This window comes from Penicillium atrosanguineum (assembly GCF_028827265.1).
Source record: "Penicillium atrosanguineum strain IBT 20685 chromosome Unknown utg000003l_segment0_segment0, whole genome shotgun sequence".
In the NCBI taxonomy this organism is placed as follows: Eukaryota; Fungi; Ascomycota; class Eurotiomycetes; order Eurotiales; family Aspergillaceae; genus Penicillium; species Penicillium atrosanguineum.
The window spans coordinates 2,594,841-3,526,827 of record NW_026623135.1 but is presented as its reverse complement, the minus strand read 5'-3'; the positions used below and the strand labels follow the sequence as shown (position 1 = coordinate 3,526,827).

At 50.6% G+C, this 931,987-nt stretch overlaps 355 protein-coding genes across 355 annotated transcripts; 171 read left to right on the top strand and 184 right to left on the bottom strand.

The window, feature by feature from the left end:
• Positions 1-2,714: 2,714 nt before the first annotated feature.
• N7443_004761 (putative PHD finger domain protein (Ing1)) lies at positions 2,715-4,734 on the top strand (the record flags this gene model as incomplete). The annotated part of the gene is made up of 4 exons (XM_056884817.1): positions 2,715-3,110; positions 3,179-4,085; positions 4,140-4,625; positions 4,676-4,734. The coding sequence occupies 4 exons, from the start codon at positions 2,715-2,717 to the stop codon at positions 4,732-4,734; spliced, it is 1,848 nt and encodes a 615-aa protein (XP_056743095.1).
• Positions 4,735-4,882: 148 nt separating this feature from the next.
• dscB lies at positions 4,883-5,859 on the bottom strand (the record flags this gene model as incomplete). Its single annotated transcript, XM_056884816.1, has 3 exons — positions 4,883-5,389; positions 5,472-5,531; positions 5,593-5,859. 3 exons carry the CDS (start codon positions 5,857-5,859, stop codon positions 4,883-4,885), a joined length of 834 nt encoding a protein of 277 aa, XP_056743094.1.
• A 335-nt stretch (positions 5,860-6,194) lies between these two features.
• Positions 6,195-8,164, bottom strand: N7443_004759 (TFIIH subunit TFB1 family protein; the record flags this gene model as incomplete). Its single annotated transcript, XM_056884815.1, has 2 exons — positions 6,195-7,963; positions 8,026-8,164. 2 exons carry the CDS (start codon positions 8,162-8,164, stop codon positions 6,195-6,197), a joined length of 1,908 nt encoding a protein of 635 aa, XP_056743093.1.
• Positions 8,165-8,838: 674 nt separating this feature from the next.
• Positions 8,839-10,851, bottom strand: N7443_004758 (Leucine Rich Repeat domain protein; the record flags this gene model as incomplete). The annotated part of the gene is made up of 3 exons (XM_056884814.1): positions 8,839-10,235; positions 10,288-10,629; positions 10,686-10,851. The coding sequence occupies 3 exons, from the start codon at positions 10,849-10,851 to the stop codon at positions 8,839-8,841; spliced, it is 1,905 nt and encodes a 634-aa protein (XP_056743092.1).
• Positions 10,852-13,195: 2,344 nt separating this feature from the next.
• On the top strand, positions 13,196-13,795 carry N7443_004757 (uncharacterized protein; the record flags this gene model as incomplete). Its single annotated transcript, XM_056884813.1, has 2 exons — positions 13,196-13,708; positions 13,772-13,795. 2 exons carry the CDS (start codon positions 13,196-13,198, stop codon positions 13,793-13,795), a joined length of 537 nt encoding a protein of 178 aa, XP_056743091.1.
• A 1,665-nt stretch (positions 13,796-15,460) lies between these two features.
• On the bottom strand, positions 15,461-16,930 carry N7443_004756 (phosphatidyl synthase; the record flags this gene model as incomplete). Its single annotated transcript, XM_056884812.1, has 1 exon — positions 15,461-16,930. One exon carries the CDS (start codon positions 16,928-16,930, stop codon positions 15,461-15,463), a length of 1,470 nt encoding a protein of 489 aa, XP_056743090.1.
• Positions 16,931-17,508: 578 nt separating this feature from the next.
• N7443_004755 (uncharacterized protein) lies at positions 17,509-17,691 on the bottom strand (the record flags this gene model as incomplete). Its single annotated transcript, XM_056884811.1, has 1 exon — positions 17,509-17,691. One exon carries the CDS (start codon positions 17,689-17,691, stop codon positions 17,509-17,511), a length of 183 nt encoding a protein of 60 aa, XP_056743089.1.
• Positions 17,692-18,027: 336 nt separating this feature from the next.
• On the top strand, positions 18,028-19,064 carry gldB (putative glycerol dehydrogenase (GldB); the record flags this gene model as incomplete). Its single annotated transcript, XM_056884810.1, has 2 exons — positions 18,028-18,435; positions 18,495-19,064. 2 exons carry the CDS (start codon positions 18,028-18,030, stop codon positions 19,062-19,064), a joined length of 978 nt encoding a protein of 325 aa, XP_056743088.1.
• A 1,724-nt stretch (positions 19,065-20,788) lies between these two features.
• Positions 20,789-23,068, bottom strand: N7443_004753 (uncharacterized protein; the record flags this gene model as incomplete). The annotated part of the gene is made up of 3 exons (XM_056884809.1): positions 20,789-22,380; positions 22,432-22,820; positions 23,031-23,068. 3 exons carry the CDS (start codon positions 23,066-23,068, stop codon positions 20,789-20,791), a joined length of 2,019 nt encoding a protein of 672 aa, XP_056743087.1.
• A 787-nt stretch (positions 23,069-23,855) lies between these two features.
• N7443_004752 (SGNH/GDSL hydrolase family protein) lies at positions 23,856-24,632 on the bottom strand (the record flags this gene model as incomplete). The annotated part of the gene is made up of 1 exon (XM_056884808.1): positions 23,856-24,632. One exon carries the CDS (start codon positions 24,630-24,632, stop codon positions 23,856-23,858), a length of 777 nt encoding a protein of 258 aa, XP_056743086.1.
• Positions 24,633-26,770: 2,138 nt separating this feature from the next.
• On the top strand, positions 26,771-27,234 carry N7443_004751 (uncharacterized protein; the record flags this gene model as incomplete). The annotated part of the gene is made up of 3 exons (XM_056884807.1): positions 26,771-26,873; positions 26,947-27,058; positions 27,111-27,234. The coding sequence occupies 3 exons, from the start codon at positions 26,771-26,773 to the stop codon at positions 27,232-27,234; spliced, it is 339 nt and encodes a 112-aa protein (XP_056743085.1).
• A 788-nt stretch (positions 27,235-28,022) lies between these two features.
• N7443_004750 (oleate hydratase) lies at positions 28,023-29,718 on the bottom strand (the record flags this gene model as incomplete). Its single annotated transcript, XM_056884806.1, has 2 exons — positions 28,023-29,115; positions 29,171-29,718. 2 exons carry the CDS (start codon positions 29,716-29,718, stop codon positions 28,023-28,025), a joined length of 1,641 nt encoding a protein of 546 aa, XP_056743084.1.
• Positions 29,719-30,378: 660 nt separating this feature from the next.
• Positions 30,379-31,526, bottom strand: N7443_004749 (SDR family NAD(P)-dependent oxidoreductase; the record flags this gene model as incomplete). Its single annotated transcript, XM_056884805.1, has 6 exons — positions 30,379-30,510; positions 30,565-30,627; positions 30,721-31,041; positions 31,093-31,179; positions 31,262-31,406; positions 31,477-31,526. 6 exons carry the CDS (start codon positions 31,524-31,526, stop codon positions 30,379-30,381), a joined length of 798 nt encoding a protein of 265 aa, XP_056743083.1.
• Positions 31,527-32,583: 1,057 nt separating this feature from the next.
• Positions 32,584-34,205, bottom strand: N7443_004748 (Mitochondrial import inner membrane translocase subunit Tim54; the record flags this gene model as incomplete). The annotated part of the gene is made up of 2 exons (XM_056884804.1): positions 32,584-34,054; positions 34,117-34,205. 2 exons carry the CDS (start codon positions 34,203-34,205, stop codon positions 32,584-32,586), a joined length of 1,560 nt encoding a protein of 519 aa, XP_056743082.1.
• Positions 34,206-34,668: 463 nt separating this feature from the next.
• On the top strand, positions 34,669-36,125 carry N7443_004747 (aspartate aminotransferase family protein; the record flags this gene model as incomplete). The annotated part of the gene is made up of 2 exons (XM_056884803.1): positions 34,669-34,898; positions 34,958-36,125. 2 exons carry the CDS (start codon positions 34,669-34,671, stop codon positions 36,123-36,125), a joined length of 1,398 nt encoding a protein of 465 aa, XP_056743081.1.
• Positions 36,126-36,861: 736 nt separating this feature from the next.
• On the top strand, positions 36,862-37,638 carry N7443_004746 (SDR family NAD(P)-dependent oxidoreductase; the record flags this gene model as incomplete). Its single annotated transcript, XM_056884802.1, has 3 exons — positions 36,862-37,166; positions 37,208-37,349; positions 37,486-37,638. The coding sequence occupies 3 exons, from the start codon at positions 36,862-36,864 to the stop codon at positions 37,636-37,638; spliced, it is 600 nt and encodes a 199-aa protein (XP_056743080.1).
• Positions 37,639-37,964: 326 nt separating this feature from the next.
• N7443_004745 (uncharacterized protein) lies at positions 37,965-38,549 on the bottom strand (the record flags this gene model as incomplete). The annotated part of the gene is made up of 3 exons (XM_056884801.1): positions 37,965-38,017; positions 38,076-38,393; positions 38,540-38,549. 3 exons carry the CDS (start codon positions 38,547-38,549, stop codon positions 37,965-37,967), a joined length of 381 nt encoding a protein of 126 aa, XP_056743079.1.
• Positions 38,550-38,786: 237 nt separating this feature from the next.
• On the top strand, positions 38,787-39,788 carry N7443_004744 (uncharacterized protein; the record flags this gene model as incomplete). The annotated part of the gene is made up of 3 exons (XM_056884800.1): positions 38,787-38,846; positions 38,933-39,045; positions 39,137-39,788. 3 exons carry the CDS (start codon positions 38,787-38,789, stop codon positions 39,786-39,788), a joined length of 825 nt encoding a protein of 274 aa, XP_056743078.1.
• Positions 39,789-39,893: 105 nt separating this feature from the next.
• Positions 39,894-42,133, bottom strand: N7443_004743 (glutathione S-transferase family protein; the record flags this gene model as incomplete). The annotated part of the gene is made up of 7 exons (XM_056884799.1): positions 39,894-39,955; positions 40,029-40,374; positions 40,425-40,505; positions 40,561-40,738; positions 40,819-40,943; positions 41,118-41,670; positions 41,724-42,133. The coding sequence occupies 7 exons, from the start codon at positions 42,131-42,133 to the stop codon at positions 39,894-39,896; spliced, it is 1,755 nt and encodes a 584-aa protein (XP_056743077.1).
• Positions 42,134-42,479: 346 nt separating this feature from the next.
• Positions 42,480-43,210, bottom strand: N7443_004742 (uncharacterized protein; the record flags this gene model as incomplete). The annotated part of the gene is made up of 3 exons (XM_056884798.1): positions 42,480-42,892; positions 42,973-43,090; positions 43,205-43,210. 3 exons carry the CDS (start codon positions 43,208-43,210, stop codon positions 42,480-42,482), a joined length of 537 nt encoding a protein of 178 aa, XP_056743076.1.
• Positions 43,211-43,574: 364 nt separating this feature from the next.
• On the bottom strand, positions 43,575-44,844 carry N7443_004741 (putative ATP binding protein; the record flags this gene model as incomplete). The annotated part of the gene is made up of 2 exons (XM_056884797.1): positions 43,575-44,737; positions 44,805-44,844. 2 exons carry the CDS (start codon positions 44,842-44,844, stop codon positions 43,575-43,577), a joined length of 1,203 nt encoding a protein of 400 aa, XP_056743075.1.
• A 235-nt stretch (positions 44,845-45,079) lies between these two features.
• Positions 45,080-47,235, top strand: N7443_004740 (putative cell cycle control protein (Cwf19); the record flags this gene model as incomplete). Its single annotated transcript, XM_056884796.1, has 2 exons — positions 45,080-46,363; positions 46,414-47,235. Coding segments are annotated over 2 exons (2,106 nt in total), but the record flags the coding sequence as incomplete, so codon positions are not given.
• Positions 47,236-48,193: 958 nt separating this feature from the next.
• N7443_004739 (D-mandelate dehydrogenase-like dehydrogenase) lies at positions 48,194-49,435 on the top strand (the record flags this gene model as incomplete). The annotated part of the gene is made up of 5 exons (XM_056884795.1): positions 48,194-48,246; positions 48,300-48,514; positions 48,572-48,975; positions 49,037-49,276; positions 49,337-49,435. 5 exons carry the CDS (start codon positions 48,194-48,196, stop codon positions 49,433-49,435), a joined length of 1,011 nt encoding a protein of 336 aa, XP_056743073.1.
• A 323-nt stretch (positions 49,436-49,758) lies between these two features.
• N7443_004738 (putative formin binding protein) lies at positions 49,759-50,679 on the top strand (the record flags this gene model as incomplete). Its single annotated transcript, XM_056884794.1, has 2 exons — positions 49,759-49,782; positions 49,843-50,679. The coding sequence occupies 2 exons, from the start codon at positions 49,759-49,761 to the stop codon at positions 50,677-50,679; spliced, it is 861 nt and encodes a 286-aa protein (XP_056743072.1).
• A 1,603-nt stretch (positions 50,680-52,282) lies between these two features.
• Positions 52,283-54,784, top strand: N7443_004737 (putative C6 finger domain protein; the record flags this gene model as incomplete). The annotated part of the gene is made up of 3 exons (XM_056884793.1): positions 52,283-53,299; positions 53,448-53,841; positions 53,919-54,784. 3 exons carry the CDS (start codon positions 52,283-52,285, stop codon positions 54,782-54,784), a joined length of 2,277 nt encoding a protein of 758 aa, XP_056743071.1.
• Positions 54,785-55,261: 477 nt separating this feature from the next.
• N7443_004736 (uncharacterized protein) lies at positions 55,262-57,250 on the bottom strand (the record flags this gene model as incomplete). The annotated part of the gene is made up of 4 exons (XM_056884792.1): positions 55,262-56,362; positions 56,417-56,507; positions 56,589-57,027; positions 57,082-57,250. 4 exons carry the CDS (start codon positions 57,248-57,250, stop codon positions 55,262-55,264), a joined length of 1,800 nt encoding a protein of 599 aa, XP_056743070.1.
• A 142-nt stretch (positions 57,251-57,392) lies between these two features.
• Positions 57,393-58,166, top strand: N7443_004735 (spliceosome assembly protein PRP11; the record flags this gene model as incomplete). Its single annotated transcript, XM_056884791.1, has 2 exons — positions 57,393-57,404; positions 57,471-58,166. 2 exons carry the CDS (start codon positions 57,393-57,395, stop codon positions 58,164-58,166), a joined length of 708 nt encoding a protein of 235 aa, XP_056743069.1.
• Positions 58,167-58,724: 558 nt separating this feature from the next.
• On the bottom strand, positions 58,725-60,845 carry N7443_004734 (serine/threonine protein kinase CBK1; the record flags this gene model as incomplete). Its single annotated transcript, XM_056884790.1, has 3 exons — positions 58,725-59,037; positions 59,097-60,077; positions 60,136-60,845. The coding sequence occupies 3 exons, from the start codon at positions 60,843-60,845 to the stop codon at positions 58,725-58,727; spliced, it is 2,004 nt and encodes a 667-aa protein (XP_056743068.1).
• Positions 60,846-61,570: 725 nt separating this feature from the next.
• Positions 61,571-63,084, top strand: N7443_004733 (Tim22-complex subunit TIM54; the record flags this gene model as incomplete). Its single annotated transcript, XM_056884789.1, has 2 exons — positions 61,571-61,658; positions 61,730-63,084. 2 exons carry the CDS (start codon positions 61,571-61,573, stop codon positions 63,082-63,084), a joined length of 1,443 nt encoding a protein of 480 aa, XP_056743067.1.
• Positions 63,085-63,632: 548 nt separating this feature from the next.
• Positions 63,633-66,267, bottom strand: N7443_004732 (peptide alpha-N-acetyltransferase complex A subunit NAT1; the record flags this gene model as incomplete). The annotated part of the gene is made up of 3 exons (XM_056884788.1): positions 63,633-64,087; positions 64,145-66,118; positions 66,186-66,267. 3 exons carry the CDS (start codon positions 66,265-66,267, stop codon positions 63,633-63,635), a joined length of 2,511 nt encoding a protein of 836 aa, XP_056743066.1.
• A 505-nt stretch (positions 66,268-66,772) lies between these two features.
• On the bottom strand, positions 66,773-67,422 carry N7443_004731 (MIX23 family protein; the record flags this gene model as incomplete). The annotated part of the gene is made up of 2 exons (XM_056884787.1): positions 66,773-67,284; positions 67,350-67,422. The coding sequence occupies 2 exons, from the start codon at positions 67,420-67,422 to the stop codon at positions 66,773-66,775; spliced, it is 585 nt and encodes a 194-aa protein (XP_056743065.1).
• Positions 67,423-68,187: 765 nt separating this feature from the next.
• Positions 68,188-69,332, top strand: N7443_004730 (putative formamidopyrimidine-DNA glycosylase; the record flags this gene model as incomplete). Its single annotated transcript, XM_056884786.1, has 2 exons — positions 68,188-68,780; positions 68,834-69,332. 2 exons carry the CDS (start codon positions 68,188-68,190, stop codon positions 69,330-69,332), a joined length of 1,092 nt encoding a protein of 363 aa, XP_056743064.1.
• Positions 69,333-69,748: 416 nt separating this feature from the next.
• Positions 69,749-70,219, bottom strand: N7443_004729 (uncharacterized protein; the record flags this gene model as incomplete). Its single annotated transcript, XM_056884785.1, has 2 exons — positions 69,749-69,897; positions 69,958-70,219. 2 exons carry the CDS (start codon positions 70,217-70,219, stop codon positions 69,749-69,751), a joined length of 411 nt encoding a protein of 136 aa, XP_056743063.1.
• A 478-nt stretch (positions 70,220-70,697) lies between these two features.
• On the top strand, positions 70,698-72,576 carry nar1 (iron-sulfur cluster assembly protein NAR1; the record flags this gene model as incomplete). Its single annotated transcript, XM_056884784.1, has 2 exons — positions 70,698-70,805; positions 70,864-72,576. 2 exons carry the CDS (start codon positions 70,698-70,700, stop codon positions 72,574-72,576), a joined length of 1,821 nt encoding a protein of 606 aa, XP_056743062.1.
• Positions 72,577-73,043: 467 nt separating this feature from the next.
• N7443_004727 (Rpo12/RPC10 RNA polymerase subunit family protein) lies at positions 73,044-73,345 on the top strand (the record flags this gene model as incomplete). Its single annotated transcript, XM_056884783.1, has 2 exons — positions 73,044-73,252; positions 73,321-73,345. The coding sequence occupies 2 exons, from the start codon at positions 73,044-73,046 to the stop codon at positions 73,343-73,345; spliced, it is 234 nt and encodes a 77-aa protein (XP_056743061.1).
• A 487-nt stretch (positions 73,346-73,832) lies between these two features.
• On the bottom strand, positions 73,833-75,184 carry N7443_004726 (anthranilate phosphoribosyltransferase; the record flags this gene model as incomplete). Its single annotated transcript, XM_056884782.1, has 2 exons — positions 73,833-74,795; positions 74,855-75,184. The coding sequence occupies 2 exons, from the start codon at positions 75,182-75,184 to the stop codon at positions 73,833-73,835; spliced, it is 1,293 nt and encodes a 430-aa protein (XP_056743060.1).
• A 269-nt stretch (positions 75,185-75,453) lies between these two features.
• Positions 75,454-76,502, top strand: N7443_004725 (mitochondrial 54S ribosomal protein uL10m; the record flags this gene model as incomplete). The annotated part of the gene is made up of 2 exons (XM_056884781.1): positions 75,454-75,959; positions 76,004-76,502. The coding sequence occupies 2 exons, from the start codon at positions 75,454-75,456 to the stop codon at positions 76,500-76,502; spliced, it is 1,005 nt and encodes a 334-aa protein (XP_056743059.1).
• Positions 76,503-76,719: 217 nt separating this feature from the next.
• On the bottom strand, positions 76,720-77,387 carry N7443_004724 (ubiquitin-conjugating enzyme/RWD-like protein; the record flags this gene model as incomplete). Its single annotated transcript, XM_056884780.1, has 4 exons — positions 76,720-76,853; positions 76,919-76,973; positions 77,019-77,263; positions 77,381-77,387. 4 exons carry the CDS (start codon positions 77,385-77,387, stop codon positions 76,720-76,722), a joined length of 441 nt encoding a protein of 146 aa, XP_056743058.1.
• A 734-nt stretch (positions 77,388-78,121) lies between these two features.
• Positions 78,122-79,528, bottom strand: N7443_004723 (phosphatidylinositol-specific phospholipase C; the record flags this gene model as incomplete). Its single annotated transcript, XM_056884779.1, has 1 exon — positions 78,122-79,528. The coding sequence occupies one exon, from the start codon at positions 79,526-79,528 to the stop codon at positions 78,122-78,124; it is 1,407 nt and encodes a 468-aa protein (XP_056743057.1).
• Positions 79,529-83,040: 3,512 nt separating this feature from the next.
• N7443_004722 (glycoside hydrolase family 47 protein) lies at positions 83,041-85,022 on the top strand (the record flags this gene model as incomplete). Its single annotated transcript, XM_056884778.1, has 4 exons — positions 83,041-83,320; positions 83,428-84,048; positions 84,102-84,787; positions 84,852-85,022. The coding sequence occupies 4 exons, from the start codon at positions 83,041-83,043 to the stop codon at positions 85,020-85,022; spliced, it is 1,758 nt and encodes a 585-aa protein (XP_056743056.1).
• Positions 85,023-86,143: 1,121 nt separating this feature from the next.
• Positions 86,144-87,848, bottom strand: N7443_004721 (cytochrome P450; the record flags this gene model as incomplete). Its single annotated transcript, XM_056884777.1, has 3 exons — positions 86,144-86,344; positions 86,419-86,639; positions 86,702-87,848. 3 exons carry the CDS (start codon positions 87,846-87,848, stop codon positions 86,144-86,146), a joined length of 1,569 nt encoding a protein of 522 aa, XP_056743055.1.
• Positions 87,849-88,685: 837 nt separating this feature from the next.
• On the bottom strand, positions 88,686-90,753 carry N7443_004720 (MDR family MFS transporter; the record flags this gene model as incomplete). The annotated part of the gene is made up of 6 exons (XM_056884776.1): positions 88,686-89,114; positions 89,209-89,369; positions 89,432-90,007; positions 90,067-90,317; positions 90,373-90,449; positions 90,505-90,753. The coding sequence occupies 6 exons, from the start codon at positions 90,751-90,753 to the stop codon at positions 88,686-88,688; spliced, it is 1,743 nt and encodes a 580-aa protein (XP_056743054.1).
• A 783-nt stretch (positions 90,754-91,536) lies between these two features.
• N7443_004719 (tRNA (guanine(10)-N2)-methyltransferase) lies at positions 91,537-92,499 on the bottom strand (the record flags this gene model as incomplete). Its single annotated transcript, XM_056884775.1, has 3 exons — positions 91,537-91,676; positions 91,729-92,271; positions 92,334-92,499. 3 exons carry the CDS (start codon positions 92,497-92,499, stop codon positions 91,537-91,539), a joined length of 849 nt encoding a protein of 282 aa, XP_056743053.1.
• A 1,435-nt stretch (positions 92,500-93,934) lies between these two features.
• N7443_004718 (Hit family protein 1) lies at positions 93,935-106,410 on the top strand (the record flags this gene model as incomplete). Its single annotated transcript, XM_056884774.1, has 11 exons — positions 93,935-94,568; positions 94,641-95,279; positions 95,371-96,015; positions 96,076-98,394; positions 98,449-99,091; positions 99,160-100,692; positions 100,752-100,801; positions 100,879-101,448; positions 101,509-102,652; positions 102,710-103,413; positions 103,466-106,410. 11 exons carry the CDS (start codon positions 93,935-93,937, stop codon positions 106,408-106,410), a joined length of 11,826 nt encoding a protein of 3,941 aa, XP_056743052.1.
• Positions 106,411-107,374: 964 nt separating this feature from the next.
• On the top strand, positions 107,375-109,316 carry N7443_004717 (uncharacterized protein; the record flags this gene model as incomplete). The annotated part of the gene is made up of 6 exons (XM_056884773.1): positions 107,375-107,526; positions 107,587-108,061; positions 108,122-108,386; positions 108,436-108,615; positions 108,665-109,052; positions 109,109-109,316. The coding sequence occupies 6 exons, from the start codon at positions 107,375-107,377 to the stop codon at positions 109,314-109,316; spliced, it is 1,668 nt and encodes a 555-aa protein (XP_056743051.1).
• Positions 109,317-110,115: 799 nt separating this feature from the next.
• On the top strand, positions 110,116-111,285 carry N7443_004716 (uncharacterized protein; the record flags this gene model as incomplete). Its single annotated transcript, XM_056884772.1, has 2 exons — positions 110,116-110,777; positions 111,261-111,285. The coding sequence occupies 2 exons, from the start codon at positions 110,116-110,118 to the stop codon at positions 111,283-111,285; spliced, it is 687 nt and encodes a 228-aa protein (XP_056743050.1).
• A 316-nt stretch (positions 111,286-111,601) lies between these two features.
• N7443_004715 (uncharacterized protein) lies at positions 111,602-113,223 on the top strand (the record flags this gene model as incomplete). The annotated part of the gene is made up of 4 exons (XM_056884771.1): positions 111,602-111,770; positions 111,839-111,942; positions 111,998-112,069; positions 112,129-113,223. The coding sequence occupies 4 exons, from the start codon at positions 111,602-111,604 to the stop codon at positions 113,221-113,223; spliced, it is 1,440 nt and encodes a 479-aa protein (XP_056743049.1).
• A 484-nt stretch (positions 113,224-113,707) lies between these two features.
• N7443_004714 (gluconokinase) lies at positions 113,708-114,482 on the bottom strand (the record flags this gene model as incomplete). Its single annotated transcript, XM_056884770.1, has 2 exons — positions 113,708-114,160; positions 114,234-114,482. The coding sequence occupies 2 exons, from the start codon at positions 114,480-114,482 to the stop codon at positions 113,708-113,710; spliced, it is 702 nt and encodes a 233-aa protein (XP_056743048.1).
• A 1,404-nt stretch (positions 114,483-115,886) lies between these two features.
• Positions 115,887-117,355, top strand: N7443_004713 (vacuolar protein sorting-associated protein 26; the record flags this gene model as incomplete). Its single annotated transcript, XM_056884769.1, has 4 exons — positions 115,887-116,106; positions 116,165-116,637; positions 116,719-116,860; positions 117,147-117,355. The coding sequence occupies 4 exons, from the start codon at positions 115,887-115,889 to the stop codon at positions 117,353-117,355; spliced, it is 1,044 nt and encodes a 347-aa protein (XP_056743047.1).
• A 320-nt stretch (positions 117,356-117,675) lies between these two features.
• Positions 117,676-123,005, bottom strand: N7443_004712 (uncharacterized protein; the record flags this gene model as incomplete). The annotated part of the gene is made up of 4 exons (XM_056884768.1): positions 117,676-122,522; positions 122,575-122,748; positions 122,801-122,867; positions 122,928-123,005. 4 exons carry the CDS (start codon positions 123,003-123,005, stop codon positions 117,676-117,678), a joined length of 5,166 nt encoding a protein of 1,721 aa, XP_056743046.1.
• Positions 123,006-123,396: 391 nt separating this feature from the next.
• On the top strand, positions 123,397-124,058 carry N7443_004711 (E2 ubiquitin-conjugating protein MMS2; the record flags this gene model as incomplete). Its single annotated transcript, XM_056884767.1, has 5 exons — positions 123,397-123,469; positions 123,537-123,616; positions 123,680-123,805; positions 123,862-123,941; positions 123,995-124,058. 5 exons carry the CDS (start codon positions 123,397-123,399, stop codon positions 124,056-124,058), a joined length of 423 nt encoding a protein of 140 aa, XP_056743045.1.
• Positions 124,059-124,427: 369 nt separating this feature from the next.
• N7443_004710 (LYR motif-containing protein) lies at positions 124,428-125,460 on the top strand (the record flags this gene model as incomplete). The annotated part of the gene is made up of 3 exons (XM_056884766.1): positions 124,428-124,545; positions 124,615-124,775; positions 124,840-125,460. 3 exons carry the CDS (start codon positions 124,428-124,430, stop codon positions 125,458-125,460), a joined length of 900 nt encoding a protein of 299 aa, XP_056743044.1.
• Positions 125,461-125,669: 209 nt separating this feature from the next.
• Positions 125,670-126,441, bottom strand: N7443_004709 (RWD domain-containing protein; the record flags this gene model as incomplete). The annotated part of the gene is made up of 2 exons (XM_056884765.1): positions 125,670-126,295; positions 126,375-126,441. The coding sequence occupies 2 exons, from the start codon at positions 126,439-126,441 to the stop codon at positions 125,670-125,672; spliced, it is 693 nt and encodes a 230-aa protein (XP_056743043.1).
• A 331-nt stretch (positions 126,442-126,772) lies between these two features.
• N7443_004708 (ACL4 family protein) lies at positions 126,773-128,024 on the top strand (the record flags this gene model as incomplete). The annotated part of the gene is made up of 2 exons (XM_056884764.1): positions 126,773-127,329; positions 127,391-128,024. The coding sequence occupies 2 exons, from the start codon at positions 126,773-126,775 to the stop codon at positions 128,022-128,024; spliced, it is 1,191 nt and encodes a 396-aa protein (XP_056743042.1).
• Positions 128,025-128,243: 219 nt separating this feature from the next.
• N7443_004707 (putative histone deacetylase SIR2) lies at positions 128,244-129,957 on the top strand (the record flags this gene model as incomplete). The annotated part of the gene is made up of 5 exons (XM_056884763.1): positions 128,244-128,469; positions 128,569-128,879; positions 128,938-129,489; positions 129,547-129,726; positions 129,775-129,957. The coding sequence occupies 5 exons, from the start codon at positions 128,244-128,246 to the stop codon at positions 129,955-129,957; spliced, it is 1,452 nt and encodes a 483-aa protein (XP_056743041.1).
• A 548-nt stretch (positions 129,958-130,505) lies between these two features.
• Positions 130,506-132,112, top strand: N7443_004706 (tRNA (guanine-N2-)-methyltransferase; the record flags this gene model as incomplete). Its single annotated transcript, XM_056884762.1, has 4 exons — positions 130,506-130,619; positions 130,769-131,640; positions 131,700-131,905; positions 131,970-132,112. The coding sequence occupies 4 exons, from the start codon at positions 130,506-130,508 to the stop codon at positions 132,110-132,112; spliced, it is 1,335 nt and encodes a 444-aa protein (XP_056743040.1).
• A 211-nt stretch (positions 132,113-132,323) lies between these two features.
• On the bottom strand, positions 132,324-133,132 carry N7443_004705 (HIT family protein; the record flags this gene model as incomplete). Its single annotated transcript, XM_056884761.1, has 3 exons — positions 132,324-132,571; positions 132,679-132,772; positions 132,887-133,132. 3 exons carry the CDS (start codon positions 133,130-133,132, stop codon positions 132,324-132,326), a joined length of 588 nt encoding a protein of 195 aa, XP_056743039.1.
• Positions 133,133-134,185: 1,053 nt separating this feature from the next.
• Positions 134,186-135,687, bottom strand: N7443_004704 (B-type cyclin nimE; the record flags this gene model as incomplete). Its single annotated transcript, XM_056884760.1, has 2 exons — positions 134,186-134,361; positions 134,415-135,687. Coding segments are annotated over 2 exons (1,371 nt in total), but the record flags the coding sequence as incomplete, so codon positions are not given.
• A 1,157-nt stretch (positions 135,688-136,844) lies between these two features.
• On the top strand, positions 136,845-138,121 carry N7443_004703 (mitochondrial 54S ribosomal protein uL2m; the record flags this gene model as incomplete). Its single annotated transcript, XM_056884759.1, has 2 exons — positions 136,845-137,954; positions 138,020-138,121. 2 exons carry the CDS (start codon positions 136,845-136,847, stop codon positions 138,119-138,121), a joined length of 1,212 nt encoding a protein of 403 aa, XP_056743037.1.
• An 830-nt stretch (positions 138,122-138,951) lies between these two features.
• Positions 138,952-141,877, top strand: N7443_004702 (putative C6 transcription factor Prf; the record flags this gene model as incomplete). Its single annotated transcript, XM_056884758.1, has 6 exons — positions 138,952-139,267; positions 139,351-139,660; positions 139,713-140,232; positions 140,295-140,786; positions 140,836-141,084; positions 141,134-141,877. 6 exons carry the CDS (start codon positions 138,952-138,954, stop codon positions 141,875-141,877), a joined length of 2,631 nt encoding a protein of 876 aa, XP_056743036.1.
• Positions 141,878-142,441: 564 nt separating this feature from the next.
• On the bottom strand, positions 142,442-143,661 carry N7443_004701 (uncharacterized protein; the record flags this gene model as incomplete). Its single annotated transcript, XM_056884757.1, has 3 exons — positions 142,442-143,119; positions 143,174-143,486; positions 143,546-143,661. The coding sequence occupies 3 exons, from the start codon at positions 143,659-143,661 to the stop codon at positions 142,442-142,444; spliced, it is 1,107 nt and encodes a 368-aa protein (XP_056743035.1).
• Positions 143,662-144,661: 1,000 nt separating this feature from the next.
• N7443_004700 (ribonuclease P protein subunit p40) lies at positions 144,662-146,263 on the top strand (the record flags this gene model as incomplete). Its single annotated transcript, XM_056884756.1, has 7 exons — positions 144,662-144,805; positions 144,880-145,024; positions 145,143-145,205; positions 145,279-145,380; positions 145,450-145,581; positions 145,640-145,970; positions 146,044-146,263. 7 exons carry the CDS (start codon positions 144,662-144,664, stop codon positions 146,261-146,263), a joined length of 1,137 nt encoding a protein of 378 aa, XP_056743034.1.
• Positions 146,264-146,486: 223 nt separating this feature from the next.
• Positions 146,487-147,476, top strand: N7443_004699 (tRNA (guanine-N(7)-)-methyltransferase; the record flags this gene model as incomplete). Its single annotated transcript, XM_056884755.1, has 1 exon — positions 146,487-147,476. The coding sequence occupies one exon, from the start codon at positions 146,487-146,489 to the stop codon at positions 147,474-147,476; it is 990 nt and encodes a 329-aa protein (XP_056743033.1).
• Positions 147,477-147,844: 368 nt separating this feature from the next.
• Positions 147,845-150,368, bottom strand: N7443_004698 (uncharacterized protein; the record flags this gene model as incomplete). The annotated part of the gene is made up of 10 exons (XM_056884754.1): positions 147,845-148,000; positions 148,066-148,282; positions 148,333-148,421; positions 148,484-149,102; positions 149,154-149,214; positions 149,267-149,302; positions 149,362-149,452; positions 149,527-149,683; positions 149,762-150,000; positions 150,048-150,368. 10 exons carry the CDS (start codon positions 150,366-150,368, stop codon positions 147,845-147,847), a joined length of 1,986 nt encoding a protein of 661 aa, XP_056743032.1.
• Positions 150,369-151,877: 1,509 nt separating this feature from the next.
• N7443_004697 (uncharacterized protein) lies at positions 151,878-153,108 on the top strand (the record flags this gene model as incomplete). The annotated part of the gene is made up of 2 exons (XM_056884753.1): positions 151,878-152,777; positions 152,836-153,108. The coding sequence occupies 2 exons, from the start codon at positions 151,878-151,880 to the stop codon at positions 153,106-153,108; spliced, it is 1,173 nt and encodes a 390-aa protein (XP_056743031.1).
• A 37-nt stretch (positions 153,109-153,145) lies between these two features.
• On the bottom strand, positions 153,146-156,068 carry N7443_004696 (uncharacterized protein; the record flags this gene model as incomplete). Its single annotated transcript, XM_056884752.1, has 3 exons — positions 153,146-153,598; positions 153,654-154,040; positions 154,101-156,068. 3 exons carry the CDS (start codon positions 156,066-156,068, stop codon positions 153,146-153,148), a joined length of 2,808 nt encoding a protein of 935 aa, XP_056743030.1.
• A 538-nt stretch (positions 156,069-156,606) lies between these two features.
• N7443_004695 (glycoside hydrolase family 28 protein) lies at positions 156,607-157,900 on the bottom strand (the record flags this gene model as incomplete). Its single annotated transcript, XM_056884751.1, has 4 exons — positions 156,607-156,935; positions 156,996-157,125; positions 157,181-157,603; positions 157,658-157,900. 4 exons carry the CDS (start codon positions 157,898-157,900, stop codon positions 156,607-156,609), a joined length of 1,125 nt encoding a protein of 374 aa, XP_056743029.1.
• A 1,086-nt stretch (positions 157,901-158,986) lies between these two features.
• On the bottom strand, positions 158,987-160,827 carry N7443_004694 (putative amino acid permease; the record flags this gene model as incomplete). The annotated part of the gene is made up of 5 exons (XM_056884750.1): positions 158,987-159,445; positions 159,505-159,854; positions 159,926-160,503; positions 160,557-160,627; positions 160,678-160,827. The coding sequence occupies 5 exons, from the start codon at positions 160,825-160,827 to the stop codon at positions 158,987-158,989; spliced, it is 1,608 nt and encodes a 535-aa protein (XP_056743028.1).
• An 855-nt stretch (positions 160,828-161,682) lies between these two features.
• Positions 161,683-163,121, top strand: N7443_004693 (uncharacterized protein; the record flags this gene model as incomplete). The annotated part of the gene is made up of 7 exons (XM_056884749.1): positions 161,683-161,862; positions 161,933-162,037; positions 162,096-162,323; positions 162,383-162,525; positions 162,579-162,646; positions 162,712-162,742; positions 162,800-163,121. The coding sequence occupies 7 exons, from the start codon at positions 161,683-161,685 to the stop codon at positions 163,119-163,121; spliced, it is 1,077 nt and encodes a 358-aa protein (XP_056743027.1).
• Positions 163,122-163,762: 641 nt separating this feature from the next.
• Positions 163,763-168,904, bottom strand: N7443_004692 (bifunctional ATP-dependent DNA helicase/ssDNA endodeoxyribonuclease DNA2; the record flags this gene model as incomplete). Its single annotated transcript, XM_056884748.1, has 5 exons — positions 163,763-166,266; positions 166,318-166,579; positions 166,630-167,124; positions 167,177-167,272; positions 167,330-168,904. The coding sequence occupies 5 exons, from the start codon at positions 168,902-168,904 to the stop codon at positions 163,763-163,765; spliced, it is 4,932 nt and encodes a 1,643-aa protein (XP_056743026.1).
• A 574-nt stretch (positions 168,905-169,478) lies between these two features.
• Positions 169,479-169,936, top strand: N7443_004691 (uncharacterized protein; the record flags this gene model as incomplete). Its single annotated transcript, XM_056884747.1, has 2 exons — positions 169,479-169,738; positions 169,852-169,936. The coding sequence occupies 2 exons, from the start codon at positions 169,479-169,481 to the stop codon at positions 169,934-169,936; spliced, it is 345 nt and encodes a 114-aa protein (XP_056743025.1).
• Positions 169,937-170,258: 322 nt separating this feature from the next.
• On the bottom strand, positions 170,259-171,329 carry N7443_004690 (carbon-nitrogen hydrolase family protein; the record flags this gene model as incomplete). The annotated part of the gene is made up of 5 exons (XM_056884746.1): positions 170,259-170,615; positions 170,674-170,752; positions 170,809-171,092; positions 171,166-171,258; positions 171,318-171,329. 5 exons carry the CDS (start codon positions 171,327-171,329, stop codon positions 170,259-170,261), a joined length of 825 nt encoding a protein of 274 aa, XP_056743024.1.
• A 230-nt stretch (positions 171,330-171,559) lies between these two features.
• On the top strand, positions 171,560-174,712 carry N7443_004689 (exosome catalytic subunit DIS3; the record flags this gene model as incomplete). Its single annotated transcript, XM_056884745.1, has 2 exons — positions 171,560-171,755; positions 171,804-174,712. 2 exons carry the CDS (start codon positions 171,560-171,562, stop codon positions 174,710-174,712), a joined length of 3,105 nt encoding a protein of 1,034 aa, XP_056743023.1.
• A 382-nt stretch (positions 174,713-175,094) lies between these two features.
• On the bottom strand, positions 175,095-176,668 carry N7443_004688 (MCT family MFS transporter; the record flags this gene model as incomplete). Its single annotated transcript, XM_056884744.1, has 2 exons — positions 175,095-176,387; positions 176,438-176,668. The coding sequence occupies 2 exons, from the start codon at positions 176,666-176,668 to the stop codon at positions 175,095-175,097; spliced, it is 1,524 nt and encodes a 507-aa protein (XP_056743022.1).
• A 780-nt stretch (positions 176,669-177,448) lies between these two features.
• On the top strand, positions 177,449-179,927 carry N7443_004687 (LIM domain protein; the record flags this gene model as incomplete). Its single annotated transcript, XM_056884743.1, has 3 exons — positions 177,449-177,527; positions 177,635-179,544; positions 179,601-179,927. 3 exons carry the CDS (start codon positions 177,449-177,451, stop codon positions 179,925-179,927), a joined length of 2,316 nt encoding a protein of 771 aa, XP_056743021.1.
• Positions 179,928-180,219: 292 nt separating this feature from the next.
• On the bottom strand, positions 180,220-181,393 carry trm8 (tRNA (guanine46-N7)-methyltransferase; the record flags this gene model as incomplete). The annotated part of the gene is made up of 2 exons (XM_056884742.1): positions 180,220-181,126; positions 181,227-181,393. 2 exons carry the CDS (start codon positions 181,391-181,393, stop codon positions 180,220-180,222), a joined length of 1,074 nt encoding a protein of 357 aa, XP_056743020.1.
• A 256-nt stretch (positions 181,394-181,649) lies between these two features.
• N7443_004685 (ESCRT-II subunit protein VPS25) lies at positions 181,650-182,281 on the top strand (the record flags this gene model as incomplete). The annotated part of the gene is made up of 2 exons (XM_056884741.1): positions 181,650-182,112; positions 182,169-182,281. 2 exons carry the CDS (start codon positions 181,650-181,652, stop codon positions 182,279-182,281), a joined length of 576 nt encoding a protein of 191 aa, XP_056743019.1.
• A 111-nt stretch (positions 182,282-182,392) lies between these two features.
• On the bottom strand, positions 182,393-185,160 carry N7443_004684 (uncharacterized protein; the record flags this gene model as incomplete). The annotated part of the gene is made up of 4 exons (XM_056884740.1): positions 182,393-183,052; positions 183,102-184,518; positions 184,567-185,003; positions 185,071-185,160. The coding sequence occupies 4 exons, from the start codon at positions 185,158-185,160 to the stop codon at positions 182,393-182,395; spliced, it is 2,604 nt and encodes an 867-aa protein (XP_056743018.1).
• Positions 185,161-185,705: 545 nt separating this feature from the next.
• N7443_004683 (putative toxin biosynthesis protein) lies at positions 185,706-187,213 on the top strand (the record flags this gene model as incomplete). Its single annotated transcript, XM_056884739.1, has 4 exons — positions 185,706-185,897; positions 185,983-186,121; positions 186,175-186,283; positions 186,334-187,213. The coding sequence occupies 4 exons, from the start codon at positions 185,706-185,708 to the stop codon at positions 187,211-187,213; spliced, it is 1,320 nt and encodes a 439-aa protein (XP_056743017.1).
• A 568-nt stretch (positions 187,214-187,781) lies between these two features.
• N7443_004682 (ceramidase) lies at positions 187,782-188,934 on the bottom strand (the record flags this gene model as incomplete). The annotated part of the gene is made up of 4 exons (XM_056884738.1): positions 187,782-187,965; positions 188,030-188,546; positions 188,612-188,798; positions 188,848-188,934. 4 exons carry the CDS (start codon positions 188,932-188,934, stop codon positions 187,782-187,784), a joined length of 975 nt encoding a protein of 324 aa, XP_056743016.1.
• Positions 188,935-189,545: 611 nt separating this feature from the next.
• Positions 189,546-190,581, top strand: N7443_004681 (putative mitochondrial carrier protein; the record flags this gene model as incomplete). Its single annotated transcript, XM_056884737.1, has 2 exons — positions 189,546-189,597; positions 189,650-190,581. 2 exons carry the CDS (start codon positions 189,546-189,548, stop codon positions 190,579-190,581), a joined length of 984 nt encoding a protein of 327 aa, XP_056743015.1.
• A 456-nt stretch (positions 190,582-191,037) lies between these two features.
• N7443_004680 (uncharacterized protein) lies at positions 191,038-192,668 on the bottom strand (the record flags this gene model as incomplete). The annotated part of the gene is made up of 3 exons (XM_056884736.1): positions 191,038-191,247; positions 191,315-191,380; positions 191,433-192,668. The coding sequence occupies 3 exons, from the start codon at positions 192,666-192,668 to the stop codon at positions 191,038-191,040; spliced, it is 1,512 nt and encodes a 503-aa protein (XP_056743014.1).
• Positions 192,669-195,465: 2,797 nt separating this feature from the next.
• On the bottom strand, positions 195,466-195,690 carry N7443_004679 (uncharacterized protein; the record flags this gene model as incomplete). The annotated part of the gene is made up of 1 exon (XM_056884735.1): positions 195,466-195,690. One exon carries the CDS (start codon positions 195,688-195,690, stop codon positions 195,466-195,468), a length of 225 nt encoding a protein of 74 aa, XP_056743013.1.
• A 769-nt stretch (positions 195,691-196,459) lies between these two features.
• N7443_004678 (putative prefoldin subunit 1) lies at positions 196,460-196,979 on the bottom strand (the record flags this gene model as incomplete). Its single annotated transcript, XM_056884734.1, has 3 exons — positions 196,460-196,628; positions 196,699-196,865; positions 196,950-196,979. The coding sequence occupies 3 exons, from the start codon at positions 196,977-196,979 to the stop codon at positions 196,460-196,462; spliced, it is 366 nt and encodes a 121-aa protein (XP_056743012.1).
• Positions 196,980-198,197: 1,218 nt separating this feature from the next.
• On the bottom strand, positions 198,198-199,766 carry N7443_004677 (HMG-box domain-containing protein; the record flags this gene model as incomplete). Its single annotated transcript, XM_056884733.1, has 3 exons — positions 198,198-199,427; positions 199,481-199,549; positions 199,602-199,766. The coding sequence occupies 3 exons, from the start codon at positions 199,764-199,766 to the stop codon at positions 198,198-198,200; spliced, it is 1,464 nt and encodes a 487-aa protein (XP_056743011.1).
• An 8,545-nt stretch (positions 199,767-208,311) lies between these two features.
• Positions 208,312-211,131, bottom strand: N7443_004676 (putative PHD finger domain protein; the record flags this gene model as incomplete). Its single annotated transcript, XM_056884732.1, has 5 exons — positions 208,312-209,517; positions 209,571-210,395; positions 210,452-210,671; positions 210,731-210,828; positions 210,958-211,131. The coding sequence occupies 5 exons, from the start codon at positions 211,129-211,131 to the stop codon at positions 208,312-208,314; spliced, it is 2,523 nt and encodes an 840-aa protein (XP_056743010.1).
• Positions 211,132-212,035: 904 nt separating this feature from the next.
• Positions 212,036-213,443, bottom strand: N7443_004675 (Rcd1-like cell differentiation family protein; the record flags this gene model as incomplete). Its single annotated transcript, XM_056884731.1, has 4 exons — positions 212,036-212,210; positions 212,266-212,641; positions 212,712-212,867; positions 212,936-213,443. The coding sequence occupies 4 exons, from the start codon at positions 213,441-213,443 to the stop codon at positions 212,036-212,038; spliced, it is 1,215 nt and encodes a 404-aa protein (XP_056743009.1).
• An 822-nt stretch (positions 213,444-214,265) lies between these two features.
• On the bottom strand, positions 214,266-215,477 carry N7443_004674 (uncharacterized protein; the record flags this gene model as incomplete). Its single annotated transcript, XM_056884730.1, has 2 exons — positions 214,266-214,360; positions 214,421-215,477. The coding sequence occupies 2 exons, from the start codon at positions 215,475-215,477 to the stop codon at positions 214,266-214,268; spliced, it is 1,152 nt and encodes a 383-aa protein (XP_056743008.1).
• An 825-nt stretch (positions 215,478-216,302) lies between these two features.
• N7443_004673 (uncharacterized protein) lies at positions 216,303-217,073 on the bottom strand (the record flags this gene model as incomplete). Its single annotated transcript, XM_056884729.1, has 1 exon — positions 216,303-217,073. One exon carries the CDS (start codon positions 217,071-217,073, stop codon positions 216,303-216,305), a length of 771 nt encoding a protein of 256 aa, XP_056743007.1.
• A 618-nt stretch (positions 217,074-217,691) lies between these two features.
• Positions 217,692-218,846, top strand: N7443_004672 (isopenicillin N synthase family dioxygenase; the record flags this gene model as incomplete). The annotated part of the gene is made up of 3 exons (XM_056884728.1): positions 217,692-218,042; positions 218,132-218,567; positions 218,617-218,846. 3 exons carry the CDS (start codon positions 217,692-217,694, stop codon positions 218,844-218,846), a joined length of 1,017 nt encoding a protein of 338 aa, XP_056743006.1.
• Positions 218,847-219,527: 681 nt separating this feature from the next.
• On the top strand, positions 219,528-220,356 carry N7443_004671 (DNA replication protein PSF1; the record flags this gene model as incomplete). Its single annotated transcript, XM_056884727.1, has 3 exons — positions 219,528-219,614; positions 219,694-220,211; positions 220,263-220,356. The coding sequence occupies 3 exons, from the start codon at positions 219,528-219,530 to the stop codon at positions 220,354-220,356; spliced, it is 699 nt and encodes a 232-aa protein (XP_056743005.1).
• An 892-nt stretch (positions 220,357-221,248) lies between these two features.
• On the top strand, positions 221,249-224,037 carry N7443_004670 (sulfate transporter family protein; the record flags this gene model as incomplete). Its single annotated transcript, XM_056884726.1, has 3 exons — positions 221,249-221,474; positions 221,540-222,874; positions 222,923-224,037. The coding sequence occupies 3 exons, from the start codon at positions 221,249-221,251 to the stop codon at positions 224,035-224,037; spliced, it is 2,676 nt and encodes an 891-aa protein (XP_056743004.1).
• Positions 224,038-224,114: 77 nt separating this feature from the next.
• Positions 224,115-224,588, top strand: N7443_004669 (cyclic nucleotide-binding domain-containing protein; the record flags this gene model as incomplete). Its single annotated transcript, XM_056884725.1, has 1 exon — positions 224,115-224,588. The coding sequence occupies one exon, from the start codon at positions 224,115-224,117 to the stop codon at positions 224,586-224,588; it is 474 nt and encodes a 157-aa protein (XP_056743003.1).
• A 1,226-nt stretch (positions 224,589-225,814) lies between these two features.
• N7443_004668 (guanine nucleotide exchange factor VPS9) lies at positions 225,815-228,286 on the bottom strand (the record flags this gene model as incomplete). Its single annotated transcript, XM_056884724.1, has 5 exons — positions 225,815-225,860; positions 225,919-226,165; positions 226,266-226,578; positions 226,634-226,887; positions 226,939-228,286. 5 exons carry the CDS (start codon positions 228,284-228,286, stop codon positions 225,815-225,817), a joined length of 2,208 nt encoding a protein of 735 aa, XP_056743002.1.
• A 372-nt stretch (positions 228,287-228,658) lies between these two features.
• On the top strand, positions 228,659-230,472 carry N7443_004667 (asparagine synthetase domain-containing protein; the record flags this gene model as incomplete). The annotated part of the gene is made up of 2 exons (XM_056884723.1): positions 228,659-229,336; positions 229,387-230,472. 2 exons carry the CDS (start codon positions 228,659-228,661, stop codon positions 230,470-230,472), a joined length of 1,764 nt encoding a protein of 587 aa, XP_056743001.1.
• An 836-nt stretch (positions 230,473-231,308) lies between these two features.
• Positions 231,309-231,891, bottom strand: N7443_004666 (uncharacterized protein; the record flags this gene model as incomplete). Its single annotated transcript, XM_056884722.1, has 3 exons — positions 231,309-231,539; positions 231,612-231,728; positions 231,784-231,891. The coding sequence occupies 3 exons, from the start codon at positions 231,889-231,891 to the stop codon at positions 231,309-231,311; spliced, it is 456 nt and encodes a 151-aa protein (XP_056743000.1).
• A 702-nt stretch (positions 231,892-232,593) lies between these two features.
• cpcA (amino acid starvation-responsive transcription factor GCN4) lies at positions 232,594-234,891 on the bottom strand (the record flags this gene model as incomplete). Its single annotated transcript, XM_056884721.1, has 2 exons — positions 232,594-233,922; positions 234,877-234,891. 2 exons carry the CDS (start codon positions 234,889-234,891, stop codon positions 232,594-232,596), a joined length of 1,344 nt encoding a protein of 447 aa, XP_056742999.1.
• A 1,324-nt stretch (positions 234,892-236,215) lies between these two features.
• Positions 236,216-238,058, bottom strand: N7443_004664 (uncharacterized protein; the record flags this gene model as incomplete). The annotated part of the gene is made up of 4 exons (XM_056884720.1): positions 236,216-236,919; positions 236,976-237,495; positions 237,548-237,746; positions 237,808-238,058. The coding sequence occupies 4 exons, from the start codon at positions 238,056-238,058 to the stop codon at positions 236,216-236,218; spliced, it is 1,674 nt and encodes a 557-aa protein (XP_056742998.1).
• Positions 238,059-242,144: 4,086 nt separating this feature from the next.
• N7443_004663 (GcvT family protein) lies at positions 242,145-244,673 on the top strand (the record flags this gene model as incomplete). Its single annotated transcript, XM_056884719.1, has 1 exon — positions 242,145-244,673. The coding sequence occupies one exon, from the start codon at positions 242,145-242,147 to the stop codon at positions 244,671-244,673; it is 2,529 nt and encodes an 842-aa protein (XP_056742997.1).
• Positions 244,674-245,088: 415 nt separating this feature from the next.
• On the top strand, positions 245,089-245,334 carry N7443_004662 (uncharacterized protein; the record flags this gene model as incomplete). The annotated part of the gene is made up of 1 exon (XM_056884718.1): positions 245,089-245,334. The coding sequence occupies one exon, from the start codon at positions 245,089-245,091 to the stop codon at positions 245,332-245,334; it is 246 nt and encodes an 81-aa protein (XP_056742996.1).
• A 384-nt stretch (positions 245,335-245,718) lies between these two features.
• Positions 245,719-246,418, top strand: N7443_004661 (GNAT family N-acetyltransferase; the record flags this gene model as incomplete). Its single annotated transcript, XM_056884717.1, has 2 exons — positions 245,719-245,897; positions 245,959-246,418. 2 exons carry the CDS (start codon positions 245,719-245,721, stop codon positions 246,416-246,418), a joined length of 639 nt encoding a protein of 212 aa, XP_056742995.1.
• A 115-nt stretch (positions 246,419-246,533) lies between these two features.
• N7443_004660 (Fig1 domain-containing protein) lies at positions 246,534-247,106 on the bottom strand (the record flags this gene model as incomplete). Its single annotated transcript, XM_056884716.1, has 2 exons — positions 246,534-246,852; positions 246,991-247,106. 2 exons carry the CDS (start codon positions 247,104-247,106, stop codon positions 246,534-246,536), a joined length of 435 nt encoding a protein of 144 aa, XP_056742994.1.
• A 927-nt stretch (positions 247,107-248,033) lies between these two features.
• N7443_004659 (uncharacterized protein) lies at positions 248,034-250,889 on the bottom strand (the record flags this gene model as incomplete). The annotated part of the gene is made up of 2 exons (XM_056884715.1): positions 248,034-249,712; positions 249,770-250,889. 2 exons carry the CDS (start codon positions 250,887-250,889, stop codon positions 248,034-248,036), a joined length of 2,799 nt encoding a protein of 932 aa, XP_056742993.1.
• Positions 250,890-251,534: 645 nt separating this feature from the next.
• On the top strand, positions 251,535-254,427 carry N7443_004658 (H(+)-transporting V0 sector ATPase subunit a; the record flags this gene model as incomplete). Its single annotated transcript, XM_056884714.1, has 6 exons — positions 251,535-251,660; positions 251,739-251,817; positions 251,895-252,130; positions 252,185-253,417; positions 253,481-254,255; positions 254,309-254,427. The coding sequence occupies 6 exons, from the start codon at positions 251,535-251,537 to the stop codon at positions 254,425-254,427; spliced, it is 2,568 nt and encodes an 855-aa protein (XP_056742992.1).
• A 522-nt stretch (positions 254,428-254,949) lies between these two features.
• On the bottom strand, positions 254,950-256,005 carry fbp1 (fructose 1,6-bisphosphate 1-phosphatase; the record flags this gene model as incomplete). The annotated part of the gene is made up of 1 exon (XM_056884713.1): positions 254,950-256,005. The coding sequence occupies one exon, from the start codon at positions 256,003-256,005 to the stop codon at positions 254,950-254,952; it is 1,056 nt and encodes a 351-aa protein (XP_056742991.1).
• A 1,237-nt stretch (positions 256,006-257,242) lies between these two features.
• Positions 257,243-257,891, top strand: N7443_004656 (GNAT family N-acetyltransferase; the record flags this gene model as incomplete). The annotated part of the gene is made up of 2 exons (XM_056884712.1): positions 257,243-257,636; positions 257,686-257,891. The coding sequence occupies 2 exons, from the start codon at positions 257,243-257,245 to the stop codon at positions 257,889-257,891; spliced, it is 600 nt and encodes a 199-aa protein (XP_056742990.1).
• Positions 257,892-259,263: 1,372 nt separating this feature from the next.
• On the top strand, positions 259,264-260,154 carry N7443_004655 (fungal specific transcription factor domain-containing protein; the record flags this gene model as incomplete). The annotated part of the gene is made up of 1 exon (XM_056884711.1): positions 259,264-260,154. The coding sequence occupies one exon, from the start codon at positions 259,264-259,266 to the stop codon at positions 260,152-260,154; it is 891 nt and encodes a 296-aa protein (XP_056742989.1).
• Positions 260,155-260,587: 433 nt separating this feature from the next.
• N7443_004654 (alpha/beta hydrolase) lies at positions 260,588-261,865 on the top strand (the record flags this gene model as incomplete). The annotated part of the gene is made up of 5 exons (XM_056884710.1): positions 260,588-260,924; positions 260,991-261,098; positions 261,154-261,203; positions 261,262-261,391; positions 261,450-261,865. The coding sequence occupies 5 exons, from the start codon at positions 260,588-260,590 to the stop codon at positions 261,863-261,865; spliced, it is 1,041 nt and encodes a 346-aa protein (XP_056742988.1).
• Positions 261,866-262,166: 301 nt separating this feature from the next.
• On the bottom strand, positions 262,167-263,006 carry N7443_004653 (uncharacterized protein; the record flags this gene model as incomplete). The annotated part of the gene is made up of 2 exons (XM_056884709.1): positions 262,167-262,890; positions 262,948-263,006. The coding sequence occupies 2 exons, from the start codon at positions 263,004-263,006 to the stop codon at positions 262,167-262,169; spliced, it is 783 nt and encodes a 260-aa protein (XP_056742987.1).
• Positions 263,007-267,155: 4,149 nt separating this feature from the next.
• Positions 267,156-271,179, top strand: N7443_004652 (uncharacterized protein; the record flags this gene model as incomplete). Its single annotated transcript, XM_056884708.1, has 3 exons — positions 267,156-267,163; positions 267,242-267,639; positions 267,698-271,179. 3 exons carry the CDS (start codon positions 267,156-267,158, stop codon positions 271,177-271,179), a joined length of 3,888 nt encoding a protein of 1,295 aa, XP_056742986.1.
• Positions 271,180-271,741: 562 nt separating this feature from the next.
• On the bottom strand, positions 271,742-272,910 carry N7443_004651 (DUF3129 domain-containing protein; the record flags this gene model as incomplete). Its single annotated transcript, XM_056884707.1, has 6 exons — positions 271,742-272,020; positions 272,080-272,252; positions 272,306-272,353; positions 272,405-272,467; positions 272,525-272,734; positions 272,796-272,910. 6 exons carry the CDS (start codon positions 272,908-272,910, stop codon positions 271,742-271,744), a joined length of 888 nt encoding a protein of 295 aa, XP_056742985.1.
• A 3,147-nt stretch (positions 272,911-276,057) lies between these two features.
• Positions 276,058-277,337, top strand: N7443_004650 (AHA1 family protein; the record flags this gene model as incomplete). The annotated part of the gene is made up of 4 exons (XM_056884706.1): positions 276,058-276,280; positions 276,335-276,417; positions 276,497-277,155; positions 277,217-277,337. 4 exons carry the CDS (start codon positions 276,058-276,060, stop codon positions 277,335-277,337), a joined length of 1,086 nt encoding a protein of 361 aa, XP_056742984.1.
• Positions 277,338-277,976: 639 nt separating this feature from the next.
• Positions 277,977-278,615, top strand: N7443_004649 (uncharacterized protein; the record flags this gene model as incomplete). Its single annotated transcript, XM_056884705.1, has 1 exon — positions 277,977-278,615. The coding sequence occupies one exon, from the start codon at positions 277,977-277,979 to the stop codon at positions 278,613-278,615; it is 639 nt and encodes a 212-aa protein (XP_056742983.1).
• Positions 278,616-279,116: 501 nt separating this feature from the next.
• Positions 279,117-280,715, bottom strand: lys9 (saccharopine dehydrogenase (NADP+, L-glutamate-forming); the record flags this gene model as incomplete). The annotated part of the gene is made up of 3 exons (XM_056884704.1): positions 279,117-280,081; positions 280,140-280,421; positions 280,589-280,715. The coding sequence occupies 3 exons, from the start codon at positions 280,713-280,715 to the stop codon at positions 279,117-279,119; spliced, it is 1,374 nt and encodes a 457-aa protein (XP_056742982.1).
• A 410-nt stretch (positions 280,716-281,125) lies between these two features.
• On the bottom strand, positions 281,126-282,441 carry N7443_004647 (undecaprenyl diphosphate synthase family protein; the record flags this gene model as incomplete). The annotated part of the gene is made up of 2 exons (XM_056884703.1): positions 281,126-282,124; positions 282,217-282,441. The coding sequence occupies 2 exons, from the start codon at positions 282,439-282,441 to the stop codon at positions 281,126-281,128; spliced, it is 1,224 nt and encodes a 407-aa protein (XP_056742981.1).
• Positions 282,442-283,071: 630 nt separating this feature from the next.
• Positions 283,072-285,382, bottom strand: N7443_004646 (putative glycerol-3-phosphate acyltransferase Sct1; the record flags this gene model as incomplete). Its single annotated transcript, XM_056884702.1, has 3 exons — positions 283,072-284,247; positions 284,298-285,149; positions 285,209-285,382. The coding sequence occupies 3 exons, from the start codon at positions 285,380-285,382 to the stop codon at positions 283,072-283,074; spliced, it is 2,202 nt and encodes a 733-aa protein (XP_056742980.1).
• A 957-nt stretch (positions 285,383-286,339) lies between these two features.
• Positions 286,340-287,098, top strand: N7443_004645 (GRAM domain-containing protein; the record flags this gene model as incomplete). The annotated part of the gene is made up of 2 exons (XM_056884701.1): positions 286,340-286,522; positions 286,586-287,098. 2 exons carry the CDS (start codon positions 286,340-286,342, stop codon positions 287,096-287,098), a joined length of 696 nt encoding a protein of 231 aa, XP_056742979.1.
• Positions 287,099-287,540: 442 nt separating this feature from the next.
• N7443_004644 (cytochrome b-c1 complex subunit 6 family protein) lies at positions 287,541-288,340 on the top strand (the record flags this gene model as incomplete). Its single annotated transcript, XM_056884700.1, has 3 exons — positions 287,541-287,832; positions 288,053-288,175; positions 288,276-288,340. The coding sequence occupies 3 exons, from the start codon at positions 287,541-287,543 to the stop codon at positions 288,338-288,340; spliced, it is 480 nt and encodes a 159-aa protein (XP_056742978.1).
• Positions 288,341-289,171: 831 nt separating this feature from the next.
• On the bottom strand, positions 289,172-290,804 carry N7443_004643 (putative cell surface receptor/MFS transporter (FLVCR); the record flags this gene model as incomplete). The annotated part of the gene is made up of 4 exons (XM_056884699.1): positions 289,172-290,020; positions 290,083-290,431; positions 290,503-290,615; positions 290,679-290,804. 4 exons carry the CDS (start codon positions 290,802-290,804, stop codon positions 289,172-289,174), a joined length of 1,437 nt encoding a protein of 478 aa, XP_056742977.1.
• A 689-nt stretch (positions 290,805-291,493) lies between these two features.
• Positions 291,494-294,278, top strand: N7443_004642 (involucrin repeat protein; the record flags this gene model as incomplete). Its single annotated transcript, XM_056884698.1, has 3 exons — positions 291,494-291,673; positions 291,742-292,002; positions 292,080-294,278. The coding sequence occupies 3 exons, from the start codon at positions 291,494-291,496 to the stop codon at positions 294,276-294,278; spliced, it is 2,640 nt and encodes an 879-aa protein (XP_056742976.1).
• Positions 294,279-294,482: 204 nt separating this feature from the next.
• N7443_004641 (uncharacterized protein) lies at positions 294,483-295,976 on the top strand (the record flags this gene model as incomplete). Its single annotated transcript, XM_056884697.1, has 1 exon — positions 294,483-295,976. The coding sequence occupies one exon, from the start codon at positions 294,483-294,485 to the stop codon at positions 295,974-295,976; it is 1,494 nt and encodes a 497-aa protein (XP_056742975.1).
• Positions 295,977-296,593: 617 nt separating this feature from the next.
• On the bottom strand, positions 296,594-299,245 carry N7443_004640 (F-box and WD domain protein; the record flags this gene model as incomplete). Its single annotated transcript, XM_056884696.1, has 2 exons — positions 296,594-298,935; positions 299,026-299,245. 2 exons carry the CDS (start codon positions 299,243-299,245, stop codon positions 296,594-296,596), a joined length of 2,562 nt encoding a protein of 853 aa, XP_056742974.1.
• A 1,664-nt stretch (positions 299,246-300,909) lies between these two features.
• Positions 300,910-303,805, top strand: N7443_004639 (Rho family guanine nucleotide exchange factor CDC24; the record flags this gene model as incomplete). Its single annotated transcript, XM_056884695.1, has 3 exons — positions 300,910-301,884; positions 301,945-302,193; positions 302,249-303,805. 3 exons carry the CDS (start codon positions 300,910-300,912, stop codon positions 303,803-303,805), a joined length of 2,781 nt encoding a protein of 926 aa, XP_056742973.1.
• A 1,036-nt stretch (positions 303,806-304,841) lies between these two features.
• Positions 304,842-306,464, top strand: N7443_004638 (pyridoxal phosphate-dependent aminotransferase; the record flags this gene model as incomplete). The annotated part of the gene is made up of 4 exons (XM_056884694.1): positions 304,842-304,923; positions 304,987-305,462; positions 305,524-305,809; positions 305,863-306,464. The coding sequence occupies 4 exons, from the start codon at positions 304,842-304,844 to the stop codon at positions 306,462-306,464; spliced, it is 1,446 nt and encodes a 481-aa protein (XP_056742972.1).
• Positions 306,465-312,794: 6,330 nt separating this feature from the next.
• N7443_004637 (putative C2H2 finger domain protein) lies at positions 312,795-313,914 on the bottom strand (the record flags this gene model as incomplete). Its single annotated transcript, XM_056884693.1, has 4 exons — positions 312,795-313,413; positions 313,471-313,550; positions 313,608-313,799; positions 313,861-313,914. The coding sequence occupies 4 exons, from the start codon at positions 313,912-313,914 to the stop codon at positions 312,795-312,797; spliced, it is 945 nt and encodes a 314-aa protein (XP_056742971.1).
• A 4,809-nt stretch (positions 313,915-318,723) lies between these two features.
• Positions 318,724-319,880, bottom strand: N7443_004636 (sucrase/ferredoxin-like domain-containing protein; the record flags this gene model as incomplete). The annotated part of the gene is made up of 2 exons (XM_056884692.1): positions 318,724-319,422; positions 319,488-319,880. The coding sequence occupies 2 exons, from the start codon at positions 319,878-319,880 to the stop codon at positions 318,724-318,726; spliced, it is 1,092 nt and encodes a 363-aa protein (XP_056742970.1).
• Positions 319,881-320,165: 285 nt separating this feature from the next.
• N7443_004635 (uncharacterized protein) lies at positions 320,166-321,377 on the bottom strand (the record flags this gene model as incomplete). The annotated part of the gene is made up of 1 exon (XM_056884691.1): positions 320,166-321,377. The coding sequence occupies one exon, from the start codon at positions 321,375-321,377 to the stop codon at positions 320,166-320,168; it is 1,212 nt and encodes a 403-aa protein (XP_056742969.1).
• A 336-nt stretch (positions 321,378-321,713) lies between these two features.
• Positions 321,714-323,074, top strand: N7443_004634 (3-keto-steroid reductase; the record flags this gene model as incomplete). The annotated part of the gene is made up of 2 exons (XM_056884690.1): positions 321,714-321,766; positions 321,838-323,074. 2 exons carry the CDS (start codon positions 321,714-321,716, stop codon positions 323,072-323,074), a joined length of 1,290 nt encoding a protein of 429 aa, XP_056742968.1.
• Positions 323,075-323,728: 654 nt separating this feature from the next.
• N7443_004633 (mannose-1-phosphate guanyltransferase) lies at positions 323,729-325,020 on the bottom strand (the record flags this gene model as incomplete). Its single annotated transcript, XM_056884689.1, has 4 exons — positions 323,729-323,748; positions 323,799-324,822; positions 324,915-324,958; positions 325,014-325,020. The coding sequence occupies 4 exons, from the start codon at positions 325,018-325,020 to the stop codon at positions 323,729-323,731; spliced, it is 1,095 nt and encodes a 364-aa protein (XP_056742967.1).
• A 672-nt stretch (positions 325,021-325,692) lies between these two features.
• N7443_004632 (uncharacterized protein) lies at positions 325,693-326,712 on the bottom strand (the record flags this gene model as incomplete). Its single annotated transcript, XM_056884688.1, has 1 exon — positions 325,693-326,712. The coding sequence occupies one exon, from the start codon at positions 326,710-326,712 to the stop codon at positions 325,693-325,695; it is 1,020 nt and encodes a 339-aa protein (XP_056742966.1).
• A 797-nt stretch (positions 326,713-327,509) lies between these two features.
• Positions 327,510-330,073, top strand: N7443_004631 (i-AAA protease YME1; the record flags this gene model as incomplete). Its single annotated transcript, XM_056884687.1, has 3 exons — positions 327,510-327,690; positions 327,912-329,626; positions 329,678-330,073. 3 exons carry the CDS (start codon positions 327,510-327,512, stop codon positions 330,071-330,073), a joined length of 2,292 nt encoding a protein of 763 aa, XP_056742965.1.
• Positions 330,074-331,408: 1,335 nt separating this feature from the next.
• Positions 331,409-333,373, bottom strand: N7443_004630 (glycerol kinase; the record flags this gene model as incomplete). The annotated part of the gene is made up of 4 exons (XM_056884686.1): positions 331,409-331,672; positions 331,738-331,904; positions 331,956-332,950; positions 333,075-333,373. 4 exons carry the CDS (start codon positions 333,371-333,373, stop codon positions 331,409-331,411), a joined length of 1,725 nt encoding a protein of 574 aa, XP_056742964.1.
• A 1,931-nt stretch (positions 333,374-335,304) lies between these two features.
• Positions 335,305-336,419, bottom strand: N7443_004629 (DUF3429 domain-containing protein; the record flags this gene model as incomplete). The annotated part of the gene is made up of 4 exons (XM_056884685.1): positions 335,305-335,730; positions 335,788-336,012; positions 336,092-336,136; positions 336,207-336,419. The coding sequence occupies 4 exons, from the start codon at positions 336,417-336,419 to the stop codon at positions 335,305-335,307; spliced, it is 909 nt and encodes a 302-aa protein (XP_056742963.1).
• A 1,099-nt stretch (positions 336,420-337,518) lies between these two features.
• On the top strand, positions 337,519-347,061 carry N7443_004628 (membrane morphogenesis protein VPS13; the record flags this gene model as incomplete). Its single annotated transcript, XM_056884684.1, has 2 exons — positions 337,519-346,963; positions 347,021-347,061. 2 exons carry the CDS (start codon positions 337,519-337,521, stop codon positions 347,059-347,061), a joined length of 9,486 nt encoding a protein of 3,161 aa, XP_056742962.1.
• A 374-nt stretch (positions 347,062-347,435) lies between these two features.
• Positions 347,436-348,790, bottom strand: N7443_004627 (uncharacterized protein; the record flags this gene model as incomplete). Its single annotated transcript, XM_056884683.1, has 5 exons — positions 347,436-347,802; positions 347,866-347,896; positions 347,950-348,017; positions 348,071-348,188; positions 348,238-348,790. The coding sequence occupies 5 exons, from the start codon at positions 348,788-348,790 to the stop codon at positions 347,436-347,438; spliced, it is 1,137 nt and encodes a 378-aa protein (XP_056742961.1).
• Positions 348,791-350,420: 1,630 nt separating this feature from the next.
• N7443_004626 (uncharacterized protein) lies at positions 350,421-351,956 on the top strand (the record flags this gene model as incomplete). The annotated part of the gene is made up of 6 exons (XM_056884682.1): positions 350,421-350,513; positions 350,564-350,695; positions 350,753-350,879; positions 350,931-351,054; positions 351,122-351,579; positions 351,643-351,956. 6 exons carry the CDS (start codon positions 350,421-350,423, stop codon positions 351,954-351,956), a joined length of 1,248 nt encoding a protein of 415 aa, XP_056742960.1.
• Positions 351,957-352,262: 306 nt separating this feature from the next.
• On the bottom strand, positions 352,263-352,769 carry N7443_004625 (uncharacterized protein; the record flags this gene model as incomplete). The annotated part of the gene is made up of 1 exon (XM_056884681.1): positions 352,263-352,769. The coding sequence occupies one exon, from the start codon at positions 352,767-352,769 to the stop codon at positions 352,263-352,265; it is 507 nt and encodes a 168-aa protein (XP_056742959.1).
• A 914-nt stretch (positions 352,770-353,683) lies between these two features.
• Positions 353,684-359,692, bottom strand: N7443_004624 (proteasome activator BLM10; the record flags this gene model as incomplete). Its single annotated transcript, XM_056884680.1, has 3 exons — positions 353,684-353,746; positions 353,800-359,200; positions 359,262-359,692. The coding sequence occupies 3 exons, from the start codon at positions 359,690-359,692 to the stop codon at positions 353,684-353,686; spliced, it is 5,895 nt and encodes a 1,964-aa protein (XP_056742958.1).
• Positions 359,693-360,442: 750 nt separating this feature from the next.
• N7443_004623 (uncharacterized protein) lies at positions 360,443-361,921 on the bottom strand (the record flags this gene model as incomplete). The annotated part of the gene is made up of 3 exons (XM_056884679.1): positions 360,443-360,860; positions 360,922-361,540; positions 361,597-361,921. 3 exons carry the CDS (start codon positions 361,919-361,921, stop codon positions 360,443-360,445), a joined length of 1,362 nt encoding a protein of 453 aa, XP_056742957.1.
• Positions 361,922-363,346: 1,425 nt separating this feature from the next.
• Positions 363,347-365,137, top strand: N7443_004622 (uncharacterized protein; the record flags this gene model as incomplete). The annotated part of the gene is made up of 1 exon (XM_056884678.1): positions 363,347-365,137. One exon carries the CDS (start codon positions 363,347-363,349, stop codon positions 365,135-365,137), a length of 1,791 nt encoding a protein of 596 aa, XP_056742956.1.
• A 2,613-nt stretch (positions 365,138-367,750) lies between these two features.
• Positions 367,751-368,978, bottom strand: N7443_004621 (aldo/keto reductase; the record flags this gene model as incomplete). Its single annotated transcript, XM_056884677.1, has 4 exons — positions 367,751-368,260; positions 368,311-368,667; positions 368,733-368,883; positions 368,953-368,978. 4 exons carry the CDS (start codon positions 368,976-368,978, stop codon positions 367,751-367,753), a joined length of 1,044 nt encoding a protein of 347 aa, XP_056742955.1.
• Positions 368,979-370,598: 1,620 nt separating this feature from the next.
• On the top strand, positions 370,599-371,487 carry N7443_004620 (non-canonical purine NTP pyrophosphatase; the record flags this gene model as incomplete). The annotated part of the gene is made up of 6 exons (XM_056884676.1): positions 370,599-370,763; positions 370,827-370,900; positions 370,971-371,115; positions 371,184-371,220; positions 371,289-371,350; positions 371,404-371,487. The coding sequence occupies 6 exons, from the start codon at positions 370,599-370,601 to the stop codon at positions 371,485-371,487; spliced, it is 567 nt and encodes a 188-aa protein (XP_056742954.1).
• Positions 371,488-372,060: 573 nt separating this feature from the next.
• N7443_004619 (cytochrome P450) lies at positions 372,061-373,735 on the top strand (the record flags this gene model as incomplete). Its single annotated transcript, XM_056884675.1, has 2 exons — positions 372,061-372,187; positions 372,249-373,735. Coding segments are annotated over 2 exons (1,614 nt in total), but the record flags the coding sequence as incomplete, so codon positions are not given.
• A 1,220-nt stretch (positions 373,736-374,955) lies between these two features.
• N7443_004618 (NADPH cytochrome P450 oxidoreductase family protein) lies at positions 374,956-377,094 on the top strand (the record flags this gene model as incomplete). Its single annotated transcript, XM_056884674.1, has 1 exon — positions 374,956-377,094. The coding sequence occupies one exon, from the start codon at positions 374,956-374,958 to the stop codon at positions 377,092-377,094; it is 2,139 nt and encodes a 712-aa protein (XP_056742952.1).
• A 741-nt stretch (positions 377,095-377,835) lies between these two features.
• N7443_004617 (alkene reductase) lies at positions 377,836-379,378 on the bottom strand (the record flags this gene model as incomplete). The annotated part of the gene is made up of 3 exons (XM_056884673.1): positions 377,836-378,168; positions 378,241-378,876; positions 379,121-379,378. 3 exons carry the CDS (start codon positions 379,376-379,378, stop codon positions 377,836-377,838), a joined length of 1,227 nt encoding a protein of 408 aa, XP_056742951.1.
• Positions 379,379-379,997: 619 nt separating this feature from the next.
• On the top strand, positions 379,998-381,237 carry N7443_004616 (uncharacterized protein; the record flags this gene model as incomplete). The annotated part of the gene is made up of 4 exons (XM_056884672.1): positions 379,998-380,139; positions 380,204-380,260; positions 380,313-380,862; positions 380,919-381,237. The coding sequence occupies 4 exons, from the start codon at positions 379,998-380,000 to the stop codon at positions 381,235-381,237; spliced, it is 1,068 nt and encodes a 355-aa protein (XP_056742950.1).
• A 115-nt stretch (positions 381,238-381,352) lies between these two features.
• On the bottom strand, positions 381,353-383,515 carry N7443_004615 (transcription factor domain-containing protein; the record flags this gene model as incomplete). Its single annotated transcript, XM_056884671.1, has 5 exons — positions 381,353-381,745; positions 381,799-382,144; positions 382,210-382,786; positions 382,849-383,429; positions 383,484-383,515. The coding sequence occupies 5 exons, from the start codon at positions 383,513-383,515 to the stop codon at positions 381,353-381,355; spliced, it is 1,929 nt and encodes a 642-aa protein (XP_056742949.1).
• Positions 383,516-383,876: 361 nt separating this feature from the next.
• On the bottom strand, positions 383,877-384,974 carry N7443_004614 (threonine aldolase family protein; the record flags this gene model as incomplete). The annotated part of the gene is made up of 1 exon (XM_056884670.1): positions 383,877-384,974. One exon carries the CDS (start codon positions 384,972-384,974, stop codon positions 383,877-383,879), a length of 1,098 nt encoding a protein of 365 aa, XP_056742948.1.
• Positions 384,975-385,742: 768 nt separating this feature from the next.
• Positions 385,743-387,735, bottom strand: N7443_004613 (uncharacterized protein; the record flags this gene model as incomplete). Its single annotated transcript, XM_056884669.1, has 4 exons — positions 385,743-386,931; positions 386,973-387,370; positions 387,434-387,598; positions 387,649-387,735. 4 exons carry the CDS (start codon positions 387,733-387,735, stop codon positions 385,743-385,745), a joined length of 1,839 nt encoding a protein of 612 aa, XP_056742947.1.
• Positions 387,736-389,346: 1,611 nt separating this feature from the next.
• Positions 389,347-390,457, top strand: N7443_004612 (FAD-dependent oxidoreductase; the record flags this gene model as incomplete). The annotated part of the gene is made up of 3 exons (XM_056884668.1): positions 389,347-389,480; positions 389,534-389,645; positions 389,711-390,457. The coding sequence occupies 3 exons, from the start codon at positions 389,347-389,349 to the stop codon at positions 390,455-390,457; spliced, it is 993 nt and encodes a 330-aa protein (XP_056742946.1).
• A 14-nt stretch (positions 390,458-390,471) lies between these two features.
• N7443_004611 (Zn(II)2Cys6 transcription factor) lies at positions 390,472-392,786 on the bottom strand (the record flags this gene model as incomplete). Its single annotated transcript, XM_056884667.1, has 3 exons — positions 390,472-391,506; positions 391,556-392,477; positions 392,509-392,786. 3 exons carry the CDS (start codon positions 392,784-392,786, stop codon positions 390,472-390,474), a joined length of 2,235 nt encoding a protein of 744 aa, XP_056742945.1.
• Positions 392,787-393,357: 571 nt separating this feature from the next.
• Positions 393,358-395,345, bottom strand: N7443_004610 (ATP-binding protein; the record flags this gene model as incomplete). Its single annotated transcript, XM_056884666.1, has 3 exons — positions 393,358-393,684; positions 393,741-395,215; positions 395,270-395,345. The coding sequence occupies 3 exons, from the start codon at positions 395,343-395,345 to the stop codon at positions 393,358-393,360; spliced, it is 1,878 nt and encodes a 625-aa protein (XP_056742944.1).
• A 731-nt stretch (positions 395,346-396,076) lies between these two features.
• On the bottom strand, positions 396,077-396,943 carry N7443_004609 (carbonic anhydrase; the record flags this gene model as incomplete). The annotated part of the gene is made up of 1 exon (XM_056884665.1): positions 396,077-396,943. The coding sequence occupies one exon, from the start codon at positions 396,941-396,943 to the stop codon at positions 396,077-396,079; it is 867 nt and encodes a 288-aa protein (XP_056742943.1).
• Positions 396,944-397,501: 558 nt separating this feature from the next.
• On the bottom strand, positions 397,502-401,870 carry aarA (L-aminoadipate-semialdehyde dehydrogenase; the record flags this gene model as incomplete). The annotated part of the gene is made up of 3 exons (XM_056884664.1): positions 397,502-397,799; positions 397,851-401,440; positions 401,499-401,870. 3 exons carry the CDS (start codon positions 401,868-401,870, stop codon positions 397,502-397,504), a joined length of 4,260 nt encoding a protein of 1,419 aa, XP_056742942.1.
• Positions 401,871-402,538: 668 nt separating this feature from the next.
• On the top strand, positions 402,539-404,423 carry N7443_004607 (uncharacterized protein; the record flags this gene model as incomplete). Its single annotated transcript, XM_056884663.1, has 2 exons — positions 402,539-404,283; positions 404,354-404,423. The coding sequence occupies 2 exons, from the start codon at positions 402,539-402,541 to the stop codon at positions 404,421-404,423; spliced, it is 1,815 nt and encodes a 604-aa protein (XP_056742941.1).
• A 394-nt stretch (positions 404,424-404,817) lies between these two features.
• N7443_004606 (putative xanthine dehydrogenase HxA) lies at positions 404,818-409,080 on the top strand (the record flags this gene model as incomplete). The annotated part of the gene is made up of 4 exons (XM_056884662.1): positions 404,818-405,063; positions 405,124-405,327; positions 405,380-407,337; positions 407,394-409,080. The coding sequence occupies 4 exons, from the start codon at positions 404,818-404,820 to the stop codon at positions 409,078-409,080; spliced, it is 4,095 nt and encodes a 1,364-aa protein (XP_056742940.1).
• A 306-nt stretch (positions 409,081-409,386) lies between these two features.
• On the bottom strand, positions 409,387-411,588 carry prm1 (pheromone-regulated protein PRM1; the record flags this gene model as incomplete). The annotated part of the gene is made up of 1 exon (XM_056884661.1): positions 409,387-411,588. One exon carries the CDS (start codon positions 411,586-411,588, stop codon positions 409,387-409,389), a length of 2,202 nt encoding a protein of 733 aa, XP_056742939.1.
• Positions 411,589-413,886: 2,298 nt separating this feature from the next.
• N7443_004604 (kynurenine--oxoglutarate transaminase) lies at positions 413,887-415,523 on the bottom strand (the record flags this gene model as incomplete). The annotated part of the gene is made up of 7 exons (XM_056884660.1): positions 413,887-414,177; positions 414,234-414,825; positions 414,876-414,948; positions 415,010-415,115; positions 415,171-415,255; positions 415,321-415,389; positions 415,450-415,523. The coding sequence occupies 7 exons, from the start codon at positions 415,521-415,523 to the stop codon at positions 413,887-413,889; spliced, it is 1,290 nt and encodes a 429-aa protein (XP_056742938.1).
• A 527-nt stretch (positions 415,524-416,050) lies between these two features.
• On the top strand, positions 416,051-417,670 carry N7443_004603 (ssDNA-dependent ATPase MGS1; the record flags this gene model as incomplete). Its single annotated transcript, XM_056884659.1, has 1 exon — positions 416,051-417,670. One exon carries the CDS (start codon positions 416,051-416,053, stop codon positions 417,668-417,670), a length of 1,620 nt encoding a protein of 539 aa, XP_056742937.1.
• A 1,158-nt stretch (positions 417,671-418,828) lies between these two features.
• N7443_004602 (uncharacterized protein) lies at positions 418,829-420,346 on the top strand (the record flags this gene model as incomplete). Its single annotated transcript, XM_056884658.1, has 1 exon — positions 418,829-420,346. The coding sequence occupies one exon, from the start codon at positions 418,829-418,831 to the stop codon at positions 420,344-420,346; it is 1,518 nt and encodes a 505-aa protein (XP_056742936.1).
• A 435-nt stretch (positions 420,347-420,781) lies between these two features.
• Positions 420,782-421,634, top strand: cdc31 (putative cell division control protein Cdc31; the record flags this gene model as incomplete). The annotated part of the gene is made up of 2 exons (XM_056884657.1): positions 420,782-421,045; positions 421,164-421,634. The coding sequence occupies 2 exons, from the start codon at positions 420,782-420,784 to the stop codon at positions 421,632-421,634; spliced, it is 735 nt and encodes a 244-aa protein (XP_056742935.1).
• A 476-nt stretch (positions 421,635-422,110) lies between these two features.
• On the bottom strand, positions 422,111-424,524 carry admB (uncharacterized protein; the record flags this gene model as incomplete). Its single annotated transcript, XM_056884656.1, has 2 exons — positions 422,111-424,404; positions 424,458-424,524. The coding sequence occupies 2 exons, from the start codon at positions 424,522-424,524 to the stop codon at positions 422,111-422,113; spliced, it is 2,361 nt and encodes a 786-aa protein (XP_056742934.1).
• A 544-nt stretch (positions 424,525-425,068) lies between these two features.
• N7443_004599 (putative DNA polymerase iota) lies at positions 425,069-426,845 on the bottom strand (the record flags this gene model as incomplete). The annotated part of the gene is made up of 2 exons (XM_056884655.1): positions 425,069-426,751; positions 426,798-426,845. The coding sequence occupies 2 exons, from the start codon at positions 426,843-426,845 to the stop codon at positions 425,069-425,071; spliced, it is 1,731 nt and encodes a 576-aa protein (XP_056742933.1).
• Positions 426,846-429,297: 2,452 nt separating this feature from the next.
• N7443_004598 (NmrA/HSCARG family protein) lies at positions 429,298-430,323 on the top strand (the record flags this gene model as incomplete). The annotated part of the gene is made up of 3 exons (XM_056884654.1): positions 429,298-429,471; positions 429,531-429,942; positions 429,995-430,323. The coding sequence occupies 3 exons, from the start codon at positions 429,298-429,300 to the stop codon at positions 430,321-430,323; spliced, it is 915 nt and encodes a 304-aa protein (XP_056742932.1).
• Positions 430,324-430,720: 397 nt separating this feature from the next.
• N7443_004597 (uncharacterized protein) lies at positions 430,721-431,632 on the top strand (the record flags this gene model as incomplete). The annotated part of the gene is made up of 1 exon (XM_056884653.1): positions 430,721-431,632. One exon carries the CDS (start codon positions 430,721-430,723, stop codon positions 431,630-431,632), a length of 912 nt encoding a protein of 303 aa, XP_056742931.1.
• Positions 431,633-431,841: 209 nt separating this feature from the next.
• Positions 431,842-433,428, bottom strand: N7443_004596 (Acetyl-coenzyme A synthetase; the record flags this gene model as incomplete). The annotated part of the gene is made up of 3 exons (XM_056884652.1): positions 431,842-432,221; positions 432,295-432,385; positions 432,457-433,428. 3 exons carry the CDS (start codon positions 433,426-433,428, stop codon positions 431,842-431,844), a joined length of 1,443 nt encoding a protein of 480 aa, XP_056742930.1.
• An 865-nt stretch (positions 433,429-434,293) lies between these two features.
• N7443_004595 (uncharacterized protein) lies at positions 434,294-435,519 on the top strand (the record flags this gene model as incomplete). The annotated part of the gene is made up of 3 exons (XM_056884651.1): positions 434,294-434,680; positions 434,732-435,161; positions 435,212-435,519. 3 exons carry the CDS (start codon positions 434,294-434,296, stop codon positions 435,517-435,519), a joined length of 1,125 nt encoding a protein of 374 aa, XP_056742929.1.
• A 387-nt stretch (positions 435,520-435,906) lies between these two features.
• N7443_004594 (uncharacterized protein) lies at positions 435,907-437,146 on the bottom strand (the record flags this gene model as incomplete). The annotated part of the gene is made up of 3 exons (XM_056884650.1): positions 435,907-436,509; positions 436,572-437,090; positions 437,126-437,146. The coding sequence occupies 3 exons, from the start codon at positions 437,144-437,146 to the stop codon at positions 435,907-435,909; spliced, it is 1,143 nt and encodes a 380-aa protein (XP_056742928.1).
• Positions 437,147-437,158: 12 nt separating this feature from the next.
• N7443_004593 (uncharacterized protein) lies at positions 437,159-437,770 on the bottom strand (the record flags this gene model as incomplete). Its single annotated transcript, XM_056884649.1, has 3 exons — positions 437,159-437,363; positions 437,422-437,507; positions 437,579-437,770. The coding sequence occupies 3 exons, from the start codon at positions 437,768-437,770 to the stop codon at positions 437,159-437,161; spliced, it is 483 nt and encodes a 160-aa protein (XP_056742927.1).
• A 1,156-nt stretch (positions 437,771-438,926) lies between these two features.
• Positions 438,927-441,168, top strand: N7443_004592 (uncharacterized protein; the record flags this gene model as incomplete). The annotated part of the gene is made up of 4 exons (XM_056884648.1): positions 438,927-439,932; positions 439,978-440,395; positions 440,457-440,739; positions 440,800-441,168. 4 exons carry the CDS (start codon positions 438,927-438,929, stop codon positions 441,166-441,168), a joined length of 2,076 nt encoding a protein of 691 aa, XP_056742926.1.
• Positions 441,169-441,539: 371 nt separating this feature from the next.
• On the top strand, positions 441,540-442,457 carry N7443_004591 (uncharacterized protein; the record flags this gene model as incomplete). The annotated part of the gene is made up of 4 exons (XM_056884647.1): positions 441,540-441,695; positions 441,956-442,032; positions 442,083-442,189; positions 442,249-442,457. The coding sequence occupies 4 exons, from the start codon at positions 441,540-441,542 to the stop codon at positions 442,455-442,457; spliced, it is 549 nt and encodes a 182-aa protein (XP_056742925.1).
• Positions 442,458-443,567: 1,110 nt separating this feature from the next.
• Positions 443,568-444,521, top strand: N7443_004590 (uncharacterized protein; the record flags this gene model as incomplete). Its single annotated transcript, XM_056884646.1, has 1 exon — positions 443,568-444,521. One exon carries the CDS (start codon positions 443,568-443,570, stop codon positions 444,519-444,521), a length of 954 nt encoding a protein of 317 aa, XP_056742924.1.
• A 364-nt stretch (positions 444,522-444,885) lies between these two features.
• On the bottom strand, positions 444,886-448,800 carry N7443_004589 (C2 domain protein; the record flags this gene model as incomplete). The annotated part of the gene is made up of 5 exons (XM_056884645.1): positions 444,886-446,319; positions 446,375-447,862; positions 447,916-448,290; positions 448,345-448,380; positions 448,432-448,800. 5 exons carry the CDS (start codon positions 448,798-448,800, stop codon positions 444,886-444,888), a joined length of 3,702 nt encoding a protein of 1,233 aa, XP_056742923.1.
• A 1,420-nt stretch (positions 448,801-450,220) lies between these two features.
• N7443_004588 (uncharacterized protein) lies at positions 450,221-451,232 on the top strand (the record flags this gene model as incomplete). The annotated part of the gene is made up of 2 exons (XM_056884644.1): positions 450,221-450,356; positions 450,436-451,232. 2 exons carry the CDS (start codon positions 450,221-450,223, stop codon positions 451,230-451,232), a joined length of 933 nt encoding a protein of 310 aa, XP_056742922.1.
• A 97-nt stretch (positions 451,233-451,329) lies between these two features.
• N7443_004587 (homeobox domain-containing protein) lies at positions 451,330-453,164 on the bottom strand (the record flags this gene model as incomplete). The annotated part of the gene is made up of 2 exons (XM_056884643.1): positions 451,330-452,484; positions 452,577-453,164. The coding sequence occupies 2 exons, from the start codon at positions 453,162-453,164 to the stop codon at positions 451,330-451,332; spliced, it is 1,743 nt and encodes a 580-aa protein (XP_056742921.1).
• A 426-nt stretch (positions 453,165-453,590) lies between these two features.
• N7443_004586 (YdcF family protein) lies at positions 453,591-454,403 on the bottom strand (the record flags this gene model as incomplete). The annotated part of the gene is made up of 1 exon (XM_056884642.1): positions 453,591-454,403. One exon carries the CDS (start codon positions 454,401-454,403, stop codon positions 453,591-453,593), a length of 813 nt encoding a protein of 270 aa, XP_056742920.1.
• A 771-nt stretch (positions 454,404-455,174) lies between these two features.
• On the bottom strand, positions 455,175-456,249 carry N7443_004585 (uncharacterized protein; the record flags this gene model as incomplete). The annotated part of the gene is made up of 2 exons (XM_056884641.1): positions 455,175-456,130; positions 456,186-456,249. 2 exons carry the CDS (start codon positions 456,247-456,249, stop codon positions 455,175-455,177), a joined length of 1,020 nt encoding a protein of 339 aa, XP_056742919.1.
• Positions 456,250-457,209: 960 nt separating this feature from the next.
• On the bottom strand, positions 457,210-463,257 carry N7443_004584 (uncharacterized protein; the record flags this gene model as incomplete). The annotated part of the gene is made up of 3 exons (XM_056884640.1): positions 457,210-459,039; positions 459,092-459,325; positions 459,505-463,257. The coding sequence occupies 3 exons, from the start codon at positions 463,255-463,257 to the stop codon at positions 457,210-457,212; spliced, it is 5,817 nt and encodes a 1,938-aa protein (XP_056742918.1).
• A 1,783-nt stretch (positions 463,258-465,040) lies between these two features.
• N7443_004583 (acetate--CoA ligase) lies at positions 465,041-467,324 on the bottom strand (the record flags this gene model as incomplete). Its single annotated transcript, XM_056884639.1, has 6 exons — positions 465,041-465,103; positions 465,163-465,437; positions 465,489-465,618; positions 465,678-465,938; positions 465,994-467,238; positions 467,301-467,324. 6 exons carry the CDS (start codon positions 467,322-467,324, stop codon positions 465,041-465,043), a joined length of 1,998 nt encoding a protein of 665 aa, XP_056742917.1.
• Positions 467,325-470,594: 3,270 nt separating this feature from the next.
• N7443_004582 (putative oxalate/formate antiporter) lies at positions 470,595-472,012 on the top strand (the record flags this gene model as incomplete). The annotated part of the gene is made up of 3 exons (XM_056884638.1): positions 470,595-470,901; positions 470,954-471,046; positions 471,105-472,012. The coding sequence occupies 3 exons, from the start codon at positions 470,595-470,597 to the stop codon at positions 472,010-472,012; spliced, it is 1,308 nt and encodes a 435-aa protein (XP_056742916.1).
• Positions 472,013-474,416: 2,404 nt separating this feature from the next.
• N7443_004581 (bZIP transcription factor) lies at positions 474,417-475,120 on the bottom strand (the record flags this gene model as incomplete). The annotated part of the gene is made up of 2 exons (XM_056884637.1): positions 474,417-474,985; positions 475,033-475,120. The coding sequence occupies 2 exons, from the start codon at positions 475,118-475,120 to the stop codon at positions 474,417-474,419; spliced, it is 657 nt and encodes a 218-aa protein (XP_056742915.1).
• A 638-nt stretch (positions 475,121-475,758) lies between these two features.
• N7443_004580 (uncharacterized protein) lies at positions 475,759-476,742 on the top strand (the record flags this gene model as incomplete). The annotated part of the gene is made up of 1 exon (XM_056884636.1): positions 475,759-476,742. The coding sequence occupies one exon, from the start codon at positions 475,759-475,761 to the stop codon at positions 476,740-476,742; it is 984 nt and encodes a 327-aa protein (XP_056742914.1).
• A 2,745-nt stretch (positions 476,743-479,487) lies between these two features.
• N7443_004579 (M20 family metallo-hydrolase) lies at positions 479,488-481,033 on the top strand (the record flags this gene model as incomplete). Its single annotated transcript, XM_056884635.1, has 4 exons — positions 479,488-479,651; positions 479,704-480,021; positions 480,080-480,907; positions 480,955-481,033. 4 exons carry the CDS (start codon positions 479,488-479,490, stop codon positions 481,031-481,033), a joined length of 1,389 nt encoding a protein of 462 aa, XP_056742913.1.
• A 453-nt stretch (positions 481,034-481,486) lies between these two features.
• Positions 481,487-483,751, top strand: N7443_004578 (putative diaminopropionate ammonia-lyase; the record flags this gene model as incomplete). Its single annotated transcript, XM_056884634.1, has 1 exon — positions 481,487-483,751. One exon carries the CDS (start codon positions 481,487-481,489, stop codon positions 483,749-483,751), a length of 2,265 nt encoding a protein of 754 aa, XP_056742912.1.
• Positions 483,752-484,442: 691 nt separating this feature from the next.
• On the bottom strand, positions 484,443-486,064 carry N7443_004577 (NADH-quinone oxidoreductase subunit NuoF; the record flags this gene model as incomplete). Its single annotated transcript, XM_056884633.1, has 3 exons — positions 484,443-485,600; positions 485,669-485,740; positions 485,804-486,064. 3 exons carry the CDS (start codon positions 486,062-486,064, stop codon positions 484,443-484,445), a joined length of 1,491 nt encoding a protein of 496 aa, XP_056742911.1.
• A 345-nt stretch (positions 486,065-486,409) lies between these two features.
• N7443_004576 (SET domain protein) lies at positions 486,410-488,529 on the bottom strand (the record flags this gene model as incomplete). Its single annotated transcript, XM_056884632.1, has 3 exons — positions 486,410-487,608; positions 487,661-487,920; positions 487,988-488,529. The coding sequence occupies 3 exons, from the start codon at positions 488,527-488,529 to the stop codon at positions 486,410-486,412; spliced, it is 2,001 nt and encodes a 666-aa protein (XP_056742910.1).
• Positions 488,530-489,282: 753 nt separating this feature from the next.
• N7443_004575 (SAPS family protein) lies at positions 489,283-493,052 on the bottom strand (the record flags this gene model as incomplete). Its single annotated transcript, XM_056884631.1, has 3 exons — positions 489,283-489,954; positions 490,393-491,064; positions 491,121-493,052. 3 exons carry the CDS (start codon positions 493,050-493,052, stop codon positions 489,283-489,285), a joined length of 3,276 nt encoding a protein of 1,091 aa, XP_056742909.1.
• A 1,520-nt stretch (positions 493,053-494,572) lies between these two features.
• On the top strand, positions 494,573-495,276 carry N7443_004574 (putative SNF7 family protein (Cta1); the record flags this gene model as incomplete). Its single annotated transcript, XM_056884630.1, has 2 exons — positions 494,573-494,638; positions 494,692-495,276. 2 exons carry the CDS (start codon positions 494,573-494,575, stop codon positions 495,274-495,276), a joined length of 651 nt encoding a protein of 216 aa, XP_056742908.1.
• A 298-nt stretch (positions 495,277-495,574) lies between these two features.
• Positions 495,575-497,366, bottom strand: N7443_004573 (uncharacterized protein; the record flags this gene model as incomplete). Its single annotated transcript, XM_056884629.1, has 2 exons — positions 495,575-496,388; positions 496,444-497,366. 2 exons carry the CDS (start codon positions 497,364-497,366, stop codon positions 495,575-495,577), a joined length of 1,737 nt encoding a protein of 578 aa, XP_056742907.1.
• Positions 497,367-498,664: 1,298 nt separating this feature from the next.
• N7443_004572 (uncharacterized protein) lies at positions 498,665-501,317 on the top strand (the record flags this gene model as incomplete). The annotated part of the gene is made up of 2 exons (XM_056884628.1): positions 498,665-500,292; positions 500,345-501,317. The coding sequence occupies 2 exons, from the start codon at positions 498,665-498,667 to the stop codon at positions 501,315-501,317; spliced, it is 2,601 nt and encodes an 866-aa protein (XP_056742906.1).
• Positions 501,318-501,893: 576 nt separating this feature from the next.
• N7443_004571 (uncharacterized protein) lies at positions 501,894-502,604 on the bottom strand (the record flags this gene model as incomplete). Its single annotated transcript, XM_056884627.1, has 4 exons — positions 501,894-501,989; positions 502,051-502,112; positions 502,168-502,450; positions 502,512-502,604. 4 exons carry the CDS (start codon positions 502,602-502,604, stop codon positions 501,894-501,896), a joined length of 534 nt encoding a protein of 177 aa, XP_056742905.1.
• Positions 502,605-503,224: 620 nt separating this feature from the next.
• Positions 503,225-505,288, bottom strand: N7443_004570 (uncharacterized protein; the record flags this gene model as incomplete). The annotated part of the gene is made up of 1 exon (XM_056884626.1): positions 503,225-505,288. One exon carries the CDS (start codon positions 505,286-505,288, stop codon positions 503,225-503,227), a length of 2,064 nt encoding a protein of 687 aa, XP_056742904.1.
• An 894-nt stretch (positions 505,289-506,182) lies between these two features.
• Positions 506,183-507,522, top strand: N7443_004569 (3-ketoacyl-coA thiolase peroxisomal A precursor; the record flags this gene model as incomplete). Its single annotated transcript, XM_056884625.1, has 2 exons — positions 506,183-506,192; positions 506,273-507,522. 2 exons carry the CDS (start codon positions 506,183-506,185, stop codon positions 507,520-507,522), a joined length of 1,260 nt encoding a protein of 419 aa, XP_056742903.1.
• A 256-nt stretch (positions 507,523-507,778) lies between these two features.
• Positions 507,779-508,844, bottom strand: N7443_004568 (RraA family protein; the record flags this gene model as incomplete). Its single annotated transcript, XM_056884624.1, has 5 exons — positions 507,779-507,946; positions 508,000-508,098; positions 508,151-508,500; positions 508,615-508,690; positions 508,788-508,844. The coding sequence occupies 5 exons, from the start codon at positions 508,842-508,844 to the stop codon at positions 507,779-507,781; spliced, it is 750 nt and encodes a 249-aa protein (XP_056742902.1).
• A 664-nt stretch (positions 508,845-509,508) lies between these two features.
• N7443_004567 (uncharacterized protein) lies at positions 509,509-511,063 on the bottom strand (the record flags this gene model as incomplete). Its single annotated transcript, XM_056884623.1, has 3 exons — positions 509,509-510,737; positions 510,801-510,906; positions 510,959-511,063. 3 exons carry the CDS (start codon positions 511,061-511,063, stop codon positions 509,509-509,511), a joined length of 1,440 nt encoding a protein of 479 aa, XP_056742901.1.
• A 2,492-nt stretch (positions 511,064-513,555) lies between these two features.
• On the top strand, positions 513,556-515,506 carry dbp9 (ATP-dependent DNA/RNA helicase; the record flags this gene model as incomplete). Its single annotated transcript, XM_056884622.1, has 3 exons — positions 513,556-513,748; positions 513,799-513,875; positions 513,935-515,506. The coding sequence occupies 3 exons, from the start codon at positions 513,556-513,558 to the stop codon at positions 515,504-515,506; spliced, it is 1,842 nt and encodes a 613-aa protein (XP_056742900.1).
• Positions 515,507-515,661: 155 nt separating this feature from the next.
• On the bottom strand, positions 515,662-517,257 carry N7443_004565 (uncharacterized protein; the record flags this gene model as incomplete). Its single annotated transcript, XM_056884621.1, has 1 exon — positions 515,662-517,257. One exon carries the CDS (start codon positions 517,255-517,257, stop codon positions 515,662-515,664), a length of 1,596 nt encoding a protein of 531 aa, XP_056742899.1.
• Positions 517,258-517,461: 204 nt separating this feature from the next.
• N7443_004564 (tafazzin) lies at positions 517,462-518,795 on the bottom strand (the record flags this gene model as incomplete). The annotated part of the gene is made up of 4 exons (XM_056884620.1): positions 517,462-518,275; positions 518,340-518,432; positions 518,512-518,530; positions 518,597-518,795. The coding sequence occupies 4 exons, from the start codon at positions 518,793-518,795 to the stop codon at positions 517,462-517,464; spliced, it is 1,125 nt and encodes a 374-aa protein (XP_056742898.1).
• A 427-nt stretch (positions 518,796-519,222) lies between these two features.
• Positions 519,223-519,693, top strand: N7443_004563 (mitochondrial 54S ribosomal protein mL60; the record flags this gene model as incomplete). Its single annotated transcript, XM_056884619.1, has 3 exons — positions 519,223-519,263; positions 519,330-519,559; positions 519,641-519,693. The coding sequence occupies 3 exons, from the start codon at positions 519,223-519,225 to the stop codon at positions 519,691-519,693; spliced, it is 324 nt and encodes a 107-aa protein (XP_056742897.1).
• Positions 519,694-520,123: 430 nt separating this feature from the next.
• Positions 520,124-522,316, bottom strand: N7443_004562 (uncharacterized protein; the record flags this gene model as incomplete). The annotated part of the gene is made up of 1 exon (XM_056884618.1): positions 520,124-522,316. One exon carries the CDS (start codon positions 522,314-522,316, stop codon positions 520,124-520,126), a length of 2,193 nt encoding a protein of 730 aa, XP_056742896.1.
• A 797-nt stretch (positions 522,317-523,113) lies between these two features.
• On the top strand, positions 523,114-524,370 carry N7443_004561 (FAD-dependent oxidoreductase; the record flags this gene model as incomplete). Its single annotated transcript, XM_056884617.1, has 3 exons — positions 523,114-523,397; positions 523,446-523,741; positions 523,811-524,370. The coding sequence occupies 3 exons, from the start codon at positions 523,114-523,116 to the stop codon at positions 524,368-524,370; spliced, it is 1,140 nt and encodes a 379-aa protein (XP_056742895.1).
• A 2,718-nt stretch (positions 524,371-527,088) lies between these two features.
• On the top strand, positions 527,089-527,697 carry N7443_004560 (uncharacterized protein; the record flags this gene model as incomplete). Its single annotated transcript, XM_056884616.1, has 2 exons — positions 527,089-527,485; positions 527,609-527,697. The coding sequence occupies 2 exons, from the start codon at positions 527,089-527,091 to the stop codon at positions 527,695-527,697; spliced, it is 486 nt and encodes a 161-aa protein (XP_056742894.1).
• Positions 527,698-528,152: 455 nt separating this feature from the next.
• N7443_004559 (uncharacterized protein) lies at positions 528,153-529,461 on the bottom strand (the record flags this gene model as incomplete). The annotated part of the gene is made up of 3 exons (XM_056884615.1): positions 528,153-528,317; positions 528,406-529,313; positions 529,371-529,461. The coding sequence occupies 3 exons, from the start codon at positions 529,459-529,461 to the stop codon at positions 528,153-528,155; spliced, it is 1,164 nt and encodes a 387-aa protein (XP_056742893.1).
• Positions 529,462-530,294: 833 nt separating this feature from the next.
• Positions 530,295-530,813, bottom strand: N7443_004558 (uncharacterized protein; the record flags this gene model as incomplete). Its single annotated transcript, XM_056884614.1, has 1 exon — positions 530,295-530,813. The coding sequence occupies one exon, from the start codon at positions 530,811-530,813 to the stop codon at positions 530,295-530,297; it is 519 nt and encodes a 172-aa protein (XP_056742892.1).
• A 4,144-nt stretch (positions 530,814-534,957) lies between these two features.
• N7443_004557 (U2 snRNP component prp10) lies at positions 534,958-535,905 on the bottom strand (the record flags this gene model as incomplete). The annotated part of the gene is made up of 3 exons (XM_056884613.1): positions 534,958-534,999; positions 535,058-535,410; positions 535,464-535,905. 3 exons carry the CDS (start codon positions 535,903-535,905, stop codon positions 534,958-534,960), a joined length of 837 nt encoding a protein of 278 aa, XP_056742891.1.
• A 783-nt stretch (positions 535,906-536,688) lies between these two features.
• On the top strand, positions 536,689-537,426 carry N7443_004556 (EXPERA domain-containing protein; the record flags this gene model as incomplete). The annotated part of the gene is made up of 1 exon (XM_056884612.1): positions 536,689-537,426. One exon carries the CDS (start codon positions 536,689-536,691, stop codon positions 537,424-537,426), a length of 738 nt encoding a protein of 245 aa, XP_056742890.1.
• Positions 537,427-537,674: 248 nt separating this feature from the next.
• N7443_004555 (putative mitochondrial carrier protein) lies at positions 537,675-539,195 on the bottom strand (the record flags this gene model as incomplete). Its single annotated transcript, XM_056884611.1, has 2 exons — positions 537,675-539,102; positions 539,160-539,195. The coding sequence occupies 2 exons, from the start codon at positions 539,193-539,195 to the stop codon at positions 537,675-537,677; spliced, it is 1,464 nt and encodes a 487-aa protein (XP_056742889.1).
• A 648-nt stretch (positions 539,196-539,843) lies between these two features.
• Positions 539,844-540,426, bottom strand: N7443_004554 (histone H4; the record flags this gene model as incomplete). Its single annotated transcript, XM_056884610.1, has 2 exons — positions 539,844-540,145; positions 540,417-540,426. The coding sequence occupies 2 exons, from the start codon at positions 540,424-540,426 to the stop codon at positions 539,844-539,846; spliced, it is 312 nt and encodes a 103-aa protein (XP_056742888.1).
• A 1,181-nt stretch (positions 540,427-541,607) lies between these two features.
• N7443_004553 (protein phosphatase regulator GAC1) lies at positions 541,608-544,026 on the bottom strand (the record flags this gene model as incomplete). The annotated part of the gene is made up of 3 exons (XM_056884609.1): positions 541,608-541,704; positions 541,800-542,131; positions 542,185-544,026. 3 exons carry the CDS (start codon positions 544,024-544,026, stop codon positions 541,608-541,610), a joined length of 2,271 nt encoding a protein of 756 aa, XP_056742887.1.
• An 8,627-nt stretch (positions 544,027-552,653) lies between these two features.
• Positions 552,654-555,468, top strand: N7443_004552 (SH3 domain protein; the record flags this gene model as incomplete). Its single annotated transcript, XM_056884608.1, has 2 exons — positions 552,654-552,710; positions 552,808-555,468. 2 exons carry the CDS (start codon positions 552,654-552,656, stop codon positions 555,466-555,468), a joined length of 2,718 nt encoding a protein of 905 aa, XP_056742886.1.
• Positions 555,469-555,806: 338 nt separating this feature from the next.
• Positions 555,807-557,289, bottom strand: N7443_004551 (annexin; the record flags this gene model as incomplete). Its single annotated transcript, XM_056884607.1, has 3 exons — positions 555,807-556,861; positions 556,991-557,212; positions 557,262-557,289. The coding sequence occupies 3 exons, from the start codon at positions 557,287-557,289 to the stop codon at positions 555,807-555,809; spliced, it is 1,305 nt and encodes a 434-aa protein (XP_056742885.1).
• A 1,356-nt stretch (positions 557,290-558,645) lies between these two features.
• N7443_004550 (DNA-directed RNA polymerase I and III subunit RPAC1) lies at positions 558,646-559,171 on the bottom strand (the record flags this gene model as incomplete). The annotated part of the gene is made up of 2 exons (XM_056884606.1): positions 558,646-558,887; positions 558,949-559,171. 2 exons carry the CDS (start codon positions 559,169-559,171, stop codon positions 558,646-558,648), a joined length of 465 nt encoding a protein of 154 aa, XP_056742884.1.
• Positions 559,172-560,993: 1,822 nt separating this feature from the next.
• On the bottom strand, positions 560,994-565,610 carry N7443_004549 (uncharacterized protein; the record flags this gene model as incomplete). Its single annotated transcript, XM_056884605.1, has 1 exon — positions 560,994-565,610. One exon carries the CDS (start codon positions 565,608-565,610, stop codon positions 560,994-560,996), a length of 4,617 nt encoding a protein of 1,538 aa, XP_056742883.1.
• Positions 565,611-568,025: 2,415 nt separating this feature from the next.
• N7443_004548 (SAP domain-containing protein) lies at positions 568,026-568,889 on the bottom strand (the record flags this gene model as incomplete). Its single annotated transcript, XM_056884604.1, has 1 exon — positions 568,026-568,889. One exon carries the CDS (start codon positions 568,887-568,889, stop codon positions 568,026-568,028), a length of 864 nt encoding a protein of 287 aa, XP_056742882.1.
• Positions 568,890-570,030: 1,141 nt separating this feature from the next.
• Positions 570,031-571,281, bottom strand: N7443_004547 (FAD-dependent oxidoreductase; the record flags this gene model as incomplete). The annotated part of the gene is made up of 1 exon (XM_056884603.1): positions 570,031-571,281. The coding sequence occupies one exon, from the start codon at positions 571,279-571,281 to the stop codon at positions 570,031-570,033; it is 1,251 nt and encodes a 416-aa protein (XP_056742881.1).
• Positions 571,282-571,642: 361 nt separating this feature from the next.
• On the top strand, positions 571,643-573,926 carry N7443_004546 (uncharacterized protein; the record flags this gene model as incomplete). The annotated part of the gene is made up of 3 exons (XM_056884602.1): positions 571,643-572,067; positions 572,118-572,148; positions 572,202-573,926. The coding sequence occupies 3 exons, from the start codon at positions 571,643-571,645 to the stop codon at positions 573,924-573,926; spliced, it is 2,181 nt and encodes a 726-aa protein (XP_056742880.1).
• Positions 573,927-574,268: 342 nt separating this feature from the next.
• Positions 574,269-575,082, bottom strand: N7443_004545 (Frag1/DRAM/Sfk1; the record flags this gene model as incomplete). Its single annotated transcript, XM_056884601.1, has 2 exons — positions 574,269-574,376; positions 574,435-575,082. 2 exons carry the CDS (start codon positions 575,080-575,082, stop codon positions 574,269-574,271), a joined length of 756 nt encoding a protein of 251 aa, XP_056742879.1.
• A 1,369-nt stretch (positions 575,083-576,451) lies between these two features.
• On the top strand, positions 576,452-580,177 carry N7443_004544 (U2 snRNP complex subunit HSH155; the record flags this gene model as incomplete). The annotated part of the gene is made up of 2 exons (XM_056884600.1): positions 576,452-576,461; positions 576,513-580,177. 2 exons carry the CDS (start codon positions 576,452-576,454, stop codon positions 580,175-580,177), a joined length of 3,675 nt encoding a protein of 1,224 aa, XP_056742878.1.
• An 8,357-nt stretch (positions 580,178-588,534) lies between these two features.
• On the top strand, positions 588,535-589,694 carry N7443_004543 (C2H2-type zinc finger protein; the record flags this gene model as incomplete). Its single annotated transcript, XM_056884599.1, has 3 exons — positions 588,535-588,986; positions 589,047-589,522; positions 589,576-589,694. 3 exons carry the CDS (start codon positions 588,535-588,537, stop codon positions 589,692-589,694), a joined length of 1,047 nt encoding a protein of 348 aa, XP_056742877.1.
• Positions 589,695-590,661: 967 nt separating this feature from the next.
• N7443_004542 (uncharacterized protein) lies at positions 590,662-591,509 on the bottom strand (the record flags this gene model as incomplete). The annotated part of the gene is made up of 3 exons (XM_056884598.1): positions 590,662-590,675; positions 590,730-591,123; positions 591,252-591,509. 3 exons carry the CDS (start codon positions 591,507-591,509, stop codon positions 590,662-590,664), a joined length of 666 nt encoding a protein of 221 aa, XP_056742876.1.
• Positions 591,510-591,965: 456 nt separating this feature from the next.
• N7443_004541 (putative plasma membrane SNARE protein (Sec9)) lies at positions 591,966-593,295 on the bottom strand (the record flags this gene model as incomplete). The annotated part of the gene is made up of 2 exons (XM_056884597.1): positions 591,966-592,025; positions 592,078-593,295. 2 exons carry the CDS (start codon positions 593,293-593,295, stop codon positions 591,966-591,968), a joined length of 1,278 nt encoding a protein of 425 aa, XP_056742875.1.
• A 361-nt stretch (positions 593,296-593,656) lies between these two features.
• Positions 593,657-595,942, top strand: N7443_004540 (Sec1 family protein; the record flags this gene model as incomplete). Its single annotated transcript, XM_056884596.1, has 4 exons — positions 593,657-593,731; positions 593,780-593,975; positions 594,192-594,403; positions 594,452-595,942. The coding sequence occupies 4 exons, from the start codon at positions 593,657-593,659 to the stop codon at positions 595,940-595,942; spliced, it is 1,974 nt and encodes a 657-aa protein (XP_056742874.1).
• A 121-nt stretch (positions 595,943-596,063) lies between these two features.
• On the bottom strand, positions 596,064-599,360 carry N7443_004539 (telomere length regulation TEL2 family protein; the record flags this gene model as incomplete). Its single annotated transcript, XM_056884595.1, has 6 exons — positions 596,064-596,538; positions 596,592-597,317; positions 597,370-597,916; positions 597,967-598,053; positions 598,115-598,465; positions 598,517-599,360. The coding sequence occupies 6 exons, from the start codon at positions 599,358-599,360 to the stop codon at positions 596,064-596,066; spliced, it is 3,030 nt and encodes a 1,009-aa protein (XP_056742873.1).
• A 323-nt stretch (positions 599,361-599,683) lies between these two features.
• Positions 599,684-601,232, top strand: N7443_004538 (NEDD8-activating protein UBA3; the record flags this gene model as incomplete). Its single annotated transcript, XM_056884594.1, has 6 exons — positions 599,684-599,721; positions 599,776-599,877; positions 599,928-599,933; positions 599,992-600,071; positions 600,125-600,421; positions 600,478-601,232. The coding sequence occupies 6 exons, from the start codon at positions 599,684-599,686 to the stop codon at positions 601,230-601,232; spliced, it is 1,278 nt and encodes a 425-aa protein (XP_056742872.1).
• A 245-nt stretch (positions 601,233-601,477) lies between these two features.
• On the bottom strand, positions 601,478-602,718 carry N7443_004537 (DNA-directed RNA polymerase core subunit RPC40; the record flags this gene model as incomplete). The annotated part of the gene is made up of 3 exons (XM_056884593.1): positions 601,478-602,455; positions 602,520-602,624; positions 602,674-602,718. The coding sequence occupies 3 exons, from the start codon at positions 602,716-602,718 to the stop codon at positions 601,478-601,480; spliced, it is 1,128 nt and encodes a 375-aa protein (XP_056742871.1).
• Positions 602,719-603,138: 420 nt separating this feature from the next.
• N7443_004536 (NADH-quinone oxidoreductase subunit D) lies at positions 603,139-604,700 on the top strand (the record flags this gene model as incomplete). Its single annotated transcript, XM_056884592.1, has 4 exons — positions 603,139-603,807; positions 603,887-604,324; positions 604,371-604,608; positions 604,663-604,700. 4 exons carry the CDS (start codon positions 603,139-603,141, stop codon positions 604,698-604,700), a joined length of 1,383 nt encoding a protein of 460 aa, XP_056742870.1.
• Positions 604,701-605,840: 1,140 nt separating this feature from the next.
• N7443_004535 (ubiquitin-conjugating enzyme E2) lies at positions 605,841-606,584 on the bottom strand (the record flags this gene model as incomplete). The annotated part of the gene is made up of 4 exons (XM_056884591.1): positions 605,841-606,124; positions 606,176-606,326; positions 606,459-606,470; positions 606,558-606,584. The coding sequence occupies 4 exons, from the start codon at positions 606,582-606,584 to the stop codon at positions 605,841-605,843; spliced, it is 474 nt and encodes a 157-aa protein (XP_056742869.1).
• Positions 606,585-607,428: 844 nt separating this feature from the next.
• N7443_004534 (TPR domain protein) lies at positions 607,429-609,796 on the bottom strand (the record flags this gene model as incomplete). The annotated part of the gene is made up of 3 exons (XM_056884590.1): positions 607,429-608,302; positions 608,354-609,058; positions 609,114-609,796. The coding sequence occupies 3 exons, from the start codon at positions 609,794-609,796 to the stop codon at positions 607,429-607,431; spliced, it is 2,262 nt and encodes a 753-aa protein (XP_056742868.1).
• A 1,894-nt stretch (positions 609,797-611,690) lies between these two features.
• On the top strand, positions 611,691-612,720 carry N7443_004533 (putative MFS monocarboxylate transporter; the record flags this gene model as incomplete). Its single annotated transcript, XM_056884589.1, has 2 exons — positions 611,691-611,756; positions 611,809-612,720. 2 exons carry the CDS (start codon positions 611,691-611,693, stop codon positions 612,718-612,720), a joined length of 978 nt encoding a protein of 325 aa, XP_056742867.1.
• A 426-nt stretch (positions 612,721-613,146) lies between these two features.
• On the top strand, positions 613,147-614,699 carry N7443_004532 (Frag1/DRAM/Sfk1 family protein; the record flags this gene model as incomplete). The annotated part of the gene is made up of 7 exons (XM_056884588.1): positions 613,147-613,208; positions 613,276-613,332; positions 613,390-613,659; positions 613,711-613,919; positions 613,969-614,096; positions 614,381-614,536; positions 614,583-614,699. The coding sequence occupies 7 exons, from the start codon at positions 613,147-613,149 to the stop codon at positions 614,697-614,699; spliced, it is 999 nt and encodes a 332-aa protein (XP_056742866.1).
• Positions 614,700-616,347: 1,648 nt separating this feature from the next.
• Positions 616,348-617,296, top strand: N7443_004531 (uncharacterized protein; the record flags this gene model as incomplete). Its single annotated transcript, XM_056884587.1, has 3 exons — positions 616,348-616,470; positions 616,575-616,855; positions 616,960-617,296. 3 exons carry the CDS (start codon positions 616,348-616,350, stop codon positions 617,294-617,296), a joined length of 741 nt encoding a protein of 246 aa, XP_056742865.1.
• Positions 617,297-618,082: 786 nt separating this feature from the next.
• N7443_004530 (uncharacterized protein) lies at positions 618,083-618,601 on the top strand (the record flags this gene model as incomplete). Its single annotated transcript, XM_056884586.1, has 3 exons — positions 618,083-618,235; positions 618,300-618,523; positions 618,583-618,601. 3 exons carry the CDS (start codon positions 618,083-618,085, stop codon positions 618,599-618,601), a joined length of 396 nt encoding a protein of 131 aa, XP_056742864.1.
• A 139-nt stretch (positions 618,602-618,740) lies between these two features.
• gpi16 (GPI-anchored transamidase subunit GPI16) lies at positions 618,741-620,590 on the bottom strand (the record flags this gene model as incomplete). The annotated part of the gene is made up of 2 exons (XM_056884585.1): positions 618,741-620,160; positions 620,223-620,590. 2 exons carry the CDS (start codon positions 620,588-620,590, stop codon positions 618,741-618,743), a joined length of 1,788 nt encoding a protein of 595 aa, XP_056742863.1.
• A 345-nt stretch (positions 620,591-620,935) lies between these two features.
• N7443_004528 (LUC7 domain-containing protein) lies at positions 620,936-621,948 on the top strand (the record flags this gene model as incomplete). Its single annotated transcript, XM_056884584.1, has 3 exons — positions 620,936-620,978; positions 621,065-621,396; positions 621,457-621,948. The coding sequence occupies 3 exons, from the start codon at positions 620,936-620,938 to the stop codon at positions 621,946-621,948; spliced, it is 867 nt and encodes a 288-aa protein (XP_056742862.1).
• Positions 621,949-622,491: 543 nt separating this feature from the next.
• Positions 622,492-624,978, bottom strand: N7443_004527 (uncharacterized protein; the record flags this gene model as incomplete). The annotated part of the gene is made up of 2 exons (XM_056884583.1): positions 622,492-624,264; positions 624,322-624,978. The coding sequence occupies 2 exons, from the start codon at positions 624,976-624,978 to the stop codon at positions 622,492-622,494; spliced, it is 2,430 nt and encodes an 809-aa protein (XP_056742861.1).
• A 783-nt stretch (positions 624,979-625,761) lies between these two features.
• On the top strand, positions 625,762-626,505 carry N7443_004526 (uncharacterized protein; the record flags this gene model as incomplete). The annotated part of the gene is made up of 1 exon (XM_056884582.1): positions 625,762-626,505. The coding sequence occupies one exon, from the start codon at positions 625,762-625,764 to the stop codon at positions 626,503-626,505; it is 744 nt and encodes a 247-aa protein (XP_056742860.1).
• A 185-nt stretch (positions 626,506-626,690) lies between these two features.
• On the bottom strand, positions 626,691-628,472 carry N7443_004525 (uncharacterized protein; the record flags this gene model as incomplete). Its single annotated transcript, XM_056884581.1, has 2 exons — positions 626,691-628,348; positions 628,403-628,472. The coding sequence occupies 2 exons, from the start codon at positions 628,470-628,472 to the stop codon at positions 626,691-626,693; spliced, it is 1,728 nt and encodes a 575-aa protein (XP_056742859.1).
• A 238-nt stretch (positions 628,473-628,710) lies between these two features.
• pre9 (proteasome core particle subunit alpha 3) lies at positions 628,711-629,699 on the top strand (the record flags this gene model as incomplete). The annotated part of the gene is made up of 3 exons (XM_056884580.1): positions 628,711-628,734; positions 628,798-629,476; positions 629,560-629,699. The coding sequence occupies 3 exons, from the start codon at positions 628,711-628,713 to the stop codon at positions 629,697-629,699; spliced, it is 843 nt and encodes a 280-aa protein (XP_056742858.1).
• A 1,297-nt stretch (positions 629,700-630,996) lies between these two features.
• N7443_004523 (uncharacterized protein) lies at positions 630,997-631,335 on the bottom strand (the record flags this gene model as incomplete). Its single annotated transcript, XM_056884579.1, has 1 exon — positions 630,997-631,335. One exon carries the CDS (start codon positions 631,333-631,335, stop codon positions 630,997-630,999), a length of 339 nt encoding a protein of 112 aa, XP_056742857.1.
• A 3,702-nt stretch (positions 631,336-635,037) lies between these two features.
• Positions 635,038-635,523, top strand: N7443_004522 (uncharacterized protein; the record flags this gene model as incomplete). Its single annotated transcript, XM_056884578.1, has 1 exon — positions 635,038-635,523. One exon carries the CDS (start codon positions 635,038-635,040, stop codon positions 635,521-635,523), a length of 486 nt encoding a protein of 161 aa, XP_056742856.1.
• Positions 635,524-635,792: 269 nt separating this feature from the next.
• Positions 635,793-636,834, bottom strand: N7443_004521 (DUF3425 domain-containing protein; the record flags this gene model as incomplete). The annotated part of the gene is made up of 2 exons (XM_056884577.1): positions 635,793-636,661; positions 636,726-636,834. The coding sequence occupies 2 exons, from the start codon at positions 636,832-636,834 to the stop codon at positions 635,793-635,795; spliced, it is 978 nt and encodes a 325-aa protein (XP_056742855.1).
• Positions 636,835-637,170: 336 nt separating this feature from the next.
• N7443_004520 (UbiE/COQ5 methyltransferase) lies at positions 637,171-638,175 on the top strand (the record flags this gene model as incomplete). Its single annotated transcript, XM_056884576.1, has 1 exon — positions 637,171-638,175. The coding sequence occupies one exon, from the start codon at positions 637,171-637,173 to the stop codon at positions 638,173-638,175; it is 1,005 nt and encodes a 334-aa protein (XP_056742854.1).
• Positions 638,176-638,357: 182 nt separating this feature from the next.
• N7443_004519 (uncharacterized protein) lies at positions 638,358-639,158 on the bottom strand (the record flags this gene model as incomplete). Its single annotated transcript, XM_056884575.1, has 2 exons — positions 638,358-639,023; positions 639,120-639,158. The coding sequence occupies 2 exons, from the start codon at positions 639,156-639,158 to the stop codon at positions 638,358-638,360; spliced, it is 705 nt and encodes a 234-aa protein (XP_056742853.1).
• Positions 639,159-639,216: 58 nt separating this feature from the next.
• N7443_004518 (uncharacterized protein) lies at positions 639,217-639,735 on the top strand (the record flags this gene model as incomplete). Its single annotated transcript, XM_056884574.1, has 2 exons — positions 639,217-639,228; positions 639,430-639,735. 2 exons carry the CDS (start codon positions 639,217-639,219, stop codon positions 639,733-639,735), a joined length of 318 nt encoding a protein of 105 aa, XP_056742852.1.
• A 1,893-nt stretch (positions 639,736-641,628) lies between these two features.
• N7443_004517 (zinc-binding alcohol dehydrogenase family protein) lies at positions 641,629-642,743 on the top strand (the record flags this gene model as incomplete). Its single annotated transcript, XM_056884573.1, has 2 exons — positions 641,629-641,950; positions 642,040-642,743. 2 exons carry the CDS (start codon positions 641,629-641,631, stop codon positions 642,741-642,743), a joined length of 1,026 nt encoding a protein of 341 aa, XP_056742851.1.
• A 428-nt stretch (positions 642,744-643,171) lies between these two features.
• On the bottom strand, positions 643,172-644,674 carry N7443_004516 (acyl-CoA dehydrogenase family protein; the record flags this gene model as incomplete). The annotated part of the gene is made up of 4 exons (XM_056884572.1): positions 643,172-643,305; positions 643,384-643,976; positions 644,024-644,274; positions 644,342-644,674. 4 exons carry the CDS (start codon positions 644,672-644,674, stop codon positions 643,172-643,174), a joined length of 1,311 nt encoding a protein of 436 aa, XP_056742850.1.
• A 467-nt stretch (positions 644,675-645,141) lies between these two features.
• Positions 645,142-648,288, top strand: N7443_004515 (sulfite reductase subunit alpha; the record flags this gene model as incomplete). Its single annotated transcript, XM_056884571.1, has 1 exon — positions 645,142-648,288. The coding sequence occupies one exon, from the start codon at positions 645,142-645,144 to the stop codon at positions 648,286-648,288; it is 3,147 nt and encodes a 1,048-aa protein (XP_056742849.1).
• A 327-nt stretch (positions 648,289-648,615) lies between these two features.
• On the bottom strand, positions 648,616-649,896 carry N7443_004514 (tRNA methyltransferase TRM7; the record flags this gene model as incomplete). Its single annotated transcript, XM_056884570.1, has 1 exon — positions 648,616-649,896. One exon carries the CDS (start codon positions 649,894-649,896, stop codon positions 648,616-648,618), a length of 1,281 nt encoding a protein of 426 aa, XP_056742848.1.
• Positions 649,897-650,083: 187 nt separating this feature from the next.
• Positions 650,084-652,522, top strand: mak5 (ATP-dependent RNA helicase MAK5; the record flags this gene model as incomplete). Its single annotated transcript, XM_056884569.1, has 3 exons — positions 650,084-650,323; positions 650,379-651,602; positions 651,656-652,522. The coding sequence occupies 3 exons, from the start codon at positions 650,084-650,086 to the stop codon at positions 652,520-652,522; spliced, it is 2,331 nt and encodes a 776-aa protein (XP_056742847.1).
• A 647-nt stretch (positions 652,523-653,169) lies between these two features.
• On the top strand, positions 653,170-654,060 carry N7443_004512 (PaaI family thioesterase; the record flags this gene model as incomplete). The annotated part of the gene is made up of 2 exons (XM_056884568.1): positions 653,170-653,982; positions 654,034-654,060. The coding sequence occupies 2 exons, from the start codon at positions 653,170-653,172 to the stop codon at positions 654,058-654,060; spliced, it is 840 nt and encodes a 279-aa protein (XP_056742846.1).
• A 572-nt stretch (positions 654,061-654,632) lies between these two features.
• N7443_004511 (HECT-type E3 ubiquitin transferase UFD4) lies at positions 654,633-660,675 on the bottom strand (the record flags this gene model as incomplete). Its single annotated transcript, XM_056884567.1, has 6 exons — positions 654,633-654,829; positions 654,885-659,073; positions 659,141-659,734; positions 659,835-659,889; positions 659,973-660,254; positions 660,584-660,675. 6 exons carry the CDS (start codon positions 660,673-660,675, stop codon positions 654,633-654,635), a joined length of 5,409 nt encoding a protein of 1,802 aa, XP_056742845.1.
• Positions 660,676-661,602: 927 nt separating this feature from the next.
• On the top strand, positions 661,603-662,540 carry N7443_004510 (nicotinamide/nicotinic acid mononucleotide adenylyltransferase; the record flags this gene model as incomplete). The annotated part of the gene is made up of 3 exons (XM_056884566.1): positions 661,603-661,913; positions 661,978-662,251; positions 662,304-662,540. 3 exons carry the CDS (start codon positions 661,603-661,605, stop codon positions 662,538-662,540), a joined length of 822 nt encoding a protein of 273 aa, XP_056742844.1.
• An 827-nt stretch (positions 662,541-663,367) lies between these two features.
• On the top strand, positions 663,368-664,796 carry N7443_004509 (uncharacterized protein; the record flags this gene model as incomplete). Its single annotated transcript, XM_056884565.1, has 2 exons — positions 663,368-663,739; positions 663,852-664,796. 2 exons carry the CDS (start codon positions 663,368-663,370, stop codon positions 664,794-664,796), a joined length of 1,317 nt encoding a protein of 438 aa, XP_056742843.1.
• Positions 664,797-665,080: 284 nt separating this feature from the next.
• Positions 665,081-666,092, bottom strand: N7443_004508 (Peptidase S10 serine carboxypeptidase; the record flags this gene model as incomplete). Its single annotated transcript, XM_056884564.1, has 2 exons — positions 665,081-665,831; positions 665,917-666,092. The coding sequence occupies 2 exons, from the start codon at positions 666,090-666,092 to the stop codon at positions 665,081-665,083; spliced, it is 927 nt and encodes a 308-aa protein (XP_056742842.1).
• A 362-nt stretch (positions 666,093-666,454) lies between these two features.
• N7443_004507 (uncharacterized protein) lies at positions 666,455-667,304 on the top strand (the record flags this gene model as incomplete). Its single annotated transcript, XM_056884563.1, has 3 exons — positions 666,455-666,542; positions 666,605-667,045; positions 667,102-667,304. 3 exons carry the CDS (start codon positions 666,455-666,457, stop codon positions 667,302-667,304), a joined length of 732 nt encoding a protein of 243 aa, XP_056742841.1.
• A 147-nt stretch (positions 667,305-667,451) lies between these two features.
• On the bottom strand, positions 667,452-669,726 carry N7443_004506 (putative C6 transcription factor; the record flags this gene model as incomplete). The annotated part of the gene is made up of 6 exons (XM_056884562.1): positions 667,452-667,815; positions 667,869-667,960; positions 668,015-668,626; positions 668,679-669,096; positions 669,152-669,584; positions 669,684-669,726. The coding sequence occupies 6 exons, from the start codon at positions 669,724-669,726 to the stop codon at positions 667,452-667,454; spliced, it is 1,962 nt and encodes a 653-aa protein (XP_056742840.1).
• Positions 669,727-670,303: 577 nt separating this feature from the next.
• On the bottom strand, positions 670,304-672,262 carry N7443_004505 (uncharacterized protein; the record flags this gene model as incomplete). The annotated part of the gene is made up of 7 exons (XM_056884561.1): positions 670,304-670,449; positions 670,503-670,563; positions 670,615-670,771; positions 670,828-671,177; positions 671,235-671,644; positions 671,705-671,794; positions 671,869-672,262. 7 exons carry the CDS (start codon positions 672,260-672,262, stop codon positions 670,304-670,306), a joined length of 1,608 nt encoding a protein of 535 aa, XP_056742839.1.
• Positions 672,263-672,882: 620 nt separating this feature from the next.
• N7443_004504 (fungal specific transcription factor domain-containing protein) lies at positions 672,883-674,757 on the bottom strand (the record flags this gene model as incomplete). The annotated part of the gene is made up of 3 exons (XM_056884560.1): positions 672,883-674,267; positions 674,320-674,648; positions 674,732-674,757. The coding sequence occupies 3 exons, from the start codon at positions 674,755-674,757 to the stop codon at positions 672,883-672,885; spliced, it is 1,740 nt and encodes a 579-aa protein (XP_056742838.1).
• Positions 674,758-676,369: 1,612 nt separating this feature from the next.
• Positions 676,370-677,609, top strand: N7443_004503 (uncharacterized protein; the record flags this gene model as incomplete). Its single annotated transcript, XM_056884559.1, has 3 exons — positions 676,370-676,559; positions 676,709-677,105; positions 677,156-677,609. 3 exons carry the CDS (start codon positions 676,370-676,372, stop codon positions 677,607-677,609), a joined length of 1,041 nt encoding a protein of 346 aa, XP_056742837.1.
• Positions 677,610-678,208: 599 nt separating this feature from the next.
• N7443_004502 (uncharacterized protein) lies at positions 678,209-678,628 on the top strand (the record flags this gene model as incomplete). Its single annotated transcript, XM_056884558.1, has 1 exon — positions 678,209-678,628. One exon carries the CDS (start codon positions 678,209-678,211, stop codon positions 678,626-678,628), a length of 420 nt encoding a protein of 139 aa, XP_056742836.1.
• A 963-nt stretch (positions 678,629-679,591) lies between these two features.
• N7443_004501 (Tetratricopeptide-like helical) lies at positions 679,592-680,779 on the top strand (the record flags this gene model as incomplete). Its single annotated transcript, XM_056884557.1, has 3 exons — positions 679,592-679,774; positions 679,832-679,981; positions 680,048-680,779. 3 exons carry the CDS (start codon positions 679,592-679,594, stop codon positions 680,777-680,779), a joined length of 1,065 nt encoding a protein of 354 aa, XP_056742835.1.
• An 853-nt stretch (positions 680,780-681,632) lies between these two features.
• On the top strand, positions 681,633-683,041 carry N7443_004500 (OSTA/TMEM184 family protein; the record flags this gene model as incomplete). The annotated part of the gene is made up of 5 exons (XM_056884556.1): positions 681,633-681,850; positions 681,900-682,155; positions 682,253-682,354; positions 682,416-682,565; positions 682,625-683,041. 5 exons carry the CDS (start codon positions 681,633-681,635, stop codon positions 683,039-683,041), a joined length of 1,143 nt encoding a protein of 380 aa, XP_056742834.1.
• Positions 683,042-684,916: 1,875 nt separating this feature from the next.
• On the top strand, positions 684,917-685,887 carry N7443_004499 (uncharacterized protein; the record flags this gene model as incomplete). The annotated part of the gene is made up of 3 exons (XM_056884555.1): positions 684,917-685,294; positions 685,343-685,540; positions 685,594-685,887. The coding sequence occupies 3 exons, from the start codon at positions 684,917-684,919 to the stop codon at positions 685,885-685,887; spliced, it is 870 nt and encodes a 289-aa protein (XP_056742833.1).
• A 649-nt stretch (positions 685,888-686,536) lies between these two features.
• Positions 686,537-687,565, bottom strand: N7443_004498 (uncharacterized protein; the record flags this gene model as incomplete). Its single annotated transcript, XM_056884554.1, has 1 exon — positions 686,537-687,565. One exon carries the CDS (start codon positions 687,563-687,565, stop codon positions 686,537-686,539), a length of 1,029 nt encoding a protein of 342 aa, XP_056742832.1.
• Positions 687,566-688,026: 461 nt separating this feature from the next.
• On the bottom strand, positions 688,027-689,937 carry N7443_004497 (TCP11 family protein; the record flags this gene model as incomplete). Its single annotated transcript, XM_056884553.1, has 2 exons — positions 688,027-689,010; positions 689,074-689,937. The coding sequence occupies 2 exons, from the start codon at positions 689,935-689,937 to the stop codon at positions 688,027-688,029; spliced, it is 1,848 nt and encodes a 615-aa protein (XP_056742831.1).
• A 1,293-nt stretch (positions 689,938-691,230) lies between these two features.
• cp9 (putative serine carboxypeptidase) lies at positions 691,231-692,846 on the top strand (the record flags this gene model as incomplete). The annotated part of the gene is made up of 2 exons (XM_056884552.1): positions 691,231-691,480; positions 691,528-692,846. Coding segments are annotated over 2 exons (1,569 nt in total), but the record flags the coding sequence as incomplete, so codon positions are not given.
• A 2,107-nt stretch (positions 692,847-694,953) lies between these two features.
• On the bottom strand, positions 694,954-698,144 carry N7443_004495 (uncharacterized protein; the record flags this gene model as incomplete). Its single annotated transcript, XM_056884551.1, has 5 exons — positions 694,954-696,817; positions 696,844-697,077; positions 697,142-697,491; positions 697,549-697,660; positions 697,726-698,144. The coding sequence occupies 5 exons, from the start codon at positions 698,142-698,144 to the stop codon at positions 694,954-694,956; spliced, it is 2,979 nt and encodes a 992-aa protein (XP_056742829.1).
• Positions 698,145-699,139: 995 nt separating this feature from the next.
• rsm25 (mitochondrial 37S ribosomal protein mS23) lies at positions 699,140-700,016 on the bottom strand (the record flags this gene model as incomplete). The annotated part of the gene is made up of 2 exons (XM_056884550.1): positions 699,140-699,503; positions 699,586-700,016. 2 exons carry the CDS (start codon positions 700,014-700,016, stop codon positions 699,140-699,142), a joined length of 795 nt encoding a protein of 264 aa, XP_056742828.1.
• A 367-nt stretch (positions 700,017-700,383) lies between these two features.
• N7443_004493 (pentatricopeptide repeat protein) lies at positions 700,384-703,059 on the top strand (the record flags this gene model as incomplete). Its single annotated transcript, XM_056884549.1, has 1 exon — positions 700,384-703,059. The coding sequence occupies one exon, from the start codon at positions 700,384-700,386 to the stop codon at positions 703,057-703,059; it is 2,676 nt and encodes an 891-aa protein (XP_056742827.1).
• Positions 703,060-703,144: 85 nt separating this feature from the next.
• N7443_004492 (Ornithine carbamoyltransferase) lies at positions 703,145-703,928 on the bottom strand (the record flags this gene model as incomplete). The annotated part of the gene is made up of 2 exons (XM_056884548.1): positions 703,145-703,326; positions 703,535-703,928. 2 exons carry the CDS (start codon positions 703,926-703,928, stop codon positions 703,145-703,147), a joined length of 576 nt encoding a protein of 191 aa, XP_056742826.1.
• A 2,378-nt stretch (positions 703,929-706,306) lies between these two features.
• On the top strand, positions 706,307-706,645 carry N7443_004491 (uncharacterized protein; the record flags this gene model as incomplete). The annotated part of the gene is made up of 2 exons (XM_056884547.1): positions 706,307-706,468; positions 706,538-706,645. The coding sequence occupies 2 exons, from the start codon at positions 706,307-706,309 to the stop codon at positions 706,643-706,645; spliced, it is 270 nt and encodes an 89-aa protein (XP_056742825.1).
• Positions 706,646-707,522: 877 nt separating this feature from the next.
• N7443_004490 (uncharacterized protein) lies at positions 707,523-707,840 on the bottom strand (the record flags this gene model as incomplete). Its single annotated transcript, XM_056884546.1, has 1 exon — positions 707,523-707,840. One exon carries the CDS (start codon positions 707,838-707,840, stop codon positions 707,523-707,525), a length of 318 nt encoding a protein of 105 aa, XP_056742824.1.
• Positions 707,841-708,935: 1,095 nt separating this feature from the next.
• N7443_004489 (uncharacterized protein) lies at positions 708,936-712,532 on the top strand (the record flags this gene model as incomplete). The annotated part of the gene is made up of 5 exons (XM_056884545.1): positions 708,936-709,405; positions 709,458-709,599; positions 709,663-709,913; positions 709,963-712,157; positions 712,237-712,532. The coding sequence occupies 5 exons, from the start codon at positions 708,936-708,938 to the stop codon at positions 712,530-712,532; spliced, it is 3,354 nt and encodes a 1,117-aa protein (XP_056742823.1).
• A 721-nt stretch (positions 712,533-713,253) lies between these two features.
• N7443_004488 (rRNA-processing arch domain-containing protein) lies at positions 713,254-714,396 on the top strand (the record flags this gene model as incomplete). Its single annotated transcript, XM_056884544.1, has 3 exons — positions 713,254-713,565; positions 713,618-713,905; positions 713,956-714,396. Coding segments are annotated over 3 exons (1,041 nt in total), but the record flags the coding sequence as incomplete, so codon positions are not given.
• A 4,436-nt stretch (positions 714,397-718,832) lies between these two features.
• Positions 718,833-720,668, top strand: N7443_004487 (MDR family MFS transporter; the record flags this gene model as incomplete). Its single annotated transcript, XM_056884543.1, has 4 exons — positions 718,833-719,018; positions 719,080-719,974; positions 720,031-720,488; positions 720,552-720,668. 4 exons carry the CDS (start codon positions 718,833-718,835, stop codon positions 720,666-720,668), a joined length of 1,656 nt encoding a protein of 551 aa, XP_056742821.1.
• A 2,509-nt stretch (positions 720,669-723,177) lies between these two features.
• Positions 723,178-724,538, top strand: N7443_004486 (uncharacterized protein; the record flags this gene model as incomplete). The annotated part of the gene is made up of 3 exons (XM_056884542.1): positions 723,178-723,228; positions 723,383-724,429; positions 724,491-724,538. The coding sequence occupies 3 exons, from the start codon at positions 723,178-723,180 to the stop codon at positions 724,536-724,538; spliced, it is 1,146 nt and encodes a 381-aa protein (XP_056742820.1).
• Positions 724,539-725,734: 1,196 nt separating this feature from the next.
• On the top strand, positions 725,735-727,440 carry N7443_004485 (putative RecQ family helicase RecQ; the record flags this gene model as incomplete). Its single annotated transcript, XM_056884541.1, has 4 exons — positions 725,735-725,817; positions 725,867-725,985; positions 726,056-726,090; positions 726,142-727,440. Coding segments are annotated over 4 exons (1,536 nt in total), but the record flags the coding sequence as incomplete, so codon positions are not given.
• A 787-nt stretch (positions 727,441-728,227) lies between these two features.
• N7443_004484 (KH domain-containing protein) lies at positions 728,228-730,309 on the bottom strand (the record flags this gene model as incomplete). Its single annotated transcript, XM_056884540.1, has 9 exons — positions 728,228-728,263; positions 728,315-728,855; positions 728,906-729,114; positions 729,164-729,328; positions 729,377-729,429; positions 729,491-729,512; positions 729,714-729,875; positions 729,943-730,022; positions 730,099-730,309. The coding sequence occupies 9 exons, from the start codon at positions 730,307-730,309 to the stop codon at positions 728,228-728,230; spliced, it is 1,479 nt and encodes a 492-aa protein (XP_056742818.1).
• A 398-nt stretch (positions 730,310-730,707) lies between these two features.
• Positions 730,708-731,722, top strand: N7443_004483 (acetolactate synthase regulatory subunit; the record flags this gene model as incomplete). The annotated part of the gene is made up of 2 exons (XM_056884539.1): positions 730,708-731,486; positions 731,545-731,722. 2 exons carry the CDS (start codon positions 730,708-730,710, stop codon positions 731,720-731,722), a joined length of 957 nt encoding a protein of 318 aa, XP_056742817.1.
• Positions 731,723-732,315: 593 nt separating this feature from the next.
• N7443_004482 (putative polyketide synthase) lies at positions 732,316-732,866 on the bottom strand (the record flags this gene model as incomplete). The annotated part of the gene is made up of 2 exons (XM_056884538.1): positions 732,316-732,745; positions 732,787-732,866. The coding sequence occupies 2 exons, from the start codon at positions 732,864-732,866 to the stop codon at positions 732,316-732,318; spliced, it is 510 nt and encodes a 169-aa protein (XP_056742816.1).
• Positions 732,867-733,629: 763 nt separating this feature from the next.
• N7443_004481 (fungal specific transcription factor domain-containing protein) lies at positions 733,630-734,625 on the bottom strand (the record flags this gene model as incomplete). The annotated part of the gene is made up of 1 exon (XM_056884537.1): positions 733,630-734,625. The coding sequence occupies one exon, from the start codon at positions 734,623-734,625 to the stop codon at positions 733,630-733,632; it is 996 nt and encodes a 331-aa protein (XP_056742815.1).
• A 155-nt stretch (positions 734,626-734,780) lies between these two features.
• On the bottom strand, positions 734,781-738,731 carry N7443_004480 (uncharacterized protein; the record flags this gene model as incomplete). The annotated part of the gene is made up of 4 exons (XM_056884536.1): positions 734,781-735,416; positions 736,382-736,875; positions 736,950-737,894; positions 737,945-738,731. The coding sequence occupies 4 exons, from the start codon at positions 738,729-738,731 to the stop codon at positions 734,781-734,783; spliced, it is 2,862 nt and encodes a 953-aa protein (XP_056742814.1).
• Positions 738,732-739,056: 325 nt separating this feature from the next.
• On the top strand, positions 739,057-740,184 carry argB (ornithine carbamoyltransferase; the record flags this gene model as incomplete). The annotated part of the gene is made up of 1 exon (XM_056884535.1): positions 739,057-740,184. The coding sequence occupies one exon, from the start codon at positions 739,057-739,059 to the stop codon at positions 740,182-740,184; it is 1,128 nt and encodes a 375-aa protein (XP_056742813.1).
• Positions 740,185-741,026: 842 nt separating this feature from the next.
• On the top strand, positions 741,027-742,349 carry N7443_004478 (uncharacterized protein; the record flags this gene model as incomplete). Its single annotated transcript, XM_056884534.1, has 2 exons — positions 741,027-741,987; positions 742,039-742,349. The coding sequence occupies 2 exons, from the start codon at positions 741,027-741,029 to the stop codon at positions 742,347-742,349; spliced, it is 1,272 nt and encodes a 423-aa protein (XP_056742812.1).
• A 601-nt stretch (positions 742,350-742,950) lies between these two features.
• Positions 742,951-744,257, top strand: N7443_004477 (DUF3984 domain-containing protein; the record flags this gene model as incomplete). Its single annotated transcript, XM_056884533.1, has 2 exons — positions 742,951-742,956; positions 743,016-744,257. 2 exons carry the CDS (start codon positions 742,951-742,953, stop codon positions 744,255-744,257), a joined length of 1,248 nt encoding a protein of 415 aa, XP_056742811.1.
• Positions 744,258-745,180: 923 nt separating this feature from the next.
• Positions 745,181-746,216, bottom strand: N7443_004476 (cut8/STS1 family protein; the record flags this gene model as incomplete). The annotated part of the gene is made up of 2 exons (XM_056884532.1): positions 746,126-746,216; positions 745,181-746,043 (listed from the first exon to the last, which is right to left on the bottom strand). The coding sequence occupies exons 1-2, from the start codon at positions 746,199-746,201 to the stop codon at positions 745,181-745,183; spliced, it is 939 nt and encodes a 312-aa protein (XP_056742810.1). The 5' UTR covers positions 746,202-746,216.
• A 625-nt stretch (positions 746,217-746,841) lies between these two features.
• On the bottom strand, positions 746,842-750,170 carry N7443_004475 (ATP-dependent RNA helicase MTR4; the record flags this gene model as incomplete). The annotated part of the gene is made up of 3 exons (XM_056884531.1): positions 746,842-747,022; positions 747,076-747,641; positions 747,693-750,170. 3 exons carry the CDS (start codon positions 750,168-750,170, stop codon positions 746,842-746,844), a joined length of 3,225 nt encoding a protein of 1,074 aa, XP_056742809.1.
• Positions 750,171-750,365: 195 nt separating this feature from the next.
• On the top strand, positions 750,366-750,836 carry N7443_004474 (cytochrome c oxidase VIIc family protein; the record flags this gene model as incomplete). The annotated part of the gene is made up of 4 exons (XM_056884530.1): positions 750,366-750,425; positions 750,489-750,660; positions 750,720-750,752; positions 750,811-750,836. 4 exons carry the CDS (start codon positions 750,366-750,368, stop codon positions 750,834-750,836), a joined length of 291 nt encoding a protein of 96 aa, XP_056742808.1.
• Positions 750,837-751,278: 442 nt separating this feature from the next.
• N7443_004473 (Elongator subunit IKI3) lies at positions 751,279-755,414 on the top strand (the record flags this gene model as incomplete). Its single annotated transcript, XM_056884529.1, has 4 exons — positions 751,279-753,835; positions 753,895-754,028; positions 754,078-754,357; positions 754,414-755,414. 4 exons carry the CDS (start codon positions 751,279-751,281, stop codon positions 755,412-755,414), a joined length of 3,972 nt encoding a protein of 1,323 aa, XP_056742807.1.
• An 898-nt stretch (positions 755,415-756,312) lies between these two features.
• Positions 756,313-758,604, top strand: N7443_004472 (S53 family peptidase; the record flags this gene model as incomplete). Its single annotated transcript, XM_056884528.1, has 6 exons — positions 756,313-756,524; positions 756,582-756,845; positions 756,902-757,372; positions 757,430-758,270; positions 758,327-758,469; positions 758,532-758,604. The coding sequence occupies 6 exons, from the start codon at positions 756,313-756,315 to the stop codon at positions 758,602-758,604; spliced, it is 2,004 nt and encodes a 667-aa protein (XP_056742806.1).
• Positions 758,605-759,433: 829 nt separating this feature from the next.
• Positions 759,434-760,434, bottom strand: N7443_004471 (cytochrome b5 reductase family protein; the record flags this gene model as incomplete). The annotated part of the gene is made up of 3 exons (XM_056884527.1): positions 759,434-759,981; positions 760,036-760,113; positions 760,164-760,434. The coding sequence occupies 3 exons, from the start codon at positions 760,432-760,434 to the stop codon at positions 759,434-759,436; spliced, it is 897 nt and encodes a 298-aa protein (XP_056742805.1).
• A 385-nt stretch (positions 760,435-760,819) lies between these two features.
• N7443_004470 (anthrone oxygenase family protein) lies at positions 760,820-761,461 on the top strand (the record flags this gene model as incomplete). The annotated part of the gene is made up of 2 exons (XM_056884526.1): positions 760,820-760,889; positions 761,010-761,461. 2 exons carry the CDS (start codon positions 760,820-760,822, stop codon positions 761,459-761,461), a joined length of 522 nt encoding a protein of 173 aa, XP_056742804.1.
• A 2,970-nt stretch (positions 761,462-764,431) lies between these two features.
• On the top strand, positions 764,432-766,726 carry N7443_004469 (uncharacterized protein; the record flags this gene model as incomplete). The annotated part of the gene is made up of 2 exons (XM_056884525.1): positions 764,432-764,691; positions 764,761-766,726. The coding sequence occupies 2 exons, from the start codon at positions 764,432-764,434 to the stop codon at positions 766,724-766,726; spliced, it is 2,226 nt and encodes a 741-aa protein (XP_056742803.1).
• Positions 766,727-767,978: 1,252 nt separating this feature from the next.
• On the bottom strand, positions 767,979-769,263 carry mvd1 (diphosphomevalonate decarboxylase MVD1; the record flags this gene model as incomplete). The annotated part of the gene is made up of 2 exons (XM_056884524.1): positions 767,979-769,122; positions 769,193-769,263. The coding sequence occupies 2 exons, from the start codon at positions 769,261-769,263 to the stop codon at positions 767,979-767,981; spliced, it is 1,215 nt and encodes a 404-aa protein (XP_056742802.1).
• A 182-nt stretch (positions 769,264-769,445) lies between these two features.
• Positions 769,446-770,303, top strand: N7443_004467 (cytochrome c1 heme lyase CYT2; the record flags this gene model as incomplete). The annotated part of the gene is made up of 1 exon (XM_056884523.1): positions 769,446-770,303. One exon carries the CDS (start codon positions 769,446-769,448, stop codon positions 770,301-770,303), a length of 858 nt encoding a protein of 285 aa, XP_056742801.1.
• A 261-nt stretch (positions 770,304-770,564) lies between these two features.
• N7443_004466 (SNAP receptor PEP12) lies at positions 770,565-771,433 on the bottom strand (the record flags this gene model as incomplete). The annotated part of the gene is made up of 2 exons (XM_056884522.1): positions 770,565-771,083; positions 771,140-771,433. 2 exons carry the CDS (start codon positions 771,431-771,433, stop codon positions 770,565-770,567), a joined length of 813 nt encoding a protein of 270 aa, XP_056742800.1.
• A 392-nt stretch (positions 771,434-771,825) lies between these two features.
• On the top strand, positions 771,826-773,917 carry N7443_004465 (nucleoporin NDC1; the record flags this gene model as incomplete). Its single annotated transcript, XM_056884521.1, has 4 exons — positions 771,826-771,958; positions 772,034-772,301; positions 772,355-772,627; positions 772,651-773,917. The coding sequence occupies 4 exons, from the start codon at positions 771,826-771,828 to the stop codon at positions 773,915-773,917; spliced, it is 1,941 nt and encodes a 646-aa protein (XP_056742799.1).
• A 417-nt stretch (positions 773,918-774,334) lies between these two features.
• On the top strand, positions 774,335-775,118 carry N7443_004464 (AAA-ATPase Vps4-associated 1 family protein; the record flags this gene model as incomplete). Its single annotated transcript, XM_056884520.1, has 4 exons — positions 774,335-774,448; positions 774,553-774,825; positions 774,886-774,953; positions 775,004-775,118. The coding sequence occupies 4 exons, from the start codon at positions 774,335-774,337 to the stop codon at positions 775,116-775,118; spliced, it is 570 nt and encodes a 189-aa protein (XP_056742798.1).
• Positions 775,119-778,267: 3,149 nt separating this feature from the next.
• On the bottom strand, positions 778,268-779,784 carry dspC (dual specificity phosphatase YVH1; the record flags this gene model as incomplete). The annotated part of the gene is made up of 4 exons (XM_056884519.1): positions 778,268-778,694; positions 778,748-779,098; positions 779,372-779,593; positions 779,711-779,784. The coding sequence occupies 4 exons, from the start codon at positions 779,782-779,784 to the stop codon at positions 778,268-778,270; spliced, it is 1,074 nt and encodes a 357-aa protein (XP_056742797.1).
• Positions 779,785-783,580: 3,796 nt separating this feature from the next.
• Positions 783,581-785,745, top strand: znfA (putative C2H2 finger domain protein; the record flags this gene model as incomplete). Its single annotated transcript, XM_056884518.1, has 2 exons — positions 783,581-785,166; positions 785,220-785,745. 2 exons carry the CDS (start codon positions 783,581-783,583, stop codon positions 785,743-785,745), a joined length of 2,112 nt encoding a protein of 703 aa, XP_056742796.1.
• A 1,492-nt stretch (positions 785,746-787,237) lies between these two features.
• N7443_004461 (Rad52/22 double-strand break repair protein) lies at positions 787,238-787,963 on the top strand (the record flags this gene model as incomplete). Its single annotated transcript, XM_056884517.1, has 2 exons — positions 787,238-787,251; positions 787,306-787,963. 2 exons carry the CDS (start codon positions 787,238-787,240, stop codon positions 787,961-787,963), a joined length of 672 nt encoding a protein of 223 aa, XP_056742795.1.
• A 646-nt stretch (positions 787,964-788,609) lies between these two features.
• Positions 788,610-790,160, bottom strand: N7443_004460 (putative acyl-CoA thioester hydrolase; the record flags this gene model as incomplete). Its single annotated transcript, XM_056884516.1, has 4 exons — positions 788,610-789,157; positions 789,210-789,391; positions 789,441-789,802; positions 789,855-790,160. The coding sequence occupies 4 exons, from the start codon at positions 790,158-790,160 to the stop codon at positions 788,610-788,612; spliced, it is 1,398 nt and encodes a 465-aa protein (XP_056742794.1).
• A 592-nt stretch (positions 790,161-790,752) lies between these two features.
• Positions 790,753-792,128, top strand: N7443_004459 (uncharacterized protein; the record flags this gene model as incomplete). The annotated part of the gene is made up of 3 exons (XM_056884515.1): positions 790,753-790,867; positions 790,924-792,024; positions 792,082-792,128. 3 exons carry the CDS (start codon positions 790,753-790,755, stop codon positions 792,126-792,128), a joined length of 1,263 nt encoding a protein of 420 aa, XP_056742793.1.
• Positions 792,129-792,529: 401 nt separating this feature from the next.
• Positions 792,530-793,924, bottom strand: N7443_004458 (pepsin-like aspartic protease; the record flags this gene model as incomplete). The annotated part of the gene is made up of 1 exon (XM_056884514.1): positions 792,530-793,924. One exon carries the CDS (start codon positions 793,922-793,924, stop codon positions 792,530-792,532), a length of 1,395 nt encoding a protein of 464 aa, XP_056742792.1.
• Positions 793,925-796,702: 2,778 nt separating this feature from the next.
• N7443_004457 (SAP domain-containing protein) lies at positions 796,703-797,591 on the bottom strand (the record flags this gene model as incomplete). Its single annotated transcript, XM_056884513.1, has 3 exons — positions 796,703-797,141; positions 797,228-797,316; positions 797,373-797,591. 3 exons carry the CDS (start codon positions 797,589-797,591, stop codon positions 796,703-796,705), a joined length of 747 nt encoding a protein of 248 aa, XP_056742791.1.
• Positions 797,592-798,902: 1,311 nt separating this feature from the next.
• On the bottom strand, positions 798,903-800,551 carry N7443_004456 (FMN-dependent alpha-hydroxy acid dehydrogenase; the record flags this gene model as incomplete). Its single annotated transcript, XM_056884512.1, has 4 exons — positions 798,903-799,069; positions 799,128-799,797; positions 799,853-800,358; positions 800,419-800,551. 4 exons carry the CDS (start codon positions 800,549-800,551, stop codon positions 798,903-798,905), a joined length of 1,476 nt encoding a protein of 491 aa, XP_056742790.1.
• Positions 800,552-801,792: 1,241 nt separating this feature from the next.
• N7443_004455 (class I SAM-dependent methyltransferase) lies at positions 801,793-802,748 on the bottom strand (the record flags this gene model as incomplete). The annotated part of the gene is made up of 4 exons (XM_056884511.1): positions 801,793-801,962; positions 802,031-802,462; positions 802,515-802,622; positions 802,682-802,748. The coding sequence occupies 4 exons, from the start codon at positions 802,746-802,748 to the stop codon at positions 801,793-801,795; spliced, it is 777 nt and encodes a 258-aa protein (XP_056742789.1).
• A 1,590-nt stretch (positions 802,749-804,338) lies between these two features.
• N7443_004454 (3'-5'-exodeoxyribonuclease) lies at positions 804,339-805,525 on the top strand (the record flags this gene model as incomplete). The annotated part of the gene is made up of 5 exons (XM_056884510.1): positions 804,339-804,386; positions 804,442-804,619; positions 804,675-805,165; positions 805,224-805,414; positions 805,480-805,525. 5 exons carry the CDS (start codon positions 804,339-804,341, stop codon positions 805,523-805,525), a joined length of 954 nt encoding a protein of 317 aa, XP_056742788.1.
• A 915-nt stretch (positions 805,526-806,440) lies between these two features.
• N7443_004453 (Asparagine synthase glutamine-hydrolyzing) lies at positions 806,441-808,025 on the bottom strand (the record flags this gene model as incomplete). The annotated part of the gene is made up of 3 exons (XM_056884509.1): positions 806,441-807,016; positions 807,069-807,698; positions 807,750-808,025. 3 exons carry the CDS (start codon positions 808,023-808,025, stop codon positions 806,441-806,443), a joined length of 1,482 nt encoding a protein of 493 aa, XP_056742787.1.
• Positions 808,026-808,673: 648 nt separating this feature from the next.
• N7443_004452 (putative amino acid transporter) lies at positions 808,674-810,655 on the top strand (the record flags this gene model as incomplete). Its single annotated transcript, XM_056884508.1, has 6 exons — positions 808,674-809,597; positions 809,648-809,807; positions 809,860-809,871; positions 809,928-810,132; positions 810,186-810,544; positions 810,621-810,655. The coding sequence occupies 6 exons, from the start codon at positions 808,674-808,676 to the stop codon at positions 810,653-810,655; spliced, it is 1,695 nt and encodes a 564-aa protein (XP_056742786.1).
• A 1,095-nt stretch (positions 810,656-811,750) lies between these two features.
• N7443_004451 (uncharacterized protein) lies at positions 811,751-814,865 on the top strand (the record flags this gene model as incomplete). Its single annotated transcript, XM_056884507.1, has 4 exons — positions 811,751-811,801; positions 811,936-812,088; positions 812,151-812,319; positions 812,374-814,865. 4 exons carry the CDS (start codon positions 811,751-811,753, stop codon positions 814,863-814,865), a joined length of 2,865 nt encoding a protein of 954 aa, XP_056742785.1.
• Positions 814,866-816,754: 1,889 nt separating this feature from the next.
• N7443_004450 (uncharacterized protein) lies at positions 816,755-817,051 on the bottom strand (the record flags this gene model as incomplete). The annotated part of the gene is made up of 1 exon (XM_056884506.1): positions 816,755-817,051. One exon carries the CDS (start codon positions 817,049-817,051, stop codon positions 816,755-816,757), a length of 297 nt encoding a protein of 98 aa, XP_056742784.1.
• Positions 817,052-819,739: 2,688 nt separating this feature from the next.
• Positions 819,740-819,922, top strand: N7443_004449 (uncharacterized protein; the record flags this gene model as incomplete). Its single annotated transcript, XM_056884505.1, has 1 exon — positions 819,740-819,922. The coding sequence occupies one exon, from the start codon at positions 819,740-819,742 to the stop codon at positions 819,920-819,922; it is 183 nt and encodes a 60-aa protein (XP_056742783.1).
• A 1,248-nt stretch (positions 819,923-821,170) lies between these two features.
• N7443_004448 (RAD52 DNA repair protein RADC) lies at positions 821,171-822,990 on the bottom strand (the record flags this gene model as incomplete). Its single annotated transcript, XM_056884504.1, has 4 exons — positions 821,171-822,138; positions 822,187-822,541; positions 822,590-822,676; positions 822,733-822,990. 4 exons carry the CDS (start codon positions 822,988-822,990, stop codon positions 821,171-821,173), a joined length of 1,668 nt encoding a protein of 555 aa, XP_056742782.1.
• Positions 822,991-823,919: 929 nt separating this feature from the next.
• N7443_004447 (uncharacterized protein) lies at positions 823,920-824,958 on the bottom strand (the record flags this gene model as incomplete). Its single annotated transcript, XM_056884503.1, has 3 exons — positions 823,920-824,423; positions 824,477-824,820; positions 824,877-824,958. 3 exons carry the CDS (start codon positions 824,956-824,958, stop codon positions 823,920-823,922), a joined length of 930 nt encoding a protein of 309 aa, XP_056742781.1.
• Positions 824,959-826,421: 1,463 nt separating this feature from the next.
• On the top strand, positions 826,422-827,664 carry N7443_004446 (uncharacterized protein; the record flags this gene model as incomplete). The annotated part of the gene is made up of 7 exons (XM_056884502.1): positions 826,422-826,461; positions 826,543-826,613; positions 826,687-826,709; positions 826,775-826,833; positions 826,892-827,007; positions 827,065-827,175; positions 827,227-827,664. The coding sequence occupies 7 exons, from the start codon at positions 826,422-826,424 to the stop codon at positions 827,662-827,664; spliced, it is 858 nt and encodes a 285-aa protein (XP_056742780.1).
• Positions 827,665-828,231: 567 nt separating this feature from the next.
• N7443_004445 (sphingolipid delta(4)-desaturase family protein) lies at positions 828,232-829,768 on the bottom strand (the record flags this gene model as incomplete). Its single annotated transcript, XM_056884501.1, has 3 exons — positions 828,232-829,044; positions 829,141-829,419; positions 829,577-829,768. The coding sequence occupies 3 exons, from the start codon at positions 829,766-829,768 to the stop codon at positions 828,232-828,234; spliced, it is 1,284 nt and encodes a 427-aa protein (XP_056742779.1).
• A 264-nt stretch (positions 829,769-830,032) lies between these two features.
• Positions 830,033-831,723, bottom strand: N7443_004444 (methionine aminopeptidase 2; the record flags this gene model as incomplete). Its single annotated transcript, XM_056884500.1, has 7 exons — positions 830,033-830,089; positions 830,143-830,229; positions 830,280-830,441; positions 830,491-830,754; positions 830,810-831,405; positions 831,508-831,633; positions 831,684-831,723. The coding sequence occupies 7 exons, from the start codon at positions 831,721-831,723 to the stop codon at positions 830,033-830,035; spliced, it is 1,332 nt and encodes a 443-aa protein (XP_056742778.1).
• Positions 831,724-832,488: 765 nt separating this feature from the next.
• On the bottom strand, positions 832,489-834,489 carry N7443_004443 (cytochrome b-c1 complex subunit 7; the record flags this gene model as incomplete). The annotated part of the gene is made up of 1 exon (XM_056884499.1): positions 832,489-834,489. One exon carries the CDS (start codon positions 834,487-834,489, stop codon positions 832,489-832,491), a length of 2,001 nt encoding a protein of 666 aa, XP_056742777.1.
• A 1,270-nt stretch (positions 834,490-835,759) lies between these two features.
• N7443_004442 (uncharacterized protein) lies at positions 835,760-836,923 on the top strand (the record flags this gene model as incomplete). The annotated part of the gene is made up of 2 exons (XM_056884498.1): positions 835,760-836,034; positions 836,122-836,923. 2 exons carry the CDS (start codon positions 835,760-835,762, stop codon positions 836,921-836,923), a joined length of 1,077 nt encoding a protein of 358 aa, XP_056742776.1.
• A 289-nt stretch (positions 836,924-837,212) lies between these two features.
• N7443_004441 (porin) lies at positions 837,213-838,473 on the bottom strand (the record flags this gene model as incomplete). The annotated part of the gene is made up of 6 exons (XM_056884497.1): positions 837,213-837,362; positions 837,415-837,917; positions 838,005-838,113; positions 838,184-838,272; positions 838,330-838,363; positions 838,426-838,473. The coding sequence occupies 6 exons, from the start codon at positions 838,471-838,473 to the stop codon at positions 837,213-837,215; spliced, it is 933 nt and encodes a 310-aa protein (XP_056742775.1).
• Positions 838,474-838,816: 343 nt separating this feature from the next.
• On the bottom strand, positions 838,817-841,069 carry N7443_004440 (asparagine synthetase B; the record flags this gene model as incomplete). Its single annotated transcript, XM_056884496.1, has 9 exons — positions 838,817-838,859; positions 838,920-839,024; positions 839,081-840,330; positions 840,391-840,539; positions 840,605-840,640; positions 840,696-840,722; positions 840,791-840,816; positions 840,897-840,947; positions 841,044-841,069. The coding sequence occupies 9 exons, from the start codon at positions 841,067-841,069 to the stop codon at positions 838,817-838,819; spliced, it is 1,713 nt and encodes a 570-aa protein (XP_056742774.1).
• Positions 841,070-841,515: 446 nt separating this feature from the next.
• N7443_004439 (E2 SUMO-conjugating protein UBC9) lies at positions 841,516-842,248 on the bottom strand (the record flags this gene model as incomplete). The annotated part of the gene is made up of 3 exons (XM_056884495.1): positions 841,516-841,769; positions 841,974-842,134; positions 842,214-842,248. 3 exons carry the CDS (start codon positions 842,246-842,248, stop codon positions 841,516-841,518), a joined length of 450 nt encoding a protein of 149 aa, XP_056742773.1.
• A 641-nt stretch (positions 842,249-842,889) lies between these two features.
• Positions 842,890-843,537, top strand: N7443_004438 (uncharacterized protein; the record flags this gene model as incomplete). Its single annotated transcript, XM_056884494.1, has 1 exon — positions 842,890-843,537. The coding sequence occupies one exon, from the start codon at positions 842,890-842,892 to the stop codon at positions 843,535-843,537; it is 648 nt and encodes a 215-aa protein (XP_056742772.1).
• Positions 843,538-843,705: 168 nt separating this feature from the next.
• N7443_004437 (uncharacterized protein) lies at positions 843,706-845,441 on the bottom strand (the record flags this gene model as incomplete). The annotated part of the gene is made up of 5 exons (XM_056884493.1): positions 843,706-843,804; positions 843,852-843,944; positions 843,994-844,727; positions 844,777-845,199; positions 845,261-845,441. The coding sequence occupies 5 exons, from the start codon at positions 845,439-845,441 to the stop codon at positions 843,706-843,708; spliced, it is 1,530 nt and encodes a 509-aa protein (XP_056742771.1).
• An 810-nt stretch (positions 845,442-846,251) lies between these two features.
• N7443_004436 (uncharacterized protein) lies at positions 846,252-846,846 on the bottom strand (the record flags this gene model as incomplete). Its single annotated transcript, XM_056884492.1, has 4 exons — positions 846,252-846,287; positions 846,355-846,518; positions 846,635-846,690; positions 846,761-846,846. The coding sequence occupies 4 exons, from the start codon at positions 846,844-846,846 to the stop codon at positions 846,252-846,254; spliced, it is 342 nt and encodes a 113-aa protein (XP_056742770.1).
• A 976-nt stretch (positions 846,847-847,822) lies between these two features.
• On the bottom strand, positions 847,823-849,236 carry N7443_004435 (ANP1/MMN9/VAN1 family protein; the record flags this gene model as incomplete). Its single annotated transcript, XM_056884491.1, has 4 exons — positions 847,823-848,205; positions 848,259-848,306; positions 848,367-848,998; positions 849,064-849,236. 4 exons carry the CDS (start codon positions 849,234-849,236, stop codon positions 847,823-847,825), a joined length of 1,236 nt encoding a protein of 411 aa, XP_056742769.1.
• Positions 849,237-850,906: 1,670 nt separating this feature from the next.
• N7443_004434 (putative HLH DNA binding domain protein) lies at positions 850,907-852,139 on the bottom strand (the record flags this gene model as incomplete). Its single annotated transcript, XM_056884490.1, has 2 exons — positions 850,907-852,026; positions 852,084-852,139. 2 exons carry the CDS (start codon positions 852,137-852,139, stop codon positions 850,907-850,909), a joined length of 1,176 nt encoding a protein of 391 aa, XP_056742768.1.
• Positions 852,140-859,270: 7,131 nt separating this feature from the next.
• ecm33 (GPI-anchored protein Ecm33) lies at positions 859,271-860,576 on the bottom strand (the record flags this gene model as incomplete). Its single annotated transcript, XM_056884489.1, has 3 exons — positions 859,271-859,562; positions 859,631-860,459; positions 860,513-860,576. 3 exons carry the CDS (start codon positions 860,574-860,576, stop codon positions 859,271-859,273), a joined length of 1,185 nt encoding a protein of 394 aa, XP_056742767.1.
• Positions 860,577-865,095: 4,519 nt separating this feature from the next.
• Positions 865,096-867,495, top strand: N7443_004432 (glycoside hydrolase family 55 protein; the record flags this gene model as incomplete). Its single annotated transcript, XM_056884488.1, has 2 exons — positions 865,096-865,178; positions 865,233-867,495. 2 exons carry the CDS (start codon positions 865,096-865,098, stop codon positions 867,493-867,495), a joined length of 2,346 nt encoding a protein of 781 aa, XP_056742766.1.
• A 933-nt stretch (positions 867,496-868,428) lies between these two features.
• Positions 868,429-869,657, top strand: alkA (DNA-3-methyladenine glycosylase II; the record flags this gene model as incomplete). The annotated part of the gene is made up of 3 exons (XM_056884487.1): positions 868,429-869,360; positions 869,415-869,537; positions 869,594-869,657. 3 exons carry the CDS (start codon positions 868,429-868,431, stop codon positions 869,655-869,657), a joined length of 1,119 nt encoding a protein of 372 aa, XP_056742765.1.
• Positions 869,658-870,127: 470 nt separating this feature from the next.
• Positions 870,128-870,917, bottom strand: N7443_004430 (ubiquinol--cytochrome-c reductase subunit 7; the record flags this gene model as incomplete). The annotated part of the gene is made up of 4 exons (XM_056884486.1): positions 870,128-870,217; positions 870,375-870,428; positions 870,491-870,599; positions 870,802-870,917. 4 exons carry the CDS (start codon positions 870,915-870,917, stop codon positions 870,128-870,130), a joined length of 369 nt encoding a protein of 122 aa, XP_056742764.1.
• Positions 870,918-871,551: 634 nt separating this feature from the next.
• N7443_004429 (uncharacterized protein) lies at positions 871,552-872,859 on the top strand (the record flags this gene model as incomplete). The annotated part of the gene is made up of 2 exons (XM_056884485.1): positions 871,552-872,029; positions 872,084-872,859. 2 exons carry the CDS (start codon positions 871,552-871,554, stop codon positions 872,857-872,859), a joined length of 1,254 nt encoding a protein of 417 aa, XP_056742763.1.
• Positions 872,860-873,326: 467 nt separating this feature from the next.
• On the bottom strand, positions 873,327-875,163 carry N7443_004428 (Zn(II)2Cys6 transcription factor domain-containing protein; the record flags this gene model as incomplete). Its single annotated transcript, XM_056884484.1, has 2 exons — positions 873,327-875,028; positions 875,087-875,163. 2 exons carry the CDS (start codon positions 875,161-875,163, stop codon positions 873,327-873,329), a joined length of 1,779 nt encoding a protein of 592 aa, XP_056742762.1.
• Positions 875,164-875,929: 766 nt separating this feature from the next.
• N7443_004427 (uncharacterized protein) lies at positions 875,930-876,118 on the bottom strand (the record flags this gene model as incomplete). Its single annotated transcript, XM_056884483.1, has 1 exon — positions 875,930-876,118. The coding sequence occupies one exon, from the start codon at positions 876,116-876,118 to the stop codon at positions 875,930-875,932; it is 189 nt and encodes a 62-aa protein (XP_056742761.1).
• A 1,501-nt stretch (positions 876,119-877,619) lies between these two features.
• On the top strand, positions 877,620-878,270 carry N7443_004426 (Cupin 2 conserved barrel; the record flags this gene model as incomplete). Its single annotated transcript, XM_056884482.1, has 2 exons — positions 877,620-878,064; positions 878,116-878,270. The coding sequence occupies 2 exons, from the start codon at positions 877,620-877,622 to the stop codon at positions 878,268-878,270; spliced, it is 600 nt and encodes a 199-aa protein (XP_056742760.1).
• A 660-nt stretch (positions 878,271-878,930) lies between these two features.
• N7443_004425 (ABC1 kinase family protein) lies at positions 878,931-880,903 on the bottom strand (the record flags this gene model as incomplete). Its single annotated transcript, XM_056884481.1, has 3 exons — positions 878,931-879,181; positions 879,232-880,406; positions 880,488-880,903. 3 exons carry the CDS (start codon positions 880,901-880,903, stop codon positions 878,931-878,933), a joined length of 1,842 nt encoding a protein of 613 aa, XP_056742759.1.
• Positions 880,904-882,006: 1,103 nt separating this feature from the next.
• N7443_004424 (serine/threonine-protein kinase) lies at positions 882,007-886,261 on the bottom strand (the record flags this gene model as incomplete). The annotated part of the gene is made up of 6 exons (XM_056884480.1): positions 882,007-883,283; positions 883,335-885,631; positions 885,684-885,748; positions 885,798-885,827; positions 885,883-886,017; positions 886,076-886,261. The coding sequence occupies 6 exons, from the start codon at positions 886,259-886,261 to the stop codon at positions 882,007-882,009; spliced, it is 3,990 nt and encodes a 1,329-aa protein (XP_056742758.1).
• Positions 886,262-886,881: 620 nt separating this feature from the next.
• Positions 886,882-888,129, bottom strand: N7443_004423 (dihydrofolate synthase; the record flags this gene model as incomplete). The annotated part of the gene is made up of 1 exon (XM_056884479.1): positions 886,882-888,129. The coding sequence occupies one exon, from the start codon at positions 888,127-888,129 to the stop codon at positions 886,882-886,884; it is 1,248 nt and encodes a 415-aa protein (XP_056742757.1).
• A 398-nt stretch (positions 888,130-888,527) lies between these two features.
• Positions 888,528-889,745, top strand: N7443_004422 (uncharacterized protein; the record flags this gene model as incomplete). The annotated part of the gene is made up of 1 exon (XM_056884478.1): positions 888,528-889,745. The coding sequence occupies one exon, from the start codon at positions 888,528-888,530 to the stop codon at positions 889,743-889,745; it is 1,218 nt and encodes a 405-aa protein (XP_056742756.1).
• Positions 889,746-890,631: 886 nt separating this feature from the next.
• On the top strand, positions 890,632-891,470 carry N7443_004421 (kinase-related protein; the record flags this gene model as incomplete). The annotated part of the gene is made up of 2 exons (XM_056884477.1): positions 890,632-890,671; positions 890,797-891,470. The coding sequence occupies 2 exons, from the start codon at positions 890,632-890,634 to the stop codon at positions 891,468-891,470; spliced, it is 714 nt and encodes a 237-aa protein (XP_056742755.1).
• Positions 891,471-892,633: 1,163 nt separating this feature from the next.
• N7443_004420 (putative GPI anchored cell wall protein) lies at positions 892,634-893,295 on the top strand (the record flags this gene model as incomplete). Its single annotated transcript, XM_056884476.1, has 3 exons — positions 892,634-892,731; positions 892,800-892,948; positions 893,015-893,295. 3 exons carry the CDS (start codon positions 892,634-892,636, stop codon positions 893,293-893,295), a joined length of 528 nt encoding a protein of 175 aa, XP_056742754.1.
• Positions 893,296-894,032: 737 nt separating this feature from the next.
• Positions 894,033-896,806, top strand: N7443_004419 (ribonucleotide-diphosphate reductase subunit RNR1; the record flags this gene model as incomplete). Its single annotated transcript, XM_056884475.1, has 3 exons — positions 894,033-894,051; positions 894,183-894,340; positions 894,401-896,806. The coding sequence occupies 3 exons, from the start codon at positions 894,033-894,035 to the stop codon at positions 896,804-896,806; spliced, it is 2,583 nt and encodes an 860-aa protein (XP_056742753.1).
• A 983-nt stretch (positions 896,807-897,789) lies between these two features.
• On the top strand, positions 897,790-901,932 carry N7443_004418 (uncharacterized protein; the record flags this gene model as incomplete). The annotated part of the gene is made up of 5 exons (XM_056884474.1): positions 897,790-898,045; positions 898,110-898,465; positions 898,516-898,747; positions 898,802-900,107; positions 900,210-901,932. The coding sequence occupies 5 exons, from the start codon at positions 897,790-897,792 to the stop codon at positions 901,930-901,932; spliced, it is 3,873 nt and encodes a 1,290-aa protein (XP_056742752.1).
• Positions 901,933-902,753: 821 nt separating this feature from the next.
• N7443_004417 (uncharacterized protein) lies at positions 902,754-903,698 on the top strand (the record flags this gene model as incomplete). Its single annotated transcript, XM_056884473.1, has 1 exon — positions 902,754-903,698. The coding sequence occupies one exon, from the start codon at positions 902,754-902,756 to the stop codon at positions 903,696-903,698; it is 945 nt and encodes a 314-aa protein (XP_056742751.1).
• A 2,358-nt stretch (positions 903,699-906,056) lies between these two features.
• N7443_004416 (RlpA-like double-psi beta-barrel domain-containing protein) lies at positions 906,057-906,869 on the top strand (the record flags this gene model as incomplete). The annotated part of the gene is made up of 1 exon (XM_056884472.1): positions 906,057-906,869. The coding sequence occupies one exon, from the start codon at positions 906,057-906,059 to the stop codon at positions 906,867-906,869; it is 813 nt and encodes a 270-aa protein (XP_056742750.1).
• A 1,086-nt stretch (positions 906,870-907,955) lies between these two features.
• On the bottom strand, positions 907,956-909,084 carry N7443_004415 (fumarylacetoacetate hydrolase family protein; the record flags this gene model as incomplete). The annotated part of the gene is made up of 4 exons (XM_056884471.1): positions 907,956-908,062; positions 908,125-908,494; positions 908,547-908,683; positions 908,808-909,084. 4 exons carry the CDS (start codon positions 909,082-909,084, stop codon positions 907,956-907,958), a joined length of 891 nt encoding a protein of 296 aa, XP_056742749.1.
• A 409-nt stretch (positions 909,085-909,493) lies between these two features.
• On the bottom strand, positions 909,494-911,198 carry N7443_004414 (uncharacterized protein; the record flags this gene model as incomplete). The annotated part of the gene is made up of 7 exons (XM_056884470.1): positions 909,494-909,843; positions 909,907-910,046; positions 910,094-910,249; positions 910,301-910,451; positions 910,497-910,851; positions 910,907-911,095; positions 911,145-911,198. The coding sequence occupies 7 exons, from the start codon at positions 911,196-911,198 to the stop codon at positions 909,494-909,496; spliced, it is 1,395 nt and encodes a 464-aa protein (XP_056742748.1).
• A 285-nt stretch (positions 911,199-911,483) lies between these two features.
• Positions 911,484-912,568, top strand: N7443_004413 (cupin domain-containing protein; the record flags this gene model as incomplete). Its single annotated transcript, XM_056884469.1, has 3 exons — positions 911,484-911,730; positions 911,778-912,212; positions 912,270-912,568. The coding sequence occupies 3 exons, from the start codon at positions 911,484-911,486 to the stop codon at positions 912,566-912,568; spliced, it is 981 nt and encodes a 326-aa protein (XP_056742747.1).
• A 1,155-nt stretch (positions 912,569-913,723) lies between these two features.
• Positions 913,724-915,080, top strand: N7443_004412 (LysM peptidoglycan-binding domain-containing protein; the record flags this gene model as incomplete). The annotated part of the gene is made up of 2 exons (XM_056884468.1): positions 913,724-913,741; positions 913,824-915,080. The coding sequence occupies 2 exons, from the start codon at positions 913,724-913,726 to the stop codon at positions 915,078-915,080; spliced, it is 1,275 nt and encodes a 424-aa protein (XP_056742746.1).
• Positions 915,081-916,784: 1,704 nt separating this feature from the next.
• On the top strand, positions 916,785-919,202 carry N7443_004411 (putative C6 transcription factor; the record flags this gene model as incomplete). The annotated part of the gene is made up of 7 exons (XM_056884467.1): positions 916,785-917,208; positions 917,258-917,731; positions 917,786-917,978; positions 918,029-918,178; positions 918,229-918,719; positions 918,774-918,983; positions 919,033-919,202. The coding sequence occupies 7 exons, from the start codon at positions 916,785-916,787 to the stop codon at positions 919,200-919,202; spliced, it is 2,112 nt and encodes a 703-aa protein (XP_056742745.1).
• A 96-nt stretch (positions 919,203-919,298) lies between these two features.
• On the bottom strand, positions 919,299-921,238 carry N7443_004410 (sphingomyelin phosphodiesterase; the record flags this gene model as incomplete). The annotated part of the gene is made up of 3 exons (XM_056884466.1): positions 919,299-920,912; positions 920,962-921,048; positions 921,104-921,238. 3 exons carry the CDS (start codon positions 921,236-921,238, stop codon positions 919,299-919,301), a joined length of 1,836 nt encoding a protein of 611 aa, XP_056742744.1.
• Positions 921,239-922,992: 1,754 nt separating this feature from the next.
• Positions 922,993-925,890, top strand: N7443_004409 (putative MFS monosaccharide transporter; the record flags this gene model as incomplete). The annotated part of the gene is made up of 3 exons (XM_056884465.1): positions 922,993-923,136; positions 923,270-923,401; positions 923,449-925,890. The coding sequence occupies 3 exons, from the start codon at positions 922,993-922,995 to the stop codon at positions 925,888-925,890; spliced, it is 2,718 nt and encodes a 905-aa protein (XP_056742743.1).
• A 707-nt stretch (positions 925,891-926,597) lies between these two features.
• Positions 926,598-928,991, top strand: N7443_004408 (ankyrin repeat domain-containing protein; the record flags this gene model as incomplete). Its single annotated transcript, XM_056884464.1, has 1 exon — positions 926,598-928,991. The coding sequence occupies one exon, from the start codon at positions 926,598-926,600 to the stop codon at positions 928,989-928,991; it is 2,394 nt and encodes a 797-aa protein (XP_056742742.1).
• Positions 928,992-929,173: 182 nt separating this feature from the next.
• N7443_004407 (uncharacterized protein) lies at positions 929,174-930,682 on the top strand (the record flags this gene model as incomplete). The annotated part of the gene is made up of 1 exon (XM_056884463.1): positions 929,174-930,682. The coding sequence occupies one exon, from the start codon at positions 929,174-929,176 to the stop codon at positions 930,680-930,682; it is 1,509 nt and encodes a 502-aa protein (XP_056742741.1).
• Between the last annotated feature and the right edge of the window lie 1,305 nt (positions 930,683-931,987).

The window sequence follows — 931,987 nt, the reverse complement described above, 5'->3', positions numbered from 1 at the left end:
GCAAGTTCCAAACTGGAGCTGGCATATAAATAGTGAAGTTAACTTCCGTCAATCTACAGGGTCCTCCGGCTATTTAAAATTGGCAGCGTAACATTTGAAAGTCGTCTAGACAGCTGGGTAGCTTTCGGAGCCTTACCTATAGTCTTTTGGAATGTCTGAGACATACCAAGGAGTCAGAGAGGCCAGTTTGTTGGGCTTAAGGACAGAATATTTAGCCCTCGTGTGGTGTCTCTGCCCAGGACAATGCTAGTTTGGCAGGCTATGATACATGGTCTCATGCCCAGTGTCACATCAGTAACTCAACGATAATCAAAAGAGTCGTTTCCAAAGAAACCCGCTCATGTCTAACATACTAAATGTATTCCTGTGCTAGGCCCGTTAACCTTCTTCCGTACTGGTCTTATTTAAACCTGCCGGGAGATTTATCGGACGCCTAGCGATGGAGGTGCATGTCCATCTGGATCGTGATGACACAATTTACACAAATCAGGATACAAACTTTGAAGAAACTGTGTTCATCACAGGCTTGTCGATGAAATGGCGACAATACATAGATCAAACAATGGCGAAGTGAGACTCATCTGCTACGGCGACTTCCGCCTTCACCCGGAGAGGCTAGGGCTACGACAGTAATCAAATATTCTTTCAAGATGGCTGTTAATGGGATGGAGATTCCCCTGACCGCAAAGTCAAGGCGAACTCACGGCATACTGTATCTTCCATTATCTCTTTTAAGCACCTCACAGAATCCATTGAGGAAACAAGAATACATCAACATTGTCTCAGAAAATGCTCGTCGGCTTTAGAACTGATAAATGCCCGCTTCAAAGGATGCTTGGGGCATCTGTTTCCTGTATTCATTGCAGCAACCGGGTTACCAAGATTTGACCCATCGGGTATCACCCCGAGGGGAAGCGAGGACTCGACCAGATATCGACGAAAGCTGACGTGAACCTCCTGGTAGGCCCAAAATAATTTGCAATTCGGCTAGGTTATACTTTGGTAGGCTTATGGACTCGATGCTGGTTTGAGGGGTTTGCAGAATGGACCAATTCGTTTGTATCTGGACCATGTCATGCAGCCGGTTCCCAGTATAGAAATTTCGGAGATTGCTACTTATCATGTATCTACCCCTTGATAACCTGCATGAACTTCAAAGCCCCTATCCGGAGAAAAAAAGGGTGGAATTACTTGAGGCCCAGAGATCTAGTATATACCGGTATTACCCTGCACTATGCTTTTATAATCGTCTGGCATTCCTAGAAGAACTTGAATATATTTAAGCCAGTATTAAATCTCACTAGAACCGATGAAAAAATGACTGGGAATCTGTATCTACACTTAGTATAACGGTGCAATGGCGTTTATCCCAAGCCTTGCTGCTGAGCTTGGCACTGATTGATGATTTACAGGTTCACGGTCTTTACATCAGGAGTCGAATTGAGAACAATGTGCCATGCACGTCTATTTTCAATTTTGCCATACTATTCACGGACTGGATGGGGAACACATGACATTGAGCATGCAAGAATAGGAGAGGTCGCCGATCGCCCAGGACTATAAGTTTGGGCCCTATTCGCCCTCCATCTACGGCTTTTCCACAACAAGATAACAACCCTACCTTTGATTATATAACTTCTAGTTTTACACACTTTGTAAAAATGAATTTTGCCGCCGTCTCTGTCCTCGCCTTCATTGGCATGGCCCTAGCTGCCAACGCTCCGGCTCAGGTCAGTACCCCCTCTCATGGAAAAATATTTGCGAATCTCTAATCAAACCTAATGTTAGCTCGCCGTGGGAGCCACCTGCAACAAGGATGGAAGTATGGGAAACTGTGCTTCGGGGTTCTGTCTGGTATGTGTACTCTTTGATTATCTCTAAGATTTATAAGATTTCTAATAATTCGCTATTAGCAAGAGGCCACCGCTGCGACTGGAAAATGCCAGTAAGCACAAGTTGCCGGCTACGGAACAGTATGACAGACATGATCAAAATGGAGAATATAGGTTGCATTCCATGTACCCAGGAGCTCTTTAATAAATCTTTTGAGACCATTGGATCTATCTTGTTAGGGCCAATTATTTTACTACCTTGATGCGGACTATGAGGACACCCGTGCCCCTCATTTTGATTATTTCCAGGTCCGGCTGTGTAGCCAAACCTATAAATCTGAGATGCTACTATCCAGCCTGCGATCAGGTATCAATTCGACATCTGCGCAGACACTATCGATTCAAGAATATCCACCAGGCTAATGAATAACGGAACGTGCTCAGGATCAAATTTAAGAGCTTTACCTCTCCATGTCCACACCCCCAGCTCACCCAGATTTATGGGCACCACATGATTAAGCATATTACTAGTACTTAGCACCCCACCTTGTCTACATACTCTGTCTGCTTTCCTCTTCATCATCTGTACCTGACACATGTGACGTCATTTATATACACGTGACTAAGTATATTCATGCCTCACTACGCAGGCACCAACTCACCTGATCCGAGTGCTCTTCTCCGCACGCAAACTTCCCGACTGTTGCTCCTCCCTCACTGTCTTTGGTTGCTGCATAAGCTCTTTCAGGACGTGCGTGCCTCGGACTGTCCATACTGACGCCATTCTTTCTCTCGTATTCCTCGCATTCCTTCCGATCAGGTCAGGTGCACCCAGCGCTCTTCTAACGGTGCATCGCCCAGCCTGACCTTGCTCTTCACGCCATGTCCGCCGTCTCGTCATCAGTCATGAATCTCCAGGGCCAGGGGATACGTCAATCTGCTCGACAGACTCGAACAAACCCCTCTCGAACCTCCAAAACAACCGGCCGGTCATCATTGGGCTTTGGTCGAGGCTCGACAGTCGAGATTCCCTCAACTCCCCCTGTTCCTGCTGGCTTCTACCCTGCCCTCACCCATTTTACCGACGCGATCACTGCCCTCCCACGCGAGTTTCGCCGACACAACTCATTGCTGAAGGAAGTTGACGCTAAAGCATGGGCGCTTGAGGAGAATTTACTTGAGTTGCTGCAGGTTTCTTCTGAGTCGCAACCCGTACCTCATCCTACCCACCCGGCGCCTATTGTCGGGGGTGTGGTTCGGGAGGATGTCTTGCCACAGGTCAGTAACCGGTGTTGTCAATAATGTGTATTTGGACGAATTCGTATTGACTATCCATCTGTCATCAGGAGCTTTCTCAGGTATCCGAGTCGCCCGAGAGCCAAAACCGCCGACTCCTCTTCGATCGCGTCCGACAAAACCTCTCTGATCTCATGATGACCGCGGACGAAAAGAACCATGTGATCTCAAACGCAAACGAAGAGTTGGACCGCCAAATCGTCCGCCTGGACACCGTCTTCCCGTTCATTGCCGGCGAGATAAGCGACGAGGCCCGCCTGGGTAGCTTGACGCACTGGGCCTACTCAAATAAGACTGCTGCAAAGGCTGCGACCAATGACCGACCGCGCCGGGAAGCTGTGAACCAACGACAAGACTTGGCGGCTGTGCTTCACGAGGCTGAAGCCGCTAGTCGCAGCGAGGTAAGGCGCGAAGCTGTCCAGGCGCGCAAAATGCGTCGCAACAACGTTGATGCGGACTATGAGGACACCCGTGCCCCTCGCAAGACGAATGCCGCCAAATCCCGAGGAGAACACACAACGGCAGATCAGAGCGCCGCCGCCAAGCGCCGTAAGGTGGAACGGCCTGCGGCCATGGACATGGGTACACCGATGGAGCGCTCCGCCAGCGGCGCAGGAAGCCAGCGGGTTTTATCCAAGGATGGCGCAGAGAAAAAACGATCTCGCGCGCCCAACCCCAATGCCGCCGCAGCGCGAAAGAAGTATGTATACTCCTCCACCCCGATGACGCGAACTAACCTCCCCTCAAGGACCAATACGACATCCAACGCTGGGTCACCTGTACTGGCACCTTCTCCTCTTATCGGGACTTTCAATGCCCCGCGGGGTGCCGCCAGCCCTGGACCCAACCCAGCTCGACCGCAAACCTCGAGAACTCAACAGAATGCAGGACAAACTAGCAACTCTCGACAGCGGCCCTCATCTTCGGCATCAAATCGCCTTGGCCAGCCAAATACCTGTACGTTGACTCGACTCCAATTCCCCTCGATGGTTGTCTAACACTTCTTTCTAGCCAAACCCTCCGACGCCAGATCCACACCCCGAGACGGCCCCCTCAAGAACGAAGTCGCCATTCCTGACGCACGAGACTATGAAGAAAGCAGCCGAGTCTCTGTCCCAACGGGGAACAAACGCGAAGATATGGACGTACGACCCACAGACCCCCAGGAGTCCGAGACGAGCAAGGGACGAAACTCCAAGACCTCCACACCCATCCTCTCCACATTCGCCGAAACGCAGTCTCGCGCACGACCAACGCGAAGTAATGACACGGCACCTAAGCGTAACGCAAAGAAACCCGCCATCCCCGCGCCAGCCATTCCCTCAGACGAAGAGTCCCTTCACGAAGGCGACGACGAAGACGAGGAGGGCGAGCCCCGGTACTGCTACTGCGACCAGGTCAGTTTCGGCGAGATGGTCGCATGCGATAATGACGCCTGCCCGCGCGAATGGTTCCATCTGTCTTGCGTAGGGTTAACCAAACCACCCGGGAAGAATGGTAAGTTTGCCTTTTCCTTCAACGCAACAATCCATACTAACCCGAGACAGTAAAATGGTACTGTAACGAATGCAAAGAAAACATGCGACGGAGTCGCAACGGGCGGTAATTTCTATCTGGAATAGAAAAAGCCATGTCATGTTTACACTAGCGGATAGACCGAATATACAACCATTACGAATCCAAACCTTTTCTTGAAGACATAATGCATTGTTCACCCTAGACTGGACAGGGCATCTTAGCCATGAAATCCTTCTTTAGAAAGCACCTCTCAACCTCTCCATAAGCCCACTACTTTCCTCTCCAGTCCCGCTCCGCCTCTGTCCACCATCAACACCTGTGGAGGCAGCAACCTCCCCCTCCAATCTTCTCCTCAAATCCTCATACCGTTCCCTCTCCGCACTACTCCCCCCATTCGCAGCGCCCCTCCTCTCCCTCTCACCGACCAACCAAGCCGGGACTCGGAACCCCGTGCTCGAAGGCGATAGACCTGGAAGTAACTCCGCGCGCCACGCGACGCCGATAGTCCAGCCCACAGCTGAAGGGAGCAACATCGCAGGGAATTGCGAAAGGGCAAGCTGAGCTGCCACGAGGTATGTTGTTGATTTGTCGGAGAGGAGGAGGGTTAGACTGCTTGGTTCGGGTTTGGGTGCATTTGTGTTCTCGGCTGTGGCTGTGGATGTGGATGATGAAGATGATGAAGATGCAGATGCAGATGTTGTGCCGATGCGGTAGCGGAACGTGTGGGGGATTGTGGCGTAGTACTGGGCTAGTAGAGCGAAGACAGTCGCTGTTGGGCCGGAGGGGAGGTAGTTGAGGGAATTTAGGGGAGAGGGGTCTAGCGACGAGGGAGAGGAGAAGGGGCGGGAGGATAGTGGCGTATGGAAGCGTAGTCAAGAGGAATGTCTGGACCATGTCAGTATCTGCGTTGGTGGTATTTTTCTTGTTCCATTCGTGGGAGGCTTACAGCCATCTTCCGCTTTCCCCAAGCGCGTTCCACGACTCTCAGGTGATACACCAACATGGCGGCGAAGAGGGCCTCCGTGGAATTGGAGAAGCCGGCGACTTGCCAGATCAGGCCGCGCCAGAATTGGGCGTAGGGCCAGAAGTGTGGCGAGACATGGATGGAGGCTAGGTGTTTGATATCGAAGAGGGAGAGCGCGATTGATGAGGTGATGGTGTAGACCAGGAGGGACTTCGTGAGCGGGGTATTGGTGAGGCCGGATGTGAGCATCTTTGCCAATTTGGGTCGTGCTGAGCCGGTGCTGTTAAATAGGGATTGTTGGAGGGCTCATTGGGTTCGTTCGCGGTGGTTGTTGAAGGTGAGTTCGGCGAGTGGAGATGTGAAGGAGGCCAGATGGCACGTCGGGGGATCCGGGGTACCTCGGCATGCCGAGATGATCTATAACAGGTGCTCCATGAGTGTAGAAGTACATGAGTGTACATGCATGGATTAAGCACTAGTTTGCAGATCACATAGTATAGTATCGGTGCAAAGCAAATGGTATTTGTGATATTATACAGTTCATGCCCATAAACGCCCGTCTTTCCGTTTTTGGTCTCGTTCATCTACATAGTCATCGCGGTTGACTCTTTCGCCATCTCCTCCTTTAAGGCTTTGTTATACTTATCCAGGGCCAGTTGCAAAGCATGGATCATAGGTCCAAGAAGTTGATTCACGACTTGGGCGCCGCCCTCCACCTCCAGGTTGACCCTGATTTTTCTTCCGGTCGTTTGATAGACCTCCCGCGCGTGGCTTTTGATTTTTTCGACCTCCAACTGTCGCTCCGCTTCTGCGTTTTTGGCCACGACTTGAATGCGGTCTAATGCACGCTCAAGAGACTCGGATAGTGATGCGACTTCCCCCGCTCGGTCCGGGTTTCCAGATAGGAAGGCTTGCCAGAATTGGTGCAGGAATTCAGTTGACGTCGCTTGGGTTAGTGTCAATCGATCATAGATTGCTATCGAGAGACCGAAAGTGTCGGAGGAGGAGGCTTCGCTCATTTGAGTTCGTCGCTCACGCACAGCCCCGAGAATCTGAGAGAATGCGTCATGGAGCGCTGCAGATGATCCAACTGGACGTTGACTGGCTGGGGCATCATCCATTTCCTCGTCTTCCTCATCCTCGGGATCGACAAGCTTCTGTAGCGGTGCACTGCCACCGAGCGGGAGATTATGTGCAATCTCTCCGCGGAGCTTCTGTAGAATGAGACTGGGGTCCTGCTGCGCAAATTCCTTCTTCTGATCATCCTCCTGAGCCTGGGAGAAGAACCGGTTCTGGTCGCGGATGTTTAATGTGATGCGAGACTGTTCCTCGTCTCCGCGAAGGTCTCGTAACTGAAGCTTCTTATACGCCTCTTCATCCATGCCAATCGGGGCGCTCATATCCCCATCGGCTGGCGCGACGTTCGCCATGATTTTCTCACTCAGGCTATTCAGCGTGCGAATGATCGGGACCTTGTCCACACCAGAGGGCCGCATGTCCAGATCCGGCCGGTTTCCACGGCGCTGACTATTGTGGCTTTCGTTGGCCGCCATATCAAGAAAATGCGGGATATTGGCGTCGCGGCTCCCATCCGAAGTTTCATCTCGAAGATACTTGTCCAGAACAGCGTCAGTGGCATCCGCTTCGCCAATTCGCTCTCCACGCAGCTTCTTGAACAGCCGACTCTGGAAGAACCGTGACCAAAACTGCTGCTCGCTGAGCTTAGGCACATTCTCATCATACACGCGCTTTACGAGCGGGTGCTGCGTAAAAATAAGCTGAATTTGCTCTTTGCTAATATTCAACCTGGTCACGTTGTCTTCCACGCGTGGTTTCAGGGAAGATAGGACGTTGTAAGAGCCGCGAGTCTGGGTTCGTTCGATCGCGTGCGCTCGCAAGAGGTGAAGCCGAGTAGACCAGAACTGTGACATGAACTGGCCGGAGGTCAACTTCTCGGGTTTCGTTTTCATCGATTCCATAAACATTTTTTGTAGCACGGGGTCTGCCTTCAACAGTGACTGTTGGAGCTCCACGTCGCCTTTTAGGCGATTATCGTCGTCCCACGGGTTCTTCGTTGAGGCGCCCGAGGAGACAGCATTTGCAATAGCCATCGCCGCTGAGAGACCTCCTCCGCTACCTCCAGGTGTAGGGGTTCCGGACGGCGTCCCCGCCTTTGCCGCGTTGACTCGGGCGCTGAGTGCATCTTTAATAGCATCAGCCTGCGGGCGGGCGTCTGCCCCGGCTGTGAACTGGAAGGTATAGGTGTCTAAAGTACCGTTCGGTGGGGCATCTGCAGCCAGTGCAAAAATCTTTAGCATGACCTTGGCGGCCGTGGCGGGCGTCTGCTGTAAATCTACGCATCACCGGGTGGTTAGCAAAGTGGCAGTTGGCGCAGGGTTCAAACAGCTGCCATACTTGTGATTTTAGACACATGAATCGTCAAGGCCGCAACGTCAGCGGCCGCAGGATTCCAGGTGAGTGACTCCTCATCCCGGCTCAACGTCAAGATGCCGTCCTTCTTCTTGTATGATGCTGCTCCGCTTGGAGGTGCCATCGTCGCGTGTCGAGACAGCTTCCACTGTCCTTTTCGGCGACAATGATACCACCCATCGGGATGAGCAGAGATCCCCCGGGCAAGTGAAGCGAAAAAGGACCGGTGCCTTTGAGGTGGTGAGCAGTGGGTGAATATGAAGGACGCTGCCATGAGCCGCAGCTCTTCTGTAATGTGTCACGTGATCTCTATCATGGGTGAAGTACCCCAGCATCTTCCGCTTATGGGTTGGATATTATACGTAAAAGAGGAATCCGAAGATACTACTCTAATCTACATGTATGGAAAGGAAAAATTGGATAAAAATTGTATGAGTAGAGTGATGCGGAAACGCCGTTAATCATATCGACGCCAGATGCGGGAATTTTGAAACGCAAAAACGCTGAAGAGATCCTGAATGCTATACAACAAAAGAAGACGCAAAGGAGAGCACGAACCCGAAGCCAGGAGCCAGAATGCCGAAATTCGTAAGCCATATTGCGCGCCGCCATGCATAGACCGGATATCATCATATCATAATCATCAAAAACAAAGTCCACCTAAAGACGTAAGTGCAGCTAAATGGGTAGTAATCAAGGGTATTTGCACCAAAAATAACATGAGAAATGAGAAGCAAGAGAAATGCTTTTGCAAACAAGGTCGAGAGGATCGAGAAAGAAACCATTGCAGAGAAGGAATCATTTCTTGAACATGTAGTGGCCGTAGATACCACCGACGTCGCCGACAGCCATGGGGATCTTGCGCATGCCCCACCATCTGGCGCCCATCTTCCAGGAGCGAGAGCCATCATCGATAGCCTCGTTGGGAACAGACCACCGGTCACGAACGTACCAGCCACGGCGACCGAGCTCTCGCACGGTCCAGCCCACGGAGACTCGCTGGGTCTTCGCTCGCTCGCGAAGCGGGTTGATGATCCTGTCGACGAATTCGACGACCTGCAACGGATAGCTTTGGTCTGACAACAGGGAACAGGTGTTTGAGTTGAAGATGGAAGCGATGGTCATGGAGGAAACCTTGGTAAGGTCGAGGTAGCAGAGAGTGCTGGGAGGCAGACTCTCCTCAGCACCGGACTCAGTCTGGCGTGTGCGAGCAAAGAAAGAGTTCACATCCGTCACTGAGATATCAGCAGAGGCCAGGCTCAGTTCCTCCAAGTGCTTGGTCAGAGGGACCAGCAAAGGAGCATGGTCGGATGTGACTCTCGCGCCTCCCAAGTTCAGGGAGCGCAGAGTCTGAGGAAGCTTGGGCAGCAGGGCTGTCACGTCATCTTCTTCCAGCAGGCGGAAGCGGGTTGGGTCCGTCATGAGGTTGAGGAATACCAGAGAGTCACGAACCGCGGGGTGGGTGGTGAGGAACTCCACCAGCGCAGACGGACGAAGGCGAGTGCATCGGGACACACTCAGATGTGTGATACGAGCCGTTTCAGGGATAGCAAACAGAGCAGAGTCATTGACCTGGGTGTGAGTCAGGTCTAAGTGCGTCAAGTTGGTCAGACGTGACAGAAGGTTGTCGAAGAGGGGTGCCGGGATGGTGCTACACTCGTGGAACGAAAGGCGTTGCAGGTTGGGCATGCTCATAGGCAAAGGCGGACCACCGGTAAGAGCCTCAGTAATCTTCTGGGAGAAAGCCTGGGTGGCGCATCCACAGAAATCCAAAGCACGAAGGTTCGGCAGGTCCATGAATAGTTTCCGAAGGATATCCACGCTGAAATCCCCCTCGAGGTGCTCCTGCAAAAGACATTCCTTCAGGTTAGGCAAGAGATCCAGGCACTGCATCAGAGTGCGCGAAGTTAGGTTTTGAATCTCGGCGTTCATCTGCCTCGAGCGACTAAAACCAACGTTGGTGAAGTGCGAAAAATCCAGGCGGCGCACCAGGGTGCCAAGTGCAGGATACTGCGACACATGGTTGAGAGCCTTCGCGAAGACGCCCGAATGCGGGAAGGTCATGTTCCTGTACAACACACTCAAGGTCGCGGCGTGCAACGTGCGCGAGGCGAGCAGGCACGAGATCAGGTCGACATTGCGCGGAGTATAGCCATTGGGTGGTACATCCAGGGCCAAGAGAGAGATGATTTGATCTAGAAGGTTGGTCAGTACACAAGCCTACATCTGCGCGCGAACATGTCTTACCGAGGACCTCTGGCGGAACTTTTTCAAGAGCCGATGTGCCGGGAGGAGGCGACGGTGGAAGTTCTTGTTCCACGACGACGGGAACCTGAGGGGGCTTCAGTTCTTTTCCGGAATCGGTAGTTTCCCACGCCCAACCCTTGGCCTGGAGATTTCCCAACCCACGTAGATCCCCAAAACTCCGACTCAGACCTCTTCCCCCTAGCCGAATCTGCTTCCAGCCGAGAAAACCACCACAGGGACAGCAAAAGTCCGGAGTCGGCTGCATCTCCGGGAGTTCCAGTTTGCGCGGCTCTTTTTGGGAGGGCGTGTGCTGCTGGGTGTCCACGAAAGACTGCGCAATGCCTGAACGACAGAACGATATCAGTAGGCGTAACCATAAAGAGACTGGCCGTACGTACCGTCGACGTCTTCCTTAATAGAACCAAAGGATGGGCGCCTAGAGCTGGAGCCGTCGGGAGTGCCGCACGAGGACGGCGATGAGTCGCGCGAGTGCTGATCGCCACAGCAGTTGGTGTTGAAGCGAGGCACCATAGGCTTCTTCTCAGAAGGAGAGACGGCGGCCATTGTGTATACAAGATAGAGCGGGCCCTCTATAAGGGCTCGCGGTTCCTTTTCAGTTTTTTTTTTTCTTGAGAAATTGGGAGGTAGTTTTGGAGTAGGGTGGAAACACAGAAAGATTTTTCAGAAAGTCTGGCGAGTAATAGGCAGCTTCCCCGGATTCCACAAAGCAAAAAGAGTTTCCGGTCAATAATTAGAATCGGGTTGAAAAGGGCGACGGCGGAATTAGGGCTGTTAAAAATGGGCGCTGAGGGGCGGGGAAGAAAAAAAATGGTGAAGCTGTTAGTCACGGAAAAGGCCGACCCGGTGTTGCGCTGTCTTAGCGGGGAATGATGTGGTCCACCGATCGCTTTTCGGTTGGAGAAATAGTCAGAGTTCTAAAAAAGAAGGTGAAGGATATAAAGACCTCTGAGGGGCCGATGGCAAAACCGGTGGCGGCTACTTCATTGTAGAAGTTAGTTAATGTACCTAAAAAGTACCGGGGGCGAGTCACCGGCCAGACTCGGCTTAGATCGTCGTTAGTTGAAGAAGCTACCCCTGCAGCCCCCGATTTGCTTTTCTTTTCTTTTCTTTCTTTTCTTTCTTTTTTCCTCTTTTAATTCGACCTTCTCTGTCTATTACATGGCGTCACCGGGAACTGCCATCTCCGACCGATCGATTATCTACCCGTTCCTGTCTTATCTAACATGCGATGAAACCCTAGCAGAATCGCATTATTATCTCCAACCGTTTTCCTCGGGAATATCTATGACATAACTTAAACCGCCGTTCTGGGCAAGCGTGTCCGGTGGGTTGGTCCATCCCGGAGCCCGGACCAAAGCACAGGTCAGCTGCTTTACGCCTCAAGGTTACCTTTTCCTATAGTTGCCAGCTGTCCAAGTTTCCATTATGTACCCCAGGATGCGTGAGATCACAGAGTTCTTGTTACCTAACTCTTACTACTTTTCCTGCAGATGCTATTCGCCCAGCCAGCCGATCCATGCGGGGACACGCGCGCTATTACCTAACGGAATGTCATGTGACCTTCTATACTCCTTCCCCCCCCCCTTACACTAGTGAACGAATGGGTCGGCTCACCGACATTATTTCCATGACTGGATTGATTGATCAGACAAGTCTGATCGACTGGCCAAGAGAGCTTGACTTACTGCCGACCGGACTTGCTCGGCGGTGTCATGTCCAGCCCCGTTGCATTCTTGGGTTGCGCACTCCGATATTGGGATATTGACTGTCACTACATCCTTGGTCTCCGGTGAACGGCAGGGTTGGCAAAGGCTTGGTTTAGAGTCAATCAGCATACCATGTGACACCCTCCCCTGTACTTCGTTGTCGAGATCGGGATGCCGGATGACGTTTTCTCCGCGGAGAGCCTTCCTCCGGCTATCGGAGGATGATGCGATCCCCAAGAGACGTGAGATCGACTGCCAACGGAGGGTGGGGCTCTGTGATCGTCTTGGTCCACTTTGATCTCACGTAGATTTACGGCCGAACGACATTAATGCAAATGGGCCTTAACGCTAGTCTCTTGGTCTTCCTAGGTATCTCTCCCTTTTTTGAGACATACTATGGAAAGCCTCTTTATGTATGCCCTCAACAGTAATTCTTAGCTGCTGTATCATTCAGCCCATCTAGAACATTTCTTGGCGAGTTATGTGTGTGTTGGCAGATCTACCGCAACTTCGTAGTCGGTCTATAGGATGAGTTGTAGACTAATACAGCAAACATGTAGGCAGTTGCTTGGCAGGACTCATTTGCTTACAAATTCACCTTGACCATAGGCTTGATAGGATGTTGTCAAATCATTTTGGAGATTCATGTTCGTGGACATGACTTGACTTGGCCCCGCGGGTGGTTGTCACTCGTACAATACACAGAACTGCCACTTTTTGAATCTCATCGGTTGATACTCGCACTGTGTAAAATTTCACACTTCGTTCAAACTATCCGAGTCATTCTCATACCCGATGCCTCGGTGATCTAAATATAGTGATGAAATGGATCTCAAAGATCTGATATGCGGAAATGTATCAATACAGATGTCCAAGCATATAGTAAAACCAACCTCAGATCGTCTCACCTGGTGCTCTCACTCGTTCTTGGGATTGCCTATCTCAATCGATATTATTGAAAGGATCAAAATTACTTTTCTCTTCATCTTCACATTCTCTTAGGCGAGGATTCTGGCAAAGAAATATAGCTCCTAACCTTTATCGAAAGATTCTTGAACTCATTCCTCTTTATCCACTTCACCACCCGTCGACAGTTTCGGAGACAAGCCTGATCTTCTCTTCAGAACGCTATCCAGGCTACTCTCTTTCTCAATTCAGTATCTATCGACGAGATCGGCGAGATGACCAATCTCATTTCGGTGCCAAATGCGCCACAAACGGCCGTTCGCAAAACCTGGCGCCAGCAAAAACCTCGAACCAAAAGACTCCAAAATTACTTCAATCAACTCCTGGCTCAATCTCACGAGCTTGAATTGGAGTTTGAAAAGGAGAAAGAAGCCCATGCAGCAGCCAAAGAAGACGACATCCAACGTCTGGCTTCGGAAAATAACAAGCTGTTAGAGCAAATTACCACGGAGAGACGGGCGCATGAATCCACAAAATTGGAGCTGTCCAGCAACAAAGCCTACAAATGTGATAGAGACGACGCCATCAAGAAGAACAACGACCTTATTGAATCATACAACCTTCTCGTTACAGAATATCTTGAGTTGCGGATCAAACTTAATTTAATTAAAGTCGAGATCTCAAATCTGCAGACCGAGAAAGATGCGCGTCTGAGACAACTCAACGACTACGAATCCGAGTTGGATGAGGCATGGGCCAAAATGAGCTATGCTTTCTTGCGTGTGAAGGTAAGCGATCATTCAAGAGAGGATATAACTGCACTCTACTAACGGGCTTCCCTTCCGTCCTAGAACGTCAAGGAAGCTGCGCCGTAGTTTTTTAATTAAAATGCTCATCAACAGTCAAATGCCGACGCTGGTCTTCACTAAGAATTAATGAAATTTCAGTGGAGGGGAGGGATGGCAGCCCTGAAGGGGGGGGTGTATCACAATATATTCCACTATGAGGAGGCGTGAGGTATTCGAAGGTACCGCAAGTTGTTGGTGATTTCGTGGTCTATCGTTGCTGCTTAGCTAGGCGAGGCTAATTAACTGACCATCAATTGGAATATTTTATTCTCAAAATTTAGAAAAATGAATTAGAAATGGTCTCGGTACCCAGAGATAGACTTATCGATGTGCTCGCATGTGCTCGTGATTATCTTCTGGGTCGAGGACTTCGAAAGCTCACAAGAAAGTGTCTCGTTCTCGCAAAGCAAAAAAGGAGAATAATTATTCCCAAATGACATGCGGAATAGCACATAAATTTCTTTGACCTATCGCAATTCTTAATTTCTATCCGAATTTTGTATGTAATTTTAGATTGGTGGCATAAAGTTTGAACAATTCCCAGCCATCCATCTTCACTTGTGCACGACTAGTCATCTATCGTTACAGAACCCCCTCATCCCCAACTTCCATTTTGGCGGTTACTCTCTACTCTCACCAACAAATCGCACGCAATAAAAAGCAGAAATTCCATCTCTCCTTAATTACGCAGATGAGCAACATGCTATTTGTGGATGTCGCCATTTCATGTACCACTGACCAGCGAGGAAGCCAGCTGGGAGGGAGCTTCGAATCCAACTATGAAGACTGAGCCCAGAAATTGAAGCCGCACGATGACATGAAGGGCTTGATGAATTCAAGGGGCTTAAAATGGGATTGGGGAAGTATCTATCTTGCAATATAGTCCATCGTGGAGGATAATCGCGGGGTTCAACGCGCTGAACAGGGTCATTAAGTGGTCAAGATCGCTGCAAATTAGCTAGTCAGGGTCGGTGATCCGATTAACGACCAGTTTGAAATTCGTTAATCCGTAGAATCAAAAATGACCCGCATACTTCTTCAGGGTTCAATGCTCGCCAGTCACCAGGCCAAGACAGAAGGGGATCCCGGTACAACAAACCATGCAGGAACCAGTACCACGTGGCCGGGTGCAAGCATCGATGACTAAATATCCGACAGGTCACATGTACAAAGTCCTTCGAAAAAAAAATCACACGATCTAGAGTCTAGCCGCTGCTACCCGCGGCCACGGATAGGGCGGATAGGTTTGCCACTCGCGTGGAAAAGACTTGCATATTCAGGGTTTAATGCGGGTGTGCCTGGGCAGGTGATTAAATTTAGAAGGGCTTCATTTGTGCATAAGAAAAAGTCTGTATTGGTTTAAATATGATCAACATCCAAGAAGAAAAAAAGGATGCGAACGAGTGTTCACAACTTGGGCACATATGGCCAGAATAGAAAAACACAGTCTAGCTGTAGAAAAAGTAAAGCCGATATCATTCAAATCTGCTTGAAATAGAATAGGAACTGAGGCGAAGGGGATATCAAAAAGTCTTGAAGTCTTGAAGCCCGGAAGCCCCCATTATTTAACCAGGAAAACCATGGGGGAACATGCAAAATAGAGCAAGACAAAAGGTCTAGCACTGGGACGGAAACGCAAAAACTCCCGAAGCGTCACGGAACGGAGGCTCATAATTCGTGATTTTGGTTCATTTACTCAACAGCCGAGCTACCTTCGGCACCGAGAACAGGGTTGACCTTGGGGTTCCACTTGAACTTGAAGTCCTGGCCAAGTTCTTTGCGGATGACTGCCTTGACGGCGTCCAGGACGTGGTCGTACACGCCGAAGTTGGCAGGGTTGTTGGTATCGTTCTCGCCTTCCTTGCCCTGGAAGACACCAGTGCGAACCAGGCAGGTGTTCCAGCCGTACATGTTGCCGCCGACGATGTCGGACTGGGGGTTGTCACCGATCATGTAGACATTCTTGGGCAGACGGCTCTCGTTGTGGATCTCTTCCATCCAGTTCTTGAGAACTTCGTCGGCGTATGTGTATGTGGCGCGCTCAGGCTTGCCGTAGACAATACGCTCAAGCTCGACGCCAGTAGCGGCCTTATATTGGGCCTCGATGGCGATACGGAAGGCACCTTGGGTGAGACGTGAGGGGCCTCTGTGGGCGGTCGCGAAGACAAAGTCACCCTGGGAGAAGTAGATCGGGATGCGGCTGTTCTCTGGGTCCTCGGCCCGGGTCAGGAGCTTGCCGTTGTCTGAAAGAAGCAAGTCAATGATAATTTGGAAATCGGTGGCATAGTCGCGGGAGTCGGCAAAGACCAGGATAGCATCAAACTTCATCTTGGAGAAGTCGCGGGGCTTAGCACCGGCACGGTCCTCCTCAGTGAAAGTGCCCCACGGGGAAATAGTGGGGTCCCAGGCCTGGATATCCTTGGGATGCACGACGTGCTTGAAGCCATAGGTCTCAGCAACTTCGCGAACCTTGTATCCTTCGCCACCGCAGACGAGAACAGTCTCATAGTATTCTGCCAATGCTTGCATGGGAGTGTGAGATTGGATGAATTGTTGGGTGGAGATGGGGACCTCCAGCTGCTCTGCAAGCTGCTTGCAGCGAGCTTCCTCAGTCTTACCACCACCGTTGGTAAGTAGAACATAGGGAATCTTGATTCCCAGCTCATTGTCTCCGTTGAGCATCTTCAAAGCCTGTTTGGCTTCCTCAATAGGCTCTAGACCATGTGCCAGCACACCGTCAATGTCAAAGGCGAAAGCCATGTTCTTCGCAGCCTCGACCTTCTCCTTGGACATATCCTGCACCTGAGAAGCCAGAATATCCTGGGACAAAGCGGGTCGCTTGGATCTCAGGTGCGAATTGCGCGGTGAGCGCGGAATTGGAAGAGAAGTACCAAAGGAGTTGCGTGAGCTACGGCGCTCCTTCATAGAGGGCGACAGACTCAGGTTGTGCATGAGGGCAGCGGCATCACTGATAGAGCTACCGGTCACGGGAACTTCCACAATCTTTCCAGCATCGCCCGGGATGAGCAAACCACTAGCGGTACGGGTCATGCCCGGGCGAGTAGGCTGCTGAGGGGCATGGCTGGCGGTGCGCGAGACAACCGGACGAGGGGTTTCCGAGCGAGAGACATCCTCAGGAGTCAGTTCTGACATGCGAGTCATTTTGTAAGAGATAGAGAGAGGGTATGTGGGTGAGCGAGTAAGGTATTGCACAAGTAGTAAGTATCTGTGTGATAAGAGGAGATCGCCGGCGATGTATGTCCGCGTCCAGTGGGGAGAAAAACAGTGGGGGAGGATAAGAGACTGTGGGGATCTGGAGACATAAAAGAGGGGATGCATCAATAAATAAATAGGAGAAGGACAGTAGCCTTGAGGACGGTGGAGTATGCGTACATGCCTCCGCGCAAAACCGGTCTCAATTGGACAAAACAAGTAAGTAACATCTTGTCACCTGTTTGCATTGGGGGGAGGGGAAGGGCCCCACTCAACGGTAGGCATCAGAGCGCCGTTCCTAGGAATTTTCGTCATGGAATTGGCGTAACACCTCTGGCACTGCGGCTGGGAGGAGAGGGAGTGCTCTGCCACATGGGTGTAGGGACGGGTACCCGGTACCTGCATGGTGGCAGGACATACGGCGTCATTCCGAGTACCTGCTACATGGAGTGGTCTTCTCCGGCGGCCGACTCAATCAGGGGTGCATGATTGGTTCGATAGGGGCCATTATGGGCCTCTTTGGACCATCATGGGCCGGACTGAAGCAGTAGGAGACGCCGAGTGGGCCGGAACAGGGCCCCTTCACCCGAAGCGGACTCATCATTGGCGATGCGCCCAGTTCGCCCGTGGAACGGCATAAGATCGATGGAGCCGATGACGATCGGGCGGGTCAAACGCTCGGAGCTGTTTCGAGGTGCCCGTGATGTCATCGCGGCATTTTGAAAATTACACTGAAATTTTGGACGCTGGGCTCAGGTACATTTGCAGGAGATCCCGAAGGAGGGGAGCCAATGATCCAGGCAGTAGTGGACGAGATCGGCACCGGGATATTCACGGTAGCAAGGTACGAGGGGGGAGAAGGACAAGGTGTAGATAGTAGTCGGGAGTCCGAGTGTGTAGTCTGGGAATAGGAAGCTGCACCTTACCCCTCCACCCCACCCATCAAGAGCGTCATCGCTTGACGAGCTGCTTAACCCCCCACTTCTTCTTTTTCTCAGCCTTCTTCCTTTCTTCTCCTCTACATACTTTCAATCCTCTCTACAATCATGTCTAACGGAAAGACTCTCACTTTGAACAATGGCGTCAAGATCCCCGCTGTCGGCTTCGGCACCTTCGCCAGCGAGGGCTCCAAGGGCGAGACCTACAATGCTGTCATGTGCGCCCTGCGGACCGGCTACCGCCACCTCGACTGTGCCTGGTACTACCTGAACGAGGACGAGGTCGGTGATGGTATCCGTGACTTCCTGAAGGAGAACCCTTCCGTGAAGCGTGAGGACATCTTCGTCTGCACCAAGGTGTGGAACCACCTGCACCGCTACGACGACGTCCTCTGGTCCATCAACGACTCCCTCAAGCGCCTGAAGCTTGACTACGTCGACCTTTTCCTGGTCCACTGGCCCATTGCCGCCGAGAAGGACGGCCAGGAGAAGCCCAAGATTGGCCCTGATGGCAAGGTACATAATTGCACGATCTATATGGCCTATCTCCGAATAGAAGCTAACCAATTCTGCAGTACATCATCCTGAAGGACCTGACCGAGAACCACGAGACTACATGGCGCGCGATGGAGAAGCTGTATGAGGATGGCAAGGCCAGGGCCATCGGTGTCTCCAACTGGACCATCCCCCAGCTTGAGGAGATGGCCAAGTTCGCCAAGGTGCAGCCTATGCTTAACCAGATCGAGATCCACCCTTTCCTGCCCAACACCGAGTTGGTCAACTACTGCTTCTCCAAGAACATCATGCCCGAGGCCTACTCGCCTTTGGGCTCCCAGAACCAGGTCCCCACTACCGGTGAGCGTGTGGCCGAGAACAAGACCTTGATCGACATTGCCGAAAAGGGTGGCAACACCCTCGCCCAGGTCCTGATTGCCTGGGGATTGCGCCGCGGCTACGTCGTTCTGCCCAAGTCCTCCAACCCCAAGCGCATCGAGTCCAACTTCCAGAGCATCGAGCTGTCCGATGCCGACTTCGAGGCTGTGAACAAGGTGGCCGAGGGCCGTCACTTCCGCTTCGTCAACATGAAGGATACCTTCGGCTACGATGTCTGGCCCGAGGAGACCGCCAACAACATGTCTGCTTAAATCTATCAAAAGCGAAGATACCTAGTACCCGTTCGGGATTATGAAGAATGAATTATATCCGTGACTGCGAGAGCGGTCCACACCTCCTCACAGACACACAATTGCCTCGTAGACTGTTTTCACCCAAGATCCGACACCCGACTCCGAATAACCAAGAGGAATGTGTCAAACCGCCCATCTTACACGCCGGCCACGTCCCCGCCGGGCTCCACGCGCCATTCCACCTTATTTTCCAGCCTCCCATAAATGAGACACTTTCGAGGTTCATGAACTGTACCCAAAAATTGCAACCTAGTATCAAGCACGTATAGCCTACGTATTTGCAAATTCCCAAATTCCAATCCCTACGCCTTGAAAAGGTCAAAGCAACCCAAGAAATAAACACCACCAATAGCGGGGTCAGCCTCCCGCCTCCAAAACCAATTCGGCATCTTCACCCTCCCAAAACACTCATTCCACAGCGTTACACCGTGTCCAGCCGTGCCTGGCCCTTCTTGCGAGGGAGAAAAGGAAAAAAAAAAAAGCGCGAAAAAAAGGTTACACCACCAAAGACACATCGTCCATTGTCCAATACGGAAGCATAAAGAACAGAAAGGAGCAGAGTGCTCCGGCATTCTGCCTCCTGTCATCTCATTTACAATTGGTGGCCGGGTGAAGCCGGAGCTGGGATTATATTATAGAACACCGAGTGACCGGATGGGGTTTGGTGCGTGCGGGCCGAGAGGTGGATGCGCTTTGACGTTCTCTCTGGTGTCTTGCGTTTTGCCTTGTGGCTGTACTTGGTACTCTCGCGTGAGTGAGATTGAGGATGTTGGAGGGGTACTGCGGACGAAACTGAGACTAGGGCTCTACAGTATGCTAGTGCTCGCGTGAGATATCCACTTGGTCTGAACCCAGATGTGCCATTTGATTGTAATTGGTGCCTGTCGGAGATTACTTTGCCTTTGGAGTAGGATTCCGGTTGGGGTCTGTGTTGGACTTGGACTTGGACCTCGCTTTGCCCTCGAGTGTTCTTGGTTCTTGGTTCTCGGTTCTAACGTTGACTTCCGGAGTGCCAAGTCCAAGTATACCGAGCTCTTCATCTCGGGAATACACCGGTGACCAGGCCGAGATGGATGTGCAGGGGCCTAGTCATGGATGATATCTTGGTAAAGATAGTTTGTACCGACGTGATTCCCGTCCGAGGGCGCAGTTGGCACCGAGTTCACCCTCCCATCACAACTTCAAGGCTAGTGACCCTAGCCCTTTCAGACCTGTGCGCTGTGCTAGCCCGCATACTCATGCAAGCGAGTTGCTCCACTTCCCCCATAGATCTCGGACACTCGCCCGCGCAACTCTGGGGAATCCTCGCTAATACCCCGCGGAAAAGGGTCTAGCACTAGTAGACCAACCTCACAACACTCCAAGCCACCCAATTGATCAGATAGGGAATGAGAAAGACCGGGGTGCAGTAGCAGCGGCACAGACGTCACCCCGCATGAACAAGTGCATGGCGTGGTCTAGACTGCGGCTACGGCGTTGATCGTCACGCCATGAGAATAATTTCAAATGCATTTGAAGGTAACAGTAACAGTAACAAAGCTAAAGCAAAACAAAACGACAATGGTATCTTGAAAAAACACAAAACTAAACTCCATTGTGCATGGAATGAGGCACCAAATGCTCATGTATACAAATGCCACAATCAACACCGATCAGAAGGGCGTTTCTATATGATTAGTTCCTCACTCGGACCCGGCGGGGGTGCATCCTGCACTAGACTGGAGCATGCTCTTCCGCTTGGGTTCCTCGTTGGAAGTATTTGTGCGGCGTGTAGGAATACTACTGGCGCTTCCCTTTGCGACGGGAGCCGGAAGCAGCGAAGAGCTGGGAGACTTCGGAACAAGCTTGCGACGAGCCTTAGGGGGGGTTGATGGCGCATCCGTGGGTGCCGTGGCGCTCGAAGGCTTGCTGATGCGACCACTGCCGGCCTTCACAGGTGTGCCCGACACACCAGTTGAGTCGCCCATGCGCCGCACCCGTCGAGAACGTGGGGCTGCAGCTGGCGCTGCAGCAGGGGTGGTCGAGGAGCTCTCGGACTCCAAGCTGGCAGCCTCATGGCTTAACTTCTGCACATGGGCACGGCTGCTACGGCCACTGGTCGATGCTTTCTTCTCTGCGGGATTGGCTTCAGATCGGATGGAAGCATCGTCGACGTCACTCTTGCAGCTGCCGCTATCCTCTTCCTCCAGCTCCGGCGTCGGGTTGTAATCTTCGAACTCCACGAGGCGGTCGTCATTCCACGTGACATTCTTCGAGGCAAGTCGACGGCCAGAAACCTTACGATCTGATCGGTCTTGCACCGGAGCTGCTGAGTCTTCATATTCCTGCTCGGCCATGGCCTGGAGGACATACTTGGGCATCACAGAGTCACCCCTGTTGTTGCGAGTGTTTTTCTTCGTAGCCAGGGCCAATTCTTGAGCCTCGGTCCGCTGCAGAAAAACAAATTCGGTACCCTTTGCCCGCCGGAGTGCGATAGTGTTGCGCACAGCTGATGGGTTAGCTGCGGGAGCTTTGACGCGAGTGCTTCGTCGGCATGCAGGGCTTGCAGGGGCCGGCTCATCATCTTGAATTTCCTTGCTGATTGCATCTTCCCGGGCATCCTCAAAGGCGATCGTATCGCTCTTGATCGGTGAGGCCTGAGTCTTGACGGGCGAAGGAGAGTTCGCGTCCAAATCCTCCAGAACTCGTCGGGAGCGTGGCGTGAGCGCTTCCTCTGGTGACTCTTCGGGGCTGGATGACACCTGAGTAGCGCCCTCGTGGGCATCCACGAGTGCCGCCTTTGCTGCACGCTTGGCCTTGGCCTTCGAGAGGAAATCGTTCAATAGCTCGGCATCCTCTCCATCCAATGAGCTCCGAAGCGCTGATCGGACCAGTGTTCCCTCCTGCTTCTGGGTCAGATCTCGCACGACCTTCGTAGGTGTGGGCGCTATGTTCTGATTGCCTTCCTCCACTACATTGTTGATAATTTCGTGGTATTCTTGGTCTCTGGATTGAGTGTCCTGACTTTCGAAGGTCTTGGCTTCGGAGATTGATGAGTTGAAGTTAAATGGCTGCATAGAATCCTGGAAGATTGTCGCCTTGGAAGGGCTTCGTAGGTGGCTGCGCGGTGTGGGCGAAGCGGTCATCGCTAGCTCGCTCTCAACGTCGCAAAGGCCATTATTTTCATCGTATTGGCCGTCGGCATTGCCGGTCCCCACGGACTGGCTCAAAACCAAAGTCGGCTTGTGCTGCGAGCTTTCGTCGAAAATATTGAATGGCGCATCGGGCAGTTTGCCTGTAAACCGTTGTTAGCGACAACCACAAACCCGTGTTGAACCAAACTCACGTCGCTTCCGCATTTCCCCTTCCCATTTAGTCTCGAGGAAAGAGCGTCCGCTCTGCTGGAAACCAATGTCTTTCCGGTCATCGGCGCCATCAGAGCCGACACGAAGGCGCTTGACGCCGCGCGCAAATGTTGTATCCTTGGATGGGTTGATGGATGTGTTGGTGAATGAGTTGATAGCGGTCTGAAATGCGTTTTGCTCCAGCGCACTCGATTGCTGAAGCGACTGCATGTTGGAAAAAGACGCGTGGAAACGTTTCCACAATTTCTTCGACTTGATTCCACCCTGGAATGGGGTCGCTGGCTTGCGTTCCCAGAGACGGGGCAAAGCCTTTATAGCCTTGATGGGAGTAAAGCTGAATGTATTCTCTTGTTCGGGGTCGTTGAGGCCACTACAGCAAGAGACGCGCTCAAGCGCTTACCGTTAGCGAGGTGAAATAGACGGATTCAGGATTTTCGTGATTGCGTCGAATTGTGGGTACAGCCGGCCACGAGGGGGTAATCAAGGAGAGAGCAGCCCCTGAGCCAGGGAGGAAGTGCAATTGTGTCTTCCGGACGTAATATAAAAGGTTCAAGAGAGCAAGGAAAAGGAGATCACCCACCATGGCTGGGCCTGCGACTGGGTATGATCGCTGTCCATTGTTGACGCGTCTGGAATGTGTCAAAATACCGGTGGAATCCGGCGGTCGATATAGGGTAAAATGTCTAGTTGAGACGGTGTCGAACTATTGAGTTGATAACCTTGGAGCCTGGAAAGCGGCGATAGGACCCAAGATGCAAAACGCAAAAGCGCACGATGCGACCGGTGACGATGTTTTGACGAGGGTAAATATAAATGTCACGACGGTTTTGTGTTGGCGCACGAGACCCGCCCGTTGCCCCGTCAACCGCCTCATGGCCGCGGACCACCGCTCTTAGGGCTCTGGACCGAAATGAAGAGATAGAGTCTACTAATCGCACTGAGGATAGCACCAAAACATGCTTCAATAGTCTCTAATCCGACACCGTGGAATATTTGTCCTTTACCCTAGCCTTCGGGCTGAAGGTGTGGACTTTTTAATTTATGCCAAATGCAAGAAATATATAAAATAATCTGCAGTTGAGAAGATAGAAGGTGGCAGAGAGGGAGAATGGGTGTGGCAACACACCAAAATAAAAAAAAAAGGCTGGAAGAGAGACTGCTAAATTAAAGTAAACTGGCCGAGACGAATCGATGTTTCCAAGAGGGACAGCGAGTAGAGTTGAATTTATCCAAGCATGAAAAACCTCTAATGGAAAAGAGAAGTGTACAGCCAGATCATGAGTAAATATACAGATAGCCTTTAATACGCAGCCGTGAGTTATGGTCCAAGATGTGATCAGAAGTTTTATCAAAAAAATCAATTGGAAAGGAACAGATAGAGGTCTCACCCATCCCCAGAATGAGGTCACCTGGGCACCTTTTTGATCGTTTCAAATAGAAGGTCTGCTACTGCCTTCATTCCTACGAGTTTCGGATGGAGATTCGGACCGTCCGATCCATCAAACCCTCCAACCCAAGGTTCCTCGCTACCGAGCGCATGTCCCAGGCTAAAATCGTTGACTGGTACCCTCTGACACCACTCGCCTCTACTTTCTGCTGCATCACGATAAGCCCTTGACATTGCAGATGCGACTGCGAGATGATGTTCCACTCTCTCTTGATTGAAGGGAATATCCTGACCAGGTCGCGTGCCAGGTCCAAGGACGGCAAGGTATTCGACAAGAAAAACGTGAGCTCCCGGGGCTCGCTTGTGTATATTATCGAGAACCCCGCCTAGTCTTCCAGCTAGTTCACTTGGAGGTACAATGTCGGTGCTTGGCGTTGGTATTTCAAGGCCAAGTGCAGCACATGCATCGGCACCCAGGGCTCCGATGTAGTTGATGTCGTTGCCACCGGCAGTGATGGTGATGATATCCGCATCTTCGGGCAGATTGGAGATCTGGGGTGGGAAAATCCCACCGGTCAACGGATCGGTTCTCTGGTTGACCGTTATGTCGAGAAGAGTTGAGCCAGAAACAGTCAGGTCGGTGAGCTCGGCATCTAGCTGCTGCGCCAGGAGATGGGAGTAATTCCGCCCTGATCGCCCAGCACCGAGTGGTTGAACTTGTGGGGGAATGCCCGGGCCAGCGGCAAAGGAACTTCCCAGACTTGCAATCTTGAGCTTCTTGTTTTTCAACTCCATAATCAATGCGGAAACCATAGGAAGGAAGAAGTAGTAGTCAGTATTTTGGAGAGCGCGGGTCGTGGCTCCAGTTGTGACTCCGAGAATGGCCGGGTTCTATCTCTGGTGGCCGAGATTCTTGGCACGTGTGAAACCTGATGCCAATTGCCCAAGAGCCTTTATGCACCAACTTCAAAGTATATGTACTAACTTGTTTAAACCGAAGATGAAATAGCCTTATACGTATATATGCCCAGGTGGATTGTTATTGACAAGAAATAGATTTACTTGCCACCAAAATATCGATTCTTCAACTCTTCAACTCTGCTTATTCACATACACATAAAGAAGAATGCTGCGAGCCGGAAAAGATCTTGATCCAAATGAACCTACTTTGCATTCAAACTGAAGCTGATCCATAGCACAGGGTGATTCCCTAGCGAGCCCTCCATCCTAGGGCGATTTAGGCAACGAAGTACAGCAGGGCATACATAATGCTTTACAAACATAACGTGTTATCGCCCCAAGCAAAAAAAAAAAGTCACGGTAAAGGATCAGCACAAACAGCGCCCTGGTACATAAGCAGAGCCCAACAATTAACCCCCTTGTGGTGATCGAACCGATGCCAATAGAGTTCGAAGAACTTTTCGCCAGATTCAGAACATAATCACGGCCACTTCTGGATAGTTAGGTTCATACCACATAGTACCCATCCCCATGGAGGATGTGCATGTCATGGAAGAAACCTGACGTGCCGGGTAATGGTCAATAGATATTGTCAGTAAGCCAGAAATGGAGTCGACTAGATCCGATGCCGTAGTAGTGAGATATCGCAGTATTGAGTAGTAGGGCGGCTGGACCCCCCGTTTCGTGAGAAAATTCCTCTTTTCTTCCGGCCCCATTCATATCCCACTGCGCATGATCATGATCATGGCCACGGCCGAGGCGGGGGTAAATGACTGGACTGAAGGTGTGGGGAAAAGGGTTGCGATCGGAAGCGGCTGCAGATCTCCGATCGGCCTTTCTTTTGGGTTTGTTTTGTTCTGTCTGTTTGTTCTGTCTGTTGTTCTGTCTGTTTGTTCTGTCTGTTTGCTCTGTCTGTTTGCTCTGTCTGTCTGTTCTGGTTGCTGGAGTTTGGATGGTTTGTTTCGGTAGTGCGGGAAGCCCCCCTGGGATTGGAACTTCAACACTCTAACTCCTCAACTCCGTACACAGTTGTAAGGGGAATGGGCGTCACAATGGCAGTAGGGAAAGTCATTTTCTACCGCTTCGGGCTTGGTCCAGAGCACCCCGCATAGCAACATGTATTTAAAGTGAGCTTTACCGGGTTAAAGGATTCTACTACTAGTACAACTACTACTAATAATCGTACTTTGATGCCGACAGTTCTAGACCGGCACGTGACTGTGGTTCATCTGTTAGCCTTAATCCGAATTTACCAGGAAAGCGTTCCTTGTATTTCACAACATAGAAATTTATGCCTTTAGCTATATACCCTTGAACTCGAGTGCTCATATGCAGAGTGACCTCATAGTTCCAAAACGTCGTGTGGCGATTCTGTTTGTCTTTCCACGGCGGTATGATTACTCTAACATATAATCACGCCCGATGACAATAATAGATGCGCCTTCGTGAACGAAAAAGTATACCTCATTTCTCGAAACCCCTTATCTATAAATGAGCCGCCCGAAGCTTGAGTCCTCTTCTTTTTTTCTTTATCTATCAGACCCGGTTTCATTGACAATTGTCGCTTCCTTTATATCATCACCCAAATCACGCTTTAAGAAAAAAAAAAAAAAAGCAAGAAGATGACTGACAGACCACTACTGGAGATTATGGCGCGTAACCGGTAATTATCCCAGGGTATAGCAAATTCTTGATGGATACTCACTGACACCCTGCAGCAAGTTCTCCCAGGAATACAAAGCCCCGCCTCTTTTGATGCAAATGGACCCTGCAGTGAGAGCTTCTGGAGATGCCATTGTCGTGTTATCCTGTTGTGATCCTCGTCTCAATCCTTACCAAATACTGGGTATCGATTCAACCATCCGTCAGTTTCCCATTTGAACTGCTTTTCCCGTCTCGTTGTCTCTAAGAGATCTATCGTGTTACGACCACCATAATACTAACGAAAAGATTAAAATAAAACAGAGGCGATCATGATTCGAAACGCTGGTGGTCGAGCTTTCGACGCCATTCGAAGCCTGTCTATTATGCAGACTGCTGCCGCTCCAGGCACCATTGTTGTCATGCACCACACGGGTACGTTACGCTCAAGAATCTCAAGCTGGTTCCTGATCTTTGATGTTGGATGACAATAATTGACAAACTTTAGACTGCGGCATGACTCATTTTCATGACGCCTATATCAAAAAGGCGCTACTAGAAATTGCGCCGCAGGAGGAGGAGTTAATCGAGGCTTCTAAGTTTGGAGAAATTACTAATAGGTTCGTATCAAATCAAACTCTGCTGTGTCCTGGAGTTAATTTTATTTCCCAGCATCGAGGATAGTATCCGAGAAGATATTGCCATTCTCAAGGCCTCTCCGTTGATCAAGAAAAGCACCCGCTTCATCGGTCTGAAATTTGATATCAGTACTGGGCTTCTGACAGAAATTCTGTGAGCGTGGTTCAGCAGATACTATATCAGGGTGATCTATTCATCATTTCATCCTTCCGGGACTGCTTTGGATTTGAAATTCAAATCGTGAATGAGGACGATGCTCTTAATCGTGAAGAAGGAAGACATGGAATTGACGTGGTACATTCTGGTGAATTTTAAAGTTTCCTTTTTTTAGGACGCTCTTTTTTCTACACTGATAGATCTGAACTTCAGATTTTAATGTTTTCGGGGCGTCCTTTGATGGGTGGTACCTCGACGTGAATGTAGAACTTCCAAAAGGTGCATTGCTTCTCCTTAGACCACCTATGCCGCAAAAAGGTATGAGACTGTAATATCAAATCCCACATAAATTACCGTACTATTCTTGGTAGTGTAGTTCTTAATAACTCACAAGTCAGGCCAAAAGTTGACCGCAGGTCCGGTGATGATGATCTAGCTCAGTGAAACTGGCTCGGCAGGACAAGTGGGTTCGATGGTTATCTCCGTGATCGGACTGTGTCCGTCTGACCCATAGCCCATAGCTCAGGAGAGAAAATTTTCAAGGAAAAGAAGAAGAGCTACCAGTCTACCATGACAAAGGCGGAAATGATCAGATGAAAGCCGTGCATCTCAAAATTATTGGACTTAAGAAATACGATCCCTGGAAGTTCAAAAACTGGATTCAGAGAGGTATACATGTACACCTTCCAAGGTTAAGTATTCAAAAAGTCGAATGGTACGAATATGTAGAATATTATAGGTAGTTATGTATATCCCATATGTATCTTTCAAAAATGGCACGTACAAGAATCACCTCAAAATTAAAGTTCCCAAAAGCCTGGAGAACGACGGATGAGAATATTCAGAATATTCAAGGGTCCACGGTTCAAGGCCCATAAGATGCGATACTGCTATTCGCGCGGCATCAACGCCGTAACCTGTGTCGACACAAGTTCGCCCCGGGATTTCCACAAAGGATCCAACAAGACCAAGATTAGAAACGGACTTCGGAATGATACGTGGGCGATCATCAGAGGATCTGGTTAGCAAGGTTGAGCTCATTCGCGGCATCGCTCGTGGAATGGTGATAGACTGCAGTAGAACTTCTGCGGCCATCTCGCTAGGAAGCTCCAAATGATGAACAATCTCGGCCATAATTTGTGCCCCACAGCAATACACCATCGAGTTATTGACACAGTCCCCTTTCTCTTCGGGAAATCGTCCAAAGCCCCAAAGAACGCGGACATTAGGCGGCTGGTGAGTGAATACCGGCTGAGCAGGGGTGCAGAGACACAGTCCCCAGCTACTGTCTTTGATTAGAAAGATTGCCCCCGCCTCTGATTTGCATCTTGAAAGAGAGTTGAGATAGTCGAAGAATTCCATATGCTCTGTTGTGATCGTAAATGACTCCATCATGGACTCCGACTTCCGCGTGCAGAATGTATACGGATCACCCATATCTGGATACTTGTTTCCAGCCTCCAACCATAATGACCAATTCTCATCAAGATGGTCGCTTGGCTGTACAGAGCGCCACGCTGGTGGTAGATTGTTCGTTCCTATTGCTGACCCCGAAACGGTCGACCCTAGAGTCGCAATGACAATGTCATCGGGGCCCAAGTTGATTTTCAAGTCCAACTCATCCTGCCTGACGGACAGGCCAACGATGGTTTGGATGCGGTCTTTGCTCGCACTCGTCTCTACGTTTGCCACTTTGGTGTTAAACTGGAAGTCGACGCCCAGGCCCTGGAGATAAAAGTAGATTGGAAGGAGGATCGAGTCGTATTGGTAGTATCCGGTGATATCCAGGCAGGTCAGTATACTGAAATTGCTGAACTTTGAAAGATATTGCCTGACAGATCGTCTGAACTCAGTGGCACTGTGCCAGGGCTGAAAGCCAAACCTGTAGTGCTTCAAGTTAATCATACAATCATTGAATGGACCCCGTGGATATTCACTGTATGGACCATATCTCCCAGAAGGTACTCTCGAAGAACTTGGCTCTGAAGAATTCCTGAATTTGTCGTTTGTGTAGGTGACTTTCATGCTTGAGCAAAAGCCGGATCAAGCTAAATCGGTCTTTGATGCCCAAGTTTAGCCTTTTGGTAGGCAAATGCTTGAAAGACCCGTCTCGGCCACTGACGAAGCAGGTGCCGTGTTGGCTGTTCAGAGCGAGTCGTTTTTCAGTCTCTTCATGGATATCATCCAGAAAAGATCGCTCTTCTAACCCTGCCGATGGAATCATGTCAAGAAGCTCCTGTAAGCTCCGACCGACAGGGATAGGGAGGCATCCTGCGAATTGATCGTATCCAGTCGAGGAGCTTCCTTCGCGATGTAAAAGATGCTCCAAGGATATGTGCTCGTCAAGAATGTGTACGCTTGACGGGGGTAACATAGCATGCCTGATCAAATACACCGCCGCTGCTAGGGACGCAGTTCCGCTTCCGAGAATCCATGCCTCGGCCGTTACAGAAGGACGCCGATCATATCGTAGGAACTTCTTCATGTCGACCACGAGAACGTCTCGAGGGCGTGGAAAACGCTCGAACGTGGGGAACGAGGGCTCAAATTCATCCGAAGGAATGATTTTACTTGGAAGTGGTCGACATCAACTGCCTGGCGATTGAATGACGTTCGGTGCCAAAACCGAAGTCTAAATACCGGCACCCAACTTCATCTCCTTCTTGATTGAGCATCATATTTCAGGGATACAGAATTGAGTCGCGAAAGTCCTCGTGTTCTAGAGCTGATGACGTAGAAGGCCCTGGGCTAACCATGGGTGAGAGAAGTCTGTCGGAGCTATAACTTCATTTCGCGTGGCCGGTTGGCAACCCTTTCCCTGCTGTAGAATATTTGTTTGAAGAGTGATGTAATTTCAAGATCTAGAAGCTGATAACAAGCGTACGAATGCTATCGGGATTTGAATCATGATCTCCACGCTCCGGGAAGATAGAAAGACGTCAACTAATCAGCCGTCTAGACTCACACCCATCGAGGCGCATCCCTCTATTACTTCGTCACATATCCAGAATCTAAAACGGTCAGAGACTTTGAATTCATCACCAAGGGGTGTTTGGAATCTCTCACCCAAAGTAATTTCTTGACCCGTCATCGACGTATTCTTGGCGATTGCCACGTACATGTCGGCGCAATCGTCGAGGTAAACCTAGATAGTCGTATTAATCAAGGGGAATTCCAAGACGAGCCTTAAAAGTCTTGAGCTGACCTCGTGCTTAAGGGCTGATTTTTCCGTCCATGACTGGATCTGCTCGGCAGAGTATTGCAGGCCCTTGAGAATCTGTTACTATCCTTCGAATGATTGATAATTCAGGAGTCGTATCCTTGAACTTACCCACTCGGTCAACAGTAATCCGGGCAGTACTGAGTTGATGCGGACCTTAGGTCCTTGTGATGCCTTGAGACATTTCAAAAGATGCAAGCCTATGTCTCATGTTAGTAGACACTCGGCAACAGGATCATGATCTAACTCGCCGGCAGATTTGGTGACTGAGTACGCCATGCTGCTACCACTAGGAGTGATGCCCTGGAAGTATCGGTCAGAAAATTTGTCATTCTCCTCAAAGGGGTATATTTCGAGTCGTACAGCAATAGATGAAGTTGTGATGAAAACACCACCTTCTTCATTCGCGTTGAACGTCGGTAGAGCCTCTCTGAATAAGAACAGATTGCTTTTGACATTTGTTGCCCAGCACTTTGGGTAAGTTATATTAGACCCCAGATCCGACGTAGAGTTTATTCGTCTTACCTTATCCCATTCATTTTCATCTAGAGCATACAGATCTTCAAAATTGGAAAATCGTGTCCACCCCTTGAGCAGTCAGGGTTAGTTATTTCAAAACGACAGGTTGAGTAGTCTTACGGCATTAGAAATAATGATGTCCAGCCCTTTGAACTTTTCAATTGCCGTTCGGATCAACCTAACACAATCCGCCTGGATACCTGCATCCTAAATCACGTCAGGATTAGCCATCTATACCAACCACCACAGCATATACATAATAGAATCGTTGGAAAGCGAGAAAACATACTCCTTGGATTGTGGTTGTTTTGATGTCGTAATCCTTCTCCAGTCGCAAAGCAAGGTCATCGGCTTGCTGGTGACTCGAGAGATAGTTGATTGCAACATTACAGCCCTCTGCGGCAAATTTCTCGGCAATAGAAACTCCAAGACCCCTGCCTAGGCATTAGTCCGGAGTCAAGATAAGCCAGCGCGATAAAAATTAAGATAGCACAGGACACGCACCTCGCACCGCCAACAATGAGAACGTTTCGGCCGTGAAGCTTGTAAGGCATCTCTCTAGATTGAATGCTGGAGATACTTAATCAAAGAGGAATTCTAACACTCGTGTATTGAAAGGAACCGTCTAAGGCTCAGTCAAAGCGAGGACACCCAATACTTTTTGTAAAGAGGAGGCCGAGTTTGACCTCGGGCAGCAATGCGGGGGGATTCGGCTGCGCCGATGATCCACCACAACACGAACGATCGGCACTGCCGATGATAGGCGTTCCTGGTAATCATAGTTCGCTTTGATCGCAAAAGCAGACAAGCGATAATGTTTGGATTTTTGACAATGCGTCGCTTGTTTATGAGCGTTCATTGAGTGCGATATCTCTTGATGGTTTAACTCCACGATATCGTGTGGATATATGGATCATACGTCTAGTTTGCACTGAGTATCTAGAGATATATAACTGCAGCCTCGGGGTAGGCAAAATTGACCAGTAATCTGGTTCTTGAACTCTTGGGAATTGGAATCGGAGTTTGTTCACGTCGCTTAGGTTAAGCTATTACCGAAGAAATGGAGGATGGATTAGATCATTCTGGATTATACTATGGGAAGTTAAAGTATTCCCAATTTGCCAATGATAATATCTGATCCTCCAACTGATTGTCAACATCTGACAAGAAGTCATTGAATTGAAACTCTTGGCCACTTTGATCATTTAGCAGGCCGGGCCATTCAATTTCACTCTGGGGTTGGGCTGATATTGGCGTTGGTTCTCTCCTGGCTCTGCGAAGGTTGACGCGATTGGCATTTCTAGAACTGCGTTCAAAGGTTATTAGCTTCAATCAAAATTTTGTGCAGAATGGACACACTTCCGCGGAGAGCCGATAGTGGACGGGCATAAAGGTGTTTCTTTTGATGATAGTGCATTCGGCTTGTCGACTTCATTATCCGTCGTCACGTCGCGAGACTCCCGAATATAATTCATTATACCATCGGCAATAGTTTTGAACCCGTCTAGCGAAAGAGGTTCCTCGACAGTTCGCGATTTTATTATTAGAGCTCGGTATAATCCAATCTGATTTATCTTTAAATTGTTAGCAAAGAATAAATTCGTAAGTAAATCAGCGTACCCAGTATTTTGGCAGGTCCCAGAACCGAGATAGAGATTCCATGGCTTTGATGTCGTCTTGCAATAGAGCTTCTGCTTTTCGTGGAATCGCGGTATCTCTAAAGCCCTTTTCATCAATCAGCGTGAAAAATAGGTGAGTAATCGCGGTCTTCATCAAGCACAAGCCGATGAAAGGATAGACGCCTGGAAAGACAACAAGCTTATCCGTCAATAAACGAAACAACTCGGTGATTGAATCCGAGCTTCGAGAAATTCCTTCGATACATCCTTCCCACCAGTGTGGCGGAGCATTTCCCCACTCTTCAGACACCGATTCCACCCTTTCAGGGCCATCAAAAGGGTTATATCCTTTTGATGGAAGAAAGGGGATATACTCGGAAAGCAGGTAGATTTTGGCAAGAAAAAAGAATAAGTAAGCGAGGCCCCATACTTTCAACTGATTCGAATTCAGCATTGAGATTGCAGCAAAGGTGTCCTTTGAATATTGAAGATGACTGGAAACCTGCCGCTGCCAATCCTTCAACTTCTTGTTAAGAACAGTGAATGGCATGTCATCTTTCCAAGGAGCTCTGGGGTCAGTATATCGTCCACCTCGCCCGTGCCAGATGATTATCTCCCCCAAGATCGACAATATGCTGGTGAGGGAAACATAGAGATTGCTTGATGTTCCGTGACTCAAATCGACAGTACTCAGAGTGGAAGGTTGGTGAAGGCGTCGGAAAATGAGATCCTCTTCAGAGACGGGGAGATGACAGCAAATATCTTTCTCGTCAATGATACTTGGCCGATCTCTGCCGTTGGATAGGAGTTTGTCGAGAAAAAAGCAACTCCAAAATGTCCTTCGCTTCAACTCGACTGTGATTGCATCTTCGCTCGGGTTTCGAACAGGCCGACCCCAATCAAAATTGGAGCTGGGTTTGTCCATAACGGACAAACGGAGGATTTGTGCCATCCTAATAGCATTTCCCAGATGGATCCAAGCGCTAGATTCAAAGCCACAGCCAACTTCGTACACGCAATGGATTAGGTATGCTTGTACCACATGGAGTGAGACTTCGTTACTGTCTTTCCGAAGAAACTCCCGGGCTCTTGTCTGATATGTCCGAGATTCCTCAATCGAGCTCCAGGGACTAAACCGAGCGGTCAGCGCGAGAATTGCAAAAGTGAGACTCGGTGATAGTTCTCCAGAGCAGAACTGGGTTGAAAAAGTGAGTGGGTCGATGAAGAAAAGCAGTGTTGAGCCAAAATTGTCGCGAAAAAAATCAGCAGCCTGTGCCAGCTCGGTGGCTGGTATTTGTGACAAGTCTCGGGCTTCATTGCCCGATGGGCTTGTGGTTTTAGCTTGGGGTGCTATATCCATGGCCGGATGGCCCTGAGATACCCCTGCATATCGGCAGTCGATAGATCTGTTGATGCAAGCTTTGCAGGATGGCCAGCCACTGGTACATCGAACCTTGCGCTGTCTTCAAATGAAGTTTTAGCGATGTGTGATTCTTATCGCCGCTGAGATGAACGAGGTACCCACCGACAGGGAATGCATGCAATCGCAGCTCGTTGGCCCGGGAGATGAACTGGACGGCGCGGCTTCCTTGGCCCAGTAGACTCCCGACTCATCTTATGTTACATCAGCAGCCCAGATTCATTGATACTTCACGGTCGATGGTAGTTGATCAGATTTGAAAATCGGTCACAGGCGCGTTCTAGCCGTGTGGGGAGGGGAAACTAGGAAACTGACTAAAAAAGTACCGAGTTCTTGGACTTTCCTCCTACGTCCGCCAAAGCACCAGATGATGTGATTCATTTACGAACATTACAATTATCTTGGCAATAGCAATAAAAAGGATTTTATACATAGTGCCCGCGGAATTTGAGTTGAAGTGAGGAAGCCGTCAAGCGAGGTCGCCTTGACTCTATGGCGGGGAACATAGTGGATCGCTCTTATCGCCGGCACTGCCGAGAGCAAAGGTGGAGGTGCACGGCACTGCCGTTTCAACACGCTTCCCATAACACTATTTAGACTCGGTTTAGAAGCAAGAAAATGAACTGGTTGGAAACAACCTCAATGTCACAAATCAATATGGCCAACACGCAGCAGTCTGAGCATTCCCCTGCTGAAAAGATCATGACTCTGTTGCACGATGCCGAGAATGACTACAAACAAAGCAATCCAAATTCACAAAAATGGCATGAACGAGCTATTAGAGTCTTACCGGGTGGCAACACTCGTTCGATCCTTCATACGGACCCATTCCCCATCTACATGGACCGAGGCGAAGGTAATCGATTGATAGACGTTGACGGTCACGAGTCAGCATTCCAACCCCTCCACATCTTAGTTACCCAACACTAATCAGGTTGTCCCTCAGATACCTTGACCTAGTTGGTGAGATGACGGCTGGTGTATGCGGTCACTCCAACCCCATAATTCGCGACGCTATCATCTCTACAGTCACCAAAACAGGTCTGAACCTTGGTGCTACCACCGCTGCCGAGCTTGGCTTCGCAGAGCAAGTCCGAAGCAGGTTTCCCTCGATGGAGCAAATAAGATTCTGCAATTCCGGTACAGAGGCGAATATCTACGCTCTCAGCATCGCACGTCAGGCGACCGGTCTGAGTAAAGTCATCGTCTTCAACGGCGCCTACCACGGCGGGGTCTTAACCTTTGTTCACGGCGCTTCCGTGAATACTATTGACAGGAACGACTGGGTTATTGGATCTTATAATGATCACGAAGGAGTACAGCGACTCATATCCGAGAACAGGGGAAAAGCCGCTGCGGTGCTTGTTGAGGGGATGCAAGGTGCGGGCGGATGTATACCGGGATCGGCCAAGTTCATGCACGCTATTCAGAAAGCGACGAAGGAAAACGGTATACTTTTCATCCTGGATGAAGTCATTACCTCCCGACTAGCTCCAGGTGGCCTTCAATCTACAATCCTGGACCCCCACGATGGTGCTCCTTTGAAACCAGACATCACGACTTTAGGCAAATGGATTGCCGGAGGAATGACAATTGGCGCCTTTGGGGGCCGCCAGGAGTTGCTCTCGATATATGACCCTCGCCCAGCCTCCGAGTCGGCAATGCAGGGAAAGCCGGCACAAATGAGCCATTCGGGTACGTTCAACAACAACACCCTCGCCATGCATGTTGGCTTAGTTGTCCTTTCATCCGTGTACACGCCTGCAGTCTGTACAGAACTCAATGCTCTTGGGGACTGGTTTCGTCAAGAACTGCTTGATAGGTGCCAAGGAACGAGAATGACGGTGACTGGGGTTGGAGCGGTGTGCAACATCCACTTTGGTGCCCACGAGGATCAACGTGAAATTCTCCGGATCGAGCACTTGGATGAGCGACACTCGAAGGCCGATTCGAGCTTGAGAGACTTTTTTTGGTTTCAGGCTGTTCAAAAGGGGTTCTGGATAGCTCGCCGTGGCATGGTGACTTTGACCATGGGAACTACTAGATTGGAGCTTCGGGAGTTCATTGAATTTGTGGAGGACTTTGCTCGATCGACTCGGTCTCTCCTGTGCTAATCGAATGAAAAGGGTCATGTACCTGCTAACTCTAATCAAAGATATGAAACTCTGCAGTTATCAGCTCCTACATCCTAACTCTGAAGATCCCTACTCTAAACGGGCCTAGACATTTGATTCTTCAGATCCTTGTCATTCCTAAAGCTCTATTTAGGCCTCTTTTGGTTCCTCTTTCAGGCCGTATCTTGGAATTATTTCGAACAAGTCTGGAGGATAAGCCACCACCGCCTTTATATAACAATTTGTGTCATATACCTGGTCCGGCTATATCTCCATCATGGATTTCGAGTTTCCAGCCTCACGCACTCATTCGACTGTGCATGCGGGGTGATGCGTAAGTTTCGTATCTCATATCATACATTTAGAGCCAATAATATAGGACCTGGACGCTTTGTCCTGTTCGTTTAGCTCACATTGAAGGCCAATTTATGCATATTATTTCCCTATTAAGTAGCCGGTAAGAGGTACGCACTCCGCGGTGTGCTTTATCATGTCTTGACAGTCCAATCTTTGAGGCTGAGATTAGACACACAGGAAATCTAGTCTGTCTATCTCTCTGTCTCCCCGAATAAAGCCATTTAAGATATATCTATAAAAAGTTATGTTTCAACTGGGAGGTACCGCCTTCATCACCGGAGCTAGTTTAGATAAGTCGTCAAGATAGAAACGAAGAAAACACCTAACGTGAGATCTAGGAATCGGAAAAGGTGTAGCTCTTGCCTTTGCCCGTTGCGGGATGAAGCGGCTCGCGCTTCTTGGCCTAGAAGCAAAGGGACTCGAGTCTACCAGGAGTCAATTAGAACTGGACTATCCCAACGTGGAGACAATACTCGAGCCAGCCGACGTTTCCGATGAATCCTCTATCCAGAACGCAATCAATCGAGTGGCAACAGACTTTGAAAGAATTGATTATGGTGTGAACTGTGCTGGGATCGAAGGAGCCCGTTTCTTGACCCATAAAATGCCTCTGGAAAACTGGCAGAAGGCCATTGATATCAACCAGATGGGAGTCTTATTCTGCAGATGCTCAAGCAAGAATATGTCTATGAGCGTTCCTTGTAACCCAAATCCTACGATTCAAGGCTGGTTCAAACCTCTGGCATTGCGAGTAGTGTTCGGGGTCCACGTGAAGGACGCCGTGTCATTGTCAATGTATCGTCAATGTTCGGAAAGGTATCACCTGCCATAGGACATCGCCTCGCATTTTATATCTCCTCAAAGCACGTATGCTCTATTCAGTATCTAGACTATCGAAAACGACTACTAATTTGGATACAAAGCCATTATGGGATTGACAAGAATGGTATGAGCATTTCATCCTGCCAGCCCAAAAGTCGACTGGAACTGAATAACACTATAGGATGCCATGGGGTACGGTCCCAAGGGTATTAGAATCAATGCTATCTGTCCAAGGTCTGTGACCAACCACCTTCTCGCCGCATATGAAATTGTGCTAAGTTTAACCCACTGGTGGATTGATTCGTGGACACTCCTATTCTTGAAGATGCCCTGAAAACAGGCTCTCTGTAGAAGGCATTCGACCAGACGGCTGCCGGAAGGCCTACCACGGTCGAAGAAATAGCCGATGCTATTGTCTTCCTTGCATCACCGATGGGCAGCTTCATGTACGGTACAGGACTGACTGTGGATGGTGGGTATTCAGCCTAGTTTCATAGCTCGGTAGACATAGCATGAAGCGGGAATCTATTTTTCATTTTGCTCGGACGAGGCTTGGATCATTCCCGTCATACAACGTATTGTGTATTTTTCAAGTCGTGTCTCATTAAGTCATATCTGCCAGAGACATGTAGCATCTTCAAAGCAATCCCTCGTGCTGTATTACAACAACTTCTCTTCCAAGTCGCGCTCATCGAAGGGGTCTCCGAACTCGTCTTTGAAGAAAGCAGTTAGTCGATGCTAAAGCTTCGAGTCAATTCAGACACCACATACGCAAGTTAAAGTCCTTGTCCACGACATGTTCCATCGCTTTCTGGTAGTCGTCCTGAGCACGCTTGGTCTGCCATGCCGCAATGGGATGTTCTAAGCTCGCTCGAGACTTCTGTGCCCCGGCCCCATTGTCCTTCATGACGGCAGTCGAGATATTGGGTAATTGTTGGGGCTGGGAACCGGGAGGAGAGAGTTCAGATGCGGTGGCGGCAGATGCGTGAGCGAAATGGGTTGGAGTGCGGGCGCCCGGTGCATCTGAGTCAGTGTGGACTGAGTCGGCGGATGAGGCCATCTCAGAGTCGCCGTCTGGATCCCGAGAATCTGTGGACGGTAAGTGGAGGGCCGGCATTTCAACAGAAACAGGTCGCACTGCGGGGATGGGGATAGCCTCCGATACGAGACTCACAGAGCCCCTGGTGACTAAATCACCCTTCGTTTGGAGTAGATGGAAAAAGAAAGGGACGTACCAATAGCCATGTTTCGGTTAAGTATAGACCTGAAGTGAGCTGAAGTGAGCTGAAGTGAGCGTAGTAGTATCGGATGGGGAGCGGAGATCAACGCGTGGGCGGTGGCCGATTGGGCCTTTACCTCGATTTTTCTTTTCTTCCTAACATCCTTGTATACACTCTGAGCATATTGCTAGGCTTTATATTTCGTGTTCGCATTTACTGTCTTATCTTTGAATTCTCCCTGCCTTTTTACTCATCCTGTGCCATGAGCGCAAACGCTGAAACCCCCAGCGCTTGGGAGGACGACTGGGAATCCCAGGCAGATGTAAGCCGCCCGCCATGTCCTTCTGCTTTATTAAAGGGACATTTCCTTGAGGGCTCGGCGACAGAAATGCTGATAATGGGATGCAGACCCTAGCAACCGACCCATCCATAGAGCCGGAGAAGAAAGTCTCGTCCAAGATCACAAAAGCACAGCGCCGCGCGCAGCAGGCAGAGTTCAACCGACAATTATGGGCAGAGGCGTACGTCTTCTTCTTCTCTCCAAAGAAAGAAAAGAAAAGAAAAGAAAAGAAGTTAGAAGCACCTTGAGACTAATTCGAATTTTTATGGTAGTGACACCCCGCAAACGTTCCACTATGTTGAAGCGCGCTCCGAGGTTGTACCCCTCAAGCAGGACATCAAGCCAGCCGTCACCCTCCTCAGCCGAAAACCGCAGATCGCAACTAGGAGATCCACCGCGAGGGGAGTAAACGGCGCTACAGCTGGACTTGGACAACTCTGTCTAGATGGCGAGGAAGACGATTCAGACGACGAATCAAAGTCTCGGCAGCCCACGTTTGAGGAACGTCAAGCTATTGCACTCAAAGCCCGGGAAGAAAAGCAGCGCAAATACGAGGAAGTTCGAGAAAGGCTCTTCGGCAGTCCATCTGCTACGACATCCGGCACTTCATCTCCCGGAAGTACAACCCCGCCCCGCCAGAACTCGTCAGGAGATGGCAGAGGAAAGGGCAAGGGCCGTGGTGGTCGGGACTACCAGAAGCGAGACTCGTCTGCTGCGTCAAACAAGTCAAGTCGACATCTCTACGATCCCTCGACTTCTACTAAATCAAGCGGCCCGCAATTGCAAAGGCGAGAGCGCCAAGGTGGTCAGAGCGGCTCTGAGAAGCCGCCTGCACCGCAGCAGCCGACTCGGAGCCCTCGTGGTCCGGATGGAAGTGGAAGGGGTGGTTTTGGATTTGCCAACAGAGGCGCGCGAACAGGCTAAGGGTACATTACGTCGGATTCTCATCACTTCGCCCGTGCTTACTCCCGCGACCAGCGGCGAGAGCGAGGGCATCTCTTCCTGGTCCATGGAGAGCGCTCTGACCATTCAAGGAAGCCCGTGTCCCGAATTGATTGCATTTGCAACTTGAGACGTGTTCGGGCGGTTCTCTGTCATACAACATGTCAGCGCTGAACGGCCTGATGCGGACGGCCTGATGCTGAGTCGATCAAAGGCACTCACCGGCGTAACGCTCATAGCTGTCAAGATAGAGCTCATCTGTACTGGTTGTTGCTCGAACATGTTCATTGGTCTCGAGGGCGTTCACCCATGTCCCCCATCTTGTTCCTTCCTCGGCATCTGGCCAACCTCGATAGGGTTTCAAGACCCGACTGAGCCGAAGGACCCATGGAGCGGCCTGGACATCCACGAAGGAAATATGTGGCCCCATGAAGAATGGCCCACGGGCGTGCGCAGCGGCCATCAACTGGTTGAACGCGTTTCGAAGCTCCTGTGCTTTAGCAATCTGTTTCTGCTGGTCTTGTTCCTGCAGGACTCGGTAGAAGGTTGGCACAATATTCCGGTTGATCTAGGCACTATCAGCAACGTTCGGTAACAGGAGTTGGAGGATTTACTCACATGGTCTGCCCAAAGCCGGCAGTGAGCACGCAACTTTGGATCGGCTGGCATGAGTGCCGTGCCGAGATTCAAGTCCTCGAGCTATTTTGCGTTAGCAGTGCATGAGAGGTGATGCTCTAAATGGCAAGCTCCTCACATATTCCATAAGCACAATGCTTTCATAGCATCCCCAATCGTCGTGTCTCAACGCTGGCACAAGACCTCGCGGGTTCACCTCCAGCAGGGACTGAGGCTTTTTATATGGATCTACTTCAATGTACTGATAAGGAATGCCTTTCAGCTCAAGTGCGATCCAGACACGCTGCACAAAAGGGCTAGAGAAAAACACCGAGTCAGTCAGATTTTCATGCTATGAGAAGGCCGTCTGCACAAATGCAGAGGAAGCCTGACTCACCAAAAGCAGCTGCCAAACAGCTTGAGATTTGACTCGACTGAATGGCTAATCGCGGTAGCGGCGGCCAAGCCAGTCGCTTTGGTGTGGTATGACTTCTGCATCTGAGTGTCGTCCATGGCTCGATACTGTGGAAACTAGATTAGAAATGATTCACGATTCAATAATAAATTGACCTCAAAACCGCATGATATTTCAAAACAGTAAAAGTCAGAAGTGGATGTTCATATGGGATGACGTAGATCTTGCGGGGACCGCCAAGCCCCTCCGAGGTATCGAAGTAGAAAACAAGTTGAACATACCGTGGACTTCTTCCTTTCCTTGTCATGTTTCATGAAGTGTCTATGGACACTATTCTTCTTAACTCGATCACTATCCTCGAGCGTATGTTGATGGCCACCTCCCACGCCTTCACTCTTTCCATTGGCACCATTCCCATTCACGCGTTGTATGGTGAAATATCGCGCTCCGTTCACCCCAGGATGATCTAAAGGTAAATTGGAACCTGGCGCAAGCACGCCAAAGGGCTGATTCCCCTGGACGGGAAACAAGGTGTGAACTCCAGGCAAAAGTTCAGCGGGAAGCGATTCAAATCCACCAGTTGTATCTATAGCTCCGCCGCCGGGGAAGTACTCCGTAATCTTGATCTTGACGTCGCAGAGATCTCGCTCTCTGGCCGTACGCTTGCGCTTTTTCTTAGTCGGGTCGTCGGACTTGGGTGTCCCTGGAGGCCGGCCTTTCAGACGACAGTCCCAGTAGTGGGATACGAATGGTCTGCGCTTGTAGCGCTGAGTGGAGCGATGAGAGTAGACATTATCAACGTGTGGGAAGTAGGTCTGGAATCTGCAACGGAGTCTGTCAGTAATCAATGAAGCTCGAAGAGTTGATTGCGACATGAAATAGCATACTGTTCCTCGCTCAGGGTTATGGTTTCATCCACGTGGAACAATCGATCTCTCCAATACTCTAGATCAGGTGGATCCGGGATTAGCTTGCCCTGTAATTGTCCGGCAAAACTTGTAGAGGCCGCTGTGTCGGGCGCCAGCCCTCCATGGTTCGGTTGCCGAAAGGACGAATCCGACTGAAGTAAAGATATTCCATCTTCTGTAGTGCCTTGCGCGTTGCTTTCCAAAGCTATCGCGTTCTGTGCAGTCGCATTCTGTAGAGGCTGATGCGGGTCGACACTGTCAGTGGAACGGAAGGACGCGAAGGCCTGCGATTCGGGGTGGAAGTGGCTAAGCTGTGATAAACCCTGTGCTTCATCAATGATGTCGATCGTCGAGGCTAGCGGGCGCGAAGAACGCAGGCCGGAATCCATGAGTGGAGTGCGTCGTGCTGCTTTTGGCGGGTGCGGAGAAGAAAGGGCGGCGGTTCAAGCGGCGTTGCGAGTTCCGCATGTTGGGGTTGGAGCAGCATATATTACTACACTCGTTCAATATACACCTAGGCTCAAAGAACTTCAATCTATATGAGTACACTCCTCGTAGATGGCCTAAGATGCTCGAAATCTAATTTAAGCAAATATGAGACGATTGAACATATCAGGAAGGTTTATTTATGCTGCACATCTGAGCCACATCTTTCTTCCGCAACTCCCAAGCCTCCATGCCAGCAAACCCGGGCAACATGATATATCTTCGTCAAATTCTCAACCTTGTCGATCCTCAAAGACCCTTCTTCCCGGTATGCTTCTTAGCCGCCTCTGAATTGGCAAATGGGAATCCAGCGGTCCTCTTATCAGCACCAGTCCGACGACTGATCTTACCATCACTGCTCGCAAAGAGCACACACCACAGGCCAGCAAAGGCAAGAATCGAATGCACGAAGACCGCCACAAGGAACGACCCTTGGCCTTTGGAGACGTACCAGGTGTAAGCATAGAAGCCGGTGGTGGCGTGGAACGCCGAGGTCACCATCAAAGTCGGCAAAGCGTATGGAGCTTTGGAATCCGAGTCCTCGGTTGTCACGGGCCCTGAGATTGTGTTTGTAAGAGGGATTGAGCCCGTGAGCATTGCGGTTAAGACGGCAAGTGTCAGAAGACTGAAGCCTAGGCAGCGGGCTAGATAGACCTCGATAGCTTTGACAGGGCAACGGCATTAGTATGGACTTTTGAGTGCTCGGCGGTCTCCCAAGAGAGGGCTGGGGGGTATCACGAACAGGAAGCAGGCCGAGACTCATCCAGTAGCATGGAGACTAGCATGCTCGGGCCAGTGATCAAGAACAAGCTCTGCAGGGAAAGCCATCCTGCTGTAGAGTATGTGTATGCATTAAAGACCTTTTATTTCGAGGTTAGTAGCTGCAGCCTGGATCGACGATGCCCTCGCATCTCAAGCAGACTTCGTGTCTATAACTCAATGTGTAGGGAATGTCGGCAGTACTAGTAACTTACATCCATGCTGGGCCCGTCAATTTAAATTAGATCTTGTAGTGAAAGTAGAAATCAATTCGTGTCGTGAGAATAGAAGTGGGAAGTGGTTGCACGCCAGGAGGCGTCAAAGTAATGTTAGCTTGCCTCGACTCTATGCCATTAATGACGTCATTTGATTTGTTTCGTTTGCATCGCAAAAGGGCTTTGTATCGAGTTGAGACAGTCCTTAAAGGTTCGTCAGATTAGTGCAAAAAAATTAAATGCTTCACACTTATTCAGGACTCTTATTTGGGTTTGTATCTTAATGCAAAACGAAAGGAAAATTCAACACCATTAGCCACCAACTCCTGAATCATGATCACAACGCCGCAATGAGAAATCCCAATGCTCATCATTGGTTCATGCTGGAGGAGCGCAAGTAACGAGTGAAACTGTTATCCTGGTCAGAGGGCTGGTCTTGCCCAAGGGCCTGCTGGTAGCGCTGAGAGAGGCCTTCATCATTGCCAGCACTGGGGCCTTCATAGTCATCCTCACTATCATCCTCTCCATCGGCCAGTCCTCGCTTAATAATCTCATCCTCGCTATCATCCTCGGCCTCGCTAACAGTCTCAGGCCCAACCTCAGGACCTTTGGCTTCTCTGCGACCCGATCCGGAGACATTCATATCCTTCATCAACTTGCCCAATTCAATCTCACGCTGGTCGGCCTTGCTCTCCTCGCGCTCCTGCTTTTTGCGCTCGAGTTCAGGCTTGTAATCACGCTCGAACTCTTGGCGCTTTTCCTCCACGGCTTCGAAGAATTCGTCAACGCCGTCTCCGGTCATGGAGCTCACGCCCACGACGCTCAAGTGACGGTAGAATTCCTCGAGCATCAAGCTCATGCTGTTTAAAAGTGATCCCATATAGCCACTACCAGCTCCGAACCCGCCGGATGAGCCCTCGGCACCGAAGGCACCGGATTCTTCTTCTTCACGCAAAGCTTGCTGGAACTTATCGAAGTCGGTCATCCATTCCTTGGCAAACTCGGCGTCCTTGACATCAGTCTTGTTGAAAACCAAAATCATAGGAAGCTTAGTCTTGTAAAGAATACTGCAAGCATACAGCATGTTGCTCATAAAAGTGCTGGTTGAGCTGGCGCGCGGGGTATCGATAATGTATGCGATGACGGTCGGGAAAGACGAAGCGAGGGTTTCGAGAAGAATACTTCCAGATGCACTCCACACGAATACCTCAATTTGACCCGGCGTATCAACCAAGATGTGTTCGATCGGTTTGGCGGCTGGCTTGCTGGGATCCGGAGTAGTGCGCTTCTCCAGGAGCGCAATGATCTGGTCGACCTTGGTGGCGAACAGGTTCAGGGATGTCAAGATACCACCGTTGGGCCCCAGGTTGTATTGGCGCATCACTTCCTTGTAGTTGATCGAGTCTCGGATATCGATGTTGCAGTCAAAGGGCACCGAGTGAACCGCGGGGTCGAGGTTCATCACATAGGGCACGCTCTTTTTTGAGTGTAGGTGAGAGTTGATTCGCTGCATGAAGGTGGTCTTTCCCGAGCCTAGATGACAAGATTGTCAATGTTTCGGTGTTCCAGGTTCGAGCTCGTGAGGGGCCGATCGCCTTACCTGCCATGCCCACGCAGACAACGGACACCGGATTCGCCATGATGAAATGAAGAAGCTCTGTTGTAATGACTAAGATCAAATGAGTTGCGTGTCCCGAGCTTAATGTGTCGTGGTGTCTGGTGCAAGATGTTGTGGCGATGAAGTGAGGAGCTCAACTTTTTTTCTCGGAAATTCTAGTCGCGGGGAACCCGACGATCTGCGCCTGGACCGCCCGGCGCGCCAAACGTCATTCCGCCTGAGCTTTTCCTCCCTTGAACCACCATCACCTCACAGGAAGCAAAATGACCCTGGAAGATTTCGAGAAGTCACTAGCGGAGGATCAGGGTCAGAGGGAGAAGGATAAGGACCGACACCGCCGTGACCGCAGCAGCGAGCGTTCACGGCATTCTCGCCATCACCATTCTAGTCATCATCGACGCCATTCGTCTAGATCCCGAGAGCGCAGAAGCGATCGGGATCGTGAGTCCCGCCATCGCGATGATGATGGGCATCGGTCGAAGCGTTCACGTCACTCGACCAACCATGGTGACGACGATCGTGACCATGAGCGCAAGCGTCGACACCGCCATGAAAGCAAGGACGACGCGGAGTCTGCGCCCAAGGCGGCCGCGGAGGAGCATCCGGTTCAATTGAAGCGTGACTCTTGGATGGAAGCTCCATCGGCTCTTGATATTGACTACGTCCACCGGCCAGATCCCAAGCGCGTGGAAGAGGTCTCGAAGCCGAAGATGCTTTCAGCTGACTATGAGCTTAAGATTCATGACAAAGAGCTCAATGAGCACCTGCGCGATCTCAAGGATGGAAAAGCACTCGAGGATATCCAAGAAGAGCCGGCGCAGCATGAGGTGGATTACACATTTGGGGATTCCGGATCGCAGTGGAGAATGACCAAGCTCAAGGGTGTCTACAGGGAGGCCGAAGAGAGCGGCGTACCTGTGGAGGAGGTTGCCACTGCTCGTTTTGGAGACCTACGATCATTCGATGATGCCCGTGAAGAAGAAACAGAGCTGGATCGTCGCAAGATGTACGGCGAGTCCTACGTGGGCAAGGAGAAACCAAGCGGAGAAATGTTCCAAGAAAGGAAGCTTCAGAACGATGTCCGCAGGGATCAACACCAGCATATTCGCGATCCAGCGGAGGAGCTCAAAACGGAAGGCCAGGGCAAGCAGATGGAAACCGAGCCTCCTTCAAGGACTACACAGCCTCTGGATCAGACGGCATTGAATCGTCTCAAGGCTCAAATGATGAAAGCGAAGCTGAAGAATGCTTCCAATGCGGCTGAGCTTGAAGAAGAATACAATGCTGCCGTCGCTGCCATGGCTAACCACAAACAATCCGACGTCGTGGTGCTCGGTGTCAAGGACAATCGCATGCTTGCTGGATCAAGAAACGAGGTCAAGGCGGTGGATACCAAGAGAGGCCGTGAAAGAGGACTTGTCATAGAGAATGACGACATGACGATCGACGACATGGTTCGCGAAGAACGCAAGACTCGAGGTCAACTGGGAGGTGAAGGAAAGCGATTGGCAGAACGTATCACCCGTGATGGAAAGTTCGAGGTAAGTAACGGCCGCTCTTTACTGTTCGGCTTTTTCTAACATGGATATAGAACGATTTGGAGTACATGGATGACAATGCCTCCAAGCTGGCCAAGCGAGTGCACCGATCCGAAATCGACATCAAGAGTGCAACAGTCAATGAGTTCCGCAAGATGAACCAAATCTTAGACAACTGCCCACTCTGCCACCATGAAGACACCAATACACCACCAGTTGCTCCCATCGTATCCCTCGCGACTCGGGTATTCATGACCCTCCCCACCGAGCCCGAAGTCAGTGATGGAGCTGCCACAATTGTGCCCATTCAGCATCGAAACAATCTCATAGAATGTGACGATGATGAATGGGAAGAGATCCGCAACTTCATGAAAAGTTTGACCCGTATGTACCACGACCAGGGCCGGGATGTGATCTTCTACGAGAACGCAGCCCACCCCCAACGCAAGCGGCACGCATCCATGGAGGCAGTTCCCCTACCCTACAGTCTCGGAGAGACCTCTCCTGCATTTTTCAAGGAGGCTATTCTGAGCGCGGAGTCTGAATGGTCACAACACCGCAAGCTCATCGACACCCTGGCCAAAGCGAAGCAGGGACTTGGAAAATCTGCATTCCGCCGCACACTTGTTAAGGAGATGCCTTACTTCCATGTTTGGTTTGAGCTTGATGGTGGCCTGGGACATATTGTGGAGGATGAGAATCGCTGGCCCAAGGGAGATCTGTTCGCAAGAGAGGTCATTGGAGGCATGCTCGATGCAGCTCCGGACGTTATCAAGCGGCAAGGCCGTTGGAATCGCGGTGGTGATCGCCGGGTGGAACCATTCAGGAAACGCTGGAGGAAATTTGATTGGACTCGCATTCTTCTTGAGGGATAGGAGTCATTCGCGCTTTATGTACATCTAGGTGCTACGGCCACTAGAGCTTGACCAGAAGGATGTTCCCAATGGGCCCTAATACTTTCTTCTCTTACACTTTTGAAAAAGCTCTTCACGACTGGATAGATAATTATGTACGATATCTCCTGAGCCGGGTCGTAGACCCAGTGCATCGTTCCAGTACAATTGATGCACATTTGATAAAGAACGCCAAGGGCTTGATTTGCAATCACCTGGGACAGAAGATAAGCCCCATAAACCAAGACGGAGGGTCTCCGAGAATTCTTACTTCACACGGGTTGGCATCTCCCGAACTTGCCCAAGGGGATGGTTTTGCCCAGGTATCTAGATCGAGTGTGAACCTTGATGTCGATGCCGGGTTTATGATTGGCGATCGCCACTGTCAATGCAGTAATACATGCAGTGTTGTAGGGCTGAGGTTCCAATCTCGCGTAACGAATCCACGCCATCCGACTAAAGTTCGAACCAAACATGGTGGCATTCCGCGCGGGGAACTGTCCGCGATAAAGGGCTCTTGTGGGGGCCCTGTCATCTTCTCGGCCGATGCCTACCTTTACTGACTCTGGCCATGAGACCTTCTTTTCTCCTTTGCACGCCTTCTCTTGCTAGATTCTGCTCTTCCAGGCTGTCAATTTCTTCGAGCTCGTTACGACTCACGGAATCCTTTGTCTCATCTATCGGAAATTGCCGCACAGATCCCCACGTTTCTTATCGGTAAGTTGTGCGCCTTCTCAGGACATATCTGCGTCTCTTTTTGTCTGCTCTTAAGCAACACTCCGGGTCTTCACATTGCGTTACTGGTGTAGATACTGCCATTGAGTGTTTTGCGGGATTTCTAGCTGCAGTAGACCGGTGCGCTCGGAGATCGTAGCCGGATGGATCAGCAGTTCGAACTGACAGCTTGCACGACAGAATTTCTCATAAACGCTTCATAAGGATGGGATTCGTGGAGGCCAGACCCAAAATTTTGCTTCTGGGAGATATAAACCAGTAAGCTATCCGACTAGATCGCGCATTGTAGTCAATACTAATAGGCTGAACAGTGCAAAGAAATCCTGGAACGCGCTGGGTGAACTCGGCGAGCTGATCGAGCCAACCGCCACCAACCGTGCTGACTTCATTCAAGAGTGCCGGGATGGGAAGTTCGAGGGAGTTGTCGCTGCCTACCGTACCTTTCACTCCATCCAGATCACAGGCCGGATCGATGAGGAGCTGGTGAAGGAGCTGCCACGTTCTTTGATATATCTTGCTAGCTGCGGTATGGCTTGATATCAGTAATAGACCTGCCAATGTACTAATTTTCCATGACCAACAGGAGCCGGTTATGATCAGATTGATGTCCACGATTGCAGTGCACGCAACCCTCCGATTCGCGTCTCCAATGTCCCCACTGCCGTGGACGATGCGACCGCTGACGTGAACATGTTCCTTATCCTCGGTGCTCTGCGTAACTTCAATGCTGGTATGTACGCTCTGCGTCAAGGGAAGTGGGTTAGTGGAGTGAACCTTGGGCACGACCCCGAGGGGAAGACCCTAGGAATCTTGGGCATGGGTGGCATTGGCCGAAACCTGAAGAAGAAAGCCGAGGCTTTCGGTATGACGGTTGTTTATCACAACCGTCGTCAATTGAGCGAGGAGCTCTCTGGTGGAGCTCAATATGTCACTTTTGATGAGCTCTTGTCCACCAGTGATGTGCTCAGCTTGAATCTGCCTTTGAATGTAGGTGCAGTCCGTAAACGTGCTTGTTCACATAGAACTTCAGACTGCTGATCTTTTCCAGAAAAACACACGTCACATCATTGGTAAGAATGAGTTTGTTAAGATGAAAGATGGTGTGGTTGTCGTCAATACGGCTCGCGGTGCTGTCATGGATGAGGCTGCGCTCGTTGAGGCTCTGGACAGTGGCAAGGTCTTTTCGGCTGGTCTTGATGTCTTCGAACAGGAGCCCACAGTTCATCCCGGCTTGCTCAGCAATCCGAATGTGATTCTGGTACCTCACATGGGTACTTGGACGATTGAGGTGAGTTCTACAACTTTGGGTCTGTGCACGAATCTTGAAAACTGACTAGGTATGTCGTAGACGCTCACTACAATGGAAGAATGGGCTATTGAAAATGTCCGTCTGGCGTTGACTACTGGCAAGCTCAAGAGCCCAGTCCCGGAGCAGGCTGACTTGTAATGTTGACAAGTTCGAGTTTGGCTGTGAATATAGTTAGAGTGGCTTTGTATAGACTTGCCACAATAACCTTGGAAATAGATGAAGTTCGAGATAAAACTTGCTTGATATTCACCCAATATTGGACTTCGCCCCAGTGGCTTATATATAACTTCAACCCGCGAATTCTCAAACCATAAATGACATCTACTGAGAAGAGCAAAGCAAATCCCGAACAGAAGTGGGAGACAAGAGGTGTTACTGCTTTGGGACTAGTCTGATTGCGGAGCTTGATCTTATCGCCTCAAGAGTCAACCTCAACTTCGACTTGCACTACTCCTGCCAACATGGCCGAATACTGGAAATCAGCAGTGAGTTACTCTTCCAAATATTAAAATACTACCTCTCTAACCAGACAATCACTATCACAGCCGCGCCATTGGTGCAAACAGTGCAAGGTCTTCATCCGCGATACACCCTTCGAAAAGACCCAGCACGAGGCGAGCGGGAAACACCAGTCCAGCCTGAGGCGCTTCCTCCGCGACATCCACAAGAACAATGAAAACCAACAAAAAGAAACACAGCGAGCGAAAAGTGAGGTTGAGCGATTGCGCAAGGCCGTCGGAGGCGGGTCCTCTGCATCCTCCGCGTCCAGCGACCCAGCGCCTAAACGCGCCGCGGCACCAGCGCCCAAGCCTGTCAGTGTAGATGAAAGGAAGAAACAGATTGCACAACTGGCTGAAATGGGTGTTGCAGTCCCGGAGGAGTATCGTGGCGATATGGCCTTAGCCGGTGACTGGCAGACGCTCTCAGAAACCAAGGTCGATACAGAGGGACTGGAGGGCGCTGCTAAGTCCATTGGTGTTCGCAAGCGCAAACATGATGGGGACGAGGAGGATGAACATATTCCGGAGCCAGTCGCGAGGCTAGGGTGGGGGTCGAGAATGAAGACATACCCTGGTGCGCAGGACGAGGACGAGGATTTGGACGCTCTTCTTGCGTCTACAAAAGATATCAAAAAGACAAAACAATCTGCACCTTCAATCGCAAAACAGGAGCCAGAAGAGCAGAAACAGGAGCCTGCCTCTGTCGTGAAGACAGAGGATGAAGCGCCCGACTCGAAGAGCGCGGGAGCAGATGAGTCGCTTCAAATTAAAACAGAAGTGCCCATAGAGGGCTCTGCGCTTTTAGCGGACGAAGAACCGCCAGCCGAAGACGAGACAGGCCCTATTTTCAAGAAGCGCAAGCCCAAGGTCATGAGGAAATAACATTTGACCGACACTATTTCATGAAACAAATCAAAATTTTTGCCGAGCGTTCAGCTCCTGCATATTGAACAGCGGGACACTTGAAAATCCTGAAATCAGGGCTCGCGAATGGGCTACGATGCGCTACTTCCACGCTCATATTTTGTCCAGACCCTTTTCGGCCCAGCCAAAGCTCTTGCGCTTAAAGAACGGTCAAACGAGATGAATTGGACCACCAAGGTATGAAAAATGAAGCTTTGGAGACCTACTTGATCTTTCGCTTCTATGTCTCTACTTTTCGAGAGGCATAGATGGACAGATGGCTCCTTCATTCGAGATCCCTTCGGCGGGAAATACCCCCACCATGCACATGCAAACCAATTCAAGTCTCGAAAGGATATCAATTATGAAGACATAAATGTATAAGATGAAACGAGGAATGCTCTTCATACACTGTAACCATGGTCTCATAGATCACACCGCTGGCAGTATACAACGGCCACGGTCCACTTCCCCACATGTCAAAGGACAATTGTAAAAATTGATCTCATCAAAATATTTTGAGTCTCAATTTGAGAATCCATTAATCAATGCGTGGTTATGAGCGTGGTCAGGCTCGGTGTTGTAGTATAGACTTGCCACCCCATTTTTTTTTTCGGCGTCGAAGCGGAGACTTGGATCGCCGGAAAAGAAAGCTCCTTTGGTTCGCTCCAACTTCGCGCATCTCTTCCAGTCTGCCACCAACGCCCCATATACGCAGGCTTCTCGTCAACTCCTGCGGTATATCCTTTTTACCACCCTACTACGTCTTTACCCGGTGAGTAGGTTCGTTTTAAACCAATCGCGCGTTCTCCAGCCCAGCAAATCAGCCATCTTCACCCGAGTCGCATTTCCCTCCCATTTATGCAGTCGCCGCGGATCCTGCTCTCTAGCCTCTTCAAAATCCAGTTGTTCCTGAACGAGATCCTTGGCTCCCTTGAGATTCCCCACGCGATACTTTTTTCGGCTTTGTGTGAGCCTGCGAGCGGGGGAGCGTTGTCTTCGGGGTCTTACCACGAAGAATGCGACAAGCGGACTCCGATCAGCTGGCATGACCTATGCGAAAACTTGGCGATCCAGATATCAGGCCTCTTGGCCGCGGAACTTTTGCAATTTTGCCCCGGTCGGAGCTTGAGATTGTGTCGTATTGCGTGGTTCTGCCCGCCGATTGGATCTGCTCCCACCTGATAACCTTCCACATGGCTCTGGACAACAAGAATTGTCCCATCTGGAGCTTCAGTTACGCTGCATACTACCCCGGCTCACACTAGCGTAAATGCGCATTATGAGACGCGTTTTTCTGCGGGACTTTGGCAATGGCTGGATTTCTTCAAGCACGCGGGAAAACTCTGGCTAACACTTCGCGATTCTAACAGACCGAAGAAAATAAATGATTTACAACTACCAGCCCGTCCGATCTGGTGTGGTGCCTCTGCTTAACAACAAGCCGCACGATCTTTGACCTCCAAACTCGGCCTGTTCCCGCCTAGGGACTAGTCCTCGAACGCGACGGCGGGCCCAGTTCTTTACGGCCCTACGCCTCGATTGCACGTACTTCTGTGCCTAGGAGGCTACACATTCGAATATGTCAGAACCAACGGATCCCAACTCTGGCGATCCGGCCGGTCTGCCCACCGAGTCGAATGCGCCAGCTACAGAGACTAGTCAGCCCCCCGCACAGAGTGGACAGCCGACAGAAGAAACACATGTGCCCTCGGATTCGAATCAGGGGCCAGCTGCGATGAGCGAGCCTCCGTCAGAACCCCCACAACCAGCGCAAGATACCAATCAACAAGTGAGCACTGGCAATCCGCAGGAAGGAACGGAGCCATCTGCACACGCGCCAAATGTCACCTCGTCGATCGACCATGCACTGCCTGCGATGGACTCCCACATTCCATCCTTAGACTTTGACACGGAATTACCATCGATTGGATCGTCCGCAGACGTGGACCTTTCCCTTCCAGCGATCGATACAACACTGCCTTCACTCGATTCCGCATTGCCGGCGATTGGAACGGACATTCCCACCATGGAAGACCATGAACGCCACTCGTTCGAGAATGATTTCGACCACCATGACCATCACCACAACGGATCCGTTGATTCTGGAAACAACTTTGATCAGCACTCTGAGTCGATGAATGGTTCGAGCCATTACCAAACGCCCGCCAATGGCAATTACCACTATTCGCCAACGCCGCAACAGCAGGATGGGCAACAAACGCCCCAAGGGCAGTCTCAACATCAGTTCCAGTCGCAACCGCCTCCGAATTACCAACAGCACAGTCCTGACATGTATCACAACTCGGGTGGCTTCTCCTCAGTGAACTCGAATTCCGGGAATAATGGCCAGGGACAGCCTGGTCAGGTCCCGCAGGCTCCCATCGGATCGCCGATGCCCGCACATATGCCTCCGATGGCATCAATGGGCCAGTACATGACGGGCTATCCGTCCAATGTTTCGCAGAATCCGAACTCGCAGATGCGTTACCCGCTCCCCGGTGATCCTAACAAGATTCTATCGGGCGGGAGACATAAAAAGGAGGTGAAGCGACGCACAAAAACCGGATGTTTGACATGTCGCAAGCGAAGAATCAAGGTACGTAGGTTGAGTTGAGTTTCGCTTTTCGCGGGGCGCTGGCCTCGCTTGTGCCCGCAGACCCCGCCATCGTTTATTTTATCTCCCGCTCAACGCACGACATCACTTTTTCTCGCGCCTCTTGACAAGATACTAATTTTGAGAAAAGTGTGACGAAGGACATCCGGTCTGCAGAAATTGCGTCAAGAGCAAGCGTGAGTGCTTAGGCTACGACCCGGTGTTTAGGCCTCAAGCATCTACCCCCTCGGCCATAGCTCCAAACCCCCCTCCGTCGCTGGTTGTCAACCCCCAAGGCCCTCCTCCTGTTCAGTCGACTACTCCTTCTTACCCTTCCGCGCCTCCTGGGTACATGCCCGCTTCCTCGCAACCGTTTGCGCCGTCCCTTCACTCCGAATCTCCCAGCACCTCGACCGACCAGCCTGAACAACATCACGTAGCTTCCGTTGACCATACCTTGGGAGCCCACAACAACACACACCACCCCACAAATATGCAGAACTCCGGTGATTTCCGGCCTCAGAGCCTGGAACCCACGTACAAAGGTATGCGCTCCTTAACATTCGCTCTTGATTTCTTCGGGGCGTTTGCGATGCCCAATCGTAGCTAACAGTTCTCCCAGCAGTGAAAACTCTCCACGTCAATGACTTGATTGCATTACGGGGAATCGACCCTCCGCCCCCTCACCCCGTTGGAAATCTTCCCCCCGGTCGTCTCGAAGAAATACAGGCTGTATTCCTGGCCACTTATGCGCCTGCGATTGACAAGCTATTGGAAGTCCGCTGGTACTCAGAAAAGGCTCTGTCAGTCCTCATGGCAGATTCGCAGCTGATGGCAGATTACTCAGCATTGATCAACGCGTTCAATGAATGGAATCTTGCCGACAGGGACACTCTAGCTCGCCTGGAAAGCTTCGAAGCCTCAATTATCTGGAGGAGTATGGTTCTCTGCCGCCAGGTACCAAGCGCAGAGAATGGACAATACGGACAAGACTGGAATTTGCTGGCGACGAATGCCCGTCTCAATGCCATCGAGGCCCTGTTGAGCTGGAACCACATGGACCAGAATGCCTTATCGCGGCCGCTGGGCATGGATGCCGCTACTCCACCCAATGCCCCCGATCAGTTTTTGCAGCGTCAGCTGGATTTCTGGAGCGAACTTGGTGACTTCTTGACTCTCCACGACAACGAGGCCAGCTCGGCCAAGCAGATCGACGACACTCTAAGCCGGCTTCGCTCAATGCTGGATACATATGAAAACCGCGATATCATCTACTCTATTGCTATTGCGCGCCACCTCGGCCAGCGCTGGGCCGACTTCCCTCATAACCCGCCGAAAATGGGCTACTCGAACGAGAAAGAATCCGGCACCAAGCTTTTCGTCGCACAGAAGTTCATCGAAGAAGAAGCTGAGGGCAAGGGCACCACTCAGATCTACAAGCGCATTTGCTGTATGGCAGTGCGCTCGTGGTGGGTTGCTCGCGAGTGAACAGCTCCAGCTCCAGCTCCAGCATCAAGCTAAGATGCACTCTCTTCCAATTTTCATTTCACTGGCCTACTGTACAGGCTGGCCGGTATTTACGGATCTATGCGTATCTACGGATTGGATTCACAAAAAAAAGCATCATGGTTCTGGCGTTGCTTTCTCGGAAAGATTTGACTGATTTGCGTTTCTCCATTGTTATTGGAGTTTGGGGGACTGGGCAGCGAGTGAGCAAAGTATTATGGCGTTTCCGGCCTCTTCTTCCCCCCTGAACGAGTTTCTTGATCCTGTGCATATCTCGCTTCTTGTTTATTCGCGGGAGTTCCATACCCAGTGGCACCCAACATCGCCTGTTGGGTTGCTCACGTACTAGTACTTAGTTAAAGAACAATTTCTAGATTACTCTTGCTGAACTGTAGATCATTCATCAAATGTGTGGTATTGCATTATGTCCTGTTGAAAACGTAAATACGTAACAATCCGTTATACAGGATATACATCCACCCTAATCTTCATCTCGCCCGTCTCTCCCTGGAACATGAACCCGATATCCCTAGTCGATTCCACCAACTCGACCTCCCGCCGCACAAATCGACTCTTATTCTCCGAGATAGGGTCGACATTGGCCACTGCCGCCTCATCATCGCTATCTCCATCCCAACCAGCATCTTCTTCACCGACATCTTTTTCAACAGGATCCCACTCATCAGTCTCCCAAACCAACTTGAAGCCAAATGGAGGAAGCCCAAACAGCTTGTCCACGAGAGCCTTGACCTGGTATGAATTGAAACAACCCGGAATCTCTTTAACCTGAACCGGTCCATCTGACCCAGAAAGACGGAACGCCATCTTTACCAACCGCGCCGCCACAGATCGAGGGTGAATAACCCGTTTCCCAGAACCGTCAGATACCACAGCTCTAGTGATGGTCGGTTCGCCATACAGCTCGCACAGCTCGGCGTAGCGCGGGTGCTCGGCGAGAATACTGGGCTCTTCTTCTTCAGAGGTAGCAGAGAGGGTCTTGCCGATGAGGGAGAGGTAATACATCTCCGCATTAGAGCGGTCCTGCCAAGAGATCTTGCTGAAATTAAGCGTGCGGAGCGTTGTTGGGAAGCGCGAGAGCGTGAGCATGAAGGCTTCGTCAACTGTCATGGGTCTAGAGGCGCTCATTGAGGATGTAGCGGCTGCGATGGCTGTTGGTAAGGGTGCTTGTTCGTATAAGGGGTTTCTTGAGAGGCGGAGGGTTGTTAAGCCTGGGAAGAGGGCTGAGAGGTGGTTTAGGAATGTCCATGATGAGACCTGGTTGAGGGAGAGATCGACTGAATGGACGGTTTGTGGAAATTGGAAGTCTAGGGTGCTGTTGGGGTCGTCGGTGATAGTCGTGATATTGTTCCCGCGAAGAGAGAGGTGTTCTAGATTTGGGAGAGATGATAGATGGCGGATTGATGATAGCGATGTGATCTCGTTCCACTCTAGGGTCAATGTGGTGATACTGTTCGGAAGTGGACGTGTCGTTGCTTTAAGCTCGTTGGTCGTTAATGTTAAAGAAGTGAGCATGGGAAAGCGAGAGGCCACTTCGGTAATCTATGCGATGAGTTAGTGTCAGACATCTTGAGATGATGGGTTCAGATCCCATACTTCGTCCCAGCTCAAGAAGGTTTCCTCCAGGTGCAACTCGGTGATTCCCTTGAAGACCAGACCTTCTTCCAGAGATTGGAAGCGATTTCCACTATACATTCAGTCAGCTCACAGATGCATACCGTGACAGGACTAAGAATATCTTTGGCGCAAGGCAGGATGCACAACTTACTTCACCTTCAAGCGCCGTAGATGCTTCAATTGATTGCAGATTTCCCATACATCGCGCCAGTGGCTCAAGAGATTTCGACTGAGATCCAAGTCGGTAATCTTCGGACAAGTAGCTGCGACCTCTCTAGCAGACTCTTGAACTTTATCGTGAGGCTGTTCATAGGACGACAACACTCCAGCAAGACGCAGTCCATCCAGGATAACAATGCGCAGCTCTTGCAGTTCGGCCATCTCTCTGCGGATCTTGTCAAAGCCGACCTCCTCAACGACTTTGCTGCTAATTTTGATTGAATGTTTAGGTGTCGCACTGTCGGCTTCTGCATTTTCCTGTGCAGGCTCAGAGGCATACTTCTCGCGCAGAGCCTCCAAGAAGCTGCGCGGGGGCTCTGATGGCCTGGAAGGGCGGACAAATGACCCCGCCGTAGGCTGCTTGCTTCTACCTGTGAACGGGTTAGTAGATCTTCAGGAATTAGAAGAACGAATGCAAGACCAACATGTAAAATAGCGCAATCCCTTGTGTTCGCCCGAGTGCTTGCCTCTACTTGCGTCGTCCCATTCGACACCGAGCCAGTCGCCCACCGTGCCCTGGACGCTGCCAACATAGCGGACGGTGCATAGCTGACCGTCAAACGATCGACGTTGACCAATTAGATCAGAAGTCATTCCTAAAGAGAACCGAATATCCAGATGTAGCGTGATATTCGTTCAATTGTGTACACGAACGGCCTGCAGAGTGCTTACATAACCACTTTTATCTCTCTTTGCAGATTTGCCATCTCCAACTTCTCCAGTCAACAGCAACGCCATGGATTACCAGGTACGCATCTCCTCTCCCTTGAATCCGGTCTATTTGAATCCATGTTCTCATGCTAACATACCCTAGAACCGAGCAGGCTCCAAGTTCGGCGGCGGCGGTGTCGCCGACAGGTCCGCAACCAATGCTGACCGACGCGAGCGCCTGCGCAAGCTTGCCCTGGAAACAATCGACCTCGATAAAGATCCCTACTTCTTTAAAAACCACGTCGGCAGCTTCGAGTGCCGTCTCTGTCTGACTGTCCACCAGAACGATGGCTCCTATCTTGCCCACACGCAGGGGCGCAAGCATCAAACCAACCTCGCCCGTCGCGCTGCGCGCGAAGCTCGCGAAGGCAAGAACCAGGATCCGAATAGCATGCCCGGCGTCGCCGGTGTGCAGGTTAGGAAGCAGATGATCAAGATCGGACGCCCGGGATACAAGATTACCAAGGTTCGGGATCCGTTGACGCGGCAGATGGGATTGCTTTTCCAATTGCAGTATCAAGAAATCACGCCGGGGATTCTTCCGCGTGTGCGGTTTATGTCGGCTTTCGAGCAGAAGATTGAGGAGCCGGATAATGAGTACCAGTATCTGGTTGTTGCGGCGGAGCCGTATCAGACTTGTGGGTTTAAGTTGCAGGCTAGGGAGATTGATCGGAGAGATGGGAGGTATTGGACTTGGTTTGACGAGGATAGCAAGGAATTTTGGATCCAGATTATGTTCAAGACTGAGCGTGAGGAGCGGTTCAGTGGTGTGCCTGGTTTGGCGCCTATGCGGTCGTAATTCCGCACCGATTGTTACTCGTTCTTCAATACCCGGTTTGGGCTTGCTACAAAAGATGATGGCTGTCTACGGTGGGCATTGGAGCTCTGGCGTTCAAGGACTTTGTTTCGTGTCATTAATATTCATGCAAAGCGTTGGCATCTTTTATGAATCGAGATATTGGTGGCTTACACCTCAACATTACGTGAACTCTTGTAGATCTGGATTGTATTCAAATAAATGAATAAACGTTCTTTTTGGTATTTCACATCTAATGATATGCAAATCAAATCAAGACCTGAAATGCAGAACTTGGTGTTTCTCGGGCTCCCCGATACAGATCACCATGATAGACAGCGTTAGACTCGACAACTAAGAATAAAAGACGGCGCTCGTGTCATGATTCAGAAAACATCGCGCTGATATGCTGAAGACGAATTCGTGATAAAAATGTTTCCGAGCCTCCACCGAGCCAAGAGTAGTAGAAGGTAACATGAAATCAAGCCCTGCCTGGTTCCTTGTGACCAACGTAGGCAGCTAGCCGGCTGAGAGTTCTCGAAAGGAAGAATGCAGCCGAATCTAGCTGCTTTGGAAGGCGTTGAAAGCCTTGTAGGTGTATCCAATGAAGGGCAGGCTCATCTCGGCCTCCTGGGAGTCTGGCATGGCGCGGGCCTGAGCACGATGGATAGCGCTGGTATCCTCTTGCGGGATCTCGTCAATCGGGAAGTAAGACACGTCGATGTTGGAGCTAAGACGGGGCTCGAATGGCGCACGAATGCCACGGAGCTGCTCCCAAACCACGCCGCGGAAGAAAGGATGGTTCTTGATTTGGGTTGCGCCACCATGCTGGCCACCCTCGCCACCAATACGGTGCTCGGGATCACACAAGAAGCTGTAAATGTTTAGTAAGAATGCTAATTTGTGTTTGTTTTCAATGTGTGAGCTTCTTACCTTCGGATCAACGATTCAGAGTCACGAGAGAGAACCAGCTCATCAGGGAAGTAGAGGCATTCGCGCCAGTTGACGATCTTACGGTAAGTGTCATGGGTATCCTCAGCACAGAACGGAGGCCAGCCGACGAGACACTCGAACATGATGGCACCGACAGACCACCAATCGCACAGGTAGGTGTAACCTTGACCGTTGAAGATTTCGGGAGCAATGTAGTCGGGAGTTCCGACTGTCGAGTAAGCCATGGCGCGGCGGGACTTTCTCCAGGTGTTGATTTGGCCACGGTTTGAGACAGTCAAGTTGATAGCATCGTTGAAGTAACCAGAGTTGCGGTTGCGGTCCTTTGATGTTGAGTTCTTGAGAAGGTTCTGGTAGTAGGCATTGTCGTGAGTCTTCTTGCCTCCAGTCGACAACCCGAAGTCAGTCAGCTTGACGTGACCACCTCGATCAAGGAGAATGTTATCAGGCTTGATATCACGGTGCAAGAAGCCAAGCTTGTGAACAGCCTCAATGGCCATGACAACCTCGGCCATGTAGAATCGGGTAATATCCTCCGAAAAGATCTCATACTTGATAAGCATCGTCATCAGATCACCTCCAGGCAAAAACTCCATCAGAAGGTACAGATAAGCCGAGTCCTGGAAAGATGCGTGCAGCTTCACGAGCCACGGGTTGTCCTTTGAGTCCGCCAGAATATCACGCTCCGCACGAACGTGTGCCAGCTGATCTTTCTTGAACATCTCTGTCTTGATTAAAGATTTGAGGGCATAAATCTTGCCGTCGGTCTTGCGCTGCACCAGTTTCACCTCACCGAAAGCACCCTTGCCGATGATCTTGATGGTCTGGAAGTTTTGTGGGGTCTCCTTGGTTCGCAGGAAACGAAGGAAGTCTGATTCCCGCTTCGAAATTGACTCGGCATCCTGGCGCTTCTGATCGGAGGGGATATTGGCATCACGAAGGGTCTTGTCGAGGTCCACGGAGCTAGAAAACAGATAGAGTCAGCTTCTATCATCAGCGGAGAAGACGTCCAGATACTTACCGCATGTTGCGATCACGGGCCCGTTCGATGTTTTCATGGAAGAAGACGGTCACCAGCTCCTTTGCGGCCTTGCCTCGCTTGTGCACATTTTCTGAGTAGCGATCCGGGAACCGCTGCAACTCCTCGTTCTCCGCCGGGGGTCTAGGGCTACGAGGCACCGGAGGGGCCAAGTGTGCGGCCTGAGTTGGGCCCGCAGCGGCGGAGCCGCCAGCGGTGCGAGGTCGCTGAGCAGGAGAGCCTGCACGATTGAAGAAGTTTCCACGGTTGGCGTTCAGGTCCTGGTTGGAAAATTGCTGGATAAGACCATTGGCGCCGTCGTTGGCGTATCCCATGCGAGTCTGGTAGGCGGGCTGAGGCGACTGCAGGGCCTGCTGTTGCTGTTGCTGTGCGTACTGCTGCTGCTGGGCATACTGCTGCTGCTGCTGTTGCTGCTGCTGTTGCTGCTGCTGTTGCTGCTGCTGTTGCTGCTGCTGTTGCTGCTGAGCCTGAGGGGCATATCCGTTGTTCATGAAATATCCCGGGGCATAAGCGGGATTGGAAGGATCGACGTAGTCTTGGGCCCCCTGAGTTTGGTAGATCGGCTGGGGAAACGCGGAGGGGGTAGTGGGATAGGCGCGGTTGTTGGCCGCGTTGTAGTGCTGCTGGTCATACCCGTAATTCATATTGAGGCGATTGGGGTTGTTCGGGTTATTAGGATTGTTAGGATCCATGGTGACTTTGCTCCTGACAAAGAGTTTCAACAAAGAGAGTGGATGGAGAAAGGAGAAGGCGGGGAGGGGAGGTGAAGGAGCGGTGGCTCAGGAGATAATCCACCCTTCTTGATGGGGCTCTGGTTGGTCTGTTTCGTGCGTGTGTTGTGTTGTGTTGTGTTGTTTCGTACTTTCTCGAATAACTGGCTGAGGATTGAAACCCGTCTCTCCTTTTATTCTACATTCTATTTTCGAGACAGAGGGGCTCTGATATTCAACCACTCACTGTTCACAGTGGCTTTAGATCTAGGACCGACTCTTGTTAAATCCGAACTATTGAAAATATCCCCTCTCCCCCTCTCTATAGATGTTCAAGGGGGAGGGGTACAAGCTACAGGGTACGGGGCTCATGATGCTCGGCACATTCCACTCTGATTGTCGACAAGAATCTGAACAGGTCTTGCCGGGGGCGTTTAACGACGATCCATCACCGGGGGGTTTCCGCAAAGGAACACTGCCATTAGATAGCACTTAGCAAATACCAAGTCCAAAAATTATGAGAGATATCAAATTATCTCCCGAATGAAAAATCTGCGATTTCCCAGGGTGATGTTGGACAAACACGTCAAATACGAAGACGAAGGCGCCTATAGACTCGCGCACGTGACGCGGATCAACTCCTGCGCCGGAAGTCGGCGCGACTTTTTTTATGCTCGTCACCGTCGACTCCAAGTCCTGCGATCAAAATGGCCGATTCGTCCAATTCTGCGGCCTCTGGCGCCGAAAAGCCCAAGGCGGCTCCCAAGCCTGTCAACCCTGCCTTCAGGGCACTCGGTATAGTCCCAGATTCGCACCCCAGAAGCCTCGGAACGCACAGGAAAGACTAATGCAATGCGATACAATAGGCATGCCCAATTTCCGGTTCAAACTGCCCTCTAGAAACTGGATGATCTTCTTGACCGTCACTGGCTCCTTCGCTGGTGCTATCATCTACGACCGCCGCGAGAAACGCCGTGCACAACAGAAATGGTGCGACCTCGTGGCTCATCTTGCATCGGAGCCGCTGGCGGTGGAGCAGATGCGCCGAAAGTTGACTGTTTACCTTGCTGCACCCCCGGGTGATGGTATGCGTGTTGCTCGCGACCACTTCAAGGAATATGTCAAGCCTATCTTGACCGCGGCGGCATTGGATTATACCGTGATTGAGGGTCGGAGGGAGGGAGATGTACGAGCTGGTACTGCGGAAAGTATTCGCAAGCTGCGACGAAATGCCGGTGAGCCGAGCTCGGTTGTTACTGACCCTACAGTTGAATCCGCTGTGCTTGATGCGCGAGAGCGCCTGGGAATCCAAGACGAGCCCGGTCCCAAGGGCGACTTGGTGATCGGTCGCCACACCTGGAAGGAATATGTCCGCGGCTTGCATGAGGGTTGGCTTGGACCTTTGGACCCTCCGTCTCCCCCGGTCGACACTTCGGTTCCTGAAGGAACTGGGGAGGCCATGAAGGACATTGCTACTGGTGATGCGCCAGCTGATAAGCAGGAGAATGTCGAGACCCTCGAGAAGACCCTCGAAAGTGCGGAGAAGCCCGAGGAAAAGCCCGAGGAAAAGAAAGAAGAGAAGCCTAAGCCCACTGGTCCTGCCGATGCTTATATCTATCCTGCCGAATACTCGTCCGCCTCTCTCCCTCCTTCCCTCCCCCAGTCCTTCGACAACTCAGTCCCCGTTGAATTCCCCCACATCCTCGGCTTCCTGAACACACCCATTCGACTCTGGCGTTACATCAATGAGCGCCATATGGCCGAGAACATCGGCCGTCAGGTTGCCTCTGCCGTTCTCGCCGCAAGCTCAAGACCCTTCCGCGATGAATCCTTCAGCGCAGACTCCGACTTGAGCGGAGCCGACGTTGACTCCACGACCTCGCGTGGTGGCTACGAGCAGCAAAACATCTTGGATGTGGAAGAGAAGGAATGGCACAAGTCTGTGCACAAGCGCGAGGAGGCCGACAAGGAGCGCGAGTGGCTGGACGACATCGTGCTCGACCCCCGTATTGCCTCCCGCATGCAGACTGTCATGATATCGCCCGAGGACGAAGCCCGCTCCCAGCGTATCTTCAGCCAGGAAGAGTACATCCTCGGCCAGGAGCGCCCGGCTCCTGTTCCGTTCTGGAAAGGTTTGTGGATCAAGTATGGCTACGGTGAGGACGCGGAGACTATCAGGAGAAAGCCGATCCTACCTAATGTTGATGAGGAGGATGCGTAAATACTGCATCGTGATTACTGAACCTTGTGCTATACCATAGAAGGTCGTGGGTGTTTTGTCTTGTTTCTCTTTGCATGGGTCATGTTTTCCCAATTTGCATACACTCTCCTCCGCTGGGTTAAATGTTGTATATTAGAGGCGCTTTTTGTCCGATTTCTGTGAGATGTACATAGCAAGGTGCAATGTACCTAGGAAAATCATCTCTGCAATCCGGGCTGGAACTATAATGGCCTACTTAGAGCGAGGCGTTGACTGTGTCTTACTCTTCGAGCGATAAAAAATATGGATAATAGATACTGATACATTTTTGATGTTATTTGGCTGTATATTGATTTTTGAGATTGATTGATTTCAGGTATATCATCCCCTTTCGTGTGGTCTAATCTCCCTTCTGTAAGCTCCCATCGCAAAAGCCAGCATATGGTAGTTGTATAATAGTCGTACCACAAATATATTGGTCTTCAGAAGAAAACAGATCTCACTCAACCGTCAAAGATCATACAGTAGACGGAAGAGCATAACATGGTTGATGTCCCCTTGGAGTAAATCTAGTTCAACTCAAAGACAGAAGACTCGGGCCACTTCTTGCTTGCCTTCTGGGCAAATGCAGACTTGTCGCTGGCCCAGTTGTCCAGCAGATCGAGAGCCGAGACGGCCTCTTCAATGGTGATATCGGACGAATCGAGGGTAGCCAGGAGGTCCTTCTCGGACTGCGCCTTTGAGTCAGGCTTCAGGAGCTGACGGGCGGAGAGAGCGGCTTGAACGTGAGCAACGCTGTTCTTGTTCTTGGACAAGAACGACTCGTTGAACTCCTCAAGATTCTGGGACTTCGAGAGGAGCTTCTCAAATTCAGCGTTGACAACCTCGGCAGTTTGGGCCGGGAGGGGCTCGGACAGGCTGTCAAGAGCCTTGCGGAATCGAATGAGCGCAAGGTGGAGGGTGGCGTTGGAGGGGTCGATCGCGTGAGCGGCTGTGAGGCATTTCAAAGCGAGCAAGTGCTTCTCTGTAATAATTACTCGTTAGCCTTTATTCAACTGAGGTATTTGAACAGTACTCTTACCTCTCCGGAGGTAAACCTCGAAGCCAAGGCACTGAGCCTCGATGTTTTTCGGGCTTTGCTCAAGCAGATGTGTCAAGAACTTCATGACATCCTTGAGCGGCTCCTTGGTCTGGACCAGGGCGTTACCAAGAGGATCAGGGTCCTCCTTCTTGACTTCTCCGTCGGCGCTCTTGGCGTTGGCGGCAGCGGCCTTCCGTGCCTCCCGCTTCTCAGCCTCAAGCTTCTCCAAGCGATGCTGCTCCTTCTTGGCCTTCTTGAGAGCCTTCTTCCTCTCAGCATCGTCTGTAGAATCGAGACCGTTGGCGACGCTGGATATGGGACCGTGTGCAAGGTCTGGCTGATCGTTGAGAAGCAGATAGGCCTTGATGGTCGCGATAGCAATTCTTGTGTAGAATGGGTGCTCGCGCAGGCGGTCTTCCCAGCGCACCATGTCCACGTAAGCTCTGACCATACCCTTGCGCAGGGAGAAGCTGTGGAAGTCAAACTGGTCCTCCTGCCAAACGTCAAAGATGTTGTGGACTGCAGTAAGGCGCTTGAGAGCAAGGCCCAGCTTCTTCTGTCGCAGGTAGGCCTCGCCATCCTCGGTCAGATACCAAACGCACTGCATTTCATGGAGATCACCCATAGCTCCACCAACAGTCTCATTACGGGTGAACTTGCTCATAAGGTCCAAGGCCTTGTCATTCTCGTTGTTGCGGAGCTGGTACTTGGCGGCCTTGGTGTTGATGTGGCGATCCTTCTCGTCCAACAAATGAGCCTTCTCCATCTCCTCTGCGGCCTTCACAGTGTTGCCGTAGTGCTTCCAAATACGAGCACGAGTCATCTGGTATTCAACAGCCTTGGGGGAGACTTCAATGGCCTTGTCAACATTCTCCATAGCCTTGGGGAGGTTGCGGCTGAGGTGGAAATTGTAATGTTGAGCCAAGAAGTAGTAGGATGATGCCAGAAATTCATTGTTGCTGCCATTGGTCTCCGCAGAACCATTGGCCTCAGAGGCAGACTGGCCAGAAACATAACCCTCTACCAGGGCCTGCACAGCATCCCTCTTGGCCGGGTTGGCGTAGAGCATTTTAATGTTGGCGAAAAGCGAGGGAACACCCTTCTTGAGCATACGCTGCAGGTAAACATCCGCGGCCTGCTTGAAATCATTACCCTCGAGGAAGTCAAGAGGAATACGACGAGCCGCATCGCCGCGGGGGTACTTCTCCACCCATTCGTCATACAAAGCCTTCAGAGCTTTGTGGTCGCTGTCGGAGATCTCCTTGGCCTGGATCAAGCCATTGTAGTAAATTGAGTTCTCGGAGTTGCGCTCCAGCAGGGCAGTGTAAGCCTCAGCCGCCTCAGCCTTGCGACCAAGTCGAAGAAGATAGTCGGCCTTCATCTCCATGACCGCGAGAACATCGGTACATCGGTAACCGATTTTCTCAAGGTGCTCCAGAGCTCTCTCCAGATTTCCTGTCTCCGCAATGATCGAATTCTTGTACAAGAGGGCCTCGGAGTGTTCCATATCCTGAACCGAAGGCGAAGCCTTCAGCGTATCCTCAAACGTGGTCAATACCTTCTCAGCCTCCTCGAGATCTCCAGCCAAGTGGTGAGCAATCGCAAGCGCGGTCCAGTTCTGGCGGAAGCCAGGGCGGGCCTGCAGCATGGAAGTACGGCTCTGAATATATCCTTGGAAATCGCGCATCTGCATCTGGAGGAGGGCCAAGTCACGCTGGATAGGCTGGGATTCGGGCTCGAGGCGCAGGGCAAATCGGTAGGCCTTGATAGCTTCCTCGTAATTCTTTTCCTGTCGGTATAGTAAACCGTACACGTGCCAACAGATGTGCGACTTCATGTCATTGCGCAGGGCCTCCTTGGCCAGGACGAACGCCTCCTCCAGCTGATTCATGTGGCTCATGATCAGAGCTTTCATCGCCTGTGTATCGCCATGCTTGGGGTTCTTTTTTAGGACCTGATCTGCCGTCTTGATGCCTTTCGCGATGAAAATGCAGGTTAGCTCACATCACCCGGGCGAAGGCGATTGGGCGGGGTATCGGACCTTTTTTGTACTGCTTGAGCTCAAAGTTGCGAACCACTTGACGAAACAAGGACTGGTCCTTGGAGTTCAATGGTTGCGGCATGGTGGGCGATGCTGGGTCGATTGACTTGTGCGAGGGAGGAATCGATGTGTGCGGGGAGCGGCTCCTCCGAGTCCGAACTTGGCAGTGCGAATGGGCCGATAAGATAGGCCCAACTGCGTCAATCAACTCAACTTTTGTACAAATTCTACTTTCGACTGATTCATTTCTTGCGTCTGGACGTAGTGGGCCAGGAAGTCAATGCTACCATTTCCAGAGCCTTTCGTGTTACCTTTAAGCGTCTTCAAATTTTTATTTTTTTTTCTTTTGCATAATTGCTCCTACGTGCATACTCCTAGCGCTCTAATATCGATGGCTTCCTACTCAATTGTAGGAGCTCAAGTTGAATAGAAAGCTTATGTATGTGGGATTGTGTTCAAAGATAACGCCGATATATATGCGGTAATGTACACTTGGACATAAAGATCTGAAGGCAGAGAGTTGCGAGAGTCTGATTATCAACCAGTCCATACGCAGTTGTGCTATGGTCTGTTCTCGCATAGACACCTTATCTCCCATGGCTCTGCCGCCAGGTATTCAAAGCATCTTCCCAAGAAGCCGAGGAGCTACTGCATCTTTCGGTCACCATGCCCCACGTCCGAGCCCGGATGATCTCTTCAACAGTGCGCTGGTTGCGGACCAAGTTAGCCAGAGACTCAGTTCGAGCTTCTCGAGGGAAAAAGCGAGCTGAATAGGGATCCAATCGCTCATTAACCACACGTTCTCGGTCTCGGGCGGATTCGGTTTCTCGTAGAATCAGGTCCGGATCCTCGGGATCCGGACTTGTTGCAACACCGGCACAGTAGCTTAACACATCCGAGCGAGTCTGCCATGATGGGAACAGAACATTATCCTTGAAGCCCTGGCACGCGTTCGCGTCGATTGCTTTCCGAGCTCTGGAGTCGGTTTGCCGAATGGCTGTGGACGACGGATCGAAGCCCCTCTGAGCCGGCGTCACCAGCGCATTGAGGTTTTGTGCAATCGAGTCATCAATAGTAGATCGGGAAAGGCGGAGAAAATCTAGAGTAGACATCATGGTCAGTTTGAAAACAGTCCCAAGAATACGATCGTGCGATCCGACAAACCCTGAAGAAGCCTTTCATCGAAGCAAAACTGAGGAGTCAGCGCCGGAGCCTCCGTGGATGAGGCCTGTGTCATTTTCTTCTTGGCTGGCTCCTCCGAACTTCGATTTCCCGATGATGCCCAGAACCAAGCCAGCTTGAGTGGAGACGCGGATGGACAGGCTATCGGCGGTAGGGTTTAGTAGCCCGGACGGGGTGCTCAAAGAAAGCACAGGGTCGATACTGAAACGCGAAATTTAGTATAGAAGCTTATGGAGACGCAATCAGGATGATTTTAGCAGACGAAAAGAGCTTATGAGGTTGTATTCGAACTCGCCGCTGCAGTGAGCGCATATGTCCCCATCGGGACTAGTGGGGCTTGGATGAGTAATCACTGAATTTTGGCGCCTGAGGCTGCAAATTTCACGTTGCTTGAGTAATGTGATTACAAACTCATTCCATTGTATTAAGCTAGTGAGCTGGCGATGGATGATTGAATGAGTAGAGAATGAATATGACAGAAGTCATAACAGTGTATACATACGACAGGAGCAAGGAGATGTCGCAAGTGGGTATGGATAGTCGGCCTGGAACATCTACTTTGGTGTATTTGGAGTAGACCTCTCATACAAAGTTTGTAAGAGAAACAAACAGATGTCTCCAAGACCTTGGGAAAGACGCTTAGAGGAATGCTACCAAAGTCGAGACTATTGGCAATATCCAAGTAGATCCGATTAAGGTCATGTGACAGCGCGTCACGCGGGGAGATCGTCGCGTCTGGAGAGCTGACCCTTGATGATCATACATACATTCACTCGGCTGAGTTCCCTGTTGATTGCATTTTTTGCGTAATCCTGTCAATATGCCCGAGCTTGCAGAAGTGTCACGCATTGTGCATTTCATTCGCCAACACCTGGTAGGGAAAACCCTATCCAAAGTCCAAGCGCAGCACGATGACATCGTGTACGGCAAAGTTGGGACCAGTGCAGCCGAGTTTCAGAAGGTCATGACAGACAAGAAGATTGTTGGCGCAGGACAACAAGGGAAATACTTCTGGATCACAATGTCTTCACCTCCACACGCTGTGATGCATTTTGGCATGGCCGGATGGCTGAAGATCAAGGACGCCGATACATACTACTATCGCTCGGACAAGCCTGCGGATAAGGAGTGGCCTCCCAAGTATGCGAAGTTCTTGCTTGAGACCAGCGATGAGTCTAAGACTGAGGCTGCGTTTGTGGATGCTCGCCGACTGAGCCGCATTCGCTTGGTGGATTGTCCCGCCGATGAGATTCGCAAACACACTCCTCTCAAGGAGAATGGACCGGACCCGGTCGCAGATAAAGATACCGTGACAGTATCATGGTTGATGCAGAAGCTGAGGAGCAAGAAGGTTCCCATCAAGGCACTTCTTCTCGACCAGGCGAATATCAGTGGCATTGGGAACTGGATGGGGTAAGTGGTTTACGCAGTGACTTTGTCTTATCATACACTGACATCTTCTTCAGAGACGAGATCTTGTATCATGCCAAAATCCACCCAGAGCAATACAGCAACACATTGTCCGATGACCAAATCAGGGAACTCCACACTTCAATGCACTATGTCTGCTCCACTTCCATCGATGTTCTGGCAGACTCGGAGAAGTTCCCTGAGCATTGGCTTTTCAAGCACCGCTGGGGCAAGGGCAAAAAGAACCAACCATCCGTGCTTCCTAATGGAGACAAGATCACATTCATTACAGTTGGTGGTCGCACGAGTGCTGTCGTTCCGGCGATCCAGAAGAAGACTGGTGCTGTTGCGAAAGATATTGAGGATGACACCAATGGCGCATCTTCAAAACGAAAACGTGATGTAAAGCAGGAGCATGAGTCCGAGGCCGAAGAGGAAACCGAATCCAAGAGCCGCGGGTCGAAACGCAAGAGTACCACAGCGGTAAAGAAAGAAGAGGATGATGAGAAGAAGGTTAATGTGGGTAGGCGTCGGTCTACACGTTCAAAGAATTAGATTGAATTTCGATTGTGAATACATAGTTATTGCATGTACTCTTTACCGTTAAGATTATCTAAATCCTCGAGAAACAAGTTCAATAATGAATTTCCAAATTGACTGACATAGAAAAGTGAACGGGCCGTGCAGGGTTCGAAGCGGCCGTAGATCAATGCTCCGGTCTCGGGGATTTGACAGTAAGGTCGTGCAGCGTGTTCCAGAATATGGTATAATTCTCACCAGTGTCTAGGACTGCAAACACAATATACTCAAACCATCCCCGGAACTCCTTCTCCTGCAGCACAACCTTCCAACAGTCTGTAACTTCTTGAGCAGGATGCGCAAATACTCCGCAACCAAGAGCGCCGAGAACAAGTTTCCTGTGGTGATTGTCGGCTGCACAGCGAAGAACCACGCGCATCTTGTCCTTCATGTCAATTCTGTCGGACATTCTTATATTTGGGAGGGGTCAAGAGTTTATCGATAGGTGGCCTCGTGGTTGCAGCCATGCTACAAACTGCAATCTGGGGCAGACGATGAGCCCTCTTGCACCACATATAAGCATACCCCCTGGTCTCGTTATCTCGGAAATTTTAGATATGGGGCAAGTATATGCAGTCAATTTTTCTCATGGGGTAGAAACGCGGCAGCAGTGTTTCTATCAGCGTGGTACGGTAGCATATCTGTTCTTCCTGGGCTCGGGATCCATTCATCCAGCCTCCTCCAAGTACAGTGGCGTTGGCAAAACTCAAGACAAAGACGGGCCCGGTGTCGGTGTTTCTAAGGAGTTCGTGTGCATTTTGTATGAGAATAGCTGCGTCCAAAGTATCACAATCGAGGACCTTCACTTGAGTGTTTTGAAATCTCGGATAGTACGTCATATCTCGGTTAATCAAAGGCGGCATTTTCACAACAGGATCCGAGGGAAGACAGGCGGAGCTTCAGTCTCAGGTGCCGTCAGATGTATAGAGAAGATACAAATGTATGCAGAGGGTTCAAAGCTCGAGGAACAGGGCGAGGCTTTATGTCCAGATACTTAATGTGAACCCAAAGAGACGAAAGATCAAAAGGACGAAATGCTTTGAAAGAGAAGAAAACATAACTATAAAGATCTGGATAGATCACAGGCAGCCAACCACAGTGCGCGATCTCCGACCTGGGCGGTGAGTTCTTATCAGGGCCGATGTCGCCACGCGATGACAAAGCCGCGACGCTCGTTGGTTCTTTCAGGTCTCTCCCAGGCTTTTTAATTCTTGATAATCCCTGCTCAAGTATCCTTTACTACACAAAGCCCATAATCGCGTGGCATACTTGATTTTATTCGAGTTCTATCCTGGCGCGGGGCTCTCACTTGAAAAAGACCCGAAGCGGTGTCCCGCCACTATGAGCGCGATCTTGTCGGCAGACGATTTGAATGATTTCATTTCGCCCGGGGTCGCGTGTATTAAGCCAGTGGAAAATCTTCCCCAAAAGAGCCCAAAGGATGCCGAAGTCAGTGCTTCTGTGGCTTACAACTTGTCAAAGAACCTTAGACTAATTCTAATCTTAGAATCCGTACGAAGTTACAACAGAGGACAAAGTCGAGCCTGAGAACCTTCCCCCGGCGCAGATTTCCTTGACAGACTGCCTTGCATGCTCAGGTTGCGTGACATCCGCGGAGGCTGTCTTGATCTCCTTGCAATCCCATACGGAGGTCCTCAACACCCTCGATGCTCACCCAGAGATTCCTGTGGCACACAAGCACCATGGGAAAACGGCAGGGAATGCCGGAAATACCGAAGAGGGCATGATATTTGTTGCCAGTGTCAGCCCACAGGTCAGAGCCAGTCTAGCGGCAACTTATGGTATCTCGGAGAAAGAAGCGGGGTACATGATCGATCAGTTCCTAACCGGCCCGCAGGGGCTGCGAAGTGGCGGAAAATATGGCAGTGGCTTCACGTGGGTGGTTGACACAAATGTCATGCGCGAGGCCGTTCTTGTTCTCACCGCCGATGAAGTTTCCGAGTCGCTCGGCTCGGGTTCTGCTGGAAACGGTCCATCTGGTGCCGAGTATCCCCTTCCAAAGCGGCCGATCCTATCATCTGCGTGCCCTGGATGGATTTGCTATGCTGAAAAGACACATCCCTTTGTGCTGCCACATCTATCTCGCCTCAAGTCCCCGCAAGCCCTGTCCGGAACATTCCTTAAAACTATCCTAAGCAAATCTCTTGGAATTCCTGCATCTCGCATCTGGCACTTGGCTCTCATGCCATGTTTCGACAAGAAGCTTGAAGCTAGTCGAGAGGAGCTTACTGATGTTTCATGGCAACAGGGTGATCTCCAGAAGGGCTCTGAGTCACACCAACCCGTTCGTGATGTGGATTGTGTCATCACAACACGCGAACTGCTTTCCCTAGCCGCTGCTCGGGGATTCTCGTTACAGAGCCTTCCTCTGCAGCCTCTGCCGTCCGCATTTACTCCGTCTTTCCCAGAAAAGACTCTCGATTCCTTTATCTCCTTCAAGCCGCCCCCTACTCAGCAATCTTTGGAAACTGGTACTTCTGGAGGCTACTTGCACCAAGTGCTCATGGCCTTCCAAGCTCGCAATCCGGGTAGCCAGCTTGTGACAAATCGCGGGCGCAATGCTGATGTCGTCGAGTACGTCCTCATATCTCCAGAGGGACAGCCTATCATGAAGGCAGCGCGATACTACGGCTTCCGAAACATCCAGAACCTTGTTCGGAAGCTGAAGCCCGCCCGCGCATCCAGAATGCCCGGCGCAAAACCCATCGCTGCTAGTCGACGTCAGCCCGTGTCTCGAAACGCAGTCTCCGGAACCTCAGGCTCAGATTACGCCTACGTCGAGGTCATGGCTTGTCCAGGCGGCTGCACAAATGGCGGCGGACAAATTCGAGTTGAGGATGCCAGGGAGGCCGTCAGTCCCTCCGTGGATATTCAGATGGTGGATGTTCCAGAAACTTCCACCAAGCCCTCACCTCACGAACAGCGTGCCTGGCTGGCACGCGTGGATGAGGCATACTTCTCAATGGAATCTGATTCGGAGAACGAGGCAGACCATTCTCAGCTACAGTCAATTCCAGATAAAGAGACTCAGATTCACCAAGGTTTGGCCCGCTGGTCAGAGTTCATGGGAATCTCACTCGACAAGTTAGTATATACAACATACCGAAAGGTTGAAAGCGATGTTGGCAAAGAGCAAGTCTCGACAAATGAGACGGCTAATGTGGTTGAGCTCGCTGGGAAGATTGGAGGCGGGTGGTAGAAATCATTCGCGGTACACGGTAGTACATGAGCATTTTGTCCCTTTTCATTGCGTGGCGTCGGGATGTATTTTGTTTGACATGCATATTAAGTGTGGGAGATACCAGACAATTCATGGGCTATAACATTTGAAGGTTATTGGGGGCTGGCGGCGTTGTGGGTTTGCAATTGTTCGTATCGAAGTCCCATGTGAATTTTCATGAAAGCTGCAATGCAAGCCAACTCCAAATCGATAGCCTCTAGCTACACAATTAAACAAGCTATACTTCCTGGATAGGCAGTCGGCCGCATGCTGACTCATCGGTGCTGGAGTAGATTATTAAGCATGTTAAATCGATCCGCCGCAAAAGAAAAAGAATCTCGCCGACACCGAGAAGTCACCAGTCAACCTCATCGCCGAACCTTTGTTCTCTCGACGAACGCACCTCTCAACTCGCACAGACCCGCAAACCCGCCCACACACCAAATATGTCTCGTGAAGCTTACCAAGTCCCCTCCATGGGCACCCAGAACGCCTTCAGCAATGAGGGCAGCGGGTTCAACTCCATGGCCGTCGACACCCCCTCGGTCGTCTACCTCTGCGGCGAGTGCTCCGCGCGCGTGCCCCTGAAGCGTGGTGACCAGATCCGCTGCAAGGACTGCGGTCACCGTGTCCTGTACAAGGAGCGCACCAAGCGGTGAGTTTCTTATTCCTCGCGTGTACTTCCTTGACGCATTGCTGACGATTCTATCTTCCTTTATGCAGCATGGTCCAGTTCGAAGCTCGGTGAAAAGATGCGAAATTGAATGGAAATACCTGTCTAGACACTCCCTGGACGTGGAGGAGTTGATGGAACTGAGCTTTCGCTATCTTTGATTATACTTATGTTCTAACGAACGATGCATTCAGCGGCGCCTTTGGAGTACAAATGCGAATTAGACTTACGGAATACATACATTACCTGAGATTTGACACCGAGAACGAGGTGATTCGCCTGGTGCAACTCAATAATTCTAGGAGAGTAGCGCGCATGCCTAAGTAATCTTTTCTCTTTCAAATGGCTTTTTGATTTCACTCCAAATCCCAACAGACAAGTTTAAATATTCTAACTCATGTCCGCCAAGGGAGCGACCGGAAAAGTATTAGAATTGTACATCGATATATCGACGTCACCCCGAAAATAATGACAGATAGAAGAACGAAATGCCAGGTCAATTTACTTTAACCTTTCCTAGAATAGATCAACTATTCCAGCATGCGCATGTAATCCAATGCGATCACGCAAGCTTGTTTGATACCTCGATGAACTGCTCGAAGACCTTCAGAGCCGAGCCGCTCTCAATTGCCCAGCGTGCCCGACGCAGACCCTCCTTCCAGCGGCCACCGCCAGGGCCACGTTCGGTGATAACCTGCCCATCATCACCCGGGCCCATGTTACTTGTCTCCGCCTCACAGACACCGGAGGTAACAAGCAGAGCAGCAACGTTCATAAGAACGAATTCTAGAATAGGATCTTCACGGGGAAGCTCATTGCGGAGAATGCTCATCAACTTGTTAGCGTTATCCTTGGGCATCTTGCGTCCGTAAACCTCGGTGAGTGGGTGGGATTTAACGCCGAAGTCGGAGGGTTGAAGCTGGAAGATATCAAGCTTGACTAGCGTGCGAGGGTTCTCCTCGTCTTCAGAATCATCGTCGTCGGTACTTGTCTCCTGGTATGCCGGGTTGGGGTACTCAGACAATCTCCAGCAGTTGGTCTTTCCAGCGCAGCTGATCTCGTCCATATCCTCCTCACCGCAGACAACAAGCGCCTTCTTGGCACCGGCCTGTCGAAGAGCCTCAACGAAGACAGGTCCAAGGCTCTGATAAGCCACGCCCACAAGGCGCGCTTCAATGGCCCACTCAACGGGGTTGGCCAGAGGACCCATCAAGTTGAAGATTGTTCGGAGTCCAAGAGCACGGCGGACCGGATTGGCATACATCATGCCGGGGTGGAAGTTCGGGGCGAAGAGGAAGGCATAGTTTGTTTCCTCGTACACCTTGGCCACATTGGATGCATTCACAGCGGAGATGTTGGGGGGGATGGGCTGGACGGCATTGAGAACGTCTGCGGATCCAGAGAAGGAAGTTTGAGCGCGATTGCCATGCTTCGCGGTCATCAACAGCGGTGAAGCAATGATTGACGAGGTAGTCGAGACGTTGAAGGTCGAATGTGAGTCACCGCCGGTTCCGACGATGTCGCACTAGGAGGCGATACTGATTAGTGTAGTTACAGACATGGGATGAATGGAGCCTTCCTCACCAGTCCACCTTTATAATTTCCCTCGCTCTTTCCTCGGGCCTTCACAGCTTTCTTCAGGGAAGCTTTGTCGATCTGAGTAGCAGCCTCGCGCATCCGGTGGGAGCATTTCGCAATGATTGCAGCATCTTTGTCTTTCCCAGTGGAGTGAAGGAGGGTCAACAATGCTGCGGTCTGGATGTCTGACAGACGGTCTTCGAATATCAAGGCAAAGGCAGAAGCAATGTCATCTGCGCTGACTTGGATGTCTGCAGTAGCGGGGTAGGCCAAACGTTTGAGCAGAGGGGAGATGGAGACAGACTCCGGCCTCTCGTGCTTAGGTGAATTAGCCATGTTGTACGTGGAGGCAATTGAGTGTCCCTGTGAGGTCTAAGGCAGATCACCGGGGTGCATAAAAAAGAAGAAAAGAAAATAGTAGCTGTCTGAGTCAACAGGCCCCTCATTACAGGTTCATTGCCGGCAGAACCGGGCTTACCGCCCAAGCTGGCACTTTTCCTCTTTGGGCGCCAAAAAATATCTCCAGGACTGCCCTTCCAAATCTCCGAGGCCTTTCTGGATCCGCTCCATCATTGTTCCTTGTCCATTCCCCCTTTCCCTTCACAATGCCTCCGCGGGTACCCATATCATCGTTCCGGCGACAAGCCCTACGATGCCCATATGAACTTCGAATCGCCAGGGCTGCCAGCACCGCTGCGGCTCCGGCCGTCACACCAGCTGCGCCAATTGAGCAAATGACACGCTCGCCAGCTCCAATTGCGCGTACTCCTCCCACTCAGCCGCCGTCGCATCGCAGTCCTGAATACCGCCGGTCCCAACTCCTGCGTCAATACACCTCCCTGCTCCGCACCTCCCCTCTCATGGTGCTTTTCCAACACAACAATCTGAAGTCCACGGAATGGGCTGCTATTCGACGAGAGTTGACCAAGGCCTTGCAAAAAGTCGATGAAAAGATCGCTGCCGAGGGTCGGACATCCCCGGAGTTGTCTCCATATATCAAGTTGCAGACTGTCCAAACCAGCATCTTCGAGGTGGCCGTTCGTATTGTCGAATACTTCCGGCCTAGCGAGGATGCGCTTGCTTCTGGAAACCCCCCAGCGCCGTCGACCCCGTCACTCAGACCTCTGCCGAACTCCCTGCTTTCTCCGGTTCCAGGGACGACCCTGCCCTGACGCACGATTTGTCTCGCTCTGCTCACATTGCCGTGAAGAAGATGAAGGGCAAGCACGAGCTCGCCGAAGTCCTCACTGGCCCTATCGCCATTCTTTCTATTCCTACCGTCTCCCCCGAACACATGAAGGCCGCGCTGTCGATCCTTACTCCCAAGGAAGCCGGATTCCCTGCACCCACCCGCAAGGGCAACCCGGATTACCACGATCCCACCGTCCAGCTCGGTCTGCAGAAGCTTAACCTGCTTGGTGCCCGCGTTGATGGCAAAGTGTTCGACATCGCCGAGACCAAGTGGGTCGGCAGCATCGAGGGCGGTATGGATGGCCTTCGCTCACAGCTCGTTATGGCTTTGCAGAGCATGGGCTCCAGTGTCACCAGCACCTTGGAGGGAGCTGGCAAGAGCCTGTACTTCACTATGGAGAGTCGGAGAAGCGTTTTGGAGGAGGAGCAGAAAGGCGAGGGTGAGAAGAGCGAATCGTCCTAGCATGGATTTGGCCACGCCTGCATTCTTGTATAATAAGTCATGTTTTTTTTGCATCCCAAGGGACCCAAGCTTTGTTTTTGTATAGGCTGTACACCATGCAATAGATTCTTTGCAATACTCTCAATTTGAAATGGGAATGGATATCTCAATCTATACATCTATGCATGCAGTCGTAAGATAGGAAGCAGATCTATTCTCCAGGCGGCTTGGCATCTCTTTAGTGAGCCTGAACTCTATATCGAACACCAAAATCTAGCATATTTGTATCGTCTTCGTCGTCGGAGAAACTAGTTCTCGCAGTATATGATCCATGTCTGAGACGTCCACCGGGAGCTTCTTCCCATCCTTGGTCTGGACGAAGGAAAGGGGATCAGCATCAGACAAATATACGTACCAATTAGGCGTCCGGCACTTACGAGGTGTATTAATCACATTGGGTGTATCCGAAGGACCAAACGATCCCTTTCCTTCCTGTAAGCCTCTTTCTAGACACAATCTGGGACCAGTGAAACATACCAGCATCTTCGTACCTCGTGAGTGCCTTATACCTTCTCTAAACACTTCTTGTGTCCGATATAACTCAGAAATTTGGTCTCCTTCCACAGTGAACTTCAAGCTCGTCTTGTATTCTTCACCTTCTCTGAGGTTGAAGCCTTCGGTCTTCGCCTTTTTGACGCCCTCGGGCGTGGAAAGATCGAATATGATAGGGTCTCGGCCGTCGTGGAAGGTGACTTCATAGGAAATCAGTTTGACGGTTGCGTCTACTCGACGATTTGATTAGTGCGTACCAGCCTAGGTTGATAATAAATGATCCAAAGATGGAGATTTCGAAACCTGTGTAGAAAATAGGTAATCTGGTAAAGGGGTTGGGGACTCACTAGGCATGGCTGTCGAGATTTTCTATATTTCTAGAGAAAAACACAGAAAGGAAAAGGAAACAAAAGAACACAAAAAAAAGACGAAGAAAAACCGAGAAAGCTAGCCCTGGAGGCAGGAGTGAGATAATAGAGAGGATGAGTCAATCAGGCGCGAGATTTGGAAAATTGTCCGGCGAAGAGAAAAGCCGTGCGGTGGCCACTTATATTAACGGGGCCTTCAAGGAAACTCGGAATATTAATCAGGCACAATGATATCAGTACGACTACCCAAACTGAATTAGCTTCGCTGCCTTGTGAGACCGTCTAAGTAGCGTGAACACTGACCAGCGTGCTAATTGGATGCAAGTTATCTCCTTCAAGGGCAGATTGCCTAAATGGTCCACACGCATTGCATCGTCGATAAAGTACAAAATATGCGTACGAAACCCTCCTGGGCTTAGGGGATAGCCCCACTATATTCAAGGCTGTTGTAGTTATTCCATTACACGACAAGAGGGTAACATTGTCAGACTGTACCCCGCTCGTAGTAAGATCGACCATGTAGGTGACGATAGCTTTCTTACGGCATGCGTACCCGTGCCATTTAATTTCAATTATGCTGCGATGCAGACAAGCAGGTCATTTGAAAGGGGGGTTGGACTCCAGAGTATAGAATGGTGTCACTTGAAGGATGTATAGAGTTGCTAAGACCTGATAGGATTATATACAGGACCTTCAGGGCTCCTAGCAAATCGTCTAAATCTAGTTCTGTCGCATGCGCAACTTGGCGTTCATGCCGACGATGCAGCGCACAAGATCCCAGTCACCATCAAGACCCACCCAGTCTGTGACCAAGATACCAGTGGATGAATCACCATCCTCATTCTCGTGACGCCGACAGATGTAATCTACAACCGCAGGGTTGACCTTAGCCGCGATCTTCTCGGGCCAGGTATTAGTCTTCCAAAAGTTGCTCGCACTCAGGAAGTTAATGTAGAAGGGGTGTGGGCCTGGGTGTTCACCGAAGGGATAACGAGACTTGCTAGCGCGGTCGATGTGGTCCTTGACGTATTGTATCTTCTTCTCGATGTTGGTCGACTCCTGTACCTCGTAGAAGTCCTGAATGCACAACTGCCCACTGGGGCAGTTGGCGTTGGCGGTGTTATCAGCCCATGCAGCGCCGTCGATACCCCAGCCATGCCCATCGTGCTTCTGCTTCAGATCATCGGGGATGTTAAAGCGGCGCAGGAGGATCACCTTGCCGCGGGCTTCGCCTAGAGTAGGGATCTTTGGTCGAGTCCACCAACGTTGGTTGTCGTCCTTGGCGTAGTGCTTGTTGAGAATGTGCGCGAGCTGTTCATCCTTTGAATCTCCAGTACCCTCACGCTTGAGAGAGATGATCAATGTCTCGGATGGGTTCTTGTCTAGGAAGTCATTGATCTCCTTCATCAAGTCGCGGAAGTATTTATTCCCAGTCAGCGAAACGGGGAACACGCTGTGAACAAGGATCAGCTCCTCCTTTAATTCCTGCGGGTACTGCGGCTGGACACGAATGTCGAAGAAGCGAACGCCGTTCTGGAGCTGCTCACGTGGGCTGACGGCTTGGCAGCGCACAGAGGGCGGCGCGAGGTAACAGGTTGGCGAGTTGTGAGTGCCGGGAATAGAGAGCGAGGATAGGAGAGTATCGTCGCGCAGCTCGTGCATCCATGCATTCAGGTTGGCGGACGAGTAAATTGCTAGGAACGACTCAGATTTCACCCACACGCCGGTCAAGCGGTGCTTGGGATTGTCGACGGTTTGCATGGTTGCCGTCTCGGTCGTAGGAACGGGCACCTGGATCATGTGTTCTTCGCCCTCGGTCCCGAAGACCAGGCGCAGGCGCTCCTTCTCGGAGTCCTTGAAAAAATCCAAATCGGTATCTTTGGTGGTGAATGGCTCAACGCGGATGCCTAGCTCTTTCCGCTCATCGAACGGCTTGTCCGCCAGGCTGAGGGTCGCGACAGGCGCCTGGCTGCGAGTCTGGTTTGTCAAGATTCGAGTGAAGTTCTTCGCCAGCGAGGTGATCTCGTCGGTTCCATAACTTTGTCCTGGGGGGCTGAAGCGCTGGAGACGCTTCAGATTGATCAGGGTGTCCGTGTTGTTACGGATGGTCAACTTTTTGGCTACCATGGCGGACAACGGAAGCTTGCTGAAGCTTTGAGGCTTTGGGAAGTTGAGAGGAAAGGAGAACCCGGGGTGAAGATCAATGCGATGAAGGAATATGGAGATGCAGATACTGCCCCTCATCGCGGGACGATCGCCAAGAGCTAAGCTCTATCGAACCCCATTGAATCCATTCCGATTCGATGTTCAGACAACCAGTGACGCTATGATCAAGGCTCCACGAGTCCAAGTCCCTGAAACACAGCGTATTTTTGATGACATGGATGCTATCTTCTCCAAATCTTTTTGATTGGCCCTCTTGAGCACGTTCAAGAAGCAAGACTGCATCCTCTAGCCTGCCCCAATCCCAACGTCGAAGAGTGTGGACATGTCGAATGAGTATTCCCAGGTTGGCTCGAGTACGGCGTCGTCGACGTTACTGGCTGTTAATGTGGGCTCGCTGCATGGATTGGAGAGCCAACTTGGGTTGCACAAGCAGGCTGATGAAAGTAAGGAAGTTTGTTTGGCGGGGAGTGATTATGAAGGGCGCGAGGGGACGAATGAAGAAGGGTGAGCAAGAAAAGCGAAGGCTGTGGAGGAGTTTATGGATTTGGAGGGCATCCAATCTTATTAGGGGTACGCATGGAGAGAAAGGCGATCGAGGACAAGGGGGCGAGTCCAAGGAGTCGGGAGTGTTGAGATCAAATTTTGAAGTATACAGGCATTTCCGATACACATACTGTATAGACCTCGGCATATAAATGGCCGTTCTCTTTACTTCAGAAGTCGTGATTGAATTCACAGATACTTAATTGACAAAAGAAATTAAGGTATCTATTACAAGATCAACGGTAGAGTTCAAGTCCGAAACGGAATCTCCAATATTGTTTGGTGTGGAAGTTGGACAGGAATTTCAACATACAATGCGAGCAGGTCTAGTCCAAGGTAATTTACCCATCACCAGTTAAATACTCTTGCCTGCTATCTTCATTTTCGTAGAAACCAAAAGAATAAGGCTATGTATCATAGAACAATGGGAGGTATACGTGTCAATGAAGATGGAGACTAGGGAATGTGGTAGTTTCTTCCTTCGACCATCTCAGTCTAATCGTGATTGTCACATTGATAAAAGTAGTGAGTAGTAACCAGACAGCCGTCATCGCTGTGATAAGAGCCACACGTTTTACAGCCACTGATACTGCAATCGTCACCTTAGATAAAGAATGCCGCAGCCCCGATTCTGATCGCCCCAACAGTTCAGATATACTATACTATCTATGATTCTCCTCTGGCTGAACTGAATGTAAGAGTCGGTGTAGTCCTATTTAGCAAGGATGATCAAAAGCTTGTGGAATCTCCTCTCTGTGGGACAGGACGAAGTGTGAGTAGAGATTGGCTGCCATCCAATTCGTATAATATCAAAATCATGACCTCTGATCCCAATTTCAGCTGAAATATTGAGTTCTGCCAAGGTAGGCGGAATTTGAGATAACGCAGAAGCAATCTGGTCCAGGTCGACGATAGGTTTATTGAATTCATTGTCTAACTATAGCCATAATACAACTTCCAGCTCGGTTTCTCAAAGCTTTTGGTGACTGAGAGTATTTGTGCCTCCCGGATAAACGATAATTGAAGCGATTTGAGCCTTGACGGGTGAGGTAGACACGCTAACTAGCGATAGGCCATTTGAATGTGGTTGGGCTCCTTATCGACACTGACATATGCTCGAAATTTCAGAGATCAAAAAAAAGGCAGGAGACCTGGGGTGTTCTGGAATTTTCTGCTTCGCGTGCCCGATCCCAACCGGCTCGGGATAGGGCCGACACATCCCTGAGATGAGAAAAGTTGGGAAATCGACATACTCCAGGCTCACAGACGGCTGAGCTGAGTACCATACCAATGAATGTACTTCGTTGTACAAAGATAGGTCCAAGGTCCAGTTGCCTCAGATTTGGAAGTTGTGCCAGGAGAAGAGCAGCAACAGACAGCGTCTGTCATGCCTTTGCGCAATTACTGTATCCAAAATTAGCTATAGGAGACCACACCCTGCGACCAAAGAATTCCTGTTATTCAAGGTGGCTGTAAAAGATGGTATAGGAACGATGCTTTGAAGCAATAACAGAATAGATGTCTATAACGGCTTGATAGCATACCGTATCCATAACCTTGGCGTAGCTGCTATCTATGGCAGACTTCAGGCTCGCCTGCGTATCCGGAGATAGGAACAGCAAAATCCCATTTTTATCTAGATCCCGAATAGCAGTAGCTTCGATCACAGACCCTGTGAGCACGGGTATAGGTACCTGCAGGGCAGACAGATACATTTTTTTGAGTCATTTTTGCGGGCAGAAGATATTTGGACGCCGGTACACACCTCATTTATAGTATACTGGCTAAGATCGCCCACGATGAAGGTACTATCAGCTCTATTCACATAGTCTATCTAAGTAAGAACAGACAAGAGGAGGACGAAAAAGAACCAAACTAGTGATGGGGTCACTATCGCGTACAAAGCAAAGGAGTGTGGCGTCTACGATTCCTAGGTAGGCTAAACCGAGTGCATACATTATATAGTATACTCGTTCCGCGGGCGAGATTCCAGCTCAACACTTCCTAATACCTCACCAAGACACACTGGCCCAGATCTTTGTGATTCGCAGCGATGATGAGTTACACAACTCACGAGAGTTTCCGATCAGTGGCCGGGTTATTGCCTCAGGTCGTTTCTTTTGTCGACTTTTTTATCATTACTTTGTCCTTAACTTCATGGGTTTCCTTAACTTCCCACGCCTCTTTTTCTTCTCTGATCCTTAGTTTCTTTTGCCTCTTGCAGTTTTGCTCAGACGATGGAGCTCATTGTATTGTGGGTGAAATCTCAGGCAAGGAAGTTGCAATGGTAATACTCGGTGCTAAATGACTTCCCAAAACATAGTTGCGGATGACGTACTTAACCCAGACGCAACGAAAATACTCTGTGCCGGAAAAGATATGACTAGACCTTTTTAGGTCTGAGATATCAGTAAGGATTAGAGTCAGGAGTACCTAGGGCGCCTGTAGCTGGGAAGGTGTAGTTGGTAGCCCGATCACCCATTACACCAAAAGGTGCCCGCACCCAGATAATATCACAGTGGTGACTGTGCAAGCCGCCCAGCGGAGGGAGTTCTATCCTGGATGCACTTCTTTTTTGCCATTTCTTTTTTTTTTCCTTTGTTGGTTTGACTGTTCCAGGGTTTATTTTTCTTTCGTGATCTGGGTCGGCTTGCCTAGTCGTTCACATTTGGTATGAGTGCCTGGATGCCTAGATTGCGAAATGGTTCCTATGACACAATATCTACGTGGGTCCTTTTTTCATAACTCTGAATGAAGCATAGGAGATAGAAGATAGAGAGCATAACGTTAAGGCTTTGGGAATGATCGATTAGCTGTGCTGGGCTCCACTTTTAGCGCGTTTGCCCCCACACGCCCCCTTTATTTGAACGGCATTCGATAATTATCCGTTGTGGACACGTTAAGATGTCGCCTTCATCTTCCCAGCCATAATGCCTCCAGGGCCTGAAGAGCCTGGGCACCAGGTAAAAGTTGTTTCAAAAAGCCATGGTAAATCACGACAGATATGGCTTGGCCTCAAGGGGATCTTTTTGCCGGTGTTGATCGGCGTCTTGGCCTTGGTGGCGGGGCTCTTTCTGGACAGCCCCAATATTGAAGCTGCACTCGGCTACTTCCGTGCCGAGAATCAAGACAGCTATTGGAAGAAACATCGAGAAGAAGTCAAGGATGTGTTTGTCACAAGCTGGGATGCGTACTCTAAATATGCCTGGGGTAAGTTGGGAGAGCTTTGGTCCTGTCGCATGTCCTGACGCTTCAGCATTGATGACAGCAGGTATTTCATTTCTTCGATCCAGAGCTGACATTTGACCTCAATTTAGGAAAAGATATTTTCCACCCCATCTCCAAAAGAGGAGAGCAAATGAGTCCAAATGGACTGGGTTGGATCATTGTTGACAGTCTAGACACGTTGATGGTCATGAACCTAACTTCGCAACTCTCCGATGCTCGGAAATGGCTCAAGCGGGACCTGACCTACGACCAGGATCAAGATGTCAACACCTTTGAGACAACTATCCGCATGCTCGGCGGACTCCTGTCCGCGCACTTCTTGTCGACTCAACTCCCCGATATTTCATCACGTCGTGACCACGTTTACCTCGAAAAAGCCATTGATTTAGCAGACCGTCTTCTGGTTGCCTATGATTCCCCAGCTGGAATTCCTTACTCCAGTGTGAACATTGGTACTCGACAGGGTCTCAGATCTCATACTGACAACGGAGCGTCGTCGACTGCTGAAGCCACGACTCTTCAGCTGGAGATGAAGTACCTCGCCAACCTCACGGGAAATGAAGTGTACTGGCAAAAGGCCGAAAATGTTATGAAGGTGGTAGATGATCATCGCATGCCAGATGGCTTGTTGCCCATCTTCGTGAGTCCTGATACAGGCAACTTCCGCTCCAGGATAATCCGTTTGGGAAGCCGCGGCGATTCTTACTACGGTACTGTCCTCCGCTTGGGTGACTTGAAATGCAATATAACTAATGAACCGCAGAATACTTGGCGAAACAATATTTACAAACTCATGAGCCAATCTATGGCGAGATGTGGGAAGAGGCTCTAGCAGGTATCCAAAAACACCTAGTCACCACCACCAAGCATTCCAACCTTCAGATTGTGGCCGAGCTTGAAAAGGGTATCGGTGGGAGATTATCTCCCAAAATGGACCATCTCGTTTGCTTCTTGCCTGGCTCGATTGCAATCGCCGCAACTGATGGAAGAACCGAAGCCGCAGCACGTAAGCTCCCAACTTGGAATACCCAAAAGGAAAAGCAGATGGAGCTCGCCAGAGAGCTCACAAAGACTTGCTGGGCAATGTACGCTGTCACAGAAACAGGCCTGTCACCCGAGATCGCCTGGTTCAATGTCGAAGATGACAATCTCGAGCCGAACCCTGGCTCGAGGTTTCAAAATAGGAGCAGCGACGATTTAAAATCTTGGCAAGACGATTTCAAGATCAAGTCTGCTGATGCGCATAACCTGCAGCGTCCGGAAACCGTGGAAAGTCTTTTCTTATTATTCCGGGTCACAGAAGACCCTATCTATAGAAAATGGGGATGGGAAATTTTCAAATCGTTCAAAGAGCATATGCTTGTAACCAGCGGAGAGGGCTATACGTCTTTGGACGATGTCACTACAATTCCTTCACCAACGCGCGATAATATGGAGAGTTTCTGGCTGGTAATCCCCCCCCCCCCCCCCTCTCTTGGTCCGGCAAGTGGTTCGCGAGCTAACACTCTTGCAGGCCGAGACATTGAAGTATCTTTACCTCCTTTTCTCTCCGAGCGAATACCTCCCGCTCACAGAGGTCGTTTTCAACACCGAAGCACACGTGTTCCCTCGATTCGAGCCGAACAAATTCAAAACCGGCTGGAAACGAAGAGAGCGCAACGAATCCAGGAATAAATATCCATAAGCATTCCTTATACCCTGAACCATTCTACGAAAGAGCCGCTGTCTGTCATGTGTAATATTATTGTAGCAAATGAGATCGTCGCAACCTTCACGCCCATGCCAAATTCTCTATTCTACTTCAGGAATAGCTCCGATGCTCACAGCCAACAAACGATTGAAGTCTTCCTCGTCTGAATGAGCTTTACCACTATCCCCATCGCCCGTCTCTGGGTCATCTAGAACTCTAAACGTTCCGTCATTTCCAGCAATCGGAGCCATAGACGTTTGCGTCCGTTTCGGCCCGAGATATTGAAAGTGAGCTTCATCCTGCGACTGACACGCTTGGCAGAACGACAAGGCCGGACCCTTGATTCCCACATGCTTCTGCGTATGGAACAAAAATCTGCGCCCTCTTCGCACTTTCTCACCAAAGAGCGAATTCCTCGTAGGCGCGGAAGCAAACATTCAAAGAACCCACAGTCTCGTTATGGTCACTCCCGTGCCGGTTGAGTATTGTTGCGAATATCAGCATTAATGCCGCGGAGCCAGTTATTGCGGCTGCTTGAACGTTTATGCGGCGGAATGTGTATTGGGCTTCGTAGAGGTGGAGGATTTTGGCCGTTTCGGTTGAGGATTCGACGCATATTCGACGCGCGTGGTTGTAACCTGATCCTTTTGGGGTTTGGGACTGGACTGAGTATTGGACATCCATGACCTATGGGCGTTGATTATGGCTTGGTGGCAGTGCATGCTGAGTTGGGGGTTATGAATGTCTATCGTAGGACTTTAGGTAGCTTTAGACTTACTGGAGTAAGAGTGAATGAGGCAAGTAGGGTGATGTGATGGGGTCGTCCAAGCGGACCTTTAAGGTGGCGGGAGCTTTCTTTTCCAGTCTAGAAATTTGACATGTTTTTATCATGTTGTTGTTTGCCTCTGTCTACGGAATTGTTCTTCTTTTTCTGGTAGGTGGGCTGTATCTTGGAAAATCCTCCTCACTTTTCGTGGTCCTAAATTGGATATCGGCTGTATATTCAGCTATATGTATGCACAGCGACCTTATACGAAGATATATAGGCAGATGTTTGGAGGGAGAAGGGCTTTGGATCAAACAGCAAATTGAAATTCCTCCCACTAAGTAACCACTCATCCCTGTCTCTTGAGACCGACCTTCACGCCATTGGCGCCGCTCACAGTCAGAGTGAGGTCCTCAATCCACGGTCGTGGATCCCTGGATTCAATTTCCTCGAATTCCTGCGCAAAACGCACCAATACATATAGTGCTTCAGTGAGAGCATATTGCTGACCAAGGCACACACGTGGGCCACCATTAAAGGGTAGATATTGCTATTGGACCGTGTTAGCAATGAGTCAATTTGGATGCTGCGAACAGCAAATGCAACGAGATGAGAGAAATATACCCAAGTGAACTCGTTCTTCACCCAGCGTTCCGGACGGAACTCATCGGCATCTTCGCCAAACAGATCTTTTCGACGGTGCATAGCGTATACTGTATAAATAATCCAGTTCCCCTTCTCGATGAGAATGGGAGCATCACCATCCGGTCCTCCACCCCGCGGTAGAACAGTATCCCGAATGGCCATTTTCGCATTGTTGGGGACGGGAGGATATAATCTCAATGCTAATATATCGAGTAAGAGCGGTCAGCAGAAGTTCTTTCTATTTTGCAGGACTGGCACGAACTTTCATTAACGCAGTATTTTGCGTACTTCAAATTTCTTAGCTGCTCGTACTGTGGCTTTTGACCATTTAGTTCTGTGGCGACCTCTTCTCGAAGCTTGCTCCAAATTTCTGGTCTCTTCGCAAGGCAGAAGAAGAGGCTACTAATAAGGCTTGCAGTTGTGTCACGCCCAGCGAGGAGTAAGCTCAAGAGCTCATCTCGCAGTTTGTCTTTGTCATCAGTGGCAGTAGCGAGCTCCTGCAAAAAGGTTCTTTTTTTACCATCCTTTTTTTCCGCCATATCGCCCTGATGTGCTTTGCGATACTCCAATGCCTGGTCAACATATTTGTCGATGTACTGTCGACAAAACCGGTGTGCCTCAACCGCTTTGGGATCCGTCCGACGGAATTTCTCCCACGGGCCTAGGCGCAAGCCAAGAGAGATGTCGTTCAAGGCGTACACAAAGGCGTCACTGAAAATCTGATCACCGCCCTCGGTAAGAGTATGAGTCGATGTTCCAAAGAGAAATTCTGTGGAGGAATCCATGGTAAACCGGAAAAATGAAGGTTGTAGGTCAAAGGTTGTGGCATGCTTGGCCCCGTCCTCCGAGGACGGGATCAGTCGAAGCAGAACCTGCAGATGTGACTCCATGATGGTCAAGTCCGCGACCTGAGATTTGTTGAAACTTGGACGCAAGAGTGCTCGCGAATGTGCCCATTCTTCACCGTCGGTGACGAAAACTCCCCGTCCCAATAACGGCCCCATAATAGCAGGGCGATTACCAAGTGAATAATCCTTGAATTTCAACGATAGCATAGTCTTTATGTTGACGGGATCGATGGTGAAAACACCTCGACCACCCATCGCAACTACCTCATGGGTATAGCCAATTGAGAAGTAGCGACTGGTGAACTTGTTGAGGTAGGCCTTTTCTTTGAATGCATTGGCATTCTCAAAGATGAAGGAAAGCCCGAAGAAGCGATCCTTGTATCTTGCGAGAAGTGGTTTACAGCCATTTTGACTGCTGAACTGACGTCGTTTGAAGAACAAATTAAGACGGGAAGAAATGAAATAGATAAATAAAACCAAGAGAGAATTGACGAGAAGCAGCGTTGATACTGAGCTCTGCCTAGCATAGAGGGCACTCATCAAAGTCTGGGAAAAAGCCATTGCTTGTTGGCGGACTTCTGCAACGAAGGCTGCCAGAAGATGAATGGCAATTGAGGCCAGGACAAGGGGAGGGGTATGCCAAATGGTTGTCCTGGCTTGGAGCAGGTTGCTTGCCCAATGTTACTTCCACAAAGAACATCGGCCATAAGCAATAAGAAAAACTCTGCTGATCACCAATCGTGGGGCCCTTTCGATCTGGTATACCATTTCCCTAAAACGGTTGTGTAAAGACATGTAAAGAAATTCGGATACAGGCTCGTTTTTGCTATTTGTAATTGAGCGAACTAAAATCTGACGTGTTACACTGAAAGCTATCCAGTGGAGCGATGTGAAGACATGAACTTCGCTGTAGATGGTATGTTGGTACGTCAGCTCCAAGCCTCCTCTAGTGAACCTTGTAGGCTTTTGACGTGTTCAGGAGAACTCTGCGGAACTTTGGTCCCGCATGTAAGATTGGGGGCTGCTCTAGTCCCCACAGAGTTGAAATACGAGATGCTAGAATAAAAAAGCCCCTAGTAATAAATTTTAACTTGACTATCCCTGCTAGGTTATTATGAATTTTCAAGCAACGTACCGATTAGGCAGCCCAGTAGATACTCCAGTGGATACTCTGAGCCTAAAAATGCTACCCTATCCCTCTTAAATACGAGCCAAGCCCCGTTTGGGTACAAGAGGTTATTCCTGAATATAGGAAGATGACAAGCCTGTGACGTCCCACCATAGGTGAACGGAGCGAAACTTTCTAGGGCTGTGAAATATGGAAGTATTGAAAAGGCGGTTTTTTTGTTTTGTTTTTTTTTTTTTTTTTCATTTTTACACGAGAAAACATCCAAGACCCTAATTTTTGGCAAGTCTGACAAGTTCATGAGATTCCTGCTCTTGGGGCCTGGGCGCCTGAGGCGGTTCGGGCTTCTCAGTCCTCCGAATGTTCTTCCAGCCCATTCCCCATGCCGAGAAAAACGTGGCGACGCCACACCCAGCTCCCAGATAGTATACGCGATCGACACTCTTTGCGTATGCAATCAACACATTATGAAGGGTAGATGGTGGAACTGCATTCCGCAGACTGGTTGCCCCTGCGGCCACAACAATGTCAGGATTCACGGAAGGAGCATATTGTGGAACCAGATTTCGGAGACTGTTAGAGAAAATAGTGTTTCCGAAGCTAACAAGTAAAGCGCCCGAAAGCTGTGGACAGAACATCAACACCCCCACGGCGACAGGGAGTTGATGAAGCTGGACGGAGTTTTGTATGGCGACCAGTGGCTGTTGATTGCGAATATTGAAGTTAGCTTCAAGTGAAAGTGAAATAGATAGAACCAAATATATGAAATAGAAATGGAAGAGGAGAAGGACTGACCATTTGAAGTGAAAGACCGTAGCCAGTACCTAGTATTATCTGGAATCCGATTCTCCTGGCTAGAGGTGTCATGGGCGAGTACGTTGAAATGAGACCTGCGCCAACTGAAATAAATACCGCTCCTATCAAGCTGAACGGTATATAGTATCCTATCCTGGTGACTGTCGAACTGGAGTTAGCAACCTCATATATTTCATTTCTTCCAGTGACAGGTCGGGATCACCTAGAATTCCACTTAGCACGGCCGCCAATAGCTGAGGTATAATATTCGGGAGTAATTGAACACCGCTTAATAGAGGAGTAGCACCTAGAACACCCTGGAAGTAAACAGGCAAGAAGTATGAAGTCGTGAAGAGTGACCCCATAGTCAAGCCGTATGTTAGGCAGCTAGACCACACGGGTCGTTGTTTCATCAATTTCAAAGGAATCAGAGACTTATCGCTCTTTTTCATGCTCCAGGCAATCCAAAGAAGGAAAGTGATGCCAGAGCCACAAAATAGCCCGATTATAGTCGGACTATTCCAGGGGAAGCGAATGCCTCCAAATTGAATCGCCAGTAGTAGCATAATGACAGATCCAGCGAAACCAGCTACCCCAATGAAATCCAACTTCTTGTGTAGAGTGCGGAGTACGGTAAGCGAAGGCTCTTTGAAAAGGGGATCTGGAATGCGGATGAAGACTACCAACAAGGCCACAATGGCGCCTATCGGCAGATTTATCCAAAAACACCATCGCCAAGTCGTGTATTCTGTCAATGCTCCTCCCACCAATGGCCCAGAGGCAAGACCTAGTTGAGATACTGTCGTCGCGCTTAGCTAATGGCGGTCATTGAATTATGTCTGCACGGCTCTGACTTACTTCCCATCATGATACCAAGTAAGGCTGGGCGTTTATGTAGAGGGACCATCCCAGCAATAATAGTGACACATCCATTTGGTATACCAGAGTTACCCATCCCGGCGATTGTCCGACCAACAATTAACATATTGGATGATGTCGCCAGAGCACAGATTAAAGACCCTACTTCAAAGACGAAGAAATAGATCAAGAGCGTCCACTTGGGTGTAAAATGGGTGTAGATTTTTCCGGACAAAGGCTGAAGCGCGGCACTGCAGAAAGATAAGTATTAGACACCAAATGGCTGCGATGGTAGACCAAACTTACTTTGATAACTGATATGCCGCTCCATACCATCCAAGGTCTGGAAGTGAATTAAACTCATTCGTGATCGCAGGAAGTGCCTGTAGTCATCTTTAGTATGCGAGATCACGATAGTTCTTGCCAAAGCCAACCTACGGTAGACACAACTGAAACATCGAGCAGCATCAAGTAGGACACGATAGTAAGGGCTACCATGATAATTATCAGCGTGGATCCTTGTAGCCATTGTGGCTTGCCACCCTCTGTCTGGTCCATATGTTGCAAAACCGTGTTGTCTTCTTGAGGTGTATGATTTGTTGGAAGACGCGAATCGTCAAAGCCCGATTGCAAGTTCTTCTCCATGGAGGTATTCTTATTCGAGTGAACGGTTGCCTCTCGCGACATTGTGAATGTACGCTGTAGGGCAAACGATACGCTGGAAATATTTGTGGGCTGCGAAGGGAATGGGACAAGACAGCTCCAAAAACTAATGATGAACATCCTACGGACCTTTTTTCATCAGCCAGACAAAGAGTTGTGGGGACAAACGCTCCTTTGGCCCCAGATCCTCATTAGCGCCTGTTCGGCCAAGTGCAGATCGCCCGCCGTTAGTGTCATGCAGTCAGAAATTAGTCCGGACGCAAATTTGGGGAGAAATGACAAGGGTCACTGCAGATCAACCGCCGTTGGTGTCATACAGTCAGAATTTGGTCTGGAGGCTATCTGGGGGGTATTTTAGATGTGCGTCCCTTTCCGAATTTTCCCGACAAAAGACCTGGCAGGGGTTACTGCTACAGGTCGCTGTGCACAGCCCTGGCGGAGTAGCCCTATTTCTTCAGGCCCACTTTAGCTGAAAATGCTGTGGGCTCAGCTCCTTAGTACCTTGGTGCTTTGGGTCAGAGACCTAGTTAAGGTGCCAGTCTGAGCTGGAAACACGACCTAAGCGGGGTGATTTATCAGAACGCCAAGATGATTTCGCAATGCATGTAGGGAGGCCTGAAGAGAAGGCAATGATATGACAAATATATGTTTTTCACTAATCAAGAACAACAGCGCGCCGTGAAGTTTGGACACCATGGTTTTATTGACTACCAAGCTAGACCTTAATGTTGCGTGTTGAAAGGTGGAAACTAAACTATCGATATGCGAAGGCTGCGGTGAGATGTTAAAGAGAATTCCAACCATATCTTAGTTAGAGCTCTTAGGACGTTGACCCCAAACGATTCGCAGGGGGAAGTAACCACCCTCATTACGAAGCTCCTCACCAAGATCGGAAATAAAGGTTTCAGATTCGGCCTCAGTCATGCATTTCAGACCGCCAGGGAAACCTGTTCATCCAATTAGTTCTTTTGATTAATATTCAATGCGGGCTCAACTAACCTTTGCAAGCCATCAAGAGCTGAGTGGCGGTGAAGCAGTATGCTTCCACGGTTTGCTCGCGAAGTGCGGGATCAGGGCAGTTTGCGCCTAACATAATCGGTGCAAGCATGGAGCCAACACGAATAAAACCCTCTTCTCGGATCCATGATTCCATAGCACCGCCTCTAAAGCTCAAGTCAGAGCCCATTCCAATAGAGAGCTCTTTGATCAAACCGCCGAGACGCTTAACCATGGGCCCATTTGGCTCATGCGAACTGTTCTCGGTCTCGACCAGCTGAATCCAACCACCTGGCTTGACGATATCCATGAGCGACAGAACACATTCCTTTGACTTGGTGCCGAGGCCAAAAAGTGTAAGACGCTGATGCACAAGGTCAAAAGATTGCAGCCAATCCTCAGGCCAAGGTCCCATGGAGCTTTGGGCTACGAGCTTGATGCCAGGCGGTGGGTGTTGCGGAAATCGCTCGCCGGTAATATCAGTTCCCAAGAGCTCACATGTTTCAGGATGAGCCAAGGATGGCCTGAAATCATCAAGCCAGTAACCTGAGGTTGAAAATCGTCATTAGCAGGTTCTATCCCAAGAATTCGTAATTGAGTAGCTTTACCATCAGAAGTACCCGCATCGAGAATTCTAAGCTTCTTCTCAAACACCTGCAAAGGTGCTAAGACCAATTTGCCCATTCCCAGTTTGATAGCTTGGTGCTGACCCGCAAGGCGTCGGTTCTCAACTGACTCATCAAAGACATACTCGTATTTCTCGTTGGAAGGCATGGTGGTGTATACTCGATATGTTTGCAAAGGGAATCGAAGATAATGACTGACGGGAGATAGACGGAAGGGCTTTATTTTGGATTGAGTGAAGCACAATGAGACCCTCATCATTTGTTGATTTTAGTTACAATGTTTCACCACCTGTAGCCAAACTCGGCCTTATTTACGCATTTACACCCCTACAACCCCTGTAGGCCTTCGGGCACGACCCGCTCACCATCGTCAGCACTAATTTAGGCTTCTCGTATTTGCTTCGGGAGCTCGTCACTGATCGTCGTCAGCCACATATACTTTAAGCCCCCACAATACTCTCGGAAGCTCCCCGTGTATGCGGCTGGTTAGCCCCATATTCTCAATTGAGTAAACGGCTCCACCTGAGTTCTGACAATTTGATCCACATCCTTTTTGGTCCCTGATCGCCACTGGCTAGTAAAGCTAATCGACGCAATAGCTGGCTAAGAATTCTAAGCTAGAAAACCCAACATACGAAGTCTGGACCGCTGTACTCCACAATGTATTGCGGCCCGATGCCACCGCAGCTTGCTGAGGGGATGGCCGTGCCGCTAGTGCCAGTTTTGTACGTTCTAATACAGCCTCCAAGCCTTTCGGCTTATATCGGGAATAACTTTAACGTTGATGGGGTTTCATCGCATCTTCTGTGCATTTTCACCGCAATCACTTTACTCAAAATTAGGTAACTCATTGAATAAACAAGCCACTCCCATCTTGAAAGACAAATTTCATATCCATAATATGGTTTCCTCGGGCTTTATCAGATGTTTACGATTGTATTGACGGTTATGGTGGTGTGAGACTAAAGTCCTCAGTAAACTATACGTACCTATGCCTACCTATTCTAGAAAAAAAGATCTAAATATATCACAGCCTCTCTATTTGCCATGTAATCTGACTTCAAAATGGAAGACCCAGTGGAGCTGCGTGATAACGCCCCTATGTTTCGCCCCACTGCTCTCTTTCACCTTCGCATCATCGACAATGCTCGCATGTCACTACCATTTTGGGAGAGAGTATTATCCACCCAGAAGTCTTACTCAGGCCTATAAATACTGTCGATGGGGAAAAGAAATATTTATTCTTACTACTTAGAACCTGATAAATCCTAAATAGGAATTACCGGTGAAAGCCTCGTTCGCGCAATCATAAATCACAAAACTAGCTCTAACTTGAAAGGGTTTAGGACTTCGTATCCAAGTTTGTGATGTTTATTCAGTAACAATACACAGTAATGACACTTGAACAACCCCGTTGTATGCAAAGAACAAGACTTGTAAATTGAGAAACAGTGTTTACAGAAATTTTTCAAAGTCCACCTAGGGCCTACTATATTAACCCCGGGACTGCACCAAACCATGACTTTGTAGCCCATTATACTCAAGTTTATTCATTTTCAGATTCCCTGAGCTCAACTCTCAGCATGTCCTTTGCCAAGGAGCCGATAGCGGTCATCGGGAGCTCCTGCCGATTTCCCGGCGGTTCTGATACCCCTTCCAAGCTCTGGGAACTTCTAAAAACCCCCACGGATTTGCTTCGCAAGGTCCCAGAGAGCAGGTTCAACATCAACGCTTTTTATCACCCCGACCCGATCCATCATGGAACAACCAACGTTCAAAGTTCCTATTTTCTGGATGAGAATCCAGGGAAGTTTGACACAAATTTCTTCGGTATTCCTCCTAAAGAGGCAGAAAGCATTGACCCCCAACAACGACTTCTGATGGAAACCGTGTACGATGCTCTATGTGCGGCCGGTTTGCCCATGGAGAGCTTACGTGGCTCTTCCACTGCAGTATATGTTGGCCTTATGTGTGATGACTGGTCCTCGATGGTGCAGTCTGAAATTGACGAGATGCCTACGTATACTGGAACAGGTGTGGCTCGTAGTATCATGTCAAACCGCCTATCATACTTCTTTGACTGGCACGGACCTTCCATGACAATTGATACTGCCTGCTCATCAAGTCTCGTTGCTGTTCACGAGGCTGTTCGTGTCCTACGCAGTGGGGAATCAAAAGTGGCGGTTGCGGCGGGTGCAAATCTTATCCTGAGTCCTGGTATGTTTTTCTTTTCTCGAATAGAGTAGTTATAAATACTCTGCGACTGAAGCTAATGGGCTCCTGTAAAAGGACAATATATCGCCGAGAGTAAGCTGCGTATGCTATCCCCCACTGGAAGATGCCATATGTGGGATTCTTCTGCGGATGGATATGCTCGTGGAGAGGGCATTGCATCAGTAGTTCTTAAACCACTGAGCCAGGCATTGCAAGATAAAGATCACATCGAATGTATCATCAGGGAAACGGGTGTGAATCAAGATGGTCGTACCTCTGGCATAACAGTGCCTAGCAGTGTTGCCCAGACCAGTTTGATTCGAGACACCTATGCACGAGCGGGACTTGACCTGAGTAAAGCCAGCGATCGTCCCCAGTTTTTCCACGCTCATGGAACGGGAACAAAGGCCGGCGATCCCAAAGAGGCAGAGGCTATTTACCAGGCCTTCTTCTCCGGAAGCCCAAACGCCGAGAAGCTGTACGTTGGCTCCATCAAAACAGTGATTGGTCACACTGAGGGCACAGCTGGACTGGCGAGCCTGATAGGAACCTCCCTCGCCTTGCAGAATGCGATCGTTCCGCCAAATATGCACTTCAACAACCTCAACCCTGACATCTCTCCGTTTTATGACTCTCTTGAGGTCCCTGTTTCCGCAACAGAGTGGCCAGCTGTCCGGCCAGGACAAGTTCGAAGAGCGAGCGTTAACAGTTTCGGTGCGTCACGGGACAAATCCTTCTTGAAGTGATCGGAATCAAAGTAGGAACTCCGAGTATAGTGGTTGCTGACATTATTCATGTTACACAGGTTTCGGTGGAACGAACGCCCATGCGATTCTCGAGGAATATATTCCAGAAACGGATAGCACTCTCAACAACCTAGTGTCAACACTGTGTACACCACTTGTATTCTCCGCAAACTCGACAGCTTCCCTCAAAGATCTCCTTACACATCACTTACATTACCTTCAAGCACACCCCAACACTAACCTTCGGGATCTGGCATTTACACTTCAACATCGCAGGTCTACACTGCCATTCAGAAAGGCTATTGTAGGCTCCACGGCGGATTCTCTTTGCCAAAGCCTCGAGAATTTGCTGGCCAGTACCGACCCTCAGCTCGATACTCGCTATTCCAATTTTCCGAAACCTCGTATCTTGGCGGTTTTTACCGGACAAGGAGCCCAGTGGCCGCGAATGGGCGCTATCTTGCTCGAATCATCCGAGTTTGTCCGAAACCGTTTTGCCAACCTGGACAGATCGCTGCAATGCCTTCCTGAATCCGAGAGACCTAAATGGACCATTCAAGACCAGCTTCTGGCTTCATCTTCATCATCTCGGGTCACTGAAGCGGCTATCTCGCAACCCCTCTGCACTGCTGTGCAGATTATTTTGGTGGATCTACTCCGAGCTGCCGACATCCGCCTTCATGTCGTTATTGGCCACTCATCCGGTATGTGACATGTTTTGATCATTCTCGGAGACCTGAATTCCAGGCACTCACTACTTTTAGGCGAAATCGCAGCAGCTTACGCTGCTGGGCTTGTATCCGCCCATGATGCCATTCGTATCGCATATTACCGTGGTTTCTATGCCAGACTGGCATCCTCTCGTAATGGATCTAAGGGCGCCATGGCTGCCGTGGGCGCATCTTTTGGAGAAGCTGAAGATTTCTGTCAACGAGAAGAAGTGAAGGGTTGTATTCAGGTTGCGGCTTATAATTCGTCATCTAGCCTTACATTGTCTGGTGACGAAGAGGCCATCGACAAGGCAGTTGAGCTCTTCAAGAGCGAGCAAAAGTTCGCTCGCCGTTTGAAAGTGGATACTGCATATCACTCGGTACACATGGAGCCCTGCGCCCAACATTATCTCCAGGCTCTTCAAAGTTGCAAGATAGAAAAAATGGAGCCCAATGAAGACCGGCCGACCTGGATATCGAGTGTGTTGAGCGGCAATTCCATGAATGCTGCTAATCTTCGAGAGGAATACTGGGTAAGAAATATGGTTCAACCGGTTTTGTTTTCCTCGGCTGTGGAGACTGCTCTTGAATACGGAGACCACTTTGATGCCGCTATAGAGATTGGCCCCCATGCCGCGCTTAAAGGGCCAGCTTTGGACACCTTGGCCGAGGCTGGCGTGCATGTTCCCTACACAGGTATTCTCTCACGCGGAAAGAATGATTTGGAGGAGTTTTCGGCTGCTCTAGGGTTTTTGTGGTCCCTTCTTGGTTCCAATATTGTGCAATTCGACAAATTTGATCAAGTCTTCAACGTGGACAATGGTCATAAATCACTCTTGAAGGACCTTCCTAGTTATCCTTTCATTCACCAAAATACCTATTGGGCAGAGTCTCGGGTTGTACGAGCCCAGAGACAACTCGCAATACAACCTCATCCGATTTTGGGTATGCCCTGCATTGGAACTACAACATCTACCGAGGCCCAGTGGAAAAATATCCTGAGGCCATCGGAGATCTCCTGGCTACAAGGGCACAAGCTTCAGGGTCAAATTGTGTTCCCAGCTACTGGGTATGTCGTGATGGCGATCGAGGCGATCAGGAAGCTTGCAGGGGACAAGCAGATTTCTCACCTCAGGATTACGGACCTGATCCTGGAGCGCGCTATCGTTTTCAGTGATGACAACACGAATATTGAAACCCTCTTCAGCCTCAAGATTCATCAGTCAGAAGACACTCTCATCTCCGCATACTTCACTTGTTTCTCGACGCCGCAGGGTGATCAATCTATGGTGGCCAATGTCAAAGGAAACGTCGAAGTCAAGTTCGGTGAATGCTCAGCTGATATACTCCCTGCCCGCTTTCACTCTAGCGATCACAATCTGGTAGATGTCGACATTGACCGTTTTTACTCTGCACTGCGAAAGATCGGATATGAGTACTCTGAGCCCTTCTGCGGCATGGCGAACATCGAGCGTAGAATGGGATTTGCTCGTGGAAAGTTGATTGATCAAGCTGATTCAGGCTGGGAGGACCAGCTTATGCTTCATCCTGGCATGCTGGACACAGCTTTGCAGACTCTATTTGCTGCTTTCAGTTATCCCGGAGATGGAAGTTTGCGGTCCCTTCACGTCCCTATTCGGATTGACTCTCTTGATTTCAATCCTTTCTACTGCCTCAACGAACCAGAAAAGCAATTGATCGTTCCTTGGGAAACTACAGTCAGGGATGATGACTCTACCTCCATCAAAGCCGACCTCCAATTATTCAGTGAGAAGGGTGAACATCCCTTCTTGCAAGTTGAAGGTATCAGTCTAAAGCCCTTTACCCCTCCAAGACCTGAGGATGACACTACGCTATTCTCAAATTTTGAATACCTGCTGGCTGGTCCTGATGGTGAGCTTGCGTCTCGCGGCGAGCGACTGGATGCAAAGAGCCTCCTATTTGCAAAAGACATGGAGCGACTATCCTTCTATTACATTCGTCGTGTATCTGAAATGAGCCAAGAAGACCGCGGTAAAGCCCTTCCTCACTATCAACATTTGATGAGCTGGGCAGATTACATTGTTGACAAGGTGGCTCGTGGAGAGCACCCTTGCGTTGAAAAGCACTGTATTTCGGACACCCACGACCAGATCCAGGACCTCACGGATAGGTATCGCGATAAAGTCGATGCACTACTTATTGAGGCTACTGGAAAGAATCTTCCCAAGGTCATTCAAGATGGCGATAGTATTCTTCAACACATGACAAAGGATGATCTCCTTGGACGCTTCTACAAAGAGGGAGTCGGCCTTGAAGCTGCAAATTGGTGGCTCGCGAACATGGCGAAGCAGATCAGTCATCGATACCCCCGGATGAAGGTTTTGGAGATAGGCAAGTTTGATCTCTGAATCGAAAATTTTTGGATGAATCTAACAAGTATGACAGGTGCTGGTACCGGTGGTTCTACCCAGGCGATTTTGCCAAGGCTAGGATCTGCCTTCTCAACCTATACATACACCGATATTTCCAGTGGATTCTTTGAAGAGGCCGAAGAAAAGTTCAAGGAGTACGCAAACCGCATGATATTCAAGACTTTCGATATGCAGCGAGCTCCAGCGGAACAAGGCTTTGAAGAAGGGACTTATGATATGGTGCTGGCGTCGAACGTACTTCACGTCGCTGACCCTCTGGAGACTATGATGACAAACGTTCGTCGGCTACTGAAACCTGGAGGATATCTTGTTAATCTTGAGACCGTCACAAACGAGATTCTTCGCAACGGAGTTATCATGGGCGGCCTTCCTGGATGGTGGATTGCAGCTAATAGTGGTCGACCTCACGGCCCAATGCTTAGTCTAGACCACTGGGATTCGCTTCTGAAGAAGTGTCAATTTGGCGGAATTGAGACATCCACTCCTATCTATGATCAACTTCACGCAGTTGCAGTCTGGGCTGCGCAGGCAGTGGACGACCGTCTGGAAACTCTCCGAAGTCCAACGACTGCTCTGACAGACTGTCACACTGCCAACTTCCCCCTTTGGTCATCATTGGAGGAGACTCAATTGCCTCTTTTGAGCTCGTGGAAGAGGTTTCAGCATCCCTTTCTTCGAAGTTCCCGTCCGTGATCTGTGTGCCTTCAGTTGACTCATTGGAAAGAACCTCAATTCCCAACGGCGCTACTGTTCTCAGTTTGTCCGAGCTGGATGTGCCTTTGATGAAAGATCCCACTGAAGGAAAGATGGATGGATTGAAGTTCATGTGGAAATATGCGAAGAATATCTTATGGGTATCTTTAGGTGCGCGGACCGCACAGCCGTACTCATACATGATGTTCGGTATTGGCCGAGTGGTTAAATTCGAGCAGCCTCATATGAACCTGCAGTTCCTGGATATCGATGTCTTGGGAGCAGATTCCGTCTCTCTTATCTCAAAAACACTCCTGAGACACCAGCTTATTGACGAATATTCACGTGGAGGCAATGTTGACGATATTCTCTGGTCTTCTGAGCCCGAAATTTTCATCGAAAGCGGACAGATGCTCATTCCTCGTTTGTACCTCAACTCAAAGCAGAATCTTCGGGCCAATTCTTCGCGACGTGCTATTTTTGAGAATGTCGATCCTGCATTGACAAATGTGAAGGTAGTCGACAACGGCTCTTCATTCCAGCTTGAAGAGTTTTCTCCATTGAGAATATCCAGACGGAACTCCAAGAAACCCCCTGCTGTGATGATACGTATTAATCAGTCTCTATTGCAATTCATCAGAATTCAATCCATCGGTTCATTCATGCTATGCATTGGAACGAAGGAAGATGACTCCGGTTCTACTGTCATCGCTCTTGCTCAAGCCTCAGAGTCGCCGATCCTAGTTGAGCCCCATTTGTTAATTGACATTCCACCTTCCTTCAAATTTGGCCAAATGGCCCTGCTTTCTGTTGCAGCCAAGCTTGTTGCTCGGGCAGTTGTTTCCATGGCCCCTGAAGCAACCACAGTTCTTGTTCACGAAGCAGACAACTTAATGAAAGCGGCAATTTCTCAGGAAACTGTCATTGCTAAAGTCCACAGCAAATTTACAACGTGCTGCCGACAAAACTGCGGAGATGGTCAAAACCTGCTTCATTGTGCTCTCCCGGCTCGACTCCTCAAGAGACAGATTCCCCGCGACACATCCGTGTTTGTTAACTTCTCATCGCCTAATGGGGCCGATGCTGAGCTGACAAAATCTATGGAATCTTGTCTTCCCTCTCATTGTGTGAAGACGGGAACAGATTCTTTCTTCACAAGTGAGCTATATAGTGTTCCTGGGTCCGATTCATCTCAGCTCGGAAAGCTGCTTCAGAATGTTTGGAAGTCTATTAAGACAAACAGCCTACCTGTCGGCTCTCCAAAGTCCATTGCTTTGAACGAGATACAGAATTACTGTCCAGCGAGGGAACCACTTCGGGCCATTGACTGGAATGTTCGAAGCGTTCAACTTCGTCTCCGGCCCGTCGATAACGAAAAGATATTCCGTTCCGATAAAACATATCTATTGATTGGTCTTGCCGGAGAGGTTGGACAATCGCTCTGCCAATGGATGGCAAGGTGTGGCGCTGGGTGCGTTGTGCTTACGAGCAGAAATCCCACCGTTGACGAAAACTTCGTCCGCTCCGTTGGACAGAGTGGCGCCAGCGTTAGGGTCATATCATTGTATGTCGTCTTCATAATCCTTACCCCTTCCCTCGGCCAGCTTCTAAAATTATAAACAGGGATATTACAAGTCGGGACTCCCTTCAAAGATGCCTTGATGAAATCAAACGTAGCATGCCCCCCTTGGAGGCATTGCACACGGAGCGCTGATTTTGGACGATGTGCCTTTCGATGAAATGTCATTAGACAGCATGAATCGGGTATTAAGGCCTAAGGTTGAAGGCTGCAAGATTCTCGATGAAGTTTTCCACGATGAACCCTTGGAATTCTTTGTTATGTTCTCCTCACTGACTGCGTGTCTTGGAAATGGTGCCCAGAGCAACTATGCGGCCGCTAATATGTTCATGACGGCCCTCGCATACCAACGACGGAAACGCGGTGCCGCTGCATCAGTGATAGATCTCAGCGCGCTCATGGGAATTGGATATGTTGGTCGGTCTGAGACCTTCGATTCTGATTATTTTGCAGCCCTCGGTGCCGCCAGCTTGTCGGAGTCGGATCTTCATCAGATTTTCGCCGAAGCCGTCAAGGTCGGTAGAGCTGACTCTGTTGAATCTCCAGAGGTCGTCACCGGTATAAGTCCTTCTTTTGCAGGCGAGCTGATCAAGGACCAATATCGCTCCGAGTTGAAGTTCTCTCACCTCATGTTCGAGCGAATTAATACCCAGGAAGGAACCCGCATGGCTTCAACTGTTTCTGTCCGAGCCCAGCTCAAGGAAGTCAAATCCTTTGACCAGGTTCCGAGCATCCTGAAAAGTCAGTATTTATTCAGCTCTCACCATATGTCTTGGCTAATCCTGAATGTATTATTGTCAGATGCCTTCATTGCGCGTGTGAAGAAACTACTCCAGATTCCGTTGGATGAGGTCGTCGATGAAACCAATGTCCTCGTCGAATTGGGTGTTGATTCTTTGATCGCAATTGATATCAGAACATGGTTCTTGAAGGAACTTGAAGTTGACCTGCCCGTTCTCAAAATTCTAGGGGGTAGTACTATCAGTGGTTTGATCAATGACAGCATCGAGAAGATCCCAAGCACAATCATTGACCTTCAGCATCTGTCTTCCAAGGCTCAGCTTGACTCAGGGCCAATTCCTGTCGTTATAGCGACCCCGCTAGAGACCCTAGAAAGGACCCAAGAAGCTAGAGGCAAAGATGCTTTGCAAGACTTCACTCCGCTATCGTCTGATGCATCGGCACCTCAAATGATTGGTACCCCGTCCAATGTCAGCACATTTGGTGATACGACAGATTTATCTTCAGTTGACAACAGCTGGCGCGAGAATCTCATTGAGTCTTCCACTGAAGCGACTGAGCATATGTCATTTGGTCAAACAAGATTCTGGTACTTGCACCACGCACTGGAGGATAAAACGACCTTCAACGTCGCTCTTTCTATCCGCCTGACTGGTCTTATCCACGCTGAGAACCTCGGAAAGGCACTTGAGCGAGTCGGCGAACGGCACGAGGCCATGCGCACCCGCTACTTCTGGTCAGGCGAGCATGAAGACATACCCACGCAGGGAATACTTTCCACCCCCCTAGTGCGACTAGAGAAGAAGCGGATCTTTCAGAGATCCGAGGCACAAAAGGTCCTAGACGAGATACGCGATTATCGCTGGGATCTTGGCGACTGGGAAGCCATGCAATTCGTTCTCGTAACGTTGTCTGACACTGAGCACTGGCTGATTGTCGGTTGTCATCATATCACCCTTGATGGCGTGAGCATCCAAATCATTTTTGCCGACCTTGAAAAGGCTTATCTTGGAGTCAATTTGTCGCCTCTCCCTGAAAAGTCGCAATACCGATACCTCGCAGTACAACAGCGCCAGGACTATGAAATGGGGCTTTTCCAGAAAAGCATCGATTTCTACAAAAAATGCATTCCCAGGGATGTTCAGCCAATCGATCTGTTTCCGTTTGCAAAGATTCAAGTGAGGAAGCTACAGAAGTCCTATCGGTAAGACAGCACTTGACTACTTCAAAGAACACCGTTCACTAACAAGTCATGCGAAAGTTCCTCTCGCGCTGATATCCGACTTCAACCCGAAGAAACCGCTCTGATCAAACAGGTTGCTCGGCAAAATCACTCAACCAATTTCCACTTGTACACGGCTGTTCTCCAAGTCTTACTGTTCCGTCTCCTCCCGGATATGGACGAGCTGTTCATTGGTATCGCCGATGCCAATCGTACTAGCCAGGAGGTCCTGGAGACCGTGGGTTTCTTTCTGAACCTGTTGCCTATTCGACTTGACAGGGCTTCTACGAATTCGAAATTTGGTAACGTAGTGAAGAATGTCAGAAATAAGGTCTATGGCTCTCTTGAGCATTCTGGTCTCCCATTTGACTTGCTTCTCAATGAGCTGGGAATTGATCGGTCGGCAAATGCGCCGCCAGTCTTCCAAGTGTTCGTTGATTACCGCCAGGGCACACAGGAACGAGCCAAGTTCGCCGATTGTAAGGCTGAGGGTGAGCAGTGGTATCACCCCCGCACTGGCTATGATGTCTCTTTCGATATCCTCGAGAACACCGCCGGTGACACTCTGCTCACATTACAATTGCAAGAATCTCTGTACAGCCAAGAGCACACGGATCTCCTGCTTAGGGCTTATGTTAATCTCCTCAAGTCGTTCACAAAAACTCCCGGGGTGGATGTGTCGGTGAAATCTCCACCAGTCTGGACAAATGAAGATGTCTCTAAGGCACTACAAGCTGGAACAGGTCAATGATTCAACCTAAACACTCTCTTGAGCTTTGCTAACTTGCACTCTAGGACCTGCAAACGCTCTTCAGTGGCCCCAGACCGTTGTTCATCGAATCGATGACATGATTCGCCTCCGTGGATCAAGTCCTGCTGTGAAAGATGGCAGCGGCAAGACTCTTACATTCGAGGAGTTTGGACGTCGCATCGATGGTATTTCGCAAAGTCTAGCAAAGGCGGGAATATCCAAAGGATCAGTCGTGGGTGTACTTCAAGAGCCCAGCACAGATTGGATCTGCTCAATGCTTGCTGTATTCCGAGTTGATGCTACTTACCTTCCTCTTGACCTTCGCAACTCAATCCATCGAATTCAAAGCGCAGTGAAGGCCGCGAAACCCAACGTGTTCATCATTGACGAGATGACGAAAGCAACTATTGAGGCTGTCAACGCTACCGATGCCACTGTTATTGACATTTCCCAAGTTGCGACCAGACCCGAAGGAGCCGATCGGACACCAAACTTGGCTTCAGCTGACTCGGTCGCTGTCATTTTGTTTACCAGCGGAACCACCTCAGAGCCTAAGGGCATCTTGATCAAGCACTCTAATCTGGTGGCCCAAAATGAAGGCTTCACACAGCAGCTCGATATTGAAAATGGCGCTGTATCGATGGTTCTGCAGCAAAGTGCTTTTAGCTTCGACTTCTCACTGGAACAAACATTCGTGGCACTTTGCAACGGAGGGTGTCTTTTGGTGGTCCCTTCCTCTGTTCGAGGTGACCCTGAAGAACTAACAAAGCTGATGAAAGAGCAAAGGGTCTCTTACGTATCTGGCACGCCATCCGAGTACGAAATGTGGTTCCGCTTTGCAGAGGAAAATCTGCAGAGCTGCTCTAACTGGAAATATGCCTTTTTCGGTGGTGAGCGTTTCTCCGACCGTTTCGTCCAGTACTTCCGAAAGCTTGCGCTACCTTCGCTGCGGATATTCAACAACTACGGCCCTGGTGAAACGACAATCGCGTGTACCTCGCGTGGAGAGATCGCCTACCGTGAAATTAATCTGACATACCCGCTGCCCGTTGGATTTGCTGCACCAAACTACGCGCTCTATATCGTTGATGAGCAGCTCAAGCCATTGCCCATCGGCGTGCCAGGAGAAGTTGTTGTCGGTGGTGCTGGTGTCTCAGCTGGATACCTTGGCCTGGATTCTGTTACGCGGCAAAAGTTCATTCCATCGTCTTTTGCTGAGGTCAGTGGAAACTTCCTTGCCAACAAATGGCAGACTGTTTACCGCACGGGAGATCGTGGTTTCCTGCGAGATGACGGAGCCTTATTCCTCACGGGTCGTATGGATGGCGATACTCAAGTCAAGCTCCGAGGTTTCAGAATTGAACTTGCGGAAATTGAAGCAGCTCTGATCAAGGCTTCCGAAGGAACCTTGACACATGCTGTAGTGACGCTGAGAGAGGAGAGTGAAGAAAATTTCATTGCTGCACACGTGGTTTTCTCGTACAACCACCAGCAAATTGACAAACAGGAGTTCCTCAATCAGCTTCAGGCAACACTTCCTGTTCCTGATTATATGCGCCCTGCGGTGCTCATTCCCTTGGAGGAGATTCCGTTAACCGCACACTCCAAGGTTAACCGCTCCGCAATCCAAGCTTTGCCATTGGACTCAACATGCATCGTGGCCCACAAATCCCTTGATCGAGAGTTGACTGAGCGGGAACTGAAAATCGAAGGCCTTTGGAGGAATGTTCTGCCTGTAGCTGATACGCGAGCAATTACTCCTACTACCAACTTTTTCCACGTCGGAGGAAGCTCATTGCTACTGGTTAAGCTACAAAGGTTGATCAAGAATCAATTCAAAGCCGCACCAAAGTTGAATGAGCTTATGAATGCTGGCCGGCTGGTTGATATGGCGTCTTTGATTGAAGCAAACTTGTCGTCTTGTATTGACTGGGATGCAGAGATATCTGTTCCAGAAGCATGGGCAACCGAGTTCTCGAGAATTGAAGAACCCAAGCCCCAATCCGTCCAGGAAGGAATCCGTGTTCTTTTGACTGGTGCAACAGGGTATCTTGGAAGACATCTGCTGCCATCGCTCATAAAGGCAAACAAAGTGTCGAGGATCTTCTGTCTTGTGCGTCTCGGGACTGATATGGACGCAGTAGCAGCATCATCTGAGAAGATCTCCATTTTCGCCGGAGACCTCGCAGAAAAAGACTTGGGACTGAGTAGATCAGAATTCGACTACCTCGCTTCCGAAACAGATGTTATTTTGCACTTTGCTGCAAATAGGTCATTCTGGGATGACTATGAAGTCTTGCGAAGTGTCAATTTTCTTTCTGTGAAAGAAATGGCAAGACTGGCTCTCCGTCGTCGCATTCCCATCCACTTCCTTTCGTCCGGTGCGATTCTGATCTATGAAGATCAAGCCGTGCGGAGTCTATATGAGAAAGATGCTAGCAATAGCGAGCCTCTGCCTCTGATGCCTCCTGATGATGGCAGCGACGGCTATGTTGCATCGAAATGGGCAGCCGACCGCTTCTTGAGAAAGGTCGCAGAGCAGTTCCAGCTTCCTGTCACTCTGCACCGACCAGTACCCGTGCCTGGATTTAGACCTGACCCAAGCCTTGCCGTACCCGAACCCGATGAAATGGTCAACCAGCTCGTGGAGGTGGTCAAGACTTTGAATATTCGACCGGCAATGAATGAACTTGATGGCTGGGCGGACATCATTCCAATGCATTTCGCCGTTGAGCACATTTGCGATACCGTTTTTGCTCAGCATGATAGGAGTTCTGCACTAAACATAGTGGACCATCCTGCTGAGAGACGAATCAATTGGCAGCGATTCATCGAGGCACTCACGACCGACCAGCAGCTAAATGAGCTTCCTTCTATGCCAACGTTGTTATGGATTGGGGAGGCCAAGCGATCAGGCTTCAGTTATTTCATGCCGTCTCATCGTCTTATCGTGGTGAGCGACAAAGGTGACATGGTGTCTCGGCGTTGAGGACTATGCTCGATTATGCTCACTTTTTTTGTAAATACATTTTGATTCTCTCTTTCCTACGCCTAGGTTTCCAGCTTATAATCTTTTGTATCAAAGAAGCGATTTCAAGTGTGATGGGCCAAACCGCCATAAAAATAAAAATAAAATAAAGGTACAGCTTCATCTCCATATTGTCAACACCCACCCTCTCCGCACAGTCATTCACAGGCCTAATTCAAAGAAATCAACATGAAGGGAATAGTTTTATTTGGTTTGCCTCACGTGATATATACACCGACATTGCCGAGCAGCTGCAACCCGCATTCGTGGGATGGATAGAAAAGCTAGCGGTTCCCGAGACATTGGCAGCGTCGGTAGTGAACTCGGATGGTATCATGCTTAGCCGGAACCTGAGTCCTTATCCATTTGGTGCTGGATATATAACGACCATGGCAATCCAGCTTGAGCAATGAGTGCCCCCCCTCACGAGACTACCCTGAGGGATGAGTTACGACTTCGTGCCCAGCACTCTATACGGGTTATCCAGATGGCAAAGATCGCTCAAGTAGCGATGTCGAAACTTCAATCTCTATACTGTCTGACTACCGGAGCGTGTGGATTTTCTCAGGTAATTGATACTCCCTCAGGTTGCTCCAAATCCGGGGTCAAGCCCCTTTCCCCGCAAATGGAAGGCTGGGCCACCCGGGGTTGGTGAGAGGACACGGTCCCTGAACACGGTTCTAAGCCGGATAGGAAAAGGATAGGAAAAGTTACTTTACCTGAATTGGCTGTCACTGGCTGCTTCTTTTGGTTACCCCCACGCCCATCGAGCGATAGGAGCGTTGCAGCGGTCCGCACGCTACTGTGAAGTTATCTTATCGTGGCCGGCCTGCTATCGTGACGATCGGAGTATATGAGGGGTAGAGAGGTTCAAAGCAACTAAGAAGGTCTTTCGCTGTCAAGGGAAATTCTTCATCTATTCATCATGGCACGGGCGGCGACAGAAACCGCCGATGGCATTGAAAACACATTACAAACTGCCTCCGAAGTTGACCACTATGATCCTGAAAAAGGAAAGAATCTCAAGGATTCCGATGGAGCGGGGGCTCCTGAACTCGCAGAGGTGCAGGAGTTGCGGTAAGGCTCAGTTCGTTTGATTGTTTGAGATTGATTGTCGCTAACGTGCTATGAATTCAGACAGGGTCTTCAGCAACGTCACATCCAAATGATCGCACTGGCAGGCACAATCGGAACAGGTCTATTTCTGGGCTCAGGTCGAGCTCTGGCCGATGCCGGCCCAGCGGGCATTTTCATGGGATATACGATCATGGGTGTACTGATCACGGGCGTCACACTATCCATCGGAGAGCTGAGTGCACTTGTTCCTCTCAGTGGAGGTGTCATTCGACCCGCTGCCTATTTCGTGGACCCGGCATTCTCCTTTGCGCAAGGATGGAATGTCACTTATCAGTACCTCATCTCCATTCCTGCAGAGATATCTGCAGCCTCGGTGATCATACAATTTTGGGTGACGTTGAATAACGCGATCTGGGTCACCGTCTTCAGCGCGATTCTTTTCGCAACAAACCTCTTTTTGGTTCGCGTATATGGAGAAATCGAGTTCACTCTTGCCATCTTGAAAGTTTGTCTCATTGTCGGCATGAATATCATGGTAATGACCTCACCCACCCTGGACTTTTAGCTTTTTCTGCGGTTTGCTCATGCTTGATAGGGGCTTGTTATCACCTGCGGTGGTGGCCCTAATCATGAATCGATTGGTTTCCGATACTGGAACGATCCTGGGCCGTTCGTACAATACCTTGATGTTCCCGGCTCATTGGGCCAATTCATGGGATTTTGGACCGTGTTTATCAATGCGGCGTATGCTTACTCTTCGGTGGAGACCATTTCAATGGCAGCAGCGGAGACATATGCCCCGAGGCGGAATATCCCAAAGGCTGCAAAGCGGGTGTTCGTCCGAGTTCTGCTCTTCTACGGTGTGTCTCATTCCGGTCCTATTGATGGCAAGATCTGATCATGTATAAGTAATTTCCGTCTTCATGATCACCCTGTTGGTTCCATCAGATGACCCTATGCTATTGAGAAGCACTGGCACCGCTGCCCAGTCTCCATTCCTCATCGCCGCCCAGCGCGCGGGTGTCAAGGTAGTGCCTCATATTATCAATGCAATTGTGCTCAGCAGTGCCTGGAGCTCAGGCAATTCAAGTTCGTTCCCACTCACACATCTTTGACACTCAAATTAATAGATGACTAGCACTCCTCAGCGGATCCAGAATCCTCTACGGTCTAGCCCGCGAAGGCCAAGCCCCGAAGTTCCTCGCACGGACTAACCGTTGGGGGGTCCCGTACATGGGCGTTCTTGCAATTGGCGTATGGATGGCACTTGGCTACATGTCACTTAGCTCGACCGCGGAGGCCGTTTTCACCTGGTTGCAAGACCTCGTTGCCTGTGCACAGATTATGAGCTGGCTTGTGATTTGCACCACCTACCTGCGCTTCTACTATGCTCTGAAGAAGCAGGGTATCTCACGGAGTAGATTACCGTGGGCTGCACCGCTTCAGCCGTACGCTGCTTGGATGACTCTGATTTCGCTCACTATTATTTTGCTGACTGGTGGCTATACCACCTTTATTCATGGCCAGTAAGTTCTTTCGCGATTTTTGCCAGACGTTGATCTTGCTCACTCTCATGTCATAGCTGGTCTACCGAAACGTTCATTTCATCCTACCTCGACATAGTCATTTTTGCTGGCCTCTACTTCGGATACAAGCTATGGTTCCGAACTAAGATAGTGTCTTTAGAGGAGTCGCCTGTCGCCCGGTTCGTGCAGATTGCGGAGAATGACCCCGACCCACCGGAGGAGCCCAAGTCCAAATGGGCCAAACTCAATATTCTGTGGGCTTGAAGATATGATGAATTGATATGATTTCTCTCTCTCGATTGTAAACTGCGACTGCCTCTTTTTGTATTCGCACTATGCCAGTTGTGTTGTATTCCTTATGACGGGACTTGTCCGAGGTATTGAACGAAGCGGCATTCCATGGCATAGTGACGCTTGGCAGTATAGAGAAACATCTAGAATTCAACCAGACTAAACACTCACACGCATAGGCTAAAGTACCTATGAAATTACCCCTGCTTATGCTGAAATGCCTCGCACCGCGCGTCCCAATGTCGGCATTTCCGTGCGGGGCTTGCCTAGCTGGCTGAGCTTGACCCCACCCGACCTTGGCCATCTTGAGACCACTCGGCATTACCCCGGCACTGTGAAACCAGCCATAAATGACTTGCCGATATGATGTGGCCAGACAGCATTCTACCAAGCACTACATACGTCATCATGCAAGAATCGGATCGTCAAGACGATCCAGTCCCCGTCTCGCGACGATGAGTGGATGAAGCTGTCAACGCTAAGCTTTAGCGGTGGCTAGCTGCAGCATCAGCTACACCATTTTTTCAGGTTAAATGTTCCAACTTGGCACCAGATAAGCACGTGTGCTATCGCAGCAATCTCTTTTGCGAATGGCTAGACAAGCAATACCTACTGTTGCTGCTAAGGCTAGACCCGTCCAATATGACGACAGGGCAAGATCCAACGCATAAAAGCCGACTTGGAAGCTCCCGCCCTTTTCATTCCTCAATCGCACTCGCTACTGCATTTCAAGAATACCCAAGACTTCATCCTTATCTTCACCATCGCCAACATGACCATCTCCCATTATGGCGTCTGGGCCTGCACCCCCACCCGCTACACTGCCCAGACCGAGAAGCAAGACTCCAAGTCCCCTCACATCTACCTCTACTTCACCGATGGCTCATCCTCCAGCAAGAATCTTGAGGCCGCCATCAATGTCAAGTCGACTGATAAGGACACCCGTCTGGTCTTCTGGTTGAACCGCAACTTCACCCACCCCATCACCCAGACCCTATCCGGCCTCGACCAAGGCTTCCACCTTGCCCAGCAGAGTGGCTCAACCGACAACAAGAGCACTCACCACAGCCACCGTCACTCCCGCCGCGAAACCTCTACCCTTCAAGGCCTTGACTTCATTCGCACCCAGGACCTGGTGGATATCAAGTCCGGCAAGGTGCTTCCCCACGATATCCCCGGTCCCAACAATGATATCCTGGACGATCTGGATCCCATCATCACCGATGCGATCAACAAGAAGGCGACTGCTTATATCTGGGGATCGTCGTATGGATCGGGAATCCACGATGTTCACATGAACCAGGGTAGTCTCCCCAGCTACTCCAATGGCATCTACGAGGATGGTGCGCTGTTGTTTGAATTTGATGATGGACACTGGGAGGCTGTATTCTTGGCATTTGCCTCGCAGAAGATTCCCACCGATGATCAGGGGGAGTACGAGTCTAACAGTCAGTCTCTTGCTGATATCCTGGGTCAATAAATACCTAGTGTAGTGGTGGAACGCGTGACATGATAGAATGTAGTTGTGGCCTGAGGTTTGTTATGAACACCTTGGGCGTATGCAATATTTTCTACCTGAAGAAAGAGAAAGAACAGGCGTCTACCAATTTCATTCCAGTTCTCACCACATTCCTTGATTCATGTTACAGCATTAAGGGTAGTACGCAGCGCCTCGTTCAGAGGAACCTTCGCCCACCTCTTGCAGAGCCTGGGAGTGGCTGTGTGTGTTCTTGTAGTTGGTGTTGCCGAGTCTGCAGAGCCAGATTGCCATCGAGCCATTACCATTGCACTAGATAGTACGGGTGAATTGTTGAAATTGACGTGGATTGGGTAAATTTAGTTCAGCATAAAGACTACAATTGAAAATTAAAATTTCCAACTCATTGGGTTTTATTCCTTTTTTCTACAGCTCTCCAGAACTGAGGGGACATTGTCGAAATGACAATACACTTGGCTATATCAACACATTGGTTACTCTCTGTGTCACAACCTTGCAAGATCTTTAGCAAGCATGCATTGTAAACTCAGATTCAAACAAGGCACACTATATAATATTCAGCAATCGGAACATCAAAGAAGTAAAACATACTAGTTGATCTCCGCTATGATCGCGCGGGGTGCGGGGAGATCACGTGGCTATCGTCGGTTACCGTCGGGGCAACAATTCCCTTGATAAACGCCATGCTGCGTTCTATTTCCTTGGAATATCTCCCGAATTCATTTCTGAGATCTTCAACTATCTCCCTAGGTGATCCAATATGAATCTTCTTCGCAGTGGGGGCAGCATTCCCCGCATTCTACGACCCTCTCGTCCCCAGAGTCTTCTCCGCATTCGATGCCCCATACCGCCCATCGCGAGCCGGGGATTCCATGCCGGTTCGGCATTGTTGGGGGTTCGGTCTCAGATTCTCAAGGATGTTGGTGAAGGTGAATTTAATAATCCGGATAGCCTTTCGCTTTCGGGGCTTCTCAAGATCAATTGTTAATAAAGCCAGGTATCACCGAGGTCCAGATCATTCAGTGGTATGTGGAGGAGGGGGCGCATATTGAGGAATGGAAGCCTCTGTTCCAGTATCAGTCTGACAAAGCTGTTGACGATGTCAGTATCCGGCCTGTTCTATTTCATGTTTGGGCGAAGACGCTGACACTTCCAGATCACATCACGATACGAAGGCGTGATCAAGAAGCTTCACTTTGAAGCAGATGACACGGTACCTACAGGAAGCGTATGCAAAAGTGCCCCCTGGTTTTACGTCTCAGTCTTCTAACTGACAGTCACCGATAGGCTCTCGTTGAGATTGAAGTCGATGATGCGAAATACCCAGACGAGAATCCACAACCTGTGCCCGCCGCGAACCCAGAGCCACTCGAGAATGCCTCTGCCCCGGAAGTAGCGGCAGTAGCTGAAGCGATTGAATCATCTCAGGTCGAGACACCCGCCGTGCAGAAATCCGAAGTGCCCGAAGAAGCACCCAAGTCAAAGCATGCGTCCCTTGCAACCCCAGCTGTGCGAGGGCTCCTCAAAACCCACGGCGTCGACATTCTCCACATTAATGGAACCGGCAAAGAAGGCCGAGTCATGAAAGAAGACGTTCTCAAATTCGTCGTCACTCGAGACTCCCCTAGTAGTACACCCTCCATACCATCCGTGCCAACCGCCACAGAAACACGCCAAACCGAAACAACCACAAACTTGACCCCAATCCAATCATCCATGTTCAAAACCATGACCAAATCCCTAACCATCCCCCACTTCCTCTATGCCGACGAACTCAAGATCAATGACATAACCAGCATCCGCAAGAAACTCCTCGCGGACCGCGACGCAAAGAAGATCACATTCCTCCCCTTCGTCGTCAAAGCGGTCTCTCTCGCCCTAGCCGACTTCCCTCTTCTAAACGCCCGAGTCGACACCACCGATCCTTCTAAACCAAAACTAATTATGCGCTCCAAACACAACATCGGCATCGCAATGGACACACCCAACGGCCTGCTCGTCCCAAACATTAAAGACGTAGCATCCCGCTCAATCCTCGACATCGCCTCTGAAATCTCCCGTCTCAGCAGCCTCGGCAAAGAAGGAAAGCTTTCATCCGCCGATATGAGCGGTGGAACGGTTACGGTTTCGAATATCGGGAATATTGGCGGGACTTATGTTGCGCCGGTTCTTGTGCCTACTGAGGTCGCTATTCTTGGGATTGGGAGGACGAGGGATGTACCGGTGTTTGATGAGGCGGGTCAGGTTGTGCGTGGGGAGATGGTGAACTTTAGTTGGAGTGCAGACCATCGGGTTGTGGATGGAGCTACAATGGCGAGGATGGGCAACCGCGTTAGGGAATTGATTGAGGCGCCGGAGCTTATGTTGCTTAATTTGCGATAGAGATACATGGGATCCAATTAGCATAGAATAAGCATTTTTGATGAATTTCTCTGATCTGGTAGATTGCCTCGGGGTATAAAGTCAAGATGTGGACCGTAGATCAGAGGCATTGATGACTTGCAATACTATGCTGAGACATGTCGTTCTACATGGTGTACATGGTGTACGGTAAAACAAGGGAAGGGTAGATGTTGAATTGATCCAAATGCATCAATGGATTCGGTCTATCGGTATTGTAGACCACTGCCATGCTTCCCCGATTGATTGGGGGGTATCAAAGGACGGACCTCGGCGGACCGTACAGTCACGCCATGGACAAATGCTGGAAACAAAAAAGACGCCAATAAGATATATACAGGCCCGGACTCAAAGGATCACCACAGGCAAATTCCGCAAATGTGCATAAAACTCCAAAGGCACCAATTCAGAGGTAAATCCTCTCATGCAATAACAAGCTTGAAGTAATCAAGAGCCAAAAGCCCCGTCATTGATTCTCTTCGAGCTTCTTGTGAACAGCATCGAAAACCCGCTGCTGCACCTGATCCTGCGATCCCTCAACATTGATCGTAATAGCGTCCCACTCTCCCTTGGGTTCCTCGAGTGCCTGCAACTGAGACCGAACCATATCACTCTTCATATAGTGAGCCTGGCGCTGGCTGACACGCTGCATGAGGACTTCCTCGGTGAGCTTGAGGTAAATAAAGTGGATCTGGACGGAAGGCGAGCCGTAGGCTGCCACGCGCATGACGTCGCGGTATTTCTGCTTCAGTGCGGAGCACGCGACCACGACGCCGGCGGGACGGTGGAAGTTGTTTGATTCGGACGGGGAGAGAGCGTCGATGGCGGCTTTGCGGAGGGAGATGAGCCAGTCCCAGCGGTCTTCGTCGGTGAGAGGGATACCGTTGCCCATTTTATCTTTGTTGGATTTGTTGTGGTACTGTTTAAAATCCGAGGTTAGTCTACTTTATTGAGTTCGGGGTGTATTGTTGTGTGGGAGAAAAGAAACGTACATCATCACCTTCTAGGAATGAAACTCCTAGTTCGTTAGAGAGGCCATTGCCTACTGTGCTCTTTCCGCATCCCGCAGGGCCGGTGACGATCCAGATGTGCTGGACGGTGCTCTGGTCTGTGGGTTTGGAAAGCATTGCGGAAGGTGAGGATTTGGAGTTGGGCTCGAGATCGGGCATGATGTGCGGCAGCTTGGAGGAGGCTACGGCAGGCGTGACCGAAGGCTGATGCCGTTCTCCAGCGGAGAGCATGATGAGATGGGAAGAATTGGGGAGTTTGGGTTTATCAAGGAGTCTCCGTTTCGGACCTGCGGCGTGGTTCCAGGGAAATGGGCCGGGGTTGAGTGGATGACGCGACGATACACGGGATGGCAGGTGAATTCTTTTGGGGTCTATATGGCTTGAAGGTCGCGTAGGGAATCGTTCAAATAATAGTTAAGGTAAGAGCGAAGAAGAAAAAAAAGAGTCGCGCGACAGTGGAAGCGAACAGGCTACTTTTTAAGTATGACGGTGGGTCAAACGGGGGAAATTGAAGAAACCAGAAGCCGAGTGGGGGGTCAGTGGCCACGCACGGTAGTCATTGGTGTAGGGACTCGTTTTCATTACCCGAGTGGAGGTGGGAGTGGGATGAGTCTCCAGGCTCTCGGTAGATCGATCGACGCCTCCCCGGGTTCACGCTGCCGTGTCACCGCGTTTTCGCTTTTGGCGATGTATCAGGGGTGAAGCAAATGTTCGGCCATATCCAGATCATCCGGAAAGAGAAACGTGAAACCCCTCATGGTATCAATAGCCCGAATATGACGTTCATGATGTCATTCAGGGCGGTAAACAACCCCCACGCTAGTGGGACACCGCAGTTTTGGGTCGATTCCTTACACTGCCACTGTCATATGGCGTATAGCATCTGTAGATGTTGACACCTGGGTGGAAAGGTCATCGCAACACATTCACCGTGCTGACATTCCTGTCTGCAGTAGGACAAACCGGATGCGTGGCCTCGCATGAAGGAATGTGATACACAGGGTGTGGTGGGACGGGCCCAGTAATGAGATCACCTGAACGTAGGCACTGGGGGTCCAGGGATCGCCGTACTTGAAATCACACCGATTCGGCTTCGGGCCCGGCAAGTCCTGCGCTTGAGAGATTTCCCGCCTCGTGCCGTCTCTCCAAGGTGACATCGTCTGGAATCCGGGGAAGCCGTCCCGGAAAGATCAATCCTTGCATAAGGTATTATGTCAGTTCATAGGTTGAAGATGTGGTCTCGGGAAGTAGAATCCGGCTCCCGGTCTCATCTTGCTCCTTGTTCCGTGGAACAGCAGTATATTCGTGTAAGAGGGACGCCTAACGGAGGCTGCTAACGGGGTGGTTGTTCCGTCAGGCTCGCCGTATTGCCCACTTGCCGATTCAACGTGGGCAGAGGTCATAAAGTACCGCCGACCACAAAGCCGTATAGATGATTCGATGGAATCGGGCAATTCATTGTTCGTCAATTGAGCAAATAGTCATTGGAAAGCTCAACGGAAGGAATGGAAATACGTAGTAAACAACAATGAAGCACGAGGCACAAAGAGCTGTCTGCGGGGAGAATGACTAAGCAATGAAGCCACCTTCTGGATCAAGCTCAGCCATCCCCGAAGCACCTCAGCGCTGCACACGATGGCGTCCCTCTTCTTCTCCACCCCTGTCGATATCGACATCGTCCTCGATGATCTCGATGACCGCCAGACTGTCGATGTCAAGCTCGACAAGAACCGCCGCGAGCGGGTACCCCTGTTCATGGACGGTGAGTCCGTCAAGGGCGCCGTGACGATCAGACCGAAAGACGGCAAGCGATTGGAGCACACGGGAATCAAAGTGCAGTTCATTGGATCCATTGGTACGTGTATCGTCTCCCCGGTAGCTCGGTTCAAAACTAACGCAGCTCGGCTGTCCAGAGATGTTCTACGACCGAGGCAACCACTACGAATTCCTATCACTGGTCCAAGAACTGGCAGCCCCCGGCGAATTGCTACACCCGCAGACTTTCCCCTTCAACTTCAAGAATGTCGAGAAACAATACGAATCCTACAATGGTATCAATGTCAAGCTGCGGTACTTCGTCCAAGTGACCGTCTCACGGCGCATGGCCGACGTCATCCGTGAGAAGGACCTCTGGGTATATTCCTACCGCATGCCCCCGGAGACCAACAGCCCCATCAAGATGGATGTCGGAATCGAAGACTGCCTGCATATCGAATTTGAATATTCCAAATCCAAATACCATCTCAAAGACGTGATTGTCGGTCGGATCTACTTCCTGCTGGTGCGGCTGAAGATCAAGCATATGGAGTTATCCATCATTCGACGAGAGACAACCGGGTCTCCACCCAATCAATATAATGAGAGTGAGACGTTGGTGCGCTTCGAGGTATGTGTCGAGCCCTCCAGCTCCGCGATAAGCGATTCACGGTGCAATTCTTCGTGTGGGCAACCATTAATCATATTCTAGATCATGGATGGATCACCTTCTCGAGGTGAAACCATTCCTATCCGTTTGTTCCTTGGTGGATTCGATCTGACGCCCACGTTCCGAGACGTCAACAAGAAGTATTCGACACGATACTACCTCAGCCTGGTGCTGATCGATGAAGGTACGTTTGCTTGGACATTCCATACTGCACTCTGTCACCCCTGGGGAATAAGCTGCATGCACAGTGAGGGGGAAAGGCGATGGGTATATGATACCAATAACCGACGGCAAATGACACCAATCTCGGCTCGGCGGGGGAATCCCACCCCGTTTCTCGGTTTCCGAACATACCGTCTTGGACCCCCCACACTAAACCCCTCTTGGCACCTTGCATCCTCCACTTTTCGCTGCATACAACACTTGTACTTGTTTACACGATCCACTAACCATTTTTTTTCTTTCATCAGATGCTCGCCGCTACTTCAAGCAATCTGAAATCGCCCTCTATCGACAAGCCCCCGAGATTGCCGCGACGCCACAGATCGCCCAGCAGCAGCAAATTCAACAGCAGGTCCTGATGCAGCAACAGCAGCAGGCCCTACCGCCAGGATCTGCCACCGCTGGTCCAGGACGTGAACAGCCGAGATTGCAGCCAGTCTCGGCGCCCGTGGCATAGTTTCCCAGCACTGATCATATCGCAACTGTACCTTGGGCAGATAGATCTGTTCTTCTATCCTTCTTCTATACCCACCCCGTTGTCACCCCCCTCCTTCCCCTATCTACCCGTGTGTCCAGCAAATACATTCCTCGTCACCTCCATGTCACGATATCACTCTGTAAAGGTAGTCTACTTCTCGCTTACAATATGAGGATCAACTTGGTCAAGCACTGTGTTTGGAAATTCTGTCTCGTGACACCTGCCCAGAGAAAATGGAAGGGATAAGATGAGATACATAGAAAATACATTGATTTAGCATCCAGTAGCTACAGAATCCACTACTCGAATCGGCCAGTCTGTTGCAACACCTTGCTCAATGCCTGGAGTACCTGTCCATCGTCACGCTCTTTACCCGCAACCTGAACGGCTTGGACAATGAGCGGATACAACCACTCGAGATGCTTTCGGTGGTGACGCGGGGACTCGTCATCATCGGTCGTTGCCGCAACAGTCTTGATAGAGGGGGCGTCTGGGATGGCAGAAGGATCGCTTTGAAGCTGGACCATCTGAAGCAGAAGATGTAACAAGGCTTTCCGTGATAGACTCGGCTGGGGCATGAGACCCCGGAGAGGCTGGTCGGCGATGTAGCCCTTGAGCGAGACAGCGCAGCGGAGCAGGAGGTATGGAGAGATAGACCTGGCGAGCAGAGTCTGCGGAGATGGGGTGGACTTGGACTCAAAGTCGGGATTACCTGCAAGCTCGAAGAGGGTGTCCATGAGTGCGTAGGCCATTTTGGGGCGCAGTGTCGGGGGCGGGTCGAAGGTGCGACCTGCGCGAACGCGGTAGAAATGTTCGAGAGGGGAATCCTCGATCGGAGCGGAGGGAAGATCGAAGCGCTGGGGAGCGTAGATGAATGAGGAGTGGAAGAGGGCGCAGGCGAAGTCACGGCGAATTGGGTCGGGGATATTGGAGGCACCGAGGGATGGGAGAATAATCATCTTTAGCCGGGTGAACGCTGTGAGGTCGAATGCTTCATCGGATAGGATTCGGACATTTGGTAGGTGTTGCGTCTGGAATCCACGGGCTGAAACGATGCCGTCGGTGATGTCCACGACACCTTGCCAGAAGCGTGCAATTATTGCTTCCTTGGCTCTGGGGTACTGCTTCTCCACGTAGGGTACTGCGACTTGGAGAACGTTCAGAGACGCAGTTGTGGCTTTTTGCCAGAGATAAGGTTCGCGATCCTTGCCTTCCCACATGTACTTGTGCTTGATTGATGCGTGGAGATGCTCGAGTGCAGTGGCGAGTGCTTGATTCGAAAAAATATCTTGCTTGATACCGAAGTCCGCGATGTACCAGCTTACGAGATCTATGGCGCCCTTGGAGAATGCAACGAAGGTTGGTTTCCTCGAGTCGTTGCTGGGACTCCACTTTGACAGGGCGGAATCTGACAGTTCTGCGAGACACAAGAGAATAGCAGCCTGTGATGCCTCCTTCTCTAGGCAAATAGTCCTGATGCAATCAATGACCAGCCCCTGGACAGCGGAAGAGCGGTCGATATCCGGGGAATAAGGTGGGTATACCGAGTTCCACACAAGCAAACGCAGGTGCTGGAGTACCTTTTCGACATGATCCGTGGTCAAATCATCTTTGTAGAGACGATATATCTGCTGGAAAGACTGCATGTATGCCAACGCGGCGTCTTGGTTGGGCCGATCGAGATCGAGCACGGCTTCGTCTCCAGCGGGGTGGCCATTTGCCCACAGATCCCATGCACATTGGAGCGCTTTCTTGCTGAGCCCGTTTGGGGATTCCACTCTAACAAGAATGGCACAGAGGCTAACGAAAATTGCCTCGCTGAACCTTAGAAGTTGCATGTCTGCCAATGCCTGCAAGTAATTTAACAGCCGAGTCCAGGACTCATCGAACTTTTCATCGCTCACGATGGTATCGAAGAAGTTTGTGATGAGATTTGAGATCCCGTTGATCATCACGACAGTCGTTTCCACCCGTGATTTGAGGCTATCTTCCGATCCACTTAGCTTGTTCTTCGACTTGAGGAGATTGTTTTGAACAGCTTCCACCATTTGGAACAAGACTCTGTTCAGACACAACCTCCATGCTTTTGGTGACAGGTGTTGCCCATAAGCGTCGAAAATCCTGAGAAGAGTATGGATCGCGCTGTTTCGAATCTCTGGCCTTGAGTCTGTCGCAATGTCGACGATACGGAGCAGCAACAGCAGCCAAAGCGAATTCTTTGAGACAGAGGGATCATTGTCGCGAGCAAGGTTCGCCAATTCTTCGTCGCTGACAGCGGCATCAACATGACTCTCAATTGAGAATTCCTCGATTTGTCCGTGAAGAAAGTCGGAGACGTTCCAGAAAAATGATGTTGTGGTCAATGAGATATTGAAGTCCTGGGTTTGCGAGGCAAAGCTGGAGAATGCATTGACCAGGCTCAAAAGACAGGGAGCGGGCAACAAGGTGAGGAAGTCTGAAGCCACAAGATGAAGAGACTTGTATGCTGCGCGAACTAAACGAGGACCGGCTGGAAGGGCTGATGACCTCCGCTCAGCCGGGGTGGTTGGAAGAAGATCCCCACTTTCAGCCTGTGGGATCCCTTGGAAGACTCCCGAAATCAAGTCAAAAGTAAGACTCCATCCGTCTGCGAAAGTTTCAGCGTATTGCTCGAGGATATTCTGAAGAATCTCCAGGCTCTGCTCGTGGATTTCAACAACAGTGATTGGAAGCGACTTGGCAGAGGACGAATCAGACGGGTAAAGTGATGCTACTTGGCTCTTGAGTGTTTCAAGATTCCTCGTATGGACCTGGTTCAGGACCGTCTCATCGACATTTTGTGGGTTCATTGTCAAGAAGACCAATGAGTTGAGGATTCCGCTAGATTGCAGGCGAAGGTTTGGACTGATTCCAGTGTTGGCGGAAGCAGAGATAAGGCTTTTTGTGAGGATTTGCCATGATTTGTTGTCCTCCTCGTCAAGTGACGATAGCCTCTGAAGGTTCGCACGGGCTAGTTCGTTTCCTTTCTCCAAAACAAATTTGAGCTCCTCATCCTGCATCCTAGATATTCCCACCGTGTGAGACACTCGCCGAGTATTTGGATGCATCCGTCCAGACTTTCGTGAAGATTGTGGGGTACTTGGCATCTCAGAAAATTCTTGTTCTGGCTCGTTCCTTGGTTCTGGTGCCGTCGATGTAGACAGATTCAACAGTGCACGGAGGATCTCTTGGAAAGCCTCGCTAGGATAATCACTGGTGCTCTCAAACATCTTGGATGAGGCTGCTTGAACTGCAATAACTTCAACTCCTAAATTCGCAGTTGGGATATCATTCCCAGAAATTACCGTGGTTTCGCCGGAAGCATTGGCCGATTTAACCATAGTGCTGGAAGATATACCGATTACGAGTCCAGTGTACTGCAATGTCTCGAACAAAATTGCCCAGGCCGGCTGGTCCAAAGTGGGCCCTAATGCAATGCCGAGATTGAGTAAAGCCCGAAGACAAAGCAGATTTCTTGTGCTCAAAGACGGCGCTGAACTTTCCATCCCAGAAGATTCCGCGGGCAATGAGGTTGTTCTTAGCATATCTGAGCTCTTTCGCGGTTTCTGATAACTCTCATTGGACTGAAAGCCCGTTGCGGTCGGAGTGGCAGGGGCTTGCCCTTTGGAACCGCTTGTGCTCACGGGAGTAGCAGCCTTTCCAAGTGTGGTAAGGAATGCATCACGAGGGACGGAGAGTCTCAGAAGGCCAGCTACATGTGCTAGCTTTTGGAACGCTCGTACGAGGTTGTGGTAATACTCATCGTCTAGGGAAGCGTGCAAAAAGGTGGAGCAGGCTGCAAGAACAGCAGGCCAACAATTCTCCACTATCCCGGCACAGGTCTTAATTGCGGAGTATTGTATATGTGACGTCAAATCCAGAGGATTAACAGGTACTGACGACCGCTTCCCTGGTGAGGCTGTTTGAGCCCTCCACGCGTCAGATTGGAGATCTTGAGAGGATCGAGCAGAGTCGGGTCCCTGATCCGGGTTCGCGTAGCGGCTCTTCTTCTTCTGCCTCAAGTCCGGAACTGTGAGAGGAAGGATAAATTTTCCAAGGCCTTCGGCGAAGCTGCTGATACAGTTGAGAACAAGGCTGTATATATAGGTGTCTGGCGGTAGTGATGGCTCCGTTTTATCGAGTAGCTCGATATAAGGGGTCCGTACAACACTCCACTGGCTGCTGATTCCAGGTACTCTGGTCTCTGCTGGTGGGCCTGTTGACCCTATAACACCTGCGACGCCACCGGTTTCAAGGGCGATCTGATCCTCCGTTGCGGAGCGTGAATGTTCAGCGCGTGATGGCACCGTGGATTGGTTGCTGACCCCGATCAGATTGGGTTTCTCCGACGCGAGCCGAACAAGTGCTGCCATATGATCTCGGAGAACGTTCTTTCTGCTTTTTTCTCCATCGTATAAGGTGTAGATTTGGCGAACAACGCCCGGTTCGGCATAGATACCGCGGAAGACCTCCATACACAAGACGCGTTTCCAGGGCGCATTACCATCAGGTTCAAGCAAATGAGTTAGCAGGCCAAATGCCATCTCACATTCGGCGGGCAGAAGAGACATGTGACGTTTCAGGAGCACAAGAAGAATGCGCGCAATCCGAACAGTCTGGGAAAACGAATGCCTCTCCGAGAGGTATCTCACTGTCAAGGGCATCAAACGAACTCGCAGCACTTGCGAAAGTTCGGGATGACTGACAAAGAGGCGGCCGCTGTTGAGGATGATGCTTTCGATGAGCTCAAGAACAAACGTCAGAGATAGAGTTCTCGTGCGCAGGAATTGCAATTGTTCGCCTTCGATGAGACGGCACAGATCTTCCAGAACTTGCAACGCATCGAACGCGAATTGTCCAACCTCAACCGACTGACCGTCGACCTTGACTGTGGTGGTGGATTTCTCGTCGTGAGGAATTCTGTCTTCATTCGACACCCTTTCAAATGTCGACACCACTAACTGTTGGAGCGTAGCAGCAGCAGTGCTACTGACGGCCATCGTCTTGCTTGCTTGCAAAGTAGCGCATATTTCTAATGTGTTTGCAAGAAGTTCTCCACTAAGCTCGTTGGAATAATACTGCAACAGCGAAGGTAACGATTGGAGGATTTTTAATTGAATATCAAGGCCTGTACAGTGTTAGCAGCCGTGTATCTAATTGGTTTTGTTTTTTCGGCATACTCAGACTCGTCGTCTCTCTCAGGCCAGCAAGGACGTCCTTGAGGCGTTGAGAGGGCAGAGATCGAGAAGCAATCAATCGCTGCAAGCAAATCACTCCGATTCCTGCGAGTTTTGCATGTCGAGTATGACAAGCGATGATGAACGGCTCAACAAAAGTTGGTTTGCGAACAAGATCTATTGCAATTGTTAGTAATCTGAATATTAGTCTCATATATAAGAAACTGACCTGCTGCTATTTGAGCTTCTGAGGTTGAAGGCAGCGCCTTCAACTCGTTAAGTGATTGCTCGGCAGCCTGAATGTCCTTTGGTTAGCATCGCGGTACAAGGGGATACTTGGTAGGGGATCGACTGACATTGCGCAAGTCCGCGTTCTTCCGCCTAGACTCTTGAATGAGGTTTGCAAGCTCAGTCTGCAAAAATTGGGAGGACATTTCCAGCACAATAAGCTAGCATCAACGCATGGCCAATGCCGTTGTCCCAATGGTCGAAGGTCTCCGTGTCAACAAGACTGGGAGCTCTGGAACACGGACGGATCCGCGCGCGGCTTCGTAAGAGGGCGGGATCAAGATCTGTTCAGCTCCGGTATCACTCAGATACAGAGAATCTTCGTCGAGTTCAACTTAGTTGAACAAGGCTCAAAGATGCAGCAGTCAACAATCCCCGGCGTGGCATCTCCAAGTGCCAAGGCTCCGATAAGACCCGTATCGCACGTGATGGAGAGGCTCTCCGAGCGGCAACTGCCCCTCCTCTCTTCCACGAACTTCTCTCACTTCAACGCTGTTCCTTTGTTCTTTCTCTTCGCTTGAATATCTTCCATACACAATGGCCGCTAAGGTGCCGCGGAACTTCCGGCTCCTTGAGGAGTTGGAGAAGGGTGAAAAGGGATTGGGCGCAGGTACATTCAACTCGTCACAACACACGAGACCATACGTATACTGATGTATTGTTCTCAATAATTGCAGAGGCCTGCTCTTATGGCCTCGCCGACGGTGAGGACCTGATGATGAGCAACTGGAACGGAACCATTCTCGGTCCTCCTCACGTTTGTCTCCCCCGCTTCATACCCGTGTCGTCATGCATATCTGACTTAAAGAATTACGATTAGAGCGTCCATGAGAATCGCATATACAGTGTCAACATTCACTGCGGACCCGACTACCCTGATAACCCTCCCACCATTCAGTTCATTTCTGCTGTCAACATTCCCTGTGTCGACCAGCGCTCCGGAAAGGTGGGATCGACCGTGCACCAAGATACAGGACCATGACTGAACGAATTCCTTTTTAGGTCGACCCAACTAAGCTTCCCTGTCTAACCCAATGGAAGCGTGACTACACCATGGAGACCGTCTTGATTGAATTGCGGAGGTCAGATATCTTTTACTTCGGGTCATGAGTATCGATGCTAACATTGTTTCTAGATACATGGCGTTGCCACAGCACAAGAAGCTCCCCCAGCCTCCGGAAGGCTCGACTTTCTTCTAGAGTCTGCATTTCGTCTATAGGGTCCATAAGCAATCCGGAGTATCATGGTCTTTTTCTTTGGCATTTCTCTGCTTTCTTCAATTATGTGATGATTATCCTAAAGCGTGTACAGTCTTTGCATAACAGCATCGGCGCAGTTTACTTGCGACCCAAGCCCTCACACTATATCCCAGTTGATATCATGCGCGCTGACTTAGTGGGTCTCGTATTGGTCAACCGGTCGGCAATGTAGTCACGCCTCTCTTACAGATCAAATTGCCTCTAAAATGTTCATTGCTCGTTAAACAAGTGCGGTGCAGTCTTAACAAAGACTGCAAGCCATATTACTAGTGTCTGCAGCCTTGATGCATGTTTGTATGATATCACGTGATGAGACTGGACGTCGATCTAATCAACCGCGGTCCCCGGATCTTCTGCGATTCCTTCAAGATCGTCTCTTTCACGGCATGGCTAGGTTGGTGGTACCAAGTCACTCAGGAGTTCATCGGTTTGCTTGTAAGATGTCCTACGTTTCATTCGTCTCACTTCAACCCCCTTTTAATTGACATTCTTCTAGGTTTGGCACTCTACCGAGCTCTTCTCCGACAATGTTCTCCTTCGGTCGGTAACCCGCCATGGCTAGCCGAGACACAGTCCCTCATCAAGCAAAGATTCCGAAGATACAGGCAATTACAGAGTCCATCCCAGGCGGCGAATTCTCTGAAGGCCGGATACAAGGTGCGCTTTCCGTGAAGTGGTCTCTGGCCTTGCATATACTGACGTGCGAAATTCTTTGGATTAGACTCTAGATCTACTTGACTCGGCATCAAAAGGAAATAAAGAAGATGCAGGCCATGTCAGCAAAATTCTTTCGCAGGCCAAATCTGTCAAGAAGCAGTTCGCAGCGCAGCAAAGGAAGAAAACAATGGTGGAAAAGCCGTTATCGCCAAATGAAATGAAGAAGATGAAGGCTGTTCGCTCCGAGCTAGAAACTTGGGAACGGAAACCAGACACCCCCTCGATCTTAAATCGCCCACAGCCTGTGAGCGGGAGACGAAAAGTACCGGTCCTGGTGAATGCTCGTGGGATTCCATTCTTGCGCATTAAGAAGCCACAGCCGGCGAATCTAAGTGGAGTTATACGGAACAAGTTGAATAAACGCTGGGAGTGTATAGAAGTGCGAGATAAGCTGCAAACGGAGGTCCTTTTTGCCAAGGATGAAGATGTTTGGGATCGCTTGACCCATGGCGGGGACGAAGGCTCCTGGGCTGAACAGCCCAAGCTTGCTCTGGATAATATCTATCAAAAAATTCATGAAACGGATAGGAAGACTCGTGAAATGGCCGAGAATATGTGGCAGGTTGTTCTTCGGGAACGAGAAGCGCTTGCGGAAGAGGAAAAGCAGAGACAGAGACAAGCTTAGTGTGGTCTCTTGTGGTGTTGTTTTGCCAGCAAACTGTTGATATTCATCGCGAAATGATACCCATTTTCTCTCTTGAGTTGTACTACTATAGCGCATCAATTGCTTAGGGTTTCTATACCCTGGCAATCTCCCAACCGGGGCAGCTAACGGGAGTTTGTATAGTTCACTAGCATGATTTCATTAGGCATTGCCAACCCTTATAAACATGTCTATGCAGAAACCTTGAGCTTATCAACAGCCGGCATGGCATCTTCATCCCCCTCGTCATAATCGGCCCTGCCAGCCAGACCTTGCTCCCACAACTGTCGCCCAGTCAGCTTCTTCTCCTGGGCGCCGGACTTTTTTTTCTTGTCTTCTGCCTCCTTCTCCTCACGTTCGCGTTGCTCCTCGTCACGAATCTCCTTCTGGAACCGCGCATTCCACTCCAAGAACGTCTCTCTATTGACTGGTGTTCCCTGGAATTTGCGGTTCTCTTCTTCCTCGGCCTCTGCCCTGACCTGCTCCCTCTCGGCTTCCACAGCATTCGCACGCTCTGACATAAGAGACTCTGCGCTTTCTTTAAGGGCACTGACGAGAGTGAATACCATTGCCATTCCCATATTCTCTTCAATTATGGGCTGGAGGGCCTCGAGTAGCTGTTCCCGGTCCTCTTGAATGTCTAGCCGAGAATGTTTGGGTGCATTGGGCGGCGAGCTGATGCTGAGCTGCGGAGCGACATCGGGGTATTCTTCAGGGTATGTGATGTCCAGGCATATGATGGGCTGCTCAGATTCTTCTTCATCCAACTCGGGGGGGTCAAGAGTTATCGATACTCGATATGAAGTCTCGGAGATGTCTGGATGTTGAAGTCAAACGTGAGCAGAAATTCACCGACACAGACCAAAGTTTCTTCCCCTTCTATGCACGTTACTCACCTGTGATTTCCTCAGGGAAAATGGAGTCAAGCACCTCGCGCTCCTCAACTTGATCTTCGCGACCCATTGTGTCTGGTCCGCCCGCGGATTGGAGGGGTATCGGGTGGGATATTTGGGCGAGAGTAGAAGAGTTTCACACCGAGCGGTATTAGAAAGCTCGATGAAATCGGTGAGGAGCAAGATAGCGCATTAATTTTTATAGAGAAGATTGCATCGCCTCCGCGCTTGCAACGGTGGGCGATATCAGTCCCGCATGCAAACCCGTCAAACAGCACCAAAATTTTGGGAGCGGAGCTTCTTTTTGCTCCATTCCCGCATTACATCGGTGAACAATTATTCTTCTTCACTCATACAACCAACTTTTCGTCGTTTTCTACGTTTTTTACTTTCCTCCTGCCATGGGAAAACCCAGACCGCAGAAGAAAAAGTCGTCCAAGTCCAGCAAAAAATCCGTCCTCGGCCCTGGTGGCTCGATCTCGAAAGCCAAAATGTCTCAAGACCCCTCCGCATTGCTCGACCAAGCTACTATCCTCTTAGAAACACTTCGCGTCGATGAGGCTCTGGCAACTGCACAGGATGCGCTGGACCTCGCAGCTGGAAATGCGTCTGTGCAGCTTCAAGCGGTGAATCTTCTTGGAGAGATCAACGTCGAGCTGGGCGAGATTGATACTGCCCGTGGATACTTCCTCACTGCTGTTCAGCAAGATCTCAATGGCTCAATACCGGAGGCTGAGGGCGGTGGTGCTGAAAAGTTCCTATGGCTTGCTCAATTGAGTGAGCAAGGTGGGGCAGACAGTGTGCAGTGGTTTGAGAAGGGCGTGTCGTCCCTGAGACAGACTCTGCAGCACTTGGAAGGCAAAACGAAGGCCGAGGATGTTGCCAATGCTGAAATGAAGAAGACCAAGATGGCAAATGCGCTCTGCGCTGTTGCTGAGATCTATATGACCGATCTTTCGTGAGTACTTTTGTTTCTATACACACAGTAGCTTTGGCGCTAACAATCTTACTTTCAACAGTTGGGAAGAAGATGCTGAGGCCCGTTGCGAGGCGCTCATCTCAGAGGCCCTAGTTGTTACACCCAATGCGCCCGAGGTCTTGCAGACTCTTGCGTCCGTTCGGATATCACAGCTGAAGACCGAGGAAGCCCAGGAAGCATTGAAGAAGAGCATGGCCCAGTGGAAGGAAAAGGCTCCCGAAGACCCTACTATTCCTGATTTCCCCGTGCGTGTCAGTCTTGCGCGACTTTTGATGGAAGTGAACCTTGAGCTTGAGGCCCTGGAAGTCGTCGAGCGACTGATTTTAGAGGATGACCAGAGTGTGGAGGCCTGGTACCTCGGTGGCTGGTGTCTCTATCTGCTGGCAGAGAAGCAGGAAGCCCCCAATGATATCAAGGACGACGAAGAATCTCCCAGACACGCTTCGCTGATTGCCAGTCGGGAGTGGCTCAAACAGAGCTTGAAGCTTTACAATGTTCTCCAATACGAGGATGATCGTCTCCGTGATCATGCTATGGAGCTTGTGCAAGAAATAAACCAGGAAATCGGCGAAGACATGGACGATAGTGAAGCCGAGGGAGAGGGAGAAGGTGAGGACTGGGATGAGGAGATTGAAGTTGTTTCTGATGATGATCACGAAATGGCCGATTCATAGATCTCCAAAAAGTTACGATGCATGTACATGACTGTCTTTTTTTCCTTTTCTTTGTTGATACCAAGTAAATGAACCAACTTTTCCCTACAAATCTCTTTTCCTTGTTCGCCACTGAACGGTGCCGGGACCGGATAAAGTTGTCTCCGGTTGATGCAGATGCCGAATTTTGTCAACGAACCCTGCGCGACGCGACGTTGAGGCTGCCAAACTCCCTGCAGGATGGATTTGGTACCAGCGCCGAGCGGGGAGACCCCGGTGAAGTCTCCTGTGGTCGAACTGGAAGCTGTCGACCTCATGGAACAGGTCAACGCGGAGCTGACCGCGCTGGAGGAGGCATCATCCGACTATGAAACGGACAGCGATGATTCAGAGGGCTGGGATCTTCTATCCGATGGCGACAACGCTATTCAAATCATACGTGACGAGCAACTGCGTGATGGGCTCGGTAAGTCTCTGAAATTTCTCACTTTTGTCTTACCCCGGACATCCCCGCTATCGGAATCCACATGGAGTTTGGGCTAACCTTATGCTCTTTCACGTATAGTCCCTGATGCCTGCGCCCTGGAAGAGGCGGTCGCATATCGGCAGCGCTTACATGATATTGGTAAGGCGGCATTCGTGGAAGAGACCATCGCGCGCGAGACCGTGACGGCGAAGAAGCTTTGCACGGCATTTGGAATCGTGCCCCCGGCCTTCCTTGAAGGTGCACCTGACGAGGCATATCACCCGCTGCTGGCGATTGCCATCTCGAGAGAATTCTCCAAGCGACCCAAACTTCCTCAGTATAACTCGATCGACGATGCGGTCAAGCTGCTACAAGAGGCTAAGAACATCATCGTATTGACCGGTGCCGGTGTATGTACCCCCGAATTCTTCTTCCAGAACACAGCTCTAATTCTTTATGGACGCTCAGATTTCGACAAGCCTTGGTATCCCTGACTTCCGTTCAAAAGATACTGGTCTTTATTCGAAGTTGGCGCATCTGGGTTTGAGTGATCCCCAGGAGGTTTTCGATATCCATGTTTTCCAGGAAGACCCTAGCATCTTCTTCTCAATCGCCAAGGATATCCTTCCAACAGAGAAAAAGTTTTCACCTACTCATGGATTCATCAAGCTGCTCCAAGATAAGGGGAAGTTGTTGACCAACTACACCCAGAACATCGACAATATCGAAGGAAATGCGGGTGTTCTCCCAGAGAATATTGTTCAGTGTCACGGATCCTTTGCGACCGCAACATGCGTCAAGTGCCACCACAAGGTCTCCGGTGATGCGATCTTCAACGAGATCAAAGAAGGGGTGATTCCCGAATGCGCTCTTTGTCGAAAGAGAATCGCAGAAGAAGGGCTCAAGCTGCAAGGGGTGAAACGCAAGCGTAGCACGAACTATCAGCAAAAAGATCGCAAAAAGTTTGAGGATAGCTCAGATGAAGATGATTATGAGATTCCCACTCCTGGCGTCATGAAGGTATGTCACCTTCACCTTGGCTATCATCTGCCTTTACAATACTAACAATATCGACAGCCCGATATCACATTCTTCGGTGAAGATCTGCCCGATGAGTTTGGCCAGCGTCTGGTCCACCACGATCGAGAACTAGCCGATCTGGTCATCGTCATTGGAACATCCCTAAAGGTAGCACCCGTTGCAGAAGTGCCGGGAATCCTGCCACGCAACGTTCCGCAGATCTACATCTCGCGAACAGTAAGTCAACTCACCGAAGCTGTATAACTCACGCTAACTTGTTTCTAGCCCGTGTCACACACTGGGTTCGATATCGATATGCTGGGCGATTGCGACGTGGTAGTCTCGGAGCTCTGCCGTCGGGCTGGCTGGGATCTGCAGCACCACATGATACCCGCTGATGAGAAAGTAGAGATCACTCCCGTTGAGGGATACGAATCACGACATGTGTTTAAGGTGGTTGGCGCATAGCTGCGGAGTTTCGGATACTTAGGTCCACGGGTATGGCTGAGGCATGGCGTCTCCGTGGGTTCACGTTTATGACTGCAAGGGTGGTTTCTCGGCTTGTGCTTTCTCGAATGCATTCTTTTTTTTTTTTGATAGATTCGATTTGACTGCGTCTCGGTTATATGCCCAGGTGGTTTGTGTTTGCCTTGATTTTGTGTTTGTAGATAGTTGTCTTTCGGAACAAGGTACAGTATATATTCTGGGCATTGTGATCAATTAATGGAACATCACATGGAAATTTGGACTTCAAAAATAGACTGTAGATCAATACTACGTTCACGGCCCATGATTGATACTCAATCCAACCAAGAGCTCTGGGATTGCACTATCCTTATGTACCTCTTTTTCTGGAGCCGCGTTCCATCGCAGACATTGGAGGCAAAGATCGGGGACCCGAAAAAATCGATCCCGCAGCGACACCCCACCACGAATCTGTGCAGGATCTTCGTGACCCCACGAACAACTATTCACGACAGCAATTATATCTCCATCCACGGAGAGTCATTGCAAGTATGGAGTACATGGTCCGGTTGGCTCAATGCCATGAAACTTTTCGGGTGCCGGAACTTCAGGCCGTGGCCACGCTCGTCGGTGTCGATCTCGAAATTGTCTCTTACGACGAATATGTATGTGCCTACCTAATTCAAGTATCGTGGCCTGAAGCAAGAATAGACAAAGTCAAGGTCCATACCTGGAACCAACATGTCTACCTAGCGCTCGCGTCACTGTCCTCACATTCCTCGGAGTCAGAGCTCGCTAACACCAGAGTAATCAGTCGCCATACTGCATTGTGAAACTTGAAAATGATGAAGCAGCACGCAAGCTGATCTCACGCACCATCCTTGCTAAAGACATCTCGGAGCTTTGGGGCCAAGGCACCAACTATGATGAACTTCATGCCGATGTGAAAAAGCGGACTTCGCACCGCTGGGCTGACTACAACGACATACCGTTTGCATTTGCACTGTATGGGTTCTCCGGGAAACGCACCCAAGAAAAAAGAGTAGAGATTATTAAATCATTCTCCTACACGGGGTTGACTGGCCCTGTCCAACTGAAGAACCCTCCCTTACAGTTCATCGTGATGGAGGAGTACATTGGAGACCCCGAGGCAAGCGCCCTAGGCGTATCACGGATCACGGAACCGCGAAAGGTCTTCCTTGGTCGCTTCATTGCCAACAGCGCCCGCGATGCCATTGATAAGTATGATCTCAAGAAGCGCCAGTATATCAGCACTACCTCCATGGATGCGGAACTCAGTCTGGTCACCGCGAACATGGCACTCGCGGCACCTGGAAAGGTTCTCTATGATCCGTTTGTCGGAACAGGCAGCTTCATGGTCGCTGCATCGCACTTTGGAGCGCTGACTCTTGGCTCGGATATCGATCCTCGGAGTTTCCGTGGAAAGGATGAGGAGAAGGGAATGGGGAAGAACGTCCAAGCAAACTTCCAGCAATATGGTATCGAGAGCAAGTTCTTGGACACTTTCACTTCGGATCTGACCAACACGCCTTTACGAAATGCTCAATTGCTCGACGGTATTATCTGCGACCCACCCTATGGTGTGCGAGAAGGTCTCCGGGTCCTGGGCACGCGCGATGGGAAGGTCATTGAGCCAGTCGTGATTGATGGGGTTCTTAACTACTAGTTCGTTGCTCTTCCTATCCTTTGATATTGACCAACCGTAACTAATATTGCCTTAATAGTCGACCTGGGTATATCCCTCCCAAGCGGCCTTACGGATTCGAAGCCATACAAAGAGACGTCCTTGATTTCGCAGTTCGCTCGCTTGTCCCTAATGGACGTCTGACTATGTGGATGCCCACTACAAACGACGAGGCCAAGGAGTTCCCAGTGCCCATGCACCCAAACCTTGAGGTGATCGCTGTCTCGGTTCAGTATTTCAGTAATTGTACGTGGCTCCATATTTGTAGCTAGCCGAGGATACAGAAGACCTAACATGATCATATCAATAGGGGCCCGACGACTCATGACTTACCGCCGCCTTCCTGAAGGCGAAGTCTCCGACATCTCCAAGGGGAGAAGCAATGCTGATCAGCGTGGCATCACTGCAGATGAGCTCAACGGGTTCCGCCGGAAGGTATGTGCCTACCTATGACCCGTGATGTGCACGTCTCTAACCATAGACTACAGTATCTCGCGAGAAACGATACACCAGATGAAGGCAAAAGCCTGGAGCAATGAGAAATGCATACCAACATGATACATTGCGACGCGACCTTTCTATAGAGCATTTCATCGACCTATGCATTCACGGGAGAATATTTACATGGCTACAGACAGGAACTAAAAATCCCAACAGAGAAGCTCTACAGCTTCCCTCGCTGCTTATCCGACGAATCCTGGCTAAGATCCACCCCCTCGTTCTCCTTAATGCGTTGAACCTCCAGCGCCAGCTCGGCTCTCATAGCCCGCACCAACTCCGCACCCTCCTCATCATCAAGCTCTTCTCGCTGTCCTTTGCCAAACATGGCAAAACCGGGCTTCGCAGCATATGTAGATGGGCGGGGAATAATATGAAAGTGGACGTGAGGGACCACCTGTGCAGCACGGACACCTATTTTTTTCATTTACATTTTATTAGAGCCAAGTGGACCAGAGCTGGGCAACGCTTTCATGTAGATCCAAATCCAAAAAAATGTGAGGGGAGAGGAAGATACATACCATTATTCTGTACAACATTCCAATGTCTGTCCGGGTCATCGCCAAACACGGTCTTAGTCACGACTCGTGAAATGATAGGAAGCCATTTGCCGATCTAGGAAAAGAAGTTAGGAAAGAGCACTGAAGTAGTCAAGGACAAAGATAGCAAGCGAAGCTTCCGATTTGACGCTGGGAAATTGGTCACGCTAGGGGAAAGGAATTTACATACCTCCTGTCCCGCCTCAACACCCATGTCGCCTAGCATCTCATAGTGCCGTCTAGGCGCCACAAGGACATGGCCACGTGTGAGAGGCATAATATCCAAGAATGCAAGGACATGGTCGGTAGATAGAATCATATGCGCCGTTGTCTCAGTGCCTGCGTCTGGAGAGACATGTCTAGACTCCAGCTCGGTGAAGGGGGCGGACGGGTTGGTTGTCCCGATATTGCAAAAGGGGCATCTTTCAGAGGACATGATAGGATGTATGTGGAGGACTCTCGGGGTTGGACCTAGGATGAAACTCCTTTAGATTCTGAGAGCAGTTGGTTCGGGAAATGAGATATGGCAAGGGTCCTGAGCTTAGACCTGTGGTCCTCAGATTGGCCTTCACCGCCCGTAACTCTCTAGGATAATCAATTGATCGGCAGTGGATTGGGGTGTATGATACAGGTCAATTAGAATGCGAAATCTGGAATGTGATGAAAGACTTTGTGTGCTGTTTGAAAGTGTCAACAGATCGGTACACTGAGGTCCGGGTTGAGTCGATCGCGGTCATCGGCGGGGCGAGCCTCGGCTACGGAACATAACTATCCAGTTGCTAGTGAACGTTGATTCTCCGCGCATCTGATCCAGAAGGGGGCCTATATACAAATTAAAAGCAAAAGAATAGAATATAAGATCAGAATTGCATCCAGAAACCACGCCAAGCATCCAGCGCAGGAAGCACTATCTAGAAAGGACAAAACACAAGCCTGAAACCACCTAATTACCTCCTCCAGTCCAGCCATCCAATATGCTTGCCAACGGAGACAACTTCAACCGGAGTACTCAACGCCGACAGATAGAGACAACTCCATCAAAGAACACCCAACAATCCTCCAGGCCTTGCAACATCACATTTTGTTCCATCTGCAAGTTCCACACTGACATGAGACCAAGAGACTTGAACAAGTCATACCGTATTTCCAGGGCTCACAGTGAGACGTATAACCCGAACGAAGATAAATCAACGGTTGCAATAAGGTGAAATTCCGATCTGAAAAAATGAGGAGAAGAAAAGAACAATAGAATCCGACGCCGGTAACAGGACCGCGAATGAGAATGGAAAGGTATCAACCCCATGCACAAGAAAACACAATCCGAAAGAAAAAACCACAGGGCTGAGCGCCAGACACCCCCCGTCACAGAACACAAAATGCGGAAGCGCACAAATTCAATCAAGTCATCGTAAGAATATGCAAAAGGTATTCAATACCAGCACAATGAAATGCCAACATATGGAGGGATTCGATTCTCCCTGGTCGAATGGCCGCGAGAGCCTTGGGGTCGTCATGAAGGAAAGCGAAAAATTCGACACAGGGCTAGCATAACATCATAATGGCATCATTACTGTTCATCCTTGATGTAAGTGTACGGCTCCGACAGGGAGCTGTCGATGTACATGCTGTGGTACTTCTTGGCCCACTGGCGAGTCAAGATAGAGGCTGGGAGGGAAGGGTTAGTAGAGCAAATGGAAAAAGAGAAACAGGAAACTCACCCTTCAAGAACTTCTTGCTAGCATATTTCTTGAAGAAGGCCTCGTGAGACACAGGACGGTGAAGATAATCAATCATTAGGCGGAAAACGGGGTCGATTTCCTTTTCGGTATACCCGGCATAGTGGGAGAGAGTGGCATCCCAGGGCCCACGTTCGAGAATGAGACGAGCCAAGTACATGGCGGCAGCGGCAATGTGGCTCTGAGGGTAGCTCATGAAGCGGTGGTCAAGCAGGCTGATCTCCATCAAGTACTTGCCCAGAGTGCGGGTCTGGATATCATAGTTGTCGGCCTTGGAGATACGGCGCAAGAAGTTCATGGGGTTGGGGAAGCTCATGTTGTACTCGAGGGTCTGAAGAACGTGGCGCTCGGCGTCCAGGATTTCCTTGTCGGAGAAAGTCTCGTCGGCAACGTGACTGAAGTTGGCAACGTGAGGAGAAAGAACCTCCTCATATTTGGAAGCGATGAACATGGCAGTAACACCAACGAGCTGCAGACGATCCAAAGCGACGATCTCGGCGGACAGGAACCGGTCAATGATGTTGACGGCCAGGAAGAGAGTCTCGGGGAGCAGACGGAATCGGGTGTGGACCTCAATCAACCAGTCAACAAGGATGCCACGCATCTTCCACTCCAAATCATGCTGATGGTCGATGTACTGGGGGTTAGGCATTGTGACCATCTCGAGGTCCTTCAAGTAGTCAAAGATCTCCACCACATATTCAGCAGCCATCAAAGGGTCGTCCAAGTCCTCGGTGTCCAGGTCGTGAACGGCCTCCTCCACGGCATCCGTGATGCTCGTTTTAACAGCCGGCTCATCTTCCACCTCGGGGGCCTTCTGCTGCGTGTTGGCCTTCTTGAGAGGAGGCTCCTCTGAAGTCGAGTTCGGATCCTTGTTGGGAATCTGGCGCTTCGCAGCGGGTTTCTTGACGTTGGGATCGCGAGGGCCAAGGTTCGTCCGTGTTGAGTTTGCGCGGCTGGGCTTCTGAATACCTCCAGTCTTCACACCGGCCTTTGAGGTCAGGCCAACCTTACCAGCCACAGCCTTCTTTCCGTCCTTGGCTCCACCCGCGTCGACCTTGTTGACATTGCTGACATCTCCGAGAGCAGCGCGGCGAGTTCCACTAACGGCAGAAGGAGCTCGCTTGACGATGGGCTTCTTGATCGCGTCGGAAGGACCGTCAGTCTGAGCGGCGGCCTTGGCCCGCGTCAAACGCGTCGAGGGTCCGTTCTCATCGTTCTCATTCATCGTGCCTCGGGTGCGAAGGCTACGGACCTAGATGATAGTCAGCTTCGCCATTCAGATCGCGACGCGTCAAGTTGTTGATGGAGACTCGATATCAACTGTCAACGCGAAGTGTCACGGTCGGGATAGCTTACCTGCGGCATCGTGGGAGGAAATCAAGAAGGAAACAGGAAGAGGGAAACGGCTGAGGAAAAGGAAGGGAGAGGATTGCAACTCTCCTGCTCCTGTCGGCTCAAGTCAGCATTCCGTTGGGCATTACCTTGGTGGGGACCTCATACCAGAGGCACAGGATCAAGTGCACGTACCACGCGTGAAAATGCAGTCCCAAGGAACTACACTCGCTTCGAGACCGATGTAGCGTTGGATCGGACGAGGTTGGAGGTGATGAGTCGCGAGTCACGTCACATACACAATTCGATGATGTTGTTGGAGACCCGTGAAGACTTGTGGTTTGCCACGGGATAAACGCGCGGGAATAGGGGATTGAAGGGTTCAGAGGTATTCGAATTCACACGTGGAGCCCGAGGAAATATCACCCAGGATAGAATGGGGGTTATGGAGAGGGGATGAAGGGTATCTTGAAATGGAATGATGAAGGGAAAAGGAAGAACTCGAGAGGGCCAAGCGATGTTTGGCCCTACTCTGCTAGCGCGGAAAACCGGTCAGACCTGACTTGACGCCCCACTCTTGAGGTCGCGCGGAGAACGATACCCGAAAGAAATGAGACCAAAATAGGGATGCTGCGGTGATCAATATTGTAATTGAAGTACAAAATAGGAACCCGGAATCTTCAATCGAAGATAGGAAAGGAAGAAGTAGAGGTAGATCCGACAATGAAGGGGAAGGGGACAGGACGGTGGACGGTTACCTCGTAGTAACAGTGAAATGGTAACAAAGTGGGTACGCGAGGGCGCGGCCGAAACGTGAGGCGCGAGGGCTAAACAATCGGTTGCCGGGCAACCAGCGACTCTTCGCGCGGCTGCGTCACGATGGGTCACGTGATACCGTATTAATGCCTGAGGCCTGAAGTACTGCTGTATGTCACGTGCCAATACACCCAGAACTTTTTGTCCTGATCCCGACTGGTCGAGCTTGTCCAGGCTGAATTGAAGACCCCGGTGGCCCTGGTTCTCCCTCGTCTCCATCTCAATTCGCTCTCCTGCATTCGCTGGATCCCCTATCCAACGATGCTTCAGCCCCGACTTGTCCTCCGGGGCATTTCGCTTCCATTCAGGTGTTTACCTGCCCTCCCATCAATTCCCGCTCGCCGCTTCGCAACCGTCATCAATGAGCTCGAAATCCCATCTGAGAAAGCCTCCAGCGCTGGCATCGATTCTTCCGTCTCTTTCGATCCTCCCCCGGCTCGCGGCGACATTGGCGTGAATGTCCGCAAATACACTCCGCGCACCCCCGGTGTCCGACACTTGCGACGACCCGTTAACGATCACCTCTGGAAAGGTCGCCCAGTCCACAAATTGACATTCCCCAAGCGTGGGCATGGTAAGGGTGGCCGTAACAACACCGGTCGAGTCACCGTTCGTCACATGGGAGGTGGTCACAAGACTCGTATCCGCACCGTGGATTTCTTGCGGATGGACCCCGGCCCTCATTTTGTTGAGCGCATCGAGTACGATCCCGGCCGAAGTGCACACATTGCTTTGCTTCGCAGCAATGAGACGAAGAAGTTGAGTTATGTCCTTGCAGCAGACGGCATGCGTGCTGGAGAGACAGTGCAGAGTTATATGCCTGGCATCCCCGACGATTTGTGGAAGAGTATGGGCGGTACAGTTGATCCCGGAGTGTTGGCAGCCAGGACTGCATGGAGAGGAAACTGCCTGCCTCTGCACATGATCCCCGTCGGTACTCTTATTTTCAACGTGGGTTTGCGGCCCGGAAAAGGCGGCCAACTCTGCCGCAGTGCGGGAACCTTTGCCACTGTCGTTGCCAAGGGTAGTGACTCGCGCCAGCAAGATATCGAATCTGACCAACCGGAAGAGGAGAAGAAGCCTTTGACCCAGCGTGAAAAGCAAAAGCAGGAGCGTCTGGCTCAGCATATCACCATCCGCCTGGCCAGTGGAGAGTCTCGCCTCATCCACAAGGATTGCTGTGCCACCATCGGCATTGCTAGCAACCCCAATTACCACTACACGCAGCTTGGTAAGGCCGGTCGAGCACGCTGGCTCAACATTCGCCCGACCGTCCGTGGTCTGGCCATGAACGCCATGGACCACCCTCACGGTGGTGGTCGTGGTAAGTCTAAGGGTAACGTTGACCCGAAGAGTCCGTGGGGTATCCCGGTATGTAGTCATCCTTTGTACATGCTACTTCATGACCAGTATGCTAACCCGTAGTGTCCTTACAGACCAAATCCGGCTACAAGACTCGCCCGAAGTGGAAGATCAACAAGGCGGTCGTCCATGCCAGACCTCGCAACCAGGGCCAGCGTCGTCGCAAGAACAACTAGAGCGCCTTTTCTTGTTCAGGTGGTAGATCCGGGAACAGCCACTTTCCCATACATGTTCGTGTCTTGGAGGCACACGCTCTTCTCACTTTATACCTCATCCCATATCTAGACGGGATGACTGTACGATATCGCTTTTTTGTTCTGTTTTATTGCATCCCCAGCGGCTTCTTCTTTGTGCTGTTCGCTGTCTTGGGAGACCTGTTTTCTATCATTCGTGGAGCTCGGGCAACGAGGCACTGTATAGTATGTCGGCCCAAGGCCATAACGCACAAAATGTTAAAATGGAAACATGCTTAGAAATAGTTCTATTTCAAGCCCGAAGTATCGAGCTATATAGCACTTGAGGTAGATTATAGAGATTCAAGGAAAGAGCCCGGGAGTAGAAGTGACCCGCAGAGCCCCGTCGATCTGCCAAGCCCACCAGGCAGCGCCGTCGTGCGTATGCCACCATGCGCCGATCGGGGGTGTCAGCGACTTTTGACAGGTCCCAGGGTCATAGAACTTGAAGGGTTTCCCCATAGTCCTGATTCGAAGGCCATAGAAACAAGAAAAAATTAGGGGGGTCTTTCAAAGTTAATCAGTAATTGTTGGGGTTAAGCTCATCCTTCTCCTGATACGAAAGTTGCCGACCTAAGAACTTTCATCCTTGCTTATCCCCGCCGTCCACCTAAGGTATCAGACAATGCACTCTTCGCGCCTGAGCTGTGTCTGATTTATGTCTGTCTTCTTCCCGTCACCCTGTAGCAGTCGCTCGCGTTGATCAGCGGTTGGTTGTCACTACATTATCAGTCCGAATTACGCATCTCCTACTACCGCCCGGCGATTAAGCCATGGACAACCTCCCGCCATCCACATATTCGCAGAGAGCTGCACAGTACTCCGCAGCACTTGAATCTTCTTTCACAGACCCTTCGTTCGCCGAGAACGGTATCTCCTCCGAAGGCGCCCCAACTGGAGATGGAAATTACGTACCTCGCCCGAAGCGCATCGCATGTGTTGTCTGCCGACGAAGGAAGCTAAGATGTGATGGAAGGCGGCCGAGCTGCGGGACATGCTCGCGACTGGGCCATGAATGCGCCTACGATGAAGTGCGCAAGAAGAGTGGCCCCAAGCGGGGGTACGTGAAGCAGCTCGAGGCTCGACTAGGTACGGACACTCCCCTTGATCACTACTGCCGGACGTGCCGCAGGGCCCCAGAAGTATGTCGCTGACGGCTATGGATGTACTAGCTCAGGTCGAAACGCTCTTGAAAGGTCAAGATGCTGAACCTGCGCCGCGAACCTCTCCGCCTCAGCCTATGGACAATCCGTTCAGTGCGCCCCTCCAGGATGACTCTATACTTTCCTTGCCAGACCTCTCAGGCCTTGAAAATGAACTTGGGAATGCGATGCCCGCGACTGGGGATGAAATGGGGGCCTCTCAACCGAGTCAGATGATGTATCCAAGTGCAGGATCTTCCTTTCCCGCTGATACGCAGTGGGATTTGGTCAGTCTAGGCTTGGAGGAGCCTCTTCCACCCCCGGATGTTGTTGAAGAACTGTGAGTAGCTATGCTCGATGCGCCGGGTCGCCTTCTAATACATAGTGTCCAGGGACGCTCTATTCTTCGAAAAGGTCTACCCCATGATGCCCATTGTTCATCGCTTTCGGTACTACAACAGTCTGCTTCTCTCTCCCCAAATGCGACCACCTGTATGCCTGCGGTACATGATGTGGTGCCACGCAGCATCCATCAGTGACAAATACTTCTTCTTGCACAATCACTTCTATCAACGCGCGCGAAAATATGCCGAGTTGGATGAGATGAAAGGGTTTGGAGAGACTATCATCAGCCTAGCCCACTGTCAGACTTGGATTCTCATCGGCACCTATGAGTTCCGAATGATCTATTTCCCTCGTGCTTGGCTTAGTGTTGGAAAGGCTGCCAGATTAGCACTGATGATGGGTCTGAACCGATTGGATGGTGCTGGCCTCGATGTCAAGCAGTCCATGCTTCCACCCAAGGATTGGACAGAGCGTGAAGAACGCAGGAGAGTGTTTTGGTTTGCTTTCTGCACTGATCGATATGCGAGTATTGGAACTGGATGGCCCCTGGCGATTGATGAAGGCGATGTAAGTCAACGCTTTGATGGAATTGGAATGGGCTTTCAATAGTGATGGCTAACCACAAGCAGGTCATGACAAACCTCCCAGCCTCCGAAGAGTCATTCTTGAAGAGCAAACCGCAGCGTACCCTTCGCCTGTCTGATATCATTGCCGGCGAGGGCGTGTCTACTTTGGCTCCATTCGCGTGTGTAGTAGTTTTGGCCAGTCTTTTTGGTCGGAATTTGATACATATCCACCGGCCTCAGCCCCAAGATAACGACCATGATCTTAACGGTGAGTTCTGGAAAAGGCACCGAAGTCATGACAATGTTCTTTTGCACATTGCGCTTTCCTTGCCTGACCATCTTCGACTCCCGAGCGGAATGGATGATGTGAATGTCATCTTCGCCAATATGAGCATCCACACCTCCACAATTTGTCTTCATCAAGCCGCAATCTTCAAGGCAGAGAAGAACAAAATGCCCAACCAAATCATCACCGAGAGTAAACGGAGGTGCCTCGTGGCGGCCAATCAGATCTCAAGTATCATGAAAATGGTCAGCCACATGGATCTCACACTGGTAGGTCTGGCCTTGTTGTCGCGCTGGAAAATCTGTTAATGAGTGATAGCTCAATCCTTTCATGACTTTCTGCCTTTACATCGCAGCGCGAGTTTTTGTGCAGTATTTAAAATCTCGACCGGATGACTCGACAGTCTATTCGTCGCTGCAATTTGTCATCTCAGCTCTCAACGCGATGAAAGGCAAGAATCCCCTGACAGAGTCATTTTTGGTTCAGCTGGATGTCGATCTTGAAGGAACAGGGATTCGAGCCATAGAAAACCTGAAAAGTGGCACGTCCTACGCTGCCCAAGCGATGGTCAGTTTATTTTGCCCTCTTCATGCCTTCAAGGCTAACCTTCATGCAGCAAGCTTATTGTACTGACAAGGTTGATTGCAATTCCATCTATACTGTCCGTGACGCACAATCTTCTGAGGTGCCAAGAGGACCTCAAGACCTGGCAAATCCCCCTGGGTCTACTCGTCCCTCCATGACGGGTGGAACAACATCTCTCCCCAGTCGAAGAAGGGATCTATCAGATGCCGATCCCGAGCGTGCAGATTCCGGTAATAATTCACAGGCCTTCTTTCCCCATATGTCCCGTCTCCCGGACGGGACTGTCCAGAGCGGCATTGTGGATGTGGATATGGACTTCTCACCAGACTTTGGCCTCGGCGAAAGGAATCCACCATCTGACCATCCAACTCCATCGACATTAAATTCCTCTTCAAACACCTCATACTCGATATCTGGGGCCGACAATCCCTCACCCGGCAAAAAGCATCAGAAGACGACCACAAGCTCTGCCACGTCTTTCGACCAGGTCAACTCGATCCACACCTCTTCATCCACTACAGAATCTCCCCAGATTCCCAATATGAGCGCAACTTCGGGACAGGCGTACCCAAACAATACGGGCTCCATGGGAAGTACGGCTGCAGCAAATGCTTTTGCCATGACTTCTCAATGGGACATGTCCACTCCAAATACCGCTTTGAACAATGTGGAATTTGGCAATGTGAATGTGGACTCATTAAGTGACGCCCAGTGGGCACATATCTTGAACAATAGCGGGAATGGCCCTGACTGGGCGGACTGGCGCCCGTCATGATCACAAAAGGCTATCTGCTTTTCAAAAGTGATATCCACTTGGGATGGATCCATGAAATCTCTTTGGTATCCTTTTAGACTTTCTCCCGCGGACCGAATTTCTGCTTTGCAGTGGCTTCAATCGGGATGGGCGTACAATACTGTTATTGGACGTGAGCTCCCTGGGGCTGATGAGGCCAGACTGTGGCAGCTACCGGAGATCGAAAAATCACGCCAGACTCGGATGAAAACCCAGCCACTCGACATCCTCTACCTTATCTCCGGGCTCTGTTCATTCCATACGGCATTGGAGGTTATGACACCGGACGAATCTCGGCGCACGCGGACTTTTACACGACTTCATGACGAAATGTAATTAATCTCAACTCTGATTCGACCCTTGGCCTCATTACTTTGAAGGATCCAAGCATATTGATACGATAGTGACTACAATAATAAACGCCAAAGTAATCAAAGACGAAGCTCTTGTAATATGGGAATCATAACCTAGGCCAATCTCAGATCCGACCCAACATCAACATAAAGTAATCTATCACACTCAATTCAGGTAGCACCAAATGAAAAATCACAGACTTCCACCCGCAGCACCAACAATCTTTAAACCACCAGCTCCTCCGCTCCCAGGACCATCATTAGTCGTCGAATAAGCCAACCAATACCTAGAAGGATGCCACGCCACAGCAGGCACACAAGCATTAATCCCGTTCATCGGTACAGAGTAGACACTCTCACCGGACTCAGCATGGAAGATCTCGAGTCCGGTCCCACTACATCCAAGCTCATCCCAAGCACCGCAGATGAACCGTCCGTCAAAGCTCCAGCTGACACCTCGGATACCGCCGCCGTTCTCGCTTGATAACGTGCGGTGGCAGATCCAGTCTGTCGTGTCCCAGAGGGAGATGAGCGCGTCGCTTCCGCCTATAGCGAGATAGCGACCTGTAGGAGCGAGTGAGACGGCCATGCAGGATGAGGTGTGGGCGTTCAGAGTGTGTTCGATGTTGAAGGAAGGGTAGTTTATGATTTTAACGGTGCCGTCGCCTGTCGTTGCGAAAAAATGGAGGTCTGGGGAGTTGTCGGCAGCGATGTTGTTAGAGAAGGTCGTAGCATTTGTTTGGACGGGCTGGGGGTGTGATGGTAATGCTTTGAAGATTGATGCGCCGGGCTTGGAGGTATTGCTCGAGCCGTTGGTCATGATATTGGGACTTGAAGGTGATTGTACAGAGATCGGAATTAAGGTATCATCCTAATGATGTCGAGTCAGTGGTTGCGCATGATAAGAACGTTGTTAGGCGTTTACCTTTTTTCCTACTATCATGGTATTACCATCCGCGGACCAAGACAGTGTGAACGCCTCTCCGCCAACGTCCAGACGGCTCACGCATGTCTTCGAGCGCACATCCCAAAAGCGCACCGTTCCATCTGCAGAACAACTCGCTAGCTCTGCGTCTCGAACGGGGTTGAAATGTACTTTCTCAATGGCGGCAGTGTGTCCGCGCAGCTCGGTAGAGTATCGAACAGCAGGACGCTCGGGGTTCCAGATGCGCAGCGTTCGGTCAGCGGAGCCAGTCGCAATTAGCTGGCCGGCCGGGTTCCATGCGAGTGTACGAATGCTGTTGCAGAAGAGTGTTGTCAATAGTTGCCCGCAATATATCGTTTTTGAAGAGCTCACGTATGCGACCCGGGTCCTTTGGCAGCTGGATCGTTGTAATACTGGGTTTTGGCGCTGCCGAAGACTTTCGGGAAGTTCTCCCTGGAGAGGAGTTCTCGGCGCGGAAGGGGCGCCATAGCTGGTAGTTTTGGTTTCTGTTGCTGCAGCTCTAGCAATTGGGGCCCCGATTCAAGCTCGGATGCATCGGTGGCTGTAGAAATATAGGATTGAAGCGACTCGGGCGACACTGGAAGCTTGTCTTGGATCGGCGGGCCCTGCGCCGCCAAATTGCGCGGGCGGAGTAGCAGTTGTCGCCTCAGGCATCGATGATCTCGGTGATTGAAAAGATATTGGAACCATGCGTAAAGAAAGATCAATAGATACTTCAAGATGCCGAAGAGACCTAGGTTTATTAACAAGAAATTTTGTTCATTATGAGGCACCGATTTCCTGTGTGCGCTCAACGCGCGTGGGTGGAAAGGTTGGTATTAACTTGCATGTCACAACATTCACTTTCGACGGACCAATATTGCCTTTTGTTCAATATTCAGAATACTCAGACGGGAACTTTGGAAGTTATATGCTGCCTCATGTAGCCTCAGTCCAAACCCATTCGTTCTGATGTCATCTCTGAGCCCGAAGTTGCCAAGTATATAAAGACACTATATGACGGTTCAGAAGGAGTGTTTTTGGATCCCCCAAAGTATAGAATGTCAAAGCGTTGATTCGGAAGAAGGTATATCAATAATACAGACGAACTCACAGAGATTTTACTATTCACGCGTTCAAATAAAAAACGCTTGCAGTACGCGATGTCCATGTAAAGCAACCAGCCTGGAAGATGCCAACCTCAACCTCAGCCACAACCACAACCATCAGATACGTGTCATTCCGAAAATAAGAGCTTATAACATGCATAGTCACTTAGAATAGCCCTGAAAACACGTCACTCGTACACAAACTCGGAGTCGTAGTGTGAGCCTGAGATCATCGGCTATCATCGATAAGGGAAGCTTAATCGAACTTCAAAATTTCTGGCTTCCATGCTCCACAAATTCCTTCACCGCGATCCAGACGTGCCAACTTCTCAACACAACTTCCAGGAAGCTGAACCATACCCATTGGCATTCTACCGTCATGTTCGACTTTGAAGACGACGCGTCAACACGCGAGAAATGCTTCACATCGGTCACCGAGCTCCCCGCATTTGTCGACCCGAAGCAGATCCCGTCCAAAAAAGTGCCTTTCTCTACGATTTCGAATTATGCATTCTTGCATACAGTAAGATCATCTAGTTGACCCTCCGACATGGATAAATGGACTTTTCAGAGGATAATGCTGATAAACCCGGTCAGATTGAAGCCATCCTCCCAGAGGAGACCTACAAAAGCCTTCAGGCATCGCTGGACGCCAAGTTAGAGAAGCTTCAGTATGCTCGAGTATTCATGTCTCCTGCTGATCTGCTGGAGCATGAGTTTTTCAATACATACATCAAGGCCGGTATGTCTCATCCCTTGAAAGCCCTTGACGTTGTCGTGCCCATCAATCCAAGTCTCCTGGACCACGGCCCCTTTCTTTCACACCCTACTCCGATACAAGTATCTAAAAATATTAATAGGTGATATTCTCATGATATCCGAGGGACTTTCTGGCTCAGACAATGTGTTTACACTCCGTGATGGTTAGCATCTTCCCCAACAAAATTTTACGGGATGACCCGATGTGAATCGCACGACTAAAATGTCAAACAACAGGAATTCTCAAAATTGAACTCGGCAAGGAGATTTTCGAGCGTACTGGACTCACTGGAACTCCCATCCGTAGCGGAGGTAGGAAACATGGAAAAGAACGATTCGGTATGCACAAAAAAAGTCCTCAGATGAGCTCACTGAACGGTTGAAAGCTGACCATATTGATCCTGATAGTGATTGAACTTAATTTACGGCTTCCTTCAATGCTACATGGCAAAAAGGGCTTTGAGCGAATTGAACGAGCCTTCAAACATGTCCTGAACCAGTCTTTAGCATGGCTCTTCTGCGACTTACACCAGGGTGACGGTAGGTTTGAGCCTCCAAGATTTACATGCAACGAATTCTAACAGACAATGTATGGCAGGTGCGGCCATCAAAAGACATCATCCGCAGGTGATCGAAGCTGTGCCCCAGCAGACCAGACTTGACCGAATTCTGGCACCGCCATTATCCGGGGTGGTGTCAACCGAGATGTCAGAAGTGGATATGCAAGAAGCATGCGGGTCCCTTTCTGAATGGATTGCCATGGTTCAGCTGAGATCCCCGCGCGTCTCTGCGGACGATGACATTGATTCATTCCTTAGCCGTTACACGGTACCCGAAGCTGATCAGGGGCGTACCACCGATTTGATCAGCTTGAAATGGCATGGCCTCATTTCTGCCAAGTGGATCATGCATCTATTCGTTGCTTTACTGTGAGTTCCAAGTATCCCTTCCGGACTTCAAGTGTGGTCGAAACTGATACTTGCCCTAAATGGGCTACGGCAGGGGCCATACGTCGAAATCTAAGGCTTCGTCATCATGGTTTGTTCTATCTGCCTCGGCGCTGGGGAAGCAAGCTGTAGAGGGAAGAGACGGCTTCACCATCGCTGCTGCCCCAAATATGTTCTCTAGGTCTGCTGGCGCCAAGGAGGATGAAGCATCAGAGTCGAGAAATCTCCATGCTATTTGCTGGGAGTACATGGGGGCAACTGCTACCAACAAATGAAGCAAGCGCATCCAAGGTTGAAACATGATACCTCCTCGGCTGGAACTATGATACCATGCCATCCGTTCTTGTGTCGGACCTACTCATCCCGCAGACCTCTTCTCTTTCTCATCTTCATATACTCTTACACTCTCTCGGACGCGCTCTTTACACATCATCATCTTTGCTACTCGCTTTACTCGCTTGACTCGCTTCTCCCTTCCTTGGTCTTATCTTTCAAAAAATGCCGCACTCCTTTTACCACGCCCAAGACATGGACGACTCTCTTTCTCCTTTGGACCTTCCCAGCGCTTTTGGCTTTTTTGAAGCCGATTTCGATAACGAAATAGCAGCACATATGTTCAACGAATATATCAACGAGGAATGCCTCGATGAGGATTATGGGATGAACTTTTCGGATTGGCCAGGGCAATGCTTGCCTAACTCGTTTTCTAGATGGGACCCGTCGCCAGCTGCATCGACACCTTCCATTCAACCAACTTTCATGACCAACGATACTTTCATGCTCATCCATTCTCCCATGATCATCAATCGTCCTATGGCTATCGATGCTCCCGTGGCCAACGATACTTCCTCCACCGAAAGCTCCAACGCTACCCCTTCATTATCAAGTTACGAACCAAAGTCCTCTCCCATGACACCGCCGACTCGGTCTCCACGGACTCCAAAAGACAAACCTGGCCCTGGCTCTACCCCCCCAGCGATCGTCACAGACCCTTCTACAGCATTTCCAGAATTGGCTGCAGAGCTAGTCCCGATCACATACAACATGCCAATGTACCACCACATGTACGGAAGGCCTTTATATCAGCATATGTCACCACAATTCATACCAGCAGGACCTGCCAACGCCCCCAACTGCATGCCTATGCCTCAAAACTACCCGGCACACGTGATGACTGTTTCATTCGGTCCCATGGGTCCTATTTTTCGGAGATACCCTACATATCAAGCGGGTGCCACGCCTTTGCCCCAGTATGCACTTCCTCCCGGTTTTCAACCTGCAGTTCAGCCTGAATTCCAGCCTGAAGATCACAATACACCCCAACCTGAGCCACTTTCGAACGAACGGGCCTTTGAGTTCGTGGAACCCACGGTTCCCGGCAATGCCTTCGCCGCCAACCCTGACAACCATGGCCGCTTTGAATACGACCACGCTGGCAACCGCAAGTACTTGAATGCTCCGAAAGCCAAGCGCCCGTGCGTAAACTAACGAGTTGGAACTGGATCGCTTATTGGAGGATTGGAGGATTGGAGGATTACCTTTTGTTCCTGTTGTTGTCTTTGATGTCTATTTGTTACATTTTTATTAGTTAGATATTCCACGGGCAGGTTTTGTGCAGTCATTCAAGACATGGACGATAATGGAGATTGCCCATTCCTACTTGCTACTGGATGCTCTTTCTAGAGGGCGGACCTGTGAATTGCCTGTTCTGGCTAGTTAGTTTTGGCTTTCCGATTTGGCGCCCCTGTAGACTGAAAGCTACGAGCTCATGAAACACCCCTTGAGTACTATTTTTATACATTTGGCAGTCTAAAATACAAGGATTCTGAAGTGTCTGATTCCCAATTCCGTGCACGTCATGCGGTTGAGGTAGGCTGCGTTGCACTGAACCGAATTTCATGCAAGTACTGTATTGTTTCAGACACATTCTCATATGACGAAAGATCCTCCCAAGACCAGCTAGCCCCTCGGGCCAGTTTCAAGAACACCCAAAGCCCCAAAAACACGGCAATCTAGGGGAAAGAAACAATTAGTACCTCTGGTATGCTCATCTGATACGCATATATGGGGTTCTCACCGTTAAATATGCAGAAAGGAATGGCAGAAGGTGCCATCCCTTCCACAAAGCAGCACCATTTGCGATGATCAAAACAAAAATACAACCAGCCAAGGCGAGATAAGCGAGCACTGGTTGACCATGACTACGATATGGATAATCATGCCAGTCATTTGTGCTCCAGCGCCGGACCTGAGCAACCTCGTCATCCTCAAGTTCATTTCTAAAACGGGAGATGCTTTTTTTTGTCAGCATATGATCCTCATCACAAGTTTAATCTTTGCGCACCAGTTGTAGTATCGGATGAATGCTAGACATTCGCAGGCCCAGACTATCAAAACTGCGAGAGAAGCCATCTCGCTTAGGACGTCGACGTACTGTTGAGTTGAGTTAGCGGCCAGCTTCGGACAAACCATATGTAGTCGAAGAAATTCATTACCGTATTCACTGAAGAATGTCCACCTCCAATAAGCTGGAGGAATGGAACCCACCCAAACGCCACTGCTGAGAGGATCATAGCGCGCAAAGGGACGTTGCGAGAATTTGTCTTTCCAAACCACGCTAGGATGCGAAGGAAGGATCCCCTTTTCCCTTTGCTTCCTCCCTCTAAGCGACTAGCGAGGCCAAATAACGTTCTCGAGGCGATGTAAAGATTTGTACCTGCACATGACAGACACGTGAAGACAAGAAACACGTTGAAAATATCTGCCAAATGTGGAATCTTCGATTCTGCTGCGATGAGAACAAAGGAAGAGTTAGTCGTAGTATTCTGGGTACTCTGTTTGGTTTCAAGCCAGCCCAGCCGAGGCAACTTGGAGTCGTCTCGTGCTATGTCTAAGGTTCCGAGGACGCCGCCCAGAGTATATGCAGCTGTAGCCAGAACTGAAATGAATATGGCGGAGAACTTGACGGTCTTCCCAATGAGATTGCCATTGGGGCGTTCCGTGTCTGATTTAACATGCCCATCTGTACTTTCTCGTGGCCATCGCGCTTCCAGTGCACATGTCGCGATGACTTCGATACCGACGTATGCGAATGTAGCAACGGAAATACTCATCCTGATACCAGGTTAGCAAATGAAGAGAGGGAATTTTGCGAATAAAACCCACAGCAACGCGATGGGCCAATTTTCTGCAGCCTCTTTGTCGTAGGCAGTTGGCATAGCCCAATCTGCTTTCAATGCTTAGCTTCTTTCATATGCAACCGCCGTCATTCAGCTTACTGCTAGATCCCTGTGCACTTCTGCTCACTGGGCCAGCTACCAGATGTTAATAATTGTTGCGAAACTCCGGACGAAAGGAGTGGGTTGCTATTCACCTCCAACACTGATCGCGATCAGAGTGACAACAATTATCGCAAGGAAAATGATCTTCAAGCTGCCCGTCAGGACTTCCAAGAACCCGTATATCTGTAGGTCTGTTGGTAAACTTGTCTTATCGTGTTGAACCCTCACGGCCGGACTTTTCAGATACATTGACGAACCTCAATGCTGAATGCATTTATGCAGACCAAAACAAAAGGAATGGCAAGATATATCACCAACCCGTGAAAACTTTGGTTGTCTTTAACCGAATCCCAGTAGGCAAATTCACCCGCGGAGGTAGCAATAATCGTAGACCATGACATTGAGTACGTAAACCTGTGACCATATTAGAGACTTGTTTGTTTAAAACCGCGGCGCCATAGTTGATGAAGATAAATCTTCTATGAAACATACCAGTATGCAATCCCCACTGCGATCCCTAGCTCCTCGTCCACAAATTTACTGACGTACACCGAGAGTGCGCCCGGAACAGGCCAAATACAAAGCATCTCCGTAATGCATTGCATCACGGCCCACGACAGAATCCCGACGAGGAGGAAGGATAAAAGGACGGCCAAGGGACCGCCGAGCTCAAGGATTTGACCTCCGCGCCAGTAGAGTCCAGTTCCGAGCGTGGCGTTGATGGTTATCATCTGAACTAGTTAGCTCTGCATAGAAAATAAAAAGTCGTCAGACGTACAAAAAGATGAATGCCTTTCAGACTTCGCCTGACTGTTCGATCCGCGGGCACTGTGAATGGGGAGAGGGTTACGGTTTTCCCGATTTTGAATCCTGTTGAGTCCCCTGAAGTATCGGAAATAACTTGGCTTGAATCAGATGGGGGTGGAGGACCAAGAGGCAGCAGCTCTATGAAGTTCTGGGGCCCTGGAGTCAGACTGGGCATGGTATTAGGGCCATCATATCGTTCATTCAAGACGGCTGGGGGCATGGAGAGCTCGGAGGACGCAGCAGATCGATCAATATAGAACGTCCCTTCTCGGAGCTCCACATCGTCGGGCATTTCGACAAATGTCGCGTGGCAAGATGCACCTAGACTTCAAGGACGATCCTTCCAAAGGTTCGAGAACATAGTCAATGGCTCCCGACAGCTCTCAGGAACGAAGGATTCTGATCCAGGGGACTGAGACTGAGACTGAGACTACATAGGGTTCTGAAACGCCGAGCCCCATTACGAGGCTGTACATCACAAGACTGCATAACACGAGGCAAAAAAAAAAACAAATACCTACAGTAGTCTTCGAGCTCACTGGTTGCCTTTATCAGGTCTCCAGGACAGCCAATCAAGATGCGGATGGACATAGCCCGGGTGCATGATCTCTTTTATGTGTATCAGACTCTCGAGGAGTGATAAGTCTCGAGGTCCATCTCGTATTCACGTCCAATAAGCTGATGCCGGAGATAGGGGTTGCTCGCAGATGTCTGAATAGCCACGCGCATCCCCCGTATTGAAAAATTACCCGGGTGCCGGGCGAACGTAACCTCTGTGACGTGTCAATGCACTACTACCTAGGCGTCAGCCGCATCGCCCGCGAGCTCATTAGCTGTCGATTCTGCCCTGGTGGCGGTGCTGATCCTGATCCCTAAAGCAAAATTCCGAAAACGTTCGGAAGTTTTAAGCAAAATGTCCGAGTCAACTCAAGATCGGCCTCGGCAGCATACATCGGACAGATATATGACAATGGAAAATCTTCTGGTGTTGCTTGAGCGACTGTTTCCCGAGAAAACGAGAACAGATTTTGACGTTCGAGTAAGTCTTAATAACTAACTATCCACAGTTGCTTTGAATCCTTCGTCGGGACGCAAGGCTGATCAAAGATGCAGCTGAAAAATGATATTTGGTCATGGAGTGCCCCAAGAGAGGTGACCATGGTAGGTTCCATACCAAACACCCGTATGAAAGCCTCGGCTGATCATGTTTTGCCTTTTGAGGCCGAGCTCAAGTACGATAATTTGGAAAGCGGATTGGGCCTGAGCGAGATAGTGTGCTGACATTGGGCTAGGTCGGCTTTGGACGACGATTAGACTGCAAGGTTACCGATCCTTTGAACGGCAATACTTCGTGGAGCAACACGAGGTGCGGGGGCCCAAGGCACACATGGTGGCGCAGTTGGAGGATAAGGGCGTGAAATTCTACACAGATTTTGAAACTATAATAGCCGCCACTTGGCAAATTTGATGAAATGTTGAACTAGCGATAAAGTGACATGACATTCATTTTCAACATGGGTTCCTTTGACCATTACTTTGTTGACCAAGTAACGAAACCTGTCAAAATACTCGAAGTCGGACAGAATGCGCCAGCCTCTCATTCAACACGCTCTTACCAGCAATCCGACGTATCCACTGTGGATGATCTGAACACGTATTTCAACACTCACAATGGTTACACATGTCGCGTAATGTCTGTGCTCAAGCACCCGAGCTCTTTCTACTGTTGCTCGTGTTCCTAATTCTATCCAGATCAATATGTCAGCAAACAAGTTGGTCGCCATTGCAAATCACAAAGCCTATGCTTGATATGATTGCTAGCAAGTACAAGCTTAGTTCTTTATTCTGGGAGCTAGCCTCTTGCTTCTACGATCGCGACTTAAATATCGAAGAGATCTTTTGTCTTCCCTTCTCAGAGGTCCGAAATGGTTCATCTATAGGTAGGTCATCTTCCCCCGCGACCCATAATACGAAAATTGGACTCAAACAATACTCAGAGATATCATACACACTTAAATATCGGGAGTATAAGCCAAAGAAAAACAAGTGGACAATTCGACAGACAGGTATCTACCATCGATACGACACTGTAACATGCCAGAGTCTATTTGTATTGCTCAGTTCAACGCCTTCGTCTAAAGCACATTGCGAAGTAGAAGAAATGCTTCACAGCCAGGGATTGGAAACAAATTTCGAAGCTTTTCAGTTGCACCGAGTCCCGTTCACGGCCTACTTCGCAGCATGGAGGGAATACATCGCGCAAGAGGAGGGCCAGTTCATACCCCTTTCACACTGCTTATTCGGGGACTTCATTCATGAGCCGTTAAGTGTGGGCTACGACAGTCTCAGCGCACTCACCTCTCTTGAGACTCGGCTTTTACAGATTCCGACCATGCTTGCGTCAGCAACAGATACCTTAGACGAGCTCTGCGTGTTGTTCGAAACTGTATTACAGACGACAGAGAGCCGGAAAGGGATCGCGGACATGAGGAATCAGCGTCGACGGTGTGTCGCGTACTCAAAAACAGCCTCTCACCTGCAACAACAAGTGCACATGGTTTCTGGTCTCCTAACCAACACGTTGTTATTCCGCGACCAATTTGTGGCGAAAGAGCAAAACAAAAGCCTCTTTCAGTTGAACAAGTCGGCAGTGTTCCTGACCACATTGGGTTTGCTATATCTTCCTTCATCGTTCATGGCGGTAAGTCTGCTGAGCCTCCACCATAATATGACAGCTGGCTGATAGTAGTCGGCAATAGACATTCTTTGGGATGAACTTTTTCATCATGGACGAAACCAAGCGTACTATTGTTGGTACGTCTATGATATGGATATACCTCGTATCTTCGGCCGCCTTGACAGTAGTGACGTTCCTCCTTTACAACTGGTTGCTGCGTCGGGACAATTCAACGTTGAACAAACTTGCCCCAAAAGAAAAGCCTACTTTGGAATGGAATAATATAAAGAAAATTCAGAAGCGGTTGACATTTAGGAACAGAAAGAACGATGGACTACAGGAGTCAAAAGCCTAAGTACATAGAATGAGATTGAAGAAGTGAATCCTCCTCTTCAAGATGAAGTTGTAACTTCCGGGTCTGTAAGAGCCACTTGGTATATGACGTGCTGATGTGCTCTCCCCGGGGCAAGAATGAGAACATACTTGAACTCTCGTTGATGTGAAAGCACTTCCATAAACTTGGCATTATATGACAAGCCAGGGAGCCGCTCAAGCTCTTTTATAGAAATATGCTTTCCTCGTCCCTGAGGTACTGTGATCTCGAGCAAAACCATTCCATGCTCTGCCTCTGGTGTCCCTATAGCAAAAATCTTCGTGTCATCCCAACCTACCAGAAGTCTGAGTACTCTGTATCCCTTGATCTCTGTCTGAATGCTTGACTTCTCCTCGGCGAGACTTCGAATGTGTAGCTGTTTTTCTCGAGTGATAATGGCGAAGGTATCCGGTTTGTTTCGAAAAGGGGCAAAAGTGGTAAAAAGACCAATGTTGCTGCTACTATCAAATCCCTTTGTTTGATAATGATTAGACTCAAAGAATTGGGTAATTGAAAGGCGGTCTTACTTTTTGGTCAATGATAAGAGTATCGAGCCTCTTAGTGCTCACATTTATATGGACGATGTGGACTTTGTACTCCAAGCTGCGGGCGCTAACATGAGGCCGAACAACAAGGTACAAATCTTCATCGGTTGTGAAAAACAGTCTCGTGACATCTTTGGCTGGCCAGCTCAACTTATCAAGCCAGTAAGACTGATTAGGTGAAGCAACAGGGGCAAGAAATAATGAGCAGGGGGTTTGATCCCCATTTAAATCTCCAACAACGCATGCCATGGTTTGACTTTCCGGTGAAATGGCCAGTTGAAAGACTTCAGACAGAGGCAAAGTAAATTTTTTATGGCGGTCGAGATTCGCATCAGCGGCAGGACCATTGAGTAAGGCAAATCGATAGCACTAGTAGCAAGTCATCGTGAGCAAAACGATCCTTGACAAAGCCGATCTTGAGGGTGTTACCTGATGCTTGACTCCTGAGTTAAGACCTATCAAATATCTTTCTGTCAAGCTGATGCTCGTCCAATCAACCCGATTTGTTTCATCATTTGTGTTATCCAGCTGAAATGTCGACACTAAAGTGGTCACCCGTGGGTCATTGCCACGCGGGTCATTACCACGCAGGCTGTGCGACGTGTATAACGAAAGTGTTTTCTTAGTCCACAAAGCCATAAGAGTCCCATCATGGGAAAATGCGCAGCCCTTGAGTTCTTCGTAGTCGAGCGACCACGTCTTAACCCTTTTGTGAGGTTCATGGTCAATTAAATTGTGGGAAGGCCGCCACCACCTTAATGCTTTCCTTGAGTCGCGCCTTGCCCTCGCAGGATCTTCACTGTCAGGGGGTTGATCAGAGTCCTCTCTGGCATCAGCATACTTTTGGTAGGTCTGGAAAAGTTTTTCTCTTAGTTGTTGAGCGGTGCATCGCTTGGATTGTTCCCTGAATACGCCATTCTCAAGATATCTCAGAATGAACTCCATTGCGTCGCCTTCCTTGCGATTTCGGTGTCTGGCTTGGTGAATCAGACGGTCGTGCCATCCCTTGACCTCCGGATGCGCTTTGAATGTGAATCCCCACCCCCAAATACGGAGGAAGAATCGGTCAAAGCCGTGTGCGCTATGAGGATCGGCCCTTTTTTCCGCGTATCGGTCCACGCCGAGTGAACCCTCCTCCAAGTATGCGAAAAGCACACTTATGACGCAGCCAAGTGACCAGACATCGGCTTCAGCCTTGATAATTGGAGTGGCTGCGATTGTCTCTGGCGCCAAGTATGTTCCTTCGCCTCGTCGATTTCTGGTTCCCAAGGAAGACGGCTCTTGAGGCTTATGACGTGAGAGGATCCAGCTGTTGAAGTTTTTCTCACTTTCGACGCCTGCATTTTCCGCTCTCACTTTAACGCGAGACATGCCAAAGTCACTGATCTTCCAAATGTAAGACGTTTCCGAAGAATTTGTCTCATGGTAGATAAGAATATTGCTCGGCTTTAAATCCATGTGGTAGCAAACCAGCCTATCCATACCTGACATCATGCGTGTGTGGAGAAAGTCAAGTCCTCCGGCAAGCCCGTGGGCCGAGAAAATGACCTCTGCTTTTTTGGAGATTCCGGAGGGTCTGTCTGGATATGTTTCCATCATGAAGTCCTTGAGGTCACATATGGCGAGGGGCATAAACAAACTGTATGTAATCAAGCCGATTGCAACGCTGCCGAAAAAGTCCACGATATTATCACACTTCCGTCCAGCTGCCACAATCTGTTTCAAGATTTGATCATCACTTCCAGGCCCGTCGGCTCTAAGATAATCCTTTCGAGCAATAATGGCAGGGTGCATGTTTGTTGTTCCAGACAGAGGATCAAGAAAGTGGCCCTCAGCAATCTTGACTTCGTAGACCTTACCGAAGCTTCCCTCTGCCTTCAGTTTCTCTTCCAAATAAGGGAGCCGCTCTCGATCTGAGGCCTCGATCTTGACCTCGTGCCCTTTCACGATCGTGATTGGACAAAAGCAGGCCTGGTGAGCAAGGAACTTGTCCACTGTTACTATGTCCTCTCGGAACAGTTCCTTGAGCTGCTCTCGGCCGACGGGTAGTTTGAACTTGCTAGGCGACCATGATTTATTGATCAGAAGCTCGACCGTGAAGGTCCGGGCAGCCTTGATGGTACAGCTCATGAAAAGGATGATTGCGAGAAAGTCAGAGAGGCTGCGATCGTCGAGCCTTGCGATCAAGTCAGTCTCGCTGGTATGACTGTGACTTTCCGCAGTGAGCTCAGGCAAGTCCAAACTGCGAAAGAAACGCTTCAGTGTATTGTCGTCGAGAACCTGCCTAGCAGTTCCTTTCACGGCAAATCGTCGTGTCTTCTCCTCGGGTCTCTTCAACAGCCCGAGGATCCGTACATATACCTCGTCGCGTAGGTGGTCATATGTGTTCGATGTCATAATCGGGTCTTTTTTACGAAATTTGTTTAGGTCACTACGAGATGCAGTTTATCGGTCCTGCGAAGTCATATGAAGGACGTGCATATGAGGCTGAGAGAGGGGGCTCTGCTAATCATCTGACTCGCCATGAACTAATTGTTGTATCGCACACCGCTATACCCTTTTTGTCTAGATCCGATCAGGTCGACTATTTTCAAATCTCGCTAAAGGAATCTTATACATGAGTATCACCATGATGAGCGACATGAGTCTGGTTCGATCGTTCTGTTCGTCTGGTAGCGGGAGCTAGGACATGCGGCTCGACAAAACGAAACCTGATCACGAATCGCCTTTTTTTCCGCGTGAAAAAGCGAAAAAATGTCAAGTGATCAAGAATAATAAGATAGAAGCTTTTGCAAAAGGACTTTGCAGTATAAAAAGGGCTATTACAATTTCCAAGGTCGGTCAACCCCCCGAGATACTATATACGGATAAATACATCGAAGAGACTAGTAGTACACAAAGTCCATCAGCCTCTAGGGCGCGAAATTGAGTTCCTCTAGCAGCTGGCGCTGCTGGGCACATTCTTGCATTTGCTGCTGGTCTTGCCGCCCTTGACACTGACGCCGCTCCAGGTCCAGTCGGAGCAAGCCCCGGAGGCGCAGAGAACATAGATATCGGTCGCGCTGCTGTCAACAGTTCCGTGAACGTTGCTCACGGTAAGACCAGTGATGGGAACACCGCTAGTGGGAGTACCAGTAGGGCTGCCGTTCTTGTAGTCCTGCTCAACGACAATGCCGTAGTCCGAGATTCCGGAAAGGGCAATGTTCTTGTAGGTGACGTTCTTGACAGAGCCAGTGGCACCGTAAACCGTCTTGACGCGGACACCTGTATTGATGAGTTGTTAGCTGAGATGTCACAGATTTGTGTAGCGCTGTGTGTACGTACCGTTCGCCGAGTCTGTAATGCTGCAGTTTTCGATGGTGACGTTCTCAACGGTGTTGTCGGAGCGTCCACCAACGGAGCCGATGGAGATTCCGTGGCCTCCAGTGCAAGTAGCTCCAGTGAAGGAGATATCCTAGGAATCATTAGCAAAGTTTTTGCCTCTCAACAGACCGCTAGATAAAGCTTACGGAGCCTGAGTTGATAGCCAAGCAATCATCCTGGTTGTGGACATTGGGGCTGGTGATGTAGACGCCGGTGCTCGAGCCAATGTCGAAAGCATCGGTGTTGTGGCCACCATTGGCATCACCATCGGCGTTGTTGACAGTGATACCACTCAGAGTGAGATCATTAGCACCGTTGATGCTGAAGACCTGGACGGGAGAGTTCTTGATATAGATGTCCTCAATCTTGGAGTTGATCAGTTTGTGGGCGTAGAAGAACTTGGGCTTGGTCTTGCCGCCGTTAGTTCCCTTTCCGTCCCACCAGCGAGCACCGTCACCATTGAGGTAGGCTCCGGAAGCTCCCTGGACGGTGATGTCTGTTCCGGAAACCGAGACAAGAGGACCGGACCATTCCTTGTAGCCAAAGGTGGTCTCACCTTCAAAGATGACCTGGATGGTAGGTTAGTAAGTAATTCAAATGTTGCAGCCGGTCGAGCTTCTCACAGTAGTTCCCTTGTTCAGACCAGTCAGATCAAGGGTGGTTCCTGCCGGAACAGCGACGGAGGACAGGACAATAGTCGAGCAAGAAGTCTTAGACTTGATGGCGGAGGCGGCGCCCTTGGCGCCACTGAAAGTACAAGTGGAAGAGCGCTGCTCAATTTCAGATGCACGAGTGGCAGCCGGGGCGGCGTGCACAGCAGCAGCGCCCAGCAAGCCGATCAAACCGAGTTTGAGACCGACGACCATGATGTAAAGAATGAATGACAATTGGTGAATTAAAGAAAGTAAAAGAGTGTGGTTGATGATCCTTCAGAGACACGGCGAGTCTGCCTCTTTATACTCCCGAGTACCGGTTATTGTCTTCACGAACTAGAATAGGGCCATTGAACCTGCACGGCAGATGGCCCGGCTCCGGTGGATGCAGGCAAAAACTATTTCCTCCAATGCTATGGTCGGCTTACGGTATGCACTCGAGTTTAATCGACCCTGTTTCATGTTCAAAGCCGGCGCCAGCTCGGTGGAGCACAATAAACCCATGAGAGATCCTCCCCCTGGGAAGGGGGTGGTGGCAGGATAAAACCCGCTCATTGGTGGAAGAGTTCACTCAGATCATATACGGTTTCTAAAAAGCACACTAACCCACATCCTCAAAGTGCCAAGATCCGTGGAAAGCCGCGAGAGGTGTTCTGCTGTTAGTTGAACTGGATGGCGGTTTCGAAGAAAGACATCTAGGGTCCTAAGTGGGGTCCCAATATAGCGAAACAGTAGTTCGCACAAAACAATGCATAGGAGCCGAGAGTTCCGTCAGCTTAGGATAGATGGTGGACCAGCTGCTTCTTGGACTGATGAACATCCAACCGTGGAAGTATTGAGTGAGTACTGTAACCTTGGGATGTAGCGAACGAACAATCGCCGAGCCCTCAGTCCGTATTCACTGGGCTTCATGGGCCTGTCGCCCCCTGGATAGCTTAATTTGAGCCTGGACTGCAATTTTCCCGGTGAACTTGGCCCGGCACCTGGGAACGCCCTCATCATGTCGGCGACTAGCCCCAGATAGGAAAGCCCCGAAGTAGTCCCGGAGACCCGCCATAAAGAGCTGCCTCTTTAAGGTAGTCTTGGCAAATACCTTAGGAAAATGCTTGTCAAAGTCTTGTAAGAATCTGGACGGTACCAAGACGGGAGGAAACCTCGCAAGCTCATTTCGAGCGATGTTTAATGAACGGTTCCAATACATTATATTTTCGACAAATCTTTTGATGATTTTCAATAATTTCCATGAGATCCTCTATTATGTACTCAGCGACCCACGATTCAGGCATATAATACCTTTGATCAAGCAGAGCTGCCCCTATTCTTAGATTGAAGAAGATCCTTCATTGGCCCAGCATAGCTCTTCCTGGCTCGGAAAACCCAGTCAAGGACAAGAAGTAGACACACGCCAATGAAAACCGGGCCGGACCAATTCATGTTAGCAGCAGTGACGGGGATCTCGGTCGGGAACGGCACAAAAATGCAAACAAAGGTACCGAAGGCTAGAGCATAGATATTGAGTGCCATTCCGTAGCGTCCCAAGTTCCAGGGGCCAAATGTGATAGGCCCACGACTGGTGTCTAACCGACGAATAATCATCATGACAATCGGAATCAGATATGAGACAAAGAGAGAGCTAGTGGATAGTGCGAGAATAGCGTTCAATGCTGTCTCCGAGGCGATATTGATGACCGAGAGAATGACGACACCGCCGGAGACTAGGAGAATAGCCCGCTTAGGTACGCGGTGCTTGCGGTCGACCTGATTGGGGATTAGCAATCTAGCTGCCTGAGACACTAGGGGGAAAAAGGGAGACAAACATGAGCAAAGTACGAAGAGAATGGCAGGCCCCCATCGCGAGCAAAAGCCCAAGTCAGTCGTGACACGGATGCAACCACACCGACGTTCGAGATCATGCCGATGGAAGTGATGGCTGTTTGCATGGCAGTCGTGGCTCCGACTGATCTGGTAGCCTGCTTGAAGATGCCGATGATGGGGAAGAGGTACGCAGGTTCCAAGGCCTCCTGGATGTTGCCAATGCAGAAGAGCACAACGATGACGAAAACCAATGCCATCAAACCGTCAATGGCAATGGTTTGGATCAGGATACGTGGAATCACGACCGCTGGGTTCCGGACTTCCTCACTCATATGAATAGCGCCATCGAAACCTGAAAAATGATGATGGTCAGACGTCAGACGGACAGACAGCTTCTCCAAGGAGACTACGAAGATCACTCACCAAGGAAGCAGTAAGTAACGGTCAACATTCCCAGACACCAGGCAATACCACCGGACTGCCAGCCCTCCTCGGATGTCAACAACTCGGTAAAAACAAATTGTGGGGTGCTGCGACGAGCAAGAAGAACGACTGGGATGATGATCGCAATGAAGAAGGTGATGTGCATGATGCCTCCAATCATCTGCAAAGCCGGTACGATCTTGATGCCATAGATATTGACGAGGCTAGACATAGCCACAATCATCCACATTATAAGGGTTCCGTGCCATTTCTCAAACACATAGCTGGGATTGTTCAGCATCACCATTCCCTGGATCTGCATTGATACCAAGTAGCAGATACTCGTCGTCGCAGCCTGCCATCCAAATACAGTGATCCATCCCTGCATCCACGTACTGAATTCTCGAATTCGCGGAGGCGACAGCACGGCTGTCCAGTGATATTGCGCGCCTGCGAGAGGGCAGATCGACGCCAACTCGGCCATCGAGAGTGCGAGGGCCATCGTGCCTGTTAACGATAGCACCATACCCCAGACGAGGCCCACGGGTCCGCCATTTACCAAGCCTGACTCGAATGAGCTGGGAAGAAGATTAGTCCATGCGCCGGTGGAACGTAGGGGTGGCACATTTACTTCGCGACAGATTCCCAAGAAGACAGCACAGTCAGCGACAAGGAAAGGACTGAGAGCGATCCAAAGCTTCTCTAAGCTGATGTTAGCTGAGGACCATCATTTGCCATGCCGATCTCCTTACATCCAAGTGCTTCCCGCTCGATCTGGATGTCGATATCCCTCCATTGAAAACCCCAGACCCTGTCCGGCTATGCGAGTGGTTTTCACGGACAGTGGACTGGACTGTCGTCTTCACGCCCAAGTGGCCCAGTTCAATCGAGTCGGTCGACATGGCGGTGATGTTTGTTCAGTTCTCGCCATGTTGAACAAAAGAGATACGAGATGCCACCCGCCCGAGATAGGAGGCGACATTCACGAGCCCTCAAACCTTCCTGAATCCTACGGCACAATCAGCTCACGGTCAGCTCACGCGAACTCTTGACTATTCCGGTAGCGCGAAACGCCACGTTTGATTGGGAGCCAAGGACAAAAGGTGATTCGGTGGATTGGAAGGGGAAATGTCCGTCTCCACTTTCCTGGGGGTGGACGTGCTTCTCTCGGCATCAACCCGGTCTTTACGACGTTTCATCATATATTAGCTTAGTGAGATGCTATACCATTCTCATCTACCGGGTTTGTTCCCTGCATAGAGATCCTTGTCTTCCTCATAGAATAATGTGGCTCTGCAGGCTCGGTCTACCCCTGGAAAACGTGGGAACCTCGCCGCCACCGCCAGTATGTGGCAAGGCCAAGCGAAAGTTTAACTTAGTAGGTTGTGCTTATTCCCACCAGAGCCACGGGATTCGAGGCCTATGCGACTGTCACCGCGGCACACAGACCGCCCGCGCAGGGCCCCCGACCGGAGTCCGGCGAGCATAATAGAGATAACGGTAGTAACAGAATCGGTGACCTATGACCAACAGCAATGTCCGTGGACCCTCGAACTCCTGCAAAGGGGGACCTTTAGATCCATTCCTGGAGTTCCTAAGAATCCTAACTATACTCGTCGCTCATGGCCTCTCGATCCCATTTTTGGGACTTCTAGATCGCCGTCAAATCTGCCATATATCCGCGATCGGCAATCCACGATCTACGATCTGTTAATTTCCTAGCCGGCCTGCGATCGGTGGGTTTCAGTCTTGTCGCTATGGCAGGCACGCTGCCTCCTCTATTCGACATTACCGACAGCGATGAGGGAGGTTATGCAGCAGTTGCGGTCTATACCTTGCTGGCGTTGACACTTGTTATTGTTGTCGCTCGTCTGTCTACTCGTTGGTACATTGGAGGTGTCCTTCACTCCGATGACATCTTGTTAGCGGTCTCAACGGTATGTGATGACCTGGCTTGTCATATCCCTGTAAGATTTGACTCTAACCCCGTGGCTTCTGGTGCTCTAGCTATTCGGAATACTGCAGAGTATCTTGGTGCAACTTGCCATCTCCAATGGACTTGGGCGAAAGCTAGCCACCATAGGAAGCCACGAGCTGGTGCTCTATCTGAAGGTTCGTCAATTCCAGAGCCTACAACACTTTTTTTTTCAGAAACTGATTCGGTAAACAGTACGAATATGCAGCACAGATCCTCCTCATCGTGACGGTTGCCTTTAGCAAGATCTCCCTGGGTCTGCTTTTCAAAAATTTGATGACGTCGCGCCGCTATTTACGGACAAACCAGGTCTTAATGGGGGTTATAATTGCATGGGCGGTGGGTTCCATCTTTGCATTGGCCCTGCGATGCTCGATGCCAACGCCCTGGATGTGGAATTCGCCAGATAAATGCATCAATCAGGTGAGACTAGCCGTTTGGTCCTTGTTTGCTTCGAACGAAATGCTGATAGGTTCCGACAGGCTGCGCTTTTCGAAGCCATCGCCGCACTCAACATTGTCACGGATATTGCAATCGTGTTGCTTCCCTGCATGTTGCTTCGGACTGTACAATTGTCCCACTGGAAACGGTTCAGGATCATGGCGCTACTCGCGACTCGAATTTTGTAAGACGAGCCCCATTCACAATTTTGTGGGAGCTGGTATTGACGGTTCATAGGGTGTGCATATCAACAGGTATTGGAATCCACTTCACTGTCGAAATGCTCCAGTCCTCCGACATCCCATGTGAGTATATCTCGTGTCACCCTTACTTGGGGTTCGTATGGTCATATTCTAACAAAGGAATTCAGGGGCAAATACCGACTCCACCATTTGGGACCAGTGAGTATCTGTCTAGTAATGAATTGTACGCATTGAAATTGACGATATGATAAATAGAGTGATGATGAATCTGAGTATCATGACCACCGCCGTGCCAGCACTCGGACGACTGGTCATCGAACTTCAACCCAGCCTCTACGCATTCGCGATCAATGAAGAGCCCGTCGACGCAGCCTCGGCTGCCGACACGTACAAGTTTTCATCAATAGGGAGGTCTTTCAATCAAACCTTCTCTGCGGAGCGGGGAAAGAGCCATAGATCCTCTGCTCAGACCACGAATGGATGGAGAGAGTCACTCAAGGACGATGCTGAAAGTACGAAGGGGCTCGTGAACACCCCGATTATGATCCAGCAGACGATCCATTTCGAGGTGCACTAAGTTCAAATATGTACTTGGATACTGGGCGTCGATGGCAACCCAGGGTCCCTATGTAAGCAATAAAGATACCTTTAATCAAAAATATAAATCAGTAGCTTCCGTTGGATTAAAACAGTGCTTTTCCCGTAACGAGATTTCGCTTCTTGCAGTCTGTCTAGTTGCCTAGCAAACACGAGTCTTACGTTCAGGCGGGGCGGGTCCAAGAGCCCTAACAGTTAAACAAATGGATGACTACACTTCGATCCCAATCCTAGACATCTTCGTTAGTAAAGTCCAGCAAAGGCCGGACTCTACGGATTCACTGAATGCGATGATATCGATCCTTCATAATTACTATTTCCACTTCTTCCCTGTGTCCAGTAACTTCACAATTTCCTGCAAAGAGTGCGTGCGGCCTGCTCATTTTTGTCTTTCAAAGACTACGATGCGTTGGCCGAGGCAAAGAAGTGCTGTGATCTCAACAATAGGCAGTCTCAATACATGTCTCACAAGTGACAAACATGCAGACAATGAACATTAAACCGGTTATCTTCAGTCCATTATGAGTAATGAATACCTTCCCATGTCCAATCGCTGTATATGCTATGTGTAAGAACCATTCCAGGCCAAAACATGCAGTAAACAAGTCATGCAGCTCCACATCAACCAGAGATATCATTCACAATGTCCTGGATGACGGGTCTATTGCCGACAACCGAGGTGCCGTTGAACAATTTCGTGCCTCTCTTGGCCGGTTGTCGAAGACCAGAAGATGGCTGTCGAGAGCCTAGGGGGCTGAGTGGTTTGCGACTTGTAGAATCTTTTTTCACAGTAGGGCCTCCCTTAGTCTTCACAGGAGAATGATATGGCAGTTGCGTCGACTCATGCGCAGAATCAAAAACGTGGCTCTCGGCCGCGTGATCCGGTAAATTGTATACCCACCCTTTTCCTTCTACGAGGCGCACATACTTGCACAGGAGATCGTTGCCGTCCCGAAGGGTTGATCTGCTTCCGAAGACCAGGAGCTTGGTGCGGGCACGGGTGAAGGCAACGTTCACACGGCGCCAATCGCGCAGAAGATCTCCGACGTGATTCTCAGAGTTGCTGCGCACACAGCTGAGGATGACGACCTCTTTGTCACGGCCCTGGAACTTGTCCGTGGTGTGCATCTCAAGGTCGGGTGTGTATTGGCGAAGCTTCTGGCGAAGTAGGGCTAGCTGACTGCGGTAGAAAGTGATAACGCCAATGTTACGGGCCGGAATGCCGCTGGCGATGAAAGCTTCCACGACTTGAGAGCAAAGTATGGTCTCCATGTGGTTGACAACGCGCTGCCCCTGCGCATTCTCTAGGGCTGCAGCTCCAAGAGGGTCTGTGTTGACCAGAAGAGTCTTGGCAGAGGGTTCGATCAGATCTTTCAGCCAGCAACGACCTTGGCTTGGCCCAGAACAGACGTCATATGGGTGCCGAGAAGAGTGAGATCCATCAACATGGAATTGCTTCAAGGCATTGATGTTCGGAACATCTAGGGAGCGGGCCGCAACTTCAGGCGTACCGCATTTTAGACGACCAGAGTAGATGAGAGTGTTCGAGAGTAGCATGATCTCCTCGCACATGCGGTACTGGTGTTCTAGGTTGACCACCGAGTCGGGCTGCGAGTCAGAGAGGAGCTTAAAGAGACTGACATCGAGCCCTCCTTCCTGGGCTGCTTTATTCTGTACCAGCGGAGGAAGCTGGTAGTGGTCGCCAACCAAGATGAAAGTTCTTGCCATGCGAATTGGCCCCAAGCAAACAGGGAGTGTGATTTGCGATGCCTCATCAACAATGCAATAATCAAAGATTCGCTGGTTAAAAATGCTGTGGTTGACACCAAGGCAGGTGGTAGCCACAATTTGTGGTTTCTCCCAGGAGTCTTTAAGCTCTTCGATGGTCTTTTTGGGAATTGCCGCCAAGTCTGCAAACTCTTGGACCTCTGGATGGATCTTGGTGGTGGCACCGATACGCAGAACACGAATGTTGTCATCGCGAATCTTCAGCAGAATATTGTCAACAGCCGTATGCGTGTAAGAGGTCAGCAATACACTCTTCCCCTGTGCAACTAGGGCCCTGATGATTTGGGCAATCGTGGTGGTCTTTCCAGTACCGGGCATCCCCAAGACCAGGGCATAGTCCTTTGCACTCATAACCTTGTCAATGGCTTGTTTCTGATCAACGTTGAGGCTTCCAGGATCCGGAAGCGTATTCGCTGAAGAACGAGGCTTGAAGATAGGTGGTTGACCTTCGACGATAAGACGTCTAAGATTTCTTGCCTGGAACAGGTCCTTGTCCATCATGCATATAAGGTTATTTCGGACGATGGCCATGCCATTGCTGAATTCGTCCTTGTCGATTCGGTAGACCATCTGCTCGTCAGGGTTCTCGAGAACAGGCGGATCATCGTTCCCGATTTCCATAATACCTCGGAAAGATTGATTTGTAACCGCATCAAACCCAGCAGTACGTGCTCTTGCATTGTGCAGCTTTCGATCAACCGCGACTGTGATGTGCGATGCACTCAGTTGAACAACATAGCCATTTGCCAACGCGAAGTGGCCTTTTTGGTCAGAGACAACGATCGGCTCACCAACAGATATTTGCGACTCTGCAAAAGAAAAGTTTGGACGCGGCTGTCGCTTGAAGAAGGTATAGCGATAGCGGTTGATTTTTGTCCCATTAGGCTCTTCGCAAGCAGAACGAGGATCAATCACTATATCACCAAAGCATCGGCCTAGGGGCTCTCGCTCACTGCTCAGCAAGGTCCACAGCTCTCTTCGGAACTTAACCAGATTGCCCTCCTCTTTTGTGAGAAGCTCATCCCACTTTCGGAAAAAGTCTCGATCACCATGATTCAAGTGACTGGTAGCCAATTCAAAGTCCTCGCCAAGTGTGCTCGTTTCGCCATCCCCATCCTCGGCCAGTTTGTGATAGATGAGACAAGGGGTTTTTGCATAGCATCTGTTGCACATGCGCGCTTTCTTGAGCATCGGTGGCAGGGACAACCTCTCCCGAATGTATCCCGCCAACCGATTTCGCACTTGAATCATCTGAAGAAGTTCATGCCGAATACCTCGTATGCTGAGGGTCCTGGAATTTTCCAGGTAATACAGCAAACCGAAATTTACATCAACATCTGCATGCACAGTTAATAAGTTAACGCGGAAACGGAAGAGACGAAACTCACCATACCGGTCCGACAGCAGAAGAGTGTAGAGAGCCGTTTGAGCTCGATGAGCCTGGTTCGTGTCCCGCTTTCCAGTCTTCAATTCTAGAGGAACCACGAGATTTTGATCTCCGTCTTGTCCACGAGAGGCAACCTGAACTGTGGCATCGATGTTGCCTTTGAGCCCATACATCGGTGACCAGATGTGCTCTTCTACTTCAAGCAACTTGTTGATGCTGAGATTAAGCTTGGAGCTATTGCGGTCCTCCACCAAGGAGTTGGCCTATATGAACGTTAGCAAATCGCAAAGTGAGCCCTCAACGGACGACGAACCTGAGGTGTGGCTCGGAGAAAGACGTCTGCCCAAGCTTGAACGGTCGGGATCTTGCCCATGATTTCCTCCACGGCTTCGGCGACGCTCATGTTGATTGAGTACAACTCTTCAATGTGCTTCCGCATGACAGACTCAACCAGCAACCTCAACGAACCCAAATCCCATTTATTAGCCTGCAATGCCTCTTGGAAGACTTCATGGAAGAAGACACCAAATGCTTGCGGCTTTTCCAATTGGCCAAATGCCTTTACACGATCCTGGAGAACAGCCCGACGTTGACAATCAATTGAGTCTGCCACGACAGTAGCAGAGATGAGATGGTCGGGATGGAGAATAAGCATGTGGTTGGTATTATCAACAACGCATTGGCCCGATAAGTCGAAGTCTCCAACTAGATGGATGTATGAGTCTTTGCTGCAAGGCGTATCAAACCACGACTCGCGCAGAACGATGATCTTATGGGCTCTGGTCTTTTCATCCTCGACGGATAGCACCTGTCCCTTTGTCAGTGACTGGGGCGAGCTTCTGGGGCTATTGGTGACTGACCTGCTCAGACTGGGTGCGTCCTTTTGGCGTGACATACAGATTTTCGGCAATATCAATGATCTGGTATCGTTTTATGGCTTTTCGATCTTTGAGGTTCTATTGATTGATTCTCTTAGCAAATATCTAGGTATAAACCAATTAAGAGCGACCAACGTGAGCTTCATCCTGGCTAATTTGCTTCATAGTTTGTTCGATGGCATCCACGTCAAAATCATCATCAAACTCGTCCCCTGACAAGTCATCCTCTGGGACTGTGGGGAGAATAGAAATGTCTGATCTTCTCACGGCCTGTTGTTCCGCGGGGCTAGATTTGATTGGGGCGGCGTTGTCTTGTTTCCCATCACACTCCGCAAGTATATCCTGGAAGTCGTCGGCAAAATCACCATATTCGTCTTCAAAGTCGTCTAATTCATCAGGTTTGGGGTCATTATTCATAAGCTTAGGCACTATGGGCGGTTTATTATCAACGTCATGTGGCTGTTTTGGGTGACTTGATGGTTGCTTTTCCGCAGCAAGATTTGACCAGGCAGATGAGCCCAGTGATTCAAAACCATTGCGACTGGACGCTGGCTCGACGAAGGGGTCTTCTGAGACACCGGCCAGGTCCATGAGGTCTTGGTCAAGATCATCGTCGCTGAATTCAGAAGAGAAGTCTTGGATAGCAGCGCCTACACCATTCCCAGCATTGCTACCGGATGGACCGAGAAGGGCTTCTTTGGCGGCTCCGGAGTCACCAAGACCCTTCCTGTCCATTGTAGGTGATGAAGAGCGGCATCTATGTGCATCCACCCGTTGTCGCAACGGGGAGGAGCAAGGGGGGCCCATTTCGCTGGGCTGCACAGGTTGCAAGCTCTTCTCGATTTTCTCAAGGAGAAAATTGATTCTTGAGGATTTTGTTTTACCTGAGTCCAAGACATTGCTAGTCGTACGAGAGAATATCCCGCGGCCAGAGCCTGGGTCTTGTCGGTGGACCCGTCTTCTGTTCCCTCGGGATGTCGGCCACTCAGCGGCGCAACTGATTGACCTTCTCAAGCCAGATGAGTCCCGGCTTGTTCTTGAAGCAGGCGTTTGGGGCGAAGAAGAAAGCAGGTTTGCTAGGCGAGGTGGCGGTAGATCCTCGGATCCTTCGACCATGTTCTTGTCCATGTAATTGTTCCATAACTCGGCGGCCAAGTCATGCTGAGGGGTCTTGAATAGTGCTTGAATTGACTGGAGATCGAGAGGTTCTTTCTGTTTCTTGGAGGTACCGTGGGAGGGAGTGCCTGGCGAAGATGAGCCGTGGCGTCGCTTCTTTCGACGATTGGCTGGCGTTTGAGACGACGCATCGGGGTTTGAGCTGGCAGGAATATGCTCCCATATAACATGTTCAACTGGTGTTATCTCGGATCCCGGAGCGGGGTCAAAGGAGTCTTCGGCGTTGCTGATCAGGTCCGCCAGAGGTATTCGATTCGCAGGAGTCTGTGGGCATTCCTTGACCGGCTTAAGTTCCTTTGGAGGAGCAGCTGAAACCCCCTGAGGCTGAGGGTTTCTCTTGTCGGATAGATTCTGCATCGGTTCTACCACACCATTTAACCATGAACTTTGGTTCTCTTTATTCCCGTGAACAGATTTGGACCCATCCTTCGAAGTCACATTGCTGGGGATCTCTTCCTCGTCCTCGAAGCGGAAGGCATTCAATTTCGTGCGCGAGTTTGAGGAAATGGGGTAATTGTTGTTATTTGCTGCCATGTCGTCGATCTGATCCCATATAGAGCTTCTTCTCAAAACGGATAATTATACATTCCCGAGGCTTCAGAGCAATGTCAGTTGTGAGACGAGATGTATGGACACTGGGACAATAATTGAACTTACTGATCGAGGACAATGTGTGCTTCGTAGTTCTAGCGCCGGGTGAATATGAGAAAGCAGTGCGAGGCCAGCGCGCTGTGTTGACAAGTCGGGTAATTGACCAGGATGCGAGCTGCGAGATGCGACAAGTACGCGTCGCGCGTCGAGCACTGCTGCCAGGTCTATCAGGCATTAGTTTCTGCCTCACAAGCCGGGCATCAAAAGGCGGCAAGGGAAAATCGCCCAATCGGGACTAGGGTGATGACCCAGCCAGCTCCCCGTCGGCCTTTTGCGGATTCAACATCCAACCGCCGAAACAACCCCTCCCCTCGTTGTTGCTTCAAGCAGTGCCATACCAATTGCGATCGTTGCTGCCACGTCGGCAAGGCGACTCCCTGTTGGCCTTGTTACCTCATCTCGAAATCTCATCGCGGCGCTCCTTCCGAACCTTCCCATTCAACCCCCCGTCTCCAGCATGATTTCTCGGCCATTGTCGCACGCCCTCCGCTCGCGCTGCCTGCTGCGCAAGCCCCAGAGCATCCAGGGCTTCTCTACTAGCAGCAAACTGCATGGTGGAGATCACGGCAGCCACTACGACCCCCCGACCGGCTGGCTGTTCGGCATCAAGCCTGGCCACAAGTACGCGAAGGAAGGCTGGGAGGGCATCTGGTACTACGGATTCATTGGCAGTCTTTTGGCTGCTGGTGTCGCATATGTTTTCAAGCCTGATACCTCGTATGTATCACCCTTTGTCTTCCGGGCATTCGCTGCCTCGCCTACGTGCTTAGGCCTGGTCTTTCGGATACATGGATCTTCATTCCTGATCAGTAAGCTAACTCGTTTCACAGTATACAAACCTGGGCCTTGGAGGAGGCTCGTCGGCGACTGGAGGCCGAGGGCATCTTGGAGGACCCCCAGACTGTCAAGAAATAAATGGCTCGATCCCAGGCCTGTTCTGTACACTGTACATAGAGAGATCGGAAAGGGACTATTTCGGTTGATGCCTGTACCACCTGCCATGGCAGATATGATGTTCCGATCCTTTGGTTAGATGGGGTTTTCGCATGTGTTTCCATTTCTCTTTTCGCCTGCCTGCTGTACTACTTTATATTTCGAGGTTCCTTCCGCCGCATCAAGAAAGGTGGATTAAAATCGAACATCATTCAATTTCCTTTGTTGTTTAAGATATTCTAGATTGGCACGATGGACTGCTTAGAGGTGACCGGCGCTGGTATGGTGCTCCCCTTCTGCCGGCCTAGACTAACGGGTAGAGGTCCGTTCTTCTGAGGAGGGGCATTTCTCGTCGTATCTTCGCCACAAGATCAAGGTCAATATCAGCTGTAGCGATCTGTGGCTCATGGTACTCATCGCCCAATTGCGCAATCACTTCTCCCCACGGGGTGACAATCATAGAGTGCCCATAGCTTCGTCTTTTCTCGTTATGGGGACCTGCCTGCGCGGCTGCTATGACATAGCTCTGGGTCTCGATGGCTCTTGCTCGAAGCAATGCCTCCCAGTGCGCCTTTCCTGTAGGGACCGTGAATGCTGAAGGGTATGTAATGATTTCGGCATTCTGGCGTCTCAGGGCCAGACTCATTTCAGGGAAGCGTAACTAAGATTGTCAGAAATAATAAGCTCATTGATGTTTTGTTTTCTGGTCTAGCGCTCACATCAAAGCAAATTGACAAGCCAACGCGCCCTACAGGTGTTTCAAATGGAGGGAGGATCTTCTGACCTGGCTCGACGTTCCTGCAGCCATGTATATTAGCCAGTCATGTAGGCTCGGTGAGGAGCATAAAGCTTACGTGCTCTCCTTAAGAACAGGACCACCCTTAATGTCGACATCAAATAGGTGTATCTTTTGATAGCTCTGGGTAATCTCTCCCTTATCATCGATCCAAATCAAGCAGTTCTTGAGTCTATGCTCAGAAGCCATTTCATGGACTCCGACATTGATGTGCAGATTTGCCTGTTTGGCTGACTGTTTCAGAGCCAGTACAAAATCTCTGCAGTCGCTGGATCGAGCTAGGGAAAAGGACTCTTCGGCAGATGAAGCTATATAGTCCGATGCCTCAGGTAGAAACAGTACCTGAGAAGACGTTAGATTGCGGTTAAAAAGTCGAGAAAAGTAAAGCCACTTAAGACAGCATTGTGCATTGTACCTTAGCACCGGCAGCTGCTGCCTTGCGAACTAATATCTGGCATTGAGAGAGATTGGAAGTTATGCTCGCTGTCGCGCAGAGCTGCCCCACAGCCTATGTTGGGAAGAGATTAGTAGCAATAAATGTCTAGGTTCTGCTGACGAAATACTTACTGCAAGAACCATATTTGCTCGAGATGAAGACTGTCAATTTAGTATATTCTTTTCTAAGAGGTGATATGCAACAAGGTGAGTCCCCAATCGCTCAGTTGCTCACGGCGAGGAGGACGATAGTGATTACTCAGCTATCGCGATAACCTCAAACCGCAAAGATCATTTCTGATCCAGTCCTCTTACACTGTCTGTGGCTCACGACTGCTCAAAATCTGCCATCCAGGCAGATATCTAACGTCGCAATGAAGAGCTTGAGGAGGGATATCTCTTCAAACCCACAAGCTGCTAATGTTACCAGCAAAGTCTTCGTGAGGTCCACGAAAAGTGGGAAGGTGCAAAAGATTGTTCGAGAGCTCTATTTGAGACAAGACATTCCTTGTTCCTCAAAGCTCTGCTCACTATGCCCTTCGATCGCCCCGGCCGACGCCAATGGAAATAGTATGTGTCGCTTTTTTGCTGCCAATGCCCATCGCTAACCCAAAACAGTTGCGCCATTCGTCCTCTCCGACCGTCCCGCCGGCACGAAAGCCTTCCCCCGTGGCCACTATCTTGTCCCCGATACAAATGCGCTGCTGAATGGAATGGATCTCTTTGAACATACTGGCGCGTTCTACGATGTCGTAATCCTGCAGACCGTCCTTGAGGAGCTCCGAAACCAATCACTACCCCTCTACAATCGCCTTCTTTCCCTCATCAAGACCGACGAGAAGCGCTTTTATCTCTTCTTCAACGAGTTCCGCATGGAGACGCATGTGCGTCGAGGTCATGAGGAGTCGATCAATGATCGGAACGATCGAGCAGTGCGCACCGTGGCAAGCTGGTATGGCGAGCATCTCCGAGAGTCCGCAGCAAAGAAGGGCAAGAAGGAGAAGACCGTCCCTGCGATCGTTGTCATTACGGACGATAAGGGGAACCTCCGCAAAGCGAAGGAGGAGAATGTCACAGCCTTGTCATTGTCAGACTATGTGGCCGGCTTGGAAGATTCGGAGAAGCTGTTGGACATGATCAGTGAAGCCAGAGAGGCACGGGACTCAAAAGGTGTCCGCGGAGAACTCTTCTACCCTGAATACTACTCGATGTCAAAAATGATGACTGGGTTGCGGGCTGGAAATTTGCACCAGGGAGTGTTCAATGTTTCACCGTACAACTACCTTGAAGGCTCAGTCAAAGTTCCGTCCTTTGATAAGCCACTTCTCATTCTCGGTCGTGACAACAGCAACCGTGCGATTGCGGGCGATGTTGTTGTGATTGAAGTCCTGCCCCAAGATCAGTGGAAATCCCCCTCGACAAAGATCATGGATGAGGAGGCAGTGACCCGCAATGACAACCCTGAGTCGGAGGAGGCGGAAGCCGTCGTTACGGATAGAGAGCGCAAAGCTCTTCAAGACGAAGTCAAGAAAGCCCACAGCAATCGCGCCGAGGGCAAGCCGCAGCCAACCGCTCATGTTGTTGGAGTCATCAAGCGTGGCTGGCGTCAGTACGTCGGCCATGTGGATTCTGGCTCGACTGGTTCACAGGCTTCTTCCGGTCGGAGACAACAAACCGTCTTTCTCTTGCCCATGGACAAGCGAGTGCCGAAAATCAGGGTTCGCACCAGACAGGCCAACGAATTACTTGGCCAGCGCATTCTTGTCACGATTGACGCTTGGGATCGGGATTCTCGTTATCCTACTGGTCATTTCATTCGCTCTCTGGGTGAGTTGGAAACGAAAGGAGCAGAAACCGAGGCTCTTCTGTTGGAGTATGACGTACAGTACAAGCCCTTCCCCAAGTCTGTTCTGGATTGTCTGCCGGCGGAGGGACACGATTGGAAGGTTCCTGTCTCAAAGGAGGACAAGGGCTGGAAGGGCAGACGAGATCTGCGCGATTTGATCGTCTGCAGTATTGATCCTCCGGGGTGTCAGGATATTGACGACGCTCTCCATGCACGCCTTCTTCCGAACGGAAACTTCGAGGTTGGCGTCCATATTGCAGACGTCTCACACTTTGTCAAGCCCAACAACTCCATGGACCTTGAAGCCAGTGTTCGCGGTACCACGGTGTATCTCGTTGACAAGCGTATCGACATGCTTCCCCACCTTCTTGGCACAGATTTGTGTTCTTTGAAGCCATACGTGGAGCGCTATGCCTTCTCTGTTATCTGGGAATTGACACCTAATGGAGAGATTTTGTCTTCAGACTTCACTAAGTCTGTCATTCGCTCGCGTGAGGCATTCAGCTACGAACAGGCCCAGCTTCGCATTGATGACCCCTCGCAAAAAGACGAATTGACCGAGAGTATGCGACACCTATTGCACTTCTCGAAGATCTTCAAGCAGAAGCGTTACGATGCCGGTGCCTTGAACCTTGCCTCCCCCGAAGTCCGCATTGAGGCCGGCGACGAAGCTGGCGATCCTCTGACGGACGTCAAGACCAAGGCCATGCTCGCCACCAACAGCCTGGTCGAAGAATTCATGCTTCTCGCCAATATCTCTGTTGCTACTAAAATTTTTGAGTCTTTCTCGCAAACCGCCCTGCTACGACGACACGCCACTCCACCGCCCCAGAACTTCGAAGACCTCATCAACCAGCTGTCGAAGAAGCGCAACATGGAACTTGATGTCTCCAGTTCTGGAGCCCTCGCCAACTCCCTGGACCGCTGCGTCGACCCCAAAAATCCCTTCTTTAACACTCTGGTCCGTATTTTGGCAACCCGATGCATGACCTCTGCGGAGTACTTCTGCGCTGGAGCCCATGCCGAGCCTGAATTCCGCCACTACGGTCTTGCCTCCCCTATTTACACTCACTTCACCTCGCCTATCCGTCGTTATGCCGATCTTCTAGTCCACCGACAGCTGTCTTCTGCTATTGGCTACGAAGGTGAGGATGGCCATGCCGTCGCCGATGGTGTCAGCACTCGCGGCAAGCTGGAGGATATCTGCCGCAACATCAACTTCCGACACCGCAACGCACAGTTCGCCGGCCGCGCCAGTATTGAATACTACGTTGGCCAGGCGCTCAAGGCCCGTGGCGAGAAGATGGCCGCAGGCGGTGACAACACCGGTGTTGACGAAGAGGGCTACGTCATGCGAGTCTTCGAGAACGGTGTTGTTGTCTTCGTGCCGCGCTTCGGAATTGAGGGTGTCGTTCGACTGGAGGACTTTGTGCTCCCTGGTGAGTCGAGTGTTTACTCGGTCGCCGAGCGACGAGAGCTCGCCCTCCACCGCACCACCGAATTCGACAACGAGGAATATACCCTGCGCGTGGAAGAGAAGGGTCACCCGGAGAAGGAGCGCGGTGTGACTGTGGAGCTCTTCCAGAGGGTGCAGGTCAATGTCAGCTCTGTCAAAGAGCAGGGTCGTGGTGCCGGCAAGAGGAGAGTTCGTATTCTTATTACGGGTTCGACCGACAAATAGCCATGTTATGTAGTTCTAGACAAAAGCGGCGTTTGATGTCACGAATGATTACCAGTTTGAAATTACGTCCCAAAATTCGAATCTTGCTTCCGTCGTAATTATATAATTTGACGCGTAATTTGATCACATGAGACTTCGTGAATGCAGGCCGACCCAGAAGATAATCCAAAGGGGCCTACATGCTTGATTCTTCACTAATTCTTCAACATTTTTCTGATCATCTCTTGAACCCTCTTTTTTGATCTTTGGTTAGATCTCTTCCTGTTCCTTTTCCAAGGCACGCTTCTACATGACTTCGAATACGTCCTTCGGGAGTAAGTCAAGGCCGCTTATCTAGAACTATTTACACATCTTCTTGGTCGGGCTTTATATATGTACAGTCTCACACACGCTTGAGAGCTACCATTCTACGTACCAGGCTGAATGGTCTCCACAGCTGCGGGTCATAAGTCGCTCCAGATGTCGAAGCTGATGCAATGGTTGCAGGGCGATCCATTCTTTCATTTTCATTCGTGAGAGGAGATGAACGAGCCACAGAATCACGACGTTCTTGAGCTCGTTCCACTTCACCAATCTTCCAACCACGCACAAGCCACAGACATAACGAAGCCCCGATGTACATGAAGCCAGTGAAGAGCTGCACATGGAGATAGGAGAGGGTGCCGCTTGCGTCATTGGTTCGAAGCTCCAAGGCAATTGCCTCAGAGACGGTGCAGGGTGCGACCAGACTGAGCCAAGTTATGCTCAGTCCAGAGGGAAGATCTCTGATGCCAATGATCTCTGCCAGGACGGGCGAGACAGTAGCCCAATATGTTCCCGCCACCGTCCCGACGAGGACGGCGAAGAAACAAACCACGCCCATGCTATCTGCGAATACCCAGATGACAAGGCAGAATAGACCGCAGAGGAATGATAAGAAAGTAGCGACGTTGATACGGCCCAGCCGATCACTGAACATGCCAACAAAGGGACGACCAAGACCCTGACCGAGGTTCAACAGCGCCGAGACAATGCTTCCCTGATGCGATGTAAGGCCCACCGAGAGAGCAAAATTGGCAATGCTGAACAATACAGCCACGTATCCCAACATGCTAAAGATACCCCATCCCATGAATAATAGAAATTCCGGCCGGCGCAGAAGCGGGAGATGAAAGGCTGTCAAACGGCTCCCAACAAGCTTATTACGGTCTCGAAGCAAGTTCGCACAGACCAGATTAACGACACAGGCAATGATTCCCAGAATGCGGAAGGCCCAGGCAAGACCGAAGCGCGGAATAATGGCACCCACCGCGAGAGAGTATATCAAACCGCCCAATCCCGACCCTGCGGCTGTGATGCCCTGCGCGACGCTTCGGTGCTTGTGGAACCACTGTGAGGTAATACCGACACTACCAACGAACAGAAACCCCATACCCCAACCGAAGCAGACACCCTGGCTGAGAAAAATGTGCCATTTCTGCGTTGCAAATGAAGAGCCGATGAGAGAAAGTGTTTCGAAGAAAACGCCGACGTTCAGCACGAATCGCGTGCCGAGAACCTGGATTAGATAGGTTGCCAGCGGAGCCACGAGTAAGGCACAAGAAATGCTGAGACCGCCAGTAAAGGCGTAGGAGAGGGCGCTAGTATTGGGGAATACGTTATGGGAGAGGTAGTAGCTTAGAAAGACGCCGTAACTCTGGAGTTCTCTTAGTCTAGTTCCATATCAGAGGAAGGATATGTACCGACACTGTTGATTCCCCAGGTATGCGCGTTAATCCAAAAGACACATGCGACACAGACCCAGCCATAACCTCCTTCTGGAGGCACGTCGCGATTGTATTTCTCATCAGCGTCGACCTCGACTAGAGCTGGCGACTGAGGTTGCGCATTCGCATACTCCTTCGAGTGCTCGCCGTTTAGCGATTGGTGGTCATCTTGTTGAGAAAGAATAGCCTCCACTGTTATATTATCTGCCATTTGGCTAAATGTATTTGGAAAGAAAACCTCGAGTCCTTCCCGAGAGCCAGTGGCGATGCTTAAATTCTGGACCGAAAGGGGATTCCTGTTTTCGTCGCGACCCGAACTAACCTTAGAAGCTTGACAACGGCCGTTGAACAAAGACAAAAGGAAAAGGCTAGACGCTATGAAGCTGATCTTATGCTAAATCCATGTAACGGGGAGTTCGTATCGGACTTGACGCCGACATTTTCTACATTAGTTATAGTTAATGATCGTGGTCGTCTTGGGTTGCGGAAATTCGGCGACAATAAGCCAATCGCGGGACTTAAAATTATGATCTTTCTTGAGTCGGCAATTACAGGTACTTGCATCCGCGGATAAGCAGCCTCTCTACTGTAGGGGTTCCGGCGTGGATGTGGGGTATCCGCTATGCCGAGCCGGTGCGGAGAAGGCTAGTTCAGGTGGGTTCGTTGGGCTTTGGGTGTCCTTGCAGGGTTCTGAGTCATAAGTGCGGTCTAGGATGGTGACTTGGTATGGCAGCAATATTGAACCATGCTTCAGGTAGTGGAATGTTAACAGACGTATAACTATAGCACATGTTCCTAGAGATGTAGAGGTAGATGTAGAGGGAACAAATGTATCAAATGCGCACGTGGAGCTAGCCCTAAGCCCTGTCCCGAAAAGGAAAGTAATTGGCGTTGCCGCGGCGCTGTTTGTTTTGGACTCCGCAATCGCAGATCGCCTTTAAGCTACTTATCGGACATCGCGTCTCCCTACATTGCTGTCCTACATCCCACGATGCACACACATACCAAACCTCTAGGCCAGCGGAAGGTTTCTCCTCCTGGGCCGACTTTCATGTCGAATGACCAGATGGGTATGCTGCTTTACAATCTCCACTTTCCCTTGCAATCACAACTAGGGGCCCCTAGAGCCTGCACTTGCAAGATCCATGACAACGACGCTAATTCAATATCAATGAAGCGAATTATTTAAAAGACCTACGAACAAATAAACCAAGTCGTCCTATTGGATCTCGCCCGATTCCAGGCAGGTCAGCGGTGTCGACTTCCAATCTTCAAGATAACCTTCCTCCCCGCGCAGCATCTGCCTTCTCCATGTATCGACAACCCGACAGCCCCCCCGAAGAGAATCCTCGTTCGGGTAGCGCTATGTCTCACCGTCGATCAACGTCACAGACCCCAGAGGGTGGGCCGTCGGGCCGTCCATTAGCACAAGAGCCACGGTCGATTTCCGTTCGCAAGAACGTGTTCCCTTCGCAAGTGTTTTCGCGTCCTGTGGCCGTGGCCGCGTCACCAGTCCCGTCTTATCGAGAGAGTCGCCAGCGACACCAGGAAAAGGAAGAAGTGCGATCTTTACGTGACGCGTTACAGGAGGTGGGTATCGAGGATGACGTGCGCATTCATCACGCTGCCCAGGATGAGGCTACGGAGTTAGTGTGGATGCATCAGAACCCTGGTCAACAATTCAAGAACCCATATGCGCCATACCGGAATCCGGATACCAACAGGGACGGATCCGTCCGTTCTCCGTCTCGAAAGAACTCTGAGTCTTCCAACACCTTCCAACATTCAATTGCTTCGCCGGGATCTTCAAGTGGTCATTCAAGCCCGGAGTTCGCAGATAGCCGTGACTCGAAAGAGCGGAAGCGATCGTCCATGGCTGGCACTTTGAAGAAGAACCTCAAGGTCAACTTTGCATTGCCCGGGGAGGAACCGCTCCAGCCCGTTGTCGATGCTGAACCCAAGCCTCGGACAGTTAGCGGAGACTCCTCAAAGGGCGTTTTCAGGAACCCGGATGATCACATCTACGAAGAGCCCAGCGACCCAGCTAAAGAGATAGCGGAAGTCAAGCCTGACTTCTCCAGGTCTGACTCCTCGGCTTTGAAAAATAAGCCGCGCAACGCTCTTCCACGTGCAACAAAGCCTCTGCCTTGGCTGCGTGATCGCAAATCAGGTGGTTCCGTGCAGGACAAGATCTCCCGGTTCGATATTCACAAGAACACTCCCACCCAATCACACAGCCCTAGTTATATTAGGAACGCTCCAGCTCCGTCGCCGCCTCCTTCTCAGGCCCAACCACCTGTTCCCACGAGAGATGGCAAAGAGATTCGAAGTGATGACATCCGGGCAGCCACGAGCAAAAGACTGGCCGACAGAAGCGAGAAATTGCCTATGCCATCAGCTGTCAGCGATCGATTCGGACGCCCAATCGTGAGTTTCGACCCGAAATGGCAACCTAGTGATCAACCAAAGCCCGTTCGCCAAAACTCAGCGCCAGCTGCTCCGGTGCCCATCATTGAGATTGCAGCGCCCACAATCGAAGTGTCGGAGCCGCCGCCGCCGATTCCAGTTATCAGCGTGCCCGACATCAAGGAGCCGACCATCGCTGAGTACAGCAAACCCACCCAGCAGCAACCCAAGTCTATGCGACCCCTGCCGTCAACAAATGGTTACAGCCGACAGGTTGCCCCAAGAAGCCAGGCGCAAGATGCACAGAACCGCACGTATACCCCATACACTCGGTCTGGCGTTCCGACTGCCAGCTGCGAGGCCTGCTCCCACGGTATCTCTGGAAAGATCGTGACTGCTGGCGGATGCAGATTCCATCCGGAATGCTTCACCTGTCATCATTGCCAGACTCTTCTTGAATGTGTTGCCTTCTACGAGGAGCCTGTAGCCAGCCGGGACGAAAGACGTGCGAATCACCCAGAAGATGATGACGGAGTCCCGCGATTCTACTGCCATCTGGATTTCCACGAGATGTTCAGCCCCCGCTGCAAGAGCTGCAAAACCCCCATTGAAGGCGAAGTTGTAGTCGCGTGCGGTGCTGAATGGCACGTCGGCCACTTCTTCTGCGCTGAATGTGGTGATGTACGTTTTACTCTCTATCTTTTTGATGATGCTCTGCTAAATAATATCTCCAATAGCCCTTCAGCTCTACAACACCCTTCGTTGAAAAAGACGGCTTCGCATGGTGCCTCCAATGCCACTCTCGCCGCACCGCTTCCCGCTGCCTAGGCTGCAAGCAGCACGTCCTAGACGACGTGGTCATCACCGCCATCGGCGGTCAGTGGCACGAGCGTTGCTTTGTCTGCCACGAATGCGGCGACGACTTTGGCTCCGAGGGACGTTTCTTCGTTCGCGAGGGCGAGCCAAAACGCACAGCCAAGGGCCGTATCATCGGAGGTCCCGTGCAGCTGGCGATTTGCGAACGCTGCGAGGGAATTCGCCTCAAGGCACCGGGGATGTGTTAAAGCTCTATTCATCTTTCAATGCACAGTTGCACGCTATGTTATGAATTTACTGCTTGATGACTTACTGACTTTGATTTCGGGGTTTCGGGTTGCATATTTCGCTTCTACATGTGTGTTCCTATCTCCCTTTTCGGTGTTTTGTGATTTTATTTATGATATAGAATGCGGTGGCATGAGCGAAGGTATTCAGGTTGTTTAGCATTCGTGGTATTTTCAATGCATGTTAGAAATTTCGGAGAAGCGCCTACACACCGGGGATTGTGATAGAAAGTATAGAATCAGCGTAGAACGCTCAAACCCACGCGGGGTCAGGCTTGCGTCTGAACACCGCGACGTACTTGTTACCACCGTTACGGGTAACTTTCTTGGACTCCTCAGTCTCGAACTTCATCACTTGCACACAAGGATCAGCTTCCAATTCCTCATCCGAGACCCGTTCCCAGAGATCCTTGATCCCTCCAACCTTCCGCTCAGCTTCCCCGTCCTCATCAGTCCCGTATTGGAAATGCCGCAATACCCAGTAGTGATATTCTTCCACGTCGGTAATGGTATACAACAAACCGCCAGGTCGCAAGACGTAAGCGTATTCGGCATTGAGAGACTCGGAAACAATACGCGCCTTATGCTTGCGCGCCTTGAAATGGGGATCGGGGAAACAGATAAAGATCTTAGAGAGCTGGTGGTGGCCGAAGAAATTGGTGAGGAACTTCATGGTGTTGCTTCGAATTCCAGCAACGTTCTCGTAGTTGCCAGGGATGATGGAGGTCATTGTACCGGCATCTTCGGCCTGTTGAGCTCCACCATTTGTTTCCTCGGCGGCCTTGTTCACTTCGGCGGTAGCGGCCTCTGGGTTTTGGGATGCGGCGGCGGCCTTCAGTCTGTGCTGCTGTGCGCGTAGGGCCTGGATTCGGGAGGTGACGTATTCAAGTACCGATATGCGGATTTCCATTCCTGGAATGATGTAAGTATATGTCTCATGGCTACCTAGGTCTTGAACTGAGTAGTACTTACCGACCATCAGGGTCTCGGGTAACAATGGTGCCAGCCCAATGAGCAACCCTCCGAATCCACATCCAATGTCGACAACCTCGACATCTTTCGTCAACTTGCGCGCACCGGCGAGATTTGTCTTAGAGGGATCGGCGTCCACAAAGGCTGGGTAATGTGAGGACCAATCCATGTGCGCTGGGCTAAGAGGGCTATTCAAGGCAAGCCTATTAGCTCAGGTCTCTTGATATAGCTCCAATTCGTCTGTAGAGCTGAGAACCGGCATTTTTAGCACCGAAGAGAAGCACGTACTATTCAAGTTGGTGGTCGGAGAAGGGATTCGCATGCGCGCGCTGGCGGAAGAATTTCTTCTGAGGCAGCTTGACCTCGGCGTCGCCATGACCGGAGGCCTGTTGCGCGGCCAGCTCACGGCGGTATTCTTCGCGCCGTTGGCGCTTGACCGGCGGAGGGGTAGTCATGTTGGATTGACTTGGTGAGTTGCAAGTTACCAGGTGAAGTTTGAAGTTGAAGTTGAAGTTGAAGTCGAGAATAATTTGCAACCCCACCTCCGATTGGCTCCGCCCGAGCTCTCTGCTTATCGTCATCTCAACTTCAACGTCAACTTCTAACGTCAACTTCAACTTCAACTTCATTTTCAACTGCGACCCCCACTTCTCCTTTTCTCCTTCTCTTGTTTAATTTCCACTCATAGACATAGCCCCTCGCATCCCCAACATGACAACAGCAACATCAACCGCATTCGCATTCCCCGCAACCTACAACTTCCCACCCTTCTTCACCCCGCAACCAAATACCAACACCCGCCACTCCCAGCTCCAAAAATGGTCCTCCCTAATCCAAGCATGGTGTCGTCACCACCGCCAATACCGACTCTCTTTAATCGAAGCCATTGACACGCCGCTCTTCCACAACGCCCAGCTGCGCAAACGACTAGACCTGCGCGAGGCTCGCGCTGTGATTGACTGGATGGCCAAGAGTGAGAGTGAAGGCGGCGATGGGCGCGCGGAGTGGATCGAGGGGTCCGGGAACCAGGCCCCTAAGTCTACGGCGTGGATCTGGTGGAGGAGGCCTGAGGAGTGGGCGGATACGATTGCGGATTGGGTTGAGGGGACGGGGCAGCGGGGGGTTATTTTGACGGTTTATGAATTGGTGCAGGGGGATGGGACTGTTTCGCAAGGTCTGTGTACTTTGAGATCCTTGATCTGGTCTGAAGTTATGCTAACAATGGTTTAGAATTCCATGGAATGGATAACGATGCCATGCTCAAGGCATTGAATGTCTTGGTTAAGCGCGGCAAGGCGCAGGTCTTCGGTGCCGAAGGCCAGGAAGGTGTCAAATTCTTCTAGATAATGTGCAGTGCTGGATGGAATCATGGCTATTCGTGATAAAACGCTCAGTCTCTAACTTGTACATGCCCAATGGCTAAACCTGGGAAATTATCGAGACGATCGCATCGCCTACTCGTCTTCGTTGCCGACCATCTCCTCCGACAGCTCATATTCGTCGGCGGTGCGCAGTTCCTGTGACATGGCCATGTCGAGTAACCAGTCCACTCGCACGATCTTTGGGTTTCGTTTGACGTCGCCTGCTAATTGACGGAATCGGGGCCAGAGGCGCGCATGCTTGGATTCCGCGCTGCTCAGAAGAAAGACTTCGTGGCGACCGGGCTCAACATCGTCCACTTCGCTATCTTCGTCATCACTCTCCTCTCGTCGGGAGTTGTTGGCCAGTGCAAGACGCCCACGGAAGAGCAGACATTCTCCGCCATTGGCTTCGACAATCGATTTAAAGGCATCGAATCCACCACGGATGTCTTCGACACAGTAAATGCGGAAGCCGTGCAGAAGCTTGTTCTTATTCTTCTTTGCCCGGTCCGAAGCCTTGGCGAGGGAGAATTTGTACTTCGTTTCGGCTCCTTTATCCACCAGTGGGAAGTCAGCTGGGTCGAGAAGCTCGTCTGTCTTGAGACACTGGTCGACAAAATCGGTGCTAACAATAATCGGTCCATACGCCAGAGCGTTGACGAATTTGGTGGTACGCAGAATTGTTGGCGCAGCGAGATGAGTGCATCGATGGGCATCCTGGACCACCATGATACCAAGGTCTCGAAGGGCTCGCTTTGAAATCGTTAGCATAGGTCTTGCATATTGCATAGCGTTTACATACCTTATCAGCATCTTCTTTCTTCTCATTCCCTTTTCCAACCCACTTTTGGTAGCCGGTCATCATCAAGTGCATCGAAATAGGTGGCCGAGACTTCTTCTGCCGCTTAGGCTCCGCAGCTTGTTCGTTGTCACTCTCGGCATCGTCGGCTTCAACTGAGCGGCGCTTTTTGGGGTTCTCGGTCACGGCCACGGACACGGACACGGACACTCGATCCTCGTCAGATTTGCGTCGCCCACCATAGATAACACCACCGACCCGCTTCCTTTCTTTTTCGTACAGAGCGAGGTCCGGAGCATACCCATGGAGCTTGGCGGTAGCCACCTCCTTGGACTTGCGGCTGCTGCCCGTCGAGGGCGTCTCGTTCTCCTTATCGTCGGGAATCAGCCGAGACCGTGCGGGAGTTTGGGGTTTTTTGTTATCTAAAGGTCGACGAGAGGTTTTCCCATGTGCTTGCGGTGTCCCCACAGTAGTCTCAGGAACATTGCTTTCCTCCTTGAGTCGCTTATCGGCGGGAGGCTTCACTTCCGCCGTATTCTGGTCTTTGTCTTTCATGGCGGGCCGCGGACTCGAGCGCTCAGTATCATCAACAGAATAGAAGATCTTTTCAAGCACTTTGGGGTCGAGCATTTTCTGGCCTGCAATGTCACCCAAGTTGGTCCGCGGGGGAAAGTGGTTGTAGCGTGGCGCTGAGACGGGTTGCAGCTTCCATGCGGCGTAGCTGTCTTCCAACCATAAATGGTTGACAACCTGGAGACCCCATTCCCTCGCAGCGGCACACTTCTCACTGTTCCCATGAGCCGTAATTAGATGGGTGTTCTCCTGCTTCAACGTCTTCGTACATTGGGCACCCGCCGCCTCGATCAGGTTCTCGAGGTAGATTCTGGCTTCACCAACATAGTTGGAAAGACTGATCTTCATACCTTGGAAATCAGGAATCGGGGTACGTGACACTGGATAGAACAAAAGACGACTCAGAGGCCTTGTGTACTCGTTAAAAGTCATCAGATGGAAAAGCCAGGCCAGGTTTCCGACAATCTTGTCCAACCGTGAAGCCGTCCGATACACAAAACCGTCTCGGAATCGACAAACAAGCCAATTTGCGTCGTTGATATCTCCTGTCACGCTGGCACCACCTTGCTTGAGCACCGCCTCGATGGACTCGAGAAGCCGCGAGCCGATTCCCAGATCTGGAGACAGCATGATGCATTTCCCTTCAAAGACGCTAGGTCTATTCTCATTTCGCGATGCGCCGTTCAAAGTCGGTATGACAGATGGGTCGGCGGTCGAGGCACCCACCAGGCCTTTATTTTCATTCGACTTGATTGGGTCATCGGGGCCGGCGCGCAAGATCTCGGGATCTGGAAGTATGTATGGTCGTTCATTGATGCGTTGGCCGAGTTTCAGGCAGTCGTCAAACCTATGTCGCGTCAACACGAGTCATCGGGGAACCTGAGGTAGGACTTACCAATGAGGAAGCACAATTTTCACGCGCATTTTCTTTGCTTGCACCAGACGTGCCTTGTCCGAGTCCACTGTCAAGTCTACCAGGTGAGTGACTGTACCGGTCATTCGAGAGCTATACAGGCCACCCTTGGCCAACACTCCCCCGATAATCGCATCCTTGTCACCCTCGGGGATATCACCACAGGTGACAACCACATCGTTCAAGAAGAGGCGCGGATCCGGACTATGCTGGCGAGGATTGGCAATCTTGCGCTTGGCCAGGGAGACGTGTACCCATGACGGCTTGACGACCGGGATGAAAGCCTTGCAGGCGAGGTCGTACGAGAGGAAATTGATGGTATTTGACACGATATGCGTGCATTCGATCGTATCATTTTTATCGGGACCGGCTTCGTGGATAGAGGGTTCGCCGCCATATTCTTCAATCACAGCCGCGAGCTGATTCGAGTCTGTTAGTCGCGAATCGCAAGTTGCGGGTTGCGCGTTCTGTCGGAGTAGTACGTACCTGCTCAGCGGTTTCGAGAGGGAGGTCATTGGAGCAGACGATGCAAACGCGGCACTGCTCGAAGAGCTTGTGGTCCTCGTCTAGCGCCATGGCGTTGTGCGATGTCAAGACAAGTCTGTGGGGAACAACTTTGCGACGCGTTACGCGTAAGAGCCTCAACGCCCGGTCACGTGATTGGGAGAGGATATACAAATCACTTTAACTGTCTCGGCTTTGTTCTCAAACCGAAAGTGAAAGCAAGAAATGATCTCTTAGTAGTAGTTATATCAAATCCTTCCATTTTTGCAGATTTCATACTTGCTTGAGTGGATCTTTCTATGGTGACCAGATCTATTCGCATCTCTTCCTAGGTAGAGGTTACAAGGTCTAAGGTATTTGGTAGAAGAGTACCTTCTTATTCTCGAGCATCGGCATGACACCAACATCGACCTGCCGGAAGACAAGAACCCTACAAGATAGAAGGTGAAAGGTGGTAGATGAGAGTATACAGCAGGAAGGAACAGTGGGACCGGCAGTTGGGCGGCTGTGCAATGCCACTCGGCGTCAAAAGGGCCTCGGCTCGTCTCCACCGCGGTCTCCATCCTTTATTACTCCCCGCGGAGACGGAATGTCTTCCCCATACTCCATCACTAACCATGTCGTCGCCATTTCGCATCGTCAATCATGTCGTGGAATCCCAGCATATCCGCGAATACCCTGGGGCCACGGCGAATGAGCAGGAAGAGCCCTTGAAACTGGCAGTGAAACAATACATTCCGCTCAACAACCCCAATCCCCAACCCGGCGATGTGACGATTCTCGCTGCACACGCCAATGGGTTCCCTAAAGTATGTTCTCCGGAGTTGAAATATTCACGTTCGATCGCATACAAGCTGTTCTTACCTTGTCATTCATGTCTAATCTCTGGAACAGGAACTATACGAGCCTCTTTGGGAGGAAATCCACGCTCGGTCCCAAGAAGCCGGATTCCGCATTCGAAGCATCTGGATGGCCGACGTAGCCTGGCAAGGAGAAAGCAGCGTGATCAATGAAGATTCCCTAGGAAACGACCGTAGGTAAACCTGAATCCATCCGCCACCAAGCAGTATACTAACAACCAACCAGCAAGCTGGTTCGACCACCCGCGCGACCTGCTTCATCTCCTCAACGTTAAACGGGCTGAAATGCCCCGACCAATCATCGGTATCGGACACAGCATGGGAGGCGCGCATCTGTCAGTACCCGATTGCAACCACATTTCTCAACCCCGCTAATAGCCTGTAGTACACAATTAAGCTTGATGCACCCCCGCCTGTTGCATACCCTAGTGCTACTCGATCCAGTCATTCAGCGTCAAACCACTCAGCTGGATGGATTCAGTCTGCGCGAGAACAAACGCATCATTGCAAAGACAACCCAGCTCTCCACCCACCGCCGGGACATCTGGCCCTCACGCAAGGCTGCCGCGGAGGGATTCAAACGTAGTCCGTTCTATCAGGCCTGGGACCCTCGCGTCTTAGATCGCTGGGTGGAATACGGCCTGCGCGATCTTCCAACACCCATTCACTCGCTCGGCGGAAAGCCCATCGATGCGAAGAACCCGCCTGTCACCTTGCGGACCACACTGCACCAGGAGGTCTTCACCTTCTCACGACCAAACTATAACCATGTCCCTGGAAGCGGTAAGCCTGTTAATCGGGTGACCCATCCAGATCTCGATGAAAACCACCGAGATTCTTACCCGTTCTACAGACCGGAGCCGGCGCGTATCTTCGCGCAGCTGCCGCACCTCCGTCCTAGTGTGCTTTACATCTTTGCGGGCAAGTCAGATATGTGTATGCCTGATATGCGGGCTGACAAGCTTTCCAATACGGGTACGGGTCTCGGCGGTAGTGGTGGTGTTGCCGCTGGTCGAGTGCGTGATGTTTTCCTTGAGGACTTTGGGCATTTGCTTGCGCAGGAGGCTGTGAACGAGTGTGCTGATGCAGCGGTTTGCTGGCTGGCACCGGAATTGAGACGTTGGAAAGACGAGGAAGAGAGCTTCCGGTCCATGTGGAACAAAAAGACTAAGCTTGAGAAGCAGACTGTCGATGCGGAATGGTTGAAGAATGTCCCTGCACCGGCTCGTCGACCTAAGAAGGCGGACCCCGGGTCGAAGCTGTGAGCTAAGTCGGCGCTCTTTGTAAATACATCAGCACTTTTGGAAGTAGCCCGGCAGTTTATCTCGACTGCCTGCATCCCCGGCTAGAGCCGTGGCCCCTATTACAAATATAAGATGAGAATCTATACCCAAGGGTATCTGAATGTCCTTTTTTTCATATCGTAATAAAAACAAATGGGTAACTCATGCGTCGTCCAAAGCCACCAAAAGGGATATCAGCAACACCACATATCTATAGCAACAACCTTGCGCCACGATTTCCCTCTCACCAGTGGAGTGGTCTGAGTGTGCACCAGGCACGAGGTATCTCTATAGTCAGCTAAGATTTTCCGTCACCGGGACGAAGCATATCAATGGTAGCGAAGCGGGGGACTCTATCAGCCCCTCAACCAGATCAAAAAGCCAAAAAGAGAGAACGAGAAATAGACATATGATTGAGTGTCTATTCCGTATGGACTACCAGGACAGTCACAATCTGGGCAAGTCGTAGTCGCCAATCACGAAAACACTGATCCCAGCCGGTCCTGGACCACAGGTGACACAAAGGCCTGCATCTTCCTGCCTGGTTGTATTAGGTGGACTTCTTGTCTCGGGCCACCCCATTTTCGGTCAATGGGGTAGTACGGATCACCTCGGGGATATGCCAGAAGTGCGCCCAGCGCAGGTGGTACTCATCCTGGCGATTGTTCAGGCAGTGACGAAGCCAGATGCCCCATACAATGTACAGGTATGCACCGATGCCGGTCATGATGTGCCTGGAAAGTATCAAGGTTAGCCGGGTGTTCCCGAGAATAAGCGAGGGAACAAGGATAAACATACCACCAACCGTGTCCTTCGAGGAAGATACCCCATGGCAAGCCGACGGTTCGGCGCAAATGGCGGATCTGAGAACAGAACTGGTTATCGAGGTTCCAAATCAGGAAACCGCCGAGGAACATGCTCAGTCCGTAGGTGACCATGAACCACATAGTCTTGAGGGTCTTTGTGTCGCGCACATTCTCAAAGTGTTGGCGCTCTTTGGTAGGTACAATTTCACCCTTTCGCTGACGTTCGAGTCGGTCCTCTTCGCGAGATTTGCGCCACCTGGGCCGCAGAGTCGTCTCCATGGTATGCATGCTGCGTATGACCACCACGAAGGTCAGGACTGCGTATGCATTCTGGTGGAACACGGGGTCTTGGAGGTAATGGTAATAAAGCGTGATGAAGACCGAGAGACTGGTGAGAGAAATTGCCAGGACTAGACGGACGCTTGTTGGGCGCTGGTAGGAGAACGAGGCATAGCACATCAGGCAGGTGGTATAAATCATAGAAAGCTCATCGATCAGCTGCATGGGATCTGTACATCACCATGGTGCAGTTAGTATATACGCACGACCATAGATAACGGGTCGAATCACTTGCATTTCAGGGTGGAGTGGAACAGGAAGCTGCCGGTGCCGACAAGCAAGTACCCCAAGAGGGCAACCAGGAAGATCTGGTCATGTCCATTCCGGCGACAGCTGATTATACCCTTGATACCCAGCCACATAAACATGAGATTCGTCAGGGTGTTGACGATCTCGGCGGCGTAGGCAGTCGCATAGTAATCCTGAAAGCTGTCAGAGCCAAGCGCAAGGCATCAACAATAAACAACATACCTCTTCGCACCAGTTGAGGGTAGAAGTAACGGGGTTCCAGAATCCTGCCTTAGCAGGCGGATACGGGATGAAGGGAAGAGACCACATTTCGTGGATTGAGGATGTTGTGAAGAGGAAAAGAAACAGCAGCAAGTGACGTCGATTACACACGCCGCGATTGGCTTCCAGTGATTGGTTCTCGTACAGGCCTCCGCGAGATGCCGGTGTCAGTGAGACGTTTTCGGGTTTATTGTTGCTTTGACTGTGCCTTTTACTTTGACTATAAGCTAGAATGCTGGATTCTGATGTGCTACCCTGTTAGGTGACTGGTCTGTCTAGTGAATGCGGCTGTACTTTTCCGACATCTTATCGCCGAGGCTTACAAGCGCGCGGAACCCGATGACTTCACCACCCTGTTCCTGTCTATCACCTCAATATCACAACAGCACAACCGCACATCAAAACACACCTTGGACGCTTTCTCCTTTTGAAAACGTCATTCTGGGGAATGCAGAACACATCATTCCTTCAGCAATTGTGACCGGTTCTGTGCGGCAGTTGTCTCAATTTTGTGCCTGCATGCGGTGAACCGCGAAAAACTTCCATTCCGACGCCAACCGCGATTTCCAAGAGAGTTCGATCTGGTATCGAACCTCCCATCACACCGCGAACTTCCTGGGTAGCCACAATCCCTGGTTGACCCTGCGGAGTCCAGTGCCATGTCCAACAGCGGCACAATCGCGGTGCCGGCGAAGACTGGCACCTCCACATGTATGCATGGCATCTACAAAGCACTGCGATCCTAGCTAATAAACCTCCGAAGCATCCAAAACAATCTTCCATTTCTCCGCCGGCCTCTGTTCTGGCCTGACATCCTCCATCCTCCTCCAGCCCGCCGATCTCCTCAAGACTCGCGTCCAACAATCCCAACAATCTCTCCTCCCAACCCTCAAAGCAATCCTCTCCTCCCCACATCCAATACGCGGACTATGGCGCGGTACACTCCCCTCCGCATTGCGCACCGGTTTCGGGTCAGCCCTCTACTTCACCAGTCTCAATTCCCTACGCCAAACACTCGCTCAAGCCAATGCCCCCATCATCCTCGCCGGATCACCAACGCATAAATCCTCGTCCGCCCTCCCCAAACTCTCCAACTCAGCCAACCTAGCCACAGGAGCCGTCGCCCGCGTCGCCGCCGGCTTCGTGATGATGCCCGTCACGGTAATTAAAGTGCGCTACGAATCCGACCTCTACGCCTACCGCAGCCTCATCGGCGCAGGCCGCGACATTGTCCGCACCGAAGGCATGCGCGGCCTCTTCGCAGGTTTCGGCGCCACAGCCGCCCGAGATGCCCCCTACGCCGGCCTCTACGTCCTCTTCTACGAGCAGCTGAAACGCCGATTAGCCATAATGACCAGCAAGGGCACCAGCAGCGACGGGACCCCTCTAGCCGGTGTTTCATCCTCGACCATCAACTTCGGCTCGGGTGCCTTAGCAGCCGGCCTAGCTACGGCCCTGACCAATCCATTCGACGCGGTGAAAACCCGTCTGCAGCTCATGCCAGCCAAGTATGGAAATATGGTCAGAGCTACGCGCTTGATGATCCACGAGGACGGCATGCGCAGTCTCTTTGGCGGCCTCGGTCTACGTATCGCTCGCAAAGCACTCAGCTCAGCGCTGGCATGGACAGTCTACGAAGAGTTGATCTTGCAGGCCGAGAAGCGATGGGCGGCACAGACCGAGATTGGTCTATAGATTCACCGCCGATTTTACTTCATGTATTAATAGCTTATAATCTCCGACGTCAGCGGGCGTATGCATCTGCATACGCCCGAGCCTTGCATCCGGCCCGGTTGCCACATTTAAGTTGTAGAGTTGATCCCTCGACCATCTACGGTCCGCAAATTATAGGGAAGCATACATTTTATGAACGATTAGCCAAGGCATAGAAAACAAACGTATGATGCGATTGACATGAACATGAAACACCAAACTCGAAACTTCTGAAAAAAAAAAACAAAACAAAGAAAAGCAGGTCATCAACTCGTATCTCGTTACTGTCCCGCCCTTCAGTGACAAAGCTTCGAAATCTCAACGATGAAACAATAAAGCGCAATTTCAAACCAGAAACAATCCGGGTCTTGTAGCAGAATATAGGCACCAACCGAGTATAGAAGAGAAAGGAAAGATTGTTCACGATCTGAGACCTGCTCATGCGAACATGCGCAACCGGCGGCTTGGGCTCTTCTTGCGCACCAGGTACATCTTGTCCTTGTTACGGTCGTTGACCCTGAGTTCGGTGGTTGAGCTGGAGGTTTGCGCGATGACTTTGCCTTCGCGTAGGCGGCGTGAGTGCGCAAAGAGTTCTTCTTGGAAGTCTTCGGTGACCCAGCGCTTGATGATGATGTAGTTGGTATCGCGCTAGAGAAAGAAAGTTAGCATGTAAATTCCGGGATAGAGGATGGGGATAGGTGATGGGAAGACTCACCTCATCCCAGTCCCAGGGCAGGCTGTAGGCCATCAAAGTCTCGGGGAGAAGGTGCTTGCGGTGGACCTGGATATAACATTAGTGAGAGTCAATTGAGTTATACGGAGAGAAGACATACCTTGATCCATGTGGTCTTCTTGGTCTCCTCGAACTCGATCTTGTCTTCCTTCTTTTCCTCCTTCTTCGCTTCCTTTTTCTTCTTCAAGATCTCCTCGATCTCTTCCTCGGAGTATCCGAACTCAATACGCAGTCTCTCGCGGAACTCCTTATCCTTCCTCTCAGCTTCCTCCTTCTTCTGCTGAGCCATACGCTCTTGCTCGAGCTTCCACTCCGCGACAGCAGCAGCCTTCAAAGCCAACTGCTTTTTTCTCTCCTCGGCAGCCTCGGCAGCCTTGCGAGCCTCCTCCGCAAGAATCTCCTTCTTAAGCTTCTCTCGCTCCTCCTCTTCCTCCTTCGCCTTCTGAAGCTCCTTCAACTTCTGCTCCTCAAGCTCAAGCCTAAGTCTCTCACGCTCCTTATTCTCCTCCTGCTGCCGCTCAATCTCCTTCAACTTCTCTGCCCGCAGCTTGGCCTTCAAGTCCTCCCGATTAGCAGCATCCTTCTCCGCCTCCTCAAACTTCTGAAGCCGCCAACGGTGCTCCGCCTGTCGGCGCTCCTCCTCAGCCCGGTTCTTGCGCTCGAACCGCTGCAAGCGGTGCAGGCGTTCACTAATCTCATCCTCATACCACTCCTCCTCGTCACGCAGCAGGCGAGACTCACGGGCCGGGGGCGGGGGCGGAGGCGCAGGTGCAGCAACAATTTCGCGAGGCGGCTTGGTCTTCTCACGAGTCTTCTCAAGCTCTCGCTCCAGCCGCTCGATCTCCTGCTGATGCTTCCAGATTTCCATATCCTGATGCATATCACTCTTCTCCAGCATACGCTGGCTCATAAGGAGTTCATAATCGCGTTGCTGTTGGAGGGGTGATGCTTCACGGGAGACGCCGCTGGCCGCACGCCGCCGTGCCGAGCGCGGGACTTCCTCATCAGATTCATCGTACACCCTCTGCTGTACCCGTCGAGGCTTGTTGGTGTTGGCGTTGCTTGTACGGGTCGCCTGCTCGTTCACGATCATCACCGCCGGGGTGCTGCTGTGCTCGCGCGGTCGGCGGCCGCCTGTCGAGGCTGATCGGTACACTCGTGTGGATTGCTGCACTGGAGCCAAGTAGGTCTCTCTTGCAACCTCCGGATGGCGGTGGCGGGAGACGGAGCGGCGGTGGAAGGCAGTGCGGCCGTTGCGGCCGCGGATGGACATGTCAGTCTCGGAGAAGTCGGACTCCTCCGACTCTCCCTCGAAGTAGATCTCCGGGCGAGGCATTTTCGGGGAAGGCTATCGATAGTTGGGGATTATGGGTGTTCCAAATAGATGGCGGTAACGTCGTTGGCCCTGAGTGACGACGGGGGGACTGAGCACCAGAAATCAGGTGAAGGAGGGGGGAAAAGGGGACGAAAAGGGAAGAGAAAATCAAAAAAGGAAGAAAAGAAGAAAATCCGCCCACACGCTTAGTGTGCGTGCCCAAGAGAGTCTCGCCCTAAAGACCAATACGAGTTGCTTATCGGATCAGCGTTCGGCGGCGGGGGAGGGGTAGTGAGGTTAGAAAGCGGAATGGGCAAGACACGCGGGTCCTCGATCTATTTATTGCAGGTCAGAGTTGACAGGGCTGGACGCGGGGCCTTAGGCTCGGAGGGACTTGGGCCTAGTCAATGAAGAAGGCAGTTCAGCCTCAGGGATCATCGGCCATGCGGTCGACTCGAATGTTCGCTGCATCTCATACTTCTCCTTGCCTCTGCACTGCACTAGACTCGTTACTCGGCTCCGAATTCTAGAACTATACATTTAGGCCTTTCATCTTTCATCTTTCCTCTTTAAACCTTGAATCTTGAATCTCCCAATCTTCCAATCTTCCCAGCCTCTGTCTAGAGGTACATTTCCAAGGTTTCGGGCATATCATCATCGTCTCCAGCCACCTTACAAGGCCCGGGGCTCCACACTTGGGTCAAACCCCTCTTCCTTTTTCCTTCACTCGAGACTTCACCACTTTAACCTGGCCCTAAAATATCTCCGCGCTAGTCTATTCGATTTCCATTTCGCGCCAACGTACCACATACCTTAGTCCTGACGCCTCGACATCCGAGCGGTCAGCGCCTCCTGAAACGTGAATCTAACCCTGATGCTAAAACACACTGGGCGCTATTCTGTCCTTTCTTTGTCGCCCAGTGCACGGTTCAGCTCCGGACTGCGGAAATTAGGGGTTGACCTCCTCATACTCCTGCCCAAGTATGAACATTTGAAACGAACGTCGGGCACCGAGAATAGAACCCTGGGACACGGTCGGGTGTTCCCGCGCCTGACCCAAGGCACGCGTGACTATGGCGCATGTATAGCCTCACATGTGGCTCGTCTTTGGTCACTTTCTGGCAATGGCATTTATTACCTAGGGCACATATGTTAGAATATCGAAGTCGGCGACTCACTTAACATCCGGAATCACAATACTGTTGCTATCATGCATTTTTCCCGGTATTGGCGGGTGAACCGGCGCGTTTGGAATTTCTCGCAGCTAGAATTAGGCACAACAGCAATAGCCTGGTATTGGAGGACGGATGAGTCTGCGTCATCCGATCCCTACTTAGGATTGATGGCGTAAAACATCAAAGACAACGGAGAGCTCAGAGTCCTATAATCTCTCTTTCTTCGCGGCTTGTAGTCTCGCGTCGAATGTCCATCGTAGCCATGTCTAGGCTTCTGACGTCTTACCTGGGCTGTGACAAAGTCGATCCAACACGCACGCAAAGCGACATCTCTGGGCTGAGTTGATCCCAATTTTGCTTTTGAAGTATACTTGGCCATGATAAGCATGCAAACCCTGCACGGCTTGTGTCAGATCACCTGCAGCGATAATCTCGACCCGCCACTCACTGCACTATTGCGACGGCCATCAAGTCCGATTCAAGCCACCGGAAAAGAACCCAAAATCTTGTATTGTATTCTAGACCCCCCGGATAAACAACCTAGACCTACTTAGGCCTTTGCGTCTCGAATTCAAATTCTAGAAATATCCAGAACGTAGAAATACCCCTCCACGAATGTCACCAGTGTTCAAAGCCCTCCCACGGCAGGGATAGACCCTATCTGTCAGGTCGCACACACACGTCATCGATCTCGAGCTCCGTCATGCAGACTCCCCAGCAGAGTACACCGATGACGACAACGGCGTGGATCTCCACGCCCTCCCGTTTTGTGGAAGAGCTGGGCCTATGACATATTGCGGGTTGAATAGATTAAACGGGAGGCACTAGTGCTCTGAGGATCCACTATGTTAATTTATGTAAAGCACATCATTCGTTGAAGGGCGTGTTAGGGTTCTTGGCGGGATTTAGGGCTGTTTATCTGCTCCAGTGGGATAAGATAGCCGGTCTGCAACTCTGAAGGGACTCATCTGAGGATAGTGGTAGTGGTGTTGACTGGTACTTGGGTGAACCGTACAAGCTCAATCTCATTGCCTGCAGACCCGCCATTCTTCAACTACTAGCTCATCATTCTAGGTCAAGTGGACACAGAGCTCCAGCGTACCTTGTCATGTTACATTGCTATGGTCTTATTCATAATCGGCATCTGAACGAGTTTGAATATAGCCTTTTGTAAGAGACGAGCATGCTTTTGGCCGAAGCCGTGATGTCTGGAAATTATCACATTGCTGTATCTATCGTCGTCATTAGCCGGGGACTTCTTGGTACCAGATTGGATTGCTGCAGTAGTATCCCGGGCCCCTCTCTTTACAGATTACGATGAATGTTTAGTATTCCAATTGTTCGAATTCGTCAGTGAGCATATGATAGATTTGCAAGAGATCAACTTAACAGAACTACCTGCTCCATCGAATCAAATCTAGAAAACGAAGATGTCAGTAAATCCCTGTATCGAGAGTGTCTAGCACCAAACCTAGTAAATCAAATCAACGGGTTAAAAGCCTCATTCTCAAAAGTCGGATCATCCCACCCTACAAAGCCTGATTCACCGCAGTCATTCTAGGCACTTTAAAAAGGTCGTCCCGATTAAACGGAAGTCCCTTGCTTTCCTCCAGATCCTGGAATCCAACGGTCAACCATATTGTCTACTTTAATTCTCTCGTCTTCCGCAACATTAAAGGGGCTCCGTAGCTGATAGATAGAACAGGAGCAACAGTCGCCTTGGTTTCCGAAACGGAGGAGACCCAGTACCCTCTGTAGATTAGATCTTTGGCGGTTTTGAGGAGTTCCATATCGGTTGTGGCGGAAGCGCTGTAGTCGCATGTGATGTGGATCCAGATGAAGGATGTAATTAGGTTCTGCTGGCCCATTTTGATTGATTTTGGTACGTTACTACTTTAGGGATTGGGAGGTTTGTAGATTTAGATATGTGGTTACCTGTATATCTTGTTGAGCTTCTGCGTGTCTGTGAGGACGAGGAGTAGTCCGTCAGGTATTTTGAGGGTTTACGTAGCTCTGGAGGATCTATATGATTGAGGCACTATCTTATTCAGTTTCGAGTAATTTGTTCGAGTGTTTTTGTTGACATCATTTGAGAAATCTTCTTTATGGCTTTGTTTACGTACACTACTATTTCTACTAGGCCAGAGGTCTCGTCTCAGGGCTAAGGAAATTCATTAGGCTTGAGTTTGATTCCGCAAGGCTTTCATGAATAAGGTATCAAACTAGCACACCATGTCTTACACCATGCTTGTCTACCTTTCCTTTCAAGATTCCACGGTTTCTCCCCTCGAACACATTGTAATAGCCACAAGATATCTTACGCAAAGTCCTTACGGACCAAGATCGGTTGAATGATCTGAACAGTATGTTTTCTTCATCATGCAAGTTCTCTCACAAGAACTTCTGGGTATCTAAGTCGCCGGAACAGAACCTTCTGCTCCCATTTATGGGGACAGATAGCTGGATAGAATCAGATGATCTTTCCCTCGCTTCATCTCCACACATCAAGATATGTGCTTTTTGCTTCCATCCCTCGTACTGGAGCCCATAACACAAACATGGCTGTTACCACGGATAGACGCTCCAGACGCTGTCTTATATTTCTTCACGCCGATAATTCCTCAAACATCACACCTCTCACGCACGACCACCGGACTTCAAAATCTGCTCCAAGTTCTCCCGGCTGTTCTTGTGCGTAGTCTCGTGGTAGTGCAGCTTCTTTTCCAGATTGGTGATCTCAGTAGCGGCCTCGGAGCTCTCACGGGTAAGGCGCTTGTTGACTGCGTCGATAGGGACATTGACGAACCTAAATCAGTGATTAGCACGAATCCTTGCTCATAGACGTCCATCGCAAGAAAGAAGCCATAGAGACTCACATTTTACCGACACCCTCATACACCGGCGTCGCAGAAGGCAGGTCCGAGAGCTCCTTCGATGTCAGTTGAAGCATGCGGATATCACGCTGCTTAGCAGTCATCTGGGCCTTGGTGATTCCGATCTGTTGCTGGGATGCCATTGCGCGGGTTTCGATTTCTTGCAGAAGCTAGGAAGCCGTTAGATATTGGTTCTGGATGAATGGCGACGCGGATCTAGGAGTGAGGTTTATTCAAATGCGCGGAATAGTTACCTTCTGCAGGGCTTCGTTGGGGATCGACATTTTGGGGGAAGGTGTTGCAGAGAGCTTCGGTGGAGGGGTAGATGAGGGGTATGGCGGGGATGATGGAATCGCGTTTTAGTGAGCGAGTCTTCTCTCGGTCTCTATTCAAGTAATAGAAACTGGCTGGTAAGAGGCCGCTATCGTAAGTAATGTTTGAAGGAAGCAATGGCGATGGAGTCGAGTCGGAGTGCTTTGGCGGGTCCGCATTGGGGCGGTGGGTGGAGCGGTGAGGATTTGACACGAGATTAGGGCAAGCGTGTGGGGTGTATAGTATACCAGGAAGGATATTTCTTCGACCTTGTTACTTCGACCTTGTTACTTCGACCTTGTTACTCCATGGCTTTTTGATATGAAGATATTGAAATCGAAATTGAAATTGAAGCTCATAGTTTGAGTTCCAAGTGATGCTGAGTGTATTTGACACTTGGGATGCAAAAATTTGGAGCTGTGAGCATGACGAAGCAAAGGTCCCTGGGGCCACCGACCCTGAGAATTACACGAAACCTAAACAAAGAGCCGCCAATCTGTATAGACCTACATTTCTCTTTGCTTATGGCGCTAGCTGGCTGATCCTTATTTAGATAAGTCCGCCTTGGGTTCGGAAGTTTAGGTGGGATATACAATATGCAAAGACCGAGTAAGAGTTGAATCAAGATTTGGCCTTCTGACGGTTCCAAGGTTATTACATTTATACCGCTTTCGGGGAAACACTTTTGAAGATGCTTTTAATTTGAAAACCGAGAAATTCATTGATAACGAAGCAGAAAGCCGCCCGCCATTCTTTGACATAGTAGAAATCTAACTAAGGTGAACCCAGAACACCGGAGCCCTTAGCACCTCTGGAATAAAAGCAAAAGTGCCACGCGGTAGAGAAAAATCAAAGAGCACATCAAGGACATGAAAAAGAAAAAGCCATGAACCGGACTTTGAAGAAGGAATTTTCAAAGTAGAAGAGACCAGCCAGCACCTACATAAGAACGCCCGACAGCGCGAGTGCACCGTAAATCCATTTACCTTTGACCCATTCAACACCAATTTCCTAACTCCCACTTTCCTCCCGCGTCCTGTTCTAAAAGACCCATCGTCGTGACCAACGCTCGAAGTTCTCACCGCCGTTCAGCCGGGAACTCAACTACAGCGAGACATGGGCCAGCCCGTCAGATATCCGAGACATTTTTTTTTCATGTCTCTAGTTCTGGGCATTCATGTGCGCAGAATCTAGAATGATCCGTGCTGATGCATCCATGTGCCAAGGCTGGGATCATGATGCATGCTTGGGAGGTAGTCATCGGTCATATGGGAGGTGGGATATTGCATCGGGCTGGAACGGACCGATTGGATTTCATCCCAGGGAGTGAAATCGGAAGGAGGGAAGTCTGAGGCGGAATAGACCTGGCCGCTTGGCACCGAGATGGGCAGGGCATCGCTCTGGTAGTCAAGGAGCTGGGGATCCATGTGACCGTCGGCGAGGTGGCCAGGTAGTGAGTGGGCTGCCTGGGGCTGGAGGAGCTCGTCGTGGGTGCCGCCCGGAAGTCCGGCAAGGCCATTTGAGGCTCCGTATTGGATATCTTGTGAACTAGGGCTGCCGCGACGGAGCTGAACATCCTCGGCGTATCCCACGTTCAGAGCGTGGGGCTGCACGGATGCTATGCCGGGGTGGCTTGTGTTCCATGATGAGCCAAAGTAGCCACCGTGTGTCATGAAGGAATTGGGGGAGCCGAAGGGGGTGGAGGCTCGGCTGCTGAGTGCGTACTCATAGCTTTGGGTTCGACAGTGTATAGGGGGTACCATCGAGTATTCATCCTCCCAAGTATTAGTGAAAGGACTGGGGGTATCATCGTAAGGCCCTGACGCTGATGAAGTCGAAGGGGTGAGTTCGCCCCTTCTGCGAGTGGTTGTGGGTGGGCCCTTGTTGGGCTTGAACTTGTAGTTAGGGTGGGCACGAGAGTGAGCTTCGCGCTCGATCCGTGCAAGCTCCTCATACTTGTCCCTGACGTGTGCAGGCTCCATTTTCCAGCTTTTCCCAGCAGTACTGGAGACGACCTGGTGGTTGTTCTGGCTGAGCAACCGCTTACTACGTTCAGCGTAGGCAGATCGGTAAAGCATGAAGGAATTCATAGGACGGGCGACTTTCCCCTTTTCGGCCTTTTCTTGCAGACGAATTTCCGTTGATCGATGCACCCAAGCATCCATATCCCGGAGTGGGACATTGGTCAAATGCGCGGTCAGCTCGCTCAGCGGCGCGCTGAGGGGGGGGTCATTCTTCGTGGTGGTTCCTCTTCGAGCACGATTGTTGCGTTCCCGAGGAGTTCTGCTGAGTTTTGCTTTGGGGGGAGAAGCACGACGGCCTGAAGGGGAATGAACTGGGGGAGATCCCATCATGGACATAGGGTCATCAACTCCAGGAGGAGGGGTGTGAACAACAGTATGGCCCATGTGCATCTGTAGCTGCTCCAGATTAGCACGGCACATGAAAGTCGAGAGAAATCTGGAGTACTTACAGGAGTTGAGGCGGGCATGGGAGTTGGATAGCCGTGAGGTTGGAAGTAGGAGGGAGAAGATGCGTAGGTCTACCCAAGTGTTAGGACGGCTGGCAAGGTCCGTTGGGAGGAGGGAAGTTACCATTGATGACGAACCAGCGCCAAATTCATCCATCTTGACATGTTCCATGCCGTTGGGAATATAGATCGGAATGCAGACACGATTGAGATCCGCAGCGAGCTCGGGAGTGAGCTCGCCACCGGATGACTGGGGAGGGGAAAGTGGTGGTTCTCTTAATGTAGCCATTGTGTAGAACTCTCAGATTGAGAGGTTAGTTGGAGAACTCCGGAAAGCAGGTATAGTCCAGTTTGCTAGAGGAGAGATCCAGCGATGGAGGAGAATAGAAGAGCTTTCCAGAAAGAGAAAAGAAGACGAAGAAGAAAAAGAAGAAGAAGAAGAAGAAGAAAAAGGATAGAAGGATGCGTGCGTCTAGGTTGTGACACCCTGCAGCTAGCGGTTTCACGACTCCTGAAAGCGACTCAGACAGGCAGATGGCAGATGAGACAGAGCACGATTGGAAGAACAAACGGGGAAAGAGTAAAGTATTTGGAAGTGTAAGGTGCAGTTGCAAGTGCAAGTGCAAGTATGGAGATGAACGTCTGAAAGTCCAAACTAGTCAGTTCCACAGGGCGGGGCCGTTCAATAAATAAGGTCTGTCTTTGATAGAGGGGGCCTGACATGGAGCGCTGCGAACCAGAGGCTGAAACTACTGACTCAAGAGACGAACTGTGGGCGGGGAGCTAGTGTGTGTTCGCATTACGCTGTGTATTTCCATTCTCTTTCTTGTATCGGCTTTTGGAACTTGTATTCGCTCCCCATTTTTATTTTTCTCCTTTTGAGTTAAAATTGGTGGCAGATTTGGGTCTTTGTCTCTTCCCGATTGGTCCTCTATTTGTGGATTTCTATTCGCCCGGACTGTTCTTTTGCTGTCTATTTTCTGGTATTTTGGGGTATTTTCTGGGGTTTGCTTCGCCTTGACACTCTGCATCTCTTTTCCCCGGTACCGTCTGGTAGTATTGAACACTCCCATGTTCCTGCAACCCTCTTTGCGCTAGACTTGGTCCAAGGATAGAATTCATTCATCCAGTTTATTCCCGAAGACTAAAGCGTGCCCTAGGAGATTAAGAATAGAGCATGGCGCGAGAGAGGAGGCCAAATGGGATCCTACATTAGGCACCTGGTTTAGCGGATGCCGGCTCATGGCTTAATCTAGCCCCAGTACAGAGCTCTGCGAGAGGGCAAAAGGAGACACACAGACCATGGGCCTCTACGGAATGTCCAGTGGGTGTTGTACAGCATCCGGGGATGCAACAGACCGGATGTAAATGCTAAAAAAGAAAAAAAGAAAAAGAAAAGGTCATGACCGGGATGCGAGCTGTCAAATAACTAGACAGTCGATTTGATTATGAATATGATTATGAATATGATTATGAATATGATTATGAATATGAGAAAATGAAAATAATAAAATGAAAATAAAAGCCATAGCTAACCACGTTTAACCACATTTGGGACTAGGCAGTACTGACAGAGGGTAAACGGTAAAGGATCTGGATGTGTGGGTATGGGAAAAGCAATCATGGGATAGCATATACCCACCAGATGATGCAAGCTTCCGAATTGAGCGATGATAGCCAAAATTTGCTATACCTCTACGACAAGCCATCGTTGCCCCATTTGCGGTGTTGGCTGCCGTCGAGGCATGTTCAGATAACGCAACGGACGGCATACACCCCCGTGCTAAGGCTGCAAGACATTGTGATTGAACTGTCATACTGCTCAAGTGGGTATTACACGTCCATTACCTAGATACGGGCTACTGCACTAGTTCCTGGGTGGTGGTGTAGACCATCCTTTTTTTTGCCGCCCACGATCCCATCGGAGATCTTTACCGGCGAACAACTTACGAGACCCCACAACCATCGGGCCGTTAGAATGGGATCATGCGGAAGTTCCGATCACCATGTCTACCATGGTTAAGCATATAGTAGGGCGTGATACAACGAATAACGAAGATAGAGCGAGACTGGACATTAGACCCCGAAGAAACCGCCATACTCTAGATCTCTAATTTCGCCTAACGAGTGGAGTAGGGGGGTGATCGACGGGGTGGGACTAGAATTGACAGGAGTGGATTCGGCTCAAACCGTCGCATCGCGGACTCTCAATGCCTGAGATCGCCGACTGTGCCTTTGCCAAGGTCACCACCAGATGGGGCGGAAATGCAGGACATGCAGTCCGATTGGGCCTCGGATTAGCCTTGTTGACGGAGCCGGCGGAGTCTAAGCCCCTCCGGATCAAGGTGGCTGACCATGCCTCAACTTGAGCCCTCCTCTTCCCCCGTGGTTCAGAGTTTGTGACTTGCCCTCCCGTGGAGATCATCACGTGTGATCGTCCGGAGATTCCGTTTGCTCAAGACTGACCCGGCTTTGTATTACCAATGGCCATCAGGCTGGACACGATATATGATTTGTCTTTACGTCACCCTCGAGTCAACCAGACGAGCGTCTGGCGCTTACCATAGGTACGGGGGCTCCTGTACCCCGCCGGATTGAGCTAGTGTTCCTTATTGGGCAACTGACCTCTTTCATATAATTGACCGGGGTCAAATTGCCAGGATACGATGCGATGTACAAACCTGCAGGGCTGAGACGAACCTCCCCATGGTTCAGGATGACTATGATCATGGGGATCATGGTCCCCGGCCGCTAAGGGCTTCACGCAGGAACGCCCGGCCACGTTTCAGCAAGGTTGTAAGGTTGTTTCTTGACCATCGGGGGGAGATTGTTCTTTGTTACTATTATGCCGTCTTTCGGTACTTCGGGGTTTGTAAGGGTTTAGGCGTTTGAATGAAGGTGCCATGTGGGAGACCAAGTTAGAACCTGCAGGTCTGAGAGTAAGGAGGCTTGTCCAAGTCTTCCTCGAGCTAACATCGGCTCTATCAATACGCTTGAGTTTTGATAGGTCCTCACAAGGTTATACCTGGTACCTTTCCTCGAGGCAAGGTACAATACCATCACGATCTACCGGACTTCAGGCTATCCATGGCAATACTCATTTACTAGACAATTCTATGACAGTCAAATATGATTCATGTATTCATCATTTGTTCGATCCTTTCCATCGCCGCCACCTTCTAGGGCACATTTTTCTCCTCATCGGTCCATTCCAAATACCGAGCGCACCAGTGAGAATGACTCGGGGAGATTCACTAAGGCGTTCAGGCCCTTCGACCCAGACTAGAAACGGTCAGACTCTACACTTTTCTTCCAAAGAGGAACAAGATTGGCAGTAGGAATCTTCGCCAGGGGCCCATGTCTAAGCCTTCTCGGTCTTTCAACCCTTCTAGAAGCCCACCAAGGGGAAACAAAAGGAAATAATGAGAAACACAACTACACCAACACAAGCCACCACCGGTCTGCTGACCGACAAGGGACACGAATAGCTATTCCGACGTCTCCGCGATCTTCGCGAAATCGAGTGTGTTTCAAGGAGGCCATCGTTCTCCTATTCCGGCGATGTTCTAAGAATACCATACCGCGATCCTCGACCTTCGAAGGCTGATGTTTCGAAGCTGCACCATATTTTACTTCTCATCACGCTCTTTGAACCTTTGAGTCTGTTGCATGGGAGACCGGCAACAGTGGGAGCCCGAACCCAAACTACTAATAGACAGTGATGGCTCGTTATCGAGGGGTCCGAGTTCATTCGACGATCCCGAGATCCTTCCCGTTGAATTTCCCCGCTCTGGTTTATTTTCTCTCGTCATTTCACTGCCCTTCTTTTAGTCGAATAGGGCCATTTCGGCCGTCTACACCAAGCCTCGCTGTTGGCCTACTCGCTGGTCTTCACATTGAAGATGAGTTGGTAATGGGGCCATCCTCGACCTGCGCCACCTACCACTCCGCGGTGTGAGCTGGTTGCTAAGATTTCCAATCCATGGCAAGCCCGTATGCACCTAGCCGTCTACGAGGACAACTTGAGAGCTGGGGTTTCTCTGGACTTTTTGAAGTAAAAAAATATTTCTAATTACGATGAACAAAGCCCCTCATTCGAGATAGCCGGGATGACCGGGCCCATGGCCCTTCGATTACCATAAGTGGGGAAAGGATGTTCGGAGTGGGATCACAGAAGGGCCAGGTACAGCATACGCCTCGTCAAGCCCCGTGTGTCCCTCTTGTTGACCGCTCCTCTGAAGATCAAATATGGTAGTAATCGGCCGCTCATGAGGAGCCCAGAAAGCCGAACTATACAGGGATACTGATGAACTTCTACTAGCATGACTCAAATAGTGCCCCGTGCGTTTGTGGCTGTCATTCAGATGGAAATGACAGACACTGCTAGACGCCAAGAGGCCAAAAAAGGCCCAAAGCAGACGACACCAAAACGGGAATTTAAGGAGCTGAACGCCTCCAAATGTTATGACCAACAGTAAGGAGAAGCTACTATTGGACACCACGCGGCCTAAGTTGGCCAGATGGCACAGCTACTGCATCAAGCGATACGGGTAGTGGGTGTACCCGCCTGTATGAGGCCCTATGATTGACTGAGATCCGGCCGTCGGTTCATTTTACCCTTCCAGGACAACCCGTTATATATCGGCCGACTAGTCCAGGTTGCCCTTTGCATATTGGTTTAACGGGTGTCGATCATAATGCTCAGATCTATGTCTGTGCGCAAGGCTTGGCCGATACCCGAGCACAGCCATTAATCCCTCGTAGGCTCGTGAAATGCAACCCGTTGTTCCTGACCCTCTCTTCAGTTGCCTCTCTAGGCATCTCTGGTGGTGCGTAACACCCCCTGTACGGTGACATATACTGTGTTGCCACGATCCCAATACCCTGAGAGCCTTGGTTGTTTTCTAGCGGACATTGACCCACCCACCGATCCATGGAGTAAGTCATCTCTAGAGCCAGGGGAGAGGTATACCGGAAACAATTTGGATCACATCACCAAGATCCAGACTCAGCCCGGTGCACACGACGCCCACTTCTTCGTCGGTACCGAGAAGCCGATCCACATGAACATGTTAAGTATACGCGGAGTCGGACATTGAGGCCGACAGACCGTCGATCGATTGACAGGGGAATTGATGTATTCGTCATAAGCGGCTCGAAAGACACTCGCCCCCTATAGATCAGCCCAATCTGGGGCCCAGCAGCTCCATTTGGTCATTTGATCGCCTATCGGTGGAGTCGAGCACCCCAAGAACCGTGACCTTAGGCTCCCAGGGTGCGTGGGCCTATAAGGATCGCACTTTCTGGATTTAGGTTGAGCCTCCGAACCAGGCATTTTATAAAGTTTTTTGATGGTGCACTATTTCCCCAGCTCGGAGTTTGCGGGTCGAAAGGCGAAAGGATACTCCGAGCAGGCTAGGGCGTTGTTAATAGTGATTAAAGGTGTGATAGATTCACATCTTCGAATTTCCGATCCACCCCCCATATCACCTCGTTTAAAACCCTCTGCCATGACCGAACCTAGCCGGATAGCGCTGGCACTGGCGCGGTCCGGTCCACGATCCACTATGGAGGATTGGCGAGATTACGAAAGATGCTATCCAAGGACTATCCCAACTGTGCAGCCGAGCCGAGCCGGTGGCGGTGGTGAATGGGGGCAAAGTCCCAGGTCTATGGTCGTCTAACCACCATCCTAGCGTAATCGGTTATGTCCCCTACAATGACCATGTAAATCGAGTAGATCAGGGGATCGAGCATAGGAAGTAGTTCTATGCATTTTATCCGCGTGGAATCGGGGATATGAACAGGGAAGTCCGGGGACACAAGCACGCTTACTTGCACTTGGTTCAGTGTGCAGCACGTGAATGCAATTGTCTCGCATCAGACAAACCGTCTTTCGTATTCAATCCTCGATAGCGCGGGATACCCGCGTGTTGACAAATACTATAAGCGAAGTCGATTGGTTCGTCTCTGCCCTACCCGTGATTTAACTCCTACCTAGAAGAGTAAAGCACCAGATTTCTAACAGGCACTAACTTTATAGTTCGATTGTGGTTCCCCCAGCTCGATGGCATCACCAGTGATGAGACTCCTGACAAATCCGTCCAGGGTAAAGCTCGCATCCGTGGTTCGGTAGCCGTGGCATCCCCACGAGCGGCCGGGCCAGGGTCGGAGTACTCCACCAGGTCAGATGAGGGAAAGGGAAGCCATGAAATTCCGATCGCCCTCTTAAACGGTCCTAACTCTCTTTTTGGCTGTCTCGCCCATATAGATTTTTTTGAAAAAATAATAATAATAATAAAAATTAAATAAAATAAAACAGGAATGGAGCCTAACGGGCGGAGGTCATCGGGAACCGGTCACATCTCCGTTCGGGCTACTATGGGGGCTACCTTAGCTATTCTGCCCCTACGGACATGTTCGGCTGCAAAAGTTCTAGCCCAGACGCATTTTCGTATTTAAGTTTGACCCATTTTTGCATTAACGATGTGATAGTTGCCGACTTAAACCCCACCAATCTCGAGTCCCCTCCTGTGCCTCATTTCGATGATCCTGAACGGTCTTTGCCTGTTTCGGGCGATGGCTTGACAGGAGATTTAGCGAGCCTTACGCTGTATTTTCAAGTGCGCAGATGTAATGTCATAGCGGCCGGGGATCCATAATCCGATACATCCATGACTCGTAATGATCTGCTGTCACTTTCACAATCAAAGCGCCCACGGGTCTGCTGTGCACCTGCATGTGGGCACATTGACATCGGGGGAAGCAAACCCTAGGATAAACACGATAGATCCAGTGTCAGCTCGATGTCATAGGAGCAGCAATCAGCCCTGAAGGGCTGCAAGAGGGACAGGTCAGCTCGAAAAGCAAATATATAGGAAACAACAATTTAGGGGGTTCGCAACTTGGACCAATATGTAGATCGCCCGCGTCTATACTGAGCCTTATTGGTTGGTACAACTCCGGCAGCAAAGCATTTAAAAAACCGCTAATGTCAACCTAATCGACACTAGCAACGAGCGGAGAATACACCCTGAACGGCACGGGAGAGACGGCCCCAATCAATTGGCCACGGCACTAGTCGACTGCGCCAGGCTGCGTCCGGATAGTGTGATACGATCGCAGGATGCAGCGGCTCTGGAGGTCCGTGGTGCCATCTCTATTTGGCCTGGAATTGCGTGCGATCGATCGATTGTATTGTCGACTGTGTACAACTCTTTTGTTGTGGTGGTTTTCTTCCGTTTGGTGCCTCGTCATGAGGTGGAGATAGGGCACTTCGGGTGTGTGCTGCTGGGAAAATTGGGCATAATGGGCGGTAATACGCCTTTGCTCCGTATACAAGACTTTTGAAGGCTTTAATAAATTCTTAGAGGACGGTTTGGTTGGTTCTTGGAAGCGTCTATTGTCAGGGAATATTGCCAGAATCTCCTAACCAGGCAACTAGGCGGGTGCCTTCGACTGCCCCCAGAATTCGCATTCACTCTCATATCACGTTCTCCTCCTTTAGAGGTATAACAATATCTAGGGCGAGCATCTTCTTCACTTACCTACCACTGCGTGTGGTCGACCGCAGATTCGTTAGCCCTACGATCACCTTGGACATACACGGAGCCACATCTTGACTCCTTCATTCGCGGACAATATGCTTTGCTGCTTGTTGAGTACCCAGTAACCTGGTACCGGGCCATCGACACCTACAATCAAAGTCCAAAGAGGACGCCTGAAAAAGAACAAGCCACATACCAGCTCTGTGAGATTGGAAGGGTCGCGACGACCGGGGCAGTTTCACAACAACGAACCCTTTGACCCTCTGAGATGACGCGTGAAGAGGTTGGTATCATTACGCCATCGACCAGTTAGATGAAATGCTGGAATTCTGGTCCTCACGTACAGCGCCGTGGATGTGGAAGCCCATATCATTAGGTTAAGATTTGTCGACACAACCATGATACATGGATTGAAGTGTTCGCATGATAACCCACTATACGGTATGACGGTATGACGTTCGATGAGACATCTGGGTAAACAACGACTAGAGTAGGGAGAACTTTTATATCAAGTCATATAGAATTACATCATTCAAATGGCAGAACCTCTCAGAAAATCTCAGAAAACGTCAACCAAAGTGAAATTCTATTAGCATACAAGGAGCCGTCCCCATTGTTAAAAAATCCCATTCAACACCAACCAGGTGCCATCTTAAAAACGCCTAGTTCCCCAACCATCTTAATGCACATTCAATCGGGAAAAGAAACATTAGAACGCCAGGGTAACAAAAGGCCATGTGAGCCCATCAACCTGCCAAGACAAAAGAAAGAAAGGAAGAGAAGATAAAAGGACAGAAATTGGCGGTCGACCATCCGACGACGGCGACGACCCAGTTGAACACCACCGACATAAACGAGATTCAAGGCCCAAGATCGCCGCGAAGGTGACCTCGAGCAAGATGATAAGTGATATCCGGCCCTGATCCACACCCAGGAGGCGGGTGCGGGTGGGGTTAAATCCGGAGGCCTACCCGTTCGCCCCGATCCCAATCCTGCTCCCGATCTCGATCTCGATCTCGATCGCGTGCGATCGAGCGCGATCGAAAAACACAATCATATGGGCTAAAAAGCCAAACTGAACGTCCAAAAAAACGAAACGACACGAAACGAGACCGAACGCAGGCTCCACAACCTTGCAGCTTTTCTTCAGATGCTTGATTCGACCTGCTCCTATGATCGAAAATCTAATAGAGAAGTTCCTGATCACTCATGGACGACTTTTGGGTATTTCACGCGAACATCTCTTTTTATTATTTCTGCCTGGTTTCACGTTTCATGATTCAAAAATCACTGACGGGGAGCATTGTTGTGCTGCGGGGAAGGGACGGGCTCGGGGTATTGGGAGGTTGCGGCTGGGCCGAGGGATGGGATACGGTTCATTGAGGGCGAGGACATGAGCTGGCCGTTGCCTGCATAGGCGTGGCTTTGTTGAAAGATTGTGGCGTTCTCTCGTTGGCGGCGCTCTTCTTGCTCTGGAGTCATGCATTTGACTGGCGGGGGAATTGGTGCATCTGGAGAGTTGCGGCCCATGAGCTTAGGGCTCGGCTCCAGTCTGCGGATTGGAGGGAGAACAGGGGCACCTGCCATGCCGCCCGAAGTCATCGGACGGGGAGATTGCTTTGTTGGGCTAATTCCCGACATTCCCATCCCGTGGGAGCTGTGGGGTGGTGATGAGTGGTTGCCATTTGGGGTTGCAGAGGCAGAAAAGGAAGGATATCTGTTGGACATGGTAGGGGTACCTCCGTAGCCAGACTGAGGGCGAGGAGTCGCGTAGCTGTCAAATGAAGAGGTACCAGGAATTGCAGCCGATCCATTGGCGGTGGGCGCTTGTGGGAATCCTGCAATAGGTCTGACTTCCCGGTTACCCTGGGTGGGTGGCATAGATGGTGGAGCCGGGCCATACCCAGAGTGGGATGATGATGGGCGTGCGAAAGATCCAATCGGAGGAAGATGAGCGCCAGATTGCATGGGCTGCATGTTCATTCTGGGAAGTTCAGGTTGACCCATGGCATGCATTGGTGGCGGAGCACCCATACCCCTCGAGGGAGAGAAGGGAACCCTTGGAGGGCTCGAGGATGGAAGATGAGCTGCGGGATGGGGACGGCGCTCGGGAGAAGGAGGAACGTAGAAGTTGCCCTGGGCAGGGAAAGAAGGAAGGGCTGGCTGAGAGGACTGCGCATATGTGTGATGTCCATTTTGAGCACTAGAGAGAGCGGCGTGGGTTTGCTTCACGGGGGACGGCGGAGCAATCTCATCGTCCTCAACCTTGCGCTTCTTTCCTGAAGGTGGAGCAGAAGATGGCGACGCCGATGCGCTGAGACGGAACTTCAACGGCGGGAGCTTCGGCTTGTTGGCATCTTCCTCCTTTCTCTTGCAGTCCTTGCAAATAAGGTGAAAATCGTCCTTTTCCGCATCCGCCTTGGAGATGCCTAGACAATGGCTGTGCTGCCATACATTACATTTTTCGCAAGCAACACTGTGGCTTCCATCATCCTAGTCATATGTTAGACGATCTTGCTTCAAGCATCTGGATATTGAAAACATACCAAGTTTTGACCATATACACCACAGCCGGAGCAATCAAAGATCCACTCATCATCTTGGGAGAGCTCTGCCAAGTTCTTCTGCGACTTCTCCAGCTCAGCCTTGAGGTTTCGAGCGGAGACTCGACTCTCCCCTCGTTCGATCCGTTCCTGCTCCGCAGCAAGGCGTTCAAGCTCCGCTTCGTGCAGAATGCGCTTCTGCTCGCGATCCTTGATACGCTGTTCACGAGTCATCATGCGAGACTGTCGATCTTCCTCGAGCTGGTGCTGCTTCGCCTGCTCCTTACGAGCCTCGGCCAGATCAGCCTCCTTCTTGCGAACCGCGTCAGCAGCCTCTCTGTCAGCTCGCTCCTTTTCATCCTTAGCCGCAAGTCGGCTCGACCGCTTAGCGCCGGCAATTAGCTGCATGTTGAGGAGCTCCTTCTCACGCTTCTGTCGCTTGCGCTGTTGCGCCTCTTCCGCCTTCTCCAGCAACGGTAACACATGATCCTCAATTTGTTTGCGGAGGATCTTATCATCAGCGTTCTTGCTCTTTCGAATGCTGTCCAAGAATTCTTGGTATTCGGTGAGGGTGACACACACGCACTCCCACTTAGGTTCAGACGACACGGCTCCGTCTTCGCCCATGATCTCATCGTCTTCGGGTTCTTCCGCGACGACGTTGGATGCTCGTTTCGATGTACGCGATGCCCGGGAGGATCTGCTCTTTGGCTTCTTCTTGGGACGAGAGGGTGCGGGGATTGGAGGATCGGTGCGGCGGTATAGGCGGTTGTCATCTAGAACGTAGTAAATGCGACCTTCGTGGTCATATCCAAAATCTTCGATACGCTTGTAAACTTAGTAAAGACACGCCCGTTTGTGAAAAGGTGCAGAGAACAACTCACCCACTGCAGCTGCTCCGTTTCCTTCTTCTCGGGCATCTTCTCGCGAATGCGGTCGGCGTTCCAGAAAGTCCATACGGACAACTGGTGCAGGACACGCAGTTTCTGAAAGACATCGAAATCCAAAAACCTCAAAGGCTCTTCATCATATCCGAAGGGGTTCGTTATGTGAGGGGCTTTCGCATTGTATTGTCTTTTTGTGTATTCGTCAAAGGTCTCAAACCTGGATTGTGCTGTCAGTCCAACCCTCATCCGATGGCGAGGGGCATCCAATTAACATACGTCAAACCGCGGTGAGAGGAAATCCATTTCAAAAGACAAAGTCCAATCTCCAACAACCTGTGCGAGGGTTCAGGCTTCATACACTCATCTTCAAGATCCTATGGTTCGCAGTACACGTCAGCTCAGATGCCATCAGAGGGGTCGTGCAAGCACGAATCTATCGACCCCGTCCATGCGCCACAATGCGCGACACCCGCCCGGCTTCAGCGGGGACTGAACGAACGTACCTCGATTTCGAACTCTTCGTCAATCTTCATGACTTTCCCAAAGATGGCAATGTATTGCATAAGACTGGCAAACTCCCAGCTGCTCCTGATGCGCTGGAGCAGACCAGGTTCTTCTGGGGTCTGCTGCTCGGTGGCAGCGACCGCATCGGAGCGGCTGCGCTTTCGCGATCCCATCGCGGCGGAACGAGGCCGTTCAGGCCGGGGTGGTGTACGGGGAATCGGGAGGGACGGCAATTGGATGGAGGTATCACAGTTACACTGTGAGTGGGCGAAAGTAAGAATAAGATCGGAGTAAACTTCCAGTGGTGAGGGTGGGAAGAGGGTTCCTTTTTTTCTCGTGTCGAGAGGCGACGGAGATGATCTCAGTGAAGGGCGCGTCGGCGGGCAGATCACGTGAAACCCGCGTTTGGGCAACTTCTCAGTTGCGCCCTTGCTTTTCTATTGTTCCCGCTCTGAATAGAGACGATAGGATATCCGAAGATCATTCTAGGGCAGTCTTAATGACGAGGAGCTGTCTAGGGGGAACCCTACCGCTACTTTTGAGGAGATTAGGTGTCATTAAGGATCTAGTATCACGACTATCATAGTAATCAAGTACATTCTTTTGCAGACATATACACGGACGCAACAAACAAATCGACGACTGTACCGTGGTATCTCTGGCTCAAGAGGTCTATCTTCATAGAGCAATGAACGGATCGTCGAGGGTAGAAAATGCAACAGCGCCGACCCGAAACCCACAACCGACGAGCGCCACGAAAAAGAGACGAGGAGAATGGAAATGGAAAAGAGTCTCTGAAAAGAAAAAGCAAAATGCAAGTAAAGCACAAGAAAGGACATAGGAATACATAAGTCCCCTCCCATCAACACGAAGCGAAGACCAGAAACTGTCCCAGATAAATCGAAAAAAAGAACCAGAACAAGAGAAAACAGATGATGCATTTCCATCGACGGACTCATCAAATGCAGACCCACAAACTTTTGCGCCTTGTGACCGATACTCGCCAGAAACCTGTCCCATGCATATCGTAAGGTGGAAAAACAAATCCCGCGTAGAAAGAAAATGCGTTTTCGTATGTTACATGGCCGCCGGGGCTCCGTCAGACACGTTGTCTGAAAGGTTGATCAGGAGCTGGGCCAAGCAGCGCTTGGTGGCTGCGTCGTCACGAAGGACGGAGGAGAAGGTGGCGTCTCGAAGGGGTTCGGGGAGACATTGTCGCAGGGCCTCGCGGGCTCGACTGTTGTCGCTCAGACTATCTATTGTTAGAAACGCTCAAATAATGATAATCGGACAAAAAAAAAACTCACCGAAGGAAGCATCGCACAACGTGCTTGAGAAGACGGACTGTCTGCTGCTCCACCAGCTGAGTGACCATATTGCTGAGAACGGTGCCTACCGCATAGAACCGTTCGTATGTCGCACAGATGTACGCCAGACCGATGTCATCGAGGAGGATCTTCTGAACGATGAAGATAGCAACGGTCTTGCTAAGCTCAGATCCGGTTTCCATAATGCGAAGGCACAGAGGGATAATTTCGGTGGTCAAAAGGAAGTTGATAACATCCGACGAGTCGTTCTTCACGAGAGCTCCGATAACGCCGAGGGAGGTGAGGCGCAGGTATTCGAAGGGGCGCGATTTTGAGGTCGTGTTCAGGAACGGGTAAAGGAACAGGGGGATGTGAGCTGTGTGGCACGAAGAAAAATCAGTTGCGATATTCCAATCAATGTTCTGGTTATGATAGCCAGTACATACCGTTCAAGAAGAGCGTGCGAGTCTCATTGTGCGATGCGACACACTGCAAGAGCGCCAGCGCATTGCAGACTCGATTTGACGCCGCGGCGGTCAACTGGGAAGGGTTCAATAGGGGATAGACTGAGATGATCTCCTGGAGGAGGGCAGTCATAACACCTGCAAGTTGCCGATGGTTAGTCGCGGTCGGAAAAGACACCCCCACGATGCGATCCTGGAGAACATACCAAACGAATGCCAGATAACCAGTGCCAGCTCGGGGACCTGCTCACGCTTCTTGCTGAGTTCCATGAGCGCAGTTTCGCGACGGGCGGGATCCAAGAGTTCCGCCACCCAGATGAAGACCTTGCGATTCTCATCGCTGATGCCACCGTCCATGGCGGAGACGGCATTCGCAAGACCCTCTCCGTTCATGCCGGCGACGCCCCCAGCACCCTGCGCTGAGTTCGCGGCGCCGTTACCACTCATGGCGAGGCGGCCATAGTGTTGCTGTTGTGCGGCAGCAGCAGCGGCCTGAACCTGGGCCTGCTGCTGAGCGACCAGGGAGGCGTGCTGGTGCTGGTGCTGCGAGTGAGGCTGGGCCTGGTGGTGCTGTTGCTGTTGCTGCTGTTGCTGCTGCTGCTGCTGTTGTTGTTGTTGCTGCTGCTGCTGCTGTTGGTGCTGCAGCCACGAGGGATCAGCCTGAGGGTACTGATGCTGGTGGGAGAAGACGTGTTGGCTCTGCGCTTGGAGCATGGCGAGCGGTGATGAGTCGTTTCGGGGAACTCGTATTACTCCGAAGGGTCGGACCTGGCCAGAATCGGTGGTTGCGGCAGAGGTGGAATGGGTTTCAAATAAGGGAGGATTATAGAAAGGGTCAAAAAACCAACAGGGTGAGTGTCATTGATGGAGCCCGGGGTGGTGAACGTAGCCTGAAGAGAGGGAGAGGAAGAGAGAAGTTCGGGTCGGAAGGCGGGGAGAGCGGCGACCTTTGTGTGCCCTTTTGTCAGACTCTCTAATCTCGCCCTTCCATTCAACCTTTTCTATACATAACAGTCTTCAATTTCCTCCGATCCAATCCCTGGACTCGATCCAATTGCTGGGCTTTTTCGCATTGCACATGCAGATTAGCCGGAGGGTCTACCCTTGCGAACAGAGTACCTGCAAGACCGGCCCCAATCACGGCCCTCTGCGTTGTGCTACCGACCATGAGCGGCCACCTCGACACCTTACAGGCTTCAATTCTAGCCAGAAAACTAACAAGATACCTCACACAAGTACTGAATTAATATTTGGAAAGATCCGATCATATTTTCTCCATCCCCGATTCTCATGTCCCATATTTACATCTCAGGATGCCGTTCCGTCATCACAGGCCAAAAAAAAATCAAATCCGTGGTCCAAAATCATATCAACATCAATAAAGGAAAAACATATCATCCCAGAAGACAAAGCATTGGGGGAGGTCATAATGGTACATAAGTCGTATTAACAAGCGCCGTTGAATGCATAAGGGAGCTCGGGTCAGGCAGCGCCAAAGAGCAGACTAGCCAAGGCAATCGTGAGCCTTTGGACTCATCAGTCGTGCTCATTATCAACGGCCTGAACGTGCTCGTGAGCGTCCCGAGCGTCGAGACCGCCGTGTATCTCGCGTTCGTCCGCCAGAACTGTCGCTACCTGTGAGGAAAGTCAGTACTGCCCTTTTTTGGACCTAGTGAGGATGCTGGACTTACTCCGCGTGTAGTCCGAGTAGTAATAATACGAACTCGGGTAGGTGTAACTGGTCTTATCGTCGTCTTCGTGTTCTCGGTCCCTGCGTCTCTTCAATCCCAAGCAGAGCGCAAGTGCTCCCAGGACGATAGCCACTGTGCCCCAGCCACTCCACTTGGATTTCTTCTCGCTCACTGAGCTCTCTGTGCCTGCAGCAGCTGCAGGTCTGGCTCCGAACCAGGTGCGACCCGCTGGTCGAGGGCGACTGGCATGTGAGTGGTGCGAGTATCGTTCCTCGACGACTGTTTCGCGTCTACGGCGCTTCTTAATGCCCATGGCTGCAAGAAGAGCATCCAAGGCACCCTTGAAGCACAGGCAGCCGCAGAGGAGCAGAAGCAAGATAATACCTGCAATGGTACCGATCACGATTCCTGCAATCGCACCGCCGCTCAGTCCACCGTTGTTGCTGGTGGCTTTGGCTCCGATCAGGTCGGCTCCGTTTGTTCCAACGGGTGCGATGAATCCCTGGGTGGTCGTGGCCGCTGCGGTCGCCGTGACAGTTGACGCGCCACTGCTCGTTTCTCGCACACCAGGGCTAGCCGTTCCCGTTGCCTCGGCGCCAGTCGCAGCCGCAGATGAACTCGCGGCCACACATTCGCCGTCCACACATTCCTGTGCTGCGTCGCAGCAGATGGTGCCGCACACTTCCTCACCGAGGTCAGATCTGCAGGTTGAAGAGGACGTGGAGGTTGCGATCTGGCTGCTCCAAACAGAGGTGATGGTAGTTTGGTCGGTTTCGGTGACCACGTAGGTGGTTGTGTAGTACTTCCAACTACTGTCGGTAGCTGTGCCGGATGAACATTCAGCTTGGCCGGCAGCGTTGGTGCTGCAGGCCTCGCTGGCACCACAGCAGAGCCAGTCATTGTAGCCGCATGGATTTGAACATCGCTTTTCGAGAGCGTTCTGCTCAAGTTCGAGGGCGGCTTGGTCGAGTGCTAAGGGCGTTGCGATCGCAAGTTGTAGAAAGTGGAGTAGTAGGACCAGAGTGGAGAGCGTTGGAACGGCAAAGAGGAACCGCATGGCGGATAAGTAGTGATAAAAAGCTCACAAGGCTCTTCTTGGTCGATTCTCTTAATTCTTGTGGGTTTCGAGGAATGGTCGTCAGGTCGTTAATCGTGGTACACGTTTCGATGGGAATGCTGCGATTCCTTTGTTGTCCCGCCTTTTGTATACTCTGGAAACGATCGTAGATCACCACTCCGAGGAAAGGCGAATAAAGAATTCTAGACCAACAGAGAGGAAGAGAGTGAAGGAGAGATGTGTGGAGAGAAGAAAGAAGACAAGTTTGGAGGAGATAGCAGAACAAAGTGACTCCCAGCCTCTTCGTATACCCAACCCCAACCCCAACCACCCCATTTCCTGCCAATCGCCTAACACCTACCCAACCCATCCACTTCACTACGCCTTTCCTTTGCATTTACCTTGATTTCCATGGAAGCTGGGTTTCAGGTTGATTTTCGGCTTACTTCAACCTAACAGGCCAATTCATCATTGCATATGCGTCCCTCTGCGACCACCCTCCCCGCGTGGCAACGATCAACATGCGGTCAGATCGCCCATCTGCTGTCTCCATTTTTAAGTTGCTGTTCTACAAATACTCTAATTGAGTTTCCAAAAGGACATTTTTGCTATCCAAGAGATAGAAATACAACATTGAAGCAAAGATTCCCAGAAACATCGGGTAGTGCCACCAATGGTAGCCCAACAGACCTGAGAACCCGGGATATTGGCTGCATTTACAATCAAGTAATTCAATTCGAGAGACCCAAACCCCGGAACATCTGTATGACAAGAAACAAAAAGGCTATACACAGAAAGATCATGTCAATATCATATCACATCACATCAGATAAACACACCCGCAACCCCCACAGCTAAACCAATGATCAAGTCCTGAAGACTCGTCGTCCGACTCGACATAGCCACATTCCCACTGGTGGTGTCCGTCGTAGCCGTCGCCACTGAAGCACAGTAGCTTAGACTGAGTCCATGGCAGGCCTTTGCGCTCAGGCTTGAGCAGATGGATGTGGCCTGCGACGATGCGGTGACCGCCTCTACCGTTACGCCAGCCCCGCCCGATCCACCCACCGTCACTTGGTAGCGGCCCATCAAGTCCCCAGTACACTGCGTATACTCGGACTGACAGAGCGAGTAGTATGATGAGCAGGCTGCAGGGTTGGAGAAAGCTGTAGGCACGTAGATGAATGGGTAGGCTCCAGACACGGTCGAGGCTGTGGAAGTCTCCGAATCAGCGGCCGTGGTCGTTGCTGTCGCGCCATTTGGGAATATGAAGCTGGTCCCCGTCTCCGAGGCTCCGCTTGTTGATGTACCAGTCAGATTGCCTGTGCATTTAGCCCCAGTAGGACAACAAGCGATGTTGTTGTCTGAATCGCGTGAGCAGTTCGTGCCCTGTTTGCAACAGGCGTCTGAGTTGCCCAGGCTGGTGCATGGGTTGTATCCGCTCGGGCAATTGTCGGTCGAGCGTCTTAGAATTTGGAGGACCTCAAAGGCCCGTTTGGATGTGACATGCTCAGGCGCAGTAAAAGGTACAGTGTCTATCGAGAGCACTGGGGGAAGGAATGTAGCCCAGATCCCGATCCACCAAGAAGCCCGCATTCTCGAGGCCGGGGGCGAATATAGTCCAACTGTATCGAATGCGACCGAGTAATTCTATTTCCACTGGTTACTCCCAATGCTTCCCACTGCTCATTGTTCGCTGCGATCGAGATTGGTGGTTCAAGGCTCTTATCGAGGTACAGGGTCGGGATGTCAACAAACTACTAAAAGCAGTAAGATGGGCGTTAGTAGAGGCACACAACACGAGACAAAACCACTGAATCAATTTTGGAACTCACAATGAGCCAACACCTCCAGCTTCAGGGTTCTAGAAAAAATTGGGGAGATGCGAGTTAAGAGATGGAGATGATGTAGTGCGGCCGGTTGATCTCCACCAAGATCCCTGCCACAGCAACCAAATGCGCTGCCCAACCAGCCCCGTCTTTTCCAAGCCTGCTTCTTAGATTAAAATAGCAATTTTAGCACGCGGTCTTTGGCAATTTACACTAGCACTAAGTCGACTTTGAATCATAAAGATATCGGGGCCAACCCTGGAATCATCCCCATCGGGCTGGGTTGACTAAGAGCGATCTCACCATGCATAACCAGTGGCCGCCATGATCCGCCTTTCGTCCGTCCGTACATCGTCGGGCTTCTCTCAACTTGAATTCGCCAGCCATGGACTCAACTGCACAAACACATATCCCTGTTGTTGACTTTGCCGAGTGGAACCTGGGCGGGTCTGGTCGCCGGAGAGTCGCGCAGAATATCGTCGACGCTTGTAAGAAGGTGGGGTTCGTGTACATCGTCAACCACTCGCTGCCCGAGCCGTTGCTTGATGAGGCTTTCGACTGGTCCCGCCGATTCTTCGATCTACCACAAGACGAGAAACTCAAAGCACCTCATCCGGAGGGATGGGCTGTTCACAGAGGTTATTCTTGGCCCGGCTTGGAGAAGGTGTCGCAGGCGATCAGCCAAGACAATGACCAGGAGCGGGCTGAACAGCTGAGAGAGGTTCCCGATATCAAGGTGAGATATTTATTTGATGTCTCAAAGTCTTGGGGATATGCATCGTCTCGGGCATACTTTCACGAATTTACCTGGCTAACTCCAATTAGGAAAGCTATGATATCGGGAGTGAGGGTAATCCCTCGCAGCCAAATCAGTGGATCCCCGAGGAGTCTCTGCCAGAGTTCCGTACTTTTATGAATCGATTCTACTGGGAGTGTTTTCGCGTGGGAGGTGAGATCCTACAGGCCCTTGCCATTGGCCTGGATCTGGACGAGGACCATCTCCTGTTAAAACACTCTGGGAATAATAATCAGCTACGTCTCCTACACTACCCGTCCATCCCAGCAGAAGCACTGGAGAGTCATCGGGCAGCGAGATGTCCAGCTCATACCGACTGGAGCTCAATTACCCTCCTCTTCCAAGATGACTGTGGCGGCCTGGAAGTCGAGGACGTCAACAAACCAGGCAACTTTGTCCCAGCAACTCCAATCAAAAATGCAATTGTCATGAACGTGGGAGATCTCTTGCAGAGATGGAGCAATGGTTTGTGGCCCAAACCCTCTTTGGACGTAATATTCCCTAACAGTTGCAGATCATCTCCGTTCTACAAGCCATCGAGTCACTCTTCCGTCTCTATCAGATAGGTTCGAGGGAGAGCAGCGAATGACTCGTAACCGATTTTCTATTCCTTACTTCCTGGCGCCTGATACTGATTCTTTGATCGAGTGCATTCCATCTTGTATGGGAGCCGATGAGCCGGCCAAGTATGAGCCGATTACACAGGCAGGATACAATCAGATGCGTGCCTCTATGCAGTACTGAAGCTTATTTCTCCACACATGTGCATAGCCAGGAAAATGTGGTTGCACTGTGTTGGCAATCGCTGTGGGGTTGACAGGCTGCACAGTTTCTTGGGTCGACAGGTCCGTATGTCTTTTCGGATATATCTTCACAGTATCCATGGTTTTATATTGTTATAAAGCTTTCAAATGGGTTAACCCCAACATCTCGAATAACTGAAACCATCGTCAGATAAAGAGCTACTAAAGTGCATTCCATGTAGTCCTCCTCGTGCTTAGATTACTTGCTAAATGGGCCTCGGCGTCGATATTCCTGGCAGGTAGAGAGCGGCTGCAGGATCAGAAGCTGTAGTAAAGAAGAAAAAGAAAAAAGAATCGCAGCGAACAGCCAAATCCTGGACTTCAATGGTTTGACTTATATTTCCAGTAATTTTCATGCGCTATACTAGAAGTTAATAGTATTCGGTCTCAAAATCCTTACGCTGCAACGTAGTGAGGTTCAGCTCGTGGGTAACCCTTCGTTACTTGGGATCCCACATTCGACTTTCAACCCAGGAAATCAGATATCAAGGACCTTTTTTGAACAATTGTTTCCAACGTCCATCTGGCTCATCTCTCAGAGACCTTTTTTGACCTTTAAGTGTATATCCATTCCTGCCGATCTGCACTCCACCACTCTGACTAAGATCGGTCTTGGCGCGCCATGGATCGCCCGCCAGAGCGCGTCCGCGATGCGCTCTACGATCCTGATCGCGCGACCACGATGTACGGAGAGCTGGGCAACAAATTGGTACGTGTCGTGAATGAATGTCGACTACATAGGCTAGAGATTGGTTCCTACAAGCGCAAACTCTGACTACCATCTCCAGGTGCAACATGCAAAGCGAACCCAATCCCTCGCCCACCTTCCACCCTACCAGACTGAGATCGTCCGCGCCGTGACTCGCGAAGTGCGAGATCTTGACCGCGATGTGACTCGCATGCTCGCGCCCTTCGAGGGCTCATTTAACCCATCAGCCGACCCAGCTATCGCCTGTTCCCTCCTTGTCGACCACCTGTGCATGCGCCGGAACAAGCGCTGCCTACTGGCGTACCACCGCGTCCGGACCGAGAAACTTGAGGAACTCTGTTGGACCGGTGTCGATGTCCTCGAACAGCAACAGCCCAGCGAAGCGTCTGAAGACCGGACCCCAGGTCAGGGCGCGGGCGGACACAGCTCGCTAAGTCCCGAAGAAGAGGAATACTTCCGGCAATACGGCGACATGTTGGCCGCTTATAAAGGTCAATGGACCGATATCGATCTTACGGGAACATTGGAGCCGCCGAAGGATCTATTCATTGATGTGCGCGTTTTGAAAGACGCGGGAGAGATTCAGACGGAGTACGGGTAGGTGGTGTTACTATCTTGGGTCTTACGCAGCTAACGAGCGGGGTACAGGGTGATCAACCTCACAAAAAACAGTCAACTCTATGTTCGACAGGGGGATGTCGAACGACTAATTGCACAAGGATTCCTCGAGCGGTTGAGCTGATTACGGGTCCGTGGAATCAGGCCACGGTCTGTACGACAGGAATTGTGCACTTTGAGATACCCCCGCCACGACCTTAATGGTCCATGTGATATGAAACTACAATATTGGGAATGCGCCATGATTTGATCTTGCAGCTCTGAATAATTGACCCCTAGCCGAGAGCCTGAGTCTGACTCGGATATTCAGTACCTTGTACTTCTAAGCCGCCATCCGTATGCCGGTCGCGCCATGGGCAAGTGAAACGATGCAGGGATGCGAAGACAACATTGGAATAAAGTCAATATCAATCTTGGTCATAGCTTCACGTAAGAACCGAGCTCAGGCTTCGGTACTTCCATTATAAGCCCCGATAGCGGCATTGACGGGGATGAGGTGCATCGGACATAGGGTGAAACGAGAATAGTGAGGGACTAGCGAGCTCATCACAGCGGCATGGCGCCGATCGTACATGAGTCGCTAGGCGGGAACTTAGGGAGACTGGGTACTTGGGTACTTGGGGGTACTTTGGACCAAGGTAGCGTAGTTAAGGGACAAAGTGGCCTAGAATCTACACAGTCAGTAATTGGTACCTGATGACTGGTATCAGCACGGACAATCTGGACCCGCAAGCGGTTTAGCCCCGAGATAACGATAACGCGCTAACATTTCCAAGTTTTAGTCAACCAGTCTTCATATTTCTATTTTCTTATGCAAATGTATTCTGCTGATAAGAGGTACCGCTTTGTTCGTTCCTATATATCTTCGTGTCCCGTATGGCTTCGTTGCGCTGGCCTTAATGCCTCTTCGGCACCGTTGCGTCATCTCCTTTGCCTCCAACGCTGCTGCATGCACTAGTGGCCGGTAATCCTCCGAATTTCTTGAGACTCGTCTCGTGCGTTCATTGCGCCATCTGATGGGTGTGTTACAACCTCGTGGTCGTCGCGACTCGCGCGCGTCGGCTCTTTCACGTCGCAATTGGGGTCTGGACCAAAACCTCTCCATCCCACCGGAGGCTCTGGTGGAACATGCAAACCTGGGCAGCTCCCCCGGCGCCGGGCTAGACGCTTCGAGCTATACTGGATCTAGCTTGAGGGCCCCCAGTCGCTCATTTTATCACCGCTCACTAAACACTCCTGCAGGTGGGTACCTTCGAGCTCCTACCTATTGGCCGAGCGAATTTATTGACCATTTGGCGATCATCTAGACCCGGCTCATTATGCATCCGACGGTCTACGAGAGCAAACTGCGGAGCTTGCAACCTACGGCCTGTCACTAAACAAAAAGCCGTCGTCTGGCAGAACCAGTCTCCCGCCCAGTCTCGATGTTTTTCAGGGCTGCCATTCTCCGGCGACCTCACACGAGGAAATCACTAGCTCTCATCCGCCGGTGGGAGGGCGCTCATTGGAATTAAGATCCGCCCCTGCCGATTCTGCTGTTGCCTCCTCCGCTCTAACAGAGATGATCCTCCGCCCCTCCGCGGACTCGGCCGAGGATGACACCAAGCCCGCTGTTACGGGAAATTCCCCGAACCCACACTTGCCGACTATCCAAGACGAGCCCGAATCCCGAGACACCGAGCGGACATCCTTACTGGCCAAAACTCGCTCAAGGTCACCACTCCGTTATGGCGCTGTGGAGGATATTGAAAATCAGGGTGGACGCCCCACTCGAGCTGTCAACGCACTGGCACAGGGGCTGTCCAAGGTAGCAAAATGCACCCGGATTGTGGCCAACCCTAAGGCCTGGGATAGACGAGCTATATGGCAGGAAGGAATAGTTCAACCTGTCAGAGTGATCCCGGCAGTGGTGCTTGGACTTCTGCTCAACATTCTCGATGCCCTCTCTTATGGAATGATTTTGTTCCCTCTGGGAGAGCCATTATTTGCTCACCTAGGCGCGGATGGCATCTCCATGTTTTATGTCAGCACTATCATCTCTCAGGTGGTTTTCTCCTGTGGAGGGTCCATCTTCAAGGGCGGAATTGGAAGTGAGATGATCGAAGTTGTTCCCTTCTTCCACCAGATGGCATTCGCCATCATGAACCGAGTGGGTAAGGACAATCCGCAATCCGTGATCGCGACCACCATCCTAGCCTTCTCTGTCAGTTCGGTCTTGACCGGTCTGGTGTTCTTCCTGATGGGCGTATGCGGGCTGGGCTCGTTGATTGGGTTCTTCCCTCGTCACATCCTGATCGGCTGCATTGGTGGTGTTGGCTACTTCCTCATTCAAACTGGAATTGAAGTCTCTGCAAGGTTGCCCGGCTCCCTGGAGTACAATATGTATACTCTCCAGAAGCTCTTCCAGCTCGACACCTTCCCTCTTTGGATCATACCCCTGTTCCTTGCAATTAGTCTTCTTGTGCTCAAGCGCTTCATTCGGTCGAACTTCCTTGTCGGCGCTTACTTCATTGGTGTCGCTGTGGCTTTCTACATCATTATTCTCAGTGCCAGTATCTCCATGGACACTTTGCAACACAAGGGCTGGGTGTTTGATGCCCCGTCGTCCAACAACCCTTGGTATCACTTTTACACCCTTTATGGTAAGTCCTAAACATCATGTTGATTTGTCATTGGCTCACATTCTTCAGATTTCTCTGCGGTCAATTGGTCTGCCTTTGCTGATACCATCCCGGCGATGTTTGCATTGACTTTCTTCGGCGTGCTTCATGTCCCGATCAATGTCCCTGCTCTCGGTATCTCCACAGGAGAGGACAACGTCAATGTGGATAGAGAGCTGGTCGCACACGGCGTGACCAACGCCCTCTCTGGATTCATGGGTAGCATCCAGAACTATCTTGTGTACACGAACAGTCTTTTGTTCATCGCTAGCGGCGGGGAATCGCGCTTGGCTGGTCTCATGCTAGCCGCCGCCACAGCAGGAATTATGGTTATCGGTCCAGTCATCATCGGGTACATTCCGGTAATGGTTGTCGGAGCTCTGATCTTCCTGCTTGGCATTGAACTGTTGCAAGAGGCTTTGGTGGATACATGGGGAAAGCTTACTCGGCTCGAGTATCTCACAGTGCTCATTATCGTTGTCACGATGGGTGCTTGGGACTTTGTGATGGGTATCTTGGTTGGCATTATTCTTGCATGCGTGAACTTCGTGGTCCAGACATCTCGCAAGTCTGCCATTAGAGCCACGTTCTCTGGAGAGATTGCGGGATCAACGGTCCGCCGACCCCCGATCCAACAGCAGTTTCTGCATGAGGCTGGCCAGCAAACTCTCATCATGAAGCTTGGTGGTTACCTCTTCTTTGGTACCATCGTCAGTGTCGAGAACACCATGCGCGGATTGATCGAAGACGAGGCATTCGATCGACAGCCCATCCGATTCCTGATCCTGGATTTCTCTCGGGTCTACGGATTGGACTTTTCTGCTGCCGAGGCCTTCACTCGCATTAATCGCATCCTCCGCAAGCGCAATGTGCAAACAACCATCTCTGGCCTAAACGTCGAAGGTGACGTTGGCAAGAGCTTACAAAACGTAGGCCTCTTCGAGCCAGACTCCGGCGTCCCCATCTTCGAGGACCTCAACTCAGCCCTCGAATTCTGCGAGAACAACTACCTCGAAGTCTTCTATAGTCGACAAGAAGCACTGGGTCGCAAGTCCATCGACTCGACCGCCAGCACCCATCTCCACCCCCTGTTCCCGTCCCATCAGGCGCTCACGGCCGCCAACCCAGTCTATCGGAAAATATAGTCGGCTCGCCGCGACGCCAACACCTCCAACGCGTCGCAACAACCACAATTCGCGAACACGAACAAGAAACAGCCCTAATGGCCGCCCCAGCCTGGTCCGCCATGCGCCAACCCCTTCCCCTCCTCCTCCAAACCTTCCAAGGCCTTTCAGCCCAAAACGAAGACTTCTGGTTCCCCGCCTGCGCCTTCTTTACCCGCGAATCTTACCCAGCAAATACAATTATTTATCACGAAGGCGACATCCCCGGTGCCTTCTACCTCCTCGAATCAGGCATGCTACGCTGCGAATACGATCTTCCACAGGGCCGCTACTTCGAGCTTGTCGTCGCTGGTCGACCCTGTGGAGAGCTGCCGTTCTTCAGTGATACACGTCGAACGGCGACGGTGAAAGCTGAACACGGTTGCGTTGCGTGGTGTCTCACTGCCGAGAAGTGGAAGGAGCTCCAAGAGCAGCATCCCCGGATTGCGAGGGAGTTGTTGACTGTTAGTTTGAAGTTGACGACTGAGCGGATGGATTGTATCACTTCATATGTACTCACGATGGCTGCGTAAATTTTTCATTCTACGTGTCTTCTGTCTCCTTTATGCATTCATGGGGGCGACAATTTGAGCGATTTGATGTTTGCGGGTTGGATTTTGTGATTGTATATATCCATCCCATCGTTACGGGGCTCCTACATAACACTGGTTACACCACAACGCTAGGTGCTGATTAAATAGGCGCCCAAGCTACCTTTGACGCTTTTGTAAACGTTCGGCTTACCAGAATTTTAATTAGTAAAACAGCCTGTGGTTTGCTTGTACCTATTTTTTACTATTTGCTCACTAAATGCTAAGGGAACGCTCCCTGGGTACTCGGTTGGGGATCAGCTCACACTTCGCTTAGTGTGATTGTCTGCCTTTTGAGTATCAAAGAGGCCTGGCAAAGCTTTGTTTCGTCAGATCGTTTTCGATTCTCCCATATTCTTGTAAATGTTCTTCTGCTAGAGGCGATGTTCTCTTTTTTTCTTGCTTGTACTTGTCGTCATGTTTGACCCTTTTCTTTACAACGATTTTGCAATGTTTCTTGTGAAATATGCTACCTAGTATCAATTCTTTGAACCAAACGCAATATTCAGGAGGATTGGGAAGAATTAATCTACTCCAGCTTAAAAGCCTATTGCAAAGAGGATTGATCTTAACAACAAGGTCAACAAAAAGCTGTCATCTCTGATCTACAATCCGACATGTTCAATTCGAATTTGAACAAAGCTTCCCGATGTAGCACATTCGATAGGCTTGAAATATTGAATATGTATAGTCGCTTTTTCGATTCCGATACTCTTCTTATGGAGTTAAGCTTGTTTTTACCTTGAACGGGTCAAGGTCTGTGTCCCCAAGAAATTCTTTAATAGGACGGCAAAGTTCTGTGCCTGTTGTTTTGTCCTATGACGTTTCCCACAAAAATTGAGCCTTTTAGGGATTAGATAATACTTGTATAACAATGGTACCAGACATTTGGGTTGTAACTAACTTATGACCATTTAAATGCAAAATATATTCCTGCACCCAGGATGTCTAGCGACGCAAGTGCCTATATATACTCGAAATACTAGTATGTCGTACAAAGGGTCATCACTCGTTATCCAGTCATTACTCGTTATATAAAGCCATCCATGGGCCCCAAGGTTCATCCAAGAGATAAAGGAAAAGGAAAAAAAAAAAAAAAAAACTACACTGCATGCCATTCGTAACTGATCACACGCCCCGAAGGGAAGTGCGACTGCTTTTTCTATATACTATTCCGCGCTGAGAGCGAGACAGGCGTCGACTGCAAGACCAACTCTATGAAAAGAAATTAGTACATGAGACAAGAATAAGAGCTGGTGTTGTTGGGACTCACCTTCCCTCCTTAATCTTGACCACGTCGTCAATGACGTCGCGATCTAGATTGGGGAACATGTTCGACAGGGTCTCGACGACATTGTTATGCTCCGCGCGCTGGATGCGTCGTGCTTCGGCGTCTTCGGCGCTAGCTTGACGCGCTGCTGCGTCCTGGGCATCCAGAACACGGGTTAGGTTCTTCTGGCGCGCCGCTGCCATCTCGCGATGGTCTGGTGCGTTCGTCGCTTGATTGGCGGCCTTCAGTGCTGGAGCGTGGGGGTTGGTAGACGCTAGGCGTGAGGCGGGGTGGTGCAACGGCCGGTTGGGGTGTTGTGGCGGGTTGGAGAGAGCGGTCTTGCGATGGACTGTTCTCTCCGTCGTCCGAGAAGATCCGACCGATAGTGTTGAGGGGCTTTTGGATGGTGCGCAAGAGGCCTGCGACCGGGGCAGAGGTGTCATCGTCGCTAGACAGAGATAGGTCTCTACGGGATGATCCAACTTGGGACTGAGATGGGCCTGGGTTTGTTGGTGGTGGTGGGGATTTGTCTGCTACAGTTTCAGACTCGCGGTTCTGTTCGGCGATGGCGGAGACGGCTTGTTCGACGTTGCGCTCAAAATCTTCATCACTAACTGTGAGACTAGTGCAATCTAATGTCTCGATGAATTGAATGGCGCCGGACTGTATGAAGGGTTAGTGAGGGGATTAATCAAATTAAATAAGCGGCGCAACTCACCAGTGAAGAAAGATAGTAGCCCGCCTCGCCACCAAGCTTATCTTGGTTGCGGAAGCGCAGGATGTATTGAATATTAGAAACGAGATGATCGGGGTTCGCATGCAGAACCACGTAAATCAAGAGCGGAATGAAAGAATCGGCAGAGGTGTCTGCCTTTTTAGAGTTCTTCAAAAGGCCAAATATTACCTTGCAGCAATTCAAAATACAGATGACTTTATCTCGAGGTGCACGGTAGCCATTTAGCTTCAGGATTTCTATTTTTCTGGTTAGCAGAAGACGACTTGGATGGTGGCTGAAGGTCTTACCTTGCTGTGCCAAGTTCAAGAAACGGCGTCCACCACCGCTCACGGGCGGAATATCCAGGTGCTCTTCCTTGACCCAGCTGTAGATGCGGATCTTCTGCGCCAAGATGTCATCCCGCTCGATGTCCTCCTGGTGCTGGCCTCGCCGCCACGGCCCATGAAGCCTCTCGATCTCTCTTCGTCGACTGCGGCTCGCACTTCGGGGGATGCTTGGAGGCGCTGGGATTGCTGGAGCAAAGGTCTGCGTGTACAGACGGTTCATGACGAGCTTCTCCATGCCTTCCTTGGCGTTATCGAATTCGCTGTCGGAAACATCCCGCCAGACCTCACACATAGCCATCTTATTGGTGATAAATGCCAGAAAATCACTGATGATCTTGACTTGCTCGTGAACCATCCACTGCTTTTTTCCAAACTCCATTAGGAATGAGCGCAGGAATTTGGCCACGGGGTCAGCGGTCCGGTGACGCAATTGTTCTAAGAACCTATGGAAGTCGAACGGCTGGTCAGGCTCGGGCTCTGGCAGTGGCGGTACTGTTGAAGCCGATGACCGCCGTGTCAACGTGGCCTCATCGGGGCCCATGGACTTATGAATGTATTGGGAGACCGGAGAGGACTGGCTACCTGGCGGGTGAGACCCCGGTGACCCAGACAGAGGAGGCTGGATATGATCGAGACTGGACTTGCGAGGCGGAAAGTAGTTCTGACCACCGCGGAACTGCTCAGCAAGCTCCATCCGAGGCGACATGATTTCTTGCTGGTCAGTGGTCCGATCAAGGTCCTGGAATTGGCCCAAGATGGTCTGGATCTCTGGCTGGGAGTCATTGTCGTCCCGTGCCCGCCCAGTTCGACCGCCTTGTCTTGATTCCGGATCACTATCGCCAGGCACGTCTGGAAGCTCCTTTTCGGAGCTTGGGCCCGAAGTTGGCTCGCTTGTTTGTAACGTGGGGCCCGATGAGGTTGTAGAATTCGGGTTCATGTAGGCATCATCTTTCTCAGGCGGAGGAGGCGGGGGAGGAGTATTCGCCAGGGATGAAGGTAGTATTTCTGGCGCGTCGGTTGCTGACACGGACAGCTTATCCATTTGTCCCGCAAACGGGTCGGAATCGGACGGAGTTGATGGTGGGGGTTGTTCGGCTGGTTTTGAGTCGGCTGCGCGATCGCTGGGCGCACTAGGGGTTTGCGACACCTCGGCAGATTCCATGCTCACGTCGGTTTGTTCCAAATCTTTCGAGCTATCATTCTGGGCTTCGGGGAGGGAGGTCAAGGTGCTCGAGCTCTCGGGCTCTTGGTGGGTGGGTTGATCGTCCCTTATCCCGACCGGAGAGGGCGAAGCTTCGGTGGCCGACATAGGCTATGGGCAGCATGCAGGCCTCGCCAACGAGTTCAGGAAATCCTAGTGTAGCGTTTTGGGGAGTCTTGAGGCTCTCATGTTGATGGTGCGGATCATCATTCGGCCGGGAGGCCGCACCCGCATTCGCCTGTTGACCTTTGACCTGGTCGATACAGATCCATGGTATGCAAGATTGATGGCTATGAGCTCCTTCATTGATAGATACTTTCGTCCATCTACTGTCAAGGTTTATTAAGAGCTTTCTTGAAAGATCGGCACACTGTGTCTTTACTTCGACTGTATAGGATGACTAAGTTTCTGCCCCAGGCCCCCACTGGGCATTAAAAGCCCCGTCGCTGTCAACTCCACCTCCATTGCGCCTCAGCTATCATGTGTGGAATCTTTTTCTCCCTGTCAACAAGGATCACTCAGCCAAATCAAGAAACGAGGGGTTTGCTGGAGAAACGAGGTCCGGACAGCACACAGACCCACACAGTGTGCAGGGAGGTCAAGACACAAAATGCAGTGTCCCAGCTGCAACAGCATCTCACCTTTATCTCGACGGTGTTGTCACTAAGAGGTGACCATGTTTACTCACAGCCACTAATAGATTCATTGACCCAATCTGTGCTCTGTTGGAACGGCGAAGCTTGGAAGATCGGCGGCGAACCGGTCAGCGGCAATGATACTGAACGCGTCTTCAACTTGTTCTTGCAGGCCGTGAAGAGCGATTGTAATGATGCCTCTCAAAGACTTGCTGAGGCTGCCGCAACTATCTCAGGACCCTTTGCTTTTGTTTTCTATGACGCGGTCAATGCTCGACTCTTCTTCAGTAGGGATTGTCTCGGCAGGAGGTCTCTCTTGCAGGGGTTCGAGGAAGACGGTAGTCTCAGGATATGCAGCATATGTGACGGGTCCTCCTCGACATTGTTTGACGAGGTAGGCTTTGCTGGAATCTATATGATCAATCTTGATGCATACCAAGACACATCTGCATCTCCTAAGGATCAGTACAAGATTGAGACTTTGCCGTGGAGCTCTGACCCTACTCCGCCCGCTGGTCATATTGTAAGCTTGCATTTTGGCTTCGGCGTTATTATCTCTAACAGGTATCGCAGAAGAACCCAATCCCGCCGATGAACATGTTGATCCCAACAGAGCAACCGCTGGCATTGAAACAAGAGACTCCATGTGTCATAGCGCTGGAGACAAGGCTGCGTCAATCACTTGAATTAAGGATACGAGATGTGCCAGAGCCTCCTGGCTATGTTTCAGGGAGCAGTGCCAAAGTCGCAGTTCTCTTCTCAGGGGGCTTGGACTGCACCCTTCTGGCCCGTCTCTCACATGATATTCTACCGAGCAACGAACCGATCGATCTTCTTAATGTAGCATTTGAGAACCCTAGAGTCACAGCAGCAGCAAATTCAAACTCAAAACAACAAAACCCTTCCTCGACATCGCCATCACCATCTCCCATCTCCGCCTACGAGGCCTGTCCTGACAGGATTACAGGTCGTTCCGCATTCGCAGAGCTTCAACAGGCGTGTCCTGGGCGTACCTGGCGCTTCGTTGCCATTGATATTCCCTACACCGAAACATTATCACATCGAGACCAGGTCAAACGTCTAATGAGACCCCACAATACAGAAATGGACCTCTCTATCGCATGTGCCTTGTACTTTGCATCTCGTGGTCAAGGAAGAATCCACATCCCCAATACAGACCCAGAACCCTACGCAACCTCAGCGCGCGTTCTCCTCTCAGGCCTCGGTGCAGACGAGCTCTTCGCCGGGTATGGCCGCCACGGTATCGCCTTCAACCGCAACGGCTTCGAGGGCCTGATCTCCGAGATCAATCTCGACGTGAGCCGACTCGGACAGCGCAATCTTGGCCGTGACGACCGCGTTCTTTCTCATTGGGGTCGAGAAACTCGCTTCCCATTCCTGGACGAAGACTTCGTCGCGTGGGTGCTTCGCGCGCCTGTCTGGGAGAAGTGCGGATTCGGACTTGCTGAACTACCAGACTCCGATCCAGAGGCACAGACGATTGCCACGCTTGACAAAGAGAAAATGGCACTCCGGCTGGTGGCTCTAAGACTGAGCTTGCCAAGCGTTGCTCGTGAGAAAAAGCGCGCTATCCAATTTGGTGCGCGCACAGCCAAGATGGAGAAAGGCCGTACGAAAGGCACCGATATCCTGATCTAAATCGTATAAACTTTCTTCCCTTCTCCTCTCTTATCCACTTATACCCGTTTCCCCCTCCCTTCTCATCAACAAACCCTCCCTCCCTCCCTCTATCAAGGCCTCAGTCCAGCGGTGATGACAAAACATGGAAACAGATACTTCTGAAGCCTCATCCCATCCAGCTTGAAACCCAAGTCCATATTTCTCGTTATCTACTTCCATGCCCTTCATGGAGTACCACTCCATCTTTTGATCAAGTGGACTGTCCACTGAGCATTATCGATCCTTGTCCTTCCTCAGAGCAACAGCAGTCCTTCTGGGCGGCGCGTAGCTCGATGATTGATGAAGAACCTGGGTATGCGAAGTGAATGCAGTCCATCTTGAGGGCATGGAAGCGACGAGAAAGAATGGCTAAAGGGGGGAGAGATGGGGCTCATGAAGGCGATAAAGGCAAGTCTGAGCTGGTTCACTGGACGTCTATCATAGAAGCACTACTCGTAGATCTAGAGCCCGAATCAATCCAGATCGGGTTATCTCCGAGACTGTTACGGTCCGTATAGATGACTACCGCATTGATTAGCGCTATGGTGCGCCAATGCTAATATAAGCGGCTTTTTACCACTGCTTTCTCCGCCCTTTAACCTGAAGGACGAAGGCCAATGCCTTATTTATTCTCAGCTAGTAGGTCGTGCTTTCTTGGGCACGCTATGGCCCTAATCACCACGCTAGATGACCCTCCACGCAGTCGCCGATAAGATATATTCAAGAATCTTTGCCCTAAGATCCACGGTCCAACCCCTTCTCGTTCAAGATGTCTTAATAATATAATCCAACTTGTCCAAGTAAACCCCAACACCCTAGCCATACAAATCAATAGCCTGACCCAGCATACCATCCAACCGATCCCTCATCCCCTCAACCTCCTTCGCAAACAAAGGAACCTCTCCAATAACAGCTTCGCCCAATGCATCAAACCCGCCCTCCAGCATAGTCAGGATAGTCCCCATCGGCGCCGTGAACGGCGTCTGGGACAAAATCTTATGTTTCCCAATAATAGTCCTCAACAGTGCTTCCTGAGATTGCACAAACTACAATTACCAAATTAGTTGTCACTATCAATGCATAAACCATTTCAGACGAGTTCGGTCACGGAAACTGACATTGTAATAAGATGATCTAATACCCTCCTGCTCAGACTCGGAACACGCATGCGAAGAAGCATGGCTAGTATCCTCGGTTATCTGAGTGAGTTCTTGTCTGATGTTATCGATGACTTCCTGTGATTAGGGGTCAATTTGAATCACCGCGTGGGTGAAGAGCTCTCTTTCTTACTGGAAGCTTGGTGTCATGGTTCTCGAGATCAACCTCCTTGGCGAGGTCGTTAGTGTTGTCGGCCCATTTGGCCATGCCTTCGAGGTTTGTTTGTCTGGATTGGGCCATTGTGGATGTTTTTCTATGGGAAGGAGTGGTTTAGATGGAAGGGGAGGTGTAGGAGATTTGGGGATCTGATTGAAGGAAACTTTCTTGGTGGGGCGAGGATGCCCGGCGCTCGCGGGGTGTGCGCAATTGGGTGGCCTACGTCAGAGGATCTTCGTGCATTTAATAATATTTAGACTATTAGTTATATTTATTCTTGTTGTAGATCGTTCGGAACGGATATTGGGTTGGATGGTCACTATAATCTTGGTTGGCTGTGGCGGGGTCATCGGGCTTGGGGTCCTGGTGGCAGGGATGGATATCCGCACAATGTTGAGCCTCACTAACGAAAACTACCAAGACAACTACCAAGACACCTACGAGTCTGTTGAAAAGAATTGCGACTTGAGAAAGGAAATTATATTCTCGAATTAAACAGTAAAAGCAGAATAGCAAGAGCCACGAGTCAATCCCAGCGTCAAGGCGAGGGAGACAATCAGAACCGGCTAGTAATAATAGTGGAAACAATTTGAATAAAACGTAAATGCAGAAGAAAAAGAGATCGGACGTCTCATTTCGAACTTTTGACAGACTCCGAGAAGCAAGCTCTGGAGCCTGGGTGAGACGGAGGAGGAGGATCAGGCTTGACCCATGCCCCGCGCCCACCACACCGTGGGAAAGATAAAGCATTCAACGCGGGAAAGAGAAAACATGTCGTGAGAACATTCACTGATAGGTCTGCTGAGCCTTCAACTGGGCCTTGAGCTTTTCGATGAGCTGGTCCTTAGCGGCTAGCTGCTCCATGAGATCATTGATCTGGGTATCGGCGGCAGCCTGACGCTGCATCTTGCGAGCACGGGACTTACGCGCGGCCTCGGTGTTACGAGCACGCTTGGCAGCGAGGGGATCGCTGGTGTCGAAGTCGACAGGAGACAGCTCCTTGCGGGCACGGGAAATACCCGATACTGTGGAGTGCTTGGTGGAACCAGTGGCAGAGACAGGCGAGGCCTTTGCGACAACGCGCTTGGGAGCAGGCGATATGGGGAGCGCGGGCTTCTGGAACCGAGGCTCCTTGGCCTCGGAGACGGTAGAGAAGCCAAACTCAGCGTCGAAAGTATTTAAGGTTGAGCCATCGTTGAAGAGCGAGGGCCACTCGGAAGTCACGTCCACGTCGGTGAACAGTGGAGAGGCATTCTGGCTGAAGGTGCCAGGTGAGTCGAAGGGCGGAGTGCTCAGATCAGTGAAAGCGCTCGAGGGAGGAACTGAAGTCTCGAACATCAAGTCCTTGGGCGAGACGGTGCCAGAGGGCACAGCGGGGGAGAAAGCGCCTTGAGCCTCGTGGTCCAGTGGCAACTGGGCGAGGTCAAGCGGCGAAGCCATGCCGGAGTGGAACCCGGCAGAGGGCAGACCAAAGAGGTCGTAGTCGTTTTCTGATGAGGCAGTGTGAGCGACTGATGCAGCAGAAGAAACGGACAGCACGAGGTACTTACCTTGGAAGTTCGGAGTCGACATGTTGCGGCGATAAGCCAGATAGCGTTGTTTTTGTTTATCTGTGTACGAAGGTGGAGTGGAAAAGCGGTTGTGCGGAGCGTGGTGCGAGGAGTGAGACCAGTGGGAAGGAGACCGGGGTAGCTTGGTCACTCTGGGATCTGGAACAGGAGAGCCAGGTAACTGCTGCTGAAGATGACGGTGCAACTGCAGACTAAAACTGTGTCGTCGAGGATTGTTTTGGGCCAAAAAGGGCTGCAAAGCAGATGGCTTAAGGGCAGTACTCGAAGGTGCTGGAGCACGCAAGTCTCTGGGACGAGGCTGCGGACGGGACACTGGAGCGGGATAGAGTACGAAGTCCTCTAGCGCACTGTTGTTGTTGTTGTTGTTGTTGTTGCTGTTGTTCAAACTGGAAGCCAAGGGCTGGGTGGGCGGGGGTGTGGGAAGCCATGATTGCTGGGAGTAATCCGTGGTGAACGACGTAAAGTCGATCGTGGTGGAGGTGTTGGGGGTAGAACTTGAGCTACGCGAAGCGATGCTGAAGTTCAGAGGTTCCTGAAAGGAAGACTCTGAAGAAAGTTGTTGAGGGGAGAAAAAAGACGTTATTCCCGAGGGATTAATTGTGTCGTTCTCGGTTGAGAAAGACGAGCTTTGAAGGGGGGAGCTTAGAAAGCGTCCATGTTGGCAATCGGATGTCAAAAATGGTTCAGTTGTGCGCAGTATGGTGGAGAGTGAGAAAATGGATATGATAGAAGAGGTTTGTAAATCACGGGTGGATGGAAGGGAAAAGAAGGGGCAGGCATCAATTCGGGGCACTCAGGCACTTCTTAAGCAAAGTTCTGTGCGGCGGTGGAGCCCGGCACCCAATCAGGAGCGAGAGCCGCACGGGGCTTAGTCAATGCCGCCGTCACGGGGTGTGAGTCACACCGTTCTGGAGGCCTACGATTGGTGGAGCGTGCCCGGGCCCGGTACCTGGAGGGTACTTGAGCTGCTATGACGCTGTCGCTATAGATCCAAGTATAGATAAGTAGAGTGGTATCGCCGAGGGGAATTGACCAATGATAGGGCTGATCTTCTCCGTGAGGCATGTCTAGGCATCCGCACATCCGCGACGTTTTGGAGGCCCCTTTCTAGACCCATGAAGTCCCCAAAGCATTGAACTGCAGATTGCCAACAGGCAGCCTCAAAGCCAGGCCAGGACGCGTACATCCCGGACATATCAACTAGGCACTCACATACTTCTACAGAGCCAGCGATGGCGCACACGGTGAAATCAGTCCTCGGAATCTCGCCGGAGAAGAGGCTATTACCTCCGACCAGGAAGTAGCAAGCCCCACCGATCTTTTCCCAATTGTCTCCCCGCGGTGGGCTGTGCCGTGGTCCGTGTTCCCTTTGAATGCCTGCTTTCTACTTAGCGTTGCCGAAGGGCGTGGAAATTGACTTTCGCGCACCCACTGGCTTCGATCATCGTTTCAGCATCTTTTTTTTTTTTTTTTTAAAAAAGAAAAAAAACAAACAAACTTGAGACTGTCCCATCTCGATTGTGCGAATTTGACAAGTCTCCTGCGGCCTCGACAGTTCCCAATCCAGCGTCATGCCGGACTTGGGTAACCGTAAACCTAGAAAGCGCCAGGTGATAAGCCCGTGGCTTGAGGCTTACAAATACGCCCTGGGCACATGTTCAAATTGATGGCTTGGCTGACTCCGAAAACGCACGCTATCTATCCGACCCAAAAAAAACTAGAATACTGGATCCCTTTGTGCATGTGCTCTTATTGTGCGAAACAAGCTTGAAGCGAAGCCTAGTGTTAAAACCCAGGCATAAGTTACTGTAGAAGGCCTTAGGGCAGGCCATGAAACCCACAGCCCATCATTGTGGATCCTAGCATCTGACGTCGTTCCCAGGCATAATCTTCATGGTCCCGGTACAGGCCCATCTAGATGATTACCGTTCCTCTTCACCGCTGATTGCAAACATCCATGATTATATCGGAGGTAGCTGACTGGATATTAGCGCTGAGTTCTCCGTCCCGCAGATGTGATATCAAGGGTGCGCTTCTACCGTTGCAGTCTAGATGCACCCCAGAGCCCACCGGCCACGCATCTCGATCGAGACTAGCATTGCTTGCATAATGGTGTGCAGGTTCCCACTTGACGCAAGGTGACCCAGCAACCTCGGGAGGCTCACTACTTAATACCATGACCTCCGGAAATACTCATGCACTACATGGGAAATTAAGAAAGATATAAAAGCAAACTGAGAAGATTCTATTAAGTATTACCTATCGCAGTACGTGTCCACGAAGCACTAAGAAAAACCGCGCGAGACGGAGACAACGGTAGACAACATCAGAGGGGCTATTTGAACGGGACAAGTCCACGACAAACAGACACCCTTCCTCCCTAAAGGGTATCCAACACGAGCAAACACAAAACCAAACGGCGGCAAAGTGGTATCAATCTAGTCGGGCGACACACCACGTAACGCATAATGACGTCGCAAATCGAGAATCGGTTGCAGGACGCTGGTCGTAAAAGGAATGGAAGTGGTGTCAATAGAGCACCACAATGATTATATAGAGGTTTTTTGGGGCAAAGAAACAAAAAAGCGACAGCGGGTATCTCATTGGCACCCCTTCCAGCATCAGGGTCCAGGGGAAAGTAGACCATAATCACTGGAAGAGGACCAGTGGCGAGGCAAAAACAAACAAGCAATTGCAGAGAAATGGTATCAAGTCCGTATTTGCATCCTTCAGGAATTCATGCCGGGAAACACGAGTCCTTCAGGGTTAGGTTGAGTCGACAATGGGTAGGACAAATCCCACCATCGCTCGAACTCTTTACGCCCAGGGGACGCAATTCAAGCAGCAGCCTGAACGGGGGTGGCGGCAGGAACGGTGACGTTCTTGGCCTCCTCGGTGGCAGTCTCAGCGGGCTTGGAGGCCTCGTCGACGGCGGGGGTCTCCTGAGGGGCAGCCTCCTCGGTGGCAGGGGTCTCCTCGGCCTTGTCGGCCTTGGTCTCGGCCTCGGCGGCAGCGACCTGCTCGTTGTCGAGCTTGACAGCTTTGCTGTTCTTGCGGAAGAGACCGCCGAGCTTGTTGGCCTTGACCTTGGCCTCCTTGCCCTCACCGTCGGTGACCTCGGTGTCGGAGGTCTCGGCCTTCTTCTCCTTCTTGCCGAAGGCACCGAAGAAGGAAGTGCGGCGCTTGTCCTTGAGGTTGGGGGTGGCAGCCTCGGCAACAGGAGTCTCGACCTCCTTAGCGGCCTCCTCAGCGGGGGCAATGACGGCCTCGGGCTCAATGGGCTGGACGGCGGCCTCCTCAACGGGGTTCTCAAGCTGGGGAGCAGAGCTGGAGATGGTCTCCTCAGCGGGGGCGGTGGCCTCCTTCTCGGACTTCTCCTGAGCGGGGCTGGTAACCTTCTGGAAGAAGTTGCCGAAGATGGAGGAGCGCTTGTTCTTCTTCTCCTCCTTCTTCTCTTCCTTCTTCTCCTCCTCGGGCTTAGCCTCCTCGGTGGTCTCCTTGGGGGCTTCCTCGGTGGTCTCAGCAGCAACAACGGGGGCGACTACGTATAAAGTTAGACAAATGATCTTTCAAACGTGACTGTTCGGGAAAACATACCCTCGGTGGTCTCCTCGGTGGCGGGAGCAATAGCAACAACCTCGGCGGGAGTCTCAGTGACGGGCTCGGCGGCCTTGGCCTCCTCGGCGGTCTCCTCCTTGGTCTCCTCGGGCTTCTTCTCCTCGTTATCCTTCTTGCCCAGGAGGGTGCCGAAGATGCTGGAGCGCTTGCGAGATTGGGAGCGGCTCTTGGCAGCAGCCTTCTCCTCCTTCTTCTCCTCCTTGGGCTCCTCGGGCTTGAGCTCCTCGGTGGTCTCCTTGGGGGTCTCCTCCTCGGTTTCGGTCTTCTTGGTGGCAGCGACAACAGCGGCGGGCTTGGTCAGCTTCTCAAGCTCGGCCTTGTAGCCTTCACCGGAGACAATGGTCTCCTTCTCAGCCTTGGCCTCGGTGGACTTGGCCTCGATGGCGGCGACCCAGCTGTCACGCTCAGCGGCGCTGGAGGCCTGGAAGGTGTGCTTCTGGCCAGCGACCTTGAACAAGAACTCGTTGGAGCCCTCCTTGGTCACATCAGAAACCTCAGACTATTCATCACATGAGTACGAGTCTAGTCATTCCACTTGTAGTTGAACATACCAGGTTGAAGATGCCAGCCGGGGTGGCCTTGTCTTCAGCGCGCTTGGTGAAGAACAAGAGACCCTTGCCGGTCTGGGTGGCCCAGGCAGCGGTGGGGTTGGCGTGAGCAGCCTTCTCGTTCTGGCGGAAGATGGAGAGCTGCTTGGCCTCAACAGCCTCGTCGTTGAAGTAGAAGAAGCGCTTGGCGAAGCGGAAGCCCCTATGCGACAAGCTAGGTTAGCTGACAATTCTGTCGTCGCATAGCGATGCGCTCAACTTACTTGACCAGACCGGGGGCCTTGTAGCCCAGGGTACCGTCGGTGGCGGGCTTGATCTCCTCCTTGACCTCCTCAGCAGGCGCAGCAGCCTCGGCGGTCTCGGTGGTCTCGGTGGTCTCGGCAGCGGTCTCCTCAGTGGCCTCAGTCTCCTTGGGCGCCTCAACAGCAGGAGTCTCGGTAGCCGGAGCCTCAACAAGTGTCTCAGTGGCAGGGACGACCACGGGGGTCTCCTCGATCTTCTGAACGTCGGACATGATTAAAAAAAGGGTATTAATTGGGGGTATCGATTAAAAGAAGCTGAGCTTCAGAAGAAAAGGCGTTTGGGTATCGGGGGTATCTTGAGAAAAGCAAAAGAAAAGAGCTGGAAGCCCGGGTATCACAACGTAGGAAAGGGGGGGTATCCTGGGAGAAGAAAGGGAAAAAAAGGGAGGGAAGGGCGAGAAAAAAAGAACGAGCATGGGGGGACACTTGTTGACACTCAAAGAGGAAAGGAGCTGCAGGGAGCCCAGTCCTCGGTGGGGTCTGCGCTTAGCTAACGTGCTTCAGGGGGGGGCAACTTACTTTGGTTTTTTTTTTTGGGGTTTTTCTTTCTATTTATTTAGATTACTTTTTGTCATATGTTGATCTATTTCAATCATGTTATTTCATTTTTGGGTCGTTTTCTGCTGTATCTGCATGAAACAGTTCAGTCGGTGATGGAATTGGGCCCGTAGGTTTATTGGCCCGTAGCACCAGACTGGGTACAAAAAAGTACTAAGTACAGTACGGGTTTCTCTAGACTAGCATCACACCATGAACTCGTCCATGGATCCCCCCTAATTTACCCGTCCCTCTCGGGTCCCGCCCCGTGCAAATTAACTGCCTTCGTTCCCTTCAGACTCAGTCGGTCACCCGATTGTATTGTCAACCGCCGTTGACTCCCGTTACACACTTCAAGGGGGAGCAACTCCCAGCTCCCCTCGAGGTTCTTTTTGACCTATAGACCCCTCGAAGTACAGGAGGGGACAGAAGCAGGATAAGGGAGTGGCCCCAGTCACTTTCCCTTCTGCATGGTGATCAGCTAGGGTTAAGGCTCGGATTCGCTCACATGGCGCTGATCCTTAGTCGGATCCTGGTTACCGGCTTGTCCTCTCTCTCCCAAGAGGCGCGTGTGTCGCGACAGCATCTCATGACCGAGTCTCCTAAAGTTTCAACTCTATGTATGTACATATCGCTCCAGTGGCGAGCAATTCCTCGTGGCCAACCAGCACCGTTGCACCAACCCTCCTTCGGGTTGTCGTGATGACGCCGGTCCTATCATCGTCTCCTCTCATCATCTTATCCATACCCAAATCCCATAACGGTGCGTCCTTGCCATTCTTTACGTGATACGCGTATCACCGGAGAATACAGAAGACGGAGAACAGGAAATCTGAAATTTCGGATCCACCGACGGGATCGATATTGGTCCCGATTATAGTTCCCCTTTTCAGTGTACTGTGGTGAAGAGTCTAGTTTTTTTTTTTTCCCTCAGTTTCTAGATGTCCCGAGCTAGTCGTCTTGAGACCCACCAAGTGGTCCCGTGTCTTAAGCCATCTGTCATGGTGGCTGGGCCAGCCCTACTTCTATACGATGTACGAGGTGTAATTGGGTCTTTCCTTTGTTTCGGATTGTCGGTTGCCTACCCATGGTACATGCCCATTCTCGATCGTGACTCACGAGCCCTTGACCTTGTACGCTGGTCCCAAAGACGGAACATTTCCAGTAATGATAGCCCACACGGCTAGATCCACTTGCATGTGCCCAATGACATACTGAGGCGGGCCCCTTTTTCAGTGCTACCCAGGCTAAGCAACTATTTTGCCAATCCTGACCTCCTTCCGCCCTTTCTCCGCCCTCTCGCTGAGACCCATCTATGGCCAGTGCCGTTGTAGATCATTATGCCGGAAATCCTTTGCTGTCAGCTTTGCCTCCCTGCAAGTGCCATGCCGCCAAGGAGAGACCGCTTAGCCGTTGCCAGAGCGTTGCTGGCGGAGACGCCCGCATGGCACTCGACAGGTCTATCACGAAGATCCCTCGGGGCAATTACTTGCGGTGTACATATCTGAGTCTGGGCGAAACCTTCCCGTCCATCTAAGCTCTACTCCCAATTCCCGCCGTCGATTCTAGCGCCCACTAGCCCAGACACCCATTTCTCTGTAACCATGGCACCCTTTGATGAGGATGCGCGCTCTTTCGCTCCGTGAATCTCGGGTGGGTTCAAAGCGCGGCTAGGCGCCCGGAGCCTTCTGGACCTGGTGTCTTACCGACGGACTTCTCCCGATCCCCGAAAATAAAAGAAGTTGTCGCGAGGACCACTGTACAAAGTTGCAGCCCACCCATGGAAAATAGGGGAAGGCTCCACACAAGCTCGTAACTGATTCATCCACTTTTTTTTTTTTTTTTTGGCGGCGTAAACAAGGAGGCCCAATTATTGTACTGGTACTGGTTATCCTGCCCAATCCTAGATTCCCACCAAAGCGATGGCCTTCAGGGTTATAGATATTAAACTGCAAGGCATGAGTCGTTTTGTGACAGCTCATCTGCCTCAGGCGAAGAATGTCACATGCCTCCCCCTTTGTTGTCACGTGCTGTGAAGAGCTCGCTTACCACTAGCGCGGATTCAGAAAGTACTTAACAGGCCTCAGCGCCCGCCCATTCCACCTCTTTTTCTTTTCTTCTTCATACTTACCTTGTTTGGGTGGCTGCGATCAACACTGCGGCCCACCACAGATTGGTCCCTGCATTGCACATCGCGGCGGAACAGTTTGTTCAGCGGGCTTTTGGTCCTCTGACAGGCGCATTCTTTGGCACTTCCACCTCGTGGACCTTTCTTTTCATCAATCCTTGAGTCAGTGACTCGGGTTTGGAGAAGAGACATCTTCGCCCTAGTGAATCTCTCGTAGCTTCGTCAGTATCTAAGTTGTCCGAGCGCTGTACCCCTCCGTTGGATCGCCAGCCTGTCCTCCATAAAATAAGCTTGCCCATTGGGCTTGGGACATCCTCAATAAGTCTTGCGAGCGCGTTGCAAGGATCTTGTTTTCGTGAACGCTCTTTTCTATGATTGAATACCTATACACTCTATATACCTACGGGAATATCAGAGGTCTAAGCCGTACCTAGTCACTTATTCAAGGTCTCGAGAATATTTAAAATTCACTAATAATCCCGCTTGAAAGAGACGCGCATATGGATATATAGTTCTCGGTGCGCGCTGTCGAGAATTTTGCCATGTCCGCACCGCAAGAATCGCCGACCCAGAAGTCTTGCGAAATCAACCGCGCAGACTTTATGACCTCATCCAATAACTGCAGTATGGATAGCCAACGTTGATTAAGACTGTACATCTTCTGAGTCCTCGTAGCTCAAAAGCTATAAACATGCCTTGAAAATTTATCTGGTGGTATCGATATATATATCCCTCGTCTGGGTGAATGCCCGTCGTACGCAGGCCTGTAGATTTCAAACACCGAGATCCAAAATGAGACGATGCTCAGACAGATGATCAAGTGGCCAGAATTAAAATGCCATTGTCCATCTAAGATATAATTCGATTGGCCCTATAAGGTCCGCATGCATGCATGTGCCCATGGGCTTTCAAGTACAAGGTTGATGATAAGACGGAAGACGGAAGACCTTATCACGGCTCGGCTTTGGCAGTAAGGCCAGAACGAACAAGTGGCAAGATAAAGATAGCACGATAAACCCAACCCAAGATAGCAAACCTCATATATGAACCAATGCCGGACCGTTCCCCACGGCCAAAGGATGGCACCCGCACACGTGAGCGGCCTTGAACCGGACCGCCTCATGATCCTCCCCGTCATTGCGGGAAGGCCAATCATCTCCCGTTATTACCACTCCGAAAATGGAAGTCTCATCCATTGTCCAGGATCTGGCTCGGAAAGGCCCAAACTCAAGTGTCGATGTCGCCGCTGATACATCCCGAGCGTCTTCCAGCTCAGAGCTTCTCATCTCAAAGCTCCGTCTTGATTAGAGCATTCTCCTCTTGCGCAACATCTTGTACTATTTACGACGATAAGAGCTTTATACAACAATCGATGGCAACTCCCACTTTACCTGTTTCGGGAAAATAAACCCTGTATCCTTTGTCGGTTTTACTCACCCAGACGGTCCGGTTCACGGTGTACAAGCCGATGCGGGGCCTCAACTGCTTCCACCAAGAACCCACCCTATATCATCATGGCATGTTGCCTGCGGGGAGAAAATCTTCTTCCCCGCAGAAGAAGAGCTCCCACGATCTAGGTTTAACATAAAGGAAGCGCCCTCATCTTCTTGAAGGGATCAATCGCTTCTTCACAATGGCACCCAACCAACGTGTTGTCATCATCGGCGCCGGAATCGTGGGCACCAATATCGCTGACGAGCTGGTATCTCGGGGATGGAACGATATCACTGTCGTTGAGCAAGGCCCGCTGGAGATGCCGGGCGGCTCGACATCCCATGCCCCGGGCCTCGTGTTCCAGACTACCCCTTCCAAGACGATGACCAGCCTCGCTCGCTATACTATCGAAAAGCTGCAGTCAATTGAGAAGGATGGACAGAACTGCTTTAATCAGGTTGGTGGTCTCGAGGTCGCGACAACACCGGCTCGACTGGAGGATCTCAAGCGCAAGCATGGATATGCCTCTTCATGGGGAATTGATGCACACCTCGTGAGCACTGAGGAGTGCCTCAAGATGTATCCCCATCTGAACAAAGATATGGTTCTTGGAGGTCTCCACATCCCTACCGACGGTCTTGCACTTGCTGCTCGTGCGACACAACTGCTCATTGAGAGGACGAGCAATGCCGGTGTTCGCTATCTAGGGTTGACGCCCGTCACTGGCATTGAGAAAACCGGCCGCCGAGTGACGGGTGTGATAACCCCCACTGGCACTATTCCCGCCGATATTATCATTTCCTGCGCCGGATTCTGGGGCGTCGAGATTGGCGCTATGGTTGGAGTATCAATTCCCCTCCTCCCACTGGCACACCAATACGTGAAGACAACAGATGTACCGGCTCTTGCAGGACGCGAACTCAACAATAAGATGAACGGAATGAACGCAGCCCTTCCTATCTTGCGACACCAGGATCAGGACCTTTACTACCGCGAGCACGGTGGTCAGTATGGAATCGGTTACTATGGTCATCGCCCTATGCCGGTCGTTGCTGGATCATTAGGACCGACAGGCAAGCATGTCGACGAAATGAACATGCCCTCTCGCCTTGAGTTCACATCCGAGGACTTCGATCCCGCCTGGCAGGAGTCTCAGAAGTTGTTGCCCATTCTACGAGGTACCAAGCTCTCCGATGGCTTCAACGGCATTTTCTCATTTACTCCTGATGGCGGTCCTGTCTTCGGCCAGGCACCCAATATTGATGGATTCTGGGTGGCCGAAGCTGTTTGGGTAACACACTCCGCCGGTGTTGCACGAGCCATGGCAGAGACTTTGACAAACGACCGCTCCACGATTGATATGACCGAGTGCGAACTGTCTCGCTTCGAAGAGATTCAGTTAAGTCGCTCCTACATCAACGAAACCTCAGCACAAAACTTCGTTGAGATTTACGACATTCTCCACCCGTTGCAACCAAAAGAATCTCCCCGAAAGCTTCGCACCAGTCCTTTTTATAGCCGACAGAAGGAGCTCGGCGCTTTCTATCTCGAGGTTGGCGGCTGGGAACGCCCTCAATGGTATGAAGCAAACGCGGAACTGGTCAAGTCCCTTCCAGCGGAGTGGAAGCCTGTCGACCGGGATGCCTGGTCAGCGCAGTTCTACTCCCCGATCACTGCAGCAGAAGCTTGGAAGACACGCAATGCCGTTGCCATGTTTGACATGACTACTTTCCATCGGTTTGAGGTCACAGGTCCCGGGGCTGTTCCTTTGCTCCAAAGGCTGTGCACAGGGGATGTCAACACCAACACAGGTGTCATCACCTATGCTCTTCTCCTTAACGACCAAGGCGGTATCCGCAGTGACATCTTCGTATCAAGACTTGCTGAAGACAAGTTCCAAATCGGTGCCAACAGCGCAACCGATCTAGCTTATCTTACTCGTGAAGCTCGTCGCCAAGGACAATGGGTCGAGGTTCGCGACTTGACCGGCAGCACCTGTTGCATTGGTCTCTGGGGTCCTCGGGCGCGAGATGTTATCGGTACCATTACCACGGACGATTTCTCCAACAAGGGCCTGCCTTATTTCGGTGTCAAGAACGCCATTGTCAACGGCATCCCGGTCACAGCCTTCCGAAAGTCCTATGTCGGAGAACTCGGCTGGGAAATACAGACTACCGCGGACTACGGCTCACGGTTGTGGGACACTATCTACCAGGCAGGCAAGAACCATGGACTCATCGCTGCGGGCCGTGGCGCTTTCAACTCTCTGCGTCTGGAGAAGGGTTATCGAACCTTCGGCGCCGATATGACCACAGAGCACAACCCCTACGAAGCTGGAGTCGAATCTGCCATCAGATTCAGCAAGTGGGAGGACTACGTCGGAAGATCCGCCCTCGAGCGTCTGGCTAAAGAAAAGCGCACTCGTCATCTGCGCTGCCTGACTGTCAACGATGGCCGCTCCATGATCCTAGGTAAAGAGCCCGTGTTCCACAATGGCAAGTCTGTTGGCTATGTCACCAGTGCAGGATTCGGTTTCACCGTCCGCAAGCCCGTCGCTTATGCCTGGCTTCCTAGCAAGCTGGGCGAAGGTGAATTTGTAGAGATCGAGTACTTCGGCCGTCGCATCAAGGCCACTGTCACCGCAGAGCCGCTGTACGATCCCGATATGAAGCGCCTCCACGATGTCGGGCCAGTTGTCGTTTCGGCACCGATTAGGTCTCGGTTGTAATAGATCGGCGATTCGATTCATTCCTCCTTTTTGTTTGTGTTTAGCGACGCCTTTGGCGATAACGTCTTGTTACGAGTTTCAATGTCAATGATTGTTATGAAGTTTTGAACATTTTGAAGACAGCAGGACCAAGATGTATAGAACGTTAGCGCGTCAATTGTGTAGCCTTTTGTTGGGCTTCAAAAATAAATTTAGTTGAGTGATGAAGCTCCCCACTGTTGATATGACGTGTGACTCAAAGCTGTCGCCACACGTGTGGCGGTTCCTCCTTCAGGCATTGCAGATCCCAACAAGCTTCAGGGCACTTAAAAAGCTGAGCATCTCTGCTCCCTCGCTTCCACATCTCAAGCAATAACCCACCTTTACCATCTCCCACATCTCGCGTTCCTCAATCCACCCCATAACCACCGCAAAAATGCCCATTCCGACCGCCGAACAGTACGACAGAGAACAGGCCAACGCACGTCAAGTAGCCTCTGCGGGCCAGGTCTCTACAGACAACAGCAGCGGCCGTCAGCTTGGAACTGGGACCGGCAGCACCATTAGTGCGCCCGGGTCATCCTCTTCGCAGGATGCGAGTGCGCTCAGTAAGGAGGAGGCCGACCGACTCTATGAGGAGCGCATGGAGGAGGAATATGCCAAAAGAGAGGGCGGCGCATAGAAGTGTCAATTACCGCACAGCAAATTTCTCGCCCTCTGGCGGTTGCGACTCGTTGCGGCTTTGTTTGTCACCGTGATCTTCCATCCTGGTGATGCTACGCGCGACGACAGTCGCGCGAACATTTGTTACAAATGTACAATACTTTACAGAAGCCGATGAAGCTTACGATAATGACTATGGAACATGCTCTTCTCTGATTTAATTTGTCGTAGCTGTAAATCTCACGATGCTACTCTGATATCTATTCGACGCCACAGCGGGGACTAAAGCATGAGTCAACGCGCAAGCCGTGGTTGCAACACTAGGCGAGACCATTAGGCATCCCACTAAATATACTAGGACACACCCTGTCAGCATCATCATAAGATTCTAAATACTGTCACCATGAAGAGCGATCCTCAAGCCGTCAAGGATGTTGTCTACCCTTGCCAGGACACACATGTCATTGTACCTGCCAGTGTGGACCGTATACGAACCAAGAACTTGTACTTGCGGCCCCTAGAAATCGGAGATGCCGCCGCTCTTTATGAATTTCGATCTCGACAGGATGTTGCAGACTGGCTGTAAGATAATTCACCCACTCACCCTGCAAAAAATACCGAACCACGCTGACATGTACTCTAGATGGCCTAAAGTACCCCACCAAAACATCCAAGAAACAGAAGCCAATATCCTAAACAAAACCTTCAAGACCCCTGATGCATCTGGTGCCCTAGGACGGCAATTCACATTCGCTGTGATCTCAGCCACCGATCCAACGCAAAAGGTCATCGGAGCCGTGGGAATTAATGGCCTTGTACCATCTCCATCAATTGGATACGGTATCCACCCTGACTTCTGGGGTAAAGGGTATGTGAGCGAGGCGGTGGCTGCAGTTGTTGATGCGTGGTGGAAACTTTCTAGAGAAGAACCAGAGCCTAGGATGGAATTGAATGTTGAAAGGGAGAAGTTGTTTGCTGCAGTTAATAAAGCTAACGTTGGGAGTGTAAAGGTGCTGCAGAAGAATGGGTTTGAAATTGTCAGCGAGGCTTCTTTGGGGGGGGATACGGTTGTTTTGTTTGCGCTAGAGAGGCCCGCTAGATAGCGCCGGGGCATTGGATCTGAATGGCTTATGGAGTAATCTGACTTATTTGTTTAGTTACCATGATCAAGAAATAACTAAATTGGTTGCTCAAATCCATAGTGTAGACTCTTAAGTATCACTCATCATCAGTCAGATTTTTAAGAAGACGAATACTGATGAGCATAATCAGAAACCCAAAGGCAACCAGACCAATCAGTGCTACTCCAATCCACGCAAGTGCCATTGCTGCGGGTCCAACGTGACCGGTCACTAGACCGTAATTGAGAGTTTCAGCCATAGAAGCCGTAGCGCTGCTGTTGATATGCTGCCAAAGTGCAGATATAAGACCGAATGCAAATGCCACAGTCGAAGCCCCTATGAGGGCATGGTATGGCCCGAGGGAGGGAGATTTGACATCCATTTCTGATCCATCTTCATCAATCTCAAGACGAAACCTGGGAAATGTGCTGAGAATTATGAAACATATGACAGCCATGGATACGACAATAAATCTGTATCCCGATACTGTTAATAAGGCTCTAGGGAAGTCCGGAGGTTCAAGTATTATGTTTGAAAGGAATGGGAACACTGACAGCAGTCCATCAAACACGATCTTGTCCTTAAAATCCGCTGCGACATGAATCAAATTTAGCGGGTCGGCTGTCATATGAGTGCCATTCGTCGCACTAGTTGAAGATAACTTCAGCATGTTTGCTAACTTTGTGGCGCTCGACGAGCAAGTCTGCACACCATTACTCTGCACAATACAGAGTCCCATATACCCCACCTTAACCTCAAGGGTAACATCTTCTCCGGCCAGTGTAACATTTCGAATTGCATGGGCAATTAGTGTACTGACTATTGTCGCATCTGATATAGTCAGGGAGTTTGTGGCCCTATATTGGAGCGACAAAAGATACACATTACTGAGGTTGGCGGAGCTACACCCAGCGAGTAAAATTGCTAGAATGGCGCATATGAGCCATGATAACCGGACAGTTTCTTCGGAAATAGACGTAAAAGTGGAAAAACGATTAATCTTACAGAGTAGTATGACTGCAATGATCAAAATCATCATCAAGATATGATGATAGCCGATCATGGGCGCGGAAAAAGTTTCTGTATAAAGTTGCGCCGCGTCAGCACATATCTGACTCCCCGCTTCTCGAGAAGACTAACATACTCCGGGTCGTCCCCAACTCCATAATCGAGCTCCTTTCTGACATGTTGATGTTTGCAAAGTAACACGCAGTGACGGAAATAAATAGTACCGTAGAGTATCGTGAGATTTAATCCAGGTTCTTTCCAATTACGATAATGACAAAAGACTCTTTCAGCTGAATGATAAGTTCAGTGAAGAGTGCGTTGGGTCTAACTCTATTGAGATTAGTGGGCGCAAATTGGTTGCTGACGTGCCAAGGCCTTGCAGCTAAGGTAACGTGGTGCTCTCAAGATCGCCTGGGTAAGTAATACTTAGCTACCTCGGTAGTTTTATCATTGTGCTATATTCAAAGCACATGAAGAGAGACACGTTGGCCTTCAAGTTACATTCACTCGTTAATGCATGGAAATGAGCAAGGCATAGCTGTAAAAAACGCTCGGAACTATTTCGTATCTGCAAAGTGAGAGAGATCAACTAATCACTATTGTACCGGTAACTAGTACTCGCAGACCGCCAGTCGAGTCTCGTCCGCCCAAAGATCATCATTACAGCAATAGATCCCAGGCCAAGCATTGCTATCACCGAGATTCCAACAGTCACTCCAATCTTTATGCCAGTGTCCAAAGGACGAGTCCATATCAGAGCCATTGGTACCACAATCATCGTGGCCGACGGAATCAGCAGAAGAAGTGCCTTTCGGATCCACCGAGGAAGTCGGCTAGGAGAGGGCACGGAAATGCGTGGCCAAGCGTTCTGTATATTTGGCTCTGCCCTCATCCAGAACGGAGCACCTACAGTGGCAATGACTGCGAAGACGATCCCGATACTCACAGCAGCCCGGATACCAGAATCTACATTCCTGGCCCAAAGCATTCCTATTGGTAGCCCTGAGATGAGTCCGATCAACAAGAAGAAGCTGACAATAAAACCCAGTTTTCCGTAGAGCCACTGGGATGTCAGCCACAGATTTCTGGCAATCCATTTAACAAGCCATTTGCAAGAGTTAACAATGTTCAAGGCCGCGGTAGTGATTGCCCATTCAAAGATGAGATGTACTGAAAGTGAGCGTGGTTGAATCGATTTGCCGTTCCTTTCTGCGTACTTTCTAATTTCGTACTTCATTTCAATCTTCAACTGACTGAACCACTGGCTGCGCATCACAATTCGCATCAGGTACGAGAAACTCGTCACCACAACAGCCACAACAAAAAAGTACCAAACAGGAACTGGGTTGGCAAATGGTTCAATCTGCATTCCGAAGACCGTTGCTGCGAAGGAGAGAGGAATGAAGATGAAAGCCAGCTCTGTAAGTCTCGTCACTGCATGTGCCTCGTCAATCGACCGTCGACTATCCAGCAAGGCCATGTTAGATGTCAAAGAGGCCGATGTGGTCCGGAGACGCTCAATCATTTGATTAATATCTTCCAAGAGTTTCTGCAAATCAAGGGGGAGATCGTGCTCTGTGTCTCCTCCACTGAGCCCCCGGGGATCAAGTTTATTCAAAAAGACAACCAAAGGCCGTATAGATTCACTGAACTCTGGAAGCTCCCGTTGTGCACGATTGATAAGCTGACGCCATAAAACTAGGCGGTCTTCCATCCTCACATCATCCAAGATTTCAACATCGACTTCATCCAGAATTTGTCGCAGCTGGTTAAGAAGGGTCAAAGTGTCTTGGCGTATGATTTGGAGCAACGGTCGAGTCAAGTTAATATGTCCAAACTCGGTATCCATGGCGTCACGAATCTCATTCATTGTGGATCTCGTTTGGGTTAATTTGTCTTTGAAACTCGTAGTCGGATCTTGCTCTCGAAATATTCGGTCCAGGTCAACTTTCACCTCTCGGCGGGGGGCCATCTGCTCAATAATGCATTTGTAAGTCGGGTTATTGTTGACATGTTTTCCAACTGCTTGTCTTGAAACAAACCGGGTCCAAACGTTGTACCAGAAGCCCTCTTCATCCACACGACGCGGCAAATCATCTTGGTCTACTTCCCAAGTACCTATACGTGCTTCTTCGTGTTCATCATCGCTCGTTTGCCCGGAAAGTAGCCCCGAGCCTTCGTTAGGTCTCTCTCGCTCATATAGGCTGTCTTGCTTCCAAAAGCTCTCTTGCTCTCTTATTTCTGGTAAGGGATCAAGAAGGACAACCACTTGAATCTCGCTCAGTATCTACTGGCCTTAGGACTTGAATACAGAATAAAACTTACCAACTTGACAATCTCGATCGGTAAGCTTTCCATTCCAAATAGAAACCTTTTCGTCCCAACCATATTCCCTATTTACTCGTATTGTCTTGGCCGGATCGGTCCATAAACCCCATCCCAAACGGAAAATATTCGTCGTGGCCCGAGTAGTAACCCTTCCACGGCGAGTAAAATGCTCCGTTTGGTATCCGAGTAGATCTGAAAGATCACGGCTGGAAAAGTACGTTGGGGCTCGCCAGACCGGTCGAAACCATTTCATAGAAACATACGACTTCTCTAAGGACGCCGTATTCCACATTTTAGCTGGCTGCTGCTCATAATTCGCTCCGGAGTATCCAGAATTGAGCAGATGCTCTTCGAAAAATTCCGGGTTGATGCCGAACTCTTCACCAAGCTTGTGGATCACTCGCTCGGAAAGATCCTCCACCAAAATAAGAAGTTTTCCTGTATCGGTAAAATCACGTAAGGATGGCATCCTTCTGGTATCCTTAACGGACCATATGAGTAACCCTTGGTCATCATAGTCATAGTAGATAAGTGAGGCCTTTTCGTGGCGGGATGTGGCAAACACGTTTCCATTTCTGATATGATCTAGTACCTGACCTGCATTTTCAAGGATTGTTGTGTATCTGATGGGGTAAGATGCCATTTCGGACTCCTCTCCCTGGATGCTTTCTTGACCTGTCTCTGAGAGTGTGGATTGACCCGCTTCTGAACTTATGGGCGAAGGGGGTAATTCGACAGCGGATGGGATTAAAGGTGCACCCAGTCGATTATTCACATCAAATGAGGCTTCGGTACTTTCGTCATCAATATCGTGAACATTTGAACACTCTTCCAAGCCAGATTCATTGTCGGTCGCAGATGACCCTGTCTGTGACTTGGGGAGAAAAATTGCTCCGGGGATGTCCCCATGCGAGAGAGGATCACGGTGTAGAATATCCTCCAACGAATTTCTGTTGTCTACCTCTATGTGGGAATCCCGTTGCTCTTCTATCACAGATCCGTTAAAATGGGCCTCTTTTTCATAGCGGGGTTGAGTGTCAGCCTCTTCAGCCTCCGGCGAGACGCTTGATCGTTGTAACCACTCATGCAGACGAGAGGATGAGGGATGATCGGCCATGAAATGAGCTGGGAAGGAAGATTTCGCCAGTGAATTTTCGGATTATTGCGTCTTACCTTGAGGCAAAACAAAGTCGTGTTGACGAATCTAAGATCACGTGCGTGGTGTGTCCAAATCGATCGAAATACGTAGTCATTTACATTTTTTTTCTTTAGTAAAATTATTGCCGGGAAATATCCAGCTAGAGTGGGATTTTCATGGCCATTCAATTGTCTTTGGAAGGATGGGATCCCTATATAAGTTCGCCTATTCACCACTTCTTCTACCTAGGTAACTTAGGTATGGGGTGAATGGCCAATACAGTCATTATCCATATAATGCTAAAGATACTCCCAGACTATTCATATCGCTGAATATTCCTTTCTCAATTTCTGATAAATCCAAGCTCCGACCGTGTAATGAATTTAAAATATTCACCCCATGTAGATCTATTTCTGCCTGAGGCAATAGAAGATACGACACGTGATATCACGTGCCATGCGGCCAGCTTGACGGGAGCCAGGAGGAGCTTCCGTATAGGACTCGATCACCGCTCTATCATCCGTGTCCCTCCTTTCTCCCAACTGATCCCTTCGTTGGATCCTTTCCCTCACTTTAAATCTCCCTGGTGGAAAGGCAAGGCTTCAGAAGGCCCCCCTGACCACCATGGCTCCGGCGGATACCTTCTTCCGCTCGTCGGACATGAGCCTGACCCAGCTCTACATTGCTAACGAGATCGGAAGAGAGGTTGTGAGCGCCCTGGGCGAGATTGGCCAGGTGCAGTTCAGAGATGTGAGTTTCAACTAGACACTCCACGTCAAAAATTCCGTGTTATGAACCGTCCTCGCTAACTTGGTGGCCTGCAACCAGCTTAACTCGGATACCAACGCCTTTCAACGCACTTTTACCAAGGAAATCCGTCGCTTAGACAATGTTGAGAGACAGCTCCGTATGTTTGATTCATCCTCCAATATCGCCGTGGTGGATTTTGTGGACAGACTGCTAAACCCCGCCTTCCCGTCATAGGCTACTTCCATACGCAAATGGACAAGGCGTCCATTTCAATGAGATCGTCATCCGAATTTTCCGACACTTTGGCTGCGCCCCTGGCTTCGGAGATCGACGAATTGGCGGAACGCAGCGAGAGCTTGGAACAGCGGGTTGCCTCCTTGAATGACAGCTACGAGACCCTGAAGAAGCGCGAAGTCGAGCTTACCGAATGGCGATGGGTTCTCCGCGAGGCTGGTGGATTTTTTGATCGGGTCAGTGCCTGCATAAACGACCCCATGAAGGATAGAGACTAATGTCAAGAATAGGCCCACACCCAGACGGAAGACATTCGCCAATCCTTCGACAACGACGAGGCTCCTCTTCTCCGTGATGTTGAACAGCACGCACCTCAGGGTGCGAACGGTGATACCCATGGCCAGCAGAGCTTCCAGGAGATGAACATCGGTTTCGTTGCTGGTGTCATCCCCCAGGACCGCATTGGTGCTTTCGAGCGCATCCTCTGGCGTACCTTGCGCGGTAACCTCTATATGAACCAGTCTGAGATTCCGGACGCCATTATTGACCCCGTCAACAATGAGGAGATTCACAAGAGTGTCTTTGTGATCTTCGCTCATGGCAAAAATATCCTTGCCAAGATTCGAAAGATCTCCGAGTCGCTGGGTGCCTCTCTGTATGGCGTCGATGAGAACAGCGAACTGAGACGCGATCAGATCCACGAGGTTAACACTCGACTTGGCGATGTGGGCAATGTGCTCCGCAACACCAAGAGCACTCTTGATGCCGAGCTCTCGCAGATTGCTCGCTCGCTCGCGGCTTGGATGATCATCGTCAAGAAGGAAAAGGCTGTTTACGACACCTTGAACAAATTTTCCTACGACCAGGCACGAAAGACGCTCATTGCTGAAGCGTGGTGCCCGACAAACTCTCTTGCTTTGATCAAGTCGACTCTTCAAGATGTGAACGACCGCGCCGGCCTCTCTGTCCCGACTATTGTCAACCAAATTCGGACCAACAAGACCCCGCCAACCTATGTCCGGACAAACAAGTTCACGGAAGCTTTCCAGACTATTGTCAACGCCTATGGTATTCCCAAGTATTCCGAGGTCAACCCTGGATTGTACACGATTGTTACATTCCCCTTCCTCTTCGCGGTCATGTTCGGTGATTTCGGTCACGGTGCTTTAATGACCTTAGCTGCCAGTGCAATGATTTTCTTCGAAAAGAAGCTGCTGCGCGCCAAACTTGATGAGCTGACGTACATGGCTTTCTATGGTCGATACATCATGTTGATGATGGGTCTCTTCTCCATGTATACCGGGTTCATCTACAACGATATCTTCTCCAAGGCTTTCACCTTCTTCCCCAGTCAATGGCAATGGCCCGAGGACATCAAAGTAGGCCAGTCCGTTGAGGCGACCTTGAAAGATGGCTACCGCTTCCCCATTGGTCTGGACTGGAACTGGCACGAGGCAGAGAACTCCCTCCTTTTCTCGAACAGCATGAAGATGAAGATGAGTATTCTGCTTGGATGGTCTCACGTAAGTGCATTGACACCGTCATACTCCGCCTTTTAATAACAATCATACTGACAACATTACTAGATGACATATGCTCTTTGCTTCCAGTACGTCAACGCGCGGCACTTCAAGTCTAAGGTCGACATCTGGGGCAACTTCGTCCCCGGTATGCTGTTCTTCCAGTCCATCTTCGGATATCTCGTCATCACTATCCTCTACAAGTGGTCTGTGAACTGGGTGGAAATTGGAGAGAACCCTCCGAGTTTGCTCAACATGCTCATCTTTATGTTCCTGAGCCCCGGCACCATTAACGAACCGCTTTTCCCCCACCAGGCCGGTGTTCAGGTGTTCCTGCTCCTCGTCGCCGTCGTTCAAATACCTATCATGCTTTTCCTCAAGCCGCTCTGGCTTCGCAGAGAGCACAACCGTGCCCGCGCCCTTGGTTATCGTGGACTTGGCGAGCAATCCCGAGTCAGCGCTCTCGAGGATGACGGTCAAATCGATGGCGGTTACCGCGACAGCATGGCCAGTGATGGTGAAGGCGTTGCTATGATTGCCCAGGATATCCACGAAGGCGAAGAGCACGAGGAATTCGACTTCTCCGACGTCATGATTCACCAGGTCATTCACACCATTGAGTTCTGTCTCAACTGTATTTCGCACACCGCCTCCTACCTCCGTCTTTGGGCTCTTTCCCTCGCTCACCAGCAGCTTTCTATTGTGCTTTGGGATATGACTCTCGGCTCCGCTTTTGACCAGGAGAGCCCTGTCATCCGTGTCATTGCGATTGTCTTCTGTTTCTACCTTTGGTTCACTTTGAGTGTGGCTATTTTGTGTGTCATGGAAGGAACCAGTGCCAGTAAGGATACCCCCAGTCCATTTTGTCAACGCCACGATACTAATTGTTTACAGTGTTGCATTCGCTCAGGTTGCATTGGGTCGAGTCGATGTCGAAGCACTTTATGGGAGAAGGTATCCCCTTCTTACCGTTCAGCTTCAAGACTCTTCTTGAGGAAGATCCGATTGATTAGGGTTGTACAATTGGTCGTTGTTTCATAAAGTTTCTCTAAACCATCTTTGGCTCAAGCGTCCCTGTGGGGTTCTGTTCATTCATTCTCCAGGTTTCCTTGTCTTCTTTTGTAAAGTATCTAGAGACTATCATATCTGTGTATAAATTTGGAAGTTCAGTTGTAGATGTCTGGATGGAATTGGGGCATTCAAATGAGTCTAACTGTGTCTATGACGGAAAGAAGATCTCACTCGAAGACAAAGTAGCCGATGAGACGCAACTCTACGTAGACCAAAATTTATTTTAATAATTTTTTTGCATTGTATTTTATCTATTAAGCATGATAGACGCTGACAGCGTCATCACATGTCATCTTTGAGACCAAGACACGACCAGCTCACTCAGCACTCCAAGAGTAAAAAGACGTGGCATCATGAATAAAAGCAATCGATAAGAAGAAATGAGGCTGAGCTGCACTCGCGGCACCCAATGGGGTATCAATCATGTCCTCGTGTCAAGGCAAATCAACAAAAAGGGGGGGCGTTTATTTCTTCTGGTGCTTGTTGTACATGTCGATAACCTTCTGGACCTCATCGTGAGAGCCGAGGAAGACACCACTCTTATCGTGAATGTTCTCGGGGACAACCTCCATCAAGCGCTCCATGCGCGAGTTCACAGCTAGACCACCGGCGTTCTCGAACAGCATAGCCATGGGCGCGCACTCGTACAAGATACGAAGCTTACCCTTGGGGTTCTTCTTGTCCGCTGGGTAGGCGAAGATACCACCGTAGAGCAGGGTTCGGTAGGCGTCTGCGACCATGGAACCAATGTAACGGGCGCTGTAGGGCTTCTCGCCATCGGCCGGGTACTTGAGGCTGTGGAAGTACTCGTTGGTCCAGTCCTCCCAGAGGGAACTGTTACCCTCGTTGACGGAGTAGATGGAGCGCTTGGACGGCATGACCATGTTGGGATGAGTGAGGATGAACTCGCCCAGCGAGTTCTCAAGGGTGAAGCCGTTGACACCACCGCCACGCATGGTGACGACCAGCTGAGCGGAAGCACCATACATGGTGAAGCCAGAGGCGACGAGGCTGGTTCCGGGGTGGAGGAGGTGCTCGGGGCCAACGTCCTTGTTGGGGCCGAGAACTTCGTCGGGCAATTGGAAGATGCCGAAGATGGTGCCGACGGAGACACCGGCGTCTAGGTTGGAGGAGCCATCAATTGGGTCACAGACGACGGCGTAGCGGGCGTTGGGGTGCTCGTCGAACTTGATCACCTCCTCTTCCTCTTCTGAGACGACGATGCGGCACTTGCCAGAGCCGCGCATGGCAGAGATGAAGATGTCATTGCCAATGACGTCAAGCTTCTTCTGATCGTCACCGGTAGTGTTGGAGGAACCGGCGAGACCGGTCAAGTTAATGAGGGAGGCGCGACGGATGTAGTAGGCGATGGACTTGAAGGAGAATTGGAGAGCGTGGCACAGCAAGGTAAAGTCACCGGAAGCATCGGGATATTTGGCCTGCTCTTCGGTGAAGAATCGAGAGAGGGTGACAATATCAGTGTTGATGTTCTCCTGTCCAACAGGAGGAGCGCCCGACATTTTGGAGGTAAAAGGTAGGGTAATAGGGTAATTGAGGTTGAGATAGGAAGATAGGTTAGGTGTGTAGTACTGCCTCGGTTTGTCAGGGGAGGGCAATTAAATAAGAATAGCAAAGCCAAGAGTTGTGGTGGCAAGTAATGCGAACAAGGCACAGGGTAACAAGGCAGGTAGATCGAGGTGGAGGGATTAACGTCAAGGAGGAGGGGCATAAACCGGTCTAAGTACTGACGCAGCGGGGAGTGACTTCATTCCCGAGTCCCGCTGGTTTTCGTCACTTCCCCGCGTGACCAGACTGCTCCGGTTTTCCCCTTGGAGCTTGTAGGTGGGCCGAGCCTGGCCGTCTGGAGTCTAGCTATTTGAATTTGACCGCCTATTCCTCTTTCTCTTTCTAAGCTACTTTCGACTTGCAATTGAGTTATTATTTTTGGGGGGGGGAATGATTCACGGCTCTGTGGCGACATTGTCATGGTGTTGCTTCGTAGCAATGGTATCGATGTTATCATAGGCCACCGCTTACCCGGTTGAGACCCTCCGATCCCTTCCTCTTGCCGAAATCTCGGGCATCGGGACAGTAAGGCACGCCGGAAGAAAGAAATCCCTCCACTCTGGACTCTCCACCTTAACAATCATGTGGACAATTGGGATTTACAATGCCTACTTTTGAAATGCCCCTGATAACTAGTCCGGACTAGTTCAGGTCCGACATTCTAGAACCCGTGTTTATAGATCGCCGATCCCGACCCCTTCAGCTCACCTGACGCGATTGACTACAGTACTGCCCTTTTTGCATACGGATTATGTGTGTATTATAGAAAAAAGCCAGAGTCCCTGATGATCAACTATGAAGATCAATTCTTCATTGGTCGCTAGAATGGAGTTGAGCTGTTGTAGAACCAGCAACAAGTAGGAACACCCGTGTTCCATTACCCCACCACGTGCGTTTGGCCTATGTCTAGGCTTCTATCTCGAAAGCCCGTACTGGCATTTACCAGATAACCTTGAAAATTCAGCGAGGCTGACACGAGGCTGACAATTGACCATTTCTATCCCTGCTCACCAGCGTTGTTGTATAGCGGCCGCGTAATTGGGGGCTGAATTCTGATAAGCCACGGTTACATCGTGAGGTAAATCAAAGGGGGGTTAAATACGGAATGACCGCCAAGAACATTTCTACTTCCCCATCCATTATTTGGGTGTGTACCTAATAGCTACTATTGAGCCGCGATACATCTTCATTATGTCTACTACTAGCACTCTTAAACTGGAGACCCTCACTATCGAGGACAACTCAGCCCTCACCGACTTATGGTTCGCGGCCTTCAGCGACCCGATTTTACGACGCGTGTTCCCAAACACGCCAGGCGTGCGCAAATGGTTGGAAAATGCCAATGCCCACGACCTCCTCAACAAGTCCTTCCAGCGATACATCAAAGTGGTAGATACTGAATCGCAAGATGCCGAGGGCCGCCCGCGGATAGCCGCCTACGCCAAATGGGACTTATCCATGCCCGAGGAGCGAGGACGCCGTTATCCCCCGTGGCATGAAGAAATGCCCGGTGAATTATGCGAGGCATTTTTCATGAAAGAGGAGGCGAATAGGAAGCGGGTGATGGGAGATACCCGGCATTTTTGTACGTTCCAATCTCGATTGTCGACTGAGTGGTTACTGACATGTTTCAGATTTGGATACGGTCGCGACGCACCCAGACTATCAGCGGCGAGGAGCTGGCTCCTTACTTGTTAAATGGGGCTGCGATCTGGCTGATGCTCAGGGTGTTCAGGCGTACGTGGATGCCAGTAAGGACGGTGCGCCGCTGTACGCGAAATTCGGGTTCGTGGATCATAGCCTTCCTGGCGAAGATATTGCCTCAATGGCTCGGAGGTGATTGGTATAATTGCTATTCTGAAGAACTGGGATTTTAGTAGCCAGGCGCCCGCAACTGACAGGGCCCAGGCTTAATAGCCGAACAAATCGGCTCTGATCTTGGCAACCTTGACAGTTCTGGAGATAGCGTCGGTTATACTTGGCCGTGATCGGTTTTGCCGAGAGACAATTTGCCCGCGGACATAATTAGATAGGCTTCCCTAGATGGCGGGGTATCGGCTTAGCCGATCTTTGAATCTCAAACGCTCCCAAGACACATTGTTTTGGTGATATGGATTACGCCGAGGGAAGACGCAGGACACCCCAGGCGTGTCGTGCTTGGTAACTTTCTCCCAATATATGCTTTGATTGGGGTCATTGGTAGCTGACTTTGACATGGGTTTACCGTAGCCGTTCTCGCAAAACCAAATGCAACGGAGTGCGGCCCAAATGCCGCTACTGTGTATCACGAGGTGTTCGGTGTGAGTGGCCAGATACAAGCGATCAAATTATTATTCCACCGAGGCGAATGGTAGACGGATTCGAGAGGAATCCTACAACGACTTCCCCCTCAACGCCTGATCCCAGAACAGCCGAGGCTGGCCCCCTCCCTGGAGATGCTGCTCTGCAATGCTGCTTCAAATATTTCTTCGAATATCATTTCGCGTCGGAATTTTGTTCCTTCTTTTACAAGCCAGAATTCCAAGAGCGACATCGAGAATTTCCTTTTCTTGTCACTAGTATCATCGTTCTCACATCGCGGTATTTGAGCTCCGTCCAAGCCGAAGCTCATTTTAACATGACACCTGATGAAGTTGGAATCTTTTACGGTAAAAAGGGGCGACAGATGGCGAGAGATACGTCGGATAGCCCAACCGGTTTGTTCGGTCTCGAAGAAGAGTTTTATGCCCCAAGACAAGTTGCGATACTGATGGTTGAAAATAGTGCCGAACATTCAGGCAAATTTAATTTTGTCACTTTCCGAAATGCTATCCGGATCAAGAGACAGTGTTAAGCATTGGATGTACTCGGGCACAGCTATAAGAATGACCCAAGCCATGCGGCTAAACAAAAACTTCCATCAGCTTCATTCTTTGCGAGAGCAAGAAGTTCGCCGAAGGGTATTCTGGGCATGTTTCCTCTGGGACAGACTTCTTGCTAGCTCTTTGTTCAAGCCCTGTATTCTCATCGAGCGAAATATCAATGTCGCACTTCCGGGAACCGATGTGGCTTTCGCGTATGGGGAAGCCAGCAGGAGATTAACGTTATTGACAGTAGGGTCTTTCACAGGCCCTCCATCAGATATTGGTATTGGTCCTTATCTAATTGTTACGGTCCATCTCTGGAGTAATATTGCAGATTGGCATATTGGAGATAATCGACTCTTTGACCAAATGGCGCCTACAGATCCCCAGAGCGAGTTTCATAAACGACACACGGCTATGCAGGCATGGATCTTGGCACTTCCTGCATGGCTCCAGTGGAGTGAGCAGAATTATGCCATTCATAATGAATTATCCCAGGAACGACAGTTCATCATTCTGCATCTGCTACGCCTAAGTTCTATGTGTGTCGCTCATCAGGCATACCTCCCACACAACAATGGGCCATCCATGTTGCTGGACACTGTGGACGGTGCAGGTCTATCGCTTCTACATGATGATCCTGCTCTTATCGCACCCTGCGTGGCCAATGCAATGGCGGCGGGGGAAATGGTTGCGTGGTTGATCGACAATGACCCCCTTGCGGAGCAAAGATTGCGTTCTCCATGGGTGGGAGTAGCATTGCTATCTGCTTCTGCGGGGCTTCTATGGCTGCAATATAACGACAGCCAACAATTCAACCTATCATCTGGCATGGCGGAGAAATACTTGGAATACTTTGACAAACTCTTTGAATGCTGGAAGCCCGCGTGGAATGTTGCGTCTGAGTGGTTCCAAATCCTGAAAGGAATGAAGATACTTTATCGCATGGCATATCTAGGTGAAATCACCGGTGATACATCGCAAGATGAGATATCTCCGGATGAACTGGGCGCGTCAACGGATCACGAAGAGCGGCAATACTACCCGAGACCTGGAGATGGTCTTCCACCCATGGATACCGCAGCTCCTCTTTATACTCTCCTGCGAGAAAACATAGCGAGCCCCATTCATCAAAGCATCGCTCAGTGGCATTGGATATGGCTTCATCTTGCTGGAACTTGGCCGCGAAGCTTCTCGGATGAACTAGTTCAATCATTAGCCTTGCAGGACCAGGAAGGACTTCCAGGGCCACTGTTTTAGTATATTTGCGCAAGGTTCTTGTCCAGATACTCGAGATTTCTAAAAATATATTCAAGAACCCAGAATTTTGGGATTCCAATCGTTTCGCGCGATCGTATCTCAGCCAAATTCTAGTCCGTGAGTAACATCATGAATCACTTTGCCTTGTTCTGAAATAGAATAAAGACCACACTAGGATGAAAGATAGGAGCTAGTCTTTTTGTTCTTGGCTGCCCTCTCCCATTCGGTGGCCATATGACTTGATTGCGGAGGGTGATCGGCTTTCCCGATCTAGCGTCGGCATCGATTTCGCGGACGAAGAAATGGAGGGCGTAGCAACCGAGCCTCGAATCCCCACCAGGAAGTATTTAAAGAGAAGAGGGCCATTATTTGAATACAGGGTCAACCGAGCAAATCCCCAATCCAATCAAAGTACGTTCGAACACCAAGCAAAATGGCAATCCTCCCTGAAACAGAGATGTTATCGGCAAATTCGACTGCCTCAGGTGGAATTCATCCTAGCTTCCTTGAGATTCTGGACAAAGACTTCATTGCTTTCTACAATGAGCACTTTTCTGACAAACCGGTCACGCACACTATCTCCATGGCGCAGATCAGAGTCGCTGGAGCGCAGTTCAGAAGCCCCTGGTGCCGAGACTACTCAGGAAAGTCTTTTGTGAAGGATATCCAGATCCAATCTGAGGATGGGTATAGATTCACGGCGAGATGTTACGCACCGGACAAGGAAAAGTTTGGGCCTGGTCCACACCCGATTCACGTCAATTTCCATGGTAATATCTCGAGTTTTGAATACAATGCTTGATATTGTGACTTGCGCTAATATTGTCAGCTTTAAGGGGGTGGCTTTGTGTTTGGTGACCTCACTGCGGATGCACAGCTCTGCTTGGAATACCGAGACAAGGCTGGAGTTTTGGTGATGGATATTGATTACCGACTGGCACCAGGTTCGTATCTAGTATCTCATTCTTCGGGAAAGAATGAATATCTAATTCCCTACAGAGAACGCTTTTTACAAAGGTCATGAAGATGGATGGTCAGCTGTTCAATGGGTTGGTATTTAAGATACCCCAACAAGTTCGTCCATAAACTGATTTCAGACACCTCTAGGTTCGTAAAAACGGAGCGACTATCAACGGAAATACCGATTCAATCTCCATTGGTGGTATCTCTGCCGGTGGTCATATCTGCACTGTCATTCAACAGTATGCGCGGGATGCATGCTTGCCCTTGAAACTGGGTATGGATTTTTTATTTCAATATGAAGTTATATGAACTTACACTCAAGTTCGCTATAGCCATCTTGACAGTCCCATCAACAGACTCGCATGCCGCCTATGAAAAGCCTTCTGATTCCAAATACACCTCCTTCCCCGAGAATGAGTTTGCGCCGTGGCTCAATTGGGCACGAATGTCGTACTTCCGAAGCTATGCTAGCCCTACAGATATTACCGACGTCCCGCCCCTAGTCATCAGTCCCATTGACGGGGATCTGAACGGAGTCTGTCCTACCATGATTCTTACTGCTCAGTGCGACCCTCTCCGTGATGAAGGCGAGGCGTACGCGCAGAAACTCATCAAAAATGGTGTCTTCACGCTTTCTAGAAGATACACGGGTGTCCCTCATCCGTTCACTCATATGAAGCCAATTTTGAAGGCTGTGATGTATATGGATGATGTTTGCAAAGCCTTGAAGATGGTGCATGGATCATGAGACGGGCTTGACATTTTCTCTGTTTGATAATCTAGTTCTGCCCATTTTTGGAGCAGTTATGCGTACTATAGAAGATGCTCGCCCGTTTATGGGCCCTCTTTCCATTAGAATACCTCGAGGGACTCACAACAAGAGCCGTTGAATAAAGTCCTGGATTAATTTCTCGAATAAGCCTTGAATCTGTAGGGATTGAATAATCAAGGAGCTGAGGATTTGAGATCACATGAAGAGCTGCTCATAAATTAAGCCTTAAAAGGCGATGATATCGTTCGAGCAACAAAGATACAGACAGGAAATTAATTTAAGCTGCGTCAAGCTTATCGGAGTTAATGAACTGGGAGAGCTCGGAAACTTCGCGTGCGTTGATATGAAAGCTCCTTCCGGAGATCGGGTCCACGAGGTATCCTGTGCTAGGACCGGCTTGTTTCAATCCCTTCTCGAGCTCGCAGATGAGATCTCTTCTGAACTGAGGGTTTTCGAGAATAAGAGCATGAAATTTGTGGTTCTTGGAAAGCAAGTATCCCTCAAAAGAGGCACCAGCAAGAACAGCACGCACTTCATGGCCCTGCGGAAGCTCTGTCGCCGACTGGATATTGTGAGATGAGAGTGCATAAGTGTTTGCGTTGGGATTCTTCTTGTGACCGACTCGCGCGAGATCAGACGTGGTGAGAATCAGATCTTTGATGAACTTTGCCGTTGCAGCCTCCAGTGCATGGACAGCACACATATCGGCAAGCCTCGCAAGTTCAATGAGGGCAGAAATTCGGGCCCCTGCATCTTCTGAGTAGTATGTAATATTGCCGATATAGAGCCACTGCAGAAGCATTTCGAAGCTCCGGAGAGAAAGAACCCCCTCGATCACTTTCAAGGTGGCTCCATTTGTCTTTCCTTCAAAGAACTTTCCATCGAACATCTTGGCGAAATAAGAAGACTGTTTACCGAGCAGGTCCTTTGAAACGATGAACTCGCGACTGGGGGGCTCGATTCGAATCGTGACTGTGGGCCCGTGAATCAAGGGAAGAACTCTGCAAGATTGAGTCAGGAAATCCGGGATACACAATTATGAAACTCAGCCGACTCACTCGTTCGTAAAGTGTCCCGGGGCTTTATCAAGCAGGCTTGATTCCCAGGTCGCTGCCATCCTGGATATGTCGACACGTCTCTGTTTCTTGGGGGGGGGGGGGGGGGGGGGCAAGATGCGACATTCAACTAATCAGGTGTTGACTCCCACGGAGTGCAGGTTTGGGAGGGACTTTCTCGCGATCAGGCAAAGAAGAAGAAGTTGGGTGATGGCAGGACAACCTCAGAAGTAAATCCAGAGTGACGGCACCCAGAGGAATTATTGACGACAAGGTCAATCGATCTTGTCACCTCAATATTTTAAGTGAAAAATAGCATGTGTGAAATTCTGGAAATAGTGCCTGAAATGATCTTGGTTAGCTATGGCCTCACCTGCATGTACCTAGGTGATCAACGTCATAACATTGAAGGTGTATATATAAGTGTAAGTCCCGGATTTTAAGCCTTGGTCATTGCTCTCCAACCCGGAATGCCACTCCTTGTTTGAGTGTGAACAGGGTCATGCTGATTATTCTCAATTGCTAGAATAGTACCTACATACTGTAAGTACCACGTAGTAACTTCTCAGCTCCGGGGATGACCTTGCAGTGATGCACACATTAGGTTATACTTTCGAGAAATTTAAAGAACGAGATCCATATCACAGGGCTACCCGAGAACGAGGTTTATGCGAAGAGGATTCGGGATCTGTCTTGGACATCTCGACTATGACACATCGCAATGGGACCTCTTGCTCCAAGTCAGGCGACTATGCGCACTGAGCTTGAAGCAACCTAATATTTCTCGAATACCGAGACAACCTACCCAGTGCTAGCACTAATTTGCTTAATGAACTAAATATGCCACAAAAGACATTAGATAGCTTGCCGCTTGTATTCCTGATGCCTAGCTATCTATCCCCCGTTGGTGCTTTTTGCCTGGCTTTATGTAACCACCATTTTGCGGCTTTCTCTTTCTCTTTCTCTCCTAGCTTCGATGACCTGTTAGGTGAATCACTTCCTGCCGTCCGTATAGGAGGGTCGGGCGAAAATCTACGAATCGAGCTCTTAACTTGGATTGAGAAAAAGACTATAATGGCGAGCGAGCATGGCGAAGCCATGTATGTCTGCCTGGAATCGAATATCAAAGTTTTCAGGCTCACTATCGACGAAGGCTCTGAATTTCTCTCGAATTTGACTGATGATAGCTCCATCAAAATTGGCATTATCCTCAAACACTAGGCTACGATATCTATCGTGTAAAATCCGATATGCTTGCTCATACTGGCGTCAGATGTTATAAAATTGCCAGTCCAGACTAGCGAAGGTATTTTGTTTCATCGTGTCCACAGCGGCCTTTCAATGCTAATCGGATACTAGGATATAAACAGTGCGATAGACTATACATCCTTATAGCCAGCGGTGGGTTTCTTTCTTTGAAATGGAAGTGGCACAACTCTACAAGTGTTTTTGCTCAATTTCACTGGATAAACAAAATTCTAAGACTAGGACATTTATAGCATATCCTAGCTCTTATGACGCTCTAGCCATTTCAAGAAGACAGGTTCCACTGATTATAGACTTTCTGAAAGAAAGTGAAGATTTGCAAGTTTAAACGCCAATCGTTAACAGGGTGAAAGAAGCTATATATACGAGCTGACGGCGGACTAGCTATATCCGGTAGCGTCTGGCACTACAAATTCGTCGTCTTGGCGCTAAGAAGCTTGCAAGGGCCAAGTTATAACCTCGGAATTTTTGAAGATCTCTTGGTAGAGTTTGTATTGAGTGCAGAAAAGGGGTTTAAGTTAGAGGTGTTGGCATCTGGGCTAGCATGCGTCACATTCCGAAATTGGCAGTTGTGACACCTGAGGCCTGAAGAAGACATTTACGTAAATAAGTCACGTGGCGAGTCCGTTTAACGGATGCAGAGGCCCGATGCGGACTAGACCCGGCAGAATGTAGCTCCGGCCGGAGAGCTTGAAAAACTTCGAAATTTGTTTTCACTCTTTCTCTTTCTTCACACTGTGAAAAACCATCTCTATGGCATTCAATGATTGTGCTTCGAGACTTGGCTTCTTCACCCATCCAAGATGATGAGAATATCATTCCGACTGTTACTAAACCACTCTGTTTGACAGACAAGAAAATTTCGGTAAGTTCATGACTCGGTTAGCATTTGCACACGACTCGGTTGAGCACACACTCAACATGATGATACAACATAACCAATTCAAACTAGAGTCTTTGACCCCAAGGGGAATGAAACTTTGTTATTTGCACGTCAGGCTGAAAACTTGAACATTGCTCTGAATTATCACACATTGTCGTCGAGATGGACATAAAGCTAACTTGTCCTCAAGTAGGACTGATCACACACAGTTTGCAACTTGCCAGCACATCGACTTCCAATGGTGAGTACTTTAAAAAATTTCCTCTTCACCACCCTTACATGATGATCACTTCGTATTATATACGCTGGAAATTACCGTCCAAGGTCTTCGGATCACTGACGATAACTAATGGCTTGACTGATATCTTTCACACATGCATCTTCTTTCTGAACTTCGTTTGTGAACCATGTACTAACTGTCATGAAGAATAGGTCACTCGATCTTCGAATGGTAAGCCCTTGGCCCATCCTCGTACACACGATCTCCCAAGATCTTCCTGTCCAAAGATGAAGCGGCACTGGGCTCCGACGGGCGTTGACAAAACGTTCCGGTCATGACGGAGATGCCTTTTTTGCGGCAGGCCTAGAAAACCTCGCCCACTGAGACATGCCTGATGATATCTTGTCGACTCTCACACTTTTGTGACGAATCACTAATCATTGCAAGTAGTAGCTTGCCGCCGTCAATTTTGACTGCGACCGTAGAAATACACTGGGTACGCATCCCTTTTTTGTCTTCTACTTTGCCCTTCCCATCCTTTTATGATGATTCCCTTAGATGACGAGTCTTATTGGAGTTATCCATGCAGACAAAATCTTTTTAATAACCATTCATGCCTCTCTGACACACTTGTTCATCGAACTATTGCTACCTCGACATTGGACAACAGTCGCTAATGTTGTACTGCAGTGAATACCTTTATAGCCTCCGCCTGTCGACCTCTTCAGACTGTAGGTGTATGTCACACCTGAAACTCCCCTCCGTCCATTACTATGATGAATCGACACAACCAAAGACAAGCATATGTCCAAGCCAGCTTCGGCTGGCTAAGACGAGAAATGTCATGACTGATCAGTCACATCTTTCACGATGCCTGCAAAATCCAGCCAGTCCGATGCTGATGGATCTTGAACAGGGATAATTACCACTTGGACTAATTACGTAGATGCCGCTGGCCATTTGCATCGTCTCATGTGAGTTACACTACACTTTTCTTTTCTGTTTACACAACCCCTTTATATGATGAATTATCATACATTATCACGACGGTCAACATAAGGAATTTATATTGATGACCACCGCCTGTGACAAGGCATTTTATCTGACACCCTCGTTTAAACACATTTGTTCGGCCGCTTTGTCTAGTACACGACGCTAACATTGGACCAGTGACCTAGGACCTACGTTCGAGGCTATCATGTCTCTCTCGGCCTCCGTTTCTCACCGGCTGAGACGGTTCAAAAGCTTTCGTGTTCTTCAATTAGGGTGCATTAGTTAGAAGTTAATCAATTCATGAAGTATACCAAACCCATGCTGTTCTCTATGTCCACAGTACCCATTTTGTTGCTCGAAGTGGAATGAGTAATCCCTGCAGGGTACATATGTAGAACCTCTTAGCGGCCCCTCATTTGCAGACCTACGACCCATCCCTGCACAGGGCCCTTTCCATCAGGAGGTGAAACTCACGATCCAATGTGATCTGGACGCTGGTTGGGTATTGACAGGGTCCGTGGATGCGGGGGCAACGGGCGTGGACCTCTCAGCGACGACTATAAGCGCCGAGCCTGGGCCCGCGTGTGATGAGCTTGCATATTCGATTCCCCGCTTAAGATGTAGGCTTTATCGCGTTTCTTTGCTCGCTCTGCTGTTCCAAATTTAGATCTTGCCATGGCGTGCCGTCCGCTTGGGTCTGCACTAAGGTGGCCCTACGGTTTTCTTCTCCTCAGCCCAGCTTCATAGAGCCCGTCCACTTCTTCGAATATCTGTTGCTTGGGTGACTTCTAGATCCTCTGAGAGTCATGGCTGTGCATTGGGCTGCGATCTGACGAGGACTCGGTCAGTATGAATAGGTAAGCTGATGCGTTCTTTGACCTCCCTGCTCTAGAGTTGAGCGTGGTGATCTAAATACTAATTCATAGCATCTCTAGCTGGATGGGACCAAACCATGCAGGCGACCAGCAGCAGTATTCGAGTTGGTCGTCTATGCCTGTGAATAACCACCCGTCGCCGGGTCGTCGAGAACATGCGGTGCAGCCTCCATTATTGACGACGGCCTTGGGTGCTCCTCAGTTTCACCATGCATCCACTCCTCTGTCGTCCACTTCGCTATCAAGTCCTTTTACGCAGGCTCATTCTCCATATGTCGCTTCTCCTGCGCACGCGAGATCAACACCATCGTCCTCGATGGCATCCAGGCAGCAGACGGCCTTTAATGTTCCATACAACCCTCAGGAATGGGGACCCGTTGGCGGAGCCTCTGCACAGGCTGCATATTCCCAGGCAAACAGTGTGCATCGAGTTTCACCTCAGCAAAGAACTCAACCAGGTGGGTTCCTCTCGCATCAAGAGCATCCAAAACGCTTGCATTGACCATCTGTCCTCAGACGTGCCCGTGTCGCCGCCGCCGCCTCCACCCTACTCGCCTCCAAGTAACAGGAACCAAATGCCACAGGAGTTCACTTCGCCAAACCCTAACATTTCGGTAACACCGACGGTCACGCCGCCCCAACATCCTTCCCCCGAAAGTAATATCGATATGAATGTTGAGTACCAACGACGCTCAGTGCCTCGTCCTCGTCCAGTCTCTATGATATATTCAAATGACCCGGGGCTACGATTGTCATTACCCCCTCCGCCTCCGCCGCAGGGGAATCGGTCTGTCTCGCAAAGCCGAATTGAACATTACCAGGGTGCTCCTCACATTTCTGCCCCATTCCACTCCAGAGCACGAGTTTCGATGTCATATGAACAAGCTCTTCCATCGCCGGCTTTGAGAGGTAGTGTAATGAGACAACCAGCCGAAGAATTGGAGACGCCATCAAGGCCACCTGCGTCCAGAAGAGCTGCCTCTGCAGGGGCTATTGTGAGTAGCACAAGCTCTTCCAGAAACCGATCTCCTTCAAATAGTGGTTGGGAACCAGGTATGCCACTTCCACCGCCTCCTCCAGGGCCTCCTCCGACGGCAAGAGCCGTCAGTGCGAGTGGTTCATCCGAGGGTTCTTCCACGACGACAGTTCAAGGTCCAAGCAGAACTCGACCTAGGCCGCCGCCGATTATGGGAAGTGGACTTGGCAGCATTCCACCAACACCAGCTGATTGGATTGACGAGGAGTACATGAGACACCGACCAAGTAGGGATCATGAGCCTCTGCATATCGACACTACTAAGTCGATCCCAACGCCTGATCCAGTTGGCAATCCAGACATGGATGAACTAGATTATCAGTCGCAGAAAACCCCTGGAAGTGGCGGCCTTTTCCGAAGTCCAGCCGTTCGGGATCCAAGTGCTAAAGGCATTCGTGAACGGCGAATTGAGCGTCGAAACCGCCAAAGTCAAGTCTTCGAAGACATGAGTGCAGTGTCTTCTAGTGGAAACCCCTGGGCTGATGCTTTGGAGCAAATAAAGCCCTCGAATCTCGTCTTTCCGGAGCACAGGCAGAGCCCTGATCCCACTCAGCACCCGACATCGTCAAGGAAGACCCCTCAAAGCACCCGGAGTATAGGCTCGGAGGGACACCGCACTGCTTCACGGTCTCGAGCATCATCTACTGGCCTTTTTACCGAGCAGTCACCGCACTTGACACCGAAGCCGGAACCTAGCCCTGCTGGACCATCTGCTGCTTTTGCACAAACGCCTCCGTTCTCACCAGGAGCATCCTCTTCGGCATTCCAAAAAGAAACACCCCAGGTGGTGCCACCGAAAGCACTCCCCACCCCACCGCTAAACTCTGCAAAGGAGGCTCTATCACGCTCTCGCGCCGCCTCCAGAGGACCAGAGGAACGTCCAATTTCTCATATCCTGCATTTGCCCAATGATGCCTTATCTACGATGAAGCCTCTATCACCACGTCGGCTGCCAATCATACATACTGGTCAACAGGCATCATTGGAATCAGTCATCAGGCAAGAGACCGACTTTGTTCAAGATGCCGTTCAAAGGCACCAGAAGTTTATTAAGCAGGAAGCAGCCGCTCTGAATGAGGCCGAGGCAATAAAGGTCTTCACTGATTTCATCATCGCTGAGTCTCAGATACGCCGTGAGCGATACGCCGCTGTTTGGGATTCGGGTTCTTTTGGAATCGACGAAGTGCGCAACAAGCTTTTTCAAATGCCGCCTCCTGAGGCCGACATGGCGACAAAGCCAACCAAACAAATGCCCACTTTAGAAATACCTTCAAATCGAACGAGTCGACCCGAGTCTGCGTGGTGGAATAACTACCAACCATGTCTATCACCTATTGCCAGTCTCAGCATGAGCAACGACGAAATGAGTTCGAGAGGCCGTGCGCCCAGTCGCTGGTGGGAGTCCAAGACAGGGTCCAGCAGTGAGGAATATGATAGAAAGGTTCATCGATCTAAGAGAGAGTCGAAGTATATGGGTCTTCCCCGTGACTCCATGCAGTGGGATCAGGAACGAACTCCTTCAGAGCTCAATGATGCGGGTGCGAATTACACCGACCAGAACAAAACTTACGGACCAGACGAGTATCCTCCGGAGAAATCTGGCTGGCACGAAGAGACCTTCCCTTATCCAAATTACGGTAATGAAGACCGACGTGGGCAAATCCTGACGCCTCAAAAGCTGGACATCTCCCGACTCATTACTTTGCCGCCGCCGTATCCACGGCACTATCCTGCTGTGAATAACAGCCATCCAGAGCTGATATCCTATCGAACCACTGTCCGCTCAATCACCGACCTTTCTGAAATCAAGTCGACCAGACAGCGATACAAGGAAGATGTGGAGGCCATGGCTCAGGATCATAAGATCCAGGTCAAAGACGGCCGCCGCCAGTTCAAGTCTAACATTCATAGCCAGATCCAAGAAGGTAGCCTCACATTTGCAGAGGCAGCCGAGGCTGAAGCGGCGATGATTGTCGACGAGAACAAGCGAGAAAGGGCATTGGTGAAACGTGAGCTTGATACATATCAAGAGACCGTATTGAAGCCGATGGCGGCTATTCTCAATGACCGCATTAATCGGGCGTCAACCTGCATCAATGAGTTGAGTAGCAGGCTTTTCGATGATGCGCAACATGAAACACCGGACCAAACACAAGAGGAGGGCGATGAGAAGCCCGAGCTCTTGGAGAAGCTGACGCAGCTTAAGTGGTTGTTTGAAGCACGAGAACAGCTCCATCGTGAGTCGTTCGAGTTGGTCACTGACCGCGATGATAAATACAAAGTGGTCGCTCTACTGCCGTATAGACAAAGCAAGAACGAGGATAAGATCCGGGAGACGCAAGCTTTCTTCTCCAAAGATGCCCTTGACCGACGGGTACAATACGAGACGCAGGCCTTCTCTCGACTAGAATCTTTCATGGACGTCATTGAGCAGAACGTTGTGCGTGGTGTCGAGAAGCAACTCTCCGCCTTCTGGGACATCGCACCGTCGCTACTAGCCCTTGTTCAGCAGGTACCGGACAGATTACATGGTCTCCAGGTGCAAATCCCAGCCGATGAATACCAGGAGAATCCTAGCTACCATACACACCCACTGCAATATTTATATACGCTACTGTCGCATGCCGAGAAGTCGAGCTACCAATACATCGAATCGCAAATCAACCTTCTTTGTCTACTGCATGAAGTTCGGTCAGCGGTCATGCGAGCCAATCGCAACCTTGCAGAGGCAGAGAGGATCTGGCAAGGAGAGTCTGAAGAAAATGTCCGTCAGGAAATGCGGGAAGCACGAGCGGATGAAGAGGTTGCTCTTACCACCGACCTTAAGGACAAGGTCTCCACTGTGGAAGGCCAGTGGACCGAGGCACTTGGGAGTCAGATTCAGGGACTCCGAGAGCGAGTGAAAGGACAGCTCGTTGCAGAGGATGGTTGGGAAGACCTGGAGCAATTGGAGCAGGAATGATGGAATTCTTTTTTTTTTTTCTACTATTTGTGATATCCCTATTCGTTCGCTGTAGATCGGGCTTGCACAGTATATAATTGATTTATGACCAGGTGTGTCCATGGATGTATATTCTCTACGGTACTCAGTCTACCACAAGACTGCACGACGAAGTTTGTTGATTTAACAGTCCGCGTCCTCAATTCGAGGTGTTCCCTTTATTTCGATTTGCAATCGAAACGCAGATCCCTCCTTTATTAAGTATTGTGATGAGTTCCTATTTTCTGCTTTCAACTGCTTGTCTTTGGTGATGAGTGCTCGGTTAAGGCCCCGAACATAAATGTTCAGTATCCATTGACTGTATTGTATTGGACCGCCAACACCCGCAGAAAATGACGATAATTACATACAGAGTTGCCAAAACGGTGAGATTTTTCACACTGGGCTCAAGATATAGCCGTTCGCATCTGGACAGATCGTAAAAGGAGCCAGAGCTCGCAGGAAATTGTACACAAAAGTTTTCAATGAAGATTTCTCCGTGGGAACATAGAAGCCTCAAACTTTGATTAATATTGTTTGTATATCAGATTGTGAACGCAGCCGAGCCCCCAAAAGGGCCTGAAATGGCATTGTTTCTGATACGTACGATGCAAACATTCTTGGTGTTGCCAACAACACCTGTGCACTTCGTCCCTGAGGGTAATTGGACTTTGACCTCATAGTCCATTGTGCTGGAGGTTGAAAATCCTGCGACACCTGGGACATCTTGGATTACCCTGGCTGGTTTGAATGCTTTGGGGTCTGTACCCGCGCTCGTTGCATCAATATCTGCTGATAACGGGCCCGCGCCGTCTTGGTTTACCTATTTGGGAACATCATAAGCAAATAGTGGTCAAGGTACCGTTGTAGTCTGCAACAAACCTGATGGTAAATCATGGTGACGTATCCGTCGTCAGAAGCAGAAGGCAAGCCATTGACAGAGCCTATGCCTGCATAATCTGCAAGCCCTTTTTCCACGGTACCACTGGGTGTAATAGCACCAGATTTGGTCCCTGGTAAAGCCCCTGCCACGTCGTCAACCGCAGATTGCGCACCTGCACGAAGGGATGAGTTTCAAAGTCCCGAGAGCCGAAGAGTATAGGATTACCTTTGACAGCAGCACCAAAAGGTGTTTTGTCTGCAAGATCCTGAGCGCCTAAAGAATAACTTAGTCATTTTGTGCGGAGAAGTTTAACTTCATACTGACCATTCAGAACAGCCCCACCGGCATTAGTGATGACACTAGCCGCATCATTGATTAGCTGGCGAGCTATGTGGTGTTAGTCTCTGCGATATCAAGAAAAATAAAATAGGGTAACCTGGATACCTTTGGGGAAATGGCGTATGTGAGTCCGCGAATCGGCATTAGGTGTCATGAAATCCGTGATTACTCGTTGGGGATCCACAGGGCCAGAATTCAAAGTGCGCCCCAAGGCCGATGCCTTAATACTTCCCATTTCCTGATCTCGGATCACTGCGGTATCTTTCTGTCCGCCACACGCAGCAGAGGGACAGTCACGCGGAATACCATCGACGACTAAACTCGATCGAAAATAAGTCAACTTTAAAGAGTCGAAGGCTCACTGAAAGCCTATTACCTGTTAGCCCCGGCATTATAACGCCGTTCGCACCATTGATGCGAGTAATCAAGCCATGGGCAGCAGCCTGTTTAGTAGCCAGAAAAAGAAGAGATGCGATCTTAGTGAAAAGCATAGTTGATGACCAGATATAAGCGAAAGCCAGGAAATAAAACCAAATCAAAGCAAGAAGATACCAAAAGAAAAACGCACTTATCATTTCTAGCCAGCCTTTTATACTGAACTGAAGCTCACATGTTAACACAATCCTTTTCGGGGGTCTCACTGCGAAACAAAAGCATTGGTCATCGAAGCTTTATCCTGAACCCATTTGTCTCGGTACCGGGAATTGCACACATGTGATAAAGAAAAGAAAAGAGACACTTTACTAGGGATAGCTAGTTACAGTAAACGTCTACTCTTTTAAGTTAGTAGAAGAAAATGGGACCCAAACCTAATTTTAAGTTTGCATTAAACTGTCACAGAGTGAGACAATTACGCCCAGCGCCAAGTACAATTTTGTTTCATTGTCTAAAAATACCCAATGGAAATCCTACGATCGACAAGCCGAATTTGGGGAACATTTTTAACGGCTGAGATTGAGACATCTTTCAACTAATGCATAGCTACAAATGGTATTCAATCACGATGGTTCTCATTAGCTCTCCGGGCCTAAGCTTCCGATCCAGATTGCCCACCTTTTGTAAATTTCACGCGTCGGGATAATTTTATCTCGTTTTCGTGGTGGGAATGAGGGCTGACGTCTGGCTTTCTACCTCAAGCTCTTCTATTAGTTGTGGAGTATCCCCTTTTGCAGATCTTGACGGACTTCGGGGCTTCTCAGATTCAGAAGATAATAAGGACAAGGCACGCTGCAATTGACTCCTAAATCTCTGTCGCCGATCCGTGGAGGAAAATTGTGAAATAGCACTCACAATGGCGATTGTTACTCGCATGATTCAACAGAACAGAATATGCCTCTCAATCTCGCACATCCCGTCGTCCCTAGACAGATTTTCCACGCGCTTTGGTGACCCCTCGAAATATGACGAAGTATGCCCATTTGGGCTGTTCAAGGCACACGCTTCGAACGTCAGCAAGAAGTGTGGCAAAGCAGTCACAACCAAAAACTCACCAAAATGAACTCGAACCACGCTCAAGTCTTTCGAACCTGAAGGCCAGACTCTCGAGGACCGTTATCGATCTGGGTACATTAATTCCATCTCAGGTGAAAGCCAAAACTTGCATCTCATAGTGGATCGCTGTTTTGAGTCAGAGCCTTGATTTTGCGTCGTCCATTCTTCAGAAGGAGCAAGAACGCGAGCTTGTACTGGAGGTTGAATGTGGACACTAAGTCCAGAGGCCACTGGAAGCTGTACCGGATGTGCATCAAATATACCCGCATCTGCGTTCTTTTGCCATGAGTGGCTCCCTCGAGGAATCTTCGGATGCTTTCAAAACTCCCTCCGCGGCCAACAATAGGTTATATACTATCTTAGATCACTAAGATACCGCGGACTGACCTAAAATTTCGAGGGTTTGTATTAACGCCTAAATTTACCTTTATATATATTTATTATTAACGCGTCTATCCGCGGGCGTATCCTTTATTTATATATACGCCTAGGTATTATTACAATATCTTTTCACTATATATATATAGACTCAGTGATATTCGAGGACGAACGCTCCTATGTCTTACCAGTTTCCTTTATTATTATTATTCATTTATTATATTACTCATATATAGCCACTATATAGTATGTTCGTGTCTGATACCTTCTGTGTTCGGGTATCCTAAGGATATAATCCTGTTAAGGATAGGTTGGACTAGGTAAAGGACAAGATGATGAGGCACGATAACACCAAATGTATAATGAAATAGAACTGAACTAATCCTTGCCGAAGCAAAGTGAACTGAATACATACATCTTCCTTTTATACCTCTGTGGGATCACGTGGCACTCGCTTCCATGCATATTATCTGCAGGTTATCGGGCGGAGGACGGAGGTGTTCTTTACCGCATCCCGATACGGATCCTGAATAGCCTCATGTTGTAGATTGTACCGCAACAAATCCCATCTAGTAGGAGAGGATGTGATAACACGGCCTTATATAGGGATACTAATGGTTATACTACCCTACTTTTTCTGCTATACGGCACCGCCCTTAAGGCATATTTCTATCCTTTCGTACACTTACTTAGCAATACACGCCTTTCCACCTCCAGAATCTCACTAGTAAGATATATTCTCTTAGGGGTGTGCGATTGCTATAGTAGGTCGCTAACGTCTCTTAGCCCTACGTTCCTTTAGGTTTTAGGCTAATATCGGTACTTAAAGTTTTTGTTCCCCTCCTTTAGCCTCACAGCCTTAAGCTATTAGTGAAGTCGAACAGTTCACGACCTCGTAGCTTCCGTACGACCATAAGAGGCCTATATTATAGTATATAGGTTTGCTCTTACGCTAGCGAGGGCGTCAGTAGTGCGGTCCCTCCCTAGCCTACCACGAGGGACAGGGCCGGTTCAGATATGCTACTATATGTGAGAATTGAACGGAGTAATTGATTGCCCTTCCCTCTCCGGGGAAGGACCGGTCTGAATACTATCTATCTAGTGCATATGTAACATGTTGCCCGTACGGCCGTAGTCTCCAGGCCGTACGTGCTATGAACGGACTATAGTATTCCCGTATTATGGTGCCTGAGGCATAAATAGTGTCCCACAAGTCACGTGCCGCCCATTCTAGAGTGTTCCGTCCCGGCGGATTCAAATATCGTCCCTCTTTCCCCCATTCACTCCTTCTCTCCTTCTCATCCATCTCTCATTTCTTTCGTCCAGCTTTCGCCTGGACTCATTTTTGAACTGTAAGCTTCCCCTCTTCCATTGCCCTTAAAACCTCTGGAGCTCTATTACCAGGTGTCTGGTCTACGGACCCCCTGGTGGGAGCTTCAACTCGCCCAAATGATGAGAAAACCATAGCTGGCACCAGTCAGAGGGACGGACTACCATCCGTCTATTATGCTGAATAGCTTGCGTCTGGCAATACGCTGCTGGACCTGAATTTTGTGGCCATTGCCTCGTGCAATTTTTCACACAATCAAACCTCAAAAAAATATTCGAAACTCGCCGCTAACCGACGAACTCGAACAGAACCTTCACACAAAAAAAGAAAAGAAGTGGAACTAGTTGTGCCACGACTTATCAGAGGAGCCTTGAAGAAGGAGCAGAACCCCTTCGACGCAATTTTCAATCAGAGTTTTATCACATAGTCAACCTCCATCATGGTCCTCCACAACCCCAACAACTGGCACTGGGTCAACAAGGACGCCTCTGGCTGGGCCAAGGAATACTTGGGTCAGAACTTGACCGTCATCAGTGCCGAAGAAGGGGGCGTGTCAGCCAAAGTAGACAAGGTGGTGTCCGTGAATGGCGACGTAGACGTCAGCCAGCGCAAGGGCAAGGTCATCACCCTGTATGACGTGAAGCTGTCCCTAGAGTACTCAGGTTTGTAGAAATTGATTCCATCCACCGAGCTTGGCAGCTGAGACTGTTCGATAGGTAAGACCAAGGACGGTGAAGAGGTCACTGGCACCATCACTGTCCCGGAGGTAGCCCACGACACCGAGGAAGATGAGTATGTCGTACGTTCCCTAGACCCGCCTTTGCAGTCTGCAGTCTCTGCCTTTGCTGCACTGTCAGGACTAACGCGATGGTCTCCAGTTCGAGATTGATATCCACGCCGATGCCTCCTCCAAACAGCCCGTAAAGGATCTTGTTCGGTCCAAGATCACTCCCCAATTGCGCGTGGCCCTGGCCAAGCTCACCGATGCCCTCGTCACCGAACACGCCAGGGATCTGCAGCACGCTGCCGGCGAAAACCCCTCCAAGGGCTTCACCCCTGCCGTCGTCTACCCCCATGCCAAGAAGGATGCTGCCCCTGCTGCTACCTCTACCACCACTTCCACCACCGACAAAGTCGCCGTGAACACTACCACTGTGACCGCGTCCGATGAGATGCGCACCACCGCCGAGGAACTCTACAACACCTTCACCGACCCCCAGCGTATCACTGCCTTCACCCGCGGCCCTCCCCGCCAATTCGACGGCGCCAAGGTCGGCGGCAAGTTCGCCATCTTCGACGGCAACGTCACCGGCGAGTACGTCAAGCTCGACTCGCCCAAGCAGATTGTGCAGAAATGGCGTCTGGCTCAGTGGCCTGCCAACCACTTCAGCACCCTCGAGATGAACTTCGATCAGAACGACGTCGACGGCGTCACCCAGCTGCGTGTTTCCTGGTCCGGCGTGCCCGTCGGCCAGGAGGACGTCACCAAGCAGAACTGGGAGCTGTACTACATTCGCAGCATCAAGCAGACTTTCGGGTATGTATCCAATCCTTCTTGTTCAAGCCTTTGACCAATTCGGGTCTCTTCTTTTCTCCAGTTCCAAATCGAAACCATCGTCTTCGTTGAAAAACTCATTACTGACGTCTTTGCTTTTGTTGCTTGGTTTAGCTTTGGCACTATTCTCTGATCGACTTCGTGATCTCTACTTCTCGACATGATACATGGTACAGATAGAATGTATCTTCCCGACCTTTTTTTCTTCTTTACTTCAACACAATACAAAATTCAAGAGCGCATAGCACGCGGGATTATCTCGTGTTTTGAAAACGCAGGTCCACCGGTGATTTTGATACATGGCATCGGTCTGGTCTAGAAAGGGCCGTGATGTGGCCAATTGTGGTTCTGTTCTCTGCTGAGAGAGACGGTAAGCCGTGCCTCCTGTGTTCGTGTTTGTTGGTTTATGTTTGGCCACGGTTCAGATACAGTCGACTCGGACCGGGGATTGCAATGATGCTACGATAGAGGTGATGTGATGTGATGCCTATGATAATGAATGAAACTGTCCGCCAGTACTCCTCCTTGTATAAACTGCTGTTCTCCTTGTTGCCTCTTCCCATTTATCGCTCTCGTTCCTTCCCATCACTTCTTCCCTTCCTCACCAACCCAACTCCTCTCCTCTCTCCTTCTTCAAGTCCTTCATTACGTCTGTCAGTGTACTTGTTCTCTATGTCACGTCTCTTAAGCGCAAACGTCCAACAGACTTCGGATTTGAAGGTGTTCGTCGCAGAAGACCGCCAATCATTCCAATTCCACCAAGTCAACGAAGAGCCCACAACGAACGAAATGCCACCGAACTAATGATTGATCCAACCACGACGACTACATCCACCCGTTCAGAGATTCGAACGGATCCCAATCCGCGAGGCCGTCCCCCAGCGACATTGGCATACCTTCAGTCCGCGCCACAATGGCGACGACCCGTCAATGCCTCTATACCCAGGCTTCTCCCAGACTGTGATATCCTGGTTTACCCAGCCGGAAACCCCTTCGCACCCGCCTTTATCTGCACTCTGCGTGGCCTGTTATTCGGAAACCCTTTCCACGTCACAGTGCCCAATGCTGAGTGGGTTGATACGTCGACTTTGTGCTATACTCCCTTCAACGCCGCCCTGAAAGACACCCCAAAGCTCTGTTACCACCCAAAATACCACCTTCTCCTGTGGAGTCCCAAACCTCCACGCCTTTTTAGTCGCGAGGAGATGGACGAGAGACAGGAAAGCGAACGCAACACGAGCAAAAATTGGCTCTCAGTTATTACGCAAGGAATTACGACGTTCTACAATGGCCAAATTCCCGAACCTAGGTCACCCATCATAATTCGACCTCGCATCCACTTTGTCATTCGTTCGCGTCCACTTCGCGGCTATGGATCTTTGAAGTCGGATCTTGAGGGAGATGACGATGATGATGTGAAGGTATTGGACAGACGGTCTTGATGCTAGGCCTTCTGCTCCCTTCACTCGGCGAGGTAGAGATAAATTTTAACTAATTATATTATGCTGTTTATTTCGGCTAATTTACTATTAATATACTCTTGTTAAACTGATGAAGCTTCTCCGACGATACGTACTCCGCCAGTAATTGTTGACATAATATACAAGATCTTATTTTTGCTGAGAATCTCTATAGACATCTGTCTCCCACCATCCTTGAGCGAACTCCCTGGGTTGTTATAATTCCTTCAACAACCCTGTGCGACCAAGGGTTTGCGAATAGAAGGCCCTGCAAAATGCAGATGAAAGCAGGCGTGGAGAGATTGCCTGGGTAGGCTACTTATGTGTTATTCTCGAGGTTCCATTGGCATAGTTGTGTATGTACCCTCTTTTCATCACAAGCAAGGACTATCTACAGTAGAACGTAATCAAAGAGTAAAAACAACGTGCCCATTCGTGATCTATATCATTTCCTGTACTTTTAAGCTATCATTGAATCAACCCTTAAAGAGTACGCTCAATCATCTCGATACCGTAGTCCTCCTTGAGGGTCTTGAGCAGAGGAGCACAGATATCCATGGTCATAGGAGCAAGAACACCCTTCTTGGAGATGGTACCGTCAAGAACCTGCTTCACAGCAACACCGCAGGGAACACCGACCAGCTTAGCCATAGCAGAGTAGCCAGTGGGGTTACCGTACTCGCAGAGAGTAGAGGTACGGACCTCCTTGGAGCCGTCCTTGTGCTCGATGTCGAACTTGTGCTGGAGCATGACCATATCGCGCTCGCCCTCCTCGTACTGCATCTTCTTCTCGAGAGTAGCGCACAGGGTGTCGAGGGCGTTACCACGGGGAGTGATCTGCTCATCGGAGAACAGGCCGATCCAGCGGAGACCAGCGAGGAGACGGTCGCGCTCATCGTTGTTGGGGAACGAGGTCTTAGACTGCACGGCGGCAATGAGGTCCTTCTCAGAGGAAGAGGTGGCGCCGAGGACCTGGGCGGTGGCTTCTTTCCAGGTGGTGGGCTTGTCGAAGACGGCGGCGGACTCGTCGTTCAGGAAGCCGATGTCGACGAGGACCTTGATCATCTCGGGGAAGCCTTGGAAACGGAGAGTACCGCGGAGGAGGGTCTGGGCCTCGGGGATCTCGTAGCGCTCACGGAAGGGAGTCGAGTCACGGTTGGGGTAGCCAACGAAGGCGAAGCCAGGGTAGATGAAGTAGGGCTTGGCGGTGGCCATCAGGTCGGGGCCATCGATGCTGACGATCTTACCGTTCTCGTAGACCTTGGCGGCGTTGCGAAGGGCCAGGAGGACACCACGGCTGGACCAGGAGAACTTGTAGCCCAGGGGGTTGTTGGAGCACTCGGGGGCGGGGAGACCACCACAGTAGGAGATGAAGCCGGTGATCTTACCGCCCTCATTGTGGACCTCAGAGATGGTCTTGACGGCATAAAGGTGGTCAATGCCGGGATCTATAGGAAGTTGACGGTTAGTAATTGGAAGAGAGACAAATTGCTTCGAAGAACTTACCCAGGCCAATCTCGTTCATGACGGTGATACCGGCCTTCTTGCACTCCTCGTCGAGCTCCATCATGGCGGGAGAGACATAGGAGGTGGTGACGACATCCTTCTTGGTGCGGATTGCAGACTTGATGACGATAGCGTGGAAGGTGTAGGGGATCAGGGAGATGGCGAGGTCGACACCCGACATCGCCTTGTCGAGAGCAGCATCATCGCTGACGTCGAGGGAGATAGCCTTGGCGTTCTTGAAGCCCTTGGACAGATTCTGGGCGCTCTCTAGGGTACGGCAGGCTATTGAAGCAAAGCACAATGGTCAGTGATTTTCATTCTGAATAATTGGCGACCACATAGGTCTTTTTGGTCTTCCACGACCCATCGTCGCATACGGCGGGGTAGTCGGACGGAAAACATCACGGATGGAGGGAATCTTGGGCCAATTCATTGGCAATTGCACTTACCAACGATAACCTCAACACCGGCCTTGTCGAGGACCTCGACAGTAGGCTTGGTGACTGTTAAAAGCACAATGTGAGCAAGTTTATACTTTTTCTTGGGAGGAAGCGGCTTTGCGGGGCAGCGACGCATTGCGATTGCCCGTCGACCGTAGAGAGGGGCATACCGAAGCCAGAGCCTAGAAGGAGGACCTTAGAACCAGCAATTTGCTTAACCATTGTGATTTGAATTGGGGTATGAATGATTGAGATGGAGAAGAGAAGTAGTCCGGCAGCTCCCTGTGCGTTGAGTCAACGTCACGTGGCCGGTATCGGCGCGGGGGTTTATCTAAGCAGATCGGAGTCCCAAATAGGTAAAAAGATGTATCGAATATCTATGTTTTGTAGATAAGACTGTTTGGTGTATGGTGTATGACGTAGACAATAAGTGTAGTACTGCTAATGCTGCTGGGATATATGGGACCATAATGATCTGTCGGGCCGCCCTTAACGCCACGAACTCCGCTGGATGCTGAAAGAAAACATGATAGTGAAAGGAATGATCTATACCATCTTTACTTTGCCCTGTCGTAGGATCTGGTTGTCCAGGCCTTCTTCACTGGACTCTAGACCGTCACCGGCAAAGTTGCCCTCCGCGTCTGGGTTCTGGCGGGATTTGGAGATGCGTCGTTGCCAGCCAAGCATCACGGGCATGAAGTGCCACAGGTCGAACTCGGGCCACATAACATCGAGGAAGACAATTTCCGTATTCTCGTGACATTGCCAGAGCATGAAATCACTCAAACGTTCCACACCGGAGGTGCGAACGAGGAGATCCAAAGGCGGAGTACCCTTGGTTAACATGTGGCCAGAAAGTGTCTGGCGGGAAATGGTCTCAGGGGAGGTAAAGGCATGGCTTTCACCATCAGATGACTTGCCCTGTACGATAGTCTTGAGATGCTGCGCATCCTGCTGACCGAGGTGTAGAGTTGTAGAAGACGAAAAGGATGATCCAGACTCGTAGACTCGGTTGGCGTGGTCGTTCCGCAAAATGGTGTCATCCTCTTGGCCGGGCGATTCGGTTGATTCGGTCGATGTCGACTCCGAGTCACTCTGGGTATCCTGTGTCTTAGACCCGAGGGTTTGGACTCGGATATTATGCACGATATGAGATTCGGAGAACGGTGTCCGGGTATGACCATTCTCAGGGTGGAGAGGAGTGCTGTAATCCTCAACGGTGTCACGAATAGCGGTGGTGATTTCGTCGCGAGAGGTGTAGGGGAAGCAAATGTTCAGGACGCGGTCGCCGTTGCGACTGGTGAGGTCGACAGCTTTGTTGACAGCAGCCAGGACATCGGGTTTGAGAAGGTCAAGTCGACCCAAAACGCGGACCTTGGCCCCATATCGATCCAGAAGATCTCCATGCTGTGCCATTTGTGACAGCTTCACCTTGGCCATATCCATGAGTGCGTCGACCTCGAACTTGGAGCGCTTGAAATTCTCGATGCTGAATGCGTAGATGGTAACAACCTTAACACCACTTTTATAGCAGACTTCCAGGATCTAGATGAATTGTCAGTACGAGGACGGAAGATCCGCGGCCAGAGCTCAGCAGCACGGGGGTTGAGCTAGCCGGTTGATCACAAAAGACATACCCTTGCCAAAGCCTCGAATCCCAGGTTATGGCCTTCAACGGTCTCGATTCCATGTGACCTAGCAAATCGTCTGTTTCCGTCCATCACAAAGGCGACATGTTGGGGGATGGGACCTTGGCGGAGCGCGCCGACCAGCAGCTCCTTGAGGCTGTTAATCGCGAACTCGACCGGCGGAGAGGCGAGGAACCAATTCCGGAGTCGCGATAGATGCATTGAGCCCGCCATTGTGATAGCACACGGGGACGAAGCTCACGCAGCTTGTTGGGGGGGGTGAGGGTTTGACGACTTAAGAAAATCGGAGGGGACGGAAAAGAATGCGCGGTGGGAAGGGAACGGAAGGCGTTTTCGCCTCTAGTGCAACGGGCGACGTGGTCAGACTCTCGCGATCCGGGCTGAGCCACTTTGTTGAACTTTGCAGGTTGGTGGACAAATCTGATAGGATTCTGGCAGGCTGCACTATTTTATTCCCTGCCGTTTTAGTTCCGCGAACGGCTGGGCGTCCCCTGTGGCGAGGCCCGTAACTTGCCAGCCAAGACCCCTGGTCAGACTGAACGACCTCAACAATTGGTTGGGGGCCCGCATAAATTGGATATGGCCTCGGGATTGTCTGAGCTCTGTATTATTTCGGGATCACGTTCACACCTATTTATCCTCGTTGGAAGGCCTTATTGTGGACTACGTTGACCCACGTAGAACATTGATTCACTTCAAACTGTTGTCCAATGGCAAACAAAACGAAGGGGATATCTCGCATTGGGGTTATATAAAAAGTGCAACAAATAAGTACAAGTCGTCGCCAAATGCTTTATGTTTGACAGAAGGGATCCAACACCAAAAGTCGGCATTGAAGCCAGATCATAGGTCCTTTCGGATTTCCTCGCCACTAGACGGCGTTCCTGGCCCTGAGCTGGCCATATCCCAGCTTCCGTCCTCACTGCGCCTGCGACGTCGCTCGCCACGCTCTCTCATCGCATCTCGAATCCGAGAGCTAACATCTTCCAGCGGATCCTTCTGGGTCATCGAGCTAAGAGGCTTCAGTCCACCCCGTGAGCCGGGACGAGGTGCAGCAGAGCTACTACGACTGCGGTTAGGGGTGGGCGGTCTGGTAGAGAAGAAGCCAATGTTGGCCAGGTTGTGGAACGACTCGTTACGAGGCAGAGGCTCGGCCGAGGGCAAGTCCTCTATACCCTCGTCCCGGGTTGCTTTGATCGTAGGCAAATCGCTATCGACTCCACCGTGGCTGACCTCCCGGAAGGGATCAGTGACAATCCGTGCAGCGTCAAAGTCTGGGAACAGCTCCGGACCCAAGGTGTTGATTGCCTCATCAACTTGTTGGGCGAGCATCGCACGCTTTGCACGCAGTTTCACGAGCGTGTTGGCGGACGAAGGGTTCAGAGACAGGACCAATGGTCGCAGGGACTTCACGATATCCATGCCCACCTCACCAATACGAAGTGCAGCAAACGAGATAGTAGGGAATATGACCACGCCAATCACTACCACAAGCCAAAGTGGGACCCAGTCCGGCACGAGGCCTTGGATTCGGTTCCAATAGGTCCAGTAGGTGAACATAGTCGTGTAGAATGCATAGACAGCCGGGGCAAATGCCAGAGCAATGAGTAATTTCCATGTAGCCATCACATCGCGACCCTGCAACTTGACCGAGGAGGCAGCCAGTGCCTCCTTGGATTTCTTCATCGACAGATATTTCGTCGCGACGAAAACCGGAGTAAAGAGAAGCAGTCCAGGTAGGGTTCCGATGGTAAGGAGAGCCAACTTGCCCAGACGATAGATCAAAGTAGCGACCACCTGTACGATAGAGAATTTGGCATACTGCACTTGATGATCACGAATACCGAGGATACGAAGCTGCTTGTTGTAGTTGACAATGGATTTGCGGAGATTGACGATCCGCGGATCGTCCTTGAAATGATTGTATCCTTTCACGAGGCGGCGATTGAGCTCCACAACCATAGGAAGAGGGAGCTTCTTGCCCTTGGTGTTGTACATACGGCGAGCTGCTTGGATGACCTGTGATTCGTTAATTACTGTCGGCGCAAAGGGGACTCGATTGGCATTACCATAAGCGTTTCGTAATCGGGGCTAGTGACGGTGACCGCCACAAGACTTTGGTAGATAATATCCAGAAGAGCACCGACAGACTCGCGGCGATCGCCTTGCTTGAACTGCTCCACAATCTCCTTTGGGACTTCGATCGGGTTACCGAATTCGATGACAGCGCGAGATCGGAATTTATGGGCGTGAAAGTAGTTCATGCCACAGGGCACAATCTTCAAACCACAATCAGGGTTGTCTGCGAGGGTACCAAGAGCCATCAGGGCAACACCAGCTTTGAGGGGCAGTAAAGACGGGCGATCGTGGCTACCACCTTCAGGGAAAATGCCCACGCAGCCACCAGCGTTCAATCTCGCAAAGACAGCCTCGTAGACAGCCGTTTGGTCCACGTGCGGAGCGACCTTAAACCTGGTGCCTTTAAATTCGGAGTCCTGTTGATTCGCGTCTCCTGGGCTACTAAAATCCTTCCTCCCAGTCAACTGGAAAAGCGCATCCCTGTGCTTGAAGGGCTTTTTGAGAACCAGTTCCTCTGGGCCGTGGATCTCCGCGATAGCCGTGCTGTGCGAAGTGCCGTTGATAGTTGGCAGCGCAATTGTTCCCTCCTTCTCAAAACCGGGTCCTTCAAAGTTGGTGCCAACACCTCGCAAAAGAGTGGGCTCGTTGACCGGATCGGGTAGATAGATGGTACCTGTCCCCGGCTTCAAGTTATCCATGGCGCGTGCCACGGGCAGGGTTCCGATACCACGCGCCAACAGTCCGATGAACTTGCGTCTGAACGATTTCTCCGCGATGAGCCATGAGATACGACGGTGGGCCTCGCTGCGAATAACGCGCATAAGGACAAGTGAATCGACGAACTGCCAAAGAGGTCGGGGTCAGCTCCATTTTGAGGACTCTGGTAGGAACGATAACAAACCTGGTTCGCATGAGGAGCGGCGACGATGATAATAGGACCTCGGCGAGGGATCTTCCAGGATCCGCGGGGGTGTACCTCACGGAAGAAGAGGTCGATGAGCACGGAGAACGACCACAAGACCAGATCATACAGCCACCCGATGAGGGGTGGAATGTACGCCTGTTTCTTCCCCATGACGACGGTGCCAAAGAGCCCGATCGGTCAAGTATTGTATTGCGCAACGGGAGGAGAAAGTGTCAGGGCGGCGATAACATGAAGTTCCGTCAATAATAGCCGCAACGAGCTCTGAGCTTTGACCCGCTTGGTTCTGACGTAAAGACACAAAGCTCTGTTCCCCACAGGACTCTCTCTTGGCGAAGTCTCCTTTAAAAATAAATTCTAAGGAACCGGAAGAAGAGTGAGCACACACAGAAAAGAACAAAGAAACTAGGCTCACGAGGAGGGGTGAGCTGCTCGAATCCGGAAAGTTTGGGGAACCGTTTTAGCGCGCTTTTTTTTTTTCATGCCCGGACACTTCTAGAACATCCGGTTTGCTCTCTGACGTTGATATCTTGATACTGGCCAGTCCTGTCAAGTATTGGAGATGAAAGGCAGAGGGAAGAGTCTTGTGCGAGGGAGCTTCTTCACCCTCTAGTTCTGCCTAGACTTCAAACATCCAATACCAAGTCCGGTATCATGATAACTTCGAGACATATACCATTTCTGATACCGGCTCCAGGATCAGCTTCAATAGCTTACTACATAGCTCACTCCTTATTGGAGCCGCTTACCCCGCGAGCCCAACATAACCCGCAGTCGCATATGTTGGGGCAGACCCTTTGTGCTTGGTACGGAAGTACCGGATATCAGGACGCGGGGGTTTGGCCGATAAAGTGACGATGGCCTTTGTCGGACTGGAAACGTAGAAAAATACACAGCTAGGTAGGCTAAATAGATGATGCACAAAGGCAATGTAGAAGGAACGTCAGATTGTCTCCTGCAGGAGTTCCCCGCCTGCCCCGCAACGTCGATTTTCACCCTTCTCCGTTCCAGACACTTTATAAGCTTGATCTTCCCGAACTCGGTTGATCTATTAGTGTCCTTGCTTCTTCCGCTTCTCCTTCATCATCATATGGTGGTCTACCGACCAGCATGTCTCTCAACTGGGTGATGCTTCATGAACAGGAAGGCTTCGTCCGCCTTCCTAGTGAGCGTCTGATATACTCTTCCCCTCCACGCACTGCTCTCGCCGTGACTCCGCCGCCGGGGTACAAGGGTAGTGAGAGCTTGTCCGTCCAGAGCAGCGCCGGCTGTATTCATCTTACCAACCAGAGGGTGTGTCCCTTCTTCTACACACCCTGTCTACCTTCCTTGGAAAGACTAACATTCTCCGACTAGCTCGTCTATCTGCCTGCCCAAGGAACCGATGACCTTCAATCCTTTTCTTCACCTTTACTCAACGTTCGTGACTCCCACGTCTCAGCCCCTTTCTTCGGTCCCAACGTTTGGACCTCACTGGTTCAGCCCGTCTCCGGAGGCGGTATCTCTGCAAACCTGCCCGCAGTACAAATCAAAGTGACATTCAAAGAAGGTGGAGCATTCGACTTCCACACACAATTTGAACGGATCAAGGAGCGATTCGAGCAGGCTGTAGAGGTCATGGGCGAAGGGACTCGTGGCGTAGGAGGCGTGGATATGGGGGCCGTTCATCTGGAGGAGCTACCGGCATATGAAGGCCCTGGCAATTCGAACAACACAACTGTCACCAACGAGACACCAACGGCACCACAGAATAACAGAAGAGTCTCCACGGCCGGTCCTGAGCCGGTGGAACCGCCACCTTGCTATGAGGAGGTTCAGTCGCAGAGCGTGGCCAATGAACTCGAGGAACGTTTGCGACGGGCCAGTTAGGTGGCCTGAGCAGTGAATTTAATCATCAATATAATCTGCGCTCGAGTCGAGAGAGCCAGGAAGCCTTTATGTACATTATGATTCCCATTATTAGCTGCCGATCCGAGAACGGTAGGACACTTAGAGAACAATGATAAGAAGCGCCCGGTGCGCCACCAATCTGAGCTACGGGTTATTTTATGATGAATCGAACATCTTAATTAAGACACGCTGTATAACATTGGAATATAGATCATGACATGCAAGTCAAAGACTACAAAAGACGCTTATAGACAGACCGTCGAACTGGCCAATCACGTGCGGCACAATTGGCCTATTCAGCGGCCGGGGCATCCCGATTTTCCAGTCCGAGCTTGGAAAACCCGCACCTCGACTCAACACCAACCCCTACCTTCAATTCCATACCCTATCCCCACGACCTCCGGTCATTGAACCTATCGCAATGGGTCTCGCCGACTTTTTCACTGACGTCGTCTCCTCCCTGGGCTTTGCCGAGGCCCAGGCTGAGGCTCCCGCCGCCGACGTTGAGACCTCCACCCAGGACGAGTCCACCGAGAAGACCGAAGAGGCCTCCTCCGAGGAGAGCACCGACGCCGAGTCCGCCGAAGATACCCCTGAGGAGTCCTCTGAGGAAGCTCCCGAGGAAGAGGAGGCTGAGCCCGAGGAGGAAGAGGAAGAGGAGGAAGAAGAGGAGGAGGAGGAGCCCGAGGACATCAAGCCCAAGCTCGAAGAGGGTGAGTGAATCCCATCTTGACCTCTCTGTGCCATTCTTCTTTCAACGGCCCCCCGCGATGACCTGGCGTGCCGTGCCGTGACTGTCCAATGCGTGTTCCGCATCCGCACGCCACGGCCCTCGTAATCACCATCCGCATCAAGACCCCAATGGCATCGCAATCGCTCTCGTTTCATGTCAATTCTCAAGATGACACACGCGACTAACCAATCGCCCAACAGACTGTGCCAACTCCGCCAAGTGCGCCCCTTACAAGCACCACTACGACGAGTGCGTTGAGCGTGTCATGAAGCAGGAGGAGGACGAGGACTTCAAGGGTCCCAAGGAGGACTGCGTTGAGGAGTGTAAGTTTCCACACGCATCTGGCTACTGCGCTGTGTCGAAAGCCTGCGTCGCTGCCTACGAGAAACTCATTGAATCATCAATCCTAACATGACTCCCCAGTCTTCCACCTCACCCACTGCGTTACCGCCTGCGCTGCCCCCAAGCTCTGGAGGGAGCTCAAGTAAACGGATCGCGAATTCCTCCGACGCGCCGCTTTCCGCGTTCTCGCATCGACTCAGCTCCTCAACTCCTCGGCAAATTCGATACGAGCAACCTGGAACGCAATGTCACGAAAATTCAACTCCGCTTTGACGACTGTCGCTCTGCCAACCTGACAGTCTGCCGTCTATTCTTTTGGTTTAGAAGCATGGAGGCTTCTCTTCGGTCTCGATTGTGCGCAATATGGTGTTTTCAGGACAGGGAGGAACAAAGGGAAGAATAATAGACCACTCCTGCCCTGTCTTGCATGTACAGATACTGGTTTTCGCCTGCTCGAACTGTGCTAGTGTTTTATTTACTGTCTTAAGACGAATCTCATCTGTTGAAAACGGATAGACGGAAGATCCCGGCGCGGATGCGCGGAAGTGTCATCAGCCACGCTTTACGTGCTAGTGTGTAGAGTACTTATCCCGGGGTATGGTGTCGTATGTCCTCCCAGCTCTAGTAAAACGATCAAAGAATACGAGACAGATTCTCTAGGTACGTTTCGACCATGGCAAAATCGAAAGTACCTTCAATTAATATCAATTGGCGTTGCAACTATTATCCACGCGCTGAGTGGGCCAAGGCCCAAAATAACCAAAACCAAGCAGAAAAACGGGGGATAGGCAGAAACGAAAGGGAAGGGGTATATACTAGACTGATCCGGAGCCCAGAATTCGGGCCTCCACGCCAGCCGCCGAGACGTTATCAGCCTTGAGATGCAGAAAGATGCGACAAAAAAGTGTTCACATCCTTGTAAAGTTGGCCTATGCTGTAGATCAACAGATGTATCAGGCATGACCTGTTGTCTCGCGCTAGACTTCAGCAGACTTTAGAGTCGACTTGTCCAAAGGAGACGCAGAATCGACTTGTGAGATATCCTCATTCGGACCGCAGAGATCGCCCTGCCCGGCTTCCGCGACATGCAACTCGACACCACGGTCAACCTCCAACCTCCGACGCTGGACATTTCTTCCAAACAATCCAATGACCAGAGGGAATGGTGCAGCGACGAAAGAAACAACAGCAGCGAAGATAAGCGCATTGCGCATATTTGAAGGAGGATTCGCCTTGTCACTAGCCTTGAGCGCATCCTGAATAAGAATGAAACAAGCGCCGAGCAATTGTCCACCCGTCCAGCAGATGGTGCTCCCAATCTCCGGCGAGAAGGGGTATGTGATCTCAACCAGATACTCCAAGACGATAGGCAGAAGCGCGAACGATGAGGCGCCCATCAACGCCATGACTACATACGACGGAGCAATGCCAACAGAGCTGGATGGCGCGAATATCAACCCGATGTACGAGGCTACCACGATGGGTACCAATACACGGATCGAGCCGAGGTAGTGTTTCCATTTGTCTGTGATGGGTGACACGATTGCGGCTGTTACCAGCCCTACTACGATCAGGATTGCGCCCGCGATACCCGAGTCAGTCTCGGAGGCTCCGTATGGACTAAGGATCTGGGTCACCAGGGACGAAACGCTATTGAAGAACCCAACATATACAGCGAATGGTACCAGGATTAACCAAAACTCTAGCGTACCGAGTAATTGCTTGGTTGCGGGGATCAATGGCGTGCGGGGGATGGCAGATGAGGCGCTTGGGGGAGTTGGTGGTGCAGCGGGCAGGAAGAAGGATGGGATTGATGCGACGCTGGACTATAATGCGGCGAGTTGTTGTCAGTTGAAGGTAGTATACATGCGTGATAGTGACAACTTACAATGATAGAGATGTACAGGACCATGTTTGGGATATCGGAGGGCTTGGTCGCCCACTCCGAGTCCACTAATTGTCCTATTGCTGCACCTAGAGGGTTGGCCAAGCTGGCGAGGGCCGTTGCGCTCGTGCGGCCTTTGTCTGAGAACCATAGGTCGCTGTAGCGGGTGGGAGCGCATAGGCAGAATGGTTGCGCCAGGCCGATTAGGATCTGGCCGAACATGGCAAGCCCAAATATGCCGCCGTTAGCTCTGGTGCCGGCATAGCGCAGCCAGTTGCCCACGAGCAGGAGCGTGGCGGTGATGATGATTGCTGGTTTGGGGCCGCCTTTGTTCAAGACCCAGATGACGAAGCTGTGTCAAAGAAAGAAGAGTCAGTCGAGGTGAGGAAAGATGATACTATTTCTAGATGGGGTATCACTGACGGGCTGGCAACGCAGAATGCGAACAAATAGCCGGTGCTTAACCAATTGATAGCAGTCTCGGAGACTTGGAAGTACTCCGCGGCAGTAGTTGAGATGGACGAGAAAGTGAGCCACTAACACCGGTTAGCATACATTCTTTAGATTGCTCAGTGGATCCGGGATAATGTCAAGCTCACATCCCAACTGACGACGATATTGAGCAGCACGAGTTGCGCCAGACCCCAGAACCGTCGTTTATAGACCTTGAACGGCGGTTGCGCGAGCGGCGAGCTGTTGCCCTCCGAGGTCTTTAAAGTCGCCATGACCGATGGATAACCAAGAGGACATGGGGAAATGGAAGTAAGATAAAGGCGTTGGTCTTTGTCTTGGCTTCGGGGTCCGCTTGGTCTCCGTCGCGGCATCCGAGGTTGCGTCTACTTGGGTGGTACATGCAACCCCACGGTGTCTACGTAATGGATCTGGTATTGTGGAGGTATTGTCATCACTGCCATGTGCCAGGGTTCCTATCTCGGGGTTAGGGCCGTTATTGAAAACCTACTAAAAACCTTAGAAAGGCTATTGTAGCCTTCGCTTAGACGTTGTCGGGCTAAAATTGGACTCCGTGGTTCGCTTACATCTGGGTCAACAGGGGTAACTATGAAACTACACTAAATGAGTTAATCTACAAAGAGCTCAGTAGATCAATAGATTGATGGATCAGCTAGTCGATATCTTCGATATCTTATTTAATGATAGATAAATCAAAGGCAAAGTGAGATCACAAAATGGACAAATTGGGGTGGCTGAGGCCGTGCAGATCGCGAGCTCCTTCTTTTCCTCCCCGCCATCTTAGATTCTGTTCAACCACCCTTTTCTTTTGTCGCCCTTCAATCTGGTGACGTTCGGCCACCCTCTGTCAACATTACTGTTCCCCAGGATGAGTGACGGCCGTTTCTAAATTCCCCGATCCATACAAACTCCGGCTGCATTCCTCGCGCCCTAAACGCCCGTCATGAATATCAGCCTCCGATCCAGTCAGTCTTCGTACGGAGACCCCCGATACCTCTCGACACAGACCGTCTCCGATGTTCAGGCCCCTCAGGCTCCCATAGCGCCCCTAGGAAAGACCCTTGTAGACGGCTATCGGGATGCAGTCGACTCTCAGCATGAAGACCGGTCGCGATACAATCCGGTAAGGGGAAACCCCCAGGCACCGGCACCTTGGAAATCTACGACCCAGCTAACCGCGATTTCTTGTAGCTGAATCCGGCTCACCCGCGGAGCTCAGCGCTTCTTAACACCAGCGACCCGGTCACAATGTATCTCCTAACTGAGACCGCCATGGGCGACAGTAACAACTTCGAGATTCTGTCATTCGAGGAAGTGGAGGGCCTCAAGAAAGAGCGCGCATTGTTGTCAACCCGAATCGAGGGTACAAAGCGCAAACTCGCCCTGGAAACCAAACTACGCGATGCCGCCCAATCCATCGGTCGACTCTACAGCCCCCCAGTCCCCGGAGCAGTGGTGAATATGGCGCCAACGGAACCAAGTCACACCGCAGGAGCAGGAGCATCTTTGGACGCTCCGGTGCTGCCGAGGTTCTCGATAAGAGCGACTCCGAACTAGCGATGAGCCAGCGCAAATGTGAAGATTTAGCACAGGAATTGTGGAAGCTGGAGCGGAGGTCCCAACAGATCAACCAGCGCTTGCTGGAGCACACTGCGGGTGTCTTGCAGATGACCCATAAGGGACTGAAGAAAGCGCCCAAGAATCTCCATGCTGCCGCGGACGACCTTGATGACGGCCACGACTTCGACGACCGCAGCCTTTACCGAACTCCGGAGCACTTGGACAACTATGGATTAAGTGGACGTATACAGACGAGTGCCCCACCGATTCCTTCCAAAGCTATGCAGGGTATGCAGAAGAGATTGGAGGATCTCACTGAGCGCATGTGCGATATGATGGCCCAGGCCACTCCTGATGAATTCGTTGAGCCACCGCCGCAGCCGGCACAGGACAATTTCGCAACACTTGAGGCGCAGTTGGCGTATCTGGAGAATGGCCTACATTCTCTTGCTTCGCGCCCGGCTGTTGCTATTGCCGCAGGTGTTTCCAATCCCCAGAGCGAAGGAGCGTGGAAAGAGCAGATCACCGATGTTAACACCCGAGTTCAGGCCATTGTTGACCGTTTCGGTCTTACTCGGTCGCCCACACTCCCTCCACCTCCGAGTGCAGCTGATGGCGAAGGCCTAGAGGAGCAGCTCTCCTACCTCCAGACCGGTATCGATGGCCTTGCAAGCCGGGTGGATGGCTTGCTGGAGCAGAAGAGCATTTTGACCACCCAGATTCAGCAGCAGCGTGAGCTCAACTCCAAATCGGATGCGGAACGAGATGCCCATATCGGCGACTTGACCGAGCAACTTTCCCATGCTCGCAAGGACTTTGAGCTTTCCGAGCGCGAGGGCAAGGCCGCCCAGGACGAGCTCGCTGTGTTGATAGAGCAGCTTGAGGCAATGCGCCACGATGGCTCTTCTCAGGATGCGGCCAAGGCTTCCTTGGTGCAGGCCGAGGGAGAAATTGCTCGCCTGCAGAGTGTCATTGAATCTATGCACGCCGAGGCTGACACTCGTGCCGAGCAAGTGAGAGAAGCCGGTGATCGTGCGGATGAGATGAAAGAAGCTCGCGAACGTGCTGAGCAACGCGTGGCTCAGATTGAGGAGGCTCGTGAGCTCGCCGAACAAGAACTGGCTCAGCTCCAGGCCAATGTCCAGCAGGTTCGTAACGAATCGGATATGCACGTGCAGGTGGCTGTCAGCCAGCGAGCAGAGCTTGAGGCCAGCATTCAGCAAATTCGCGACGAGTCGGACAAGCGTCTACAGGAGGCAATGAACCAATGTGCAGAGCTCGAGGCCGGCGTCCAGCAAATCCGTGCCGACTCTGACGAGCGTCTGCAGGAGGCGATGAACCGGTGCGCGGAGCTCGAGGCTATCATCCAACAGATTCGCAATGAAACCGACCCGCGCTTAGAGGAGGCACACAGCCAGCGTGCACATGCTGAGGAGAATGCTACCCGTCTGCAGAGCGAGATGACTGAGCTTGAGGGCGAAGTTGTGCGCATCACAACTGAACTCACCATGGTCAAGGCGGAGCTTGATGGTGCCTACGGTACCCGAGCCCAGCGTGCAGCCGAGGTGGCTGGCAACCCCGAGATTCAGAAGGAGATCGATGCACTGAACACACGGAACATCGAGCTGACCGAGGAACTTGCTGAGCTCAAGAGCCAGCGAGGCGGTGGTGATCTCCAGCAGCGCGCTGATACTCTCGAGAAGGAGCTGCGCGAGACTCTTGACGACTATGAGGCCATGACGAAGGCCAGCATTGAGTTCGAGAAGGAGCGCGAGCGCTTCGAGGGTGTTATTGACACTATGCGCGACCGCTGCGAGCAGCTGGAAACTCAGCTCAGCGAAGACCGTATCAACTGGATGAACCTCAACAGCCCGTCATCCATGGGCCGCGATCCCTCGTCTGAGACCACATCTACGATGGTTCTCAAGAACGAGTTCAAGAAGATGATGCGTGATACTCGTAACGAAAACATGAAGATCCTGAAGGTTAGTAATTTTCTCATTTTCTTTCCTCTCCTTGTTTCCCATTTTATCCCAAAATTAACATTTCTGGCACAGGCGGAACAAGAAGAACGTCGCAAGATCGAAGGCTTGCTGCGAGTCCTACGAAAGGAGCACGCCCAAGTGACGGGTAGACCCATGCCCAGCCCTTTGGGAACTCCCTTATGATGATGACTCTGTGTTAAGCCTGCATTGTTTGGAAAGACTGTACATATAAACTTGGGTAACTTTTCGCTGTATGATAATTGCATGAGCGCACGGCAAGCGCGATGAGGACGTTGCCCGATGAAATCATTTTCTCCCAGCTTCAATTTGTACTACCCAAGTGCGTACACCTCTCTTGTATTCCTTCCTGAACACTGCCCGTTCACCATGTCGGTCGAAAATACCCATGGCACCCGGCCAGGTCGCTTCTTCGATTCCGAGAACCTCAAGCGTCACAACTACACCTGTGATTCTTCTTTACAATCTCCGTCTACTGACATTCCCAGCTCATCTGAGTCCGGAGCCATTTTCAATGCAATCAGAGTCACAACTCCAGAGGGAAGTACTCGACTTCCTAGATCCGCCTACAATATGGGCCCCATCATGGAAGAAGGACTAGCAGCCAACATCGCCATGTTCATTCCCACAGCTCTCGACGGCCACCAGTCATCCGAACGACTTCCACACAACGAGAGACGACAAGTCGACACTATATGGTGGCGCAAACAAATGCTCTCCGACCAGTCTCCACATCAGACGCCACATCTGGGCGCCGGTCCATTCACCGAGACGATCTTGGCTACAGGTACTACTAGAAACTTGCACCAAAAAGCACTTTCTCTCGATACAGCAGAAGGAAAGCAACATGTTCCTCGCTGGCCTGCGAATCTGGGTGCTGCTGTTTCCACTGTTTGGCCTCAATATCCACCCCCAGAGAGACAGCCTACGCCTCCAGGACTCCCATCATTCAATACCCCAGAGGCAGTTTATTGCTCTGCACATTTCCTGGTAGGAGATAATGGCAGACGCCATTCGTGCGGGACCCAAGGCAACGGCCAACAAACACACTCATACGGCGATGCACTGCTTCGATTCTTCGGCCTGTCACCCTCAACTGAGATCGCACCAGGCGGTCTCTCTATGACTGGGATCGGACGAGCAGACGATGGAACCATTGTCCAGGGCCGATTTCCATATCGACAAAGTGGCCACGGGATAAACCTAAATCGGCAGCTAAATGACCACCCCTTCCATCAAGGCAATCTTCCCATCGCTGAAAATGAGGCTGAGGAATTGAGACATGAGGGTGGAATCGATGGCACGTGTACCAAGGATCCGGGAACTCGTTCGCGGAGGCGTATTGGGATCTACACGCCACTCTCCATTGGAAGATTGTCGCCATTCTCAGGTGATACTTCCGACTCTGCTATGTTACCACGCCCACGAAATCAGGGCAGGGCTATTGCACTGCTCGGACTTCGGCGGTCTTCGACTATCCAGAACGGAGCCACGGCTGCCCCGTTGGCCGTGGCATCATCTGTTCAAGGCGTGGGAGTGATAGGAGATCAGATCGCCCTTGTATCTTCACCTTCACCGTTACACTCAACTCGAACACCAGATATTCCTGAGGATCTTGTAGACGGCGAGACTCCTGAAGAAGGACACAAACTCTACTATGATCTTCTCTCTTGTATACCCACTCGGCTATCTCTTTGTTGTTCGGACCGTTGTATCCGCAAGCGTCGTTCAAGTATGGAGACTCTCGACGTTGTCACTACCGGCGAAACATATTTGACTGCTCGTGACGATCAGGGCCGTGGGCGGGATCGTGGGTGGTGGGGATTCTCTTTGGAAGTACCGTCCATGCCCAATTTCGGGTGACCTGGTATCCTCCTTTCTACTCCATCTGCTCGTTGAAGATGTGTTCGTGTCCTTGTTGATGCCCTGGTAAACTGTTCTGTATTGCACTTGCTGAACATCCATGGATTGGTCTACATATTATTACTTTCGGTATATCCGTAGTTCAATGAGTGTCTTGAACTATTGTTGACCTGTTCGGGTTGACGGCGGGCCTTGTCCCTTAATTGTATATTTTATCGTTCAGGAATGATTCCCGAGATTCGCTTGATGTTTTATTTCTACATCTAGCTTTACCAGCTTACATAGACGGTACATAAAGCTTCAGAGCCCGTAATATTCATCTAGACGCTATGCCATGTGTCAGAAGGCAGAAAACAATCGCCACCAGAGTCGCCATGCAAGGTCATCAAAGAGAGCAGCAAAATATCTCATAGCTTAAAAGCCACTAAATAAAATAATGTAATGCATATCCTCAATGCGAGAGGCGGAGAGGAAGACCAAAGTGTGGAAGTAATGATTAGGATAAGAGCCGGAAAAGGGTCCAACGGTTGTATGCAATGTAATGCCAAGAAGAGAGGGAGAAGGCGGGGAAACGAGGAAGAGCATGGGACAGGACAGCAAGAGAGAGAAATGGCAGATCATAAGCCCTGGAAGAAGGGACATGCCTCGATGATTTCCTCATCATCGCATGCAAAGTCCCATCCGACGATACGCGGATCTACGCTCGCGCAGATAATTTTACGTGAGTCGAATTGGACTTTGAAGACTCTTGACGTGGGAGGCTGAGCAAGCTGTCGGCGGGGGTGAGCGTGGAGATGCTGATGATGATGACCAGCGGCCAGTTGGTTGAGGTGTTGATTAATTAAGGCGACAGGTGGAGGTGGAGGAGGTGCGTCGACGGCCGGTGTAGCGGTAGGTTGGTTGGCGACACCCTCGGCTGGAGCAGGGGTGGCATTGTTGGTTGCAGGGGGTGATTCACTGCCAGTCTCTGCGTCTGTTGTTGCTTCGCCGTTCTGTGCCTGGGATCCTTGAGCAGGCTGTGTCATCAGCACTTGGGCGGCTTGCAGTTGCTGTGCCTGTGCCTGTGCCGAGACTGCAGCTCGCGCAGCTTCGCTGAGATTGCCTCGGGCAGCATTGGCCACGGCATCGGCTTGACGAAGCCGTTGGCCAATTGACCATGCACCATCGCGATCCTTATGCCAGATCAGAATAGACTCGTCATATGAGCCCGAGACGATGCGGCCCCAGACACTACCACCTCCGCCGGGAGGAATCTTTGCACCGAGAGCAGGAATATCGCGAGGGTCACGAGAGCCAGCTGTATTTGAATAGTGCCCAGCCCGGCGTAAAGCTCTTGGACCGAGATCAACGGGGATGCCAGCAGCTTGTGCTTTGAAGAACTCGTTCTCAACCTCCTGGGCCTCGAGCCGGAGAGCCTCGTCGGCGCCGGGTGGGTCGCCAAACCCTGCCTGAACAGTTCGCACAAGGTTATTATGTCCTCGTAGACAGGCCACTTCTGCACCGGAGATGTGATCATATATGCGCACTGTGTTGTCATTACTGCCGCTAATAATGCGGCGACTGTCAAATTGGACACATGCAATGCCCTTCTCATGACCCATCAAAGTCTTTAAACAAGAACCGTTGCGAATGTTCCAGACCTTAATCATGCGATCACCGGAAGCCGTCACAATCTCATTGCCATGGAGCTGCATTGCATTGACTGCGGCCCCATGCCCCTCCACAGTCATGAGAAGAGAGTTTGCTTGTATAGATTTGATATGCCCATTTGCAATACCCGCTTCAAGAATGTTGGGTGCGATGTCTGCCAGGTCGACGACGTATGAGGGGTATGTGGCCCCGCCACCTCTGCAGATGCGCGGATAATCCTCATCCAAGGCCGATAGCTCCCGACGATTCCAAACCTTAACTGTGCGGTCTTTTGAGCAGGTCACCAAGTAGCGATGGTCAAATTTGAGATTCAGAACGGAGTCGGCATGTGCGTTGGTAATTTGATGGATCTTTTTACCGGTTGAGAACTTCCAAATTATCACGCTCTTGTCACTGCTGCCAGAGATGATAACGTCCTCTTCAGAACTTGGGTCAAATTGAAGACACAGTACTGATTTTGCGTGGCCTACCAACGGGCGATGCCATAAGCGCTTCGTCTCCAAGTCCCAAACTCGCACGGTTCTATCCCGGCTTCCGCTGACTAGCCATTTCCCTTGGAATTCGATTGCGTAAACACACTCCTTGTGTGCTTCATCCATGTGAGACGGGTGCGGTAGTTGAAAGTTCTTATATCGGCCATGGTGCCAATTTGCTTCTAACCTTCGGCGCTGTTTGTACAGATGGACCCAGTTGACTTTGACGCTCCCATTGGGGGAACGCGTGAGTAATGAAGACTGGAGAGGTGGCTGGAGCATTGATGGAAGCGATAGGAAAGACGTTGGAGCCACATGACCCATACCGTCTACTGAAAAAGACCCCGTTCGCTCGATTGCGTCGGCCATGTGGTGATCACCTTCGTCATCCGCTTCAGTGGAAGCCTGGCCGTTAGCCTCTGCTGTTCCATGCCCCTCAGCACCACGCGAATTCAGCCATGTGGGAGGGACGCGCTTCTTATGCTTCGGCTCTCCCAGGTCCGGTTCTGAATGTCGAGGGCGTGCCCGCCGGGTTTGAGGTGAAAGTGCCTCGGCATGCTCTTGTTCGAAGCTGCGAACGGCGCGTGTGTCCACCCGCCAACCTTCATTGATGTATAACACTCTCCATAGACCAGAGTCGAGAATTCGACTGCGCCATGAACGAGACGCGAGCGACGCAGTCAAGAGATCTTTAGGGTTGAGATAAGAGAAGATATCGAACGTAAGTTCTGGGGGCAGCTTGACAACGGGGTCCATGTGAAGCAGTGGATTAAGACGGTCGACCACTGCAGAGAGGGCGGAGGTGGAAAGAGATCGGAGGAGGCTATATGCGAGTTCTAAATTGGAGGGGTCGTTAGCGGGCGGAGAAGGCAAAGGAGGTTGGGGCTTCGGAAAATGCAATGCAGGATGCGGTGAGGGGCGCTAACCAGCTCGATCGGCTTCACTTTGGGCGAGGACCCATTCTGGAAGCATTATGACATTGTCTAAACCGATATCCTTGTCCGACTGGCTTCGCGTCTCATCCGAATAACCCTCGTCTAACTTGAAGGATGGCGAGAGAGAGGGCGCAGCGAATCCGGGAAAGCTGGTCGCCTGCAGCCGCAAACCCGGGCGAGATGGAGAGTCGGGGATCGGCTCTCCCTCCATCGATGCTACTATGCGAATGGTGGGAGGCTGCGATAGGGTGAGCGCGCCGATGACGGATGAGTCGATGGATCGGGGGCGAGACCAAGTGCGGTGACTTTTCAAGTCGCCCGCAAAGACAGATACCAGCTGTGCGCGCGTTGCAAAGCTTCTCTCAAAGCTTCAACGAGGATCACACCCTCTTGCGCTGGATGAAAGTCGTTGGATGGGGGGGATGGGAGTTCGGGGTCGGTGCTGCATGTCACGTCACGTTTAGCGGCGGGATCCACCCTAAAGTGATAGATCGGAAGGCAAGAAGGATCAACACATCAGATACGACAGGTCGAGGACAAGATGAGGGGGATTTGGTAGATTGAAGAACAACCACTTCCCAAATAAAAAATAACAAAAAACATGCCGCCTAGAGAGAGCAATGTAGGCACTGGAATGGCCTGCAGATCACGTGCTCCACCGTAGGGCAGGTGAAGTATGTAGAATCAACAACGATGACCTCGGAGGGCGATGAGAGAATGTCTGGAATGAACGCAAGGCGCAAAGTATACTACGTATTCCAGAGAGATGATTTGTTTTTCTTCCCTCAGCTATAAGTTTAGTGGCTATCCATGTACATATTCAGTTCTCGTGTTGTTTTATGACAAGTGCTTGAATGGACAGACATGTAGAAAGACATCTGATTTGCCATTTTTGAAGACGAGTAACTGAAACAAGCGTTAAAAGTGGTCTGGAGATCTAAGATTCTCTACTAAGATCATATCGGAACGTGTTACCGACTACACAGACACGACTCGAGGAATGATCCACGTCGAATTTCGAATAGAGGAAGAAGTTAGTATGAGCCACAGCAACCTTCAGTATCATTCTTCGAGTCAATAGCGTGAGCTAGCCCTTGATTCTACCAGTTTCACGGTATAGATCTCTCGTCTCAGGTAGAGTGGACTTGTGCCCCTCTCCACATCCCACCGCCCGATGGAACACGCGCTAAACCCAATCAGGCAACTGAACAGCCCTCCTTCCGCTCACCCTCTCCTTTCTCCCCATCCCGCCATCTCATTCCATCTCCGCCTCTCACACCCCTCTTACCTTTTGCTCCCTTCGGGTCGTCCAGCTCGCCTTCGGAAGTTGATTCTTCCTTCCTATCCCGAGTCTGTCGAGAGTCCTAGCGACCGGGCTCTAACTTTCCGAAACCCTAGGGGGGTTTCAATCTCTCTCATTCCACACGCTTGCCCGGCCGCAGCGTGGTCTCCGAACGATCTTCCCAGACCCATCGATTGGGTCTTGTCCACTGTTGGAGTCGAAATATATTTCAACTGTCCTCCTCCTTCGGCGGAAAGTAGCGGCGCGTTTTAGAGATACTGTCTGTTCATATAAACCCTCAGATCGTGGTTCTTCCGCGGGGAATTCTCCCTGTATATACACCACACCGCCATTCCTTGCGACTAAAAAGAAGTGGCACTTTGCACCTTGCCTTTCGGAATCCAGCCAAACTTGTCCCTGCGCCGCGCAGCCCATATCCGCTCGACCATCCGAACCGCAAGCAATCCATGGTCGGCATCCCGTCTGCTCGACACTCGTCGCTCCCTTCGATTACTATATATTCCAAGTCTGCTGTGCAGATTTGAACTGAGCCTGGCTGGTCTGACTCATTTACTCGGTCGACGTAAACGAAGATGATCGACTCTGCAGCAATGAGCGGCGCTCCGGTCGCCGAGGATAACATCATCAATCGGCGTGGTGGAGAATCCATTTATCAGAGTTGTGTCAATTTGAAGAGGCGGCTCTCGGAAGTGCCCAGCTTCGAACCTTTTCTCCAGGAGATGGCCGAGGAGGATCGCGAACGGGGTAACACCGACCCTGTGTCGTCGTTGTGGAACTGTCTCCGAGCCGGGTACCCGCTACTCAGTATCTATAATGCTTCTGGTCCGGATGATGAGCTTATTGTCGACCCCGTCAAAGTCCCCGAAGCGAAACGACCTAAAGCGGCAACCTTCAAGTTCTTGCAGGCATGTCTGCAGGACCTGGCCTTCCCCCAGCAAGATTGTTTCCTGATCACGGATCTATATGGTGAGAGCACGACTGGTTTCATCAAGGTCATCAAAATGGTGAATCGCGTGGTGGATATACTCGAGATGCAAGGCCAGTTGAAGCGTCCGTCAGTGGCAGACGCGCCGGCCGGTGTGCAAGCAACCGTGAAGCTTACCAAGCGAGAACACATTCTCAAGGAGCTTTTGGAAACGGAGCGCGACTATGTTCACCATCTTCAGAATCTACAGGCATTGAAAAAAGAGTTGGAAGAGACAGGAGCACTGACTGGAGATGCGAGTCATCAGATTTTTCTGAACCTCAACAACCTCCTTGACTTTGCGCAGCGATTCTTGATTCGGATGGAGCAACACTATGCTTTGCCGGAGGACATGCAAAACTGGGGCAGCCTCTTTGCCTTGCACGAAGAAGCCTTTCGACAGTATGAACCTTTCATTGCAAACCAGATGCGTTGCGACGAAGTCTGTATCCAGGAGTGGGACAAAATCAAGGTGGCTCCGCGTCACATAGACCTTCAACAAATGGTTGCGCAACCAAAAACACTCAATGGATTCTTTGTTAAGCCCTTCCAGCGCTTGACTAGATACCCGCTTATGTTGTCGGTAAGTTCAACCACGTCTCTGAATATCTCCATTTGAAGCTAATGTGTTTTCTGTCCATAGGAGCTTCGCAAGCAATTAGAAGATGAGCAACTTCAGGCCGACATCTCCCACGCCATCAATACCATTCAGAATGTGCTGGATTTTGCCAACGAGGCAATTCACAAGGAGCACTTGGCTGCGGCGGTGGTAGATCTATCAGAGCGAGTAGATGACTGGAAGACTCTGAAAATGGACGCTTTTGGTGATCTGCTCCGCTTTGGCACATTCGCCGTGGTCAAGGGAGACAGTGGCAAGGATAATGAGAGAGAGGTATGACGTTAATAGCACGATCCAGTGCTTAGACCCCGCTGACATGATTATCCAGTACCATATCTTTCTATTCGAGCGCATTCTTCTGTGCTGCAAGGACATCAACCCGAACAAACAGAAGACCAAGCTCATGATGAACAAAGACAAGCCGACCCTTTCAGCTAAAGGAAAGGCCCGTCTTCAATTGAAAGGTCGAATCTACATGGCCAATGTCACGGACATTGTCTGCCTTCAGAAGCCTGGCCTCTATCGTATCCAGATCTTCTGGAAAGGCGACCCGGGTGTTGTCGACAACTTCATCATCCGCTACTCTAATGAAGATACCATGAAGAACTGGTACAAAGATATCGATACCCAGCGGACAATTCAAGCAGAGCGTCGCACTCTTCGAAACACTGGTACCTCGGACAGCGAGTTCACATACATGGAGGGGATGGTGGCACACATGCCTAATCCTTACCAGGCAGAGTATGATCAAGATGATGTCGGTCGAGATGGACAGTACCACTCTGAATTCTCAATGAGTCGAAATGCCTCTAGCACTAGTCTAAGAACTCGGTCCGCCACCGGAGGTAGTACCAACTCCGTTCCTCACTCAAATGGTCGAACCCGCTTTGGAGGTGCCGATCCGTCACTCTCCGTGCATACTCAGCTCCCTGGCAATATGTCACCTGGTGACCGCAACAACATGAACTCATACTTCTCGCCCATAGAAACTCCATCTACCCGATCCAGTTCCCAATCTGGATTTTCTTTCGGACGTCAAAATACCAACTCGACAGGGGCTTCGCCTGGTTGGAACGAGGAGGCCCATCGCTACACTGCGCCTGCCTTGTCTCGCGGTGTCTCCAGAGATGGCTCAACCCCGACGGGTTACTATCCTCCCCCAACCAATGGACGAGCTGCCCAACGTCCCTCTTTGCCCCCTATGTCCGGGTCACAGGGACCTTCCTCTGCTAACGGCACTGCCCAGCGCATGCGTTCTGCCAGCAGCCCTGATATTCATAATAACATTAATGGACCGCCTGAGACACGTCGGTATATGGGCGTGCACACCATGCAGACTGTGGACAACGTCCCAGTACCCCCGATTCCCGCTCATATGGCGAACATGAAGGCCCCGGTCAATCGAAGCCAGAACAACTCCCCTACAAGTCAAATTCCTCTACGCACACAGCCACCCAATGTCCACACAACGCATTTCACCGATCCAGAGTACAATGACGCTCGCGGCTCAGGCCAACTCTCAGATCCCGCCACGTCTCCCTTGACCCAGGAAGAAGGCCTAGACGAGATTGATCCATACATGCCGACGCAACTCAAAGCGAAGGTGAACTTTGAGGAGAACTACGTCACGCTGGTGATTGCAACCAACATTCTCTTCCGTTCCCTGACGGATCGCGTGGATGCCAAGCTAGCTCGGTTCACCAACCGATCTATTGGTAACAAGACCGTCCGCCTGCGATACCGCGACGAAGACGGCGATTACGTCACTATCGACAGTGACGAGGCCGTACAGCTCGCATTCATGGAATGGCGGGAGCAACACCGCGACATGCTCGCGAAGGGTTTGGTTGGTGAAATCCAGCTTTACTGCCAGGTGGTCGACTAGATAGATCGCCCCACATGTCGTGTCTGCTTTCTTGTCCTTGAACTTGTACCCATCTATCTTTTCTCGCTGAGGAGAGCATCCGTTCCTCATTGTTCCGCCATCTCTTTGCATCGCCCTAGCGCTTGTTCCCCTTTTCACCCCCTTTCACCCCCTTCCCCCCAACTGGTTTGGCTTGGTTCTGTTGATCGGTCATTCCTGGAGAGCTGCACCATCATTGTCATACCCCTCTTCTTGTCATCATTCATCCTTCCACCAGGCCACAATGGTCTTCATGTGGTAGAACTCTGGCGTCTTCGGCAAGGGCATTGCAATTGCATAACGAGATGATCGCAACACGACGTCGAGAGGCGATAGGTCTTTTGATTTGGAGGACCTTTTTCACATCCCGTTCCTCGGAAAAACCGTGGCGGGAGCGAATGATGACTGCTATTGATCTCTATCTTCTTTGAATGTCCACGAACGTATGAAGCACCTTGATGTATGCATACTTGTTTTTGGATTTAAATATTTTCTAGGGGCCCTGCATGGAGGTTTCGACTCGAAATACATTGACAATTATTACCACGGCTCCTATCGTAGTTATCTCTTTTGCTGTCTTTAAGATCGGGATGCCGTGTCTCGGAAGAATCGGCAGTTGATACGCTTGGCAGGGCTGAAGTATAAGGAGCTACCAGCTGCCTATTTCGACCATATCAATAATTCCCAATAGTCCAGGGGTCGTACGTGGCCCAACGCCATCTTCTGGCCCAAGCTGGGATGCGGCATTTAAAATTGACTTCTGGCGACGCAGTGCTCCGTTTGGCTGTAAAGACGGGAATTGCGGCGCAGAGCAGTCGGTGCTCTCACCGAATCGTGGTCCAGCGTGTCAGGAAACAGGGCCACCTCGTCAATTCTTTTAATAGTGCGCCTCCCCTTTTTCTTCATTTTTTCCTTCTTTTTTCATAAAAAAATCCCCTTCCTGCGCGCCAGGAAAGTACATCGTCCTCTATACTGGTCTCGATTTTGAGCCACACCAGCCACATCGTTACAGCCAAGAATGTCGTTCTCAGGCCGCCGCGTTAGCATTTTGCGCCCCTCCACCCGCCGCTTCTCACAAAGCAAGGGCTTGTCTGACAACGGTACGTGTCTACGTATCCCTGCAAGACATTGAAAATCACCGGGCTAACGGCCCGATCTTCCAGAACTTCACTCCGAGACTCATCGCCAGTTCCGTACCGCACACGAGGGCCATCGTCCCCACGCCGGCCTCGACGCCTCCCGTGCCTCCACCGGTGTCGTCTGGTGCACAGAGCGAGCTTCCGAGCATGGCTATGCCGAAGACCCCTCCGGCTGGGCCAACCTAGGTCAGGGTGCTCCTGAGGCCGACGACGAGATCGAGGGCAGTTTCCCCCGCCCGACGTCGATCCCTATCACCTCTGCTGCTCGGGAGTACGGCCCGACCGCCGGTATCAAGCCGTTGCGTGCGGCTGTCGCACGTCTGTATAACGATCACTACCGTCAAGGGAAGGAGAGCCAGTACACTTGGGAGAATGTCTGCATTGTGCCCGGCGGCCGTGCTGGTTTGATTCGTATTGCTGCCATTCTGGGCAACTCGTACCTGTCCTTCCCTATTCCCGATTACTCTGCGTACTCGGAGATGTTGTCTCTGTTCAAGAACGTACGTTCATTGCTTTGTTGGATGGTTTGTGGAACTGAGAATTCTGACAATGAACTCATAGATCGCCCCCATTCCCATTCCCCTCTCTCAAGACGACCACTACCACATCCACCCCAACAAGATCGCCGAGGAGATTGCCCGTGGTACTCAGGTGCTGCTTACCTCGAACCCTCGTAACCCCACTGGTCATTTTGTGTCGCACGAGGAGCTGGCCGAGATCCAGGACATCTGCCGTGACCGCGCCACCCTCATTCTAGATGAGTTCTACGGCGGCTACAACTACGCCACCGACTGCGACGGCAGCACCATCAGTGGAGCCGAGCACGTCGTCGATGTGAACCAAGATGGTCCGTATCCCCCAAAGCCCAGCCAAGACCCAGATCATTAACTTGTCCTGCAGACGTCCTCCTGATCGACGGTATGACCAAGCGCTTCCGTCTTCCCGGTTGGCGTATCGCTTGGGTCGTTGGACCCAAGGAGTTCGTCGACGCCCTTGGCTCCGCCGGCTCATACCTGGATGGAGGCGCCAACGTGCCCTTCCAGGAAGCCGCCATTCCCATGCTCGAGCCCTCGCTGGTCCGCACCGAGATGAAGGCCCTGCAGTACCACTTCCGCGAGAAGCGCGACTTCGTTCTGAAGCGTCTTCACGAGATCGGTTTCCGCATGAAGGATGTGCCCCAGGCTACCTTCTACATCTGGCTTGACCTGACTTCTCTCGACCCTCCTCTGCCTAAGGAGGCTAACATTTCCGATGGGTTGAACTTCTTCAACGCTCTGCTGACTGAGAAGGTCATCGTTGTGCCTGGTATCTTCTTCGATTTGAACCCAGCTAAGCGTCGTGACCTGTTTGATAGTCCTTGCCATCACTTTGTTCGTTTGAGCTATGGCCCGAAAATGGATGTGCTCAAGATGGGATTGGATGGTATTGAGCGTGTTATTAAGCGCGCGCGTGAGGCGGGGTCGGCGAGCTGGGAGGATGAGGTTGCCATTCGGGATGATTAGATTTGATGTCGGCGCTGGGCTGCTTGCATTTACAAGTTGAGCGGGCTTGTTAGGACAGAGCGAAGCATATAGAATAGAATTCCTTTAGCACGTCAGTTGAGCTTCTGGCTGTAGGCAGGTCGTAGGTTCTGAAGGTTGTGGCTATGCTTCAGTCAGACTGAACTATAAGTCCCTGCCGAGTGAAGTGCGTAGTTCTGGGTAGTTCATGGTTCTTCCCAATAGACGGTTTCCTTGCATATGCGTCCAGGGTCTTGCTCGATCGAATGCTATTTTGATCCGCTTCGAGGTAGCTCAGCGGGCCTCCAAGGAGGCAAATCAGTGACGGTCTTCCTATATGAAGAGTAAAAATGGCCTTCCAAGAGCGCAACGAGGGTTTGTTAGAACAAAGGCATTGATTTCAAAACGACAAAATCCTGACAATAAAAGAGCAATATGCACCTAAGGTGGGATTTTGCTAGTCGTTAGATCCTCTAGAAAAAGCAAGTATGGCTCTCAGTCTCTCCATGCCTGTGTCCCGCGCTGTGGCTCTTCCGCTGTCTCCTCTCTTCCGGGTCTTCTCTTTTCCCTTCTTCCTTCCGCTCCGCTCTTGTCCTCTTCCTTTGCCGTTCCTGCTCTCGATTGCCGAGGTAATATACTAAATGTTACGTCCATTTCCCCCGGAGATCGCCTCCACCGCCAAGAGAGGTACAAAGCAATCTATTCTATACGAATGCGACGCGGCCAGGCTAGGCCCCCCAAAATACACCGTTCCGTATAATGTGGAAATACAATACGAGTATACGCCAAGGAGATTAATTCCACTGCCCGAGCCAGTGACCATGCGGGAGATTTGCAACTAACTCGGACGGGCAACGCCATCAGAGAACAATTCGTCTAGATTTGCTAGATCCGGTTTAGTTGTATGAATACCCACTCGTTTCGTGGATTACTTTGGATATCCCTGGGTACCAGAGTTCGGGAAATGGTTCCACCTGTCCACTGTGACCTTTACTATCAAGGATGCCCCAGTTGGGTTAGCGACTTTGCCGACAATCTGACAGTCCTAGCTTCGCTTCGTCTGGCCCCTCTCGGTGTTCACTTCAGCCGACGGCTACCTTTCCCGATTGCCTCCTAAGATTACCTCCTGACGATCGATGAACGATCATGTCCGTCAGGCTCGTCTAGACCGCGGCTGAGTTCGCGGTATTTAGCGCCTATCTCCGGTGCCACTCCGTTCCGTTGAACCTCTCATGCTCCACGGGAGATTGGGGGCCAAAGAGAGCCTCACAGTCCAGATACATCCCCAAGACTGGAACAACCGGAACAATAGAGTTACCGCGAGAGTTCGGGTTCGGTCTGAGCCGCGATACACAAACCTGTCTTGTCTTGTCCTGTCATGTCCTGTCCTGTCCTGTCCTGGGGCAAGAGCGTCGGCTCCAATCACTGACGATCGCTCGTATTCCATTCAATACACAAGGACACTTCGCCTACCGCATTCGGAAAGGATGTTTCGTGTTCTGCCGTATTCGCCCTGTCCTTCGACCTTCGACCTGACGGGAGCCCCCTGGCTTCCACCCACAAAGCTTGTTTCTGCTCTCTAGCCTCAACCTGGTGTGTGCGTCCCTGGGCAGATCAATCTAACCTCGAAGCAAATGATCCTTGCCTGCACGGCCGTGAAGAGGTGTCATGTCGTATTACCTTGTTTTTTTGTGACACACAACATTTACCATTTGCCACCTTTTTTCTACTCACCATTCCTGATCAGGAGAATGCAGTCCTTGTCCGTCGCCGGTGTGTGAGAGAACACACAACCAGATCGGAACTCGAAGCGAGAGCCGAAGGGTCCCGTCTGAGACGACCCATATAACTGACTTCATCCGCCTATGAGAAGACCTACGCCCTGATGAGACCCCTGGGACCAGCGACGTTCTACTTCGGTACAGGGACAATGATATTTGCTAGACATCCAATACAAGTGCATACATCGCCCATCGTTCCAGGAACCTGGATGCAAGCAATGGACCCCCCTCCCTACTCCAGTACTAAGTGGACCCGTCTCGGGAACGGTCGAGTAGCGTACTCCGCAGTGTATTACTCGGACATTACACCGGTGACATTCTCCCAACGTTCTATTGGAAGAAACGCAAATGCACCCACCACTCTGTGCACCCCCAGAGCGCTCCAACGTCCTCGGGGCCCAAGCTCCTTCACTTGGAAATCGACAGCTTAAGATTGGAGGCTGTCATCTCCGAGCTTCGCCAGCTTCCTCCATCTTTCCTTAGCGTCGTCCCCGACGATCATTTGACAGATCGCGGGCGCCCTCCCTTGTGTTCCCCGTGTCGTATAAGTAAACCACCCATCTGGTCGGGAATCGGAGCTTTCACGGTTAGCTCCATGCATCCTGCACATCGGTACCAATCGATTCTTTCATCTGTCGTGTGATGGCGTCTCATTGGTACTCTCTAGGCTCTCATAGATCAAGCAAATTGATCAGCTCATCCGCATTTCCTACCGTAATAGGCATGTCCTCTAATCAAACGGAAGCAAAGCCATGAATTCCAGACAGCTTCCTGCTCCACTGCCCCACAGCGCGCCAACGACAAGCGACCGAGCTCGGCGCCTAGACTTGGTGCCGGCCTCCGATACGACGTGACAGCGTGTCGTCATTGTTCTGCTCGGCTCCATGTTTCATCGCCGAACTCACGGACTAACGAGCAGGGACCATCCCTGCTCGATTGGCGCCTCCTTTCTGACCTCTCCACCACTCACACCGACTGGGAAACGATTTGCAAGGCCACTCGCCGTTTCTCGCTGGGAGCTATCTCCGCATATCGCTAGCTTGGACATTTTTCTCTCTACCCGTAGCCGTGCTGAGGGGGAGCACACGGTTCCCGTCAGCCATAGACACCGATCACTCCGGGGTACCTTGGAGCCATATAGACTCTATAAAATTGCGAAATTTTAGTTTCCCAAGCCAGAATCACCTCCCCAACACAACACAGTCAACAGCCACAATCCCAGCGCGACGGCGACATGCAGCTAGAAAACGGACAAGGCCGACGATGATTCGCCCTCGACCCGATCGCTCCTAATTCGCCGTTACCTCCCTCTGAGGTCCGCTAGCGACGGCGTTAGCAGCCGCTTGGCCTTGGGCCACAAATCAGCCTCGGTGGAGAAGACACTCTCGATCGCCCGAGATCGCGAAGGGGCCGCACGCGATGATTTTCCTGGATGTCTTATGTCGCAGTCGGTGCAGGAACCCCACAGCGTAGAATGAGAAGTGAAGTGCTTGCTAGTGCAGAAACGGCGATGATCCTGTTCCATTGTCATGTGGCTGGTCGGTTTTGAGTGTCTTGCAAAATGGATCCCTAGTCCTTTTCCGTTTTCTTTTTTATTTCTGTTTTTTTTTCCTCGTTCTAATCGTTTACCCGGACTACTGCTAGTGGACCTGTTTTCTTCCCAGTCTCTGTCCAAGGGAGGTTATGTTCGAGGTTGACGTGGCGGCGCTATGGGGGGTTGGCGTGAAACCAGCTTCATTTCATATCCACTGCCGCTGGGAGGATGGGAGTTGACAGGGATGCCAGTCTCGCTTATCGGTTCAGCATGTCATTTCGCAGCCCCATTGCATGCACCGACGATCCGATGGTTCGGTCCTGGAATCTTCATGGATCAACCATTGTGCGTGTTTCCCTTGATCTCTCGGGGTGTGTGCATGTGAGAATTGATGGTGGTTTCCAATTTGATGCCATCGGTGTGGGCTAGACTTTGCAGAGGTCTAGATTGTGTAATAGCGACCGTAGACCGCTCCCCCGGATAGCTGGAGGTACAGTACAGTACAGTACTTGGCACCTTCGCACTATGTCCTGGTCGAGCGATCCCGGTCTCCAGGTGGATTGGACGGATCTTGGGGGCGATCAAACTTTGATTGGCGCGAGCTCAATGGCTTCGTCACGGCCGCAGGTTTCTCTCTGCAAGCTCGGCATTCCTCCGAAGCGGTGTGCTAGTGAATGCCCGTCAAGCCCAATCCCGGGGTTTCCTATCAGCAAGGGCGCCGGGACTTGAGATCATGATCAGCAGAACAGAAGGGAGCAGGATCCACGGAGCATCGCAGCAGCTCAGGCCTCTCCTTAAACGCGGATGTGGGGAACCCCTTCAGCCTCAAACACCAACCTTCGGAAAGTTCAAGACGACATACGCCTGGGTGCAGAAGACGACCGCGATCACAGGACATGGGCATACAGGGCACAGGCACCCGAGCCGTGTCATCCGTATTCCAGTTCAGAAGTCCAACACCCCTGTTTAGCTTCCTAGCACCGGGCCCCCGCCCCCAAGGCACGAGGCTGCCATTTCAGGAATCTGCCTCCCTGCCTCTCTGCCTTTTTTGGTTATTCCCGAGTCCGCAGACTCCGCGTCCCCGCGGTGTACTCTCCGGACGCGTAAATTAAACAGGTATTTCCATCAGGGCGGGACCCTCGTCATCCAACAAAGAGTGACTAACTCGCTATTCAATTCGATCTTGAATTCTTGATCTGAGGACGAACCGATCGGAAACGGAAATCTTCTCCCCCACGCACGTCCTCGCCGATCACCGATACGCAAGCACAAAAAGAAAAAATACGGGCCCTACGACCTGCAGCCAGCTCAGTCGCATAACCTTGGAAAGTAGACTATGCGCGATAAAAAAAAATTAAAACAAATTAAAAAAAAAAAAAAAAAAAAAGAGGAACATCCTATGTACATCCTCGACTAGCCGGGCACTCGTAGATTGTTTCTCATTTCGTCTACGACTCGACTAACCTAATAGAAGATGGCGCCATGTCTCACAGGGTTGCGATGCAGCGTGGTGTAGCATTGCCACGAGAGATATCCATGGACAATTCAGCAAGCCTAGCAACTCTGTACTGTAGATTAAAAAAGTTTGCCCTGTACGGTCGATCCGACGATATTTTTTTTTTCGCGTGGCGATCCAGTCAGCGTTCCGGAGGATTACTTCGCACGAATCAATTTGCATAACCTAGGTCGCATCGCAAGGTGTAAAAATAAGTGTTCCGCGACTTCGCCGACAATGGCCTTCGCTTGTCATATGACAATAACCCAAGAGAGAAAGTGAAGGAAAAAAAAAGAAAAAAGGAAACTAACCAGGCCTTGTCGCCTTGCGTCATCGCGTCTAGCGTAAAGTAGACACATGCGAGACTCTCAACCTGGCTCGGCTTGGCAGGTGTACATAGTACCTATGCTCCGAACAATAATGAATATGAAAATGAATCCGAACCCCCAAAGGAACCAAAAAGGCCCCCACCAAAAACCAACACGAACGTAAAAGGCAGTCCATTCGGCCTCTCGGAAGGGAGGGGAAACAAACCTAGCTCAACCCTGTTGGACGCAAGGGCAGGGTAGGGCAGGGGGACAAGAGCGAAAACCAGAACCAAAAAAAAAAAAAAAGGCGCCCCTTGTTCGTAAGCGAAAGCGAGCGCGCGAATGACAGACGAAAGGAAGATCCAGAGGGCGCGTAGGTCCGTCGTCCATAATCTCGCAACTGTCCTGGCTTGGCTAGCCCTTCTGCCACTCGGGATGGAAAATGGGGCCAAGCCACGAGTCATGCATGGCATGCAGTCTTTGGCTGATCTAGGCGTGCTTTTCTCCGTTTGGGGGCCTTGCTTCTTGGGACTGTCAGCTAAACCTTCTCAAGCCCGGGTTTCTGGGCTTGTTCTGGGCGTGTTCTTCGGTATCTAGGGCTATCGTGGTGTCGTGAAATGGGGCCGCGTTGGGATTAGGTCGTGCCAATCATGGAGGTCTATTTATGGCTTGTCTCTCATCGAGTTCACGGTGACTGGGTTACGGAGGTGAGATTTCTTTTTTGATAGGAAGAATTAAGATTTGAAATCAAAAGTATATTCTCCTGCGCAAAGTCACTCTGTAAGGAGACTCTTCATATCTCGTTGACGTGGGCATCGGGAGCCTAAAGTAAAGGAAATCCAAGTAACACATCTCATGCTAGGTATCAGGGAATCGGACCGTCAAATAAGGAAGAGGGAAATAATGAAATAAAATAAATGAACAAGTGTAGAGATGAAACGCCCTCCCTTCTCCTTTTGAATGAGACAGCAGAATCCAAAAAAAAAAAAAAAAAAAAAAAAAAGACGGGGGGGGAATCCAGGAAGAAAGCGCCCATGAAACCGGAGAAGAATAGAGAAAGAGAAAAAGACCAGAGCGGAAAATACAAAACGATATGCGAGGGTCTCGAGTTCTCGATCGAATAAAAAGAGGGGGATATCGGGGAATATAGCAGAAGTCGTGACGGGCATCAATCGCACCAGAATGTTTCCTCCAAAATCTATGCGAAATCTCCTCTTAACCTACGCCCAGAAAACCCCAGTCAGTCCCCTCCGCTTGATTCAAAATCCGGGCAGTAGGGGGTTTGTACTGGAAATTGGGATGGTATCCCACCATCATGGGCTGTCCATCTGGCAGCTGGTGGCCCGAGAACGGCGGTTGGTGATACTCGGGCGGCATGTAGTTGCTGCGCGGGCTCGGATCGTAGCGCGGCTGTAACATCTGCATATACTGCTGCTGGTGTTGATGTTGCTGTTGCGGGTGTTGCTGCGGATGCGCCGGTTGGTGGTGATGGTGTTGTTGCGGGTGCTGCGCGTGTGTCATGTTCATCGCGGATGTGACGGGGACGTTCTGCGTCACGATCGGCGCGTTTTGGTGCACCGGTACCTGGCCGGGTACCTGGCCCATCGGGACGCTTTGAGGAGAGTAGAACTCGTGGTTGGGTGTTGCGGAGTTCGGATAGTATGGCTGCTGCGCGAGGAGATACTGTTCGTGTGCGTTCGGTATTGACACTGTCACCGGGGTCGGGTGTTGATACGAATGCTCCGAGGCAGCGTCTTCCGAGGATGGTCGGGTCAAGGAGCCCGGGGGGTGCGAACGGTGTTGGTGTTTCGTCAGGGTGGTCTTGCGACAGAAACTATGATGGCTCCAGGGTGAGCTTTTTGGGACTCGATACGGTCAGCGGCTTGCTTACCTTCGCTCGCAGGTCGGTTCCTGGCAAATATATGGTCGCTTGCCCGTGTGGATTCGACGATGACGGGCTAAACTCGAGGACTGCAGATGTTAGTGGGTGGACAAGTCGCGACGGGAGGGGGTCCGAGCTGAGCTTACATCTGAGAATGCCTTCTGGCACCCCTCATGGTCACAGACATGAGGCTTTTCGCCGGTGTGAGTTCGTGAATGCACGGTCAGAGCGCTGCGCTGGATGAAGCTCTTGTTGCAGTCCTTGACAGTGCAGTGATATGGTCGCTCATTGGTGTGGATGCGATAATGGCGACAGAGATCTGACTTGCGATTGAAAGACTGGAGAATCGGGTTAGATGTGAAGGAGAGGGGCAGATTGGGTAGCAAAGAAGGAACATACCTTGCCACAATGCTCCCAAGAGCAGTTGAAGTCGCGTCCACTACCAGGAGCCATGACTGGAAGCTATTCACGAAACAACTCACGGTTGCGGGGGAAGCGGGTCGCGGGTAGGCGACGTGGAGATAAGAAAAAAGGTCAGGAAGGGAGAGGTCTCGGGGCAGATAAGTAGCCCGGGATAGTCCTGGTCAGGCCGGATGAATAGCCAGGATGCTGAAGCGAGCCGGGGGCATAGTAGAGTGATATAGAAGAGGGGAAAAGACGATAAAAGAAGGAGAGAGGGGGAGGGGGGAAGAGGGCTCAAGTCATACTACGAGCCTTTGATGAGGGCAGCGACGAAGGGCTCTGGGAAGGGCAATAACGGCGCGGATAGGACCGTACATGGGCATTTATTTTATTTTTTATTTTATTCGTTTTTTTGGGGAAATGGGAAATAGGAAATTTATTTCGTTTAATTATTATTATATTATTATTATTATTATTATATTATTCTTCGTCTTCTTTAGTGTATCTCAGGTACCGGGGTGTTACCCTTTGGGCGGTTCCCTGCGACTTACTTAACGTGCGTTGATTCCTCCGTCGGAATTGTATAAATTGAATGGTCGAGAGCACTCACAGCGGGGCCCGCCCAGCTTGTGAAATAGCGATCGTGGATAGTTATTGTAAAACAAGGAACGAAAACGAGAAAAGGAAATGGGGGAAAAAAAAAAAAAAAAGAGGAAAAAGGGGGAGAGAAGAAGGGGAGGACGTACACCTAGGTCGGAACTGTGTAATACCAGTGGCCATAGGAGCCAGTGTATTTTTAGCAGATTGCGGTGATAGGACAAGGAAAGGTTAGCTTGGAAACCGAACCTACGTGCTTTGAAATTGCGATTGCCTTGAAAAAAAATACAATCGTCAAACCCCACATTACGAACTCAACAAACCGACCCGACGACCCAGCGACCCATCGACCCACCTGGGCCAACCCGGATGACAACCTGGTCCGTGGTGCGTGGGGATACGAGGTGGGTATTACCGTAATCTATTTGCCATTTCCAGTACCTTCCTAGGTACCTAATTACCTACTTACTTCACTGCGCGAATATAGTTAGACAGCCTTGGGTTGGCATCTGAAACTGCGCCCCCCTTATCCATCCCGTCTGCTACGGAGCTACATAGAAACCTGGGGGCTCCACGCCAACGGTGACTGAAACGGTCTCTGTTTGCTAGCTACGCGGTCTAGATGGCTCGAGAAGGTCTGGATCTGTTTCCCGATATATTTATTTTGCCTGATCACAGGTCGGACAACGTATACCAAGATAACAACGTGAGACCAAAAAGAAAAGAAAAAGGAACAGATAGTTCGACTCCCCTCAAAGATATGATATCATCGCACAGAGCTCATGACACTCGGGAATTCGGCCAGTCGCTGGGTTGGTTAAGCCAAGCCAAAGCCACGCAGCTGCGACCGAGCTACTCCGGACTTTTCTCCTAGGTCCCTTGCCCCAGGCCGCCCACGCTAGCGACGATCTTCCCTCTGGATTAAAAAGGTAGAATCAGAAAGGAAACTAAGCGCTAGCGTGCATCACCGACAGATAGAGCGAGAGGGTCCAGAACCTAGGACACAGTAACCCCGTTAATACTCCGTGCGCACCCCGCAAGAGATGGTCAAATCCGGGAGCATTACGAGAGAAGGGCAAGTCTTACCCGGGGAAAATCGCGCCAGCAAGGGATGCACATGACGCGGCTTGCTGTGACTACGGAGGAAGACCGAAGTAGCCTCTGCCTCTCTGCCTCCCTCTCTCTCTTCCGGGGCCGTACGTGAATCGGGATGCTCATCCTAAGCATGATGGATCCCGTTCCGTTCCTGGTCTCCCGAGTCAGACTCATTTCTTTTTTAAGGTTGGAGTCTGATATCCACCATTCGGTAGACAACTCTATCTCAAATCTGAGGAGAGATAGATCACATAGATACCTCAGAGAAGGGATCTCGGCAACCGATTGTGTCTTCATCGCGGGTACCCGGCACTAGCAGCATCCTGATAGACCAGGGATCTAGTGCCTGATAGACTTTATCGAACATGCAGCTTGAGATCATGATTCGCGATGAGGAACAGTGCCATCCCCGCGGGCTGTCATCTGCCTGTGTTGCTGAGTAGGGGTCCTTCTTCACCGTATACCCTGTTCTACCCCAATTTTTTTTTATCTGTTTATGCTATTGATTCAGCGGGTTAACCCTTGATTGTTCTTTCCCTATCGCCACACCCAAGACCCCAATGACCGGGGTCAGGCAGAAACGATTGGAATATCCCTGCACGGGACTTTTTTTTTGTATATTTCCATTTTTAGTTTCGCTTCTTGGGTGGCGACGATGGATGTGGAAGGTCGTTCGGCTTCACAAGATGTCGGTTGGCCTCGGTCCATACCATGCCAATCGCCGTTGGACCGAGCGCAAGGAAGTTTTGATCGACATGCCCGAGGAGTGTCATCGAGGATCATGAGCATGGTCAAGTCTCAGATTCGGGCTGAGCCACCTCGGTGACATGAACGTGGGGATCCACTAGGGTAATCTTAAAGCCAACGATCCTATGATCCTGCAACCTTATTAGCTGCCCAGCGTCAGAGAGAGGACCAAGTGCAAGCCACGAGGAATAGAGTAATGTAGTATATTGGTCGCAAACGCGCAACGGGTACGATATAGAATGTTGGCGTTGAGGATCGACGGTTTCGGGCTTTCGCCTCTCGAAAAGACTACGAAGACTTAACTTTCTCGTGCATATCGATGGCTTCATGGCTGAGATCGGATGCACCACGGCCAATGAGATTGCCCTCGTCCATCCACCGTCGACACTCCTACTGGTCTTGGAATCAGAGTGGAAGCATCCTGCATCTCTGTATCTGGGTGGCTTTGGAAATGACTCTCCTCAAGCGGCAACAATCTTCAATGTCCTCAGCCATAGGCGTAATCCGGCATTTGTGTAAAGTCAACAGTTCAACAGTCAACAGTCAACACGCGACGGGTGGACCCCGTCCAGCGGCCCCCCTACGCCTGAAAGGGGTGCGCCTTCGCGGCTTCTAATGTTAGCAATACAGGGTAAAAGAATGAGTGGAGCAGGCTCAATCTAGATAAATGTGCCGGTCAAGTGATTCAAGAATAGGCGACGGCCCCAGATATACGCGCTGTAATGGACTTGTTTTCCCGAGAAAAGTCTAGAAGAGGAAAGCCGGTATGACCTGTCCCAAGAGCCAGATCATCGGTTCGATGTATTGCATCCCCACTCTGATTGCCGTGGGACAAGTATCCGGAATAGGCGTGTATAAGGGGGGGTGGTTCCTTGCCCCCTTTCATAAACTGCGAGATTGTGATGAAAATTGCATTTGGTTCTCAGCCCCCTAAAGTTAAGATTCGTCGAAAGTCTGGGTTGGGTCTGGGTACGAGCTACCCCGCATTTTCGATGTGTAGACATGATGCAATCTTCAACTTGGCGTGTGTGGCTGAGTATTTTATGTGATGACTGTCTATACGAACCCTCAACTGGTGGAGACAAGGGTTGCCGTCCCACGGCCGTGCACTGAATACCCGCAAATGCTTAACTTCACCCCTGCAACTCCGACGTGAACAGGTAGCCGGAGATGATGTGTCAGGAGAGGGGCCAACATTACTTCCCTAGTTCCCAAAATCCCAAGATCGAGCCAAGCCCGTCTCGAATTGCGCGATAACAGAGATTCAATCCCCAGGATGGTGACTGGTTGGTCACAATTGTACGGATGATTCGGTTTGTTTCCACGACCAATGACTCTCCTGTCAAAGTGTCGGTCAAGGAAGAATCGCTCTTAGCGCGGCACGGAAAGTTTCCAGGGTTCCTTTGGGGCTGAAAATAAGCCACCCCATTTTCCCTCCCACCCCCTTACTATATCTCAAAACTTGGAAAAAGGCCAAGCCGTGGAAGAAGACTCGACGGGCTGCACGAAAAAGGCCCAACGCCTATCAGCGGCGCCGCCACCTGCGATGCTGATACGCTGACTTCCTTACCGACCATTTATCGTCCATAAAGGTCAACATCTCCGTCTTACCAAGGGGCATGATAAGCTGATGGAACCCTCCGAGGGCCGTGTAGGTTTGGAAGGAGACTATTTCCTATCCTCCGTGCAACGCTTTCTGATAGAGCCCGAATGCTGACACCCTTGGCGCCGTGACGCCTTGTCATCTGATTGCCACATTAATTCCCCTAGGATTCCACAATGACGTTTGAGGCGTAAATGTGAATGCCCTGTGGCTCGAATGCCGGCTCGGCAATCGGGTATACACGCCGTAGTTCCAGATTTCATACGTGTATAAACTTGGCTCGTTAGGGAAATTTGGAATTTAAAAATTCTTGAGTCGTGGGGGGGGGGGGGGGGGGTCCTCGGCACTAGATAGTATTGTTCCGTGGGGGTTGTAACTTGTTGTAGCTGCAGCTGCAGCGTACTGTAGATATCACTTGGACTTAGTGCCAATCCTGTCTATATTTGATGCCAGCCTTGCGATCCTGCGTTGTTCCACCTCCCTTGGCACATCTGTTGACTGGTCGGGAAGCTTCATGACCCCGGTTGCATGACAATTAATCTCCTGTCTTATGCCTCGGCGAGCCAATCCAGACCGAGCGCAGTCGGCTTAATTGTCTAGGTAAGACACTCTTCATATCTCCAGAGCTGGCTAAGGTTGCATGCCAGGGATTTCCATTCAGCCGAGAATATACTTCTATACTTGGATATGGCCGGGTAGACGGAACCCAGAATGGGCCTGGAGCAAAAGCCCCGGGAGACACGGCTCCGTCTGATCAACTCCCATGCAAGCTCATGCAGATATACAGCATGCATTCGATCTATATATCCAGATGTATATTACCAACTTGTCAACCCCCGCTCTCGATCAAATCCGCCCCGCAACTGCTGCTCCGGCTTGAGCACCTTGCCCTGTAGCACGGTATACCGAATGATATTCTCACACTCCTCTGGTTTTACACGCGCCAGCCAAATACCTTGCGCAGCACCCTCGTCAACCGTCTCGGCTTCCTCGCGCTTGTACCATTCAAAGTCCCTGCGCCGATACACAATCACATTCGCGGAGTACTTGTGTCCGCCCACGTGGCTGATGAAGTAGATACCCACACCACCAGGCCGCGTATCATCCATATCACGGTACAGACCCAGTGGGCGCAGGTGCCGCTCAAATTCACGGCGAAGGAGCGGTGCGGATTGGCCGCAGCGGGCGTCACGCGTGCGCTGTGAGCAGAGAAGGATGACGGCTGCGTGGGGACATGCGTGTGATTGGAGCGATGTTGTGATACTTGTGTTTGCTGGGTGAGGTGGCTGCTCCTCAGCTTCTGCTGGGTTTGAGGTCTCTGGTTGGCCACCCAACGGTGTCGTTGTGGTCAGTGACTTATTGATGAAGTGCTCAATGAGATCTGGAGCCAGTTGTGGTGTGACGTTTTCTACCACGGTAAAACTGGGCAGGAGGAGGACGTTTGTGGGCTGTTTCCCTGCCTCGTGCATGTGATACTCGTCCGGAACGGGCATATTTGATGCGGACAGCTTGAGTCGCTGGGAAAATCTAAATGAGCTGCATATTCGGTTTGTGGGGGGGGGGAGGGAGAATATCGGCTTACCCCGTTGCTAGGTTCTACGCCTCCCTTCTCAATCGCCTCCATAACACTTCCAGTCTCGTCCGCCACGTCGCGCACCCAATCGGACTTGCCTGTGGCTACGAGCAAGTGTGTTGACCACCCATTAACCTGACCATATAGCTTGTCCTCAAGATCGACGTCGAATTTGGCGGGGTATTTCACGGTGCATGTTGCACAGTCGTGGAGGCAGTCCTCTCCATCGACGGCCGGATCGGGCTTTACGAATAGGTTTTCGCTTTCGGGAATGGACTTGAATCCGTCCTGAGCCAGCCCGGTGTCGCCGACGGCATCGGTGGTGGCGTCTGTTTTCGAGGAAGCCAGAGAAACGTTAGAGGAGTTGAAGAGCGAGGATGTACCTCGACGGAAGAGGTGCATGGTGACGGTGAGCGGCGTAGTTGTCTATAGCACGAGTAGAGCCGGATTCTATCAGTGCCGTGCAAGGTATACCTTTCCGCAATCTCTTTCGACGCGAAATACTGGGAATGACAGCGCAATCTTATCAATCATTTTGCATTCGTGCCAAGAAATTCGGAACTAAATCCGCATGACTAAGCCCCCGCTGGGTCCGATTGGGCGTCCAATGTGGATTTATGGATTTGGAGCTATATAGCTACTTGAAAATGTACAGGCTGCGGTGACGCGGGGCAATATGTGGAGGTTTCAGTTCCTACGACCAGCGTAGTTGAATGTATATGGTAGATCCGTTGGGCTTCGAGTCTGCGTCAACCGAATGACACTTCCTCCCGAACTCCCAGAGTGGACGGATTGTACGCGTCGGAGCGACCGTGTCGACGGCGTGCGAAGGGGACCCCGCGCAAAGTATCCCCCACCAGGTGATCGGGTCGATGCAGGACTCTGTGTTGCAGGTGCTGTTTCGAAACCGGACCGAGTCTCCCAGGTAGAGGCATTGGATGGCCGCAGACTGTTGGTCCGCATCAGGGTAAAGGGACTGTCGTACCCATAGTGGTCGACGGTGTCCGTTTCTCCTTCTTCATCTGAAGATCCGATGAAAGATTCGCTGTCTGCACGACGGAAGCTTGCACTATCGCGGATCTCATCGAGGACGGGTGTGGTGAGAGACGTCATTCCTCTTAAGATTTCTGCGAAAAGATGCATGAGATCTCGGAACTCCGACTCTGACAGCTCATGTGAAGAAAACCGCGCGCGTTCGTAGAGCACTAGGAATTCTCCCCCCAATTCAGGCGGGTCAATAGCTCCCAGAGAAGTGAGATGCTTGACATATTGCCGTAAGCCCATGGAAGCCGATCGCTGTAGAACTTCCACCACGCGTGTATCTGGGAATGGATCTAGAGAGGCAGATGCTAACATATCGGCAGGCGCAAGTGAGACTGCTTTTGCTTCAATCAGGTTCGGCAATTCCTGAATGACTGTGCGGTATGGGAGGTCGGGCAAGTCTGGTGACGCTGGCGACGACCAGCCAGGATGCTCGACATGACCCCATGGCGGATGTACGGGGTCGACCAAAAGGTTTTGGTAGTTTTCGAAGCTATCCACTTCATCTGAAGTATTACGCGGCCGCGCTTGATATGAAATGACTGCACTGCGAGCTAGTCCTTCCATGACTAGGCGCCTCACGCTCTTATTCACATCTTCCTTTTCAATAGGGATCCATGCTTTTGGGATCCCGTTCAAAGTACTTCGGTTGGTGTACATTCGAGTCGCGTATATGAGGACTGCAAGAAAGAAGGTGGCGACATACGCGCCAGTGATGAAGAAGATGTTGGTGAGGCGGTTCGTTTCGTAGCATTGGTAGATGGCGTCGACTGGGGTGAGGAGGATGAGGCAGAGGAGAATCACGGCGAAGAAGAAGAATACGGTTGAGTTGAAGAAGCGTTCCAGTCGCTCGGCCATGATTGTTCGCGCATGCTGGACCGCTGCGCGTTTCGGCAGGGTTGGATTATCGCGGTCTGGAATGCGGCGATGCGTCGATCACCGAGATATAGGATGTCATGTGATCTCTTCAATATATCACAGCAATGAGATGGAGATATTTGATGATGAGATCCTGGTTTATTTCTCAAAAGTCACTCCTTCCTAGATATATGATTCCTTCTTTCCTTCTTTATTTAGAAGATCAACTGATCTTAGCATTGCAACTTCCACGACTCAGGTACCGCCATCACATGACCCGCTCCCCGAACCAAAAGTGCCGATCTCGAATTTCGAAGTTCAGTAAAAGGGGCAAGTATGGGTGAAAACGACCAGCAGAACCTTTATGTCCTAGTGACCGGTGCCAACAGGTAAGAGCCTACCCAATTGGGCTATTCAACTAGTATATCTCAAAGGCGACCTCGTAACTGACCTGGTCTAGCGGCCTGGGCTTCTCAATATGCTGCCGACTCGCCGACGAATTTCTCTCCACGCACCCCGAACCGCAATCGCTAAACGTCCTTTTCACGACCCGGAGCTCGCGCAAAGCCCAAGATACCCAACAACGCCTAGAACAACACGTTCAATCCTCCTCCGTTCGCTCGGCCGCCACGCGAGTGAAATTCATCCCCGAGAGCGTCGATCTAGGAGACCTCCTCTCCGTACGCGCACTCTCTCGCCAACTCCTACAGAAATACCCCAAACTTGACGCCATCGTCCTAAATGCCGGACTCGGCGGATGGTCGGGAATTGACTGGCCAGGCGCTATCTGGGGTGTATGCACCGATCTCGTGCAGCAGGTGTCATGGCCAACATACAAAGTCGCACCCGTGGGCGTCTTGACAGACAGACAAACAGAGGAAAAGAAAGAACCACCGCTAGGATCTGTGTTCTGCGCCAATGTATTTGGTCACTACATGCTGGCGCATAATGTTGTGCCTCTGTTGAAGCGAGCGCGTACCAATGGACCCGGACGAGTGATTTGGGTCTCGAGTATCGAGGCTACAATCAAACTGTTCGACGTCAATGACATCCAGGGTCTTCGGACTAGAACGCCCTATGAGTCTTCTAAGGCTCTTACGGATATCTTGGCCTTGACGTCAAATTTGCCCAGCGCGGCTCCGTGGGCCGTTGATAGCTTTATGCGCGATGATACTGAGGATCGGGCTGCTTCTTCTGATACGCCTACTATGTTCCTGTCACACCCTGGGATCTGTGCTACTACTATCATTCCCCTTGCTCTTCCCCTTATCTGGGCTATGGTGCTCGCGTTTTGGGCTGCGCGTATGCTGGGTTCCCCGTGGCATACTATGTCTACTTATATCGGGGCCTCTTCTCCGGTTTTCCTGGCTTTGGCATCGAAGGCTGCGCTAGACGCTGCCGAGCGGCCTTATCACCAGGCGGGCGGTGGGCGAGCGAAATGGGGTTCCTCTGCTGATCGACTCGGCGTTGGAAGTGTCATTTGCACTGAGACAGAGGGCTGGGGCTATGGTGGTGTTGTTGGAACTCCTGTTCTCGAGGCTGATCGAAACCGATGTCGGAAGCGTGGTGCAGTGGATCTCACCAAAGAAGATAAGGAGAGGTTTGAGGAGCTTGGCCGCCAGTCCTGGAAGCAGATGGAGGAGTTGCGGATCAAGTGGGATGCGATCCTGGACCGGGCTGAGAAGACTGCGGCTTGAAATGGACCAGATGAATATTCGCTGGTCCTCTCTCTACCTTTCAACCATTGCTCCGTGCAACGACACTACTAGTACTTGTAATTATATATCTGTAAAAAGCATTAAATAGAGAAACCTTTCACGTCTACACAAATAGACAAGTTGATTTGCATCTTTTGAATTTCGCCTCCCAATTATTTACATCAACAGAACCCGCCCCGCGCCCATGATATCATTAAAAAAAAGATGACATGATTTCTTTGCCCGTCAATTGTCAGAAAACTAGCAGAACACAGAAGGCGCAAACCGAAAAAGGGAGCGGGGATGTAGTGGCAAGCCCGAGCAGCTGCTCGGGACAAATGATCAGGTTTTAAAAAGTAGAAGACTAAAAGGAGGTAGTGGTTGCAACGGTGTTACAATCGCGCACTATCCACCGTCTAGGCGGGTGCGTCGATTGTCGGAGTGTGAAATGAAAACACTTGCGAGCGCAGCGGGGCGAAGAACTGTCGCGGGTGATAGGCAAGAAAACAGGGACCGAAGAGGCGCAAAAAAAGGGAAAGGAAGATCAGGCAAAAACGACTCCAGTTCCATGCATCAAGACGGGAGGAAGAAAGGTATCGGAGAGAAAGGTTGTAAAGGGACGTATCGACGTGAAGAGAGGAGGGAAGAGAGAGATTACATGATAATCGCAGGGACTAGACGAAGATTAGCTTTGATCGCGTACATTTTTCGGGAATCAACTCACCATCAATGTTCTGCTTGATGCTTTTGTGCGGCAGAATGGAGCCACCGTTGACGTACACCTCATCGGCGATGGTCACGTCGTCTCCGAGAACGGTAACGTTCTCCAGGCGAGCCCAGCGGCCGACAGAGCTGTTCCAGCCAACGATGGTAGACTTGATCCAGGCGTGGTCCTTGACCTTGCTGTTCTCCATCACAACGCAGCGCTGCAGACGGACACCGTCTCCGATCACAACGTTAGGGCCAATGACCACATTGGGTCCAATGCGGCAGTTGTTGCCAATCTTGGCGGTGGGGTCCACCATAACGTTGCCGCCGTGCACGAAGGGCTCGGACAAGGGAGCGAGCTTCTTGGGGTTACGCTTGGCGAGGGAGGTGAGGTACAGGCAGGTACCTGTGAGGAAGTCCTTGGGCTGACCGACATCCATCCAGAAACCCTCGAGGTCGAAAGAATGCAGCTGGCCGTCCTTGCAGATGGCGGGGAAGGTCTCCTGCTCAATGGAGGTGGGGCGCAGCTCAATGCGCTTCAAGACACTGGGGTTCATGATGTAGATACCGGCGTTGATGCGGTTGCCGACGAACTCGACGGGCTTCTCGACGAAACGGTCGATGCGCGAGGGGTGGTTGGGCTTGTGGACCACGACACCGTACTTGGAGGGTTCGTCAACCTTGGTGACGACAATGGTACCCTCCTCGCCGTGGGACTTGTGGAACGCGGCTAGTTGCTGGAAGGGGAAGTCGCAGATCACATCAGAGTTCAGAACGAAGAACGGGGTGTCGTCCTTGCCCAGGATCTTCTCCGCCAGCTTCAGCGGGCCAGCCGTGCCCAGCGGTTCCGTCTCGACGGAGAATTCAATGTTGACACCATACTGTTCCTCGTATTTCTTGAGAGCAGCAACCATGACATCGGGGCGGTAGTTGACAGCCAAGACGATATCGGTGACACCTGCGGCAGCCAAGCTCTCGACCTGGTGGAGGATCATGGGGCGGTTGCCGAACTCGACGAGGGGCTTGGGGAGAGTGAGCGTCTAAAGGCCATTTCATTAGTATCGAGACAATGTCACCATCACGCCCGAATTGGCCGGTTCAATGAATTGAAGCCCGTTCAATCGGAACTTACCAGAGGACGCAGACGGGTGCCGAACCCTCCGACAAGAATGAGAGCTGAGAGGGGGGTATGTCAGTAATGCAGGGAGATAGGGGGTTGAGGGGCACATACCCTTCATAGTGGATTGATTGAAAATGAAATTGGAGATTGGAGATTGGAGATTGAAGATTGAAGAAGAGCAAGACAGAGGAGAAGCGAAAGACAAGAAGCTAAAAGGGACAGTCAAAAGGGATCTCAGACCGAACGGGAACACCACGTTGACTTTATTTTTATCGGGGGCTCCTGGTGGGGCACGTGAGTGGCGGTGATTGGTGTTTCGAGAGGCACGTTTGCAGCGAAAAGGGGTTGCGTCTATACTTCTGCTTTGGTTCTGGGTTTTATTTACAAATCGGGTTCTCGTTCTTGGCCTTTTTGTTCGATTCTGGTATCTATGCCGGTCAATTGAGGTTTCCCTCCAGCATCGACTACCTGACAGCGGCGGGTACAGTAGTGAGGTGTCCTCATCTCGGACCACTCTGGAGCCAGGACCACCTGGGTCTGGCCCCCAACCCCCATCCAAGCTGCATTCACTGTCTACTGTCACTGGACCGGCTTCGCCATCACGCCTTCCCCGCGAACTTAGAAAGATGGTGGTCAGACGATATCGCCTCTGGTTGCGGGTGCGGGTGTGGTTGCGGTCATGGGATAGGTGGGGGAGCTCTCTCCCCTCATTAGCCTGGGGTAACCATCATATCATACCACACACCCTTCAATTGGACTGAGACAGTTTTCCAACTGCGGCCCCTTTTCCCTATTCTTGAGTGTCCGGGGGCAGCTGCCCACGTTGTGTCTCTGGCATTCCCGACATGCTACCCGCCGTATCCGTCCCCACGAAACGGAGCACCCACTCGCGCACTCTGTTAAGCTTCTCCCGATTGCCGCGCTGGGCCCGATGTCCACCCGCATCCGTCATGTCCGCCGGCCACCGATGTACAAGGTTGATTTGCGTCATTCCTCGCAAACTCTGCCCGTAGACTCGATCCTGGAATGTACTCAGTCCTACTGTCCGCAGCAGAACGATGTCTCGAGGCCGTAGCGCGGCCAGCGTTTGCCCCAGCCGGTCGATCTCCTGGGTCTTGGCGGGCTTCTCGGCAGGAAGCCAAAAGTTGACCCCAAATCCAGTCTTTGTTTCGTCTCCAACCACAAGTTCAATGAGATCTAATTCTTTCTTCCATTGTCGTGTTACTATGCGGCGGGGTGGGTGGATTGCAATGATTCCGACGATCAGATTGACTGTCTTGGTTTGTGGAGTGATGGATTGGAGATGTTTCGCCGTGGGAAGATCCTCTAAATTGCTCAAGACCCCCGGTATTCGCATAGGCGAGGATGATTCGAATATTTCTTCTTCGGGCAAGGTAGTAGCAGGTTGTTTTTCGTCTCTAGGCTCAGTCTCCTGCGTACTGTCGTCTGATAATCTGGAGATCGATATCTCTGACGCTTCGTGGACAGCAAATGAATGATCGTAGAACTGAAACAGTATGGATTCATCTTCAGGAGTTGACGCGTCTTCCAACGTCTTCAGCTGATGTGTGGTCAGGAAATTCGGGTCGTCCGGTCCATAATAGAAGGACTGATGGACATTGGGTTGCTCATTTTCCAAAGGCTGTAACACCCGCCATTTCACGGATCGTTCATTTGTGAGTAGTTGATTTTCCTCGGTGTTTTGCGAACCGTGGAATGGTGGCGTTGGCTTGTCGAAAAGCTCGTCGTTGTCCCAGTCCAGTTGTCCAGATAGAGGAGCGCCCATCAAGAATATGGTCTTTGAAGGCATGTTGGCTAGGCCGCTCTAGGTTCAAGGATTGCTGCTCTTCAATTCGGGCTCTTGGTTCCTTGACTGAATCGTGCGCATCAGGCTATAGTCCCATGGTTTGAAGTTATATCGCTGGGCGGAGAGTTTCTCACAATAGTCACTGGGTGAAGCTGTTGAGATCGTCACGTTTGAGGACCTCTGATTAACCGTGGATCGAACTTGTTCCTTTGTGACAGCATAATCATTTGTTTTTTGGGGAAGTTGAAAGAGAACCATTGACAGACAGCCTAGTGGTGAACCTGGGACCGAACCACGGATGCCAGGTCAGGGTCTAGACAAATGCAACTATATACCATCTCACTCGACTCCGTGATTCGACCCTAACCCCAACGTCACATTTCGCTTGCTTCTAAACTGGTCCTAGAGCAAATTGATTTCTTAACTATATGTTTGTCTATATTCAAAAACATAAAATATCAACACCAGCACATTCGAACGACCATCGAAACTGGTGGATGCTTGTAGGTGCCCGCACGTGACTAAGGGAAGGCACCCGTACCTAAGTGGCAACCGTCTTTCGCCGCAGCTCAGCGGAGCACAAGACATCGTCACCATCACCTCGTTTCCGATCGCACATTGGGAATGGCTGTTAACCCAACCCAAGACTAACTTGTGTCCGATCCCTACTGCTGTACGTTTCGACCCTAGCGGAGCAGATCTCCCTTTCCCACGCGGCCGAGCGCCGCTCGATATCGGACTACTATGGCCTTCCAAATCCCGATCGCCCGGCCTGTGAGGACCAACCTGTCCCTGTCCATATGGATATCATTACTGACATTTGCGCCCTTTTTAAGAACGTCGCCGCCGTCACTTCGGACCTCTGGCCTTCCATGTCCAGCTTGTTGGCCGCTCCCCGGCAGTTGACCGGTCGAACTCCGACGGCCGGGATTTATAATGCTCGCCCAAGGAACCCTACTCAACAAGAGAATGTGGCAGTATGTATACATTTCTCAGTGAGCATCGTTGCCCTTTGCTGATTTTCAAAGACTCCTACGCGCGCATCTTTACCCAAGTGCCTCGACACCGTCTCCGTGGAATCGCTGAGAGCGAACATTGCGAACCGTCCTGCCCAGCGCACAGCGTTCTCGCTTCTGAAAACAAGTATGGCCAACCTCTCCGTTTTTGTTATAATATCAAACTGACTTAGCGATTGAAACTAGCTACCACTCTCTTGAACTCGGCTCCCGTCCCATCGGTCCGTGGGTTTTCTGTCTTGACAGCTCGGTCCTACTCGACCCTGACACCCTTTCGCATAAATGCCCTCCGCGCGGCTCCCAAGGTCAACGGTCTCTCTAACATCCAGCATCAACGGTTTTTGTTCGGTGGACCGTCTACGAACATGTTGGCCCAGAAAGAAAAGACCGCAAACAACAACCCGAACAGCCCCAATGCCCAGAACTCGTTCTACCAGGCTCTCCTACGTGCGAACATGCCGGCTATCATCGTCGAAAGATACCGAAGCGGTCAGTTCGCGAGTAACGCTGCAGCCGAGGCAACCTATGCGCAGGCTTTGCAGCGTGTCGGCGGTGCCGATTCGGTCGGCACGGCAGGAAACCAGAACCTCAGCAGTGAACAGCTTCAGGCCGTCGGCCAGGCTGTTGCTGCACGGAATAATGGTGGTCAGATTGGACTCGCGACTAAGCATAATGGAACCGGCGCCAAGGAGGCTCCTCTCTACGTTGTGGTAGAGGAGTCGCTCGGCAGCACCGTCTTCCGTTGGGTCAAGTTCTTGCTCTATTTCGGTTTCTTCACGTATATGTCCCTCGTCCTGATTACCATTCTGGTTGAGACTACTGGTGTTTTGAAAAACATCCGTGGTCCTCAGAACAACGAAGCCCAGCCTCAGCAGCAGACCGTCCGTTTCAGCGATGTGCACGGTTGTGATGAGGCCAAGGATGAGTTGCAAGAGCTGGTCGAATTCCTTCTTAACCCTGACCGTTTCTCATCCCTGGGTGGTAAGCTCCCCAAGGGTGTCCTCCTGGTTGGTCCTCCTGGTACTGGTAAAACCCTGCTCGCTCGTGCTGTTGCTGGTGAAGCCGGTGTCCCATTCTTCTATATGTCCGGCTCTGAGTTCGATGAAGTCTACGTCGGCGTCGGTGCGAAGCGTGTTCGTGATCTCTTCACTCAAGCTCGTGGCAAGTCCCCGGCCATCATTTTCATTGATGAGCTTGATGCCATTGGCGCGAAGCGAAACGAGCGTGATGCGGCCTATGTGAAGCAGACGTTGAACCAGCTGTTGACTGAACTCGACGGTTTCTCACAAAGTAGCGGTGTCATCATTATCGGTGCCACTAACTATCCACAGCTGCTGGACAAGGCGTTGACTCGACCTGGTCGCTTCGACCGCAAGGTTGTTGTCGATCTGCCCGATGTCCGTGGCCGTATGGATATCTTGAAGCATCACATGACAAACGTTCAGATTGGCACTGATGTGGACGTTGGCATTATCGCCCGTGGTACTCCTGGCTTCTCCGGTGCTGACCTGGAGAACTTGGTCAATCAGGCTGCTATTCACGCTAGCCGTGATCGCAAGCAGAAGGTCGGCCCTCTGGACTTTGACTGGGCCAAGGACAAGATCATGATGGGCGCCGAAGCGCGCAGCCGTTTCATCCAGGACAAGGACAAGCTTTTGACTGCTTACCACGAGGCTGGCCACGCGCTCGTTGCGCATTACTCCAGATCTGCGACTCCTCTCTACAAGATTACTATCGTTCCCCGTGGCATGGCCCTGGGTATCACCCACTTCCTGCCCGAGATGGACACCGTTTCGCGGAACTACACTGAGTACCTGTCCGACATTGCCGTCTCTATGGGCGGCAAGGCTGCCGAGGAGATGATCTTTGGACCCGACAATGTTACCAGTGGTATATCTGCAGTAAGTTGTTTTTTGAAGTAGTCATTCTTCAGTATGCTAACATCGTTCCAGGACATCCAACAAGCAACCGAAACCGCCTTCACATTGATCACCCGCTTCGGATACTCCAAGAAGCTGGGCAACGTCGACCTGTCAACCAACTACGACAGCCTCTCTTCCGAAACAAAACAAGAGATTGAAGGAGAAGTGCGCCGACTCGTGGAAGAAGCCCGCCTCCGCGCATCCAAGATTCTAACCGAGAAGCGCGACGAGCTGGAAACCCTAACCAGGGCGCTGATTGAGTACGAGACGCTGACTAAAGAAGAAATGGAGAAGGTGCTTAAGGGCGAGAAGATCGATAAATTGTCCTCTTCCCCCAGCGCACCACTGAAGCTGCCGGACGCGTTGCAAGTCGCCAACTTGAACCCGTCGACTGCAGCTGAGGGACCACCCACATCGACAGAGTGAGCTCGAGCTCTCTCACCGCTGCTTCTCTCATTCAGTTTATTTTCTTGACCTGTATTTCTCTGGCCTGGTTTACTGTGCATTCCCGGGATCGTTCGGGCGTCTCTATTGAAAATACCATTTTCCATTTTCCATTTTCCATTTACTACTTCCATCTTCATTCACCCTTCCCTTTTCCTAATGCAACCCAACACGATCTGTACCGATCATGTACTTGTATATATAGTTTCCGTATGCCAATTCCTCCAAAAGCGAGTCCTAACTCATATCCTCCAATCTCTACCTCCCTACCCCACCCCCACCCCACCTTACATAGTATAGTGTATGTCAAAAAAACCCCACACCTTCAAACCAGGTACCTGAACCTGACCAACGTAGGGTTGGGATACTATAACCTCAGACCTACAATAGACTATCAAGTCGATCCCGATCACCACTGCAGAGGTTCCCGAGTCCGGTTCCGATTCTAATCTTGATTACGTTGTGCACGGGTTTCCGGACCCAGTTGCGCATGATGTCATACCCGCCTTACAGTAACGGCGATCCCCAAATCCTGTGCCTGGTTCGCGCAGCGTTTTGACGCCATCGTGGGATCCTGGGTCGGCGGTTCCTCTTCCCGCCTATTGTGGGCCGTCAAGGGTACCGATGATGTGATATGCCCCCGGGCAGGATCTACATGAAATCATTCATGGATATATCCAGTTTCTAAATGTAGGTGCCTAGATGGTGAAAAACGGGCGCGTTGCACATGTGGGCCATACTATACGCCCATGAGATCGGAAATAGACACTGGGAAAGAATAGGAGGGTAGTGTTTAGAATTTTTATTTATTTCGTTTGATGGATAATCTCCCTGGTATTTACACAGAAATGCGCTCTCGTGCAAGCCAAACCGCCAAGAAAGGAAGAAATTGAGAGAAAAACCGTGAAAGATAAGGAAACAATCCAAGGAGCCAGCTCTTTCCCTCCAAATGTTCATAGCTGGGTAACACACAACCACTCATCACGGTCATGAAGGTGGCAGCCGATAGCGTGCCGGCGCGCCCATTGCGTTGGGACGATCTAATCAGGTAGGGGGGTGGGGTCTAAAATATGTATAGGTGGAAGGTGAGGTATGTGTGGATGATGTCCCAGAGAGCCCGGAAAAGAAAAAGTGAAAAGGCGAAATTCGAAATCACGGCTGAGTATCCGTGGAATGTGGTCGTACTTCTGTTTGGTTTGGGCAGATGCGACTGGAATGAAAATGGTACGTCGGAAACCCGGATGGTGGACCGACTTGCGGTCACGCTTGTAGAACAGGAAAAAGAATCGAATATGCGAGAATGGGGGCGATAGTTGTTTAGTCAACGTCGGAATCTTCGCCGACATCCATCCAGCCCCGTGACATCTCCACGGCCTTGGACCATTTCTTGTACATCTTTTGGCTGGCTTTGGGGGTAATACTAGGTTCGAAAGTGGCTCGGTTGGCGCGGTTCATGTGCTTCAGGTCGGAGAAGTCCTTCCACACGTCGATGGCGAAGGCGGCGGCGATGGCGGCGCCTAGGGCGGTGGTTTCGTGCATTGCGGGTCGTTCGACGGGGATCTGAATGATATCGGCTTGTGTCTAAGAGACAGCAGGAGTTAGTGACTGGAAAAAATTGGACACGCGGGGCCAAAATCGAGACGTACCTGCATGCAAATGTCCGAGTTACTCATGCCGCCGTCCACCGCCAGCTCTGTCAACTTCTTGCCGCTGTCCATCTCCATGGCATCGAGAATAGCCTTGGTCTGGAAGCATGCGGCCTCCATGGTAGCACGAGCAATGTGTCCTCGTTGTGTGTGCTGGGTAATGCCCCCTGGTAGAATTATTAGTAGAGGTCAAAGGGGAACAGAGATGAGAATCTTACAAATGGTGCCCTGCGCGTCATCAATCCAGTACGGCGCGAAGAGACCACTGAACGCAGTGATGAAGATGCAGCCTCCGCTGTCCGGAACGGTGGCAGCAAGATCACTGACCTTGCGCGAGTCGCGGAAGAAACCCATGTTGTTCATCAGGAAGGAAACACCACTGCCTGCGACGGCGACACTGCCTTCCAAGGCATAGACGGGTTTGCGGTCCCGGCCCAGCTGGAATCCGACAGTGCCGAGAAGGCCGTGTTTGGAGATGACGGGCTTCTCGCCCACGTTGTAGAGAAGGAAACAACCGGTTCCGTAGGTGTTCTTGGCGGATCCTGGGGTGAAGGCACAGTGGCCGACCAGCGCCGAGGCCTGGTCACCCAGACAACTGGTGATGGGACATCCTTCCAACGGACCCTCATAGATCTCACCGAAGCCCTCCCGGTCGGCGGAGGGAAGAATCTCAGGAAGTCGGATCTTGTTACGGTCGATATCGAAGAAATCTAAAAGGCGGTCGTCATATTGCAAGGTTTCGAGGTTCATGAACATGGTACGGGAGGCGTTGGTAACGTCGGTGACGAGGCGCTTGTTTTGCGGGCCACCATTGAGGTTGTAGATGAGCCAAGAGTCGACTGTACCGAAGGCGGCACGGCCGTCATCGTAGGCGGATCGGACGTCGGGGAGGTTGTCCAGCATCCAGCGCAACGTCACCGAAGAGGGGTATGTAGAGAGGGGCAGACCGCAAATGTTGACTAGGTCGTCCGCGCCCTTTTTGTTCTTCAGTTCACGCACCAAGTTGGCGGTCCGTGTATCGGTCCAGGTAATGGCGTTGTGCAGGGGTTCCCCAGTTTCCCAATCCCAGACTAGGGCAGTCTCTCGCTGACTAGTGATCCCAATGGCCTCGACATCGGAACGGGAGTGACCCAGGGCGAGGAAGGTTTTCATGGCCTCCTCGATACAAATGAAGACCGACTCTACCAACTCGTAAGGGTCTTGCTCGTGCCATCTGAAGGAATTAGATTAATTAGATTGATTGGGTTCCTTGGATTTCGTGGGAGAGAGAGAAGGGGGGGGGGGGGGGCCAAAAGTCGAGCGGGGAACGGGAGGACAGGACAGATCAGATCACATACCCTGGGTGTTCGTGGATTTGACGGAATTCGGTCTGGTATTTGGCAATGGGGACACCTGTACAATCGAAGATGATGAAGCGTGTGCTGGTTGTACCCTGATCAATAGTACCAATGAAACGCTCCTTTAGATCGTCGTTTCGTCGCTCTTCATCCTGCAACAAGGAGCGGTCCCCATCGTCGGTTTGATGCGGTCGGATCTCAACATCGAATTGGTTGGAGGATTGCTCGCTGATTTCAAAATCGTTCGGAGGCTCCGAGTCGCCATCGACGCTGCCATCCAATTCAAATGGGTTGCGCATTTTCGATGTTGTGTAGAGTGGCGAGAAATAGATGAAGGAGGAGGGGTTCACGGCAAGCAGTTAAGTGTGGGGGGGAATTACGCCGGAAGAGAAAAGAAGAGGGATTCTACGTGGCGGGTGTTGGCGATTGGCGATACGGGAGGGGGGGGGAAGCTCCAGGGAAGAGAGTAGGAAAAAAGTGGAGCGTTGACGTACGAGGGGCGACAAGACCTCGAAGGCAAAAACCAAGAGAGAAGCAAGCTAGGGAAGGGAAGGACTCTCTTTATCCAACAGAGTGGATCTAGTTGGCAGGGAAGAAGAAAGCCCAAGGGGAAAGGGAGTGGGGGGGAGGGGAGCCCCAAATCCGGTTCGGGGTTTTTTTCTGATCAGAAGACCTCGTCACTCTTCCCCCACTTGAATCTGGTTACATATCACGGTCTGGCCGTGGCTGCGTCCTTGGGGAAAGCCTAGCTTCAGATGTCATGGTAAGCTTGGACCTTGACCCTTCACTCTTTACTCTTTACTCTCTACTCTCTACTACCTATGCTCTACTACCTACTACCTACTACCTACTTTGTTCCCCTCCTCTCTTCTCGTTAGAACTCAGGGCCTCCTGGACAGGTCCAGCTAGATGGTACAACCCACCCATCTATAAAATAAATAAAAAACCTATATACAAGCCCCGTCGATCTGGCACATGATACTCTCCATTTTTCCCCTTCGTACCTCGCGGCCCCGTTCTAGACCCCCCCCCTTTTCTACTGCTATCGATTGAACTAGCGCCAAACTAATTGGCTCCCTATTCACGGAGAAATGCAGATGGCTTGCCGGAATAATTATGGGAAGCGCTCAAGGGAACCATTCCCTGGGATCTAGTCGCAGCCAAGAACAAGCCTCGAAGCCCGGGTACCCCCTGTACATACCACCTGAGCATACCCCTGGATGAACGGCCCGTACTATTGGTATGCGCACATCGTGCCAATGCCATATCGTCTCAAATTATGCTATCCCATGCTGGGCAAACGCGATTCCTGCCCCCCCCGGGGTGGTGACGTTGAGATCTGGGGTGAATCCGACTCAACCCTGGAATTAGTACCATCTGACTAAGAGACTCACAACATTGATACTTTCCCTCGGTATCTTCAGATACTAGGGTAACTAGATCAACGACGCGGGGGCCATCTTGAAATCTCCTGCCAGGGACGAGAGAGGGGGAAGAGAAAAAGGTCGGGGACGTACGAGTAGATCACGCGAGGGTAAAACAGGATGATCCTGTGGGTTTGGGAATCCGGCGCCCGCATGTTCGCTGTCGCAACCGGGACCTCTTAATGTACGCGCTCGCTTTACCTTCCTAAATATTTCCACGCTAGAATCTCTTCTGGCTTCGATGGGCCTTGGCTGCTTATTTTTACTTTTACTTTGATTTTTTACTTTGATTTTATTTTTCATTTTGCGAGATCGCCAATTCCAATTTTGGACCCTGTGGTAGTGAACTGGGCTTTGCTCGTCTCAACCAGGGAAACTCATGACAAGGCCCCTCTCTCGCCGATCGGGGCGGCAACCCGTGCCTAACTGTTTAAATAGCTTTCCTTTAGCCGAGTGCATTTCCCGAGGGCAAATTTTTTTTTTTTGTCTTTTTTTTTTTTTTTTTCCTTTGAAGTTTCGGTGTGCTACCTACTAGATCTGGTCTAGGCGTGCCAGTTCGAACTGAAATGCACGTGGTCCTTTGGTCGGATGCGGCGGGTTTATCTGTACGTCTCGCCCAGTGGGGTCGTGATATGTTTCTCGGGGGCTTGAGGAAATCCAATTTAAACAAAAGAAAAAACAATCGGCTTCGGCCTTCGTGTGTTCTGCGTATATTCTACAGGAAATCACGGGGAATGCAAACATCGAGTGACAGCGCGAGGATCCAATATCCCCAACAGTTACAGGTTCCGGGTTCGACACCGAATTTACTCCTCATCCTGGTTGAGCTCGGCCTTGCGGCGAGCCTCAACCTCCTCCTTCTCCTTCTTCTGCAGGAAGATCAGAGCGTTGATCTTGTCCTTGATGGTGTGCTCCGTGGCGACGCTCGACTGGATCTGCTCACGGCCGATCAGGGTGGCCACAATGGAGGCACCGACGATGAAGGTCAGGACGAAGCGGTACATGCCGTACCAGTGGGGAGCACGGCCGACAGCGGCGGCGCGGGCGTCGTTGTAGTACAAGAAAGTGAAGGCAAGGAACTGGGTGATCAGGGCGTACTCGGTGGGGAACAGCAGAGTAGGCCAGGCCACGGCCGGGGCAATGATACCGGCAGCGTAACGGCGATAGCCGAACTTGCCACCGTAGCCAGCCCACTCAAGGCCCCAGTGGATAGCACCGAGGAAGGAGAGGATCTATGTCAATAATGATCAGCGGACAGCTCCGATATAAAACATGTCGGAAGTACTTACGACGGCACCGTAGCCAACCTGGATGGGCTCAAGCATGTGCAGCATCAGCTCAGCGCTCTGGCCAGAGAAGATCAGACCGTCACCGAGGGCGGCGGCACGGTTGATCTCGTAGGAGAGGTAGACGGTCTGGAGGGAGGTGGCCAGGTAAGGGACGACACCGGCAATACCGAGAGCCAGAGCTTCCTTGGGAACCTCCTTCAGACTGAAAGTGTCCTTGATAACTTGCTAAAGTCACATTGAACTGTCAGAATGGGGCTCATGAAATGGAAACTATATAGTCAATAGACGGAAGTGGAGCACGTACAGCCTCGGACTTCATACCGGCCATCATGTCGACGTTCTCGTCATCCTATATTGCGCAATAGCAAATTAGCCATTGGATGCTCCAGACACGTCACAACAGCTGAAAGAATCTCTACCTTAGCGGAGGAAGAAGCGAAGCGCACGAGAGCGGTGGTGACGGGCTTGTGAGCGGCGAGCGCGAAGCTGGGCTTGATGGCCGGGCGGACGGCACGGGCGGACGAGGTCAGCTGGGCCTTGAAGACGGGAGCGCCCATGGAAGAGCGAGCCACGGAGGCATTGGAGCTCGAGATGGCCCGGAGCACGGAGCGGGCGGCAGTGTTGCGGTACATGGTGGGGGAGAGCTTTTCGTGTGTCGTCGGGTTAGCACGTCGCGGGAACGAAAAGCCTCGGGTACGGCGAAGGCGCGGGGACAACCAACCCAATTGGCCTGTATAACAGCTTAAGAAGAGTTTGGAGAGTGGAGATGAGGGTATCAACCCGGAAAGGGACTCGAGATTGAAGTCGGGGAGGCCGTGGGTTTCCGAGATAGAGCAAATAAGAATATCCAGAAATGAAGTGACCGGAATGATGAGGTGTGGTCGTCGGGCGGACCGTAGCGACCCGAACGGCAGTTGAGTGCCTCAGGCAGTATAATAAAAAGCTGGGGATCCCGTGACCTCACGTGTACCCGAGGGGCGAAGCCCTAGCTGACTAGCCGGCTTTGGGAAGGGGGGGAGAGCCGCCCAGCACGGGACCGACGTCACTCTGCGTTGGCAGTAAACAAGCGTACAGTACAGTACATTTAGTACCGTCCATTCGCGGAAAAGGGGGCTCTCTATTTCTATTAATGAGTAGAAATGTATTCACCAGACCTTATTACATTAGTGTCTTGCCAGGTCTCAGATACCGTAGTAGAGAAGCTATGCCTAGCTGTACTTTGTACAGGACAAATGTAGGCGGTCGGGGAATGTCCCCAGCGGGCGCATTGTACGGGGTACGGTACCTTGGCCTCGCCCAGTTTGCGTAACAGATAGTGGCCTTTCCTCTCCTCCACGGCCATTGGCTTGGCTTTCGATAACCCAACTTCCTTGTTGCGATCTCATCGCTTCTGAGCCTGCTCTTTTCATTACCTTGCTCTCGCCCACCCCTCCCAAGACCCTGGCCGCTCATCTCGGAAGTGGAGATTCCGCCTCGGTATCGCGTGCAGCACACCAGCTCTGCTTGGATGGCTTGAAGCAATCTCAAGACGTGAGGGCATCTAGAATTCTTTCACATGCTACGTGGGAGCCTCCCTATTCTGCATATTATACTACTCCGGGGCTAGCTACTGACTCGCCACTTCCTTCAGAACTAGGTCAACTACCAGTCGCGACGACCCACCCTGCTCAGATATATCACCGGCCATAGAGCCCAATCACCGGGTTCAATTTAAGACCAAATTTCGCAACCATGTTGGAAGGACTGGTTGCCAACTTGCTCAACCGCTTCCTGGGCATCTACGTCAAGAACTTCGATGCCACACAGCTTAATATCGGCATCTGGTCAGGCGATGTCAAGCTGCGCAATCTTGAACTACGCCGGGAAGCGCTTGACCAGCTACACCTACCCTTGAACGTTGTTGAAGGCCACCTGGGCCAACTCACATTATCGATTCCATGGTCTAATTTGAGGGGAAAGCCCGTCAAAGTCGACATTGAGGATGTTTTCCTTCTTGCCGCACCAAAGGAGGACGCGGATTACGACGCCGAAGAGGAGGACCGGAGAGCACATACCTTAAAAATGAAGCGCATTGAGGGCGCGGAGGTTCTCCGCGAGCGCAATGCTGAAGGCATGAGCCAGGAAGAAGAGCGCCGGAACCAGAGCTTCACCCAAAGCATGATTACGGCCGTTGTGGACAATCTCCAGATCTCGATCAAGAACGTGCATTTCCGCTATGAAGACTCTATCGCTTCGCCTGGCCACCCCTTCGCTGTCGGATTGACGCTGAAGGAGCTCAGTGCTGTCAGCACTGACTCTGAATGGAACCCTACTTTCATCCAGTCCACCTCTGACACTACGCACAAGCTCGCAGTTCTCGGCGCTCTTTCTGTTTATTGGAACACGGACGCGACTCTCCTGGGTACCGGTCGAGGTTCTGATATCGGTGCAGATGCCCAGGGTATTGGCCACGATGAGCTGATGGAGAAATTGCGCTCTGCAATCGACGGCGAAGAAGGCAATCAATTCATGCTTCGACCTGTAAGTGGTCGCGCAGGACTTGAAATGGACAAGTCGGGCAAGTATGATCGGCCTGCCATGAAAGCCCGATTGCTCTTTGATGAACTCGGGTTCGTCTTGGACGACAACCAATATCGCGATGCCCTGATGCTGGTCGATTTATTCCACTACTTCATTCGCCACCAGGAGTACAAGCGATTCCAACCCAAAACGTCACCCAAGGAGGACCCTCGGGCATGGATGAAGTTCGCTGGAAATGCAGTCCTCAGAAAGATCCACGATCGGAACCGACGATGGACTTGGGACTACATCAAAGAGCGCAGAGACGATCGCCTTTCGTACATCAATCTATTCAAGAAACGGAAGCGAGAAGAAGCGTTCACACCCGAAGAAACTAAGGAGATGGAGAGATTGGAATGGAAGCTCAGTTACGATGATATCCGGTTCTGGCGATCTCTGGCTCGAAATCAGCTGCGCAAAGAAAATGTCGGCATCAAAAAGCCCGCCCAACAACAGTCATGGGGCCAATGGCTCTGGGGTAGTAAGAAGGAGGAATCAGAGGAGCCTGCCATGACCGACGAACAGCGACAAGAGCTGTACAGTGCCATCGATTGGGACGAAAAGAAGGCTCTTGCAGAAAGTGTCGACGTACCTCGAGAATGGGTCAAGCTGCAGGTCAATTGGAGTCTTCGGGCTGGTAGCTTCACTTTGAAGAAGGATCCTCATGGGGCAGCTATCGAAGTCATGAAGCTTGTCTTTGATAATTTCCGAGCCAAGGCGCTTCAGCGCCCAGATTCATATCTCCTTGATATTGATCTTGGAGGATTGAAGATGTACGATGGTACTACCCCTGGCACTCTTTACCCCAAGATTGTTAGGGTCAAAGACTCTCTTCCAGAGCCTGCCAAGGAACAGCAAGCCAGCACGGATGATGATGATGATTTAGCCTCTCAGGCCAGTGCAGATGATCTCGAACATGAAGACAGCCTGTTCCATCTGCAGCTGGAGAAAAATCCCCTTGAAAGTGATGCGGATACAGCAGTCAAGGTCAAATTGAAGAGTATCGAAATTATCTATAACCCTCGATTCATGGTGGGCATTGTCAAGTTCTTTGAGCCTCCTGAGCGGCACATGGAATCGATTGGTGCACTTTTGGATACCGCCGGGGCTACTGTCGAGGGCCTGCGGCAGCAAACCCGAGCAGGCTTGGAGTTTGCCTTGCAGGAACATAAGAAGGTTGACGCGCAATTCGACGTGCACGCGCCTTTGATCATCGTGCCCGAAAGCATTACACAAGAAAGCTCTCTGTGTTTGATTCTGGATGCGGGTCATGCCAGTGTCAACAGTGAGCTGGTCGACCGACAGGCCATGCGAGACCTGCAATCGAAACAGAAGCGCCAATACGAAGAGGAAGATTACAAGCAGCTCGAGCACCTGCTCTATGATCGTTTCCTCATTAAGTTGGACTCTACTCAGGTTCTTATCGGCCCCGGAGTGGAGGCAACTAAAGCGCAGCTTACCTCGGGTGTCGAATCTAAGAACTTCCATCTCATCGACCGCATCAACGTGGACTTTGTTCTCGAGATGTGCATTGTTCCTAAAGTGACTCAACTCACCCGGACCCGAATCTCAGGTCACCTTCCAGAGCTGCATGCAACTATGTCAGACACAAAGTATAAGGGTTTGATGAAGTTGATTGACATCGCAATCCCGCAATTCGACGAGGGTAAAGATACTGCTAGTCCAGTGGCTAAAGTAGCTGAAGAAACAGAAACGGCAATTGCTACCCGAGCCAGATCAGCATCATTCCAACCCGCAGCTCGACGAGATCTTCCAGTTGTTGACGATGACGAAGCCGAGTCAGAAAGTGATCACGCTAAGAAGAGCCTGGACACTTCCAACAATATCCACCGCCGAGACTTCGAGTTCAAGTTCAATGTTGGCCGCCTTCGGGGCTCCCTTTTCCGATCCGACTCGCAAGATCCACTCAAGGATAAGTTGCTGGTGGAACTGGTTGCTGAAGGATTTGAGCTCGACTTCTACATGCGGCCTTATGACATGGTCGCCGAGGTCATTCTGAAGTCCTTGAGTGTCGATGATTATATCGAAGAAAACCCCGTGCCCGAGTTCAAGAGGATCATTTCATCCAAGGGATTTAACGCGGACGAGGATAAGGATCTTTTCTATTTGAAGATGGTCCGCGTGAAGCCTGAGTCTCCCGAGTTCGACACAACGTATGAAGGTGTTGCAATGAATCTCGACATATCGGTCTCAACCATCAATCTCGTCGTAACAAGAAAGACGCTTTTGACGCTGCTTGACTTCATTCTCTTGACTTTCACAAGTCCAGAGCAGCCAGTTGATGAGAGCTCGCAGTCAGACAAGGCTATTCAAGAAACAGCCGATGTGGAAGAAACGCCTCAACAAGCTGGAAAGATTCGCATCAAGTCCAATTTGAAAAGCATTGCGCTTATTCTCAACAATGACGGAGTTCGACTTGCAACACTTAGTCTTAACACCGCTGATGTTGGAATCTTCCTTGTGGGCCACGCGATGAGCATTCAGTCTCGAATCGGCAGCCTGACACTAGTTGACGATGTCAATTTGGGCGCACCAGAGGACTCGGACGTTCGCCGTCTTCTGACAATTGAAGGTGATAACTTCGCAGACTTCAAGTACGAGACTTTCGATCCTGAAAGTGACACCTACCCTGGATACGACTCTGAGGTCTATCTACGATCTGGATCGATCAAGATCAATTTCATGGAGGAACCTTACCGGAAGATTATCAATTTCCTCATCAAATTCGGCAAGATGCAAGCAATTTTCAACGCAGCTCGCCAGGCTGCCGCGTCTCAAGCCAATCAGCTCCAAGAAAACCCCTCGCGCATGCGCCTGGATATTGTGGTCAACACCCCCATCGTGGTCTTCCCCCGAGTCATGGCAGATGAGTGGCCTCGAGACACGATTACTGCCTATCTTGGTGAAATCTACGCCAAGAATGAGTTCGTTCCCATGGACGAGACCAAGGACAGCCCAGCTGTGAATGTTATCTCCACCGGTGTCCGCAACATCCGCCTGACATCGAAGTTCCACTTTGACGAGGGCTTGGTGGAAGAACTGGAGATGATTCAGAAGGTCAACCTCGACTTCAGCATCTGCTATTTGGAGCACCAGGCCAACAACCCACGACCGGATATGGAGATTGAAGGTTCCTTGTCGCCTATCAACCTTCGGATCTCCCAAAGTCAGTTGAAATTCTTGCTCGCTCTATCCAAATCGATCCCGGGCGCCTTTGCAACCGATGCTGAACAGCAGGAGCTCGAGGCACTGGAATCTCTGCCCTCATCCGTCACTGAGCCCACACGGGAGGCCACCTCCAAGGCTGTACAGGCTCAGAAGGACTCTGAAGCGGCTACAGCCGATGATGGCGCAAGCAAGGAGACTTGGGTGCGACTTGACATGATCTTCAAGGTCGATAGCGTTGGACTGGAACTCATCCTGGCCAATGACAACCAACCTGTTGGTCGTTTGGAGGACTCCAGTCTATCCAAATTCTCTCTCAATGACACCCGAGTTAAGCTTCGCATGTTGACGGATGGCTCGCTGGAGTCAGAGCTTCTGATCCACTCGTTCTCCATTCGCGACAGTCGCCGACAAGACTCAAACAAGTTCAGGAACATCATGTCCTTGATCAATAATGATGTTCAACAGCAATTCATGGCCAGCCTGTCCATGTCTCCCGGGCCAGAAAAGCATCTCATTGCGATGTTGACCATTGATAGTCCTCGGATCATGTTTGCTCTTGACTATCTGTCTGCCTTGCAGTCATTCAGTAACTCTGCGTTCACCAGCGAGGAACCCGCAGGATTTTTGGAAGACGAGGCTGACTCTGTCGACGAATCCGAATTGGACTCCGAGGAGGATTCCACCGACAAAGCCATCACCGAAGCGTCGGCTGGAGATGGCGCAGCTGGAACAACCGTGTCTTTCCGGGTCAACCTGGTCGATGCCCAGGTTATCATGGTGGCCAACCCCACCATTCCTCACTCCGAGGCTATCGTTCTTGGAACCAAGGAGATTCTCATCTCCCACCAGAATGTTTCTACATTGCAAATTCAGAAGGTTGGCATGTTCTTGTGCCGCATGGATAAGTTTGAGACTAGTCGACTTCGCATCCTGGATGATTTCACCCTTGAGTTATCCGTTGACAGTCGATCACAAGACAAGGGCTCCGCTCTTACCTCGATTGACGTTCACCTCGAGCCTCTTGTCCTCCGTCTATCTCTGCGTGATATTCTGATGGCAATTCAGATTGTCAACAAGGCTTCTGAGATGAGAGCTCAGAACGCACAGCAGCTAGAGGGCGGAGAGGCGAAGAAGATCACTGATGCAAAGAGCACACGAGCCCGGTCTGGAAGTAAGACTTCTTCCACCTTGGCCCACAGAACTCGCCGCCGCGTGAGCCAGACGGTCGAGACGATTGACAAGAGTATCCCTCAAAGCTCAGCTGTTCTCAAGCGCGAGGAGCTGTCAGCGAAGATCGATGGTGTCCGAGTTATCCTTATTGGTGACTTGCACGACCTACCCCTACTTGACTGGAGTGTCAAGAAATTCAATGTGGATGTGCGGGACTGGTCATCTACTTTGAGCGTGGATACCAGCTTCGATACTTTCCTCAATGTCTACAACTTCTCTAAGTCCGCCTGGGAGCCCTTGATTGAGCCTTGGCAGTTTGGATTCCACATGGCGAAAGAAGTCAACCCAGACGTATTCTCCATTGATGCTTACTCACATAAAACGATGGAGCTTACCGTCACGTCGGCCACTATTGCGCTTGCATCCAAGTCTTTCCAATTTCTCTCGACCGACGAAGATGTACTTTCCAAGCCACGAGGCGCTGATGCTCCTTACCGAATTCGCAACTATACTGGATTTGATCTTCATGTGTGGGCTGATGTCGGTGCGGGAGAAGATGGCCCTGCTGCGAAACTGAGCGACGGAGAGGAATATCCGTGGCGATTTGAAGACTCTACAGCTGTTCGAGAGACCCTTACACCCGAAGGTCACGGCGGAATCGTGGGAGTCAAGCTGGAAGGAAGTGGATTCGACAGCATCAACCGCATCCCCGTTGTTCGTGAGGGTGAGATGGTGTATGGTCTAAAGCCGAAGCGCGACAATGTCCTCCATCGTCTCCTTGTGGAGGTCACTCTCGGAGCCGATAACGTGAAGTACATTACATTCCGCTCACCTCTGCTTGTGGAGAACAACACCCAGATTCCTGTTGAGCTGGGTGTATTCAGCCCTGATGACGGTCATCTCTTGAAGATCGAGAAGATTCTTCCAGGTGATGCTCGACCTGCACCCGTTGGCTCAGCATATCTCCACCACGTTGTTATTCGTCCTGATCAGGGCTTCGGCTATGACTGGTCAAACGAGCGGCTGTTCTGGAAAGACCTCATGAAAAAACCTACACGCACTGTCAAATGTATGAGCGAGAGTGGGCAGCAGTCGCCGCCATTCTACTTCCAGGTAAACGCAACTTATGATAGCAAGGACTCTCTGACGAGCGTGTATCCTTATATGAGGATTCGAATTTTTGCTCCGGTTGAGATCCAGAATCTTCTGCCGTACGACTTCAAGTACCGCATTTACGACAAGAACACCAAGAAGGACTGGACGAATTTCTTGAGAAAGGGCGGCGTGAGCCCAGTTCATGTTGTTGAATTATCTCATCTGCTCTTGCTCAGCATCGACTTGGAGGACACGGTGTTCAAGCAAAGTGAGTTCGGCATTATCAACGGAAATGCGCAGGACTACCGCAGAGAGCACACCTTGTCCCTGAAGGATGAAAGGGGTCTTCAGCTGAAGTTGAAGCTTCATTATTTCAACATCCCGAACAGCGGTGGCGCTTTCAAGGTTTCTGTCTACAGTCCGTACCTCATTCTGAACAGGACTGGATTGCCCATGGACATCCAAAGCAAGGGCTTCCTTCAGTCCGCTCGCAACGCTGCCGGACAAGGACTCCGAGTCGATCCGAGAGAGGGTGGTCGCGCACTGCCCTACATGTACTCCTACGGTGCCGAGGACCAGAAGAACCGCTCGATCTTGAAGGTTGGCGATTCCGCCTGGAGTAAGCCCCAGAGTTTCGAGGCCATTGGAAGTACCTTCGAAGTCATCCTTCCCGACCAACAGGGTAGATCTGAATTCCATTCTGGTGTCTCTGTTGCTGAGGGTGAGGGCAAGTACAAATTGACCAAGGTGGTCACTCTCTCGCCCAGGTTCGTTCTGAAGAGCAAGCTCAACGAAGACATTCTGGTACGCGAGCCAGGTTCATCAAATGTGCTCCAGATCAACAGCGGAGAGCTGGTTCCGCTCCATTTCCTGCGCACAATCACCGAAAAGCAGCTCTGCCTGTGCTTCCCTGGTGTTAACAACCAATGGTCTTCCCCATTCAACATCGCAGATGTTGGAACAGTCCACGTGAAATTGGCCAAGGCAAACCAGCGCCAGAAGTTGATTAAGGTTGATGTCATTTTGGAAAGGGCAACGCTGTTCCTGCACTTCAGCTTCGAGTCTCGCAACTGGCCATTCTCTATGCGCAACGAGAGCGACACGGAGTTCATCTTCTACCAAGCCAACCCCAACGTGGAAGATGATGAAGACGATCGCTCAACCACTTGGCGTCCCATTCGTTATCGTCTGCCGCCCCGGAGCATCATGCCTTATGCATGGGACTACCCGGCAACAAAGAACAAGTCTCTTGTTGTGAGCTGCAATGGCAAGGAACGACACATCAAGCTCGCCGAGATTGGTAACTTGATTCCGATGCGCATTCCACCCAAGGGTCCTGGGGAATACCAGAGGATCGTCGACATCAACATCATTGCCGATGGCCCCACTCAGACGCTTGTACTCTCCAACTTCAAGCCATCAAAGAGTATCTACAAGCAGCAGAAGGGTCAGTCCTCTTCAGCAAGCATGGGTACCGGATTTGAGGTCAAGGAGATGAATTCAGATGTGAACTTCAAGGCCCAGCTCCGTCTGGGAGGCATCGGAATTTCTTTGATCAATCAGAATTTGAAAGAGCTGCTCTATCTCACTTTCCGCGAGATTGAGATCAAGTTCCGGGAGTCGAGGATCTACCAGACCCTCAACACAACCATCAAGTGGATCCAAATCGACAATCAGTTGTACGGTGGCATCTTCCCTATCCTCTTGTACCCCAGTGTGGTTCCCAAGACTGGAAAGGAGATGGAGGCGCACCCTATCTTCCACGCAATGGTCACTCGCGTAAAAGATGACTCCTATGGTGTTCTTTACATCAAATATGCGACATTGCTTCTGCAGCAGATGACCCTCGAGCTGGATGAGGACTTTATCTTCGCCATGTTGGACTTCGCCAAGATTCCAGGTGCTTCTTGGTCAGAGGAGCAGGAGGGCACACTATGTGATGAGAAGCTCAACATTCCCGAACCGCAACAGGAAGACAACGGTCAGGATGTGTACTTTGAGCTTCTTCACCTGCAACCCATGCAGCTGGACATTTCGTTCATGCGAACTGAGCGTGTCAATGTAGAGGATACCATGCAGCCATCCAACCCTCTCATGTTTGTTGTCGACGTCATGACCATGTCAATGGGTAATGTCAACGATGCACCGGTCCGATTGAATGCTTTGATGCTGGAGAACGCCCGTGTGTCCTTCGGTAGCCTGGTCGGTAACATTCAGGCCCACTATACTCAAGAATTCCTGCGCCAAGTCCATGTTATTCTAGGCTCCGCTGACTTCCTCGGGAATCCCGTTGGTCTGTTCAACAACGTCAGCTCCGGTGTGGCCGCTATCTTCTACGAGCCCTACCAGGGTCTCGTCATGACCGACCGACCTCAAGAGCTTGGCATTGGTATTGCCAAGGGTGCCACAAGCTTCGTCAAGAAATCGGTTTTCGGTTTCTCCGATAGTATGGCGAAGTTCACTGGAAGTATGTCCAAGGGTCTCGCCGCCGCCACACTGGACAAGGAGTTCCAAGACCAGCGCCGCATGTCTAAGTCTCGCAACCGTCCCAAACACGCATTGTACGGTATCACAGCCGGAGGAAGCGCCTTCGCAACTAGCCTGGCCAGTGGTATCGGAGGATTGGCCCGCCACCCCCTGCAGGGTGCCGAGAAAGAAGGCATGGCAGGATTCTTCAAGGGTGTCGGAAAGGGTGTTCTGGGCCTTGCTACTAAGCCGGCCATCGGGGCCTTCGATCTTGCTTCCAATCTTGCAGAGGGTGTCCGAAACACCACAACTGTCTTTGACTCAGAAGGCCTGGACCGCGTACGTCTGACTCGATTCATCGGTATCGACGGCATTGTCCGTCCCTACTCGCAGCGAGAGGCACTTGGCCAGTTCTGGCTGAAGACCACCGAGGATGGAAAGTTCTTCAACGAGGACTACATCGCTCACCTGGAGCTTCCTGGCCGAGACATGCTGGTTCTGTTGACGTATGCACGCATCATGCTCGTGCGCACCAAAAAGCTCTCTGTTGAATGGGACATTCGCCTAACGGATATTCAAACGATATCCAAAGAGCGCACCGGCATGAGCGTTACCCTCAAGGGCGGGGCAAATGGTCCTTTTGTTCCTGTCCAGGACGAGAGTTCCCGAAACTGGCTATATAGACAGATTGCTATTGGTAAGTGTGACTCCGTTTCTTCCCAGCGGCATTCCAAAAACTAACCCTGTTATGCAGCGGTCAATGCCTTCAACGAGAAGTATAATGGACGAGGATAGAGCCTTGCCTTACTGGCCTGCCACGATGTCATGAAACTGGACCGATTTCATAATCCGAGCAAAAACGAAGGGGCTCTCTTTTTTTCACAAATACATACGTTAACTATTTGCACATTGCGTTTGAGTCTTTTTTTTTTTTTTTGATTCTATGACTTGAAATTATCATACACAGCGGATATTAATAGATTATGATTATAACTTCGATCTATACACGTAACCCAAGTAGACCGTGGGACCAAATTCACGGATTGAGCATATCAAACTTTCATTAAGGATCACACGAGAAGCCAGGAAATGAAAATAAGGACGTGACAAGGACGTGACGTAGAATGATCAGGTCATCGACCGTATCATATCTACAACTCATGAGATATCTACCAAGAGCCACTTTCAGTATGATGCCCATGAGCGGACCGCGACTGTGATCGCGCCTCATATTCCACAGTAACATTATCCGTACGCCTAATCGCACCCATTGGGAAGGCCCTATCCTGATGGAGCTGATCGTCCCGCAGGATACTCTCCTGACTCTCCTTGCCCTCGATGTTCGTGATAGCCAGATCGTCTTTCACCGCAGATCGTTTACTGCGGTCGAATGTGCCGGTGTTGTAGTTACCGCCGGTCTGCTTGTATTTACCGCTGTTACTGTAAGAGCCCAGGGTTCGTTTTCCCATGATAAGTTCGAGCAAAGGTTGGAGAGTTGGGATGCAGGAGGCGATCACGACGACGTTGGCTTCGATGCTAGGACTTGTGAGTGGGTTTTACGTTGTAGGAGAAGGAGGAAGGGGGGGGGGGGTTAAATACTTGGTCCACATAACGAGGTCTGCTGTTCCATCTATAGAAGAGTCAGTAGATGCTTTAAAGGGCTAGTGGCTATAGGAGGCTCACAAGTATAGTCGGACTTGTCTGCAAGGCCTTTTAGCTGCGTGCATTTGATGATTGCCATTGCGCATGCGCTGGTTTGATTAGTCCGACATCCAGAACGCTTCGGCTTTATGATAGAACCCACATTGACCCAAGACCCAGAGCGGCACAGAGAGCGAGCCTCTTTCGTAAAGACATGTGTAGTTTTAAAAGTGTTGTGATAGGGTAAAAGGCAAGATAAAGATCAACAAAGGCAGATAACGCTGGGATTATGGTCAGCTTGGGAAAGTTGCAGAGATGAGGACACCATACCTCCAGTAAAGATGGCATAATCCACGAGCATCCACACACTCTTGCATGTAGCTCCGTCTTCTGTCACCAAGTGAACATGCCACAGGGCTTCCGGTGGATCACACATTGTGAAGAGAATGATGATACAGATGCAGGAAACAGCAGCTGCAGTTCCAACCAAGAGCCACAGCCAGATCTTCTGGGGCAAACCCGGATTCAGGATCCGAGTCAACATGGCAGTAACGGCCAATTTGGGGATTGTGAATGATACAATGCCGAACAAGAAGCTGACAGTATTGAGCAGAATGGCAAGCTCAAAATTCTCCTGCGTCAAGGCTGCTGCATGCTTTCCAAACCCTACATTGACACCAGCTGTTGTCACGCCACAATAGGCAAAACTCATCACCATTGAGATTACAATGAGATAGTCATCGATGCCAAAGTTTTTGAGTAGTCGCAAGCGAATAAACATCCTAGCGGCAACTATGAGGGCTGTTAGGCCCGTCAAGGTCCATAATACTGCTAGGATCTTTGGACCCTTGTCATCGTTGAGATTCTCTGCCGTGACAGCCATTTCGGGGCCTCAAGTTCAAAGCCTGTGTAGAAGACACTGCCAAGCTGCATCTAAGAAGGGAACAGAAACCGGAAGGAACTTTTGGTCAGCCCACATGGGATCAGATCCCTTAGCCCTATATACGGAACGGCACTCGGGCATTAAGCTACTCCTGTCACGGCACTCAGTCAAGTGGAAGAATTCTAGCAGAGCTAGTCCACGCTGACAACTCTTCTTTGGTCTATTCCTGGGCTCTAGTAGGACACGACCCTGGCCAGAGCGGATCTGCAGACTCACGGTCATCTCATTTTGTAGATTGGGGGCCATTCGTCACTAAGAAGGGAAACCGAGACGTCTATCACTATTAGGTCCATATGAGAGTGAAGGATTCAAGTGAAACAAAGCTACTAATCGTCCAAGATCAGACAGGTAAGACGTCCTGGAAGCGGAGCCATTGACGCGGCAATAAGCAGATGACCAAAGGATCAGCCCCAGCCCCAGCGGCAAGTAGAGAAGCCGTTGTGCTTAGTCCCCCCTAAGCGACCCCGAAGGAGCGCTAAACATGGCTCCGCCCGCGGTGGCTTTCAGGGTGGGGAAGAGTTCTAGACATCAACAAAGTGGAGATACCGTTGGGCCATAGGCTAGTTTCTTACCGGGCAATTTGCCCATGGTGTTGATATTTACAGGGATGTGAGCCGTTAGGTCCCCTATCCGGCGTATTGGGTGCCTTGAAGATAATGCGCTTATTCTTGGCGTTTTTCCGGGCTCCCGCTAGCTCTACTCATGATAATCTTTGGGGTGAATATACGAGTCGGGGAGTTCGGGAGAGTGGATTCATGCGGGGCTAAGGATCTGGTGGAGCCCAGCTGTCAAACTACTGTGGGGGTCAAAGCCCGGAGGCCGTTACTAACTCATGACTTTGACCGTGCTTACGTTTTACGCGGTGCCATGTTATTTGACCCTCTCTAATTGATAGAGATCCTCATCACGTACTCAGTTGCCCTTCGGACAGGGTAAGGTATATTAGGAAGTATGAGCCAACCTTCTTGTCCGGGACTTTCGACAATATTGCTCGTGGGCGCATATTTTCTGGAGAAGATAGTTCCACAAATTTCGGCAGGCTTAAACGATTAAACGATACCTGACTTGACCGAACTACCCCCACGAGCTTCGATAGAGCGTTGAACGCTTGGCGACCACACCCTGGACCAGGAGTATCATGATCGCCGTCTCACCTGCCGTATCGAGCAACAGTCAGTTCTCGCCATTAACCAAAACCGAGGATCGGATCAGTATATCTTCCGATTGATCTTCACCCAGTCCAGGTCGAAGACAGCGGTCCCACCCTCATTTCTTTAAGCGATGGCGATCCTTAAAAAAAAAAGGGCTACGAAGTCAATGAAGCCACCGAAGCCTCAAGGAACGGAGCAGAATCAGGGGGGAAACACCGATGGGGCCAAGCAACAATTCTAGGCCCCTCGTGCCTCATGTAGCAGACGGCATAAGAGGGGTACCCCCTTTCGAGCGAGGTATTTGAAAACGGTCAGGTCATATCTGCACATTCTGTAAAGTAAGTTTCTCTTCTACTCATCGCCCTCAATTCGTGTAGTCTCTTTATTGGGTTCTTCGTCACAGATTCACAACCATAATCATGACTGTCACGGACGAACATTCTCATGCCAACGGCTCGGCCACGAATGGCTCAGTCAAAGGCCATATCAAGGAGGCTTTCGTTGATGGCTCAGTGGCAATTTCCCTAGCAACCCAGAATTGGTTCCAGGTCTTCTAGAACAGGTTGCCTTGTCTGGAAATGCCTTTGCTTCAGAGGATCCCAAAGCTCGCACGGATCTTTTGGACGCTGCTCGTCAACTAGTTTATGCTCTCGAGACTCCTCGTGAGGCCATGATTCGCTTCTGCTGGTCACAGGTATATTTCAACCATGCCTCCGATGGATGGACATTATCTCACGAATACTTTCCTTAGGCGACAGCATTTGCTTGTTTGGAGACAGGCGTGGACCTCGGTCTGTTCACAGCCCTTTCCAAGGATGACAAGCCTAAGAAGGCCTCGGAATTGGCTGAAACTGTCGGAGCAGATAACAAGCTTATTTGTATGTCTGAGGCCGTTCTCTAATTGACTTTGAAGCTAATGCTCAGACTAGCTCGTATTCTGAAGCACCTGTGTGCCGTGGGAGTGATTCTCGAAACTGGACCTAACGAGTACCGTCGTACTGGAATGTCAACCTCATTGATGTCTCAGCGATACAGCGATGCCTACTCGTGCATGTGAGCATTCAAAACTACCCATTATATGCAGAAGAAAACCTTCCCTGACAATGCCTTTCAAAAATAGGACTGCATGCATCACAAAAGGTGTCCTTGCCCTCCCCGCCCAACTCAAAAAGACTGGCTACAAGAACCTTGATAACGGTACCGATTGCGCCTTCCAACTCGGCTACAAAACACCTCTTCACTTCTTCGAATTCCTCAAGGAGCACCCCGATGCTGCTAAAGAGTTCAATAACCACATGTCTGCCTACCGCCAAGGTCGCCCGAGCTGGATGGACAGTGGTTTCTACGATGTGCCCGCTTTAATCAATGGCGACATTGGTGAAGGAGAAGCTCTCCTGGTCGATATGGGGGGCAGCGTCGGCCATGACCTGTCCGAGTTCCACCGCAAGTGGTCCAGTGCTCCTGGCCGTCTTATCTTGCAGGATCTCCCTGAGGTCCTTGAACAGGCTAAGACTATGTCGCTTCACCCGTCCATTGAGATTATGGCTCACGACTTCTTCAACGAGCAGCCTGTGAAGGGTGAATTTACCCCATTCCCGCTCCTCTATTTTCTTTTTCTTTTATAGCTTATAACGATAATAGGGGCCCGCGCTTACTACATGCACTCCATTCTTCACGACTGGACCGATGCGGACTGCAAGAAAATCCTAGAGAACATCGTCCCCGCTATGAAACGCGGCCACAGCAAGATTCTCATCAACGAGAATGTGATCCCCGAGACCAATGCCTACTGGGAGACCACCAGTCTTGACATCATTATGATGGCCGATTTTGCGTCCACCGAGCGCACTGCAGATGACTGGCATGCGCTTGTTGAGTCTGCTGGGTTGAAGATCACTAAGATTTGGACTGCTCAGCGCGGTGTTGAGAGTTTGATTGAGTGCGAGTTGGCTTAGATTGATACTTGAGTACCCCTGCTCTCAGCCGTCCTGGAGGCGCTGTTATCGGTCATAGATATCAATTTTAGGTTGTTCTAAAGTGTTTCGACGTGCTGAGATCACTGAGGTCATGCTATCATATACGCACATACATAATGTTACTTCAGAATATATTCCGGATTTCGAATTGGATATTTCGGCGGTCCAATGAAATCAAAGTAATCTCAATGACTAGCTAGGTGTGTCTGTCTCTGGGCAAACATTGGACGATGAGAAATACATGTCACGAAAGCACGTGTAGACCACACGGTATTTTCTTCGAGGTCAAGGAACAGGCTTGTCCGGCCCGAATCTTAGATCACAATTCTTGATTGTATGCAAGAACATGAATGGGAAGTAATGTCGACCGTGGCGAGGTTCTGAAACCATTCCAGCCTTATAATTAAGGAAGAAAGAGAGATAAAACGACACCCATTTCCCACCCGTATGTTCAGCAGTTCTGTAACCCAACCACCGCCTATACAGATCTTCAGCGAAATGCGTCGTAAACATGTAAGGAAAGCGGTACATGATATGATCATAAAGATGGTCTCCGTTCCACCCGCTATCTAGCACACCATTGATATTCTCCGGCGGACTTGGATTATAGATCCGTGCCAGTTCCTTCGGCGTCCACTGGCCATCTGCGTAGATCGGATGCGGGAAGTACACGGCCTTGAGGCCGTGGTAAAGAGCCCACGAGGCACCCGTCATCTCAGACGCCAGGCCAGGTCCCCTTCTTGCTTGTGCGTGGTGAACAAGATCGAGGAGGCTCTTCGAGTACCGGGCCATTGTGATAACGGATGCGCGGCGCGGAGTGTCGGTGCCATACTTGAAAATCCAGATTTTATCGTGAAATGTCCACTGAGTGCCGTCTGGATTGAATATTGGGGGCAAGGTTATTAGGTCTGCCTCTTCGCCGACGCCCCATGTATAATTGTCGTGGTGGATTGGAAGTAGAGGCTCGGGGCCTTGAGGTCGTATTCCTGTGCCTAAGACTGGGCCCCAGATTATTCCCGAGGACTTGTCTATTAGGTTATTGTTTACCATGCGGATGAACTCATCCCATGTCCCATGTACGCCAGGTGTGTAGAAGTAGGCGTTGCGCTCCCAGAAGTATTTGCGCGGTTGGTTTTTGGCGAAGAGGTGGCTTTGTCGAGAAAGTGGTAGGCATGTCCTGTGAGTCGACTGTCCATTTCCAGCTGCCAGTAGTAGTCGAAGTTAGGGTATAATTGGGAACATATCTCTAATGGCTGATGGTGTTGCAACATTGGGCTATCGATATCAGTACAGATCATTCCTTATGAGCATAGACCAGGCTGCATCCATAGCCTTCAGCCCTCACATGGTTATCTAGGATGCTTCTAATATTAAGATAACTAGAGTGTTGAAAGTAATATGATCATATTTCACATCCCATTGTCGATCATTTTTTTTTGTTAGACTTAGGTTAGTGCACAGAGAGTTGCGAAGATAGCCCAACGGAATGAGGCTGCTCAACTGACTGAACTCAAGGTGTCTGGAAAAGACCCAGCACAACCCATTACTGTCCTACGAATTGAATTCACGGCTGATTTGAATACCATATAAGTCTATGACGGAAAGATACACTGTGAATTAAAAGATGCATTGCTAACGTGAAAATACAAGACAGTATTCACAGAACATATGCAGTGCACAAATGCCAGGCAATCGGTTGCCTGACTCTAAGCAAAGTAGCTCTTCCAAAGTACTCCAGACAGATCCTCCAGCTGATCCTGCGTAAAAGCCTGAAGTGATAGGTTAGAAATATTTCATACGGCAATTTGTCAGGAAAACTCACCTTCGCATCAATGTGCCAGGTATCTTGTCTCGTCTTCTTGAACTCGCTAATAATAGACTTGACGCTCGACCCTACGACTCCGGGGTCATTGGCAGCGCGGATGCTCAGTGAAGTCAATGCCTCGGGCATCCAGTGAGGCGGAGGACTGTTGTAAGGGAAAGCCTGAATAAGCGCTCCAAGACCAAGCACTGCACCGTGACGAGCGATGATCAGTCGGTTGTGCTCAGGGGTCGGGGTACCAGTGCCGGATGAAACGGCGGAAGAGAAACCCCCTCGGAAATTCTTGGGTTTCTTGGGAAGAGGGTTGTCTGCCAGAACCTTGGTGAAGCGTTCTTGGAAGCGCTTGACCATCTTCTCGCGGAGGAAAATAGGCGAGCAGCGGATCATGCCGGAAAGGGTGGCCGATGCTCCGACGCGGACCTCGTGCTGTGAGTCTTCGAGCATGGAGGCGATGCATTCGAAGAGCTTGTCACGGTCGGCAGGCTCCAAAAGGAAGAGTCTGCGGAAGTAGATGATTTGGATGTTGATCATCACGCGCAGTCGTTGATGCCATGATGGCGATGTTTGTCCAATACGAATAAGGGACTGGATGAACTCGGAGTTCTTCTCGGCGGGGTAGGGGATATTGGGGAGATGGCGGAAAACATGGTATGCGAGTGACTGTAGCTCTGGATCTTCCTTGACGTCCATCATGTGCAAAAGCTGTGCAGTGAAAACGTCAGGGAAGAAAGGAACAAGCTGGGTGCACTCATGAGAGGACAAAGTCGAGTCCAACCAGAGAAGAACAGTCTTACTGCCTTGGGTATAAGGCGAAGGAGTCTGCTGGCCCGGGACTCGAGCCTGCCGCCACTGTTCGATCTGGGCGAAGACCCCGCGAACCATCTCCGAGAATTCGGTGGAAGGCTGGTAGGGATAGGCACCGACGGATGAAGAGGTCTTCTGGGCTTCCAAAAGGTGTTGGAGATCGGGATACGACTCGTGGTATCGAGTGCGGAAGATTGTGGCAAGGGTTTGACCCATAGCTTCACGCACTCCCTTGTAGGGATGGTCTAGATGTGCGAGGAAGTCTTTCACAATCGGCTTCTCGAGTTGGAAATGCCAACCGGCATCAATAATGGACTGATGCAGAAGGTTGATCTTGGAGCTTTCCTTGAAAGCTGCATTGGTAGACATGTCCAAGCGGAAGCTGGCGAGCCAGTCGACCAAAGGCCAAGCTCGGCGAGGATCGCGACACTGCAGGATCATATGCAGGAAAGTGGTCCAGTATCCCGAGTTCTCAGGGGTGAGACCATCGGAGAAAATCTTCCTGACAATGGGAAAAGCATACTCCCAGACCAGCGCCCGTCTCTCAACGCTAGTATCGGTCACGGAGCTGATCAATGCACCAAGAATCTCTGCTGTTGCACGATGCTGGTGTTTATCACTACCATCCTCGTAGACACTCTGGATCTCTTCCTGGATATCCTTGAATGTCGCAACAGTCAAACCATCCCGGAGCATAAGTTCGAAGGCATAGAGAAGCATCATGGCACAGGACATGCGGAATTTGTCCGCGGAGGGATCCCTCGGCTCCTGCTTCAGGTACATGAAGAATTTAGAGAACCACTCCCGAGTGAACAATTTTCCCATCTGCGTACGAACGTTCCACTCCATTTCGTCATACTCGATGTCTCGGTCCACATTTGACTTGTATGCAGGCATGGTCTTACCCCATACCAGCCAGCCAGGGAAATCATGATCGACATAGTATTCAGCCTCGGGCTTGGCGAAGCTGCCCAAGTACTCCTGCGTCCAATCCTTTTCATACGGCCGGGTGGCCACCTTAATCTTCGAAGGGAAGCGCTGGTGGCCCAAGATGTAGTTCTTGTATTCGTGACCGCAGATGGCTCTGACATCGATCATGGTGAACAGCGCAATGAGAGCCTGGGAGTACATGCCGCGCAAGCCGGGATGATCATCGATCGCACCGGAGGTCACAAGCTCAATCAAATTCTCACTAGCAAGATAGTCGAAGCGAAGACCCATGGTGATGACAATGGTCGCGGCTCGACTGGCAATCTTCCAATGCGAGACTCGTGCCAGATTCACCAGCTCTTCCGCCAGATCGGTCTTCTTCTTCTCGATTGTAACACGCTTGGTGTTGATCATCTTGCGCTTCAGCTCGATCTGGTCACTGACATCTTGACTCGGTGCGATCGCTTCCACGATTTCACGGTCCAGGATAGCCATGCGTTCCATAGCGCGACCATAGTCCATGATCTGAAAGACGGCGCTAGAGCAGATCTTCTGCACGGACGGTCTATCTACAGCACTAGCATCGATGAAAGTCCGGATCAAAGTTGGTGTGTACTTCCAGTTTCGTCCGACGGTTCTCGCCACGCTACTGAGAAGCAACGAGAACAAGGCTCCTTTGATACGTGCATGGTCGTTCTCCTTCACACCCTTTTGCAAGGCCTTGAGGAGAGGGGGAATGATGAGTGTTCGGGCACCCCAGACAGATTTCAGTGCAGATTCACCAGCGTTTTGGGCATTGCGACGCGTCTCGGTATACACAGAGACGCAGGACTCGGCAAGATCGTAGAGAAGGATCTCGTCAAGCTTGGACCGAGGTCGCGGTGCTGCATTGTGTCGCAAACGTTGCAGATGGTAGACATTAGCCCTACGCACAAGCAGCGCTCTCGGGTAGTCTTTCCGAACGCCGCTCATTTTGTAAGGGTGAATATCTGCGGCCAAGAGACGCGTCACGCGATCCAGAACATGAGCAGATCGTTCGATACCAACATCAACGAAGTAAGATCGGAAAGCCGAGTACAGTGCTCCGAAGCAAGGCACATCGTCTTCTTGGTGATCAGTCAAGAATCGGTGGGTCTCGTGCAAGACCCAGCCAGCCCGCTCACGAATCTCGTGAATCTCAGTGAACAAGGGATCACCCTCTTCAAGGGGATACCCGGTAGGATAAGGGTAGCTTTCTCTGATTGCCGCCTCGTCTGAGCTGTCAAGAGCCGATTCATCATCGCCTACACCATTCACAAGGGTCGACTCATCAACCATCTCAACCTCGTTTGATGCAGCCGATGCACCGTTCAAGACTTCAGTAGAGTTTTGCGAGGCGGCCTTGGGATCGAACAGCACCGAGATACCGGAAAGAAGCAGTCGCAGGAGTACAAGATTTCGTGTGACTTCATCGGACCAATCTTTACCACTTCCATCACGTTTCACGCTAGATGTTTCGTGGGTCAATCCCGATAAATGCTTCAAAGCCCCCTCTGCTTGGTTCTTGAAGACAGCCACAGCAAATTCCAGCTCTTCCCGCTTGGGCACATGCCACTTGATGTGCAGGTTACGCACATCAGCTCTGTAACTCCAGTGTTCGGGTTGAATGCCCCCTTCGACATCTTGCATCTCATAAAGCGAGTAATCACTGGTGTATGTGCCGGTCAAGTTAAGCAGGAGGTGATGGATGAAGTTGGAGATGTGAACAGTGGGAATGCCGCGACACTTCTGTTGCATATACACCGCAATGTCGAACAACTCTTGACGGTGAGCGAGAACCGCATCGCCGACATGCACCACACACATGCTCAACATGCTAACGTTCCAAACCAATCCGCGGTCACGCGGCAAGACATCAGTTCCTGTAGTTCTGGTAGAGCCAGCACCGTTCTCCTCAATCTCGGTGCGAATAGCTTGGGTGAGAACTGGGATAAATCGCTTGAGAGCCTTTGCAGGGTTGACCTTGCACAAGGCATTGCAAATGAAAGCCATTGCGTCTCGAGCCTGATGAATGACGTGGTTTGAGACGAAATCAACGATTTTCGACAATGCAATGTCGTAGTATTCAGGGGACAGCGAAGCAAGAAGTGGCATGAAGGTCGCCGGGAGGGTGTTGACGATGTTTTCTTCCGGGGAACCATTGCGCACACGAGTGACATCGGGAAGGTTCTCCAAAAGGGTGAAGACACGACCCAAAAATGAGATGGTGAAGTCTCCGAAACCGCATGTCGAAGAGCGCAGGATCATCTCTTCTGTCTCGTCATCCAGCTCAGTTTCGTAGTTCAACTGAACCGCGGCTCCTTGTTCTTCCATTCTCTCCATTTCACCGGTAATCCACTGCAGTGCAAGCATGTTGCAGTTGACATCCTCTCTTCCCTGGGTCATATCGACCATGGGAATATTATAACAGGCGGATTGGATGAATGAAAGAGCATGAAGGGACTTCTCTAGGTCATTTGCATCAATCCCAGGAAGAGCAAGACCAAGAAGAGTGGTCATATGGCAGCGATAGCCTTTGGTTCGAGTAATTACGCGGGACAATACTTGCATGGCGCGAAGGGAAGACGTTGTCCGATGCACCTCAACCAAGCCCTGCAGAGCTGGGTAGATTCTCTGCAAGGCACCGGGGAGAATGAGATGCGGCTCCAAGTAGGCGAGACCTTGGAGCGTGGATAAGGAAAAGGTCATGGCAGTGCTGCTCTTGGCATAGATACCCATGAAAATGACATCCCTAAGGCATAGTACGAAGCGACGCTTCAGAGGCTCACTCAGTCGTCGTTCCGGGGGAACGTCCATTTCACCGCTTTGCTCACGGTTCCAGCGCATGACAAAGAAATCTGTTAGATAGTATACAAGCTGCGACAGAGTCTTTGTCCAACTACCCGAGTTTGAAGGGTGGAAGAATGTCTCAACGGCTTGGATGAGACCCTCGAGCTGGGAAAGAATCGAATCTTCAGACTCTAGACAGGCCGGAGAAAGAGACATCACAATCCAGCGCGCAATGTGGTGCGCAACTGGATGCTTGCGCGTATCGCGGTCGAGCATGATTCCAAGGCCAGAAGAGATGTCCACTAGAGCACTGTATGGCGAAGTGGACTGTCCTACAGGAATCTCTAGCAATCTCAGGATGGCCGTGAAGATGAGAGAAGATTGCTCCTTTGTGAAAATACCATGTTCGGAGAATGGGATATGACCGGCTGGCAGCGAGTCTCGGGCAAGTCGGGAGAGGTAATCGAGGTAAGTTGTGTCAAACGTTTTAGAGCGACCTACGAGGGACCAGAGATGGAACTGGGTCGGCAAATGACTTTGCGGAAGGAGATCGTCTCGCTCTGCGGGAGGGGGCGATGTAGGAAGCAGCAGATTGATCAGGCCAGCGACAACGAAGGCGCCTTCGGAAAATGAAGTTGTGTAGTGTGGCAAAAACTCCTCCAGCATGGCGGGCAGTTCGCAGGGATCGATGAAAAGCTGAGAAAATGCGCATAATTTCGTCAACGTCTTCACGTTTCGCTTCAAATTGGTCGAGTGGACAAGGCCGGATTCGGTCGGCAGAACGAAGGCTTTCAATTCCTTGTAAAGAGGCCTCCAATCCAAAACCAAATCTTTGACTGGTCTCAAATAATGCTTGCGCCTGTGTGGTAGTTAGCATTTATATCGTTCGACGCGGTTGACACGGTTGGGCCTAGACTCACTTTGTGAGAAGCATGAACATGCTCGCAAATCGCTCAGAGGTGCTGGGGTCAATGCCAGGAGCTAAAGAAAGCTCGTAGTACAGCTTCACCAGATTGATCCGCTCTTTTCGAGTCGGATCGAACTTCAGCGATAGCCATCCTCGAAGCTCGCGTGTCCAGTGAACAGCTCCAGGGCTAAAGTCTCCAGCCTCGACTGCAATGTATAGTTGATTCAAGATCTCACGAAGAGTGCGGTAGCGCTCCGATTCATCCTCTAGTTGATATGGAAGGTATTTAAAGTAGGGATAAGTCCGCGGCCGAACTCGGGCTTTGGGCTCTCCTCCACCGTTCATCGCAGCGGGCTCACCACCGGGTGAAGTGGCCCGTGAAATCTCTGAGGCATGGGCGAAGTTTTCGGACGTCAGAATCGCCTTGGCAGCCGAGGCGTCCATAATCGTCGTCGTCTGCGAAGGAGGGAAAGTTGAGACAATAGGTGGAGATGGGGGAGGGAGGAGTTGCCGTGGATGTCAGATGGGGCTCTACACTAGATACGTCAGCAACCCCAAGATTCCATGCATGTTCATCAAAGAGAGATAGCGCACACCTACCACGGAACTTGTATGTCTCTTTCCTCAAGATGCGGAAGATGAGGTTGACGGGTGCGTTGCACACGGCCGGGTTCGCATGAGGTTCTCGTACTCGTTGAGGGCGACCGGGCAAAGCGAGGACTGGGCAGAAATCAAATCGGGGACCAGCTGTAATGAGTCCACAGGGATGCTGTCCTCTCAGGGCGTCGTTCAGGAGAGTTCGTGTTGGTACGTGACAGCTTCAGATGTTAAGAATCAAAAGGAAGTTCTCGAGTTGAGAGCGGATGACATAATTCCACGTAACGAGCTTTAGCCCTGCAGCTTCTATGGAGACCCGCGTGGGAGAACAACAAAAATAGATCCGGACTAAGCTCTCTACGGGAAATTGTAGATCTTAATTTTTAATGCCATGATCTTTCATGAGAATCCATTGAACTTATAGCTGCGCTGGCCCAGCTGGGTGCGCCTACCCAGGCGCAGGTCCAACTTAGGCAGACAACCGTTACGAATGCGGCACAGCCGGGCAACGAGAGAAGCGGAGAAACTACCAATGAACCCTTACTAAACTACACTTGGATTTCCAAATCCACTAATTTTTGACTTTTGGCCCAAATATTAAGCCGGAGGCAAAAAAGAACCAAAGAGAACCCCCTGGATCAATGCGTAGGCCACCATGGTTTGCGCGGCGTTCACGAGACCGCGACGGCCCTTCCGGTGATCCTGGAAGCTGTCCATGGCGCTCGATACGAGATACCAATACCAGACTGGGTAACCGGAGGAGATTCGGTTGACGATTTGGACGTGATAGCTCGTCAAGGCCATGACTGCTAATAGACCCTGGGGCACGGCCAGTCGAAATAGCATCGACCCGGGGCTGACCGGGGACGGTGATTGATTGCCGGACCCTGAGCGCAAGGTAGATGGAGCCTTAAGCGCCCACAGGGATGACTGGCACAGAATCACCAGGACCGGTGTTGCCAGCAAGAAGAGGGGGAGGTTCGAGACCGTCCAGTACTGGAAGAGCCCAACATTCCTGGGAATACATTAGTAATTAAAATGAGAAGACTAGGAGGTGCCGGAAAAGCACTGCTTACCAATAGTGTCCTTGGACCCAGCCGTAGATACTGGGCAAGGGCGAGCTGCACCAGGGCCGAAGATATGTCTCGGATTTGCAATACGTGCGGTAGGCCAAGATCTGGGGCACAACCATGCCTAAGGCGACAATGCAGCCACTCAGGATGATAACCGCTAAGCGACGGGTTTTGTGAAGAGATGGACCCTGGGTCAGGGTTGCCCAGGCCACCATACAGGCATCATAGACAAAGACAAATCCGCTCAGGATGCCATTGCTGCGGACAATCGTCGCAAGAGCGAAGATTACAGCAGCCGTGAGGACTTGGATATCCCGCAAGACGGTGATGCCGTTGTGCTCGTTAATGAGGGACGAGGTGTAAAGGTATAAGCCCGTGAAGTTCAGAAGGGAAAATATGGATTCACCATACGGCGCCGAAAGGAATGCTCCAGCTGGGGAGATAATATGCAGCGCAGCCGACAAGAAGCAGATGAGTTTCTGGGCGGCTGTCGCATGACCGAATATATTGACCGAGAGACGGTACAGAGCCAGCACGGAGAGATAATGCGCAATGTGGGACAACACTACACCCACGAGCGCCGCGTTAATCTGTCCGCCTTCTGCCCCGGACATGCGAAGTCCTGTATGCAAGTGTTAATCATCGAGCGCTGTGTTTCAAATAATGCATTGGAGATACCTGAAATAAACCAACCCAAAACTCTGGGATAGCCAAACGCCCACTCCTGCTCAAAGACATATCCGTGCTCGGCAATGTGCAGAAAATAGATTGAATCCCATCGCGCAAACTTTAATGACCATGTGAGAGGCTCAGTCTGACTACCAGTTGTTGCATCCTGGTAGGAAAGTAGAGTGGTGGAGGAGTCATAACCAGAGCCTGGACAGGCAACCACGGCGATGAACAGCAGAGCTTTCCATAGCCAAAAAGCCAGCGTCAAGCTCCGAATAGGATTGTCTAGGCGCAACAGGCTCGCCGAGGTAGGCGAACGACCAATTGAAGCCATGGCGGTACGGCCACGGGTTGACGTGGAGAAGCGAAAGGGTCCGCAAAATAAGTCACGGAGTGAAGCCGAGGTAGTTTCCACCGTGGCGGAATATGTACTGGATATGCATTAAATAATGTACATAATTAGTCAGCGGAAGCATAGGGTTTGAATTGCATTGTCAATTTAGATCGGCCCTCTTGACAATTTATTCCCAATGGGTGTCACTTTGGAGTATTGCACTCACATTTGAGCTTTTACGGTAGTTGTCCGACGCTAAATCGGCTCCATCTACTGGTTTCACAGTGGCAACACATGGTACCGTGAACAATGACTACCTCGGGACCATCTTGGCATAGTCATGAACGCGACAAGGTTTTTGATGAAACCCGTGCCGTGTGCAGTCTCAGCCCTATATTCCAGGTTCTTCGTTCTTACAGTAGGAAGAAGATGGGAGTTTGGGGAACGGGGCGAAACGAGGTCAGCTTCGCATGATTCCCTGTCAGCTTCCCTGCCAGCTTCCCTGTCAGCTTAAAGCCACCCAGACGAGTCAGACGTCGTGTGAGTTGTAGACAGAGTTCTTATACGAAGTGGGGCCAATCGGTGCATCAATCCGTCCGAATCCAACCGGAGATGATTTTCGGGTGCGTGAGAGGTTTGCTCCGCGCCGAACCGTAGATCAATAATCCTAAAAGCATCAAAGAAGGATCCCGCGTCCCTTCTAGATGTTCCTAGGCCGAGGAACTCCACCATGGAAGGAAAAGTCTGTCGATGAACCTGACCTTCCCACCCCACATTCAAAAGCCAGTCGGGACGAGCCATGTCGTACTGCAATCATCAGAAGCTCTCAGCTACAGCTGAAGAAACCGAGATTCGCCATCGAAACCATGCCACGCCCAGGGTTGACGAGTAATAATTAGATGCCAAGGAGCGCCCAGGGCCAAACCGGACTCACGGGAGGCGCTACAGAATCACATATCAAATGACAAATGACGTTCGGCCTCGGAGCCTCACACGTTGATCGCCCCGGCGGTCCGGATGTGTCGGAGACCGCAATGACCGATCCGTTCCTTGTGCTAAAGCAGCCCACAAAGCCCATAACCACGATCTGATGTATAAGGCTGACCGCCCATTTGTGTATCCCCCCCCCCCGGTCCCTTCGAAGCTAAATATCCCCCTTCCACTCTCTTTGATTTGGGTGCCCCTTGCATCTTGCGGACCTAGATCCTTTTTTCCCCCTCACTCTACCAGACACCAGACCAACCTCTTTCATTCCTTGACTGGAATTTTCAGATCTCGGCTCCCCACTCTAGTTCGGCGGCAGCTCTCCCCGCAGCTGACGCGCGGTCAGGACTTGATGCATACGTGGATTCTGGGGCTTCTTCAAACAACAAGAGTCGCCGGTTTGGTGTGCAGGAGACTGATGTGGCTGCGCTGAGTCCAAGAATGCTGCTGAATCTTGGCCTCACAGCGGATGCCGCAGCTGCCCATACAAACGATCCTCAACTTGATTCTCCACCAGCCAACTGCCCTTACACTACCGCCTTCTCATTATCTGCACTACCATTTCTGGGTACTCTCTACAGCATCAACAAGCAGGCCGATGGGCTTGCGCTCCCCGCAGGACCAGCATCCGAGGCCATGAGCCCCGTCGCGTTCGCGAGCGAAGGGGAGTCTTCTAAAGATGCTGCTCCTTCGACTACCAGACCTCGAGGGGTCAACCCTGCTTACACCGTTCCGAAATTATCGCGTCCGAAAACCATTTACCAATTCGCCCATCCCGCTTCGCATGCCCGTCATAAGCGACTGAAGCTTCGACCCAAGCTGCTCTTGCAGCTGCAGCAAGTGTCGCAAACCCCTCGACCTCTGCCCATCCTAGACATCCTACCTTCCACCTTGTATCTCCCACGATTAGCTCGAAAGTTTCCTGCCATGTTCCGAGGCAGGAACGGACTCGGCCCCAATGACTTGATCATCGTGAAGAGCGAACTATACGACCGCAAGGTGGCAAGCATCCCCGAGAAACACACAAGCTCCGAGGACGAGGATGACGATCATCGAGAAGTGCTAGCTACAATCTGTCAGATGCTTCGAGAAGATGCCCGTTCGAAGGGAAAGGCAGAGATATGTTTGAATTTCGGACCAACGTGGGAGGCGACGCCTCTTCCTAGTGGTTCATACGAGTTCGTTGCGCGTACGGACAACGGTGTACAGGTTGTGCGCTGGGCATTACGAGGAGGGAAGAATCGTAGGGTGTCTGCTCCTGCGGGAGCTCAGGTGCGCGACGATACCAAGCGATTCACCTTCAGTGTCATTGATCCAACCACCCGTCGACACCCCGTCATCGCTTCCATGACAAAGAATCAACTAGAGGTCTTTGACGAATATGCCGCGGTCGTTCGATCTCACACCGGCACCGGCACTGGCACTACGACTCCGAGCTCCGCTAGGTCCGTGATCAGTGACATGTCGGATGAGGAACCCAGCGACACAAACAAAGTTACTCTCGAAGACAGCTTGCGCACATTGATCGTCATTACGGGAATCTGGGTCGCTTTTCGCGAGGGCTGGTCACAAAACTTTAGTTACAACGATCCGCTTTTTTCGCCCACCGCCGCCAAATCGCTTGTCTCCCCGACATCCTCACGATACAGCTCGCCGGCTCGGAATGAAAATGATACGCCGATTGATCGTGATGACTTGAGCCCGATGAAGGAAACCTTGAATGGCGGCAAGCGCTGCATGTCCGTTTCAAGCGTTCGGCGTTCCAACTCCGTGGCGCCCACTGACGGTAGCGGCTTCGGCAGTCTTTCTAAGCGATCAAACTCGACCGGTGCCACCTTCATGGATCGAGCCAAACGACGAAGCGCATCCGGCGTGAGCACTCGTCTTAATCGACACAGCATGTTCACCGGCACCGGCGAGGCCGGTCACGAAATCGTCATTTCTCGACCTTCTTCTCGGCCACCTTCTTTGCGACAGAGCTCTATTGAACCAGAGGACCTTGCCCCTCCTAAAAGATTCAACCGCAAATCCAAACCCCAACCCCTGACAGAGAATAGCAAGCTTTCATCGAAACCAGATCGGGCCACCCCCACCCCTCAAGTCAACCATCACGCTCGCAATGCGTCACCTCAAGTGGAGACCAAAGACCCCGAAGCAGACACAAAGGGCAAACGACGACACCGACTCAGCAATATCTTCACGATCTTCCACCGGAAGCACGGCGCTCACTGATCGCCCCCTCATGTATACCCATACCCCTGCATCTTCTCAGCGACCTATCTGCATTTTATATCAGCATTTTCTTTCATTCCATGGTATCCCACTTGGACGTTTCTCCTGGCATTGATAGTCGTCTGGTACGAACATTGCCGTCTCTTCACTCACTCACTTTCCTTCTCATGTATGGTTGATTCCAAGGGTTTTGGGATTGGACTAGTAGAATCTTATATACCTGAGGTTCTGTTCTCTAACCATACATATACATCGCCGTCATACCATGATGATGCACATGAATAAAACCCAATCGATCCAAGTTCAATACCATAGTTATAAACCCGCGTTACTCGATCACCGAATTTGATGGGCCAGAATTTTCTCAGACAACAAGACTAAAGAAGTAGACAACAACACCCCGAAGAATCTCCGCGCATTTCAGTCCGGGCTGAGACTCACTGAGCTGCTCAGTGCCAATCACGTGTTATATCAGTAGAGTCCACTGAGTGCTCAGTGAGTGCTCAGTGTTTGGCTGCTCACTGATTGCTCACTGATCACTCAGAGAATGATCAGAGATATCTATTGAGCACTCAGTCCTCGCTCAGTTTATACCCAAAAGGGCGCCCGGCCCCACAATGCTCCTAATTTGCAAAAAACTTTTGATGGCCTAATCCAGCTTCATTTTTATGAGGTGTTCCATACTCCTTTTCCACTCCCAATCCCGGCCCACACAAAAAACGCGATGGAGCGGGATTACGCTAAAATGGAAGGCACGGATTGTATCTATCATATTGAGACGCAAGAGGAATAGCTCTTTGCCCGTCTTATGTACGGCTGCCTCTGCGTAGACCCGTAGGTATAAATTGAAGCTATTTTCCCTCCCTCGGTCACTGGCATAGCCTCATCCTTTATTCCTTTCTCTTTTTCTTTGTGCTTCATTTCTATATTAGGACCGGTCTGGGTATTTTCTCATCTTGATCATGGGTCGAGAGCTCTTCTTTGCTCAGCAAGATAGTCTCGTTAAAGAGACGCACTAAAAGCAACCGGAAAAGAGTGGTTATATTTTTGGCGCTTATGTAGATAAGTTATGTAGATAAGGATTCCATCCACGATAAAGATAGAAGGATACCAAAGACCAAGAACATATACTATTACGCTGTTAAACTCTGGATGAAGTGAGTTTCTATGCAATTATACGTTTAGGGTGCTAGCCGAATGAGAACCTAACTTCCTCCTAGGTTCGTTGAATAATAAGGGACTGAGGGCTATGAAATGGGGCTAGGCTATGCGATTCTAGATCATATACTTATGAAAGAGTTCCTTCGCTGGTATAGTTATTCTGCGCGAGGTTAAAAAAAAGTAAAAATGGACGGCTAGTGATGACGTCGGTTCTTAATTATGTAGAAAGGCTGTTTGGTGGGTTTGAAGGAAAAATGTAGCTCAAGATTGTGATGGAAGACAGGAGGGAGATGTTCAATGTAAGTCAGTATATGGTCTTCATTTTCTTTGTTCTGGAATGTAACTCAAACTTACTGTGACACAATGGATAAAGAGGACATTGACAGTAAGCGAGGGGATTATTGAGGATATCGAAGATCCAGGATACAGCTTTACTAAGAAGGATTTCCTCCGAATAATATCACGATCCCTTAGTTAACTCATTTGCCATCCATTTCTGCCCAAATAACTTCTTGCCACACCAATGCCTTCTACCACTCTGGTCTTTTTGCAGATTTCTCTATCGATCCCCATTCAATCACATGTTACGCCGCACAAAACAATGTGGGGTGGCTGACATATTATTAGCATATCCTAGCTACAACTTTCCAGCACCTTATCAAATCCAAATTTCCCATGTCCACTACTCTCCCCTTAAAATAAAGTGGGTATGGCCCCGATATAGAAGCAAATATCTGAGCAGATCCATCCAATTGCCCCGACACCATTATTCTCCACGGCCCGGCTAGGAGATTATGAGGGTACTAGAAAGAATGGTCCCAGGAGCATGTAGTATGAAAAATAACACTGATTGGTTGAGCAAGTAGCAGGCTCCATTATGGCGCAGTTGATTGCAGTGGTATCACCAGGATGAATAGTCATATTGGTGATGACAATGCTTTCTTGATGGACAATGGGAATCAATTAGTGAGGTAAGGTCGCGCGTGATTCAGGCTAGCGTAGTGCATTTTATCGAAGTCGCTTTGTAAGCTGCTCACGCCGACGCTCGAGCAGAATGTGGCTTGCGTATGGAGTACAACAGGATCAGGGATATGATACGAAACATTCTAATAGGCAGCCGTGATTTAGTACCTCAGACGTATTCGATCGAACTCACCACAGAAGGTAACTTAGAAAATGCATAGAGGGAGGGACTTGCAAAAATAGCATTGGAGAGATACTCAAAAAAAAAATCAGAAGATAACTGAAAAATCAAGTGTATAGGCTTATGTAGATCATCTTCCAATGTCAGACAGTAGATCTTAAAATGAAATCCACAGAGATTCCAAGTTGGAGACGCCGTGTCAAGCAAAATGACTATTCAGAGGTTATAGATGTAGAACTCGTGTCAGGTAATGAACCCATAAGCACCTTATCCGACTCCCATCGTCGATGATCATCTCAATCGACCATTTACCGCTCCATTGCTGTGAAAATGGCCTTGGGCACATAAGGCTCCTCCAGATACTGGATCTCTTCAGGACTAAGCTTAATACTCAGACTAGCCACAGCCTCATCAATGCGCTGGATGCTGTGTAGTCCAAGAATGGGGCACTCTTTAGGCTGGCTTAAGGACCATGCGATAGCAATCTGTGCCATGCTGACGCCCTTCTTACCCGCGAGCTCTTCAACGCGGTCAATGATCGCTTTGTCGGAATCGCTCTCACGATTGCGGATCATCGCCTTGAGCGGGCCGTCGGTGTTCTCACGCACGGTGGAGCGAGAGCCCCAGGGGCGCGCCAGGGCACCACGGGCCATGGGAGACCAGGGGATGAGGCCCACACCAGTGTCGAGGCAATAGGGGATCATCTCGCGCTCTTCCTCACGCGCAATGAGATTGTGGTAGTTTTGCATCGAGATGAACTGGTGCCAGCCGTTGCGGGCGGCGATATTCTGCAGGATTTGGAATTCCCAAGCAGCCATCTATGGAAATTAGTATGTAGTTGACCGTCTTCAAAGCAGGGGGATCATACCGAGCTTGCGCCAATGTAGCGCACCTTGCCACTATCGATGACATCGTTCAAAGCCTTCATGATCTCCTCACGGGGAGTCTCACGGTCCAGACGGTGGATTTGCAACACATCGATGTAGGTGCCCAGGCGCTCGACGCTGGCATCAACCGCATCGAAGATGTGCTTACGGGACAGACCAGCGCGGTTAACAAAGGCGCCGTCATTCTTCGACGAAGCTGCGATAGGAGGGAACTTTCCCTCGTCGTCCACGCCGAAGAAGCACTTCGTGAGGATCACCACGCGGTTACGTGGGATGCTGTACTTTTTAAGGGCTTTGCCAACAACCTCTTCAGATCGGCCATGAGAGTAGACATCGGCCTAATTCATTGCATGTTAGAATAAGTATCTTGTGAATGTCAGAAACGGGAATGTTTGATTCTTACCGTGTCCCAGGTGTTGATACCCAGCTTGTAAGCATGCTCGATAAGGGGCAGGGATTCCTCTTCGTCCAAGACCCAATCCTGCCATTCCTTGGCGCCAAAGCCCATGGTTCCTAGGATTATCTTAGAGATCTTCAATCCCGAGTTACCGAGGCTGTGGAATATAGGCGATCAGCGACTTCATCGAAAGTGAATACCTGACTGCGGGGTGTTGGGTCCATACCGAGTGTATTCCATTTCGGTAGACATTGTGGGTTAATTTAGATGATAGCAAATAATCTAGGTTTAGGCTGTTCCGAACACCTAACAAGTTAGTCTATTGGCTTTCCTAGAGTTTCATTCGATTCGTGGGGGTCTATAGTCGGCCCTGACGTCAAATCCGGCGACCCGGGAGGGGTAAGTCACTGTAAGGAACTCACAATCAAGGTTGAGTAGGACAAATTTCCAGATGAGAAGATTATCCTTGTAGGTTGAAACTTCAGACAAGAAAGGACTCAAACGATGCTGAAGGTGGATTCCAGCCACATTAATAATCTAGGCTCGGTGAAGCTCGCCGAAGTTAATGATATGCCGAAACCAACAAGCGAAACCCACTTAGCCGAACACTACCCGGTAAGCTTCCCATCCCGCCCCTCACGGCTCTCAGAAGCTGCCGGTCGGGCCAGAGATCGGATGCGAAAATCTGGGGAAGTGCTAGTGTGCTACCGTTGCATTGCATATTGCTAAAGCTTGGCAGAGATTGTGTATTTGAGATACAGTGGAAATCTCCGTTCCTGTAGCATCTTAAAGTTAAGGGTTTCCAACCAGAAAGTTTTCCGTCGTTTGAAGTGTAGCGCCGCTATTTTTCAACCCGTAACAAATCTTTTGACATGCTGGAAACTCGCCAATTGTTTCGGCGCAAAGTACCGTAGCTTAAAAGTTGGGCAGACCTTGAAGACTAGGCTGATAAGTTTGAAATCAAGACTGTCACCTACTTTGCACAGCAGTTGATCTCAGCAAAGGGTTATTTGAAGCCATGGGCCAGCCGAAATAGGTTTCGTCCACGTAGAGTGACTCTCCAGCCGTGAACGAGGAGCTTGATACCTATGCTCAGCATCGTAAGGAACTTGGCACACAGCTCAGACTCCATAGAGGCGACATTGTCATTACGCTTATAAGCAGGCTTGAACATGGCGAGCTGTAAGCCAGTCCATTTTGCTCCCGCCGGTCGAAGGACGAAGATACTGGCTCCATTAATCCAGATTCTTGTTGTCGAGCACGAAAATCTAGGAAAGCAATCGCTGATTTTTCTACTTATTATCTCTTCTCAAAGCTCCATACAGCTTAACTGCCAGCCCAGTCGTAGCATCCCCATCACAGTATTAAAAGGAGGCCGCAAATCCTATCTCTTCGTTTCCAAAGTACCTTACATGATTCTTCCAGAGGCTGAAGCTAAATTCGCTCTTAATGTCGCCTCTGGACTGTCGGTGGTGCAGGGTTATGACAAGTCAACCGATAACAATCGATAACAACAAGCACCAACACGAGTTTAATGCAGAGGGTGTTGACTGCAGATACTAGCTTACAAGTCAAATGGATCTCCATGATGGATTGATTTATACTGAAGTTATGGCCGAGTCAAGACACAAACCCATTAGATCGGGGAGCCCATTATGACTGAACGTGCAAAATTGAGTTTATTCACAGTGCCCTTTTCTCCTCCTCAACGCTTAAATGTCCAACAAAATCTACGCCTCGAACCCCTCATCAGAATCTGACTCATCACTTTCCATCCAGGCTAAACCAAATATAGTATAGCGAGCATCCCATAATCACGGCAATCAGTTTTGTCTTTTCGAGTCATCCTTCAAAATCCAACAGCGATCCACTATGAAACCTTGCACATTCGTAACGGGGAACCCGAACAAGATCATTGAGGTGAACGCGATCATCGGCAATTCGATCCCCATCCAGTCGGTTGCCTTAGATGTTCCAGAGATTCAGGGAACTTTGGAAGAGATCGCCAGAGATAAGTGCCGACGCGCGACTCTAATTGTACGTAATGGATGGGCGAAACCTCATTGTGACAAAGTAGGTTAACTAAAGTGAATTGATTAGGTTAATGGACCAGTGATCGTGGAAGATTCGGCATTGGAGTTCAACGCCATGAAAGGACTCCCAGGCCCATATATGTACGTGCTAGAAGTGAACTCTAGTAAAGCTTTGGATGAAGATTACTGACTAGGACCTGCACCTGAGCAGTAAATATTTCCTCGAGTCGCTTGGCAACGACGGTCTTAATAGAATGCTCTACGGTTATGAAGATAAGAGTGCAGAGGCAGTATGCACATTTGCTTTCTCCACAGGCCCTACAATGGAGCCATTACTCTTCCAGGGCAGACTGAAAGTACGTTTGCGAAGTTCCGGGCATTTGGTTATTGACACTTTGAGGATGTCTTGCTGATTGTTTCTAAGGGCAAAATCGTCCCTGCCAGGGGTTCGCCAGTATTTGGTATGTGACAACGACTCGAAACCATGAATCCGGAGCCTACCATCCAGCAGTAGCTAATACTAGACCAGGCTGGGAACCAATCTTCGAGCATGAAGGAGCAACACTTGCGGAAATGGCACACGACAAGAAGGTAAATACACCCCACCTGACGTTCTACGCTACCTCAGATTCTAATCTACCCAGAACAAACTGTCTCACCGGTATCAAGCTCTACTTAAATTCCAAAGCTGGTTGACTGAGGGAAACAATCGGTCAGTTCTTATTTGAGCGACGGGCGACCGTGAGAATTGAGGGCCATGCGGAGGTGAGACAAAGCAAGATCAGTCTCCCGAGGTTTACACTACATCATTGATGATTGAAGTATACTCAAGTCACAAGCCTCATCGCCCCGCACATCACTATCTGGCCGCTCGGGCCAAATCGAGTGTCTGTCGGGGCTGATCCCCCTCTTCCAAGAGGGAAATATTCCCCGCCCCTACTTTGCCCCACCTGAGATCCCATGGCAACATATGCTCTACTATTGGGTGGCTTTTCTCCCTCCCCATACTATGGAAGATCGGTTTACCATTGACCCTTCAGGGAAACTGTCGACGACTATGATGGGCTAAATTTCCACGCGGGGTGACTCGGCGCCCCTCTATTTTAAAAAGGATGGAGGTGACGCGATATGCTTTTATCATCCTGTTCATTCGTGATATTTATACCACCCTTCATTTCCAGAACTGATCAAGCATTACAATTTCTGTCTTCTCTTCTACAATCAAGACTGTCCAGGTGGGTCTCACTTGAGGCTTGAGAAGTATTTTTATTTCGAACCTCGAGTTCCTGTTTGGTGAAAAGCATCGAGAACCCTTCGTCAAGATGTGGTCACTCATCGCCACAGCACCGTATGCGATTGGGCTCGTTTTATTTGCCTTCACTTACTTTGTCGCTATTCCTTACGTCGAGTATCTCCGTGATCCGAAAGGTATGCTACCAGACACACAGCATTTGAACGAAGAAAAATACGATGGCTGACTGCATATTAGGCCTACGAAAATATCCAAACCTCTCACCGTTCTCAGGATTCTCAGCGATTCCTTTCATGATCATGGCCTCGCGAGGCTTCCGATCCATGGAATTGTCGGAACTGCACAAGAAGCACCCGGTAATTCGAACGGGACCCAACATGCTTTCCTACGGCGATATGAGAGCCATCAAAGATATTTATGGTCACAACACCAAATGTACCAAGGATACTTCCTACATCGTTACTTCTGGATCTCATTTCAACTTGGCGGATGTTGTTGACAAGCCGGATCATGCTCGCAAGCGCAAGGTTTTGTCCTCCGCATATGCACTCAAGAACCTGGAAAGCTGGGAGTTCAAAGTCACCGACAAAGTCCAGAGAATGTTTGCACACTTTGATCAGGTCTGCACACTTGCTCCTAAAGAGGATGTTGCATCTGGCAAAGTAGCTCCAGATACCAAGGACCTTACTCTTGACTTGCGTGCCTGGAACAACTTCTTCACCCTTGACGCCATCGCCGACATTGGTCTCTCCGAAAAGCTGGGCTTCTTGGACTCTGGTACCGATATGTGCATCGCGGAGAGAAGAGATGGAACTACCTACGAGGTCAACCTGCGCGAAGCTCTCTACCCGACCGCCCGCAAGCAATCTCTCATTCTATGGGACTACGGGTGGTATCCCATATTGAACAAGCTCGTCAATGTCATTCCTTTCTTCAGGCGCATGCAAAAGTCTTCGGACGACTGGGACAATATTATGTGGCGACGAGGAATGCAAAGACTGCGCCGATACGAGGCCGGTGAGAACCTCGACGATTTCTTCCACGCTCTGATGGAAGACAAGAATGGTAACGCGAACAATCTTGAATGGGGTGAAGTTGTCGCCGAGTGCAACATCATGATGAACGCAGGGAGCGTGACCACAGCTGTCGCTATCACAAATGTTATGTACCAGCTCCTTCGGAACCCTCGAACATTGGCCAAGTTGCGGGAAGAACTTGATGCCGTTCTCGAGGAAGATGAAGTGGTCGCGGATTACGACAAGATTAGGCACCTGCCATACCTCCGTGCCTGTCTCGACGAGTCACTTCGCATCTTCCCCCCTACATCCCATGGCTTGCCTCGTGAAACACCCTGTGAAGGAACCAACATTCTCGGGGACTGGGTGGCCGGAAACACCTCGGTCAGTATGTCTGCCTTGGTGGCACACCGGAATGAAGGTGTCTTCCCCAACGCAGATGAATACATTCCTGAGCGATGGCTCGGAGAGGAAGGCAAAACTCTGCAACCTTACCTGATTGCATTCTCCGCCGGTGCTCGCTCGTGCATCGGCCGAAATATCTCGTATCTGGAGCAGACTAAGGCAGTTGCATCTATGGTTCACCGCTATGACTTTGCGTTGGCACATCCTGGATGGGAGTTGAAGCGACTGGAGACTATGAATTTGATTCTGGGTGAAATGCCTGTCAAAATCTGGCGACGAAACTTGGAACATGCTGAGGCTTAGATTATAACGTTGACAACATTGCTTTTTCTGGACTTGATGACCTCTTTGATGTATATTTACGCAATAGAATGGTTACTTTCATGACTTTATTGAACTATAGAGTCATCTATCCCATTACCAGCCGATTGAAACGTTGGGATAATGCCTTCATATGAATTAGAATACTACGGCGATTGACCTACACGCCTAGCGAGACCTCGGGATAAATATCCTACCATGACCTCTGAACTTCACACTGTTGGGATGGCCACGCCCTTTCTCCCGGTAGTACTGGGATTTACTAGAATACTAAAACAAACGATATTATATGACATGTAGAGGAGTTTGTAATTCAATTTTGGGGGGTTCTTTTAATGGAACCTCAGATGGCCTTCTCCAAAAGAACCACAGATGGCCTACAGGAAAGGTGCAGGTAAAGTCTGCTTCAGGGCTGTGCAAGCCTCTTAGGCATCGTTCGCGTGGGAACAACTCGTACCCATAGTACGAACGCGACAACCGTAAAGGGTGATAATCCCCGTGCGGGGAAACAAACACTCCCCAACACTTCCCGCGGTTCAAGGAAGTTGCCCCGCGCGCTTTGCTTGGAGAACCAAAATTGGAAACCCATTTACCCGAAACAATCGTGAATCGGCGAAAATGATCATTTTAAGGACCTGACAGCCTGGCAGTGCTGCAAAATGATCCTCCCCCACACTCTGTTGCATTATCTGGTCCTGCTGATCACCAAAATTGGGTTCAATAGAAGCTCTGGATCCTTGAGAAGGGCGTCTATTGGAAACTAAATGGGGAAACTATCGTCCCCACTGCATGATTCACCATGTGTTATGTTTCAATCGAAATGTCTATATTGGGAGAAAAACACCTCTCCATAGCGAACCCCACAGAGCATGCCCCCACGATCTCTTAGATTTAGTCGGGTCAATTTGATAACCGATACTGAGTAGCCGTCCCGAGCGCTTAGCTTACATTCCATGATCAGTAATTTTCCCCGCTCTGATGAGATCGATGGAGATCTCGAACCTAATTGTTACCGTGCCATGGTGAGTCCGGGGAATCTTTCCATATCATGGAGTTGGGTGCGGGGGAGGTGATGGTTTTTATATCTGAGAGATTCCCAAGATCTTCGCAAATAAAGCGTTTGTACACCTGCCACTACATTGTTAACAGTCCGCTTCCTCCAATTCTTCATGTATTGATTCCAACCTGGGCATCGATACGCCATGGCCTTTTTCCCACCAATCTCTCAATGGAACGTTCCGTCGGAACTTCTCCCAGGTCTCTCCAAGTATGCCACGCCGACGGGTATAGCCGATTACGCTGCCCTAATGACCATTGCTGGCATCAGTGCTGGTTATCTGTCTCGTGGAATCCTTTGGGACCAGCCCGACCCATACCATCATCTCGCATTCGAACGGCCCCAGCTCAAGTATGGTGGTCAGGCAGGAGCAAACGTAAACAAAGAGACAAGAAATATTGCACAGAAACTGGAAGAGACGGGGAAAAACATCGTTGTCTTCTGGGGATCTCAGTCAGGTACGGCTGAAGGCTTTGCTTACCGCCTGGCAAGGGAAATGTCTATTCGCTGGGAACAGGAAAGCATGACGGCAGATCTGTCCGACTATGACCCTATCACCATCACTGAAATTCCAAGTACGAAGTTAGCTATCTTCATCATCTCGACTTATGGTGAGGGCGACCCCAGTGATAATACAGCCGACTTCTGGAGCTGGATCAATAAAGCTAGCGATGTTTCTCTCTCCAACCTTCGATATGCGGCATTTGGTCTGGGAAACACAAACTACAAATTTTACAATCGTGTTATTGACGTTGTTGTCGAGGGCATGGACAAATTTGGAGCCAAGGCTCTCATGCCGGTTGGAAAGGCCAATGATGCCGAAGGGACCACCGAGGAGGACTTCATGGCTTGGAAGGACAGTTTGTTCGAGGTCTTCAAGGGGCAGCTTGGGTTCCACGAGGTCGAAGCCAAGCACGTCCCAAGTTTAGTCATTCAAGAGGACGAGTCTTTGGAACCCATCGACCTGCATCATGGAGAGCCAAACAGCCATATCGATGCACCTAAGTCAGCGGCTCAGTCTTCAGCTGTTCGAACACTGAAAATCTCAAACGCCCGAGAATTGTTTACTGCTTCAGGCCGAAACTGTCTTCATATGGACCTAGATCTGAGCAACCAGCCCGAGATGACCTATAAGACTGGTGATCATCTGGCAATCTGGCCTGGAAACCCCGATGCGGAAGTCGAGCGCCTTCTCGAGGTCCTCAATATATCCTCCCGTCGTGATATTCCTCTTCATATCAAGCCGGTTGATTCTTCTACGAAGAACATGATTCCCTCACCAACCAGCGCCATTGCGCTGTTCCGCTACTATCTCGAGATCTGTGCCCCAGTCAACCGCGACAACATTCGTGACCTCGCCCAATTTGCTCCGAGCCCAGAAGCAACGGCCTTTCTCCTTCAGCTCGGTCAGGATAGACAAGCTTATGCAGAATTCATCAACCGCACCCATGTCAACCTCGGTCGACTTCTGCAGCTCGCATGCTCCGATAAGCCATGGTCAGATCTGCCACTTTCATACTTTGTCGAGACACTGCCACACATTCGGCCACGCTTCTACTCCATCTCTTCAAGTAGCGTGGTCTCACCCCGCAAGCCATCCATCACAGCGATTGTATCCACGACCCCTCTTCCCGACAACCCCAACGAACTCGTCCACGGTGTCACATCAAATTACCTCCTCGCCATTTCCCAACACTCTCAGTCCAAGATACACCCCCACAGAATCACCTATCATCTTAATGGACCCAGCGATGCCCTGCAAGATGGCAAAGTGTTCGCTCACATCCGCCGAAGCAAGTTCAAGCTCCCCATCACTGGCAAAACACCATTGATCATGGTTGGTGCTGGAACAGGCCTCGCTCCCTTCCGCGCATTCCTTTCAGAACGATGTCAGGTCCAAAAGATCGGCAAAGAGATAGGTCAAATGATCCTGTTCTTTGGATGTCGAAGCCCGGATGAAGATTTCATCTACCGTGACGAGTTGGAGGAAATGCAAAAAGCTCTTGGGGACAAGCTGCGTCTGGTAACGGCATTCTCGAGACAGGAGGGTACTCCACGTCGATATGTACAAGACCGGGTTTCTGAGCTCGGTGAGGATGTCGTCAAGCTTATTGATGAAGGTGCTAGCTTTTATGTATGTGGGAGGGCAGGCATGGCTCGTGAAGTGGAGAAGGTTGTTGGTGTGATGATGCAGAAGGCGAAAGGCTGGACAGAGGATGAGGTCAATAGCTGGAGTAAGGCTGTCAAGAAGAAGAATAAATGGCAGGAGGATGTCTGGGGTTAAATGAACTGCCGCGGGATTTAACAAGTTGTATCCATGTCTTGTTGAATTTTTGATGCTATGTTTGTTATGGTTCTAAAGTTTCGAGGACATACAGTAGAGGCTAGAAGCTGGAGCTATACAGTGGTCAGTCCTGGAATTAGAAGGAAACAAATTCGGCATTTCCGAGGTCATAGCACTTCTCGCTAGGACTTCCCCTTATGTGAAACCAAGACAGGTCAACGTCGTTAAACGCACCCGAAGATGGATACTTTGGGAAACTCCCGAAAAAGGGGCTTTTCCTAGTTCGGTGGCCCCAATCATCCCATGACTTTATTTGCCCCCGAAAGCCTGACTCGTTAGCCTTCGAATGATTGACCGATGGCCTCTCCATCGAGAGCCCTGGATTCAACACACTTTCCTTCTAGCCTTTGCACTGTCTTATAATCTACTACGTTGAAGGGCGCCATGAGGTCATTCGGAACATCCGCGTAGCTTAATACGAGCTCTGTGCCGCAAACTTGCTGGTGCCATGGCTTGAATCGATCGAGTGGACACAAGAACACGGCTGGTTTGTACGCTTAGCGAATTTGGAAGAGGATGAACCCGCGGAAACGCCTTTACGATAGAGCCGAAGGTTCAGCCTCGGGATACAGTGCCGCGGTAGGTAGAGTCTGCCACCCGGGACAGAAAAATCTAGGAAAAATAAGGTTTATTAAAACCCATCTAGTTATCATAATTCTATAATTCTATGATCGACTTGATCTATTGCTTCTCAGCATGGGTGTAGTCAGTATAGTGGAAGGCGTTATCTTCGAATGGTCCGTAGAAGCGGGAGCGATCGTAGTCAGTCAGAGGCAGGTTGTTCTTCAGCCGGTGCACGAGATCTGGGTTGGAGATGAAGTATCGACCGTATAGGAGAGCATCGTACTTGTTAGACTCGATCACGCCCCAAGGGTTTTTATCATCCCAGCCTCCAGCGGAGAAGAAGGGGGTGGACCCGAAAATCTCCCGGAATCGATCGAGCGTCACGTCCAGCAGGCCCCAGCTTTCAAGGAACTTGTCTTTCTCCTCAGGTCCGAAGATTTGTTCAAATCGCTAGTTAGATGATCAGCCGTGTTTCAGATATTTATTGTTATTTTTCATTTTTCTCAAGGGGGAAACACTTACCGGTTCTATGAAACTGACATACGACAGAGCCGGAAGAGACTTCTTCAGACCTTCGCACAGATAAGTCCAGGTCTCGAGCCTCTGTTCTCCACGAGCTTGATTAAATAGACCAAAAGGCGAGAGCCGAATGGCCAAGTTCTGCTCGCCGATCGCGGCAGCCACCTCAGCCATCAACTCAAATACAAATTGGCAGCGCTTTGCCGGTGATCCACCGTAGCTGTCAGTGCGCTTGTTGATGTTGGAGCTAAGAAACTGTTCAGGCAGATAGCCATTGCCACCGTGAATCTCAACACCATCGAAACCAATTTCCACAGCGGTCTTGGCGGCGTCGCAATAGTCTTTAATCGTCTGTTTGATGTGCTTAACCGACATCTCGATCGGCGGGTGGTTGGCGTACGGGACGGGCTCAGTGGAGCCCACAGGGGGATGCGAATAGCACTCCGTGGCTGAGTCCCACACGCTTGCCGAGGGGCACACGGCTGGCGATCCGGTCATCTGGGGGATCGTGGCGCGACCAGCGTGCCATAGCTGACAGAAAATGATGCCCCCCTTAGCGTGGACGCCTTCTACCACTCTTTTCCAGCCCGCCGCCTGTTCGGGCGTGAAAAGTCCTGGTACTCCGGGCATGCCATTGCTCTACAGATCATGTCAGCCGAATGTTCTCCGGGACACGGAGCTCACATGTACATATGCAGGTCTCTTTCTTGGCTTTTTTTTTTTTTTTTTTTTTTCCTTTAAAAAAAGGAAACCAAGAAAAAAACAAGAAAAAATAAACAAATTGAGGGAAAAAAACGAAAAGAAAGAAGAATTAGATAATAAAAATGGGGCGGAAAACGGGGAACGGAGGACGGAGAACAACGGAGAAACGGTTGAACCATACCTCGAGAGAAGGCGGGATACCCTCAGAGATCATCAACCCGCCCTCGGTGGCGCGCTGCGCATAATAGTCCACCACCAGATCGCCGGGGATCCAGATACGATTGGGATTCTCGGGAGTGCTGGTAGGGTTCAAAGGCACTCCGCGGTTACGGGTGAGGGGGGCATGAATGATACGGTGGCGGAGAGTGAGGGCGCCATTGGAAATGGTTAGGGGGCGGAAAAGCGCGGAGTCCTCGCCACTGATGAAGTGGATAGTCATGACTTATGGCTTTGTTCGAAAAAGAAAGGAGGAACAGGGCAAATCTGCACGGGGAGGCGGACAAGATCATGGACATGGAACCCCTGACCCGTCGCTGTCAAATATGTCAACTCGGTTAAGGTGATTAGGGTTCGTTGGCACCTCCGCCACTCGTGTGCCGTGTGACAGAAAGACTAGAAACAACGGTGCATGAAACGTGGGAACGATAGTTTGCCGACCTCTCCAATACGAGCTTGGGCCTCCGCCAGGTCTGTTCATGAATGGTGGGCGTGGGGAACGCAGTGGAGGTCTTGCCGGCCTAGCCATGCACACGGAATCTCGCCAAAGAACCATCGAGATCGGCCGCGTAATAGCATCCGACATCCGACATGGTCAGAGTCAATCCTGGAATCAGGCAATGGCGGCTGTCAATCCACCAGGGCTGAGGTCCTAGTGCCTTTCTCGGGTCAATAGTGTTCGTCTCCACCGGGCATAATTTCCCGCCCGTTCTTTTCTATTTTTCGGGTCCGCTAAACGCCATGACGCCCTCGAGTTTAGTTTAATCTCGTCGATGCCTTATGTTTCAACGATTTCCCTTTCTTGCAGACCATGACAGCCAGACTAGGGTGAAGGGCTCAACATGACCGTCGAACATCCTCATGATGTCTACAACACAGTCAATCTGGTGACACAGGCACTATGCATTCCGATTTGCACAGCCTTCGTGGTCTTGCGATTCTACACGCGGTTGCGCTTCAAGCAGAACCTGGGCCTGGAGGATTGTGAGTGTGCTATGAACCTGGAGGCCCCCTCCATCCATGAGATTTCATACTAACCTGACGGTAGGGGGATGTCTCACAGCCTGGGCGCTCTTCATGGGATACTGCGGAGTTAGTATTCTCGGTAAGTGTCGAGTTGATCCGGTATACACTGCACAGGTCGCTCATGAATCTAGTCGGAAAACATGGAGGAGGATACCACAGCACGGACGTCAGCGGACCGGAACAAATCTTATTCAAAAAGTTCTGTTATATCGCCACCATTCTTTACTGCCCGATGGCTCTTTTCGTGAAAATCGCCCTCCTTTCCATCCTCACGCGCATCTTCTCTCCTTACCGCGGCAAAGTCTGGTTCATCTACATCTTCCTGGGCTGCCTCTGCACGTACTATCTCGTCGCTCTGATCGTCAAAATTCGCATGTGCGATCCCATTCCTTATTACTGGCTAGGCGACGAGCTGGAAGGTGGTGGTACCTGTCTCGACCAGACCGCTGCCTTGATCGCCGATTCGGTCATCAGTCTTGTTAGCGATATTATTATCCTCATTCTGCCATTGCCGTTGACATGGTCTTTGCAAATGTCTCGCAACAAAAAGTTGCGCGTCATTGGTCTGCTTAGTGCCGGTGGTCTAGCCACAGCCTTCAGTTTGTATCGACTTGTTTTGGTGCTGAGAGACGGCAAGTCGGCAGATCAGACCATCGTCTTCATGTGTGTCATTCTATCTGGGTATGTCACAAATCTCCTCCGAATGCCGGCGTTTTCAATTTCTGACCTTCTTCTAGCAACGCGGAGGGTGGTGTCGGCCTGATCTGTGCTTGTCTTCCCGTCTTGAACGTTCTCCTGGCGCACTACAAGAAAGAGTACTCATCACAGAAGTACTATGCGCACGGTTCCGATATGCATCTCGGTGATCGTTCCCAGGGCAGCAAAGCCGCTACCCGATGGGAGAATGCGCCCAACTTTGGTGACGAGAGTCATCTGGTCTCTTATGCCGTTACGCCGGCAACTAACGAGTCGATCCACAACGTCGATGGCATCCGCAAGACGGTCGCCGTGGAACAAACAGTGGAGAGCGCGAGTAATGATAGCGGGAGTCGCTGACACTCTTTACGCCGATCCAATGTACAATTTCATGTGTTCATTCATACATCTTAGATACCTAATAGACGAATCGCATTTTCTATACCCAACTGATCGTCTAGTCACCACTACATTGCTATCTCATTGTTGGATTGGGATCGAACAAGCCCGAGTTGTGCCACAGCCCATCCAGTCCCGCGTCGAACCCAGCCGACCAAGACCCATCAATGAACGGCCACTGAAACATATCCGTCTCGAAATCATGACCTCCGAACGCAGCGGCATCTCGTGCAAAGTCGGCCCCTTCGCCCTCCGGCCCGGGGGCTGCAATTTGATGCGCGTCTCGGGGCTCGGTGCTGATCGACCTCACGGTCTGCGAATCACGATTAGGCCGCGATCGTATATCGCCGTATTCGTCTAATTTTCCGGCTAGTGCAAATCGCCTTGGACTGTGCATGCCTACCTCGGCATGTGCCTGGGAGTTTTTCACAGTTTCGTAGAACCGATTGGCCTCCTGAACTGTTCTCCACTATCCAGATCGGGTTAGTGCAGGATTCACATTGTTTTGTTCAGGGGCCTCACCCAGCTTCGACCCACTGGCCATAAGCGGCTTAGTCTTTCAAGGTAGACAAGATTTCTACCCTTTTCGTCTTCGGCTCGTTCCAGTCCGCCCGGGTATCTCATTGGCGCGATCGTCCCGTACATATTGATATGCGCCGCGACAAACACGCTAAATCCGGAATAAGGGGTCATTACTGGCGCTTCCGAAGATTCTAGTGCTGACAATACTCCGCTGATGTGTTGCGCAGCCTCAAAAAGTTGCTTGATTGTATGGGGCTCGTAGTCGTCGTTTTCGTCCATATCGTGAAAGACGTCAGAGTGAGGCTTGAGATTAGATAGAAAGCGATCACGGTGGAGAAAGAGGATGCTATTGTTGCTGTCAGCGAGGATCCCTACGTTTGATTCACCGAGGCTGGGTGCGTCAAAACAAACCTCATAAAATAGAGCAAATTGATATAGGCAAACAATTCTCCGTATCCCAAAGATACATGTGCCTGGGCACTAGTGTCAGGGTATCGGACGGTCTGATCTTGCAGCGATCTCCATTCATCTAACTCCCCTTTGAGCTTCTGCCAAGTTTGATGCAGGGGTGTGGCCGAGTCATCTGAGCCTATAGAGGAAAGGTCTCGTCGATGCTCATTTGCAAATCTCAAAATCCGCACAAAGATGTCAAATCCTCGCGTGACTATCGTCAGACCGTGCTCAATGGTCAGATTATTTGCCAAGGGACATCCTTTGTTCATATCAGCAGGCATCAATCTCCTTTCCGGTAAATGGTTGAAAGTAAAGTCTCGGTCGCTGATAGGAAGCGGAACTGAGATTTGGGAAAAAGATAAGGCAAAGTGTTGCCTGGCCCCAGAGCTCAGCTCGCAATCTTGCGCAAAGCAGCACCAATAGGTCCGGACGAGCTGTTCGTACTGAGTTTGGGAGGCGTGGAATTCTTGTGGATTGTGTTCCATGCTGTCATCTGCCATCTTGAGAAGCGATTGGATCATGTAGGTGGCCATGCCTAGATATGTCAGTAGCTGTCACAACAGCACGAATAGGGAATTTTGCTATCACAATACATACCACTGTACATCCAAGCCTGGTACGGTCGGCCGGTGCCCCATTCATAGAAAGAAATCATCACCAACGACTGTGCAAGATAAAGAGAAGGGGCCTCCATCACACGCTGCGCCAGATGTTGTCGAGCATAGCCCGCGTAAGTCTCCTCGCTCTCGAGCTCATCGTCGGCCATGAAACGCACGCACATGGAAAGAAGCGATGCGATGAATATCGGATCCACAGAATCAAAATTAGAAGAGATGTCAGATATCAGAGAAGGGTAATGAAGAAAATTCGCCACGGGGAACTTCTTCCGGTAAGTTTCTATTGCACTGATCACGATAGATGGAGGCAAGGCCGAGATGGGATTCTCATCGCCCTCCGAGGCATTTCGAGGAGCCCCTCTGAGAGTTCTAATTCTCTCAGTTGGGGGCACAGGGTGTGACACTTTTCTTCGCTTCTGCGGTACTGCTGACTCGACAGTGTTTCTCCGGGCTTTTGGTTTGGAGGCCCGCGGGTCTGTGAGGGCGCATCCTTCACTGTTTGTCTTTTGACATCGCTGACAGGGCGGGCTACCCCCGTGAATGCATTTAACCTTGGCCCGACTAGAGTGGCAATTAGAACATAGCTTGAAGAAAGAATTGGACGTATAACCTTACCGGCAAGCATCACATGATATCGACAGTCGCATCGGGCTGACTGAGCTCAAGTCCGAGCAAGGGATGAAATGACTGTCAAACAGGCCTCATGGGGTATGCGTGGTTCAATACGCTAAGGATGCATTAAGAATTGAGCGAGAACAAGCATTTCAGGCTTCAAGCTCCATGAAATAGGAAAGATTGAAGAAGGGGAAGGATGCGGGTGACGCCCGAAAGCTAAGGTGTCTGTCTGCCTTCTAGATACGTTATGACTGGTCATGTGATGTGGTATAATTTAGCTTTTTTATGTGTGAAAGCATTGACTACTTCTTTTAAACGAAAAACATTTTAAAAAAATAATTGATGTCTTATTAAGCGTCTATTCATGATCTATGTTATATATATGCAATGTTCTTAATTCGTGGTGAATTCCTTCGCCGCCGCCGTCCACTGTGCCACCCACGCATTGAACTTGTCGACCTGCAACTCGTCCGTAGCCCAAGAAGTCACAATTCTAACGACAACCTGTCCATCGTCCAGTTGATCCCAAATGTAGAATCTGAAGCGGTTTTGCAGCCGTTGGGCCAACTGCTGAGGCATTGTGACGAAGACTTGATTTGTCTCCGTTTCAGCCACCAAGTGGTGGCCAAGTGCCTCAAAGTTGGCCGAAATCTTCTCAGCCATAGCGTTGGCATGAGTGGCCAAGGTAAAGAATAGATCAGATCGGAAGAGTTCCATGAATTGGACACCCATGATTCGTCCCTTCGCCAAAAGAGCACCGTGCTGTTTGAGGTGGAAGACAAATCCTTCAGACAGAGCCTTCTTGACAACGATAGCTTCACCCATCAGCGCACCGGCTTTAGTACCGCCAATCCAGAAAATATCGGTCAGGTCGAAAATGTCTCGGAAAGTCATATCGTTCTTCTTGGAGCACATTGCTGTTCCGATTCGAGCTCCATCCATGAGCAGTAAAAGGTTCATTTGCTTGCACAGCGCTGAGAGATTGGTTAATTCCCGCTTCGTATACACTGTTCCAGTCTCCGAGGCATTGGAAATATACAGCAGCCGTGGCTTAGCCATGTGCGGGAAGAATTGGTTTTGCTGAATGGCCTTTTGAAGATTTGTTGTCGTCATTTTGCCGTCGACTGCCGGGACAAGGATAAGCTTGTGGCCAGTTGCCTCAATTGCACCGGCTTCTTTGCAAGCAATGTGTCCAGAGTCCAGAGTAATTACTGCCTCGTAAGGACGAAGGCAGCTGGCAATTGAGATAAGGTTGGCTGAGGTTCCACTTGGGACAAAGAAAATATCTGCCTCGTCTTCAGTACAATTGATCTTGTTTCTGATCAATTGCCTAGCCTCATCTGAGTACGCATCGCCTCCATAGGAGACCTGCTGTGTTGAATTGGTTCGGAGAAGAGCCTCGAGGATTTGAGGATGAGCTCCCTCGCTATAATCGTCCATGAGGCTGTATGGAGGGCATGCCTCGTCTTGGCAGAGACTGGTAGCGGGCATAGTGGACTTCCGATCCCCAGAATTGTTTTGATTGGATGTTGAAGGTCAAAAGTATAATCTGGGGAAGAGATTGAAGAGTGGTAAAAATAAGAATTGAAAGAACTGGAGTTTTTTTGACTCACCCATGGTCTAAATAAAACCTGGCGGCGAAAGACCGAGACGCCGGGAATAACTTTCTCGGGAATAGCGTCACCCCACCATTCCCGAATCCCGACACCGGGAATCCCTTGCTACTGAGTTTATCTCAAGTAATACGCGGGCCTGGACGCAGTGTTGCATTCCTGTTCAGATAAGAAGCCTGCTGATCTCGTATGTGAGTTTTGCGGTCAGGAGGTGGTGCAGTGAAACCTGAATCGGAAACCCGGCGGCTGCTTCCAGACGATTCCTCGCCGCCGCTAACCTTACGGAATCACAGGAATGACAAGCAATAACAGGAGCTGCGTAGCTCCATATAATTGCGGGGATCCCTTGCCAGTGTGCAATTAATCAGCTGTCGAAGCTAGCAGTTTCGCACAATCGGCTGAGTATCCGCTCTAGGGCAATGAACCGATTGTTGTGGAGTGGACGATGCTTTAGGTGCCGCGGGAGGGTCTGATAACATTGGAAACAATCAAGTTGCGGGACTTGTTGTATGAGAAAACAAAAATTGGTAGAGTTCAAGGGTGTTATATACAAATTGAAAATTCCCTACCAGTGAAGCACTAGTAATATACAGAAACTCCCGCTGGCCATGCAAAAGACAGAGTTTCAAGGCTTTTCCTCAAATGATCAATCATCGTCCGGTCGGAGAGGTTCCTCCTCCTCGGTATATCTCTCCTCCTTGGGCGGAATGCGTTGATAGAGGCGGACCCGCCAGCCACGAATCAACAAATAACTAGCCATGATGCCAGACATCACAGCCAGCAGCAAAATGAGCGCAAAAACACCACCAATGCTGCGGATGGCATCGTATGTGTTTGCAAGAGTCTGCGTTGCCTTGCGGTTCTGAGCCTCGGCGGTGTCGTCTGATGACGAGAAGCTGCTGCCGTCGGCCTTGTCATTGAAGAAGCCCAGGCCCTTCCCAAGAAACCTGGATGGATCCTGCGGCCGAGGCTGATCAGAGTATCCTGACCACCCAACCTGCTTCCAGTTGGGGAACTGGGTGCGTTGAATAAGCGATGTACCCATGATGTTGCCATCGTGGTCCACGGCTTCAGCTGAAACCCAGTCAACGTACCCAGAGGCCATGAACATCGACTCGAACCCGGTCTTGGAGACATTTCCAATGAACACGGGCGTATCAAACTGCGACGCTTGAGCGTAGAAGTTGTACGAGGCGACGTCGGTAGCTCCATTCCAACTGATCCAGATTGTAGTGACCAGGTTCGTCTCGTCGCTGCCCCAGACAGAAGAAACGAGATCCGGAGGAATAGTCGGGCGGCCGGTGAATTCGAACTTGTATGCGCGGTAATTGGAGAAGCGCGGTGATGTGAATTTCGCACTCATCAAAAGGTCTCCCTCAGGCGAATGTTCGGAGATGTAGCCACCCTGGCTCCAGCATACGAACATGTTCTGGTTAGGAAGAACCTGTGAATTGCCACGAAGGCGCGTGAGGTCCTCATCGGGGCGGTTATAGCGTTTAATAACTCGGGCTGTCATCGGGGTAGTGCCAGTTTCCACCTCCACGATCATGGCGGCCGAGATGGTCTCCTCCTGGAACTCCTCGTCCGACGCATTGTTCATGAACGAGATGACGTGGCGGGTGCCAGAAGACTCTTGGAACTTGGCGTCATGTTGCTTTGAAAAGAGGAAATCCGAATCAAAGTCACCGCCATTCACGCCGTTCAGTCGCCACATGATCTTACCATCAAGACCAGAGACCAAGTAAAGAGTGTTGGTGAAGCGCATAGAGATCAGGTAATCGCCAGCCTCGTTCTTGTCGACAGAGTTAATATGCACGTAATCCCAGCCGGGGGGCCTTCAGGCCTGGAGTCTGGGTGATAATGAACGGTCTCCGACAGCGGAATTTGGTTGTAAGATCTCCAATCGTAGATGACCTCCGCAGTGGTTGTGTCGATTTCTGCGAATCCGCCGGTCTCGAGGAACGTTTTCTCGTTCGGGCGGCCGAACTCCGCGAGGCTAATCTCCTCGGACAGGTAGACCGTGACCAGTGCGGATTTTCCATCCTTGCGAACATTGAACTCATGAATATCGAATACGCCGAGATCTTTGCGCAGCGGGAGTTTTCGGAACGTCTCGTATTTTTCATTCAGGATCATGCCATAACCACGTTCGCGACCGTCGTGAGAGTACTGTAGAATCATGGAGAGATAGGTTTTGTTGTCGAAGCTGTTGATGGCCTTGAAGTCGAAGACATTGCGATTTTCGAATTGCATCGTACCAGTCCAGATAAGAGTCTAATCCAAAGAAACTCGGCATTAGCTACCGCCAGATGATGCGATTCGAAGAGCGACACATACCCCATCTTCATCGTAGATGTGTGGACCGGTCTGGTATTGTTCGTATAGGCTCGAATCTCCATCTGGGTCTATGTGCAGGTATGGCGAGACGAACCAGTATCCCGGTGCAGTTCTGTTGCGATCCAGGGTCTCGATGTCGAATTTCACGGCCCTAGCATCGGGCAGCTGGGATGACATGTTAGCGCCGGCCAATGCGGAGACAGCGGAGCACTTACGGTCACAAAGGACATCAAGTCATCATTCGTATACGGCTCTGCCACCACCTTCTGCGCAAAAAGCAGAAGTATAGCGTACCAAAACATTGTTCAAAAGAGTGGCGTGGTCGAGAAAGAAGCCATAAGAGGGAACAGGGGATGTCGTCGCAGATCAATGCCGAGGGGTCTAAGCAGGCGGGAAGAATAATTGAGCGTTGTCCCTCTCTGGACCCCGGTGGGGCCAATAGGGGCCGTGACAAGCATTGCAAACTGGGGACTTGATGACGCACGCTCGTCTCTCGCTAGGCCCTTCACGGAGTTAGTGGGATCCAGGTTCCATCTGAAACGCGTGAGTCGGCGCCTTCTACGTAGATCATCGTGGTGGACAATCCCGTTGCTAAAGGATGTGTTACTGTGCTCCTCCTGTAGGCTACACAGGACTTGAAACTTTGTCATGCAGGGACCACCGCACACCAAGGGGTCCAACGATTTGATGTTAGTGCATCTACTTTATCCCTAGCTTAATACATTCAACATTCAGCCCCGGCCACCTATACAAATGCCGAATGCCGACAGCTGACACTAGCTCTATATCCAGCCACATGGGATCACACCAAACTATCAGTATCGCAGATTTCGATTTTGCTTGATCTCTCGGTTCACGGTTGGAAATTTCTTCAGGGGGTGGCGGAGTGGCGATCTTCATCCACGGATTGTAAATCATGTGATCTGTAGGACCCCTTGTGCTTAGTCAATATACATGGATAGCACAATGATAGTGTAGGGCAAAGTGGCCCCGGGGTCGGACATCATAGTGTGATTTGACAGATTGAAGGTTGCAAAGGATCATGACGAGTCATCGCTCTATGCCAAGAGTGGAGTCGGAAAAGAGCAGCCGTGATTAGGAGCTATCACTTCATGCCAAGAGGGCGGACAGGATAGATCAACGCACTTATAACCCGTTGCTCTATGCCAAGAAGGCAGGCAGAAGGATATACTAGCAAATTTGCGACCGAGAACTAGGTATAGCCCGCCTGAGAAGATTATCTAAAGAGGCCTCCACACCCGACTCTTCAACTCATTTTCGACATCTTGGTGGGTTCGGTAGCATCATATCAAAACATTCGCCATGGCATAGACCTGGCTCCATGGTTGAATCCTCTTGTTACTCAGTAGGGTTATCTGCCAACTGCCAACACCCTCAAATTCCTTAGTCTATCGATTTACCAATCGGGCTGTTTCCGAAGCTGTATACCTTCAATCTGTCTTCAATAATTTGAAAGGCCAAACCCCCTAGAGTATCTGATCATTAGACTGACCTAGTGATCTTGGTCTTCAAACTTCCGCTGTAACACTTTAAGTCACGCTTGAGACGAGAGGTTATGGGAAGGATCCACATCTTCGACTGCCGCTAGTGGTAGAGGGGCAAGTAGTTCCGGGACTGCCAATCAACCGCGTTTACGTTTCTAAGACACTATCGTTCCCCGCATCAAAGCAATGGATTCAATGAGAATTCATTTTCCCTAGATTTCTGATAAATAGCACCCGATTAGGAAGTTGTAATGGTTGAGATAACGGGAAAGGCGTTCCGCACGGTGAAGATATAACACTCTGAGTCACTTCGTCAGCCTGTATATTCCTGGACCTCCTCTTCACGCGACTTTTGCAAACCCCGAACAGAACTGTGATCCCTTCTGATCTCTAATTCTTCTGCCTGAAATGGACGTAACTATCCTCGGCGCTGGCGTTATCGGCCTTCTATCAGCTTTGGCTCTGACTGATGCTGGCTATAAAGTGACCATCGTGGCTCGAGACTTGCCCGGTGACGAGTCTCAGGATTGGGCAAGCCCTTGGTACAGACCCTGACAACTGACAAAGCACACGAGGTCTAACATAGCATTCACAGGGCTGGGGCAGCAATCTTTCCTTATTCGGATTCTGAAGGTCATTCACTCCAAGTGGAAAGCTTCAAGTATTTCTGGGCGTTGGCACATAGGGATCCTACCAGTGGAGTTCAGGTAAGATACACTTTCCTTTCCATTGATGACCACGAAAAGAGATTTTGTCTGACTATCAATGACAGGTCGTCAAAGCAACCGAGTTCTATGACGACCGAGACGATGACTCTACAGTTTGGTACAAGTCTCTCGTGCCGCAATATCGCCGCATACCTACCGAAGACCTTCCAAAGGGAGTTAAGGTAGGCTTCACTTACAAGACTATGACCGTAAATCCCGTTGTATTTCTTCCATGGGTTCGAAAGCAGCTGGAAGCTCGAGGAGTTTGCTTCATTCGGAAAGAAGTCAGCGAAATCGAGGAAGTGAAGCGCATCACCGGAAACGAGGTGATCGTCCATGCAACGGGACTTGGTGCTTACAACTTAGCCGACGACAAGGATGTCGTTGCTCATCGTGGACAAACGATGTTCGTGAAAACAGACTTTGACGAGCTGATGATGCTCCAAGGCTCCCAGTACACCTATATCATTCCGCGAATGCATTCGGGTGGAGTGATCATTGGTGGAATCAGTCAAGAAGGAAATCTTGATCGCGAGGTAGATCAGAAGTTGCGACCAGACATCCTCGCGCGGGTTCAGAATATTTCCAAGAATCGGCTCGAGTCTGTGGATTTGGAGAGCCCGTCGACGAAAAACATCGTCGCCTTTCGACCCGGAAGAAAAGGGGGTTACCGCCTCGAATCTGAAGGCAAAGTTGTTCACGCATATGGATTTGGTGGTATGGGGTATATCTACGGTTACGGAGCAGCTTTGGAAGTCCGAGGTCTGGTTGAGGCTATGATGAAGCTGAAACCCCCGAGAAGTCGACTTTGATGACATTATTTGGTTTAACAAAACATGGGCCAGTTCTGATGCTCCCTTAGCACATCAATCCAAGTTGGAAGAGGTTCGTGCCTATTAGTCGCCAAATGCTCATCCTGCCTTTGCCATAATTCAAGCATGAGGGCTTTAGCAACTTTGAAGGATGCCAGACCACAGTTGCTTTCTGCCATTGTAATCAACTGCAAGATGGCATCTCGCTTTTCCTTTTCCATTGCTTCGCTGCCTGCTATGAAAACTGGCCATAAGAGCCCGGGGCCAGCTTGAATCACACCTGGTAGCATCGCGCATAATGACTTGAGAGCGGTAATCACTTTCTCAACCTGAAAGTCCAAGATACCCGAATGAACTTTATGGACCCGTCTGTAAAAAAGAATCACTAGCGCAGTGTTGAGAGCTCGAATAATTAGTGTGTATGGTTCAATCGGTCCTTCAGGGGGCTCAGCATCGTCCTTTCGGTCTCCGAACGAATGTATCACGCTTTCCAAACGATGCATCCTTTTTTGCACGAATACCCAGACAACTGATTCGATCGGTATACTACTGGCTTGTGCAGCCTTTAATTTCTCAAGGACATTGGCCAGCCGGGTGGTTTGCGAGACCAAGCTTAGCCATGTCTCAGAAATGCCATAGACCTGTTTAGCAAGAGTATGCAGCGACCTCCGAGAGTCATGTAGATGAATATCGGGGAGGTCCTTGTTCTGATCCTTCGGATCATCTATGTTGAGATCATTTTCCGAATGTTCCAAGTGCACAAAGTCATCGAGTCGAACATTTCGGTCCTTCACCAAGCCCAGGCCATTATCATATGGGTTGGGACCGCGGGTTTCAATCTGGTGAGTAAGTGCTTTGACGAATGATGACGAGGCGCCGTAGTCGTGAAGAACGTATGTACTTTCGCCCACAATGCGCAACCATGTGTAGACATTGACCAGAAGACGAACTTTGCGCGACGTTCTCTGCTTTTCCAATCCGCGTAGACGTAAAAGTCGCTCGGCGTTAATCATATAACATCGTGCGTCTTGATGTTGACCTTGGAAGATCTTCAAAGTGTTAATAGTCTGCTATTCGGAATCCCTGACGCTTTCTTACCGCAGATTCGATCATCCCAAATATTGCCATCAATTGATCCTTGTATTTTGCCTTTGTTGGGCCCCTTGTCTCTTCACTTAATGACAGCTGCATATGCCCCTTGGCTTCATTGTAACATTGATGCGCATATGCTCTCCAATACCCTATCACATTTTCATCAACCAATCCACTCGAAGGTGTCATTGTGATATAAAATGCAGCGCATGCAAGCAGGCTAAAAAGGTTGGCCTTCCGAGCATGATTGACATCTGGCAATTCTAATATAGTCATATCCCCAAGTGTGACCATGGCAGCTGGCACGTTTAACACGCTCCAAGGTGATTTCTTGCCAAGGGGTATAACGGTCAACCGTGGAACAACATGTTTCTGGAAGATATTTAGCAGAAATGAAGCTTCTGTCACTATGTTGATTGGTGCTTGGGTGTCGGTAGATGAGTATTCATCTTGACCGCTTGCGCATATTTCTTCATGTAGGGCTCCCATTGAATCAATATTCCTTTCCCCCTCAGTCTCAAATAATCCAGGATAGGCTGCGAAATCCGGGCAATCAACCAGGACAAGAGACAGATTGGATGTGATGCCGTAGATATCATCATTAAGTCCGAAGAGATCCGACCATTGTAAAAGGTCGTCAGAATGCGAAGCAGATTCGCTGATTGGTGGCTGTATGTTAGGCGCCGAAGGCACAGGGAATGTAGTAGTCGGCGCTTCGAGTAGAGCAGGGCCTATTGACTTTTCTGCAGCATCACATTTTTCCGAATGGCCAACAGATAAGTTGAGATTCAGGACCGCAAAGGGCCCAATTCTGAAATCATTATCGATAAGGATGAAAGGCTCTTGCGATTTGGTATCTATCTCTTCCAAGGATGCATCAATGGAGCCGGATAGAAGGCCATTGCCAAGGGCGGTGCTCATTAAAAGTCTTGATTGTTCTTATTTTTCCATCAGCTGACATAAAGCCCACTACATCGGGCACATTACCTGTGTATAAATGATGCCTTGTGCCAGATCTTTGGAAACCCTTTCGTTTCCCTCTTTGAGTTCCCGCGGAGGTGTGATTTTTCTCGTCGGGCATCCACCGTATTTCCCCTGGATATCCCTCGCATCTGAATCCCACGGAAGAACACATCTGACATGACGGTTTGTTCTGATCGCATTTGACATGTCGGCGTCGGCAAGTTGTACAGCCACCTAGCGAATGTGTTCGTGGTGGTTTGGACCGGCCAGTCATGGATGCAACGATCAACTGCTAAGCTCCAAGATATTGATTCTAATTTGAAGTTCCAATTTTCCTCAAATCACACAGGGAAACTGAGACAACGGAATGAATCATTTGATAAGCCTGGCCCCGCGATGGAGGCTGTCAGGTGACCGGAACCACTTGTTCTCGAGGGGCACAGTGGGTCAACTAAAGGTTCGGCATCTGAGACCTATGGGAGTCCTCTGATACCAAGCCGGGTAGTTGGTGTATTATTTTTTCTTGCGATTACTCTAGGATTCGCGTGGTCATGTTCCTGACTACAGCCAGAGCGGAAGCTACTATGAATCTGAAAACGTGCACAGGGTCTACTTAAGCAAAATAGAAGGGTCAAGCTAGACCTCCTGTTTAATAGATCGTCGCCGAAGGAGTTTAAAAGATTTGCACTTGCTTGGTCTTCAAGGTCTTCATTATTGTATTCCTAATTAGCTACCTAGCTATTTTGAAGAAACACAACGAGACGGCAGCATTCGCTTTCGCCGCAAAGGCATCCATAATGGAAATTAGAATCGTATCTCGTGTATCATGGCAACCATTTCCACAACTAAACAGAGTTCAACAAATTACTCTGCCGAAGACCCAGCACAACCTTCACGTGCTCGAACTTCAAGGTAGTCTCCCGGGACCAGGCTAGCAAGCCAGCCGTCTTGAGCATATTCTTAATCTGGCGGCCATTAAGCTCGGCCTGAGCAAGTTCGTCCAACTCCTCATCGGAGAACTTCTCGGTGTTCGCAGTGCGTCCCAAGAACTGGGCCCAGACGTGGCGCCGGGAATATTCGTCAAGGTTCTGATAGACTAGCGACACGTGGATTCGAGAGTCAAAGGCTGGATCGATGTTTTCGGCTCGGTTTGTGGTAAGGAAGAGAATGCCCTGTGATCCAAGTCAATTAAATTTTCATAACCCAGAAGATTAATTGGAAAGCTTACCTCGTAGTATTCCAGCATTCGGAGGAAGATCGATACCAGTTCATTCCTTTGCAAGTCAGTAGCACTGCGTGCTTCCATGAAGACGTCTGCTTCGTCGAGTAGAAGAACAGCACCCCATTTCGGAATCATTCGCAGAATATCCTTGAGACTTTCCTCCACCGAACTGGCACTTGTGCCTAGATCACCAGCACTCATCACATACAGAGGGACTTTCATCACCTCGGCGACACTCTCAGCTGTGAGTGTTTTACCCACTCCGGGAGGACCACTAAGCTGCATGATGACTCCGCGACCCTTGCCTTGAACGACGTCGTCAAAGTCATCTAGCTTCTTTGACTGTGCCTTTGCAAATGCTAGGATGAGGTCTTTCAGGTTTTCGTGTTCCTTAGGAAGGACAAGCGAGTCGAATGCTTGCGAATCCCACACGATCTCGGATGTGCAATCCAAGAAGAATGTGAGCCATTCCTTGTTTTTCAGGGCATATCCGTAGACCATATTAGATGTGACCATCCTCTGGTCATCATGCAGCTCATCTGAGATCTTTCCAGAGAGACTGATGCCTTTATGTGGGTGGAATGTTTGGAACGCCTCGGCGTCGATGATGATTCGGCTCTTCACCTGGTACTTCCGGGGCTCTGCATCACTATCAAATCCGACTGTGACACCATCATATTGCTTGAAGTGATACCCCTTATGCTCCTCCCAGGTCTTTCCTTGTGCAACCAGAGCCTGTCGAATAATGGTCTGGTTGGCATGGTATTTGAGGGGCGACACTGGCAAGGCGACGATAGGAACAGTGCCGGTAAAAGCACCAATGGCAAAATCCTGATCATCCCACCCGAGCTTGCTACCGTCAAAATCGATGTACTTGGCTCTAATTTCCCATGCACCAGTCTGGCAATCCAACGCGGCCCCGGTGAACAGGTATCCGCGTGTACGACCAGTTATTGAGCCGATCACCATGTCATCAGGCTCGAAGATGCTCCAGATGAGGTCGTGGGTGATGACTCCGTTGCGAACTAGGTCCTTCTTCCGATCAATGATGTCACGAAGCTCCTCTTCGAGGATCTTGTGGAACAGATTGATATGCTCCTTGGTAGTCTGGTCTTGTTCTTCATCACGGGCCTTGACGAGGGCCTCCCACCTATGAACCAGGGGTTTGAAGGGCTTAGAGAACTCAAGACGCTCGAGGGTTGTCGTGACGCCGGGGTATTTGTCGAGCACATTGCCTAAGAACTTTTTCAGAGGTTCACTTTGGATGACGACGGAGTGAAGCTGTAGAGGTCGGCGCCCGTCATAGCATTTGGTGTATCGTGAGATCAGCGCATACTGAGCGGATTCGTCGTTCTCGGCAGCCTCTTCGATTTTGGGAGGAGTTTTGCTCCACGAAGTTCGTCCGTTCTCGTCGGGCTTCGTCTGATAGAGCTTGTGAATACCGCAAAGGGATCCTTTGGGAGCGTATTTCACTTCGTTCTCTTCTCGTTGTTAGCTGGAACGACCGCGATACTTTTGACGAAATTTCGACTCACTCTCTGTTTCTTTTCCGTTGACTTCAGCATTGTTGCTGGTGCTCTGCACCGCCGTTTCAATGAATTGCTGCGCCATGGTGAATTAATGGCCGATATCGACCACGAACTTGAGCAAAGACGTTTGCTTGAAAGTCCTGGGATAGTTTGTATTTTTTTTCTCAAGCCTGATAAATACCTGGTCTGGAACGATGCTGGTAGAAGGAAGAAAAAAAAGACTGGTGAAAAGCCTTCGTTTTATACCTGGATTTTAAACCGAGCAAACCAAAAGGCAGAAACACCCGGGTTCTGGTGCCTAAAGCTGGACAAAGAACAGCATCAGTCTAAGGTCTGGTGGGCCAGCTGTCAGCCATTTGTTTGGCCAGTGCAAGTCGATCTGCAGATAGCTCCACGTCAGCAGAGCCTCGTCCATTTGACTCACACGAAGCTATCGCTAGATTGAGCCCCCACGGCTTCAGCCATGCGCTAGTCGGTTGCTTATTGGCGCCATGAGAACATGCTTGTTTTGCTCTGAGTCATGAAACAGTTGCAGACGTCTAGACCCCGGGTCGAAATATGTGGATTTTGGGGGCCATTCCCTCAGTTTCCTATTCGAGGATCGGGCGGCCGGCTAGAGTCCTAGCATCCCTTTTTATGCGGGGAAAACGTCACCTGGAACATACTACTGAGATTATTTAGAAATGCTTGTGTATTAACTGTTGTCAAATCGTCACTTTGAAAAGCTTCAAATCCCGAGATCGAAATAAATGTCTATGCCTTGCTGTTATTGCGCCTGAACCAAATCTCTCTAATGGGCAAAGGTGCACCAACTTAGTTTTCGGTCTTGAAGGCCACCAAGCGGGCACGAATGGCATCCTGCGAATCCTGAGTATCCAACTCACGCAGAACACCGGAGGCAACGTCATAGATCAGACCGTGGACCTCGAGGCCACGCTCCTGAATCGCATTGAGGACGACGCTCTTCTGAGTCACCACGTTCAAGCTCTCACGCACGTTCAACTCCACGAGCTTGAGCGCAGCCTCGTCGGCAGACAGGGACTGCAGCAGGGCGAGGTTACGCTCGCGCACCTGGCGCAAAGGCAGGAGCCAAGGATCCAGGATACCCAGCGGCTTGTTGCCCATAGCGGCAGCGACACCACCGCAGGAAGTGTGTCCGCAGACCACAACATGCTTGACACGCAAGTGCTGCACGGCGTATTCGATGACGGCGCCCGAGCTCAGGTCACCGGGGTGGAGGATGTTGGCGATGTTGCGGTGAACGAAGACATCACCGGGCTGGAGGCCCATCATGGAGGTCTCAGGGCATCGCGAATCGGAGCAGCCGAGCCAGAGGATCTGGGGCTGCTGGCCGGTTGCGAGGGTAGGGAAGAGGTCGGGGTGCTCACGCGCGGTCTGAGCAGCCCATTCCTGGTTTTGGCGCAGGCCAGCGGTGTACTTGTCTATTGACGAGCCATCACTGTCAGTCTGAGAAGTGGAGGGCTTCAAAGCGGGGGGTTTGTGGTTCGCGCAAGAGAGGGAGGAAGAGGTCGAAAAGGGGGACAATCGATGCGCAGAAGGAATCGCATATGTATTTTGAGAGAAAGAGGGAAGTATTGACTGTCGGCGACTAGGGACGTCTTGCGCGAGCTTGGCGCGCGCGACGAATCCTGGTTGCACGGCCAGTCGTGCGGCGTTCATGACGAACGGTTGGGGGGAACAGGTGTTCGGGAAAAATAAACAACAGGGATTGAAAACAACCAAGTGAAAAGGCCAGGGAAGAGGCAATTCACCAGTATGACTCATTCACTTGCTCCTCTCCCCGAGTTCACGATCCGTTGAGAAGACCCAGACAAAGATGTTGAGGAAAAGATTGGGAAACCAGAAAAAAATCCCCGCCAAGAACTCAAAAAGTAGAAGATTGTCCACCAGCACACGTACCTTCGGCTATGAGAGTCATATCGATCTGAAGGGAAATCAAGAACGCTGAAAAGAGAGGAAGATGAAGTTGACAGGTTTAAATGGGCGCCCGAGGGGTTAAATGGGTGAAAGCCTGTGCCTGCCACTTAGGGACGGCCGACCCTTTCCGAGGGGAAACCGGGTGATCCGCGGAACATTGCGGTTGTACTTTCTTTTTATTTGACCGAAAAGGGGGTTTACAGTGTAATTCTATACATTGGCGTCGATTCATTCCATATACACAATGCTTTTTCACCATTGGTGCGCAAAAAACAGGACATAAACACATACAACAATGGCCTAAGCAGCTCCACCACGACCACCTACATTCATCACAGCTTGCTTCTGCTCCTCAGTAATACGGGCCACAGGCAGAGGCTTGGCTCCAGCAAGAGTTGGCGCAGGAAGGAATCCAATCTGCATGAGGTAGGATGAGTACAGACCGACCAATTCTTCCGTGACACCTGCGCCGGCAGAGGCATCAATACCAGACCAGGAGGCATCGGCCTTCAGCGCGGCAGAGGCGTTGGTATCATCCAGCTCGGGGGCCTTGGTGTTCGAAGGAAGATCCGCAGTCACAAAGTGATAAAGGGGCATGCTTGAGATATATTAGCTTGGAATCGTTTGAAGATTTGGTGTGGTGACTTACAGTGCGTGTTGAGAATCCTTGTCGCTATGTTCGCCATCGTTGACATAGTTTTCCAGGGACTGGGACCAGGGGACGTAATCAACCTGAGGAACATCGTATCCGTAAGTTTGCAGAGCACCAAGGAACTGGTTGAAGCGCAGACGCGGATGGCCGGTGACATGGGCAACACCGACAGGGGTGCGAGGCGGGTGGAAGGCACAGGCAATGACAATGCGAGCCACATGATCAACAGGGACCATGTTGACGGTGTTGTTGATGTTAGGACGAGCAGACAACTGAATACATCCCTTCAACATACGGATGAGGAAGTCATCCGTGTTGGTGGTTCCCGTGGTAGAATCACCCAGGACATATCCAGATCGGATGATAGTTCCACGCAAGCCTCTGCGGCCGGCCTCCTTCACGAGGTACTCACCAGCCCACTTGCTCTGACCGTAACCAGTACCAAGGCCTACCGCGCTGCCCTCCATGTCATCCTCCTCGCTGATACCGTTTCCACCGGCCGCGAGACTACGCTCGGACTCCTGGACGTAGTGGTCCTTGTCGAGAGCACTAGTGGAGCTGACAAAGGCAAATTGCTTAGCCTTGCCACTACCGCATAGCTTCAGAGCATCGATTGTACCCATGACGTTGGCGGGCTTCAGGGTGCTGTAGGGGTAGACCCAGTGAACAAGAGCACCGTTGTGGATAACGGCATCAACGCTCTCAGTGAGTTCATCCCAGACGGCCTGCGAGAGACCGAATTGCGGCTTGCCAAGGTCACCACACAGGGCCTGAAGCTTGCTGGTCCAGGCATCGTCCCAGAAGCCGTAGGCACGGCAGGTAGAACGGATACGCTCAAGGGCCTGCTCCTCGCTCTTAGCACGAACAAGAGCCACAACCTTTGTCGAGGGAGCTTTGCGGGTGAGCAGATCACGCAGAATATGGGCTCCCAGGAAACCAGTAGCTCCAGTAAGGAAGATAGTGGGCTCAGTGTCGAGCATCGCGTCTGTACGAGTAGGGAAGGTCTCGGGCAACTCGCTGACCAAGCGATGCGCGTCCTTGGAGTACTCATCATCAGGCTGATTGCTAGCCTGAGCAGCTCCGGTCTTGTCAGGGTCCTCGCTGGTGGCAAAGGACTCAATATCGAGCAGACGGTCAATCTCTCCAGCAAAGCCCTTGAGAGTAGGGCTGCGGAAAATAGCGTTCATACTAATGTCAATGCCACGCCACTTGCGGCGCAGGTCAAAGAACATCTGCTGGGCCAGGATACTGTGGCCACCGAGGTCGAAGAACGAGTCATCCTGACCGATCATACGGGCGGTAACATTGGGAATGAGCTTAGCCCAGATCTGAGAAAGAGCTTGCTCGGTCTCGGAAAGGGCCTGTATGGCAGATGAGCGACGACGAGGAGCGGCCGCGCTAAGTTCAGCAGTATCCGGGAAGGGCAACGCAGGCTTATCAATCTTTCCATTGGGGTTCAGGGGCATACGCTTAAGTGGGATGATGACAGTCGGCACAGCGTAGGTGGGGAGCTTGCTGCGGAGGTGCTCACGGGCATCATCACGCAACGGACGGAAGCGACGGAGCATGCCCACCATACCATCGGCAGAGTCATCCTCCTCCAGCCCCTTGCTCTTCAGCCATTCAGACCACTTGCTCATATCGGGCACAAAGTAGCTTACAAGGGTCGGCTCCTCGAACTTGTCACGACGAACAAGGGTGACATTCTCACGGACCAGAGGGTGGCGAGAAAGGTGAGTGTCAATCTCACCCAGCTCAATACGGAAACCACGGATCTTGACCTGGTCGTCGGCACGGCCAGAGCACTCCACATCTCCAGATGGAGTGTAGCGGCCAAGGTCGCCACTGCGGTACAGACGATCTCTGGGGCCGACATAGAACTCACGCCAAGCCTCACCTTTAGATGCAGTCTTATCCTTCTCAGTCCAGACCTCGGGCTTGACGAACCAGTTAGTCAGGAACTTCTTGGCATTCAGGTCTGCTGACCCTAAATAGCCTTCAGCGAGACCTCCAGCACGGACGTATATCTCACCAACCTCGCCAATCGCACAGATACGCGTGGGATCGAAGCGGTTGACAACAAGCATCTGGACGTCCAACATACCACGACCAGCGGGAATGACATCCTTCATAGTGTCCAGGAAACCTTCCTGACTGGAGTAGCTAGGGATTTCGTAGTAACTGACGGCACGCTGGGTCTCAGTGGTACCGTACATGTTGACAATGTTCACGTTGGGTGCCAGGCCCTGAAGAGAGCGGCAGTCACGCTTGATCAGAACGTCGCCCACGAAGAAAGCGTGATGCAGGGAAGTAAATTGAGCAGAAGCACCGCCGACAAGGATCTGACCCATAGCTGGGGTAAGGTGAGTAACGGTGGCGCCGTAGTTCTGCATCCACTCGGCAAGTTTCTCGTTCTGAATATCCTCCTTGGCTGGAACTAACAGCTGGGCACCCAGGAACAGCGGGGTGAAGATGTCTCGCTGGATAGGATCGTGGGCGATACCACTCAGCATAGTGAATTTCTCGTTAGGGGTAAGTTTAAAGGTTTCTGACATCCAAGGGAAGTAATAGGCAAGCGAGAAGTGACGGCCACGAACACCCTTAGGTCGGCCCTCGGAACCGGAAGTAAAGGAGAGGGTAGGGGTAGAGTCCGGGCCAACAACAACACCAACGGGCTTAGACCTGAGCTCAACCTCCTTGGCGAACACATCCTGGCCATTGAGGGAACCACCAACAAGGATGCCATCATCCTCAAGGGCAAGCGCGGGAATTTCAGTGCGTAGCTCTAAGTTTTCGCTGATGAAAGTTCGGACAATATCCGAGAGCTCACCGGCATCCCGCGTGGCCTTGGCAATGTTAACAAGAGCACGAGGACGGGCAACATCAAGGTAGATGTTTTGACGCTCCGGGGGGTATGCGGGGTCAATGACGGAGAAGGTAGCACCGGCCTTCAAAATACCCATAACAGCCACAACCAAATCCACACCACGGTAGGCATAAACCATAACAACCTCTCCTCTTTGAATTCCAGACTGCACCAAGTGGTGTCCGAGGATATTTGAGGCCTCGTTGATCTGCTTGTAGGTAAACTCACGGTGAGGCGAGCTGCTAGACTTGGTTTCAACCACACAAAGCTTCTCGGGGTGCTTCGCGGCATTCTCGGCGAAGATGTCATGGATGGCACCTCGGAAGTTGGACCAGTTCAGGTCACTGGTGGGGTCCGGCAGAAGTGCGCGCTGGCTCTCGGTCATCATATCAATGCGGCCGACGGCCTCCTCCGGGTTTGCCGCAGCATTTCCAGTAATCTGGGCCAACTGGTTCAAAATGGTTGAGATGCGGGCACTAGAGAAGATACGCTGGTTATAGTAGGCACCCAGCTCGACTTCCGGCGAGTTATTGCCAGGAGCGACGTTGATCACCAGGTCTGTGCTGTCGAAGGTGTTGGCAGGGTATTCTTGCGAGGAAGCAGGAGCATCGTAGGCAGCGAATCGGAAGAGGATCGGTGAACGTTCAGAGTTGGACTTTTCTTGGATGTAAGAGCGGAGGCTGCCCAGAGGGACAATATCGGAGGCACCCGTGTTGAATGCCTGTAGATGGTTAGCAATTGGCCATACAATGAGCGATGCTACGATTGCAGGTACACACCTTGTCCACCTTGGTATAGAGCTCGGAGAATGTCTCCGAAGTATTAATGGGGACCCGGACGACGAAAGGACGACCGTCATCTCCCACGCTTGTCCCCACCGCGATGTCTTCGTCACCGGTCAGGCGAGCAACCAGAACAACAAATGCCGTCAAAAAGATGGTAAATCCCGAAGATGAGGGCCCAGAAAGCTTCTTCAGAGCCAATTGAGTCTCCTTCGGGAGCTTGATAGATTCGAAAGCCTCGATAGCCCGCTTAATGTCAGGTTGCTGTGTGTCGGGATAGTCTCTAGTCAATGGCGAGACAGTCAAGTTATTCAGGCGCTGGGCCCACCTCTCCAGGCGATCCTGGAGTGAAGTAGATCCCACAGCCATGATTGCTGTGTGAATGCTTCGAGATTTTGGTGAAGGGTATAAAATGAGAGGATGAGTCAAGTAACCCGTTCTACGGAGGGGCACAGAAAAGTCCGATTTCGCCGTCATATACAGGCGCTGATTGGCTCCTTAGCCTTCCCCACACACTATAGAGGGGCTTACCACCTTTGTACTTGCCTAGTATTGCGTAATAGCTATATGGAGACGTATCCAAGGCTTGGATTTAATTACTATTTGTGGCATATGTGAATGACCTCAAGAGCGCCAAAGATCTACGGAGACATTCCACGACAGTGTGGCGAGCTTACAGAGTCGACGCTCAACGGTGATGCAATAATGATGACTCAGCGACCTTTATCTCTGCCTCAGGCCAACGATCTACAAGTGCTCCTTAGAGCCCGGCTTTGCTCCTTCAGGAGTTGTTTTTCTCGCCTGACATCATTGGAAGAAGGGGCATTTCAATCCAAACACCGCAACATTTCGATGGAATAATCTCCTGAAACTCGACCTCGACCACGCTCGCCAAGACCGGAGTAAGTCGCCGAATCCGGTGTGTTCGAGGCCGCTTCCCCTGGAGAAGCAGCTTATCGCGAGTGCGGTTGCACGACCCTTACATCTCGACACGCTGTCGCGCAGAATTCCCACCGGCGTGGTTAACGCGCCAAAAGATGATTCCTCATCGAAGTACGGGTCTGTTGGCAATCATTGTCTTCGTCGCGCTTCTCCTCTTCATCTTTTCGTCCTCTCCCATTCCTAATCCTACCGTCGAAGGAGAGGGAGAAGCCTCAGGGCGCGCCAATTATGTCCCTCATCCGAAGCTCCCATCATTGAGCAACATTCATTTACCGAGCAACATGCACCTACCCTCATTCCGTGCTCCATCACATGAAGCTCCGCTTGAGCAAACAAACAGCACCAGCGGCGAATCTAAATGGTTCAGCACTTGGGAATGGCTGAACCCATTCTCTTCGGCCATTACGCTTGATGAGGGCCGCTCCGTTCTTCCTCCTTTGCCCGAACGCCGGCCGATATACACGTACTATAACCCCAAGTTTAATCCCAAGAAGCATTACGGCAAGGACTTAAAGGATGATCAGAACGCGGACGAGGTGCTCCTTCTTGCCTGGCGCCGAGCTTGGTTCGCGCAGGGATTCCGACCGATTGTTTTGACACCCGGTGATGCTATGGAGAACCCACATTACGAAGTGGTGCAGAGACTCAAACTCGGCGCTGAAATGGAAAACGAGGTGTTCCGGTGGTTGGCATGGGGGCACATGGGAAGTGGATTGCTTGCCGACTTTACTTGCTTCCCCATGGGGCGATATGATGATGACCTTCTGTCTTACCTACGACGGGGAAGCCAGCCCGAGATCATTACGCGCTTTGAGAACTTCCAAGGTGGCCTCTACTCAGCTGAGAAGCACCGTATTATGGAGGCCATTGACGGCGCAGTGAAGCAATTGAACGACCAGACTAAATCTTTCCCGGATTTGATGCCTTCCGAAATGTTCAAGGCCGAAAACCCAAGCTCTTTGGCATACTACAAGTCTGGCACCGTCCTCTCCAAATACCCTGGCGTGCACGAGAAAACCACCCAGAACCCTGCAAGTGGCCGACTTCAGCTGGTGCAGCTCATCAACGCACACCTCCATAACACTTTCCAGAACGCTTACCCTGCTGGTTTGGCTGTGCTGAAGCCTTTCCCCAAGTACACCACCGCGTTAGTTGAACCTGCATTGCGGTTGGCTAAGGCGCTCATCCAGTGCCCTGAGTCTCCCATGTCGGACTCTTGCCCGCCCAATAATCAAGACTGCCGTCCCTGCGGCTCCGCCAAGTCGCCTATGCGTATCAGCCAGCCCTCCAGTTTCAAGAACACGTCTTTCCTTTTCACCATTGGCACTCTCCCTCACCCCTACACTCTCATCAGCCTGCAGAAGGAATCCGAAGAAGTGAGCACGCGCGACATCCGTCGTACCACCGACCGCGATGCGTGGCTGGGCGACGTGACCAAGGATCACCTTGGCAAGGAATTGGGTGGTTCATTCCGGGGCGTGGTCTTCAAGCAGGTCGTGGCGGGAGACCAGGCTGTCTCCAACTCCCTGTGGATGACAGTCGAATCTCTGCCTGCGGAGGCGGGTCAAAGCTTGCCGCCCGAGCTCCTGGATGAGTTCGAGTGGCAATTCGGATTCAAGATTCCTCGCGGAGGCGCGATCGACCCGAACACCGCTGGCGACAAAGAAAGCGTGCAAAACAAGAATCCTAGCCAACAGGGAGTTGGCCGAGAATATGAGCTGATCAAAAAAGCCCGGGAGATCATTACGAGCAAGGATACCAACCGGATTGGCATCAAGGCCGTCGCCGAAGCCTGGAATATGGCGGATACCGAAGTCTGGCGATTCGTGAAAGCATATCGGTGAGTTTGTCTGCGTCATCGCATATCTTTCATTTGCCCCTTCCAATACTAACCACCCCTTCTACTACAGTGCTCGCAGCGTGGTTGAACGCAAGCAGTGGCAGGAGCAGGAGAAGTCATTTGCGGGCTCTAAGCCATAAGTTCCATGTTTGTATTTGCTATGTGATTCTGTATGTACTTTGTAGAGCATTTTCAGGCGCAATGAAACCTCAGGACTTCATAGACCGTCGTACCTACATGGAGTGGTTAGTAATAGCGGAAGCATCACGGGCGCCGATAAGCCGACTCGATCGGACGGTGGCGATCCCCGCAGTAGATTCGCGGGTGGAGCAGAGGTGGGGTTCCCAGCTCCTAGTATTTGCGGCCCTGATAACGCATCTCACCCGCCGAGCACATTCCCCTCCGGTGGCGTCTGCTTCTTGGTCTCTCGAACATTAGGAAGGTCGTTGCGGTACCTCTTCCATTATATACCATGGCGACTTGACCCATCATCGTGGAAACCCTTACGTGTCTGTACAGTCCCCCACATTCAATATGGCGCCTGGTATCACGGACACGGATTCTGGTTCTGGTTCAGGGGAGGAGAACGATAGAGTGGCGACCAGTCTTCCCCAGTTGACGGAGAACTGGGATGATACCATTCGCTTCTATCTCAACGGCACCAAAGTTGCGCTCGATACAGTCAACCCGGAAGTCACCCTCTTGGAGTATCTGCGGGGTATCGGCTTGACTGGAACAAAGCTTGGATGCGCCGAAGGAGGCTGTGGTGCTTGCACTGTGGTACGTATCAAAGAACATCACGGTCCATAGTTCCAACTGACCCTTATTCTTGCTGGACAGGTGGTTTCACATCTCAATCAGACCACTAAGAAGATCTACCATTCCTCTGTGAACGCATGTCTCGCCCCGTTGGTCAGCGTTGATGGCAAGCATGTCATTACAGTCGAGGGAATCGGAGATGTGAAGAATCCCCATGCAGTGCAACAGCGGATTGCGGTCGGAAATGGAAGCCAGTGCGGTTTCTGCACTCCTGGCATTGTTATGGTACGCTCTACTATGAGATGAGGAATACTGAATGAAAGCTAATCCATAACAGAGTCTGTACGCTTTGATACGCAACGATCCAAACCCGTCCGAACAAGATGTTGAAGAAGCATTCGATGGCAACCTGTGCCGCTGCACTGGATACCGACCTATTCTCGACGCCGCCCAAAGCTTCAACTCGCGTAACAACTGTGGCATGTCCAAGTCGAACGGTGGCTCGGGCTGCTGCATGGAGAAAAATGGCGGTGGTGGTTGCTGCAAGGATTCCTCAGCGGGCGACGAAGACAAGGAAGCCATTGAGCCGAAATTTCCCGCACCCGAATTCAAGAAATGGAGCCCGGATACAGAATTAATCTTCCCTGCGGCGTTGAGAAAGCACGATTTCAAGCCGCTGGTCTTTGGCAACAAGAAGAAGAAGTGGTATCGCCCCGTGACTGTAGAGCAGCTCCTGCAGATCAAGAACATCCATCCCGAGGCCAAGTTGATCGGTGGAAGCACGGAGACGCAGATTGAGATCAAATTCAAGGCCATGCGCTATGAAGCATCAGTCTACCTCGGTGATATCCCTGAGCTACGACAGTTCACCTTCCATGACGATCATCTTGAGATTGGAGCCAATGTTTCGTTGACAGATCTGGAGGCTATTTGCGATCAGGCTGTTGAGAGATACGGAGCGGTTCGTGCACAGCCTTTCAAAGCTATCAAGAAACAGCTGCACTACTTCGCTGGACGACAAATCCGAAACGTCGCGTCTCCGGCTGGTAACTTGGCTACTGCCTCTCCAATTTCCGACTTAAATCCAGTCCTCGTGGCAACGAACACCGTTCTTATCGCCAAATCCTTGAGTGGCGAAAAGGAAATTCCCATGACAGAATTCTTCCAAGGCTACCGTAAAACGGCCTTGGCTCCTGATGCGATTATTGCTAGTCTCCGCATTCCGGCCGCGAAGGAGAAGGGTGAATTTACCCGTTCTTATAAGCAAGCCAAGCGAAAGGACGACGATATTGCTATTGTCACCTCTGCCCTCCGCATCTCGCTGTCTGAGACCAACGAAGTCACCAGTGTCAACCTCGTGTTCGGTGGTATGGCGCCGATGACTGTTTCTGCCAAAAATGCCGAAGCCTTCCTAGTTGGAAAGGACTTCACCAAGCCCGAAACATTGGAGGGCGTCATGGCCGGTTTGGAGAAGGACTTCAATCTTCCATTTGGCGTGCCTGGTGGCATGGCTACTTACAGAAAATCGCTCTCAATGGGCTTCTTTTACCGCTTTTATCATGACGTTCTCTCCAACCTCGAAGTCAAGCCTGAGGGTTTGGACCTTGATGGTATTGCTGAGATTGAAAGAGCCATTTCTATGGGAGAGAAGGATAACGAGGCCTCTATTGCTTATCAACAGAAGATTCTCGGCAAGGCATCGCCTCATGTTGCAGCTCTGAAGCAGTCTACTGGTCAGGCTCAGTACACCGACGACATTCCTGTGCAGCAAAACGAACTTTTTGCATGCATGGTTCTTTCCACCAAAGCACATGCTAAGATCCTCAGCGTTGACCCATCAAAGGCATTGGATATTCCCGGTGTCGTAGATTACGTCGACCACAATGATCTGCCCACTCCTCAAGCAAACTGGTGGGGAGCACCGGTCGCTGATGAAGTGTTCTTTGCTGTCGATAAAGTCACCACCGCTGGTCAGCCCATTGGCGTGGTCTTGGCTCACTCTGCTAAGATTGCTGAAGAGGGTATGCGGGCCGTCAAAGTTGAGTATGAGGATCTACCTGCCATTCTCAGCATTGAAGAGTCCATCGCGGCCGAGTCATTCTATAATCACAGCCCCTTCATTAAGAATGGTGACGTCGATGAGGGCTTCAAACAGGCAGATCACGTCTTTGAGGGTGTCTCGCGCATGGGTGGCCAAGAACATTTCTATCTCGAGACCCAGGCTTGCCTTGCCATTCCCAAACCGGAGGATGGTGAAATGGAAATCTGGAGTGGCACACAAAACCCTACTGAGACGTGAGTAATGAAGTTTCCCTTCAGTTATTAGGAGCTTGAGCTGACTTTGGCTATAGACAAACATTTATCGCTCAGGTGACTGGAGTCGCCGCGAACAAAATTGTGTCTCGTGTGAAGAGACTAGGTGGCGGTTTCGGTGGCAAGGAGTCACGCTCTATCCAGCTGGCTGGAATCTGTGCCATTGCTGCGAACAAGACCAGACGGCCTGTTCGAAGCATGCTGAATCGTGATGAAGATATCTTAACATCCGGTCAGCGTCACCCGTTCCTGTGTAAGTGGAAGGTTGGAGTCACCAAAGAAGGCAAACTTCTCGCCCTCGATGCCGATATCTTTGCCAATGGGGGTCACACTCAAGACTTGTCTGGTGCCGTTCTGGAGCGAAGCTTGTCCCACAGTGACGGCGTTTACAAGATTCCGAATGTCTTTGTTCGCGGTAAAATCTGCAAGACAAACACGGTTTCCAACACTGCTTTCCGTGGATTCGGTGGCCCACAGGGTCTATTCTTTGCTGAATGTTATATTTCCGAGATTGCGGACCATCTCAACCTCAATCCTGAGCACGTTCGTGAGATCAACATGTACAAGCCTCTCGAGACCACACACTTCAACCAGCCCTTGAAGGACTGGCATGTGCCTTTGATGTACCAACAAGTCAAAGAGGAGAGCAACTTCGTCGAGCGACGCAAGGCCGTGGAAGAATACAACCGTACGCACAAATGGTCGAAGCGTGGCATGGCCATGGTGCCCACCAAATTTGGTATCTCTTTCACTGCCCTCTTCCTGAACCAAGCTGGCGCTCTGGTGCACATCTACCACGATGGTAGTGTCCTCGTCGCCCACGGTGGAGTTGAGATGGGGCAAGGTCTGCACACCAAGATGACGATGATCGCCGCCGAGGCCCTCCAAGTACCTCACGAAAGCGTGTTCATCGCTGAGACAGCCACCAATACTGTGATCAACACCTCCGCCACAGCAGCATCAGCCAGCTCCGATCTCAATGGCTACGCCATATTCAACGCCTGCGAACAAATCAACGAACGACTTAAGCCCTACCGCGAGAAACTTGGGCCTGATGCCACAATGAGCCAAATCGCACACGCCGCCTACTTCGACCGAGTCAACCTCTCCGCACAGGGCTACTACCGCACCCCAGATATTGGATATAAATGGGGTGAAAACACCGGCCAGATGTTCTTCTACTTTACTCAAGGCGTCACAGCCTCCGAGGTCGAAATCGACACCTTAACGGGCGACTGGACTGTACTGCGCACCGACATCAAGATGGATGTCGGCCGCACTATCAACCCAGCCATCGACTACGGTCAAATCGAAGGTGCCTATGTCCAAGGTCAAGGCCTCTTCACTACAGAGGAGAGTCTCTGGCACCGCGCCTCAGGACAGATCTTCACTCGCGGCCCAGGTAACTACAAGATCCCCGGATTCCGCGATATTCCGCAGATTTTCAACGTAAGTCTGCTGAAGGATGTCGAGTGGGAGAACCTGCGCACTATCCAGCGGTCGCGTGGTATTGGTGAGCCTCCTCTTTTCATGGGTAGCGCTGCTTTCTTCGCTATTCGTGATGCGCTCAATGCTGCGCGGAAGCAGTGGGGTGTTACGGATGTTTTGAGCTTGGTTAGCCCTGCGACACCGGAGAGAATCCGAGTCAGCTGCGCCGATCCCATTATTGAGCGAGCGAGAGTTCAGCCGAAGGAGGGTGAGAAGAGCTTCTTTGTTGCTATCTAGGGGCTGAGATAGATTTTACGATTCATGGCTTATAGTTATGACATACCCTCTCGGATAGTGTTTGGTATACCAGAATGTATTTGTTTCTTGAATTACAGTGCTCGGCACCTCGTAAATCTGATATTTGAACTACGTTCGGGAGGATTTAAGGTTCCAGACAAAAATAATTTTAGAACCTTCTTAATAACACCTATAACGCTGGCACAGCTCTTGAACCGAAGTGAACAAACCCACCCGCTCCGACACATGCACAACATTATACATACAAACAAAAGAGAAATTCAAGCCCAAGAAAATATAGAAATATCAACCCTTCGCATCATTGTACTCAACATAATTGCTCCTCCTCAAAGCAGGCGCTGTATCAACCTGCAATGCCGCGTCGTAATCCCTTTGCCCTGCAAACCCAACCTTCTCATTGGGGTATACAGTCTCACTCCGAACAGCAGGGATATCTGCGGCATTTTCATACTGAGGAACCGCATGGACAGACCCGAGAGTATTCTTAGGAATTGCAGTGAGAGGAACGTCGTCGAATCCTCCTGGGGCAGGACCAGGACCAGAATGGTCGGGTATTGGGTCCATAGCATGACCACCGCCTTCGCCACGGTTACGATCGCGGCCCCAGCAGAGGATAAGGGCGCGCGAGAAGCCTATTAAGGCAATGAAAACCCAGAGTAGGAGGATGACGGCGGCGATGATAGTCTCTTGGCGCAGGGCTTCCTCGAGTTTGTTAATGACGGCCACGACGACTTCGGTGATCTTGTTGGAAGTCTCGTCACCTGCGTCAGCGAGGAAGCTGTCTGATGGGTCGGAGGTATTGTTGATACTTGCTGCGGCGCCCTTGGAGAAAGTGTCATTCGGTAGAAGGGGGAAATCGATGTGCGCGTGATCAGAGACCCAGGTGAGACCCTTTTGGACGCCCATGACTTTCAGTCCAATGAGACACTCGAAGATGCCTTCCACGGGCTCGTAGAGGAGGGTCCCTCCGAATGTTTCATTGAGGATGCTTTGCGTTTTATCGACGAAGGCGTTAAGCGTGTTGTTTATCGCGGAAGTGCTCATATTGACCCATCCAAAGACATTGGTGTTTAGTTCGGTGTCGAAGCTGGTGATGGCACTGTTGGCGCCGTTCGCCCATTCTGCCGAGGAGTTTTGGAGCGCGTCGACAACTTTGTCAGCGAAGGCGCCAACTTCGGTACTGAGCTCTGGGATGGTCTTGGAGATTATTCGGAGGATGATGTATTGGAAGAGACAGGCGAGTAGAGCGGCGGTGGCGATGGCAAGAACGAACAGTGCAGGTACTGAAGTTGCGTATGCGATTGCCCAGCGGACGAGGATCTGCCGACGGCTGTTGCTAAAGCGGCTTGCTGCTTTAATTCCGGCGGCTGCGGTATATGGGCGTGAGACAATGTAAACCACGTCCATAGGGTCATGGGCCTCCTTTCGGACGAGCTCGGAGCGTTCCTTCATCTGTCGCCATCGCCGAATCTCTTGCCAGGTCATGGGCACGCAAGCTAGAACTGCTGCGATGAGAATGACGATGATAAAGATTTTCCGCGCGGTAATCGCGGCATCGGTCACTCCATCGAAAAAGCTGTTGATCCCATCGTTGTCGTTACAAAATGACAGCTGTTTCTTGGCTGGCACTGAAAGGGCAGAGCGGTCAAAGGTGTAATTTCCGAGCGATTCGTTGATCAGTTTCTTGACTTCATCGAATGGGAGTCTGATAAGATTTTCTGTGTAATTTTCCACTGTGGTGAAACTCGGAATAGTGCTGTTCAGCTCATCCAGCTTCTTGTCAAAGGATGATGAGATTGACCAGTCGTCGAGGGCGGAAATGGAACTATTCAGATTCAAGGTTGGTATGCTAGCGCCGAGGAGGCTTGTGGCGCTGTTGACAAGTTTGATAACATCATCCAGCCCGCTTTCAAATGTGGTGACGGTGCTCTGGATGTCTGAGCTGATAGTGTGGAGGGTGGTGTTCACAGCATCTGCAACATCTTCAATGAGACCGACACCCACTGAAACAGTGCTTCGAACAGCCAGGGTGATCAGACAGAGGTAGGTCTGGTACATGATTTTCAAAATGAAAATAACGATCTCCTCGACACCTGTGATGGTAAGCGTGATCATGGACTTCAAGGCCTTGACAGAATCTTCGATCCCAGAGGCTACAAGATCGTTGGTGCCATCAGCGAGGTAATGTGGCATTGATGCCATGGCGCTTCCCATGGATTCAACCGATGTGCATGCCGACAGTGCCTCACGCTTGGCAGAAGCCATGTCATTTTGTATGCTGCCGATAGCTAACAAGATGCGTACAAGTACAAGTAGCAGCAAAATCGTCCAGCGATTGATCCATACTTGTGATAGTCGAGCCCGCAATCCGAGATATGGGGTGAGGCCATCCGGATGCAAGGGAATGATGCGGCCGTTGCTGGGGTCGTGAGGGCCATATGGTGGCAGCAATGGAAATATCGCTCGCCTGGATTGTGAGAAGACCATTTTGATATGTTCAAATCAAGTGTAGAGAGAGGTGTGCGCCAGCGCAGAAGATGAGAGGATGTATGGATGACAGGTGCAAGAAGCGAGGAGAAAGAAAGGTAAATATAGAAACTTTTCACAGATAAAGAATAGGTAGGTCGAATTCAGTCAGTTTCTATTGATGGACCATTATGAATAGAAAGTGCAGCCTGATAGTGGTTGTATTCAATAGGCAGCGCTCGGTTCCGAAATAAGGGAAAACAACAATAGAGATAGAAAGCAGCCTGGGAGGACAAATATATTTACTGAATGCAGGCTGCGGTTGAGGATTTAAGCAGGGCGGCAACGGCATCTACGAGGCGCCTGATACTTTTTATAAAAATCTCATCTGTAGTTGACGATCTCGCGACGATGAAACGACCACTCAGAGTGAGTCAAGAGCCAGTCGAAACAAAGACAGCGTAAAAATAAAGTCTGCAGACAGATGATCCGAGCCAGGGTTTGTTTCATCCCGTACCGAAGCGCCTAGGTGGCTCTTGTTATTGCGAATGGCGCCCATCGCCCAAATTTAGCCCGAGTGGGCGCTTAGCGACCATCACCCATAGCCAATCATTTACTGGCCAGGGAACGAAGCTCTAACAAAGACCCTTTCACAGCATCGTATTTACGACTTCTTGTGTTCAGGCAGAAATGCTTTGTTTGAGATGCACTTCTGGACACGCCTTTGTTCTTGTGGCCGACAGTTGGATCGTTTCTGACGAGACCAGAAGACCCACGATGACCTGAATCTGGCTGCCATCAAGCTTTATCGGTGATAGAAGTGGCACTACATAGTGCATTTCCACGATCGAACAGTAGCCTCCCGACAGGAGAGAAAATAGTAACTACTTCCATGGGATGTTTGTACCTAGCTTCTGGCCAAGGTGCTTCGGACAAGACATCTCTGTGGAGAGCACGTGATGAAACAGATATCACGTGTTCCTGCTATACCCTACATGGTTGAGAACACTGATAGATAATTTTCATAGTGCAGGTGAAGTAGCACCTTCCAGTTAGGAAATGTTGAAATATTTGGAGAGGAGGCTCGTTGAGCTTGTATTTATCTCTCACATGGATTATTCAATCGGCATCTTCAAGGTTCCAATCCCCGGCGATTTATGTACCTTTCAACATGCTGTCTGACAGGGTGTCAGTTGTGAGATTCAAACCCTTGGATATTTATCCTGTTCCTAAAACCCCATTTACATATAGTTATAGAGACTTAGAAGAAGTTAAAAGCCCCGTGGTGCACGTGTGCGTAGATTAGACCTTCAAACGTGTCAAAAGAGTTTTCGAGATCTCAGCATTAACAACCGGGTCTCTAGGGATTTGGTTTGGTGTGCAGCTTTTCATGTCCACAATGGTATTCAGATTGCTGATCCTAATAAGAGCCTGACTTAAATGCGTGGTCTAGGGCCTATACATCAAGCCGGAAGATGGACTGGGACGAACCTTGGAAATCGGCGGGGTGATTTTTATACACGTCTGTATCTAAGTTATTTCCGTGGTCATGGGTAGGTCAGCATTGGCTTTTGATGCGGTCAGGTCCTGCTTAAAGATGTGCATAGAAAAACCTGTGGTGCCATCAATATTCGAATGGAATGTACAAAGCAGAGCACTGAGTCCTGAACAAATCATTCAAGGGGTTGCACAAACTCCTTTGCGACAGAATGAGACAATAAGACGACAAAAATTGGTTGTATCGTTATCTCTTACTGCGTATGAATTTGTCACAGCTCGTATCTGTATCTGCGGTGCTGACACTTGGGGGGGTCGAACATCTTCAGTCTGGTAGAACTGCACCCCTGGCGCTTTCAGTGGGCATATAATTGACATTAAAAAGGTCTAGGTCTCCTGTCGGTCGTCATTTTTGTTACCATGGGACGAAGTGATTGCCCGCCTCTGGTGTTATACCAAAGCCCGGTGGGGATTCTAGGCCTTTCGAGGCCACGAGTCCCATCAACATATAATTAGCTCGGTCTCAGACATCTGGACCTAGTGCCAGTCAGTGAGTATTGATTTCTGATGTAAATAATCATTGAGTTCGTCGCGGATTCTCCTCTCATGTACATCAATTCACATGTTCTTATCCCTCACTTGCTTTTGTATTTCTGATCGATGGTGAGGGACAACCCGAGCTTAGTTTCATTTTTATCTAATTGTATACCATAGGCTTCTAAACCAAAGCTATAGACCTTAAGCAGGCAGATACCTACCAGATACCTAAACTCTAAACACCCGTTGAGAAAAAATGGAGAGCATGATACTCAACCCGATTTTTCACTGAGAAATGTACTTCTTCAAGCCACGGAGTCTCTCCTTGGCGGTTTCAAGAACATCATCATTCTTGCAAACAGCGAAGCGAAGGTAGTCCTCGGCAATGTGCGCATTGGCTTCCGTATAGAACTCAGTTGGCGGAATAGCGGCAACGCCAACCTCGTGGATGAGGAACCAGCAGAGCTTAAAGTCGCGAGGACGGCTGGCGACATGGGCTGGGAATGGATAATCCGCTGGGAGTTTTACGGAGGCCATATTGGCCAATACAAAGTATCCACCCTCAGGATCAGAGTACTGTGTCAAAAATTAGCATAGCCCATATTTAAAGAATCAGAGACCTGTTTGCATACGGGAATTCCAAGCTCATCAAACACTTGACAGAAGCGTTCCATCTTCTGCTTCATCTCATTCCGGCTCTCGTCCCAGAATCCAACCTTGTCAGCCTGCTCAAAAGCAACAGCGGCAGCTTCCTGGAGAGGTGACACGCTGCTGTAGCAAATACGTGTATGCGCACCGGCCACATACTTGATCAGGTGCTCGGGGCCGATGAGGTAGCCGACACGCCAGCCGGTAGCATAGAAGGCCTTACCAGCAGAACCGACCGTGAGGGTGCGCTCGTACAGCTCTGGGGACAAAGTGGCGATTCTGGTGTATGGGACATAGAACAGACGGTCATAGACTTCATCCGACAGGATAATAAGGTTGTGCTTGATGCAAAGGTCACCGATGCGCTCGAGCTCTTCCCGCGAGAAGACCTTGCCAACGGGGTTGTGAGGGGAGTTCAGAACAATCATCTTGGTCTTGGAGTTGATGGCGTTCTCCAGCTCCTCAAAATCAATAGACCATTCGGAAGCAGGAGAAGTTCGTGTGGCACCGTCCTTGGGCGGGTGCAGAGGGACATATCGGATAGTACCACCGGGCATCTCAATATTGCTGATATACCTTTTCAAAGCACTCAGTATTGAACGTACCGTCCACGAGATTAGACTTACTGGTCGAAGAAAGGCTCAAAGATGATGACCTCATCGCCAGATTCAATAAAGCCCATGAAGGCACTCAGCATGCCTGTTTTTAAAACATATAATCAGCCTTAATCCATTCAGGTTTGCATTCAATTGCTTCTCACCCTCGTTCGCTCCGGTGGTAATGGAAACCTCGGTCTCTGGGTTCAAGGTTCGACCAAAGAAAGGCGAGTATGCATCTGCAATGGCCTTCTTGAGGCGGGGGCGACCCTATATATTATTAGCCGGATGTGCCTTGTTTCCCAAAGGTCTTTTCGGTTTCTACCTTCGTGGGGGAGTATTGGTTGCACTCCACCCTGTCCAGCGCGTCCTTGGCAGCGTCAATGGCGAACTTGGGAGGATTATAGCCACTGCGCGAATAATAGGTAAGCATTATATATTGACGCTGGTGTAAGCTGTGCCCTGCTTTACTCACAAGAATCCTTGGCCCATGTTCACAATCGGCTGGACCGGCGACGCAGCAGCCGCTTCATTGACAATGGACCTGAATCCCATAGATTAGTCCCGGTTTGCCGCTATAAAGCTCCGAAGCTGTATGCCATACCAAACATCTTGACGTTGACCAGCGACTCTCTTTGCTGGCTTGAAGGGGTCGGGCCGCGCAACTGTTGCCGACATTGCTCTTGCGCGATAACCAGGAAGGCGGGGTAGGGCCGATGAAAGGGACGCGGGGAGTCTGGAGGCGTAAGGCGTAGATCGGATGGCGGAAAGAATATGGCAGCTAGCTATCATGAGGATTGAGAGGTGGAGGAGTCCGAAAGTATGCAATGGAAAGAGTCATCCAGGCAGGTAGATGGCGTGCTCCGCTCTCCGAGTTCGGGCGGTGCGACGCTATTATCTATGAGGTACTGTGTTTAAGCCCAGATAGCACAACCGAAAGAGCTTTCTTCACTTTTCGACTCATGCAAGAGCATAAAATTGACAAAGAATCTATTGAATACCGCCAAAGCACAAATTCCCGATAAATTCTTTTAAACTGCAGAGGTCGCGATTATGTTCTCAGGCACCAAGGCACCAGCCTCCGGAGGTCAGCTATTAGTCAGCGTATATCAGTCGCGCTCGACGCGTCTCCGCAATTAAAAGCCGAGGATCTGCGATTACCATTGCAGGCTGTCCAGCTGTGCTCATTCCTGAGCTCAGTCAACATGGTATCCTGCCCGATATGCGAAAAGACCGTCCCGCAATTGAAAATCAACGATCATATCGACTCTGGCTGTCAAAGCTTCATCGAAGAGCCGTCCTCTTCACCCGCGGAGCTATCATCCTCCCAGAAAGGGCCTGTCGCAAGCATCTTCCAACCTCCGTCTGCTCGCAAGACCTCCGTTCAGTCCAGTCTTACCAAAGAGTCACCATCCCGACAGGTCGTCGCTACTCCGCGTCCCCTCAATAGCAAGAGATCTTTCGGCCAGGAAACACCATCGCGAGAACTACAGAATGGAATAAACCCCCCAAATGGGGAATCTGTAGAGCCACAGGCAAAGCGTCCTAAGGTCAATGCCTTTCATAAGGCCGCCCCGCTCGCTGAGCGCATGCGACCAAAGACTCTCGAAGACGTCTGCGGCCAAGAGCTCGTCGGTTCCAATGGAGTCCTCCGTGGCCTTATTGAGGAAGACAGAGTACCAAGCATGATATTGTGGGGCAGTGCGGGGACTGGCAAGACTACCATTGCTCGCGTGATTGCGTCGATGGTGGGAAGCCGATTCGTGGAGATCAACAGCACTAGCTCCGGTGTCGCAGACTGCAAAAAGATATTCGGCGAAGCTCGTAGTGAGCTTGGTCTCACCGGAAGGAAGACGATCATATTCTGTGATGAGATTCATCGCTTCTCCAAATCCCAACAAGATGTATTTTTGGGCCCTGTGGAAAGTGGCCAGGTCACTCTTATCGGCGCGACCACCGAGAACCCATCGTTCAAGGTCCAGAATGCTCTACTTTCCCGATGCAGGACATTCACTTTAGCCAAACTCACGGATGAGGATATTGTATCAATTCTCCAGCGAGCTTTGAAAGTGGAGGGCCCGAGCTACAACCCCTCGGAATTGGTAGATGATGAACTCGTCCAATATCTCGCCAGGTTCGCTGACGGTGATGCCCGGACCTCCCTCAACTTATTAGAACTCGCCATGGATCTATCTAAACGACCGGGAATGACAAAAGAAGACCTGAAACGAAGTTTGACCAAAACCTTGGTCTATGATCGTGCTGGTGATCAACATTATGACACGATATCGGCCTTCCACAAATCTCTCCGAGGTAGTGATCCGGATGCCGCGCTCTACTATCTGGCTCGCATGATTCAGTCAGGTGAAGATCCTCTGTATATTGCGAGGCGGCTGATTGTCGTCGCTTCCGAAGATATCGGCCTGGCGGACAACAGTATGCTTACCCTCGCCATTTCCACACATGCTGCCGTCGAGAAGGTCGGACTTCCCGAGGCACGGATCAATTTGGCCCATGCTACTGTTGCCATGGCATTGTCGAAAAAGAGTACAAGAGCATACCGCGGGCTGAACAACGTTTTTGCTGCATTGAATGAGCCGGGCATTGCAGGCCTGCCCATTCCTGTTCATCTCCGAAATGCCCCAACTAAGTTGATGAAGGAGCTCGGCTATGGAAAAGAGTACAAGTACAACCCCAACTATCTTGGTGGCCAGGTACAGCAAGAATATCTGCCCGAGCCTCTCCGTGGCCGAGACTTTCTGGAGGAGCTGGACTTGGGCTCTCTTAGAGATCCTGATCTGTATAGTGCCCAGCGCCGAGGTTGAATAATCTCCCCGTTCATTAACTCTACAAAGTACCTGGTATTTCACGAGACCCCCAGACTGCTTTCCCCACACAAATCAGTCAAACCAGACTTCGAGAAGAAGTAAATTCGTCACGGTCGACGCCTTCCCCGATTAGGCAGCGGCGATGCTTCAGTGATGCACACTTGGTTACATAATCTCCAGCGTCGATCCTGCTTGAATGCTCTCTCTTTCTCTGTCTCTCTCTCTTCCTCTGGGGAGTTCTTCATCCTGGATACCTTCTGACGAGAGCTCTCACCTCTCACTGTCGCTCGTTTTATCGATTTACCGTGGGTGGTCCACGGTAAAGCAGTTTGCCCTAAGATCATCCTCACTTCACTCGCTATTACACTTTACCCACTGGGCCAGCAGGCCGCCCACTTTCGCTAAGTTCAGAGCTTAGACGCTTCTGGTTCATGGCCACGATCAGTCGCTTGCGCGTTCCAGTCTATATCGATCAACTGTTTGATTGAGCCTCCTCGATATCGGATGCTCCCCAGTGTGCAAGTGGCGCCAGCATCCCCAGACGGTAAGCCGAGGTCTCTGTGACCCCAGTCCGGCGTCACGATGCTCCGACGTGCGTTGTCGGGTCGTTCACAGCACTCTGGTGCTCTAGCATCCGGTCATGACCTTTCAAGCTTCGGACATGTGATTTTTTCTGGGCCAGCAGTATACCCTGTAAGTTGAAAGCTCCCCCCTGTTGGGATACAAACTGCCGTACAGGATTACCGCTAATACTTTTAACAGACTGACCCAGTTCTAGTCCTGGAGCATTCCCATTCAAACATTCATGCTGGTTTGCCCAGTCTTACTTCCCTCGAGGGAGATTCAAATGACTCTGCCACGTTTTATGATGTTCCTCAGTTCTGGCCGAGTGAAGATCATGTTAATCCTGTTGATCTTCATGCCAGTCCAAGCAGCGCGGCCTTCCCTAATGAATTTTTCTTAAACGACCTTGGCCAGCCACAGCAACAAGAATACTACGTCGCATTACCCTTTGACCAACCTACCTTGGCCGCATATCCTCCCCCGTGGGCATTTCCCACGAGTATGAGTTACTCGCAGGGCTCCACATCTTCTCCTGACATACAGGATCATTCCAATGACTGGCCCGCCAATTCCCAGAACCGATCTCCTCCGATGCCGTTCGGGGTTCAAAATGCATCAAACCCTCACAGCCGCGAATTTGGAGTTCATAAACCCTCTTTCTCGCAGTCAACTTCCACCGACAAACTTCCATCGGGGGAGACACCTTTCATTATCATTGAGGACCCAACACACCCAGGAACCTACCGAGAGAAAAAGCATCGATCCAGGGAAGATCTTGCAAAGCAGAAGCAGGCCAGTCATGATTTGAAAGTCTCCGGTGGTGCATGCGTTTGGTGCTATCGCAGCAAGAAAAAATGTGATGCTTCTCCTGTCTGTCACCCATGCCGTTCGGGCAACCGGAAGTGCATTCGAGACTCAGCGCAATTGAGCTTGCTGGCGCCGATTGTGACAATCTCAAACAGCACTTCCGCTGTGCCTCAAAGCCCCCCTTCTCATAAGACAATTGCTACACTCAATTATCTTGGGGCGACAGTCTTTCAGAAAGCGGAAGCATTGACTGCCGTACTTAATATTCGCCAACCGCACGGAGGAAATCTCCATACGTGGGCCATGAATCTGACCAGGGCTGACCTAACTCTGCCAAATAACACCAAGGCGGCCATTGACCAGTTTTTGGCGAAAGCAATCATATGTGGGCAGGGCTCCCAGCTTTCGAGGCTCGAGAATGTCTACGGCTCCCACCCCCTTGTTCAAGAAGCCCTGAAAATGGCAAAGCTATTCCTTGCCGTTTCTGGCATAGCCAAAACTTCTATTTGCACGCACCCCGATCATCTGGGTGCGGCACGGTTGACGATGCTCCTGGTTATGGTTGCCGGCTCTCAGCGCTTAGTAGAGATATCTCAATTTTTCTCTGTCGGGCTACACGACGCCCTCCGGCGGAAAGATCTGCAGGATAACTACTGCGGTGGCCAATATTCACCCCAGACCAACGATCCGCTGCATCCACTCTGGGTTGCCTACGCGCTCTATTATCGTGTCATTAGCGGCTTGTTGGGTCTGGAACCAGACTCGCCGATCGCCAATATCTTCCAATCACTAGAACCACACTTGGATGAGGCTCACAAGACCACGTGGAGCGTTATTATTAACCTTTCGCCTTGTCCCCGGCATCTCAAAAGAAGGCCAAAACTGGCCCTCAGAGAAGATATTCCCGTTTTATCATCAGCATCCCATTTCGACCTGAGTTTTTCGACAAGCATAGAAGCTTGGGGTAACGGGTCCGCACCTCAGATGATGCTAGGTCAAGATGATCCTGATCCAATTTCCGAGCCAAGCTACGGTGTCGAGGTGCTTCTTGATGTTCCGTGGACGCAGCCTGTCTTTTTTCCAAACAATGCCTTGGCCTCTCAAAACGGCTTGAGGCCATCATCAGAGCCGCAGATGGCGCGTTCACTGTTTGGCAGCATACTCAGAATTGGGAGCTCGGATTCATCCTCGATAGATCCAACCGTCCTCAACTTGTTGGATCCGACAGCTGTTCCACAGGGGGAGTTGAGAGATACGATCGACACTGTCATGTTGGAAGAACCCCCCTGCTTCATCCGCTAAATCGCACAGTCATTTCAATTTCTACTTCGTTTTGGAATTGAGACTCCCCTAACCATTGCTTTTTATTTGTATCTTTATTGTGTGAAACATACACATTTGACATGACCTGCTCGTGGTTGAAACTGGCGTTGGAAAGAAAGCGGTCGACACGATACTCGGCACGCGGTGCTTTTGTTTTTTGTTTACGGGTTGGTTAGATAGTTTTTTGCTTCCACCTTGGCTATACTAGATACCACTCGCTTTAGTGAAGATGATATTCCACTACTTTTTTTAGGTCCTGTTGTCAATAGTGGAAACTAAATCGGAGATTAAAGTGTCGTGGTGACGCATTCTACGCGTCTCAAGATTCCTCCACCGCCAACACTTCACTCCACCTCGGGCCGCGAGCCCTTTCTTCTTCGAATCCTGGACGTTTACTCCACCAGCATTTCCATCATGGCCTCCGGCCAACCTTTCGCGTCGCGTTCATACGCGGGCTCAAAGCTCCCGGAACGCTCGGCAAACGCGAACGCCATGCCCTTCAGCGCGACATCGTTCTCGCGGCATCGCGGTCTCGGTGCCTCCGCTCCTGAGTTCAACGCCGACGGCCCCAAACAAAACCAGCAGGCTGCTCCTGTGCAGCAATCCCATGCCCCAGCGCAGGATTCTAATCCCCTCAGCCGGTTGACCGAGGAGCAGAGGGAAGAAATTAACGAAGCTGTACGTATTTCCAGCCCGTGTTCCATGTTCAAGGCTTCCCTCTGGGGATCTACAGCTTGCAAAAAGCCCTGCGTTTGACAATACAGACCACCAAAAAACCAAAAACTAACTTGAATAGTTCACCCTCTTCGACCTTGACCGTGACCGCCACCTCGATTACCATGAGCTACGCGTCGCCTTCCGCGCCCTCGGCTTCACCCTCGCCAAACAAGAACTCATCTCCCTCCTAACAACATACGGTGTTCCCCGCCCCCAAGTCCAACAACAACAAGGCATTGCTGCGCCAAAAGGCAACATCGCCAACCCGACACACCCCTCCAACCTCCTCATGCCCTTGTCCTCGTTCCAGGCCGTGACGGCGCTGAAGATTCTCGAGCGGGATCCACGCGACGAGATCCTTCGTGCGTTTGAGCTTTTCGATGAGGGTCAGAAGGGTTTTATCGATCTTGAAGATTTGAGGCGTGTTGCGCGTGAGCTTGGGGAGACGGGGTTGGAGGAGGAGGAGTTGAGGGCCATGATTGAGGAGTTTGATCTTGAGGGAGTCGGTGGTGTTACTCGGGAGGCTTTTGTGGGCATTTGTTGGCAGTAGGGGGTGTGGGCTTGGTCCATTGGGTTCTTCTTTTGGTGTTGGGATTGTTTTTTTTTGTGTGTCTAGGTGTTTTTCTTCTTCTGTTTACTGAAGTCTCGAGATTACAAAATTACATCTCTGTCTGAATGGATTATCCCGAATTCTCGCCTGGGTGCTACGTAGATATCGACGGAATGTGGAATAGATGAATTGAGATGTGAATATCACATCGGGCTTGTCGATTCGTAGCCGCAAAACCGGCTTTCAAAATATCATTAAACACATTCACAGAGCTTTGGAACGATAAACCCCAAATTCCTCCAAAGCAGAGGGAACCACGTAGGAACAAAGTGCCGATTCCATAGATCGGACAATATAGACGCCAAATGAAAACCTAGGCCTCCCTGACCAGCCCTGCCCATAATACCAAGACAGATATGCAAAGGACGTAACGGTATCAAATATGAAACATGAAATGACAAAAATGAATGCATTCGTTACGCATAACGCGGTGGTTGCGCCGGTGGCGGATATCCGCCATTGGAATACCCGGGCCACTGCTGCATAGGAGGAGGCCTAGGGCCTGGCATAGGTCCTCGGTAACCATTATACGGCCGAGCCTTCGCCATACGGCGCCTGTTTCTAGCCATTTTGCACCGGTTAACGAGGCAGAATAGCAGAGCGAGAATGATTAAGCTGCCGACGCCAACGCAGACGCCAATGACGATGTTCTTGTGCTGGCGGATCCAGCCGAGCGCTGATGAGCCCTGGCACTGGCCTGATTTGCATTTGCCGCCTGAGTCGCACGGTGTGCCGTCTAGGTAGTTCTGGTTCATCTTGATGCAGGTCGAGCTGCCATACTCTTGGGCTACTTCGGAAGCACCGCAGACAAGGCTGCAGGATGGTTCATTGGTGTTCTCGCAAGCCCAGGTGTCGTTGCTGTTCAACAGACTTCCCATGACAGTGCGGCATTGGTAGTCTCGGCTGGTACATTGGCCACTGGCGCAGGCAAGGCCCTTTGAGGAGCCGCAGGAGGTTCCATCCTTCTCATATTTGTCGTCTGGGCAGGAGCTGGAATTTCCAGTGCACTTTTCTTCGATATCACATTGGCCGGTGCTTGCGCGGCAGACAGTATCCGCGGAAGCATACTGGCAGCTGGTACAGCAGCTGTCGTTGGAGTCATCGCAGACAGCGTTGTTCTTAAACTTGCAAGTAGTGGCGTCACAGCACGAATTGTCGCCGCACCCTTCGGTTCCGCCACAGTCGCAGTCTTCCCCGGCCTCGACGATACCGTTGCCGCATTGGCTGCCAGTGATAGTCACGACACCCTTGTTATCTGAGAGACAAGATGACGTGATACTGTTGCGGCCGATGGCGGAGCAGATGTTGCCGACGGTGCATGGGGAGAAGGTGGTCATATCAGACTCTGCGTACGGGTTCATAATATACTTGGCGTCGGCGTTGCAGGTCGACGAAGTCAGCGGACAGCATTGAGAAGAAGCTTCCAAGCCCTGCGTACAGGTTTGAGAGTCACAGTCGTGCACAGCGCCGAACGTATGGCCCGTCTCGTGGGCAAAAATCTGCCAAGTTGTCCCCTGGTTGCCAACAACGACATTGGCTCCTGATACGGAGTTCGAGCCATCGCTCGTGACACCGGTGGTGCATAGCCGACCCATCCAGGAAACACCGACTTCGGAGTCCGTAGGGCAACCTGTCAAGAGAGTCCAGTAGGCGTTGTTATCCGAGTGATCGCCGCGCCACTTTGAAAACTCGTTCAGGCGCCAGGTGATATTGCCGCCATTGCAATCGATGTTCCACGGAGTGGCTTCATTGGCGGTGGTAGGACACTGGTAGTCGTTCACGGTGAGATTCCGCAGACCGATGGAAACATTGAAAGATGACTCGTAGAGGCTAGAGGCGGTGTTCACCATGTTGATGACAAAGTCCTTCGCTGCGGCCTTGGGTGTAGAGTTGGTCGACTGGAAATAGTCAGTCATCATACAGTCCGTGGCCACTCCAATAAGAGCGACTTTCTTCGTCTTGGGACATCCAGACGAATCGCCAATGGTCGACTTGAGATTCACGCCGCCCGTGTTTCCCGATAAACCGCCAGTATCGGATTGACGTTTGCTCAACCCAAACATGGAGTTCAGCGATGTGTATCCCCACCGGGCATCGGGTTGGTCAATTCCGAAGGGGAAGATTGACTTGCTCAAGTCGGCATTGAAGTCGAGCTTGTCCGCCGAGCAGCCTGATGATTCGGACAGCGACCGCTTCAGCTCGGAGTGCTGAAAGCGGATCATATCAGAGTCTCGATAGACCACCATATATTCGCGTACGCGGTGTTCGATGTCGATGTCGATGTCGCGCTTCTTGCCAAGATATGTGGACTGCAACTCGATATGGTGTTTGTCGTCTCCGATGCTGAATGCACCTTCAAACAGCGGCTCTGGGCCATCCCTTCGGATAGTGATTCTGGCCCAGCCCACGGGCGTCCATCTACCCTTGCCCGAGCCGACCAGGGCTCGGCCACGGAAGACCTTATGTTCATGTCGCTGGATAGGCTCACCCTCGCCCAGGGTGCCATCTGGGCGCATGTACTGCACGTAAGCATCGTCGGCCAAGATGTCGTGATTTGGCTCTAGTTCTAGCTTTATCCGTTGGGCGTCGCGATTTAACTCGAAGGTGAGGTCAAAGTGTGAGAGATGGTCAATTCGGTGAGAGGAGGTGCGAATAACTGGATCATCTATCGGGGTGATCTGGCGAATGGCTTGTGAGGCTTGAGAACGCGCTGGTCGCGGGTTAGCAGGAACCACCGGTGACCGGTCGGAGGGTGGGACGTACCTTGTACTTGAGAGAAAAGGGTAGAAACTGCCCCTAATAAGGGCAGCAGAGTCTGTGATAACCTCATGGCCAGCGAAGAGGAAGCAAGCGTCTGAGTGAGATCGCTGAGATCGCTGAGATCAGGGTCTCCGGGTAGAGTTTCAAGGGTCCAGGTCGAGCATGGAGTCCGGATTCAGGGCAAGGGTCCACTTCGGGTCGGAGATGAGCAATCAACCAGGCAAAATCAGTTCAATGCAACAAAATTCCAGAATGAAGGGAAATCAAAAGGACGCGAATCGCCAAGCCAAAGAAAGTGAATGGAGAGTTGGGGCTGAGCTGCCAAGAGGAATCCAGTGCCAGAGTGCCTTGGCACTAGGATCTGGATCTGGATCTGGAATTGGAACTGGAACTGGAACTGAAACACTAGTTACTATTCTTGGAATTCGGATGTCGGTCTCTATGGCCTTGTCTCTCCTGTCTCTTTTGTCTCTTGAGATTATTCAACGTTTGAATTGAATCTCGTTGCTGCTAGTTTCCTGTTTGAGTTGTATAACCCATGGTACTATCATACACTCTCCTTTGCGTGGCTCAGGTACAGTCTAGCGACTATAAAGATCTTTACCAAATGACATCTAATCCTCCACGGCATGATACATCTGATGTGCTAGCTGAGCAAAATGTGGCATCGCAGCTCCACAGAGAGCACATTCCACATCCCCTAAAGACTCTTCATCCCCCTCCTCCCACACATCCGCCTCATCCGGAGGCGCAGTCAGGGTCCAACCAGGAACTTCAGGGACTGGGACTTCAGGGATTTCGGATACATTAGGCTGCATAATAACCGCCCGCTCAACGGGTTCCTGTACCGTCCAATCCTTAAGTACCGTCTCCTGTTGACGGAACATTTTCCCAATGTCGCGCCCACTGCTCTGTTTCTGGTCCCCGGCACTTTCCACCAAGTTGGTCACCGCGATATTCATCAGGCTCAGATCCCACCCCGATTTCTCGGGATGCAATTTTCGGAACATACTCAGAACGTGCTCACGCACAAGTCTATCCGCTAACGCATCGATATTCTCATCCATGTGGAAAAGAAAGGTGGGGAGTGGTGCCGACCGTGAAATGCGATTAGCGTTGTACGTGCGCACCCCGTCTGTCTCCGGTGCATTTCTAGGGCGCGTAGATAATCGTAGGGTGCGTGGATGCGCCAGCCACCGAGCTTGACCAGGATTACTCTCCGTCTTGTCGAGTAAATCGGTTCTCATGCGCCGGATCAGGCTCTTTGCGAGAATTGTCAACTCTCTCCGAACGCTTTCCATGTTATCCAGCCGCCCTCGTCCGTACGAGTCCTCGATGCTGATCTGGGTGGGCAGGTCGCGCGCTTCGAGCACTTCTGTATTGTCCACTCCGTGCAAGGTATTCCATACGCGCATTCCGATCCCCTTAGGCGCCCCGGGCCCGCCGAGTGTCTTTTCTAAGAGTACTGGACCCATGCCGGGAAATAGTCGCACATCTCGCACCGTCACTTTCTGGTCGCCGGTATCCGGTCCAGTAACTAGGCTTCGTAACTTATGTGCAAGTCTAGAACCAATGCCTGGAATCTTCTGGATTTCGTGCGCGTCCATGAATGGAATGACGTTGCTTGCGGCTTCCTGAGATGTCTCATATGGTGGGAGTAAAGTAGTCTGGTTATTGGGTTTGCGAACACTGCCGACTAACTTTGCCAGCAACTTGGAGGTTGACGCTCCTCCAGTGGCCGTAAAACCTTTCTCGTGCTCCATTATGCCTCGCAGGTATCCATTCAAGTGGGAAGCGATCAGCAACTTCATCTCCAGGGATGCTATGTCGGGGGGACGAGCGAACACCTCTTCTGTCGGTGGATAGGTAGAACCAACGAACTTTGTTGCATCATAGGCAAATCCAACTGTGGGATCCTTTTGGTCCAGATGGAAGAAGGAAGTTGTCATAGTATTCGGATTCAGCAGTCCAACGTTGTAATCGATCATCTCTGTCACATCCAAAGAGAGCTCGTCAAAGCCCAACCTCTCCACCCGTCCACCCCAAATGAAGCTGCGGATAAGCAGATAGAGATCCTTGGATGCATCGCGAAATTTGGTCAAGTCTTCGCCTAGGACGATCACGACGTCAGGGCAGATGCGCTTGGCATCCTTGATCAGCTGTAGTTTGTTCAGCCCACGCCGTCGTGCCTCATAGTTGCACGTCACAACAATCTGTTTTTGTTGAACTGCTAGGGGTAATGATTTGAGAGCTGGTTGCTCTACCTCAAACACCGAGGCATAGAAGCAGTCATAATCCTGGGCGCGTTAGTGAGGGGTTTTGTCCAGTGAAAGAGTCAATTACCAAGTGCAATATAATACGACGGTCGTTACGCGCCGGTGATGCAGACATTGAATTGGCCCGCGGTTGTCTCCATGGAGTAGAACTGGCGGATGTGGTTGACAAGTCAAGATTGATATGCTTCAGATCTCTGTCCGGGCGGTGGCGCGTCCCCGCGTGGCTGTTGTGGCTGATTCCCCGGGCACCCTTTCTACTCTATAGTCGATTACCATGTTTTTCATTCAAGGTAAATGATTAGATACGTTGAAATCTACTTAATGAGTGAGACAGTCTGAAATTATTTTTCAGCGTTCCTGAGTTCTATTCATGAATATCTATCTGGATTGGTTAGGCACCTCAGTAGGGATATGTTTTGCAGCGTAAAATCGAGTCACCTGCCACATCCAACCATCAAGAAAGTAAATAGTTGTGAATAAAATCAAGACTCACCCCCGAGACCCTTTTTGTCTATTCCTGTACTTTTTGTAGCTAGGGCTCAGGTCATCTTCGCATAACGCGGCCGCGGGGTGTGGGGCTGAGGATGGCGTTGGTTACAGGTGAGCTCAAATGCAGCTCTACTTGTGTCCCTCATCGATCTTAGATCGTACTAGGACAATGCTTCGCGATGCTTCGTATGTGCAAGTCATCACCGTGCCCGGGATCGAGGTTCTCTTGCAAGAAGCAGAAGCCGAGCCGTTTACATACCATAAGTCCTGGGAGGACGGACAGCGTGATCCATGGCTGGTATTCCACACTTCAGGCACTACCGGTTTATCATCTTGACAATGCTCGCGGTATTCTACACCTTAAACTTGCATGTTTCAGGAAATCTAAAGCCTATTACACTCACCTAGCGTATGATGGCCGTACCCGACAGTGGTGGTAGGAAGAAGGCGCTGATCCAGGCATTGGGTAACATTTTGCCTATCAAAGGTAGTATATGCCATTGCTACCTTTACATGTGAGTGGTATCTTCCATGAAATCCTCAATAATGATGTGAGACAGCCGATGGAAACTGCATTGACCTTTGCCATGACTTCGTTCTTGCACTCGACCATGGATTGAGCCCATCTACGCCCCTGTCGTCCGTCACTGTAATGGAAACCCTATGCGATGAACGTTGCTAAAGTGCCCTTTTCCCACCTTCCATGATCGATGAACTATGCCTAGCACCAGAAGGTCTCGGGGCTTTGAGAAACCTCGAAAATCTCTACTTCGCGGGTCCCATGCTAGCTACCAAAGCAAGTGACCAGCTGGCATTTCAAACGCATCTATTCTGTTTGGTTGGCAGATATCCAATGGCTATACAAGACAAACGAGATGCGGGGAACTAGTTACATGAAGTCTCAGAAGATTTCAGGAGCTCAGCTCGAGAAACGCGTTAACGATCTTTACGAATTTGCTCTTGTCCGTCCATCAGGACACCCTACTTCCCAGTCTTTACAGTGTGTCAAGATCGGGATCGCTTCGAAGCGAATGACTTATCGGGAAAGTATCCGTTGTATGGAGGTCTGTGGAAGATTCTCGCACCTACGGATGACTGTGGCGCTTTATTATGGCGACGGGCTTTATAATTCAGCACTAGAGCCTGAGACTGAGTCTCATACGGCAGTAAACTAGGCATTTTTTTGGGGTTGAGACTGTTCCGGAGGAGGGGGGGGGGGGGGGGGGGGTTGTCGAGGTTACAGGCCCTCGATATATACAAGGAAGAGATTGCTGCTTTATTCATGAGAGACCAAAATGAGAGAGCGTGAAGGCGAAACAATAGTAAAATAAAAATAAAAATAAAAATAGAGGTTTTTTACTGCTATTCCACTGTTTGTTTTGACGAGGTAGCTCGCATGTTCATTTGCAGGGATACTGTGCAATACTAAGAAACTAACTTTTTTGATTCCACTGGAGTCTCTGAGTCTCTCATCATGTCTAGGCGAGAGGCTGCTAGCGAGAAAAACAGCAAGCTATCTCGATCGTGAATAGGTAAATGTGCTATACACCACCATTGCCGACCATAGATGCCAACTTTGATGAAGTGATCCGTAGTCGTCTCACGTCATCAATAAGAGCGAAGCCCCGTATTAGAAAAAGCTCGGGCCTCGGGGTTTACTTCGAAGCGGGGATCTCTACTGAGTCAGACTAATCCGAGGCGGGCTTTTGACGGCATGACTAAGTTCTCGGCTCTATAGTGCTGACGAATCTGACTACATGATTGATAAAACACAGAATCTTCGTAACGGTACCGTTCGGACGCTCGGGCTTCCCGACTGAAAAATGTGCGTGTCATCTGTCACGTTGAAACGCGAGGATTGGGTTGCCAAGCCATCACCAACACGGAGGCGGCAATCGGCCTACAATGCGAGATCTCTTGTTAATCAAATGTTTGGTCTGAGGCTAGAAATATAAATATACCCTGCGATCCTTGATATCTGAATTAATTCAGCAAGCACATAACATCACAAATACCACCAGACAACTATCCATCGTACCCCAGCTCAATCTAAATATATTTCATCTCATAACCCCGCCATGTCTAAGTTGATTACTGTCTTCGGCGCCACGGGCAACCAAGGTGGCTCTGTCATTGATGCTATCCTCGCCGATGGCCAACTTTCGAAGGAATTCAAGGTCCGCGGCATCACTCGCGACACCACCAAGAAATCGGCCCAGGACCTGGCCAAGCGAGGTGTCGAAGTTGTCACCGTAAGATGCCACTTCATACGCCCGCTTCTAAGAACAAGTTATTGACAATGGACATTTAGGCGAATTTGGACTCAGTCGACTCTCTTACTGCAGCTCTAGAGGGCTCTCACACCGTCTTTCTGGTTACCAACTACTGGGAAACCGCAAATGCCGACATCGAATACTCACAGGGCAAGAATGTAGCGGATGTTTCCAAGGCCATTGGTGTCTCCCACCTCATATTCTCTTCCCTTCACCATGTGACGGAGGAGACCAAGGGACGTCTGAGCCATGTTCCTCATTTCGACAGCAAGGCCAACATCGAGAAGTACATCCGTGCTTCAGGAGTTGGATGCAGCTTTGTTCTCCCGGGATACTACATGAGTAACTTCAAATCCTTGTTCAAACAGGCTGAAGATGGCTCCTATCAGCTTTTCTTCCCTGTTGGCAAGCAAGCCAAGTTCCCTCTCTTCGATGCCGCCGACAATACAGGTAAGGCTCCTCCCCTTTTTCTATTTGTACCGGAACTGAACTTCTATCATAGGTCTCTTCGTGAAGGCCATAATTAAGCACGCGGATCAGCTGAAGAACAAACAAATCTTGGCAGCTGCCAAGTATTACACCCTTGAGGAGATTGTGGATACCTTCACTCAAGTGACTGGCAAGAAGGCTACCTTCATTCAGATTACTCCCGATCAGTACAAGGCCGTCTTGCCCCCTGCTGTTGCCCAAGAATTCCTCGAAAATCAGCTGTTTGTGGAGGACCCAGGCTACTATCTGGGCGAGCCTCTTGAACCAAGCTTGAAACTTCTTGACTCGGAGCCTACCACCTGGTCAGACTTTGTGAAAAAGAATGTTTCCACTTGGAAATGAGTTTAGTCACATGTGGGCATTTAACGGTGGCAACAGTCATACGGAGTGCACTGGTAACATGTACTTAATTAAGGCATTGAATTGAATTTTTCTTATAAGTATTTATATATATACCCGTATCGCTCGCGTCTAGAGACACTTAGCAGTTCCCAAGATTTCAAGGTTGTCAAATCAAGGGGCGTGCCCTCTGGCTGGTCTGAAGCCCGACCCGACCGCCGAACCAACGTCATGACTAATTGTGCACTGAGTTGAGACGTCAACAGTAGACTCCATTGGATCATAAAATTATTTATAGGAGATTCATTCGACTTGAATCTGTTTCGTATAGTCTTCACTTCCTAGCTTCCTCACAACGCATCCCACCGAACATATTATCTGTCTTGCCTGTACGACTGTGATGGCTTCACCATTTGTCGCGGTTGCTGGTGCCTCAGGCGGACTGGGCCAGCTTGTTGCAATGCAGCTCATCAAGCGAGGCGTAGCCGTAAAGGCTCTCGTGCGCCCCAACACCAACCCATCACGAACAGAGAAGCTTCGGAGCGCCGGCGTTGCTATTACTCCAGTCAACCTCTCGGAGGTACCTAGCCTCACCCATGAGCTAAACGGAGCAATTTGTCTCGTTTCCACACTCCAGGGCTTGAAAGAAGTCATCCACACCGCTCAAGGAAACCTCCTCGAGGCTTCTGTGGCCGCCAAAGTGCCGAGGTTCATCCCTTCCGACTTCTCTCTAGACTTCACTAAGACTCAACCAGGATCCAATCGAAACCTGGACCTACGACGTGAGTTTCACGCGCAGCTCAGAAAGTCAGGCATTGCATGGACGAGTATTCTCAATGGCGGTTTTATGGATCTGATGGCTGGCGACTCGCCGATGATCAACCACAAGAGCCAAAAGGTCCCATATATCGGTCAGCCGATGCAGCTGCTTGATTTTACCACCATGATGGACACGGCTGCATACACGGCTGCTGTTGCTGCAGACCCAAACCCTACGCCAAATTTCCTTCGCATTGCTAGTGATACCGTCAGTGCACAGGATATTGCAGACGCACAGACTAAAGTGGAAGGTGTACGTTATAAGCCTTCGTGGATGGGCCCTGTATGGTTCATGGAGTTTATGATCCGAAGTTTACGTCTTTTCGGGGGCGAGAAAGAGATTTTCCCCGTTTGGCAGCAGATGCAATATATGACGAACATGTTTTCTGGGGCTGGGAAGCTCGAGCCGTTGGATAATGATCGATATCCTGAGTTGAGTTGGACCAAGCTGCAGGATTTTTTCCGACAGGATAAAGAGTCACCTAATCGTTGAGAGACTGAAGAGGCTCAAATTGTTAAAAGGGGTTTAATTTTTTGATTATTTCCTGTCACAATATCTTACATTCGTTCGTCTTACTATGTCATTTCCAGGCCGCAATAGAGTCAACTTTTGATGTACATAATTTGACCTTTATTGAAACAGTAATCATGAAATTTTCATAAACAGACCAAGAGACTACTTAGAATATCGGCAACACACGGCTATTCTTCTTCACGCTCATCCCTGGCCAGTAGACCATTCTGACGATCCTTCCGCCAAACAAGCCACCATGAAAGCATGATGCCAGTTATGGAAGCACAGAGGAAGCAAAGGCAGATGACATAGGAAATTTTGTAGGTAGGCCCAAATACCGTATCGTAGATATGTGGTCCAGCAATTCCGCTAAATTGTGCCATGGCATTGGTCAGACCAATACCTATGCCTGCGGCCACCGTACCCTCGAGTGCGCGAATACGTTCAGGCCAGATGACAGGGTATGCAGATCCGGCGCAGGAGGTGGCTACGATCAAAGCCAGATATTTAACGGTCGAATTTGAAACCGTAATGAGGATAATATAGCAGATTATTGTTGTGCTTTCGACTGATTTTTTCGCTGTTAGTATGAGATCCCATATCATTTCGTCTTTGCTCGAGATAATCAGGATTTTACGTACTCGCGACTGCAGTAGTCCAGGGTCTGATCCAACCTTTGTGTAACAAAACCCCGATGGTATTGAGGAAGACAAAACATGCGACATAAGGAGGCTATATTAAAAGCTTCAGTTAGCAATTACTTGTGGCGTTGGTGCAAGTCCCCTGGACCAGAACCAACTCACGATATTCATCAACTGTGACAATGCAGTTGAAGTAAATCCGAGATCGTAAATCACAGTAGGTAGAGCGTAATTAATCCCGAAACCGCCAATTCCATGTCCGATCCAGTAAAGCGAAAACGTATAAACCGTAGGGCTCGAGAAAAGCACTTTAACGGCTTTCCAGTCCCAGCTTTTATCCTTTCCAGAGGGCGCTGAAGAGAAAAGTCGATCCTTGAGAAGATCCCGCTCCTCTTCTGTTAACATGCGAGCAGTCTCTGGGTAGTCTGGAAGACCAAACAGCGCCACAGCGGATAACAGTATAGCGGGGATACCCTCTAAAATAAACAGCCATCGCCAGCCCGAAAGCCCTCCAGCCCCATCCATGAAACTAATAGCGTACGCGAGAAGTCCACTCAGTGCCCCGGATAGTTGACCAAGAGAGTAAAAAAGGGCTATTCTCCATGGCATCTCCGATGGCTTGTACCAGAATGCCATGTGGTAAAGCACAGCCGGGTAGAAGCCTGCTTCCGCAACCCCGATTGCGAACCGCACGCACATCATCCCCGAGAAGTTTTGCGCAGTGCCGGCTGAGCATGCGCAGATCCCCCAGGTCAAGATTAGAACGAACATCCATCGCGAAGGCTTGAATCCTTTAAGAAGGATTGTGTTCGTCGGCTCGAAGATGAGATAGCTATATGAGAAGATGGACTGTGTCCAGGCCCACTGCGAAGGGTCAAGATTGAGTTCCTTTTTGATCCCTGTTCCGGCTTCTAGGTTGATGATTGCGGCGTTGGCGTAATTGTTCGAGTCGATGACACGGAAGATGTATACGAATGAGTAGAAGCCGACAAGCCAAAAGTCGATCTTTCGCATGACTCTTTTCTCGAGTTCGGCATTGCATTTGATGTCGGCATTCTCGACATCTAGCTCATTCGTTGTATGTGAGTTAATGTTGGTTGTATTAACCTGCTCGCCACCTTTCCCTGATGTCATTTTAGATTCCGTTTGATGCAGGTTTGATCTAGCTGGAATCAATTACAACAAAAGCTTCTAAAAGTTTTGAGACCCTAGTTCTTAAATATCGACCAAGACCTCTCAATTCTGGCGATAGGCTTGCTGGAGTAAGCTTGTGCCATGATGGTTTAGATCACGACATGTTCTCCTCATTGCACCTATCTCGAGGAAGTCTCCACCATAGTAAACATTTGTTGGTCTTTCCTTGATATTGCGACATGGCGCTCTAGAAGGACTAAAGAGCGGATATTTATCCCAGTTTATGTTCCGCAGGAGCCGAAAATGATCCGGGCTTTTACTTTAGTTTGGATATGACCTTTGAGATATGTCCACAAATAATGCAGTGGAATATGAGCTATCCAATCATGAAGCAATTGAGCTATCACGGCCGCATCAGACATATAATAATCTCTACTAAATAGGCCGCTATGACTGAGGCCCTTGTATTCGAAGTCAGTTGAAAGGGTGCCTTGAAAAAGGAACAAAGAGAGGTCTGAAAAGACCCTTGGAGAAATTTCTAAAAAGATGTCGAGAAAGAACTGGAAAACCAAGCGAGCAGGCTTGACAAGGTCGGGATGTAGAAACTTGCACGGCACATAGCATTCAATGCCATTCGTTCGGCGAGTTCCCGTGCATGTGGCGAATAACGCAATCGGGGGATTTGATGATATGACCCGAGATCCCCGCAAAATCACTAGGATCGATTGGGAAACGGGTACATAAATATATGACCCAAAAAGCCTTCAGGTGGTTTGAAATAGATATAGATTGACATCAGTCCTTCTGTCTTGCATCCAGACATCTCTTTAGTTCTATCGCTGCTACAAGCCATATCAAAGCGAAGATGGCCCCATCCGCTATAGAAGAGCAAATTCCAACCGAAAAAAATACAATCAAACCTTGGAATCGTCCAGAACCCACAAAAGAGAACCTTGAATGGGCTCCATTGGTTGAAATTGACCTATCTCGTTTCGACGAACCAGGCGGAAAGCAAGAGCTTGCGAAGCAACTATACGATGCCGTGACGCGGGTTGGATTCTGGGTAGTTGTTGGGCATGGAATCGATGACGAGCGCATTCTGCGCCAGTTCAGTATCGGCAATGCATTCTTTAAGGAGTCCCTTGAGGAGAAGCGAAGCTTCCCCTGCAATTTTGCCGAGGGTGAATACTTTGGCTACCGGGAGAACGAAAGGTGGGTTGGAGATACGGGGGTAAAAGACAACATAGAAATGGTATGGTCATCTTTACACGGACTGCGGCCTGACAGTAGCTGACTCATGCAGCTCAATATCCCTAAAGCAATCCCTGAGTGGGAGAACGTTCCTAGACACAAAATTGTTCGTCAGAACTACGAGGAGATCGCAAAGTTTCATCGCGATCTTTTTGACAATGTCGTTCGAAAATTGTTTGTCTTGATGGCAATCATCCTGGAGTTGCCAGAAGACTATCTGGTCCAAGCTCATAGCTATGACAAGCGTTCCGACGACCACTTGCGATATATGATATATAACACTCGGACCCAACAAGAATGGGACAAAGCACAGGGCTATACGAAGGGCGGCCACACGGACTTCGGTAGCTTGACCCTACTGTTCTCACAGCATGTTGCTGGCTTACAGATCCGGACACCGGAAGGATCATGGAAATACGTGAAACCTATTGACGGTGGCATTACGTGCAATGTTGCCGACACCTTATCATTCCTTACGAATGGCAAGTTCCCATACTATTTATCGCAGGATTTTGCTAACTCGGGGCAATAGGATTCTTGAAATCTACAATTCATCGTGTTGTTACACCTCCTAGGGACCAGGTCAATATTCCTCGTCTTGGGTTGCTCTATTTCGCTAGACCTGGAGATGAAACCATAATGAGAACGGTACCTTCGCCTTTGCTAGATCGTCTTGGTCTACTTACCGAAGAGGATAAGGACTTGAACAAAACAGCCGCCACAGGAACTGAATATGTTCGTGCTCGGGTTCGCGATGTGCACCATAAGTCTGTAATTGATCGGCGGGAGAACACGTCCTTTGAGTTCAAGGGTTTGTCGGTTCCAAACTATTACGAATAGTCGATTTGTCTTCCTCTCCTTTTTGTTCTATCGTGTCCCGACCGTTGCTTTTTGTCCGCACATCTTGTGCCTCATACTCCATCGTATATTTAATCTCTCCCTTCATGACCGAACATCATTCCATTACCACGTCTCCGAATAAGGCTCAGGATTTATCTCATTTGTAAACGGCGGATTTGTGAATGCTCTTTCTGGCTAGACTTGCACTTAGGTCTAGCGCCCCAATACGCCGTCACGTAACCTGCCCTCAGACCGCCCGACATAAAGTGAGGCGAATCCGGACACCACCAACGCAGCAAACAAGGGGATCAGAGTTCACGCGCGCATATATGGACTTGGTGTCGGCTAATTCTACTTCTGTCTCTTTTCGTCCTTGAACGAAATATTCTAGAGCGGCAATGCCGCAACCACTATAGTTGCCGCTAAGGCGACCGCCAGGTAGAATGTCGACCGCACCCCAACATTATACGAGAGAGCCACACCCTCAACATCTTGCGAAGGTATTTTATCTTTCAAATTCGTTGCTCCCAGATGCAGGACCTCTTGTGGGCTGAGGCCCGGCACTGTAGTACGAAGCGCACTCGCCAGACGATTGAGGAAAATGGCCTGAGCAACACTAATGAAAACCGCCTCCCCGAGATCCTGGGATAAAGTCATCAAAGCCATTCCGGCCGAGATATCATTTATATTGAGGACGGTCTGTGCGGCAATGAACGGGGTGGCAACACTGCTCCCAGAGCCGATTCCAAGCAGAACAAGCGATGTTACCCACAATCGCTTAGGAGTCGTATGGGTGAGGGTAGTCATTATTGAAATGCTGGTTACTATCAAAAAACCAGCGGGGATCATGATCGGCGTATAAGACCCTGTGATGGAAATGAATCGACCGGCCACCACAGCAGACACCAGAATAGCAACCACCATTGGAAGAGTATTGATCCCCGACTGCAGAGGAGATACCCCTCGAACTGTTTGGAACCAAATGGCAATCTGAGACAGCTATTAATGAACATCCTAGCTTGATGAAGAGGAATACTATAATGGTCACTCACATAGTATTGTACAATCGCACGACAAGCGGAGAGCGACAGACTAAATAGAGCGGATGCCATGATGGTTCTCTTCTTGATGATTCGAGGAGGCATCATGGCCGCGTCTTGTTTGACGTGCTGAGTATAACAAAAGATAAGGCATAGGATCGGGGCCAGTATGAAAAGGGCTATGATACGCGCATCGCTCCAGCTGTAGATCTCTCCACCCATTTGTAGCGCGAGCAAGAGGCAAAGCACGGCGGGAGCGTAAAAGAGACATCCTAGTAGATCCAATTGACGCAATCTTTGAATATGGGATTTCTCACCTCGTAAGGGTATACCAGGAGTTTTCAGCAAAAGTAGAATCGCCGCTGGAGCAGCAGAAGTTGGGAGATTGATATAAAAGCACCAACGCCAGGACAGGGATGATGTCAAAGCACCACCAATAATGGGGGCTATAGCCATTGCTGTGTATTCGCTGGCACTAATTAGCCCAAGATAGGTGCGCGTTTTTGTAGAGGAATAGAGGTGGCAACGATGCTATTCGAAATCTATGTCAGAAATGAATGCCACACCCTTGATACTGAGAACTCCATGGATTCCGGTACCTACACCATACACCCTTGACTGATTCCTGAGAAACCCAGGCCAGTGATTGCCCGTCCGAAGATAAAAGCCACAGAAGTCGGCGCCAACGCCGATACCAGGATCCCGGCCTCGAAGATCACCATATTCGCCAAGAAAACCCATTTGACTGGATAATTGTCGAGGAGCTTACCCTGAGACAGCTGTGACATAGAGGATGTAAGTCGACTGTAAAATCAGTAAGCAGGAGAATATCGGGGTAGTTTTTCAGGTTGAGCAAGCTTACAAGGCAGAATCGTACCAGCCGACATCTTCCACTGATCCGAACTCATCTGTAATTCGTGGAATCGCACTAGTAAGAATGGTTGCATCCTAAGTAGCCGAAGAGGAATATTTTAGCCAGTGTTCCGTCGGTATATAAGCGATGTCTAATTCAGACTCACCAGACCAACCAGGAACACACAGAGACAGAGTGAGATGCAAATCACAGCCAGTTGGAGGCCATGAGCATAGTTTCCTACCTCTAATTCCTGATCTGAACCCCCCTGGGATTGGATAGAAGTGTCTCGGTGCTTTTCTGGATCGTGACCAGCCAGGTCAGGCACATCAACTGAGCCACTGTTCTCTGAATTCATCTTTTCTTATTCCAATTCCTGTTACCTGCCGTTGATGAAATCTCGAAGTAGGCAGGGGATAGTTGGTGAGATTCTCCATCATATCTGATCGTTCGATGGATAGAAAGACATATAAGACAGACCAGAGGTCGCCGTGAGCACTACCTCGGGGTTCAGCATACGTCGGAGTCTCCATACCTAGAGTCTCCATAGCTCGAAGTCCGACCACGGGGCTGTCGTCACCGGTAAGCGTGCAATAACCGCCTTCTGCATGATTATGTATCTCCACCGCTGCCACTCATCGATGCATTCACTTAATTGGTGGCTTTTGATCTGCTCATACTGATCCTCCCGGAGCATGTCCCCGAACCTCCCCACCCAAGATGATGGGTACCGGGGTTTGACAGGTTTACTATCTTTTCGATCTACTTTATCAATAGGCGGGGCTTGAGTCTAGAATAGTCCCGCTTACAGAGTTGCCTTCATTGATATAATCACATTAATAATGTCTGCCATTGCGTCTGTGCAGCTGTCTCCTCAATAATACGTTCCGTTGTTGTAATATCTCGGACATTTGAAAGCATTTCCGCATTCGCCTATCGATATCTAGTGGGCTATAGCTTGTTGCCCCATAAGAATGAACTTTGAGACTGGAGAATTCCAGGCTGCTGAGGTCCATGCTATGAATTCCTGGCAGTTTTTAAATTGAGAATCGTTCAATATCCTGGGCAATGGCCTGCGACGAGTTCCAAAAGCCATGCTCAACGTCGCCTTCGTCTAGAAGTGTTAATAGTTGCTGGTCGTTTGGGGACACTGTTATATTCAGCACATGATTGGCCTCATAGCTGAGTTGCAATCGGTGGTCAGATGCCTCATTATCGCCTTGTAGATTGTTTCTACCCTCGTTTCAATTCCTTGGTGGGATGTTCACTCACGTAAATAAACTCCTGGTATTTTTCAGTAACTAAAAGGGGGATCCATTACGAAATCTGCGTTGTGTAAGGTGAATCTGCAGCTTCCTTCGCTGGTGATATCCTTCGTGAGACCCACCCCGACTCCGAATCCCCGCAAGCGTCTCCGACTCTCGACGCCCCCTGGGCTCCATCCAGGCTTATTCAAATACATTTTCCATTTCTGTCTGGCTCGCTTCAATGCCTGAAAGTGCCACAAAATCGCAATGCGCCGACATAACGGGCTCCTGTCGTCGTGCGAGCCCTGCCGCCGAACCAAGCTTCGCTGTGACCACCTCGTCCCCACGTGTGGACGGTGTCGCCGCACGCACAAGGCGGCCGCCTGCGTGTACAGGCCAAATCTAACAAGGACCGCACCATCGACGGCACAAACTGCTGCTATAAAGACATCTCCAATATCTGTGGCCAGGCCGTCGACACAGATAGTAGTGCCGCAGGCACCGTCCAAATCACGACCGCTGGCGAGCCCACAGCACGCCTTGCGAGACCGGTACATCGAGGTCTGGAGTCATCGACTAGCCCTGAGCTCCACTCCGAGCTTTCTAGGGCTGACGAGCTTTTCGGCAGTTTACAACGACAGTGAAGCCAGTCTGAGGCACCACTCGCCTATCACACCGCTGCAGTTGCCGCAGTTCAATCCGCCCCGTGTGCATGTTGTCCATGCGGTCGACGACGACCAGACAAAGCTCGGCGCGGAATTGCTCTCACTACTCTTCGATGATTTTGCACTGTACCGCCAGATGGCCATCGCTTGCGAGGAACGGAGTAGCAAAGGTATCATGGACTTGCCGGCCATGTATACCATCTGCGATGTCATCGAGGGGATGTACAGCAGCATGCCGAGTCATCTGGACCCGCAATCGCGGTTGCTGGAGCTCTCCCAGCGGTTGTTCGAGGGCACTACCCGCGAGTTCATCACGCACGCAAAGATGACACTCGGCGAATATCTCGTTGCCCTCGCTGGCCGCTGGGAAGCTATCGGCTTTATTCTCACCATGTCCGGCATCTGTGCGGCTAACACAATAGTCGACGATCCGCTATTCCACGGCCTAGAGCTCTCCGCCACCGACCACAAGAATCTAGGGATTCTGGCCACTGCTGGCAGCGAGCTATGTCTGCAGTTCTGCGAGAGCGTGGGCGTGATGAGCGACCCCCTCGGCTGGCTGTTGTTGCGACACATCCACCTGCTGACCTTGGTTTGCGGCGACCACGGTAGGCCTTCCTAGATACCAGGAGCAGATGATAGCTAATGTTTAGACTATCGGCCCCGAAAACGCCTTGGGGAGCTGTCGACCCTCCTGTTCGCCATGGGCTATCATCAGCTCGACGCCGGAGAGCATCTGCCGTTCTTCCTCGTTGAAGGACGGAAGCGACTCATGGTGCTCGCCTATGCCTCTGACAAGGATCTGGCAACATTTTTGGGCTGCCCGCCTCTGATCGCTTACCGCTTCTGTCGCATCCAGCTTCCCTTGGACTTAAAACCGGCCGAAGTGATCGCCGGGTCAGCCGTGCGCGACGCCGCGATTGCCAAACTGGATACCAGAGGTTGGAATACTCAGGAACCCATCCCAGGAACCTCGTGGAGCCGGGTGGGTTTGCTGCTGGGCCACGTCCGCGAGCTTGTATTGGAACTCTCGCTTGATTGCCAGGATCCGCATATCCAACAACGAGCCGAGTATGCCCCCTTCCAGCCACCTTACTGCGATATCTTTCCGATTTCCTTATACTTATTCTAGTGAAATATTGTCTTTGGCCCAGCAGGTGCGCAGTGATCTGCCGTCCTATCTACAGTGGGACGAAAGCACCGACACCGCCCTGCGGCAAACCAGCACCTTCGCTGTCTACATTCATCTTGATCTGCTGTATAGCCAATTTCTCTTGCAGCGAATTCTGCTCAAGTGGTCATTGACAGGGCCTGAAGCCCTTGTCAGCCTCGCGCACCAGATGCTCAAGGCAATGCTTGCCCAGATTGCCGTGGGTCAACGGTGCGGAAATCCGTTCAGCGAACTTGGATGGACGGTATACTCTTCTTCTTTTCCAGCCCTTCGAAGGGGGATCGGTCACATTCTGACGTAGCAGATCCCTTATTTTGGCCTCCCCGCAGCTGGGATTCTGGCCATCGAAGTCCTACGCCAGACGCAGAACACCCGCCCGTGGCCGAACGCGAGGCGCTTCCCCCGCTCCGAGGTGATTCAGAACCTCAGCATTCTCGCCTCGCACATCCAGTACATTATCCTGCCGCAAAAAGGCAATTACGATATCTGTCAACAGGGCCGCAAGGTTATCTCATACATTTTGGACCACGTGCTCGCCGCGCCCACGGATCCCAGCGCATCAATTCCTCTCTTGCCGATCGACCTGATTCCTGCGGACTGGCTGGATGAGGAGTGGCTGAATGATGGGACGGACTTTGTCAAGTGGATTGAGGAGATCAATTGGGATGAGTGAATTTTCATTTTGGATGGCTCACCGTATCTCAGGAGTATTAGCTGAGCTTTTATCACCAGCTTGTTATGCTTGATCATCAAAGTAGTGGGGAGCTACAGTGACGCATGATGAACCTGACCCCCAGGCCTTGAAGCTCCGATTGCTAGAATAACTTCAAGAGATCCTTTTCGTATTTTTGTTAGAGCTGCATACGAATAGAAATCTTGCTTACTCGTATTCGACATTTATTCCGAGACCCTCTATGGCTCACCTCTGATGCCGCACTGCTCAATGTTGGAATGAGAGAGAATAAGATGTCTGTACTTCCACTTTTCCTTGACTATGGATTAGGACTAAGTCCATGGGGCCTTCCTACATTTGCTACTGCAACTATGTGGGGTAATCCCGAGCTGGTCGATTTCACGCGTGATAGGGGCCTGGGCCCAGACTTTTCTCATGAAGTCATCATCAAAAACGGGGACACGTACTTCTTGAACGCAGTTGGGCTCGCTATCCGTTTCCGACCTTTGGAAATTTTGAACCCCCTGGTTGCAAGAGCAGCGTGATATTGATCTCGATGTGAAAGCGGGCTATGAGGATGAGACTAGGCTTCTATCCTGATTTTCAGATTACGAGATAGCTCGGAAGAGCCTCCTTGTTGAACATGTACCTGATGAGGGGTATCAAGGCAGAAGTGGGGTGCTATTGTACATGCCTTTTATTTTCCATCCAAGTTGTTACGAGGACTCTTTGGTGTTTGCTTAGTCTCTGTCCACCCTACCATATAGGCCTACTTCAATGTTTACAGATCACCCGTTGGACCCCACCTTCGATCTTCACCCCACTCGACCATGTCTACAAGATCCATGTGCTTCTTGTGCCTAGGTCCTCGAATCAGTGTGACCATCTGGAAAGAGGTGACACTGAGTTTTAAGATTCGAGACACCCGTGGACCCTCTTCCGCAGCTTTCAAAGCAACGATATGACGCGCAGCACCAAAACGTGGATCCACTGAAGCGGGAAGAAGTAGAAGTGAACAAGGGTAGCGCCCATTATTCATTTCATGCAAGGCTATCACGGGGGTGACTTCCAGATCGGTAGCCATGGAAAAACGCCCGGTGCCCACTTCCAGTACCGCGCCGCGCTCCAGACCCTACTGGATCAAGGAACGGGAGTCTAGCACCGCAGCCACTGTCTCAGATGCACCCCCGTTGGATCTCGAGATTAAGCTCGCAGGTCATCCGGGTGTTGGTGGAGCAAACAGGTTGGAAGATGATCGCGAGGACACTGGCTACTGGATTATGGAGTAGGGAGTCCTGACGAACGAATGGACCGCTTGTGGCGGGGTCTACGGACCCCCCCAAAAGACCGAATGTCCGCGGAGCGCGCGGAGTGGCTCTCATGTGAAGCCCCGTCGACTCAACAGGACATGGCAATGGTGTCAGTGCTGGGGAGTGTTGGGTTTGGCTGAACGCGAACAAATCCGCACCGCTGGGGTCGGTTTCTACGGGTTTTGATCCTGCGTGTGGTAACATGTAACAAAGGTCCGCCTTCCACGAAGACGGAGATCGAGAGAAGCCTTCTAGAATACGAGGTGGTTCCCATCCTACCCTCGATGGGATTTGCCAGAGTCAAGCAGAAGACGGATGTGGTGGAGACTAAGCTGGAACGGGATCTGAACGTGGGAATGTCGCAGACGGTGATAGCGAAACAGGGGGTGCGACACCGCGGTCGCATCGACGGGCATGGCCCATGGACCTAGAGGGGGTCGGTAAAAGCCAGAAGTCAGAAGTCAGAAGTCAGGTGAGAACCGAGATCTAGGATAGAGGCAATTCAGTCAAGACAATTCAGTCAAGACAATTCAGTCAAGACAATTCCGCCATTTCAGATTCATGATGGACGCGTCCAGCCATCGCCCCACACGGGATCTTTTTATAGTAACTCGACTCTCCTGTTGGGATCGAGGCGGATCGGCCATGACTTAGAGCTTAGACTCGGTTTATCCAGGCTTACTGGTTTGCCTCTAGGCCCACGAGCGGCTTCCTGGCCTTTTTAGGATTAATTTAGAACGGACAGATCGAGGTCGATCATGTGCGACGGGGCTGGTTGTGGCGTCGATAGTTGGGAAAATTCTGCGGCGCCAGGGCTCTTGACACTTTTTTAATTTGTATTGAATGTCCACAAAGTATTCCAGACCGGACTCATCGGTGCAGAGGATTCATCCCCATCCATATTAATATGGTGGTAGGCGCCCCAGCGTGCTCATCACACTGTTACTTCGCAAGCGCCGACTATTCTTAGCGCAAACCCCGCCACCAGTATATCGATTCCCCTCCAGCATTCCCCCCACGTCATGCTTAATGACACCACTTTATCCCTCTTCGCCTGACGTGCGATCTCGTTCTTCATGTTCCTCAACAATGTCCTGTCTCTCTCAGCCCAGTGACCACCATATCAGCACGCGGCCGAAACTCACTTTACAAACAACGTCTCTCCCGCGCACCTTCGGCAGTTCCACAACCGGCCTCTCTCTCTCCTTCGCTGCAGCAGGCGCATCGCCAACAGTGCGCAATACCTTCATAAACGCCTACGATGTCGCCTCTCCATCTTCTGCAACGGCTTCTCCCTCCAAGATAACTGCACCCGCATCCACAATAACATCCACATCCACATCATCCACATCCAACCACCGCTTCAACAACAGCAAACCCATCTCTCCCTACATCCACCACCCTCCTACAAACCACCCCTTCAGCTACCGCCCTTATCAAATTCCTCTAGGAGTGCGCAGCATCCTCCGCAACTCCCCGCTGGAACCATCCCGCCTTCGCTCAGGCTCCATATCCGCAGGCACCAGCGGGCCCTCAGGCTCACGCCGGGTCTTCTTCCCTGCCAAGAAGACAGTCAGCTACCGGTACCCACTCGAAGAGGAGATTCACACCGAACAATACACGGCGCAGCATCTAGATCTTCTAGGGGAGGCTGTGCTCCAGGCACCCGCGCCCGTACCCGTACCCGCACCTGTGTCCGACTCCATAGACTCGGACTCGGATTCGGGCTGTGCATCCCTTTCTGAAACTAGTACCTCGGACGAAGGCAGCGCCGACGAAACGGGAGTCCGAGGCACCTCACTTTCTAAGATCGAGCGCAAGAAACGTCGCTCGATGGGCGTTGAGCGTCAGGTGCGAGCGGTGGCTTTGCTGGATGGGCTGGAATCGGATTATAGTTCTACGCCGCAGACGCCGAGACAGGGGCGGGCGAAAAGGAGACGAGAGTGGAAGTGGACTCTTGGCCCGTTGGGGCCGGAGGACCAGAATGTAAAGGACTCGTCGCTGCCTACGGACGACAAAGCGGAGCCGCAATCTGGCCCGTGAGCCGTTGATGATCTTGATATGACTGGTCTTCTTTTTGTTCTTTGCATATACCATATTTTTTCTTATGATTCATGTCATTGATCATATAGAGGCGCTGGAGGCTTTTATGTTGGTTTTGTTAGCGAATATCTTCATCCCGGTTCCCGGGCATCATTTATTATAATTCAATTCATGAACCAACTTTTTTTACTCGTTTCTTCTTCTTCTTCTTCTTCTTCTTCTTCTTCTTCTTTTCTTTTACATTATCTCAGGGCAGTTATGAATCGTATCACAAAGTAGATTATAAACTAGGTTAACGAGACATTCACATCGTAACATACAATAATCCATCCAAACTCCTATACAAATTTCTGCATATACATAATCAAGTCTCCGTCTCAATATCAGGCTCACGGCCAGTAAGATCACCAGCTCCAATCTTCTTCTTCAGTTTGCGCAACGCAAACTTCGCCTCGTCCTTCGCAAACTGCGCGTTGCGCGCAGGACGCCACTGCATCAAGCCACGCTGCTGACGTTGATCGCTGCGTTTATTCGCCTTATCGGTCTGGCTGGTATTCGCTTGCGACGAAGAAGCAGTCGCAGTGGGGCTGACGGTCGACGGCTCATTCGACGACTTCTCCTCTTCGTCCTCGGACTCGCCGGAGGTGGAGGAGCCGTCAACTCTATCAGCCCCTCCGGATTGCGAGGAGCGCAAGGAAGGCTGACCCTTGAGTGGGGGCGGGGTGACTGGATCATGAGGAGGCTTGTCCTTTCCTGGCTCGGCGATCTTGTGGCCATGAGAATCGGTGTAGGCGCGAGGGTCATCGCCGAATGCACCGCTCCAGTCGTGTCCTTCGCGGTCGATCCAGCGGCGGCGCTCGGCAGGGTCGGCCTGCTTGAGGACGTCGCGGCCGTCAACGAGGGATTGTTCGTGCTTCTCTTGAACTTCTTGGGGCACTTCGATCGAGACGCTGCGGGATCGGACTCCCTGGGCCATGCATGCTTCCCATGTTTCAAAAGTCTCGCGCGAGTCGTTGTCTACCACGAATGCCTCGTGGGATTCATCAATGCCGGCAGAGAATTGGCAGCTGAATTGGAGGCGTCCGACTTCTGTCAAATCTTGCAGACCGGGGACTTCCTTGGCGCGCCAGTTCGCTTCGGTGATGTAGTTCTGTGTCAGACGGGTGCCGGCCTTGGTTGTCCAGATTGGGATATCAATGTCGGTCTTTTCGTTGTCGACTAGATGCTGCAACCACAGAACGGCATATGCCGCAGCGCCTCGTTTTCCCTTGGTGTGGAACTCGAAGACTATGGGCGAACGATACCGGTGCTTGACTGGCATACGCAGCGAGTCGCGGTAGCTCTCATCCGAGGTATCGAACGTGGCATCATTTCCATCCATATGGCAGAAACGCCGCGAGAGCTTACCCACACTACCTCCGGTGCGCATCTTGATCTTGGTGTAATGACCATAGTCTTTGGCGACAACCTTGTCAGAAGCAAACTCGAATGTGCCAACGTCCCAGCCTAGCATGGTGGGCGGCAGCTTGGTCTCTACATGACGGAGCAGGATTGAGATACGAATGCGTCCGAATCCAACGCCACCGTCCAATGGGTACCACCGAGTGACCTGCGAGCTGGTCTGGAGGAGGTCGGAAAGTTTGATGGGGACGACACCAAGGATCGGGTCATGCTCGCGGTACCTCTGGTCTCGCACGGTGACGGTTACTACGCCAGAGCGCCAATCGCGGATGAAGCGTTCTGTTCCGGCATTAAAGATGGGCTTGGAGCTCACGGCCTTGGCTCTAGTGCGGTAGATCTAGAAAAAACAGTGAGCCAATGCGTGTGTTGAATTGAATGTCAATTCCGCTTACCAGTTGGTCGTTGAGCATGATCTTGCAGTAGCTCGTAGGCAATTCACCTCCCTCTTCTTCAGTGTTTTCACCAGACGCTTTCGCAGGCTCGTACTCCTTGCCTTTGCGATTTCCATCACTGCCCTTGATGTTGGCAAGCTGCAGATTGACAATCTGGTGCACAACGATGTGAACAATACCACTGGGCCAGATGGGATCTGGTGGAGTGTGCATAACTGCATCCTCCTCTTCGCTAGTGATAGTGCCCTTCTCATCCTCAAAGGTCGGGTCGCCTTTCAGGCTCTCGGGGAGGTCCTTCTTCTTGCCATCAGTGCGCAGCTCTGGGCGAAGCTTTGGCTTGCCGAAGAACCCGACTTCCCAGTGGAGCTGGCCGGGCATCTCACTCTCCACCTCAAGACCCTGGAGCTTGGAGACCTGTGGGTACATCCGGCCGGGGTGCTCGAGCAGCTCGTGGATGGGTATTTCAACCTTTCCGACAATGTCATCCGCGGTGTTGCGATCAGAGTCCCAAAGCTCGATACTCAGGTTCTCATTAGCCTTAATCAGTTCCGGAGTGACCAGCAGTGCAGCAGTCTCTTCCCAGATGGGGTTGAGGTCATCCGTGATAACACGCGTGCAGTACATAGGCTTTCCATACTTGGAGAAGGAAAGGTTGATGTACGGGTCACTACCACCACCCTCGCTACCACGGCGATCCTGCTTGCTCAAACCAATAGCACGATGGATTCGAATCCACATAACACCCAAAGCCTGAGTGTCCTTTTCAATATCATCACCCTTGAGCAGCATACTTAAGTCCATAGTCATCGACTTGGGAGCAGCAAACATGGCGCAAGCTGCGCCAATGGCATAGTTGACGAACTTGGAGATCAAGGGCAAGTTGAGGATATTGACTCCTTTCCGCAACATGGGCACGCAGCCGGCCTTGACGTGTGGAATACCGACGAGGGTAAAGGTGACTTCCTTTGCAAATGGTGGCTCAGGGGTCAATTGCAAGCGCAGACGAACCGTACCGACCAACTCGGTCAATTCAACAAATACGGGGAATGGGACGCCAAACAGGCCTCGGATTCCCAAGTAGAAAACCAGCTGCATGTGCATGTTGCGAGCCTTGGCGGAAGTGCTTGCGCCGGATGGCTTTGCGTGATATGCAAAGGCTGCTTCCATGTTGTAGTAGCTACCTCCCTCTTCAGCGGCGGCAGCTTCTTGTGGATCCTTGTTCTTCCTGTTCTCGTCATGTATATTGTCCTTAAGGTTCTGGACATAACTGTCTGGCAGAGCGCGCATGCTGAGGAGGCGGATTGGGTTGTTACCCTGATCGATTTCGGCAATTCGGACATTCTCAACCACCTTTGGGGCGGAGGCTTGCATGATGTCTTCAATCGTGTCCGCGGCAGGTTGCAACATATCGGGGTTGACAAGCCCCCAGATGACGCCGAGGAAGGTGTTCATCCATTCGACTGATTCTGGGAGAAGGTTTGCAGTTGCCTTGGATATTTGTCAACAAAATTCGGCATTTGAGAATCAATGAAATCACATACGGTCTGTCCACGGAGTTGCTCGCTGCTCCATTCCATCTCTTTACCACTACGGATAACTTCGTGCATCCACAGCCACACGCCGCTTGTAATGCATCCGGCGAGCGGAATGAGACCCCACAGGGAACCTCCAAAGGTCCGCCCTAGAACGATGATACCGAATGATATGGCGATGCACAGCCCCATCGCAGTCTTCTCCAGCTTCTCATACATCGGCCCATATGAAATAGTCGGCGTAGGATGAAAGAGCACATTTGTCTTTTCACCACGAATGGGAACATCGGATGTTGTGCCCTCCGCAATTGGATCCGGGGGCGCCGTGATATCCTGGTTCTCCTTATACTCCGAGAATTCTTGATCGTGTCTTGTTTGTACATCCTGATTCACTTGTCAGTAGGGTTGATATACCGATTGGAGTATACAAGCACTCACGGTGGGTTGCCCAAGATTAGCATTAGGGACAGTCAACTAGAAACAGGTCAATCGGTGGCTCAGAGCTACCAGTTCAGACAGTCTTACCATAGGGTTTTTGACTGCTTCCATCGAGGTCTCATCTTGATCCTCGACGCCGATATCCTTGCCAGTAGTGGGATCGGTCACCGTGCGAATCTTCGCTTGCGAGACCTCGCGTGGTTTGTGTTTGTTGACATCTCCATTATTCTGTGCCTCGTTCGGGTCTTCTCCTCTCCTCTCCATATCTTTCTTTTTCGCAGCCTCTTCCTTCTTGACCTGATTCTCATCGTCGATTCGCTTGTCGCGCTCCTTCTTTTCCTCGTCGAGATGTTCGATAAATTTCTGGACTGTTGGAACAGGATTGGCACCACTCCAATGCTCTCCAACGCGGTGGCGCGTAGGCTCGCCGGGTTCGCGCTGTGCCCCGGAAGCCATTGTGGTGAAGGTATGTGGCTTGATGGAATGTACAGTAGAATCAACCGTGTAGCAGGGGAGGGCGGTATTATTGAGAAATATGGAGCAGGGTTTCCTCACATTAAAGCCCGTTTCTACCGGGAAACGCAGGAATTGGTGCTGGAGAAGATGTCAGAAAAGAACATGAGGAGGGTATCAGCTCAGACAGCTCTCCCCAGAACTACGTCATCGGCGGGCGGAACCCGGAAAAAGCGATGACGATGGGATACGCGCCCCCATTCGCCCATCATCTATCCGAGACTGGGCACGACTCCTTTACTATGTATATCTGCAAGGAAGAGATCTGCATCTCCACTGAGTTGTTGTTCTTTTTGTTGTGGCGGAATCTCTTGGCATCGCTCATACCCGCTACGCCTGGGTATAGCTGTTTAGTACCACACTTTTATGTACGATTTTGATTTATTGTAATCTATCAAGCCAACCTTACGGATTTGAATGGAGGGGTTTATTATGCTGGCCCTGTCCATCGATTGATTTTCCAGTGCCTACGTGGGCAGCTGTTGATCGCTTTCTGCCTCGATGGGGTACATGATGTCACCAGGGGAAGTCTTCTCCTAGGTGTGATTTCGATACCATGCAGTACAGGAAATCTTTCAACCACGGAAACTCAGCCATGCGTTCCCCGGAGTGCATCAACCTTGTAAACTCTGGTTGATCTTGCCTGTGCGGCAGCAGGTTATATTGTGCAGCCATCGAGGCCATCGAATGAGCATCGAGACTGGACCTGTCGATCGGCAAACCTAGCGATCAGATCACCCCCGAAGCAGATTTCGTACACCGGCTTGGGGGAATAGTGGCTATAGTGTGTCTTTGGTGGGTCATCACTGCACCAGTGCTTCCATGTTGATCGCGTGCAGGAAACTGCCGATTGCATTCTCCCGGGCCACGCCGAGGATGTGGTGATTTTGTGATGGCTTCAACGCTATCAAGATCGATGGCCCTGGCTCTAACATACTCGTCTTTAATTGACAGAGTATTTTGAATTTTGATAAATTGAGAAAAACGTCAAAAGTAGGGAAGGCTCGCCTCCGGCCCTGGAGTATATCTGGATGGAAAACACATTGCACTATTGAACAGGCATAGCCAGGAGGGGATTTGCATTCACACGTATTTTGAAGCACTACACATAATCAACACATCGCGCAGTCTTTGACATGCCATTGAAGCTTTGAGTCAATACTTGCGCTGTGCAGTGTAAGAGAGCTGTGGATGCAGATAAGTAGGTTTTCTTATCGCCACGGGACTTGACCTTCACACCTTCCACCCCAGACCTCTCCCCTCATTACTTGCGCAAAGCAAGGAACTTCACATCCGTCCATTCCCAACCCGAGAGTCATCGGACACGAGGTTATAGATTCCGCCATCTCAACTCTCATTCACAATGTCGACCCCGGAGGAGTCTCCAGCCCAGCGGGCCGCACGCCTGCGTCGTGAGCGCCGCGAGGCCAAAATCAAGGAGGGAGGCTCTGCGCGCTTGGACAAGATCACCAGTCTCAGCGGCCGCAAACCTCAAGCTGGTACGAGATGACTATCCAGAGCGCAAGAATAACACGTGCTAGCTATCTTTATCATGAGACTAACTCGACTCGACTGCAGATCGTGAAGATGCATCGCCATCCCCTCAACCCGCAATCTCTCCATCTCCTTCTCCTCTCCCGCAGACCCGTCTCTCGCCGAGCCCACAGCCGAGCATACAACCGAGCATGCAGTCGAACATGCAGTCGAACATGCAGTCGAACATGCAACCGAACATGCCGCCTTCACAAGACTTCCAAGCCCAGCAGGAGGCCTTCCGCGCCATGCTCAGACAGGCTGCTCCCGAGGAAGACCAGGGCCAACAGCCCGACAACATGGCGGAGGATCCAACCATGAAACTCCTTCAGTCTTTGATGGGATCTATGCAGGGTGACCCGAATGCGCCCATGCCAGGTGGTCCTGGTGGCGCACCCGGCGCTGCGCCCGAACAGGCCCCATCTGGATTCTCACCAGCGGATATCGCAGGCGCACTTGGTGTGCCGCCGTTCCTTGCGAGCATGCTGGGCGGTGGTCAACAACCAACCGAGTCAGAGCAGAAGATAATCAAGATCTGGAAGTCGCTGCACATTCTTTTTGCGCTTGGCATGGCTACGTATTTGCTTTTCGTCATCAGTGCATCTGTTGCTATGTTCGGTAGCGCCCCGCCCAAGCCTGCTACGGCCCAGAACCCTTTCTTGATCTTCGTTACTGGAGAATTACTCTTGACTGGCGGTCGGGTAGTATCGTGTGGGAAACAGGGTGGCATAGGAATGATCATTTCGCTCTTCAAGGACTTTGTGCGTGATGGTAGCCTCGTTGTGTTCGCGCTGGGTCTGGGAGCGTGGTACCATCGTGGATGGCAGACTGTCGAATACTGAAGGCTATGAAATACGTAACTCTACGATTAGCGCTGCATAAACATTTGAGGACATTTGAGGACATTTGAGGACATTTATTCGTTATTCATGAGATGTATTATGTAGATGGACTCGCTAGAGACCGCTGCGAGGGGAGGATTGCGTTTCGCAGGACGCTCATGGCTGATGAATCGAGTCCCCAGTCGCCTACCCATTGCTGTATGCGCGCCCCATTTTTAAAGTGCTCTGCAATGTGTTCCACCCGAGCAGCCCAGGTGGAGAGCGAATAGTCGCAAAAGCCACAACGGCTTTGGACATTGGGGCCTGCTCCATGCCAGGCATCGAGATTGACGGGGCTCTTGGTGCAAGCATGGAATTTACGCAGATGCTGCCATAGATAATCTTTTCGACTGAATGAGCGCTCGGCGGCGGGCTTAGCAGAGCAGATATGGAACTCGTGTTCTTCCCAATGCGCTGGCGCTGGGAAAGGAGTCTCGCAAAAGTAACATTCAGCCACTTGGCAATCGTATTGTTGTTGAAGCTCGTGGAGATTCGGCGTACAGATCCAGGAATCGAGCTGAAGGTGAACGCTCTTCTCGTGTCGTGACCAGTCATGTCTCTTTCTAAAGGACTGTGTACAGAATGTACACTGGTATTGACCTTCATCTCCTGATAGGTGCTGTCGTCCACGACGTCGAGGGCGGTGCGCTTTTGGTAGTAGAGGGAAGGGTAGTCCTCCGTCTCCTCCAGACTGATAACTCCAAGCCGAAGACACGCTTTCAGACGTTTCAGACGCCCTGCTTCCAAAACTGGAGACAGAAGATGCGAGATGAGACGACGTTTCGTCGAAATTGAACAAATCCAGAGTCGATGGATCGAATTGGAATGGGTCCATTGTCGCATCGGCCTCGACAGTGCACGAGGCAATGGCATCCTGAATAGTAGCTTCCGGGACGGGTTCATCTTCCGGAGGCGAGCCCTGCCATCTTTCCATGGGGGTTAAGGAGCTTATTGTACTCGTGACGAGTGGTGACCCGGACCTGAAACGAGAGGGCGTTGCGACATTCGCCGTCTGAATCTTTTGCTTCTGTCGTCGACGAGCGTTCGCAAACCAGGTCGAGATACGCCTTTGCGAGAAGCCCGTCTCCTGGCAAAGCTGGGCCTTTTGGTCTTCGGTTGGGTAGGGATACTCCTGGTTTCGGAGGAACCACTCGCGGAGAACTCTGGCGCCTTTTCTGACGAACTGCTTGGAATCCTTGCGGTCTTCTGTTGGCTCCACAGTTGCAATTATATCATTTTCCTGGTTCTGATTGTGAGGGTTGAGCTATAAGTAGCTAGCTATAAGTAGCTGGATATGAAACTTACGATATCTTCTGTTTGCTCAGGAAGGCCGTGCATATGGCCTAGAACGGGAGAGAATGTCTCGAATCCAGATGGAAGCCTTTTTGTTCCCTTGGCAAGACTGCACTCGCGGAAAAGTGCGACACAACTAGAACAAGACTTGACAGGATTGGGGTTTGCTTCCGTAGTGCGAAGTATAAGACACTGTAGCCTGTGTCTGCGGCAATGAGTGCAGGGCACTGAGGGTCGATATGCACCATCAAGCCATTGAGAGACGTTTGAAAGGCTCTGTGGGTGAAAATAATTCGTTGTGCACGAAGGTGGGCTTTGTAGTGCTTCATTTGAAACTTCAAGAGTTTGCAAGGCTGAATCGCTATGTCTCTCGAGGTTTGATGTGGCGGACGAGTCGAGGCCCGTCCATGGAGGCCATTCGAGGTTGGATGGCTCGGACGAGCAAAAGTAGAAGTTGTTCGGAGCATCCCAGTCAACAGTTGGGTTATCAGGGGCCCAGTCACCCGATAAATCGGCATCGAGCATATCCTGAAGCGCCGAGACTGGAAGTGACTGAGGCATTTGGCGGGATGACGAGGGGTCAAACGGTGGCGAATCCATGGCTGGTCAAGCCCTCAGAGGATGCGCTACTTATTCAATGAAGCATCTCCACTTAAATTGTCAAGAATAAGTATACCGGGCTGGAACTCGACTAAAGGTCGAAATGATGTCGCTGTATCAAAGTCACTGAGTGACGGTGTCCACTTAAATGCGACGAACTGCCCCACCGCCGCCTTCTACGAACAGGCTTAGTCAAAGATGTGCTCACGATCCCTATTCGACGCCCTACGCTCTTAATTATCTTGATCTTGAATATCGAGAGTTCTAAATTCTATCTTCAATTCTTTCATTGACTGAATTGATATCAACCGCTATCTTCAAGTCTTAACTTCGACGTACTCCGTCTGGAAGTATTCAGCGACCCCCGAGCCAGCTCACAAGTAATTACCAGAAACCCATGACCAGCTATAATGAATGTATAACATCTCATATCTGCCTGAAGGCTCTAAAGGTGACTACCAACCTTGACCAGGCGAGCTCCACGCTATTTGGTATGTCAACATGAGCAATGAAACCTTTTCCGTTAGGACCATAGCCCCTTTCATCATCTCTCAGCCTCGGAATCTCGCCCATTATCAATTCCAGGAACCGCGGCCTTGACCACAAAGTGATGGATTCAAAAGCAGTATTGTATTCCAACGACCCGGAGTGCGACAATTTCATCTGTGGAACAAATATCGGGCAGCTGATGAATGAAACAGGACATGAGGAATCTTCATAGACTTTCTCAAATGATGCCTTTGTTCTGAGCATCATCGTAGGATCTTGAATAACTATACAAGTCTTCAAGTTCTTGAAGCCCGCCTGGTCGAGGACTTTGCGGCTGAACAAGGCATTTTGTCCACAATTTGTGGATTGATCCTCAATGAGGATTTTGCATTCTCCTTTGCTGATTTCTGATTTTTTAAAAAACTTTTCCAGAATTTGCTCTAGCACACAGGCCTCTGGGATACCCATGATCTCATCGCCGATCTGGGAGTAACGAGGATGTTGCTTGACAGCGTCGTAAAGTAATTGAGTCGAGTGGCCAATACCACCGCATAATACCAGACACTTGGCGAGTGACGGACGTTCAGTAAGAGTTTTGAAAAGTACTTCAGCGCCGTAGAGAACAGCGGAGGCGCAGATGATGATGCAGTCCACCGAGTGAGAGGAAGACAAGTCTTGCAGCTGAGCGTCACTTAGGAATTTGGCCAACTCATTGATATCCGTGACCGTGCTGAGATCGGCTGTTTCCATTATTTCACAGGTGCAATGGCTAGAAGATCTAGATCATAGAATGGCCTCACGTTGACTCTTAAAATTTTGTCAATAGACGAGGCCCCCGCGAGAAACGTGGGGCTTGCCAAACCGGGCAATCTTTCCGGGTGGAATCATGCCCGAAATGGTCCACGGGCTACGGCAGGAAATAGAGGTCACTGGATCGTAACAGAAATACTCGGCAGAAAATTCAAGGGCTAGACCAAGCCTCCCAATGCTTCCTTCGGTGACCATTCCGCCACCGCCTTCTTATCTAGTAGCCAGTCTACTTCAATATAAAAATAAACCATTCTGCGACCTCACTTCCCCTTCCCTCCCCTATGGGGGTAGAAGTTGATGGAATTCGTTAGAATTTTTGAATTTTTGAAGAGGCGTAGGCGCCAAAAATAAAGCCAATCATATAAGTGAGAAACTTGCCATCATGAAAGCTCTGAAGACATTCTACCTAGGATAATTCGTTTGGAGAGTATGTTGTACGTACTATATGTATATACTATACATAATGTCACAAGGAGTACACTATCTCCTATTACTGTAATAGGCCATGAATGAGCTCAAAAACAAAGCTGCTGTCTGTCTAACCACGTTACTCTTAGCTTAGGTGCTTCATAGACTTGGGGTCATTTGGCTTTATACTTTAAAGCATTTGCAAAGCTAAAATAACTGAATTTTCCAGACAATCAAAAATCTCCAAGTTAAGGTTTAAACGCAAGGCGAGCAGTGTCGTCAGGCTCAGGCTGACCGCGATTCTCAAGCAGCCTTTAGCACCGGTCGAGCAGCACCGGTATAGTCAACCTTTCGCATCCAATCTTCGACAGTTCGCACTCTCTCTGGGAAGATACGATCCAGGAATTCATAGTCACGCTTGAGTACGTTTTGGTCCTCCCCTGCACGTTGATAAAGCTTCCACCAAGCCGTGAAGTTTTGCCGATACGACAACAGGGTTGGATCATCTTGATGCTTTTCGGGTCCAAGCTTAACTTCCGCAATGGCGCTGAAAGGGCCGGCGGTGAACAATTCGTCGAACGAGATATTGCGATAGATAGCGGGTCTTCCAGTGACCTTGGCGAACGTTGCGGCAAGGTACTCATACGAAACATGCTCTATCGCCACTTTGACATTTAGTCCAGCGGACTGATCAGGGTTGGAAAATATCCAGTGCACGTAGTGGCCCAGATCCTCAAGATGAACAAACGGGACCAGACCATTTCCAAGAGGCGCCTCAAAGATGTACATTCCATCATCCCTTTGACGGGGCCGCAGCAGCTCAGAGAGCATTTCGATATAGGGTCCTGTGGTTAAGATAGACCATCGTGTCAAACCCTTCCGCTGTGGAATAGCAGAAAGCCACTGCTCAACATAAGCCTTGCCGTAGTAATGACCGACGCGGGTTTCATCGTCATAATTTGTGTCAGCCATAAATCTATCCAAAGAAGACCAGATGAAGTGTTTCACACCAGCTTGAACGGCGATTTCGTAGATCCGGATTCCCCAGTAGAGTTCGTTCTTGATTCCGAGAGCGAAACTGTTCAAATTGACGTGGGCGAGGTCGATTCCAGCAAATGCCCCCTTGAGGTCCTTTTCATTGTCGGTGTGGCCTACATATAGCGACACTTTAGGAAGAGTTGCCAGATACTGAGAGTTTTCAGAGGTTGAATCGCGCGTCAACACTCTGATTTCTGAATACTGCGGCTGTTGCGATAGCCCTTCAAGATCAATTAGCTAGTGGGTAGGCAGGATTTGGCAACGCAGAATACTCACATCCCACAACGGGCATGCCTTGGGCTCCAGAGCCACCAATGACTAATACAGATTGAGACGACATCTTGAGCGTGTTAGAGAGATTGATTTGGGGGAACATGGCTCACAAAAACATGAACAGGGCAGGAGTTTTATAATGCTTCAGTGAATGCGATAGAAATTTCACTGCAAACTTTCTGTCTACTTTTTCAGCTATCACAATGATTTTTTGCCCTTTGGCTCAAAGGCGAAAAGACGGGTTGATTGGATTTATTGATCAGTAATCAGGACCAGCGGCCGTGTACATAGGAACAGAAAATTAGGCAATTAGTCAAGTATACGACTATTATATCAAGGAGTCATAAAGTTTAATATCTTTACTGATTATTTTAAAGTTCCTTTAATCTAGTAGCATCCTCAAATATTATTCAACAATTATTCTTGAAACCCGACTCCCGAGTATCCTTGCAGAACAACTAGCTCGGGATGATGAATGATTGTCGGGCAAAAGTCTCGAAACAGGTGGATTGGTCAGATGACTAGAACATTGAATAAATACAGAAGGCGGTGGGTGTATCTAAAACCCTCTACACCTGTAGTTTTGTAGGAATACGTCAATGAATTAGTGAGGTGCAATTTTATAGTTATTCACTCTCTCCCTCTCTTCTCTTTCTTTCCTCGGTTTAGAACTTTTCTGAATAGCACACGAACTATCCCGTACTGGTCTATGTTATACAAGAGAGATTGATGTCTCAAGAGGGCGATGCATACAGGGTCTGAACGGCGACATGTCATAGTGGACATGTGGAGCGCATGACTTGAACCAAGTAGCCCGAAATCTCATTGCCCTTATGAAGTACTTCTCTACATTTGTCTACAGGACCATCAATGGGGGGACGTAATAGTAATATTGTAAAGTACAGTACATTCATGTCGGGGGGTGGACATAGGAAAAAAAAACAAGAGGGCAAAAGCAAGAGCAAGACCACTCTCGAACTCAAGCGTAACGCGGGAAAGAGATTTCCAATCATCTTCCCATCAAATCTTAGTAACCGCCAGCCATAATAACTCCATAATATCTGCGGCTCATTTCCACGGTCTGCAAAACACGGGCATCGCCAGTGAGCGGGAGACCCAGAACAGCAGAGGACTCAACGGACTGAGAGAGATAAGTTAGTGACCGTATGATTATAGGGAGGGGGGAACTGGAGAGGGAACTTACCTGAACATCCTCGTGTGTGATCCAGCCGGCAACGGCCCGGCTCATCTCCTTGAACGCTACGCGCTCTTCTAATCCGTCCATACCATTGCCGCTGCGGACGTGGTCGTCCATTTTCACGAGCGCGTTTACCAGACGGCTTAGGCGAATTGGGTCCCGGCGACCGCGGGTTGCTGTGGCCAGGCGCAAGAAGTCTTCGTAGACACCGCCGCCGGAGGCCCAATTGCGCATTTTGCGCTCGGGGCTCTCGCCGAAGCCGGTGACCAGGCGCTCGAGGGTAGCATAGTCGCGCGAGATGACTGCGGTGGGTCCGACGGAGCGACAGAATGTTGAGTGGGCGTCATTCCAGTGCTTGCCGCGGATGAGACAGTCCACTTCTCGGGTAGCGTCACTGCTGGCACGTGCGTGCAAGGCCTTGGCAACCCAGATCCAGGCTTCGGGGAACTGGAGCTCGGTGGTCAGGTGAAGCCAAGCGGATTCTGTGCCCAACGAAGACTCAGGATCGGGGAGAAGGGCGCCGAAGCGAGAGAGGGTCTCTTGCACCGCGCGCTTACGTTCTTCGTGGTGCGACAGATGGAGAAGGACGAAGAGGGCAGGCTCGAGCTCTTTGCTGGCGATGATCTCAGAAGCATAGTCCCACACGAGACGGTCTGTCTGCAACTGGTCGATCTTGATTGCATCGTGATGTCCCAGAATGGCGGAAAGAACGGAGTGGAGTTGGAATGACAACCTGTTGGTTAATCGGTCGCCGGAGACAGACTCGGGAAGCAGAGCCGCAGGGAGCTCAACGGACTTAACGCTCTTGCAGCCATTGGCAGCCGAGTAAGCCTTAAGCAGCACCCACAGAGGAGACTCACGGCCAAGAGTGTCGGAGCCGGGCTGGACAGATACACGAGTGCTGGCGCCGTGCGAAGGATGGGGGAAAGCAGGCTCAAGACCGGTAGCCATGTCGGCGAGGAACTTGGACACAGCAGCCTCGATCGGCTCATCCTCGGTAATTCCATACCAGAGACGGAGACCGAAAGCTTGGAACCAATCCAAATCGAACCGCTCAGTAAAAGTGAAGCTGGAAGCTCTGTCTTCGAGAGCACCGCCAGACTTGCCTTCGCTATGAAGACTGTTGCCAGCGACCAACTCGTAGAGGGCCCGAACAGTCTCGGTCATTTCGGAGAGCACATTGTTCTGGCGCCAAACATCAATCTGATTAGCCATGTCGGCCCGCGAAGTGGCATCTCGACCAATCTGTGCAACTACAGTAGCCAAGTGGAGGTTCTGGTTTTCAAGCAAGGTTTTGCATGCCTCGTCAACTCGGTGAGAGCAAAGGAATTGAATGGCGCGTTCTTCAGGCGAGCGAATAAGTTCGACAGAATGAGCATGTCGCTCTCGAATAATGCCCTCCCAAAGTCGAGTCAGGCGATCCTTCTTGATACGATGTGCGAACTTGGACCGCAATTGCGGTGGCACACCAGCTGAAATGTCATCCTCGATGTCATCATTAAAGAGGATGTTGATCAGCTGCCATACCAATCGCTCTTCATCTTTGGCAGAGGAAAATGCGAACTGGCCGAGGTCAATCTTAGACATCCGGACCAGAGGAATTCCATCAACACGCTGGATGGTGGACTGCTGCTTTTGAACATCGAGCATCTCGGTTGACTGGAAGAATATTAGAAAAAGTAAAAAAGAAAAGCGAGGGTGAGGCACATACATTGCTAGACTGATTGTAGCCCATCACAGCAATATCTCTTGCTTCACTAAAGACTGAGAAGCGTTCCTGCCAGCGCTGGTCGGCATCGGGCAAAGGCTCCATATCACTCTTCGCGCAAACGAGAGAATCCATGGGACCCCAGCGAGGCTTGAAAGATTCGTGAAAAGCGATATCTTTTGTGTCCATCTGGGTTTCGTCTCCGGCGAAGGTTTTGGGCTGTTTGTTGTATGGCCACTGTGTATGGAAAAGAAATTTTAGCTCAAATGTTTCTCAAATTGTGTCAACTATCTGTCGGGTGAGTGCTAGGTACATGGTGATCTATAGAGACAGGGTAAAGTGTAGCGAATCAAACAATGGATCAAGGCATCGAAGGGAGTGTGTAATCACGTAGAAAGCATGAAGGGGGTGCGAACCTCAAAGCCCTTGGGCTGCGATTTTGTAGCCTTCAACGGAGAGGGTGCGTTCTGCTTCCGCGGCTGCTGGAACAAAGAATTCATCAAGTCGATACTGGTTGAGAACTTCTTCGGCGAACTCGTCGACTTTTCTTCGGGCGAACCGTCGTTCAGAAGAGGTCGGTCGGTAAAGGCATTCGCCTGGATTTCACGCAGGCGGTCACGGTTCTGTTTGCGCGGGCTGATGGTGCGTTGTAGCTGCTCGGTCCAGTCGCCGCTCAGATTGAGACGAGGCTTGCCGGGGGTGCCAAAAGGCCTTGAGATGGGCTGGGTGGCGTCCATATCACTGCCGGTGCTCTGGCTGTCTTCCCGCTCCACGGTGTGATGAAGGTTAGGAAAGGAACCCGCCATGTCCATCTCCTCGTCCTCATCAGATCCAACTACCGAGTCGCCAGATCGCTGGCTTTCAGTGACGTCGTCGTCATGCTCAGTAGCTGAACCCGTGGAGCCTTCCTCTAAAAAAGACTCGGTCTCACCCTCAGAACCCATCTCCTCATCCTCCGCCTCCATGGCCTGGCCAAACGAACCGGGAACAAGCTTACGCTTCTTGAAATCGAACGTATCGTCGTCAACGCCAATCATGGATCCAACGAACGATTCGTCAATGGAGAACGTTGCAGATTGCTCGAAGCTCGCGGGGTGATCGGCCTGCGCCTTGGGAGTGCGAGTATCATCAGGGCCTGCACCAAGGGCGCTCTGGTCAAGGTTCTCACCTTCTTCATCGGAATCATAATCAAGTCCATAGGTAGTGAAGTGAGGCACCTCAAATGCCCACGTGCCAGTCTCACGTTCATAAGAAATAAACTTGGTATCGGTAACCTTCTGTAGACGCTGAATATGCTTCTCGTATAGCGGACCGCTAGTAATGGAGCCGGTCTGGTTTCTACCGCGGGGCCAGGAGTTCTGGATGCGCAGAGTAGAAGGGACGTTCAATCCCTTACCCATGGGAGGCTTGACGCTTTCCTCGGGATACACTGTAATTCGTCGCAACCCAATATCAACAATCTCATCAAAGATATTGTCAATATCAACAGTAGTAAGATCAACGGCGCCGTTGAAGGTGACTTGACCGCAGTTCTGACGGCCGACAGTGAAGTCCACAACGCGCTTCAGCTGCTCACGAGTCATCTTGCTAAGCTCACTGAGAGAGGGCTTCATCCAGTAGTCGCCCGGCTTGGGGTCCTCGCCCGGGGTGACCGGAATGCGTGTAAGGCTAGAGCTAGTAGGACTAGGCACACCATTCTCGGGAACGACGGCCAAATCACGGCTAATAGATTCCATTTCTGACCGACTAGCCACGCCATCAATTCCGTTGAGGCTGCCACTCTTGCGAGTGGAACGGAGGAAGCCGAGTTCCTCGGGGGTAGGCTCGGGGCTCTTAGATTCCACACGGACGATCTCACTGCCGGAGAGTACGGGGGCAGCGGGGGTGGAGTCGAAGCTGACCTTCTTCTTTAGCTTGTCAGCTTGGGCAGAATCATCCCCATTAGGGATCGTAGCAGGCGATGTGCTGGCCGGACGACTGAAGAGATCGTTACGTAGGCTGCGGTCGATAGTAAGACGCTTCAGGCTACCACCGTTGCTACGTCCACTGCCATTCTGCATGGCTCCGGGAGCGAGGATACTGTCCGAATCAGGGTCGAACGTCTTGCGAAGGTTACTGGTAGAGTAGCTCTTGCTAAAACTGCGGCCAAAGCTGCCATTGACGCTTCCACGGAGGCTGCCACTACCCAGGAGACTGTTGCTAAGTCCAGATGGGGTACTGGTGGTGCTGGAAGGCGAGCCATAGGTGGAGTAGGAGAATCCGTATCCCTGGCGCTTGGGAGGGGTGATAAGACGGTTGGCAGCGGTGGGAGTAATCTTGTAAACGGGCAGTGGGGTGCGCTGCTTTTGCTTCATGCTGGAAGAGAGAGGAGTGGCCAAGGGGCCGGGGGACGGCGCACTTGGGGTCGGTAGACCCGAGAAGATAGACTGGCTACCATACGGGTTGCCCTCAAGCAGGGATGCATTCAAGCTTCCTGGCACTGGTTGGGACTGCTGCTGCGGTTGGGAAGCACCGAATAGGCTGTTACCAGCGGGCTGCTGCTGCTGAGACTGGCCACCACCAAAGAGCGAGGAACCTCCGCCCGGGGCAGCTGCACCCTGGGTATTTCCAAAGAGACCGCCGCCGCCAGTTCCAGTCGATCCAAAGAGTCCACCCGGTTTCTGCTGCTGGTTATTCTGAGAGTTGCCGAACAACCCACCAGTTGTACCAGCGGCCTGCTGGTTTTGAGCGTTGCCGAAACCGCCGCCGAATGCACCGCCAGTGGTACCAGTGCTACCACCAAACAGACCACCAGGCTTTTGCTGTTGTTGGTTCTGCGAACCGCCGAACAAACCTCCGCCAGTGCCAGCAGCTTGGGGTTGACCACCGCCAAACAAGCCACCGCCACTCTGCTGCTGAGGCTGGCTTTGCGTATTACCAAACAGGCCACCACTAGTGCCAGGGGCTTGGGTTTGTCCACCGCCGAACAAACCAGCACCAGTCTGCTGCTGAGTGTTGTTGGCACCGAACCCCCCGCCGGTGCTGCCGAACAATCCGCCCGGCTTCGCCTGGTTCTGGGGTTGGGGCTGGGTACCAAATCCACCGCCAAAGGCAGTTCCTGTACCGGCTTGGTTCTGCTGGCCGCCAAAGGTTGTAGCTGTAGCCGGGGTAGCACCGAATGGCGTGGCAGAAGTAGCAGGTTGTGAGCCACCAAATCCGCCAAAAGTAGAGCCAGTTCCAGTTCCAGTTCCTGTGGCGCCAAATGGCTTGGCCTGTTGCTGGTTGTTGTTGCCGAACAGGCCACCACCGGTGTTGCCGAAAGCACCACCAGTGGTGGTTCCCGCAGTGTTGTTGTTGGCTCCGAAGCCACCAGTCGTTCCGGTGTTGCTGCCGAAGAGGGAACCCCCTGTAGTGTTGTTGGCGGTGTTTCCAGAGTTTCCAAACAAGGAGGTTCCGGCAGGCTTGGCTCCGCCAAACAGCGGGTTGCTGTTGTTGGCAGGAGTAGAGCCGAAGCCACCAGCCGTCTGGGTGTTGCCTCCGAAACCAGTTGATGCATTCGAGGTGCCGCCGCCACCGAATGGCGTAGAAGTGCTACCACCAAAGCCGGTACCGGTGTTTGCCCCGAAACCGCCACCGGTGTTTCCACCAAAGGTAGAGGTACCAAAAGACCCGGCCTGGCCGGTGTTGTTACCGTGACGACGACCTTGCTGGTAATCCGCCAGTCTCAATTCTTCAAAAGACCACTTGTTGTAGGGCTGCATGAAACTGACACTCTGGTAGTGGTTCGTGGCTGAGGTGTTGGTGTCTTTCTCGGTGAAAGGGTTGAATGGAGTGCCGGCAGTACCTTCACAGGTAGGCAGAGCTCCTTGGAAGGCAGTACCGCCACCGCCAAAGCCAGTGCTAGCGGTTCCTGCCCCGGCTCCAAATCCTCCAGCGGCACCACCGCCGAAGCCACCGGTAGCCGTGTTGTTGGTGGCTCCAAATCCTCCAGTCTTGTTGGCCCCGAAAAGGCCTCCACTGGTGTTGGCGGTGTTGGCGCTACCGAATCCGCCTCCAGTACCGAATCCTGCACCGGTGGCTGTATTGGCACCGAAGCCAGTAGAGGGGGTGGTTGTGGTGCTTCCAAAAAGACTTCCGCCCGCGGGTTGGGCAGTTCCGAACCCACCGGCGCGATTTTGTCCGCCAAACATAGTATTATTAGGTTGATTTTGTGTGTTGGCACCGAATCCTAGGAACAATAATAATGTCAGTAGCTGTCACGCAAGCTCAAAGCAAGCCACGAAAAACAAAGTCCAGGTGTAGTTCGAAAAGACTGAAAACAAGTCCATTGGCGCAGATTGTTTATGTTCCTTGGCGACGACAGGGCCCCTCATTTGAATGAAATCCGGGCTCATGGAACTGTCAAAGAATTGGCCCATGAACAGAGTCCACGGGCGCACAAAAGACATTGTCGCAGTCGCCAAGTGAGGTGTCGATCCCGCGCGATGAACAAGACATGCAAGAGATAACTGGAGAGCTGGGGTATCGAGGCTCTGATCGATTCGAGCACGTACCTCCGCCGGTGCCAAAGCTGCTAGACGCGTTGTTGGTGGTGTTGGCATTGCTGCCAAACAAACTGCCGCCGGTGTTTCCACCGCCAAATGCAGAGGTTGAGGAGCCAAAGCCTAGATGACAGGAGGTGATCGCGGTCAGAGACTGATTTTTTCAAGTCGGCCCTTGCATCCCTTCTCTTGTCGCGGTGTCGCTGAGCATCGAAACAGCATCCGGAGAGGATCTCGTGTGGCACGGCGAAGGTCGTCAGGTTGAAATGGGTCGCCTTGCGCGTGTCATTGTTGTCGCGGGATCGACATCAGGAGCACCGTGGGTTTTTTGTTTTTTTCTTCTTCTTTCCGGGACAAGGAAGACATCAAGGAAAATAACGTAGGGAAAGCAATGGGGAAGTGAAAGGATGCGAAACAATACAGCTCATGGCTGTCGCGATAGAAACCTACCTCCGCCAGTGTTGGTGCCTCCGAAGCCAGAGCCCGTTCCGAAGCCGGTGCTCTGGTTGTTCTGCCCGAACCCTCCACCTCCAAAACCGAAAGACATGTTGTCGGGTCGGAGCTGAGGATTCTATTGGAGCATGAAGTGAGGTGCGCGCAGATGTGAGAGCCGAGTCAGGGTGTGCGATCGCTGCGGCGGGCGAGAGAGAGCGCGTGGGAGAGAGAAGAGAGGGAGAGACGCGCCAGAAATGGTGAAGTTTGCCAGTTTAGGCAGTGAGCTGACTAACCTCCGGCACACTGTGATCCGTCACGTGAGTGATGCCTGACTCGACCTAAAGCGCGTGCACGCAGCGATGCACGATATCTCGAGGACAATCATGCATGGAAAAATACACGGAGCTGAATCGTGCAGGACCCGAGCGCTTAGTGTGCATCATACTTCGTATTTATCCGCGTGACATAGCTATAATGCCGGAGAACTACCCTCCGAGCTACTTGTTGCCTACCTGAACACCAACTACAGCCCGACCAACGAGATGATAGAAACGAGCTTGGAACAGGCGGTAATGGCTTTTCTGTCCGGTCGTATTTTGAGTTGTTATAAAAGAAGAGGGTGAAGAACAATAAAAGGAGATCTAAGAAGGCGTGTACGGCAATGTTCCGGGAGATACCTATAAGGACTAGCGGAACAAAGTATTTGAGCCCATGTGCAGCATCTTTTCTATCCCGCTGTATGCTTACAAAGAGATGACAATGTTTAAATCCAGGGCAAATTCTTATTCACAAAGCTACTGGATAGACTAATCAGGGAATCTCAAAAGAAATATTGGCCAAACTGAAAACCGGAAATAACTGAATCTCGACCGTGTAAGGCCAAGCACCACCACCTAAGAGAAAAAGTCAGTATCTGAGGTCTTGAATGTCTACCAAAATGATTGAGAAACCGCCCACCTTCTGAATCATCAATATCATAATTTCATTGATCCAAATTTTACTTCTCGCGAGCAGCGTGGACAACGGCAATAATTCTGTCAACAACACTGGGGTCGGAGAGCTATTTGGATAGATTAGTATCAATGAGAGCCAAGCGCGAAAGCACAGAAACGCTCTTACCGTGGAAGTGTCACCAAGGCTGTCCTCCTCGCCGCTAAGAATCTTACGCAGAATACGGCGCATGATCTTTCCACTGCGGGTCTTGGGGAGGTCGTCGACAACGAAAACGGCCTTAGGGGCGGCAAAGGGACCAATTGACTTGCGAACCTGCGAAACCAGATCCTTGCGCACCTGGTCGTTGGTCTCGTTACCCTCCTTGAGAGAAACGAAGGCGTTGACAGCCTGACCGGTCAGCTCATCGGAGATACCGACAACAGCAGCCTCGGCGACCATAGCTGTGAAAAATTAGCTTTGGATCATTTCAGTCCGATTAAATATTGACTTACGGTGTTCGATGAGAGCAGCCTCGATCTCAGCGGTGGAGAGACGGTGGCCAGATACGTTAACAACGTCGTCAACACGGCCACGGATCCAGTAATAGCCGTCGTGATCGCGACCAGCGCCATCACCCGTGAACTATGAGAATTGTCAGCTCTTAATTGCACTTGTAAGCTTTCAGAAGGGGGTCTTCTTACGTAGTAACCCTTGTATACGTTCAAGTAAGTGTCCATATAGCGCTTGTGGGCACCCCAAACGGTGCGTGCCATACTGGGCCAGGGCTGCTTGAAGGCCAAAACACCCTCAACATCATTGCCAGTGATCTCTTCGCCGGAGACGGGGTCGATAATGGCAGGCTCAATACCGAAGAAAGGAAGGGAAGCACTGCCGGGCTTGGTGGGGGTAATACCGCCGAGAGGAGTGATCACGTTGGAGCCAGTCTCGGTTTGCCAGTAGGTCTGCCATTGAATGTTAGAACTGATTATATCTTTTGAGAGGGGAGGGAAAACTAACGTCGCAAATGTGGGCTTCTCCTTTGCCAACAGCCTCGAAGTACCACTTCCAGACTTCAGCAGCAATAGGTTCACCAACAGAGCCCAGAATACGCAGAGACTTCATCTTGTGGTGAATGTGCTCGCCACCAGCGCGCTTCAATAGGCGCAGAGCAGTGGGGGCAACGTAGAACTGAGTGACATCGTACTTATCGATAACGTCCCAGTAGCGCGAGAAGTCGGGGTAGGCGGGAGTACTCTCGAAGACAACAGTAGCACAGCCAAGGAGCAGAGGCGCGTACACAACGTAGGTGTGGCCGGTAATCCAACCCACATCACCACCACAGAAGTAGCGGTCGTCGTCGTGAATGTCGAAGACGTACTTTCCAGTCATGGCCGCACCAAGAAGGTAACCAGCGGTAGTGTGCATGACACCCTTGGGCTTGCCGGTGGAGCCAGAGGTATAGAGCAGGAACAAAGGATCCTCGGAGCTCATTGATTCCGGTGCAATGTAGTTGGGGTATTTCTCGACCTCCTCGTGCCACCAAATATCGCGGCCCTCGGTCCAAGGGATCTCAGCGCCAGTGCGCTTGTAGACAAGGCAGGTGTTCACGTTGGGGCACTGCTTGAGAGCCTCATCGACAATGCGCTTGGTACCAATAACCTTTCCACCACGCTTACCCTCATCAGTGGTGATGACACAGCGGGAGTCGGCGTCAATGACACGGTCCCGAAGAGAGTCGGAAGAGAAACCGGCGAAAACGACGGAGTGCACGGCACCAATGCGCGAGCAAGCTAGGAAGGCAACGACGGCCTCGGGAATCATGGGCATGTAGATGGCAACCGTGTCGCCCTTCTTCACGCCGCGCTGCTTCAGAGCCCAGGCGACGCGAGAAACCTCGCGCAAGAGCTCGCCGTACGTGATGGTGCGGCCCTCGTTGGGCTCGTCGCCCTCATAGATGATGGCGACCTTGTTAGGGTTCTTGAGCGCATGGCGGTCAACACAGTTGTAAGAGGCGTTCAAACGACCCTCGGGGAACCAGACATTGTCGCCGTTCTCGAGCGAGCCAACGTGGGTGGTCTTGAAATCCTTCTCGAACGTGAGCAGCTCGCGGGCATGGCGGGCCCAGAAGGTGTCGGGGCTGCGAATGGATTCCTCATAGAGAGTCTTGTACTCGTCGAGGTCCTTCAGGTGAGTTCCGACGGGGTGTTTGTCGTGGAAAGCCTTGGGGACGTGGAAGGTGTCGACCTCCTGCGCCTCCAGCACCTGAACAAATTCGTTGTTAGTCCCGCTCCGAGTTGCCGGGGATTGGCGGGGTAGTGCCTTACCACTGAGGGCTTGGGAGCAGACATAATAGCGAGCTCCGATTTGCGAGAAGAAGAGACAGAGGTTGAGAAAAAAGCTCGACGCAAACCTCTAGAAAGCATACGAAGTCAGCGAGAGGGGCAGGCGCAAGCTGGGGGATCACCTACTCGGACTCCGGTCGATGAAAGGGGGGGAAGAGAAGAGAGAATTGGAAAAGAGGGTCTGGCGACGGTTTAGTAGGTAACCTTTTTGAAATGCCTGTTTCCACATCCACCTCCCCGGGTGGAGATTCCTTACCTTTCCGTACGCCTGTCACCTTTTCACCTTTGACCTTTTCGGTGCACTACCGATGCGGCCTGGGCCGTGCGTTATGGAATGTTTTGTCTTTTTTTCTGGTGGTTTTTTTCGGTTTTTTTTTTCACACACGATGCAGTCGGTTGAATACGAATTACTTCACCGAGATCTGTACTCTGTACTACCACGCGACTCGTACACAATGGTAGAAGCGAATCCAAAAAGTCGGCCATGCGGGGTGACCAAGGGCTTCCGTTGCTCCGGGGAAGCTTACAATTATCGGGCCCAACCCACTAGTCGTTGGGCTTGGCTTCCCCCTCCATTTCGATTCTCCCGTCCTCCGTGAACCATTCGTCCGACCTGATCAACCCCGGCCCTAGGCTAGATGTGTTTCGGAATGTAGGAGTATATCACGAGCTATGATGTTATACTGCTATGATGCTATATGATGCTATGATGCTATGAACCGAAGCACGATCAAGCTCGCCACAATGACATAGAACCAAAGCTTCGTACTGCGGGTAACCAAGCAGAATCCTGGGGAACCCATCAGCTGGACTCCCACTTTTCACCCACACAAGAGACCTACAAACTTGTCTGCAACGAGATCGCCGCGCGCGGGCACTGCGGGGTGGGGGCTGACTCAGCGCTGTTCGCTGTTCGCGAGCCGCACTTGTGCAAGTCCTGATTGGAGGCGCGGCTCTACAGCAGTTGCTTTGAGCGGCAACGGGCGCGTTTTGAAACTCTGCTCCTGTCGGGTTCTAGAGCTCTCTTTATCACTCTCGTCTTATTTTAAATTTAAATTAAAAAAAAAAAAAAAATTTCTCTCACCAGGATATATACAATTCAACGCTACCTTAGCGTCACTAACTGACACACGGGTTGATCCAGTCTCCACGCGTCTGAGTACGGTCTATGTGGGGTGTGCAGGCGTGTCGGCGCGAGCCAGAGCAGGGGCTTCGCGACGGGACGGCTGCGGGCTCTGCGGCGGCTGATGCTGGCCTCCGCGAGAGCGGCAGAACGTCCGGCTGGGTAAAAGGTCCGCGGACTGGCACAAACGTATTGTGGCATTGATTGTGGGGGTTGAAAAATGACTGTGGGACCGAGTGGTTCCCGGTGTACCTTAGCCCCTGACTTTTATTGAACCAGCCGGTCGGATAACACCAGGGCCGAGATGATCATCGGTTGCATTGCGGATGGATCCGATCTAGGTCAAGTTTATGTAGTACTAAGTAGGTCAGGTACACACTTGGTGCTTCCTTGTTGCACTCTTCCGTGCAACTGTCGCAGTAACATGTGAACTGCAGATCAGTGGGAATCCTCTAGTGCCAAAAATGCAAGACTAAAGCACCTAAGTACCCAAGCTAGCATTTAGGGGATACGAAGCGTGCAGTAGTGGCATTCTGCAGCATGCGAGTTCAAGGCGAGCCGGTGCCAGCACAGTCACAGTCCCCACTCATCCCACTTCGCGTCCCAACAGAACATACAGCGCCTTAATTATTACGCCGTATCCTCGTCGTATCGTTCTCGGCTCGACTGTTTACGTGTGGGAGTTTTGTGGGAGTCTTGTGGGAGTCCTAGCCCAATGAGACGTGGGGAATGATTTTCGGTGATGGGGGGCACCTGCGGTTGCCCTGGCTCTTCCGAGACTCGGTGAGGGTCATTCCCGAGCAAATACCGGGCGAACGCCGTGATATCCATTATAGATCTCTCAGATCTGGTTCACCACTGGATATATATACCCACCGATTGGTCAATGGCGTATTCTGGAACTTCTAGAGCCTTGGAATGTTGAAGATGATCCGCGCGAACCCGATGCCGAGAGGCGCATTCAACCAATTCCACCCAACGAGCCCGAGGTACCAAACTCGGTTTTGATTCCATCCGCATCTCCGTACACGCCTGCTGCTACGGATGTTCCAGACACCGAGGCTACACGCGTCCCTTGGTCCGAGGTCGCACAATCAATAGCCTAGGAGTGTCATGAAGCCGAAGACGATCGCGATGGTCGTTTAAGAACATCATAAATGCCAATCAAAACAACAGGGTCCTAATCACAAATGCTGACGGAACTTCCCTACTTCATGGTACCCTTATTACGAATACTAACACATTAACGGTCACCCCGTGTTCCAGCGCCGTGTGTGTCCGACAAGTCAATTGAGCTTTGGAAAAACGGGCTCGAGCTCAATTGACTCGATGATTAAAGGAAGGTCTCAGCAGGCGATATTGAGCCTCGTCAATTATGTGGTACACGAGTGGTATGTGCTCTGCTCAAACAGTGCGCTGACGATTATTCCTTCGACACAGCCGAAAGTCTCCTTAGCCCACAGAAACTTATCGTCAGGGCCGGCGACAACCCAGTATATTATAGGGCGTTCGAGATTCTTTCTGGTAAGCATATATACTCCATTTCCGTCTCATATGGTACGAGCATCTTTTGGAAGACATTCGATGAAATAATGGCCTGACTCGGGAAGACAATACAATGCGCCTAGAGGATTCGCAAACCATGTCATCAGAAGGCGCATACATCATGAACCTTGGAATCATTGATTTGAATCAACCCCACCAAAGGCAAGGAGTAAATTGTAATCAGCATGGAATTGACACGATGGGCCGACTCGGATAGCTTTACCCGCAATCCATTTCCAGAGTCCGGGGTTCACCCACATAGTGACACAGACCATACCAAGGCTTCAAGATCGTCAGAGTCGAGTCCTCTTCCTTGGAAATATCCAATGATAAGCGTAGTAGAGAGACATCTCTAATCAAGTTGAGGATTAGCAATCCGTGAATCATCCAATGAGCCAATGAGAGCTTATCGTCGATGCTCTTCAGGATCTTTCCCCCATCTTTCACTGCGATGTATCCGTACCCACGAACCTCACGCCTCGACTCAAACTTGGGTCCGTGAATGCTTGCGAAGGGATCGACTATTTTAAGAACATTTACTCCGTCAGAAGAGAGCAAGATTCGACTGATGCTCAGGTGCTCAACTTCAACTTCCGCAACTCACGACAATGCCAATTACTTCAGCATGCGAGCAGAGCGAACCCAAATATGAAACGTACGAAATCTCATCATCACCACAACCCCCACCTCCCGACGAGGAAGAAGATGTCGGCCATCCCGAAGGAGGGTGGAAAGCCTGGTCCGTCGTCCTTGGAGCATGGTGTGCGATGATCCCAGCAATGGGGCTCCTGAATACCCTCGGAGTATTGCATGCATGGATTAGCACGCATCAATTGCAGAACTATTCCGAATCGAGCATTGGGTGGATTTTTGGCGCTTATGGCTTTTTTCTTTACTTGGCAGGGGCTCAAGCTGGTAAACTATGATCCACCGATCTCGAGGCCTTGAAACTAACCTCTCCAAAAAGGGCCCGTCTTTGATACCTATGGTTCTAATCATGTCGTCATTCCTGGATCCATTGGGATCGTTGCTTCATTGGTTTGCTTGAGTTTTAGTGAAGGTGCGTTTATGGATGATTTCTTGGGTGCGATGGTTGAGAGGTTGCTAATTGACTCCAGAATATTACCAGATATTCTTGTCTTTTAGTGTGCTAGGTGGCCTTTCCGCTTGCACGTTATTCACACCATCAATCTCTGCAGTTGGTCACTGGTTCAATGTCCGTCGAGGATATGCTACAGGTATTGCCTGTACAGCCGGAGGAATCGGAGGAGTCGTTTTCTCTCTGATCATTCTCTTCGCCGCGCCCAAGATCGGGTTCTCTTGGGCCATACGCGTCATTGCACTTCTCTCCGCAGTGATGTGTACAGCAGCCTGCATGCTTCTCAAGACCAGAGTCCCCGGTAATATCAAAGCGGGAGCATCTATCGATTTTCGAGCCCTCAAGGACCCCAACTACGCCTTTACAACAGTCGCGGTCTTCCTAGTCGAATTCGCGGTGTTCATTCCTTACACCTACATTGCGTCTTACGCTGTAGATTCCGGTGTGGGGGATAGGCTCTCCTACCTCTTGATCGTATTCCTGAACCTCGGCGCCATCCCAGGCCGCTTCCTGCCTGGCCTGATAGCAGACAGAATCGGGCGGTTCAACGTGATGGTCTTGACATCATTTATCTGCACCATTCTGACTCTAGCGCTCTGGCTTAGAGCCGGTGATAACCTGGCTGCGATCATTTGCTACGCTGTGTTCTTTGGATTCTGGAGTGGAGCTGCCATCAGTTTGACGCCAGTGTGCATTTCTCAGGTCTGTACCACTGGTGACATTGGGAAGAGAATGGGGACCACTTATACGATCAGCAGTATTGGAACCCTTACGGGGATCCCGATTGCAGGGGCAATTCAGCAGCGAGATCGAGGAGGGTATAATGGGTTGATTATCTTCGGCGGAGTCCTTTATCTTGTTGCGGCTATTGCGTTTGTGTTGGCCAGGGGGGTTTGTCGAGGGTGGTCTTTGAAAACCAAGTTTTAGACTATTTGTAACGGAGACAGAATATAATAGAGCCTCTACCAATAGAAAACGATAGAAATTACAGTACGTCCCGAAACTGGTGCGACCACCTACACTCTTCGATTGATTCTCTAACCCTAATATCAAGACGTACTAATCTTTGATGGGAATTGTTTCGGAATACCCCTGCTAGTTAGACATGTGTTGCGTCTTCTTTCAATTATACTGTATTTTGAGATTAGGTATTATCTTGTAATAGAAATATCTAGGACCTCCAAACCCCCAACCTGCAAAGAAACCTCCCGAGAGACGACGCTCTTAACAATCAATTAAGAGTGGACGAACCAACATGGCGTCAAACCTAGCCCCTTCGAAACATGGGCTTATTTATACATGATCCACAATGGGAAGCTGTCTACATCGCAAAAGGCATAGGCTGCTGGCTGCAATAGGAGTACCATCCTGAGAATCTCTTCCAAACATACGTATGCTTGGCAGCGTCAAAGCACCGCCTAACCGAGGCGGACGACCCGTAGGGTCGCTCCAGTCACGCTTGAGGCTTTATGCAATCATCTAGTCAAAAAGCCCACCCTTAAACTCGGTGAGATGGCGGTTTTTCAGTGGGACAAATTTGCTATTCATGCAACGAAATCGAGCAGCAGCCGCGCTCTTGCGTCCGAAGGCAGGCCTAGAAAAATTGCTTGAGTCAAGGCCCGAGAGCGCAATCTAGACCTACGTGACGGATACCTTCACTTCATCTCAGACTTCCCATCTTACCACCTTGTCTACATGGATGAGTCTGGATATGATAAAAGGATAGGCTTTAGGCGAACAAGTTGGTCCCCAATAGGTATAGCACCAGTTCAAATGTATAAATTTCATCGTGATAAGCGATTTCAGATACTGCCCGCCTATGCCCAAGATGGTATTGTTCTGTCTTGAGTTTCCAAGGCTCCACCGATGCGTCCGTCTTTGAGGATTTTATCGAGCAACTTCTCCAGCATTGCGGGAAATGGCCCGAGCCGTCATGGACAACGCATCATTTCATTACTCGGACCACATAGAACAGATGCATCTAGAAGCTGTCGTAAATGTTACAACTCAAAATGCATGGAGACACGTAGTATTCAACGAAGGTACGAATCTGAGGAAGAAACTAAGTGTTGAGCGCTGCGAGCTCAGCGAACAGTCGCTCGCTAGTCCCAATCGGGTCAGTCAGGTTCCCCCATCCAGGTCTATAGATCACTTGTCAGTCCTATGCGTCACAGTAAAGCTGATGTTTTGCCTCTATATTCTCCAGATTTGAGCCCTATTGAGGAGGTCTTCACTGAGTTGAAAGACTTCATCCGGTGAAATTGGCAGGCCTAAGAATGAAAATCCAAATCAAGGGTTTGATACATTTCTCGAATAGTGTGTTGACATCGTCGGTGCAAGGGGCACAAAGTGCAAGAGGACACCTCCGGCACGCAGGCTCGGCCGTAGAGGGGATATGAAGCGGCTACTTGTCGGAATCATCTCGGAGTTTGACTCCTCGCTGTATTACAGATCTTGACAGTATTTACACATTCAACATCAACCAATTTTCGAGGCATAGGAATGTTATCGCGCCCACGGAATCAACGGCCTCCCGCAAATATTGCAAACATACATCACTGCTAACAGTAAGCGGGGCCGCCCCGGTGTGCATGACCGCCAAAAGATTGTGTAATTTACCACGGAAGGGGTGTACCCAAGGTAAATGCTCATTGAATATCAATAAGCCTCTTCGTAATTGTGGAACATCGCCGAAGCCAAAGTATGTTTTGGTCATGGACAATGCATCAATTCACCGCTCTGAGCGTATCTCGCAGATGTATGCCAGTGCAGGAACCGAACTGGTTTATTTGCCTCCATACTCGCCGAATTTAAATCCAACTGAAGAGTGAACCACTACTACCGGCAAACGATTGCTCTCACCAAAGAAATAACTCTAATATTTGGTACGGCCATAAAACAAGATTACTAAAAGGGGGGTCGATTTTTGGCAATTCTGGTAGGCTATATAGGGAGGCCCGTCACCTAGTGAGTCTGATATGGCGTCTTTTGCTCTTGTAGAAGAGAACATATTCACGGGATTTCCGTTCAAATGCCCCAAAATTATTGCATGACAGTAACGCAACTCAATTTTGGCAGGACTAGTCCTTCAACCTTTGAAAAAAAGAGTTCTAGATGGGAAGAGATCTAAGTCGCAACGAGCAATTTCCACTTTTTATAAAACCAGGGTGCCACCTCCCAGCTCCGCATGTCCCACGGCTGCACACCCACTCCAGCTCCTACACGGTGACGGCAGATCAGACCACCTTTCTCAACAATGTCTCGCTTAAGCTCTACTGTGTCTAAAATATGAGGCGCCGTTGCTGCCAGCATGATAGCTTTGGCTCTGAGCTCAGGAAACGGCAGCAAATCTAGTAGCGGATGGTGGGGGAATAGAATCTGGGGCAGGGTTGGCTGAAGATGAGCTGGGATAGAGGGGGGTTGAGACGGCGGCCAGAAGAACACCGGGCTCATCGGACATGGTGGTGTGGGGTCGGTAGAAAGGAGAGCAGAGGGACATGCATCTGAGCGTCGAGAATTCTTGAATGCTGATGCCAAGGCTGTTGGCGTTGTAGAAACAAGCTCGGAGAAGGTGGGTGTGGGTTGATTCGAGGGTGATGGCCAGGGGATCTGCCGGGAGGTCGATGTTATAGTCTTCATTCCCCATGTTTGGCTCAAAAGTGGCAGATTCGGTTTCTTTTACTCCATCGTGCTTCGGACAATGGTCTTGCAAAGACGGGAATAAATGATCGAGAGTCAAAGTAAATGGTGCAGTGTTCCGGGGATGAGTAGGGTGGCTATGGGCATCATCCACTTTCGGAACCGTTTTAACATTCCTGCCGGTCGGGGCAGGGTGTATCTCTTTCGCTGCGCATTTTCTAATGACATGCTCCCCTCCCAAGCGCTCTTTTCGTCTCTGGCCTGCTACATATCAGCTACGTACTACCCATGTACCAAAGAGAACATACGATAAGCCCGTTGCGCGAGCCTGTTCTGTTCTTTCCGAGCGGGTGTGATGATCCTTCTTGGATGTTTCATAGTAGATGTCTCGGACATGGTGTACTTGATTAAAGTCCTAATCGGATGAATTTTGCGTCATGAAAGATATTGGTAGATTTTAATGCCAATATGGCTGACTGGCTGACGCCCTTTAGCTAAGCGGATTGCATCGGATACGTAAGCGGCCCCTTCAACCCCACCTGAGCCACAGATATGTAGGCTATGGTCGCTCGGATTATGATGGCGTTAATAACACAAGTTTCGCTATCGCCGAAAGCCGTGGCTTAGCTCCGACCATAGATTCACTTCTCGGAATGTCAGGCTAATCGGACAAGGATTGTGCCGACCAAGGCGTGTTGGCTGATTTCAGCACCGAAATGGGGACGGCTGATGAGATATCGGCCAATCAGGCTGCAGTGTACATGTAAGCCAACGGAACATCGTGTGAACGATAGCGACGGACAGATGATGTGAAAGCTATATCAGGAAAGCGGTATTGTCTTCAAGAATCATCCTGCGTGTAAGCCAAACATGGATCACGCTATTCGGGGGATACTTCTTTCCGATAGAATGTAAAATTGGCTTAAAGCCATGGGTATATAAGGCTCTGTGCTAACCATTACTACTGAACACATCGACCATTACAACTTTTCAATCATCTGTATAAGATCCCATCAGCACAAGTCCGGAAGATCATGGCCCAGAACACCAAAATCATCGTCATCACCGGTGCAACGGGAACTCAAGGCTCCTCAGTCGCCCGAACCTTTCTCGCTCTCCCCAACTGGCACGTTCGCTGCATTACGCGCAATCCTTCTGGCGCTGCAGCCCAAGCCCTCGCTTCTGCCGGTGCGGAAATTGTCCAAGCGGACCTTTCTGATCTCCCGTCTCTGCGTCGCGGTTTCACCAATGCTCACGCTATCTTCCTGAACACGGATTTCTGGGCGCCGTATGTTGCCTCGAAAGATAGCACTCAAGCCTATCAGGTTGAGCTTCTGCATGGACGCAACGCTGCCCTCGCTGCAGCGGACATCCCTTCCCTTGAACGATTTGTTTATTCCACCCTCGCGCCGATCAAGAAACACTCCAGAGGAAAGTATTCGCATTCCTACCACTGGGATGCCAAAGCAGATGTTGCGCAGAACATCTTGACTGAGACTCCGCAATTAGCCAAGAAGACATCGTTCGTTGTCATCGGGGCGTATGCCATAAACCCTCTGTTTATGCCGAAAATCACCCCCACGGGAGGCTACTTATTCGCAATCCCAGGCCGGAGGGCCTTGAAGATTCCAGTCATCGATACCCAAGGCTCTACAGGTCATTTTGTACGCGCATTGATCGAGGACGAACCTGCTGGGACCCGACTGCTGGCATATGATAGTTATATTTCCATGGAGGAAATTGTGGAAGTATGGAAGAAGGTGACTGGGCACAATATTGAGGTGGTTGAGATGAATGCGGAGACGATGCGTCGGGAATTTGGTATTCCTTTGGAGGTGTTGGATGCGCCGTGGTTTATCGATGAATTTGGGTATACCGGAGGTATTGAGGGAGTTATTGACCATGAGGGACTAAAGGTGAAGGTCCAGACTAAATCGTTTGAGGAATGGCTGGAGAAACAAGATTGGAGGGAAATGTTGGCGGGAGGAAAGGAGCAGCTGGCGAGTGTTTCAGACTGATTGAATGTACATTCTACAGTACCTGCACATATTCTCTGATATGGCTGTACGAGAAACTTGAGGTATCTCCCTCCTCTTGCGTAGTGAGAGAAATTGTATTCAGACAAAGGCGTTTGGTATAGAGACTTATATGTTTCTATTGAGAGGTGCCAATCAAAGGATATTGTGAGAACGCGGATGCCAAGATTCATTAATTTGAGCTAAAATATTCTGCGCTATTACGTTTGACTTCCGGAAAGCACAGTATCCTAATCCATAAAGGGCCACCTTCACTCCAACTGGATTTTGGTTACCATTATTACCGCAGCATTCCACTTCTCAGAACGCACTCCTCATGAAAAAAAATCCCCTTTTCGCATAAGCAATGGATGTCGATGTTATTTGGTGTCCATTTTATTGCTCCTTTGAATAAAACCAATAAGAACACGCAAAAATCGTTCTATTTGAGTATATTTCACTTAGCACAAATTGAAAATTCCTTTGGTTCTTAGTCTCCAAAATCATGTTAAACAACGCGTCTCTAATAATGGATTAAAGAGGAGGTCAGGGAAGAATGGTGATAATATCAGTGATGAAGTCTCCTTCGACAGCGGCTTCACTGTCTTTTCATCATTTCAGGGCCGCAGCGCACCACCCGCGCGTCTTTTAGTCCAATACTGCCTCCAACGACAGGGATTGTCCAGAAAAATCCCAGTACGGACTAGTGTCTATTGGCAATTAGGGTTCGAGAAACAATGAAACAGTGTAGATGGTGACATCGACTCCCGGAAGCACTGTATCGAAAATGACTATCTGTGCGATTTGGCACCGAGTGGGCTCCCAGATCGTCACTTGCATGCGGAATGGCAGAGGGAGATGATAACTTGCCAGATTCTCAAAGCCTACTCTAGCTCCCCATGTTTGACTTGTTTGCACTTCTGTGGAAACTTTTAGCTACCATGACTTATCCATACAGTAACAATACATGGCCTCATGAAATGAATGGAGTAAACAACTGTATAGTTAATCATTCAGGAAAATGGCTATTCCGGGGCTACTCTACATTCAATAGTTCCGTGGCGGACCAACACCCGGGGCTATTAGTATAGTATATCTTAGCATCAGGGTTAGAGAATCAATCGAAGAGTGTAATTGGTCGCACCGGTTTCGGGTCCTACTGTAGAGAAAGGACACGTCAATGGAGCTTATTACTTCTTTTACGCTCGCCACACTCCCCAATCCGATGAGGTCGCATTCATCTCGGACCCCGATATGATGCAATTAGGTAACATTATCGTGGCTTGAAGATTGTGTTGCATAAGAAGAGGCTCAGTGAGGAAGGTTCACACTACGGTCCGTTCGCAAGGGACAGTTGGAAAGCCAATCATGATGTTAGCTCTTCATCGGTGAAGATGCTGAGTTCTGGTTGCACAGGAAATCTGCTCCATCGGTAACTTAACCTGTCGATCGATTAGGAAGCCGCCGCTGTTGGTCAATATCGAAGATCTGGTCCCTGGAATTATACTATTCCTGGTGGACTTCGGCGCTTGCCGACACCTTTCTCGCATTGCTCTCTCCGCGTACGCCACCCACGTCTGCAGATCGGAATCTGGGGATCGCATATAGCAATTTTAAAACACTATAAAGGAAACATTAATTCTGCCTTCAAATTCTCCATTGAATCACTTCAGAATTTGAAGAGTTTTGAAACCATCTAAACCTTGGAGCAAATCCCAACAAGAACAAACAAATTTCTGAGAAACAACACAGCCAAGATGTTTGGTAATGAAACAAAGAGTCTGAAGGAGAAAGTGCGATCCATTATACCCACTTCAGACTCCAAATCCAAAGCTTTTGACAATGAATCCGTGAGAACAATGGAGTAAGGTGTTCTCGATTATAATGACGTCACGCCTCTGACCTCTGGCAGTGATCAAGCTTCAAGGGTTATTTATGATACCGCACCAACTCCCTATAATGGTATTCCTGCACTTTAGTTGAGACTTTTTATGGTATTGACATGTCCCAGGAGATCAGTGTTTTGGTAGTTGTTGTCGGGGGAAGGGTTTCCCCAGGTAAACATACCGGGAGGATATAGAGGCACGGATATGTCCATGGTCGGCTAAGCCATCTATGGACTGGAGTTTTCTGATTGGAGTTTTCTGACACTTCACGTGGACTGAAACAAGGGATATGTCCACGAGATTACGATTTCAGGACTATGATTTGAGGCGTGTCTATACTTTTTTTTGTAGCCTACAGTTACCAGCATTCGCTCTTAGTGTCGAATTTTCTGCGGAAAATGTGCGATGACACTCTCATTTGACCAACGCCGCTTGATTTCCATAATCATTTTGATTCCAGATACTAACCGAAGTACCTTAAAAAAACAACAAGTAGAAGTCGATTGAAAAGCCTGGGAATGGAAGGCTCGCGCCGATGGGGAACTTTAGGGTTTGTAGATGTCGCGGGAAGGCGCCCGAGCCGGAACGTCCGCGTTTTGTGCTTCACCCACTTTCTCTCAGAACCCATAGGCACGCGCCGAGTTGAAAATTTTGTTCATCCGAGTGGATTAAGTCATCCTGAGAGGTTTTGCTCCACCCCTTGTTCAGAGAAGGCGTAGGCAAAGTTGGCGTTTCGCAAGTGGGTGAAATCCGTTCGGATTGACTTGGACAATAAGTATCCCGGTACTTTTCTGTTTTCGATGCTGGAAGATACATTGCTTTGACTTCATCCTTGATTGGTCTTCCCTATTCCGGTTATATGATGCAAAGCACGAAAAGGGCTACGCGCGCCCTCCGCTTCAATGCAAGGGCGTTCTCTACATCTGCCCATTTCGCGGCACCATCGAGTCTCAGTATCAATGCCGACCGTCTTTGGGAGACATTACATGAGACGTGCAAATGGGGTGCAGCTCACCCTTATGGGGAGTATGTTCATTTTCTAATCTTGATCAAAATATCAAATTGACGGCGCCTCTAGTAACCCAAGGGATACCGGCATGGCGCGCTTGACTCTAAATGATGATGATGCGCGCGTGCGACGGTGGTTTGCAGATGAGGTTCAGAAACTGGGATACTCTCTCTCGGTAGATCAGATGGGCAACATGTTCGCGCGGCAATCTGGACGATTGGAATCTACAGCACCTATGATCGCCATGGGAAGTCACCTCGACACCCAACCCCGTGGGGGGCGGTATGATGGTATTCTCGGAATCATGGCTGCGTTGGAAGTTCTGCGCACTATGAAGGAGAACAACTTCAAAACTAACTTTGATGTTGGGATTGTGAATTGGACAAAGTATGTTCACGTCAACTCGTGAGGCACCGTATTGAGAGCTCTGACTAATTCAATACAGTGAGGAGGGAGCTCGATTCCCCAAGTCCATGTGCTCATCTGGTGTATGGGCTGGTGCTGTTCCCATTCAAAAAGCCTGGGACCTGTGCGATATCCATGATTCCAATGTGACCCTGCGCTCTGAGCTGGAGAGGCACGGGTTTCTAGGAGACATTGAATGCTCCAGTGATCCGGAGACTGGATACCCGCTTGGTGCTCACTTTGAACTGCATATTGAACAGGGGCCCATTCTCCCAGAGACTGGACGGTCGATTGGTATCGTGCAGGGAGCTCAGGGATATAGATGGTTGACTTTCACTGTTCACGGCAAGGATGCTCACACTGGAACGACCCCCTTCAGTGCCCGCCAGGATCCTCTTTTGGCAGCATCCAAGATGATTGCTGCCTCGAACGCTATTGCCAAGCAACATGGTGCTTTGGCTTCAACGGGTATCATTAAGGTGCCTTCAAACGCCTCCACCAATACCGTGGCTACTAACGTTACCTTCACTCTGGACATTCGACACCCTCAAGACAGTGTCGTGCACACCGTCCAAGAAGTATGCCTAAGGGAGTTCGGCGCCATCGCCTCAGAGGACGGAAAGGGCGTGTCATTCGACTGGACTCTCGATACGGACTCCCCCGCCGTTAAGTTTGACCAGGACTGTGTGGCATCTATCAAGGCAGCTGCGGATTGTCTCGTCGGGCCCGAGAAGTCAATGCTTATGACTAGCGGCGCTGGTCATGATACTGTCTATACAAGCAAGCACTGCCCGTCGGCTATGATCTTTGTCCCCTGTCGGGATGGTGTGAGTCACCACCCGACGGAGTACTGCTCACCTGAAGACTGGTGAGTACTGAAGTTCCTTGGGAAGTCCACGATGCTAATCTTTATAGTGCACTTGGTACTCAAGCTTTGCTGGAAGCCGTTGTTCACTATGACGAGAGCAAGGCGAACAAAGGGAGTGGGGTTTAAGTTATATAGATTTTGCGACAAATAGATTCCTAGCGTGTAGAAACGATCAAATACAAACAAATTCTGTCCTCGAAGCCAGTTCTGGGGATCAAAACATGAGAATATGATCCGGGCTCACCAAATACGCATTCAGTGAGTGTGTCACTGGAAGGCACATCATGTCTCTGAGGACAGAATGATCCTTGGAACCAGAAATCTCTGAAGAAATGCTGGAATGAGTTATTATGCACCATGAGATCGTATAGTTGTACTCTCAATTGACTTTCCGTGGTCTCCACTATAGCCGAACACGATGTCGTTGGAAGGCGCGCTACATGTACACGGAAGGCTCACAACCCTCCCGAACGCAAAGATGAGACGCCTCGCTTAGAATAGCAGATAGCGGACTCAAAATTTATTGCAGCATTCTTGCCTAGCATCAATCGCACTTCTAAGTTTCCCCGAACTCACAGAATGTCGTCGAGACGGCCAGTCTATCTGAACCCCGCCTCAGGCGAGCGCTGTGAATGTCCTCCAGTGGCAGGCCTCGCCGAGTTTCACAAATCGCTTCCAAACTATGCTCCAACTCCGCTAGTTTCTTTGAATGAACTTGCCACGGAACTCGGTATTCGTGCAATCTACGTCAAGGATGAAAGTAACAGATTCGGCCTTCCTGCTTTCAAGGCTCTTGGCGCGTCGTGGGGTTGTTTTCGGGCTATTGCCCGGCAAGTTGGACTTCCAACAACTGCCTCTTTGGATGAAGTTTCTATCTGCGCCAAGGCGAACTCGATCACCTTGATTGCGGCTACAGAAGGGAACCATGGAAGAGCTGTTGCTTTCATGGCCCGGTTGATGGGCATTGAAGCGCGGATCTTCGTTCCTCAATCTATGGATGAGACCACGCAGGGCTTCATCACCGGTGAAGGTGCTCGCGTGTTTGTTGTCCAGGGCTGTTATGATATGGCAGTTCAAGAAGCTTATGATCAATCACACCGGATTGAAAATGCACTTTTAATTCAGGATACTGCATTCGAGGGGTACGAGGATGTTCCCGCTTGGATTGTCGAGGGGTACTCGACTATGATGAACGAGGCTGAAGAGCAGCTCTCTCAGCTTGGTCTATCTGCAAGCGTGATGGTCACTCCTGTTGGTGTCGGCAGCCTTGCGCATGCGGTCGCAAAACATTGCAAGTCTAGGGAAAGACCTGTCTCGGTTGTCGTCGTTGAGCCTGACTCTGCACCTTGTCTCTCGTCTAGTCTGCGTGCTGGGAAATCGGTCCCGGTGCAGACTTCTGACACTATTATGGATGGCATGAACTGTGGTACCGTCTCGTCAACCGCTTGGTCTGACTTACAACGTTTTGTCGATGCAAGTATCACTGTCTCGTCCTATGAGAGCCACCGCGCAGTTCAGTATCTCACTTCCAAGTCAGTGAACGCTGGGCCTTGCGGTGGTGCTTCTTTGGCCGCCCTTCTCTGCTTGGCTGCTGACAAGGAACGGTTCGCCGTTCTAAAAGAAGACTCTGTTGTGGTTCTCCTGGCCACCGAGGGTGCACGGAAATATCAGACCCCCCGCGACGTTTCCGTGGAAGACACGGTTGGTTTGACGCAGGCGCTCACTCAAATTAACTCTTCTAACCCGACTTTGTCTGTGAGCGATGGTGTCGGAGAGAGTGAAATTGCCGATTATTTATCTGCTTGGCTCGCTCATCGGGATATCGAATTCCACCGCGTCGAGCCAACCGCTGGACGCCCATCAATTGTTGGTGTTCTCCGGGGAAGCGGAGGAGGCAAATCAATCATGTTCAATGGCCATATTGACACAGTCAGCTTGTCCAGCTACGAGAAGGATCCCCTCTCTGGTGTCCTGGGAACGAAAGACGGCAAGCAAGTAATCTTCGGAAGAGGCACCTTGGATATGAAGGGTGGTCTTGCTGCAGCTCTCGCAGCCTTGGCATCAATCAAGAAAAACGGTCAAATTCCTCGCGGTGATATTATTGTCGCAGCCGTGTCCGACGAAGAGGATGCTTCTCTAGGAACGCAGGATATCATCGCAGCCGGGTGGCGCGCGGACGCCGCAGTTGTCGCCGAACCTACGATGCAAGCCATTGCAACGGCGCATAAGGGATTCGTTTGGATCGAAGTTAATATCTTGGGAGTCGCCGCCCACGGCTCTGACCCTTCTGCAGGAGAAGACGCTATTCTCCATGCGGGATGGTTCCTTAGAGCCCTTGAGCAATATCAAGCTCAACTCCCTTTTGATGATCTCTTGGGTCAGGCGTCGATGCATTGCGGTCTGATCCGTGGTGGCGAAGAACCATCCTCCTATCCTGGTAAATGCACGATCACGCTTGAGTTCCGCACCATTCCCGCCCAAACCGAAGAGTCAATCCTGAAGGACGTGAGTGAGTTGCTGAAGAATGTGTCCTTGGAGACTCCTCGCTTCAAGTACCAAGAGCCCTGTATAACCATGTCTCGGCCAACAATGAAACTTACAAAAAACCATCCTCTTGTGGAAAAGGCTGTTGCTTGTGCGTCTGAAGTCTTTGGGAGCGAACCTGTCGTCAAAAGCGTGCCTTTCTGGTGCGACGCTGCTTTGTTAGGTGAAGCTGGGATCCCGTCGATCGTGTTTGGACCTTCTGGCGAGGGATTGCATAGCAAGGAGGAATGGGTCGAGGTCGAGAGCTTGATTCAGATGGAAAAGACTTATAGATCTTTGGCCTTAGACATCTGTGGTTGAAATAAACCTGTACATTTTCAATTCTGTTGATAGATCACATCAACCAGCCACCTTTCAATCCGATGCATATTGATGCCCTGCATACGTATGTCATATCCGTAATCCTGGCGTAGCCCTCATGGACTTTCTGATCCATAGTAGGTATCTGGCCACCGCGAACCCTAATAGGACTGTCCAGGTATGCATATAAAGTGTGTGCAGTGAACGGCTTCAGCCCTTGAATCAGCATTGCAGGCAGACAATTGTTATCTTGCAGCCTCCCAGTGGCCAGAACAATTTCTGATAGACACCGGGATAAAGTCAGTATATTACCATCTGGGCAGAGAGTGTTTAGCACCTTAGTACCGATCCATCCTTAATATTTTGTTTCGCAACCGATGCAATCCTGTCAGTTTGTCAACCATCACCTACGGGAGCAGAAACCGGTGAAGACATGAAATGCATCAATTTGCTACCGACTGTACATGAAAGGAAAAACCTAGACGCAACAGGAAGGGGATCGAACAGGAGAGAATAAGGAAATATATAGAGACAACCTCGCCCTCAACCAGCCTGGCAGATTAGCCGGCGAGGGCAGGTCCAAAGTGATCTAGTTGTAGATAGAAAACCGATCCATCTTCTGCATCGTTTTTGAGTGACAAATGGGGGAGAAGGAGGGCGTGAAAGTGGGAGGTAGGAGGTAGAGAGGATTTTACATGCCGGGGGAGATCAGCTTGCCCTCAGCACGGCTGTTCGGGTGCCAGCCACCAGCGTAGGGGGCGGCACCGAGCTCCTGCTCGTATTCGCGGATGCGCTTCTCCAGCTCCGGGCGGAAGTGGCGGATCAGACCCTGGATGGGCCAGGCGAAGGCCTCGCCCAGGGCACAAATGGTGTGGCCCTCGACCTGCTTGGTCAACTCCTGGAGCATGTCGATCTCACGGTCACGGGCGTTACCGGTCTCCAGACGCTGCATCATCTGCATAGTCCATTTGCTGCCCTCACGGCAAGGAGTGCACTGACCGCAAGACTCGTGCTTGTAGAACTGGGACAGGCGGGAGATGGCACGGACAATGTCGGTGGACTTGTCCATGACGATGACGGCGGCGGTACCCAGACCGGACTGGGAGTCCTTGAGGGCATCGAAGTCCATGAGTTGGTCGTCGGCAACGGATTTGGGGATAACAGGAGTGGAAGAACCACCGGGAATGACGGCGTAGAGGTTATCCCAGCCGCCACGGACGCCACCGCAGTGCTTCTCGATCAGTTCGCGCAGGGAAATGGACATCTCCTCCTCAACGGTGACGGGGTTGTTGACGTGGCCGGAGATACAGAACAGCTTCGTACCGGCGTTGCGCTCACGACCGAAGGACGAGAACCAGCTGGGGCCGCGGCGAATGATAGTCGGGACAACGGCGACGGTCTCGACGTTGGTGACAGTGCTGGGGCAACCGAAAAGACCGACGGCAGCGGGGAACGGGGGCTTGAGACGGGGCTTTCCAGCCTTGCCCTCAATGGACTCAATGAGGGAGGTCTCTTCGCCACAAACGTAGGCACCCATACCGCGGTGGATGTAGACGTCGAAGTCGTAACCGGTACCGGAAGCGTTCTTGCCGATGTGACCGGCGGCATAGGCCTCGTTGATAGCGCGCTGGAGAACGGTCGCCTCGTGGTAGAACTCACCACGGATGTAGATGTATGCGGCGTTAGCGTTCATGGCACGGCCGACCACCAAGCAGCCCTCGATGAGCTTCTGGGGGTCCTTGCGCATAATCTCGCGATCCTTGCAAGTACCGGGCTCACCCTCATCAGCGTTGATGACCAAATAACGGGGGCGAGGATCCTTGTCCCAGTCCTTGAAGTTCATGAACGACTAAATTGCGTGCCGGGTCAGCCCGAAAATCAATCACCAAGCGCGTCTCATTGCCAATTCCCACTTACGTATTTCAATCCCGAGGGAAAACCAGCACCGCCACGACCACGGAGACCAGAAGCCTTGATCTCTGAAATGAGCTGTTAAAAAAGCATCAGCAAACGCCCATTCCCGAGAATCCGTCGATCCGAGATGTAACCCACCCAGTCGTGGCCCTTCAGCACCATGTCCTTTGTCCGGTGCCAATCACCGCCATACTTCATAGCCGACTTGAGGTCAGCACCGTGGTGGTTGTAAAGGTTGGTGAAGATTCGGTCCTGGTCCTTGAGCCCGCCATGGTGTCGCACGGGAGGAGCCTCCTGCACGGTTGCGAAGGAGCGGGCGGCCGTCCCTTGGGCGCGGAGGGAGCGGGTGGAGAGGGAGGAGATGGAGGAGGAGGTGGGAGCCGCCGCTCGAGATATCATGATGGCGGATTGAGGCAATTCGTGGGGGAAGATCGAGCGGTCCTGGAGAGAGAGGGAAGGGGGAGCTTAAGGCAATTCCTGCGCTCTGATTAACGATCCGTCTTTAGGAGGCCCATGATTGGTTCAAAGTCATGTGACTATCGTTACTCAGCATTTGCCCGTTTTGGCCATGACGCGCCTTCCGTTATGGGAAATCTCCCTCACTAGTTAATTAACTATGTCGTTTTCTTATTTACATCCTCATCTTTTTAAATGTTTATGTTTTCTTCAATTTCTTAGATAGGCATCAATCTCTTCGAAATTGTCCCCATATAACTTCCCATTCACAAGCTAATTTTGTTCCAATCACTCATTTGGCACGTACATAACCGCCTGTTTCTGCATCGGGGGGTTCTCTGTCACCAGCACCTGCAATGGCTCCAGGGGGAGAAGCACCATCTCTTCCTTGGCCACTTTCCATGCCCACTGGAGCCAGCCGGGCTCCATCCAGGTAGATTCCGGGCCAATCCAGGTCACTCCAGCTTCATCCAGCCATGCTCGAGCCATCAAATCGCTTACCACCTGACCCATTGCGTCAATGTTCTCCCGTCCCACCGCATGGTCCCCATCAAATCCTGTGGGTGCTGGGTATTGTTCGAGAAGGAAATCAACCCATTTAGTCAAACGCGGCGAGAGCTTCGGTCTGGCCTGGGGTGACTGGCAAGTTGCAACCAGGATACCTACAACAAGCGAAAAGAGACTGTGCGGGTCAATTGCCAACCCTGGGACTTGAATCTTGATATATTCGAGTACAGAGCTGAAGCAAGCTTGGGCTGGGGCCTGCATCTCCTCTGGCAGTAGACTGTAAAGCTCTCCAATTCGGAAGAGCTGACCGTTCTTTGGAAGCAGAGAAGTACGCTCGAGAATGCGAACTTTGATCTGAGACAAGACATGATCCGAGAAGTGGCCTTTTGGGATCTGTGAGAAGTGCTCTTCGAGCAGGAACTTAGTGTCTGCCCATTCTTCGCCACGGTTGAGGGCTCTTGCGCGTGCAATTGTCCATGTCGCGATGATCAGTGCTGCCTTGTCCATGGTGATTAGGCCGTCACGGTAGATCTTGCAAAACATCTGTCTTACGTTCTTGGGTTCCGAGGGCAGGTCTCTTCCAGAATCCTGAAGCTGCATGATGTGCGCAATCAGCTCGTGGCTAAGCTGTGCCAAAGCTGCCAGTGTACAGCGTCCGTTGCCGTAGGTCTGCGGGATAGTGATAGATGATTCCTCAATTGTGATGCTCCGGTGTTCACGCTCGTTACCATGCATAATGGTCAATGCATCGAACAGTGCCGGAGAGAAGACCGAATGTTCCATAGGTCGGTATGGGGAGAGAAGCGGGTAAAAGATGTTGAAAATGTAATAATGCTCATCGTTGTTGTTGGCCGCAGCTGGGAACATCTGGATCTGGCGTTCCCTGGCCATGCCAAGCGGGCTGTCTTTCCCTACACCCAGTTTGATAATGCGGTAATCTGTTGGGTTATCCACGATGCAGAAGCCATAATTCATCAGCACTAGTTCATGTTAGCGCTTAATCAAAAATTTTAGTAACATGGGGACACTCACACTGCTCATTGTTCCGTGGTCCGTAGTTGTTGGAGATCTCTTCTCTTGGTCGAATATTCTCCCGAATAATCAATCCAACGTCCTTCGTTCCAGCACGCCACTCGACTTTGGCGAGTGGCCGATGGTTAGGGAGGTCGATAAGCGGAAGTAGAACCGAAATTCCGGATTCAGGAAGGTCAGATGCCTCCACTCCATCAGCCAGGACCTTTGCCGAGAATGCGCGAGAGGTAATGATGGTCGAAGCCCAGAGGTAGAGTTCCCTGAAAAGTCAGCAATTAACACCAAGTAACCTAACTAGGCTCTTTTTGCTCTAAGGATGTTACTTACCAGGTATAGTTTTCAGATCCCTCAAAATCAAGCTCATCAAGCTTCGTGATGCATTCCTCGTACTTCTTATCCCAGATCGCGTATCTGAAATGGGAAGCCTCGATGACCCCCATCCCCTCAATCCAGTCCGCATCTTCCTGGTCAAAGAACAAAGGGGTGTTCAGGTGACCTGGCTGAGGAAGGGTCCGCAAATAAGGGTACCAGAATCCATCTTCTCCACGCAGGTAATGGCCCATTAGGAAAAAGGCGAAGGTCTCTTCCGATCCCATGGTCTCAATGAATGCCTGCGGGAGCTTCACGTCGTGACTGGAGTATGAACCCTTGGTAGACTTGTAGTCAATCGCATTGTAGTAGGACATTGTGATACTTAGTGGGGTGCTGATTGCGCGGGTCTCTGGCTCGATGGCTTTTGGCCAGTCGGATTTGACTTGCATGTGGACGCCGCGCTGTTCATCGTGGGCGATCACGACAGCATCATGCATAGAGCCTCCATGACTGGCTGACCACTTCTCGAGCTCCTTGTGGAGATCTAGCGAATGCATTCTCGCGAGGTCCTGATGAATACCCAAGATAGATGAGATTCCGTGAAATTGCAAGATATATTCACAGAGAGATGAGTGATAAAACTCCGAGGTTGCGGGTGAACAATGTCACAGTCCAGGAGAGCCTCTAGACCGACGAGCCAGAAAAGATTGAGAGACCCAGGCAGGTCTGGCGCGAGATCTAAGTGAGAAGACGAAGTAAGTGATATCACTGTTCGTCAAAAGATTCCGCGGGTGGGACCCACTTTTTTGTGTGCGCGGGATGTAGTGAACCTCCCACCTTAAAAGACAACGATGTGAGAAAGTTTAGCCAACGTTTAAAGTCCAGAGAGATTAGAGAAGTAACCTCGAAAGGTTGCTACTAGGAAAGCTTCCGTGTTATGGTGGGAAATATTGCAAAGCATCAATTCTCTCTACTGCCAACTATCGTACAAGGTCATCACTTCCCCCTAACAAAAACCGACCACTCGTCTCTTCACACGATGCATAAGAAGTAAACACCATGGAAAACAACACGAGACGGCCATCATCATGCAGATCCTCCCAAAAGATTAACCAAAGATGGAAAATATGTACAGATACCATGCCGCCCAAAACCAGCATAGATGTAAACATCCCCCAACTAGCGAGAAAGGAAAGAATAGCACCCCATGAGATTCTTCCTAACGATGGAAATCGTTATATGCGTGAGCAGAAACAGTAAGAAACGCGAGATGCAAATAGGAGCAACAGATAAAGGCTATTATCCCAGGCCTAGTTGGAGGTTGAGGATTTGCGGCCTGGGACTAAGATCTCTACTAACCCATCATCTTCGCCGTCACTGCTGTCGTTTTGGTCGTCATCGAAATGGGAGCTCACGGCCCGTGGTCGGCGGAAACCGCTGTAGCGTGTCTGGCCCGGCAAGTTGGAATAACCCAATGACTCATTGATTATGGCTTCGTCTTCGTCATCTGAGTCGACCATCCCAGTGGCACTGGGTCCGACCATCTCGCCCATCTCATCGTCTTCATCTTCCACTTCGAGGGGCACGCGGACATTCCTTCGCACGGCTTCTGAACGATCGTCCCCATCCTCGTCGGATGAGTTGGACAGTGAGTCGGGTGGGCTGAAACCCGACTCGGGGAACGTGGGAGAGGCCCTATCTGCGCTGGCCGGGAAATCGGAGTTGGGGAACGCCGAGCCGCCTTCGCCCTCGTCGTCAACTCCTGCAATCACGAATGGGTTACTAGGCCATTCGGATTCATGGCGGTCATCATCGTCAATTCTTTCCTCGTCATCTTCGCCGTCTGCATTCTCACTTGCTTGCTGCTTTTGGGCCGCAAGACGTGCTGCCAGCTGGCGTCGAGCTCGAGAAGGACCAAGGCTCAAAGGAGCCGGGGGCGGTGGTAAAATGGGAATGGGCTGGCTAACAGAGTTCGAGGTCACCTGGCAACAATCAATATCAGTAAGAATTCAAGACCGTGAAGGATGATGACGAGTTCCGGCGAGAGGATGGCAGGGAAGAGATCTTCTGATAAGAGCACCAACTCAAAGCATGAAGCCCGAGATAGACAAAACGTCGACAAAAGCAGAATGGACAAGGATAACGATGCATTGAAGACCGGGGTGGTACCCAGAAACCCAATCTCGGCCGAAATCATTTCCAAACAAGAGATAGCGAGAGACCATGGTCAAGACGGCAAGTGAATGAAAAATTTAGCCTCAATCAAAGCGCTCGTAGCCAATGTCGGCATCGTCCAGGCCAATGTGCCAGCATCGTACAAAGAATTTTGAGGGCATGGGAAGGTGGAAATCGAGGCAGCGCACGCGCACGTCGGTCACGACTCGCATCTATCAACGTTTGGTTGAGAGGCGTTTACTCACATTCTCAGAATCGCCTTCAACAATGCCCGCGTCTCGTTCATCCTGGTCCTCCATTTCTTCATCCTCGTCATCATCGCTCGAGCTAGCAAAGCCGCTCAGGAGAGAGGACCCTCCACCGCCGAATGCCCCTCCAGAGACACTGCCCTGGTTAAGGTCGAAGCCTTGGAAGGAAGAACCGCCGGCACCACCATTAAGTCCGGCTTCAGCTAGCGCGTTAGAAGAATTGCTGCTGAAGCCTTGACCAGAGCTGATGACCGTCTGCCGAGGCCCAACAGCCATGTCTGGACGCACGCCGCCCAGAATGGCGTTATCCCGTTCCCGGGTTTCGGAGAGGGTTTGCTCGACATAGTCGATCCAGTCCGGGTTCAGTACTGCTTCCATGACGGAACGCGAAAGCAACTCAGGTGGGTGGCGTTCGCTGAACTTAACGACTTCTTCCGCTACCAGGGTAAGATGGCCCATGTAGCCAAGGCGGATCTGCTTAGTCTTTTGGGCCTCGTCGCTACGCTTCTGGCCTTCGACGATGGCATTCGTGACCTGGCCGTGTTCAAATACGTTAATGGCCAGGGCACGGTTGTAGCCACGTTCCATGGGGCCGTTGAAAACCTGCTGGACCACGTCGTACACAACATTATGAAGGAAGTTATTCCACGGGAATCGGAAGAAGAAGCCCTGAGGTCATGCAGTTAGAAAAAAGCTAGATGTTTCGGGTATAGTAAGGCACTCACCAGTATCGTGGGAACGACCTTGTTCTCGACGAACTGGATCTTCAAATAATCTCCGACCACGGGTTGTCCATCTGTGTCGTACTGGATATACTGCTCCGCGGCATCTTCGGCACCCCCATCGTTAGCTGTTTCGGTTTCCTGGGCGGATTCAGCTTCCGTGGGCTGTTCCTTTGAAGCGAAAAGAGGGGCTGGCACATCCTCCGGCTGGGCCGAGACTGGTTCCTGGTCTTTCTGGTCTGACGCGGATGCTTCATTCTCTTGAGATTCGCTCTCAAGCTTAATTTCGCCGACCTGGTCCGCGAGACCAGTAGGTGGAGACGGAGCACCGGTCTCGGTCTCGGTCTTTTCGGTAGGGACAGACTCAGCAGCAGATGTCTGTGAAGCTTCCGCTTTGCCCTCTTCCTTCTCACCTGCCAGATCATCAGAGGCACCGACGTCCTCAAAGCCCTCCTCTTCACCAGCACCTTGCAATACAGCCTTGCGAGCCTCAGGCGATCCGGTAGCCATAACCGAGTCATTTGTGAAGTCTGCGGTATCGTTGTATTCCAGACCCTCATGCTCCTCGCGGTGGGGGTTGAAGAATCCCTCGCGAATCAGTCTCACACGCTCCTCGTTGCGTTGCCGGACATATTCATCACTGCCAGGCTCATTGAGAAGGCCCATGTTACTACAGTGCAGCAACTCCGCCATCAACTCGCAAGTCTTGAAACGATCAAAGCCTAGGGGCTCGATTGTTGCGCCCCATGCGGAGCTCAGACGGCCTCGGTCGACAGACTTCAGCTGAGTACCATCATGGACAGCGTGCTTTGAGCTTTGGATCAGAGCCATGAAATCGGGAATGTGCTTGGCGAACGTTCGAAGTAAGTGGCCAAGGTAGATTGGGTCGTAAGGACTAGGCAGGGATTCAGGGCTGCCCATATTCTCCGGGTCATAGTCCGAGTTATTCTTGCGAATGACCTCAATCACGATCCCAACGCCCACAGTTAGCGGGTTACCGCCCTTCAGCATCGCATTTACCAGCAGCTGGATACACTCAGGAGAGACTAGTTGGCGTGTGAGGCTGTTAGGTCCGATGCACGACTGGTCGTTGGGGGTCGCATTCGCGGAGATCGTGATGATCGCTTTGAGGAAGTCGCCAGCAGAGGTTTGCACGGAGCCTGGGTAGTCGGGTGCAAGGAATGACAGCAGAGTCGGGATCAGGTCCTGAGACTGCAGCCAATCTACGGTGCCTTGCCCGCCCTCGGCCTTTTCCAAGCTGATGATCTTCAGCAGCAGATCCATGACCATAGGGTTATCGACATGCTGCAGTAGTGCGGTAACAATTCCATCCAGCGACTTCAAGAAATCCAGCATCTCCTCGGTCTTTTTATCGAGTAGGGTCTCGTTCACTTTAGTAAAATAAGAGGCCTGTATGGAGTCGAGAGGCGGGGGTCGTCGCAGGAAGCCCCAGAAGTCGCGCAGATAAGCGGTATTTGCCATCATGGACTCCAGAATGGACCATGTTTCCGAAGAAAGAACCTCGCACGCAACATACGCATGCTTCAAGCGGCTCTTCTCGACTCTTTCAAGGTCATCGGAGTCAAGCACACCCTTCAGCGGATCAGATCCCTTCTCTTCCTTCTCATCGTCGCCTTCGTTGTCTGTCTTTTCGTTTGACGCAGACTCGGCGCCTTCTTCCTTCATAGCGCCCGATTCATGGGCATCGTCGTCATTTTCTTCGTCGTCATTCACCAAGCTTGGTGCAGTGACATAGTCCATAAGCCGTTTCAAGACATGATCCTCGCGTAGGAATTCTATGAGTTTCGTATTATGCTGTTTCAGCTCCTGGATAATCTCCGGCTCATCCAGCAGGTCCTCGAGGGTGACCTCAGGCTTGTCGAGTAGGGTATCGATGGTGGAGATACTTGCATATCCCCCAAAACGCCAGAACATGATGGATTATATAGCCAGGAAACACGATTCATGGGACGTTTCGTTTCGTAGATCTCCGAGGTTTCGTTACGGAGTGTTTTATGGTACACAGGTCGACTGCGGGAGGAGGGTTTCGCCGGCAGGGCGACACACCAGTGTGTCCACAAAGAGTTGCGCAAGCTCGAGGGAGAGTCGAACTCAAACCGTGGCGAATAACAGGGATCGGAGAATCAAAATGATATATGGCTGAAGCGAAGCTGGCGCTGGGGTCTGGGGTTAGCGAACGACCGGGATGGGGCTGGTTGCATCAAGCACGGAGCTGATGGTGTGCAACCCGAAGCGCGGAACCTCACAAGACCGGTCCAGCCAGGGCCAAAGGAGCAGGCGAGGGGAGGAGGGCAAAGAACGAGTTAACGACGTACCTTCGGAGCTAAGGGAGTGACGCAGAAATGAGGGAGGAGAAATCGAGGGTTTTGAAGTTGTAAGGGGAAAAAGAAAGAGGGGCCGTTCCAAGTGCGGGAATGCAGGTCTTGCCGTCTTTCAACACCGGGCCATCCAGGAATCAAGCTGGAGTTGCGAGAAAGGTGAAAGATGATAAAGCCACGAGCCACGAGCAGCAGGAGCGTGAGTAATCGTAATCAGCGGGGATCGTAGCCCCGACCAACGCAGATAAGCACGGTACATACAAAGCCATTATGGTGGATATTCTGTGGGGTTTGTTTCTTCTCTTTTCTGTCTATTGAATCCTAGAATATTGGTATTTCAATCGAAAGTAGCAAAGTAGCTACTTTTTTTCTCATCCCTATACGATCACTAATACACATGCGGCTGGACATCCCTGCGTACGGAGTATCGGCCTCGCATATCATCTTCTTCGGATTGCTGGGAGAGGAGAGGACACATAATGAGGGGCGATTTTGGAGGCTGGAACTAGTTCATCACACAGAGACTATGCAATGACACACGATAAACCCATGGCTTCCTCACCGGTTTTCATTCTTTGGTCATCTGGGCCATGATGTGGGATGTGGGCATGGCGAAACCCGTACCAGGTACTTTCCTACTCGCCCGAGTTGCGTGGGGTGAGATGTACCCGCACCTCGATCCGATCTCGTCCAGTGCCCAACCCACGCCCAAACATCTGGACTCCGGAATGACAACTGTGGTGCATCAGAAGGCATTGAAACCCCAGCAGATAGGGTTCAGCTTCCAATTCAGGTATATCGTATTTAGTTATGATCAACATTTCATGTGTAAATAATCAACTTGGCCGTGTCCATAGAAGATGGATCACGTGAAGATACATAGCCTGAGGCCTTGACTGACGTCGCACTCCGCATTTATCGGTGCCTGTGGATGTGTACAGTCGATCTGATTCTAGTCGTCGGCTAAAGTAACCTACTCAACTGTCAACTGCACTGTCCTTAGCTCCGCGTGGACCACCACCGGTCATACTAGCAACCACCAGAGTTGCACCTACAACCTCGAACACCCCTCAGCACCATCTCTGCATCTTGCCCCTCATCCTCCGATCAGTCACCATGAATCGTCTATTCGGCGCAAAGAGTTCGGCTCCCAAGCCGACTCTAGACGGCGCAATCACCAAGGTACTTCCTTCGAAGAAACAATACCCATACACTCCACTAACAACCGACACCAGGTCGATGACCGCGTCTCCAGTATCGACGTCAAGCTCGCCGCGCTCAATTCCGAACTCTCAACTTACCAAGCTAAGCTCGCCAAAATGCGCGACGGACCGGGCAAGAATGCTCTGCGCCAGAAAGCCCTAAAGATCCTCCAACGACGGAAGCAGTACGAAGGACAGCGCGACCAGCTCTCACAGCAGTCATGGAACATGGAGCAGGCAGGCATGATGCAGGATAACCTGAAGAACGTGATGACTACGGTAGACGCGATGAAGACGACGACCAAGGAGCTGAAGAAGCAGTATGGCAAGGTCGACATCGACAAGATCGAGCAGATGCAGGACGAGATGGCCGATTTGATGGAAGTTGGCAATGAGATCCAGGAGAGCATCTCGCGGGCGTACGATGTGCCCGAGGAGGTTGACGAGGCGGATTTGGATGCGGAGCTGGAGGCTTTAGGCGAGGAGTCGATGTTTGAGACAGGCATGGGAGAGGGTGCTGTTCCGAGTTTCTTACAGGATGAGGTTGCGCCTCCGCAGTTTATTGATGAGCCGCCGGAGCATCAGCAGGTTAAGGAGGCTGCTGGTGGGCTCGGTTAATATGTTATGGGATCGTTGAGAGTGGCAAATATTAATTTGTGCTACGATAATGGAATGCGGAGTTGAGGATACTTTATACTTTTGGTTCCAAGGTTACGACTATGCGATATCGATATCATATGCAGCGTTTTGATCAGTGTGTTTCTGTTATTTATGCAAGTTAGGGTGCTTTTGTGAACCCTATGGTACAGTAGCGCCAGTAAATGCAGCGAATGCAAGTCCGAGAGAAGGTGCCCGTGTAGCGATGCAGGTGGTCATACACAATATGTGTAGTTTGTGGTAATCGAGATGCTCCGAATCAAGCTTTTCCCAGACCGACCAGTACCAGCAGCGCGATATTCATCACGGCAATGAGTAACCAGACCAGCACCGCGATGATGGAGAGGGCCCAGTGATTGCGCATCCCAATTTTCTCAACTTCCACCTCTCCGTCCCCTTCGCTGGTTTGCTCGGCGGGTACGGTCATATATTTGTTGAAGCAAGTAAACCAAATCAAAGGAGCCGAGACGAATGGCAGGATGACACTTAAAACGACCTGACTCGCGGTCAAGGTCTTGTCAAGTCCTTCCTTGCCCACAGCGGCAGCGATGATAATGCTGGGGATAATGCTGATGGAGCGAGTGATGAGTCGTCGAAGCCATGGTTTGATGCTCCAGTTCAACATACCCTCGCTGACCATTTGGCCAGCCATGGTGCATACAATTCCAGCAGATATACCGGACAGCAGAAGTGCCAGTGCGAAAACGAGAGCGGCGCCCTTGGAGATTGATGAGGAAAGTAATTTATGAATGCCGAAGAGATCAGCGGAAGCGCCACCAGGAACGTCGTATAGGGCGGAACCAGCGACAATGAGAATAGCGCTATTGACAAAAAGAGCAAACGTGAAGAGCGACAATGACAACTCGATGATAGAGTATTTCATGCAGCTACGGATAGCTTGAATCGAAGGGCGATATTCAACTTCACCGCCAGTGCTTCCCAGGGGCACAGTGGACTGTACGTAGCCCTCGGTGACATCGAAGTCTTTGAGACGGGACTGAACAACTCCACTGCCAAGAAAGAGGGAATGTGGCATGACGGTTGCACCGAGGATACCGCAACTTTGGTAGAGACTATAATTCACGGTTAGTCGTTGTTCACCATATCTGACCATGGTTCTTGACTCACCCTTCAGATTGGACAATTGCAGACGACGGGAGATAGCCTCGGAAGACTTCCCCAACTGACTGATTCTTGATGAGAGACAGCTGAATGCAAAAGCAGATAACCACGGCCAGCACGAGGCCCATGACAAAAAATTCAAACAAGCGCAACCCCCACATGGACCCGTTGGGACGCCAGAAGAGTAGTAGAAAGAACACATCCACCAGCGTGATAGCACATCCCGCTACCAAGGGTATGCCTCCCAGCAAGTTCAGCGCGATCGCAGAACCAACAACCTCTGCAATATCCGTTGCAATGATAGCCGCTTCCGATAAGAAGTAAAGGAAATATACCAGCCAGCGAGGCAGATGCGCACGGCAATTTTCAGCCAGATTGAGACCCGTCACAGATCCCAGCTTGATACACAACGACTGCAGTAGGATCGCAAAGAGGTTGGACAGGAGAACTATGAACAGCAAGGCATACTTAAACTCCGCACCGGCTGCAACGTCGGTGGCATAGTTTCCCGGGTCGATATATGCGACCGCGATGAGGAAGCCGGGCCCGACAAAACGGGCGAATTTGACCAATCTGCGAGTGCAGCTTGCAGTTGACGAGGAAAAGAATGATTGGAATTGGAAAGGACGGTGAGGTAATCCGCACGTCCTCGAAGGTGGTTCACACCCCGAGGTCGTGGCGAACACTTCACCGTCCGCGGTCTTCTCTTTGACAGGATCCGGGTCACCGATGATGTGCGGTCGTAAGTCTAGGGATAATGTATCCTCTCCTGTGCCTATACTGTTGCCGGCAGCAAGTCTACGGTGGACTCTAGAGTTGGCGAGGCCGTTGAAGTCATTGCGGGTGGTGGTGTCTGGACTGAAGGGCGGTGGACTCTGGTTCCACGCCGGATGGGCGATTGTGTCGTCGTTCCGCGAGGGGCAATTCATTGTGTACTTGGCCCGTCTGTCGTCTGTCGTCTGTCGTGGGTGCAGGCTGATGTCTTTTAAGTCCTTGCAGTCGGGAGCAGGTCGGAGCGCTGATCGGACCAGAAAAAGAAACCGAGTACCCTGTTGGGAGAGTCCGGAAATGCCCGACTAATTTTTGGTCGCGCAGCACCGATTATCCATTGAGGGTTCTTTCCTAAGATTGCGAACAATGGCGATCAAGATTTGGTACTTTGGGAGAAAATGTGGTAATCTGAGCCCAATGCTGGATTTAAGGTCCGGTTCTGCAGTGGCCACGGTCTGGGCGCATTCAAAAGATCGCCCGCATTTCTCGCCCTATCGCGGGGCATCGCAAACGGCGGAGGTGGTCCACCCGAGAGCGTGTTCCACCATAACCGGTCTAACCCATGGGTTATACCTTACGAGCACACGACCGTTCATCGTAGGACATAGCAGGTTCCAAGGCCCTAGGTTCTAGATCCCTAGGTCAGAAGACCCGGGTCCTAACTTTCGGGTTACTCATCATGGCGCATACACGAACAAACAAACAGGCCTACCCTAGCATGGGACACCGGATAGCTTCGTCATTGCAGATTGGACATGTGCAGGATCACCATTGGCCACTTGAACGGTGCACGCTGGCCCGTCAACTAAGGCTATGTTCAAGATGGTAGTAAGAGTACCCCAGGTGTGGAGTGATGATGTGACCGGTCGCAAACAGTAAGATGTAAATACGCTCAGTTAGGGTTTTCCAAAACAAACAACCAGATCACAACATGCAAGGATGAGATGGACTGATGCAAGATCCTCAGGAAAGAGGGTAAATTTACCAGATTATATGCAGAATGACATGTCTAGTCTCTAGGCCAAGTCCACGTTGGACCGCCGGTGCCGGTTGCCCTTAGCAACGAGTTTATCCGCACGTTGTTTACTCCTCCACCTTGGGATCCAACCAACCCCAAGGTTCGTCTCACTAGACTTGTTCTCGGTCCAAAGTTGAGTGGAGTCTCGATCCTCAATGTTGCCGTTGGCAGCAAGACACTAGCTCACGCCTCATATTGCCCCCCCCGGCTGCCCGGATTGTTTTCCTACTCTTATTTCCCCTCCCCATCCTGCATTGCTTTTGGTTTCTTGCTTGTTTTCTTCTTCCATCGGGGCCAGTTACTTAACCGCCCATTTCAGCTTGTCATTTTTTTGTTTTCCTGATTTCTTGCATTGAAAGCTCCCGTGAGTGTGACCTGCCTTTACCCGTGTCGGACCTGGACTGACAGGTTGTAGTTGCTGGTCAAAGGTGATAAGCGATGGCACCAAGTACCACTGGTCCACAGATTTTTGACGACGCCAACCGTTCTCCCACCAGATCGTCCGTCTTCCGGACCATGTTGTCCAAGCCTCACAAGAGGAACCAGTCTGCGGACGACGCCCTGCCCCCACCCTTCCATTTGAGCAACCCCGTGGGCACCGCACCCTTCCCTTTTGCCGAGGGCCCTGCTCCGGCCCCAGGCCATCTTCCGCTGGCTGAGATCGTCCCGAATCGCGATGCCGGGGAGAACAACGTGCCTACTCCCAAGAACGGAAACAAGAACGGCAAGATTGTGCATAAGAAAACCAAAAGTGCAGTCTCTCTCAAATCATTGAGAAATTACATGGAGCGAAAGTCGGAGGAAACACCCCAGGAAGACCTGGACGAGAAGTCTCCAAAGAAGACCAAGTCATCTACCAGTCTTTCTGCCCTTTTAAAGCGGTCCCAGCGGGGACGCAAAGGCGATAACTCCAAGCAGAGCCGCGACAAGGAAAATCGAAGCCCGACAGACCTCGTCGATAGCATGCCACCCCCATCACCGGTCTGGGCAGCAACCCCGGCCTACCCCGAATCGGTCACGCGATCGCGACACAATTCGACTGCAGACAGACGGCGTAGTGTCGCCGAGGAGGTGTCCCTCTACACCCCCAAGGGATACAGTCCAGCCCAACAGCGGAACTTCTACGATTACCAGCAGCAGCCGCCATCACTTACCAGACCAGGCGAGCCCAAGGCTCGACCAAAGTCCGACATCCTTACCGGGGGCAGAAAGATGAAGGATTATCTGGGGCCTGCGCAACGTACACCCTCGGGAGACAGTGATGGCACTCGAAATGATAGTGCATCAAATAAGACGCGGACAGCTGACAGGTCTCGAAAGACGTCTGCTCCCGATTCATCTACGACATCTCCGGTTAAAGAAGAGCAGGCCCCCAAGAGACTGTCTCGGGTGCAGGCTGCAATCTCGGCTTTCAACGCAAAGGATCGGGATGCAGATGTGCAGAAACACCTGAACTCGAAGGATCTGGAGAGCGAGTTCGAGAAGTTGCTAGATGCGAGGAACATTCCCCATAACATGAGAGACAAGATGCGGTCCCTTGATACCAACATCAAAGCCGACTTCATCCAGAAGGACCGGACAGAAAACGGCACGCCTCACAGTGCTGGAACTTCGGAGAGCCGTCGGGGACGTGGCAAGGAATCCAAGGATGACCGTCGACCTGATGACCGCAAGGGCTCACGCTCGCGCTCTCGAAGCCGGGGTTTCACATTCGGTAGAGGCTCATCGTCTCCTAGTAAGAAGGCACGACCAGAAAGCGGAACATTTAACCGCCCACGCTCGGTCGATCTGTCACAGCCTGTTGGCGTTTATACAGCCCTCAGCGCAGTGGGCTCAACTGCATCTCTGCATGAAGCGGCGGTTGTTGACACCGCTGCTGATCCATCTGACTTTGTGCATTACTTGAGAGAGATCCAGAAACCGGAAATGATCGAAGTAGGAAAGATCCACAAGCTTCGTCTCCTACTTCGGAACGAAACTGTGGCCTGGGTTGATGGCTTCATCGCCGAAGGTGGCATGGACGAGATCGTCCAGCTCATCTATCGTATTATGAAAATGGAATGGAGGTATGTATACCTAATCTTGTTTACTTGAGATTCTTACTGACTAGTTATGCAGAGAGGACCACGAAGACACACTTCTTCACGAAGCTTTGCTTTGCCTCAAGGGACTTTGCACCACATCTGCAGCTCTTGCCCATCTGACTGCGATCGAGGCAGACCTCTTCCCTGCGTTACTGAAGATGCTGTTTGATGAGGAAAAGAAGGGCCCAAGCGAGTTCACGACTCGGAGCATCATTATGAACCTGATGTTCACACAGGTGTGCCCAGTGAGCCCTGATGAAATACCAGGCAAGCGTGCGGAGCGAATCCTATCATACCTGCGTGACCCATCCCCTGAGGAGGAAAATCAGCCGGTCTCTTTCATCGCCAATATATACCAGTCTCGGCCTTACCGCATCTGGGCCAAGGAAGTCTCCAATGTTACTAAGGAAGTTTTTTGGATCTTTCTCCACCATCTGAATGTGATCCCACTCCCCAAGCCCAATCTCAAGTCCGATGATCCCTTCGTCGAGAAGCGCCCGGCGGATGCCCGTTCTTACTACCTGCGACACTTCCCTCCTCCTCGTCCCCCGGTCCCCGCCGCTCCATACGTCGGCGGAGTCGAATGGGATGCAACCAACTACCTCGCCTCGCATCTAGATCTTTTGAACGCGATCATCTCATCTTTGCCAACGGAGGAAGCACGAAACCAGCTCCGATCTGAACTTCGCGCTTCCGGCTTCGAGAAGGTCATGGGAGGCAGTCTCCGCACTTGCAAGGAGAAGTTCTACTCCGCCGTCCACGACGGTCTTCGCACATGGGTAGCTGCCGCGGCCGAAGATGGCTGGGCCTACACTTCTGTCCGTGAGGGTCCTCGCGCCGGAGACCCAGGCTCGCCTTCCAAATCTCCCAAGAAGATTCCTGGCAGCCCCAAGAAGGGCTTGCTCGACGAAAAGCCACCTCAGCTACACCTTGCCCTTGATGTCCCTCTTCCTGGTCCGATTTCCGTTCCTGGAACCCCGTCCAGCGACATGCCACGCTGGCTTTAAATGTCTTACAAACAAGCGTTGTTGGACCAATTCTCTTCTCTTCTTGTCCCTTTTTCTCCCTTTCATACTGTCTATCTTTTACACGCCTCATGACTCGGAGTTTTCGGTTATTTGCTTAAAGGGCCGGGGCCAGCTCATCCTGGTCGCCTGATTTCGCCCTATTGGAGTTTCTTTGGTTAATTTTGTTTTTACTGGCGTTGGCATTACTGGTGTTGCTTGGAGTTGCATATTTAAGTCCAGAATTTCCTGGCGGCTATGATGTGATGAAGTCAAGTTACAGTGCAGGTGGCGGGGCAAGATGGAGAGAGATACTGATGGATGTGGTCTACTCTCTCGTCTTCTCACGGATAGCGACGCCTGCAGCCCTGACTAGATTTGCTCATGGCATTTGACCAATGACAGATATGAGAATTGCACGATTCGTCAAATAGTACTTGATGGTATTTGATTTTGTAAATTAGTAGGAGATGGAAATAATGATGAATATGAGTATGCGATTTGGGAATCTATTCTGGTAGTGTACAATGTGAAATAGCATCAACAATATACAAGAACACAGTCATTTTCGTGCTTCTGTTAAGATGACTCGTTCTTCTCATCAGCTCGGTTCGGACCGCGAGGCGGCGGCGCAGAGAACACGCCACGGATACTAGCAAAGACATTCTCGCGAATCTATACACACATTTGTCAGTCCAAATCCAATCAATGGACCAAAACGCAGAGAAGTACTTACCCCATCGAACGGCGTATCCTTAGTGTCCCAATTCATAAACAGCACCGCGTAAATCACAACAACTGCAAGACCTCGTCAGCGACCATATTCTCACACCGACCAATGATCGAAACTCACATCCAATGATAGCCCACTGCGCCAACTGCACGCCCTTTACAAATTGAGGCCGAGCATACTTCAGCGCCGCGCGCCGGCGGTACTTCCGCTCAAGTCGGAACTGATGTTTCTGTGAGAGCTTCGACATGTCTGGGGGCCATTGTCGCTTGGGCTTGTATTTGCTGTAGCGATCTCCTTCGGAGGGAGAGGGGGTGTGGTTATCGGAGGAGAGGCGGAAGGGGGAAGATTGGTGGGTGGATGTGCTGGAGAAGAGCCGTGTGGAGAGGCAGGATGTTACAGGTTTCTGGAGAGTATAGGTGTTAGGTTGAGTTTGGAGAATTGGAGATCCATGGGTGTGGTCGTACAGTGAGCTGCCATGGTTGTCTGATCTGGGTCTTGAGGGTCGGACATGCGATGCGCGCCGACGGGGCGGCTGCTGTGAAGAGTTGTCTAATCATGGATTGTGTAGGCGGCAAATCAGGCTTGTGTAATTTTCGTATCGTATATGCTGGAGAGGTGCTGGTGATGATAGCGGGGAGGTTGACAGATTGAAGTCGCGCGGGCGAGAAATAATTTGATCTGCCGCTCTCCGCAGGTTCTCCGCATCCGCGCTATGATGAAGAGGAGCCAGTAAAGCTTATCAATGATCGCTTTCTCGTTTTGATCTATTCTTCACTTCACTTAGTCCGAAGTCTTCTTAAATGTCATTTGAAAGTTATTTTCTAAACAAATTCTCGCACGTGTCTGAGAAAATCCCCTGGATGGAGCAGATACACGCAGCCCCAAAGACGGATACGGGACGAATCATGACCTTTTTGAGGCGGAGTACACTCGGCCCAATGTCATTTTCCAGGATCTTAAGAGACTGGGAATAATTTGTTAGGAATGCTACCCAGCTGATCCCGAGCCGAAGTTGGACGACGAGGAGGATGAGTTGTAAAGGCACGAATTCACAGGCGGTAGATGACCAGTGCAATACTCTTGTGAAACTGTTACTCTTTTTTTTCCATACGGCTGATGTCCGTACATGTTTGGTTATTTCATAGAGATTACTAGCTATATTCGCGAGGTTTAGACCTCATGCGACGATGATCTTGTAAATCTCCTTTTCCCGGGCCTGCTCGTACGCACAATTCAGACAACACCCTCGGCAGAGAATCGCAGGCTCCCATTTCGTCAAGGATAAGAATTGTGCAGTCGGGTTACCAGCCGTCTGTACAATTGAAATGTGATCACCAGGTCGTCCATCGGGTGTCAGCACCGAGTTTGTCTGTACTTTATTCCCATATTCCTCCTTCAGAGGGGTCTGTCTTGAATGATTGCAAGGATAAGCATCGAGAAGTCCAAATAGTTGATCCACTCGTTCTCGAAGATTGATGGACTGTTTCTGTCCCCCAGCAGTGACTGAACATTCCAAGGCCAATCCTTGCACATGCTCTACAATTGCCAACGAGAGGTTGGAGTGAGCACCCTCCCGATTTATGCATACGGCTTTTGCTTGGCTCATCTTCTGACAAGGTTGATTACTTTGTTGTGTCCAGAAGTTATAGTCAACCTCGGCAAATATTTGACTGTGGTATCGATTTTGGTGGAAAATCAAACCGTCAAAAAGCTCCAGACCGCGGTTGTCGTTCAAATCGTATAAGTCACTACCAAGATGGAGGATGCTGGATGGGACGAGGGTCGTTGTACCCTCAGACTTGAGAACTAGATTGACATCATCCCAGGAGAACAGCTTGTATAGAAGTTCACTGGGGTTCAGTGTAACTTGCTTGGCACCTTGATTTTGAACTGCATCTGACGGATACCAGATCTCGCGATCAGAGTGTGCTTGCCACGTCGCCCCTTCATGGACGTAGACAGCCATACTGGCAACTCCCTCGTCTATGATACGAAGAAGTGCTCCTGATGGGTCACAACGGTAGCTCGCATGCTCAACAATCGATGCAAAGCTTTTTGCATGATTCGACTTTGCGAGAGCACTCTTTAGCTGCAGCAAAGCTTCAGAAAAAGAGGGCCACTTGAAGGGTAAAGTAACCCCTAATGCAGTTTCGCAACGTTGACGAAGACTCGCTCTGAAAGTTTCACCAAAAAGCAAGCTGAAAAAATTTGTTGAGACAGCAGGCCGCGGCCCAGAAAGGCCCCCCAACGATATGAAAATAGTGTCCGAGAGAGACAGGATGCATGTACCCATCGCTATCAGTGAATGTGGTGAACATAAAAGTCCCCACTCTTGCAGGTAGAGTTGCATGTACGCGGCAAAAGGAGCGTGGCTTGAGAATTTCAAAGTATGTGGAAGCTGAGCTTGCTTAACGGGTAGATCAAATAACGATTCAATCTTTCCCAGATAATGTGCTTGAAGTGATGTATCGCCATGGGAACCCGTGATTTCGATGGTGATGGAGGAAGACCGACATCCTTGGTGAATGATCAAGTTTTCGACTGTAACTATACAATCATCGGAGAATAAAACCACGGCGAGTGCTGTAATGTAGCCCATGCTGGCACATCCTCGTACCCGAACAATACATTTGTCTTCTTGTATAGCTCGAGAAAACTTGGATAATATATCACACATGCCATCCTGGCTCAACGATGCTAAAAGAGTCGAGGGTGCTTTCTGAGGAAGGTGTTGGTAGGCATCATGTATACGACAGATTTGTTTTGCAAGGATGGTTCCAAATCCGATCACCCCCAGCTTTCGGGAGAGGATCGTAGTGGCTTGCTGCAGCTGCTTGGGGCTGCTGAGGCGGGCGGAGTTCGGTAGCAAAGCTTTGGAGATTTTATAGAAGATTGTCGCAGCAGCTTCATTGCCATACACATTCTCGAGGCAAGTTGCCAAGAGTGCCACAGCTTGTCCGCCAGCTGATTGTGACATCAAGGAGGCAGCATCACCCTTCCGCCACCCTATTGTCACACCGAGGCTTTCCAACCGTTTACTGCTGCATCGCTGGAGGTGATCAGGGATCTGAGCCCTAAGGGGACCACTGATAGGAAACGAACCACCCAGCTTTTCTAACTGGATCATAGCAATGGGTTGCACATCGTCTGCGGAGAGTGCGCTGAGTACACTCGTGAAGGAGCCCAGGCCCAGTAGAGTTAAATTGCTGATGTCGCATTGCATGTCAAGTGAGTTCGACATGGTCACTTGAACTTGAGAGGATTGAGGATAGGAAAGAATTGCTGGTTGTTGTACACCATCGCGAAAAGGGCGCCATTCTTAAATGTAGCTTGCAAGCTAGGAGAAATAAAAACTCCGCCGCATGAGAGCAGGCGCTAAATATGGTGCTGTAGACTGCACAGCCATATCGGTCAACATCATCGAATGAATGTTGCTGTTCTTGTTTCAGAGCAGTACTTCTGTCAGGCTATTCCAAGTTGGTGAGCGGCAAGACATGCTTGTAGCGCTGAAGTGAAGGTCATTGTTTCAGTCCGGCGCTACTTTTTGTAGAGTAAGAATTACGAGGGCAGGAGTCCGAGAAGAAGAGCGTCGTATTCCAGAAAAGCCATCAGATCATGAACATGGAGTAGCACATGTCAAGAACAATTTTGGTAATAATGGCCATAATAAGTGGCGGGGGAGTTAAAAGGTCCACGGGTCGTCCGAGACACCGGGGTCTCCACAATCAAGGGCCCCGAGAATGTATGTAGCCCCGGATATCTCGAACGATCACATTCACCGTGGCACTACGCTGCCGAGATGATTTGAACTCGGGCAAAGACCCGATCGGCACAAGATCACGAGTATGACGTGAGAAAAACGGAAAAAAAAGCTGCTTGTTTCACATGTTCACATGCGACCGCGTCGGTGACCCCGTGACTGGGACCGGATCAATAATGATGCGGTGGACCTCGGCACTTTCATTGCTACGTGAGCGACGGCCGACCCTGCGACAAGGGAAATACCACCGGATCCACGGCTTTGCTTTATAAGACCGTCTTTCTCCCTGCATTGTGATCCGTGTTCTTCATCTCGTCCTGTGCTTGTATCGCCATCTTCCCCATATATCCCCAGACTTCATCTCTCATTGACGTCATGTCTTCAGGTAAGTACTTCGTTGCTCTAGAAAGCTGCCACAGGCAGCGTACAGCTTTACCGGAACATGGGGCTAAAGGTCATTTCCAGCTCAGCAACGCCTGAACCAGGTTTCCTCCCACTTCGGCCCTGCCGGCAAGAAGGGGGCCGCCTCCATCACCGAAAAACACCCCGATGATATTGTCGTGACATGTGCTCTGCGAACTGCCCTGACCAAGGGTGGCAAGGGTAGCTTCAAGGATACCGCTGCTGCTGACCTGCTTGCCGGTGTCTTCAAGGCCGTCATCAAAAAGTCCGGAATCGACCCCAAGGTCGTCGAGGATGTCGCCGTTGGCTCCGTCCTGCCCCCCGGTGGTGGTGCTACCGAGTTCCGTGCTGCCGCCCTCGTGGCTGGCTTCCCCGAGTCTACCGCTGTCAAGGCCCTGAACCGTCAGTGCTCCAGCGGTCTGCAGGCCATCGTTGACATTGCCAACGCTGTGCAGTCCGGCATGATCGATGTTGGTATCGGCGCTGGTGTTGAGAGCATGTCTTCCCAGTACGGCCCTGGTGCCGTGACCGAGTTCTCTGAGCTTCTCGAGAACCACCCCGAGTCCGCCAACTGCAAGGTCCCCATGGGTGTTCTATCCGAGGATATGGCCAAGGACCGTGGCATCTCTCGTGCTTCCCAGGATGCTTTCGCCGCTGCCTCATACCAGAAGGCCCTCAAGGCCCAAAAGGCTGGCCTCTTTGACGAGGAGATTGCTCCTCTCGAGGTCAAGTGGACCGACCCCAAATCCGGCGAGGAGAAGACCATCACCGTCAAGGCTGATGACGGTATCCGTGATGGCATTACCGCCGAGTCCCTGGGCAAGATCCGCCCTGCCTTTGCCAAGGATGGCTCCATCCACGCCGGTAACGCCTCCCAGATCTCCGACGGCGCCGCCGCTGTCCTGCTCATGAAGCGCTCTACTGCCGAGCGTCTGGGCCAGAAGATCATCGGAAAGTACGTTTCCGCCAGCATTGTCGGCGTCAAGCCCCTGCTCATGGGTGTTGGCCCCTGGAAGGCCATCCCCGTTGCCCTTGAGAAGGCCGGCATCACCAAGGACGATGTCGACATCTACGAGATCAACGAAGCCTTTGCTTCCCAGTGTGTGTGGTGTGTCAACGAGCTTGGCTTGCCCCAAGAAAAGGTCAACCCCAAGGGTGGTGCCATCGCCTTCGGTCACCCTCTTGGCTGCACTGGCTCCCGCCAGGTTAGCACACTTCTGACCGAGCTCAAGCGGACCAACAAGAAGATTGGTGTCACTAGCATGTGCGTCGGTACCGGTATGGGTATGGCCGCGGTCTGGGTCGCCGAGTAAATGCCGCTTCGTCTTTCTTTGTACATTGCACAGCGATTCGGATTTTTAGATCCACAAATTCTTTGATGTATTGACTACCTTTGAGGATACCACAAGATTGAATTTCATGTACATTTTTTGCCTTCAAGATCAAGCACTGCTCTGCTCTGTAAACCGTCATATTGCCGTAGGGTGAGGCTTTCATAAGCAAATGCCCCTTTGTGCACCAGACCGAGTCAAAATGGTCCCTGAAATCTCATCTTAAGTAGACAGTGTCTTAACGGAACTTCTTAAAGGCATCAGTGACAGTCATTCCCTGCGCCACAGCTTCCTTCGCCTGTTCATCCATACTGATCAACTTAGGCATGAGTTCGAGGACAGGGCCGAGCAAGTCACGAGGGATGACGACCACTCCTTCCATGGGATCGCAGAAAACAATGTCTCCCTAGAAAAGCCAATTAGTTCAGATAGCAAGTATCCCCAGTCATCCATACTTACTGCATCAACAGTCACCCCTCCAATAGAAATAGGAACATTCCGTACACCCGCTTTGGCCTCGGCACCAGTACCAACAGTCGAAGTACCGCGAGCCCAAATCTACAAATAAGAATCAGTCACGATGTTAAAGGTCAAAGTCGACGACACCCACCGGGAGTTCCGTCGCCTGCAATTCCCTCAAATCGCGCACTCGGCCACCCACAACAGCAGCCTTGATACCGAGAAATTTCATGCGAGTCGCCATAATCCCACCTGTCACGGCACAGTACTGATCATCCGGCTGCTCAATCACAATAATTGAGCCCGCGTTGGATGGTTCTTCCGCGGCAAAGTCGCCAACATAGTCCACCCAGTGCTTGCCCGGCGGGAACCCGTGTTTTTCGGGGCTCTCCGTTGCAATTGAAGGCGGGCTGGCGTTCTTTGAAAGAAACTTGAATGTCGTTGCAGGTGCTGCTACTTTTTGCGCGTTTTCGTTTCTGCCGATTATCGGGGAGAAGGGGGCTACGTGGATGGGTTAGTAGATGCTCTATTGCAACCTTGGAAGGTGATGGTATCGCAGGACATGCAACGATTTGTCTTTTCAATCATGAAGAGCTCAACTGGGACTGGTCTTACTCAAATCAGCTAGGTAGCCGGCTCGTGGTGCACTGCCTTCGGGCACTTTCTGTAGCTTTAAAAGAGCGTCTGATACCTGAGCGATGGAGTATGTCAGTAGACTGTAGAAGAACTAGCTATTGTAGTGGATATTCGCAATTCAAATGATGGATACTTGCTTACGGAACACTTACATCGCAAGCCGTGTACTTATCGACCAGCGTAGTGAGTTGTTCATTCAGAGACGCCATTGTGGGGTGCGGGGCCGAGGTGCCTTAATGTACAATGATGGATCTCCGGCTCAGGAAGCAAAGATGATCTTCGCCTTTCGCAGTGGATTAAACAAAGAGGAGTCGGAAGCAACTTTCAACGAAGCAACTCTCAAACGAAAAAGGTTATAAGCATTGCCGGTTCGGACAAGCACATGCCCATTTGTCCGGGTATCGGAAATCGACATCATCGGCCCACATCCGCGGGTAACCTCGCGATATAGAGGGGAGGATTCGGAACATGGGTTGAGATGGTGATCGCAAAGGCAAAAGAATATTGGAGGTGTAACAAGTCACTGTGGCATTCTGAATTGTGTACTAATCCCACGGCTTTGAGATGCACTTCTCAAAACTGGGGGGCATCTTTGCTACATTGGTGGGAACTTTCAAAAACTCGCGATCCACATCGAAGCTCGTCTCTGCCTTCATGTGGGTAAGGTATGTCTCATCTCCTACCATACATAGGTAGCGCTACCCATCAAGTCCATGTTTTACACTCCTTTGTGTTTCTACGGAAACCTTAGATGCTGCGCATTTGACATCTCAAAGAACCTGAATAATAACTCACATTTCTCGTTCCTAAGGGCCAATCTCGGAGAAAATCCACGAATACCGCCGCCAATGCTACCATGCACCATCATCTCTCTTATACAGCCGAATAGCTCTCAGGCCGAGCCACCTGCGCCGTTTCGTCCCGAAACCACAATATGAATGCCATCTGACTGATAGAATCCCCACTCCAACCCTGGTCAACCAAATCAACGAGCTCAGGACTTGATTTGAACTTCAAAATTTCAACCTTGGAATGGCGCAGCTGATGAAGAAGCCATTGGTTAATGAACTTCGCCTTGTTCAGTCCAGTGGGCCCCGCGGGTTCGAAAAATGGCGCCCGGTCGTCAAATTCAGATACATGAAGCCAGTCAATTGGTACTGGGTTCTCCGGTGGCTCGGGCAAATAATCTTTGACAACATCCTGCCACTGGGCCTCTAGCACTGCGTCGTCGGAATTTTTTGCATGCTCGGGGTAGTCCTGGATTTGGCGGAGCAAGATATTCAGCTCCGTCTCGATTCGCTTCTTTTTCTCCTCGTAGTTTCCGAGAAAACCGAGGGCCTGTTTATCCAGTAACAGGCCGATACGCTTGCAGAGATTTTGTTGGTCCATGAGAGCCAGATATTCACCTTCTATCTCTGTGAGACGCCTGCGGAGTATACGCGCTTCCCCAACAAGAGAGAGATAAGCCGCCTCTTGTGATGAGAATTTGTTTGCATAACCATGTAAACTATTACTCGGTGACGAATCAAAGCCATAGTCGATAGCATGGTGTTGCTCCACGGGGGAGGTGGACTGATTGCCCACGACTTTTTTAAGTTTCGTCATGCGCTTTTCTAGTGCATACTCCTTCTGTCCGAGGTCATCTTCGAATTTGCGATAGTCGTTCTCTAGTAGCAGGTATGAAGCTGTGACTTTCTGGAGACTCTCGATGGCGCCGTTGATCGTAGCGACTTCGCCATGTGTATTTTCTGATGATGATAGATTGAGCTTGCTTCGGATGGCAAGACGTAAATCACCCTCTTCTTCTCGTTTGTGTTGAAGAGCTTGCCGTAGTTCTTGGGCCCGGGTCCGTCCCGAGGAAACTTCCTCGTTTAGATTGATCACTTCCCCTAGCAGCTCCGCCGAATTGGCACTATTTCGACCAGGCAACGTCCTGTTCTGGAAGGATATAGATCTTTGGGGCGATGGCAGGGATTGCGGCCATAAGCCATTACTTATGGGTGTTTTCGTGTTGTGATCTATATCCTTGTTTCCGTCGTCTTCGTCTGCGGGGTTGTCCCGAGATAAGGGAGCGGTCGACAGACTTTTAGGGGCCGATAGCTCTGAAGGGAGACAGTAAATCAGATCAAGTGTTCCTCACCTTGCAGAGGTGAAGACGAGCCTACCTTCCCATACTCTGTTTTCATGCTCGGTCGAGCTGCTGCATAAGGAAGGAGCCTTCGGGATATAGATCTCGCTTCTGCTTCCGGCCCATGCGTCCCTGACGAAGATCTACACGAATGCGGTTAATCTTGATCGGGATGCATGTTATTGGGGAGCTTACCGGCCAGGAATGGGACATGTCCCCAGGCCAGGAGGCTATTGTGAGGAAGCCAACAAAATCACGATCACATTTCGAGTCGAGGGCATTAGGGCTCCACGCCAGCATCAACACCTTCCTGGATGAGCAATAGTTGGCGAGCCGAAGAGCGGGAGAACTGGGTTCTGTTACCCCTCAGAGAAGCGACTGACTGTTAGCCTCGTCTCCGAATCGGGGGGTGTGATGGGGGTGCCTCACTGTGGCGTTTCGGCCAAATCACTGCTGCATGAAAGCAACCCAATGGCCCCTCATTCCGAACATTCCCATCTCTTCTCACTCCCCGACTCGCGCTCTTATCGGTTGCAAATTTCCGCTGGATTGACTGTGCTACTATCGCACCCAATATAATATTCGCTCCGGCCATCAAAACAACTTGACTTCTGAAATCCCCAGGGATCGGCATCATTGAGTATCGGGACATGAGCGGCGAGGGAACAGGTGCCAAAAAAAACATTCCGGCAGCTTCACACGCGCCCTGCATAATGAATGAAGGAAGGGTGTTATAAGAGGTGTCAACGGTTCGGGCTGCATCCGTGGTGACAATGAAAGGCGCGCTCTACAACAAAACCTTTATGGTCCGAGGTTCTATTCAAGTCCCGAGCCTTGATTTCTGGTGCCAGGTGGCATGCATTAAATATGACAACAAATTGGATATATCATACTGAGAGTGGACGCTACTTTCGCCCTATTTACAATAATTCTGGTAGGAATTCTACACGTTGTTGAAGCTTCTCGATAATGGGGTTAATAGGCGAGTCCAGCTATGAGTGGGACCACGAAGGCGGCCAGATGATATTAAAAGCATTGAGTGACGATTGGTTGTCAAGGTGCACAAGCAGAAATCCGCAACTCGTGCTATTTTCAACAAAACCATCACACTAGTCCCACACCGCGGTAAAGACGGTCCTCTAGATCTGCATATCCGCACCTGGGAGACATTCCGTGTGCATATTCGGCCCACTTAGCCCATACAGTAGTCACAGTCCGAATCCTGCGCGCTACAACCCACATTATGAGCAGCCATCGGCTAATCACTACCCACAGCACGATGTCGGCGCTGGCGATTGTCACGGCGCTCCTCGCCAATCCCCAGAAACTAGATACCGGCTGGCTTATCCTCAAACGGTCAGCAATGCGTTCCCTAGTAATTCCGCTGTAGCCAGTACCCGAGACAGCGTGTCTCTTTACTGGGGTAGCTCGATAGCCCATGCCGACGGCTTCCGAGACACGAACGACCGCAGGCCGACTCGTGCCAGTATCTCCGATCGGAGCGATGTTACGGCATCTTCACGAAGTGACGCGTCCAGTCCAGATCTATGGAAGAGGATTCGCATATTCTAGGCTTCGTCGACCATCCATCGTCACAACTAACTCCTCCGCCTGGGCCAGTCCCCTAAACCAGCATTAGGATCTAATCCTAGGGGATATCCAACGGGATCACAACATGTTGGTAGTAAGTAATATTTGTGAACATTATAAGGTCCTTGGCCGAGACCTTCGGCGACTGTCGCTTGAGCCCTGCTATGTGATTTCTAGAAGCACTGGTGAACATAGAACGATGGGTCCACGTGAGTCTCAAATGGTCCCTTGCATTCCGCGCATGCAACATATTTTTTTAACGAAATAGACTACAAGTGACAGGCTGAGCCGCGGAAAATCTCCCGTGTAGGAAAGGTTAGCTTCATTCTTCCAACGAGCCTTATGTTGTATTCATCAACCACTCGTCTTCGTCAGGCTCTGACATAAAAATACCAGGCTTCAGGGCACGTTTCTCAACCAGAAGGGCCCGGCTTACACCAATGGTAAGTCAAGAGCCAATAAACAGCAGTGTGCGACAAATGTTTGCTATCAAAGAGCAAAAGAACTGTTGCTGGTACATGTAAGTTATGTGTTTCCAACACTAGCTCTGAATCTATTGCTAACCGCAATAACCCTATCACGACGTACAGCAAACAAGCTGTTGCGAAAACAAGCGTAGAGTAGCAAGCATTCCATCATCTACATGGGCGGCTCTCAGCCCACTATGAGAAAGAGTAAGCCGAAAAGGGTCAAAGATTCAGTTATCGAACCAGTAAACACCTGACCAGATACTAGACCCCGTGCCCCCACTAAACTTCGGCAAGCTATACACAGTCGAGAGTACAATAAGAGGGTTTTGCCAGTTAGTAGAAACATGGAAAGATCGATGACCCGATTCAACACCTATATTAAGCACGAGTCTAATCACTGAATCGCCTAGTTCTGCAGTGTTGAAGGCAATTTGATCTGATATACGTCATTTCTCTTCATGTTGAGTTTTTCACCATTTCCGAATTCAAATAGTCAGTTTTCCCGTGATCCCCCTGAGTATAATGGCCAAGAAATACCTCACCATTATCATTATTCCGACGATTGATGTCGAATTTATTATTATTGTTTTTCCGCATCGGTGATCTATGTGATGTGTCAGCACCGTAGAGTGGCTCCCTGACCGCCCAAAAAAAATCTCCCTGACCGCCCGCCGAGATTTCCTAAATCATCCTAGGATTCTTTCGCCTTCAGATTACAACTGTACAGCAAATATGAAGCGCAAACTCGATGCCAATGATGTTCCTTCCCCGGAGGCCAAGGCCATCGAGGAACAGGATGCCGACTTTGAGACTCTCAACCTCGATCCCCGCCTGCGCCAGGCCCTGATTAAAGAAAAGTTCACCAAGCCTACTCCCGTGCAGGCGAAGGCTATTCCGCTTGCCCTTGAGGGCAAGGATATCCTAGGTAAGCCATCGCTGAAAGGCCATCAATCTACCTCTCGCTGACAGAAATAGCCCGTGCGAAGACTGGCTCTGGAAAGACTGCCGCCTACGTCCTGCCGGTCCTGCAGGCCATCCTCCAACAAAAATCTGTAAGTCTTATCGGACCTCCTTACCAGCCGGAAAATTTGCTGATAAGATCGTCAAACAGGCCGATCCTTCGTTGAAAGCTACCACTGGTCTCATCCTTGTCCCGACTCGCGAACTCGCGGAGCAGGTCCAAAAAGTCGTTATTTCGTTCACTCAGTTCTGCGGAAAGGATGTTCGGTCTATCAACCTCACGCAAAAGGTGTCCGACGCCGTGCAGCGCACTATGCTAGCCGATTTCCCGGATTTGATCGTTTCCACCCCTACTCGTGTCCTCGCCAACGTCAACAACTCGGCTCTGTCGCTCGAGAAGCTCACATACCTTGTCATTGATGAAGCTGACTTGGTCCTGTCCTACGGATACGATGAGGATATCAATGCTCTCTCAAAGGCTATTCCTCGTGGTGTTCAGACTTTCCTCATGAGTGCTACCCTTACCTCCGAGGTCGACACTTTGAAAAGCCTGTTCTGCCGTAACCCGGTCATTCTGAAGCTTGAAGATAAGGAAGAAAAGGGTGCTGGTGTCAGCCAGTTTGTGGTGAAGTGTGCGGAAGATGAGAAGTTCCTTCTTACATATGTCATCTTCAAATTGCAGCTGGTTAAAGGAAAGGTCATCATTTTCGTCGGCGACGTTGACCGCTGTTACCGTGTGAAGCTTTTCCTTGAACAGTTCGGTATCAAGAGCTGTGTTTTGAATTCAGAGCTGCCCATCAACTCAAGACTGCACGTCGTCGAGGAGTTCAACAAGGGCGTCTACGACATTATCATCGCCGCGGATGACCAAGAAGTTATGGGAGTGGCCAAGTCGTCCAAGAAGGTTCACGAGGCCAACGAGGACGCCGAGGACAAGGAGGAGGTCGGCTCCAGCGAGGATGAAGAAGAGATCGAGGAGTCCAGCGGAAAGCAAAAGGCCCGACCCGAGAAGCGACGCAAGATGACCGGCAAACAAAAGGACTACGGTGTGTCCCGTGGTATCGACTTCCAGAACGTCGCCTGTGTTCTCAACTTCGACCTTCCTACCACCTCCAAATCCTACACTCACCGCATCGGACGTACCGGCCGCGCCGGCAAGGCCGGTATGGCCCTCTCATTTGTCGTCCCGGCCGATCAGTACGGCAAACACAAGCCCACCTCTGTCCCCAGCGCCAAGCACGACGAGACCCGTCTCACGAAAATCGTCAAGCGCCAGAGCAAGCTCGGCCACGAGGTCAAGCCCTACCACTTCGAGATGTCCCAGGTCGATGCCTTCCGCTACCGTATGACCGATGCCTTGCGCGCCGTCACCCGTCTTGCCGTCCAGGAAGCCCGTGCCCGTGAGATTCGCCAGGAACTGATCAAGAGCGAGAAGCTGAAGCGTCATTTCGAGGAGAACCCCGAGGAGCTGCGCCAGCTGCGCCACGACGGAGAACTGCGCGCCGCTCGTGTGCAGCCCCATCTGAAGCACGTCCCTGAGTATTTGATGCCGGCGAAGGGCCGCAAGGGTATCTCAAAAGAGGAGGTTGGGTACGTTGGATTCACAAAGACGAATGAGAACCGTATTCGCAAGGCTAGGGATCGCAACCGCGGTCGTGGAAAGGGAGGAAAGAAGGGTGGCAAGGTTGATCCCTTGAAGACGTTTAACCGGGGCCGCAAGTAAATTACATTGGAGGTGGAAGATATGATACCATTGTACAGTTATGGAACTAAAAAGGACTGAATTTTAGGCGTATGGTTTTGATATTTCTTCTTGTAAAAGTGACTCTTTTCTGCGAATTTGTAGATTGAAGACATGAGATGAACTCTGTATGTCGATCAAGAGGAACGGGATCGCATGAAAATGGTGTAGGTCTCCTCGTCAACATCCGTATACATCCACTTCCCACGGCCGTCTTTCCTAATCTGCACCAGCTGGCGCCATGTCTTGTGACCTACTTCGAATCGCGTTCCCCAGTTTTCGCGTGCTCTTTGGAGATTTTTCTGCATCTGTTCCTGTTCTTCATCCTGAGAAGGACCGCTGGAAGAAAAGTCGACCAGTATATTGTCGGGACACTCGAAACCTGGTCCTAGACCAATCCACTCAATGTCTCTCCAAGGCCCGTTCCATTCTGGTCCGCATACTCCTCTGCTATACTCTCGGCCGTTGGGGTCGAAGCCTTGGAAAGTGAGAGCCTCTATCCATTCACTACAGCCTTCTATGTCAAGCCATTTCAGACAGTAGGAACTGCGGGCAAGTTCGCGTAAAACCGCGGCTGCGCCAGCCAGGACCTCATTGTCACGGAGTGCATTATTTGGCTCACGAGAACGAGAGATGCTAGACGACCGACATGGTATAGGCCAGTGGGCCAAGGACAAATGAGTGATTGTAGGTAGCCGCGAAAGAAGATGAATAAGAGGGTCCCATTTCGCAGAGCTTGGCTCGGGATGCGCGAAAGACAGATAGCGGAGATTTTGGAACCACGGCCGATCAAGAGCTTTGGGAATGAAAGTCTTTCGGGGGCTGGGAGTGGCGGTTGAAACTGTCTCGTTGGAGTCTACTTCTTCGTCCCAAGAAGTCGGTATAGCCTCTGTTGCATCGCGCTGAGAAGCAGGGATCGCAGATTTCGCAGAGCGACGAAGCTCATGGGTGATTTGCTTCAGCGATAGCCAGCGTCCCAATGCGCAGCTGAAATCCAGTCGTGTTACTGCAGCATCGTGATTCACATAATCATCCCCATCTATATCTTCTTCCTCGACAGGCTTGGATGAGAATAGCGGCTTCAACCCCTGCATCAGTCCATGTTTGCGCCATAGATACCCCCGAGGTTTATCCGCATAAATAGCAATATAGCTGAGCAAGACATCCTTCACATGAGGTGGAAGCTGGGACAAGAATGGTCCATCATACTCCAGGTGCCAGGCCCAATTCGAGGCCATAGACTTTAGGACTGCGTGGCTGAGACTCTTTTCTCCTGGAAATATAGCACCAGGAAGTCGATCAAGACGATATATAGGTTTTTCGAATTCCTTCGAAGACAGATTATCTTCTCCTTCTTGGGCGGGTTTGCTGTCTTCCGTTAGCCAGCTTTCAGGCGGCGGGGGTCCCGGTATGATGCGCACGCGGCGCCCGCCGATTGCTCTGCGCCGTGCGTTTGGCCGAGGACGCGGCGGCGCGGTCTCGGGAAGCTCGAAGATATTGCGTAAATCTGGGTGAAATGATCTCAAGGAATCGATAGGCCGTTGAGCAGACGAAGAGGCTTGTGAGTCATGTTCGGGAGAGCTGGTCACTTGTGTGCGACGGAGGTGGCTGATCAAATCGTTAACTGAAGTGACTGATCGTTGACCTTGGTCATTATGACGACCAGAAGATGTGAGTGAGTGGTGAGGAGTGCTGGCTGGTTTGGCAAATGATTGCCTGTGCTTTTTGGGCATAGATGCCGTTGGGTCGAGAGTTGGAGAACGAAAGTGGCGATGCGGCTCCTCGAGTGCTTATCCCCTTATCGCCCCCACGTTGCGTTGGAGAAAAATATTGTGACAAAGCCGCCAAGGTACCACAAAGTAATTCTATCGTCTCAAATCTATACACTATTTACATTGTTATTTTACAAGCTGAATCGGATCTTTGGGGTCCAAGGATTAGATATCCCGGACCCAAGAATCGTCCTTCATGTGGCCTTCCCGCTTAGGGCCCTCTTCAAGCCAAGTCTCGACGAGACCCTCCTTGGGATCCTCATCTGGCAGACCGCGCGCGCGTCGCACGTCCAACACAAGATTCCTGATCTTCAGAGTAACCTCTTTGCGCAGTTCTACTGCTTCTTTGTTGTTTATGAGCTCCTCACTCAAGACGCCGACAGGCAAATCTCGAGACTTGGGATCGGCCTTCTCAACCTTTGCGCGGAGCTTCTGCCAACGAGATCTGAAGTCCCCGAATTCAGCCTCGGGGTCAACTTTTGCGCCAAAGGTAACATCGATCTTCTTTCCAGGGCGAGGGAGGAATCGCGGGAATTCGCGACTCTCGTGCATGACCTGATCAATACCCTCAATCCACATCGGAACGACGTCGGGACATTCGTTGGATTCAAGAATGAGTCGTGCAACTCCCCACTTAAAGTAGCGCATAGTCTTCCGGGGGGCCTGGTGAATCTTGCCCTCGGGGAAGATATGAACCCAAGAGTGCGAGTTGCAAGAAAATGCGGAGGGTGCCATGTGCGCATCCTCACCGTTGGTTGAGTACGCGATTGGGAGATCCGAGAATGGGTCAATGCAAATGTTTTGACGGCTGAAATGTTGCAATTCCGGAGAAGCGCGGTGGTGGTCAACGGGGAAGGGACCCTTGGAGAGCAATCGGATGGCCTGAGTGACCGCAGGCTGACCCAAGCCACCAAATGACGAATGTGCAAGGCGATGGGTCGGAAGTACCTGTCCCATGGTGAAGAAGAACGATAGGGGTCTATTAAGCGCGTGCTTCGTCAGTACAGGTGGCCAGTTCATCCGTCGCCTCGATCTCAACATACCTGCCCTGGAAGCAGATATCATGACTTCCGAAGGACCATCTCTTGTTCCAGAATCGCATGGGAAGTAAGCCCCATATTAACGGATCATCCATACTAGTTGCCGAAAAATGTCAGTCGTCAAGTCCTGTTTGCAGAGCATTATCGGCCACTCGAGGATCACGAAGGCACGTACACGCTGATATGGTTCGATACTATTAAGACAGAACTGGTTAGCTTCCAATTCAAGCTCTTTCCAAGTAGTATTCCAGTGTAGTTACCTGTAATCAATCCCTTCGTCCTTTGCGATGGATCTTTCCGGGAGTCCAACAACGCCGTGAAAGCCTCACCACCGTGCACTTCAGCGGTGGAAAGTGCCGACAAGAACGCACGACAGAGTCCGGCTACTCCCCACATCGTCGTATTGGACATCGCCCGCCACGCGAAGGACGGGGAGTCCGCCGTTGCGCCGGAATCCATGTTGCTGGGTGGAGTCGACTCTAAGAACAGTCCATAGACGAGGTCTGAGTCTCGGGCAAATATTCTGGGAGCTTGAGTCTTAAGACCCGTTTCCAGGCGGAGGAGTGAATGCGCAGGAGGGAAAAGTCGCGAGTTCTCGGCGGACACATTTATCCTCTCGGGATCATGTGACTTAACCCGGGGTAAATATTGGACCTGTGCGACTCCAGTATATTAACACGACAGCTATTGAGAATGTACGGGACAGATGAACGCTTTGAATAGTGAAACCGCTTCTCATATGACTCGATTTTCCCATAATTGTGCATGTTTGTTGTGTTCAACAGAAAACGAAAGTATAGAGGGAACCGCGCACGGACCAATTGGGATCCCGACTTCGAGCACGATTTTCCTCGCCGCAACACTCCGCTTCTCTCAACATCCAGCCATGTTCAAGCCCACCAACGCCCTGTTCTCGGGTCTTCTCTGGTATGTGCTTATCTTGGAATAGATCTACCACCTGCAGAGCTAACATAGTCTTTTCTCGTTTCACAGGAAGACCCCGTGGCGCCTCTCTTCACCCCAAAAGGCCCGGCAACGCAAGCGCCTGCGTGCCGTGGACCGTGTCGTCGATACCCTGAGCGCTGCCCTGGAGCGCAATGGCCACACCACAAAGGCTGTGAACCGGTGGTTTGCGGAGATGCCCCGCGAGGAGGAAATGCTGCCTAAGGACAAGTACACTCTCTTCGACAAGAAGGAGAAGACATACCGCAAGAGCATTCACAGTACGTTCATACACTGGCATAAAGCCAATTTTTACCAAGATAGCTTCTCCGACGTGAAACTGATCAATTTGTCTCTTTCAGAGCTGCCCAAGTGGACCCGTGTCAGCCAGCGTGTGAACCCCCCTGGTTTCTAAGACCTAACCTTTTGCACACCTTTCACCTTTCGCCGACGCATACCCTGCATGACCTTCGATTCGGCATCTGTATTATACACGCGACGCTCGGCCATGCTTGCTCTACTCAATGGGCTGGTCCGAGTTGAAACATAGGAAGGATTTCTGGAGTTTTTTTGGCCTTGAGAAAATCGGCATGGTCGCTCCGGAGGAAGCCGACGACTTACAATGTTCATTATTCAGCGTTTAGACAATTCAGTCAATATTCAAAATTACTTTTATTCTGGTGCCTTGTTTTTGGGAAATTTTATCGATAGAATTCAAGTGACGGACGGTGGTACAGATAAGGATATAAAGCATGTGATGGAAATATCAAAGGTCTTTTCAAAGCCCTAAAAGAAAGTGGTGACTTGAGCCGCCACGGGTAACGAGGGGATAGGTTCGAGTTGTTTCAGCAAACGGGCTGGCTAGATCGTCGTGTCGATTGGATATTGGGAATCAATTTGGACGAAATAGTACGACAACATCGACCAACATCAGCTGCCACTCCTTTCACATAGTTTCGATTCACGCGGCCCTCACACAAACCTTTGTGTAGTCGGTAGCCCCGGCGAACATGCTGCCAGTCTTCGAGCTTCTCTTGCCAGCCTGCCCCTCCTTCATAGAAGGCAGTCTTCTGCCTGGTGGACATTTCGAAGCCTTGAGGAGGCTTTGGCAAAATCCAACTTGCAGGATCGATTTTCCCATCCGGGGGCTCCTCGCATGAGTCCTCATAAAGCTCCACCGTGCGGACGAAGTCTCGGAGCCCGGACACCCTTCTCTGTCCGTTGACTGCAGCGCGCCATGAGTCGATGCGTCGAAGGTTTGCTCGCTTATGTACAACCAGTGGATACTTCGGCCGAGGATCTAGACAATGGTCTGGATATGGGACATTGAATCGCGGGTCTCCCCATTGCCGCCGTGCGTCTTGAGAGACTCGAGAGACAGGGTCAATTACAACCCAGGTCTCCCGGTTTAACCAGTGATTGGCAAGACATGCAAAATGATACGGCTTCTGGCCGGGGGTGAATTCGTTGAAAATCCATACCAGTTTTCGATCCAAGCCGTCTATCAACCTCACTTCCCAGTCACTCAGTCTCTCGAAAGGAGGTTGATGGCCTTCCAAGACTGGCTTTGGTTGATTATTGTAGATGGGACTTCGTATGATGATCTCTGTGGATGGCCAAAGTTTATGAAGGGCATTTCTCGCGTGCAAAGGCCGGTTCGTCTCCCGCAATGAGTGCCATGGACGGTAGAACTTTTTTTCGACTTTTGGTGAAGCGTTTAACAAGAATTTAGACCTTGTCGGTGCGGTGTTGTACTTGGAAATTCCCAGACTTGAGAGCTGTACATGTGCTGAGCGGTGTTTCCTTTCAGTATTTTCCAGGCTAAATGCCACAGAAAATCTGCCAATTGGGCTCCTCAGGAGACGAAGTCCACGTTTTGTAAGTCGCTCAGGAACAGGATCCGAGGTACTCTGTTCGGAGAGAAAGCTGGCCAGGATACTAGTTCTAGGAGTTCCAGGAGGACCGGACGAATCTCCGGAACCGTGAAGCCCGAGTCTCGAGGCTTTGAGCTGCATCTTCGCTGACCATGCTTGATGTTTACGCAAGTTGTGGCGTTGATGAGATGTTGGGTCAATAATGCGTATTGATGTCTTGAGCGTTTCGTGCGAATGGGAGGAGTTGGTGGATTTGGTCGTCCGATAGCTGGTTGATCCCGAAAACGATGGGTCCCGGTATGTGGCCCGGTCAATGTCTATGGTTGAAGACGGAAGCTGCGCTGTTAGAGCTCGCGATGTTGGTCTCAACATTGGTTGTGACTGGAACTTGGTCGAATCCCTCGATAACTTCTTTGCGATCTTTGCGATCTTCGCTTTGTGTAATAGATGTTTCGCCAAATGCTCATGAGCAGTTGAGGTTTTCGGTCTTTTTCCGGGCCTAGAAGTTTGCTGAGAGATCGGTGACCTTCCGTTGTCTTCGTTGTCTTCAAAACACTTTCGCGAAAGTGAACTGCCGTCTATACCACGCCATTTTCTCGGAGATCCGGGGGGCCAAACAGGCAGAGAGTGGTCGTCGAATAAAGCGCCATGACACTGCGTGGGTGGCCCCGGGTTCCAAATCTCGTCTGCCGTAGCAAATTCATAGCTCTTGAAGCATTCTGGCAACCATGCGAGTAGTTTTCGATTCCGATGCCGTCCTTCCAGCGCCTTCTGGCCAGGGTCCCACCACACCCAGCGGTAATCTGTGCGAGTCGACTTCCAAGCGGTCCATTCTCGAATTCGCTCAAAGGCCCTTGAAAATATCTTTTTGTTCCTCTCATGAGTTTCCAGTGACACCCAGCCGTACCACGTTCTTGCAAACCGAGCCTTGGTGGAGTTCCCTTCTCTTAGCACCTTGTGCCGGTTGAACGATCGTATGAACTTGCCCGTCTTCCAGAAGATAACAGCAAGGAAGAATATGGTTACAGCTCCTGCAAACAGCTCACCGAATACCTTTGGGTCGATGGATGTTGTTACAGGAATTGGCTTAGCCGACGGGCCTTTGGGATGACGGGGAGTCGATGGGGTAAGCGAGAGGTTTTGTCGATATCTCAGTGGCGCCATTTCCTGGCGCCTGGCGAAGCTTTCTCAGACAATTGTAATTATATTGACAAGGTACGTAGCTCAAATATAACGAGTGGGCTCTTGAAGCTTGTCACCAGAAGTTCATCGCCGTTTAAGGAAGCTGCTCGCCTCGACACTGCCGCATCCTTTAATATGAGCTCTGCCAATCTCGTTTTCCGTTCTAGCTCTCCGTCAAGCAACTGTCAGTCGAATAAGTTTGCTTGTAAACACTTCACATTGTTCCAAGTCATCGAGAAGTGGCTCGCCCATCTAAGTTGTCCTCTCTCTCATTCAGGGCTGATTCAGACATGAAATTAGACCCGAGACTCAAGGTCTTGGGTTAGAAATATGAGATACACAAATAACATGTCCAGGTGCGGTCTGTCAGATGTCATATCCGAGGACGATTCATCAATCACAGGTCTATATCTCATCTAGCGCTTGGGCTGGTTTCGGGCGCCGAATCGGACAATTTGCGGGGTCTGACTAACTATAGCTTGAGCTCGTGGCTCTGTACATCAAGCATTCCTCATGCAGCCTAGTAGTTTTCCTCCATGGGGTGGTAAGACTTGCGACCGAATCAAAGCTTCGCTTTTACCCTCTGACGCCCAGTCAGCATCCCCCTCCACTTCTGGTTATCCAATTGGGACTCTTCGGCCGTTGCCTCAATAGCATGATATTCGCATGGGTTCCCGCCCCTTCTAAGTAGTCCATACGACCCAATTCCTACAGCTTGTATTCGATATTTGAAACATCGCACTAACTACACATACTCAGCTTTCTATTCCAGCCTGAAAATGGCTCCCCTGCGAATCGCGATCGTGGGTGCAGGCCCGGTCGGTCTCACACTCGCCCGCCTCCTTCTCAACAAGCCGAATATTGAAGTCACTGTTTTCGAGTCAGAAACATCGCGGGACTCCCGTGGGCAAGGCGGGAGCCTTGATCTGCATACAACCACAGGTCTTGCAGCAGTCAAAGAAGCAGGCTTATACGATGAATTCCTCAAGAACGCTCGCTTTGACGGCGAAGCCTTAGTACTTCGTGACAAGCATCTTACCAAGTATATCAGTTTTGGTGGCACGTCAGAAGGCTCCTCTAAGGCTCTTAGTTGACCTGAAATTGATCGGAGATTGCTTCGTGAAATGCTTCTCGACTCCGTCCTGCCGGAGATCATTCGATGGGGTTACCACCTGCAATCTATCGATGAAAACTACAACTTGATCTTCGATCAAAATATGAAAGGTGGCTTCAACCTGATTGTGGGTTCTGAGGGTGCTTGGAGCAAGACTCGCAAGCTGCTGTCGGATCAAATGCCAAATTACGCTGGAATCACTGGAATCAGATTCACCATTTCCAAAGCCAAAGAGACGGCGCCGGAGTGTTACAATCTCACTAATCGCGGCTCTGTGCTCTCTTATTTTAATGGTAAGGCTCTCACGAGCCAGTAGGTTGGTGACGGTAGCATTTCTGTCTCTTGTTGGATGGTACGGCCAGAGGGCTGGATGGACAACCTACCATTCGACCTTGACAATACTGAAGCCGTCAAAAAGGCTATCCGAGAGATATACAAGGGTTGGCATCCCGACCTTCTTAACTGTGTCGGCCACAGCCAGAGCCCATTGTCTCGTCGACTATATATGCTTCCTGTCGGTTGGAGCTGGAAAAATCGACCCGGCTTCACCTTGATCGGTGATTCAGCTCACATCATGACACTTTTTGCTGGCGAGGGTGTCAATCTGGGCATAATGGATGCGCTGATGCTGTCTCGGGCCATTATCAAGATATCCAAGTCGTCAAACCGGAGTGAAAGTCTCATGGCAGAAATCAAAACGGTTGAGAAGGGCATGTTCATGCGGGCTGAGCGAACAGCAACATTGACGAACGATATGATGACGTGGCTGTTCTTCACCGAAAATGCGCCTCGATCGATTATTGAGAAACTTGCCGCGCGCCAGATGACTTTCCACAATCGTTCGCTCCTTATGCGGGCTTCTCATCCACTCGTGGTTGCATCTGTTCACACACATTTCTTTTGGTTTAAGGCGTTCCACTGAGATTTGGTTCTATGTGCATGCTACGTGTTTCCCAGGGCTTTAATTTTCTTAAAACATTAATCTACTGATCGTATGTACTTTACGTATATCTCATCCCTCATGTAGGATCTTGCAAGGCAACGTAATCCTTCACCGGCTTTTCGATAGATTTTGAGTGGTTCGCAAGTCAAAAGAATCATGGATGGAAATCCAATCGACCTGTCGAATCTTAGAGGATTTCCCTGATCTATTCCGTCTTGGTGTTTGCTTTGTAAATGACATGGACTTTCACATGAGAAGACCCAGTTGTGCATTCCTGCACCACGCCCTTTTTGCCAGTGAAGATCCTATGATAGACCCAATTTATTAGAGAGACAAAGACTCGGGGATTCGGGAACTCCGTAGTCGAGGTCCAGACCTAGTCATCGACGCCACACCGCTCAGCCACTCCTTACCTTTTATTGAGTTTCAACTCTACATCACTAGCCACTGCACTAGCCACTTTATCACATTCAGCCGCAGTGCACAGCCACATTATTGATGCCTTTTGATCAACATGCCCATGCGTCCAAAGAGGAACACCAGACTTGGCTTGCCCCGCCCTTTGCGCTTTGTTCCCTCTCTCTTTTAGGGTCTACACCGTTTGATATCACTCTGATATCCGAGCTCATAGTTGTTTGAGTTCCCCTGCAGGGCGACAATGTTGCTCTTCCAAGTCGGACACGCCGCGTCTGGCAGGGCTGTATCGCGCTACGCCTCAAAATTAAACTTCTCTGCCTGCAGCGACCGCATCACTGTTTGGAGTTCTTGAACCTTGATCCTAGACTGATGTCTCACGAGTGCACTCCATGGGATCGACAGACCGTCCGTGCTGTTTGTTTAGGTTCCCAGATTTTATGCCCAACCAGTTTGCTAACTCCCTCGTAAGAGCTCTCATGCAAACACCGTGCACACTTTCCTGCCATCGGCCATCACCGCTATGGAGCTCCGCTGTGGACGCGGGCCCCGGTTTGATGGGCACTATTGACTGGTCCGTGCCAGATCGGCGAGGCGATGATCGTCGACCCTAGCTCCGTTCGAGCGAGATGTGCCAAGTGTAAAACTTATCCAAGTGGAAACTTCCTTCCTCGTGGCACGCACGATGGGCACCAACCCCATTTGCACATCCTAGTGCCCACATGGCGCTTATGATCGTTACCCCTGGTTCGCTAGGCCGTTTTCGAGCCGGCGTTAGAATCGGGTCTCGACACTCCCAAACGGGACGCACGCAAGTGAGGCTGACAATGCACCCCTCCCAAGCTCCAGTGGCTGATGATCTTTCGGCCGAAGATTTCACCCCTAGGCAACACTATTGCTTTTTGAAGCTCAATACAGAGACGGGACTAAACGGGACGCAAAAAAGAAACTCACAAAATGTCTAGGGTTGATCCTACGGTCAAGCTCTCGGAGTGCCCGGCCTCTGACACAATGACCCAATTCAAGGGCGAATGTGGAGTACTGTGCCACAGAATCACCGTTTGGTGTGGCTTGCAGCTTAGGGCCCGATCCTGCACTCTTTTTTGGGCTGCTCTCCTCCCTTGATAGGATCTTCCTGGTACCGGCCCTACATTTCCTTAGATGATGGGTCTACAGCTGAGAAGGTTCTAGTCGAGGCGACTGCATACTCACCTCACGCCAGGTTGGAGAGAAAGCGTTGTCGGTGATAGCTGCCACAGGCCGGGCAGATATCCAACGAAGCAGGAGGGGTCGAAGGATGTCGAGCATGCAGTGGATCCGTGCGCGGAACTATTGACACAAGCAGCCCCCTCGAGGGGTACCCCCTATCTATGTAGCTCGATGCGGACCTGTTCCTTCTGCACACGAACGTCAATCGTGCGTGCCGAGGGCGCATGTCAATGGAACTCAGCTTCGTTCCCGGAAAGAAATTGATATCAGGGCGCGAAGGGGACAAATCAGAAGCCCGTCTGCAGGGTGGTGGAACCTAATCCCGAACTGCTCCAGAGATGATCCGCACGCTAGCATCAGATCTTCCTGCAGTGTAGTCTCGATCTTTTAGATCTAGCACATTTTCTGTCTTTTGTCTCCCCCGCCGCATAATCATGCGACATGACAGAAACTTGTCTCCATAATTCGTGTTCCGTTCTCTCGGAACGTGCGGCTGCAAGGATTCCTGCAGCTGCCGAGCGGGACCTAATCGGCCGGCCGATCTCTCCCCTTTCTCTCTATGATTTCTGAGTTCAAGTTTGTGATTCGCGTAGGGCGATGGCTACCTACTCCGTATTCCAGGAACCTGGTCACCGATCATTGATGAGTTCGTCATTCATCGCGTGGTACTTTTGACGGTGGCGACAACTACTAGTTTCATCTGTGCTCAGCACATAATCTGGGATATGATCCAGGATCTGTCGGCCATCGTATACGTCTCGACTGCTGCCGGCAGGTATATGAAGACCGTGTGAGGACACCTGCTCGACATGCTTTCTTCAAGCCAAATCATCAGACTTTCCAACAAACACCATTTCTCATCCTCCTATCTCCCCATCTACTTCAAACCAAACCTGCTGATTCGTATCGGACTCTTCCCTCCTCGAACTCTATTGCGAGTCCCACTTCATATACTTCACCGATCTCACCATCCCACTGCGCCCCGATTGGATCCCAGCAGATCCCTCGAACCTTACAGTCTTCATATTCAGTCTACATCCTAAACCACCAACCCTACAAAGAAGAAGAAAAAAAATGGCAGCCCGCGAGTTCAGTCTCACGTTCGAAACCACCCCACCCGCCGCAGCGCGGCCAGCCCTACCATTCACCATCCCCGTCGTGGTAGCCGTACGTCCAGTCGGCACCCCCAAAAACGCCCAACACCTTGTGGTGAACGCCTCGTTGCGCAACGAAGCCGGCACCGGCCCAGCCGTCGGACTTAGCGGCAGTCTGACCGCGAGTGTGACCAGCCGCGCCGGCACAGCAACAAGCGGCTATGCCAAATTCCCAACCCTGTCCATTTCCGTACCCGGCAAGTATCGGCTGCGTGTGATGCTAAGCGCGGCCTCAGTCAACGGGGTCGTTACTAAGGAGTTTGTCGATTCGGGAGTCATTCATGTGCACGCTGCTGCACCGACTGCACAACGACCAAGTGGGTCTCTTTTTTTCTCCCCTAATTCTTTTCCCTTTGCCCCTCTCCCGGACATCCTCTAGTTCCTTTTAGAAAACCACTCTCATTGCCATTTTGGGCCGCTTGCTGACCGGGAAACTCTAGCCGCCGCTCAGCTGGTGACGCTACGGCGACTGTCCGGTGAGAATCTGGATATCTCCGCTGCGGATATCACAAAGTGGCAATCTGCGTGATTGGATCGGTGTTGGAGCCTACTTTCCTTTCGGTGTTTAGGGAGCTTTTGGCGTGTTTCTGTGCTTTTTTTGTGCTTTTTTTTTTATGAACATTTGGCTTCCCTGTGGGATTTGCGACTTTCAATTCACGGGGAAGCGCAATGACCTGTCTTCTTTAGTTCGTGATTATCAATCAAGTAATAGAAGGAATCTACTATTATAACTACCATGGTACCTGGAATATTCTGATTTGACCAACATTGGCGAATACACCGACTAGTCGTATCAACTGGGCACGTTTACTCGGATTTTAGGGCTGACTGTGACGGGGTGACGAGAACCATTAAAACATACTATTTTGACACAAGTCAGTGCTATATGTGTTAAAAAGAAGACTCGCAGCATATCACACCTCTGTTTAGAAAATCCTTTCTTTTTCTCGCTTTCAGTGTCCACTGTGGCATTTACACCGCCGATCAGCCAAGTAAAGGACTCGTGAAATTGCGAAGTTGGCCCAGGCTCTGCGCTGATCCAAGCACATATTGTAGGAACTTTGGGTAGTCCCAGCCCATGCTTCCGGCTGCGAGTCCCATCAGGCTTGTTTGATCGTCACGACCAGGGCGACCAGGGCCGGTGATGTTCTGCATCGAGTTAGTAGAGAAACAAGGAAGCCGTTTTTTCCTTTTTTTTTTTTTTTTCCTTCTTCTTTGCCATGGCAGGGGTTCTCACCGGCTTCATGTTAATGTCGAACAAAGCAAAATTTGAATTCGGACCAAACCTTCGAATATCAATTCTCAGTGGCGCTGCTGTCTGTAACAAGCTTCCAACCTTTTCACAATCCCTCATGATCTCTGAGTAGGCGGAGTCGGCCTCGATCTCCGCGGCGGACACAGCCCGCGAGTTGACAGTGACAGCCACTTTGCCACTGTAAGGAGCGATGCCATCAACGTGGTTGAATCGAGTCACAGGCGGCAGGGCCCAGTGGCTTGCATGGCGATCTGACCATTCTATTCCTGATGCCGGCTGTTGAGATGGAGGCATGATAGTAATAGTACCTTCTTCCCCGGTGAGGTATTCTTCTAACAAAACACACGGCGACTCGTCGAGTAATTGAGTGACATGCTCTTTCAGTTCAGTTGAATTGCGGCAAATCTTGACGCCGTGGCTACCTCGTCCACGAACCGGTTTCGCGACGATCGGGTAGTCGCTCTCTTTAATTGTGGCGAGAACATTATCCAAAGTTTGCTGAACCGTAGCAGGGTCATCTTTCTTTGATTGTGGATCATGCACTGTCCATGATCTAGGTAGTTTCAGACCGCCATACCGCCGTAGTTCATCATTCACGAACGACTTGTCGTCAAATCGATCTGCACAAAGCGGCGGCTGACCAACGACTCTAACACGAGTTTCAAACGGGGTCAATTTAGCAGATGCTTGAATAGGGTGGTCTGCAAAGAGGACTGTATTGGCCCAGAGGTGTGTTGCACCCTTCTGCAGCGCTTCGAGAATGCCTGTCTCGGTGTCGGGAAAACACCAATGGTCCTGGTTTGCCGGGTCTGGAGAGTCTACCGGTGTGAGGACGGATATTCCAGCGTTTTTCAATGTATATGCAACATCAGAGCCAGAGTCACGGTAACCTAGACTCGCTGCTTAGTAGACTACTCATGATCGGGCTGTTTGTGGTGTAAACATACCACCAGGTTTAGGCGGCTTGCTCACCCCCCCATACATGGGCGGCGCGAGAGCCTGGTACAAGACAGCAACCACCGGCTTTGTAGATAACATTTGGCTAAGCTTTCTGATGCTCGTGTCTTGGCAGCGCAATATGTTGTTGGTGGTACAGTATGCAGGTCGAGCTAGCTGAGAATGGATGCTGAGCAAGTGAGCAGGTCGAGTAAGACTTGAAAAGATGCCAAAGCCCCGAATCCCAAAGCGCATAGTTCAAAAGCCTGGAAATAGTCCGCTTATGGTTGGGTTCAAGCTTTTTAAATGAATGATGTGGTGTCGTTGTAGGCGACGGCATAGCGGTAGTCGGAGGAGTGCCGATAATCGGAGGTAGAGCCGACCGGCCCGTTAGATCATTCTGCGCGCAAGGATATTGCATTGCGCACGACTACGATGAGCGTAAGATTTAATATGACTTACTATAGAAGTTGGAAACTTGTTTTGAGAATCGAGCACCAGCTCGTTGGATTTAGAAAGCTATGGACCAGCACATGCCTAACGATAAATACAAACAGGAGAGCGTCGACATGAGCTCACTCGATGAATAACACGAGTAAAAGAAGCCAGAATGTTTCCAAATAGACTTCGAATGAAGCCTAGGCATATCTTGCAGAGTGGTCATCACAATGCGCCGATAAGAGGATTGTTGCATCCCGAGTGCGGAGTTGTTTGCTGACGGTCCACACTCGGGGATGATCCGAACGGGGGTAAGAAACATTCGCTTCAGGCGAATCGATTGTCGATTCTGATGGAACCCGGGATTGATCAACTGCCATGCTGGAGGCAAGATTGTCTCAAATTCAAAATGCAGGATGGTCCGTAAGTGGTGGTTTGTGGGGGTAATAGCACAGATGACGAGGAAACAAAAGTCATCATAATGGACGAGACATGCTTCAGCCCTCCTTGTCGTTGTGACGCAGCTTCTCGAGGCCACTAGCAACGGTTTCACGCACACTGAAGCCACCGAACAGCCAGTCATTCGAGTGCCGACCACAGTGGTTGATGGTCCCGCTGAGGCGACGATAGTCGTCGCTGTTCTTGCGTGTCGGAGTTGACGCACGCTTGGTGGTGTACTCCGGCTTGGGAGAGCGGGGAGATGTGCTCTCGGGGGACATGTCCACTGGGCTGGAGGAGTGATAGTGCTGGTCAAAGTAGCCAGGGGTGCTCCTTGGGATGTCGCGAGGCTGAGACATGCTTGAAGAGTGCTGACGAAGGTGGGTCATGGGGATCTCGACAGGAGTGGGAGATTTGGATCTCGACCGGAACATCTTCGAGGTAAGTGGGTTGGAAGAGTGACGAGAGTGTTTCTTCTCGGTTGAGTGCTGGCTGCCGCGCGACGATGCGGTAGTGGACGATGTTTGCGACGAAGATCTCTTAGGATAGTATCCGGTTTGGTAAGACTGAGAATGCATCACTTGAAGGACTAAAGAAGAATAGAGGGTTCTCGATCAGAGAGCTGAGTACCAAGGGACCAGCTTATTTATGTTGGAATGGTCGCGGGGGGATCCAAGTTCGACACTTGTGATCCTCCGGCCCTGTAGGGCAGCCAACCAAAACCGAGCGGGGATGCAGTAGTCAACGCCCAGGTTCCACCGGTGGGGATGAAGCGGGCACTGTGTCGGTGAGATGGACGGGGCCAAGTCGCCCGGCTGCCAAATTGGCCAGTCAGCGTTTGTGTCTGCCTTGGAGCCTCCATCTGCACTCGCCAGGACCGTACAGATACACCGCTCGTTGCATCATCTGGACACGTCTCAATATGCAACATGCGGCCGGGGGACTGCATATACGGTGTTCCCGGGCCCGACTCTGTCGACAATTCGGGGTGTTGTTTGGTTCCTCTCCCCCCGAGGCCATAGGGCTGTCGCCCCCTCTCCCCCTCTCTGGAGCCAGGCAGCCAGGAATACCGAAGATCATGACTTCATTTATCGAGTGGGTCGGTGGTGCTGGCCAATACGAGATATGTAAGCCATGATTGCCCGGGCGAAATGCCCCGATAACAGCCCTACAAGGACTCGTTATCTCGGCACGAATCAGCGCGGGGCCAGCTGAGACACAGGCCTTCTAGCGGCCTTCGAGAATGCTGTAACCGAGCATCCTGGCACGTGTAGTGGCCTGAGTCAGTTAGCCCCCACGTCAGGAGCATAAGCCAAGACAGACGGCTGAGGTGCAGGGCGAAACTGGCACGGTCACTCCGAGACTCATGTCATGCGAAAGACGGTGGTGGGTCCCCTTAGACGCTTCTCAAGTGGTCGTCGGGCAATCCACAGACGCTAGACAGGATGAGGCAAATATAGCGCCGTTCTGTGAATTAGAGGCAAAATGATAGGGTAGCCTCGGATAGACGATGCCGAAGAGTACTTGACCTACCGTCAACAAGGGCGGGGTACCAGGGTACCTGGCCTGGCACGTCGGGCAGAAACCAAGCCCCATCTGTCAAATCTACCGAACATGGCTGGCCTTGTTACCTGATTAATGAACACCTCTTCAGATCGATAGGACTAGCACAAGGTGGGCCACCTTAAAAAACGATGACCTAGGCAACATTCAAAGTGGTATCCAAAGACAGTATGTTGTTCCAACAGACACGTGGGGATCTAAAGATCGAGGAAGAGATCCAGGAGACCCCCAATATAGGAAAACTCTTCATTACTTTTCTACCTTTTCATGCCTGTTGACGGATTTACAATATGTGACTCAATGAATAGAAGATATGCATTAGAATCAAACACAGTCTAGGGATCAGCTATACTCTCGAGAGGCCAAGGCGAGCTATATCATCTCTGCACATTGGTGATTCCCTCTATAGGCGATTATAGTCCTCTGAGGTAAATAGGTCCAGGATCCGCAAGTTAGCATCAGCCTACGGGTATAATAGCTTTTTGACTATGTTGACTAGCATCTCCCGGGCCTAATCTACGTGGCGTTCTACCAAAAGATCGGTTGGTAAAGACGGAGGCCAGACCGAGATGAGGAGAATTCGCTAATGTGAATTTCTTCAATACTTGAGAGTCGAATATACAAATTCAATGATTGTACGTTTCAATAGCATGTTACCCCTTAAAAGTGCTTTAAATGTCCATCCCTGATCATCTCCGAGTTGCAAATGCGAATCAAAACTTAACATACACATAACTATGCACCGAAATCAACTACCACCACTATCCGCACTCTCCCCCTCCTCCTGTAGAGTCCATAGTCCCGTGCTGGGCCTTCGCCATGAGCGTGGCTGTTCTGAATGACACCTCCGATGCCTCCTTTCCGCGACAAGACGAGCAGCATCAAACGTTGATATGTCGGTGTGAATTCTATCAGACACCACGAGGGGACGCGCCGCTATCCGAGGCGGCATCCACCCCGTGATTATCGCCTGATCTCTAGCAGTCATGGTGGTTGGCACAACAAGCAAAGATCTGCTTCTATCCAGGGGCGGACGGCGAATCAGTCGGCGCAAAACGCTGCGATGAACAGATTTCCGGGCTTCAGCTGCCGAGGCAGAGACGGGGATATTCTTGTCTCGGCCTCTGCCTAGAGGCAAGGACCAGATTCGATGGGTCCGTGGTGCTCGTACGATTCCTGCCATCTCGGCATCGTCATTCGGTACCTCCTCTGCAATAAGAGGTACTAGGGTCGCTTCTTGAAACGACCATGGCGAGTGGCCTGGTTGTACATTCGCAGGCTTGAACACGCGAAGTTCTAGGCTTCGTGGCTCGCGCATGCATGATTCGGAGCCGCAGTGGGGCCATGTGTGGTGTCTTCGGTGGTGGCGGACGTGAGACATGCTCCGAGCTTCTGTATTGGGTGAAGTAGAACGGGGTTCAGGGATGAGGGTTTGCAAGTTTTCTTATCCAACTTCCATTATGGGTGTTGATAACCCGTCAAACTGTGACTTGAACTAGGTAGTTCTAATCGGAATATAACCAGGGGTTTAATTACTTGCCTGGCAGGTACCAGCATTATGAATCAACGCCCTGTGGCTGACGCCACCATTAGCTTTGCACGCGTGGGTGCCCCATAGATCGCCCGGGTGACCTGGTAATCACTTGGGGGTTGGAGATGACCCAGAGGTACCTATGAATAAGGTGGGGTGATTCAAGTGGATCGTATAGTCGTGTGGGGGAACGGTCATGAAGAAGCACATTCAGAATATATATCCACTAAGGTATGCCTGTGGGGTTACTATTTACATGCAGAATACAGTTTTTCCCTTGAAGAATCGAGAACATCAATCATAGGCCTAAAGGAAGCTATGACCATGTCGAAGCACTCTTATTCGTCGAGGTCAAGGCCAGGGAATGACGTTTGGGCCTGATGTGGTCAAGAGATCTCGGGCGGGCACCAGGGCGATAATCGGGACCTGGTCCTATGACTTCAACGCCCTTGACTAAAGCAAGATTTGGCAAAATAACTTATATGAGAAAATGTCGCATACAACGACAATTAACCATTCAAAATATTTTGTAGTCATCGAATCACAATTTGCTGCCCATGATCATGCATTGTGGAAAGAGCCAAGGCCCAAAAAGGATAGCAAAATGGGATTGATTTCAGTACTGGTAGAATATGTAGCATAACTGGACAATTTCCCCCATCAACCACCCAAGTGGTCGAGCAGTAACTCGACTATCTCATCTTCCTTGGTCTAGTGGTCATGATTTCCGCTTGTCATTAACACCGATAAGCGCGGGAGACCGGGGTTCGATTCCCCGAGGGAGAGATTTTTTTTCTCAAATCTTTTTTTTGGGTCTTTGAATGTCTTAATTATCTAGTTACCTACAAACTTTATCCCTGAAATAACGATAAAACCATTTTTTAATTTTGCAAGCCAAAAATGCTATATTGTAAGAACGACTGAAATAACCAAAGGCATCTTAGATACAGCGCGCTTCAGGTGGCTATATTTACCCCGATACCAACAACGGTGCTAGAACTACCGAGACAATAGAACGTGTCATTATCAGTACCGATGACAAAATCATTTGCTAAAGGCGGAAGCTCTAGCTCCATTGTCTATACGCCTGATGAGCAGGTTGTGAGAATGTACGGGGAGCATGTTAGCGGAAGGGTACGACACTATGACCTCGATGAAAGACATCTCTGAGAAAATCATAGCTATCCCTAGTGTTGATGGAGTTCAAGACGTCCGCATTCCTCAATTTCGATATTGAGCAATTTGCAGGATTGTCTCTGTCTCTCGCTAATCTCTGGATGCCGACCTGAGAATATTACAATGCCTGGAGCCTTCCTGGACGTGACTGAGGGATCGTTCCAGATATCTTCCTAGATAAGAATTATTTGATTACCTCTGGCAAATCTTCTACATCGACTAGTCTTTAAATTTTATGCTGGATATCCAAGCAAGGAGGACGGTACAGATGTCGAAAAAGTATGACAAAGCGTTTGTAGATGCGAACTAGTAGAGACATCCTATGCCGGCGGAGGTGCGATCAAGATGACCACAGTAGTCATGTAAAAAGTGAAAGTGTGATATTTGCCAGAATGCTAAGTATCTTTCTATTTGGTTCGAGATAGTACCATCCCGTTTCCACCAGAGCAGATCTACTTCAAGAGCAGATCCAAGCCAAATCCCTTCATAAAACACTGATCCTATTGAAGAGTAAGTAAAAACACAGCAAATCAATGGAACAAAGTAACTTACCCTTGAAAAAGCCAATTCACCCTCCAAAGATGCGTTCTTCATCTTCTCGGCTCTCTCGCCCACCCAAATTCGGCCTGTGATGCCACCCAGAATGTTCTCCACGACCTCAGTGGCGTAACTTTCGAGTGGCGTACGAGGCATTCCGTTGGTATCCTGCACAAATCTGGAAAAGTATTCTTCGATTTCCATGTATGGCGAGTCTGGGGGAAGGGTCCAATCTTGGAAGTAGGTTAGGCAATTTGTCGAGATGGCACCGGTCACAACAGAGAGAACCTTGACGCCAAAGGGTGAGAGTTCAAGACGAAGTACATCTGCCATGTGTTCCTGGCAGCGCTTGGAGGCGCCGTAGGATCCTGAAAGTTGAGTTAGCAACTTGGGAAAACGTCAAGTCAGTTTCGAGGCTAACCCAAAGTTGGAATTGCTCCATGGCCGGCGATAGAAGTGATATTCACAAGAGTACCGTTAGCCTTCATAAGAAGAGGTGCAAATGCCTGAGTCATGGCCAACGGACCCCAGACGTTGATATTGAAGATTTCCTTTGCAGTGTCAATGTCCTCGTCCAGGAGAGGCATGAAATGATTGCGTCCAGCGTTGTTGATCAAGTAAGAGAGAATACCGCCTGTCTGCACAGAGACAATGTGTTTTGCTGCCAGAATGTCGCTCAAATGAGTTACTTCCAGGGTCAGTAGAGTGACGTTAGGAAGGTTTTTGAGGGCACTCGCTTTCTCTGGGTCGCGGACTGTGGCAAAGACATGGTAGCCGCGTTCCTGGAAGACAAGAGCTAGGCCGGAGCCTATGCCTCCATCACTGCATCCAGTGATGAGAACGGATCCCATCGGGGACATCATAGAGAGAGAGGGGAGAGGTGGAGGTGGAGGAAGGAAAAGTAGAAATAGACTGTGCGGATGATGGACGTGAGTTGGATCAAGAGGGGCAGCCAATTGACCCAGAGCAGATATTCCTAAGGAGACCCTCCTTGATTTCAAAACACTTCATTTTTGAGTGAAGGCAAAGTCCGTGGGTGCCCCAAAGGATACTCACTTTGTAGATGAAGCTTTCAAGATGCCCATTGAGATAGCCACTGTTCCTAGCGCTGAGATGAAGCTAGAGTCCCATAACCGCCCAAGGAAATGTCCCTAGATATCCGTCTACATATAGCTAATTACGGACAAATTTGTGGTGGCCTAAGATTTCAAAGTCTAGATTGGTATGGTTCGGATTCCTTAGGTGTGGGGTAACCCCCCTAAACCCCACAGCCAGGCTGTCTCGGACTACACAGCTATAGAGGTACAAAGAGATGCTTTTCTGACCCCCCGAAATCTCCTGTTAGCACTGTATCTCATTATATCCGACAATGCATACTATATTAAAAGAGAAGAAGAAAAACCGAAGTCAGTCCACCAAAAACCGAACTCTAGGAAATCTTTTGTACCTGCCTGAGGCAGCAGTGCCGATCACAGCTCCACCAAGCTGAAGCTCCCCTGATTTTGCACTTCTACAACCCATCCAACCTCCCAGCGCATGAGCAACACCAGTCCACCATCCTAGCCAGGCTAAAGAAAGCCCCCCAGCTTCCGCGACCTCGCGCCAACCGCCCAAACCACCATCACCACTCACACCCAACCACAACCATGTCTTCCACCGCGTCCTTCACCCTAGACGTCCCAACAATCCTCTGCCTCGCCTTCTCTCTCTCCTTCATGCCAATCGCCTATCTTTTCTCCAAAGCCTTAATCCCCTCAACTCAAACACGCAACCGCATCCTCTTCTTCTGGCATGCCTACGACGCCCTAACCCACCTCTTCATTGAAGGCTCCTTCCTCTACGAATGCTTCTTCTCCTACACCACAATCGCCAACATCCACAACACAGAGCCCTTCTTCCTCAACCAACCAAACCGTATCTACGGCCCGGCCTACGGTACCAACCCCAGCTCGCGGCTATGGCAAGAATACGCCAAGGCAGACCGCCGCTGGGCCGTCGCTGACGTGACTGTCGTTTCTTTGGAGCTTTTGACAGTTTTCCTGGGCGGGCCTGCGGCGATATATATTTGTTACTTGTTGTGCAGGTCGACGAATGATAAGATTAGTGCTAAGGCGAGAGGGTCGGCGAAGTCTACGCTTTGGTTTGTTGCGACTGCTTTGGCGACGGCGGAGCTTTATGGAGGCTTTATGACCTTTGCGCCGGAGTGGCTTACTGGGAGTTCGCAGCTTGTTACCCATGATCCGGTTTATCTTTGGTTGTATCTGTTCTTCTTTAACACGCTTTGGGTTTGGATTCCGCTTTGGGTGCTTTGGGAGGCGGGCAAGGAGCTACGCGCTGCTTTTGTTGCACAGGAGGTGCAGATTGCTGAGAGGAAGAAGGAATAGATGTCTATTATGGGTTAGACATATTATGAGACTAGCCTGAAGGATTTTCCCCCCGTGCAACATGGTTCTCTGAATTACAATTGAGATAGTCATCTACACTTTTAATAAAAGGCCGGATGAAATGACCATGCTATTCACATTGACAGCCAACCTGGGCAACAATTGATCAACCAAAAGAATGCTTGTTACTTATACATAAGTGCTAAGAAAGAAAGAAACCAAGTCCCACCTGCTTGCCCGATATCAACCTATTCACCCTTATGATACCCCTTCTCCTTATCCCAGAACCAATGATAGAAACTCTTCCACTCGGTAGCCTCATCCTCAACATAATCACCTACCAACTCCGCCGTCTCATTAACTTCATCGGTGATAGGCGGTACCTTCAACCCAGAAGAGGCATCTACCCCATGACCAGCATCTGCCGCCGCCTCAGCAGCAGGAGCAGCATTCGAGGTAATATCAGCGGATACACTGCCCGAATGATTATTCAACACCTCCTCGGCACCTTCACGCGCTCGCTCGACCATATCGCGGGCACCTTCGCGTGCAACTTCACTGTATTCCTCTGCTTGCTCGCGGGCACTTTGGAGTAGCTCATCAGGGGACGGGTACCGGCGGAGCACAATTAGAAGAATATAGTATGTCTTGACGATGGATGCATACACGGCGTCCTTGGCGAGCATAGTGAATCCATGGGAGAAGAAGCCTTTCAGAACCTCGCCGCGCAAACCAGAGTAGAGACCCGGGACGCCTTGGGCACGGTAGATCTCGCTGACAGCGGCGAAAATCTTCGGGGTAAGAGTGGCCGAGAGACTTTTAGATTCTGAGCCTGCGGACTTCGGCGCATTGCTCATAGCCTGAGCCCGGGTCTTGGCTAGAGAGAATGGATAGGTAATCGAAGACGCAACCGATTTGCTCAATGCCGCTAAGAAGAACGTCACTGCAGGCGAGGGTTTATCACGCTTGGAGCGTGGGATAAGGGAATATTTCAAGACCTCGTTCAAGAAGAACGTGAGGGATGGGTTCAGTGTCAAGATCAAGGAAGCCGAATACCCAGACCAGAAGCCACCGATACCCTTCTCCTTGCGAATCTGGGCAGCAATATCCGCAGTTGTTGCATCGCCTCCCTTTCCACCTTTCTTCGCAGCGGTCTGCTTGCGAGTAACGATGTTCGACAACGGCGTCGTAAACAACTTTGAAAAAGCGCCTGCCACAACACCAATCGCCAATTCGTCGAGAATCGGAAGCACAATGTTTTTATTCTTCGCTGCTTTGGCAGCTCCGACACGGGCGACTATCCTTCGCTGTCGGACAATGGTATACGCGAGGAAAAAGAGGAACGAGTCCGCGACTGATTTGCATGTATCTTGCGCGAGACCAGGGTAGAAGCCGACGATCCCTTGCTCCAGGTAAATCTTTCTTGCGGCGTCCAGGATGCCCGCGTATTCTTCATCTTCCTCTGACTCTTCCTTGGATTTCTCTTTGTTGTTTTGGGTTTGGAGGCGGGCGACGATCACGTTGAGTGGGTAGACGACGACGTTAGATATAGCCGAGCCTACGGCTCCGGCGACTGCATTACCTAGAACTGGTAAGGCTGGGCCGCGGAGGGCGGCGGATTTCCAGTCTTCATTTGGGTCGCGGGCTTCCCAGCGGTAGGAGGGGTGGAAGGCGTCCTTAGTAGGGGGATGCTGTTAGTGGGCTGAGAGAACAAATGGAAATATGAGATATACCAGTTGAGACTCGTATGTGAGTTTGTATTCTGCCATGACGGCTTTCGATTGAAGGGATACACCCTGTTGTTGTGGGGACTTTGAAAGTAAGATCGGAAGTTTGAGCGGGACGGTGAGATCCTGAGCTGGCTATACAGTGACCAAGCCCCTTGATACGGAAAATTTCATATCACAGGGAACAGACGATGGATTAGGGAGATTGGCTGAGAACGAAAAGCAGGACTTATGAACGTGAAGAGATCATCTCCAAGGCCTCGGCTTACTCTCTCTCTGCGGAGATCGATTACATCATGCCGATCATGTGGCCCATGCAGGATGGGCCCATCAGGTGCACCATGAGATTGAGAGATCATAGTACGATACCTCTCATTTATTCCGTCTAACACAATTACAGGTCATGACAAGACTGGTGAAATTGTTCCATTAGTCTCACCGAGACGGTTGAAATCCAGTGACTGCCTACAAAGAAATACCATTGTAGAACCATTTCCGATATCAATGTTAATATTGTAAGCGCGAAATCAATTCCTTAATCCTCCCGAAACCCCGCCGGGAACCCGGAAACCAAGCCATTTAAAAAAAGGAACCCCCATTGCAAAGAAATGAAACCATCACACCGTAGCGCGTTAAAGACGGAATCTCCCGAAGACGAAAGAACTCCCAGCAGCAATGTCAACAAGACATTTAGCCACCGAAACCGTACAGGGTACGGCCCTGGCGCTTAAGAGCGTAGACAACGTCGAGGGAGGTGACGGTCTTGCGCTTGGCGTGTTCAGTGTAGGTGACAGCGTCGCGGATAACGGACTCCAAGAAGGACTTGAGGACACCACGGGTCTCCTCGTAAATCATGGCGGAGATACGCTTGACACCACCACGGCGAGCGAGACGGCGAATAGCGGGCTTGGTGATACCCTGGATGTTGTCACGCAAGATCTTGCGGTGGCGCTTGGCGCCGCCCTTGCCGAGACCCTTGCCGCCCTTTCCACCTGTGAGTTGTTAGACATGTATATTCAAAGAGTATAAACGAAGAAGAGGAGCGACAGCGACATCGACAGCGAGGTCTTGTTAGAGGTGATTGCAGCACGGTGGCGTTCCCTTGTTGGGAAAGGCGTGGATGCATGAGGCATGGACGCGGGACCACCAGATCACGTGTTCCCCAGGGGCATCACCAACGTGTAGCAAGGCATCACCCAAACAGCGACCGCGGGTCGATACGCGGAAAATAGAGCCAAAATAAATAAAGGCAGAAAAACTTACGTCCAGACATATTGACAGAGATAGAATTCGAGATGAATTTGATGAAGAGTTGATGGGAAAAGGGTGAAGTCGACGGATAGTTAGACGCGTCGAGGGGTTGGCGGAAGAGGTTGGAAGAAAAAAAAAAAAAGGGAAAGGCCAGTGAGAGGGGGAAACGGGTAGGACTTAAATACGTTGATGACTACGCGTGATTTTGGGGGGTGGTGGGTGGATTACTTAAGCTAGGATTGATCGCATTCTGCAATGCGGCGGTGATTGGGCGGAGGCGAGGGAGGAAAAAGGACGTTATGAAGGGCAGGTTTTGAGCGTGTCTTGCGTGGCATGGGAACCTGCCCGCATTTCGGAGCGCGTTGAAAGGCGGGCAGGTCACGTGTGATAAGATAGGCTCCCGTCGCCATTAGGATCACGTGGTAATGTGGAACAAGTATACGAGTATCGGAATGTTGCACACATCGAACTATGCGCAATGATCCGAGCCTCTATTCTCATCTAGGTAAACTGCGGATCAATACTCTACAATGATCTACAATGGTCTACGAGGCGAAGTAGTCTGAGCTCAATCGCGTTCATTCATATTCCCTTATCTCATGGCTATTTCGACTGGCGTATCATAGGTCATGCTAGTCTGACGCGAGTGCGCTTCCTGTCAAATGTCCCTTAAAAAAATGGGCTATTCAAAGGAAAAAAAAATCAAAAGAAGACTCCGTATACACCATGCAAAGCAGTGAAAAAAAAGAACAAGCCGACAAACACAATGCAAGAGCGGAGACGGGCGAACTAAAAACAACTTTTTTGCGAAATGAAAATCTGCTAAGCAGAGAAGAATGAAAAAGGCCTCGTCCGTCGTATGGTTGCGTTGCGTCAAAGAAAAAATTAGAAAAAGGCAGGAAAATTCGTATCGTCATTATGCGTAGTGAAAACAAAGGTAGAAAAAACGTGAGGATGACCGCATCGTCGAAACTCGCGTCGATAATTTCTCCCGACACGAATCATGGTCCGCACCCGATACAATTCAGATGATCCGGCAAGTCGAAGTTCCGCGGTTTATTATGCATCGCAAAAACTCCGATTGTCTTCACATTTGATCTGCTCCGGGAAGGCAATGCACGTTCGGTCATTATAAGAGGGGAGGGCGGAGGGATGAGGCGGAAGAAGGGGGAGGAGTGATAGATCAGCCATGCAGAGTGAAATTCACAGGACACCGACGCAGGGCGCATATGCACTTTCGGCAAAGTAGGGAATGGAAACCGAGTCCGGACCCATATTTGAAAACGAAACTTCGAATCCCCTTTCAACAAAAACTGTCAACACGATGCAAAAACAGAGAGCGGGCGTAAAGATAGCCGGCCTCCGATGGCGGTCAAGCATCTCTATGTGACTCACCCTCTAATGACGGGGGACGAATGAGGGTCTTTCAAGAATCCGTTCTGCAATGATTGGTGGTACGGGTACCGAAAAGGTATCGGCGAGGGCGAGGCTCGCGGGGACGCACGTGGGGACGTCCGCGGAGAAACTCGCGGGCTCGAAGCCTGGGCCGGAGCCAAGGTCGAAGGGCGGGGTTCACGGGACGCATCAGTCGGTGCCTCCAGAGGAGCTGGAGACCGAGGGGACAGTGGGGGTGAAGGGGCGCCCAAAGAATATTGCTTCCGGGGCTCCTCGTTGTTCACGTTCACGACGGGGCACGGCGCCTCTTCGTTTGACTTCGGGGAGCCGTACTGCGAGTCGGTCAGTTGTGGTTATCAATGAGAGGGGATGGGGCGGAACTTACGAAGCAGTACTTGTCCACCAACTCTTTGTACACTGAGGACTCGAGGTTCGGTTTGCTAGAAACCAGTGAGGAAGGTTTCAGATCCTCCTTCCGAGCTTTTTCGCTCACTGCAGATACTTTGGTTGACACAGGCCCCGCAGCCGACTTTGCCTCAGGGGTCCGTTCAGATCGTGCCCGAGCAGTCAGTGTGGTCCGATCAAGAGGGGTCTTAGTCTTCATGGCAGCGGTCAAGGATGCTCCGAAATCATATCGGTTGCTTAATCCTTGACGATTCTGGCTCTCGCGCCGTTTCGGCGGTCCGATCGTGTCAATATCATCCGACGAAGTCCGGTTTAGCGGAGATCCCTTGCTACTCCCAAACGGATTTGAGAAGCCAACGTTCTTGCCCACATTCGGGAAATCGTCGAATGACGACTCATCCATAGATGGAGGCATCGAGCGAGGACGAGCCGAGTGGGAAGTAGCAAAGGTTCGGCTGCGGGGAAGAGTAGGGCGAGCTCCGCCTGATGGCTTGGTGGAGGCGACCCTGGGTGTCTTGATGAAATCAACCTGGTAGTTCATTCCAAGATTGTTATCCCAGAACTCCTGACCATTCACATTGTAGCGAATACAGATTGACATGGTCTTGCTTTCTAAGTTGGCCTGATCGTCCAACTTGAGTTCGAACGAAAACCGATCATACCCATCGTGAGCATGCTTCCGACGAATATCATGGCAGTAAACCGCGCCGACTTCGGATGTGGTTCTCCAGCAATCAAGCGTGAAGCGAGCAGCCACATGTTTGTGGAAGGCAAGGTTTGCTACAGCCACGGTACCAAGCAGAACCTTCTTATCTGCAGACAAGAACAAACGTTCCAGCTGGACTGGAAGATTGGACGATGAAGAAATTTCCCTAGGGGTGTTGGGTAGCCGAAGCTCCCATTCCCATGATGGCTTATTGTCGTCGATGCCGAATGGGAACTCGTGATCGGCGTCGTGGGTCTCCACCGGGGAGGTATTTGCACTGACAGCTAAGGGTCGATCAAGTTGCAGGAAGTGACGGATGTGCTCCAACTGCGAGTCAAAGTGCACGGCCTTGGCATAGACCGGGGTACCCGGCATGCTGGACGGTCGTCGCCGGGCCGATGCGGGACGGAGGGCCGGACGAACCAGCTCACCAGACTTCTTCCGAACCATGGGGGGTTTATTAGACATTTCCACATCGCTGTCATCAGGCGAACTAGTAAGAGCTTCCTCACGCTTCAGATCAATTGCTGTTTCGGTGGAAGATCGTGAGTGGGAGATCTTTCTTGCGGACTTGGACAGGCGGAAGTGGTTGGGCTTGGGATCCGGGTTAAGTGTTACTGTTGACGAACTTGAGGACGGAGCCTCGGTGCTCGAGCGTTCGGCGGGGCCCATGTTCTCTCTATCTGGCGAGCTTTCCCTCCTTTGGCCGATTGATCGGACAGCAGCCTCGAGCTCTTCCAGCTTGATACCCTCACGGTACAGCGACTCCTCGTCACTGGAGTTTGGGGCGGATTCGGGCGGTGAGATCACCGCCCCGACAGGAATCGCAGCATTGCTTACTGGTGGAGGTGATTGACGAAGACTGGCATGAGGGTCAATAACCGGTGACGTCCGGGAGGTGGGGTCCGAGGAGGAATGCACTGTCGATTTACTGATCGACGGGCTCCTTCGGTGTCGACGAACGTACGATGTAGAGGAATAAGAACGGGAGTTCTGTAAACGCCCAGAGGCGGAACGAACCAGGCCCGGTCGTTCAGGGTGAACTTGTGAAGAGGGATCAGAGTATTCAATGTGCTGCGCGGAGAGCAACGGCTTCAACGGCGCAGTGTATGGCATTCGGCCGACTTGTGTATCTCAACACAAGAAGGTGACGAAATAATGAGAGATATCCAGATGTTTCAAGGTTGGCGCACAGCGAGTCCTAAAGGAGGTGTCAGCTTTGGCCTCTAATTTTGTAGATGCGTGGCGAGGGTAGACCAGACAAGGACAAGGAAGGCGTGGAGAATGACCAAGCATTGAATAGAATAGCGATCACGAAGACCGGGGGTGGAGGGGTGTTCGGGGTGTTCAGAGGTACGGGCGTAACAGGGGAGAGGGAGAGAGGAAAGCGCGGACCAGCCAAAAGTGAATGGTATCACAAGAGTATCATGAAGAGTGACACCGGAAGCAGTGTAGAGGACCGGTCAAAAAGACAATGTGAAAGTTGGACGGGGCAAATGGCAAAAGGCAAGAGGGAAGGAGGGAAAGAGAGCTTATCAATTACCGTTGAGTATCATCGAGATAAAAAATCGGGTGGGGTTTGGTGGCGATATTATCAACGCAGTGGGCTGATGGCGCAAGGATAACTTAAAGCGCGCGAGAGAAAAGGGTAAAAAAAAAAGGCGGAAAAAAGAACAAAAGGCGAAGAATGTACAAAGTGTAGAAAAAGGTAAAATAGGTCAAGGGTGAGAATAAAAGAGGTCCGATGTAGCCGGGATTGGATGATCAATGATCACCTCACTGTACCTCAGACGTACACGTAAAGTCGTAATAGGAGGCGAAGTTAGAAAGCCATTCCCCGCTATGACCGTTGAGATGTAGCAATAAGAATTTCAAGTAAACCCAAGAGACTAGAAAATCCCAATGAATCCCAAGGGGGCGAAGGGGGTGGGTGAAAAGGAATCGGCTTAGGAACGACCGGAAGATAAAAGCAGGAATTATAGCTTCTTTTCTCACTCCTTGGAAAAAAAGTGGATTCCAGATAAATAAAGACGGTTCGCAAGCGCCCACTGGGAAAGTCGCTAGGCTGCATCGACTCCGCTCGATACTACCACCGTGCGTCCCGTATAGCATGCTTTAGGGGCACGCCGTGTGGGTCTCGACAATAAGATGTCACTTCCAAGGTATCTTTCGGGGGGGGTTCTTTTTTTTTTTTTTTTTTTTTTTTTCAAACGTCCTTATCCGTTTTTCCGTTTTAATTATTATCTGGATCTGAATTATACACACTTTCTGAACACACACACACACCTACACTCACCTCTGGGTTATATTTTCCGAAGGATCCGCAACATGTGGCTTCACTCGCACGAGGGCTCAGGGCGATCTCCATTGGCGTAGTACATCACTGATTACCGATTATCGTCCCTCCCCCTTCTACACACGGCTTAACCTGGCGCTAATCGATATCCACTCACCAATTTGTGTTCCCGGTTTCTGGACTGACGTACATTGAATTGTACTACCTCTACATCATCCCTTCTGGTCACTTATCCGGACCATGATCTGGGGTTAGTTGCGATGCTTTGCGCGTCAAACATCGGTGAGCACGGTACACAGGAAAACACAAGAGACACAGATCTCCTCCTCCAACGCTTCATCTTTAGCGGCGAGGGGTCCGAGTGTCTAGACAAGTCCAACCCTCCCAGACCATTGGATCGACGACTGATTTCACCCTTCTCCGGATTTCTGTGGACCGAGGAGAGACACGCATTGTTGAAGCATAACCCACCCCAGGATTGCTCTAGCCCCATGGGCACCGGTCACCGTAGGCTCGAATGTGGGATGGATTGCGCACATCTCGTTCCCCCCTTGAATGGGTCCCAAAGGATTACAACACTCCCCGCGACCATGGAACGGAACAAGCGAGATCAATTCAAGACCGGCAATTGGTCTCTACTCTAACTATCAGGCTTTAACTTTTTTTCTTTACCTTCTTTCATGGGGTCAACACTACCGCAGAATGCAAGGAGGCACCTCACCTGATGAAATTCGAAATCTCAATCTGGAATCAGGAATCTTGGAATCTGGAATCTGCCGTGAGACGTGACAGGGAATTCCTATGAAACCCCACCGCTTTTAAAGCCAGACTAGATAGGAGATACAGTCGATCAAAAGAGGGACACGAAAAACTGGGGATAGGAACTTTTCCCCGTGACATGCATAGTGCAGGTTATCTAGGTGGATCGACGAAACTGCACTCCAATGTCTCCACTTTCTGTTGTGCCGCGAAGCCCGGAGCTGATGGGGCCGAACCTCACAATGTTTGGCGACACCAAGGAACATTGATACCACCAGGACATGCCGTTTGGATCTACGATCATAGATCGAAATTTCTACCAAAGAGACTTAGAATTCTTATCAGACATTTCACCTGCTCCAAGAAGGAAGTAAATACCACGCATTTAACACCCAGGGAGTACGGATAGTGTATGACGTCAGAATGCATTTGACAGGCCCGTGAGTCGCGCACTGCCTTGGTTTGGCCAACTTGGCGATGGTCTGGGCCCCCAAGCGCATATCCCAGTTCTACGTGCAGACACTATTTGCTCGTGTACAGGATCGGATCTTCATTATCAGTCAGCCTCCCTTGACGTCTCTTTTGATGATTATTACTTTCGATTTTGCTGTTCCTTGGTATCTCACTTGGGGTTATTTTCTTGGGTTTATTACTTGGCCGCTCGCTTGGAAGGGATCCCAAGAGAGTAATGGAGTCATCTCCGCGGGCCGGGTGGATCTAATCGATATCGAACTGTGAAACACAGCTATTGCTACCGGGGCTGAGTGCCATAGTACGTACAGGTAGTATTCGTTCATATCTTTTCGGACAACCCTAATCCGCGTTTCAAAATACCTGGCCAAACGTTGAGAATTGGAGAGGCGCATGTCTCACTACACCAAACCGACAGCAATCTCTTTTCTGCATAATTAGAGATTGCAATTACAATTAAAATTGGCATTGGCATTGGCATTGACATTGACATTGACATTGACATAAAAATCGCAGAATTGCGATGCGCCCGGGCCTTCTACAGAGTTTTCACCTTCTATCGCCACTCATTCCGTTGGGGAGTGGCACTTACGCCGTGGCTGTATCAGACCTATTTTCATTGAACGCGCTAGTCCTCAGATTGGCGAAGCCGGCCCTGAGCTATGCCCAGATAAGAACCGTGTCTCCATCGCGGTCGAGACTCTGCACACGTTCATCTGACAACCATCCTGCGACCTGCAGGCCCGTTGATCACTCCAGCTAACTCTTCCCACTCCACCCCCACGGAGAAGAGACGGAGGGGGCGTAATGTGGCTCTCTCTCTCTCCCGCAGTCTCCAGTCCCGCTGAAATCAGCCCATGGTAGTTCATAGTCCGTACTTCGCTCACAGATAAGGGTCTTGGTGACCTGGTCTACCCTAGTCTAACCCTGCTGCAAGGTCAAAAAGAAGGTTTCCGAAGCTGTACATAGTCACAGCAAAGCCACAACGCAGCGATAACGCTCGTTGGCTAGTCTCCCACCCCTCGTGGAAACCTAGATACTTCTTTCCCGTACACTTTTCGTCCGATCCGAAGTCTCGGTCCCGATTCCTTTGGCCGAGATCGCATGGACAACGTGAGCATTCTGAACATTGGCCTACGTGATCCCGACCATGGAACCGCCGAATCACACCATTCTCCCGCCGTGAACAGTTGTTGTGAAACGATCCCTGTCGAAGCGCCCGAGCGTCCGGACCCGAGAGCTGCCACCATTTGCACGCCATATCTGCTTGGATTGGCAGCTTGTCTCCGAAGGTTCAGCCCTAGATCTTAGCCCCCCAAAGGATTTCTGACACACCCTGAGCGCTTACTCATACATATCTGCTCTGATCGACAGTTCGACATTGCATTGAACTTCATTGTGGTTTGTTTATTCAGGATAGGCCCCCCTACACCGCCCGCAACCGAGTTGCTCAAAGCGTCGTTCAGGCCTTTTTCAACCCCCTTTTCTCTCACCGGCTCTGATGTCCTTGCTCTGTTATACGGCCTCGCCTGCGCGGGGGCGTTAATGTGGCTGAACCTTGAGTCCCAGCTTCGTTCGGCTCCTAGCTTGCCGAGCTTTTTTTTTTTTTTTCTATACAGCTTTGTTCTGGGCATCTTGGAGCGAGCTTCACTTCCATTGCCATGGAACGGGCGTTGCGCGGCCTCGATATGGTGATCGTCTAGGCTTCCGCCACGGCATTGCCAAGGGTTTCCGATCAATTGACAAAAGTACAGACGGGAAAGAGTATGGTGATGGTTCTATCTCCAAATTCAACTACCCCGCGTGGGTCCTTACGTTGGCATCAGCATTCTCGAAACAGCTATATGGGCTGGGATGTGATGCGGACCCCGCGGTAGATGATCTGATCTGCGGACGCGCTGACTGCGTGAGGCTCCCTCGTTTTGATCGCGGGGTTAACAATCCCTACGATAACAGGGAGAGCCTGCAAATAGGAGACCGAGGTTCGCTAGGTTCGGTCTGATCTTATTACGGTCTGAGAGCTATAACGAAATGTCGGTGTGCTTCATGTCGACGACGCGACCAAAGCTCGACCATTGCAGAAAATGCAGCACTTTACGGCCAAATATGGGTTTCTTTATCATACAATGCCATTGTTCTAATTGAATGTCTTCAAATGCACTGATGCCGGTGGTGTTGTTGATTATATCTCTTGTCCGACAACGCTAGGGTAGTCATGTTCCCATCGCAGCCCTGTCTGAGTGACTGCAGTATCTCGCATGCCGCATATCGCATATTGCATCACGCAAACAAAGCCTCAGGCGCCTGATATGCATTAGATCAAGCACATGACCTTAACGATGACCTGCAGGGATACCATACTCCTGACACGTTGTCGCGGGGATAATCACCTATTCCACCAAGTACATCGACCATGGTCTCAGATGCACAGTACTAGGGTCAACTTTCCCATCTTGCACAACCGCGGCGCTCAGACGACCAGGCCCATCAAAATCCCAGTCTGTGCGAAATTGCAATATACACCACAAACCCACCACTCGCCTCGCCCCCAAGCGCACCCCTAGTCCCAGGCTCTGTTACAACTTGAGACAGCAATAAGTAACATATACTTCGGCTCTCATGCTTATGCATGGCATACCAGCCCAGCCAATGGCGCCACTGCAGACCTGTTTCGGCCGTAGCCTAGACTTGCGCGCGGTTGTCAGTGCGTTGGAAGCTGGCGCCACGACTCGACGGTTGGCTGTTGGATAGTGGGGCGCTCCAGGCTACTAAGAGCTTGGGGCCCTGCACTCCGTACACAGGTGGTGCATTAGTGCGGCGAACTGACAATTGCTTTGCATAGCGCGAGGTCAGTGCATGGCATCATTTGTCTTCGCAGGGGAGGGGCGTTCCTGTGTTCATTTGAGTGTGGGGGGAATGTTCGATTGCAGGTCCGCCCCGATGTCCGCTGCGGGACCCATTTTCCTTTCTATGGCAGTAACTCACTATGGCGCTTCTTCTGCGAATATGTATATTTGAGGATACTAGACCCGCCATCGTATTATAGGTACTATACCATTGGGGGCCCTGAGCGGGACCAAAGTAGTTCCCGTCTGGCCCTGGCCGATCGTTGGGTTGCGGTGCCAAATCATGAAATCTTCAGGAGCACGGTTCGCCAGCTGCCTAGCGAGCGTACCGCTCGAAGCGTCGGTGATCATACTTAGGGGGCCAATGCCTTTACCGAGGAACTGCGATTTTCCTTTCAACTGACAACGGGCCGGTGTGCCAGTGCTGCAACCCGTCAGGAGGTCGAATGGTGTGGTATTTCTTCGATCTATATTCTGTTAGCTATGTTCGGTCTATTTCCTAGACTTCGAAACAGCCGTGGCGGGAGAGGCGTACGCCGTTGTAGCGCTATTTACGGGCCAGAGTCCACTTAATGGGCATGCGTTGAACCTGTACTTCTGATAACGAACTCGGAGCGAATCATGCCTGTGACGGGCGTGTTGGCGGCGGTGCCACGGCGCAGCTAGGGGAGCTGTGCTGAGCTCCCTGCTCTTTATTGGACCCAAGTTGGTCTCCAATAAATGAATCTATTATTACTGGGGCGGTGGCTACGCATGTCATTTTTGGGGTAAGCCGTTGGCTGATTTAGGCAGGTATACTCATCATATTGGTCTATATCCTTTGTTGTGTTCTAAGCTTGCACATGCGGAAGGTTTCCTAGTCGGAAAAAAAAGTGAGGGGAAGATCTACGCAAGGAGCATGGAGGGATCCCAATGGAATCAACAGCCCTGAATCTCCTACCCGTACAGGTACCCTAAATTCCAGGTGGAGCAACCGTGGGGTTCTAGAGTTTGAAGGCAGTGCGCGGCGCTAGAGGTCTCAAAGCGCAGTCTACGTTGGCCAACCCGCCATGGTGCCTCAAGGTGGATGCCGAGACTCTTATCGGCCCCAAGTATACGTATACTTCTCAAGTTCACTGAATCTGGTGAATCACTGCAAGCCCGCGGAGACAAAGAATTTGCATATGCGCCCTGCACCCCCTCTTGCGAATTGCGGGGTGCAGCTTGCCCTGCCCCTTCACCTTCCCAGGTGTAAGTTCCAAAGGTTGAGGAAACCAACCCCGCGATGCTCAGGCTTTTCAGCCCTCTAGCGTCAGCAAAACACTCATGCATCATTCACCGAGTTGGCGGAAAAGGCTGGAACTCCCCTGTTGGCCCATTCACGCCTCATGTCGAATACCCCCTCTTTTTTCCCCCTCCTCAAGCTTCCGGGCTTCACTCTGCATTCCCCGAACTATTGCCAGCCACACCCGCCAACGATCAGACCCCAGACCTTTTTCATTTTTGTTGGGTATATCGCAGCTAGTCCTTTCCACCCCTGCGCTGGCAGGTCTCAGGTCGTTTCACGCTTGCATCGTGCGCCGGGATTTCCGCGCTGAATGACATTCTGCATTCTCTTAGAGCCCCGGATTTAGCAGTAGCACAAGATAATTCTCTCGGTGCTCACATGATTCCCGGTTACAGGGCTTGACTTCCGGCATTTTCGGAGGGATCGAGCTTGAGCGTCGTCCAGGCCATGGCCACGGCCGTGAGGTTCAAAAGTCAATTGTTCGCCTCCACCAAAAATACTTTCCTCACCGCTGTGTTTGGGATTGTTGAGTGGTATGGAATGCTCAGCCATAGCCGCCGCGCTCGGTACACGAAGCTCGATGAAAACTTTCTCTTGGGGCCCTGGCTTCTCGCCCCTTCAGTGGCAAGCGAGTCGAGGGTCTAATGTTTTCCGGGCCAATCTGGCCAGGGGTCGATGCTCAGGTGAGGTACCTTGATGGTCACTTCCTTGTACCACTGAGTGTTGACTGCAACTGGGCCCGTGTTATGCTATTGAGGCGTTGCCGGGCTTGTCTTGCATTGCCGCCACCACGGATCTGCAGCAACCGCAGCAAGCGAGTCTGTTACTCGAGTGTTGGGTGATGATAAGTGCTGTCATAGACTGCATCAAGAGATTTGTCTCGAGAGGAGGTGGCTGATTCTGTCTCGGATTGACAAAAGACTGACACTTGACACATGGACTTTATGAACATGAAGGCGAACTGATGGGAAATCATGGAAGGTAATGATGCGCAGGTGAGTACTAAGACGTTCATTCTTAATTCTTTCCCTTCTAGAGTAAGGTCTATACGTACCAATCTTCTTCATCCATTTCTTTGCTGGTTCAAATTTCTGATCGGTATGTGGTTTTTCCTAGGTAGACCTTCCCGACGCGGTGATCCATTCTTGAAGATAGCAGCCCAAGTCCTGACCAAAGTATAAGACACGGCAATGCTTATATGCTTCCGAGCAGCAAAGAACCTTAAGCTGCATGACCGTCATGGAGGCAATAGGGCATTTCTGAGGCTTCGGTGCGCGATGAGTCCCAAGGTCATTCGCAGCGTCATTCCATGTTGTGGCCGGTCAAGTCGCAGTGTAACGAAGACCGCAAAGTACAACGTGGCCCCGGAAAGCAAACACTTCATTCAACGGAAATGAAAGCATTTTCGCGACTCTCTGCAGCTGCCTATAGAATAATCTGGGAAATAGGGCTGAAAAAATCAAGCGTTGGGTCACCTCCTCGCACTTGGGCGAGCTGGCTCTCGTTCCCGTTGCAAAAATACACCATGAGAGATTGGCGATTTATATAAACAGATAATTCAAGGCCAAATCTGGTGCTTTTATTGCTCATAAAGCAGCAAGCTCTATTTGTGTATCTCCAAATTCAAAGTCCTCGAACACCAATTATTCTCGGATATTGAAGATCTGTGTTCTTCGAAACTTCGGACAGCAGAATCTCATCCTTGGGGCATCCACGGACCTGCGGTGAGACAATGACGACGTCGTTGCCCGGCCATGAGTCCAGGAAGTAGCCATTTAGACGGAAATTCAGATAGGCCTTGAAGCATTGCCATGAGTCACATGTGGTCAGCGATTATGTTGGCTAAGCGAGTGGAAGAACCAGTTAAACCACAACATCCGGTAGGACGATGAAAAGCAGCCCAACTCTGGCACCAGACCACGCAGAATCGTGCGAAAGTGCATTGTAAAAGGCAGAGTGATCGCGGAGGAGAAGGCGGGATCACGATAAGATCGGTGGAGCCAAATCCTCCCACTTTCAACTCCGCGAGCCTTGGTTCCCACCTTCGTTCCTTGGATCTGCAACTTGTTTACCTTTCGGTCTACTTAACCCTCGGTACCTTCTCATGTCTGAAGTCCAAGGTACGGGGTTGGCCGGCCTGGAAAAAGAGCTGGCATGCTCGGTATGTGCGCCATATTGCCATATTGCCCGATTCCAGAACCCTTCCATTCCGCCCCTTACGTCGAACCCTCGCTAATCGCTGTTCTACGTGGATTCAGATCTGTACCGAGCTTCTCTACCAGCCTCTTACGCTTCTTGACTGCCTACACACATTTTGCGGCTCCTGCTTGAAGGAATGGTTCTCAGCACAAGGATCACGCAGGCGGCATTCGGGCTCCGCCCCTCGTTTCACTTGCCCGTCGTGCCGTGCTGAAGTGCGCGAAACCCGCCCAAATGCTACGGTTACAACTTTGCTAGATATGGTTCTAATGGCCCATCCAGACCGGGACAGATCGGCCGAGGAGAAGGATGAGATCGCGCAACGATACAAACCTGGGGATTCCGTCACACCCCTACCTCAATCTGATGAGGATAGTGAGGATGATGAGGATGATAGGCGGGTGTTGGAGGAAATCCGGGAGCTGAGTCTGCGTGAAAATCGGGCACAGGGAAGAAGGGAAGCTCGACGGGCGGCGCCAGAGCGGACTCGCGAAGGAAGCAGCAACCCAGAGAGACATGCGGATGACGGCCGGTCGCAACGACGGCGCGAGGATGCTTCAGAGCGACAGCGCACGACGCGGCCTCAGGTCGACTCAGATCGAACCAGACAGGTCGAGCATCAGTCGAGCTTGCGGTCACTTCTCAGCATGTCGGAAACACAGACCATCGAGGAAGAGATCTTGCAACAGATCATTGAGGAAGGGCTACTGGATGATATTGATTTGGATAATGTGGATCCAACCCAGGAAGAGGAGCTCACCGAGCGTATTGCGGATGCGTACCGCCGCAGGCACATGCGGCAATCACATCCTCGGCAAGAGCAAAGACGCAGACAATCCCCTGAGCGTTCCGCGCGGGGGCACTCGCGATCGCAGTCAGCCCAGCGACCTACCGAGACCAGCACAACGACCAGAGATCCAAACGATCGACGTCCACCGATCTCGAGGCCACACTTATTGGACTCTACCACGGCAAGCCCGCCTCAACATCGACGACGGAACTCAGAGCAAGCCAGTGGGCCACGTCGGACATCACCTGTCCGAATAAATCAAGGGTCTACTTCGGAAGATGCGATACGACCTGCTGTGCGATCATCCAGCAATATGACTGCCGAGCAGACTCGGAGCTCTCAAAATGGACGAGCAAGAGCCTCGTCATCATCAAATCGACCTAGACGAGCAACTGAGTCGGATCCCAACATCTCAGACGTTTGGATGGGAGCAGGCAGAGAACGAGGACCATCCAGACATATTACCAGTCAATCCGCGACCAACTCACCGACCTTAATGTCTTCACCAACCACAGTTACCCACAGCTCCATACCCAATGAAAGTGCTGTTTCGAATCTATCATCACCTCTCGTCCCTCCCAGATCTGAAAGGAGGAACCGCCCATCCTCGTCGCGATTGAATGCCCCTGCTTCCCAAAATATTCAATATGCCGAGCCGGCTATCTCCTGCGATAGCTGTGGAAAGGCGAATATCCAATACGACCTACACATGAGATGCCTGAAGTGCAAAGACGGGAACTACCATCTTTGCTTACGATGCTATCGTTCAGGTAAAGGCTGTCTCTTATGGGAGGGCTTCCGTTCATCTGCACAGAAAACATTTGATCGAGTTCTTGCATCTTCAAATCACCGATCAATGCAGCCACGTGAGACCAGACATATACTCATCTCAATTAAATACGAAAGACCTTCCGAGACGGCCCATGTTACCACAAGCGGAGACAGACAAATTACGAACGACAACCCGGCACGCCGTATGGGAACAGGATTCTTCTGTGCGATTTGCCAGTCATCAGCCAATGATTGCTTCTGGAAATGTGGGCAGTGCAACGAGGGAGACTGGGGCTTTTGCAACCGCTGTGTCAACCAAGGACGATGCTGCACCCATCCACTGTTGCCCATTCGGCGCATGGCTGGCAGCCCTGCTACATCTGCCCCGACCACCTCGGGTGATACCATCGCCAATACATCCGTCTCTTTTGGCAAGGAGAGCTACAAAATCCTCTCCTTTTCTACTAAGTGCGACATCTGCACATATCCAATTCCTGCGTCTGTGACCCGTTTCCATTGCCTGCAATGCAACGACGGGGACTACGATGTCTGCACAAACTGCTACCTCAAGCTCGTTGCAACATCCAAGATCAGCAAAGAGAACGGCCACAACGGCTGGCGCCGCTGTCTGTCCGGACACCGACTAATTGTCGTCGGCTTCGACGACAGCAACGATGGTCAACGACGCGCGATCGTCCGCGACCTAGTCGGAGGCCACGCCCTTAAAGACGAGCATGTTAACCGCTCGCCTTCTTCATCCCCGGCTACCGGTCCAATCGCCTCTCCGAAGATTGGCACCGGTGACTGGAGCTGGAAGGAAGGCCAAGAACGTCGCAAAAAGGCTTCTCGTCTGCGAGGGCCCCATTCCCCCCCAAATAGCAATGCCAGCGCTGATACTGGGACTCAACCCGGAACTCCTACCTCACAACACGCCCCATCCTTCCGACGCTTCCCGCCTGATGGAGGTGTTGGGCTAGTCGTCCATGCTTTGTGGTCTTATTACCCCGATGAAGAGGTCCAGGATGAGCTGTTTTTCCCACGAGGTGCTGATATCAAGGAAGTTGAGAATATCAACGATGACTGGTTCTGGGGATGCTATGCTGGCCGCACGGGACTGTTCCCTGGAGCGCATGTTGCTGCCATTGCGGAGATTGCATAGTTGATAAGTTCTGCGTGGTGGACTCGAGTTATGGTGTTTTCGCATTAAATTTTGCATGATATGATTATGACTGATGATTCCATGAATGCATGTATCAAGGTTCAATGTTTGCATTGATTATATCCATTGTCCAAATCGATTCTGCAAGTACTCAAGTCCAGTCTACATTTGAAATAGGGTAGGTTACAGTCGTGATATTTTCCATCTCATGCGTGGGGTGATCATAAGGTACTGGTATCTGGTAAAATACAAGCAAAAACGTAAAACGTGAAACTCATGCCTCCATATGTACGGGACAAATCATGAAAAAGGGAAGCAAAAAAAGAGAGAAAAAAGGCCTACTCGAGCAAAGCAACCATCAAACGCTGGTAGTCGCCCGAAGTCTCGCCGCGAACACGCTCAATCAAGTGCTTTCCAAACTTACGATGATAAGCACGCTTGACCTGCTCCTTATGGTTCCTGTTCCAGTGGACTCTGACAACGCGCACGACCAGGCGCTCATCCTTGGTTCCCATGCCAGACATACAGTCCTCGAGTAGAATTGCATCGCGCATAGCAGGGTCCTTCGCCGTGCGGTACATATGCAGCAGGGCATCTTCCATGTGGCCGGCGAACTCCTTCTCGATGTGCTTCTCGAGGGAAGCGTGGTATCGTGCGTGGAAGGCCTGGTCAATAGCGCGGATCTCGTTATCCGAGGAGCGTGCAAAGATAGCACACACCTCGGTGACATTGTTCACCATGCGTGCCGAGGTAGCTTCGTGCAGGGTGCGCGCCTCATTCTCCATCGCGTGCGGGTTAGGCGGGATAGACTCGTCGTGGCGCTGAGCACGCAAAGCAGCCGCGAAGAGGCTAGCTGTCTTGAACGACAAATCGCCTTCCACGTCCTTGGTCAACGGGCGGCGGTAGGTGCGTTCGTAGGCGGTCTTGATCGCGTTGAGGTCGGCGTTCGATCGGCCGAGTAGGACGTCATTCATGAGCCATTCCTTGGTACCGATGCCTTCGATAGCTTCGCGCGCGCAGGCTGTGTCGTGCATCAATGGGCCGTCGATCACGGCAAGGAGGCCGTCGCGGAGGTAGCCACCGCACTCGGACTTGACGTCTTTGTAGAGATCGCGGCCGATGTGCGAGGAATACGTGGCGCGCACGGCGGCCATCTGGAGCGGGTCGAGGGGGGCGAGGGTTTGGATGAGGGCCTTTTCGTCGGTGCCGAAGCCCTTCATCGCTTTGCGTAGTGCATCGGCTTGGGGGCGGAAGTCGCCTGGTGCGGTTTGGCCGGGGACGTAGCCAAGTGATGGCACTGAAGGTGCTCCCATGTAGGGAGCCATGCCACCTTGGGGTTGTCCCATTGGGGGTGCGCCGTACGGTGCGCCATAGCCGGGACCGCCGGGGGAGGCTGGTTCGGAGGAGCTCCATACCCTTGTGGCGGTTGGCCGTAGGGGGCTTGGTTAGGAGGCGCGCCATATGGAGGCTGTGGAGAGGGAGCGTGGTATCCGCCTTGAGGCTGAGGGGGGGGCGTGGTAACCGGCTTGGGGTTGCGGGGAGGGAGCACCGTAGTATGCGCCCTGCTGCGGGGGAGGGTGGCCGTAACCTTGTTGAGGCGGGTATTGACCCTGGGGAGGAGCACCTTGAGGGGCACCGTATTGACCCTGGGGAGGAGCACCTTGAGGAGCACCGTATTGCTGTTGAGGGTAAGGAGGCTGTTGATAGCCATGGGGAGGACCAGTTGGTGCGCCGTAAGGCGGCTCTGTGGTCGAGTCAGCAAAGTCCCCGCAGTTCGCGATGAGGTCACTCACGGTTTGGCGGGGGATATTGATAAGACATTATGAGATGGGTAGGAGTATGGAAGAGTCAGGAAGATGGGATCAGGGGCAACCAGACTTAAATAGCCAAGTCGTCCATGGACGGTCAGCCCTGGAGTTTGGTTCGTGTGGCGCAGTTGCGTGAAGTGGGGATTCACAGCCTTCCAAGGCGGATGTTCTGGAATGCCTTGACGTATGCCAATGTTCGGTCAGATTCAGTACTCAATTCGTTGATTACTTCATCTACTGGGATGTTCCCCAGCAGAACATTGATTCTATTGACTCAACTCTTTTCTAGGATACTTGGCCGCCTTTTTGCCGAATTGGAACCATATAGGTCTGGGTACATCGCCACTTGCTAGAGAAGATCAAATACGGGTCATTCTCCAAATTGCAAGTAATTGTAACCTTCGTGACAAAGAATGTATTGATAGATGCTTGGAGACGAAGAGGGCTCTCATAAGAGGCTAGGATATCTAGATCCCAAGGAGGCTTGATATCTTGTTCAGCAGTTGTGTGGCTCCATAGAGATCACGAATATTGGTCCTCGGGGCATTTCTCGCGCTTCTCTTTTGACCAGTTCATGAGTCTTGTGCAGACACGTTGCGCCTCACTTCTGACACTCCTCGCAGATATCAAAGTTAGCGTCATGGCAAATCGAACAATAGAAGGCGACGTTGCGCCGTGTGCTCGCTCCACGAATATCACAATACAAACCAAACCCCCGATTAAGGATGGGTACATTGCGTTTGCTGTACCTGGTTACGCCTTCAGGCTTATCTTGAATATGATTAGCTGCACAAGCGCCGAACATACCCTTTTCAACAACAATACGTAGGATCATCAACTAGAAGGGCCCAAAATGAGCATAGTTTGTTTCACACCGAAGCGGGCGTAAGTTAGTGTCGGCAGTTTCCAGTGGGGCTATCCTGTGTTGCGGCGGCTGAATGCTGGATCTCAACCTTTCTCCGAGCTCAACTGCTTGAGATCACGGCTGGAGTATTGCCGATTTCCTCTAAAAGACGGAGAGAGGATCAGACTTTTTCCACAACTTTTCTCATTTCAATGTTGATAAGTGACTATCTCATGAAAGCTTAAATCCATTCCTCCACCGTCTTCCACCATTCCTAAAATATGTTTTTCATGAAGTCTTTCCCAATCATGAAGCTATAAGGAGGCCGCAATGTGGGGATAAAGGAGATCCATTGCAGAGTGGACAAGGCTCATTCAATCGTGCTGTGACATGCAAGTCACTTCATCGGCCACTTCACTGCCGAATGAAAAAAATTCAGCCCTGCAAAGAATCTCTCCTGTCCCTTCATCGGGGCCTTCCAATGTCCCGATGACAAGGAAGTACCACTGAAGGGACCGCGATGGATTATTCGGACCAGGAGAGGCCGAGCGCAGCCATCACGTTTTCGCAGTCAGCGCCGTTTTTGTCGGAGTCATAATGGACTGCGCCAAGTATGGCTTCCATGGTGGTAGACATAACATTCTTCCCAGCCATAAAACCCTGCTGACCCGGATTTTTCACAATGAATCGGTCAAGACCAAGGGCAATGCCCCGGTCATTCAAGTTGTTATTAGAGGCCACCTTGGTGATGACGTTCTGAATCTCTTCTGTTGATGGCAATAATGGTTAGCTCACGTGCAAAATAGTATTTGACAAGGGGATCCCTACCTGGAGATTTTTCTCTATCTCGGCCCTGGTCGACGAGCATTTGGCGGAGACTCGCGTCGCCAGCCAAGGCGAGGGTCTTCTTGCCGCTGGGGTTGAATGGACTAGGGCCTTGAAGAGCGTCGCGAATCAGAGCCCGCTTGGTGAAACGGTAACTATTCTTGAGAACCAAATTCTCAAAGGCCTCAATTTCTTCGTCCGGGGGGAGGGGCATGAAGATAACCATAGCGAAGACTTGGAAATGGTCGATGTGCTGGTAATGATAATATGGTATGTAATTGTGTCAGAGACAATGGATTGAATGAGAAATAACAGAGAGGTGAGGAGGAAAGGAGGGGATACTTAAAGAACTAAAAGTGAGGAGATTCAGAGGTGAGCGTAGCCCGACAAGATGACTGGGGCTGGTGTTGGGCTTGAAATATGTCCCACCGTGCTTTTCTGTTGGCTGAACCCAAATCGTAAGGTAGATATGCCTGTTGGTTTTCCCCAACAACCTGCAAATGCATGCATTTGCACCTAAATATGCAGCTTGTGGCAGATCATCATGGGTTACAAGAACATGTGCCATGTCTCGTTCCAGCCATAGGCCTGCGTGACTGGCTGCTTCCTGACTGAGCAAATCATCCCGCTTGCCAGACAAACCCCGAGCGATCCGACAAAAGTAAAGTGCGATTCGGCGGGTACCTAACGCATCGACGTCGAAGCACAAAGCAATGGAGAGGATGAGTGAAACACGCCCTCGGTCAATCCTCCCCGTCCATGCCGCACCCCCAAAATACCCATATTAGAGTCGTCTTACGGGTGACTCACTTTATACAATGTCCCCGAAGATTGCGATGAACTATTTGATATCCTTTGATTCTTTATGTAAATACTTAGCAGGCTGCCATGTAAGTCGTGACGAAAATGCCAAGTGTGATCCACTCAATTGCATGCTCATTTAGGTAGAAAGATCCGTAGAAGCAATGATGTTCGATGTCGGTCTGACCTGTCATATATTGAGGGATTGGGCTCTTGCCAGACCATACATGGAGTCGTAAGCCGAGCCACGGCGCGTTCATACGCTGGACTAAGGAATATGGGTACCTAGTCCATCGAAATCATATCGGTCAATACCAGCGCCCCCTTAAAATTTTTTAAGAATAGCTTTTTTGCTCACCGAAGCCCTATACTAGGTGTAAATGATTTTGCATAGATTCGGTCCCTAGAAATAAGAGCCTCAAGAATCTATACATTTTGGTCTTTGCTGTGTTCCTAGGACTTGGGGGTGGGCATTGTTATCCCTGAAGTCACCACAGTGACCAAAAAACGTTGATCTTGTAGAAAATGGCTGCACATGCACCCATGGGTTGGAAGATCTCACGTATACGTCGCATAATCCTTTTCGATCTCCTTTGGGGATTTCCTTCGGTGGTCTCATTGAATCCGCTAAATAATCGCTTTACCTACGCCTTGATTGTTTTAATATTTGGCTGTTTGCCCTCTCTGAGTCGCCCGTAGTAGAATTCACACAAGCGAATAAATTCTTTAAATTTATTATGGCTCGGAGGCAAACTAGCAAGCCTATCTCACTGATAACTGATACCTTTTTTGGCGCGGGGGGGGGGGGGGGGGGGGGTTCGTCGGCTTCTCAAACACAATCTTTAATGTCAATCAATTTATTTGAAGAAAGTAACATATAATCCAGTATTCCATCAAGTCCGGCTTATTATATGGAAAACAAAAGAACAAGGATGCATGAACATCCAAAAGAAAATGAAAATTCCGTTCCACAATCATCAAGATCGTATCATCATGCACGCTGCCAAGACCGAGCCTCCCCAAAGCCACGATATATTATTCGCAATAGAGACCGCGAGGTCAATGCAGTTCTGAATGACAAAGAGTGCCTCTCCAAATGCGCAGTCCCCAAGAAAAATTTCAACAAAAGAAAGAAACAAACGGAAAACAAGAACAAGAACAAAAACCAAAGAGATAGGGTATTTATCGAAATCATGCAAAAAAGATCATTTATGTCATCAAGGAAATCGTATCAAGTAAAAAGTGTATCAAACACTGGCAGTACGTCGCTTAGGCTCGCTAGGCTTCTGCGCATAGGCGATCAGCATGCGGAACCCACTGCCCCGTTTCTGGCACTCGCGCAGCACCTTGCGATCGTTCCACATGCTAGGTTCGTTGTCGCCGGTATGAGGGAGGACGGGGTCTTCGTAGCATTTCGTATACCACCAGCGGCCGACGCGAGCGACGATCTTAGCGATCGACTCGTCGTTTGCGGCTGATGGGGAGGGGTCGGAGAGGAGGTCGCCTAAGGAGATGTTGTCTTCTAAAGGCGAGGGTTTGGAGTTTGCGTTCGTGCCTTGGCTTCCTGTCGTTGTGACGGAGATGGCGGGGGCTGAGAAGCCAGTTGAGGCGGTGGTTCCTGTTGCAGAGAGGGAGCGGTTGGAGGAGGAGTTTGTTGAGTCAGACGATCGGACGACCATTCCTGCTACGGGGATGCGGACCATGCATCGGCGGAGATTATCAAATCCTTGATTGCCGACGAGGCGCTGAACGAGATCGCTGGTTGGCTTGAGGCTGATGGCTGAGTTTGAGAGGTAGGTTTGTTCTTTGAGGCGGCGGACGGCTTTACGTGCGCGCACTCCCATGTTCACCATGTCGCGGTCAAGGATGCTCATTTCTAGGTAGCCTCCGGTGCGAAGGACGCGCTTGCATTCTTGGATGATGTTGCTTTGGACATGCTCGGGGCTTGCGGCAGGGAATCGCAAGACGGCAACTGTGAAATAGTCCTTTGGGAAAGGCAGTGGTTTGTGCAGTCCGGCGTGGTAGACAGTGTGGTGGTTGGTGGGAGGTTGCCATGCTGCGGGATGTGGAAGTGCAGTGGAGACTGGCCGGCCACTTAAGCTGTATACCTCGGCATCGGGATACGTTAATGAGCAGTAGAAAGACCAATCGTCGTTACCGAGCCCATCGATGACAAGTATCCGTCCATGCGTTCCAGGTTTAACGTGGTTGTGAGCTGGGCTGAAGAGAACTCGTCCAAAGGACAACCAGCGGCTAGTCATCAGGGAAGCAGACCGCATGTTTGTACGAGTCACAGCATCCCAATCACGCTCCGCAGAGCATGGGATGGATTTGCGGTGATCAGATGACTTTGGCTTGGTTGGAGTCGGAACCGTAGCCAGAGATTGTAAAAATTCAGACTGTTGCTCACGAATCTGATCCAAAGGGGCCTTCACAGTAATAACAGGGCTATTCATGTTGTCGTCGTTGAAATGCCCATAGCTGGAGATCAGATCACTATTAGACGGCTGAGTTGAGGGCACGAGAGGCGAGTGCAGAGCCGAGACAATACGAGAACGTCGAAGACGAACAGAATCATCACTATCACGGACCGAGGTTTCTCGAGGGACTTCGCCATTCAACTCATCCTGCAGAGCCTTGTGTGCCATGTTCGCAAGCTCGAATTTACTTTCCTCTTCCGGCACGGTTGACTCTTCCGGCTTTGCCTCCTCGGGCGAAAGAACATGGTCGATAAGATCATCGAACTCGTTCCAGACCTCATCCTCAGTTGGCGCGGTATTTGGAGGTGGAACTACTGCTGTAACTGCCGCCAGGGCTCCCGAGCTGCTAGACGACTGAGACCCGTTGCGAGGAGAGAAATGGATAAATTCATTGCTCGAGTACGGACCAGACAGGAGGTCCAAAGCAGTCCTCTCGGGGCTCTTGAAGGCTTGACTGGAACCGAATCCCCAATCCATTGACTGGCTAGTCGGGATGCCTGCAAAAAGCTTGCCAGGTGACTCGGTGGAGATGGGGTATTCGCTGGAGCCCTCCCAAATCGGAGCCATGAGTGACGGAGACTCAGCAACGCTAAATGGCCGAGAGAATGACCGCATGGGAGGCTTGTGTTGGCGGTCACGTCTCGAGACAACGGGAGGAATACGACCCACGGATGCTAACCGTCTTGGACGACGGTCTTCGGGGCTACTCTCAGGCTCTGGAGCCACCAAGTTGCGGTTGAACATTGCGGTACGTGGCGACGGACGATCATCTTTCTCAAATTCCCCATGCAGTTTAGGCGGGGATGGGAGCAAAATGGACGGGTGCCTTTTCGTGATGTTCAGGTCAGCCGGCACAGTAGGCAAAACGAGAACCTCATCTTCTTCTGTTGGCGGCGATACTTCCACTTTGTTGAGTATATCGTCGAGCTCGTCTGAGTCTGTATCAACGAACGCATAGTGTGGAACAGACCGGTGATTCAAGACAGGAGCGATCGCAGCATGAAGTTGGGCGGCGTGAGAAACTGGTGTTGGAGTTGGGGTCGGAGCGGTGGGCTGGTTGGTGCGGCTTCGTTGGAAGAGATTCCATCGAGATGGCTTTCCTTTCTTGGCCTGCTGCTCTTCTTGCTTTATGGGCGCTTTTTGCTGGCCAGGAGGATCGGGCTTTTCAGTCGAAGTTGCTTCTGGCTTCTGCGGAGGCGCAGAGCTTGAGGCGTGACCTGAGAGAGATGTTTGGGTTGCAGCAGCTTCGTGATTTGTATACAGCCCGCTTCTCTTCCCTCTAGGAACTGGCATGCGTGATTTGGGGGCCTTCTGGCGCTCAGAGACCACAGATTTCTTCTCGGAGCTTTTGGTTTGACTGAGAGCCAAGCTAGTGCTTGACTCGCTGAGTATCTGGTCACCGAATGTTCCAGTCGAGGTTGCCAATGATTCAGTCGATTGAACAGTAGAAGACGTGAGCGGTGTCTGGTGTGGGGGGTTCGAAGAAGTCACACTGAGACTGCTCATGCTCAGCTCGCTCTGGGTGCGGGATAGAGTCACGCCGTCGAGGCCTCCACCACTAATAAACACGGGCTCCAAACGACTTGAAAGAAAATCGTCAAGAGCAAGATCTGGTCGGCTCGACATGCTTCCCTTGCTGCTAGCAACAGACTGCGGCCCACTTCGTGTTGTACTGGTCGATCTGGTACGAGTGCCACTGCTGCTAGCACTTGACTTTCTTCCGCGTTGGCCATATTTGCCGTATCCTTCATGGCCAGTTCCTGCGGCCGGGCCTTTGCGGGCAAGTCGGGTTGGGTCGGCGGAGACATCATCCATGTCTGGCTTGGACTTCTTCGGGAAAATGCCGAAACGCTTTGGCGTGGCAGCTTTCTTTGGATCTGTCTTCTCTTTCGGAGGCTCCTTGATCAATGTTTTAGGGGATTTGCGAGATAATACGGGAGAACCTGCTTCACGCGAAGGAATTCGCGATAAATCCTTAGGGCGCACGGAATCCATAGAGGTAGCGGCAGATGAGTTTGGCACCAGATTAGGCCTGCCTGCAGCTAGAACTTTCTCTGTAGACTCTCGTCTTTTGTGACCTGTAGAGTTCAGATATGGCAGGTTGCTGCGAATCACAGGAGATGTCTCTAAATCCAACCGATGTGTCCCCTCTCTACTCGGTCGAGGCGGGGTCTTTGGGACAATTGGATCAGGGATCAAGGCGGCAGGGGATTTATGAGAAATGAGGAGTTCCCGTTCTGCCTCCTCCACTTCTCTCCTGGCCTGTTCGACATCGATATCGGAATTCTTTGTCGGACTGAAATTTACGGATGACTTTCTCAGTGGCGGGCTCGGAGGAGGTCCTCGAATCTTTGTAGGAATGGACCTGGCACTGGGATTTTTCTGGGAGCTCGCAGTGGTGCCGGCACCGGGACTTGGGCTCGGGCCATGAGATCTTTGAGGAATCGCTGACTTCGGTAACTTTGCATCTGACCTGTCACTCGAAGCGCTCAGCGGACTTGAATAGGCAGTGGGAGGGGTAAAAACAGGGAGTCGGGTCTGGGAAGGACTAGGTTGTCTCAATCGGCTAATCTTGCTTGAATGCGTAATTCCCGGGGAATATGAAGAAAGCGAGGTAGGCGTTGAGCCACGACTCCATACCCCAGGTGATTCCGAATAGCGGGTTGAAGGAGTGCTTGCAGAGGGGAAGAATGGTGTGACAGGCGGAGGAAGGTTTTTAGTGTCAATGATGGTACGAAGGCTTGCTAGCTCTGCTGGCCCGATTGTCGGTGTTTCCGATTCTTTGGAGCCGGCCGAAGACACTGCCGGACCCGCTGAATCTGCATCCCCAAATGTAGGCCATCGAGGATCCTTCATGTCATCTGGTTGAGACTGTGGAATAACCAGGCTAAGCTTCTGTGATTGACTTGGTTCCGCATTCTTTCCTATTGTTGCAGCCCTCCGGCGTAGCACGTTGCGGGATCGTTTAACGGGAAGCGGCGCTTGATATGTTGGCGGGAAAGGAGGTAGACTGGTAATATCAGGTGTGGACAGTGACGATGAAATAGGCTTTGTCTGTATTTGTGGGGATACAGACGGCGCAGGAGACACTGAAGCCAATGAGCCACCAGTACTTGGGCGTGGGAGCATCGATGAACGGCGATTTGATCGGCTAGCAGGTCGAAATACTGGTGCCACCACTGAAATAGTCTCCTCCGCTGCTGAGACTGATGATGCACGACTTCTTTGGGGCGTATAGTTGACTGGTGTTGCAATACGTGACCGTGGAACCCGAGGTGCATAGGCGGGGCCGGGGTTGGCGGTCCCCGGTTGAGACACTTCTGAAAACTTCGAGAAAGGATCATTTGGTGGCATTTGACGGCCACTATAATGGTACGACGACATGGTGCGACGTATGTTGGAGTCTTCGGCTCCAATGTTGAGACAAATAATCCAGTGGGTACATGTGCGTGAAAAGCGTAATCATAGCGGACATAAACGTATCAAAGGAGTGACACTAGATAGAAAAGTCCATCAGTGTCAACTGTAAGGAAAAGTGACAAGATCAACTCACATCATTAAACTCATTACTTAGTGTAGTTTGTTGTCTCCAGGACGGAAGAGTTAATAGAAACGAAGTGGGGAACAAGTTCGCGATAAGGGTATCTCAAAAGGCATTTAACGCAAACTATAAAACGATAAACTTAATAAATATTAACCGGGCATTATGCAGAATGAATAGAGCGAAAGAAACAGCAGGTGTCAGGTAGATAAAAGATGGAAGGTCACCAACTCTGGCTGATCGCAGCTGCTTCGCCACAGTCTGGAGCAGTGGCGCACCGAATCTCAAGATTTTCAACTAGCTCGGCCACGTCAGAGGTAGCTCCATACGAGCCCAACGTCTAAAAATGATGCAAACAAAAAATAGACACCTGGCGGTAAAAGGCAAAAACTTCAAGATCAGAAAAAAAAAAAGACCAGGGATCTTGCGTAGTCAACCGAGACACGGAGTTTTTGTATTTGCTGACTCGGATTCCCCCTCTCATTGTGTGGGGATTGAAAAAAAAGCCTCTTTAAGCATATCAAACACGACTAAGTGGCATCATAGGTTTGTGCGATTGACGGCGGTCTCGGTACAGAGAGAAGCCGGAGTCGGAGGCAGTCATTGGATGTACGAATTGTGACTACTGTGACGAGTCGAGGGCGGAAGCGCCTGGACTGGAAAAAACGACGGGATCGTGCCAACGGCCCCAGAAAGCCTTACTACCAAACTCAATCCTATCACGCTCCTGTCTGGCCTCGCGCACGGAAGCCCGCATGGGGAATCGAAGCCGGCCACTGTGAGTCCTTCCCCGGTGAAACCTTGGACCCCGGTGTTCTGGGTATCGGATGGCTATCAACGGAGTTGATTGAATACAACACGACAGGCTGCAGCCGTGGCGTGAGAGGCACTTCCCGCGTCTTGCCTTTTCTGGATGGGCCTCAATCCCACGAATCCTGCGAATACCTTGCAAACGTGGAATCAGCTGTGGGTGAAGCGGATTCCCTCGGTACCTGTAGATGTCGTATCAGAGTTGGGCGTAGAGAGCGTAGAGCGTATAGGACACCGCGTCTGAGTTGCCTCGTTGACAACTCATCGATCGGGGACGCCGACTTCGATCTGACTGCACTGTCGATCCGCCCCAAAAAGCGTTTTTGCTTTTTCCACCCCTCCCCTAAATTTGTGACTATAGACGAGCTCGGAGAATTTCCCAACGTGCCAGGGGTCGTGCACGGTACCGCAGATTCTGCATCGTGCGTTCATGGTAACGTGACTAGATTGACCAGAAGTAGACGTGTTTCGTGACCATGTGATGTATTCTCCGTACTAGGCCAGAAGACTTCAGGTGAATGCACATGACAGGTCTCACCTAAGACATTCAAGCCGTTATCCAGAGTCTGGTACAAAGGCCCGTCCCGAACCATTCAACCAGGGATGCCTCAAGAAATGGCCCTAAAATGGCTCCAAACATAGACATAGTGGGGTTCTGCGTCTGTCCCAAAAGCGCAATCATTTCATCTCGAGATACAACCAGTGAGATGTCTAATCAAGTCAGTGACTCGTCCCTAGTCTATAGTTGTGCCCGATTCGAGACTGCTACAGTGGGGTTGGTCTGGGCACAGGTACTCCGTGGGTCCACCGACCCAGCAATACCGCCCTTCTGCGCTCTCATTGACGTCGTTGCCGCTTCTTGACTTGTTAGTGCCAACAGCCACCATCTAAAAAAAGTGACTGGTGAACCCCGATTCGCTGCAGCAGCTCTGTACCATGTGGAGACCGGCGGTAACTGTTTCGAGAGAAAGGGTCCCGAGCACATTAGTGGACTCTCGGCAGCACTTCTCATACTGTACTTCTTGAGTCCCACGGCAATACACGGGACTTCTATGGCGTTAATGGGTTCGTCGATCCTGTTGCGCCGATCTGGAGGGGCTGTCGGAGGTCCCGTGTGGAAGCCACTCTGGTCAGCGGCCACGCTGCAGGAACCAGAGGCTAATGCACCTTTCAGCTGACTGCGCACGCGGGGTCTTCGAGCCGCGAGATGAGTCTCTCGCTTTGCACTTATCAAGTGTGCTACTGATAAGTGCTCGCTGTTTCGATTACACGATTCGTAGCACAACTCGGCTACTGATAAACACGATCGCCGAATCATCGGTGTAAAATAATTCGATTTGACTGATTGACCCAGATACCATCTCAGCACGAACGCCCGTAAAGATCCCGATATGTAAAAAAAGGAAATTCCATGTCATATGGTGTACATCAAGAGTAAAATACCGCATCTAAGCGGCGGTTGTGAAACGCTTCTTGCGAGCTTCCATCGCAGCGACATCCTGCTCACTGAAGCTCTTCGGCTGTCCGCTCGGCGCCCTGTTTCCACCGCCGTTTCTACCCTTGTTTCCGGCATTTCGGTTCTGGTTGCCCTGGCGGCCCGCGTTACCCTGATTGCCCTGGTTGCCTCGGTTCTGATCCCGGCCCTGGTCACGTCGCTTGCCTCCGCGTCCACCCTGTTCGGTGCGGCCTCTCTTGCGGGACTTCTCAGGGAGAGCTTCGTCAAGGCCCTTGACGCCAACGTCAGTGGTGGACTCGGCAGTACCGGCGCCGAAACGCTTTGCGCGCTCCAGCTGCTTCTCGGCCTCCTTCACAGCAGTCTCCTCATCCTCAACAATGCCGAACTTGGCAGCACGAGCTTTGCGCTTCGCCAGCTCCGCCTCTAGATCGGTGGTAGGGAGACCCTTAGTATAATCGACGGCAGGCTTCTGCTCGACTTCAATGGCGGCTGCGGGGTTCTCGCCAGTTTCGGCGGCAGCGCCAGTTGATTCCACCTTGAGCTCTTCGGTGGTAGCAGGATCGATATCGAGCTTTTGGTTCGGCACAGCGACGGGGTTGGCGACAGGACCCTTGCCGCCAGCAGCAATGGCGTTGGCACCAGCTTCGGTAGATGGCTTCTCCGCGGGAACATCGTCATCCCAGTCAATCACGTCCTCTGCAGCGTCGGTCTTCGCCGCAGGAGCCGACGAGGTCTTCTCATCATCTTCCTGGATTCGGGCAACCAAGTCGGCCTTCTTTCCAGTGTGGGGAAGGGATCGGGCCTTCAAGATTTCGACCAGATCGGCATTGGTCTTTTTGCTGTAGTCGGTGGCCATTTCTTTGACGAGGGATGCGTTGCGGTATGCGAAGGGTGCTTGGCTAGGCGTGGATTGGAGGGGTTCAAGTGGGTCTGACGTATTTGGATATTCTTAGAGGCAATCGGTCATCATCATGCGACGGATGCGAAAGTAAGGATTGGATAGTATTGGATGGACGTAGAGCTGGGGATGAGGACGCGACCCGGCAGCGCGTTCCAGAGCTCATGCACGTGATCATGACCGCCACAGCCACATCCACATGGCTCCAGTCATTATTTGTCTCTTTGACAATAATTATGCACACTTCCGCAAAACTTGTTTCTGTGCTGTGCTCACAATTACAGGGCAGCTTTCAATCACCATACCACCTGACAGGATATAGGTGGCAAAATATCCCTACCTAACGTTGAATGGCTATAGAGATACGAACTGACCAGTGATCAACAAATGCACATTTCGGTAACCCCGACTGGAAGACTGCCTAGACCATTCATCTTTCATTGGTGATCAGAACATTCTAATACGAATCGGATCTATTTCGATAGATAGAAACAAAGCGCCACTGACAGCTACCAAATCCTCCGTGCATCGGTCAAAGCACCCCTTAGCGAAATCTTGAAGCGCCAAGCTGAGCTTAGCCTACTGGAATCTCTGTGCTATCCTTGTCTATGAGTCATCTTTGCCAACTGTCCGACCAGGTATAGCTGAGGCCACGCTGGTGTGGAGCGTTGGGGATATGCATGCACTGCGCACTGTGCCTTGTGCCCCACTTGTGGCCTGGGGCATACAACTAACATGCTCGGCACTACTATGGAAGGGAATCGGGCGCCAATAAAGTCATAATGTTTAGTAGAAATATGCGCCCAGCTCTCGAGCTCAACATTGAAGTCTCTTGCTCAAATCTAACATGACCGTAGAGGCTGGCAGGGGAAGTCACATTGACCATGGAAGGACCGCAATGCATGACAAAGGCCCAACATAAGCCGACGAATTGGTAGCGGAAAAGCAAAACACCATGATGTCTCTTTCATCGTATATTCCAACATCGTGTAGTGGAAGAACATGCTATTTACTTAGGTCTATAACTAATCGGAACCAAAAATGAGCGCTTTCTATCAAGACTAGCAGATGATGTCGGTTTGGTTTTCTTCAAACACGTCTAGCTTTCCTCTCCCTTCATCTGAGCATATGCTGCTTGGAAAAAGTCTCTGAAAGCCGCCGCACCGTCCTCTCCAAACAACATCTGGCCGTTGCTATAAGTCTCCTCCGCTTTCTCTTTTGTGCGCACAAACATCTCATCCTCGAATTCCTTCATCAATGGTCCCAGCACGGATTGGAATGAGGCGTTTCCATCCTTGGATATATTGTCAGCTTTAATGATGGCATGGGCTAGCAAGAGCGAGTCCCACATTGCGAGGTTGACCCCTTCACCAGCCCAGGGACACATCAAGTGTGCAGCATCTCCGATGAGTGTTGCATTTGGTTTGTGATTCCATGAAACACCAATTGGCAACGTATACAGTGGCCTGATATCCAGTGCGGCGCCTGGGTTGTCCTTTGTTTCTTCGTCGCATGCAACCGTAACCAGCTCCTTGATCTTAGTACCAAAACATCCGAGCAATTCGTCATTGTTCAGAAGAGGCTCCTTTGCAGCTGAAGCAGGGCGACCCTTCAGTCCTACTGATGTGGAGAAGTGTTCATCCGGTGTTGTCAGGAAGATATAGATGCGAGCTGAGTCTTGCGGCCCGCGCTGAGACATGACGCCGTGTCGGGAGCCAAGCGCGGAGAAGCTACCTCGTCCAACAAAGTCTGCCAGATGTGGGTATTTAGCCGTAATGTGCCGAATAGTGAGGGAAATGTTCTGTGTTCCAGCGTACTGAGGTTTGATGTCTGATAGCATGTTGCGAACCTGGGACCATGCTCCGTCGGCACCGATTACTAAATCGAACCGCTTTTTGCCGTTGGGACCAAAGTCTAGTTCTGTCTCAGTGCCATTAAGCACAGTTACGCTTGTGGCTGAGAAGAGCTTGCAGCCATATTTGATGTTTTCGGCTGGTACATGCGAACTCAAAAGCTTCGTGAGAGAGTGGCGGGAGATTTCCGGCCGTTCACTGAGCTCTCCTTTGTCCTCGTGTATAATGTTGCCATCTTTATCGGAGACCTTTTGTGCCTCTGAACACTCGCCCGTGAGCTGGAGGAATTGATCGTATAGCTCACACTCCCTGATGGCAGCAAGGCCGGATTCCTCGTGAAGGTCAAGCATGCCGGAAGGCTTGGCCAGTTCTTCGTCGGTGGGCTTTTGACGGAGCTCAAATATAGTGGATTTGATTCCATGCCGATGTAGCAGGAGGCCAACGGTTAGTCCACCGGGACCACCACCGACAATGGCGATTCTTAGTGGAGAAGACATGGTATGGACGGGTCCAGTACGTGTATAGATGCAAGAGGGTAGCCAGCCAAAATTGATCGACTTGAATAAAGAGGAGTTGGTTTCAACGGATGAGAAAATCAAAAATTCGAACTCTGGGAAGAAGGTCTACTTTATATTTACTTAAATCGCTGTCAGAAATCGTTGCCTCTTCGGGTCTTAGAAACCCCCGATGAGTCACATGACCTGGTATTGCCTCACCTCTCGGGTCTTAGGATTCCCCGAACTTCATTCCCCTGCTTTAGGATTTCTTTCCATACGACACGGGACTCTTTATCAGCGAATATTCAGCGGGTTCTTCTGCGTGACCCTCGGATATCGGGATATCGACAATATGTCAAGTATGTCTCCCGATTCCAAGCTTAGCCCGCAATCTGCCCCGCCTTTAGCATCCTCTCGATCTTCGGATTCACGACGTTCCCTTGCCTGCGTGCTCTGTCAACAACGCAAAGTCAAATGTGATCGGAAGTTTCCTTGTGCAAACTGCCTTAAGTTCAAGGTAGAATGCATCCCAGCAGCGCTGAATCCGCGGCAGCGAAAGCGCCGATTTCCCGAGCGAGAACTTCTAGAGCGGATCCGCAAGTATGAGGATCTACTCCGCCGGAACAAGGTCGCATTCGATCCACTCCATAAAGGCGCCTCTCGGAGTAACCAGTCTCCCAGTAGAACAAGTGGTCATGGTACAGATGATGAGCAACCAGACTCGCTGAGCCTAGACCCTTCATCTCTGTCGACATCTGAAAAACCTAAAGGACCACGTGAACCCAAGTATGTAAGGTTCTTCTCCATGCGTATCTGCATATTGCTAACTAGTCTAGGAATTTTTGGCATGCTATGACAATACAAGGTGTACGATTATTTCCTGTTCAATTGTCAACCTCTTTATACTGATGACGAGACAGTTCCCACAAAATGCGAATGATAGCGAATCCTCACATGACGAGGTGACCCAGGATGGACTGAAGAGGGCATGGGATCAGCTTTTTGCTGATCAGGATAATCTTATTCTGTTTGGTTCGCGCAAGAAAGCAGTCGAGCTTTCTACTCTTCACCCCGAGCCAGTGCAATTGTTTCGGCTTTGGCAGATTTACCTGGACAATATCGACCCTTTGCTCAAGGTTACACATACAACTAGTCTGCAAAGTCGCCTAATTAAAGCAGCCAGCAACCTCTCTTGTATCAGCTCCACTCTTGAGGCACTCATGTTCGGCATATACTCCATTGCTATCATGAGTCTTACGGCCGATGAATGCCAAACTGCTTTTGAATCATCAAGGGAAGAGCTCTTGACGAAATACCAATTTGGTTGTCAGCAAGCCCTGCTGAATTGTGGGTATCTGCGAACCGGTGAACGCGAATGCTTGACTGCGTTTTATCTCTTCCTTGTGTCCATCGGACGCAGCACAGATCCTCGCTCTATGTCATCCATGCTTGGCATAGCCATACGAATCGCACACCGCATAGGGATTCATAGCGAGGCAGCTTGTTTAAAGCATAACCCTCTCGAAGCGGAAATGGCTCGGCGACTCTGGTGGTCATTCAAACTCTTCGACACTCGCATCGGTGAATTAGCTGACTACCGAAACGTTGCACTGGCTCCTGCCTGGGATTGTAAAACCCCTCTCAATGTGAACGATTCTGATCTTCGATCAGAAATGAAAAGGCCCCCGCTTGTTATGAACACATCGAGCGAGGCACTTTTCGTTGTTGTACGCAGCGAGCTTCGCGAGTTTGTTCGCCATGCTAAGTTCCATTTCGATTTTCACACTCCAAGCTTTGCTTCCGGTGCCAGCGATGCCCAACAGCGCTTCAATCCTGAAGACAGTGAATTGAATGCTTTGGAAAGCATGATCGAGGACAAATACCTCAAGTTCTGTAATGCAGAAAATCCACTTCACTTCATGACCATTTGGACAACGAGGAGTTACATTGCGAAATGCCGGCTTGTGGAACACTACTCGAGGATTTTGGAGTCATCTTCAGAGCAGACCGAAAGGCAGCGTGACTTTGCTGTCTTCTATGCAATGGAGATGCTCGAAGGTGATACTAAGATCATGACTTCGCCTCTTACTAAAGGATACATCTGGCACCTGAATTTCCATTTCCCGCTCCCCGCCTATATCCACATGCTACAAGACTTCAGAAGGCGGCCCACTCACGGCCAAGCTGAGAAGGCCTGGGAAGCGATGAGTGATAACTTCGAAGCTCGATTCGATGTCTCTCGGCCCATTAACAATCCACTTTTCACAATATTCACCAGACTGGTTCTTCCGGCTTGGGAGGTGTGTCAGGCAGCAATCAAGCAGTCAGGGAAGTCTCCAGTGCCTCCGAGAATTGTGTCTTACATTTGGAATGATATGGCGAAAAAGCCTGGTAATTCTGAAGGTACAAGCAACAACGATGGTAAGTCCCATGATTATTCAAAAATCGATGATATGACCATGCCCATACCAATGCCTATTGGATTTGATGGCTATGGCTTGCCATACGGTGGAGGGCTGGATGGATTTGCAGGAGCTGGGCCGGGTCATAATGGAAGTATTCAGTCCGACGTTGACGTTAATCAACTTGACTGGGCACTGATGGATTGGGAATCCAGTGGGCTTCCAAATTGGTGCAGCTGGTGAGACTTGATGAATCGCCACCCTCTTTAAGTTGCTTTAAACTACCTGAGAGCCAGTAATTTAGGCTTCGGGGCTTATTAGCCTATAATCTATACCTAATTATTCAAAGTACACGGAAGAAAACTCAATGATCAACGCTGTTTGATCATTATAATGCAAAACTAATTATTCAGAGCGGTGCCTAGAGGTCATGTTTTGACCAGAGTGATGAAAACCAGATTTGCTCTTAATTAAAGACTATAGACAATCAAAGTATTAGAAAAGGGTATTGGACCCTTCTAATATGTACTTTGGAAGATCCAAAAAGCTCCTCATAGAGGTACCCTTACTGCCCGGGTGATCAAATCATCCGTAGAACCAGTACTCAGCAGCATACTCAACAATAACAGTATCATTTAAGCCAGCACAGGTCGACGGGGCGCCTCCTTCAAAGGTCATGACTCGGTACACCTCCTAGTATTTAGTCAGCAAATGTTTCACTGCAGTTAACATCACTCTATAAGTTACTCACTTTGATACCCTTTCCTTCCTTGCGCGTAAGTCGCAGCCAAGTAACATCTTTGCTCTCAATCTTGAAAGCATACACCTTTGCAGGAGCTGAGACCGATGCATCCTTCTTGCCAACCATCCAGTCATCACCCCCGCCAAGTCTCAAATTGAAGAAAGGGTCACCAGCGGCATCGAAGTAATGTTCACCAATGATAAGGTCGGAGGAATTTGTCGTGCTGCTCACCATCTCTGCCATAAAGGCTAGAGATCCAAGGGGAGTGCGCCCAGCAACTGCAGGAAGCTCATGAAGCAGAGTCATGGAGCTAGACGCAATACAGGAAGCATCGAAAAGGGTGGCTGCCGCTCCGGTTGCCGTGGGAGCGGTCTTGTCTCGGGAGGATGCATCCGTGGATGGGCAAGAGTAGTTTTGAGTCCCGCGACCCACGGCAATGTACTTGAGAGTCAGATGTAATGACGGTTCAGGAAGTCCGACCTTGAGATTGCTTAGCGGGAGGCTTGCGTTTGCCAAACTGCAGTTCCCCAGGCTGATGTGGCTGAGCTCGTTGGTGATATGAGAAAACGTATTGGCAAGTCGTAGAGGGCCAGGGAGGGCAGAGACTCCAGTCAGGCTTGTGGCCAAAACCAGTACAACGGATAACATGATATGCATATCTTATGTCCAGGTAGAGTTTCTCTTCTCGTAATCGAGTGGTGATGGTCTTCCGAAGACTGACTGTTAGGTATGTATAAATTTGACAAGGAGAAGGCCGAAATCGAGGGTCCCGAGCACAAAATGAGAAACACGTAGGGGCTCCTAGTCGAATGAGTGAAACCCTCAGTGCTCAGATGATTTCTAAATCCAGACAAAAAAATTTGGAAATCTTCTTAGAAGGGGAAATGCCTCGTTGAAATATCACGCAAGGCTTGATTGTATACCAACAGAGGTGCAATCTCAATCGCCGTGAGACAGGGAGCATCAGTCTATAAGTCTGCCTTACAGGGATGAACTATGTTCGAGAAAGTCTCTAGACTACCAACCTTGGAACGAGCCTTCTATGCGCTGGAAAACTGGGGCGGCTTCCACGGAACTAGCAAGCTATGGGCTCTAAAGTTGGCCTCTTTGTTGGTTTCCGGCTCGAAATCAAAGCTTAGCGAGCCGGAGATAAGCCACTATAACAAGGAGCTCTTAGCTTATGGAAAGCGGCCAATGTAAAGCCAAGCTTGATGTAACCACACCGCATTTCCCAGTACATGTTACATCTCTGACCCACTCATGTTAGCCGCCGGCAAAGTGTTACCTACGAGAGTTTAACAATGAATTGGCCTAGGAACAAGTTGGGCCAAACTCTCAAGCTATGTTGATATGTCTAATTGAGGCTGTGCTAGCTCAGCCTTGGAGATCATCAACCACATAGCCCATCGCTGGGCTTCGAAGTGTAGATGAATAACACCTTTCGAAATCATCCAGTCCTAGTATGTTGTATGCTAAGGCACTAATAAGGGCTATTGTCCACGAGGTCATCCCTCCTGGTCACGTTATGGATCAAATTCCAAATGAGTTAAACTTTTCCGGGATATGAAAATAGTAACCGACTTAGACTACTCCGCTGATACAATTCATGTGTGACATAAATAGTCTCTAAGCGCCCACGGGGGCGCCACGAAGGTCGTGTAGGCATCTTAGGTTCCCCACTCAACCATCATAAGCCCCTGCGCAGGGAAATGAATTAAGCCCTGTTCCGTATTTCTCATATCAAATTGATGATAGCTTTCGTGTTAAGTGAATGACCAAACAGTCAAAATCACATGTCTGTATATTTACACGTGATCCATTAGCTATGGCGTCACGTGGTCGTTATCTCTTAGTCATCTACTAGCGCGACTTTGCTGGCGACGTGCATTTTGCACTCCATCGCGGATCATCAGCAAGAGCTACCCACCATCGATGCTGCCGTTTCAACGGTGCTTTACCCGAATGTAGCTGATGTCAGCCATTCTTCGCGATCATTCTCTAATATTTGACTTGACTCTGCATCACAATGTCCGACGGTAGGTCTGCACGCAATCCCCACCGCGAGCCGATACTAACACCCTCTGCAGCCGATATTGAAGCCGTCCGGCGCCTCCAGGCGGAGCGCAATGCTGCTGCCTCTGGCAAGAAAGGTTCTAGGGCCTTTGATCCATCCGATCAACGCACTGACAATTCGACCAAGGCCTCCCTTACCGACTCCTTTGATACCACTTTGTACGAACGGGAAGGGGCGGACAGGTTCACCGGCTACGATACCTCTATTGCTGTAAATGGCGACGATGAAGAAATGGAGGATGCGAACGGCGGCCACAGCTTGGTTGGTCAGTATACCGCAACCCGAAGTCAGATCGATGAGATGGCACAGGGAAATGGTGTCGAGGAGGAGGACATCCTCCTGGGCCGCGAGAAGGCCGCGCGCATCGCCGATCGTGAGACCGACTACCAGAAGCGACGATTCGAACGCGGTGGTCTTACTCCGACGCGCGCCGACCCCTTTGCTGCCGACGCCAATGCCGACGCAGATTCAAACGGCCAGACCTACCGAGAGGTTATGGCTCTGCGCGAAATCCAGAAAGAAGAAGAACGCGTTCAGAAGCTGATTGCTGAGAAGCGCGAGCGTGGCGAGGATGTCTCTGAGCACCAGGCTACTCTGACGATGGAGGAAAGCGGCAAGGAGAACGGCCAGGCTGACTCGACTGCTGATGACTCCGCTGGCAGAAAACGCAAGAAGCGCTGGGACGTTTCTACTGAAGCTGATCCTGGAGCAGAAAGCGAGCAGGCTGAGGCTAAGACGAAGAGGTCCCGATGGGACGAGACACCTGCCCCAGGAGATGACGGCTCCAAGCGCCGCTCGAGATGGGATCAAGCACCATCACTCACATCAGCAACCCCTGTCGGCAATGATGGGCTTGCCACTCCTATGCACCCATCGCAGGGAGGTGCGACTATGGTCCCCACAAGCTTTGGAACCGATCTGAGTGGCCGGAATGCCCCGTGGTCTGATGAAGAACTCGACATGATGCTGCCTACCGAGGGCTACAAGATTCTTGATCCTCCTCCGGGCTATGCACCGATTCGGAACCCTGCCAGGAAGATGATGGCTACACCGGCGCCCATGAATGGTGCAGGTCAAGTTGGAGGCTTCATGATGCAAGAGCCTGAGAGCATCCGCTCAATGGGCAAGGAGCTTCCGACCGATATCCCTGGTGTTGGCGAGCTGCAATTTTTCAAGCCAGAAGATATGGCCTACTTCGGAAAGCTTATGGAGGCTGGTGAAGAGAGTTCGATGACTGTCGAGGAAATGAAGGAGCGTAAGATCATGCGATTGCTGCTCAAGGTCAAGAATGGCACACCACCCATGCGAAAGACAGCTTTGCGACAGCTCACCGACAATGCGCGCAATTTTGGAGCCGGTCCTCTTTTCAACCAAATTCTTCCTTTGCTCATGGAGAAGTCCTTAGAGGATCAGGAGCGTCACTTGCTGGTCAAGGTCATTGATCGAGTGCTCTACAAGTTAGATGACTTGGTCCGTCCTTACGTCCATAAGATTTTGGTTGTCATTGAGCCACTGCTTATCGATCAAGACTACTATGCCCGCGTCGAAGGTCGAGAAATTATCTCCAACCTCTCCAAGGCCGCTGGGCTCGCCACCATGATCAGTACCATGCGACCTGATATCGATCATGTCGACGAATACGTACGAAACACTACCGCCCGAGCCTTCGCTGTCGTCGCTTCTGCCCTTGGCATTCCAGCCCTCCTCCCCTTCCTTCGTGCTGTGTGTCGCAGTAAAAAGTCATGGCAGGCCCGTCACACTGGTGTTAAGATTGTTCAGCAAATCCCTATCTTGATGGGCTGCGCCATTCTTCCGCATCTCAAGGGCCTTGTTGACTGCATTTCAGACAACCTTAGCGATGAGCAGGCTAAGGTCAGAACCGTCACCGCTCTGGCCGTGGCCGCTTTGGCCGAAGCCGCCAACCCTTACGGTATCGAAAGCTTCGATGAAATTCTCAACCCTCTATGGACCGGTGCCCGCAAGCAGCGTGGTAAAGGTCTTGCCGCGTTCCTGAAGGCGGTCGGCTACATCATCCCTCTCATGGACGAGGAATATGCCAATTACTACACCAGTCAGATCATGGAGATTCTTCTCCGAGAATTCTCATCTCCCGACGAGGAAATGAAGAAGGTTGTTTTGAAGGTGGTGTCACAGTGCTCTAGCACAGATGGTGTTACCGCCGGCTACCTCAAGGAGCATGTCTTGACGGACTTCTTCAAGAGCTTCTGGGTCAGGCGTATGGCACTTGATCGACGAAACTACCGTCAGGTGGTGGACACAACCGTTGACCTGGGCCAAAAGGTTGGAGTTGGCGAGATTCTTGAGCGAGTCGTCAACAACTTAAAGGACGAGAGTGAACCTTACCGCAAGATGACCGTTGAAACTGTCGAGAAGCTGATCGCTTCCTTGGGAGCGGCAGATATTTCTGAGCGGTTAGAGGAGAGACTCATCGATGGTGTCCTCTACGCTTTCCAAGAGCAAAGCATTGAGGACATTATTATTCTGAACGGCTTCGGCACTGCCGTCAATGCTTTGAGCACACGCTGCAAGCCATACCTTCCACAGATCGTCAGTACTATCCTTTGGCGGTTGAACAACAAGTCTGCTACGGTCCGACAACAGGCTGCAGACCTGATTTCACGCATTGCGATGGTCATGAAGCAGTGTGGTGAAGACGCCCTCATGGGCAAGCTTGGTATTGTGCTTTACGAATACTTGGGTGAAGAGTACCCCGAGGTGCTGGGTTCGATCTTGGGTGCTCTGCGATCCATCGTCACCGTGGTGGGTATCAACCAGATGCAGCCCCCTATTCGTGACCTTTTGCCTCGACTCACGCCTATCCTGCGAAACCGTCACGAGAAGGTGCAGGAGAATACTATTGACCTGGTCGGTCGTATTGCCGACCGTGGTCCCGAGTCCGTCAACGCTCGTGAATGGATGCGTATCTGCTTCGAGTTGCTCGATATGCTGAAGGCCCATAAAAAGGGTATTAGACGAGCAGCCAACAACACCTTCGGCTTCATCGCCAAGGCCATCGGTCCCCAGGATGTCCTGGCTACCCTCCTCAACAACCTCCGTGTGCAGGAGCGTCAGTCCCGTGTCTGCACGGCCGTCGCGATCGGTATCGTCGCCGAGACTTGCGCTCCTTTCACCGTTCTCCCAGCTTTGATGAATGAGTACCGCGTGCCCGAGCTTAACGTGCAAAACGGTGTTCTCAAGGCGCTGTCCTTCTTGTTCGAATACATCGGCGAGATGGCCAAGGACTACGTCTACGCCGTTACCCCTCTGCTCGAGGATGCGCTCATCGATCGCGACCAAGTCCACCGACAAACCGCCGCTAGCGTAGTCAAGCACATTGCGCTCGGCGTCGTCGGTCTTGGCTGCGAAGACGCTATGCTCCATCTCCTCAACCTCATCTTCCCCAACATCTTCGAAACTAGCCCCCACGTCATCGATCGGATCATCGAAGCCATCGACGCAATCCGCATGTCTGTCGGTACCGGTGTCGTCATGAACTACGTATGGGCAGGATTATTCCACCCCGCTCGCAAGGTGCGGACGCCTTATTGGCGCCTGTATAACGATGCCTATGTGCAGGGAGCCGACGCGATGGTTCCCTACTACCCAGGCTTGGAGGATGATGGCATGGACCGGCCGGAGTTGTCTATTATCGTCTAAGGACGACCCTGTAATTTGTCGATCTGCTTCTTCTCATGCATAACTAGTTTCCCAGGGTTGCTTTCTTATTCGCTTTCTTTTCATGCAGGGACGAGGACGTTCGGCGTGGTTGACTGTATATCAAGTTTCAAAAGTCACTAGGGAATTTATTCAAACGTTTCAAATTTCTCTCGCTTCGGTCGTAGGCCAGCCAATTGGTGCTTATCTCTTAGGTACCCCCAAAGTTGTAGCCTGGAAGCTGGCACTTTAAGAGCTATCGGGGCTCCGGGTACTCTGAAGGCTGAAACATGTCAGATTTTAGCACTGGGGCGTCGTCCTGATACGGGGCACCGTTGCGGGCAATGTCCGCGGCCGGTGGTTGTCTCACCATCCTGTGGCTGCAGTTGCAATTGCCTTTTCAAGCGACGGCGCCGATATCTCAAACATTAAAAGATAAATGGCGACAGAACTAGCCCTGAGATTGATACTTATTTTACTAGCGAGGTAGATTGATTTCTTCAGGCACGTGGGTAGGTAACATTGACAGATCCGCTCTGTATATATTCTGCCAGAGATATATTGCACCGCGTCAATCGAGATCGAAAACAACCTTATCTGATTAAAAACAATCAATATAGATACATTAAATAGATTGAATATGACACGTTTTACTTTATGTACCTGACCCAAAGACGATCACGACCGTTCCTGATCCTCCAGACCCGAAAACAATCGCCAACCAAAGCACAGTGACAGGGCGACTATTGGGCAGCGATCGCTCTTTCATCGACAATCATGTCAATCACGACTATCTTCTTCCTCTCCGGGCCATGAAAGAGTCGGGGATTTGCAGGATCGGGCTGGGATTATGGAAAATCTACGAAGATTGAACGTACAGTAGGCAGTCGCAAGTACTCAGCTGGGAACAGTCTGGTTGGCACCCAACACCGTAACAAAAAACCGCAGTACCTCATAGGAGGGACATGACCTTCACTCCCCTCCCCCTATTCCACGCTCATATTTTGCCACTCGCTCAAAAATAGTAAACGTGAAGGACGTAATCTCAAGGGAAAGAGTTCCTCCACAGGGGATGTGGTGCCAAGGCGCCAAATGCCTAAGCTTGCCGTGAGGCTTGGCAAAGGATGTGGCCGCGTAAGCTCTCTGACACCAGGGCTCCATAGGATGGACGTCAGGCGCGCCTCTTACTGTCGTTGTGGGGAATCGATGCGCGAAAATTCAACACTGGTTAAGATTTCCAGCCAATTAGTCTTGATGGGGGGGAACTTAGAGGCAGACCCTTTTTGATTTTAGTTTTAGTTTTAGGTTTAGTTTTTTTTTTTTTTTTTTTGCTTTTCGCTATCTTATTTTCTTTTCTTTTCTTTTCTTTCTTACCTTACATTGAGAGTCTTGCGTCTAGTCTGTGCTTTGCAGATTTAATTTAATTGACTCTGGGATTTATACTGACATCGCGGAGGGGAAGGGGGGAACGCATTCTTTGCCCTGCATATAGTAGTGTAGTGTAGTGTAGTACTGTACATAGTAGTGATTTAGTTACTAGTGAGGGTTAAGGGAGTATAGAAGTCTCCATAAAGGTTCCAAATTCCAGATTCCGCGTGCCGGGATCAGAGTATGTAGAGCTCATTAAACTACACAGCCTCCCCCTGAAATAGTCGAAGAGGATACCTATGCCTTTGTCGAACCGGAGAATGGGGATATGTAGTCCGGTACCACGTACATACATACATCTCCAACACGGTTGACCCAGCTCGGTAGGCCATCGGAAAAAGGCAAATAAAAAAGAATACAGTACACACAGACCCTGAGATAAGGGGTCCGTTACATGACTTCCTACTGGGTCCCTTCCATGCCTCCCTCCACCACCCTCCACCACCGGCCCCCCTTTATTCAGGGTCTATGTCCCGTTCGGGCGGCGCTGGGGATCATAGTTTAGAGTTTCTTTTCCCGTCATATCTGTACAGTGTATCTTTTATATTTTAATATTTACATTTAATATTTATTAGTTTTTAACTATTATCCTTTCCGCTTTAATTTCCTATAGCCTATAGTTTGGCGGTGGCGGCGGCACACGGCTCAGATTGTGGCTCCCGAAAGAGAGGCATCGGCTTCTTTGGCTGCAAGGACCGTGGATCATAGGAGGTTCATAGATCCGGAGATCGTGGAGGCGTTGGTGGCACATGCAGGGAATGGACGCCGAGGCGCGGGTTCCACTATAGAAACACGGTGCGGATGCTTCTTGTGGAGGCAATTTTTTGACTTGATGTGTGGATGCTACTCGTGGGGGCAACACAGTGTTTACGTGGATGTCAGGCCGCGTAGACGGTAGACGGGTGTACCTGTCAAGCTCTATGCGAGATACCGCGGGTTCATGTGAGAAGCTCGGAGATGGCGAACCCGCATGGCCAATGGTGAATTAGGAACAGGGATCAGGGTTCGGTAGGTCTACTCCCGTACAGTACAGTGGAGTTTGTGAATTTTGGACATTGGATAGTGGACAGTGCACAGTGCTCAGCTACGGATGACCCAAAAAATATGATGCCAAGTGTTTCTTTGGGGCAAGGAGACCCTGCAGCCCGTCCGCGACAGCGAGGGGTGGATCATGCTGGCGCGTTTCTCCTGTCAGGACATGCTAAAACAGCTCGAGTGCTCAGGGCTCTTCACTCCGATGCCTGTGACATAGGCCAAGCAATAGATTACACTCCACTTTCTGCAAGTGCGTCAGTGAGCAGGGGGAAGCTTGATCCCGGAGAGACTAGAGGATAGAGCTTATGCATGTGTATAGAGATAATCGAGTGGTTAACGCGGTTGTGGGATGAACAGCGCACACCGTAACTTGGGAAAGACTGCGGAGAGTGGAAGCCTCATATCCAACGGGAAGCACTGGATGGTCCGCAAGGTTTGGTGGCGGGGGTGCCAAAGCAAGCCACCAGTACGGAGTAGGGTCTCCGGAATGCCTCAACGGTGTGTAGTGTGCGCGTGTGTCTGTATACATGACCTGAATGCCAGCCCCGAAGTTCTCCGTGGGTAAACCGGTTCGGGTCACGTTGAACCGATACGTAATGGGGAGAAGGGGGGAAATTGCGTCCTGACGACTAGGCGACTAGGCGACTAGTCGACCGAGCGCATGGGTCAGGGATTTCTGGAAAAGACAGAAGGGGGGGCACCTGGGAGGTCAAGCTGAACAATTCTCAGGAGGGTTAGAACTCGCCGGTCAAGTTCTCGAACGGTTGGGGGTGGACGTGGTGCAGCCAGTCAGGGCCGAGGGTAATCCGATGGAGACAGAGTTCTCGAGAGCTTTTCCGATCCACCGACCGGTGCGTTTCAGGTTATTTAGCGTCGACCCTGAGGGTGGCAGTGTCGTTAGCGTGGTGGAGTGATGGAGTCGGCCAGGATCGCACGCAGGGATCTTTGTCCTCCTGCGCTAATCCCTTAGGGGACCAGGCCAACGGGCTTTGCGGGGATCATTATAGCATCACGTCATTTTTTGTACTGATTTCACCTACTTTCTATAACATGGTCCCCCGTGCTGGGTATTCTATGAATTTCTCGATTAGAATACATAGAATCCGTAGACTGGGTTCATCTCAACCAAGCATACTCGCTCTCTGGTCGCAGGAACCATTCCATAGTTCCCCCGGTGTTCAGGGCAAGACACTGCACGGGACATAGCACGCGTCAGCTCCTGGAAGAGACCCGCCAACCTAGTCCGGTACTATTGGTCGATCCTCGTGCCGAGCTCGGCTATCGACTATCTGCCGTCTTGGAAAGTGGAGTGTACCATACTCAATTCGGAATTTCCTGGTTGGAGCAAAAGTCTGCACAGGGCGTGGGCCCCCCAAACTATTCGGATAAACCCCCTATGCTCCGGTATCGGGTGTATTCGACTACACCTATCGCCGTCCCTCCTATCCTGGGTCTCGTGGGGGTCTTGCGCATTTAGCCAAATTTCCCGTGGCTCCTGGGCCTGCCGTGTTGCTGCAATGGCGAAACTTGGTTCTCCTGAACGGGTCTTGGAGGGAGTTGTTCTATGTATAGAAAAACGAAGGTAATGGTGGTTCTTCATGTTCAGAGTCCAGAATCCAGAGTCCAAAGTGCAAAGTGCAAAGTCCAATTTTTTAAAATACTAGTCTCTAAGATACCAGACATCGGCAGGATAAGACACAGAAATGCAAGTTTGTCAGGTAGGCTCTTTAGACTCGGAAACCAAGTCAACTTTGAATTTAGAGGACAATCTCTCTGACGATCTGCCGTGTGGGCACCGCCAAGATCGGAGCCCCGTGCAGATGACAGCCGGTCAGGATGCGTTGCTTGCTAGGGCTGGTTCCTGGTGATCCCTTTCGGATCGTCGATGTCACCAACGTGTGATCGACTCCCAGAGGTTTGTACATGATCTTAAAAAATCCGAATCTGTCTGAGCTCGATCACATACATAAACCAAGTCGAAAATGGTAGTCCGGGGTGTCCCGCATTTGTGAAAAGTGTATTCCTCCGACTCTTAGTCTCTGTGCGCTGTTGACCGCCCTTTTGCACCATCCGCCCTCCCCGCTCAATTTTCAGCGCCATCTTCGGGAAACTCTTGAGGGTTTGCCGAATGGTAGGCCGAATTGGGAGGAGGGGGGGAGGGACTTAACCCATTTGGGTGAATACATGAGAAGTGTCAACACGCGTCATGGCTATGGCTCTGGTCTTGGTCCTTGGTCTTTGGACCAAGGTCCAAAGACCTCAAGCCCCAAAGCCCCAGGCGGCCTGAGCCGTGTCAGAGAATGCGTTGGGCCCAAAAGGGAGTAGTGAAAAGCGGTCAGCGGAGTCGAAGGCGTGTTGCCTCCTTCATGGATTCTCCACTCGTCCCGTGTTATAAGCTTGGGCCTCCGTTTTCTGTCGTGGAGGGTGGAGAGACTGCAGATACACTTTGTGTTCGATCTCCCTCTGATCCGGCTCACTCCGCTTCCCTCAACTGTGAGGCAATACGAGCCACTGGTGCACGGGTTCCTAAATGATCGTCGATAGTCTATAGTTTGATAGTTTGATAGCTGATAGTTGAATCTGGGTCGCAAATAGTCACAATTTCCCAAACTGCACTATTGGACCCTCCGCACAGGGCAGCTTTGTGTCGAAGTCCTTGATGCAATGATGCAATAGTATCAAGACCGGTGAGACGAGTGGGCCAGACACGGCATGGGCAGGGGGGCAAGACGCTCAGACTGGAGCCCAGCGCAGTGCTTGTTTTGCTCAGTTCGCGCATGGGTATGGGGGCAAAATGAGCATCGAATTTCCCACGACTCCATCTGTACCTGAACTGCCCAAGCGTGTCCGGCCTTGGCTAGAACCAAGGCCAGAACTATTACCACACTGCCGCAATGCTCAAGGACCTTGCCCGACAGAGCGAGTCCGCTGTGGATGTCTACTGCCCCTAGAACCCGATGAGAGAAAGATTCCCGAGATGAGCTTGAGGGAACCCGCTTTCCAGGTTTGGAACCAGGAGGGCTCCTGGATACATCCCGAATACCCTAGTCACACGTCCCGAAATGGAAGTCCGGTGGTTGGAGTAACCTACTTCGACGTGTAGATAGCCCGGCTACTCCAATCCAAGCTCAATGGCGTCCGGTAGTCGATGACCCACGGGCGGCTTCGAGGCACGCCTCGTCGATCCGTGGAAGCGGCTTGAAATTCCGCATTCGGCTGTACGAGATACGGTTCGCAGCTCGGGTTCTAATCTCCATGCTGCTATGTTTGGCGCGCTGGTTTTTTTCTGGAAAACCTGGAAATCTACGCTGACCATGGGACGGTGCTGTCGTTGCCCTGGTTGGGTGGGAATGCGGAGAGGCCAATGTGATCACGCCAGTGCCAGGGGAACAGGCTCAAGGAGTAGTCTGTCTCAAGTTCTTGGATGTGACCTTGGTTCAACCCTCAAGGGTGATTTCCGATAGCTCTCCGCAGTGGCGGTGGCTTTCTGGTGGTGGTTCCATAAGAGGACGAACCATTGAGTTGAGTAGTTCCTACCTTGCTAGTTCATAGGAACAGCCATTCCGGCCACCCGGAATAATTAGAGTATGGCTCAAAGTTAATATCAAAAAAGAGGGGGGGACTATCTTTCTTCAGCCTCCCTCGGCTACTCAATTTCGGATCCGATCCTTGTGATCGAAGTCCAGGAAGCTTAGCGTACATTGTCATCTCGGGGAGTTTATACTATCTCGGGGCTATTGGCTTCTATTTCATCGCCACGGGTTACTCCGCTGGGCTAGGGGAGCATAGTGTAGTGTGATGAGTCCGATTAAGGGCCGGTCATATCTACCGCGCTCTTTTACAGGAGCCGCGCCGCTAATGTACCCATGGCGGGATGTGTTGGTCCGCATTCTGACGCCGGCATTGGCCCCTGTGCGTGCTGGCACAATACAAAACACGAGGATTGAGTCGCTCAGTGATACAGGTCGTACGGCGGCAAATGGTTCAGGCTGGGACCCCGAGCCGTCTTGCAGGATTAGAAGAAAAGTTAGAGAAAAAAAAAAAAAAGAAATGGAAAAGGACAATCCCGGCATTCCATCATTGCGCTTGCCATCTCATCTACGGGAGAACGGAATAGGGAATACTCAGTCGGCGGATAAGGGTCTCCCCAGTTGGCCCAGTTGGGGATAGCCGGAGCAAGTCCGACATGTGGAGGTTTGTACATCCTCCGCAGAAGGAAAGTGAAACAGTGGGTAGAGAGCTATGCACAGAGGGACAACGTCAGCACATTTTTGGAGACCCGACCAAATTCCCGTCAAGAGGAGAATGCAGGCGTCAATAATGCTCGAGGCTATTGATTCGATAAATTCTGATCGGGGGCTTTACATCTGAAGTAAGGTCCTCCCACGCTAACCACCTTTGGCCCGTGTCAAAGGCCCCCTCTTTGGCTCTGGTTTCCACTGATTTCCACGCCCGCATACATGGCTGAAAGCCCTGCGTGTGAATCGTCACCGGCTTGGTTTTATTTTATTTTATTTTATTTCCATTTTACAGTACTTCTCTTTTTTCTTTTTTTTCCTTTTTGTTTTTTTTTGCCCCCGAGAGGGTCCTGCAGTGTGCCAATAATGAGGGACCCAAAGTTGTCCCCGTGGGCCTCCCACATTTGGGTTTGCATTGGCCATGGCGCGTCAACCCCCAACTCCTTTTTCCACCCTTGTGATCTCGGTTTTTGGGACCTATTCAATGGTAGAATACTACCGGGGTAGTCTGAGGTGGAAATGGTCTCTGAGAATTCCCCCTTTGCACGAGGTTCGATCGTAGAAAGGATGAGTGGCAACTCCCTATCTAATTAGGCATCGGGTATACCCTTTGACGTATGAGATCGCCTTTCCCCGCTACCTTGAAACACGCCCTCAGGGCGAACCTTGGTCGCTGCATCGTGAGTTTATTTCTTGGCGTCCCTTTCTTCCTCTTTGCCATTTGAGCCCCGTTAGGAATAGCGTGCCTCAGACACGGCACGGCTGAGCCAGTCATCGGTTAGCCTCAGTGCGAGTGCTGGACATTCCCTTACCAAATCCTCTCTCTCCTCCCCTTTACTTTTGGCCCGCTACACTTGCCCACTTATTCTCCCCCCCCTGAAGCTCTGAGGTCACCGTCTGCTTTTTGGGTCCCATGATTTCCCTCTCCCAAATTGCCTTTTGGGCACTTTGCTACTCCCCGATTACGGAGTCCAGTTGCTCTGTTCAGTTGTTTGAGGGGGGCTGGGTAACATATTTGCAGCGCGTCTAATGTTTGATTCTCCAGATCTGCCATTCTTCAACCTCACAGGATGCCCCCATGAACCTTCAATATTTCCGAGCGGCATATCAGAGTCGACGAGTATAGTTCGAAGCAATAAGGGAAAAAGCCAAAAGCCAGACGGGGTCCGAGGAACTGGTTCCCGTTCAGAGAACCACTTTCTCCACTAAGCAATGCCTCCAATCTTGCACGATAAAAATAAGATGTGATTAAAATAATAAAATAAAAGGATAAAAGAAAAATAAAAGAAAATCCCCAAAAAGCGGGTAACGTTACAGTATTGTTTCCAGCGATCTGCACCGTCTCCAGTGCCACTGACGACGTGCCGCTGGAGTATCGTGCCTCAGTATAGTGTTTGTCCCTTCTTAAGCTTCGCCGATCCCCTTTCCCCAGACCTTTCTCTTCACCTGAAATTAAATTATTGGATCTTCGTGGCTTATCACTTTCTCTTTTCTACCTCTACCTCTACCTCTACTCAACCTCTACCTCTATACTTCCCCCGCAACAGCCGATCAACACTCCTCCCCTCTCCCCCCTCGCTCATACGAGGGACATCAACAAGATCTTCAATACTTGCGCGCGATCCCATCCGCGACTTCGCGCTTCGCGCCCCCGACTCCATGACGATGGTAATGGAAAACCAGAACCGCCCTTATGGCGGCATGAGCTTCGACAATGTCTATCACCACAACCCACCGCAATTCACAGACCCTTGGGCAGCACACACCACCTCGCACTCGACCCCTCCAGTCTACGCGACTTCCATGGGCAACAGCACCAACCTTCCTATCAACGCCAAGGAGGAGGTCGGTCGCGCCGCCGCCATGTCCATGCCCTATCCTAGCATCCCCGTGCCCGCGCCTTCACTTGTGCCTGGCAACAGCTACACAACTGGCTACGGCCCCGAGGTAATGGGAATGCAACACGAAGTACCGAGGACCGGCTTCGAGCAGCCCCCAAACTATACCACTGCGCCGCCTATGAGCAACTTCTCCCCGGCCACCTATGCGCCAGTCAGCTACGCCCCGATTCACCCGTCTCAGTCACAAGACGCTCGTCGCATTTCGCATTCGTAAGTGCTCACCACGCTCCATTGACGGTGGCTTGCTTCTAACGAGAGGAATTGTAACAGAGATGCTCGCGTGGGTTCTTCAGTACCCGCGCCTACTCCTACCTTTGGCGACGCGCTCGACGCCAGCCGCGGAATGGTGGCGCTCAGCCAGGACTTGACTCCTCGCAACATTTATGGCCCTCGCGGCGCGCGAGGCTCTGCCGATTCCTATGGCTTCCCTTCGGCTCACAGTTCGGCCTCATCCATCTCCTCCGGCAGCAACTATCCCTACTACAGTGCCTCGGTGGGCTCTGTTGACTCATCCGTCACCGACTACAGCTCCACAACATCCGAGTCCTACGAGTCGCGGACTCTCCCAAGGCCGGCCAACCTTCTGGCTGGAAGCGCGCCTCCTGGCCCTCAGTCGATGATGAGCCAGTTCAGCTCGAAGATGCCTTCCAACACCCAGAAGAAGCACAAGTGCAAGGTCTGCGACAAGCGCTTCACTCGTCCTTCTTCTCTGCAGACACATATGTACAGCCACACTGGCGAGAAGCGTAAGTGACAATCTCCCCGAGAACCACTGAAAGTAATACTGACAAGTGAACAGCATTCGCATGCGATGTTGAAGGTTGCGGGCGACACTTCTCCGTGGTTTCCAACTTGCGCCGGCACAAGAAGGTGCACAAGGGTGAAAAGGAAGGCGACTCGCCCGACGAGGACGAATAAATTCGAACTCAAAACCAATATTTTCCCTTCTCGCTCCATTTGGAGCTCCTTTTTTCTTCCCGCTTTGCGTCTTGACGCGGCCGTGAGACCCATCCACAGACACGTCCTGCCGAGCTGAGCCAGCCAACTGTGTTGGATGACATTACTCTGGCCATTCCTCCTTGTACAACAGCGTGGATCCTGCCCACTGTTCCTCGTTTTCTCGTTTCTACCACCCCCTCATCTCACCTGGGGGTTCTCTTTTCACCTCGGACAGTCTGTGGGATCCAATGGATTCGGCACAAGCAGGGAAGGGAAAGCCTTCCTGACGCGTTTTTTATTTCCTTTTTCACTTATTCCCACGTTATGACCATAGAGGTACCGGCTGGTTTGCGTTCCTGGTTGATTTGTTTTCATTTCTTATTCTTTCGCTAGACCTGGGAGTCACCTTGTGCTTTTCTCGATACCAATGGGCTTGTGATGATGCGATGCTTTTTTTTTTTTTTTTTTTTTTTTGTTCTGGGACCTCCCCCCCTCCGTTTTTTCTTCTCTTTTCTTTTTCTTTCTCATTTACCCTTCCGCAGCAGGCTATTTGTCTGCTCTTCTAATCTTTCTCTTCCTTGCATATGTCTCTGCATGGTCTAGATTATACCTTTGTCATTTCATTTCATTCTCTTCCTGGTTTGATCGGATGCAATTATTATTTTCCTTTCTTTCCGGCTGGTTTTTTTGTGTTTTGGTCTCGAGGTTTGCCTCTGTTTCCACCGGGTCTGCTGTGTTTCAACAGTTGCACGCATCGTGCAGTTTGGGAATGGTGTTGATGTGATACCCGTGGCAATGGTGCGAAAGCATTTCGATTTTACCCTTAGCGAGCCTGGCGTGATGGCTTTGAACTGCCTGCCAGTGTTACTTCCGCTCTACAGTCGCTATAGTTACAAAAGATATTGTCTAATCAGCAATTCAGCGCTTCTGAACAACCACCAATCTCCTATTCCTCGTATGCTATCTAATTAAGTACTAACAATGGATGTCTTGCAAGCCGAGCTGCTCTCGCACCGACTCCCTCAGCAGCAGTTCGTCCAGCCCAACGACCAAACACAGTACCGGAAGTCAACCCGCTGCCACCGGGATAGTTATCATAAAAGATACCACCAAGCATCTCCCCGACGCAGTACAACCCTGGAACCTCAGCCCCGGTAGTCCCAGAAACCATAGCCGCCGTCTCAGGGTTCACAGCCAAGCCACCAAACGTAAAAGTGATACCAGAAGTAACCCTTACAGCTTCGACGCCTGTTATAGTGCCGGTTTGTGGATCTGTGAGGAGGGCGTTGGCTGCTGTATTGAAGAATACTTGTACAAGACCTTTCCCTCCATCTTCTGTTCTGAGAGCGAGACCACCCCAGAACTTGAATCTGCCGTCGACTTCGTATGCTTGTCGGCTGAAAGACAACTGGAATCGGATACCATTACTTGCAAGTCATCCGATGGCATCACGGGAGTCCTGAACGAGGACTTTAGCTAGTGCGGGATCCGCCCGTCATACGTTATAGATCATGCGTGAAGTCCTCTTCGGAGTACAGTCGGTATATCAATACGACCGGCTAGCTCGGGTGGAGCGTTGTTCACCAGCGGGAGAAGGTCTGATAGGCCTCTGTGCGTGGTGTGAAAGGCTCCTGCTGTGAAGTAGATGTTGCCACCAGCCAAGGTGGCCTGGCCTTTGCCGATTATCATTATATGGACGGTTGGGTTGGGCTGGGTTGCTGAGAGGGCAGCGGAGAAGCCTGCGTTGCCGCTTCCTATCATCCGGATATCGCAGGTTGATGGCGGTGGCGACATAGTGGATTTGGTTACGGTGTGGATGTGATGTAATGAGATGATAGGATTGTATTGTGATGGGTGAGGGTGAAGAGGCTGGCTTGAAGGGTAGGAAGTGCGAGGTATAGCTTGCTTCTGGTGTATAGTCTGGTTCGAACGAGTACATCCCATCCCCACTCTCCCCGAACACGAGTGCTTTTGGAAAGTACAAGTCGTCTGTCGATCAGATACAAGCCGCTTATCCACAAACATATCAATACGTCGAAGGAGAACGGCCGTGAGAATGAATTCAATTATGATACTAAATCGGTAGTCTAAATTGCCCGTTCAAAGTTTTGCCAACAAGAGACGGCATGCAGAAAGCAAAAGGGCAGCCCAACGCCGGTGATGATTATTGATGAAGGAACGGCACAGACAAATTGATGATTATCGAGCGGCATAGCACCAGGCATATCCCAACTCCTACCCGTACAGGCCTTAGCGAATACGGTCCAGCTTGGCCCGGTTCATGGCAAGTTGGTCGTCGACGAAGTCGCTCTGCAGGTAACGTTAGCATAATCTCGAGACGAGTGGGATATCTGATACTGACCTTGCCTGTGATGCGCTCCAGATGTCTGTTCTGCTCGTCGAGCTCCTTTCCGGTAGCCTTGGCGAGACCATTGAGCCGGCCAGCGGCACCACCGAGAAGATCCAAGTTCTGTTCGATCTCGTCCTCCATCGCCTCGTCCTCGCTGTCGGCCTCGAACTGGTACTTGGCGCGCTCGGTCACGTTGGCCTTCTTGCCCTTGCCTTGCTTGGCAGCGTCTCGATCAATGTCTCGGAAGACTCTCTCCATACGGGCATTGGTCTGGTGTGCTTCCGCCCGGGTACCATCGCGTAGATCACGCTCGTCTCGGTGGGTGTTGAGGATTCGCTCATCACGCTCTCGTCGGCGCGAGGAACTGGTGAACGGGTTGGCCACGTGCACGGCGAACATGCTCTTATTGAGTGTCTTCAGTTCCCGCGCCTTCTCCTGCGCGATGCGTCCCTCGACGGTAGCCATGTCCAAGCTCTTCTCAGCATTATGAACGTCTTCACCTTGCGCACCCAGACGAGCCAGCGTGGAACGACCGGTTTCCTCTGCCTGTGCTGCAACGCGGAGCGCATTCCGTGTAGAGGCAACATCACCCTGCTTGACGAATCGCATTTCCTGCTTGGTTGCATTGATGCTCTCTTCCTCTTCTTCCTCCGCTGTAAGCTGTCGGTCCTGGTAGGTCTGCATGCTGTAGTCGTTGCTACCGCCACCGTAGCTGGGCTGACCTCCCTCGCTGTAAGGTGGCGGAGCACCACCACCAGGAGTAACGGATTGATTGCGGTCTTTGGAGCCACCGAAAAGTTCGTTGCGATCGGCGTCCGCAGCATTGGGGTCGTTTGGGTCGGTGCTGCCTAATCCTCCATAACCACCAGCACCGTACCGGGATGCCTGCCCGGCGCCAGCGCCCGGGCTCGCACCGCCAAAGCGATCACTCCCGTATCCGCCCTGGTTGCCGTACCGATTGGGAGTGTAACCGGAGTATTTGTTGTCAGAGGAAATCGCGTGGGGTCCTCCTGCGGGGGCGGGGGAGCCCATGCCGCCATGCTCGGAAGAAGTGATGGGAGCAGCACCGATGCCCTGCTTGGCCCTGGTGTAGGGGTCCGTAGGAATCGGCTGGGCGTAGGGGTTTGCTGGAGACGAAGGGCTCTTCTCCTTTTTGCGCGAGCCGAACAGGCCCCGGCGGTTGCTGTCCTCATCGTCGCCATCGGATTTCTTGAATCCAAAACGACCCATCTTGGATGTGTTGGAAGGGGGTTTCAAATAGGTGATTCGCTTGAGGAATTGGAAAGGACACAGGAACAGGCGAAACTAATAGCGGGGGGAGAGAATAGAGAGAAAGATGTTTCGGATGAATTTCATGCGCTCAGGGGAGCTTTAGGCAGTCGAGACCGATGGTTACCACGGTATGCAGATGACCAGAGTTACACCTACTTAAGGAGGGGCAGTGGCAATGGTGTAACGGTACCCATACGGCCATCGTACAGATTTTACTCAGCCACACTAAACCCGAAGCGGGTAAAGTTGACCTCAAGTTATTTTTGGTGTCTTCTTCTGTCTGTCACTGCCACCTTTTCTCCGCTTTTTCTCGTTGGGCATGATGGCGCCCTTGGGAGATGCAGACCACTGCCGTGACAAGGCGCGCAAAGATCTGGTTGCCCTGCTCGAAGGCGTGAGTACCAATTTTATGTTCTACTCCCTCATCTAATGCCGTGTGCAGGCCAGGGGCAAGAAGAACCTCGTTATCAGCCAGGAGCTGGCTGGTCCGGTCGGATTATTCGTCAAATTTTCCGTCCTCCAAGAATATGGCGTAGACCGCGTGTTTTTGCTGGAAAATGCAAACATCGACTCGTCTCAGCGCAATGTCGTCTTCCTCGTTCGTGGCGAGAAGGCGCAGCATGTGCGCACGGTAGCTGGTAGGTCATGTCTCTGTTCGCCTCTCAGCACTTTGCAGCCTATCGTAGACTTGGGCATCGCCCTTGGGACATCGGTGGATTGCGCAGACGTCTCCCAACTCTATGTAACCCATCATGAGATAGGATCCCTATATCATCCAAGCTCATATATTGGCTTTCATTCCCGTCACCGTCGTTTGATGGCTATCAGAGTGAGCTGACATTCAAGTATCATAGAACAAGTCAAACGTCTACGGACCAATGGAAATGTTGAACATGAAATCACCATCATTTTCGCTCCCCGACGAACCCTGGTGAGCAATGCCGTGCTGGAAGAGGCCGGTATCATCGGAGATGTCAACATTGCCGAACTGCCGCTCTACTTTTTGCCCTTGGAACAGGACATCTTATCATTAGAGCTGGACGATGCTTTCAGTGATTTGTACCTGGTAAGTTTACCCCATGGCAGCAGCTGAAGCTGTATTGACACCACTTAGAATAAGGACCCAGGATGCATATTCCATTCAGCAAAAGCCCTGATGGGTATCCAACAGAAGCATGGCTACTTCCCTCGCATTGTCGGAAAGGGCGACAATGCACGTCGCCTAGCTGATCTTTTGCTGCGTATGCGCAAAGAGCTTGATGCTGAAGAGAGCTCTGGCCTTGCAGACCCATCTGCTCGAGGCCTGCTCCCGAGCGCAGATACAGAAAACCTCATCATCATCGACCGTGATGTTGATTTCGGAACTCCGCTCCTGACGCAGCTAACCTACGAAGGTCTGATTGATGAATACGTCGGCATCAAGAATAACCAGGCCGATGTCGACACCAGCATTGTGGGACAGGCTCCTACGCCACAGTCCCAAGAGTCATCTAAGACACCCCAGCAGGCCAAACAGGGACTAAAAAGAAAGATCCAGCTGGATGCGTCAGATACATTATTCAACCAACTCCGAGATGCGAACTTTGCCATTGTTGGCGACATCCTGAACAAGGTGGCTCGTCGTTTGGAAAATGAATACGAGACCCGGCATTCAGCCAAGACCACAAACGAGCTTCGAGACTTCGTCAACAAACTACCCACTTATCAGCTAGAACACCAGAGTCTTCGCATCCACACCAACCTCGCAGAGGAGATTATGAGACTCACTCGCTCCGAGACCTTCCGCAAAGTATTGGAAGTCCAGCAAAATAATGCCGCAGGCGCCGATCCCACCTATCAACACGAAACCATCGAGGAACTCATCGCACGAGACGTCCCGCTGAAAAGCATCCTTCGTCTGCTATGTCTTGAGTCCTGCATGTCCGGTGGACTCCGCCCACGCGACCTGGAGAACTTCAAGCGCCAAGTCGTCCAAGCCTACGGCCACCAACACCTCCTAACCTTCTGGGCCCTGGAAAGGATGGAGCTCCTTCAACCCCGATCCTCTGCTACCACCATGCTCCTCCCCACATCCGGCGCCCAAGCCGGCACCAAGACCAACTACGGATACCTGCGGAAGAATCTACGCCTGGTAATCGAGGAAGTCAGCGAAAAAGACCCCAACGACATCTCTTACGTCTACAGTGGATTCGCTCCACTCAGCGTGCGGCTTGTCCAATGCGTGCTGCAAAAACCCTACATCCTCTCCCTAATCAAGGGCGGATCCCCTGCCGCGTCAGTAAACAACGCTAGCACTGCCTCTCCCGGATGGCTCGGCTTTGAGGATGTCGTCAAGAGCGCTCGCGGCTCCACTTTCAGCCTTGTCCAAAAAGGCGATGATAAAGCTGTACGGGCCCGCCAGACCCTCAGTGGAAACGCCGCTACAAAGACGGTGTATGTATTCTTTCTTGGCGGTATTACTTTTACGGAGATTGCTGCGCTGCGCTTTATTGCTGCCCAGGAGGCTCCCCGCAGACGGATCATCATTTGCACGACTGGCGTCATTAGTGGCGACCGTATGATGGACGTTGCTATTGAGAAGGGTAGTTTTTCCAAGGCTGAGTAATTCTTTTCGAGGGTCTAGCATTTACTTCAGATAGCGTATCATGATACCATTTCTTAATGCATTGCATTTGTATCTTTCGTCGTAAATCATCGTGACTCTTAAGTTATAGACACTTCTTGATCTAGTATTTGAAACCGGAATTGACTCCCATCAACCGTCCCTGATACCGCTCAATCACCTCCCCGAGCCGCACCATCACTCCAGCAGCGAGAGTGCGCACTTGATCTTGTGGATCGGTAGAAGCACCTGCATTTACTTTTCCAGCTGGCGCGCGGTCAAAGACACCCGAAGCCCACTCGCGCAGCTCAATGACTTGATTTGCATGCTCGGTGACGAGTCGCTCTTCGCCATTGGAGCCCGAGGCAATGTTCAAGTCCACCAATGCGAGGAAGAGATTCAACAATGCCGCTGTGACGGTCGATTCACTTGATACTGCACTTGTGTGCAGCGACAGAAGCAAGGAAAGCGAAGCTTGGGTGAGGGCTGGTAGGTAAGGTGTATGAGGTCCGGATGTCGAGAGAGTGAGGGAAAGCGTCTGGAGGAAGAGGGTGAGAATGTGCGGGACGAAGAAAGGGTTGTATGAAGGTGCGGATGATCTTCAAAATTGGTCAGCAAGTGCATACTAAAGACTAGGGATGTCAAGACATACGAGGAGAACTGCAGCATCATGATCTCGAACCGGCCTTGCAGCGGGTAAAAGAATCCTTCTGCAAGCACTTTATACAGATCCTTGATAGTAGACTTCTGCCTCTCATCCTCACGCTGCTTACGCTTCTTCTCGACTTCCATGCGTGATGAGAAGGTGCGCACTTTCAAAGCATTGGGACCAGTGAGCGAATCCGCTGCATCAGCTGCCAATGGCTGAAGCGATGTGCGTGACATCTCTCTGGTCAGTGTTGCAATAGGTGAATCATTGCCACCAGTAGAACCAAGGAACATAGCTTCCATTGCAGTTGATAGACGCTTGGATGGGAAAGATGTGTCCTTTAAATCTGGTAGACCCAATGCTTTGGCATCGGCCTCACCATGCCCGGCGACTTCACGAGCACTTAAGCCCAAAGCTGTAAGGACAGCGGATCGCTGAACTTGAGAAATGTCACCGTCGAAAAAGATCGAGGTAAACCAGCGGCCCATCTTTAAGGGCTGCGAGACGATCAGAGCAATCATGCTCTGGAGGCGAGACTCGTGGAACTGCGGGTGATTGTTATCATTCTGAAGACCCACGACGGTGAGAGCCAGTTCTTCGATTTGCTCTGCAAGCTCAGTGCCGAATCCTATCTTGCGTCGAATTAGAGAAGGGGCAGTTGTTATGGCGAGTTGATTACGCTCCACGTTCTCAGTGTCTCGAAGATACGTGATCAAGTCACGGATGTACCTGGCTGGATGTCAGAAGGGCGTTTATGCAGCCTGACAGGAGAGGAACTCACACAGGCGTGGTGGGCTTGTTTCGTTGGACAAGAGTAGGATCCTCGTCATCATCCGATTCGTCATCGTCTGGTTTCTCGTATGGAATGAGATCCAAGTCCTCTTCTGTATCATCACCGCTATCCTCAATCTCTTCGATTGCGACAATCTTGCTCGTTTGTGGGTGGCTAGGCCGTGCGTTTGACTTCTTGGATTGGCTCGATCGAGCTTCTTGAGCGGCTTGCTGAGCTTTTGGCCGCGTTGACTGCAATGATCTGATAGACTTGGTCGTCCCAAGCTCATCACAGACCTCAATAAGACTCAAATAACAAAGTGCTTCCTCGCTCCGCATTTCTTCAAGGTCGAACTTCATGGCTTTGCCGGGCTCTTCGATGAGTTCTGATATTCCAGTACCAATGATCATTCCCAGGAATCGGGCTCGAGTTGAAGATGCTGCGATCCGGTTGGAGACTGCACTGAGGAAGGCTGCTGTCCGTCCTGCGTTGTTCAATTGACTTGAATCCAAGCACTTCAGGCGGCCTGCTGCCAGAAGAATGATTTGGGCATTTGCTATGACATTTAGCTGCGGATTTGTCAACGGAGGCTGCTTGGTAACATACCATTTTGTGTGATGTTTGGAAGATGCTTAATGCAGAACTTGTCCCCAAATTGCTCTAGACTGCGCATGAGCAAAGAACCGAGCTCATCTAGTGGATGGTTAGCTTCAACGTCATTCGATTGTGGACCACTCATTAGCTGGGAGCTCACCATTTTGATCATTGTAGGTGGCCAAAAGAGCTCGACGTAATCCAATGGTCTGAATTGAACCTCCTTGGCTCTTTGAAAGCCATTCTGAAACTTGGCTCTGCAAGAAGGGACGGCCCCCTAAAATTGCTGAACAAAGCGCGGACACGCCTGCAATGATATCATCAGACTTGTCAGGTGATTTCAATGTACCAGCGAGGTCATCGGGAAAGTAAAGTTTTTGAATATCGCGAAAGATAGCTTCAATCATGGAGATTTGCTCTGGCTGTCTGAGACTGTCAAGAAGGAGACCAAATTGACCTGGGGCTGTTTGATCGACTAGTAGACCCGAGTATATCTCCCGGACTAACTGATCTAAAAAAGTGTCAGTGTCAGTTTATCACTGAACGAACAAAATGGACATACCAGAATATCCCAAGCTCAGAGCTCTTCCCGTGAGGAAAGCGGCGGAGCTCCAATCACCGGCTTTATCTGCGTTGAGCTTCGAGACCATGTGGGCAATGTTTTTGCCTAGCCATGAGGCATACCGAGTACCATCACCGACCCACGAGATTGATGATGGGACTTCGACTCCCTTGGAAACAGCGAGAGCCTCCGCCGCCGTCGAGAGGAGTTTCCCAGCAGCCGCAAGTCCGACAAGTTCTCTCCATGTAACTTGCTGCCGAGTCTGATTGTCATAGAGAGATGAAGTGTCTACGTAGAGACGATACAGGAAGTCCGTTGGCTCTAGAAGAGCCGCAATGACAGAGAGCAGATCTCGAATGACGATGGAGCTATTCGAGCCGTCCGCCTGCTTGGCCGTTGCTTGAGCAGTTGCAATCAAGGAACGGAGCTGGGCCACGAGAGAGCCGACCCCGACAACACTGCTCAGACATCTTAACAAAGCAGCACGGGTCTTTGTATCTTTCGACCGCTTCTCTTTTGGATTCAGTGATGCCCAATGGTCCAGCACGGTGGTGCTGACTAACAGCTGAAGGATCTGGGCTGTTGTTGGGCTCGGGACTCGAATGTCGACATTTTGAATCTTTCTGGATGCATTGAATGGGTCCAGTGCAGACAGAATTGCAGCAACTTCTTCCTGGGAAGGATGGGACTTGAGAACATCTATAACTTGAGCCGATGATATATCTTGGTCAAAGTTAAGTGCGGGCCTGGTGGAACGATCATGGGGATTCAGCGACTCAGAAGCGACCAAAGGAGAATCACTATCCCGCTTGACAGTTTTTACCGCAGTCAAGAGGCCATCCATGATAAAAGTGGTGATGCAAAACAGTAATTTACCTTTCCAGAAGTCCTGCGGAGCTTTGTATGGGCTCGTCACGTGCGCTCCGCCCGCCAAACGCCGCAACAGACGCATGTTGACCTTCATCCCCGCCATTTCAGCATCAACTCGAATTTCACGATTAATTTCGAGAAAATAAGCGAGTTTGGTCTGTGGATTGTGAATATTAGAGCAGCCTAGGTCGAGGTGCTACCGATTTTAGCTCATCTCGGACGTGGTGACTACTTGACGTTGACCTCCACAGCATTTCACGCAGTTCGACGTGCTGGAAGTGTCGGGCTTTTCCCAAGATGATTTCCACTGACGCAAACTCACAGCAGAACCGATGGTATGCTTGATGAATTAACGGTCATGTGTTTCATTACTTACTCACGTCAACCAGGAAGCACCTTCACAAAGTTCTGACCAAAAGCGGTCCCTACTGCGATGAAGACTGGGTTCCAGGACAAGAGACCATCAGTGCACTGGAGTCATCAAAAATTCTGTAAGTGTGCTCATCGGGTACTCCACAACTCGTGCTAACGTGGCAAACAGTGTAATGTTTGTCAACCCATTCTTGCTATTCTATAATTCAGAATCAACAACTAACATGGAAAAGTGGAGCTGGTGGCCTAGGCTGCGAGATCTTGAAGAACCTTGCCTTGTCAGGCTTCAAAGATATCCATGTCATTGATATGGGTATACTTTCGTTCCATTTCCTGTTGCAGGGCGTCTCTAACACATATGGACAGATACTATTGACATTTCCAACCTCAACCGACAATTTCTGTTCCGCCAATCTGATATCGGCAAGCCCAAAGCTGAAGTCGCTGCTGCCTTTGTGGAAAAGCGAGTCAAGGGTGTCAAAATTACGCCCTACGTCGGCAAGATCCAGGACAAGGATGAGGACTACTATATGCAATTCAAGATCGTCATCTGCGGACTTGACAGCATCGAGGCTCGCCGGTGGATTAACTCTACCCTTATTGGGATGGTTGACATGGAAGATCCCGAGAGCTTGAAGCCTCTGATCGATGGCGGGACTGAAGGTATCTCCCAGCCAGACCTTTTATTCTCCTACTTTTTGAGACTGACCGTCAAAAAGGATTCAAGGGACAGGCCCGTGTGATTTTACCCACTCTTTCATCATGCATTGAGTGCCAGCTGGACATGCACGCTCCTCGACCAGCAGTACCGCTGTGCACTATTGCCACTATTCCTCGCCAACCTCAGCATTGCATTGAATGGGCCCACCAGATCGCATGGCAGGAGAAGCGCAAGGACGACGCCTTTGACAGTGACGATATGGAGCACATCTCATGGGTGTACAATGCCGCCCTGGAACGGGGCAAGCAGTTTGACATTCATGGAGTGACCTTTCAGATGACCCAAGGTGTCGTAAAAAACATCATTCCAGCAATCGCATCTACCAACGCCATGATCGCTGCTTCTACAACTTCGGAGGTATTGAAGATCGCCACCTCCTGCAACCCTTACCTCGAGAACTACATGATGTATGCCGGTGAAGAGGGCGTGTATACTTACACATTTGAGGCCGAAAAGAAGCCTGACTGTCCCGTGTGTGGCAATCTCGCTCGCAAGCTGAAAGTGGACCCGAATTCGACCCTGGGCGATTTCATTGAGAGCCTTAGTGAGAGGGCTGAGGCTCAGCTTAAGAAGCCTAGTCTCCGTACTGAGGAGAAAACCCTTTACCAGCGTTTCCCACCTCAGCTGGAGGAGCACACTAGACCCAACCTAGGGCTGAAGCTGCACGAGCTGGTGGAAGATGGCGAAGAAGTGGCTGTGAGTGACCCAGCCTATACCATTGATTTCCGGTACAAGGTGATCTTCAGCAAATGAAGATGCCTAAAGATCTACATTGATACGAATTGAATGATACTTTGCTTCATTTATCTCTTAGTTTTTCAAAGATAGCTGCCGGCCTTTTTTGCTCTAACAACAAGTATAATATCCGGACTCCGGCCTCGTAAAGCCAACTTTTGACCGAACTTTTCGTAAATATACAGCGTAAACGAAGCTCAAAAACATCCCAACGCCAGTCAATGCATTATGTAAGGTACTAGCAGCGGCGATGATCCACGGCTTTACGCCATGAAATCATGCAGACCACGCTTCCACCGGTTGCACTTCAGCTTCATCACCTTGACAGCTTCCAGGAAGAGAACGTCGCTCTCAAACTGGCCAGTGCTCTCAATGTTGAAGATGAAGTGGTCCCGAACACGGCCCAGCTTGACCTTGCCCTGGAACTCCTCGTGACGCAAGCACTCACGGCTGACAGTATCGTTGAAAGCATCCTTGACAACAGCCTTTTGCTCGCCGGCGTGGCCCTCGTATCCGCTTCCACTGCGCGAGGCCTCGTCGGAAGTGACAGGCTCGAGACCAATGACACCCTTGGGGAAGCACTTGGCAAACTTCTTCGCATCCTCGCCGATGATAGGACGCTCAATCTTAATATCAGGAAGGAGACGGTAAGAGGCGGTCGCAACGGGCGAGAACTTGGCGTGATCGGCACCGATACCCTTGACACAGTGCATTTCCATCTCGATCTTCTGACCGGGACGCATCTTGGCGACCAGAATGTCGGGGTTCACGGGGCGGATGGCACCGTCATCAACGAAAAATTGCTCTTGACGACCGACCGGGTGGAAGGAGATGTCCTTAGCATAGACGTGGGCATGGTTGTACAGCTTGCGCGGGTCCTGCTCATCGTCGTCGGCGTTGGGGTTCTTGGTGCACTCGACGTCAAGGTGCAGAACAATGGTGTTATAATCACTGGGGCCTTCGGCACTGGAGCCCTCCTCATCTTCGGATGGCTTGCGGAACCAGTGCATCCAGTTGATGCCCTCTACAGAGCCCTTGAGGGGGATCAAACCCAGGCGCTGGGCAAGAACCTCGTCTTGAATAACGGAGGTATTGTTGTGAACGAAGACGTATTCAATGGCGAGAGTCGGGATCTCAGCCATGAGAATACGGCGGAAGGCATTGGCGACGGCGGCGTCAAGGCCAATCAGCGAGAAAGAGGCTTCGTACGGGTCATTGCGGTGGTACTCGACCTTGAAGTTCTGTTGCGAAATGTAAGAATGGAGCGCACATTGGGTGGTTGTTTGCGTTTCAGCAAATACATACCTTCTTAAAGGTGTCAAGCGCCCATGAGTGCGACTCTCCGGGCCAGTGACCGGGGAAGTCTGTGGAGGGGATGTTGGTAACAGTTTCTGCGTTGATGCCAATGATCTGCGACTCGTTAGCCAAGGACATTCGGGAATAAGTGGTAGAGACATACACGGCGACGCTGCAGCTCCTCCTGCGACGGAACAAGAGGTGCCATGGTGGAGTGACTGGAGTTAAAAGGTGGAAAAGTTGAAGGTTGAAGAGGATCGGCGATAAGAATAATTTCTCGAAGTATTTTCTAGGTGCCTAAGGCAGAAGTGGGTCATCTATTCTGTGACCCAGTAGCGCATGTTTTATGTGCAGGTTATGCAAAAGCTAAACCAGATGCGGAATAGTGTAGCATTTCTGCGCGCATTATAGACGACTATACCAGCCAATTACAAGACCACTGATGACCTGGCGACCCGGCAGCTCAAACACGTGACTCCTGCCAAAATGGAGCGCGACCTCATCTTCACCTTCAAACCAGGCTTCCCTTTCCCGCCGAGAGCCCACCCGCCTTTCTCCAATTTAATGCGCCTGGACTGAGGTTCTATCCTCCTTCCTTCTCCTCGGACCTCTCCTCTCACCAGTCTCCATGGCCGCCTCTTTCGCTCGCCTGGCGGGCAATGCGCCCAAAAGGCTCTGTCTCCGCCCCTCCGGCCTCTTCAACACATCCGTGCCTCGCTCCCGCTCCATAAATACCACCGTCCCCCGCAGCAATGCCGAAGCCGCCAGCTATCAGGCCACCCGATTGATCCCGACCGACCCATCCTTTAGCCACCTGGCTAACAAGCCTGCTACCACCAGTGCTCAAGAGGCCGCTGCCCAGGAATCCGACGCCGAGGGCATTGACCGCAAGATCCGTCACTACACAGTCAACTTCGGTCCCCAGCATCCGGCTGCTCACGGTGTGCTTCGTCTGATTCTGGAACTCAATGGCGAGGAGATTGTTCGCGCCGATCCCCACGTCGGTCTGCTTCACCGTGGTACTGAGAAGTTGATCGAGTACAAGACCTATATGCAGGCCCTGCCTTACTTCGATCGTCTGGACTACGTTTCCATGATGACCAACGAGCAGTGCTTCGCGCTGGCCGTCGAGAAGCTGTTGAACGTCGAGATCCCTGATCGTGCTAAGTGGATCCGAACCCTGTTCGGCGAGATGACTCGTATTTTGAACCACCTCATGTCCATTCTCTCCCACGCCATGGATGTTGGTGCTCTGACTCCCTTCCTGTGGGGTTTCGAGGAGCGTGAGAAGCTCATGGTGAGTACCTGATAACTCAATGGATCCAGGGTGCGCAAATTAAAAATAGGGAATTGTGTTGACCATTATTGCTCTATAGGAATTCTACGAGCGTGTTTCCGGTGCCCGTCTCCACGCTGCCTATGTCCGCCCCGGTGGTGTCTCCCAAGACATCCCCATTGGTCTCCTTGACGACATTTACCAGTGGGCCACCCAGTTCGGTGACCGCATCGACGAGACTGAGGAGCTGCTCACAGATAACCGTATCTGGAAGGCCCGTACCCAAGGTGTTGGTGTGGTTAACGCCACCGATGCCCTCGGCATGAGTTTCACTGGTGTCATGCTCCGTGGTTCCGGTGTCCCTTGGGATATCCGCAAGTCGCAGCCCTATGACGCCTACGACCAGGTCGAGTTCGACGTTCCCGTCGGTGTCAACGGTGACTGCTACGATCGTTATCTCTGCCGTATGGAAGAGTTCCGCCAGTCCCTCCGCATTATTCATCAGTGTCTGAACAAGATGCCCGCCGGCCCTGTCCGCGTTGAGGACTACAAGATCTCCCCTCCCCCCCCGTGCCGCCATGAAGGAGAACATGGAGGCTCTTATTCACCACTTCCTTCTCTTCACCAAGGGTTACTCTGTTCCCCCCGGTGAGACCTATTCCGCCATTGAGGCCCCCAAGGGTGAAATGGGTGTGTTCCTGGTCAGTGACGGCAGCGAGCGTCCTTACCGTTGCAAGATCCGTGCTCCTGGTTTCGCCCACTTGGGTGGCTTCGACCAGGTTTCTCGTGGTCACCTTCTCGCTGACGCAGTTGCTATTATTGGTGAGTACCTCCGCTCTATGCAACATCTGACATTGCTAACGTACTCTTCTCTAGGTACCATGGATCTGGTGTTCGGTGAGGTCGACCGGTAAAAGCACCTCTACAACGCAATAATAAAAATCTCAAAAAAATGAAGAAAGCCTCGAAATGGCCACTTTATAGACGGCCTTAGTGCCATATTGGTGGTTCACAATCACGGGAGGAGTACCATGATCCTTCTACGTGATTACCCTAGATCTCGTCTCTGATCTCCGGGTGTACCAAATTCTCCATGTTTTCTTCTCATGGCGTTGTTCTATTATGCCCTGTCGTTCTCCTTTGTCTCTTTCTATTTTGCCTCTCATAAGCCCTGTGTATAGTGAACATCCGATTCTTCTGAGACATTTGTTCTCTATATTTTTTCGTAGTCTGAATCTTATATAGTGCTCGAACAAATTCATGTTCAAGCTTGTCCACAACTCAGATCATAGCAGTTCAGATATCCTCGAGGGTTAACGGTGGATCCGTTGGACAAAGTGGCGAATTGGAGTCCATTTATGCATGGACTCTCAATACTTGAACGACTTGCAAAGACTTCGCTGCTCAAATAAATCATACTTGGTGATGCTAGCTTCACCAATCTGCAGAAGGAGGTTGATGGCTGTACTTAATGCCGCAGCAAGAAACTCAAAGTATGGGATGTCTGACCTTAAATGCTGACCTTGCATGTATTGGTGCGCCATATGGGAGATGAACTGACAGTTGAACCTCTAGTCTAACTTGCAAACCCCAAAATTCTCGCGATGCAAGCGATATCCTAAGGAATGCTAGGAATGAAATATCTATATCATGCCAGGAACAAACGTCTACTTTACTGCTTAGTCGAAGCCGGGTGCAGAATATAGCTGGTCTCGTTCTGCTCCACTTCATGGAATATGGCAAAGACGTATCCTTCAGCGTCCGTGGTCCATTGGAACAGGAAGTATCTACCAAGGATTCGTCATCAAAATTGCTGAATTGCATTGCGCAGAGTAGGATAGTGATCTTGAACGCCACGACGCCCATGAACACCCATGAAAATTGAGCCCGAGTGTGAACCATAAACCGACGCCAAAACCTATGCGAAAACACAAAAACCGAATTCTGAAATGGGCAAGTAGGCCAGCCACTATAACCATCACTGCTTTGACAAATGGTTCGAAGGGAGTCACCATCTACCACTTCGTTTCGGAGAGACGAGAATTGTGACCCCTTCATACGTTGTCATCCTCGTAGACAAAGGGGATATCCCGAATTCGGCGGCGGTTGTAAGCGACAAATTCACTGTCACCGGGAGGTCGCTCGTTGCGCGAGTTGGCCGTCAACATGCTCTGGATACTCATGCAGACGCTCTCGCAAGTCTGCACCGGGGACCATCCAGAGGAGCTGAGAAGGTCAAGGCATATGATGCCGTTGCTGTAGATGTGTGGATGCATCGGGATCGGGCGGGGTGTATCAGAGGAGGCGGGCAATTCGATGAACTGGACTTCCGGGGGTTCTGTGGTTGTTAGCATGGGGACTTGACAGTGTTGAGAAGATATAGTCCTACCTATGGGGTATTTGTTGTTGAAGGTAAACTTCAATCGATATGTCTGGTCCTTATACAGAGGGTTGTCATCAAGGACTTTGATGTCCATTTGCCATTCCTCCAGGCTATCTGACTTGGCGATTGTGATTCCCGGGGGAGTGTGATCTTTTATCTATAAACATGGCATGTTAGGTCCAGTTGTTACACAAAAAGCATTCCGCTAGCATTCAAGGATATACTGGCTGGGAATTCGAAGTATGAAGAAGACTCGGCCTCGAAAGCCAGACATGCGGGAAGGTCGTACCTTGATGAGCTCCTACATACCACAAAAGTGTTAGCGAGTCTGTAGCTAGAGAAAATAATGATATAACATAGTTCCAGGTCTATCGTCTAAAGAACATACCTTGCCCAGTCGCTTGTTGGCAAACATGGTTGCGGTGAAGTTGACTGTCAACGAGAACGCTGAAGCGAGTCAAACACCCGGAAGCTCAGGTGGAGTCGTTAGGGACGATCGGGCGCGATACCCAGAATGACAGGCGGGTACTTCCGCTTCCTCACGCACCCTCGTAGGAAGCTCCGGAAGAATGAAGGAGGGTCAGAGTGAAGTGGTACGAAGAAGGGACGCGCGGGGCGATGCAAGGTGGGGAGACCTCGACGCACCTTTCGATGCCTTAGTGCCTTGCGCATAAGGCCACAATATGAGTCGTTATCTCGAGCTTCGACTTTCCTTGCTATTGATAGTATTTGCATATACTCGATTGCATCCCAAGGGAGTCATCTCCAGTATTCGTCTCAATTTTACTATAATCTCGTCAATTAAGTCTAGAACTTATCATACATCACTTCAAAGGAGAGAAATGGCCAGCCAAAAAGATGATCATTTTAGGGAGAAGGCAAAGAGAAGATGGACTAGAATACTGCATAACACGCGAAAGCGATTGGTGCAATGGAATGAGATAAGGATAGTCAGAAATATGCACACACCCCAACATTTGAAGGTGAAGTACCTCTACAGTTAGTTGCCTGACAGGGTTTTAGAGGTCGGGCTACAGGCTGGGGTTCAAATTTCTTAGAGTAATAGTGTAATAGAAATGTTATCGGAAAATTGCATCTCATACCCCAGTATATCATGTGTGTGGGCAATATAAGAGCAATCAGCGGATAACAATACATTTGTAAATAATAAGCCCATGTTCACACGCGATTCAACGTTCGTCGCAGTTCCACAAACGGACTAAGTACCATATGACATCCAATGTGGCAAACATCAACCTCTATTTAGCGGTAGGAAGTAAACCATCAAGTCGCTCTGAGAGCTTACCATATGTTTCATCGAAGGTTTGGTCTTCACCGATGCATATCCTGTAGGAAATTCTGGCATATTCCTCCGCTTGGGCCTCGAGGCCAGGCGCCACAACATGGTAAGCGCCAGAGAGAATCATCCAACACCCAACGACACTATCGATCATCAATCCCCATTTCTTGACAATTAGCGGTCGGCCTGAGGCATGGGGGGTTTCCCCGCCGTCAATCACATAGCCCAATGACTCCAGGGCTTGCAGGCCAAATATCACAGCCTTCCGAGGCTGGCGGGACGCGGCATAAGCTGCTGCGAGATTCAGATATGGTGTCCAAATTGCAAGGCGAGGGACTTCGGAGGCTGGTTGAGTATATGTTTCTGCGAGTCCAAAAACTGTTTCTTCGATTTTCGGTAAATATGACTTCCGCGATTTAAACAGCCTTTCCAAATCGGCCAGAGTTTCCGCTCGCTTTATCACGATGGTTTTGTCGGTTTTTTGGATATTTTGACATATGATGCAATCGCATCTGAAGCCCCAATGCTTTAGCTCCACTGAAACTCCTTCGGACTCACGGTTAAAAGGTGATTTGTACCAGAACGTGACTTCAGTGTTTGGGGCGAGATCTTTTGTAGCACGAATAACCATCATATCTCCAATAAATGAGCGCCGGGCATTACTTAAGCAAGAATGATTGATGTATGATGCCAGGGGCCAGACTCCACAAGAGTGGTATTGCTCATTATCTTTCTTAGCCGTCGCGTCACTTGTCATTGCGCTTATATGAGTCTCACGAGAGGAAAGGGGGCATCCAAAACAATTCAGTTGGATTATTCTTTCGACAAGGAAGCTACATAGTCGGTGTTAGATACTTTCTCAAGATATTAGCAGAGGCACGTACGTATCCACGATAGGTATACCGTCTATTTCTGGGATATTCACGGGCTTGTATGTGCCATGGTGAAGATCGGTGAAAGTGGGTTGTAGAGAGGGATTTCTATAGAGCCTTTGGGCTACTGACTCAATGAGCTCTGCCTGAGTTCCTAGAGTCATAGTGTCCTTTTGTGCGTTGATCAAAAGAGTTAGGTTCCGTGTTGTGTCTTTAACGTCGTGAAAGGCATGAGCAAAAGCCTTCTCACAGAATAGTAGGTCACCAGCTTTTACTGCTTCTGTCGTAAATAAACCTCTTCCACGAGACTTCGTTGGTCTTACAGAGACAGGTCCAATGAAACTACCACGGTCAAGGTGCGGTGGCTGACGTTTTCTTGCCTCTAGCTGCATTCTCTTGAATTCATATTTGCCGATACCTGCTTCTGCCAGACGCGCAGAGGCTCGCTCAAATTCGCGTCGAGCGAGGGTATTTTCTGGATATTTCTCACTGAGCGCCTTATTAGTTTCACAGGATTCTCGAAACCTTTGGAGATAGTAGAGAGCTTGAGCTTTCCGAAAAAGGGCTTTCTCTGAGGGCTCGGGCCCGCAGGATGCTTCCTCGACATCAAGCAGTGCTGCATCAAATTGATGGGTTTTGAGAAAACTAAGGGCACGGTTGAGCTTGATTGTAATGGCTACCTCATTTGAGGGGGAGGATTCCAGAGCCTTTGAGTAGCTGCCATCATGATCAGCCTCAGCCTTCTTAGATACATCTGCTACTTCAACCTCACCTTTCTATTGCGAGATGATAATCAGCCTGGTTAAAAAAGTCGTTTCCTCTCATCTTCCAAGAATTGGAAAAGTCTCCATCCTCAGTAATCCGTTTTCTCCAGGACAGCGGGACTAGGCTGCCAAATTCTGGAATAAACCTGACATCGGACAAATGGTCGACACGAAGCCCATAGTCGCCGTCTGCCATCACTTTCACATAAGGCTCTTTCACCACGATCACTGTTCCTTCGGTGAGATGATACGCCCTTGAAAGCTCTTGTCCTTGATTGTACAATTGCAACATGAGAACTCTACCTTCCTCATCCTCCACAATCGCCATTATAGCGGTCATTATGTCAGTCGGGGTGACTGTTCTTAATAACAGATAACGTCCATGGTGATGCGTCTCAATGTAAAGGTCTTTTATCATGACTTTGCTCAATTCTTTGAGAGAAGCAATGCATGGAGCGTATGCCGAAGGTATAAATGACGATCGAATTTCCTTAGAGCTCTTAGGTTCTTTTTTGTTCATCAGTTGTCGGAGCCTCATTTGTCGAAACATAAACTGCCTTAAAACCTCATCCCGGGACTTCTTTGATATGGCCCGCCGGCCCTTGAAGCTTTGGGCTCTTTTGAGGTTTTGTTTTTGTATATTAAGGACCTGTAAGTATTTCGGGACTTGAGAGACATCATGGGTATTCATATTGGCGAGGGAAAACGGAGCAATGTGCACGTAGTAGCCTTTGAATGGAGTCTTCAGTACTGGAAAGTCTTCGGCGAGAATGAAGAGGGATCCAAAAGATGCAATCTATATTCTGGGAGTTGAAAGGGAAGGGGGATGCGTTGTCGAGGAGAGGTGACAAGGGTTATATGTAAGAAAAGTGAGAAGGGGGAGGGGAAATGCGTTGTCACTGTGGAATTGCAAGGGTTGCTGCATATTCCAAATAGCAAACCATGCATTGGATGAACACGTAGGAGATTTTGAAGGGACCTGGTGGGATTGATGCATCAAAGCCACTTAATTTGCCATATTCTGTGATACATTACGAATATACCTAGAGCACCATTCGCAAACATCGTATGCATCATGTGACCATTGTTTCAAGTACTAATAGATATCAGTCAGCTATACATCATATCAGTATGAGTCTGCTACCTAAGGCTGAGGCTTCGTACCAATTTGTAGCGGGTTGGGTATTTGTTGATGCTGGATTTGGACGCTTTGAGTTGAAACCGTGTCGAGTGGGGTTGGGCTCGTTTGGTTGTTTTTGGAAGCTGTAGTAATATTTATGGATAGAGTCATATACCTTCTCATGTTTTCTTTTCGATGTCAGATGTGTGGAAGGGCTTACGGGATACTTAGGGATTAGTAAGACAGTTTCAGCTCATAAAAGCCTAGGTGTTATGTATAAATAGTTGGGGAAGCTGGGGTGAGTAAAGCAAACACGCGTCTGAATGCTAGGTATTATCAGCCTAGTGGGCGTGCAGCCGGCTTTTCAGAACAAAACGTTCAAAGTCTCCGGAAAGAGATCACAGCTGTTCAAAGAAGTAAGTGCTTACAGGCGGGGGAACTGGCGCCGTTATTCGACCATAACGTTAAATCTTTCCTCGGGGGCCCCCGCCCCCGAGCCGTTTGCAAACCTCCAAACAGATTGGTAGGAATATTCTAGGAGCATGTAGTATGGGATATGGTATTGATTAGCTGGTGTCAACGGTGCGAGCTAATATTGGAATTGCACATTTTTTTGACCATAGTTTTGAAGGCATATTATCAGTACCAATCTAAGGACTATTCGTATTTGATCACTAAATATATTTTCTATCATAGTAATAATCCAATGTGACCTTTGATAACTACTCTAGGCTGGTGAATTGATGTGGCAGGGTCTGTGAGGCTGACACCATCGGGCCGATGGACGTGGGTGATCATCACAGCCAACCATCCAGAACGCCTTCTTACACAACATGTGCCAGAAATATCGGAGATCACCGCAGCCAAGATCAACATTTCCCAAAATAATCGGTAGAGCTCGGCTATTGACTGCCGAACGGACCGAAAACGAGCATCTCATTCGCGTGACTAATGGAAACCCCATGGGCATTGACTCCACATTTTGGAGGCCGGGGTAAATTTCCGAGCTACAACTAGTCATGGGACCCTGCAGCCATGTTGGCCGGTGTTTTGAGTTTCTATAGATGCAGCTATGACTGAGAAAACTTCTTGCTATGAGGATGAGCAGCCTTCAGTTACGCTCCAAAGACCCTCCGAATTAAACGATGATTCCGTCAAGCCGATTCAAAACGGTGGCTTGCAAGCCTGGCTAAGTGTCCTTGCAGGATTCTGTGTATTTGTGAATTCTTGGTGAGCGAAGCATTCCACCTCTTAATTTTTTTTGTCAAGTTTCCAGTTAACGAGTGGCTTAAGGGGAATACTCACTACCTTTGGCGCTTTTCAAGAATACTACAAAACCGAACTCCTTTCGGATTTGTCTCCATCAACAATATCTTGGATAGGGAGTGTTCAAGCAACGCTAATCCCGATGGTTGGAATAATCTCTGGTCCGTTGGTTGATTCGGGATATCTACGCCCGCTAATGATGTCCGGGTCTTTCTTGACGGTTTTTGGATTAATGATGACTAGTCTTGCCACAGAGTATTACCAAGTTAGTGTCATCGGATTCAATTTATTAGTAAAATATCTAACTATGAGCATAGATACTTCTTGCCCAAGGCTTCTGCGTCGGCCTAGGTGGTGGAATTTCCTACATTCCAGCATTAACCGTGATTTCGACAAGCTTCACAGCAAAACGCCCAATTGCCATTGGCACTGCTTCAATTGGATCAAGTGTTGGGGCCGTCATATTCCCAGTCATGTTCCGCCAGCTTCAGCCTAAAATCGGATTTCCTTGGGCCGTTCGCTGTATTGGCTTCGTCAGTCTGCTCATGGCAATCGTCGCATGCATCATATTGTATTGCCGGCCAGTTCCCAAAATGCGCGCCCGAAGCTTGGTTGATTGGCAAGCCTTTCGCGAGCCATCATTTATGTTATTCTCTGTCTCACTCACTCTCGTTATGCTTGCATACTACGTGCCTATCTTCTACGTCGCCTCATACGCACGGACTGTGGTGCACACTACGACAAGTCTTTCCTTTTACATGGTAGCTATTGTCAACGGGTCTTCTGTATTTGGTCGCGTTGTTCCATACCTACTCGTTGCCTATGTCAAACCAATCACTATCCTCATGATAAGCGTGACGGCCTCGGCAATCGCGATGTTCACCTGGATTGCCGCGACCAAGACCGCGGGCTTCATTGTTTGGGCTTGCTATTGGGGTATCCTGAGTGGGGTTCTTGTAACAGCGCCGACTTCCATTGTTGCACATCCTGTCTTTTGTCCTAATGTGAACTATATGGGTACCCGGTTGGGTATGATGTGGGGTATCTCTTCGTTCGGTGCCCTTGCGGGGACACCCATTGCGGGAGCACTCGTCAATTTAGACACGGCTAATTTCCTGCGGGCCCAAGTGTTTGCTGGGTGTATGATGGTTGGAGCAGTGCTTTTACAGTTGTGGCCTGGATATAAGGTATTCCGCCATGATCGCAATCGTGATCAACGACAAGCATAATGGTCCCTGGTTGCGCATTGATTACCTCTCGTTGAAGCAGTACATGAACGTTTTGAATATTCGTATTAGTGGTACAATCAATCTTCAATCTATCAAGCCCTTTATTATTCGAAAATCGATTTGTATAGTGTTAACTAACTTGTTACTGACGGTGAAAGTCAATTGGTAGATGTCGTGACGTCACCCCACCCGAGTCCGAGAGGTACTAATCTAGTTGCAGCGATAAATTCCCATTTCGTGGATCTGAAACCCGAAAAGGACGAGCAATTGATCTTGCCTAGAAAAGTACTGTCGTAATACACTAATTTGGGGTATACTAGTCTAGATTGGAATAGAGAGATTACAATATCTCAGGACATGGCATGGTGCTTTCTGACACCACTCATATTCCCTCTCATTCACATTTGTAACCTTCCAGAGGGAAACATGTGGATCTTATCATTTTGGCTGTTTCCCGTTATCTCAGGCTGCATGTGGCTAGGTATGAGGTCTCGCTGATATTTGGACGCCATGTACTCACGTGCTTCTAGCTATGCTAGTAGCCATGCTTTCCAGTTGGGCGGCGGATGGGAAGCCCATATATTCCACGATGACTGACGGATTGACAATTCCGTACGTAAATTTGATCTTATTTCCAGATTTACGCAGCTAAACTGGTGAAATTCTCAGATACATCTCGCATATCGGTGCCGAAGGACTCAAGCCTTTGTTTATTGCAGGCAGTGCAGTTACAGGCGTCTTCCTCGACTTAGCTCTCCTTTCAGAGCGCTGGCTACGGCATTCAGGTCAACTCGCTCCAAACAAAGGGAAATTTGACAAAACTTGCGCGGTCGGATCTATCATATTCTCCTTCACTGGCGCTCTTGGGCTTTTGCTACTATCTATATTTGACGTCAAGCACCATGATCACCTACATTACGGATTCTTGATCATGTTCATGTGAGAATATGTTCCAACAGATTGAATAGCAGTTTTCTGACCGATTTGCAGAGTAAGCTATGTGGTTAACGCTATCCTGGTCTGTCTTGAGTACATATGGATCGGTCGGTTCTATCGATCACAGATACCGATATTGTTGGCCAGCTTTTACATTAAAGCTCTATTCGTTGTCCTCGAAATCGGTGTGGCCATTGGATTTGGTATTTGCATGAAGTCCAAAACTTCACATAGAAAGAACGCAGCCGCTGTTCTGGAATGGGGTAAGTCTCAGTCCCGATCTATGACCCGACTAGGTGCTGACCAGACAAGTTGCTGCCCTCATCTTTGCATTCTATATCTTCTCCTTCATCATTGATTTACTGCCGTCTGTTCGTACTCGTAAGCGAGTACCTCAAGGGGAGAAATATCCTCATCCAAGAGTTACTACAGACCCAGAGGTACCGACAAATTTTTAGTGATATCTGTGTCTCTGGGAAGAATGAAATACCATTTTGTGGATCCATCCAACGTTATGATTGGACTCGAAGTTTTGAGCTCATGAATTTTATCTCCATGGGGCTCAAGTGACCAATCTGATCCACTTTTGCTCCTTGAAGTCTGGTTGTCTACCCGTGATGAAATCATAGACTTTTCAGTATACGACACGCGGAAAAATTGATGGTTCAGGATATTAAAGAGAAATATTCTCCTGTTTTCAAGATTAAATGTACTCTGGCTTCAGTTGCTCAGTATGGAGAATTTTTACAGTCATCCGACAGGACTAGTCACCTGGATCGCCCGTTCCATGCAGTCCATTAGTGCGATCATTGTCCTTGGAATCACAGCCTGGGCTGCTCGAGATACAAAGACTGTCACCGTCATTTTCTCCTTAGTTATTGTATGTACCCTATTTTCAAACATATCGCCTTCTAACAATGGCGTAGGCTGCCTTGACCGTGGTGATTATCCCCTTTACAATTGGTATAAGCTGCATATCGCGACGCCATAAATGGCATATTCTCCCCCTAATCGCTATTGACGGAGCTATGTCTTACTTGTAAGTACTAGCGAGAGATCGCCATTGTGTTTATACTGAATCATGCCATAGATGGATTACATCGGCCATATTCCTCTCCCTTGATTTCAATCGTATGAACTGCCGAATCATACCCTGGAACGGAGAAGCGGTTTGTAGCAGAAAATATACCGCCGAAGCTTTCAGTTTCATTGCATTGTCAGTGATTCCAAATAAGTTTTGAGTTCTTATACTGACTGTTACTCTAAGTTTCACAACGCTCATGAGTCTGTGCGCTGAAATAGCGTATATATATTCTGTCAAGCCAGGAACTGTGCGACAGAAAGAGGTAGTGCAGCCTGAAGAGCGCATAGCCCAGAATCTGAATGCAGCTGGTGTGCTTTAGTGCCAGCAGAGACTCCTGTATCGTTTTTGGGTAATCAATTTTGATGTCAAGCTTCCATATGTTTATCTCTCCGATTAATCAATTGAAGAAACTACTCTAGTAAGCTCAATGAACTGTACGTGTGACAAAAGATTTGAAAGTCGTATTGAGGTGCATGACAAGATTGTCAAGTCGCTGGTATACCCTCTTGTCGGATGCCTTCTTTGAAGTTTCATAACCACGGCTTTCCTCGATGAAAACTAATCTTACTTAAACTTAAGGCCATTTCTACATGAATTCTATTGTCTAACTTGAGAAATCAATGTCTTGACTGCCTTCTTTCTCGTTATTTATATGATGAAATTATTTCGATCCCCAGGGATTCTTTACGAATGAGCATTTGAGGGCTCCTAAATGCTTCAAATTGTTGTAGTCCCAAAGTTGTATTCAATTCCTTACAAAAGATTTTACTTGTGTATAGTACTCAGGTGCTGTCTAAGCACATGCGTGTCCTGCTATTCAAGCGGCCAAGGGATCGTTGGGTTAGACGGACTGGACAGTGTTCTGTCCAAAACGTCAGAAGAATCCAAAGGTTCCCTTAACCCGCCTTCATCTCTGTTTCCAATGCCATTTACAAAGTGAACCATGATCTTCAGACCCTTAAGCATGTCTATATTACAATGGTCACATATTACAAGACAGTGTCGTTTGTTATTGAGGAGCTCTATACCCCAGAGCATGCTCTTAGCTGAAGCGATCCGAAGGAACGCGAATGGAAGTATGGCCTTCCGGAGTATCAGATGTTGCTAGGTACTCGCATGGGCAAGAAGGTAGCATATGTTGTGCTAAATGCGTTTCCACGAGGCACACGCCGTATCAGCAAGATTCCATTACGGCTTTGAGGATTTACATCCAGATCTCAATTCGCGCTTTGACCTTGAGATCTAGCCCAAGGGATCTTGTTGGCTTTTTGCGCCGATTGCCTACAGGCACAGGACCGCTCAAGGGCCGACTCTCTGGCGGTTAACAGACCAGTGACGTAGTTCATATCAATGCGCGGCCTTCCGAAACGGCGGAAATATTGGGAAGGTCCTACCGCTTCGGATTCTGCTTATCGGTTCCAAAAGCTCCGGTAAACGTTTGTTTGCCTCGACTGATCCCCCACACATCGTTTAATGATTCATATAAGGGCTTGAGCCTCAATTATCAGTGCCCTGTTATCATTGAGGTCTGTTCTGTGGACCCCGGTTATCCTCTAAGCGCCATGTCATATATGCTTTACTATTTTCCTTACTCAATATGCTCTCTCATGGTCCGATACACCTTAGCGGTGAGAGGGCCCCCCGTGGAGGGGGAGGTCGACTGGAAAGTCGAAGAGAAAGATGTCAACATAATTACAGGAGACCAGCTCACAGAGCACTTCCTAAGCGAAGTGAATCCAGCAGGATTTGCAAGTATCCCTCATCCCACTCTTTCAGGATCTATAACCAGTATTTCTGAAGAAATCAATGCAGCTGTCTCTAATCAAGTGTTCAGGTGCCGGTTCTCGCCAACCCTGCCGTTCTACGTAAACCCCTTGCCGAAAGCCAAGACATCACGCTCTACATAGCAGAACACTACCCCAGACTGCTGCCATTAGCTCTACGGAACGAGATCATCCAGCGTTTGAGCGATTTGCACACGATCAACTATTTCTCCCTGTCGTTTACAGGCAGACCTGACGTGGCGCTGGGCTTGAAAAACCGAGTGATCAAGGCCCTTCAAGATCCGAAATCGAGTGCCAAGTACCAGGAATTACTGAAACACAAATTATCTATGTGAGATGATCCGCCTCCACGAAGATCTCGGTCAGACACCAAGACCGCCACTGTCCCCATTTTCGGCCTTGCGTGTCGTGTTGACACAGGCTACGGCTGACCAGAATATTTGGTGGCAGAATCGAAAACGACAAAATCGGTGGTTTGACATCTAACCGCGTCGCCGAGGCTGAAGAGCGGACCAGTGCTGTCCTAGGAGATCTAGTGGTCCGCCAAACTCAGGAAGGCAAGGGCCGAGGCCCGTGGATACTCGATACCGAGTATCCCACTGCTCTCGACGCTCACTTAGCAATCTTCTTAGCCCGTCTGCAGGATGTGAACAGGCACGATCTGATCCCGCCGGAGCTCAGCGAGTATGTCAAGACGGCGATTGCGGGGCCTGAATTCTCGGCTGCTTTGAAAGGCGTGGAAGGTGGGCGCACTGTGGGCAAAAAGGTCTAGACAACATATAAATGTAGTTTGCTTGTCCACCGTCGGCGGTAACTACGCCGTATCAGATTAGATCGAGATCATGAGCTTCACCCTATCCACCTAGTATCAAGGCGACTATTTCTCTATCTTCTAATTGATATTTTATGTAACTGCAATCCGTCAGGCTGAATGGACGATGACTTGAAAGAGTGGAGGTCTCATTTGATTTTGAAAAAAATATTGGGAATATTGCAAAATAAAGTAGTGATATCGGGGCTTTACCTAAGGCCCGTTACAAATTACATGCGCGAGTAGAACTGTAGAGTTGCTTGCTAATCATTGCAATCATACCAACATTAAGAATGCAGATTAAATTATCAATGACCTCTAGAAAGTGAATTGCCTACATAGTTCAATATTATTATTATTTTCATTGGTTAAACTTGATCGAAGTCACTGTTCGAGGGAGTAATTAAGTCTGGTTGCATAGCTTACTCAGCGTGTAGCGCAGGCCAACCATATACAGGGCAACCTCTCGCCCGAAGCTCATAATGACTTCATCTTGCGCCTAAATTATCAGGAATCCTGGCCCATGAGGTAATAAAAGTCGCCTTCCCCTATAACATCGTGCGGCATCAACGCAATATGGTTTCGATTATCTTGTCCATCATTGAGTATGTCAATCGTCTTGTGAAGAGAGACCCCGCAAAACAACGTCATCGCCAGTCTACTTTCTAAATTCAAGTATATAAGCCTGCGCGTCTTGAAAATGATTCACAAATTAATATCATTTACAGATCCACTTGATCAGCCGATATGCCTGAAACATCAGGTCACTCTTCTGCCGTCTCAGGCGGCTCCAGCGCTGTGCCCACTCCTGCGAATAACAGTAGTTCATGGGGCGACAAGGTCTTCCGAAAGGGAGGCTCGGAGAATGAACCCATAAACGAAGGCGAGGGTCACGTCCATGTAAGTGTTGCTAGTTGCTAGATTCGCCTATGGCAAAGAGATCTCAAATTTACATATATTCCAGGCTAGCAACCCACGGGACACGATCGGTAACTTCCTCGGTTTGCAGGACCAGAAGACGCGCGCCGAGAATAAGTTTAAAGAACGAGCTGGCCTTGTAGATGGTCAGAAGCCTTACACAGAAGATGGTGGGCCTACATGTGCGGGTGAGGACCACACCTTCGCAGGCCGTAAGCCCGGCGGCTCGGATACCTGGCCTGGATGGGAAACGACGAAGAGTTTCTTCGGGTGAGTGGCGAATGACCTTTTGGAGTGTTTATTACGGAACATGCTGATGATGGTCACAGTGCTGGCAATGTGAACTAAGGATTTGTCCTTCCATTATTGACTTTTGCGATGTACGAATTTATGGACAGCCGAAAGGGTAGGAAGGAATTCTTATTTAATCATGTAAACATTGAATATGTTAAAAGCATAGTCTACAGGATGAGTAGTGCGGTTTGCCTTACTCAACCTTTGTCGCCTTCGGCCGTAAAATGTCTCTTAGCATCACTAGTTTGCTCAGGATGCGACCTTTGAGCGTATGAGCTCCAAGAGCAGCGGCTTCATCCACGGACACAATACGCCGCACCAGCAAATTGAACACTGTGCCAAACCCAAGAGCAATCACCGTGCTCGTAAGGATAATCACGTTGTACGGCATACTGAAATCAGGAGTAGGCAGGGGAAGCAAAAGGCTCGTGGAACGAATATAGACCGGACTACTGTCTGGGGAATTCAGAATGCGGATGACCGCAGGCGCGACATTGAATCCTCGGTTGGCATCCGGCGGATACTCAGTATAACGCAGAATTGCCTTTTCAAAGTCGTAGGTCAAGGTCACAGTTGAAGCTGCAGGTACCGACAAAGCCAGTTCCAGCTGTGATCCGCGCTCCCGGTCGATGGCGGGTCGGAAGAAGGTCTCGGTAACGAGGTCGGAGGCAGGGATCTCCTGGCGGACTCCATTGCGGCCGGTAATTGTAGCCTGTAGTGTATGGATATATGGCCGAAGGAACCACGGAAGTGATTCAAAGTAGATAAAGTCGACGGCTGTCGTTTCGGATGGATTGCCGAAGATGATGCGCATGCCACCACGCTCTTGACCGTGGCCAACGATGGTCCGCTCAGCATGGAGAATGGGCTCCTCAAGCGGGACCTTGGTGTTCATTTGCTGCTCGTGAACGGCAAGGTCGAATGGCTGCTCGGGATCCAATTTGAAACAGCGTGTGTAACCATCGTCCTGCTTAATTTCTGAGGCGCCTTCGGAAGTAAACACACTCCGCTCGTGAGGAACCCGAAGGCAAACAGATTGCTCGCTGTCAGTCTCGGCAAGAGGACACACGCCTTGTAAGGATCGCCCGAATACCTCTGTGAGGCTCCAACCCGTTTCAGTCATCTTCTCCAGAGGGTAGCAGGTATCTTCTGAGTTATACTGCTTGGAGGTGTCGCAGACAAGCTGTTCATTAGGGACGGGTCTGGGAATAGGGTTGGCTCGAGGTCGTTTAGACCGTTCAATATCCAAAACCATATCCACGGTCTGCTCAATTTGGACGAGGCACTCGCCGCCAGGAGGACAGACAGGCCGCATATCCACAGACATACTCTGCCATGCGGCGTCAAAGAGTTTGTGGCCATCGAAGAGACTAGAGATACCAGCCTTGCCCTTGCATGGAAGGAGCTTCAAGAATGGTGTCAGATTCTCCGTGCAAACTACCTCTCCGGGAAGGATTCCGTGGAGAAGATGAAGACCATCAGTTTTCGAATGGTCGCCGGTAGGCTCAAAGGAAACGACTGGTCGTGTGGTTCGGGTGGAATCGACAAAGTTCAATGAGGCGCAGAACAGACCCGATAGAGACTGTGTCAATGTAATCCATCTCGCGAATGCCCTGGCACAGTTAGCATCCAATATACTCTTCCAATGCAGAGAAAAAATAAAGTCAGGACATACTCTTCGTCATCTGCAGCATTGATCCACGCCCAAAGTTCAACACCAGTACCTCCTTCTTTGCTGCCATTCCATGGCCTAGAGCCCCAGCTTTCAGCGTCCCATCGCCCAGTGCTAAAGCGAAGATGAAGCTCTTTTGTATGTGCATGTTGCAGGATTTGGCCCAGTGCCCGGGGGAAGTATCGGAAATGCTGGTTGTCGAATGATTGTTGCGAAGTATTACCCCGGAAATTGAACGAGGCTAGGAGGGAGGATTGAGGAAGTGGTTGGAGGAATAGCTGTTCATGGTAGTCCGACAATGCCAAAACATTTGAGCCCCATAGCGCGACAGCAAGCGTCAACAAGAACGAGAAAAGTGAGAAGGTCGTCATCACTTCATGCCGGAGCTCGGTCTGCGCTGCCCCTGGTCCATGCGATGAACAGTCGAGGCGGGGAGTGTTTTCACTAGGGACTGTGGATTTTCAGACCAAAAGGCACACTACGTCACCGGGAAAGACCCTTGAAAGCGCCGAAAGCCTTGGACATCAGACACAAAGTCGAATGGGCGAATGTTCAACCCGGAGGAGCACATCTGGTCTGTTGATCGTCGCGCCTCACCGCCTTCCCTAGCGCCAGGACCAAAAAACCTCCAGGACTTCGCCGTTCACCCCCAAAGCCCCCGCATTTTCGTGTGCCATTGTTGCTATTCTTCCTCCTTGGATACATAGGCATTGACCATGGCGGCGGAACAGAGAAAGCTGCTCGAGCAGCTCATGGGAGGTATGTTCTTTGGAACTTGTGCTTCTACGCAATCTGCAACCTACCCCGATTCCCCGGACTCAAGCTAACCACGACTTCACCTATAGCTGACCAGCTTATTGGCACCGGCGCTCAGGGTCGCAATTCCCAGCTCCAAATCACAGACCCCAAAGTCTGCCGCTCCTACCTTGTCGGAACTTGCCCGCACGACCTCTTCACCAACACCAAGCAGGACCTCGGACCCTGCCCGAAGGTGCACAGTGAAGGATTGAAGACGGAGTACGAGGCGGCGTCTCCAACGGAGAAGGCGAAATGGGGCTTTGAGTTTGACTACATGCGCGATATGCAAAAGTACATTGACGACTGTGACCGCCGCATTGATACTGCGCAACGCCGGCTGGAGAAGACGCCAGACGAGATCCGGCAAACCAATGCTCTGGTATGCCCAGGGACCCGCACCTCTGTTCTGCTTTAATATGTTTGCTAATACTCGATATAGCTCAAACAAATCGCCGACCTCACTAACACCATTAACGGCGGCCTTCTCGAAGTCTCCGTCCTTGGCGAGACAGGTTCCGTCGCAATGGCCATGACCGAAATGCACAAGGTCCGCACCGCTAAGCACCAAAAGGAGACCTGCGAGCGTGACCTCAAGAACCTCCAAGATACCTCCGGTCCGTCTGGCCACCAGAAATTGCAAGTTTGCGACGTCTGCGGTGCCTACCTGAGTCGACTCGATAACGACCGACGATTGGCTGATCACTTCTTCGGAAAGATGCACATGGGATACTCGGATATGCGTAGGACCTCCAAGAGGCTTGCTGTGGAGCTGAAAGGCCGCGCCCCGCCGGTGCGCCAACACCATGAAGACGAGGATCCTTATAGTGCAGGTGGCCGATCTGGAGGACGTGGCCCCCGTTATGGTGGTGGTGGTGGTGGTGGTGGAGGTGGCGGTGGAGGTTATCGCCGTCGTGGTGGTGGAAGATGGTAATGAGTCCCGATTTCTTTCTGCTCGGTTTAGGTCTTTTGCATAGCGCAGGCGTTCTCTACGTGCGGTACGGGGATGATGCTCGGTGACGATAGGTGTACCCGCCATGCGCTCAATATATCCATGTTTCTTGTTGAATACCACAAATATCCTGACATTAAGCTGCTTGAAAACTCTCGGGATTGAAAACAATTTGTAAACTTCATTAGACTGAAGGGATATCTTGAGGAACAAGTTTCAACCTGGTGGGTCTAGGTCTACTCCAGGGCTGGTGGTCCCCTGTTACAATGTATTGCCAGAAGCACTACAGGAAAGTAGATAGTAACACTACAAAGCAGATCAATTTTTTGCGGTTGAACCAGCAGCACTGGCTGTGGGTATTCCACTATCATAAAACCTGAAAAACCTCATCCCGGGAATTTTAGTATCCCAAACACCTGACTGCAAATGCAGCATGACAACCCACTAAGAAATAACCAGAAGGGAAAGAACTCAAAGAAAACTGTACAGTACAAGATAAAGTATTCAGATATCATCAAAATGGCATTAGACGTTCGGCTGCGGGACGTGGCCGTTCGCCTGGGTCTCAAAGAGTGCCTGCATAAGCGTGTCGTAATTGCCTGCTGCAGCGGGCTGGCGAGTTAGGATGTCGCGAACGACGTTCAATTGAGCCATGTCCACGTTTGGGGCGGTCTTGAGGAGTTGCTGAATAGCAGGTGCGCTGACTTGTGCACCGAGCACCTGTACCGCGGCGGCCATGCCGGTCACGGCGGGCTGTTGAAAACCGGAAATTTGGCTTGGTTGCTGTCCAAAGCCGGTATTGGATGGAGGGGTAGGTGCGACTTGAGCGGCCGGTGCATGGCCGGGAGTCGAGAACTGGTGGGGCTGAGGGGTGGCTCCAACAGCTGTCAAAGGACTGGCAGAAGCCGCGGGCTCCAGGCTGGGTCGGTGAGAGGGCGGTTGAACAGAGGGTGGGTTCGAGTCGCCGGTCTTAACAACAAAAACGATGAGTAGGGTGCGCTCATTCATAGGACCCTCGAGCGAGTTGTTTTCCAGAAGCTCGATGAACTCAGGCTTGTTGGTGACGCCTGCTTCAATGGGGACAATATAAGTGTCTTTAACGGCTTGTAAAGGATGCTTTCCGATAACACCGTAGCGCTTTCGGCCGGAGAAGTATTCGAAAAGTTTGTCAAAGCCAGCACGCTCAGTAGGGTCATGAGGGCTGCCGACGGCAATCACGGACACATCGGTGGAAGCACTGAAGCGCAGGCCACAAAGGTAATTGCTCGCGAGTTGGATATCAATTCGTCCATCAATCAGCAGTGTCGACGGAGCAAGTTGACTCCACGGAATCCGGCCACTCAGGTCTGCACCTCCAACATGCTTAGCAGAAGACATGAACTCAGAGACAGGAATCATGGCGAGCTTGCCACGCCAGACAATGCCGTCATCGGAGAAGTCTTTGGGTGAATATGGAGGAGAATCAGGCTCATCATCACGAAGCAGTTGGTCAATCTCGGCATCTGCTTGAATCCTCCTGCCATGGGGCACTGGCTCGCGGACATTGGTGGCAACTTCAGGAAAGACGTGATCGTGGTGTTCTCCGGAGGGTGAGTGACCTCGGCCTTGTCTTCTGCCCTTGGGTTGCTGAAACTTTGGGGTGGTCGGACTCTGGTTTGCTGGGCTGCCATCAGCACCCTCAGCAGTGCTTCGGCGAGGTCCAGTCGAGAAGACAGATTCTGTGGCAGCGTTTTGAACGTCGTCTTCAATCAATTCCTCGCCCTTATGTGTGCGTCGAATGCGGGGACCCTGTTCTTGAATAATGATGTGCTGTCTTTCAGATTCTCGTTTAATCTCTGCGTCCTTTTGTTGCAACTCCTCGCTCGCCATCTCCTCCGGCTTCATCCTAGATAGGAGGTCGGGTGAGAGACTACCTACGAGCAAACGGTCCCGTAGAGAAGGATTCTTCTTTACGTTGAACAGGATCGTTCGTAATTGCAACTTATATGGTTCGGTAGGCTCGCCTGTCCGTCCACAGAAATGGTTGTACATGGCATCCTCGATGGCGAGACCGAGTTGCCGTGCAGCATCCTCTGCATTTTGTCCACCGGGCAATGAATAAGAGCCCTTCTTCTGTGCCGCAGTGACCTGTTCTACAAATAGCTTGATGAGAGCCGTGGCTGCGCTCTTGCGAGCCGGGATCACCAGGTCTTCCACAGTACCAACTGCGGCAGACATATTAGTTGAAGGTTCTGTCTTGACTTTCGAAGCTGCCGCTGGGGACTGTGGAGAGACTCTTTGCTGCTTGACCTGTGGTCCCTGTAAAATCCAGTTAGCTTGGTGGTAGGTCAAAGGGTATAAAGACAAAATACACACCATATCCGTCTCTGGTTGTTCCTCAAGCTTGCGCTTGTTGGTGCTCGACCGGCGGGAGTCATGGCCATTCTTCTCAGGCTCAACCGATGCGGAGGGGGCAGGAGCAGGAGACTGGCCAGGACCAGGTGTCGCAGAGGTTCCAGCCCGAGCTGGAGTTCCGGACTCCGCCTTGCCCTGGCTCTTGCGGCTGCTACCCTTCTTGCCCTTCTTCTTCTTGGACTTCTTCTCCTCGGCTTCCTGCCGCCGACTCTCAGCAACCTGTTCCCAGGGCTTCTCGCCCCTTGCGATCTTGTCCAACAGCTCTCTGTGGTTCTCGGGTCTGCATTGCTCACAGTAGTATTTGTCCGGTTCTGAACCCTTGGCGAATGTAAGGCCCATGCAATCGTTGTGTTGCCATGCCAGGCAGTTGTCGCAGCAGATCATGTCACGCTCGACATCTTCCTCCTCTTCATATTGGCCACAGATACATCGGATAATTTCCTCATCTTCGCCTTCGCTGGGTCCGGGTGTAGGTTCGGCGGAGGTCTTGCTGCCCTTGTCTTTAGGGCTCTTGCCCTTGCCTTTCTTCGCGGGCGTATCAGGCAGCTCGAGGTTCTTATGCTGGCCCTTGGTCGCGCGACCGGAGCGTCGTGGTTCGTCTGTGGCGGCTGTTAGCATATTGTGCTTTGTTGAGTGGCCACTCGCTGCTGTCGGGCCAAATCATGGGTTGTCCACCGGTGGGTGGGCTCAAGTCGGTGCCTGAGAGTGTGGTGTACGAATGCTTACCGGCCATGACAAAAGTAGAAGGTTGTACTACAGGACGATGAAAAGATGCCAGCGGTCGCAGTCTTCTCTCTACGAGCACAAAGGGGCTAATAGTAATACACAAGAGAAAAAGCAAGACGCTAAAACAGCGCCGGGGCCTGGTCCACGGTATTACTTCGTCACCAAAGCTGTTTCCCCAAGACTCCGAGGGGACTTGCACAGGTGAGTGGTGGCGAAATATGCGCTGAGGTGTGTTTTGACAGGTTCTGCGATCCCTTGCTGCGCGTCCTTCGCGACTTGTCGCTCTGCGGGATCGCGTGCGATGTTGTGGTCGCTCTGAGAGGGAAAACGGCGGGAAATAATCGCCAAAATTGATATAGCGGTCGCTGATCTAGCAGACGCGCGACAGCGATGACACTCAGGTTGATGGAGGGAGATGGAATTGTGAGTGTCCAAGATCAGGAGAGGAAGATGTGTCAGTGGCTTGGGTGATTATGTAATACTTTCACGTGATTCACCAGCCACGCCCTGGGATCGCGATGAGCTTCTCCAGCTTCGCCAGTTCCCCACTTGCTGAGCAAAATCCACTTTGCAAATATCAAATCAAGTTGAAACTAGCTGCAATCTCAACTCATTCCTCCTTGACCCACTCAATATCCGTACCTGAAAACGCACGTTTTTATCTCTCTCTCAACAATGGCGGACGTCCGATCACTCCTCCGGAATGAACTAGCTTCGCGCAAGGGCGCATCGCCGAATACCACAGGAAACCGAGTTAGCAAAAAGCGCAAGGTCGATAACGGAGAGGGCGTGATGCGCAAGAAGCTGCGGTCCACAGATATTGAGGCCGTTCAGGCTGCTGCGAGTGCACAGGGCGCTGGGCCTAGCGCTGAAGGGACAATTGAGGATGACGTCTTGGAGCCCGTCGAAGAGGCCGAGCTCGAAGAACCGCTCGATGAGAACCAACAGACCGATTCACCAACTGCGCAACAAATACCGCCAACGCCATTGCAAGAATCTTTTGGCTCTGTCGACGAAGACGAATGGGCCGCCTTTGAACGCGAAGTCGCCGCGCCAACCCGAATGGCACATGCCCCGGCTGCTATCGCAGCTGAAGCCACTATATCCGCGGCCCCCGTAACCAACGAGGAGCTTGCGGCACAACAAGAGAAAGAGAAAGCGTCCGCTGGTCGGACACGCGAAGCCGAGTTAGAAGGAGAGCGGGAAGACGCCGCACGATTTATGGAGGAAGAGTTCGATGAGATGGACCAACTCGAGGAGCGTGTACGGAGGTTGAAGCATATGAGAGAAGAACTGCGACAAAAACGTGCCGAGGACCAGACCAGAGACGTCCCTATGGCTTCGGATGATCAACGAGCGGCTGAGAGTGACAGTGACGAGGACGACTACGAGGATTGGGATGATTGGCGATTTAAATGATTACGAGAAGCGGAATAGCTTGCCGGTTCTACAGAAAAGGACTTGAGCTCCCTTATAATCTACAATGATACCCTCAACAAAATGAATGGCTTTTTTTCAGAAAATCTCCATAGTTTTCACGACCTCGGTGTGTGAATCTCGGCTTTACAGTTAAACATGTTAATATTAAACCTCATTTCGGTCTTTTATTTGCCAGGATTTTCTTGCTCGCCAGCGGGTGTCTCATCAACGTCCATGTAGCTCCGCAATCCATCTTTGCGAACCTTCATAGCTTCTGCAATCTCGGCCTCGCCTTCTTTAAGAAGGTGTTTGCCACGAATCACATCACCTCGCTGCCTCCGCTTCTCTTCCTCCACGCGTTTCTCTCGTTCCTCAAGGGCTTTTTCGCGCTTCTCCCTCTCCCTCCGCTTCCTGTCGATCTCTTGATGTTGTTCCGCAGTCAACTGCTCCTCCGGCGGCGGGGGCAATGTAGATATGTACGCCTCGATTAACGGGTAACGAATCTTGGCTGGGAGTGTAATGGATCGGATATCTGTGATGATCTGGACCGGAAGGGCCTCTATATTCGAAGAACGGTTCAAGGAATGCAAAGGAACTGATTTGAGCAGGGTTGAAAGATCCGACTTGCGAGTACTTTCAGGGAGCTTGAGCTTCGAAATATAGTCACGGTAGAACTTTTCGCGATCCTTGTCTGAAAGTTTCGTGTCTTTCATCTCTGCTTCTTTTCGGTATTTGCGTTTGAACTCGGGCCAATATAGTTTGGGTGTTGCGTACTCCTGGAGGAAAGCCAGGTATTTGATGCGGGGGTCTTGCTTTTCCTGTTTCGCCTTGCGCTCTTGAACATCCTTGATGCGATCTCGGCTCCAATTTGAGAAGATTTCCTTTCGGTGCTTCATGTTCGAAGGCGCCGTGTACCTGGTGTCCTCGAAGATGCGGCCTTCTTCGATAACGGTCTCCCATGTCGTGAAGGGATTAATATTGAAGTCGTCCAGCAAGTCGCGGAAGAGTGCTTCGGCATCAGCGTCGGTTAACTGGAGCCCTTCCGCACCCTCTTCCCAGTCTTCTTCTCCAGGCTCACCATATTCACCCGGGTCCAGGCCATAATCTTCGCCCATTGCAGCGAGTTGGTATTCCATATCTTCCTCTGTGAACTCGACCGGTTTGTCCTGCGCATCTGGACTTTCGGTACGAGTACGCTTAGATGGTTGGCCTCCTTCATCCTCTCCCTCGCTGTCCGTTACTTCCACTTCTTCGTATTCGTCGCTGTCTTCGGCGCCTCCTGGGCCAGCGGTTGGTTCCTTCTGAGCAGTATTTTCCTGGGGTGATGTCGACACCGGCTGAGCAGCTACGACATTCTTGATTGGCTCCTCGACTTCTTCGCCTCGTTCTTTTCGTTCTTTCTTTTCGCGCTCAAGGCGGTCATACTCGGTCACGCCCTTCAAAACCTCTTGCGGAAACTTCCAGAAGCTCTCATTCGTTTCGGGGTTGTGGACAAATCGTCTTCCAAGCTTGGTCTTCACTAGGACCCATGGCGCGCAATCCGGTATGGAGTGCTTCGACTTTGGTCGGTCTTGGGGCCCTCGTCGCTCTCGATCATGGTAGCTTGTTCCTCCGCGGAAGGCACCACGACCCTGTCCATGTTGCTGTTGACTGAATAGCCCCGCGCCAGGTGCGTAGCCTGTCGGTCCATAGGGCGTAGAGGAAAAAGGTGGTAGTGTTTCGGGCGCGTAGTCGGGGAGTGTCTGTGTAGGTTCCGGAGCGGTTGGTACGGGTTGAGACGACTGTCCCTGTGGTCGAGTATATGTTGATTGCTTTGTAGCAGCATTATAATAGTATAAATGACCTGAAAATTCACCATTAGCAAGTTCCTTCGAGTCCGATCACGCGCAAAACCAACCTGAAGGCGCTCGATGCTCTGTCCACCCCGGTGGCAACGGAGGTGGAGCTGTGTATGTTGATTTGAGCATTCCAAAAGTGAGGCTCTGGATGATCAAATTAGCAGAGCCTGGGCTCAAAGCTGGAGAAACAAAAGAGCGGAAGCTTTGGTGTGGTGAGGTGGTCCGAGCTTGGCGGATGACAGAGGACGCGCCAGGGCGAGTTGCCTGGAACTTCGAGCTAATCTGCAACTCCGACCTCCCCTACCTCCTCAATCTCCCACTTCCTCTACTCTTTTCAATTGTTGCTTCGTTACGTCTTATCTGCAACATGTCTCGGCGTTACGATTCACGGGTGAGTTGATTCGGGCATTTTCAGTGGGGGCAGCTCCAGCTAACCTATGACGCTGTTCACTAGACTACCATCTTCTCCCCCGAGGGTCGACTGTATCAGGTCGAATATGCCCTCGAAGCCATCTCCCACGCAGGTACTGCTCTTGGTATCCTAGCCAAGGATGGCATTGTCCTCGCCGCGGAGAGGAAGGTCACCAGCAAGCTGCTTGAGCAGGACACATCCGCTGAGAAGCTCTACACAATCAACGAGTGCGTCAACAATCCCTTTCTATCCAACGAATGCATCACAGACCCTCTCGAGAGCTTTGAGCTAATGATTTGCAGTAACATGATCTGCGCAGTGGCTGGCATGAACGCCGATGCCAACATTCTGATCAACTACGCCCGTCAGAACGCCCAACGTTACCTCCTCACCTACAACGAAGACATTCCCTGCGAACAGCTTGTGCGCCGGTTGTGTGACTTGAAGCAAGGATATACGCAGCATGGTGGTCTCCGTCCATTCGGTGTGTCGTTCATCTATGCCGGATGGGATCACCTTCGTCAGTTCCAGCTGTACCAGAGCAACCCGAGTGGAAATTACGGCGGATGGAAGGCGACAAGTGTCGGTGCGAACAATGCCAGCGCACAGAGTCTCCTCAAGCAGGACTACAAGGAAGACCAGACTTTGCAGGAAGCCTGCGCCATGGCGGTGAAGGTCCTGAGCAAGACTATGGATTCGACGAAGCTCAGCAGTGAGAAGAGTGAGTTTCGTAACCCTATACGATGTCGGCTATCTTGTCGATTCATTGGACCCCAAAGTACTGATCAGCTGTTCTTCTACCAGTCGAGTTCGCAACAGTGGGTAAGACTAATGACGGAAAGATCTACCACCACCTGTGGACCGCTGATGAGATCGATGCGCTCCTACGGGAACAAGGGCTGGCTAAGGTTGATGATGAGCCCGAGGCTGGTGAGATTAAATAGATTAATACCTTTGCCCGTTGTTTTCAAATACTTGAAAATCAATATCTGCAGTTCATCCTTATCTGTGTCTTTCTTCTATTCTAAAGTTGCTCCCTAAACGATGCTCAATCTCGGCGGCTTTCGTGATATGGCATTTACCCGGTCAGACGGCTACTGCTAATGACTGCATTGCAGCTGCTTCCTCATGACGTGGCATACCTTCAGCCGGTAGGTCTTACTCTAACCGCCTCGTTGTCCACGAGTGACGATGTTTGATGCAGTAGATTCAAACAGGCCGGACCACGTAGTTGTCGGTCCCATGGCTTGGGAGTCAATCTGTTGGTTCCCATAGATTAATGTCTCCGATTCCACATCTCGCCTGACGATATATATCCACCGGGCCGCCATTCCATTTCATGACCATAAGCCATCTGACAATTGATCTTTGACCTTGAAACAAGCTTGGATATTGCTGCAAATCAGAAGGCCCAGAAAGCCTCTGCTCTCTTATGGGGACTGCATCATAGCATTATGAGATTGTTTACTCGTTGCTGTATGTGCGCTGACGCTAGCCAACTAGCTAGATGGAAGAAAAGGTCTATTGAACTGTCAAGTGGAAATTGTCTTACAATCTGGAATTCCACACAGGTACCTTTTCATCACTTCTTTGAACTACTGAGGCAGTTTTATATCGTGGACACCCTTTGTCGGATCAGAGCCACGCTGACTAAGTGTTATAGATCCACCACACGTGACATGGGGAATGAGGGGTTTCACTGTCCTCCTGACAGCAACACTTCTCTCAAACACCATTGGGACCTTATCTGGAGCCCTCTCATGATTGAATGGCTACTATGCTATCATCTCCAGGCTCCAGTGGCTTTCCACCGGGAGTCTGCAGCAAAAGACCCCCTTTCTCCATGAGACTCCAACCGTCTCAGCGAACCGCTCACCCAAGAAAACACGGCGCTTATGAGATGACTAGTCTTCATTAATATATTATGGGACGATGGCAGCCTATGAAAAATCTGCAATTGCAGCACCTTAACCAATAAGGCTTGGTTCACATTTCTCACGCTATTGGGAGCGACGATGCCTGTCACGTTGCAGAAACTCGATTCAGACTTGATGTCACAGACAATCTTGCTATGTGTGGTGAAACATGAAACGCCCTGAAAATTCCACCATTCGATAAGATGACAGGAGAGGAAACGAGAAAAGCAAACCAAAAACACGAAGTTAGGGCCAATCAACCTTGGAATACAAGTCGCTGTTCGCTCAATAAAAAGCACCAATTTTGACAACCGACAACACCGCCTTATCTCACAAGGGTGTTCCTTCGGGTCTCACGCTCCCGTTGCAGGACGAAAATCTCCTTGTCCAAGTCCATTATGAGCTTGTGGGACCGATCCATTGAGGCTACCAAAGTGGCACCCTCCCGTTTCCACCGTTCGAGACGGTCGACCTCGGCGCTTCGCCGCCGGAATTTTGTCTCGATCTTCTCGCAGAGACGGCATTTGCTGTTATCACTCTCGGTCATGTTCACGAGTTTCATTCCGCATGTTTCACCTGTGCGATACTCGTAATTGCATCGGTGGGCGAAGTTGGTCCAGCTCCAGTCTCCGCAGGAGTATCGCTTCTGGTTGTAAAAGCACATGCCTATCGAATGCGTTAGTTCCGTTTGGTACCAAGCTAAGATCAAACCTACTTGCTATCGGACTGGGGTCTTGTTTCAGGTTCAGTCCGACTGGTTGATAGGCTCTGCCTGACCTCTCCAAACTTGTCAAGCGAGTTTGATAGGCTGACCTTGGACTTCTCTAGTCAATGGCCTTCTCGAAGGAGGTTTAATGGAGTAAAATTGTTCTCAAAAAGTTCTTCCTCTGAGCTGTTCTATGGATATGGCTTGCTGATTTCCAAGACTGATGTCTTTGATTTTGAAACCCGAGGGATGATTGTCAACTCCTCGGAACTTCAAGGGGTCCTGGAAGGTCCTATTTATGTTTTGGTCGGGCTTTACATGTCATCGTTTGGGTCTCCTAAGTTCGTGTCGTCCTCTTGGTGATCGACGCTCGCTGGCGGGGGCACGGCTTACCGTCCGTGACTCTCATTCATCGAATTTCACCTTGCAACCTGGTCAAGCTCGATCCGGTTGGCTGTCAGCAGTTCTTCGGATAGCGGAGACTGTAAGATGTCCAAGGTATCTCGGATGGAGTCACCAAGGATGAATCGTTGCTTCAAGGGTGCATGAAATTTTTGCCTGTGGCGATTCCTGTCCCCATGATGATGCACCACGAGCTGGAAAATCCCTCATTCCATGGCTGCCGTCGTCCAATTCCAAGTCTCGACTACTGCAACTATGCCGTCGCCTATTACCCCTCCCCGCCTTCATGTGCATGTCGTTCGCATGGAGTCGAATTCCTGTGATTTTGTTGCGTACTGCATCGACGATCCTGCATGATTGAGTTTCTCGGGTCTCTGCCAGCTGTCACTTTCATGCAAATATCAGACTTCCTTTGGTCAGGGATGACCTTGTTTCCAAGCAAGAAGAAATGCTATCGTCGTTTCTGAATGTGACGGCACCTCTGCACCATCCCCTGTGACTCCACCTCAAGGAGATGGTGTGCCTTCCCACCCTTTTTTCGCCAATTCCAATTGATTGGCTCACTGCGTCAATTATCATGAGCTTTGACACAAGATTTCGACGCGAGTGTCCTACTTTCGTCCAGAGATGTTTCCACTCGGCGACGCCTTCTGTGTGATTGTATACGCAAGCACTCTCATATTGTTGCCACACTTTTCTTTTTCTGCCATTACACTTTATTATATTGGGCAATAGGGGACGTCGGACTTCTTTCGAGAAGGATGTTACGACCCGATCTAGTGCCTAGGTCTTCCATCGGGGCTTCGCCGAGCCTTCATTTGCAAGGATATCAGAATTGAGACTTGATCATCGTTCCACGCTCTGCCGTATCCTTCCGCTCCGTCGATGAGAGCCAATAATTCCTCACTTGGGTGGCAACATTCGCGTCACTGAGGCTCTATTATTGGTACCACCTGCACTCAGGGACACGGGCCACGGAATTGGGTTTGGTCTCGGTCGACCCATTAAACCATTCGGGAATTGGACAAGATACATCCATTTTCGTTCAGCTGATCTTTCAAGCCTGCAGATGAGGGATCCTGCATCAACCCCCGCTCATGTGTGTGGTTCATCGTCATCCATTTGCTCCTTCGGGCGAAAATGATAGGACCTGGATGCCGTGCGGCGCTCGTCGCAGACACGAACCGTCACACCTTCCACATTCCGCTGAACACATGCAGATGCACCAAAGCTCGGAAGACTGACGTGGCACGTTGCTTCTGGCTCAATGCTGCTGATTCCTGGTAGCGAGGGCTAGCCGGCAAAGACCGCGGGCCGAAATGCGCAATGTTTCTGGACTCCGCGGAGGCGCGCCACTCGAAAAGTACAGGATTATATTCCTGAAATTGAGAAATTCGTGCAGTAGGGCTGTTTTTTTCCAGTTCAAGATGGAAGTGGCTGCATTCAAAGAGTGCCATCTGCAATCCGGTCCTCCGATCCACTCTACCCGGGCATTCATCAATATTGCGCACGATCATCAGAGGCTGCCGCTTCCGCTATGTTTGTTGCCTGATAAATTTGGGGAAGACGATCGATGGCGAGATGTTGAGTTGGCAGCCAGCATCCCTGGACCGGCTCCGAACAGCCTCACGAGGGCGTAATCTCGGAGAGGACCGATCAATATCGAGCAGCGAGCAGGGTACATCAGCCTCGAATCTCTCGAATCAGCATTCCAAGGACCCCTGCCTTTTTGCCTCTGGGCCCGTCTTACCGCTGAAAAAACACATAGCCTCTTCCTTCCTTGGGAGACCCCCTACCCCTTCTGGGCAAGGATCAGACTCAAAAATATGGAAAAAGCGTGGATATGATTCCTGCCCAACAAGCGGCAATGCCGAATGTACTTTCGGAGCCATAGAGAACCGGATCAGTGCCATCGCAGGCTGATTTCGCGGGCCATCAAATTTGGCCATCCGTACTACAACGTTGAAATTGAATTCTCGCACCCGCATACACGCTCCCACTCTGCTGGGCCCTTCTGATCCCGTGATCTTAAAGCGAACGGAGGCTCCCGCACCCTCCACGCGCTTGTCTATGGCCAGGCGACAAATGGTGGCAGGCTTTGTGAGCTTTGGGAGTCAACGGGCAGGAGAGCCACCGCCTACGAGCACGGTCAGCGCGCCCAGATTGGTCGGTTGAGGGAGGATTCCTCACCTGCAGCCGAGTGCAGCACCCAATGACAGATCCCGACTGGGGTGTCGGTCATATGCAGCTAGCAAAAAATATCCCCACACACGATGTGTGAATGACACCGGTGCATACAATCGGCGCCCATGCCGATTATGGCCAAGCCTCACAGGTCATTGGTCGATTGGCGTCCTTCTCGACGCGGGCACTCGCGTCTGCATATCGCCAGGTCATTGTATCTCCACCACGAGGATGTCCATCTGTGCACACATTTTTCTATGAAAACTCACGGAACGTCCCCTCCGTGTCATGATCTCTCCGTTCTTGTTTTAATTTGACCTAATACTCAGCTTCCACGAAATACGCCATCTCGCCGTTCTAGAGCCTGGAATCGTTATCGAGCGATTGTTTGGCCGAATTGACTTCATTAGCTAGCAAATGACACTGCACGTTCCGTGGTTTAGTCCGAGCTGTACGATGACCGATGGATAATGGATCGTCACGATCTGCCACGTTACTGGTTAACCTGTACCCCAACCTGCCTCCGAAGGAATGAATGGGCCTATCCGTCTTCCATGCGCATTCAGCTCATACTCACATCGCAGCAGCCTATGAAGCTAAAACCGTACATGCTGATCAATATGACATTGTGCATGAAAATGCAAGTAAATGATCAAATCCCAGCATACGCCGCACTGCGCCTTTTTGACGGGGGCACCGGACTTTTCCATGAACCGAATAGAAACAAACACTCAATTAACGTATGCGGGGTAAATTGTTCACAGTTCTATCCAGACAGCGATGTTGTCGCCGGATCGGCGCTGGGAAGCTTTGTTCCGAATGTGGTTAGCGGTAGAATGTGACGTCAATATGATATCTCGCAACCTTTGGATTGAACAGAACAAGGCACTCAACGGCCTTTGCAAGCCACCTGCTTCTGTAAAACCCCGTGATTTTGTCATTTCAATTTTCTCTTTACACTTTGATTTCATCTTCACGTTGACTCACTTCACTGTACAACCAACAAACTCTATACATCTCTTTACAACTATACACCCTTCCATATTCGCCTGCATCCCCATACTCCAGGTCACAATGTGGAAAAGCGTAATTTCCAGCGGCCAACAGGCAGCTCGAGCAGCTCAACATATCTGCCCCATGCCGAGCCTCTGGGCACCCTCCGTCTCTACAGCACCCATTCGCACTTTCAGCGCCATCCCCAAGCTCCAAAAAGAAGACCAAGCCAATCCCTGGAATCGGGAATCACTGAATCCTCAACGCTCAGAAGTCAACAAGTCCGGTACGGACGACGAGATTGCGCACCACGACACTGCATTCGATCCAGACAACACGGCGCCGGAGCATGAGCTCGAGGCGACGGAGCAGGAGGCGAAGTCGAAGGGAGAGAAGGGAACACTAAATATGAGTCCTGCTAATAAAGATGTTCATGCTTGGAAGGGCCCTAACGAGGGAGGTCCGGAGAGGAATGAGAACCGAGGAGTGTCTAGCTCGAGAGGGTCGCCAAATAAGAGGAGGACTATTCACGTCAAGGAGGATGGGACTCATGTTTCGTACCGGTGAAGGTGACCGGGGATTCGTCTTTCATGTGTGACATTTTGGTGTTTGGTGTGTGTTGCTAGCGTGTGTATGATTGTATATGCCACCTTCAGAGAAAAAGATATTCTGTAACATTAACGCGCGGAATGTGTACGTTTCTAAGCAGTAGTTTTCCAATAATGTACCTGACCAACAGGTCTACCTCTTTTCATCCTATGCAAAGTTTTTGGTAGCAGTAGAAAGATGTTGAGAAGGAACTGAGGAACCAATGCGTGTAGGCCTAAGTAGAGTATCTATTCGGCTGGGCTATACGTGACAGAGAACCGCAACGGCTTTTCTCCTCTTACTGCTCTCCACCGATTACTCGATTCTATCAATTCTTCACATCCCACCACTGTCCAGGCCCACTTCTTCAGAAACCCTGGCGTGGCCTCCCAGCTATCAACAGTGTGAGGCTCGCCCCATACAATAAGTCCATTCCGATCCGCCGTGACTTCATCATCCTCCGCTGAAATAACAAGTCCTCTGATCTCCGGCTCAATACCCAAGCAAACAGACTGAGAGCCGAGGACATCGAGCAGATCAGTACATGCATCGCCAATAAGATCAGCAATAAATTCATCATGGTTGAAGGAAAATTGCCATCGAATCAGGTTCTCCCGCATAGCCTGGAACGGAAGCAAATTGAACCATATAGAGTGCAGGATGCTCATCTGCGACGGGGTGGGGTTGAGATCATCAGGGATGCCAGGGCCAGTGGGGAGAACAACTGAATACGAATGACGCAGCTCGTCCAAACTAGCAGGTTGGCTATCTCGAGTCCATGAAACTGCAGACTGACCTAGTGTCAGTTTATTGATGTATAGACCTCGAAAGACGTTGTATTGGATTAGGTGGAGTAAATTGTCGGCTGATAGCGGCGGATTTGGAGGGTGTTGCTCTAATGTCGTCGGGCTGATTGGCAGGCCTGCAGCCGACGGGGGATCTACCCCTGAAAAATGTGGGGACATTGATGCCTTTGGGATCTTTGTGGAAGGTTGGATGACATGTAAAGCGTTTGATTTGGTATTGGTTGGCTCGGACTCGTTGCTGTTGAGCCGCCACCGGGAAACATTGTATGGATGGCTGTCTTGTAACTGGCGTTCCGCTCGTAGGCGAAGACCTGCTCATATTTCTTAATAAATCTAAACAACAAGAGAGCCGTATTCTGCGGTGAGGATACTTACGGCGGGCTCTCTGGTTTAGCCGGTTCTGGACCGTCTTCTGCTTTCTTTTATCATCCACATCAACGATGCTATTGACCAGCTGGGGCTGAAATGCCGTAGAACTAGGCATGTTTATATCGTGAGAAGCAAGCTAAGATGACAGAATCTCCTTCTCAAGTCGCGAAAGACGACATCTGTCACAAGGCTTGATGATTAGGGTATCAGGCTAAACCGTAAGCGGTAAAAAGCGTCAGCCGTGGGGGCGAGAAGCCGTTCAGAGTTTACGGTCTTATACCCATATAGTGGATCCTTCCGCATTTGGCTAAAATGGTCAGCTAAAGTAGACCTAGATAATATAACTCCAGCTCTTGAGAGAAGGTATTTAAATATCGTCTTCTGCTCGAGTGGAGTAGCGGAAATAATCACAACAGCCAGCTAAAACTACCAACATCTCAAGCAATACAATATGCCTTCCTACACTGAAGCTCATGCCGACCCCAAGGGCCCTAATGATGCCCGCCCAACAGCTATGCAAATCATTAAGGATGAAGGCATGGAAGGGAAACTCACTGGAAAGGTCGTCGTCATTACCGGTGTTTCCTCCGGTATTGGCATCGAGACAGTCCGAGCCCTCGGAGCTACCGGAGCCACCCTTTACCTGACCGCTCGAGACTTGAACAAAGCCAAGGGAGCACTTGGAGACATCTTCGAGCCCAGCCGAATGGAGCTTGTCCAAATGGACAATGCATCATTGAAAAGCGTGCGGCTCGCCGCCAAAGCCATACTGGAAAAGACGAGCAAGATCAATATTCTCATCGCAAACGCCGGAATCATGGCTGTCCAGAATCTACGACATACTGAAAGTGGCTACGAATTGCAGTTTGCAACCAATCATCTTTCCCACTTCCTGTTATTCCAGCTCCTCAAGCCCGCACTTTTGGCTGCCTCTTCTGCAGACTTCCAGTCGCGAGTTGTCATAGTAGCTTCCGCAGGACATCGGCCCCACGGTCTGAATGCTTCTGACAACTACCACTTTCAGAAGGGCGACTATGATCCTCGCAGCGCATATACTCAGTCGAAACTGGCTAATGTCTACATGGCCAATGAGATTGAGCGTCGGTACGGATCCCTGGGTCTGCATGCGCTCAGTCTTCATCCCGGCGTCATTGCGACTGCTTTGGGTCAGCATATGCCCGATGAGGTGATCCAGGGGATGTTGCAGGATCCAGAGATGCTCAGGAACCTGAAAAGTATTCCGCAAGGAGCATCTACTACTGTTTGGGCTGCTGTTTCGAAGGAATTGGAGGGCAAGGGAGGGCTATATTTGAGTGATTGCTCGGTGGCTGAGCATGATGCCGAGGATGAGAGTCCACTTAGTCCGAAGGCTACCAGCCATACTTATAATGTCGATGAGGAAGCTAGACTATGGAAGGATTCATTGGAGATGGTGGGTCTGTCTAAGGAGGAGTGAAGATGGAAAGAGAAAACGAGAAAGAGCAATCGTGTGATGTCGATATAGTGTTCAATTTCATGTCGTTTCCGTATTAATCATACGCGTTTCCTTCCCTCAAAGTAACCGATAAAGATACCCGGAAGTGCTCATGGGATGAACATCGTACAATCAACACGAGCATCAAGACGCAGCCTCAATAATCAAGACTCATTAGCAAGAGCAATAATGCTCTTCCCCTCAATAGTCCACACCTTCTCACTACCGTCAGGAATATCCCCTCTTAAGGCCTTCAATCCTGCATTAACAGCCGCCTTACCAATAACATCCGCCTCCTGAGCCCATCCATCTTTCAAGCTCGAATGAAGCTTCCCTGCCCATCCCGCAATATACCGAATGCCAGCCTCTAGGGGACGACTCTCCTCCCGGGTCCCCGAGATCAAACCAGGGCGCAGAATCACAGTCCGCTCAAATCCAAGCGCTTTCACATCCTCCTCAATCTCGCCCTTCATGCGTGAGTAAGGAATATTGGAAGTCTTGTTTGCACCTTGCGAAGAGATCAAAACGTAGACTTTGGTGCCGGCGTCGCGCGCAGCCCGTGCAAGCTCGACGTTCAGTCCGTGCTCGATCTTGTGCTGGTTCTCAAAGCCGCCTGCATTTGCGCGTGTTGTCGCGAAGGCGGACATGAAGATCTCAGGTGTGGGTGTCAGTGCCGAGAGCTGCGCGCCCCATTTCGAGGTGTCGTCCGATACAAAGGTCGTGAGCTTGGTCTGGGGAGCGGCCGTGGCTGCTTGGGGGGTTCGACGGGAGATTGTGTCGATGCGATGCACGCCATCGTTGGAGAGGAGGCTGGTGAGGATGTGAGAGCCCTGTTTATGCGGCACAGGTTCAAAGTTTAGCGGGGAGGGAGTCTTGGTTTATGCTGCCGTAGCAAGGGTAGAGTTGGGGTTTCAGTTGGAGCTTACCACCATGCCCGTAGATCCAATCAGTGCGACGTTAGCCATATTGCTTTCAGAATATTTATGCGGAGTAGCTTGAAGTGGAGTTTGGGGGATGCGCAAGATGGGCACTTTCGTCATTATTACGGGCTAACCTCAAATAGGAAGTCTGCTTAGCTTATGAAAGCCTAATTACTCTTTCTGATCTACATTTCGCTGACAAGAAGCTATAATTGATGTGTTGACAGCCTTAGTCTAACTTATGACATGACAATATTGATTTAGCGATTTCTACAGATGGGAATCTTGTTTGGACCGAGATCGCCAACTTGCATAGCTCCGCAAGGGAGGTGATATTGACGCACTTTATGCACTTCACACCCTGCTTCTCAGCGACTTCTCGAATGTTATAGTTCTCGGCCAAGCTCGTACGAAGCGGACCCTGGGGGTGACAGATGCTGCTCTCAATAATCGCTCCCTGGATGAAGCCCTCATTCAAAGGGCTGTTCAATACATGGTAGATAGCAGCAGAGCCAGCAGACTGACCTACAACAGCTATGCGGTTATGGGCACCACCGAGCTTGTGGATCCGCTTCAAAGCCTGAATATGAAGGAGAACATCCCAATTACCGGAGCTCTTTAGGCCGGACTCCTTCTCGAACTCCTCGGAGAGCTCGGAACCATAACAATAACCGAGTTCATGACTAGCTCTAGCGCTGTGTAACCCCGCTTAGAAACCCCCGAATTTATCTTCGAAGGATCATATGCAGCTTGGAATAACTTAAGGCTGAATTTCAAGGCCCCCATGACAACGATCGGTCTCATCAATTCTATTATACCGCACCCACGTGCTGTCTGTACATATAAATCATTAGAATGCCTTGGTGCGAAAAGTCGTCCTCGGAAATTCCAAGAGTGTCTGGATGTCGAAATCATGGGAGTGAAAACACTCTAGATATGTGCAGATGGCTTGGCCCTCTAACAATAGCCGCCGGGACATCCACCAAATCCCACCATGGTAAAGCTTAGCATACCAAAGAGCCAGCGCCAAAAGCAACCGTGGATCCTTCGCTTCTAACAGTCCCCTGACCTGTGAAGAAATGCCGCTAATAAAATAAATAAAGCTCACGATACTCATATATATGGGAGAATCCATATAAACTACTTGAGCAAGTTGCACCCCGATAGTGTAGTATGGGTCTCTAGTAACACCCAGTCGAATGTCGCGATCGTCGAGGTTGAAAAGACGAATGAACGCTGGAGGGAGGTTGCATAGGAGAGCGTCTGTGTTGACATTGGAAGCTGGGAGCAGTTCATGGGTATGCATGGAAGCCAAGGTCATGGAAGTGGGGTTCGGTGGATAAGACTGGGTGATTTTCCATATTTGCTCTTTGCCGTTGTTCATGCGTAGCCAATTTAGATCTGATGAAGACGGGGACTTGAGTGGCCACGCTTCTTCTGGAGATCTAGCTGCAGTGTGGCAGAAGGATATAGTCCAGAGGATAGCTGCTGTGCTGAGCAAAGCAACCTGCATGGAGGCAGCTGTGTGCTCCTCTGCGTGGCACAGCTGTAATGATGACAGGCGGTCATTGAACGACGATACGGCTCGGTACCACTGAAAAGATTCGGCCACAGTGAGATTTGAACAAGAAATTGACGTATCAGTCATTAGCAGATGACGGTCGTGCATCAGGGTAAGGGTGGCGACCGCATGCATCAAGAATGGGTGCTGATACGGCATATAGCTTAGCAGGGTCCTGACTCATCCGCCGCAGACGATCCTAGCTTACATATAGTGCCAGACTTGTGACCTCATTCTGATAGATTGCTAGTCGTTTGCCGATACTAACGGTGGGCGCAGTTCGCACTTGAAACTTGGCAAGGATTTGGTCGCTCGGATGCTGCCAGTAGGATACCTCTGGAGGCAATGTGGGGGTCATGATATTCTCCATCGGAGCTCGGAGAACAGAAACTGTCCGATCGTAGCTGCAAGTAACTCCGTAGATGGTGCATCGCTTGCAAGCTGGTGTCTTCTCGTCACACTAAAGCGAAGTCAGGTCTCCGAAACAAGAAAATTGTAAGGGTGGCTTACTTTCACATTACGAAGCTTGCAGTTACTACAACCTTGTCGTGACTTTCTATGTGGCTGAATCTTACGCATTCTCTTGCTCTCCATGTTCGCATGAGTGCTGCTAGAAGGGTTGAGCTAATCTTCGAAGCTTTCGAGAGGTGATATGAGAGGCGCATGCTTACAGTTCACGCTAACCCTGACTCGGATTCACCAATCCATCAGCCCCACATAGCCTTTGCGCTAAGCCCCGATTCGGATGATGCCATACATCGTATTCCACGAGGCATATCTCTTAATTCCGAATGCCGGGCAGATTATAATATAAAAGGCTTCAGGTCTGGATACAAGCCTGAATTAACACTTCTACTTAACGCGGACCATTCAACTCTTAATCCTTTTTTTTAATTTACCCATTAAAGGCGTCGCGGACTCAACTTTCCAACCTCTATTCACAGACCCACAACCATGTTCAACAACCAAGCCGCCTGGCTGGCAGGAAACAAAGTTCACCCCCTTCAAGTCAAATCGGCAACTTACACTAGCCCACGCGAAGGCCAAATTGTAATCCGCAACTACGCCACAGCCATCAACATAATCGACTGGAGACTGCAAGACCTCGGAACTTTCATGATGTACAACTGGATCAAATACCCTTGCATCCTAGGATCCGATGTGGCGGGTGAAGTGGTCGAGATTGGATCGCGAGTAACACGCTTCAAAGTCGGAGATCGTGTGGTCGGTCAAGCCGTGGGAAAGGATGAAAAGCGCAATACCGATGCCGAGGGGGGTTCCAGCTTTTTGTGGTGCTACTGGACCATATGGCATCGCCTATCCCTGATTCAATGCCGTATGAAAACGCTTGTGTGCTTCCTCTAGCCATCTCTACGGCCGCTTGTGGCCTTTTCCAGACAGATCAGCTTGGACTTCAACTCCCTTCCGTCAATTCCAAGACCAGGGGCGAGACCCTGCTGGTTTGGGGCGGCTCAACCAGCGTGGGCAGCAGTGTTATCCAGCTCGCCGTGGGTGCTGGGTATGAGGTCTTCACGACGGCATCACCGCATAATTTCAACTACGTGAAGAAGCTAGGTGCGGCTCAGGTCTTCAACTACAGAAGCAAGACAGTCGTGAATGAGATAGTAAAGGCCTTCCAGGGAAAGAAGGCCGCTGGCGCTATTTCCGTGGCTTCGGACGGAACAGAGCGCTGCATGGATATCCTAGCCCGGTGCGACGGGAAGAAAATTGTTTCCTTAGCTGCCTACCCGGTTCCCGACAAAGTGCCCGCTCATTTTCCCATTTTGCAGACTATGTTCATGTTCCTTACTCGCAGCCTTGTCTATTGGTTCAAATCCAAAACCATGAGTGTCAACTACAACATGATCTTTGCGACTTCTCTCGTTGAGAATGGGGTCGGAAAGGCTATTTTCGAGGGTTATTTGCCCCACGCTCTGGAAAGCGGTAAGTTTCTGGCGTCTCCAGAGCCAATTGTGATAGGAAATGGGTTGGAAAGAATCCAGGATGCCCTAGATCACCATAAGATAGGGGTGTCTGCCAAGAAAGTGGTTGTTACTCTGAAAGACTGAGAAAGCCTCGGAGAGGCACCGCGGTGTCAAAGATGACTGTCTTTCCCAACTTTTTTTCTTTGCAACTTTCCAATGTCTCTCTCGATTTATGTTCAACTATTCCTTTACTTGGCTATCTAAGAAAATCGGCAGAAGTTCAATAGTTCACGTGAAATTAGAGATCTCACTGGGGTAGTATTTTGGAATCGTGCCAAACAATAATGAAGACATTGATATTAATTTATCGCTAAATTTATTGACATGGCTTTATCCCTGGCAGTATCAAACACTTGAAATAGGTCTTTGAACAATACATTGGAAAAGAGCAAGACTAAATTTAAGAAGAGGTTGAGAAGAACCGATTTAAGAAAAGTCTTTGGAGAAGGTCATTCAGATGACGAGATCATATAATTTAGGGATCTTAAAATTTGGTCTAGGTTCAAGTACAATCAGATCTTTGAGCTCTGGACTAGCTTCTTCTCCTGTGCTTGGTAGATCTTGACTAACTGACGCACGGACAAGTCGAGCAAGACATCTTCTGAGCCACCCGGAATGCGAGCACCAGGGACATCACGGAGAATTGCTGCAAGAGGAAGAAATATTAGCATACATAATTACAGATAGGTGTATTAAGAGGGGCACTCGCCTTCAACAAGCTCACCCTGACCGGTTTGAGTGAAGCCATTGCCACCAAACAACAGGACAGCAACCTGAGCGCACTCATTTAGGACCATCGCCGACTTGGCCTTTGCCAAGGCAGTCAACCCACCAAGCTGACGATCGCCTTCTTCTTTGGTCATATGGCTCAACTGGTAGAGGATCTGCTCAACCCAGGCCCACATGGTCTCAAGCTCGGCACCAGCCTTGGCGAGCCGATGACGCACAACAGGTTGATCCATGAGTGTTTTCCCAAATGCTTCACGCTTGAGGCAGTAGGAGAACGCAGCAGATAGAGCCACACGAGCCTGGCGAGTAACACCGACGGCAATGATGAGTCGCTCGTGATTGAAGTTGGTCATGATGATACGCATGCCATCACCTTCTTTGCCAACGATATTCGACACGGGCACCTTAACATCGTCCAGCTCAATATAGGTCGTTCCACCGGTAATCTGGCCCGAGACCTTCAGTCGGCGCATTGAGACACCGGGATGGTTCTTTAAAGGCACGACTAGCACGGAGAGACCAGAGGCTCCCTTTCCGCCAGTCCGGACGGCCATGGTTGCGTAGTCAGACCAAATACCGTTTGTGATCCTATAGTCTGTCAGTGTATTCTAAGGTATGGTTGAGATCTGACCGACCATTTCTTTGTTCCATTGACGATATAGTGCTTGCCGTCTGCGGTCTTGACGGCAGTTGTAGTAATGTTCGCAACGTCACTACCGGCCTCGGGCTCTGTGATCGCAATACAAGCTCGCTTCTTGCCCGTGAGAAGATCTGGGAGGAATCGCTCCTGTAGCTCCTTGCTACCGAATTTGACAATTGGGGGAATGCCAAAGGCGAAACCGGCATTTAATGAGCCACTAGGACCACTCAAACCTGACCGTCCCATCTATATATGAACAGTTTCATTCAGTACTGTTTGTTTGCGAAAGGCAAGGTTCCGTAGTTGTTCTTACCTCATCACAATAAATACCGGTATAGGTATAGTCCCAATCCTCCACCTTGACTCCCAAGATATCATTGATCCCCAACCGCTTGAGCCAGTCCACGGGAAGCGGGGCGGGCATGTTGGGCAAGAGCATGTTGGCCTTGCAGAAGGTGTGGAAAACATGCTCGGGGACAGTCCCAGCCTTCTCCCATTCCATCGCATGTTGAATCAGATTCTCCCAGGCAAATTTGCGGCATGCTTTCTGGAAGCGAAGGTGGGCGGGCGTGATGTATGGATTTGGGAGCCCGCGCAGGTAGGGCGGCTCGGAGAAAGGAACGGGGTTTGGCGAGTTTGCCGCCATGGTGATTTACTGTAAAATAGATGTAGGATTTGACGCCAAATCCGGGGTAGTGAAAACAGGGGCGAAGGTGGGCCGAATCGCTCACACTTAAAGAGCAATTCATTAGCTCCTTCTCCGCAATTGCATGGGGCCCCCCCAGACCGAGGCTCGGTGTTGCCCTTTGTGCTCCGCATCACATGACAATGTTATGCAGCATAAACTAATTAGTCAGCTGGCCGAATGCGGGTCTGGTGCTCTGCCACCGCCCTGCTTATCGATAAGGGAAAATTGCAATTGCGTGATTGCGTGCTTCGCCACTAAACCCGATCTGGTAAAATGCCTGGGGATTTTTCTATAGAGGCGGGTTTCCGGCGATTGTTCCCCTCTCTCTCTCCACATTTCCCCTTGTTTGTGGTGATTCACTTCTTGTCATTTTTAAGAGATATCTGTGCTGTGTGCGCGATATCTGGACAAGTTCATATTTCACCATGAGCGTACCGAATCCGGCTTTGTCGGCCTTGTCCGGCCCGACTTATACTACCGCCCAGACCCTGATCCAGCAGGTGGCGTATCTGTTGAGTGACAAGATCTTTTCGTATTCGCCGGAGACCTTCGATCTCGATGCTGCTCTGCAAGCATGGTCTGAACAGAAGGAGGCTAATGCCAATGGCGAGTCTCCCGTTGTCCAGTCTCTCGAGACCCGCCAGGGTGCCGGAAACATGGCTCTTGGATATCTCTTCTCCCAAGACTTTGACCTGAAGAAGCGCCATGTTCCTCAGGGTATCGTCGCATCCTCTGCTACCCTTCCTTACATGCGTTCCGCCCTGGAGCAGCTTTCTCTACTATACTCTGTGGCCAGCCCGGTGGCGGCTCACGTCGCTGCTGTCGACTATACCAGCGAGGAAGGTCTGGTTTCAGACTATGCTTCGGCCCTCTCTCTGGCTGAGGACCTCGGCCTTGGCCTGGTCTCCAGTGGTTCTGCCCATGAAGCTCAGCACATGGCTCTTTTCACCACTCTGCTGTCTTCGCTTCTGCCTTCAATCCACATCTATGATGGCGTCCGTGTTGGCCGTGAGACCACCCGTGTCATTGATGTTCTTGGCAAGGATGGCCTAAACAACACCTATGAGACTGTTCGAAAGACCATCGATGACACTCGCAACCGCCACCTGGATGCCCAGGGCAAGGTTCTCGAGCTGCTCAAGACCCTGAACGGCGAGCTCGGAACCGACTATGGTGCTTTCGAGTACCACGGCCACGCCGAGGCCGTTTCCGTCCTCGTTGTCTTTGGTACCGTCGAGGCCACTCTCGCAGCCCAAGTTGCCCGCTCTTTGGCCAAGGATGGTGTTCACATTGGTGTTGTCAACGTCCGTGTTTACCGTCCCTTCGTCGAGGAGGAGTTCCTCCGCGTCCTCCCCAAGACCACCAAGACCGTTGGTATTCTTGGCCAGGTTGCCAATGAGCAGGCTGTCCAGGAGGAGGGTGTTCACTCTGCTCTCTACGAGGATGTCCTTGCCGCCTTGACCTTCGCCACCGACCGTGAGCAGGCTCCGGCTGCTGTCGAGATCAAATACCCTCGTTCTCAGACCTGGGATCTGGTCAGCACTGCTGCTGCCTTCCAACGTATCTTCTCGAAGCCCATTCTCCCCATCGACAGCGTCACCAACGAGACTGCTCCTCTGCAGCTGCTCGACCCTGCTGCTGTCCAGGAGTACACTTTCTGGGACGTTGATAACTCCGTTTCCGAAGATGCTGCTCGTATTCTCAGCCAGGCCCTCGCCGCTGACTCGGCCAGCAACGTCACCACCAGCAAGGTTCACGATAACCTCGTTCAAGGCGGTGCCATCCGCGTTGACATTCGCAAGAGTGCCAAGATCCTGGATGCTCCTTACGCTATTGCTGCTGCTGATATTTCCTACGTTGGAAGCATTGCTCTGCTCAATGACGTCGATGTCCTTGCTTCCGTTAAGGACAACGCCAAGGTCATCATCAGCGCTCCCGGTATCAAGGATGAGGACCTGGAGAAGAAGCTGCCGGCCACCTTCCGCCAGGCTGTCGCTCAGCGCGGTATCTCTCTCTTCGTTGTTGACGCTTCCGCCAACGATGACTCCTCTCTCGAGACCCTCATTGTCCAGGCTTCCTTCCTTCGTGTTGCTCTGCCCACTCAAGAGGGCCTTGCCGCCAAGAAGCTGTCCGCCATTGCTGGCAATGCTGAGGCTCTGGAGAATGTAATCAAGGATCTTGAGAAGGTCCTCCGCCAGATCGAGATCCCCGAGGCCTGGAAGGAGCCCGAGGGTGTCAGCGAGGCTGCTCAGCTCCCCAAGGACATTGCTGCCAACAGCTTCGCTCCCTTCGACAAAGACGAGGCTGAGCCCCCGACCCTCCTCAAGGGCTGGGAGACTGCTGCCCGTGGCCTGGCCTTCAAGGAGGCATACGGCACGAAAAACGCTCTCCGCCCTGATCTGGCGACCAAGACTTTCACTGTCCACGTCAAGGAGAATCGTCGCCTCACTCCCGTTACCTATGACCGTAACATCTTCCACATCGAGTTCGACCTCGGTGACTCCGGGCTCACCTACGACATCGGCGAGGCTCTGGGTATCCACGCCGAGAACGACCCCAAGGAAGTTTCCGACTTCATTGCCTTCTACGGTCTGGACCCCGATTCAATTGTTGAGGTTCCTAGCCGCGAGGACCCCGCTGTTCTGGAGAACCGCACCATCTATCAGGCTCTGGTCCAGAATGTCGACATCTTCGGTCGTCCTCCCAAGCGCTTCTACGAGGCTCTTTCTGAGTTCGCCAGCGACGAGAAGGAGAAGACCGACCTGCGCACTCTGGGTGGCCCCGACGGTGCCACTGAATTCAAGCGTCGTTCCGAGGTCGACACTATCACCTTCGCCGACATCCTGCTCGAGTACCCCTCGGCCCACCCCGACTTCCACGAGATTGTCCGCATCATTGGTCCTCTGAAGCGCCGCGAATACTCCATCGCCTCGTGCCAGAAGGTCACTCCCAACTCCGTTGCCTTAATGATCGTCGCTGTCAACTGGACCGCCCCCAACGGTACCGACCGCTTCGGTCTGGCCACTCGCTACCTGAACAGACTCGAGGTCGGCTCTCCCATCACTGTCAGCGTCAAGTCCAGTGTGATGAAGTTGCCCCCCAAGTCCACTCAGCCCATCATTATGGCTGGTCTCGGTACTGGTCTGGCCCCCTTCCGTGCCTTCGTGCAGCACCGTGCTCTCGAGAAGGCCCAGGGCAAGGAGATCGGCTCCGTTCTCCTGTACATGGGATCCCGTCACCAGCGCGAGGAGTACTGCTACGGAGAGGAATGGGAAGCCTACCAGGAGGCCGGTGTCATTACTCTGCTTGGCCGTGCCTTCTCTCGTGACCAGCCCGAGAAGATTTACATCCAGGACCGCATGCGTCAGTCTCTTCCTGAGATTATGCAGGCTTACATCCGCGAGGAGGGTGCCTTCTACCTCTGCGGACCTACCTGGCCCGTTCCCGATGTCACCGCCGTCCTCGAAGAGGCTATTGCCGCCGAGGCCAAGGCCAACGGCAAGAAGGTTGACACTCGCAAGGAGATCGAGAAGCTCAAGGATGAGGAGCGTTACGTTCTGGAGGTGTACTAGATTTTTGGAGACTGTGGCATGTCATGAACTGACGATTGGCATTTCCTTATTTCGTCGATTCCCCCCCCGCTTTTAGATTTTACTTCAGCCCAGCGCAAATCCTGCTACATAGACTCCAAAATGCATTGGCGATTCATTCAAACGTTTCATACCCTTATTTTCTCCTCGCAATCATGTCGAAATTTAGATACTTAGGTCATGATCATAATTGATTTATAATGGCTGGGTATTTATTCAGAACCAGACTCTCCTGTAATAGCCTCTACGCAAACGCCATACAATATTTCATAATCGTGTCGTCTATACATCCAAGTAAAGGCATGCCAATCAAGCCTTGGCCAATGGCACTAGCTTAGTCTTTCCATAAGCACCTCCCTTCTCCTTCCTCAATTCCAAAGCCCTCCGATACGGTGGTGCAGTAGGCGGTTGCACCGGATCGAGACTAATGTGGCCCGGTGGAAGAGTATAAGAAGCATCTGAGTCCCAAGAGGAGAGATCACCACAAGCGATGAACGAAGGGATCCACCGATTCTCTTCCGCGAACTTGTTGGCAAGCTTCTGTGCCGGTGGTTGGTCACCCGGAGCGGACTGAATGTGTCGAATTTCCGTAGTGTGAGTTCCAATCGTGTTGGTGGTCTGAGTCACTGCTGCTCTGGCACAGGAATCTTCGTCCACCTCATCCTGTACTTCAACACCTACGTTTCCATCATCTGAAACAGGCCTCGGGGCCGCGGCGCCTCCGAACAGAGGATTCTTCAACGCTGCCATCCCTACTAGTCCTTCCTCTCTTATTGGGGGAATGAATCCCTCACAGACAATGAACGCTTCAAGACTGCTAGCACGGCTACTGCGGGGCTTAGCAACACTCACGCGCTCGAAGACAGTGCGTAATTGCGCGTAGAGAAGGTCGACATCACGGCCGCGGAAAATCTTAGCCACGAACTTGCCGCCCGGGCGGAGAACGCCCATGGCGAGGTTAAGTGCCGCAAAGAGTAGTTGCGACTGGATATAGATGTCCAGATCGTGGAGGCCTGTTACATCGGGAGCTCCATCTGAAATTACGAGATCGACGGGGTGTGGTTGTCTGATTTCGGCAGGAGGATGTGATGTAGAATCGGATGTTGACGATACGTAGGCTTCGGGATCCAATGCGCGCAAGAGAAGAGGGATGGTGGAGGGGTGTGTGATATCGGCTTTGAGGGTGGTGATGCCTTCGAGCGGGGCCATAGGTTGTAAGTCAATTGAAACAATCTTGACATTTTCGCGCGGCTTTAATTCTGCGTCTGGGTTGCTCTCTCCGATTTGAGTTGGAGCTTCGTTGGGTGTCTCGCCGTCCTGCAAGGCCTGTTTGTCCCGCCGCTTCTTGTCGATCCATGTCCGCCGGCCGAAACTCTCGCCCTTGATCAAGACGCGACTGAGTACTTGACTCCAGCTTCCAGGTGCAGCGCACAGGTCCACGACTCTTGTGACTTTTTCGGGGTTCTCATGCTCGAAGAGATCGAATTGTTCGTCGATCTGGATCAATTTGAAGGCGGATCGAGCTCGCCAGTTCTGTTCTTTAGCGAGGCGGTAGTACGCATCGCGCTTGTCCTTGGAAGACTTTCCCATGTCGAATTGAGGGTCCCGATGCTGTTCGGAGGATTTTCAATCGCGGGATTGTTCAACGTGGGGAGCAAATCGATAAGATTTGCGGGCGGACTTTTTCTGCCGTCTTTTTTTCTCTGCGACTTCCCCGAGCAGCTTTTTTTTCTGTTCTAGCCAAACACAGCCACTTTATACCCCGGAACGAGTCAAAATGGGTCAGAAACGTGGACGCGATTCTAAGGCTCTGGCCGACGAGTCTAAGAAGCGCAAGAAGGGCGCCAAGGTTGCCCCGGCCTCGGACGACGAGGGCGTTGTTGGCTTCGAGGACTTGAACTGGAAGGATGTTGCTATGCCTGATCGCATGGAAGACGCGACTGGTTTCTTCGGTCTGGAGGAGATTGACGGTGTCGATGTCATTCGATCAAATGGACATGGACAGGTGCGATTCAAGGTAAGAAACACATCCTACCTCTTTAATCCATAGCACCTTACTGACTTGCATATAGGCCAAGGCTGGCAAGCCGAGGGATTCAATTCTGAAGCCACCCTCCGAGGACGACGATGGTGAAGAATGGGGTGGAATCAGCGACACAGAGGCCGACAAGACCGATAAACCTGAGGAGACGCCTACGCCCACCACCAATAAAGAACAGCCAGCCGGTGTTCTGAAGAAAAATACCAAGCAGGAAGACAAGAAACAGAAGCTTAAGGAGAAAAGAGACGCAAAGAAGAAGGAAAAAAAGGAACAGAAGGCTCAAGAAACAAAGGCAAAGGAGGCCGAGCCCGCACAGGATCCCAATCTGAAATCCAGTCTCTCCTTTGCAACACTTCTTGAGCAGGCCGAAGATGACGATGGTGTGGATGTATCCGAATGGGACAAGCTCAATCTGTCGCCTGAGCTCTTGACCGGTCTATCTAAGATGAAGTTCTCCATGCCGTCTGCCATCCAGAAAGCCTCTATTCCTGTTATCATGGATGGCCACGATGTTATTGGCAAGGCCTCGACCGGTTCCGGTAAAACACTGGCTTTCTCCATTCCAATTCTCGAGCACTACCTGGACAAGCGCGAAAAGACGATCGGCCAAGCCGAGAAGTCCAAGAGACCCCCCATGGCTCTTATTTTGTCTCCAACCAGAGAGTTGGCTGTTCAATTATCAAAGCACATTGGAGAACTGGTTGCTAACTCACCCGACACCGACGCGCGGATTGCCCTTTTGACCGGTGGTCTTTCCATTCAGAAGCAGCAAAGGCAACTTGCTAATGCCGATATCGTCGTTGGCACACCCGGCCGTGTGTGGGAGATTTTGAGCACTGGAACAGGAGTGATTCGCAAGATGCAAAGCATCCGTTTCCTAGTCATTGATGAAGCTGATCGATTGCTTAGCGAGGGTCACTTCAAGGAGGTAGAAGATATTCTCGGTGCTTTGGATCGAAAGGAGCAAGGCGAGTTCCCCGATATGGATGAGGAGGCAGAGAAGGAAAAGGAAGAGCCCAACGTCCGACAAACGCTCGTTTTCTCGGCTACTTTCAACCGCGAGTTGCAAACGAAGCTTGCCGGCAAGGGACGCTGGTCAGGAGGAGACATGATGGACCAGAAGCAGTCCATGGAGTATCTTCTCAAGAAGCTCAACTTCAGAGAGGAGAAGCCCAGGTTTATTGATGTCAACCAAGGGAAGCAAATGGCCGAGGGTCTCAAAGAGGGAATCGTGGAATGCCCTGCTATGGAGAAGGTAAGATACCCAACAGGTGATTTCTGAAGCCGATCCTAATAACGACCCAACAGGATCTCTACCTTTACTCGCTTCTTCTGTATCACCCGAAGCACCGCACTCTTGTCTTCACCAACTCCATTGCCGCCGTTCGGCGCATTACACAGCTGCTACAGGCCCTCCAACTCCCGGCACTTGGTCTCCACTCCTCTATGGCACAAAAGGCCCGACTCCGCTCAGTTGAGCGCTTCTCATCACCTGTCGCTGACCCAAGCTCTATTCTGGTTGCCACGGACATTGCAGCTCGTGGTCTTGATATCAAGGGAATCGACTTTGTCATCCACTACCATGCACCACGCGCCGCAGACGCCTACGTTCACCGATCCGGTCGTACTGCTCGTGCCGGTGCATCTGGTAAGAGTATTCTTATTTGTTCCCCTGATGAGGTCGTCAGTGTCGCCCGTCTGGCCGCTAAGGTCCACGCCAAGCGAAACAAGGGCGATGGCCCACAAAAGAGACTCCCTCTCGAATCTCTTGAGATCGACCGTCGGGTCATTTCTCGTGTCCGCACACGCATTAATCTTGCCCAGAAGATTACCGATGCCAACATCGCCAAGGAGAAGGTTTCCTCAGAGGACAACTGGCTCCGTGCTGCGGCTGATGATCTTGGTGTCGAGTATGATAGCGACGATTTCGATGAGTCTGAAGGCAAGGGCCGGGGCCGCGGTGGTGGCCGACAAAGGCGTGACAGGCAGAATAGCGAGATTACCAAGGCTGAGCTCGCCGGACTGCGCGCTGAGCTAAGAAGCCAACTTGCTGAGCGGGTGAACATTGGTGTCAGCGAGAAGTACCTCACAGCCGGAAGAATCGATATCGAGGCTCTGCTCCGTGGTGAGGGTAACAACTCCTTTTTGGGTAATCTCGACCCCTTGGGCTTCTAAAGAGGGGATGTTTTCTCTTTACTCTGTCACTCCATGGAGTGGCTTTGTCATGGTCTTGTGAATCTATTACCATGTGTATAGTTCTAGTTAAAATTATAGATTCCCGTCAACAGTACCATCGCAATGAACAATTTTTTAAGCCAGTTCAAACACTTTCATCAGGCCCCATATAAAAGAAAAGCCACCAAAAGTACAATCTAGAGATCCAGACCCAATCTCCAATCTAATCACTCGGCATGCCGATCTCCGATTCGGGCGACTGCCGAAAGACCCGCCGAAAGTCGGCTCTTCTAGCCCCACTGCTAGGCCCGACAGGAAAAAAATTGAGAACCGGATGAAAGGAACGCCTTGATCATCAAGTGTCCTGAGAACTAGTATCATTCTCGACAAGTCTGTGCAGACACGATAGGGGTCATTTTACTGCATTTCAAGATACCCTCAACGCCCCTTTCTCAGCCTATACACTTTTCAGCATTACGATTATCACTACGTGATAGACAGATCGGAGATCCCGCTAGGGAAGTTTTATTTGCGTTAGCTTATCGGCTTTAATGACCAGTTGGGCGACATCGGTATTTCGCCATTTATACTGACACGGCCGCCTTCGGAGTCGAGGAAGTACTCTATATACTTCCCCAAAGCTGCAAATGTCTCTATCTCAGACCATGCGCCTCTGGCGTCCGACCACGTCGCTCGCGAAGACCTTTTCGCCTGGTGGCTCAATTGCTTATCTCCATCAACAGGGTCCGTCGCGGTCGGCCGTTGTTCATGAGCAGGCGTTTCCACAAGGCCAGACACAGGTCCCTGTCGAAGCACTCAGATCCCAAGCGCGCGCACAAGCACCTGGATCGACCCATGAATCGAAACTCGATACTCTTATCTCCCAAATTCCTCTCGTCCAAACACTTCGTGATTCCCACAAATCCTACAAAGAGTCCCGTCCCCATCTCGCCATTCCGCCTGCTATTAGACAGCATCATTTCGTCGGTGGAAGTCTAGCTGGGCCTGGAAAACTATCTATCGCGCCTTATACATGGACGTCGTCTAAGAAGTCCGAGACGGGGAATTCGCGGACAAGCAAAGTCGTTTCAGTCTTTCATATCGGTCGTGATCTGTGCGGACATCCTGGATTCGTGCACGGTGGTCTTTTGTCCGTCCTTTTCGATGAGGTCTTTGCTAGATGTGTGTCGGCTGCGTTTCCAAGTGGACTTGGCATGACTGCGAATTTGAATGTGGATTTCCGGAAGCCGGCGCTGCCGGATAGGGTTTATGTGCTTAGGGCTGAGACGGTGAAGGTCGAGGGACGCAAGGCTTGGGTTGAGGGGAGGATGAGTTATTTGCCGTTGGCCGTTGATGGAAGTACCATCGTTCAGGATGAGAAGTTGTTGAGGGAAGATGGCGAGGGGGTGGTCATGGTTTCGGAGGCGAAGGCGCTGTTCATTGAACCTAAGTTTGCGGATGTGAGTTGAGCTTTTGATGCTTGAGGGGACTTTACTAACGTCTTACTACAGTCCATGGTCTCGATTTACAAGAGCTAATCTGCTCTTTCGCTTTTTACTTTTTGATTATAGACTAATTTATAGACAATAGACAATAGACAATAGACAATAGACAATAGACAATAGACAATAGACAATAGACAATAGACGGAGAAATATAGAAGGGACAAATTTAGACCAGACAGTTCCCTACAGCATTACAAGTTGCAACATTCTACACTCTATCTTGTAATGGACAAAGTTTGGAGCTACACGCACTGTCAGATAGAAAAGTCCATAAAGAAAAGGCGATCCATTTGCTATCTAATGTCAGTATCGTGAGAGAAGATATCGATCCACCTTGACGCCCCTCAGCCCAGATGGCATGAAAATATAAAGAAAGGAAAGCCTGGCCGAAAAACCTGAGAAAGGGGCATCGACTCAAGGCAGCAAGTCACGAGTCACGTCATATCATCGTTAATGTGGTCCCATCTCAATGACAGGTTGAAATAAAGTAGTAGGGAAGGTTCATCCGTTCAAGTGATGCCGATGTCGCAAGTCACCGAGCAGATGGCATGCTGTGTCAGGCAAGTACACGAAAAGGATGGGCAGAAAAGGAACTGCTTGAGAGTCTAGGACAGGTGGAATGCCCCTTGTCCTTCCTTGATGGCGACCGAGAGTCGTTCCTTTAGGAATTCTAGGCTGCTGTAGTCGGGCAGCTTGAGGTAGTTCACGCAGGTCATGACACTAGGGAGGTAGTCATCCGGTGTGTAGGGAGGTTCGCTGGGCCGGCACACGACTGTGAAGATCGGAGTGAGGCTTTTGAAGCCTGAAATATATATAAGCAACTATAATGAAAGTGAGAGAATGAAGCAATGACTTACCGCCAATTGGAAGTTTCGGGCTACCTGTGACGAATTGAAGGAAATCTCGTCGTTGCTGGTTGTCTAGCTCGCTCATGGTCTGGAGCAAATTCCGGACGCTCTTGCTGTCCATGTTGAATCCATGATCGGCCTTAATGGAGTCGGTGAGGGTCTCCATAGACCAGTCTTCTTCGGCCTGTCCGAAGAGCATGACCAGTTCATTGGGGGTAAAAGCACGGAGGGCAGAGTAAGGGAAGACCTGTGAGAAACCAGTTCTGAAGGCATCAACTTGACGACGAACACCACTGCCTAGAGTCTTCTCGATGACTCGCTCGATGTATTGATCAACGTTGTCGATGGTGAGTGGAACATTGGCCCCATCAGGGATCAGTTCGATAGCTGGGTATCCAGGCAGCGTAAAGTCCAGACTCAGGTCTTCCACGCGAGCGTCATCCACAATAATATTCTGAATCGCGCGCGACTTGTCATGGGCCGAGATGGTTTTGTCCTCCTCGATGCTGTGCTTGGCCTTGACAAATCGCTTGAGCATGACAAGGGACTTCGCGAGGTCTTCATCCACTGCCTTCACAGTACCCAGTGATGGGGCCACAGAAGACAATGTATCGGCGATGCGGAAGAAGGCCGGATTGAATGAGATATCAATGATGCGCGAGTCAAGCATGGAGCGGGCCACAAACTTTCCAAGGATTTTGAAAAGGTTCAGCTGCTTCTTGCCAGGCTCTGAAGATGCTTGCTCCTCGCTCATGGGGGCCGGGAACAGGCCACGCTTGCCAAATGCATATTCTGCAATTGAGGACGTGCCATCCGTCTCCCTCCAAATCTTGAGTTTCTTCTTTGAGAATTCGCGTGAGACAGTTGAATAGAATTCAAGAGTAGGACCAAGACCAGTTCCAACTTCCTCGAAATACTCAACTTCCAGGACACTTGGAGAGGATCCATAGAGCTCCATGACCTTCATAGCAGAATCCAGGATGCGAGCACGCGAGATGCGCACCTTCTGTCTTTGAAGCCGGCTAAGGAACGGCCGGTCATCCCGACGCATATCACGGCGACTGTCTTCTGAGCTCTGAGAGTTGTGCCATCTCATCATGGCGCGAGAATAGCCAAATGCGGTCGACTGCAAGAATAGGTGTCTTGTCTCGAAGGGGAAGAGGAAGGAGAACAAGCGAGCAAGATCTTCACTCCAGGTAGGAAGACACATACTTGCCACAATCAATGGCTCCTCAAGTTGACGGTTCACCTTGGCGGTGAGCTTTGTGTTGATAAACTGAGCCAAGGGCTCGGGAGTAATATTGGCGGGATCACGAGCCTCAGTCAAGATATCATCAATTGTTGCGTTCATTTCATGCATGACGCGAAGCAAGCGGAGAATGGACGCTGTTGTGGAGTCCTTGTTGAGGCTGCTGGGCATTTCCATACTGACTTTCTTGGAAAGCACATCTTGTCCAGCATTGGCTAGAGTGGACGGCTCCGGGGGCGGGGGACCAGGGACACGCTTGAACGTAACTGTATGGACAGCAGACCAAACATTCTTAGCGCTGACCTCGTCTATATGCTCACGGTTGTGATACACTGCACGGTAAACAGTAGTGTCAGCCGGGACGGGCTTGCCATCCACGTGGAACTCAATATGCCAGTCCTGAGGGATCGAAGCCATCGCAGCCGCATATGAGGAAAATGGGCGTCCAGCAGTGGCAAGGGAGTTGTGGGCTTGGTTTGGTGTGGTGCCTGGAGCCGACGAGGAGGGCTTGGATGCTGGCGTGGATTGAGATGGGGTGCCAACGCGAGTGCCGTCTTCCTTGCGTGCCGTGACTTTGCCCGAGGAACCGACTTCCATGTTCACAGCGGTAGGGTCATGAACAGGCTCATCGTCAAGTTCATCATCGAGATCATCGACAATAGCGTTCAGTTCCTCATCCTCATCGCCCTCGTCAACATCTTCACCCTCTTCGTCGCTGAGTTGTCTTTCGTCGGCGCATTCTAGAGGCTCGTCGTCATGCGCATCTTCATGATCTAGCAAGGGATTGGATCGGGTGTGGTGCGAGGCTTGGTCGTCGTCGGGAGAGTCATTTCCATGGCCGCCAGCGCCTGTTAGACGACCAGGAAGTCCACCAAGAGGACGGGGTGGGCCACCCGAAGTTAGCTGATCGCGTAGGCGAGCCGCATTCGCGATTTGTGAGAGAATTGTATCTCTATCACGAGCCTGACGAGGACGCTCAGACATGGCAATTCGCGGCTGGAGGAAGTCATCAAGGGCCTTAAACGTGGCGATGGCATGGATTGAGACCATGATGTTTCGGTATGCTCGAGGAACCTCAGTTCCTTCTTCAGCAACCAATTTCAGTCGGAGCTGCTTCCCAAGCATATATGAGGCGTTGGTGCGGGTGTTCTCCAACGAGTTGTGACTAACGGTGAGAACTTCGAAATGCTCAGTCCGGCTGAGCAAATCTTGGAGCTTCCGAATAATAACACTGAAGGGGGTGGTAGCAGTGCTCTGGCTTTGTGCCTTTTCTGAGATCGTTGTACCCATGAAGGCTTGAAGGAAGGCAGCACGGGCTTGACGAATGGACGGGGCGTTGAGATCGCCTAACACGTCTAAAAGCACTTGAATGATGCCCGAGTTGAGCAATTCTGAGCTTGTGATGCTCTTGAGCGCGTCTCCGTCAAAATAAGACACCAAGTTCTTGAAGAGTGAAAGGCCATCACCGGCAACAGGAGTAGAATAACAATCTCGAATCCTACTTGCGATGGATTTGAGCTCTTCCAAGATCCGAACAGCTTCGGCACGAACAGCGGCACCTTCGCCTGCTTCGTAGATCTTGAGGAAAGCTTGGGCATCACGGATGACGATATCGTTGAGAGCATTGTCCATTTTTGCGACTGACAACCGACCGTCAACAGACGAGCTATCCGAATCCGAATCGTCTTCATTCTCTTCATCGGCTTCATCGTCTTGACCGTCATAGTCATCACCATCCTCGTCATCCTCGTCTTCCGGGTCCTTTTCTTCTTTCTGTGTATCGTTTCCAGCCTCATCACAAGCGTTCTCGGTAGAGAGATTACCTGTTGTTTGGAGATCTGCTGAGCCATCTTTGTCTGCGGATAGAGGGGCCTCTGATAGTTTGACAATTTCAGAGATCACACCTTCGCGGTGAAACTGTTGTTGGTATACATGCTCAAGACGCTGGAATAATAATTCAGAGCATCTCAATGCGAGGGATACAAGTGAAGGGTGATCCTTCTGTGAAAGAATAGCAGCAAGGAAAGATGCATAAGGAACTGTTTGCAGGGCTGCCTCGATCAAAGTTGGCTCGAGGATGTGCAACATCTTCAGTTGAGCAATCAAAACCTTTTGTCGGACACTCAGGTTGACAGTGCTCGAATATGCATCCGTCAAAGTTGGGAACAAGATCATTGCGAAACGCTTAAGTTCAGGACGGCAATTGTCCAACAAGGCATGTCTTTCTTCGGTACCCTCCTTGGATTTGGACGAGGACTTCAATCCAATTGACATGCTGTTGTCAAAGTATGAGCTCAGTATGCTGTCAGTTCGGGAGGCTTCACGGCTCGGGACCCCAGGAAGAAGCTCGCAGATGACATTGAGAGTCTCGAACACCTGCTCACGAGGCCGGTGAATCAGAGCCTGCATGACCAAGACGCTGTCCATCTTCACGGCCGTGCTATCTGTGTCCTCCGGCGGCGAGATGCCAGTCAGAATATGGTAGAGAGTGTCTACAACATCCATCTTGAGCAACTCAATCGACAGACGAGGACTGGCTTTGGATACTATCGCCAGCACTCGAAGGAATTGGGTGTGGATGTGCGGCCCAATGAGATTGGTTGTGCCGGGCAGGAGCAGACGAAGAACGGCCTTAAGCATGGCGGGCTCGATCAGCGCTTCCAGATTCTCAGGACGATACTTGAAGCTCTCCACGATACGAGAGACACAGAGACACCCCTGCTCAACTACCTTGGGGTCATTACTGGAAAGAACATTGAGAAGAGTAGGCATGACGTCTCGCACAACTGGGAACGAATCATGGGGCAGATTGCGGCAACAGTTGGCTGCGGTTGTTACAGCTGTGCGTTGCGTGCTTGTGGGGAAGAAATCGAGGTAGGTTAGGCATGCTGTCAAGCCACCTTCTCGTACAATGGAAGCTGGGAAATCGACGGAGATCTTTGCGAGGGTCTGGGATAAGTTGTCAGCACACTACCAACGAAAATGGTCAATTGATTGGACAAAAGACAAAACATACACTTAAGGCCTGTTCCGCAAGATCGATGAACTGGATGTCCAAGAGCTTTTGGCACAAAATTGGAACGGCACCACCATACACCACGTTGGCCACGGAGCCACGAAGGGCCTCCATCAGATTAGCCAGGGAGCGACATGCGAGCAGCATTATTTCCGGATTCTCTTCGCCGAACTGGTTTGGTTGCATTAAAGCGACCAGTTCCTTGACATACGGGTCAGGGGAGAATTGGCCAGAGAGGTTGTCCTCGTTCGAAACGAGTAGAAGGTCTGATAGCTCTTGGAGAGCAATCAATTGAAGCGAAGGGTCATCCTTTGCCCGAAGATTACTGAGAATGTCTCGAAGTCGCGAGGACATGCCCGACATCATACCGCTGAGTGCACGGAGCGTACTTTGCAGTGCCATGGGGCCTCGGCTTCCAAAAAGACTGCTATGGAACGGGTCCAAGTCTTCCTCGTCAAAGGCTGACGGATTGGTATCATCGTTGCTATCACCTGCAGGAGATCCCTCCTCTTCTGCCTTTGTATCTTCATCTTCTAGCTCCTCCTCGGCATCTCGCATGAATACATCTGCACTTGTCTTCGCGGAACGCTTCTTCTGGCGACGAGGAGGCGGTGATTGCGTTGTTGCAAGTCGATCTAAGAGGAGACATAATCAGCATTTTTACATGTTTATAGAGACTCTAGGTGAAGCTTACCATTCCGGCTAGATCTCCGTCTCGTAGGTGGCGGAGATGTCGTTGACTTCGATTCCTCCGAGGGTCGAGAAGATGGTCTATATGGTAAAGGTTCACGTCAGTTTTCCAAAGATGAGAAATACTTCCTCCAATACTCACCCTGGTTGTGACATGGCGTTATGACCACGAGCAGCTCGTCGAGGAGTGGTGGCAGTTGGGCCGGCGGGCGGAGCGGCGTGAGATGCAGAGGTGCGCTGTCTTTTCGATCTCCGGGGAGGGGATGAGGCAGTCGGCTGATTCGGGGCGTCCGATTGTCGATCCCGGCGTGACGAAGCTTTGCGTTTCCGGGAAGCAGCCGAACCAGCGGCCGGGTGTGAAGGGGAGCCGGCGTCAACGGCGGGAGGCGGGTCTGTGGCAAGTCTCGCGGAAGAGCGAGTGTTTCTGGATGACATCAGAAATTGATTGGCTTTGACGTGGGGGATGTGAAAGTGTGCGTGAATGATAGCTTGAGGGAGAACGATCGTGAAAGGTAACAGGGCTGATCAGACAAAGCTAAGGAACGATGCAGGCAAACGCCGGGGGTAACATGGAGATAGGTTCCCCCACACCCCGTAGCAGCCAAATGGGACCCGATCGAACAAACGGGGATGGGAGAGAGGGGTTCAGGATCTTCCACAACGGTCTTGCAGATGAATCCGTAGCGAGCTGAGCGGAGTCACCATACGGTGTACGGGGTATGAAGGTCGGGCGTTGAAGAAACGGGCAAGTACCTCAGAGCAGAGGAGATGGCAGCTCCTGCTGGGGAGATGGAATAATCCTCGAGAGGGTCCTGTCGGCTGGTGGAGGGCCTTTGCCTGGCCATAAGTTACCGAGATCGGGATCTTGGAGATAGAGAGGCGAGGACACTGTTTCAACCCGCCATCGGCAACACCTGGTCCAGTGCTGAAGTCGGGCGTAAACAGGTCAGGGAACGTGGGGATCCGGCAAGCTGTCCGGAGGGCCGTCAAGGCTATATTATTACGGACGAAGAAAGTGAATGTTGTGGGTGGAATATGTTGATGGGTGGGGGTGGGAAGGAGGATTGACGTGGATGGTTTGTGACGACTGGATTCGGAGGGCGGAAGTGCAACATTTGATGATATAAGACAGTCCAACACCCCAGACCCAGAACCCGAATTGCCATTTCGCCTGTTGGGCACGGATCAAGGCCTGAGACCTGTCAGAAAGTGGCCGGTATTTCTAGGCTAGTTTGCTGAACTCTTTTATCCTTGTATGTTTGTACGATGAAATGACCACTGGGTATGACGACGTTTGGGCTTATCAATAGAACAGTCTGGAGATAAGCCCGGGGATCTAAGCTATGACAATCCAGAATAAATCCAGATCGGAAGCAATCCAATGAAGGGAATACCCCAGAAAGTGTATAAAATTGGGCAATATAGAGATAGACTCGGAATTAAGGAGAGAGCCCCCATCACGAAATGAGGGGGCGGCTATCGCACCGGAGCGGCCCCGATGAACCTGGTTTGACTCACCGAACTCTTATTCAGCAGCCCGCAAAACAGTAGAAAGATTCTTTCTTGGCTAGGTAGTTATCCTCACTGCACATTAGACATTCCGGCTTACGTTCTGCCTCCCTATCTTATTCGCCTCCCAAGGGGCGACTACTTTTTCTTCCTTCCCTCCCCCCACTTCCCCGAATCGCCCCCCTCCCGGCGGTTGCTCTGTCCAAAAGCGTCTTTCCCGCACTCTCCCGCCTTCGTCTATATCATCACCCTTCACGCTCGAAATGGCGACAGAAATGGTTGGAGAACAGAGTGACGACGTTCACCAAACTCCCGCCCAGGTCGCTCCTACACCCATGGACGAATACGTTTTCCCCGAACTTCGCCTCAAGCGAAAGATGAACGACCCGGAGAAGACGCCGCTTCTGCTGGTCGCGTGTGGTTCCTTCTCTCCGATCACCTATCTTCATCTGCGCATGTTCGAGATGGCTGCCGACTACGTCAGATTCAGCACCGAATTTGAACTCCTCGGAGGCTATCTGTCTCCGGTGTCGGACGCCTATCGCAAGGCCGGTTTGGCCAGCGCAGACCATCGGTAGGGAGACCTTTGTTCTCCATTCTCCATCGAAATCGCAGGATGCTAACGATATTGTCAACAGTGTCGCAATGTGCCAATTGGCAGTGGACCAAACCTCCGACTGGTTGATGGTGGATACTTGGGAGCCTACACAGAAGAAATATCAGCCGACTGCGCTTGTCCTGGACCACTTCGACCACGAGATCAACACCGTTCGTGGAGGCGTTGAGGCAGGAGATGGAACCCGGAAGCCGGTTCGCATTGCGCTTCTCGCGGGCGCCGATCTGATCCACACCATGTCCACCCCCGGCGTCTGGAGTCAGAAGGATCTGGACCATATCCTCGGCAAATACGGCGTATGTTAATGTCTCAACCCTGGAATCGATGACTACATGCTAACCGACGTAGTCTTTCATTGTGGAGCGCAGTGGTACCGATATTGACGAGGCTCTAGCCAGTCTGCAGCCTTGGAAGGACAACATTCACGTCATTCAACAACTTATCCAAAACGACGTCAGCAGCACTAAGATTCGACTTTTCTTGCGGCGTGAGATGAGCGTGCGCTATCTTATTCCCGTGCCGGTGATTCACTATATCGAGCAGCACCATCTTTACGAAGATGACGGCGCTTCAGCGTCTGGATGATTTGTGACTCGGGCTACGAATGAGTACTACTTATGCAGTCATCACAAACTGACGAGGGAGCATGACCCCGATACGATACCCCAATTTGCCCTCGTCCTGCCTCGCCGTGGGTGTTTACTCCACCTACCGAGGCCCTATGCGGACTACCACTTCTCATTTGCATCACAGGCCACAGCGTGATTTGGACGGTAGCCAAGCCACGGCACTGTACGCGAAAGCGATGATTTACGATGTTTTGGAGTTTATGGAGTGATTTTACATCCGGCTGGATTTCTGAAATTCAATCTGCTTTTTGCTATCTTAGCTATGGCCAGCACTGGGTCTTGTTCTACGACTGGCCCTGGGGCCAAAGGAATGTACATAATGCTTTTCAGACCGTGCTATGCTCAACATAGGAGGGTAAATAGACTTTTCTAGACCGTTGTTAATCCTAAATGTAAAAGAGGAGATGTTGTGTATCTCCGACACGCACCCCGGAGTATCGGTTTTACTCGATACGGCACCGATCGGCCCCCATCGATGATTCACCATCGGCGAATGCGATGGCACCATCTGGGAAATTGACATCGTGATATGGATTATTAGTGATTCCAGAACATAATGCATGTCATCCTAACTTGAATGCTCTATAGCCCCAAAGCCATAAAACAAATTGTCCGGACCGATCGCCCGATGCCGCCTTTTATCTTCCGTTATCGACTGATTTGATCTTGGCCCTCCCACATTTTCCCGATTCAAGGTGACACCTGGGAGGATCTTGTTATTTTACACAGATCCCCCCAGCCGTCATTCTTTATAATGCCATTGACCCTATCACTTTGCCCTCCATGGAACCCAATCCCGTCCTGGTGCCTGCATGGCCTCTTACGCCTCCCGATCCCTCGATCCCCCCACCTTCCGCGACGAAAGATGTGTCCTCAGTCGTCACTGCCATTCATGTCATGTCCACTGAGCGCGCTGCCCTCGCGCATCTTGAACATCTCTACCAGACGGATGCGCGGGCGCAGCAGGATCTTGCTAGGGCGGTGGACTTGATTGCGCGCAGTGTGCGCGAGGCGGGCAAGCTGGTGGTCTGCGGCGTTGGAAAGAGTGGGAAGATCGGACGCAAGATTGAGGCGACTATGAATAGTTTGGGTATCTACAGTGCTTTCTTGCATCCGACAGAAGCATTGCATGGGGATTTGGGATTGGTGAGACCGGTAAGTTCCTACAGTTCCTGCTGCCTGCATGATCTATATCGCGATCTGCGGACATGGCCAAGGCAATTACCCAAGAAATTCAGTGGTTCAGATTCTAACTAAGATTGCGCAGAATGATACGATGCTCCTCATCTCTTTCTCTGGTCGCTCTCCTGAGCTTCTTGCGCTGCTTCCGCATATCCCTGCTTCCGTCCCAATTATCGCTCTGACATCGCACATGCAACCTGAGACGTGCCCATTACTGTCCTTTCATGCTCCTTCTGGGATGGGGATACTACTTCCAGCTCCTATTCACGAAGAAGAAGAAGCCTCACTAGGCGTTAGTGCCCCGACCTCATCTACAACTGTTGCGCTATGCCTAGGCGATGCTCTAGCTATCGCTACAGCGCGGAAGCTACACACTGCTCCAGGACAAGGCCCAGCCGAGGTATTTAAAAGCTACCATCCCGGTGGTGCCATCGGTGCCGCAACGGCAGGCACGCCGTTGACTACACCGTCAAGCGGTGTTTCCACAACCTTTGACTCTCCCTCTTCGTCCATTTCTCTTCCATGGGAAGACCTCAATTGCAGCTCATCGATTCCTCCCTTCACGTTGCAACCACCTCCAGAGCAACGGCGGATTCCAATGGACATGCTTGTTCCTCTTGATCAAATCCCTACCGCCTCGGTATCTCCATCACAACCCTCTAGCGACCTGCGATTACTCGACATCCTTCTCACGGCGATTCAGCACCCCAATGCTAAGTCATGGGTATTCTCATCCCCATCTGAGATATTCCCTCCACGCCGGATTCGATCTCTTCTCTCGCGACACACTGATGTCGACATGCGAGTTTCTGATGCAATAGCAAAAGACTCCGGCTGCCTGCCTGTAAATAAAGCTGACTGGCTACTGGTCCCTGACTCAATCCCGCTTGCTGAACTGCGGCGTCTTGTGTCCACATCCCGAACCGGAGCCGCTTCGGTATCGGTTATTGCCGTCATGAAGGACTCTGCATCCCCCGCCAGTTGCATTGGGGTAATGGAGGTGGAAGATCTACTGGGAGAATATTTATAAAGACATTCTCATCTCATTTTTGTTTTTTGGCATACCATTTACATTCTCTTGTGCATGGTTCATGATGTTACGCCTGCTTTACCTTTGGATTTACATATACTTGTCTCTATACGACCTGCACATATACGCTTTCCTTTGCAGGAAGCATTACCTTTCTCTCATCCAAGCTGCAATGCTTTCTAACAATTTCTGATAATACAAACGATGTAAAATGCTATTATACACAACCCGGCTCCATTTCCAACCCTCTAGGCCCAGAGACGCATTCCCCAGCGCTGGGGCTTTTACACCTTCACAATAGGCTTGATACCCTTGTGAATAGCAGCAATGCCACCAGTCAAGTTCTCATACCCCTTTCCAGGGATCATAAACCCAGCCTTCTGAATCATACCCCGGAACTCATCCTGACTCGGGAACTGCTCAATACTCTCAACAAGATACTGATAACTATCCCGATCCCCAGCAACAAGCTGTCCGATCATGGGAATCGCACTGAAGTTCCAACGCTTGTAAATAGCATCAAAGACAGGGTTATCCACCTTACTGAACTCCATGCAGGCAAAAACACCACCGGGCTTCAGCACACGGTAGGCCTCATTCAGCGCAGCCTGCTTATCCGTGAAGTTGCGAATCCCAAACACAACGGTGTACAGATCCACTGACGCACTCGGGATATGAGGCATATGCTCGGCGTTGGCCTCGACGAAGTCAAGTCGCGGCGTATTGTAGTAGGGAGTGTTGACTGAGCGCTTACGGCCTTCGGCTAACATGTCGGCGTTGATGTCGGAGATGGTCACGCGGGTTTCGATGTCGTGGTTGATGTTGGTTGCGTGGTCGAGCATGCGGAATGCGATGTCGCCGGTCCCGCCGGCGATGTCGAGGATGTTCCATCCTTTGCGGTGCGGGCCGGCGGGGAGGGGGAGCCCGGGTTCAGGGAGCGCACGAAGTGGTCTTTCCACAGGCGGTGGATTCCAAGGGACATCAGGTCGTTCATTGTGTCGTAGGAAGATGCGACGGAGCTGAAGACAGCGCCGACTGGGGGATAGCCGTTAGTCTGTGGTTCTAGGTCCAATTGGTGTACAAAGATGGTCCTAGGTAAATGGATGTCTTACCTCGCGACTCCTTCTCGGATTCAGGCACATTGGTGAAGCCGAAGTGTGTCATGCGGTCCTGTTCGGACTTGAACTGGTTCTGGGTTTGGCGAGTGCAGGAGAAGCAGCGGTAGGGAGTAGCGGGCTGGAAGGCACGACGCTTGGCACTGTGGTGCAGTGCACGCCAGGCGGGATGGGACGACATGATGGGCAATTGGAAGTTGGATGCAAGTTGGAGATGAGACGGGGGAACTTTTCGGCCTCGCGAGATGCCGCGAGACCCACTCGAGTTCCTCTATGGGCCAATCAGGTTGCGTATGTTGCGAGCTGTCCAGTCGTACAGTCGAACTCAACTTCAGCTACATGATCTTTTATGTTTACGGATCTTACGGATCTATTGGGTTTGTAATTACTCTCCGTTGGCTATCTCCGTGTCTCGGTTGATGGGATTGCGAATCTATAAAGCTGGTCGATATCCTTTCTTCGCCGTAGATCAAACGCCTGAACTAGATATCTCGAGTCTCCTCAAAACAACAATATATCGTACATCTCCAGGCCATATGCGAAATGACCTCCAGCAATCTATCTCATTGTTGCTCTACTGGCTTCTTGCATGAAGGGAAAGCCAAAGGCGAAGTCAAGAACATCGCAAACAGTCGGTTCCAAGCTAAAACAGTACATCGGGCCATCAGCACTAATCTTCAGAACATTCAATAGTCTCAACTTACCTCATCTACCCACCCGACCAATCCACCCAAAACGCGATTCTGATCCTTACCGACGTAATCGGCCACGGCTTCATCAATGCCCGACTCATCGCAGACCAATTTGCCTCCAAAGGATATTTCGTCGTGATGCCCGATCTCTTCAACGGCGACAGCGTCCCCCTCAACAGACCTCCGGGCTTCCAGATAATGAACTGGGTCCAAAACCATCTACCTCTTCAGACAGACCGTATCATCGATGTAGTGTTGAAAGAAATGCGTGTGAAGATGGGTTGTGAACAGATTGGTGGCGTGGGATATTGTTACGGAGGAAAGTATGTATGCCGCTATTTGAAGAAGGGGATGTTGGATGTGGGCTTCATGGCGCATCCAACTATGGTTGAGGCGGACGAGTTGAGGGGGGTTGAGGGGCCGTTGAGCATTGCGGCTGCTGGTAAGTTGGATTGTTGTCTCTAGAGATGTGGTTTGGAGTGCTAATGGTCGCTTTAGTAAGGGACTTCGTGTTTAGCAAGGAAAAGAGGCGTGAGAGTGAGGATATTTTGGATAAGTTGGATGTTCCTTATCAGATTAATTTGTTTTCGGATGTGGAGCATGGGTTCGCTGTTCGTTGTGATATGGAGAAGCCTCGTCAAAGGTTTGCGAAGGAGCAGGCTTTTGCTCATGCCGTTGCGTGGTTTGATCAGTACCTCTAGAAGTAGTTTGGAACATTGAGCTACAGAACACCTACTTATGAATTTTCGAAGGAAATAGATCTGCTAAACCACGGATAAGCAAGATAATCCCTTTATTGAAGTAAACTTATGAACAGAATCATATATACACACACTGCCCGTAAACCTTCATTCGAACGCCAAAGGAAAGAAACCCTCAGATTGGGAGTTGTCTAGCGGCCACGGCCAATCACTCAGTAACTCCGGCGGCAACTGGAACTGCAGCATCTGATCGTGCATTCCCGCTGTCGTACTGACAGTTGGTGCTGGGGCACTGTGAGCGTATGTGGGTGGGGGGTAAACAGGCTCGTGCTTGACATTCATATGCATGGTAGTGCCATTGGGAGGATGTGGGGCCGTTGCAACGTTTAGGAGTCGTGATGTGCGCATGTAGCCGTCGATTCGATCGACTTGAGATCGGAGGCGTTGACTTGCACCTGCTGCGCGATGAAGGCCGCATTCGAGGCGGTTGAGGAGATCGGCCATTTCGAGGCTGTCGATCATTGTGAGCATGAGAGCTTGCTTTTGATGCTTTAGAGGACTTACAGTAATGTGCGGACGCGGAGGTAGGATGCGTCTGAGAGACTGCCTTCCATGACCGAGCCGAGGATATATCCAATTCCACCAAGATGGTGAAGCTGAGTTTTGAATGTTAGGATGAGGAGAAAGGGAGACATAGCTAGGAAACCTACCAATGGTGAACTGATGGCCTTCAAATACTCCACCGGCACCTTGGAAAACACACTAAGCAACTCGCCAGCCACATCACACTTTCCGTCGACTCCAATTTCCTCGGCGGACAAAAGCACCATTCTCAATAGCTGTAGAGTAGCCTGGATATTGGCAGACTGGAAACCAAATAGATCTTTCCCCATGTCACCAGTCGTAGGTGGCATTTCGCGAAATTGCGATGGCAGTGCAGAGTACATATTCAGAACACGCTCCATAACCGCAGGCTCCGACATGGAAGTTGGGCTGAATAGCGACCAGACTTCCTGTGTTCCGTTGGCCGAGGAGAATTTCCGCCTTGTGCCATCTACCACATGCTCCAGTATGCGGTAAAGGTCGGTTGTGAAATTCCATCCTTGCATCCAGCACAAGGATTGTCTTGAGACACCGGAGGCGGGACTCTGGCCGATCGTGCTCGATCCGGGTGATACTGGTTGCATTGTGTAGCCTTGTGCGGTGATGTAATGGTCGTCGACCTCAGTAGGATACCGTACGAGAGAATGCGCCTCACGATAGCGGATCACGCCTCCCCATACGACAGTTGAGTAGATGTCGAGGGTGTAGATTGACCAGAACTTTGAGTCAATTAGCCGGGCAAAATCCTCGGTGGACGTAATAAGAACCTACCAATCTCCGCCTTTCCTCAACCTCGATGGGACTTATATCTTTCGGCCAGAGCTTCTCATCATGGAACCCTTCCATGGTTATTAGAGTATGGTACATACCAGAGTATTTCTGCATGTTCTTGATCTGGCCGTTCTGGATACTGACGATTGCAAGAATGGCACACGCACGCATATAATTCATCCCCTTCGCAGCTGCAAGATCTCTGGGTAATGAATCTTTGGCTGCGGCATAGAAAGCCTCCGAAGGGGGCTCCAGAAGTTCCTCCCGGCACCACCGAGTGGAGTATAGCGCGCCATCGCGTGCACGCCCTGATGCCAAGGAGCAAACTGCCATGGTCGAGGCAAAAAGGCCTTGGTTGTGAAGATGTTCTCTGTTGTTTACCTGCTCTATGAAGGATGGCCTGTGAAACAGAGGAAAGCTAAGTTCACTTGGTCAGTATATGAGTCAGTAAGCGGAATGGGTCGAATGCCTACATTGGATAGACGATTTCGAAATAGACCTGAACGAGATTCCTGATCTGCCGGTCACAGGAGATAGCAAAAGCCTTCCAAGAATTACGCAATGCACCATCATCATCGTACCCCTCCGCCGTTGACCAGCCTTGATTAAAAGAGACCCAAGGATCCTCCATTAAAGACGACCGGGAACCCGACTCTGGATGCATAGAGCTCCTAGAAGCAGCAGACCCCGGCTCCCTCTCGACCGGATTCTGACTCGTCGGTGAATCTATCACCGGCTTCGCAATTGGCACATCCCTCGCAGCGGCTCTAGTACCAGCCTTGACACCGCGCCGTTTAGCCGGACGATCAAATGTACACGCGACATCAAAGTCGACGCAGTTCTGACAGCGGCCTAGCGCATCTTCGCTCGGTCTGCATTTGATACTACGCCTATTGCAGAAGTCGCCTAAACGGCAATGCAGTCAGTTTTACCGTCTCACATCCGGGGATCCGCCGAATGCAAAGTGGAGCAGGGTTCACGGTTCACGCGGGGGAAGCTACTTACAGGCCTTGGAGACGCGCTGGAGCTTTCGCGGTTTTTGCGACATTCACTCGGAAGTCATGCCAACACGGTTCGCGGTTCAGAAAAGCCACTAACTGCGGTCCGGGGTTGGGGAAATGTTGCAATGGGGGGCCGTGGAGACCCGGGGGGTTGGCTGGTGATCTGCGCGTACTGTGGGAGAATGGAAAAATATATGAACGGTCAGATCATTGACACAACTCTCAGAAGCAGTCAATCAATGCTCGATCATCAAATCCACCGAATCATGAAGGTTTCAAAGGGCAGCAAAGTAAAGTTGAAGCCCGCGTGGCTGAGTCAGCCGCGTCTCACTGACGCTTAAATCCGCGAATCCGCGATCGCGGGATTACGGCGTTGCGGATTAATTCAAGTATCAAAAATCGTTCTATATGGATTTAGAAGTTGTCATTACAAATCTAGGGTCAACATAAAAAGCTAGTCGTACATGATGGTATCAACGCTGTCTCGGCATTTTAGCCCGTTGTTGGTATTACAAAGCATTATATCATGAAGAGAAGGAATGGATTCGGATTCAGACAGCAAGAGCGACAGAGACTGCATTTTCCGGCTCTTGTTACATGGGCTGTGCTTGGATTTGTCGGCCCTCAAGATTCGCGCTTGGTGGCTTCGGGGACTGCGAGAACATCACCGTGGAGTTTATAAGCTTGCTCCATTCGCCAGTGAAAGGGACTGGGAGTTGAGAATAGGGCCTCGATAGATTCGAGGGAGCGATTTTTGGTTTCGGGGTAGACTGCGTGGTCTAGATTAGCTCATGTAATGGTGCCTGTCCAGAATTTAGCTTACAGAGAAAGACAATGGGTATCCAGAGCAAGTTCAACCCAGCAAAGAGAAAATAGGTACGGCTCTAAGGTTGTGTTAGCTCATTCGTGGGGTATATGCGGTATGCAGCACTTACCCTGATGCCACCAAACATGATGGGGTTGACAAGAGTGGTCATTCCTACACCAATGGCCCAGCCAGTGACACCAAATCCATTGCCCTGGGCTCTCAAGTCACTTGGAAAAATTTCCGTAGGAACCAAAAAGGCCGCAGTTCCCCAAGTGGCAGCATAACTAAGCGCCTGTTGTCAGCCAAGTCCAAAGAATCAGCAGCAGAATGGACAATCTACCCGATGTTGAACAGAAACAGCATTGTGATCGCGCCAGGTGCATATTGAGCCGCCTTGTCGAGCTCATGGAAAAGTGAGACTTCGTATAATGCACCAGCCTGGGGAAAGAAAGAAAGGTCAGCATCGTAGAAAGAATTGAGCCAGATACGCAGACTCACAATCAAATTTACGGCGAACAAGACAGCGGCTCCGCCCATTAAGCAAACTCGACGACCGAGGCGGTCTATAATCTGAGCGCTGATGATCGTACCAAGGATTCCAATGGTATTTATAGCCCCTGCTAAAGCATTCTGTTGTACCTCACTATAGCCGGCTTCTTGAAGAAGAACCGGGGCATAAGCAGTGACAGCCTGTAGTCGTTATGTTCAGTGGATTTGCAAGTAGGTGGAAGTTCCATCTAGTCTTACCGTGATCCCCGTCCATGAACCCATGATTTGAAGCCATATGCACAGCCATGCTCGACGGCCCAGATTTGTGCCCGGTCGCCCACTCCTTCCCAATAAAATCTTTGCAAATTGGAGTGGCGTGCTAGGTTTACTAGCCTGTGCAGTAGTCGAAATCTCTAAATACTCCCGATCGATCTTTTCCGGACTCGATCGATCTTTACGTAACCGGATCAGGAGATCGCGTGCTTCTTCTTTTCGACCCACCGAAGCTAAATAACGGGGGCTATCTGGCAGCATTTTGATAAACAGGACCAGGATCAGCGCTGGGAAACACTGGAAAGCCAGCGGGAACCGCCACCGAACGCCCGAGTACCCATCGTGGACGAATGAGAGACCAAATGAAAGCCAATATGCAACGGCAATCCCTAGATCTGTGAGCAGTCAGTCTCACCGCTCCTTTCAAGTACCAAAAATCAAGATCGGGCGCTCACAATTGGCAATGAACACATAACCGAGAAAGCCGCCCCGATGATTGGCAGCGGAGGTTTCAGAAACCAAGACAGGGGCGATACCCGTCAAAGCTACAGCACGAGTTAGCACCAGGTCAGAAATGGCGCCGTAGCCTCGACTAGTTGGCACTAGCAGGGATGCTCACCACCGGTGCCAATGCCCGTCACGACTCTAGCGCAGATCATAAATTTGGCATTCTGCGCGGCTGATTGCAGGGCTCCTCCTACCAGAGCAAACCATGATCCAGCTAGTAGGCCATTGATACGCCCGACTCGATCTGCAAGCCACCCGCCGGCAAAGCAGCCGAAGATCGCTCCCAAGTAGTACACACTGACAATGCCCCCCTCACGCGTTGTATCCGTCACCGTCCCATCGTGTTTCCCTATACCGACCAGAGTCACATAGGTAGGCGAGGCGTTGACGCCACCCATGACACCCTGGTCATAGCCCTCGAAGAAGATAGAAATAAGCGAGAAAGTTTGGATGACGACGTTGAGCTGGCGAGAAGACAGCCTCCGCCATAGCGTCGTGTAAGCCATGGGATCAAAGCGCCCTAACGGAAGGCCCCGATCGTTCGTATGGGTCCCGCCCCCCTCCCCCGTTAGTTGAGACAGGAGATCTTCAGGTACGAGGCTTGGGAATCGCGGGGAGAAGGACCACTTGTGAGCGCGCCATCATTTAGCACTGGGCCCAACGGGCTTTTTGTACATTAAGCTCCGCGTCTAATTAGCCGTTTTGCCGATCGCCCCTACAGCCGACCTAATCTGGGCTACCATCAATGATGTTGGTATGTAATGTTCAAACCCCGAGCCGCTCGCTTCCAAGGATGAGTTGAGTAGTAATGAGCGACCGCTTGCCAGGCTGTCAAGGTGACTTTTTTCTTAAACTACTGTTGATGGGCAGGTGTTTGATAAAATGTGGTAGGCTTCAAATGTTTGAAAAGCAGAGGTCGCTTGTATGCGTTACGTGGGAAAGCTCCGACTTGTGTCATGCTTGAGATCCATGCCCCTAGAGAATCAGTATGCAAAATCTGACCAATTGACATTCCAATCCTGTGTTGATTTTGTTTTTCCTACCATGAAGAATAAGATTCCTGCAAGACCAGGCTTGTAAGCTCCAAACATTGGGTGATATAATACGTCTGTGGACCCGAGCTGATTTATTCATGAATAGCATTCAACTCAGTCTCCCAATCCCATCCAGGCTCCCTTCCATCGTCAGAAGCAATAGGCGACATCGCCGAAAGCGGAACGCGAACCAAAATATCAGGGTCCACATTCGCGGAGTGTCCCTTGTGTACAATAAAACCAGGCATGCTTACTCCAAGTGTAATTTCATCGACCAAAGCAGGAGAAGGAGGAGTCAAGTAACCATGGCCTTTTTCGAAAATATCCGAGAAGTTGTCGGGGTCTGATGGTATCAGATCAAAGACGGGGTTCTGAGGGTCCATCATTGTCCAATAATCTACTACTGATTTGAGGATTGTCATTTCGGTTTCGGTGAGTTCTTCAACTCGTGGGTTGTTGCGGAGAAGTATGTCACTGTATCGTGCACATTGGAAAGCAAAGGCTTTTAATGCGTTGGCCTGAAGCTCATTAGTATAGTGGTCGAAAGAGAGGAGCAAGGCGATCATTACCATCATCTGAGCATTGCTCCATAATTCGGAAATTTCACCCAAGTAATGGAGTGACGTTCTCAAGTACTCTGCTGAGCTTCGGCTTGTCGAGATGTCATCTCTGTGGAGATGCAATGCGTGAATTGTACTCGCGACCAAAATGCAGTAGCTGTAAACAGAAGGAACCGGCATGTATCCGGCAGCTTTGGCTTCAACAAGAACTGTAACTAAGGATCCGGCATGTATCAAAGATGTGCTGCGTGTTTCTTCTAACCAGGCGGAGGGTATGTCGGAATGTGCCGATGACTGCAATTTCATACCCAGAAGGAATGGATGACTGAGGATGCAGTGAGAGAGATGGTACAATGTGTGCGAGAGAACCATATGTGCGATCTGCTCACGGTCTCCGTCTGGCATATCATTATGAGACCGAGGCTGACCAGGCTCGGCGAGAACAGGATTATTTTTGACGGCTAGCTCCTTCAGGAATTCGAGATCTGTGTAAATGGAACCGTACTCTGAGACAGGATGCCATGGTACTTCTTTAGTGGGCTCCTCGTTCATCATGCACTGGATCGTTCGCCCGAGAACGGCAGCGAGGCCGATGCTGATACCAAACATCCCTGGTTTGAAGGTCATATCTCGAACTTTCTCATCCAAGAGGCCACTCAGTGTAGTGGAATCTGACTTTTTACCCGAACCATGATATGTCGGCAGATTCAGAAGACAATCTGAATCCTTTATAGCGGGCGGTCTTTGAAATGAGCAACACACGAAGCGATCCAGGAGGTACAAAGACCAAAAGAGATTCCGACGCTCTTCTCTCTCCATCTTACAGAGTCTAGAGCTAGGCTCCAGCATCATCTGCAGGTCCTGGCTGATGCGCACTGCCATTCCAATCTTCACCCACGCGCTTCGACGTCGACCGGCTGCTCAAGGTTTCAGCACAAATCATTCCACCCTCTTCCCGGAATTCCTTACCAGTCGCATCAATTACTGCAAGCAGTGCCAAAGCCTGAATGACAGCCACATCATCATGTTCACCCAGCGCGTCTGGCGAAGTTGTGATCAGCTCCCAAGCGCAACGAGCATAATCGTCGATCGTGCTCTGTTTCCGTTCTTTCCATTGCGATCGGGACGAGTAGCGGGTCGCGGTAGCGATCAGGGCGAGCCGGAGGTACAGAGGGACTTGATTTCTTGTGGCCTTGTGATGAAAAAGGTCTGAATTAAAGAAACCATATGGCTTGTTATGACAATGGCGGAAATAAATGTCGCATGCTTCGAGGAATATCTTGTCCGGGGTAGGTGAGCTTCAAGGTGTTCGATGGTCAGTTTTGCCTGGTCAATCCAAAAATCAAGGGACCTTCAAATGGTAAAAGAATTGCGAGTGTACCTGGGAGAGCGATTATGGATAGCCATTGCAATCTTGGAACCTAGGGATTTCAAGTTGGGTGATTCCCGTAGAGAGCGAAACCCCAGCTATGTACGTCGCGACATGTTGGCATTCCCACAAGATTTGCAACCCCATGACCAAAAAAAAAGTTAGAAACCTTGCGGGCCCGGATCTCCGGTTTAAAAAGCACTAAGTTAGATCATATTACTCAATTATATCTTGGCTTGTTACACGGGGCAAGTGGGGGCTTGTCCCGCATTCCTGTTTCTCCGCGTTTAACCGGGGTGGAATCCACTCTAGGAATAACGTCGCATCTTTGGAGCGTGAGTTGCCTGATAAGACCATCATGGCACGTTAGTGATATTTCCAGAGTCCTCAACTACAAGAATAATTCAATGTGGAGCGAGTGAGATAGCTGGGGCCAGGCGGAGACAAGGCGGAGCAAGGTCTGCAGTAGCTTCGCCGCTAACTTGTTTGAAGAACACCAGTCAGAGTCAAAGGTAGACGGCCTGAATTAGGACTTATGAGCGTCCACGGGAATGGATGCGTTCTTATCTCGAGCCGCAGGGTCTCCCTGGTTTCGGGCGTCACACGTCAGCCCAAAGTACGAGAAGCAGGAATGCGGGAGTCGTGATGTGTCGTTCATAAAGCCATTCAAAGGAGATCTCGGCGAACAAAATGCACACCAAGTAACGTCCACACATTTAAGATTCTATTCTTCTTGCTCGGCTTATCTTCATAGCTTAGTTCGGCATTCCCGTGCCGCCCCGTGCCAACGGCGCCATTCCACTGATCAACCCGCCACAAGCTGATTTCTAGGGGCCTTTTTAGGCTGTTTATGCATGGAATCATCTTCAAAAGTTCGCCACTCTCCGCATGGGCCAATACCAACCCTTTATTGGGTCATCAATATCATGATTAAAGCGATCTTTGTTAGTTCCAGGCCAGCCACCGTAAGCGGCCCCCACTATCGGATTATAGATAGTAGGACAAAAGAAACTCCGCTGCGTGGGCTAGCAGAGCTAGAGTACTTGGCGAGGGGCGTGCATCCAGATCACTGAGTGTTGACAATGGTAGGATAATTGAAAAGGTATCAAGTTAGCTTTGGGGACAACTGGGTAAGAGAGTATATCTTCTAGAGGCTTGAAGGATTCGCTGATCCGAGCTTTACCTTATTCCCAGAGGAGGGGCTAGTCCTGCATACGGGCCAGAGCGATCTTACTCAAAAAGGTTCCGAGAACAAGCTACTACATCGCCAGTGTAACCACCAGGCCCACCAACGCCGGCCCTTTGCCCTATTCTGTCATCGAGGCGTCGCTTACCCGCTGAAAGTGACATAAATCTCACCTTGACTTAAGGCTCTCTGCATTATACCCCTCTTTACCGACGTGGAGGCCACAAGAACATGAAAGGTGGGTCAGTTCGACCTCCTAGTCAGGTCTTGCATGTTCCAACTACCGTAAATCCCATCACATTACCTGAAGATATCAATGGTGACGCTGGGGCCAAATGGATTGTGGCTGCAGGTGGTACATTGCAGATTACTATTTTACTTTGCACTTGGAACTTTCTTGTCTGCTGATTTCCTCAACCTAAGTTGCTGCCGCTGCCACCGACGCAGGTTGTTCACCGTTCGCTATGGCTGCGCTTGATGGAAAGCAGATCGGTGTGGTTGTCACCTTTACGATTCTGAACTTTGTTGCAATCACTGCAATGGGGCTTCGGTTCCATTCTATGGCTATTGTACGACGAAAGCTTCAGCTTCACGATGCGCTTTGCATTGTATCCTTGATTATGCTGTTTGGGTATTCTATATGTCTCTTCATCGGTGAGTCCTACCTCCCTGCGATGGTTCATCAAAGCTGAGAAACATCAAGGGATTGCCGACGGTGGAACTGGACTTCACGTATCTCAGGTTTCTTTATCCGCAAGAACGCTTGAGATGAAGGTATCATCGACCAAGCTATCGCATCGGAGTGCATACTGACTTCAAATTACAGATCTTTTTTGCCTCTCAGTTCTTCTGGGCAATTTCCATTGCTTGTTTCCGATTAGGAATTCTCGAATTCTACGTTCAAACCTTCACTACCAGGCTATTCCGAAATTTCGCTTATGGGGCCATGGGCGTTGTATGCCTCTTCTTTATCGCAACCATCGCAGTAATATTGAGACTATGTGTTCCTATCTCATGGAACTGGGAGAAGTCTATTCATGGATCGTGTGGCAGTGAAAGAGCTGCTGAGCTGGCCGCAGCTGGCTTTAACTTGGCATTAGACGTGATCATAGTCCTGTTGCCATTCCCTGTGATCTGGGGACTGCACATGAGTGTGCAAAAGAAAGCTGCTGTTATGGCCACATTTGCTCTGAGTGTTTGGTAAGTGACCTCATGTTTATTGATCTGATGCTTTGCTAACAAAGATTCAGCATCTCCGCAATCAATCTCGCTCGCATTATTCACGTGCTTGAATGCAACCTCATGGATTACACCTTCTGTACAGCAAACAAAGCGATACTAACGGTCGCTGAGATGGCCGTGGGAATTACTGTGGCATGCGTGCCAATGCTGGGACCAGTGATTTTCCCGGAACGTCGTCGAAGATTCTCGAAAGGATACTGTCCAGTCACTACACATAAACGGTGGCATGGCTCTGATTCCAAGGCAAGCCCGCGCAATGATAGTGATACGAATATCGAAGTGGCCATGATACCGAAATGGCAAATGGGCCACGAATGCTCTGTCACTGGGGGCTTGGATGGAAAAGACAGAACGATGCAACCGTCACCAATACAAGTGGGGGATGGGCAGATCGCTGCGTGGCGACAGTTTGAGATACAAGCGGAGGAGGATATAGTACAACCTGAAATTATTAGCCATTAGAAGATGTGAGAGGGTAACTTGAGACCACACCAAATCTCAGTCTGTATAGAAAGTTTGATACAATTCAACATGTCTGAATAATTTAATTTGTCGAGGATCATCTTCAGTGACACTTGCGTCATGCAAGACAGGCTGCAGCTAGATCTATGGTTAAAGGATTCAATACCATGTACGACACGGACTGAAGACACGTCACTTTCATAGATACCTAGGTACCTGCCGCGACTACTTGCTACTGAGGTACTTCGCTGTTGCTGTCAATCGGGCCGATGGAGGCGAGGCCTACATCCATAGAATCAGCCTAACCCCTGCCGTTAAACTGCCTCAACATATAATTGCGTCATTCGGCTTTAACCATGGCCCCAATGGCGTCCTCAGGTGTTTCAGCGCTAATCTGAAGATCGGGGCTCAATTGTAAATAAGAGTGCGTGGCAGCTGGTAGGGTCATTGGCCTTTCGGCCCCCACGCCAAATTCTGAATAGCTGATGAGCGAGGGGCTGAGACCTTTTCCTTGCTTCACCCATATTGAGTCACGTATCATCAAAGAGAGAATACTGCATATCCCGAAATGTTACCTAGACCGGTTTCTTCTCCCCATAATGCCGATCAAGGTCCTCACCTATGCCTACCGCAAACACGGCATTTCTCTCGGATTTCAAAGAGCTCTACGAAGCGCACGTCGAATTTTTGAAGGGTACAGTATCTTCGGTGACGAATCTCCGCTTTCTCATAAGCGCAGCTACATTGCTCGCTATACAATCGATTCTTCGACCGAAGGCGTGACGAACACACGCAATGCCAGCACACCAGCAAGAGCGATTGTCGGCCAACAGTCAGACTTCGATTTTGACGCCTATGCCGAGCTTATGTCCGAGGACCAAATTGCTTATGACGCCTTCCTGGCTAAGGTCTTTTTCCCCGAAGCTGCGGCTGAGATTGCCGCGGACGAAGAGAAGTCCCATGGTAAGTCGAAGCTCGCCATTGTGACATCAGGGGATGTGTTTGCGACAACAAAGTGAGAGTCCAAGCCCAATTGACTGGTTGGACCAGACTTAGTATGGCAAATGCCGATATCGATGTGCGGTTCCGCGCAGTTCCTCTCAGGTGGCGGGGGCAGCTGCAGCCAGCCCTGCTTACAAGCGTGCCAAACCAGTCCTAATCAGAAAATATTATCTTCAATCTAATAACAAATCATCATTATATATACCCTTGTATCCCTTCACGGCTGAGACTTTTCACTCCCTGGGCATTAAAGCTTGGTTGACGGATCCGTTACCAGATCGGGCGACGCCGCCACCGACACAGCCTCACTCGGCCTCGGCGGCCTGGAACCCCCACATTTCATCAGGCATCATCAAAACCATCCCTGATAGACGCCAGTACCTCCTCATCGTAATAGACTTTTCACCAGTGACGCAGACATCTTGTCCAGATGGTCAACACAGGTCGTCCCAGTCGTGACTGTGAAAGTTGCCGACAACGGCGAGTCAAGGTGATAAGGCCGTACACCATAATCCAGAACAATCTGAATTAATCCAGTCTAGTGTGATCTTCGCCGTCCGACATGTCAAAAATGTGAGAAAATCGGACGGACGTGTGGATATCGAAATTTAGATGAAGTCAACGTCTCGTTCCTGATCCACACGCCGCAATCTTACAATGATCAAAAAGCTCGCAAGGGACATCAGACCACCAAGAGCTCACAGGAACGAGTACGAGCGATGCAATTGAGTAGTAGGTCATCTACACGCTCATCGTCGGCAGTATCCTCAGAAGACGATCAAGATCGAAACTATAGCCTCTCCCCATTCTACGAGTCGCTAACAATACCAAATCGAATTTTTGAATCGTGGGATATGCACATTATACCATTTATCATCAACCAATTCTCTTTTCCATCAGCGTGTGGTGGACGGATACATGGTTCACTCGAATGTTTCCCAACCCTCCTTAGAAAGTCCGAGCCCGGGTCTGCTCTCCAAATGGCTAGTAAAGCTGTGGGTTACGTTTACCACGCGAACCGAGCCCCTTCCAAAGAGTCAACACTTGCACAACGAAAGATGTACGGAACCGCTTTGAAACAATTACAGTTGGCACTTGGCGACCCGAAACTGCGGAACCAGGACGACATTCTGATGTCTGTCTGGCTTTTATGTCTTTACGAGGTATGAAGCCAATCTGTACAATCAACTCGGAAGACAACTGCTAATTGTTTCTCAAAGCTGATGCTAGGTACTTCGCCTGATGGAAAAGGCCCGTTAGACTGGAGCGTTCACAGCAGAGCTCTCACTGGGTTGATACGTTCCCGGGGCAAGGAGCAATTCAAGACCAAAACCGGACGTCAATTATTCCAACTATCGTATCACTATATTGTATGTGAATTTTATCATATATTTTCAAGCTGACGAAATCGAATGAGCTAATGCATCCTCTTGAAGCAAATTCAATGCTTTCAAACAGGTTCAGACCCTCCACCAGAAGCCCGCGAATGGTTCGACGCCATCGAGTCAAGCGATGATGGAAATCAATACATGTTCATGCCATCGTTTCACTTCGGCAACCAAGCTGCACGCATTTGCAAAGAAGCGAAATCCTCCTGTGGCCCATTGAACTCTACCGCCGAAAAAATCGCCGCAATCGAAAACGCAGTCCAGACATGCAAGGCATTCGAAATGTCGATGAACAAGACCATTGATGATCTTTTCGCCGGTTATACAGCGAGTAAGGCAGTTTTGCTGACAACAAAATTGAACCAGAACATCTCTGTTTTGCGCGTTAGCAACCACCACGATACGTGCTTGCTTCGCCTGTATACGGTGCTTCTGGAACTTATTCAAAATTTCATCAGCCAGCCAGATATTTCTACCATGGAGTTCTTTCGTCTGCTGGGGTTACAACAGACTTGCATGGAGGAGTCGCAACTCCGTATCAGTCGTATTCTTGAAGTACTGCCCCATTTCCTAACGACAGGGCAGAACTTGAATCTTCCGAATTGGGCGGACTCTTTGAAGTTGATGTGGCCACTAAGAGGGGTTCTGTGCTCGCCTGCTGCGCATGAAACACAAATGTGGATGGCGAAGCAAGGATTACGAACCATTGCGTATGAAGGAGGAATCATGCAGGCCGTGGGGTCTTTCTTCAGCAATATCACGATTTACGAGAGCCCATAGATTGAGATAAAAAATGGAGACTAGCACAAGCCCTGAAAATCAAGATATTGCGGATATTGTGAGTTGAAAGGCAATAGAAACATAAGCATAAGCATAAGCAGCCCTTTTGAAGCCCAAAGTTTAAAGGATAGGCGCCGTGGCTGACCTTGAGATAGTTGAAAAATGGCACTACGAAGCCAGATGGAATAACATCCATCTTTTGTCAATTATTTCCAAGCTTAGCCATATGCAGCGTATGGAGTCATCACTTGAATATATTGGCTCTGGGGTCGCCAAGAGATAACCCTGCAACCCCATCCCCCAAACGAACCAGCCTTACGAGGAGCCCCTCTATCTCGTCCTGGAACAGGGCTATGCTCAGCCTATTAAGTGGGGAACATACTGCATACCAGATGAGGAAATTCAACTCGAGGTTCTTCAGCTTCCGAGGATCATTTCCGATGGTCCAAGCTTCGATGACCACGCGCTAATATATACTCTAACCCTATTCGGGTGGGTGATTCGAGGCTATACCTCATCCGGCATAGATCGACGTCTCAGCCTCTGGGCCCAGACTGTAAGCTTTTGGCATTGAGCGTTGGGCTTTCTTTTTCTTCATTTCTCAATGGCGATCAACTACAGCTGGATCGCTTTGTGGCGCAGTGCCAGATTTCCGGTGTTGTTGCGGGGCGGTGTTGATCCATCTTTTCCCTAGCCCCATTTGAGTTGTGGAGGTTATAAGAGAGTCGAAGTCGCTTCGTTTTCTACATCCTGCATCTTCGTTCACACGGTACTTTCGGCGTCATTTTTTACTAAACATTTTAATTACTTTACTCGTTTCTTCTCGGCCTTGGTCTGCAGATAATTATTCACCATGGGCCTCTTCCGTCGTGACAGCGGTAGCAGCAACCACACCTGCCCGATGCTCACCGACTATGCTATAGAAGCACCCGAGCCTTTTGTTGGAACAATCTCTTTCTATCATTTAAACATGATGATCTCTGGTGCCAGTGCGGCCCTCGTCTGTCTAATCATATTCAGCTTGATGTTTTGGCACGCGACACACTTGAGCAAACCCCGAGAGCAGATCAAGTACGGCTACACTTCTACCATTCCAGAAATTTCGCGCTGATGATAGTAGGATTATGAAAATCTGCATGCTTCTTCCACTATACTCGGTTGTATCTTTCATCTCCATTGTCTTCCCCCACGCCAACATATACCTCGAGCCATGGCTCGAACTATTCCAAGGTGTTGCGCTTGGAGCTTTCTTCCTCCTTCTTTGTGAATTCATCTCGAGCGACACCCAGACCGAGGTGAATCTTTTTTTTGCAGCCTTTGAAGTGCCGCAGACGAAGACCGGCGATGATCCTGTTAATGGTCTAGAATGGTTCAGGGTATGTATAAAATGCATCTAAGAGGCACTAAACAACATGGGCAAGTCAAGGTGGCAAGTCTAACAGTCGATAGAAACGATGGATTGCCATTTTCCAGTATCCTGTCGTCGCCACTCTTGTCGCCATTGTCACGGATATCACCCAGGCTGCCAATATATACTGTCTGGACAGCAGCAAGGCATACTTTGCGCACATTTGGGTAAATCAACCACAGGAAAACAACCCGTGCTAGAGTTCTCGACTTACAAATTCCTATCTAGTTGACTGTCATCTCCACCGTGTCTGTTGCTTCAGCCGTGATATCCGTCCTAGCCTTCTACCGAGCCCTCAGCACCCAGTTGAACTCGCGCCAACCCCTTGCCAAGCTTCTGTCTTTCAAACTAATCGTCGGTCTCTCATTCCTCGAACGAGTAAGACGACCCAACCCTCAACCTTAACCCTCAATCCAACCTAACCTTCATCTTCTCAGATCATATTCACTATTCTCCGCTCAAAAAACGCCCTCAAGCCCACATCCACCCTCAGCTACTCCGACGTCAACTTCGGCATCCCGAGCATGTTGATTTGCTTGCAAATGGTCCCATTCGCACTCTTCTTCCCCTATTCTTACCGTGTCTCCCCATACATCAATGCGGGTCCCTACGAGGGTGGGTTCCTGGGCGTCCGTGCCTGGATCGGAGTACTCAATCCGATGGAGATCCTGCGCGCGATTAAGTTTGCGTTCGAGATGGCGACGCAGTTCCGCAGTAAGGGGGAGCCTGCCCAGTATTCGAATGTCGAGCTGGGGAATTCTTACGCCGTGCAGGTGCCGGCGCCGCCTTATGGACATACCGAGCGGGGGCAGACGCCTTCTTATGAGAGGCTTCTGCATGAGGGGAGAAGGTAATCGGTTCCAACACCTAAGGATAATTTGTTCTAGGGCAGGGATAGGAGTTAGGGTTTGGAGTGATTTTATATGGAGCGAGTGCATTCCCATGGTATGCGGGGTCAATGATTTGTCTTGTTATAACTTAGCGATTGCGCTCAGAATGATTGCGATTGAGGTTTTCACCTTTCCAAAGCAGTCGCCGATGATCTGCTTGTTAAAGACCCCGAATAAAGTAGTATCCAGCGATCCCCAAAATTCGACGCTAGAAGCTTCTAGCAAGCAAACTGAAACCAACCCGTAGCACCCTGGAGCAGTTCGCGAAGCAGTGTTATCAGACACCCGCGGGTTCAGAAAGACCCAACCACCGGGTCAAGACATCCCCAACCCCGACCCTGCATGAACCTCACGGGGAAGAAATCCAAGACATTCAGCATCCGGAAAAGCAGAAACTTCGCTTCAAACTAGCGGGGTGTATCGCAGGATACCGGGAGCCCCTTGTCGCAGGAGCGCACGTTGGTGTTTCAGGTTCGAAAGCTTCTCCGTGTCGGACCCTGACAAGGTACCCCGATGACGAAACCGTACAGCGCGATGCTCGTGGTTTTTTCATTAATGGTGTGAACCATAATTCCTCCGGATGATGCAAAGACATGCAATCGACTAGAAAGGAGGTTCTACCACGCCGCAGGAGCCGAGCCGATCGGCCTGGACGCAGGCCGTGGACGGCAAAACAATATCGACAAGACGCTCGGCCCCGTGCCATTTCTCACCCGTCCTTAATTTTCGGGGTCGAGGTCCAGATTCCAGATATTTGTGATGGGGATTTGCGATCGTGCTGCCATCCCCACTGCACACCGCACGGGCAGAGCGGGCGACGCGGGCGGCTCCCGGTAGCTATCCCGAGATCAAATCCGTGGGTCGTTCATTTACTTGAGTCGGGGCGAGTCCAGAATGCAGTTCGGTGTCTATCATCATATCAAGTCGCGGCAGAGACAATCTATGCAACTGGGTGTGGGACCCTGAGGCGGGAGGTGAGAGTGCGATTTTATGTGAAACATGGTTCTGGATGGATGCTGGGCGAAATGCTGGGCTACGCAGCTGTACTGTACTACCCCTCGGTATGGTCACACGGGATGAAACACGAAACGGAGACACGGGATTGGACTTTGGCTTCCCAGATGGTCTAAATTTTCGGATCTCCACTCTTTAAAAGATACAAGATCATACTACGGGATACGTATGTCGACCTGCCTTAGAGCACTCGTTCGATGATAGGTAATTAAATTTCTTCAGAGACAAATCGAGCTGAGCAACTCGGTTGGCCTCTGCCGGCTGTTGACTTGCGCAGAAGTCTGCTCCTGGGCTGAAAGGTGGAAATCTCTTATCGGCATATTAGGGGGGGGGGGCAGCAGAAGTTGCGCCACCTCATCAATGCCAACTCCACCTTCGATTCGCCTGTGCATTTGGCACTACCGTGAGATTAAAGGCCGGTTCCACTCAGAGCGCAATCCGCCAATAAGTCGCCAGTTCCTGAGACGGTGGGCCTAAGCGTAGCGATGTGATTTGGTTCCTTCGGTTCGGCGTGCGCCTGTCATATCACAGAGCAGTACCTTGGGTAGATTCTATAGACATGGAATGGCTGGCCGCTCCACTCCCCGGTAATACCGTATCACTAGATTAAAGTGGTTTACTATAGTGGGTAGGCCTTAATTAACCGCGTCTGCCTGCTCTTCTCCTACTTTTTCATCTCTTTCCCTCCTTTTCGAGACTGCTGTGCAATTCTCATTCCTTTCTTTTAGAGATCTCTCTGTTACACTCTTTTCTACTTGCGAATTGATTTCGCAGTACCACACTCTTTCAAGAACAAACAGACATCGACTGTCCGTCTCTAGCAAAATGCACTTCATCAACAACTTCTCCGTGGCTCTGGTCGCTGCTCTGGCCGCCACTGCTCAGGCTGAGCGTCATCTGCGCCAGCGTCAGTTCCACCGCCACGGCGGCCGCGACAATGAGCTGCCCACCGTCTACAGCACTGTTGGCTCTTCCTCCTCGGCTGCTCCGGTTCCCGTTGCCTCCAGCAGCGTTGCTCCCATCCCGGCCGGCTCGAGCACCTCCGTGCCCATTCCTCTCGGCACTGGTGCCGCTAGCTCTGGCTCTGCTGGCTCCGCTACCTCCGACGTGACCGTGACCTACACTGTGGGCACCGGCACTTCCACCAGCGTCGTCACCACCACTATTCACCACACCGCCACCAACGAGCACACCGTTTGGGCTGTAGGTATCCACTCTCCTGCATCCTGGACTTCACTGACAATTTGATAGACTGAGACCCCAGCCGTCGATGGCCACTCCCAGCAGGGCTCCGGTGATGAGGGCGAGACCACCATCACCCGCCACTCCACTGCCACCGTGACTGCCACTCTCGTCGAGGCTCCCACCAGCGAGGCTGCTGGCGGTAACGGCCAGACTTGCGGCCCTGCTTCCACCGTCACCGTGACTGCCACCGAGACCGTCACTGTCGTAAGTCCCCTCAATCTTGATCACCCTTCCAAGACCATCACTAACATCCCCAGAACAATGGTGTCACCTCTGTCCCCACTGGCGCCAACCACGAGCAGACCAGCAGCTCCAGCAGCGATGCCGCCGACACAGAGACCTCTTCTGTTGTGCCCATCCCTAGCGCCACCCCTAGCGCCCCCTACGGCAACGGCACCTTGCCCATCCCCCACTCCAGCAGCGCCTCGCGCTTTGCGACCAGCTCCGCCGTCCCCTCCAGCTCCGTCAGCTTCACCATCCCCAGCGCTGCTCCCACCCCCTCCGGCACCCCTAGCTCCTTCCGTCCCTCTTTCCACCGCCGCTTCCTGTAAGCGTCACGAAGGCCTGATGATCTGAGAGCGTTCCGAGGTTATTATGTTCTTGCCTGCGCTGGCGCTGTTCTGACTGGGTGGTACTGGACCCCTTCGCGTCTATTTCCTGCTGTTTTCTGGATTTCACTTGGACCTGTGATTTTCTTTTCTTTTCTTGCTTTGGGTGTTTCTGAGATGAGCAATGATTCTGTTCGATCCGTCTCCCGCGAGCGGGTTGCCCCAAACCCTCTTTCTCGGAGCCTCATCGCCCTTTTTTATTCTTTCTTTCCAATGAGATGTCGATGTTTCATGTCCCATTGGAAATTTTATTATGCCTAGGACCTTTACTCGTATTGTCGGACTTGTGACAGCGCCATTGTGAATAGTGGTGTGGCTTTCCTTTTTGTACAAAATTTACCTATTCCGTTGTAGCTTCTCTTTCCCCCTTGGATTGATCTAATTCATCGTGTCTTCCACCGTAGATGTAGATATTGAATTGATTTAGCTATGACTCCGCTTGGCGGGACCTGTCGATCATGCCGATCGTGTAGATCGGCCATCCTCACATGTCTCGAGAGATTTCGAAGATGGAAGTAGTTACCGAATCCAATTCACAGTAATGTACAAGGGTATCATAGAAAGCAACCTTGGAATACACAAAGACCTCCCCTTATTTCTTACCATCCAATGCCCCAAACCCATCCTGCCCCAACCTCCCCCTCATGCCCTCCCACTCCAACCAAGTCACCCCCTGCAACAAACAATCCGCCAAATCATCCAACTTGCCCACCTCACTCTTCCCATCCTTCCTCAATTTCCCCAAATAAGCCCCCACAAGATCCTCTACATCCTTCTCAATTCCAACCCTCCCTTGTTCCAACCATCCCCCCACAATCTCAATCTTCGCTTTCTTCACCTCCCTGGCACTCATCTTCTCTCCACCCCGCTCCTTATCAATCCAGTACTTCACCACCCGCTTTGGCTCGATCCCGTGGATCTCAACCTCGGAGCTGCGCTCTTGGAGTAATGTGTGTAGGACAGCATAGAGCATGCCCTCGAATACGCCAACGCGGATTGTCCATTCCTGGACGGCGCTGCCGCCAGCTGAGCGGAACCGTTGGCGCTCAATTAGGACATGCGTTGGGTTGTAGGTATGTAGGAGGGTGTTGATTAGGATGTAAGCGTTTTTGGCATAGATGGCAGGACAGAATGATTCTTTTTCTTTATTTTTCTTTCCCATTTTTTCCGGGGTGGGATCTTCGGTCGTTCGTGCTCTGGCTTTTGGCTGTGAGAGACTGGCCTCTGGACTCTGCGGAACAGTCACAGCCTGCACGCCAGATGTCGACTTTAAATCCAACCTCGAGATCTCAGACATGGCGAGCCGGCGCCAGGCTGTCAATTCTGGTACCCTCTCTTGGTCGGAGGGAGGGACTTTCAGATGGGCGAAAGCGAGATTCTGAATCCCCATATCGATACTGAGGATACTCATCGGCTTTTCACTATGCATCCCCCCCTTCCGGGTATCCCCCGTCGGTGGGAGCAAGTACGGAGCAAGCATATCCTGAATGCGCTCCATGAGCATGCCATTTGTTCCAGACGACTGAATTCCCGTGGCGCGTGCGACGCGTTGGAGCTGGACTGATTTCAGCCCCATGAGCCACGGCAATGTGTGGCGCCGTAGTGCCGGGGTCAGACGCATGTTGTCCTTTTGCCTGATCCGGAAAATGGGAACTGTCCTGAATCCAAGCGTCAGGGGATCTGGGGTTGATGTTCCCATTCTCGGCATACCGCGCGCAGGGGTGCCGATCGCGCGCCGATCGGGCACGGACCCGTGTCTGCGTGCGGATTCGGGGCTCTAGGGATGCGGTGACCTTCTTTCTGTCTACGGGAATTGGCAAGTTTGGAGAATAAGGTGATCTGATCTTGATTCACGGGTTGATTTCCCGGTTCCAACCAAAAAAATAACAATTGTAAATGAAAACGCCGTCTATATTTCAAAGATCAAAGACACCCATCCTTGCTCGATGTTATCCCTTGCCCAACGCCGGTCCGAAAAAAAGAAAAAAAAAAAAAGAAAAAAAAAACCACCTTGCCAAATCCAAAATGCATGCGCTGAAAAGCTGACAGTGATTATAATAAAATGTTTCAAAAGAAATAGCACTATGCGAACGTGAGAGGTTCCGTCTCCTGCTCTGCGATCTCATCGCGGAGGTAAAGGAGTGGAGCCCATACACGCCAGTGCAAGACACCCATATGCGCAAGACGCATACCAATACGCTCGATATCATATTGCTGCGGTGATAGTGGGTGCGCTGTAGCCGTCGCCACAGGACCCGTCGTAGGCTGGGGTAAAGTGCGCTGAGATTCGCAGATAGCCAGTGGGGAGAGAGGCAGGTAAGTTCGCGCAGAAGCCATGGTAGCGGTGAGTATCTTATCACGCATGGCGTTCTGGAAATAGCGGAAGAGGTCGGACTCGTTGGAGAGGTGCCATTCGAGTGCGGCTTCGATGGGGGAAATTACTTCGTCGGCCACCACGACGTCGAGACAGCAGGCTGCGCAGGCGAAGCGGGCAATTTCGAGACCTATGCAGCGCATGTTTTGGAGCCAGCGGGCGCTGCCACGGACGTCGACGTGGACTTCCGGGTCGTTCTCGGCGTCGCCGACTCGGCTGTCGAGCTCAATGCCGTCTTCCATTAAGGACCAGATCCGGGAGCGGAAGGTGGAGTAGGTCTCGTCGCGGGCGGAGAGGTACCGTTTTTGAGTGTGGACGTAGGATTCGAAGATGTACCAGGCGATATCGAGGTTGATTAGGTTTTGAATGGTTGAGCGGAGTTGCCAGAGGCGATCAGAGTCGAAGAGGAAGGTTTCGGGGAAGTCGGTTGGTGGATCGAATTGGAGGAGCTGGTCGGATATTCCGCGGAAGAGGGCCTCCAAAGGCTTCATGTTATTTTCTTGTTGGGAGGTCGGGCTTTTGGTGGCGTCTTCCTCTATTGCCTTATCTCGCGACGCGTTGTACCATTGCTGGGCGGACTCGACTCGGAAGCTACCACGGCTGAGTTTGCCTTCAAAATATTCTTGGAGAAATGGAACGGTGTCTTCGATGAGGAGGACTCGGAATGTGCGGATTTGGTGGTTGGCGACGTCCTATAGATGGATGAGGTTGTTAGTATGGGGTCCATCAGAAGTGGAGACGGTGGAGTCGCGTACCAATTTCATCGCCTCGAGAATGGCGAATAACGTTTGTAACCCGTTGACGATCTCCTTCGGATCTTGCGACTGCGATCCCTCGGTGACCTGCTCAACCATTCGATCCGCCCATTCATCCCGCATTGGAGCGCAATGTGTCTTGAGCAGCGCCGCCATCCAAGTCGCCAGCGCCACCATGTCGAGGACACCCTTGCGAATCTGCTGCATCAGCAGAGGAACTTCGAGGTTTTGCATGACACTGGGGTGATCGCGCTCCGGGACTAGAGTTTTGATAACCTCTTGCAGGGTTTCGAACATGGCGGGTAGACGAGGATCAAAAGTCCGCCGAGAGCTCCCTCGAGAAGTTTCGCCCTGACCATCGAGCTGAGATGCAATGAAAGCGTAAATCGCAATCTCCGAAGCTATCGAGTCCCAATAATCGGCAGCTTCCTTCCGCTTGCGCTTCCCCTTCTCACCATCCAAGTCGGGCTTGAAATGTAGGTCGCGGTCGAAGTTGGCATCCATGCGAAGGTTGATATTGCTCATGATACAGGGCAGGTCAAGTTCACTGAGTGTTTTCTTTGTCACGGGAGGATGGCGTTTGGCCTTGCATAATAGTCGTTGGTCGCGCGAGCTCAGCCCCAACGTCTGGGGAATGCAGATAGCTTCCGGGGAAGGCGAGGGATCTCTCCTCGCGCTTGAGGCGGTCGGACGAGCTCCCGGAGGATAAGCGAACGGCGCCTGGCGTCGACGACTAGGGTGCACATTGGCGGAAGCGTCATGGCTGTGAGAATCGCGGCGTTCCTTGTGGTACTCTTTGGAGCGGTCCAGCGGGCCGTCGCCCTCGTCCTGCGTGCGGGCCTCTTTGGTGCCCTGGAGATCCATGGTGAATCTCACACTGCACCGAGGTTAGCTATATTTGGGAACTTCAGGAGATGGCGGTCAAGCCATCCCCGACTCGAACGTACAAAGTCTCTGATTTTTCACTGCTTTGATCGCCCCCCTGTTTGCCTCAGGCAGGCAGCCAATCCGCGTCGGCTTCCAAGTGATGCAAGTGAGCTGTCAATTGTTGTGGAGCAACGAGATTTGCGGATTTGCGACTTCGCGAGTTTGTGATTTGCAGATTCGCAGATTCGCAGCTTTGCAGATTTGCCTCCTCGTGGTTATACTCTCTCGTCTTTCGAATCAAGTCAGGCGAGACATCAACATAGACGTGCAAAAGCGCAAAATCAGCCCGTATGCTGCAGTGTGTCCCCCTCTTAGAAAGGTGTCACCGGCAAATCAGCAGAAGAAAAAGCGAAAAACCAAGAAAACCAATGATTGAGAAAGCGACCGGGACTGATATACACTACTTCGGCTGGTATAACGTTTTCAACCTCACGGATTCGGGTGGACGCAAGCAGCACACATTCCTCTGCTGCTACCCGAACACAGCACAACCGATCCCCCGGTTCAACCACCCCCTGAAATCTATCATTCCGATCAGATCGTTGCAGGGTGACCCCCTTTTCGGTCGGGAAGATCTGGTCAAGGGGAACCTCCCCTAGTGACCCGCACGCCTCACTTTGAGACGCATTGGCCACGTGAGAGGTTCGCCCGAGTTGGGGAACCAGTAGCCTGACGTGGTCAAGTTGCCGATAGGCCGGGATCTGAGGGTCTGAAGATCTTTGATTCCCTGGATCTCTAGATCTCTGAATCAGATTTTGACTTGGTGGGAATACGTGGGGTTGGGTCGGCATCTTAGATGCTTTGGATGTTTTGGGCGTTGATTGCGTCCGGATTAGGGCCCAGTTGTGGCCTGACAAATCAGGCACCATAATCATCTTCACTGAAGTCAAGACAACATGTTTTTAGTTCACAGCCGATATAGAATTGGCCATTTCTCTCTATTTTTTTCTTCAATAAACTGTTGCCATGTCTTGGCATAGTAAGTTGCGACGCGCCACGCCATGTGGCCGTGTCTCGTCTTCGCTGGTTGGCCTTTCTATTGAGATCCGAGTACGGAAACCCTCAATAGGAAGTCTATAAGGCTTTAATCATGGCAAACATCTTGCTTTCTCATAAAAGAAAACATTCATTCCTTCGTGAAATATCTCCGATCAGTTCATTCTGACAGGATATCATCCATCTCCGTTCGATTTCGAGACCCTGGTGATTGAGTAGCCCTGAAGTGCAGCCAGACCGACCATGAATCTCGCGGGGATTATCTACTTTTTTCAGGTCGTCCTGTCATTGTCGAATCGCGTCTTTAATCGATCGATAGGTTCATCTAGGACTTCGCATTTCGAGGTACGCTCGTTACCCGATAGCCCTGCTCTGCCGACCAGCTGGGCTGGTCGGTTGCCCGTGCTGGGAGCGAAGACTGGCAACGACATCTTCTTCTGGCTATTTGAAGCGGAGGACTCAGCCTATGATCACGAGCTCATCAGTGAGTCTGGCACATATACTATAAATACTAGCTCTGACCCTAACTAGTCTGGTTCAACGGCGGACCCGGTTGTTCATCCTTGATAGGTCTGACAGGGGGAAACGGCCCTATCTCCTTCGCCGGAAATTCAACACACCTAATACGCAACCCATATTCATGGACTCGACTGGGCCATGTTCTTTACGTGGACCAACCTGTCGGCACGGGCTTCTCAACCTCTACCTATCCATACCCAGTACGAGACAACGACGGCGTAACAGCAGACTTTGCACAATGGCTCCATACATTCTTCGATCACTTCCCACACCTCAAGTCCAAAAAAGTACATCTTATGGGTGAATCCTGGGCTGGTATCTATATTCCATACTTTGCATCCGCGCTGCTCGAGGGCAAGCACTCCCTCCCACTGAACATACAATCCATGTCCCTGGGCGACGGATCCTGGGGCAACGCAGCCGCATTATCATCCGTGGCAATCGGCACATACATGCACTCACAATCAACTCGGCTCAAGATCCCAAAGGGAATTCTATCAGCTTTCTCCACCGCAGACAAAACATGTGGCTTCGACACCGTCCTCAAAGAAGCATCCATCTACCCGCCAAAGGGCAAAATATACATCCCCGGAAATCCAGAATACTTCAACTACCGCCTAAAGCAACGCGACATGACCGACGCACTAGACGCAGCATGCGACACGGACCCCATCACACCTGCGGAACTTACAAACTCCATTCTAAATTCAAGTTGCTACGGACCCTGTGCCACTTTCTCCACCGCAATGGATTACATGGACACAGCCTCGCTGAAAGACACCGGGGCAGGAATCCCTTGTTTTGATATCTACGACATATCTCACAACTGCAGTAATGTCGACACCCTCCAGCTGATAATGAAATACTTCAGTCGATCAGATGTCCAAGCTGCACTTCACGTCAAAAACAGCGGTACCTACACAGCTTGCAACTCAACTATCCTAGGCATACTCCTTGCAGCCCCAACAGCCGTCCCGCCCGCGTATCACCTCCTTCCGAACCTGGTCACGAAACATAACATCTCACTGCATATCTACAACGGCGAATTAGATATGCTGATCAACCATATCGGCAATGAACTTTCGATTCAGAATATGACTTGGCGGGGGGCACAGGGGTTCTCGAAGAAGCCGAATAATTTGTTCTATGCTGACGATCCTGCCCCTGATTTTGGGAAAGCTGAAGATGGTGACTCGGTTGGGACGTGGAATGCAGAAAGAGGTGTTTCATACCATCTCTTCCGTGGGGCTGGGCATAGTGTTTTTGCGACGAAGGAAAGGGAGATGTTTGCTTATGTGCGGGATGTGGTTGTGGGTGGGAAGGTGGGATAATCGAGGCATTTTTATGTGTACTGTATGAGTTGTGAGAGATGCGATATGGGATGTCTCTAAGGGTCGAGGTCAGGTTGAAATAGTGCTTTCTGTGCGTACAGGATTTTATTTGTTAGCTGCAATTTCATCCTCGTGGTCGGGTTATAAAGGTCCAAGCAGGGAGAAGAAAATAAGCATCAGACGATGTCGACAAAATGCACATCAATGAATAGGAAACCCAGAAACTCTTCCAATTGTCCTGGGTTCAGAAGTTCTTGTTCGTCATAGCTTATATGGGTGACTTGTGGGTGTATCAGATGTTGTGAAACGGACTTACTTCATAGCATGGGTTCGTCAACTCCAAGCCATTTAAGGCAATATCGCACATCTTTGAATTCACGAATTTCTGGATGGTAATTGATAGACTACAACACTATGTTGTTCTCTTATATCACTACTGTAAGCTTTATTTCGCTGATCTGAAACTCGGTACTCCAACTTTGTTGACAAGCTACGCCCGTAACTATCTACAAACGACCGATATTGACTACGGCGCGTCAGGCGTGATGCATACAAGATCCCAATGGTGTAACAACTATGTAGGATTACATCTGATGAGCTCAGGTTTTGTCAAGAAGAAGTCATCGTGGGTCAACATGACTCATGATGAATCATGGTGATGGTCCGAGTCCTCAGGGTAAGCGCTTGGCGAACAAGTTAGGTTCTTGGAAAAGGGTTAGTTTCAAACGTTTGATTCTTTCCAATCTATTCCAGTATTTAAGATCATCGATAGAGCAAATGTAGATTCCATATCATATCAGAATGAACTCGTTGCCCGCTTTGCGCTCAGACCCCACCCACAAAGTCGATGTCTTGTGGTCCACGTTGGCTGTAAGTCTAGTCCAGAATAGGGACATGTAACGACAACGCTCACTTAAAGCTGGCCGTCAACCAGATTTGAAGCGTCATTTAAGCCGACTACTACAGTCACTGGCGAGAGCAGCTTCCACCCTATGGATGTTTCTCATGTTGATACCATCAACCCGTTGAAGTACCTTGGTCCATCTGGCGTCCTTCGGGCCAGTAATCGTGATATTGTTCCAGAGCTATCTAACACGAGCTGGCCTGAATATGATTATGCTCGAAAATCCCCTGTTCCTCGAGGGCAAGTTGTCCGGATGGATATCGGACTTTGGCAAACTGGTATTATTTTCAATGCTGGCGAGATAACTGTTCTCAAAGTATCCGGTCATAATATGACGCTTGCAGAGTTCCCTCCCTTATGGAGCGCACTTCTGAATGGAAATCTCGTCTAGATCTCCCCCGCCGCTTCTAGATCCCTCCGCAGAGCATTTCATGGACTTATACGATAATCTCAATGCCTCATTAGACACTAAAGCACAGCACGTTTTTGTGCCACGATACGGCTAAGCAGGGGTGTGGGTACATTTAGCCGATGGATCACGTCTTAGCTTCGATGATGTAGGGGAAGGGGAGATGCATCAGTTCCATGCGGATCCTAGAGTGACTGTTGATGGGTTTGTGTGGAAGCCGGATGTTATGGATTCGAAGTCGCGGTGGGGAAAGGGGGATGAGTATAGGCATGTTTGTCGACGAGCGAGTGGTACGGATAATGGGGATGCGTTTCTTGCGGTTTTAGTGAGAGGCGGGATTACGCTTTTGGAGATGTTTTTGAGGTAGAGATGGCTGGCTGCTGGGAGGAGAGTTGATGGGGAACATATTCTAGTAATTGATATTGCACTTGCTTTTTATCAGTGGCGGTTAGTTTGGAAGGATCCGAGTGGTTACTTTGATTTCGGATCATTGATTGATCTGTTTGAAGGCAAAGTTGTGTCGGTTGGCTACAGATCGAATACACATACAACATAGGAAACTGTGCACGATGTAACATGTTCATTTGTATTCCGAAAGTAAAGATAAAATTGATGTTTCCGCTAATAGGATTCAAAAATACATGCAGTGGTATCTGTCAGCAACTGATATAGAGGCAGCTGCAGAATCACAGCCTGTCCGTGAGGATATGTAAGGGTATGTGTTCAGATCATGATCATCAAATGTGGGTAAATGCAAATGACACTCCCTAGTCATAATGGATGTCATCAATCAGTTAACGTCGGAAATGTGGCGCTTGATGTCCCATCGAGAGAAGCGAGTCTGCGCGCTGGAAAACGTCGCCCTCGAAGAACTTGTCGCTGTAAGCACTCGCCGGTGTGGAGGGGACGGTTGCCTGTGCTGCAGGGCCAAGTGCTGCGCTCAGTGGAGTGGTAGGGACAGTCACAGAATGAAGGGGCACGCCAACGGCAAGCCCGTATGGGTTCGGGTGGGATGTGAGTGCGGATGTAGAAACCGAGGTTTGATGTTGGGCGTGCGGAAGTTGCAGCGGAGGGCCATAGAGATTGCTCGGTCCATGTGAGATGTCGGCGAGATAGGACCACGGAGAAGCTTCGATGAGACGGCCTGCTTCGCGACTGGCTTTCTGGACGGGGCGTAGGATTATGATGATGTCCTGAGGGAGTAGCTGCATGCTGCGCACTTCTCGCATGTCGGTGACTAGATCCACGAAAGACTGCATGAAGCCTTTACATAGCTGCCAGAACTCGCGCTGGTTACGAAGACCCCCGCCTGGTTCCCGGACCTTCATGCTTGATAATCGAAGACCCAGTGTCTCGGAAACTTCCAGACAGTACCGACAACGACGGATCAGGTTATTCCAAAGCAGTTGGATCCCTTCGGTCTCACGCTGCTGTTCGGTCGCTTCAAGACATCGGATAAATTGCCGTCGAGCCAATGGGAGGGCTTGGAGAGCAGCCGTGTATGCTGATGTGAGTTGGTAGAAGATCTTCTCAAAGATGCGATCTTCCTCAATTTCGTCTAATCCGGTCAACGGATTGATGCGAGATCCAGGTGTAGGAATGGGAGGGAATGCTTCTCCAGAACGAGGTGTGGCTAGCGAAGAAGGGATAGAGGGGTTCATCATGTTAGATCGGCTGCTTGATCGACTGCGCGCGAAATTGAAGGATGGTGTGGCAGGAGAGCCAACAGCGGATTGGCTGGTAATCGGCAACGGGCCAGCCATGGGGATTTGGGGATGTCGGATTGTGGTATCGCTTCGCAAGCGTCGTGTCGGTCCATTTTCACGTGTGGGAGTGACCAATGATCGCTGCAGTCGCTCCGTGGAAGGAGGTGGTCCAGGGGGGCCAGATTGGGTCATCCGAGTAGACACCGGCATCAATTGCTTGAGCGGCGAGAGTCGTTTCTTGGCTGTCCGAAGCGGAACATTCAGACTTGCACAAGCATTGCGCAGCTCTACCAAGCTGCCAAAAATTGCAAGCATCAGCGACCGGACATACCGAGAATCACCATTGGTCACGATCTTGGCAGTGTTGTGGCGCAACTGCGTGATAACATGGCTGTAGGCTGAGACGCATGTCTCGCATTCTCGCTTCACGGCCTCGGTGACTGCCCGCGTAGCGTCTGCATCTTCCGGCAGGGAAGTCTCGGCATTCTCAAGAACATCATTGAGCTGATCCACATGGTAAGAGGCGTTTTCAAAGACAAACTCCAAGCTATGGCGTCTGGTGTCATCACGCTTGACGACATTCATCAATGTGGAAATGTGGGAGTGAACCTGGAATATCGCAAACAAGATGCCTTTAGCACTCTCGATGATTGGTTCATCCGAGCCTCGCTCGCCTTTGTGTTCGGGGAGACTTGACATTCGGTTGACCCAGCCTTCTCGCAAGCGCCGACGCTCGCGTGGACTGCTGGGACTCGACGAGCTGCTGCCACCAGTGGCTACGGGAGTAGGGGCTACCGGTCGTGCTCGTAGAACGGAGCCATGGCTGAGACCGCGCAAGTGGCTGTTACGATATGGGCGGGTTTCGTCTAAAGTGCCCAGATCGGTGTTTTTCCGGGTGATAACACCCATGCGCTTATTGCGGACAGCGACAGACGCCTGAATGATCCCCTCGCTGTTACTGCGATTTCGCTCATTCACGGAGTGGGGGTAACTCCTGGTCGTTGAAGCGCTCCCATATGGTAGCTACCGGTGCCTTGCTGCCCAGAAGCCATGCGATAGTGAGACTTCGCAGGAACTAAAGGCGAAGGTCGTGACAACGACGGAGAGCGAGAGGATGATGCTGAGGCGTCGCCGGTGTTTGGAATCACGGGAAATCTGCTGCTAAGTTTGCGTTTCGGGAGAGTGGGCCTGGGAGCATCGACGACCATATCACTGTTTTGATTGTTTAGTATTGATTCATGGAATGGAAATGGGAGGAAGAAGCCAGCGGACATACGCTTCGGAGCTGTCGGGATCCGGGGTGGTTGCCGCTTGTTGTCGAGTTCTGAGGAACCTCTTTAGCTCCGCGGTAACAGCGACTTCTTTTTCATTGTCAGTCATTCCAGATGACGTTATTTCAGCTTCCGAAGCCTCCAGCACGCGACGCAGAGGGTATCGTAGGGGATTTCCTGCAATTTTGAGGATCTGCAGTTTGTTCATTTCGGACAACCCTGTAGGCAAGTCATCGAGACGGTTCTGCATGGTTGACAGCACACGCAGCGATTTCAGCTTGTTAATCTCGTCTGGTAGCGCGTTGATCTTGTTCCGACTAAGATCGAGAATCTCCAGTAGAGGCAATTTGTATACCTGTCTAACATTAGCATTGTTCATAGCGCTAACACAAAGGGACCTTATGTTACATACGCCCTTTGGAAATTCTCGAAAGTTGTTGGCTCTGATATTGAGATATCGCAGATGGGAGCACTCAGCAAAGCGGTAAGGAATATGGAAAAGGTGGTTGTTGGACAAGGATAACCTTTTGAGTTGAGGTGTTAGTCGCGTCCAAACTTTTGTGCAGCTACACTCAAATGCACTACATACCTTTCCACCTCATCTTTGATGATATCTACCACCGGCTCCGGTATGCGAACGATGTGAGAATGACCCAGGTCGATGGTCAACTTTGGTTTTACCACATCTGTGACAACCTCACTCCCTGCCAGAGAGCGTTTGGTATCCTGGATGCCACTTTCTACCGCGCGTTTCGCAAGTTCGATTGTTTCTTCGTGCGTCAACATCTTCTGCCCAGGCGCTTGCTTGCTACCCGGGTTGTCGCCCATGGCCGTACCCGGTCTTGACCCTTCATCTTCATTTGGCGATGGCGAGCCCTCACTGTATGATAATGGAGGCGGCACCAAAGAGTCGGTCGAACCTTTCCTTCCTTCATCTTCGTCGCCCTCAGCGCGGTAGGGACGCAGTCCCCGGACTGTGTCTTCTGGCCGATTCATTGCAGCGAGCATGGTCGTTACCGGTCGCGGTATTATCGATCAGCAGCACGCCGAAGCGAGTGCGTTTTGGCTTTACAAGCAAAGAGCCAGCCGTCAGTATTTCCCACAAAGCCGACACTTTACCAGACGAGGACGGTATGCGCAAAGGAACATCATCGACTGGGCCGTAAGCCCGAGGGATGCTTGAATACCCCAGGATCGGGAGACTAGGGATCGGCACGCGACGCAGGAGGGGGTTCGAAGTTGGCGTCAGACAATGGGTGATCAAAGAACCGGTACGCTTTGTAGATGTCGAACCCAGCACGGGGGCACTCGAAATAGAACAGCGGACAGCGAACAGCGAACGGCTAACGGTGAACGGCGCAATGATACTCCAGCACGGATATCGCGATGAGATCAGGAATGCGGGCAGGGCGAACAAGGAGAAGAGTAATATGAAGCAATCACAGTCAAGATTGGAGATTCGTGGAATGAAGGAAGTCGGAGGTTGGAGAGACTGGAAGGGCGTTGATTGGACGATGCGGGTAGGCCAACGCACCTCCGCGATCAACGGTTTTCGGATTGCACCCGTGTTGACATGGCCCACCTTATATGTCACGTAGTTGCTGGAAATAGCTTATTTGGTTCATGATTACGAGCTAGGCTCTATAGCCTTTGTTATAAACAAATACTATGCATCTTAGGACCATTAAGCATAGCGACCGCACAGCTTTCTAAGCTGGTTAGTATTAAAGGCTGGTAGCATTAAAAGCCATAGTATATACCCCGTTAATATTTAAAAGCTTTTGAATATGGACCACCTACAACTCTGGAGCTTCATCTAAGAAGTGCAAAGGTATAGGTAACACATTCACAGATGTGATCACTGATGCAAAAGTGAATGTAGCATGTTGCTATCATGAGAAAGTGGCTATGGGAATACATCCAGCAGAACAAATCAAATAATGTACATGACCATCAATATAATTGGAGGATCAAACCCCCCTTGAAAACTCCAGGCCGTTTCTTTAAGCCTTCGCCTGAGCCGGGGCCAACAGGTCAGCCTCGGTGCCAAACGCGTCCGGCTCTGCCTCTGTCTCTCCCATTTCTGGAGCACCAGAGAGAGCCGCATTCCGCTGGTCAAAGACCTGTGCCTCTGTCTTGGCCCACGCCTTCCACTTCTCATATTGCTGGTTCTCCAAATTCATGCCGATGTCCAGGTATGATAGGCCGAACTGGGCACCAGTGGCCTCGGCTTCCTCGGCGGCAACTCGTCGTTCAATATCCTCCTTCAGTCGAAGCTTGTAGAATTCTTGACGGGCAATATCGTAGGCGGCGGTCTTGCTGATATCGGGCACGTTGTTCAAGAGCCAAAGCTGACGCTGGACAACACTGGTAAAGGGAATTTCGTTAATATCGCGTGGAAAAGACGCCTAAGCCAGACATGGCCAGGTAAAGATAGCCAGTGACACACCTTTCACCATCCAACCGCTTTCCGGGTTGCTGAAGGCGGCTCCAGTCGTAGTTCTCAAAGTCTTTGCCGGTGCTTTCGAGGATCACGCGAGGCCGAGCAAGCTCCCAGGGGTGGTCGCGGAAGAACTCTTGTCGTATTTGATCCTCCTCATATTTCAGTCCGACGGGCTTGAATAGTCGACTGGCTTTCTTGGCCTTTCGGGTCTTCTCCTGGACTTCGAAGACGACCTGCGGCTTCGAGGATCCGGGAAGCGTCTTCAGTCGCTGGCGGACCAACTCATGCTGAGGGGCGGGAGTTCGGATAAGGGTCTCGGAGGGAGGAATTTCGCCCACCACTTGGACCCATTGTGGCAGCTGGCTGATCTTTCCGCTGGCGAATTGGTTGATCGCGGTCTGGCGCACCCGAAGGGCCGTAAGGTTGATTTTGCCCATGGCGGCTTCTGACACAGCCCGATGGCTATGTGAATGTGAGCCTCGTAATTGGCAATAGTCGACAATGCTAGGCAATTGTAAAGCAAAGGGCAGGGAGATAATCGACCAAGGATGCGAAGTCGCGGGAGTGAAAAAGATGGGATTGGCAATATGCGCGACTCCGATTGGTCGAAGCGGGCCCGCCGCAAAGACAGAGTCCGCTCGTTCATCAGAAAAACACTCCAGCTTCCCCGTCCTCTCTATCTTCACATTTTATTCGTCTTGTCTGTTTCTGAGGCCGAGAAGCAGTCAGGTCATCTATCCGGGACTGGCCTAGTCGTTCTCTGGACATGCATGGCTGATTCAATGCCACGATGTCTGCTCTCTCATGCCTCAGCTCAATAGGTCCCCCAGCTCGCCGAGCCTGCGAGATCCCCCCAAACAGGCCCTTGAGCTCTCTACTCGACCTTCAATGCCCCGTCCGAAACCTCTCTACCATGCATCCGTCCGAAGACTCTCCTCCCGTCCCCGTCCTTCCGTCGCGTCAATAGCAGACATTTTTGTCGGCTCGTTGGTCCTTGCCGGTTTCTGTCATGACCACTCTCCACGAGGCCGGGGTATATCTACTACGCCCTTGAGACCACCCGAGAATCATTTGCGAAGATTCCGTGGCAAAAATCTGGCTGACCGTGGGCAAATGCCTGCTGGAAGGCGCGTGGAATATTCGCGAACGTCGGTGCAGGCATCGCGACCTCGGTCATGGCTCAGCACTGGCTTGGCGCAAAAGCCGATAGATGACGCCCATGAGCATAATCGCGCGAACATGCCCACGAGGACGAGGTTTGGAGATTATGAGGACAGTTCGTTGTCCGATCTAGGGGAGGATGCATTGCATCGACGTTTCGGAAAAGAAAATCTCATTTCCGACACCATGGTAGAATCGAACCAACCTACACAACTTGAAAGGGGAGAAACAAACGATACGGAAAGTTTACGCATCTCGCCGAAAGAAGAAAGAGCAAATCAACCACCAGACGAAGAACCCGCGCTTTCACATGACGAAAAGGACCACATGGAGACATCCCAGTTTTTCAAAAAGGCTCTGGGCAAGAAACACAATTGGGAAGAGGCTGTATACGTCGTGCTTCCTAAGCCGCAGGCGAAAAGAAAGGAGGTCAATAAGCGTGACGGGATTGAAAGTCGGTCGGTGGCACGTCTCGTGGAAGCGTTGAAGTTCGAGAAGGAGGCGCCGATGCTAGAATTGTTCAACTTATATAGGGAAATACCTTCGCCGGGAGTGGCGAAACTTCCCAAACACTGGCGAGGACATCTTTTGCGCCGATTTTCAAAGCCCCCGAATCGACGATGGGGCGACGCCCGCCGATATCTGGCATTGGTGGATGACATGAACAAGGCCGATCTTCCCATGTCACTTTCTTTATGGTCTTCTGCGATCTCTTTTGCTGCTCGAGGCAACGGCAGCGGTTTGGTGCTAAGACGAGATCTGGTTCGAGCAATTGGTCTTTGGCAGAATATGGAGCATGTGGCCGGAGTTGAAGCGGACGGTGTGGTCTTCAGCATATTGATCGATTGTGCCATCAAATCCGGACAGTATACCGTTGCCGCTGGCCTGGAGGCGCAAATGAGAGAACGTGGCTTAGAATTCGACCGTTATGGGGCAGTCGCCAAGATCTTCTCCTCTGGGCTCCAAAAGAACGTTGAGGGCATTACTGCAACGTTCGAGCAGTTTGTCAGGTCCGGACACATCGTCGATACGGTCGCCTTGAATTGTGTGTGTGTATCTTACCTGCGAGCTGGTGAAGTGAATACTGCAGAGCAAATTTATGCCCGCATGCTCGAGGCACAACGAGCCGCAAAAGGCTCCAAGCCTTCGGCCCCCGACTCTAATGCGCAAACAGAACCCGCTCTCTCGAGCCAGTTTTCTATCTACCGAGGAAGCACGCGAAAGATGGGTCGTCTCTTGAAGAAATCGCACGCCCTTAAAAGCAAACTTCCAGCGTACCATCGGGCTCTCCAGGACTCTGTGCCCATGACACCGGATACTCGAACCTTTTATATCTTCCTCCGGTATTTCTCTCGCCATTCTGGCCAACTCGATATGTTCATGACCGTCCTCCGCGACATGGAAAGTACTTATACCGTCCCCCCTCGCCACCTCATCTACATGCTGCTCTTCGAAGGATTTGGCATTCACGGCAAAAATAAGAGGTCCTGGTCCGCCGAACGACTTCGATTGATCTGGAGTGCATACCTCCGGGCTCTGCGCGATTCAAAATCAAGACTCGACGATCTTTACGAAGGCAACCAGTCCGCGGATATGGTCTGGGAAAATCCGTTGGGTTCTATGATCGCTGATCTTCAACCGAGCCTTCCGACTGAAGATCCCAATGGTCTCTACGTGCCCTTGCCGTTGTTCGGCACACAGAAATATCCTGGCTTAATTCAGGGGGACGATCCTGGTGGTTTCTTTGCCTCTGCGCAATCGGACAAGGTAGATTCTGCACCGGATGCCGTGAAGCCAAATAACCCCGACAAGCCAATTATGACCAAGGAATCTCTTTCAAGCAACGATGAAAAAGCCCCCGAGGGGCCTCAAGAGCCACACGACACTAATGGATTCTTCTCATCTCTTTGGCCAGATGACATGGACCTTGCGCCGGGCCTTATCCCCTCCAAACCAAATGTGATCAATAAGTCTCCTTCAACAAAGAATGAAGACTACGATGAGAACAAGTACACCGATGAGCTTGACGAGGCGATCGCGGAAGGAGATACCGAATCAGCTTGGATCGATAGAGATCGTGATTACGGGGTCATTCGCGATCATGGCGTAGGCTTTGAAAACGGAGTCTTCATCGGACGCAGGATGGTCATTGCCATTCTGCGGGCATTTGGCACAACCTGTGGGCCCAGGGAGGTCTTGGAGGCTTGGCTTCAGCTTGAGAAGATTTGGCGACCTCATCAGCGCATGGCCAATGATGTGTATGCTGTCAAGGAGGAGCTCGATAAACAAATGGCGAAACACTCGCCTCATGTAAAGTAGTCTGGGGATGATTTTTGCTTCGATACCTGTACATTATTCATGGAGCTATATACCGATTCAATTAGATCGAATTCTTTATTCCAATTTATGGGTTTGGGGTACGTTTTAGTTGATCTTGGTGGTGCGTTGGGTCAAAACCGAAAGACGTTTCCACTTCAACCTGTGCATAGCTCAGATAGACTACTGGAAGTTCATTCAGAACACTGATACAGTATGATATAACAATAATATCTTTGACCACAAATGGCCCTAGCAAGCCCTTAAAACCTAGATTTTAATTAGTGAACTAACAAAAGGACCATATCCCAACAAAGCCAGGTTCGAAACAAAGGCTCGGGAAATCAGGGCGTGAATCCAACAACAATATCTCCAAACCCAGTATCTCACCTCTGATATTTCTCCGAAGCGTGCCCAGGATGAGATTTAATCTGCTTCATGAAATGCGAACTAGTACCAGGGGAAATCAAACACTTACGTTCAAGCGCAACCAGCACCGCAATTACCCAGCGCTGGCTATGTTGCATAGGAATATCATGCAACATCATATGCTCAACATGAGCGAGCTCGGAAACAGGAATGTTAGCAACCCATTGTTTCGACACAATAGAAGGGTGGTTAATACTTTTACTATTTTCCTTTCGAAGCTCGTAGTCGTTGTCATGGGTTGGAAGGGTATGCCACCATGTGCCATATGAATGACCCTTGAGATAAAGTATCAAGATCCAGTTTACCGCGCTGTCGGGGGGTTCTTTGCAGAATCCCACGTAGAGGTCGCGGAATTCGGGTGTTGGGGTGGTCACTTGGGGGGATAGCGATACTGGAGTTGTACGGGGGCTCACCTGCAAGAGAAATTTGGAGAAGCGAGTCATGTTATGCAGCTTTGAGTACTAGGCTTTCTTATGATTTTTTGGTCATGCGAGTTGAGTGATCATTCAACGCCGAGGGCTGGGTGACGCCTTTCATATGAATTCACTTAAAATGCGGTAGCAAAGCTAACTTGATCGTTTGTTCTATTGTACGCGCATGCTTTAAAAACATATACTTTTCTTTTATCTTGTCAGGGGCCACAAAAAGATTAATTTCTTGGAATATGAAGAAATGTGCATAATTTGCAGTGCACACAACGGAATTGTTTGAATTTCGAAGTATTTGTCTAGCCCTCTCTTGCTCATTTATCAAAGTATAGGGCCAGTGTTGCGCTGCAGGCCTATTACCCTTTTGGATGGTTGGTTGATGCGAGAGAACAAAATGCCCTTGACACATTTGTTGAGATGAGTCGATTTCTGCCATTTGAGCACCAGTTCCTTGAGATTCTAGAGCTTTTTGAGCTTGACAAAGACAGTCATCAAGTGTATCAACCCTGTGAGAGACAAATTATTTCAAAAGAAAAGACAAAGCCAAGACAGAGTCAAGTAGCGACGAAATCAGGAACAATGCTTTATCTGGGCCCGGTTTCGATGATGATCTATTCAAAACCCTACCAAGCAATGACATTTGTCTCTTTTTAAAAAAGAGAGCGAAGTTTAGTGAACATTCTATCAGTAACATACGCAAGAACATGCGGTTGTTTGGTAGTGCTCCCCCAGTGCCAGTCGGTAGACAACCAAGCGTCGCCCTTATCATGCTGGACGCCCTCTATGACCGCCTCGTAGAAACGCCCCGCCTATATGTCGAAGAGATGGCTATCTTCCCATGGGATGAATTCCAACATATTAGCACCGTCATCCAGCATAGACGGGTTGGTCACCACTCGGAGTGACCCCGGTCCAAGTGTCAAAATTTCACCGGGGCCATCATTACCAGATACTGCTGGCATGTGCTCTATATTGTACTTAAACAAAGACTGACCCGGAAACATCTCCTATTGCATTTACAAGTTCCTATCCAGCGGGAGGCCCTGCCATTGATTGCCGTGTTGCTGGCTCTCTTGCTGTGCAATCGCAGCAGTTGCCAAGGGAGTCCAATTCTCCTCTTTGCTCGGCCAGTGTTCCTGGTTAGGCAATTTTGTCGCATGGGCTTCTTCGTAGTGCTGGAGTAGGTCATGCATTGTCGGGAGCGTCACACCGCAGCAAGAAAAGTCCTGCATGATAGCCTCCAGCTTTGGAACATATGATGGGGGATGGAAAGAAGGCGACATGCAAGTATTAATGATACTGTGGAGAACGCAAGAGGTTAAATTTAATGCTGTGCGACTATCCGCGACGCCCAATTTTCTCCTTTGCCCGCGCGCCTCGGGGTTGCCGCCACTCACCCATTTCTTATCCAATTTCCGGTCGACACACCACCTCGACTCATTCTGCCTCCATTTGAAAGGGAGTCTTGGATGGTCTCAGTTCGGATTCGCGGTGGCTCAAAAGCAAGAGTTACATCTTCTAACGTCTGGAAAGCCTCAGTATTATCAACATCGTCGATATTCATGATATCTTGTATGTCTTCATGAATGGTGAGATCGAATCCTTGGAGTGATTCTCGAAGCTTTGAAATAATGAATTTGCGATTTTGTCGAAACGCCCTGGGCATAATGCCAACGCTCTGCAGATCTTTGCGTAATTCCCTCCATGCTTTTCTCTCATTCGGGGCAAGTGAGCAATCAGAAAAAACCGATCCATCACGCTGACCGGTCTGGACTTGTTTGATAAATTTCTCCAGTAAACGCTCAAAGTTTGCTTGTGAAGACCTATTTGAACTGTTTACCAAATATTCTTCGCATGTGAAATGCCTTGACAGCCACACCTAGTCAATCTCATATTGAAAAGGGGATGGTTCGATGGCTGTCTGACAATACAGACTGGGCAACAGCAACCAACGAACAACACACACACAACCTGCACGTAGTAGAGGTCGTCCTAGGGGAGGTCGCGAATGTCCTTGGTGAGGCCGTGAGGTCGTAGGTGCAATCCTGGACGCAGCAATCCTAAATGAGGCCGTACGGTTTTTCCCGACTGAGCCCGTATGGAATGTACTTAATATAGCATGTTGAATGAAAGAATGTAGTGAAAACTGGAATGAATTGGGTAGATGCCTCCCCTTCTCTCTATCCTCATGTAGAAGCTGCTGCTTACAGAGGAACCAGAAGGCTACACAACACCCTTTCGGTCACTACACAACTCACGTGACTTTTCTACCAATTATGGCCCGTGCTCACTACACCACTATGAATTTATAGGGTATACCCTAGTAACCCGGTAATTTACACGCACACCCCCCGCTTATCTCTCAGTCCCTCTTAATCATCATCTATCTTACCATGGAACACGTTATGGATCATACCTGGAGGGCTTATGAGGATCGAACACTCTCTGAGCTTCTACAGTATGATACTGAGTCTAATCCAGACGATATAGATGAGTATATCGATCCGTTCGATAGCGGGCCAGAACCTGGAGCCGCAAATCCTGTCCCGGATGAGGTAAATATATATTCACTATAATCAGTTCTATACTAGTTCATAATTAATTCCGAACTAATTCATTTATAGGTAACTCATATTCCGACCCCCTTGACCTTTCATCCAACCCATGCTGTATCAGCTGCTGTGATTGAATACGTGCCTTTGCTCCCAGAGTATCCAGAGACTCGTTACTAGGGTATACCCTATAAATTCATAGTGGTGTAGTGAGCACGGGCCATAATTGGTAGAAAAGTCACGTGAGTTGTGTAGTGACCGAAAGGGTGTTGTGTAGCCTTCTGGTTCCTCTAACCCGGTAATAGGGCAAAATGAGAAAAAAAGTCACGTGAGTTGTGTATCGACCGAAAGGGTGTTGTGTACCCACCTACATCCACTGTAAGCAGGCCTAAGGTATTCGTGACACCTCAGGCCGCAACTGTATTCATTATGTCATGCGTTCCACCACTACAATATGTATATTGTTCTAGAACCTTGGGAGCAACTATCTGAACTCCGAAAAGTTCCAAAAAATACCTCGCTAGTTACGCAAATGAGATAGAGAGCATTGAAGCATTAAGTTGTGGAAGGAACTGCAGTTGTCAAAGACCTTGAACACTGGGCAGAAGTATGCCGCCCCAGATAGGCAAAAGTGATCGCATCGCGTGATTACGTGTTGATGTCGGCATCCATCGGATACCGGGAAAAGTGTTATTCCCGCACGTTTATAGGGTTTGCATGTCTATTCTTATATAAATTGGCAGATTGATAGATTAGACAAATCAGAGTTTTTTCAATACGCCTGATCAGGCCGACCGCTTTCTATATTCGACACTTTGCCGTGGGGGACGGCTTTATCTCTTTACTATTTATGATTAGCCAGCCGTTTTGTCTCTTTTTCTAGTGAGGTGGACCAACTCGGTTTTCTCGGATGCAAAACAGGACCCGTTTCGCCGAGCCTATACTTCGATATAGGGAATGTCTTCGGACTGGATTTTCGCTAGGTTTTCTTTAGCAGAAGGACCTACTCGCTAGCGGAAGTGATTGTCAATAAAGGCTGATGCCCCGCTATGGGAATCTACTGGCTAGTCGACCAGAGCGGAGTTGAAGAATGCAGAGTACCTAACAAGTCATCGATAGGACCTTCAAAAACCGACGTATCCTGATACTGCATTCGCACGAATTGTCGACGAAGCATTTCTCGTGAATGCTTCCATGCTGGGCCATCCTGGGTGAATATACCATGGCCAATCATAGGTAAGAGCGCATTCCGGCTGTTACCAAGTTCCCATTCTTTTGTAACATTGTGTGAAAAACTCTTCGAGACTAGGTTTGAGTAGAGGCGCTCACCAGTGAAGTGCGTCTGGAGCATGGCCTCCGGATTCCTGGGGTCCATAGTGAAGTACCCAACCTGACCTAACAACTTGTTCTCAAAGTTGGGCCAATTTGATGCTTTTGGAAGTAGCCCGCTTGGTCGTCCAGCAGGTTCCCATTCACCAGAACTTTGTATTGAAGTCTGAAAACGTCGATAGCCAATGGCCATTTGTACGGTAGTCTTTTCAGAATGGGCTGACAGCCATGCCTATGACTGAAGAGCTTGTTTACCTAGAGTCAAAATATCGGCAGAATCCTGTGGACGTCTGACTTCATTCTGGCGGCTCTCTTGGATCAAGAAGTAGGCCCACCATGAAAATACAAGGACCGATTTGAACTTGTATTATGAATTGACGAAAGGACAATTCAAGAATAATAGAGTCTTAGACAAAGATTCGTGATATCAGAGCAAGAACAGGTTCGCGCCAGAGGGCCCAAATGATAAGGGGCCACGGATGCACCCCGACTCATGCGTCAAAACCAGACCCCACCTCAGCTGAAAAATTTGAAGATAGTTGCTTTGGCGGCCTTTGGTGCTACGTTAGCGCTGCGTTAGTGTTGTCCAAGCGTCATGTTCCTCAGTGCAGGATTTGAGAGTGGTAGGCCCATTGTTGTCTCAACAATCCCTTTCTTTCTGCAGGGGGAAGCAGCTCTTCAGACTCACCCTGGAATGAACAAACTGGGTGATGGCGTATTTTGGGATGGACAAAAACCGTTACTGGCCACCTGTTCCGAAGCACGTGTCCACATCAGGTCTTGTGGAATGTGATGAGACACACCTTAGCGCCTCCATTGGGGCGACTTAGTCCCGGGTTTGGGCTGTGTTACAGGGGTGGGGGTGGGGGCTGAAATAAGCGATTTGACTTCGCAAGGCTCATTATACACTGTATCTCCGTTTCACAGAGCGCTGCTCAAACTTCGCTATCTACATATGCTGTCTTGGACCAATAATCGGCGAAACTACTTACGGAATCCCGGCGTTGAAATATTCTAGTCGCGCCGGGCACTACCTCGATAATAATTTTCCATCGATATTGCTTGCAAGCCCCTTTCCCAGTGTTTTCAATAACTTCGTCTTCTCAGGACAAGGGGCTGGATAAGCGGCTTTGGATTTACCATGGACCCCTTTTCAATCATCGTCGGTGCGGTGGGCCTTGCAGACGTCACATTACGCACTGTTACCTACCTCGGGCATATCAAAAGCGCTTCTACGAAGATTCAAGCCGAGATAAATGTCTTAGATCAGGAAATATTCGCTCTGACAATTGTGAATGAGTCGGTACGGGAAATATGGGAATCCAAGTGTGACCCAAATGGCTTCTATGTGTCTAACGAAAAGTCGTCAATGGTGGACAATATTTGGGCGGACATGGGTTTACTTTTAAGCCAAGCCACGAGCACCATTAAGGAGCTTGAGGAACTCCTCAAGGAGGTTCTCGGCAAGAAAGGCGCTCTCTCACGAGGCAAAATTGAGAATTTCATGACAGTCATCCGCAAAGAAGATCGATACAGCGAATACACCCAAGTCCGTCAGCGTCTAACAAATTACCAGGCGGGTATCCAAATGCTATTCATTGCTCTGAACACGTGTGTTAATCTAGTTTGTATGATGCAAGAAATCACGCCTGACATAGTTTAGCTACTACATGCGCAAAGGCCATTCCGACAATGATGTTGCTATTGGCAACCTCTCAGACAAATTGCACCGTCAAAATACGATGCTACAGCGGCAAATTACCAGGTTCCGTCAGACGCTTCAGGGCTCCTTTGATTCAGATGATGTGAGTTGAAATATTCTACTATTTTTATGAGTCCGGAGGCAGCATCATCGCTAACTCAGTAAGCTTTACGACTCACTCCGATCTGCCGACGCAGTGGCATCGGCCATTAGGTTCAACATGCATTTTGACGTACCTCAAAATGTCAGCAGCTACTACACGGGCCGATTGAAGCAGCTAGAAGAACTCAAAGTCATACTCAAGGTTGACCAATCCCGTGAACTTCAAGATCACCAAAAACGATTCGTTATATATGGTCTTGGCGGCTCTGGAAAGTCTCAGTTCTGTTGCAAGTTTGCGCAGGACAACAGGGAACAGTAAGAAAAACCCCGAGATTGTCTCAATGTGATTAATAAAGATAACTAGTTTTTGGGGTGTCTTCTGGATAGACGCCAATTCTGACGAAACTGTCAAACACTCGTACGCACGAATTTCCAAGATAGGCGGCGTTGAACCCAACGAAAGTGCGGCCAAAAATTGGCTTTCAACCTTGCAGCAACCATGGCTACTTCTCGTCGACAACGCTGATGACCCCAAACTTGACGTTATGCGCTATATTCCGAGAGGAGAAAGGGGCGTTGTTCTCATCACTTCCCGTGATTATGCGAATAGGAGACATGGAACGGAAGGTTCTCGTTTTTTTCACTTCGAAAAATTAGCAATTGATGAAGCTAGCGACCTCGTTTTAGCGGTAACCGATCTTCCACGCCCGTGGGAAACCTCAATCAGGGAATGCGCTGATCGGATAGCCAATCACTTGGGCTATTTACCTCTTGCGTTGGTTCATGCCGGAAAGGCGATTCTGGATCGATTGTGCTCCCTGAATGACTATTGTGAATATTACGAGCGAACATGGGAGAGGATTCGCCGTACTCATGGTCGGAGTCGTTCTCATTCCCGTGGTCATGAGGAGGAAGATTGGTCCGATATGGTTGTGTATTCTTCATATGAGATGATCTATATTCGCCTCGAGAACAAGGCCGACGAGCGGTCAAGAGACGCCCTAGAACTTCTAAAAGTCTTTTCATTTTTCCACTGGGAAAATATTGAGTTTGATCTGATCAAAACGGCCGCTATGAATCCTCGCCGAGAACGAGAAGCTAAACGCATAAACGCAGAGGCGGGAAAAGAAGAACCTAAAGATCAAGGACCCGGGACATGGAGAGGTGCAATCCAAGAAGGGGTCATTGCAACCCTGGAGCCACTAATGAGATCTACTTCAATCTTGCCGGCAATCTTATGTGATGAGGATGAGGACCCGTTCGAGGTGGACCGGCTGCGCAGCGCATTGTCACTACTCGTCCGCCTTGGCATGTTGACGCTTCATGATGAGAATAACAGTTATTGGATGCACCCATTGGTTCACACCTGGGTGCGACGGAGACCTGATACTAGTACTGCTGAGCAAGCTGTCTGGTGTCAAGCAGCCGCTACGGTGTTGGCACAATCCATTTTTCTTCAGGCCCCGAAGGCTTATGAGGCTCAAGATGAGAGGTTCAAAAGAGATATTCTACCGCATGTGGAGAATGTTCGAACATTCCAGGAGGATATCAACAAACGCCTCGAAGATGACCGGAAGAACGCCCACTGGTTTTGGCCATTAACGCGGTTCATAATGTGGCTCACGCCTCATTTCGGGCTCGGGAGGCCCCAGGCAATTCGACTTGCCAAATTTAGTTTAGTCTATCTCCAATGCGGGGAATGGGTCAAGGCAGAGGAGCTTCAAGTTCAAGTCAAGGATTACGTATTTTCGACCTTAGGACCTGACTCGGAAACTGGAGTGGCAATTGCTCTGTTATTGTCCCAGAACTATGCCTTGCAGACACTCAACAACAAAGCAAGAGAGCTACAGTATCAAGTCCTTCAGTCTGCCAAGAACTACTTTGGTCCTGATCATCCAAGAACTTTACAAGTCATGGACACTCTCGGTTTCACATGTCAAGTGGGCAGCAGGCTCCAGGAGGCTCAAGAACTGCACGAAGAAGTCATCAAGAAGCTACTCAATCTCGAAGGCTATGGCCGGGAACATGAGGCCACTTTGACTGCTATGAGTAATCTGTCTAAAGTGAAACTTCGGCATTTCCATCATCAGGAGGCGTTCGAGCTTCAATTGCAAGCCTTTGAGGGAATGCAAAGAGTCCTTGGTCAAACGCATCAGAAAACTTTGGAGGCCAAGGATGATCTTGTGGCTCTTTACGGATTTATCGGCGAGAAGCATCTGCCCCTGGCTCTGCAAATGGGCGAAGAGAACATGCATGTTCGAATCAAAACACTCGGTCGTGAACACCCCTTCACACTGAAGTCTCAGTTGAACGTGGCGAAGATCAAGACTGCGATGAATCAATTTGAGGAGGCCGAGCAACATTTCCTTCAAGGTTTGCCTGTAGCTGCAAGGAATCTAGGTGACAAACACCTTGGGACTCTGACAGCTGAGACTTGGTATGGACATCTCCGCTGGCGCCAAGGTCGGTACTTGGAAGCACAAGTCATATGGGAAGGAGTCACAGCAAAGCACAGATACGAAGAAACAAAACGTGGAGATGGAGAGCATACTGATCGGTGTAAGTGATCCTCGTCTCCTAAATCGTTTCAATTTTTATGCTCTTTTGTGATGAGATGCTAAAAGCCTCGCCCATTTAGTGCAAGCAATGTGGTTCCTAGTCCATTGCCTTGAAGACCAAGGAAAAATTGATGAGGCCCTGGACATGTGTGAGAAGGTCGCTCGCCTTGTTCAAGATTTTGGCGGAGAGGGACTAGGACAGAAGCACAAATTCTGGCAATTTTTGAAGGAAAAGAGTGTGGAATTGCAAAATTTGAGGAAGCTGAACGAGACGAGCAATGCCCATGGCAGTCAATGCTTTCTATCAGACCACGAGCGGACAAAACTTTCATCCACAATACCACCCAAGAAAATAGTGAAAGGCTTTACTTTCTAGAGAGTTCTCGAAGGATTTTGATTTTCGATTTTAGCGTGCGTGAGCTCGACCCAAAACCTGTCTGTCAAAGCACCGGAATCTTTTGAATCTGCTTTGTTCATCGCCACTCGCCCAGTCTTGTATTGTATAGCTACCCGCTTTCCGCAACTTCATGCGTCATCAATTTTGCATTGATATTATGAGAACTGGCCGTGAGATACGAGGGCTGGAGGTGTTTGAATTCTCTGGCGAAGTCATAATTCTATTGCCTCTATTCCTATAGTTAAGATGCAGATCTTATAACATGTGTTGAGGTAGCGTGTCACATCATTAGAGTCATAGAATGCCAGAACTGTTTTGGATCTGTTGATAAGATGCTCCATGGCCTGTGTATATAATTCGTTCTATGTTGACAGTGTATACCCCCCCCCAGTTATTTATCCTCTCTTCATTCTTTTCGCTCTTTTGCCTAGTCGTGATCTCCTTCAAGCTTTCATCCCATTCTTCCACTCTACTGAGCAGAAGGGGCGAAAATACAAACAAAATTCTTTTGGTTATTCTCTCTTTCCAATACGCAGCGCTGTTACCATTTCTTCATTTCTGGCGTGAACCTCGCTCCCAGAAACTCTCTAGCGGTTTGTGTCTTTATGACACAAACCGCTATATCGAATACAAAATTTTGCCAAGTAGCCTTGTGAGTATTGATGAGCAAAAGAACTCACACCTGAATCACTTAACAGATTTATCGTTCAACCTCATTGCTATCCTCTTTTTTATACACTTGTGTTTGCCCAAAGATCGACCATACACGTCCGCGTTTTTCTCCCTGTCGCATTACAATACAAACACGGGAAATTTTGGTCTGGGTGGTGGTGACTTCTTCTTTCTTGGATCTTGTATCATTCTTTTCACTGGACTTCGTGCTAGCTGTATGGAATATCTCCTCGAGCCCCTAGCTAGACAATGGGGTGTATGGAAAAAGAAGGAAGTCATTCGATTCTCGGAACAGGCATGGCTACTGTGCTATTACTCGATATTTTGGACGCTTGGCGTGGTAAGTTTCCTTGCCCTATTTAACCCCATGACACCGTAATTGACTCCTTCAGTATATCTACTACACCTCGTACTATTTCCTAGCCCTAAGAGAAATGTTCACCAATTGGCCAGCCCGAGAGCTCCCTGGGATCACGAAAGCGTACATCCTGGGCCAGTGGGCCTTCTGGCTACAGCAACTCATCGTCATAAATGTCGAGGAGCGTCGCAAGGACCACTGGCAAATGCTAGCTCACCATATCATAACGATTTTGCTGGTTTATACCTCTTACGCATTGCACTTGACTCGCGTGGCCAACCTGGTACTGGTCCTGATGGATGTGGTCGATATTTTTTTCCCTGTGAGTTCATCCCATTTCTACACACGATAAAGCACTGACACTCGGTTAAGCTCGCCAAATGTTTGAAATACCTCGGTTTTTCCACCATGCGAGATATCATGTTCGGCTTCTTTATGCTTTCATGGTTCCTTGCGCGCCACGTCTTTTACATCCTGAACATGTATCACATCTGGACCTACATGCCTGAAACTATTCAACCCGGCTGTTATTACAGATCACCGGACAGTCTGATAATCGGCCCAATCCCACTACCCAAAGACGGCCGGTCATACATGTTTGAAGCGTTCCTGAATCCGTCTGGCACCATTTGCTACAGCGACGGTATAAGGTGGGGGTTCCTCGGTGCTCTGGGGTTCCTTCAGGTTCTAACCATAAATTGGTTTTTTTTGATCCTTCAGGTGGCCATCCGTGTCGTCAAAGGCGTTGGCGCTGATGACATTCGGAGTGAAGACGAGGATGGGGGTGAGTTGGAAGAGAGAAAATACACTTGAAGCAGACCGATCGCTCGATACAAGCGTTGAGGCTGTTAAACCAAAGGCGTGGATGCGCAGGGCTGACGTTCGCGGGTCTGCAAATTCGTCTGGAGTGGGGATGCCAGGGTCTTGGGATCGAAAAGAATTGTTGGGCAGAATCGGGTGTGAGAAACACTGATTCGCCATTGGAAGCAGAAGCTCGTTGAGTTCTTTTGAAAATTGCACCCTTGCCGCGTATGTGTAGATGGCCCTTTTTCCTAGTCCAATTTTTGTCTCTCAATATTAGCAACTTGTACCTGTCTGTCCCTAATCAACAAAGGCTCCTAGATCCGGTTAGTTTTGCTTTATTTGGTTTAGCGCCCCAACACGCCGTCACTTAACTGCGCCCTCCACAGCCTTGACATAAAAGACCCATCTTCGCCCTCTGACTTCTCCATTTCTCTTCCATCCCCTCTATCTTGCACCCATCGCCGCCCCCTTTCTTTATTTCTCGCCCCCACTGACTATTATGCATTGGCCTCCAGACCGACGCACTGCCTCTTTCGTTTTCTCGGAGATGCCGCTCGATCCGACGCCCCAGCTCGTTCTCGCTCCTTGAGCTGGAACGCAAGTCGCACCGGAGCAGAACCACTGGGACGATCCAACCCCAGCAGCACCGCGTAGCTTCGGGTCGATACTCCTAGTCATTCCTCAAGGAATTGGCTGTGCATCATGGTACGAAGCTATCTAGGTCTTTCTCTGTTAGACAGCCTTGTTTGTCTCTGATTGTGCCGGCCTCTTTCACATCTGCAAAATGCCGGTATACTCTCAACGCCGCATTCCCCGCTCCTTCCGCCATCTGAGGTTGCATTGTACAGCTACCAGTGTCGCAGAACGGCACTCGGTTGCCTAGCCGCGAATGCTGTGGCGCCCAGTTGTAGTCACTATCGGTCTCTCCGGTTCGTCCGCACCCGGTCGATGAAAATTCGAGGCACAGCCCGGTGGTATGGGCTAATAGCGAAAATACCGCACACTTCATTGACCCGGTTCGAGACCGCGCTTCCTAGTCAGGTTGCGGCAAGACCCCACGAACACGCAGTCTGGCGAATGGAAGTAAAGCTGGCGAACTATCGCGGGCATGGATTGTTGGCTGGGAGTCATCAGCGAGGGTGGTGGGAATTATTGCTGAGCTACAGCGTGCGGTTGCCTGGCGTCGCCTCCCAGTTTGGATGCAGTGGCATGGGCTAAAGAAGCTGATTGGGGTCTTCCGCACTGTGTAAAAAGCTGATCCCGCCTCACGGTCTATAAAAGAGACTGATTCCTCCATAATGGCAAAAGTGTAATTTGTCCTCCCGATGTCCCTTTCCTCCTGCGACACAGTAAGGAAGCGGGCAAGAAGATGTCAGTCACTGTTTCTGTTTCATTCCCTCCTCTGCAGCCCGACTGACCGACCATAGAAACCAGAGTCGCTTCCCGTTGGACGCTATGATTGCATATGTACTGCATGAGAATCCGCAAACCGTAAAACCTTACGCCGCACTGGATGCGATGGTCGTTCATTTGTTGATGACGGGAAACTTTCTAGAAGAATTTGCACAGCAGGGTATTGAAACGTGGGCGGAATCCGCCCATGCAGATGAACGGATGGCTGTCTCTCCAGGATCCAAGGTAGAGAGGCCAGGAAAGATCTGGCTCGCTCCCGGGAGTGACGGGTACAGTTCCTGGAGGTATGAGGATCTCACGTATGCGTACTTCAATATCTTGACTGTCGCTTCATTGGCGGCGACGGTGGTTGTCACTTGTTGGCCAAGGAAATGCCTATCTTGAAGAGTGCTTTCAACAATGATTCGATAGGCCTACCGTGGCTTATCATATTCGACTGTCTTACCAAAAAGGCACTAAAATACGCGAACATCGACTACTTTCTTCGATGAGCGTGGCTCATAGCACCTCAGATTTTCCTATGATACTGTGATGACCATCATATTATTCCGATCATTTTTCCCCCACATACGACACATTTTGCTCAACCTCACAATGGTCAAAGTGACTTCAGCACTTTGGGCCCTGAGGAGGCATAGCATAGAAACCTGCAATAGTTCATAGAAAGCCGAGACGAGACGGAGGGTACGGCCCGGTATTTCCTGCCAGAACCAGGCCATGGTGCCAGCCTCGCACATTTTAAAGAAGGCCTCCACCTCTACTTCATATGTCTTTGAGACATATACTTAAGTTTTCAGACTCCTGCAGAAGCAAGTCACGATCGTCACATTTCTGAGCCATGTCAAAATCAATCAAAGTAGCCTTCGATTCACGGATGAGAAAACTAAATCGATTGGTATCTCCGTGTCGAAATCCTAGGTTGTGCAGTCGAGATAACACCTCCCTGCAGACCTCAATGTCCTCAGCGCCAACATGCCGTGCATCGGTAATGCGTTCCATTAAAAGCCCGAACCGGGTGATCGAGAATGCCGCTGCAATCAGTTACTGGAGCTCTTGGTAATGAGAAGCCAAGAAAATCCAAGATAGAATGCCTTTCCCTTTAAAAGCAACTCTTTCTTGGCAAAAATGTTTTCTTGGAATATTTGTCACAGGCCAGTACTGGACAATTTGTGTGCCATTCAGAAAAGTACTAGACTGGGGAAAGAAAGAGAAGAGATCGAACAACTACAAAATGATACCACCCCCCCAGTCCCAATTGGGACTAGTTCGCTACACGTGACTTGTCCTCAAACTATTCGTCACATCGACCTCCTTTTTTTAAAGGCCTAGCCCCTAGGCCTAGACTTCCGCGAAGCCCAATTTGGGCCCTAGGTCTCGGCCCAAAACCCAACCCAAAGCCCATGCTGGGCCCCCAAGAAAGCCCAAGAAAGCCCAAATAAGCCCAGATTTTGCATAATTCTGATCATAAAACTGCTCAGTCATCAAGATAATTTACTCTTTCTTACACCTATTCTGGTTTGTATAATGTACATACCACTATGCCTTCTTTGTATAAATCTCTAGAAATTTAGAGAAATGACCGTATAATCCTAAAGAGAATATTTAGCTGATCGTAATTTAATATTCATTTGAAATTTTTATAAGGGGGGGGCTAGATGTGGCTCCTCCCTAGGAAAGTTTTAGAGAATTTTGAGATTATGTTGTGGAAATATAAATCTATCATATAGAATAAGTTGTATACCTTCATAGACTAAAGAAAATCATAATGAAAGTTTACTATTTTAGCTAAATGGATTGAATAATTGTTGGAATATGGACCTATATATTGTTGGCCGTGAAGGGAGGCGGATACTACGAAGATAGGGACCCACCTGAATGGGTTAGGTTCGGGTTAGCGCGGGTTTTGGCGCCTAGTCAGGTCTACCTACCGAAAAGCGAATCTACGCTAGATCTATTACTAGAAGCTGCATAGGAAATTTGGGAAAGCCCAGATATTGAGATCTTCAAGCATCTATCAGAGACTATGCCTCATAGGGTAGCTGATGTTATTAAATCCGAAGGGTGGCATACTAGCTATTGAAATGGATTGAATTTTGGAGGTTTCTGCCTGGCAGTTTTAAAGAGTGGGTCTTAGGCCGAAGCACTCGAGGTCAAATACTTATGTTACACCACTGTAGCTATAAAACAAGATTTATTCTGTACGTATACGAAGCAGACGTAAATAATAAAACTTAATAAGCAAAATATGTAGAATAATTGGGCATAAATAAGGCCAAACTAGGCTATTCAGGCAGGATTATAGTACAACAATGCAGTACACAAGTCCAGAATTCGGTTCAGCTTATGAGCTGTGCACCGTCGAGTGTACGACATCGCTTGCAGTCGTCAGACTCATTAGGCTCGGGTTAATGAGATCAGCGAGGGAATGTGCATATTGTTTGTAATATCAACTTTGTCGCGCCGAGGGTACGAAGAATGTGAGGGTCGTCCAGTACCTACATGTCCCTAGTGCTCTACTAAGGTCTCAGTAGTGTTGTGGCCTGAGGTACTCAACCTCACGGAACTTTCTGTCTCTACATTTGACTTTTACCTTATCACCTCACCCCACCCTTTATTCTCCCTTATTGGCCCTGATTTTGCTGCATCAATCACGTGCTCGGTGCCTGGCTTTTCCGGGCCTGGTTCACTCCTCTTCGGGATTTGATCAGAATGAAGAGGCAATATTATCGAGTTCTCCTTCTATAAACGTGAAAGTATAACACTAGGATCAGCAGTGACAATCGAATTCCCTATTGTATCCCTCTGGAGAAGTATCTTAATTTGAACATGTAGTTCTGCCACATGACTTAATTCTATGTGCGGCTAGGGAATTCCCGGTCAGGGATGCACAACTCAGAACCGGCGACTTTATTTTCTTTGTTTGAGGTTAAAATGTCGCCGGTCCGACGCGTTTTGCAATCCAGGCATTTGCCTAATATCAGATGGATTCCACAACACTCGCTTCTCGCGATTTACACAATTAGGTCTGGAATATGTCTGTGTCACCAGATGAGACCGGAGCTACCAAGTCAGAAGATGCTGTCACTACTGCCCAACCCCAACATGAGAACAGTACCGAGGAACCAGAGGCGATGCATGGCTTTAAGCTCTGGGCCATTTTCATCGGTATATGTTTCGGTGCTTTCATGATGTCCTTGGATATCTTCGTTATCGCAACAGTACTATCACCCACCCTCTTTCTGTTCCATGAAATCGAGTCATCTGACACACCATGGATAGGCCATTCCATCCATCACGTCCGACTTCAAGGATACGTCGCAGCTGGCCTGGTATCCGGCCGCCTACTCACTCACGACATGTGCATTGACTCCACTGGCAGGAAAGCTGAGCGCAACCTTTCCCCTGCGCTGGATCTACATCATATTTTTTTCCATCTTCATGGTCGGAAGCCTCATCTGTGGCTTTGCTCCGAATAGCAATAGCTTTATTGTGGGTCGTGCGATCGCAGGCGTTGGAGCGTCTGGTGTCGCGAGTGGTGGGTTTGTTATTGTTCTCACCGTTGCTTCGGACAAAGCGAAACCGCTCCTCATGGGCATCTGCAGCAGCTGCTTTGCTATGGGTCTAATCCTTGCGCCCGTCATTGGGGGTGCTTTCACGCAAAAGGCAACATGGCGGTGGTGCTTCTGGGTTAACCTTCCTCCGGGTGCTGTGACATTGGTCGCTATGCTCTTATTCTTCAAACCCCCATCTATTCGACGCGATCGGACAGCTCTCCAGCGGATCAAGAATCTGGATCTCGTTGGATGTGTGATCTTCATTCCTGCTATTTTTATGCTACTTCTCGCTATGATGTGGGGTGGCACAGAAAAGCCTTGGGGCTCGGCAACAATCATCGGCCTCTTTGTTGGGTCAGGTGTGACACTTATGCTATTTGTTGGCTGGGAGCACTATAAGGGTGATGGCGCTATGATACCGGGCAATCTAATTGTCAGACGAACTATCACCTTTAGTGTCTTGTTTTCCTTCTGTCATTTTGGGTCTCTTGGCATCCTAAACTACTATCTCCCAGAGTGGTTCCAAGCCGTGGAAGGCGCAAGCCCGCTAGAAAGTGGTACGCGGGTATTGGCTTCTGTGCTCGCTCAGATTGTGGGAACACTATCTTCTGGTATTTTGGGTAAGCTGAACATATCAGATTTCACGTGGACGGTATCAGAGGCTGACATCAGACAGCGCGGAGAATCGACTTCTATAACCCTTGGCTCTTCACTGGACCTCTCTTCATGTGCACCGCCGCAGCGTTATACACCCAGTTCACGGCTTTCAATACACCATCCAGCCATTGGATCGGGTTCCAAGTCATCCAAGGTCTTGGGGTCGGCATGGCCCAGCAAATGCCCTCTCTCATAGTCCAACTAGCAGTCCATGATAAACCGGATCTCATGCCCGCTGCCGTCTCTCTCAACCTATTCTTCCAGTATCTGGGTGCCACAGTCGCACAGGTTATCGGAGGCATCGTGTTCCGTTCGATTCTGGGCAAATCACTAAACGAACATGGTCTGAATGCCACACAGAGAGCGTTGTTATCTGCCGCTGGAACTGCCGATATCCGTAAAATCACCAATGCGAACTTCCCCAAATTGCTGCGTCCGATTTTGGAATCTTATAACCAAGCTATTACTTCCACATTTGTGAGTGGCCCTTCACTGTGCGAGGGTGTAGAGAGGTTTTAATTGACAGATGCACATCGATAGTTTGTTGCAGTTGGTACGACAGTCGCGGCATTCTGCTTTGCTTTCGGGGTTAAGTGGACAAGAATCCATGTGGTAAAGAGTACTGATCCGGAAGCGGAAGAGGTTGAACAGAAGTAAGGACCTGGCAAACCTGTTCAACGCGTCTCGAGAATAAGAGCAAGCCACTATCCGTGTATAGAAAGTAGGGAAGTGATCGATGTTGAGAAAGATGAAAAAGGGAGAAAGACTAAGCTAGATATTTAGCTATAGGTATCTCGTTCATAAATTCAAGAAACAAATTTTGTAATTGCCTAGAACATCTAAATACTGAAAAGTTGGATATGAAGATGATTATATATAGTTCAAAAGGTTCAGATGATAATTCGAAGTCCACGGATGCATTTGACATGTTTGAGCCTAGTAATTACGGGAACAAATATTAGTTTACTACACGGTTCACCATTCATAAATCTTGGATAGTAGGTACGGGTAGGATTCTACTCCACGAGCTTATAGTGCTGCCTGCCTGAGGATATTCGGACATCGACTCACCTCCCCACTCCACTCTCCTTCCTTCGCCAATGGGTATTGAATACCACCAATTATTACCTCTCCCTTATTCCCCTAACTATCAGCTACTCAGCTATTGAAAACAAATACTACGATACTAGACTTCTACGGTACAACTTGAGAAGATGGCGTTATCAAGGTATAACCTGGATTTCTCGGTTTCAGGGGGTTAATCTTCCAATGTAAACTCAACGGCCCAGGCAAGAATTGCTGCGCAATTTATCAAGTTACCCAGAATAATTCATAAGCTATGAAGCTTACAGGATACAAAGTGTATGATCGAAACTTGCAGTTATTTTACCCCAACCGCCACGAGCGAAACTGCCTTCAAAACTCCTGGCTCCGTGGGACACAAGGTCCGCATCTCATCCGTCATCAAAACCTTCAACTTCGCTTTCTGCCCCTCTGAAAGATCTTGGCTTGCATTCATCATCTGCGTGACACGTGTCATCATCACCTCGACAAACGACTCATACGACCGGAACGGTATGTCGACTGGCACCTCATATTGCCGAGCGATTGAGCATGTCAAGACAACTACGGCAGATCTCAGATTTCTGAGCTGAAGGATTGACCCCCTGGTGATTCACACCTGGCCGACTGAAGACCGTGGCGCTCACAAGAGCTTCGCCACAAGCACCGTGGTAAAAGGTGAAACTATTACGAAAAGAATTATCTTTCCGCCTAATGGCGACTTTGATATGCCTAGACTTGCAGCCCCGTCTTGGCACGCTCAGGTGCCTCGTTCATTATTTATGGGAATGGGCAGCCTTATCTAGGGTCAGAACTAGTTAACGCCCCTGCCGCACATCCAATCATATGGAGATGTCGCGCATCGACGATCCGGGAGGTTTTAGCGCTCCTAGAGGATCCGGGTTGGTGGGTCATTACGAGGAGAACGATAGATACAGAGGATGGACCGAACCGCTATACCGGATTAATGAATGATCCGATGAGATTATTTCATTTGTTACTCAGACCTCCTACAACATCTGCCAGATTTAGGGATATAGCCAGATTTAGGGATATAGCTATAAAAAGTGGGTTTCGCCGCTGATTTGTCCCTATTACCTATCAAAACAAAGGGAAGGGTACGACGGGAAGAAAAACCTAAGACGAAATCGGGTTGAAGCCCCCACAAGCTGAAAGTCCCAACTATAGTGTTCCAATGATACTGTCAACACACACCGACCATCCTTGATTTCCAATCGAATTCACTTAGGTAATACCTTGAAAGGATTGGAAGTAAGGGTATACGACGGACGGAGGGTTTCCGACGATATCACACAGCTGGAGGCTGTCTTTACGACCGCATGCAGACCTAAGTCGCGCAAAGCGGGGGAGTGCGCGGTTACAATAGAGCGAACCATCAATATGTGGCTGAGAATAAAGTTCAGAAAGTGAAGTTAAATCAGTACAAGATAGATCCGTGAATCGGAGCTTCGCAATTTGCCGATTGGCTTTGCACATAAACCGCAATCTAGGCCCGGTCCGAGTTCTATAGAGAGATAGAGAGCGAGGCATGTCCACGATTGCCCCACCACTATGAAAGGCGGCGACTATAGGCCGCGAAGAAGTACGGAGTATGGCAGTTGGTAGATCAAAGCGAGTGTATTAACATCGCAAGAATTTGCCAATAGCGTTCACCGGATGGGATGGTTATAGGGGCAGCAGATAGGCCATTAGTGGTCGCGGTCTCAACTGGCCACTCTTGGAGAGCCACGTAGCAAGGTGAGGCGCAGGGTATTCCCAAATATTTCGGCCGATCAAATGTACTTATGGTCTGCATCCCCACTTGGGATTCTGACTGCACCGCATATCGCCTGTCGCCTGTAGTTTAGCGTGGGACCAGCTCTATCGAGATTGTCGCATGGCATACCAAGCTTGAAATGCTAGCAAGTGTATCTATTATATTGGTACTTAAGAGAGTGGCCGGCCCGGGCCTTTGTGCACCCACCATTTTCAGACACACTCGCAGCTCAACAGCGTTCCACTTAATCCCTTGATATGATCAGCACGGCGGAATGATGCGTGTAGAATCCACCGGGGAAGTAAAGCCCCGAGCCGCGTGTGACCGATGCCACGAACTCAAAAATCGCTGTACGCGAACGAGGGGATCAGAGAGTCGGTGCGACCGGTGTGAGAGACTTAATATAGACTGCTTGTACAATACAAGTGCCCGGATCGGTCGTCCGAGAATCTCTCGGCCGGCTCATAAAACCGCCTCGACTGGTCCCGGGGACAGTCATGCGAGACACACAGCTAAACGACAGGCCGTCCAGTCGGGACAGCAACGTACCACCAACGCCAACTTAACGTCCTTTGAACATGAACGTGTTCAACATGACAATAATCTGGACCCAACGTCTGGTGATTCTCCCGGGAATCAGGAACCCGTTTTCGGCCTTCTAGACCCTTCAATTCTCCTTGAAGGTACACACGCACGCAGTGAGCCCGCACTCAGGGACTGGCAGATGGCGCAAGCTAAACCCTGGCCAGCCATACCCGGCGAGAATTTGGATTGGGATTTACAATTATACTCTAACGACTTCACGAATCCCCTCCACGACGACCTGACGGTTGGGCATGCCCAAACATATCACCGAGTGGACCTCCGACACCGATGCAAAACGGGGGTTTCAGATGACCCCAATTCTGCAATGGGAATGCCGGAAAAGGCAGCCCCAGTGAGAACTGGCATGGATGAGCTTCTGCGGCTGCAGTGCCACTTGAGCAATCTATTGACGGGCGCAAGTGAACCAGCCACACCCCGCCAGCCGGCCCTGGATGAAGTGATGATGGCATGTAAAGATCTACTAGAGTTGCTCCAAGGTCGACAATTGAACTGCAGTAGGCCATCCACTCCCGAGCATCCTCACGGCAAACCCTGTCCCGCCGCGTTAGACCCTCTGAGGATAAACTACATTTCCGCATTGCAGGTGGCTACGTCTTATGCATATACCCTGGAGCTGCTGGATCTCGCGGTGGATAATCTCAAGACCCGAGTTGGGAATTTAGCGCTCGTCAGCCTGGGCATCTTCAATCTTGCGTCACAGCCGGCAATGAGCATCTCTGTAGGGGCTTACATGATCTCCAGCATGATTCATCAACTGCGCGATGCCATCAGCCTTCTGACGCTTGAACACAGGGGGAAGCCGTCACCGCACGTATCATCTACGGGCGGGTTGCAAGCAGCCACTACAACAGATTCAATACAAGCTGCTGTGAACATGGTTCATGAGATGGAGACTTCTTTACTGGAGAAGTTGTCACAAGTGATGAACAATCCATTTTCAGGGTCCATAGCACTCGGAGTGGGTGGGAACCATGTATGCTTTCAATGATGTTTTTATTTTGATCCTTCAATATTCAATACTCTATGAAGACCAGATGTCCGAACCCCCAAACCTTGGCCGTTCGAAGGCAGAGCCCGACTAGGCAGCCAACCAATGAGAATCTTCTATCCTAGCCTTCGATGGCAGAAGTCGCCAGTCACCGGCAAGTTTCAGAGTGCCAGCATAATAGGTCCGGTGGATGCCCAAAACTGACCAGGGGTGTTAGCACGCACGGTGCATTAAGAAAGACAAAATTCTTCGGAAAGGACGTCTACCTTTCCAGAAACCGGCTAGGCACTCCATCTTCAAACATGCAATCACCCCAACAGCCCGGCACAATGCTCCCAGAAACGCGACCCGCCATCATCTACCTCCACGGCCACGGAAGTAACGGGACAATCTTCCAATACCAATCCCGCAGAATCATCCAAGTCCTCGGAACCCGCTTCCGCTTCCTTTTCATCGCCTCCCCCATCCTAACCCTGCGACTACAGTAGTGTTCGGAATCAGCTACAGTAATATTTGAAATCAGCTATACAGTAGGTAGGTAGGTAGATAGGTAGATTTCATTTACCCTGACCCCTCGCCGAAGCGATATGCAGGCTACGACAACTACATATATCTATGTACGTACATGTGAAGTGTGCCACTTCCTGGAACGGACCTAGAGCCTCGCCAAGGTCTTTGGTGGACTAATTGCCGTTTACATTGTTCAGCTACCCTCGTGGCACGCGACTTTTAGAATAATACCTAATCATACAATTTTTAATCCATCCAAAAAAGGGAATCCTTGGCATATTTAGACATTTGCGGTTCTTGCGGTTCTAATATGAGTCTTCCTTTATCCAATTTGGATCGACCTGTTGGCTAAAGCGGTATTAGGCAATAAGGGGGACAGCAGAGCCAAGTGGCGCCATGAAAGGCTTCGTGGTATTACCTCCCTTATTGTCCAACAGAAGGTATTCCAATATTTCTGCAATACAATAGACCTTATTTGTCCGATATAGGGGGCTTATATCGTACGAACCGGGCTCATAACTGTCGAATATAGAAAGCGGTCAACCTGATTAGGCGTATTGAAAACTCTGTTTTGTCTAATCTATCAATCTGCCAATTTATATAAGAATAGACATGCAAACAATATATGCATGCAGGAATAACACTTTTCCCGGTATCCGATGGATTCCATACCGACAAAAGTGATCGCATCACGTGATACCATGTTGATCGGGCCCGCGATTCACGACTGCTCGAAGTTCAATCATCAACATGTTCAGCTCGTCTGTGTTATAACCCCAGATGGCCACTAGGGGTGTCTTACCTCGGTCCAGGGTAGACCTGGACTTCTACTTGCACCGTGTCTTCCGCAAGAAATCTTTCAGGTTGGTCACCCCTCCAAGACGCGGCTCCATTCACTAACTTGGACGCCAGGCCGCTTCAACGAGAAGTTATTACCGCAGTCGTGGAGGGGCATGATGTCTTTCTCCAAGCGTCGACGTCTTTTGGCAAAAGTTTGTGCTTTCAATTACCCGCAGTCATCAGTACCGGATGTGAGTATTTCTCGCGGTTTACTCTAATCTATACCAAGAGCATCTCATTAATTCCTCACTTTTGAAATAGTGACGATAGTGATTTGTCCTCTTCTTGCGCTCATGGTAAGTGTCGATTATGTATATTCCAAGACTTTTCAACTAACCTGGCAATAGATGGATCAAGTCAATGCTCTTCAAGCAATTGGCGTCCCAGTTTCTACCATCAACTCCAACACCCCAATGGCAGAGCGGCGCCTGATTATGGATGACATGCTGTCCGGACATCCTCGCACACGCCTCCTCTATGTTACCCCAGAACTCTGCCAGATGGACAGCTTTCGTCGCAATCTGCAGACGGTTCATCGACAAGGGCAACTGACCCGTGTTGCAATCGATGAAGCCCATTGTATCAGCGAATGGGGCCACGACTTTCGCCCCGCGTATCAGGAGCTTGGATGGTTCAAGAAGAACCTGGCCAATCCACCAGTTCCTATTACTGCTCTCACAGCCACAGCCACACCACGAGTGCGCTCAGATATCATCAAAATGCTGGGTCTCGACACCACTCAGCTCAGACTCTTCAATACCCCCTCCGCCCGCCCAAACATCCACTACGAAGTTCGTTATCTAGAACCATGGAGCGAACATGATAACGATGGCCCCGCGAGCCAAATCCAAAATCTCATGAAATGGCTAAAAGCCATCAAATCCCGCAGAGAAGCCCGAATCGGCGCAGAAGAAGCCGCCCAACTCCCTCCAATATCAGGTATAGTTTACGTCGGACTTCGCGCAGCCGCAGAACAAATTGCCAGCGAATTATCCAGAGACAGCACTATCTCTGCGGTAGCATATCACGCTGGCCTGGCACCACAAGACCGAACCCGCATCCAAGCAATGTGGACTTCACCACAACCTGTTACCCGCAAAGACGGAAAACCACCACCCACCTTCTCCATAATCGTCGCAACGAATGCCTTCGGTATGGGTATCGACAATTCCCATGTCCGATTTGTGGTACACTGGACGCCACCCCGCAGCTTTGAAGGCTTCGTACAAGAATCAGGTCGCGCAGGCCGTGACAGTCGTGCAGCTGCCTCGCTCGTCTACTACAACTATGAAGAACGAGACCGAATCTTCGACCGGCTCAACCGAGATACAGAGAACGTGCGCAATCGGGGCGTGCAGAAGCAAGTCGTTGATGGTCTGCTCAAAAACCAAGCGGCTAGGATGGAAAGTTTCCAGAAGGTTATAAGGTACTGCGAGACTGTTACTCAGTGCCGACATGATCTAATCAAGGATCTTTTTGGTGACTTTGAGCTGGAAGAGATGGGTTCTCAGCGGCCTCCTTCTTCGCAGGCCCAAGCGAGTGGTGGTCTGGCCTCGACGCCGTGTGATTTTGCTTGTGATTTTTGCAAAGAGGGACATGGGGCTTTGGCGAAGAGGAAGGCGAAGATGGGCCTTCAGTTTAATGAGGGGTATGAATCCTTCTAGTGTCCTTTTCCATTCTCTCATTGTATGGATGCCGTCGAGTTGCATTCTTTCAGAGTATGGGGAAATATTTATTCATGATGGTTTTAAACCCCGTCTTGAGAACCTGGTTACTTTATTTGTCACCCACTACGAGTGGGATATCCAGATGAACTGTGAAATGATTTGATGATAATCAAGCTATAAATGAACATCATAATGTAGTTCTCTGAAAACTACAGACTGTAAGCCTCGAACAACGCATCATATGTTGTCTTTGCCTTTAATCTGATCAGAGTTACGCTTGTTTTGAGTTCTGGTCTACGGGGTACGTCAACTGTGATAAAATCTTCCAGTTTTCCACGCCCGGCGGCAATCTGCAATCACCGCTCCCGGGCGAGATGAGACGTGATACATACATACCTGAGTGACTAGAAATATTCATCTCTCGTCAAAGCATGGGATGAGTGCATCGAAGTACACGTCGAGAGACCATTTGGTCCAAGGTAGAGTACTGCGACCGGATTACCAATAAGAAAAAATCATGTATAAAAATCCTTTGACGCCTATGTAGGTGTAGGTAGCACAATCACATTGAATCCACAAGAATTACCAAACCAATTGTATTCTCCCCATTTTTAAAGCCGGAATAATTAAAGCTCTGTCTTCAAACCGCCGAATTGAATCACAAACCGCCGAATTGAATCACAAACCGCCGAATTGAATCACAAACCGCCGAATTGAATCAAGACCAAGATTCCAGAGGCAACGTGACGCTTTTTCAGTAATCAGTCTAATAGCCCGGCGGAGGAGGACCGCTGGGAGGAGGCTAGAAGAACGAATGAGCAAGTTTCAAGTCAGTGTAAAATGGAGGACATACCATGCCGTAGCCGCCCGCACCGGTACCAGGAGGTCCGGTACCGGGAGGAGGGGGAGGAGATCCAGAACCCGGGGGAGGCGGAGGGGGGGCCTCACTCGCGGGAGGGGGAGGAGCAGGGCTTTGGGACTGTTGCTGTTGTTGTTGCTGAGCGGCGGCATACTGCTGGTAGTAGTTATAATAGGCGACGTAATTTTCGTAACCACCATAGGCAGCATAAGGGTCAGCTCCATAGTATTGGGCGTACTGAGCAGCATAGTCTGTGGCATTGCCAGCTGCAGGAGCGGCCTGGGAGGTGGGACTAGCCGAAGGGCCGGGAGATTGACGGCTGCGATTGTCACGACGGTCGTAGCCACCTCCATATCCTCCGCGGCCACCGCCGCCCTGATAACGATCACCGCCGCCACGGCCACCGCGATCGCCGTGGTTTCCATAACCGCGCTGAGGGGGGTTGTCCCTGTGCTCCTCATAGGCAATAGTGACGTTTTTAATGAGATCTTCGCAGAGTTCCTTAGCACGTTCAACTTGAGCAGGATCAGGGCCACTATTGGAACGTCAGATAGGTTCAGCGCTATAAGAAGCAAAATGACTTACGCAACGTGCAGGTACATAGGCTCATCGCTCTCATGACCAGTGGAGTTCTCGATAAAGCCAGAATTCCGGCCCTTGATCTGAACACGGCAGCCGGTCGAGGACTGAATATGCTTCACATACTGACCACCCTGGCCGACAACCTGGGCACGCAGGTTAAATCCCGGAATGGGTTCAAGATCGATGGGGATGCGCTCATCTGGCCATTTGCGCTGTAGCAAGTTAGCAAGACTCGGAATATAGCTAGGTGGGTTTCCATACGCGGCCATATTCGTCCCTCTCGACTTCCTCCCGTTGGGGACGACGGAATCGTCGTTCGTCAACCAAATTGGGGAGCTCTTTCTTCATCATGTCGTCGATGATCTGGATGGCCTTGTCGAGACCTTCCTTGCTGGTGCTGGTCACATGAAGGTAAAGTGGGGGTTTCTGTGCCTGTTAGCTATTGCTCATATCAATTAGAGAACCATCACTTACCGCGGCCGTGGCCATGTTCTTGTCCGGGTAATAGTTTCCTCGGGTCGTGACATCTGGTAGTGGAGTAAGCAATGAGCTCCTCTTCAATTAGAACACACGGAGTAAAAGGCATACCGGCGCCAGTTTCGTCTTTAATCTAAAATTCACGCAGCCGAGGTCAGCAGATGCAACAGAGGGGAGGTGAGATGCTATGAGTTTAGTGGGTCTCGTGTAAGCTTCATCCGACCATACAAGATTCATGGGAACAAAAGAGAAGGGCACTTGGAGTTACAGCCACACGTGAGAATCCCATGCAGCCCAGCATCTCTGGAAAATCAGCAACATCGGAGTAATTTACCATCTTCTGAGTAGAGCCCTTGGTGAGGGTGTAGCGGTTGCGCAAGTCATTGATCTCGATGTCTTTGATGTAGTCTCCGTCGGCAACGTAAACTTCGTGATTGGGCTTGTCAGAGCCATTCTGGTTCGAGGGTGAGTCTGATGGCATGCCAGGGCTTGCGCTCTTCAAAATTCAAAATCTGTCAGCTCGAGCCAGGTTGAGCGCGCAGGTATTTTGATGGTACACTTACCGACATGATGGGAGGAACATCAATATGCTGAATGCCCTTTTTGGCTTGCAACTGAGCATTGATCTTAGCCGCAGCGGCCGCTGTAAACAAAGGAAGCCAGACGGTTAGCGCTCAATATTCATCAACATAGAGATGCGCGCAAAGCGCAAGACATACCAGCTGCTGCTGCCGGATCAGCAGGGGAGTCTTTTCCCGATCCGGTGCCCGCGGGGCTACGCGGTTCACGGCTCAGTGGGCTGCGAGTGCGAGTGGGTTCCGATTGTCTACCAGACGGAGACCGCGAGCGGCGATCGAAACGGGAGCGCCGAAGCTCAGGCTCAGTCTGGTCAAAGCGCGAGCGCTTGACGCGACGGTCGTCATCAGCCATAGTGGCAAAAGTTGGGAAAGCGGAGGAGGTGGGGGAAGTGAACGATTGAATGCGCGAGGAGAGAAAGGTCCAGATTGACCGAAAGGAGTTTGTTAGGAATCGGGCCTAGCGCAATATGGTGAGAGTCCCAAAAGCCGTAAATAGGACCAATGGCTCCGGGTGAAAAAGGCGACGCAGGTTGAGGCGACAAGAATGCCGTCTAGCAAGCAGCTGTCTTTATCAGCGAAATTCGAATTGATATTCGCGATCATCGAAAACCCCCGGATCACGTGCTGGTATAAAACACTAGGCCTAATTTGGCTAGTGGGCGGTGAGTCAGCTTGGCCGAGGTCGGAAGAGCAAAAAGAATCCGGAGAACCTGGAGTGATTCATCGCACAACCCTCGTCCTGATCCCATTATGGCTTTCAGGCGCCCATTGACACTGTCCGCGAGGGCTTCGCTGCTGTCTCCGACAGCAGCTGCTGCTCGGTCTCGCACTGCTACGGCGCTGCCCCGATTTGAGAGCATCCGCTCCTCCTCCAGCTCGACCTCTGCTCTGGCATACAAGTCATTGCACCGCCGCTCGCCGCTGACCCTGCCGGTTGCGGACTCCTCTCCCCAGTGGGATGCACCCACTGCTGTTTCGTCTATCTTGTACGAGACCCCAACGCCGCCAACCAATCCCCCGAAGCGCCACATCCTGAACTGTCTGGTTCAGAACGAGCCCGGTGTGCTGTCCCGTGTGTCCGGAATTCTGGCCGCCCGTGGCTTCAACATCGACAGCTTGGTTGTTTGCAACACTGAGGTCGATGACCTCTCTCGCATGACCATTGTGCTGCAGGGCCAGGACGGCGTCGTCGAGCAGGCGCGTCGCCAGCTGGATGACCTTGTCCCCGTCTGGGCTGTGCTGGACTACACCGAGTCTGCTCTGGTTCAGCGCGAGCTTCTGCTTGCCAAGGTCTCCATTCTCGGCCCCGAGTTCTTCGAGGAGCTGCTCCAGCACCACCGCGAGATCATCACCCCCGAAGGTGAGCACCATGCTCACAACATTCAAGAAATTGAATACCACCCTCGCAACCTACCCCCCAGTCAGGCTTTGCGTCACAAGCACGAGCATTTGGATGCTATCACACGCCTGACTCACCAGTTCGGCGGTAAGATTCTGGATATCAGCACCAACAACTGCATTGTTGAGGTGTAAGTACACTGACCTCTAGAATAACTTGATCGTGAGTCACAGCTGATTTTTATATAGCTCCGCCAAGCCCAACCGTATCGACTCCTTCCTCAAGCTGATCGGTCCCTTCGGTATCCTCGAGTCCACCCGTACCGGTCTCATGGCTCTGCCCCGTTCCCCTCTGTCCGAGCCTACTGAGGAGATTGAGAAGGATGCCGCCGACGTCGTCGATGCCAGCACCCTGCCCCCTGGTTAAGCGCCTTTCCATGAATCAACTCAAAAACTCCATACCCAATATGAGCTGGTTCATCTGCTGCGCATTCCTTCAAGTTTGTGATTTTCGTGCGAAATGCTTCTCTTAATAGGAGATTAGGTTTATCAATTAGATGTAAAACATGCAAATTTCAAACCTCTCGATATCTCTAAGTATCGCAGCCTGCGTCAAAGAAGACTTGATTTTAGCCCTAGAAAACAAAATAGTAAAACAAACTTCTGATTGATAGCAAATCGATTGGCATCTCATGCACTCTAATAAAGGCCTAAACGCCAACCAGTATCTAGGTAGGTACTTCTATTTACAGGATTTACACGAATGGGGCCATTCCTAGGTATCTAGGCCGCTTCTATCAGGACAGTCTCACTGAGTACCCTCATGCAGTTGAGTATCCGGACTCAGGCTTGAGCTCCCCGGTTGGTGATCTGCTCGGATAAGTCACCTGCTTAGTCAGCGGTCGAGGTATCCATCCATCCTTCAAAGGTGTTCATTTATACTTGCTTTATTAACGTCGAGATACATGCATTCCCGGATAGCGATGTGCAATTTGGGTGACGATACGACCCAGCCAATGGTTATTTGGCCCAGCTGCCAGTCCATTTTCGTAGAACGTGAGCATCAGCCCGTCCTGGTTGATATATTCCAGCATGCTGGTACCGCTGCGAATAACTTCGAGCTAAGCCAGTAGCTGTATAAGTCGGCAGGGTCTCGACATCACTCAATACCATCGTGGACCAGTCATCACGCATCATGTCAACATAGACGGCGGTGGATGGTCCGCGGAGATTCTCCATGGGCAAACCCGCGGTGCGAAGAGAGTCGTATACAGCCTCTAGGAGTAGACGCTGCTGTGGATCAACGGCATCGCTCCCCATTAGCTGTATATTGAAGAATGGCACATAAAAGGGGGCAATGTTCTCCTCAAGAAAATAGGACTTGGTGGCGTTCGTCGTTCCATGATAGGTTGCCTCGGGGTGATAGAAATGATCAACATTGAAGCGATTCCTGAGGATTTTTTTTTGGAAATGTCTTAAAGGTTATTCAACAGCTCCCAGGGTTTGCTGGGGTTATCGTACTCGCCTGGAAATCGGCAGGCGGCTCTAATAATGGCAATTGGTTCAGGCATGGAGGGCAGGCGTTTATATCAGTTAGTGTTAAAGAAACCGAGGAGCTCTGAGAATACAAGATGATAGCTGGGGTAGTTGATTGACATTGAGGAAAGCTCATTCATTATATACGCATTTTCCTTGTCTTCGAGGTAGCCTAGGCGTCTCATTGAGATTGGATCTGGGGCCGTATGTGGTAAAGCTGATATCTCACCGAAAAACCCCGATCACAATAACTTACCAAACTCCACACTCTGAATGTATGCTCTAGGCTGGATCCTGCGGTAATTCGGTTTCAAAATACTGGTTCCTAGTGAGTAAAATTTATAGAGGAGGGGAGCTGTAACAGACATTTTGCCATTGCCATGCGAGGTTCGGATCCATCATTACCGCTGAGCCTGGGAACATCTGATTGGACCCCATGGAAGGAAATCCATAACAAAAGTTCTCTTCCAGACCGTTTTCATTGAACCCTCCAGTGGGAAAGGGCATCGGCATGGCTGAGCCATTGTAAGCAAGGACTTGTGTGGGGAGGGGGGGATTTAAGAAGGCCGACTGACCTGGATTTAGGGCGATATCATTGTTCATAGCCTGGCCCTCTGCGCCCATATTAGCATCCCCCGACTCTTTAGCCAGAATAATGCTGAGGGTGTCTGCTGCTGTCTTTGCTTCAGCTGATGAATTCCTTGACCGTATCCAGATACCATGTGCGGTTATTAGGGCTGCCAAGATTTGGTCCCAGTTATGGATATCGGTCAGAGCATCCGGGCTACCGCGCCTCTGTCACGCGAGGAAGCACAGCAGCATCGTGGCTGTCAAAAACTCATGCTTCATGAAGGAGGAAGCTCGCCATCGTATCATACAAAGCTGGCCATCTGGGCCGGTTTCCTCGTCGAGGATTCGCTGGATTCCCAAAATACCCAATGCTGCCTCTATGCAAGAGCTCCGCGAGTGGATGTATGATGTGTGGCCATCAGAAGATGTGGCTTGGTTCGGGCTTAAATACTTGCAGTGTAGCATGATCTGACCCTTGTGGAACATCAGTCTGAGGAAGAGCCGGTGCATAATCACTTGCGGGGGATCAGTCACGGCCGCAGCCATGGCCTTCATACGGAGGTAGGCAGGGACCATCGCCTCTGCGTCATGCAGAATGCGATCTAGTCGCATTATCTCGTCGTAAGCCACTGGTCGCACTGATGCAGTGAAATCGACGATCGCACCCAAGGCAGCAAAAATCCGCCGCCGAGCAACCAAGTGCGAAACTGTAGTAATCTCCGTCTCTGGCCTGGACAGAGGAAGCTCAAGGCAATCTTCATCGAAATCCGAGTCATTCAGGTTACGGGCCTCCACGGTGTCACATTGCCAGTCCTTGATCATGCGCGGCATGCCCATTTGGGTGGAGATCAGGATATCTCCCTGCAGAATGGTGGCCCAGGCCCGCCGTCGCATCTCTCCCGCAAATGGGGAGATTCCTGGCAAGTGCGATGGATCCCGGTGGTAACCCATGCGCAGAGCTATATTGACTGAGATTCCCGAAAGGATCCAGATGTCCCGATCAGCATCTTTCCGAATTGAATACTCGATGGTCAGGTATTGGTATAGGGGTTCAAAAACATATCGCCCGGATTTGGTGTACTCGCCCAAAATGAGACACTGGACTATCTTTTCGCGGTACGTATCCACCAGCGAATTGCGGACTCCCGGAGATGAGGTGGAATCCGCCGCACTTGAAGCCAGCACTGCGAGACATACCATGGAGAAGAGGAGACCTGGCCACATCACCGAAGTCTGGGATGGATTCTCCCCAAACCGTTCATACTACAGTCATCAACGTTAGAATCACAAGATACTCTGGTCATGTTATTTGGCGCACTCGTTCGCATACCACGCGTGAAAACTGAGCACCGTGTAAACAGGCCGAAGGGTTTGATTCCCTATATTAGTCGATTTATATGCCTCAGGATATTGCTGGTCAGGGTCTTACATGACGCCAAGTCCAATCGATTGAAGTGCTGAGAAATGTAACGATCGACAGCGGGCCTATCGGGCAGCGCTGCCAAGATATCTTCTTTACTCGCTGATTTACATCCATACAGCAGGAAAGTATGCAGCATAACAGGATTTTCAACATTTCCGTCGCCTCCTCGTCCGAGCTGCTCCTTGAGGTCCGCAATCCTATCTAGGATGGCGGCCCAATGGGTTCCTCCGACGTACTGAGCGTCTGAGGAGCTAAACCATACGCTTCCGCCGTCGGACTGAGCCGGAGAGTCCTCGGAGTTAGTGGGCCCTTCCGGTGAGCCTCCTTGAGTGTGGTCGTTGAGAACACACGCAACGGAATACCGGTCCGGTCGATCTTGGCCATCGGAAGTGGTCTTCTGCATCAGTGAAACGACAACCTGCTCCAACTGGCTCAGCCGATCCTGGACGGTTCCTTGGGGGCGACTCCCGTGGGTCTCGTGTGGCTTGGGCACCCGTCGGCGCTGGGGAATGGACACGGGCGATTGTGGGCCTTGGCTATTGGGATAGGCACATGATAGAGTCAATCCACGAGCGGTGCAAGTCGAACAGGGCTGTTTGCGATCGCATCGGAGCCTATCGGTGAATTTGGTCAGATTTGATTCGGAGAGTCAATGATGCTTGGTACCCACTTTCTTCGACGACATAGATTACAGGAGAGCTGGGTTTTGCTCCAACGATTGATGGGAGCCGAATGAAGGCTGGCTTCGTCTGCAGGCGGAGGCTCCATCGTGGCTATCGGGGATATGCAGGCGCACGTTCTCCAGACATGCGAACTGTGTGATACTATGTACGGTATGCTGGGCTAATCGCTCGGAATTCCCCACATCCCGCTCCGCACTAGTATTAACTGGGAACCAAATACTCCACCACGGGCTTTAGCTTGGTCTGTTCGGAACTAGTACGCAACAGAACTAGCGTAAAACCAGTCAGATCTTAGTATCAAGAGGCCAGGGCCTGCTCAGATCTACCTGGGCAGAGGCCCTCCCATTCATAGCAATCGATTGGTAACTCATACTCAGTACACTCAAATAAATGACCCAAACGCCCACCAGTAGGAAACTAACATTTTTAGCCAAGTATAGGCTTTCCTGTACATACTCAACACAGTCTCGTCTCTTAAATTCTCACGTTGGCTCCGATCCCGGTCCCATTGTAGAAAACAATATCTTGATAATTCTCGAGCTTGATCCCAACCGTAGCCACTGCATCAACCAGTAACGATTGTCCAAGCGCCCTGCGCAAGGCATCATATCCAACTCCACCTAGCACCAGATCAACCGGCAGGCGTGGTGTATGTGAAATACCGGGTGGGACATCAAAAGGCAATTTGTAGTTTATTTTACCAATCGGCTCATTTTTCTCGTAGAAAGCGGTTGCATCAATCGATGTGATTTGGATGCTGTTTTCTGTCAAGGGGGAAAATAATGTGAACTCGGCGGTTGAAGACCAGATATGGATCTGGAGTGTGTTATAGGGTCAGTAAAAGCGATCCCGGGTCTTATTGTGAGGGCCCTACCGTTGAATCCTGAATGAAATTTGGGCCGCGGTCTTCTTCATCGCCATCACCCGGTGATCCAGGGGTAGATAGTCGGGGCACAGGAACGTCAATTGGCACGGCGGAAAGCCCTCTGCCAATATTTGGTAGAGAAGGAAATGTTCCTTCGTGCGTTTTGATAGTCACTGATGTGTTTGAGCCTGAGGCAACAGAGGACATCAAAGCTCTGCCAGCTTCTTTCCCATCGACACCGCCGATGTCTAGTGGGCTCCACAAGAAATCGATGGGGACGTTGGTGTTGTTCCCAGGAATAATCGCGATGTTGCGAGCCATAATATGAGCAAGTGCTGTTTTATTGTATAGCATCAGGACATCCACGAATGGAATCGTTGCAGAGTAGTTAGTCGGGTTCGTAAAGTTCATTTGAGTAGAGACGTAGAGTGAGGATTCAGTGGTGTTCTTGAGTTCAAGCGATACGACTCGAGGGTTAAGATGATCAATCGACGTTCCAGGGGCTATGATAACGTCAATCACAGAACAAATTGGTTTAATTTATACTATCTAACTTATGAGATCATTGAAAACATACTGTTTACAGGAACATCCCCATCTGCGGGAATGCCCCGCACAGCGAAGCGTCCAAGACCAGTCGAGACCTTCGTGTCTACGGTGGCAGCGACGTGCAACACCACGGACCCGGAGCCCCAGAGCATTTCCTGGACGACCTGTGCCAGCAAGTTGCTGTCCGTGACCTCTAATGGGATATCCTTGATTGGTGACTCTACAAGCAGAGCTGAAGAGCCGTCCTGATCTTCCACGAGGGTGGAGTTGGCGTCTTGCCATTTTTCCATGTTCAATACTCCAAGCTGTTCGCCTTCGTAGAAGACATTCGCTAGGGCTCGGACTTTGGGAACATCCACGTGGAAATTCATTTGCTCCGGCAGGTTGATGAGAACTTTCACCATGCCAGACACGGTTAGCTGCGAGTCTGGGGTCCCGGGTTCTGCGAAGGGATCGGGAAGCGAGAATTTCGTGTCGGACATGGTAAAATTCTTGATCAAATCATCGAAGGCACCTCCCGTAAAGTCCAGAGGAACAGTGACGCTGCGCAGGAAATCTACAATCCACTCGGGTGTTTCAGCGGATGGTGCATCTGCACCACGGATATAGACTGTCGTCTTATCGCCACGCATATAACTCGAGACCAGGAAGTCCAAAGGAGAGCCCTCCTCATCCGGACAAGTAGCAGTGAGCTCGTCGGGGAGGTTTTTGATAATTCCCTGGACATTGACACCAGTTGCTCCACCAGGGCGAACCTGGATCTCCGATGTTGTCGCATCGGCGATCATGATGTAAGGGTCACCAGGGGAGCAATTGGGAACCATTATCTCAAACCCAAGGGGAGGAATCACCAAAGCGATAGGAGAGTCGATCAAAGCAGCCAATAAAACATCGACTGCCATGGCTCCATCCTTGTCATCATGAACATCCAACTTAATGATGTCAATCTTTGGTAAGGCAGGGAAATCTTTTTCTGTGAGCAAGTCAGTATATGGTCAGGTCTGTCAATACGGGTAAGCTCACCTTCGAATGTGACCGTGTCTGTAATGGTTTGGGCTCCCAGGCCAATTAAGCCTGATTTGAGGTGTATTGTTGCTCTTCCCTTTATGCTAAGGCGGCCCAATCTCCCTTCCATCCAATCTAAAGCGACAGCATGTATTCCCTTGATATCACCAGCTTTGAGATCTGTCAAGAAGTCGACCTGGTTATGATGGCCGTTGCGAATGTTGACTTTGATGGATGGGACTGTGGCGTTACCAACGAGTACGTTTCCGTATTCTGGAAGATAAACATCCACATCTGACTCCCCAGTTTCAACCTCTCTGGCAATCCATGTAGCCAAGCGACCGAAATTGCGCATAGACTTGCTCTTCACACGACCCGCGTCCATAACAAACTCGCCCTGAACTCGAGCGCGAACGCCTTCGGATGTCGTGGAATCTATTGAAAGCGTCGTCGGTTTGAACACGGCAGCTTGTTGAGCATATTCTTTTACCACGGCCGGCGCAGCAAAAGCAAAGAGCAGAATCGCCAGGATGGCTGTAGTTAACAAGGCAAGCGAGATAACGGTCGGCCATCGCACCCGGCTTCGTTTCTTGGGGGATCCATCTTCCAGGTGTGATGCAGCAGATGATTGTGATAACCTTCGCTCTGTTCCATATGTGTTGATGTCATCGTCGCGACGTTGTAAGAGAGGGGTCGACTCTGACGACAGTTCAAATGATCGGCGAGGCTGGTCAGGACGACCTGCAGCCTCGAAAGAGGATCTGGCCTGGCCATCCAGCAAAGGCTGGCTTGCCTCATCCACCATGATGGCCAGAGTGATATGATAAAAGTTAGAGCAGTGGATAGATATCTCTGCTGTCACAAAGCAGAGAGATGGAGGAGAAGAGATGGGGGTCCCTCGATGACGATAAGCACGATAATGGAAGGCGTGGGGATTGACACCTGGAGCAACAGGCAGTAAGGCAACGAGGCAATGAGGCAGACCCACGCACCATCTCCGGGTTTTAGAGTTGAGTCATTGCGCCCACTCTTTCTTTACTTCCCCCCCGGTCTCCCCCAATTCCCTTTCCCTCTTCCCCAATTGCACCTGCACAGTCACCCTGTATACTTCCATACCCCCAAAGACCATCATGGCCAGCGGTCTCAAAACTGCCGCCCGTTATGGCGCCCAAAGTGTAACTCAATTGGCCAGCTCCACCTCTACCCTGCCTCGAACTCTCCAGGCTAATGGACTTCGACGATTTGCCTCCCAGACAACTCCCTCTCCCTCTCCCCGTCACCTCCTGTCTATCGCGGACCTGACACCCGCTGAATTCGCAACCCTGGTTCGCAATGCCTCTTCACACAAGCAAGCCATCAAGTCTGGAGCCATCCCGACAAGCCTTATCGGCTCGCTCTCCGGCAAGACCGTCGCTATGATGTTCAACAAGCGAAGTACTCGTACTCGTGTTTCCACAGAAGCTGCTACCGTTCAAATGGGCGGCCACCCCATGTTCCTGGGCAAGGACGACATCCAACTCGGCGTGAACGAGTCGGTTTACGATACTTCCGTCGTTATCTCGTCAATGGTTTCCTGCATTGTCGCGCGTGTCGCAAAGCACTCCGATGTGGCTGATCTAGCCAAGGACTCTTCCGTTCCCGTTATCAATGCGCTGTGCGACTCTTACCACCCCCTCCAAATTATTGCCGACTTCGTCACTATCTACGAGGCTTTCACACCCAAGGCGCACAACGTCTCCAGCTTGGGATTGGAGGGTCTGAAGATCGCCTGGGTTGGCGACGCCAACAACGTTCTTTTCGATTTGGCTATTGGTGCTACTAAGATGGGTGTCGACATGTCTGTCGCTACACCCAAGGGCTACGAGATCCCCGCCGATATGCTCAAGGTTATCAAGAGTGCCGGCGAGGGTGTGCCCACTCCCGGCAAGCTCACTCAGACCAATGTTCCCGAAGAGGCGGTCAAAGATGCTGATATTTTGGTCACCGATACTTGGGTGTCCATGGGCCAGGAGGAGGAGTCCAAGAAGCGCATGAAGGCTTTCAGCGGTTTCCAGATTACTTCCGATTTGGCCACTCGTGGCGGTGCTAAGGAACACTGGAAGTTCATGCACTGCCTGCCCCGCCACCCCGAGGAGGTTAGCGACGAGGTCTTCTACAGCGATCGGTCCCTGGTATTCCCCGAGGCCGAGAACCGCTTGTGGGCGGCTATTTCGGCTCTGGAAGGATTTGTTGTCAACAAGGGCAAGATTGTGGAGTAAAGGCCAGGAGCCTGAGGAGTATGATACTTCAATCTCCCTGAACAAAGTTCGGGACTGGCTGAGCCGGGGATACATAACTTTCAGAAATGTAATTATTCACTATCATGAAAAGCATAATCCATCGCTAGCGACCACTACCCCGAAGTATCCATGATACCACCATTGACAACCCTGATGATTACAATAAACCCATTTTTAATGCCATTCAAGTTCGGTAAGCTCGGCATCTATGACTTCAGGCAGTTTCGGGTCTCCTGCTGATTAAGAGACGCCCATCCGATGCTGGTGGAGCCTTCGGATGTGTCAACGCCACATTAATGGTGGGGCTTCCGATCCCCATGATGGAGGGGCTACGGTCAGAGTCTTGGTTTGAAGCAGACTGTAGTTGTTTGGGAGGTGCTTTTCATTGCTTCTTGTCTAATTCTAGATTGTCAATTTACGGAAATTTTGGTATGGCTGTTGTCTACCACATATGAACGCAGTATCCGATGAGTTCACATCAACGGAGATCGACAACGCACGTTGATAAAATCTCCGAAAGATGAAATATAGAACATACAAAGCACGGTCACCGAAAGAAAGATTGTTTCCGTCTATAGCAGTCCGCACTTTCGTCCACGATCGACCGGGATATCCGCAGGTCTACACTCGGAAGAGTTCTTAAAGAAGTGACAACCCCACACCCCCCACGCTCGGAAAGTCACTCCCAGCCTGACGTTGATCGGAACGGTAAACCTCCAGGCGGGGAAAAGCCGATGGTCTTATACATATAAGAAGCACCTTGAACATACCTCTTCTTTCTTATTGCAGTTGGACTCTGTACATTTTATACTATACACAACATGGGTTTCGAAGATCAGCGCGTCGCCATCGTTGGCGGCGGTCTCGGCGGCATGTCTTTTCTTAACGCAGCCTTGTACGCGGGGCTGAAGAACGTCCAGCTTTACGAACAGGCACCGCAGTTCGGTGAAGTCGGTGCCGGTGTCAACATTACCTCCAATGCCAATCGTGTATTGGACGCCTTTGGTCTGCAGGAGAGCATGACGCGTCGCTCGTCCCGCAAGCTGCCCTGCTACATGGAGTATCACAGCTATAAGTCAGGTGAATATCTGGGCCACATTGAAGAATTTTCAAAGCCGCCGGCTCGTCTGCTGCACCGCGCAGACTTATTGGACTCCCTCAAGGAGCGTGTGCCCCAATCGTCCCTCAACCTCGGCAAGCACTTGGCCTCAATTGATCGCAACTCTTCCGGCGCACCGTACACTCTGCACTTCCAAGATGGCAGTACCGCAGAGGCCGACATCATCATAGGATGCGACGGTATCAAGTCCAATGTTCGTCGAGATATGGGTCTAGGCGACACGCCCAACTACTCAGGCCAGGTCGTGTACCGTGGCTTCGTCGATTACAAGGACCTCCCTGAGGAGACCGCCCAGCTACTGCGGAAGACTGTCAACTTCCGTGGCCCTAAACGACACGTCTTGATTCTACCTATCGGTAACCGGGAGACTAACAGCGATCGCGCTGCCGTTATTGGATTCATGTCTGAGCCGCTTGAGGCCTGGGACTCGGAGAGCTGGATGTCTCGCTCGGATATCGCTAGCCTGCAAGAGCACGTTCGCGACTGGTGCCCGCAGGTGCAGGATATCATCGAGGGACTGCGTAAGAGCTCGCCTGATGGCAAGATGCTCAAACAAGCTCTTTACGTGCGCGATCCAATCGATAAGTGGTACGAAATGGGTCAGAAGAATTCCGGTATCATCCTGCTGGGTGACTCTGCTCACTCCACTCTTCCTCACCAGGGTAAGTTCCTCGCAACAACATCAACAGATATTTTACTAACAATTGATACAGGCCAAGGAACTTGTATGGCTATTGAGTCGGGCATTGCACTCGCGACTATCCTGCGCCATTGGAAGGGTGATGATTTGGAAGGAGCTTTCAAGTTCTACCAGGACTTGCGCAAGCCTAGGACAGATCGTGTTACACAGACTAGCTACGATGCTGGAAGGCTTGCTAGCGCCGACACACCAGATCAGATGACTGACAACTTTAACCCGGGGGCTTTGGGAGAGCGTATGAGGTGGATTATGGAGTATAACGTGCTGGAGGACTTGAGGGCCAAGGGTGCCGATGTCCTGGATTTCCATGACTCCCGACTTTGAATATATCAGGGATGATTTGGAAGTGCTGTATATTTTTCAACCTTTTGTATAAATGAGTTAGTATTCATGTCCATCGAAAAAACATTTGAACCATGTTTCTCATCCATGTTTCTCATCATGCCTAGGTATATGTAGGTACTTGTACGGTTATGGAGAGGTGAGTAGCGCTCGATGCTGGTGACGTAGGTACCAGAACGGACTCGCAAGACCACATGTGCCAAAGGCCGATCATGGCCATAATACTGGTAAGTCAACTGTTTGTTCATGGTTGAGGTTGAGCCCTACAGGTGGATGGTTCCGGGTAGATTTCGTGGCGTTGCATGATCCTCGGTCATACCATGAAGTTACGAGCTATGTGATATAGATCAAAACTTCGCCACCTATCCCGAACCAGCCCACCAAGCTAGGAGTTAACACAGTAGGAAGGAAGAATAAATATGAAACAGCATTCCTCGTTACACCTGAAGCTATACACAGCTTCAAGTAACTATTCAACCGAAAACGTGCACGGTCACTTTCACATGCCAACACGTGCGGCAACTCCGCATTTCCACGGTTCTCCTCTTCTTTTCCTCGAAGCCTCTCTTCAACCCAGGCCACCATGGAAGTGAGTATACTAAACACAATACTTCATGGTCATATGAACCTATCTAACCCGTATCCCAGTTCAACAACCCGGTGGGCTTTCGCTCCCGCCGCTCGTACCCCAACCTCCACCACATCTCCCTCGCTCCACTCACTCCGCGCTTTCCAATCGATGATCTGGAACCAACAGACTACTTCTCTCCACGAGACGAAGTAGAGAGCCCTCGAACCTCATATCTCTCCAGCGTCTCAGTCCCCAGCACTCCACCCATCCTCTCCCACTCACGCAGCAACTCTCGCACCCGCCACACTCGCAGCAAGAGCTCCACCCGCTCCGGCATACTAAGTGATTCAAACCTGCACAGCAAAGATGTAGCACTCCCACTCCACCACCAAATAAAGAAACGCAACGGCACATCACACCACCAACGCCCATACAGCGAAAGCCAAGCTTCCAAATCAGATGCAGAATGGATGCTCCGCGCAGGAATCGCACTCGCCTCATCAACCCGCGAGGAAAAGGGCCAAAGCTGGCTTTCCAAGCGCGAGAGCTCAACAAGTCTCGTTTCAATGCCATACGAGACCGAATCGCCCCGTCACCATAACCGGACTAAATCCAGCTCATCTCGTAAGTCGAGGTCCGGTGCTTCTACGCCTGCTTTGTCGCGCCGGAATTCTCGCTCCCGTGGCGGGAGTAGACGGGGTAGTCGGGCTGGACTGGCTATGACATCTATGCCGCTTTTGTCGGGTCGGGTTTCTAGTTCCGGGACGGGGACGGTTAGCCCCGAGGTGCGTGTACAAGGTCGGTTGGAGCCCGATTTCGTGGATGAGGAGATTCGCGCGGAGATAGCGGCGTTGCAGCGGGAGAGGGGGATATCAGATGAGGAGTCGGAGTACTGGGATGAAGAGAGTGGATCGGAGGATGAAGATGACTTATCGGATCGGACACTGGATGAATTCGACGAGGCTGATTTGCAGCGGCTTACGCGTGAGCGTGGGTTTGGGCTGGGGACTTGGATTGATCGGTTGGTTGAGTGGACGCTGTTTGGAGTTGATGAGTTACCTGTTTCTGTTGTTCCGACTACGACAAGGATCGGGGCTGCAGCGACTACAACTACAGTTACGTTTGAAGAGCCGGATTACTCGCGCGACAGTGATGAGCTGCATCATGATAATTTGTCACTGCTTTCGGCGGGGGATGAGGCGGATGGTCTTTCGCTTACGGATGGGGAGTCGGTTGCCGAAGTTGAGAAGCCTGGTGCGCAGGGTGGATGGGAGGATGCGTCCTGGTTATTCCGGGTTGTTAAACGGGCATTAATATAAGATGAAGAGAGACCGGGAGACCCGTTGACGCTTTTCTTCTCACTTTGTCGATACCTTTGCTTTCCTATGCTTTTGGACCTTCTATCGGATAACTAGATTGATGGGGGGCTTTTTACGGTTCAGCCTAAAATACGATATCAAGCATATGTTTTTCTTCCGATGCAAGTGTATTCTTGAAAGTTAGGTTGATAGGCAGCCGTTTGATAGTCTGGAAGTATGCGCAAGACTAACGTAGGAAACGTGATAACACGCCCAATGAAGGTCTTCTCCGACAGAACTATATCATGACAGCATCAGATATACCGAGTACTGCACAGCTGCGCCGATAAATAAAAAAAAGAACAGAAAAGCAAGCGAAAGGATGTACAAGACTCCCGGGAGCGCCGAAAGGTTCAGAAAAGACGATGTATGCCATCCGACATTGCAATGAGATAACGCAAGTGAAAAAAGGAAATGGAGCGAGAGATCGAGGAAGTTCAAGCCGCGAGGCAAGTCAGGGTAAGAGAGAAGGAGAAGAAGCACACATAAACCAGAAAGGAAAAGTAGTATTCGGTTGGAGGGTTCATTGGGAATTGGAAAGCCAGGAAAGTCAGGGCAAGGCAAGGACACAGTTCAGCTTCTGGAAAAAGTCAAGGCAGTAAAAAGAAAAAAAGAAAGAAAAGTGTCAGGTCATTCGCCTTTGCATACTAAAAACGCCAATCTGAGACCAGGTAGTTTCTCTAAGGTCATGCAGGAGGTATCATGATCGTGGCATACGTCGACGTATTGTGCGGTCGGGGACGTTAATGAGACCGTCAGGCACGGGGCGGAGCCGGGAAATGTTGTAAATGCAACGTGGGGTGCGCGTGTGGTTGTGATGCGAGGTTTTGCGTTGGGTCGTCATGTTGCTTATTGAAAAAGAGTTTGCTGGGTTGTGTCATCCCTCACCAGGGACCAACCCTGACCGGCGTTCCGAGGCCGTAGGTCCCGGACAGGAGCTGATCACGTATGGAGCCGAGTTCATTGCCGCCAGGGCTGTGGGAGGGCGAGTCCGGCCCGTTCATCCATCCCAGGCTCGAGCCGAGCTCGTTGACTACACCCTGAAGCTTGCCGCCCGATGTCTGGTTGTGCTTGGCCAGCTTTTGGTCCCAGCCACCGTATTGCAGCTGGATACCCCCGCCACGCTTGGCTGCCTCTCGGATCACCAGGACCCAGGCCTTGCCGATTTCGTCATAGGCCGAGTCCCGCTCGATGTTGTTCTGTGGCGTGTTCCATCGTGGCAAGGCATGAATGATATCGGTCGCCCCGTCGAGGTAGCTAAGTGAAACCGAAGGCTGAGGCTCGTTGGGAGGAAGGAAGTTAGGTGTGAAGTCGCTCAAGGCTTCAAGAAGGTTCGTGAGTGGCTGCCGGACTCGGTTATACGCATAGTCGGACGCTGTATTGCCACCCAAGGGGAACGACGACTGAAGCGCTGCCTGATAGTTTCTAAGCACCTGCAGCGTTGACGAGACACTAGGTCTTGGGGAAGTCTGGGCCACCTCATCGGCGAGCTGAGGGTGGCGCTCGCACATGGTTCGCACCACGGTTCGTAAGGCATCGGTGTCCAAAGTTTCTAGGAGACGGGGCAGGGAGAGAGGCCTGCCCGAGACGTTGGGTCGGGACCGCTTAATGTTTCGGAAAGAAGGGAGTTGGCGAGGAGTAAAAGCAGGCGAGTTGGTGGGCGAGGCGGACATGCGTCCATCGTGGTCGTTGCCATCGTCGTCGGCTTTCCGCTTTCGGCTGGTATAGGATGACGAAGGCGTAGACACTGGGGGTTTATAGTCAGTTGAATGTCCTCAAAGCCACTTCCAAGCTCTGGAAATCCACAAGATCGAAAGGGGATGTCGTACTTATTCGGGAAGGAGAAAATCGAGGGTTCTCGTAGAAGTGAGGAGGGAGAGGAGGCGTGGCCACCAAGCTGTTCATGATGACAGCCGGATGGCAATAAGATAATACTGAGCTGAATAGGTGACGAGCACAGCAGAGAAGGCTCGAAAAAAAAGGTGCCCAACACAGGGTGAGGTGGGGAGGAGAAGAGAGAAGAGAGGCGGTGGAGAAAAGAAAGGCGTTGCGGGCGGCAACACAGTCCGACTGCGCAGGTCTGAGGTGACTTCTCGACGTTGCAGACCACGTCTCCCTGCAATACGAGAGAAAATTCTATAAATGAGTCGTCGACTTCACCCAATAATTGAATTTCTCTACCTAGAATTCTACAGACTACGAAAATTACGTGTCATGTGGTGGCTGCAGATTTGAAGTTGTAGGTAGATGTACCGGAGCTGAGTAGTTTCATCTAGAACCCTTTCGAAATCTCTTTCTACATGCCTGTTCTTCATCTTCAGACATTTCTATGCATCAAGGCTACTCCTACAAGGGATCCGTGCCTAAAAATTCAACTGGGATACTACAAAAAGCGTTCTATTACTGCCGGTGATACCCGCTCAAGCCTCTGCGTTCAGGCGACATGAATTTGACCTATCAGTAAGTATTAGGAAGCTCGGCATGACCATGAGACTGTCATTGAATCTCTTTTTGACTCCTTAAAAACTAGCATGGGATATCGTATCTACAGGTACAAAGATTGGGCCGCCACAATGTCACGGCGCACCTTGGTGAGCGCCTCCTCGAACTTGCTCTCCAGGTCCTCGCTGCCCATCACCTTGGCAGCCTGTGCCATTTGTCGAAGACACTCTTCCAACCGGCGGAACACACGGATCAAGCTACCCTCGTAGACATCGGTCATTTTGCTAATGTTCAAATTAGTTGTGCGCGACTCATATAGATAGGGGCGAATGCTTACCAGATATCAGCGAAGCCCTTGCCGTTGGCCCACTCGTAGATAACCTCCATCAATTCCCAGTGGAAACTCTGGACATATTCATCTTCGTTGACAGCCATCTTGGACTCCTGCGACACCTTGGCGATGATGCGGGCCTGGGCTTGGATCTCCTTGAGAGGCTTCGCAAGCTCGTCCTTAGACAGGGCGGGGGCCTCCTTGACCTTCTCCTCGAACACGAAACAACTGATGACGGCGGCACACTGCTCAGGAGTAAGGTTGTTGAAGAAACCGTTAAACAGAAGCTCGGCGAGCATAAGTTCGTCACCAGTGCTGATCTCACAGGCGACACGAGCCTTAAGCTGCACCACCTCCGCCTCGTTAATGAACCCGAATCGGCGAAGCACACGCTTGCGGCACTTCAGCTCATCAAGCTGGATGATAGCCATGGCGTCGGTGATCTTCTTCTTGGTCTCCTTGATCTTGGTGCCAAGGTTGACCTTTTCGGAGTATTGCTCGTACAGCTCCGGCAAGCGTGGCGAGCTGTGCAGGGGGTTGCTAAGCAGACGGGACTCCAGAACTTCGATTTTCTGTGACACAAATTAGCTCAGTTTTTTATGAAAATAATGTATACTACTCACCCGGAGCAGCTTCTTGAAGGATTCATCCTTGATGCCCATATTTTCGATGGGGTCAAGGAGGGCGTAGCCATCGGGGAATCGCTTGGCGACTTCATCCAAAGCTCTCTTCACGCCATTGCGCGAGTCAATTGAAGTCAAATCTTTGGGAAGGAAAATACGCAGATGAGCGAAAGCATGGATACAGCCAATTGCAACCGGAACAACTTCCATGCGGAACTTCTCACCCTCCTTGGCCGGTCGCACACCGGGAGGAAGATCCTGGAATGTCTTGGTCCCCACGGAAGGCCCATCAGCAATCTTTAGGAGAACGTCCACGATGTATGACTTGCTTGGGGGAATCTCCTCCGTGGAGTTCTTCGGGGGTTGTCTCTTAGTAAACTTCACAACGGCACCCCAGCCAAAATCTTGGTCTTTATCCTTGACCTGGACCAAGCGACCGGCCTGGAAGAAGGGAAGTGCGTAGTTGGGGTGGCTGATGACGGCCTGAACGTCCTCTGCAAATCCATCCAACTGCTTGCGAAGATCGTAATATTCACGGATGGTTCCCTCATCTTCAATGACCATGTTGGCCTTTTGCTCCTCAAGTTCATGGAGTTCCTTCTCCAAGCCGGAAACGTTGCCGGTGTTTTGGAACTGCTTGAAACATCTCTCGAGCATAAATTCAGGTGAAATTCCTTCCACACGCATCAAATTGAGAATCATATTGTAACCCAAGTGGAAAGCAGAGTTAAGGTGGTCTTGTTCACCACGCACAATCGTCTTGGCAACAACAGGGTCCATCTCCTCACCGACCATCATGATGACAATACCACGCTCATCGAGACCACGACGTCCAGCACGACCAGACATCTGAATGAACTCGGACGGGGTGACCCAACGTTGGCTAGTTCCATCGAACTTTCTGACACTAGTGAAAACAACAGTCTTGGCGGGCATATTGAGGCCGATAGAGAAGGTTTCAGTGGCGAACAGGACCTTAATGAGACCCTCCTGGAAGAGAATCTCAATGGTCTCCTTAAGAATAGGCAGCAGACCGGAGTGGTGAACACCAACACCTCTCCGAAGAAGAGGCAAAATGTGCTGGATCTGAGGCAGTGCCCGATCTTCAGGTGACAGCATCGAAATGGCGCTGTCGAAGACCTTGGACACCATCTCCTTCTCAGAATCATCGTTGAATGCAAGTTTCGATAATTGGAGGGCACCGTGCTCACACTCTCGTTTGCTGAAACTGAAAACAATGACCGGGTTGTACTTCTTGAGCATGATCATCCGTACGATCTTGAAAATGTCGGATGGACCCTGGTTGCCACCCTTGGCGATCGTCTTATCCTTACCTCGGCCCTTCTGCTTCGCATTAGGGTTGGCAACATCCTCGCCCTTCTTGTCCGCAATAGAACCCATTGCTTTCTGGAAATTTTCTTCACGGAACACTCCCTTCTCATCAACGACAAGATGGATACCCTCGGCACCGGTGGGGAAGAAGTAATGTTGGAGGGGGGTGGGACGGTAGTCGGTGTACACAACGTGAACAGGTTGGTTGTGCATCTTGGTGACCCATTCGGCGAATTGCATAGCGTTGGGGATGGTGGCAGACAGGAAAACGTAGCGGACCTTATCGGGGAGAAGAATGATGGTCTCTTCCCACACAACACCACGGTTCAGGTCACGCAGGTAGTGAATCTCATCGAAGATGACCCACTGAACTTCACGCATAATCTCGGAACCGCGATACAACATGGATCGCAGGATCTCTGTGGTCATGACCAGACAGGTAGCAGTGGGGTTGATGGTCACATCACCAGTCATCAAACCGACATCACCAAACTCTGCCGCAAATTCTCGGTATTTCTGGTTGCTCAGTGCTTTAATTGGACTGGTGTAGATCACACGCTGGTTGTTCTTCAAACTTTGCGCAATCGCATATTCGGCCACCACTGTTTTTCCGGCACTAGTATGCGCTGACACCAAGACACTCTCCTCGCGCTGGATCGAATAGACGGAGACTTGTTGGAAAGGATCGAGTGTGAAAGGATAGACCTTCGCAGGGTCTGCTGGCGGCTGGTGTTGCGAAATCGGGATGTATGGGTAGTTCGGGGGGATTGCGACCTGATGACGGACTTGGTGAGAAACCACCATGTGAGTTGAATCTTCTGATCCTCCCAAACCAGCAGCAGTTGCGATTTCGCGTTCTTGCTCAGTTTCGAAGGTATCGGCAACGACGGCGTCGGGAATTTGATCGAGGCGAGGACGCTTAATGTCTGGCGGCGCGGTCTCAGAGGGGGGTTCTTGAGTGCCTTCCATTTCAACGTCAGGCTCCTCAGCAGGAGTCTCCTCTACCACGGGTGGTGCATCAGGGATCTTGACATCGCCGTTGGCTTGACGCTTCTTGCTCTTGTCCTTCTTGGCACGCTTCGGCGCGCTGCCCGAGGGCTTGGGCGCCTGAGGCGTATCCTCAAAGACGTCAAAGAGCTCGTCCATCTCCAGTGGTCAAAATTGACTGGAAACCACAGAAGTTGAGTTGACGATAGTGAACTACCACTTTTTTTCAATGAAAAATGAAGGAACCCGATAAAGAAGGCGGTGGGAGACAATCGGCGGAGGACGCTAATCAATATATGGTAAGTCACGGGATCAAAGTCCCGTGACTTGAGTCGTCCCATTCCGCACCTTGCGATGTTCGCTCTGGCTCCGTCCATTCCCGATCGTCCGCTCTCTCTTCTCAGTACCTCCACGGTAGGTGCTCTGCAGTGCAATTGGGACTCCTGCAGTCACGGCAGACTCACTGACTCTACAAAGATGTACGCCTCCTCCGCCGCTCGCGCCCGTCTGGCCACTGTTGCCCGTCGTGGTTTCTCCACTAGCCGCGCCCAGCTCGGCAGCCCCTACCATTATGCTGAGGGCCCTCGCACCAACATCCCCTTCAACCCCCTGACCAAGCACTTCTTCTGGCGCTACTGGTCCTTCATGGGTTTGTGAACCGTCATTGCCCGAGTATAGACCCCCAGGACTGACACAAAACTCATCTAGCTGTTGGCTTCGGTGCTCCCTTCGGCATTGCTGGTAAGCTTCCAATTGTCCTGACAGGTGCCTTGGTGATTCTAACGGCCCTTTTTTCTAGTCTGGCAAACCTACAAGACCAAATAAATTGTCCTACACTGCTTTGTCGCGCAACGGCAGCATGGTCTATTTCGCGATGGAAATTCTGGGTCGGGCGTCGAAGCTGTTGGATATCATGTACAAAGTTAGAGAATAACATTGGCTTTTCATTTATTGCACGAATTTGTCAATTGTAGTTGCGTAGACGTTGTAAAGTGTAGATTAAAGGACGTTGAAATATGGATGAAGTCATTGGCTGAGCGGATGTGGAAAATCAAAAATCTTTGGTTCGGCGTTGATAGACAGCTCGCTGTGAGCACCAACCCACCAACTCCACGATTATCACATATTATCCACCAGAGATCGGATCTCTGTAATCGCGAGTCCTTTCGCTTCTCGCTCCCAGATATCTACGGTCCTGCCATCCCATGGCGGGGTAGAAAAAAGGGACCTAATAGAGAAAAGAAAAAAGTGATACCCACCACCGAATATGCGCAACCTCAAGAGCGTGCGTCTTCAGGAGACGCAAGTTGAGGGCCAACTTCCTTTGACTGCTACAGCTTGGGATACTTCTTCCGATTCGATTATTTGCACCTTTGGTCCGTCAGAGGAGAATGCAGTCATTGAGTTGCGCAGGAAGCGCCCCGAGGTGACTTCCGCGGAGCCTTTGAGCACGGATGTATTTGAGTGCCTCGCATCCTGGGATGCGCCTAGTCCTTTACCAGACCTGGCATGTGACCGCGTGCTTTCCTTGCATTACTTTGCCGATAACCTTTCAGCCTGTCTAGTGCTGGAGGGCGGTGATATTATCATTGTGCGCGAAGAACCCCTCCCCGGCGAGGACAAGATTGAAATCTTAGGCTCTGTGGATATTGGAATCACCGCTGCTGCATGGTCCCCGGATGAGGAGCTTCTAGCTATTACGACGAGAGCTCGGACGCTTCTGTACATGACTCGGGAGTTCGAGAATGTGGCCGAGATCACCTTCACCGAGGCAGACTTGAAAGCTTCCCAGCATGTGTCTGTTGGCTGGGGTAAGAAAGAGACCCAGTTCCAGGGCAAGAGAGCCAAAGCTATGCGCGATCCCACCGTGCCAGAGCATGTAGATGAAGGAAAATTGAGCAGTAACGACGATGCTAGTACTACTATCACCTGGCGCGGCGACGGCGCTTATGTTGCCGTGAACAGCGTCGAGGAAGGAGCTCGTCGCGCTATTCGAGTTTACTCGAGAGAGGGTGCTATTGATAGCGTCAGCGAACCCGTGGATGGGCTCGAGAGTGCTCTTAGCTGGCGTCCAAGCGGGAGCCTCATTGCTGGAATCCAGCGGTTGGATGACCGGATCGATGTTGTGTTTTTCGAGAGAAATGGTCTTCGTCACGGCCAATTCACTCTCCGTCTGACAGAGGAGGAACGGCAATCATGGGCCTCGCAGATCCAGCTGTCATGGAACGTCGATTCAACCGTGCTCGCTGTTAGGTTCAAGAATCGTGTCCAGCTCTGGACTACGGGTAATTACCACTATTATCTCAAGCAGGAGATTCCAATAGTGGTCAAATCTGATTCTAAGCACCCATTCTCTTTCGAATGGCACCAAGAGAAGGCCCTCCGCATGGTTATCGGATCTGCGAGCTATATTCTGGATATTGATTACGTTTTCGACATCCATCATGGCTCCACTGTGATTCCTGAAGATGTTGGAGCTGCTGCCGTGATTGATGGGAAACTTCTGAAGCTCACGCCCCTTCGAATGGCCGGGGTCCCACCTCCAATGGCTCACAATGATTTGCTTCTCGACTCCAACATCATCGATGTTGCCTTCAGCAAGTCGGGCGCTCGTATTGCGGTCCTCACGGAGAGGAACTTTTCTGTTTTCCTGTGGTCTCTCAAGAGCCGCCCGGTCCCTATGCCAATTCTCGAGTCTAGCTATCCTCTGTCCGATGCCCCGGCTATGCGGTCCAGGCAAATTGCGTTCGTTGGCGAAACGGAGGTGTATGTGCTTAAGGATAATGGTCCTAACACTGACCATATTGAGCGGACCACTCTGGAGACCAGAGACTCTCGAGTCGTGTACCAGTCAGTGGAGCCAGAGCAAATATCCTCGATCTTTGCCGGTGTCGGACACCATTCTTTGTGGTTTTCACACGCTCCTCAGCATGGACGCCCGGTCAACTATTCCAGCATCGGTCTCGTCGAGGGAGATGAAGTCGACATTGCTCCTTGGCTGGAGGGCCCTACTGTTGATACACACTGGGCCCGTGCTGTATCAATTAGCGAGGAAGAGTGCGTTTTGATCTCCATGACGAGGACCGGTACATTGTACGCCAATAAGCGAGTACTCGCAAAGAACTGCACATCCTTCCTGGTGACCTCGGCGCACCTGATCTACACTACATCGCAACACTTACTGAAATTCATTCATCTGAACCATGTGGACGAAATGGAGGTCCCAGAAGATACACCCGAAACTGATGAGCGCTGCAGAAGCATTGAGCGTGGCTCGAAGCTGGTCTCGGTCATTCCCTCAATCTTTGCCGTTGTTCTTCAGGCACCCCGAGGAAACATCGAAACCATCTACCCCCGCGCCCTGGTCTTGGCTGGTATTCGCACGTTCATCGACCGGAAGAACTACCGGGCTGCTTTCATGGCATGTCGTAGCCAGATGGTGGACATGAACATTCTCCACGACTATGCCCCCAAACAGTTTATGGAGAGCGTCCAGCTCTTCATTGAGCAGGTCAAAAAGATCGAATTTATCGATGACTTCCTCTCACGCTTGAAAGAGGAAGATGTTTCACAGACTTTGTATAAGGACACCTTGAGGATATCCAAGACTGAATCTGCGGTTGTTGCTCAACCCGATCCTCAACCTTCTCCGGGTTTGATCAAACAGCCCAGCAAGGTCAGCAAAGTCAACGCCATCTGTGATGCTTTCCTGGCGGTCCTTCACAACCGTGTGGATAGCAACCTACAGAACCTGGTGACCGCACATGTGTGCAAATCCCCGCCCGATCTGGATGCCGGTCTGGGCCTGGTTGCTCACCTCCGAGGTATGTTTCTAGTGTTCCCATGAACGAACCTGTCATGGTCGCTAACGTCCGAGATATAGTGCAAAACCCCGAGCAGGCGGATGATGCTGTTGAGCACATGTGCTTTTTGACAGATGCCCGCCATCTTTACTCCCATGCCTTGGGTTTGTATGATCTCGAGCTGACTCTCTTGGTTGCTCAACAAGCGCAGATGGTAAGCAGTAGCACGGCCCATCACGCAACTTTGCCTGACCTCTTTACAGGACCCTAGAGAGTATCTCCCATTCCTCCGAAAACTGCAGACGCTTGCCGAGACTCGGCGCCAATTCGAAATTGACAACCATCTTTCTCGATTCGCTAAGGCTCTGAAACACTTGTTCGCCATCAATGCTCACGAGGAGATCCGCACCTACGTTGTTCGCCACGTTCTATATAAAGAGGCTCTTGAACTCTACAAGTATAACCCCGAGGAACAGAGAGAGATCACACAACTATATGCCGACTATCTTCAAGGGGACTCGAAACACAAGGATGCCGCAATCGGTGGGTCAATAATTCAAATCGCGTGAAAGAAACATCATAGCTAATATATTACCCAGCTTATGAATCACTCGGGATTTACGACCAGGCCTACCAATGCTACCATGTGGCTCATATGTGGCGCGAATCGCTATATTGTGCGATGATGGCCGACTTGTCACCAGAAGCCCTCACTGCTCACATCAACGATGTCGCCACAAACTTGGAGGATGAAGCACGCGACTACGTTGGAGCAGCAACCATTTACGCCGAGCACCTCAACGACATCGTCACCGCTGCCCGGCTCCTGTGCCGCGGCTCCAAATTCGCCGACGCCGCCCGCCTCCTGACGCTGAACGGCAAGAAGGACCTTGTTGAAGAAATAGTAGACACCGGATTAGCGGAGGCAATGGGCTCCATGACCGATTTGCTCGCTGACTGCAAGAACCAGCTCAATGCCCAGGTTCCCCGAGTTGGCGAACTCCGCGTGCTTCGCGCCGCCGACCCTCTCGCTTTCTACGGAGGTGACCCAACCGGAGGCGAGGGTGGTGTCGATATCCCCGACAATGTCTCACTTGCTCCCACCGAAGCTACCACTCTGGCTGGTCGTACCATGTTCACCCGGTATACGGGTAAGACAGGGGCATCTCGGCAGACGTCTCGCACGCGCCGTCGTGAAGAGCGCAAGCGTGCCAAGGGAAGAAAGGGTACTGTCTACGAAGAAGAATACCTGGTCAACAGTATCCGACGACTCATTGAGCGTGTTAACTCGGCCGTGGCCGAGGCGTCGGCTCTGGTGGATGCATTGCTCCGTCGTGGTATGCGGGAACGTGCAGCAGCCGTTGATAAGGCGTTGGAGGATGTCTTGAAAATGTGTGCAGATTGCCGAGACGACGTGTTTGAGGTTCCACAGGTGGAAAACAAGAATCAGGAGGATGAGGATGGAACCCCGATCGAGCCTCCTCCCCCGCTTTCCGGTGGTGCGCGCGTTCTTGCAGAGAGTCTAGGCATTGTGACGGGCGGCATTCCTAAAGCGGTGCCTGTCGTTAAGGAGATGAGCAAATCGTCTTTGCTTGTTTAAGCTGGATAGAAGCATTCAAAATGTTCAAACGATTAAAATGTTGCACGTTGTGATCTTGTCCCACGGGCCAATGCATAGTAGTCTCTTGTTGGGACCTCGGACCCTTGAAAGTGCTCGTGCGTGTCTGGGGAAAATGATGAAGAACGCGATCGAAGTTTATTTACATAGAGACAGACCCTTCCAACCCTTCCAACTAAGTCAAGAGGTTCAACCATCTCCCGAGGTCTGAAAGATCCCACATCCCGTCGCTATGCAATTGTAACATCGCAATTAAAGCTAATATAGCCGCAAACATTAAAATTCGGGTGAGAAATGCAAGCCCCAACAAAGCAAGCCAAGCACTTTCCTACGCAGCCAAAGCCGTTGGAAAGCCGGAAATGCCATGTAATTCCAAGGTCCAACAGGGCCTGCCCGTCGGAGTTCCGCCCTTGCATAGGGCCCCGGGACCCTAAAGCAGGTCTTCCCCCTGAAGATAGCAATAACCGAACAGGAATACGCGAGGACCATCCGGGATCAAGCAGATTACCCAGTCGGAGCGGGGTGATAAGACAATCAGCAGACCTGATTTACCAGAGTCCACATCGTGAACCCGCTATTCCGCCGCGCTCGCGACCTTAGTGGCGCGATTTCGTGAAATGCCCCCGCTGGAAGATGCTTAGCTCTCCAGCCACGCGTGATGCTCGGATGATTGTTGATGTCTCATCTCCCATGCAGCGAGTGCGCCCAATCACCATGCATCATTGGGGATTAATTGTTTTGGCCTTTTCAAGGTGGAGATTTTTATCAGTGGTCTGGAGATTGTGTGTATGTCGGTCCTGTAGGGTGGGATTTTGTATTTGAAGGAGCCCTAGCCCCCCCCTGTCGGTAGTGGTTGTAGGCGATCCTAATCGATTCAGAGATGTTGGTGCGTCAGGTTTGCGTTGCGCTGGCCATTGCGGCAGTTACGGGGGCCATCCCGGCTCCTACTAAACATGTCTTGCATGAGAAGCGAGACAAGCACGCTTATGACTGGATTAAGGGTGCTCGAGTTGAGAGTGATGCGGTGCTGCCTGTCCGTATTGGATTGACGCAGAACAACTTGGAGAAGGGTGATGAGTTGCTGATGGACGTGTATGTGATCCGAATTTATATCTGGGGTGGTTAAGTTTTGTGCTAACATTCGTTCAGGTCGAGCCCGTCCTCTGCCCGATATGGACAGTACTGGTCCGCTGAAGAGGTGCATGATATGTTTGCTCCTTCTGCCGAAGCCGTGGACGAGGTGCGCCAGTGGCTTCATGCTGCTGGAATTGACGCGGCTCGCATTGTCCACACCGATAACAAGGGCTGGTTGGCATTTGATGCCTATGCACACGAAGCCGAGAAGCTGTTCAAGACCACATTCTATGAGCATGAGCATGTAAGCACGGGCAGCATGAAGATTGGATGTGATAGGTAAAAGACTCTGTTCTTTCAAAAGGGAGAAAAGCACAAAACTGATCATACTATAGCTATCACGTCCCAGAGCACATTCAGGGCCACGTCGACTATGTCACACCAGGTGTCAAGCTGAGCCCCGTTGTCAAGAAGCGCAGCCACACCAAGCGAGCCTCCAACCTGGCTCATTCCAAGCCCAATGCGAAGGCTGTGTCGGCTTCTGACAGCCACTTCCAGGTCCCCGCCAAAGCCTTGTCGCTTTCCAAGGACCTGCAACTGTGTAGCTATAACATGACCCCTACCTGCATCAAGGCCTTATATGATATCCCCGACGCAACCAAGGCCAGAAAGGGCAACTCGCTCGGTCTTTACGAGCAGGGTGATTACTTCGCCAAGTCGGACATTGACCTATTCTACAAGGAATATGCTCCTTGGGTTCCCCAGGGCACATATCCCATTCCGGCAATGATTGATGGAGCGAACTTCTCCGTGCCTGCTGATAGCTCGTTGAACACAGGCGAATCCGACATTGACATTGACATGGCGTAAGTGTGATGTTCCAAATAGTCCTAGACTCTTGATTCCTATGCTAACAGATCTAGCTTCGCTTTGATCCACCCTCAGACCGTGACTCTGTACCAGGTGGATGATCAACTTTACGAGCCAGCGGAAGTTGCCACCACCAACCTGTTCAATACCTTCCTTGATGCTCTTGATGGCTCCTACTGCACGTATGAAGCGTACGGAGAGAAGGGCGATGACCCCAGCATTGACCCAGTCTACCCGGATACTCGTCCCGGTGGCTACAAGGGAAAGCTTATGTGCGGCGTTTATAAGCCTACCAATGTTATCAGTGCTTCCTACGGCCAAGCCGAAGCTGACCTCCCCGTCGCCTACACCAAGCGCCAATGCAACGAATTCCTGAAGCTCGGTCTGCAGGGCCATTCCATCCTTTTCGCCTCCGGTGATTATGGTGTTGCCTCCTTTGCCGGCGATGGCGATGCCAACGGCTGCCTGGGCCCCGACTCCAAGATCTTCAACCCCCAGTATCCATCCAACTGCCCGTACGTGACTTCCGTCGGAGGCACCATGATCTACGCAGACCAAACAGTCGAAGATCCCGAGAGTGTCATGCACGTTAATCTCGGTGGCACCGCCACCAATTTTAGCACTGCTGGTGGTTTCTCAAACTACTTCCCCCAGCCTTCGTATCAGAAGGAGGCCGTCAAGAAGTACTTCGAGAAGGCGAAGCTAACCTACCCCTACTACTCTGAGCTCGGTGTTGATGTCAACACAACCAAGGGTCTTTACAACCGCATTGGCCGTGCGTACCCCGATGTTGCGGCTAACGGAGCTCAATTCCGTGCTTATATGAATGGCTATGACTATCACTTCTACGGATCCAGTCTGGCGTCGCCGTTGTTTGCCTCAGTTCTGAACTTGGTATGTGCAATCTCCTGATTGCGAAATGACTGAAGGGTGCTAACGAGTTCGTATAGATCAACGAGGAGCGTCTTGCCGTGGGCAAGGGACCCGTCGGTTTTGTCAACCCTGTTCTCTACGCTCACCCGGAGGTCCTCAATGATATCACCAACGGCACCAACGCTGGATGTGATACTAATGGATTTGCTGCAATTGAGGGGTAAGCAATGATGTCTTTTAAGGAATCACCTAGTACACTGGAAATGCTAACAATGACTCTAGATGGGATCCCGCTACGGGTCTGGGTACTCCTAACTTCCCTAGGTTGAAGAAGCTGTACATGAAGCTGCCGTAAATGATTCTTCTATTCACTGTGAATATGAAATAGATTTATTTCAAATCTCAAAATCCAATTTGGGGTCAGCTTTGTTTGAGGGCTTACTTAATGTACAGTTTTTAGAAGGCTCTAGGCTTTTGAAACTGAAGCATGTAGTTATCAAGATCGACTTTCCTTTATCTCAACCCCATATTTGCTGTCTTCAACACTCTTGGAAATACAGAATTACAGTTTGAATCGGAAGCTACTTTCCGCCATTATGGGAATAGAGTACTACTAGCGATTTGGCGCTATGACCTACCGCCTGCCCTAGTAGATCCTACAGTACTATAAGTCCGGCAGATGTAGGGTAACAGGAAACCTACTTGCCTTGCTAAGAAGGTCAAGGCAGGTTACCCTCTTATTCATGTGGGTCAGCTAAGTTTTGAAGATAAATTGATCGGCCTCGGGGCTTGGGAGTACGTAACTGGAAGGATGGTTACCGGAGACCTATCCTAGTGGAGACAAATAACTATAACCTGACCAGCAGTTTGACATAGATGTTGATTATATGCCAATCGGAAAGAGGAAGTTAATGAAATGGTGCTCAAAGTACCATGCCTTGGCCTATCTTGGCAAGCCGGATTCCGCTATTTCATTGCCAACATGTTTTCTTATGCTCTTTTAACTCTTACACCCCCCATTTCTCGCCTGATTCCACAGAAAAAAATTACAATCCTGCAGCACTTGAGATATCCAGTTTTGATTACCTTGCTTTAAGTAGCAATGAGATATGGAAGAATCAATTCAAGGTACCAGTCCTCGTAAATATACAGTGGGTATCTCATGGAATGATGTATATACAGGCCTAAAATTTATAGATCTGATCCTTCTGGAACCCCAAACGGCTAAGAATGCCTTCGGCTCGACGCGTTCCAACCAAAGAATCCTCCATCCCTGGCGGACCACAAACGAAGACATGGGAGTTCTCGTTAGATCCCTTCATGACATCCCGCAACAGCTCCTCATTGATATATCCCTTGGGCAAAGCGGAGTCTTTCTCCGCTGGGTGACTGACAGTATAGATGTAGTTGAACCGGTCGGGGAAGCGCTGCTTGTAATGTTCCAATTCTTCCCTCAAGAGTAAATCCTGTTCTGTGTTGACACCGAAAACAAGGTTGATCTTGGTCTTTTCATTGGGGTTGTTGAGGATGCCCTGAATGAGCTGGTAGATAGGTGTGATGCCGGCTCCACCTGCGATAAGGTGGACTTGGGAGAACTTGTTGGGCGTCCATGCGAATCCTTTCAAGGCTGTGGCAAACGTGAGGGTGTCGCCCGGGACGAGGGAGTGCAAATGGGTGCTGGCCTTGCCATTTGGATAGTGTTTTACCATCAACTCGAGAGAACCTTGTTGATCTGTTTAAATTCATTAGCGGAATCGTTCGAGGTTGGAAGTAGACGCCATTTTACCTAGGTCGCTGATGGGAGTATACGGGCGGGGCACAGGGACCCAGCTTCCCTTAGGCCAGGAGATTGTGAGAAGAGCAGCTGAAAAGTTATCAGTAAACACCTTCTCCCAAGCCACAATTGGAACATACAGGTCAAAGTTAAACCACTCGTGGCATTTTTATCGGGAAATTCAAACACCAGGCGCTTGGTGTTGTGATTCACCTGTTTCACATCTTGTACGCGCAATGTTGTGAACCCAAAGCCGCCGAAAACCTTCGGGCCATCTGTCGACTCGGCATATCCTGTTGGGATGATAATTGATCGAGCCCCGTAGTAAGCTCCCACGCTAGCAACAGCTACCACAGATGCTATAACCGGCCTAGACTGGAACAGCTGCCAGGAAAGTCGTGACGATGCCATTTTTCTATCGATCTGAAGCCTTTGCGGAAGAGTTATTGAACGCACAAACGAACAATCCAACAATCGAACAGAGGTGGCTGCTGCAGCTATAAAGGGGACTTGATATTTGAATGGGGGCCAGCTTACTTCCGAATGCAGGGCCTACACAAAGCCCGGCCAAAAGCCGGTAAAGGCCGACGCAAGCTTCAAGTGGGCGCATGGTGGGCCGGCGGTGGGCCCTTCCCGCCATCAAGCAACTTCCAAAATACGAGTCGGAATGTCCAGCCCCCGACACTCCGTTGCCTCACGGTGAATAAGAATCCGTTCTTCTGCAACAAATCTCTCATCAACCAAGTCTATAATTATTCGAGACGTTGAAACACAATTCTTCCAGAATTCAAAAACGATGACCTCATACCCGCTCGGATTCCGACTGGCGCAGGGTATTGGCTTGACTGGCGCAGCATGGCTGGCAGGTAAGCCATTCTGTTGCTTATTTCTATACAGGCTGCGAGGTCATGCAGATGATACATCGATCAAACAAATTGGAATAGTCAGAGGGCATGCTAATAAATCATTCTGTAACACCTGAACAGGCAACATTAGTGGACTGAGCACTATATCCACCCCGGCCCTCATACGATCCTATCGCGAGGACAATGTCCCTTCAAATACGATCGCCAAGCAATGGCAGAGGATGTTTGAGCTCGGAAAGGCCAAAAACCCCCCTGTAGCTGCTGCGGTTACCGTCTCTTTCGGCTATCTCGCTTGGTCTGTCCGTCCGGGAAGCTCCTTGTTTAAGCAGGCGCCCTTGAGCCGCACAGCGCTTTTTTCCACTGCGGCTATCATGACTCTTGGAATCATTCCTTTTACTATCATGTTCATGTCTAGCACAAATAACGCGTTGATTCAAAAGGCCTCGGGTCCTTCCGAGTCTTCTGATGAAGAAACTCTTGAGCTAGTGAGGACGTGGACTACTTTGAACCAGCTTCGGGGCTTACTGCCTTTGGCTGGCGTTTGCTGTGGATTCGTGGCCTCTTTCATCTAATGGTGCCAACTGTGAAATATTCGTCTCGTCTTTCTTGGAGATTGAAGATCATGAAGATGCACATCTCTCTTCATCGAGCTATGTGGCGCCTTCTTTTGTTCGTCCACCAGTGGCTTAGTACTATTCTTCGCAATGAACATTCTAGGCCTACCAGTGCACGGCCTCAGGTGGAAGTTCTGGCTGTCTTCTGGATCCTTTCCTACAGCCTCGCAACCCAGTTTATCCAGATTCCCTTCACTGAATGTCACCTGGTCACTACACTTGTGCATGGAAAATGCCAATGAAATTCACTTCGGAAAGCTCTTGACCTCTGCTTTATCAGTTTAGGAAAAATTCGACTCGTTCCTGATAAAAAACCCGAAACTTTCAGATGTACCGGATAATGTCTGGCACCTTCCGTTTTAGTGCTCACGCCTCGCTGCTTTTTGCTCACTTGAGTAAGATCGGGCACGCTCTTGAGCAGCCCGAGTTGCTCATTTAATATTACGTAATCGTACATATCACTCACTGAGCCTGACCTGATCGTCCTGTTTCGCTCACTGAGCCTGATCCGAGTGCCTTGATTTGCTCACTGAGCCTAACTTGAGAGCCTAAGTGATACCAAACTTTAAAAAAAATGTAACACGCTAGCCCCGTTCAGGTGCAGATGTTTCTATGCTAGCTTGCATAGTTACTCTATCATCAAAGGGACCATCGATCGTGGTCATCTAGCTTCTGTCAAGGCAGTAATCACGTAAAAGGATCTATGTATTAGGCCAATCAATTCTTAATTCAGGCTCTATGTTCCTATGAGTGTTTCAACTTCTAGCCCCGTTGTATACTGATGAGACTAGAATATAGTAATAGGCGACTGGTTATTAGTTCTTTTGCATAGAATGACTACCTTTTGCTTTTTTGCCGCCTATCCAGGGATACCTATGCTCAGTGTACATGACGGCCTTTATGCTCGAAAATGGCCTCTTGATCGACCAACGACATATTGGCAGAGTAGAAAATGGTGAGATCAAAAAGAAGCGGTGCTTCCGATGCCCAGGGTTCGGCCATCTAGCGTGGTCGTGCAAGGAGACACCCCGATGCGGCCACTGTGGTGGCCAACATGAGCGAGCAAGATCGGGCATCAGAATGCACTGCCTGGAGTGCAGCGGTGGACATCCAACTGGAGACTCACTGTGCCCGACACCAGCCATGGCACCTTCATCACATTGTTAGAGAACAACCTCCGAATACTACAGCTGAACATCATGAAATCGAGGGCGGGCATGGAAGCTCTCATCAACGATCATCAAAGTCAGAACATGGACGTGCTCCTGATCCAGGAACCATCAATCACCACATACCGAGCTCACGTGAACCACTGCGCATGACGTCTGTACCAACCAACGGTGGAGAGTGATTCGATTCGATTCTGAAGCCTCATCTACGTTAACCGCAAACTTTCAACCTTCTCGCACCGACAAGTAAGATGCAACCATCTAGATTTGACAGCGACCAAGATCTGGACGCTGACTCCCAATTTCTGATACTCTCAGCCTACATTTCGTCCTAATTCAGAGCAGCGTTTTGGTGGGGTTGTACGACTTTAAGATGGTTGAGGTTGAATCACTTTCCAAGAAGGTCGCTGATCTGGATTGGTAGCTATAACCGATACTATATTGTATCCTTTTCCAGCATCAAATATACAGGTATGGGTGGTTGGAAAGAAAGGCCACAAAAACGGCTTTCTTTTATTTTATTTTATTTTATTTTCTTTTCGTTTCTGATAGATTACGTCCAGAGGCCAGCATTACTCTATCACCCCTCTCTACAGGTAAAGCTCACCAGGGGTTTTATTCATATACCATGCGAGAGCTGCATACATGCACGGCTGTGCATATTTGGCCCGCATTCAGAAAGACATGTTGAGTCTCCTGTAATATGAGAGTATGTATCACAGTAATGGAGCGGTGAGAAGGGAAAAGTGAGAGTATCAAGCTATTTTCATTTCAAGAACAAGGAGTGTATAGGATATGGAATGAAATTGTCAGATCTCTCAGAATCACTCCACATGGCCTTGGCGAAATCACTGGTATTCAAATTGGGATATTAATATATCGCATGTTTTCAGTTAGCCTTAGACATGTCGCATGATATTTCCAAGTGGCACACCATGGAAATCCATTTTCTGAAGACGAATTGCAGCTTGATTTCCTCAAATGGCCACTTGCATCCCGGTTCGTATTGTCGGCCGTTGGTTGAGGCACTACAGGTAGTCTCTAACCCCCAAAGTGGGTCCTCGCTCGATCTCGGTTGATATTCGTAATGCTGGCTTTTCATGCATATTAATGCGTCTGCACAACCAACAGACAGAATGTACGGATCCTGCCACATTGACCGTCGCATTGAACACCTCCTGGCGTGAAAATCGAATACCAGGGGAATACTTCAATGTTCATCAGCCGGCTTGCCACAACCTAGGTATGAGGATTTACGGAGACGCAAAACCATTATTACTTCAGAACAACAGGCGGCGGCGTTTGAGCAAAGGGGCTTCTCCCTCTTGTTCGCACCGTCAATTAGTATGCATTGATCTATTCTTTCACTTGTATGCAGGTCAATTGTCGGTCAGAGAGGCCAAATTGATAGGTGCCTTTCTCCGCGGCTTTCGACCGCGATCGTAACCCTGATAATTCAATGAGACTGATATCGGAGGAGTCACACGGTGATGCACCTCCAATGCTGTGTTGTTCCTCTTGCGCACACGAGCAGTGCCAAATTAAATTAATTATATGTCCAATCATAATCGCCACATTCTTCGTCGAGAGATTTCCATTAGGTGCTGCCCAAATATATCCGGATGACTATATAAATATCATTCTAGCCAACATCCATTCTATATTTTCATCAATTCTACACCATTCTGAGCTCTGTTGATTCGTCACCGGTTCAATTGTATCCTACCTATCCTTGTTGTCTACCATATTCCACGCGAAAATGGCCGCTGACCCTGAAGGCATTGCGTGGTTCAATCGATCCTCTCTCAAATGTGCAGGCTACGACGCGTCGAACAACTTGGACTTCTGGAACTACATTCTGGTCGACGTGATCATCAACAGCCAGCCATCGTTTGATGCTCATGAGGGAAAGTCCCTGGAGAAGCATCCTCGATCAGCAAGTCAAGATGTGGGATCCCGCAAAGTGGAATCATGGGAACTGCTGAGTTATGGAAATGCAGCAACAACATGGCTTCTGGAGTACGTTCGCTACCCCAGAAATTTCACAATCAATCCTATATGAGGTTTAATTGACTGACTATTGTTAAGACAAAAGCATAGCCAGGACCCCAGGTACCGATGGACGGATATGGCTGTGATGTACGGCAAGGACCCTCAGAAGCTGGACAAAAGCTTCAAGCTGTGTGGTGTCGCCGACGTCGACTTCACGAAATCCGCTATTGCAGGGTTTGTTGCTGTTCCCATGCCCACCAAGGAGCAGAAGTATCTGTGGCTTGACCTGACCTACCCTGTTCGAGGAATCTATCTGCCCGTATCGCCCAAGGGGGAGGGTCCCTTGGGCGATATGTGCAAGTTCCTGCGTCTAGATTTCAAAGGTCGCGGCTTCGCTTTGCCGTATGGCCGGCCTTACGAGGACAGCCTCGTAAAAGGATGGACTGAGTCCAAGAGCAAGGCCCGCGAGTTGCTAAAAACGGAGCTTTCCAGTCCAGTCAAAATTATTCCAACGGACCAAATGGGTCTTTTCAAAGCACGCCTGAAGCACCTGAATCGGGCTTCGAAAAATGGCGCCCTTCTCTGCGCGGCGGATGCGATTATCGCAAATTGGAAGACGACTAGCGATGAAAAGGTGTCGAAGAAAAGACTAGATGACTACCTGAGCCTCCTAGATCGGGCGAACCAACAAGAAAAGCTCTCTGCCGAAGATGACAAAATGTATTACGACACGTTCAAAAAGAAGGCCGACAAAAGTGACATCGATGCATTCGAAACGAGCCGACCGGAGACAGACTTGCGAATGACCAAGTATCTGAGGTACCAAGAGTTGGTAGCTCCGGTCATGAAAGAGCTCAAAGAATCGTACTCCGAACAGGGAGTACTGGATAAAGCCAAGTTTTCCCAGGCAATAAGCAAAATCAAAAATCGGGTCGAATTCTTCCAGTGCTTGAGCCTGCCGGAACAGGAGCTGTTCCAACATGTCTTAAGACCAGATGACCTCAACACTATTAAATCGCAAAAACTTAGCTCCATGTTGGAATCTTTTGATGACGGTGATGCAGCCCAGCTCCAGGAAACCTACCTGACGGGGACGAAATTCCCCCTGTACCCCGATGTAATCGACGGCATCTTCGACGACAAGACCGAATGGAAAGTCCCCGAGTCCTTGACAGATCCAAATTGGAAAGAAGGGTCCTCCAAAGCGGATGCTTTGATGCTGGGCCAGGTGTATTTCCTCTGTGACCCGGTGATGGGACTCGGGTATCGACCGAATACAACTCTTCGGTTAGACATTGATGGCCTTTATTATTTGCTGGCCATTCCACGGGCCCTCCGAGCGCTCTCCGACCCCAAGAATGCTAAATCCAGACCCTTGGACACCTACGAGCATAACTTGGTGATTGCTTTTGGTAGCGACCAGGTGAAGCTCTCAACGGAGGCCGAGGCTGCTGGGTATGCCAAAAGTCACACTGAACACAAAAGTACCACCTGGCTGGATTCAGGATTTGTGACGGTGAACCAGACGATTAGCAAAACTTTGATACCGGTGCCTTTCGCCAGCAAGTTTATGAACGACCAGATCGACAGTCGGAGGGATCAAGAGCATAAGCGGCTTGCCGCTGAGCACATCCGGACCGCCACTCACGTTGACCTGCTTGTCGGCAACATTATCACCTACCAGCAGTACATTGCGGCCAACCTCGGCCAGCAGATGGAATACACAACAGTTTGGAGTGACCCATACGAAGAAATGCGCGACGTTGTCAACTCCTTGATCGTTGCAGGACTGAGTATGGTCCCGCTCGCCGGTCCCATCCTTGCTGCTGTCGAAACCGTCGCCTACGATGCCATGTGCCACCCGGAATGGTTTGACGACGCAGCTAATAAATCGGGTCTTTCTGCTGGTACAGCTGCGGGGTCTTTAGATTTATTTAAAAAAAGTGAACGGGGGGAAACTGATCAAGTATATTCGAAAGCGCTGATCGGGGTACGGGCCATGTTCTCGGATGGAGTACCCGCGCCCTTCGTTTGTCATGATCAAAACCTGTTAGGGGGGTAAAGAATTTCTTCTATGGGTTCAAAATCAGTCGATGTTTCATTTCAATTTAAAGAGGTGGTGGAATTCGCAGCCATAGCTTCGTTTCTTTGCCTGGATTTCACGAGAGCGAATACATTGCGTTGGTTGTTAGGATTCCATTCCTGCCGTTGAATAGTCATAGCCTGCTAGTCTTGTTTTTTATGAGTTGACAAAACATGAAGTGCTGGAAAAAAGATGACAAGAACTGGAGCTAGAACAAGAACGGGCAAAACGTCAACGTTATAGTTACGGCGAGAAAAGCTTCGCTTACGTGAAGACAGCAACCAACCTAGAGATACATGCATCGAGTCAAGTAATATGAAGGCAAGTTTTTGATAGGGTAGAGAGGCAGAACTACCCAACCAAAAACAAAACCTTCGGGCGTTAGGACATATACATGTAAATGATATACGGTCACGTTACCCTTCCTTTTCTGCCGCACTGCATCGCCCACAGGCTATACTTCTATCCTTCTGTATTCTTATTTAGCAATACACACCCCTTTGCCTCTAGAATCTCACGAGTCTTAGCTAAGTAAATAAGAGATGCTCAGTAATTAGACACTAAGCGACTATAAGTGATCACTAAGCACTCACTGAGCATCAGTGATTGCCCACAAGACGTAAGACAACTTTGGGACTGACTGAATACCTGAAAGCGTGGCCTGTCTGTTACACTGCTTTGCAATTATTTCCAGGAAAGGTCTTTCGAGGTAGAATAGCATACCCGCTATCAACCAGTCAGTGAGTTGAGTAAGACCTTGTATCAAGATCTCTGAGATCGAAGTATTTGATACTTCTCCAGAGAATGCATCTCTCAGTTTCAAACATCATCACCGTTCTAGTCTTCGGATTAAGCAATCTAACATCAATACAAGCTGTGAAATGCAGATGTGAAGAGGACATTCGACTATTTCAATCTGCGTGTGATCAAGTTGGGGGTGTCTATCAAGATTATTTGTTGGAAAAATACACAAGTATGTCCGGCTAAAGCCCTCAGTATCATTCATTGGATTGATATAGGCATGCCATTGAAAAATTGATTAAGCTTCTGCTATCAAGAAACCAGTATATTGTATTGCGAATTATGTTCTAGAAAGCGGAGAGAAAAACAAAGATGGAAAGAGACATTGTCTTTTGCCTTGGACCAAAAATGGCCCTTGCAGAAGGAAATGGGGTATCTTCCAGGCTGTCTTAGCAAGTTCGCTGCATCGTAAATCTCATATCAGATCCTTTTACTGGGAAACAATCTCGCCAGTCTCAGTCACAAGGTGGTCCTCAACAGTGATAGGACCCTCACCAACACCGGTCAGAATGACACGGCTGACACCATCCTTGAGAACATCCAGAACACGAGAGTCAATGTTCTCAAGAGCAACGCCAGGGGCAGTGACATTGGCCACTCTCTCGTAGAAGGCACCCTCCCAACCAATGGTGTTGGCACCAAGGATAGCCTTGACAGTGCCGGCGACCAGCTCGGAGTCCTTGTCCTCGTAGTAGATGACGGCGTTCGGGCCGGCATCGAAGGTGTAAGCGGCGACGGTCCGGCCGACAGCGCGGTTGATGTCGTGCACCAGGCGAACAGCGGCACGGGAGACATCGTTCATATAGAAAATAGGGGGCCAGGAGTCAAGGCAGGTGGCGTGGAAGGTGTTGGAGTCACGCATAGTGATCTCAGCGAACTTGGGGAAGTCCTTATCACGGATAGCAGCCTCAATGGCATCCATACGCTGGGGAACGACGGCCTCGGCGCGTGTGGCAAAGAGGTCTGAAGTGTGGACGGTAGTCTGCATACCCTCGGTACTAGGAACATCCTTCTTCTCGGCGCTGACGACCAGGACCAGGGCGCGCATCTCAGGCCAGTGAGAAGCGGGGGCAACCTCCTCAGCGAGACTGTCGCTACCGTCAACGAGCTCACCGGTGCGCCACGCGACATAACCGCCCATCAGGGAGCGGCAGGCAGAACCAGATCCCTGGCGCGCAATGCGGCTGAGCTCGCGAGGGGACTGAGGGAGATCATAGAGATTGGCGACAGCCCGAACGAGGGCAGCGAAGCCAGCGGCGGAACTGGCAAGACCAGCAGCAGTGGGGAAGTTGTTCTCGGAGACGATACGGAGGGGGAGAGTGGAGAGCTTGGGGATTGAGGCATCGGCATCCTCAAGGGACCTGCGCAGAGCACGCAGGTTGGAAAGACAAGCGAGAGTGCGCTTGGAGGACTGGATTTCCTGGGGCTTGCCGTTCAGGTTCAGGGTATCCTCAGAGGGGTACTTGGCGGAGCAGGAGGCGGTGGTCAGGGTGCGGAGAGATTTCTGGGAGAGAGTGACCGAGAGGGAAGAGTTGGTAGGCAGGTTGAGAGTGGTATCACGCTTTCCCCAGTACCTAGAAACACCACTGTTAGCAAAACAATTTCATTGTTGGGACAATCAAGAGGGGCAAAGGCCCAACTTACTTGATGACGGCAATGTTGACCGGGGCAGTGGTGGTAGCCCGGTAAACGGACTGGTTCGATGTAGAGGCCATGCTTGCTTCAAATTAAAGATATAGGAAGAACTGCAAACAAAATAGGGGACCACAATGCATTCAGGAGGGGCGGTGAACTTCCCCTTGAGCGTTTATATGATGGCGGGCGGTGAGGGCAAAATTATTTGGCGATCGCCCGCTTACTTCGCGATCGTCAATCCTTTTACAAACCACGATTTCCAATGGGTGCCGGTGCCAGTACTCCCTCCGCAGAGCCACCTGCGGCTTCATGCCCTGTTGACCACAAGACACGCGAAGTGTGGTTGCAGCAACACAAGAATTTACCACATCCTCCGTCCGCTCCCTCCGGCGCCGCCGAACAAACACAAGACCCAGTCAAACATCAACGCCCACTATCTACAGACCGCGAAGTCAGCACGATACCCCGAGCCGGTGAGGTGGGTGCAAAAGACTGTCCCGAAGCCAATAAAGTCTCGCCCGCTGCCTCTTCACCATATGCTGCCTCGCATGGATGTCCATCCAACGCCGAAGCCGAGACCGGCCACGATGAAGCCTCGGGCAACTGGATCTATCCCTCTGAGAAACAATTTTTCGAAGCCTTGATGCGCAAGGGCAACACCCCGGGATCCACATCATCCGCTTCTGAACTTGCAACATCTGTCGCCTCTATTATCCCCATTCATAACGCGGTCAACGAACGCGCATGGCAACAGATTGTCGACTGGGAAAGCAAAGCTCCTTCATCTGACCCAGGAAGCAAAAAGTGCGGAGGACCTAAGCTGTACTCATTCCGGGGCCTCGGAGTTGATCCGCAGTACTTGAGTCCGCGTGCGCGAATCAACGGATGGCTTGGCTATCAGCTGCCTTTCGACCGACATGACTGGGTCGTTGAGCGCTGCGGTGGAGAGCGCGTTGAATACGTGATCGACTTTTACCAGGGTAAGACCGGAGGCGGGAATCCGGGCGGCTTGGCAGGCAATGCCGGCCCTGGGAAGCTGAGCTTCTACTTGGATGTTCGGCCAAAGTTGAATTCCTATGAAGGCTGGAGATTGAGATTCAACGGCTTCGTCGGCCTATGATTCAGTCTGGCTTTGAAGCGTCAAATGTATAATTCATGTATAACCATCTGTACGATATTGCACAAATTTAAGACCAAAAGGAAGCAATGTTCTCCATTCAATATACGCCGGAGCAAAAACATTAAGAAACTATAATAACAAGAGGAAATGCTCAAGGCAGACCGTGAGTGCATCATGCATCGGGGATATCGTGCGAGGGCATAAAAGATATAATCGACCGCCAGGATGAAATCAAAACAGGAAGATGATGATAAATCAGGTCTATCCGAGGACAACAGCAAGAATTATAATCGTCAGAATGACAGCAAGAATGACAAGCAAGCAGCAGGCCTTGGTGCGTGCGTTCTTCTGGTATCGGCTGGCACTGCGCAACTCGGTGTTTGCCCCACGGGTGTCCTGGTTGACGTTCTGGACGTTTTCGCTGACGATATCGAGCTGGCCGCCCTGCTCATGAACAATGTGTGCGACGTCGCGGAATAGTTCGTTCAACTCGCCAACGCTCTGTTCAATGTTGCGAATCTCTGTCTCTCGCTCGATGATTAGAGACTCCTGGAAGTCAACCTCGCCCTGGTCTGCCAGACGAGACTGCTCTTCCAATTGTTGCTGCTGGAAGTGACCCTCGCTATCGGCAACTCCAGGTTCGGTGTCGTCCATGGCAGTTCGCGCGGCGACTGCGGACGCACGCTGCTTCTCCAAGGCACGGCGTTGGACGGTCTGGAACTCGTCCAGGCTTGCTTTGAACTCGGATGACAGCTTCTGCTGAGTCCATTTTTGTGATGGCTGTGAGAAAATCAGTTAGCAGTAATTAAAATATGGGAGAGCAGCGATAAACATACGTTCACATCTTCCCAAGTCTGGATCTTCTTAAGGCCCTCTCCTACATCCTTGAATCCCGATCGAGTCTCCTCTAGGAGATTGTGCACCCTTTCCCGCACACGCTCAGTATCTCGCTTTGTTCCGAGGAGCGCAATCTGGTTTGACAAGCGAGAGATGTTGGAGGTCAGTGTGAACAACTGATCGGAGAGCGATTCGGCGAGATGGTCGAAGCCAGGGTCGTCGCGATATACTGAGTCATCTTCGCGGCGGAATCCGGACTGAGCCTCGAGGGAATTCAAGCGGTCATAGGACATAGTGGGCAACGCTGAAGAACAAACGTAGAGAAATGAGGAGATATGCACAAGGCACGAGATAAGCAACCTGCTGCCTCCCGGGACTCACATGACGTATTTGCACTAGTCTACATTAGGGTTAGTTGCATGTGCCACCAGCCCAAGCCACATTATCACATGATCCGTGGCTGGTGTATTTTGATAGTCAAAATATTCCATCATCAACACGGCTTCCTACTGCTCCCAACGGCACTGCGCAACCAGCCTCTAGTCTTTCTTGACCCCCGCCAACACCGTCGCTGGATCTCCCACTACTACCAGCAGGTCTTAAAGCTCCTGGGATGGTCAATCTGATCATGCTCTAAGACTATTCACATCCTCTCTTTCAGAGCCATCCCACTCCAGCTAGCACGATGGCCGCCCCTCAAACTCGGCCGTATAGGCGCATCCTGACGTCGGCATTGCACCGCCGATTTGTTCATGCATCAGCGCTTTCCCTTCTGGTCTCATATGTCGTGGCAATTGCAATCGGCGACAAAACATCCTGTAAGTTTTGCGGCGCTGCGGGAGCTTTCCAAGCCGTCCCCGAGCTGCATGGACTAACATAGATGCCTTTTGCAGTTTTCTGGTCATGGTTCCCCATTGGCGGGGCTGGAATTCGCGCGGTCTTACTTTTCGTTTCATCCCTCGCCGTCTTCGTGCTGCGCGTCGGCCAACTTCACCTAGGCTCGCGAACGACAACATCCTCGATCACGACCTTCAGATATCTCTTCCCCCTACAAGTTGCGCAGACATTTGGATGGTACCTCTTCTCAGCTTGGTGGTTCACCGAAATCTACCTATGGTCATCCTCCGCCGAGGCGGCTTTGGAGATGGTGAAACGGGGCAAGTACGTTGACAGGAATCAAAGCGACCTCTCGAGCAAGCGCTAATATGATATAGGCTTCACGAGCGACCAACCCTCAACGAGCGCCCTATCTACATTCATACATTCCATATACTCTTGGCATGCTGGCAGGCCGTAGTCCATCTCGCCAATGATTACGATCGAGTTCCAATCCCTACCGTGAAGAGAGCTTCTGATGCGCCCGATGTGCGGACACATCCTGTCCCTGCGACTTTGAAACACATTCAGGCCCTGCTACCCCAGACACTCATTGATGGTTTTACACGAACCACGTGGGTCGCTGTGGTTACCCCCTCGTATACCAATTCGTGCTTCGACAAACCGCGTGGAGCTGGTCTTTGTACTTCGCCAAGCTCTTCTGGAACTTCCCAAGATCGTCTGCGGAACCTGCTTCGCTTCTTCCTCCAGGATTCATTTTCTTGATTGCCCGCTCTATTTTCTCTGGCTCTCTGCTTGTTCTGTGCTGGCAGGCGGCTAACCTGTTCTTCTCCATCTTCATCGGCAAGGAACCATTGAAGCGTGGTCAGCCGCTGACCTCCGAAGCCAAGGACCCCAACGGCAGCTTGATTACTGGACTGAAGGCTAAGAAGGTGGCTGTGAAGTCCTTTGCTTTCTGGGAGCTTGGACTCATTAGTCAGCGCTTGCCAGAGCGTCGCAAGGCTATCTTCAATGAAATTGACCGAGATGGTGGCTCTACCTGGTCGCAGATGTTGGCCTGCATGACGGATGTGGTTAAGGGTATCAACACCCGGATCGAAACTTTCAAGGCTCCTGCTCCTGGTTCTAAGCCCGCGGTTACAGCCGATGCCCCTCAGCCCGTTCTCCAGACTCTGCCACGGTTGACAGATGCACCGAAGACTGAGAATGTCTTTGCGGCGTCACCAAAGGCTAGCTCGCGCCAGCAGCAATTCGGCGATGCTTTCAGCTCAACGGCCAAATCATATGGACAGTCCGCAGACTGGACTCCCATGGCACGGGCTCGTGCTCGCCAGGTTATCGATCAGGCCTCGTCGGCAATGCTCAGCCCTGAGCGTAAACAAAAACTCATTGCCACTGGGGAGGATTTGAAGCTGCTCACAGGAGGACCGTCTTCAACATTCAAACCGGAGAACGTCAACCCTACCATAGTCCAGGTTCTCCGTTCCCCCGTCGGTCAACTCTTCCGGCAAACCTACGCCCAACGGGCATCTAGCATTGTTCTCGGCTCTCCGGATTCGTCTCTGAGCCCAATTGTTGACGCTATAGACTCATTGGCCCGCCTTCTGATCGCCAGTCTGGCAGAAGACCAGTACGGTAAAGTCCAGGCCGATGTGCCAGACGTGGTCCGTCTGTTCACCCAAACCATCATAACCCTAGACACGTTTGTGCACCAGGGCGGTCTCGACGCGCACTGGACAGACGTCAACTTTCCACCTTCCAAGGATCCCGGGGCACAGGCGGTAGCCCGCCGGGTGCCGGAGGTGGACCTTGTTTTGGATGCCCTTAAGAGTGGCCTACGCGATTTGTTGTCCTCCTTTAAGCCGTACCTGCGGGAGATCGGTGTTGTGGGCAAGGATCTCAGACTGGCCAAGGAGGCAGCTGGTTTCGACGAGGATTGATATTCATGATGTATGATTGTTTCATTTTGTCCAAGGATTAATTGTTGTATTAAATCGGCGTCGTCATAGGCGATGGTCGCTAGCTCTCAGCTGTATTCCCATTGAGGTTGGCTTCAGTGGACAAATGCATGGTCAGGCGTTCGTCTTTTTATGGGACACAATATCACCTAAAATCAGAGTAAATGGTCGCCTGCATATGTGTGTATACAATTACAACGTCTACGTTGGACATGTTAATATTGTTGAAGTTGTATATTGTGTAAACATTCGTTACTCAACATGGGTCACATGACAGCCATCTCCGCGAGAACCTCATGTTGAGCCCCTCTTGAATCTGCCCTCATTGACTCGTCTGTCGCCGTGTCATTTGTGCCGAGAACTTATGAACTATCTATAAAGGTCATTGACTCCGTGAAAATGTCGCTGCTGACGAATGTCTATCATCTGCGCCGTGTCGCAGACACCTTTTCAAAAGCATGTTTGATATGCCACAAGCCGTCAACCAGTGTGTTGATCACGCCAGATAACAGGGTATGATTATTCCTGGCTAATTGAGCCATCTATTTGCACTTAAAAACATCTTTGAATCCTTCCAAACCTCGAGTATATGTATCCATTGACTGAGTTCAACACAGGATTTCTTCTACGTGTGCCCCGCACACTTACAAGACCGCCACTTCTGCTCGCCCATCATCAACGCAGAAGCAGAAGCAGCGCGTCGCAAGGAAGAAGAGATGGCGAAAGAGATTGAAAAGGTCAAAAAGGAATATGAGGATAAGCAAAAGCGCAAGAAAGAGCGAGCTGCCAAGGACGGCAAGGAAAAGAAAGATGATAAAGACGAGGGCAAGTCTAAGGAAGAAGAGAAAGAACGAGATTCTAAAGGTGATGAAAAAGATAGAGATGACAAGGTAGACACTGGACATGGAAACGACTTAGTCTGCTATACACAATTGGCTGATGGTTTGCAGATTGACTCGATTCGGAAGGCTGGAGAGTCTAAGGCGGATGATTCTCAGAGAGTGTTTGCTCTTCACAAGCAAGTCTTGGTCGAATTACTGGACTCTACAGTTGCTAACAATGACCCAGGAACTTCTATCAGATGCGCATTGATCGGTTGCGAAATATCGAAATGGCCAAGAGGAACCAAGAGAGAATGAAAAACCCTGCTCTATTCCCATCAGTTCCGAAAAGAGACCTCTAATTACCAACTCTTGAAATCATTGTCGTCGAACTCAAACATAGCCAGCATGTCTTGATGCCACTGCGAGGACTGTGACCTTCCAGTCTCACAGACATCACACCACTCGCCAGACTTGCTTTGCCATCAGGAAATGGCTTTTCATTAACTGCGTCGTATTGCTGAATTCTGAGCTCAACGGAAACATAGCTCGTTTCTCGTCACTCACCACTACGAATCATCTCCATATCTACGCGCTCCGCAAGACCGAAGCAGAACCTTATTGTTACAGTTTGGATGTAATCAGCAAAGCTTGAGCCACCGTTGCAGCAGTGAGCCTTACAATGAGCCTTGTCCCTACATCCTCATACGCAAAGGCCAAACTCCAGACCCAAAGTATCTGTATACATGAAACAAAAAAGGCTCGCCAATCCTGCAGGAAGGATATTTACGGCCTCCCGTCGGGCTAAGACTTTCCATATACCCAGCGAAGATCACCCTATCTAGCATCTCACCTTGTATATCCTCAAATGCAAGCTATCTGCAAGGCCCTCTACATCCGCCTGCCCGACCGACTCAACATATGCCACATCTAGAAAGACCATCGAGCAACATACCTAAATCATAAACTGGTGTGACCACCCCATACAGTCATGCCCACCATAAGCCGAGCCCTGGCGCTACTTGTGGTGGGGTAAACATCTGGAATAAGCACTAGAGCGAACCCCTCTTCTAGAATCTGGCCCCCGTCAGCCTTAGCGGGCTGTCGCAATGCCAAGCTCGATGAGGAATGCGTTAGCTTGTTTCTTAGTGATGCTTTTGTGAAACTCTGCGAGCCGAGCACAGCTGCACGCCTGAGCGGGGTTTTGGTTGTACGGATCGGGGGATCTCGTGAGGCTCTGATGGGGGCGGAGCGTCTAATCATGCGATCTAGCACGGAAAGTTCCTGTCCGGGTGCTGCCTAGTGCAAAGAGGTAAGAGTTGCGTCACGAAGTTTATGCTATAGCTCTACATTTCGGACTCTAGATCCCAGCACTGTTTCATTTCGGGGGTTCGTAGACAAGCATGTGTCAGCTAATTATAGCTTCTCGCACAGATTGTAACCACTTTTGAGATCATTTATACAGTGATCCAGTTGCCTAGCAATGCCTCAATCTAAACCCTGATCTCGAGCGTATCCAGATGCGTCAGTGAGCCCCGCGTGCAAATTAGGTATCTCGCGTCGAGAGGTGCCAAGCAGGCTCCTGAGTCCAGGTAGGAATATTAGACTAGCCCTACGGGTTTTAGCGTACCCGATAGCGCAGGCGCATAAGTGAACCAGCCAATTCTTGCCGTAGATGGCTGCGCGTCACATGTGGTACGCGCGACTAGGATGTGGTTCATCTTGGCGATATTGATTTTCCAACATGGAGCTAGATAGCTCTGCAGTTCTATGTGTCGAGGAACCTTGATAGAACACATCTAAAAGACCCTCTCCCTTGGGTTTAGAGAAACTCCACCGAACGTAAAGGACTAGCCGCCTAACACTGCTTCATAGCACATCTTAATTATCAGATCTGACCCCTCCCCATCCCGAAACAGCCTAACTTCCAAAGAGTTACAGATTCATGCAAGGCGATCACATTAACCCTAACCAAAAAAGGGGGCCAAGGGGGCGGAAGTTTAAGCACTAGCCTCACCGGCGAGGATTGTACAAAGCTATGATATCAGCGTCAGACTCGTCCATTGTACGCAAGAAGTATGTAGGACTCCACCGCGAAGCTGAGAGCTCCCCTGCAAGGCAGTGCACTGCCCCACCCCCACTAGGGTCTGCTCGCCAATAAACTTGTAGTAGTGCATTCCTGGCCTTGGGCCAATAGCCCTTGAATACCGAGGATTATGCGATTCGTGGGTTGTGGGCCAGGCACTGGGGCTGTTAGTCTTGTTAATTACCGGATAATTGAATAATCAAATAATTCAAAATCAAATAAAGTAATTAACATCCAGCAGTCGAATCCAAGCAGGGGCCCCTAGAACGGGTTTTGCAGGTGTAAGTAATAATGGAGCAAAACGGGTGGATGACAGGTATTACGAATACGCCCAGCGCAGAGAGAGGCGCCAATCGGGAGGCATAGGAAGAAGACCCGCTTTTGCACAGCCTCCTTCTCTGTTCCCAACCTTGGAAAAGTGTCTCCATCCACATGGGGGAATTAATTACCGAGGTTTCTGGCGTCATTGGCGTCTGTGCTGGTCTCTGAAACGAACTGACAGTTGTGTGGAGTCATTTGTGTACTGTGATCTTGACTTGTTTGGTCTGGCGCGCGACTAAATGGGTTTCAGAGAGTTGGGGATGCGGCCCTTAGCCTCGTCACGGTGGGTGAGGGTGCGATTGGCTGGGCGGAGTTGGCCGTCTCGCTTCACTGCTGTGTAGCTCTTGGATGGCGAATTTGTGTAAGGCTGGAGCTGGGAATGGGTCTAGTCTACAGCGTATGCTTATGCTTGCATATGGTTGGAGAGGCGTGATTCTTGGTGTATAGATGGCTGACGCCGTGGACTCCCTCTTAGATGAGACTACTTCCTTATGGTAACATGGTTCGCGAGTCAGATCCTAACAGAGCCGCTAGTGTGTCCTCTAGTCTCGTCCTATAGGACTCCGTAGCTCTTACACAAGTATCACATGAGCTGAACGTGTGACTCGCGAGAGAACCTGTTCAGACAGCCACTTACTAGGTCTGGAACAGCCCTAATACCCGATCCAATGATGCTGGTCGCGGAGCTGCAGGCGGAGATAGAGCCTCACTGTTGTCCTTGCTGACATGAGTGTACCCACCGTGGATCAGGTACGCAACGGATTTCACAGAAGGTGATATTGAGCGAGCTCTCGCCTCCACTGACGCAAGTGGCCGGAAGATGGTCGTCCCAAAGGCTGATAGCCCACGAACAGGGACTGGAGGGCTGCGAAGTGGCTTCAGGGCACAGATCAATAAGATTCGTCATTGCCTTGTGGAGTCCTCGTCGATCATCAGGCTTAGGCAATGCGCAGAATAACATGATCGATCCAAGGGTGAACAAAATAAAAGAGGGAATGCGTATATTCTTCGAGTGGGAATTTCATCGCTCGTAAAAGCTGTCATGCATGCATGCCATAGGATATTGTAGATCATCAACTCATCTCGCATCTCATATATCATATCTCACAGGTTTCCTCGCCCAGAACCGTCACTTGACTCAGGGCCCCGCATCCCTGGAGGCATACGAATGCCCAGTGCAGTTGGAGGGAGATTTCCTGCTCCACGAACGGGAGCCTTGTTGGCGATGTCCACTCGGGCTTTGGCGAGGCCAATGGCCGGCACCACCCACTGACCGCAGTTACACTGCAAACCCTGCCATGCGAATTTACCAAGGTTGGCACCGCAGGAGGTGTTCGGGCAGGCCAAGCGGCCAGTCAAGGGAGCATCACCCTCGTAGTCATTAGGGCCGGCCTCAGGGAACAAGCTGGGGCGCATCCACTTCATGGGGTGTAAGAACACATGAGCACATTCCTGATTCGATCTATACTTGTTGCTCTCTTTCTTCTCCTGATCGTGAGAAATAATGTATTTGGAATCAGCGATTCCACGCCTTGTTCGAAATTAGTCTCTTAAACTTTACCGTATTGGGAAGGAAATACGAACCGGCACTTGCGACACTTAATCTCCACAACTTGAGCGGTTGGTTCCTGGGGCCGCTGGGGCTGCTCGTCTTCGAATCGCACTGACTTGAGTTCCGGGGCACGCCCACACGCCACACTTTCCTCCACCTCGCGGCGGTACAGCCAGCGCTGGTACACGGGGTGATCTGCGACCTCATCAGGGCAGCCCATCTCATGGTAAAGGTTCAGCTGCTCCATAAAGCCGTCATTAGGCTCGCAGAGCGGCCGTGATTGGCGGATCACCTCCAGAGCGGACTGTGGTGTGAGCCCGCTGCGCTGCTGGTGGAGCATGTAGGCAATGCAGACAGTTGCGGATCGGGACTTTCCCATGGCACTAGATCGCCGTCAGTCAGTGCGCTGCCACAAAGGCGGGCCTTCCGCGCCTGCCCGTGTCTAAACATGAAACGCAAGAGAAGCAGAATGACACAGGGACGATCCAATAGGCCGTGTTGAAGAAAGTATACTTCCGCCACGTGCAGATCGCAATGGATACAGCACGTGATGACGTAGGAGGCAGTCACGAAACGATAGAGAAAATGCCGAGAAGCAGACACGGCAGAGAAGAGGAGGGGAGAGGTGCAGGAGGCGCGGAGCAGGGTAAACCTACCAATGCACTAGGACGCTGCCGCCCGCGTCCAGGCCGGACTGAATAAAGTTGACCGCAGCCGGGAGATGTTCGAGAAGATTCTCATCATCGACATCATCGATATCTATTCTGTGCTGCTTGAAGTCTGAAAAAAGATTCTCAGATGGAGCAAGTCTCAAGACAGACACCACATGAGTGATGTTAGCCCGGTCAAGAGCCGCTTTGTTCTTGAGGCAAAAGATGCTACAAAGTGGAGATGACGGTTAGCGATACAGAAGACAAGGCGACATGGTTCACCACCAGGCCCACTCCAAATGAGGCAAAGCAATAGTAGAGCAAGATACAGGGCGGTAAACTCACCCTCCGATGTAGATGTTCTGGCCGGGAATCTGGTTCATAGCCATGGCGCTCTGAAAGGCAGGGTCTTCCTGCATACGAGACGTCATGAAAGCTTTAGTATCGTAGACTATCAACAAGAAGATCTAGCTTAAGCAACCAGCAACCAGAACGAAGTAGGAGCCTCGGCCCTGCCAAACTCAAAAAGTCTATTAGGGCAAGGGCTCAGTGAAGCCAGGTGACTACGCATGCCTCAGGCATGTTATAGGGGAACCCTTCCAGAGAGAATGTCATGGACACTGCAATGCCATTCACGGTCTAGGAAGCGCCCACAAAGGCCAAGTACAAGCGATACAGCCAATCTCAGCACAGAAATGGCCAACTAAATCCATTCCCAGATGTGGATTAATCCGACGCTCTGAAGCTACCCACGAACGACTGTTACTCCGCATTTCGAGGGATTGGATAGGACATCGCGTACTTACAAGTGGAATGACACTCAAACTCCGTGGTTGGCTACCTTGATAACTAGCCCCTCAACCATCCTATTCCCCGCCACTCAAGCCTCGTAACTATTTACCGGAAACAGAAAGCTCCAGAAATCCAAATCTCGGTGTAGAAGCTGACGAAAGTCCTAGCCGAGTGGTTCTCACCGCTGTGGGGCCCTACATGTATCCTCGAGGATTCAGAACAGCCGATTCGTTAGGCTGCAAGGGATCTGGCCTGTTCGTGGTTCTGACTTGCGGGTACGTAACTTTGAGCGAAGGCAGGAACGATGAATCGCCATCGGCCCCGCGTGTCGCTGAGCCTGACTCGGCCAGACGGTCACATTGGCCGAGGCTTTGACGCACACGCGCTCTTAGACTGCAGCCTTCCAATAAGGCTGACGCCTGGCACAGCCTTGTCTGACTGCGTCCATGCTGACCGTGCCATGTCGGACAGTCGCTGTCCGATGCTGTGCAGAAATACCGATCATGGATCGTGTAGGTTTCCTTGCATGTACAGCCCCAACCTGTACTACATTACAGAGCGAACCGGGACCTGACCACGATCCATCGGGTTCAGGAAAGTCTATTGTTACTAGTGGGCTTGGAGCTTCCTGGGGAACCCGCAAGCCACAGCTCGAGAAGGACCGGTGATAACAGGAATTAGTGCCAAGGGTATACGTATCGTCGCCATCCTACCTCGTACGACCGTGTCTTTTTAGCGGCAAATAAGTCAATGTCTTGAGGGGCGTCAGGCGATTCCATATTTGAGGCTTCATGTACCGAGTGGTGTACGGTAGTGTCCGGTGGTGTACGTTCAATAGTCACAAAAAAGACCATAGGGCTTACCTGGCCCGCCCTATGGGCTATTGGGGGGCCGACTGAATAGGGTAGCCCCTGAAACTAAAAGTGTGAAATATAGGCAAAACCAATCTACCATTACCGAGGTTCCCCTCGTTGGATTTGGTGCTGTTTAGCGAATGATGAACCAGGGATAAAAAGGGAAACAGAAATTGGGAAAATTCGATCCATGACTCTCAAGCTGCCACAGGTGTGGAGCACAGGGGTGATGAGTCAGCACTTCTCTTCAACGTCCAACGTGAAGGTCGATCTGCTGTTCGCGCTAGGTAACCTACCATCCAGAATCATCAAGGTCTGACGAGATTCTCGGGGGCTAGGGATCACCAAATATCTGTGATGCAATTTTCCACCCCTTCACCCTCCTTGGTCTTTCCAATGCTAAATGACAGCGGACCACCAGTGTGGCAGTGCATGCATGACTGGGCCCAAAGTGGGGCGCGCTAGGAAATCAGTGGGTCGGCTCCAACGACTCAGCATTGTCCGTTTTATGGAAGGAATGTTCTCTCTGGCCTTTGCAAAGTTACTGAACCCAGAGACACTGTTAGCGGGAGGGATCCGAAGACTCCGCTGACGATCATATCGAATACGTTATCCCTGCAGATTCTATGGTCTTTCTCTCGTACGACATCTACAGGATATCCGTAGCGACAATCCTAGCAGATATAAGCCTACCGCCAAGGCTACCAAGTCCCTACGGTGCATATTGTCACTGGCTGTAAATCTACTCATCCGTTGCTCAGCCTGGTCATCGACTTTTTGTCCATTGTATTGGCCCGACTGTGGACGTCAGCCTGACTGGCCACGCTAACCAGGGTTCTTCTACGGAACGGTGTCTCTTTCCCACTACTACCGATGGTCTATCGTATTTCTCAGGCCCCAGATGAAGCGCTCTGCATGCGACACCCTACCTCTCACCTTGACGAATGATGCACATCCAGGTAAACACCTCCCCCTCCCCCTCCACATCCAAGCGGCACCCGATCATCGCGAGGCGTCCAATATACGAGACATCTAAAGTGACACCCCACTCTGGCGTCAAGTTTTACTGTATTGATGCCAAGGGATTTTTATTACCCCGTGGTTGGTCCTGGGTGATTCATTGAGTTGTGAGATCACCTCCATTTATCCGTAAGATGCATAAGGAACCGTAGAGGGAAATAAGGAAGGGGTCCAAGGCTAGAACGTCTTCTAGCTTCCATCATCCCAGTTTCTGGAAGACCAATAGCCCTAGAATGCTGAACCATGGATGATCCAGAATTGTGAGCGTACCGTTGGTAGGGTATTGTACCTGAAGAACGCGAGTCGAAATTACGGGAAGCCCGCGTACTCCTTAAGGCTGACGGGGGGAAGGCAGAGTTAAATCCCAGCCCTGTGCCCTACTGACAAGGGGGGAAAGACGTAGTGTGTCATTTCGAACGTGGCGACCACCCACGCGGGTACGACAGTAATCGAGATCTGATGATCCTATTCCAAATTCTCCACCCGCCAACGTTCGTACTGGTATGTAAGTCTGTAAGTGACTTACATACATATACCCGTACCACTGCGCCTTTTTCAAAGTTGCCTCTTTTCGCGCCCACGTCAGGCCCTAGGCAGGTTAAGTCCGCGTGAAGACCCATCGGTTTTCATATTTCGATCCTCTTTTGCCTCTTTGTAGGTTCCAGATTTCCCTACTGTTCCCACTACTCTCCAACTCTTCCCCCTTTCTCCCTTGGCTTCAGCTCAGTGAGGATGAGATCACCGAGATCGCCTCCCTTTCCATATTAAGTCCGCGCGAGCCTTTGGATCCAATCAACTGGTTGCACCGCCATCATTGCCCGAGACTTTCTAAGTGCCCGATCTCTTCTTTCTCAATTCCTCTTTTCCTTGACTCGACTAGTGCCGGAGACTTGGATTTTTTCGAGGGGCTGTATTTCCCTCAGCTGTACCTTTCCTCTTAAGCCAGCCCCGAACATACTGATTGTTCAGCTGGTGGCGGGGTGTCCGCGTTAGACCTCTATACTCGCGAGTCGCATTGCCTTTCCCTGTCCTGACTGAGGACGCTTATTTACTAAGTGAAAAAAAACAAAAGAGCATGTGTGGTTCCAATCCCGTGCACTGCCATTGACTGGGCCTATGGAACACAGACCGAGGCTGTGTGTCACTCATTGCAAACGTTTCATCCCATGAAGCGAATCGCCCGAGGGTTTCGAGGTGTGTCTCCGAATTCCAGCCCTATTCTTTGCGCGTGCATTATCAGCTCGGTTCCACCAGGCTGACTTGGAACTAGTTCTTAGACCGCATGAAACTATCCTTGAGAGCTCTCGCCACTTTGAATTATCTTTAGAAGCTGGACCTTCTATCGGTGGTTAGTCCGCTTAGGAATCGGCGTTTCACGACCGGTCGTTTACACCCAACTGGATTGGGTTATCGCTGCGTTACGATCTTGATTCGATCTGCTTAGTCCCTGGGATTCTTCTCTCGCCGTTTCTTGCGACACTTGTTTTTTCCCGTCTCAGCTTCAGCTCGCCTATGTCCACGCGCAGCGCCACCTCGAATGCGTTGTAGAATGGACCTTCGACTTGACCCTTCGCCGAATTTCTTTGAATCCAAGGATCTCGACCGCCACGACGATAGATCCCCTCACATGATGTCCGATTTGCCATTCTCTTCGCACGGCCCGTTACCTATACCGTCCCGTCCCGCCATGAATACTGCACCGCCGCCACTTCCCCCGCCCTCGAGGATCCGCGATTTGGAGAACGGTTATGATGCCGGTTGGTTGCATGGAAATCCTGGACGATCAACAAACGCACTCCCTCCGATCAACCCAAATTCAAGTTTATTTGGTGGCCATCGAAGGCCCGAAACGGCAATTAGAAGCGATCCTATGGCGGTAGATGAACTGGAAGGAAGGCAGAGCGGATTGCCGGTTTCACGCAGTCCAGAGGCTCAGATTAAGATCGAGCCGCCACCTCCAACAGATGACGGATTCCCAAGTTCTATGGCTGTGAACTCCACAGGCCCGATTCTCAAGGGCGAACGAGACTTCTCGCTGCGAAGTGTTAAGGACTCGTCAAATGCGTACGATCAGCATCTTCTTTCGAAAATTGGGAACTCGCTTTCGCCGCGGGGATCCCTCAGCCATGGATCGGATAATCGGGGCTCTATTGACCACCGAGGGTCCGTTTCAGCACTTACTGTTCCATCGCGAACATCTAGCAATTTGCCCTCACCGGGGCCATCGGAAGGATCTACTCTTGACGTGAAGTGGTACAACAGCCCCCAATCAGCTGGAGGCGTGTCTCCTAGGAGTAAGATAAACTGGAAGGAGTATGTCGAAGGCGGCCGCAGCCCAAGCGTGGAGAGTAATGCTCCTTCATCGGCAATGGACTATGACTCAACATACATGCGAGATATTGGTCGACGACGATATCGAGGAACAACACCTTCCCGGGAAGACAGCATCAGCCTACCCAGTCGATCAAATCGGGGAAGTTACGACCAGGCCGTGTTTTCAGATATCGAAGGCGACTTTGCCCCAGACGAGCCCGCCCCGCCGCGACAGTTTATTCTCCGTGAACCTACTCCCCCATATCCGGAGGGCTCGAAGCAGGGCATGAAACGACGAGCATCTTCTCCTCCCCGGGAACCCATCACCGATGATAGGAATACACTTCACCTGGCCACGAGCAACGGCGATCTGTCTCAACGAAGGACGAGTGGGCATCCGTTCACCAATTCATTATCGGTAAACAACTGCGGCTACGCCAGTAGCCAACGGACTCTCTCCGCTGCATCCTCCCTGAGCATTCGGACTTCCGGATCATACTCGTCTGCCCTATCCATCGGAGGTAGCAGCATGACCAGTCTCTCGCCATACGATCGACCCTCTCCTGGAGGACTATCGCCCTGTTCCGACCTCGACACCTACCACGAAAAGTCCATCTTAAACCCTAGCTCCCCGGTGGCACTCTTAACAATCTCACGGGGCACCAACTCCCTCGAGCCTCCTCTCACAGACTCCACCGGCAAAGTATCCATGGCACCCATCCTCAGCATTCCCAAGCCTCCCCCTCTGAAGATCAGCGGTCTATACATCTGCGATTGTTGTCCCAAGAAACCCAAAAAATTCGACAATCCAGACGATCTCCGGTAAGCATCTCACCTAGCATTGTTCCCCTATCCATTCACTAACCCCATCCCAGAGCCCACGAGATGGAAAAGCAATACGCATGCCAATACTGCAACAACCGATTCAAAAACAAGAACGAAGCTGAGCGTCACCAAAACTCCCTCCATCTCCGCCGCCATTCCTGGTCATGCGCCGCCCTTCGAAGCTTCCAGGCCGCTTTCCACGGCTCCGTCTCACCGTCCTACCAAACGTCCGCCGGGCCCTCGCACGATACATGCGGGTACTGTGGTGAGGAGTTCGCGAATTTCCCACGTCCTGATTGGGACCGTCGCTTTGAACACTTGACTACCGTGCATAAATTCGGCGAGTGCAATAATGCGAAGAAGTTTTTCCGCGCGGATCACTTCCGCCAGCATTTGAAGCATAGTCATGCAGGGACGAGTGGAAAGTGGACGAATATCCTGGAGAATGCTTGTATGAAGGAGGAGGCGCCGCCGGAGCCGAGGGATAAGTCTGGTTCTGGTGCGGCCGGTCAGGCACAGTCGAATTCGGGGTCTTTGACCTCGAATACGATTGATGAGGTTCTTTGTGAGCAATGATAAATCGTGGTCATCTCGAGCTCATCAGGTCTGGTGTTGTGGTTAGGTTCTTGGTGATTGATAGTGCTTCTACTTAAGCGTGAGCGCCATTGAAGCCAAGGCTAACCACAACATGCCCTTGTGCTTCCCCGATCTACCGTTCACTCTTATGTCCCTATGTCCCTTTGGCCATTTACTCGCGCCCACCTACACTCATCTCTCACCTCATCACCTCATTTCATAATCTTCTGCTCCGCAGCAAGATCTCCACTCTCCTCACCACCTGAACTATCCAGCTTCCCCTGCAGCAAAGCGAAGGACAGCACAAGGATATCACGAAGTTACACGAAATCATTTTTGTCATATCGCCGGAAGGGAGTTTCGAGTTTCCTGGGATTTAGGTACCTCGTACCTGGTTGCATTAGCCGGGTGGAACTATCATTCTCCAAGCGGAGACTTTTTATTTTATTGCCATCGATGGAGTCGGTTCACGGTCGGGGGTTTGGCTTTGCGTCTTCATTTTGTTCATACATATATCTTTCCCTTGGATTCTTTTGGGATTCCCGTCGGCCACCTTATACATACATGTGGTACGTTAGTGCGACTGGGGCGTTGTATATAGAGTATTTTACTTTAAATGTCGTCGCTCCGAAACATTTGAAAGGACGAATCGAGAAATTGTACACGGCTCTTGCTACTCTTCTTGAATATTTCGTAGTTCTCATGTCGTGCGGGTTTAGGAATCTGGAGACTGTGGAAGCGGAAATCTACCTACACTCCAATGCTAAGATTAGCAGTCATTCAGACTTCATTCAGACTTGAAGGAAGGCGCAAGCAAGCTGTGAAAGTAAGGGTTTTAACTAAGATTCATACGCCCGGAACAATCCTCCAATCTTCTTACGTCCTGCATATCTCCGGGTGATGCAGACGGTGGATCTGCTACTTGAGAATCGTGTTTTGTGAAGAATTCTCTTTTGAAGACAGAGTCTTCATATAGTTAAGAACCCGTACTTCACTAAGCGAGAAGCAACTCCAACTACCGTTCAGATACTCTTACCATGGAAAATAAGTACGAGGCATGTCGAGAGAACGGTGGCAGGGGCAACGTCCACAAGTTACAACTGACCCCAGAACAATTCCCACCATCATCTGTATCATTATTCATTCTGATCCTTTTCCCACATCTTACTACTACCTCGTGTAATTTACGCAAGTACATTTCAGGTAAAGGATGTCGGATCAATAGCAGAGAGTTTCTCACACGGATGCTCCTTTCACAAGGAACATTTAAGGACTGTTCTAGAATTCACTTACTGGCATCTCTAACTTGACTGTCCATGACCAACTCTCACCTTTCGTTCTTTCATCGTTTCGATTTGGATTCAAGCAGTCTTCATGGATATCGCACCTTCCAGATCGTACCTTCCATGTATTTCCCTTTCTTGCCTTCCTTCCAACTGCACGTCCGACAGGATCGTTTTTGGCCATTTAGAAAGGCTCCCACATAACGAAGATGCCAGAACGACGGTAAGCTGCGCTGATGAACTGATGTCGAAAAAGTCCATGCTGATCTATTTCCAGGTATTCCTCTGGCCACCAAGATGAACGAAAGACTTCTTCATCCCCATCGCGAACACAAAGCACGCCTCGCACTCAAATTAGGGAGCCGAGAAACTCCGTCTTCGAGTACAGTCTTCATTACACTGGTCCAGTCCCAATAGAGCGTACCGTTGCCTTGTTGGCCCGCGAAGCAGAAGATAGAAAGCGGGGCCGCTCAAGCCATGGACACGATAGATACCGGGAAAGCCAAGCTCAGAGCCATCCGCCTCGGAGCGTTGAAGATCGCAGCTACTCAAACCAACTCGTTCGATCTAAGGATCAATCACACCGGGCAATTCGGAGCCAGAGCGATAACCGACATAGCAATGGCCGTGAGGGCTACCACGAGGGCAATCGACACCATGGCCAAGTATGTCTGAGTAGCCAAGGCCACAGAAATGGCTTCGATCCCAGTACAAAGCACGAACATGGGGCCGGCTGGATCACGACATCGGACACCCTCTGCGACGAGATTTCCAATTATGGAGAAGCTGAACTTCCCAGCGTTCCTGGACATTCTCTTCCTAGAATTGAAAGACGTGGACCAGACTTCTACATTGTCAGAGAGGCTCGTGGATGCCGTCATCCTCGGACTCAAATTCTGAATGGTGGTCCTCGTACCTCTTGTCAAATTCTTTAAAGGATTTGCGATCGCAAGAAGCTCACAACATTAACGCTGCCAAGACAGTCTTCGGCTTTGGAGCAAGCGCATTCAGCATGGCTACCAATCCTAGAACGGCCATCTATCTCAGGTGGGGAGCCGTCGATCCGGCTCTCAGTCGTAATCGCTACTCTTGACATGAAGCTTTACAGTCCTTTCCCACTGTCCCCCAGAACTTTGGGGTACACAATTATTACGCAGGATTGCCCCAAAGCTTCGCTGTCGCCGTCAGTCTGATAAATACTGAACAGCCACCCCGATCAATTCGTTATTTCAAAGGCTACAGTAATCTACTATCGTCATCCAGTCTTGCTTTCAAGGCATATCTGACAGATGCCTGTCCTAATAATAGTAATGAGAAATGAAATTTCGTGCACTGTTCCGTCATTCACGTCTCCTGCACCAGAATCTTTCATTTATCGAAAGTCTATCTCTGGCCTGGGACCCTTTCAACCAGATGACACGCGGGTATACATAACCATAGTTGGCACCTCTAGACCTCTAGGACGTTTCTGTTCAACACCTATACACCAATTTGAAGAATTGAACCCCAATACCATCATTCAATGTGCAAACTTTACTGAAACCCTCTAAACTATATGACAAACCCCTAGAATACATACATCTACTCAGTAACACTATCCTGGATACTCCGCAACGCACTGCTCTTATGCCCAGGATCAATAGCAGCCGCATTCCTCGCCCTCCTCCTCGCATCGGTCCAAAGCATAAACTCGCCATAGCTCTTCGGCATAACCTTGACATCTCCCTCAACCAAGAAAGTATAATTGAACATACCAGTTGACTTCTTCGTGCCGTGCTCCACATCCCGAACCTTCGAGTCAACGCGCACCTGCACACGAGTGAACTTGCTTCCGTCTTCGCGCTCCTCGGGCTCGGTGTACGCTATCGTGGCGCGGAGGTAGAGTACGCTGCCGACGGGAACAGGGTTTTCGAAAGTTGAGGGATCGAGGGCGAGGAAGTTGGGCCGGGCGTGCGCGAAGGAGGCGGCGCAGCAGAAGGCTAGTTCGAAGGATTGTTTCAGGAGGAAACCACCGAAGATCATGAAGTTGTGGCGGTTGCGGTCTTGCGGTTGCATTATCATGGCGGATTTGAGGATGGTGTCGCTCATATAGACTTGGTTGTTGGGGCGGGTGGCGGGGACTTGGGGGTCTGGAATGGTTAGTTGTGTATTGGTGTAGATTGTGCAAAATGGGGTGCTCACTAAGATAGGACATCTCTTTTGTCCACATTGAGTGGATCAGGTCACTTTCCTCATCATCGGGAGACTTCTCAAGGAGACTGCGCGTGCGGAGAGCCTTTTTGGCTTTAGAATTCTCCTCGCCCTTTCTGAAGAACTCTTTCTCCTCGTCCGTCTCGATGATCAGAGGTGCCACCGGGACAGGCCTAAAGACAGTTTAGTATAGGGTACGCAACATCGACTTTGAGAACATACTTCTTAGTGACCGGGTCAAGCGACACCATCGTAAAAGCACAAGTAATCAAAACGTCTTCAGGCTTCGCAGGTTCACCCTCTGCACGAGCCTTGGACACCTGGCAAGAAATCTCCATACTGGATCGCCCCGTCGCATAGGATACCCGGCCCGTAAGCTCGAGATCGCTAATCTCCATCAGCGGGTGCTCAATAGTGATACGATCCACAGCAGCAGTGACAGTGCTGACGCCATCACCAGTGTGACGGTACGCGACAACACCAGCAAGAGCATCGAGGTCCATCAACAAAGAGCCAAGTCGGATGTGACCGCTAGCATTGAGGTAGTGGTCCAAAAGCCACTTGTCTTGACCCAGCGGCAGAATCTGAATCAATTGTATTAGTGAAAAGGTCTCTTTGAACATGTTCAACACATACAGCACTGTAAAAGCTGTCCGACATCTTCTTCGGCGTCAAATCCGGCTTCACTTTCGGCGGCTCAGGCTCACCGTCCTTAGCAGCCTTTGCGGCCTCCCGACTGGCTGTCAAAGCATCAATCCAAGCCGTCTTGACGCGCATCGGCATCCAGGCAGGTTTAAACGCGGCATTTGTCGGCGTAGAGTGGAAGTCCCGGTTCTGCGACCTGGAAGATTGTGTGGCGGCGACAGCGCGTGCAGGCAGCGCAGCCGCAGAGAGGCTCTTAGAGCGGACAATAGCAGTCCTTCTTCCCGCGAGACTAAACATTTTGCTTGTGTGCTTAGGTGAAGATGCAAGGATGAACATAGCTATGACGATATTGAAGCCGAGAGACAACCCCGGTCGCTCCCGATCGGGTTAGCTCTCGGCAATCCGGAGATTCTCGGGAACGAATTGCCGCGCATCTCGGGTTGTATAGTTCTTGTTGGTAATAGAGTGTCGAAGGCTTGGGGTAGAGGTCTTGTAGATTAAAAGAACGAAAACGTTTGATCCATTCGCACTAGGGTCTAGTAGTTCGCCGTAATTTAGGCGTAGAATGCCATCTGCAGATCTCGGGAACCAGTTGCCCTGAATCGGCGAGCCGGTATCAGACCACCACGGCTCACCCCTCTGCAGAGAAAGCTTGGCTTGTGTGGAGAAGTAGACTCGTGCTTACATACGTATTTGGGTGTATGCATAATTGAACCCAAGGGTCTCTCGACCGTGAATCTCTCGACCGAGATCTGACTCAAAGATGAGGTCATTGATTAGATAGTTCCGAAAGCATCTATATAAACTCGGTCAATATCCAAGAAAGAGCTCTTCATTCATCTTTGAATACACTGGAATTGAATCCAAGCAGTCCCCGTCATTCGCAATCATGAGTGATCCTACCAACCCGAACATCAAGAACAGAAGTACTCAGCAATGGGGTCTCTACCAGCGCGAGAACTTCCAAAAGGTCAACCAGGGCCAAACACCACTTTTTAATACCAGTATGCATATTAGTCCCCTCAATCTGCCTCTCTTCATTTATCTAAATATTACCCAGACCCCCAAAAACTTGAAGAAAGAGCCAAAGAAAAGCTCTCCGAAGGAGGCTGGTACTATGCGTCCTCCAATGCCGGACTGTCAAACACTCACCTCGCAAACCGCCAATCCTTCTACCGACACCGCATCATCCCCAACCAACTAGTCGACACCAATAGCCGTGATACCAGCGCCGAGATCTTCGGCCACCGCGTCTCAGCCCCCATCGGCTTCGCCCCAATCGGTATCAATAAGATTTACCACCCAGCCGGCGAAGCAGCCGTCTCCAAAGTCGCCGGGGAACTTAACCTCCCTTACTGCCTCTCAACAGCGGGAAGTACATCGATTGAGAAAGTGGCCGAGGCAAACGGCTCCGGACCACGCTTCTATCAACTCTACATGCCTCACGATGACGAACTTACGTTGTCATTGCTGAACAGGGCGTGGAACGCGGGGTTCGACGCTTTGATTCTAACAACGGATACATGGCAACTCGGCTGGAGACATGATGACGTCGCGACCTCGAATTACGCTTTCTATCGCGGTTTCGGTGCTGATTTGGGTCTGACGGATCCCGTTTTCCGGAAACGGTGTCAGGAGGATGGAATCGATCCAGACAAGGATGTTGTTGCGGCGAGTACGAAGTGGATTGATTCCGTCTGGCATGGACGGGCGTGGTCGTGGGAGAAGATCCCGTGGTTGATTGAGCAGTGGAAGAAGATCTCTGGAGGACGGCCGTTTGCGATTAAGGGGATTCAGAGTGTGAAGGATGCGAAGAAGTGTGTTGAGTTGGGGGTTGATGGGATTGTGGTGAGTAACCATGCTGGACGGCAGGTTGATGGGGCTGTTGCTAGTCTTGATGCTCTTGAGAAGATTGTTGAGGCTGTTGGGGAGAAGATTTATATTATGTTTGATTCTGGAGTGAGGGGGGCGAGTGATGTTGTTAAGGCGCTTGCGCTTGGTGCGAAGTTTGTGTTTGTGGGAAGGCTATGGATTTGGGGCTTGAGTATAATGGGAGAGGATGGGGTGAGACATGTTATGAAGAGCTTGCTGGCGGATTTGGATATTTTAATGGGTGTTGCTGGGTTTAACTCAGTGAAGGACTTTGAGAAGGAGATTCTCGGTAAGTTTTTTCGGCCGAGTTGGAGGGCTGGGTGTCTATGTGCTAATGGTTGTGCAGAGTCCGGTCCTAAGTCTTACTCCTTGATCCCGGAGAAGGTGCTGTGATGTTCTTAGGTTGCAGTGGATAGAAGCCAATGAATACAAGTGTGATTTGTCCATATGAAAGAGTGTTTGGTTCTAGTTATACATGGTGACATGATGGGCCAATTCCAGGACATGTCGAATGATAGTAATGTGTGCAGGGAGGCTGCGGCTCTAAATGCAAGAAACGAAGGTATTATCTCGCCCGAGAGATTCGGGCGGTATGTGCAATGGGTATCACCCCATGGAACGAATGTCGGTGAAGTGGGTCGAGACGGTCTCAAAACGTATGCGCCAGACTCGAGGGTATGAACTGAAAACGCCGGTATGAACTGTGGACGATGTGTAATGAAATGTTGAAGGTCGAGGTGGGCGCAGGCTGCGATGGGAGATGGTAAGAAGTCGATGATTGAGATGAAGGTGCACTATGCTCGAAGGAAGAGCACGGATAGAACGGTCATGAGCAGCGAAGAGCCCACGCCGAGGGAGAGATGGGATGCCGAGCCAGTGGCAACGGCTGTTGTGGAGGCCGATCCTGAGGCAGTGGCAGCACTCGTAGAACCTTCAGTAACCGCGGCAGTGGTGTTAGAAGAGGAGAAGGTGCCATTTACAGACGTAGAGTTGACTAAGCGTCCTCCAAAGCCAACCTGTACGTTGTCGAAGTCGAAGACGGTGTAGACATTCTTTAAGAAAACGTCTCCGACAAGCCAAGTATTATTTCCAAAGGAGTCGTGGCCGACAATAGTTGAAACACAGCCGCCGGTGCTAGATGCGCCGATGTAGTCTTCCGGCTGGATAGAGTACTTGATACCAGAGAATTCAAACTCCAGAGTGGCAGTCGAGTTACAAGGAATGATGTAGTTCTCTCCCGAGGGTGAAGATCCGGGGATAAGTGCGAACAGAGATGCGGCATCGGCCGGGGGAATCAGAATATAGGTGGTGCCAGTGTCGATGGTGGCAGACTTTCCGGTGAGGTTGACGGCTTGGTCGTTCACGTAAACATCATCCAGGGGAATGGTCCAGGTGTCTTGGTTGGTTGCAGTGTAGCTGATGTTTCCATCAAACTTGGTGGTATCAATAGTGCCAAAGTTGACCTCGCCATCCTTGGGATCGTCCGCAGCACGCGACAGACTAAAGCCAACGACGTTAGAGCCGAGCAAAGCCTTCGAGGCAACAACGTCCATGAAGGAAGGAATAGTCCAGCCATCAGCATGCGATCGTCCCAAGCCCAAGATACCGTCAATGGGGTAGTTTGTAAATGACTCGTTCACCGAAAATGCCGATCCGAAAGTGAACGTCACGTCCATATCTGCAACTGACCATATGTCCTGGCCCAGGTCCATTTTTACATCTCCGCTTCCGTAACCGATGCTATAGGAGGAGCTGTTCGAGTAGTAGCTACTCGACTCAGACTTGTTCCATGTATGATGACTCGTGCAGACGCTGTCAGTGCAGCTGGTGCCGAAAACCCAACTGCTGGGGGATCCGGTATCCAAGGCGAGCCACATTTCCTCCTTCTGTGAGCCAACTTGCACCACGGCGAAGTAAGAGTAGTCCATTCCATCTTGGTCCAGTGGCGCACTGTTCGGCAAAGTCGGGGTATTGGCTTCAACAATCGAGTAAGTGTCACGACGAACGGAGGCTTTCTTGATGTCGAATGTCAGTGGCTTCTTAGCGGATATGTCATCCTCAGTCGAAGGTAGCAGAGTCCATGGCATGAAGCGGCGCAATAAACCAGTTTCCACTTTCAATTCCCACGGGTAGAAGGCATGTACGCCGGTCGAGAGGCCGGCGAGGAGCAGACACGGTGAAAAACGCATGATCTCGGGAAGAATCTAGGAACGAGAGAACTCGGGCGTCATCGGATCAAGAGGCAGCAGCTTCGATGAGGAGTCCCTCAAGCTGCGAGCAGTCGTTTAACGGTTTGATGCGGAGATAGACTTGGTAATGGCGATCAGCGGAAGATTCGCGAGCTCGGTCCAGAAGATAGAATCGAGAATTACGCAATGTACAGGGGACTGAAAGGAAAGAAACAAGCAACAAATAAAGCAAAGAAAAAGAAGGACGACAATGAAGAGGTTGGAAGTGAAGTGAAGGTCGGATGCAAATGCAAATGCAAATGTGAGGGGGGGGGGTGGCCAGCTGGGTCTCCCCAGAACCAGTGAACCACTGCACTAGCGAGCCAGTGAACCTCTGCAGGAAAATGCTCCCCTGACAAGTCCGCTAATGCCTTTAACGGTTTGGTGCGGTGGATCCCCAGTCACGGTTCAAGTCCTGATCGTCTGTTCGGTCGGAGCTAACCTTGCGCTAGACCCCGTTACTCTCTTGGGTCCCTGATAAAACTTGGAATTGCGGGCTACAAGTGCCTAAAAAAAGGGCTTTAAGATTGCATCTGCTGTGGGACCTATCCTGATTGATTTCCTCGATCATGATAGTCTGGGTTGGCGTCGCAGGTGATACAAGAGTTCACGTCAAGGTTCATCCTTGCGCACGGGTCCACGGCTTTTTCAGGGGTTCATCAACTTCCACCTCTTCTTTGACTAGGCATTCCTGCACGAACACCGGTCTAGACTCGCTTTAACGGATTATCAAGGCTTGAATGGTTCCATTGGGCTGAATCCAGACCAGCCGTGTGGCCAAGCTGCGTCCCAATTCATTGCGTGGCTGCAAGCCTCGCTCCACCGTTGGAGACTGGCTAGATGCAGATCCTGTGCGACGATCTGTGTTTACACCCCCGAGTCCGAACGCTGATCTTGGAGCTGGTCGAGACTTTGAATAATAGGTAAATGCGACCGGTGCAGTCTGCTCCCCAGGGGTTCCTACACCGATTTTTTGCCATCACTATGGGGCGCATCCGCCACCCGAGACATATGACCGATCAGGTTACGCATGCATAATTCTACTATCAGACTTGACATGTAAATGATCAATTGCTGTTCAATGGATAGAAAATGTAAACACAGTGCATCAGAATGGAGAAGCTAGTATTGAATTATCAAAGTTGGGTAGCACAGACAATTCGGTGCCCCATCCACGGTACCCGGATAGGCCAGGACAGGGGCCCAGACCATATCCCTAGACCAATTTGACAGGTTCTATCCTAGCATCGTTTTAGACATATTTCCCCTCTCTCCAATAAGGTTTCTAGGCGACTATTCATTCATTTAGAGTATCGCTTTCTAGCTAGGTATGACGCTATTTTGGTCTTCGGATACGCGCATGGACCGAGTTCTAACGCGCGCGGATGAACTCTTAAGTAGACAGATCGGAAGATTCTCCAATGACGTCCAGGGTAATAGTTCTCATGGGTCATTTGAATGGAACTGAAATACTTAACGTAGTTCATGACTTTGACGAAAATGGTCTCCACTGGCTACCTGTAGGTGCACTGTAGGACAAAGACTCCGAAACCGAGCAGATCAATGCAGCAGATCACGGATTCGGACCACAGTAGATTTAAACATTGAATACCAGTCTTCCTATATTTTTTTCTAGAAAAAGACTAATTGAATCAAAGGACAAATTTAAATTGGTCACACAGTCTGAGGGTCTAAATACCGGATCGGAAGAGACCGGAACGTCACCCCAGACATTGAGCGGCAGGGTGATTGAGTCACCATCCATTGAAAAAAAACCACTTTTGCACCAATTGCATTGATAAAGATCTATCGCCCTAGATAGAAACAGAATTCAACGTTTTCCAATCCATAAGCTGAGCGAGTAGCAACCGTGGATAATTGTCCAGTTCAACGCCACGCTAATTATAGCATCTATCTATGAATCATTCCCACTTCCAATTGAAAATGAGTAATCAATTGAATATTAAACACCCGCAAGTATCTTGTTATTCCAAGGAAATACACACCGAGATAATGGGACCCCATACCCGATAAATACCCTTTTAATCTATGAAGAAGCGGATCACATCACCCCGATCCCCATTCATCTCATCCCACAATCAACCTCGGAAGAGCGTAAAAACTTCCCGCTCCATGACCTATCCGGAAGCACATTCATGAGCCCAGAGACACTAATTGCCAGACCCTACGTCACGCTATCTTCGCCTTACCGAATCCATCCGCTTGTAGAAGTCAACCGAGCCAATTGGATAATATGAAGACAGGTCACCCGAGTCTCATGACCTCGGGACCGGTAGCTCGGGTTTACATAGAGAATGATCGGGAGGTATCTCGGGTATTTTGTAGATCTTTTGTTGCGTAGATCGTTTCGGAGACTAGTGTGGGGGACCTCGGCAACACGAAAATGGTAGATGACGCGACAATTTACGGGGCTAATTGCAGATTGACAAGGTATTTTCGAAGTGACATCTTAGAATGGGTAGATGGGAAGAGTCGGTATTGTATCGAGTATTTAGATTCAGGTGCCAGGAAGATTCAGAGTTCAGAGTTCACGCTGGAGCTAATCTGTAGCAATCCACGCGCAGAGATAGTGATAATAGAAATAAAGTAATAAAGAAAAGTTACACAAACGCTAGTCGAAGAAACCCTCTCGGCGATAAAACAGTGCCTCACAAGAAAAAAAAAAAAAAAAAAGTCATCAAAGGCCGTTAAGCACACACGCAGTCAAGGTAAAAACCCCTACTTGCGCGCAACCTCCTTAGGCCCGAGAACATCATCCAAAAACCCAGCCCACAGCTCCTTCAAAACGCCCGGCTCGGAAGATTTCCCATTGGCCCGGCGCTGAATCTCCTCGCCAACGCGCGAGCGACCCACTGCCTCGGTAAGTGAAAACGGATCAATGTCAATGGAGTGATTGTCGACGACTTCGCTCATCGGGGAGGCGGCGACGACGCCGGCACCGGAGACTGTGTAGATCTGGGGCTTCATAAGTGGGGCGGAGGTGGAGGTGGAGGTGGACTCGTGGTGCGAGTAGAGGTCGGGAAGGACCGGAATTTGAGTCTGGCTGGATGCATGGGTTTCCATGTCGGACATTATGGGCATGTAAACTAGGTCGACTGTGGAGGTGTCGCCGACTGCTTTGGAGGAGCGGGATGTGTTGAATTGGCGAGTGGGTTGGCTGTTTGAGGTGTTAGTTTGGTCTGCAATGGATGCATGGGGTTGGGGATATGAAGTCGTGTGGAATTTGTAATTTGGAGGACGTACTCTGCGAAGGCATTGCTGTTGATGCGGCGCATGGCAATGCTGAATGCACGAGACTGGAGGACATCGTGGTTGGAGAGGCGCTCGATCAGCTGTAGATTGGTTAGATGGTTGACCAGGAGGTAGGATAGATGGACAGAGTACGAACCTCGGATTTGCTGCCAGCAGTACGGAGAGAGCGTCTTTGGCACTCAGTCTCCAAGTCTGGAATGCTGCGAGCAGCGTAGAGAGAGGCCTTGTCGGCAGGGTTGGCAGGCTGAGCAGACTGGACGCCAGTGATGTGGAGGCCACGGCGAGCAGGTGCAGCGATGGGCTGCTGGGAAAGCTGACGCAGAACGCGCAGCGAAGTTTGACGAGGAGCGGCCATTATGAAAGTGATGAGGTATGTATAGAGCTGCCTAGATAGGCCGGGGTAGGGTGAAGTACAAGTAGATATAGAAGGAAGTGGTGGGAGAGATAGGAAGGACCGGATGAAAATCCAAAAGTCAGAGTCAGAGAATTCTTCGAATGGACGGAAAAGGAGAAAGGGCAACAACAGGCTGCTTTGTAGCTGTGAGTAAGAGAGTCGGGGGAATCGTTGGGGAGAGCTATGAAACCCACTTCTTGGCGGTCTGGACCCGTTTATCGATAGCGTGGATCCACGGAGAGTGAAGTGTTGACGTCTTCTACACAGGGGTAGTATCGGTGAAGACTCGAGATAAGCAGAACCAAGGATGAGACCGAGATAAAAGAGGGGAACTCAAGGTTTAACATGGTTTATATAGGGAGGGTGTACAACATACCCCGATTCAACAGTTCCGGTGTAATGAGATCTACGGCGTAAAAGTACCGGATACCTCATCCTCGGGACGGTGTCTACGGGGTACACCGTGTACCCACCCAAGATGAGCAGGTGACTCGATGTACTGGGTACTTCTCCTACTTTCTGCTCCGTACTTTCAACTCCGTGCGCATCATTTCCACTCTATCTTGAGTCCCCACTCCCACTCTCCACTCCCATTATTGGATATTCTTTTCCCGCTCGCTGCGCGGTGCAGTAATGGCTTCCCTAGGGAAACCCGGGGAGTCCTCCCTCCCTCCGGAAGTGGTCCTGATCCCCAATCACCGCCCTACAACTGGCTGCGACACCCTGACAAACGGGCCTTTCCCCGCCCCGGAAACCGCGTCAGCCATTCGAGATCGCCCCAACTGTCAAGATCGCATGACTTTCAAGCGGTGAGACACACGTTGTCGCCTGTGACTCGTCGTGCTTCGTAGATTTCCTACTGATGTACTGAGTACCTAAGCACCCATCTAGGCACCCTATTTCTTCTCAACAGGGGGTCCTGTCGGTGCTATTAACCACTGCAGCATCTCGGTGAGCTTCTGCATTTCCTCGCGGTCCTCACGGAAGCCTCGGATTCCGATGTCGTGATCACCAGACCCTGGACTCCACGGTGGCGCAGCTATCCTCATTCTGCGATGGGTCAGGGGCAACGAAGCTGTAAGGGCAACTGCCGCCTTGGCGGGATTCCGAGCATCCCCCCAGATTCTTCCCCTGGGTGAAGCCATCCCTAGATTGAGAGTGATACACTTGATTGGAAAAGTCGTGCATTGTGTGTTACCTAGGATATATACTCTAATCTTACGACCAGTCGCTTCTATTTGCCAATCGCCCCCCCGGGTACCTTCCTGCCCATCAAAGCTTGGCTCCTCGCCCTTTAGCTATGGCCCGAGCGTATGGGTGCGAGCGGGATGCCGGAACAAGATGGTCGATATCGCCTGTGTGCACAAAATCAGGCGATGCTTGGTCCAGGGATGTGATGCCGATGTTTCGCATCGCCGTTTCCAGCTCATCTTGCATGACTGGTGGGTCCAATTAGATTCGAATAGTCTATGGCGCCTTATGCGGATCTTCACTTACTATCAATCAAATGCTCCACTCCTTCTTGGCCGTAGTTTGTCGCGAATAACATGCTTCGCCCCATGCCTACGGCGGTTGCGCCTAGGCATACGGCTTTGAGGATGTCGGTCCCGCGGCGGATACCGCTATCTACGTAGACTTCCATCTTCTCGAATACCTCTGGACATCGTCGATGGATCTCGAGGAGGGTGATGATCGACGGCGGGCTGGTGTCGAGGTTGCGGCCGCCGTGATTGCTGAGTAGGATTCCGTCTAGGCCAGCTTTCATGGCCAGCATGGCGTCGTCGGCGGACATCACGCCTTTCAGACACACTGGCTTGTGAGTGTGTTGTCGCACCCACTTTAGATCTTCCCAGGTCAGGCCAGGGTCGATGAAGCCGGCCATGACCCGACCAAGGCCGCCGCCTTTTTTGTCGTTTTGCGCCTTGGAGGGCGACATGGGCACCGATAGACCCTCGTCAGCCTTGACGCGTTCGTCGGCTTCGCGCTTGCCAGGCCAAGCAGCGTCGACGGTCACGAAAATGGCTTTGATGTTGGGGTTTGCTGAACACTGGCGAAGTAGAGCAGCGGACTTTTCACGGTCGCGGTTGACATATAACTGGAAGAAGAAACCGGCAGAAGGGGCAGCTGTCCTCAATTCGTCCATGGTATAGGAAGAGTTATTAGAGATCTGGTGAAACATCAGTACAGTTGGTCCTTGAAAGGTCCAGTCCGAAAATACCCACGCCCTGCATGATACCCTTGTTTTCACAAGCCCTCGCAATAGCACACTCCCCATCGGAATGAATCAACTTCGCCATAGCCGCCGGACTGACGAAAAGCGGCAGCTTGTAATCGCCTCCTAAAATCTTCGTACGACCGTTCACCTCCCGCACATTTCTCAGCACTCTCGGACGGAACCATATCCGATCAAAGCACGACTTATTAGCATCTCGCGTAATCAAATCTGTCGCCGCGCTCGAGTAAAATGCCCATGTCTTGCTATTAGCCGTCTTCGACGCGACAACCTCGAAATCATGCGAATTGATCAAGGTCCCCAACGGCGGCTTCTCATTATCCAAAAGCACCTTTGGGTTCTGGCCTGGTGGGGGCTTAATCCAGTCTTCATCGATTGTAGACTCATCGAGCATGCCTTTGAGTTTGTCGGCGCTCAGGTTGTTTTTTAATACGCTGGGCGCATGGACTTCTGAGTATGCTTTCGTCGCGTCTCGGCCTGCGTACTTCAAGATGACTGTTCGTTTCAAAGATGAGGTTAGTCTTGTGCATTTAGAAAACATTGGAAGATGCGTACTTGTAGATCCGCCGGGGTGTTCATCCAGAAAGTCGGTCACATCCCAGACCTGGTTGTCGACTACAATCCAGCAGTCTTGGGGACTTCTGTGTTCTGCAATGTACTTCGCAGACAGAGGTTTCTGGTCTGCCATTTGGTCGAGCGTTTGTGTCTTCTCGTCCGAGATATGTTCAATCGCACTGATTGCGCTTTTCGTCCCAAATTACGGGAACACGAACGCAGACGTTGTTGGCGATAAACAATGAGAGCGTGAGGGGTGGAGGGAAAACCAGCCAGCCAGAGACGACTAAATACTCAGCAAGGGCCTCTTTCTCCAAAAAAGTTGTGATCGCGGTCGATCTCCGTGTGGCCAGCGTGGGTCCACTACGGCAATGCCCCCGGACTTACCCCGGACTTACCTTCACCTTTCGTCGCAATGGATCTTTCGAGGGGGCACTCGATCATGTCCCAAATGACAGATATTCTAGTCTCTGTCTTCGTATTGCAACGATGTGCGATATCTCAGATCTCCCCATCGCTCTTTAAACCGTTTTTGACACTCTTCCTTCCATGTTTTTCTCAATAGCGACCATCCAAACACCTTCTCTCGAGAAGCTCGGCATTCACCTTCCTTGAAACCTCATCGTCGATCAATCACAGTTGTGAGATGCAAGACCCTGACGGCCAGACTCGGGGTATCACCGACCGAAATACGGAGTTCTCTCCGGGTCGGTAAGTGAAGCGCTCTGGTCCGTGACCAGATTACATAAGAGGTGTTTATGACATCCAATTGGATAGTTACCGTAGCACCGCGGCATGGTAGACACTTAGCAATTGAGGTTTAAGAAAGAACCCTTGCAAATAGCGATTTTGGCCAAGGAAATCTGGCTGTTGTACGTTAACAGTAGCTTTGTGGCGGCCGTTGGAAACATTCGATCTATTATCCTTCTAGGCTTACAGCCCTTAGTTCCGTCCTCAATTTCACGGGTCAGCGACGTGACTAAATCCTCAAATACCGTATGCCTGGAACGGGAATATAATTTAAGTGGACCTAAATAGGCGGCGGTAACTTATTTTCCTAGACTCATTCGAAAATATTGAGAGGTATACCTTCAAAATGGAATATAAAGATATCTAGAAAGAATTGATTGTATTGACTTCTCCCTGGCACGCATTACTCATGCACTAGCGTTATACCTGTATTCATAATGCTGAACCGTGACGCACAGTACTCAATAACAGCACAATCATCATACAGATGCTACAAGACGTGAAGGACTCCCAGCCTAACCCCCTTCCAGCTAATTCCTTGAACATCTTCATGCTTGGATCATCAATGCCCTGGATAGTATGCGAGCAATGAGAAAAGCGAAGAAAATGAAAGCAGTCTTCCAATCAAGCTTTCTTTTTAAGCACACCCGAAATCCTAGGTAAGCAACTGTACGGTTCATCGGCCACCTCAATTTCACCAGGGTTTTCCCACTCCCCGGCAGCAAGAATATCCGCCTTGATATCCCGATTCAAACAACACCCGACAAGTCCGCTCCAAGCAGGATTCAAACAAGCTGTTGTCATATTAGCCTCTCCATACAACTTCCAAAGCAAGACCCGTAACGTGATAATCAATACGTACCTTGTGTGATAGCCGTAGCAGTATCCCGGTTCTTCTCATGCTCCCAGAATACAAAGCTCCCTCCCGGTTTTAACAATTTCCACACCGCCCTCATCACACTCTTCACATCTTTCACTGAGCACAATACCTGAATACTTAGCACAGTGTCCATGCTCCCTTCGGTAATCCCCTCCATTATCAAAATGTCGCTGTCTTCAACGCCACACGCTAAAAGCTTGTATTTATCCTGGAGACCAAGTTTCTTGACCTTTGCAGCAATTGTGTCTCCGTAGTTAGGATTAGGGTCAACGGCGTATATAAAGTCTACGAGGGATGGAACGAAGCGCTGGATTTGGTTGCCTGGTCCAGGGCCGAGTTCGAGGATTCTGCCTTGAGCGGAGCGGACAAGGGAGGGGACAACGGTGGTATTTTCATAGGCGATGAAACCGTCGGCTATGTAAAATAATTAGTATGTAGGGATTTGGGTTCGGGATGGGAAGCTTACAGTGCGTGATAAACAGTTTGGCTACAGCAGCCTCTCGAACCCTTTGGGGATATGCAAGAGAGGCGAAACCGTCTTTGCGAAAGGCTTCTTTAAAAGCCTTGTAGTGCACTATTTTGGAATGTTGGTATGTTGGTACAGGTAAGTACAGGTAGGGAGGGAGGAATTACATTGGATGGATAACCAGATGAGCTGGAGTGGCCTAAAGATGCCATTAAGACGGTCTTTACCAGCCATGGTGCTTTACTTAGCATAACTTGTGAGCATAAAGATGATCACATGTTGAGGTGGCAGCGGTATATGTACTCACGTAATACAAATGGCCTCGAGAGAATTTGTGTAAGAAAGTAAAATGTGCGACAAGAATGTAGCACGCAAGTTGGGTAGCGCAATTTATAAGAAAAAAAAGTGGGGGAAGAATCTCTTCGAGGATTTATACGCGGGCCACTATTCTGCTCTTACATGGATAGGTAAGCTGGAAGCTAGACGTGCCCTATTGGTTCGATTTTCGGGGCACGTGCGGTAGACTCGCTGTTCAATCCTAATGTCAGTTTGAGAACTTGCTATTGGAAAGAACGCTAGTATTAGCGTGTCGTAGACCGTCCGACTCTACGCCATTGCTAGGGTTCGAATCAAAATATTCGCAAGCCATGACCTCTCATTGAGCTAGCCTGGGTGGGGGCCTACAAGTCTCCAGTCATCGAGAGTCCCGTACAGTCTTATCGTAGGTCTTTCATCAGCCAATTGACAGTGTTCAATTTCCACTCTCTATCCAAAATTATACAACAAGCCGAACTCGAACCCGAGCTCCCAAAGCATGAGGGCCATGGTTGCCTCTTCCTAATAAATTATCTCCGAGCCTCCGCCGTTACAATAGGCTATGATCCCGAAACCGAGAACCCCCTTAAAACGGCCTAAGCGCTTCTAAAGCGCGAACTTTTCAAGCGATATCCAAGTATATCAAATATCATACGCATGAAGCTTGATTAAAGAGCTCCAGTGAAGCTTTGTTGGATTCATAGAGCCTTGTTGACCAAGCTCCCATAGAGCGGTCTATTCTATCAATGTCCCGCAGAGGTGGTGATGAAGGCACGCGGGTGGTATACCAAATTGTGAAGTTTACTATCAATTTGGTGCATTCGATACATAGTTCATGTATATTAGACAGAAATTAACAGATATATAAATTCTTTACAAGAAAGGGGATGGCTTTGAAAATATGAAAGGCGGGTGTGAATATATTTCTGGTAGATGATCTAGCCACGCACTTCAAAGAGGAGGAACGCGGCATTAGTCATCCGGACGGTCTGGCATGGCAGAAAGTGAGCGCCAACTTAGTAATATAGCACAGCCACAGGTCCGGAAGCTAAGCCCTGAGTGCGGCTGATAACTTCAGTTCCTGAGTCAACATAAAAGTTTGCCGCATATACAACCTTGCATGTGTTGAGTCATACTTCTCTCGACGACACTGCATATCTGTTTCACACTGCATTTTTCTCATGCTCATTTCCTTTGTGCGAGGCTCTGCCCTGAAGACTTTTGGGGATTTTCAAAACTCGATCATCAGGAAGGGGATCAAAGATACATCTCTCATCTCGAGACTCTGGAACTTCAAAAATTTAAGCCGGTTAGGTAGGTGGAGAGTATGGCAGAACTTGATTTTGCTATTTAGCTCGCTCTCGATCCCTGATATCCCGCCATGGCGCTTGTAATATCTCGCTAATTGTTGCCTCAGGAATCGCGCGAGAAAACACTCTCGTTTGTCATTTGCGTCCTTATTCAGGCTGCAACACCAGAAGGGGTTTTTCTTCGATTGCAAACAAAAAGATGTCCGCAAACATGTGTGACTCCCTCAAGCCACTCCGATATGTCGATGTATGTCTTGCCCCCGATCCGCAAATTTCAACCTCTGACAAATTTGATAATTTAGATCGGCATCAACCTGAGCGATCCCATGTTCGCTGGAACATACCATGGAAAGCAAGCTCACGAAGCCGACCTTGACGATGTCATCCAGCGCGCCAAGGATGTCGGTTGTGAAAAGTTCATGGTAACTGGATCCGACCTTGTCGAATCCGAGGAAGCTATCAATATTGCGCGGAAATATCGTGAGTTTCTCTTTGCATTTTGACTAAGATAGCCCACTGACCGTCTTAACTACAGCCGGCTTCTGTTATGCCACAGTAGGTGTACATCCCTGCCAGGCTAAACTTTTCGATGAGTACCCAGAAGGTCCATCAAAGATGATCGACGAGCTCCGAAAAATGGCCATCGAGTCGAAGGATGCCGGACTTGCGGTTGCATTTGGCGAGATCGGTCTTGATTATGATCGCCTCTTCCACAGCGCCAAAGAGCCACAACTGAAGTATTTCGAGGCACAGCTGGACCTGGCCGTGGAGATCCAGATGCCACTCTTCCTCCATTCCCGTGCTGCTAGTGATGACTTTGAACGGTTAATTGCCTCGAGACTTGATAAACTCCCCAAAGGCGGCCTCGTCCATAGTTTTACTGGAACGATGGAAGAGATGGAGCGCCTCATTGCGCTGGGTCTTGATATCGGTGTTAACGGCTGCAGCATGAAGACCCAGGAGAATCTAGACGTCATTAAGGCAATTCCCTTGGAAAGGCTTCAGATTGAGACTGACGGCCCATGGGTATGTTTTATATCCATTGCCGTGCTTTGCATATCCCCCAGCTGACCCGGTGTTGTAGTGTGAGATCCGGCCGTCGCATGCGTCGGCGAAGTTCCTCGAGGGTGCTCCTGAGCTGCCCAAGTCTGTCAAAAAGGAGAAATGGCAGAAGGGCATGATGGTGAAGGGCCGTAACGAGCCTGTTGCTATTGCTCGTGTTGCGCACGTTATCGCTCAGGTCAAGGGGATCTCTGTTGAAGAAGTCTGCGAGGCGTAAGTTTTTTTTTTTTTTTTTTTTCCATGTGCGGAGGTTTTGTATACACTGACAGTCGATATAGTGCTTGGAACAACTCCACTAAGATGTTCGGTCTTGGATTGCAGTGAAATTGGAGTCTTCTGGCATTGGCAATGGCCACGCCATTTGTGGGGGGATTTTATGGTATAGGGTAAGCGGTGCTTCCATTCTTCAGATGATAGAGTATCTTCCGGCTTGTTTGAGACGGCCAGCGCCGGCAGCGGGTCGCCAAAGGATGATTTTATTCCAGCCATGATTGAAAGAAAAATAGTTGTAAAAAGATATTGAAGAAAATAATGGTTCCCTCAAAATTCTTGAAGCAGAGCATATGGATCTCAACGAGCTTGCTGAGCAGATTATCGGTCTCAAAAGCGAGCCGAAGAATCTACAGGCGGGTCATTCTGAAGGAACGAAGAAGGCTGTCGTGATGTTACTTTTGTTCAGGAAAACCTCAAGGAGAAAAAAAAGATGATCGACGAAATGAAGGCTTTTGGCTCAAATCTGAAGACGCTGCTATCTGACAAACAGACAAAGAGCGCGAAGCTTGAGAAAGAGAGAATACGACTCCGTGATGAAGGGCAAAGGACTTTGGTTGGCTTCGGAAGCTGCAGAGTTTCCCCGTGCGCGATCCCGAAGCTGACGAAGATTTAATGTAAGTTGCCGCGAGATGGATATGACAATGCGTCTAACTACCATGTACCAGGATAGATGCATTTTCAACCCTTTCTGAGCTTGCTCCAACCTTGAATCAAAACCTCAGCGTCGAAGCTCTCAGTGTGAGTGCCATATACTATCTTTTCTACATCAGATCAATAAAGCAGTCGTAGTTGGGTCTCTTATCAAGGTTATACCACCGCCTTTGCCATACTATATGATATAAGAATAAGTGATGAAAAAGTAGTATCATTTCTCGAGTAAACGTTGAGTAGAATAAAGATTACCTAAACTGCCAGTCCATTGGATATTGATTTTCACATGAGTAGTCATCATATCCGCCATCAAGTCTACTCGCAGGTATCAATAATTTCATGGTCAAGAAAAAGCATGTCGGTGTCTCTGTACTCCAAAAGGTAAGGCTCGCACCTTTCGGAGTTGTCGTTCTGAGTTGCTGGCGTGGACTCATCGAGGCCCTCGAAAGATGATTCACTGGAGGTCTTCAGGAGTAGGGTATCGTTTTCGAGGAAGTACTCCATGTGGTCTTGTTCAGTAGTGTTGAGATTGGAATTGTCCAAGTCGAGGGGATCACTGTGAGGCAATGTAGATTCTCCAAAATCCATGCTTGTAGCGGCATCTGGGTAATGTTGTGGTAAGTTAGGCTCCGGGGTAAAAAACGGCCTGCACTCTTCATACGCTTTAGGTCTGCGGGTCCTTCGCTGCGCGATACGCCATAAAGATGAGTGGATGGTGGATTTCAGGCTCGGTACACGCGGCTCTGGTGGAACAGTTTTTTCGTTAAAATCATTTGATTGTTGGAGCATGGAAGAAAGTTTGCTTTGTATTATGGGGTTCATGCTGCTTAAAAGCATGGATGTCATAGCTTTGGAGATGATTGAGATTGATGCTGCTCGTTGATGTATTGCCTGCACATGGTTAGATCTCAGGTTTTCGCACGTGATAAAACCTTAAGCTTACCTCGCGATAGTCCGGGTTAAAAACTGCAGGGGCCAAGTCGGATAAGCTCACAAGGGTGTTCTTATCACCAAGCTTGATTTGGCGATCTCTTGCTGTAGAGGAAATGATCAATTTTCGAAGGCCGAAGTCAATGAGTCGAAGCATGGCCTCGGCTAAGTTGTCAATTGATTCATGCTGCGGCGATGGTGATCTCACTCCATCGTTTGGGAAGAGAGTGTTTTGTCTGACAAAAGCCTTCCCAGGCTCGCGAGAAGACAATGAACACGCGGCCTCTTCAAATTTTTCCGGGTGCATTGGATAGTAGCATTCTGCAGAAGGGAAGAGCCATTCAAGTTGACTCATGTGTTCAACGTGGGGATGTGTCCGTCTGTGAATATTTTGTTTCCCTTGTGGGTATTTGTACTCCGCGTATATATCGATTGTCGCCAAGGAAATTGTCGGCACACAGGGTGGAACATGTGGATCGGGAGGGTTCAGAAGCACAACGGGCAGAGCCCGCCCTTTTGTGATATTGGAGGTTATGGGAATGCGACACAGACCAAATGTGATGTAGTGGGCTCTGATGAGATCGGTATTCGTGTTATCGCCATGCCCCTTGAGCACGATGGCAAACCCTAGGTCGGACCAAACCTGTGACGGTGTGAGCGTAAGTAAAGAATTCCATGGATATACGTTCAGTACCTTGGAGTTACAGAGCATTTCCGACAAGTTGCAGATGAGTGCAGATGTTGCGAGCTCCAAGCATGTGTGCATGCCGATGGAGAGCCGGATCTCCAGTTCTGGAGCCTCAGCAATCCAGATTGAAGGTTGATCGGGCCATTGAAGAGCATTAACCGGTAGTTCGATAGACATGATTTTACTGGAATGGATGAAATGCGCAATTGCGGAGAGCTGAAGCTGAAGTGGTGAATCGCTAGCATAGAAGAGACATCGACCCAAGTCGACTGTCCGGCTCATTTCGCCGTCAGTTGGTCACAATTCGGTTCTCACTCCAGCGTTGGCAAATTTCAATGAAGGCGCCAAGCTTGACCATGTTTTGGGGTAAACCGGAAAGTCAAGTGCGAGCGAAGCGCGAGAAGTGTTCAATATTAATTGAGATGGGGGTTGAAGCCTGAGGCTCAACCGGAATCCGGGGTACCCCATGACGTCGACTTACAATGTGAGGTTCGATTGTAAATTTATTTCTACTTCAGGGCTAATGCAGTTTTTGAAACCTCATTGAGCTCGCAATTTCGCATACAATAAGTTTATATAACCAAAATTCTCGCCATCTCCATCATATCAATTGATCGTCAGGCTACATGTTCACTAATCTTTACATGTAGCTTGACTAAGGTGACCAATAATCTGGAGCCTCCCGTACTTCGCGGGGGCAGACATACAGGTAAGAATCCAAATGCCCTGAGGCATTGTAGAAGGTCTAACTCATAGCTACTTGGAATCCACTCGAGCGCGTTGAAATGCACGAGTGACAGGATGTGGAGCCGCTGATCAACAAAGGCTCCAGCTGTCTTATCGATAACGATAACGATAACGATCACGTGGGTGTTTAAATGAAACTGGCCTCAATCAACCACCTTCATTCCTAACTTCACGCGGTCAAACATGCCCCTGGAGGAGGGAGAACATGATCCTCCGACTGGACAAAATGACCAGCATGATCATGAATCGGCTTCCTTGCTATCACCGACCGATCAAGAGGAGGAAGGCCTTATCGTCCATCCTGATCCGGCCGGTTCCCCAGGTCCCCTCAACCGCCCCCGATCCAAGCGCCAATCCTCGATATCACAGCCTACTCTAGATGGACATCGCCGTACGCCCAGGACTACCAATAGGGTTCGATTTGTGGAGGAATCCGCAGAGGAGGAAGACGACCAGCTTTCAAATGGTCGAGCTTACAGCCCCGACGATGCGCAATGGCTCGACGAAGAAGATTACGAGTTCAATGAGCATTTGGAGTCCGGAAATCGCAGCGGGGGACAATCAGTGCCACTACTGACAAATATTGAAGCTCCCAGCGTGACCTTAGCGACTTCGGAAGACTTCTTCCCGGAAGATCACCTTGAAGACGCGAGACCTCGAAGCGGGATGAAAATGGCCTTCATGAACATGGCTAATAGCATTATTGGTGCCGGTATCATCGGTCAGCCGTATGCGCTCCGTCAAGCGGGTCTTACAATGGGCATTCTGCTCTTGACAGCGCTGACTGTGACGGTGGATTGGACTATTCGCCTCATCGTGATCAATTCGAAGCTCAGTGGAGCGGACTCCTTCCAGGCTACTATGCAATACTGCTTTGGGAGAAGTGGTCTTATTGCTATATCAATTGCGCAATGGGCGTTCGCGTTTGGTGGTATGGTCGCGTTTTGTATCATTGTGGGTGATACGATACCGCACGTTTTCGCCGCCCTCTTTCCCTCGCTGCGCAACATGTCATTCTTGTGGCTGCTGACGGACCGTCGAGCTGTGATTGTTCTATTTGTCCTTTGCGTCTCATATCCGCTTTCGCTTTATCGGGACATTGCCAAAGTGAGCTACTCCTGTCTTTGTTTTGTAATTGTCCGCTAACAGGTCCACAGTTGGCGAAAGCATCTGCTCTCGCGCTCGTCAGCATGATCGTAATCGTCGTCACGGTCATTACCCAAGGATTCCGGGTGCCAAGTGAATCGAGGGGGGAGTACAAGAGCATTCTTATTGTGAACTCGGGCTTCTTCCAGGCCGTTGGTGTGATTTCCTTTGGTGAGTAATGTTCGTTTGTGGTTGTTTCGAGTACTGCGCTAATATAATGCAGCCTTTGTTTGCCGTATGTTACCTGCCCATGTCGTGACGTTCAAATTTTCAAAACTAATGTCCTCCAAGACCACAACAGTCTCCTGATCTATGGATCTCTGAAGAAACCCACACTAGATCGCTTTGCCAAGGTCACACATTATTCGACTGTAGTCTCTTTGTGCATGTGTCTAGCCATGGGCCTCGCGGGATTTTTGTCCTTTGGATCGAAGACTCAAGGAAATGTGCTCAATAATTTCCCAGCCGACAATATCCTGGTCAACATTGCCCGACTGTAAGCAATAGCTGTCTAGTTGTGGAAAGTACCAATGCTGACATATTCAAAAGATGTTTCGGCTTGAACATGCTCACTACCCTTCCACTGGAAGCATTCGTCTGTCGATCAGTTATGACAACTTACTACTTCCCAGATGAACCATTCAACCCTAACCGGCACTTGATTTTTACAACGACTCTGGTTGTGACATCAATGGTGCTGGCGTTGGTGACATGTGATCTAGGCAGCGTGTTCGAATTGATTGGTGCAACTAGTGCTGCCGCCCTGGCATACATCTTCCCTCCGCTCTGTTGGATCAAACTTAGCAGTGCTACTCGGAAAGAAAAGATTCCCGCATATCTATGTGTTGGATTTGGGCTTGTTGTCATGGGTGTGAGTGTAGTGCAAGCTGTTGCAAAGATCATTCGAAGTAAGTCTGCCGTTGCCTGCGGGCCACTCAGGTACCTTTCCATTACGTAAAGGACGTATGCTAAACTTTGTTACAGGCGACGGCGAGGGTAGCTCATGTGGAGCTCCTTGAATGCACACAATCCATGTCCTTCTACCTTACTCATAGACTCAAGCCACCATTGATGGGGACGATACCCTTGTACATATATCAATAGGTGCTTATGGAGCCACCATTATCAATTGCCTCAGTTTCAAACTTATTCCCCCAATTCGGACATTAATCCCAAGGCGCGTATAACAATGGACATTCATCTCATGATGCACACAAAGAAGCTTCGGGCATCTTCCTATTTGATATTCAATTTATCGAAAATTTATGTCATTTGGCATTTATGCTAATGGAAACTCGGCGCATTGAAGTATTATTTCATATACTTCGAATGACCTTACTGGTCAAGAAAATACCAGCCAAACTTCAGGCAGCTATTAAACCAGATAACCTCAAAGCACGGTTACATCTTCATCAAATAATAATACTTTTGGATTTTATTTCAAATGGTTTATGAACTGATAAAGCCTTAGAGATGTGAACGTAACCAACTTGTCGCTAGTGCTATGCCAGCGGGGGCTGATACACTCTGTCCATGAGAGTGGAAGCACTGTGATCACTATCAATGCTTGTTGCTGCTCGACAGATCCGACCTGGACCTTGTTTGGTCCATATTATATTGAACCCCATCAATGATTCGCACTCTCTGAATTTCCGGATACTTCCGTCACTCTCGATCGGTAAAGTTGTCTCTGGCAAAGAGAAGAGTGCGACTTGGTCCCAACAGTCACAAGGTCACGTTTTCTATGCTTCCTGCCGTCAGTCTTGTCGTGATCCATTCCCGAGATTCGCGACTACTTTCAGCCTCTACCTTCACTTTGCTTTCTCGTCTCCCTCACCGAACCTTTCCTTCTCCCAAAACTTCTCTATTTTCCATCAACAAGGCCTTTTCACTTTTCCCCTTCCATTGATGGCTCATAGTCTGCTATCGTTCATGAACACCGTGCCCCCAAGAGACATTCTCGGGATCCGTAGACTGATCCGTGCCCTGACACTCTAACCATTGGTTTTTCAACTTCATCCCTGGGCCGTGGCTTCCTTCCTGGAGACTGCCTTAAACTGATCCTCCCCCGCAGTCTTTTCGTTTCACCTTTTCAAGCACGGGGCTGTTTGGGAATGTTCAAATCAAAGAAGCAAAAGCAAGACCGCCGTCGTGGCCGTCAGACAGTATGTTATCATCGTGTAACCCCGCCGTTGCTTCCTGTCTCTCGCCATGCTGACCATGCCCTTCTCTAGGATGATAATGGGTCACCTCGAAGTCCCGGACAGGGCTCTGTCGGGCCCATTGATGAACGCCCTAGAAAATCCCAGATGGCAAGTCGCCCAAAAGTCTGCGCAGTGCGCCTGACGGTCGCTATGCTAAACATGAGTTTCTACAGGGTGATTCTGCTCATGGCCAGCCTAATAGCTCGGCCGACGCGGCGAAACACGAGCGTCTGATGCGACTTCAAATGGTATGTCACGTTGTCAATCCTCTGGGGTTTAGTCATGGTCTTGCTAAGTGTGAAATGCATAGGATGATCTAGGCACGGCTCGACGTGAACGGCTATCCACTGAAGATGACCCCCGAAACATCCATCGTGTCCAGCACGAAGTCCTTGAAGCGAGTCGGGAATCTAACATTCCTGGTACAGAGGCTTTTAGAAGAGCCAGCCAGAACCGGACCGCACTGGCAGGTTGGGCAAGTATGTCATTGAAAATTCATGCTTTCTTGGTGAAATCCACTTATGTTTGTTTAGACGCTGGGAAGATCGTTGCGACCAAAGAAACAAGCTACGAACAACTCGCAGACATTGGCGGCGGCCAGTCTCATCGTGCCGCTCTCAATGCTCGTCTTGCGGAAGCCCGAAGCTTTCACAATGAGTCCACGCGCAATGCATCTGCAAAGCATGCCCGTGGTAATTCCAGAGCCAGGACCCAGGCTGCACATGTTCATCGTCACGTCACTCCTGTCACCACCAGGGCCAGTCCCATACCCGTCGCGGGCCATTTTCGTCTCCGGTCTCCCCCAGACAATGCAACTACATCGGGCAGGGAACATATTGCGAAGAGTCACGATAGTTCATCCAAGTCGTCTTCTCAAGGAGGTGGCTCTCTTGAAGCACGCGGCCATGGCCATGACCATGCCCCGCAGGGACCTGGGGTCGAAGCAGTGAGAAGCCGGGCTGATACCACGTCTCGCAGAAAGATTGGAAACTGGGCAAGCAATATCTCAAGCCCGCAGGTTTTTCTGGACAATCTTCGACAGCATGGCCACCTAGCGGTTCCACCTCCTGGCACCCGGACACCACCCAAGCCGGTTCAGTCTACCTCTCGACCCATCCGGTCTTCTTCTCGGTCCCCTCGTGTCGTTTGGACGCCACTTCGGTCTGCTTCTCGGCATTCTCAGTCTGTTACGCTGCCCGCTCAGAGTTCTCCAGTCTTGATCCAGCCTGATCTTCATCAGTCCGTACCTCAGCCTACACCTCAGCCTATTTCTCACTCTATTCCTCAGACTTCTCAGCCTATCGCTCAAAATAGAGCTACAGGAGATCCCACTTTGGACTCAGCTACCAGCAACGCGTCCGCCCTTGAAATTTCTTGCCAGTCTACAACTCCTCCGCCGCGGCGAATGTTGGTGCCGACCTCTCGTCAGCCACGCAAAACCGACCTTTCTAAGTCCATGTCCGATTTGCCCCTACAAGGGAATCTTTTGCTGGATTTCGAAGACACTGGTGAGGCCAAAATGCATATGCAAGGCCAAAAGAGACAAATAACTTCTGATTACCCCGAATTGATGGGCTTGGATTTCAAGGAACCTCCGCTTCTGGACTGGTCGACTTCTGTCACTCCAGCAAGGCCAAATCAGACACCTGCGGAAATTGGAGCTGCGATCTGGGCTGAGGCTCTTGACTTCAATCGTGCTCGTGGCAATTCTGCGCTTGAAAAAAGTATCCTCGGTGAATCACACTCTCGTGACAACGGTCCTCCTGCGACACCCGCGTTTGGAAGCAGTATTTTTGTTGCCTCTCATTGTGATGAGAAACTCATTCCAGTCGGAGATAATCCATTCTTTTTCCCTACCCCTTTGGTGCCTACGACTGAGAACGCCTCGCTCCAAAGCAACCTTTTCTCAATTATTGCCTGCATAGGCCAGGAGCACAAGAACGCCGTCCGCGATATTCACTCCTCAACCACGTGTCAGTCTCTTTATCAACCTCTCTTCAATAGCTACCGTTCTCCAGGTGATACTCCCTTATCTGGAGCATCTAAGAAGAGCAAAGCTCGCGATATTCCTTCGCCTTCGCTCTTGTCGCCTGATAAAGGAAAGCATGCTTATTTCACTTCTGGCTTTGAGAGATTGCGTGTTTCAGAGTCCCCCACTCGTGTGAATGCCGCTATCCCTAAGCTTCCTGCTGTTCCTACGCCTGTCGATGGGCCCAGGATCGTTGGGACCTTGCGTCACTCTCGATGGGCAGAGCCACGGCTCAAGCATCACGAAATCGAGAATTCCAAGTCGAAAGTGATTGGTGTATGCGCTTCCCTAGAGTCACAATATTTGCATCGTCATCATTCTGTCTGGGAACACCCAGAGAAGTGGGAACCCAGGACTAAGGTTCCACGTACTACCTCCGAACCTGCTGCGACGCAGCCCGCACAAACTCAGGGTCAACAGCAAGTTCCTGCCTCTACGGCCCTGAATAATTTGGGCTCACCTCGTGCTCTTTCACGGGCTCTTGGTCCTGCCTTGGGTCCTGTGAAGATGATATCCCAGCAACTGGGTGATCTCAATCAGGCATCCCGGCGTGAAAACCGAAACTCGTCGGCTGGTAGCGTTACTTTTGTTGCTAACTCCTCCTGGTTCACTCCCACGGACACACATTGTCAGTCTAGTCCAAGACCCAAAGCCATGGGTCTCGAGCCGTACAACCTATCGACCAAGACAGCAACCCAGTCTCAGCGGCAAGCTCCCAACACCACGGACTTCAATGATTTAAGTCTACCGCGCGCTCCTCCTCGGGTCCTTGGTCCTGCCCCAGTCCCTATGAGTGTGTGGTCCCAGCGACAGGATGACCTCAGACGGGCCGTGCTGCTTGAGAACCAGAACACGTCTACCGGTAAAATCGCTTCCACTACTAGCTCCACTCAGTCTATTGCCCTGAGCGCCAAAAGCCAGTCTAGTCTGAGACCCAAGCCTAAGGCCAAGGGTCTCGAGCCATACAACCCTTCCAGCAAGAAACATGGCGACTGAAATCTCACTCCATGACACTAAACCGAGTCAATTGTCACGACTCAGTTGACAGTCATCTTGCAACATCAGATTCAGCGATGCTCTGCCCAACAAAAGCTTGCCTTTGACGCCTGGGTGTCTCTGCTGCTCTCAATGGTGTTACAAGTTTCTCTGCTCTCTAGTATCTCCCTTCCTGTTCGACTATTGCCTTAGTCTCAACCCAACTCTTAATAGTTGAGTTTCGTGGGCGTGATGCCCCTTTCGTCCGTTCTCTGTCCGCAGCTTCCACCGCTTCTTTTTTTCCTTTCCGATTTCTTCACTACTCTATCATCTCTTCGTTCGCAAATCGCTCGCAGAAGCTGCGATCTTGCCATTTTCTTGCGTTTGCTTTTTTCTCTCCCTTTTATCGAACTGAAACAGAGAAAATTTATTTAATCTTTTCCTCTTCGTAGATCTTGTGTAGTGCGAACGTAATAAACCCCTGTGAAGCTCACAAACGTACTAGCTCATCAGGGTTTCGCGGTTTAGGCGTTGTTGATGAGTTCTGTAGACGGTTAAATTGAAGCTTAAATAGGCATACGGTCGGCCCGCTTTATCTCCGCATCACCACGTGCCTGTGGACTTAAAAAGCTAGTTTCTGGGTCTGATCTTAAACTAAATCCCCACGTTAAAATAGGAGATAAACTATCCTACTAGTATAAAGTAACAGCCGTTACAGAGCCGCTCGAAATCAGTTTCACCTCTTTGTTCCCTTCGATTTTTTCTCGAACTCTATTCTAAAACACGCCTAGTCTATGTTTATTTTAGCTTCTCGTAAGGTCGTATTTGCATAGAAAGCTATATGATTGTTTTTTTATATAATTGTTGGAATATAGACCAATGCTGCATAGAGTGAGACTACCCTTATAATTTCTTTCCTCAATTCTAACGGAATATCCATTTTATATTCTGACACCCAAGGTCCCAAAAAAGTGTCGGCATGGAATCCATCGGATACCGGGAAAAGTGTTATTCCTGCATGTTTATACTGTTTCCATATCTATTCTTATAGTTATAAATTGGTGGATTCATAGCTAAGACAAATCAGAGTTTTTCAATACGCCTGATCAGGTTGATCGCCTTCTATATCTGACAGATACGAACGGTCACGTTACCCTACTTTGTCTGCCATACGGCATCGGCCTTTAAGGCATATTTCTATACTTTCGTACCCTTACCCAGCAATACACACCTTTCCACCTCCAGAGTCTCACTTTAAATACCTGAATACCTTTTATCTAAAAATTTACTACCCTGTTACCTTAAATTCTAAATAAATTGCATTAAATGCCCCACTTGGCATGAATGGTTTCTTCGCAACCCATGGGTTATGTCAATGTCTAGTTTGACCACACCGTTAGATCACTCCGTTATCACCACTCCATTAAACCACCTTCATTGGCCGTCTAAATTTGACCTATAAAGACCACAGCAATTTCCATTCAGAAGTTCAAGTTTTGCGGTTGGACTCACGAAGTGACAGAAACAATGGCCGACCTATCCTTACACTTTTATCTGACCGATTCAATACATAATTTGCCTGGCAGAATGAAGCAGTGCGCGGAATACAATACTAAATGGCCTTGAATCTAAATTCTGTCGGAAACCCCGATTAGAGACCCGTGGAAAAGATAAAATATATACAATAAACGCATAATCAAATCAGAAACCAACGTCTGGCTCTAACAATCGAACAGAACCACACAGCCAGACGAAACAGAAATCCCAAGTCCATAAAAGTTGGTGCCACTCGTGGGTTCCTCGCCGTCAATGTGGGTCTGAGTACCGTACGCGCCATGGCACTCACTGTTAAATATGTATGTTAGTTTCTTTTTTAATGCTCACAAATGACATAAAAGTCGGGCATTGACTTACGTGAAACCGCTCGTGTCACAGTTGGCACCCCAGGAAAAAGTGTCGTCCAAATAGTCGGAGCTCCAGGTGAGGAGGTCAGCGCAGGGCGAATAATCACCTTCGTATGCGCCAATATCATTTCCATCTGGATCTAAGAGAGTGACGCCCTTGCCACTGCTAACGGTAGTGCCACCGTCTCCAGCGCCGGCCGAGTTGGTGGACCAATAGCCGACAGCGGAGCACTGAGCCGCCATAGCTGATGGAATACTGGTGGCTGCAAGCAGCATAGCCGGAACAATGTTGTACATGATCATCTTGAATGGGGTCTCTCGATGAAGAAGTTTGAATCCACTGGTCTTGGTAAACTAGATTGTCTTGAGAAACTGGAACGAGAAGGACTTGAAGGGCTCATGTTGATGCCCTTTATATAATTGTTTCTTTCTATTAACGGACCTGTTGATCTTTTCCATAAGTAGGTAGTATTGCGAGAGCCTATCAGATTACCCTACATGCCAAGACGCTTTTGTCCGAGTATACTAGGTCATCTTGATCTCCTCATCCATGTGGAGAGTTACTGTTCAGGTTTGCGTAATATTTGGGGGCTAGTTTGATTGAAGCCACTGGTTCAATTCGAAGAACCAACTCGTGTCGAATTCCTTCAGTCTTGACTCGATGGGGGCAGATATATCTTGTCAGAGTCGAGCCCTTCTCATGCATGCTCTGCCCCATTTCCCTCAAATATTGTTCCTGATATAGACAACATCCTATCGATCATTGTGCTAGCTGTATTCCTAGTTGTCAACGCGGAGTCTCCTGGAAGTGTATCTGTTTCATATCTCATATCCAGGACTCGTCCGAGTACATTGAGTTTCAAACGTGCATTTATTTATTCAACGAAGGTTACCAGATAGCTCCAAATACCACCAAACCTCATTAGTCTCGTTATATTCTATAATAGTAAATTCGAGAAATCTAATTCTCCTTGAGACAAACTGTAGAGTTTGAAACAAGGCTCTACGCCTCCTGTGAGTATACCCAGATCATTATATTACATTGTTTATGATCTCACACTTGCATGGATTAAAATAGCCGAGCTGGGGCCGCCCAGTCCACCTAATTGCGACCCTATGAATACGGCAGGTAATGGCTATCTCTATTCGCCAGAACCTAGTGCCGCCAAGTCCGCCCCTATATCGGAGCCCCGGCTCATCTAGCCAGACCGAAGCATCACGAAAAGCTGGAAAATTCTGGTTCTAACGTGACTGTATGCTTCAATACTCCTGAAACTAACTATGAATTTCTAGTCTGCTTGAAAACTCGCAGATAGATTGGAATACCAAAAAGCTTCTTATTTATGCGATATCATTTGGAGGCAAGTAAATCCTATAGGGCAGGTTGATCTGCTTATGACTACCTGTTTCGCAATAGTGCTTGTAGCGAGACTGACGTCACCAATATTATTATGAGACACGCGTGTATCTGAGAGCAAATGTTACCTTGTCGTTACGTATAGCTTTGGCAATGTAAATGGGGATCAGCCCCTGGTGGTACAGCTCTACTCTCGATTGCTTGTTCACAGATTCCTTGGACCCCAATTGTCGTCATCGTCGGCCTTTCCGGTTTCTCCGTACGCAGATAATAGGTCTCCGCAAGCACACTGCAGTAATATGAACCAATAGCGAAAATGCCGCACATACGCCTGACCTTAGTCGATCTGTAACTATCTTGCCAATAAATACCGGGTTGGTGGCTATAGTTGATATGAATCGTGAGGGTTATCAGCAGAGATGGCGGGGATGGTTACAAATAATTTTCAGCCTGTGGTTCTGGGATTGGCGTTGCCTTCCGTCTTAGATATAATGGCCTGGAGTGCAGATTCCGCCTCAAGGGCGGTTATCTACAAATCTATTCTGATCGCAAAGCTAAAATTGACCCTCTAATTTCTCTTTCCCTTCCCACTATCATAGCCAATGCCCTGGTATTTGGAAAACATGTTGATAACTTAGACGTTCGGTCCTCTAAACCACATAGATGCAATCCTGCGGGGTCGCCTTATCCCGAGTGGGTCCCAGTTAAGGGGAATGTGTCCCCAGGGGAGGTGGCGTTATAGAGCAATATGGTATAGATTATTCGTTCACAAGGTGTTCAATTAGCCTTTATAGTCTACTCGTTCTTCAAATGAATTATTCTCTATCTGTTCCCCTATACAAAGAACCAAGTTGATTATATATCGACCTCGCTCTCGCAGTCACCAACCACTATATCTGCTCTGGTCCACGACTCGGCCGACCGAGCCGTCACAGCCATCGAGCCTCTGATAGGAAGCGACAATTTCGCGACCTGGAAACGTCTCATGACCTCCTATTTGAAAGCCAGGCAGGTGTGGGATCTGGTGTCGGGCGACCTTCAGCGTCCTGACTGCTTGTTCAGGTACGCCAAACCCATTACGGCGGATATCCACCCCTTGGTGGAACCGCACCTTCTGGGGGTGGTAAGCCCACATCAGCATTCATGTCACGGGACTGGAGACCTCCGGAATGAACTTGAATAACGGTACCGGAGAATAGAACTCACTACGTTTTGCGAGTTATTCACCCAGCTTCGCGAAACGACGGGCGATCACTGCGCCAATGGCTTGGAGCCTAGGCTATCCCAATCGCTCGCTGCATCCCTGTTAGGTGCCGCTCTTTCACCCCTAACTGGGCGCGAGGATCCCTGTCCGCGCGGCCAATCCAAGAGGCCTGTCACCGACCCCGTTCGGTGTCACTCTTCCACCCCATTTGGGCGCGGAAAGCTCGATTCAAAGAGTTCCAGGCCACGTACTCGATGGTGATACTAAACAATTACCCTTAGTATTATTCAGCACGGAGCCTTTGCGTGTAACATTTACCAGGCCCATGCATCTGCACAGTATTTCCAGGCGCCGTGTTTTTCAGCCTCTGGGTAGTCTCAGAGTGTGGCTGGGCTCCACACGGGTCGGGGGGATCGTGGCGCGCTTCTTTATGATTGCACTCGAGAACGGGCTTGAGATTGAGCAGATCTTTGAGAGGGATCTAGTCTCGATGGACGAGGAAGGTAGAGAGATTCGGCGGGAGTGGGTTCCCGTGCGGGAGGACGAGGGCCCTGAGAATTGGCAGCGGTGGTGTGTCATTGCGGTTCTGAAGAGGAGAGAGAGTAAGCTGTGAGATGAGAGATGTGGTCTCATTTACATTACGTCGCATAGCGTAGCGTTTACATAGCGTTACCCTTATTACTTATAACGAGAATAATGTTAGACTGAAGAACTATCAAATCCAGGTGTATATACTTACGTGAAAAAAAAGTCCTTGGTCATTACCTTCAATACTCACTCTATATCGAAGTCTCCAAGTCTCTCATCGTTAATGAGGGGCTTTCTTTCAACGCGACACAGGTAAGGGCAAGGTATACTAGAGCTGCGTAACTACCAGTGATTATGAGGCCAGACAGGGAAGTAACATAATATCTACTTCTGTGAATATACCAGGAGACCGAGAAATTTGGCTCCTTAGTCAGCTTGATCAATCACCTAATCGCGGGGTAAACTACCATGGGGATGAGAACTCAGCGGAAGAATAAAAGATACTTCCGGTGACAAATTAAATACATGGAATCTAGATCCTAGCTCTCGATCTGTAAACCACGCTACACCCTATTCGTTATCATACAACTCGTGGTAAAGAAACTGAAGTTACCTCGTCATTACTGAAGACAACCAACATATCACTGTAACCTGGTTTTATTTCAAATTTTGTTGTCCTGTGGCTTCGGTTGATCACTTGTGGCTGCTGCCTAGTTGGGAACGGTAGCCAGTTTGGACCGACAGTCGTCTAGTCCTACTCGGACGGCGGAGTATTGCCCCTTGAAATTAATGTGGTTCTTTTCTCCGTTCCCTCTCCAAGAGCACATCAGTTCAATATCGTGCTGTTTACTGTGCTTTATGCCAGTGGACCTATTTTTGTTGTCAATCTGTTTTATTTGTCCACATTAAGCTGTGTGAAGATCAGGCTTTAATCAGATCCAATGAGAATTATCTATTCTGTTCTGTTTTTATCTTCATCCTACACAACAGCTCGACTTGATATACGGCAAGAGATCGTATTCATTGAATAAAGTTCCGGGATCTAGTTCCACGTGGTGAATAATGAATATCGAGACCCAAACTACATAAAATCTGCTAAACATCACACAGTAGACACAGGTGACTCGTACAAAGTACCAATTTTGTTACAATCCTACTATCTTGTTCCCAGAAACCAGAACGCCGTGTTGATCTCCCAGCATGATAGATTAAAAAATAATTTTGACGCCTTGGACAAAGATCGAAACAAGCTCATATGATGATAAAAATACCCGCTAATTCAACACCAACAACCTTTTCCATCTCGGAAAAAAATACAAAGCAATGACAACGTTTATTTTGCCTGTGGCGGTCCCTGTCCAGGAGGACCATCAGACATGCGAGGTCGCTTGGGGTCGTTGGGACCAGGAGGGGCGGAGTTTACGCCAGGTGAAGTGGTGGCATTCGTGACATCGTTCAAAGGAGGGCGTTTTCCGTTCAAATTTGGCGGGGGGACACTGCCTCCTCGATTGGTGGGTCCGGGACTTTGCACGTTGGGACGAGTCAAGGGACGATAAGATGAGACGGATGGGCCTCGCGAAAGAGGGCTGGCAGCGGCACCGGCACCGGCACCGGGAGCACCGACTCGTCGTTGCAGGTCGGTCGCCGGGTTCACAAAATCGCGCGAGTTATTCGGTGCAGGTGAGCCTGAGCTACCGGTGAGCATTGGTCTGGTGATCGGGACGCTCTTGGTGTGATCGACACCGGCAGTTTTGCGGATAGATGGACTCTCTGCGTGTGGATCAAATTGGCTTCCCTGTATTTGGCCGCCATTGGGGTTGTCACGGAGCATGTCGGCTGCTCGAGCGGAGAAGAAACCGACTGATTGGGAGCCTGGAGGCTGGTTTGCGTCTTGGTTGGGGGCTTGAAGAGGTTCTCTCTTAACCTGTTGCGGTCCATTGGAGTTTTGAGCGTTGGAGTTTGGGACAGGTTGCAATTGAGGTGCCACAGCTGGTCTAATATTGGGATTGTTCTGGGGCACGCCAGGCGCAGCCATCGGTTGTTGCGGTCCAGGCATGGCCGATGGGGTTGGACGTGTATTCGGGGGTAAAGACTGTCTGACGGCAGCATTCGGCCCGTTCCAGCGTTCTGGCTTTGAAGGCGTCACCGCATTAGTGTCAAATCGACCTCCAGGAGGTCCCCTCGGGGGAATAGGCCGGTTCATTGGGGTAGGTGGTTGCCGTGACGTTTCTGGCTCTAATGATATCTCGTCCGGGTTTCCTGAATCTCCTACTACGAAGTCGGCTTCATCGAAGAGATCGCCTGAGCTAGGTTAGTTGGATTGTTAGACGAACGATGTGCAACACTCACTGCCGAACTCTCCGTCGCCATCAAAGGCGGGTTTGATCTCAGGAACATTGCTCTTAGCTTGTTCAACTGGACGCGGCGGAGGGAGGTCATCATCTTCTGCCATTCGTTTGGGTGGAGGGAGCTTTCTCGGAACAAAGTCAGGGTGACGGTGAAGCTCTTCGACATCCCATTTGCCAGGCCCTGCTTTAACCTTGGTGACTTTGGTCAGGTAGTCTTTGTCGTAGACGCAGTTGCCCAGCACATTTCCAAAATTCCGCAAAGTACGCTTCAAGGCATCCGTTGTCCCCTCTTTCTTAGATTTCTCGAACGCTGCGGCTTTCCCCTTGCAGTTCTCAATATGACCATAGCCAATGTCCTGGGCTGATCAGCCATTGCCATCGTGTCCCAACACGATAGAGCTTACCTCGTGAAATGCCCCATCACGCAGTGTAACTCTCACAATAACAGACAATCCCAAGCTAATCTTGCCCGTGTTTTGGTTTTCCTCGATCTAATCAATAGATGTCAGCACAAACCCCCAGTACTGATTGGTCTACGGCAACGCACAAAGTCGATATCAATTTTTTGGATCGAACTGGACCAGCCATTGAACCCAAATACTTCGTTTGCAAGGTTGATGCATTTATCCGCGGAGAGATAGTGTACTTTCTGCCCTGCGGCACCAGGTCGAGAGGAGATGTATTCGGGTCCCAATTTCCTATCGAGACGAGCTTGCAGTGTGGCAATTTCCTGCGCGGTATATTCGCTGATTCGGCGCTCCGGTTCTTCGAATGGATTTGCGATAGCACCTGGGGCATTGGGCATCCTGACGGATGCGGGTCCGCCACGGTGTTGGTCGCCCACACTGAGAAAAAGGGTCAGCCCTTCCGCTCGATGAAGGAATCGTTCGTGTTCGATAGAGGTATCTCACGCTGGCATATTAGAATTGTGCTGTGTTGTTGGCTTGACGTTGGTGACCAGAGCGTGTCAGGCGCGTCTAAACAACGCGGGCAATCACGGTATCACGTGTTGATAAGCACTTGATAAGCAGGCACCCAAACAGTGCAGAGCCTCATGTTTGAGGGACTGAACGTCCTAAGCTCCTGCCCAAGATCCGCATTTTCCTAAACCCCCCTCCTTACTCCTCTATCTATAATCCAGTCTTGCTCTCCCAGACTCCTAAATGGCATTGACCAACTTCCCTCATGACAGCAATAGCGAGTCTGGCTAGAAGGTATCGACTACAATCTAGGATCCTAGAGAATAGTAAACCCCCTCCTTAGCCAGATCCTAGAATCTCTCAAATTTCCTAGAGCCAGATCTTTCAGAGCGATTTAAAGTCTTATCCTAGTAAGATCTGATAACGACGTGAGTCAAGGTGTGAAGCACCAAGACAAAAGCAGCCTTCCGCAGTCACTTCAGATGTAAGATTTCATTTAACAAAGCTGCTCTAGTGATTGTGGTTAACGGCAAGTCTCGTAGATCTGTTCAGTCTCAATTGGTGTTTAATGAAGCAGCGTTATGATTGTACTGTTAATTTCGTTCAATCCGATATGGGTAATCAAATCAAATCATCGACGTCTGGTGGAGCCTTCAGGTCACAATCAGCAATTACAGTGTTTACTGGATGTTGGTCTGGATTTGATCGTGTCTCAAGATATTGTCATACACTGTGCCCCAAAGGGCTATGTCATTTATCGTTCTCTGTAAAGCAATGTGCACCCGAAGGTACTCAGTGGAGCAGCGCCGCCAAATTATTGAACGACGAGGCTTGCGCTGGGGACAAGTCCAAGCTCCTTCAACGTCTCTCCGAAAAATTCAGCATCATAAACCTTCCTGGGGAAATTCTGGATGAAGCTTTGAACTTCAACGCCATCCTCTTTCAGAGCAGCGGCAACCTCGAATAGAGTTGTCGTGACGGGCATAGTCTTCATAATGTTTCCTTGGGAAGTCTGGAACCTCAGGCGAGCCTCGGTATAGGCGGACGCAGGCTTGGACGCAACTGGACCAGATGATGTAGGAGCTTGAGCTGCAGCGGGCTCCGGGGGAGGGGCCTGGCCTGCACGCTCCGCGCGTTCCCGCTCGGCCTTACGGCGACGATCCTCCTTGTCTGCCTCGATCTTGGCCTTGATGCGCTTGCGGGCCTCGATCTCGTCTTGCTTCTCCTTCTTCTTGGCGGCGGCTTCCTTCAACGCTTCTTTCCGCTGAAGCTGCTCCTTTGCGTCCTGGTTCTCCTTGGTGCTCTTCCGTCGGATTTCCTGGATCACTTATCAGTCAGGGCTTCCCAAGATGTGAGCAATGGTGTACATACCTCATTGCGCTTCTGGTCCGTCTTCTCCTGCTCGGTTTGAACAGCCCTCTTCGCGGCGAGCTTCTCTCGCAGCTCATTGAGGCGCTCCTTTCTCTGATCCTCAGTTAATGGTGCGAGCTCCTCGGTAGATTCTGAGAAGTCCACATGCTGAGACTTGGAAGCGTGGAACTCGGCCTGTGCGGTGGAACGGAACTTCTTGCCACAGTCATTGCAGACCAAGCTGCGAGGCTCCTCGCCAGGCTGAAGGGCCGGTCCCTCGTCATCTTCACCCTGCTCTGCTTGTGCCTTGATCTCCTCCAATGATTTGTCCTGGTTGTTCTCGAGCCATTCCAACGCGCCCTGCACTGCGCATCGTATTAGTACAAGTAATCCCGAAAATGTCTCAGCGTGAGTGACTTACAACCACCGGTTTTTGAAACTGCTAGCTGAGCTCTTTCCTTGTCAAAGCCCATCTCAATGAGCTGGTCCAGGTCGGATGCCATAGGGACGGTGAGAGGATGCTAACGTGTGAGCAAAGCGAAGGGAAACGTTGTGTCAGAGATATTTGATCTGGAAAGAGTTCGCCTTTAGATTTCCTGTCAAAAATGCCAGGTAATGCGAGGAATGGGAAAGGCCGATTAGTGCAGGTGGGAGATGAGCTTGCGGGTGACGTATCGTGAAGGCGGCGAGCGACAAGTGGTGTGGACCGCCCCATACAAATCTTGCTCGTTTACTGCAGTGTCGTTTACCGCATTGCACAAAACGACAGTGAAGAGAAAATGGGGTTTATAGCGCAACGAAACATTATGTATGATACTTCTCCGAAAGTTTATCAAGAGGTAAATGCATCCAAATGTCCAGGGCTAGAAAATGGGCAGTTCCAAGAGCGGGGAGTCGTCCCGCTTACCGATCAACCACAGATCTAGTATAGAATTCCTCGCACATTTCTGATTCTATAATTTGGAAGGAAATCTGGGCATATGTAGGTGCAAGCCTCTCTACCTGGGTATCTATCGAGATAGTCCACATATAAATGCCATGTACCCAGCCGATATGTAGATCGCCTACCGCCAGGAGCTAGAAGTGGGTATGAACATTGCATACTGTTAGATAACGAACCCCACAATCTGCCCTAGAGAGCTATTTCGAAGTACATTATGCTTGTTGAGCAGTAAGATTCATCCTAAAAAGCACGTAGCCGACAACCTTTTCCTATTTTGCAACCGCCCAGTTACCGATCTCATGTTTATTTGCTAAGTCAACATTGACGTTGGCGATTTGATCTTCGCATGAAAGATTTGGACCCAGATACTATAGGTAGGACATCTGGGAGTACCCTTTGCCTTGTTATGTTACACGGCCAGTAATCTCAAGCCACTGACATCGCGGGTTTATTAAGCTTCCCACCGGCACATGCCGCTAATAGAACGCCCGAGGGATAAACGTGATTTGGCAATCAATGCCTCACACCCCTGGCGATGAAGCTTTCCATGATCCAGGTCTCATATCAAATGAGCATGGGGGTACTGAATTTCCTTTGGCTCTTCCATGGCGTAGCAAAGAAGTAACCCCCTTCATAGATCACTACCCCCAGACGGAGAACCCCACCGCGGATAACATCACATGCAGCAACGAGCGCATGTTCACAGCCCGAGGATGACCCCTGTAGCCACCGAGGCCACACCCAACCAGCTAAGAACCCCAAACAAAACCACTGCATAAAAGATACCGGAGAAAGTTCATAGTAGATCTTTAAAGAAAGGAAATCTAGAACAAAGCTAGTCACGGGATTGCTGAGTCAGCTAATCTCCAAAGTGGACAATAACCAACTCCTGAGGCGCCAACTCCCTTGACTCGATAAACCTCCTCTCGTATTTCTCCTTCGCCATCGCGTCTTCGTCGCAGTTTTTCCGTTCCTGTCTCCGATCGCCTATTTTCTTTCTGATAATCATCAACCGCCATAACCATGTCCGTCGAAGTTGACCCGCCTGAGCTGGGCTTCAAGCGTAAGTCCGCCGATAATACGGGTCTACACGGCCGGAAGCCAGCGATCGGAGGCGCAATAGGCTGATTCTAGAGATGAACAGGCCCCTTCAATCAGGAAGTTTGCCAGATCCTCCATCTGCAAAACCCAGGCCAGGAAGCGGTTGTCTTCAAGGTTCGTTTACATTTCCGCCTCCGTGTTTGTTAGGCATCACCGCGACTAACTGGGCTCTGTTTTCGATATACAGGTCAAGACTACCGCCCCAAAGCAGTACGTTATACCCGTGCCCGACAATGTGGCTCCGCTGCAAGTCCAGAATCTGACTTTATATCTAGCTACTGTGTCCGTCCCAACTCCGGCCGTGTCGAGCCCGGCAAGACTGTCGAAGTCCAAGGTTCGAATCACCACTGTACTGTGATTAGCGCGGGATTGAGCTGACGAGGCGGTTATAGTGCTTCTGCAAGCTATGAAGGATGAGCCCGCGTCGGACGCAAAGTGCAAGGACAAGTTCCTGGTTCAGTCCGTCGCGGTCGGCCGCGATATGGAGTTCTCAAACGTCACCGCCATCGTACGCTATCTCGCCACACCCACAAGCCATATGACCTCAGCTAACCATTGATAACAGTTCGAGAAAACTTCCAAGTCCGCCGTTATTGAGAAGAAGATCCGAGTTAATTGGTTGGCATCCGATGCCAACCTTGCCACTGATTCCTCGAAGCTCGGCGCAAACGACTCGGTTCGTACCCTGTTAGAAACTCATGCGCATAAACTGATAAGGTCCCTCCAGGTACTCGAAGAGGAACCCCCGGCCTACACCTCTCCCGGCGGAAACTTTGAGACTCCAGCCCCGGGCAAGAAGAACCTCGCCGAGCAAGCATCGCCCATCCCTCCCCCCGATTTCTCCGAGAAGACCAAGTCCGAGTCCGAGTCCCCCCAGTCCAGCGAGCCCGCCGGCGCGTTCGCAACCGCCAAGGCCGCTGTAATCGGCGCCATCCCCTCAAGCGACGAAATGAAGGCACAGCTTGCCGATGCGAACGCACAGATCCAACGACTCAAGGACCGACTGGCAGATCAGGGCTTGCGACAGCGGAAGACTGGCGTTGAGGCGAAGGCCGCTCCGGCTACAATGACGCAGCAGCACGGTCCCGCCGAGTCAGGCGTGCCTGTCCAGATGGTTGCCGGGCTGTGCCTGCTCAGCTTCTTGATCGCCTACTTCTTCTTCTAATCTTTGATTAGTTATGGAGGTATTCTGGCTTCTTATTGCTCCCTCCGATCACGTCGCGACGCCCCGCTGAGTTCCCCATCTGCTTTTCTTCTTTCTGAAGAGTCTGCCGTTTTGTTTTTTTCCAGCATCAGCCTTTTCTTCTGTCTCCTTTCTTTCTGAACTCCCACCGGGTATCCATATTTTTCTTTATTCCGTTGTGATTTCGGCTTTCGATTGTGTCGAAAGCGTCCTCTGGCTCCCCTTATCCTTTTCTTTTCCTGTCTTGTCTAATATCAAGTTACGATGAACGGACGTAACGTCTCGCTTCTCTTTGTGTGATAAACGATGATCAAGCCCGCAAGATAATGCATCCTCTTGCAGTTAACCTTGCTGGCATGTAGGTTAAGTCTTTGACTACCAAAACTATCTCATCTTCTAGACTCTCAAAACCGTTGTGCAATTGACAGTGACGTATGTGGAGATCAATACCCATGTTCTAAAAATAAATCAATTTTGATTCCAAGCCGTTATGTACGCCGTAAGAAAACACCAGTCCATGATCATGATCACAAGAAAAAAAGGAACTATTCAACACTGGATCTCACTCTCTTTCCATCCATCGCCTTCCTCGCCAGCCGGTCCGGCCGATGCAGCTGAGATCCCCTCGCCTCCACGGCCTGTATACTCCTTCTTACCTGTGCCTCCCCCGCCGACAACACGTCCACCCTGCGCACGCTTAACGCGGCACCAAGGTCCGACATTGCTGTCCAGAATGAAAGTGTAGATAACCCACACCCAGCTTCTGTGGCAAGGCAGCGGCTCGTAGAACTCCCTAGCAATAGAATGCAACTTATGCAATCTGGTCCAGGGGATAGCAGGGAAATCATGGTGTTCATTGTGCAGACCCACGTTATATGTCAGGATGTTCAGCGGGCCATAGTAAGAGTAGGTCTCGGGCGGGGCCAGGTCTGCAAGGGGGTGGGGGGCTTCGGTCTTGGAAGGCGGGTTGGTCTTTAAGTTCTTCAGCTCGGTGAGGGATTCTGTGCCGCCGTTCTTGGCGTTCGAGAAGAAGTAGTGCTCGGCGATGAAGTGGCCTGCACAGGGGTGGAGGGAGCCTGCGAGGAAGGAGCTGGCGATCAGGTAGTAAATCGGTTGCCAGGAGCCAGCGAAGCGGACGAAGGCGTAGTCAAAGCTTAGTTGCACGAACAGGTTGAGGAGGTGGACTAAGGTGAAGGGTGGGCTGTAGATGAACATGGGGCGCACGGCGTAGAAGAGGATTTGGAAGGTGCAGAAGAATGTCTTTCCTAGGAGGGAGTTTAGGAAGAAGGCTTCCAGTGCGGTGGGGAGATCGGTGTCCAGGCCTGTTACGCCGAGGGACTTGTGGTGTGTCAGGTGGTAGGGCTAGAAGATTGAGTGTTAGTATTGAACTGTGATCAATTGGTACTGGGTTGGAATTTGCCGGGTGTAAGTAATTCCCCCGGGATTAGGCAGACATACCCTGAATGCAGCGCTGTATGGCAATCCGATGGGGAGGTTCGCAAAGATAGCCAACAGGCGGTTTGCCAATGGCGAGCGGAATGCCAGGTTATGGGAAATCTCGTGGATAGCGAGGAACAGGTTCTGGTTGGAGGTGGCTCCGATCACGTATGCTGTAGCCAGGAACTTCCAGTCGAGGATAGGAGTGTTACGGAGGAGGTATGCGCAGGTGATTTGCAGGGAGACAACGCCGAGAACAACCCATTTTGTGAGAGATGTAGGGCCGCAGAGTTTTGTAACCTAGAGCAAGACTCGGGTGTTAGCAACGAGGAATAACCGTGAAGTGTCAGGACTAAGGAACCAGGAACCAGGAACCGGACATTGTGCCAGGTACCACTGGACGGCCCGAACCAGGAGCTTCAATTGGGGTCGAAACTAGGTCGAACCTGGAGCATACCTCTGGATGAGCCTTGATAATTGCCTGACGTCGTGAGCGGTGCGGTTCTTCAGTGTATGTCCAGAAGAAGTGGTCGTCCACCGAGGAGGTCTCCGGCGGCGAAATGCGTTGCGAGGTTTCTGAGGCCGAGTTCTTTGCCTTGGCGGCGGCCATTCGGAGGTGCGGTGACGCCGTTTCCACTACCGAAGACATAGTTGAGAATGAAGGGGGAGTGTCGTGAGGAAAGAGTGGACTGCAGACTGCGGACTGCGGACTGCGGCAAAAAGGCGGAAGACAGAGGTTCCACGTGGGGCGACACGGCTGAGTTGGATGGTTGGATGGTTCGATACACTTGGCATGATCTACACGTTACTTTACCTTACGATTCTTCTTATTATTAATATCGCCTTGGGCATTGCTTCTGAGTTTAATTTTGGTCTTGGCCTTGGCCTTGGACTGCGTACACTCTATCACATCCTAGTAGTCGTCTCCACGACTGATGACCTCCTTCACATTGGGACGGAGCACAATAGTCTGCAAATAAGGTTAGATACGGCGCATCAACATCAATAGGCGAACGATCTTACATGTTCATATTGGGCAGTGTAGGAGCCCTTGTTATCGCAAAGAGGGGGGTAATCCTGGACAATTCCAGCCGAGACAAGGTTGTTCAACTGTATACTAGTCAGCTTGTAATTTTGATGGTTACCAGGGGTCAACATACGCCGAGCAGGTACTTATCCTGGCCCAATCGGTCAAGATAACGTCTGCAGAAAGGTAGAGTACCAAAGTTCTTGTGAATCACGTTAAGCAAGTTCTTGGCCGATGACAGACGCAGAGGAACGTTGGGCGCATCGGCTGCGAGGGCGTAGTGGGAGCATTCCATCTACTAGAGTTAGAGCTTCCTTACTTCTTCCGAGAATGTATGAACTTACGTCTTCCCGGACGTAACCCTTTCCGGTACTGCCGAAAGTCTCAATGGCGAAAACCTCGCCTTCCTCCATCTTGGTCTGGTCGCTGCCCTTGACAATGGGCACACTCTTTCCACCATGAATAACATGCTGGTCAATGTTGTGACCGTTCAGGTTGCGGATACACTTGACGGGATACATGTTACCGTTGAGCTCGACTTCGTAGCTCTCCATGGCTTCTTGGATGGCGGCGCCAATGTCGCTCATACGGACATCAATACCGGCTTCCTGTAGTGGGATTAGTATCGTCCGTCAATCTGAACAAAGAGAAGGGGGAACTAACCCGGATACCGGTGTTGGTGGCATCCTTGACGGCTTCCAGCAAAGGGTCGTAGACCGGGTCGAATGTCATAGTGAACGCACTGTCAACAATGCGGCCGTTGAGTTGCGCACCGAAATCAACCTTCATCACATCTCCCTGGTTCAGGACCATCTTATTGCCTGCGTTGGGAGTGTAGTGTGCAGCGCAGTGGTTAATGCTGAGACCGCAAGGGAAGCCCATGCCACCCTTGAGGTTGTCGCCTTCCTCCAGACCTGAGTGGCCTGTCAGAGCACGCACAGAGTCCTCAATGCCCTCCGCAATCTCAGTCAGAGTCTGGCCGGGCTTGATGTTCTTCTGCGCATACTGCCGGACCTGACGGTGGACCTCGGCACCCTGGCGGTACTCCTGCAGGAAGTCATTGTTCATGCGATCGAGATAGCGCTTTTCCTCGTTGGTAGTGCGGTAGGCGTTCTCGCCGACGTATTCGCAGATTTCGCCCTCGGGGTATTGGTTGTTGGGGAAGAGGTTGGAGACCGGGACTCGGGGTGGAGAGCTCTGGACCTTGGCGCCGCCCTTCTTCTTCTTCTTGGACTTGCGCTTCTTCTTCTTTTTGGCGGCTACCGTACGATCATGTTAGCAGCCTGGTTTCTATACCCGTCATGCGGGCCGGGCTAAAAAGCGGGGTTATGCGCAGCAGAGCACACGACACCATTACTCACCTCCGGCAGCCCCGGCATCTGGAGCACCTTCACCCTCTTCCTGGTCGTCATCCGAATCATCCTCGGCTTCATTGGGGGCCTGGTCGGCCGCGGGGGCGTCGGCCTTCGCGCCGTTTTGACCGTTCACTGGTAAATCGTCAGTTTCAGGATTCGGCATCGGTACAATAAGTACGCACGGTCAAGCTCTTGCAGCTTTTCAGTTGCCTGAGCTGCCATGATGCGGTGTGGAGTGTAGTGTAGTGGAGTGGAAGAGGAGGGGAAGCGTTCGACGAAGGAACTCGGGGAAAGATTTTCGGCACGATAAGATAAGGCGCTTGGTTATACAGCATAGCGTCTGGTTTTTGACCCTTTCACTTAGCTTTTACTATTATTTCGGGGCATTTCGAGCTCTTTGTGAGACTACATAGTGAGTTTAGTATTCTAAGTTGTAACATAAATATGATTCAACGTACTCTGGGTTTTGGAGTAGCGGTGGCACGAGCTGAAATCTGCAGTACAGCTCGACCGAGAGGATAGACTACCGGGACCTCCCCACTTCAGTCTTCAGCTCTCTTCTAAGATCTTTCTAGGTATCTCTTTAGAGGTATTTTTACAATATCTTTTATCCCTTTCTCCAACGTATCTACTTCAGACACATCTGAGCGGAAAAGCCACGGCTGCTTAATTTGAACGATTTGTTCTACATTACATTCATGGTCCGGCTGTAAGGCGGTTTTTTCTGTTGAAATCATTTGACGGTTCGGTCAGGCCGTGGTGTTAATCATCTATTGATTATGGACAAGACTTCCTGATAACATTCTAGGTCTTCTTAAGTATATATTTTTAAAAGTCTCCTTAATTATACCACTGAGATGCGCCTGTGACGATCAAAAAAAAAGGCGACGAAGAGGTTGAGACGCAATGTAGGATGTCCAGGTGAGACTGCATAATGGAATATCGTGAAGGCAAAGACGAACCAGCAGCTGAGCAGATCATAAGCTCCTAAGGGCACGGATACACCCCTCGCCAATAATAGCGCCATAAGATTTTGGCTATCTCTTCGGAAGACGTAGCGGCGGCTCGCGCAACTGACTGTTTTATTTTTTGGAAGGCCGCGTCACCTTGTGCTTCGAAATGGTCGATCAGGGTCTTGACAACTGCAAGGTCGTGCTCCATATTTCCCATAACATGCACCCCTGCAGCTGCATCCAGGACTGTCTCTCCCGTTCTACTGACGAAGAATGGATTCGCTCCCAAATCCAAGAGAAGCTTCACACCTTTCGCGATCCCCGCCTCGAATTCATCAGACGAGGCGCACAACGTAAAAAGAGATGAATCTTGTCCTGGGTGATCCACGCCCTCAACATCTGCTCCGTGCTCTAAAAGCAGATCGGCCGCTCGTCGATTGTTATGTTTTTCGCCATCTTGTCCAGTTGCCACTAGGGCTAGAAGGTTAAGCTTCTTCGTAGAATATTCCATAGGGTCGTCTAGCTCGCGGGAATTCACATCAAACCCAGCATCTAAGAACCTCTTTATGATGGCGGCGTTTCCCTCGATTGCGGCTGAGACCAGGGCGTCCTGGTGTCCAGCATAGCCGGGTTGAAGTTTGATTTTGAAATGTGCCAGCACGACATCAAATGCATCTTCGCCTCGACTCACAGCATTGTCGAGGATTTCATCGATGTCCATGCCAGTTGTTTCTTCAGAAAAACATGTCTCGAGCAGGCATTTGAACACATCGAGGGTCTTGAAAGAGTGCAAAGCGTCATGAATGAAATATATATCAAGGCCATCTTCTGGTGACAGCTTGGAACCCCTTTGAAGTAGGAGCATGGTGATCTTAGAAAGCTCCTCGCTGCGAGGTACAGGGCATTCCATAACTCCTTCCAATGGATGTGAGCGCTGGCTGTTTGGATCTGCTCCATAATCTAGCAACAGCTTGACCATTTCAACTCGACCTCCTTTAATCGCCGCGCATAGAGGCTGGTGTAATTCTTGATCTGGACTCCGCTTTGAAAGACAGCCACCTTCCTTAAGGCGTTTCATCAGGTCTTCCAAGCCAGCCGAGGCTGCCCCAAGCACGAGATGTCGGTATTCATCCCGGCTTCCCTTTCGAATTGTTTCATCCACGTCTATCCGTTCCAACAAGAACCGGGAAAGTTCGGAAGAGTGAGGCGCGGCCAGGTTAAAAAGTTGAAACACGTTGATATCCGATGGCATGAGACCCGGTTCTTCTTTAAGGAGAAACTCAGCAGCCGCTGCATTACCACCCTCGATCGCGTTCTGAACTGGGTTCGGGTCGTAATCGATCAATTTGAGATCTGGTTTTGCTTCAACAAACATTTTGAAGATGTCAAGATCCAGAGTCGCGGCACAGGAGACTGCCGAGTCGCCTTGGGGGCCAAGTTCATGAGGATTGCACCCTCTCTCGAGAAGAAACTTGATAATTGGTACATGTTTATTCATCGTAGCCAAGCATATAGGCTGCTCGATTATAATATCTTCGTCCGTGATGACAGGGTAGCGGTATATATCGGTGAACTCAAGATCGACTCCATGATCGGCGAGAACTCTGACCACGTCTTCGTGGCCATTTTCTGCCGCTGCAGTTAACGGATTCCCAAAATAGGTACTGATCTCGTTGAACCCGGTCCGTGGATTGGGATCGACGCCGAATTCGAGAAAGACTTTGACCACATTCGCATGGCCATTCTGTGCAGCCAGCATAATTGGCTTCCATGATTCCCAGCCTGTATTTGGTGGTACGCCAGCCTTCAGCAATTTCCTGACACAGGCTTCCTTTCCATGCTGTGCGGCCCAGGCGAGTGGTCCAGGGTTGAGACGGAATGGTCCTAACTTTGGGAGAGCTTCACGATACAGCTGAGGGTTTAATAGAGCATAGAAGAACCGATTCGTTTGGCAGAACCAATTGACATCGTCCTCATCGAGATACCGAGATACCCCCAATACCAATTCGGGGGGGATATCGAGAAGACACGGCATGGTTGCAGGAGTGATGAAGAGGCTGAAAAAAAGATTGTAAAAGAAGGCCGACGTCTTGAAGTTGCGGCCCCACTCTTATAAAGATCGCATCTCCGCTACCTTTTTCTGCGCCCCGGGATAATGCCTCGTCCCTTTTAACCTACTATCTCACTTCAAATATGATAGCCTGGATTCCATAAGTCTCATATCGGTCGGTCTTCATGACACTAATATAACTCTGGAGCTTGTATTGGTCAGCCTAACTTCCAGACGTATATCTAGCCTTGGAACTTCTCTCCTCCTCTCTTATTTTTTTACAAACTCCCTTTGCTTTCTACTTCTCCTACGGTAGTCTAAACAGCTTTCTAGTCCCTGTGACTCTATTTTCAATCCTTCTGGTCCCTCTCTCATCGTTGTGAGGCCTTGGAGCTATTCAAAATCTGACCAGAGATGGGAAGCCACCGTAGACTCTCATGCAGTTTGCCTGGTCTCTTTGTTTCCCACACTGCTCTTGATCTCCATATCCGGCCACCAAGTGACGGTGTATGCAAACCGATTTCCACATCTAATTTTTATGATCGCTTGCTTTTGACTCGGGACTGCGTATTCATGAACCAATGATGTGCTTCATTAGTTGAGGCTGTGTTATCTCGTCCACAGGTGGCAATGACGTCCAGATAGCCAGTGGATCGGAATGGTGGTCCGGAGAGAGAAGATCCGCCTTGTCTTATTTCTATGAGCTCCATGAATGTGGATACCGTTCTGAGCAATGCCCCTCCTAATTCGCACGATAAGTTGGACATCCAGTTCGGTCTATCCCGTGTAAAGGCACCGGGTTATGAAGGAAGAAATGGAATAAACCGGTGCAGAATAGGATGGAATACTACCAAGAATCAATATAACTACTAAATACCGATCCCTGTAGCTTAAAAGAGGGGGGGGGGGGGTACGAGCCCTAAACCGCTTCGGATCAAAAGAGGAGGCCTAGTGCCGTTATCTAATCTGATGATCAGCCTGCCCTCGTGAGCAGTCGAAAACCTCCAGATCTCCTGAATATAACAAATTAGGAGACTATCCACTATCAAATATGATCTACAGCAGTATCTAGATACTTTGTTCTCTAATCCTTCACCGTAGAGCACAAGTGGTGCCTATCTGTCCATAAGCCCCCGATGACGACACCCTCCGATCTGCCGCACCTCGCACTTCACACTCTACCACCTCCCAACTCCTACAGCTGCGATCCCCCCTTCCTTCAATGTAACCAGCTCCGACCAAATATAACCGGGCAATGCCATCATCACGCACAATATCCTTATTTCTCCACGCTCCGGCGCCCGGGGTCGCCTCGCCCTCGCTGCCCACGTGCTTCTTCCGCTCCTTCTCCAGTCAGCATGGCACAACCCACAGGCGACCACAGCCACAGCGACAGCACAGAGCGCAGTTCAGTCCCAGATCCCAGCCCTCCATAGCATCATTCTCCTCGTCATCAGCCCGACGACGGGACCAAAACTACTACGAAGTCCTCGACCTCCCTCCAACCGCCACAGCAGCAGAGATAAAGAAGTAAGCCACGCCAACCCTCTCTTACCCCGCTCTAATCCTCCTCCCTACGTTACACAATGCCTGAACATATAATCTAACACACTCCAGACAATTCTACGCCCTCTCCCTCCGCCACCACCCGGACCGCAACCGCAGCGACCCAAACGCCTCCCAACGCTTCGCCCGCATCTCAGCAGCCTACAACACCCTCGGCAACGCCAACAAACGCGCAACCTACGACCGCGACCACGGCTTCCACCTCCAACACCGCACGCCCCCAGCAGGAAGCCACAGCAGCTACAACGCAAACCTACACAAAGGCTACGCCGGCTCACGACCACCTTCCGGCCTATCCAAACGCCGTGGCACATTTCACGGCCCACCGCCCAGTTTCTACGAACAAGGCGGATACGGCAGTACAGGCCGGACGGAAACAGGATCATGGACTGCCGGGGCGGACTTTGCGAATGCCGCGTCTAGTGGAGGAGGGAGTTCGAAAAGGAGAGATCCGGAAGATTACGAGGGATTTATTGACCGAAATCCATTGGGACATTTCAATGCGAGGGGACATTTTAGAACACAGAAGGCCGAGGATATGAGGAGGAGGGAACGGTATGCTAGGGCTAGACAGGCGAGTTTGAAGGAGGATGGGGCGCGAGATACGAGTTCGAAGGGGGAGATCAGGATTCTTAGGTTGGTTGTTGTTAGTGGGATTTTGGTTGTTACCGGATTACTCGGGGGCTTTGTGCACGGGGTTATGCCTACGGGGCCGGCTGCGACGGCCCAGGATCAGGCTAAGGCTAGGGTCAAAATCGCTGCTGTTGCGGCGGAGAGGACGAGGAAGAAGGAGGCTCAGGCGAGGGAGAATGGCAATGCAGCTCATGGTCAGTCTCAGACTATGTCGAGTTGAGTATAGCTATGTTGGGTTCCCCTGGAAGCTACTCGGAAGCTACAAAATCCAGACATATCGGAAGATCATATCTGACGTATAACTACTGTATATATGCAACACATTTTATCACACAAAGGAAAGCTTGAGATTTGATATACAAGACGTATGCTCTAGCAAGGGACCTACGATACACACAAGATTATGGGAAATCAAAAATAGATAAGCCTTCGTTGTGTACCATCTTGCCCAAACAGGATCGATGTAGCGACGAAGGATTATTCATTTCCACAGGCTGTCTGGAAGACGCTTAAGCCTCGAAAGTGAAGCTGGCGCCAACCTTGTGGGCAGCCTGGTTCAGGTTCTGGGTATCGAAGGAGGCACCGAGGCCGAGAGTGACACCGGGGCGGAGCAGGACGTTGTAGGCCAGAGCGGCGATACCACGGTCGTTGATCTTGGCCTGTAGAGATTGTCAGCGGTTATCATAAGATTGATCAAGTGGAGGAACGCACCTTGGCGAAGGAAGAGGGGTCCAGGCGGTACTTGGAGGCGACCTCGAGACCGACAGCGTTGCCGGAAGTGGAGTCCCAGGAAGCCTTGGCACCGGCCTCAACCTGAGCGTTCACGCGGTGGTAGTAGCTAGCGGAGAACAGAGACAGGTTGTTGCTGGCAGTGATGGCAGCGGAGTACTGGGGAACGCTGTAGCCGACGGCAGCGGAGTACTTGGTGATGGCAGCCTTGGTGACATCGTAACCACCCTCAGCACCGACGAGGAAGCCCTCGTGGCCGAGAACGGCGTCAAGGTTGGCGGTGGGGCCGTTCAGGAGGTCGAAGAAGGCGCGAGCGTGCAGGTTGGGCTGCTTGAAGTAGAGGTTAAGCTTGGCGCCCTTGGACTGCTTAGCGGGCTGGTACTGAGTGAGGATCTCAGCCTTGAGGCCCTTGGCAATGTTGTTGTCAAGCTCGAGCTTGGTGTCAAGAGCGTTGGCGGTGGTCCAAGCCTGGGTCAGGGTAAGGCCTGGCCGGGAACGAATTATTAGCTTAATTGCGTGCGTGGAAGAATTGGAAAAAGCAAAAAAAGTCACCCGGCGCGATGCGAACCCACCACATGAGTAAAAGAACGTCATGGGTTGGGTTTTGACAGCGCCGGGATCGGGTGGTTTGCGCCGGAGGGGACCCTTACCGGTAGGAGCATCGACGTACTTGGCCTCAAGCTGTGGACGGATTTAAATTAGTGACTGATTTTCTTTTTTCGCGATAGAACTCGCGCGGGAAAAAACTCACCTGGCCAGCAATGGGTCCCTCGTGAGCGGACTTGCCCTTAACGGTGAAGGTAACACCGTTGGGGGCCTTGGACTTAACCTCAAGGTTGGCTAGAGGATACGGTTAGCGGGATGAGTTTCTCACGTGGGAGCTTGGGGCAAACAAACCAGCCGCGGCGTGGTAGAAGTCCTTGTTCAGGAGCTATGGGGCCGAGGGGTATTAGCTATCAATTCGTCGGGAAAAGTAGATCAGCGGTTTCGTACATCGTTGGTCGCCTTGGCGATGTCGGAGAAGGCAGCGGGGGCAGACATGATGGATGAGTTGTGGATGAGGGTGAATGAAGAAGAAGGGAGAGAAGTTCGATGATGTTGGGGGAGGGTGGGAATAGTTGGAAGGGGGCTCCAGTCCACGGGCCGCTGGGCGTACTTTCATTGGTTCTCCGTCGGTTGCCGGGAAAGCCCGCCGATTGCCGGCAGTAATGAAGGCGGTCAGGAGTCGGCTCTTATTTTGAGATCCCGTGGTAGTTATGCCTCGTGATATGTGTATAGTTCAATCTGATATTGGAAGGCAAGGGAGTGAGTGAGGGTATATACACTCTTCTATCTATCGCTAGACCTAGTTCAATTTCCTGTTTATAGCTTCGAAAATGACTTTTTACTCGACGTGCTGGTACTTTTTGTTGTGGTAGGCAATCGATCTACATTCAGGGTTAGTGTCATCCCGTGTCGAAATCCTTGAAACGCTAAATGAAACTCACCTTCCACTGGGATCGGTCTGCTTGGACCAGGTAGGGGTCCAGCGCTCGACAGTACCCGCACAGTAAGGGGGGAAGTGCTCGTCGAACATAGTGCGGTACCAGTAACTAGATAAAAGTCAGTATCAAGCAATTTGAATAAGCGGACGAAAGGAAAGACGTACGCCTCCTTGGTATCGGGGACATCGGTGCCCCACTCGGGCTTGGGGTTCTTCATCATCTCGTCGGTAACGTGGGCCTCGGCAGCATCCTTCAGGCCATCGATCCAGCTGTAACCGACACCGTCGGAGAACTGCTCCTTCTGGCGCCAGAGGATCTTCTCGGGGAGGTAGGGAGCGGCGTCAGGCTCGTCAGAGGTATCGAAGGCCTTGCGCAGGATGTACTTCTCAATGTGCTCGGAGTCGATCATCTTATCCTTAGGGTCGATAGCCATGGAGGTCTCGAGGAACTCCTTGTCCAGGAAGGGAACACGAGCCTCAAGACCCCAGGCAGAGGTAGACTTGTTGGCACGCAGGCAGTCAGCCAGGTGCAGGTTCTTGACACGACGGACGGTCTCCTTGTGGAACTCCTCACGGTTGGGAGCAGCGTGGAAGTACAGGTAACCACCGAAGATCTCGTCACTGCCCTCGCCAGACAGGACCATCTTGACACCCATAGCCTTGATCTTGCGGGAGAGCAGGTACATAGGGGTAGAGGCACGGATGGTGGTGACATCGTAGGTCTCGAGGTGGTAGACAACGTCAGAGAGAGCGTTCAGGCCGTCCTCGACGGTGAAGGTGAAAGCGTGGTGCTTGGTGCCTAGGAACTTGGCGACCTCCATGGCGGCGGCGGTATCGGGAGCGCCGGGAAGACCAATGGAGAAGGAGTGCAGCTGCTGGAAGAAGGGGAGGGAAGACAGCTCACTGTTGTCGTCAATACCGACGAGGTCCTCGGAAGAGGCGTTGGTCTTCTTAGCAGCCTCCTGCATGCGCAGAGTCTCGCGCTGGGCGATGGCAGCCACCAGACTGGAGTCAAGGCCACCAGACAGGAGGACACCGTAGGGAACCTCAGCCATCAGACGCTTGCGAACAGACTTCTCCAGGGTAGTGCGGAGAACCTTGAGGTCGACCGGGGTGGAGGGGACGTTGGTGGGGTCCCACCACTTAGGCTCGAAGTAGCGGGTGAGCTTGTCGGTGGTGGAGTCATAGACGTGACCGGGAGGGAAGGCAATGATGTTATCGCAGACGGGGTGCAGGCACTTGAGCTCGGAGGCGAAGTAGACAGCGCCGGGGGTGGTAGAGGAGCGGCCGAGGTAGAAAGAGGTGATACCAATGGGATCACGGGCAGCAATTACACGGTCCTGCTTCTTGTCCCAGAGAACCCAGGAGAACATGCCATCGAGGTACTTGGGGGCATCAAGGCCGTGCTCCATATACTGAAATAATGTAAGCAATTGCTTTTGTAAGAGAGCTGCTTGAACGATTGATGTACGTACCAAAGGAATGATAACCTCGCAATCGGAGTGTGTCTTGAAGTTGTACTTGGTGTGCAGGTTCTTGCGGAGAATGCGGTGGTTGTAGATCTCGCCGTTGACAGCAAGGGCGAGGGTCTCGTCATCGTTGACAAGGGGCTGGGCGCCGGAGTCTAGAAAAGATAAGATGTTAGAATATGATATTGATGGCTCAATTGGTCTTCGGGGTAGAACATACCGACACCGACGATGCTCAGACGCTCGTGCGCGAGGACTGCGGGACACCATGGTTAGACGTGACACGACGTTTCCAGCATGAAGAGACTCACTAGTCTGGTCGCCAATGAAGTTACCGCCTGTTTAGGAATGTTATGTTAACCCTTCAAGCTCCCAATGTATGTCGCGCTTCCAGTCTGTGACTCACTCCAATCGGGACCGCGGTGACGCACACTATCGAGGGGTAAGTTAGCGACAATTCGCAAAATTGGACTATACAGTTGCGCAGGTATGATAGAATAGGAGATACTCACGCCTTGGCCATGCGCAAAGCCGTGGGCTTGAACTTTTGCACATCGGGGTGACTATGGGGAATCCACAGTTAGTACTGACACCGAGTTCCGTGCATCGTGGGGGAGAATGGCGGGGGGCGAATGATTAGGGCAGAGTATGCAACGCACTGGTGACACGCGAAGATTCCACACATGACGGGCGGTTTAACACTCAGTGATGAGTGATAGAGTCAATTGGCGGGGGAGTTGTTAAAGGAAGAGGAATTGACTAAGCTCGGGTTTCTATGGAGAGAATCCGGCAAAAGGCGATTTTTTTCGTTCCCCCCGGCGGGGGCGAGGGGCGATGTCGGACTCTTTTGAGTCACCGATAAGATAACGTACCATCCCTTGGCAACATCGTGATTTACTCTACTTAAGAAGATGTTCAACTTTTACTAAGGTATGATGATAGATCAATTATGCAGAGAGGCTGCATGGTAAAACGCCAATCCATTTTGTTAAGAAACGCCGCGCTGGTTGCTAAGTAAAGCAATGATGCTCCCCTCGCCGAGGAAATGCCAAGTCAGGTCTTCCTCGCACCGGATTCCCATTAAAAAAAACACAAATTAAGATCCTGGGTAATGCTATTGGAAACCATCGCCTACATGGGCGGGTTGTCCTTAACGACCTGCTTGACGCGACGCTCATATGCCGGACGATCCTTCTTGAAGAGGTTGTAGGCCTCGGCCTGCGCCGGCGAATCGGGGTTCGGGTCATTCAGTAAGTCTTGGATGCCGAGCAAGAGCTGCTTGATGGTGATTGCCGGGCGCCATGCTTCCTCCTCGTTGAGAATAGAGAGGCAGACGGTGCCGGAGGGATAAACGTTGGGGTGGAACAGTGGAGGAGTGAATTTGCCTGCAGAGACACGTTGGGTCAGCGCAATCCATGGACATGATGGTTATGGCGGGAAATATAATATTCGCAGTCGCGTATATCAACAGTCAGTGGGGATCGATGTTAATACGTACATTTCGGGGGCTTGGTCGGGTATTCTGGAAGCGCAAAAGATTGCATGCATCAGTACCAGGATCGCCGCGTGGAATGCGCAATGCTACTCACCATCGGGGAAAATCACGTCCATCTTGAAGATGCCTCCTTCCCACAGAGTATCCTTCTTTCCGGGGATAGCACACTCCCAGCGCTTCAGGTCCAGAGTGCCCTGTGGAGTCTTCTGGGGCTTTGCGACAAAGCCAAAGGGATGGTCGCGACGCCACTGCTTACTGTGAGATCCACGGTGGTCAGCACATTTTTGGGAATATATTCGCCGCTCAGTTCTATAGCACTTGGGGTATCACATACCGTTCCTCTTGGAGGCGATTGAGGCACAGCGACATCTTAAAGGTTGGTGATTGATGATAGTGGGTCCAGATCAAGAAATGATGAAGTTTTGTGTCAAAGTCGCCGGGGTCGGGACGATGAGAATGTGAAGTTCGCAAAGAGGTGAGAGAGGAGGGAAATGCTCGAGAGAAAGATGAAGAGCTGGCCAACACCCTCAACTGCATGGAATCGTTTCGCCCCGCCAGTTGGCTTAGTAAGCTGTTTGTATGCTCCAATTGGGTTCACAGCTGTACTTGCCTTTCAGTAAGGCATGATCAGCTCTCCACGGGGATGCTAGTTGACAAGCCTGGTACAATTGTCTTTGATTGAAACAGAGAGCCTCCGATATTGCCATTGCATCACTAGAGCATGAATCAAAAGAAAGAAATCACAAAGATTCGAGGCACAGAGCATATAGTCTCCTATCTCCAAGGGTACACATAGCTTTCATGGATCTATTCACTTTCCTCTCCCCTGTATTAAGTTAACTACCAGCCCTATAATCTTCATAAGGTCCTCTAACAGAGACATCTGAAAAATACGTATTAAATTACTTCCGCAATTCAATGCAATCACAGACTTTTGAATACTTGAATCAAAATCTCACACCAAGCACATTTAACCAGGAGAAGATTAGAAGCCGGAACAACTCACCACAATGTGTCATAGCGTCACCTGGTATCATACCCTCTGTGGGCACGTCGACAATGCAATGTCAACACTAATCTATTGCGACGATGCCATCTACACAGGTACAGACTGTCTACCATATGCAAATAATATCGACATCCCCGTCATTGGACTATGCGAAGAATGCATCATTGAGAAGAATCGTGAACGCACTGCCAGACCTGGGCTGGAACTGCAATCAAAAGAGGAGCATGCACCTCTAGTCGAGACACAGGCCAACGAAGCTACTACGACGGATACAAACATTCAGAGCCAGGAAACCAGCATTAGATATGATACTTGGAACAATGAATATGAACCCAATACAGATGAGCCTTACGGTTTACGTATCACTTATACTAACGAGATGGTCTGGCAATGGTTGAACAACCCCGTATCGCCAGTTCCCCTATCTCCAGGCTCAATGTCCTCCTATGATGACTCACCTCAGCCTATGCTCAGGAACCGACACTCTTACATTCCGGTTCCTATGAGGATGATCAGACCTAAGACCCAGCCCAGTACTCAGCGCTCGGATATTCCAATTCCAATTCGTATGCTTCAGAAGACAACATGGGAAAGCACCCGGCCATTGGGTGCAATCGGGATGCGGCTGTTTGATCGGATTACGCTCTGAGGGTTGAATGTTTGTTCGTAGAGTATACATGAACTGGCTTGGTCTAAGAGAATGATAAACGGCTGATGAATTTCGGTTTGTCCATTACGCGCTTCTAGATCACTTCCCGATGGAAAGAACACTGCAACCAGGGATATCATTATCGTGCCAAGTTTAATCGAAATAGCATCAATCCACGTAGACTCCATCTTCAAACTTCTCAAGTTCAAAGAACCGAGCCTGTATGGCATTACCATTGAAGACCCGCCCTTCCAAGGCATTCACAGCCTGTATCGTATTAGTACAATGCTGAGAATATAAAGACTGGAACATACCCTTAAAGCCGATAATGGGCTAGTAAACTTGACAAAGACTGGAATGGGATTTCCCACGTCGCGTGCAATGTAAACTCGCTCCACGCTCCCATACTATAGCACAATTAGTACCAACGATCCTCTGGGTAAAAAAAGCACGTACCTTTTCATTACACTCCTCCCCAATCTCCTGCATCAAGCCACCGCCCTCAGCAGCATGCAATTCACTCTCGAGATCCATCCCATCTAACATCCCCTTGAGAATAATTACCTCACTCATAGGCCCAAACTTCCCTTTATCATCACCGCCTTTCTTCTTCCCGCCGATGATCGTGCCCCGTCCAGCGGGCGTCACGAATCCTCCGCCTTCAGAGTCCGGTCTCTTCTTCCGCTTCTCGGCCTTGACTTGCAGCGGCTTTACGATGCCAGAGCCGGTAGCACCGAGTCCGGAGCCCTTGGTCCAGCCGTATTTTGAGAGAAGGCGCTCTGCGAAGCCCTTCTGGCCTGGGCGCAAAGAACGGGCTGCGTCTTCGCCCAGTTCGTTCTCGGGTTCATTCTCGGTTGGTTGCTCTTGAGCGAAGACTTTTTCTAGATCTGCTTCAGAGGCAGGGATATCTTCTGGGGGTGGCGGGAGTGTGTATCGCACGGGTGCGCGGGAAATGGTTGCGGATGTGGGTTGGAAGGTATCTAGAGGGCGGGATGGAGGTGGAGCGGGAGGTTCTTCTGTGGGTGGTGGGGGTTGGGTCTGGGAGTAGTCGTTCTGTTGTTGGCTCATGCGTGCGCGACGGGTAAAGGCATCTTCTCCGGATGGATCGTCAGGAATAGAGGGTGGAGGTGGAGGCGTGGTATTGTTGATATTCGGAGGAGGCGCAAAGCTGCTCGGAGGAGCGAATTGCCCTAGTTCAAATTAGCGTAACCCCTTCCATTGTGAGGAATATAAGCGTACGGTTGACTGGTCGATCGTAGTCGTCGCTGTCCGAGTCCCTGCTCAGCGAACGTTTCATCCGATGCGCATATAGCCGGTCTTTCCATTCCCGAACTTCCAAGATCTTCTCATCGCCATGTCGATATTGTTCGTAGTTGTTCGGTCTAGACGGATCATAAATATCCCCCCAGTCTTGCATGATTGCTTGCGGCTCGCGGTTCTTCTTGCGCTTCTTTCTCCCGCCGCGCTGCCGCTTGTCACCCTGGTACAACCCGTAGTCATCATCTTCTGTACCAGCCCAGTCCGCTAAGGAGCTCTTCATGGGCGCAGCAGAGTTGGAGGCCTGACCTGGGCCAGGTGGAGCAGCCTTGGGCAGTGTAGGTTTGGGCTTGGGTTTCTGGTTCGCGAACTGTGGTCTTTTGGTGGGCTGGAATCGGAGAGAAGCTATTAGGTGGAGAGAAGGTGAGTCTATCATGTCTGTGTGTTTCCAAGAATTCAAAAGTACCAGCGTTGACTTGCTGCTTCTTCGCAGCCGAATCGTCGGGTTGTTCGTCTGTCTCGGAACTTTGTTTGAAGACGACGGGTGCACGAGAAATTGTCCCAGGAGCAGATTCAGCGGAGGGGCCGAGTAAGTTTGCATACAGCGACATCATGCCCCCTTTGGGCGGGCCTGACTCGGGAGCCATGATAGTTGTTGGAGCTATGCGGAAGTGCGGAGGCTGAGATCCATTGATGTCCGCGATAAAGAGGATGTTTGTCACGTTTGCATCGATGCCACTATCAAGTTAGTTCACTCTTGCGCCAACACTTTTCCAACATGAATGACATTTGAATAATTTTCTAATAAGCGAGGACCTTGTCAATAACATTTCTTTAAGCAGTCTACACAGTAGGTCAAAGTCGTGGTTTCTAAGACGACCTGACTGGCTAGCATTCGGGGTATCACCCTGAGGATGCTGTAAGATGCTTCCAGCCTCAAAGTTCAATACAGGTTGGCTTGTTGATTTGAATTCATTTCTTTGGCACGTGGGTATAATTTTCTTGGAAGACATCTAATTTGTGACCTGATCATCACCAAGTAGTCCAAGTTCTACTCCCTAGCTTCCTCTCTATTAACTAAATATTTGGTAGTATAGCCCCAGAATATATTGAAGCCCAATCGAGTCTCTCGAGAGTTCTATTAGCTTATTTATTCACCTACGTCAAAAAGGCCATCAACATGCAACAATCAAGCTGAGCTACTTCCTCGCTTTCCTCGGCTTATATGGCACTGCTGTTGCAGTTCCAGCACGCGACGATGGTAAAGACTTCCGATCTACCTGAAAATCGCTTACCTAGTGTCTCGCAGTCGTCACTCATAGTTAGCGACCACGAGTCACGCTTGGCTCAAACCATGGATCTAATCGGTTGGAATGTTTGTCTACTAAATAAGATAAGAAGATTCGACTGCTTAGGAGATTCCTAGAGGATGTTCTATTTTATTTGTCTATCCTAACTCACAGCTTGAGCTGCTCACGCACAGCAGACTTGAACTAATCCGGCCGACACCAATTAGCAAAATTTCCTTTCCAAGGCCCCTTTGAAATAGGAGTGACATACCGGAATAATCTGAGCCTTCTCCATATCCCACACACCGCTGGTAACATAGATATCCTTCTCCAACAAGGCGCGAACCTCAGCCTCGCTCTCAGCAACAGCGAGCATCATGCTACCCTTAAAGGAAGGAGACTCGCCATCAGCCGGGTGAGCCTCAAGCATGGCACCTATTACAACCTCGTATTAGCATGCAAGTCCTGTAGAACTAGGCCGTGGTGTATAGCCAGCCAGCTACGGAAGCTGATCTCGGCCAATTCGAGTATGAAAAACCAGGAAAACATACCGCCAGCAACGATGAAGCCCGATTCAACATTAGGCTTAACACCAGCAAGGTGGGTACTGCATCAAATTAGTTAATGTCCCTCCATCGAGTCTCAACACTTGTCGCGTGGGGAGCGGGTAAACTTACGGCCGAACTTCGAGACGCTTGGCCTGTATGCCGGGCTTGTCCGGGAGGATGCAGAGGAATTCTTTCTTGGTGGGAGCGGAAGACATGGTGCGTGTGTATGGTGATCTGGGTGGGAGGAAGGAAAATGTGGTTGTTAGACTTGGGGAGAACCTGGAGGGGAAGCGGAGGAGTGACTGCCGAGCGTTGGGGAAAGCGGGGAGGATGCGTTGCACAGCGTGGGTCAGCATTTAGGCGGCTTGCGGTCTAAAGCGGCTCCTTTTGTTTGGGTATAGGGTTGATTGGAAGGAGGGATGCGGTGTAATGTTAAAGGCCAATGGTTGGGGAAGGTAGTGAGCGAGAGGATCGGCAATTGTTCCGAGGCTTGTATAGCCGGGTTCGGACGTGGTGGGCTATCGGGGAAATCGGTACATACTCAAAGAGTTGGAGAAATTATATACACGAATTAGAGGGGATTATCTATTCCAGTTCCGTGCTGTTCTGTACTAGCTCTCCGTACACTGGATGCTAAAGATCTTCCAGTGGAAGGTTACACAGAACCCAGAAAAAGAAAAATAATTTAGACTGATCCGTTTAGGATACTTGGAAAAGGAAAATAATCACGACATGACAGTAACGGTCCGGTTTTCGGTCCCTAGAGGAGTTTGCAAGAAAGAAAAGAAAAAAGGCGCGTCGCATCGATCGCGGCCAATCGCCAAAGACACCTTCCCCAGAGGGAGAAGGAATTATGACCACAGGGTGACAACAAATTCAGTATATGAGGTCTCGAGAACCAAACGAACTCTATAGACCTGCTTCTTGCCAAACAACAATTTTCCCCGTAGCGCCAAGTAACAAATACACGCACACTCCCTAGAACGCGGCACGAAGATTGGATTATGGAAATCATTAGGCTTTCCGTCGACCATCACTCCAGACAGCGGGATGTGGAGGGAATATCAAAACACCGCTAGGCACACTGTGCTGCTCCGGTGAGAAGTCGATGGCGGGGGAGACGGTAGGGGTTCATTATAAGGAACCCCGAGTCGGCCAGCTTCCCGGCGAAAGAAGTGCAAGCTATGTCATCTAGTACGCCTTGCGGTCTCCCAGGTTGCCGGGCTTCTCGTCCGTGTCGATGTGCCAGACCACGTAGTTGGGCAGGCCAACCACCTGGTAGCCGGCGCGCTTGGCCATCTTGGCGAAACCCTCGGTCTCGGCCTGGTTCTCGAAAGCATAGGAGGGGAAGTTGATACCGGAGCGGTGCACATCGGCCTTGACGAGGATGTTGACGCCGCCAATGCCGTCAAGCTCGACCTCCTCGTCCTTGTTCTTGCGCCAGTCTCCCATGCTAACCAGGTATGTGCGGCCGGTGTCGTACTCTTTGTAGCCCTCGGCCAAAACGACGTCGGGGTCAAGGGTCTGCTTCAAGCGCATGGCCTTGTCGGATTCGATCCACGAGTTATAATCGACTATCGAAATGGTCAGACGAGCGAATTGAATGAATATACGTGATATGACTTACAGCGACCCTCGATATCACGGCCATCGCGATAACGGTGGAACCAGATGTCTGCGTCAAAATATTAGCCCGGCCATCCACAGCTCTTCATTTAAAACACATATCACTTACTGGGCACCAGAATATCCTTGTCGTGGGCCATGAAATCCTCCAAAATGCGCTCAGGGCAGTCCCAAATATCGACATCGCGCCAGTAGACCCAGGAGTGGTCGGCCTTGAGAGCGGAGTAGAGCAGGTAGTTGCGGGCACGACCAATAGCCTTGCGACGAGGGCCCTGAGCAGCAAACAAGTGTCGCTCTGCAACGTTCATCTCGACATCGGCGCCGAAGTCCTTGCGGACAACGGTAGCGCTGCGGAAGCGAATTTTCTCATCGGCGTGGTTCTGGATACGGTTCAGCTCGGACGCAAGGTTGGCCAGAGTGTCATCCTTGCAATCGCCAACCAGGAAAGCCAGATCGATCAGGTCGTGCGGGTAGGTCAATTTATAAAGGAGGTCGAAATATTTCTCGAGGTAGGGGGCGGCGTCGCGGAGGGGGGTGAGAATGAGAACACGCTCGCGGTTAAAGACGGCCTGGATGGAGGACTTGATAGGGTTCAGGTTGACCTCGGCGATAGAGGTGCTATTCACTTCGTAGGGTTGGTGATGGTTGAAGAGAACAGGGGTCTGCGAGTGGGCGTTCCACTCGACCATCTCATTAAGGGACATCTCCATCGGCGACTTGCTCGAGCCATAGCAGTAGAAACTAGATCACGTAGATTAGTACACACCGCAGGAGTCGCAGACCGGGCAAGGACACGATATGCATACTTTTGCATCTCCGACGCGGACTTGCTGACGCCGCGCCACAGCAGGATAACCAGACCCGTCACGGCGATGGTGACGAGGAATCGCGTCCTAGTAAGCAGAACCAGGACTGCCCGCCACGGTGGTAACCGGGCTCTGGCTGACTTCCAGGTGACTCCGCCCTTTGGCAACAACATGATGGATGGATGTGGGTGTTGGAACTCAGGAGCCTTGCAAAACGGCGATCCCGGGGTCTCGATCGCAGGCCCGTCGAAAACCCCTTACCGACCGAACGAATGAGGCCTGAGAGGACGAAAAACCACAGTCGTGGACGTGGAGAGATGGGGTGAATGAAGGTAGAGAGATAGGGAGGAGGAAAAGAGGAGGACGGGATCGTCGGGTGATTTGCCAAGCGGGAACGGCTAAAACCACAACGCTGAGACAGGACACACCAACTCAGATTGTAGATGATTACAATGTATTTTCTACCTATGTAAGAGTTGTTCATCTCCATGTTGGACAACTAGATGTTTAATTGAGCCGTCACAATCCGGCGTGTAGCCGGTCTCCATCCCCGAGCGACCTTTTGACAGCATGGAGACCCTGAAGGTTTTATTTATAGCACCGACTCGTGTCACGCCTAATCAGCCATCCACGATCTGAAAAGGCATAAGCATCAAGGGTGTTTTAGATTCGATGTAATCATATGTATTCGGATGCCGCTGTCCCCAAAGCAAGCGTATCTTAGGTCTTGCCCCTGAGTGCTTTTTTTTTTTTTTTTTTTTTTTGGAGCCTGAAATTGCGTGTCCCTTCGACGCACGCGAACGGCAAGACCTCAATTTCTCATTTCAACCGGACGTGGCGTCAGTAAACTTCCCGATTCAAGGTAAACAATAGCATGGATAGAATAACATAGAACAAAATATGAATGCATTGTCTAGATGTTGTTCCTGAGACGTCAATGCTTAAATATCGTTGGATCAAATGTAAGACATCCTCAGTCAGTACAGCGTGGCCTCGACCGGGTCCATTCCGTCTTGGGGCAAAGGTGCTCTACCCCCTGTTATAGCACTACATACATAATTATTGGGTATTTTACTAGATTTGTAGACTCTTTAGACCTATTTTTACCAACTGGACGCTATTTGATGTTCTGCCAAGAGCCATGGCTAATTTTGTGCAGATTTCGTCTGCCTACGCCTTCTCCACACGGGGCTCCACTTTTCAGCTCTGGACTTTGTAGGGCTTCACGCCATACAAGGATCATCAACACCATGTTCAAAAGGAGCGTCTAATTGGCAGAAAAAAGAAAGGGTAGTTCCAATTGAGATGATAGAAGTACGAGACTTTACAATTGACCAGTTTTGTTGTCAAAGATCATTAATTGACGGCCGTGACTATAGACAAAAAGAAAACCGAGCCAATGTAACAAAGGGAAGAAATTGTGCAAAAGAAAAAAAAGAGATCGAGCCTAGCATATATCCATGTTGTAACTCCAGACGAATCCACAAAAGAAAAGAAGAAAAATGAAAAAAGAGAAAAAGGAAATGAAAATAGCCACCCATTTTTATAGAGTTGAAGGAAAAATAGACGAGAGAAGCGAACCAACGAAAACACAACACCAAGCCGAACGGCGACCACGTCACCAAGGAAGTAAGAAATATTGTTACAATGCAGACGCTAAGGGAGTAACAAGCAGGCGAGACGAGACGAGACGAGACGGAGATTTTCAGGGTCAAGGTGTGTCAAGATGCAGGGGGCATAAAGGTAAAACGCCGCTGTCTGCAAGGGGCCCTCCGAAGTGGGGCAGAAGAGAAGAGTCGTATCACATCAGGAATCAATATCGGCATGCATCATGAGTCTCCGATTACGGCGAAGGGATCAGAGACTGGCGGCGCGAAGCCGGGAAAGTGAACGAGGACTGTGATGTCGGGAAAGCAGGGGATGAAGGACCGGTTATCGGCGGAGTTGTAGTCAAGTATGAGCTGCTGAAGGTCTGAGAGGTGGCGCTGTGCAGGGATTCGTGGTGGACTGGTGTTTGGGGAGCCATTGTGGCATTGATCTCATCGCAGAAGACTCGCATGCCGGGGAGGGCTTTCTTCTGGCGTTTGTGTTCAGGAACGTCGATCAGAGGACGGGGGCTGTTGATTTCGGGCTTGGGGGAGCGGAACATCTGCTCGTAGGACTTGAGCTGGAACTCAAGGGCGCGGTTGCGGTCGGCCAGGAGTTCGTTCTCAGCCTTTGCGGCGCGGAGCTGGGACTGGGCAGTTTGGTTCTGTTGCTGGAGGGAAGTGACTAGCTGCTGCAGCTGCATGCAGCGGACCTGGGGCTGCAGTTTCTCTGAAAGCTGGGGAGTGACTTGCTCCTGGCGGATGAGGTGCATGATAATGGCCAGCATGAAGTCGATCAGGTAGACTGCGCCTTGCACGATGTGCTCCTTGGACTGGGGCAGGCTCTTGGATGGGTTCCAGCCGGCACGCTCCAGGAAGAAGTCGTGGATGCGGCCGTCAAGCTCACGGTGGAGCTGGCTAAGGTTCTTGCGGCGGTTGCCCTCTGCGATGCGGTGCTTCTCGCGCTGGTCATCGGGGTCGCTGCCGTCAGTGCTGCTCTTGCGCTTACGGCCGCAAAGCTGCTGTAGAGGAGCCTTGCGGTTGATGTTCTGAGGGGCAATCAGGGCCATGATCTCAGTCTGAGAGAGATCGTTGGGCCAGTCAGAGGAAACAGCCTTCTGGGCTGTGAAGGACTCCTGCCAGGAGCTTTCAGCGGAGTTAGCAGGCGAGGGAGGAGCAACAATCTGCTCGCCACCGGACCAGGAAGACTTGAACTGGAAGGTGTCATGGGGCCCAGGTGTAGTAGGACCAAAGGCCTCTTTAGCATGGAAGGGGTTGAAGGGACCCCGGGGCAGCGGCTCCATACGAGGAAGAGGAGGAAGACGACGGTCGTCGCCGAGGCCAGAGCCCATATCGGAGGTGGAGGATTTCAGAGAGCTGAATTCAATGCCATTAGTAAAGGCCTAGCTCGGTATATTGTTATGGTGTACTCACGGAAGCGAGCAGCGTCGCTGGATGTCATCAGTCATGTTGGCCATTTGCTCATACATTGTTGTGTGTCGTCAAGAATCAAAGCGCGAATTATATGTGCAAAAGCGAGGGATGCCGATGAATCGATGTCAAGACACTACGTACGGGACAATTCACTTGATTGTCCTTAAAAACTGTACGTGGTCGAAGTCGAGGCTTGTTGATAAACACAATGGTGATGTTTATGCACCACACACAATGGGAACAAAGGGGGAGGGGATAGTATAGATATGAACAAAGAAAGCGAGGGGATCAAAATCCACGAGGCGAAGACAATGAGTGAGACAATTCTGATCGAGAATGAACGGGGCTGGGTGCTTGTTTATATGTGAATGACGAGGGGGGTCAGAGTACTTTTGGAAGTACTCCAAGATCGAGTCCCTGAAGGCCCGAGAACAGGTACCTCTTTCCGGTCCCAGGAGAGGGGAACGAACGATCATGGCCGATCATGGACTCGGCGGAAGACCAGGATGTCATACAGAGATAATGTGCATGATGCATGGCGTTGGGACCCACGGCGACGGGGAAACGACACTGACCTCCCGGGTGGGCTCTGGACTGACCAGTTTAGCCACTTTGGGAGAAGTGGCACAGAATGAAAAGAATGATCTGTGGTGAGCACTATCGCAGGGTATCTGTCACATCATGCACGGACAAACTTCCTCGTCCTCGTCCGTAAGATCGACCAGTGAGTGTGGTGCGATCGCGCCCGAGAGGCAGGTTCAGGGCGAGGATCCGCAGTCTTTGATTTGTTGCCCGCACTGGTGGTGTCAAGATCGACACGGGGAAGGCATATTACGTCGTGGAAAGAGGCTATGGGCTATTAGGGGCACTGCCCTTGCATCAATAGTCCCTGCCATTCTCTCTAGTTCCCCGCGTATACCTAAACCGTTCATTATTCCATCTAAAAATCCTCCGATGTGACTGTTCACAGAGGCAATGCAATCCCTGGTGCTCTAGTCTCTTTGCTTTAGCCTCTATCGAGGGACACGGGTCTCTCTACCCTGGGAAAAGAACTCCATCGCCTGGGTAGTCCCTAAAGCTGTCGTGCATATAGTCGAATCTCGCCTATTCTCCACTTCGCTACTGGATGCATCGTGAAACGCTCGTTGTAGCATCCCAGGAACCTGGCTGCAGCCCATGTAGCCTCCAATCTCAACCGCATACATCGATAATCAGGAGAACCTTCTATGGCCGTCCCAGAAAACATCAAGGGGGTTTGTTTTGCACAGCAGATCCCCTTCGAGGACGATCCTGTATAATCTAATTGTTCGGTAATGCAAATAAAATAAAGCAAGGATCACGTCTCATCGTGAGACAAGCGAGGAGGTCGCTAATCGAAAGCCGAACTATAGAAGGTTCTTGGCCGTACAACCATGGCACCGCGTTTTCCAGTAAAGGGATTCCGTCAACTATTGACAAAGAGATGTCATGATGATCATGAGAAATTATTACGAGGCCCGGTTGCTTCCAAATCGATCTAAATTAGGTGGAATTTCAGGGCAGGCGAATCATGTGCAGCGAACAGGCCTCGAAGCGAAAGAGATCGCTCGAGGACATCCAGCGAGCTGGGTCGGCGTCCCAGCGACCAGGATACGTTTCCTGTCAGTTGCCGAATCAAGAGGGTGGTGGTGATTTGGAATGGGCGAAAACGATAAATTGGCACACGGACGTTAATATCGTTAGCTCCTGAACGAGTCAGAGCGAGTCTACCATGGCCCATAGCCCACCACAGCCTCGCCGGGTCGAGCCCTAGGAGTTACACGTTCCCCTCGCTGATGGAACGAAGATCCACTGCACGATCTCAGCAAATAATCGATGTGCGTACACGCTCCAGCATCCCGTGCGTGTTCGCTACGAGCTCGATGTGGGTCTCGGGGTCTTTGCGATCAGAGCTGTCATATTTCATCCCGTCTCGGCCCAACTTCGCACTCGTCCCCACGTTCTCGCACACTTCTCATCATGATGAAAAGGCCATGGGGTTATTGGAAGTCCTTTTTTTTTTTGGGTTGGATTGGGACAGTGTGAAAAAGGTGTATTAGGGCGGTGTTGGCAGGACAAGAACTCTATACTTCCTCGTTCTCCCCTATTCCCCTCCACTTACCCCATCAACCACCACGACCCAGTTCTGCATCAATTCGTACCGAGTCCACGCATGCAATCGGAATCTCCCAGTGACCCGCGGCTGTGCCTAAGAGGAGTTTGCAGCCCGCACGCAGCAGCGGCTGCATGAGCACTAGAAGGGGAAAATAACCAGGCACGAACTCTTCGAGCTCACAAACTCAGTTCTTCCGGCTCTTCCCCGGACCCATCAAGCCCAGGGATCTCCCGAATTTCCACCTCCCCCTACCATTTCGAGTGACGTGCATTGACTTCGCTCTAATTTGAAGCACTCTCGATAATCCGACAGGTACAGCACAGGCGAATTTGAGTTCACGGATGAACGATCAGAAGTTTGAACCCGATCTTCGGGTCCAGGGCTACAAGCAAGCCACTCTATCTACCCTCGCAGATCGAGAGGTCAATCGTGCTATTTCCAAGATAGCCACTGCATGTTGTGTGGTCGGAATCCGATTCCCATGTCTCTCCACTTCATATAGCATCGGGCCGTGCGGCTCCAGGTGCAAGGGCCAGGCCTGACCAGTGACACCTCCCCGGTGTCTGACAAAGTCCTCTCCGCAGCTGGTGACCAATGGTGGCCTGTTCTTGGCTCCCCTCGCGCCAAGTTATTCCCAATAGTGGCCAGTAGTAACTTCAGCTGCGACCCGCTTGACCTGTCAAGTTTCAACCTTCGCAATATGACATTGCGGCTCGTATACGCAGAGCAATAAGGGTACACCGGTGAGTTCCATACTGCAGTGCTACATGAACGGGTCACCCATCTCCATCTCTATTTGAGATCCCGATTTTTCTGATTCAACTTACTCGCGATCTTCATCCTCCACACGTCGGGGCCTAGATCTGCCAAGAATGCGTTCAAAGGTACCGGTTCATGCATCTCACATCCCGATGCAAGATCCATATTTCCTACTACTTGGAACCGCCACCCTACATACTTCCACTACGGCAGACTACTGTACCTATCTCCGCCCCTCTCATCCACAGATCCCCACTGCACAGCGGACGCACAATGAAGAATCAATTGGCTGAGACTCGATCGGATTCTTCAGATTCAGATCGATCTTCCCTAAAATTGGGCTTCCTGGTCTCATTGTTTTTCGCCTCCCTCTCTTTGTCAGGAGTTAGGGCGAGCTACTGTACATGGGGTCGTCCCCGTTGCGGAAACTTCTTCCGCCACCACCATCCTAGGCAAGTGGCGTGGATGAAATCTCGTGCTAGACTCTCATGGACGCATGGGATTCACGAAGGGATGTGTATATCATGGGGTCATGGATGTGCGGCCAATAACACCATCATTGCCATGAGGCCATGGCCATATCGATCACGAGTAAACTCCAACATGCCACTATAGAACGCAAGATACTGAGATGCGCACAAATAATTGCATCCCGTACATAATATGATCAAAAGAGCGCCGCAAGGACCAGGAAACCATAAAACCATAATTTGGCATGTAGATCCACAAGATCATGACATTTTCCCAGGCTTCAGCACTGCCCAAAAGTGTAAAAGTACGCACATCTGGCTCATTTCCTAAAAAAGAAACACAGCGTACCCTATGGTCCCTGTGGAACCCAGCACACCCTCGACAAAATAACCCAAATCTAATCCCCGAATGGCCACCACCTGCAAGGACCACAGGGACCATACATCTCTAGTCGTGCCAGGGTGCATAATCGGGCATATTGAGGAACTCAAATCGGCCGCATCTGACATGTCGCGCCAAACCACTTCCCCGAGCCCGTGGAGCTCCTCCTCGATCATAGTCCTCCAGCTGCTTGCGAGATCTCTACGCTCGAACCCAGGCACGGGTCCCCATTACCTGGATCCTAGGTTGCCTCCAATGCAAGGCGACCGTATATCGCGGTGGGTCGGAATCTGTGCCTACTGTACTCTTCATTCAGGTACCCTTTGCAGATGCATCAGGACCTCTGATCGTGGATCATCAATCTTGGGGGGCAACGAGGGAAAAAGTACGCAGTGTACGCCCTAGGACACTCTTTGCCACCTACTTTATCTTCCCCGAGGGGCCTCATCTAATCGGCTCCACCATTTGTGACCTCTGTCTCAAGACGTCTCTACGTGCCTGCACTTACGTGCTTGGAGGCGTATTGAGCTCGAGGGAAATCCTTGTTTGCAGCGTGTCCGGCCAGAGTCCAGAACCTCGAAGTGGATTGATACTGGATTCTCAAATCCCGCGAAGAGAAAATCTCGAATCGCCGTTCCAAAGGTCGAACACGCTAACAGGGAGCTTCTAACGCTCCAATCAACCCAACCTCGGTGCTATTCGGGCTCCAGAGTTGACAGCGCCATGTCCATCAAAGTTTATTTTTGCCGACCAAAAGCTTCCCAGGTGGCTGGAGACTTTGGGAAAGACAATGTCACCTCACTAGGTCCAGCTCATGAAGAACATGATCGAACGCCGATTCAACATCCCCACTTTCCAAACCAGCCTCCGACCTCGAAAAAACCAACCTGGACCCATCAGCCCCATCTCCACGATCGCGGCTACAAAACTTAGTCCAACATGAACGCCCAAGCCCGGATCCATCGCATCGATCGGTCACTGCATGCGTTGTACCTACATCCACACTGTCGTGCAGCCACGGTCCAGACGTAAGTGGTGGTGTTAGGAAGCGGAAAAATCTCCCTGCACGACGTATCCCCAAGCCCAGTCTCTAAAGTCTCAATTTCCCCTTATTCTACAAACATGTTCCTGCTTCTCCATGCAAGATAAGATGAACATACCTGCTTTCAAAACACCCGCCCGTCCCGTTCCTTAACATTAATTCCCCCATCCGTACCCCTCTCCCTCCCAGCCACCCACCAGCACGACGATCCCTTCGATCCATTTCTAGACTCCCCCTCTCAATCCCACCACATCCCAAATATAATTGGACCCAAATTCACCCTAAACTACTTCTCCCAGCCCGTCAAACCTAGAGCCCCAATTCACCTCCTCGCCAACACCCCAACACCACCGCCATCCCGGTTCTGGGTTAGTATGTCCCATCACCGGGGTCCCGGACAAGACGCCTCGAGCCGCGATCTCACCCTAAGCGGCCAAGGGCCTGGATGGCCCATCTGACCCTCAAATCGGATCAGGCGTGCTGGACCGCCCGCTCGGCGTGATCTGTCTACTTCTGCGTTAGTCGGGGGATGCATGTCACAGTCAAGGCACGCGGGGCGGGGAAGTGGTGATTGCTCGACTTTTTGACTTGTCTGAGATTGGGTTTGGTCTGGGTCCTTGGTTTTCGGGGTTCGGGGTTCGTAGTTTGGAGATATGGTATGGGTTGCTCTCATCGACAATCGCCATCGCCATCGCCATCGCGATGGTGAATCTACCTACCTGTACCTGTCTAGAATAGATTTATTCCATCTTGGAACAAATCAAACATCCGTTCGGTGGGTACATCGCTTAGAGGAGAAGGTCTTGTGTAAAACGGCGAAGTGGACCGAGTTCACCACTTTCGTCATCGATATCCGCTGCTCTCCTCTATAGTACTTTTGTGTGTCGGGCACCTCGGGGTCCAGTATATTGCCTAGCGGTTAGTCTTGATGCGAGCAGATGCAGATTTGGATAACCTTGAAAATATGGAGAATGTAGTGTTCGGCTCGGAGGTTGTCCTGATCTGAAACATGTCTGCTTTTTGAGGGTACTTGTGGTCGGCGCATTTCCTGGTTTCAGTTTGGTGATGCTGTAGGGCTCTTTTGGTCTGTAGATCGTGTGTTGGTCTTTGTAGATCGGTGGGTTTGGGGATGGTGAATCTGATCTGAGATTTCGAGGTGCTGTCAAAGGGTGCCTTTGTTCTTTCTGATATCTATCTGAATTTTGAGGTGTTCTTATTTGTGCGTCATATCGAGGTGTTCGTTGCGATTTTGGTGGTTGTATATTCTGCGTCCCCTTGGTCGGAGACACATACGCACAAGGCCTAGTTGGTTTGGAACATCTTTGATCGTACTTGAAATAATATCAGAATATGCTCAACAGGTAATTAACTAGATCGGGTGATTGTTAGAGATTGGCAGAGATCATCTAAATGTCTAGAATCGCCCTGAACCTGATATCATGGATCGTCAACTCTGGGAGAAAGTGTTCCAAGGTTGGGACATTCGACTTAGAACGCTTGAGGGTTTGAGGCCCCCCGAAGTATTCAATATTTTATCCAGATGTCCATTCCAAGGTCCCTGGATTCCAACCGGTTGATTCGAGGTCCCAACATATATAGATGCCCAGGGGGGCGACGCACTTGTACTCTACATAAACTCCGATACACAACTGATCACATATATTGGCAGATTGTAGCCATGCTCATCTGGGCAAATTACTGACAATTGTCTATGTCCAACGTGTGAGATCAATGTTTCGCATTGCCTAAGAAACACCTTGTCATCATACCCGACTCGAGATGTATACCGCAACACGGGAACTTTGACCGGCTGCAGTCCCATCATTCCTCCAACGCAAGACACAGGGTGATGAATGTCGATACAAGGTAAGCCCGGCATCTACTTGACAATGCCGAATCCAACTTTGACTCACGAGCGCAGAAATCAATGTTGTCTCCGAGCACGGGCGCATCCAAGGAGGCAAGGCATGCTGGCAAGGTCCCAACCTGGAAAGACATGGCCTAGAGACCTAGAATATTTTACAAAATACAGCAGGTCCTACGAAATGCCTACAAGGAGATGCCAGAGTTCAGGGAATGGACGGGTTACAAACAGCAACCGAATACATTAGAACACGGGTCGCGCTCCAGTAAAAACATATCGAGACAATTAGCACAAGGGGGGGGTAATAAACAAAAGTAAAACTCCTTTCCGATGAACGGCGATGGTGTTTGTCTCCCGAGGACAGAATCCAAATTGTGAATTTTCCTCACAAAGACGGAATTATTATCATAAGAACAGCAGTGTAAAACGAAATGGAACCCGTTGCTTGGTGGAACTTCTGCATCTACAATTTCTCTCTCTTAGAGAACAACAAAACTCTGCTCACTCCAACTCACGCCATCTTTTATTCGACTCGCTTACAGGAACTGAGCGAAAGCGAAGAAGAAGGCGGCAATGCCGGTGGCGGGAATGGCCAGGGAAGAGGCAGCACCGGAGGAGGTAGCGCTGGTGCCGCTGCTGGTGCTGCTGGAGGAGGTGCCGGACTTGCCGTTGGAGGTGGTGGGGTCAGGGGTGGTGGCCTTGCAGTTGTAGGTACCACGGATGACACCGTCACCCTGCATCTTCTTGAAGGTGGTGCAGGAGAAGGTACCGTTGGTGGACTGAACGTTGAAGCCACCGTCAACCTCCTCGAGGGCACCCATGCTCAGACTGTGGGAAATATGTTAGTAGGCGCACGCAATAATAATTCAAAACTGGGACGGTAAATGGGTGCTTACGTATCGAAGGTGCCGCTGAAGTCAATAGCTCCAGTGACAGTCTCGAGCTCGGGCAGATCAATATCAGCGAGCTTGTCGTTACGGCTAACAACGAAGCCACCCTTGACAGTCTTGAGAACGGGCATGCTGATGTTGGTCAGGGCAGAGTTGTCGTTGAAGGTCAGGTCGGCAGTGGTGGTCAAGTTGGGAGCGGAGAAAGACTTGAACTCAGTGCCCCAGAAGCCGAGCTGGCCCTTGAGCTTCTCCAGGGAGGGCATGGAGACGGAGCTGATGTTACGGAAGGTCATGTTGGAGGCGGTGGCGAGGTTGGGGAACTCAATCTCGAGCTTGTTCCAGTTACCAGCGAAGTTAACCAGGTCGGTGGCGTTCTTCAGGTTGTTGATGTTGATGGTCTTCAAGTTGGTGTTGTCGGTGATCTGGAACTTGCCGACAGTCTCGAGGGAGATACCATCAAGGCTGGTGAGGCCAGTGTTGGTGATGATAACGTCACCAGCATCGGTAACACCAGCGGGGAAGGTCAGAGACTGGAGAGCGGGAAGAGCCTCCCAGTTGATCTCGCCAACGGTGGTGAGCTCAGAGAAGCTCAGCTCGGTGACAAGAGTAGCCTCGCTCAGGGTGAAGCTGTCGGTAATGGTCACGAGCGAGGGGGCGATGATGCCGGTGAGAGCAGTGCAGTTGGAGCCGGTCAGGGAACCGGAGATCTTCTCAACACCGTTGAGGGTAAGGGTACCAGAGAAGGAAGACTTGATCTTGATATCACCGCTGACGGTGGTGCAGCTGTCAAGGGCATCGGCATCGGACTGGGTGGAGATGGTAGTATCACCGCAAGCTGAGGAATTAGAGTCAGTCCATCATCCATGTTCAATTCCAGTGTTTACTCACAGTCGGAGGCGAAGGCCAGCTGGGAAGCTGCCAACGCGGGCAGGAGGTACTTGACGAAGGACATGGTGATGCTTCTGCGCGACCGTGTTAGTGCGTGTTGACAATATCAGGGCAGCAGCAACAACAAGAAGAATAACATACCGTATAGGGATTAAAGGATGTAGGAACGAATGTCGAGAAGAAGGGAAAGGCTTCAGCGAAAGAGAAGCGGAGGTAGGGTGGGAAGACTCAAGAGAAAGAACGAATGGACAGGTTTGGGGGAGGAAAGAGGAAGGAATAAGAAGTTCGGGGGTCGAGAAAGGAGGCGCTGGTGGAGTCGGGTGTTTTTTTCTCGTTTTTGTCGGTTTTCTCGTTTTTCGCAGGGTTACGATACGCAATTAAAAACAAGGTACCGGATGCGGGAGTGCGTAGAAGCGTACCTGGGCGTACCTGGGCGTACCTAGGCGTACCTATTTCCTAGTACCACGGTATTTTCTGTATCGCCGGTTTCAACACAATCAGGATTTCCGCCCGTTTTAGTGCTTCTCTAGCGCTGTTTCCGTAACACTTCACCAATGACCGATTCGCCCGTGCGGGGCCCCCTTTCTCCATTTGTGTCTCCCCTGTGGATCCGACATTGAACTCATTTCCTATACACGTGTGCTGTCGGTTTCCATGGTTTCTGCACTTTGCTCTACACCTATATGCCCTGCGATGCGCCATGTGTGATGTTATGCAATTAAAGTATACGGTAAACAATCATGCTATGTCTAGGTCAAGCTGGTTAGCTTGCCCTACTCCAGGTGTCTCTAGGCCCCAGCATTGGTGCACTAGTACTTTGGTGTATTGCCACCGTGCATAGATAGTTGCACAACAGTGATACCATCTTGCCTAATGCGGCACTTGCCACACCAACCAAACAAGTCCACCTCAGTACTGTAGTTACCTACATAACTGCCTATAAGGTTTTGGGCTGGTAGCTTAGGCATCTAGGTACGTGTAGAGTGACCCTCGGTAAGAATAGACGTGATCTGTATATCCCGACGGCTCTGCCCGATTGATCAAGCCCCATCCCGCTATCTATTACCTGGCGTCATCATCTCAAATCTCGGCCCCCTGATTACCGGGTATATGGGTTCATCGACTCGGACTACGAATTGTAATAAAGTCTCCTATCGCACCTCCCCCTATTCATCCCCAGAGCAGAAACCATCGGGTAGGCCTTGCGCTGGGATGGTCGATCTAAATTTACAGGCATTCAAGCCTTCACGGACCCGCCAGCCCCCTGCCGCTATCGTCGACGGCCCCCGGTATGTCCGACCTCTGATTGGCACGGTGGAATGAATCGTCCTGGATTAATGTCAATCCTGGCTGCGTTCCGACATGCCCATTTTCTATCTGAAATCAAATCGCCCCTCGCTGTGCCGACTTGACAACCCGAAAGGACTGGTCGAAAGTCCCCTAACACCGCCCCTCCCTGTACACGAACGATACTAGTTGGTGGCAAAATGCGATCGCTGGGATGCAGGTGTTTATTATGATCTAACTATTCTTATTTGCACTGCCAGGATGCGCGATTCAGGCCGACAGCTCGGCTCCGGTCTTACGGTCTTAATGTGCTTCGCGGGTAGAGCCAAATCTAAAAACCCCTGCAGCTATTTAAATTGAGCACCGATCCGCGGGAGCTCCTGTCACTTTAATAAATAGTTGTGATGATCGCCCGTCTATAGCTTTGCCGACCCAGATCGGCGCCGTCCTGATGTTACAGGTCTTCTGGACTGATCGCGATCCTGGGCCAAACCGGGGCTCAATGGCTGGTATCGACAGGTAGGACGCTGCTGTCAATTATTCTCAATCGGCCAGCCTTAACTAAACGTCAATTGAGACCGAAATTAATAGTGAAGATTAGTTATGGTGACATCGCGCCTTTCAAATTGGTTATTACGGTACGGTGTATTGACTGTTCGTACCTGTAAACATGTTTCAGATTGCACGGAGCCGACAACCTCTCCGCTTGGTGGCCTCGAGCCTTCTGCTCATCACTCCACTACGGTCTCCACTGGCCATCGCGTATGCTCTGAAGAATTTTTAACCTGGTAACACTAGAGACCGCGTCGACAACGTAGTCACGAGCGCGACGGAAATGTATTATAGGCCGGTAGAGAAATGATCCGTGCATCCCACGCCACTATGGACACCGCACGGCCTCGAAACCAAGTCAAGCCTAGTCCCGTACTGTCAGTTCAACTGCTATCATGGCATTTTGACTCACATTCCACGTATGCCTAGATGTTTCTTTTCTCGTGGAATGCATGGAAGACAAGGCAGGTCCAACGTGAAAACAGAAAGGGGGAGGCTGGTTACATTCCTAAGTACACGAGACTCCCTCGCACCCATGCTTTCCTGGGGTATTCAGCACGCATTCAGAATGAATAGAGAGCATCTCCGTACTATTTGACCCAATTCTGACTAGATCCGGGGCTGGTGCGAAGCTTCTTCTACTCCTTTGTATTGCCAAACTTCGTTGGACAGGAATAACTATTCATTGCATTTCGAAAATGCTCATTCTTCCCGGGATCTGACCAGCCCCCCAGTCTCACGTAAAATACCGATCCTAACAGGCGAACCCAAATTTCGTTCGGCGTTGATCTAAACCCCACTCTAATTGAATTTTTATTTTCGTGGTCGGGGACTGGTATCGAGCTCTACGCCAATTTGGCAGGGCATCGTAGGCCGCTGACGCAAGCCGGTAGGCTAGTGCCGAGCACGGGGCGACGCTTGCTTGTTTTCCAAGCTGCGCTATACCCAGCTGGAATTTGGATGCCCCTTCGACTCGGGCCATTGCACCGGATTGCGTTTCTTGTGTCGCATAACAAAGAGCTCGTGTGGCCGACCGTGGTTGTTGATTGAATCTGGCCGGTTTCTTGAGATGGATCCTTGGGTCGGTGGCCGAGCGGAGTAGATTGTGTCCAATCGCGAAACTTGGCTGCATGCACTGTATGCTGAATTCCATGGATGTAGATTACCCGTTATCTGCCAATGAATTTGGTTTAATACGAGCTTCAGATCTAGGTAGCGAACTGTTGTGGGTTGCTTAAAATAGTCGTGGTTGAGAAATGCTAATCGGACCACCCTTTTTGGTCGTTCGAATAACCGGGTCTACAAGATGAGTCCGTCTCGCTCAACTTGCCTTCAACGATTTTGAGAACTTAAAAGACTCGTTTCAAGGTATCCTGAAATATAGTAAAGCGATCTTTTCTCCTTTATCGCACCGTATCTTTAAGCTTGTCAGAGTCATCTCCCCACTAACGAGTAAGTGTAGCCAATTCTGTGCAGTTTTACACGCTCAAAGCGCACACGATACATCCCACGCACTATACTATTCTTATAAGTCTGTCCACCCAGTGTGTATCGGAGGGACGTAGGCTGAGTCTTAGGCAATCAAGTCTGAGTTCGCTGGTCTCTTGGCATGAGAATTCATCTGGTATCTCGGTGACCTTTCATCGTGGGCCGAGACCAGGGACAATGCGTTTAGCGGGTGCGGGCTGGTGTGTATTTTCGGAACTTGCTTGGCCGAGAACGCTCTTGTGTTTAGGCACGGCTTCGTAGAGGTAAGCTTAGGTTCTCAGCTGATAGCAATGCATATGTTAGCTGCTTGAATGTGGTAGAGTCGATGGATGAAAAGCATGATATCTGTCATGATACGAAGAAGTTGTGTTGAATGGAAGATGATTTTGGGTGATGAGAAAGTTGAAAAGTGTTCAAGTCGAATTGAACGATAGATGGTTTGATTTGATGAGTATAGAGCTAGCCTTACGGATATTGGGTATACCATGTAGTATGAGACGAAGGAGGTGCCGCCGGTTTTATGAACTTCATGAATCTGTGCAAAAGAGAAAGTATTTCAAAAAATTTGAAAGCCTTCAAGGACTTGATCAAGGAAGTTCGCTTTTAGTGATGAGTCTGTTTGCCCTCCAGCATGACTCAGAGAATGGTCCTCATTTCCCCTAATAGAGCAAAGACACGTCAATGCCCAAAATAGGGGATGCTTTCAAGCTCACTGGTAACAAGAACCAAATAAGGGTTTTTTGCCAGAAGTATTCGCTAATAACTGAATGTCGTAATAAGTGGGGAAGACATGGAAGAATAGAGGCGATTGACAAGGTCGGGACCCTCGTAGCAGAAACTCACTTAAACGATTATAGTTCAGATAAACATGTTAGATTTCAAAAACAACCGCCAAGCCCTAGTTTAAAGGCGCTACGGTGGAAAACCAGAGAACCAGTTACCCAATTAGGAAATGGCCCCCAAAGCCCCTGAAGCAAAAGTTCACCATTCAGCCATCATCTAGCCCCACAGCCGGAGAAGATCGCCTTCAGCTGTTTGGAGTCTAACCCAAATCGAAGAGTGCTGAAGAGCACCTTACTGAGTTGGAAATCGAGCGCGAGTATTACCACGGAGTTAGGGTTAGATATAAATTGATCATGTTTATTGTCTGTTGCCTTTTTTAATATACTACATTCGTTCTTTCCTTTTCACATTTCACATTTCTTTAGCATCTCATATACTTCTCTGCACATATTGTTCTGTACATACGCTTGACCATGCGTGATCTTTTGCAATGGACCGCTGTGACGGTCCTGCTAGCCTCGGCTTCGGCGGTGACTATTCCTTCGCCTTCTGAGGGGTAAGTACTTCATTTCCGATATCTCCTATGAGGATTCTCTGACATTCACTGAAGAGATATTCGACGGCGAGACACTTGTACGGGACCAATTGCCTCGTCTCCCACCTCCTACTGGCTTCTGGAACAAGACCACACAGGCAACGCCCGCGGTTACGCCCCTGAAGTGTTGTCAAACCCAAACTACCCCGTGTGGCGCAACGTGCAAGATTATTCTGCCTCTGCCGATGGATCTGGTGACCAAAGTAGTAGCATTCAGAATGCGATCAATGATGACGGATCTGGTGGCAGTCGTGAAGGTCAGGGTGTGACCAAGTTCGCCGCCGAGGTGTTTCTCCCCGGAGGAACGTACCAGCTGGGCAGCACCTTGAACCTCCGCGTCGGAACCGTGATTACTGGTGACCCGCTAAACCCGCCCGTGCTCAAGGCGTCCTCCGGTTTTAGCGATAGCACCTTGATCAACGGATATGATAGTGGCAATGGGGCGGCAGAGACAAGTTTCATGACGCTCCTTCGTAATGTGGTGATTGATACTACGGCTGTCAGTGCGGGCACACAGATCACTGCTTTGCAATGGGGTGTAGCTCAAGGATCTGGCTTGACCAATGTCAAAATCAATATGCCCACCAGTTCGACTGGACACACCGGGATTGATATAAACGGCGGGTCAACAATTGCCGTCACCGATGTGCAAATTACTGGTGGTGCTGTCGGGATCAAGAATTCCAATCAGCAGGTCAACTTCAAGAACATCTACTTCAAGCAGTGCACAACTGCATTTGATGCCTCGGGTGGTCATACGGCTCTTCTTCAGGGCGCAACATTCGATACAGTTGGCCTGGGTATCGATATGAGTAGCAACGGTCTCGGAAGTATGGTGCTGTTAGATTCTAACTCTACCAACTCGGGCACTGTAGTGAAGTTCTACGATTCCTCCAATGACAGCGGAAACCGCAACAGTCAATTACTTATACAGAACCTCTTCCACGATACCCAACACTCGATCGTCGTGGATAGCAACAACAACGAGAAGCTTGCGGCCGTTGAAAATGTTGATACCTGGGCATGGGGCAATGTGACACCGGGTCAGTATGAGACCGGCACCAATTTCACGACTAGTCGGCCGGACGTGCTCCTATCCAATGGCAAGTACTACATCCGCAGCCAGCCTACCTACGCCGAGTATGCCTCGAACCAGGTTGTCAATGTCAAAGCCGTTGACGGCCACCCCGTCAAGGGCGACGGATCGACAAATGACGTCGAGTCGCTTAACGCTATTCTTGCGGATAATGCTGCAAACTGCAAGATCACCTACTTTCCGTACGGCGTGTACACCGTCAAAGACACGCTGAAGATCCCCATCGGCTCGCGCATTGCTGGTGAAGCTTGGGCCGTGATCTCTGGGGCTGGCGACGCATTCAAAGATGCCTCAAATCCCAAGCCGGTCGTTCAAGTGGGTCAGACGGATGACACTGGGGTCATTGAAATCCAAAACATGAGGTTCAGTGTCGGTGAGGTTCTTCCTGGTGCAACTATTCTCGAGATCAATGCGGCCGGAACGAACCCGGGAGATGTCGCGCTATGGAATACGATGGTGACTGTGGGCGGCACTGTAGAGACCAGCATCAAAGATGACTGCGACAATCAGGACACTTCTCAGTGCATGGCGGCCTATATGGTCATGCATTTGACAGCTTCTTCATCGGCCTACATCGAGAACTTCTGGGGCTGGACAGCCGATCACAACTTGGATGGAGGATCAAACTACACTGTGATTTCCACCGGACGTGGTGTTCTTGTTGAAGCTACCAAAGGCACCTGGTTGATAGGTACCGGATCCGAGCACAACTGGCTATACAACTACAACTTCCATTCCGCGCAAAATGTCTATGCCGGTATGCTCCAGACCGAGAGCCCTTATATGCAAGGCGACGGTGCTACTCAAACTGCTCCAGCGCCCTGGACAGCTGACCCGTCAATTGGTGACCCCGATTTCTCTTGGTGTGACACCAATGATCAGAAGTGTCGCACCTCCTTGGCAACCAATGTCGACGGAGGTAAGGACGTACTTCTCTATAGCAGTGCGGCATGGGCGTTTTTTAATGGCGAGTGGACGGGTGACTACAGCACTCAATGCGATGGATCTTGCCAGACGAACATGATGCGTGTTGCTAACACCCCGGAGAACCTTGTTTGGTACTCTATTAACACGCGGAAGACGGATGTGATGATTCTTGATGGTCAGTCAAATCCGACTGAGTATAATCATCCTGGCGGGTGGGAAGCGATTCTTGAGGCCTATAGACAATTTTCCACTTGAATAGAATAAGAGAGCAGAAGCGTGAAGCTCTGCGGACGATGATGGTGTTTAAGTCCTAGCGAATTATTTTCCTATGAATAGGTTTCAACATCAACTTCACAATCCAACTTCTTGTCAATACTCAGACACGCCGGCCAGAGCCATGAAAGGTGGGTCGCTGCAGTCGTCATGGAGAGAGAGCAAGGAGGAAGCAAGATACAGAAGCATCGATATATGTAGGGCAGAGGAATTTGAGCGAGGCCTTGGTCTTCGTTCTCTAGCTCGCGGGGTAGCCATAACTGGATACCGATATCCCTTTACCACTACACCATATAGTCTTCCCAGAGCTCTGTGTACCTTGATCCCCGCACGTACCCGGGTAAGAAGCGAAGTCGTCGTGAAAGTGAGATAGTCAATATGGGCAAGATTAATGTGCTTGCAGATTGTTCGTGAAAAGGAAGAGGCTACTATATCGGGCAGAAGAAAAGCTTTAAAGAGGTCGTAGTAGGCGATAGAATTTAAGTTGATGGTTAATAGCTGACTGAGGTGAAACCATGGTTATACAAGATGTAGTATACTTCCGAGTTGTTAGAGTTGATGTTGGGGAGAAGTGAAGAACCAGGGTTAAGGAAGTAGTTAAGCCAGCTATGCGAAAGTTTCCATATTATTTTGAACGATTGCTGGGGATCCAATCCATTCGTACAAACAGCGGATATCCATAAATATATTCTGGTCCGTTTTGTTAGATGCGCTGGTCTCTCAGAAAAGGGCCTCGATGCCTTTCTCCACTACGGAGCCTCACGATTGGTTATCGCAGGGCTTGGCATTCGTCAATTAGAAATCCGGGGTCTCAACTCGATCGTCAGCTTCACCTTCTACAAGACCCTGGGAACCACTGACAGTCCCTGAATCTCAATTGAACACAATTCGACTACTCCCGTCAAAAGCCAAAGAATGTCTCTCCGGCGGTCCGCGCGGTTGGGCTCCATCCCAACCGCCAAGGCACCACTACAAGCCACGGTTAAGGTGACGCGAGTACCGACCAACGGCATCACCAAGTCTCGCAAAGCCTCCACAGGGAAGAAAGCAGCATCAAGCGTCTCCGCGAAGCCACAAACGCAAACAGAGAATTCCTACTGGTCCCCAGAGCCCCCCGCGGGGCCCTCGACCGACAGCTTCGATAAGCAAACATCTGATAACATCACGAACAGCAGACTTCACACACCACCACCACTAGACCGCCCAGTGGATCCTCACCGAACAAACGCAACCCTCTTGACCCCCCACGGCTCCTCGGTAACAGCCTACCCCTCCAAAACCGAAGATGCCTCGCCCTCAAAGACAGGAATGCCGCGTCCGTTGGCTACAACAGGGACACTACTTGAGAAAGCCACAGCCCACCTGATCGCCACAGATCCACGCCTCAAGACAGTTATAGAGCAGCATCCATGCCTAGTATTCTCTCCAGCGGGTCTAGCGGAGCAAATCAACCCATTCAATAGCTTGGTCAGCAGTATCATTGGGCAACAAGTCTCCGGCGCAGCGGCGAAGTCGATTCGAAATAAATTCCTCGCGCTTTTTAATATCAATGATCCGGCGGGAATTGCTCATTCGCGGTTCCCTTTGCCGGAGGAGGTCGCGAAGTTCGATCTCCCGACGCTGAGGACGGCTGGGTTGAGTCAGCGCAAGGCGGAGTATATACAGGGACTGGCGGAGAAATTTGCGAGTGGGGAGTTGAGCGCAAGGATGCTGGCGAAGGCTAGTGATGAGGAGCTTTTGGAGAAGCTTATTGCTGTTCGGGGGCTAGGAAAGTGGTCTGTTGAGATGTTTGCTGTCTTTGCGCTTAAGCGGACTGATGTCTTTTCTACGGGAGATCTTGGGGTGCAGTGAGTGTTTTATTTCTTGGCCACGGACCGATGCGTGGACTGACATGCATCTAGACGCGGGTGTGCGGCATTCGTTGGTCGAGATGTGACTAAATTGAAAGCCAAGGGTGGTGGTAAGTTCAAGTATATGGCGGAGAAAGATATGTTGGAATTAGCGGCCAGATTCTCGCCGTATAGGTATGTATCTATCCCTGACCTGTTGCACCGAGTCATCGTTCACACCTCGACTATAGGAGTCTTTTCATGTGGTACATGTGGCGGATCGAGAATGTTGACATCGCCGTCCTGGGTGGTTGATTGACTTCAAGAAGTAACGGCCGTTCGCCATATGTGTTATTTCAGATACTGGAATCGAATCTATAAAGTGGATATGAGTTGCATCAACTGAAGACGTACGCGTAAATAACAATTGAATCCTTCAAGCATCACCCTTAGTCACTTTCTCGAGCCGCCAGGCGAGTTAGTAACTTGATGCCAAGGGACCGAATGACGAGTAGCGTGAGCCAAGCAGTCACACGTCGCCATGGGAAAATGATTACGCAGACGAATTCAACCGCCAGAAATGTTGGGACAGATTTATCAGGTAAACGAAGAAATCGATTTGTACAGTATCAGTACACTTCACTTGAATTAACCAGATATCCCCGAACACGGGCTGGGAATCCATCGCCTAAAAATCCGTCTATATCATGCAAACAACCATGTCGCCCTTAATCCCGGCTTTTCAAATTCAGTTGGAGTAGGGGTAAAGTCAACTGTGGAGGAGTTTACTTGCGGACGACAAGGTTGTCGAGGTCGACACGCTCCTTGTTCTCCTTCTCGATCTCGCGGATGATGGGGCTGAGGTACTCAACGTCCTAAAGGGTTCAGAAAATCAGTGTATTGTTGGTAGAGAAGGTATATGAGTGCCAGGTGTGGATGTCCCAAATTGACAAATCCTTGCAACGGGATTGGCCAATTCAAGGACAATGCGGGGAGGGCGAATCTTGGACAGGAGGACTGGGAGGAACTCACCTCGGAGGCCTTGATCTGCTCAGCAGCGGGGAGGAGAGTGTGGGAGATAGAGCACTGTAATTGACGGCTTGTTAGACTTGTGGCGGGCGGATGGTAGGGAAGGGGGTCGGGCGAACCTGGAATGCGCGGCGGATACGGAAGACACGGTCATAGGCCTCCTTGGCGGGGAGACGCTTGATGGCCTTCTGGACAACTTCGGACTCCTCGGGGATCAAATCATCGAACCTGAAAAGAGATTAGCAACCAGGCCGTAGACGAATATATCGGCGGGCAATATCCGAAGGACCGGGAGCGGATGCGACACGCCGGCATTGACGACCCGTCAAAGGCGACAGTAGTGAATAGTCGCGTGCGCAGACACCTCGATATCTTCTTCAATTGTCTGCGGCAAGAGATTGGTGGCGTAGAGAGGGAGGGCGATAATTACTTGAGTCCAAGTTTCCTGTAGCCAGCGGCGTCGGTGTACCAGTTGGCCAGCGGGGTCATAGCCCGCTTGAGCCAAGGGCGCTTGACAATGTAGTTGGTGATGGAAGGGGCAGACATTTTGGATCCCGGATATCCAGACAAATGGAGGATTGGGGAAGTGAAAAGGGCGGTCCGGCTGAACACGAGATGACCCGATGTTGCGAGGTTGTGGAAAACGGAGCTTGCGGCACTAGTCCAAATGCGGTAATTTATGGCCTAGTATTTTAGGCAAATACACGTGACATGTCCGATGTTTGCCTGAGGCTCTGTGGAGGAATACCAATCGGCGACTCCACCTCGCACCACTCAATTACCCATGTCATAATCATCGTCCTCTCTTTGATTCGACCTGCTCTCTGCCTCTTGCTCGATTAGATAATGGGGCCGCCTGTCTTCTAAAGCATTGCCAGATCCCCGTTGCGACAGGGGAGCTTTTGCTATCACCCCTCACCGAGTCCGTGCAGCACGATATCAGTCGCATCACCGGTTCGGTAACCATCGGGACCAAATCTCTCCTCGCTCGAACCTCCCCAAATTCTCCGTCACAGCTTTTTTCTTCATCAACTATTATCCCCTCGGCTACGACCTTCCAGCAGCCTTCTACTCTCTTTGAACGGGATATTGGAAACGGATCGAGCATCCGATATGCTTGGGTCCGGGAGCCCTCGGTGATCAAGACGGACAGACAAGCGTGAGCGCCTGCCTATCCACAATGCGCTCCGACAGCAAAGACAGCACTACAGCTGTCAGCAACCATAACGATCATACGTCGGTCTTTCCTCCCGATACTGCAGCTTCGTCCATTCCTCACGTCCCCGCCAGCGATGCGTCACCGAGCTCCGATTTCGTCACTCGCCTGGAGAAGCTCTCAACCAAAGTTCCCGACATATGGATCGCTCCTGTCTGCGGCGCCTTTGCAGGTGTCGCTTCCGGAATCGTGACCTGTCCTCTCGATGTGATTAAAACCAAGCTGCAAGCCCAAGGCGGATTTTCCCGACGTGCTGCGCAGTCCGGTGAGACGAAAGCTTTATACCGGGGTATGTTAGGGACCGGAAAGGTGATCATTCGGGAAGATGGCCTGCGCGGTTTATACCAAGGACTCGGTCCGATGCTCATGGGGTACCTTCCCACCTGGGCAGTTTACCTGGCGATATATGACAAGTCTCGAGAATACTTCTACGAAGAAACAGGTCGGTAGTCTGGTTTTCGGTATTATTTGGTTACATTTTACTAACTTCTCATAGGCAGCTGGTGGTTATCACGAGGCTATGCTTCAGTTACAGCCGGAGCCTGCTCAACGATCGTGACGAATCCCATCTGGGTGATCAAGACACGGCTCATGTCGCAAAGTTTGAAACAAAACAACGAAGGCGCGAGAGCCCCATGGCAGTATTCAGGCACATTAGATGCCGCCCGTAAGATGTACCGAATTGAGGGTTTCCGCTCATTCTACTCTGGCTTGACACCCGCTCTTCTGGGACTGAGTCATGTCGCCATCCAATTTCCACTCTACGAATATTTAAAGATGGCTTTCACTGGATATAGTATCGGAGAACATCCGAACAACGGCAGCTCCCACTGGATTGGGATTTCATGCGCCACGTTCCTTAGCAAAATCTGTGCCAGCACCATCACTTACCCCCACGAGGTTCTTCGCACGCGACTGCAAACCCAGCAGCGTTCTGCACCCGCTCCTTCATCAGAAGAGATTGCTTTCCGCGGTGGCTTGCATCATCCACATGACCGTGGTCAGCCCCGGGTATTCTCGTCCTCAGACGGCATGCCGCTTCGTCCTCGATACGCAGGAATGTTCCGCACGTGTCAGACAATTCTCAAAGAAGAGGGCTGGACCGCTTTCTATTCCGGGATCGGCACCAACCTGTTCCGGGCCGTCCCGGCTGCTATGACGACCATGCTCACTTACGAGTACCTGCGGAAGCTCATGCACAATCTTCAGCATGAAGGCGCGCTAAAGCGTGACATGGAAGATAACGGTACCGATACTGGAAGCACGATATGATGAAGTCTTGTCGAAATGACTTAGAAACACCTCTCCCTCGCCCCCGAACTCCCTGCACTTCCAAGTGCCTCTTTCATCTCCCCCCTTCAACCCTGTATAGAACCTGGAAATGACCATCTTCCAGTTGATGGCCCTTTTCAGCGAGTTAGCATTAGGCTCTTTGCATCAAAAACTGTTAGTCGAGGATTCTCGGCATAGATTGCAGTTTTCTTAGGAAGCTCTTGCATGTGAAGCCCCCAGACTATACCTTGCTCACATGCCAGAGATCTTAGCATTTCCTCCATGCGCTATCTCTATTCTTTGAAGCGTTTCTTTTCATCCGAGGTCATCTACTATCTTTTCCGCATAGTTACTTGCTTGCCTGTTTTTGTACATATGCACCAACACCAGGTTTATGGCACCTTGACTTTCTTTTCCATTTTCAAACATTCTCACATCTATGCATCAATCGTAATCGAAAAAGTAATTTAAAGAGTAAGCGGGACATATTCGTAAATTGTAGCCCATGAATCACTCTCCAGATCACGTTTATTCCATGAAAATCGCAAAAACATCTGATCCGAACCCGGATTCCACTTCGCGAGATCTTTCGCTGTCGTTCCAGACGGGAACCCATCCATCGGCCTAAAGACATTGATAGGTCCCATGCGCGCCTCTTCGGGAATAATTTCTGAGATCGGCACCATTCCTAACTCAATAGGCATAGACTCCAGACTCGTAGAATACTCAAAGTCCAACTCAAGGAAAGCCGCCAAGTCAAGCGTTGGCAGATCAGACACGCCCGGGCCATGATATCCGGACTGAGAAGAAATTCCACTTGCAGGCGACTCGGGCGTGGAATTGCGGCTTCTGTTTATTGCTATTCCGTATTGTTCTTCTAGCGCCATTACCCGCTCGCTGAATGAGATTGCGGATTTAGTTTTGTGGAATCCTTGAACCAAGGGAGCGCGACGAAGGAGGGCCAGTGCTTTGCGGCGAATTCGGGGTTCGCGGCATCGGAGACAAGTGAACCAGAGGGGGTAGGCGACGCTAAGCTCGAATGTGTAGGGCGGTTGGGTGCCATCTAATCGGGCAGTAACGGCGAGGGCGAGGGCGGATTGGTCGACTATTGTTTGAAAGTTGGGTATATATTTGTCTGTGATGGTTTGGGATGTCGTGAGGGTTGTTTGGAGTATTATGTATAGGATTTGGTAGTTAGCGATGAGGAGAGAGCCCATGCCAATTTGTTGGGGGGTAAGTGGTTTGGAGCGAAGGGTTGCCATCAGATTGTTAACTGATGTGTGCCAGCTTTTGAGTCTGGCTAGGAGTATTGTTTGTTGGTTTGTTAGTTCCGGAAGTATGTTTGAGGTGCCGTGCTCTCGCGTATACTCCACGGATGCGAGTTGGAAGATTTGGACTTCTGCGCTTAAAAGAACGAGGCCTTCTCGGGCATGCCTGAGAGAGTCGGATTGTTGTGTCGAGCAAGATTCAGTGATTGATAGTAGACTTTTCAAGGGACCCTTGGTAAAAGGGAGGCCGATCGATCCCAGACGAATGAAGATTGGGACAACTGTATCCTTGAACCAGGCGGCTTCCGTTACTGGCACTGTGCCAGTCATGATTTGGACGCGGAAATTGAGAAGAAGTTGCACGCCTTGACTATAAAGCTGCAAGCCCTCTTCCGTGCCTCCTTGGATGGCCTCGATGGAGATAAATAGGATACAAGTGATCAGTCCAACGAAGATGTCAAGACGACCGCTCTCAATCCGCTGACGAATTGCAGATACCGAGCGCGAGTACCAGCTCAACGCATCTTGGTGGTTCTGATTGAGGGTAAAGGCGTTGGAAGAGCGTGAATAACCCCGGCGAATAGAAAAGAGTTCCGGACATGGCTCGGGACTCTCGAAGAGTGCACTAATGGAGATGATGGCATCCCATACAGCAGGTTCATTGCGGCAAACCTGGGGCACGATAGTGTTCCAGAAGTCACCATCTAGTCCACCGCCGATAGAGGGTGCGGCATTTTGGAAATAGTAGGCAAAGGATCGCCTTTCTCGCCACACTGTGTTCGGGGATAATGAAAGAGGGGTGTCAACGATGGAAAATTTCCCCTCATAGTCGCACTTGCGACCTGTGGTGGTGCACCTGGCACAGTGTGGCTTTTCTTCGCCGCATTTGACTCTCCTTATTCTAGACGACGCTTAATATGGGTACCCGTTTAATAAGATTGGAAGTAGAAGTAACCTACTTGCATGTTTTGCACCCCCCTCTTGATTTCAAGTGCCCTGTAGAGCTAGCTTTTGAGCGGAGTCTGCCAGGAGACATATTGACATCCCCTAGACCCATGTGCTCGGTCGGTGAAGCAAAAGCAGCTCGTGAGCAACTCGTGATTACAGGTGGAGAACAATTGGTGGTCACGTGGGTGATCGGCCACAATTTTCTTCGCTTCGCTTTTCTCTTCTCCTTCCACAACTCCCTCAACCACAAACCATCCGAGGAATCTGATGTTTGATTCCCAGATATTTTGTCAATGGCTCTCCAACTATGTCACTAGGCATTCCATGCTCTTTGTCATTTGCATTGGCCTTAATGGAGCGCCATGATCTCAACGTCAAAACACTCGACACCTAGCTGTCAAAACACTAACCGAAGCATTCATTACGCCCATGCGATCCGTGCACCTAAAACATAATTTAGCATCCGTCGCTGTGATGCTATTTACCGTTATTACAGAACCTTCCGTGTCTACGCGTCCTCTGGCTTGTCATTCCTTCACCAGATTCACCTCATTCTTCACATGATGATCTTTCTTATGAATATTGAACCAGGTTGTCACACACTTGGACTCCTGGATATGATCATTCAATACACTGAAAATTCTGATTGATGATGAAGTGAATCGCTTTTGTGATTCTTTTGCACTATCCCCTTTCGAAGATTATGATCTCTTTAGCATTGAATCAACTAAGACAATTACCAAGCCTACAACGTGTTCTGAATGCTTGTATATTAAATGTACGCAAAGTAGCACTGGTATCTCAAAGATGCAATTGTAATGCAAAGTCAACTACTTGCCAAATCCAAATCATCCCTACTTTCCCCCTTTGCCCGCATCAGCCTGACTCTCCTCAAGAGCCTGTTGAATCCATGCAGGTGACGAATCCTTCCTCTCTTGTCGTGAAAATCGCTGTGAACCCGGCTCTGTGGACAACTGTTCCTGCGCCTCGCGCCTTGCTGTGCGGATAGAGCTGAAGCAATAAGTGCAGAGAATGACGGCCATTGTAAAGGCTGCGATTGGCGCATTGATAGACTTGAATTTAAATTAATCATTTGATATGCATCGACAAGAAAGAGGCCTGACTTGAACATCCATGAATCGGAGGCTGCAGCGTTGGCTGTTAGGAAGGATGCACGTACCCCTGCGGATCTGCCCAAAGTTTTGGGGTTGAGTGTGTTCTTTTGCGTCATTTTATGACCCTGGATGGGATACCACAAGAGGTACAAATGAGTACGGATATGCGTGTGGGCAGATCGAGTCCATACAGGTTTGAATTCCGGAATCAGCCAGTGACTCGGAAGAAGTTTGGCATGTGGCCCAATGCTTTCGCAAATCTTCTATCTTACGATAGTATCGCGGAGTATCAGATGAGTAATCGGGTGAATGGCTGTCTGCGATAAGTCATGTATAGCGCAAGCACGGCCAGCATCGGCTTCACGGGTTGAGTGAGGAAGAAACGCCAAGGATTTGGGACGTTGGGGCCAGACTCCGGGGTGTTTGTCATCAGTCAAAACAACGTTGGGAACCATTTAAACTACACATTCTAGAAGCTGAGATGAATGAATATTGAGGGTTCAGGAATTGAATAACTATTAATCAAGAGTTGAAGTTATCGTTGATGGGCGATTGCATCATATTCCCCCGTAATCAATGTCAAAGCTCCATCTTTAATTCGATTTTCGGACAGCCTCGGCACCAATGATATGGCAGCTAGAGTCGCAAACTGCACAGGAGACGTTCCCCGAAAGACGATGCTTGACTGATCAACATGGAATCGCCCGGGCTGGACTTAGTTCATATGCACCCTTCCACCAATACACAAAAAGAACTCCGGTCAAATGACCGGAAGCCGTTCCGACTGATGATAACCCCGGAGTCCGCTGAATATACCGAGTCAGCGGCTTATCTCCGAGCGACCTCGGACGTGAGGTATGAGTCCGGGGCCAGTGCAACGCGAGACAAATAACGAATATTCTGGCAGGATCTTAAATCGGATGAAGGGGGACGCAAAAAGTCCAAACATAGCCAAATTGGTATGTCTATCATTGCTATGAACGTCATCTCCACCATTTGATATCATTGGTACACAATTGGCCCGCGGACGTGCATCGGGAAACAAGATGTTCACCCGAGTCCACCGCGGGCAACGTGAATGGAGCCCTAGACGCCTTCGCCACCCTAGCCCCTCATAATTGATATCATAGGTATCAGATATCATCCACACAATGTGAATATGGCCTTCAACCCCGAATTCAAAGGAAAGTGGACGTAAAAACAACGAAAGAATGAAGGATGAGTCAGCTCCGATGGCCGGCGGTTCCGAGGCCGTATGTTCCAAATCAGGCTTAGCGTCCTTTACTAAGAATCAGATTATTTAGCAATGAATTCATCGCCTCCTCTTCCGTATCAGATCTGTTTTCGCCATCTTTCCACTATCCCTCTTCCACTCTTCTACCATCAACAGTGAAACCAAATCTATCATACAATCCACCATACCAACACAATGTTCAAGCGTCTCGTCACCGTCGCTCCCCGCGTCGGCGCTATCGCGCCTCGCTCCTTCGCTCCCCTCTCCGGCCTCCAGTCCGTCCAGTCCGCAGGCCGTGCCCCGGCCGCTGCTCCCATCCAGCGTCGCTCATATCACGAGAAGGTGCTTGATCACTACAACAACCCCCGCAACGTCGGTTCCTTCAAGAAGGGCGACCAGGACGTTGGCACTGGCCTCGTTGGTGCCCCCGCCTGTGGCGATGTCATGAAGCTTCAGATCCGAGTGAACAAGGACACGGGCAAGATCGATGACGTTGTCTTCAAGACCTTCGGCTGTGGCAGTGCCATCGCTTCCTCCAGCTACCTGACCGAGTTGGTCCGCGGCATGTCCCTTGAAGACGCCGGCAAGGTGAAGAACACTGATGTGGCTAAGGAGCTCTGCCTCCCCCTGTCAAGCGTATGTCTTTCACTATTCTTTGATCACTTATAACAGCTTGCTAATGTGTACACAGTGCACTGCTCTATGCTCGCCGAGGACGCCATCAAGTCCGCCATCTCGGACTACTACACCAAGAACCCCAACGCCCGCACAACCAACCTTGCCGGGACGGGCGCCGCCATTCCTGACGTCAAGATCGAGACTGGCAGCCCCGCCGCCTCCCTTTAAATATTCAAATTGCCTGCGATATGGGTTGAAGGAGACCCAGTGACAATATTCCTTTACGAGCAGTGATACTCCAGACGTTTTCGCTGAGTCCGATCAATTTGATCTTGCAGAGCTTAGGCTCGGGATAGGTGATTTTTCAAACAAACTTCGTGCATTTGTTTGCTGTACAGTTTTTCCTCTATTTCTTATTTTGTTCTCGACGACTTTTTTTTTCCCTTTTCTGTAACGGCGCCTCGGTTGGGACCCTCGATCGATAACTACTCTACTTTTATTTTGAAAAGCGCCGTGATAGTTTCATAATGAAAAGATGAAACCAGAATTGATTTTGAATTCGTAGTCTTTAGGTAATTATATTCTGGCAATAAGTATGCAGCCGATATCTGAAGTTGAGGTACTCGAAAAATAATCTATAATCTTGATGTCTATCTGTGAATCTATCTGTACAAGACGATTAGCTCTTCTAGATCAGAGCATCAGTCACGGTGAATTTGAAACAAAACAACAGAAACCTCCCAGGTGATCCAACACGTTTACAAGGGATAAGAAGTTAAAAAAGAAACGCCATCGCTGATGCACAGATGGAAGTCAATCCGTGCCCAAACCAAAACCAGGGATATCTACAGAAAAAGAAAAAGACGAGAACGCGCCTAAGGGTCAGGCTCAGACACCTGTCCTCATACCAAGGCGACTCTTCAGAGAAAGCACAGTCTCGTACACAGACAGCTTCACCTCGACGCGCAGGAACCCAGCCCAGGCAGAGATGAACCGGAAGAAGTTGAAGAAGACGCCGCCGGATTCGCGGATTGATTCCATTTGTTCTTCGAAGACGGAACGCGTGGCGTACCGTGCTAGAATGAGGAATGTGCGCACGGGGCCTTGGCGGGTTTGTAAGTTTTCGTCGAGACTGCGGGCTTCGAGGGTGTTAGGTATTGTTTAAAGGTTTGGGAGAAGTGTAACTTACTGAGATCGTTTGTCTTGAGAATCAGTAGAATAATTCGGGGTACTTGACCCAGCATCTCGACTAGTTGCTGGAGCATACCCTCACCTAGAGCGCCGGAGATCTCCTTCTTCTCCTCTGCCGTGCGCGCTGAGGCAACGTTCTTCTTGAGAACGCTGTAGTCTCGGCCAGTGATAGCACTGGCAAATAGCGGGAACTGCTCGTCTGTGATACCGGCCACCTTTTGAGCGTACTCGCGCATGCGTGGGACGTCGGCGTCGATGACGGCTAGCCAGAGCTTGGCGTAATTGCGGCGCAGGTCGCGCGGAATGGTACGGTACAGGCCGTGGTCATACAAGATGATATCGAAGTTCGGGTGGCGACGAGTGTTGTTCGGGCGAATGGCAATGTTTCCACCGTGAGGATCGCAGTGCAGAGGAGCATTGTCACCAAAAATCATCTCGTTGAAAATGTGGGCGAAGGCTGCGGAGACTTCGTCACGGTCAATGTGGTTTGCGTCCAGGTAGGCGAGGTCGTCGGGACGGGCGCCTGAGATGAACTCCATAACTAGGATGCGCTTTTGAGACCACATCACTTCCGGAATGACCAAAGGAATATCTGAGTGTTTCTTGAAGTATTCGCTGGCTTCGGTGGCGTTCTGGGCCTCGCAGCGGAAATCAAGTTCAATGGGCAAGGACAGATCCATTTCTCGAGACAGCCATTCAAGGTCGTACTCCGGGAAGAACTTCTTCAGCATAGAGAAAGTGAAGCGAGTCAGGGCCAGATCCAGAGGAACCCATTCAGCGAGCGCTGGGTGCTGGACCTTGACTGCAACCTTTTGACCAGTTTCGCGCAATGTGGCAATGTGCACCTGCGCCAGAGAAGCAGCACCAGTGGGAATCGGATCGAAGTAGCTGAACAGTTCGTCGATAGTCTGACCAGTGTCTTTTTGGAACATCTCGCCAATTGATTCAATCGACGACACGGGGCATTTGTCCTGGAGAGGGATGAAAGTGGTGGTCCATTCGATAGGAAGCAGGTATCCCATGCTACTCAGATGCTGGCCAAGCTTGATAAATATTGATCCGTTAGTTTCCAGTACACGCAGAGTGCGCTCCGCACAACGCTTGTGGCAAGCCTTGATCAGATCATCGCGTTCTTCGGGAGAGGAGGTTTCTTTGTTGAGGGTGACGCGGTAGCTATAGGATGAAATCTTGTCAGCGAGATCGCACATAGATATGTAGGATTCAGGACCGTTTTTCAGTCCCAACTAGACTTACTCGTTAATGCAGACAGCTAGGGTGCCGACCACGCGACCACTTCTCGCCGCGGCGCGGTATGCATGCATGTACTGATCGGAAAAGACCACTGCGCCCAAGCCAAGCACACCGAAGACGGCCAAATACTTGATCGCCTTTCGCTGACCTTTACTCGAGCCAGAGTCCTTTGTCTTGTTCTCCGAGATCTTCTCCGTATTTAACCCAGCCTGAGACGAGCTCGAGTGCCAGCGACCCGAGGAAAGAGCCTGACGCTCGACACGGCGACTCCATGAAGATCTAATAATCTCGCGAGAAGGCGACGGACGCAGCGACGGTTTCGAAATAGAATGGAACGAGGCGGGAATCGAGGGTGATTTACCGATAACCGCGGCGGGACTGGCGAATGCCCGCAAGGGCAGACGACACAACGCGCTCATGTCGACTGACTGTCGATATCGTAAAAGAGCGCAGGATCTGAGAGTGAGTGCAGGTGCGCCTGGATTATTCCATGCTCAATTGCAGGCTTTGCTTGTTGATCGGGGAGATTTTTTTGCGGTTCTCGCCGCCAATCGGGTGGCCCGATCGCGGGCCGTATGACCTGCACGTGATTCCGATCTATATCGACAGACGTCATTGAGGCAAATCTTGAGTTGCACAGGTATACAGGCAATAAGAAATGTGTAATAGAGGGAACCTAATGGTTGTTATCGACTGGATTTTATAGAGCTGAAATTAAGAATATAACTACGAATGATTGCGTATCATGGCACCTGGAAACTCCATTCGAACTTTGAACTAACCACGTATTGCCTTTCCTTAGTTTTCGGTCTATGGCAATAGACGTTACGAAGCAGAAGTGTAACGCATTATTCGGGGCCCATCCTTATCTAAGAGCTAGCTGAGTGTACCGAATGTCAGAGCCGAGGATGCCTTTGAAGTAATGGATATAGCAATCCCCATTAGGCTGATCGATGCCGGAGAATAGCAAAAAATCCAGAAATGGACGGGCCATGGCGCTATGGGATTGCGGTAGGTCAAATAATCCTTCCAACCTCCTTCTTTCTTGGGTGTTGTCAAGAACTCCCTCATTGTCTGGTGGATGAATGAAAGTTTCGAGTCATACACCCGAACAGACAGACCGCAAAGGTTTGTCACTGTGCTTTGGAATATCTCTGTTGGCCACAATTTTTCCCTGAGTGCTGTGTGCTATGTGAATTTACCCTGCCGAAGAGTTAATGCGATATTCGCCTCAAGAGCAAGTGGCCTTGGGGCTGCGAGCATGATTAGAAGAGCCACCCACTTGTCTGCTACTGCAGCCCTGGAGAGCAACAAAACGAAGGCAATAATTATGTCTCTCATTCGGAAGTTTATGTAGTTTCTATGTACGACATCCAGTGTCCATCATAGGGAGGAAAAAAGAAAGACCTTTTGACAAAGAAATGTGACCATTGCCCCTTCCCACCAGGAGTTCAGGACGCCATAATGTTAAACAGAGAACAAAGGAAAAAGTATCATAGTGTGACAGGGGAGACTGATTCCCTCATGTCCATTCGGAATCGGCAATGGTAGGTCTCCGCCGCCGAGGGATAACTGAGGGTCGACGATTGAGTGAGTTGGGTGCTTTCCCTTCGTCATCTAGTAACTCGACATGCGAGAGTCGGTTGGAGGATATTCCTCGTGAGAGTCGGGTTCGTGGTACCGCACTGCCGTTCAAGCCGTTCACGGCAGGGTTCAGGGATGAAGGTGGGCCGTCGCGGCTACTTGGTCGTAAGGCCAGAGAAGAGCCGCTGAGGGCGTTTCGAGGATGTCGGGGTGTTGCTTGGCCATCGAGGAATGCTCTTGACTGGCTTGTACGGTTTGCTGATGGGGTTGAGGGAGTGGAGCCGGAGAATGGATTGGGTGGGGTTGTGGAGGTGCTCTTCCTTCGGCTTGTAGGTCTACGCTTGAGGCCGTAGGACTCGCTCAGGTCACTTGATCGAATCAGCTTTCCGGCCATGTCTCTGACCAGAATGGCTGGGTCGTTCTCAAGTTCCCGGATGGCATCCAAGAGGCCATAAGTGGCGAGGAGACCGCCTTGTTGCTCACTGGAATCGCAAATGCTCGAAATGATACGCAGGAGGTTCAATCGAACAGCAGCTTTGTTGTGGTGGAGCTTTTGGCCGAGTCTAGTGAACAGATCCGGACGCGCAAGTGTTGATGCCACCGGAGGACTTAATCGAAGCAGCTTTTGCAGAGGCTCGAGTAGATTCTCAAATGAGTTTGCTTTCGACAATGTCAAGCAGCGCACGATGGCATCGGTGAAGGACATCTTGTCGTGGCGATTATCCAGGAGATGCTCTTCAACCTTAGCAGTCTCTTCTTGAAGCCAAGTGAAGATAGCATCCAGAGCAGTCACCTGCCAGTATGGATCCGCAAGGAGAGAGATGTAAAAGGCAAGACCCTTGTTCCGCCATAACTCTCGACGACCAACCTTTCCAGACTGTGCCATATCGCAAAGAATCGGGAGAGCAAACTCTTTCAAGGGTCGTTCTGTATTGACAATCTTCTGCAGCAATGGTACAATACCATTGAGTGCGGCGTCCTCTTGTCGGGACTTATTTAAGCGGCACATGTTGTAAATGGTGTTGAGAATCTGGTTCGAAACCTCGCGGAAGTGGCCACGTTTCATAGTTGATCGGAGCAAATCAGTGAGCACATCAATGGCGTTGGAGTTCTGCAGCGAGTCTAGAGTGGTCGAAAGCATGGACAAATTCTTGATAAATTTGAGCATGGTGATCTGGTGGATAGGTGACATTCGTCGCAGCTCTTTCAGTACACCTATGGAGAAAAGTTAGCAAATTGAAAATACTGAGTTTAGGTAGTTATTACGATGCAAGACTGTTCGCTCAGCCACCATCTCCTTGACATGGTTCTCGGCCTGCGAGAATATGAAGAAAATGTTCGCAATGCGCCCCTCGATGACTTCAGCCACCTCCGCATCTTCATCCAGAACGCGACTGAGGACGAGGGAAAGAGGATCAAGAACAGAGTTACGCGACAGAATTCGACAGAAATCGTTCTTCGGGGTTGAGCCCTGCAGCTCAAACACACTCCAAATGCCATTAACGCCGATCAAAACCAGATCACGTTCGTCCTCATAGTCGTCTTCGAGGAATTCGACCAGAACGTTCAGTCCACCAGCACTGACGAACATCTGCAGTGTCAGAGTTGAAGTTTGATACATCTGCTGCACGAAGGCAGCAGCTTCAAGTCGAATCTCACGAGGGTACTTCTTCGAAGCAAACTCGTTGACAATGGGAATACCGCCAACGAAGCACAAATTCTCCTGGATTTCGTAGTCCTCGTAGATGATAGCGTTGACCACTCTGAGCAGACAGAAGACAATATCGCGGTGTCGGGACGTGTCCAGTATCTCCAGAATAGGCAGCATTCCATGAGCACTCATGATGATATTCTTCGTCTCTGGAAGATCACAGAAAATAGTGAGAAGCTGCTCAGAGATTTCTGCCAGAACGTCCTCGTCTTGAGATGTCTTCAGAGAGCCCACTAAGCTCTCAACCTGGTTGCGTAGACGCGCGTATTTGTCACGCGCAATATTAGCTTCCAGATCCATCTCGTCAAAGCCCTCTTCCAACTGCGCGAAAGGGTCGTCGTCGTCATCTTGGTCTCCGAGCCATGAGTTATTAGACAACTTTGAGTTCAGCATCAGGGTACTTCTGTCAGAGCTATTGTCGCTTTCCGGCTTGTCCAGAGCCACTTGGTCAGCCCCGATGATATCCGAGAAGTCCTCGTCATTCTCGTTCTCGGCGAACTTGTGAATTTCAATGGTAGGTCGGTCACGTTTCACAGAAAGCTGTTTGCGTAGTTGATGATGTTGCCCGCTTCTATCGTCGTCAAATGCATTATATCCGTCGTGAGTGGGAGAGGCAGGGTCTTCATCGGGTTCCTGAATAGGGCCAAGTTTCCAATCCAAGACATCTTCGTTTGCTGCAATCAAATCTGTATAATCTTCGACGGAGTTTTCCTTGTAGAGAACAGCAGGACGAGCTCGACGAGATGGGGGTACTGGGTTTTGGGTTAGAATGGGAACATTCTGCAGAGCAGATGCTTGTGGTTTGCCGGATTGGCGTCGAGATGGGCTTTGGGATTTTAATGGTTCGACAGCTGACGGCCTGGAGGGCAGCGGCCGTATTGTCTGCAGTGAATCATTCTCTAGGGCATCCTCAAACTCATCAAAGCTGTCATCTGGCCTCATCATGGTCCCATCAAGGGATGCGAAGGCCTTGAGTCGTTCTGATGAAAGCATGCCACCAAAATTGTCATGCGGCCGCAGGTGAGGTAGCTGGAGAGCGCTTGGAGATATCGCAGTGGCAAAGTCATTGTCCCAGTTGTCATCCTCAGCAGATTCGGACGATCGAAACCGGTCGGCCGTCTTCATTGAGGTGGGAGAGGGCAAGGTATCTACCAGCGAGGTATTTCGACCACCAGGAAGAGCAGCGGTGCTAGGGTCAAACTTGCTTGTTCTCCTCGAGGTACCCGCATTAGGAGATCGCAAAGCCTCGTTCCACTCTTGAACGCTCTTGACGGCCTCCTCGTACTCTGTGGACTTCTTGGGAATAACGGAATCAGTCCGGCGCGCATTGACAATCCATGGGTGTTTGAGCAGTTTTCTCGCGGAGACACGGAGGTTAGGATCCTTCTGGAAGCATTGCATCAGGAAATCTTTCACAGCCGGCGACGCACCCTGTGGAAGTGGAGGATGGTCATCATTAACAATGCGGAACAACGCTGGCATGGGTTGGAGGTTGTGGTAGGGTGGCTTTCCCTCCAGTAACTCAATGACCGTGCATCCCAAACTCCAGATATCGGAAGCGGTCGTTGCGCCTGAAAGTTCAATGACTTCGGGGGCCATCCAGTAGGGAGTACCGACGACGCTTGATTCGCTCAAGCCAGTCGTCCGACTCGCCACACCGAAATCAGCCAATTTCACTAATCCCTCCTTGGTAGTCAAAATGTTGGCACCTTTGATATCTCGGTGGATAACACCCTGTTCATGGAGATACAGAAGTCCATGAAGAACCTGAGACATGTACAATCCGACCAAGTTCTCGGGGAATCGGCCAAAATTCTTTGCGATTGAATGTAGTGAGCCGTTCTCGCAGTATCTTTATCATGTTAGCCTCCTTGTCACTCCGCGCACAGTTCCGGGTTTCATACTCGAGAATGATGTTTAAAGTTTCAACAGACTTCACAAAACCCTGGTACTTGACAATGTTTGGGTGCTGTATTTTGGTTAGTCCGAACGCAGCAAGTCTCGAGGGCATGTCTTACATCGAGGTTCTTCAGGAGGTCAATTTCCAGCTGAGACGTCACGAATCAGTAGAGCTCCAAAGCCATGAATAAGCGACAACATTACCATGATAACACGCAATTCGCTTTTGGGAAGATCCGTCAGCTTGATCTGCTTCACAGCAACAGTCTCTCCAGTATTCCAGTTCAGCGCCCGATAAACTGATCCGAATGCACCTTTCCCCAAACAGTCGCCAAGTTGCTGTTATCTCCAGTCAGCATCGATTGGAGGTTCGTCGGACAGGGGAATTCATCCATACATAATCCTTCAGCTCCGCAACATCTTTCGCGGACGACTTGATCACTTTATCATCCTTCATCTTCTCCTCGCGCTTGGCTGGGCTTGTCTGTACTCGAGCTAATCGCGGCTTCATTGGCGTGCCGGGCGTCCTAGAGGGGGTGAGGGGGCGCTGCCCCTCACTCACGTCACCGGAGCGAGATACCATCACGGATCGCCGAGGGGCCTGTAGACGATCCAATTTATGTTCAATCCGATCACCGGTCTCAGGGTCTGGTTTCAGGTTGACGGGGGTGGGGGTGAAGGTAGGGACGGAGGCAGGAGCCGATGACAACGGTCGTAGTGATCATGTCCGCCAGATCTGAGAAGATTTGGAAGGTTAATTCATCTGTGTCAAAAGGCCTCATGAGACTGCAAACGCGACGATAGGGATTCGTCCGTATGCAAGTGATGGGGGTGGCTGATGGTCTCACCAAGCGCACATCGAGGGGAGTTCAGCTCTCCCTAGCTGAGATTTGCTGATGAGTCAACGCGCAGACGAGAAATTGAGGTCGAGAGTAAACAAAGAGCCCAGGGTGAAATCGTCGTAGCGACGGGGGCGCGAGGAGCAGGTTCGTGATGGGTTGTTTTGAACTTTCCCTTCTCCACAAGCCGCTCGCCGCATCATGCAGCGGCTGTGCTCTACGCCGATCAGCCCTACGGAGCCGCTTTTTACGTATTCACACCTTTTTTTTTCCCTTTCTTTTCTAGATTTAGGAGCAGTTGAATATGTATACATTTCTACTATTCACATTTATATGTCCAAATGTGCAATTATGTTCAAGGGTATCATTGGCGCGCATCACGGAGCAAACGGTGCACATCAGAGACCAGGTACAGACTGCCGGCTATGACAAGCGGTCGGCCTTGAGAGATTGTACTGGCCCACTTAAGTGCAGGTAGTAAATCTCCTTCAAAGCTCTTCACCCGTCCGATCTCGGGAATCACCTGTATAGCTGATGCGAGTTCAATTGCGTTGGTCGGCTTCACCCAAGGCATTCCATCCACAGGGCCGAATTCAGCTGTTGCAACACTGTCTCCTGGTCGAATGATCGAGCGGAAAGTTCCAGCGAGGTCTTTTCCACTCGACGCGGCAATCACCCAGGTCACCCCAGCCTCAGCCTCTGGGCGCAGTTTGCGGTCAACGTACCGGCCTAACACATCAGCCGACTGTGGGTTGTGGGCACCGTCAAGCAAAACTGGCTGTTCGCGAAGTACCAGAGGCTGAAGAGAAATCTGTTCTAAGCGACCGGGCCACTTGACATCTCTCAAATGAGAAAGCAAGGAGTATGCGTCGGCCTCAGGCCGAATCTTGGAGAGGGCGATTCGTAGTGCGGTCACCGCACTACACATGTTTTCCTTCTGATGAGGTTCAAGGTCCATCTTTCGGAACAGCTGTGCCAGCGGTGGGAGCTGCTCCTCTGCTTTATCTGGGGAGACAAATGTCGCATCGATACCCAATTCTTGGATCTGGGTTGACAATGCCCCCAATACGGCTGCTTCATTGGTATCGTCCACCACGCAAGGCACTCCAGGCTTTAATATCCCCGCTTTCTCCCGAGCTATCTCCTCAATTGTAGATCCAAGGAACGCCTGGTGGTCCATTCCAATCTTGGCAATGACGGAGACCAGAACATCGCTCAATATGTTGGTGGCATCTAGGCGACCACCCATTCCCACCTCGATGACGCCGACTTCGACCCTTTCATGGTTGAAGATCTCGAATGCTGTTGCGGTCAAGAGCTCGAACTCGGATGCGCCAATGCCCAACTTTTGGTCTCGGAGCTTCACTTGGTCTTCGATCTGTCGGAACAGCGATTCCTGAACAACCCGTTCGCCAACTGTAATGCAATCCCACCGATCGATTAGGTGTGGGGAGGTAAAGCGGCCGCATCGAACACCTTCGGCTGACAGTAGGTGGGAGAGATAGGCACTGATCGAGCCTTTCCCGTTAGTGCCTGCAATGTGAACAGCCTTCCACGTCAACGAGCTCTGTTGAAGGAGACTCGAGACGCGGCTCAATCCTAGCTCAATCATTTCGTGTAGATAGACCAAAACGGCTCGTCATAGTCAGACTGTAGACGGTAGCTTGTAATTGTAGCTCCTCATTGGAGAGCGCCGATCACGGCGACACGTGACTTCGTGGCCAGCCTCTTTAACAAGAGCCTCAGGCAACAACACCGGGGCGTACGCCTTCCAGAAACCCAGAAAACGCAATCTCTCCGTTCCCCTTCCGATCTATCTCCATCTTCCTCATCCCCACTAACGTTTTCATCGGGGTCGAGTTAACTTGCCTTATTTATTTTTCTCATTCCCCTTCCATTCTTTCCGGTCTTTCTTTTGAATATGGGTATCCCGTAAGTGACTCTGCTCCGGTTTTCTGCACGCTGTCGCATGCGCGCCACCTCATCGTCGTGACTGACTTGGAACAAAGGATGTGGCGTGAGCCCACCGAGGCCGACAACGTCAAACATGCTCGGGATAAGGATGCCTCGGCCGCTGCGCGGTCCGCGATCCGGCGTCAACCCAGCCAGCGTCGCCCTTCACGCCACAGCTCCGCCCGCGCGCGCAGCAATGTCTTGTCATCTTTCCATTCTCAGATCATCGATGAGATCTCACGCGGTATTGCTGAGCCCCAGCTCGGTGTGCGCTCCCCTGTATTGAACCTAGGTGTCAGCGAAGATGGCTTGGACCTGGATTCGAGTCGCCGCGAAGCTTTGAATCGCGGTAGCACGCGTCTTGGGGACCGCCGACCAGATCCGTTGAGCCGCATCCTAAGCCCTACCGATCCCAACCACCAATTTCCCATTCGCGATCCTGATACTCCTCCTCCGGGTGGGTGGAACAATTCATCATTGACGCCGAACTTCGCTCCTGCAGCTGGCTACCACACAATGGGATCTAATCCCCAACAGTCGTCATGGCGGGTGGGCGATCATATCCCTCCTCCCCCTCATCCCCCAGTTTTCCCGCCTAGACGTCGCAATCATGACCCTCCATCTTACATACCTTCTGTTTTGCTCCGAGACTATCGTACTGGCAGCAGTCGGGATCGGCCTCAACGTGAACCTGACATTGATGGTCTTGGTGACCGCCAGCGCAGCCTGAGCCCGAGTGCTGAGCGCGAGAGTGACGACGCGTGGGAGACATTACTCTCGACTATCACTCCGGATGCAACTCTTCCCTCCGCCGACACTTCCTTCTCATCTACATCCGCCGCCACAACCAACCCTCTGCGCAACCCATCGTCTCGCTCCTTTGGTGCCACTTCGCAGACACAACCATCCTCTCGCGCTATCCACCTCGCCCTTGATCCCTATCCGGATCACCTGAACCCTTGTGACTACTCCTCCTCCGATGAGGATACCCCCGTCAACTACCGCCGGATGATAGGGCCGGGGCCCCGGCTCTCACTTCGCCGCTCGCCAGGTCTTCCCTCGACTATGAGCAACCACCCTCAAATTCCCACGATCTCCTTTTCTTTCTCAGACTCGGGCGACTCGGATCTTCAGCAGATGCAGGCCATTCTGGACCGACTTGCCCGCCGTGAAGATATTCCCGATGATTGGTGGGCTGGCGCTGGCCTGTCGCGCACAATGGGCCGTGGTTTGAGTGCCAGTGCCGAAGGCAATGAAAATAACCGCACCGAGTGATTCTCTTTCCTCGGTTCCACGGCACAAAACCGATAATGATGGCATCTCGACTAATTCTCTCCGGGACATGATTCATCTGGTGTTCAAGGACTGGTTCTTTCCACACGGCGTTACATAGGAAGGGCACTAAATCTTCCATCTTCAGGGGCCATATATGTGATTTCTATCAGCTTAGTCGGCTGAGGCTGCACGGGTTGCAGCACTTAATTTCATTTGCATGGGGCTCATTAGGTAGCATTTACCGCCTCATCGTCCGAGGCTGTATCCCAAGTCCAATATAATATTCGATAATGTACTCCCAAATTCCTGGTACCTTATCAAAATATCAAATTTCTCGGCAATCTCGTACGGAGTAGTATGAATCCTTCAAGGGTTGATCTACAGCCCAATCAACTCGCGAGTCTGGCTGAGGCGTTTGTGATGTCATCCACAATAATGTACTTATCCATGTGATTTGAATCCCATCAAACCCTTGAATCGCCAAATCTCCGATGTGACATTCTACAAGCATCAACTTGATGGGCCGAAGACCGGGGCTTTGTGACGTAGACCTCGGAGCAATGAAGTCCCCACCGGAAATCAGTCATAACGTGCCCCGCCGATTCGTTATCGCGCATTTTAGACAGACGAACCACCCCCGACTCAACATCACGACCCTCTCCTCTCACAACTACTCAACTTGAGCATCTCATTCCAGCCTTTGCACCAATCGCATACCCTCTTTACGGAAATAAATACAGGATTTCACTCCGGACTCTTGTACCACCAGGGCACGCGACAAACACGCCAACCCCGCCGAACTCCCACCATCCAGTGTCATTATTCCCACCTCGACGGACATCTCGAGCCAACCGCCATAATTTATCACTCAAACCTACCTCCAATCATGGACGAACAGGTCGAGCGCCTGGTCAAGAAGACCTGGGGTTAGTTCTTTACATTGCGCCCCCCCCCCCCCCCCCCCCCAACAGCCCGGACCAACAACTGCACAATTCATTCGATCCCACCAATCCAACACACCAGGGAGTAATTCGAAAGCTAACCCTCCCAGCAAAATTTCTCTCCACCCCACCCGATGCCCGCCTCATGATCGCCATAAGCGGAATCCCAGGCTCCGGCAAAACCGAACTCGCCAGCATGGTCGCCAACCGAATCAATACACTCTACAACACTGAGAATCCCAATGCCGTTCCCATCGCCATCTCCCTCCCAATGGATGGCTACCACCTAACACGCGCCCAGCTCGCCGCAATGCCAGACCCGGTCTATGCCGCCGCCCGCCGCGGCGCAGCCTTCACATTCGACGGACACAAGTTCCTAGCACTAGTGCATTCACTGCGAGAATCTCTCACAACCAAAGTAGACAGTATTTACGCGCCTAGCTTCGATCATGCGGTCAAGGATCCTGTGGATGACGATATCCCCATCCCGGCGACGAGTAGGGTTGTTTTCTTCGAGGGGAACTATCTGAGTCTCAATAAGGAGCCTTGGAGCCAGGCGGCGAAGTTGATGGATGAGTTGTGGTTTGTGGATGTGGATTTTGAGATCGCGAGGAAGAGGTTGATTAGGAGGCATGTTAAGGCGGGGATTGCGAGGGACGAGGAGGAGGCGGATAAGAGGGCGAGGGAGAATGATTTGGTTAATGGGAGGGAGATTGTGGATAATAGATTGGTGGTGCAGGAGGTTGTTTCGAGTATATATGATCCGGCTTGGGAGAGGCTGTAGATTTTGCTTATCTGGTAGATTTTAGGCATTGTTGGCGCAAAGGTGATGCATAGAAAGTCAATACAGCTGAATATCAATTGATATCAACCCATGTTTCTCATAAGTTTTGCGTACTGACAAGCAGATTTTTCCAAGTTTTACAGTGCTTTCTTAAGGACGCAAGACTCCTTCTATTTCAACTGACTAATGGCAAAGCCAGTGGATCTATAGACCTATTGAGGAAGACACTCCGAAAAAGGAGTAGAGTTATCCGAAAAGAGCTTTGCGAAGATGCCGAGAAAGATATCAAGAAAGAACCAAAGAATCAAGCGTGGAGGCCCATGGGGATCTCTTCTTAGGTCGCTCAGGTTCTGCCGGTCTGAAGAGGGTTATGAATCGAATGTTTGTCGGCCGCCGTATAAGACCCTCGTCTCTATTGTTCCCAGGAGTCACTTCGTCATTGAGCAAGATAAATCTGTATTCCATGGACAAGCGAGTTCCGCGCAAACCTTGAGAGGAACAGAGGTTCTTCAGACTCAAAAATAGATCACTTGAAGCTTGGAGGCTTCCTACCTAATCCTCTTCTGGATCGGAGAGACCTAGAGAGATGACAACAACACTTGTCGCATCGACAAAAGTACCTTTAAACGCAAAATTTGACGATTTAAGCGCTTTCAATGGATATCAATTCGACTAACAATTGCTACAAGTAGCCACTAGGCAAAGGGTCTCGATTGGCTACGATACGAGCTTCGGCAGGGTCCCTGACGCTATTCCCGATCAGGGACCAGTGCAAAGCGTGGGGAAATTGTCCCATCTGTTACTAGTGTCATACGGGCGCTTGATGGTGCATCTCCTATACTAAAAGTGAGTGGAGCCCCCTATCTTACAGGGTGCAAAACACACAGATTACCAGGGACTGAAACTGCATGCTAAGACCCTGTTTCCCACTCCTGGGCGCCTTCCACATCGAGGTCCGCTTTTGCTCTCCTTCGTCACCCTTTGTCGTCTTCTACTTGCGATCACTCTTTTTCATCGCTGTCACTCTTTACTCTCTCACTGTCCTTACTCCATCTACCAACTACTAGTCAGCTTCACCAGATTCGCTGCGCGATCTTGTCTCAATCGAAATCCAACTCGAACTCGAACTCGAACTCCCAATCTGCTCCTTTCACTTTCTCACAATGTTCTTCAACAAATCGACTTTCGCTCTCGCCTTCGTGGCCCTCGGTAGCATCGTGTCTGCCCACCAGACCCCGGCCTGTGTCCTGTCCGTTATCGGGTACGCATCTCCATGTCCATAAACAAGACTCGGCAACCTCCGAACTTCAATTGACAATTTCTCTCTAGTAACACCAGCAACCCAGCCGATCTGGCCACCATTTGTGGTTCTGATGCAAAGAAGACTGAGACTGCCATCTCCAACACGTGCGGCAGCAGCGCCGACTCGTCCCTGAAGTTCTTCGCCAACGTCTGCTCTGGGGCCGGCCACCAAGTTGGTAAAGATCTCCGCACCACCTGTTCCTGATATCAAGATTGCACGTTTGGCTCACTTTACGTTATAGCTATCCCCTCCACCACTGCTACCACTGCTACCAACACTACTTCCACTGGCTCTGGCTTCGCCACCGCCGTCTCAACTTCTGGCTCCAAGGCTACTGGCTCGAGCTCCGGTAATGGCTCCGGTTCTGGCTCTAGCACTGGCTCTAGCACCAGTTCTGGAGCTTCTGGTAGCTCCTCGGCCTCTACTGCTCTCCACACTGGTGCCGCCAGGTCTGACCGCCAGCTGTCTGGAACCACCCTCCTCGGGGCTGCTGTGTTTGCCGGCGTTGCCGCGTGGCTTTGAGTCGATTCTGTCGACTCCTATTCTTGCAATATGATTTCCGATCTGTTAATAAATAATTAGCTTGGATATGCTTCGTGTCGTTGTTCTCCGCCGATTCGTCTCGGTTCGATCTGCGATGGATTTGCTTGCCTGTTATTGCATCCAGAACCCACACCGCTTGTTATTATTAGAGCAAATCCAATTGCTTGGTGTTATCTAAATCTGACACATCCCTTGGGCCCCTTTAATGTAGATCTGGTGGCGGTCTGTGAGCTGCAAGGAGAGTTGCACGGACATGCCCATAGCAGTGATGCCTGGGTAACTGGCGCTAGTGTGTAGAGTTACTACGGCTACCCGGGCTGCGGAGTGTTACTACAGTGATTATAAAGTTGTCTGAGCCCGGAATGGCATTCTCCGTCGGACATAGCAGGGCCGAAGCCGCGCATGGCTTCGATTATCCACTTTGTCGCGTCTCCACGTGACTGTCGCGATCCAATATTACTCAGCACGGTAACCAAAGGGAACCGAATTAGGTCAAACACGAAAATTCGCGAGTAAAAACGCGTCTGCCCGGGCGACATCAAATATCCACGCCCCTCCGTCCTCTTCTTCTTTCCTTCCCCTCGTCCGCTACACCCTCACCTCCCCTTTGACAATTCCCCCCTCTTTCTCCCACTCAATCACCTCTCTATCACGTTCTTAATCCCCCCTATCGTTCTAGTCTTTCTTCCTTTCGTCCTCCACACTACACAATTAAGATGTTCGTTTACAAGCGAGGTAAGCTGCATCTGCCCTGCCTGCAGCTCCGTGGCCTTTGCCGCGGGGTAGGACGCTTCTTATACAGAAAAGGAAGCTCCCAGGCCTTGCCACCGACGTCAGGGTCAATCACTAACGGAAAAATCACATAGATGGACGCAAAGAACGCGTTCAGTTCGACAAGATCACTGCTCGTGTCTCGAGGCTGTGTTACGGCCTTGACCCCGATCACGTCGATGCAGCTGCCATCACCCAAAAAGTTATCTCCGGTGTCTACCAGGGTGTTGGCACCATCGAGCTTGACAACTTGGTATGTGGTTTCGCACGACCTCATTGACCCCTTTGCTAACAAATTTTTTTTTCTCTGAAGGCCGCCGAGACTGCCGCGTACATGACCGTGACACACCCCGACTACGCCATCCTGGCCGCTCGTATCGCCGTTTCCAACCTCCACAAGCAGACCAAGAAGCAGTTCTCCATGGTCATCTCCGACCTCTACCACTACGTCAACCCTAAGAACAACAAGCCCGCTCCTATGATCTCTAAGCACATCTACGAGATTGTCATGAAACACGCCGATGAGCTTAACTCGGCTATCGTCTACGACCGTGACTTCAACTACAACTACTTCGGCTTCAAGACTCTGGAGCGATCATATCTCCTCCGTATCAGCGGCCAAGTAGCCGAGCGTCCTCAGCACTTGCTGATGCGTGTCTCCGTTGGTATCCATGGTGAGGATATTGAAAAGGCCATTGAGACCTATCACTTGATGTCCCAGAAGTTCTTCACTCACGCTTCTCCCACTCTCTTCAATGCTGGTACCCCCCAGCCTCAGCTGGCCTCTTGCTTCCTGGTGGATATGACCGCCGACAGCATTGAGGGTATCTATGACACTCTGAAGACCTGTGCCATGATTTCCAAGACTGCTGGTGGTATTGGTCTCAACGTTCACCGTATCCGTGCTACTGGTTCCTACATTGGTGGAACCAACGGTACCTCCAACGGTATTGTCCCTCTTCTGCGTGTGTACAACAACACTGCCCGCTATGTCGACCAGGGTGGTAACAAGCGTCCCGGTGCCTTCGCCATCTACCTTGAGCCCTGGCACGCGGATGTCTTCGACTTCCTCGATCTCCGGAAGAACCACGGTAAGGAGGAAGTCCGTGCCCGTGATCTCTTCTATGCTCTCTGGACCCCCGATCTGTTCATGAAGCGTGTTGAGGCCAACGGTGAATGGACCCTCTTCTGTCCCAACGAGGCTCCCGGCCTGGCCGATGTCTACGGTGACGAGTTTGATGCTCTGTACGAGAAGTATGAAAAGGAGGGCCGCGGCCGCAAGACCATCAAGGCTCAGAAGCTGTGGTATGCCATTCTCGAGGCTCAGACTGAGACCGGTAACCCCTTCATGCTGTACAAGGATGCCTGCAACCGCAAGAGCAACCAGAAGAACCTGGGTACCATCCGCAGCTCCAACTTGTGCACTGAGATTATCGAGTACAGTGCTCCTGATGAGGTTGCTGTCTGCAATCTGGCTTCCCTTGCTCTCCCCACTTTTGTTGACGCTGCTCGCGGCGAGTACGACTTTGGCAAGCTGCACGAGGTTGTTCAGGTTCTCGTTCGCAACCTGAACAAGATCATTGATATCAATTACTACCCCGTTCCCGAAGCCAAGAAGAGCAACTTCCGTCACCGCCCCATTGCTCTGGGTGTCAATGGTCTTGCTGATGCCTTCCTGGCTCTGCGTCTGCCCTTCGACTCCCCTGAGGCCAAGCAGCTCAACATCCAGATCTTTGAGACCATCTACCACGGTGCTTTGACCGCCTCCTCCGATCTGGCCAAGATCCACGGCACCTACGAGACCTACCCCGGCTGCCCCGTCTCCCAGGGTATCCTGCAGTACGACATGTGGGACCGCACCCCCACCGACCTCTGGGACTGGGCTTCCCTGAAGGCCAAGATCGCCGAGACGGGTGTCCGTAACAGTCTGCTGGTCGCCCCCATGCCCACTGCCTCCACCAGTCAGATTCTCGGCTTCAACGAGTGCTTCGAGCCCTACACCTCGAACATCTACTCCCGCCGTGTCCTGGCCGGTGAGTTCCAGGTCGTCAACCCCTGGCTCCTGAAGGACCTCGTCGACCTGGGTCTCTGGTCCGACAACATGAAGAACCGCATCATCGCCGACGGCGGTTCTGTCCAGAACATCCCCAATATCCCCGCCGACATCAAGGCCCTTTACAAGACCGTCTGGGAAATTTCTCAGCGCTCCATTCTTCAGATGGCCGCCGACCGCGGTGCCTTCATCGATCAATCCCAGTCCCTGAACATCCATATGAAGGAGCCTACCATGGGCAAGATCACCTCCATGCACTTCGCTGGCTGGAAGATGGGCCTCAAGACTGGCATGTACTACCTCCGTACCATGGCCGCTTCCGCCCCCATCCAGTTCACCGTCGACCAGGAGGCTCTCCTGGTCGAGGACACCAACATCGCCCGCACCAACCCCTCTTACAAGAAGCGTACCGGCGGCGGTGCCAGCTCCTCGTACTCCGCCGTGCCCCGCACTACCGGCGCCGAGGCCGCCGTTGCCATTGTCGCTCCTATCCAGGAGAGTCCCCGCACCGTCACCGAGCCTATCGTCGCTGCACCCGCCCTCGAGGCCGAGGAGAAGACCGAGGACGCCGCTGAGGATGACGAGCCCAAGGGCGATATCTTCTCACAGGCTGTCCTTGAGTGTAGTATCGAGAACAAGGAAGCTTGTCTCATGTGCCAGGGCTAAGCTCTATCCCTGACGATCTTCATGTTTCATTGCTTTGGACTCGCACACGTGTGATTTATGTATCTATATCATGAGTTTGATGGTTTTTCTTCCTTTTGTCTCGCGATGGTTATGGCGTGGATTGGTTTCTTTCTTCTTATGTTAGTTAGTCTAATGACCTTGACGTTCACTCGATTCTTACTAGTGTCGATTCATTGTAAAGCATGGTTAGTGCGCGACGCTCTCTTTGTCCGCCTGTACGGCATAGTACGTCGCCGAACAGATGACCTCTATCAGAACATTGCTCGTCCTGGGAAAAATTCTGTTGTCGAAAAAGGTAAAGGGAGTGTTTGTTAAAGAGGCCGACTCGGATGAGCTAGACGGCGTGTAGCGTATCGCGAGAAGTTTAAACGACTCAGCCACAATAGGAAAAAGGATTATTGCTTACCCACGATACATACAGCGGGCACCTTTTTCAGCCTCCAAGCAAGAGTCCTATGACTCATGCAGTAATAGGATCGTTACGCGCTTAGAACTTTGATACGAGAATGGGTCTTAGTCGATTGCCATCTCATGCAAGTAGGTATCGTACACCTGCTTAAAAGATGCGTGGAGAATCAAAAGCTTAGTGTGATCTCCCCGAGCTATGTTGCTGCGAGATGGGAATGGGAGATCATTGATCTAGGTATGTCTATTCTCAGCCTCACTCTGGGGTTTAGAGCGGGGCTGAATGCCAAGAAAGATAGGCGCTCGTTGAACCCTGCGTATTTAGTGGAAAATGCCATACATTTGACACTGTATTATTCATTACAGTACAACAAGGGCTCGGCGTTGTTTATACACTAAATGTAACTAGTTCATCGTTCTTACCTATTCCAGTCGCCGCCGTGACTCACGCGGGGAACTTTTGGGAAAACATCAAGTACAAAAGAGCGCCATAATCCGGCGAACAGAACTTCCATTGATCTTTTCAGTTCGAACCTCGCAACTCGCGACTAGCCGCCATGGAAAGAGTCAGAAAAACCTTCTTCGATCCGCTCGCATCGTCGAAGGCTCGCATTCGCGAGATCCTCGAGGATCTTCCAGTCGGCTCTGCACACCCTTTTAGTCCTGAGCGTCTTCTTTTATGTCGGACAGACAACGGTATTGACGAAATCGATATTTCTTCCTACCCGGAAGACTACTTTTTCAATGCTGTCGATCTGGGCGAGATGGGCGAGACCCTTTTAAGACGTATGGCTGGCTTCAAGTCTCACCTGAGTAAGTCTTCTCTCGTTCCACTTCTTCCACCCTCGATCAAAGAGTGAGTACTAAGCATTAGCAGGGGTATTCGAGGACTTCCAAATCATGCAAGCACCAGCCTCTACATTCAAGATCCCGATAGTGTCGGACCAAATCACAATCTTAGCAGTCTCTGAAAGGACTCCGACCTACTACGATTTCTGCTTCGCTGATGCATCATATAACGCATGTTGCTGGCTTGCAAGAGACACATTTCCCGGAATCACTCACAGTGGTGATATTCTCAACGGACAGGATCTTCTAGATTATGTCAAGATCAACATGGACACCCTCACAGAGGAAGAAATCTGCGTGTTTATTTCTGGCTACCAATCTACCCTTATAACAAGGTTCCTGGGGACCAACCCTGCATTGCTTGTTGCCGATCATGTCGATAAGGTCAGTCAAAAATTTATGGTGCTTTGACATTGATTAATCGTGGTTGGCAGGTTCTTTACATCGTTCCGGTTCCACTCGATGCAGCGACAATTGGAGACGCGACCATTTGTTGCCCACTGGTAATTAAGCGGGATGAAGGCTCCTTGATCTGCTCTATATTGCCAAAGGCAACTACAGACCGTGGAATGATGTGTCACAGTAATAAGTTGGTGAGCGCTTGCTTCCCGGAAGCAATTCAGCGCGCCGACTTCACCATCTCTGCTCCTCTAATAGCTACCAGAAGTAGGTGTTCCCAGAATCACATCAGTGGACTTTGGGGAGCTAATAAGTTTAAAGAAGCAATCACATTGAGCGACTCGGCCAACGATGAAACAAGCTCGAACTCAGAAATACTGTGCCAGATCACCAAAGAAAATGCGCTGTTTACCACCGATTCGGCCACTCTCCCTTCCTTCTTTGATTTAGAAAATACACAAATCATACGTTTCGGGACTGGGTTAGAATTCGAGCTGCCAGACAAAAAGCTTATCCCAAAAACGCAGCCATCCGCCGTTGTTTTGCCATGCATTTTTGGTTCCCAGCTTCAAGGCCCAGTTTTATTGGCTACAGGAACATGCCCTACAAATGTTCCTTTCATCGACGACAATGCTATCCAGAATTATTATAAGCAACTGAAGAGTGCTGTAGTTATTGTCGACGACCGAATGACCGATAATGCCCGCAATCTCGCCAGTATATACAGAATCAACGCGCTCTTCATCGTGCAGCTCAGTCCAGAAAACCAGCCCAAGAATACCGACGAAATCCTGGCGTTGATGAACTCAGTAAACATCAATGCGGTGACAGCGCTTGCAGGGCCACAGTCCTTGGTCCTGATTCAAATCGCCGACAAGTATTACTTCTACCGAGGCCTTGCTAATCGGGCGCACATTAACACGTCGCGAATTAAATTTGGCGCAGACGTGACATCCATTCTTGAATCTGTAGGTGTGGAATCCATACTAGATCCAAGAATTGAGCGTATGGCTACACTCGGCGATGCAAATCCGATCATATTGCCCTCTTCAGGCCAATTCGTTCAGCCTAAACATCTTAAGAAGCTGTTCGAAGACCTTTCTGTCGACCAGGTCCAAGATCTGGAAGAGGACATATCAGCAGCAGTTCCCCAACTACAAATGATTTTGAACCAAAAAGATCTGCAGGATCTCTCCAAGGTCTTAGTGTCTGCACTCTCAATAAAGATCAGCACCGTGGCGGCTCCATTGAGGAACAGCTACACTAAGTTCTTAACCCAGGAGTACAACGCGGCAGACCCAGACTCAGCGAAGAAGAAGAACGATATGCTTGGGAGATTGAGAAAGATTACCAAGGAGATGCAAGTGGCTCTCGAGCCACTGATCTCAAGCTTGGCCAATATGATATCTTCTCAAACCACTTCGAAGCGAACACACGATCTCAAGAGACTTGTTCGTCAAACCCAGATTCAAGGTAATGTCGAGGCTGTCAAGTCCATGACTTTTGACACTCTGGCAGGATACCTCGAAACATATGCGGGGGATATGGGTGTCATGCTTCTGAATATTAAGACAACATCCTACCACGGGCTCCTACGTAATTTGAAAAGCCAAGCCATCGATGCAAGGTATGTGAAACCTGCTTTCCGAAAGCTTTCTGTCTTCTGAAAAGCTCCTCTTCATCATTGGAAAGTCCCAAAAAGAGCTTCAGCGCTGACCTCTCGTTACAGTCCATGCTGCGATCTCGACTCAAGAGTTTTACACCTCGAAGGATTCGACGCAGGAATCATCATAGAGCAGTCTCAGACCCACCATGATGGCCCACTTCAAAGCCAAGTCGGACCCTCGCATCCAATTTTGGCGTTGCCGTACCTGAGCCAAGGATCGGGAACCGGATCGATGTTAGCCTGGGTCTGCTGGGATGAATTCGTGAACCTCAAAAGCCCTTACACTGTGAGATGGATGGAGAAGTGCAACGAACCACATATTGCTGCCCTAAGAATTATAATGAGATCCACCCTTAGTCAAGCAGTGGCGTCCAGAGAACATGAGATTCAATCTAGCAGTCCAGAAACCGGTCATCTCATGAGCGCATTGCTGATGGCAGCCATGGGGAAGCTCGCGGCGATGCGGACGACTACGCCAGTTGTGTCAGAGGAAGCCGAGGATACCGTCACAAGATTGATGCGAGGACTCTTCGGCAATCTATTGACAATAGCAGGCTCAGGAGTGCGTCCTCTCAGCATGGTCTGGCAGCTGTTTGGTCTAATTCCGCAATATGACCTTCCCACAACTGACGTTGGGTGGATCTGGTATGAAACCGTGGTCTCTCTGTATCCTTACACCGGCTGGCCTCTCAAGCAATTCTACAACAATCTGGAGAAGCTCCTTGACAAGGCCATTGTCCGTGTTGTTACCAAGAACGAAGACATGACTGCGGTCAAATCAAGCCATGCAGATGAGATGGTCAAGTTCTGCAAGCTTCGAAACATTCAGCTCGACCATTCTCGCACAATTATTACCGCGTTCATGCGAATGCTTACGATGGAGAATACCAATATCGCAGCCGTTGCAGCCCGTCTGCTTGGGGAGCTTCCGCACAAATTAGAAAAGCAGAGTGGGGGCTACACCAAGATGATCATGTATCTGGAACATCTCGCCAACGGAGGTGAACGGCGCGTCCACGATGATACTATTGCCGCCAATATCTACACCACGCGCTCGGCTACATTTAGCGAGCTCAAAGCCAAGGTATCGGAAGCGTGCCAAAATAATGAATGGGCCGATGTGAAGCATTTCTGCGAGGACATTGTGTACAAACAAGCCGACATCGCTTCTCTCTGGCATATCAAGCCTGCATCCTTGAAAGTTCAAAGCATGAGGGTGTACAATGATCTTCTGAACGCAGATTTTGGAGACAACATTGACGAAACTACCAAGACCAATAATCTAGAACTTACCAGACGAGTTCTGGGCGATGCAGAAACACGCCGTGTTCCTTGGCAAGTTGGAAAGGAAGGACAATATGGCGATTTAATTGAGCCTCTTGATGAGGCCTTCCTTCATGAAATCCTGACGGGAGAAAAGTCAACACCGCTCGCAGCCGTCGATTCAGACGAGAAGCCCCGGACGGAGACAACGGCCATGAGCAAATCAATTACAGAAGATCAATTCGCGCAGTTCAGTTCTTCGCTGCAGTCTAGCTTCATCACCACGATGCAGAGGAAACTTTCTGCCGAAGATGTCTGCACGATTATTAATGTCCCTGTTACTGCGATGCGTGTTTTCATCAAGGCTTTGAACCCAGAGTTTGTGTGGGAAGATTTAGGGGAGAACTTCAAGGAAACGATTCTGGGCTTGTTGAACAATCGTTCAAATCGGGCGGAGAGTCGGCCTACTAAGAAATTGCTGGCGCTGGAGATCGATGAAGGAACGCTGCAGATTGAAGGATGAAGGGTGAAAGTTGTTTTGCGTAGGGATAGGGTAGCATGGGATATTACGAATAATAGTTTCAAGATCGAAGTTTACAAGCGGACATTCTTAGCGACAATTTCACAGTATCTCAAATTTAAAATTCATGTAGCACTTATCTCGGTCTCAGTAAATACATTAGCACTCCGTGGACTGCCGCTACGGACCGTTATTGCTTACGATAGAGCGTCAGGCGTTTCATAGTTCTTTTAAACACTGATCTCTCTGAATATCCCGTTACAGTACCAAGTGATCTTGAACCTTTTGTTCCAGACCAGGCCACATCAAACTTAACCATATCGATGCGGTTCTGTCGTGGATGGCTGTAGAGCTAGTGCAGAAGCTTGATTTGTTCTGTACAGTTAATAAACAATCACCTACTCTATTTGTTAATAAAGCTGATAAAGAACTTTGGTTTGCAGCTATTCTAGTAAATCAGAAATTTACTAATAAATGAGAACAAACACCTATAAACTTACTCATATAATATCTTAAAATATATTATATTTTAGTATTATGTAAATTTTTCATATTATTTCAATTATTAATTTTTTAGATGTTCGGGGAATTAATTCTTTTGTTCGGAGACAATGGTTAAAGCTCGAACATACCAACAAAGCGATTCAAAAGGTTTCAAGTCTTAGTTCGACTATCCCATTTATACGCACAATGTCATCGTTTACATTTAAAGGCTCGAGCATCTAACTCAGTTGGCGTCGTCAACCATCAACTATCAATCATAGACATCCTTCGAAAATTTGAAGCAATAGTCCAACCAAGCGCATGCTCTAAGTATTTCCATCATGGCTCGTCATCTGAATGAGGTTGCCAGAGACCTCATCCACGGGTTGAACTGTTATTGCTGCCCAAGTAGCTCAGACAAAGAGCGAAGCCCCATTGAGCTCGGCCCTGTACCGCCCACTCTTCCAGAAGAGAGACCTGCCGCCGAGGAGGCAGCAGCCGTACAGAGAGAAGCGGTAGAGGCCACAAAGAGTCTCACAGGTGAAGGGAGCTCTTCAGCTGGGAGACGTGCTCTAATTGAGGATATAACTCCACCCGCTCTACGAATAACGATCCAATCCATCGATTTCAGTGAGTTTCAAGAATGGGGAGCACGGATCCGCCGCTGGATAGACGATCCTCAAGAACCCAACTGTCATATTACCAAATCAACACTAACCTGGCAGCAGCTCGCGGATAAAGGATTTACATTCCGCCGGGGGGAAAGGACGAGCCTGGGTGATATAGATCCCGATAAAGTGGACATAACTATTCCAGGTAACGTATCTCGCTTCTATGCCGGCTCAAATGACGATATCACTTGCACATGGGATGGATTTACTGCCGAAGGAGCAATTGCCCTCTGCACCATCAAGAGACAAAAGGGCTGCATTGCGCCGCCAATATCCCAGGTCACCCAAGCTCTATATACCAGGGACCATGCGATCGATGGGTTGAGATATGTTTTTGTGAGAACCGTGGTTAATCAAGAAACACTTGACTTCGTTCAACTTGAGCTCTATACCGAGGCTTATGGGTTAGAGTGGCCGAGTTGGGTTCCACGGGCTTGGGACATTGGCACACCACAGTGTGATGCTTTGTTGGGGACAAGGATTGGTAAGGTGGTTGGGTACCTTATACTGGGTGCGTTTGATCGTGGGACTAGACGGATCAAACGGATTTATACTTGGCCTTCGATGTCCGGGAGTTCGGTCAACTTTCGCTTTGATCTTGAGGTTATTGGCTGAGTTTCGCTGTTCCGTTTTGCTTTTTTAGATCTTTCCGTTGCTTTTCTACTCATAGAACCGATAGAATGCACATCGTCATTTGCTACCTTTTCTTCTCGTCAGTCGTCTCTCGTAATCGTACTGCCTTGTCATAGGACCCATTCCCAGGGCCAAAGAGACCACTATACCTACACTCGTCGACACCCTCACCAGGGCAACCCATCCACTATAGAATTTGCTCATCATCGATATTCTCATCCGAATCCCTCCGACATCTCCAACGAACTCTAACGAACCCACGGTCCAAGCACCCCCGCCTTCCATATCCGGCGCTGACACATCTGTTCAACCCTTTGAATAGAAGAATTGGAAGAGCGGAAGAACATAAAAATGGGGCGGCTCCATTCTTCCCCTCGAACCAAGTCATTTAACCGATCAATAGACTCCGCTGAAAGCAAAAGCCGACCAAACTTTTCAGCTCCCGTTTGAAGAAGGTATCCCGCATCCCGTTGCAGTCGGACAAGTCCCGAACACCATTCTTTTTCGCCACGAGATGAGAGCTCGGGATTTGATGTCCTTCTAGCTACTTGTTTCTGAGTGCTTTCTTTTCCATTGTATCGTTGTTGCTCGGGATCATTCGATTTGGATGTGATTTCCTTGCAAGTGGCGTTGGGCCATGAGACCGTTCCGGGTTTGCCATTTCGCTATACACTTTTTCAATAAGAAAAGAATGTGCTTCGAGATCATAAACCGGTTTCGAGGTTGTGAAGGGTATGTTGCTTTGAATGGGCTTTGAATGGTTCGTCTAGCCGCCGAGCTAGCGTATTGAGGTATGTGATGACAGCTGAAACGATCGCATCGTCAGCATGCCGCGCATACATTCTACATTTTTGATCGTGCCGAGTGATCGGTAAGATCTGGAATTCTAGTTCCTCGGTAAACTGAAGGGAAAAGGAAAATTCGAGCTCAAATCCCATGATACGTGAACAAGCATCTCCCAGCTACGTGTCTCGCAGCAGGAAAACCAACTCCGACTCTCACAGTCCAAATTTGAGTATGGCAGCTGCCGGTGATTAAGTATGTACTCCGTACTCCGTACACTACAGCGATCGCCTGGGTAGAGTAGCAGTCACTAGAAGAAACAGAAAAGATGGGTGCCAATCGGAATACCGATTGGGCCGTAGCGTGTTGGCGAGGACATGCAGACCCTGGGCATGTCATTGGTCTGTCAGGGTCCTTAGGATTCCGGTCCGGTCTAGAACTTGGGCGGAGATCGTGATTGTTTCATGTCCGCCCGCGATCGGGGCCTGTCACATTAAAGGCTCCCCTTCCTTGGGTTGATTGGTGATTTCGCACAAGGTCGCATTTGTCGAAATTGCTGCCATCTTCAACGGCTCAAAGAAGAAGTGCGAGTCTGAGAGACTAAAGAACGGGTAGTCTAGGGTATTGGAGATGATCGCCACCAAGCGCCACGGACCCACAGAGAATAAAAAGCGCGGTTCGGTGAGGGAGCAGTATTCCGCTCGGGGAACGTCATTAGGCGAACAGGACCCCCCTGTCATCTCAGGCCCGTTATACGAGCCGGTCTGAGATCTCTAGCTGTGCAGGGGCTCATCTCGCCAATCGCATCTCCCCACAGTGACCCGCCCAGGCACACAAAGTCCGACTGCAGGCTCTGACCCGTCCAGGGTAGGGTGTGGCCACGGTTTTCAAGGCAGTTGGCTTCCATTCTCTTTCTTTGCGGGTTGTTTTAGGCGCGAGGCGAAACGCTCAATGCGAAATGGCCGGATATGGCATCGAAAAGGAATTTAGGCTTCGGCCTCCTGCCAGGTACCCAGCCTTGGCCGGTGGAGCCTTCTCCAACTTCCGACAATTGGATCGGCTGCTTCAGCCGCTGAGTTGTTGTGGCACAGATGCCCCCTGCGCCATTCGCGTTGGCGCAACTTTGTGGTCCCAATCAGCGCGTGAGGTGACTCCGGGCCCTCCGAGACCAGGTACACTCGTAGCAGAGAATGCGATTAGTAGAAAGTGAGGTAGAAAAGATCCTAACTACATCACCCCACCGAAGAAAGTACTGAATGGATCAGGTAGGTACTCTCGGAGGCTACTGAGTGGGTGAAGTGGAAACCAGTGGCTGTTGGTTGACCATGGGTTCGTGGAAGGTTGGTGGGTCTGTACCGAGTGAGGGTTTTGCGGTCCCCCGTATTTAATAAACCCTTCTTCTTCCTCCTCCTCCCCTTCTTTCTCACCAACGGTCTCTTCCATTTCGTCTGTACACTCACGCTCCTTTGAGTGCTTTCGATCTCTTTTCCTGCTGTGCAGTGATCCAATCATTACAAACCCCCCACTTTCCCTTGAAGAATCCAAATATCTCACGCAATGGCTCCTATCACCAAGACCCTTGCCCTCGCTGGCGCTCTCTACTCTGCCTTCGGTTTCGCTGCTCCTGTTGACAAGCGCGCCGTTGTGTGGGAGACCGTCACTGACATCGTCTGGACTACCATTGATGTCACCACCACTCTTTACCCCGAGCAGCTTGACGCTGCTACTGCTACTGTCGTCCCTGTGACCACCACTGCTCCCGCCGTTGCTGCTGTCACCACCACCGCCGCCGCCCGGGCCGCTCAGGTCGAGAAGCAGCCCGCCCAGGTCGAGGAACAGCCCGCCGAGGCTAAGACCACTTCTACCTCCACCTCCAGCACTTCCACCGCGACTCCCGCTCCCGCTCCCACCGAGCAGACCACCCAGGCTCCCGCTCCCGTTGAGACCACCAGCAGCGCTGCTCCCACCACCACTGAGGCTGCCCCTGCTGCTGCCAGCTCCAGCACCACTGAGTCCACCGCTTCCACCTCCAGCTCCGGCTACTCCGGCTCCTGCTCTGAGGGCTCGCCCTGCACCGGCCAGATGACCTACTACGACACCGCTACTTCCTCGTCCAACCCCAGCTCCTGTGGCACCACCAACGATGGCGAGACTGAGCTCGTTCTCGCCCTGCCCGTCGGCATCATGACCGACGGCGACTGTGGCAAGACCGTCACCATCGAGTACAACGGCGTCACCAAGACCGGCACGGTCGTCGACAAGTGCATGGGCTGCGACAACGGCTCCGTCGACCTTTCTCGCGCCTTCTTCGAGGCCTTCGCCTCTCTCTCCGAGGGCCGTCTCTCCGATGCCACCTGGTACATCAACTAAACTCCCCAGCCACGTCGACCGTGCACGTTGGAGTTTGAATTTCTGGGTTTTATGAAAAATTAGGGCACGATCTCCGGCAGATTGGACAAGTCTCACATTTCTTATGGTCTCGATGACTATTTTCATGCTTTTCACTTCTTTCCCGATTGTTTTCCCTCTCGGGCCCTCCTCTACCTTTCTTCCATTCTCTACAAACACCCCTTTTTTATGCCGCGCGCCCAGTGGGTTGCGTTTTTATCCTTTGAGAACCTTTTCCTGTTCATAGAATCTACTTCTCCTCAGAGACTTGTGTCAATACTACCTACGAGATGCTACCCGTCCAAAAGTCCCGCCTCCCCCTTTTTTTCTTTTTTCATGTACTGCGCAATGAGCGTGTCAAGTTTGTCTTAGCATGTCTCGTTGCCGTACGCGGGGGAGTGTGATGTTTTCTACGAAGATTATGCTTATGTGACAGAGAAAAGAACGATGCAATGCTCGGCGATTGGAGTGGTTTTGACTAGCTTCCAGTTTGAACGTTGAATCAAATTTCTTCTTTACAACACACTATCCCATACTATTTCTATTGCGTAAAGTTTTCTTCTCGTAGCTATGAGACATGTAAGACATAGCTGGAAATAGCACGGTGGAAAGGGGCGAGACACGAGCCGTGTCCGATCCAATCATCGGGCCGGGGCTGGCTTTGCCCAGTGATGGCTGTGCGGATCTACATTCCACAGCTCATGTGCCTGCCTAGAATGTATTTTGAGCTTACCCCTTAAACATGTGGCTGTGCTGAACTGGTTTTATATGAAGAGCTATTGATTTAGGGATGAGAACGACTCCGTTCTTGACTTTTGAGTTTGGGCCTTACAGAGCTGAAAATTGGACAGCTTGAGGACAAACCCTCCTTGGAACGCATCACATTATACGTAGATCATGCAGCTCTTGCAAGCCCAGTCTACTGATTCGTTATTTGATTACTAGTAGACCTTTGGAAGAAGGTGCCGTAACCATATCAGGATGGGCCTATCGTGTGATTGGGGATTGAAAGAGCATCTCTATAATCTCGTATTCGACATAGGAGGTGATGGCCGTCGTCTCTGGCTATCACTCAAAAACCACACCGTTTCTTAAAGTTCCAATCCCCGAGATCGACACATCCATCTGCGTCCCTGGTACAAGATACCTCGGCGGCGTAAGTCCAGCCCCAACACCTATTCCCATTAGCCATTCTCCATGCCCAGAACAAAGAAAGATGAGGGAAAGGAAAACTCACCACCAGGCGTCCCCGTCATAATAACACACCCTTTCTGCAACGTCGTCCCTTGCGAAAGATACGAGACCAAATACGCACAATCAAACAACAAGTCACTCACGCTTTCCTCCTGTCTAACCTCCCCATCAACGACCGTCTTCAAAAGCAACGTACCTGGATCCGCAATCTCGCTCCCAGCAACAAGACACGGTCCCAGTGGCGCGTAGGTATCGAAGCCCTTGGAGAATCCCCATTGCGGGACACGGCCTGCTAGGGCGGGGTCGCGTTGGAGCTTACGGGAGGATATGTCGTTACCGACCGTGTAGGCTGCAACGTGGGAGAGAGCAGAGGCGATGGGGACGTTTTTGGCCGGCTCGCCGATTATGAGACACTTTAGTTCAGGTTAGTTCGGTGTCTGAGTGGAGTGTGGGTTGGGATCTTACTAGTTCGCCTTCGTAGTCTGCTTGTTCGTCTTGGGCGAGTTTGGGGATTTCAACTGGTTGGCCATGGCCATGCACAGTGGTGTTTGGTTTGAAAAATATGAAAGGGAAGGGTGGTGGTGTTCGGCCTGCTTCTTTGACTATATTCACGGATACTTCATAAGCGATCGGGTTCCACGAGGGTAGACAATTGCGCATTGGTTATGTATCTCATCGTCTCCCTATGAGAGTGCGAACACGCGTAGAGAATGATTCAATACTCACTATGCTTTGCATAATTCAGCCCTACACACCGCAGTATAGGAACCTCCTCCTGCGTCAACGGCCCCAGAATCGTCCGCACGGTCACAATCTCATCCGTGATGCGGGTCTTTCCTGTCGTATCGTAGATATCATCTCCTTCAATCACCCGCGCTTGCAGCTTATCTTGTTCTGTGATGAAGCCTAGGTCTGTTGTTGGTGTTGGTAGGATTGGTTCGCCCCGGAGCGTTCGTCCATCTGTTGCGATGAAGCGGATGAGGCGTTTCCAAGGGAGGGGCATTTTGTCGGACTGTCCAATAATCTATGAGAAAGGGGAGTCTAAGAAGTATATTCAATAGCTTAGGAGATACATCTGGGGGTTTTGAGGGGTTTATGTGCCATTTGAACTTGGGTGTATTGGCCGGGGGTAGATCGGTTGGCTTCCGGGTTGCTTTCGGGCGGGGAGAGTTGGGGTTCCGACGCGAATGTTGAGTCGTTGTCTGTGGGTATTCACTCATTAATTTCATTCGAGTATGTAGCTGTGAGGCTGAATTCCTTGCAGAATTATTCATCTCGTGTCCATTACGTTACCACTCTGACACCTGCGCAGGGTTCGATAGAAACCAAAAAGATTTGAGGTCTAACCTTTATGTATATATTCATGAAACACACGGCTAGTTGTTATCTTCGAAATTAACACAACTATCAATCTACAAGCAACACCTCCGCGCATCCTTCTCCCAAGCACGATCAATCTCCACCTCCGCATCATAATGATAAGCCCACATCTGCGTCGCCGGGTCACTCCATTGATTCGGACTATGACTGAAAGGCTCACCCCGCGTCTCCGGCTCCATAGCCTTGTCACGAGCTCGTTGAAGTGGCCCATCAGCGAAATGCCATAACTTGCCGTTCAAAAGACTCGCTTCTTGCATCTTCCCTGCTCTGTCCATGCGGACTTTCTCGAAGATGCTGAGCGCATGGGGTATATCTTGGGCGTTGTTGATTCTGGATAGAGAGCGAGCCAGGGCGACGCCGTCCTCTACGGCCATTGCTGCACCTATTCTTGAATTAGGAATTCTTCAAGAAATACATAGAGTACTAAGCCAGGTCTGTCACTCACCCTGAGACATATATGGTAACATGGCATGTGCGGCATCACCCAAGATCACGATTCGGCCCGTAGTCCACCGCGTCAAAGGTGCACAACTAACAAGCGGCCACTTGATGGTCTTCTCGATCATGCCGATGATTTTTTGAAGCCTGGTAAAGTCAGCTGAGATTCATACATATTTGTTACTATCACATACCTTGTGTCCCACCCTTGAAACTCACGCTGCATATCGCTCAGCGCTGTTGTTTGATCCCAGGTCGAAGGATCCGTGTCATCCGGATGCGAAAGAACCATGTTAAATGATTTACCTGCTCCAATCGTGTATGTCATGACGTGTCTTTGATCCCCGATCCTGGCCAAGTGTTAACGGAGACGTTTCATAGACGGAAGGTTCATCTCATACCAGATATTTAGATTTGGACGTTCCAATAGCCAAGAGATCTCCGGATCTGCCCTGATACGTGCGACATCGACTGTTGCTCGATAGGCTGCGAATCCAGTTTGCTCAATTGCAGGCCCATTCTCAACCAGCTGTCTCGCGACAGATTTGACACCTGCAAAAGTTAACAAAATCCCGGAAACCTTAAGGAGTCCCATACCGTCAGCAGCAACAACTAGATCCGCCTGTACAGAGTCTCCACTTTCAAGAAGGATCCCAGTCCTCGCAACATCATACTCAGTAACCCTCGCCGCAAGCTTGACAGTCACCCCAAGATCCACTGCCCGGCGATACAGCGCAGTGTGAAAATTAGCGCGGTGAATCACGTAGTACGGCGCCCTGTATGTCTCGCGGAAATTAGGGATGAGCTGCGTGAGACCAATCACACGTCCGGACTCCCATCGTCGAAATGAGATCGTCTCCGGCTCTGTGACGCACTTCTCCAGGTAAGGGTCTAGGCCGAGTCTGCTTAGAAGGCGAGTTGAGTTTGAAGGGATTTGGATACCGGCGCCGACCTATGGTCTATTAGTCCGGAACTTGGAGTGGATTGTTAAGGGGTGAGATATCTACTTCGCCAAGTTCGGGTGCTTGTTCATAGATTGTTACGGTGTGCCCGGAGCTGGCGAGGGCTATAGCTGTCGCGAGGCCGCCTAATCCGGCGCCCACGATTATGATTTTAAGACGAACGTGGGTTGACTGGGCTGGGGTTGGAGTTGATGGGTTAAGGAAGGTGAGACAGTTGCTGGGATAAGTTGGGTTCTGTCTTGTTTCAATTTTGAGTCTTAAGATGTCATGTTCTCGGACTTACTTTGAGTGAGCTACCCGGAGCGGGCTCACCGCGAACTTCATTTTGAATTGCCATCTTCGGTTTTCGGTGATATCAACGCAAAGATCAAGTTGATTGTGACTATGTGACTCGATGTGATATACTGTCGCCCGTAGCTTATAATGCCATGCTTCCCCGCGATCCCCAACTTTGGCCGGGGATGTCTCCCGGTGTATCCCCGTCCTGGACAAGAAGGTGTTTTGCATGATAACATGTTCGAATATAACTTGAATGAATTCTACGGTCGAGATAAACAGGTCTTCCAAGGTCTTTCTTAAATTGTATAATCCGAACGTTATTTACCACCTGCGGACTTCCAAAATGTCATCGACAGAGCAGATCACCACCACCGATTCGGAGGAGAAGCTTCTTGCCGATCTAGCAGCAAGCAAGACTCTTCCCCTGTGGAAGCAGATGGCAAGACTGAACCCGCCAGCACCAAACCCAACCACTATTCCTAATGTATGGAAATACAAATCCATCCGACCAAATCTCGAGCGCGCTGGAAATCTCGTCCCAGCGGAGCAAGCTGAGCGTCGTGTCCTTATGTTAATCAATCCTGCTCGAGGTAAGTCCATACTTTGACCCTATCGAGGAATCTATTAATCTATCTAGATGCGCCGTATACGACCGACACACTGTACGCAGGCCTGCAGCTTGTCATGCCGAACGAGACCGCCCGTGCACACCGACACACGGCGTTTGCGATGCGCTTCATCATCGAAGGCCAAGGCGGCTTCACAGCCGTCCACGGTCGGCGCATTAAAATGCAGCGCGGAGATGTTATCCTAACCCCGACGTGGAACTACCACGACCACGGCAAAGACGGATCAGGCCCAATGGTCTGGCTAGATGGGCTAGATTTGCCCAATTTCCGGCACTTTCCCGTTCATTTCGTGGAGCATTTCAATCAGCCACGATATCCAGCTGAGGACGTTGATAGTACCACCTCGCCGCTGGTATTCCCCTGGGCGGAGATGAAGGCCCGTTTGGATAGTTCGTCCGGAAACTGGGCAACGCAGCGGTACCTAAAAGCGGATGGTCGTGAAGGTGGGTTTTCTCTTTCCCTGCATAATTGGATACGAACCGCGCAGCTGATCTATACAGTGAGTCGAGTTCTGGGCGGTTGCGCCGAGCGCATTTCCGCAGGCTCGTCTGCGCCATCCCGGCGGGAGACGACCTCTTCCGTTTATCACGTCGTGTCTGGAAACGGGCGTTCGATCATCGGAGACGCGGAATACGAATGGGAAGCCGGTGACACCTTTTGCATCCCCTCGTGGTACAAGTATCAGCATTTTGCGGACGAGAAAGTGTATCTGTATCGATTCGACGATCGACCTATGTTGGATGCTTTGGGATTCTATCGCTCTGAGGAAATGGACGTGGAAGCGCTGGTATCGAATTGAAAAGTTTGTCTCCTGTTGATCTGTGGATGGTCCTGGCCGATCCCCAGGTGTAGATAGTGACAATCTAGGAAATCTGTGTGACGGATCTTACTGGTAACGTAGATGGCGTCTGCGGGTTGTTCCATGTCTCCCCGTTCGCCCCACTGTTTGACGCGGACAGCGTAGGTTTCTTGTTATCCCCGAATTCTTTCCCGAGGCTGGCTTCAAGGGTCCGCGCGTATTTGGTTGAGCTTCAATTTTGTGGCCAGGCGAAGTGCTCCGCCGCTTGCTCTGTGCGTCTAGTGCGGGTCGAAGGAGTACACTAGTGGGAGGCGATGTCTCGAGGGTTCCGAGTACAGGTACAAAATTAGGTACCAAGCCACCTAGGAGTGGCAGGAGTGTACACAGCCACTGGTGAACATATGTCAGGTCACATTCAGTCAAGTGTTCAGTGTTCAGCCCTTGATGTTGAACCCTTAACCCGGAAGGGCTTCAGGGGCAGACCCACGCCGAGGTCCCTCGTATCCCCCCCCCCCAAACAAACCCTACCAATTAAACATTAATCTACATCGCGACTTCGCTACACATCTCGAGCTTCCGTAATTTCCGTACTTCAACCCACTATCACATTGACATGTAACCTGAAAAAAATCAAACCTCACGCCGCGGCCCCGGCCAAATAGGGCCCCAAAAGAGGCGATTGGTGGCTCCCCCAAGCTGATGGCTGACCGAAGATCAAGACACCGACCCAATCAGGTCCGCATAAGGATCCATAGCATGCAAGGCCGCGGAGTCCGCTTGCTATAACGGTCAAATCAGCATCACAACCCCCTATTGATCCCTCACCGGATCCACCTGAAACTAGCGACCCCCGCTCATCTTTTGCCCTCGGGAGGAAGTTCCAAGGCTCCCGTTCCTTAGAGTGGACTCTCCCCTAGAGTAGGGTGTTTCAGCCTCTGCAACGCAAGGTTCCAGATGGCTGGCTATTGGACCGTTACGCGGTCCTCAGGAGAGCTGTGTTCCTGGTTCCTGTGGAATCGCCCGTCGTGTCTCCACACTGAGCTTTAGTGCTTTGAGTCTACTTATATACCGCAGGGATGGTCTTTTTTTTGTTCTCCAGTAAGCAAGTCTTCTCTTTCACTCTCTTTTCGTGCTGGGCACTCCTTAAACATCAAAATGTTCACCCTTCCACTCGTATGTCTACAGCTCTATACCTATGGGTCCTATTAACATGTGAACCATTGGATTATGGTCGCTAACCGGGGTTGATCTATAGATTCTGGCTGCTGGCAGTCTCCCCCTCATTTTCGGGGCTCCAGTGCCTTCCACTCTCTCTTTCGAGTCAAAGGATATTACCACTCATTCTCTCAATGGACGCAGCACCGACTTGTACTCTGCGGTTTTCGGTGGTGACGGTTTGGTGTCGGACGGCTGGCCTGCCCTGGAGGAATGGATCTCTAGCTTCGACGATATGTTTGAGAGCAACCGCGCGACCATCAAGGAGAGCTGTGCTCAATTTGATGTGGACAACAACTCCGACGAGGAGACCGATGACATCAAGAGTGCCATCGCCTCCGTCGCCGAATCTAGCGGTTTGGACTCTCGCTTCATCCTGGCTATTGTTATGCAGGAAAGCAACGGTTGCGTTCGTGTCAAGACTACCAACTATGGTGTGAACAACCCTGGTCTCATGCAGAGCCACGATGGAACTGGTAGTTGCAATGATGGAACTCCCACCACTCCCTGCCCCCAGTCCGAGATCCACCAGATGATCCTGGATGGTGCCTCCGGTACTTCTGCGGGCGCTGGTCTCAAGCAGTGCGTTGAACAGTATGGCGGTACCGGTGACGTTACCAACTACTACAAAGCTGCTCGTTGCTACAACTCTGGTTCTGTTGCCTCCAATGGTAACCTGGGTGCCGGCATTGCTACTGGTTGCTACGTTTCTGACATCGCCAACCGTCTCCTGGGCTGGTCTTCTGGAACTAGCATGTGCTCGGAGAGCTCCATCGCCAGCTTGACTGGCAGCAACTGGAGTGGTGGTCAATCTTCCTCTGATACCAGCTCCAGCGCCAGCGCCAGCGTTAGCTCTAGCACCAGCACTCCCACCAGCTTCAGCACCAGCATTTCCACCGCTACTCCGGAGCCCACCACCACCTCCGAGGCCACTCCCACCATTGTCGCTACCACAACCCCCACCGTTGTCGCTACGACTACTCCGGTCATCCCAACCCAGGCTGCCGTTCCTTCCACGCCCGTCATTCCTGCCCCGGTTGCCACCTCCAGTGCCGCCTCGTCCGTGACGCCCAGCGCAGCCCCAGCGCAAGCCACTGCCTCGTCAGCAGCTGCACCAATCTACCCATATGCCACCACATCCTGCACACAGTATACGACCATCACCGGAGGTGAATTCTGCGATTTTGTCGACACTCTTTTCGGCATCACCGTATCCACGCTCCAAAGCCTCAACCCCGGTTTGGATAGCTCATGCTCAAATCTCTGGCTTGGATACCAGTACTGTGTAAAGGCGTGATGACATGCGACCACTCATTTCGGTCCTATTTATACTTCGTTCCCACTTTGATTGGGCCCTTTTATATAACCTCGACTCCATCTTGACGGTGGCGGGTGAACATTTCTCGAAAAGATGTCTTTGTAAGACAGTTGGCATTCTTTACTGCACATACAGACCGGACTAGACTGGTTCTTGGCCTTGGTCTCTATTTAGCGAGCCAGCACGATTTTATGATTCTGATACCACTGCGATCCTGCAGAATGGATATTCAACACATTCTCTTCCATTCAAATTGCTCATACGTGTTCTTTTTAACTTTAGTCGTAATACTTTTCTAACATTTATCGTAGTCCTCTGTCCTGATGCATAAAAGAAACACGCATGCAACATTCCATGGCGAGACTACCGGCCCCCCCCCCCCCCCAAAAAAGAGGAGGGGGGGGTCTCTGGCTCTAATGCAACTAATTGCATCATGCGGGGACTGTTGCGCTTTCTTCTGCATGGCCCTGAGACTACCAGTCAGGCTTTGGAATGAGTGGGGTTGGTGGGCGTTTAGCGGCGTGATCTTATTCGGTTTCACGGTTTGTCACGCAACGTTCGCATTAAGCCGACTATGCGGGCAGGGTATTGACGCCGTGTAGTCTGAATTGAGAGCATATGAATCTTTTCTTGCTTCTTCGTTGCGCGGTTGTGGTTGGTTCATTTCATGGTTTTTCCGTGGCTGACGTGGTGGTACTTTTTCTTGCTGCTTTAAGTGGGCGACTTGAAAATGGAAAGCGGTATTTATGTGGAGTGGACCGTTGCTGATATATCGTATTTCTCTTGGTGCCTCGTAGTCCCATGGCGAGGATTCTGCGGTTGACGATGGGCTGAGAAACGTCTTGGAGTTAAGCAAGATGTGCCTGAGGGCCTTGAGCCAATATCCAAAGTATCCTTCATTACACATTACACAGGGCTTCTTTTATCTTGCTTGCTCTCTTCTATTGTTTTACATATCTATCATTTCTAGATCTTATCCTGAATAGGTCTGTTCAATCCGATATCCCCGGTCATTCCAACTTTATCTATGAGCGATTCATAGTAATTTTAGGCCCAAAGGAGAGGCTACGGCCCGTAAAAGTGTAAGCTGCCAGTAACGACCCAGCGCTTTTGCCTTTCACATCAATAAAAGCCAAGAGGGGTAATTCCCTGCTATTCCCCAAGTTTTACAAGAGAGTGCGACAAATTCCAAAGGCTTATGAGTTAACCCTAAGCCAAGCCGTATCCACGCCTAGAGCTTGATTTCGACAGTCATAGACTTGGGTCGTCGAGCATGAGAAGTGTCTAAATTAGCTCGCATGCTATCTCCTCTCATACCTCTGAACAGGGCGGTGGTCGTACTTGCATAATGTGGATGATACAGTCTTGAAGCAATTTTGCATGAGAAATCTGAGAGTGAAGATAACAAGGATCAAGAGAGCGTCAAGGAGAAGGGATGCTGAATCAGATAAATTGCGAATTCCTGAATTGATCTTCTGCAGCCAAAAGAATCAGTAAACATCTACATGCTCATCTTAGGATTTGTCCAACGTGCGGGTGACTTCCCCGCACATTCGCTCTATCCGACACATCCGCTCTTTCCGATACATCCCCGTCTGGCTCGTCATATTCCGACCGTTCCCCGACCCCAACGAACTTGTCTATCCGCGCCAGCCCCGGACTCTATCAGACACCGAACAAGCAATGGCCCCATCAGACTCACCGGATAACGAGATTGCACAGCCAACATCCAAGCGGCGCCGCGTTGCCGTAGCCTGCGATGCATGTCGCACGCGCAAGTCCCGCTGCGACGGCTCCCGTCCTCGATGTTCGCTTTGCATCGATCTGGGATTTGAGTGTATCTATACACCGCCGTTGACGGCGAATAATGTAATTGTGCAGAAAGATTACTTGCATGGGCTTGAGGAGCGAGTTAAGAAGCTTGAGGAGTCGTTCGTGGCTGTTCGAGGAGATGTTGATGGGTTGGCTGCGAGGGAGAAGGGAGCTGAGGTTGGTGGGAGGGACGAAGAAGGGAGGGTATCAGTGCCTGATTTGGTTGGGACAGAGGATGAGGTTGATGCGATGGGGGCTGTTACGTTTGCTGATGAGGAGGATTCGGGGTTCTTCGGTATACTCAAACGCCCTGCCCTTTGGGGAAACTTGCTGATGTTTACAAGGTCCCTCGTCTAATATTGCTTTCCTGAGACACCTGTCGCGCGCTGTTGTACAGCAAGGATATTTTTTATCGCCTGGTGCTGCGGAAGGTGGTATTGTGAGTGCGTCGCGGCTGCCCTCTCCATCGCGGAAAGCTGGTCTGGAGAAGCAGCCGCAGGTCAACATGTTTGCTTTACCTCCTCAGTCTGAGACTTTGGATCTGATCCAGAGATACTTTTCAAACACGGGTTTATTGTTTCCCTACATCTACCCACCAGTGTTCTTGGAAACGTACCATCAGATGGCACGAGAAAACTTAAAGAAAGTCCGAAGAACATGGCTTGGCCTGTTGAATATGGTCCTGGCTATGTCTGCCATTACAGCGGTTCCTGGTGGAGCCAAAGCAGATACACGAATTGCGGAATCAGACGTTTTCTATCAGCGGGGACTCGGCTTATGTGGGAGTGAGATTCTCAGAGGCACAACTCTGGAAGTTGGTAAGAGGCTCGCTCAACTCTTTGCTGAAAAAATACTTAATGCTGAATTTCTAGTTCAATTTCTACTCCTAATGGGGCAATACCTCCAAGGCACACAAAAGTCCGTTCAAGCATGGACGGTTCATGGGCTTGCGGTAAAGGCTGCCCTCCAGCTTGGACTACAATCCAAGACTGCCTCCAAATCATTCTCGCCCCTCGAACAGGAGACACGAAAGCGCACCTGGTATGGATGTGTAGTATTAGACCGGTAAGAGGCTCCAGCAGGTCGACACCAGAAACCCACCACTAATTTTGCAGAACCCTGAGCATGACCTTTGGGAGACCGGCTGCCATTCCTGACAACTACGTAAAACTTGAGCTACCTTTAAAGCGTGACTTCGAAAGGTCGTCGGCATTCGTAGATGATGAAACCTCATCACTAAGCGTCGGGTTTTTCAATGCGACCGTGTACGTCAGTCTTGCCCTACCCCAGATCATGTACTGACAACTCCGTCTAGAACACTATACAAGCAACTATGGAACGTCCTCGATCTACTATATGGCCAAAACATTGGCTGTGATTCCCCACTGCCAGTTAGCGAGACCATGTCTCACATATTTAGCATGGAACAGCACCTGTTCTCTTGGGAACGATCACTACCTCAACCCCTTCAGCTGGTCTCCACAGCAAGCCTCGACGACATGCCTCAGCAGCAGCTACCATCCGAATCCGAATACTTCTCCTGGAAGTTTCGTGTTGTATTGACCCTGCGCTATCTTAACCTCCGCGTCTTACTTCACCGACCAGTTCTAGTGAAATTCATCTCCGCTAGCAGGTCTCCTGATCGGAATTCCCAGGATCTGAAACTTCTCCAGCAGATTGGAATGAATAGCATGCAGATCTGCACCGACTCGGCAATGGAGATTATCGATATTGTTCACAGAGTTGTCTCTGAGCCCGGATGGAAGCAGGGCTTGCTTGGGGCTTGGTGGTTCTCCTTGTACTACAGTGGGTCTTTTCCCTTCTGTTTTAAGATGGGGATCTAACAATAACATGATCCAGCATTCAACGCAGCTTTGGTCATCATTGGCGCCGTCTGTATCTACCGCGACACAAGCCTCAGCACCTCTCCAATGACTGCCCAGGCCAAGAAAGCCGGCCAGTATCCCAGTCGCGCAGTGACATCGCTCTCGAAACTTGATGATGGGAATCGTCTGATTGACAGATGTCGATATTATCTGGAACAATTTAATAAGATTCTAGTCGATCCAGGTAAGCTTATTTCTCATCTTATCTGGGAATAGTCAACTGATATTACAAGAAACCGACGACCCAAGACCTATTTTTGCTCCTATGCTGGAGCCTGGCTCATTGCCAGCTGGTGATTTCGATCTCTCACCATTCGGCATGGAGCTCGGAGAATTCATGATGGATGATGATCTTGTTGCGATGATAGACAGACAGGCGCTGTTACCTACTTATCCAGCTTGAAGACTTAAATATGATGGATGTACAGATAAGTGTATAGTGATAGAATTATAACTACTTCAATTACGATTATTCCATCATCCACCCAATAGACACACTTCAACCCTCCACCTCCCTGGCCAAACTAGCCCGGTGCGCAATCTTCGCCAACAACGGCGCCATCCCGGCATGATTACACTCAGGCTGAAACCTCTTACCCAGCAAATCCCTCCGCTCTCCCCTCTTCTCAAAGCTAAACCCAGGCTTCCTCTCCACACAACTGAACTGCGCATCCGCACCCCTCAGTGCACAAATCTCATTGCTCACACAATCCCCTTCACAAGCCGGAACCTCAAACCCACGCGTCCTCCTCGCCCAAAAATTCTCAAATAGCCCTCCATCTTTCTCCATCGCCACAGTAACATTATGCCAGAACGCAGGAGTCAGCTCCTCTTCCACAGACACCGACACATCAAGCTTCCCTCCATAATCCTTCTTTGCGGAATAATAGGGAACCCACTCCGGCTCGCCCTCAAGATCAGTAATATTCGCAATATACTGCGTATAATCCAACACACCAAAGGTAACAGGATCAATCTCATAAACCCTAAACGAAGGCGGTCCCGAGGTAGGCGTCATCGAAGGTGCAACATATCCCATCGCAACAGCATTGTCCCAGCTCCGATGATCATAATCAGAATACGATATCTGGAATTCATCCGTATGCGTATGTCCGAAGAATAATCCCGCGATGGTAGCCTCGTACCGCTGTACGATCTGGTCGAAGTAGTGCGAATGGTCGCGGAAATGGTCTACATTTCCACTGGGGATGTGTGAGATCAGCCAGACGCGCTCGGAGGCGGCTTCGGCGGCAGAGAGTTCAGAGATTAGCCAAGCGAGCTGGTTGTCAGGGTCGAAAGGCATTGGTTCTTCGTAGGAGAAGAAGTTATATTTGTAGTAGAAGATGCTGTTGTAGGAGATTATGCGGAGGTTGGTGGTTTTGTGGAGGGCTGAGTAGGAGCCGTATTTTTTGGCGGTGGAAATAGCTTGGTTGTTGTTGGTTAGAGACAGCCAGTAGGTTGTGAGGGCGTCGTAGGCCCATTGAGGGTTGTAGGTGCTTGGGGTGTTGGTTGAGGGGAAGAGGTTTAGGGGTGCGGCATCGTGGTTTCCTAGGGCAGCATAGACGAGGCCGAGGGTCGATTCCATAGTGCTGAATGTCGCATTGAAGTCGGAGAGGACTTCGGTTTTGTCGACTAGCCATACGTCGTGGGCGACTACGTCGCCTGTATAGATTGAGAAGGAGGGGTTCAGGGATGTGATAGCATCCATCATGCTTTGTTGGAGGCGTTGCGGTGGGTCGCATTTGGAGTTACCCCAGGAGCCGCATGGTGAGGAGGTGTTTCCCGGAGCGTCCTCTTCGGTGTAGACCCGGCAGCAGATGGGTTTGGTACAGTCAAAATTGGAGCCGGTTTCGTAAGATAAGTCGACGTGAGTGTCACTGAAGTGGACAACTTTGATCGGGGGCTTTCCGCTTGGTGGCGGTCGACTTTTCGGTGGCTTTGGTGAAGGGAAAGAAAGACTGTATGGTCGAACAGCTGGGAAGTCGCAGAGTCCGACCAGACTGGCACAGAATGTTTTGGCCGTGTGAGAGCCCAGTTTTAGGTTCTTGAGAGAGTAGTATACTGCAGGTCCTTCATTTGCGATGATACCGGAGCAGACATCGGAGTCTTCAGCCTGTTTACAAGATCAGCTTTGGAGTTTGCAATTCGAGGAGAAGGCTTACACCACTGATATCGCAAACTCCGGTCAAAACATCCTCAAAGAAGGATTCCCCGAGACCAGCAACTAGCTTGAGGCCACCCAGGAGAGCCTATTTGCGATGAAAGCATTAGCCGAAGGCGGTTTGTTAACCACTACAAGCTTACCTGGCAGCTGCCACAGTCCACAGCCTCCTTGAAATCATCCCAAATGGTAGTGATCCAGCTATCAACCGGCTTGGCTTGTACACCAGTCAGAGATGCTAAAGGGGCAAGTGCCGCGAAAAGAATAGCCTGCTTCATCGTGACTGGCTGGCAATGGTAGAAGCCCTTGTATAGAAATTCACAGCAGAGTCACAGGGGGCTGAAATATGCAAGACCAGACCAGCTCTGCCTGTAGTGAGTGAAGTTGGAGCATTGCATGTCTTATATGCCTCGACTCAGCCGAGGATATCAATACCCAAATTCACAGGTGATCATCTAGTTGCTTGGGGGCGGAGACGCTCCTGCAGCTAGTTCTTCAGGAATAAGCGAGACGGTCATCAGGCCTATCACACACGGGCATTGGCCGTGTTTAGCATTCGAAGACCGACGGGAGACCGGGCAGGTCGATCAGCTAAAAATGTCTCAAGAGCTATGTCTCCGTAGCACGGAAAGGCTGCAGAATTCGGGTTAAGAACGGAATTTAATGCAGGCCGATCGGCGAGCAAGAGGGGGATCGCAAGTGCATACTCGAATGAGGGCTTTGCCAAGCAGCTAGCGGGTTGGCATCTGTAACGCTGCACGGTGAAGTCCATCCGCAGTTGTTCTCGGAGTCTAGTTATCGGCCGTGAGGGTAAAAAATATAAGTTCACATGGAAAAGGGGCAGATGAACTGATTGATAAGGGGCCGTTCACAGGGCAGTTTCATAAGGAGCCTCATGATAAGATCATTGGGTGTGAGGTGCCCAAGCTGACATGCCAAGCTCATGTCCTGCATGATCAGATCCTATGTGGGGATTTCACATCGTAGATCTAGGAGCTTCGGGCTATAGAGTAGACTGTGTTTGAAACATTTGAAGGGGGTTTCAAGTACTGGCAGGATTGAACTGTGATTCCCGCCGAGACTAGTTTCATGTGGTAGAACTTCGAGCTGTTAGGATGGTGGTCCTAGCTAGGTAGGTATCTATATAACCAGAGAACCGATAGATCGCCTACAGATTTGCAGAACAGAGCAAAAGGAAATTACGAAAACCTCCAAACCCAGTCCGTTAGCCGTTCGGGGCGATAGGAGACGGTCATCTCAATCCAGAACGGAAGAGTCACCGCTTCCCTCGGAGCCACGTAAAACTTTCCTAGGTTCACATAGCTCCGGGTAGACGGAACATGTAGGAGCAACCTTCGGATTTTGACCGACCTGCCCAAAGCATCTCAGAGGGCAGTAGTCGACCCCAGACTATTTGTCTCAGGGGAAGAGTCAATAGAGTGGACCGATGAGGAGGTGGCGCCAGCCTTCATATGGTGCACGTTCGTCATTGGCGCCCAGTCGGCTGTGTGGGGATCATGAGAATTCTCTGCTCAGGCGTAGAGGGGTAAGATAGGGTAGGATCGTGATGAATAGAGCAGAGTACCAGAAGACCAGGACCAAAGCATTGACCCCGCGATAAAATCAAAACAAGATCAAGGAGAACAATAGCGGTGAATGGAGACGCAAAGTTGAGCGAAAACGGTCTTTTCCGATCGCGGGGGCCAATGACACGCTTGATCGTCTCCAATACGAACTCCCCTCATCATTCTTCCGACTCGATCCTCATTCGATTTCTGACTTCCTGTCTCTCCGTGCCGCCTCAGTTAAGGTCACTTAACCTCCGTTCACCCCGAAAGCTTGACCCTTACCCCGGACTCGGCAGCTCAACGGTTCTTTTCTCCCCACAAAGCACACAAGACCATGGAGCTTTGCGACCCACGCGCGACTCCTCCCTCCGTGATGCAGTAATATACCGGCCCCATTGTCTCCTTGACGCTACACTCAAGACCTACAACTCTAGCTGCTCGCCGCGGCGGTGCGCCCGGCCACGATGCAGTCTCGTCAACCGACCACTCTCGGTGTCTCGATCTCCTTCTTCGTCATCGCCAGCGTCTTCGTTGCCTTGCGGTTCGTCTCGCGCATATTCGTCGTCCGCAAGATTGGGTTACACGACTGGTTGATGCTGGTCGCATGGGTATGTGGGATTTTCCTGGCCCGGTTCCTGCATGTTGCCGGAGTTGGACGGCGCGACGCGCCCCCAATAGACTGGCTGCAAACGCGACGGGCAGGTCCATTGCGATTTGGATTAGAAGCTAATATAACCTCAGGTGATCGACTTCGGTTTTTCCTTCTCGCTATTCTACGCGACCAAGAACGGCCTCGGTCTTCATGCGAAAGACATCCCGCCCGAAAACGAGGACGCCCTTAACAAGGCCAACTATGCCTTCACCGTGCTCTACGTTAGTCTTTTCCCAGGGTCCCTTTTGTCGCATACTGATAAGCTTAGAACCCGGCATTGATGGCCGTCAAAACCTCCATCCTCGTCTTCTACTTGACCTTGACGCGCAACCAGAAGGTCTTTCGATGGGCCAATTTTGTCACCTTGTTCGTTGTCAATGCGGCAGGCTTTGCCTTGACAATGATCAACGTCTTTCAATGTCATCCTGTTTCAGCAGCCTTCTATTCAACGGTCCCCGCCTCCGCGAAATGTACCGACATCGTCACGCTCTACCTCTCTTCGTCCCCCGTCAACATCATCACCGACTTGGCAATCCTATTCCTCCCTATACCAATCCTGACGCAGATGCGTCTCCCATATAAGCAAAAATGGATTCTCGTCATTACGTTCAGCTTCGGCTTTTTCGTGGCTGTCGTCGATGTGATTCGAATCGCATACCTTCAACAAGCTGCGACCTCTCGTTCATTAGCTCTGAAGACCATTCACCTTCAAAACGCTGGGGCTGCGGATTTCAGCTGGTACGCATCGCTGTCATTTATGTGGTCAGTGGTCGAAGTAAACATCTCGATCATCTGTGGCTGCGTCCCAAGTCTCAAACCTCTCGTTGCTCGCATTCTGCCTAAATTGATCAGAGACACCGATGGTACTAAGACCAGCCCACTAAACAACTATGCAACAGGAGATAGCCCGGTAGCTTTGCCTCCAGCGGCTGCAATTCTGGGTGGTCCATCTGCGTCTTCATCACCAGCAGACAGCAACGGAAGCAAACCTTCTCAAACTAGAAATGAGACCACACCCCAGCGGCAAGAATCGGATGTACCTATCAGTATGATGGATTTCTTGAGTCATCCACAGTCGGGCCCCTCCGACGCCGAAGCCTATACCAGTACTACATCTGGCTATCCTGCCGACGTCAGGTTTTTCGATTTCGTCAACATGAAGAACCCGGAAAGTATGCTCAAGCTGAACAACAGAGAGTCCATTGCGCCCATCGCATGGACTTCTCTTCTATTTTTCCTCTGGGGCTTCGCATATGGCTTTCTTGACACCCTCAACGAACAATTCCAGACGATTGTCAAACTTGACTCGTGGCATTCATTGGGTCTCCACGGAGCCTATTATGGTGGCTACATGGTTGGTCCTCTGCTTGTCGGTCGGCCAGTGTTGAAGACATGGGGGTTCAAGTCCACTTTCATCACTGGACTATGCATCTACGCCTGTGGAGCCCTAGTATTCTGGCCGTCCGCTATCCTCACATCCACTGCCGCATTCACAGTTTCGAACTTTATCGTGGGTTTCGGCCTTGCTGTTCTCGAGACCGCGGGTAATCCTTTCATCGCTCTCTGCGGACCCCTTGAGAACTCCGAGATTCGACTCAATATCTCCCAAGGTATACAAGCTATTGGGAGTGTCGTGTCACCTCTACTTGCAAAGAAAGTTCTTTTCAAGAATGTCACTGATGTCGCCTCGTTGGTAGACGTGCAATGGACATATCTTGGCATCGCCCTCTTCGACGTGCTCTTAGCAGTCGTTTTCTGGTACCTGCCACTTCCCGAAGCATCCGATGAAGACCTGGAGGAATTAGCCAATCGTCGCAGAGAAGATAACATGACCAAGGTACTCGGAATCCCTGTGGTCTGGCTGACCCTTGGTCTGGGTATCTGGTCACAGTTCTTTTACGTGGGCGGACAAGAGGTACTTTCGATCAGCCTCGAACGCTTTATCGAGAGTACAGATGCACACACTTCGCTCTACCCATTTGACATTCTAACAATCGGCCACTCCGTATTCGCCGTTGGCCGTTTCATCGCCGCCTTCGCGCAGTGGTTCCTAAAACCTCGCTGGATCCTAATGATCTCCTACATTGGCATGATCGTCTTCTCCGTCCTCTGCATGAAAACCACCGGCACAGCTGCAATCGTCATGGCAATGATGGTCTACCTCTTCGAAAGCGGCGTCTTCAGCATAATATTCGCTATATCCCTGCGCGGAACTGCCCAACACACCAAAACCGCCGCAGCCCTCCTCACGGTCGCCATCAGCGGCGGCACATACTTACCCTTCGCCGAATACGCCGCCTATCTCTCGCACGGTACCCAATGGTCATACTGCGTCCTGGTCGCCGCCTTCTCCGCCGGTGCCATCTTCCCTCTATACCTAAACCTCGTCCCCGCCGTCAAAAAACAAGTCGATCCCGTACCAAATGAGTACCTCCGTCGTCCCCGACGCCGCCGCCACCGCAACGGCCATGTCCGCACCGTCCACCGCGAAAAAGAAAACCCATCAACGGGCGGCGTCCTCTCCCGCCGCCGAAGTCTCGTCTCCGATCCCGATCTCATGCCCGATCTGCCCATGCCCGGCGAGACACATCAAATCCCTAGTCCGCAGTATCGAAGCATCGGGAACTGGGCCTCGAGATCGAATTCGGATGCAGGGTCTTATTCGGAGTCTTTGAAGCAGAGAGACTCGCCGGCCGAGTCGCCGAAATGATGATACCATGATCCCATGACTCTCCTTTAACTCCGGTCATGCGCATATGAACATATTTATATCTAATATTCTTGTTGACCCCAAGAAACCCCACTTTTTGGACGCCTGTTGGCTTTTGGATTGAATTGTAATTGATACTCTTGCTGCATATCTTGGGTGGACTATCTTTGCATTTTAGCGTTGGTGTTTGGCGGCTAATTTTTGGTTTACTTGGAAGGTTGATTTGATTGCACATAGTGTATTCTAATTCAATGATTCATGATTTGAAATTGTCAGAAGGGGGGATGACTTAATACGTAGATATCCACGTGTAAGATATGGAAGTGTGATGAATTCACGCTATGTATGTAGGAAGTAGGCTATGTATCTGGGCTACAAACAGGAATCAGTGCCCGATTACGGCCCAGATTTCACAGCCTCGCGGCTCTTCGCAAACGTTTTTTGTCTAGCGCCGCATTCTGCGTCGAGGCGCAGGGCCCATATCCAATAAGATTCTGGGAAATGTCGGGCGCTGCATGGTCCCTCTCATCGAGTGCCAACTCGGCGCAGTGCCCCTGCCTGGGTGAGGCTGAGGTATGCAGGCTGAGTGAAGCGGACCCGCCCGTGAGTTATAAGGAACGGCTTAGACGTGACGCCTGCATTTAACGCTTTATTTTGAGCGGTCTTTTTACTTTTTCTCGACGATTGAACTTATTGTTTGTTTCATCATGGGCTCGGAATCTGTCAGATCAGGCAAAAAGCGAGTACCTCAGATTGAGGATGAAGTGTCTAGCACCTCCGATATCGATTCTCCATTATTCAATAAACGACACTTTTCAACCGAGGATGCGTTATGGTATGACTCTCCGTCACCCACGGAAGAAGCGTTTACTTCTTCCGATATCGATCCTGGGCACAGTGCTACCGAGGAAGAGATTCGGTTCTCTCAGGCGATTAGCGAGGGAGACATAGCACTAGCAAAGGCACTTATGGATGATGAGTTTGATGTGAAGCATTTCTTGATGCGCGATCGAAACGCACTCTATTTTACTGTGAATCGTCGAACCCCACTCTATTTTGCTGTCGGAAATGGGGATGTCAAAATGGTGAAGCTTTTGCTTGATGCAGGCGTGGATCCAATTGAAAAAAACACTGCCCCGTTCGGTAGTGTTTTGGCCAAATCGTGTTACCAGGGAGATATAGAGATTGCAGAGCTTCTGATTGATGCTGGATCAGACGTGAACCTACCGCTGGAAGCTGGCAACTACGGCAGTGCTCTTGCCACGGCCTGCTTGGCAACACAGATAACGATGATAGCCCTCTTACTCAAGAAGGGTGCAGATATCAACATGCAATTGATCAGTGGAGAATATGGCAGTGCTCTCGCCGCAGCATGTTCAAAAGGGTCATTAGAAGCTGTGACGCTTCTATGCGAAAAAGGAGCAGATGTCAACCAGCAATTGACGTGTGGAATGTATGGCAGTGCTCTCGCCGCAGCATGTTCAAAAGGGTCATTAGAAACTGTGACGCTTCTATACGAAAGAGGAGCAGATGTCAACCAGCAATTGACGTGTGGAATTTATGGCAGTGCCCTCGCTGAGGCATGTTGGGATCAGTCACCAGAAATCGTGGATTTTCTACTCAAGGAAGGTGCAGATATCAACATGCAATTGATCAGTGGAGAATATGGCAGTGCTCTCGCCGCAGCATGTTCAAAAGGGTCATTAGAAGCTGTGACGCTTCTATGCAAAAAAGGAGCAGATGTCAACCAGCAATTGACGTGTGGAATGTATGGCAGTGCTCTTGCCGCAGCATGTTCAAAATTGTCATTAGAAACTGTGACGCTTCTATACGAAAGAGGAGCAGATGTCAACCAGCAATTGACGTGTGGAATTTATGGCAGTGCCCTCGCTGAGGCATGTTGGGATCAGTCACCAGAAATCGTGGATTTTCTACTCAAGGAAGGTGCAGATATCAACATGCAATTGACGTCTGGAGATTTTGGCAGTGCTCTCGCTGTGGCATGTGCAACAGGGTCGTTATCTATCGTGAAGCTTTTACTCGAGAGAGGAGCAGACATCAACATGCAGTTGACGTCAGGAAGATATGGCAGTGCCCTTGCTGTAGCATGTATAAGTGGGTCATCGAAGACTGTAAAGCTTCTACTTGAGAAAAGAGCAGATGTTAACCTGCAATTGATATCTGGAAAATATGGCAGTGCTCTCGCCGCGGCATGTACGAAGTGGTTACTAGAGACTGTGAGGCTTCTGCTCGAGAAAGGAGCAGATGTCAACCAGCAATTGACGTGTGGAATGTATGGCAGTGCTCTCGCCGCGGCATGTTCGAATGGATCTTTAAAGGCTGTGAAGCTTCTGCTCGAGAAAGGAGCTGATGTTAACCTTCAATTGACGTCTGGAAAATATGGCAGTGCCCTTGCTACTGCTATCAGTGTTGCAAGCAGAGGACAACTCGAGGTACCAAAGTTTCTCCTCAGCATGGGCGCAAAAATTGATCTTCAGCTCAAAAGCGGAGACTTTAGAAGCGCTCTTGCTGCTGCTATTGGTACGAGAAAACTGGAAACAATCAGTCTCTTGATTCTCGAAAGAGCAAACGTTTCGCTTCCGCTCAGTAGTGGAAACTTTGGAGACGCTATCTCGAGCGCACTTCACTTAAATAACTTTGACATCATAAAACTACTTTTGGAAGCGGGGACTTGTATCGGTCCGCTTTCAGAAGTATTGTTCAGACGATCCCTGAAAAGATTCCTACCATGTGTCGAGGATCTTGAAGCAGTTGGGGTTTATTTTGACAAGTTTAGCACAGAACGTTTAGGAAGAACATTTATCTGGGATCCTCCGGTCGTGATGAGTGAGACCCAAGACAATAATACATGGTTGTTCGACTACGGCGCATTGGTCAGGAAGGAGGACACTGTGGAATTCGGCGCTCTCTACCGTTTGATTGGGGAATCCTACGGAGTCATGGGGCTGAGGGTACTGCAAGGTCTCGTTCGTGCAGCATCACATCATAGGAAGTATAGGCAGTATGGGCAGTATAGTGAGTTTGTCGGTGTGCATCTCCGGACAGTACTGAGTGTGTTCTCACAGTCGATGGATACATAAGGCTCGAAGTCTATTCAAAGAAGCCCGAAGAAGAAACGATTCATTCAAAGTCGCTATTGGTGTCTTTCGAGACAACTAATCGCACTCCGGAACTATTGGAAGTTATGCAGCTCATATGTCGCGTGGCTAGAACTCCATCCCCAGGGCTAGTATGTCTTTCAACATCAAGATGGGATGGTAACATGATGTTACTTAACGAATTGCTTCCTGTTCCAGGCTCTTCAGAAAGCAACAATTGCTGGCATGATCTTTTTGACTCGGCAGTGATTGGTCTACAGCGAGACATTGATCAGACAGTCCCCTGTCGTGGTTTGGTGTTGGATTTCAATATCCTGCTGGGACTTTCGGCAGTAGAATACCCATTGTTAGTCGACACTGGAACTATTTTGATGGGTTACTCAACCGCGCTCGTACCGATCCGCGAGACCGAAGACGGAATGATACTGTGGCATCTGGAGATAGCCAAAGATGACTTTCAACTCAAAGTCGCCAATCTCGAAGCAACCAGAAGTAACTGGTTACGGACTGAGTCTCTCGACTACTTGCAGTCAAAGAAAGCCCTGCTAGGCTGGTGCTCTAAGGCGCACATCCTTCTAGGAACGGATCGCTTGGCTCCTGAAGTGACCTGGTCTGCCGCCCGCAACAAACCTGTCACTTGGAAATGGAAAGGGGCAAATCTACAGGGGGTGTTTCAAACAGCTTCGCCGGTACAGATTGGTCTTCAAGCCGGAGGTTCATTCGAACGAACGTCTAACAGACTTCGATTCGATCCGTCCGCGATGTACTTGAAGTGTCTGCGAAACAGCGCCCTAGAGCAGATCATTGTGTATGATGTTAGCGCGAAGCGAGCTTGGCTGGTCCCATTGCTCTCTGTCCTGCATCATATGCTGTTGGTCTATGTACATTCTGTGGAAGAGGAGTCTTTGGTGTCAAATGCGCCAATGGCCGGTTTGCTATCCGATGGTACCCCGGTTTCATTGAAGGTTCTGCGGGACAAAGGCGACATGGTCATTGAGGGATCAGGAAATCACACTCTTACAATTGCCCAGCTGATCATGAAATTTTCAACAAACATGTCCAGATTGTCCCCGCAAAAGCCCAAACGATCCACCATTTATGGGTACGAATTCATGGACATCGTGATGGACTCGACTCGATCTGAACTCAAGAAGGAACCCTTGCAAAGGGAAGGACTAGCTTGGCTATCTCTACTGGGTGAGGTCAATTGTCTGTTTTGTTCCGGTATTGGGGAGGCGATTGTTGGCGATCGAGCTCTCGATCTTTCTTTGGCGTGCAACAGATTACCAAAGGGTAATGATTTCTTGGCTGCATCAATGCAGAGCATAGAAACCCTGTCTATGAGGCATGGTGGCAGTGATCAAATATGCTTCCGTCGACTATCTCAGAAGCATTTCTGGCAGTTGAGCGGATCTCCATTCAAAAAATGTGATCATGTAAATCACCACGATTCCTGCTGGCAATGCCCCGAGTTCTTACAGGAGATCCAGACCTGTCGATCCTCCGATCGAGCCAATGACCAGAGCATGGACAATTGCGCCACTGGCGCCCTGGTTTTCGGCTCCCTCGTGAATTCGAGATCGGTTGAGCAAGCATCAGCAGCGCTGACTTTCTTGCCACAAAATCCTGCGCAGGGGGATACTCGTGTCTTTCCACCCCCTCAAAATGTCTGATGTGTAACTAGCATTTCCGGGGGTATAGCTTTACAAATTCTTCAGCCTTTTTTTAACCTCGGTAAGAAAAGGAATAAAACAACTCAAGATATGCCAACCAGTTACTACCTAGATAGGAAGTGTTCAACGCACGTTCCGAACGGACCCCACTAACCCACCCAATCTTTCTGGCGCCGCAAATTGAACCCCAAATGCACCCACCACCGCACGTCACAAGGCACAGTCCCCGTGGAACCATGCCGGCCGCAAAAGCCAAGCAGAGAATCCACTTAGGGCTACGCTCGACTTCCGAAGTAGGTCCAGGACCGTTACGAACGGTTGTTGAATGGAGTAGATGGAGACTCGACTCAAGATTCCAGCCGTGGGTCGTGAAGAGTCCGGTCCACGATTTCACGATCCACTGAGGGGGCAAACGGTCTGTATTGTTTCTGGTCTTGGCAGCAAACGGCGTATGGAGAAATAGCCGTAGATCTGTGGAGGGGCTGTAATCGAGATCACGCACGGTAAAATAAGTAACAAGGCTCAAGATGTATATTTCTTCCGATCGAGGGGGACACCCCTGCACGACCGTGCGGTTGGAATTGAGTGGCGAACTAGAGCTGCACATCACAAACGCAAGGAGTCCACTGATAGACGGTCGCAAGTTTCGAGCAAGGTCGAAATCTGGTACTCGGCTTGCGCACATGTTTCAGAAGACTAAAGAGGAAGAGGACCGCATCAGGGGTAAGCCCTAGGAAGATGGACCGGCTCATCTCCGACCATTAAGGAAAGGGAAGGGTTTAACAAACGTATACGGGAATGGGTAGGGAAAAAGATTCCCGAGGGGCCCCATCTTGCGGAGCAAGAATCTTGAGCCTCGTATGTAACGAGGGACTTGTACGCATCTCGTAACGAGATCTTCGGAGAATTCTTGAGTCAAAATGTCCAATTGGCATCGGGCTCCTCATTACTCAGATGTGCTGTGCAGGGGTTAGCGCCATGCTAAGACGACCTATGAGCCCGCCAGGCCCCCGTTTCAGCCACGCCACAGGAGGATGCGCGGCACGGACTCGATGATTTCAATCCCTTTTTTACCTTCGCCTTGATTCTTGATCTTCCCCGATTGGCGGTGTTGCGCTCCGTTTCCATGTCTACAGTAGATTATCTTGGGCTAGTGGCTGTACTAGAACTCGTCATGATTTTGGAGCCTTGGTTCCTGCATTGCTTTGGTTCGTCATTCTAGTAAGAGTCCTACCTAACTAAGTAGGTACCTAGGCGCTCTCGGTATTCCGTAGATGGTATCTGTATCCGTATCCCCGCCAGGGG